General features: G+C 47.9%; 2 protein-coding genes and 1 long non-coding RNA gene across 11 annotated transcripts in view; 2 read left to right on the top strand and 1 right to left on the bottom strand.

Moving 5' to 3' along the window:
- Nucleotides 1–201,804: 201,804 nt before the first annotated feature.
- On the top strand, nt 201,805–279,346 carry LOC134956645 (uncharacterized). 3 transcript variants are annotated; one of them, XR_010186051.1, is made up of 4 exons: nt 201,805–201,883; nt 202,913–202,963; nt 251,001–251,089; nt 279,220–279,346. It is a non-coding gene; the product is annotated as an uncharacterized LOC134956645 (long non-coding RNA). The 3 variants fall into 3 exon arrangements; XR_010186053.1 differs by lacking the exon at nt 279,220–279,346 and adding an exon at nt 253,562–253,886; XR_010186052.1 differs by lacking the exon at nt 279,220–279,346 and adding an exon at nt 252,118–253,521.
- Nucleotides 279,347–390,091: 110,745 nt separating this feature from the next.
- On the top strand, nt 390,092–1,020,615 carry LRRC7 (leucine rich repeat containing 7). Of its 6 annotated transcripts, none has more exons than XM_063939106.1 (27): nt 390,092–390,499; nt 601,419–601,519; nt 736,373–736,575; nt 751,032–751,149; nt 764,990–765,068; nt 773,677–773,766; nt 785,219–785,275; nt 811,395–811,458; nt 811,690–811,764; nt 816,365–816,509; nt 818,921–818,993; nt 830,521–830,650; nt 831,972–832,087; nt 837,929–837,998; nt 840,660–840,759; nt 844,430–844,554; nt 857,514–857,714; nt 858,228–858,350; nt 863,099–863,210; nt 866,259–866,424; nt 868,686–870,342; nt 878,785–878,904; nt 924,320–924,436; nt 933,871–934,086; nt 951,128–951,220; nt 957,711–957,785; nt 1,019,210–1,020,615. In XM_063939106.1, exons 2-27 carry the CDS (start codon nt 601,420–601,422, stop codon nt 1,019,315–1,019,317), a joined length of 4,533 nt encoding a protein of 1,510 aa, XP_063795176.1. In that variant the 5' UTR covers nt 390,092–390,499; nt 601,419; the 3' UTR covers nt 1,019,318–1,020,615. The 6 variants fall into 6 exon arrangements, with proteins under 6 accessions (XP_063795176.1, XP_063795175.1, XP_063795180.1 ...); XM_063939105.1 differs by having other exon boundaries at nt 390,093–390,499; nt 933,832–934,086; XM_063939110.1 differs by having other exon boundaries at nt 390,094–390,499; nt 933,832–934,086; nt 957,728–957,785; nt 1,019,210–1,019,294.
- A 57,399-nt stretch (nt 1,020,616–1,078,014) lies between these two features.
- Nucleotides 1,078,015–1,153,433, bottom strand: part of LRRC40 (leucine rich repeat containing 40) — a 146,126-nt gene continuing 70,707 nt past the window's right edge. For both annotated transcript variants that reach the window (XM_063939104.1, XM_063939103.1), the window contains 4 exons: nt 1,115,916–1,116,026; nt 1,108,049–1,108,126; nt 1,098,688–1,098,873; nt 1,078,015–1,078,600 (listed from right to left, as the gene is read on the bottom strand). In XM_063939104.1, coding sequence (XP_063795174.1) covers nt 1,078,495–1,078,600; nt 1,098,688–1,098,873; nt 1,108,049–1,108,126; nt 1,115,916–1,116,026 — 481 coding nt within the window. In that variant the 3' untranslated portion in view covers nt 1,078,015–1,078,494. The remainder of the gene's footprint in view (nt 1,078,601–1,098,687; nt 1,098,874–1,108,048; nt 1,108,127–1,115,915; nt 1,116,027–1,153,433) is intronic.

Raw genomic sequence — 1,153,433 nt, 5'->3', positions numbered from 1 at the left:
GAAAGTGGTCATGTTGTTGGCATTAGCTTCGGCAAGACGTGTTTCCGAATTGGCGGCTTTATCACATAAAAGCCCATACTTGGTTTTTCACGTGGATAGGGCAGAGTTGAGGACTCGTCCTCATTTTCTGCCAAAAGTGGTCTCATCTTTTCATGTGAACCAACCTATTGTCGTGCCTGTGGCTACACGGGACTTGGAGGATTCCGAGTCCCTGGATGTAGTCAGGGCATTGAAGATTTATGTGACCAGAACGGCTAGAATCAGGAAGACTGAAGCTTTGTTTGTTCTGTATGCGGCCAACAAGGTTGGCGCTCCTGCTTCAAAGCAGACTATTGCTCGCTGGATCTGTAACACGATTCAGCAGGCGCATTCTACGGCAGGATTGCCGTTACCGAAATCGGTTAAGGCCCACTCCACTAGGGAGGTGGGCTCTTCTTGGGCGGCTGCCCGAGGGGTCTCGGCATTACAGTTGTGCCGAGCAGCTACTTGGTCGGGGTCAAACACCTTTGCAAAGTTCTATAAGTTTGATACCCTGGCTGAGGAGGACCTCCTGTTTGCTCAATCAGTGCTGCAGAGTCATCCGCACTCTCCCGCCCGTTTGGGAGCTTTGGTATAATCCCCATGGTCCTTACGGAGTCCCAGCATCCTCAAGGACGTTAGAGAAAATAAGATTTTACTTACCGGTAAATCTATTTCTCGTAGTCCGTAGAGGATGCTGGGCACCCGTCCCAAGTGCGGACTTCTTCTGCAAAACTTGTATATAGTTATTGCTTACATAAGGGTTATGTTATAGTTATCGGTTGAACCGTGGCTTTGTTGTTGTTCATACTGTTAACTGGGTAGTTTATCATAGGTTGTACGGTGTGATTGGTGTGGCTGGTATGGATCTTTCCCTTAGATTTACAAAAATCCTTCCTCGTACTGTCCATCTCCTCTGGGCACAGTTTCCCTAACTGAGGTCTGGAGGAGGGGCATAGAGGGAGGAGCCAGTGCACACCCAGAATCCAAAGCTTTCTTAAAGTGCCCTATCTCCTGCGGAGCCCGTCTATTCCCCATGGTCCTTACGGAGTCCCAGCATCCTCTACGGACTACGAGAAACAGATTTACCGGTAAGTAAAATCTTATTTTTTTTTTTAACAAACAGTCAAAACAATTAATCCGCATCAGAAAATATATCGGTGGTCATTTGTGAAGCCCCCCAGTTGTGTGCCACAAAATACATTGGTCTGGCATCATCGCACCTCGATGGCCCACCCAGTGTACATCAGTGCCCACGCCTTCAATTGGTGCCTCACTGCATATGTGCCGGACTGGAGAACGCTCAGCGGAGGTCCCCACAATGCTCTTTCCAAGACCAGTGGGCATGTGTATCAAAGCTTGGAGACAGATAAAGTGGAGAGAAATAAAGGGGTCTACTTACTAAGCATCCTCCTCCTCTTCCACTGAAGCCGATGGCGTCTTGTCACCTGCAGATTAGAGGAAACATGGTGAACTCTGAGGATGTCAGATAAGCGGAAACATCTTCATTTTTTTATGTTTTGGTTTTTTTTGGCAGGGATGGGTCAAAGGTGGGGGTCCCCAAACCCATAGGCATTTCTTAAATAGGTTCAAGGTGTGCGGTGCACACAGGCCCCTGGATCCAGGGGGGGATCACACCACTTACCTGGAACCCATATATAATACTTACCCCTCCGGAGTCCGATGAGTGGGGACTGTCCCGCGAAAATCGGGACAGTTGGGAGGTATGGGGGTGTGTGAGGGGGTATGTCGTACAGACAGACGGGCACCGGCTCACTATGTGCTTGACCCCCCACATCAGCATACTCAGCAGGGTCTCTCTGGCGTGGAGGAGCGTCACTTTCTGACACACTCCACGCTTCTTAGCTGCAGTTTAGTGGGGCACCTGCCGCTGTGCAGGTTCCATACTGCCTCTGTTATCTCCAGCCCCGGCAACCCCACCGCTAGCTGCAGCGCTGCCACCCGCAGTGGAGTGCGCCCAGCTCATTCACACACTTTAGCTGGCGGGTAGCGCTGCAGAAATCCGAGCTGCTTGCAGGCTCTGACCCACTCCTCCCTCCAGCCGCAGCGTCTCCTGGGAGCTAACCAGTCACTCCCAGTCTCCCCTTACCACAGTGCCCGGAAGCCGTGAGGTCCGCGCCACGTGCATGCTATGACCCCCTCCTCCCTCCAGCCGCAGCATCTCCTGGGGGCTAACCAGTCATTTCCAGTCTCACCTTACCACAGTGCCCGGCAGCTGCGCGAGGTCTGCGGTGTGTGACTGAGGAGGGGGGGAGGGATTCGGACTGGCAGAGAAAGCAGGACTCTAGCCTGAGAGAGTCAGCCATGCCAAGTCTCCAGCAGCAGCAGATCCCAACAGGTTGGAATGGAACAGCAGCAGCCAGCAGCAGTGACTCCGGTAAGACACATCTGTCTGTCACCACTGTTTTGTCCCTAATACCAATCTCTCCCGTGCCCTGTGTTCTGTCATGTCCCTGTCACCCCTGGCCTTGCCCTGCCACCCTTATTCTGGCCCTTTCACCCTTATCCTGGCCCTTTCACCCATATCCTGGCCCTGTCACCCTTATGCTGGCCCTGTTACCCCTATCCTGGCCCTGTCACCCCTGTGCTTGCCCTGTCAACCCTATACTGGCCCCGTCACCCCTGTCCTGGTCCTGCCGCCCCTACCCTGGCCCTGTCACCCCTATCCTGTCCCTATCATTTCTGTCCTGGCCCTGTCACCCCTGTCCTGGCCCCGTCACCCCTGTCCTGGCCCCGTCACCCCTGTCCTGGCACCGTCACCCCTGTCCCGGCCCCGTCAACCCTGTACTGACCCTGTCACCCCTGTCCTGGCCCTGTTACTGCAAACCCTCCAACTACCTTTTATGGCATGTACAGTACCCGCAGCGCCTCCAGACCTCTCCCCAATGCACTACACCTCCGCACCTTCCCCTCCACCACATGCGGCACTCCACCCCTCCCCCACATGCTGTGCCTCCAGACCCCCTACACCACCCGTGGCTCCCACTCCTCCACCCCTTCACCACCCACAGCACCTCCAGGCCCCTTCCACCATTCACCCCTCTTATACGTCTCCCCCCACACCTGCCCCCCTCCACCCGCAGCATCTGCAGACACCCTCCTCCATCAGCGGTCCCCCCCTCACCCACCCCTCCCCCACCAATGGCACCCCCGCACCTGCCCCTCCACCACCTGCAGCACCTCCGGACCTCCTTTCCCATCCGCCGCAACACCCGTACCTGCCCCTACCCTACCCATGGTGCCTGCGGTCCCCTACCCAACCCCCGGCACACCCATCCCACAGCACCTCCGGAACCCTTCACCCATCCACAACATCCCCACACCTGCCCCTCTCCCACCCGTGGCACCCCTGCCCCTCCCCCACCTGCAGTGCCTCCGGACCCCTCCCCCATCTGCATCCCCCACTCCTCTGCCCCTCCCCCACGCGCAGCACCTCCCGAACTTTCCCCATCCGGGCCCCACCCCCACTTCTGCCTCCCCTCCACCCGCAGCATCTACAGACACCATCCGCAGTCCCCCCCGCACCCGCTACATTCTGTACATCGTGCCCTGCAGGTGCTGTTCACGCCGTCGCAAGGGGCTGCGCCTCCTTTACCATCGCACGCCCTTTCATTGTGCAATATTTAACCACTAACAAAGGAATGCAGGTAATACTCCATATAATACAAATATTAAACCCCAGAAAGGCATGCAAGGGTTAAGGGGGCGTAGCCCCTTGCGACGGTGTGATGAGCGCCCGTAGGGCGCGATGAAGCACCTAGTATATATATATATATATATATGTATATACATACAGTACACGTATATACACGCATGTAATATATCATATGTGTGTGTGTTTATATGTATGTACATGTGTATATATGTATGCACATGGATATACCGTATATACTCGAGTATAAGTCGACCCGAATATAGGCCCTCATTCCGAGTTGTTCGCTCATTATTTTTTTCGCAACGGAGCGATTAGTCGCTAATGCGCATGCGCAATGTTCGCACCGCGCCTGCGCCAAGTAAATTTGCTAAGAAGTTTGGTATTTTACTCACGGCTTTATGAAGAAATTTCTTCGTTCTGGTGATCGGAGTGTGATTGACAGGAAGTGGGTGTTTCTGGGCGGAAACTGTCCGTTTTATGGGTGTGTGCGAAAAAACGCTACCGTTTCTGGGAAAAACGCGGGAGTGGCTGGAGAAACGGGGGAGTGTCTGGGTGAACGCTGGGCGTGTGTGTGACGTCAAACCAGGAACGAAACTGACTGAACTGATCGCAGTGTAGGAGTAAGTCCCAAGCTACTCAGAAACTGCTAAGAAATTTCTATTCACAATTCTGCTAATCTTTCGTTCGCAATTCTGCTATGCTAAGATTCACTCCCAGTAGGCGGCGGCTTAGCGTGTGCAATGCTGCTAAAAGCAGCTAGCGAGCGAACAACTCGGAATGAGGGCCATAAGCCGAGGCACCTAATTTTACCACAAAAACCTGGGAAAACTTATTGACTTGAGTATAAGCCTAGGGTGGGAAATGCAGCTCTAGTCGTACACAGCCCTCATACTGCCAGATATGCTCACATAGTGCCATATATGCCCTCATAATGCCAGATATGCCCCCACAGTGCCAGATATGCCCTCATAGTGCCAGATATGCCCCCACGGTGCCAGATATGCCCTCATAGTGCCAGATCTGCCCCCGCAGTGCCAGATATGCCCTCATAGTGCTAGATATGCCCCCACATTGCCAGATATGCCCTCATAGTGCCAGATATCCCCCCACAGTGCCAGATATGCCCCGATAGTGCCAGATATACCCCCACAGTGCCAGATATGCCCTCACACTGCCAGATATGCCCCCACAGTGCCAGATATGCCCTCAAAGTGCCAGATATGCCCCCACAGTGCCAGATATGCCCCCACAGTGCCAGATATTCCCCCCGCAGGGCCAGATATGCCCCCACAGTGCCAGATATGCCCCCACAGTGCCAGATATTCCACCACAGTGCCAGATATGCCCTCATAGTGCTAGATAAACCCCCACAGTGCCAGATATGCCCTCATGGTGCCAGATATGCCCCCACAGTGCCAGATATTCCCCCACAGTGCCAGATATGCCCCTACAGTGCCAGATATGCCCTCATACTGCCAGATATTCCCCCACAGTGCCAGATATGCCCTCATAGTGCCAGATATGCCCCCACAGTGCCAGATATGCCCCCTCAGTGCCACATATGCCCCCCAAGTGCCAAATATGCTCCCCCCAGTGCCAGGTATATGGTAACTTACCCTCCGCCGCTCCCGCGCTGTCTTGTGAAGATGGTACATGGAGGGTACAGCGCGCGCCTCTCCTGTGTCCCTCCTGCGTCTCCGGCGGCCGCGGCAGGTCTGTTAAATGAAGTGCCGGTTTGTGAGCCAATCAGAGCTCACGAACGGGTACTTAATTTAATAGACCCGCCGCTGCCGCCGGAGACGCAGGAGGGACACAGGAGAGGCGCGCGCTGTGCCCTCCGTGTCCCTCCTTCCCACTGCACTGACTGCCCTCCGTGTCCCCACTCATTCCCACTGCACTGACTCGAGTATAAGCCGAGGGGGCTTTTTCAGCACAAAAAAAAAGTGCTGAAAAAGTCGGCTTATACTCGAGTATATACGGTATATGTACTATAATTAAAATAAAGTAAACTTTTATTAAGCACTTACAAGTGCCACCAGGAAGACAGCAGGCTGCAGAGGATGCTAGACAGCCATTAATAATACTCATGGGGTGGAGGGGGGGGGGGGGGTTTCTGGGTGCTCGGAAACCCCCCCTGCATGCGCCACTGGGACCCCATATAGCATTAATCCGGCTCTGGCACCACTGCTTCTCTTAGAGTTACTGGGGCAACTCATTTTTACTTTTAACTCCAATGGTAGCGACAGTCACATTTTAACCTGGCAACTGAAAGTTTAACAAAATGCTATTCTTGAAACTCTATTAAACCTTCATCTTATTTCTGGATGGAAAAAAAAAAGTGCATTTGTTAAAGCGTGTGACCTGCTCGTGTGCCAAGTCTATATAGCTAGCGGCACATTCCTGCTGTCAGGTCCAATGATGTACTCCATATAACGTTATCATTCATATTGCAGAGCTTCTGCTTTATGCAGAAAATCCATAAGCGGTTTAACTCACTCATCCCCATAGGTAAGCACGTTGCTAATACTCTAGAACAGGTATTGTAAATAATTTGCTTTAATTTACATGTGTCTGACGATCGATTATGTGTTTGCATTTAAACAGACTGGAGAAAGCATCCAAGCACATTAAACCCCATAAAGAATAACGCGCCACTACTATTTCTTAGGATAGGAAAGTCAGGTTCATCCTCCTCCTGCATGTGTCAGTACATGGTGGGGGACAGCAAGGGGCCTGCTAAGAATTAAACCTGTCTTACAGACTATGCTTTGCTCAAACACCAAACACGCAGTTTTATGTAAGCATTACATGTAAACTTCATAACACAACATGGAGGATTAACAATAAACTTCAGAAGAGAGTACTCTATAGCAAAAAAGGCAAAGTGCATAGTGACAGCTTAAGATACAGCGCCACCTACTGTTAAGCCAGTTCTCTATTATACTTAGCTTGTAGTTGTTGTTATACTTCCAACATTTAGGGCAACATTTACAAAGCAGTGGGTTCAATCACATTAAAACTGATGGACATCACAGTGGCGGGACTGATTTTACTAAAAGTTGTTTAAACCTTCTAAACTAACCATCAATGTCCATTGGTTTATAAACACCAATCCCGCTGCAAACCTTCTGATCCCTCCCAGGAAAGGTGGATGCTCCTTACTTCCTTCCTCTAGCTAATGTTTCTGTGCTGACCTATTGATTTTGCAATCAGCAAGAGTCAAAAATACTGTCTGTCAGGGTTCCCGGCACGCCGATCCTCTAGATACGCTAATCTGAGAATCGCCACCCGTGACACCTTTCTGGTTACCTCAGCATGTGTAGTAAATCAACACAGTCACAGACACCAGCAGAAGTACCTTTTGGGTCAAGCCCAGGGCTCACCCACACACACACAATTATTAATACTTAAAAAAAAATCTAGGTAACATGGGCCACTCTGGGTCTTGGGTTTAAAACACAGAAGCCAGAACTAAAAATTATGGAATTTAATTTCAAGAAAATATTCAAATCTTATAGTTACAAAAAAGGTTACAAGATTCTAATAGTTTAAATAGTCACACAAGTAATTACAATTTCAAGAAATAAAAATAGGGAAAAAACCCACAATGCTCAAGTCCCCTGAAGTACAGAATGCTGTAGAAGTGTGGCCGCTTCTGATATTCTGGTGTTATTATAGGACCAAAGCTTTATAGCACTCAGCCCCACCCTCTTGGGATTCAGTTTTAATCCTTCCAAAACCAGTGGATTGAGTCTCACCTTACACTTTGGGGTTTCTGATCCATTCTAGCAGGGATGGATTCCCTTATCTTAATTGCTTGTTTGAAGCTGGGGACAGGCCCACCATCTGGGGGGTGCTGTGGGCACAGCTGTCCCGAGCCCTTCCTCTCTAACAGAGAGTAGAGGGCCCAGGTCGCCGTCCATCTGCTGCGATGTTCTGCCCCTTTTTCATGACCGAGTTCTAGCACTGTCACAGGAGGGGGAGAGGACGCTGCAAGCTTATATTGTAAATGTCCCTCCAAAAATGGCCACCGCCTCAGAGGAGACAGTTATCTTTAATAACTCTCCTTTGAGGCGGCGGCCATTTTGGCAGGGACTTTTCAATAGAAGCTTGCAGCGTACTCTCCCTCTCCTGTGACAGTGCCAGATCTCGGTCATGAAAAGGGGGCGGAGCTACACGAAATTGAGGGGGCAGAGCTACACGGGACTAGACTGCTACCACATCTGCTACAACTCTGGCCAGCCTGTGATAAGTAAGTTGAAGGAGAGTGAATGGGGGAGAGAAAGTGTGTGTGTGTGTGTGTGTGTGTGTGTGTGTGTGTGTGTGTGTATACTGTAAATTCTTATTTTATGTTTTTATATATATATATATATATATATATATATACAGTATACATACAGTATATATATATATATATATATATATATAAAATTATTTTTTTTTATTTATTTTTTTATTAATTGTTCTTGGGCTGTTGTTGTTTTGTTTTGTTTTTTTGGGGGGCTGCCTATTTTGTGAGTCCCGGGCATCACAATATCTGATGGCGGCCCTAGCTTGGGAACTGGGACTGCGTAAACAACCTTGGACCCGTTTTTACAATAGGCCAGGGAGAGGGTTTCCCACCTCGGCAGATCTGGTGTCTGTCCATAGATTGTATTACCAACAGACCCTACCCCATCACCTTGATCATGGCTTCATAGAGAATTCCAGTGCCATTAGCATTCTGTCTCTGGACTCCTGGTGTATATGAGGAAACACTAGCAAGGCAATTAGCTTTCCAACCATCTGACATGCAAAGACATTTAACTTGTACAATCGATACATCATCCAATACGAATAATACAATTGTTTAATCATGCCCAGTCCAACTATGCGCAGCTAGTGTTGGCACAATTAATTCCTAATGGAATTTATGGAGTAATTTCCAGCTGTGATTAGCCACAGACTGGCCCGCCAACCAGCATGCCACATCGCAGCAAGTTGAGCATGGCTACATCCGTAGGTAAGTCTGCAGTCAGTCCTATCAGCATACTGTGAGGTGAGAGAAAGCTGACGGGGGACGTTGAATGGCAGTGGAGTTCTTTCCCTTCAGAGTATACTTATACAGGGAGTTACTATTACACTGAGAACCTTGGATCACGACGTTCCTCCTCCATCCCATAAATGAAGCAATTAATTTTCTCCTTTTTACTACGCGCAGAGCTCCTGGATGGAAATGTTATGGAAGTGATGATGAGTTGATGCTTACAGTCAACAGCTGGTTCCATGGATGGAGGCAGCCGAGTACGGGATGTAGTTGATTCCGGCGTCAGGATACCGACACCTGAATCCTGACCGCTGACAATGCCGACAGCTGGAATGCCGGCTATAACACACCCTACCCTTCCCTTCCCCCTACTTCTCCTATTTGTTTGTGGTCCTCAGGTCTCCCTTTAATTTACTAATAACGTGTTTCTCTCATTGGTATAATTTGAACTTTACATTTTTTTTTCAATGTATAACAAAAAAAAACAAAGGAAAGGAAACAAATAAAAGGAAGGGACTAATAGACTGTTACGCTGACGTGTCAGTGCAGAGATGGGTCAGGTAGTTTTGGACTTTGGGCCCAATTCAGACCTGATGCACTGCTGTTTTTGCACAGTGGGCGATCAGATCTGAACTGCGTATGCACTGCGCAGGCGTGACGGACCACAGCGACGGGGATCACCGGTCAGCAGCGGGATTGTTCAAAGGATCCATTCGCACGGGCGTTCGCAAGGAGATTGACAGGAAGAGGGCGTTTGTGGGTGTCAACTGACCGTTTTCAGGGAGTGTCTGGGAAAACGCAGGTGGGAGGTTTGCAGGGCGGGTGTCTGACGTCAATTCCGGTCCCAAACAGGCTGATGTGATCGCAGCGGCTGAGTAAGTCCTGGGCTGCGCAGAGACCGCACAAAATCAGTTTGTACAGCTCTGCTACACATGCGTTCGCACACTTGCACAGCAAAAATACACTCCCCCCGTAGGCGGCGACTATCTGATCGCAGGGCAGCAAAAATCGCTCCATACTGAGGATCAGGTCTGAATTACCCCCTTTGTAAGGAGGTCAGTTACATTTGGCAGCTTTATTTTAGTGTTTGAAGAAAAACCTTCGGGTCTCTCCATAGGTTAGTTACTTGTTATAATTAAGGATAAATGCCTTAAATAATCCATATAATATCAGCTGCAGACTCTGTGGCACTTGATAAACTTGACAGAAAGAAAAAATATATATTGGAAAGCAGAACTAATAATTATTATATGAACATTTTCATTTATTTAGCGATGCTTCTCAATTGATATTGGGGGTCATTCTGAGTTGATCGCATGCTGCAACTTTTTGCAGCCCATGTGATCAACTAGATAAACTAGACGCTGCCTATGGGGGAGTGTATTTTTGCATAGCAGGGCTGCAATCGCTTGTGCAGCCCTGCTATGCAAAAAAAAGTTTTGTGTAGAACTAGACCGGGGTAAGAGTTAAGGTAAGAGACCCTGGGGGTCATTCTGAGTTGATTGCACGTAGCAACTTTTTGCTGCTGCTGCGATCTACTAAGCCCCGCCTATGGGGGAGAGTATTTTAGCATAGCACGGTTGCGATCGCTTGTGCAGCCCTGCTATGCTTAAAAAGTTTCCTGCAAAACAAGACCAGCCCTGGACATACTTACCCTGTGCGACGGATCCAGTGATGAAGGTCCCGGTCCTGACGTCAGCTATCCGCCCTCCGTTCGCCTGGACACGGCCTTCAACGGTGAGTATCTGCCCCAGAACGCCTCTCTGCTGTCAATCTTCTTCCGTCCAGCGATGCGTCTTTTTTTCCCGCTGGGCGCTCCGTTGCCTGGCAACGTCTGTCGCCAGCAAGGACGTGCGTGCGCACTGCGCATGCCGCGCATGTGCAGTTCTGACCCGTTTGCACTGCAGCGAAGTACCGCTGCATGCAAACAGGTCAGAATGACCCCCCTATGCGATGAATCCAGTGTTGAAGGTCCCGGAATTACATCAGACATCCGCCCTCCAAACACCTCGACACGCCTGCATTCACCACATCACTCCCAGAAAATGGTCAGTTGACACCCCAATCTCCTTGCGATCGGCTGTGGATTCTTCGTTAAACCCATCGCCCAGCAACAATCCGCTTTGTAGCCGCACAACGCGCCTGCACATTGTGGTGCATACTGCATACGCATGCGCAGTAGTAACCTGTTCACTGCGCTGCGAAAAATGGCAACGAGCGATCAACTTGGAATGATCCCCATTATGTTTTAGCGTTTGGCTAATTATCTGCGCAGCAGCAGCGAGGTTAAGCCACGTACTGACGATGTCAGATGTGTCTCCTTCCCGGGCTATTAGATGTGTCTCCTTCCCGGGCTATTAGATGTGTCTCCTTCCCGGGCAATTAGATGTGTCTCCTTCCCGGGCTATTAGATGTGTCTCCTTCCCGGGCTATTAGATGTGTCTCCTTCCCGGGCTATTAGATGTGTCTCCTTCCCGGGCTATTAGATGTGTCTCCTTCCCGGGCTATTAGATGTGTCTCCTTCCCGGGCAATTAGATGTGTCTCCTTCCCGGGCTATCGTTATGCAGCCAATAAACATCTATTGATTTCTCATATTTCACAAACATTGTGTTCAAGGTTAAACCAGGATTGAGAATCAACAAAACACAGAAGTGGAGTGGGAGTGGGAGGTGGAGTGGGAGGTGGAGTGGGAGTGAGAGTGGACGTTATCTATGAGATGCAACTCCAGCGAGATCTAAATCTAAAACCTCATAAACCCTCAAAACAATTACTGGATTAAGTATTAATTATTATTGCATTATCATTACAATTTATTTATCAGGCGCCACAAGTGGTCCTCAGCGCCGTACACACGGCAACAGTAGGACAGTACAGGGTACACAGAACATTACATTACAGTAGGACAGTACAGGGTACACAGAACAGTACATTACAGTAGGACAGTACAGGGTACACAGAACATTACATTACAGTAGGACAGTACAGAGTACACAGAACATTACATTACAGTAGGACAGTACAGGGTACACAGAACATTACATTACAGTAGGACAGTACAGAGTACACAGAACAGTACATTACAGTAGGACAGTACAGGGTACACAGAACATTACATTACAGTAGGACAGTACAGGGTACACAGAACATTACATTACAGTAGGACAGTACAGAGTACACAGAACAGTACATTACAGTAGTACAGTACAGGGTACACAGAACATTACATTACAGTAGGACAGTACAGAGTACACAGAACAGTACATTACAGTAGGACAGTACAGGGTACACAGAACATTACATTACAGTAGGACAGTACAGGGTACACAGAACATTACATTACGGTAGGACAGTACAGGGTACACAGAACATTACATTACAGTAGGACAGTACAGGGTACACAGAACATTACATTACAGTAGGACAGTACAGGGTACACAGAACATTACATTACAGTAGGACAGTACAGAGTACACAGAACAGTACATTACAGTAGGACAGTACAGGGTACACAGAACAGTACATTACAGTAGGACAGTACAGGGTACACAGAACAGTACATTACAGTAGGACAGTACAGGGTACACAGAACATTACATTACGGTAGGACAGTACAGGGTACACAGAACATTACATTACAGTAGGACAGTACAGGGTACACAGAACATTACATTACAGTAGGACAGTACAGGGTACACAGAACAGTACATTACAGTAGGACAGTACAGGGTACACAGAACAGTACATTACAGTAGGACAGTACAGGGTACACAGAATATTACATTACAGTAGGACAGTACAGGGTACACAGAACAGTACATTACAGTAGGACAGTACAGGGTACACAGAACATTACATTACAGTAGGACAGTACAGGGTACACAGAACATTACATTACGGTAGGACAGTACAGGGTACGCAGAACATTACATTACAGTAGTACAGTACAGGGTACATAGAACATTACAATACAGTAGGACAGTACAGGGTACACAGAACATTACATTACGGTAGGACAGTACAGGGTACACAGAACATTACATTACGGTAGGACAGTACAGGGTACACAGAACATTACATTACGGTAGGACAGTACAGGGTACACAGAACATTACATTACGGTAGGACAGTACAGGGTACACAGAACATTACATTACAGTAGGACAGTACAGGGTACACAGAACATTACATTACGGTAGGACAGTACAGGGTACACAGAACATTACATTACAGTAGGACAGTACAGGGTACACAGAACATTACATTACAGTAGGACAGTACAGGGTACACAGAACAGTACATTACAGTAGGACAGTACAGGGTACACAGAACAGTACATTACAGTAGGACAGTACAGGGTACACAGAACAGTACATTACAGTAGGACAGTACAGGGTACACAGAACATTACATTACGGTAGGACAGTACAGGGTACACAGAACATTACATTACGGTAGGACAGTACAGGGTACACTGAACATTACATTACAGTAGGACAGTACAGGGTACACAGAACAGTACATTACAGTAGGACAGTACAGGGTACACAGAATATTACATTACAGTAGGACAGTACAGGGTACACTGAACAGTACATTACAGTAGGACAGTACAGGGTACACAGAACATTACATTACAGTAGGACAGTACAGGGTACACAGAACATTACATTACAGTAGGACAGTACAGAGTACACAGAACATTACATTACATTACAGTAGGACAGTACAGGGTACACAGAACAGTACATTACAGTAGGACAGTACAGGGTACACAGAACATTACATTACAGAAGGACAGTACAGAGTACACAGAACATTACATTACAGTAGGACAGTACAGGGTACACAGTACATTACATTACAGTAGGACAGTACAGGGTACACAGAACATTACATTACGGTAGGACAGTACAGGGTACGCAGAACATTACATTACAGTAGGACAGTACAGGGTACACAGAACATTACATTACAGTAGGACAGTACAGGGTACACAGAACATTACATTACGGTAGGACAGTACAGGGTACACAGAACATTACATTACGGTAGGACAGTACAGGGTACATAGAACATTACAATACAGTAGGACAGTACAGGGTACACAGAACATTACATTACAGTAGGACAGTACAGGGTACACAGAACATTACATTACAGTAGGACAGTACAGGGTACACAGAACATTACATTACAGTAGGACAGTACAGAGTACACAGAACATTACATTACAGTAGGACAGTACAGAGTACACAGAACAGTACATTACAGTAGGACAGTACAGGGTACACAGAACAGTACATTACAGTAGGACAGTACAGGGTACACAGAACATTACATTACGGTAGGACAGTACAGGGTACACAGAACATTACATTACAGTAGGACAGTACAGGGTACACAGAACATTACATTACAGTAGGACAGTACAGGGTACACTGAACATTACATTACAGTAGGACAGTACAGGGTACACAGAACAGTACATTACAGTAGGACAGTACAGGGTACACAGAATATTACATTACAGTAGGACAGTACAGGGTACACAGAACAGTACATTACAGTAGGACAGTACAGGGTACACAGAACATTACATTACAGTAGGACAGTACAGGGTACACAGAACATTACATTACAGTAGGACAGTACAGAGTACACAGAACATTACATTACATTACAGTAGGACAGTACAGGGTACACAGAACAGTACATTACAGTAGGACAGTACAGGGTACACAGAACATTACATTACAGTAGGACAGTACAGAGTACACAGAACAGTACATTACAGTAGGACAGTACAGGGTACACAGAACATTACATTACAGTAGGACAGTACAGGGTACACAGAACATTACATTACAGTAGGACAGTGCAGGGCACACAGAACATTACATTACAGTAGGACAGTACAGGGTACACAGAACATTACATTACAGTAGGACAGTACAGGGTACACAGAACATTACATTACGGTAGGACAGTACAGGGTACGCAGAACATTACATTACAGTAGTACAGTACAGGGTACATAGAACATTACAATACAGTAGGACAGTACAGGGTACACAGAACATTACATTACGGTAGGACAGTACAGGGTACACAGAACATTACATTACGGTAGGACAGTACAGGGTACACAGAACATTACATTACAGTAGGACAGTACAGGGTACACAGAACATTACATTACGGTAGGACAGTACAGGGTACACAGAACATTACATTACAGTAGGACAGTACAGGGTACACATAACATTACATTACAGTAGGGCAGTACAGGGTACACAGAACATTACATTACAGTAGGACAGTACAGGGTACACAGAACATTACATTACGGTAGGACAGTACAGGGTACACAGAACATTACATTACGGTAGGACAGTACAGGGTACACAGAACAGTACATTACAGTAGGACAGTATAGAGTACACAGAACAGTACATTACAGTAGGACAGTACAGGGTACACAGAACAGTACATTACAGTAGGACAGTACAGGGTACACAGAATAGTACATTACAGTAGGACAGTACAGGGTACACAGAACATTACATTACAGTAGGACAGTACAGGGTACACAGAACATTACATTACAGTAGGAAAGTACAGGGTACACAGAACATTACATTACAGTAGGACAGTACAGGGTACACAGAACATTACATTACAGTAGGAAAGTACAGGGTACACAGAACATTACATTATATTACAGTAGGACAGTACAGGGTACACATTATATTACAGTAGGACAGTATAGGGTACACAGAACATTACAGTACAGTAGGACAGTACAGGGTACACAGAACATTACATTACATTACAGTAGGACAGTACAGGGTACACAGAACATTACATTACAGTAGGACAGTACAGGGTACACAGAACATTACATTACAGTAGGACAGTACAGGGTATACAGGACATTACATTACAGTAGGACAGTACAGGGTACACAGAACATTACATTACATTACAGTAGGACAGTACAGTGTACACAGAACATTACATTACGGTAGGACAGTACATGGTACACAGAACATTACATTACAGTAGGACAGTACAAGGTACACAGAACATTACATTACAGTAGGACAGTACAGGGTACACAGAACATTACATTACAGTAGGACATCACAGGGTACACAGAACATTACATTACAGTAGGACAGTACATTGTACACAGAACATTACATTACAGTAGGACAGTACAGGGTACACAGAATATTACATTAGAGTAGGACAGTACAGGGTACACAGAACATTACATTACAGTAGGACAGTACAGGGTACACAGAACATTACATTACAGTAGGACAGTACAGGGTACACTGAACATTACATTACAGTAGGACAGTACAGGATACACAGAACATTACATTACAGTAGGACAGTACAGGGTACACAGAACATTACATTACAGTAGGACAGTACAGGGTATACAGAACATTACATTACAGTAGGACAGTACAGGGCACACAGAACATTACATTACGGTAGGACAGTACAGGGTACACAGAACATTACATTACAGTAGGACAGTACAGGGTACACAGAACATTACATTACAGTAGGACAGTACAGGGTACACAGAACATTACATTACAGTTGGACAGTACAGGGTACACAGAACAGTACATTACAGTAGGACAGTACAGGGTACACAGAACATTACATTACAGTAGGACAGTACAGGGTACACAGAACATTACATTACGGTAGGACAGTACAGGGTACACAGAACATTACATTATATTACAGTAGGACAGTACAGGGTACACATTATATTACAGTAGGACAGTATAGGGTACACAGAACATTACAGTACAGTATGATAAAGCTAAATATTTATCTTATTTAAAACCCTTTTAGAGGCCTAAGAACACTGTACGCTATTGACGTATGGAGTACCGTAAGGGTACGCACGTTGCGTAACAATCGCTTAGCCGTGGTCGAGACGCTCAAGCGTCACGTTCGCTCACGGCCAAGTGATCACAGGCAGGCACGCTATTGGCTGCTGACTAACGTAATGGTTCGCTATAGCGTAGCGGACGCTTGGGACCACGAGGAGATCACCAGCGGCGCAGACGCTCACAATGTTAAACCTTTATATCTAAACCATAAACAATGTAATATGCAGTAAAACCTTAGTGTAGAGATAGGGTGTAGATGCAACACAGTGTAACCTTATTAACTTAAAAGCTGTTCGAGCGTCACCGACGCTCTGAGAATACTTAACACTATAATAAATACACAACTACCGGGCTTAGGGTCTAACGCCTTATGAATATGTTATACTTGCAAAAAAAGGATAATACAGTACAAGTCATACACTACAATATAACATAGACTAACTAACCAGATAACTACACATGAAATACAATACAATACAATACTATTACGTTTAAGGGAATATAAGAGAGAAAGAGGAGAAGAGAGAGAGAGAGAGAGAGAGATATGGCTCACAATAACAAGAAAGACAATATGATTGCGGAGAAAACTTACGCACAAAGGGGAACGATCGCATGCGCCTCTGGACATACAGCTCCCGATTATCAGCAATGAGAACCGTTGAAGAGTGAGCTGGATGTGATCGGCTTGTCTATTTATGCCCCACACACAATACAATTCAATGGTCCCTACAATCTCATTGTTCATTGGACACAGGAATTAGTCTTCGCACTATAACAAAAGGTCATAGGTTGATTCATACAGGTGGGCTGTGACAATTTCCAACTGCTCAGGTGGGTGGGAAACTGGGTTTCCCGCCGCATGGATAAGTAAGTGCAAATAATAGTAAATGGACATAAACTTCTTATGTCCATAACTATTCGCACGAGCGATTAATTCGCTTCAAACCAACACCGGAATATTGCTAATTAAATACTCTTCCGATGGATACTAAACACCACTGTATGACCCATGTCTGACCCTTCGTATCAAACAAAGAGGGATCTCTCCGTCCATGAACATGCTACATTAACTAAACTTTCAGAATCTATCAAAGGGACCATGATCTATAAAATACATTATAAAGTGAAAATATGTAACGATTGAGTCGCTCGCTACGAACACATAAACTCTACCGTAAATCCGCATATCGTGCGCCTGCGGGTGCACGCGACTGCGTGTATGCGCACGCACGGGAGAGTGTACGCATGCGCAGAGCGGACATGTATGAGGTGCAAATATGGCAGTGTGCATAGTGATATTTTTCTGACTTTGACAGTCCACCCTTTGGCAGTCAACAATAACTGCCACTTCCTAAAACATTTCAAAACGAGAAAAATATATGTCAGGGGTTAATACATTTCCATGGTTGGGTAAGGGGGGAGAGAGGAGAAGGTGTGAAGAGGGTATGACCTAGTGAGATAGTAGAAGCATGTGTGTATGAATCCATGTTTGGGGGGTCATGTATCATCGTGCCGTACATGTTGTACATCAAGCTTCGAGGTATTGCGAAGTATACATTTGAATTCCTTCTTATCCCGTGGTACGGGTCTGTGGATGGGCTGTCAAACTTTACCGAGCTCTTTTCGGATTTTGGTTGCAACAAAATGGGGGAGCACATTTTAGTTGGTGATACATGAATGGGGGAATATGTGATTGCTGATATCTGTGCCTGTATTCCCTATCGACTATGTGTGTCATTACCTGAAGGTTGTAGAGATGAAGATAAAGAACACTTATGGTACATGCAGTGGTATTCTATGTCAGGTAAATGAACATTTGTCGGTTGAAGTCTTGTTCGGTGTCTGTTGAATGCAGTCTTCTTTGTGCTTTTGCCCAAAAGGTGCGAGCAAAAGTTTTGTCAATGTCCATAGACTTACAAAAGTGTTGGGCTAGCGTAATTTTAAAATTTCTAGGGAAACTGGGGGTCTACGGCATAGTTCATCAAATATCTGTGTATAAGGTTGTCAAAACTTCTTCTTTAATCCATCCGTTGTCTGTATACAGGATCATCAAATTCCTCGTCCTGGTGGGTCTTTTTACCTTGGAGAAAACGGAAAAACAGGTGAAAGAAACGGACCGTATAATCGCATTTTCATCACATCATTGTTTCTACCGTTGGGTCATAAAGCAAATCCATTGGAATTATAATTTCCTCACTCCTTAGACTCATTACCCTGGTGCGACGTTTGCACTTCATTAAAGCCTGACCGCATCTAAATATCAAGCCAATTGATATGACAACACCTAAGATACATAGAAGAAACTTCCCTACATCCATTATGACTCCTTGAGCCCATTCTCCTAAACCAGAGAACCAATTTCGCGGGTTCAACCATGACACCCAACCAGTCAGCTCATTACCTACAGCAGCAAGAGTGAGATTGTGTCTCCTGCGAAATTCCCACTTCAGTTGGAGAATATCGTCCATCTTTTGGTCTATGACCTCGACCGGGTCCTCGGTACTATTCGTTATATATGTGCAGCATTTCACGCCGTACTGCGTTGCCAGTGTGACGCAATATCCACCTGTCACTGCTGTGAGATAATTAAGAACCATTCTATGCTGGACCAGTTCTGTTTTATAAGCTTGAAGTTCTCTTCCAGTATACCTAAACGTGTCATCATACATTTCAGTGATATTATCTAACAAATTTGCAAGCGCAGATATGTATTTATAATTCAACACTCCTCTGGCGGTGCGAGTGAAATCTAACGCGATTAGAAACTGAATCCCGATGGATTCATGGATCATGTCAGAGGCCGGATGCTCTGTTCTTTCTATCAGGTGCCGTTTAACTACGTGCTCGTAATGAGTATGAGTATAAGGAGCTTGGGCAACACGGTGTATATCTTTCATTTTGGCATGTGATACAGTCATTACTTCAGGCAGTACTTTTCCAATATAACACAATCCTTCAGAGTTTGGGGCAAGCCACTTATACGCCTTCCTCCCACATATGAAATATGCATCATCGGGGAGAACATATGGGACGGAGTAGGACATAACCATATTACACATCCTCCATGTGAAATCTCCTACCCCTAATTCTCCCATCTGTCTAGTACACGTATCAGTTTGTACGATATGTGCACAGTATCCTGGTGATACCTCTCCAACTCTCGTAATCCTACTTCCTAGGGTATACCTATATCGGAAAGATTTTTCTCTACTGGCTATGTGGCGTATAAGCTCTGTATCTGTAGGCATTCTATCTGCCCTATATGAAAAGGTCATGGTTTGGTTGCTCCATGACACTTCCCAACTTCCCGGCTTTCGGGGGTTGGTAATGTTAAAACATATTAGGGATCTATCCACATGATATTGGTGGAGCTTCAAACTAGGAGGACTGGAGATATTAAACCTCCTGTCCACCGGTCTCCCACCCTTTAGCTCAAGTACCTCCCCTACCGTTAAAGGGAATGGTACTAGTCCTGATTTGCTATGACCTTGAGGTACTTGAGAGCATACCCAACAATCTGTTTGATTTAACACACTACCCACTAAGGAGTGATAGTCACTCAATGGATGCCGGTCCATGTGGATATTAAAACTGGATTGGCATTTCTTAATGCACCCATCCTCAACCACATTGTCACAGAGCCTACAGATACAGTTTTCTTCAGCTAACAATGTTTACAAATAACATGGCTGCTAGATCGTTTCCGGTACTCGCCTTTTGCTTGGTGGTTGTGTTGCTATTGGAAATTTACACCTCCGTCTCAGTCATCGGAACCTTTCTAGATCCTTTCTCGACCTCCCTGGTACTCTCGCCGGAACAGACTGCTCTGGTCAACATCATGGTCAACAGGAAAATCCATATCACAGTCTCTTTGGGCAAGTCCATCTTACAGGAGGAGAAAAGAAGAAATTTGTAATGGGGGTACAGAAAAACAGTTTGAGGGGGAGAGAAACTTGTTACGATAATTAGTTCTCTCGTCTTGTTGTTCCTCTTGTTCTGCTGTCATCTCAAAGGTGCTGTCTCTCAGTCTTCCAACCGAACATTCCGATGATGCAATATTCCTTCCAAACCAGCGATCTTTCTGTAAGGAGCAAAAATCTTGCATTACCATTTGTCTAACTGAGGTGTGACATACCATCTTTAAAACATAAAAACATGAGTGAGAAGAGGGAGAGGAAAAAAAACAACAAGAGAGAGAGAGAACCGTTCATATATGTATATATCACATAAATCAACAATAAACAACAACAGGGAAAAACATTTTTCAAACATTTTTAAAACATTGTCAGATCATCAGGCTGTCATATCTACATGTCCAATGGTTTCCTTGCGCAGTCCCTCCCACCAGCACCTCCATACTCCACCCTCTGTATCTGGCCAGGATACATTGATGTGGGTAGGTCGTGCTGGGGTTTGGTAGACTTCTGCAAAGACCACGCAGATATGCAATGTTTGAGTCCTAAAAATAATCGTCAGAGATGGGGAGAGAAAAGAAACATTTCACAGATACATTTACAACGTTTCACCCGGTCATTCCTGTGTCTTCAGGGAATGACCTCCCAATTTGTTAACCATAACCTCAGGCTTACCATCGATCCTAATGATCACCTTTCCTGACTATATATTATGGGTGTGGCCCAAAATTCTTCCTATATGATCCCTGGTTATAATTTGGTGTGTTATAATTTTGCTCATTTCTCTGTCTAGGGGGTCTGACTTTATGTGGGCTGTTACAGTTACTGGCATAATGCCCTTCTCTTTTACAAAGGTAACAAACCCTGGGTTTCCTCCAAGTGTCAATGACCTGAGGTCTTGGTTGATTTGATGCCTCCTCAAACGCTCGGATGCTCATCACCATCAACCGTTTTCCCTGTACTTCCCTGTTTCCTTGGGCATCATGGTTATGTTGTTGTCTAGGGGGGCGATATGACTTTTGTCTACTTCCTGATCTACAATCTCTTGCAAAATGACCTTCCTTCTGACAATTGTAACAGATTTCCACATTTGAATTTCTCGCAGGGGTTTGGGGCTTATGCTGGAGTGGTCTTGTGGTTAAGGCCTGTATACTTGCGGCCATTAACTTATCACTTTGTGACTCCCTGTGTCTGGTGATATTTCGATCATGATCAATAGCGGCCTCTCTTAATGCGGCCACTGAGATATTTCTCCAGTTTGGGTTGGTGGTCTGTACCCTTGTTCTCAATACCTCCTTTAAACCATTCATTAATACCTTAACCGTTATTTCTCTATGCTGTGCGCATGTTTTGATGTCTGTGATCCCAGTGTTCCTAGCCATTACCTGCAGTGCTCGATTGAAATAATTGGAAATACTTTCCCTTTCGTTTTGTCTTATGGAGAAGATTTCGTTCCACTTGACATCGGCAGGGAAATATACTTCCAACTGTCGGTTTATCTGCTTAATACATTCCTGATTGTGTTCCTCCGTTTGAGGTACTTCTGTGTCTAATTGACAATCAGTAATAAACTTCGCAGAGTCAACACCGGAGGGCAAGCATGCCCTCAGCACTGTCCGCCACTCTTTGTTGGTGGGTTCTGTTGAGTTTCCTAGTTCTTTAATGAACCTTTGACATGCGACTAGATTTTTCCTAGGATCAGGAAATTCAGACATAATTGATCTCAATTCGGTCCGGGACCAGGGACAGCGCATTGCACTGTCCTGGACGGGAATGGTTCCGTGATCGTCAGTCTTCCCATTGGGGACTGTGATCACCCTGACAGGACTAAACTCAATTACATCACCTTGTTTTGGTCTTACAATATGGGGTACATTTGTTTGTGCGTGATATAAAACATTGTACGTACCTGTGGACACGACCTCACCTGACCCTCCGTTAGGGGGTTTGATTATTGCCTTTACCGATTTGGTCGCGTCCACCTGGATGTCTTGTGTGATGGCTGCTGGAAGAGGTGCCGACATCGTGTTGGGTTCACTTTCTTGTTTGTATTCCTGAGGGAAGTTTGACATGGGGTGCGACTTGCACGGGTTAACATTTGTAATTTTTACCCTTTCATTTTCATAAACATTATTACATTTTACACTTTCATTCTTAATACAGTTACTAAGTGCATTTTTATCGTACACCATTGTGCCTTTCTCCGCAACCATAATCCTCTCCATTGCCATATCTCTCCTCCCAAGATGAGAGTCAGATATGTCAGTTAACTCTCTTTGCATTTCACTTTCCTGTTGCCATAATTTTAAACAATCATAATGTTTGATCCGTCTCTTTGCTGGTTTAATAAGACCTATCCTTCTCCTTAGATTTAGTAACACTTCTGGGCTAAAGCTACCTACTCTTGGGAATTTCTCCCTGTCATGTACAGTCATTCTTTCCCATTCATCACATAAAACCTCTGTGTGTGAACCGTATTTTTCACACATTACATACCTTGCCGACCCGACTGGTCGGTTTACTAAATCAACCCGAACCGAGGTTGATCGCCCCCTACCTGAACAACTGGCCCCCATAACTTGCAGGTGTTGCTTTTCTTCAGCGAACCCTTACAAAAACCAAGATGTCCGGGGCAGGCTGGCGGTGAAGTTTACCGAGTACTCCACTCACTTCTCGCCCACGTTGGCCAGTAACACAATCACTGTATCCAGAGCTGTTGTACCCAACCTAGGGCCCCTGTGAACCTTTATTTACTGGGGCGCGTTCCCCAGCAAGTATCGGTTGTTGGATAGTTCCTGAGTGACCAGCGAACTTCCCTTAAAATAAAAAATTTCACAAATCACGTTAAAATGTACAAATAGCGTTTATGACCTCTCTTACACAAATGGTACCGGTCAGGTTTACTAATGCACACAATTACGTGCGGTACAATCGTTCAGCACATAAGCAACTAATCTTATGTGCGGAGCGACCAGTGGAATCGAAAATTACGGCTGCGAATTCCTTCAGCCAGAGCTTAATGGCCTATATGGGTTCCGCACCAACCCTTCTTGGTGTTGTGCTACTCGTCTCTATAGCGGACTTCTTAGTCTGCTGTAACTGGACCTCCTGGTCTTGTTATAAGACCTCCTGGTCTGCTGCTACAGTGTGACCTCCTGGTCTGCTACACTCTAATGCTCAAATTTTATGTTTAACCAGAGATGCCTCCCTAGCCACCATGCACGTCACTTACATGTATGTACCTCTACGAGAACTCGATACTTTTCTTGTGGTTCAACCTCAAAATTGTATACAACACACTCACTCACCACATGTACACTTTTGTTTCTATTTCTATTTCTACGCAGAAATTTTTCTTTAGACCAGATGTGTTGTAAATTTGGAGAAGGATCTGTTAATTTAAATTTCGGATATTAAAATAGATTTGCGCTATTTATCGCCTGTTGCGCTATTTATCGCCTGTTGCGCTATTTATCGCCTGTTAAAAATCAACACTGTCGTGTGACTTGAGTTACGTGGGCGTACCCAGACGCTCCGTTGCGTAATTTATGCTGCGTGCGTCGGCCTTTGCGTACGCGAGTCTCAGCCCTTTGTTAGAGACACGTGTACACAAAGCCAATGTCCACCGTAACACAACTAACACGTTTATCAATGTAGATGATCCTCGATCGTCTACCGAGCACCACACCAATCTCTCCTTGTACCTTTAGGTAGAGTTGCGTGTGCGCTTTACAATTTATCCCTTAATATATTACTTTTACACTTTAACTATGAAATAGCGACAAATCTCTCTTAGCACGTTTTATCAATTTATAAAATGGCAAACAGGAGAGTGATATATGAAAATACACGAAAAAGAAATGCAGATATGCGTGTGTGCGTACGCAAGATAGAAATAAACAGTTTTAAAAGACACTAGCGTGTTGTTCTTACCTCCGGTTCCGGATTCCCTCAGCACCCTTTACTAAGCGAAGCAGACGCTTATCCCGTCAGCACTGCGAAGAATATGATCTCCCGCCCTTTGCTGATGGATAATGTCTGCTGAAATTACCTAGCAGAGATATGTGAAGGACAGGACGAGCCGCCAATTGATAAAGCTAAATATTTATCTTATTTAAAACCCTTTTAGAGGCCTAAGAACACTGTACGCTATTGACGTATGGAGTACCGTAAGGGTACGCACGTTGCGTAACAATCGCTTAGCCGTGGTCGAGACGCTCAAGCGTCACGTTCGCTCACGGCCAAGTGATCACAGGCAGGCACGCTATTGGCTGCTGACTAACGTAATGGTTCGCTATAGCGTAGCGGACGCTTGGGACCATGAGGAGATCACCAGCGGCGCAGACGCTCACAATGTTAAACCTTTATATCTAAACCATAAACAATGTAATATGCAGTAAAACCTTAGTGTAGAGATAGGGTGTAGATGCAACACAGTGTAACCTTATTAACTTAAAAGCTGTTCGAGCGTCACCGACGCTCTGAGAATACTTAACACTATAATAAATACACAACTACCGGGCTTAGGGTCTAACGCCTTATGAATATGTTATACTTGCAAAAAAAGGATAATACAGTACAAGTCATACACTACAATATAACATAGACTAACTAACCAGATAACTACACATGAAATACAATACAATACTATTACGTTTAAGGGAATATAAGAGAGAAAGAGGAGAAGAGAGAGAGAGAGAGAGATATGGCTCTCAATAACAAGAAAGACAATATGATTGCGGAGAAAACTTACGCACAAAGGGGAACGATCGCATGCGCCTCTGGACATCCAGCTCCCGATTATCAGCAATGAGAACCGTTGAAGAGTGAGCTGGATGTGATCGGCTTGTCTATTTATGCCCCACACACAATACAATTCAATGGTCCCTACAATCTCATTGTTCATTGGACACAGGAATTAGTCTTCACACTATAACAAAAGGTCATAGGTTGATTCATACAGGTGGGCTGTGACAATTTCCAACTGCTCAGGTGGGTGGGAAACTAGGTTTCCCGCCGCATGGATAAGTAAGTGCAAATAATAGTAAATGGACATAAACTTCTTATGTCCATAACTATTCGCACGAGCGATTAATTCGCTTCAAACCAACACCGGAATATTGCTAATTAAATACTCTTCCGATGGATACTAAACACCACTGTATGACCCATGTCTGACCCTTCGTATCAAACAAAGAGGGATCTCTCCGTCCATGAACATGCTACATTAACTAAACTTTCAGAATCTATCAAAGGGACCATGATCTATAAAATACATTATAAAGTGAAAATATGTAACGATTGAGTCGCTCGCTACGAACACATAAACTCTACCGTAAATCCGCATATCGTGCGCCTGCGGGTCCACGCGACTGCGTGTATGCGCACGCACGGGAGAGTGTACGCATGCGCAGAGCGGACATGTATGAGGTGCAAATATGGCAGTGTGCATAGTGATATTTTTCTGACTTTGACAAGTAGGACAGTACAGGGTACACAGAACATTACATTACTTTACAGTAGGACAGTACAGGGTACACAGAACATTACATTACAGTAGGACAGTACAGGGTACACAGAACATTACATTACAGTAGGACAGTACAGTGTACACAGAACATTACATTACGGTAGGACAGTACAAGGTACACAGAACATTACATTACAGTAGGACAGTACAGGGTACACAGAACATTACATTACGGTAGGACAGTACAGGGTACACAGAACATTACATTACAGTAGGACAGTACAGGGTACACAGAACATTACATTACAGTAGGACAGTACAGTGTACACAGAACATTACATTACGGTAGGACAGTACAAGGTACACAGAACATTACATTACAGTAGGACAGTACAGGGTACACAGAACATTACATTACGGTAGGACAGTACAGGGTACACAGAACATTACATTACAGTAGGACAGTACAGGGTACACAGAACATTACATTACAGTAGGACAGTACAGGGTACACAGAACATTACATTACAGTAGGACAGTACTGGGTACACAGAACATTACATTACGGTAGGACAGTACAAGGTACACAGAACATTACATTACAGTAGGACAGTACAGGGTACACAGAACATTACATTACGGTAGGACAGTACAGTGTGCACAGAACAGAACATTACATTACAGTAGTACAGTACAGGGTACACAGAACATTACATTACGGTAGGACAGTACAAGGTACACAGAACATTACATTACAGTAGGACAGTACAGGGTACACAGAACAGAACATTACATTACAGTAGGACAGTACAAGGTACACAGAACATTACATTACAGTAGGACAGTACAGGGTACACAGAACAGAACATTACATTACAGTAGGACAGTACAGGGTACACAGAACATTACATTACAGTAGGACAGTACAGGGCACACAGAACATTACATTACGGTAGGACAGTACAGGGTACACAGAACATTACATTACGGTAGGACAGTACAGGGTACACAGAACATTACATTACAGTAGGACAGTACAGTGTACACAGAACATTACATTACGGTAGGACAGTACAGGGTACACAGAACATTACATTACAGTAGGACAGTACAGGGCACACAGAACATTACATTACAGTAGGACAGTACAGGGTACACAGAACATTACATTACAGTAGGACAGTACAGGGTACACAGAACATTACATTACAGTTGGACAGTACAGGGTACACAGAACATTACATTACAGTAGGACAGTACAGGGTACACAGAACATTACATTACGGTTGGACAGTACAGGGTACACAGAACAGTACATTACAGTAGGACAGTACAGGGTACACAGAACATTACATTACAGTAGGACAGTACAGTGTACACAGAACATTACATTACGGTAGGACAGTACAGGGTACACAGAACATTACATTACAGTAGGACAGTACAGGGTACACAGAACATTACATTACAGTAAGACAGTACAGGGTACACAGAACAGTACATTACAGTAGGACAGTACAGGGTACACAGAACATTACATTACAATAGGACAGCACAGGGTACACAGAACATTACATTACAGTAGTACAGTACAGGGTACACAGAATATTACATTAGAGTAGGACAGTACAGGGTACACAGAACATTACATTACAGTAGGACAGTACAGGGCACACAGAACATTACATTACGGTAGGACAGTACAGGGTACACAGAACATTACATTACAGTAGGACAGTACAGGGTACACAGAACATTACATTACAGTAGGACAGTACAGGGTACACAGAACATTACATTACGGTAGGACAGTACAGCGTACACAGAACATTACATTACAGTAAGACAGTACAGGGCACACAGAACATTACATTACAGTAGGACAGTACAGGGTACACAGAACATTACATTACAGTAGGACAGTACAGGGTACACAGAACAGTACATTACAGTAGGACAGTACAGGATACACAGAACATTACATTACAGTAGGACAGTACAGGGTACACAGAACATTACATTACAGTAAGACAGTACAGGGTACACAGAACATTACATTACAGTAAGACAGTACAGGGCACACAGAACATTACATTACAGTAGGACAGTACAGGGTACACAGAACATTACATTACAGTAGGACAGTACAGGGTACACAGAACATTACATTACAGTTGGACAGTACAGGGTACACAGAACAGTACATTACAGTAGGACAGTACAGGGTACACAGAACATTACATTACAGTTGGACAGTACAGGGTACACAGAACAGTACATTACAGTAGGACAGTACAGGGTACACAGAACATTACATTACAGTAGGACAGTACAGGGTACACAGAACATTACATTACGGTAGGACAGTACAGGGTACACAGAACATTACATTATATTACAGTAGGACAGTACAGGGTACACATTATATTACAGTAGGACAGTATAGGGTACACAGAACATTACAGTACAGTAGGACAGTACAGGGTACACAGAACATTACATTACATTACATTACAGTAGGACAGTACAGGGTATACAGGACATTACATTACAGTAGGACAGTACAGGGTACACAGAACATTACATTACATTACAGTAGGACAGTACAGTGTACACAGAACATTACATTACGGTAGGACAGTACAGGGTACACAGAACATTACATTACAGTAGGACAGTACAAGGTACACAGAACATTACATTACAGTAGGACAGTACAGGGTACACAGAACATTACATTACAATAGGACAGCACAGGGTACACAGAACATTACATTACAGTAGTACAGTACAGGGTACACAGAATATTACATTAGAGTAGGACAGTACAGGGTACACAGAACATTACATTACAGTAGGACAGTACAGGGCACACAGAACATTACATTACGGTAGGACAGTACAGGGTACACAGAACATTACATTACAGTAGGACAGTACATGGTACACAGAACATTACATTACAGTAGGACAGTACAGGGTACACAGAACATTACATTACAGTAGGACAGTACAGGGTACACAGAACATTACATTACAGTAGGACAGTACAGGGCACACAGAACATTACATTACAGTAGGACAGTACAGGGTAAACAGAACATTACATTACAGTTGGACAGTACAGGGTACACAGAACAGTACATTACAGAAGGACAGTACAGGGTACACGGAACATTACATTACAGTAGGACAGTACAGGGTACACAGAACAGTACATTACAGTAGGGCAGTACAGGGTACACAGAACAGAACATTACAGTAGGACAGTACAGGGTACACAGAACATTACATTACAGTAGGACAGTACAGGGTACACAGAACATTACATTACAGTAGGACAGTACAGGGTACACAGAACATTACATTACAGTTGGACAGTACAGGGTACACAGAACAGTACATTACAGTAGGACAGTACAGGGTACACAGAACATTACATTACAGTTGGACAGTACAGGGTACACAGAACAGTACATTACAGTAGGACAGTACAGGGTACACAGAACATTACATTACAGTAGGACAGTACAGGGTACACAGAACATTACATTACGGTAGGACAGTACAGGGTACACAGAACATTACATTATATTACAGTAGGACAGTACAGGGTATACATTATATTACAGTAGGACAGTATAGAGTACACAGAACATTACAGTACAGTAGGACAGTACAGGGTACACAGAACATTACATTACATTACAGTAGGACAGTACAGGGTATACAGGACATTACATTACAGTAGGACAGTACAGGGTACACAGAACATTACATTACATTACAGTAGGACAGTACAGTGTACACAGAACATTACATTACGGTAGGACAGTACAGGGTACACAGAACATTACATTACAGTAGGACAGTACAAGGTACACAGAACATTACATTACAGTAGGACAGTACAGGGTACACAGAACATTACATTACAATAGGACAGCACAGGGTACACAGAACATTACATTACAGTAGTACAGTACAGGGTACACAGAATATTACATTAGAGTAGGACAGTACAGGGTACACAGAACATTACATTACAGTAGGACAGTACAGGGCACACAGAACATTACATTACGGTAGGACAGTACAGGGTACACAGAACATTACATTACAGTAGGACAGTACAGGGTACACAGAACATTACATTACAGTAGGACAGTACAGGGTACACAGAACATTACATTACGGTAGGACAGTACAGGGTACACAGAACATTACATCACAGTAAGACACTAAAGACAGTACAGGGCACACAGAACATTACATTACAGTAGGACAGTACAGGGTACACAGAACATTACATTACAGTAGGACAGTACAGGGTACACAGAACATTACATTACAGTAGGACAGTACAGGGTACACAGAACATTACATTACAGTAGGACAGTACAGGGTACACAGAACATTACATTACAGTAGGACAGTACAGGGTACACAGAACATTACATTACAGTTGGACAGTACAGGGTACACAGAACATTACATTACAGTAGGACAGTACAGGGTACACAGAACAGTACATTACAGTAGGACAGTACAGGGTACACAGAACAGTACATTACAGTAGGACAGTACAGGGTACACAGAACAGTACATTACAGTAGGACAGTACAGGGGCCCTCATTCCGAGTTGTTCGCTAAGTAAAAATCTTCGCATCGCAGCTATTTTCCGCTTAATGCGCATGCGCAATGTCCGCACTGCGACTGCGCCAAGTAAATTTGCTATGCACTTAGGAATTTTACTCACGGCATTTTCATCGTTCTGGCGATCGTAATGTGATTGACAGGAAATGGGTGTTACTGGGCGGAAACAGGCCGTTTTATGGGCGTGTGGGAATAAACGCTACCGTTTCCGGAAAAAACGCAGGAGTGGCCGGAGGAACGGAGGAGTGTCTGGGCGAACGCTGGGTGTGTTTGTGACGTCAAACCAGGAACGACAAGCACTGAACTGATCGCAGATGCCGAGTAAGTCTGGAGCTACTCAGAAACTGCTACGAGGTGTGTAATCGCAATATTGCGAATACATCGTTCGCAATTTTAAGATGCTAAGATTCACTCCCAGTAGGCGGCGGCTTAGCATGAGCAAATCTGCTAAAATCCGCTTGCGAGCGAACAACTCGGAATGACCTCCAGGGTACACAGAACATTACATTACGGTAGGACAGTACAGAGTACACAGAACATTACATTACAGTAGGACAGTACAGGGCACACAGAACATTACATTACAGTAGGACAGTACAGGGTACACAGAACAGTACATTACAGTAGGACAGTACAGGGTACACAGAACATTACATTACAGTAGGACAGTACAGGGTACACAGAATAGTACATTACAGTAGGACAGTACAGGGTACACAGAACATTACATTACAGTAGGACAGTACAGGGTACACAGAACAGTACATTACAGTAGGACAGTACAGGGTACACAGAACATTACATTACAGTAGGACAGTACAGGGTACACAGAACATTACATTACAGTAGGACAGTACAGGGTACACAGAACATTACATTACAGTAGGACAGTACAGGGTACACAGAACATTACATTACAGTAGGACAGTACAGGGTACACAGAACATTACATTACAGTAGGACAGTACAGGGTACACAGAACATTACATTACAGTAGGACAGTACAGGGTACACAGAATATTACATTACAGTAGGACAGTACAGGGTACACAGAATATTACATTACAGTAGGACAGTACAGGGTATACAGAATATTACATTACAGTAGGACAGTACAGGGTACACAGAATATTACATTACAGTAGGACAGTACAGGGTACACAGAACATTACATTACAGTAGGACAGTACAAGGTACACAGAACATTACATTACAGTAGGACAGTACAGGGTATACAGAACATTACATTACAATAGGACAGCACAGGGTACACAGAACATTACATTACAGTAGTACAGTACAGGGTACACAGAATATTACATTAGAGTAGGACAGTACAGGGTACACAGAATATTACATTACAGTAGGACAGTACAGGGCACACAGAACATTACATTACAGTAGGACAGTACAGGGTACACAGAACATTACATTACAGTAGGACAGTACAGGGTACACAGAACATTTCATTTACATTACGGTAGGACAGTACAGGGTACACAGAACATTACATTACAGTAAGACAGTACAGGGCACACAGAACATTACATTACAGTAGGACAGTACAGGGTACACAGAACATTACATTACAGTAGGACAGTACAGGGTACACAGAACAGTACATTACAGTAGGACAGTACAGGATACACAGAACATTACATTACAGTAGGACAGTACAGGGTACACAGAACATTACATTACAGTAAGACAGTACAGGGTACACAGAACATTACATTACAGTAAGACAGTACAGGGCACACAGAACATTACATTACAGTAGGACAGTACAGGGCACACAGAACATTACATTACAGTAGGACAGTACAGGGTACACAGAACATTACATTACAGTAGGACAGTACAGGGTACACAGAACATTACATTACAGTAGGACAGTACAGGGTACACAGAACATTACATTACAGTAGGACAGTACAGGGCACACAGAACATTACATTACAGTAGGACAGTACAGGGTACACAGAACATTACATTACAGTAGGACAGTACAGGGTACACAGAACATTACATTACAGTAAGACAGTACAGGGTACACAGAACATTACATTACAGTAAGACAGTACAGGGCACACAGAACATTACATTACAGTAGGACAGTACAGGGCACACAGAACATTACATTACAGTAGGACAGTACAGGGTACACAGAACATTACATTACAGTAGGACAGTACAGGGCACACAGAACATTACATTACAGTAGGACAGTACAGGGTACACAGAACATTACATTACAGTAGGACAGTACAGGGTACACAGAACATTGCATTACAGTTGGACAGTACAGGCTACACAGAACAGTACATTACAGTAGGACAGTACAGGGTACACAGAACATTACATTACAGTAGGACAGTACAGGGTACACAGAACAGTACATTACAGTAGGACAGTACAGGGTACACAGAACATTACATTACAGTTGGACAGTACAGGCTACACAGAACAGTACATTACAGTAGGACAGTACAGGGTACACAGAACATTACATTACAGTAGGACAGTACAGGGCACACAGAACATTACATTACAGTAGGACAGTACAGGGTACACAGAACATTACATTACAGGAAGACAGTACAGGGCACACAGAACATTACATTACAGTAGGACAGTACAGGGTACACAGAACAGTACATTACAGTAGGACAGTACAGGGTACACAGAACATTACATTACAGTAGGGACAGTACAGGGTACACAGAACATTACATTACAGTAGGACAGTACAGGGTACACAGAACATTACATTACAGTAGGACAGTACAGGGTACACAGAACATTACATTACAGTAGGACAGTACAGGGTACACAGAACATTACATTACAGTTGGACAGTACAGGGTACACAGAACATTACATTACAGTAGGACAGTACAGGGTACACAGAACAGTACATTACAGTAGGACAGTACAGGGTACACAGAACAGTACATTACAGTAGGACAGTACAGGGTACACAGAACAGTACATTACAGTAGGACAGTACAGGGGCCCTCATTCCGAGTTGTTCACTTGGTAAAAATCTTCGCATCGCAGCGATTTTCCGCTTAATGCGCATGCGCAATGTCCGCACTGCGACTGCGCCAAGTAAATTTGCTATGCACTTAGGAATTTTACTCACGGCATTTTCATCGTTCTGGCGATCGTAATGTGATTGACAAGAAATGGGTGTTACTGGGCGGAAACAGGCCGTTTTATGGGCGTGTGGGAAAAAACGCTACCGTTTCCGGAAAAAACGCAGGAGTGGCCGGAGGAACGGAGGAGTGTCTGGGCGAACGCTGGGTGTGTTTGTGACGTCAAACCAGGAACGACAAGCACTGAACTGATCGCAGATGCCGAGTAAGTCTGGAGCTACTCAGAAACTGCTACGAGGTGTGTAATCGCAATGTTGCGAATACATCGTTCGCAATTTTAAGATGCTAAGATTCACTCCCAGTAGGCGGCGGCTTAGCATGAGCAAATCTGCTAAAATCCGCTTGCGAGCGAACAACTCGGAATGACCTCCAGGGTACACAGAACATTACATTACAGTAGGACAGTACAGAGCACACAGAACATTACATTACAGTAGGACAGTACAGGGCACACAGAACATTACATTACAGTAGGACAGTACAGGGTACACAGAACAGTACATTACAGTAGGACAGTACAGGGTACACAGAACATTACATTACAGTAGGACAGTACAGGGTACACAGAACATTACATTACAGTAGGACAGTACAGAGTACACAGAACAGTACATTACAGTAGGACAGTACAGGGTACACAGAACAGTACATTACAGTAGGACAGTACAGGGTACACAGAACATTACATTACAGTAGGACAGTACAGGGTACACAGAACATTACATTACAGTAGGACAGTACAGGGTACACAGAACATTACATTACAGTAGGACAGTACAGGGTACACAGAACATTACATTACAGTAGGACAGTACAGGGTACACAGAACATTACATTACAGTAGGACAGTACAGGGTACACAGAACAGTACATTACAGTAGGACAGTACAGGGTACACAGAACATTACATTACAGTAGGACAGTACAGGGTACACAGAACATTACATTACAGTAGGACAGTACAGGGTACACAGAACATTACATTACAGTAGGACAGTACAGGGTACACAGAACAGTACATTACAGTAGGACAGTACAGGGTACACAGAACATTACATTACGGTAGGACAGTACAGGGTACACAGAACATTACATTACGGTAGGACAGTACAGTGTACACAGAACAGTACATTACGGTAGGACAGTACAGGGTACACTGAACATTACATTACAGTAGGACAGTACAGGGTACACAGAACATTACATTACAGTAGGACAGTACAGGGTACACAGAATATTACATTACAGTAGGACAGTACAGGGTACACAGAATATTACATTACAGTAGGACAGTACAGGGTACACAGAATATTACATTACAGTAGGACAGTACAGGGTACACAGAATATTACTTTACAGTAGGACAGTACAGGGTACACAGAATATTACATTACAGTAGGACAGTACAGGGTACACAGAACATTACATTACAGTAGGACAGTACAGGGTTCACAGAACAGTACATTACGGTAGGACAGTACAGGGTACACAGAACAATACATTACAGTAGGACAGTGCAGGGTACACAGAACATTACATTACGGTAGGACAGTACAGGGTACACAGAATATTACATTACAGTAGGACAGTACAGGGTACACAGAATATTACATTACAGTAGGACAGTACAGGGTACACAGAACAGTACATTACAGTAGGACTGTACAGGGTACACAGAACATTACATTACAGTAGGACAGTACAGGGTACACAGAACATTACATTACAGTAGGACAGTACAGGGTACACAGAATATTACATTACGATAGGACAGTACAGGGTACACAGAACATTACATTACAGTAGGACAGTACAGGATACACAGAACAGTACATTACAGTAGTACAGTACAAAGTACACAGAACATTACATTACAGTAGGACAGTACAGGGTACACAGAATATTACATTACAGTAGGACAGTACAGGGTACACAGAACAGTACATTACAGTAGGACAGTACAGAGTACACAGAACATTACATTACAGTAGGACAGTACAGGGTACACAGAATATTACATTACAGTAGGACAGTACAGGATACACAGAACATTACATTACAGTAGGACAGTACAGGGTACACATAATATTACATTACAGTAGGACAGTACAGGGTACACAGAATATTACATTACAGTAGCACAGTACTGGGTACACAGAACATTACATTACAGTAGGACAGTACAGGGTACACAGAACATTACATTACAGTAGGACAGTACAGAGTACACAGAACAGTACATTACAGTAGGACAGTACAGGGTACACAGAACATTACATTACGGTAGGACAGTACAGGGTACACAGAACATTACATTACAGTAGGACAGTACAGGGTACACAGAACATTACATTACAGTTGGACAGTACAGAGTACACAGAACATTACATTACAGTAGGACAGTACAGGGTACACAGAATATTACATTACAGTAGGACAGTACAGGGTACACAGAACAGTACATTACAGTAGGACAGTACAGAGTACACAGAACATTACATTACAGTAGGACAGTACAGGGTACACAGAATATTACATTACAGTAGGACAGTACAGGATACACAGAACATTACATTACAGTAGGACAGTACAGGGTACACATAATATTACATTACAGTAGGACAGTACAGGGTACACAGAATATTACATTACAGTAGCACAGTACTGGGTACACAGAACATTACATTACAGTAGGACAGTACAGGGTACACAGAACATTACATTACAGTTGGACAGTACAGAGTACACAGAACAGTACATTACAGTAGGACAGTACAGGGTACACAGAACATTACATTACGGTAGGACAGTACAGGGTACACAGAACAGTACATTACAGTAGGACAGTACAGGGTACACAGAACAGTACATTACAGTAGGACAGTACAGGGGCCCTCATTCCGAGTTGTTCACTTGGTAAAAATCTTCGCATCGCAGCGATTTTCCGCTTAATGCGCATGCGCAATGTCCGCACTGCGACTGCGCCAAGTAAATTTGCTATGCACTTAGGAATTTTACTCACGGCATTTTCATCGTTCTGGCGATCGTAATGTGATTGACAAGAAATGGGTGTTACTGGGCGGAAACAGGCCGTTTTATGGGCGTGTGGGAAAAAACGCTACCGTTTCCGGAAAAAACGCAGGAGTGGCCGGAGGAACGGAGGAGTGTCTGGGCGAACGCTGGGTGTGTTTGTGACGTCAAACCAGGAACGACAAGCACTGAACTGATCGCAGATGCCGAGTAAGTCTGGAGCTACTCAGAAACTGCTACGAGGTGTGTAATCGCAATGTTGCGAATACATCGTTCGCAATTTTAAGATGCTAAGATTCACTCCCAGTAGGCGGCGGCTTAGCATGAGCAAATCTGCTAAAATCCGCTTGCGAGCGAACAACTCGGAATGACCTCCAGGGTACACAGAACATTACATTACAGTAGGACAGTACAGAGCACACAGAACATTACATTACAGTAGGACAGTACAGGGCACACAGAACATTACATTACAGTAGGACAGTACAGGGTACACAGAACAGTACATTACAGTAGGACAGTACAGGGTACACAGAACATTACATTACAGTAGGACAGTACAGGGTACACAGAACATTACATTACAGTAGGACAGTACAGAGTACACAGAACAGTACATTACAGTAGGACAGTACAGGGTACACAGAACAGTACATTACAGTAGGACAGTACAGGGTACACAGAACATTACATTACAGTAGGACAGTACAGGGTACACAGAACATTACATTACAGTAGGACAGTACAGGGTACACAGAACATTACATTACAGTAGGACAGTACAGGGTACACAGAACATTACATTACAGTAGGACAGTACAGGGTACACAGAACATTACATTACAGTAGGACAGTACAGGGTACACAGAACAGTACATTACAGTAGGACAGTACAGGGTACACAGAACATTACATTACAGTAGGACAGTACAGGGTACACAGAACATTACATTACAGTAGGACAGTACAGGGTACACAGAACATTACATTACAGTAGGACAGTACAGGGTACACAGAACAGTACATTACAGTAGGACAGTACAGGGTACACAGAACATTACATTACGGTAGGACAGTACAGGGTACACAGAACATTACATTACGGTAGGACAGTACAGTGTACACAGAACAGTACATTACGGTAGGACAGTACAGGGTACACTGAACATTACATTACAGTAGGACAGTACAGGGTACACAGAACATTACATTACAGTAGGACAGTACAGGGTACACAGAATATTACATTACAGTAGGACAGTACAGGGTACACAGAATATTACATTACAGTAGGACAGTACAGGGTACACAGAATATTACATTACAGTAGGACAGTACAGGGTACACAGAATATTACTTTACAGTAGGACAGTACAGGGTACACAGAATATTACATTACAGTAGGACAGTACAGGGTACACAGAACATTACATTACAGTAGGACAGTACAGGGTTCACAGAACAGTACATTACGGTAGGACAGTACAGGGTACACAGAACAATACATTACAGTAGGACAGTACAGGGTACACAGAACATTACATTACGGTAGGACAGTACAGGGTACACAGAATATTACATTACAGTAGGACAGTACAGGGTACACAGAATATTACATTACAGTAGGACAGTACAGGGTACACAGAACAGTACATTACAGTAGGACTGTACAGGGTACACAGAACATTACATTACAGTAGGACAGTACAGGGTACACAGAACATTACATTACAGTAGGACAGTACAGGGTACACAGAATATTACATTACGATAGGACAGTACAGGGTACACAGAACATTACATTACAGTAGGACAGTACAGGATACACAGAACAGTACATTACAGTAGTACAGTACAAAGTACACAGAACATTACATTACAGTAGGACAGTACAGGGTACACAGAATATTACATTACAGTAGGACAGTACAGGGTACACAGAACAGTACATTACAGTAGGACAGTACAGAGTACACAGAACATTACATTACAGTAGGACAGTACAGGGTACACAGAATATTACATTACAGTAGGACAGTACAGGATACACAGAACATTACATTACAGTAGGACAGTACAGGGTACACATAATATTACATTACAGTAGGACAGTACAGGGTACACAGAATATTACATTACAGTAGCACAGTACTGGGTACACAGAACATTACATTACAGTAGGACAGTACAGGGTACACAGAACATTACATTACAGTAGGACAGTACAGAGTACACAGAACAGTACATTACAGTAGGACAGTACAGGGTACACAGAACATTACATTACGGTAGGACAGTACAGGGTACACAGAACATTACATTACAGTAGGACAGTACAGGGTACACAGAACATTACATTACAGTTGGACAGTACAGAGTACACAGAACATTACATTACAGTAGGACAGTACAGGGTACACAGAATATTACATTACAGTAGGACAGTACAGGGTACACAGAACAGTACATTACAGTAGGACAGTACAGAGTACACAGAACATTACATTACAGTAGGACAGTACAGGGTACACAGAATATTACATTACAGTAGGACAGTACAGGATACACAGAACATTACATTACAGTAGGACAGTACAGGGTACACATAATATTACATTACAGTAGGACAGTACAGGGTACACAGAATATTACATTACAGTAGCACAGTACTGGGTACACAGAACATTACATTACAGTAGGACAGTACAGGGTACACAGAACATTACATTACAGTAGGACAGTACAGAGTACACAGAACAGTACATTACAGTAGGACAGTACAGGGTACACAGAACATTACATTACGGTAGGACAGTACAGGGTACACAGAACATTACATTACAGTAGGACAGTACAGGGTACACAGAACATTACATTACAGTTGGACAGTACAGGATACACAGAACATTACATTACAGTAGCACAGTACAGGATACACAGAACATTACATTACAGTAGGACAGTACAGGATACACAGAACATTACATTACAGTAGGAAGAACATAAACAGAGCACAAGTAACAACTAGCACCACAATTCTCAGTACACAATACAGCTGGGAAGGAATCTGAGCGAGGGTGGAACCTGTCTCTAATAGTGACGGCACGACTAGCAGGAGTAGAGCCGCTGTAAGGGTAACGGCTATGAGTGGGAGGAATTCCAGGATAAATGGCCACTGAGTAGGTGAAGGCTGTCATTAAAGTGCTAGAGAAGAGGGCTGTGAGAACACGAGGGAGGAGAACCCTGCTCCTAGAAGCTTACAATCTAGGGGAGAATCTATGTGCCTCAGGCAAGATGATGTTCTATCCACCACTGTGATATCCGATTTGCGATGAACTTTTAAATAAATTTGAAATGACTTCTATGAAGTGTTACTGACTTTTCAATTGTAAAACTTGTTCCAAATAGGATCCCTTCTACTTCAAAGTTACCATGAGAGGCACTGGAACCCTCTCCTTCCTTTAACAGGCAGCCAACACTACCACTCACAATTTCTGTCAGTGAGAGGGTGTGTATCATATCATCAGGGGTGCAAGTGGGCGGGTACGGGTGGGTACGGCGTACCCTTAAGAATTTAGCCTCCCTCCGCCGCTGCATGAGGGGAAGAGAGCGCAGCGTGCGCCTCTCCTGCCCCTCAGTGTCTTCAATTGAGCGCTGGCCCGTGAGCCAATCAGAGCTCACGGACCGGCAGCCAAGGCTCCTGACTGGCTGCCGGACCACAAGCTTTGATTGGCTCACGGATCGGCGCTGAATTGAAGGTAGAGACCCGCACCACCGCTGCATTCTCCTCCCCTCATACACAGGACAGCACAGCAGGTGAGCAGCAGGGGAAGGGGGGGGGTATGTGTACCTGGCACTGGGGGGCATATCTGGCACTGGGGGGACATGTGTATCTGGCACTGGGGGCATATCTGGCACTGCGGGGACATGTGTATCTGGCACTGGTGGCATATCTGGCAGTGGGGGACATGTGTATCTGGCACTGGGGACATTTCTGTATCTGGCACTGCTGGCATATCTGGCACTGGGGGGACATGTATCTGGCACTGGGGGCATTTCTGTATCTGGCACTGGGGGCATATCTGGCACTGGGGGCATTTCTGTATCTGGCACTGGGGGCATATATGGCACTGGGGGGACATGTGTATCTGGCACTGGGGGCATATCTGGCACTGCGGGGACATGTGTATCTGGCACTGGTGGCATATCTGGCACTGCGGGGACATGTGTATCTGGCACTGGGGACATTTCTGTATCTGGCACTGCTGGCATATCTGGCACTGGGGGGACATGTGTATCTGGCACTGGGGGGACATGTGTATCTGGCACTGGGGGCATATCTGGCACTGGGGGGACATGTGTATCTGGCACTGGGGGCATATCTGGCACTGCGGGGACATGTGTATCTGGCACTGGTGGCATATCTGGCACTGCGGGGACATGTGTATCTGGCACTGGGGACATTTCTGTATCTGGCACTGCTGGCATATCTGGCACTGGGGGGACATGTGTATCTGGCACTGGGGGGACATGTGTATCTGGCACTGGGGGCATATCTGGCACTGGGGGGACATGTGTATCTGGCACTGGGGGCATATCTGGCACTGCGGGGACATGTGTATCTGGCACTGGTGGCATATCTGGCACTGCGGGGACATGTGTATCTGGCACTGGTGGCATATCTGGCACTGGGGGGACATGTGTATCTGGCACTGGGGGCATATCTGGCACTGCGGGGACATGTGTATCTGGCACTGGTGGCATATCTGGCACTGCGGGGACATGTGTATCTGGCACTGGGGACATTTCTGTATCTGGCACTGCTGGCATATCTGGCACTGGGGGGACATGTGTATCTGGCACTGGGGGGACATGTGTATCTGGCACTGGGGGCATATCTGGCACTGGGGGCATTTCTGTATCTGGCACTGGGGGCATATATGGCACCGGGGGCATATCTGGCACTGGGGGACATGTGTATCTGGCACTGGGGGCATTTCTGTATCTGTCACTGGGGGCATATCTGTCACTGGGGGACATGTGTATCTGGCACTGTGAGGCAATGTATATCTGGCACTCTGGGGGCATTTGTGTATCTGGCACTGTGGGGCAATGTATATCTGGCACTGTGGGTCAATGTATATCTGGCACTGTGGGGCAATGTATATCTGGCACTGTGGGGCAATTTGTATCTGGCACTGTGGGGCAATGTATATCTGGCACTCTGGGGGCATTTGTGTATCTGGCACTGTGGGGCAATTTGTATCTGGCACTGTGGGGCAATGTATATCTGCCACTCTGGGGCATTTGTGTATCTGGCACAGTGGGGCAATGTATATCTGGCACTGTGGGGCAATGTGCACAATATCTGGCACTGTGGGGCAATGTGTATCTGGCACTGTGGGGCAATGTGTATCTGGCACTGTGGGGCAATGTGTATCTGGCACTCTGGGGGCATTTGTGTATCTGGCACAGTGGGGCAATGTATATCTGGCACTGTGGGGCAATGTGCACAATATCTGGCACTGTGGGGCAATGTGTATCTGGCACTGTGGGGCAATGTGTATCTGGCACTGTGGGGCAATGTGTATCTGGCACTGTGGGGCAATGTGTATCTGGCACTCTGGGGACATTTGTGTATCTGGCACAGTGAGGCAATGTGTATCTGGCACTGTGGGGCAATGTGTATCTGGCACTGTGGGGCAATGTATATCTGGCACTGTGGGGCAATGTATATCTGGCACTGTGGGGCAATGTATATGTGGCCTTCGGCGCGCACACACAGTACCTGTAAGACATTTTTTGTACTTGCACCACTGCATATCATCCCCACCTCCTACCTGCTCAGGTAAGTAACAGGGGTGGGGGCTTCTCTGATAGGAAAGGGGTTGACACTGACATGGGTAAAACCAGGTCTAACTGGGGAAGAAGGTTCTATTTGCAATCTTACAATCTATAGGACAGTATGAGACAGAGATATATAGTTGGGTGTAGTACGGCTGACCGGCGGTCGCCACGGGTTCTATCCCCACTCTATGGGTGTCGTGGACACCCACGAGTGGAAATAGTCCCTGTTGGTCGGCATGCCGACCATCGGGACAGTGACCCGTCGGGCTGGTGGAGGAGGTCATGTGACCGTTGGTCAGCTGACCGGCAGTCACATGAATACCACCCATATAGTTAAGTGCCTCATAGTGAATATTGGCCTAATGGGAAACAATGTATAATGGGGCTAGTGATTATAATATTATACTACGGCGGGTATGATGACTGTGTATGTGGACAAAGCAACGATTCATCCGCCACCTGCGTTCAATTCTTTTTAAAAGTCCATAGTGTAAAATGCAGCCAGCAAAAGCAGCCTGCATATTAAACAAAGGGGCATATGTACTAAGCTTGCCGAGTGATAAAGTGGAGAGAGATAAAGGGTTCAATGTACTAAGACTTGTAGAGAGATAAAGTGGAGAGAGATAAAGGGGTATATGTACTAAACCTTGTAGAGAGATAAAGTGGAGAGAGATAAAGGGGTATATGTACTAAACCTTGTAGAGAGATAAAGTGGAGAGAGATAAAGGGTTCAATGTACTAAGACTTGTAGAGAGATAACGTGGAGAGAGATAAAGGGTTCTATGTACTAAGCCTTGTAGAGAGATAAAGTGGAGAGAGATAAAGGGGTATATGTACTAAACCTTGTAGAGAGATAAAGTGGAGAGAGATAAAGGGGTATATGTACTAAACCTTGTAGAGAGATAAAGTGGAGAGAGATAAAGGGTTCTATGTACTAAGCCTTGCCGAGTGATAAAGTGGAGAGAGATAAAGGGTTCTATTTACTAAGCCTTGCCGAGTGATAAAGTGGAGAGAGATAAAGAGTTATATGTACTAAACCTTGTAGAGAGATAAAGTGGAGAGAGATAAAGGGTTCTATGTACTAAGACTTGTAGAGAGATAACGTGGAGAGAGATAAAGGGTTCTATGTACTAAGCCTTGCCGAGTGATAAAGTGGAGAGAGATAAAGAGTTCTATGTACTAAGCCTTGCCGAGTGATAAAGTGGAGAGAGATAAAGGGGTCTATGTACTAAGACTTGTAGAGAGATAACGTGGAGAGAGATAAAGGGTTCTATGTACTAAGCCTTGCAGAGTGATAAAGTGGAGAGAGATAAAGGGTTCTATGTACTAAGCCTTGCCGAGTGATAAAGTGGAGAGAGATAAAGTGTTCTATGTACTAAGCCTTGTAGAGAGATACAGTGGAGAGAGATAAAGGGTTCTATGTACTAAGCCTTGCCGAGTGATAAAGTGGAGAGAGATAAAGGGTTCTATGTACTAAGACTTGTAGAGAGATAACGTGGAGAGAGATAAAGGGTTCTATGTACTAAGCCTTGCCGAGTGATAAAGTGGAGAGAGATAAAGTGTTCTATGTACTAAGCCTTGTAGAGAGATACAGTGGAGAGAGATAAAGGGTTCTATGTACTAAGCCTTGCCGAGTGATAAAGTGGAGAGAGATAAAGGGTTCTATGTACTAAGCCTTGCCGAGTGATAAAGTGGAGAGAGATAAAGGGGTCTATGTACTAAGCCTTGTAGAGAGATAAAGTGGAGAGAGATAAAGGGTTCTATGTACTAAGCCTTGCCGAGTGATAAAGTGGAGAGAGATAAAGGGTTCTATTTACTAAGCCTTGCCGAGTGATAAAGTGGAGAGAGATAAAGGATTCTATTTACTAAGCCTTGCTGAGTTATAAAGTGGAGAGAGATAAAGGGTTCTATTTACTAAGCCTTGCCGAGTGATAAAGTGGAGAGAGATAAAGGGTTCTATTTTCTAAGCCGTGGAGAGAGATAAAGGGTTCTATGTACTAAGTCTTGCTGAGTGATAAAGTGGAGAGAGATAAAGGGTTCTATGTACTAAGCCTTGCCGAGTGATAAAGTGGAGAGAGATAAAGGGTTCTATGTACTAAGACTTGCAGAGAGATAAAGTGGAGAGAGATAAAGAGTTCTATGTACTAAGCCTTGTAGAGAGATAAAGTGGAGAGAGATAAAGGGTTCTATGTACTAAGCCTTGTCGAGAGATACAGTGGAGAGAGAGATAAAGTGTTCTATGCCCTGTAGAGAGATAAAGTGGAGAGAGATAAAGGGTTCTATGTACTAAGCCTTGTAGAGAGATAAAGTGGAGAGAGATAAAGGGTTCTATGTACTAAGCCTTGTAGAGAGATAAAGTGGAGAGAGATAAAGGGTTCTATGTACTAAGCCTTGTATAGAGATAAAGTGGAGAGAGATAAAGGGTTCTATGTACTAAGCCTTGTAGAGAGATAAAGTGGAGAGAGATAAAGGGTTCTATGTACTAAGCCTTGTAGAGAGATACAGTGGAGAGAGATAAAGGGTTCTATGTACTAAGCCTTATAGAGAGATACAGTGGAGAGAGATAAAGGGTTCTATGTACTAAGCCTTGTAGAGAGATACAGTGGAGAGAGATAAAGGGTTCTATGTACTAAACCTTGTAGAGAGATAAAGTGGAGAGAGATAAAGGGATCTATGTACTAAACCTTGTAGAGAGATAAAGTGGAGAGAGATAAAGGGATCTATGTACTAAACCTTGTAGAGAGATAAAGTGGAGAGAGATAAAGGGATCTATGTACTAAGCCTTGTCGAGAGATACAGTGGAGAGAGATAAAGTGTTCTATGTACTAAGCCTTGTAGAGAGATAAAGTGGAGAGAGATAACGGGTTCTGTGTACTAAGCCTTGTAGAGAGATAAAGTGGAGAGAGATAAAGGGTTCTATGTACTAAGCCTTGTAGAGAGATAAAGTGGAGAGAGATAAAGAGTTCTATGTACTAAGCCTTGCTGAGTGATAAAGTGGAGAGAGATAAAGGGTTCTATGTACTAAGCCTTGCTGAGTGATAAAGTGGAGAGAGATAAAGGGTTCTATGTACTAAGCCTTGCTGAGTGATAAAGTGGAGAGAGATAAAGGGTTCTATGTACTAAGCCTTGCAGAGAGATAAAGTGGAGAGAGATAAAGAGTTCTATGTACTAAGCCTTGTAGAGAGATAAAGTGGAGAGAGATAAAGGGTTCTATGTACTAAGCCTTGTAGAGAGAAAGTGGAGAGAGATAAAGGGTTCTATGTACTAAGCCTTGTCGAGAGATACAGTGGAGAGAGATAAAGTGTTCTATGTACTAAGCCTTGTAGAGAGATAAAGTGGAGAGAGATAACGGGTTCTGTGTACTAAGCCTTGTAGAGAGATAAAGTGGAGAGAGATAAAGGGTTCTATGTACTAAGCCTTGTAGAGAGATAAAGTGGAGAGAGATAAAGGGTTCTATGTAGTTAACCTTGTAGAGAGATAAAGTGGAGAGAGATAAAGGGTTCTATGTACTAAGCCTTGTAGAGAGATAAAGTGGAGAGAGATAAAGTGTTCTATGTACTAAGCCTTGTAGAGAGATAAAGTGGAGAGAGATAACGGGTTCTGTGTACTAAGCCTTGTAGAGAGATAAAGTGGAGAGAGATAAAGGGTTCTATGTACTAAGCCTTGTAGAGAGATAAAGTGGAGAGAGATAAAGGGTTCTATGTACTAAGCCTTGTAGAGAGATAAAGTGGAGAGAGATAAAGGGGTATATGTACTAAACTTTGTAGAGAGATAAAGTGGAGAGAGATAAAGGGATCTATGTAGTTAACCTTGTAGAGAGATAAAGTGGAGAGAGATAACGGGTTCTATGTACTAAGCCTTGCCGAGTGATAAAGTGGAGAGAGATAAAGGGGTCTATGTACTAAGCCTTGCCGAGTGATAAAGTGGAGAGAGATAAAGGGTTCTATTTACTAAGCCTTGCCGAGTGATAAAATGGAGAGAGATAAAGGGTTCTATGTACTAAGCCTTGCTGAGTTATAAAGTGGAGAGAGATAAAGGGTTCTATTTACTAAGCCTTGTCGAGTGATAAAGTGGAGAGAGATAAAGGGTTCTATTTTCTAAGCCGTGGAGAGAGATAAAGGGTTCTATGTACTAAGTCTTGCTGAGTGATAAAGTGGAGAGAGATAAAGGGTTCTATGTACTAAGCCTTGCCGAGTGATAAAGTGGAGAGAGATAAAGGGTTCTATGTACTAAGACTTGCAGAGAGATAAAGTGGAGAGAGATAAAGAGTTCTATGTACTAAGCCTTGAAGAGAGATAAAGTGGAGAGAGATAAAGGGTTCTATGTACTAAGCCTTGTCGAGAGATACAGTGGAGAGAGATAAAGTGTTCTATGCCCTGTAGAGAGATAAAGTGGAGAGAGATAAAGGGTTCTATGTACTAAGCCTTGTAGAGAGATAACGTGGAGAGAGATAAAGGGTTCTATGTACTAAGCCTTGTAGAGAGATAAAGTGGAGAGAGATAAAGGGGTATATGTACTAAACCTTGTAGAGAGATAAAGTGGAGAGAGATAAAGGGGTATATGTACTAAACCTTGTAGAGAGATAAAGTGGAGAGAGATAAAGGGTTCTATGTACTAAGCCTTGCCGAGTGATAAAGTGGAGAGAGATAAAGGGTTCTATTTACTAAGCCTTGCCGAGTGATAAAGTGGAGAGAGATAAAGAGTTATATGTACTAAACCTTGTAGAGAGATAAAGTGGAGAGAGATAAAGGGTTCTATGTACTAAGACTTGTAGAGAGATAACGTGGAGAGAGATAAAGGGTTCTATGTACTAAGCCTTGCCGAGTGATAAAGTGGAGAGAGATAAAGAGTTCTATGTACTAAGCCTTGCCGAGTGATAAAGTGGAGAGAGATAAAGGGGTCTATGTACTAAGACTTGTAGAGAGATAACGTGGAGAGAGATAAAGGGTTCTATGTACTAAGCCTTGCAGAGTGATAAAGTGGAGAGAGATAAAGGGTTCTATGTACTAAGCCTTGCCGAGTGATAAAGTGGAGAGAGATAAAGTGTTCTATGTACTAAGCCTTGTAGAGAGATACAGTGGAGAGAGATAAAGGGTTCTATGTACTAAGCCTTGCCGAGTGATAAAGTGGAGAGAGATAAAGGGTTCTATGTACTAAGACTTGTAGAGAGATAACGTGGAGAGAGATAAAGGGTTCTATGTACTAAGCCTTGCCGAGTGATAAAGTGGAGAGAGATAAAGTGTTCTATGTACTAAGCCTTGTAGAGAGATACAGTGGAGAGAGATAAAGGGTTCTATGTACTAAGCCTTGCCGAGTGATAAAGTGGAGAGAGATAAAGGGTTCTATGTACTAAGCCTTGCCGAGTGATAAAGTGGAGAGAGATAAAGGGGTCTATGTACTAAGCCTTGTAGAGAGATAAAGTGGAGAGAGATAAAGGGTTCTATGTACTAAGCCTTGCCGAGTGATAAAGTGGAGAGAGATAAAGGGTTCTATTTACTAAGCCTTGCCGAGTGATAAAGTGGAGAGAGATAAAGGATTCTATTTACTAAGCCTTGCTGAGTTATAAAGTGGAGAGAGATAAAGGGTTCTATTTACTAAGCCTTGCCGAGTGATAAAGTGGAGAGAGATAAAGGGTTCTATTTTCTAAGCCGTGGAGAGAGATAAAGGGTTCTATGTACTAAGTCTTGCTGAGTGATAAAGTGGAGAGAGATAAAGGGTTCTATGTACTAAGCCTTGCCGAGTGATAAAGTGGAGAGAGATAAAGGGTTCTATGTACTAAGACTTGCAGAGAGATAAAGTGGAGAGAGATAAAGAGTTCTATGTACTAAGCCTTGTAGAGAGATAAAGTGGAGAGAGATAAAGGGTTCTATGTACTAAGCCTTGTCGAGAGATACAGTGGAGAGAGATAAAGTGTTCTATGCCCTGTAGAGAGATAAAGTGGAGAGAGATAAAGGGTTCTATGTACTAAGCCTTGTAGAGAGATAAAGTGGAGAGAGATAAAGGGTTCTATGTACTAAGCCTTGTAGAGAGATAAAGTGGAGAGAGATAAAGGGTTCTATGTACTAAGCCTTGTATAGAGATAAAGTGGAGAGAGATAAAGGGTTCTATGTACTAAGCCTTGTAGAGAGATAAAGTGGAGAGAGATAAAGGGTTCTATGTACTAAGCCTTGTAGAGAGATACAGTGGAGAGAGATAAAGGGTTCTATGTACTAAGCCTTATAGAGAGATACAGTGGAGAGAGATAAAGGGTTCTATGTACTAAGCCTTGTAGAGAGATACAGTGGAGAGAGATAAAGGGTTCTATGTACTAAACCTTGTAGAGAGATAAAGTGGAGAGAGATAAAGGGATCTATGTACTAAACCTTGTAGAGAGATAAAGTGGAGAGAGATAAAGGGATCTATGTACTAAACCTTGTAGAGAGATAAAGTGGAGAGAGATAAAGGGATCTATGTACTAAGCCTTGTCGAGAGATACAGTGGAGAGAGATAAAGTGTTCTATGTACTAAGCCTTGTAGAGAGATAAAGTGGAGAGAGATAACGGGTTCTGTGTACTAAGCCTTGTAGAGAGATAAAGTGGAGAGAGATAAAGGGTTCTATGTACTAAGCCTTGTAGAGAGATAAAGTGGAGAGAGATAAAGAGTTCTATGTACTAAGCCTTGCTGAGTGATAAAGTGGAGAGAGATAAAGGGTTCTATGTACTAAGCCTTGCTGAGTGATAAAGTGGAGAGAGATAAAGGGTTCTATGTACTAAGCCTTGCTGAGTGATAAAGTGGAGAGAGATAAAGGGTTCTATGTACTAAGCCTTGCAGAGAGATAAAGTGGAGAGAGATAAAGAGTTCTATGTACTAAGCCTTGTAGAGAGATAAAGTGGAGAGAGATAAAGGGTTCTATGTACTAAGCCTTGTAGAGAGAAAGTGGAGAGAGATAAAGGGTTCTATGTACTAAGCCTTGTCGAGAGATACAGTGGAGAGAGATAAAGTGTTCTATGTACTAAGCCTTGTAGAGAGATAAAGTGGAGAGAGATAACGGGTTCTGTGTACTAAGCCTTGTAGAGAGATAAAGTGGAGAGAGATAAAGGGTTCTATGTACTAAGCCTTGTAGAGAGATAAAGTGGAGAGAGATAAAGGGTTCTATGTAGTTAACCTTGTAGAGAGATAAAGTGGAGAGAGATAAAGGGTTCTATGTACTAAGCCTTGTAGAGAGATAAAGTGGAGAGAGATAAAGTGTTCTATGTACTAAGCCTTGTAGAGAGATAAAGTGGAGAGAGATAACGGGTTCTGTGTACTAAGCCTTGTAGAGAGATAAAGTGGAGAGAGATAAAGGGTTCTATGTACTAAGCCTTGTAGAGAGATAAAGTGGAGAGAGATAAAGGGTTCTATGTACTAAGCCTTGTAGAGAGATAAAGTGGAGAGAGATAAAGGGGTATATGTACTAAACCTTGTAGAGAGATAAAGTGGAGAGAGATAAAGGGATCTATGTAGTTAACCTTGTAGAGAGATAAAGTGGAGAGAGATAACGGGTTCTATGTACTAAGCCTTGCCGAGTGATAAAGTGGAGAGAGATAAAGGGGTCTATGTACTAAGCCTTGCCGAGTGATAAAGTGGAGAGAGATAAAGGGTTCTATTTACTAAGCCTTGCCGAGTGATAAAATGGAGAGAGATAAAGGGTTCTATGTACTAAGCCTTGCTGAGTTATAAAGTGGAGAGAGATAAAGGGTTCTATTTACTAAGCCTTGTCGAGTGATAAAGTGGAGAGAGATAAAGGGTTCTATTTTCTAAGCCGTGGAGAGAGATAAAGGGTTCTATGTACTAAGTCTTGCTGAGTGATAAAGTGGAGAGAGATAAAGGGTTCTATGTACTAAGCCTTGCCGAGTGATAAAGTGGAGAGAGATAAAGGGTTCTATGTACTAAGACTTGCAGAGAGATAAAGTGGAGAGAGATAAAGAGTTCTATGTACTAAGCCTTGAAGAGAGATAAAGTGGAGAGAGATAAAGGGTTCTATGTACTAAGCCTTGTCGAGAGATACAGTGGAGAGAGATAAAGTGTTCTATGCCCTGTAGAGAGATAAAGTGGAGAGAGATAAAGGGTTCTATGTACTAAGCCTTGTAGAGAGATAAAGTGGAGAGAGATAAAGGGTTCTATGTACTAAGCCTTGTAGAGAGATAAAGTGGAGAGAGATAAAGGGTTCTATGTACTAAGCCTTGTAGAGAGATAAAGTGGAGAGAGATAAAGGGTTCTATGTACTAAGCCTTGTAGAGAGATAAAGTGGAGAGAGATAAAGGGTTCTATGTACTAAGCCTTGTAGAGAGATACAGTGGAGAGAGATAAAGGGTTCTATGTACTAAGCCTTATAGAGAGATACAGTGGAGAGAGATAAAGGGTTCTATGTACTAAGCCTTGTAGAGAGATACAGTGGAGAGAGATAAAGGGTTCTATGTACTAAACCTTGTAGAGAGATAAAGTGGAGAGAGATAAAGGGATCTATGTACTAAACCTTGTAGAGAGATAAAGTGGAGAGAGATAAAGGGATCTATGTACTAAACCTTGTAGAGAGATAATGTGGAGAGAGATAAAGGGATCTATGTACTAAGCCTTGTCGAGAGATACAGTGGAGAGAGATAAAGTGTTCTATGTACTAAGCCTTGTAGAGAGATAAAGTGGAGAGAGATAACGGGTTCTGTGTACTAAGCCTTGTAGAGAGATAAAGTGGAGAGAGATAAAGGGTTCTATGTACTAAGCCTTGTAGAGAGATAAAGTGGAGAGAGATAAAGAGTTCTATGTACTAAGCCTTGCTGAGTGATAATGTGGAGAGAGATAAAGGGTTCTATGTACTAAGCCTTGCTGAGTGATAAAGTGGAGAGAGATAAAGGGTTCTATGTACTAAGCCTTGCTGAGTGATAAAGTGGAGAGAGATAAAGGGTTCTATGTACTAAGCCTTGCAGAGAGATAAAGTGGAGAGAGATAAAGAGTTCTATGTACTAAGCCTTGTGGAGAGAGATAAAGGGTTCTATGTACTAAGCCTTGTAGAGAGAAAGTGGAGAGAGATAAAGGGTTCTATGTACTAAGCCTTGTCGAGAGATACAGTGGAGAGAGATAAAGTGTTCTATGTACTAAGCCTTGTAGAGAGATAAAGTGGAGAGAGATAACGGGTTCTGTGTACTAAGCCTTGTAGAGAGATAAAGTGGAGAGAGATAAAGGGTTCTATGTACTAAGCCTTGTAGAGAGATAAAGTGGAGAGAGATAAAGGGTTCTATGTAGTTAACCTTGTAGAGAGATAAAGTGGAGAGAGATAAAGGGTTCTATGTACTAAGCCTTGTAGAGAGATAAAGTGGAGAGAGATAAAGTGTTCTATGTACTAAGCCTTGTAGAGAGATAAAGTGGAGAGAGATAACGGGTTCTGTGTACTAAGCCTTGTAGAGAGATAAAGTGGAGAGAGATAAAGGGTTCTATGTACTAAGCCTTGTAGAGAGATAAAGTGGAGAGAGATAAAGGGTTCTATGTACTAAGCCTTGTAGAGAGATAAAGTGGAGAGAGATAACGAGTTCTATGTACTAAGCCTTGCTGAGTGATAAAGTGGAGAGAGATAAAGGGTTCTATGTACTAAGCCTTGCTGAGTGATAAAGTGGAGAGAGATAAAGGGTTCTATGTACTAAGCCTTGCTGAGTGATAAAGTGGAGAGAGATAAAGGGTTCTATGTACTAAGCCTTGTAGAGAGAAAGTGGAGAGAGATAAAGGGTTCTATGTACTAAGCCTTGTCGAGAGATACAGTGGAGAGAGATAAAGTGTTCTATGTACTAAGCCTTGTAGAGAGATAAAGTGGAGAGAGATAACGGGTTCTGTGTACTAAGCCTTGTAGAGAGATAAAGTGGAGAGAGATAAAGGGTTCTATGTACTAAGCCTTGTAGAGAGATAAAGTGGAGAGAGATAAAGGGTTCTATGTACTAAGCCTTGTAGAGAGATAAAGTGGAGAGAGATAAAGGGGTATATGTACTAAACCTTGTAGAGAGATAAAGTGGAGAGAGATAAGGGGATCTATGTAGTTAACCTTGTAGAGAGATAAAGTGGAGAGAGATAAAGGGTTCTATGTACTAAGCCTTGCCGAGTGATAAAGTGGAGAAAGATAAAGGGTTCTATGTACTAAGCCTTGCCGAGTGATAAAGTGGAGAGAGATAAAGGGTTCTATGTACTAAGCCTTGTAGAGAGATAAAGTAGACAGTGATAAAACCCAACCAACCAGCTTCTGTCATTTTTTAAACACAGCCTGTAACATGGTAGCCAGGAGCTGATTGGCTGGTACTTTATCCCTCTCAACGTTATCACTCTCCAAGGGTTAGTACATCTGCCCTGGGCAGTCTTAACAGCATAGTAGACCCTGGGCAAAGCAATGCTCTGGAGCCCCTACCCAACCATTCACTGGAATACATAAAGTCCTGCGCCTTCTCTCCACATGCTTCCACGTGTGATAGCGCCAGCCATCCACCTATCGGCACGCTGAAAACCATTCACTGTCTGACTAAAGGCTGGGATGCAGGTACAAAATGCTGCCTGGCTGCTCTGATGGCGTGTAATTCTCAGTCACAGCAGTGGGGCAGCATTCTCTACCTGCCTCCCAAGAAGTTCCCGTGACACCAGTCCACCTCTGCAAAGGCCCTTAAAATCATGGGGCCCTGGGCAGCTTCCCAGTGTGCCTATACGTTAAAATGGCCCTGCATTTGCCCCATAGTTATTTGGGACATACGCCGGATCACTGCAATTACAATAGGTGTCCTGTTGTTGTGGTCATCAGATTATTAGATACTGCACATTAGACATTACTGTATTTAAGTGGTTCTCAACAGGGGTGTATCTTCCTATTGGCCAGGATGGCACTCGCCAGGGGCGCCAGCCGAGGAGGGGCGCCGTCCAGAGGTGCCACCCGCGGGCAGTAGGTAGATTCTCTTTTAGAGGCAGCAGCTATCCCCCCATCCCCGTGTAGTTCCTCACCAGCAGAGATGCCCAGTAATGATCATAGTGCAGCAGCAGCTGCTGGGGGGTGTAGTTTATGTAGAGTTTCTTGTCTGTATTGTGGTGCGGTGCTGGACCCCGGTGCCAATTACAGTGGCTGCTGCTGCTGCATTCTTTGATTATTAATGGGCATCCTTGCTGTTGAGGAACTACACAGGGGTGGGGGGATAGCTGTCGCCTCTAAAAGTGAATCTACCTAAAAGTGCTGCCTTTAATAGTAAAATCAACATGGGGCATATATGTGTCTGGCACTGTGGGGGCATACCTGTCTCTGGCACTGTGGGGGCATACCTGTCTCTGGCACCGTGGGGGCATATGTGTATCTGATGCTGTGTGGGCATACGTGTATCTGGCACTGTGGGGCCATACGAATGTCCGGCACTGTGGGGGCATACGAGTGTCTGGCACTGTAGGGGCATACAAGTGTCTGGCTCGGTGGTGGCATGTGTATCTGGCACTGTGGCAGCATGTTTGTATCTGGCACTGTGGGGGCATATGTGTATCTGGCACTATACTCGGAGGCATTATGTGTATCTGGCACTGCACTACTGGGGTCCTTATGTGTAACTGCCACTATACTGGGGGACATTATGTGCATCTGACACTATACTGGGGACATTATGTGTAATGAGAACTACTGTGGGTATTGTGTGTAAGGGCTGCTAATTGTGTGTGTGCACATGTGTAGGGGGTGTGATTATATATTTATAGTTTGATATCATAATATAAAATTGTGAAGCCACACCCACTTTCCCAGGAGCGTGCACGCCTTCCCATATATATATATATATATATATATATATGTACTACTGTGTGGCATAATGTGTATAAGGGGTACTACTGTGTAGCATAACGTGAATAATATACATTACTGTGCTGTGTCATGTGAGTAAGGCACACTACTGTGGTGTAATTTGAATTGGGGTACTACTGAGTGGCCACGCCCCTTTTTTGGCACACGTGCCTTCCCTATTTCAAATATAGGGGGGCACCAGTCCTTTACTTTGCCAGGGGCGCTCGGACACCTAAATACACCCCTGGTTCTCAAACTCAGTCCTCAGGACCCCACACGGTTCATGTTTTCCATGTCACCCAGCAGCTGCACTGTGTATCACCAACTGTCATATTTTAAAAATCTACAGGTGACCTGCAAAACATGAACAATGTGGGGTCCTGGGGACCGAGTTTGAGAACCTGTGCTGTATTTGATTCATTCCAATGTTTAATGTGCACATAATACTCATCCAGGCATCTTAGGTAAGGTGGGAGTCTTGTTCGACATTTCTTCATTTATTACTGTATGTGGGATGAACTGGCAGGAAAGTGCCGGCACTGCGTTCCGTACAAGCATGCAATTAAATTCTTTGTTGAGTTTGGGAATCGGGACATTCAGACGTCTTCTGAATAAAGACTCATTTTCTCGCCGTTGTTCTTTCCCATTGTGGCCCTCCTCTCAGACCTGTCAGCGTGAGCTTTTCAAATACTCTTTTTTTTTTTCCTTTTTGCACGTCCTTTTTTCCCCCTAAAAATCAATAAAAACATTTTAACAATTATTCAGAGAGAGCGGAGAAGGAAAAAAATAAATAACATCAGCCGGTACTGTACTGTAGGTATTAATATATGAGTGTTGAGCATTTAATTAATAGTTTTAAAAGGCTACACAGCTGTAGGTATAAAAGGCCTCTTTCTTTATGCAAAGTTCTTGTATTTTAAAGACCTGGAACGAACAAAGCGCGGAGGCAAAAGATCAAACGTGATTTATAAACAAGACGGGAATTATACATGTGCCGTCAGGTACTGAAATATTGAAGGAATGGCTTGACAACATAGAGAGTGGAGAGGAATTTTAATCGCAGTCCGCCTTCATTCATTTTAATGAACTGGGAAGGAAACCAAATTGAATAAGGGATAGAGGGGAACGTGTCTGTCTGCAACCAATCACAGCAGAGAGAGCGGAGAGGCTAAAATCTAAAGGAGAATTACATTTAATCATATATAACCCTACGAGGGGAGGCGCAGACTGTCAGCGCTTCTCCGGGGCTCAACGCGGCAGTTAGGGTTGTCGAAACCTCATCACTATTCCATTTATGATACTATTCAAATGACAATGGGGGTCATTCTGAGTTGATCGCTAGCTGCTGTTGTTCGCTGCGTAGCGATCAGTGAAAAAAATGGCTAATCTGCGCATGCGTATGCACCGCAATGCGCACACGTGACGTACGGGTACAAAGTTCTTTGTGGTTTTGCACAGGTTCTAGCGAATCGTTCAGTCGCACGGCACAACGCAGGATGATTGACATGAAGTGGGCGTTTCTGGGTGGTAACTGACCGTTTTCAGGGAGTGTTTGGAAAAATGCAGGCGTGCCAGGGAAAACGCAGGCGTGGCTGGGCGAACGCTGGGCGGGTGTGGGACATCAAAAGCCAACCCTCCAATGTTAGAATCAACGCACACAAAGAGTAAGTCCAGGGCTGGTCTTGTTTTGCACAAAATGTGTTTGCAGGCGCTCTGCTGCACAGGCGTTCGCACTTCTGCAAAGCGAAAATACACTCCCCGGTGGGCGGCGACAATGCGTTTGCACGGCTGGTAAAAACTGCTAGCGAGCGATCAACTCGGAATGACCCCCAATGTGCCTTCCTAGAAAAGACAATTGAATTGACAGCCTATGTGTCAGATTTACTAATCTGATGTCCGTTTTACTCATCGCAGAGATTTCTCAAGGAAGGATGTACGGTATAGTTCAACGCAGAATGAGCATTGTCTGAAAAAAGTGCCAGGGAAACAGGCTGGAGGCAGGGAGATATGCGGCTTCCGCCATAGGGTGACTGGAATAGAACGCTCGCAGAAATATGCGTAGGAGGAGGCTGTTAAGATAAATATAATCCTGACTGGAAACTTCAAGTGCATTTGTTCGATTAAAATGTCCTATGCTGTAATACAAAATAGCAATGGCTGAGGGAAAGCTAGACATATTACATCAATATCAGCCACTGGGCTAAAGCAAATAAAGGTATTCCTTCCCAGTGCAGTAAGTGTCAATGAAGTGCCCTGTCTACTGTATCTGCGTTATGGCTATAATATTTCAATTACTGGCGCGTTTCGCATAGTATTTGCAGAATGACATCACTGTACAAGCTATGGGTTCCATTACACAAACACAATACATGTATCTTCTGCAAATACTGGGCCTGATTCTTAGTCAGATGTAAAGTGCAGATGGTCCTGGCTACCAGATATACAACCTTATGCTAATATGAATATCCATCACTCTTCATGCGTGTGTGTCTGCACCACCCACTGTTTTTATGCCCGCAGCTCTCTGCATCAGCCGACCTGCAGGGGCACAGGACAGGAAAGGCTGGACCTGCAGGGGCACAGGACAGGAAAGGCTGGACCTGCAGGGGCACAGGATAGGGAAGGCTGGACCTGCGGGGACACAGGACAGGAAAGGCTGGACCTGGGCGAGCACAAGACAGGAATGGCTGGACCTGCAGGGGCACAGGACAGGGAAGGTTGGACCTGCAAAGGGACAGGACAGGGAAGGCTGGACCTGCAGGGGCAAAGGACATGGAAGGCTGGACCTGCAGGGGCACAGGACAGGGAAGGCTGGACCTGCAGGGGCACAGCACAGGAAAGGCTGGACCTGCAGGGGCACAGGACAGGGAAGGCTGGACCTGCAGGGGCACAGGACAGGGAAGGCTGGACCTGAGGGGGGCACAGTACAATGAAGGCTGGACCTGCGGGGGTGTTATGAGCCACGGCTGTGGCTCATTCCTGTTTTGCAGTTTTGTTCTGTATTTCATGTTATACTTCTGTTTATGTTCCCCGTGGGTGTCATGGGGTGCTCGGAGCTCACCCTTAAGGAGGGGATACTGTTATGAACCACAGGTAGTGGTTCATTCCTATTTTATGTTTATAAAGTTGTCTTGCATGCCAGGATTTCCTGTTGCTCTGTTTTTGAATACTCTTGTCTGCTGCCGCTGGTGAGTCTGTGTAATTGCAGCTTGTTCCCATGTGTTCAGCCTCACCTGGCTGCTAATTGCATCTGGTCAGTTTGGAATCATGCAACAAGGCAGCTGCATGGGATTATTAATTAGGCCTCTCTGTTATATGCTGGCTGTTTGCAATTCACAGATGCTGGTGATATTTCTGGGTTTTCAGTCTGCTTGAGTTCTGAGCTTGGTTCCTGCTAGTTCCTGAGCTTCCTGTGTCGATTCCTGTGTCAGTCCCTGTGTCGATTCCTATGTCTGATCCCGTGTCCTGCCATGAGGCGTTCCAGTCCTGAGGTCCAGTACCTTTGCCTGTGCAAGTTTCTGGCTTCTTGGTGTCCACCGGTCTGTCGTTTGGGATTCTGCCTGTCCTCCAGTTCTGAGAGTCTGTGTCAGCAGCATTGGGAGTTCCTGTCCGTTTGCCAGTATTCGTACCGGTTCCGTGAGTAGCGGCACGGCCGCGTCCGTTGGCCTAGGCCGCTGTATTCCCTTTCCATTCCCCTTTCCCAGCGTTACGTCCTGGTGCTCTGGACTCACTTCATGAACATCTCCCTTGTTCTGAGCACCAGGAACCTAACATTATCACCAGCCATACCACAAAAAAGAAATAAAACTTTTTTTTCTTTTTTGGCCCAATCCAGTGTCTAGTCTAGAATCCAGTCCTGTCTAGAATTCAGTGTGCAGAATCCAGTCCGGTGTTTAGAATCCAGTCCGGTGTTTAGAATCCAGTCCGGTGTTTAGAATCCAGTCCGGTGTTTAAAAAAAAAAAAAAAAAGTCTTGTTTTGTTTAGCAAAAATTTAGTCTTGCCTTGTCTTGCCTTGTCTTGCCTTGTCTTGTCTTGTCTAGTTTTAAATCCTCCTATGTCTACTATGCAAGCCCTGCAGGCATCTCTCGCAGCCCTGAACTCTGTATTCAGTGCTTTGAGACCAGAGCGACTAGAAGTTTTGCAGCAATCCCTAAAGCAACTGCAAAACCTACTGACTAAAATCTTGCTCATCTTGCCAGAAGTCGTTGAGAGTACATCTATCTCTAAAGAGACTCTTGTTCACAGTATGGTGACAAGAGAATCCTCTGGTTTAATTGAAGAGAAAAGGTTTAAAAGTTTTCTGCGGCCCAGGCTCTCAGAAGAGGAGCGTCTGCGTCGCAGAAACTTAAACTTATGCCTATATTGTGGGGGTTTAGGCCATTATCTGCAGACCTGTGAGTTGCGCAAGCCAAAGTGTGGTGACGAGTCTTGCCCTCTGGCCAAGTTGAGTCATGATACAAGACCTACTCCTGTCTCTACTGTGGCAGAGGTACTTGTCACACAACCCACACAAAAAAGCTCTCTGTCCTATAATTGGGGTCCTTGGGCAAGGGAGCCCCAGCGGGGTTCCCGGAGGCCACTGCCCCGGGTGGGGTTCAGAAAGTCCTGGAGTGGTGCCCGTAGCCCAGGGTCCTGGAGTGGTGCCCGTAGCCCAGGGTCCTGGAGTGGTGCCCGTAGCCCAGGGTCCTGGAGTGGTGCCCGTAGCCCAGGGTCCTGGAGCGGTACCCGATGCCCAGAGTGCTGGAGCGGTACCCGATGCCCAGAGTGCTGGAGCGGTACCCGATGCCCAGAGTGCTGGAGCGGTACCCGATGCCCAGAGTGCTGGAGCGGTACCCGATGCCCTAGCTTATAGAGGGACATCAAATATTATAGTTCAGGTGTCCATACCGGAAGGGGTCTCAGAAGCTGTTACCCCAGGTAGGGACTTGAAAAGCGCAACCCTAGAAACGGTCTCTAAAACCATAGTTCTTGAGGGGAACTCGAGAAGCAAAACCCCAGAAGGGATCTTTGAAGTAATATCCCCAAGTGGGGTCTCGAGAGACGCAGCCCCAAAGAAGGGTCTAGAAGTCGCTTCCCCAGGAAAGAACTTAAGAAGCATAGCATTAGTGGAGGATCTGAACGTTATTGCTTCCGCAAAAGTCCCGGAAGTCATAGTCCCGGGAGAACTTTCGATAATTATCGACTCAGAGAGGGAGGCCGATGGCCCGATCCCAGTCAATCCGAGGTGCTGGCCCCAGCGGGGTTCCCGGAGGCCACTGCCCCAGCACGGTTCCCGGAGGCCACTGCCCCAGCGGGGTTCCCGGAGGCCACTGCCCCAGCGGGGTTCCCGGAGGCCACTGCCCCAGCGGGGTTCCTGGAGGCCACTGCCCCAGCGGGGTTCCCGGAGGCCACTGCCCCGGGTGGGGTTCAGAAAGTCCTGGAGTGGTGCCCGTAGCCCAGGGTCCTGGAGTGGTGCCCGTAGCCCAGGGTCCTGGAGTGGTGCCCGTAGCCCAGGGTCCTGGAGTGGTGCCCGTAGCCCAGGGTCCTGGAGTGGTGCCCGTAGCCCAGGGTCCTGGAGTGGTGCCCGTAGCCCAGGGTCCTGGAGCGGTACCCGATGCCCAGAGTGCTGGAGCGGTACCCGATGCCCAGAGTGCTGGAGCGGTACCCGATGCCCAGAGTGCTGGAGCGGTACCCGATGCCCAGAGTGCTGGAGCGGTACCCGATGCCCAGAGTGCTGGAGCGGTACCCGATGCCCAGAGTGCTGGAGCGGTACCCGATGCCCTAGCTTATAGAGGGACATCAAATATTATAGTTCAGGTGTCCATACCGGAAGGGGTCTCAGAAGCTGTTACCCCAGGTAGGGACTTGAAAAGCGCAACCCTAGAAACGGTCTCTAAAACCATAGTTCTTGAGGGGAACTCGAGAAGCAAAACCCCAGAAGGGATCTTTGAAGTAATATCCCCAAGTGGGGTCTCGAGAGACGCAGCCCCAAAGAAGGGTCTAGAAGTCGCTTCCCCAGGAAAGAACTTAAGAAGCATAGCATTAGTGGAGGATCTGAACGTTATTGCTTCCGCAAAAGTCCCGGAAGTCATAGTCCCGGGAGAACTTTCGATAATTATCGACTCAGAGAGGGAGGCCGATGGCCCGATCCCAGTCAATCCGAGGTGCTGGCCCCAGCGGGGTTCCCGGAGGCCACTGCCCCAGCACGGTTCCCGGAGGCCACTGCCCCAGCGGGGTTCCCGGAGGCCACTGCCCCAGCGGGGTTCCCGGAGGCCACTGCCCCAGCGGGGTTCCCGGAGGCCACTGCCCCAGCGGGGTTCCCGGAGGCCACTGCCCCGGGTGGGGTTCAGAAAGTCACTGCCCCGGGTGGGGTTCAGAAAGTCACTGCCCCGGGTGGGGTTCAGAAAGTCACTGCCCCGGGTGGGGTTCAGAAAGTCTCAGCCCCGGGTGGGGTTCAGAGAGTCTCAGCCTCGAGTAAGGTCAATAGTGACCAGGTCCTAGCAAAGCACTCCAGTCAGTCAGATGAGAAGGAAACAGATCCTGACTCTGATATCTCAACATCCATAACCTTTGATGGGGACTTCGCCCAATTTCTGGCGCTTTTCAAACACTATTACACTATTATGTTGTCTAGACCATTTCTGGGCATCACTTCAGAAAACCTTGGGCTCTATCTGATTTATTCTTTTAGAGGAGAGCCTTCTGAGTGGGCGACCAGTCTAATGAAAGCTGAAGATCCCATTCTTCTGGATCCCCTAGCATTCTGTGATGCAATTGTTAAAAGATACGGTTCCAAAGAAATTGGTTCAGGTTCCTCTAAGTCACCCGTCTTGTCTGCTGAGAGTCCACCAAATACTGTAAACTCTGCACAAGAGTCCCAGCCCGTTGTTTTGACTGCAGGATGTGCTTTTTTGACTTCTTCGTCTAATAATAGTACTTTACCAGAAAGTTCAGCTCCCAAGGGTAAGAGACCTGTCTCTGATTTGAACGCAGCCTTGCTGGGTGGTACCATCAGTTCAGACAATGGCCCTCATTCCGAGTTGATCGGTCGCAAGGCGAATTTAGCAGAGTTACACACGCTAAGCCGCCGCCTACTGGGAGTGAATCTTAGCATCTTAAAATTGCGACCGATGTATTCGCAATATTGCGATTACTAACTACTTAGCAGTTTCAGAGTAGCTTCAGACTTACTCTGCCTGTGCGATCATTTCAGTGCTTGTCGTTCCTGGTTGACGTCACAAACACACCCAGCGTTCGCCCAGGCACTCCCACCGTTTCTCCGGCCACTCCTGCATTTTTTCCGGAAACGGTAGCGTTTTCAGCCACACGCCCCTGAAACGCCGTGTTTCCGCCCAGTAACACCCATTTCCTGTCAATCACATTACGATCGCCGGAGCGAAGAAAAAGCCGTGAGTAAAAATACTTTCTTCATAGTAAAGTTACTTGGCGCAGTCGCAGTGCGAACATTGCGCATGCGTACTAAGCGGATTTTCACTGCGATGCGATGAAAAATACCGAGCGAACAACTCGGAATGAGGGCCAATGTTTGGGGAATTACCTTGGTCAGACCTAAAGAGCTTTGTAAAAAAAAGAAGAAGAAAAAGAAATAATTTTTGACTCTTGCCTTGATAAAAAAAAAAAAAAAATTTTTTTTTTCCTTGTCTTGTGTCCAGTGGCCACCATCAAGGGGAGGGCACTGTTACAAGTTGTTGCTACAACTTGTTTTTTTTGTTTTCTTGTCTGTTAGACCAGTGTGTCAGGTTTTTTTTTTTTTGTATCCCTTGTTCTGGATAGTCTGAATTTTGGGGTCTTTTGACCCCTCCTCAAGGGGGGGGGGGGTAATGTTATGAGCCACGGCTGTGGCTCATTCCTGTTTTGCAGTTTTGTTCTGTATTTCATGTTATACTTCTGTTTATGTTCCCCGTGGGTGTCATGGGGTGCTCGGAGCTCACCCTTAAGGAGGGGATACTGTTATGAACCACAGGTAGTGGTTCATTCCTATTTTATGTTTATAAAGTTGTCTTGCATGCCAGGATTTCCTGTTGCTCTGTTTTAGAATACTCTTGTCTGCTGCCGCTGGTGAGTCTGTGTAATTGCAGCTTGTTCCCATGTGTTCAGCCTCACCTGGCTGCTAATTGCATCTGGTCAGTTTGGAATCATGCAACAAGGCAGCTGCATGGGATTATTAATTAGGCCTCTCTGTTATATGCTGGCTGTTTGCAATTCACAGATGCTGGTGATATTTCTGGGTTTTCAGTCTGCTTGAGTTCTGAGCTTGGTTCCTGCTAGTTCCTGAGCTTCCTGTGTCGATTCCTGTGTCAGTCCCTGTGTCGATTCCTATGTCTGATCCCGTGTCCTGCCGTGAGGCGTTCCTGTCCTGAGGTCCAGTACCTTTGCCTGTGCAAGTTTCTGGCTTCTTGGTGTCCACCGGTCTGTCGTTTGGGATTCTGCCTGTCCTCCAGTTCTGAGAGTCTGTGTCAGCAGCATTGGGAGTTCCTGTCCGTTTGCCAGTATTCGTACCGGTTCCGTGAGTAGCGGCACGGCCGCGTCCGTCGGCCTAGGCCGCTGTATTCCCTTTCCATTCCCCTTTCCCAGCGTTACGTCCTGGTGCTCTGGACTCACTTCATGAACATCTCCCTTGTTCTGAGCACCAGGAACCTAACAGGGGGCACAAGACAGGAAAGGTTGGACCTGCAGGGGCACAGGACAGGGAAGGCTGGACCTGCGGGGGCACAGGACAGGGAAGGTTGGACCTGCAGGGGATACAGGACAGGAAAGGCTGGACCTGCAGGGGGACAGGGAAGGCTGGACCTGTGGGGACACAGGACAGGAAAGGCTGGACCTGCAGGGGCACAGGACAGGAAAGGCTGGACCTGCAGGGGCACAGGACAGGGAAGGCTGGACCTGCGGGGACACAGGACAGGGAAGGCTGGACCTGGGCGAGCACAAAACAGGGAAGGCTGGACCTGCAGGGGCACAGTACAGGGAAGGCAGGACTAGTGGGGGCACAAGACAGGGAAGGCTGGACCTGCAGGGGCACAGGACAGGAAAGGCTGGACCTGGGCGAGCACAAGACAGGGAAGGCTGGACCTGCAGGGGCACAGGACAGGGAAGGCGGGACTAGTGGGGGCACAAGACAGGGAAGGCTGGACCTTGGCAGGGGGACGCAGGTCCTTCACTTAGGCGTGCACCTTGTACAGGAACACCGGCTGACAGTAGGGGGGGCCACCACTGCCTCCTAGGACCCCATCAATCGCCGGGAACACCGAGTTGGTTGCAGATCATCAAGCTGTGATTGGCTGGTGCCAAATGCAAAATGCCACCGGTCTCTCTGTAAGACTGGTTGCCGGGACACTATCTTCTGTCAGGGCCACTCTCTGTCTGGATTTGGGACTGGAGTCCTGGCAGCCCCTACCTGATGGCGGCCTTGCATATGTGTAGGCCTGGTGCAGCGAGTGTGCAGTGTACAAATATCCACTAGGTGCATCTGCCTTTGGATGAGCGGTGTGCGAGCGACGCCCACCCCCACAAAGCACCCTAACCTGGGTGCGGTACCGGTACCACCCTACAGCAGAGGTGCATCACATTGTCTGCACAGCTGCCTTCAATTTCCAAATTTTACCATTTTCCTTATTTAAGTTTTATGTGTTATTTATTTTGTTACTTTGCATCTATATGAGCGGATGTTATGGGCCTCATTCAGAATTGTTTGTAAGTGTAAAACGCGGTTTTGTTTTATGGCGCATGTGCAGTAAGACTACGCCAAATTGTGAAATAATGTCCCAATGTCCCTTTAACTGCAGCAGAATCGTGGCTTTAAATCTTGCACATGATACTGTGGGGATGATAGAACTAATGACGTTTCATTGTAACATGTTTTGTTTTTAAAGCCTTTGTGAAAGATGCATCATCAGCAACTGTCCTAATTACAGAGGAAATGTGCTATTGTCAGACACATTGAGAATCTGTCTTGTGTCTCGGAAAGGAAGATGCGTTGTACCGGAAGGAAGACGTTACAAGCGGATTAAATAAATACTTTGGTTATTACCCATTTAGCAGAAATAGTAACTCACAACATGTGCACTCGATTACATGTTTCAGCTGAAAGTCTTATTATGCACAACGTTCCAAGTTCTGGAATTTGCTACATTATGATATCAGGGCATGGGCGTGTGCAGGACATTTCTCTATAGAGAGGGGGTTGAGGGGGTGGGAGCAGAGCCGGTTCAAGACCTTGTGGTGCCCAGGGCAAAAGTTTCCACCACCCCCCCTCCCCCGACAGTGAAAACAGGGTTAGTGCGCGACGCTGGCAGGGGCGTGGCTTCATAGGGAAAGGGCATGGCCACAGTTATGCCCCCTTTAGTTGAGCCCCCAGTATAGTTTTGCCCCCTGTAGCTGTGCCCCCAGTAGAGTTGTGCAGCCTGTAGAGTTTTGCCCCCTGTAGAGTTTTGCCCCCCGTAGCTGTACCCCCAGTAGATTTGTGCCCCCTGTAGTTTTGCTCCCTGTAGCTGTGCCCCCAGTAGAGTTGTGCCCCCTGTAGTTTTGCCCCCTGTAGCTGTACCCCCCGTAGAGTTTTGCCCCTTGTAGCTGTGCCCCCTGTAGAGTTTTGCCTAGAGATGAGCGGGTTCGGTTCCTCGGAATCCGAACCCGCCCGAACTTCAGTTTTTTTTACACGGGGCCGAGCGACTCGGATCTTCCCGCCTTGCTCGGTTAACCCGAGCGCGCCCGAACGTCATCATCCCGCTGTCGGATTCTCGCGAGGCTCGGATTCTATCGCGAGACTCGGATTCTATATAAGGAGCCGCGCGTCGCCGCCATTTTCACACGTGCATTGAGATTGATAGGGAGAGGACGTGGCTGGCGTCCTCTCCGTTTAGAGTGACTAGAGTACTAGAGAGAGACACAAATTTTGGGGAGCATATAGGAGGAGTACTACTTGCTGCTGATAGTGTGACCAGTGACCAGTGCCACCAGTTTAATTAATCCGTTCTCTGCCTGAAAAAAAACGATACACAGTGTGACACAGTCTCACACACATACCATATCTGTGCTCAGCCCAGTGTGCTGCATCATATACTGTATATCATTATCTGACTGCACTTAAGTACAGTGCACACTTTTGCTGCCAGAGTGCCACTGCCAGTGTGACTGACCAGTGACCACTGACCACCAGTATTGTGATTGTCTGCTGACCACCAGTATATTGTGATTGTCTGCCTGAAAAAGTTAAACACTCGTCGTGTGGTGTTTTTATAAACGCATTCTGCAGACAGTGTCCAGCAGGTCCGTCATTACATAATATATACCTGTCCGGCTGCAGTACTAGTGTGATATATATATATTTTAATTTTATCTCATTATCATCCAGTCTATATTAGCAGCAGACACAGTACGGTAGTCCACGGCTGTAGCTACCTCTGTGCCGGCAGTCGCTCGTCCATCCATAATTGTATACCACCTACCCGTGGTTTTTTTTTTCTATCTTCTTGATACTAGTAGCTTACTTTAGGAGTCTGCAGTGCTGAGTCTGACAGACAGTGTCCAGCAGGTCCGTCATTACATAATATATATACCTGTCCGGCTGCAGTACTAGTGTGATATATATATATATTTTAATTTTATCTCATTATCATCCAGTCTATATTAGCAGCAGACACAGTACGGTAGTCCATGGCTGTAGCTACCTCTGTGTCGGCAGTCGCTCGTCCATCCGTAATTGTATACCACCTACCCGTGGTTTTTTTTTTTTCTATCTTCTTGATACTAGTAGCTTACTTTAGGAGTCTGCAGTGCTGAGTCTGACAGACAGTGTCCAGCAGGTCCGTCATTACATAATATATATACCTGTCCGGCTGCAGTACTAGTGTGATATATATATATATTTTAATTTTATTTCATTATCATCCAGTCTATATTAGCAGCAGACACAGTACGGTAGTCCACGGCTGTAGCTACCTCTGTGTCGGCAGTCGCTCGTCCATCCATAATTGTATACCACCTACCCGTGTTTTTTTTTTTTCTATCTTCTTGATACTAGTAGCTTACTTTAGGAGTCTGCAGTGCTGAGTCTGACAGACAGTGTCCAGCAGGTCCGTCATTACATAATATATATACCTGTCCGGCTGCAGTACTAGTGTGATATATATATATATTTTAATTTTATCTCATTATCATCCAGTCTATATTAGCAGCAGACACAGTACGGTAGTCCACGGCTGTAGCTACCTCTGTGTCGGCAGTCGCTCGTCCATCCGTAATTGTATACCACCTACCCGTGGTTTTTTTTTTTTTCTATCTTCTTGATACTAGTAGCTTACTTTAGGAGTCTGCAGTGCTGAGTCTGACAGACAGTGTCCAGCAGGTCCGTCATTACATAATATATATACCTGTCCGGCTGCAGTACTAGTGTGATATATATATATATTTTAATTTTATCTCATTATCATCCAGTCTATATTAGCAGCAGACACAGTACGGTAGTCCACGGCTGTAGCTACCTCTGTGTCGGCAGTCGCTCGTCCATCCATAATTGTATACCACCTACCCGTGGTTTTTTTTTTTTCTATCTTCTTGATACTAGTAGCTTACTTTAGGAGTCTGCAGTGCTGAGTCTGACAGACAGTGTCCAGCAGGTCCGTCATTACATAATATATATACCTGTCCGGCTGCAGTACTAGTGTGATATATATATATATTTTAATTTTATCTCATTATCATCCAGTCTATATTAGCAGCAGACACAGTACGGTAGTCCACGGCAGTAGCTACCTCTGTGTCGGCAGTCGCTCGTCCATCCATAATTGTATACCACCTACCCGTGGTTTTTTTTTTTTCTATCTTCTTGATATAAGTAGCTTACTTTAGGAGTCTGCAGTGCTGAGTCTGACAGACAGTGTCCAGCAGGTCCGTCATTACATAATATATATACCTGTCCGGCTGCAGTACTAGTGTGATATATATATATATTTAAATTTTATCTCATTATCATCCAGTCTATATTAGCAGCAGACACAGTACGGTAGTCCACGGCTGTAGCTACCTCTGTGTCTTTTAGTTGTGCCTATTAAAATATGGAGAACAAAAATGTTGAGGTTCCAAAATTAGGGAAAGATCAAGATCGACTTCCACCTCGTGCTGAAGCTGCTGCCACTAGTCATGGCCGAGACGATGAAATGCCAGCAACGTCGTCTGCCAAGGCCGATGCCCAATGTCATAGTACAGAGCATGTAAAATCCAAAACACCAAATATCAGTAAAAAAGGACTCAAAAATCTAAAATAAAATTGTCGGAGGAGAAGCGTAAACTTGCCAATATGCCATTTACCACACGGAGTGGCAAGGAACGGCTGAGGCCCTGGCCTATGTTCATGGCTAGTGGTTCAGCTTCACATGAGGATGGAAGCACTCAGCCTCTCGCTAGAAAAATGAAAAGACTCAAGCTGGCAAAAGCACCGCAAAGAACTGTGCGTTCTTCGAAATCCCAAATCCACAAGGAGAGTCCAATTGTGTCGGTTGCGATGCCTGACCTTCCCAACACTGGACGTGAAGAGCATGCGCCTTCCACCATTTGCACGCCCCCTGCAAGTGCTGGAAGGAGCACCCGCAGTCCAGTTCCTGATAGTCAGATTGAAGATGTCAGTGTTGAAGTACACCAGGATGAGGAGGATATGGGTGTTGCTGGCGCTGGGGAGGAAATTGACAAGGAGGATTCTGATGGTGAGGTGGTTTGTTTAAGTCAGGCACCCGGGGAGACACCTGTTGTCCGTGGGAGGAATATGGCCATTGACATGCCTGGTCAAAATACCCAAAAAATCAGCTCTTCGGTGTGGAAGTATTTCAACAGAAATGCGGACAACATTTGTCAAGCCGTGTGTTGCCTTTGTCAAGGTGTAATAAGTAGGGGTAAGGACGTTAACCACCTCGGAACATCCCTGCCTTATACGTCACCTGCAGCGCATTCATAATAAGTCAGTGACAAGTTCAAAAACTTTGGGCGACAGCGGAAGCAGTCCACTGACCAGTAAATCCCTTCCTCTTGTAACCAAGCTCACGCAAACCACCCCACCAACTCCCTCAGTGTCAATTTCCTCCTTCCCCAGGAATGCCAATAGTCCTGCAGGCCATGTCACTGGCAATTCTGACGAGTCCTCTCCTGCCTGGGATTCCTCCGATGCATCCTTGCGTGTAACGCCTACTGCTGCTGGTGCTGCTGTTGTTGCTGCTGGGAGTCGATGGTCATCCCAGAGGGGAAGTCGTAAGCCCACTTTTACTACTTCCACCAAGCAATTGACTGTCCAACAGTCCTTTGCGAGGAAGATGAAATATCACAGCAGTCATCCTGTTGCAAAGCGGATAACTGAGGCCTTGACAACTATGTTGGTGTTAGACGTGCGTCCGGTATCCGCCGTTAGTTCACAGGGAACTAGACAATTTCTTGAGGTAGTGTGCCCCCGTTACCAAATACCATCTAGGTTCCACTTCTCTAGGCAGGCGATACCGAGAATGTACACGGACGTCAGAAAAAGACTCACCAGTGTCCTAAAAAATGCAGTTGTACCCAATGTCCACTTAACCACGGACATGTGGACAAGTGGAGCAGGGCAGGGTCAGGACTATATGACTGTGACAGCCCACTGGGTAGATGTATGGACTCCCGCCGCAAGAACAGCAGCGGCGGCACCAGTAGCAGCATCTCGCAAACGCCAACTCTTTCCTAGGCAGGCTACGCTTTGTATCACCGGTTTCCAGAATACGCACACAGCTGAAAACCTCTTACGGCAACTGAGGAAGATCATCGCGGAATGGCTTACCCCAATTGGACTCTCCTGTGGATTTGTGGCATCGGACAACGCCAGCAATATTGTGTGTGCATTAAATCTGGGCAAATTCCAGCACGTCCCATGTTTTGCACATACCTTGAATTTGGTGGTGCAGAATTTTTTAAAAAACGACAGGGGCGTGCAAGAGATGCTGTCGGTGGCCAGAAGAATTGCGGGACACTTTCGGCGTACAGGCACCACGTACAGAAGACTGGAGCAACACCAAAAACGCCTGAACCTGCCCTGCCATCATCTGAAGCAAGAAGTGGTAACGAGGTGGAATTCAACCCTATATATGCTTCAGAGGTTGGAGGAGCAGCAAAAGGCCATTCAAGCCTATACAATTGAGCACGATATAGGAGGTGGAATGCACCTGTCTCAAGCGCAGTGGAGAATGATTTCAACGTTGTGCAAGGTTCTGCTGCCCTTTGAACTTGCCACACGTGAAGTCAGTTCAGACACTGCCAGCCTGAGTCAGGTCATTCCCCTCATCAGGCTTTTGCAGAAGAAGCTGGAGACATTGAAGGAGGAGCTAACACGGAGCGATTCCGCTAGGCATGTGGGACTTGTGGATGGAGCCCTTAATTCGCTTAACAAGGATTCACGGGTGGTCAATCTGTTGAAATCAGAGCACTACATTTTGGCCACCGTGCTCGATCCTAGATTTAAAACCTACCTTGGATCTCTCTTTCCGGCAGACACAAGTCTGCTGGGGTTCAAAGACCTGCTGGTGAGAAAATTGTCAAGTCAAGCGGAACGCGACCTGTCAACATCTCCTCCTTCACATTCTCCCGCAACTGGGGGTGCGAGGAAAAGGCTCAGAATTCCGAGCCCACCCGCTGGCGGTGATGCAGGGCAGTCTGGAGCGACTGCTGATGCTGACATCTGGTCCGGACTGAAGGACCTGACAACGATTACGGACATGTCGTCTACTGTCACTGCATATGATTCTCTCCCCATTGAAAGAATGGTGGAGGATTATATGAGTGACCGCATCCAAGTAGGCACGTCAGACAGTCCGTACTTATACTGGCAGGAAAAAGAGGCAATTTGGAGGCCCTTGCACAAACTGGCTTTATTCTACCTAAGTTGCCCTCCCACAAGTGTGTACTCCGAAAGAGTGTTTAGTGCCGCCGCTCACCTTGTCAGCAATCGGCGTACGAGGTTACTTCCAGAAAATGTGGAGAAGATGATGTTCATTAAAATGAATTATAATCAATTCCTCCGTGGAGACATTGACCAGCAGCAATTGCCTCCACAAAGTACACAGGGAGCTGAGATGGTGGATTCCAGTGGGGACGAATTGATAATCTGTGAGGAGGGGGATGTACACGGTGATATATCGGAGGATGATGATGAGGTGGACATCTTGCCTCTGTAGAGCCAGTTTGTGCAAGGAGAGATTAATTGCTTCTTTTTTGGTGGGGGTCCAAACCAACCCGTCATTTCAGTCACAGTCGTGTGGCAGACCCTGTCACTGAAATGATGGGTTGGTTAAAGTGTGCATGTCCTGTTTATACAACATAAGGGTGGGTGGGAGGGCCCAAGGACAATTCCATCTTGCACCTCTTTTTTCTTTAATTTTTCTTTGCGTCATGTGCTGTTTGGGGAGTATTTTTTTGAAGGGCAATCCTGTGTGACACTGCAGTGCCACTCCTAGATGGGCCAGGTGTTTGTCGGCCACTAGGGTCGCTTAGCTTACTCACACAGCTACCTCATTGCGCCTCTTTTTTCTTTGCATCATATGCTGTTTGGGGAGTGTTTTTTGGAAGGGCCATCCTGCGTGACACTGCAGTGCCACTCCTAGATGGGCCAGGTGTTTGTGTCGGCCACTAGGGTCGCTTAGCTTAGTCACACAGCTACCTCATTGCGCCTCTTTTTTTCTTTGCGTCATGTGCTGTTTGGGGAGTGTTTTTTGGAAGGGCCATCCTGCGTGACACTGCAGTGCCACTCCTAGATGGGCCCGGTGTTTGTGTCGGCCACTAGGGTCGCTTAGCTTACTCACACAGCTACCTCATTGCGCCTCTTTTTTTCTTTGCGTCATGTGCTGTTTGGGGAGTGTTTTTTGGAAGGGCCATCCTGCGTGACACTGCAGTGCCACTCCTAGATGGGCCAGGTGTTTGTGTCGGCCACTAGGGCCGCTTAGCTTACTCACACAGCTACCTCATTGCGCCTCTTTTTTTCTTTGCGTCATGTGCTGTTTGGGGAGTGTTTTTTGGAAGGGCCATCCTGCGTGACACTGCAGTGCCACTCCTAGATGGGCCAGGTGTTTGTGTCGGCCACTAGGGTCGCTTAGCTTAGTTACACAGCTACCTCATTGCGCCTCTTTTTTTCTTTGCGTCATGTGCTGTTTGGGGAGTGTTTTTTGGAAGGGCCATCCTGCGTGACACTGCAGTGCCACTCCTAGAAGGGCCAGGTGTTTGTGTCGGCCACTAGGGTCGCTTAGCTTAGTCACACAGCTACCTCATTGCGCCTCTTTTTTTCTTTGCGTCATGTGCTGTTTGTGGAGTGTTTTTTGGAAGGGCCATCCTGAGTGACACTGCAGTGCCACTCCTAGATGGGCCAGGTGTTTGTGTCGGCCACTAGGGTCGCTTAGCTTACTCACACAGCTACCTCATTGCGCCTCTTTTTTTCTTTGCGTCATGTGCTGTTTGGGGAGTGTTTTTTGGAAGGGCCATCCTGCGTGACACTGCAGTGCCACTCCTAGATGGGCCAGGTGTTTGTGTCGGCCACTAGGGTCGCTTAGCTTACTCACACAGCTACCTCATTGCGCCTCTTTTTTTCTTTGCGTCATGTGCTGTTTGGGGAGTGTTTTTTGGAAGGGCCATCCTGCGTGACACTGCAGTGCCACTCCTAGATGGGCCAGGTGTTTGTGTCGGCCACTAGGGTCGCTTAGCTTAGTCACACAGCTACCTCATTGCGCCTCTTTTTTTCTTTGCGTCATGTGCTGTTTGGGGAGTGTTTTTTGGAAGGGCCATCCTGCGTGACACTGCAGTGCCACTCCTAGATGGGCCAGGTGTTTGTGTCGGCCACTAGGGTCGCTTAGCTTAGTCACACAGCTACCTCATTGCGCCTCTTTTTTTCTTTGCGTCATGTGCTGTTTGGGGAGTGTTTTTTGGAAGGGCCATCCTGCGTGACACTGCAGTGCCACTCCTAGATGGGACAGGTGTTTGTGTCGGCCACTAGGGTCGCTTAGCTTACTCACACAGCTACCTCATTGCGCCTCTTTTTTTCTTTGCGTCATGTGCTGTTTGGGGAGTGTTTTTTGGAAGGGCCATCCTGCGTGACACTGCAGTGCCACTCCTAGATGGGCCAGGTGTTTGTGTCGGCCACTAGGGTCGCTTAGCTTAGTCACACAGCTACCTCATTGCGCCTCTTTTTTTCTTTGCGTCATGTGCTGTTTGGGGAGTGTTTTTTGGAAGGGCCATCCTGCGTGACACTGCAGTGCCACTCCTAGATGGGCCAGGTGTTTGTGTCGGCCACTAGGGTCGCTTAGCTTAGTCATCCAGCGACCTCTGTGCAAATTTTAGGACTAAAAATAATATTGTGAGGTGTGAGGTGTTCAGAATAGACTGAAAATGAGTGGAAATTATGGTTTTTGAGGTTAATAATACTTTGGGATCAAAATGACCCCCAAATTCTATGATTTAAGCTGTTTTTAGTGTTTTTTGAAAAAAACACCCGAATCCAAAACACACCCGAATCCGACAAAAAAAATTCGTTGAGGTTTTGCCAAAACGCGGTCGAACCCAAAACACGGCCGCGGAACCGAACCCAAAACCAAAACACAAAACCCGAAAAATTTCAAGTGCACATCTCTAGTTTTGCCCCCTCGAAAGTTTTGTCCCCTGTAGTTGTGCCTCCTGTAGCTGTGCCCCCAGTTGAGCTATGCCCCTTATAGCTGTGCCCCTGTAGTTATGCCCCTAGTAGCACCGTTTACAAAAATAATAATAATAATAATAATAAAATACTCACCAGCCCCGCTCCTGCTTCCCGACCGCTGCTGCTGTCTCTGCCGCCGCTCCTCGGATCTATGGGAGAGATGTCATGACGCCTCTCCCATAGCGCCGCACAGACACTAGATGTCAATTAGGACCTCTAGCATCTACGGCCACTCCCACAATGCTGTGCGGTGCGCAGTGATGTCAAGCGCACTGCATGACAGCATGTGGGAGCTGGGAGGGTCATGGGGCGCAGCGGCGGCAGCGCCATTCAGGATGCGGCGCCCCGGTCAAAAATCCTGCTTGCCAGCGGCAAGAGCCGCTCCTGGGTTGAAGCAGCCAATAACTGACGGAGAGCAGCAAAATTGATGCAGGAAAGCAGAAACGTAACAATAGTTACCTGGGAAGTTCTTTTCTGTTCAATAGGGAAGGGACAGGTGCGATTCTTATTTGGAGAGGAACAGGAAGAAAAAAAGAGGAAGAAAAAGAAAATGAAAAAGAAGAAGAGAAAAAATAGAAGAAGAAAAAAAGAAGTATTATAGGAGAGAAGTACTAAACCTTGGGGAGGGGATCCAGACAGAATCCCGACGTTTGGGATCCCGGCAGTCGGAATACTGGCACCGAAATACCGACACTGCTCTGAATGCTTACTCCAGGATCCCGACATGGACGAAGAGCTGCCGGAAGTTCACACTTGTGAAGTCCTGTGTGGGGGGGGAGATTAGGTTTAGGCTGCGGGGGGAGGGTTCGGGTTAGGATGGGGGTTAGGGGGGGGGGGGGGGGGGTTGGCTATGGGTAGGGGGGTTAGGCATCACCGGAGAGGGTTAGGGTCAGGCTGCGTGTAAGGAGTATTAGGGGGGGTTGGGGATTAGAAGTAATATACTTACCAACATGGGCAGGTTAAAGGCGGTGCGGTTTGGGCGGTCGTCCTGGGGCCCCCACACTTAGAGGGCCCCCACACAGTCACCACAATTATGGAGTGCAGAACAGCATTTTGCTGCCCGCACTCCCGTTCTCCTCGGCGTCTCAGCCGTTTAGTAAACAGCGGCCACCGCCGGGCTCACTGCTCTCTTTCTCTGGAGATGTCATTGGCATCTCGCGAGACTATGTGTGCCTCAGAGGCGGAGCTGCTGGGGTCACACCACCGTCCCAGCTTAATTCCTGTCCGGCTCCCCGCATCTCCTTCCCCGAGCCCAGCTCCTTACCCCAGCCACAGGCACAGAACAGGTGAACTTACTGCCTTGTGAGATGTCCTCAACCGACCTGGGTAAGTTGTGAGGGGAAAGGGTTGGCTGCATGTCCAGGGATGAAGGGGTCTCCTCAATGACTCATGTATGGGGAAATAGGGGTCCTCAGGGACTGTGTCACACAGAGGAGGGGGAGGGGGGCTCCATGTCCTTCAGTAAGGGGAGTTTGAGGAAGATGCCCAGTCTCTTGGGATTACTGGGCACAGAGTACTATTGAGTAGTATTGTGAGAGCAAAAAAGATGGCTTTTAGGAAATATAAGCAGACACAAAACAATGAAGACAAAGAGATATATCTTGTTAGACAGAAGGAGACTAAGAAGGTAATCAGATGTGCAAAGGCACAAGCTGAGGAGAAAATGGCCCAGTCAGTTGGTAAAGGAGGTAAAACTTTTTTTAGGTATATAAGCGAAAGGAGAAAAACAAAAGGCGGAATTATAAAACTAAAGACGGACACTGGGAGTCTTGTTGAAGGAGACAATTTAATAGCAGATCATCTTAATGATTATTTTTGCTCAGTATTTACTACTGAAAGAGAGGGGAAGGGGCCACAGTTAAGTTGCAGGGATATTCAGGAAAATGAAACAAGTACATTTACAGAGGAGAAGGTCCTAACAGAACTCTCAAAGCTGAAAGTGGACAAATCTATGGGGCCAGATGGGATACATCCAAGGATACTAAAAGAACTTAAAGAGGTGCTGGTAGCACCATTGACAGAATTATTCAACCAGTCATTAGCTACAGGAGTAATTCCAGGGGACTGGAAAAGAGCAAACGTAGTCCCACTGCACAAAAGTGGAAGCAAGGAAGAGGCAAACAACTACAGACCAGTGAGTCTTACATCAGTAGTAGAGAAATTGATGGAAACACTCTTAAAAGAAAGAGTTGTAGATTATCTCAAATCCGGCAATTTACAGGATCCCAAACAGCATGGATTCACTGGGGGGAGATCATGTCAAACAAATCTTATTGACTTTTTTGATTGTGTGACTAAAGTGATGGATAAAGGTGGAGCCATGGATATAGTTTATCTAGACTTTAGTAAGGCTTTAGACACTGTTCCACATCGCAGACTGCTAAATAAACTTGAAAGTTTGGGATTGGATATTAGGATTATTGAATGGATAAGATCTTGGTTGAAGGATAGAAAACAGAGAGTTGTGGTAAATGGAGTGCATTCACAGGAGGGAAATGTTACCAGTGGAGTACCCCAGGGATCTGTACTTGGACCATTGCTTTTTAATATCTTTATTGGTGACATTGCAAATGGCATTAAAGGGAAAGTATGCATTTTTACAGATGACACAAAGGTATGCAACAGGGTAGACACACCAGGTGGGGTAAAACTAATGACTGAGGATCTAGGTAGACTAGAGGAATGGTCAAGAGTGTGACAATTACAGTTTAATGCCAAAAATGCAAAATCATGCACTTGGGTCTCAAAAATCCAAAAGCTAAATATAGTATTAATGGCACTATACTGGAAACTACTGAGGAGGAAAGGGATCTAGGAGTCACTATTTCAGATGACTTAAAGGCAGGTAAGCAATGTAACAAGGCAATGAGGAAGGATAGTCAGATGCTTGGCTGCATTGGTAGAGGAATCAGCAGCAGAAAGAAAGAAGTAATAATGCCACTGTATAGGTCATTGGTACGGCCTCATCTAGAATACTGTATTCAGTTCTGGAGGCCATATCTTCAAAAGGATATTAATACATTAGAAACTGTACAAAGGAGGGCAACTAAAATGGTGCATGGCCTACATCACAAAACATACCCAGAAAGACTAAGAAATCTAAATATGTATAGTTTGGAGCAGAGAAGGGAAAGGGGGGACATGATAGAAACTTTCAAATATATCAAGGGTTTTAACAAAGTCCAGGAGGGGAACATTCTCCAAATGAAGAAAAGCAATAGGACACGAGGACATGCACTGAGACTGGAGGGGGGGAGGTTCAGGGGAAATTTGCGGAAAAATTATTTCGCAGAAAGGGTAGTGGACAAGTGGAATAGCCTCCCATCAGAGGTGGTAGAGGCTAAGACAGTAGAGCAATTTAAACATGCATGGGATAGACATAAGGATATCCTTACAAAGAAATAAGGATCAAATAAGGTTAGAGATAAAAATAATGTAAAAAAAAAAAGGGGCAGACTAGATGGGCCAAGTGGTTCTTATCTGCCGACAAATTCTATGTTTCTATGTTACTGGAAAGGGCAGAGCCGGCCCTAGCCAATTTGATGCCCTAGGCAAAATTTTGTCTGGTGCCCCCTAGCTCCGCCGCTAGTTCTGCATCTGTACCTGCAACGCTCAGGTAGTGGGGCCCACCAGGGGGTTACCCTGTGGGCCAGTTCAACTCTGCACAATGCCACACAGTAATGACCATAATACATATAATTCCACACAGTAAAGGAACCTTACACATATGCCCCACATTAGTAATGCCCATAATACACATAATGCCACACAGTAATGCACCTTACACATATGCCCCACATTAGTAATGCCCATAATACACATAATGCCACACAGTAATGCACCTTACACATATGCCCCACATTAGTAATGCCCATAATACACATAATGCCACACAGGAATGCACCTTACACATATGCCCCACATTAGTAATGCCCATAATACACATATACTGCCACAGATACTGCCACACTTGCTGGTTATACAAAAAGATCAGTATCAAACATGTAGAAACTGTCCATTCTCTTCACTATTCAGTGTGTTTGCTGGTGTCTGTTACTGCATGCCCTTTACTTTATACTGTGGGAGTGATATGCTCTGCCCTTCAGTCTGATGTGTCCGAAAGTTATGCTGCACTGATGTTTCATATAGAAATAGCGCAACGCAATTTACTGACCACGTTACAGTGCTGGGTGGCAGGGGAATTTTACGGTATGGACTGACTAGGAAATAAAGTGTGGGGAGAACACTGCCCATGTTATGTCCCTGCAGACACCTGGGAATTGCACAGGGATAAGGGACACAGGATAACAGGGTCCCCCTCCCCTATGTGCACAAGCAGTATAGGTGATGTCAGGTTTCTGTGAAGCAGTCTTCCAAAATACACATGTGTTATAGAAGCCATCCAGTAATAACCTTATATAGTCAGTGAAAATGTCACAGGTCCAGGAATTGCATTTACTTGTCTTCTGCTGTCTGTCTGAGGTCTCACAAGTCAGGGGCATTCAAGCATGTCAGAGGAAGTTTAAGGCACAGTGTGCATTTTTTTTACAAATGTAAACAGCAGTGTATACAAGTACTGATTGAATACATTTGGAAAGTAACAGTTAGTTTGCGGACTGTCCCTCCCAGCATGAGATACTGCAGGGATATGCTTGGATGCCCCTAGACATGCTTGGATGCCCTAGGCAAATGCCTAGCCTGCCTATAGCTAAGGCCGGCTCTGGGAAAGGGGCCTGAGGTTTCTGGCCATGGGAATTCACAGGAGCTAACTGCAGATTGGGGGTGGTGTTTAATGGAGGGGGTACACTGGCAGCACTGCCGGTGGAAGTAGTTGGGAAGTGATCTGGAGAGCAGTCTCCTGCCGTACTCAGCTCCTCTGATGTGTAGGGGGGGATATCTCACCCTCCAGATGGAGTCCAGTCTAATCTCCTCAGGGAGGCAGCTGCAGTAGTGATTATAACTTCTTATCACCGCCATTCGCAGCAATAGAAAATTATGTTCCGCTGGGATGTACTATTGTATACATGCAGGGACAGGGGCCCCCAAAAGTTTTTTGCCCGGGCCCCCACAAACATTAATCCTGAACGTCGGGATGTCGCTGTTGATATTCTAACTGCCGGCATCCCAAATGTCGGGATCTTGATACCATTCCTGGACAGTGATAAAGTGGAGATTGATAAAGTACCAGCCAATTAGCTCCTAACTGTCATGTCACAGGTTATATTTGAAAAATGACAGGAGCTGGTTGGCTGGCAGTATACAGTATCTCTCTACACTTTATATCTCTCCAAGGCTAGTACATCTGCCCCCTCTGTATGTATAGTACAATACAGAAAACTGCTTCTCTAAGCTCTGATATTTTAGCCCAGTAAAGCTAGTACCCCCACTGACGTCAGTGGTCCATTGTTGTACTCCTCACTTTCCTCTCTACTAATACTGTGGCCTATTTGTCAAGACTGTGGCCTATTTGGCAAGACTGTGATGTCGGGGCCCCCATGGTGTACTGTCTGTATTTACTCACATGGGGCATCAACAACACAAGTGCCTGAAACAGATGAGAAGTAATGAGCTGAATAGCTGGCACTTTATCTCTCTCCACTTTATCTCCATCCACTTTATCTCTCTCCAAGGCTTAGTACATAGACCCTCCCCCCACCCCTCCCCCCCTGTCTCTAAAGAGTGGAGAAGTGGGCAAAATTAAAAGTTGCCCATTGTAACCAATCAGCTTCTTAGCTAGCATTTTATAGAAGGCACTTGATAAATGTTAGCTAGAAGCTGTTTAGTTGACATGGTCTGCTTGTCTTCTTCCCCAATCTTTAGAAGGTTTGATACATTTCCCCCCTTATTTTCAAAAATGTATTATGTATTCATGCTTACCTAACATACAGTTGTGTCCTCACACACTGAGCGTCCTTACGCCATACGGCACGAGACATCGGCGCGACTGAGACACTCAGAGGGGGGCAGCGTACCATATACAGTATTTTGTAAAATTTTGCGTCTAAGTCGCATCACAGACGCAGCAAAACGCCGCTCACAGTGGATGAGACTGCAACTGCACAGGAATTAGTTTTACATGCGTACAAAGAAGCACAACAGAACTTGGCGTGAGAGAGAGCTGCGGCAGCTGTATCGAAACTCTTCATACACAGATTCAGAGTGTCACACGCAGGTGTACAAATCTCACATGTCGCAACCACATCGTCGGGGGAGGTTCCAGGCAACTGGAACCCCCCCCCCCCCTTCTACGTTTGCCTATGGCTGCAGGATCCCAGGATTGTATATCGTCAGGTCTAAATGCAAGTGCATCTCTGTATATCATGCTCCAGATATTAGAGAGGAAGATCTAAAGGAACATCAATGCGCCGCGACACAAGACTTAGTACTGATATTTAAACAATTGTGTCCTATAAGCTATGATGTGAATGCCCCAGCTTTTGCGGAGTCTGTACTTCTGAAGATGCTGCGTTTGGGAGATAGAAGGGGGCATACCATTCTCCTTTTATAATATAACTTTTGGATTTTAGATGAAGGGAAGCAACTGTACACTCGCAGTACATGAGTCACCGCCGTCAGCAAAGAGACAGCCAGCACTTTGCTTCTGTCTATAATTACTCCTGTCGTCTCCGCGGCATCCCAAGCTAACGGAGAGACTATAGGTTAACATCTGTTTCCTCCGGTTTTGTTTCAGGGAGCGTAGAACAGATTCATCTTTTGCAGTCTGGATTTTCACTACAATATGTGCAGCGCAAAATACTTCCGTTGTATTGAACAGGTCACAATGAATAAGATCTACCATGACTGTGAGACGGGCACCCACAGGAGGGGAGCGGGCAGGGTCGGACTGGCCCACAGGGGTACCAGGGAAACCACCGGTAGGCCCCACTGCCTGAGGGCTCACTCCTTCCTCTAGGGATCAGGTTCCAGACTGTGCACTTGTATTATACCTGGTAGATATGTTGTATTACACTGCACTAGACTATTGTGTATTTCAAGCCTCTGTGGAGGCTGGCCACACCCCCTTTGGAGGCTGGCCACACCCTTAAGTATGGGCCCCTATCACTGCATTCCCCCGGTGGGCCCTTCATGTCCCAGTCCGACACTGGGAGCGGGTACTAATTACCCAGATCCGGGCCTGGTGGGCGATCGCACTGCACATGTGTCCCGTGATGGTCTTGCAATGTCGGTCGCAGTGCGGACTTAAACTCAGTTTGAATGACAACCAGGAGGAGGTGGGGGTGACGTGGAGTGATGACTAAAACACAGACGGGTCATGACTGTTTTGGGGGGCTGTTGCAGCTAACGACTGCATATTTGTGCGCAGTGGTTCTGGCCCTTGTGTCTCAGTTTCGATGGTCATTTCGATGGTGCAAGCGATGTTCCCGATATGCAACCGATGCTGCATCTTCAGACACAAGAGGACGGGTCTGAGTAGCCACCGTTAGGCCCGTTGTAACTGGACTTCCTGAACTTAATGAGGAAGCGGGACGGGAGAGTCGCTTTAGAAGGATGAAATATTTGAAAGTTGATTGTTAAATGTTAAGGGGGACATGTACTAAGCAGTGATAAAAGTGGAGAAGTGAGCCAGTGGAGAAGTTGCCCGTGGCAACCAATCAGCATTGACGTAACATTTATCAGTTGCATACTATAAAAGTATACAGGGCAGCTGATTGGTTGCCATGGGCAACTCTCCAGTGGCTCACTTCTCCGCTTTTATCACTGCCAGTGCTTAGTAAATGTCCACCTAAGTCTTGTTATTGGGCTTCTTTGTACAGGACATTCTTTGGCCTGATTTATAGTTGTATACTCTGCCAATATTTACAGAAGTGGGCGTTTATCGACCGACTGTGCATGCCCGACTTCCGCACACTGTGCACGTCCTACGGTACCTTAGTGATACTGAATGCAGTGACAATTTCTGTGCAACGTGATTGACAGCCAGGGACCGTTTGGGGGCAGTTACAGGAGTGGCGGCAAAATCCCACTTGTGTCGTGACCTTTTTCAGGGTGTGTGTCTCAGCCTTAAACTGCCATCCTGTCACAGAAAACATGGCGCCAGCGTCTCAGTTCCCGCTGCCATTCTGCATGACCATAGGGTTATTCAGACGGTCGGTTATTGAAGGAGCTGCGACCACCGCTGCATGTTTATGCGCAATTGCTTGTATCTGTGAAGCCGCCGGTGAGTGTCACAATACTTCCCAGGCAGCTACAGCATTAGCATTTTTTTGCACATCTGCTGCGTTCATGATCGCAACTGTTAATGCATTAGCATACCTCTACAAATTATATACCAAATTAAAGGTCTTAGTTCGTAGATTTGCAAAATTATATTGGCGATCTAATTGGTTGCTTCATTTCAGAGTTATGTGGCAAAACGTCCACCTGCCATTTACAATGCATCACCATTGTGGTCTGGAAAATGTGACAGTTGGTGAACTCTCCCTGTGCACCTGCTGGCTGACCTGGAGCATGTGACCTGCTGGGTGGTCTTGAAACTGTGACAGATATTTGCAGCCACCTACTAAGCAGGGATTTTGCCAAATTCAACTTCTAAGGGGTTGAACTGGGGTAAAATATTTTCACCCAGCAAACCTTTGTTTGGTTGATACCGGGCACATTGGCTAATATAAATTATTGCTAATACTGCTTCTCTTTAATATCCAATATTCACATTGCCCAGGATTTCCGTCTTAATCAAGGTCTCTGATATTTTATTTTTTCAATACCAAATTCACACTGTATGGTCTGCACTGAAAAATCCAATGTCAGACAATACCTGTCCAGACACACCAGATGGAAGCTTGCCCCCTAGGCTGGTGAAAGTTTAATGGCTTGGGGAGTTCTTAATTAATCACAGTTGGATCTGTGAACACGGCCGATCTGCTCTTTACATTACATGCACATGATATCCCTGAAATGTGCACGTTGGGTACGAGTATGAGTACAGAGGTCAACAACAATTGACGATCGGAATTTTCAGACTGTTCGACATCATCAAGGGTGGAGTAATAAACGCGACTGATACTTCTCTCATTTCATCATTCAGAATGTTCTGCTGTCTGGTAGATGATGGAAAAGTCTTCTCACTTTCACTGGCGCCGGGATGAGGGAGGAAGGGGGGGCGGGACTAATTCTCCACTGCCCCTCTCTCTCCTCCCCATTCAGGCCAGTGATATCTTCGGGAAGAAGGCACCTGCACATTAAAAGCATACACTGTGTCAGAGTCTTTGCTCTCTAGTGTACATGCTCCATCTTCCCAAATATCACTGGGAAGATGGAGCCGGCAGAGGAGGAGGGACCTGCTTCCCGCAACCACGCCTCTCCTGCCCCCCCTCCCCCCCTGCATTTGAATGGCGCCCCCTGTGGAAGATGTAAAGCCGCTTCATGGCCCTGCAATTATTTTTTACAATTCTATTAATATTTAGGCCATACCCACACATTCATTACCGGGGACCCACGTGGCTCTCTACGCCCCTGCTTACCTATAGTGCTGGGTGTGTACCCTCATGCAATTTCCACTTCTGACATCTAGTTTCAGTAATTCTGTTTATCAATAAGCATAGTCATCCTGGTGAATATGTACGAGGGTGGTTCAAAGAGGTAACAAGACCTCTCACTGGGTAAATTTATTAAACTCGTGCATAGTCCAATCTTACTGACCGACATCTACACACTGCACCACAGGCTCAGGAACTCATTCAGGTCGCAAAACGCGTTCCAACCAGAATTTCTGCGTTTGCTCCTGGCGGGCGCATGCGTAGGGCCCATCCTGCGCATGTGCCTACATTTACTGCCCACATTTACTGCAGAAGTGGGACGACAACGCTCCGTTTCCAAGGTGGAGACGGAGCATTGCAGGGGCGGCGGCAGGGAAATGGAGGAGTGGCGGTGCGAACGGAGAACATGGCGTGGGCGTTATAGGGGCAGCTGCGTGATGTCACATGCAGCTGCTCCACTTAAAAAAATGACTACGGCAGAAGGCTTCCCTAATTTCTGCAACGGCGCACTAATTGCAGCGCAATCTCAATTAGTACGTGATTATGGGGGGGTGGGGGGGGGTGACGGTCAGCATGCAGGTCGGCCCCCAGCATGCGAGGCAAAGGATTGCAAATTCTGCTAAAAAGATGACTTTGCAATCCTTACTGAATTGGGCCCTCAGATTACGTATCTCTGCAGCTATTAAACCTGTTATTGTGGTACATACTTGGACCTGGCAGTCTCCTAACACATAATCTGCTGCCAATGATCTGTAAACACCTGATGCTTGTTATCTTATTACTGTACTATATAAAGCACATTTCCTGTGAGCATACACTGCTGTCATCAAGTCTCTGAACCAGCTGCTTGGAACCAGAGCTCCGGAAAAATCGTCAGACTGCTTACCTGCGTTTGACCCTACCCCTCTTGTTCCGCACAACCTCTGGCTTTGGACCTCACCACAGATATTCTTTGTACATGGATTTCTAAGTCTGATGGAACAGTACTTATAGGTACAGAGACTTTAATTTACATTTTACATTTGCTACAGAAACTGCAATGACCTGTTCCTGGGGGCCATCCCCCCTGCATCCACCACCCAACCTGCTGATCTCTTCCTGGCTGCAGTCCATGACCTCCTTGTGATTGTTGGCTGATGTCACCAGGAGACAAGGCTTAAGTACACCGCCTCCTGGGGCAGGGCTCAACTCTGGCGCTGCTAAACCGGCTTGCATCAGCTGCAGCCCAAGGAAACCAGATTGGGCTGACAGGACAGCAGGGGAGTGGCTTCCCAAGGGAAGAACTTCCTCTGCTATTGCAGTCCGGACTGGCAGTCCCAGGGGAAGAAAACACCTCCCCCTGGGTCTGACTGTCTAGCTGTGATTAGCAGGGAGCTCTTCCAATGGGAAGTCACTGCCACTACTAGACAGTCCCTGACAGTGGCAAACGCAGGATTTGCATGGGGGGGTTTCCAGAACTGGGTGGAGCCAAGCACGGGGGTGGGAACTGAGGTGACCCAGTATATGCTGGATCCGTAAAACTAGTGTGCCTGTGTGTATGTATATATATATATATATATATATATATATACACATCTACACATATATATACCGTATATACATCTATGTATATATTCATATACATATACACATAGCATATTAAACATGCATATATATATATACACATACACACACACATACAGTACACGTATATATACGCATGTATATATATCATATATGTGTGTGTTTATGTATGTATGTATATACATGTGTATATATGTATGCACAAATTGCACATGGATATACATGTACTATATTTAAAATAAAGTAAACTTTTATTAGGCACTTACAAGTGCAACCAGGAAGAAAGCAGGCTGCAGAGGACGCTAGACAGCCATTAATAATACGCATGCAGGTTTTTTTTTTATGGAGGGGGGTTTCTGGGTGCTCGGAAACCCCCCTGGGTGCGCCACTGCCTGAGGGTGTCGGGGGGGGGGGGGGGGGAGGGTGCAGCTATTTCTGCTGGATTTATAGGGATTTTTTAATATATTTTTTTATTTTAAATCTAATAGCGACTGCATATTTTGCAAGTAAAGAAAATGGTGAACATCATGGGTGTCGGAGTATGTGACATGCGCTGGCGTAAACCTTTTGCACATGCTTCCGGCGCAGATCTGAGTGCATCTTGTGGTAGTTTCAATTTAGCGTAGTAATGGCTTCGATCCATCATCAGCCCCGATATCTGCGTAGTTATCAATACCCGAAATGCTGATCCATATTATCTACCAATGAGTCATCTAATTTCCTTATACTCTTTTTTTCTTACTTTGATCAGCCGCAATAGTCTAAATAGAGGTTTAAGAAGCCTACTGAGCTCATACGCCCAGGTAGGTGAAATTAATAAGCAATGAGGATTTTCTAAAGAGTCTGCGTGGCTTATTAGTAATGAGCAGAGCACTTAAAGCGTCGCAAAGCTTAACAGATTCACTCTTTACCTTCCATGGCGATTTGAGATCCCAGTTTCTATGGTAACCAAGTGAGAGTTTAGTGACTACTGCTAAAGTGTATTGCAATTTTTTGCTTAATCTAAAAAAAAAAAAAAAACAACCCCAACCAGCCGGGAAAGCTGCGGTAAGCACACACATTCCTCACTGTCATCCTTTCCATCCTAACAGCGACATGTAACTCTGTGGCCCTCTTTAATGAAATGCGCAGTGTGTGTGCGCCACATGCCTCTCCACTGTGCCGGTTTGAGGTTGTGGGAAAGCTGGAAACACGACTCTTTCCATGCCGCTCTGTATAGCAGAACAGTTGGAAGCAGCTGCAGCACGCAGCTTTAAGTGCGCATGGCCAGTGTCGGACTGGGGAATGAAGGGCCCACCGGGGGAATGCTGTTGTAGGGGCCCATGCATAAGGGTGTGGCCAGCCACCACAGAGGTTTGGCTAACCAGTTCTGTACCCATTGGTAAATATATAATAAACCATGTTCTTATGAAGTATAATGTAACATATGTATAATGCATAATTCAAATGCACTAGGATAGAGTCTGGAACCTGATGCCTAGAAGAGAAGGAGGGCCCACAGGCAGTGGGGCCTACCGCTGTTTTCCCCTGTTCCCCTGTGGGCCAGTCCGACTCTGCGCATGGCAATGAAAGGGAGTTTCGTAGGGAGGTGGCTAAGGGGCAAGTCTAGTGATTAATGGGGTCTATTCATGAAGCAGTGAAAAGTGTGGAGAAGTCAGCCAGTGGAGAAGTTGCCCATGGCAACCAATCAGCATTGAAGTAACATTTATCATTTGCATACTATACAATCGTACGGAGCAGCTGATTGGTTGCCATGGGCAACTTCTCCACAGGCTCACTTCTCCACTCTTTTTACTGCTTCATGAATAGACCCCTTATGAGTGTCTCCATATAGTGATGAGGCCACGTTCCCTGTACAAATACATGGGGCAGGATGTCATGCAGTCCGAATTTGGTGGCCGTGCGGTTTAGCCTTGTAAATGATTGCCCCTTTAAAGAAATATCCAAGTTCAGCCGGCATCCCGGACGGGCGCCGAACTTGTACTTTATCACATCCGGCCCATGGATTTCAAATTTTGGTATGTATGGCACCGCATATTGGTTGAGTTTTGCACCGGCGTTCCAAGATGGTCCACCAAGTGAAGTTTACGGTGGACGCCAACTAAAAGGGTCATTTAAGACTGAAAGAAAAAAATTCCAGATCCACAGTTCAAATGCTTTTCCTTCTTTTTTTCTCCATTTTTATTGAATTTCATGGGAAAGTGCCTGGCTTAGTTGTGTCTATGGTGTAGAGTTCCAAAATGCTTAAAGCAATGCCAACCTGACATAAGTATCCTGAAAGCCCTCATTTCCATACTGTGGGAGCCATACTCCCACACGCCATAACCATTTCTACGATACGACATGGTCTTCGGTAAAATGGCTGTGGCCTCACACAAAATGGCTGTGATTTGGGCAGTATGGGTGTATATGTTCTGACAAAAGACTGTGAGAAATAATGACATAAAACAGCAATTACTTACTTAAAGGACAATAAAATCCAGTCTTATTGTATTATCAATATAAAAGAAGTGCCTTATCCACACAGGGACGATAAAGCCGCAAAGCATGAGATTATAGTATCTGTGAGGAAACATATTCATTTGTCACTGTGAACCTCACCTCAAGGGCCTTCAAATGAGGCTCAGCGCTACGTCTGTTCAGCAAATGGCCGAATGTCTCATCCTGATACTTGCGGCTTATATACCCAGAGCCTTCTGCAGCCCCTTAAGAACTCCAGTTTCCGGATAAATATTGTATAATTTTGCATAATAAATGTGTTATAATTATCATCAAGTAACAGTGCGGCCTTCTGTTATGTGTGAAGCTAATCCAGACATATAGATCTTTTTTTTTTACACTTCACTGAAATGTTTCATTCAGCGGAATTATCTTAAGCGAGCATGCTGCACATTTTTTCCCAGTGGAAAGAGTTCTTCTAGGTTATACAGACAGTTATTGCAGGAGGGATGTTCCTGGATCAATACAAAATACAGACTTGTCTCAATATGGCTCTTGTTTGTCTTCCTCTCTGTCTGGGAGATGAACTGGTTGTCCTGCCACGCGGCTGTATTCCTGATCTATGCGTGGTCGGGAACGTGGAACATTATCTGCCCATTCCATTGACTGGGTCCCTTCTATTATGTCCTGAGAAGTGTTCTGTTTAGCCTGACACTCGGGAATGCTTCAGGCGGGAGGGTAAATAGAATTCAGATTATATAGTAGGGGGAAAAAATTATATTTTTACATTTTTGCTGCTGTCACCCTCCCATTGGGTCTCAGTTTTTCGGACGCAGTGGGTCAATGTTTTGCCACTGCGCATGCACCACAGCCGGAGAGGCCCCAGCGTCTTAGGGGAGCCGCTCAATCTGAGACAGCATAAGGTTGCTTAAAGGTCCGATGGTGCAACCGTGCAACGTTCCCACTTATGTACGAGAGCAGCGTCTGTGAGACGCCGGCAGTGGGCGTATCTGTGCACAGCGGCTGAGTCACTAGCATTTTATATCGAAGTACACTGAGGGGCTAATTCAGGTTGGATCACAGTGTGCGATCCAACCGCAAAAATTACAAAAAAGATGCGGGTGCAAGCACAGCGCCCATCCTGCGCATGCGCCCGCATTTTCTGTGGGGGGGAGCAGAAAATGCGATCGCCTTTGCCTGTCAATCAGGCAGAGACGGTCACAGGGTGGGGGGCGGCAACTCTCCGTTTCCTAGGCGGAGGTGGAGCGTTGCGGAGGCGGATGCTGGCAAACGAGGTGGTGCGGTGTGAACGGGGGCGTGGTGGGGGCGTGATTGCAATTTCTGCTTGTTGAAGGGGGGGAGGCGGCGGTCAGCTTGCTAGGCGGCCTTGCCCTGCGATGGGCGGACCCCAGCATGCAATCCTTACTGAATTAGGCCCTGAGAATGCAATCACAGCTGCGCAGGCATCTGCGTTCACCTGTTAATGAGGCCCATTGTATCAATCTGCACACCAAACCTCTGTCATCTACCATAGCCAAGCACAACGCAAATGCGCACATGTTGGTCCTGATTCTGGCTCCGTATACATTACAGGTCCACTTTCAATGTCCTCATCTTCTCGTTACAGTAATTTAAAAGTCCTACCTGGCAAAGATGGACACAACTACACTAGCTCCTGACATCATGATTGCAGAACTGTTGCTGTCGTCCTCTATCTATCACTAAGTACCCAGCGGTGGCATTATCCAGTTTGTAAGAATGCCCCCTGTTACTCTGAGCTGTGCGAGTACCATGTGACGCTGGGATTCATAGTGCTACATATATTGATGCTTCAGTTATTAATCCGCCAAGGACTCATCTTTCAGTTGGACCTGAGAAGATCTATTTGTTTCCATATCAGTTCCACCGAGTAAATTATGTTTCCTCCCCAACACAGCACCTTGGAGATGTCGCAATCTGCAACGTATTCTGTGAATTCCATTTGGTTGCCATAATGTCAGCTTCTTTGCTAAGCAACAAGCATCTTACTCTCCTGTAACTTGTACGGCTTCCATGCAGCTTATCATTACCTGTTGTGTTATCTGTCATTTATCATGGCATGTGTACAGTAACAAGAATGTACCCCTCCCCCCGTCCTGTGCATTCTGTGGATATTCACATCCATAATGAACCATCGCATGATGAACACATATCAGGTGCTTAGATGTATACTAAAAGTAACATGGAGTAGATATAGGATGGATGGGAATATATAATATTTAGCTCTGCATTGCTGAATGGAGAAAATAGAGGAGATTTTGTTTCAGAAGTGTTTTACAAAATAAATTAGAGTTGAAACCTAAAATACAGTTTTTCGTACTGAGAAGATGTATCCCTATAAAGGTCCATGCGCATCTCAAACTGAAGGATCCCTGCGTCTGGAAAGGTGGAATGAATGCAGGGACAAATGCAGGATTTTTAGAGGTCACACACACACACACACACTTACCAGGCCGAGGTCAATAAATTGATAGACTCCACAAATGTAAAAGCACTTACTCAATCGTTCCCCCGTGTCTCTCTCCTTTCCAAAAATTCACGTGGACCAAACTGAACTGGCAGACCGATTATCTCAGCAATGTGTCATGGAACCAAGTACATTCCTTAAAGATACAGCAAGTTAAATGGTTCCCAAACTAAGAGCTGTGGCACCCTGGGGTGCCTCGGGGCACTTCAGGGGTACCCTGGATTGGTGATCCAAGAACAAATCAAATTCTTTATGATCCATGTAATACGCAAAATGACAGCTTGTGGCTTCCAGTCATAAAACATGTGGACATACAATAGCGATCCCTGTCCCCCACCATATAACTGAAGCTAAGGATGACAACTTGCTTAATTTCATTTTTTTTCCTGAATTTCTCAATACTTTTGGCCTAGGGGTGCCATGAAAAAAATTCTGATACTCTCCGGCGCTGTGATTCCAAAAAGTTTGGGAACCCCTGTACTAGTTTATTATTGATATTGTTAAAGGATCTCCCAAAACTACCAGAACACACCATGCTATGGGCCGGATTCCAATTTCTAAATAAAGCAAAAAAAAAAAAAAGCAACTTTGCGTCTGGAACACACCATGCTGCCATGCAAGGGGAGCAAATACATCTATATTGTTTCTGTGCAGGGTAAATACTGGCTGCTTTATTTTTTACACTGCAATTTAGATTTCAGTTTGAACACACCCCACCCATATCTAACTCTCTCTGCACTTGTTACATCTGCCCCACCTGCAGTGCAGCATGGTTTTGCCCAGTTACTTGCTTTTTTGCTTTCCTTGCAAATCAGAATCAGGACCTTTGGGGGTAATTCCAAGTTGATCGCAGCAGCAAGTTTGTTAGCAGTTGGGCAAAACCATGGGGGTCATTCCGAGTTGTTCGTTCGTTATTTTTTTGTCGCAACGGAGCGAATAGTCGCTAATGCGCACGTGCAATGTCCACAGTGCGACTGCGCCAAGTAAATTTGCTATGCAGTTAGGAATTTTACTCACGGCATTACGAGGTTTTTTCTTCGTTCTGGTGATCGTAATGTGATTGACAGGAAGTGGGTGTTTCTGGGCGGAAACTGGCCGTTTTATGGGTGTGTGCGAAAAAACACTACCGTTTCTGGGAAAAACGCGGGAGTGGCTGAAGAAACGGAGGAGTGTCTGGGCGAACGCTGGGAGTGATTGTGACGTCAAACCAGGAACGACAAGCACTGAACTGATCGCAGATGCCGAGTAAGTCTGGAGCTACTCAGAAACTGCTAAGAAGTGTCTATTCGCAATTCTGCTAATCTTTCGTTCGCAATTTTAATATGCTAAGATTCACTCCCAGTAGGCGGCGGCTTAGTGTGTGCAAAGCTGCTAAAAGCAGCTTGCGAGCGAACAACTCGGAATGACCCCCCATGTGCACTGCAGGGGAGGCAGATATAACATGTGCAGAGAGAGTTAGATTTGGGTGTGGTGAGTTCAATCTGCAATCTAATTTGCAGTGTAAAAATAAAGCAGCCAGTATTTACCCTGCACAGAAACAATATAACCCACCCAAATCTAACTCTCTCTGCACATGTTATATCTGCCTCCCCTGCAGTGCACATGGTTTTGCCCAACTGCTAAAAAAATTCCTGCTGCGATCAACTTGGAATTACCCCCAATGTACGCTTGACGTTAAACACCTCTACACCAAGAGGGCCTGGCTAAAGTCAGCACATTCTTGAACAACATTAATTTTGATCAAGTACAGTAGATCCCAGAATCTCATGGAACTAACTTTGAAGAGAAATTATTTGGCACTTACTTCTTACAGGCCTATGGTAACATTCTGGGGCTAGGGGTCACCAGTAGCCACCAGCAGCTGGCCATAGGGGTCTGGGCATGGCCCTGTGCGGGTTTTGGAGGGGTGAGAACAGGACCGCACCCCTTCACTGGCGAGCAATATATATAAAGCAGCTGAGTCAGTTATCTGCTTTCTCCTCAGCCGCATCATCTGCATCCCCTCCACCTCCCGGTCACCACTCTGCTCACCCCGCACAGGGTCTCACTCCTTCCTGCTGGACTGATTCACCTTCTGCCCCCGCAGTACGTGGCCACACGTGTCCCCGGTGTCTCCGCTCTGTGCGCTGCGGGACTGTATTGTTTTTATTTATTGAGTTGGTGCATTTTTCTTCTGAAAATTCTCCCATAATGTATTTTTAATGATACAACATGGATTTGTAGTGGGATGCGATCAGGATCCTGACAGTCTTACCGACTGCAGAATGCCGACTGTCAGAACCCTGCCAAATCCTGACGATAAGTATGGGGGGGGGGGGGTTAGGGATAGGCATTAGTGAGGGGGTTAGTAAGCCTTAGGCTGTGGGGGGGAAGTTAGAGTTAAGCTGCGGAGGGGGGGGGGTTAGTGTTAGGCTTTAGGGTGGGGGAGGTTAGGGTTAGGCTGCGGGAAGGTGGTTAGAGTTAAGCTGTGGATGGTTAGGGTTAGGCTGCAGGGTGGTGGTTGATAGGGTTAGGCTGTGGGGGCGTTAGGGTTAAGCTACGGGGGGGGTTAAGGTTAGGCTGTAAGGTGAGGGAGGTTATCGTTAGGCTGCGGGGGGGGGGGGTTAGGTTGCATACCTCCCAACATGACCCTCCCCAGGAGGGATACAATGCTCTGCTTCTGGACTTCCCTCTTAATTTATGATTGCCATCACCTGTGTTGAACAGGTTAATGGATAAGAACGGTGTTTCAGCACAGGTGATGGCAATCATAGATAAGAAGGAAGTCCAGGAGCAGAGCATTGTGTCCCTCCTGGAGAGGGTCATGTTGGGAGGTATGAGGATGCAGAGTGTGGGAGGGTTAAGTTTAGGCTGCAGGGTGGGGGAGTTTAGGGTTAGACCAGTGGCGTAACTAGAAATTTTTCTCCCCCAAGCCCAAAAATTCTTCAGCGCTAGTAAAGTGACAAACATGCGCGCGTCGAAGGCGCGCACGCTGCAGAAAGGGGGCATGGCTTCATTGAAATGGGTGTGGCTTCACATAAAGGGGCGTGGCATTGCAGGAAATGACTACCTTATACTAGAGATGTGCACCGGAAATTTTTCGGGTTTTGTGTTTTGGTTTTGGGTTCGGTTCCGCGGCCATGTTTTGGGTTCGAACGCGTTTTGGCAAAACCTCACCGAATTTTTTTTGGCGGATTCGGGTGTGTTTTGGATTCGGGTGTTTTTTTCAAAAAACCCTAAAAAACAGCTTAAATCATAGAATTTAGGGGTCATTTTGATCCCAAAGTATTATTAACCTCAATAACCATAATTTCCACTCATTTTCAGTCTATTCTGAACACCTCACACCTCACAATATTATTTTTAGTCCTAAAATTTGCACCGAGGTCGCTGGATGACTAAGCTCAGCGACCCAAGTGGCCGACACAAACACCTGGCCCATCTAGGAGTGGCACTGCAGTGTCAGGCAGGATAGCCCTTCCAAAAAATACTCCCCAAACAGCACATGACGCAAAGAAGAAAAAAAAGAGGCGCAATGAGGTAGCTGTGTGACTAAGCTCAGCGACCCTAGTGGCCGACACAAACACCTGGCCCATCTAGGAGTGGCACTGCAGTGTCAGGCAGGATGGCCCTTCCAAAAAACACTCCCCAAACAGCACATGACGCAAAGAAAAAAAGAGGCGCAATGAGGTAGCTGTGTGAGTAAGCTCAGCGACCCTAGTGGCCGACACAAACACCTGGCCCATCTAGGAGTGGCACTGCAGTGTCACGCAGGCTGGCCCTTCCAAAAAACACTCCCCAAACAGCACATGACGCAAAGAAAAAAAGAGGCGCAATGAGGTAGCTGTGTGAGTAAGCTAAGCGACCCTAGTGGCCGACACAAACACCTGGCCCATCTAGGAGTGGCACTGCAGTGTCAGGCAGGATGGCCCTTCCAAAAAACACTCCCCAAACAGCACATGACGCAAAGAAAAAAAGAGGCGCAATGAGGTAGCTGTGTGAGTAAGCTCAGCGACCCTAGTGGCCGACACAAACACCTGGCCCATCTAGGAGTGGCACTGCAGTGTCAGGCAGGATGGCCCTTCCAAAAAACACTCCCCAAACAGCACATGACGCAAAGAAAAAAAGAGGCGCAATGAGGTAGCTGTGTGAGTAAGCTCAGCGACCCTAGTGGCCGACACAAACACCTGGCCCATCTAGGAGTGGCACTGCAGTGTCACGCAGGCTGGCCCTTCCAAAAAACACTCCCCAAACAGCACATGACGCAAAGAAAAAAAGAGGCGCAATGAGGTAGCTGTGTGAGTAAGCTAAGCGACCCTAGTGGCCGACACAAACACCTGGCCCATCTAGGAGTGGCACTGCAGTGTCAGGCAGGATGGCCCTTCCAAAAAACACTCCCCAAACAGCACATGACGCAAAGAAAAAAAGAGGCGCAATGAGGTAGCTGTGTGAGTAAGCTCAGCGACCCTAGTGGCCGACACAAACACCTGGCCCATCTAGGAGTGGCACTGCAGTGTCAGGCAGGATGGCCCTTCCAAAAAATACTCCCCAAACAGCACATGACGCAAAGAAAAAAAGAGGCGCAATGAGGTAGCTGTGTGAGTAAGCTAAGCGACCCTAGTGGCCGACACAAACACCTGGCCCATCTAGGAGTGGCACTGCAGTGTCACGCAGGCTGGCCCTTCCAAAAAACACTCCCCAAACAGCACATGACGCAAAGAAAAATGAAAGAAAAAAGAGGTGCAAGATGGAATTGTCCTTGGGCCCTCCCACCCACCCTTATGTTGTATAAACAGGACATGCACACTTTAACCAACCCATCATTTCAGTGACAGGGTCTGCCACACGACTGTGACTGAAATGACGGGTTGGTTTGGTCCCCCATCAAAAAAGAAGCAATTAATCTCTCCTTGCACAAACTGGCTCTACAGAGGCAAGATGTCCACCTCATCATCATCCTCCGATTCATCACCGTGTACATCCCCCTCCTCACAGATTATCAATTCGTCCCCACTGGAATCCACCATCACAGCTCCCTGTGTACTTTGTGGAGGCAATTGCTGCTGGTGAATGTCTCCATGGAGGAATTGATTATAATTCATTTTAATGAACATCATCTTCTCCACATTTTCTGGAAGTAACCTCGTACGCCGATTGCTGACAAGGTGAGCGGCGGCACTAAACACTCTTTTGGAGTACACACTTGTGGGAGGGCAACTTAGGTAGAATAAAGCCAGTTTGTGCAAGGGCCTCCAAATTGCCTCTTTTTCCTGCCAGTATACGTACGGACTGTCTGACGTGCCTACTTGGATGCGGTCACTCATATAATCCTCCACCATTCTTTCAATGGGGAGAGAATCATATGCAGTGACAGTAGACGACATGTCTGTAATCGTTGGCAGGTCCTTCAGTCCGGACCAGATGTCAGCATCAGCAGTCGCTCCAGACTGCCCTGCATCACCGCCAGCGGGTGGGCTCGGAATTCTGAGCCTTTTCCTCGCACCCCCAGTTGCGGGAGAATGTGAAGGAGGAGATGTTGACAGGTCGCGTTCCGCTTGACTTGACAATTTTCTCACCAGCAGGTCTTTGAACCCCAGCAGACTTGTGTCTGCCGGAAAGAGAGATCCAAGGTAGGTTTTAAATCTAGGATCGAGCACGGTGGCCAAAATGTAGTGCTCTGATTTCAACAGATTGACCACCCGTGAATCCTTGTTAAGCGAATTAAGGGCTCCATCCACAAGTCCCACATGCCTAGCGGAATCGCTCTGTGTTAGCTCCTCCTTCAATGTCTCCAGCTTCTTCTGCAAAAGCCTGATGAGGGGAATGACCTGACTCAGGCTGGCAGTGTCTGAACTGACTTCACGTGTGGCAAGTTCAAAAGGTTGCAGAACCTTGCACAACGTTGAAATCATTTTCCACTGCGCTTGAGACAGGTGCATTCCACCTCCTATATCGTGCTCAGTTGTATAGGCTTGAATGGCCTTTTGCTGCTCCTCCAACCTCTGAAGCATATAGAGGGTTGAATTCCACCTCGTTACCACTTCTTGCTTCAGATGATGGCAGGGCAGGTTCAGGCGTTTTTGGTGTTGCTCCAGTCTTCTGTACGTGGTGCCTGTACGCCGAAAGTGTCCCGCAATTCTTCTGGCCACCGACAGCATCTCTTGCACGCCCCTCTCGTTTTTTAAATTATTCTGCACCACCAAATTCAAGGTATGTGCAAAACATGGGACGTGCTGGAATTTGCCCATATTTATTGCACACACAATATTGCTGGCGTTGTCCGATGCCACAAATCCACAGGAGAGTCCAATTGGGGTAAGCCATTCTGCGATGATCTTCCTCAGTTGCCGTAAGAGGTTTTTATCTGTGTGCGTATTCTGGAAAGCGGTGATACAAAGCGTAGCCTGCCTAGGAAAGAGTTGGCGTTTGCGAGATGCTGCTACTGGTGCCGCCGCTGCTGTTCTTGCGGCGGGAGTCCATACATCTACCCAGTGGGCTGTCACAGTCATATAGTCCTGAGTCTGCCCTGCTCCACTTGTGCACATGTCCGTGGTTAAGTGGACATTGGGTACAACTGCATTTTTTAGGACACTGGTGAGTCTTTTTCTGAGGTCTGTGTACATTTTCGGTATCGCCTGCCTAGAGAAATGGAACCTAGATGGTATTTGGTACCGGGGACACAGTACCTCAAAGAAGTCTATAGTTGGCTCTGCAGTAATGATGGATACCGGAACCACGTTTCTCACCGCCCAGGATGCCAAGGCCTCAGTTATCCGCTTTGCAGCAGGATGACTGCTGTGATATTTCATCTTCCTCGCAAAGGACTGTTGGACAGTCAATTGCTTGGTGGAAGTAGTAAAAGTGGTCTTACGACTTCCCCTCTGGGATGACCATCGACTCCCAGCAGCAACAACAGCAGCGCCAGCAGCAGTAGGCGTTACACGCAAGGATGCATCGGAGGAATCCCAGGCAGGAGAGGACTCGTCAGAATTGCCAGTGACATGGCCTGCAGGACTATTGGCATTCCTGGGGAAGGAGGAAATTGACACTGAGGGAGTTGGTGGGGTGGTTTGCGTGAGCTTGGTTACAAGAGGAAGGGATTTACTGGTCAGTGGACTGCTTCCGCTGTCGCCCAAAGTTTTTGAACTTGTCACTGACTTATGATGAATGCGCTGCAGGTGACGTATAAGGGAGGATGTTCCGAGGTGGTTAACGTCCTTACCCCTACTTATTACAGCTTGACAAAGGCAACACACGGCTTGACAAATGTTGTCCGCATTTCTGTTGAAATACTTCCACACCGAAGAGCTGATTTTTTTGGTATTTTCACCAGGCATGTCAATGGCCATATTCCTCCCACGGACAACAGGTGTCTCCCCGGGTGCCTGACTTAAACAAACCACCTCACCATCAGAATCCTCCTGGTCAATTTCCTCCCCAGCGCCAGCAACACCCATATCCTCCTCATCCTGGTGTACTTCAACACTGACATCTTCAATCTGACTATCAGGAACTGGACTGCGGGTGCTCCTTCCAGCACTTGCAGGGGGCGTGCAAATGGTGGAAGGCGCATGCTCTTCACGTCCAGTGTTGGGAAGGTCAGGCATCGCAACCGACACAATTGGACTCTCCTTGTGGATTTGTGATTTCGAAGAACGCACAGTTCTTTGCTGTGCTTTTGCCAGCTTAAGTCTTTTCATTTTTCTAGCGAGAGGCTGAGTGCTTCCATCCTCATGTGAAGCTGAACCACTAGCCATGAACATAGGCCAGGGCCTCAGCCATTCCTTGCCACTCCGTGTGGTAAATGGCATATTGGCAAGTTTACGCTTCTCCTCCGACGATTTTATTTTAGATTTTTGAGTCTTTTTTTTACTGATATTTGGTGTTTTGGATTTTACATGCTCTGTACTATGACATTGGGCATCGGCCTTGGCAGACGACGTTGATGGCATTTCATCGTCTCGGCCATTACTAGTGGCAGCAGCTTCAGCACGAGGTGGAAGTCGATCTTGATCTTTCCCTATTTTTGGAACCTCAACATTTTTGTTCTCCATATTTTAATAGGCACAACTAAAAGGCACCTCAGGTAAACAATGGAGATGGATGGATACTAGTATACTTATGGATGACGAGTGACTGCCGACACAGAGGTAGCTACAGCCGTGGACTACCGTACTGCGTCTGCTAGTATAGCCTGGATGATAATGATATAAAAAATATATATATATCACTACTGCAGGACAGGTATATATTATATAATGACGGACCTGCTGGACACTGTCAGCAGCAGACTCCTAAACTACTAGTATGAAGATAGAAAAAAAAAAACCCACCACAGGTAGGTATACAATTATGGACGAGCACTGCCGACACAGAGGTAGCTACAGCCGTGGACTACCGTACTGCGTCTGCTAGTATAGACTGGATGATAATGATATAAAAAATATATATATATCACTACTGCAGGACAGGTATATATTATATAATGACGGACCTGCTGGACACTGTCAGCAGCAGACTCCTAAACTACTAGTATGAAGAAGATCGAAAAAAAAAAAACCACCACAGGTAGGTATACAATTATGGATGAGCACTGCCGACACAGAGGTAGCTACAGCCGTGGACTACCGTACTGCATCTGCTAGTATAGACTGGATGATAATGATATAAAAAAAATATATATATCACTACTGCAGGACAGGAATATATTATATAATGACGGACCTGCTGGACACTGTCAGCAGCAGACTCCTAAACTACTAGTATGAAGAAGATCGGAAAAAAAAACCCACCACAGGTAGGTATACAATTATGGACGAGCACTGCCGACACAGAGGTAGCTACAGCCGTGTACTACCGTACTGCGTCTGCTAGTATAGACTGGATGATAATGATATAAAAAATATATATATATCACTACTGCAGGACAGGTATATATTATATAATGACGGACCTGCTGGACACTGTCAGCAGCAGACTCCTAAACTACTAGTATGAAGATCGAAAAAAAAAAACCCACCACAGGTAGGTATACAATTATGGACGAGCACTGCCGACACAGAGGTAGCTACAGCCGTGGACTACCGTACTGCGTCTGCTAGTATAGACTGGATGATAATGATATAAAAAATATATATATATCACTACTGCAGGACAGGTATATATTATATAATGACGGACCTGCTGGACACTGTCAGCAGCAGACTCCTAAACTACTAGTATGAAGATCGAAAAAAAAAAAACCACCACAGGTAGGTATACAATTATGGATGAGCACTGCCGACACAGAGGTAGCTACAGCCGTGGACTACCGTACTGCATCTGCTAGTATAGACTGGATGATAATGATATAAAAAAAATATATATATCACTACTGCAGGACAGGAATATATTATATAATGACGGACCTGCTGGACACTGTCAGCAGCAGACTCCTAAACTACTAGTATGAAGAAGATCGGAAAAAAAAACCCACCACAGGTAGGTATACAATTATGGACGAGCACTGCCGACACAGAGGTAGCTACAGCCGTGTACTACCGTACTGCGTCTGCTAGTATAGACTGGATGATAATGATATAAAAAATATATATATATCACTACTGCAGGACAGGTATATATTATATAATGACGGACCTGCTGGACACTGTCAGCAGCAGACTCCTAAACTACTAGTATGAAGAAGATCGAAAAAAAAAAACCCCACCACAGGTAGGTATACAATTATGGACGAGCACTGCCGACACAGAGGTAGCTACAGCCGTGGACTACCGTACTGCGTCTGCTAGTATAGACTGGATGATAATGATATAAAAAAATAAGAATTTACTTACCGATAATTCTATTTCTCGTAGTCCGTAGTGGATGCTGGGGACTCCGTCAGGACCATGGGGTTTAGCGGCTCCGCAGGAGACAGGGCACAATAATAAAAGCTTTAGGATCAGGTGGTGTGCACTGGCTCCTCCCCCTATGACCCTCCTCCAAGCCTCAGTTAGGATACTGTGCCCGGACGAGCGTGCATAATAAGGAAGGATATTGAATCCTGGGTAAGACTCATACCAGCCACACCAATCACACCGTACAACCTGTGATCTGAACCCAGTTAACAGTATGATAACAACGAAGGAGCCTCTAGAAAAGATGGCTCACTACAGCAATAACCCGATTTTTTGGTAACAATAACTATGTACCAGGATGGAAGACAATCCGCACTTGGGATGGGCGCCCAGCATCCACTCCGGACTACGAGAAATAGAATTATCTGTAAGTAAATTCTTATTTTCTCTAACGTCCTAAGTGGATGCTGGGGACTCCGTAAGGACCATGGGGATTATACCAAAGCTCCCAAACGGGCGGGAGAGTGCGGATGACTCTGCAGCACCGAATGAGAGAACTCCAGGTCCTCCTCAGTCAGGGTGTGCCCCTGACCAAGTAGCAGCTCGGCAAAGTTGTAAAGCCGAGACCCCTCGGGCAGCCGCCCAAGATGAGCCCACTTCCTTGTGGAATGGGCTTTTACTGATTTTGGCTGTGGCAAGCCTGCCACAGAATGTGCAAGCTGAATTGTACTACAAATCCAGCGAGCAATCGTCTGCTTAGAAGCAGGAACACCCATCTTGTTGGGTGCATACAGGCTAAACAGCGAGTCAGATTTTCTGACTCCAGTCGTCCTGGAAACATATATTTTCAGGGCCCTGACAACGTCAAGTAACTTGGAGTCCTCCAAGTCCCTAGTAGCCGCAGGTACCACAATAGGTTGGTTCATGTGAAAAACAGAAAACACCTTAAGGAGAAATTGAGGACGAGTCCTCAATTCTGCCCTGTCAGAATAAAAAATTAAGTAAGGGCTTTTATATGATAAAGCCGCCCATTCTGACACACGCCTGGCTGAAGCCAGGGCTAATAGAATCTTCACCTTCCATGTGAAATATTTTAATTCCACAGTGGTGAGTGGATCAAACCAATGTGACTTTAGGAAACTCAAAACAACATTGAGATCCCAAGGTGCCACTGGGGGCACAAAAGGAGGCTGTATATGCAGTACCCCTTTTACAAACGTCTGAACTTCAGGCACTGAAGCCAGTACTTTCTGGAAGAAATTCGACAGGGTCGAAATTTGAACCTTAATGGACCCTAATTTTAGGCCCATAGACAGTCCTGTTTTCAGGAAATGTAGGAAACGACCCAGTTGGAATTCCTCTGTAGGGACCTTCTTGGCCTCACACCACGCAACATATTTTCGCCCAATGCGGTGAAAATGTTTTGCGATTACATCCTTCCTGGCTTCGACCAGGGTAGGGATGACTTCATCTGGAATGCCCTTTCAGGATCCGGCGTTCAACTGCCATGCCGTCAAACGCAGCCGCTGTAAGTCTTGGAACAGACAAGGCCCCTGCTGGAGCAGGTCCTCTCTTAAAGGTAGAGGCCACGGTTCTTCCGTGAGCATCTCTTGAAGTTCCGGGTACCAAGTCCTTCTTGACCCATCCGGAACCACGAGTATCGTTCTTACTCATCTCCTTCTTATGATTCTCAGTACTTTTGGTATGAGATGCATAGGAGGGAACACATACCCTGACTGGTACACCCACAGTGTTACCAGAGCGTCCACCGCTATTGCCTGAGGGTCCCTTGACCTGGCGCAATATCTGTCTAGTTTTTTGTTCAGGCGGGACGCCATCATGTCCACCTTTGGTTTTTCCCAACGGTTTACAATCATGTGGAAGACTTCTCGCTGAAGTCCCCACTCTCCCGGGTGGAGGTTATGCCTGCTGAGGAAGTCTGCTTCCCAGTTTTCCACTCCCGGAATTAACACTGCTGAGAGTGTTATCACATGATTTTTCGCCCAGCGAAGAATCCTTGCAGTTTCTGCCATTTCCCTCCTGCTTCATGTGCCGCCCTGTCTGTTTACGTGGGCGACTGCCGTGATGTTGTCCCACTGGATCAATACCGGCTGACCTTGAAGCAGAGGTCTTGCTAAGCTTAGAGCCTTGTAAATTGCCCTTAGCTCCAGTATATTTATGTGGAGAGAAGTCTCCAGACTTGATCACACTCCCTGGAAATTTTTTCCTTGTGTGACTGCTCCCCAGCCACTCAGGCTGGCATCCGTGGTCACCAGGACCCAGTCCTGAATGTCGAATCTGCGGCCCTTTCATAGATGAGCACTCTGCAGCCACCGCAGAAGAAAACACCCTTGTCCTTGAAGACAGGGTTATCCGCTGATGCATCTGAAGATGCGATCCGGACCATTTTCCCAGCAGATTCCACTGAAAGGTTCTTGCGTGAAATCTACCGAATGGGATCGCTTTGTAAGAAACCACCATTTTTCACAGGACCCTTGTGCAATGATGCACTGATACTTTTCCTGGTTTTAGGAGGTTCCTGACTAGCTCGGATAACTCCCTGGCCTTCTTCTCCGGGAGAAAACATCCTTTTCTGGACTGTGTCCAGAATCATTCCTAGGAACATTAGACGTGTCGTCGGAAAAAGCTGCGATTTTGGAATATTTAGAATCCACTCGTGCTGTCGTAGAACTACTTGAGGTAGTGCTACTCCGACCGCCAACTGTTCTCTGGACCTTGCCCTTATCAGGAAAGCGTCCATATTTCTTTTAGGAAGAATCATCATTTCGGCCATTACCATGGTAAAGACCTGGGGTGCCGTGGACAATCCAAACGGCAGCGTCTGAACTGATAGTGACAGTTCTGTACCACGAACCTGAGATACCCTTGGTGAGAAGGGCAAAATTTGGACATGTAGGTAAGCGTCCCTGATATCCAGTGACACCATATCGTCCTGGTTCGCTATCACTGCTCTGAGTGACTCCATCTTGATTTGAACCCTTGTATGTAATTGTTCAAATCTTTTAGATCTCACCGAGCCGTTTGGCTTCAGTACCACAATATAGTGTGGAATAATACCCCTTCCCTTGTTGTAGGAGGGGTACTTTGATTATCACCTGCTGGGAATACAGCCTGTGAATTTTTTTCCCAATACTGCCTCCCTGTCGGAGGGAGACGTTGGTAAAGCAGACTTCAGGAACTTGTGAGGGGAAGACGTCTCGAATTTCCAATGTACACCTGGGATACTACGTGTAGGATCCAGGAGTCCACTTGCGAGTGAGCCCACTGCGTGCTGAAACTCTTGAGATGACCCCCCACCGCACCTGAGTCCGCTTGTATGGCCCCAGCGTCATGCTGCGGACTTGGCAGAAGCTGTGGAGGACTTCTGTTCCTGGGAATGGGCTGCCTGCTGCAGTCTTCTTCCCTTTCCTCTAACCCTGGGCAGATATGACTGGCCTTTTGCCCGCCTGCCTTTATGGGTACGAAAGGACTGAGACTGAAAGGACTGAGACTGAAAAGACTGTGTCCTTTTCTGCTGAGATGTGACTTGGGGTAACAAAAGTGGATTTTCCAGCTGTTGCCATGGCCACCAGGTCCGATGGACCGCCCCTTTATACGGCAATACTTCCATGTGCCGTCTGGAATCTGCATCACCTGACCACTGTCGTGTCTATAAACATCGTCTGGCAGATATGGACATCACATCTACTCTTGATGCCAGAATGCAAATATCCCTCTGCGCATCTCGCATATATAGAAATGCATCCTTAAAATGCTCTATAGTCAATAAAATATTGTTCCTGTCAAGGGTATCAATATTTTCAGTCAGGAAATCCGACCAAGCCCCCCAGCGCTGCACATCCAGGCTGAGGCGATTGCTGGTCGTAGTATAACACCAGTATGTGTGTATATACTTTTTAGGATATTTTTCAGCTTCCTATCAGCTGGCTCCTTGAGGGCGGCCGTATCTGGAGACGGTAACGCCACTTGTTTTTATAAGCGTGTGAGCGCCTTATCCACCCTAAGGTGTGTTTCCCAACTCGCCCTCACTTCTGGCGGAAAAGGGTATACCTCCAATAATTTTCTATCGGAGGAAACCCACGTATCATCACACACTTTAATTTATCTGATTCAGGAAAAACTACAAGTAGATTATTCCCACCCTACATAATACCCTTATTTGTGGTACTTGTAGTATCAGAAATATGTAACACCTCCTTCATTGCCCTTAACATGTAACGTGTGGCCCTAAAGGAAAATACGTTTGTTTCTTCACCGTCGACACTGAAGTCAGTGTCCGTGTCTGTGTCGACCAACTGAGGTAAATGGGCGTTTTTACAAGCCCCTGACGGTGTCTGAGACGCCTGGACAGGTACTAATTTGTTTGCCGGCCGTCTCATGTCGTCAACCGACCTTGCATCGTGTTGACATTATCACGTAATTCCTAAATAAGCCATCCATTCCGGTGTCGACTCCCTAGAGAGTGACATCACCAATACAGGCAATTTGCTCCGCCTCCTCACCAACATCGTCCTCCTACATGTCGACACACACGTACCGACACACAGCACACACACAGGGAATGCTCTGATAGAGGACAGGACCCCACTAGCCCTTTGGGGAGACAGAGGGAGAGTTTGCCAGCACACACCAAAAACGCTATAATTATACAGGGACAACCCCTTATACAAGTGTTTTCCCTTATAGCATTTTCACATATGTAATCATATCGCCAAATAAGTGCCCCCCCTCTCTGTTTTAACCCTGTTTCTGTAGTGCAGTGCAGGGGAGAGCCTGGGAGCCTTACTCACAGCAGAGCTGAGCAGGAAAATGGCGCCGTGTGCTGAGGAGAATAGGCCCCGCCCCCTAAAACGGCGGGCTCTTCTCCCGGAGTTTGTGAGATCTGGCAGGGGTTAAATACATCCATATAGCCTCAAGGGCTATATGTGATGTATTTTAGCCATAAAAAATAAGATTTTACTTACCGATAAATCTATTTCTCGTAGTCCGTAGTGGATGCTGGGACTCCGTAAGGACCATGGGGAATAGCGGCTCCGCAGGAGACAGGGCACAAAATAAAAGCTTAAGGATCAGGTGGTGTGCACTGGCTCCTCCCCCTATGACCCTCCTCCAAGCCTCAGTTAGGATACTGTGCCCGGACGAGCGTACATAATAAGGAAGGATATTGAATCCCGGGTAAGACTCATACCAGCCACACCAATCACACCGTACAACTTGTGATCTGAACCCAGTTAACAGTATGATAAACGCAAGGGAGCCTCTGAAAAGATGGCTCACAACAATAATAACCCGAATTTTTGTAACAATAACTATATACAAGTATTGCAGACAATCCGCACTAGGGATGGGCGCCCAGCATCCACTACGGACTACGAGAAATAGATTTATCGGTAAGTAAAATCTTATTTTCTCTGACGTCCTAGTGGATGCTGGGACTCCGTAAGGACCATGGGGATTATACCAAAGCTCCCAAACGGGCGGGAGAGTGCGGATGACTCTGCAGCACCGAATGAGAGAACTCCAGGTCCTCCTCAGCCAGGGTATCAAATTTGTAGAATTTAGCAAACGTGTTTGCCCCTGACCAAGTAGCTGCTCGGCAAAGTTGTAAAGCCGAGACCCCTCGGGCAGCCGCCCAAGATGAGCCCACTTTCCTTGTGGAATGGGCTTTTATTGATTTTGGCTGTGGCAGGCCTGCCACAGAATGTGCAAGCTGAATTGTACTACAAATCCAACGAGCAATCGTCTGCTTAGAAGCAGGGGCACCCAGCTTGTTGGGTGCATACAGGATAAACAGCGAGTCAGATTTTCTGACTCCAGCCGTCCTGGAAACATATATTTTTAAGGCCCTGACAACGTCAAGCAACTTAGAGTCCTCTAAGTCCCTGGTAGCCGCAGGTACCACAATAGGTTGGTTCATGTGAAATGCAGAAACCACCTTAGGTAGAAATTGAGGACGAGTCCTCAATTCCGCCCTGTCAGAATGAAAAATTAAGTAAGGGCTTTTATATGATAAAGCCGCCAATTCTGACACACGCCTGGCTGAAGCCAAGGCTAACAGCATCGACACCTTCCATGTGAGATATTTCAAGTCCACAGTGGAAAGTGGTTCAAACCAATGTGACTTTAGAAAACTCAACACCACGTTGAGATCCCAAGGTGCCACTGGAGGCACAAAAGGAGGCTGTATGTGCAGCACCCCTTTTACAAATGTCTGAACTTCAGGTACTGAAGCCAGTTCTTTCTGGAAGAAAATCGACAGGGCCGAAATTTGAACCTTAATGGACCCTAATTTTAGGCCCATAGACAGTCCTGTTTGCAGGAAATGAAGGAAACGACCCAGTTGAAATTCCTCTGTAGGGGCCCTCTTGGCCTCACACCACGCAACATATTTACGCCAAATGCGGTGATAATGTTTTGCGGTTACGTCCTTCCTGGCTTTGACCAGAGTAGGAATGACTTCTTCTGGAATGCCTTTTTCCCTCAGGATCCGGCGTTCAACCGCCATGCCGTCAAACGCAGCCGCGGTAAGTCTTGGAACAGACAAGGCCCCTGCAGTAGCAGGTCCTTTCTTAGAGGTAGAGGCCACGGTTCGTCCGTGAGCATCTCTTGAAGTTCCGGGTACCAAGTCCTTCTTGGCCAATCCGGGACCACGAGTATAGTTCTTACTCCTCTCCTTCTTATGATTCTCAGTACTTTTGGTATGAGAGGCAGAGGAGGGAACACATACACTGACTGGTACACCCACGGCGTTACCAGAGCGTCCACTGCTATTGCCTGAGGGTCCCTTGACCTGGCGCAATATCTGTCCAGTTTTTTGTTTAGACGTGACGCCATCATGTCCACCTTTGGTTTTTCCCAACGGTTTACAATCAGGTGGAAGACTTCTGGGTGAAGTCCCCACTCTCCCGGGTGAAGGTCGTGTCTGCTGAGGAAGTCTGCTTCCCAGTTGTCCACTCCCGGAATGAAAACTGCTGACAGTGCTATCACATGATTTTCCGCCCAGCGAAGAATCCTTGCAGCTTCTGCCATTGCCCTCCTGCTTCTCGTGCCGCCCTGTCTGTTTACGTGGGCGACTGACGTGATGTTGTCCGATTGGATCAACACCGCCTGACCCTGAAGCAGAGGTTTTGCTTGACTTAGGGCATTGTAAATAGCCCTTAGTTCCAGAATGTTTATATGAAGAGATGTTTCCATGCTTGACCACATGCCCTGGAAATTCCTTCCCTGTGTGACTGCTCCCCAGCCTCTCAGGCTGGCATCCGTGGTTACCAGGATCCAATCCTGAATGCCAAATCTGCGGCCCTCTAGTAGATGAGCACTCTGCAGCCACCACAGGAGAGACACCCTTGTTCTTGGCGACAGGGTTATCCGCTGATGCATCTGCAGATGCGATCCGGACCATTTGTCCAGTAGATCCCACTGAAATGTTCTTGCATGGAATCTTCCGAATGGAATCGCTTCGTAAGAAGCCACCATTTTTCCCAGGACCCTCGTGCACTGATGCACTGAGACCTGGCCCGGTTTTAGGAGGTTCCTGACTAGCTCGGATAACTCCCTGGCCTTCTCCTCCGGGACAAACACCTTCTTCTGGACTGTGTCCAGAATCATTCCTAGGAACAGTAGACGTGTCGTTGGAATCAGCTGCGATTTTGGAATATTTAGAATCCACCCGTGCTGACGTAACACTACCTGAGATAGTGCTACTCCGACTTCTAACTGTTCCCTGGATCTTGCCCTTATCAGGAGATCGTCCAAGTAAGGGATAATTAAAATGCCTTTTCTTCGTAGAAGAATCATCATTTCGGCCATTACCTTGGTAAAGACCCGAGGTGCCGTGGACAATCCAAACGGCAGCGTCTGAAACTGATAATGACAGTTTTGTACTACAAACCTGAGGTACCCTTGGTGAGAAGGGTATATTGGGACGTGGAGATAAGCATCTTTGATGTCCAGAGACACCATATAGTCCCCTTCTTCCAGGTTCGCTATCACTGCTCTGAGTGACTCCATCTTGAATTTGAACCTTTTTATGTAAGTGTTCAAGGATTTCAGATTTAAAATTGGTCTCACCGAGCCGTCCGGCTTCGGTACCACAAACAGCGTGGAATAATACCCCTTTCCTTGTTGCAGGAGGGGTACCTTGATTATCACCTGCTGGGAATACAGCTTGTGAATGGCTTCCAAAACTGCCTCCCTGTCGGAGGGAGACTTTGGTAAAGCAGACTTCAGGAACCGACGAGGGGGAAACGCCTCGAATTCCAGTTTGTACCCCTGCGATACTACCTGTAGAATCCAGGGATCCACTTGCGAGTGAGCCCACTGCGCGTTGAAATTCTTGAGACGGGCCCCCACCATATCTGAGTCTGCTTGTAAAGCCCCAGCGTCATGCTGAAGACTTGGCAGAAGCAGGGGAGGGCTTCTGCTCCTGGGAAGCGGCTGCATGGTGCAGTTTTTTTCCTCTTCCTCTGCCCCGGGGCAGAAAAGAGTGGCCTTTTGCTCGCTTGTACTTATGGGAACGAAAGGACTGAGTTTGAAAAGACGGTGTCTTTTTCTGCTGATGTGGAGTGACCTGGGGTAAAAAGGTGGATTTTCCAGCTGTTGCCGTGGCCACCAGGTCCGATAGACCAGCCCCAAATAACTCCTCCCCTTTATACGGCAATACTTCCATGTGCCGTTTGGAATCCGCATCCCCTGACCACTGTCGCGTCCATAACGCTCTTCTGGCAGAGATGGACATAGCACTTACTCTTGATGCCAGGGTGCAAATATCCCTCTGTGCATCACGCATATATAGTAATGCATCCTTTAAATGTTCTATAGTTAACAAAATATTGTCCCTATCCAGGGTATCAATATTCTCAGTCAGGGAATCCGACCATGCGACCAGGCTGAGGCGATTGCTGGTCGCAGTATAACACCAGTATGTGTGTATATACTTTTTAGGATATATTCCAGCCTTCTATCAGCTGGTTCTTTGAGGGTGGCCGTATCAGGAGACGGTAACGCTACTTGTTTAGATAAACGTGTGAGCGCCTTATCTACCCTAGGGGGTGTTTCCCAACGCGCCCTAACCTCTGGCGGGAAAGGATATAATGCTAATAATTTTTTAGAAATTAGCTGTTTTTTATCGGGGGAAACCCACGCTTTTTCACACACCTCATTTATTTCCTCTGACTCAGGAAAAACTATTGGTAGTTTTTTCTCACCCCACATAATACCCTTCTTTGTGGTACTTGTAGTGTCAGAAAGGTTCAATGCCTCTTTCATTGCCGTGATCATGTAACGTGTGGCCCTACTGGACATTACGTTTGTCTCGTCACTGTCGACACTAGACTCAGTATCTGTGTCAGGGTCTGTGTCGACCCACTGAGGTAACGGGCGTTTTAGCGCCCCTGACGGTGTCTGAGACGCCTGGACAGGCACTAATTGATTTGCCGGCTGTCTCATGTCGTCAACAGTTTTTTGCAAATTGCTGACATTATCATTTAATTGTTTAAATACAATCATCCAGTCAGGTGTCGACTCCCTAGGGGGTGACATCACCAACACAGGCAACTGCTCCGCCTCTACATCATTTTCCTCCTCATACATGTCGACACACGCGTACCGACACACAGCACACACACCGGGAATGCTCTGATAGAGGACAGGACCCCACTTAGCCCTTTGGAGAGACAGAGGGAGAGTCTGCCAGCACACACCCAGCGCTATATATATATACAGGGATAACCTTATATAAGTGTTACTCCCTTATAGCTGCTGTTAATATATTTATTTGCTGCCAAACGTGCCCCCCCTTCTCTTTTTTACCCTGATTCTGAAGCAGGACTGCAGGGGAGAGTCAGGGAGCCGTCCTTCCAGCGGAGCTGTGAGGGAAAATGGCGCTTGTGTGCTGAGGAGATAGGCTCCGCCCCTTCACGACGTCCTTATCTCCCGCTTTTTCTGTGTAAAATGGCAGGGGTAAAATACATCCATATAGCCCAGGAGCTATATGTGATGTATTCTTTTTAGCCACCTAAGGTATATACTGTAATATTGCGTCTCAGGGCGCTCCCCCCCAGCGCCCTGCACCCTCAGTGACCGGAGTGTGAAGTGTGCTGAGAGCAATGGCGCACAGCTGCGGTGCTGTGCGCTACCTTAGTCTGAAGACAGGATCGTCTTCTGCCGCCGATTTCACCGGACCTCTTCGTCTCTTCTGGCTCTGTAAGGGGGACGGCGGCGCGGCTCCGGTGACCCATCCAGGCTGAACCTGTGATCGTCCCTCTGGAGCTAATGTCTAGTAGCCTAAGAAACCCGATCCACTCTGCACTCAGGTGAGTCCGTTTCTTCTCCCCTTAGTCCCACGATGCAGTGAGCCTGTTGCCAGCAGGACTCACTGAAAATAAAAAATCCTAAACTAAACTTTTATTCTAAGCAGCTCAGGAGAGCCACCTAGATTGCACCCTTCTCGGCCGGGCACAAAAATCTAACTGAGGCTTGGAGGAGGGTCATAGAGGGAGGAGCCAGTGCACACCACCTGATCCTTAAGCTTTTATTTTGTGCCCTGTCTCCTGCGGAGCCGCTATTCCCCATGGTCCTTACGGAGTCCCAGCATCCACTAGGACGTCAGAGAAAAGGTATAATACATTGCTGCCCAGGGCGCCCCCCCCAGCGCCCTGCACCCTCAGTGACCGCTGGTATGAAGTGTGCTGACAACAATGGCGCACAGCTGCAGTGCTGTGCGCTACCTTATGAAGACTGAAAGTCTTCTGCCGCCTGTTTCTGGACCTCTGGACCTCTTCAACTTCGGCATCTGCAAGGGGGGTCGGCGGCACGGCTCCGGGACGAACCCCAGGGTGAGACCTGTGTTCCGACTCCCTCTGGAGCTAATGGTGTCCAGTAGCCTAAGAAGCAAATCCATCCTGCACGCAGGTGAGTTTACTTCTCTCCCCTAAGTCCCTCGTAGCAGTGAGCCTGTTGCCAGCAGGACTCACTGAAAATAAAAAACCTAACTTAAACTTTTATTCTAAGCAGCTCAGGAGAGCCACCTAGATTGCACCCTTCTCGGCCGGGCACAAGAATCTAACTGAGGCTTGGAGGAGGGTCATAGGGGGAGGAGCCAGTGCACACCACCTGATCCTAAAGCTTTTATTATTGTGCCCTGTCTCCTGCGGAGCCGCTAAACCCCATGGTCCTGACGGAGTCCCCAGCATCCACTTAGGACGTTAGAGAAATATATATATATCACTACTGCAGGACAGGTATATATTATATAATGACGGACCTGCTGGACACTGTCAGCAGCAGACTCCTAAACTACTAGTATGAAGAAGATAGAAAAAAAAAACCCACCACAGGTAGGTATACAATTATGGACGAGCACTGCCGACACAGAGGTAGCTACAGCCGTGGACTACCGTACTGCGTCTGCTAGTATAGACTGGATGATAATGATATAAAAAATATATATATATCACTACTGCAGGTATATATTATAATATAATGAATGACGAACCTGCTGGACACTGTCAGCAGAATGCGTTTATAGAATAGAAAAAAAAAAACACCACACGAGTGTTTAACTTTTTCAGGCAGACAATAATAGCAAAGCACCAGGATAAACCATGCTGCACTGCAGGTGGGGCAGATGTAAAATGTGCAGAGAGATGTAGATATGAGAGGGGCATTCCCAAACTGAAATCTAAATTGCAGTGTAAAACAAAGCTGTCCAGCATTTGTGGGCTACATGCAAAAGCAGCCAGTATTTATATACTGGTGGTCACTGGTCAGTCACACTGGCAGCAAAAGTGTGCACTGTTATGTTCTCCTGCTATAAATCACCCATGACTTTATTCCGACGAACTTAACATTTATAACTAGCTAGCTTATCACTAAGAAATAAACACACGGACACCAACTGCTAGATTTAAAAGGTCAAACAGATATTTATTGTTTGGTGACCTGTCGTTTAAACTAAGAATATTGGAGGATGGCAAGAAAAAGGCGCTACCAACTCACCAGCACCAGTCAACTATAATAAACCATAAAATAGGAGGGGCCTCACAACCGCCTCCTTAACATAACCTGCACTGCGCAGGCTCACCCCCCTTACTTTAGCAGAGCCGTGGACGAACCCGCACGGGAACATCCGTAGTCCACCCGCAAGGGGAGGGCATACTCGCTGTTCATTCAAAAGGGGGTGCCCCACAGTGACCACTTATGTAACTATTTGACCGCTGGCTGGTAGCGACTTTCCGCCCATCTGGCTATCAAAGCGTGCTGAGAAATGGAATTAGAGGCCCGAAAAGCGAGCCTCAAGCAACCTTATAGGGAGGGTGGGAGGGCATCCAAGAAAAACTGGCAAGAGGAAGATGGCTGCCAAAACCCTGAACTATATACCCCTGTGCAAACTCCTCCTACCTATCCCTAATAGGCACCCATCTGTCACCTGACCACCACTGTCAATCACTAAGGCTAGCCCTGCCTATCCTCAACACATGTCAGAAAAATTCAGGGCGTTTATGTGGCTTCGAGCCTATGCGGATCTCTGCCTGCCTAAATCTGAAATCACCCATGACTTTATTCCGACGAACTTAACATTTATAACTAGCTAGCTTATCACTAAGAAATAAACACACGGACACCAACTGCTAGATTTAAAAGGTCAAACAGATATTTATTGTTTGGTGACCTGTCGTTTAAACTAAGAATATTGGAGGATGGCAAGAAAAAGGCGCTACCAACTCACCAGCACCAGTCAACTATAATAAACCATAAAATAGGAGGGGCCTCACAACCGCCTCCTTAACATAACCTGCACTGCGCAGGCTCACCCCCCTTACTTTAGCAGAGCCGTGGACGAACCCGCACGGGAACATCCGTAGTCCACCCGCAAGGGGAGGGCATACTCGCTGTTCATTCAAAAGGGGGTGCCCCACAGTGACCACTTATGTAACTATTTGACCGCTGGCTGGTAGCGACTTTCCGCCACAACAAGGATTTTAACAAAAAACCGCAGACCGCCATCCACCAACAACAGGAGAAGAGATTCAACCGGACAGTACTCTAAAAATACTGTCCAAGAACACACCAATACCCGCAGGGGAAAGGTGAATACCATCTTCCCTATAAAACTGCACATTGTGCAGCACCAAAAGCGGATGCCTAACCACTAAACCTCCTATTGCCTGCACGTATACTGACACTGCGGAATTAACTTTCTTCCTAGCTTTTTCTATAGCGGAGAAACGAATGGCACCCCGCCAATGTAAACGGGGCACTATGTCGGACCACACCACTATCACCCGTGGCCAAGATGCCCGTAACGCCACTAAGTCCGCTTTGAAACTCAAGATGAGATCAATGCCTTTGACCCTCCCCATATCATTCCCCCCGAGGTGAATGACAACCCAGCCGGGCCGCCCCCACCTCCGCTCATGGCGAAACAGCAAGCGAAGTAAACCCATCCAACGTAAACCTCTAACTCCTAACCATCTAACTACCTTGTCCCCAAATAGTTCGCCCGTTCGTCCTGCCATTGGATGCCTCTCCGCCCAAAAAATAAAAGAATGGCCAATGAGCCAAATCTGATCCGAGATGTCCAAAGTAGCTGCAAAAAGAAAATTCCTTACCGTCAGACATTATAAAGATCAAAACAAATTAACTTAAACATGCAAGTAAGAACCCGAGTGAAGGAGAAAACTCAAAAAACCTCCCGTGAACCTTGTGTGAATGCCAATTGTAATTCGGTCCCCTCGGAGGAAAATTTAAAAATTCACTTCACACCCTCCATTTCTGAACGCTAGCCGTTCAAAAACCGACGAGTAAAACACGTTTCCGGGTTCGCGCAACAGGCGCAATAACAACAATACTTAACGGATCCTTATACTAGGCGCAAGCCTAGCCAACTGAATGCCGGTTGCCCAAACCCAAACGGTATCCCGCCCGCAGGGGCAAGACCCACTCACCGGGGAGGGCCTTAGTCAACGATTCTCCACAGGAAGGGCGGCACCAATAGACCCCCAACCTCCGCATCAGGTACCAGCTCCCTAAACTTGTCGAACTCAAAACGCGACAGTGCGTCAGCAATTCTGTTGTCAACCCCTGGGACATGCGCAGCCGTGAAATGAATGTTATGCCTCAAGCACTTGAGCACAAGATAACGCAACAAGCGCAGAGCCTCAGGAGAGGACGAGCGCTGGTTATTAACGGCGTGCACGACGCCCAGATTGTCGCAGCGAAATACAATACTCCGATCCGACAAGCTGGGTGCCCACAACTCAACCGCCACTATCAAGGGGAATAACTCCAGCAGGAGCAAGTTCTTTGTAAACCCTCGGGTCACCCATGCTGTGGGCCAAGGCGCGGCGCACCACTGTGTTCTGAAAAAAGCCCCAAAGCCCGAACCACCAGCAGCGTCGGTGAAAAGTTGTAACGCAGCGTTGGAACAGCGTTTTGCTGGCCACAACACCTCCCGGTTAAAAGAAACCAAGAAAGTGGACCAGGTTCTCAAGTCCTCCCTAACCTCGCGCGAAATATAAACCGTATGGTGAGGTTTCCGTACCCCCGCTATGGATCTCTCAAGTTTACGGCAGAAAACCCGGCCCATGGGTATGATCCTGCACGCAAAATTAAATGACCCGAGCAACGACTGAACCCGTTGTAGTCTGAACCTGCGCGAGAGGAGGCACTGCTCTATGAGACCCAACAATTTGAGCACCTTATCGGCCGGAAGCCGGCAACAGCCGGCTTCCGAATCGATTTCAATGCCCAAGTAACTGAGGCATGCCGTGGGCCCCTCGGTCTTATCCGAGGCCACGGGAACGCCCAGGCGACCGAATAAAGTCTGAGCTAAACCCAGTACATCCCCGCACGCCGACCCCACCCTTGGACCCACAAAGAGAAAATCGTCTAGGTAGTGGGCGACCCCCGGGTGGCCGGAGGCCGACACTATGCACCAATGCAAAAATGAGCTGAATTTCTCAAAATAGGCACAAGAAATGGAACACCCCATGGGCAAGCACCTGTCTACATAATACCCACCCCTTAACCTGAAACCAAGGAAACGCAGGGAGTCGGGGTGGATGGGCAGGAGGCGGAAAGCGGACTCAATGTCCAGCTTGGCCATGAGGGCGCCGGGACCCGCCCTTTGGACTAACCGCAGGGCCTCATCAAACGATTGATATCGCACCCTGCAAGCTTCCTCCGGGATAGAGTCGTTGACCGAGCCGCCACGGGGGTGTGACAAATGCTGGATGAGGCGGAATTTACCCTGAGCTTTCTTGGGGACCACCCCTAACGGTGAAATGCACAGCCGGGGCAGGGGAGGGGACGGGAAAGGGCCGCACATGCGCCCCAAATCGATTTCCGCCCGAACCTTACGGGCGACCACGGAGGGGAAATCCCGTGCAGATTTTAAATTGCGCCTGGAGACCACGAGGACGGAATCCGGGATGGGAAGCCTGAAACCGCTACGAAAACCTTCCAACAAAAACAACCCCGAAGTGACGTCGGGGTAACTGCCCAACCATTTAGCCAATTCAGGGACGTTGATGGGGGAAAACGCCTTACTTTCCACTTCCGGGCACCTCGGCAGCATCAGAGGGCCTGGACCCGGAAGGGGACTGGCAATCTTTGGCCGGGTGCCCCCCGCCGCACGCCTTGCAGGAGTGGCGAAAACGGCAGTTAGCCCCCCGGGAACACTTGCCCTCGTTGAAGGCAAAGCATTTCCCTTTATTCCCCGTGGGCGGGCTCGGCCGGACATTTAAACCCGGCTTACCGCCCTGGGCTTCATAAAGGGGCCTATTCTGATGAGTGACCTCTAACCAAACTTCCACGTCCTTGAAACCCAAGGGTAGTGTCGGGTTACCGTCTTGGTTACGACGGAATTTCTCATCGTAATCCCTCCACGCGTAACCCTTGGATGTCAAGTACATTTCATGCACCAGGTACAAATACTTGACCGTGTTGTGATATTCCTTAGGCCTCGTCTCGGCGTAGCACGCCGTGAACACTAAAACCCCCCGGAGCCACTGGTGAAAATTGCGAAATGCATTCTCGCCAATGCCACCAACCTTCTTGGCCTTATCGAAAGCCTTCCGCATGTCATCCGTAAGGGTGAACATGTCGACGTATTTGCCTTTCTTAATCTTCTCCCTCATCCGTTTACGTAAACCCCTGGTGACCGCAGTGTTAGCGCAGTGCACCATTTCCGTAAAACGCGGAGGGTCAGGCGTGGCTGCCGCAGCTGCGCCCTTAGCCTTCCTCTCTTTCTTGTGCAAGCGATGCGCAATGAGCCTAGCTAACTTACGCGGGCGCCTGGGGGACCCGGAAGACCTAGTATCAGAAGAGGAGCTGGAAGAAGAGCTATCAGAAGAAGGATTAACTGTCTCACCCGTTCCCGGAGGACCCCCCGCGTCCACTGCTGCGATGGCGGGGCCGGATGGAACCTCTTCAGGGACCCGAGATCCCCCCGTCTCCACATGTTCAGCCTGCTTCGCCGCTCCTGTCTGTGCCTCGCTGGATGTTGCTGTCGTCGTGGCCCACGACAATCCGGCCGGGGGGGGGGGGGGGGGGGGGAGGCACAAAAGCAGCCACCTCCGGGGGGGGAACCGGAGGTAGCGGGGGAGGGGGAGCCGCAAGCGGGGGCCGCGAACCGAGTGCGGGCAAGCCCGGTGTCGCGACGCCCGTCATTTCAAACGCAGCGCCAGACGCTGGAGGCACTGTGCCCGGGGAAGTAAAACCAGCGTGCCAAGTGGACGGAGCCTGTGAAAACGGCGACGCCCAGTAAGGCGTCTGGCCGACGGCCCCTGGGGTAAAACCACTGGAGTAAGAACCCCCCCGTTGCGCAAAACCCGGACCACTCGGCGTGGGCCATGAGGTCACCGATCCCTGCGCGTGCGTAAACGCCGCCGGCAAATAAGTGGACGAAAAGGGGGCAGGAACCCCGCGGAATGCGGGTGCCGCCCCGGAAGTCATGACCGGGAGCTGCAATGACCCCGACCAGGCCACTGACACCGAAGCCGCCGGAAGGAAACCCGCGGGCGAAGCCGTATACGTGCCGCCCCGGTACCCGAATGGAGTGGCCAAGGAACTTGGTCCTGACCCCATCTGGTGCACCAGGAGCTGGCTAGCAGACGGCGTCGGCTTGCTGGGCCACAGGCCACTCACAGGCGGCAGCAGTATCTGGGACACCGGGAGCGCCCCGGGGTAAATCCCAGATGTCTGCCCGCTGACGCGTGACACCCCGCTGCCCCCCACGATATTGGCACCTATGGAAACGGTGGGGGGAAACAGAGCCTGCGCATGCTCAAACGCAGGCCCCGCACCCCCCGTTGTCCCTGGACCAGAAGGCAGGGACACTACATCCTGCACCAGCCAGGCACCCGCAGGGGAGCTGGCCGGTGAAAGCCCCGTCATTCCCCTCCTCACCGCTGATTCGCGGCACCCACCCGCCGGGTCACGTGACCCGCCAATCGCGGCCGTGTGGAGAGGCGTACTAACGCCTGTGGAGGCCGACGCTGGGGAAGCACCGCCGCCCGTGGAGAGCAGGACCCTGTCTCCGGCGGGCGGCGAAGCGGAGGGGGGGACCGCGCGCTCCCGCGGCCGGCGATAGCCCGCTACCGCGAGCGGTCGGGAGGCCTCAGCCAGGCGGCGGGGGGGGGGGGGGGGCGCTGATCTTCTGGGACGGGGCATGCTGCAGCAAAACAGTGTGGATAACACCTAAAGCGTACACTGACTGTAATATAAAGGGAGGGAGCAGTAGTATATGCAGTATTTAAAAGAGGGGAAATAACTGACAAAATGCTGACAGTATGCCTTACCCTCATCCAAGAAAAACTGGCAAGAGGAAGATGGCTGCCAAAACCCTGAACTATATACCCCTGTGCAAACTCCTCCTACCTATCCCTAATAGGCACCCATCTGTCACCTGACCACCACTGTCAATCACTAAGGCTAGCCCTGCCTATCCTCAACACATGTCAGAAAAATTCAGGGAGTTTATGTGGCTTCGAGCCTATGCGGATCTCTGCCTGCCTAACTGCTCCCCGTCCCCAGTCTCCCCCACAATTAAGCTGTGTGAGCAGTGAGCACTCAGCACAGTCAGATATACATAGATGATATTATCAATTTATCATGCAGCACACTGAGGCTGAGCACAGATATGGTATGTGACTGTGTATCGTTTTTTTTCAGGCAGAGAACGGATTTTAAATAATAAATAAAACTGGTGGTCACTAGTATAACTATCAGCAAAACTCTGCACTCTCTGAGTACTCCTAATGCTCCCCAAAATTACTAAAATTAAATTACTAATTCAAGTGTCTCACTCTCTATCTAAACGGAGAGGACGCCAGCCACGTCCTCTCCCTATCAATCTCAATGCACGTGTGAAAATGGCGGCGACGCGCGGCTCCTTATATAGAATCCGAGTCTCGCGATAGAATCCGAGCCTCGCAAGAATCCGACAGCGGGATGATGATAACGTTCGGGCGCGCTCGGGTTAGCCGAGCAAGGCGGGAAGATCCGAGTCTGCCTCGGACCCGTGTAAAAAGGCTGAAGTTCGGGGGGGTTCGGATTCCGAGGAACCGAACCCGCTCATCTCTACCTTATACCCCAGTTTTGCAACCTGCACGCCCAGACGTTGGCCACCACAGGAAAGAAAAATAATCCTGATTCATGCCCCTTACATTATTTGTCATTTTTCCTCCTTATAGTAATGCCCAGTATACATTATGCCACATACTGCAATGGCCCTTAGACATTATGCCACACATAATAATGCACGTCACAATATGCACACACCGTAATGCCCCCGACACATTATGCCATACACCGTAATGCCTGTGACACATTATGACAGGAATCGCAATGCCTGTTATACATTATGCTACACACTGCAATGCCCCTGATACATTATAGCACATACAATGTCTGTGACACATTTTGACACACACCGCAATGACCCTGAGACATTATACCACATACCACAATGCCACAATGCCCGTGATGTAGTATACAACACACCGTAATGCCTGACCCATTATAACACACACCGCAATGTTCGTGATACATTATGCCACACACTGTAATGACCCTGAGACATTATACCACATATCACAATGCCCGTGATATAGTATACCATACACCGTAATGCCTGTGACACATACCGCAATGCCCGTTATACCCTATGCCACACACCGCAATGCCCGTTATACATTATGCCACACTGCAATGCCCCTGAGACATTATACGACATACCACAATGCCCATGATATAGTATGCCACACACCGTAATGCCTGTGACACATTATGACACACACCGCAATGTCCGTGATACATTATGCCACTCACCGTAATGCCCATTACACATTAAGTCCTACAGTAAGGCTTCTAATTACCTGCTCGTTGCCAGGGGTTTCATGCTCTTGGTTCCATGCACGGTGCCAGGGGTTTTCATGCTCAGGGTGTCATGCTTGTTGCCAGGGGTTTCATGCACTGGATGTCATGCTTGTTGCCAGGGGTTTCATGCACTGGGTGTCATGCTTGTTGCTAGGGGGTAGTGCTTGTTGCTAGGGCTGTGCTCCCAGTGCCACATATGCCCCCAGTGCCAGATATTCCCCCACAGTGCCAGGTACTCACATGCCCCCAGTGCCAAATATAGTCCCCCCATGTGTCAGGTACACATATACCATTACCCCCCAGTGCCACATATGCCCCCCGAAGTGCTCCCCCTCCCCCTGTGCGCCGAAAATGCTCCCCCAGTGCCAGTTAAATTCCCCCCCCCCCCCCCCCACGCTCCCCCGCTGTTTTGTGATGGAGGGACATGGAGGGCACAGCGCGCACCTCTCCTGTGTCCCTCCTGTGTCTCCGGCGGGTTTGTTAAAGGAAGTGCCGGTTCATGAGCCAATCAGATCTCACGTACGGCACTTCATTTATTAGACCCACCGGAGATCCAGGAGGGACACAGGAGAGGCGCGTGCTGTGCCCTCCTTGTCCCTCCATCACAGCAGCGGATGGAAGGAGGGAGAGGAGACAGCAGATTGACATGCGGACGCTCATCCGCATGTCAATCTGCGCTAAATCAGTTGCGGCGCCTCCGCAGCCTGCGCCCCTAAGCCACCGCGAGGGCTTTGGGGGCAGTAGTTACGCCACTGGGTTAGGCTGCAGAGGGAGGTAAGGGTTAAGCTATGGTAGGGGAGGTTAGGTTAGGCTGCAAGATGGAGGAGGTTAGTGTTAGGCTGCCGGGGGGTTAGGGTTAGGCTACAGTGGGGGAGGTTAGGGTTAAGATGCAGGGTGGAGGAGTTTAGGCTTAGGCTTCAGGGTAGGGGAGGTTAGAGTTAGGCTGTGGGGTCAGGTAATTTAGGGTTAGACTGCGGTGGGGGTGTAGGGTTAGGCAGCAGGAGGGGACGGTCAGGGTCACTGGCATTGGAAGTCCTACCCGTCAGTCACAGACACACAAGGCAGTCCCATTGGGAGGTGTTTCCTCCCTCTGGAACTGCCAGACCAAGCTGCGATTGACAGAGAGTGTGGTTCCTGTAGGCGTGCGTTCCTGCCTTTGGAGCAGCCCAATCCGGCTTCTATGGGCTGCAGCCAAAGCAGTCCATAGAAGCTGGGGTTTTGCGCATGTGCAGTCGAACTGCGGTGTCTGCGCATGCACTGGTCCTGGCATTTAGGGCCACCATCAATGGGAGACTATAGGGACAGTTGTCCAGGGCCCTGCCACTCTGACAGAGAGGGGAAGGCCCAAGCCGATCTGCCTCATACCGCCCACTGCCCTGGAATATTGCCCCTGCAGTAAACTGAGAGCGGGGCCCCCGTTCTCCCGTCAGCATCGGGCGCCCGCCTGTCACCACCCACCACCCGTGTGTCTTAGTGCCCGTCTTTCTCCGCCCAAGCAGTAACCAACAAGCTGCTGGAGAAAAAGCCCTGATATCGCTGCTGTACAATAACACTGTTCCATATGGAATACTATGTCCCTCCCAAAATGGCCTCAGAGGAGACAGATATTAAAGATGCTAGAGGAGACAGCGGCCATTTTGGGAGGGACATTTTCAGTAGTTTGAAGGGGGCAGGCGCAGACCAGTGGCATGGGCCGCCTTTGGGAAGGTTCGGATCCCTGACAACTAGAGATGAGCGGGTTCGGTTCCTCGGAATCCGAACCCGCCCGAACTTCATGTTTTTTTACACGGGTCCGAGCGACTCGGATCTTCCCGCCTTGCTCGGTTAACCCGAGCGCGCCCGAACGTCATCATCCCGCTGTTGGATTCTCGCGAGGTTCGGATTCTATCGCGAGACTCGGATTCTATATAAGGAGCCGCGCGTCGCCGCCATTTTCACACGTGCATTGAGATTGATAGGGAGAGGACGTGGCTGGCGTCCTCTCCGTTTATAGAGAAGAGAGTGAGACTAGAGTAGAGAGAGACACAGTATTTACTTTAGTAATTTTGGGGAGCATTAGGAGGAGTACTACTACTTGCTGAAGTGATAGTGTGACTGTATATCTGACTTGTGGGGGAGACAGTGGGGAGCAGTTAGAGTCTGAGAGCAGGAGTACATATTTTAACGTACAGTGCACACTTTTGCTGCCAGAGTGCCACACTGCCATTGTGACCACACTGTCCACCAGTATATATATTGTGATTGTCTGCTTAGGAGTACTACTTGCAAGTTGCTGATAGTGTGACCAGTGACCTGACCACCAGTTTAATTAATCACCACCAGTTTAATATATATATATATATATATATAATTGTATATAATATATATATAATTGTATACCACCTACCCGTGTTTTTTTTTCTTTTCTTTCTTCTTGATACATACTACTATAGTAGCTTACTGTAGCAGTCTGCGGTGCTGCTGAGCTGACAGTGTCCAGCAGGTCCGTCATCAGTCATTACATAATAAATATATATACCTGTCCGGCTGCAGTACTAGTGATATTATATATATATATATATATATATATATATTAATTTCATCTCATTATCATCCAGTCTATATTAGCAGCAGACACAGTACGGTAGTCCACGGCTGTAGCTACCTCTGTGTCGGCAGTCGCTGGTCCATCCATAATTGTATACCACCTACCCGTGGTTTTTTTTTTTTCTTTCTTCTTGATACATACTACTATAGTAGCTTACTGTAGCAGTCTGCGGTGCTGCTGAGCTGACAGTGTCCAGCAGGTCCGTCATCAGTCATTACATAATAAATATATATACCTGTCCGGCTGCAGTACTAGTGATATTATATATATATATATTAATTTCATCTCATTATCATCCAGTCTATATTAGCAGCAGACACAGTACGGTAGTCCACGGCTGTAGCTACCTCTGTGTCGGCAGTCGCTGGTCCATCCATAATTGTATACCACCTACCCGTGTTTTTTTTTTTTTTTTTTCTTCTTGATACATACTACTATAGTAGCTTACTGTAGCAGTCTGCGGTGCTGCTGAGCTGACAGTGTCCAGCAGGTCCGTCATCAGTCATTACATAATAAATATATATACCTGTCCGGCTGCAGTACTAGTGATATTATATATATATATATATATATATATATATTAATTTCATCTCATTATCATCCAGTCTATATTAGCAGCAGACACAGTACGGTAGTCCACGGCTGTAGCTACCTCTGTGTCGGCAGTCGCTGGTCCATCCATAAGTATACTAGTATCCATCCATCTCCATTGTTTACCTGAGGTGCCTTTTAGTTGTGCCTATTAAAATATGGAGAACAAAAATGTTGAGGTTCCAAAATTAGGGAAAGATCAAGATCCACTTCCACCTCGTGCTGAAGCTGCTGCCACTAGTCATGGCCGAGACGATGAAATGCCAGCAACGTCGTCTGCCAAGGCCGATGCCCAATGTCATAGTACAGAGCATGTAAAATCCAAAACACCAAATATCAGTAAAAAAAGGACTCCAAAATCTAAAATAAAATTGTCGGAGAAGCGTAAACTTGCCAATATGCCATTTACCACACGGAGTGGCAAGGAACGGCTGAGGCCCTGGCCTATGTTCATGGCTAGTGGTTCAGCTTCACATGAGGATGGAAGCACTCAGCCTCTCGCTAGAAAAATGAAAAGACTCAAGCTGGCAAAAGCACCGCAAAGAACTGTGCGTTCTTCGAAATCCCAAATCCACAAGGAGAGTCCAATTGTGTCGGTTGCGATGCCTGACCTTCCCAACACTGGACGTGAAGAGCATGCGCCTTCCACCATTTGCACGCCCCCTGCAAGTGCTGGAAGGAGCACCCGCAGTCCAGTTCCTGATAGTCAGATTGAAGATGTCAGTGTTGAAGTACACCAGGATGAGGAGGATATGGGTGTTGCTGGCGCTGGGGAGGAAATTGACAAGGAGGATTCTGATGGTGAGGTGGTTTGTTTAAGTCAGGCACCCAGGGAGACACCTGTTGTCCGTGGGAGGAATAGGGCCGTTGACATGCCTGGTGAAAATACCAAAAAAATCAGCTCTTCGGTGTGGAAGTATTTCACCAGAAATGCGGACAACATTTGTCAAGCCGTGTGTTGCCTTTGTCAAGCTGTAATAAGTAGGGGTAAGGACGTTAACCACCTCGGAACATCCTCCCTTATACGTCACCTGCAGCGCATTCATAATAAGTCAGTGACAAGTTCAAAAACTTTGGGCGACAGCGGAAGCAGTCCACTGACCAGTAAATCCCTTCCTCTTGTAACCAAGCTCACGCAAACCACCCCACCAACTCCCTCAGTGTCAATTTCCTCCTTCCCCAGGAATGCCAATAGTCCTGCAGGCCATGTCACTGGCAATTCTGACGAGTCCTCTCCTGCCTGGGATTCCTCCGATGCATCCTTGCGTGTAACGCCTACTGCTGCTGGCGCTGCTGTTGTTGCTGCTGGGAGTCGATGGTCATCCCAGAGGGGAAGTCGTAAGACCACTTTTACTACTTCCACCAAGCAATTGACTGTCCAACAGTCCTTTGCGAGGAAGATGAAATATCACAGCAGTCATCCTGTTGCAAAGCGGATAACTGAGGCCTTGACAACTATGTTGGTGTTAGACGTGCGTCCGGTATCCGCCGTTAGTTCACAGGGAACTAGACAGTTTCTTGAGGTAGTGTGCCCCCGTTACCAAATACCATCTAGGTTCCACTTCTCTAGGCAGGCGATACCGAGAATGTACACGGACGTCAGAAAAAGACTCACCAGTGTCCTAAAAAATGCAGTTGTACCCAATGTCCACTTAACCACGGACATGTGGACAAGTGGAGCAGGGCAGGGTCAGGACTATATGACTGTGACAGCCCACTGGGTAGATGTATGGACTCCCGCCGCAAGAACAGCAGCGGCGGCACCAGTAGCAGCATCTCGCAAACGCCAACTCTTTCCTAGGCAGGCTACGCTTTGTATCACCGGTTTCCAGAATACGCACACAGCTGAAAACCTCTTACGGCAACTGAGGAAGATCATCGCGGAATGGCTTACCCCAATTGGACTCTCCTGTGGATTTGTGGCATCGGACAACGCCAGCAATATTGTGTGTGCATTAAATATGGGCAAATTCCAGCACGTCCCATGTTTTGCACATACCTTGAATTTGGTGGTGCAGAATTTTTTAAAAAACGACAGGGGCGTGCAAGAGATGCTGTCGGTGGCCAGAAGAATTGCGGGACACTTTCGGCGTACAGGCACCACGTACAGAAGACTGGAGCACCACCAAAAACGCCTGAACCTGCCCTGCCATCATCTGAAGCAAGAAGTGGTAACGAGGTGGAATTCAACCCTATATATGCCTCAGAGGTTGGAGGAGCAGCAAAAGGCCATTCAAGCCTATACAATTGAGCACAATATAGTAGGTGGAATGTACCTGTCTCAAGCGCAGTGGAGAATGATTTCAACGTTGTGCAAGGTTCTGCAACCTTTTGAACTTGCCACACGTGAAGTCAGTTCAGACACTGCCAGCCTGAGTCAGGTCATTCCCCTCATCAGGCTTTTGCAGAAGAAGCTGGAGGCATTGAAGGAGGAGCTAAAAGGGAGCGATTCCGCTAGGCATGTGGGACTTGTGGATGGAGCCCTTAATTCGCTTAACAAGGATTCACGGGTGGTCAATCTGTTGAAATCAGAGCACTACATTTTGGCCACCGTGCTCGATCCTAGATTTAAAACCTACCTTGGATCTCTCTTTCCGGCAGACACAAGTCTGCTGGGGTTCAAAGACCTGCTGGTGACAAAATTGTCAAGTCAAGCGGAACGCGCCTGTCAACATCTCCTCCTTCACATTCTCCCGCAACTGGGGGTGCGAGGAAAAGGCTCAGAATTCCGAGCCCACCCGCTGGCGGTGATGCAGGGCAGTCTGGAGCGACTGCTGATGCTGACATCTGGTCCGGACTGAAGGACCTGACAACGATTACGGACATGTCGTCTACTGTCACTGCATATGATTCTCTCCCCATTGAAAGAATAGTGGAGGATTATATGAGTGACCGCATCCAAGTAGGCACGTCAGACAGTCCGTACTTATACTGGCAGGAAAAAGAGGCAATTTGGAGGCCCTTGCACAAACTGGCTTTATTCTACCTAAGTTGCCCTCCCACAAGTGTGTACTCCGAAAGAGTGTTTAGTGCCGCCGCTCACCTTGTCAGCAATCGGCGTACGAGGTTACTTCCAGAAAATGTGGAGAAGATGATGTTCATTAAAATGAATTATAATCAATTCCTCCGTGGAGACATTGACCAGCAGCAATTGCCTCCACAAAGTACACAGGGAGCTGAGATGGTGGATTCCAGTGGGGACGAATTGATAATCTGTGAGGAGCGGGATGTACACGGTGATATATCGGAGGATGATGATGAGGTGGACATCTTGCCTCTGTAGAGCCAGTTTGTGCAAGGAGAGATTAATTGCTTCTTTTTCGGTGGGGGTCCAAACCAACCCGTCATTTCAGTCACAGTCGTGTGGCAGACCCTGTCACTGAAATGATGGGTTGGTTAAAGTGTGCATGTCCTGTTTATACAACATAAGGGTGGGTGGGAGGGCCCAAGGACAATTCCATCTTGCACCTCTTTTTTCTTTCATTTTTATTTGCGTCATGTGCTGTTTGGGGAGTGTTTTTTGGAAGGGCCATCCTGCGTGACACTGCAGTGCCACTCCTAGATGGGCCAGGCGTTTGTGTCGGCCACTAGGGTCGCTGAGCTTACTCACACAGCTACCTCATTGCGCCTCTTTTTTTCTTCTTTGCGTCATGTGCTGTTTGGGGAGTGTTTTTTGGAAGGGCCATCCTGCGTGACACTGCAGTGCCACTCCTAGATGGGCCAGGTGTTTGTGTCGGCCACTAGGGTCGCTTATCTTACTCACACAGCTACCTCATTGCGCCTCTTTTTTTCTTTGCGTCATGTGCTGTTTGGGGAGTGTTTTTTGGAAGGGCCATCCTGCGTGACACTGCAGTGCCACTCCTAGATGGGCCAGGTTTTTGTGTTGGCCACTAGGGTCGCTTATCTTACTCACACAGCTACCTCATTGCGCCTTTCATTTTTATTTGCGTCATGTGCTGTTTGGGGAGTGTTTTTTGGAAGGGCCATCCTGCGTGACACTGCAGTGCCACTCCTAGATGGGCCAGGTGTTTGTGTCGGCCACTAGGGTCGCTTAGCTTACTCACACAGCTACCTCATTGCGCCTCTTTTTTTCTTCTTTGCGTCATGTGCTGTTTGGGGAGTGTTTTTTGGAAGGGCCATCCTGCGTGACACTGCAGTGCCACTCCTAGATGGGCCAGGTGTTTGTGTCGGCCACTAGGGTCGCTTATCTTACTCACACAGCTACCTCATTGCGCCTCTTTTTTTCTTTGCGTCATGTGCTGTTTGGGGAGTGTTTTTTGGAAGGGCCATCCTGCGTGACACTGCAGTGCCACTCCTAGATGGGCCAGGTGTTTGTGTCGGCCACTAGGGTCGCTTATCTTACTCACACAGCTACCTCATTGCGCCTCTTTTTTTCTTTGCGTCATGTGCTGTTTGGGGAGTGTTTTTTGGAAGGGCCATCCTGCGTGACACTGCAGTGACACTCCTAGGTGGGCCAGGTGTTTGTGTCGGCCACTAGGGTCGCTTATCTTACTCACACAGCTACCTCATTGCGCCTCTTTTTTTCTTTGCGTCATGTGCTGTTTGGGGAGTGTTTTTTGGAAGGGCCATCCTGCGTGACACTGCAGTGCCACTCCTAGATGGGCCAGGTGTTTGTGTCGGCCACTAGGGTCGCTTATCTTACTCACACAGCTACCTCATTGCGCCTCTTTTTTTCTTTGCGTCATGTGCTGTTTGGGGAGTGTTTTTTGGAAGGGCCATCCTGCGTGACACTGCAGTGCCACTCCTAGATGGGCCAGGTGTTTGTGTCGGCCACTAGGGTCGCTTAGCTTAGTCATCCAGCGACCTCGGTGCAAATTTTAGGACTAAAAATAATATTGTGAGGTGTGAGGTATTCAGAATAGACTGAAAATGAGTGGAAATTATGGTTTTTGAGGTTAATAATACTTTGGGATCAAAATGACCCCCAAATTCTATGATTTAAGCTTTTTTTTAGTGTTTTTTGAAAAAAACACCCGAATCCAAAACACACCCGAATCCGACAAAAAAAATTCGGTGAGGTTTTGCCAAAACGCGGTCGAACCCAAAACACGGCCGCGGAACCGAACCCAAAACCAAAACACAAAACCCGAAAAATTTCAAGTGCACATCTCTACTGACAACGAGCAGAACCCTTGACAATGAGCAGAACCCCTAACCACGAGCAGAAGTTCTGACAATGAGCAAGTACTGTGGCATAGGGCATTATTACAGTGTGGGCATAATATGGTGAGAGGGGCATAACTGTGGAGTCTTAACAGGAGCGGTTCTTGGTGCCGGCAAGCAGTGCATGCGCCCAGGGCGTTGCGGCCCGGGGGTGCAGCTGCAGGTGCCCGCCGCCTACCCACACCCTGCCCCCAGGCTGCAGCAGACGCCGTGAGCCATGTGGGCGTCCGCTGTAGCCGGCACACTTGTCACATGCTAGAGGTTATTATTGACCTCTAGTATCTGCGCGGCACTGCTATGGGAGAGACGTCATGACGTCTCTCCCATAGAGAGGAGCCGTGGGCGACCAGACGGATCAGCAGCAGTCGGGAAGCAGGAACGGGGCAGTGGTAAGTATTGTTTTTTTTGTGTGTGTGTGTGTGTGTGTTTGTAAGTGGTTACTAAGGGGCACAGCAACAGGGGGCACAACCACTGGGGGCACAGCGACAGGGGGCACAACTACAGGGGGGCGGGGCATAACTACTGGGGCAAATTACTGGGGGCATAGCTTTAGGGGACACAACTACTGGGGCATATCTATAGGGGGCAAATCTACTAGGGGCAAATATACTGGAGGCACAGCTACTGGGGGCAAATCAACTGGAGGCACAACTACTTGGGGCAAATCTACTGGGGGCACAGCTACTGGGAGCATAACTGTGGCCACGTCCCACCCCTATGAAGCCACGCTCTTATTTTTGTTGCGCGCCTTCGGCGCGCACTAACTGTTTTCCCGCTGGGGGGGTCGCCAGTGGAAACTTTGGTGCCACAGGGTATAGAACTGGCCCTTAGTCTTAACATGGTGTCAGGGGCATTACTGTGAGGCTTAATTAGATATCAGGGGCATTACTTTGTGGGGCATAATGTGGTGTTGCTCAGAGTATGTGCACATGAATTTATATATATCATTTATTTATTTATTTTTTTGGGGGGGGGCTGCCTATTTTGTCAGTCCCGGGTGAGCTGGTGCCGGGAACTGGTTGACAGGGCTCTCCCCTCCTCCTCTCCATGCAGCAGCAGCCCCTTACTAAACTTAAGTATGAGCCACCCACTGGTTAGGGGTGGGGGAGGTTAGCGTTAGGCTGTGGGGTCAGGGAAGTTAGAGTTAGGTTGCATGGTGGGGGAGATTAGGGTTAGATTGTGGGGTAGAGGGGGTTAGGCTGTGGGGTCAGGGAAGTTAGAGTTAGGCTGTATGGTGGGAGAGATTAGGGTTAGATTGTGGGGTAGAGGGGGTTAGGCTGTGGGGTCAGGGAAGTTAGAGTTAGGCTGCATGGTGGGGGTGATTAGGGTTAGATTGTGGGGTAGAGGGGGTTAGGCTGTGGGGTCAGGGAAGTTAGAGTTAGGTTGCATGGTGGGGGAGATTAGGGTTAGATTGTGGGGTAGAGGGGGTTAGGCTGTGGGGTCAGGGAAGTTAGAGTTAGGCTGCATGGTGGGGGAGATTAGGGTTAGATTGTGGGGTAGAGGGGGTTAGGCTGTGGGGTCAGGGAAGTTAGAGTTAGGCTGCATGGTGGGGGAGATTAGGGTTAGATTGTGGGGTAGAGGGGGTTAGGCTGTGGGGTCAGGGAAGTTAGAGTTAGGTTGCATGGTGGGGGATATTTGGGTTAGATTGTGGGGTAGAGGGGGTTAGGCTGTGGGGTCAGGGAAGTTAGAGTTAGGCTGCATGGTGGGGGAGATTAGGGTTAGATTGTGGGGTAGAGGGGGTTAGGCTGTGGGGTCAGGGAAGTTAGAGTTAGGTTGCATGGTGGGGGATATTTGGGTTAGATTGTGGGGTAGAGGGGGTTAGGCTGTGGGGTCAGGGAAGTTAGAGTTAGGCTGCATGGTGGGGGAGATTAGGGTTAGATTGTGGGGTAGAGGGGGTTAGGCTGTGGGGTCAGGGAAGTTAGAGTTAGGTTGCATGGTGGGGGATATTTGGGTTAGATTGTGGGGTAGAGGGGGTTAGGCTGTGGGGTCAGGGAAGTTAGAGTTAGGTTGCATGGTGGGGGATATTTGGGTTAGATTGTGGGGTAGAGGTGGTTAGGCTGTGGGGTCAGGGAAGTTAGAGTTAGGTTGCATGGTGGGGGATATTTGGGTTAGATTGTGGGGTAGAGGGGGTTAGGCTGTGGGGTCAGGGAAGTTAGAGTTAGGTTGCATGGTGGGGGAGATTAGGGTTAGATTGTGGGGTAGAGGGGGTTAGGCTGTGGGGTCAGGGACGTTAGAGTTAGGTTGCATGGTGGGGGATATTTGGGTTAGATTGTGGGGTAGAGGGGGTTAGGCTGTGGGGTCAGGGAAGTTAGAGTTAGGCTGCATGGTGGGGGAGATTAGGGTTAGACTGTGGGGTAGAGGCGGCTAGGCTACAGGAGGGAACGGTTAGAGTTAAGCTTCAGGAAGGGACGGATAGGGTTAGGCTGCGCGAGGGATGGGTTAGGGGTACAGTTTGAATATTTACCAGGAAAAGTCGGGCATAGTAAAAGGGTGTAGTAATAGTAATGGGAAGCTAGACCCTATAGGATCAATATTGTTGCAGTGAAAACCAATATACCGATACCATTTAGGCAGCCCTCAGCCATATTCAGCCAACGCTGCAGTCCTCATACAGTCCTGATGCCATCTGCAGCATGCATACCAAGGGTCCAGTACGCTGGCACTGTATTACAAAATCATGAAAATAATTATAATAAGCTCCAAAATTGGTATTTACTATGAATTTTCGAAGATTTACAAATGATTATTTCTGTCTAATAATAAAATGTAGCTAAAAACAAAGCCAAAGAGCAATGTAAAAGCGGCATGAAGGTGTGCGCAAGTCATCTGAAGGTGGAAACAGGGCCGATTCTAGCCCTTGTGGCACCCCGGGGAAAAATAGAGGTGTGGCTTCATACAGGGGCATGGCCAGATACGCCCCTGTAGGGGCATGGTCAGTTACGCCCCCTGTAGAGTTGTGCCCCCATTTGTGCCCCCTGTAGAGTTTTGCCCCCATTTGTGCCCCCTGTAGAGTAGGGCCGATTAAAAGAAAAAGACAAAAAAAATAAAAGAAGTAATACTTACTAATTATTAACCCCGCTCCTGATTCCCGACTGCTGCTGACCTCTGCCGCGTTCTCTTCGGATTTATGGGCGAGACTTCATGACGTCTCTCCCATAGCACAGCATAGACACTAGAGGTCAATTATGACCCCTAACGTCTATGTGCCAGTACCACAATGCTGTGCGCGATGACGTAATCGCGCACGGCACAGCAAAGGTCCTCTACACGAAGGGAAACTAGACGGGTAGCGTCTACCCATCTAGTTTCTTTCACAGCGCCGCACAGCACCGGGGGGCTCTGACAAAAACTAGCGGCTCTTGCAATGGCGCGGCGCCCTCTGGGTGGCGCTGGTGCCCTCCGGAAGGCGGCGCCCAGGGCAAAAGTCCTGTGTGCCCATGGCAAGATCCGCTACTGGGTGGAAACCCCATAAAAGACAGTCTGCAACATCTGTGCTATGGGCTGATTTCATGGATGTATGCTGCACATGTGAGGAGAGAAGATGTGAAATCTCCGCTGCTGGAATGCGATAGGGTAAACCATATTTGGAAGATGACACGGTCACAGAACGTTCCGCGCTGCCGCGGCAATTGCTGGAATTGAAAGTAAACAGACAAAGTGGAAACGCTTATTATATAACGCTGCGTTCCAGTAATCTATTTAAAGGTTTGAACATTATAAGTGGATAATGTATCCACAATGTGACTCTTCGCTGACTTACATAAGATCTCTCTCACCTGTAATATACGGAGGTTGTATGGGAACAAACGCTCTGATAAATAAAAGTAATACATAAAACTCCCAGGTAGATTACATTACATACATTTTGTTTTCTTATGCAAATCATCAACTTCTACGTCTCTGAAATACGTCAGTGCGCTCTAAGCTAGTTCCGCCACTGAATGTAACATCATAGAGTTGTACTTTATTACAAGATACCATTTTAACAGTTTTTTTCTGATTCAGAGGTCACCATGGCCAGTGTAGGCCCCTGGGCACAGCAATGCACTGGGCCCCCTACCTATCCTCCAGCAGTAGGGGTGGGGGGCGCTATCAACGGCGTTAGGGGGTGTTCTATCTTCCGCTCAGCATGTAGGACCTGGAACAGTAATTTCTGCTAATTACTCCTGTACTGCACAGATGGAGGGAGAACACTAAAATGTAGAAGAGGGCATTGGGCTGAATTAAGGGGCCCCGGTTCATGACTTCCAGGGCAGTAGGGGGTGTTTAATATGTAGGGGAGGGGTGGATAGTGGAGTGGGCTTAATATTCATAATTTTCCGGTGGAAGGGCAGCTTGCTTGACTGCAGATATCTCCAGTTCCTGGAAATAGATTCCTTAACTTTCATTGGGATAAAAAATTAGAGAGTCCCACCTTTCAGAAGATACTGGGGATACCTGACAGGAGGTACTGAGGACACCTTTCAGGAGGTTCTGGGGACCTGGGGATCAGAGTTCAGGAATCAGAGCAATCCACGAACGAAAATATAAAACTGCATTCCAGGCGTGTGGAGCTGGAGCAGGGACCAGATGCTGGAAGGCTGATATCTCTGGTTCTGGGCATAGTGGAGACAAGCTGCCAGTGTCCACCAAAAAGGGGAGAGTCACAGCTTTTGGATAATACCCTCAAAAAAACTCTAAGTCCAACAGAACCCGAGATATCTTGCTGGGAAGAGCAATTACCAGGCTTGTATGGGGTCCACTGCTTTGAAGTTGGATATCTCCGGTTCCACAGGGTAGATTTTAAAAAATCTGGTACCCTTGGATATAGGGGACCCTCAGCTATCAGTCTAGTGCACTTAAACTCCTGGGGCCTCTGGGCAAGTGCCCACTGACCCCATACACAAAGGCGGCCCTGTCTGCATCTGTTGGCAGTCAGCAATCTGCAATTTTATGCAAATGCCGGTACAAAGGCCTTCCCTGGTGTGCGAGCGTGCGCCGGGATGTGCAACGGCTGAGACACCCACTGTCAGAATCTGTAGACGCTGCAATACCGCCTAGTGCGTCACTCTTATCAAAATGTACATCGGCTCCATGCTAGATGCAGATTCTCCATATGAGTACGGCCACCAAGGTGAGTGACAAAGCATCTGCATGCGCAAACACTTCGCTGACACGCCCCCGACACTCCCATTGCACGCCCATAACACCGACCATCTCCGAGTGTCTGTTTAGTCACCTTCCAGTCACCAGACATCACTTTTCCAAGGGACATCTGATACTGTGTGTCTACATACAGTAGCTACAGTGCATTTGTGCATACTCAGAGACGGCCCTAACCAATATGATGCCCTAGGCAAGATTTTGGCTGGTGCCCCCTAGCACCGCTGCTAGTTCCGCTTCTGACCCTGCACCCCTTTCCCAGCACCTTCACCCCTCACCCATAGCAGTCCTCATTTTGGCGCTCCTACCACCTATATTTTAAATAGGAACAGTGCGCACATTCGGCGCACAGCCCAAAAAGAGATGTGTTCTTGCTGGGAAGGGGCCACACAATTGTACCCCCAATTCAAATTATACCGCACAGTAGTGCAACTTTATTCACATTTTATCATACGATAGTGTCCCTTATTCACGTTACATCACACAGTAGTACCACTTTACCTTATATACCTTACTACTCACAGTAGTGCCCCTTATTCACATTACATCACACTGAATTGCTCCTTATTCACATTACACCACACCATATTGCTCTTTATTTACATTAGACCACACAGATGCCTGGTGTGAGTCAGCTGTCAGCTCTGTTAACGTTGGGCGCCTTTTTTTTATGAAAATGCATCTTATTTGCATTACTATGTGGCTAGGATGCACAAGTAGCTTCTGCTGATAAAAATGATATGTTGCATGCCTATAGTCTGTGTGTGACTGTGACTGTATCTGCATACAAACTGCTACGTTACAGTGATTTCCAGGAATACACTGTAATGTAGATTTCTTTTTCATCCACTAGGGGTCACTGGAGTACTCTTGGGATATGGACGGCTTCCGTAGGAAACAGGGCACTGAATATTTAAATTTAGAACACTTCACCCCTCCATATCCCAGAGTACCTCAGTGTTTTTTCTGTGCTCGAAGTAGCAACAGGTCTGTGGCTTGGTCCACAATTCTTTTTAATATTTTTGTTTTTTTTAGTTAATATTTTTTCTTTTTTCATGCACATCCCTTTCCCCCTTCCAAAAGGCAGGGTCAGGGATAGTGCAAGCTGCTACTAGCAGCTTTGGCGTGTCGGTCCTCAATAAATGAGCACCCTCACAGCCATACAGACCTCCTGCAGACAGGCTGGCCGGCGCTTGCAGAGAAGCCCCGTCGGAGCCTCACCACAGCAGCAGGAGTCAAGGTATGTTGCTTGGGGCGGTCAGCTCACGCTGCCGCCCCGCTGTGTGGGGACAAAAGTTTCGTTAACACTGATGAGGGATCCCTCTAAGTCCGCCCGCTGCTCCGGCTGCCGCCGCTGCTCCGACCCCCACCGCTGCTCCGGCCGCTGCTCAGAGCGATTCAGGACGCGCTCCCCGCTGTACTGTTCCAGCACGTCCCGCTACCCGGCTCCTGCTGGCGGCCCCACACGCTGCCCGACCCGCACTGCATCCGCAACGGAGCATACAGGGGGGGGGGGGCATTACAGACTGCATACAATCAGCGGCATGAGGGGGGATAAACTGCAGCAACAGCAGTATGCTAGGCTGCAGGGATGAGTACTAGAGATGAGCGCCGGAAATTTTTCGGGTTTTGTGTTTTGGTTTTGGGTTCGGTTCCGCGGCCGTGTTTTGGGTTCGACCGCATTTTGGCAAAACCTCACCGAATTTTTTTTGTCGGATTCGGGTGTGTTTTGGATTCGGGTGTTTTTTTCAAAAAACCCTAAAAAACAGCTTAAATCATAGAATTTGGGGGTAATTTTGATCCCAAAGTATTATTAACCTCAAAAAACATAATTTACACTCATTTTCAGCCTATTCTGAACACATCACACCTCACAATATTATTTTTAGTCCTAAAATTTGCACCGAGGTCGCTGTGTGAGTAAGATAAGCGACCCTAGTGGCCGACACAAACACCGGGCCCATCTAGGAGTGGCACTGCAGTGTCACGCAGGATGTCCCTTCCAAAAAACCCTCCCCAAACAGCACATGACGCAAAGAAAAAAAGAGGCGCAATGAGGTAGCTGTGTGAGTAAGATTAGCGACCCTAGTGGCCGACACAAACACCGGGCCCATCTAGGAGTGGCACTGCAGTGTCACGCAGGATGTCCCTTCCAAAAAACCCTCCCCAAACAGCACATGACGCAAAGAAAAAAAGAGGCGCAATGAGGTAGCTGACTGTGTGAGAAAGATAAGCGACCCTAGTGGCCGACACAAACACCGGGCCCATCTAGGAGTGGCACTGCAGTGTCACGCAGGATGTCCCTTCCAAAAAACCCTCCCCAAACAGCACATGACGCAAAGAAAAAAAGAGGCGCAATGAGGTAGCTGTGTGAGAAAGATAAGCGACCCTAGTGGCCGACACAAACACCGGGCCCATCTAGGAGTGGCACTGCAGTGTCACGCAGGATGTCCCTTCCAAAAAACCCTCCCCAAACAGCACATGACGCAAAGAAAAATAAAAGAAAAAAGAGGTGCAAGATGGAATTGTCCTTGGGCCCTTCCCACCCACCCTTATGTTGTATAAACAAAACAGGACATGCACACTTTAACCAACCCATCATTTCAGTGACAGGGTCTGCCACACGACTGTGACTGAAATGACGGGTTGGTTTGGACCCCCACCAAAAAAGAAGCAATTAATCTCTCCTTGCACAAACTGGCTCTACAGAGGCAAGATGTCCACCTCATCATCATCCTCCGATATATCACCGTGTACATCCCCCTCCTCACAGATTATCAATTCGTCCCCACTGGAATCCACCATGTCAGCTCCCTGTGTACTTTGTGGAGGCAATTGCTGCTGGTCAATGTCTCCGCGGAGGAATTGATTATAATTCATTTTAATGAACATCATCTTCTCCACATTTTCTGGATGTAACCTCGTACGCCGATTGCTGACAAGGTGAGCGGCGGCACTAAACACTCTTTCGGAGTACACACTTGTGGGAGGGCAACTTAGGTAGAATAAAGCCAGTTTGTGCAAGGGCCTCCAAATTGCCTCTTTTTCCTGCCAGTATGGACTGTGTGACGTGCCTACTTGGATGCGGTCACTCATATAATCCTCCACCATTCTATCAATGGTGATAGAATCATATGCAGTGACAGTAGACGACATGTCCGTAATGGTTGTCAGGTCCTTCAGTCCGGACCAGATGTCAGCATCAGCAGTCGCTCCAGACTGCCCTGCATCACCGCCAGCGGGTGGGCTCGGAATTCTGAGCCTTTTCCTCGCACCCCCAGTTGCGGGAGAATGTGAAGGAGGAGATGTTGACAGGTCGCGTTCCGCTTGACTTGACAATTTTCTCACCAGCAGGTCTTTGAAACCCAGCAGACTTGTGTGCGCCGGAAAGAGAGATCCAAGGTAGGTTTTAAATCTAGGATCGAGCACGGTGGCCAAAATGTAGTGCTCTGATTTCAACAGATTGACCACCCGTGAATCCTTGTTAAGCGAATTAAGGGCTCCATCCACAAGTCCCACATGCCTAGCGGAATCGCTCTGTCTTAGCTCCTCCTTCAATGTCTCCAGCTTCTTCTGCAAAAGCCTGATGAGGGGAATGACCTGACTCAGGCTGGCAGTGTCTGAACTGACTTCACGTGTGGCAAGTTCAAAAGGTTGCAGAACCTTGCACAACGTTGAAATCATTCTCCACTGCGCTTGAGACAGGTGCATTCCACCTCCTATATCGTGGTCAGTTGTATAGGCTTGAATGGCCTTTTGCTGCTCCTCCAACCTCTGAAGCATATAGAGGGTTGAATTCCACCTCGTTACCACCTCCTGCTTCAGATGATGGCAGGGCAGGTTCAGGCGTTTTTGGTGGTGCTCCAGTCTTCTGTACGTGCTGCCTGTACGCCGAAAGTGTCCCGCAATTTTTCTGGCCACCGACAGCATCTCTTGCACGCCCCTGTCGTTTTTTAAAAAATTCTGCACCACCAAATTCAAGGTATGTGCAAAACATGGGACGTGCTGGAATTTGCCCAGATGTAATGCACGCACAATATTGCTGGCGTTGTCCGATGCCACAAATCCACAGGAGAGTCCAATTGGGGTAAGCCATTCCGCGATGATCTTCCTCAGTTGCCGTAAGAGGTTTTCAGCTGTGTGCGTATTCTGGAAACCGGTGATACAAAGCGTAGCCTGCCTAGGAACGAGTTGGCGTTTGCGAGATGCTGCTACTGGTGCCGCCGCTGCTGTTCTTGCGGCGGGAGTCCATACATCTACCCAGTGGGCTGTCACAGTCATATAGTCCTGACCCTGCCCTGCTCCACTTGTCCACATGTCCGTGGTTAAGTGGACATTGGGTACAGCTGCATTTTTTAGGACACTGGTGACTCTTTTTCTGAGGTCTGTGTACATTTTCGGTATCGCAACCCTAGAGAAATGGAACCTAGATGGTATTTGGTACCGGGGACACAGTACCTCCAACAAGTCTCTAGTTGGCTCTGCAGTAATGATGGATACCGGAACCACGTTTCTCACCACCCAGGATGTCAAGGCCTCAGTTATCCGCTTTGCAGTAGGATGACTGCTGTGATATTTAATCTTCCTCGCAAATGACTGTTGGACAGTCAATTGCTTGGTGGAAGTAGTAAAAGTGGTCTTACGACTTCCTCTCTGGGATGACCATCGACTCCCAGCAGCAACAACAGCAGCGCCAGCAGCAGTAGGCGTTACACGCAAGGATGCATCGGAGGAATCCCAGGCAGGAGAGGACTCGTCAGACTTGCCAGTGACATGGCCTGCAGGACTATTGGCATTCCTGGGGAAGGAGGAAATTGACACTGAGGGAGTTGGTGGGGTGGTTTGCGTGAGCTTGGTTACAAGAGGAAGGGATTTACTGGTCAGTGGAGTGCTTCCGCTGTCACCCAAAGTTTTTGAACTTGTCACTGACTTATTATGAATGCGCTGCAGGTGACGTATAAGGGAGGATGTTCCGAGGTGGTTAACGTCCTTACCCCTACTTATTACAGCTTGACAAAGGGAACACACGGCTTGACACCTGTTGTCCGCATTTCTGGTGAAATACCTCCACACCGAAGAGCTGATTTTTTTGGTATTTTCACCTGGCATGTCAACGGCCATATTCGTCCCACGGACAACAGGTGTCTCCCCGGGTGCCTGACTTAAACAAACCACCTCACCATCAGAATCCTCCTTGTCAATTTCCTCCCCAGCGCCAGCAACACCCATATCCTCCTCATCCTGGTGGACTTCAACACTGACATCTTCAATCTCACTATCAGGAACTGGACTGCGGGTGCTCCTTCCAGCACTTGCAGGGGGCGTGCAAATGGTGGAAGGCGCATGCTCTTCACATCCAGTGTTGGGAAGGTCAGGCATCGCAACCGACACAATTGGACTCTCCTTGTGGATTTGGGATTTCGAAGAACGCACAGTTCTTTGCTGTGCTTTTGCCAGCTTGAGTCGTTTCATTTTTCTAGCGAGAGGCTGAGTGCTTCCATCCTCATGTGAAGCTGAACCACTAGCCATGAACATAGGCCAGGGCCTCAGCCGTTCCTTGCCACTCCGTGTGGTAAATGGCATATTGGCAAGTTTACGCTTCTCCTCCGACAATTTTAGTTTAGGTTTTGGAGTCCTTTTTTTTCTGATATTTGGTGTTTTGGATTTGACATGCTCTGTACTATGACATTGGGCATCGGCCTTGGCAGACGACGTTGCTGGCATTTCATCGTCTCGGCCATGACTAGTGGCAGCAGCTTCAGCACGAGGTGGAAGTGGATCTTGATCTTTCCCTAATTTTGGAACCTCAACTTTTTTGTTCTCCATATTTTATAGGCAGAACTAAAAGGCACCTCAGGTAAACAATGGAGATGGATGGATTGGATACTAGTATACAATTATGGACGGACTGCCACGGTTAGGTGGTATAAAAAAACCACGGTTAGGTGGTATATATTATAATAATAATACAATTATGGATGGACGGACTGCCTGCCGACTGCCGACACAGAGGTAGCCACAGCCGTGAACTACCGCACTGTACACTGGTTGATAAAGAGATAGTAGTATACTCGTAACAACTAGTATGACACTATGACGACGGTATAAAGAAAGAAAAAAAAATACCACGGTTAGGTGGTATATATTATAATAATAATACAATTATGGATGGACGGACTGCCTGCCGACTGCCGACACAGAGGTAGCCACAGCCGTGAACTACCGCACTGTACACTGGTTGATAAAGAGATAGTAGTATACTCGTAACAACTAGTATGACACTATGACGACGGTATAAAGAATGAAAAAAAAACCACGGTTAGGTGGTATATATTATAATAATAATACAATTATGGATGGACGGACTGCCTGCCGACTGCCGACACAGAGGTAGCCACAGCCGTGAACTACCGCACTGTACACTGGTTGATAAAGAGATAGTAGTATACTCGTAACAACTAGTATGACACTATGACGACGGTATAAAGAAAGAAAAAAAAATACCACAGTTAGGTGGTATATATTATAATAATAATACAATTATGGATGGACGGACTGCCTGCCGACTGCCGACACAGAGGTAGCCACAGCCGTGAACTACCGCACTGTACACTGGTTGATAAAGAGATAGTAGTATACTCGTAACAACTAGTATGACACTATGACGACGGTATAAAGAATGAAAAAAAAACCACGGTTAGGTGGTATATATTATAATAATAATACAATTATGGATGGACGGACTGCCTGCCGACTGCCGACACAGAGGTAGCCACAGCCGTGAACTACCGCACTGTACACTGGTTGATAAAGAGATAGTAGTATACTCGTAACAACTAGTATGACACTATGACGACGGTATAAAGAAAGAAAAAAAAATACCACAGTTAGGTGGTATATATTATAATAATAATACAATTATGGATGGACGGACTGCCTGCCGACTGCCGACACAGAGGTAGCCACAGCCGTGAACTACCGCACTGTACACTGGTTGATAAAGAGATAGTAGTATACTCGTAACAACTAGTATGACACTATGACGACGGTATAAAGAATGAAAAAAAAACCACGGTTAGGTGGTATATATTATAATAATAATACAATTATGGATGGACGGACTGCCTGCCGACTGCCGACACAGAGGTAGCCACAGCCGTGAACTACCGCACTGTACACTGGTTGATAAAGAGATAGTAGTATACTCGTAACAACTAGTATGACACTATGACGACGGTATAAAGAATGAAAAAAATACCACGGTTAGGTGGTATATATTATAATAATAATACAATTATGGATGGACGGACTGCCTGCCGACTGCCGACACAGAGGTAGCCACAGCCGTGAACTACCGCACTGTACACTGGTTGATAAAGAGATAGTAGTATACTCGTAACAACTAGTATGACACTATGACGACGGTATAAAGAAAGAAAAAAAAATACCACAGTTAGGTGGTATATATTATAATAATAATACAATTATGGATGGACGGACTGCCTGCCGACTGCCGACACAGAGGTAGCCACAGCCGTGAACTACCGCACTGTACACTGGTTGATAAAGAGATAGTAGTATACTCGTAACAACTAGTATGACACTATGACGACGGTATAAAGAATGAAAAAAAAACCACGGTTAGGTGGTATATATTATAATAATAATACAATTATGGATGGACGGACTGCCTGCCGACTGCCGACACAGAGGTAGCCACAGCCGTGAACTACCGCACTGTACACTGGTTGATAAAGAGATAGTAGTATACTCGTAACAACTAGTATGACACTATGACGACGGTATAAAGAATGAAAAAAAAACCACGGTTAGGTGGTATATATTATAATAATAATACAATTATGGATGGACGGACTGCCTGCCGACTGCCGACACAGAGGTAGCCACAGCCGTGAACTACCGCACTGTACACTGGTTGATAAAGAGATAGTAGTATACTCGTAACAACTAGTATGACACTATGACGACGGTATAAAGAATGAAAAAAAAACCACGGTTAGGTGGTATATATTATAATAATAATACAATTATGGATGGACGGACTGCCTGCCGACTGCCGACACAGAGGTAGCCACAGCCGTGAACTACCGCACTGTACACTGGTTGATAAAGAGATAGTAGTATACTCGTAACAACTAGTATGACACTATGACGGTATAAAGAATGAAAAAAAAACCACGGTTAGGTGGTATATATTATAATAATAATACAATTATGGATGGACGGACTGCCTGCCGACTGCCGACACAGAGGTAGCCACAGCCGTGAACTACCGCACTGTACACTGGTTGATAAAGAGATAGTAGTATACTCGTAACAACTAGTATGACACTATGACGACGGTATAAAGAAAGAAAAAAAAAATACCACGGTTAGGTGGTATATATTGTAATACAATTATGGATGGACGGACTGCCTGCCGAGTTCCGACTGCCGACACAGAGGTAGCCACAGCCGTGAACTACCGCACTGTACTGTGTCTGCTGCTAATATAGACTGGTTGATAAAGAGATAGTATACAATACATACAACAATATACTACTATACTGGTGGTCAGGCACTGGTCACCACTAGTCACACTGGCAGTGGCACTCCTGCAGCAAAAGTGTGCACTGTTTAATTTTAAATTAATATAATATTATGTACTCCTGGGGGCTCCTGCTATAACAACCTGCAGTGCTCCCCAGTCTCCCCCACAATTATTATAAGCTTTGCCTTTTATACATTGATGTGCAGCACACTGGGCTGAGCTGAGTGCACACAGACTGAGTCACACTGTGTGACTGGCTGCTGCTGTGTATCGTTTTTTTTCAGGCAGAGAACGGATATAGCAGAGAACGGACGGATATATTATATTAAAATAAATAAAAGTTAACTAACAACAACTGCACTGGTCACTGTGGTAAACTCTGTCTGACTCTGCACAATCTCTCTCTCTCTTCTAATCTAATTTCTAATGGAGAGGACGCCAGCCACGTCCTCTCCCTATCAATCTCAATGCACGTGTGAAAATGGCGGCGACGCGCGGCTCCTTATATAGAATCCGAGTCTCGCGAGAATCCGACAGCGTCATGATGACGTTCGGGCGCGCTCGGGTTAACCGAGCAAGGCGGGAGGATCCGAGTCTGCTCGGACCCGTGAAAAAAAACATGAAGTTCGTGCGGGTTCGGTTTCAGAGAAACCGAACCCGCTCATCTCTAATGAGTACACAGGGTTTTTCATACAGGGTTATATGTCAGTTTAAAGGCTGGTAACCTGCACTATGATTATATGTGTAAGCATGGCAGCCATTTTAACCATGCTCCCTGTGTCTTCCTGCTGTGATTCCAGAACGTTCCAGTACTACATCTCTACTCCACCGGAGGCGCAGGGGTGTTAGAGGGAATTTGGGATCACATTTCATAGTACTGGCCACGTGTACTGCACTTGGCCAGATATATATATAGAGACACCTTCGTACTATTTTACTGAGTCGTGCAAGTGTCTGTTTTTTGTGTATTGTATTGTATTGTCTGTCTCCATAATGAGTAAGGCACCAGCAAAAATTAAAAAGCATCACTGCAAAGTCTGTAGCAGTGTGTTACCGGATGGATCTACCACATGTCCAGTATGTTTTGTGGATTCGGTTCCGAATACAATTTCTGCTCCGGTTTTAAAGCCAATTTCCTCCCCGGACCCTCCATGGGAAATGCTAGCCAATGTACTGGCTGGGTTGCAATCAGAATTGACCGCCGCTCGACAAGAGCGGGAAGCGGCAAGATCTGAGTCTAGGGTGAGACCGCCAGAACTACCGGAGGCGTCTCCGCCTTGCGAAAGGTCCAAATCCATTTTGGGTAGACGGGATAAATTTCATATGTCTAATGATTTACCAGTTTCTGCTATGTTGCATTCTGACGATTCCATGCCAGACCTCACGGCACAAGATGAGGGTGAGGAGGGCGAAGTGGAGTCAGATAGTGAGGATTTTAACAGCTCAGGCATTGATAATCTCATCAGAGCGGTGCGTCAGTCTCTGAAGTTTACAGAAACTGAGGAGCCTCTGACAAATGATCAGGTCGTATTTACTAAACGACAGAGAACTCCAATGTGTTTTCCTGTTTCGGAGTCTCTTAATAAGATGTTAGTAGAAACACGACAGACTCCAGATAAACGGTTTTCTATACCTCGCAGATTTAAGTCTAGTTACCCGTTTCGAGACTCTGTGACATGTACATGGGAGAATCCACCAATAGTTGATTCGTCAGTGTCGAAGCTTACAAAGAAATTAACCATACCAGTGCCAGCTGCTACTACGCTTAAAGACCCTTAAGATCGCAAAATAGAAACTATGCTAAAGTCCATGTATGTAGCAGCAGGAGTGCTGCTGAGACCTGGCTTGGTTGGCATCTGGGTCACTAAGGCGCTCATAGTATGGATAACAGAACTCAAGTCTGCCCTACATGACGAACACCTTATACTTCTCGCTGATCAAATGTGTGAGGCTGCGGAGTATCTCTGTACAGCTTCTACTGACGTCTGTCAGCTCACTTCTCGCCTTTCATCGTCGCTAGTTATGGCACGACGAGCACTCTGGCTGCGTTCTTGGCAAGCGGAGGCAGAGGTCAAGAGGTATAGAGGCGTTACCTTACGGTGGCAAGAAGTTGTTTGGTCCTGAATTGGACACATGGATTTCTGAGGCCACGGGAGGAAAGTCGGTTTTCTTACCTTTGCCTCCACCGGTACCAAGACGGAGGTACTCTGGACCTACGTTCAAATCCTTCAGACTTCAGTCCTTTCGCGGACGTGGCAGAGGAACAGCCACGCCTGGTAGACGGGGTCGTGGACGTGGTTTCCAACAAACCAACACAAGTCGTCAGGACGCTAAGGTCACCGACAAGCCCGTGGCATGACGGGCTACCTGCCCATCTCGGTTCTCCGATTGTGGGAGCACGCCTTCAGACGTTCCATTTGACGTGGTTCCAGACATCCGCGGATGGGTGGATCCGCAATTTAGTGTTAAGAGGTTACAAAATAGAGTTCGACTGTCTTCCGCCACTGCGGTTTTTCAAGACAGGACTGCCTCTGTCGGACGACAAGAGGGCGGTTCTGCAAATTGCCATTCAGTCCCTACTGGATTCAGCAGTTTTGATTCCGGTTCCTGTACACCAACAGGGTCAGGCTTATTATTCCAGTCTATTTGTGGTACCGAAGCTGGATGGCTCAGTCAGGCCAATATTGAACTTAAAGGGTCTCAATCGGTACGTAACTTACTACAGATTCAAGATGGAATCTCTGCGCTCAGTGATTGCAAGTTTAGAGCCAAAGGAATTCATGATTGCGCTAGATCTCAAGGATGCGTACTTACACATTCCGATTTGGCAGCCTCATCAGAGGTTCTTGCGGTTTGCAATACGCCAAAACCATTACCAGTTTCAGGCTCTACCGTTTGGCCTATCGTCAGCGCCTCGGGTATTCACCAAAGTGATGTCTGTGATGATAGCTCATCTCAGATCCCTGGGAGTGACAATAGTTCCATATTTAGACGATCTGCTCATCAAAGCCCCGTCTCAACAGATGCTTCTCCAACATGCGCTACTAACATACAATGTACTAGTTCACCACGATTGGATTGTCAACTTCAAAAAATCACATCTCATTCCGTCTCAACGCCTTCAATTCCTAGGTATGATTCTCGATACGGTAAATCAAAGAATTTACCTACCACAACAGTAAGTACAGATTATTCGCCATCTAGTACAATTAGTGCTCAAGCCACGCACAGTCTCGGTACATTTGTGCATTCACCTCTTAGGAACAATGGTGGCGGCTTTCGAACGCTTCAGTTCGGAAGATTTCACTCACATCCTTTTCAACTGGATGTGCTCGCACAGTGGTCGGGCTTGCATCTGCAGATTCACCACAGGGTGAGGTTGTTGCCAAGGGCAAGGGTGTCTCTACTCTGGTGGCTCAAGGAACACAATTTAACCGCAGGGAAACTATTCGGCGGCTGGAATTGGATAATTCTAACGACGGACGCGAGTCTCAGAGGTTGGGAGCTGTAGTTCAAAATTGTCAACTCCAGGGTCTCTGGGCGGATCACGAAAGATTGCTGTCTATAAATGTCCTGGAACTCCGCGCAATTTACAATGCACTACGACAAGCAGTACACATGCTTTGCTCTCAGACTGTCCAAGTGCAGTCAGACAACACAACGGCAGTCGCATACATCAACAAACAAGGAGGAACGAGAAGCCGCATGGCAATGCGGGAAGTAGCTCGAATCCTCAATTGGGCAGAATACCACCAGGTGATATTGTCCGCAGTGTTCATTCCGGGAGTGGACAACTGGGAGGCGGATTATCTCAGCCGTCGGGATTTTCATCCAGGAGAATGGGCATTAAATCCAGAGGTGTTTCACATGTTGGTTCAGCGGTGGGGTTACCCTCAGGTGGACCTGATGGCGTCTCACCACAATCACCAAACACTCCAGTATGTGTCCAGAACGAGAGATCCAAAGGCAGTGGCGGTGGATGCTCTCACAATCGCGTGGCCATACAGCCTAGTGTATCTGTTTCCACCGTTTCCGCTGCTCCCTCTGGTGCTAAAACGGATCAAAAGAGAGTCTGTCACAGTCATATTAGTGGCTCCTCATTGGCCTCGAAGAGCTTGGTTCTCGGATCTCCACGGACTACTCGCAGACGATCCTTGGCCGCTCCCTCTACGTCCGGACTTGTTACAACAGGGTCCGTTCCTTTACCCCGATTTAGCGAGGCTGCGTTTGACGGGGTGGCTGTTGAGACTGCCCTCTTGAGAAGAGAGGGCATTCCGGAATCTGTTATACCAACCATGTTACGTGCTAGGAAGCCAGTTACGGCAGCTCATTATTACAGAATTTGGCGTGCCTATATAGGTTGGTGTGAAGCTCGGAAGTTTCCGACATCAGCTTTCAAGTTATCCCGTCTTTTGTTATTTCTACAGACGGGGTTAGATGGAGGACTGCGTTTATCTACACTAAAAGTGCAGGTATCTGCGTTGTCAATTTACTTTCAAAGACGTTTGGCTCTATTGCCGTCGGTACACACGTTTCTGCAAGGTGTCCTCAGAGTACAGCCTCCATTCATTCCACCTACAGCGCCATGGGACTTGAATCTGGTTTTAGATTTCTTACAGTCTTCATATTTTGAACCCTTACAGCAAGTGGATATAAAGTTTCTCACTTGGAAAACAATTTTTCTTCTAGCCTTAGCGTCAGCAAGGCGTGTTTCAGATTTGGGTGCCTTGTCATGCAAGCCACCGTATTTGGTGTTTCATGATGACAGAGCGGAACTTCGGACGAATCCCGCTTTCTTACCAAAGGTAGTGTCATCTTTTCACATCAATCAACCAATAGTAGTTCCTGTGTTAACAGCACATTCTGGAACTCTGGATGTGGTACGCGCTTTACGCGTTTATGTATCCCGAACGTCTACAGTTCGTAAGACGGATACCTTGTTTGTTCTCTATGATGCTGCCAAGATGGGTTGGCCAGCGTCTAAGCAGACCTTATCCAGATGGATAAAACTGACCATACGTCAGGCTTGCCTTAATGCTAGGTTACAGCCGCCTACATCAGTAACAGCTCATTCCACAGGTTCTGTGGGAACTTCATGGGCAGCTGGTCGTGGAGCTTCTACGACGCAGCTTTGCCGTGCGGCTACATGGTCTTAAGTGCACACGTTTGTGCGCTTTTACAAGTTTGATACGTTTGCGGCATCAGCATCTAGCTTTGGCCGCATAGTGTTACAGGTGCCAAACAGCTCTCCCGCCCACGGGGGAAGCTTTGGTACGTCCCAAGAGTACTCCAGTGACCCCTAGTGGATGAAAAAGAAAATAGGATTTTGGTACTTACCAGGTAAATCCTTTTCTTTGAATCCATAGGGGGCACTGGACGCCCACCCAGAGCAGTTTTACCTGGTTTGTGGTAAGTTCAGGGGATCTTATGGTAACACACTCTTACCGACGGGTTCATATTATCAAGTGCTGGTTATGGTGTCAACTGTTTAGTTGTCAGTAACGTTATGTGTCAACTTTATTGTTGTCCGTTATGTTATATGTAATACTCCATTGTCAACCTCTCTATAGCTCCTGTTCGGCTCAGTAAAAAACACTGAGGTACTCTGGGATATGGAGGGGTGGAGTGTTCTAAATTTAAATATTCAGTGCCCTGTTTCCTACGGAAGCCGTCCATATCCCAAGAGTACTCCAGTGATTCAAAGAAAAGGATTTACCTGGTAAGTACCAAAATCCTATTTTCGTATGCAGATACAGCCGCAGTCACACACAGAATATAGGCATGCCGCATATTATTTTAATCAGCAGAACCTGCTTGTGCCCCTAGGCATACCAAATGCCCTAGGCATTTACCTAGTTTGCCTATGCCTAGGACCGGCTCTGTGTATACTGTCTGTATTACGCATGCACGGTGGGAGTATTCAGGGATCTTCGCGCACGCACACTAGCAGATATTCGTCCAGCTACGTGAACATCTGCATTGTGTGTGACTAGGCCATTAAATATATATCGTATAGTATAAGGCTTATATGCTTAGGAAAGTTATTCAACAAAACATCTATCTTGGATGTAAAAAAAAATAATTTTATATATATATATATATATATATATATATATATATATAAAATTATATATATACACATATATATCTCCTATATATTAGTCCAATGTGACTCTGTGCCTGGGCCTCTAACGCTGGGTGGAGTCACAGGGCTGGGCGGAGACAGCTGCTCCTGCAGCAGGACAGTCAGGATCTCTATCACCGGGACGGGACGTGCTTCCTGTGCTGCAGCACTGAAGCACCGCGGCTCTGATACACAGGCGGGAGAAACAAGCTCCCGCATAGGTACACCACCTGCGCCGGGGTCTGCACCCATCTCCCCATTCACTAGCCACCACCTCCATTACCATCGGTGCTGCCTGTGCTGCGGCCGGATTAAGCCTTCAGAGAGCTTCAGAGGGGCCCTCTCCCCCATGTCAGCACCGCCACTTATACTGTACAATATATTTAATGGGCTTACTCCTCATCTCCTATATAAAGCCACCCCTGCAACCCTCCCTCCACCACCCACTGCACCCCTGCCCCTCCCCCATCCGCGGTGGCACCAGACCCCCACCCACGGCACACCCGCACCCGGCCCTCCCCCACCCACCGCTCCCTTGCAACCGCCCCTCCTCCACCTGCATCACCCCCGCAACCGCCCCACCCCCACCGGTCCCACCCCATCCCCCTCCCCCATCCGCCTCTACCCCGCACCTGCCCCTATCAGCGGCAGCTCTGGACCCCCTACCCCCCTCCGACACCCCCGCACCCATGCCTCCTCCACCCGTGCCACCCCTGCAACCGTCTCTCCTCCACCCACAGCTCACTCACCCGCACCCGGCCCTTCCCCACCCACTGCTCCACCGCAACCGCACCTCCCCCAGCCGCATCACCCCTGCAATCGCCCCTCCCCACACGAAGCACCCCCCACCCCCTCCACCATCCGCATCTCCCCCCCACCCGCCGCTCCTCCAGCCACGGCACCTACTAAGTGATTCATCATCCCCCGCGTGCGCTGTTCATGCCGCCACAAGGGGCTATGGCCCCTTAACCATCGCACGCCCTTTGTCCGTGCAATATTTAACCACTCACAGATTTATGATTGGAGGTAATACTCCATATAATCTAAATATTGCACGGCCCAAGCCCGTGCAAGGGTTAAGGGGGCGTAGCCCCTTGCCCCTTGTGAAGAACGCCCGCGATGAGCCACCTAGTATATAGGCCATCTTTGAGTAGTCATGCAGACAGTGCCTGTGTCCTGGGACTGTCTGCATGACTACTCAAAGATGGCTGCCGCAGCCTCATTGAAAAATATGACAAGAAACCCACATAAAATGGACTCTCCCCGAGTGAGCTGGAGGAGGAAAAACATCCCCCTCTATGTAAAAGCAACACAGAATACCCGTGGGCGCATGCGCATTGAGATCCAGGAAGCCGGGAGCCGCCGTGCGCGCATGCGCGATCGCCGCCGGAAGTGGGGCGGAAGTGACGAACGGAGCCCTCCGTCACCGGAAGTGTGGCGTAAATGACTCCTGTTCACATTCTGGATGTTTTTAAACGCTATTTCATACTGTTTTTCACTCGTTTTCATTAATATTGGACATGCCTGGTGAGGACCTCACCCCTGATATATTTTAAAATGAGCTTTGTACGCTCTGTTAATGTTTGTTGTCAGATCACATCACATGATCTATTATGATGTCACCACCTCATACCTAAGTGAATTGGGTATAAATAGACATACAGCTTCATTCTGTCCCTACCCCTTGAAGAAGTCTGGTGAGACGAAACGCGTTGGGCCTGTACTGACCACCCAGTGTTTTCAAGTTAAGTTTATTTCCTATCCTTTATCCTTTTATATTTTTGTACTTTATTTTATATGCAACCTTTGCTTGTACTCCAAACATTTTTAAAAAAACTGATTTTACTCTCATGTATTAAAAACTTTTTGCTTTTATATTTTTTGTCTTTCAGTCTTTAAAAAAAACATTTTTTAAACACGATCTTTTAGCCACATTAGTCGCCGGCATCCCTATCCCCCCTGTTATATATATATATATATATATATATATATACACATATATATATATATATATATATATATATATATATATAACATCTGAATGTAAAGTACAGTGCTTGTTCTGATATTTGTCACGGGGGAGAACTTGCTTTCTTTGTCATACAGTATGTTCTCACAGCCCAAGTATTCTGGAGGCTTCAGCTGTCACTGCAAATCCACGTCGTGACTTTCAGAATGGAAAAGCAAAGCCTCTAAAAATCCTGGTGCCACCAGGGTACGGCCTTTGTGGTTAAAAAAAAAAAAAAGGGAGCTCTCTGCTGAAAGGATATGCTGCACGTCTGTATCCTAAAAAACAATATGTGCCTATGGATATGTAATGAACATGGATGCCTAATAAGAAACAGTTAAAGGAGCAGTGAATGGAAATTGTACCCCCTTTTGACCTCCCATCCCCCAAACTGCAGGAGACCCATGTCTGGGACCATGATGTTGTAGAAGATACGACCATTAGTGCCACAGCCAGTGCCGGATTAAGCCTTGTGGGGGCAAGGCCCGGGGCACTTAACACAGGGGGCCTGGGGGAAGGCGGGGGAGGGTGTATATTAGATTGTGCATGCCTACCAACATATATGATTTGTGTCACCTGTGTTGAACTATTTAATAAATAAGAAAGGTATTTCAACACAGGTGATTCCAATCATAAATTAAGAGGAATGACCAGGTAGAGAGCATTTTGTCCCTCCTGCAATGGGTCATGTTGGGAGGTATATATTGTGTATATTAAAATAGGATTTTAATTACCTACCGGTAAATCCTTTTCTCGTAGTCCGTAAGGGATATTGGGGAATCTAGTACAATGGGGTATAGACAGGGTCCAAAGGAGCCAGTGCACTTTAAATTTCTTCCACTGGGTGTGCTGGCTCCTCCCCTCTATGCCCCCTCCCACAGACAGTTATAGGTAAAAACGTGCCCGAAGGAGAAAGGACATATATGAGAGAAGGAAATATGATAACAAAGAGTGGTGAGATTTAACACCAGCACACCACTAACGCATAACAGCCAGCAAGGCTGGCAACAGCAACAGCGGAAAAGGTAACCACATCACAAGAACCTGCAGAAAAGTCACCGCACAGAGGCGGGCGCCCAATATCCCTTATGGACTATGAGAAAAGGATTTACAGGTAGGTAATTAAAATCCTATTTTTGCTAGCATCCATAAGGGATATTGGGGAATCTAGTACGATGGGGATATCGCAAAGCTTCCAGAATGGGCGGGAACGGGCGGAGACTGCTGCACCACTGCCTGCCCAAACTGGGTATCCTCTTTGGCCAGGGTATCAAACTTGTAGAACTTCACAAAAGTGTTCTTCCCCGACCAGGTAGCAGCTCGGCAAAGTTGGAAAGCAGAGACTCCACAGGCAGCCGCCCAGGAAGAACCCACTTGTAGAGTGGGCCTTCAGAGACTTAGGAACAGGTAAGGCTGCCGACACATAGGCTTGTTGAATCATAAGCCTAATCCAACGAGCAATGGACTGCTTTGAAGCAGGACAACCCTTTTTCTGTGCATCATAGAGCACGAACAAGGAATCCGTCTTTCTGATCCGAGCTGTACGCTTGACATAGATCTTCAAGGCTCGCACAGCATCCAACACCTCCGGAGGATCAGAAGCTCCAGAACTGGATGGAATCACAATAGGCTGACTTAAGTGAAACACAGACACAACTTTTGGCAGGAACTGCTGTCTAGTCCAGAGCTGTGATGTTAGTGTATTAGAATGCTTAATATTTGTAGACACTCCCTTACTAACATGTGTAAGCCTGAATCTTCAGTGATGGTCCCTAGGACCAGGGGGATACTGGGAAGTGGGTGGTCCAGCGTGCAGTGTGTCTGGAGTTGGTGATGGAATAAACAGCACAGCAGTGAACTCACATGTCTCTGTGTCCTGATGACTGGATTTACAAACATATGAACAAAACATGGTGTCAGAAGAAGTTTAACTTGGACTGCTAGTGCTCTCAGAGTGTGAAAGAATCCTGCAGCAGTCTGTAAGGCTGTGATAGTGTCTACAAAGCCTGGCGTGTGCTCCTCTCTTCAAACAGTGAGTAACCATGGATAAACTGGCTCCTCCAACCGGCATGCTGATGTTTGGTAACTTGTCTGAAAACTGGAAAAGATTTAAGCAAAGGTTTAATATATATCTTGCTGCATGTGGAGCTGATACAGAGGCTGACAAAACAAAGGCATCCATTTTCCTCCATGTGATTGGAGAGGATGTGCTGGACATTTATAATAGTTTTCAGTTTGATGAGGGGCATAATATGGTGCTATAATGCAAAAGTTTGAAGATTACTTTGTGCCAAGGAAAAATGTGACATATGAAAGATATGTTTTTTACATGTGATCAGAAGTCTGCAGATGGATTTGATAAGTATGTTACAGAGCTGCAATCACTCAGTAAAACCTGTGAGTTTGGTGATTTAAAGGATTCACTGATTAGAGATCATATTGTCTGTGGAATACCTGATAAAGGACTCAGAGAGAGATTGCTGAGAGAGCAAGACCTAACACTAGAAAAGGCAGTGACTATGTGCAGATCTGCAGAAATAACTGGATTTCAAGCCAAAACGTTACACAAGGAAGTTGATGCTGCTGTCCATGTAGTGCAGAACACAGAGCCAAGCAAACCTCCATTCTCAAGAATGAAGCAGTCTAAGCCACAGTCTAATAAGGAAATGTGTAGTAGATGCGGAAATGCTCACAATCCTAAAATGTGCCCTGCTTATGGTAAAACCTGCATGAAATGTGGTAGACTTAATCACTTTACCAAATGCTGTAAAATGAAAAGGGAAATAACCACAGTGCATGCTGTTAAACAGAGGAATTCTTTGTGGATTGCATTGAACTTTGCAGTGCAGATAAGAAAGAATGGATTGTCCCTTTTACTGTGAACGAGATTGTCATTCCCTTTAAGCTTGATACTGGCGTGCAGGTGAATTTAATATCGTTTCAAGACTATAAGACTTTTAGAGTAAAACCTAAAATTCATCCAGCCAAAGTGAAAGTTACAGGGTACACTGGGGAGGAAATTCCTGTGAAAGGTACATGCTTAGTGACACTAAAATATAAGGGACAACTGTTTAAAACATCTCTACTGATTGTGGATAAAAATGTGCAACCGATTGTAGGATTAAGTTCCTGTGAGAAACTAAGCTTGCAAAAAAAATTTTTTATGGTGACATCACAAGTAGAAGATGACTTCAAATCAATGTTTACAGAATACAGAGACTTGTTTGAAGGTCTAGGTTGTTTGCCTGGAGAGCATAAAATAAATATAGACACGCAAGTTTCTTCAGTGATACACCCCTGTAGAAAAGTGCCATTTGCGCTGAGAGAAAAACTGAAACAAGAGTTAAATCGCATGGAAGCCTTGGGTCTGATACAGAAAGTTGATGAGCCTACTGAATGGGTAAGCTCCTTAGTAATTGTTGAAAAGAAAAATGGACAACTCAGAATATGTCTAGACCCCAGAGATTTAAACAAAGCTATTAAATGAGAACATTTCAAACTACCAACCAGAGATGAAATCATGTTGCAATTTGCAGGAGCAAAATGGTTCAGTAAATTGGACGCATCTTCAGGATTCTGGCAAATGAAGCTAGATGAGGCCAGCTCAAAGCTTTGTACATTTAATACACCAGAAGGTCGATACAGATTTCTTCGACTACCATATGGAATATTGTCTGCTCCAGAAGTATATCACAAAAAGATACACATGATTTTTGAACATATTCTAGGTGTTGAAACAATGATGGATGACATTATTGTCTGGGGATCTACAAAGGAAGAACATGATTCTAGATTGAGACAAGTAAATGGAACTTGTCAAGAAAGTGAATCTAAAGCTAAACAAGGACAAATGTGAATTTGGTGTGAATACACTTACCTTTATGGGCGACGTGGTCTCGGATCAAGGTGTAAAACCAGACCCAAGGAAAATATCAGCCATAGTGAACATGGAATGTCCTAACAACAAAGATGACGTCAGAAGATTCCTAGGAATGATTACTTAGGAAAGTTTATTTCTCAACTCTCTGAACAAACAGCCTCTCTTAGATGGTTGTTGGACAAAGATAACGAGTGGATGTGGTCACATGAACATGAAGAAAGTTAGCAAAACTTGAAACAGACCATTACAGAGCAACCAGTGTTAAAATTCTTTGATCCTGTGAAAAGAATAAGAATTTCAGTTGATGCTTCGCAATTTAGCCTAGGCTCAGTGCTGTTACAAGAACATGAGGATACATGGCAACCAGTAATCTATGCATCAAGAGCACTGACAAGTGCTGAAACAAGGTATGCTCAGATAGAAAAAGAACTTCTAGCGATCACATATGCATGTGAGCGATTTCATCAGTTTGTGTATGGTCAAACATTTACAGTGGAAACTGACCACAAGCCATTGGTAGCTATCATCACTAAATCATTACTTGACTGTCCCACGAGAATTCAATGAATGCTTATCAGACTACAGAAATATGATGTACACTTGCTGTACTGTCCCAGCAAATACATGTACATTGCTGATACACTTTCTCGTGCTGTGGACAAAAGTGAAGGTTGCAAAAGTCTGATGGATGAAGAGAAAGAAGCCTATGTTAATTTGATCGTAGCTTCTCTACCAGTGTCTCTTGCAAGACAAGAACAGATTAGGAAAGAAACTGAGACAGATGACACAATGAAAGTGTTGAAAGATATCATTCTGAAAGGTTGGCCAGCAGAAAAACATGCGTGCCCGCTGTCTATCCATGATTATTGGATGTACCGCAGTGACCTTACAGTTGTCGATGGTATTATTTACAAAGGCAATAGGTTTGTCATACCTGCACGACTAAGAAAAACTATGCTGTGCAAGATGCATGAAGGCCACTTAGGAGAAGAAAAATGTAAGCGGAGAGCGCGTGAAGTTATGTATTGGCCAATAATGAACCAAGACATAGCACAGACTACAGCTACATGTGAATTATGTCTTACGTATAGACCGAAACAACAAGTCGAGCCACTGAGTCCTCACGCAGTGCCAGAGAGACCGTACCAGAAAGTTGGCGTAGATTTGTTTGATTGTAATGGGAAAACGTACATTGTCGTAACTGATTATTACTCTAACTACCCTGAGGTGAAGACACTACATACAACTACTAGTAAAGCCGTAATCAATTGCATGAAGTCAATCTTTGCAAGGCATGGTGTTCTTATGGAAGTGTTCACTGACAATGGTCCTCAGTTTTCCAGTGCTGAATTTAGACAATTTGCTGATGAATGGGAATTTGTCCATACTACGTCAAGTCCCCACTATCCACGCTCAAATGGCTTGGTAGAAAGTTCAGTAAAAACTGTAAAGAGTCTCATGAAAAAAGCTCAAGAAGGTAAAGAAGATTTCTACAAAAGTCTTTTAATCTACCGCAGTACACCTTTACAGAATGGACTTTCTCCTGCACAAATGCTGATGGGAAGGAGGATTAGAGCAAATCTCCCGATACATGATGAACTGCTTAATACACATAACTCAGCGCTGGTCAGACTGAGTAAGGAACGTCAACAGGCGAAACAGAAACTATTCCATGACAGGCAAATAAGACGCTTATCTGATCTAAAATCGGGTGACCAAGTCCGTCTCAGAGATCACGAGAAAGGTATTTGGGTGCAGAAAGGTATTGTGCAAGCACAAGTAGCACCAAGATCTTATACTATACGTACAGAGCGTGGAACGGAAGTAAGAAGAAATCGGGTGGATTTAAGATCTCAACCTAACCATAATGAAGACAACATGACTGAAGAATACCCTTCATCTGACATGTATGATGATCCTGATAATGGTGAACAAACCACGATTCTAGAAAGGTCCAACATGGTCGATGAAACACAGACTGTGTATGAAAGACCCAAAAGACCTGAGAGATGTTAGATGATGTTCTTAACATGACATTGTTAATTGTTGCATTGAAGCGTATAGGGCTTATCTTTAAAGAAAAGAGGATGTGATGTTAGTGTATTAGAATGCTTAATATTTGTAGACACTCCCTTACTAACATGTGTAAGCCTGAATCTTCAGTGATGGTCCCTAGGACCAGGGGGATGCTGGGAAGTGGGTGGTCCAGTGTGCAGTGTCTGGAGTTGGTGATGGAATAAACAGCACAGTAGTGAACTCACATGTCTCTGTGTCCTGATGACTGGATTTAAAAACATATGAACAAAACAAGAGCTCTGCTCTGTCCTTGTAAAAGACCAAGTACGAACTTTTCCATGACAAGGCCCCTAATTCTGAGACACGTCGAGCAGAAGCCAGGGCCAGTAACATTACCATCTTCCACGTGAGATACTTGTCTTCCACTGTCATCAGAGGTTCAAACCAGGAGGACAATAGAAAATCCAACACTACATTCAGATCCCAGGGTGCCGTAGGCGGCACAAAAGGAGGTTGGATATGAAGTACCCCTTGCAAGAACGTCTGAACGTCTGGCAATACAGCCAATTTCTTCTGAAAGAAAATGGAGAGGGCTGAAATCTGGACCTTAATGGAGCCCAGACGTAAGCCTTTATCCACACCCACCTGAGAGAACCATTAGTAAACGGCCCAAGTGAAACTCAGCAGGCGGATATGTGCATTTTTCGCACCAAGAGACATATCTCCTACAGATATAATGATAGTGTTTTGACGTCACCGTTTTTTTTGCCTGAGCCATGGTAGCAATAACCTTCTTGGAAAGGCCCTTGTGAGCTAGGATGTTCCGCTCAACCTCCATGCCATCAAACAAAGTCACCGTAAGTCCGGGTAGATGAACTGTCCTTGTTGAAGAAGATTGCTTCTTAGTGGTAGAGACCAAGGGTCTTCGACGGACATGTCCAGAAGATCCGTGTACCATTCCCTCTGTGGCCATTCCGGGGCAATCAGAATTGCCTGGACTCTTTGATTCCTGATTCGCTTTAACACCCTTGGGAGCAACGGAATTGGAGGAAACAGGTAAACCAGCCGGTAAGGCCAAGGCGATGCCAGTGCATCCACTGCCCTTGCCCAAGTGTCCCTGGATCACTAACAATACTAGGGAAGTTTCTTGTTGAGACCAGAATCCATCATGTCTATCTGCGGGCAGTCCCACCGGTTGATGACCTGCTGGAACACCTGCTGATGGAGACCCCATTCCCCCGGGTGGAGATCGTGACGACTCAGAAAGTCTGCTTCCCAGTTGTCCACCCCCGGAATGAAGATTTCTGACATGGTCTTGCATTTCTTTCCACCCAGAGGAGAATCCTTGACACCGCTCGCATGCAGGCTCTGCTTTTTGTCCCTCATTGTTGATTGATGTACACCACCGCCATGGCATTGTCCAACTGTACCTGGATTGCGTGAATCCTGGGCAGAGGAGAGGCCTGAAGCAGAGCATTGTAGATTGCCCGAAGTTCCAGAATGTTGATCGGAAGGAGGCTTTCATGGGTCGACCACCTGCCCTGGAACTGCGCCCCATGGGTGACAGCTCCCCATCCCCATAGACTCTTATCTTTCAGGAGCTTGGAGGACTGTAGCCACCACAGGAGGGAAATCCTGGCCTGAGGTGACAGCTGAATCATCCGGTACATCTGCAGATGTGATCCGGACCACTTGTTCAGGAGATCCAACTGAAATGTTCTGACATGGAACCTCCCATACTGGATCGCTTCATATGAGGCGACTATCTTTCCCAATAAACTTGTGCAAAGATGGATGAACACTAGAGCAGGTCGGAGCACCATGCGGACCATCTCCTGAAGTGTTCTCGCCTTGTCTTCCGGTAGGAACACCTTCTGGGCCACAGTATCCAGCAACATCTCCAGGAACAGGAGCCTCTGACTTGGCTCCAGGTGGGGCTTCTGTAAGTTAATCCACCCATGGTCCACAGAAGATGGACAGTGCGATTGATATGTAGCAATAAAAGCTCACTGGATCTTGCTTTTATCAGAAGATCGTCCAGGTAAGGGACAACATTGACCCCCTGGACCCGGAGTTAGAACATCATCTCCACGAACACCTTCGTGAATACCCTCGGGGCTGTGGACAGGCCAAAGGGCAGTGCCTGGAATTGGAAGTGATCATCCAGCAGGTCAAACCACAGGTACGCCTGATGAGACGGCCAATCGTAATATGGAGGTAGGCGTCCTTGATATCCAAGGAGACCATGAATTCCCGTTCTTCCAGGCCTACAATCAGTGCTCACAGGGATTCCATCTTGAACACCTTCAAATAAGGATTCAAGGATTTTAGATTCAAAATGGGTCTTACCGAACCTTCCGGTTTTGGCACCACAAACAGATTGGAGTAAAACCCTGTGCCGCATTTTGGTATTGGTACTGGAACAATGACGCGGGACTGAACCAACTTTTGGATGGCCTGTTGCAATGTAACTTGCATATCCCCCAAAGCTGGTAAGCCTGATTTGAAAAATCGTTGGGGAGGAGAGCTGTCGAACTCCAGCTCGTAGCCTTGAGAAATGAGATTTCTGACCCAGGCATCCTGGCAGGAAGTCTCCCGATGCGGGTGAAGTAACACAGTCGAGCTCCCACCTTGAGATCCCCTCGGGGTGGGTGTGCACCGTCATGCTGAGCCCTTAGCGGAAGCAGAAGCGGTGGACTGGTCCTGAGAGCTGGTGCTTACAGGCTTTCTGGACTTACCTCTGGTGCCTCTAGTCACATTGGAGGCACCTCTGGCCTTAGATTGAAATCTGTGAGACCGAAAGGACTGGACAGACGGCCCCAGAGGGGAGAAATGTGAATTTCCCAGCCGTAACTTTGGAAATCCAGGTATCCAACTCAACCCCAAAGAGCCATTTCCCCGAAAAGGGGAGGGATTCTACACTACATTTGGATTCTGCGTCCGCAATCCACTGACACAACCACAGGGCCCTGCGCGCCGATACCGCCATGGCAGAAGTCCTAGCATTAATGTTTCCCATCTCCTTGAGTGAATCACAGAGAACACGTGTAGTGTCCTAAATGTGTTTTAGGAGGGTTACCACAGTGACCAAGGGCATATCCCCCAAGAGGCCCACCTGAATCTGGGTGGCCCAGGAATGAATAGTATGGGTCATCCAGCAACCCGCAATAACCGGCCTTTGTGAGACACCTGCTGCCATGTAAATAGATTTGAGTGTAGTCTCTATCTTCCTAACCCCAGGATCCTTCATGGTAAAGGAGCCCGGAGCAGGCAGCGCCGCCTTTTTGGACAGGCGAGAGACTGATACATCTACCCCAGGGGATTCCTCCCAAAACTTCATACCTTCAGGATCAAATTGGAAAGTGCGCAAAAAATTTTTGGACACTTGGAATTTTCTGTCTGGATTTTTCCAGGCCAGCTTAAATAGATTATCTAACTCTGCAGAATCAGGGAAAGTGACATTAGGCTTGTTTTGAATAAAGAAAACGACTGCTGTGACGCAGTGTCCTCTAGAGGGAGCTTTAACACGTCCCTTATAGCCAGAATTAGGGGTTCAATACCCTGAGGAGAATCAGGATCCCCATAAACGGGATCCAAATCATCCCCATCCTCCTGAATATCATCATCTGTATCAGAGAGAAGAGCAGGTAACTCACACTTCTGTGGACCTGCATGAGAGGGGGGCAGCTAAATCTGCAACAGCTTGTTATAGTAGCTGAGTTTTCTGCACATTAGCAGTGATCTGGGATGACATATCAGACATCATACTTTTAAGAGACCCTAGCCATGTTGGCACTGAACACTCTCCCCCAGCCCCTTCACTGAGCTGTGAAGAATGAGATTGGCTGCATTTGTCACAGGAGACAGAGTCAGATGATAATGGAGAGAATCTTGTGTGGCATACACTGCGCAGTTTTTGTTTACCCATGCTTCACAGTAAACACAGTAACCACACAGAGTTATATTGCAAGCCTGCCCTACTGTATGTGAGAGGCGGGGACGTGCGGTGAGCTAAATGGCTCAGGAGGCACTGGCTAACCCCAGAGCCAGATTTACATGCAATATATGAGCCAAAGGGTGCATCTGGGCATTGTACACAGGTGCAGCATTATAAACTCCTGGAAATCTGGTGAGTTTTGATTAGAGATGTGTGGAAAGGATACACAGGTGAGGCACTGCCTCCCCTGCCATAGACTTTTTACTCCACAGTTTGGGCTATAAAAATTATTAGAATAATGCAAAGAAGATATTTCAAACAAATTATCAGTATTTTTCATATATTTTATTCAGTCAAAACTCTGGTTTAAACGTAAGTATGACAGGAAAGGCTCTGCCTCACCTGCCTCACCCCACCGCATGTCACTGGTGAGAGGAGACACAGAGGGCAGGATTCAATTCTTTTCACCCCTTTCCACACCCGTTCTGTTTCTGCCTTCAGGGGCGTGGTAACATTATTTCAGCTTGCTACCCCCGAAGTAGGGAGGCACCCAACCCTTTACACAGCTAAACCTGATCACTATGGGCGCAATATGCGCAATAATGGAGATCATTTTAGAAAGGAAATTGGGCGTGATATGTCATTTGAATCCCACCCAAAGAGAGAAGGACACCAGCACACCCCTAGCTGTACAGTCCCAGTGAGGCTGTCAGCTCACTATATTACAGTAAATACTAACAATTCCTGTCCTAAAGAGGATTGTGTACACTTGCGTCTCTCCCCCTTTGCTACACCCTGTACCAGATATCCAGCGTGGCTGAGGAATCAGGAAGCGCTGTGTGTACTGAGAATGGCTGCAGTAAGCAGAGGAAGGCACCAAAACGCTTCTGGTCCTGCTCTGATGTAGCTCCGCCCCCTCCAATGGTGTCGGAGATACACTGATATATATATACTGGCAAAGTCTCCATACAGCTAAAAAACATCACACAAGTGCTAGTTCTAGCGGTTTTGTGCCAGTCTACACGAGGGATCTTAGTGGGACTCCCGCGGGAGGGTCACGTATGCCGCGCCTGTGGTCAGCCGCACTTTGGACCGGGGGACCCCCCCTAGCGGGGCCCCCCAGTTTGTACTCACCACTGATGTCACCTTCAGGCAGCATTAGGGGTGTGCGGCGTGCTGCGATTGTGACAGCCAAGGCGCAGTGCCCCGCTGAACAAACAACCTCTCAGGACGGTGGTCCTGCAGCGGGGAAGCGGCTCTGCACCTCGTAAGGCCAATGACCGCCCCTCCTTACCTAACTCCCACGGTGCAGGTATGCTGTTGCCCAAACAGTATACCAAAAATAACAAACAGTAAAAATAAACTGAAGAAAACTCTCTGAAGCTCAGAGTGTGCATCCTCTCCTGAGGGCACTTTTTTCAACTGCCTGTGGGAGGGGGCATAGAGGGGAGGAGCCAGCACACCCAGTGAAGAAATTTAAAGTGCACTGGCTCCTTTGGACCCCATCTATACCCCATCGTACTAGATTCCCCAATATACCTTATGGATGCTAGAGAAATTAAATTAAACTAATGGTGTATATTAGATTTAAACTTATAGTTTAATAATGGCTAGGTACTTTTTATGGCTCCACCTAATTGAGAGACAACTATTTTAAAAGTCTTCTTGTAGTGGATCTAAGACAACTTAACCTTAAAATACACACTGAAAAATAAAATCTATAATTTATCTTGCAAAAATGCAACAACAGCAGCCTCTGTACTACTTACACACTGGGACAGAACTCAGGAGAAATCTGTATGTGTGTGTGTGTGTGTGTGTGTGTGTGTGTGTCTATCTAGACATGCATGCTCTCATTAGATAGCAGGTTACACGGTACCCAGACACCTAGGTGGAAGGCAGGAGAAACTGGGATCCCTGAGTCACTTACAGCTCTCTCCCCCCTCTTACCTCTCCTCTAGTAAAGAAGTACCGTAGCTCATGATACCTGCTACTCCTGTGTCTCTGTGGCACTGCATACTGTCCTGCTCACATTCTGGCTGCTTGGTTCTGCAGTTGCACAAGAGGGAGAGCTAGTGGTGTCAGAGTGATTCGGCCAGGGGGACCCCTGACAGATGGTGGGCAAGGCCTGTTTATCCAAATCTTGCCATCACGGCCCCACCCACGATATCACAAATATCACAAATTGGTTTGATATCACGATATCACAAATTGTGCTACTGCAGGGGGCAGAGTCATAACAGCACAAGTCACACCCCCCCATTCCTCTATGGAGATGTATCAAACCACTAAAGAAAACAAGCACCCAAGCAACCAATCGGATTCTGGCTATCATTTCATAGACTGCACTAGGTAAATTATAGCCGGATTCTCCTCTTGCACTCTCTAGAAGATTAGATAATCTTGCCCTGAGTGCAACCTAAGTAACGATAGCCATTTTTCTGAGGTCAATGCTGATTAATAAACAGGCAATCATGCATTAAAATGTTTCCTAGACAGCAGAGAATGCATTATAGTTTATTTAATGCATTTACTAACTGGTGGATCCTAGAAGCTAGTGGATCACATGATTAGAAAAGAGGTGGGAGGTTCTGCCCAGTTAGAAGCCCCTCCCCCCAAGTAGCCCCTCCCACCCACAAGTGCACACTTTAAAAGGGTATGGGGCTCCAGGTCGACACACCTTAGGTCAACACACCTTAGGTCGACCCCTGCAATATGCCGACATGGACAAAAGGTCGACATGAGTTTTTTATGTTTTTTTGGTGTCGTTTTCTTCGTAGAGTGACCGGGAACCCCAATTAGTGTACCGCGTCCCCTCGCATGGCTCGCTTCGCTTGCCATGCTTCGGGCAAGGTGCCTCAGTCCTCTACCGCTACGCTCGGCACAGGTTACCGTTCCCAATTGTAGTCCACGTGGATCGTAAAGTATGAAAAAGTTACAAAAATGAAAATATTGTGAAAAACTCATGTCGACTTTTTTCCACGTCAACCTATTGCAGGTGTTGACCTAAGGTGTGTCGACCAATTGGTGTCGACCTGGAGTCCGGATACCCTTTAAGCACCCAGAAAACACATACTTGCCCCTGTCAAAAACTGATGTGTTCTGGGAGCACATAAAAGGATTCTGGGAATAAGAGGAAAGAAAACACGTTTACTAACAAGCTGCATAAAACCTTACACCAAGAACTATATAATATAATTTCATTGTTTCCATTAGACAAATGCTAAAATAAAATGTAAAGACTATGGCCAATATACCCTGACCTACTATTAAAACTAAACTGTATTCGGCATTAAATGTGTCTAACAAAAATCCTCTGGATATAAAATTTTATATGATTTCTATTGATTTACTTAAAGATGATATACCGTATTATCTTTTTTATTTATTTTTTTATTTATTTTCGTAATCAAAGCCGTATATTTGTTAAGGCGAAGGGAGGCACCGATTTCTGGCAATTATATCTGCTCTATTTATTTGTTTTGTGTTTTCCAAGGAGAACACCTTCAATTTATTGCCGAGAAGCGTAGTAAATCTGTGACATCATTCACAGGAAAGCTGCTTTATTGTCTGTACTTAATAGGATGTTGGATACCCCGGAGGCTTATCTTCCGACATAGCTCGCTGTCAGGATCCGATAACATCATCATTTATTGCGGGATGAAAAGAAAATTGATTATGTAGCAATGTAAATGTAAGCGATACGTTATCAGCGGCGGGTACCCAGACAGCCATTACTACGGCAGATGCACAGAACTGACAGTGGGACTTTGCGGAATGCTACTTTTTGTCTCTGCAAAGTTTGCGATTGTATTTTTCCTCTGTTGCTTTGCAAAAAAAAAATTATTTGTATAAAAGACGTGTTCTAGAGATCATTCTTCAGAACAAAACTGCATTTGAAGTTCCAGGGAGATGTTTGGGATCAAAAACGGGGTTAGCGGAAGACTGACAAGTGTCTCTAGGGGACTCGCTAGTTCTGGCATGTGACTTTATACGAAAATCTCACTGACTTGATGGTCCCTCTGTGAAATGGCAAAATAGCATATATACTCTGCGCTCACTTAATTACACTTCAAACTGTAATTCATTTACATTCAGGGATTATTGGTTACAAAACATTGCAATATTGCAAGCTGACCAACCACGTCACGGTCTCTCCTTTCTGGCCAGTCCCTGCACTGATTCTGTATCATTTGCCACAGATTTTAAACTCAGTATGCATTTTTTTAATAAGTAACTGGTGATATAACGGAGCAGAATGGATTGATATGGAAAAAGAGGAGCAAAAGAAAAAGTGTGGCCACAAAAGTTTACATCAACAATAGGCTGCTCCATGCGGGAGGGTGCTGCCAGATTGGAATAATAGGGGGCATGGCCTCAACGTGGGTGGGAGGTGCGGGGGCGTGGACGCATGATCGCGTCATTGTTGCTCTGCCCGCGCTATTCAGTGCTCGGATTACCAGCATTCTGACTGCTGGTTCTGCTGCTGCTTAAGAGGGAAAACTAGTGATGTCAATGTGCTCTGGCCGGGGGGCCCCTGACAAAGGGGGGCCCAGGGTACAGTATGCCCTGCATCCAATCCTTAATCATCTGGCTATGGTACCAGCAGTGAGAACAGTCTGACCATCCTTAGTAATGTGTCTAGAGAGGTCATTCAATTTCAATCACAGGTTTCTATAGGCACTGCTATTTGTGAGATTTACTTAGCTCCAGAATGCAAAGCATTCCGGAACCTGGCCCTGGTAGCCTATGGGCTATTGATGGAACCGTAAGATACCTCGCTGGCAATGACCACTCACACGTGCGCAGTTTGCTGACAGTAGCGTGGCTGGCTCCCAAAGTATTAGCAGTCACGTTACTTTTACACATTGCATCCTATGGCAGTACAGGCAGTACGGATGGTGTGGGCAGTACGGATGGTGTAATGGTTAGCATTACTGCCTCACAGCACTGAGGTCATGGGTTCGATTCCCACCATGGCTCTAGCTATGTGGAGTTTGTATATTCTCCCCGTACTTGCGTGGGTTTCCTCCGGGTACTCCGGTTTCCTCCCACAATCCAAAAATATACTGGTAGGTTAATTGGCTCCCTACAAAATTAACCCTAGCGTGAATGTGTGTGTGTGTACATGTGGTAGGGAAAATAGATTGTAAGCTCCACTGGGGCAGGGACTGATGTGAATGGCCAATATATTCTCTGTAAAGCGCTGCGGAATATGTGTGCGCTATATAAATAACTGGTAATAAATAATAAATAAATATGGCAGCGCCTGTCCCTACATGTGTATCCTAGTACATTCTGTCTATACGTAATGTCTTATTGCTGCCGTAAGCAAAATACAATAATCAGTAACTATGCCCTAAGTCACATAAATACTGTAGCCCTGGCTTCGGGCTGTACATATCACACACAAATACAGATCATCGCCTTTTAATTCTACAAGGTTTTTTTGGTCAAATAAATTAGGTTTATTGAATTTTAATTACATAAGACAAACAATAAAACAGAACATACAATGCATGAGAAATACATATTGCAAGTCAAAAAAACAAATTAGTGGAACCATGACAGGAGTTCTATATGAAACAGCGTAGAAAGCTGGAACATCCAGCGGCCTACTTAAAGAATAACAATATTATTAATGTAAAAGAGCCTTATTAGGGGTCCGGGGGTGGACGGAGATTTGTAGGGGAAGCGCCAGAAAGCACAACAGAGTTATATGGGAATCCAACCAAGGAGTACAAGTGCCCTCAAAATATATTGGAGTATTGCAGGTGATTATATATATATTGTGACAAGAACACTGGGATAGTGTTTGAGGGCAGGTATGTTTGTCCCAGGTTCTTGTCTTACATGTATTAGAAAAATGAAAACTTCTAGGAATATGTTTTGTTTTGTTAGAACCTTTTCAGTTTGTTGGAAAAGCTGGGTAAGGGCCCTGAAAGAGAGATGGGGCAAGTTCCAGACATTGGGCCCAGTTCGGGTCTTTGGCCTCACAGAAGGCTAATCAGGCTTTCAGCTGTGTAAGAGTGTTATAGAGCTGCTGGCCTGATTAGGGTGTGCAGACTGCCTGGGAAGACTGCAGGATCTCTGTGAGAGAAACACGCTCCTGATACAAGTGAGCTATACAGTGCTTACTGGAGAACTCTGTGTTTTTTTGTTTTAGTGATAGTTAGGAACATCTTGTGTTTAGTTAGTGCCGGACAGGCAAGGTATTTTCTTTTGGTGTTTGTTTTATTTTCTGTATAATAAAACTGGCTGGGGCCAGTTGTACCGGAAACTGGACTTGTGTGGTTCCTCAGCTGCTGCAGGCTGCCATTTATCCCAGGAAACGGCAACTTGTACCCTTACAGTGTTACAATATATATATATATATATATATATATATATATATATATACTGTATATATATATATATATATATACACTGCTAAAAAAAAAAAGGGAACACTAAAATAACACATCCTAGATCTGAATGATTGAAATATTCTTATTAAATACTTTGTTCTTTGCATAGTTGAATGTGCTGACAACAAAATCACACAAAAATTATCAATGGAAATCAAATTTATTAACCCATGGAGGTCTGGATTTGCAGTCACTTCAAAATTAAAGTGGAAAAACACACTACAGGCTGATCCAACTTTGATGTAATGTCCTTAAAACAAGTCAAAATGAGGCTCAGTTGTGTGTGTGGCCTCCACGTGCCTGTATGACCTCCCTACAACCCACACAAGTGGCTCAGGTAGTGCAGCTCATCCAGGATGGCACATCAATGCGAGCTGTGGCAAGAAGGTTTGCTGTGTCTGTCAGCGTAGTGTCCAGAGCATGGAGGCGCTACCAAGAGACAGGCCAGTACATCAGGAGACGTGAAGGAGGCCGTAGGAGGACAACAACCCAGCAGCAGGACCGCTACCTCCGCCTTTGTGCAAGGAGGAACAAGAGGAGCACTGCCAGAGCCCTGCAAAATGACCTCCAGCAAGCCACAAATGTGCATGTGTCTACTAAAATGATCAGAAACAGAATCCATGAGGGTGGTATGAGGGCCCAACGTCCACACGTGGGGGTTGTGCTTACAGCCCAACACCGTGCAGGACGTTTGGCATTTGCCAGAGAACGCCAAGATTGGCAAATTCGCCACTGGCGCCCTGTGCTCTTCACAGGTGAAAGCAGGTTCTCACTGAGCAGATGTGACAGAGTCTGGAGACGCCAAGGAGAATGTTCTGCTGCCTGCAACATCCTCCAGCATGACCGGTTTGGCAGTGGGTCAGTAATGGTGTGGGGTGGCATTTCTTTGGGGGGCCACACAGCCCTCCATGTGCTTGCCAGAGGTAGCCTGACTGCCATTAGGTACCGAGATGAGATCCTCAGACCCCTAGTGAGACCATATGCTGGTGTGGTTGGCCCTGGGTTCCTTCTAATGCAAGACAATGCTAGACCTCATGTGGCTGGAGTGTGTCAGCAGTTCCTGCAAGACAAAGGCATTGATGCTATGGACTGGCCCGCCCGTTCCCCAGACCTGAATCCAATTGAGCACATCTGGGACATGTCTCGCTCCATCCACCAATGCCACGTTGCATCACAGACTGACCAGGAGTTGGCAGATGCTTTAGTCCAGGTCTGGGAGGAGATCCCTCAGGAGACCATCCGCCACCTCATCAGGAGCATGCCCAGGCGTTGTGGGGAGGTCATAAAGGCACGTGGAGGCCACAAACACTACTGAGCCTCATTTTGACTTGTTTTAAGGACATTACATCAAAGTTGGATCAGCCTGTAGTGAGTTTTTCCACTTTAGTTTTGAGGGTGACTCCAAATCCAGACCTCCATGGGTTAATACATTTGATTTTCATTGATAAATTTTTGTGTGATTTTTAGTGATGTGCACCGGAAATTTTTCGTGTTTTGGTTTTGGGTTCGGTTCCGCGGCCGTGTTTTGGGTTCGAACGCGTTTTGGCAAAACCTCACCGATTTTTTTTTTGTCGGATTCGGGTGTGTTTTGGATTTGGGTGTTTTTTTCAAAAAACCCTAAAAAACAGCTTAAATCATTGAATTTGGGGGTCATTTTGATCCCATAGTATTATTAACCTCAATAACCATAATTTACACTCATTTCCAGTCTATTCTGAACACCTCACACCTGACAATATTATTTTTAGTCCTAAAATTTGCACCGAGGTCGCTGGATGGATAAGCTAAGCGACACAAGTGGCCGACACAAACACCTGGCCCATCTAGGAGTGGCACTGCAGTGTCAGGCAGGATGGCCCTTCCAAAAAATACTCCCCAAACAGCACATGACGCAAAGAAAAAAAGAGGCGCAATGAGGTAGCTGTGTGAGTAAGCTAAGCGACCCTAGTGGCCGACACAAACACCTGGCCCATCTAGGAGTGGCACTGCAGTGTCAGGCAGGATGGCCCTTCCAAAAAATACTCCCCAAACAGCACATGACGCAAAGAAAAAAAGAGGCGCAATGAGGTAGCTGTGTGAGTAAGCTAAGCGACCCTAGTGGCCGACACAAACACCTGGCCCATCTAGGAGTGGCACTGCAGTGTCAGGCAGGATGGCCCTTCCAAAAAACACTCCCCAAACAGCACATGACGCAAAGAAAAAAAGAGGCGCAATGAGGTAGCTGTGTGAGTAAGCTAAGCGACCCTAGTGGCCGACACAAACACCGTGCCCATCTAGGAGTGGCACTGCAGTGTCAGGCAGGATGGCCCTTCCAAAAAATACTCCCCAAACAGCACATGACGCAAAGAAAAAAAGAGGCGCAATGAGGTAGCTGTGTGAGTAAGCTAAGCGACCCTAGTGGCCGACACAAACACCGGGCCCATCTAGGAGTGGCACTGCAGTGTCACGCAGGATGGCCCTTCCAAAAAATACTCCAAAAACAGCACATGACGCAAAGAAAAATGAAAGAAAAAAGAGGTGCAAGATGGAATTGTCCTTGGGCCCTCCCACCCACCCTTATGTTGTATAAACAGGACATGCACACTTTAACCAACCCATAATTTCAGCGACAAGGTCTGCCACACGACTGTGACTGAAATGACTGGTTGGTTTGGGCCCCCACCAAAAAAGAAGCAATCTCTGCTTGCACAAACTGGCTCTACAGAGGCAAGATGTCCACCTCATCATCATCGTCCGATTCATCACCCCTTTCACTGTGTACATCGCCCTCCTCACAGATTATTAATTCGTCCCCACTGGAATCCACCATCTCAGGTCCCCGTGTACTTTCTGGAGGCAATTGCTGCTGGTGAATGTCTCCATGGAGGAATTGATTATAATTCATTTTAATGAACATCATCTTCTCCACATTTTCTGGAAGTAACCTCGTACGCCGATTGCTGACAAGGTGAGCGGCGGCACTAAACACTCTTTCGGAGTACACACTGGAGGGAGGGCAACTTAGGTAGAATAAAGCCAGTTTGTGCAAGGGCCTCCAAATTGCCTCTTTTTCCTGCCAGTATACGTACGGACTGTCTGACGTGCCTACTTGGATGCGGTCACTCATATAATCCTCCACCATTCTTTCAATGGTGAGAGAATCATATGTAGTGACAGTAGACGACTTGTCAGTAATCGTTGGCAGGTCCTTCAGTCCGGACCAGATGTCAGCATCAGCAGTCGCTCCAGACTGCCCTGCATCACCGCCAGCGGGTGGGCTCGGAATTCGTAGCCTTTTCCTCGCACCCCCAGTTGCGGGAGAATGTGAAGGAGGAGATGTTGACGGGTCGCGTTCCGCTTGACTTGACAATTTTGTCACCAGCAGGTCTTTGAACCTCTGCAGACTTGTGTCTGCCGTAAAGAGAGATCCAAGGTAGGTTTTAAATCTAGGATCGAGCACGGTGGCCAAAATGTAGTGCTCTGATTTCAACAGATTGACCACACGTGAATCCTGGTTAAGCGAATGAAGGGCTCCATCCACAAGTCCCACATGCCTAGCGGAATCGCTCTGTTTTAGCTCCTCCTTCAATGCCTCCAGCTTCTTCTGCAAAAGCCTGATGAGGGGAATGACCTGACTCAGGCTGGCAGTGTCTGAACTGACTTCACGTGTGGCAAGTTCAAAAGGTTGCAGAACCTTGCACAACGTTGAAATCATTCTCCACTGCGCTTGAGACAGGTGCATTCCACCTCCTTTGCCTATATCGTGGCCAGATGTATAGGCTTGAATGGCCTTTTGCTGCTCCTCCATCCTCTGAAGCATATAGAGGGTTGAATTCCACCTCGTTACCACCTCTTGCTTCAGATGATGGCAGGGCAGGTTCAGGTGTTTTTGGTGGTGCTCCAGTCTTCTGTACGCGGTGCCTGTACGCCGAAAGTGGCCCGCAATTCTTCTGGCCACCAACAGCATCTCTTGCACGCCCCTGTCGTTTTTTAAATAATTCTGCACCACCAAATTCAAGGTATGTGCAAAACATGGGACGTGCTGGAATTTGCCCAGATGTAATGCACTCACAATATTGCTGGCGTTGTCCGATGTCACAAATCCCCAGGAGAGTCCAATTGGGGTAAGCCATTCTGCGATGATCTTCCTCAGTTGCCGTAAGAGGTTTTCAGCTGTGTGCCTATTCTGGAAAGCGGTGATACAAAGCGTAGCCTGCCTAGGAACGAGTTGGCGTTTGCGAGATGCTGCTACTGGTGCTGCCACTGCTGTTCTTGCAGCGGGAGGCAATACATCTACCCAGTGGGCTGTCACAGTCATGTAGTCCTGAGTCTGCCCTGCTCCACTTGTCCACATGTCCGTGGTTAAGTGGACATTGGGTACAACTGCATTTTTTTAGGACACTGGTGAGTCTTTTTCTGACGTCCGTGTACATTCTCGGTATCGCCTGCCTAGAGAAGTGGAACCTAGATGGTATTTGGTAACGGGGGCACACTACCTCAAGAAATTGTCTAGTTCCCTGTGAACTAACGGCGGATACCGGACGCACGTCTAACACCAACATAGTTGTCAAGGCCTCAGTTATCCGCTTTGCAACAGGATGACTGCTGTGATATTTCATCTTCCTCGCAAAGGACTGTTGGACAGTCAATTGCTTACTGGAAGTAGTACAAGTGGTCTTCCGACTTCCCCTCTGGGATGACGATCGACTCCCAGCAGCAACAACAGCAGCGCCAGCAGCAGGAGGCATTACACTCAAGGATGCATCGGAGGAATCCCAGGCAGGAGAGGACTCGTCAGACTTGCCAGTGACATGGCCTGCAGGACTATTGGCTTTCCTGGGTAAGGAGGAAATTGACACTGAGGGAGTTGGTGGTGTGGTTTGCGCGAGCTTGGTTACAAGAGGAAGGGATTTACTGGTCAGTGGACTGCTTCCGCTGTCGCCCAAAGTTTTTGAACTTGTCTCTGACTTATTATGAATGCGCTGCAGGTGACGTATAAGGGAGGATGTTCCGAGGCGGTTAACGTCCTTACCCCTACTTATTACAGCTTGACAAAGGCAACACACGGCTTGATACCTGTTGTCCGCATTTCTGTTGAAATACTTCCACACTGAAAAGCTGATTTTTTTGGTATTGTCACCAGGCATGTCAATGGCCATATTCCTCCCACGGACAACAGGTGTCTCCCCGGGTGCCTGACTTAAACAAACCACCTCACCATCAGAATCCTCCTTGTCAATTTCCTCCCCAACGCCAGCAACACCCATATCCAGGGCCGGTGCAAGGTTTCTCAGCACCCTAGGCAAATCGTCAGCACCCTCCGCCCCCCCCCCCCCCCCTTCCCCTTCCCCCAAACAGCGAGCCCCTCAGGTGAAAAGGGCAGGAACGGCATCATGTAAATTGCACAGCTACTGCGTGATGTTTTAGTGGTTAGAGTATTAGGGTTACTTTGGGGGATAGGGTAAGGGTATTAGGGATAGGATATTGGGGCTGATTAACCAGTTTTGGGTTAAGGTTAGGGGTTATGATTAGGGAAAGGTGTGAGTGTGTGTGTATACATTGAGTGTGTGTTTATATATATATATATATATATATTAGCCATTTGGTCCCATCCTACACTGCTTTCCCCAAGCCCCACTGTGCATAATGAAGATGCATAGACTATACAGTGTTTTACATGCACACACTAGGGTTATTTTATTTATTTTTTATTGTAGGGAGCCAATTACCCTACCAGTATATTTTTGTATTGAGGAAGGAAACCAGAGTACCCGGAGGAAACACATTCAAGCATGGGGAGAATATACAAACTCCACACAGTTAGGGCCATGGTGATAACAGAACCCATGACATCAGTGGTGTATGGCAGTAATGTTAACCATTACACCATCCGTACTGCCCCATAGTGCAAAGAAATACAGTACAACAAAGCCAAAGTGTGCAGCACATATTGGAGATGTATACGATGTTTGCATGGGTGATAAATTAACATGTATGTCTTTCTCTCACCCCCATATTGCCTATGCCCCTTGCACAGGACATGCTGTATGTGCAGCAATAAGGGGGCTTTCAATGCACCTGACAGAAGTGTGCTATTACTTTCTGAATCCAGTCATGATGATTCGTTTCTGCAAGGATTGGAGCTTGGCCAAGGGGCTGAGAGAGACAACAGTAATGTGTGTAATGATAAAAAAAATTTAACCCGCTGATGACATTGGTGCTGTGCCTCACACTTCACACTGCTCCCAACCTCACCTCCCCAACCACATAGAAGCTCCCTGTGTGACCACAGCACCGGTGCCTGGGGCAGACTGTCGGGATAACAGTCCCACACAGCGGTCAGTGTGGGAGGATGCGGCTCACTCTCGGCTGCACAGAGAGCACAGGGGCAGGGAGAGCAGACTGTGGCCGCTGATCGAAAACCATGTATGGCACTCACCTCTTCTCCGTGCTGAGCAGGATGAGGGCGGTGAGTTAAATGGTGGGGATATGCACAGGGGTGAGGGGTACGGATGGGGTAGCAGTGAAGGCTCCCAGCGAAGGTGAATTTGGGGCAGCATCAATTTCACATCCCCGTGCCTGTTTAAATAAAAAAGTCAGAAATGGCAGGGGCGGATGGGCCACCAGTGGGGGGGAAATGAATCAGTCAAGGGTTGGGGAAGCTCTTTCCGCCCTGGTTGAAAGTGCTGCTCCCGGCCTCCTCCTTGGGCTGCAGCAGTTCTGTGGCCTCCTCACGCAGTTTGTGGTCCCGGCGGAGGGAGCAGATCTTCTATACAGCTGGCGGGCGGGCGGAGCGACACAGGACGGAGAAGTGGGAACAGCTTTGGACATGAAACTTCGATCCGACACCAGGTGAGCAGGAAACGGGTGCTTCACATCCCTCATGGCGTGCGCACGCCACACAGCACAGTTACTTCCTTCATTTTTTATTTTTTTTTAGCTGCACTCAGCGCCGCCCTTCAGGTGCTGCCGCCCATAGGCAGCTGCCTAAAGCTGCCTAATGGTGGCGCCGGCCCTGCCCATATCCTCATCCTGGTGTACTTCAACACTGACATCTTCAATTTCACTATCAGGAACTGGACTGCGGGTGCTCCTTTCAACACTTGCAGGGGGCGTGCAAATGGTGGAAGGCGCAAGCTCTTCCCGTCCAGTGTTGGGAAGGTCAGGCATCGCAACCGACACAATTGGACTCTCCTTTGGGATTTGGGATTTCGAAGAACGCACAGTTCTTTGCTGTGCTTTTGCCGCAAGTCTTTTCTTTTTTCTAGCGAGAGGATGAGTGCTTCTATCCTCATGTGAAGCTGAACCACTAGCCATGAACATAGGCCAGGGCCTCAGCCGTTCCTTGCCACTCCGTGTCGTAAATGGCATATTGGCAAGTTTACGCTTCTCCTCAGACGCTTTTAATTTTGATTTTGGGTCATTTTTTTACTGATCTTTTGTGTTTTGGATTTTACATGCTCTGTACTATGACATTGGGCATCGGCCTTGGCAGACGACGTTGATGGCATTTCATCGTCTCGGCCATGACTAGTGGCAGCAGCTTCAGCACGAGGTGGAAGTGGATCTTGATCTTTCCCTATTTTTTTAACCTCCACATTTTTGTTCTCCATATTTTGCGCACAACTAAAAGCCACCACAGGTATACAATGTAGATGGGTGGATAGTATAGTATTATATTACTTATGGACGACGAGTGACGACACAGAGGTAGGTACAGCCGTGGCCTACCGTACTGCTGCTTATATATATAATATACTGTATAACGGACCTGGTGGACACTGTCAGCAGACTGCTAAACTAGTATGAAGGAAAAAACAACAACACAGGTATACAATGTAGATGGATGGATAGTATAGTATTATATTACTTATGGACGACGAGTGCACTGACGACACAGAGGTAGGTACAGCAGTGGCCTACCGTACTGCTGCTTATATATATAATATACTGTATAACGGACCTGGTGGACACTGTCAGCAAACTGCTAAACTAGTATGAAGAAGAAAAAAAAACACCACAGGTATACAATGTAGATGGATGGATAGTATAGTATTATATTACTTATGGACGACGAGTGACGACACAGAGGTAGGTACAGCCGTGGCCTACCATACTGCTGCTTATATATATAATATACTGTATAACGGACCTGGTGGACACTGTCAGCAGACTGCTAAACTAGTATGAAGAAGAAAAAAAAACACCACAGGTATACAATGTAGATGGATGGATAGTATAGTATTATATTACTTATGGACGACGAGTGACGACACAGAGGTAGGTACAGCCGTGGCCTACCGTACTGCTGCTTATATATATAATATAGAGATGTGCACTTGAAATTTTTCGGGTTTTGTGTTTTGGTTTTGGGTTCGGTTCCGCGGCCGTGTTTTGGGTTCGACCGCGTTTTGGCAAAACCTCACCGAATTTTTTTTGTCGGATTCGGGTGTGTTTTGGATTCGGGTGTTTTTTTCAAAAAACACTAAAAAACAGCTTAAATCATAGAATTTGGGGGTCATTTTGATCCCAAAGTATTATTAACCTCAAAAACCATAATTTCCACTCATTTTCAGTCTATTCTGAATACCTCACACCTCACAATATTATTTTTAGTCCTAAAATTTGCACCGAGGTCACTGGATGACTAAGCTAAGCGACCCTAGTGGCCGACACAAACACCGGGCCCATCTAGGAGTGGCACTGCAGTGTCACGCAGGATGGCCCTTCCAAAAAACACTCCCCAAACAGCACATGACGCAAAGAAAAAAAGAGGCGCAATGAGGTAGCTGTGTGAGTAAGCTAAGCGACCCTAGTGGCCGACACAAACACCTGGCCCATCTAGGAGTGGCACTGCAGTGTCACGCAGGATGGCCCTTCCAAAAAACACTCCCCAAACAGCACATGATGCAAAGAAAAAAAGAGGCGCAATGAGGTAGCTGTGTGAGTAAGATAAGCGACCCTAGTGGCCGACACAAACACCGGGCCCATCTAGGAGTGGCACTGCAGTGTCACGCAGGATGGCCCTTCCAAAAAACACTCCCCAAACAGCACATGACGCAAAGAAAAAAAGAGGCGCAATGAGGTAGCTGTGTGAGTAAGATAAGCGACCCTGGTGGCCGACACAAACACCGGGCCCATCTAGGAGTGGCACTGCAGTGTCACGCAGGATGGCCCTTCCAAAAAACACTCCCCAAACAGCACATGACGCGAAGAAAAAAAGAGGCGCAATGAGGTAGCTGTGTGAGTAAGATAAGCGACCCTAGTGGCCGACACAAACACCGGGCCCATCTAGGAGTGGCACTGCAGTGTCACGCAGGATGGCCCTTCCAAAAAACACTCCCCAAACAGCACATGACGCAAAGAAAAAAAGAGGCGCAATGAGGTAGCTGTGTGAGTAAGATAAGCGACCCTAGTGGCCGACACTAACACCTGGCCCATCTAGGAGTGGCACTGCAGTGTCACGCAGGATGGCCCTTCCAAAAAACACTCCCCAAACAGCACATGACGCAAAGAAAAATTAAAGAAAAAAGAGGTGCAAGATGGAATTGTCCTTGGGCCCTCCCACCCACCCTTATGTTGTATAAACAGGACATGCACACTTTAACCAACCCATCATTTCAGTGACAGGGTCTGCCACACGACTGTGACTGAAATGACGGGTTGGTTTGGACCCCCACCAAAAAAGAAGCAATTAATCTCTCCTTGCACAAACTGGCTCTACAGAGGCAAGATGTCCACCTCATCATCATCCTCCGATATATCACCGTGTACATCCCCCTCCTCACAGATTATCAATTCGTCCCCACTGGAATCCACCATCTCAGCTCCCTGTGTACTTTGTGGAGGCAATTGCTGCTGGTCAATGTCTCCACGGAGGAATTGATTATAATTCATTTTAATGAACATCATCTTCTCCACATTTTCTGGAAGTAACCTCGTACGCCGATTGCTGACAAGGTGAGCGGCGGCACTAAACACTCTTTCGGAGTACACACTTGTGGGAGGGCAACTTAGGTAGAATAAAGCCAGTTTGTGCAAGGGCCTCCAAATTGCCTCTTTTTCCTGCCAGTATAAGTACGGACTGTCTGACGTGCCTACTTGGATGCGGTCACTCATATAATCCTCCACCATTCTTTCAATGGGGAGAGAATCATATGCAGTGACAGTAGACGACATGTCCGTAATCGTTGATAGGTCCTTCAGTCCGGACCAGATGTCAGCATCAGCAGTCGCTCCAGACTGCCCTGCATCACCGCCAGCGGGTGGGCTCGGAATTCTGAGCCTTTTCCTCGCACCCCCAGTTGCGGGAGAATGTGAAGGAGGAGATGTTGACAGGTCGCGTTCCGCTTGACTTGACAATTTTCTCACCAGCAGGTCTTTGAACCCCAGCAGACTTGTGTCTGCCGGAAAGAGAGATCCAAGGTAGGTTTTAAATCTAGGATCGAGCACGGTGGCCAAAATGTAGTGCTCTGATTTCAACAGATTGACCACCCGTGAATCCTTGTTAAGCGAATTAAGGGCTCCATCCACAAGTCCCACATGCCTAGCGGAATCGCTCCATGTTAGCTCCTCCTTCAATGTCTCCAGCTTCTTCTGCAAAAGCCTGATGAGGGGAATGACCTGACTCAGGCTGGCAGTGTCTGAACTGACTTCACGTGTGGCAAGTTCAAAGGGCAGCAGAACCTTGCACAACGTTGAAATCATTCTCCACTGCGCTTGAGACAGGTGCATTCCACCTCCTATATCGTGCTGAATTGTATAGGCTTGAATGGCCTTTTGCTGCTCCTCCAACCTCTGAAGCATATATAGGGTTGAATTCCACCTCGTTACCACTTCTTGCTTCAGATGATGGCAGGGCAGGTTCAGGCGTTTTTGGTGTTGCTCCTGTCTTCTGTACGTGGTGCCTGTACGCCGAAAGTGTCCCGCAATTCTTCTGGCCACCGACAGCATCTCTTGCACGCCCCTGTCGTTTTTTAAAAAATTCTGCACCACCAAATTCAAGGTATGTGCAAAACATGGGACGTGCTGGAATTTGCCCATATTTAATGCACACACAATATTGCTGGCGTTGTCCGATGCCACAAATCCACAGGAGAGTCCAATTGGGGTAAGCCATTCCGCGATGATCTTCCTCAGTTGCCGTAAGAGGTTTTCAGCTGTGTGCGTATTCTGGAAGCCGGTGATACAAAGCGTAGCCTGCCTAGGAAAGAGTTGGCGTTTGCGAGATGCTGCTACTGGTGCCGCCGCTGCTGTTCTTGCGGCGGGAGTCCATACATCTACCCAGTGGGCTGTCACAGTCATATAGTCCTGACCCTGCCCTGCTCCACTTGTCCACATGTCCGTGGTTAAGTGGACATTGGGTACAGCTGCATTTTTTAGGACACTGGTGACTCTTTTTCTGAGGTCTGTGTACATTTTCGGTATCGCCTGCCTAGAGAAATGGAACCTAGATGGTATTTGGTACCGGGGACACAGTACCTCCAACAAGTCTCTAGTTGGCTCTGCAGTAATGATGGATACCGGAACCACGTTTCTCACCACCCAGGATGCCAAGGCCTCAGTTATCCGCTTTGCAGCAGGATGACTGCTGTGATATTTCATCTTCCTCGCAAAGGACTGTTGGACAGTCAATTGCTTGGTGGAAGTAGTAAAAGTGGGCTTACGAGTACGACTTCCCCTCTGGGATGACCATCGACTCCCAGCAGCAACAACAGCAGCGCCAGCAGCAGTAGGCGTTACACGCAAGGATGCATCGGAGGAATCCCAGGCAGGAGAGGACTCGTCAGAATTGCCAGTGACATGGCCTGCAGGACTATTGGCATTCCTGGGGAAGGAGGAAATTGACACTGAGGGAGTTGGTGGGGTGGTTTGCGTGAGCTTGGTTACAAGAGGAAGGGATTTACTGGTCAGTGGACTGCTTCCGCTGTCGCCCAAAGTTTTTGAACTTGTCACTGACTTATTATGAATGCGCTGCAGGTGACGTATAAGGGAGGATGTTCCGAGGTGGTTAACGTCCTTACCCCTACTTATTACAGCTTGACAAAGGCAACACACGGCTTGACAAATGTTGTCCGCATTTCTGTTGAAATACTTCCACACCGAAGAGCTGATTTTTTTGGTATTTTCACCAGGCATGTCAACGGCCATATTCCTCCCACGGACAACAGGTGTCTCCCCGGGTGCCTGACTTAAACAAACCACCTCACCATCAGAATCCTCCTTGTCAATCTCCTCCCCAGCGCCAGCAACACCCATATCCTCCTCATCCTGGTGTACTTCAACACTGACATCTTCAATCTGACTATCAGGAACTGGACTGCGGGTGCTCCTTCCAGCACTTGCAGGGGGCGTGCAAATGGTGGAAGGCGCATGCTCTTCACGTCCAGTGTTGGGAAGGTCAGGCATCGCAACCGACACAATTGGACTCTCCTTGTGGATTTGGGATTTGGAAGAACGCACAGTTCTTTGCGGTGCTTTTGCAAGCTTGAGTCTTTTCATTTTTCTAGCGAGAGGCTGAGTGCTTCCATCCTCATGTGAAGCTGAACCACTAGCCATGAACATAGGCCAGGGCCTCAGCCGTTCCTTGCCACTCCATGTGGTAAATGGCATATTGGCAAGTTTACGCTTCTCCTCCGACAATTTTATTTTAGATTTTGGAGTCCTTTTTTTACTGATATTTGGTGTTTTGGATTTTACATGCTCTGTACTATGACATTGGGCATCGGCCTTGGCAGACGACGTTGCTGGCATTTCATCGACTCGGCCATGACTAGTGGCAGCAGCTTCAGCACGAGGTGGAAGTGGATCTTGATCTTTCCCTAATTTTGGAACCTCAACATTTTTGTTCTCCATATTTTAATAGGCACAACTAAAAGGCACCTCAGGTAAACAATGGAGATGGATGGATACTAGTATACTTATGGATGGACGAGCGACTGCCGACACAGAGGTAGCTACAGCCGTGGACTACCGTACTGTGTCTGCTGCTAATATAGACTGTATGATAATGAGATGAAATCAATATATATATATATATATAATATCACTAGTACTGCAGCCGGACAGGTATATATATTTATTATGTAATGACTGATGACGGACCTGCTGGACACTGTCAGCTCAGCAGCACCGCAGACTGCTACAGTAAGCTACTATAGTAGTATGTATAAAGAAGAAAGGAAAAAAAAACACGGGTAGGTGGTATACAATTATGGATGGACGATCGACTGCTGACACAGAGGTAGCTACAGCCGTGGACTACCGTACTGTGTCTGCTGCTAATATAGACTGGATGATAATGAGATGAAATCAATATATATATATATAATATCACTAGTACTGCAGCCGGACAGGTATATATATTTATTATGTAATGACTGATGACGGACCTGCTGGACACTGTCAGCTCAGCAGCACCGCAGACTGCTACAGTAAGCTACTATAGTAGTATGTATAAAGAAGAAAGAAAAAAAAAACCACGGGTAGGTGGTATACAATTATGGATGGACGAGCGACTGCCGACACAGAGGTAGCTACAGCCGTGGACTACCGTACTGTGTCTGCTGCTAATATAGACTGGATGATAATGAGATGAAATCAATATATATATATATATATAATATCACTAGTACTGCAGCCGGACAGGAAGATATGTTTATTATGTAATGACTGATGACGGACCTGCTGGACACTGTCAGCTCAGCAGCACCGCAGACTGCTACAGTAAGCTACTATAGTAGTATGTATAAAGAAGAAAGAAAAAAAAACAAACCACGGGTAGGTGGTATACAATTATGGATGGACGAGCGACTGCCGACACAGAGGTAGCTACAGCCGTGGACTACCGTACTGTGTCTGCTGCTAATATAGACTGGATGATAATGAGATGAAATCAATATATATATATATATAATATCACACTAGTACTACAGCCGGACAGGTATATATATTTATTATGTAATGACTGATGACGGACCTGCTGGACACTGTCAGCTCAGCAGCACCGCAGACTGCTACAGTAAGCTACTATAGTAGTATGTATAAAGAAGAAAGAAAAAAAAAAACCACGGGTAGGTGGTATACAATTATGGATGGACGAGCGACTGCCGACACAGAGGTAGCTACAGCCGTGGACTACTGTACTGTGTCTGCTGCTAATATAGACTGGATGATAATGAGATGAAATCAATATATATATATATATATAATATCACACTAGTACTGCAGCCGGACAGGTAGATATATTTATTATGTAATGACTGATGACGGACCTGCTGGACACTGTCAGCTCAGCAGCACCGCAGACTGCTACAGTAAGCTACTATAGTAGTATGTATAAAGAAGAAAGAAAAAAAAACCACGGGTAGGTGGTATACAATTATGGATGGACGAGCGACTGCCGACACAGAGGTAGCTACAGCCGTGGACTACCGTACTGTGTCTGCTGCTAATATAGACTGGATGATAATGAGATGAAATCAATATATATATATATAATATCACACTAGTACTGCAGCCGGACAGGTATATATATTTATTATGTAATGACTGATGACGGACCTGCTGGACACTGTCAGCTCAGCAGCACCGCAGACTGCTACAGTAAGCTACTATAGTAGTATGTATAAAGAAGAAAGAAAAAAAAAACCACGGGTAGGTGGTATACAATTATGGATGGACGAGCGACTGCCGACACAGAGGTAGCTACAGCCGTGGACTACCGTACTGTGTCTGCTGCTAATATAGACTGGATGATAATGAGATGAAATCAATATATATATATATATATAATATCACTAGTACTGCAGCCGGACAGGTATATATATTTATTATGTAATGACTGATGACGGACCTGCTGGACACTGTCAGCTCAGCAGCACCGCAGACTGCTACAGTAAGCTACTATAGTAGTATGTATAAAGAAGAAAGAAAAAAAAAAACCACGGGTAGGTGGTATACAATATTATATATATATTATATACAATTATATATATATATTATATATATTAAACTGGTGGTGATTATTAAACTGGTGGTCAGGTCACTGGTCACACTATCAGCAACTTGCAAGTAGTACTCCTAAGCAGACAATCACAATATATATTATACTGGTGGTCAGTGTGGTCACAATGGCAGTGTGGCACTCTGGCAGCAAAAGTGTGCACTGTACGTTATATGTACTCCTGAGTCCTGCTCTCAGACTCTAACTGCTCCCCACTGTCAGTGTCTCCCCCACAAGTCAGATATACATTATACAGTCACACTATCTATCACTTCAGCAAGTAGTAGTACTCCTCCTAAAGTACTCCTCCTAATGCTCCCCAAAATTACTACTGTGTCTCTCTCTACTCTAGTCTCACTCTCTTCTCTATAAACGGAGAGGACGCCAGCCACGTCCTCTCCCTATGAATCTCAATGCACGTGTGAAAATGGCGGCGACGCGCGGCTCCTTATATAGAATCCGAGTCTCGCGATAGAATCTGAACCTCGCGAGAATCCGACAGCGGGATGATGACGTTCGGGCGCGCTCGGGTTAACCGAGCAAGGCGGGAAGATCCGAGTCGCTCGGCCCCGTGTAAAAAAAAATGAAGTTCGGGCGGGTTCGGATTCCGAGGAACCGAACCCGCTCATCTCTAATATAATATACTGTATAACGGACCTGGTGGACACTGTCAGCAGACTGCTAAACTAGTATGAAGAAAAAAAAAACACCACAGGTATACAATGTAGATGGATGGATAGTATAGTATTATATTACATATGGACGACGAGTGACTGACGACACAGAGGTAGGTACAGCCGTGGCCTACCGTACTGCTGCTTATATATATAATATACTGTATAACGGACCTGGTGGACACTGTCAGCAGACTGCTAAACTAGGATGAAGAAAAAAAAAACACCACAGGTATACAATGTAGATGGATGGATAGTATAGTATTATATTACTTATGGACGACGAGTGACGACACAGAGGTAGGTACAGCCGTGGCCTACCGTACTGCTGCTTATATATATAATATACTGTATAACGGACCTGGTGGACACTGTCAGCAGACTGCTAAACTAGTATGAAGAAAAAAAACAACAACACAGGAACAATGTAGATGGATGGATAGTATAGTATTATATTACTTATGGACGACGAGTGCACTGACGACACAGAGGTAGGTACAGCTGTGGCCTACCGTACTGCTGCTTATATATATAATATACTGTATAACGGACCTGGTGGACACTGTCAGCAGACTGCTAAACTAGTATGAAGAGAAAAAAAACACCACAGGTATACAATGTAGATGGATGGATAGTATAGTATTATATTACTTATGGACGACGAGTGCACTGACGACACAGAGGTAGGTACAGCCGTGGCCTACCGTACTGCTGCTTATATATATAATATACTGTATAACGGACCTGGTGGACACTGTAAGCAGACTGCTAAACTAGTATGAAGAAAAAAAAAAAACACAGGAGTGTTTTTCAGGCAGACAAACGTATACTGGACTGGTGGTCACTGTCAGCAAAACTGTGCACTGTACTCCTGCTATAACTGCTCCCCAGTCCCCATAATTAGGCAGTGTGAGCAGAGCAGTGCACTCAGCACAGATATATCATGCAGCAGTGCAGCACACTGAGTGAGCACAGATATGGTGGTCGGAGCATTTTTTTCAGGCAGAGAAACAAAGGATTAAACTCACTGGTGGTATAATCAAAACCCTGCACTGTACTCCCTAACAGCTGCTCCCCATCCCCAATCCTCCCCACAATTATAACTAACTAAGTCACTCTGTGTTCTATTATAACGGAGAGGACGCCAGCCACGTCCTCTCCCTATCAATCTCAATGCACGTGTGAAAATGGCGGCAACGCGCGGCTCCTTATATAGAATCCGAGTCTCGCGAGAATCCGATAGCGGGATGATGACATTCGGGCGCGCTCGGATTAACCGAGCAAGGCGGGAGGATCCGAGTCGCTCGGACCCGTGTAAAAAAAAGGTGAAGTTCAGGCGGGTCGGATTCCGAGGATCCGAACCCGCTCATCTCTAGTGATTTTGTTGTCAGCACATTCAACTATGCAAAGTACAAAGTATTTAATAAGAATATTTCATTCATTCAGATCTAGGATGTGTTAGTTTAGTGTTCCCTTTATGTTTTTTAGCAGTATATATATATATATATATATATATATATATACACACACACAGGAATCCACCGCACTCACCATTCCCAGGAATGGGGTGCACACTGGGTTGGGGTGCAGTGGGCTGTGACCACCTGCTCACTTATACAGAGTATATATATATATATATATATATATATATATACACACAGTATATGTATACATTTCTCGTGGGCGACGGTATTGTTTACACTAGTTTTTTCATGCAAACTGTAGACATAAAATTAGGACCTTGGTAAAACAGACTAACGGGTCTATTTACTAAGCCTTGGATGGAGATAAACTACCAGCCAATCAGCTCCTATCTACCTTGTCACAGGCTGAGTTTGAAAAATGACAATTAGGAGCTGGTTGGCTGGTACTTTATCTCCATCTAAGGCTTAGTAAATGCAGACCCCTAAAGGAGGGTACACACGGAGAGGTCCGTGCTTAAATTGTAAGCAATCTGACTAGATAGAAGTTAAGCATGGATCTCTCCGTGTGTATGCCCCACAGCGATAGCAATGTGCGGCCCCCAGCGTCGCTATCGCTGGTACTAGATTGGCCTGCATGCCGGCACAATCTAGCAGGTTGCTCATTTCACCGCTGGGTGAAATGAGCGCCCCCCCCCCCCCCTTGCTCAGCACATCGCGCTGTGTGCTGAGTAGGGGGGAGCTGTGTGCTGAGTGGTCTGTGACAGATCGCCCAGATTTATCAAGCCTTGGAGAGTGATAAATTGCACAGTGATGAAGTACCAACCAATCATCTCCTGACTGCGATGTTACAGGGTGTGTTTGAAAAATGACAGTTAGCAGCTGGTTGGTTGGTACTTTATCACCGTGCAATTTATCACTCTCCAAGGCTTGATAAATCTGGGCCTTCATGACAGTGGAAATGAGTTAGGCAGGAATTACATATGTCCAGTGTCAGCCTGGGGTATGAAGGGCCTACCGGTGGAAAGTACTGGTAGGGGCCCATGCTTAGAGGCATGACTATTCATTAGCAAGTTCATGGTCTGGGCCCCTTAATAATACATATAGTAAATACTACTAGTGCGTGCAGGATAATGTACCAGATTAATAACAACAATGCATTGTTGAAATTCAAGTGCACAATCAGGAACCTGATCCCTAGAGGAAGGGGTGGGGCCCGAGGCAGTAGGGCCCACAGGGGGGGTTCCCCTGTACCCCTGTGTGCCAGTCCAACCCTGCATATGTCACTTTGCGCAGCGCCCCTGAGTAATGCACTGGTAGGCCCCAATCCACTCTCACAACTGTTGCAGGAGATTACTGTATGTAAGTGCCAAAACTATGCCCAAAATTGGATGCACATTTTGCCCTGCATCTGGTCACAAGCCCTCAACCAGTGGCACAGAGCTACTCATTACAGTACACATAGGGCATGAATGCGCAGAAGGCGTCAGAGGACATGACGTTGGGCCAGTGGATGGGTCATAGCCACCCCGGCTGTACACGGTCAGATGGAGATCATTCACAGACACAGACTGATTACGGTCTTCGGCAGTCATTTTTTCATCTCAGTTACTAGTGTACGGTTGGCACTCAGACACAGGTCCACTGGCTGCAGGACTGCTGTAGAGTGACTGGCCAATGACTGGCCGGCATTAGACAGCAGCAATTTCCAGCTTACATTTTTGGGATTGCATTAAAAGTGAGACAATTACTCTGTGGAGCTGATTCGAACACAGAAGCAGGGACGTCTTTTTGTATGGGCACAATGGCCACTTTCCCAAGGGCCCCAGGAGTATAAGGGCCCCAGGCTGATAGCTGAGGGTCCTCTGTTTCCAAGGGAACCAGAATTTTGAATATCGGTCCTGGGGAACAGGAGATATCGGACTTCAAAGCAGTGGTCCCCATCCAAGCCTGTTAATTGCTCTTCCCAGCCACATATCTCAGGTTCTGTCTGACATAAAGTTTTTCTGAGGTTATACTCCAAAAGCTGTGACTTTCCCCTTTTGGTGGACACTTTCAGCTTGTCTCCACTCTGCCCAGAACCAGAGATATCAGCCTTCCAGCAGCTGGTCCCTGCTCCAGCTCCACACGCCTAATATGCAATTTAATATTTTTATTGGTGGATTGCTCTGGCTCCTGAAATCTGATCCCCAAGTCCCCAGTGTCTCCTGAAAGGTGTCCCCAGTGTCTCCTGAAAGGTGTCCCCAGTATCTCCTGAAAGGTGTCCCCAGTATCTCCTGAAAGGTGTCCCCAGTACCTCCTGACAGGTGTCCCCAGTACCTCCTGAAAGGTGTCCCCAGTACCTCCTGAAAGGTGTCCCCAGTACCTCCTGACAGGTGTCCCCAGTACCTCCTGAAAGGTGTCCCCAGTACCTCCTGAAAGGTGTCCCCAGTACCTCCTGAAAGGTGTCCCAAGTACTTCCTGACAGGTGTCCCCAGTATCTCCTGACAGGTGTCCCCAGTATCTCCTGACAGGTGTCCCCAGTATCTCCTGACAGGTGTCCCCAGTACTTCCTGACAGGTGTCCCCAGTATCTCCTGACAGGTGTCCCCAGTATCTCCTGAAAGGTGTCCCCAGTATCTCCTGAAAGGTGTCCCCAGTATCTCCTGAAAAGTGTCCCCAGTACCTCCTGACAGGTGTCCCCAGTATCTCCTGAAAAGTGTCCCCAGTATCTCCTGAAAAGTGTCCCCAGTACCTCCTGACAGGTGTCCCCAGTACCTCCTGACAGGTGTCCCCAGTACCTCCTGACAGGTGTCCCCAGTATCTCCTGACAGGTGTCCCCAGTATCTCCTGAAAGGTGTCCCCAGTACCTCCTGACAGGTGTCCCCAGTACCTCCTGACAGGTGTCCCCAGTACCTCCTGACAGGTGTCCCCAGTATCTCCTGACAGGTGTCCCCAGTACCTCCTGAAAGGTGTCCCCAGTACCTCCTGAAAGGTGTCCCCAGTACCTCCTGACAGGTGTCCCCAGTATCTCCTGAAAGGTGTCCCCAGTACCTCCTGACAGGTGTCCCCAGTATCTCCTGACAGGTGTCCCCAGTACCTCCTGAAAGGTGTCCCCAGTATCTCCTGACAGGTGTCCCCAGTATCTCCTGACAGGTGTCCCCAGTATCTCCTGAAAGGTGTCCCCAGTACCTCCTGACAGGTGTCCCCAGTATCTCCTGACAGGTGTCCCCAGTATCTCCTGAAAGGTGTCCCCAGTATCTCCTGACAGGTGTCCCCAGTATCTCCTGACAGGTGTCCCCAGTACCTCCTGAAAGGTGTCCCCAGTACCTCCTGAAAGGTGTCCCCAGTACCTCCTGAAAGGTGTCCCCAGTATCTCCTGAAAGGTGTCCCCAGTATCTCCTGACAGGTGTCCCCAGTATCTCCTGACAGGTGTCCCCAGTATCTCCTGACAGGTGTCCCCAGTATCTCCTGAAAGGTGTCCCCAGTACCTCCTGACAGGTGTCCCCAGTATCTCCTGAAAAGTGTCCCCAGTATCTCCTGAAAAGTGTCCCCAGTATCTCCTGACAGGTGTCCCCAGTATCTCCTGACAGGTGTCCCCAGTATCTCCTGACAGGTGTCCCCAGTATCTCCTGACAGGTGTCCCCAGTATCTCCTGAAAGGTGTCCCCAGTATCTCCTGACAGGTGTCCCCAGTATCTCCTGACAGGTGTCCCCAGTATCTCCTGACAGGTGTCCCGAGTATCTCCTGAAAGGTGTCCCCAGTATCTCCTGACAGGTGTCCCCAGTATCTCCTGACAGGTGTCCCCAGTATCTCCTGAAAAGTGTCCCCAGTATCTCCTGACAGGTGTCCCCAGTATCTCCTGACAGGTGTCCCCAGTATCTCCTGACAGGTGTCCCCAGTATCTCCTGACAGGTGTCCCCAGTATCTCCTGACAGGTGTCCCGAGTATCTCCTGAAAGGTGTCCCCAGTATCTCCTGACAGGTGTCCCCAGTATCTCCTGACAGGTGTCCCCAGTATCTCCTGACAGGTGTCCCCAGTATCTCCTGACAGGTGTCCCGAGTATCTCCTGAAAGGTGTCCCCAGTATCTCCTGACAGGTGTCCCCAGTATCTCCTGACAGGTGTCCCCAGTATCTCCTGACAGGTGTCCCGAGTATCTCCTGAAAGGTGTCCCCAGTATCTCCTGACAGGTGTCCCCAGTATCTCCTGACAGGTGTCCCCAGTATCTCCTGACAGGTGTCCCGAGTATCTCCTGAAAGGTGTCCCCAGTATCTCCTGACAGGTGTCCCCAGTATCTCCTGACAGGTGTCCCCAGTATCTCCTGACAGGTGTCCCCAGTATCTCCTGACAGGTGTCCCCAGTACCTCCTGAAAGGTGTCCCCAGTACCTCCTGAAAGGTGTCCCCAGTACCTCCTGACAGGTGTGCCCAGTACCTCCTGAAAGGTGTCCCCAGTATCTCCTGAAAGGTGTCCCCAGTATCTCCTGACAGGTGGGACTCTCTAGTTTGTTATCCCATTGAAAGCTAATGAATCTATTTCCAGAAACTGGAGATATCTGCAGTAAAGCAAGCTGCCCTCCCACCAGAAAATGATGAATATTAAGCCCACTCCACTATCCACCACTCGCCTACATATCAAACACCCCCTACCACCCTGGAAGTCATGTACCGGGGCCCCTTCATTCAGCCCAATGCCCTCTTCTATCCCCCTCCTGCCCCATCTCCCACCATCTGTGCAGTACAGGAGTAATTAGGAGAAATTACTGCACCAGGTCCTACATGCTGAGTGGAAGATAGAACACCCCCTACTGCCCGCGGGACATCAAAGCTGCCGCTGATAGCACCCCCCCACCCCTACCGCTGGAGGATGGGTAGGGGCCCCAGTGCATTGCTGTGCCCAGGGGCCTACACTGCTGTTAAGATGGCCCTGCACAGATGCGACGGTGGTTTTTTATGCTGATGTCACTACATAGTGCTACCCTGGTGTATATGTGTGCGTCTGGATGTGCAAGGAGGGAGACTCCCACTATCAGCCTCTGAATACTCTGAAATACCACTTGACTCGCACCATTGAATCTAGAACTGCCCTATGACAGCTGCAATTTCTCTATCTGAGTATGGCCTCCTATGTGAGCTGTTCAGCGCAGACCTGCAACACTCCCATAAGACGCAGCTTTTCCGTGAGTCTTTTTAGCCAACCCCCCGTCACCCCATGATACCTCGCAGCCACTGTCCGGGAACGCTCTATCATTTCTGTACAGCGACTATGTACATATAAGATCAGGACGCCTACGGGTTGCGACTCACACACATGCACGATTGATAAACATTGCTCCATGCGTCTGGCATATGACTCAGAATAAGGTGCTATGCATGCAGTTGTGGATCCCCCGTACTTGGAGTCTGCTATTTTTTCCTTTACGCTTTATTACATTGTCCTATTGGAACACCTGTTAGATTTGTTTGGTGCCCGCCTGCTGGATGTTTGCTAATAATGGTCATGTTTGTATTACTGCTTTGTTGTGCTGTGAGGTCCTTCATGTGGAATCCTCTTTTGTTTTTCAACATTTTAAATTCAAAATTAATAGAGATTTGTGCCAGACGTATTATTGTAAGACAAATTATCTAGTCATTAGTAATAATTGACATTGACTTTATGACATCCGGCGACGGCGCCAGAGGCGGGGTTGCAGCACAGTCCAAAATTTAAATAGTGGATCCACAACAACTACCAGTGAGTCCCGGCCGGCGATGTTTGGCAGCATTTTGGGAGGGCAGTTGGTGTGATTCCCCTATTTGATTTTTGGACTGTGCTGACGCCCCACCTCTGGCACCGCCACTTGCAATGACAGTAATGTCTCATTGCCGTCTCCGATCCAGCAAACATAGCACACATATATACTGTAAATGGGGGACATTTACTAAGCAGTGATAAGAGCGGAGAAGTGAGCCAGTGGAGAAGTTGCCCATGTCAACCAATCAGCAGCTCTGTATCATTTTATAGTATGCAAATTAAAGATGTTACTTCAGTGCTGATTGGTTGCCATGGGCAACTTCTCCACTTGCTCACTTCTCCGCTCTTATCACTGCTTAGTAAATGTCCCCCATAGGGCTAGATGCATCATCGCTTGGAGAATGATAAAATGGAGAGTGAAAAAGTGCCAGCCAATCAGGTCCTAACTGCCTTTCACAGGCTGTGTTTGAAAAATGACAGTTAGGAGCTGATTGGCTGGTACTTTTCAACTCTCCATTTTATCACTTTACAATCGATGATGCATCTGGCCCATAAAATGGATATAACCCATTAATCACAATTTTACAAACATTGCTCTTAGAAAAAAAACAATACCAGCATTGTCCAGCTTACAATCCGGCATTTCAAGTGTGTCCCAACCCAGCACCAGCAGAATTCATAGTTCGGCTGGAAACAGTTTATTGGGACAATTCAGTTTGCCGCAATGCTCCATAGTTTGTTTCTGTGCACCAGTTACTGTAATGAAAGCAATAATCATTTTTGCTCGCCCCCTACCCCTATGAGGTCACTTCCTAGCCATCATGCGGGAACTAGTGATGTGCACCGGACATTTTTCGGGTTTTGTGTTTTGGTTTTGGATTCGGTTCCGCGGCCGTGTTTTGGATTCGGACGCGTTTTGGCAAAACCTCCCTGAAAAATTTTTGTCGGATTCGGGTGTGTTTTGGATTCGGGTGTTTTTTACAAAAACCCCTCAAAAACAGCTTAAATCATAGAATTTGGGGGTCATTTTGATCCCATAGTATCCCATAGTATTACTAACCTCAATAACCATAATTTCCACTCATTTTCAGTCTATTCTACACCTCACACCTCACAATATTATTTTTAGTCCTAAAATTTGCACGAGGTCGCTGGATGACTAAGCTAAGCGACCCAAGTGGCCGACACAAACACCTGGCCCATCTAGGAGTGGCACTGCAGTGTCAGACAGGATGGCACTTCAAAAAATAAAAAAATAGTCCCCAAACAGCACATGAACCAAAGAAAAATGAAAGATAAAAGAGGTGCAAGATGGAATTGTCCTTGGGCCCTGCCACCCACCCTTATGTTGTATAAACAGGACATGCACACTTTAACAAACCCATCATTTCAGCGACAGGGTCTTCCACACAAGTCTGTGACTCAAATGACTGGTTGGTTTGGGCCCCCACCAAAAAATAAGCAATCAATCTCTCCTTGCACAAACTGGCTCTACAGAGGCAAGATGTCCACCTCCTCCTCATCCTCCGATTCCTCACCCCTTTCACTGTGTACATCCCCCTCCTCACAGATTATTAATTCGTCCCCACTGGAATCCACCATCTCAGGTCCCTGTGTACTTTCTGGAGGCAATTGCTGGTGAATGTCTCCACGGAGGAATTGATTATTATTCATTTTGATGAACATCATCTTCTCCACATTTTCTGGAAGTAACCTCGTACGCCGATTGCTGACAAGGTGAGCGGCTGCACTAAACACTCTTTCGGAGTACACACTGGAGGGTGGGCAACTTAGGTAAAATAAAGCCAGTTTCTGCAAGGGCCTCCAAATTGCCTCTTTTTCCTGCCAGTATACGTACGGACTGTCTGACGTGCCTACTTGGATGCGGTCACTCATATAATCCTCCACCATTCTTTCAATGGTGAGAGAATCATATGCAGTGACAGTAGACGACATGTCAGTAATCGTTGGCAGGTCCTTCAGTCCGGACCAGATGTCAGCACTCGCTCCAGACTGCCCTGCATCACCGCCAGCGGGTGGGCTCGGAATTCTTAGCCTTTTCCTCGCTCCCCCAGTTGCGGGAGAATGTGAAGGAGGAGCTGTTGACGGGTCACGTTCCGCTTGACTTGACAATTTTCTCACCAGCAGGTCTTTGAACCTCTGCAGACTTGTGTCTGCCAGAAAGAGAGATCCAACGTAGGTTTTAAATCTAGGATTGAGCACGGTGGCCAAAATGTAGTGCTCTGATTTCAACAGATTGACCACCCGTGAATCCTGGTTAAGCGAATTAAGGGCTCCATCCACAAGTCCCACATGCCTAGCGGAATCGCTCTGTTTTAGCTCCTCCTTCAATGTCTCCAGCTTCTTCTGCAAAAGCCTGATGAGGGGAATGACCTGACTCAGGCTGGCAGTCTCTGAACTGACTTCACGTGTGGCAAGTTCAAAGGGTTGCAGAACCTGCACAACATTGAAATCATTCTCCACTGCGCTTGAGTCAGGTGCATTCCCCCTCCTTTGCCTATATCGTGGGCACATGTATAGGCTTGAATGGCCTTTTGCTGCTCCTCCATCCTCTGAAGCATATAGAGGGTTGAATTCCACCTCGTTACCACCTCTTGCTTCAGATGATGGCAGGGCAGGTTCAGGACTGTTTGCTGGTGCTCCAGTCTTCGGCATGCGGTGGCTGAATGCCGAAAGTGGCCCGCAATTCTTCGGGCCACCGACAGCATCTCTTGCACGCCCCTGTCGTTTTTTAAATAATTCTGCACCACCAAATTCAATGTATGTGCAAAACATGGGACGTGCTGGAATTTGCCCAGATATAATGCACGCACAATATTGCTGGCGTTGTCCGATGTCACAAATCCCCAGGAGAGTCCATTTGGGGTAAGCCATTCTGCGATGATGTTCCTCAGTTTCCGTAAGAGGTTGTCAGCTGTGTGCCTCTTCTGGAAAGCGGTGATACAAAGCGTAGCCTGCCTAGGAACGAGTTGGCGTTTGCGAGATGCTGCTACTGGTGCCGCCGCTGCTGTTCTTGCTGCGGGAGGCAATACATCTACCCAGTGGGCTGTCACAGTCATATAGTCCTGAGTCTGCCCTGCTCCACTTGTCCACATGTCCGTGGTTAAGTGGACATTGGGTACAACTGCATTTTTTAGGACACTGGTGACTCTTTTTCTGAGGTCTGTGTACATTTTCGGTATCACCTGCCTAGAGAAATGGAACCTAGATGGTATTTGGTACCGGGGACACAGTACCTCAATCAAGTCTGTAGTTGCCTGTGAATTAACGGTGGATAACGGAAACACGTTTCTCACCGCCCAGGCTGCCAAGGCCTGAGTTATCCGCTTTGCAGCAGGATGACTGCTGTGATATTTCATCTTCCTCGCAAAGGATTGTTGGACAGTCAATTGCTTACTGGAAGTAGTACAAGTGGTCTTCCGACTTCCCCTCTGGGATGACGATCGACTCCCAGCAGCAACAACAGCAGCGCCAGCAGCAGGAGGCGTTACACTCAAGGATGCATCGGAGGAATCCCAGGCAGGAGAGGACTCGTCAGACTTGACAGTGACATGGCCTGCAGGACTATTGGCTTTCCTGTGTAAGGAGGAAATTGACACTGAGGGAGTTGGTGGTGTGGTTTGCAGGAGCTTGGTCACAAGAGGAAAGGATTTAGTGGTCAGTGGACTGCTTCCGCTGTCATCCAAAGTTTTTGAACTCGTCACTGACTTATGATGAATGCGCTGCAGGTGACGTATAAGGGAGGATGTTCCGAGGTGGTTAACGTCCTTACCCCTACTTATTACAGCTTGACAAAGGCAACACACGGCTTGACACCTGTTGTCCGCATTTGTGTTAAAATAATTCCACACCGAAGAGGTGATTTTTTTTGTAATTTGACCAGGCATGTCAATGGCCATATTCATCCCACGGACAACAGGTGTCTCCCCGGGTGCCTGACTTAAACAAACCACCTCACCATCAGAATCCTCCTTGTCAATTTCCTCCTCAGCGCCAGCAACACCCATATCCTCATCCTGGTGTACTTCAACAGTGACATCTTCAATTTGACTATCAGGAACTGGACTGCGGGTGCTCCTTCCAGCACTTGCAGGGGGCGTGCAAATGGTGGAAGGCGCCACCTCTTCCCGTCCAGTGTTGGGAAGGTCAGGCATCGTACCCGACACAATTGGACTCTCCTTGGGGATTTGTGATTTAGAAGAACGCACAGTTCTTTGCTGTGCTTTTGCCAGTTTAAGTCTTTTCATTTTTCTAGCGAGAGGATGAGTGCTTCCATCCTCATGTGAAGCTGACCCACTAGCCATGAACATAGGCCAGGGCCTCAGCCGTTCTTTGCCACTCCGTGTTGTAAATGGCATATTGGCAAGTTTACGCTTCTCCTCAGACGCTTTTAATTTTGATTTTTGGGTAATTTTACTGAACTTTTGTGTTTTGGATTTTACATGCTCTCTACCATGACATTGGGCATCGGCCTTGGCAGACGATGTTGATGGCATTTCATCATCTCGGCCATGACTAGTGGCAGCAGCTTCAGCACGAGGTGGAAGTGGATCTTGATCTTTCCCTATTTTACCTTCCACATTTTTGTTCTCCATTTTTTAATGTGTGGAATTATATGCCAGTATCAATAGCAATGGCCTACTACTATATATACTGCGCACAACTGAAATGCACCTCAGGTATGGATGGATAGTATACTTGACGACACAGAGGTAGGTAGAGTAGTGGCCTACTGTACTGTACTGCTATATATTATATACTGGTGGTCAGCAAACTGTGCAAAACTGAAATGCACCACAGGTATGGATGGATAGTATACTTGACGACACAGAGGTAGGTAGAGCAGTGGCCTTCTGTACCGTACTGCTATATATTATATACTGGTGGTCAGCAAACTGTGCAAAACTGAAATGCACCACAGGTATGGATGGATAGTATACTTGACGACACAGAGGTAGGGTAGAGCAGTGGCCTTCTGTACCGTACTCCTATATATTATATATTGGTGGTCAGCAAAATTATGCACTGTACTCCTACTATATACTACAATGCAGCACAGATATGGAGCGTTTTTCAGGCAGAGAACGTATAATACTGGTGGTCACTGGTCAGCAAAACTCTGCACTGTACTCCTCCTATATAATACTGCTGGTCCCCAGTCCCCACAATAAAGCAGTGTGAGCACAGATATATGCAGCACACTGAGCACAGATATGGAGCGTTTTTCAGGCAGAGAACGTATAATACTGGTGGTCACTGGTAAGCAAAACTCTGCACTGTACTCCTCCTATATAATACTGCTGGTCCCCAGTCCCCACAATAAAGCAGTGTGAGCACAGATATATGCAGCACACTGAGCACAGATATGGAACGTTTTGCAGGCAGAGAACGTATAATACTGGTGGTCACTGGTCAGCAAAACTCTGCACTGTACTCCTCCTATATAATACTGCTGGTCCCCAGTCCCCACAATAAAGCAGTGTGAGCACAGATATATGCAGCACACTGAGCACAGATATGGAGCGTTTTTCAGGCAGACAACGTATAATACTGGTGGTCACTGGTCAGCAAAACTCTGCACTGTACTCCTCCTATATAATACAGCTGCTCCCCAGTCCCCACAATAAAGCAGTGTGAGCACAGATATTTGCAGCACACTGAGCACAGATATGGAGCGTTTTTCAGGCAGAGAACGTATAATACTGGTGGTCACTGGTCAGCAAAACTCTGCACTGTACTCCTCCTATATAATACAGCTGCTCCCCAGTCCCCACAATAAAGCAGTGTGAGCACAGATATATGCAGCACACTGAGCACAGATATGGAGCGTTTTTCAGGCAGACAACGTATAATACTGGTGGTCACTGGTCAGCAAACTCTGCACTGTACTCCTCCTATATAATACTGCTGGTCCCCAGAATAAAGATATTTGCACTGCAGCATACCTGAAACAAAGTGAGAGGACGCCAGCCACGTCCTCTCACTACCATTTCCAATGCACGAGTGAAAAATGGCGGCGACGCGCGGCTTTATATAGAATCCGAATCTCGCGAGAATCCGACAGCGGGATGATGACGTTTGGGCGCTCTCGGGTTAACCGAGCAAGGCGGGAGGATCCGAGTCTGCCTCGGACCCGTGTAAAAAGGGTGAAGTTCGAGGGGGTTCGGATTCCGAGGAACCGAACCCGCTCATCACTAGCGGGAACCTAACACGTGTAGAGCTGCGGTTGCAAGATTGATTACAGTCTAGGGTGCTTTCTGTATTTGGGTGTGAATGTTCATCTTATGTTCATGGGAGTATTCAATGGCAGCTTTGATTTCTTTCTCCTGTCACAGACAGGATATATCCAAAAACCCCTGATATAGGTGGTCATTCCGAGTTGTTCGCTCGCTAGCAGTTTTTAGCAGCCATGCAAACGCTATGCCGCCGCTCACTGGGAGTGTATTTTAGCATAGCAGAAGTGCGAACGAAAGGATCGCAGAGCGGCTACAAAAAACTTTTGTGCAGTTTCAGAGTAGCTCAAAACCTACTCAGCGCTTGCGATCACTTCAGACCATTCAGTTCCTATTTTGACGTCACAAACACGCCCTGCGTTCGCCCAGCCACGCCTGCATTTTTGCTGGCATGCCTGCGTTTTTTCGAACACTCCCTGAAAACGGTCAGTTGACACCCAGAAACGCCCACTTCATGTCAATTACTCTGCGGCCAGCAGTGCGACTGAAAAGCTTCGCTAGACCCTGTGTGAAACTACATCATTCGTTGTAATAGTACGCCGCGCGTGTGCATTGCGTCGCATACGCATGTGCAGAAATGCCATTTTTTAGCCTCATCGCTGCACAGCGAACGAATGCAGCTAGCGATCAACTCGGAATGACCACCATAGTTGGGTCATGGTGTTTGTGTCTATAGTTAAATTAGATTGTAAATTTCCCTGAAACATGTACTGGAGTATAATTCTTGGTGGGTTGGGTACGAAATTGCCTAACCTTATCCCCAACCACTTACTTACCTCTGGGATGTGTCGGGTCCTTGACTGCCGGTATTTTGACTGGATCCCCTCTTAGTTCGTACAGCACTATAGAATATGTGGCCATCATAACTAACTAAAAGGTAATAATAGTAGTTTTAATACCAAACAGCGAGAAACAGCCAGTAGTGTTGGACAATAATATTGAGTAGGGGATGAATTACCGTAAGACCCTGCAGAAAGAAGCCCAGGAGATGTCAGACCACACGATCAAATTACACCTGACCACATTCAGTGATTACTGTGAACACGCTTTCCACCATCCCTATACTATGCCACATCCATTTGCCGACCTTTACCACTGATGCAATTTCAATCCTTCTAATTTAATTGTTCATATTGCCTTTCATAGGTAAAATAATTAATGCAAGTGGCTGCGTCACTAAGGCGCCATGCCCACCGCATGACATTGGGGAGAGTTTTACAGCATTGATTGCACACGATGGCGGTCAGATAACACAACGGTCTGGAGAGCTGGATCAGGCATTTAAGGCTCCCAGAGGACACTGAGCAGCTGAGAGTTATGCCTCTGTCAGCTTGTTTGTAAGACCCATTAGCAGTTAGTAAATAATATGGCCAAGAGTCAGAGATTACAATGTATGAAGCACGTTAAACACGCGCATCAGGTATCACAAGCCGTAATTCAATTATCCAACACAATAGAGATATATAGACTCTATGTGCATGAAATAGTAAGATTGTGTGTAGTGTATTATGTGTTAAACAAATAAACTTTTACAGTGTAATTTGCGCTCCTGTCCGCATGCATACATTGGCAGAGGCTAGCGATTCTTTTTACCGGCGGGAATATAAAACACCCGCAGAAACGTAGAAGTGACTGGCGTCTGATCTTACATTTAAAAACTAAATTGCACACGACTTGTCTGCCTAGTACAGACCCCCTTCCTCTGCGGGGGGTAGTTCATTAGGTCGACATGAGTTAGGTCGACATACATTGGATCGACCACGTTTGGTTGACATGCATTAGGTCGACACGATCACTAGGTCGACATGGCCATTAGGTCGACATGAGTTTTTTTCACTTTTTTTGGTGTCATTTTCTTCAAAAAGCGACGGGGAACCCCAATTAGTGCACCGTGTCCCCTCGCTCGGCTACCACTGCGCTTGGCACAGGTTACCGTTCCCAATTGTAGTCCACGTGGATCGTTATGTACGAGAAAGGTCAAAAAATGAAACAAATTGTGAAAAACTCATGTCGACTTTCCCCCATGTCGACCTAATGACCATGTCGACCTAGTGATCATGTTAACCTAATGCATGTCGACCCAATATATGTCGACCTAACTCATGTCGACCTAACGACCGCCATCCTCTCTGCGGATGACCCTTGAATACTCATAGCCGGTTACATCTGGTACATGATGCTGACGGGATCTGGTCTTTAGGTCGACAGCACTTATGTCGACAGTCATTAGGTCGACCATTATTGGTTGACATGCATTATGTCGACATCTTCAACAGGTGGACCTGGTCACTAGGTCGACTTGCCAAAGGTCGACACATGAAAATGTCGACATGAATTTAAAAAAATGTAAAAAAAAATTCATACTTTACGATCCACGTGGACTGCGATTGGGAATAGTAACCTGTGCCGAACGCAGCGGTAGCTACTTGGGGTTCCCAGTCACTTTATGAAGAAAATGACCCCCAAAAAATATAAAAAAACTCATGTCGACCTTTTTCCATGTCGACATATTCCATGTCAACCTAATGACCGTGTCGACCTATTTCAAGTGTCAACCTAGTCACTGTCGACCAATAGTGGTTGACCTAATGACTGTCGACCTAGTTACTGTCAACCCTGCGATCCACACCCATGCTGACAGTCTATAAAGGAGTCATAGGGTGGAATTCAATTGGTGCCAAACTGATTTACCAGGCCGAATCCGTGCATCACCCACTGCACTCTACTGCGGCGGGCTCTCACTCAAAAGCGTTCGCTGCCTCATTATGCTAATAGGGGTGCGGATTGGCTGGGGCGAAGGGTGCGAGTCCTGTTGCTGGTGTTGAAACACCACGGTATCGGCAACTCACCTCCTTCGCCGGCCCTGAATCCTCCTTTCTCATGAAAGAAAAGAGAATTTTTACCTACAAGAGTAGGGTCTTCTGGTATATCCAAATTTCTACGGTAGGGCAGATACCGGTTATTGGCGCAAGCAGAACAAATGCCAGAGTAATCTATTTAATTGTTCTCTTTATTCAGCGGGGAAAGAAGATGGATGAGATGCAATGGCGTCAGTAAGAGAACGCCGTGCCATTTTTATGAAGGAAACAGACTGTGCTGCTCGCTGTTACCACGGCAACCGAGTGGTATAACACACAAAACAAGCAGATTGGGAAGTACTGTAATCTCTAGTATATCTGGAATGTTCTGGTATTTCGCAGCTCCTTTTTATTATTATTATTATTAACTAACTCTTTCTGATGAATATTGGGCGTTTAAAGGCTTTCAAAGAAATTTTCTGTGCTAAAAGAAAATAAAGCAAAATGATTTGGTGCTGTTTGCCAAGCACAGAACAGAGGGCCTAATTCAGACCTGATCGCTAGGCTGCGTTTTCGCACAGTGGGCAATCAGGTCCAAACTGCGCGTGCGTATGCACCGCAATGCGCAGGCGCATCACACGAGTACAAAGCGGATGGGTTTGTGCGACGGGTTTGTTCGCACGGGCGTTCGCAAGGAGATTGACAGGAAGAAGGTGTTCGTGGGTGTCAAATGACCGTTTTCTGGGAGTGTCTGGAAAAACGCAGATGCGTCCAAGCATTTGCAGGGAGGGTTCCTGACGTCAATTCCGGTCCCGGACAGGCTGAAGTGATCGCAGCGGCTGAGTAAGTTCTGGGCTGTGCAGAGACTGCACAAAATCTGTGTGTACAGCTCTGCTACACATGCGTTCACATACTTGCACAGCGAAAATACACTCCCCCTGTAGGCGGCGACTATCTGATCGCAGCAGTGCAATAATCGCCTGCTAGCGATCAGGTCTGAATTAGGCCCAGAGATTTACAAGTAGGAACCAAGCATCTTCTGTATTTTAACTTTTTTTTCTTTCTTTCACCCATATTACACCCAATCAGCATTCTATTGCCCATATTTATCAGCCTTGGAGAGGGATGAATAGCACGGTGATAAAGTACCAACCAATCAGCTCCTAACTGTCATTTTTTTTCAAACGGAGGGCTAGATGCATTATTACATAAGATGGAGAGAGAGAAAATACCAGCCAATCAGCTCCAGACTGCCATGTCACAGGCTGTGCTTGAAAAATGACAGTTAGGAGCTGGTTGGCTGGTAGTTTATCACTACCAGTTTATCACTCTCCATGCGATGATGCATCTAGCCCGGAGTCTTGTGATTTACAGGCAGATCGGGGGAATGGCCTTAAATATTGACTCAGATTTATCAAGCCTACGAGAGTGATAAATAGCATGGTGATAAAGAACCAACCAACCAGCTCCTAACTGCCATGCTACTGATTACATAGGATTTACCGGCGAACGGAATGCCGGAGGTCAATATACCGACAGCGGCATTCCCGCCCGCCAGAATGTCGGCAGCGGGGCGAGCGCTAAGAGTCCTCTTGCAGTCTCGCTGCGCTCGCAACACAATCTATTCCCACTCTATGGGTTTCGTGGACACCCACGAGTGGGAATAGCCCTGGTGCTCCTGGATTCCGGCTGTCGGCATTGTCGGCTGTTGGGATTTCGGCGCCGGTATCCTGAACACCAGGATCCCGACAGCCGGGATTTTAACTGCAACCCTTACAGGTTGTGTTTGAAAAATGACAGTTAGGAGCAGAGCCGGCCCTAACCAATATGATGCCCTAGGCAAGATTTTGGCTGGTGCCTGTGATGTTAGTGTATTAGAATGCTTAATATTTGTAGACACTCCCTTACTAACATGTGTAAGCCTGAATCTTCAGTGATGGTCCCTGGGACCAGGGGGATGCTGGGAAGTGGGTGGTCCAGTGTGCCTGGAGTTGGTGATGGAATAAACAGCACAGCAGTGAACTCACATGTCTCTGTGTCCTGATGACTGGATTTACAAACATATGAACAAAACATGGTGTCAGAAGATGTGTAACTTGGACTGCTAGTGCTCTCAGAGTGTGAAAGAATCCTGCAGAAGTCTGTAAGGCTGTGATACTCAGTGTCGGCCAGCCTGCTGTGTGCTCCTATCTTCAAACAGTGAGTAACCATGGATAAAATAGCTCCTCCAACCGGCATGCTGATGTCTGGTAACTTGTCTGAAAACTGGAAAAGATTTAAGCAAAGGTTTAATATATATCTTGCTGCATGTGGAGCTGATTCAGAGGCTGACAAAACGAAGGCATCCATTTTCCTCCATGTGATAGGAGAGGATGTGCTGGACATTTATAATAGTTTTCAGTTTGCTGAGGGGCAGAATATGGTGCTATCTTCTATAATGCAAAAGTTTGAAGATTACTTTGTGCCAAGGAAAAATGTGACATATGAAAGATATAAGTTTTTCACATGTGATCAGAAGTCTGGAGATGGATTTGATCAGTATGTTACAGAGCTGCAATCACTCAGTAAAACCTGTGAGTTTGGTGATTTAAAGGATTCACTGATTAGAGATCGTATTGTCTGTGGAATACCTGATAATGGACTCAGAGAGAGACTGCTGAGAGAGCAAGACCTAACACTAGACAAGGCAGTGACTATGTGTAGATCTGCAGAAATAACTATATTTCAAGCCAAAACGTTACACAAGGAAGTTGATGCTAATGTCCATGTAGTGCAGAAAACAGAGCCATGCAAACCTCCATTCTCAAGAATTAAGCAGTCTAAGCCACAGTCTAATAAGGAAATGTGTAGTAGATGTGGAAATGCTCACAATCCTAAAATGTGCCCTGCTTATGGTAAAACCTGCATGAAATGTGGTAGACTTAATCACTTTGCCAAATGCTGTAAAATTAAAAGTAAAACAACCAAAGTGCATGCTGTTAAACAAACAGATGAATTCTTTGTGTATTGCATTGAACTTTGCAGTGCAGATAAGAAAGAATGGATTGTCCCTTTAACTGTGAACGAGATTGTCATTCCCTTTAAGCTTGATACTGGCGTGCAGGTGAATTTAATATCATTTCAAGACTATAAGACTTTTAGAGTAAAACCTAAAATTCATCCAGCCAAAGTGAAAGTTACAGGGTACACTGGGGAGGAAATTCCTGTGAAAGGTACATGCTTAGTGACACTGAAATATAAGGGACAACAGTTTAAAACATCTCTACTGATTGTGGATAAAAATGTGCAACCGATTCTAGGATTAAGTTCCTGTGAGAAACTAAGCTTGCTAAAGAAAGTTTTTATGGTGACATCACAAGTAGAAGATGACTGCAAATTGATGTTTACAGAATACAGAGACTTGTTTGAAGGTCTCAGTTGTTTGAATGGAGAGCATAAAATAAATATAGACACACGCAAGTTTCTTCAGTGATACACCCCTGTAGAAAAGTGCCGTTTGCGCTGAGAGAAAAACTGAAACGAGTTAAATCGCATGGAAGCCTTGGGTGTGATACAGAAAGTTGATGAGCCTACTGAATGGGTAAGCTCCTTAGTAATTGTTGAAAAGAAAAATGGACAACTCAGAATATGTCTAGACCCCAGAGATTTAAACAAAGCTATTAAACGAGAACATTTCAAACTTCCAACCAGAGATGAAATCATGTCGCAATTTGTGGGAGCAAAATGGTTCAGTAAATTGGACGCATCTTCAGGATTCTGGCAAATGAAGCTAGATGAGACCAGCTCAAAGCTTTGTACATTTAATACACCAGAAGGTCGATACAGATTTCTTTGACTACCATATGGAATTTTGTCTGCTCCAGAAGTATATCACAAAAAGATACACATGATTTTTAAACATATTCCAGGTGTTGAAACAATGATGGATGACATTATTGTCTGGGGATCTACAAAGGAAGAACATGATTCTAGATTGAGACAAGTAATGGAACTTGTCAAGAAAGTGAATCTAAAGCTAAACAAGGACAAATGTGAATTTGGTGTGAATACACTTACCTTTATGGGCGACGTGGTCTTGGATCAAGGTGTAAAACCAGACCCAAGGAAAATATGAGCCATAGTGAACATGGAACGTCCTAACAACAAAGACGACGTCAGAAGATTCATAGGAATGATTACTTACTTAGGAAAGTTTATTTCTCAACTCTCTGAAGAAACAGCCTCTCTTAGATGGTTGTTGGACAAAGATAACGAGTGAATGTGTTCACATGAACAAGAAGAAAGTTGCCAAAACTTGAAACAGATCATTACAGAGCAACCAGTGCTAAAATTCTTTGATCCTGCGAAAAGAATAAGAATTTCAGCGGATTCTTCGCAATTTGGCCTAGGCTCAGTGCTGTTACAAGAACATGAGGATACATGGCAACCAGTAATCTATGCATCAAGAGCACTGACAAGTGCTGAAACAAGGTATGCTCAGATAGAAAAAGAACTTCTAGCGATCACATATGCATGTGAGCGATTTCATCAGTTTGTGTATGGTCAAACATTTACAGTGGAAACTGACCACAAGCCATTGGTAGCTATCATGACTAAATCATTGCATGACTGTCCCATGAGAATTCAACGAATGCTTATCAGACTACAGAAATATGATGTACACTTGCTGTACTGTCCCGGTAAATACATGTACATTGCTGACACACTTTCTCGTGCTGTGGACAAAAGTGAAGGTTCCAAAAGTCTGATGGATGAAGAGATAGAAGCCTATGTTAATTTGATCGTAGCTTCTCTACCAGTGTCTCTTGCAAGACAAGAACAGATTAGGAAAGAAACTGAGGTGACACAATAAAAGTGTTGAAAGATATCATTCTGAAAGGTTGGCCAGCAGAAAAACATGTGTGCCCGCTGTCTATTATTTAAATTTAATTTAATTTAATTTAATTTAAATATTATTTAAATTTATGATAGATAGTGTTATATCGAAAAAGGGGTAAATTTTAATTTAATTTAATTAATTAATTAATTAATTTAATTTAATTTAATTTAAATATTATTTAAATTTATGATAGATAGTGTTATATCGAAAAAGGGGTAAATTTTGGAAAAACCCTAACTACCTTTTATTTTATATTATATTTTACAGTTACCAACTCACCTTCTATTTTTTCCAATTCTCCACTATCACCCATACATCAGGTAAGTAATCATCAATCCTTAGATGCCGTTTAGTATAAGTAATATTAGATATGGTTTAATTGTTGATACATAACGGTGGCAACATTCGTATTACATTAAAACATACTATTAATAGCTGTACCTTACATAGATATTATCAGTGTGTACAATTCAAAAAAAAAAAACTGAAACACTTACTATACTGAATATTTCTTTCTTACTCAACCTTATAATAGTACTACATTAAATCATATTACATCTACGTTACACATAACCGTTGCTATAGCAGTCCTGATCAAACCTTCAGATGAATTACAGTCAATATCCTAATCCTGAAAATTTATATATATGCATATATATATTTTTAGCTGTCCTTTCTCCACCAAGTTAGAATATTGGCTCCTATGGATTTAGAATATATATATATATCTTCCACGGTAATAGTCGTTTTCCTTCCAGCAGAGGTTGAAATCCTTTGTAGAAATAGCAAATGAAATGAATGTATCCAATACCACTAGAAGTATCCTAGCTATGTGTTATATTTAGGAGAAGGCTACTTGTATCACTGGCTTTCTGTAATGCGCAACAATGTTACTAGTGTATCCAAATAAAGAACTCTGTCAAAGGATGGGTCTTATACAACAGAGAGGTTATTTCCTTTTCTTCCCATTATATGTTACAGACTCCATTATTCCTCTTTCTCTATCCAATGAATAGTTAGGCTATGTATATATTTTTCTAAGTCTATCTGTAGATATATATATATATATGGATAGTCCGTTTGAATTATAAAGTACTTATTAATATAAGCTTAAAATTATTATGCTGGCTCCTTTCCAATTAATTCAGTATTAATAGGTGCTGCACTTTAGTAAAGATAGTCTGATACTTCTTATGTTAACCAGCAGTATTCTCCTTTGTTAGGTAAGTAAGTATAGGAGCCAGTGTTTTAGATATATATATATATATATGTCTGTTGATAATTTTATATAAGATATCCTCCAATCCTGTGACTTGTAGACTAAGCTCACTACACTCTTCCTTATATAGACATCTAAAGTTGCTGCAGCACAACAAACAAAAGAACAGGCTGAGTGTCAGGTAAGTTTATCCATCTAGGTATGGCTATAGGGATATACAAAACTAATATAGCACAGACCTTAGTTGTCTTCACAATGGGCTCCTGCCCATTGCCTTTGCAATGCAATACTGGCCACACCCCCTTTCCCTTTCATTGGTACCCACTGGATACCTGTCAGTAGCTATGACTACCAGTGGATGTTAGGATGCTGTCAGCAAAAGGGAACAGGTGAAATCCGCAATTGGGATATGCGCTGCAAACAACGCTGTGAGAGGGGTGTTTAGATAGGCAGCACGGTGAGGTATTAGGTAGCGCTAACAGTTTGATTTTGGGCAGCGTCTAATCTATATTTAATAGTATAATTGGCTCCGGCAGTCATGGGTATCGACAGCAGCGGCTCCACCAGGCGGAGCTTGGGCGGCTGCTCCTAACAAGTAGCGTATACTGTATGGGATTCCAGCGGGCGGGGATAGCGGCAGATGTGGCATCTACGAGGCGGAGCTCGGGCGGCGGCTTCTCTGAATACGGGCTCCAGCAGGCGGGGATAGCTGCGGAGGCGGCTCTATGAGGCGGAGCTCGGGCGGCGGCTTCTCTGAGTCCGGGCTCCGGCAGGCGGGGATAGCTGCGGAAGCGGCTCTATGCGGCGGGCGGCGCCGGCAGAGGGGACCAGCAGCAACTGTACCGGCGGGATAGCTGTACTGACAGCGGAAGCTATAGCGGGGAGCGGCGCTAGGCACTGGAGCTCAGAAGGTGGGTTGTCTTACCAAGATGTACTGCATATGTAGTTTGACTCCCGCTGCTCTCGCCTTCTCAGTCTCCGCTCTTGCTGATCCCTCCGCTCAGGTATGCCGCTATCTTCAAGTCCTCTTCATATGGATACCGCTACCTCGCCTCAACTCTCTTCTGTCCCCTCTTCTTGCCTGATCTTCAGGTGCTCTTTCCCCCGGACTGAGGCTCCTTCCTCTCCGCTGCTCCTGCTTAATGTCTACAGCTCTTGAATGCAGGGCAGGAGGAGAGAGAAGTTATGCTCACCGAAGGGGCACCACAAGTCCCTTAATGCGCTGTGACCCCCCCTTTTATACTCGTGTCAGGGGGTCTCGAGAGCAGTCATTTTCCCGCTCAGGTCGCGGGACACCCCTCAATGATCCTGTCTCGTGCTCCCCCAGCTGTGCATTTAGGCTTAGGTACACACTCAGTCTCTGACTGAGGGTCGCGAGACAATTGATTTTCCCGCTCCACAGTAAAACATGGCAGAGCCCTAATTAAATTACCACACATTTATATTAATTTCATCAACAGTAGCATTATAAACAAATATACATATACATATGTAGTCAGAGAATGGTCATGTTCACAATATTTATTAGTATATTATGCCTATTACCCATATAGTAGCCATTGAGGGTCACAATTACATAACAGAAGCACAACTTAGACATAGAGGAGCATGTATGTGTTAACTTACCTGATTTTAAAATTTAGAAAAGGTAGCCTGTGAGATAGCAATTACATCGCCAGTCACAGCCTGAAAGCTGCCAGTAGCCATAAAGTGCAACACAGGCAGGTGTTTGTCCAGGCCTGAGACGGGATCAGTACTAAATGCTGCCGGTCGGAATCCCGGCGGTCGAAATACCGACGCCGGAATCCCGACCACACAATCCCGACAGGGGTGGCGAGCGGAACGCTCCCTCCACGGAGGGAGAATATGTCGGGATTGTGGCGGTCGGGATTCCGGCGTCGGTATTTCGACCGCCGGGATTCCGTCCGGCGGCATCCTGACCGCATCCCCCTGAGACAGAGCGAGAGTGTGCTGTTTCAGGGTCTAAGTCCAGTTTGACAAGGTCATACAGACGGGAAATGAGGTTTGTATGTAGCCAGAACATCTGTATGAGGTGGTCAACGGCCAATGTGTTAAAGTTTAAATGCCCCCTAAAAAAACAAGCCCTGCGCAGCCTCCGCGGAACATGGACAACCTGCTGACCATGGTCAGTTTCGTGGCCCTGGTTTATTGTAGCCTGCTGGAGCACTCTCAGGTATCCCACAGGCGAAAAAAAATAAAAACTACACACGGCAGCAGCCATTTCAGAGTGAGAGATGTTAAAAATATGCTTGTTTCCCTTTTAAAGGGCCCAAAATGAAGGTGTAATTAATGTAGAATTGTAAACACATGTAAACACGATTCTCAAAAGCAGGTCTATTTTTTTCCAGCTTTTTTTTACGATTGCTTTTTTTCACGGCCGCCAATGCACTTTCACGGTAGAGAATTAAAATACGAATGCATAGAAAATTACCGAGTTGTATACCTAAACAGCCGTGTTTGACCGATGGTGTATTAATTCGTATTTTTTAACTTTGACTTCCAAAAAAATACGAATGCCCTCAACACTGCCGTGATTTGAGTTTAGTAAATTCTCGAGATGACACTTTGAAGAAAAAACACAAAATCGGACAAAATCGGGAGCTTAGCAAATATACCCCAAAGTGTCTGTATAGGCCTAGGGTTATTGTGTCAGACATTCAGAAACCCTCCTGTAGAAATCCCACATTTGTTCTAGGATAAGGATTTTCGTGAAAGGTCAATAATCTCTGCCCTGATATGGGTGGTAGTAATCTCCAGGTTACGAATCTCCCATCCAGGGGCGTAGGGACAGAGCCGGCCCTAGCCAATTTGATGCCCTAGGCAAAATCTTGTCTGGTGCCCCCTAGCACCGCTGCTAGTTCTGCATCTGACCCAGTAACACTCAGGCAGTAGGGCCACTGGGGGGCTACCCTGTGGGCCAGTTCAACCCTGCATAATGCCACACTGTAATGCCCATAATACACATAGGGGCAGATGTATTAACCTGGAGAAGGCATAAGGAAGTGATAAACCAGTGATAAATGCAAGGTGATAAACGCACCAGCCAATCAGCTCCTAACTGTTAATTTACATATTGGAACTGATTGGCTGGTGCATTTATCACCTTGCATTTATCACTTCCTTCTCCAGGTCAATGCCCCATAATTCCACACAGTAATGCCCCTTACACATATGCCCCACATTAGTAATGCCCATAATACACATAATTCCACACATGAATGCACCTTACACATATGCCCCACATTAGTAATGCCCATAATACACATAATGCCACACAGCAATGCACCTTACACATATAACCCACATTAGTAATGCCCATAATACACATAATGCCACACAGTAATGCACCTTACACATATAACCCACATTAGTAATGCCCATAATACACATAATGCCACACAGTAATGCACCTTACACATATAACCCACATTAGTAATGCCCATAATACACATAATGCCACACAGCAATGCACCTTACACATATAACCCACATTAGTAATGCCCATAATACACATAATGCCACACAGTAATGCACCTTACACATATAACCCACATTAGTAATGCCCATAATACACATAATGCCACACAGTAATGCACCTTACACATATGCCCCACATTAGTAATGCCCATAATACACATAATGTCACACAGCAATTCACCTTACACATATGCCCCACATTAGTAATGCCCATAATACACATAATGCCACACAGTAATGCACCTTACACATATGCCCCACATTAGTAATGCCCATAATACACATAATGCCACACAGTAATGCACCTTATACATATGCCCCACATTAGTAATGCCCATAATACACATAATGCCACGCAGTAATGCACCTTACACATATGCCCCACATTAGTAATGCCCATAATACACACAATGTCACACAGCAATGCACCTTACACATATACCCCACATTAGTAATGCCCATAATACACATAATGTCACACAGGAATGCACCTTACACATATGCCCCACATTAGTAATGCCCATAATACACATAATTCCACACAGTAATGCACCTTACACATATACCCCACATTAGTAATGCCCATAATACACATAATGCCACGCAGTAATGCACCTTACACATATGCCCCACATTAGTAATGCCCATAATACACATAGGGGCAGATGTATTAACCTGGAGAAGGCATAAGGAAGTGATAAACCAGTGATAAATGCAAGGTGATAAACGCACCAGCCAATCAGCTCCTAACTGTTAATTTACATATTGGAACTGTTTGGCTGGTGCATTTATCACCTTGCATTTATCACTTCCTTCTCCAGGTTAATGCCCCATAATTCCACACAGTAATGCACCTTACACATATGCCCCACATTAGTAATGCCCATAATACACATAATGCCACACAGTAATGCACCTTACACATATACCCCACATTAGTAATGCCCATAATACACATAATGCAACACAGTAATGCACCTTACACATATGCCCCACATTAGTAATGCCCATAATACACATAATGCCACACAGCAATGCACCTTACACATATGCCCCACATTAGTAATGCCCATAGTACACATAATTCCACACAGTAATGCACCTTACACATATACCCCACATTAGTAATGCCCATAATACACATAATGCCACACAGGAATGCACCTTACACATATACCCCACATTACTAATGCCCATAATACACATAATGCCACACAGTAATGCACCTTACACATATACCCCACATTAGTAATGCCCATAATACACATGCCACACAGTAATGCACCTTATACATATGCCGCACATTAGTAATGCCCATAATACACATAATATCACACAGTAATGCACCTTACACATATACCCCACATTAGTAATGCTAGTAGCTTTTTTAATAAAACTTACTTGTGCTTGCAGTCAGTGTGTGCGCCCATGCAGCTTCCTGGATCCGTGACTGCGTTTTGTGAGATGGGGGTGGCAGGATGGGTGAGTCCATGCTTGCGCTCGCACCTGTTAAAGGGGCACCCGTACAAGGGATGTGACCTCACAGGGTATGCCGTCCTTTGCAAGCCTCATCCTTTATTTTCACTTGCTGGTTGGACACAGATAGCAGCAATGTCCAGATACTGCCATACTTGCTGCTTATACAAAAAGACCAGTATCAAACCTGTAGCAACTGTCCATTCTCTTCACTGTTCAGTGTGTTTGCTGGTGTCTGTTACTCCCGGCAACTGCATGCCCTTTATTTTATACTGTGGGAGCGATATGCTCTGCCCTCCAGTTTGACGTGTCCGAAAGTCACGCTGCACTGATGTTTCATAAAGAAATAATGAAACACAACTTATTGACCACGTTACAGTGCTGGATGGCAGGGGAATTTTACAGCATGGACTGACTACAAAATAAAGTGTGGGGAGAACACTTACCATGTTATGTCTCTGCAGACACCTGGGAATTGCACAGGGATAAGGGACACACACAGGATGGCAGGGTCCCCCTCCCCCATGTGCACAAGCAGTATAGGTGATGTCAGATTTATGTGAAGCAGTCTTCCAAAATACACATGTGGTATCATAAGGAGCCATCCAGTAATAACCTTATATAGTCAGTGAAAATGTCACAGGTCCAGGAAAACAGTTACCAGGTTTCTGCTGTCTGTCTGAGATCTCACAAGTCAGGGGCATTCAAGCATGTCGGAGGAAGAGTAAGGGACTATGTGTATTCTATTTGACAAATGTAAACAGCAGTGTATACAAGTACTGTTTGAATACATTTGGAAAGTAACAGTTAGTTTGCAGACTGTCCCTCCCAGCATGAGATACTACAGGGACATGCTTGGATGCCCCTAGACATGCTTGGATGCCCTAGGCAAATGCCTAGCTTGCCTATAGCTAAGGCCGGCTCTGCGTAGGGAGGGTGGAACAAGTGGAGCTCGAGCTCCAGGCGCCGCTGGGGAAAGAAGGCACCGGCTCCCTGTGACACAGCTGAGAGCCGCTGGATCTCGGGGTAGGAGGAGATGACTAGAAGAGAGGGAAGGGGTGGCCACCACACTGCCTGCTTGTTCCATGTCACTGATTGCAGTGCAGAGAATCCAGTGCAGTGCAGTGTGGTGTGTTAGGGAAGTGGGGAGGTTTGGAGGCTTGTCAGGAGAAGCTTCCTGGCTGTCAGGTATCTGCATTCAGTGATCTGGAACATGCAGGCAGGGTGGTGGCCACCCCTTCCCTTTCCTCAGTCCTTTCCTTCTACCCACGAGGTCTAGCCTGTCAATCACATAGAAGCTCCGCCTCTCCAGGCTGGAACGAGGAGCTGCTGCCCACTTGGTGAGAATTACAGTGTGTACTCTGTGTGTATATGTGTATGTATGTGTTTATGTCTGTGTATACTGTGTGTTCATGTGTATATGTCTGTGTTTGTGTGTAAATGTGTGTATATGTCTGTGTGCTAATGTGTATACATGTGTGTGTTTATGTGTATATATATATTTGTTTACAGTGTGTGTGAGTATATGTATGTCTGTGTGTATATGTGTATATCTGTGTGTGTTTATATGTGTGTGTATATATCTGTGTATATTTGTGTGTTTATGTATGTCTGTGCCTAAATATGTGTGTGTGTGTGTGTGTGTGTGTGTGTGTGTGTGTGTGTGTGTGTGTGTGTGTGTGTGAATGTATGTATGTATGTATGTGTGGTGGTGGTGGTGGTGGGTGGGGGCACCATGACATGACCCTGCTCCGGGTGTCATGTGTCCACGCTACAACTCTGCTCCCATCTATGACTTCAGATTAAGGGGCCCATTTATCAAGCCTTGGAGAGTTATTAATAGCACGGTGATAAAGTACCAGGCAATCAGCTCTTATCTGCCATGTCACAGCTGTGTTTGAAAAATGACAGCTAGGAGCTGATTGGTTGATACTTTATCACCGTGCTACTTATCACTCTGCAAGGCTTGATAAATCTGGAGAAAGCATGTTATACAGTATTCTGCTTCACCCCATCTCTGGCCCTTCATTTACCTCACTAATAAGTGGTCTATTTACTAAGCCTTGGATGCAGATAAAGTGGACGGAGATAAAGTGCCAGCCAATCAGCTTCTAACTGCCATGTCACAGGCTGGGTTTAAAAAATGACAGTTAGGAGCCGATTGGCTGGGACGTTATCTCCAGCGACTTTATCTCCATGTACTACTAAATAGACGCCTAAAATAGAGATAAACAATATTCCCTGACATCCCATCTCTCCTCCGTTACCGGAATGCAGAGGAGACGGAATCCCCTCCTAATGCCACTCTGCGCACGCCCTAATTTATATCTCCAAATGTCGCATTGAATCCTGGGTTATTTATTTTCCCCTTCTAGTTAGTTACAGGATTCATCTTAGTTAAAAACAAACTTTGCTTTATTTTCACTTTTGCTGTATATTATGTGATTTATATCTGTGACAATTTCTATTTCACCAGTCACATTATTTCAGAAAAAGAAAGACGGAAGAAAGATGAGAATAGAATATTTCTACGCTGTTTATTTTCCATACCGCCAAATGTTTATGAATATACAGAATCAGAAAGAAATTGCCAATGACCCGATTTATCCTGAATATATTCCTCCCTCATTCTCATTCCACCGAGCACCGATTCACCATATTCACGTCATCATCTGATAAATCTATTAAACACAAAACTGTATGTAGGATTCAGTGTGATATCCCAATGGACGGAATGCCGACGTTCAGAATATCGACAGCGGCATCCTGACATCAGAATCCCGACAGCCCCACAGAAAGTACCCTAACCCTCCCCTGCCCCTACCCTAACCCTCCCTTGTGGGTGCCTATCCCTAACCCTCCCCAGTAGTGTCTAACCCTAACCCTCCCCTTCTAAGTGCCTAAACCTGACCCTCCCTTCCTGGTCCCTAACCCTCCCCACTTGGTGCCTAACCCTAACCTCCCCTTGTAAGTGCCTAACCCTAACCCACCCTCCCCAGTACCTAACCATACCTTTCCGTCCCTGCACCCTAACCCCCCTTGTAATGCCTAAACCTAACCTCCCACCCCCCAGCGACAGGACACGAGCGCGTCCTGCTGAAAGAACATTCGGAATTCCAGGCGTCTGTATTTTGATGCCGGGATCCCGACCTCCGTCAGGATTTTGACAGCGGTCTTATGCCATCGTTCGTGATTTTGGCGTTTGTATTTTGACCGCCACGATCCCATCTGGCACCATTTTAACGGCATCCCCTGTATGTGTCTCACAATGTTGTATAATGTATACTGACCTGTGGGGATATCGGGGGGCTAATACTGTATTTGTGGTGTTTCAATCTTTATAGCGTTTAATGTACTTTTTATTCCTTCTGTTTCCATGTCTCTCTGGCTTGTGTCACTATTACCCCATGTGTGTGTTCATCCATTAGCCTATATATTCTGTACTATAATCTTACTCAGGTAAATACAGGTGTGCTGTGACCTGGCACCTAGTGCTGTCATGTTATGTTATTGTAGGAGGATGCCAGTCCGGTATGAGGTTATTACAGGTTATCATTGCTATGCCTATTGAGTCCATCCTGTGATCCTTATATGGTCACACAGGAAATACATTTGAGGACCAGGTAATGTCTCTTTGAAGCTTCTCCTCCACAGGGGACAATCAGGACTTAAACCAATTTCCCTGTCATTGTTCCTTCTGTTTACTGTCCTCTGTTCCATCCTGGTCCCTCACAGATAATGCGGAGCCTGACCCAGCATGTGGTCAGCAGGAGAAGGCCAGCTGTGGGAGGGAGTAGGGAAATACCTGAGGTGGGATACCACCAATCAGGAACCTGCGTCTCCTCCCCAGGTGAGCGCGGCATGATGGGCATTTGGAAGGTTTTAAAAGAGGTTGCGCAGGTCAGCTCTGCATGTTAGTCACAGGACTCTGGCTAAGGGGTGATTCTCTGCCAGGGAACATTGTGGAACGCATCACCATATGTACTTACTACCGCATGGACTAATCTGCTATCACTGCTGTGTGGACTCAGTGATAGTTCTGCTGTGTGGACCTGTTTATCTGGAACTTCTGCACGGAATTGCTGTGGACCTAAATCCTCTACTAGGACTTACTATCTGGACTGCTACCTGTATACTGTTTCTGGGCTATATTTACTTCTGTTTCCTGTGTATTATCTATTCCTGTGTGCCGTGAGAAATAAACCATCACTTTGGTTTCATCGGCTCTGTGTCTGAGTGATTAGAAGAACCCCGTATCTTCACATTTGGCGGCAGCGGTGGGATCATTCAGACAACAAACAACGACCGCAGGAAGCGTGAAGGCCCAGCAGAGAACAGAGGAACAGGCCACATGTAATGCAAGAGGATCTGCAGTGAGGTGGTAACAAGTGAGCAGGTGTCAGTCCTGTGCAAAATAAAATGTTTCCAAGGAAAGAAAATGAACGCCTCAAGTCGCCCAGGGCAGTGGAGCTCGTGGATGGAGGTGTGTCGGTGTATCGGCAGGCTGGTAAGCCGGATCTGTTATTGAGTGCTATAAAGATGCAGTACATTTGGGAGTACTGGAATGAAGCTAGGCAGATGATCAGTGGCTGGAGAGTATCCAGCATACAGGACAAGTTGTGTTACCTGGGGGATGCATTCCTGCACTGTAAAAGTGAGGCAGCCTCATGGAATCTGCTGAGGGAGCCAGAGTTTGTAGAATTCACAGAGGAAGTGAGTGCTACAGTGACCCAAATGATGCAGAGAAGTCAATATTCTGAGGCTGAAGGGCAAGTCCAGAATCAATTATCTTCTGGGTTAGAGACAGAGGAAATATCCAAAATGGGGCCGCTGCAACCCGGGCAGATGACTGAGGGGTGCGCCTTGCAAGTGCCTGTTACCAAGGGAGCAAAGTCATTGTCAACGGGGGCCCATAATCACATTGGAAGAAATGAGCATGGAGGAGCTGATAGAATGCCAGCTGCGAGGCATCCCTTTCCAATTCTGCACTCGCAGGGAAATCCTCCAGCTTATTCTCCAGGATCAGGGGGATCCAGCAAAAGCGTTTACCGATTACCGGACGTGGATCCTTCATCTCGGCCCAGGGATGCGTGTGTGGAAACAGCTGGAGTGTCTGGAGGAGTGCTTCATTGTGGCAGAGGAAGAGGCAATGGATCAGGGGCTCCTGGATACCCCAGCATGGCTAGACCAGTGTTGCAGGGTGGATGCAGGAAGGCACCGTCTGCAACAGCTTCTCCCACACCCAAGGGAAGCAGATACCCGGTGTACTATGCTGGGAGAGGCTAGCGCTGAAGTGAAGGCTATGCCCACAATACAGACATCCCAGGAGGAGCTGCGCTACACCTTCCCTTTTGCTGAGGTGGAAGATGTAGACCTAGTAACCAGCTGCCAGGGAATCTATGAAGACTGTGCCCAAGAGATCACCATGGATGGGGGAGTATTGTTCCACTCCCCGACTACAAACATACCAGTCACGGATGGCCTCTTGCTCCAGGATGCCCAGCTTATTCAGCTGGGGGAGGCTCATCGCGATGGATTGGCAATGGCAGCCCCATTCATTTCACTGAGGAAGGCTGATGAGAACATGCCCTGTGTATCTCCTGCTACCCTAACTCCACAAGAAGATTATGAAGGATCATTCCATTTTAACGATTTGGAGAATGAGGAGCTGCGATGTGAATACTGGTACGTACCCTGTGATTCAACAGTGACATTGGTAGCAGAGACTGTTAACATAATATCAGAGCAGGAACCAGAAAAGGATGTGTTGCACCACCGTAATACCTGTGAAAGTGTGGACTGTAACTATGTGCCGAGGGATGTGCCTGCCATAAGCCAGATCCAAGCAACTACAGATCAAGTGGAGGTTGGGAGATGCCGCTTGTTACCTTGTCTCCTTTACCTGGGTGAAGGCACAGTGCAACCCGCTCCCCTTCCATCTGCAGAGCAAGAGAAAGTTGTGGAGATAATTGTGGAAGCTTCAGTTGTTAAAAACCTGACTGGTACCCCACCAGCTACCAAGCGCACAGGACTGGCGGGGGTGGAGGTTATCCAGGTGGAGGAGTGCGCAGAAGGCGCTGCAGGTGAGATACTGGCTTTTGAGGGGGGAGCGCGGGCACAGGACCAGCCTGTGCTGGTGACTCCCCTGCAGCCACCAGCTGAATTGTTTCTGATGAAGGGTCCATCCTCAGCACTGGGTATTGAGACCACGTGCTGTACGGAGATTTGCCCGCCCCCTAGTTGGGGTTTGAGGAAGGAAGGACTGGACAGAGTTGCGGAAGTGCTGGGGGCAGAACCCCAACATTGGTCTGCCTTTAGGCAGCTGTTCCTTGTGCAAGGGGGGGAGGTGGAAGGTACTCCCTGCCCCGTTGTGCCAGAGGCACAGGTATTAGTACACCCACTAGGTGTGCCGGGTGTAAAAGTTTGCAATGTTGCGGAGTGGGGATACCCAACACCTGAATTGCTAAATCCCCTGCTGGTGAAAATGAATGTGTCATATTGTGATATTGTCCTTGCTGGTTGTTTAACACTACTGCCTCTTACCACATGGGTCTGGTGTGACATCACCCTGTGGGACTCAGGTGGTACACACGTGCATGATATTCTCTCCCCTGCACCCACCGCTCCTGGGTGGAAATTAGAGATGTGCACTTGAAATTTTTCGGGTTTTGTGTTTTGGTTTTGGGTTCGGTTCCGCGGCCGTGTTTTGGGTTCGACCGCGTTTTGGCAAAACCTCACCGAATTTTTTTTGTCGGATTCGGGTGTGTTTTGGATTCGGGTGTTTTTTTTTTAAAACACTAAAAAACAGCTTAAATCATAGAATTTGGGGGTCATTTTGATCCCAAAGTATTATTAACCTCAAAAACCATAATTTCCACTCATTTTCAGTCTATTCTGAATACCTCACACCTCACAATATTATTTTTAGTCCTAAAATTTGCACCTAGGTCGCTGGATGACTAAGCTAAGCGACCCTAGTGGCCGACACAAACACCGTGCCCATCTAGGAGTGGCACTGCAGTGTCACGCAGGATGGCCCTTCCAAAAAACACTCCCCAAACAGCACATGATGCAAAGAAAAAAAGAGGCGCAATGAGGTAGCTGTGTGAGTAAGATAAGCGACCCTAGTGGCCGACACAAACACCGGGCCCATCTAGGAGTGGCACTGCAGTGTCACGCAGGATGGCCCTTCCAAAAAACCCTCCCCAAACAGCACATGACGCAAAGAAAAAAAGAGGCGCAATGAGGTAGCTGTGTGAGTAAGATAAGCGACCCTAGTAGCCGACACAAACACCGGGCCCATCTAGGAGTGGCACTGCAGTGTCACGCAGGATGGCCCTTCCAAAAAACCCTCCCCAAACAGCACATGACGCAAAGAAAAAAAGAGGCGCAATGAGGTAGCTGTGTGAGTAAGATAAGCGACCCTAGTGGCTGACACAAACACCGGGCCCATCTAGGAGTGGCACTGCAGTGTCACGCAGGATGGCCCTTCCAAAAAACCCTCCCCAAACAGCACATGACGCAAAGAAAAAAAGAGGCGCAATTAGGTAGCTGTGTGAGTAAGATAAGCGACCCTAGTGGCCGACACAAACACCGGGCCCATCTAGGAGTGGCACTGCAGTGTCACGCAGGATGGCCCTTCCAAAAAACACTCCCCAAACAGCACATGACGCAAAGAAAAAAAGAGGCGCAATGAGGTAGCTGTGTGAGTAAGATAAGCGACCCTAGTGGCCGACACAAACACCGGGCCCATCTAGGAGTGGCACTGCAGTGTCACGCAGGATGGCCCTTCCAAAAAACCCTCCCCAAACAGCACATGACGCAAAGAGAAAAAGAGGCGCAATGAGGTAGCTGTGTGAGTAAGATAAGCGACCCTAGTGGCCGACACAAACACTGGGCCCATCTAGGAGTGGCACTGCAGTGTCACGCAGGATGGCCCTTCCAAAAAACATTCCACAAACAGCACATGACGCAAAGAAAAATTAAAGAAAAAAGAGGTGCAAGATGGAATTGTCCTTGGGCCCTCCCACCCACCCTTATGTTGTATAAACAGGACATGCACACTTTAACCAACCCATCATTTCAGTGACAGGGTCTGCCACACGACTGTGACTGAAATGACGGGTTGGTTTGGACCCCCACCAAAAAAGAAGCAATTAATCTCTCCTTGCACAAACTGGCTCTACAGAGGCAAGATGTCCACCTCATCATCATCCTCCGATATATCACCGTGTACATCCCCCTCCTCACAGATTATCAATTCGTCCCCACTGGAATCCACCATCTCAGCTCCCTGTGTACTTTGTGGAGGCAATTGCTGCTGGTCAATGTCTCCACGGAGGAATTGATTATAATTCATTTTAATGAACATCATCTTCTCCACATTTTCTGGATGTAACCTCGTACGCCGATTGCTGACAAGGTGAGCGGCGGCACTAAACACTCTTTCGGAGTACACACTTGTGGGAGGGCAACTTAGGTAGAATAAAGCCAGTTTGTGCAAGGGCCTCCAAATTGCCTCTTTTTCCTGCCAGTATAAGTACGGACTGTGTGACGTGCCTACTTGGATGCGGTCACTCATATAATCCTCCACCATTCTTTCAATGGTGAGAGAATCATATGCAGTGACAGTAGACGACATGTCCGTAATCGTTGTCAGGTCCTTCAGTCCGGACCAGATGTCAGCATCAGCAGTCGCTCCAGACTGCCCTGCATCACGCCAGCGGGTGGGCTCGGAATTCTGAGCCTTTTCCTCGCACCCCCAGTTGCGGGAGAATGTGAAGGAGGAGATGTTGACAGGTCGCGTTCCGCTTGACTTGACAATTTTCTCACCAGCAGGTCTTTCAACCCCAGCAGACTTGTGTCTGCCGGAAAGAGAGATCCAAGGTAGGCTTTAAATCTAGGATCGAGCACGGTGGCCAAAATGTAGTGCTCTGATTTCAACAGATTGACCACCCGTGAATCCTTGTTATGCGAATTAAGGGCTCCATCCACAAGTCCCACATGCCTAGCGGAATCGCTCCGTGTTAGCTCCTCCTTCAATGTCTCCAGCTTCTTCTGCAAAAGCCTGATGAGGGGAATGACCTGACTCAGGCTGGCAGTGTCTGAACTGACTTCACGTGTGGCAAGTTCAAAGGGCATCAGAACCTTGCACAACGTTGAAATAATTCTCCACTGCGCTTGAGACAGGTGCATTCCACCTCCTATATCGTGCTCAATTGTATAGGCTTGAATGGCCTTTTGCTGCTCCTCCAACCTCTGAAGCATATAGAGGGTTGAATTCCACCTCGTTACCACTTCTTGCTTCAGATGATGGCAGGGCAGGTTCAGTAGTTTTTGGTGGTGCTCCAGTCTTCTGTACGTGGTGCCTGTACGCCGAAAGTGTCCCGCAATTCTTCTGGCCACCGACAGCATCTCTTGCACGCCCCTGTCGTTTTTTTAAAAATTCTGCACCACCAAATTCAAGGTATGTGCAAAACATGGGACGTGCTGGAATTTGCCCATATTTAATGCACACACAATATTGCTGGCGTTGTCCGATGCCACAAATCCACAGGAGAGTCCAATTGGGGTAAGCCATTCCGCGATGATCTTCCTCAGTTGCCGTAAGAGGTTTTCAGCTGTGTGCGTATTCTGGAAAGCGGTGATACAAAGCGTAGCCTGCCTAGGAAAGAGTTGGCGTTTGCGAGATGCTGCTACTGGTGCCGCCGCTGCTGTTCTTGCGGCGGGAGTCCATACATCTACCCAGTGGGCTGTCACAGTCATATAGTCCTGACCCTGCCCTGCTTCACTTGTCCACATGTCCGTGGTTAAGTGGACATTGGGTACAACTGCATTTTTTAGGACACTGGTGAGTCTTTTTCTGACGTCCGTGTACATTCTCTGTATCGCCTGCCTAGAGAAGTGGAACCTAGATGGTATTTGGTAACGGGGGCACACTGCCTCAATAAATTGTCTAGTTCCCTGTGAACTAACGGCGGATACCGGACGCACGTCTAACACCAACATAGTTGTCAAGGCCTCAGTTATCCGCTTTGCAGCAGGATGACTGCTGTGATATTTCATCTTCCTCGCAAAGGACTGTTGGACAGTCAATTGCTTACTGGAAGTAGTACAAGTGGGCTTACGACTTCCCCTCTGGGATGACGATCGACTCCCAGCAGCAACAACAGCAGCGCCAGCAGCAGTAGGCATTACACTCAAGGATGCATCGGAGGAATCCCAGGCAGGAGAGGACTCGTCAGAATTGCCAGTGACATGGCCTGCAGGACTATTGGCATTCCTGGGTAAGGAGGAAATTGACACTGAGGGAGTTGGTGGGGTGGTTTGCGTGAGCTTAGTTACAAGAGGAAGGGATTTACTGGTCAGTGGACTGCTTCCGCTGTCACCCAAAGTTTTTGAACTTGTCACTGACTTATTATGAATGCGCTGCAGGTGACGTATAAGGGAGGATGTTCCGAGGTGGTTAACGTCCTTACCCCTACTTATTACAGCTTGACAAAGGCAACACACGGCTTGACAAATGTTGTCCGCATTTCTGGTGAAATACTTCCACACCGAAGAGCTGATTTTTTTTGTATTTTGACCAGGCATGTCAATGGCCCTATTCCTCCCACGGACAACAGGTGTCTCCCCGGGTGCCTGACTTAAACAAACCACCTCACCATCAGAATCCTCCTGGTCAATTTCCTCCCCAGCGCCAGCAACACCCATATCCTCCTCATCCTGGTGTACTTCAACACTGACATCTTCAATCTGACTATCAGGAACTGGACTGCGGGTGCTCCTTCCAGCACTTGCAGGGGGCGTGCAAATGGTGGAAGGCGCATGCTCTTCACGTCCAGTGTTGGGAAGGTCAGGCATCGCAACCGACACAATTGGACTCTCCTTGTGGATTTGGGATTTCGAAGAACGCACAGTTCTTTGCGGTGCTTTTGCCAGCTTGAGTCTTTTCAGTTTTCTAGCGAGAGGCTGAGTGCTTCCATCCTCATGTGAAGCTGAACCACTAGCCATGAACATAGGCCAGGGCCTCAGCCGTTCCTTGCCACTCCGTGTGGTAAATGGCATATTGGCAAGTTTACGCTTCTCCTCCGACAATTTTATTTTAGGTTTTGGAGTCCTTTTTTTACTGATATTTGGTGTTTTGGATTTGACATGCTCTGTACTATGACATTGGGCATCGGCCTTGGCAGACGACGTTGCTGGCATTTCATCGTCTCGGCCATGACTAGTGGCAGCAGCTTCAGCACGAGGTGGAAGTGGATCTTGATCTTTCCCTAATTTTGGAACCTCAACATTTTTGTTCTCCATATTTTAATAGGCACAACTAAAAGGCACCTCAGGTAAACAATGGAGATGGATGGATACTAGTATACTTATGGATGGACTGCCGAGTGCCGACACAGAGGTAGCTACAGCCGTGGACTACCGTACTGTGTCTGCTGCTAATATAGACTGGATGATAATGAGATGAAATCAATATATATATATGTATGTATATATAATATCACTAGTACTGCAGCCGGACAGGTAGATAATATATTTATTAGGTAATGATGACTGATGACGGACCTGCTGGACACTGTCAGCTCAGCAGCACCGCAGACTGCTACAGTAAGCTACTATACTATAGTAGTATGTACAAAGAAGAAAGAAAAAAAAAACCACGGGTAGGTGGTATACAATTATGGATGGACTGCCGAGTGCCGACACAGAGGTAGCTACAGCCGTGGACTAACGTACTGTGTCTGCTGCTAATATAGACTGGATGATTGATAATGAGATGAAATCAATATATATATGTACGTATATATAATATCACTAGTACTGCAGCCGGACAGGTAGATAATATATTTATTAGGTAATGATGACTGATGACGGACCTGCTGGACACTGTCAGCTCAGCAGCACCGCAGACTGCTACAGTAAGCTACTATACTATAGTAGTATGTACAAAGAAGAAAGAAGAAAAAAAAACCACGGGTAGGTGGTATACAATTATGGATGGACTGCCGAGTGCCGACACAGAGGTAGCTACAGCCGTGGACTACCGTACTGTGTCTGCTGCTAATATAGACTGGATGATAATGAGATGAAATCAATATATATATATATGTATGTATATATAATATCACTAGTACTGCAGCCGGACAGGTAGATAATATATTTATTAGGTAATGATGACTGATGACGGACCTGCTGGACACTGTCAGGTCAGCACAGCACCGCAGACTGCTACAGTAAGCTACTATACTATAGTAGTATGTACAAAGAAGAAAGAAAAAAAAAAACCACGGGTAGGTGGTATACAATTATGGATGGACTGCCGAGTGCCAACACAGAGGTAGCTACAGCCGTGGACTAACGTACTGTGTCTGCTGCTAATATAGACTGGATGATTGATAATGAGATGAAATCAATATATATATATGTATGTATATATAATATCACTAGTACTGCAGCCGGACAGGTAGATAATATATTTATTATGACTGATGACGGACCTGCTGGACACTGTCAGCTCAGCAGCACCGCAGACTGCTACAGTAAGCTACTATACTATAGTAGTATGTACAAAGAAGAAAGAAAAAAAAAAACCACGGGTAGGTGGTATACAATTATGGATGGACTGCCGAGTGCCGACACAGAGGTAGCTACAGCCGTGGACTAACGTACTGTGTCTGCTGCTAATATAGACTGGATGATTGATAATGAGATGAAATCAATATATATATGTATGTATATATAATATCACTAGTACTGCAGCCGGACAGGTAGATAATATATTTATTAGGTAATGATGACTGATGACGGACCTGCTGGACACTGTCAGCTCAGCAGCACCGCAGACTGCTACAGTAAGCTACTATACTCTATAGTAGTATGTACAAAGAAGAAAGAAAAAAAAAAAACACGGGTAGGTGGTATACAATTATGGATGGACTGCCGAGTGCCGACACAGAGGTAGCTACAGCCGTGGACTAACGTACTGTGTCTGCTGCTAATATAGAGTCTAGACTGGATGATAAATTATTGATAATGAGATGAAATCAATATAATATCACTAGTACTGCAGCCGGACAGGTACTATATATATTTATTATGTAATGACTGATGGCGGACCTGCTGGACACTGTCAGGTCAGCACAGCACCGCAGACTGCTACAGTAAGCTACTATAGTAGTATGTATAAAGAAGAATGAAAAAAAAAAAAACCACGGGTAGGTGGTATACAATATTATATATATATATATATATTATATACAATTATATATATATATATATATATATATATATATATTAAACTGGTGGTGATTGATTATTAAACTGGTGGTCACTTCAGGTCACGTTGCAACTTGCAACTAGTACTCCGAGGCCTAAGCAGACAATCACAAAATATATTATTATACTGGTGGTCAGTGTGGTCACAACAATGGCAGTGTGGCACTGACTCTGGCAGCAAAAGTGTGCACTGTACGTTATATGTACTCCTGAGTCCTGCTCTCAGACTCTAACTGCTCCCCACTGTCAGTGTCTCCCCCACAAGTCAGATAATACACTTACAGTCACACTATCTATTGTCTAATCTATAAATATCACTTCAGCAAGTAGTATAGTAGTATACAGTATAGTAGTACTCCTCCTAATAATGCTCCCCAAAATACTGTGTCTCTCTCTTCTCTAAACGGAGAGGACGCCAGCCACGTCCTCTCCCTATGACTCTCAATGCACGTGTGAAAATGGCGGCGACGCGCGGCTCCTTATATAGAATCCGAGTCTCGCGATAGAATCCGAGCCTCGCGAGAATCCGACAGCGTGATGATGACGTTCGGGCGCGCTCGGGTTAGCCGAGCAAGGCGGGAAGATCCGAGCCTGTTCGGACCCGTGTAAAAAACCTGAAGTTCGGGCGGGCTCGGATTCAGAGGAACCGAACCCGCTCATCTCTAGTGGAAATGTTTCCTCAACACTTCAGAACAGGAATAAAAAAGTAGAGGAAGGAATTTGGGGATATCGGGGGGCTAATACTGTATTTGTGGTGTTTCAATCTTTATAGCGTTTAATGTACTTTTTATTCCTTCTGTTCCCATGTCTCTCTGGCTCGTGTCACTATTACCCCAAGTGTGTGTTCATCCATTAGCCTATATATTCTGTACTATAATCTTACCCAGGTAAATACAGGTGTGCTGTGACCTGGCACCTAGTGCTGTCATGTTATGTTATTGTAGGAGGATGCCAGTCCGGTATGAGGTTATTACAGGTTATCATTGCTATGCCTATTGAGTCCATCCTGTGATCCTTATATGGTCACACAGGAAATACATTTGAGGACCAGGTAATGTCTCTTTGAAGCTTCTCCTCCACAGGGGACAATCAGGACTTAAACCAATTTCCCTGTCATTGTTCCTTCTGTTTACTTTCATCTGTTCCATCCTGGTCCCTCACAGATAATGCGGAGCCTGACACAGCATGTGGTCAGCAGGAGAAGGCCAGCTGTGGGAGGGAATAGGGAAATACCTGAGGTGGGATACCACCAATCAGGAACCTGCGTCTCCTCCCCAGGTGAGCGCGGCATGATGGGCATTTGGAAGGTTTTAAAAGAGGTTGCGCAGGTCAGCTCTGCATGTTAGTCGCAGGACTCTGGCTAAGGGGTGATTCTCTGCCAGGGAACCTTGTGGAACGCATCACCATATGTACTTACTACCGCATGGACTAATCTGCTATCACTGCTGTGTGGACTCAGTGATAGTTCTGCTGTGTGGACCTGTTTATCTGGAACTTCTGCACGGAATTGCTGTGGACCTAAATCCTCTACTAGGACTTACTATCTGGACTGCTACCTGTATACTGTTTCTGGGCTATATTTACTTCTGCTTCCTGTGAATTATCTATTCCTGTGTGCTGTGAGAAATAAACCATCACTTTGGTTTCATCGGCTCTATGTCTGAGTGATTAGAAGAACCCCGTATCTTCACATGACCTATCACCATTTTATACATAGATTCTTGAATTATTCATTTAAGAAAAACAAAAAGAAATGTCACAGTTTATATTGGTTTTTATTTCGCTAGCACTATGTTAGGAAGTCTGTGGATGTTGAAGGACAATTAGTAAAGAAAGGTGACTTTTCTTATGTCATCAGCCCCATACACGACAGTTGGGGATTGTTTATTGTATGAGCCAGAAGGCTTAGGGGTAGATTTACTAAAGATTCACTAAAGCTTCTAAAACAAACAAGTGGAGTTGATGGCCTTAACAACCAATCGGATTCTAGATATAATTTCTTTCTTGCAGTTCTACAAAATTATAGACTCTGATTGGTTGTTTTTAGATGCTTTGGTAACTCTTCCCCTAAAGACAACTACAGTTATGGAGAGCAGATTAAGGTGGTCATTCCGAGTTGATCGCTCGCTAGCAGTTTTTAGCAGCTGTGCAAACGCTATGCTTAGCAGAAGTGCGAACGAAAGGATCGCAGAGCGGCTGCAAAGTTTTTTTGTTCAGTTTCAGAGTAGCTCAAACCCTACTCAGCGCTTGCGATCACTTCAGACCATTCAGTTCCTGTTTTGACGTCACAAACACGCCCTGCGTTCGCCCAGCCACGCCTGCATTTTTTCTGGCACGCCTGCATTTTTCTGAACACTCCCTGAAAACGGTCAGTTGACATCCAGAAACGCCCACTTCTGGTCAATCACTCTGCGGCCAGCAGTGCAACTGAAAAGCTTCGCTAGACCCTGTGTGAAACTACAACATTCGTTGTAATATTGCTTTGCGCGTGCGCATTGCGCCGCATATGCATGCGCAGAAGTGCAGTTTTTTTGCCTCAAAACGAATGCAGCTAGCGATCAACTCGGAATTAGTGATGTGCACCGGACATTTTTCGGGTTTAACTTTTGTGTTTTGGTTTTGGATTCGGTTCCGCGGCTGTTTTTTGGATTCGGACGCGTTTTGGCAAAACCTCCCTGAAATTTTTTTGTTGGATTCGGGTGTGTTTTGGATTCGGGTGTTTTTATACAAAAACCCCTCAAAAACAGCTTAAATCATAGAATTTGGGGGTCATTTTGATCCCATAGTATTATTAACCTCAATAACCATAATTTCCACTCATTTTCAGTCTATTCTGAGCACCTCACACCTCACAATATTATTTTTAGTCCTAAAATTTGCACCGAGGTCGCTGGATGACTAAGCTAAGCGACCCAAGTGGCCGACACAAACACCTGGCCCATCTAGGAGTGGCACTGCAGTTTCAGACAGGATGGCACTTAAAAAAAATAGTCCCCAAACAGCACATGATGCAAAGAAAAAAAGAGGTGCACCAAGGTCGCTGGATGGCTAAGCTAAGTGACACAAGTGGCCGACACAAACACCTGGCCCATCTAGGAGTGGCACTGCAGTGTCAGGCAGGATGGCACTTCAAAAAAATAGTCCCCAAACAGCACATGATGCAAAGAAAAATGAAAGAAAAAAGAGGTGCAAGATGGAATTGTCCTTGGGCCCTCCCACCCACCCTTATGTTGTATAAACAGGACATGCACACTTTAACGAACCCATCATTTCAGCGACAGGGTCTGCCACACGACTGTGACTGAAATGACTGGTTGGTTTGTGCCCCCACCAAAAAAGAAGCAATCAATCTCTCCTTGCACAAACTGGCTCTACAGAGGCAAGATGTCCACCTCATCATCATCCTCCGATTCCTCACCCCTTTCACTGTGTACATCCCCCTCCTCACAGATTATTAATTCGTCCCCACTGGAATCCACCATCTCAGGTCCCTGTGTACTTTCTGGAGGCAATTGCTGGTGAATGTCTCCACGGAGGAATTGATTATAATTAATTTTGATGAACATCATCTTCTCCACATTTTCTGGAAGTAACCTCGTACGCCGATTGCTGACAAGGTGAGCGGCTGCACTAAACACTCTTTCGGAGTACACACTGTAGGGTGGGCAACTTAGGTAAAATAAAGCCAGTTTCTGCAAGGGCCTCCAAATTGCCTCTTTTTCCTGCCAGTATACGTACGGACTGTCTGACGTGCCTACTTGGATGCGGTCACTCATATAATCCTCCACCATTCTTTCAATGGTGAGAGAATCATATGCAGTGACAGTAGACGACATGTCAGTAATCGTTGGCATGTCCTTCAGTCCGGACCAGATGTCAGCACTTGCTCCAGACTGCCCTGCATCACCGCCAGCGGGTGGGCTCGGAATTCTTAGCCTTTTCCTCACTCCCCCAGTTGCGGGAGAATGTGAAGGAGGAGCTGTTGACGGGTCACGTTCCGCTTGACTTGAAAATTTTCTCACCAGCAGGTCTTTGAACCTCTGCAGACTTGTGTCTGCCGGAAAGAGAGATCCAATGCAGGTTTTAAATCTAGGATCGAGCACGGTGGCCAAAATGTAGTGCTCTGATTTCAACAGATTGGCCAACCGTGAATCCTGGTTAAACGAATTAAGGGCTCCATCCACAAGTCCCACATGCCTAGCGGAATCGCTCTGTTTTAGCTCCTCCTTCAATGTCTCCAGCTTCTTCTGCAAAAGCCTGATGAGGGGAATGACCTGACTCAGGCTGGCAGTGTCTGAACTGACTTCACGTGTGGCAAGTTCAAAGGGTTGCAGAACCTTGCACAACGTTGAAATCATTCTCCACTGCGCTTGAGTCAGGTGCATTCCCCCTCCTTTGCCTATATCGTCGGCAGATGTATAGGCTTAAATGGCCTTTTGCTGCTCCTCCATCCTCTGAAGCATATAGAGGGTTGAATTCCACCTCGTTACCACCTCTTGCTTCAGATGATGGCAGGGCAGGTTCAGGACTGTTTGCTGGTGCTCCAGTCTTCGGCACGCGGTGGCTGAATGCCGAAAGTGGCCCCCAATTCTTCGGGCCACCGACAGCATCTCTTGCACGCCCCTGTCATTTTTCAAATAATTCTGCACCACCAAATTCAATGTATGTGCAAAACATGGGACGTGCTGGAATTTGCCCAGATGTATTGCTGGCGTTGTCCGATGTCACAAATCCCCAGGAGAGTCCATTTGGGGTAAGCCATTCTGCGATGATGTTCCTCAGTTTCCGTAAGAGGTTGTCAGCTGTGTGCCTCTTCTGGAAAGCGGTGATACAAAGCGTAGCCTGCCTAGGAACGAGTTGGCGTTTGTGAGATGCTGCTACTGGTGCCGCCGCTGCTGTTCTTGCTGCGGGAGGCAATACATCTACCCAGTGGGCTGTCACAGTCATATAGTTCTGAGTCTGCCCTGCTCCACTTGTCCACATGTCCGTGGTTAAGTGGACATTGGGTACAACTGCATTTTTTAGGACACTGGTGACTCTTTTTCTGAGGTCTGTGTACATTTTCGGTATCGCCTGCCTAGAGAAATGGAACCTAGATGGTATTTGGTACCGGGGACACAGTACCTCAATCAAGTCTGTAGTTGCCTGTGAATTAACGGTGGATAACGGAAACACGTTTCTCACCGCCCAGGCTTCCAAGGCCTGAGTTATCCGCTTTGCAGCAGGATGACTGCTGTGATATTTCATCTTCCTCGCAAAGGACTGTTGGACAGTCAATTGCTTACTGGAAGTAGTACAAGTGGTCTTCCGACTTCCCCTCTGGGATGACGATCGACTCCCAGCAGCAACAACGGCAGCGCCAGCAGCAGGAGGTGTTACACTCAAGGATGCATCGGAGGAATCCCAGGCAGGAGAGGACTCGTCAGACTTGACAGTGACATGGCCTGCAGGACTATTGGCTTTCCTGTGTAAGGAGGAAATTGACACTGAGGGAGTTGATGGTGTGGTTTGCAGGAGCTTGGTTACAAGAGGAAGGGATTTAGTGGTCAGTGGACTGCTTCCGCTGTCATCCAAAGTTTTTGAACTTGTCACTGACATATGATGAATGCGCTGCAGGTGGCGTATAAGGGAGGATGTTCAGAGGTGGTTAACGTCCTTACCCCTACTTATTACAGCTTGACAAAGGCAACACACGGCTTGACACCTGTTGTCCGCATTTGTGTTAAAATAATTCCACACCGAAGAGGTGATTTTTTTTGTAATTTGACCAGGCATGTCAATGGCTATATTCCTCCCACGGACAACAGGTGTCTCCCCGGATGCCTGACTTAAACAAACCACCTCACCATCAGAATCCTCCTTGTCAATTTCCTCCTCAGCGCCAGCAACACCCATATCCTCATCCTGGTGTACTTCAACAGTGACATCTTCAATTTGACTATCAGGAACTGGACTGCGGGTGCTCCTTCCAGCACTTGCAGGGGGCGTGCAAATGGTGGAAGGCGCCACCTCGTCCCATCCAGTGTTGGGAAGGTCAGGCATCGCACCCGACACAATAGGACTCTCCTTGGGGATTTGTGATTTAGAAGAACGCACAGTTCTTTGCTGTGCTTTTGCCAGCTTAAGTCTTTTCATTTTTCTAGCGAGAGGATGAGTGCTTCCATCCTCATGTGAAGCTGAACCACTAGCCATGAACATAGGCCAGGGCCTCAGCCGTTCCTTGCCACTCCGTGTCGTAAATGGCATATTGGCAAGTTTACGCTTCTCCTCAGACGCTTTTAATTTTGATTTTTGGGTCATTTTACTGAACTTTTGTGTTTTGGATTTTACATGCTCTCTACTATGACATTGGGCATCGGCCTTGGCAGACGACGTTGATGGCATTTCATCGTCTTGGCCATGACTAGTGACAGCAGCTTCAGCACGAGGTGGAAGTGGATCTTGATCTTTCCCTATTTTACCTTCCACATTTTTGTTCTCCATTTTTTAATGTGTGGAATTATATGCCAGTATCAATAGCAATGGCCTACTACTATATATACTGCGCACAACTGAAATGCACCACAGGTATGGATGGATAGTATACTTGACGACACAGAGGTAGGTAGAGCAGTGGCCTACTGTACCGTACTGCTATATATTATATACTGGTGGTCAGCAAACTGTGCAAAACTGAAATGCACCACAGGTATGGATGGATAGTATACTTGACGACACAGAGGTAGGTAGAGCAGTGGCCTACTGTACCGTACTGCTATATATTATATACTGGTGGTCAGCAAACTGTGCAAAACTGAAATGCACCACAGGTATGGATGGATAGTATACTTAACGACACAGAGGTAGGTAGAGTAGTGGCTTACTGTACCGTACTGCTATATATTATATACTGGTGGTCAGCAAACTGTGCAAAACTGAAATGCATCACAGGTATGGATGGATAATATACTTGACGACACAGAGGTAGGTAGAGCAGTGGCCTACTGTACCGTACTGCTATATATTATATACTGGTGGTCAGCAAACTGTGCAAAACTGAAATGCACCACAGGTATGGATGGATAGTATACTTGACGACACAGAGGTAGGTAGAGCAGTGGCCTACTGTACCGTACTGCTATATATTATATACTGGTGGTCAGCAAACTGTGCAAAACTGAAATGCACCACAGGTATGGATGGATAGTATACTTGACGACACAGAGGTAGGTAGAGCAGTGGCCTTCTGTACCGTACTCCTATATATTATATACTGGTGGTCAGCAAAATGATGCACTGTACTCCTACTATATACTACAATGCAGCACAGATATGGAGCGTTTTTCAGGCAGAGAACGTATAATACTGGTGGTCACTGGTCAGCAAAACTCTGCACTGTACTCCTCCTATATAATACTGCTGGTCCACAGTCCCCACAATAAAGCAGTGTGAGCACAGATATATGCAGCACACTGAGCACAGATATGGAGCGTTTTTCAGGCAGAGAACGTATAATACTGGTGGTCACTGGTCAGCAAAACTCTGCACTGTTCTCCTCCTATATAATACTGCTGGTCCCCAGTCCCCACAATAAAGCAGTGTGAGCACAGATATATGCAGCACACTGAGCACAGATATGGAGCGTATTGCAGGCAGAGAACGTATAATACTGGTGGTCACTGGTCAGCAAAACTCTGCACTGTACTCCTCCTATATAATACTGCTGGTCCCCAGTCCCCACAATAAAGCAGTTTGAGCACAGATATATGCAGCACACTGAGCACAGATATGGAGCGTTTTTCAGGCAGAGAACGTATACTGGTGGTCACTGGTCAGCAAAACTCTGCACTGTACTTCTCCTATATAATACTGCTGGTCCCCAGTCCCCACAATAAAGCAGTGTGAGCACAGATATATGCAGCACACTGAGCACAGATATGGAACGTTTTTCAGGCAGACAACGTATACTGGTGGTCACTGTCAGCAAAACTCTGCACTGTACTCCTCCTATAATACTGCTGGTCCCCAGAATAAAGATAATTGCAGTGCAGCCCCCTGAAACAAAGTGAGAGGACGCCAGCCACGTCCTCTCACTATCATTTCCAATGCACGAGTGAAAAATGACGGCGACGCGCGGCTCCTTATATAGAATCCGAATCTCGCGAGAATCCGACAGCAGGATGATGACGTTCGGGCGCGCTCGGGTAACCGAGCAAGGCGGGAGGATCCGAGTCTGCCTCGGACCCGTGTAAAAAGGGTGAAGTTCGGGGGGGTTCGGATTCCGAGGAACCGAACCCGCTCATCACTACTCGGAATGACCACCTAAAGCCTTAGGGGAGCATTTATTACTTATCAATGGGCCACTTATATATATGTAAGCTGAACATGTGATAGGAACAATGAAAAACTAAATCCCCAAGACCTCGGGTGATTATCTCATTAATCCTTTGTAGAGCAATTGTCAATCTGCTGGCAGAGAGGAGGCAGCCTGAACGGAGGAGGCTGAACACGGGCCTCCTCCTCTCTTAAAGCGCCCCTGAGCCGATTGGTTAGTACTTTATCTCTTTCAACTTTATCTCTCTCCAAGGCTTACTAAATAGAACCCCCTTATTCCTTCTTTATGACAGAGGCAGCTATTTTTGACAATCCATTACACAAATTGTTCTCGGGACAAACCCAATCTTCCCAATCCATCAATTACAGCACTTTATCCAAAGAAAACAAAGGATAATAGGCAAAGTAACATATATGGGTAAATTTACTAAGGTGGGATTTTTTTTTAGAACTGGTTGCCCATAGCAACCAATCAAATTCTTCTTAACATTTATCTAGCTGCTCCTAGAAGATAATAGATAGAATCTGATTGGTTGCTATGAGCAACATCACCGATTCTAAAAAAAAACTCCCACCTTAGTAAATGTACCCCTAAGAATTGACTGAGATGCAATATGCATGCAGAACACATAACAGACATCTGCAAAGTGTAACTACCTCTTTAACCTATGGGCTTTCTACAATAGGTAACCGGAACTGCCTCTGCCAAAGCGAGGGGGCTTGTGTGGAATTCTTTTCAGGCCCCTCCTTTCCAACCTGAGAACACCAATAGGAAGCAACAATCTCTCTGCTCGTGGCTTACTATTGGTTCACACACTCCCATAGGCTAGTGGCAGTTTTTGCTCATAGATAGTGCAATGCATGCACTAAAACAAATAAGGAACCAATGGCCCTCTTCACACACTGTCCATCAGGGCTGCCATCAGAAATTGTGGGGCCCGGAACTGACAGAATAGACAGGGCTCCTCCTTCCCCCCAAAAAAAACTCTGCCGCACTGCTCCACCTCCATTGTGATGTCATACATTGTAAAGGTACAGTACATATAGGTGGAGTCTTGTGGATCTACAGGAACGGTTCACAGAGAACTGATGCATCAGATAAGGCGTGTTTTAAGAAGTACTCCCTACGCATCGGCCTGCTGTTGATTCACAGACTGGTGCAGCTCTACAGGTATTGGTGATAGGAGGGTGGGACCCCCTTTCTGTAAGAGCCCAGGACACCAGTCCCCACAGTTCCCCCCTAGTGGCTGCCCTGCTGTCCATATAGTAGGAACATTTTTATATTCTTTCTTGAGGCAGAGAGATGGGGGCCACAACACTTCAGCCTTTCATAAATAATAATAATTAAAAAAACCTAAGTCTCTTTCCTGTCTTTCCATCATCTGTACACAAAAATCTCACTTTAACACAACACACTTCAATTCAAGGCTGATGGTACATAAAGTAACAAGCACAAATAATGACTGTAGTACAGCATAAGAGATGCTTTGTGTGTTTGTGCTCAAATGTTTTTTTATTCATATGGAACAATCAGAGTGTCAGCTCGATTATACCTCGGTGACACTGAGCGGCCGTGACAGGGATATGCTGATGAGCTGATGGGCTGTGTTACACTTGCTGGCTGGTGTTTAAATGTATTAAGATTTTCCAGCAGATGCTCAAGGGTCTCCTGTCCATCAAACTCGGATACGTGGGAGCAGAGCACACTGTAGAATGAAATCTTCCCTGTATGGTGACTATAATATGATTTCCTTACTTGACCTGTGGGCTGAACAATTTATCACAAATAAAATCACCCAGGATGACTTTCAGAGATATGACTTTTCATCAAGGGATGTGATGTTAGGGATTTACGTATATATATATATATATATATATATATATATATATACATAGAACAAATGAAGAATAGCGCCTGGACCAGTCCTAATTATGACACACTAATAAATTGTTATGGAATTAATTAGAGATATTTATAACACACCCCATAAATCAATGGGTGGCAGCTCATGCCCAGTACAGGGGAAATAGATAAAAAATAGAGTGCAATAGAGCGCCTGATAGTGTTTATATATTAAAATATTATTGTATAGCCAGTTCACCCTGTGAGGTGTGTAAAGTGCAATTTTTAAAAAAAAGAACAACTTAGCTCCTTGGAGGCAGCTTCGATCAGATGACGCTTTAGAACATGTAAATTAAAAAACAAAAGAAGAACATAGTGTGTACTGTTTTTACAGAGTTAAAATGCACATAAAACTCTGAAAATGGTCCCAATAGCCATACAGAAGTTTGTCAGAATACAAATAAAAACACAATTTATTATAACAATCCTGACGCAAAGGCAGGTAGCAAACGTACAAGATAAAAACAATTAGGTAGCTTATCTATACATGATTGGAAATGTCGTGTAAACAGCAATTTAGTAACCAGAGATTCAATTTAAAATCCTGTAGCAAATGCAGGTATCATACGTACGAGATAAAAACATAAAAACGGCTTATCTGTCCAATGTTAGAAGTATCGGGTGAGCAGCAAATCCCAATCCCAACGCGTTTCGTCCTTTAGCAGAGGACTTCTTCAAGGGGATACATGATGGGAGCAAAGCAGGATATTTATGGAGTTGAAAATTAGTCACATGGCAAACAGGAAATGACACATCACTTCCTGTGACAGGTGCAATAGGTGAACATGCCTTAGTAAAACAATAATATACCTGTGTAATAACATAGGCACATTTATAGTAACCTTTAAGTATTAGATATAAGGTGAAACATTATTTTGGAACCGCTTATGGACTCCAAAATAATTTTCAACTCCATAAATATCCTGCTTTGCTCCCATCATGTATCCCCTTGAAGAAGTCCTCTGCTAAAGGACGAAACGCGTTGGGATTGGGATTTGCTGCTCACCCGATACTTCTAACATTGGACAGATAAGCCGTTTTTATGTTTTTATCTCGTACGTATGATACCTGCATTTGCTACAGGATTTTAAATTGAATCTCTGGTTACTAAATTGCTGTTTACACAACATTTCCAATCATGGATAGATAAGCTACCTAATTGTTTTTATCTTGTACGTTTGCTACCTGCCTTTGCGTCAGGATTGTTATAATAAATTGTGTTTTTATTTGTATTCTGACAAACTTCTGTATGGCTATTGGGACCAGCAAGGTTCCTATTTTCAGAGTTTTATGTGCATTTTAACTCTGTAAAAACAGTACACACTATGTTCTTCTTTTGTTTTTTAATTTACATGTTCTAAAGCGTCATCTGATCGAAGCTGCCTCCAAGGAGCTAAGTTGTTCTTTTTTTAAATATTGCACTTTACACACCTCACAGGGTGAACTGGCTATACAATAATAGTTTAATATATAAACACTATCAGGCGCTCTATTGCACTCTATTTTTTATATATATATATACATATATATATATATATATATACGTACTGTAATTCATTGGTTCAATAATGGCAGCATGTTAGTGATAGGTTTATGGTTACGGTTAAGGTTAGGCTGTAGCAGAGCCGGATTAAACCCTGTGCAGGCCCCTAAGTAGGCAAAATCTCCGCCCCCCCCCCCCCCCCAAGCAAATTACCTCCTAATACGTTTTTCATTTTACCAAGCAACAGTCTACGATCTGGAAACTGTAATGTGAGTCTGATGTCCATGGTGTATAGTTGTTAATGGGAACATTACATTCATACAGTATTTTCTGTATAGAGTCTTTACTGTAAAGTTTTTGCTTCTTTGAGTTGATTCATTCTTTTCTATCTTTTGGAAACAATCAAGGTACACTTTCATCAGAAAAATCTATTTGTGGACACACGTCGTGTAATGTACTGAACCTCTACACGCGCTCTTACAAATGAGCAAAAAAAATATATACTTGAAAAACAGACAGGGGCCCCCACCCCAAACCTTAGCCAGACCCAGCCTTAGACAGGGACCCCCACCCCAAACCTCAGCCAGACTCAGCCTTAGACAGGGGCCCCCACTCCAAACCTCAGCCTGACCCAGCCTTAGATAGGGGCCCCCACCCCAAACCTCAGCCAGACCCAGCCTTAGACAGGGGCCCCCACCCCAAACCTCAGCCAGACCCAGCCTTAGACAGGGGCCCCCATCCCAAACCTCAGCCAGACCCAGCCTTAGGCAGGGGCCCCCACCCCAAAACCTCAGCCAGACCCAGCCTTAGACAGGGGCCCCCACCCCAAACCTCAGCCTGACCCAGCCTTAGACAGGGGCCCCCACCCCAAACCTCAGCCAGACCCAGCCTTAGACAGGGCCCACCACCCCAAACCTCAGCCTGACCCAGCCTTAGACAGGGGCCCCCACTCCACACCTCAGCCAGACCCAGCCTTAGACAGGGGCCCCCACCCCAAACCTCAGCCAGACCCAGCTTTAGATAGTTTAGGGTGGTTTCCGTGTGCGGTAACAATACAGACGCGGGCATCCCAATGGTCACGATCCCGACAGGGGTGAGGTAAGAATTCTACCCCCACTACCCCCTAACCCTCCATTACTGCAGCCTAACCTTAACCTCCCCCCTTAGTGCCTAACCATAACCTCCCCCTTAGTGCCTAAACCTAACACCCCCTTTCCGCAGCCTAACCCTAACCGTCCCCCTTAGTGCCTAAACCTAACACCCCTCTCCATCCCCCCTCCCCGCAGCCTATTGGTCAAAATAAGTTTTTTAATGTTTTTTTTTTAACATATTTTTCCAACTTTTGCTCCATTTACTAGGGATGAGCGGGTTCGGTTCCTCGGAATCCGAACCCGCCCGAACTTCATGTTTTTTTACACGGGGCCGAGCGACTCGGATCTTCCCGCCTTGCTCGGTTAACCCGAGCGCGCCCGAACGTCATCATCCCGCTGTCGGATTCTCGCGAGGCTCGGATTCTATCGCGAGACTCGGATTCTATATAAGGAGCCGCGCGTCGCCGCCATTTTCACACGTGCATTGAGATTCATAGGGAGAGGACGTGGCTGGCGTCCTCTCCCTTTATAGAGAAGAGAGTGAGACAGTAGAGAGAGACACAGTAGTAATTTTGGGGAGCATTAGGAGGAGTACTAGTTGTTACTTGCTGAAGTGATAGATAGTGTGACTGTATATTATCTGACTTGTGGGGGAGACACTGACAGTGGGGAGCAGTTAGAGTCTGAGAGCAGGACTCAGGAGTACATATAACGTACAGTGCACACTTTTGCTGCCAGAGTGCCACACTGCCATTGTGACCACACTGACCACCAGTATAATATATATTGTGATTGTCTGCTTAGGATTACTACTTGCAAGTTGCTGATAGTGTGACCAGTGACCTGACCACCAGTCACCACCAGTTTAATATATATATATATATATATATATATATATATATAATTGTATATAATATATATATAATATTGTATACCACCTACCCGTGGTTTTTTTTTCTTTCTTTCTTCTTTATACATACTACTATAGTAGCTTACTGTAGCAGTCTGCGGTGCTGCTGAGCTGACTGTGTCCAGCAGGTCCGTCATCAGTCATTACATAATAAATATATATACCTGTCCGGCTGCAGTACTAGTGATATTATATATATATATATTGATTTCATCTCATTATCATCCAGTCTATATTAGCAGCAGACACAGTACGGTAGTCCACGGCTGTAGCTACCTCTGTGTCGGCAGTCGCTGGTCCATCCATAATTGTATACCACCTACCCGTGGTTTTTTTTTTTTTTTCTTTCTTCTTCTTTATACATACTACTATAGTAGCTTACTGTAGCAGTCTGCGGTGCTGCTGAGCTGACAGTGTCCAGCAGGTCCGTCATCAGTCATTACATAATAAATATATATACCTGTCCGGCTGCAGTACTAGTGATATTATATATATATATATTGATTTCATCTCATTATCATCCAGTCTATATTAGCAGCAGACACAGTACGGTAGTCCACGGCTGTAGCTACCTCTGTGTCGGCAGTCGCTGGTCCATCCATAATTGTATACCACCTACCCGTGGTTTTTTTTTTTTCTTTCTTCTTCTTTATACATACTACTATAGTAGCTTACTGTAGCAGTCTGCGGTGCTGCTGAGCTGACAGTGTCCAGCAGGTCCGTCATCAGTCATTACATAATAAATATATATACCTGTCCGGCTGCAGTACTAGTGATATTATATATATATATATATATTGATTTCATCTCATTATCATCCAGTCTATATTAGCAGCAGACACAGTACGGTAGTCCACGGCTGTAGCTACCTCTGTGTCGGCAGTCGCTGGTCCATCCATAATTGTATACCACCTACCCGTGTTTTTTTTTTTTTCTTTCTTCTTTATACATACTACTATAGTAGCTTACTGTAGCAGTCTGCGGTGCTGCTGAGCTGACTGTGTCCAGCAGGTCCGTCATCAGTCATTACATAATAAATATATATACCTGTCCGGCTGCAGTACTAGTGATATTATATATATATATATTGATTTCATCTCATTATCATCCAGTCTATATTAGCAGCAGACACAGTACGGTAGTCCACGGCTGTAGCTACCTCTGTGTCGGCAGTCGCTGGTCCATCCATAATTGTATACCACCTACCCGTGGTTTTTTTTTTTTCTTTCTTCTTTATACATACTACTATAGTAGCTTACTGTAGCAGTCTGCGGTGCTGCTGAGCTGACAGTGTCCAGCAGGTCCGTCATCAGTCATTACATAATAAATATATATACCTGTCCGGCTGCAGTACTAGTGATATTATATATATATATATATTGATTTCATCTCATTATCATCCAGTCTATATTAGCAGCAGACACAGTACGGTAGTCCACGGCTGTAGCTACCTCTGTGTCGGCAGTCGCTGGTCCATCCATAATTGTATACCACCTACCCGTGGTTTTTTTTTTTCTTTCTTCTTTATACATACTACTATAGTAGCTTACTGTAGCAGTCTGCGGTGCTGCTGAGCTGACTGTGTCCAGCAGGTCCGTCATCAGTCATTACATAATAAATATATATACCTGTCCGGCTGCAGTACTAGTGATATTATATATATATATATTGATTTCATCTCATTATCATCCAGTCTATATTAGCAGCAGACACAGTACGGCTGTAGCTACCTCTGTGTCGGCAGTCGCTCGTCCATCCATAAGTATACTAGTATCCATCCATCTCCATTGTTTACCTGAGGTGCCTTTTAGTTGTGCCTATTAAAATATGGAGAACAAAAATGTTGAGGTTCCAAAATTAGGGAAAGATCAAGATCCACTTCCACCTCGTGCTGAAGCTGCTGCCACTAGTCATGGCCGAGACGATGAAATGCCAGCAACGTCGTCTGCCAAGGCCGATGCCCAATGTCATAGTACAGAGCATGTAAAATCCAAAACACCAAATATCAGTAAAAAAAGGACTCCAAAATCTAAAATAAAATTGTCGGAGGAGAAGCGTAAACTTGCCAATATGCCATTTACCACACGGAGTGGCAAGGAACGGCTGAGGCCCTGGCCTATGTTCATGGCTAGTGGTTCAGCTTCACATGAGGATGGAAGCACTCAGCCTCTCGCTAGAAAACTGAAAAGACTCAAGCTGGCAAAAACACCGCAAAGAACTGTGCGTTCTTCGAAATCCCAAATCCACAAGGAGAGTCCAATTGTGTCGGTTGCGATGCCTGACCTTCCCAACACTGGACGTGAAGAGCATGCGCCTTCCACCATTTGCACGCCCCCTGCAAGTGCTGGAAGGAGCACCCGCAGTCCAGTGCCTGATAGTCAGATTGAAGATGTCAGTGTTGAAGTACACCAGGATGAGGAGGATATGGGTGTTGCTGGCGCTGGGGAGGAAGTTGACAAGGAGGATTCTGATGGTGAGGTGGTTTGTTTAAGTCAGGCACCCGGGGAGACACCTGTTGTCCGTGGGAGGAATAGGGCCGTTGACATGCCTGGTGAAAATACCAAAAAAATCAGCTCTTCGGTGTGGAAGTATTTCACCAGAAATGCGGACAACATTTGTCAAGCCGTGTGTTGCCTTTGTCAAGCTGTAATAAGTAGGGGTAAGGACGTTAACCACCTCGGAACATCCTCCCTTATACGTCACCTGCAGCGCATTCATAATAAGTCAGTGACAAGTTCAAAAACTTTGGGCGACAGCGGAAGCAGTCCACTGACCAGTAAATCCCTTCCTCTTGTAACCAAGCTCACGCAAACCACCCCACCAACTCCCTCAGTGTCAATTTCCTCCTTCCCCAGGAATGCCAATAGTCCTGCATGCCATGTCACTGGCAATTCTGACGAGTCCTCTCCTGCCTGGGATTCCTCCGATGCATCCTTGCGTGTAACGCCTACTGCTGCTGGCGCTGCTGTTGTTGCTGCTGGGAGTCGATGGTCATCCCAGAGGGGAAGTCGTAAGCCCACTTTTACTACTTCCACCAAGCAATTGACTGTCCAACAGTCCTTTGCGAGGAAGATGAAATATCACAGCAGTCATCCTGTTGCAAAGCGGATAACTGAGGCCTTGACAACTATGTTGGTGTTAGACATGCGTCCGGTATCCGTCGTTAGTTCACAGGGAACTAGACAATTTCTTGAGGCAGTGTGCCCCCGTTACCAAATACCATCTAGGTTCCACTTCTCTAGGCAGGCGATACCGAGAATGTACACGGACGTCAGAAAAAGACTCACCAGTGTCCTAAAAAATGCAGTTGTACCCAATGTCCACTTAACCACGGACATGTGGACAAGTGGAGCAGGGCAGGGTCAGGACTATATGACTGTGACAGCCCACTGGGTAGATGTATGGACTCCCGCCGCAAGAACAGCAGCGGCGGCACCAGTAGCAGCATCTCGCAAACGCCAACTCTTTCCTAGGCAGGCTACGCTTTGTATCACCGGTTTCCAGAATACGCACACAGCTGAAAACCTCTTACGGCAACTGAGGAAGATCATCGCGGAATGGCTTACCCCAATTGGACTCTCCTGTGGATTTGTGGCATCGGACAACGCCAGCAATATTGTGTGTGCATTAAATATGGGCAAATTCCAGCACGTCCCATGTTTTGCACATACCTTGAATTTGGTGGTGCAGAATTTTTAAAAAAACGACAGGGGCGTGCAAGAGATGCTGTCGGTGGCCAGAAGAATTGCGGGACACTTTCGGCGTACAGGCACCACGTACAGAAGACTGGAGCACCACCAAAAACGCCTGAACCTGCCCTGCCATCATCTGAAGCAAGAAGTGGTAACGAGGTGGAATTCAACCCTCTATATGCTTCAGAGGTTGGAGGAGCAGCAAAAGGCCATTCAAGCCTATACAATTGAGCACGATATAGGAGGTGGAATGTACCTGTCTCAAGCGCAGTGGAGAATGATTTCAACGTTGTGCAAGGTTCTGCAACCTTTTGAACTTGCCACACGTGAAGTCAGTTCAGACACTGCCAGCCTGAGTCAGGTCATTCCCCTCATCAGGCTTTTGCAGAAGAAGCTGGAGGCATTGAAGGAGGAGCTAAAAGGGAGCGATTCCGCTAGGCATGTGGGACTTGTGGATGGAGCCCTTAATTCGCTTAACAAGGATTCACGGGTGGTCAATCTGTTGAAATCAGAGCACTACATTTTGGCCACCGTGCTCGATCCTAGATTTAAAAACTTCCTTGGATCTCTCTTTCCGGCAGACACAAGTCTGCTGGGGTTCAAAGACCTGCTGGTGACAAAATTGTCAAGTCAAGCGGAACGCGACCTGTCAACATCTCCTCCTTCACATTCTCCCGCAACTGGGGGTGCGAGGAAAAGGCTCAGAATTCCGAGCCCACCCGCTGGCGGTGATGCAGGGCAGTCTGGAACGAGTGCTGATGCTGACATCTGGTCCGGACTGAAGGACCTGACAACGATTACGGACATGTCGTCTACTGTCACTGCATATGATTCTCTCACCATTGAAAGAATGGTGGAGGATTATATGAGTGACCGCATCCAAGTAGGCACGTCAGACAGTCCGTACTTATACTGGCAGGAAAAAGAGGCAATTTGGAGGCCCTTGCACAAACTGGCTTTGTTCTACCTAAGTTGCCCTCCCACAAGTGTGTACTCCGAAAGAGTGTTTAGTGCCGCCGCTCACCTTGTCAGCAATCTGCGTACGAGGTTACTTCCAGAAAATGTGGAGAAGATGATGTTCATTAAAATGAATTATAATCAATTCCTCCGTGGAGACATTGACCAGCAGCAATTGCCTCCACAAAGTACACAGGGAGCTGAGATGGTGGATTCCAGTGGGGACGAATTGATAATCTGTGAGGAGCGGGATGTACACGGTGATATATCGGAGGATGATGATGAGGTGGACATCTTGCCTCTGTAGAGCCAGTTTGTGCAAGGAGAGATTAATTGCTTCTTTTTCGGTGGGGGTCCAAACCAACCCGTCATTTCAGTCACAGTCGTGTGGCAGACCCTGTCACTGAAATGATGGGTTGGTTAAAGTGTGCATGTCCTGTTTATACAACATAAGGGTGGGTGGGAGGGCCCAAGGACAATTCCATCTTGCACCTCTTTTTTCTTTCATTTTTATTTGCGTCATGTGCTGTTTGGGGAGTGTTTTTTGGAAGGGCCATCCTGCGTGACACTGCAGTGCCACTTCTAGATGGGCCAGGTGTTTGTGTCGGCCACTAGGGTCGCTTATTTTACTCACACAGCTACCTCATTGCGCCTCTTTTTTTCTTCTTTGCGCCATGTGCTGTTTGGGGAGTGTTTTTTGGAAGGGCCATCCTGCGTGACACTGCAGTGCCACTCCTAGATGGGCCAGGTGTTTGTGTCGGCCACTAGGGTCGCTTATCTTACTCACACAGCTACCTCATTGCGCCTCTTTTTTTCTTCTTTGCGCCATGTGCTGTTTGGGGAGTGTTTTTTGGAAGGGCCATCCTGCGTGACACTGCAGTGCCACTCCTAGATGGGCCAGGTGTTTGTGTCGGCCACTAGGGTCGCTTATCTTACTCACACAGCTACCTCATTGCGCCTCTTTTTTTCTTCTTTGCGTCATGTGCTGTTTGGGGAGTGTTTTTTGGAAGGGCCATCCTGCGTGACACTGCAGTGCCACTCCTAGATGGGCCAGGTGTTTGTGTCGGCCACTAGGGTCGCTTAGCTTACTCACACAGCTACCTCATTGCGCCTCTTTTTTTCTTCTTTGCGTCATGTGCTGTTTGGGGAGTGTTTTTTGGAAGGGCCATCCTGCGTGACACTGCAGTGCCACTCCTAGATGGGCCAGGTGTTTGTGTCGGCCACTAGGGTCGCTTATCTTACTCACACAGCTACCTCATTGCGCCTCTTTTTTTCTTCTTTGCGTCATGTGCTGTTTGGGGAGTGTTTTTTGGAAGGGCCATCCTGCGTGACACTGCAGTGCCACTCCTAGATGGGCCAGGTGTTTGTGTCGGCCACTAGGGTCGCTTAGCTTACTCACACAGCTACCTCATTGCGCCTCTTTTTTTCTTCTTTGCGTCATGTGCTGTTTGGGGAGTGTTTTTTGGAAGGGCCATCCTGCGTGACACTGCAGTGCCACTCCTAGATGGGCCAGGTGTTTGTGTCGGCCACTAGGGTCGCTTATCTTACTCACACAGCTACCTCATTGCGCCTCTTTTTTTCTTCTTTGCGTCATGTGCTGTTTGGGGAGTGTTTTTTGGAAGGGCCATCCTGCGTGACACTGCAGTGCCACTCCTAGATGGGCCAGGTGTTTGTGTCGGCCACTAGGGTCGCTTAGCTTACTCACACAGCTACCTCATTGCGCCTCTTTTTTTCTTCTTTGCGTCATGTGCTGTTTGGGGAGTGTTTTTTGGAAGGGCCATCCTGCGTGACACTGCAGTGCCACTCCTAGATGGGCCAGGTGTTTGTGTCGGCCACTAGGGTCGCTTAGCTTACTCACACAGCTACCTCATTGCGCCTCTTTTTTTCTTCTTTGCGTCATGTGCTGTTTGGGGAGTGTTTTTTGGAAGGGCCATCCTGCGTGACACTGCAGTGACACTCCTAGATGGGCCAGGTGTTTGCGTCGGCCACTAGGGTCGCTTAGCTTAGTCATCCAGCGACCTCGGTGCAAATAGGACTAAAAATAATATTGTGAGGTGTGAGGTATTCAGAATAGACTGAAAATGAGTGGAAATTATGGTTTTTGAGGTTAATAATACTTTGGGATCAAAATGACCCCCAAATTCTATGATTTAAGCTGTTTTTTAGGGTTTTTTGAAAAAAACACCCGAATCCAAAACACACCTGAATCCGACAAAAAAAATTCGGTGAGGTTTTGCCAAAACGCGGTCGAACCCAAAACACGGCCGCGGAACCGAACCCAAAACCAAAACACAAAACCCGAAAAATTGCAAGTGCACATCCCTACCATTTACTACCAACGTGGAGTACGACTGGGAATAATAACCTGTGGCGAGCATAGTGGTAGCGGAGCGAGTCACCTTGTCTGAAGCGTGGTGGGCGATGCGAGCCCGTGGGGGTACACGTTTCCATTGATTGTGGTCACATATGATGAAACATACAAAATGACACCCCAAAAAAATAAAACATTTTGACCCTGTTGACCTACTGTAATAACTGTCTACCACTGTAGATCCTCTATATCCTCTATCTCCAACCCGTAGCTCGTGAGCTACCGGTAGCTCGCCGTAGTATTTTCGGTAGCTCACAGAGCGCACGGGCTTGGGCAGTCACTGTCACTCCTCCTTCCTTCATTTCTAATATGGTGCCGGCCGTCAGCCAATCAGAGGTCGTGGACCAGCAGTGGCGGCACCTGATTGGCTGCCGGACCGCGAGTTTTGATTGGCTCCCTTACCGGCACCATATTTTAAATGCCCGCCGCCGCCGGAGACTCTGTCACCCTCACCGCAGCCGCTCTCCGAACTTCACAGGAGAGGCGCGCGCTGCGCTCTCCTCCCCTTCCGTCCCTCATACAGGAGGAGCAGCACCGGCGGCAGTAGAAGAAGCCAGCAAGGGTTAGCACTGTGTGGGGCACTGTATCAGACACTGCGGGGGGGGGGCATTTTATCTGGGGCTGTGGGGGGGGGGGGCATTTTAACTGGCACTGCGGGGGGAATTGTATCTGGCACTGGTGGGGGCATTGTATCTGGCACTGCTGGGGCATTATTTGTGTATCTGGCACTGCTGGGAGGCATTATTTGTGTATCTGGCACTGCTGGGGACATTATTTGTGTATCTGGCACTGCTGGGAGGCATTATTTGTGTATCTGGCACTGCTGGGAGGCATTATTTGTGTATCTGGCACTGCTGGGGACATTATTTGTGTATCTGGCACTGCTGGGAGGCATTACTTGTGTATCTGGCACTGCTGGGGGCATTATTTGTGTATCTGGCACTGCTGGGAGGCATTATTTGTGTATCTGGCACTGCTGGGGACATTATTTGTGTATCTGGCACTGCTGGGGACATTATTTGTGTATCTGGCACTGCTAGGAGGCATTATTTGTGTATCTGGCACTGCTGGGGACATTATTTGTGTATCTGGCACTACTGGGGACATTATTTGTGTATCTGGCACTGCTGGGGACATTATTTGTGTATCTGGCACTGCTGGGAGGCATTATTTGTGTATCTGGCACTGCTGGGGGCATTATTTGTGTATCTGGCACTGCTGGGGACATTATTTGTGTATCTGGCACTGCTGGGGACATTATTTGTGTATCTGGCACTGCTGGGGACATTATTTGTATATCTGGCACTGCTGGGGACATTATTTGTGTATCTGGCACTGCTGGGGGCATTATTTGTGTATCTGGCACTGCTGGGGACATTATTTGTGTATCTGGCACTGCTGGGAGGCATTACTTGTGTATCTGGCACTGCTGGGGGCATTATTTGTGTATCTGGCACTGCTGGGGGCATTATTTGTGTATCTGGCACTGCTGGGGACATTATTTGTGTATCTGGCACTGCTAGGAGGCATTATTTGTGTATCTGGCACTGCTGGGGACATTATTTGTGTATCTGGCACTGCTGGGAGGCATTATTTGTGTATCTGGCACTGCTGGGGGCATTATTTGTGTATCTGGCACTGCTGGGGACATTATTTGTGTATCTGGCACTGCTGGGGACATTATTTGTGTATCTGGCACTGCTGGGAGGCATTATTTGTGTATCTGGCACTGCTGGGGGCATTATTTGTGTATCTGGCACTGCTGGGGACATTATTTGTGTATCTGGCACTGCTGGGGACATTATTTGTGTATCTGGCACTGCTGGGGACATTATTTGTGTATCTGGCACTGCTGGGGACATTATTTGTGTATCTGGCACTGCTGGGGACATTATTTGTGTATCTGGCACTGCTGGGAGGCATTATTTGTGTATCTGGCACTGCTGGGGGCATTATTTGTGTATCTGGCACTGCTGGGGACATTATTTGTGTATCTGGCACTGCTGGGAGCCATTATTTGTGTATCTGGCACTGCTGGGGGCATTATTTGTGTATCTGGCACTGCTGGGGACATTATTTGTGTATCTGGCACTGCTGGGGACATTATTTGTGTATCTGGCACTGCTGGGGACATTATTTGTGTATCTGGCACTGCTGGGGACATTATTTGTGTATCTGGCACTGCTGGGGGGCATTATTTGTGTATCTGGCACTGCTGGGGACATTATTTGTGTATCTGGCACTGCTGGGGACATTATTTGTGTATCTGGCACTGCTGGGAGGCATTATTTGTGTATCTGGCACTGCTGGGGCATTATTTGTGTATCTGGCACTGCTGGGGGCATAAGCCGTCCATTGATTTTATTAACGGCCTCGCCGTCCACCCCCTACCCCCCTTTTTCTCCCCAATAACCACTCGGACAACTGAATTGCGATTTAAAAGGTCACAGCCAAATTTATTGATTGGATTAGAATTGGTACTCTATAAGTGGGTGGCGAGAAAGCAGTGCATACCCCCGGCTACAGCCTCCATATTAATTTCTCCTAAATTAAACAACGGGGCGGAACCTAAGTCCCGCCCTTGCGCAAGTTAGCTGAGCGGTACCACTTCCCACCATTGGCATAGCACCGGTCCACCCTTAAGATGACGACCGTGTCGGCCCTTGAGGCCACGACAAATTCGCAGAGTATCTGGGGAAGTGCCGGCCAACCGACGTTGCGCTACTACAGACCGCCGAGGAGCACTGCTTGCCGCGCCTGCTGTACCTCTTTTGCCAGACCATGCTTAAAGCCAGAATTGGCCTGACGGTGCCTCCACCGGGCGTACTTAATTTCAATTCCAGTTACCTCACCCTCGCCCTGGTGATGCTGAAAACTCTGGACTGGCCTATCGGTGCCACCACCGAAATGACTAATTAAACAATTCACTTCCCAATTACGAAGGCCTATTGCCCTATCATTTGGGCGGGCGGGTGGGTGCCTTCTTGGATCCTTGATCAGCAATGAAAGAGGGAGCCTGCCTGGTCTTCCTGGTCTTTTGTACCTCCCAGGTAACTCTCCTCCCCTTTCTCCTATAGGACCCTACTGTGCTACCTGCTCTATCCCCCCCCCCCTCCCCCTCCCCCTTTCCCTTAATCCCTGCCCCAGGCTCCTTCTTTTAAAAAACCCAGGACGCTTATTTATTCTCGGGCCTAATTTGTCCCTCGAATTCTTTAAGCCGTCCATTGATTTTATTAACGGCCTCGCCGTCCACCCCCTACCCCCCTTTTTCTCCCCAATAACCACTCGGACAACTGAATTGCGATTTAAAAGGTCACAGCCAAATTTATTGATTGGATTAGAATTGGTACTCTATAAGTGGGTGGCGAGAAAGCAGTGCATACCCCCGGCTACAGCCTCCATATTAATTTCTCCTAAATTAAACAACGGGGCGGAACCTAAGTCCCGCCCTTGCGCAAGTTAGCTGAGCGGTACCACTTCCCACCATTGGCATAGCACCGGTCCACCCTTAAGATGACGACCGTGTCGGCCCTTGAGGCCACGACAAATTCGCAGAGTATCTGGGGAAGTGCCGGCCAACCGACGTTGCGCTACTACAGACCGCCGAGGAGCACTGCTTGCCGCCATAGCCTGGTTCCTAGAACCCAGGCCCGCCACCCGCTGCTACCTCCTGCCTCCCACTGACGCTTTCTGCTATGTCGCCCAAGAATATAGCTAAACCTTCCTCTGTCAGGTGTACTCCGTCTTGCCTGAACAGCCCTTCCTCTCCGAACCTCAACAACGGGTGCCTGGCGATTGTATCGCCTTCTTCCGTTAATAGGCGGGCTACCGCTTTGTTCACCTTCCTTCTGACCCTTTCTAACCCCGGGCCCCCCTGCGCCCTTGGGACTATATCGGACCATGTGATCCCTGTATTGGGCCACCTTCCCTTCAGCCATTGAATGTCAGCTTGTATTGCCGTAATCAGCTCGCTCCCCTTGCTTTTTCCCAGATCGTTGCCCCCTAGGTGTATTACGACCCTCCCTGGCATCCCCTGTGCCCTCTCGTTCCTTAGCAACGTGTCCCGTAGCCCTTTCCACCTCAAACCCCTGATGCCTATCCATTCCACTTTTGCCCCCCCCTTTTGTGCTAAGCTCCCTGCTGATTTGTGTCTGCTGGCCCAGTAAATATACGAGTGGCCGACCATCCAGACTCTCCCGTCCTTCTTTTTCCCTCCTGAAAAGCAGAATTACACATGTACGTTACCCCCTGTTGTATGCGGCCTTTGCTTGCGAACTTTCACGCGACCCATATGAAGGTGAAAACCACAAAACCTCATTTTGTTTGAGGGCAAAATTGGAAAAAGTCCTTCATTCCCCCATTTTAATGGCGGGCAGCTTAAGGCCTTGGGTTTCGCGAAAGACGCCGCGCTGCTTTCTAGTCGTGCTTTTCCGTGCGTAAGTATACCTTGTACGCTCCCGACTTCCACCTGCCTAGCTTTTTGATCTCGCTTGCCGGCAGCCCCTCAGCCTCCGCACAGGTTGCCGCCCCTATCCTAAAGGAATGGGTACCGTATTGCCCCACGGGCAGCTGTAATGCCCTCAGGCCCTTCTTGAATACGCTTTGGAACTGGAATCTAGTCAGGGGAGAACCGCTATCGTGCACTAGCCACTGCGGCCAGGGCCCTTGCGGGCGTTTCCGCTCGAAATCGCTTGCTAGTGTTACTGCGCATGTGCTTTCCTCTTCCTGCCTTCCTATCGTTACCCAGCGCCCCCGGCCTAACTGATCTGTTTTGGACTTGTGTATCTTGCAGAGCACCCTGTCTTTTTCCACCGCTACGTTGCCTGCCATTAGGCCCGAATCTTTTGAGCTCTTGGAGCTCGCTACCAGCTCCCCTACCCTGAAAGCTCCTAAGAATGCGAGGGAAAAAGCCAGGCGGAAAAGCCCTGTTTCGTACTCATCCGCTGCAATGCGACTGACTACTTCTATTAAGTTCTTAAGCATGGGGCGCCCTATGGGCCTGCGCGCGTCGCCTGGCGTTGCCTGCTCTCTTGCCCACCCTTTCAGTGCTTTTGACAACAAAAATGACTTTGTGGGGTCCTCCTCCCCTCTCAGCTTTGAGACGTATGCTATCCCTGCGAGTGTTGCGGACATTGCTGCCTTAGATCTCCCCTGGCTATATCCCTGCCACACGTACTCCAACAGTTCCTCGCGAGCGTTCTTACCCGCCTCTCTTTTTCCTATCCTGAACGCCTGCCATTCGCTGAAAGCCGCCTCGTACGTCCTCAGCGTCCGCGGTGCCACTGCCTTTCTTGCTAGCCTTGCTAGCCCGGCTTGATAATCTGCCAGATATAATCAGGACAGTGTAAACCCTCTGACCTGGCTTGTGGTGCGAGCGCCCTGAATCTACCCCACTGGAACCTGGAAAGCGCATCCGCAATCTCATTTTCCACCCCCGGGACGTGACGCGCTATGAAGTCTATGTTCTTTTGCAAGCAGCGCAGCACTAGGTGCCTCAGTAGCCTGAGCGCTTGTGGCGATTCTGCTTTTTGGTTGCTTATCGCCTGTACCACCCCTAAGTTATCGCACCAGAATACTATGCTTTTGTTCGCTAACCTGTCTGCCCATAACTCCACCGCCACTATTATCGGGAAGAGCTCCAGCAGCAACATATTTTTTGTCCACCCGGCTTCCCGCCATGCCTCTGGCCAGGGCTGCGCACACCATTCCCCCCCCAAGTAAGCCCCGAAGCCGACTGCCCCAGAGGCGTCGGTGTACAATTGTAGCCCTGTGCTGTGCACTGGTTCGGGCAGCCATATTCGTACCCCATTGAACTCTTTTAGGAATTCCAACCATACCCGTATGTCCTGCCTCAGTTCGCTTGATATGCGTATCTTGTATCGCGCTTTCTTGACCCCGCATGTCGCCTTCTCTAACCTGCGGCAAAACACTTTGCCCATGGGAATGACCCTGCATGCAAAGTTCAACAATCCTAACAGCGACTGCATCTGTTTAAGCGTGACTTTTTCCGCCCCTGCGCATTCCTGCAGCCTGCCCTTTAGTTTCTCTATCTTCTCTACCGGTAGCCGGCACAGGCCAAGCTCTGTGTCGATCTCTATGCCTAGAAATGTTAGCCTTGTTGTGGGCCCTTCCGTCTTCTCTGCTGCTATCGGGACCCCTAGCTGACTGAACAGCGCCTGCGTCGAGAATAACAGCTCCTCGCACTCCTTGCTGCCCTTAGGGCCCATTAGCAGGAAGTCGTCTAAGTAATGTGTTACCCCGCTCGCGCCTGTCCCTGCCTTTACGCACCATTCTAGGAATGAGCTGAACCGTTCGAAGAAAGTGCATGAGATAGAGCAACCCATTGGTAAGCACTTGTCTATGTAGTATTGCTCCCCTAGCTTAAACCCCATGTACTTGAAGGAATTTGGGTGTAGTGGTAGCAGGCGAAACGCGGACTCGATATCCACTTTCGCCAGCAAGGCCCCTTCGCCGCATCCCTGCACCATAGCTAGCGCCTGCTCGAACGATTGGTATGATACGCTACAGGCCTGGGGGTCTAGGGCATCGTTTATTGATTCGTCCTCTGGAAAAGACAGGTGCTGTATCAACCGGAACTTCCCCGCCTCCTTCTTAGGGACGACCCCTAGCGGTGAAACGCACAGCCCTTCTAGGGGCGGCGAGGGGAATGGTCCAGCCATGCGCCCCAACTGAATTTCCCCTTCTATTTTGGCCCTGACCACCTCCGGGAAATCTCTCGCTGACTTCAAATTCCTTTTTGCTACTGCTGACACTGGCCTCTCTATTGGCAACTTGAACCCCTCCATGAACCCCTTTTCCAAAAAGGCCGCCTCCACTCTTAGCGGGTAGCGGCCTAGCCAACGCTGTAGCGGTTCAGTATTTATTGGGGAGGGCGCCTTGCTTATCACCCCCTTTACCTTGTGCGCGACTGCAGTCTTTGGCTGAATGATTTGCGTTGCAGCGTATGCATGTGTGCTTGTAACGGCAACCCGCTCCCCTGCTGCATGTGGTGGAATTAAACGCATAGCATTTTCCTTTTGTTGTGGCGTTACCGCCTGCCTTTGGCAGAAAGGGCTGCCTGCGCTCTGCCGATTGCGCCGCCTGATTTGTGACTTCCAGCCAAACTTCTACGTCTTTCACCCCAAAGCTAATGACCTTCAACCCTTCTTGCTTTTTTCTAAATTTCTCGTCATATTGCCTCCAAACCCATGCTCTGGCCGTCATGTACATGCTATGTATCATGTGCATGTAACGGAGGATGTTCAAGGCCTCGGCTGGCCTTGACTCAATGTAGCACGCTGCGAAAACGTACATACCCACCGTCCAATGAGCGTAATCTCTCCGCGCCTCCTCCTCCCTTGTGCCCGCTGCCTTGGCCGCCTCTAGACTGCGTTTCGCTTCTTCCGTCATTGCGAATACGTCCACGAACTTCCCCTTGCGTATACCCTCCTTTACTTTTGGCCTAACCCCCCTCAATATTGCTGTATTAGCGCAGTGCACCATGCTCTCTTGCGATTCTGGCCCTGCGTCCCCCTTCTTCCCCGCCTCCCTGCTGCGCTTCTTGCTACTCCTTTTGCGTTTAAAATATTTTCTGAACTGTCGCCGCCTTTCGGCGGAGCTAGATGAGTCGCTAGAGTCAGTGTATGATTCGCTACTGCTGGAAAAAGACTTTTGCTCACCTGTTCCTGTAGCCTCGGGTGTCCGCTTGACCATCTCTGCCGCTTCGTTCTGTCCCTCGTCGCGCAGCGCGCCCGCCGCGACTTGATCCGATGACCCTGCTGCCGGCTGCCTACCTTCTATGGAGGCTGGAACCTGTAATCTCACAGAAGACATGTGTAACGTATCCGCTGGTTGCGGCTGAGGCTGTTCCGCTGGGTGCCGCTGCTGCTGCCCCTCTAGCGGCTGGAGGGCCTGCGCCCCACTGCTCTGTCTGCGGTCTCCTGACCCCAAGCCTTCGCTGATCCCTGTCCCCATTGCCTGACCCGTATGCTGCTGCGGGCCGCAGTCTAAGGTGAGGGGCAGCCCGCATGGCTGGAGGGGGAGTGCCCTGTGTATGGCTCCTCCCGGGTGTGTGTAATGGCTTGCTGCTGCTGGCTGCGACGGGGGTGGGTACCATGGAGTTTGGGCGGTGGTGGGCCAGCAGCTCGCCCATTGTGAGTAATGGGCCGGGGGAAGGTGCAGCCCTGCCTGCCACCAGGGGGTGAGCGCTGCGTGCTGCTGCCCCCACCCTAGCTGCTGTACCGCTGCGTATTGCGGCTGGCTGCATGCCGCTTGCTCTGCGCGTGCGTGCGGTGCGAGGGTGTCCCGCACCAACATTGGTGGGTACGGGTGGCTCATGTGCAGCGTCGCTGGTGGTGTCTGCACGGGCTCCGGCGGTGGGGCCTGTGCCGCCGGAGGCGTGATATGCTGCTGCTGCTGCTGGGCACGCCCCATCATGTGTGGGTACGTGCCGCGCGTGCACTGGGATGCGGGGGGTGTACGTGTGGGCTCCGGCGGTGGGGCCTGTCCCGCCGGAGCCGTGAACTGCTGCTGCTGGTTTGCACGCCCCATCATGTATGGGTACGTGCTATTTGCGTACTGGGATGCGGGGGGTGTACCTATGTGCTCCGGTGGTGGGCCCTGCACCTCTGGAGCTGTGGTCTGCTGCTGCCGCTGGTGCGCACGCCCCATCATGTGTGGGTACGTGCTGCACCTGTCCGGTGATGCGGGGGGGTCCTTGCGGGCTCCGGCGGTGGGGCCTGCCCCGCCGAAGCCACGGAATCAGGCTGCCGCTGCCGTAGAGCGGCGCCGAGCGTGATGCGTTCGCTCGGCGCCGGGAGGGGAGGGGTGTGCGCGCCGCGCGACGGGATGCGAGGTGCTACATCCCGCGACGGGCTGAGCGCTGACGCGCCGGAGCCCGCCTCGAGGCCGCCGCTTGCCAGCCAAGAATGGAGGGGGGAAGCGGGCGGAGGTCTCGCCGACCCCGTCCGGGGCCCGTGGCTGCGCGCTGCACCGCGCGCTGACGTGGCCTTGAAAGCGTCTGCTTGAATGAGACGCCGGGGGGGGGGGGGGGGGGTTCCTCTTCGGCCTGGGCATGCTGCTAGCGTGTGCTGGCTGCACAGCGGTGGGGTTTAACTTGGCAAGGGAAGTATGATCCTACGTGCATGTGGGCTACTGTGTGTGTATACCTGCAGTTTGTGAGAGGGGGAGCGCTGAGAGGGGTAAAAATTTTTAAATTGTACTTATCTCTTTCCTTGATTCCAGGAGCTGTGATGGTGGGTGCCTTCTTGGATCCTTGATCAGCAATGAAAGAGGGAGCCTGCCTGGTCTTCCTGGTCTTTTGTACCTCCCAGGTAACTCTCCTCCCCTTTCTCCTATAGGACCCTACTGTGCTACCTGCTCTATCCCCCCCCCCTCCCCCTTTCCCTTAATCCCTGCCCCAGGCTCCTTCTTTTAAAAAACCCAGGACGCTTATTTATTCTCGGGCCTAATTTGTCCCTCGAATTCTTTTATTTGTGTATCTGGTACTGCTGGGGACATTATTTGTGTATCTGGCACTGCTGGGAGGCATTATTTGTGTATCTGGCACTGCTGGGGGCATTATTTGTATATCTGGCACTGCTGAGGGGCATTATTTGTGTACCTGGCACTACGCAGCGGGGGGCATTACTTGTAGTTGTGAGACCACACACACTTTCGCAGGAACGCATACGCATTGGGGGGAGGGGGGAGCTCCTTCAGAGGTTTTATTTTCCGAAAGTAGCTCACACCCCAATTAAGGTTGGAGACCACTGCTCTGTACTACACACACGCACTTGTTAGGCTCTAAGATCAGCTGTTACGAAAGTTAAAGGTAAATTGAATGTAACAATGGTAAAGCACGCCGGCTCCAGGGCGGGTTATTCCTAGCGTTCACCAATTAGGGGATCTGTGACATCGGGAGAAGAAAATTGCATTTATTATTTCCTTTCATTTTTTAACAAACTAAAAATGATTTTCCAACCGAATATACAAGAACAGCGTTCAGTCTAAACAGACAGGAGCTTTAAATAATTAAGTGGTAAAATTTATTTATACATCAATGGTAATAGATGGCTAAATACAAACATAAATATGAATACAATCCTCTAAGAATAACAGATAAAATGGTTAAAATCTATGAGCCTTTTGGCCAGTCTCTGATGCAGTGAGATTGATGGACCCTTTGGGCACAGTGCCTGCCAGTTACGAAATAGCAAGGCCTGTTTGGGTCTAACAATCCAGTCTTTAGGCGAATAATTACCAGTTCTGTGGATGTGGCTGGGAATTCCAATTAGCGATGGTCCAAATCCCAATGGTGGAGCCCAAAGCAGAAGTGATAGATGTCTCTTTTTGTCCACAGATGTTGTTGCCGGATGGCATTAAATGTCTAAGCAGTTGTCCAAGGTGAAGATTCTGGCTTTGCCCAAGGCCAGGGAATGGCCCACTAACGCGTTTCACTGACTTTTGGCAGCTTTGCCCACTGGCCCATTATTTGGGAGTATGCGATCCATACTGAATGAGGCCCTTAGCCCTATCACTAGGAACTAGTCTTTCTTTTTCCTCTAATGGCGCTAGTTCTCCTGAATTATGGGCAGAATATTGACTTATACCATAAAATTGCTGCTTCGACCTTCTGTAGCTGACAAAGGCACTTTAACATTACTGTACTGTATCTCCAATTTTGCATCTTGTTAAAACAGCGCCCTGCACCATATATCTACGTAACGCTTCCTTTTCTGGACACTGAGTATAATGAACTCCCAAAAAGCAATGGACCCGATCATTCATCATCTAAACTAGGCACAGGCGTATAAAGCTGCATATGTACTGACAGTAAAATGTCACAGTTTAGGATTCTCCTGCTCAGTAGTTCTAGTCTCTGCAGATTGCAAAAGTATTTTATCTTGAGTTGGAATTTTAACTGAAAATGATCATTATGATAGTTAGTTTATGAGGCTGTTTCGCAAATGAAGCCTCAGTATGTTTCTCATTTAAAATGTGTTTTATTCTCTGTAACAATAATAGAGATCCCATCAGCATTTGCGCTACAGGAAAACTGTTAATGGGATCCGTTTCAATGAAAAAGTCAAATTCGTAATAACTGCTGTCAAACACCGTGTTCTAACAACTAGAACTGATTCCTGAGACATCGAAGGCTTTATAAACCTGTATAATAACATGGTGTGTGTTTGTCATAAAAATAAATCTGGGACTTCCGCTACTACTTGGGTGGACATAGATTTGTGGGGGTTTTTGGAAAGAAAATATATCCGTCGTGACTTGCACATTTGGTTCTTTGTTTGATGACTCCCTAGTAATTTGCAGCTTGCTGGCTCACTTATGCTGCTTTCACATCGCAAACCCTGCTTTTGAAACGTTTTTTTAAACGGTTCTTAAAACGGATCGGAGCAGTTAAACCCCCTTCACATCGCATGTTGTAACTGGTATATTACCATTTCATTACCGTTTTGGTACCTTTCACACTGAACCCGTTTCTCCCATAGAAAACAGTGGTTGTCATTTTAAATGGACTTTTCTGGCCCACACATTATTAATAATTAATTATGAATTAATTATTAATAATTTGGCTAGTTGTACGATGGAACCCAGCAGCTTCAAGCATCTTTGCCATGTTTTTGTAGATTACTGCATCCTTCACTGTCCCAGTGATTTGTCTACATATTTCTTCATCCCTTCTCATCCTAAGCAGCTCCCTAACCTCCTCATCACTCCAATTTGCCATTTTAAACTGTATTCTGTATAATAAAACGCTTCTTCACTCTCATGTGTTTCCTTTCCTCCAGTTTATTTCCTGCTTCTGCCTGGTGACATCACGCATGGAGACCAGTGGCGTGCGGTGAGGTCAGTGGCTGGTGAGGCACTACAGCCATAATGTCCGCCAGATCCTGCCGATGACCCCTACCGCCGCCGAGCCAATGCCCACTACTGCCTCTGAGCCAATGTCTGCTGCCACCGCCAATGGCTTACAAACATGCCTACCATCAACTGACCCAGCCCTCCGCCACTAATTTGCATCTCAGTCCGATGCCGCCAATGCCCGCTGCCTGCCTGCTCATCATACTTGTGATATATTGTAAATTTTTATAGAAAAATAAATAAAAATTAGTGTTTGGGAAGGGAGTGGGAGGAGGACATGAATGCAATTTTGTTGTCCAGGGCTTCCATTAACTTAATGGAGAAGGGTCTGAATGGGTTAAAAAATGTAAAAAAAAAAATGTGTGAGGTCCCCCCTCCTAAGCATAACCAGCCTCTGGCTCTTTGAGCCGGTCCTGGTTGTTTAAATACTGGGAAAAAATTGGACAGGGGTTCCCCGTATTTAGACAACCAGCACCGGGCTCTTAGACCGGTCCTGGTTCCAAAAATACGGGGGACAAAAGATGTAGGGGTCCCCCGTATTTTTAAAACCAGCACCGGGCTCCACTAGCCAGGGACATAATGCCACAGCCGGGGGACACATTTATGTAGGTCCCTGCGGCCGTGGCATTACCCCCCCAACTAGTCACCCCTGGCCGGGGTTCCCTGGAGGAGTGGGGACCCCTTAAATCAAGGGGTCTCCCCCCCTCCAGGCACCCAAGGGCTAGGGGTGAAGCCCGAGGCTGTCCCCAGCACCCCTGGGCGGTGGGTGCTGGGCTGATAGCCATAAGTGTGTAAAAAAAAGAATATTGTTTTTTGTTGTGGAGCTACAAGGCCCAGCAAGCCTCCCCCGCTTGCTGGTACTTGGAGAACCTCAAGTACCAGCATGTGGGGAAATAACGGGCCCGCTGGTACCTGTAGTTCTACAACAACAAAAATACCCAAATAAAAACACAACACACACACCGTGAAAGTAAAAATTTATTAAAACACACTTACACACTCACACATACTTACCTACATCCCACGCCGGTCACGTCCACTTGTCCAGTAGAATCCAATAGGTGGTTCCTGTAAAAATTAGAGATTACTTACCTACATCCCACGCCGGTCACGTACACTTGTCCTGTAGAATCCAATAGGGGTACCTATAAAAATGAAAATTATACTTACAAACGAAGTAATCCACAGGAGGAGAGAGAAAGAGAGAGAGAGAGAGAGAGAGAGAGAGAGAGGGGAGGGGGAGAGAGAGAAATTAATGAATATTATGCACTCGCTGACGCGGGAAGACGTTAGCACAGACAGGGGAGAGTGCTGCTGCCGGCTGGCCTGTAGCTTTGCCCCCAGTTGCTATGCCCCTTGTAGCTGTGCCCCTTGTAGTTGTGCCCCCGTAGCTGCGCCCCTTGTAGTTGTGCCCCTGTAGCTGCGCCCCTTGTAGTTGTGCCCCTTGTAGTTGTGCCCCCCGTAGTTGCGCCCCCATAGCTGCGCCCCTTCTAGTTGCGCCCCCGTAGCTGTGCCCCTTGTAGTTGTGCCCCCATAGCTGCGCCCCTTGTAGTTGTGCCCCCGTAGCTGGGCCCCTTGTAGTTGTGCCCCCGTAGCTGCGCCCCTTGTAGTTGTGCCCCCATAGCTGCGCCCCTTGTAGTTGTGCCCCCGTAGCTGCGCCCCTTGTAGTTGTGCCCCCGTAGCTGCGCCCCTTGTAGCTGTGCCCCCGTAGCTGCGCCCCTTGTAGTTGTGCCCCCATAGCAGCGCCCCCATTAGTAGTGCCCCCGTAGCTGCGCCCCTTGTAGTTGTGCCCCCGTAGCTGCGCCCCTTGTAGTTGTGCCCCCGTAGCTGCGCCCCTGGTAGTTGTGCCCCCGTAGCTGCGCCCCTGGTAGTTGTGCCCCCGTAGCTGTGTCCCTTGTAGTTGTGCCCCCGTAGATGCGCCCCTTGTAGTTGTGCCCCCGTAGCTGCGCCCCTTGTAGTTGTGCCCCCGTAGCTGCGTCCCTGGTATTTGTGCCCCCGTAGCTGCGCCCCTGGTAGTAGTGCCCCGTAGCTGCGCCCCTGGTAGTTGTGCCCCCGTAGCTGCGTCGCTTGTAGTTGTGCCCCCGTAGCTGCGCCCCTTGTAGTTGTGCCCCCGTAGCTGCGCCCCTTGTAGTTGTGCCCCCCGTAGATGCGCCCCTTGTAGTTGTGCTCCCGTAGCTGCGCCCCTTGTAGTTGTGCCCCCGTAGCTGCGCCCCTTGTAGTTGTGCCCCCGTAGCTGCGCCCCTGGTAGTTGTGCCCCCATAGCTGCGCCCCTTGTAGTTGTGCCCCCGTAGCTGCGCCCCTGGTAGTTGTGCCCCCGTAGCTGCGCCCCTTGTAGTTGTGCCCCCGTAGCTGCGCCCCTGGTAGTTGTGCCCCCGTAGCTGCGCCCCTGGTAGTTGTGCCCCCGTAGCTGCGCCTCAAACACACACATATATTTAAAAAAAAACATACTTACCGCTCCTGCATTGCCGTCCTCCGTCTCCGGCCGCCGGCTCGTCTCTGCTGTACTATGGGAGAGACGTCATGACTCATGACGTCTCTCCCACTGTAGCGCCGCTCAGACACTAGGGGTCAATTATGACCCCTGTTGTCAGTCAGCGGCGCCGGCTGCAGCAGGCGCCCACACAGCCCACGGCGCCTGCTGCAGCCGGGAAGGGGGCTCGCTAGTGATTGGACAGCGGATCCAGCTCTGGATCCGCTGGGCCAATCACATCTGGGGCAGTGACAGGGGCGTGCATTCGTCTGGGCTGAATGCACGCCCCTGTCATTGCGGCACCAGTATAGGTGCCGCTTCCCTGTACTTTCTCAATGGGCTTTCACAGCCCATTGCTGCGCCCCGCCCCCTGCCCGCCCCCCCGCTGCCCGGACTTTAATGTTAGGTGCGGGAGGCTCCTCTCCCGCTGCCTCCCAGACCAACATTTTCACGGGGGGGAGAGATTATTAAAATAATAAAAGAAGATATTTATCACAGACTCTGTTATAAATATCTTCTTTTTATCATTTTAATTATTATGACAGGGGAGGCACTGCCTCCCCTGCCTCCACTGACTGCACGTCCCTGATGGAGACAGCCTATCACCTTCTGTGGTTTGGAAATACCGTTTCTGAGCCTTTCACATTGCACAATGAAACGGGTCTGAACCGTGTAGGACCCTGCTTTTTAATAGAGATGTGCACTTGAAATTTTTCGGGTTTTGGTTTTGGGTTCGGTTCCGCGGCCGTGTTTTGGGTTCGACCGCGTTTTGGCAAAACCTCACCGAATTTTTTTTGTCGGATTCGGGTGTGTTTTGGATTCGGGTGTTTTTTTCAAAAAACCCTAAAAAACAGCTTAAATCATAGAATTTGGGGGTCATTTTGATCCCAAAGTATTATTAACCTCAAAAACCATAATTTCCACTCATTTTCACACTTTCAGCCTATTCTGAACACCTCACACCTCACAATATTATTTTTAGTCCTAAAATTTGCACCGAGGTCGCTGGATGACTAAGCTAAGCGACCCAAGTGGCCGACACAAACACCTGGCCCATCTAGGAGTGGCACTGCAGTGTCACGCAGGATGGCCCTTCCAAAAAACACTCCCCAAACAGCACATGACGCAAAGAAAAAAAGAGGCGCAATGAGGTAGCTGTGTGAGTAAGCTAAGCGACCCTAGTGGCCGACACAAACACCTGGCCCATCTAGGAGTGGCACTGCAGTGTCACGCAGGATGGCCCTTCCAAAAAACACTCCCCAAACAGCACATGACGCAAAGAAAAAAAGAGGCGCAATGAGGTAGCTGTGTGAGTAAGCTAAGCGACCCTAGTGGCCGACACAAACACCTGGCCCATCTAGGAGTGGCACTGCAGTGTCACGCAGGATGGCCCTTCCAAAAAACACTCCCCAAACAGCACATGACGCAAAGAAAAAAAGAGGCGCAATGAGGTAGCTGTGTGAGTAAGATAAGCGACCCTAGTGGCCGACACAAACACCTGGCCCATCTAGGAGTGGCACTGCAGTGTCACGCAGGATGGCCCTTCCAAAAAACACTCCCCAAACAGCACATGACGCAAAGAAAAAAAGAGGCGCAATGAGGTAGCTGTGTGAGTAAGCTAAGCGACCCTAGTGGCCGACACAAACACCTGGCCCATCTAGGAGTGGCACTGCAGTGTCACGCAGGATGGCCCTTCCAAAAAACACTCCCCAAACAGCACATGATGCAAAGAAAAATGAAAGAAAAAAGAGGTGCAAGATGGAATTGTCCTTGGGCCCTCCCACCCACCCTTATGTTGTATAAACAGGACATGCACACTTTAACCAACCCATCATTTCAGTGACAGGGTCTGCCACACGACTGTGACTGAAATGACGGGTTGGTTTGGACCCCCACCAAAAAAGAAGCAATTAATCTCTCCTTGCACAAACTGGCTCTACAGAGGCAAGATGTCCACCTCATCATCATCCTCCGATATATCACCGTGTACATCCCCCTCCTCACAGATTATCAATTCGTCCCCACTGGAATCCACCATTTTTAGCTCCCTGTGTACTTTGTGGAGGCAATTGCTGCTGGTCAATGTCTCCACGGAGGAATTGATTATAATTCATTTTAATGAACATCATCTTCTCCACATTTTCTGGAAGTAACCTCGTACGCCGATTGCTGACAAGGTGAGCGGCGGCACTAAACACTCTTTCGGAGTACACACTTGTGGGAGGGCAACTTAGGTAGAATAAAGCCAGTTTGTGCAAGGGCCTCCAAATTGCCTCTTTTTCCTGCCAGTATAAGTACGGACTGTTTGACGTGCCTACTTGGATGCGGTCACTCATATAATCCTCCACCATTCTTTCAATGGGGAAAGAATCATATGCAGTGCCAGTAGACGACATGTCCGTAATCGTTGGCAGGTCCTTCAGTCCGGACCAGATGTCAGCATCAGCAGTCGCTCCAGACTGCCCTGCATCACCGCCAGCGGGTGGGCTCGGAATTCTGAGCCTTTTCCTCGCACCCCCAGTTGCGGGAGAATGTGAAGGAGGAGATGTTGACAGGTCGCGTTCCGCTTGACTTGACAATTTTCTCACCAGCAGGTCTTTGAACCCCAGCAGACTTGTGTCTGCCGGAAAGAGAGATCCAAGGTAGGTTTTAAATCTAGGATCGAGCACGGTGGCCAAAATGTAGTGCTCTGATTTCAACAGATTGACCACCCGTGAATCCTTGTTAAGCGAATTAAGGGCTCCATCCACAAGTCCCACATGCCTAGCGGAATCGCTCTGTGTTAGCTCCTCCTTCAATGTCTCCAGCTTCTTCTGCAAAAGCCTGATGAGGGGAATGACCTGACTCAGGCTGGCAGTGTCTGAACTGACTTCACGTGTGGCAAGTTCAAAGGGCAGCAGAACCTTGCACAACGTTGAAATCATTCTCCACTGCGCTTGAGACAGGTACATTCCACCTCCTATATCGTGCTCAATTGTATAGGCTTGAATGGCCTTTTGCTGCTCCTCCAACCTCTGAAGCATATATAGGGTTGAATTCCACCTCGTTACCACTTCTTGCTTCAGATGATGGCAGGGCAGGTTCAGGCGTTTTTGGTGGTGCTCCAGTCTTCTGTACGTGGTGCCTGTACGCCGAAAGTGTCCCGCAATTCTTCTGGCCACCGACAGCATCTCTTGCACGCCCCTGTCGTTTTTTAAATAATTCTGCACCACCAAATTCAAGGTATGTGCAAAACATGGGACGTGCTGGAATTTGCCCATATTTAATGCACACACAATATTGCTGGCGTTGTCCGATGCCACAAATCCACAGGAGAGTCCAATTGGGGTAAGCCATTCCGCGATGATCTTCCTCAGTTGCTGTAAGAGGTTTTCAGCTGTGTGCGTATTCTGGAAACCGGTGATACAAAGCGTAGCCTGCCTAGGAAAGAGTTGGCGTTTGCGAGATGCTGCTACTGGTGCCGCCGCTGCTGTTCTTGCGGCGGGAGTCCATACATCTACCCAGTGGGCTGTCACAGTCATATAGTCCTGACCCTGCCCTGCTCCACTTGTCCACATGTCCGTGGTTAAGTGGACATTGGGTACAGCTGCATTTTTTAGGACACTGGTGACTCTTTTTCTGAGGTCTGTGTACATTTTCGGTATCGCCTGCCTAGAGAAATGGAACATAGATGGTATTTGGTACCAGGGACACAGTACCTCCAACAAGTCTCTAGTTGGCTCTGCAGTAATGATGGATACCGGAACCACGTTTCTCACCACCCAGGATGCCAAGGCCTCAGTTATCCGCTTTGCAGCAGGATGACTACTGTGATATTTCATCTTCCTCGCAAAGGACTGTTGGACAGTCAATTGCTTGGTGGAAGTAGTAAAAGTGGTCTTACGACTTCCCCTCTGGGATGACCATCGACTCCCAGCAGCAACAACAGCAGCGCCAGCAGCAGTAGGCGTTACACGCAAGGATGCATCGGAGGAATCCCAGGCAGGAGAGGACTCGTCAGAATTGCCAGTGACATGGCCTGCAGGACTATTGGCATTCCTGGGGAAGGAGGAAATTGACACTGAGGGAGTTGGTGGGGTGGTTTGCGTGAGCTTGGTTACAAGAGGAAGGGATTTACTGGTCAGTGGACTGCTTCCGCTGTCGCCCAAAGTTTTTGAACTTGTCACTGACTTATTATGAATGCGCTGCAGGTGACGTATAAGGGAGGATGTTCCGAGGTGGTTAACGTCCTTACCCCTACTTATTACAGCTTGACAAAGGCAACACACGGCTTGACAAATGTTGTCCGCATTTCTGTTGAAATACTTCCACACCGAAGAGCTGATTTTTTTGGTATTTTCACCAGGCATGTCAATGGCCCTATTCCTCCCACGGACAACAGGTGTCTCCCCGGGTGCCTGACTTAAACAAACCACCTCACCATCAGAATCCTCCTTGTCAATTTCCTCCCCAGCGCCAGCAACACCCATATCCTCCTCATCCTGGTGTACTTCAACACTGACATCTTCAATCTGACTATCAGGAACTGGACTGCGGGTGCTCCTTCCAGCACTTGCAGGGGGCGTGCAAATGGTGGAAGGCGCATGCTCTTCACGTCCAGTGTTGGGAAGGTCAGGCATCGCAACCGACACAATTGGACTCTCCTTGTGGATTTGGGATTTCGAAGAACGCACAGTTCTTTGCTGTGCTTTTGCCAGCTTGAGTCTTTTCATTTTTCTAGCGAGAGGCTGAGTGCTTCCATCCTCATGTGAAGCTGAACCACTAGCCATAAACATAGGCCAGGGCCTCAGCCGTTCCTTGCCACTCCGTGTGGTAAATGGCATATTGGCAAGTTTACGCTTCTCCGACGACAATTTTATTTTAGATTTTTGAGTCCTTTTTTTACTGATATTTGGTGTTTTGGATTTTACATGCTCTGTACTATGACATTGGGCATCGGCCTTGGCAGACGACGTTGATGGAATTTCATCGTCTCGGCCATGACTAGTGGCAGCAGCTTCAGCACGAGGTTGAAGTCGATCTTGATCTTTCCCTATTTTTGGAACCTCAACATTTTTGTTCTCCGTATTTTAATAGGCACAACTAAAAGGCACCTCAGGTAAACAATGGAGATGGATGGATACTAGTATACTTATGGATGGACGAGCGACTGCCGACACAGAGGTAGCTACAGCCGTGGACTACCGTACTGTGTCTGCTGCTAATATAGACTGGATGATAATGAGATAAAATTAAAATATATATATATATCACACTAGTACTGCAGCCAGACAGGTATATATATTATGTAATGACGGACCTGCTGGACACTGTCTGTCAGCACTGCAGACTCCTAAAGTAAGCTACTAGTATCAAGAAGATAGAAAAAAAAACCACGGGTAGGTGGTATACAATTATGGATGGACGAGCGACTGCCGACACAGAGGTAGCTACAGCTGTGGACTACCGTACTGTGTCTGCTGCTAATATAGACTGGATGATAATGAGATAAAATTAAAATATATATATATATCACACTAGTACTGCAGCCGGACAGGTATATATATTATGTAATGACGGACCTGCTGGACACTGTCTGTCAGCACTGCAGACTCCTAAAGTAAGCTACTAGTATCAAGAAGATAGAAAAAAAAACCACGGGTAGGTGGTATACAATTATGGATGGACGAGCGACTGCCGACACAGAGGTAGCTACAGCCGTGGACTACCGTACTGTGTCTGCTGCTAATATAGACTGGATGATAATGAGATAAAATTAAAATATATATATATATCACACTAGTACTGCAGCCGGACAGGTATATATTATGTAATGACGGACCTGCTGGACACTGTCTGCAGAATGCGTTTATAAAAACACCACACGACGAGTGTTTAACTTTTTCAGGCAGACAATCACAATATACTGGTGGTCAGCAGACAATCACAATATACTGGTGGTCAGTGGTCACTGGTCAGTCACACTGGCAGTGGCACTCTGGCAGCAAAAGTGTGCACTGTACTTAAAATATGTACTCCTGCTATAACTGCTCCCCAGTCTCCCCCACAATTAAGCTGTGTGAGCAGTGAGCACTCAGCACAGTCAGATAATGATATACAGTATTACATATGATGCAGCACACTGGGCTGAGCACAGATATGGTATGTGACTGTGTCACACTGTGTATCGTTTTTTTTTCAGGCAGAGAACGGATTAATTAAACTGGTGGTGGTCACTGGTCACTGGTCACACTATCAGCAAGTAGTACTCCGTCCTAAGCAGACAATCACAATATACTGGTGGTCAGTGTGGTCACTGGTCAGTCACACTGGCAGTGTGGCACTCTGGCAGCAAAAGTGTGCACTGTACTTAAAATATATTATTTATGTACTCCTGCTCTAACTGCTCCCCAGTCTCCCCCACAATTAAGCTGTGTGAGCAGTGAGCACTCAGCACAGTCAGATATACAGTATTACATATGATGATGCAGCACACTGAGGGCACACTGAGGCTGAGCACAGATATGGTATGTGACTGTGTCACACTGTGTATCGTTTTTTTTCAGGCAGAGAACGGATTAATTAAACTGGTGGTCAATGGTCACACTATCAGCAAGTAGTAGTACTCCAGTCCTAATATGCTCCCCAAAATTAGTAAATACTAAATAGTGTCTCTAACTCTCTACTCTCTTCTCTATAAACGGAGAGGACGCCAGCCACGTCCTCTCCCTATCAATCTCAATGCACGTGTGAAAATGGCGGCAACGCGCGGCTCCTTATATAGAATCCGAGTCTCGCGATAGAATTCGAGCCTCGCGAGAATCCGACAGCGGGATGATGACGTTCGGGCGCGCTCGGGTTAGCCGAGCAAGGCGGGAAGGTTCGAACCTGCCTCGGACCCGTGTAAAAAGGCTGAAGTTCGGGGGGGTTCGGATTCCGAGGAACCGAACCCGCTCATCACTACTTTTTAACCGTTTTAAAATACCAGTAATCTGTAACCAGTAAATTTAAAGTGGCCCTTTCACACCGCAGCTAGAACCGTTTTGCAAGGCTTAAAAAATGGCAATTTACCGGGTTATAGCTGCGGTGTGAAAGGGGTATAACTTTAGAAGCAGATAGATATGTTTTAAGTTAATTAGCTCTTGTGAAAGGAATGGCCGCCGTTGTTTGACAAGTATGGGGGAGGGTCTTGTCAGTGTCCTATATAGAGGCTTTGCCCTAGTTTATGGATGGGGGTTTGGACTTGTAAGCCAATACATGTGTCCTCTTACTAACAATCATATCTGCTGCTGATTGTTTGGAGAAAAAGTTTCTGTGCCAATTAGCCAAACCAAAGCTCACCTACTGTAGGTAAGGAAGACGGCATCAGTTGTAGGAAAGAAGGTGATTTCTGCAGTGTTCTTCCAACACTGCAGAAATCACCAGGAATATGCCACGAGAGACACGTCGCTTAGGGCCCGGCGTGTCCCGGCGTGTCCGCCAAGAGATCTGAATCTGCGAAGGGGCCTCCGCCGCTGCACCACACTACAATGTTCAAACTCAAAATAAACTGCAGCTCCAGCCGCAAGGACTGTCGGGAGCTGTCATTTATTTCAAGTTTGAACACTGTAATGCGGTGCGGTGCCGGACACCGGCGGCAGTAACAGTGCATGACATGTTCTGCAGAACAGGGAGAGAGGTAAAGGAGGATCCGCGCTGCAGCTGCTGGATCAGCTCTGCTGCTGCATGTCACTGCGACCTGCAACCTCTGACACCTGGGCGCATGCCACTCCATCCTGCGGCCACTCCCCGGGCACATACCGCGCCATCCTTGTAACTCAAGGGCAGCCAGCTTGAAGTTCTGACCGCAAGAAGCAGGGACAGGAATCAGGTAAAAACCATCCCGGCATCTGCTGCTGAGGAGCTATCCAAGAGTGGGATGGGGGGTGGGGGGCTGTCACCAGGTCCGGGAGAGAAGCGGGCTGGTGTCTGCGCAAGCTCTCAGCGCAGGGGGTGGGGGGGATGGGTGAAGTTGGCATACATTAACTGACAGGGGGGAGAGTGTTTGAAGAAGGGGGGCCAAAATTGATGCCTTGCTTAGGGCCCAATGAGGTCAAAATCCACCTCTGCAAAGTGAGAGTCTAATCAGCGCACGTGCTGGATAAGTGGGGAGAAGGCCACGGAGACTGCACATCGGCCCCCTCCTCTAATGCCTGTGGTTCTCGCGTGAATGCATTGCCATGCAAAAGCGAGGTTTCCATGCCTCTTTAAGAGATGCCTCCTATTTTGGATCATATGTGTCTTTAGATATGCCTTTTAAGAAAGGTATCTTTGCAGGCTCATCAGGAGGATGCATGTTTATGAGTTGATGATGATGATGATGAACATCTATGTACGCTCTTTAAGAAAAACACACACAAGTGTGTAAGCGCATCTGTGGTCATGTGCAAAAGACACTTCCTTACGTGTGACACTAAACGAAGCCTTATGTTACGCCAACAGGCCTTTTACCTGCAGGCATATAGAGGGCAAAGTTGACATTATTAGGAAAGGAAGACTTAAGAAAATAATCTACCGGGCATTTAACAGAACACAGTTCCACAAGTGTTCAGGGGTTGAGATTTATTTGCCGGCGGTGGGGATGTTAGCGGTCAGAATACCGACTGGTGAGAATCCCAACAGGGGCAAGGTAAGTATACTTACCTTTCCCCAATGCCCCCCTAACCCTCCGTTCCTGCAGCCTAAACATAACCCTCCCCAGTGGTGCCTAAACCTAACCCCACCCTTCCCGCAGCCTAAACCCAACCTTCCCCCGCAGCCTAACCCTAACGCTCCCTGAGGGTTCCTAAACCTAACCCTCCCTCTCCACAGCCTAAACCTAACCCCCCCCCCGCCCCTCCCTGCAGCCTAACCCTATACCTCCACCCGTAGCCAAACCCTAACTCCTCCCGTCCCCCCTACGCGCCCCTTCCCACCGAGGCTTACATCGTCAGATGCCTGGCAAACAGGCAGGATCCTGCCTGTCGGGATTCCAGTGTGGCCTTATTTGGGATGCCGGCGCATTCCGAGCAGTGTCGTGTTCCGGCATAGGTATTTCGACTGCCGGGATCCTGACCGGATCCCGTATATACAGACATGAACTCTTGGGCCTATTTATTAAAACTGAAATAATTGCAGTATTTCTTTTAACACCACTGAGAGCAAGACGATATAATAATAATAATAATAATAATAATAATAATATTTTAGCATTTCACCCAGCCAGTTTATGACGTTGTGCACTTGAGCCATTGACCATCACTTCCATTAGTAAAAGCAAAGTTATTTAAAAAAAAAATGATGCTAATAAACTAACAATTAAAACAGTGCTAAATAAAAACAAGAATAGAGCATATACTTTAAATGCATTTGTTTTCTTAACGCCATGCTGGCCGTTCAATACTTGAACAATAGTCCACTCTATTATTAATGACAGAGGGATAATTGCTGACTATAAGCACATTGCTTAATAGGGTGAGGCCATAACAAGGCAATAGGCCCCCGCTGTTTGCTGTTTCTTCACATCACTGTCTTTACAGTACCATAGTATTAAACTGCCTTTATTTTGTTATCATGTTTTTGTGGGATCTGTTTCTTTTTAGGCCTAGGATGTCAATCACAATGACTGTAGAGGTGTGATATCAGACAATCTAGGTCAGACTCTGAAAACTGGAAGGCGATGCACAGGGAGAATTATATATAGACATGGTGTGAAAGAAATTATAAATCTAATATTCAATGACTATGATATTTTATGTCATTTGGAAAATTAAACAGGTTACAGACAGGATAGTGGTCTATGGTGCCAGTGGTCAGCAGTGGACAGAGGCTATAAACCAAATTATAATGGTATTTAACATAAATGGATGAATACATTAAAGGTGCTCAAACTGTGTACGATATGTTAGGAAACTATAGCACTATTGTGTGAGACTCCTACAGCCAGAGAGGGTCTTCTGCCAATAACAGCCCTCTGTTGTTACCTTAGTGTATAATGTACACACCGGTACTTAGGTGGCCGCCATGACTTAAACCTCAGCAGTAGGGGCTTACACATTAGGCTGGAGACTGCAGGATTATTGGCTGGAGCAGTTCAGAACATAATTGGCGAGAATGGAACACAGAGTGTTAGGGCAAGATCTCAGTGTAGACAGAAGAGGCACTGTGAGGTGGAATATAAGCACCATGCACGTGGTAATAACCTTGCAGGCTGAGTCCTAAGTAAATGCACTGAGGAGGATGATGAAGAGTTAACGGAGCTGGAACAAGACCGGGGTGCAGGCTAAATAAAAGGGAATCCAGTTAGGATCCGGCAATCGGGATACCAGCAGTCGAAAGACATACGCCGGAATGCTCAGAATGCGCCAACATTGTGACAAAGATCACAATACCGGCACCGGAATCCTGACCGCTGGAATCACGAACAAGGGTTTGCCAGGCTGCAGACAGGTAAGCTGGGGGGAGTGGGGGGGGAGGTTAGGTTTAGGCTACTGGAGGAGGGTTAGGGTTAGGCTCCGGGAAAGGGAGGGTTAGGGTTAGGCTGCCGGTGGGGAAGGGTTAGGTTTAGGTAAGTGTACTTACCTAGCTCCTGTCGGGATTCTCACCATCGGATGCAATGGTTGGTCTTTTGGGTATAATCTGCCTTTTAAAAGAGACCAGGACCAATCAGCAGCACTGGAGAACAAAGCTTTTAATTGCAAAGCATCTCATGTTTTACTATTAGAAGCATTGTCCTTTTATTTTACAAGCTGCCCGTTAGTTAATAAACCCCTGTAACGCCAACTATCACACACGGAGGAGGACGTGTGATGGTCTGGGGTCTATTGCTGAATTTTGAGTTGGCGGTGATGCTTTTTTCACCCAGCGAATAACTCCCTGCCGGCGCAGCTCCTGCGCTCTGGCTGGGAACTACCCACCGCATCCCGGGACGCAGCGGCTGCGTGTGACATCACGTCCGCCCCCACAATGGTCCGGACATGCCTGCATTGCCCGGACCATGCCCCGCCAACGGCATTCTAACGCCGTTGGCACGCCCCCTCCCGCCCTACGACCGCCTCTGCCTGTCAATCAGGCAGAGGCGATCGCAGCCCTGAGATGCGTTTAGCATCTCACTGGGCTCCAGGGGTGCCCCCGCTCAGTGCGCCCGCTGTGCGAGCGCACTCCACAAAGGAATTCAGACTGCGATCGCTGCCGCTGCAGGGATCCAGTCTGAATTACCCCCTATGTTTGATTTCCATTGTAGAAAGAATACCACTGTGTGAGTTCGGTGGTTGTCACAGGCTAGATGAACATTGGGAAAGATGGAACTAGAGCTCCAGGCCCCACATAAAAATAGGCCCATCATCGTGGAAGCATGATGACAACCAGCTGCCCAGCGGGCTCCATGACTGCCCATAAATCATAAGTATTAAAGCTGTATTTCTGTTTTCACCACAAAATAATGCAAATATTCTACTCTTACATATTTAGGGGGTGACCGGCGCTTGGGCTCCCGCTGGTCACCATACCGACGCCGGGATCCCGGGGATTAGAATGCTGGCGGGGGAGGGGGAGCGAGCGCAACGAAGCCCCTTTCGGGCTGTAAGGTGATGCAGCAGGAGGCGTCTATTACAAGCAGACGCCTCCTGCTGCAGTAGTGATCCAACCTGCACAAGCATCAGATCACTCATTCACCATCAGGTGGCTTGCGACACCCATGGGGATTTGCAAGCCGCCCATCGTAGAGGCCAGGAAATCCCAGTCCAACAACAGAGATTCCTGGCCTCCTCCCTCCCCCAAAATGGCATCTGCTGCCGTTCTGCGTTGCAGGATCCATTTGCGTATGTATAGAACGGGTCCGGCGCAGGATGCCACTCCAACCACATCTGAATACCAGATGCAGGGGCAGATGTATTAAGCTTGGAGAAGTGATAAAGCAGTGATAAGTGCAAGGTGATAACGCACCAGCCAATCAGCTCCAATATGTAAATTTACAGTTAGAAGCTGATTGACTGGTGCATTATCACCATAGGCGTGCGCACGGGGGGTGCCTGGTGCGCACAGGCACCCCCTAATGTCCGGCACCCCCCGCTCGCCACGCCTGCGATCCGATCATCACGGTCTGTGTGCTGCTGTTGTAGCAGTGCTACTACAGCAGCACACAGATAGCAACGATCGGATCACCTGTGTGCAGCGCTGCCCGGCAGTTACATCCCCTCCCGTCCCGCTGCGCTTCCGCCGGTCATCAGTAGCCGCATCGTCACTCACAGAGTGACTGAGTGACTGCCTCACGATAAATATATAAAATGCTCTGAGTGGGCCGTATACACTTTGAGCACTGACTGAAGATTCCCGCCGCCGCATCCACTGGTCACAGAGCTTTCTCAAACCGACAGCCAATCAGGAGCGGCCGCGCGGCCTCCTTATCCACTGCACCGCAGTCCACAGCCTCCGCCACAGCTCAATAGGTAATTTTACCCTGCTGCCTTTTTCTCTCCCTAGTCCCTACTGTATGCTCTTGCTGTCCCTCTGTCACTCTCCCTGTCACTATGTCCCTGCTGTCACTCTCCCTGAATTTTGTCTCATACCGTGTGCTATAATGGGAATTGCGGCTCATTCCGTCTGCTATAATGTGAATTTTGGCTCATACCGTCTGCTATAATGTGAATTGCGGCTCATTCCGTCTGCTATAATGTGAATCTTGGCTCATACCATGTGCTATAATGTGAATTTCGGCTCATACCGTGTGCTATAATGTGAATTGCGGCTCATACTGTGTGCTATAATGTGAATTGCGGCTCATACCGTGTGCTATAATGTGAATTTCGGCTCATTCCGTCTGCTATAATGTGAATTGCGGCTCATACCGTGTGTTATAATGTGAATTGCGGCTCATACCGTGTGCTATAATGTGAATTGCAGCTCATACCGTGTGCTATAATGTGAATTGCGGCTCATACCTTATGCTATAATGTGAATTGCGGCTCCTGCCGTGTGCTATAATGTGAATTGCGGCTCATACCGTGTGCTATAATGTGAATTTCGGCTCATACCGTGTGCTATAATGTGAATTTCGGCTCATACTGTGTGCTATAATGTGAATTTTCGGCTCATACCGTGTGCTATAATGTAAATTGCGGCTCATACCGTGTGCTATAATGTGAATTTCGGCTCATACCGTGTGCTATAATGTTAATTTCGGCTCATACCATGGGGTATAGTATGAATTTCGGCTCATAAAATGGGGTATAATGTGAATTTCAGCTCATACCGTGTGCTATAATGTGAATTTTGGCTCATACCGTGTGCTATAATGTGAAAGGTGCAACAGTACTCTATAGTATAAGGAGTCCTACTATTGTGATGCATAATGTGTATAAGGGTTATATGGGGTAGTAAACTGCACTGAAGGACACACACCCTTTTGAGTGGCCACACCCCCTTTTCTGGAGAATTTCCACCTTCACTTTTCCATACCCCCACTTCAAAATTTCCACTTTGACCACAGTGTGTGTGTGTGTGTGTGTGTGTGTGTGTGTGTGTGTGTGTGTGTGTGTATGGGGGGGCAGAGTGGTGACTGGAGGGGACAATATGTGTGTGGGGTGACTGGGGGCACTGTATGATCCAGGAAGGGGGAGGAAACAGACTGGCCCTTTCCCACCCCATGTGGTTTGTGCCACTTTTTATATATATATTTTTAAGCAGGTACCTGCGGCAATGTGGTGCATTGAAGGGGCATATACAGCAGCACTGTCAACGCAGTACTAGCGGGAGGAGGTGATCCAGTCCCTCCTCTCACCGTTTCTTCTCCTCTCTGATGCTGTTGCCCGACGTCACAATCCAACAGTAACCAGAAGAGGTTACCGCTGCTGCCGGTACTCAAAGGGTGAACCGCCGCTGCCTCAGGTACCCAGTGCGTCTTGTACTGAAGGAACACACACAGTGATGCTTGTACTAGGGGTACGTGGACAGAATGAGCTACACAGTGCCACCTGTACCCCCTCTCTCTCTCTACCCTGGCCCTCTCTCTCTACCCTCTGTCTCGCCTCTCTCTTTTTCTTCCGCCTTCTCTCTGACTGCTAATATATGGTGCTAGGCATGTCCGGTAGGCAGTGCAAGGCACGCCACTCCAGTTGTGCACCCCCTTATAAAATGTTCTGCGCACGCCTATGATTATCACCTTGCACTTAGCACTGCTTTATCACTTCTCCAGGCTTAATACATCTGCCCCACAGTATCTAATTCCAGATTCTGAAGAATTTGAAACATAGTGAATAATATATAATGTACTATGGCCCTCATTCCGAGTTGATCGCTCGCTAGCTGCTTTTAGCAGCCGTGCAAAGTGCAAACGCTAAGCCGCCGCCCTCTGGGAGTGTATCTTAGCTTAGCAGAAGTGCAAACGAAAGGATCGCAGCGCTGCTACAAAAAAAGATTGTGCAGTTTCAGAGTAGCTCCAGACCTACTCCTAGCTAGCGATCACTTCAGACTGTTTAGTTCCTGTTTTGACGTCACGAACACGCCCTGCGTTCGGCCAGCCATGCCTGCGTCTCCCCAGGCACGCCTGCGTTTGTATCTGACACGCCTGCGTTTTTACACACACTTCCCGAAAACGGTCAGTTACCTCCCAGAAACACCCACTTCCTGTCAATCACTCTGCGGCCAGCAGTGCGAATGAAAAGCGTCGCTAGACCTTGTGTTAAACTACATTGTTCGTTGTAATAGTACGACGCGCGTGCGCATTGTGCCGCATACGCATGCGCAAAACTGCCGTTTTTGTGCCTAATCGCTGCGCTGCGAACGAAAGCAGCTAGCGATCAACTCAGAATGAGGGCCTATATCATTTTATATTTACGTATTTTACATCTTATTTCTTCTTTAAACTGCATGATATATCCTACTCGGAGGTCCCTTTGTGCATCCTGTTGCATAAATACATGTCACTTTAAATACTCGGTACGCTTGGCTGCCTATACCTTATAATTAAAAGTGATTAAAATGAAGTAATGTTTTCTGACTTTCCCTACTGAAATGTTTGAAAATAAAAAGGATCCATTGTGGTCTCTGAAAAGTAAAAATAACACAGAATAAAGCTTCTACACTGAACCCATCATGGATTAAAACATCACTTATTCATCCATATACAGGCTCGGGAATGCGGGTTGTGTAGAATATTTCTCACTCTACAATACTTCTATTTTCTAGCAGTAGAAGAGCTTGAAATAAATTGAGAAGACAGAGTAAAGAAAAGACGTTCTACAGCATTGCCCCACTGAGAGCAAGACGCAAGCCTCAATATTCCCAAAGCGACAATTAGTTGGCAGATGCGTTGTCTCCTGGGCAGACCATTGTAGGGAGCAGGTTTCAGGCCATGGTTCTCCAGGTAAACTTTGCACAGTTTAACTCACCTGTGTCCTGGATGTGCCTTTACCCTTATATTGGAATAACGGAGAAGGGAAAGCATTTTTTTTTTGGCTCCAGGGTTAGCAAAGAGAACTAAACCTTGCACTTTTCTGTCTTGAAAATGGTAATTTTTGCAATTGGAGTTTCTAGATAGAATTGTGGGAGGTAAACACCACCCTCCAGTATATTACAGTGCTATTCTTGTATTTGCATCACACAGTATTTCTATTAGAGATGAGCGCCTGAAATTTTTCGGGTTTTGTGTTTTGGTTTTGGGTTCGGTTCCGCGGCCGTGTTTTGGGTTCGAACGCGTTTTGGCAAAACCTCACCGAATTTTTTTTGTCGGATTCGGGTGTGTTTTGGATTCGGGTGTTTTTTTCAAAAAACACTAAAAAACAGCTTAAATCATAGAATTTGGGGGTCATTTTGATCCCAAAGTATTATTAACCTCAAAAACCATAATTTACACTCATTTTCAGTCTATTCTGAATACCTCACACCTCACAATATTATTTTTAGTCCTAAAATTTGCACCGAGGTCGCTGTGTGAGTAAGATAAGCGACCCTAGTGGCCGACACAAACACCGGGCCCATCTAGGAGTGGCACTGCAGTGTCACGCAGGATGTCCCTTCCAAAAAACCCTCCCCAAACAGCACATGACGCAAAGAAGAAAAGAGGCGCAATGAGGTAGCTGTGTGAGTAAGATTAGCGACCCTAGTGGCCGACACAAACACCGGGCCCATCTAGGAGTGGCACTGCAGTGTCACGCAGGATGGCCCTTCCAAAAAACCCTCCCCAAACAGCACATGACGCAAAGAAAAAAAGAGGCGCAATGAGGTAGCTGACTGTGTGAGTAAGATTAGCGACCCTAGTGGCCGACACAAACACCGGGCCCATCTAGGAGTGGCACTGCAGTGTCACGCAGGATGTCCCTTCCAAAAAACCCTCCCCAAACAGCACATGACGCAAAGAAAAAAAGAGGCGCAATGAGGTAGCTGTGTGAGTAAGATTAGCGACCCTAGTGGCCGACACAAACACCGGGCCCATCTAGGAGTGGCACTGCAGTGTCACGCAGGATGTCCCTTCCAAAAAACCCTCCCCAAACAGCACATGACGCAAAGAAAAAAAGAGGCGCAATGAGGTAGCTGACTGTGTGAGTAAGATTAGCGACCCTAGTGGCCGACACAAACACCGGGCCCATCTAGGAGTGGCACTGCAGTGTCACGCAGGATGTCCCTTCCAAAAAACCCTCCCCAATCAGCACATGATGCAAAGAAAAAGAAAAGAAAAAAGAGGTGCAAGATGGAATTGTCCTTGGGCCCTCCCACCCACCCTTATGTTGTATAAACAAAACAGGACATGCACACTTTAACCAACCCATCATTTCAGTGACAGGGTCTGCCACACGACTGTGACTGATATGACGGGTTGGTTTGGACCCCCCCCAAAAAAGAAGCAATTAATCTCTCCTTGCACAAACTGGCTCTACAGAGGCAAGATGTCCACCTCATCTTCACCCTCCGATATATCACCGTGTACATCCCCCTCCTCACAGATTATCAATTCGTCCCCACTGGAATCCACCATCTCAGCTCCCTGTGTACTTTGTGGAGGCAATTGCTGCTGGTCAATGTCTCCGCGGAGGAATTGATTATAATTCATTTTAATGAACATCATCTTCTCCACATTTTCTGGATGTAACCTCGTACGCCGATTGCTGACAAGGTGAGCGGCGGCACTAAACACTCTTTCGGAGTACACACTTGTGGGAGGGCAACTTAGGTAGAATAAAGCCAGTTTGTGCAAGGGCCTCCAAATTGCCTCTTTTTCCTGCCAGTATAAGTACGGACTGTGTGACGTGCCTACTTGGATGCGGTCACTCATATAATCCTCCACCATTCTATCAATGTTGAGAGAATCATATGCAGTGACAGTAGACGACATGTCCGTAATCGTTGTCAGGTCCTTCAGTCCGGACCAGATGTCAGCATCAGCAGTCGCTCCAGACTGCCCTGCATCACCGCCAGCGGGTGGGCTCGGAATTCTGAGCCTTTTCCTCGCACCCCCAGTTGCGGGAGAATGTGAAGGAGGAGATGTTGACAGGTCGCGTTCCGCTTGACTTGACAATTTTGTCACCAGCAGGTCTTTCAACCCCAGCAGACTTGTGTCTGCCGGAAAGAGAGATCCAAGGTAGGCTTTAAATCTAGGATCGAGCACGGTGGCCAAAATGTAGTGCTCTGATTTCAACAGATTGACCACCCGTGAATCCTTGTTAAGCGAATTAAGGGCTCCATCCACAAGTCCCACATGCCTAGCGGAATCGCTCCGTGTTAGCTCCTCCTTCAATGTCTCCAGCTTCTTCTGCAAAAGCCTGATGAGGGGAATGACCTGACTCAGGCTGGCAGTGTCTGAACTGACTTCACGTGTGGCAAGTTCAAAGGGCATCAGAACCTTGCACAACGTTGAAATCATTCTCCACTGCGCTTGAGACAGGTGCATTCCACCTACTATATCGTGCTCAATTGTATAGGCTTGAATGGCCTTTTGCTGCTCCTCCAACCTCTGAAGCATATAGAGGGTTGAATTCCACCTCGTTACCACTTCTTGCTTCAGATGATGGCAGGGCAGGTTCAGTAGTTTTTGGTGGTGCTCCAGTCTTCTGTACGTGGTGCCTGTACGCCGAAAGTGTCCCGCAATTCTTCTGGCCACCGACAGCATCTCTTGCACGCCCCTGTCGTTTTTTAAAAAATTCTGCACCACCAAATTCAAGGTATGTGCAAAACATGGGACGTGCTGGAATTTGCCCATATTTAATGCACACACAATATTGCTGGCGTTGTCCGATGCCACAAATCCACAGGAGAGTCCAATTGGGGTAAGCCATTCCGCGATGATCTTCCTCAGTTGCCGTAAGAGGTTTTCAGCTGTGTGCGTATTCTGGAAAGCGGTGATACAAAGCGTAGCCTGCCTAGGAAAGAGTTGGCGTTTGCGAGATGCTGCTACTGGTGCCGCCGCTGCTGTTCTTGCGGCGGGAGTCCATACATCTACCCAGTGGGCTGTCACAGTCATATAGTCCTGACCCTGCCCTGCTCCACTTGTCCACATGTCCGTGGTTAAGTGGACATTGGGTACAACTGCATTTTTTAGGACACTGGTGAGTCTTTTTCTGACGTCCGTGTACATTCTCGGTATCGCCTGCCTAGAGAAGTGGAACCTAGATGGTATTTGGTAACGGGGGCACACTGCCTCAATAAATTGTCTAGTTCCCTGTGAACTAACGGCGGATACCGGACGCACGTCTAACACCAACATAGTTGTCAAGGCCTCAGTTATCCGCTTTGCAGTAGGATGACTGCTGTGATATTTCATCTTCCTCGCAAAGGACTGTTGAACAGTCAATTGCTTACTGGAAGTAGTACAAGTGGGCTTACGAATTCCCCTCTGGGATGACCATCGACTCCCAGCGGCAACAACAGCAGCGCCAGCAGCAGTAGGCGTTACACGCAAGGATGCATCGGAGGAATCCCAGGCAGGAGAGGACTCGTCAGAATTGCCAGTGACATGGCCTGCAGGACTATTGGCATTCCTGGGGAAGGAGGAAATTGACACTGAGGGAGTTGGTGGGGTGGTTTGCGTGAGCTTGGTTACAAGAGGAAGGGATTTACTGGTCAGTGGACTGCTTCCGCTGTCACCCAAAGTTTTTGAACTTGTCACTGACTTATTATGAATGCGCTGCAGGTGACGTATAAGGGAGGATGTTCCGAGGTGGTTAACGTCCTTACCCCTACTTATTACAGCTTGACAAAGGGAACACACGGCTTGACACCTGTTGTCCGCATTTCTGGTGAAATACCTCCACACCGAAGAGCTGATTTTTTTGGTATTTTCACCTGGCATGTCAACGGCCATATTCCTCCCACGGACAACAGGTGTCTCCCCGGGTGCCTGACTTAAACAAACCACCTCACCATCAGAATCCTCCTGGTCAATTTCCTCCCCAGCGCCAGCAACACCCATATCCTCCTCATCCTGGTGTACTTCAACACTGACATCTTCAATCTGACTATCAGGAACTGGACTGCGGGTGCTCCTTCCAGCACTTGCAGGGGGCGTGCAAATGGTGGAAGGCGCATGCTCTTCACGTCCAGTGTTGGGAAGGTCAGGCATCGCAACCGACACAATTGGACTCTCCTTGTGGATTTGGGATTTCGAAGAATGCACAGTTCTTTGCTGTGCTGCTTTTGCCAGCTTGAGTCTTTTCATTTTTCTAGCGAGAGGCTGAGTGCTTCCATCCTCATGTGAAGCTGAACCACTAGCCATGAACATAGGCCAGGGCCTCAGCCGTTCCTTGCCACTCCGTGTGGTAAATGGCATATTGGCAAGTTTACGCTTCTCCTCCGACAATTTTATTTTAGGTTTTGGAGTCCTTTTTTTTCTGATATTTGGTGTTTTGGATTTGACATGCTCTGTACTATGACATTGGGCATCGGCCTTGGCAGACGACGTTGCTGGCATTTCATCGTCTCGGCCATGACTAGTGGCAGCAGCTTCAGCACGAGGTGGAAGTGGATCTTGATCTTTCCCTAATTTTGGAACCTCAACATTTTTGTTCTCCATATTTTAATAGGCACAACTAAAAGGCACCTCAGGTAAACAATGGAGATGGATACTAGTATACAATTATGGACTGCCTGCCGACTGCAGACACAGAGGTAGCCACAGCCGTGAACTACCGTACTGTACTGTGTCTGCAGCTAATATAGACTGGTTGATAAAGAGAAGATGTCTATGTAACTATGTATGTATAAAGAAGACTGAAAAAAATCCACGGTTAGGTGGTATACAATTATGGACGGACTGCCTGCCGAGTGCAGACACAGAGGTAGCCACAGCCGTGAACTACCGTACTGTACTGTGTCTGCAGCTAATATAGACTGGTTGATAAAGAGAAGATGTCTATGTAACTATGTATGTATAAAGAAGAATGAAAAAAAACCACGGTTAGGTGGTATACAATTATGGACGGACTGCCTGCCGAGTGCAGACACAGAGGTAGCCACAGCCGTGAACTACCGTACTGTACTGTGTCTGCAGCTAATATAGACTGGTTGATAAAGAGAAGATGTCTATGTAACTATGTATGTATAAAGAAGAATGAAAAAAATCCACGGTTAGGTGGTATTACAATTATGGACGGACTGCCTGCCGAGTGCAGAGACACAGAGGTAGCCACAGCCGTGAACTACCGTACTGTGTCTGCTGCGACTGGATGATAAATGATATAAAAAATATATATATATCACTACTGCAGCCGGACAGGTATATATTATATATTATATAATGACGGACCTGCTGGACACTGTCTGTCAGCAGAATGAGTTTTATTTTTATAGAATAAAAAAAAAACAACACACAAGTGAAGTCACACGACGAGTGTTTAACTTTTTCAGGCAATCACAATATAAGTATACTACTAACTATACTGGTGGTCAGTGTGGTCAGGTCACTGGTCAGTCACACTGGCAGTGGCACTCCTGCAGCAAAAGTGTGCACTGTTTAATTTTAATATAATATTATGTACTCCTGGCTCCTGCTATAACCTATAACTGGCACTGCAGTAGTGCTCCCCAGTCTCCCCCACAATTATAAGCTGTGTGAGCTGAGCAGTCAGACAGATATATAATATATATAGATGATGCAGCACACTGGCCTGAGCCTGAGCAGTGCACACAGATATGGTATATGTGACTGAGTCACTGTGTGCTGTGTATCGCTTTTTTCAGGCAGAGAACGGATTATAAAGTAAACTGCACTGTCCTCACTAGTAAACTCTCTCCACTCAGTCTCTACACTTCTACAGTAACAGTACTCCTCCTAGTCAGCTCCAGTAAATCTCTCTCAGTCTCTTATAATCTAAATGGAGAGGACGCCAGCCACGTCCTCTCCCTATCAATCTCAATGCACGTGTGAAAATGGCGGCGACGCGCGGCTCCTTATATAGAATCCGAGTCTCGCGATAGAATCCGAGCCTCGCGAGAATCCGACAGCGTCATGATGACGTTCGGGCGCGCTCGGGTTAACCGAGCAAGGCGGGAAGATCCGAGTCTGCTCGGACCCGTGAAAAAAACCATGAAGTTCTGGCGGGTTCGGATTCAGAGAAACCGAACCCGCTCATCTCTAATTTCTATATGCATAAAGCTATTGGCAGTTTCTGATTTATTAGTAGAAGGTTCAACTAATCTTGACTAATGTTCTGCGCTCGTGATTGCTGTACCTCATTTTGGGTATAAAATCCTTCTCGCAACACAAACACAACACTTTCTAGCTAGAATATATGTATTGTTAGTCTTCTGTGACTTATATGCTCCACCCGGGGGTGCCAATGTAGTACCCCGGAATTTGTGGAACTACAAGTCACAGCGTGTCTGCTAGAGAATTGCTGGGGCGGTCTGTATATAACCCAGCACAGCCTTTTCCCTAGGAGAAACTACAAGGACAGCATGGGTTAATGCAGGTGAGAGTGTTATACTGCTGAGCATGCACAGGTCTCTTTGCTTGCACCTGATTGGCTCCTCCAAGAGCGGGAACCCTGGGTGTGGAATGTTGGCCCGACAGAGGGAGGTGCTTGCAGGCTCAGAGAGAACCCGCGTGGAATGCTGAAAGGATCACAGCAGCCAGTACTGGTGATGCACATGGAGTCAGAACGGAGGCAGCCTCAGACAGGCTGTGATTACAGCGCCTCAGACAGAGTGTCATTACAGTGCCTCAGACAGAGTGTCATTACAGTGCCTCAGACAGAGTGTCATTACAGTGCCTCAGACAGAGTGTCATTACAGTGCCTCAGATAGTGTCATTACAGCGCCTCAGACAGAGTGTCATTACAGCGCCTCAGACAGAGTGTCATTACAGTGCCTCAGACAGAGTGTCATTACAGTGCCTCAGATAGTGTCATTACAGTGCCTCAGACAGAGTGTCATTACAGTGCCTCAGATAGTGTCATTACAGCGCCTCAGACAGAGTGTCATTACAGCGCCTCAGACAGAGTGTCATTACAGCGCCTCAGACAGAGTATCATTACAGCGCCTCAGACAGATTGGGATTACAGAGCAAGGTCCTGCGTCCTAAGTGTACAGCTGCGTGACTCAGGGAGAGGTGATAGAGTGCGGAGTGTCATTGGTAACCGGTGGTGGAACGTAGGGGACAGCGCGCCAGAAGAAGGGTGACGACGGCCGGAGTGCTCAATGCCCTGCGATCTGTCGAAGTCGGAAAATATTACAGTACACACATCACGTACAAACTCCATACAGATGGCCTCCGTGCGCGTACTTGTTCTGCCGTGCATGCGCATATTCGCAAGATGCGTATGACCGCTCACGCGGTCCTGCGCATTAGCGCGTGGTATGAGTAATTACGGTAGCATTGGTCCTCGCATGGAAAAGCCACAAAGACATATCACATATTTAATCCACATAGTGCACAATGTACACATAGCCCACATGCACCACACCAGCAATTTATACTTGTTTAAAAGGTACAACAACAGAGGGATTCACCTTTACAGGATATGAGGGGACAGCATTAGGTTATGAGGTGGTGTTTGGTATCCAACTGTAGGGTATTTTAAGGGCAACATTCCGGTAGCAGTTTACAGAAGATAGCACGCTCCTACGCATAATTATGTGCAGGAACAGAATATTACTATTATACTGTGTTTACTGTACTCTGATATTCGGCAGGAACCCAGTGGAGACCAACTGCAAGCACACCTGGAACAGACATCGCCCACCTATTCAAACCAACCTATGACCCCTCCTGTACTGTAAATGACCAGCCCTTTGACCTATGGATGAAGAGGTTACAGTTTCTATTTATCACTGACCTGGTTTGGGAGTGTTGTGGACTCGGGGCTTCTTCCGATGACCGGGAAGAGGAACCGCCACTGGGTCGTAGTAGAGATGGCCGGATGTAGGTCTTCCTCATGCAGAACTAAGACGGCAGGCGGGAGGCCCAGAGGAATTCTTGTAGGTCTCCTGTAAGACAAGACTTGTAGAAATAATGAAGGCTGGGGTACTGAGATATTGGAGACACTGTGGTATTGAAGGCACTGAGGTACTGGGAGTACAGGGAGTGCTGGGAGACCCTTGGAGGCACGGAGGTGTTTGGAGGCACGGAGGTGCTTGGAGGCACGGAGATAACTGGAGGCACGGAGGTAACTGGAGGCACGGAGGTGCTTGAGGCGCGGAGGTGCTTGGAGGCACGAGGTGCTTGGAGGCACGAGGTGCTTGGAGGCACGGAGGTGCTTGGAGGCACGGAGGTGCTTGGAGGCACGAGGTGCTTGGAGACACGGAGGTAACTGGAGGCACGGAGGTGCTTGTAGGCACAGGATGCTTGGAAGCACAGGTTGCTTGTAGGCACAGGATGCTTGGAAGCACAGGTTGCTTGTAGGCACAGGATGCTTGGAAGCACAGGATGCTTGCAGGGACAGGATGCTTGGAAGCACAGGATGCTTGCAGGGACAGGATGCTTGGAAGCACAGGATGCTTGCAGGGACAGGATGCTTGGAAGCACAGGATGCTTGCAGGGACAGGATGCTTGGAAGCACAGGATGCTTGCAGGGACGAGGGAGCTCTGGATCATAGCTTCCACAGGAGAAACGAAGATACTCAGGCATCGGATCTCTGCCTGGTATCTGATTTTAAATTCCCCGCCCTAGCCTGATTGGCGGAGCAGGCAGGTGACGTCAGACCTGCTCCGCCTCCTTGCCCTTGCTTGTGATGGCGGCGCCCTTGCTTCCGGGAAGCCGCCGGAGAGCAGCGCCGACCCGCCGCTGAAGCCGGAGACTGACAGGGGAAGAGAGGCGCCGGGCAGACCAGGCCACCCGCAGGGACAAGCGCGGTCGCCGCTGCCCGAGGTTCGTGACAGTACCCCCTCCTCCAGGAGTGGCCCCTGGACACTTCCCGGGCTTAGTCGGATGTCTGGAGTGGAAGATCCGAATCAGACGAGGAGCCGTTACTTCAGTAGCCCCAATCCAACTTCTCTCCTCAGGTCCATAACCCTTCCAGTCCACCAAGTACTGTAATTTTTTATGAAGATAACGAGAGTCCAGAATAGCTTTGATTTCAAACTCCGCTCCAGCTTCTGCCACTACGGACGTTGGCCTTGGGAGTGCTGAGTGGAATCGATTCAGTATGAGGGGACGGAGTAGAGAAACATGGAAGGCGTTAGGTATGCGAAGATGGGCAGGCAAACCCAGTTTACAGACCACAGGATTTAAGACTTGTAGCACAGGGTAAGGACCGATGAACCTTGGAGCGAATTTCATGGTGGGCACCTTCAACCGGAGATTCCGTGTGGACAGCCATACCCTGTCCCCAACTTTATATTGAGGTGCGGCTTGCCGTTTCTTATCTGCAAAGAACTTGTACCGAACAGAAACCTGCTTAAGATTAGCATGAACCTTTCTCCAAATTTGTCCAAAGTGTCGTAGAGTGGACGCTACAGCAGGAACCTCTATTATCGGAAGGCTTGGAAATTCCGGAACACGGGGATGGAACCCGTAGTTGACGAAAAATGGTGATTCCCCAGTGGAAGAATGAAACAAATGGTTATGGGCAAACTCCGCCCAAGGCAACAACTCCACCCAGTTGTCCTGTGAAGGAGAGAGATACAACCGAAGAAAAGTCTCTAGATCTTGATTGACTCGTTCCGTTTGTCCATTTGTTTGGGGATGATAAGCCGACGAAAACTTAAGTTTAATGTGTAGAGTTGAACAAAGGGCTTTCCAAAACCTGGCGGTGAACTGTACTCCACGGTCAGAAACAATCTCTTGTGGCAACCCATGCAAACGAAAATGTTCTCGGATAAACAATAGAGCCAGTTTCGGTGCTGTCGGAAGACCAGTCAAGGGCACAAAGTGTGCCATCTTCGAAAAACGGTCAACGATAACCCAAACGGTGTTGCAACCCTTGGAACAGGGCAAGTCAGTGATGAAGTCCATGGAAATGTGAGTCCAGGGTCTCACAGGGATAGGCAGAGGACGAAGTAACCCTGCAGGAGGCAGACGAGGAGATTTATGTTGTGTACATTGGGGACATGAATTAACGCAATCTTGTACATCCTTCCTCATGGTGTTCCACCAGTAAGACCTTTGCAGAAACTTGTACATCTTCTGAGCGCCGGGATGACCGGAAAACTTGGAGTTATGGACCCACCGTAGTATTCCTGGGCGGAATCTAGCTGGTACGGACATTCTTCCAGGAGGAGGAGCTGGAGTAGTTAAAGCAGCAGAGACAGAAACTGGATTCAGAATTAAACCCCGCTCCGGAGGTTCATCCTCGTCTGTGGGAACCTGTGAACGGGAAAGCGCATCTGCTTTAATATTGAGAGTCCCGGCACGGTACTTGATAATGAACGAGAATCGGGAAAAGAAAAGTGCCCATCTCGCCTGGCGAGGATTCAAACATTGTGCGGATTTGATGTACAGTAAATTCTTGTGATCCGTGTAGATGGTAAACACATGTTTAGCCCCTTCTAGAAGATATCTCCATTCTTCCAAGGCAGATTTGATTGCCAAGAGTTCCTGGTCTCCAATAGAGTAATTTCGTTCGGCTGGAGAGAATTTACGAGAGTGGAAGCCACACGGATGTAATTTCTTATCAGAGGAATGCTGGGAGAGGACAGCCCCCACCCCGACTGAAGATGCATCAACTTCTAAGAAGAAGGGTTCCTCGAAATTTGGTTGTTGGAGAACTGGAGCCGTCGTGAAAGCTAACTTTAAGCGAGAAAAAGCTACAATGGCTTCCGGAGGCCACAAACTAGGATTAGAACCCTTTCTCGTCAGGGCAGTAATGGGTGCAACAATGGTGGAGAAACCTTTAATGAATTTCCTGTAGTAGTTCGCAAAGCCCAGGAACCTTTGTATTGCTTTCAGGGAAAGAGGCTGAGTCCAATCACGAATGGCCGACAACTTTTCCGGATCCATGCGAAGCTCCGTCCCCGAGATGACATAACCGAGGAACGGAATAGATGTTACTTCAAAGGTACATTTGGAAAGCTTGGCGTAGAGATGATTCTCTTGTAAACGGTGTAGCACCTCTTTGACTTGAGTCCTGTGTTCGACAAGATTCTTGGAAAAAATCAGTATGTCGTCCAGATATACCACAACGCTCTGATACAGCATATCACGAAAGATTTCGTTGACGAATCCCTGGAAAACCGCGGGAGCATTACTAAGACCAAACGGCATCACCAAGTATTCGTAATGCCCATCTCGGGTATTAAAGGCAGTCTTCCATTCATCCCCCTCTCGGATGCGTATAAGATTATAAGCTCCTCTCAAGTCGAGTTTTGAAAAAATGCGGGCACCACGAACCCTATCAAATAACTCTGTGATTAGTGGCAAGGGGTATTTATTCTTAATAGTAATGTCGTTTAGGCCGCGGTAGTCGATGCATGGTCTCAACCCCCCGTCCTTTTTCTTCACGAAAAAGAAGCCTGCACCAGCAGGGGAGGAAGAGGGGCGAATGAATCCCTTGAGCATATTGGACTTAATATACTCCGACATGGCTTGAGTCTCGGGAAGAGACAGAGGATATGTGCGACCACGAGGTGGCGTCTTCCCTGGGACAAGGTCAATAGGGCAGTCCCAAGGCCTGTGAGGTGGTAACAGGTCAGCAGCTTGTTCCGAAAATACGTCCTTGTACCCTTGATATGCCTCCGGAATGTGCTCTTCATCCGTTTTGGAGGTAACACGGAGCGGACAAACAGGAGTAAGACAATTAGTGTGACAAAAGGAACTCCAGGACAGAATTTGTGACGACTTCCAATCGATGTGGGGGTTATGACTTTTCAGCCAAGGCATTCCAAGAACCAGATCATGGGGCATTTCTGGGATTACCAAGAGTTCCAAATCTTCCTGATGTAGAGCCCCGACCCGCAGCTTAACTGGCCCCGTGCGCCACATTATGAGACCTTTGGAAATTCTAGTCCCGTTGATAGCCGTCAGTGAAATTGGCCGCTCGATAGGCCGTAACTTTAAACCCAAACTTTGGGCACAGAAGGAAGAAACGAAGTTCCCTGCAGCTCCGGAATCCAATAGGGCTTCACAAGACCTGGAGACTGAATTGGAGACTAGAGTTACTGGAAGCAAGCAGTCCGAAGTTGGAGAAGCTTTTGTCGTAACTCCCAGCTTGACTCCTCCGGAACAAGCTAGGTCTGCCCGTTTCCCGGACGGACTTTACAAGATTTAAGAAAATGATCTGCGGCTCCACAGTAAAGGCAGAGTTTACCCTCACGACGACGCTGTCGTTCTTCCGGAGACAGTCGGGAGCGGTTAATTTGCATGGGCTCATCTGAGCTAGGTGAGGCCACCGGCCTAGGAGTAGGATTCCGGAACCTGGAACGATCCGAACGGTTACGTTCTCTTCCACGCTCCTGCATCCGAAGATCCACCTTGACGCAAAGGGAAATCAAATCTTCTAATGGATCCGGCAGATCTCTAGTAACCAGCTCGTCTTTCAGCCGGTCGGAAAGACCGTTCCAGAAGGCAGCTCTCAGGGCATCATTATTCCAGCGTAGTTCGGAAGCAATGGTCTGGAAATGAACCACGTACTGGCCCACGGAACGGGCGCCCTGCCGAACACGGAGCAAATCGGAAGAAGCAGTGGTCATTCTGCCGGGCTCGTCGAAAATCCTTCGAAAGGACGAGATGAAGTTGGTGTAGTTGGAAACCATGGGATCAGATCGTTCCCATAATGGAGACACCCAATCCAAAGCAGAACCTTCCAACAGAGAAATAATATATGCTACCTTGGACCGGTCTGTAGGAAAGTTGTGTGCAAGTAGCTCGAAATGTACCTCGCACTGGTTCAAGAAACCACGACAATTTTTGGGATTCCCATTATAGCGGGACGGAGTAGGCAACTGAAGGCGTGGAGTGACACCGGCCGATGGTTGAACATTGCTGGCAACGGCAACTGGTGCGACTGCTGGAACAGGAGCCGGAATTACTGAGGCCAGAGACGCCTGAATCTGATCCAGACGCCCGGACAACTGCTGGAGGTACTGCATCACCTGACCTTGTGCTGCTTCCTGACTTTGCACTCGAGAAGCCAGGTTCTGGATGGCACTAGAGTCCGTGTTCCGATCCCCCGAGTCCATGAGGCCTGAGTATACTATCACTGACCTGGTTTGGGAGTGTTGTGGACTCGGGGCTTCTTCCGATGACCGGGAAGAGGAACCGCCACTGGGTCGTAGTAGAGATGGCCGGATGTAGGTCTTCCTCATGCAGAACTAAGACGGCAGGCGGGAGGCCCAGAGGAATTCTTGTAGGTCTCCTGTAAGACAAGACTTGTAGAAATAATGAAGGCTGGGGTACTGAGATATTGGAGACACTGTGGTATTGAAGGCACTGAGGTACTGGGAGTACAGGGAGTGCTGGGAGACCCTTGGAGGCACGGAGGTGTTTGGAGGCACGGAGGTGCTTGGAGGCACGGAGATAACTGGAGGCACGGAGGTAACTGGAGGCACGGAGGTGCTTGAGGCGCGGAGGTGCTTGGAGGCACGAGGTGCTTGGAGGCACGAGGTGCTTGGAGGCACGGAGGTGCTTGGAGGCACGGAGGTGCTTGGAGGCACGAGGTGCTTGGAGACACGGAGGTAACTGGAGGCACGGAGGTGCTTGTAGGCACAGGATGCTTGGAAGCACAGGTTGCTTGTAGGCACAGGATGCTTGGAAGCACAGGTTGCTTGTAGGCACAGGATGCTTGGAAGCACAGGATGCTTGCAGGGACAGGATGCTTGGAAGCACAGGATGCTTGCAGGGACAGGATGCTTGGAAGCACAGGATGCTTGCAGGGACAGGATGCTTGGAAGCACAGGATGCTTGCAGGGACAGGATGCTTGGAAGCACAGGATGCTTGCAGGGACGAGGGAGCTCTGGATCATAGCTTCCACAGGAGAAACGAAGATACTCAGGCATCGGATCTCTGCCTGGTATCTGATTTTAAATTCCCCGCCCTAGCCTGATTGGCGGAGCAGGCAGGTGACGTCAGACCTGCTCCGCCTCCTTGCCCTTGCTTGTGATGGCGGCGCCCTTGCTTCCGGGAAGCCGCCGGAGAGCAGCGCCGACCCGCCGCTGAAGCCGGAGACTGACAGGGGAAGAGAGGCGCCGGGCAGACCAGGCCACCCGCAGGGACAAGCGCGGTCGCCGCTGCCCGAGGTTCGTGACACTATTGTATTGTGTTTTTACCAACTGTATAAAAGCTAAGCTGCCTAGCCGGTCACTCAATCTCTCTCTGAAGGTCATCTTGCTGATTGACTGTGCACCGGACCGTGTGGCTCTGGCGAAACCAAACGTATGTACCATTGTATTGTAGCCTCTTTTCTCTTATTGTAATTGTATATCTGTTGTAACCCCCTTTTATCAATTATATGTTGGTGGGTCGGATCCCAACATCTTAATTACAATTGGTGTCGTGTCTCTTTCCCTGCTAAGGTTTAAAGGTATTTCAGCCACACGTGAAGCTGCATTGTCTCTCAGCGTGTTGGTGTGTGTGTATGCACTGCGTGTACTTTGTACGTCCGTCGCAGCGTGTGTACGCAAAGTCCGTACACAGTGCAGGCCTTTGTACGCTAACTGAGTAAAAAGTATGTAGGTTAAGGATTGAATACATAACTGAGTAAAAAGTACGTAGGTTAAGGATTGAATACACGGCCGCAGCGGCTCGATTTTAAAGTGTATTGAGTGTATTAAAGTATTGCTTTTAGTCCTGTAAGTAAATCAGCATTTACAGGTCAATGTGACCAGAGGAGAGCAGTCTCAGAGGTACGGAGCAGAAAACAGGGGAAACCCCTGTATCAGTGTGCAGCTGGTGCAGAGTGGGAGGCCCTGTACACGGAGAGAGATCCCGCAGCTAGATGCAGCAGTATGTGAGAGACTTGAGCAACCACTACATACGCTGAGACTGAATGAGTACCTGCCTACACCATATTGTATAAGCCTGGGGCCCTGGTCAGACCATTCACGGGGAGTGTTTGGGACAGTTATGGGACAATCAGTCTGTTATAAAATTAAAGGAGACTCACACTAATTTATGGAGACGCACTTACCAGTTTGGGAGGAAAAGTGTAATATTATTGTCTAGGACCACGCCTGTACACTGTGTTCATCCTCATAATTAACTTTATACTTTGGGGCTTTATATATGGGATCCGGTCTCTAGGTCGACAGTAACTAGGTCGACACTATCTAGGTCGACCACTATTGGTCGACAGGGGTTCTAGGTCGGCAGGGTCTCTAGGTCGACATGTTCTAGGTCGACAGGTCAAAAGGTCGACATGAGTTTTTCAAAAAATTTTTCTTTTTTTGAACCTTTGCATACTTAACGATCCACGTGGACTACGATTGGAACGGTAACCTTGCCCGAAGCATGGCGAATGAAGCGAGTCATGCGAGGGGACGCGGTGCACTAATTGGGGTTCCCGGTCACTCTACGAAGAAAACGACAGAAAAAAAACCCATAAAAAACTCATGTCGACCTTTTGACCTGTCGACCTAGGCCATGTCGACCTAAAGACCGTGTCGACCTAGAAACCCTGTCGCCCAATAGTGGTTGACCTAGACACTGTCGACCTAGTTACTATCTACCTTCCATGCCACACCCTTTATATATATGCACATTTATCCCTATTTCAGCCACTTTGCCATATATTGGGAGACTGTTATTCTACCCTGAGCTCAGGTATACTGGAACTCTGCCCCAAGAACATTGACACAGAGAATGACTTCAGTGTTATGCTAAGGGACACTTATAAACTGTATGGTTAAAGTACTATTAGGTTGGGACCATAGGGGGTAATTCCAAGTTGATTGCAGCAGGAAATTTTTTAGCAGTTGGGCAAAACCAGTGCCAGATTAAGGTCCTCATGGGCCTGGAGCTGAAGGGCCTATTTACCACTGAAGAGGGAGTGACCAGCATGATGGGTGTGTGCTGCTGATATGGGAGAGGGAGGGGGGGGGGGGTAATCAGTGCTGTATATGTACTTTATGAGTGTGTGTGTGTGTGTGTGTGTGTGTGTGTGTACATGCATACCTCCCAACTGTCCCGATTTTCGCGGGACAGTCCCTTTTTTGGGGGACTGTCCCGCTGTCCCACCCATGGGCCGCAGTGTCCCGCGGTGGGGGGGGGGGGGGGGGGCAGTTGGGAGGCTCTGTCTCTTGCTGCTCTGCTTAGCAGAGCAGCTGAGAATAGATGCGTCTATTCACGAGTGACAGAGGGAGAAGGGGGCATGCCAGCAGCTCACAGAGCTGCTGGGCATGCCCCCTTCAGTGACGGGCAAGGGAGGTGTGGCCTAAATTGTGCATCACAGTGAAGCCACACCCCTTTTCAGAGTCCACACCCATTTTGGTTCCTCTTGCACATTAAAGAAAGTTGGGAGGTATGTACATGTATGTACGCATGTGTTTGAAAAAAAGAAAACTCCCAGCATTTAAATACCCAATTATCTCCAACGGCGCCTTTGTGCATACACAGTGTAACACATGCGCTGTACCAGCTTTTAGTGATTTCCACATTATTCCATTAGGAGTAGAGGGCACTCACTCACAAATATCATACGTTTATTTACCAAAACGCATACCAATATGTCAAGAGTCTGCATTTTGATTCCTCAGAACTATGCAAATAGGGCAGCATAAAAGCACAAGTACAGCAGATCAGGTAGAGAATACAGCATGGTCTCACAAGCCTTTCTAGTTATTCCACCTTTATCTCATGCCAGCATAGCTCCAATGGAGAACATACCTAGGCATGTAATGCTAGGAAACTCAATGTAATAATATGAGCATATTACAAAAAAAAAAAAAATACATACATACATATATATATATATATATATATATATATATATATATAGACTGTATGTGTGTATGTATATTGACTTTCGATTGAATAATATATCACTTGAAAATATGTCAGGAGTGCCGCCTATTCTTTCTACAGTTGAGCCATGGCGTTGCCCAGGAGATTCATGGAAAATGTTACTGCATTGGAAATTCACCTTGCAGCTGCCCATGTTGTCCTGAGATCAGAGGCGTCACCAGGTGTGGTGACACCCGGTGCGCACCCCTGATGTACTGCCGCGATCGCTGCAAAAAGGGGGCGTGGTCTTGCAGATAGGGGGCGTGGCTTCGCGGGGATACTGGTATCGTCACTCTGGGGGAAGCCCAGCATCTCCGGAGATGCTGGGCTTCCCCCAGAGACGGTCTCAGTGTGCTGTTGGCTCCTCTGCTATGACAGGAGCCGGGTGCTGTAGCGGAATTTCACACTGCAGCACCTGGCTCCTGTCACTACGGAGGAGCTGACATTTGGTGTCACCCCCTCCAGGTGTCACACCCGGGTGCGGGCCGCACCCCCCGCACCCTCCTTGTGACGCCACTGCCTGAGATATATATATGTACAGTGCCATAACTAGACATTTTAGCGTTGTGTGCAAGAAACGGCATTGGTCCGCTCCCCCCCCTTCATTTTTAAAATAGAGCCAGTGCGCGCCGACAAAAGTATATGGGCGTGGACACAAAATAATACCAATTCATATTACGCCACCAGATATAGTCCCCTTTTACATGTTACGGCAGGCAGAGCTCACTTTTACACATTACGGCAGGCAGAGCTCTGTTTTAGACAGTACGGCAAGCAGAGCCCCCTTTTACACAGTACAGCAGGCATAGCTCCATTTTACACAGTACTGCAGGCAGAGCCCCCTTTTACACAGTACAGCAGGCAGAGCTCCATTTTACACAGTACTGCAGGCAGAGCCCCCTTTTACACAGTACGGCAGGCAGAGCTCCATTTTACACAGTACTGCAGGCAGAGCCCCCTTTTACACAGTACAGCAGGCAGAGCTCCATTTTACACAGTACTGCAGGCAGAGCCCCCTTTTACACAGTACAGCAGGCAGAGCTCCCTTCTACACAGTATGGCAGGCAGAGCCCCCTTTTACACAGTACAGCAGGCAGAGCTCCATTTTACACAGTACTGCAGGCAGAGCCCCCTTTTACACAGTACGGCAGGCAGAGCTCCATTTTACACAGTACTGCAGGCAGAGCCCCCTTTTACACAGTACAGCAGGCAGAGCTCCATTTTACACAGTACTGCAGGCAGAGCCCCCTTTTACACAGTACAGCAGGCAGAGCTCCATTTTACACAGTACTGCAGGCAGAGCCCCCTTTTACACAGTACAGCAGGCAGAGCTCCATTTTACACAGTACTGCAGGCAGAGCCCCCTTTTACACAGTACAGCAGGCAGAGCTCCATTTTACACAGTACTGCAGGCAGAGCTCCCTTCTACACAGTACGGCAGGCAGAGCTCCCTTTTACACAGTACGGCAGACAGAGCTCCCTTTTACACAGTACGGCAGGCAGAGCTCCCTTCTACATAGTACGGCAGGCAGAGCTCCCTTTTACACAGTACAGCAGGCAGAGCTCCCTTTTACACAGTACGGCAGGCAGAGCTCCCTTTTACACAGTACGGCAGGCAGAGCTCCCTTCTACATAGTACGGCAGGCAGAGCTCCCTTTTACACAGTACGGCAGGCAGAGCTCCCTTTTACACAGTATGGTAGGCAGAGCTCCCTTTTACACAGTACGGTAGGCAGAGCTCCCTTTTACACAGTACGGCAGGCAGAGCTCCCTTTTACACAGTACGGTAGGCAGAGCTCCCTTTTACACAGTACGGCAGGCAGAGCTCCCTTCTACACAGTACGGCAGGCAGAGCTCCCTTTTACACAGTACTGCAGGCAGAGCTCCCTTTTACACAGTACTGCAGGCAGAGCTCCCTTCTACATAGTACGGCAGGCAGAGCTCCCTTTTACACAGTACGGCAGGCAGAGCTCCCTTTTACACAGTACGGCAGGCAGAGCTCCCTTTTACACAGTACGGCAGGCAGAGCTCCCTTCTACATAGTACGGCAGGCAGAGCTCCCTTTTACACAGTACGGCAGGCAGAGCTCCCTTTTACACAGTACGGCAGGCAGAGTCCCCTTTTACACAGTACGGCAGGCAGAGTCCCCTTTTACACAGTATGGCAGGTAGCGTCACGAGAGGGAGAGAGGGAGGGAGGGAGGGAGAGAGGGAGATAAAAAAAGGTGGCAAGTAGAGAGACAGAGTGTGGTGGGAAGGAGACAGAGAGAGGGGTGGGAGAGGGAGAGAGCGGTGGTAGAGGGATAGAGATGAGCCGCAGCAGCAGCTAGGCTCAAGTACCCATAGACTAGCCTGAGTAAATGGGGGAGAGACACAGGTACCTATGTACTGGTGGCAGGCAGTGCACTTACCTGGCAGCAGTGGAGCTTTCTCTTCCTGGGAGTTGCGGGCTGCCATGGCGGCGTCAGCTCCGGGGAGCTGTCCCTGTTCAAAGTCATCTTCCCGGCATCCCCTGTGCGTCTCTCTGCTGGGAGGAGGCGCTTTCCCGGGCCAGCCTGTATGCTGGAAGGACACCGGGCTGCTGTATGAGTGGAGGAGGAGGGGGAGGAGCAGGGCGGAGCACAAAGGGAGACTGACACTGCTGCCCAGCGCTGACGACTATTTTATATCAGCATCGATGAAACCGGCAGAAAGGGAGCTAGGCGCAGCGCTATGGTTATACAATGTAGCAAGCAGTGCTGGTGCTGGCGGTGGCCAGTCGGGGTGTATGTGGATATGTGGTGTATAGATATATATATATATATATATATATCTATTAGACACACATAGATATATATATAACTAAAAACATACAGTATGTACATTATGTGTGCGTGTGTGTGTGTATATATATATATATATATATATATATACATACACACAGTGCTTATGTATATACACCACACACACACAGCTATATACAGTGTAGACATATACACGTGTATATATATATATATATATATATATATATAGCTAGCAATGGACGGACTGGCACACCAAGAGAATTCCAAAACAAGGAAGGTGCCCAGGTGCCGAATATGGGGAATTGGGCTTTGAATCAGCTTGCTGCTTATGAATAAATCCTATGAGTGCCGTGTTCTTCCACTTGGGAGATATATATATATATATAGTATATATATATATATATATATATATATAGTATATATATATATATATAGTATATGTATGTGTGTTTGTATGTGTTTAAATAATACATATATATATATATTATATACATAAACATAACCATAGAGTAGAGTCACTGTCTAAGTTATACTAAAAGCCAGCCCCTCACCTCATGAGACTCAGCCAGGCTCAGGACGCCTACACGGAACAGCCTGCTCAGTGGCTGTTGCTGTGCTGCTGCTGATTCCTTCAGAGCGCGTGCGGTGGTGATGGGCCGGTGATTGTGCAACATCACATGCGCTGACATCGCTGTGAGGCCAGGGCTGGTGACGCAGCCTTTCACTGCGCCGCCATTAGCACATACCACACGCCAGTGCCGCAGGAGCAGGAGAAGGGAGGCTCGCGGTGGGGGTCGGGGGGGGGGAGAGGTCGCGGCTGGGGGGCGGGACATCGGACATCCGTGTAGAAGGCTGCTGTAGCAGGAAAACAAAATTCCTATCTACAGCAGTCACAGCAGAGTCTTCGGGCCTATTTTGATGGGGGGCCTGGAGCTGCAGCTCCATCCGCCCCATTGTTAATCCGGCCCTGGGCAAAACCATGTGCACTGCAGGGGAGGCAGATATAACATGTGCAGAGAGAGATAGATTTGGGTGGGTTATATTGTTTCTGTGCATGGTAAATACTGGCTGCTTTATTTTTACACTGCAATTTAGATTTCAGTTTGAACACACCCCACCCAAATCTAACTCTCTCTGCACATGTTACATCTGCCCCACCTGCAGTGCACATGGTTTTGCCCAACTGCTAACAAATTTGCTGCTGCGATCAACTCTGAATTACCCCCTTAGTCCGTGTCTTAATTCCCCCATTATTATCTAGTGAACCTGAAGGAGGATCCATCTTCCAGGTGACTCAGCGGAAGCGCCAGGAAAATCAAGAAAGGTCAGTGAGTAACCCATATACCGAGAACCGTACTTACCAGTGTACCACACCAAGAGGGGGTGGAGGGTGGGTACTGATTACCCAGGCCCAGGTCTGATGTAGGGGCCCAGTGGGGGCCCAGGTTTTCCCCCTTACCTGGCAGCAGCAGGTGTTCTCCTCAGCCCCCTGAAAAAGTACCTAGGCTCTCTACTGCCCTGGCTCCACCACAAGCAGAGGTGCCCAGAGGTGGGAGGTACTATTTACAGTTGCCCCTGTATTCAGCCGCCAGTACTCCCATGTGCAGCTTCCAATGCCCCGTGTGCAGCATGCTGCTCTGCTTCTAGGTGCCAAGTACCCATGCCCCCCCAGGCCCATGGCTGCTCTTTGCACCCTGACCGATAGTAATGACTCTCACCACTAGTAGCAACTCTGGAGTCGGTATCTCACTGCAGCTGTATCCAGTGTCGCTTGTAGTGTACTGGGTACTTAGAAATTGTATTTTGTCACAATCGAGTTGGTATACTATAAAGTCACACATTGAGCGCAATGCTGCATGCATAGCCAGATTAACGAGGGGATGCAGGGCATACAGTACCCCAGGCCCCCCTCTGTGAAGGGGCCCCACAGCCCGAGCACACTGAGATCACTAGCTCTCCCTCTTGTGCAGCAGCAGAACCAGGCTGCCAGAATGTGAGCAGGACATTGCAGGCAGAGACGCAGGAGTATCAGGTTTCATGAGATACCGACAGAGCTTCCTGATCAGAGGAGAAATAGCAGAGGGGAGAGAGCTGTAAGTGACCCAGGGATCCCAGCTTATCCTTCTCCCGCCTGGGTGTCAGGCTCCTGTGTAACCTGTTATCTAATGAGAGCGTTCACGTTTAGAAAGAAACACACACAGAGCATCCTCCTGAGTCCTGTCCCAGTGTGTTAGTAGTACAGAGGCTGCTGCTATTGCATTTTTACAAGATAAATTATAGATTTCATTTTTCTATGTGTATTGTAAACTTAAATTGTCTTTGTTCCAAAACAGGAAAACCTTATAAAATAGTTTTCTGTCTGTTAGGTGGAGATATAAACAGTACCCAGGCCTTTTTAAACTATTAGTTTAAATCTACTATACACCATTGGTTTATATTTAATATATACAATTCATACCTCCCAACATAACCCATACCAGGAGGGACAAAATACTCTCTACCTGGACTTCCCTCTTAATTTATGATTGTAAACATTTTTTATCAATGAAATAGTTCAACACATCTGATGCCAGTCATATATTAAGAGGGAAGTCCAGGTAGAGAGCATTTTATCCCTCCCAGAATGGGTCACGTGGTAGGTATGTACAATCTAATATACACCTTCCCCCTTCACCAGGGCCCCCCTGTGTTAAGTGCCCCAGGCTCCCCTAAAGGCTTAATCCGGCCCTGGCTGCGTGGCGCTGCTTACACATACCGGCCCTCAGTCTTTTGCCCTTTTGTCAGGTTAGCTTCCAAATTTCACACTGCAGCTGCATGCATATCCCGATAGCAGTGTTCAGGGTACTCGTGCGACGTGCATTGTACTATTGTCACAAAAGTAGTGCAAATAAAGTGCACATTCAGTTCGAGACTGTGGTGCAACACATGGCGCGGGTTGGTTGCATTTTCTGTGGTGCAACAGACTGGGCTATTTGGTGCAATCTGAGGATCGGTGAGGATACTTCTGTACCGTAATATATACAGTATGGCCAGTTTATGCACTGCTACAGAGGTAGAGTGATATTTATTAGTGATGAGCACCGGAAATTTTTCGGGTTTTGTGTTTTGGTTTTGGGTTCGGTTCCGCGGCCGTGTTTTGGGTTCGAACGCGTTTTGGCAAAACCTCACCGAATTTTTTTTGTCGGATTCGGGTGTGTTTTGGATTCGGGTGTTTTTTTCAAAAAACCCTAAAAAACAGCTTAAATCATAGAATTTGGGGGTCATTTTGATCCCAAAGTATTATTAACCTCAATAACCATAATTTCCACTCATTTTCAGTCTATTCTGAACACCTCACAATATTATTTTTAGTCCTAAAATTTGCACCGAGGTCGCTGGATGACTAAGCTCAGCGACCCAAGTGGCCGACACAAACACCTGGCCCATCTAGGAGTGGCACTGCAGTGTCACGCAGGATGGTCCTTCAAAAAACTACTCCCCAAACAGCACATGACGCAAAGAAAAAAAGAGGCGCAATGAGGTAGCTGTGTGAGTAAGCTAAGCGACCCTAGTGGCCGACACAAACACCTGGCCCATCTAGGAGTGGCACTGCAGTGGTAGACAGGATGGCACTTCAAAAAAATTGTCCCCAAACAGCACATGATGCAAAGAAAAATTAAAGAAAAAAGAGGTGCAAGATGGAATTGTCCTTGGGCCCTCCCACCCACCCTTATGTTGTATAAACAGGACATGCACACTTTAACCAACCCATCATTTCAGTGACAGGGTCTGCCACACGACTGTGACTGAAATGACGGGTTGGTTTGGATCCCCACCAAAAAAGAAGCAATTAATCTCTCCTTGCACAAACTGGCTCTACAGAGGCAAGATGTCCACCTCATCATCATCCTCCGATATATCACCATGTACATCCCCCTCCTCACAGATTATCAATTCGTCCCCACTGGAATCCACCATCTCAGCTCCCTGTGTACTTTGTGGAGGCAATTGCTGCTGGTCAATGTCTCCACGGAGGAATTGATTATAATTCATTTTAATGAACATCATCTTCTCCACATTTTCTGGATGTAACCTCGTACGCCGATTGCTGACAAGGTGAGCGGCGGCACTAAACACTCTTTCGGAGTACACACTTGTGGGAGGGCAACTTAGGTAGAATAAAGCCAGTTTGTGCAAGGGCCTCCAAATTGCCTCTTTTTCCTGCCAGTATAAGTACGGACTGTCTGACGTGCCTACTTGGATGCGGTCACTCATATAATCCTCCACCATTCTTTCAATGGGGAGAGAATCATATGCAGTGACAGTAGACGACATGTCCGTAATCGTTGTCAGGTCCTTCAGTCCGGACTGTCAGGTCCGGGTGTTTTTGTGAATCCGTTAACCTGGAACCAACCACAGGGGTAGGTGCTGGGGTATGAAGAAAACAGGGAGGACGAAGGAAGTTCCGTTTCATATATTTATTAAAGTGACAATTCAGTAAGGAGTTAAATGACTAGTTGTTAATCATCATTATACTGAAGTATTGCAGGAATGACAGAAATAATATGCAAGAGAAAACTCAGAAATAAATAAAAGAAATGTTCATGGAAACATATGCAAAAACAAGCTGAAGAATAAATGTTGAATTGTCCAAATATAAACAGGCTTTGATGCTGAACTGCAGATTGTGTTTAACTGGTTAATGCAGACATGGAGAATTAACTGTAAGAATTTGCAATGGAGTTTTAAGAGTTAACTGAGAGACTGTGAAGAATTATCCTTGTAATGACAACATAGAAAAAGTACTGAATTGGGTTACTTGCGGGTTCCGGAGATCACTGTGAAACTGTAGTAGATGGCGAGGTGATGAATGGGTTAAATGCAGAGTTGAACAAACGAACAGCTGAGGGAATTGGAATCCTCCAGACTTTGTATGATAGGCAGACAGACAAGGTAACCTCATGCAGGACACTGGGAATCCAAGTGTTTCCAATAGGTGTGCAATTGACTGATAGCACAATGGAGAGCCGGTAGATCTTTGGCAGTGAAGGCTGCAAAACGGACCTCTGGGAACGGAGGCGATATCTGGACCACGGGAATCACACAGGAATGCACGGAGAGAGTTCAGAGCTAGAGCACAGCTTTGATACAACAAAGCACTGGCCCAGAGTGACATAATCCCAGCCTACTTAAAGGCAGCACAAGCACGGGATTGGCTTACACCTGCCCACAGGTGTTTTCACAAGTGCTCAGTATTAGCTATTTGGTCTCCAACATGGCCACCTCCTATAAAGCAGACACACCGCAGTGCCTTAGGCCATTTGGTCCCCGCACTCACAGTTCCCAGACTCTGCATTACCTGTGCCATTGATCACGCCGTGTCCCCACACGGGCGCACAGCACCGCGAGCAACCGCACTGGCAACGGATGAACCCCAGAACCCGCAAAGGTGAGAGACCGGTTCGTGACAGTACCCCCTCTTCGACGGGTGGTCTCCGAACACCTTTGAACCTTGTCAGGATTTTTGAAGAAGTATTTCTGTACCAGTCTTGGAGCATGAACATCTTCAGAGAAAACCCAGGATCTCTCCTCCGGGCCGTAACCCTTCCAGTCGACCAGAAACTGTAAACGTCCATATCGGGAACGTGAGTCCACAATCTCTTTAACTTCAAATTCCTCATTCTGCAAAGAGTGAACTTTAGGAGATTTGGACTGGGTAGTACGGAACTTATTGAGAATCAAAGGCTTCAGTAAAGATGTATGAAAGGCGTTAGGAATTCTCAAAGACGGTGGCAGCTTGACTTTGTATGACACAGGGTTGAGTACCTTTACAATGGGAAATGGACCAATAAACCTGGGAGCAAATTTCTTAGAAGGAACTTTGAACTTGAGATTGCGCGTAGAAATCCAAACTTGGTCTCCCACTTTGTAATTCGGTACAGCTTTACGTTTTTTATCTGCAAAAGATTTATAACGAGCGGAAGTTTTGACCAAGGACTTACGTACACAACTCCAGATGCTAGATAGACGTTGAAGCTCTTGATCTGCCGCTGGGACCTCTAGGGCTGGCAATGGATGAAACTCTGGCACACGAGGATGAAAGCCGAAGTTAATATAAAAGGGCGTAGATTCTGAAGATGAATGGAAGAGATTATTATGAGCAAATTCTGCCAATGGAAGGTAGTCAACCCAGTCATCCTGTGAGGACGATATATATAGCCGGAGAAATGTTTCAAGGTCTTGGTTGACTCTCTCAGTTTGTCCATCTGTCTGAGGATGATATGCAGAAGAAAAGTTCAACTTGACATTTAAAGATGAACAAAGCGACCTCCAAAACTTGGCCACAAACTGTGTTCCCCGATCAGAAACAATTTCTCGAGGAAGGCCATGCAACTTGAAGATTTCAGAGATGAACAATCTGGCTAGTAAAGGGGCTGATGGTAACCCAGTTAATGGAATGAAATGTGCCATTTTCGAAAATCGATCCACTATCACCCAAATGGTATTTCGCCCTTTTGATGGAGGTAGATCGGTCACGAAATCCATTGAGATATGAGTCCATGGTTGTTTGGGTATGGATAGTGGATGTAACAAACCTGGTGGAGAACTTCTTGGACTCTTATGTTGGGCACATTTAGGACATGCTGCTATAAACTCTTGGACATCGGCTTTGAGACGTGGCCACCAATAAGACTGTTGAATAAACTTGAGAGTCTTTAGAACCCCAGGATGACCCATGAAGGAAGAGGAGTGAGCCCAGGTAAGCAGCCGTTTTCGAAGACTTGTGGCGACAAAGGTCTTGCCAGGCGAAGGAACTGGAGAGGTTCGAGTCATTAAAAAGGACCTAGGATTCACAATGGCTTGATTCGTGGTAGCATCATTTAATTCAGAAGAAGCAAAGGACCGGGAAAGAGCATCTGCCTTTTTGTTCTGAGACCCTGGACGATAGGTGAGTTTGAAATCAAATCGTGAGAAGAAAAGCGCCCATCGGGCTTGTCGTGGATTCAAACACTGAGCTGACTGCAGATACAGAAGATTCTTATGATCAGTATAAACTGTAATGCGATGTTGAGCTCCTTCTAGAAGGTATCTCCACTCCTCAAATGCCAACTTGATGGCAAGTAACTCTTGCTCACCGATTGCATAATTACGTTCTGCCGGGAGGAACTTACGGGAGAAATATCCGCAGGGATGGACCTTTTTATCTTCAAAGACTTGTGACAACACAGCTCCTACTGCTTCTGTAGATGCATCCACCTCTAGTAGAAAGGGACGATTCAGATCAGGCTGTCGAAGAATGGGGGCTGACACAAAGGCTTGCTTTAAATCAGAGAAGGCTTTGATTGCTTCTGAAGACCAGTTCGTAGGATTTGCTCCCTTACGAGTTAGGGCTGTGATGGGAGCAGCTAACGTAGAATAATTCTTAATGAATCTCCTATAGAAATTAGCAAAGCCGAGAAATCGCTGAATCCCCTTGAGAGTTGTAGGAGTGGACCAATCTCGGATAGCTTGTACCTTACCGGGATCCATACATAGCTCTGATCCAGAAATGATGTAACCAAGGAACGGTATGGAAGATACTTCAAAAGTGCACTTCTCTAACTTACAATAAAGTTGATTTTTCCTCAGACGTGTCAGTACCTCTTTAACTTGGTGACGGTGAGACTTTATATCCCTAGAGAATATTAGGATATCATCCAGGTACACTACTAGACACTTGTAGAGAAGATCACGAAAAAGTTCATTCACATAGCTTTGAAAAACTGCAGGTGCATTACAAAGACCGAAAGGCATTACAAGGTATTCGTAATGCCCATCCCGGGTATTAAAAGCAGTCTTCCACTCGTCCCCTTCTCGGATGCGGATTAAATTGTAGGCCCCTCGGAGATCCAGTTTTGTAAACACAGTAGCTCCTTTTACCCGGTCAAATAATTCTGGAATTAAGGGTAATGGATACTTGTTTTTCACAGTGATCTCATTGAGTCCACGGTAATCTATGCATGGTCGTAACCCACCGTCCTTCTTCTTAACGAAAAAGAATCCGGCTCCTGCAGGTGAAGAAGATGGTCTGATAAATCCTTTGGTTAGATTTTCTTGTATATAATCAGACATAGCTTGCGTCTCTGGGATGGATAGCGGATAAATTCGTCCCCTAGGAGGTGTTTTACCCGGAACCAGGACAATTGGGCAGTCCCATTCGCGATGAGGAGGTAGAGAGTCTGCTGCTTGTTTACTGAAAACATCCGCAAAGGATTGATACACCGGAGGTAGGTCGGGAAGGCTGATTGACCGGAGAGGTACAATTGAGGCTAAACAGTTCTTGGTACAAGATTTACCCCATGAAAGGACTTCCATGGTGTGCCAATTAAGTTGAGGGTTATGTTTCTGCAGCCAAGGTAAACCAAGTATCACATCTTGAGAGGCTTTGGGAATCACGTAGAAGGAGAGGTATTCGGAATGGAGCACACCAACTTTCATCTTGAGACATACGGTTCGATGAGTAATTATACCATCTGGAATTCGACTTCCATCCACTGCTGTAACGGCAACTGCTGCTTCCAGAGGCATGGTTTGAACTTTAGACCGCATGACAAAGGCTGAGGAGATGAAGTTCTCGGCTGCCCCAGAATCTAGGAGAGCTGAAACTTTCACTGTAGAACTTGGCACTTCTAATTGAATAGACAAGGTCGGCTCTTTCCCAGAACGTGATTCTAGAGTAACTCCTAGCTTAACCTCTCTTGAATAAGCTAGGAGCGAGAGTTTCCCGGTCGGAGTTTGCAGAATTTAACTAAGTGTTCAGAGGACCCACAGTACATGCAGAGGTTACCCTGTCGACGACGAAGTCGTTCCTCTTCTGTGAGGCGAGAGCGCCCAATCTGCATAGGTTCGTCTGTCGTTACCGGAGACTGTGATGAAGAATCTTGTCGAGGCCTAGGATGATAACGTGGACTGGATCGCTCTGCCCTGGATTTCTCTAAACATCGCTCCCTGTAGCGTAGGTCAAGTTTGTTACAGAGAGAAATCAATTCATCCAGTTTAGTTGGCACATCCCGGATAGTTAAATCGTCCTTGATTCTCTCAGAAAGTCCATTCCAAAACGCGGCGATCAGGGCCTCCTCATTCCAGTTTAACTCTGAAGACAACGTGCGAAACTGAACAATATATTGATTGACAGGACGTAAACCTTGACGTAGACGGAGAATCTCCAAAGATGCTGAGGTGGTCCTGCCGGGTTCGTCAAAGATTCTCCGGAAAGAAGATACAAACTCTTTGTAATTAGAGAGGATAGGATCACCTCTCTCCCATAATGGTGATGCCCACTCCAGAGCCTGACCGGAGAGGAGGGCAATAATATATGCGACCTTAGAACGAGCTGATGGGAAACTGGCGGACATCAGTTCGAACTGGATCTCGCATTGATTCAGGAATCCCCTGCAAAGTTTTGGAGTTCCGTCAAACTTACTCGGAGAGGGTAACTGCAAGCGGGACGTAGGCAGCATCACAGGAGAAGCTGTAGTGGTAACTGGGACAACCGGAGTTGGAATCTGGACTTGAGACGTTTTAATTGCTGTATGAAGAGTCTCTAAACGGTCTGCCATAGTTTGCATAAACTGCACTATTTGTGTCTGTATAGACTCCTGGTTTTCCAGACGGGAAAGGATATTTGACGTAGCACCGCCTCCTGCGAATTGGTCACTTGACGGATCCATGTGGCCAGTGCTTACTGTCAGGTCCGGGTGTTTTTGTGAATCCGTTAACCTGGAACCAACCACAGGGGTAGGTGCTGGGGTATGAAGAAAACAGGGAGGACGAAGGAAGTTCCGTTTCATATATTTATTAAAGTGACAATTCAGTAAGGAGTTAAATTACTAGTTGTTAATCATCATTATACTGAAGTATTGCAGGAATGACAGAAATAATATGCAAGAGAAAACTCAGAAATAAATAAAAGAAATATTCATGGAAACATATGCAAAAACAAGCTGAAGAATAAATGTTGAATTGTCCAAATATAAACAGGCTTTGATGCTGAACTGCAGATTGTGTTTAACTGGTTAATGCAGACATGGAGAATTAACTGTAAGAATTTGCAATGGAGTTTTAAGAGTTAACTGAGAGACTGTGAAGAATTATCCTTGTAATGACAACATAGAAAAAGTACTGAATTGGGTTACTTGCGGGTTCCGGAGATCACTGTGAAACTGTAGTAGATGGCGAGGTGATGAATGGGTTAAATGCAGAGTTGAACAAACGAACAGCTGAGGGAATTGGAATCCTCCAGACTTTGTATGATAGGCAGACAGACAAGGTAACCTCATGCAGGACACTGGGAATCCAAGTGTTTCCAATAGGTGTGCAATTGACTGATAGCACAATGGAGAGCCGGTAGATCTTTGGCAGTGAAGGCTGCAAAACGGACCTCTGGGAACGGAGGCGATATCTGGACCACGGGAATCACACAGGAATGCACGGAGAGAGTTCAGAGCTAGAGCACAGCTTTGATACAACAAAGCACTGGCCCAGAGTGACATAATCCCAGCCTACTTAAAGGCAGCACAAGCACGGGATTGGCTTACACCTGCCCACAGGTGTTTTCACAAGTGCTCAGTATTAGCTATTTGGTCTCCAACATGGCCACCTCCTATAAAGCAGACACACCGCAGTGCCTTAGGCCATTTGGTCCCCGCACTCACAGTTCCCAGACTCTGCATTACCTGTGCCATTGATCACGCCGTGTCCCCACACGGGCGCACAGCACCGCGAGCAACCGCACTGGCAACGGATGAACCCCAGAACCCGCAAAGGTGAGAGACCGGTTCGTGACACGGACCAGATGTCAGCATCAGCAGTCGCTCCAGACTGCCCTGCATCAGCAGTCGCTCCAGACTGCCCTGCATCACCGCCAGCGGGTGGGCTCGGAATTCTGAGCCTTTTCCTCGCACCCCCAGTTGCGGGAGAATGTGAAGGAGGAGATGTTGACAGGTCGCGTTCCGCTTGACTTGACAATTTTCTCACCAGCAGTTCTTTGAACCCCAGCAGACTTGTGTCTGCCGGAAAGAGAGATCCAAGGTAGGTTTTAAATCTAGGATCGAGCACGGTGGCCAAAATGTAGTGCTCTGATTTCAACAGATTGACCACCCGTGAATCCTTGTTAAGCGAATTAAGGGCTCCATCCACAAGTCCCACATGCCTAGCGGAATCGCTCTGTGTTAGCTCCTCCTTCAATCTCTCCAGCTTCTTCTGCAAAAGCCTGATGAGGGGAATGACCTGACTCAGGCTGGCAGTGTCTGAACTAACTTCACGTGTGGCAAGTTCAAAGGGCAGCAGAACCTTGCACAACGTTGAAATCATTCTCCACTGCGCTTGAGACAGGTGCATTCCACCTCCTATATCGTGCTCAATTGTATAGGCTTGAATGGCCTTTTGCTGCTCCTCCAACCTCTGAAGCATATAGAGGGTTGAATTCCACCTCGTTACCACTTCTTGCTTCAGATGATGGCAGGGCAGGTTCAGGCGTTTTTGGTAGAGATGAGCGGGTTCGGTTCCTCGGAAACCGAACCCGCCCGAACTTCAGTTTTTTTTACACGGGTCCGAGCGACTCAGATCTTCCCGCCTTGCTCGGTTAACCCGAGCGCGCCCGAACGTCATCATCCCGCTGTCGTATTCTCGCGAGGCTCGGATTCTATCGCGAGACTCGGATTCTATATAAGGAGCCGCGCGTCGCCGCCATTTTCACACGTGCATTGAGATTGATAGGGAGAGGACGTGGCTGGCGTCCTCTCCGTTTATAGAGAGTGAGACTACTAGAGTAGAGAGAGACAGTATTATTTACTTTAGTAATTTTGGGGAGCATTAGGAGGAGTACTACTACTTGCTGAAGTGATAGTGTGACTGTATATCTGACTTGTGGGGGAGACAGTGGGGAGCAGTTAGAGTCTGAGAGCAGGAGTACATATTTTAACGTACAGTGCACACTTTTGCTGGCACTCTGCTGCCAGAGTGCCACACTGCCATTGTGACCACACTGACCACCAGTATATATTGTGATTGTCTGCTTAGGGGTACTACTTGCAAGTTGCTGATAGTGTGACCAGTGACCTGACCACCAGTTTAATTGATCACCACCAGTTTAATATATATATATATATATATATATATATATATATATATATAATTGTATATAATATATATATAATTGTATATGTATACCACCTACCCGTGTTTTATTTTTTTTCTTCTTGATACATACTACTATAGTAGCTTACTGTAGCAGTCTGCGGTGCTGCTGAGCTGACAGTGTCCAGCAGGTCCGTCATCAGTCATTACATAATAAATATATATACCTGTCCGGCTGCAGTACTAGTGATATTATATATATATATATATTAATTTCATCTCATTATCATCCAGTCTATATTAGCAGCAGACACAGTACGGTAGTCCACGGCTGTAGCTACCTCTGTGTCGGCAGTCGCTGGTCCATCCATAATTGTATACCACCTACCCGTGGTTTTTTTTTTTCTCTTTCTTCTTGATACATACTACTATAGTAGCTTACTGTAGCAGTCTGCGGTGCTGCTGAGCTGACAGTGTCCAGCAGGTCCGTCATCAGTCATTACATAATAAATGCAGTACTAGTGATATTATATATATATATATATATATATTAATTTCATCTCATTATCATCCAGTCTATATTAGCAGCAGACACAGTACGGTAGTCCACGGCTGTAGCTACCTCTGTGTCGGCAGTCGCTGGTCCATCCATAATTGTATACCACCTACCCGTGGTTTTTTTTTTTCCTCTTTCTTCTTGATACATACTACTATAGTAGCTTACTGTAGCAGTCTGCGGTGCTGCTGAGCTGACAGTGTCCAGCAGGTCCGTCATCAGTCATTACATAATAAATATATATACCTGTCCGGCTGCAGTACTAGTGATATTATATATATATATATATATTAATTTAATCTCATTATCATCCAGTCTATATTAGCAGCAGACACAGTACGGTAGTCCACGGCTGTAGCTACCTCTGTGTCGGCAGTCGCTGGTCCATCCATAATTGTATACCACCTACCCGTGGTTTTTTTTTTCCTCTTTCTTCTTGATACATACTACTATAGTAGCTTACTGTAGCAGTCTGCGGTGCTGCTGAGCTGACAGTGTCCAGCAGGTCCGTCATCAGTCATTACATAATAAATATATATACCTGTCCGGCTGCAGTACTAGTGATATTATATATATATATATATATATATATATATATATATATATTAATTTCATCTCATTATCATCCAGTCTATATTAGCAGCAGACACAGTACGGTAGTCCACGGCTGTAGCTACCTCTGTGTCGGCAGTCGCTGGTCCATCCATAATTGTATACCACCTACCCGTGGTTTTTTTTTTTCTCTTTCTTCTTGATACATACTACTATAGTAGCTTACTGTAGCAGTCTGCGGTGCTGCTGAGCTGACAGTGTCCAGCAGGTCCGTCATCAGTCATTACATAATAAATATATATACCTGTCCGGCTGCAGTACTAGTGATATTATATATATATTGTCAAAGTCAGAAAAATGTCTCTATGCACACTGCCATATTTGCACCGCACACTGGTACATGCTGGGCATGCGTGCGCTTTCCCGTGACTGCGCATACCCGCTATTGCGTGCACCCGCTCGCACGGTATGCGTATTTACGGTAAAGAGTATGTAGTCGTAGCGTGCGACTCATTCGTTACAAATGTTCACAATTAATGTAGTTTATAGATCATGGTCCCTTTGATAGATTCTGAAAGTTTGGTTAAAATAGAATGTCCCTGAGCTGAGGAATCCCTCTTTGCATCGTACGAAGGGTCTAACAGGAATCATACAGCAGTGTTTGGTACCCATCGGAAGAGTATTTAATTAGCAATATTCCGGTGTTGGTTTGGAGCGTATTAATCGCTCGTGCGAATAGTTATGGACATAAGAAGTTTATGTCCATTTCTATTATTTACTCATACTCAGGTATGCGGCGGGAAACCTAGTTTCCCACCCACCTGAGCTGTTGGAAATCGTCACAGCCCACCTGTATGAATCACCCTATGACCTTTTGTTATGATGCAGGGCCGAATTCCTTCGGCCAATGGACAATGGGATTGTAGGGACTATGAGATTGCATTGTGTGTGGGGCATAAATAGGCAGGCCGACCATATCCAACTTCACTCTCTCATCAACGGTTATCTGCTGATAGCCGGGAGCTGGATATCGAGGCGCATGCGATCGTTTCCCCTTGTGCGTAAGTTTTCTCTCCGTAATCATTGTCTTACTGTGAGCCAATTTCTCTCATCTCTCTCCGTCTCTCTCTCTCTCTCCTCTTTTCTCTTATATCTCTCATAGTATTATAGCATTGTATTGTATTGCATTTAGGTCAGTGTAGTATTGTCTTTTTGTATTTATTGTTTAGTTCTGTGGTTAGGAAGTCTTTGTTATATTGTAGTGTATCATTTGTACTGTTATCCCCTTTTTACAAGTATATTAGATATAATACAGTTAATAGGCTTCGGACCCTAAACCAGTATCTGTGTATTTTCTATAGTGTTAAGTGTTCACTTGAGCGTCGGTGACGCTCAAGCAGCTTTGTAGTTAGTCAGGTTACACAAGGTTGCACGTACACCCTGTATTCACATTAAGGTATTCTGTGTATTTCATTGGTATAAGGTTTAGACATAAAGGTATAGCATTGTGAGCGTCTGCGCCGCTGGTGACCTCCTCGTGGTCTTGAGCGTAAGCCACGCCATAGCGAATCATTACTCTAGTCATAGCCAATAACGTGTCCTGTGATCACTGGGCCGTGAGCGAACGTGACGCTTGAGCGTCTCGCCTACGGCTGAGCGATCGTTACGCAACTAGCGTACCATTACGGTACTTCTTAAGCAAACAGCGTACAGTGTTCTTAGACTTCATAAAGGGTTGTTTATACGACAAAGGAATTTAGCATTGTCAATTGGGGACTCGTCCGATCCTTCTCATATCTGCACTAGGTAGATCAGCAGACATTATCCCTCCAGCAAAGGGTGGGAGGTTGTCTCGCAGTGCTGACGGGATAAGCGTCTGCTTCGCTTAGATAAAGAGTGCTGAAGGAATCCGGGAACCGGAAGTAAGAACAAAACGCTTGTGTCTTTTAAAACTGTTTTATTTCTCTTCTGTCTTGCGTATACACGCACGCATACATTTATCTGCATTTCTTTTTCAAATTTCGTATATCACTATTCCTGTTTGCCAATTTTTATAGTTGATAGAAAGTGCTAAAAAGAGATTTGCTGTTATTTCATAGTAAAGGTAATAGTTAAAGTATAGAACAACACACGATTTGTCTAGGAGACAAGGCAGTCAGTGTGGATTGCGGTAGATGATCAGGGATCATTTACATTGATAAAAGTATATATTGTGTTACGGTGGATCTTTGCATTGCGTACACGTGTAGCTAACAAAGACTAGCGTACGCAATCCAAAAGGCAGACGCACGCAGCGTACATTACGCAACGTAGCGTCCGGTTACGCCCACGTAGCTCAAAGTCACGAAAAAGGTGAATTAGCGCAAAGCGATAATTAGCGCAAAGGCGATAAGTAACGCACAGCGGTAGATAACGCGAAGCGGTAAATAACGCAAATCTATTTTTGGAAAAATCTGAAATTTAGTTTAACAGATCCTGCTCCTAATTGGTAACACTGTTGGACTGAAGACAATTTCTGCGCAGAAATAGATATAGAAACAAAAGTGTACATGTGTTGAGTGAGTGTGTTTTTATACATAAGTTTATACAACTTTAAGGTGGAACCAAAAGGAAAGTCGGGTACTCGTCAAGGGACATACGTGTAAGTGACATATACGGTGGCTAGGGAGGCATCCCTGGTTAAATAATATTTGAGCATTAGAGTATAGCGGACCATAAGGTAACAAGACCAGGAGGTCATAAGGTAACAAGACCAGGAGGTCACAAGGTACTAAAAGGTCCGCTATAAAAGTTCAGTGGCACAACCCCTGGGGGCGTTGGTGCAGAACCCATATAGGCCATAAGCTCTTGCTGAAGGAATCGCGGCCGGAAACATCGATTCCATTAAATCTCTCAGTACATAACAGGTAGTGCTTATGTACTGAACGATTGGACCGCACGTAATTGTGTGCAGTAGTTAGTAATCTGACCTAATACCATTAGAGTAAAGTGGTCACAAACGCTATTTGTACATTCTGACGTGATTTGTGTAATTTTTTATTTTTAAAGGGAAGTTCGCTGGTCACTCAGGAACTATCTAACAACCCCACCTTTACTGGAAAGAGTAAGTGTCCTGCGGGTAACCCTCATATGTTCCAGTAAACAGAAGGTTTTTGGTAGGGCCCTGTATCGAGTACGCCAGCACCACGTCGGTGTGATCAGGTCGTATTGGTCGAGGTGGGCGAGTGAGTGGGGTACTCGGTAAACCGCCACCGCCGGCCTACTGTGGAGTAATTTGGTTGTCTGTAAAGGCTTGCTGAAAACCTTGATACAGAAATCCAAGGAGGACTAAGCAACACCTGCAGACTATGGGGGCCAGTTGCTCAGGTAGGGGGCGATCAACCTTGGTTCAGGTTGATTCTGTGAACCGACCAGTTGGGTCGGCACGATATGTAATGTGTGAAAAATATGGAAGTCACACCGAATCTTTATGTGATGAATGGGAAAGAATGACTGCACAAGACAGGGACAAATTCCCAAGAATAGGTAGCTTTAGTCCAGAAGTGTTACAAAATTTAAGGAGGAGGATATGTCTCGTAAAATCAACAAAGAGACGAATTCAACATCATGATTATTTACAGTTATGGCACCAGGAAGGTGAGATACAGAGAGGTTTGGCTCTGGCGGCAGGATCTGGGGCAGTCAGGAAGCTGATAGCCACAGCTCCTCCTCCACCATACATTGCAGGAGAGAAGTTGATTGCGGAGAGAAACGCACTGGGTTGTAAAACACAAACTCTTAGTAACCCTGTAAATGTTAATGATGTTAACCAAATAACTCATGCAAGTATTAACCCGTGCAAGATGTACCCTGTTTTGAACCTTCCTCAGGAGTGTGATCAAGAAGAAGATTCGGCAACAATTTCAGCTCTCTCTCTTGCAGCCACCATAGCAGAGACCACAGTAGGCACAGCGACACCCACGAGATTAGTGAAAGCCCCTAGCGGAGGGATAGGTGAGGTCGTGTCAACGGGTAAGTACGGCACCATGCACTACACTGAAACAATTGTACCACAACAAGCTGTAGAATCTACACAGGAAGAGGCTGTTAGAATTGCTCCTGTAAGGGTAATAGCAGTTCCCAATGGAAAAACAGATGTGTCTGGAGCCACTCCCATAAGAAACATCGCCATGTACACTCCATTTTCCAGAATGGAATTAAGAACAATAGTGTCCGAATTTCCTGACCCCAGGAAGGACTTAGTTGCTAGCCAAAAATACATCAGGGATCTAGGTAACACTGTAGAACCCAACAACAAGGATTGGCAGATACTGCTAAGAGCTTGTTTACCTTCCAATGTCGACGCAACTCAATTTTTAGCTGACTGTGCATTGGATAAAGATGTACCGCTTACAGACGTGTACAACAAGGATAATGTAAAAAGGATAAATTTACAGCTAAAGGAGTATTTCCCAGCCGTTGTTAAATGGAATAAAATATTTTCCATTAAGCAAAAGGTGTCCGAAACGGCAACAGAATATTTTCACCGGGCACTATTAGAAATGGCAAAGTACACTGGTATAGAAGACATTAAGACCAACCCAAACCATCGAGAAGTAGCAGTATCTGTACTGATGGATGGTTTGAAAGAAACATTAAAAGCTAGGGTACAGACCACACAACCATGTTGGCGAGGTCTGTCAGTGTCCACATTGAGAGAGGCTGCTATTGATCACGACAGAAACATCACTAGGCACAGGGAATCGCAAAGTGATAAGTTGATGTCCGTAAGTATACAGGCGCTGACCACAAGGCAGCCTGCGTATGTACCACCGAATCCTGTGGGTAAGGCAAGTGTAATAACATGTTTTTCTTGTAACAGACCGGGACACTATGCACGAGAATGTAGAACAAAGAGTGTACAAAGATCTTTTCAACCCCCTAGACAACGACACGACACACGACATTGGGAGCAGGGTCCACAGAGGCGGAGTTTTGAGCCACATACAGGGGAAACAAAAAGATATCCCCCGAACAGAGATTGGCATGCCTCTGGTAGTTCCCAGCTAACCCCCGCACAAGTAGTCGCTGCCAGCGGGATTCAGGGAGGTCAGCATACCCAATAGGGGTGTGGCCATACCTGTAATCTGCACCCAGTTAAGTTGATTGCTAGTCTTGGAAGCGAACCAGAGATTGCAATCAATGTAGCTGGTAAAACTTTAAACTTTCTTGTAGACACAGGGGCGGCCAAGTCAGTGATAAATTCGACAGTGGGCATGAGAACCACTGGTAGGACAATTCCAGCCATGGGAGTAACAGGAGTAGTCCAGCACTACCCTGTTAGCAAACCAGCCGAGATTACAATAGGGCCTTTGCATACCAAGCATTCTTTTTTGCTGGCTGCATCGGCACCAACTAATCTCCTGGGAAGAGACTTACTATGTAAAATGGGTTGCGTCATTTATTGTACTCCTGAAGGTGTATTCTTGGACATCCCTGAGAATCACGCTCAGGAAGTACGAGACATGTTAGACTCCCCATCAAAATTAATGTCACATTCCATTATGACAAATAGGAACCCATCCCAAGTAGAAGAGATGACATCTCAGATACCAGAGTCACTTTGGACAAAAGATGGACAGGACACTGAATTAATGGCAAACGTAGCTCCAGTAGTTGTACAAGTAAAAGATGGTAGGATAGCTCCAAAAATCCCACAGTATCCTCTGAAGCCAGAGGTGGAGTTAGGAGTTTTCCCAGTAATAGAGCGCTTGCTACAACAGGGCATTCTAGTAAGAACGTCCAGCACAGCAAATAGTCCCATCTTCCCTGTTAAAAAGAGTGGGGGGAGGGGTTACAGGCTAGTGCAGGATCTAAGGGGGATTAACAAAATAGTTGAGAGTCAGTTCCCCGTAGTGCCTAATCCAGCTGTCATCCTAATGCAAATTCCTCCCACTGCCAAATTTTTCACTGTTATTGACCTCTGCTCCGCTTTCTTTTCGGTACCTCTGCACCCTGACAGCCAATATTTGTTTGCATTCACATACAGAGGAGTCCAATACACGTGGACTCGGTTACCCCAAGGTTTCATAGATAGTCCAAGTATATTTTCTCAGGCTTTGCATGATTGTTTACAGTCTTTCCAACCGGAGAGTGGATCAGTGTTGATACAGTACGTGGATGATCTACTACTGTGTTCTGATTCATTGGGGGCATCCCTGAAGGATACGAAACAGCTCCTGTTTCATCTTTCAGACACAGGTCACAAGGTTTCCAAAGACAAGTTACAATTATGCCAAACTAAGGTAAAATATTTGGGACACTGTCTAACACAAGGACTGAGACACCTGACCGCTGATAGAATCCAAGCCATTAGAGACATGACACTGCCACAAACCCAGCAACAGATCAGGACGTTTTGAGGAATGTGTGGGTATTGCCGTAATTGGATCCCAGGGTTTTCCATATTGGCGCTACCTTTGCAGGAAATGGTCTCCTCAAACAAACCTGATCGGATTTCGCATACAGACGAATCCGAAACAGCATTTGAGAGACTCAAACAGTGTCTAACGCAGGCACCAGCACTAGGTATGCCAGACTATGGGAAACCCTTTGAACTATACGGAACAGAAAGTGCTGGGTGCGCAGCAGGTGTACTAACACAAAAACACGGTGACGCCAGCAGGCCAATTGCATACTACAGCGCCCAGCTAGACACGGTAGCGCGATCCCTCCCCACATGCTTGCGTAGCGTTGCGGCGATAGTATTGCTAGTGACGAAAAGCGAAGATGTCGTGCTAGGCCACAACCTCACAATCCATACACCGCATGCGGTATCTGCCTTATTGAATTCTGCCCAAACCAGACACGTCTCATCAGCAAGGTTTACAAGATGGGAATTGGCATTAATGGCCCCAGTAAACATCACCATAAGGAGATGCAGTGCATTAAATCCTGCAACATTTCTCCCAGGTGTGCCTGGTCAGGCACAAAGGGTGGAAGGTGAGAGTGATGGGGAAGGAGGATTTAATGCAAAGGAAGATACACATGATTGTATGGAATATTTGACCCAAAATTTTACCGCAAGGCCTGACATCAGTGACAACCCACTGGAAGATGCAGAACTCACGTTCTACACGGACGGTAGTTGTCATAGACAGTCAGACTCGGGAGACTTGTGTACTGGATACGCAGTCGTAGATGACCAAGACACCATAGAAGCGGAACCGCTAGGCCCACCTCACTCAGCCCAGGTTGCTGAACTGGTCGCCCTAACCAGAGCATGTGAATTGGCTAAGGGTAAGTCAGCCAATATCTACACCGATTCTAGATACGCCTTCGGGGTAGTACATGATTTCGGAGCCTTATGGCGGCTCAGAAATTTCATGACGGCGGCTGGTACACCGATAGCGCATGCAGCTTATATAAAAAGGCTTCTAACAGCGATACAGGAACCCGACAGAGTGGCTGTTATCAAATGTAAAGCACATACATATAGCCAAGACCCAGTATCCCTTGGTAACAGCCGAGCAGACGAGGCCGCAAAGCTTGCAGCTGCTACCCCCATATGGACAGACACCACACAACTGATGGTATTTAATACCATCAACACACAGAAGTTGTGTGAGATGCAGAATTTGTGTTCCACACAGGAAAGAGCAGTCTGGAGGGCAAAGGGATATGGCCAGGAGTCCTCAGGGCTCTGGACGGATGGACATGGTAAACCAGTGGCCCCCAGGGCATACCTTCCATGTCTGGCTGAAGCAGCTCATGGGCTGACTCATCTAGGCAGGGAAGGGATGTGCAAATTGGTAAGAGCATACTGGTGCGCCCCAGGATTCTCCTCTCATGCGAGTAAAAGAGCAATGTCATGCCTTACCTGTCTGAGAAAGAATATTGGAAAAGCAATACCTACAGAACCATCCCATATCCCACCTGCCGGCGGCCCTTTCCAGGTAATACAAATTGACTTCATTCAATTACCCCCATGTCGAAATTTGAAATATGTACTTGTTTGTATAGATGTTTTCTCGAATTGGGTCGAAGCTTTTCCAGCAGCTACAAATACCGCTATGTTTACAGCTAAGAAAATTGTGCAGGAATTTGTATGTAGATATGGTATCCCTAGAATCATTGAAAGTGATAGGGGTACCCATTTTACAGGTGATGTCTTTCAAGGAATGTGTAAGTTGATGGGAATTGATAGTAAGCTGCACACTCCGTACCGTCCACAGGCGAGTGCGAAGGTCGAAAGAGTGAACAGCACTATTAAAAATAAATTGAGTAAAGTAATGACAGAGACAGGATTGACGTGGCCAGAAGCTTTACCCATTGTTTTGTATAGCATCAGAACCACTCCCAGGTCCCCTCTTAATCTGTCTCCTTTTGAAATCTTGTTTGGTCGACAACCGCATGTCATGATTAACCCTCAGGATGATTTGAAATGTAACAATGAAGTAACTGTAAAGTACTTGATTAACATGAGTAAGCAGTTGAGGAGTCAAAATGATAATCTGAAGTTGGTGATTCCTGATTTACCAGGTAGTAATTGTCATGACATTGAACCTGGGGATTATGTAATGATACGAAATTTTCTACGCTCAGGTTGTCTTATTGATAGATGGGAAGGACCATACCAGGTCTTATTGACTAGCACCACAGCATTGAAGGTTGCTGAGAGAGAGACTTGGGTCCATTCATCCCACTGCAAAAAGGTTGCTGATCCAGAGAAGTCCCGTGATAAGGAACAGACGGTAGAGGTTGTATCACTGGAGTGTCTGTTCCAGGAGGACTGAGGCGGCACCTGAGCCTTGAAGACCGAAAGCAGTTGTCGACTCCCTTCTCCCTTTTATTGTTTTTCTCCACTTCCCAGCCCCTCTCCCTTAAAATTTCTTTTTCCCCCTTCTCATTCTTCTCTATTTCCTCCTCAAAGATGGACTTGCCCCAAGAGACTGTGATCCGGATTTTGATGTTAACCATGATGTTGACCAGAGCAGTCTGTTCCGGCGAGAGTACCATAGAGGTCGAAAGAGGTTCTGGAATGGGTTCCGATTATGATGATGGAGGCGTAGTTTTCCAAGATCAACCAAACCAACAAGCAAAGGCGAGTATCAGAAAACGATCCGATAGAAGAAATTGTGATGGATTGTTAGCTGAAGAAAATTGTATCTGTAGGCTCTGTGATAATCTGGTTGAAGATGGGTGCATAAAGAAATGCCAATCCAGTTTTAATATCCATATGGACCGGCATCCATTGAGTGACTATCACTCCTTAGTGGGTAACGTGTTAAACCAAACAGATTGTTGGGTATGCTCTCAAGTACCTCAGGGTCACAGCAAATCAGGGCTAGTACCATTTCCTTTAACGTTAGGGGAGGTACTTGAGCTAAGTGGTGGGAGACCGGTGGACCGGAGGTTTAACATCTCCAGCCCTCCTAGTTTGAAGCTCCACCAATACCATGTGGATAGGTCCCTCATATGTTTTAACATCTCCAATCCCAGAAAACCGGGAAATTGGGAAGTGTCATGGAGCAACCTTACCATGACCTTTTCACACAGAGCAGATAGAATGCCTACAGATACAGAGCTCGTACGCCATATAGCCAGTAGAGGAAAATCTTTTCGGTATCGATATACCTTAGGAAATAGGATTACTAGAGTTGGAGAGGTATCACCAGGATACTGTGCACATATCGTACAAACCGATACGTGTGTTAAGCAGATGGAAGAATTAGGGTCAGGAGATTTCACCTGGAAGGTTTGTAACATGATCATGTCCTTCTCCGTCCCTTATGTTCTCCCCGATGATGCATATTTCATATGCGGGAGAAAGGCGTACAAGTGGCTTGCCCCAAACTCTGAAGGATTGTGTTATATTGGAAAAGTATTGCCTGAAGTGATGACTGTTACACATGACAAAATGAAGGACATACACCGTGGTGCCCAAGCTCCTTATACTCACACTCATTACGAGCACCGAGTTAAAAGACAGCTGTCAGAAAGGTTAGAGCATCCGGCCTCTGATCTTATCCATGAATCCACCGGGATTCAGGTTCTGGTAGCGTTAGATTTCACTCGTACCGCTCGAGGAGTGATGAATTATAGATACATTTCCGCACTCGCCAATTTGTTAGATAATATCACTGAAATGTATGATGACACGTTTAGATACACTGGAAGAGAACTTCAAGCCTACAAAACAGAACTAGTTCAGCATAGGATGGTTCTTAATTATCTTACAGCAGTAACAGGCGGATATTGTGTTACATTGGCAACACAGTACGGCATAAAGTGTTGCACGTATATCACAAATAGCACCGAGGATCCGGTAGAGGTCATAGACCAAAAGATGGACGATATTCTGCAATTAAAGTGGGAATTTCGTCGAAAACACAATCTCACCCTTGCTGCTGTAGGTAATGAGCTGACTGGTTGGGTGTCATGGTTGAACCCGCGAAATTGGTTCTCCGGTTTGGGAGACTGGGCTCAAGGAGTCATAATGGATGTTGGAAAGTTTCTACTATGTATCTTGGGTGTCATTATATCGATTGGATTGATATTTAGATGCGGGCAGGCTTTAATGAGGTGCAAACAAAGTACAAAAGTGATGAGCTTGAGGAGTGAGGAAACCGTAATTAACCTGGATTTGATTTATGACCCAATGATAGAAACCAGAATGTGATGAAAATGCGATTATACGGTCCGTTTCTTTCACCTGTTTTTCTGTTTTTCTCCAAGATACAAAGACCCCCTTGGACGAGGAAGCTGACGAGACGAGATGTATACAGACAACAGACAAGCACCAAAGATGAAGTTTTGACAACCTATGATATGGACACTTGATGAACTTTGCCATGGATCCCCAGTTTCCCTAGTACTTTTAAACTCACGCTAGCCCAACATTTTTTGTAAATCTGATGGCACTGACAAAGCTTGTTGCTCATGCCTAAGGAGCAAAACAGCGCAAAGAAGACGACTCTCAACAGATACCGAACACAACTTCAACAACAGATGTACATTTCCCTGACATAGAATATCATTGCATTTTTCGTAAGTGTTCTTTATCTTCATCCCTACAACCCTCAGGTAACGACACACATAGACGATAGGGAATACAGGCACAGATATCAGCAACCACATACCTCCCCCATTCATGTATCATCAACTAAAATGTGCATCCCCATTTTGTTACAACTGAAAGCCGAAATGAGCTCGGTAGAGTTTGACAGCCCATCCACAGACCTGTACCACAGGATAAGAAGGAATTCAAATGTATACTTCGCAATACCTCGAAGCTTGATTTACCACACGTACGGCACGATGATACATGACCCTCCAAACATGGACTCATACACACATGCTTCTACTTTCTCACTAGGTCATACCCTTTTCACACCTACTCCTCTCTTCTTCCTTACCCCACCATGGAAATCAATTAACCCCTGACTTACATTTTTCTCCTTAAATATTTTAGAAGGTGGCAGTTATTATTGACTGCCAAAGGGTGGACTGTCAAAGTCAGAAAAATGTCTCTATGCACACTGCCATATTTGCACCGCACACTGGTACATGCTGCGCATGCGTGCGCTTTCCCGTGACTGCGCATACCCGCTATTGCGTGCACCCGCTCGCACGGTATGCGTATTTACGGTAAAGAGTATGTAGTCGTAGCGTGCGACTCATTCGTTACAAATGTTCACAATTAATGTAGTTTATAGATCATGGTCCCTTTGATAGATTCTGAAAGTTTGGTTAAAATAGAATGTCCCTGAGCTGAGGAATCCCTCTTTGCATCGTACGAAGGGTCTAACAGGAATCATACAGCAGTGTTTGGTACCCATCGGAAGAGTATTTAATTAGCAATATTCCGGTGTTGGTTTGGAGCGTATTAATCGCTTGTGCGAATAGTTATGGACATAAGAAGTTTATGTCCATTTCTATTATTTACTCATACTCAGGTATGCGGCGGGAAACCTAGTTTCCCACCCACCTGAGCTGTTGGAAATCGTCACAGCCCACCTGTATGAATCACCCTATGACCTTTTGTTATGATGCAGGGCCGAATTCCTTCGGCCAATGGACAATGGGATTGTAGGGACTATGAGATTGCATTGTGTGTGGGGCATAAATAGGCAGGCCGACCATATCCAACTTCACTCTCTCATCAACGGTTATCTGCTGATAGCCGGGAGCTGGATATCGAGGCGCATGCGATCGTTTCCCCTTGTGCGTAAGTTTTCTCTCCGTAATCATTGTCTTACTGTGAGCCAATTTCTCTCATCTCTCTCCGTCTCTCTCTCTCTCTCCTCTTTTCTCTTATATCTCTCATAGTATTATAGCATTGTATTGTATTGCATTTAGGTCAGTGTAGTATTGTCTTTTTGTATTTATTGTTTAGTTCTGTGGTTAGGAAGTCTTTGTTATATTGTAGTGTATCATTTGTACTGTTATCCCCTTTTTACAAGTATATTAGATATAATACAGTTAATAGGCTTCGGACCCTAAACCAGTATCTGTGTATTTTCTATAGTGTTAAGTGTTCACTTGAGCGTCGGTGACGCTCAAGCAGCTTTGTAGTTAGTCAGGTTACACAAGGTTGCACGTACACCCTGTATTCACATTAAGGTATTCTGTGTATTTCATTGGTATAAGGTTTAGACATAAAGGTATAGCATTGTGAGCGTCTGCGCCGCTGGTGACCTCCTCGTGGTCTTGAGCGTAAGCCACGCCATAGCGAATCATTACTCTAGTCATAGCCAATAACGTGTCCTGTGATCACTGGGCCGTGAGCGAACGTGACGCTTGAGCGTCTCGCCTACGGCTGAGCGATCGTTACGCAACTAGCGTACCATTACGGTACTTCTTAAGCAAACAGCGTACAGTGTTCTTAGACTTCATAAAGGGTTGTTTATACGACAAAGGAATTTAGCATTGTCAATATATATATATATATATATATTAATTTCATCTCATTATCATCCAGTCTATATTAGCAGCAGACACAGTACGGTAGTCCACGGCTGTAGCTACCTCTGTGTCGGCAGTCGCTGGTCCATCCATAATTGTATACCACCTACCCATGGTTTTTTTTTTCTCTTTCTTCTTGATACATACTACTATAGTAGCTTACTGTAGCAGTCTGCGGTGCTGCTGAGCTGACAGTGTCCAGCAGGTCCGTCATCAGTCATTACATAATAAATATATATACCTGTCCGGCTGCAGTACTAGTGATATTATATATATATATATATATATTAATTTCATCTCATTATCATCCAGTCTATATTAGCAGCAGACACAGTACGGTAGTCCACGGCTGTAGCTACCTCTGTGTCGACAGTCGCTGGTCCATCCATAATTGTATACCACCTACCCGTGGGTTTTTTTTTCTCTTTCTTCTTGATACATACTACTATAGTAGCTTACTGTAGCAGTCTGCGGTGCTGCTGAGCTGACAGTGTCCAGCAGGTCCGTCATCAGTCATTACATAATAAATATATATACCTGTCCGGCTGCAGTACTAGTGATATTATATATATATATATATATATTAATTTCATCTCATTATCATCCAGTCTATATTAGCAGCAGACACAGTACGGTAGTCCACGGCTGTAGCTACCTCTGTGTCGGCAGTCGCTGGTCCATCCCTAATTGTATACCACCTACCCGTGGTTTTTTTTTTCTCTTTCTTCTTGATACATACTACTATAGTAGCTTACTGTAGCAGTCTGCGGTGCTGCTGAGCTGACAGTGTCCAGCAGGTCCGTCATCAGTCATTACATAATAAATATATATACCTGTCCGGCTGCAGTACTAGTGATATTATATATATATATATATATATATATATATTAACATCTCATTATCATCCAGTCTATATTAGCAGCAGACACAGTACGGTAGTCCACGGCTGTAGCTACCTCTGTGTCGGCAGTCGCTGGTCCATCCATAATTGTATACCACCTACCCGTGGTTTTTTTTTTTTCTCTTTCTTCTTGATACATACTACTATAGTAGCTTACTGTAGCAGTCTGCGGTGCTGCTGAGCTGACAGTGTCCAGCAGGTCCGTCATCAGTCATTACATAATAAATATATATACCTGTCCGGCTGCAGTACTAGTGATATTTTATATATATATATATATATATATATATATATTAATTTCATCTTATTATCATCCAGTCTATATTAGCAGCAGACACAGTACGGTAGTCCACGGCTGTAGCTACCTCTGTGTCGGCAGTCGCTGGTCCATCCATAATTGTATACCACCTACCCATGTTTTTTTTTTCTCTTTCTTCTTGATACATACTACTATAGTAGCTTACTGTAGCAGTCTGCGGTGCTGCTGAGCTGACAGTGTCCAGCAGGTCCGTCATCAGTCATTACATAATAAATATATATACCTGTCCGGCTGCAGTACTAGTGATATTATATATATATATATATATATATATTAATTTCATCTCATTATCATCCAGTCTATAATAGCAGCAGACACAGTACGGTAGTCCACGGCTGTAGCTACCTCTGTGTCGACAGTCGCTGGTCCATCCATAATTGTATACCACCTACCCGTGGTTTTTTTTTTTCTCTTTCTTCTTGATACATACTACTATAGTAGCTTACTGTAGCAGTCTGCGGTGCTGCTGAGCTGACAGTGTCCAGCAGGTCCGTCATCAGTCATTACATAATAAATATATATACCTGTCCGGCTGCAGTACTAGTGATATTATATATATATATATATATTAATTTCATCTCATTATCATCCAGTCTATATTAGCAGCAGACACAGTACGGTAGTCCACGGCTGTAGCTACCTCTGTGTCGACAGTCGCTGGTCCATCCATAATTGTATACCACCTACCCGTGGTTTTTTTTTTCTCTTTCTTCTTGATACATACTACTATAGTAGCTTACTGTAGCAGTCTGCGGTGCTGCTGAGCTGACAGTGTCCAGCAGGTCCGTCATCAGTCATTACATAATAAATATATATACCTGTCCGGCTGCAGTACTAGTGATATTATATATATATATATATTAATTTCATCTCATTATCATCCAGTCTATATTAGCAGCAGACACAGTACGGTAGTCCACGGCTGTAGCTACCTCTGTGTCGGCAGTCGCTGGTCCATCCATAATTGTATACCACCTACCCGTGTTTTTTTTTTCTCTTTCTTCTTGATACATACTACTATAGTAGCTTACTGTAGCAGTCTGCGGTGCTGCTGAGCTGACAGTGTCCAGCAGGTCCGTCATCAGTCATTACATAATAAATATATATACCTGTCCGGCTGCAGTACTAGTGATATTATATATATATATATATATATATTAATTTCATCTCATTATCATCCAGTCTATATTAGCAGCAGACACAGTACGGTAGTCCACGGCTGTAGCTACCTCTGTGTCGGCAGTCGCTGGTCTATCCATAAGTATACTAGTATCCATCCATCTCCATTGTTTACCTGAGGTGCCTTTTAGTTGTGCCTATTAAAATATGGAGAACAAAAATGTTGAGGTTCCAAAATTAGGGAAAGATCAAGATCCACTTCCACCTCGTGCTGAAGCTGCTGCCACTAGTCATGGCCGAGACGATGAAATGCCAGCAACGTCGTCTGCCAAGGCCGATGCCCAATGTCATAGTACAGAGCATGTAAAATCCAAAACACCAAATATCAGTAAAAAAAGGACTCCAAAATCTAAAATAAAATTGTCGTCGGAGAAGCGTAAACTTGCCAATATGCCATTTACCACACGGAGTGGCAAGGAATGGCTGAGGCCCTGGCCTATGTTCAAGGCTAGTGGTTCAGCTTCACATGAGGATGGAAGCACTCAGCCTCTCGCTAGAAAAATGAAAAGACTCAAGCTGGCAAAAGCACCGCAAAGAACTGTGCGTTCTTCCAAATCCCAAATCCACAAGGAGAGTCCAATTGTGTCGGTTGCGATGCCTGACCTTCCCAACACTGGACGTGAAGAGCATGCGCCTTCCACCATTTGCACGCCCCCTGCAAGTGCTGGAAGGAGCACCCGCAGTCCAGTTCCTGATAGTCAGATTGAAGATGTCAGTGTTGAAGTACACCAGGATGAGGAGGATATGGGTGTTGCTGGCGCTGGGGAGGAAATTGACAAGGAGGATTCTGATGGTGAGGTGGTTTGTTTAAGTCAGGCACCCGGGGAGACACCTGTTGTCCGTGGGAGGAATAGGGCCGTTGACATGCCTGGTGAAAATACCAAAAAAATCAGCTCTTCGGTGTGGAAGTATTTCAACAGAAATGCGGACAACATTTGTCAAGCCGTGTGTTGCCTTTGTCAAGCTGTAATAAGTAGGGGTAAGGACGTTAACCACCTCGGAACATCCTCCCTTATACGTCACCTGCAGCGCATTCAAAATAAGTCAGTGACAAGTTCAAAAACTTTGGGCGACAGCGGAAGCAGTCCACTGACCAGTAAATCCCTTCCTCTTGTAACCAAGCTCACGCAAACCACCCCACCAACTCCCTCAGTGTCAATTTCCTCCTTCCCCAGGAATGCCAATATTCCTGCAGGCCATGTCACTGGCAATTCTGACGAGTCCTCTCCTGCCTGGGATTCCTCCGATGCATCCTTGCGTGTAACGCCTACTGCTGCTGGCGCTGCTGTTGTTGCTGCTGGGAGTCGATGGTCATTCCAGAGGGGAAGTCGTAAGCCCACTTTTACTACTTCCACCAAGCAATTGACTGTCCAACAGTCCTTTGCGAGGAAGATGAAATATCACAGCAGTCATCCCGTTGCAAAGCGGATAACTGAGGCCTTGACAACTATGTTGGTGTTAGACGTGCGTCCGGTATCCGCCGTTAGTTCACAGGGAACTAGACAATTTCTTGAGGTAGTGTGCCCCCGTTACCAAATACCATCTAGGTTCCACTTCTCTAGGCAGGCGATACCGAGAATGTACACGGACGTCAGAAAAAGACTCACCAGTGTCCTAAAAAATGCAGTTGTACCCAATGTCCACTTAACCACGGACATGTGGACAAGTGGAGCAGGGCAGGGTATAGGAATTCAACCCTATATATGCTTCAGAGGTTGGAGGAGCAGCAAAAGGCCATTCAAGCCTATACAATTGAGCACGATATAGGAGGTGGAATGTACCTGTCTCAAGCGCAGTGGAGAATGATTTCAACGTTGTGCAAGGTTCTGCAACCTTTTGAACTTGCCACACGTGAAGTCAGTTCAGACACTGCCAGCCTGAGTCAGGTCATTCCCCTCATCAGGCTTTTGCAGAAGAAGCTGGAGGCATTGAAGGAGGAGCTAAAAGGGAGCGATTCCGCTAGGCATGTGGGACTTGTGGATGGAGCCCTTAATTCGCTTAACAAGGATTCACGGGTGGTCAATCTGTTGAAATCAGAGCACTACATTTTGGCCACCGTGCTCGATCCTAGATTTAAAACCTACCTTGGATCTCTCTTTCCGGCAGACACAAGTCTGCTGGGGTTCAAAGACCTGCTGGTGACAAAATTGTCAAGTCAAGCGTAACGCGACCTGTCAACATCTCCTCCTTCACATTCTCCCGCAACTGGGGGTGCGAGGAAAAGGCTCAGAATTCCGAGCCCACCCGCTGGCGGTGATGCAGGGCAGTCTGGAGCGACTGCTGATGCAGTCATCTGGTCCGGACTGAAGGACCTGACAACGATTACGGACATGTCGTCTACTGTCACTGCATATGATTCTCTCCCCATTGAAAGAATGGTGGAGGATTATATGAGTGACCGCATCCAAGTAGGCACGTCAGACAGTCCGTACTTATACTGGCAGGAAAAAGAGGCAATTTGGAGGCCCTTGCACAAACTGTCTTTATTCTACCTAAGTTGCCCTCCCACAAGTGTGTACTCCGAAAGAGTGTTTAGTGCCGCCGCTCACCTTGTCAGCAATCGGCGTACGAGGTTACTTCCAGAAAATGTGGAGAAGATGATGTTCATTAAAATGAATTATAATCAATTCCTCCGTGGAGACATTGACCAGCAGCAATTGCCTCCACAAAGTACACAGGGAGCTGAGATGGTGGATTCCAGTGGGGACGAATTGATAATCTGTGAGGAACAGGATGTACACGGTGATATATCGGAGGATGATGATGAGGTGGACATCTTGCCTCTGTAGAGCCAGTTTGTGCAAGGAGAAATTAATTGCTTCTTTTTCGGTGGGGGTCCAAACCAACCCGTCATTTCAGTCACAGTCGTGTGGCAGACCCTGTCACTGAAATGATGGGTTGGTTAAAGTGTGCATGTCCTGTTTATACAACATAAGGGTGGGTGGGAGGGCCCAAGGACAATTCCATCTTGCACCTCTTTTTTCTTTCATTTTTATTTGCGTCATGTGCTGTTTGGGGAGTGTTTTTTGGAAGGGCCATCCTGCGTGACACTGCAGTGCCACTCCTAGATGGGCCAGGTGTTTGTGTCGGCCACTAGGGTCGCTTATCTTACTCACACAGCTACCTCATTGCGCCTCTTTTTTTCTTCTTTGCGTCATGTGCTGTTTGGGGAGTGTTTTTTGGAAGGGCCATCCTGCGTGACACTGCAGTGCCACTCCTAGATGGGCCAGGTGTTTGTGTCGGCCACTAGGGTCGCTTATCTTACTCACACAGCTACCTCATTGCGCCTCTTTTTTTCTTCTTTGCGTCATGTGCTGTTTGGGGAGTGTTTTTTGGAAGGGCCATCCTGCTTGACACTGCAGTGCCACTCCTAGATGGGCCAGGTGTTTGTGTCGGCCACTAGGGTCGCTTAGCTTACTCACACAGCTACCTCATTGCGCCTCTTTTTTTCTTCTTTGCGTCATGTGCTGTTTGGGGAGTGTTTTTTGGAAGGGCCATCCTGCGTGACACTGCAGTGCCACTCCTAGATGGGCCAGGTGTTTGTGTCGGCCACTAGGGTCGCTTATCTTACTCACACAGCTACCTCATTGCGCCTCTTTTTTTCTTCTTTGCGTCATGTGCTGTTTGGGGAGTGTTTTTTGGAAGGGCCATCCTGCGTGACACTGCAGTGCCACTCCTAGATGGGCCAGGTGTTTGTGTCGGCCACTAGGGTCGCTTAGCTTACTCACACAGCTACCTCATTGCGCCTCTTTTTTTCTTCTTTGCGTCATGTGCTGTTTGGGGAGTGTTTTTTGGAAGGGCCATCCTGCGTGACACTGCAGTGCCACTCCTAGATGGGCCAGGTGTTTGTGTCGGCCACTAGGGTCGCTTATCTTACTCACACAGCTACCTCATTGCGCCTCTTTATTCTTGTTTGCGTCATGTGCTGTTTAGGGAGTGTTTTTTGGAAGGGCCATCCTGCGTGACACTGCAGTGCCACTCCTAGATGGGCCAGGTGTTTGTGTCGGCCACTAGGGTCGCTTAGCTTACTCACACAGCTACCTCATTGCGCCTCTTTTTTTCTTCTTTGCGTCATGTGCTGTTTGGGGAGTGTTTTTTGGAAGGGCCATCCTGCGTGACACTGCAGTGCCACTCCTAGATGGGCCAGGTGTTTGTGTCGGCCACTAGGGTCGCTTATCTTACTCACACAGCTACCTCTTTGCGCCTTTTTTTCTTCTTTGCGTCATGTGCTGTTTGGGGAGTGTTTTTTGGAAGGGCCATCCTGCGTGACACTGCAGTGCCACTCCTAGATGGGCCAGGTGTTTGTGTCGGCCACTAGGGTCGCTTAGCTTAGTCATCCAGCGACCTCGGTGCAAATTTTAGGACTAAAAATAATATTGTGAGGTGTGAGGTATTCAGAATAGACTGAAAATTAGTGGAAATTATGGTTTTTGAGGTTAATAATACTTTGGGATCAAAATGACCCCCAAATTCTATGATTTAAGCTGTTTTTTAGTGTGTTTTGAAAAAAACACCCGAATCCAAAACACACCCGAATCCGACAAAAAAAATTCGGTGAGGTTTTGCCAAAACGCGGTCGAACCCAAAACACGGCCGCGGAACCGAACCCAAAACCAAAACACAAAACCCGAAAAATTTCAAGTGCACATCTCTAGTTTTTGGTGGTGCTCCAGTCTTCTGCACGTGGTGCCTGTAAGCCGAAAGTGTCCCGCAATTCTTCTGGCCACCGACAGCATCTCTTGCACGCCCCTGTCGTTTTTTAAATAATTCTGCACCACCAAATTCAAGCAATGTGCAAAACATGGGACGTGCTGGAATTTGCCCAGATTTAATGCACACACAATATTGCTGGCGTTGTCCGATGCCACAAATCCACAGGAGAGTCCAATTGGGGTAAGCCATTCCGCGATGATCTTCCTCAGTTGCCGTAAGAGGTTTTCAGCTGTGTGCGTATTCTGGAAAGCGGTGATACAAAGCGTAGCCTGCCTAGGAAAGAGTTGGCGTTTGCGAGATGCTGCTACTGGTGCCGCCGCTGCTGTTCTTGCGGCGGGAGTCCATACATCTACCCAGTGGGCTGTCACAGTCATATAGTCCTGAGCCTGCCCTGCTCCACTTGTCCACATGTCCGTGGTTAAGTGGACATTGGGTACAACTGCATTTTTTAGGACACTGGTGAGTCTTTTTCTGAGGTCTGTGTACATTTTCGGTATCGCCTGCCTAGAGAAATGGAACCTAGATGGTATTTGGTACCGGGGACACAGTACCTCCAACAAGTCTCTAGTTGGCTCTGCAGTAATGATGGATACCGGAACCACGTTTCTCACCGCCCAGGATGCCAAGGCCTCAGTTATCCGCTTTGCAGCAGGATGACTGCTGTGATATTTCATCTTCCTCGCAAAGGACTGTTGGACAGTCAATTGCTTGGTGGAAGTAGTAAAAGTGGTCTTACGAGTACGACTTCCCCTCTGGGATGACCATCGACTCCCAGCAGCAACAACAGCAGCGCCAGCAGCAGTAGGCGTTACACGCAAGGATGCATCGGAGGAATCCCAGGCAGGAGAGGACTCGTCAGAATTGCCAGTGACATGGCCTGCAGGACTATTGGCATTCCTGGGGAAGGAGGAAATTGACACTGAGGGAGTTGGTGGGGTGGTTTGCGTGAGCTTGGTTACAAGAGGAAGGGATTTACTGGTCAGTGGACTGCTTCCGCTGTCGCCCAAAGTTTTTGAACTTGTCACTGACTTATGATGAATGCGCTGCAGGTGACGTATAAGGGAGGATGTTCCGAGGTGGTTAACGTCCTTACCCCTACTTATTACAGCTTGACAAAGGCAACACACGGCTTGACAAATGTTGTCCGCATTTCTGGTGAAATACTTCCACACCGAAGAGCTGATTTTTTTGGTATTTTCACCAGGCATGTCAATGGCCATATTCCTCCCACGGACAACAGGTGTCTCCCCGGGTGCCTGACTTAAACAAACCACCTCACCATCAGAATCCTCCTTGTCAATTTCCTCCCCAGCGCCAGCAACACCCATATCCTCCTCATCCTGGTGTACTTCAACACTGACATCTTCAATCTATCAGGAACTGGACTGCGGGTGCTCCTTCCAGCACTTGCAGGGGGCGTGCAAATGGTGGAAGGCGCATGCTCTTCACGTCCAGTGTTGGGAAGGTCAGGCATCGCAACCGACACAATTGGACCCTCCTTGTGGATTTGGGATTTCGAAGAACGCACAGTTCTTTGCTGTGCTTTTGCCAGCTTGAGTCTTTTCCTTTTTCTAGCGAGAGGCTGAGTGCTTCCATCCTCATGTGAAGCTGAACCACTAGCCATGAACATAGGCCAGGGCCTCAGCCGTTCCTTGCCACTCCGTGTGGTAAATGGCATATTGGCAAGTTTACGCTTCTCCTCCGACAATTTTATTTTAGATTTTTGAGTCCTTTTTTTACTGATATTTGGTGTTTTGGATTTTACATGCTCTGTACTATGACATTGGGCATCGGCCTTGGCAGACGAAGTTGATGGCATTTCATCGTCTCGGCCATGACTAGTGGCAGCAGCTTCAGCACGAGGTGGAAGTGGATCTTGATCTTTCCCTATTTTTGGAACCTCAACATTTTTGTTCTCCATATTTTAATAGGCACAACTAAAAGGCACCTCAGGTAAACAATGGAGATGGATGGATACTAGTATACTTATGGATGACGAGCGACTGCCGACACAGAGGTAGCTACAGCCGTGGACTACCGTACTGCGTCTGCTGCTAATATAGACTGGATGATAATGAGATTTAAAATATATATATATCACTACTGCAGCCGGACAGGTATATATTATATAATGACGGACCTGCTGGACACTGTCAGCTCAGCACTGCAGACTCCTAAAGTAAGCTACTAGTATCAAGAAGATAGAAAAAAAAAAAACACCACGGGTAGGTGGTATACAATTATGGATGGACGAGCGACTGCCGACACAGAGGTAGCTACAGCCGTGGACTACCGTACTGCGTCTGCTGCTAATATAGACTGGATGATAATGAGATATAAAATATATATATATCACTACTGCAGCCGGACAGGTATATATTATATAATGACGGACCTGCTGGACACTGTCAGCTCAGCACTGCAGACTCCTAAAGTAAGCTACTAGTATCAAGAAGATAGAAAGAAAAAAAAACACCACGGGTAGGTGGTATACAATTATGGATGGACGAGCGACTGCCGACACAGAGGTAGCTACAGCCGTGGACTACCGTACTGCGTCTGCTGCTAATATAGACTGGATGATAATGAGATATAAAATATATATATATCACTACTGCAGCCGGACAGGTATATATTATATAATGACGGACCTGCTGGACACTGTCAGCTCAGCACTGCAGACTCCTAAAGTAAGTTACTAGTATCAAGAAGATAGAAAAAAAAAACACCACGGGTAGGTGGTATACAATTATGGATGGACGAGCGACTGCCGACACAGAGGTAGCTACAGCCGTGGACTACCGTACTGCGTCTGCTGCTAATATAGACTGGATGATAATGAGATATAAAATATATATATATCACTACTGCAGCCGGACAGGTATATATTATATAATGACGGACCTGCTGGACACTGTCAGCTCAGCACTGCAGACTCCTAAAGTAAGCTACTAGTATCAAGAAGATAGAAAAAAAACAAACACCACGGGTAGGTGGTATACAATTATGGATGGACGAGCGACTGCCGACAAAGAGGTAGCTACAGCCGTGGACTACCGTACTGCGTCTGCTGCTAATATAGACTGGATGATAATGAGATATAAAATATATATATATCACTACTGCAGCCGGACAGGTATATATTATATAATGACGGACCTGCTGGACACTGTCAGCTCAGCACTGCAGACTCCTAAAGTAAGCTACTAGTATCAAGAAGATAGAAGAAAGAAAAAACACCACGGGTAGGTGGTATACAATTATGGATGGACGACCGACTGCCGACACAGAGGTAGCTACAGCCGTGGACTACCGTACTGCGTCTGCTGCAGTGCTAATATAGACTGGATGATAATGATATAAAAAATATATATATATCACTACTGCAGCCGGACAGGTATATATTATATAATGACGGACCTGCTGGACACTGTCAGCAGAATGCGTTTATAGAATAAAAACACCACACGACGAGTGTTTAACTTTTTCAGGCAGACAATCACAATATACTGGTGGTCAGTGGTCACTGGTCAGTCACACTGGCAGTGGCACTCTGGCAGCAAAAGTGTGCACTGTTAAAATATGTACTCCTGCTATAACTGCTCCCCAGTCTCCCCCACAATTAAGCTGTGTGAGCACTGAGCACTCAGCACAGTCAGATATACAGTATTACATAGATGATGCAGCACACTGAGGCTGAGCACAGATATGGTATGTGACTGTGTCACACTGTGGATCGTTTTTTTTTCAGGCAGAGAACGGATTAATTAAACTGGTGGTCACTGGTCACACTATCAGCAAGTAGTACTCCTAATATGCTCCCCAAAATTAGTAAATCCAGTGTCTCTACTACTCTCTAGTCTACTCTAAACGGAGAGGACGCCAGCCACGTCCTCTCCCTATCAATCTCAATGCACGTGTGAAAATGGCGGCGACGCGCGGCTCCTTATATAGAATCCGAGTCTCGCGATAGAATCCGAGCCTCGCGAGAATCCGACAGCGGGATGATGACGTTCGGGCGCGCTCGGGTTAGCCGAGCAAGGCGGGAAGATCCGAGTCTGCCTCGGATCCGTGTAAAAAGGCTGAAGTTCGGGGGGGTTCCGTTTCCGAGAAACCGAACCCGCTCATCACTAATATTTATATAGTATGTACATCCTATATCCACCTAACTTACACTGATTCTCGGAAAACATGAAGAAAGTCACCATTCACATTATTTTTGTTTTCTGGTAATTTTGTCAGGAATTACTCATGCCCGGAGCGTCATGTTTCCATGTACCAAAAAGACAACTTGCCATATTATATGGACTTGCCGATAGTGACAGAGGCGTATCTACAATGGGTCCAGGGTGTGTGGTGCACACGGGTTCCCCGCACATTTGCACCATCTCTCTCCTTGGTGCAAGAGATCCATTAGATAGGCCACGCCCCCTTTAGCGCACATTGGGTGACCCTAACCCCAATGGCACCAGTGCATGTAACCCAGATGTTATTGTGTTTGCCAAGCTCCCCTGTCAATCTTATGGATGCATTATAATTATCTCTCAATAGCAAGCGGAGGACATATTTGTAGTCGCAGACCTTTTAGATATTTGTAAATTTAGGTTTTAGTATTGAAAATTCATCAGCCCATAATAGATACAATGCAACTACAAGACAGCGAGTATTTTATACTTCTGTAGCTCAGACAACTTGTGCAAAAGATTTTTATTTTATCGTTATCCATAAATAATGTTCTGTTTGTTTTTTTGTTTGTTTTTATATAAGCGTCATGGTAACCGTCATATTATTGCGCACACTGGCACCACAGGAAACATCAGAAACATACTTCACAGCGAAGAATCCGTGGGAACAAGTCAAGTGAAGAGAGATTTCATTACTGAGTTAGGCTGATCTTGGAATTGTGTACCTGTAAGTGTAAGAGGTAGGTGACACTGTGCTGAAGAGATCAGTGCCCAGAGAGATGAGGGTTACATCATCGTTAAAGAGGACGTGCTTTTACGACACTTAACGTAAACGCACTATGCGGCATTTCCTACCCAGCATAATAGTACTTTGGTTGGGTTCTCCTTTGAGGGCTCTTCTGGTCCATGTGTGCAAAGATCTATAAGGGTGGTCCAGCAAAGTCTTGGCATCTAGCTTCCGACAGGGTACCATTGCCCTTGCCCAGTCATTAGCTTGCAGGCATTTTAGGCTGACCAGTAGAGGTCCCAGATGACCACAGGCCCACTGCTAAAAAGAGCCCATGTTGGGAATTCAAATTCTGAAGGATCAACGGGGCTTTATAAAACTATATATGAATTTGGGAAAGACATTGAATATATACAGTACCAAGGTCTTTGTTTTACAGAGTCAAATAGTGTACTTGAAACAGACGGCGTTTATAGCTACATACATCTGTCAGTAATGCCGGTCAATCCCTACGCTATAACCTGAGACATTTAAACATGAGTACAGTATATTGCCCTCCATTGCATCCTTCTAGAGAAGTGGACAGTGGTACAGCAACAGGTGCATGGATGCGGGAGAGACAGACAGCTCCAGAAGTTTCTGTTCCCAAAACTACTTTACAGTAATCTTTCGAGAATTGCTATTTACCTTTGTAGTATAAATCCAAATGAAACTGTACAGGTTTATCAGGTTTCAACTAAGCAACGAGAAGTACTGTAATTGTACGCCTGATTAATTTAATATATCTACTTATTTTTAAAGTGGTGTTGCCCAATTTTAAAGCTGACTGTGGTCCACATACCAGGGTGTAACTGCAATATCCTACAACACACAAACACAAGATCTCTTCTATAGGTCACATAACTCCAAAATGACCTCTAATATACTGTATGTGTAATTGTATGGGGCAAACAGTTTGAGACAGAAGCAGCTTTGCCAGCTGAGCCCGATATCCAGGTGTGTCATTTAGGAACCGCAAAAATGTGGACGCCCCCGGCTTCCTTATTTACCTTCTTGTCTGTGGATTTGAAGGTAAACATGCCCCATCTTCCTCCTCTGGGAACTGGGTCCTGAAACTCTGCCCAGTTTTGTGGGTTTTCAGCTACCCCTGTATATAGCGGAAAGATGGAACTTTACATCTCAGTCCAGATAATGCCTTCACCCATTTATGGCATTTAGTAATCTCAACTTGCAAAACAAAGAAGCATATGTATCAAAACTTGCAGAGAGATAACGTGGAGACAGATAAAGTACCAACCAAGTAGCTCCTAATTTCTCACAGTCAGCCTGTAACATGGCAGTTAGGAGCTGATTGGCTGGTAATTTATCTCTCCCTACTTTTATCACTCTCCAAGCTGTGATGCATATGCCTTAAAATCTTTTATGATGTATTTGCACCCATGCCACTTAATTTACTGTACAGTACATCAGCAGGGCCGTCTGAACAGCAGTGTGGGCCCCTGGGCACAGCAATGCAATGGGGCCCCTACCCATCCTGCAGGGGGGGTGCTATCAGTGGCAGCTTTGATGTCCCGCGGGCGGTAGGGGGTGTACTATCTTCTGCTCAGCATATAGGACCTGGAGCAGTAATTTCTGCTAATTACTCCTTTACTGCACAGATGGTGGGAGGGAGAACACTAAACTGTAGAAGGTGGCATTGGGCTGAATGAAGGGGCCCTGGTACATGACTTCCATGGTGGCATGGAGTGTTTAATATGTAAGGGAGGGGTGGATAGTGGAGTGGGCTTAACATTCATCATTTTCTGGTGAGAGAGCAGCTTGCATGACTGCAGATATCTCAAGTTCCTGGAAAAAGATTTCTTAGCTTTGAATGGGATAAAAAATTAGAGTGTCTCACCTGTCAGGAGGTACTGGGGACTTGGGGATCAGAGTTCAGGAGCCAGAGCAATCCACCAACGAATATATAAAACTGCATATTAGGTGTGTGGAGCTTGAGCAGGGACCAGCTGCTTGAAGGCTCATATCTCTGGTTCTGGGCATAGTAGAGACAAGCTGCCAGTGTCCACCGAAAGTGGAGAGTCCCAGCTTTTGAAATGTATCCTCAGCAAAACTCTAAGTCATACAGAGCCCGAGATATCTGGCTTGCAAGAGCAATTAACAGGCTTGGATGGGGACCACTGCTTTGAAGTCGGATATCTCTGGTTCCCTATGGCCGATTGTCAAAAATGACCGGCAGTCATCCAGGAGCGCCGATCGATGATCCCTGGTTTGAGAAGTGTGATCAGCAGTAGGAGGGCGTCTGTGGCATGGGTGTGGATCATAGAGTCGACCCCACTTAGGTCAACAGTGTCTAGGTCGACAGTAAGTAGGTCGACATGGTTTCTAGGTCGACAGGGTCTCTAGGTCGACATGTACATGGTCAACATGACAGAAGGGAGTTTTAAAAAAAAATTGGTGTCGTTTTCTCCGTAGAGTGACCGGGAACCCCAATTAGTGCAGCGTGTCCCCTCACATGTCTCACTTAGCTCACCATGCTTCAGGCAAGGTACCTCGCTGCGTTCGGCACAGGTTACCATTCCCAATTGTAGTCCACGTGGATCATAAAGCATGAAAAAGTTCAAAAAATTTAAATAAAATTGAAAAGCTCATGTTGACCTAGAAAACATGTCGACCTACTTACTGTCGACCAATAGTGGTCGACCTAGACATTGTCGACCTAAGTGTGGTCGACGTAGAGACCGGATACCCTGTGGCATGGGGGTAGGGGGCATTTAGTCGCAATAGAAGGGTCGGCTCGGTAGTGGCAGTAGCGGCGGTTAGCTGCAGATGGTGATAAATCGGCTCCTCGGGGAGCTTTGCTGAGAGTTGTACATGGAACCATGTAACACCCTGGCCAGGGATCATGTGCTGCAAGTAATATCAATACTCTCCAATAAAATGATAAACTGTGTGAAATAAAATTCTATCATTACTCTAGAAATATAAACAATGATATTTATAATAATTTCACAGCTCCTCATATCTGAGTAACTTTATAGCATCAGGGGGGTAATTCCAAGTTGATCGCATCAGGAATTTTGTTAGCAGTTGGGCAAAACCATGTGCACTGCAGGGGAGGCAGATGTAACATGTGCAGAGAGAGTTAGATTTCGGTGGGTTATATTGTTTCTGTGCAGGGTAAATACTGTCTGCTTTATTTTTACACTGCAAATTAGATTGCAGATTGAACACACCACACCCAAATCTAACTCTCTCTGCACATGTTAAATCTGCCTCCCCTGCAGTGCACACGGTTTTGCCCAACTGCTAACAAAGGGGGTCATTCCGAGTTGTTCGCTCGTTATTTTTTTCTCGCAACGGAGCGATTAGTCGCTAATGCGCATGCGCAATGTCCGCAGTGCGACTGCGCCAAGTAAATTTGCTATGCAGTTAGGTATTTACTCACGGCATTACGAGGTTTTTTCTTCGTTCTGGTGATCGTAATGTGATTGACAGGAAGTGGGTGATTCTGGGCGGAAACTGTCCGTTTTATGGGTGTGTGTGAAAAAACGCTACCGTTTCTGGGAAAAACGCGGGAGTGGCTGGAGAAACGGAGGAGTGTCTGGGCGAACGCTGGGTGTGTTTGTGACGTCAAACCAGGAACGAAACTGACTGAACTGATCGCAGATGCCGAGTAAGTCTGGAGCTACTCAGAAACTGCTAAGAAGTGTCTATTCGCAATTCTGCTAATCTTTCGTTCGCAATTTTGCTAAGCTAAGATTCACTCCCAGTAGGCGGCGGCTTAGCGTGTGCAAAGCTGCTAAAAGCAGCTTGCGAGCGAACAACTCGGAATGACCCCCAAAATTCCTGCTGCGATCAACTTGGAATTACCCCCATGGTCCACAAAACTCCTGCAAACGTCTCAATGCCTGTGAATCATGTATTTATGGGTTACGGTGCTCATGAAGGTTTTAAAACATGTCAATATGATGAATAAAATGTAAATAGAAAGTGTAAACCAATGGTATTGTTGCTTTAAGTTAAATAACAATCTCTGTAAGATCTACAAAATGTGCATCGTATTTGCCACGCAGAACTTTGCTGTTATTCAATCATTCTCATTACATATATTACTTAGTGAGCGCTAGACACAGGCACAATCTTCCCGGCTATGCACCAAGTCAGGGTACAATAAATAGATGTAAACATCATCCTATAGATTGTAAGCTTGCGAGCAGGGCCCTCCTACCTCTATGTCTGTCTGCCTAGTTTTGTTCTATGAGGGTCATTCTGACCTGTTCGCTCACTACGTTTTCACGCAGCAGAGCGAACGGGTCCCTGCTGCGCATGCGCCGTAGTGTGCGCCGGAGCATGACAGACTGCCGAAGGCCGTAGCAGCGATGCGATCGCCTCTGCCTGTTTGACAGGCAGAGGCGATCGCTGGGCGGTAGGGGGCGGAGCGGCGGCATTTTGCCACCGTTTCGTGGGTTTGGTCCGGCCAACGCAGGCGTGGCCAGACCGAACGGGGGGCGGGCCGCATCGGCTGCGTGACGTCACACGCAGCCACTGCGGGCCGGGGAGCGAGGAGTAGCTCTCAGCCAGCACGCTAAAGCTGCGCTGGTCGGGAGCTACTCTTGATGTGCAAAGGCATCGCCGCTGTGCGATGCCTTTGCACTTCTGCGGGGGGGGGGGGGGGGGGGCACTGACATGCGGGGCGGGTGTCCCCCCGTATGTCAGTGTGAATGATCGTATCTGTGCTAAATTTAGCACAGCTACAATCAACTTGGAATGACCCCCTATAACTGTTGTTCTAATTGTAAAGCGCAATGGAATATGCTGAGCTATATAAGAAACTGCTAATAAAATAATCAATAATAAATTATACATTTAATTTACAGACATTCGACAGACATAAGTGCCCTGTAACTAGCACTTCACAGAAATGAGAACGAGAGCACAGAAAATAAATGAGAAGACGACGAAATCAACAAACAACTGCACAATACTGCAGCTAATGGGGATTTGTTGGATAATCATTATAAACGGTAGTGAACCCTAAAAAATAACGGGATCTGGTCTGGATCCCGGCAGTCGAAAAACCGACGCCAAAATCCCGACACGGCTCGGAATACCGGCACTGACATCTCAACAAGGAACTCAATCCCGAATGCCAGGATCCCGATTGAGTGTTTGCCTGCCAGGGAAGCCACAAGGGGGAGAGGTAAGGTTTAGGCTGCCGGGGTAAGTTTAGGATTAGGCTGCAGGGATGGGGGATTAGGTTTAGGTTGCGGGGAGGGGGGTTAGGGTTAGACACCCCCGGGGAGGACTAGGCTGCTGTGGGGGAGGGGGGTTAGGTTTAGGCACCACCGGGAAGGGTTAGGATGCTGTGGGGGAGGGGGGTTAGGTTTAGGCTGCGAGAAGTTAGGGTTAGGGGGGCATTGGGGAAAGGTAAGTATACTTACCTTCCCTCTGTCAGGATTCTCAACATTGGGATGCCGCGATCTGTATTTTGACCGACTGCATCCCAAGCACCGGCATAACGAACCCAACCCAAAATAACCTACAGTATATACTGTACACCCATTCACTGACAACTAATGCTATTGTTTCATTATATTACACAATACTGTGCATGTAATATACCAGTCAGAGCAAGAAAGATTTTTTCGTTTTCATCAATTGATGAGATAAATAACATTGTAATTTGTTAAAAAAAAATGTGCAAAACTATATTAGACAAACGTGGCAAAAAGTTTTTATTGTCAAAAAAACAAAAACAAATAAAAAACAAACAAAGCAGCAGCTCCCTGGATTTCCAGTTTAAAAAAAAAAATCACATTAGATAATAAGTGGCGCCTAGATGTGTCAGTATTCACACGCAGCGATGTGCTAGTAGCAAGTGATCCCACCATCGGTCACTTCAAGCGTGACCCCAGTGCACTAATGTGTAACCACGTATGTGCTGCTGTCATGGCGGGAGAGGGTTCCGGAGTCCTGAAACAAAGCTACGCTGCCGACACGCCGCTGGCTTGCCTTGTGACGGAGGGAGTGGTTGCCTAGAGAGGAATCATAGGTGTTTAGCTGACAAGCCCCAGGGACGACCAGCACACAGGGTTGCACACAGGTGCAGCATTGCACCAAGCTTGAAGATATACAAATCGAACACATTTACTTAGTGTAGAAAGAATGTGTGACCAAAGCTGGGCAAACACAGATAAAATGCCTGACTAAGCAACAGGTATCAACTTTCAATTTAGAAAATATTCCATTGGATGAACATGCTGGACAACAAAATTAATATTTGCAGATCGGTCACCCGCATACACTGTCCAATTATCTGGGCGATCCGACAGATAGTTGTATACCCAGTTTTACCTGCTTTGTTTGAATCAAAAGCATCTTCTTCCACAGCTTGCAGTAGCTGACAGGTGTGGTGACAAAACAGAGCACTTGAGGAGATCTCCCTGAACCACTTGCCTGGCGTGGTCGCATCAGATGCATCAAAGGCTGGGCTTTCCCTACATGGGGGGTCATTCCGAGTTGATCGCTAGCTGCTTTCATTCGCTGCGCAGCGATCAGGCTAAATATCGGCACTTTTGCACATGCGTATGCGGCGCAATGCGCACGCACATTTATTATCACAATGAACGATATAGTTTCACACAGGGTCTAGCGAAGCTTTTCAGTCGCACTGCTGGCCGCAGAGTGATTGACAGGAAGGGGGCGTTTCTGGGTGTCAACTGACCGTTTTCAGGGAGTGTTTGAAAAAATACAGGCGTGGCAGAAAAAACGCAGTCGTGGCTGGGCGAACGCAGGGCGTGTTCGTGACGTCAAAACAGGAACTGAACAGTCTGAAGTGATCGCAAGCGCTGAGTAGGTTTTGAGCTACTCTGAAACTGCACAAAAAAAGTTTGCCGCCGCTCTGCGATCCTTTCGTTCACACTTCTGCTAAATAAATAAATACACTCCCAGTGGGAGGCGGCATAGCGTTTGCACGGCTGCTAAAAACTGCTAGCGAGCGATCAACTCGGAATGACCACCATGGTCATATCTTAAACGGCCACTGTGCGATTTCTGCATGAGAATCTTTCAGCAGCTGCTGATCACAGAGGGACCTCCTAGTCCCTCTGCCTCCTGATTCCTCCTGCGGTGCTTGTCGTTCAGCTTATCACAGCTGATCAGGCAGTCCGGTGCACCCCTCCCCACACACTCTGTGGTTGTAGAGAGGAGCAACCGCTGAGGAAACGTAAAAAGCAACATTAACATTCCCTATGGACACCCGACAGCTGCACAGAGGAGCAACCACCCAGAAAATGTAGAGTCGCGATGGTCCAATCATCAACGGCCCTAACCATCAATGGCCGTAACCATCAATCAATCATGCGTCGACCATCAATATTTGTACCGATGTTTATATTGAAAAATAAGTTATTTTCTAATTAAATCATGTTGGATATGTTTTAAATAAATGTACTTAAACTGTTTCACTCATTAAAAAAAAAAAACATTTTTGAACAATTTTTGGAAAAAATATTAAGTGGTTTAGCAGATTTGAAGGTCGCCCGCCTGCCAATCTGGAAGAGAGATCTAATATAGGGTGTTTCACTCGCTACAGACCCCAGATGCTAATGGTGAACACTTTCAACACTTGCTATGACTTCCTCATGTTTCTCACAGACCAGAGGTTCTCAAGCGTGGTCTTCAAGGCACCTCAGCGGGCTAGGTTTTAGGCTTAGCCGTGGCTCTGCACAGATGGTCAAATCAAATGTGATAATTAAGTCACCTGTGGCCAAGCATGGATAAACTTAAAACCTGGACCATTGGTGGTGCCTTGAGGACCGCGTTTGAGAACCTCTGGCATAGACTAAGGAATGTCAGTGTAAAATTTCAGTAAATTACATCAATCACTTTAAAAGTTATAAGAAAAGCTTTGCGGTCTATAGTGAGTGAAATACCCTGTAGTTGGCCATTGGCTAGAGTGAACCCTGTTAGCTAGTGGTAGGGCCACGGGAAGTTCTGTGACTCTCCATTGTAGGTCTGTGTTATGATTCCCGTACTCCAGACCAGACGAGATCTTATGGCAGAGGTCTGAGTACTGGAAAGATATACTGGTTGTGGGAGCAGGAGAGCCTAGTAACCCCTGGCGCCCTAACTCCGTTGTCTCGCCCGTGTTATCAGAAATCCCCTGTGAGACTATGGTTGCTTGAGCCCATGGCAGCCGCGTTCGAAGGGCGGATTATGTCTGCCCAACCCCGATGCCCCCTCAGGTCTTAATGGGAGACAAAGGGAAATCCGAGACAGGGTGATAACAAGGGGCCCTCTGACTAAGCAACCAGGCCAGGGGTTACAAGCTAACTAACTAAACCAAAAAGTATGTGCGGACTAGCCGCCAGGGAAAAGGACAACCAAAGATCCACTGATCCGTAACTCCTATCCAGCACCGCTGGATACCAGAGTGGATCAGGGGGAGCGGAATCCTCCGCAAAAGCTCCAGAACACAAAGATACAAAATAATAAACAGTAAGCGGTCAAGCCGCAACACACGGCTACGCCGCGACTCACGAACACCACAGGATGTTAAAGGTGCTCGGTCAGACTCCAGGAACAGATGACAATTTCCGAGTACAGGATCACTGAGGACAGGAACAACCGGATTGAGCAGGACTGGAAACTCTCTGTAACCAACACAGGCAAACAGGAAGCTATCACCGGCGTCTGTGAGAAGTCCAAAGGGTGCTTATAACTGTGAGCTCCCCAATCAGGAGCCAGACTGGGTAATCACAAGTAATGCCGTGCAGCTTGCATGCTGCACGGCCAGCACACCATTATACAATTAGAAAAGACCCAGCAACGGGGAACGCGGCCCGAACGTGGCGTCCCCGTTGCTAGGGTCTGAGCGGCTCCGTGCGCCCGGCGTCTAGCGTTGCCAGGGAGCCGGCGGCTGTATGCGCACGGCGTCCCTGGTTGCTAGGCGCCGGGCCGCACCGACGAGCGGACCCCGGCGCCTAACAGTACCCCCCCCCTTGAGGAGGGGTCAAGGAACCCCTAAAGCCCGGTTTCCGAGGAAATTCTCGAAAAAATGCCCTCTTGAGCCTCGGGGCATGGAGATCCTTATCCAGGACCCAAGACCTTTCTTCTGGACCATAACCTCTCCAATGCACCAAAAAATAAAGCCGACCCCGGGACAACTTGGAATCGAGAACCTTCTCCACCAAGAACTCCTGCTGACCCTGTACAACAATTGGTGATCTCCCCTGAGATATCTTACGAGGAAATCTACTGGACGAAACATATGGTTTCAGCAATGAGCAATGGAAAGTATTTCCGATCCGTAAAGTTTTTGGTAAACGTAACCGGAAGGCAACTGGATTGACTTTTTTGATAATGTGAAATGGTCCAATAAATTTAGGACCCAATCTGGCTGAGGTTTGTCGAAGTTTAATGTTGCGAGTCGACAACCACACCCTATCTCCTACTTTAAAAGTGCACGGCCGCCGGAGCCTGTCAGAAAATCTCTTTTCCTGAAATGCCGCTTTTCTGAGAGCCAGGTGCACTTTTCTCCAAATGAGCCTAAGATGAGAGGTCAAGGTCAGTGAGGAGACAGAGGAATGTTGAAAAAAGGAATTAGCTCTGGGGTGAAAACCAAAAACTGCAAAAAATGGAGACACATTGGTGGAGGAATGACAGGCATTATTGTAAGCGAACTTCGCCAATGGAAGAAACTCAGACCAGTCATTTTGGAGTTTGGCCGAGTACAACCGCAAATATTGTTTTAGTGATTGATTAACTCGCTCAGTCTGCCCGTTGGATTGGGGATGGTAGCCTGACGTTAAAGATAATTTCATCTTCAATGAGACACAAAAAGATTTCCAAAACTGTGCAATGAATTGTGGACCCCGATCGGAAACAATATCAGTGGGTAACCCATGGAGTCTGAAAACATGGCGGAGGAACAAGACTGCCAATCCCTGGGCAGATGGCAATCGGGGAAGAGCAATGAAATGGGCCATTTTACTAAAACGGTCCACTACCACCCATATGACTCGGCATCCGGCTGACAGAGGGAGGTCCACCACAAAATCCATGGAGATATGAGACCATGGCCTAAGAGGAACATTCAAGGGCATAAGCTGACCGATAGGCAAAGAACGGGGAACTTTATGCTGTGCACAGACCTGACACGAAAAAACAAACTCCTTAATGTCTTTGGAAAGACCAGGCCACCATACTGAGCGGGAGACTAATTCCAAAGTCTTAGCGATTCCCGGATGCCCGGCAACTTTGCTATCATGAAACTCCGTCAAAACAGTTGCTCTCAAAAACTCAGGGACAAAAAGACGACCAGCAGGAGTATTTCCAGGAGCCTGATGTTGAAGCAGCTTTAACTGGGTAAATAAATCCTGTGTGAGGCCTGCCCGAATGACTGAAGACGGAAGTATGGGAGTAACAGGACTGTTGTCTTGAACTGGAAGAAAACTGCGTGACAGGGCATCTGCCTTGGTATTCTTGGAACCTGGCCTGAAGGTGATAATGAATTTGAAACGAGTAAAAAATAAAGCCCAACGAGCCTGCCGGGCATTCAGTCGTTTAGCTGATTCAATGTATTGAAGATTTTTGTGATCAGTCAAAACTGAAATGATATGAGTCGCTCCCTCAAGCCAATGCCTCCACTCCTCGAAAGCCCATTTAATAGCCAGCAATTCCCGGTTACCAACATCGTAGTTGGACTCAGCAGAAAAGAATTTTCTGGACATAAAGGCACAAGGGTGTAATTCAAGGGAATCCGGATCCTTCTGAGATAGGATAGCCCCTACTCCAACCTCTGAGGCATCAACCTCAACAATGAAAGGCAATTCTGGGTTGGGGTGTCTGAGGACAGGGGCTGAGACAAAGGCCTGTTTCAAGGCCTGAAAAGATAGCTCGGCTTCACGTGACCAATTGGTAGGATCCGCTCCCTTCTTAGTCAGTGCCACAATGGGAGCAACTAGGTCAGAGAAAGAGTGAATAAATCTTCTATAGTAGTTCGCAAACCCTAAAAAGCGCTGAATTGCTTTTAAGTTGGTGGGTTGCGCCCAACTAAGGATGGCTTGGAGCTTCTTTGGTTCCATACGGAATCCCCGAGGGGAAATAATGTATCCTAAAAAGGATACCTCCGTGACATGAAATTCACACTTCTCCAGCTTGGCATATAGGTGATTTTCACGTAATTTTTTTAGAACCTGACGCACCTGGGTAACATGTTGTTCTACAGAGTCAGAATAAATCAAAATATCGTCCAAGTAGACTACAACGAATTTTCCAAGAAATTCACGGAGCACATCGTTAATGAGATCCTGGAAAACTGCCGGAGCGTTAGACAGGCCGAATGGCATAACCAGATACTCATAGTGGCCTGACTGAGTACTGAATGCCGTTTTCCACTCATCCCCTGACTTGATTCTGATGAGGTTATATGCTCCTCTCAGGTCAATCTTAGAAAAAATCACAGCCGAACGTAGCTGATCAAAGAGGACAGAGATCAGTGGCAGAGGGTAAGTATTTTTTACTGAGATTTTATTCAAGGCTCTAAAGTCAATGCAGGGTCTGAGTGAACCATCCTTCTTCTCTACGAAGAAGAAGCCTGCACTTAAAGGGGACTTAGATGGCCTGATAAATCCTTTCCCTAGGCTTTCTTTAACATATTCATTCATGGCCACAGTTTCAGGTCCGGACAATGCATATAACCTTCCCTTAGGCAAAGTGGCACCAGGAATTAGCTCAATAGCACAATCATAAGGCCTATGGGGAGGCAGAATATCCGCATTGCCCTTGGAAAAAACATCAACAAAATCCTGGTATTCCACAGGAATGGGTGCGGGAATGGCAGCAGCTATTCTGATGGGAAGCGTAATACATTCCTTATTACAGATGGTACCCCATTGTGAGATCTCCCCCGACTGCCAATCAATGATGGGATTATGAAAGGCCAGCCAAGGGTGACCCAGAACCACTGGAACTGCTGGGCAATGGGTGAGGAAAAACTCAATTTTTTCAGAATGCAGAGCTCCTACCGAGAGTAGAACAGGAGGTGTACAGAGAGAAATAACCCCATTGGACAAGGGACTCCCATCTAAACCATGCATGGTGATACACCTACCCAAGGCTAACTGAGGAATACCTAAGGTCTTGGCCCATGTCAAATCCATAAAGTTCCCTGCAGCTCCACTGTCCACAAAAACAGAGACCGAGGAACAGAGGCTGCCAAAGGAAACTTTAGCTGGGACTAACAGTGAATTATTTGAGGAGATAAGCTGCAGACCAAAGTGAACCCCCTCACAATTCACTTGGTCGAGACGTTTCCCAACTTGTTCGGACAACTACGGGCAAAATGTCCCTTACCTCCACAGTATAAACAAAGACCAGAATTTTGCCTTCTGGTTCTTTCTTCAGAAGACAGTTTGGAGAGACCTATCTGCATAGGCTCCTCTATGTCCACAGGGATGGAAAAAACACAAGGAGTTGACCCGACAGATGCTCCTTTTTCAGCCCTCCGCTCTCTGAGCCGACGATCAATCTTAATAGAGAGCTCAATGAGTTTATCGAGAGTCTCAGGAGCGGGATACTGAAGGAGACTGTCTTTTATAGACTCAGATAAGCCGAGGCGAAACTGACTGCGCAGGGCTGGGTCATTCCATCCACAGTCGTTCGACCAACGGCGAAACTCCGTACAATAAATCTCTGCGGGATTCCTACCCTGTCTGAGAGCACGCAACTGACTCTCGGCGGATGCCTCTCTATCAGGGTCGTCATACAATAGCCCTAAAGACTTTAGAAAGGCGTCTACAGAAAATAAAGCCGGATCGTCTGTCTTTAAACCAAAAGCCCAGGTCTGAGGATCCCCCTGAAGCAGAGAAATAATAATTCCAACCCGCTGAGCCTCCGTACCTGAGGAGACTGGTCTCAAACGAAAATAAAGTTTACAAGACTCTTTAAAATTAAAAAACTGTTTTCTATCCCCAGAAAAACGGTCAGGCAGATGCATTTTTGGTTCAGGAATGACCCTCGGGGAAGTCCGTAACAGATCTTCCTGTGACCTCACCCGAAGAGACAGATCCTGAACCATCTGAGTAAGCTCTTGAATCTGGCTAACTAGAAGCTGGCCAGGATTTGGCCCGACACCGGTGGGATTCATGAGGCCGACAAATCTCCCAACTGAACAAGGGAAAAAATTAACTCCTGTTTAATTTTAAATTTAGTCTGGCCGGTGATAATGTTATGATTCCCGTACTCCAGACCAGAGGAGATCTTATGGCAGAGGTCTGAGTACTGGAAAGATATACTGGTTGTGGGAGCAGGAGAGCCTAGTAACCCCTGGCGCCCTAACTCCGTTGTCTCGCCCGTGTTATCAGAAATCCCCTGCGAGACTATGGTTGCTTGAGCCCATGGCAGCCGCGTTCGAAGGGCGGATTATGTCTGCCCAACCCCGATGCCCCCTCAGGTCTTAATGGGAGACAAAGGGAAATCCGAGACAGGGTGATAACAAGGGGCCCTCTGACTAAGCAACCAGGCCAGGGGTTACAAGCTAACTAACTAAACCAAAAAGTATGTGCGGACAAACCGCCAGGGAAAAGGACAACCAAAGATCCACTGATCCGTTACTCCTATCCAGCACCGCTGGATACCAGAGTGGATCAGGGGGAGCGGAATCCTCCGCAAAAGCTCCAGAACACAAAGATACAAAATAATAAACAGTAAGCGGTCAAGCCGCAACACACGGCTACGCCGCGACTCACGAACACCACAGGATGTTAAAGGTGCTTGGTCAGACTCCAGGAACAGATGACAATTTCCGAGTACAGGATCACTGAGGACAGGAACAACCGGATTGAGCAGGACTGCAAACTCTCTGTAACCAACACAGGCAAACAGGAAGCTATCACCGGCGTCTGTGAGAAGTCCAAAGGGTGCTTATAACTGTGAGCTCCCCAATCAGGAGCCAGACTGGGTAATCACAAGTAATGCCGTGCAGCTTGCATGCTGCACGGCCAGCACACCATTGTACAATTAGAAAAGACCCAGCAACGGGGAACGCGGCCCGAACGTGGCGTCCCCGTTGCTAGGGTCTGAGCGGCTCCGTGCGCCCGGCGTCTAGCGTTGCCAGGGAGCCGGCGGCTGTACGCGCACGGCGTCCCTGGTTGCTAGGCGCCGGGCCGCACCGACGAGCGGACCCCGGCGCCTAACAGTCTGTGTGTCATCCTGATAAATAAACTATATGTATTTAACCTGACAACCTCAGCATGTGCGCAACCTATATGGTGTTGTCAGGGCAGCCATCAGAGGGGGACTGTGGGGACAGGTATCCCAGGCCCTTACAGAGAGGGAGGTCCACCCCTGGCTCCTCCCACCAGTACCAGGAGAGCTGGACCACGCTGTGGAACAACTGTGGGCTGATGCGCAAGGAAAACTTTACTTCCCTGCGTATCAGCTGTCTGTGAAAGTTCCTGTAGGATCGCAACAAACCTATAAGTAACGTTTTTGGGGGGCCTCTGTATATCTTGTCAGTCCCAGGCCCCACAATTTCTGAAGTCAGCCCTGGGTGTTGTTATTCATCATATAAGTGGTGTGTTAATAAATGTACACACATCTGTATTTGGTATCTGCATACAAACCGATAGTGACACTAATTGTCACCAGTTTAGTGTTCATTAGGAAAACGTGTATTATAATAATTGTGCCATACTATTGTGGAACACCTCTGACCTGTATAATAGTACTTGACCTACAGTCAGTAGCGGATCTTGCTACGGGCACATGGGATTTTTGCCCGGGGCACCGCCTTCCGGTACTGGTGGTGCCCCCCGATGCTGTGCTTTCACTGCAGTGCGGTGCGCGATGACGTCATTGCGCACCACACGGCATTGTGGGACTGGCACATAGACGCTAGGAGTCATAATTGACCTCTAGTGTCTATGCTGTGCTATGGGAGAGACATCATGATGTCTCTCCCATAGATCAGCGGAGCAGCTGGAGACGGAGGTCAGCAGCGGTCGGGAATCAGGAGCGGGGATGGTGAATATTAATTAATAATTTTTTAATTTTTTATTTTGTAAGCAGCACGAACTAGGGGGCACAAACGGGAGCACAGTACTGGGGGCACAAACGGAGGCACAACTGTACAGGGGGCATACCTGACCACGCCCTTTTATGAAGCCACACCTCTATTTTCACCCGGGGCGCCACAAGAGCTAAAACCAGCCCTGCCTACAGTCTCATGTTTGATATTGTCAGGGAAATCCTCGGTGACTTCTAATATCCAAATATTTTACAGCAGGGAGAACACGATCGCTTATACTGTATTATGTAGTCACAAACAAATATCATTTGAGAGCCGTTCTGTAAAATCATTAAAGCAAATGATGTTCTGTACATGACCCCGGCGTCCTGCAAAAAAAAAAAAAAGGAGAGAAAATAAACGCATTGCACATGAATTTTCTATGAGCTCTGGACTCATTCCTCCAGCTTATAAATCTTGTATGTGGTTATGAATCTTGCTCTGGATGTGTTCATTTTTACAAGGATTCTGCTCTGTTTTCCATTCTGTTCCTCATTTTTATTACCTGCTGGAGAGGAGAATGGCAGCGGTAAACTGATTGTAGTATTTTAGGAAAACCTAAATTTGTCCCTCGCCGGGGATCTCATCTCTGTCCACAGTTTAATGGAGACATAAGAATAATGTATTTCTGTAAGTTCACATGTGCACGGTCCATGGCGCGCAGGAGAGGCGGATGATCTGCTTTCCTATGCATCAGACCCTGGGAAGTCCCAAAAATTCACTTTACATATTTAACCATCCACATTTTCTGGTGTTTTACAAAACTGCTGACCTGAATCGTCAATTGAAAATATTTCTTAAAGGGATAGCAATAGAAAACAGGTAATCACAGTATATCAGCAGGGGTGTGATAGAGTATCCCGGTGGTTGGAATACCGGCGGTCACAACCGGCATCCTGACAATTGGAATTCCTACAGAGGATGGGGTCATTATTTTAAACCCCCCTTGTCCCCTACCCTAACCCTATCCTGCCTGCACCAGCAGCTAGGGCTAAGATAGTGGGGGTGGCGGCTAGAGCTAAGACTCAGGGGTGGCAGTTATGACTAACCTACCCTCTAGTGCCTAACCGTACCCCCCTTCCCCACCCCGGGCCCTAGCTGTCACCCTAATACTTACCTTCGGGTTGCCAGCGGTAGGTGTTCCGGCGCCGGGATTCCGAGTGGTTCGGGATTCCGCCATTGGTCACATGTCCGCTGCAATCCCGGCCACATCGCATCAGCATAACTGTATCCTCTAAGTAATACTAGTATCATAAAATGTTTTGGTGCTGAGGGGTTCACTTTTGACTATACTTGTGGGTGACATGATTGGAAAGATCTGGCTTTTAGTGAGCAGGTGGAGTGGTCAGCTTCCAGCTTGTTAGTGTATGAGGACCGAACCCCATTCAGTGCACTTATCATCTGATCGGCATGCGAGAAACAATCCATTCAGTTCCTTCCTGGTCAGTGTCAAAGTCAGAAAAATGTCTCAATGCACGTTGCCATATTTGCACCGCACACTGGTCCGCGCTGCGCGTGCGTACGCTCTCCCGTGGATGCGCATACCCGCAATAACGTGCACTCGCAGGCGCGGTATGCGTATTTACGGTAGAGTTTATGTAGTCGTAGCGTGCGACTCATTCGTTACAAATGTTCACAAATAATGTAGTTTATAGATCACGGTCCCTTTGATAGATTCTAAAAGTTTGGTTAAAATACAATGTCCCAGAGCTGAGGAATCCCTCTTTATATCGTACGAAGGGTCTAACAGGAATCATACAGCAGTGTTTGGTACCCATCGGAAGAGTATTTAATTAGCAATATTCCGGTGTTGGTTTGGAGCGTATTAATCGCTCGTGCGAATAGTTATGGACATAAGAAGTTTATGTCCATTTCTATTAATTACACATACTCAGGTATGCGGCGGGAAACCCAGTTTCCCACCCACCTGAGCTGTTGGAAATCGTCACAGCCCACCTGTATGAATCACCCTATGACCTTTTGTTATGATGCAGGGCCGAATTCCTTCGGCCAATGGACAATGGGATTGTAGGACCAGGAGATTGCATTGTGTGTGGGGCATAAATAGGCAGGCCGACCACATCCAGCTCTCACTATCTCATCAACGGTTATCTGCTGATAGCCGGGAGCTGGATATCGAGGCGCAGGCGATCATACCCTTTGTGCGTAAGTTTCTCTCCGTTATCATTGTCTTTCTGTGAGCCAATTTCTCTCATCTCATCTCTCTCTCTCTCTCTCTCTCTCTCTCTCTCTGTTCTGTTCTCTCATATCTCCCCTAGACTAGGCTAGTATTGTATTGTATTAGATAGTATTGTATTGTATTGCATTTAGGTCAGAGTAGTATTGTCTTTTTGTATTTATGGTTTAGTTCTGCGGTTAGGAAGTCTCTGTTATATTGTAGTGTATCAATTGTACTGTTATCCCCTTTTACAAGTATATTAGATATAATACAGTTAATAGGCCTTGGAACCTAAACCTGTATCTGTGTATTTTCTATAGTGTTAAGTGTTCACTTGAGCGTCGGTGACGCTCAAGCAGCTTTGTAGTTAGTCAGGTTACACAAGGTTGCACTTACACCCTGTACTCACATTAAGGTATTCAGTGTATTTCATTGGTATAAGGTTTTATCATAAAGGTATAGTGTTGTGAGCGTCTGCATCGCTGGTGACCTCCTCGTGGTCTCAAGCGTAAGCTACGCCATAGCGAATCATTACCCTAGACATAACCAATAACGTGTCCTGTGATCCCTGGGCCGTGAGCGAACGTGACGCTTGAGCGTCTCGCCTACGGCTGAGCGATCGTTACGCAACTAGCGTACCATTACGGTACTTCTTAAGTAAACAGCGTACAGTGTTCTTAGCTTCATAAAGGGTTGTTTATACGACAAAGGAATTTAGCATTGTCAATTGCGGGCTCGTCCTATACTTCTCACATCTGCACTAGGTAGATCAGCAGACATTATCCCCCAGCAAAGGGTGGGAGATTGTCTCATAGTGCTGGCGGGATAAGCGTCTGCTTCGCTTAGATAAAGAGTGCTGAAGGAACCCGGTAACCGGAAGTAAGAACAAAACGCTTGTGTCCTTTTAAAACTGTTTATTTTTTTTCTTTTGTCTTGCGTACGCACGCATATATCTGCATTTCTGTTTCATTTTCGTATATCACTATTCCTGTTTGCCAATTTTATAGTTGATAGAAAGTGCTAAAAAGAGATTTGCTGTTATTTCATAGTAGAGGTAATAGTTAAAGTATAGAACAAACACACGGTTTGTCTGAGATACAAGGCAGTCAGTGTGGATTGCGGTAGATGATCAGGGATCATTTACATTGATAAAAATATATTGTGTTACGGTGGATCCTTTGCATTGCGTACACGTGTCGCTAACAAAGACTAGCGTACGCAATCCAAAAGGCAGACGCACGCAGCGTACATTACGCAACGTAGCGTCCGGTTACGCTCACGTAGCTCAAGTCACGAAAAAGTTGAATTAGCGCAAAGCGATAATTAGCGCAAGGCGATAAGTAACGCACAGCGGTAGATAACGCGACGCGGTAAATAACGCAAATCTATTTTTGGAAAATCGGAAATTTAGTTTAACAGATCCTGCTCCTAATTGGTAACACTGTTGGGCTAAAGACAAATTTCTGCGCAGAAATAGATATAGAAACAAAAGTGTACATGTGTTGAGTGAGTGTGTTTTGTATACAAAAGTTTATATAACTTTAAGGTGGAACCAAAAGGAAAGCCGGGTACTCGTCAAGGGACATACGTGTAAGTGACATATACGGTGGCTAGGGAGGCATCCCTGGTTAAATAATATTTGAGCATTAGAGTATAGCGGACCATAAGGTAACAAGACCAGGAGGTCATAAGGTAACAAGACCAGGAGGTCATAAGGAACAGACCAGGAGGTCATAAGGTAACAAAGAGGTCCGCTATAAAAGTCCAGTGGCACAACGCCTGGGGTGTTGGTGCAGAACCCATATAGGCCATACAAGCTCTGGCTGAAGGAATCGCAGCCGGAAACATAGATTCCATTGATCTTTCAGTACATGACAAGTAGTGCTCGTGTACTGAACGATTGGACCGCACGTAATTGTGTGCAGTAGTTAGTAATCTGACCTAATACCATTAGAGTAAAGTGGTCACAAACGCTATTTGTACATTCTGACGTGATTTGTGTAATTTTTTATTTTTGGAAGGGAAGTTCGCTGGTCACTCGGGAACTATCCAACAACCGATACTTACTGGGGACTGGTAGGTCCAGCACGCCCCAGTAAATAAAGGTTCACAGGGGCCCTAGGTTGGGTACAGCAGCTCTGGCTACAGTGATTGCAGCACAGGCCAACGTGGGCGAGAAGTAAGTGGGGTACTTGATAAACCACCACCGCCGGCCTGCCCAAGGACATCTTGGTTTGTTTGTAAGGGTTCGCTGAAAGCCTTGATATTCAAGGAGGAATAGGCAATGCCTGCAGATTATGGGGGCCATTTGTTCAGGTAGGGGGCGATCAACCTCGGTTCGGGTTGATTCAGAGAACCGATCCATCGGGTCGGCACGATATGTGATGTGTAAGAAATATGGAAATCACGCTGAAGTTTTATGTGATGAATGGGAGAGAATGACTGTACAAGACAGGGACAAATTCCCAAGAATAGGTAGCTTCAGTCCAGTAGGGTTACAAAATTTAAGGAGGAGGATAAGTCTCGTTGAACCAACGAAGAGACAAAATAAACATTATGAATATTTACAGTTATGGCAACAGGAAAGTGAATTACAAAAAGAGTCTATTGACTTTTCTGACTCTTATCTTGAGAGGAGAGATATGGCAGCAGGAGAGGAGTTGATTGCGGAGAGAAAAGCACAAAGGTGGAACAATAAAAACGCTCTTAGCAACTGTAATATAGATTATAAGAATAAGTGTAATAAATGTAACAATGATTATTGTAATACTGTTGAATGTACAACTATTAACCTGTGCAAGCTGCACCCCATGTCAAACCTCCCTCAGGAATACAAACAAGAAAGTGAGCCCAGAACGATGTCGGCACCTCTTCCAGAAGCCATCCTACAAGACATCCAGGTGGACACGACCAAATTGGTAAAGGCAATAATCAAACCCCCTAACGGAGGGTCAGGTGAGGTCGTGTCCACAGGTACGTACAATGTTTTATATCACGCACAAACAAATGTACCCCATATTATAAGACCAAAACAAGATGATGTAACTGAGCTCGATCTGGCCAGGGTGATCTCAGTCCCCAATGGGAAGACTGACGATCAGGGAATCATTCCCGTCAAGGACAGTGCAATGCGCTGTCTCTGGTCCCGGACCGAATTGAGATCAATTATGTCTGAATTTCCTGATCCTAGGAGAAATCTAGCCAAATGTCAAAGGTTTATTAAAGAACTAGGAAACGCCACAGAACCCACCAACAAAGAGTGGCGGACAGTGCTGAGGGCATGTTTGCCCTCCAGGGTTGACCCTGAAAAATTCATTGCTGATTGTAAATTAAACACGGAGGTACCTTGTATGGAGGAACACAATCAGGAATGTATTAGGCAGATTAACCGACAGTTAGGAATATATTTCCCAGCTGCTGTCAAGTGGAATGACATTCTCTCTATAAGGCAAAACGAAAAGGAAAATGTTTCTAATTATTTCAATCGAGCACTGCAAATAATGGCTAGAAACACTGGGATCGCAGACATCAAGACAAATGCACAACATAAAGGAATAGCGGTTAAGGTATTAATGAATGGTTTAAAGGATGAATTAAAAACAAGGGTACAGACCACCAACCCAAACTGGAGAGATGTCTCGGTGGCCGCACTAAGAGAGGCCGTCATTAATCATGACCAGAATATCACCAGGTACAGAGAGTCACTAAGAGATAAGTTAATGGCAGCAAATATACAGGCCCAAACCACAAGACCACCCCAACAAAAGCCCCACACCCCTGCGAGAAACCCAGATATGGTAGTCTGTTACCATTGTCATAAAAAGGGACACATTGCAAGAGATTGTAGATCAAGAGAAAGACAACGACATAATCATGGTATCCAAGGAACCAGGGAAGTACAGGGGAAACGATTGATGATGATGAGCATCCGAGCGTTTGAGGAGGCATCAAATCAACCAAAACCTCAGGTCATTGACACGTGGAGGGAGCCCAGGATTTGTTACCATTGTAGGAGAGAAGGGCATTATGCTAGCAACTGTAATAACCCACATAAAGTTAGACCCCCTAGACCAAGAAATGAGCAAAATTACAATACACACCATTATAATCAAGGATCACATAGGCAGGAAAGGTGATTATTAGGAATGGAGGCAAGCCTGAAGTAACGGTTAATGAAGTGGGAGGTCATTCACTAAAGACACAGGAATGACCAGGTGAAAAGTTGTAAATGTATTTGTGAAAAAATGTTTTTCTCTCCCTCTCTCTATCCCCATCTCTGACGATTATTGGTAAGAATTCAAACATTGCATATTCGCTTGGTCCTTGCAGAAGTCTACCAAACCCCAGCATGACCTATCCACCACAATGTATTCTGGCCAGATACAGACAGTGGAATAATGCAAGTGCTGATGGGGAGGGACTGCTCAAGGAAACCATTAGACACGTAGATACGACAGCCAAATAGTCTGACAATGTTTTCCCAATGTTGACAATGTTTAAAAATGCTTTGTTTCTCTTCTCTTATTGATGGTTATTGTCGAGTTATGTAATGTATATATGCACATGAATTGTTCTCTATCTCTTTTGTTTTTATTTTCTCTCTCTTCTCACTCATGTTTCCATGATTTAAAGATGGTATGTCACCCCTCAGTTGGACCAATGGTAATGCCAGATTTTTGCTCCTTACAGAAAGATCGTCGGTTAGGAAGGAATATTGCATCACCAGAATGATCGTTTTTGAAGACTGAGAGACAACACCTTTGAGAGGACAGCAGAACAAGAAGAACAACAAGACGAGAGAACTTATTATCGTAACGAGTTCTCTCCCCCTCAAACTGATTTTCTTATACCCCATTTACAAATTTCTTCTTTTCTCCTCCTGTAAGATGGACTTGCCCCAAGAGACTGTGACATGGATTTTCCCGTTAACCATGATGTTGACCAGAGCAGTCTGTTTCGGTGAGAGTACCAGTGAGGTCGAGAAAGGATCCAGAAAGGTCCTGATGACTGAGACGGAGGTGTAAATTTCCAATAGCAACCCAATCACCAAGCAAAGGCGAGTACCGGGCACGATCTAACAACCATGTTATTTGTAAACAACTGTGAAGGAATGTTAGTTCAAAAAGAAAGTTGTATCTGTAGGCTCTGTAACAAAGAAATGCCAATCTAGTTTTAATATCCATATGGACCGGCATCCATTGAGTGACTATCACTCTCTAGTGGGTAACGTGTTAAACCAAACAGATTGTTGGGTATGCTCTCAAGTACCTCAGGGTCACAGCAAATCAGGGCTAGTACCATTTCCTTTAACGTTAGGGGAGGTACTTGAGCTAAGTGGTGGGAGACCGGTGGACCGGAGGTTTAACATCTCCAGCCCTCCTAGTTTGAAGCTCCACCAATACCATGTGGATAGGTCCCTCTTATGTTTTAACATCTCCAATCCCAGAAAACCGGGAAATTGGGAAGTGTCATGGAGCAACCTTACCATGACCTTTTCACACAGAGCAGATAGAATGCCTACAGATACAGAGCTGGTACGCCACATAGCCAGTAGAGGAAAATCTCTCCGGTATCGATATACCTTAGGAAATAGGATTACTAGAGTTGGAGAGGTATCACCAGGATACTGTGCACATATCGTACAAACCGATACGTGCATTAAGCAGATGGAAGAATTAGGGTCAGGAGATTTCACCTGGAAGGTTTGTAACATGGTCATGTCCTTCTCCGTCCCATATGTTCTCCCCGATGATGCATATTTCATATGCGGGAGAAAGGCGTACAAGTGGCTTGCCCCAAACTCTGAAGGATTGTGTTATATTGGAAAAGTATTGCCTGAAGTGATGACTGTTACACATGACAAAATGAAGGACATACACCGTGGTGCCCAAGCTCCTTATACTCACACTCATTACGAGCACCGAGTTAAAAGACAACTGTCAGAAAGGTTAGAGCATCCGGCCTCTGATCTTATCCATGAATCCACCGGGATTCAGGTTCTGGTAGCGTTAGATTTCACTCGCACCGCTCGAGGTGTGATGAATTATAGATACATTTCCGCACTCGCCAATTTGTTAGATAATATCACTGAAATGTATGATGACACGTTTAGATACACTGGAAGAGAACTTCAAGCTTATAAAACAGAACTAGTTCAGCATAGGATGGTTCTTAATTATCTTACAGCAGTAACAGGCGGATATTGTGTTACATTGGCAACACAGTACGGTATAAAGTGTTGCACGTATATCACAAATAGCACCGAGGATCCGGTAGAGGTCATAGACCAAAAGATGGACGATATTCTCCAATTGAAGTGGGAATTTCGTCGAAAACACAATCTCACCCTTGCTGCTGTAGGTAATGAGCTGACTGGTTGGGTGTCATGGTTGAACCCGCGAAATTGGTTCTCCGGTTTGGGAGAGTGGGCTCAAGGAGTCATAATGGATGTTGGAAAGTTTCTACTATGTATCTTGGGTGTCGTTATATCGATTGGATTGATATTTAGATGCGGGCAGGCTTTAATGAGGTGCAAACAAAGTACAAAAGTGATGAGCTTGAGGAGTGAGGAAACTGTAATTAACCTGGATTTGATTTATGACCCAATGATAGAAACCAGAATGTGATGAAAATGCGATTATACGGTCCGTTTCTTTCACCTGTTTTTCTGCTTTTCTCCAAGATACAAAGACCCCCTTGGACGAGGAAGCTGACGAGACGAGATGTATACAGACAACAGACAAGCACCAAAGAAGAAGATTTGACAACTTTAAATATGGACACTTGATGAACTTTGCCATGGATCCCCAGTTTCCCTAGTATTTTTAAACTCACGCTAGCCCAACATTTTTGTAAATCTGATGGCACTGACAAAGCTTGTTGCTCATGCCTAAGGAGCAATACAGCGCAAAGAAGACGACTCTCAACAGATACCGAACACAACTTCAACAACAGATGTACATTTCCCTGACATAGAATATCATTGCATTTTTCGTAAGTGTTCTTTATCTTCATCTCTACAACCCTCAGGTAACGACACACATAGACGATAGGGAATACAGGCACAGATATCAGCAACCACATACCTCCCCCATTCATGTATCATCAACTAAAATGTGCTCCCCATTTTGTTCAAAATCCGAAAAGAGCTCGGTAAAGTTTGACAGCCCATCCACAGACCTGTACCACAGGATAAGAAGGAATTCAAATGTATACTTCGCAATACCTCGAAGCTTGATTTACAACACGTACGGCACGATGATACATGACCCCCCAAACATGGATTCATACACACATGCTTCTGCTATCTCACTAGGTCATACCCTCTTCACACCTTCTCCTCTCTCCTCCCCTACCCAACCATGGAAATCAATTAACCCCTGACTTACATTTTTTTCCTTAAATGTTTTGTGGCAGTTATTATTGACTGCCAAAGGGTGGACTGTCAAAGTCAGAAAAATGTCTCAATGCACGTTGCCATATTTGCACCGCACACTGGTCCGCGCTGCGCGTGCGTACGCTCTCCCGTGGATGCGCATACCCGCAATAACGTGCACTCGCAGGCGCGGTATGCGTATTTACGGTAGAGTTTATGTAGTCGTAGCGTGCGACTCATTCGTTACAAATGTTCACAAATAATGTAGTTTATAGATCACGGTTCCTTTGATAGATTCTGAAAGTTTGGTTAAAATACAATGTCCCAGAGCTGAGGAATCCCTCTTTATATCGTACGAAGGGTCTAACAGGAATCATACAGCAGTGTTTGGTACCCATCGGAAGAGTATTTAATTAGCAATATTCCGGTGTTGGTTTGGAGCGTATTAATCGCTCGTGCGAATAGTTATGGACATAAGAAGTTTATGTCCATTTCTATTAATTACACATACTCAGGTATGCGGCGGGAAACCCAGTTTCCCACCCACCTGAGCTGTTGGAAATCGTCACAGCCCACCTGTATGAATCACCCTATGACCTTTTGTTATGATGCAGGGCCGAATTCCTTCGGCCAATGGACAATGGGATTGTAGGACCAGGAGATTGCATTGTGTGTGGGGCATAAATAGGCAGGCCGACCACATCCAGCTCTCACTCTCTCATCAACGGTTATCTGCTGATAGCCGGGAGCTGGATATCGAGGCGCAGGCGATCATACCCTTTGTGCGTAAGTTTCTCTCCGTTATCATTGTCTTTCTGTGAGCCAATTTCTCTCATCTCATCTCTCTCTCTCTCTCTCTCTCTCTCTCTCTCTGTTCTGTTCTCTCATATCTCCCCTAGACTAGGCTAGTATTGTATTGTATTAGATAGTATTGTATTGTATTGCATTTAGGTCAGAGTAGTATTGTCTTTTTGTATTTATGGTTTAGTTCTGCGGTTAGGAAGTCTCTGTTATATTGTAGTGTATCAATTGTACTGTTATCCCCTTTTACAAGTATATTAGATATAATACAGTTAATAGGCCTTGGAACCTAAACCTGTATCTGTGTATTTTCTATAGTGTTAAGTGTTCACTTGAGCGTCGGTGACGCTCAAGCAGCTTTGTAGTTAGTCAGGTTACACAAGGTTGCACTTACACCCTGTACTCACATTAAGGTATTCAGTGTATTTCATTGGTATAAGGTTTTATCATAAAGGTATAGTGTTGTGAGCGTCTGCATCGCTGGTGACCTCCTCGTGGTCTCAAGCGTAAGCTACGCCATAGCGAATCATTACCCTAGACATAACCAATAACGTGTCCTGTGATCCCTGGGCCGTGAGCGAACGTGACGCTTGAGCGTCTCGCCTACGGCTGAGCGATCGTTACGCAACTAGCGTACCATTACGGTACTTCTTAAGTAAACAGCGTACAGTGTTCTTAGCTTCATAAAGGGTTGTTTATACGACAAAGGAATTTAGCATTGTCATCAGTCTCCTCCATATAGTTTTGGAGCCACAGGTGGCAGTTTGCTCCCAGACCTCAATAAATGGACAAAATTGTCATTCATACAGGTTATTTAAATCAAACTGATTCAACCAACTCATCGGAATGACAGTTTTTGTCCGTTTTCTGGGGTTTGGGAGCGAACTGTTTAGCTGGGGTCATTCAGACGTGATCATACGATAGCTTTTTTTGCAGCGGTGCGATCGGGTCTGTATTGCGCATGCGTATGCTCCACAATGCACAGGCGCGTCGGCCGCCATCGATGGGGATATCTGGACAGTGACGGCTTTAACGAAGAAAGCAATCGCACTGGCGATCGCAAGAGTAGTGACAGGAAGAGACCATTTGTAGGTGTCAACTGACCATTTCTAGGGAGTATCTGGAAAAAAACAGGCGTGCCCAGCTGTTTGGAGGGAGGGCTCCTGACGTTCGCTCCTGGCTGGATCATCGCAGCGGCTGAATAAGTCCTGAGCTGTGCAGAGACTGCACAAACTTTTATTTGTGCAGCTCTCTACACAAGCAATCGCACACCTGCACAGCGTTTACCCCTCCCCCTGCAGGCGGCAACCAAGGGCATAGCTACCATAGGTGCAGGAAGTGCAGCTGCTATGGGGCCAGAGCTGAGAGGGGCCCCCTTCCCTGTCACAGTTACATGTGTTATATACAGGGTGTAGCTACCATAGGTGCAGGGAGTGCAGCTGCTATGGGGCCCAGAGCTGAGAGGGGCCACCTTCCCTGTCACAGTTACATGTGTTATATACAGGGTGTAGCTACCATAGGTGCAGGAAGTGCAGCTGCTATGGGGCCAGAGCTGAGAGGGGCCCCCTTCCCTGTCACAGTTACATGTGTTATATACAGGGTGTAGCTACCATAGGTGCAGGGAGTGCAGCTGCTATGAGGCCAGAGCTGAGAGGTGCCACCTTCCCTGTCACAGTTACATGTGTTATATACAGGGTGTAGCTACCATAGGTGCAGGGAGTGCAGCTGCTATGGGGTACAGAGCTGAGAGGGGCCACCTTCCCTGTCACAGTTACATGTGTTATATACAGGGTGTAGCTACCATAGGTGCAGGGAGTGCAGCTGCTATGGGGCCCAGAGCTGAGAGGAGCCACCTTCCCTGTCACAGTTACATGTGTTATATACAGGGTGTAGCTACCATAGGTGCAGGGAGAACAGCTGCTATGGGGCCCAGAGCTGAGAGGGGCCATCTTCCCTGTCACAGTTACATGTGTTATATACAGGGTGTAGCTACCATAGGTGCAGGGAGTGCAGCTGCTATGGGCCCAGAGCTGAGAGGGGCCACCTTCCCTGTCACAGTTACATGTGTTATATACAGGGTGTAGCTACCATAGGTGCAGGGAGTGCAGCTGCTATGGGGTCAGAGCTGAGAGGGGCCACCTTCCCTGTCACAGTTACATGTGTTATATACAGGATGTAGCTACCATAGGTGCAGGGAGTGCAGCTGCTATGGGGCCCAGAGCTGAGAGGAGCCACCTTCCCTGTCACAGTTACATGTGTTATATACAGGGTGTAGCTACCATAGGTGCAGGGAGTGCAGCTGCTATGGGGCCAGAGCTGAGAGGGGCCACCTTCCATGTCACAGTTACATGTGTTATATACATTTTTCACCATTAGGGGTAAGTAGGGGTCCTTTCAAACTTCTTCCTTGGGGCCTGCAATACTGTATATCTAGGTATGCCCCTGGACCTGCTCATTGTAGTGTGGCATAAAATGAACTGGAGGTCATTTTAATGTTATATAATATGAACCGGGGCACTGTAATGAGGCACAATATGAACAGGGAGCACTATACTGTATATCATAATGTGAATTGGGGGTACTGTGCGGCATAATGTGTACTGGCACTAGTGTCCTAGGAGGTAATTCCAAGTTGATCGCAGCAGGAAATTATTTAGCAGTTGGGCAAAACCATGTGCACCGCAGGGGAGGCAGATATAACATTTGCAGAGAGAGTTAGATTGGGTGGGTTATTTTGTTTCTGTGCAGGGTAAATACTGTCTGCTTTATTTTTACACTGCAATTTAGATTGCAGATTGAACTCACCACACCCAAATCTCTCTCTCTGCACATGTTACATCTGCCCCACCTGCAGTGCAAATGGTTTTGCCCAACTGCTAACAAAGTTCCTGCTGCGATCAACTCAGAATTACCCCCCTAGTGCATTTTCTGAACCATAGTAGAGCCTTATTTAATGTAATGCCCCATAGTAGTGCCATAGTTTATTTTATGAATCGCACTACTATGGGGCATAACATTAATTAAGCCTCTACTATGGTTCAGGAAATGAACTAGGTGGGTAATTCTGAGTTGATAGGGCATAAAATTATCTACTGCAGAGAAGTGTCTCTCTAGAAGCATTGGGATGGGGGCCCCTTCAAAATGTTGCTATGGGGCCCACAGAGTTCTGGCTACGCCCCTGATTACTGGGCATGCAGCTCTGGCTGTGACACCAATCTGCTAGAACAAAAGAAGAGTAAGGTTACCTAGTGAGACATTTTAGTAAACAGTGAACACTTTATATAAATAAGGTGAACACGTTCTACATACAGAGATGCAGAGATACATGCACATTGTATATGATATGTGTCCCCTTTAACATCCATGCAAACAGGAGTCAGGAAACGGGTAAATCCTGAGCAGCGCATAACAAAAGCTGCATTTTTGCTTCTCTGGCAAACTCATCTGTCTCCCTACTTGTGAGCTGTCTGATTCCTTCTGTGCGTGCTGCTCTATTTGCCTACAAAGTTCTGTTTGCCTACAAAGGGTCATTTTTGTAAATTTAGCTGGGCAGTGGGGGGAAGACACTGCAAAAATGATCATTGTGACCTTACAGCTCCTTAAGCAAAAGGACAACAGATTGGCCAGACTTTGTAGATGACCATTTATTTTCAGTGGGCCACAGGTTTTTTTGTAGCACAAACAGACTGAATTGGAATACATGAACTACCAGGCCCGCCATCAAGGGGGGACGGTGGGGACTCCAGTCCCGGGCCCTGACTGAGAGGGGGCCTGGGTGGCAGTAATGAGGATCGCAGGGACAAGTCAGCTGCTTGCGCAGCGGCAGGGCACGCTTCCACAGAGGCACACAGAGCAGCAGTGTGTATTCTTTCTATTGAGCCGGCCATGAGCCAATCGGAGCTCACGGAGCGGCAGCCAATCAGGAGCTGGCTCATGGCTGGCTCGATAGAAAGAATATTACAACCGCAGCTCTGCTCGCCTCCATGGCTGTGTGCCCTGCCGCTGCGCAGGCAGCTGACCTGTCTCCGCGATCCTCATTACTGCCACCCGTGACCCCTCTGGTAAGCTTTGGGGGAGCTATGGGAAAGGGGGGGCATCATTTCTGATGGCAGCACTGTGAACTACAACGATATCAATTTAGAGTTCACGTCTAATTACAGCAGAGATAGGATTGTCTTCCTTGATTTGGAAATCTATGTGGATGCCATGGGCCTACAAACAAGAACCTATAGAAAACCAACAGATGGAAATAGTTATTTTCCAATAAACAGTAACCACCACTATAAGTGGATCAAAAATATACAGAGGCCAATTCCGGCGTGTAAGAAGAAATTGTACACAGAACAGCACCTTTGAAGAACAAAGTACCAACTTAAAATTGCAGTTCCAACAGAAAGGGTATGAACAGGAATTTCTACAAACAGAATTAGATGAAGTGGCGAAAATGAATTGAGCAGAAATGTTGAAATATAAAGACAAAGGACCAGAAGAGAATCAGAGGCTCTCTTTTATCACTCAGTACAATGGAGATTATAAACAAATAGAAAATACTCTCCACAAGCACTGGCACATTCTAAAATTGGATACAACCTTGGGATATATTTACTAAGGTTCCGATTTTGTCCGAGTTTTTTTTTTTTTCTAAGTGTTATCTCGGCAGTGTTGGGGCTATTCAATTTTTTTCCCCAGGCTGAGTTCACATATATGAATGAATAGACCATCGGTCAAACACGCCTGTTATTTGATACAACTCGGTAATTTACTAAGAATTCATATTCACAATCACTGCCGACAATAGCCAAACACTACCGGGAAAGCATACAATTCGTTAAAAAAAAGCAGGTTTAAAACAGACCTGCTTTTTGGTGGCGTGTTCAGATAGGCATGCACGGATCAGTGAGATCCGTACATGCTTATCTGTGGAAAGGGGTCTGAAAGAGTTAAGAATAAAAAAAAAATTGCATGGGGTTCCACCTCCTAAGCATAACCACACATGAAACCCTTTTTCCCGAATGCCGGGACCCCCCGTGACTGGAGATCCCACCAGCCAATCAGGGAGTGCTACGTCATGGCGCTCTCCTGATTGGCTGTGCGGTCCTGGCCTGTCAATCAGGCAGAGTGCAGCGGCATGAATGGAGCTTAGCGCATCTCCATTCTGGCCTATGATGGGAACTTTGCGGTCTGCGGGTTAACCGAGAAGTTAATTGGGGTCACTCTTGATGGTGACTAGTTGGGGGGGGTAATGCCACGGCCGCAGGGACCTTTAGAAAAGTGTCCCCCGGCTGTGGCATTATCTTCTTGGCTAGTGGAGCCCGGTGCTGGTTTTAAAAATCCGGGGGACCCCTACGTCTTTTGTCCCCCATATTTTTGGAACCAGGGCCGGCCCAAGAGCACGGTGCTGGTTGTCTAAATACTATATTTTATATAATCATGTGTTTTACGATTACAACATAAATTAGGATAATGTGGATGTAATAAGGCCAAGTTTAGTGGATGTGATGTAGAGAATAACCTACTGTATTTATTGTTTATTTCCCCGGAATGTGAATCTGTATGCTGAAGATGGCCGTGCGTCTCAACATCCTCCGGGACCTGCGTTCCACCAACCGGAAGTTCGGCTTAGTCACTTCCGGTCGCGGGCAGACGGACCAGCGACGCGGCTCCTTCACATAGGAACTAAAGAATGGGGGAAATGTGCCGTAAGGGACATGTTGGCCAGTCACACCAGAGGATGTCACTTCCGGGGGAAATGGAAAGGATGGACTCTAATGCCACATTGAAACTCCCTAAAAAGCGGCAAAATGATCCGGATTGGGGACATTATCACATAATACTATTCTATGGACATTATGAGATTCCAGGAATCCAGTGCTGGAATTTGTGTTTATCAATTATGTCTTATTTATGCTATTTGTAAAGTTTAAAAATGTTTTTATGGGTGAATAATGGCTATTTCAGTGATATATGAATATAAAGAATAATGTGATTGGAGAGGAAAAGTAAAAAATAGAATATAGAGGTGGATTAGACACTTAAAGAACCTGATTGGCTGCTACTATCCCAGGAAATGGATAGTGGGTATAAAAGGCTGGATAGGTTCTGTTCTGGGATATACCCTGAGGAAGGCTGATAGATCCGAAACGCGTTGGTACCTGCTTTTGTGATTTAGACCCAGGTCTGTAAGCTGTTCCATTTGCTGTATTTATCCCCATTTGGAGATTTATGAAGTGATATTTTTCCATTTTTTGGGGGGTATACGCTGGAACAAACTCCAGACCAGAGGATCGATTCACCCTTTTTTTATTTTATTTTTTATTTTACTGTTTTAATCTGTTTTATATTGCTGTTTGGAATAAATTCCTTTTTTTGGATATACGTATAATTCCTTTTTACGCCATATATTCGGTGTTGGACCATCTGCGCCCATCCTGGCCAGTGTCGATGGTGGATAACATAAGAAATCACGACAGAGCTTGAAGTGGTGACACAGAGTAAAAGAAACCTTTCAAGGAACATAGGGCCCTGATTGGAGGTGAGTGTCTCCTATATGGGATAGGACGATGACCAGTTGAAATTATAAGAAGTGAGGCGAATCTTGTGTATATGTATGGTTATCAAGGAGTAGTGCTCTTGTGAGTTTAGTCCAGGGCTGCAACTAAGGCGCAAGTTACTCTTCTCTCAATTTTTTGTAATAAATACGGGGGGACCCCAGTCATTCCCCCCCCCCCCGGTATTTAAACAACCAGGGCCGACTCAAAGAGCCCGAGGCTGGTTATGCTTAGGAGGGGGGACCCCCATGCATTTTTTTTCACACTTTTAATTGTATTAACTCTTTTCATACTGTACACAAGGAAGCCCTGCACGGATCTCACTGATCCGGCCAGGCTTAATTGTGATATGTCCGGCAGTGTTTTACTAATCACTCCTGTACACTGCCTGACAATACGAATAACATCGACATCGGAAAATACGAAAAACTAAAACTCGGCAGCTTAGTAAATTACCGAAAATAATTTCAAAAAGTTGCAGAAACAGACAGCCGATAAAATTTGAGTTTAAACTCGCACCAATTCATCAGGAACACGAATCTTAGTAAATAAACCCCCTTGTGTTCACATATACCAGATAAACCAAAAATAATTTACAGGAAAGCCAAGAGCCTAAAAGAAGAACTAACAATTAGTTAGCTCAAGGAGAAGAAAAGTGAAATATCGGCTACGAAAGGGTTCCATTACTGCCAGAACTGTAAAGGTTGTTCAGTACAGAGCAATAATATAAGATATGTGGATAAGTTTGAATCGCATGTAACAAAAAAAGAATATAACATTAAAAATACATTTACGTGTGAAAGAAAGAAAGTAATTTTATTTGGTGGAGTGCCCATGTGGCCAACAATACATTGGCCAAACCAAAAGAACGCTGAAAATAAGGATAGCAGAGCATTCGAACAATATAAAGAAGGGACTGGAATCACACAGTGGGGTATATTTACTAAGGTCCCGATTTTGACCGAGATGCCGTTTTTTCTTCAAAGTGTCATCTCGGTAATTTACTAAGCAAAAATCACGGCAGTGATGAGGGCATTCGTAATATTTTGGAAGTCCTAGGAAAAAATCACGAATCAATACACCATCGGTCAAATATGCCTGCAATTTGGTAGAAATCGGGAATTTACTAAAAAGTGCAAAACACAAACACTGCGGACAATAGCCAAACACTGCCGTGATGAAATACAAATCGTGAAAAAGTGCAAAAAAAAAACAGACCTGCTTTTTTATCCCGTGTTTGTATAGGCATGCACGGATCCATGAGATCCGTGCATGTATTTCAGTGGGAAGCGGTGGGAAATGTTATAATTTTTCCAAAAAAAAATGCGTGGGGTCCCCCCTCCTAAACCAAACCAGCCTCGGGCTCTTTGAGCCGGCCCTGGTTGCAAAAATATGGGGAAAAAATTGACAGGGGTTCCCCCATATTTAAGCAACCAGCACCGGGCTCTGCGCCTGGTCCTGGTTCCAAAAATACGGGGGACAAAAAGCGTAGGGGTCCCCCGTATTTTTGAAACCAGCACCGGGCTCCACTAGCTGGACAGATAATGCCACAGCCGGGGGTCACTTTTATACAGTGCCTTGCGGCCGTGGCATCAAATATCCAACTAGTCACCCCTGGCCAGGGTACCCTGGGGGAGTGGGGACCCCTTCAATCAAGGGGTCCCCCCCCCAGCCACCCAAGGGCCAGGGGTGAAGCCCGAGGCTGTCCCCCCATCCAATGGGCTGCGGATGGGAGGCTGATAGCCTTTGTTGAAAGTAATGAATATTGTTTTTAGTAGCAGTACTACAAGTCCCAGCAAGCCTCCCACGCAGGCTGGTACTTGGAGAACCACAAGTACCAGCATGCGGCGGAAAACCAGGCCCGCTGGTACCTGTAGTACTACTACTAAAAAAATACCCCAATAAAGACAATACACACACACCTTGAAAGTATAACTTTAATACATACATACACACCACCATATACACATACTTACCTTATGTTCACACGAGGGTCGGTCCTCTTCTCCAGTAGAATCCATGGTGTACCTGTTGAAAAAAATTATACTCACATAATCCAGTGTTTTAGGCTCCTCGGTAAATCCTTTTGTAATCCACGTACTTGTAAAAATACAAATTCACTCCCAGTAGGCGGCGGCTTAGCGTCTGCAAAGCTGCTAAAAGCAGCTTGCGAGCGAACAACTCGGAATGACCACCATAATTTCATTCTAATGCGAGTTACCACAAAAAGATCTATAATGGAGGATCAGGCACATGGTTGCCGCTACTTTAGAGGACTTCCGTCATGTCACTTCCTCAGGAAGTACTGAAGATTTTATGTATAAATAAAGTTGAAATGGACTGTTTTATCACTCTTGAAGAAGCACTGCCATGTGTGAAACGCGTTGAGAGATACAGCCGCCTGGTCAACCAGTCACCACCCGCTAATCACTGCATTCCCACTCACCGCCGCTCACCGTCGCTATCAGCTGAACCTTGCTAGCGCACGGAGCGCATCACCAAGCTAACACTGACTATACTGCACGCTGCAGAACGGACATCTGCGGGAGAGAAAGGTAGTGGCTGAGGAGGACGCCAGTCACTATTAGGGTAAAATAGGGATAGTTGGAAAGTGACAACATCGGGACCAGCTGCTTGCCGCGAAATACAAATGGTTCAAAAGAGAGCTTAAACATTGTTGGTAACTCGTTTTATTTACATCACACAACACTTTTACAAATCACAGCGCTCGTTTCCCCCCTTTATAAGACTGAATTTTATATTTAGTAAATTAGAAAAACAACCATGTACAGTAGCTGTAAATAATCCAAGTGCTCAGCCACTATCTTATGACCCTAATAATGCACCCAAATTATAACCTTTGTTAACCAGAGAGTTACTGGAAGTTGATGGTGATAGACGCAAGAAAGGAAAATGCTTTCCTGATTGCAACAATTTCATAGTAGTGTCATCACGGCCTGAAGTTGAGAATCCGTAGGCTGGGCATTTGTTGGAGAGGTGGCTGTGGGAGCAGAGAGGAATTGAGGAGGCTAGATGTAGTTCCTTCTCATATAACTCGAGGTTCAAGGATAAGTAACTGAAGAACGGAACGTTAAGAACTAGATTACAATACTCTGGATGGAGCTGTGAGAATGTGCACTAAAGCGACGTGGCTAAAGACTGAATACTGACAATGCGTGGATGAAGAACACTGGATGAAGCTGCGGAAGAATGGATGCTGAGGAGACGTGACTGAAGAGCACTTTGACTGGCTGCCGGAGAATGAATGCTGTAGTGACTAGACAATACTGTTGAAGAAGAAATGCTGTGGCCACGTGAATGAAGAACGCTGGATATTACTGTTGAAGAATGAATCCTGCAGTGACGTGACTGAAGAACACCGGATATTACTGTTGAAGAATGAATGCTGTGGTGACGTGACTGAAGAACACCGGATATTACTGTTGAAGAATGAATGCTGTGGTGACGTGACTGAAGAACACTGGATATTACTGTTGAAGAATGAATGCTGCAGTGACATGACTGAAAAACACTTGATATCACGGTTGAATGATGGATGCTGGATAGTCGTGGCTGGAGGGCACTGCGGATGACCAGGGAGCCCCCTCTACAGTCGCTGGGCACCCAGGATGCCGCCCGGAGGGCAGACAGCTGCAGACTGCAGAACAGAGGAACCTCCGGCAGAGGTGCAGTGGAGAATGACAGGCATACTTGAATTTTAGAGTTAGAGACCCTTTGGATCATGGAAAAACCACAGGGGGTTCCTGAGGGAGCTCAGAGTTGGAGCTTTTGCTCTAGGCAGTAACAATAGGATTTTAATACCTACCGGTACATCCTTTTCTCCTAGTCCGTAGAGGATGCTGGGGTCCACTTCAGTACCATGGGGTATAGACGGTTCCGCAGGAGCCATGGGCACTTTAAGACTTTTCAAGGGTGTGAACTGGCTCCTCCCTCTATGCCCCTCCTCCAGACCTCAGTTATAGGAACTGTGCCCAGGGAGATGGACATTTCGAGGAAAGGATTTACTTTTATACTAATGGTGAGATTCATACCAGCTCACACCTCAACCATGCCGCACAACATGGCATTCAACATGACACACGCCAACAGGCATAAACCATTTACAGCAACATGCTGAAAACAAATGAAACACAACTTGTGTAACTATAAAGAACAAACTGCAAGTAAAGTACGCACTGGGTTGGGTGCCCAGCATCCTCTACGGACTAGGAGAAAAGGATTTACCGGTAGGTATTAAAATCCTATTTTCTCATACGTCCTAGAGGATGCTGGGGTCCACTTCAGTACCATGGGGTTATACCAAAGCTCTAGTATGGGCAGGAGAGTGCGGAAGACCCTGCAGTACCAATTGACCGAACTTGAGGTCCTCATTGGCCAAGGTGTCAAACTTATAAAATTTAGCAAATGTGTTTGACCCTGACCAAGTAGCTGCTCAGCAAAGTTGTAAAGCCGAGACGCCCCGGGCAGCCGCCCAGGATGAGCCCACTTTCCTAGTAGAATGGGCCTTCACCGACTTCGGTACCGGCAAGCCTGCCATAGAATGAGCGTGCTGAATTGTCCCGCTGATCCAGTGCGCAATAGTCTGCTTAGAAGCAGGACACCCAATCTTATTGGGAGCATACAGGACAAACGAGCTGTTCTTGCGACATAAATCTTCAGAGCTCTAACCACATCTAGAGACTGTGACTCAGTGAAACTGTCAGTAGCTACTGGCACCACAATAGGCTGGTTTATGTGGAAGGACGAAACCACCTTTGGAAGAAATTGTTGACGAGTACTTAACTCTGCTCTATCTTCATGGAAGATCAGGTAAGGGCTCTTGTGAGACAAGGCCCCCAACTCAGACATCCGCCTTGCGGATGCCAAGGCCAAAAGCATCACCACTTTCCAAGTGAGAAACTTCAATTCTATCTCCTGCAAAAGTTCAAACCAATCTGATTGAAGGAACTGCAACACCACATTAAGGTCCCATGGTGCCACTGGAGGCACAAATGGAGGCTGGATGTGCAGAACCACTTTCACAAACGTCTGATCTTCTGGAAAGGAGGCCAATTGTTTTTGAAAGAAAACTGATAAGGCCGAAATCTGGACCTTGATTGACCCCAATCTAAGGCCCGCATCCACACCAGCCTGCAGAAAATGGAGAAATGTCCCAACTCAAACTCTTCCGCAGGAGCCTTCTTGGATTCACACCAAGACACACATTTTCTCCAAATACGGTGGTAATGTTGAGACGTTACTCCTTTCCTGGCCTGAATAAGAGTGGGGATGACTTCCTTGGGAATACCCTTCCGGGCTAGGATCCGACGCTCAACTGCCATGCCATCAAACGTAGCCGCAGTAAGTCTTGATACACACACGGCCCCTGCTGTAGTAGGTCCTCTCGAGGAGGAAGAGGCCGAGGATCTTCTATGAGCAACTCCTGAAGATCTGGATACCAAGCCCTCCTTGGCCAGTCTGGGGCAATGAAGATAGCTCAAACTCTTGTTCTTCTTATTATTTTGAGGACTTTTGGAATCAGTGGAAGTGGAGGGAAAACATATACCGACCGAAACACCCACTGGGTCACCAGTGCATCCACTGCTATTGCTTGAGGGTCTCTCGACCTGGAACAATATCTCTGAAGCTTCTTGTTTAGACGAGATGCCATCATGTCTACTTGAGGAACTCCCCAAAGACTTGTCACCTCTGCGAAGACTTCTTGGTGGAGGCCCCACTCTCCTGGATGGAGATCGTGTATGCTGAGGAAGTCTGCTTCCCAGTTGTCCACTCCCGGAATGAAAATTGCTGACAGAGCTCTAACATGTCTTTCTGCCCAGAGGAGAATCCTTGTCACCTCTGCCATTGCCGCTCTGCTTTTCGTTTCGCCTTGCCTGTTTATGTATGCGACTGCTGTTACATTGTCCGACTGGATCTGCACGGGATCTTGAAGAAGATGTATCGCTTGTAGAAGGCCGTTGTAAATGGCTCTCAATTCCAGAACGTTTATGTGAAGGTAGGCTTCCTGACTTGACCAAATTCCCCTGTGTGACAGCTCCCCAGCCTCAGAGACTTGCATTCGTGGTTATTAGGACCCAGTCGTGAATCCCAAACCTGCGTTCCTCTAGTAGGTGAGAACTGTGTAGCCACCACAGGAGCAAAATCCTGGCTTTGGGGGACAGGATTATTTTCCGGTGCATGTGTAGGTGGGATCCGGACCACTTGTCCAACAGGTCCCACTTGAATACTCTGGCATGAAATCGGCCAAACTGTATGGCCTCGTAGGCCGCTACCATTTTCCCCAACAACCGAATGCACTGATGGATCGACACGCTTGTTGGTTTCAATATTTGTTTGACCATTTTCTGGATTTCCAGAGCCTTTTCCACTGGAAGAAATACTCGCCGTACTTCTGTGTCCAGAATCATCTCTAAAATGGACAATCTTGTCGTCGGTTCCAACTGCGACTTTGGAAAATTCATGATCCAACGTGTTGTTGGAGTATTGACAGGGAGAGTGCGATGTTCTGCACCAACTGTTCCCTGGATCTTGCTTTTATCAGGAGATCATCCAGATAAGGAATTATATTGACTCCTGTTTAACGAAGGAGGACCATCATCTCCGCCATCACCTTGGTAAATACCCTCAGTGCCGTGTAGAGTCCGAACGGCAATGTCTGAAACTGGTAATGGCAATCCTGTACTGCGAATCTCAGATAAGCTTGGTGAACGGGATAAATGGGAACATGCAAGTAAGCATCTTTTATGTCTACTGACACCATGAAGTCCCCCTCTTCCAGACTGGAAATCACTACCCTCAGGGATTCCATCTTGAACTTAAACCTTTTCAGGTAGAGATTCAGATATTTCAGGTTTAAAACCGGTCTGACCGAGCCGTCCGGCTTCGGAACTACGAAGAGGCTTGAAAAAAAAACCTTTTCCCTACTGTGCCAAGGGTACCAGGACAATGACCTGATCCTGACATAATTTTTTAATTGCCGATGTTACTGCCTCTCTTCCCGGAAGAGAAGCTGGCAAGGTCGATTGGGGGGGGGGGGGACGTCTTGAAACTCTAGTTTGTACCCATGGGACACTATTTGTAAGACCCATTGGTCCAGGCCAGATTGAATCCAGATTTGGCTGAAAAGTTTCAGACGTGCTCCCACCCGAGCGGACTCCCGCAAAGGAGCCCCAGCGTTATGCTGTAGATTTGGCAGAAGCAGGGGTGGACTTCTGCTCCTGCGATCCAGGAGACGCTGCAGATTATTTTCCTTTTCCCCTTCCCCTACCTGCAAAAAAGGGGGAACCTTTGGCCTTTTTGTATTTGTTGGGCCGAAAGGACTGTATGTGAGAGTGATGTGTCTTTTTCGCCAGTGCAGGAGCATAAGGCAAGAATGTCGACTTACCTGCGGTAGCTGCCAAGACTAACGCATCCAGCCCATCACCAAACAATGCCTCACCTTTATGCGGGAGAGCCTCCATATTTCTTTTGGAATCGGCATCAGCATTCCACTGGCGAATCCACAACACCCTCCGAGCCGATACTGCCATGATAGCGGTTCTTGATCCCAAGAAACCAATATATTTCAGGGTTTCTAGTACGTACGCAGCAGCTTCTTTGATATGACCTAACGTTAGGAGTATCTCGTCTCCATCTATTGTGTCAATGTCTAATGACAAGTTTTCTGACCACTTTTCAATAGCCCTACTCACCCACGCACAAACAATGGTAGGCCTGAGTAGTGTCCCATTGGCCACATCAATAGATCATCTCACTCACTTGCGGTCTGTCGGCTCCTTAAGTGAAGCCATTCCAGGTGCAGGGAGTACCACCTTTTCTCTTTTATGACAGGGCCCTGTCTAATATGCGAGGTGACTCCCACCTTTTGCTGCCTGAATTCGTTTTGGGAATCTGAAATTTCTTTTCAGGTTAAATCAGACTCCCTCCAAGAGACTGTTCAACTCCTGAGATGGAGGGAAAATTACATTACTTCTTTATTAAAGTAAACCCTCTCATTGTGGTAAAAGAGGGGGCTTCGTAACTTCTAACACCTCCTTTATAGCTAAAACATGTTTTGAATGCTTTTTGCTAACTTAGGACCTATTCCCCTGGAATCACTAGTGTCGACACAGGAATCAGAATCCGTGTCGGTATCAGTTTGTACTACTTGTTTGTATGTGACCCAGAGGGGTCCCTGTGGATGAAAGGCAGAACTATTAAAAATCACATCTTCAACATATTATATTCAGTTTTCTGTATGAGATTCAGTCCAACCTCTTACTGATATAATTCACACTATCATGTAACCTTTCACCCAGTCAGGCTCTTGGTGTCATATTACACCTCTGTGTCTCTAACATGTCTCCCACAGAGGAAGAATTCCCTGCCACAGACATGTCACACACGTGCACAACTACACCACATACACTCTGGGACTTATAGGGGACAGACCCACAGTAAAATCTGTCAGAGGGACACAGATAGGATTTGCCAGTTAACAACCCAGCGCCAGTAACACAATGTCTGTGAACACAAAATGCCCACTGACATGCAGCACTTTTATAATGCTAATCACACAATTATATAGCACCAAATTCACTGTGGCCCCCCCTGTTTTGCACCCTGATACTTGTTCAGTAGTGGAGGAGGACCAGCGTTGTCTCTGCAGCCTGAGATGAGAGAGAGAAAATGCAGCTGAGCAGTGTGCTGGCTGACTGAGGAGGAAGCTCCACTCTTCAATGGTGTGTTTCTCCTGAGCTTTTATGAGGTCATTTTTTATACTGGCGGGGGTAGGACTGTGCCTCAGCAACTTATGCCCCTTATTTATGCCAGTTTCCATAGGTTTCATGCTGCCCAGGGTCCCCCCCCAGCACCCTGCACCCTGCAGTGCCTGTGTATGTGTGGGCAACATGGCGCGCTGTGCTCCCGCCAGCCGCGCGGTACCTTTAGCTGTTACTTTCTTGATTGAAGATCTGACTCACCTGACTTCTGCCTCTGTGAGGGGGGTGACGGCGTGCTGTGGGAGTGAGCATCTAGGCACGGCTAGCATTCAGTTCCCTTCAGGAGATAATGGTGTCCTGTCAGCCAGAAGCAGAGCCATGAAACTCTTCAGGAAGTTGGTTCCTACTTCTGCCCCCTCAGTCCCATGAAGCAGGGAGACTGTTGCCAGCAGTTCTCCCTGAAAATAAAAAACCTAACATAAGTCTTTTCAGAGAAACTCAGTAGAGCTCCTCTGGAGTGCATCCAGTCTGCCTTGGCACATTTGTAAAAGTGAGGTCTGGAGGAGGGGCATAGAGGGAGGAGCCAGTTCACACCCTTGAAAAATCTTAAAGTGCCCATGGCTCCTGCGGAACAGTCTATACCCCATGGTACTGAAGTGGACCCCAGCATCCTCTAAGACGTATGAGAAATAAAGGAATTACATCATGCAAGAGTGGGCTGACCCCTTCTGCAAGAGGAAGCTGCCTCCCATTGGACTGAGCATACCACTGAACTCAGCGATTGGACACAGAGACTCTTGGTCTCCAACATGGCGTATCCCAGTGCTGCAGACACACAGGAGCATGCCCTTTTACCCACCAGGTCCCCCATCTCCTCGTCTCCTGCAGTCGCACCAGACCCGTCATGCCTCACTATGGCCGCGCAGTACCGCTAGCAGCCGGACGGGCAAACCCTGGACCCCAGTCCTGGAAGTATGCCCCCAGCGCCTGACAATAGTAGCTTTCATTTCTGGTGCAGATTTAATGGTGTAACATTAACTGACAAAGGCCATGATTCAGACATGGACACAGTATACACAGCAGCTATGTCTTCGGTCGCAGCTGCTGTGTGTAATGGAGGCATCCTGGTTTAATAGTCTCCTCCTGCAAGATCCTGTGATCCACTGCGGCGTCTGAGGATCACTCAGCAAAATCATTGGCCATCTGAGTGACCCTCAGGTTTTGTAATGGCATACATTTTTTCAAATAAAACAACATGATGGAGAATGAGCCATTGATTATTTTACATGGGTTCTAGTCAAAATGTAGAAATATAGTGGTGTAGAGGTTATACAGTAAGAACTAATGTTAATCATAGGGAACTAGCTGTAACTGTATTGAAGGATGGATGGATTAGGGTAACCATCAAAGTCCACAGTCCAAATAAAAGTATCTAAATGGACATAAATAGCTGATGCATTGAAGCAACAGTGCACAATAAAAATATATCTGCTAGCACTAAGCTTATGACTGTTCTGCTACAACAGCATGAAGCTCAGTTTGGTGCCTATGCCCCAAAAACAGGTTTCAAAGGTGGTAAAATAGAACACTGCCCTGATTTTAATAACAGGTGGGACATGAAGAGGTGGTTCCTTCCTTTAGAGCAGGGGTGGGGAACCTTTTTTCTACCAAGGGCAAATTGGATATTTATAAAATCCTTCGGGGGACATACAAAAATTATCAACTTAAAATATTAGCCTGCCCCCAGTAGTTATGCCCCAGTAGATATACCCCCAGTCAGTTGTTATGCCCCAGTATATATGCCCCCAGTCACTTGTTATGCCCCATTAGATATGTTCCCAGTCAGTTGCTATGCCCCATTAGATATGCCCCCAGTCACTTGTTATGCCCCATTAGATATGCCCCCAGTCAGTTGTTATGCCCCATTAAATAAGCCCCCTGTAGTTATGCCCATTAGATATGCCCCCTAGTAGTGTCGCTTACACACACACATTAAAAGAAAAAGAAAACCCAATACTCACCAGCCCAGCTCCTGCTTCTGGACCGCTGCCCTCCGCCTGTCCGCCCGCTCCTCGGAACCATGGGAGAGATGTCATGATGTCTCTTCCATAGCGCCGCACATGTACACTGCCTGTGCCGGAAGCCGGAGCTCAGGAGTGAGCTTCTGCCTCAGGCTGCTGCTGAGGGGAAGGAGCCGGGTGCCTGCAGGTTGTTACCAGCGGGTGCCCGGCATCTCCCTCAGTTAGGTGGGCCTGGCCGGATCAAGTGGCTTTGCGTGCCTTATATGGCCCGCGGGCCTGAGGTTCCCCACCTCTGCTTTAGAGGAGGGGTTGGTACAAGATATTCTTGTCTGTCATAACAAGGATATGGGAAGAGACAAAACAGATGCTATAATCATATGAGGTCCAGTCCCAAACAGGAGATCCATAATGCCCATATCCCAAAACAGTCTGGGACATAGGAACAGCTCCAATAAGATCGAGGCCATACCCATAATCTATTGCCAATGGATGTACCAGAGGGCAGGAATAAAAAACCTAGGGGGGGATGTATGAAACCATGCATAAGTGTGCCAGTGGAGAAGTTGCCCATGGCAACCAACCAGCATTGAAGTAACATTTATCAAGTGCATTCTATAAAATTATACATAGCAGCTGATTGGTTGCCCTCGGCTACTTTTCCGTTGGCACACTTCTACACTCTTTTTACTGCTTCATTCATCTATCCCCTAATGTTGAATTTAAAATTGCAGGCCTTTACCAATCTTTTCTAGTAGAAACCAGGGCAGACAAATCTCTTTCAACATCCTTAAATAACTTCCCTCTTAAGTCAAACTATCTTTGCAGTAGTCGTAACAGAAATGGTGCATCAGTTGCTCTGATGATACTGGTAGAAGTTACTATAGGTCTGTTGGAAACCAAACATTATTTTCTGTTGGCAGCATTGGCCCATAATAATTTACTTGGTCAAGATTTACACCGTAAACCGGGTTATATTACCTATATCAATTTCCTAGGTTCCCTTTGGACTAAAGATGGGCAAGACATTTGTCTAATAGTCATTGTAGCCCCAGTATAGGTTTATTTCAGGGGTAAGTAACATGTGGCACTCTGTGTTTTGTGGAACTACATGTCCCAGCATGCCCTAACAGAAAAGCTGTGGCAGCACATGCTGGGATGTGTAGTTTAACAGTAGCTGGATTGCCATTTATTGTCTACCCCTATATTATTTAAAATAAGGTAGACAGGCAACAAAGATTCCACACAAGCCATGAAAACTGTTATTCAGAGGTTATTAGAACAAGTGATTTTAATTAGGAAAATCCAACAGCCCGATCTTTCACATTAAGTAAAGCCTATTGGTGGGGTAATAGACTCATGAAAAAACTAACAGCTGTAAACACAGCTGTAGAAAGTCAATTCCCTGTTTTTATCAAACCTGGCCTTTATTTTTGAGCAAATATTAATTCAGCTAATTTTAAAGTTAGTGATTTATGTTTTGCATATTCCCTTGTATACTAAGCATATTTCTTTGCTGTTGATTTTAAAGGAGGTCAGTACATGACTACTCCAGGGCCTCATAGCCACAGTAGTACAAGTTTATTCTCATGAGAATTAGATAACTGTCTGCAGTCTTTTTAACCAATCAGTGGGTCTGTCCTTATACAGTATAGATGATTTGGTTTTATGTTGTAATTCTTTGTCTTTATCAATATTTGATGCTGAACATTTGCTATATCATCTCTCACAAACAAGGCACAAGGGGGTAAATTTACTAAGGTGGGAGATTTTTAGAACTGGTGATGTTGCCCATAGCAACCAATCAGATTGTATCTATTATCTTCTAGAAGCAGCTAGACAAATGTTAAGTAGAATCTGATTGGTTGCTATGGGCAACATCACCAGTTCTAAAAACCTCCCACCTTAGTAAATGTACCCCAAGGTCTGCAAAATCAGGTTACAGCCTTGACTAACAAGAGGCAAATACCTGTGCAATTGCCTTACACGAGTGTCTCAGACACCCAACCTCTGACATAATGCAGGCTTTACAAAATATCATACTACCAGAGCACCAATAATACATTTGTATGTTTGCTGGCTAAAAAAAAAAGGGTTAGCATATATTACATTTTACGTAGCACATGCTTTTGGAGCTCTGTGGCAGTTTAGAAATATACTGACAGCAGCAGGAAAGCAGTGGCTCATTCACACACAATCAGAGCAAAACAATTTAAGAGCAATACAGCTTCCAGAAGCAATACCAGTAGCAATAAGAAAATGTCAAATTCAAACAAACACAGATCCAGTCACATTTGGTAATATCAGAGCAGCTTAAGCTGCTAAGGAAACTGCAAAGCAATCCACAGGTCGACTTCAATTTACATCACAAGTAAAAACTATTCAAGATGCAACAGTGTTTTTTTCCCACAGGAGGAAATGGATGGGATGATGTGACCAAGAAGCCATTGGATAATAGATAGATACACAAGGAAATTCAGTAGTTCCCAGAATATATTACTCAGAACTTGTCAGAGCCTGACTGTCTTCAGAAAGTATGACGTGTGTAACTTGGTAGGAGCATATTGGTACACACCTGGCTTCTATTATACAGCTAGTATAAAGGCTGCTTCATACCATTCCTGTGTCATAAGTACCCTATAAATGCCACTACCTATAGAACCATTCTACATTCCTCCTACAGAGATTACATTCCATGCAATACAAAAAAGCTTCATTTAGTTACCAAAATGTAGCAACATGCTGTTTGTATTGATGTTTATAGGTGTATTTTCAAATTAGGTAGAAACATATCAATCAACTGCAAATACAGCGGTATTTACCGCCAATAACTACTACAAGCGTTTGTCTGCAAATAAGAAGGTGACAAATAAAGCAACAATTCCAACTTCTCCATAAATGTCTTCCAAGCAAAATGCATGCTCTATATAGACCTCATGCATGTGGTAAAATAAAATGGTTTAATGGAGCTATCAAAAACATACAGCAAAGCAAAATAATGACAGAAACAGTTTGAATTTGAATAGAAACATTTCCGTTGGTATTACATAGCAACAGAACCACTCCCAGGCATCCTTTTAATCTATTAGCTTTCAGTATTTTATTTGGAAAGCAGCCAAACATAATGATAAGACCACAGGATGATTTGAATTGTAACAATGAAGTAATCATAAAATATCTCATTAGCATGAGTAAGCACCTAAAAAGTTAACAAGATGGTTCAAGACTATTACCACCAGATATTACTCATAAGAATGGTTATTATCATAAAGTAGAGGACTATGTAATGGGAAAATCTTACATTCTGTTTAGTTGGTAAGAAGACCTTATCAGGTGTTGCTGACTACTACCACATCACCAAGAGATGCTGAAAGTTGGATCCATTACAAACACTGCAAGAAGTTCATAAAACCTGAGAAGACTTAAAGAAAGACAAAAGTGGAAGAAATGCTTCCACAAATTGAAAGTCTGTTCCAGAAAGTTGAAGATGATCCTGTGGAGAAGAAAAATAACAAACTATCCAAGTCACTAATGTTTTGACTGTTTTCTGTTTAACTCCACACAGAACAAGAGTACTACTGCACCATCCTGCATGTGGTGGCAAGTTACTATTTTAATTTTAACAGGTTTCTTTCAACCCTCTTCCCCACATTGGCTCCCACTGTAATAACTTGAACCTTATGGTTTTGTATTGCTGGATTTATTTTTTATACTGCCTGCACCACTGCTTCAATACTGCCTATAAAGCCACAGTGTTTTGCTTTTCGCTTATATTTTCTCCCTTTTACCCTCCACAGTATGCTATACCTCTATTAGTGGTACATCCTGCTAGCAGCAACCTACACATTGTACCTCAGATGGCTGCCTTGAATAGTTTCTCCATGAACAGGATGTACTAAATGTTGATCGATTCATACTTGGTATATCATATTACACACATATCAGTTTTCCCATATATGCCTTTGATCCTTGTAAGGCTTATCTCACACAGTATATGTAGTAGAAAAGACAGTGAGTCACAATGGCGCCAACTCCCAATACCAAATGTAATTAAATACACAATTGCATACACTTAAAAAATTCTTTAAAACATAACCACCAGTATTGATGCTTAACTTCAGAAATTTTTACTAAAACTTAAAAACATATACTGTATATTAGGTGCAATATTGTTTTTACAGAATGTAAAAAAAATAATTACCAGAATTGCACTCACAAAATTAGATTAAAATTGGTGTTACATGCTGTTTTTTTATCTAATTTTGTGAGTGCAATTCTTGTAAATAAATATTCGTGCAAAATACAGTCAGTATTGCACTTTGGTGGTCATTCCGAGTTGATCGCTAGCTGCATTTGTTCGCAGTGCAGCGATCAGGCTAAAAAATGGCAGTTCTGCGCATGCCTATGTGGCGCAATGCGCACGCGCCTCATACGGGCACAACGAACGATGTCGTTTGGCACAGGGTCTAGCGATGCATTTCAGTCGCACTGGTTGCCACAGAGTGATTGACATGAAGTGGGCGTTTCTGGGTGTCAACTGACCGTTTTCAGGGAGTGTTCGAAAAAACACAGGCGTGCCAGGAAAAACGCAGGGGTGGCTGGGCGAACGCTGGTGGGTTTGTGACATCAAAACAGGAACTGAACGGTCTGAAGTGATCGCAAGCGTTGAGTAGGTTTTGAGCTACTCTGAAACTGCACAAAAAAACTTTGTAGCTGCTCTGCGATCCATTAGTTCGCACTTCTGCTAAGCTAAGATACACTCCCAGTGGGCGGCGAAATCGCGTTTGCACAGCTGCTAAAAACAGCTGGCGAGCGAACAACTCGGAATGACCACCTATGTGTTCCTTCCTGCTTTTGAACTATAGAGTGGAAAATTACATCTAAATTACCGTGTAAAGAGTGAAGAGCTCATCAGTGAAAACAAACGAAGTGTTGCTATATGCAAATCTTAATTCTTCCATTGTGAGTGCAATATTTACATTTGATTACATTTTTACATAAAAACAGTATTGCACCATATATATATATGTTTTTAAGTTTTAGAAAAAACTACTGAAGTGGAGCATCAATACCGGTGGTTATGTTTTAACAAAATTTTTAAGTGCAAGCAATTGTGTATTTAATTACATTTGATATTGGGAGTTGGCGCCATTGTGACTCACTATCTTTTCTACTACATTTTGTTGTGGGGGTTTGGTGAAGGCTCCTTGAGTGGTTACAGGCTGTCTGCTACCTTGCCCAAATTTAGGTCAAATATTTGTCACTTCCTTATCTCACACAGGGTAACCTTTGCAGTGTGCCCAACAGGTCTGCCTCACCTGGTATGCTTGTGTGATGTTGGCAGGAGAGGGCGCAGATGGGCTGTCCAATCACTGCTAGCCGCAGTGATCAGGACAGATACGGAGGCAGAGCGGCAGCTACCTTATTCTACTTCAGTGATGCCAGCAGGAGAGGGCACGCTGGTTGCAGTGACTGGGACAGACAGGGGGAGGGCAGAGTCATGGCTGTTATGCTTCACTGATGTCAGCAGGAGGGGGGATCATATGGTCTGATTGGCCAGCAGTGATCGAGGCACGCTGGGGGTGGAGTCGCAGGTCCAACGGGGCCAGGAGTTCCCACTGATTTTGGCGGCTGCTGGAATATTAGCATCAGCAGTGACCATGCCAAGCAAGTGGTTAATTACATTGCAACAATAGAAGTGTATTTTTAATTGTTTTGTTATTCTTCTAGAATTGTCATAAGTTGTTTTTGTTTACTCTCCTTATAAATACATCAACTTTCATTTTCTAATTAATATTCTCCCTTTACACTCCCACCCGTCCTCTCCGCACGCCAACTCTCCTGCCAACGGATTACTTCCTCCCACTCCTACCTCCAAGATTTTTCACGTGCTGCACCACTTCTCTGGAGTTCCCTACCTCTCCCCCTCAGACTCTCCACCGCTCTACAAAACTTCAAACAGGCTCTCAAAACCCACTTCTTCACCAAACCCAGCCAAATCTCTTCCTAACCCTCTGTTCCATGCTCTCTATGTACCCTATCTGTGTCACCACTGTCTGTCTACCCCTCCCCTTTAGAATGTAAGCTCTCACGAGCAGGGCCCTCTTCCCTCATGTGCTTATCCTTTTTCTTACTTTAATAATCTTCAACTGCACCAAATCCAGCAGTCTTCTGCCACCTGATACTTATTTCACGGTCATCTGCTGATGTAGCTATATTTATTTACCCTGTATTTGTCCTATATTGTCATCAACTGTAAGTTGCTGTTTTCCTGTTTTATTTGTTTATGTACTCTGTAATTGGGCGCTGCGGAACCCTTGAGGTGCCATATAAATAAAGGATAATAATAATAATATATTTTGCTAACGAAAGTCTCTTTAAAAACAAAAAAAACAAACAAAAAAGACACTTTAAATAGTGAACTAACACTGAGCCCTCCCTACAATGATAAGGTACTGAGCCCTCCCTACACAAAAGTAAGGTACTTCTAATAAGATTTTTTGTTAAATATTATTTAAATGTATGAAAGAATGACAATTTAATTTTAAACTTTGTTTTCTTAACTGGACTGAAAGCTCAGATTGTTTTTGTTTAATTGCAGTGATCACAGAGGTAATGATGAAGAATCATCATCGTTGCCCAGATTAGGGCTCTCTTCATAAATTGGCCCATGACTGCAATTTTAGAGAATGTTGTAATAGTTACCACTCACCAGTAGTTACATTCTAATACACATCACACCATGGAGCTTAGGACCTTGTGGGTAATTCCAAGTTGATCGCAGCAGGATTTTTGTTAGCAGTTGGGCAAAACCATGGGGGTAATTCCAAGTTGATCGCAGCAGGAATTTAGTTAGCAATTGGGCAAAACTATGTGCACTGCAGGGGAGGCAGATATAACATGTGCAGAGAGAGTTAGATTTGGGTGGGGTGAGTTCAATCTGCAATCTAAATTGCAGTGTAAAAATAAAGCAGCCAGTATTTACCCTGCACAGAAACAAAATAACCCGCCCAAATCTAACTCTCTCTGCACACGTTATATCTGCCCCACCTGCAGTGCACATGGTTTTGCCCAACTGCTAAAAAAAATCCTGCTGCGATCAACTTGGAATTACCCCCCTTATCCAGTAAGGATTGCAAAATTTGCAAATCTCAACCTGGCTAATTATCGAACGACTGCGCATGCATGTAATAACTGTAATAATAGTGACAGAAAATGCACACACATCGTGATTGCAATGCAGCCGCTGTTTGACTACAGGAAGCTGGCATTTCTGGGCAGAAACCTGGCGTTTACTGGGTGTGTCTGAAAAAACGCAGGCGTGCCCAGGCGTTTTTAAGGAGGGCCTTTGACGTCAGCGATGACCATTTCCAGCCTCTTGTGTCGCAAGAATTGTGGATGATCTTGCCTGGTGCAGATAAAAAAAATCTTTGATGTTCCGGTAATTGTGTATGGTTCTGCGATCAGCCCACATATTGCTATGCATTCGCAATTTCTGCAATGGGTTTTTTTCTCTATTTCTGGGCGGCAGAATGAGGTCCTTAGGACCGTATTCAGTAAGGATTGCAGATTCTGCTTTTTAGAAGAATTTGCAATCCTTTGACTTGCATGCTGGGGGCCGCCCCCCATCTGTGACCATGCACTAATTGTGATCGCGCCGCAATTAGTGCGCGGTCGCAGAAATTAGGGAAGCCTCCTTCCGGCGTAGCCTGGCTGCGGGCCACCGCCATCTTTTTGATTGGAACGGCTGCGTGTGATGTCATACAGCCACCCCGATAACAGCCACACCACACCCCTCCATTTGCGCCACCACGCCTCCATTTCTCTGTTGCTGCCCCCGCAATGCTCTGTCTCCGCCTTAGAAATGGAATGTTGCTGCCCCAAGAACGCCTCTGCCTGTCAATCAGGCAGAGGCATTCGCATTTACTGAGGGTCACCCGCAGTAAATGCGGGCACCTGCTCAGGAATGGCCCTGCACATGCACTCATGGGGCGAACGCAGAAATTCCGTTGGATCACGATTTGTGATCCAACCTGAATGAGGTCCTTAGTCTGTATTAGGAGCAAAGCAAAAAAAAAAAAGCGAGAATCTTTGTATCTATCACAAACCATACTGCAATGCAAGGGGGGGCAAATACATATATTATTTTTGCATACAGGTTAAATACTGGCCCACAGATGCTGGACAGCTTTATTTATACCCTGCAATTTATATTACAGTTAGGACATGCCCCTCCCAAACCTAAATCTCTCTGCACATTATACATCTGCCCCACCTGCAGTGGAGCATTGTTTTACAGTAAAGGGGTGCAGTTAATATGCCGACTTATGGGATCCCAGCGGTTGAATTATAGACGCTGGAATCCTAAACGATGGCATAAGATCAGTGTATAAATCCCGATGGAGATCGGAATCCTGGCATCAAAATACCGACAGCTGGATTCCCGACCATAGTTACAGCGGAGTGGACGCCCTTGCATCCTGCCATGGAGGTTAGGTTTAGGCAGTACAAGGGGGGTTAGGGTAAGGGTGCTGCAGGGGGAAGGTTATGGTTAGGTACCGGGAATGGGGGGTTAGGGTTAGGCACTAAAAAGGGGAGGTTAGGGTTAGGCACCAAGCGGGGAGGGTTAGGGTTAGGCAGCGGGAAAGGAGGGTTAGGGTTAAGCACCACTAAGGAGGTTTAGGCTTAGACACCTACAAGGGAGGGCTAGGGTAGGGAACAGGGAAGGGTTAGGATCTTTCCCGTGGGGCTGTCGGGAATCTGACTGCCGGCATACCGAGTCCATGGTAAAATATAACATGGGCCATAGATACATAGTGATGCACAGTATAACAACACAGGTGCAGTAGATACACAGTGATGCACAGTATAATATTACAGATGCAGTAGATATATAGTGATACACAGCATAAAATCACAGGTGCAGTAGCTACAGTACATAGTGATACACAGTATAATATCAGACAAGGTTACATTGTGTCACGCATAGTATAAGTGCACAGATTCAGTAGATACATAGTGATACACAGTATAATATCACGGGTGCAGTAGGGGGGTAATTCCAAGTTGATCGCAGCAGGATTTTTGTTAGCACTGGGCAAAACCATGTGCACTGCAGGTGCGGCAGATATAACATGTGCAGAGAGAGTTAGATTTGGGCGGGTTATATTGTTTCTGTGCAGGGTAAATACTGGCTGCTTTATTTTTACACTGCAAATTAGATTGCAGATTGAACACACCATGGCCCTCATTCCGAGTTGATCGGTCGCAAGGCGAATTTAGCAGAGTTACACACGCTAAGCCGCCGCCTACTGGGAGTGAATCTTAGCTTCTTAAAATTGCGACCGATGTATTCGCAATATTGCGATTACTAACTACTTAGCAGTTTCAGAGTAGCTCCAGACTTACTCTGCCTGTGCGATCAGTTCAGTGCTTGTCGTTCCTGGTTGACGTCACAAACACACCCAGCGTTCGCCCAGGCACTCCCACCGTTTCTCCAGCCACTCCTGCGTTTTTTCCGGAAACGGTAGCGTTTTCAGCCACACGCCCCTGAAACGCCGTGTTTCCGCCCAGTAACACCCATTTCCTGTCAATCACATTACGTTCGCCGGAGCGATGAAAAAGCCGTGAGTAAAAATACTTTCTACATAGCAAAGTTACTTGGCGCAGTCGCAGTGCGAACATTGCGCATGCGTACTAAGCGGATTTTCATTGCGATGCGATGAAAAATACCGAGCGAACAACTCGGAATGAGGGCCCATACCCAAATCTAACTCTCTCTGCACATGTTAAATCTGCCCCACCTGCAGTGCACATGGTTTTGCCCAACTGCTAACAAAATTCCTGCTGCGATCAACTTGGAATTACCCCTAGATACATAGTGATACACAGTATAATATCAGAGGTAGTTACATTGTATCACGCACAGTATAAGAGCACAGATACAGTAGATACATAGTGATACACAGTATAAGTGCACAGATACAGTAGATACAGAGTGATACACAGTATAAGAGCACAGATACAGTAGATACAGAGTGATGCACAGTATAAGTGCACAGATACAGTAGATACAGAGTGATACACAATATTAGTGCACAGATACAGTAGATACAGAGTGATACACAGTATTAGTGCACAGATACAGTAGATACATAGCGATACACAGTATAAGTGCACAGATACAGTAGATACAGAGTGATACACAGTATAAGAGCACAGATACAGTAGATACAGAGTGATACACAGTATAAGTGCACAGATACAGTAGATACAGAGTGATACACAGTATTAGTGCACAGATACAGTAGATACAGAGTGATACACAGTATAAGTGCACAGATACAGTAGATACAGAGTGATACACAGTATAAGTGCACAGATACAGTAGATACAGAGTGATACACAGTATAAGTGCACAGATACAGTAGATACAGAGTGATACACAGTATTAGTGCACAGATACAGTAGATACAGAGTGATACACAGTATAAGTGCACAGATACAGTAGATACAGAGTGATACACAGTATTAGTGCACAGATACAGTAGATACAGAGTGATACACAGTATTAGTGCACAGATACAGTAGATACATAGCGATACACAGTATAAGTGCACAGATACAGTAGATACAGAGTGATACACAGTATAAGTGCACAGATACAGTAGATACAGAGTGATACACAGTATTAGTGCACAGATACAGTAGATACATAGTGATACACAGTATAAGTGCACAGATACAGTAGATACAGAGTGATACACAGTATAAGTGCACAGATACAGTAGATACAGAGTGATACACAGTATAAGTGCACAGATACAGTAGATACAGAGTGATACACAGTATAAGTGCACAGATACAGTAGATACAGAGTGATACACAGTATAAGTGCACAGATACAGTAGATACAGAGTGATACACAGTATAAGTGCACAGATACAGTAGATACATAGTGATACACAGTATAAGTGCACAGATACAGTAGATACATAGCGATACACAGTATAAGTGCACAGATACAGTAGATACATAGTGACACACAGTATAAGTGCACAGATACAGTAGATACATAGTGACACACAGTATAAGAGCACAGATACAATAGATACATAGTGATACACAGTATAAGTGCACTGATACAGTAGATACATAGTGACACACAGTATAAGTTAAGTGCACAGATACAACAGATACATAGTGACACACAGTATAAGAGCACAGATACAGTAGATACATAGTGATACACAGTATAAGTGCACAGATACAGTAGATACATAGTGACACACAGTATAAGAGCACAGATACAATAGATACATAGTGATACACAGTATAAGTGCACTGATACAGTAGATAGTGACACACAGTATAAGTGCACAGATACAGTAGATACATAGTGACACACAGTATAATGGCACAGATACAGTAGATACATAGTGATACACAGTATAAGAACACAGCTGCAGCTCCAGAATGTTGTCAATACAGTGCACACTATTATATGTAATATCTGAAACAACATGGATGAATCTCTGCAGACTCCGACCCTAGCCCACATAAGTGTCTCTCCAGCCACCACACTTACCATTTTTTGGCTGCCCGCCGCTGTCTTCTAGCTGCCCACTGCCACAGCTCCACTTCTATTCCTACATCATGATGTCCTGCACACAATGCCTTAATGAACAAAAACAGCTTTATTGCACTGCCCAGTGCAGTTGCAATAAAGCCTGAAATTGGTAGTTAAAATTTAGATGCCCCTAGGCTTTACAGATGCCCTTAGGCAAATGCCTATACTTCCCCATGTCTAAGGCCAGCTCTGTATAATATTTCAGGTGAAGTAGATGCATAGTAATACACAGTATCATATTACAGGTGCAGTAGATACATTGTGTTACACAGTATAATATCACACTAAAGGTGCAGTACATACAGTGCATCTGGAAAGTATTCACAGCGCTTCACTTTTTCCACATTTTGTTATGTTACAGCCTTATTCCAAAATGAAATAATGTAATTTTTGCCCTCGAAATTCTACACACATTACCCCATAATGACAACGTGGAAAACATATTTATTTTTTTCCAGATTTTTGCAAAGTTATTAAAAATAAAAAACTAAGAAATCACATGTACATAAGTATTCACAGCCTTTGCGCAATACTTTGTTGATGCACCTTTGGCAGCAATTACAGCCTCAAGTCATTTTGAATATGATGCCACAAGCTTGGCACACCTATCTTTGGGCAGTTTCGCCCATTCCTCTTTGCAGCACCTCTCAAGCTCCATCAGGTTGGATGGGAAGCATTGGTGCACAGCCATTTTCCGATCTCTCCAGAGATGTTCAATTGGATTCAAGTCTGGGCTCTGGCTGGGCCACTCAAGGACATTCACAGAGTTGTCCTGAAACCACTTCTTTGATATCTTGGCTGTGCGCTTAGGCTCGTTGTCCTACTAAGGTTTTCATCCAAGATGTCTCTGTACATTGCTGCATTCATCTTTCCCTCTATCCTGACTAGTCTCCCAGTTCCTGACGCTGAAAAACATCACCATAGCATGATGCTGACACCACCATGCTTCACCGTAGGTATGGTATTGGCCTGGTGATGATTGTTGCCTGATTTCCTCCAAACGTCACATTCAATCTTTGTCTCATCAGACCAGAGAATTTTATCTCTGATGGTCTGAGAGTCCTTCAGGTGCATTTTGGCAAACTCCAGGTGGGCTGCCATGTGCTTTTTACTAAGGAGTAGCTTCCGTCTGGCCACTCTACCATACAGACCTGATTGGTGGATTGCTGCAGAGATGGTTGTCCTTCTGGAAGGTTCTCCTCCCTCCATAGAGGAATGCTGTAACTCTGACAGAGTGACCATCGGGTTCTTGGTCACCTCCCTGACTAGGGCCCTTCTCCCCTGATTGCTCAGTTTAGAAGGCCGGCCAGCTCTAGGAAGAGTCCTGGTGGTTCCGAACTTCTTCCATTTACGCATGATGGAGGCCACTGTGCTCATTGGGACCTTCAAAGCAGCAGATATTTTTCTGTACCCTTCCCCAAATTTGTGCCTCGAGACAATCCTGTTTTTGAGGTCTACAGACAATTCCTTTGACTTCATGCTTGGTTTGTGCTCAGACATGCACTGTCAAGTGTAGGACCTTATATAGACAAGTGTGTGCCTTTCCAAATCATGTCCAATCAACTGGATTTAACACAGGTGGACTCCAATTAAACTGTAGGAACATCTCAAGGATGATCAGTGGAAACAGGATGCACCTGAGCTCAATTTTGAGCTTCATGGCAAAGGCTGTGAATACTTATGTACATGTGATTTCTTAATTTTTATTTTTAATAAATTTGCAAAAATCTCAAAAAAAACTTTTTTCACGTTGTCATTATGGGGTATTGTGTGTGGAATTTGAAGGGAAAAAATGAATTTATTCCAATTTGGAACAAGGTTGTAAAATAACAGAATGTGGAAAAAGTGAAGCGCTGTGAATACTTTCTGGATGCACTGTACATAGTAATACACAGTACAGTACAGAACAGTAAAATAATACAGGCGCAGTAGCTATATAGTGATACACAGTTCAGTATAACATTACAGGCGGAGTAGATATGTTGTGTCACACAGTATAATATCACAGGTGCAGTAGATACATAGACGGAATTCAATTAGGTGTGAAAAGGCAGATTAGTCATTCCACGGTATCTTGACACTGACAACAGCAGCCTGATTCACCCCCCAAAATGTGGAACTCGCTTAAAAGTGTTCACATCCTATGGTGCAGCAAGGACTTTTTAGCAAGATCCCTGCCACCATAAAGAATGTCAGTGTCGTGCGGATTCGCTGGATGTATTAGCTGGCACTTAATTGAATTCCCCCCATAGTGGTATACAGTACAGCATATTACAGGTGCAGTAGATGCGTTTGGGTATATTTACTACAGTGTGAGTTTTTTTAGAAGTGGAGATGTTGCAACCAATAAGATCTTGCTATTATCTTCTAGAAGCAGCTAGATAAATGTTAAGTGGAATCTGGTTGATATGGGCAACATCTCCACTTCTAAAAAAAAAAACCCACACCTTAGTAAATATACCCCATTGTGTCACACAGTATAATATCACAGTTGCTACATTGTGATACATAGTACAGTAATATTACAGGTGCAGTACATACATAGTGACACACAGTACAGTATAATATTACAGGTGCAGTAGATACACAGTGATACACAGTACAGTGTCTGCATAGTGACACACAGTACAGTATAAAATTACAGGTGCAGCAGATACATAGTGATACACAGTACAGCATAATATTACAGGTGCAGTAGATACATAGTGATACACAGTATAATATTACAGGTGCAGTAGATATATAGTGATACACAGTACAGTATAATATTACAGGTGCAGTAGATACATAGTGATACGCAGTATAATATTACAGGTGCAATATATACATAGTGTTACACAGTATAGCACAGGTGCAGTGGATACATAGTGATACACAGTATAATATGAAAGGTGCAGTAGATACATAGTGTTACACAGTATAGCACAGGTGCAGTGGATACATAGTGATACACAGTGTAATATTACAGGTGCAATAGGTACATAGTGATACACAGTATAGCACAGGTGCAGTGGATACATAGTGATACACAGTATAATATTACAAGTGCAGTAGATACCTCGCTACACACATTATAGCATAGGTGCAGTGGATACATAGTGATGAACAGTATAATATTACAGGTGTGGTAGATACATAGTGATACACAGTATAGCACAGGTGCAGTAGATACATAGTGATACACAGTATAATGTTACAGGTTCAGTAGATACATAGTGATACACAGTATAGCACAGGTGCAGTAGATACATACAGTAGTGATACACAGTATAGCACAGGTGCAGTGGATACATAATGATACACAGTGTAATATTACAGGTGCAGTGGATACATAGTGATACACAGTACAGTATAATATTACAGGTGCAGTAGATACATAGTGATACACAGTGTAATATTACAGGTACAGTAGATACATAGTGATACACAGTATAATATTACAGGTGCAGTGGATACATAGTGATACACCGTACAGTATAATATTACAGGTACAGAAGATACATAGTGATACACAGTATAATATTACAGGTGCAGTGGATCCATAGTGATATAAAGTATATTATTACAGGTGCAACGGATACATAGTGATACACAGTACAGTATATTACAGGTGCAGCGTCTGCATAGTGATACACAGTATAATATTACAGGTGCAGTGGATACATAGTGATACACAGTACAGTATAATATTACAGGTACAGTATATACATAGTGATACACAGTATAATATTACAGGTGCAGTGGATACATAGTGATAAACAGTACAGTATATTACAGGTGCAGCGTCTGCATAGTGATACACAGTATAATATTAAAGGTGCAGTGGATACATAGTGATACACAGTACAGTATAATATTACAGGTACAGTAGATACATAGTGATACACAGTATAATATTACAGGTACAGTAGACACATAGTGATACACAGTATAATTTTACAGGTACAGTAGATACATAGTGATACACAGTATAATATTACAGGTGCAGTAGATTACAGGTGCAGTGGATACATAGTGATACACAGTATAATATTACAGGTGTAGTGGATACATAGTGATACACAGTATAATATTACAGGTGCAGTGGATACATAGTGATACACAGTATAATATTACAGGTGCAGTGGATACATAGTGATACACAGTATAATATTACAGGTGCAGTGGAAACATAGTGATACACAGTATAATATTACAGGTGCAGTGGATACATAGTGATACACGGTATAATATTACAGGTACAGTGGATACATAGTGATACACGGTATAATATTACAGGTACAGTGGATACATAGTGATACACATAGTGATACACAGTATAATATTACAGGTGCAGTGGATACATAGTGATACATAGTATAATATTACAGGTGCAGTGGATACATAGTGATACACAGTATAATATTACAGGTGCAGTGGATACATAGTGAAACAGTATAATATTACAGGTGCAGTGGATACATAGTGATACACAGTGTAATATTACGGGTGCAGTGGATACATAGTGATACACTGTAATATTACAGGTGCAGCGTCTGCATAGTGATACACAGTATAATACAGGTGCAGTGGATACATAGTGATACACAGTACAGTATATTTCAGGTGCAGCGTCTGCATAGTGATACACAGTATAATATTACAGGTGCAGCGGATACATAGTGATACACAGTATAATATTACAGGTGCAGTGGATACATAGTGATACATAGTATAATATTACAGGTGCAGTGGAGATATAGTGATACACAGTATAATATTACAGGTGCAGTGGGTACATAGTGATACATAGTATAATATTACATGTGCAGTGGATACATAGTGATACACAGTATAATATTACAGGTGCAGTGGATACATAGTGATACATAGTATAATATTACAGGTGCAGTGGATACATAGTGATACACAGTATAATATTACAGGTGCAGTGGATACATAGTGATACATAGTATAATATGACAGGTGCAGTGGATACATAGTGATACACAGTATAATATTACAGGTGCAGTGGACACATAGTGATACACAGTATAATATTACAGGTGCAGCGTCTGCATAGTGATACACAGTATAATATTACAGGTGCAGTAGATACACAGTGATACACAGTATAATATTACAGGTGCAGTGGATACATAGTGATACACAGTATAATATTATAGGTGCAGCGTCTGCATAGTGATACACAGTATAATATTACGGGTGCAGTAGATACACAGTGATACACAGTATAATATTACAGGTGCAGTGGATACATAGTGATACATAGTATAATATTACAGGTGCAGTGGATACATAGTAATACACAGTATAATATTACAGGTGCAGTGGATACATAGTGATACATAGTATAATATGACAGGTGCAGTGGATACATAGTGATACACAGTATAATATTACAGGTGCAGCGTCTGCATAGTGATACACAGTATAATATTACAGGCACAGTGGATACATAGTTATACATAGTATAATATTACAGGTGCAGTAGATACATAGTGATACACAGTATAATATTACAGGTACAGTGGATACATAGTGATACACAGTATAATATTACAGGTGCAGTAGATACATAGTGATACACAGTATAATATTACAGGTACAGTGGATACATAGTTATACATAGTATAATATTACAGGTGCAGTAGATACATAGTGATATACAGTATAATATTACAGGTGCAGTGGATGCATAGTGATATTACACAGTATAATATTACAGGTGCAGTAGATACATAGTGATACACAGTATAATATTACAGGTGCAGTGGATGCATAGTGATACACAGTGTAATATTACAGGTGCAGCGTCTGCATAGTGATACACAGTATAATATTACAGGTACAGTGGATACATAGTATAATATTACAGGTGCAGTAGATACATAGTGATACACAGTATAATATTACAGGTGCAGTAGATACATAGTGATACACAGTATAATATTACAGGTACAGTGGGTACATAGTGATACACAGTATAATATTACAGGTGCAGTAGATACATAGTGATACACAGTATAATATTACAGGTACAGTGGATACATAGTGATACACAGTATAATATTACAGGTACAGTGGATACATAGTGATACACAGTATAATATTACAGGTGCAGTAGATACATAGTGATACACAGTATATGACAGGTGCAGTGGATACATAGTGATACACAGTATAATATTACAGGTGCAGCGTCTGCATAGTGATACACAGCCCAGTATACACATCTCCCCGGCAGAGTCTGGCTGCTGAGATCCCTGCTGCCGGCGAGTGAGACGGGCAGCGGCTGCAGGGAGAGCCGGGCATGCGGCAGGAGAGCCCCCACGCAGGAGGAGCCCCCTAGGTGTGTGCGGGCGGTGGGCGGCGTGACGTAGCGGTGCGGGGGCGGCTCGGTGCGGGGGCGGCGGAGGGGCTGCACAGGATCTGAGCATTGCATGAGCCCGGCGGGAGGAGGACGCTGCTGCTGCTGCTGCTGCTGCTGCCCGGGCACTGTCTGACCCCTGCCAGCCGGGCACACATGCTCTGCAGCCCGGGCACCTGGATGGAGGTGGCAGAGGATGAGTGCCCACTCCCTGCTGTGTAGGGGCTGCCCGGAGCGGGTGTCATGTCTCACTGTGGAGCTCGCCTGATCCCCAGCCTGATCCTCTGCCCGATGGGGGCCAGCCCGTGGTTACACCTGAAGGACACCGTGTAGAGACCCCTGGAGCCGGTGACCCTTACCCACCCTGCGGACCACCAGACCACTAGGACTAGCAGAGCAGCTCCGGGCACTCATGGGCAATCTTTCATCCCTGCAATGTGAGTATGCAGAGGGTTTAAGTGCTTGTGGTGGGAGGGGGGGAGGAGAGTGATGTCCAGGGGCCACACATTGCAGTGCACGCTCCCCTGTGGCCCCTGAGAGGTGATGTGCTGCATGCACTCTGTGACTGTTGCATTATTACATATGAATCTGTGATGTCCAGGGGCCACGCGTTGCAGTCCATGTACCCCCTGTGGCCCCTGAGAATGTGCTGCAGACCCTACATGTCCTCTGTGATGACTGTACTATGGCATATGAGCAGCCAGGCTCTGCTGGGTATCATGGCATATCAGGGCTTTGTGTCTGATGCTGTGTGAGCATGCACTGTATCTGGGTCTGGCTGCTGTCAGGGGTCCTAGCCAGGAGCTGTCCACCCAGAGGTGCTGAACAGGAGGATGCATGGCTCCCACTGATAGTACTGTTTCTGGCTCTGGCTGGAGATGTGCAGGGTGTTACAGCTGTCAGGGGTCGTAGGTGATAATGTACAGCCAGGAGCTGTCCACCCAGAGGTGCTGAACAGAGAGTTTAGAGGATGCCTGGCTCCCACTGATAGAACTGTGTATGGGGGTACTGTGCCAGAGAACCCTTATTATGCCCCATCCACAGCGGCTGCCGTGCTAGTCCTACTGGTGCTCCACAATGCTTAGGACAGGGATTGCACCTCTGAGATGAGCTCATACCTCTCATACATCTGGGCTGAGGATCCCCCCACACCATACGGAGGACACACTGAGATTCTGCCTCCGCCAGGAGAGTTCAGGCAGTCTGCTGACAGCTGATTGATGGCTATTGGTTTGGGGCTATGATGAAAATGATTTTTTTTCTCTATTTAAAGAAATTGTGTAGTAATTCCTGCAACCATCAGCTCAGCTCCTTCCACTGTACTCTCTCTCTCTATCTTACCACAATACAGCTTCATTTAAGCACAAAGTCCCATCGGGCCTTTGTGTCTAAATTTGGAATACAGATTTGGGCAATCAATGTGAGCGCAGAGCCGGTGATCAATCTTAGGGTTTCTGTAAGGCAGAACTCATCCACAGTCTATCTATTGGAATCTGGAGTATATAGGGGGGAGTTGTGCAATAACGTGATGGTTAGATCACTGCTGTTCAGTATACAGAGCTGAGAAAAGGGTTTATATGGTGATTTATCTGCTAAATTATAGAGCTGAGCTTTACGTATATGGTATATGCTGTCTAATGTACAATCTATAGACTGCTGTGCAATATGAGTAGATTGATAATGTTTACCAAGTGTTTGCTTTGTAGCTATTGTTGCATTGTATTGTATAAACCTTTTGATATGTTGAGAAGAACTTAGGTATGCGCAATAAACCTATAAGGAGGCAGCCGCCTTACCCACAGAACGGAAGAGAACACCAAGTTCCAAGCAGGTACAGTACTTTGATGAGGGTAGGATTTAGGAAAATGTTCCGAATACACCTAATACTGTACTTATATATTCCAATAGCTAAGATACCCCTTACCCAAATGAATGGGATATCACAAAGGGATGATCAAGGTTTACAAAAGGATGATTTCACTTTTAAACCTTACTCAATCCCTTTGTGATACCCTGTTCATTCGGGTAAGGGGTATTTTAGCAATTGGAATATTTAAGTACAGTATATGGTGTATTCAGAACTTTTTCCTAAGAGGTTAGCGCCGATCCTACCCTCATCAAAATACTGTGTGTGTATTGTATGGTATCCTTATGTCGTTGCATTGATTGTAAGGGTGAAAATCATTAAAAGGGGATCAGAAGTATTGGTCAGCAGCAATGTTTCCTGTAATCCTTGAATCAGACTAATTGGAAGAATGTAGATGTCTTCATTGACCGTGGCACATCTCCGATAACTGTTGTATCAAAGTGTTTTCAATATGGGTCAATAATTGCATGATCTACTGTAATGGTATCCTTATTGACAACTTCAATGTAATGTTTGTTGTTGACTTTTATATAGGATTATATGACATATGCACTGTAAATGGAACCTTATGTAGCCAGCTGTTGCCTCTAGACACCTCTCGCAATATTCTATGAGCTAGGTAATCTTCATCCGGTAGGTTGCCAACGTGTTAAAGCACCCCAGGCCTCTCATCAAAAAACCATACTCCATCGGAAAGCAAAATATTCATACAAGTGGACAAGTGATGGAAATTTCACTGTTGCAGAGCGATGCGGCGGCCCTGGGGCCTGGAGGTGCGGAAGGCCGATGATGCCAGATCTTCGGCCTCAACTCTGTTTTCCAGATCACTGTATTTGTGTGGGCTGGCACACACACAGTGACTGTCCATTGGAGTTAGCAGTTAATCCATAAACAGGTCTTCACTGTGCATGTCCGAGCCCCCAAGCATGCGCAGAAGAACAGAGGCCCACCTCAGATTTGCTGTGGAACCCAGAGAAGCAGCGTACATATCCCAACTGCAAATAACAATGCACTGTGAGGCCTGTGCCCTCATTTTTCCAGGATAGTTCCAGGTTTTTGTCACTGGGATGATTTGTTTCTTCGTAGTCTGGTAAAATAGATGTAGTGGAGTTGGGTTACCGCAGTATAAATGTTTAGCAGCATTTAGAGTTTATAGAGACGTTTCCCGGCTTTTATGAAAATGGCGGGCTGTGAATGGGGTGTCATGGGTCTCTGTTGTTAAACGTGGGAGCTGTATATGCTCTGCCGTCTTTTCTCTTTACACTATAAGTTTTGCAGTACATTCATGGAGGACTTAATACCACTCTGCTCATAGCACAAGACATATAGACCTAAAAGTTACACTGACAAACATGGCAAATGTGGAAGGTTTGGTCATAACAAGAACTGTGGGGCAACTGCCCATGGTGCAAATATGAAGGTGGCTGGTGCGTAACCGAAGTAAGACCTCATGAGGCACTACGCAACATAAAAGGTTGGGCCTCATTCCCATCTCTATCTGTCAAACAACAACATAAAATGGGTTAGGATAATCCATTCCTCCCAGTACCCACTGTGCTACAGGTGGCAGCCTAAATTGTCTAGAGGATTATGCAGATATTGGCTGGGGACACAAGGAAATAGATACTTTGGGGGAGATTCAAATGTTTGAATAGTCAGTTGGGAGTCTGTTTTTTCCTATCTAATAGACAGACATCCAACCGACTTTTCAAACACTTAAATCTCCCCCTTTAAGTTAATTTGGTTAAAGTTGAGATCTACGGATGTCCATTCTCTTTCTCGCTCTATAATTTCTAGTTATGGCTCTGTTGGAAGGTTATAAATGCCTGACGAAAGGTTATGATATGATATTATTAATTTTTTTTACCCCAATACTCAGTCCTTGTTTAAATGCTATATGGTGAGCTCCAATGTGTTATTCCTTAATAAAATACTGTACTGGAGAATAACTATATTGGTCAAAGTCAATGGTTCTCAAGCTGTTTGCCGTGGCGCACTGGGCACCCTCAAGACACTTGTAGGGTTGTCTTGGATTAGTGGTCCAGGACCAATTAAAATTATTTATGGTCAATGTAATAGGCAAAACCAGTGCTGGTGGCTGTCAGTCATAAAATATGTGGTCAAACAGAAGCAAATCTTGTCCCTCACCACACAACTGACCCTAAGGATGACATATAAACGCAATTTACTTAATTCAGTTATTTCTTTCTTAAATTTCCTAAATAAGAAACTTTTGGCCCAAGAGTGCCGTGAAAAAGAACAGGCCTCACTTATGAACCAAGTTAATGGGTGTCCTAATATGCCTTCATAGGCACCAGTGCATCTAGATGGTCCCCTCTAGGGGTAATGGGCCACAGGCGTTAGTAAGCTGCAAGTTATACATGGATGCATTATAATGCTGCTCCCACACAGATTGCAGATGGTTGTTAGGAAGTGAGGACAGCGAGTTGGTGCCAAGATCACCCAAATTGGAGAAACCAAAGTAAATTGTATTTTGCAAAGCAAAATTTTTAAAACAAATCATTTTACAGCAATTTTCATCTGGATTTTGCTGTGAGCAAAATGTTTTCGGGGTTTATACAACTATTCACTGGTACCAGGGTTACTATATATGGGACCTAGACATTTACCATCTAGAATAAGGTTACACATGAAAATGGGGTTCCTTTTCTCTTACTGTCCAGCCAATTCAACTGTGTCAGTAAAATGTGCATTGTGACAAGAGGTACCTATAAATTCATGCATGGGGTATTTTGTGGATTACATTCTAAGAGTTTGTGGTGCTAGCTCATGGCTGTAAAGATAATCTGTGCTATAATCTTGACCATGTAATACATTAGATGGGGGAGAGGGGCATCCTATATTGACAAATGTTAATCTAGTCCATTGTTTAAATATTTTTATAATTGTGTTTGCTTCTGAGAAAGCAGAAGGAACAGTTGAGGCCGATTCTGTGAACTGATACAAAGTGGACATGGGTTGGCTGCACAGGGATGGCTGCTTGTCTGTCAAGCACATAAGAGGTACACGCTGAATTCCCCGTCACTGTTGGAAACATTGGAAAAGGCAGCGCACAGACACTTGGAGAAATACGCATAGAGGACCAGTAAATATTGTCAACTACTACTTCTGATTTTGTTCCTTTAATGCTATAGGGGCATATTTATCAAAAAGGATTTTGTAGGAATTCACTCCAAACATTTTTTGGGGGGATGCAGCCATTAAGTATCTCCAGGCAGACCACTCGAGACATCTTTGGGGCTTTGGTGAGACAGAAGAAGGGCGGCCGTACTGAGAGGGGTGGCCATGTAAAATATTAGTCACGTTGCAAAGCAGAACATGTTAGTCTTCAGCAGCTGGCCTGGACCCGGACCCCTTCAACAGGCTTGGGGCAGGGTAGTTAATACCCACCCCTCAGTAATGTCCACTTGTCTAATGACTAGGGTCCAGACCTGGAAGTATAGTGACATAGTAACCACTGGGACAGGCTCTTATTGGACCCTGTGTCTCGACTACAGTCCTTTGATAAATTATTCCTAGCTACAGCAAGTAACACTCCCCTATGTTCTAAAAGCAAGAAAATCCAGTATTGCAATTAATATAATTGTATTGTTGCGTATTAATGATTTGAATAATATATACAAAGTAACTGGAGCATTTATACCTAGTATATATAAATATTCCCATCATGCTTTTATTCACTCCTCTGCAACATATTAGCTATTCTGTGCCAAAGCAGAATTGAGGAACCGATTGCACCGCAAACATACACAATGTGGTGTATTTCATACACAGGGGTGGGGCCAGTGATGTCACAGCATCTTAGTTGACTGCAGTCTCATCGTTTTGACCTGTCTGGGATCCTATAGGGCAGGGGCTGGGAACCTTTGGCCCTCCAGCTGTTGTTGAACTACACATACCAGCATGCCTTTCTACAGTTTTGCTATTTAGCCATGCTAAAACTGTTGCAGGGCATGCTGGGATGTGTAGTTTAACAACAGCTGGAGGGCTGCAGGTTCCTCACCCCAGCTATAGGGACACTGGGGGTCATTCCGAGTTGTTCGCTCGTTAGATTGTTTCGCAACGGAGCGATTAGTCGCAAACTGCGCATGCGCAATGTTCGCAGTGCGCCTGCGCCAAGTAAATTAGCACAAAAGTTTGGTATTTTACTCACGGCTTAACGAAGATTTTTCATCGTTCTGGTGATCGTAGTGTGATTGACAGGAAGTGGGTGTTTCTGGGCGGAAACTGACCGTTTTATGGGAGTGTGCGGAAAAACGAGGGCGTTTCAGGGAAAAACGCGGGAGTGGCTGAAGAAATGGGGGAGTGTCTGGGCGAACGCTGGGTGTGTTTGTGACGTCAAACCAGGAACGAAAAGGAGTGAACTGATCGCAGTGTAGGAGTAAGTCTGGAGCTACTCAGAAACTGCAAAGAAATTTCTATTCGCAATTCTGCTAATCTTTCGTTCGCAATTCTGCAAAGCTAAGATTCACTCCCAGTAGGCGGCGGCTTAGCGTGTGCAATGCTGCTAAAAGCAGCTAACGAGCGAACAACTCGGAATGAGGGCCCCTGTGCGGAAAAGGTTGAAGTAATATTTAACAAAACTGTACACTGGATTAAGGTTCCATTTAGTGCTCCTTTACTGTGACCATAACCATTTTATTTAGGGGCTTTAAAAGCATTTCCTGGTACCTGCAAATTATTCCATTAGAAAATATGAAAAACAGGCTTCCATGCGGTTTCCCCTGCAGTGACCTTAGGTGGCACATTTCAAATTTATGAAAGGTGGGATTATAGTAAGCCCTGCTGCTTTGTTTTATATAACAATTACCCTGGTTATAAATGTCATAAAATGAAACAAGCCATGTCAATCTGGTCACATATAATTTAGGCAGGCCGCATAGCTGCCTGACATTGAGTTCATGTGCTGATATTACCATGTAACAATGCGTGTGAGCTAACGTCAGTGAAGCCATACATCATGTATAAATCATATGTGTCAGGTCTTACATTGTAGCCCTGCTGTCCAGGCTGCATTGACACGAGTAGAAGAGTTGGTGAAGTATAGTCGATGGAAAGGTCAGAAGTAAGTGTTGCAGCCTGGAGTTTGAAATAGAAGACCTACCATGATTTAAGGGCAAATAATCTGGTGGCTTTTACATCAGGAGTATGTGCAAGTGTCACTCACTGGGGATAAGGGAACTATTATCCTTATTGCAATTCTAAAACTTATCCTTAATACAATTCTAGAACAATTATACGGTTACAGAATATTATATTTCCTTACACCAGGGATGGGGAACCTTCGGCCGTACAGCTGTTGTGAAACTACACATCCCAGCATGCCCTGCAACAGTTTTAGCATGGCAAAATAGCATAACTGTAGCAAGGCATGCTGGTATATGTAGTTCAACAACAGCTGGTGGGGCCAAAGGTTCCCCACCCTTGCCTTACACCTTCTAGAAAGTGCTCCGTTTCTGAAAGCCCAACTTTGCTTATTGTTTTACTATAGCAGTTTATCTGCGATTAGTTCATTGATGTGATTTTGTGTCTTTCTTTACCCACTAATTATATCAACCCAAGTGACTACAATCTATCATTAAGTGGGAAGTGTTTTGTATCAGGTGGAGCGGAACATGTTCTAGCTAACTCTACCTGGCCTGGAGTATTGGATGTCCATGGTGCGATGGGTCATCTGGAGTGACAGTGATGTGTATGATGTGGAGGTTTGCGCCTTGGGGACTTCTTGGGGCTTATGGTGATCTTAATCCGCCACTGACATGGGATCAGCATTTACCCAGAACTATATGATGAATGTATGTCTTATGGGACATCAGAAGATAGCTCAGTCTGTCTTTGTGAAAATAGGAGTCGCTTTCCCAAGCGAGCCAATAAGTCAGGAAGCTATGATATAAAACTGACATCACCATTGGTCTAGAACACAGGTTCTCAAACTCGGTCCTCAGGACCCCACACGGTTCATGTTTTGCAGGTCTCCTGTAGTTTTTTAAAATGTGACAGTTGGTGATACACAGTGCAGCTGCTGGGTGACATGGAAAACGTGAACCGTGTGGGGTCCTGAGGACCGAGTTTGAGAACCACTGGTCCAGAACCAAGGAAGCTTATAATATTCTGTTCATCTCTCTCTCTCTCTCTCTCTCTCTCTCTGTCTGTCTCGTCAATCACCTATCTCCATATAACACCTGTTCTCTACATTATAGATTGGATTGGTGTTGGAACACATATGCACAATGCAACGACACCAGCCATGTATGATGATGGCATAAAACAAAAACTATAATAAACAATATGATCTATAATATATCTGACATTGTTCATATTTTCCAGTGCACGCTCTCTGCGGGCAAAGAAATCCTTTCTAGTGGAAGCAAAGCTTAATTGACAATGCAGCCAGTGTGTTTACGCTTTATAAATAAACTGTATGTGTTACCGTGTGGACGAGCTTACAACATTTGTCACTTCATAGGCGCAAGAATAGGATTGCTACTAACAGTAACTGAACGTATTGATCTGGGACCTCATCATAGCTCCTCTTTGTATGGTGTCTGCCTTTGCATGCCAATAACTAGCATATTTATTACTATTACTATACTTTTCTTATGACGCACCAGCATATTAACCAGTATTTTACAGAGATTGTCGAATAGTTTATATCAGTTTGCAGTTTTAATCATATATAAAGTATATATTACTGTACGTACCCTGTGTGTGTGTGTGTGTGTGTGTGTGTGTGTGTGTGTGTGTGTGTGTGTGTGTGTGTGCGGCTTTGCAATTCAAAGCAGTTGCATACAAAGATGCAGCACCAGTCGCGCAGGAACTGAGACACCAGAGACATTGCAGCTGCGTAAGGCATATTTGCCTACTCTCCCGGAATGGCCAGGAGGCTCCCGAAAATCAGGTGACCCTCCTCTCCCCCGCCCCCTCCCCCCCGGAAGGAAGAGCAGGCAAGTACGGGCAGTCGATGACGCGATTCTTCTTCAATCGCGTCATCATAGCCACGCCCCCTGCAGTATAATGCCGGTAATTGTGGCATTACACAGCGGGGGGCGTGGCTTACATGACGTGATACATCAGCCACGCCCCTGTTCCACCTCTGCCACCTCTTGCCCACCCCCCTCTGCTCGTCACGCCACTGCCACTTGCTGAGCCGACCTGGCTGCTCTCTCCCGGAGAGAGCAGCCATAAAGTCGGTAAGTATGGCGTAAGGGATCGCAGCTGCAGCCTGAAATCCCCAAATGGTTGCAACAGGTGACACTCCTGCATTTTTGCCACCACTCTGTTACCTCTTAGAAACAGTCCCTGCCTGTCAATCACTTTGCAAATAAATCCAGGTGGTTTGGTCTTGTAAATGATTGCCCTTTAAAAAATGCGGCCATTCTCGCACAAATTCCCACACCTCTGGCTTCTTGCACCCTATTACATTTGTTTTTGTGGGAAAATGGAAAAAAAGTTGCACTAAAAAAGCGGTGTATAATTGATCAGCCTGAAGCAAAACCACTCCGCAGCAAAATCAGGGTATTTTTTTTTTTAAATACCCTGATGTCCTGCTGCGCATTCACCGCCTCCCCCATCGCAACTACCCCCTCCGCCCCACGGAACGCCGCCACCGGTGAATATACTTACCAGTTCAGATAGCCGGTGATCCTGCAGGGCTGCAGGTATTGGATCCTGTGCGCTGCTGTGACACCCAGCAGCATGACTTTACTGCACTGTGGGTCACAGCAGAGCACAGGCGGTCCGGTTGACTGGCAGCCCGCACCAGAGCAAACATAGCTGATCACCGGAGCCCGATCCCCGCACAAGGGAGCCCAGTTCCTGCCCACAGAGAAAGCTGTGCAGAAGTAGAGAGATTTTTTCTCTTTGTATATTTTCCCAGATTGTATTTCCCATTATAAGTACGGGAAATGCAGTACTTAAAAAAAAAAAAGTTAATTAAAGGGTAAAAAAAACCTTTAATACATTTGAGTGATACTAATATAATGTGAAGCAGGTATGGGACTCAGGGTTGACACCCATTAGGTCGACACCGATTGGTTGACAGTGGCTAGGTTGACACGGCAATTAGGTCGATATGAACAAGGTCGACATGATAAAAGGTCGACATGAGTTTTTCATGTTTTTTGGTGGCGTTTTCTTCGTAAAGTGACCGTGAACCCCAATTAGTGCACCGCGTCCCCTCGCATGGCAAGCGACACAGGTTACCGTTCCCAATCGTAGTCGACGTGGATCGTACAGTATGAAAAAGTTAAAAAAAAGAAAAAATTTGAAAAACTCTCGTTGACCTTTTTGCATGTCGACCTTGTTTATATCGACCTAATGGCTGTGTCGACCTATTTCTAGTGGCGACCTAGCCACTGTCGACCAATGGGTGTCGACCTAAGTAGTGTCGACCCAGAGTCCGGATACCATGTGAAACAGGTGTGAAAACACCCTTTTTAACATTATTTTAGTATAGGTCCCTTAGTGAAAAAATTGCTGACTTCCGAATAATATATAAAAAATTGTTACAAAAATATTTAGATACCATTGTATTGTATTTGTATTAAGTATAAAAGTGACAAAAAACTACCTTCTAATAAAAAAAGTCTTCTAATTGTGCAAATTGAAAGCATCACAAGCTTGTATGTAAGGGGGTTCTGCAGCCGATATTGGCGAAATCTGCTGCGGCCCCCTTTTTCCGATAGCAAAGGCAGGTCGTATAGGTTTCTATGGGGGATGCTAAATTGCGGGATTTACCGAGGTCCAGAGTTGGCTTGCTTGCAATCTCTAGCCCGGCACTCAAAGGATGATAATTGCATTACCACATAGCAATTAATGGATTTTGGTGGTCATTCCGAGTTGTTCGCTCGCTAGCAGTTTTTAGCAGCCGTGCAAACGCTATGCCGCCGCCCACTGGGAGTGTATTTTAGCTTAGCAGAAGTGCGAAAGAAAGGATCGCAGAGCGGCTACAAAATAATTTTGTGCAGTTTCAGAGTAGCTTCAGACCTACTCAGCGCTTGCGATGCCTTCAGACTGTTCAGTTCCTGGTTTGACATCACGAACACGCCCTGAGTTCGCCCAGCCACACCTGCGTTTTTCCTGGTACGCCTGCGTTTTTCCAAACACTCCCAGAAAACGGTCAGTTGCCACCCAGAAACGCCCTCTTCCTGTCAATCACTCTGCGGCCAGCAGTGCCACTGAAAAGCTTCGCTAGACCTTGTGTGAAACTACATCGTTCCTTATAATAGTACGTCGAGCGTGCGCATTGCGCCGCATACGCATGCGCAGAAGTGACTTTTTTTGCCTGATCGCTGTGCAGCGAGCGAAAGCAGCTAGCGAACAACTCGGAATAACCCCCTTGGTCAGCACAGGATGCCGGCAGTCAGAACACAGATGCTGGTATTCTGATACTGGTTGGAATGCTGATGCTGGGATTCCGACATGGATGAAAATGCCGGCACAGCAATTCTGAGTGCCGGCATCCCGAGAGTAAGTATGCCAGGGATCCTTAGGGTGAGGCTGCGTGGGGAGGGCTAGGCTGTGGGGGGATGGAATTTAGGTTTAGGCTGCGAGGAATGAGGGTTAGGCGCCACTGGAGAGGGTTAGAGTTAGGCTGCGGGGTGGTAGGATTAGGTTTAGACTGCGGGGAAGGGGGGGTTAGGTTTTGGCACCACTAGAGGGGGTTAGGGTTAGGCTGCAGGCGGGGCGGGCGGTTAGGGTCAGGCCACAGGAAGGGAGGGTTAGGGGGGTAGAAAAGGAGGGTTAACATACTTACCTTCCAGGTGTCGGGATTCTGTGCGCCAAGGTGCCGCTGTTGGTATCCTGATCACTGGCGTTCCAAGCGTCGGGATCCCAATACCATCCTGCGATTAAGGGTGATATTTTCACATCTCATCCGAGATGTGATAAACATGTCCCATATCAGAGAAACAGTTGGAAATCGGTGGACAGTATGTTATTGGATCATAGTTGGAGACATCGGTAAGATTTGCCATCCCGCGGAGTGAAAGGAGGAGACTGGACGAGCGTCCAATCCTCAAATCCATTACTGTGTTTCTGGCCACCAAGTCAGGTAACGGGCGTAGTAACAGCATACTGTGGTGCAGATATATAAACCATGGGGCAACCTTCCAGCTGAGCCGGAGACGGCGGGAGATCTATGACTTCTGGTGACTATGGTTCTGTGCGGGCCGGGAAAGTTTAGGGTTTATTTCTGCTGTTGTAAATTTCTTATTCTCTACAATAAACCTAGCTGCCGGCCAGTTACCCCAAAATTGCTGGATTTTGTCTTCTGTATCGAAATTCGCCACCGTCCACCCTAGGAGACTGGCGACTCTACCTAATCATACAGTATCACATTCATTAATTTAATAAATAAATATTCAGATTTGCTCAGACATACTGTAGGCCCTTATGGGGATTCCTGATGATCACAGTAACACTGCCTGCATTTGGCAAGCCGTACGCAAGGTCACCACTGATTGTTTCCAGGTACAGACATTTACCAGGAGGTGGAGAGCAACCTACTCTAGAACATTGGAAGTGCAAGATTCAGGAAAATAGTGTGATACATTTTGGGTGTTTGTACAGTGTCTTATGTAAAATGAAATAAAAATACTCTTCAGTTTTTGCATTTCGTTCTGCCTTTACATTTAAACATTGCTTGCGCACATTGGACATAGTTATTGTATGAGTAAATGTACTTATGACGGCACGATGATGACTGGTAACCTAGCAGACCACAGGGTCAGCCATAAATCTGGATTATTTAAATTGTATTTATATGTTTGGATTATGCAATTTGTTCTATTGTAGTTAGAGAGACAGTGGGGCTGACAAGTGCACATTAGTGGTTCTCAAACTCGGTCCCCAGAGCCCCACACAGTTCATGTTTTCCAGGTCACTTGTTAATCTTTAAAATGTGACAGTTGGTCGTACACCTGTGCACCTGCCGGGTGACTTGTAAAATGTGAACTGTTAGAGGGGTCCCGAGGACCGGGGTTGAGAAACACTGGAGCTGGCCACCCCCCCAAAGCACTGGTCACACCTCCCCAGCTTCACCCTATAGGCCCTTAATCATTATCGACAGCTTAATCCGGCCTTGTCATTGTAGTAATCCCATCACCAGCCACAAGAATGACTAGTGGGTTTGACATGGCACCTGAGGGTGGGGAAGGGTGTGGCACACACGAGGGGGTGGGACTTGGCCCTGCACCTAAGGAGGCGGGGTATAGTGAACTTGTCCGTGTGCTCCTGCTGCCTCAGGTGTAGCGTCCTTTGGAGGCTCCGGATATGCACCCTACAGCCTGTATAGCTGTACCCCCGCCCCCCCTTCCTTGCATGGCTTTACGTGTTCTGTAGCCCGAGCTGGCATGGGTTGCAAAATCACCCTCTCTGGTAATCCAGGCCTAATTTGCAGGGTAGTGGTTTCCTATACAAGATAATTTATATAGGGTTTAGTAAGTGGGGTTATTATTACTGCAAGTTCCAGAGGGGGAAGGGGGAGACTATCATATAGGAGATACAGCCGTGCAGAAGAACTGAAGAGTTTCTGCATCTTGTGGTTTGGGTGCATGCAAGGGCGTAGCTATCATAGGTGCAGGGAGTGCAGCTGCTATGGGGCCCTGAGCTGAGAGGAGCCACCTTCCCTGTCACAGTTACATGTGTTATATACTAGTGATGAGCGGGTTCGGTTCCTCGGAAACCGAACCCCCCCGAACTTCACCCATTTTACACGGGTCCGAGGCAGACTCGGATTCTCATGTATGGCTCGGTTAACCCGAGCGCGCCCGAACGTCATCATCCCGCTGTCGGATTCTCGCGAGATTCGGATTCTATATAAGGAGCCGCGCGTCGCCGCCATTTTCACTCGTGCATTGGAAATGTTAGGGAGAGGACGTGGCTGGCGTCCTCTCCGTTTATTAATGTGGCTGCAAATATTTGTGCTTATTGCTTAATTGTGGGGACTGGGGAGCAGCTGTATTATATAGGAGGAGTACAGTGCAGAGTTTTGCTGACCAGTGACCACCAGTATTATACGTTCTCTGCCTGAAAAACACTCCATATCTGTGCTCAGTGTGCTGCATATATCTGTGCTCACACTGCTTTATTGTGGGTACTGGGGACCAGCCATAGGCGTGCGCAGCTAATTTTATTAGGGGGTGCACCGCAGGAGGGGCGTATCTATCACCGCCTTTTCGGCGTGTCTACCACCGCCCAGGGACCTCTAGCACTATTTTACATTCTCTCAGTAAAATCACATAGCTTAATCTAATTTCTCCCTAGTTCCTAATAATAATGTAGATATAATACACCCCAGAGAAATAAAATGAAACATAATGGTGTGACCACCAGCCGGTACTGACTGTCCGCTACGGCATAACCCCGAGTCCTAGCTGCCGCTGTACCATATCGCTGCTAACACTTCCCCAACCTATTCCTGACCCAGCGGCGGAACTAGAGAGTGGTGGGCCTAGGTACATATGTACCCCCCACACCCTCTCCCTTGCACCCCTAAGCACCTACACCCTAATCTTGAGTCGGACATTCTGAAAAGTATGGGAGATTTAGGGGGCCGAACATTTGAGTTTAAATATAACAAAAATAAAGTTTAAAATACACATGCCATCACAGCCACATCTGCCTCTTTCTATGCCATCACACTCCTCCTCTGCAGGACGCCAGCATTTGTCATAAATCTCCCCATGCTTACCAGCTACTGACAGTAGTGCCCATATTTCATATTGTGCCACACAGTGTGAGCCGAAATTCACATTACGCCACACGGTATGAGACAAAATCCACATTACGCCACACAGTATGATCCAAATTCACCTTACGCCACACGGTATGAGCTGAAATTCATATTATGCCACACAGTATGAGCCGAAATTCACATTATGTCACACAGTATGTGCCAAATTTACATTATGCCACACGGTATGAGCCAAATTTACATTATGCCACACAGTATGAGCCGAAATTTATATTATGTCACACGTTATGAGCTGAAATTAACATTATGCAACAAGGTATGAGCCGAAATTTACATTATGCACACGGTATGAGACGAAATTCATATTATGTCACACGGTATGAGCCGAAATTAACATTATGCCACAAGGTATGAGCCAAAATTCATATTATGCCACACAGTATGTGCCAAATTTACATTATGCCACACGGTATGAGCCAAATTTACATTATGCCACACAGTATGAGCCGAAATTTATATTATGTCACACGTTATGAGCTGAAATTAACATTATGCGACAAGGTATGAGCCGAAATTCACATTATGCACACGGTATGAGCCGAAATTCATAATATGTCACACGGTATGAGCCGAAATTAACATTATGCCACAAGGTATGAGCCAAAATTCATATTATGCCACACAGTATGAGCCAAATTCACATTATGCCACACGGTATGAGCCGAAATTTATATTATGTCACACGTTATGAGCTGAAATTAACATTATGCAACAAGGTATGTGCCGAAATTCTCATTATGCCACATGGTATGAGCCGAAAATAAGATTTTAAACCTACCAGTAAATCTTTTTCTCCTAGTCCGTAGAGGATGCTGGGGACTCCGTAAGGACCATGGGGTATAGACGGGCTCCACAGGAGACATGGGCACTATAAAGAACTTTTAGTATGGGTGTGCACTGGCTCCTCCCTCTATGCCCCTCCTCCAGACCTCAGTTAGAGAACTGTGCCCAGAGGAGATGGACAACATGAGGAAAGGATTTTGTTAATCTAAGGGCAAGATTCATGCCAGCCCACACCAATGATACCATATAACCTGGAATATACGCAACCAGTTAACATTATGAACAAAAAACAGTATCAGTCAAAGACCAATTCCAACTGTAACATAACCCTTATGTAAGCAACAACTATATACAAGTCTTGCAGATTTAGACCGCACTGGGACGGGCGCCCAGCATCCTCTACGGACTAGGAGAAAAATATTTACCGGTAGGTTTAAAATCTTATTTTCTCTTACGTCCTCCCAGTCCCCTGTTGCCACAGGCACCATAATAGGTTGGTTCATATGAAATGAAGAAACCACCTTAGGTAACAATTGAGGACAAGTCCTCAACTCAGCTCTATCCACATGGAAAATCAAATAGGGGCTCTTGTGGGACAAGGCCGCCAATTCGGACACCCGCCTTGCAGATGCCAAGGCCAATAACATGACCACCTTCCACGTGAGAAATTTTAATTCAACCGTTTGAAGAGGCTCAAACCAGTGAGATTTCAGGAAACTTAACACCACATTAAGGTCCCACGGTGCCACTGGGGGCACAAAGGGTGGCTGGATGTGCAGCACTCCCTTCACAAAAGTCTGGACTTCTGGGAGAGAAGCCAATTCCCTCTGAAAGGATATAGATAGGGCCGAAATCTGTACCTTAATGAAGCCTAACTTCAGGCCCATATCCACTCCTGTCTGTAGAAAGTGGAGGAACCGGCCCAGATGGAAATCTTCCGTAGGAGCATTCTTGGCTTCACACCAAGATACATGCTTCCTCCAGATACGGTGATAATGCTTTGCCGTCACCTCCTTCCTAGCCTTTATCAGAGTAGGGATGACTTCCTCCGGAATACCTTTCCCAGCTAGGATTCGGTGTTCAACCACCATGCCGTCAAGCGTAACCGCGGTAAGTGTTGGAACACGCAGGGCCCCTGCTGCAACAGGTCCTCCCTGAGAGGAAGAGGCCACGGATCTTCTGTGAGCATCTCCTGAAGATCTGAGTACCAGGCCCTTCGAGGCCAATCTGGAACAATGAGTATTGTACTCTTTTTCGTCTTATGATTCTCAATATTTTTGTGATGAGAGGAAGAGGAGGAAACACATAGACCGACTGAAACACCCATGGTGTCACCAGGGCGTCCGAAGCTTCTTGTTGAGGCGTGACGCCATCATGTCTATTTGAGGAATTCCCCAGAGACTTGTTATCTCTGCAAAAACTTCTTGATGAAGTCCCCACTCTCCTGGATGGAGATCGTGTCTGCTGAGGAAGTCTGCTTCCCAGTTGTCCACTCCTGGAATGAAGACAGCTGACAGAGCGCTTACGTGATTTTCCGCCCAGCAAAGAATCCTGGTGGCTTCCGCCATCGTGACTCTGCTCCTTGTCCCGCCTTGGCGGTTTACATGAGCCACGGCTGTGACGTTGTCTGATTGAATCAGAACCGGTAGGTCGCGAAGAAGATTCTCCGCTTGTCGTAGGCCGTTGTTTTGAGCCCTCAATTCCAGTATGTTGATGTGTAGACAAGCCTCCTGGCTTGACCATAGTCCCTGAAAATTTCTTCCTTGTGTGACTGCTCCCCATTCTCGGAGGCTCGTGTCCGTGGTCACCAGGACCCAGTCCTGAATGCCGAACCTGCGACCCTCTAGAAGGTGAGCACTCTGCAGCCACCACAGGAGAGACACCCTGGCCCTGGGGGACAGTGTCATTTTCTGATGAATTTGTAGATGGGACCCAGACCACTTGTCCAGAAGGTCCCACTGAAAAGTCCTCGCATGAAACCTGCCGAAGGGAATGGCCTCGTAGGCTGCCACCATTTTTCCCAGAACTCGAGTGCATTGATGAACTGACACTCTTTTTGGTTTTAGCAGGTCTCTGACCATGTTCTGGAGGTCCTGGGCTTTTTCCAATGGGAGAAAAACCTTATTTTGTTCCTAGGAATGATAGTCGAGTCGTTGGAACCAATTGTCAAAAACACAAGTTGTTGTCCTCCGTATGGAGCGCTTTAAAAAAACTGCAGCTGTTTCCCTTTATCTGTGGCAGATCAGCTCACACTGCCTAAATATCAAACATAAAGAAAGAGGGATCAGATCAAGGAAAGTCACAGCGCTGTTTCTAATATGCCAAATCTCACAGGAAAATATACTGTCCAGATTTCTTCACGTATATGAAGGACACTGTACCACATCCGTATAGATAAAAAAATGATCCTTACTTTATTTCAAACATCCATCTAAAAAGTCTCTTTATGCAGACACAGGGCAATCTCAGCAAGAGAAGCGGTACAAGCGTTGGATTTCAAATGTACTCAGTGGAGCTCACCAGACCCTCAGGACGCAGTTGATAATCGCGGTGCTCTCTATTACGGGATTTGCTCGCCCGCAGTTGCTTTCCATACACCGCTAGCCGTCCTTAGGTCACGGACCCTCCAGGCGCTGCAGTCGCCACCACACTCCTCCACTCTCCCCCGTTAGTTGCTCCCTGCTACATGCGGATAATGACCAGGTTCACCTACGGCTGCCGACGCGTTTCTACCCTTAGCGGGTCTTTGTCGAGGCACCTCCAACGCTTGTACCGCTTCTCTTGCTGAGATTGCCCTGTGTCTGCATAAAGAGACTTTTTAGATGGATGTTTGAAATAAAGTAAGGATCATTTTTTTTATCTATACGGATGTGGTACAGTGTCCTTCATATACGTGAAGAAATCTGGACAGTATATTTTCCTGTGAGATTTGGCATATTAGAAACAGCGCTGTGACTTTCCTTGATCTGATCCCTCTTTCTTTATGTTGGAACCAATTGTGACTTTGGCAGATTGATAATCCAACCGTGCTGTTGTAGCACTCACAGGGAGAGCGACACGCTCTTCAGCAATTGATCTCTCGATCTCGCCTTTATCAGGAGATCGTCCAAGTATGGGATAATTGTGAATCCCTGCTTGCGCAGGAGCACCATCATTTCCGCCATCACCTTGGTGAAAATCCTCGGTGCCGTGGAAAGCCCAAACGGCAACGTCTGAAACTGGTAATGACAGTCCTGTACAGCGAATCTCAGGTACTCCTGATGAGGGGGATATATGGGGACATGAAGGTAAGCATCCTTTATGTCTAGTGACACCATAAAATCCCCCCCTTCCAGGCTGGATATTACAGCTCGGAGCGATTCCATCTTGAATTTGAACTTTTTCAAGTACAGGTTTAGGGATTTTAGATTTAAAATGGGTCTGACCGAACCATCCGGCTTCGGGACCACAAACAGGGTTGAATAATACCCTTTTCCCTGTTGGACCAGGGGAACCTTGACAACCACTTGCTGTTGACACAGCTTTTGAATTGCAGCTAACACTACTTCCCTCTCTGGGGATGAAGCTGGCAAGGCCAACTTGAAAAATCGGCGAGGGGGCACCTCTTTGAATTCCAGCTTGTAGCCTTGGGAAACCATTTCCATCGCCCAAGGATCCACGTCTGAAAGAACCCAGATCTGACTGAAAAGTCGAAGGTGTGCCCCCACTGGTGTGGACTCCCTTAGGGGAGCCCCAGCGTCATGCGGTGCATTTTGTAGAAGCTGGGGAGGACTTCTGCTCCTGGGAACTAGCCGAAGCAGGTGTTCTCTTTCCTCTCTACACTTACCTCTGGCAAGGAAGGAGGAACCCCGACCTATTCTGGATTTATGCGACCGAAAGGACTGCATCTGATACTGTGGAGTGTAATGTGTGGGAGCAATGGCGCGCAGCGTTACCGCTGCACGCTTACCTCAGTGAAGATCTGAAGTCTTCTGCCGCCTTGAAGTCTTCTTTTCTTCTTATACTCACCCGGCTTCTATCTTCCGGCTCTGCGAGGAGGACGGCGGCGCGGCTCCGGGACGAACGTCGGGGTGAGACCTGTGTTCTGACTCCCTCTGGAGCTAATGGTGTCCAGTAGCCTAAGAAACAGAGCCTGACATTTAAGTAGGTCTGCTTCTCTCTCCTCAGTCCCACGATGCAGGGAGCCTGTTGCCAGCAGTGCCCCCTGAAAATTAAAAACCTAACATAAGTCTTTTATCAGAGAAACTCAGTAGAGCTCCCTGTAATGCACCCTATCTCCTCTGGGCACAGGAACTAACTGAGGTCTGGAGGAGAGGCATAGAGGGAGGAGCCAGTGCACACCCATACTAAAAGTTCTCTATAGTGCCCATGTCTCCTGTGGAGCCCGTCTATACCCCATGGTCCTTACGGAGTCCCCAGCATCCTCTAGGACGTAAGAGAAATTCACATTATGCCACGCGGTATGACCTAAATTCACATTATGCCCAGAGCTGGCCCTAATCAATTTGATGCCCTAGGCAGATTTTGGCTGGTGCTCCTAGCACTGCCACTACAGATGTAGCCAGCCTCTTCGTTGCCGTGGTGCGTACCCACGGTCATACGCATTGCAGCAAGCTGCACTGAATGCCGTGTTGAAAATAGTTGCAGCCAGCGTTGCTCTGTAGAAGTCTATAGAATGTGCGTGAATATGCACACGCGCATCACAGACTAAGGCACACTAGTCACGCCATCCATTCCACAATGATGGATGAGTGTGGCAACATCTGTAGTTCCGCCTCTGACCCAGCACAGCAGGCATCACCCAGCATGACCATGAAGCCTTACCCCGCTGGAGTAGACAGTGGCAGAAGTAACTGACTGCAGGTCAGGTGGCACCTCGACCACCGAGAGAGATGGGGGAGAGAGAGAGATCTCCCCCCCCCCCGGAGAGGGGGGAGGGAAAAGGAGAGAGGGACAGAAAAGGAGAGAGACAGAGGGGCCCATTTATAAAAAATATATCCGGCTATGTCCCCGAAAAACACCCGTTTTGGAAGTTAGCCGCAAATATTAAGTTTCCCTGGTATGTATAAAGGAGGGATCGCTGCAGGTATTGGTACCTGCTGGGATCCCTCCATTTCCGCCCACAGCCACATCCCCCAAAGGTTTCTATGGGGGATTAAATGCTGCCCAATGTATCAATATCGGGAATGTGAAGCATTCCCGATATTGTTCCCCGCAGCTACTGCAATATTTGACTGCTGTAAACCATTGTAGCCTATGGGCTACAGATCGGGGAGAGTAGATCTAGCAGGGTTCCCCAAGAACCTTCCGCCAGAAATGCCTCAGTGCATCGCAGTCACCCGAAGGGATCGGATATTGCAATGCGATCCTGGGCGGTAAGATCTCGCCTAGATCGCATTCAATATGTAATCCATGATAAATGGGAGAAAGTGGGAGAAAGTGGGAGAGAGAAATAAAGAGAAGGGGGGGGGGGGTGGAGGGAGAGTGGGGGAGAGAGAGAGAGGGGGAGGAAGAGAGAGGGAAAGATAGGGAGAGAGAGGGGAAGAAGGCGGAAAAGATAGGGGGCGGGATGTACTATGGTGTGGCAGAATATTCCGCCACACTTTCGACTACATACTGATTGCATATGTACTAACATATGCCATCAGTATAGCAAAGGACAGCTCTCACCGATAAGAGCTGTCCTTTGCGATGCCGGCTGCTGCTGCTGAGGCGGGTGCAGACTCCGGGGGAAGTAGGGACAGAGATGTCGGCTCCTCCCCTGCTGCTGACATCACAGGCTGCACCAATCAGCGCAGCCTGGGGCCGGGAAAGGAGGTGCTTGTACGGAATGGTAGATTGACTGCCAGGCGGGACCGGAGGAGGAGGGCGTCTGGAGCAGGAGGATATTCCGCCAGCAGTTCCTGGAGCTGGGCGCTGGACGGAGCTACAGACGGCAGAGGCGGTCGCGGGGCAGGAGGGGGCATGCCAACGGCATTAGAACGCCGTTGGCAGGGCGCGATCTGGCACATCTACAATCAACTCTCTGGATTACCCCCGGTGTTCCTCCTGCATAGATCATGTATGCTGCAGCAGAGATAGCACAGGGGGGTGGGGTCAGAGCCTCGGGGCCCCTCAGAACATGGGTGTACTCCATACTTGCCTACCTGACCCTCTCCATGAGGGAGAAAATGCTCTGTTCCTGGACTTTCCTGGTAATGTATGATTGCCATCACCTGTGGTGAGCTAGTTAATTGATAAGAAAGGTGTTTCACCACAGGTGTTGGCAATCATATATTACCAGGAAAGTCCAGGAACAGAGCATTTTCTCCCTCATGGAGAGGGTCAGGTAGGCAAGTATGGTGTACTCTTCGCACCCCCATGTTGCCGGCTCTGCTGACACACACACTGTCAGATACACAAACCTTACCTTCTCCTTCCTGGCCGGGCTCCATGGGATGGCTGCTATTAGAGATCCACCTGGCCCAGCAAGAGAAGGCTGGGCTGCACAGTGCACACAGATTGCCGGGCTCAGGGAAAGTTGGGGGCGTGGCCTAATCGCGGACCCCCCGTGGCCACGCCCACTTATAGAAAACCCCTTCAAATCAGCTGGACTGGCCGTCTGGGGCTGGGAGGAGGCGCACAGGACGTTAAACAATGCAGAGCAGCAAGCTGGGCTTACGGGGGGCAGCGATCAACACTCGACTGTGCTGCAGCAGGCAGGGGGTGCCGCACATTAGGGGGTGCCTGTGCGCACCAGGCACCCCCCGTGCGCACGCCTATGGGACCAGCAGTATTATATAGGAGGAGTACAGTGCAGAGTTTTGCTGATCAGTGACCACCAGTATACACTCAGTGATCCTGGCTCACACTACCTAGGCTATATACATCACTATCAGGTAATTACTATAATACAGCCGCCTATTGTCTCTCTATAAGAGTCCTGTACAGCAGTCACTCTCACCTGCTGATATCTCTCCTCCAGGGACGTGCAGTCAGGGGAGGCAGGGGAGGCAGTGCCTCCCCTGTCATTTATGATTAAAATAATATAAAAGAATATACTTATGACACAGATTCTGTGTCATAAGTATCTGCTTTTGCCTTTATATTATTTAAATCATTTGTAGTAGGAAAAAAATAAAATTCACTGTCTGGAGGCACTGCTCTCGGTGCCTCCGGCTGCCAATAAGGGAGGGCCGGAAATGGGGGGCGGGGCCAAACATCGGGCAGTAAAAGCCCATTGAAAAAAGACACATATGCGGCACCTAATAGCAGTGCCTCTGTGACAGGGGCGTGCTTTAAGCCCATACAAAAGCACGCCCCTGTCACTATGGCTGGTGTGATTGGGCACCTAACTCCCGGGGCTGGCTGATGCGAGCATTAGCTGGCCTCCCCTCCCGCAGCCTGACCCTACCCTCTCCCTCCCGCAGCCTGACCCTACCCTCGCCCTCCCACAGCCTAACCCTAACCTCCCCCTCCCGCAGCCTAACCCTAACCTCCCCCTCCCGCAGCCTAACCCTAACCTCCCCTCCCGCAGCCTAACCCTACTCCTCTCCCCTTCCCCCTAGCAGCCTAACCCTCCTCATCATACTTATGTTCAGGATTCTGGCACTGGTCTCTTGATGACCGGCATTCGTACTTTGGGATGCCAACAAGATCCCGCTGAAATGATGTTTGTCCTTACTACTACTCCCAACCAGTACCTACCGCTACCATGATCACATAGATTATAGATTATTTCTGTTGAAGTGTTGGTAGGGGCAGCGGCAGTAACGGGGATTAAGTTGGCGGTGGTAGGAGTCACCGTCTGTACTCACAATGACATTTTGACTGCAGTGCCTCACCAGCCACTAACCTCACCGCATGCCACTGCTCTCCTCTATACACTCAGTGATCCTGGCTCACACTACCTAGGCAATATACATCACTATCAGGTAATTACTATAATACAGTCACCTATTGTATCTCTATAAGAGTCCTGTACAGCAGTCACTCTCACCTGGTGATATCTCTATACACTCAGTGACCCTGGCTCACACTACCTAGGCTATATATACATCACTATCAGGTACTAATTACTATAATACAGCCGCCTATTGTGTCTCTATAAGAGTCCTGTACAGCAGTCACTCTCACCTGGTGATATCTCTCTATACACTCAGTGATCCTGGCTCACACTACCTAGGCTATATACATCACTATCAGGTAATTACTATAATACAGCCACCTATTGTGTCTCTATAAGAGCCCTGTACAGCAGTCACTCTCACCTGGTGATATCTCTGTATACACTCAGTGATCCTGGCTCACACTACCTAGGCTATATACATCACTATCAGGTAATTACTATAATACAGCCGCCTATTGTGTCTCTATAAGAGCCCTGTACAGCAGTCACTCTCACCTGGTGATATCTCTCTATACACTCAGTGATCCTGGCTCACACTACCTAGGCTATATACATCACTATCAGGTAATTACTATAATACAGCCGCCTATTGTATCTCTATAAGAGTCCTGTACAGCAGTCACTCTCACCTGGTGATATCTCTATACACTCAGTGATCCTGGCTCACACTACCTAGGCTATATACATCACTATCAGGTAATTACTATAATACAGCCACCTATTGTGTCTCTATAAGAGCCCTGTACAGCAGTCACTCTCACCTGGTGATATCTCTCTATACACTCAGTGATCCTGGCTCACACTACCTAGGCTATATACATCACTATCAGGTAATTACTATAATACAGCCGCCTATTGTGTCTCTATAAGAGCCCTGTACAGCAGTCACTCTCACCTGGTGATATCTCTCTATACACTCAGTGATCCTGGCTCACACTACCTAGGCTATATACATCACTATCAGGTAATTACTATAATACAGCCGCCTATTGTGTCTCTATAAGAGTCCTGGACAGCAGTCACTCTCACCTGGTGATATCTCTATACACTCAGTGATCCTGGCTCACACTACCTAGGCTATATACATCACTATCAGGTAATTACTATAATACAGCCACCTATTGTGTCTCAATAAGAGTCCTGTACAGCAGTCACTCTCACCTGGTGATATCTCTATACACTCAGTGACCCTGGCTCACACTACCTAGGCTATATACATCACTATCAGGTACTAATTACTATAATACAGCCGCCTATTGTGTCTCTATAAGAGTCCTGTACAGCAGTCACTCTCACCTGCTGATATCTCTCTATACACTCAGTGATCCTGGCTCACACTACCTAGGCTATATACATCACTATCAGGTAATTACTATAATACAGCCACCTATTGTGTCTCTATAAGAGCCCTGTACAGCAGTCACTCTCACCTGGTGATATCTCTCTATACACTCAGTGATCCTGGCTCACACTACCTAGGCTATATACATCACTATCAGGTAATTACTATAATACAGCCGCCTATTGTGTCTCTATAAGAGCCCTGTACAGCAGTCACTCTCACCTGGTGATATCTCTCTATACACTCAGTGATCCTGGCTCACACTACCTAGGCTATATACATCACTATCAGGTAATTACTATAATACAGCCACCTATTGTGTCTCTATAAGAGCCCTGTACAGCAGTCACTCTCACCTGGTGATATCTCTATACACTCAGTGATCCTGTCTCACACTACCTAGGCTATATACATCACTATCAGGTAATTACTATAATACAGCCGCCTATTGTGTCTCTATAAGAGTCCTGTACAGCAGTCACTCTCACCTGCTGATATCTCTCTATACACTCAGTGATCCTGGCTCACACTAACTAGGCAATATACATCACTATCAGGTAATTACTATAATACAGCCGCCTATTGTGTCTCTATAAGAGCCCTGTACAGCAGTCACTCTCACCTGGTGATATCTCTCTATACACTCAGTGATCCTGGCTCACACTACCTAGGCTATATACATCACTATCAGGTAATTACTATAATACAGCCGCCTATTGTGTCTCTATAAGAGTCCTGGACAGCAGTCACTCTCACCTGGTGATATCTCTATACACTCAGTGATCCTGGCTCACACTACCTAGGCAATATACATCACTATCAGGTAATTACTATAATACAGTCACCTATTGTGTCTCTATAAGAGTCCTGTACAGCAGTCACTCTCACCTGGTGATATCTTATACGTTCTCTGCCTCAAAAACGCTCCATATCTGTGATCAGTGTGCTGCATATATCTGTGCTCACACTGCTTTATTGTGGGGACTGGGCAGCAGCAGTATTATATAGGAGGAGTACAGTGCAGAGTTTTGCTGATCAGTGACCACCAGTATTATACGTTCTCTGCCTGAAAAACGCTCCTTATCTGTGCTGCATTGTAGTATATAGTAGGACAGTGCAGAATTTTGCTGACCACCAGTATAACTATATATATATATATAGCAGTACGGTACAGTAGTCCACTGCTCTACCTCTGTGTCGTCAAGTATACTATCCCATCCATACCTGTGGTGCATTTCAGTTTTGCACAGTTTGCTGACCACCAGTATATAATATATATAGCAGTACGGTACAGAAGGCCACTGATCTACCTACCTCTGTGTCGTCAAGTATACTATCCATCCATACCTGTGGTGCATTTCAGTTGTGCGCAGTATATATAGTAGTAGGCCATTCCTATTGATATATTACTGGCATATAATTCCACACATTAAAAAATGGAGAACAAAAATGTGGAGGTTAAAATAGGGAAAGATCAAGATCCACTTCCACCTCGTGCTGAAGCTGCTGCCACTAGTCATGGCCGAGACGATGAAATGCCATCAACGTCGTCTGCCAAGGCCGATGCCCAATTTCATAGTAGAGAGCATGTAAAATCCAAAAAAATAAAGCTCAGTTAAATGACCCAAAAATCTAAATCAAAATCGTCTGAGGAGAAGCGTAAACTTGCCAATGTGCCATTTACGACACGGAGTGGCAAGGAACGGCTGAGGGCCTGGCCTATGTTCATGGCTAGTGGTTCAGCTTCACCTGAGGATGGAAGCACTCATCCTCCTGCTAGAAAACTTAAAAGAGTTAAGATGTCAAAAGCACAGCAAAGAACTGTGCCACTTCTAGATGGGCCAGGTGTTTGTGTCGGCCACTTGTGTCGCTTAGCTTAGTCACACAGCGACCTTGGTGCGCCTCTTTTTTTCTTTGCATCATGTGCTGTTTGGGGACTATTTTTTTAAGTGCCATCCTGTCTGACACTGCAGTGCCACTCCTAGATGGGCCAGGTGTTTGTGTCGGCCACTTGTGTCGCTTAGCTTAGTCACACAGCGACCTTGGTGCGCCTCTTTTTTTCTTTGCATCATGTGCTGTTTAGGGAATATTTTTTTGAAGTGCCATCCTGTCTGACACTGCAGTACCACTCCTAGATGGGCCAGGTGTTTGTGTCGGCCACTTGTGTCGCTTAGCTTAGTCACACAGCGACCTTGGTGCGCCTCTTTTTTTCTTTGCATCATGTGCTGTTTGGGGACAATTTTTTTGAAGTGCCATCCTGCCTGACACTGCAGTGTCACTCCTAGATGGGCCAGGTGTTTGTGTCGGCCACTTGTGTCGCTTAGCTTAGCCATCCAGCGACCTCGGTGCAAATTTTAGGACTAAAAATAATATTGTGAGGTGTGAGGTGTTCAGAATAGACTGAAAATGAGTGTAAATTATGGTTATTGAGGTTAATAATACTTTGGGATCAAAATGACCCCCAAATTCTATGATTTAAGCTGTTTTGGAGGGTTTTTTGTAAAAAAACACCTGAATCCAAAACACACCCGAATCCGACAAAAAAATTTCAGGGAGGTTTTGCCAAAACGTGTCCGAATCCAAAACACGGCCGCGGAACCGAATCCAAAACCAAAACACAAAACCCAAAAAATTTCCGGTGCACATCACTATTATATACAGGGTGTAGCTACCATAGGTGCAGGGAGTGCAGCTGCTATGGGGCCCTGAGTTGAGAGGGGCCACCTTCCCTGTCACAGTTACATGTGTTATATACAGGGTGTAGCTACCATAGGTGCAGGGAGTGCAGCTGCTATGGTGCCAGAGCTGAGAGGGGCCACCTTCCCTGTCACAGTTACATGTGTTATATACAGGGTGTAGCTACCATAGGTGCAGGGAGTGCAGCTGCTATGGTGCCAGAGCTGAGAGGGGCCACCTTCCCTGTCCCAGTTACATGTGTTATATACAGGGTGTCGCTACCATAGGTGCAGGGAGTACAGCTGCTATGGGGCCCAGAGCTGAGAGGGACCATCTTCCCTGTCACAGTTACATGTGTTATATACAGGGTGTAGCTACCATAGGTGCAGGGAGTGCAGCTGCTATGGGGCCAGAGCTGAGAGGGGCCCACCTTCCCTGTCACAGGTACATGTGTTATATACAGGGTGTAGCTACCATAGGTGCAGGGAGTGCAGCTGCTATAGGGCCCAGAGCTGAGAGGGGACACCTTCCCTGTCACAGTTACATGTGTTATATACAAGGGTGAAGCTACCATAGGTGCAGGGAGTGTAGCTGCTATGGGGCCCAGGGCTGAGAGGGGCCACCTTCCCTGTCACAGTTACATGTGTTATATACCGGGTGTAGCTACCATAGGTGCAGGGAGTGCAACTGCTATGGGGCCCAGAGCTGAGAGGGGCCACCTTCTCTGTCACAGTTATATGTGTTATATACAGGGTGTAGCTACCATAGGTGCAGGGAGAGCAGCTGCTGTGGGCCCATAGCTGAGAGGGGCCACCTTCCCTGTCACAGTTACATGTGTTATATACAGGGTGTAGCTACCGTAGGTGCAGGGAGTGCAGCTGCTATGGGGCCCAGGGCTGAGAGGGGCCACCTTCCCTGTCACAGTTACATGTGTTATATACATTTTTCGCCATTGGGTGGTACGTAGGGGTCCTTTCAAACTTTTTCCTTGGTGCCTGCAATATATATAGGTATGCCCCTGGACCTGCTCATTGTAGTGTGGTATAAAATGAACTGGAGGGCACTTTAATGTTATATAATATGAACCTGGGCACTGTACTGAGGCACAATATGAACGAGGAGCACTATATATCATGATGTGAATTGGGGGTACTGTGCGGCATAATGTGAATTGGGGTACTGTGCTGCATAATGTGTACTGGCAGCTCTGAAATGTGACATAGGGTGAACTTAAGCATAAAATAAACTAGAGCACTACTATGGGGCATAACATTAAATAAGGCTCCACTATCGGTCAGAAAATGAACTAGGGCACTATTATAGGGCATAGAATGAACAACTGCTGCAGAGAAGTGTATCTCTAGAAGCATTGGGAGAGGGGCCTCTTCAAAATGTTGCTATGGGGCCCACAAAGTTCTGGCTACGCCCCTGCATGGCTGTGACTCAGTGAATGTGTGTGTCACACAGCAAGGAAATGATTCCTTTGCAAAGCTGTCAGGCTTGATAACGTGTGGGGAAATTTGCTCCTTATGTTAATGTAAAAAAAAAATATTACTCCCTACATGGGTCTCATGGGTCTGTCACCTGAATGGCTCTGTACGACACTGACTCTTTTGCAATATCTTATACAGACACCAGTTTTCTAATGCTTCAGTTTACTGTAAATCCTTCTCTGTAGAGTGGGAAAGTAGGGGTCTCTTGGGGAAAGCCAGGGTGCTCTGGAAGCTGTTTGGAAAGTCCTACACACTGCCTGAGTGGATGCTGGATGTATATAGGCCGTAATCTCATGAATATTGGTTAAGCTCATACAATTATTATCATTAATTATTAGCATGTAAGTGTATAGCGTCCCTTGAAGCTTACAGTCTAATCTCCCTGCCCCACCCGCACACCAGTGTCATTTTATTGTCAGAAGCCAATTAACCTACCATATGTTCTGAACTGTGAGATGTAACCTGACAACCCCATGCAAATAGGTGGAGAACATACAAAACCTACACAGATGAGAATTCAACCCATGACCCCAGTGATTCAGGTAGCAACGCAAACCACTATGCAACCGCACAAAACAGCCACCTGCATTATGTGTAGGTGACAAGGGCACTTTCTGCAAAAAAAGGGGAACCTTCTGCAGATAATGACTGATAGGGGCTCCGTTCCTGTATGTTCTGCCTTGTCCACTCCTCTGCTTATCACGGACCCACACAAGACAGAGAGCACTGACCCAGCGAGAGGATTGCGAGTTGTGAAAATCCAGTCTGCTATATAGAATATGTCAGTGCAAATCTGATGTAAAGAGAGTGCATACGAATCTGCTTGCCTAAGGCCGCAACCCCCCCCCCCCCCCCCCCCCCCCATCTTATGTTCCGAGCTTTCCTTATTGCGTTATAGACAGAGGGGGCTAGCACTTGTTTATGCAACAAACAGAGGCTACCAGCAGTCCTCCTCATTGCAGATGATACATTTGCATTTTATCGTCGATAAAATAAATGTTTCATGCAGTCGTCTTTACAGGCAGAATTCACCTCCTACGCTTGCTATAGAAAAAAAAAAAAAGCAGCACAGAAATTGCTGGTACTGTCAGGGCTGTGTAAGAAAGAATAGAGACAAACCAATAACAGTACAATCTAAAGCTATAAATTACTGCAGGTCACAGAACGTGAGGCCTCGTTGCTTCTGTTCTCCGCGCTTTCTCTTCCCATTCGGACTTGATTGCCCCATTGAAGCTGTTCATCGCCGTTGAGGAGGCGCGCAGAGAGAACGCAGCCTGCAATGAAGACAATGTGACAGAGTAAGTGGAAAGAGGTCAATATTTTAAAGGAAAAATATAGTACGAGTTGTCGTTTCAATGTAGGTTTTTTTTTCTGCATGTTTAGCGGGAGACGCCATCTTTTTGGCTCTGCTGTCGACAAATTAAATATAATTTCCAGCCAGAAGGACTTTAACGGCTTCCAAAGTAAGCTTGTTTTTTTTTTTTGTTGTGTCCAGATATGACACGGCATTATGGGGAGGCCGGATAAAAGTCGCCCCTGACCAGGAAGGTGGGATTCTGGGTATATGCAGTAGGGTTACAGTTGATGGGCCCACCGCGTGGCTGCCCCCATGATGCTTCTGGGACCTTGTTCCCCTGTGTAGAGCCCACAGCCTGCAGACACCGGAAAGGGATGCGATGCCCCAGAATGTTATGGGCTCACTCCGTGTCCGCTGCTTAGGTAGTGCGTCGCATGGTGCAGGAGAAGCCGGAGGGGAGGAGGACGAAGGTTGTACCTACTTAGAATATTTCTGTGGGGCACCCAAAGTCCTAGCTCGCCCACTGGCTGGATCACTGCTTGGTAAAGGAAAGTTCCATTTCTAATGCGGAAGAAAAGCAGGTTATTTGCCCCCTGTATCTAAAATATTTTGTATAAACTAACTACTCTGGTATAACTAAATACTCCCCCCCCCCCCCCCCCTTTACTTATCACTCTGGTCTACACTCTGCATGGCACCCTATGGATGCTGGATCACTGCTTGGAAAAGGAAAGTTCCATTTCTAATGCAGAAGAAAAAGCAGGTTATTTGCCCCTGTATCTAAAATTTGTATAAACTAACTACTCTGGTATAAACTAAACACCCCCCCCCCCCCCCTTTACTTATCACTCTGGTCTACACCATGCATGGCACCTATGGATGGATGGACAGTACGTGAGAAGCAGGAGTGTCCCAACAAAATTAGGATGAATGTGAGGTATGCAACACCTGCTATTTCTGATTTCCTTTGTTGAGCAGTGCGAATGGGTCTTACCTCCCGACACCAGACAGATCGAGACACTGCAGTCCCTCAAATATGGACTAGCCCACTGAAATTGGGACGATAAAGAGGTATGCTGACACATTTACTATATACTGTAGATCCAGATCCAATGGAGAGGAACTAAGGATACTGTACATAGACCCAATGGAGAGGAACTAAGGATACTGTACATAGATCCAATGGAAAGGAACTAAGGATACTGTATGTAGATCCAATGGAAAGGAACTAAGGATACTGTATGTAGATCCAATGGAAAGGAACTAAGGATACTGTACATAGACCCAATGGAGAGGAACTAGGGATACTGTACATAGATCCAGTGGAGAGGAACTAAGGATACTGTACATAGACCCAATGGAGAGGAACTAAGGATACTGTACATAGATCCAATGGAGAGGAACTAAGGATACTGTACATAGACCCAATGGAGAGGAACTAGGGATACTGTACATAGATCCAGTGGAGAGGAACTAAGGATACTGTACATAGACCAATGGAGAGGAACTAGGGATACTGTACATAGATCCAGTGGAGAGGAACTAAGGATACTGTACATAGATCCAATGGAGAGGAACTAAGGATACTGTACATAAATCCAATGGAGAGGAACTAGGGATACTGTACATAGACCCAATGGAGAGGAACTAAGGATACTGTACATAGACCCATTGGAGAGTGAACTAGGGATACTGTACATAGACCCATTGGAGAGGAACTAGGGATACTGTACATAGACCCAATGGAGAGGAACTAAGGATACTGTACATAGATCCAATGGAGAGGAACTAAGGATACCTGTACATAGACCCAATGGAGAGGAACTAGGGATACTGTACATAGATCCAATGGAGAGGAACTAGGGATACTGTACATAGACCCAATGGAGAGGAACTAGGGATACTGTACATAGACCCAATGGAGAGGAACTAAGGGATACTGTACATAGACCCAATGGAGAGGAACTAAGGATACTGTACATAGACCCAATGGAGAGGAACTAGGTTACTGTACATAGATCCAGTGGAGAGGAACTAAGGATACTGTACATAGACCCAATGGAGAGGAACTAGGGATACTGTACATAGATCCAATGGAGAGGAACTAGGGATACTGTACATAGACCCAATGGAGAGGAACTAGGGATACTGTACATAGACCCAATGGAGAGGAACTAAGGATTTGTTTTTGTACCCGTACAACGCGCCTGCGCATTGCGGTGCATACGCATGTGCAGTAGTAACCTGTTCTAGCTGCGCTGCGAAAAAACGGTAGCAAGCGATCAACTCAGAATGACCCCCACTGTACATAGAGCCAATGGAGGGTAACTAAGGATACTGCACATAGATCCAAAAGGAGAGGAACTAAGGATACTGCACATAGATCCAAAGGAGACGGAACTAAGGATACTGTACATAGACCCAATGGAGAGGAACTAAGGATACTGTACATAGATCCAAAGGAGAGGAACTAGGGATACTGTACATAGACCCAATGGAGAGGAACTAAGGATACTGTACATTGATCCAATGTGGAGGAACTAAGGATACTGTACATAGACCCAATGGAGAGGAACTAAGGATACTGTACATAGATCCAATGGAAAGGAACTAAGGATACTGTACATAGATCCAATGGAGAGGAACTAGGGATACTGTACATAGATCCAATGGAAAGGAACTAAGGATACTGTACATAGATCCAATGGAAAGGAACTAAGGATACTGTACATAGACCCAATGGAGAGGAACTAGGGATACTGTACATAGACCCAATGGAAAGGAACTAAGGATACTGTACATAGATCCAATGGAGAGGAACTAAGGATACTGTACATATATCCAATGGAGAGGAACTAAGGAGACTGTACATAGATCCAATGGAGAGGAACTAGGGATACTGTACATAGATCCAATGGAGGGTAACTAAGGATACTGTACATAGATCCAATGGAGGGTAAGTAGGGATACTGTACATAGATCCAATGGAAAGGAACTAAGGATACTGCACATAGACCCAATGGAAAGGAACTAAGGATACTGTACATAGACCCATTGGAGAGGAACTAGGGATACTATACATAGATCCAGTGGAGAGGAACTAGGGATACTGTACATAGACCCAATGGAGAGGAACTAAGGATACTGTACATAGATCCATTGGAGGAAAACTAGACATAATGTACATAGATAATGCACATGTTCCAACTGTGGAAACAAGAAACAAGCTAATGTAAAGGCAGATAAAGGGAAAATGTCAAAAACATGTTGTAGCCTGTGCGGGTATTCATATTTACATTGTTATGTAACTTTCATATATAAATACAGGGTTATAGTACAGTACTTGTCCTTGACCTCTATGTAACCATCCTTCTTTTGGTCTAAGCCAGATGAATACACAAGGGGGCAGATATGACCTAAGCCTCACAACAGCTGGCTGGGTGGAAACGTGACACATGAGGAGGGTGGTGGCGATATGGGGGGGGTGATTCCGACTTGATCGTAGCTGTGCTAAATTTAGCACTACTACGATCATGAACACAGACATGTTGGGGGGACGCCCCGCACAGGGCTAGCCCACCCCGCATGTCAGTCCCTGCCCCGTCACAGAAGTGCAAAAGCATCGCACAGCAGCAATGCTTTTGCACTTCAGGAGTAGCTCCCGACCAGCGCAGCATTTGCGTGCTGGTCGGGAGCTACTCGTCGCTGCCCGGGTCTGCGGCCTGCCCCCCCCCGCACGGTCCAGCCACGCCTGCGTTGGCCAGGCCGCGCCCAACAAAATGGCGGCCAAACACCGCCGTGCCACCCCCTCCCCACCCAGCGACCGCATCTGCCTGTTAACCAGGCAGAGGTGATCGCTAGGTAACGACAGCCGTCGGCTGTCAGCCATGCGCCGGCACACTGCGGCGTTGGCACATGCACAGTTCTGACTTTATCGCTGCGCTACGAAGAACTGCAGCAAGCGATCAGGTCAGAATGACCCCCATGGTGTCTTGCCTCATTTACCAAACGCCTAGTCCCTCTACTTGGTGTCAGTCTGTGCAGTTAAAAGATGTCTGTGGGAAGAATTTCACTTGCACAGACTAACGCTAATCTCACATCTGCGAAAATAAATCAGGGTTGCGTAAAACTGTGACTCAGGCCCTTTGTTATAAAGCGGTTCAGAGAAGGACATCAGAATTAAAAAGGCCGCTTCTAGTCATAGAGCCTATCCAAGCCTAGTTTGTGGTTCCATCTTTACACTACAGATACTTTCCCCTGTGACAGGAATCAGGATACGTTTCATCTGTACACTTCTGTATATTCATACGTTCTACAAAAACCTATTCATCTGCAGGGCTCTACAAAATGCATCAGATCGTTACCAGGGAAGCTATAGATAATTAAATTGTTGGCACAAGGGGGGAAAAACACTTTATGGACAGAAAGACCATTTTCCTCATTTTGGCAAAAAAAACAAACAAAAATCTTCAAAGGACTCAAACGAGTTTGTTCAACTACTTCTGGGCCTTCGCGGGCATCTAATTTATAAATGCACATTAAAGGACCAGGGCTCTATTTATCATTAGCAGCCACCACTTATTGTTCAAAAAAAAAACCCCAACAGTTACCATCGCAACCAAAATCTAGCCGGAACAGCTGAGTATATTGGCTGATATACTGGCATGGAGCATTAAGAGTTAATTTTCTGCATCCACAAGTCAGTCTATGCAGCTATGCGCAAATTGGAACTTCAATAATAAAAATTAAGAAAACAAGGGGGGGTGTCATTCAGACTCGGCCGCTAATCGCAGCGCAGTTTGTCGACGGAGGCAAACCGCACAGGCGCTGCAGCCGCACCGTGGCTGCGCGACCCCACACATTGCGGTCCTATTCCCGGTGGATGCGACCACAATGGGATTGACAGTGGCAGGCGGTTGCGGGGTGGGACGGTCCGAACGGAAGGCGGACAGGGATCGTTTTCGGACGGCTGTGTGACGTTACACGCAGCCGCTCCGATTAAAAAAATAGCGTCTGGCCGCCTGACAGCGCAGACTGGCTGTGCTGCCAGGGGTCAACCTTAGTTCCGATGTGTACGCATCTGTGCTGGGCGGAGATGGACACAGATCGATCTGCGTCCATCTCGAAATAAGGTCCAATGTATTTAAAAAAATGAATTCATCATTCTATACAATGATGCATTAAAACAAATTATTTATTCTGTTATTACTGTCCTGAAATAATGATTATAATAGGTCTCGCAGTGTTAAAAGTACTTTTTAAATAAGTACCCAGTGCAAAAGCAATGTAATCGCCGGCATTATCCCTTTTCATCTTTCATAAGTATGATCTTATATCTCATTAAATTAAATCCAAGGAACCCTTAGGGCAGGTGCAAGTTTTCATGGCGTTCTAGCCTTCAGTCTATCTCACCACCATCTCCCCCTAAATATTAATTTGACAATCCCAGGCACCCTGGCTTTTGTAAAGTAAAAAATAATAACTCCCCTCTTCCTGGCTTGGCAAGGCGGCAGAATATAAATACAGATGACTACCATAGGCAAACACAGGGGAGGGGGGGGGGGGGGGGGGGGGGGGGGGGGGGGGGGCGGCGGCGGCTTCTTCGACCAAGTTTGCTGTGTGTGTGGTTCTGAGTCATCAATCAGTGCAGTGGACTAGAGAGTATCTACCAGGAAGAAGAGACAGGAGACTTACCATGAGGTGGGAGAATGGGTGCTTAGAAACTGCATTACTGGTTCTATTATGTTTGTATATTCATTATAGTATGTTTAACATTTTCCTGACCACTTATTTTATTTACATTATTTAAATATGTTTGATACAGTCTATATCATATACAATCTACAGAGTTAAATATTAATACTGTATTCCATGTTCCGCATAGTGGGAGACTGTGGATTGCATTTGGAAACCCCCATCTAGAAATCCTGAGTTTGCCACTGACTACGCAGAATGTTGTCCAGGCTCCACTGCTGACCAGGGGCAAAAGCGGGATGTTCCTAAAGTAAGATTTCAAAACAAAGCAAAAGAACACTAGCACACCTTTCCAAAATCACCTGTTTACTGCATAAAACCACTAGGGTGGAATTCGATTAGCCTCAGAAATGTACTAATTGATGCCTGGGGGGTAATTCAATTATCGCCAATAGCTGGCAATATCGAGGATCATGTTTTACTTGTGCAGAGGCAGGAGAAACAAAATCCCCAATAAGTGCCGTGTGTTTGCGGCCGTGATTGCGAAAACACTTGAATCTGGGAACTTATTAGAGATGAGCGGGTTCGGTTTCTCTGAATCCGAACCCGCCAGAACTTCATGTTTTTTTTCACGGGTCCGAGCGACTCGGATCTTCCCGCCTTGCTCGGTTAACCCGAGCGCGCCCGAACGTCATCATGACGCTGTCGGATTCTCGCGAGGCTCGGATTCTATCGCGAGACTCGGATTCTATATAAGGAGCCGCGCGTCGCCGCCATTTTCACACGTGCATTGAGATTGATAGGGAGAGGACGTGGCTGGCGTCCTCTCCGTTTAGAATAGATTAGAGAGACACTTGATTTACTAATTTTGGGGAGCATTAGGAGTACTCAGTACAGTGCAGAGTTTTGCTGATAGTGACCAGTGACCACCAGTTTTATTTATAATCCGTTCTCTGCCTGAAAAAAGCGATACACAGCACACAGTGACTCAGTCACATACCATATCTGTGTGCACTGCTCAGGCTCAGGCCAGTGTGCTGCATCATCTATTATCTATATATAATATTATATATATCTGTCTGACTGCTCAGCTCACACAGCTTATAATTGTGGGGGAGACTGGGGAGCACTACTGCAGTGCCAGTTATAGGTTATAGCAGGAGCCAGGAGTACATAATATATTATATAGTGAGTGACCACCAGACACACAGTGCAGTTTATTTAATATATCCGTTCTCTGCCTGAAAAAAGCGATACACACAGTGACTCAGTCAGTCACATACCATATCTGTGTGCACTGCTCAGGCTCAGGCCAGTGTGCTGCATCATCTATATATATTATATATCTGTCTGACTGCTCAGCTCACACAGCTTATAATTGTGGGGGAGACTGGGGAGCACTACTGCAGTGCCAGTTATAGGTTATAGCAGGAGCCAGGAGTACATAATATTATATTAAAAATTAAACAGTGCACACTTTTGCTGCAGGAGTGCCACTGCCAGTGTGACTAGTGACCAGTGACCTGACCACCAGTATATATAATATTAGTAGTATACTATCTCTTTATCAACCAGTCTATATTAGCAGCAGACACAGTACAGTGCGGTAGTTCACGGCTGTGGCTACCTCTGTGTCGGCACTCGGCAGCCCGTCCATAATTGTATATACCACCTAACCGTGGTTTTTTTTTCTTTCTTTATACATACATACTAGTTACGAGTATACTATCTCTTTATCAACCAGTCTATATATTAGCAGCAGACACAGTACAGTGCGGTAGTTCACGGCTGTGGCTACCTCTGTGTCGGCACTCGGCAGCCCGTCCATAATTGTATATACCACCTAACCGTGGTTTTTTTTTTCTTTCTTTATACATACATACTAGTTACGAGTATACTATCTCTTTATCAACCAGTCTATATATTAGCAGCAGACACAGTACAGTGCGGTAGTTCACGGCTGTGGCTACCTCTGTGTCGGCACTCGGCAGCCCGTCCATAATTGTATATACCACCTAACCGTGGTTTTTTTTTCTTTCTTTATACATACATACTAGTTACGAGTATACTATCTCTTTATCAACCAGTCTATATATTAGCAGCAGACACAGTACAGTGCGGTAGTTCACGGCTGTGGCTACCTCTGTGTCGGCACTCGGCAGCCCGTCCATAATTGTATATACCACCTAACCGTGGTTTTTTTTTCTTTCTTTATACATACATACTAGTTACGAGTATACTATCTCTTTATCAACCAGTCTATATATTAGCAGCAGACACAGTACAGTGCGGTAGTTCACGGCTGTGGCTACCTCTGTGTCGGCACTCGGCAGCCCGTCCATAATTGTATATACCACCTAACCGTGGTTTTTTTTTCTTTCTTTATACATACATACTAGTTACGAGTATACTATCTCTTTATCAACCAGTCTATATTAGCAGCAGACACAGTACAGTGCGGTAGTTCACGGCTGTGGCTACCTCTGTGTCGGCACTCGGCAGCCCGTCCATAATTGTATATACCACCTAACCGTGGTTTTTTTTTTCTTTCTTTATACATACATACTAGTTACGAGTATACTATCTCTTTATCAACCAGTCTATATTAGCAGCAGACACAGTACAGTGCGGTAGTTCACGGCTGTGGCTACCTCTGTGTCGGCACTCGGCAGCCCGTCCATAATTGTATATACCACCTAACCGTGGTTTTTTTTTCTTTCTTTATACATACATACTAGTTACGAGTATACTATCTCTTTATCAACCAGTCTATATATTAGCAGCAGACACAGTACAGTGCGGTAGTTCACGGCTGTGGCTACCTCTGTGTCGGCACTCGGCAGCCCGTCCATAATTGTATACTAGTATCCAATCCATCCATCTCCATTGTTTACCTGAGGTGCCTTTTAGTTGTGCCTATTAAAATATGGAGAACAAAAATGTTGAGGTTCCAAAATTAGGGAAAGATCAAGATCCACTTCCACCTCGTGCTGAAGCTGCTGCCACTAGTCATGGCCGAGACGATGAAATGCCAGCAACGTCGTCTGCCAAGGCCGATGCCCAATGGCATAGTACAGAGCATGTCAAAACCAAAACACCAAATATCAGTAAAAAAAGGACTCCAAAACATAAAATAAAATTGTCGGAGGAGAAGCGTAAACTTGCCAATATGCCATTTACCACACGGAGTGGCAAGGAACGGCTGAGGCCCTGGCCTATGTTCATGGCTAGTGGTTCAGCTTCACATGAGGATGGAAGCACTCAGCCTCTCGCTAGAAAACTGAAAAGACTCAAGCTGGCAAAAGCACCGCAAAGAACTGTGCGTTCTTTGAAATCCCAAATCCACAAGGAGAGTCCAATTGTGTCGGTTGCGATGCCTGACCTTCCCAACACTGGACGTGAAGAGCATGCGCCTTCCACCATTTGCACGCCCCCTGCAAGTGCTGGAAGGAGCATCCGCAGTCCAGTTCCTGATAGTCAGATTGAAGATGTCAGTGTTGAAGTACACCAGGATGAGGAGGATATGGGTGTTGCTGGCGCTGGGGAGGAAATTGACCAGGAGGATTCTGATGGTGAGGTGGTTTGTTTAAGTCAGGCACCCGGGGAGACACCTGTTGTCCGTGGGAGGAATATGGCCGTTGACATGCCAGGTGAAAATACCAAAAAAATCAGCTCTTCGGTGTGGAGGTATTTCACCAGAAATGCGGACAACAGGTGTCAAGCCGTGTGTTCCCTTTGTCAAGCTGTAATAAGTAGGGGTAAGGACGTTAACCACCTCGGAACATCCTCCCTTATACGTCACCTGCAGCGCATTCATAATAAGTCAGTGACAAGTTCAAAAACTTTGGGTGACAGCGGAAGCAGTCCACTGACCAGTAAATCCCTTCCTCTTGTAACCAAGCTCACGCAAACCACCCCACCAACTCCCTCAGTGTCAATTTCCTCCTTCCCCAGGAATGCCAATAGTCCTGCAGGCCATGTCACTGGCAATTCTGACGAGTCCTCTCCTGCCTGGGATTCCTCCGATGCATCCTTGCGTGTAACGCCTACTGCTGCTGGCGCTGCTGTTGTTGCCGCTGGGAGTCGATGGTCATCCCAGAGGGGAAGTCGTAAGCCCACTTGTACTACTTCCAGTAAGCAATTGACTGTTCAACAGTCCTTTGCGAGGAAGATGAAATATCACAGCAGTCATCCTACTGCAAAGCGGATAACTGAGTCCTTGACAACTATGTTGGTGTTAGACGTGCGTCCGGTATCCGCCGTTAGTTCACAGGGAACTAGACAATTTATTGAGGCAGTGTGCCCCCGTTACCAAATACCATCTAGGTTCCACTTCTCTAGGCAGGCGATACCGAGAATGTACACGGACGTCAGAAAAAGACTCACCAGTGTCCTAAAAAATGCAGTTGTACCCAATGTCCACTTAACCACGGACATGTGGACAAGTGGAGCAGGGCAGGGTCAGGACTATATGACTGTGACAGCCCACTGGGTAGATGTATGGACTCCCGCCGCAAGAACAGCAGCGGCGGCACCAGTAGCAGCATCTCGCAAACGCCAACTCTTTCCTAGGCAGGCTACGCTTTGTATCACCGCTTTCCAGAATACGCACACAGCTGAAAACCTCTTACGGCAACTGAGGAAGATCATCGCGGAATGGCTTACCCCAATTGGACTCTCCTGTGGATTTGTGGCATCGGACAACGCCAGCAATATTGTGTGTGCATTAAATATGGGCAAATTCCAGCACGTCCCATGTTTTGCACATACCTTGAATTTGGTGGTGCAGAATTTTTTAAAAAACGACAGGGGCGTGCAAGAGATGCTGTCGGTGGCCAGAAAAATTGCGGGACACTTTCGGCGTACAGGCACCACGTACAGAAGACTGGAGCACCACCAAAAACTACTGAACCTGCCCTGCCATCATCTGAAGCAAGAAGTGGTAACGAGGTGGAATTCAACCCTCTATATGCTTCAGAGGTTGCAGGAGCAGCAAAAGGCCATTCAAGCCTATACAATTGAGCACGATATAGTAGGTGGAATGCACCTGTCTCAAGTGCAGTGGAGAATGATTTCAACGTTGTGCAAGGTTCTGATGCCCTTTGAACTTGCCACACGTGAAGTCAGTTCAGACACTGCCAGCCTGAGTCAGGTCATTCCCCTCATCAGGCTTTTGCAGAAGAAGCTGGAGGCATTGAAGAAGGAGCTAAAAGGGAGCGATTCCGCTAGGCATGTGGGACTTGTGGATGCAGCCCTTAATTCGCTTAACAAGGATTCACGGGTGGTCAATCTGTTGAAATCAGAGCACTACATTTTGGCCACCATGCTCGATCCTAGATTTAAAGCCTACCTTGGATCTCTCTTTCCGGCAGACACAGGTCTGCTGGGGTTGAAAGACCTGCTGGTGACAAAATTGTCAAGTCAAGCGGAACGCGACCTGTCAACATCTCCTCCTTCACATTCTCCCGCAACTGGGGGTGCGAGGAAAAGGCTCAGAATTCCGAGCCCACCCGCTGGCGGTGATGCAGGGCAGTCTGGAGCGACTGCTGATGCTGACATCTGGTCCGGACTGAAGGACCTGACAACGATTACGGACATGTCGTCTACTGTCACTGCATATGATTCTCTCAACATTGATAGAATGGTGGAGGATTATATGAGTGACCGCATCCAAGTAGGCACGTCACACAGTCCGTACTTATACTGGCAGGAAAAAGAGGCAATTTGGAGGCCCTTGCACAAACTGGCTTTATTCTACCTAAGTTGCCCTCCCACAAGTGTGTACTCCGAAAGAGTGTTTAGTGCCGCCGCTCACCTTGTCAGCAATCGGCGTACGAGGTTACATCCAGAAAATGTGGAGAAGATGATGTTCATTAAAATTAATTATAATCAATTCCTCCGCGGAGACATTGACCAGCAGCAATTGCCTCCACAAAGTACACAGGGAGCTGAGATGGTGGATTCCAGTGGGGACGAATTGATAATCTGTGAGGAGGGGGATGTACACGGTGATATATCGGAGGGTGAAGATGAGGTGGACATCTTGCCTCTGTAGAGCCAGTTTGTGCAAGGAGAGATTAATTGCTTCTTTTTTGGGGGGGGTCCAAACCAACCCGTCATATCAGTCACAGTCGTGTGGCAGACCCTGTCACTGAAATGATGGGTTGGTTAAAGTGTGCATGTCCTGTTTTGTTTATACAACATAAGGGTGGGTGGGAGGGCCCAAGGACAATTCCATCTTGCACCTCTTTTTTCTTTTCTTTTTCTTTGCATCATGTGCTGATTGGGGAGGGTTTTTTGGAAGGGACATCCTGCGTGACACTGCAGTGCCACTCCTAGATGGGCCCGGTGTTTGTGTCGGCCACTAGGGTCGCTAATCTTACTCACACAGTCAGCTACCTCATTGCGCCTCTTTTTTTCTTTGCGTCATGTGCTGTTTGGGGAGGGTTTTTTGGAAGGGACATCCTGCGTGACACTGCAGTGCCACTCCTAGATGGGCCCGGTGTTTGTGTCGGCCACTAGGGTCGCTAATCTTACTCACACAGTCAGCTACCTCATTGCGCCTCTTTTTTTCTTTGCGTCATGTGCTGTTTGGGGAGGGTTTTTTGGAAGGGACATCCTGCGTGACACTGCAGTGCCACTCCTAGATGGGCCCGGTGTTTGTGTCGGCCACTAGGGTCGCTAATCTTACTCACACAGCTACCTCATTGCGCCTCTTTTTTTCTTTGCGTCATGTGCTGTTTGGGGAGGGTTTTTTGGAAGGGACATCCTGCGTGACACTGCAGTGCCACTCCTAGATGGGCCCGGTGTTTGTGTCGGCCACTAGGGTCGCTAATCTTACTCACACAGCTACCTCATTGCGCCTCTTTTTTTCTTTGCGTCATGTGCTGTTTGGGGAGGGTTTTTTGGAAGGGCCATCCTGCGTGACACTGCAGTGCCACTCCTAGATGGGCCCGGTGTTTGTGTCGGCCACTAGGGTCGCTAATCTTACTCACACAGCTACCTCATTGCGCCTCTTTTTTTCTTTGCGTCATGTGCTGTTTGGGGAGGGTTTTTTGGAAGGGACATCCTGCGTGACACTGCAGTGCCACTCCTAGATGGGCCCGGTGTTTGTGTCGGCCACTAGGGTCGCTTATCTTACTCACACAGCGACCTCGGTGCAAATTTTAGGACTAAAAATAATATTGTGAGGTGTGAGGTATTCAGAATAGACTGAAAATGAGTGTAAATTATGGGCCCTCATTCCGAGTTGTTCGCTCGCAAGGCGAATGTAGCAGAGTTACACACGCTAAGCCGCCGCCTACTGGGAGTGAATCTTAGCTTCTTAAAATTGCGACCGACGTACGCGCAATATTGCGATTACAAACGAGTTAGCAGTTTCAGAGTAGCTCCAGACTTACTCTGCCTGTGCGATCATTTCAGTGCTTGTCGTTCCTGGTTGACGTCACAAACACACCCAGCGTTCGCCCAGGCACTCCCACCGTTTCTCCGGCCACTCCTGCGTTTTTTCCGGAAACGGTAGCGTTTTCAGCCACACGCCCCTGAAACGCCGTGTTTCCGCCCAGTAACACCCATTTCCTGTCAATCACATTACGATCGCCGGAGCGAAGAAAAAGCCGTGAGTAAAAATACTTTCTTCATAGTAAAGTTACTTGGCGCAGTCGCAGTGCGAACTTTGCGCATGCGTACTAAGCGGATTTTCACTGCGATGCGATGAAAAATACCGAGCGAACAACTCGGAATGAGGGCCATGGTTTTTGAGGTTAATAATACTTTGGGATCAAAATGACCCCCAAATTCTATGATTTAAGCTGTTTTTTAGTGTTTTTTGAAAAAAACACCCGAATCCAAAACACACCCGAATCCGACAAAAAAAATTCGGTGAGGTTTTGCCAAAACGCGTTCGAACCCAAAACACGGCCGCGGAACCGAACCCAAAACCAAAACACAAAACCCGAAAAATTTCAGGCGCTCATCTTTAGAACTTATCCCGATCTCTGTTTGTTTTCACACGAAACAGGGCGTGAAAAATGGGGGTAATTAAAACCAGAATTTTATCAGCGAAACAGATTGTAGTTAATTGAATTCCTCTCTAGTGGGAATTCAATTGATCGCTGTCAATTTTACCGCAAATAAAAACTCTCTATTGCGATTTTTGGCCCAATGTGTTTATCTACAATGCAAGAGATAGTATTTTCTAAGAGCGCAGTAATGTGTACATTGCTGCCTGGATCCTATATATAAAGGGATAAACAGCAATCCCCAATTTATATGGAACAAATAGTAATATAGGATCCCTGGCGCACAATCCTCATAGATGTAATTGTACACTTATTAGTGCTATATCAATAAACCACTGTGCATATTTCTAGAACACAGTACTGACATTTATTGCAGCAAAAACATTAAAAACATACATTTAAAACTAGAGATGAGCGGGTTCGGTTTCTCTGAATCCGAACCCGCCAGAACTTCATGTTTTTTTTCACGGGTCCGAGCGACTCGGATCTTCCCGCCTTGCTCGGTTAACCCGAGCGCGCCCGAACGTCATCATGACGCTGTCGGATTCTCGCGAGGCTCGGATTCTATCGCGAGACTCGGATTCTATATAAGGAGCCGCGCGTCGCCGCCATTTTCACACGTGCATTGAGATTGATAGGGAGAGGACATGGCTGGCGTCCTCTCCGTTTAGAATAGATTAGAGAGACACTTGATTTACTAATTTTGGGGAGCATTAGGAGTACTCAGTAGTGTACAGTGCAGAGTTTTGCTGATAGTGACCAGTGACCACCAGTTTTATTTATAATCCGTTCTCTGCCTGAAAAAAGCGATACACAGCACACAGTGACTCAGTCACATACCATATCTGTGTGCACTGCTCAGGCTCAGGCCAGTGTGCTGCATCATCTATTATCTATATATAATATTATATATATCTGTCTGACTGCTCAGCTCACACAGCTTATAATTGTGGGGGAGACTGGGGAGCACTACTGCAGTGCCAGTTATAGGTTATAGCAGGAGCCAGGAGTACATAATATATTATATAGTGAGTGACCACCAGACACACAGTGCAGTTTATTTAATATATCCGTTCTCTGCCTGAAAAAAGCGATACACACAGTGACTCAGTCAGTCACATACCATATCTGTGTGCACTGCTCAGGCTCAGGCCAGTGTGCTGCATCATCTATATATATTATATATCTGTCTGACTGCTCAGCTCACACAGCTTATAATTGTGGGGGAGACTGGGGAGCACTACTGCAGTGCCAGTTATAGGTTATAGCAGGAGCCAGGAGTACATAATATTATATTAAAATTAAACAGTGCACACTTTTGCTGCAGGAGTGCCACTGCCAGTGTGACTAGTGACCAGTGACCTGACCACCAGTATATATAATATTAGTAGTATACTATCTCTTTATCAACCAGTCTATATTAGCAGCAGACACAGTACAGTGCGGTAGTTCACGGCTGTGGCTACCTCTGTGTCGGCACTCGTCAGCCCGTCCATAATTGTATATACCACCTAACCGTGGTTTTTTTTTCTTTCTTTATACATACATACTAGTTACGAGTATACTATCTCTTTATCAACCAGTCTATATATTAGCAGCAGACACAGTACAGTGCGGTAGTTCACGGCTGTGGCTACCTCTGTGTCGGCACTCGGCAGCCCGTCCATAATTGTATATACCACCTAACCGTGGTTTTTTTTTCTTTCTTTATACATACATACTAGTTACGAGTATACTATCTCTTTATCAACCAGTCTATATATTAGCAGCAGACACAGTACAGTGCGGTAGTTCACGGCTGTGGCTACCTCTGTGTCGGCACTCGGCAGCCCGTCCATAATTGTATATACCACCTAACCGTGGTTTTTTTTTCTTTCTTTATACATACATACTAGTTACGAGTATACTATCTCTTTATCAACCAGTCTATATATTAGCAGCAGACACAGTACAGTGCGGTAGTTCACGGCTGTGGCTACCTCTGTGTCGGCACTCGGCAGCCCGTCCATAATTGTATATACCACCTAACCGTGGTTTTTTTTTCTTTCTTTATATATACATACATACTAGTTACGAGTATACTATCTCTTTATCAACCAGTCTATATTAGCAGCAGACACAGTACAGTGCGGTAGTTCACGGCTGTGGCTACCTCTGTGTCGGCACTCGGCAGCCCGTCCATAATTGTATATACCACCTAACCGTGGTTTTTTTTTCTTTCTTTATACATACATACTAGTTACGAGTATACTATCTCTTTATCAACCAGTCTATATATTAGCAGCAGACACAGTACAGTGCGGTAGTTCACGGCTGTGGCTACCTCTGTGTCGGCACTCGGCAGCCCGTCCATAATTGTATATACCACCTAACCGTGGTTTTTTTTTCTTTCTTTATACATACATACTAGTTACGAGTATACTATCTCTTTATCAACCAGTCTATATATTAGCAGCAGACACAGTACAGTGCGGTAGTTCACGGCTGTGGCTACCTCTGTGTCGGCACTCGGCAGCCCGTCCATAATTGTATATACCACCTAACCGTGGTTTTTTTTTCTTTCTTTATACATACATACTAGTTACGAGTATACTATCTCTTTATCAACCAGTCTATATACTAGCAGCCGACACAGTACAGTGCGGTAGTTCACGGCTGTGGCTACCTCTGTGTCGGCACTCGGCAGCCCGTCCATAATTGTATATACCACCTAACCGTGGTTTTTTTTTCTTTCTTTATACATACATACTAGTTACGAGTATACTATCTCTTTATCAACCAGTCTATATATTAGCAGCAGACACAGTACAGTGCGGTAGTTCACGGCTGTGGCTACCTCTGTGTCGGCACTCGGCAGCCCGTCCATAATTGTATATACCACCTAACCGTGGTTTTTTTTTCTTTCTTTATACATACATACTAGTTACGAGTATACTATCTCTTTATCAACCAGTCTATATATTAGCAGCAGACACAGTACAGTGCGGTAGTTCACGGCTGTGGCTACCTCTGTGTCGGCACTCGGCAGCCCGTCCATAATTGTATATACCACCTAACCGTGGTTTTTTTTTCTTTCTTTATACATACATACTAGTTACGAGTATACTATCTCTTTATCAACCAGTCTATATATTAGCAGCAGACACAGTACAGTGCGGTAGTTCACGGCTGTGGCTACCTCTGTGTCGGCACTCGGCAGCCCGTCCATAATTGTATACTAGTATCCAATCCATCCATCTCCATTGTTTACCTGAGGTGCCTTTTAGTTGTGCCTATTAAAATATGGAGAACAAAAATGTTGAGGTTCCAAAATTAGGGAAAGATCAAGATCCACTTCCACCTCGTGCTGAAGCTGCTGCCACTAGTCATGGCCGAGACGATGAAATGCCAGCAACGTCGTCTGCCAAGGCCGATGCCCAATGGCATAGTACAGAGCATGTCAAAACCAAAACACCAAATATCAGTAAAAAAAGGACTCCAAAACCTAAAATAAAATTGTCGGAGGAGAAGCGTAAACTTGCCAATATGCCATTTACCACACGGAGTGGCAAGGAACGGCTGAGGCCCTGGCCTATGTTCATGGCTAGTGGTTCAGCTTCACATGAGGATGGAAGCACTCAGCCTCTCGCTAGAAAACTGAAAAGACTCAAGCTGGCAAAAGCACCGCAAAGAACTGTGCGTTCTTTGAAATCCCAAATCCACAAGGAGAGTCCAATTGTGTCGGTTGCGATGCCTGACCTTCCCAACACTGGACGTGAAGAGCATGCGCCTTCCACCATTTGCACGCCCCCTGCAAGTGCTGGAAGGAGCACCCGCAGTCCAGTTCCTGATAGTCAGATTGAAGATGTCAGTGTTGAAGTACACCAGGATGAGGAGGATATGGGTGTTGCTGGCGCTGGGGAGGAAATTGACCAGGAGGATTCTGATGGTGAGGTGGTTTGTTTAAGTCAGGCACCCGGGGAGACACCTGTTGTCCGTGGGAGGAATATGGCCGTTGACATGCCAGGTGAAAATACCAAAAAAATCAGCTCTTCGGTGTGGAGGTATTTCACCAGAAATGCGGACAACAGGTGTCAAGCCGTGTGTTCCCTTTGTCAAGCTGTAATAAGTAGGGGTAAGGACGTTAACCACCTCGGAACATCCTCCCTTATACGTCACCTGCAGCGCATTCATAATAAGTCAGTGACAAGTTCAAAAACTTTGGGTGACAGCGGAAGCAGTCCACTGACCAGTAAATCCCTTCCTCTTGTAACCAAGCTCACGCAAACCACCCCACCAACTCCCTCAGTGTCAATTTCCTCCTTCCCCAGGAATGCCAATAGTCCTGCAGGCCATGTCACTGGCAATTCTGACGAGTCCTCTCCTGCCTGGGATTCCTCCGATGCATCCTTGCGTGTAACGCCTACTGCTGCTGGCGCTGCTGTTGTTGCCGCTGGGAGTCGATGGTCATCCCAGAGGGGAAGTCGTAAGCCCACTTGTACTACTTCCAGTAAGCAATTGACTGTTCAACAGTCCTTTGCGAGGAAGATGAAATATCACAGCAGTCATCCTACTGCAAAGCGGATAACTGAGTCCTTGACAACTATGTTGGTGTTAGACGTGCGTCCGGTATCCGCCGTTAGTTCACAGGGAACTAGACAATTTATTGAGGCAGTGTGCCCCCGTTACCAAATACCATCTAGGTTCCACTTCTCTAGGCAGGCGATACCGAGAATGTACACGGACGTCAGAAAAAGACTCACCAGTGTCCTAAAAAATGCAGTTGTACCCAATGTCCACTTAACCACGGACATGTGGACAAGTGGAGCAGGGCAGGGTCAGGACTATATGACTGTGACAGCCCACTGGGTAGATGTATGGACTCCCGCCGCAAGAACAGCAGCGGCGGCACCAGTAGCAGCATCTCGCAAACGCCAACTCTTTCCTAGGCAGGCTACGCTTTGTATCACCGCTTTCCAGAATACGCACACAGCTGAAAACCTCTTACGGCAACTGAGGAAGATCATCGCGGAATGGCTTACCCCAATTGGACTCTCCTGTGGATTTGTGGCATCGGACAACGCCAGCAATATTGTGTGTGCATTAAATATGGGCAAATTCCAGCACGTCCCATGTTTTGCACATACCTTGAATTTGGTGGTGCAGAATTTTTTAAAAAACGACAGGGGCGTGCAAGAGATGCTGTCGGTGGCCAGAAAAATTGCGGGACACTTTCGGCGTACAGGCACCACGTACAGAAGACTGGAGCACCACCAAAAACTACTGAACCTGCCCTGCCATCATCTGAAGCAAGAAGTGGTAACGAGGTGGAATTCAACCCTCTATATGCTTCAGAGGTTGGAGGAGCAGCAAAAGGCCATTCAAGCCTATACAATTGAGCACGATATAGTAGGTGGAATGCACCTGTCTCAAGTGCAGTGGAGAATGATTTCAACGTTGTGCAAGGTTCTGATGCCCTTTGAACTTGCCACACGTGAAGTCAGTTCAGACACTGCCAGCCTGAGTCAGGTCATTCCCCTCATCAGGCTTTTGCAGAAGAAGCTGGAGGCATTGAAGAAGGAGCTAAAAGGGAGCGATTCCGCTAGGCATGTGGGACTTGTGGATGCAGCCCTTAATTCGCTTAACAAGGATTCACGGGTGGTCAATCTGTTGAAATCAGAGCACTACATTTTGGCCACCGTGCTCGATCCTAGATTTAAAGCCTACCTTGGATCTCTCTTTCCGGCAGACACAGGTCTGCTGGGGTTGAAAGACCTGCTGGTGACAAAATTGTCAAGTCAAGCGGAACGCGACCTGTCAACATCTCCTCCTTCACATTCTCCCGCAACTGGGGGTGCGAGGAAAAGGCTCAGAATTCCGAGCCCACCCGCTGGCGGTGATGCAGGGCAGTCTGGAGCGACTGCTGATGCTGACATCTGGTCCGGACTGAAGGACCTGACAACGATTACGGACATGTCGTCTACTGTCACTGCATATGATTCTCTCAACATTGATAGAATGGTGGAGGATTATATGAGTGACCGCATCCAAGTAGGCACGTCACACAGTCCGTACTTATACTGGCAGGAAAAAGAGGCAATTTGGAGGCCCTTGCACAAACTGGCTTTATTCTACCTAAGTTGCCCTCCCACAAGTGTGTACTCCGAAAGAGTGTTTAGTGCCGCCGCTCACCTTGTCAGCAATCGGCGTACGAGGTTACATCCAGAAAATGTGGAGAAGATGATGTTCATTAAAATTAATTATAATCAATTCCTCCGCGGAGACATTGACCAGCAGCAATTGCCTCCACAAAGTACACAGGGAGCTGAGATGGTGGATTCCAGTGGGGACGAATTGATAATCTGTGAGGAGGGGGATGTACACGGTGATATATCGGAGGGTGATGATGAGGTGGACATCTTGCCTCTGTAGAGCCAGTTTGTGCAAGGAGAGATTAATTGCTTCTTTTTTGGGGGGGGTCCAAACCAACCCGTCATATCAGTCACAGTCGTGTGGCAGACCCTGTCACTGAAATGATGGGTTGGTTAAAGTGTGCATGTCCTGTTTTGTTTATACAACATAAGGGTGGGTGGGAGGGCCCAAGGACAATTCCATCTTGCACCTCTTTTTTCTTTTCTTTTTCTTTGCATCATGCGCTGATTGGGGAGGGTTTTTTGGAAGGGACATCCTGCGTGACACTGCAGTGCCACTCCTAGATGGGCCCGGTGTTTGTGTCGGCCACTAGGGTCGCTAATCTTACTCACACAGTCAGCTACCTCATTGCGCCTCTTTTTTTCTTTGCGTCATGTGCTGTTTGGGGAGGGTTTTTTGGAAGGGACATCCTGCGTGACACTGCAGTGCCACTCCTAGATGGGCCCGGTGTTTGTGTCGGCCACTAGGGTCGCTAATCTTACTCACACAGTCAGCTACCTCATTGCGCCTCTTTTTTTCTTTGCGTCATGTGCTGTTTGGGGAGGGTTTTTTGGAAGGGACATCCTGCGTGACACTGCAGTGCCACTCCTAGATGGGCCCGGTGTTTGTGTCGGCCACTAGGGTCGCTAATCTTACTCACACAGCTACCTCATTGCGCCTCTTTTTTTCTTTGCGTCATGTGCTGTTTGGGGAGGGTTTTTTGGAAGGGACATCCTGCGTGACACTGCAGTGCCACTCCTAGATGGGCCCGGTGTTTGTGTCGGCCACTAGGGTCGCTAATCTTACTCACACAGCTACCTCATTGCGCCTCTTTTTTTCTTTGCGTCATGTGCTGTTTGGGGAGGGTTTTTTGGAAGGGCCATCCTGCGTGACACTGCAGTGCCACTCCTAGATGGGCCCGGTGTTTGTGTCGGCCACTAGGGTCGCTAATCTTACTCACACAGCTACCTCATTGCGCCTCTTTTTTTCTTTGCGTCATGTGCTGTTTGGGGAGGGTTTTTTGGAAGGGCCATCCTGCGTGACACTGCAGTGCCACTCCTAGATGGGCCCGGTGTTTGTGTCGGCCACTAGGGTCGCTAATCTTACTCACACAGCTACCTCATTGCGCCTCTTTTTTTCTTTGCGTCATGTGCTGTTTGGGGAGGGTTTTTTGGAAGGGACATCCTGCGTGACACTGCAGTGCCACTCCTAGATGGGCCCGGTGTTTGTGTCGGCCACTAGGGTCGCTTATCTTACTCACACAGCGACCTCGGTGCAAATTTTAGGACTAAAAATAATATTGTGAGGTGTGAGGTATTCAGAATAGACTGAAAATGAGTGTAAATTATGGTTTTTGAGGTTAATAATACTTTGGGATCAAAATGACCCCCAAATTCTATGATTTAAGCTGTTTTTTAGTGTTTTTTGAAAAAAACACCCGAATCCAAAACACACCCGAATCCGACAAAAAAAATTCGGTGAGGTTTTGCCAAAACGCGTTCGAACCCAAAACACGGCCGCGGAACCGAACCCAAAACCAAAACACAAAACCCGAAAAATTTCAGGCGCTCATCTCTATTTAAAACAAACAATGGGGGTCATTCCAAGTTGTTCGCTCATTTTTTTTTTCTTGCAACGGAGCGATTAGTCGCTAATGCGCATGCGCAATGTCCGCAGTGCGACTGCGCCAAGTAAATATGCTATGCAGGTAGGTATTTTACTCACGGCATTACGAGGTTTTTTCTTCGTTCTGGTGATCGTAATGTGATTGACAGGAAGTGGGTGTTTCTGGGCGGAAACTGGCCGTTTTATGGGAGTGTGTGAAAAAACGCTACCGTTTCTGGGAAAAACGCGGGAGTGGCTGGAGAAACGGAGGAGTGTCTGGGCGAACGCTGGGTGTGTTTGTGACGTCAAACCAGGAACGACAAGCACTGAACTGATCGCACTGGCAAAGTAAGTCTCGAGCTACTCAGAAACTGCACAGAGAAGTCTTTTCGCAATATTGCAAATCTTTCGTTCGCAATTTTGATAAGCTAAGATTCACTCCCAGTAGGCGGCGGCTTAGCGTGTGCAAAGCTGCTAAAAGCAGCTTGCGAGCGAACAACTCGGAATGACCCCCAATGGGGGTAATTCTGAGTTGATCGCAGCAGCAAGTTTGTTAGCAATTGGGCAAAACCATGGCCCTCATTCCGAGTTGTTCGCTCGTTCTTTTTCATCGCATCGCAGTGAAAATCCGCTTAGTACGCATGCGCAAAGTTCGCACTGCGACTGCGCCAAGTAACTTTACTATGAAGAAAGTATTTTTACTCACGGCTTTTTCTTCGCTCCGGCGATCGTAATGTGATTGACAGGAAATGGGTGTTACTGGGCGGAAACACGGCGTTTCAGGGGCGTGTGGCTGAAAACGCTACCGTTTCCGGAAAAAACGCAGGAGTGGCCGGAGAAACGGTGGGAGTGCCTGGGCGAACGCTGGGTGTGTTTGTGACGTCAACCAGGAACGACAAGCACTGAACTGATCGCACAGGCAGAGTAAGTCTGGAGCTACTCTGAAACTGCTAAGTAGTTAGTAATCGCAATATTGCGAATACATCGGTCGCAATTTTAAGAAGCTATGATTCACTCCCAGTAGGCGGCGGCTTAGCGTGTGTAACTCTGCTAAATTCGCCTTGCGACCGATCAACTCGGAATGAGGGCCCATGTGCACTGCAGGGGAGGCAGATATAACATTTGCAGAGAGAGTTAGATTTGGGTGAGTTAACTTGTTTCTGTGCAGGGTAAATACTAGCTGCTTTATTTTTACACTGCAATTTAGATTGCAGATTGAACACACCCCACCCAAATCTAACTCTCTCTGCACATGTTATATCTGCCCCTCCTGCAGTGCACATGGGCCCTCATTCCGAGTTGTTCGCTTGGTAATTTTCTTCGCATCGCAGCGATTTTCCGCTAATTGCGCATGCGCAATGTTCGCACTGCGCCAAGTAAATTTGCTAAGAAGTTTGGTATTTTACTCACGGCATTACGAGGTTTTTTCTTCGTTCTGGAGATCGGAGTGTGATTGACAGGAAGTGGGTGTTTCTGGGCGGAAACTGGCCGTTTTCTGGTAGTGTGTGAAAAAACGCTGCCGTTTCTGGGAAAAACGTGGGAGTGGCTGGAGAAACGGGGGAGTGTCTGGGCGAACGCTGGGTGTGTTTGTGACGTCAAACCAGGAACGAAACTGACTGAACTGATCGCTGTGGCAGAGTAAGTCTCGAGCTACTCAGAAACTGCAAAGAAATTTCTATTCGCAATTTTGAGAATCTTTCGTTCGCAATTTTGCTAAGCTAAGATTCACTCCCAGTAGGCGGCGGCTTAGCGTGTGCAATGCTGCAAAAAGCAGCTTGCGAGCGAACAACTCGGAATGAGGGCCATGGTTTTGCCCAACTGCTAACAAACTTGCTGCTGCGATCAACTCAGAATTAGGCCCAATATGCAAATGAAAAAAATATGGTGAGGTAAATGGAGACTAGGTGCCTCATTGAAAGTGACTGGTGCTTATTTCCACACACGGGAGCAATCTCTCACCGTAGTTTAAGTTCCCGGATCCATGTATTTTCATGATCGCAGCCGCGTAAAAATGGCACTCATCGAGGATTTTGTTTCTCTTGCCTTTGGCCAGGTGTAACAAAATTCCCAAACCTTTGCGCAGCTAAACCTGATTACTATGGGCGCGATATGCGCGATAACGGGGATCACTTTAGAAAGGAGATTGTGCGTGATATATCATTTGAATACCGCCCAAAGAGTGTATATGAAATAAGAGAAAAGGAATTGACAGCATGAATATTGGGGGTCATTCCGAGTTGTTCGCTCGGTAAAAATCTTCGCATCGCAGCGATTTTCCGCTTAATGCGCATGCGCAATGTCCGCACTGCGACTGCGCCAAGTAAATTTGCTATGCACTTAGGAATTTTACTCACGGCATTTTCATCGTTCTGGCGATCGTAATGTGATTGACAGGAAATGGGTGTTACTGGGCGGAAACAGGCCGTTTTATGGGCGTGTGGGAAAAAACGCTACAGTTTCCCGAAAAAAACGCAGGAGTGGCTGGAGAAACGGGGGAGTGTCTGGGCGAACGCTGGGTGTGTTTGTGACGTCAAACCAGGAACGACAAGCAGTGAAATGATCGCAGATGCCGAGTAAGTCTGAAGCAACTCAGAAACTGCTACGAGGTGTGTAATCGCAATATTGCGAATACATCGTTCGCAATTTTAAGATGCTAAGATTCACTCCCAGTAGGCGGCGGCTTAGCATGAGCAAATCTGCTAAAATTCACTTGCGAGCGAACAACTCGGAATGACCCCCATTATCACTACCTTTCCCCTTACATGCCTCTCTGCCCTCTAGCTTTTAGCCTTAATCTCACATGCCCCTCTGTCCATAAGTGTGCTCCCAAGTTGCCCCTTCTACTACCTGATTCTTCATTACCATGGGGTGCACTGGAAGCCCCTGCAGTGTTACACTGCCTCCTCCTGTGACTGCCAAAGTCACATGACATTGAGTCTGAGAAATTGCAGCCCTGTAGCCGCAGCTTCAGTTACTTCTTTGGGCACCAACAACCTGATGAAATAATTCTTTGGGTGCCAGGCTGATTTATTAACTCTATAGGTGTGGCGTGCACGCGCACTCAATGGTGCATCCCAGATCCCAAGACAACTGTCTTTAATCTGCCTATAGGTAGCGCCAGTATGAAAAAACATAGCAGCAGCAGCAGTGGTGTCAGTACTGTATACCCCGGCCGCAGGGACCTCTCTTTCTAATGGTGGCGCCGGGCCTGGGTACCCTTATCTGCAGCACAGGCAAAGTGTTTTATATTACGCTGAGTTACTTCCACTTTAGTGAAACACACACTCAGATTGGCTCACGTCTCCTCTATGTTATCTATGTTGTTTTATAACCACTGTAGACTGATCTTATCTATGGCGCAACTCCAAACACTATTCCACTACTGATGCACAGATACTTGTTGTGATCTATCAAATACTTCAGTTGAATTACAGTATTTGATTCAGTATTTGATTCTTAATAGGGGAATTATGTATGGACCTATATTATTATCAACACCAGATATACGGGGGTTATTCAGTACGGATTGCAAAATTCTGCTAAAAAGCAGACTCTGCAATCCGTTCTTTTGCACGCCGGGGGCTGCCTATCATGCTGCCTAGCGGCTGCGACCGCAATTTAATTGTGGGTACAGCAACTGCGGACGACCCTCTGCAGCCGCAGCTACTGGCATCGCAGCGTTTTGTGGATGTTGACGCAGCGTTTGAGGGGGGGGGGGGGTCGGTCCAGACATCTGAGGGGTGTCTGGACCGTTTGCGGGGGGGGGGCGGGCCATGGTGGCTGTGTGACGTCACATGCAACCGCTGCGACCCAGAATATGGCAGCCCAGCTAGGCTGCGAAGGAAGGGTGCTACCCTAAATATGCAAGCGCTTCGCTGTTTAGCAAACCGCTCACATTTTAGCGGGGGCTAGGACCTGGCTTGCGGGACGGCTTTGCCCTGTGCTGGCCGGCCCCCCGCATGCTAGTGGAAGGAGACTCAGGCTGAATTAGGCGCAGAGGACCCTAAGATCACAATCCTGGCGCGGGCATCACGCAATGGTACCCAGCAGTAGTTCCCCCGTGCCCCTATAGGCCAGTCCAACTCTCTCTGCACATGTTATATCTGCCCCACCTGCACTGCACATGGGGGGTAATTCAGAGCTGATCACAGCAGCAAATTTGTTAGCAGTTGGGCAAAACCATGGAGGTCATTCCGAGTTGTTCGCTCGCAAGGCGATTTTAGCAGAGTTACACACGCTAAGCCGCCGCCTACTGGGAGTGAATCTTAGCTTCTTAAAATTGCGAACGATGTATTCGCAATATTGCGATTACAAACTTCTTAGCAGTTTCAGAGTAGCTTCAGACTTACTCGGCATCTGCGATCAGTTCAGTGCTTGTCGTTCCTGGGTTGACGTCACAAACACACCCAGCGTTCGCCCAGACACTCCTCCGTTTCTCCAGCCACTCCCGCGTTTTTTCCGGAAACGGTAGCGTTTTTTCCCACACGCCCATAAAACGGCCTGTTTCCGCCCAGTAACACCCATTTCCTGTCAATCACATTACGATCGCCGGAGCGAAGAAAAAGCCGTGAGTAAAAATACTATCTTCATTGCAAAATTACTTGGCGCAGTCGCAGTGCGGACATTACGCATGCGCACTAAGCGGAAAATCACTGCGATGCGATGAAATTTACCGAGCGAACGACTCGGAATGAGGGCCCATGTGCACTGCATGGGGGGGGGTGTAACATTTGCAGAGAGAGTTAGATTTGGGTGAAATGTGTTCAAACTGAAATCGAAATTGCAGTTTAAAAATAAAGCAGCCAGTATTTACCCAGCACAGAAACAAAATAACCCACCCAAATCTAACTCTCTCTGCACATGTTACATCTGCCCCACCTGCAGTGCACATGATTTTGCACATTAGCTAACAAATTTGCTGCTGCGATCAGATCTGAATTAGGCCCATTAGTAACGAGGAGGTTTCAGGTGTGGAAGATACCGGTTACTTTTCAGAATCTGTACAATGTTGATGTGCTGAGTCTTTTTAGCATTTTCCCACACTTTCATTCTGACCCCCCCCTTGTTAAAAGACCATCTGTCACCTACTGTACTGTATGTCAAGTGCACAGTTAATGAAATTTGTTTGGAATGATGTGTCTCATGACTATCCCAGTGAAGCGTGCCTCCCAACATTTAGGATTTTGGAGTTGGGATGAGAAGGGGGAGTAGTTATGCCCTATGGGGTGTATTAAGTCACTCTCATAGGGGGCATATCACAACCACGAATGGTGACTGTAACGCTTATATCTGGACAGTTCGGAAGTGCGTTAATGTTACTGACTGCCAGTGAATATTGCTTTGCTACAGAGTAATAATAAGACTAATTGTTTTTTTTTCCCCAAATAAGCAGGCTCATCCCCTTTAATTGAAATATCAAAGTATGATTTGCATATAACAGACTGGAAGTGTTATGCTCGTGTGACTTCTGTAACCTTGGGACACATGAAAGTAACCTGTGCAGAACAGATACTGTCTCACTGGAGAGAATTCATCCATGGCGTTTAGAAGATAGACTTTTATTTACCATGGCAACAGCTGCCTCGCCGCTCTGCTCGTATAATGCCCTAGAAATAGCATCAGAGGAATTTCTCACTGGTGCACACAGTTGTGCAAAACATCTGAAGTGGAGACAGCGGAGATTTGCACACCTGTTCAGGGACCATCTTTATATGGGAACTTGGGGTCAATTTTCTTTGTTACAGAAACTGAACTCATTGACCTATAAACACCTAGAGCAACCGATACCTCGTGGTTTCTCTTGTATGAAGCATTTCTTGTAGTTTTTGAACTAATATTTTGAATCAGATTATTCTATTTATTAAACAGCCGGGACAGCTATACTGACTGGCTGCAGTACAGAGTGACTTACAGTGGAAAACGCAGGATTTGCATGGGGGGGTTTCCAGAACCGGGTGGAGCCAATCACAGGGGTGGGGACTGAGGTGACCCAGTATATGCTGGGTCCGTAAAACGAGTGTGTCTGTGTGTGTGTGTGTGTGTGTGTGTGTGTGTGTGTGTGTGTGTGTGTGTGTGTGTGTGTGTGTGTGTGTATATATATATATATCTATATATATCTACACATATATATACCGTATATACACCTATATATATATATATATATATATATATATATATATACACATATGCATAGCATATTAAACATGCATACATATATATATATATATACATACAGTACACGTGTATATATATATATATATACACATGTATATATATATCATGTGTGTTTATATGTATGTATATACATGTGTATATATGTATGCACATGGATATATATGTACTATAATTAAAATAAAGTAAAGTTTTATTAAGCACTTACAAGTGCCACCAGGAAGACAGCAGGCTGCAGAGGACGCTAGACAGCCATTAATAATACTCATGCAGCTAAAAAAAAAAAAAAAAAAAAAAAAGGAGGGGGGGTTTCTGGGTGCTCGGAACCCCCCCCTTCCCTGCGTGCGCCACTGACTTACTGTATCGCCAGCCAGTTGGTGATCCTACGGCACACGCATGATCCAACGATACTTTGCATGGGTACGCCGTTGTAGGAGAGCCCCAAGCGATGTCTGGAAGAATTCTTAAATCTTGCAAAGACAACAATTTTCCCTGGATTTAAGGATTATCTTCCTTCCATAACAAGATAGCCTAATACCCTCTACAGTGTTTTGCAGAACATTTTGCAGAGCGTGTGAGTCTCCAAACACTGGAAAACCCAAAAGCAACATAGATCAGCATTCACACTGAAAGATAGTGCACCATCGATTATAAAAGGTGGGGGTCCATCCACTGAGATCCCGCTGCACCCGGCCGTATACTGTATATGTGATATTTAAAAATGTATCTCATCTCTTAATAAGTAAGTATGCATAGAACTTATACTTGAACTTGTCGGCCCAGCATACCTTTGCAAAAATCTGTTGTCTCCTCCTTACGGACACTTGACAAGCCCTTCAGGAGCATATGAGCAAAGCACCTGCTAAATGTATCACAGGTTCATTTTCACGTCCGGAACAGGCCAAGGCTAATAGTTCTAGGCATAATTGTCGGTGCTCTGCTTTTACACTACTATTCTTTAGAATGTTATACCATACTATGGGGCCTATTTATCAATGAGTGATAAAACTCGTTGTTAATGATAAAACTCCTTGCGCAGGGTAAGTGGTGCTCCAGTCAGTCAACTGCCAACTGTCATGTGTTCAGCTCCCAACTGTCCCAATGGATAAAGAGTGATAAATGGGAATGCATAGTATTTACTGGTGGGCGGGATGCGGCTGTCAAGATCCCGACAGCAACATCCCGCCCACCAGAATGCCAGCAGCGGGGCGAGCGGTACACCATAGAGCAGAATTGTGGTACAGATGTGTACTCAAACACTGCTGCTACAGTCACAACAAACTGCCCCTCTCGGCGCCCTTAGTTCTCGTGAGACACTTTTAGCGACGGGCATCTTTTTTGCATCTCTTCCACCTGAAAATGAGCCTTAAGGTGGGAACACACCGGCCGATATATCGGCTGTTCTGTTGAACGGACGATATATTGCGGGTTCGCCGGCCAGTGTGTACGGGCGATGTGTCTGTGAACTCCGTCATTCACAGACATATTGCGTCGGCCCCGCAGCACAGCCGACAGCCAATATATCTACCGATATATATATTGGCGCATCGCTGTGTGTGTACGGCCGACCAGCCGGCCGCCCGTACACATGCTGCGGCGGCCGGCGGTGATTGACAGCTGAACTGGGCGGTCATGTGTACACGTCCGCCCAGTTCATGACGTCAGTCCCCGACGGATCGGGCAGTGTGTATACACAGCACACTGCCCGATCCATACATAGATATATCTGCAGATCAATTGATCTGCAGATATATCTATCAGTGTGTACCCACCTTAAGTCACAATGCGATGAGGCTAGGACACAACGGGAGACTGTGCCGATTCATTTGATATGGGGTTCTTATATATCTGTGCACATCTGAGTCTCTGAATTTGCATACAAAGTGCTACTATACATATAGAGGCTAGATGTATGGCATATAGAGGCTAGATGTATGGCATATAGAGCCTAGATGTATGGCATATAGAGGTTAGATGTATGGTGTATAGAGCCTAGATGTATGGCATATAGAGGCTAGATGTATGGCGTATAGAGGCTAGATGTATGGCATATAGAGGCTAGATGTATGGTGTATAGAGCCTAGATGTATGGCATATAGAGGCTAGATGTATGGCGTATAGAGGCTAGATGTATGGCATATAGAGGCTAGATGTATGGTGTATAGAGGCTAGATGTATGGCGTATAGAGGCTAGATGTATGGCATATAGAGGCTAGATGTATGGTGTATAGAGGCTATATGTATGGCATATAGAGGCTAGATGTATGGCGTATAGAGGCTAGATGTATGGTGTATAGAGGCTAGATGTATGGCGTATAGAGGCTAGATGTATGGCATATAGAGGCTAGATGTATGGCATATAGAGGCTAGATGTATGGCATATAGAGCCTAGATGTATGGCATATAGAGGTTAGATGTATGGTGTATAGAGCCTAGATGTATGGCATATAGAGGCTAGATGTATGGCGTATAGAGGCTAGATGTATGGCATATAGAGGCTAGATGTATGGTGTATAGAGCCTAGATGTATGGCATATAGAGGCTAGATGTATGGCGTATAGAGGCTAGATGTATGGCATATAGAGGCTAGATGTATGGTGTATAGAGGCTAGATGTATGGCGTATAGAGGCTAGATGTATGGCATATAGAGGCTAGATGTATGGTGTATAGAGGCTATATGTATGGCGTATAGAGGCTAGATGTATGGTGTATAGAGGCTAGATGTATGGTGTATAGAGGCTAGATGTATGGCGTATAGAGGCTAGATGTATGGCGTATAGAGGCTAGATGTATGGCATGTAGAGGCTAGATGTATGGCGTATAGAGGCTAGATGTATGGTGTATAGAGCCTAGATGTATGGCATATAGAGGCTAGATATATAGCGTATAGAGGGTAGATGTATGGCATATAGAGCCTAGCTGTATGGTGTATAGAGGCTAGATGTATGGCGTATAGATACTAGATGTATGGCATATAAAGGCTAGATGTATGGCGTATAGAGGCTAGATGTATGGCATATAGAGTCTACATGTATGGCATATAGAGGCTAGATATATGGTGTATAGAGGTTAGATGTATGGCGTATAGAGGATAGATGTATGTCATATAGAGCCTAGATGTATGTTGTATAGAGCTAGATGTATGGCGTATAGAGGCTAGATGTATGGACTATAGAGGCTGGCTGTATGGCTTATAGAGGCTACATGTATGGCGTATAGAGGCTAGATGTATGGCGTATAGAGGTTAGATGTATGGCGTATAGAGGCTAGATGTACGGCGTATAGAGACTAGATGTATGGCGTATAGAGGCTAGATGTATGGCGTATAGAGGCTAGATGTATGGCGTAGAGAGGCTAGATGTATGGCGTATAGAGGCTAGATGTATGGCGTATAGAGCCTAGATGTATGTTGTATAGAGAGTAGATGTATGGCGTATAGAGGCTAGATGTATGGAGTATAGAGGCTAGATGTATGGCGTATAGAGGCTAGATGTATGGAGTATAGAGGCTGGCTGTATGGCTTATAGAGGCTAAATGTATGGAGTAGAGTGGCTAGATGTATGGCGTATAGACGCTAGATGTATGGCGTATAGAGGTTAGATGTATGGCGTATAGAGGCTAGATGTATGGCGTATAGAGGCTAGATGTATGGCGTATAGAGGCTAGATGTATGGCGTATAGAGGCTAGATGTATGGCGTAGAGAGGCTAGATGTATGGCGCAGAGAGGCTAGATGTATGGCGTATAGAGGCTAGATGTATGACGTATAGAGGCTAGATGTATGGCGTATAGAGGCTAGATGTATGGCGTATAGAGGCTAGATGTATGGCGTATAGAGGCTAGATGTATGGCGTATAGAGGCTAGATGTATGGCGTATAGAGGCTAGATGTATGGCGTATAGAGGCTAGATGTATGGCGTATAGAGGCCAGATGTATGGCGTATAGAGGCCAGATGTATGGCGTATAGAGGCTAGATGTATGGCGTATAGAGGCTAGATGTATGGCGTATAGAGGCTAGATGTATGGCGTATAGAGGCTAGATGTATGGCGTATAGAGGCTAGATGTATGGCGTATAGAGGCTAGATGTATGGCGTATAGAGGCTAGATGTATGGCGTATAGAGGCTAGATGTATGGCGTATAGAGGCTAGATGTATGGTGTAAGGATTTGCCCTTATATTCTTTAACCCTCGATGTGATGGCCTCTTAGACGTCTGGAGTATGAACTTTTAGCCACAAGGTACATGCACAACACAAGCAGTAAAAATTCACACTGTTTATTTAATAAATTACAGCGTACTATATAGAAAAGAAACATGGGTGTATACAATATGTGCAAGCATATGATTGGATAAAAAGAAGTAGCATACGACATTACATGCAGGATATTTTAGTAACACACAGAAGTAACAGTTTTGATCTGGTATGTAATTGTCCTTGAAGATAAGACACACACAAGCCTTATATTATATGAACAGACAAAGGCATCTTGTAGAGAGTGCGTACGTGTCTATTCAAACACATAACAATTCATATAGCATGTTTAACCCTTCAATCCCCTCTTAGAATCATGATTGTTATATGACATGATTCTTAAGTGAGGCTCCTTTCTTGTTCCTCCAGTTCTTGAGATATTGGACATAATCGTCGGGTCCCTTACTATCAGAGGAGGTGACAGGACTGGTGGTTATATCATAGTACATCAGGGCCTTATCAATGCCTTTGGAGGTAAGTTTCTTTCCACAGGGAATTACACAATAAACTATAATGCCTACAAGAATTAAAGTTACAAGTATGAATATGCTTATTTGCACAATACCCTGGTGGGAAGGTTTTTAAATTTCTCCCTGTGGTGGTGTTAGATGTATAACAGGTATAGTTTCCAGGATATATGGTTATGGTGCTTCCTGGGTTGGGATTTTTTTGACAATATGGGATATTCCCTTTTCCACATTTCGCACTGACTGTCATTTGTTTTGGTGTCATTAAAAAGGCTGAAAAAACAATTTTCCTGTTCTAGGGGTATATTAAGGGGCACTGTACCTAGGTGGGGCCTAGATTTGCCACAGACATAACAGTTGCTTTTATTGTGTTTGTTGTCAGCAAGTTTAGGGAACATGAAATAATCAAGGATGTATGTGGCTACGTGTGTATTGGAGGAATTGTACCACAAGGTGGGGACCCCATCTGTTTGTGTGATGTCGACTTCACATATTGTGAGGTGAATGAGGGCCAGTAGGGCTATCGAGATAGTCCCCAGGATAGAGATAGGGGGCAGGTTCTTCATCGTTTTCTGTTCTTCTGTCTTCGCTAGGTGGGAGGTCAGGGCTGTCTGCCCCGGTTCGTACCTCACTGGAATCACTTGCTTCCCTCTCTAGGTCTGGTCTAGGAACCTTTTTTTACTCGGGATGCATGGATCCAGGTAGGACTTTCCTCTGTCAGGACTGCTGTTCGGGTAACTGCTACGACCTCTGTCTCTGGACCATAGGTGAAGTCTCCTGGGCTCTTGTTCCTGGGGAGCACCTTCACCACGACTCTGTCTCTGACTTTAAAGGGGTGTGTAGGTTCCTGTGGATTCAAAGGGTTTTTACAAACAACCTCATGTTCAATTTCATTCAGTTTTGTTATCAGGGACCTGACATACTCTTCTCTGATGAGTTCTAGATCTCCTTCCTGTATTACTAGTGGTTTCTTAGCCCAGGGTGTAGGAAAAGGGTCTACCCATTAGTATTTCAAAGGGTGAGTATCCTAGAGTTTTCTGTGGGGTATTCAAGATGCTGGTGTTTAGCTTTATTAGGGTTGTTCCTGAGGCAAGTGATGCATCTGCTAACATACTGGTCCACAAGTGATTTGGCATTAGTAACATAAAAATCATTGGTTAGTAGGAGGAGTGTTGTGGCTTCACCACGGTGACCAACACCACGGCACTGGGCAACGAGCAAAGGGGCACTGGACTGGGGTATACAGGGTTTCCCCTCTTTGCAGATTAATCCTGATTTAGGATTTTTTCTGCAGAATTGGGTAAGTTCAGTCGGAGAGATCAGCATTAGTCGCAGCAGCTTGAAGTTGAGTGAGCAGATGGACGTTGTCAAGGGAGGGACATGCTCTAGTGAGTGCAATGAGTTCTGCAGCTTGCGCGGACTGATAAGGTATTGGCAGGGTTTCCAACACAGTGTCAGGGAGGGTGACAATGGCATAGCCAGCCTGGTATGTATTGTCATTGGGCCTACTACAGGAGCCGTCAACAAAAACTATGTCTGCGCCTGGTATGGGAACGGGAGACATGTCAAGTCTGGGAGAAGTTTCAGCTTCAATGGAAGCAGCACAGTCATGTAGGTCGGGTGGTTCATCCTCAGGACCTTTCAAGCCTAAAAGGGCATTGAGAATGGGTGCAGGGCCAGAAGAACTAGCAGTGTACTTAATGGTAAGGGTAGGGTTACTCAAAAGGAGTACTTCATATCCACTAAGGCGTTGTGCTGACATGTGCTGTGTGTGCAAGCTTTTAAGTATTGCCAGGACATCATGTGTGGTGTGGAGTACTGTGATGTGGCCTAAAGTGAGGGTAGTGGCCATTTCTGCAACCATTGCACAGGCTGCCAAAGCCCTGAGGCAGGCAGGCATACCTTGCACAGACACTGGCATGACTTTGGAAAAAAAATGCCACGGGGCGCAACTTCCCTCCATGAAACTGTGTGAGCACCCCCGCCATGGTTTTACAATTGTCCCTTGCATATAGATGGAAAGGTAGTACATAATTGGGGAGGCCAAGTGCCGGACTTTTTATCAACATACATTTTAAACTTTCATATGCAGTTAACATTTCTTGTGACCATTGTACAGTTTTAGGTTTGTCCTTCAGTGTGGCTTGTCTCAAAATGTTATCATAATAAGAGCAATCAGATATCCACTGTCTGCAGTAATTTACCATACCCAGGAAGGACAATAGTTCCTTCTGGGTAGTTGGGGTGACCAGGCCCAATACAGACTGTATGCGTTGTGGACTGATTTTCCTCTCTCCCTGAGTGAGCACAAAACCTAAGTAATCAACATGCTTTTTACACCATTGCATTTTTATTTTGGACACCTTGTGTCCACATTCACAAAGCCAGTTTAGTAATGAAACACCATCCTCTCGGCAGGCCTCCTCAGTTTTACTACAGAGCAGCAGATCATCTGCATACTGTAGCAGGACTGAACCATGGTGAGGTTGCCAGGGCCCCAATGTGGCCTGGAGACAACAGGTGCGTCAATAATCTGCACCAGGTAAGTTGTTTACCCTCAAAAGAAAAGGCAAAAAGTAATTGTGTCTGTGAATCTACAGGTATGCTGAAAAAAAGGCATTCTTCAAATCAATTACAGAGAAGAACGCAGCATCTGCAGGGATTGCAGAAATGAGTGAGTTTACATCTGGGACAATTAACTGATTGATCGCTCTGAGATCCTGTACAAATCTTATACTGCCATCAGCTTTGGCAACAGGGTTCACAGGAGTACAGTATGGTGATACAATATGTCTGAGAATACCCTGTTGTAAGAATTGCTGTATCACGGGGCGGAGACCTTCTATCTTTTCTGGTGAGAGGGGATACTGCATAGGTCAGAACACAAAACACTGGTTGTTGCACCGCTGTCCACTAAAAAGGGAATTTTACTTCCATTTATAATAAGTGGCAGCAGAGGTGAATCTTTACTATGACGGGAGAGTTGAATAAAGGCTGGGATACCCTCCTCCGGGCCCCGTCAGTGCGCGGGGTCTTTGGAATCTTCCCTGACTGCGGGGTTGGTTCTGTCTGTCAAAGCGTCTGGAGTTCCGATAGTTATGAGTGGGTGGGGAAATGAGTAAGCTTTCTGAGTTAAGCAAAGGTAAGCCAGCGTCATCTGTCCAGCAGTCCTTAAACCTTTTCCAAAACGCAGTAACAGACTATGAAGGTTTCTGTTTACAAGCCACAGCGACAGGCAAAAAAAAAAAAAAAAGCACAGGCAAAAAAGCACAGGCTTTAAAGACTTCCTTCATATGTGTATAGCTGCGTCCTTTGCAAGCTTTGCGCAAATAAGATATACAGCCATCGAGGGTAATAGTGGGCTTGGGACAGTGTTTTACTATTATCTAAACTCTGGGTTATTAGTGCTAGGGATAGAGCTAGTGGACGCACCCTCCAGCAGTGGAGCTGGAGGCAATCCCATTTGGTGTGAAAGGGTTACTGCTGCCAAGAGATTTGTGTCTCTGAGCGCAGGATACATTGGAATGCAAGGGGGGAGGCGAGAGGGATACAGTTTCTCACTGCCTCGCTTCTGTGCTGTTGGAAACTGACATTTTTTTTTTAAATCTCCATATAGAAAGGGTAATTACTGCCTTCCCGTAGGAATGGGTCCTGTCCTGCTTTCTCTATCCATCCCGCTAAATTATCCACCCATGGGTTAACTAAGTAATACTCTGAGGTAGAGTTGCGGGCAACATACATCTTGCATGTTTCCTCTGGTAAAGGTGGGGGGTAAATGACTGTCTTACTCTGACCCCCTCCCATAGTAAAAAATGCAATTTACACCAACGTTCTATGCAATTTTACAATAACAATGCAATTTACAATAACAATGCAATTTACAATAACTTTCTATGCATGCATCAGCTTAACCAGTTAATTAGGCATTGACAATATCACAATATTATCTGTATAGTGAGAACATGAAATCTTTTGACGAGTACGATACTTACCATTCGTACAAGATGTCAGAAAAATACAGCGTTTTAAACAGGAAGCAAGAAAAGTGTTTGAGTAAAGATATCTGGCAGACGAAAACTTACCAGCCGTCTGGACCAAATATAAGAACTTATCTCACTACAAACATACAAGAATATAGACGATCAAATCGAGGTATTCTCTACGTTACGTATAGACCCCAGGTCTATTTTTAAGTATCCCAGATACTGACGTCTTTGGAGAATTGCGCTTGGACCCCGGGTCCTTTCTCAGACGTATCTTTAAGTCCCAGACATTAAAGATTCTATGGTATCCCTGATACCTGTTTTATGCTTTTACATAAAACTTCGTAATATTAAGTCCCGGACTTAAATATTACCTTGTCACGTGTTCCCGGAACACTGACACGGATTCAGCTTCAGTGTATGACCGCAATCCCGCATAGCAAAGACAGACAATAAATTCTCTATCTTTACCATTCAGGGACGATCACTGAATTCCGGACATAGCCCCCAGCTGTAAGGATTTGCCCTTATATTCTTTAACCCTCGATGTGATGGCCTCTTAGACGTCTGGAGTATGAACTTTTAGCCACAAGGTACATGCACAACACAAGCAGTAAAAATTCACACTGTTTATTTAATAAATTACAGCGTACTATATAGAAAAGAAACATGGGTGTATACAATATGTGCAAGCATATGATTGGATAAAAAGAAGTAGCATACGACATTACATGCAGGATATTCTAGTAACACACAGAAGTAACAGTTTTGATCTGGTATGTAATTGTCCTTGAAGATAAGACACACACAAGCCTTATATTATATGAACAGACAAAGGCATCTTGTAGAGAGTGCGTACGTGTCTATTCAAACACATAACAATTCATATAGCATGTTTAACCCTTCATATGGCGTATAGAGGCTAGATGTATGGCGTATAGAGGCTAGATGTATGGCGTATAGAGGCTAGATGTATGGCGTATAGAGGCTAGATGTATGGCGTATAGAGGCTAGATGTATGGCGTATAGAGGCTAGATGTATGGCGTATAGAGGCTAGATGTATGGCGTATAGAGGCTAGATGTATGGCGTATAGAGGCTAGATGTATGGCGTATAGAGGCTAGATGTATGGCGTATAGAGGATAGATGTATGGCGTATAGAGGATAGATGTATGGCGTATAGAGGCTAGATGTATGGCGTATAGAGACTAGATGTGGCGGCTTCATAGGTGAGGCTGCAGCACAGTGCAAAATTCAAATAGTGGAACCACACCAACTGCCACCCTAAGCGCTGCCAAACAGCACTGGTCGGCACTCCCTGGCAGTGGGTGCAGGGCCGTCTTTTCGTATGGGCTCAATGGGCACTTGCCCAAGGGCCCCAGGAGGATAAGGGACCTAGGCTGATAGCTGAGGGTCCCCTCTTTCCAGTGGTACCAGATTTTTGAAAATCGGCCCTGGGGAACAAGAGATATCAGACTTTAAAGCAGTGGTCCCCATCCAAGCCTGTCAATTGCTCTTCCCAGCCAGATATCTTGGGTTCTGTCTGACTTAGAGTTGTTCTGAGGACATACTCCAAAAACTGTGAGTCTTCCCTTTTGGTTGACACTGGCAGCTTGTCTCTACTATTGCCAGAACCAGAGATATCAGCTTTCAAGCAGCTGGTCCCTGCTCCAGCTCCACACGCCTAATATGCAGTTTTATATTTCCATTGGTGTATTGCTTTGGCTCCTGAACTCTGATCCCAAAGTCCCCAGTATCTTTTGAAAGGTGGGACTCTCTGGTTTTTTTTATTCAATTCAAAGCTAAGCAATCTATATCCAAGAACTTGAGATATCTGTGGTCAAGCAAGCTGCCCTACCACCAGAAAATGATGAATAGTAAGTCCACTCCACTATCCACCGCTCACCTATGTATTAAACACCCCCTACCACCATGGAAGTCATGTACCAGGGCCCCTTCATTCAGCCCAATGCTCCCTTATACAGTTTAGTGTTCTCCCTCCCGCCCCATCTGTGCAGTGAAGGAGTAATTAGCAGAAATTACTGCTCCAGGTCCTACATGCTGAGCAGAAGATAGAACACTGCCCTACTGCCCGCGGGACATCAAAGCTGCCGCTAATAGCACCCCCCACCCTTACCGCTGGAGCATGGGTAGGGGCCCTAGCGCATTGCTGTGCCCAGGGGCCTACACTGTTGTTAAGACGGCCCTGAGTGGGTGTGCCCCCCCCCCCCCTATTTGAATTTTGTACTGCGCTGCAGCCCCACCTCTGGGGCTGCCACTGGTTGAAACCCATACACAGGGGTCTTGCCAGGAACTCGACAATGCCGATTACATTTACCCAAGATTGAGCTTAATGTAACCCTCTGGGAGTAAGGGGACGACCCTCTGGTCCTTACATCACTCACAGAGGTCAAACCCTGCGTGTCCCTTGTTAGCTAATGCCACCTTAGTGACGGATTATTCCCGATGGGGTCAAGGGGTAGCTAAGGCTGTACTTAAGTCATTCTCCGGAAGTGAGAAGATGGTCATCTGGTCAATCAGATGAGACAAAATCAATGCATAATCCTATTTCTATTAGCAAAGGAGTACAACATGGATATTATAAGATTATTTAAAGAAACGTGGATTCATAATTGGAATGAATATAAAGAATAAAACACAAAAAGGAAACCTCAGACAAAATAAAGACACAGCAAAGTGCAGACTGGCTCTATAATGGTCCACATCTGTATAACTAATCCCATGAATCTACAGCCCGGTACTCCTCACTGCTGCAGAGTCAGTCATGTTACATATCGCAAGGCCACTGTAATGCTCCATTGCAGCTTCAGGCCATCTGGTGGAGGCTTGCAGCATAAAAACATCTCTCAACATGCGACCCCAGACCAGCACTGTAATACAGACACTAGGCTCAGATTTATCAAGCCTTGGAGAGTGATATATTGCACGGTGATAAAGTACCAAGTAATAGAAGGGTGGCAGGATGGGAGTAGTGGTGGGAAGTGGGCAGGATGGGAGTAGTGGTGAGAAGTGGGCAGGATGGGAGTAGTGGTGGGAAGTGGGCAGGATGGGAGTAGTGGTGTGAAGTGGGCAGGATGGGAGTAGTGCTGTGAAGTGGGCAGGATGGGAGTAGTAGTGGTGGGAAGTGGGCAGGATGGGAGTGGTGGTGGGAAGTGGGCAGGATGGGAGTAGTGGTGTGAAGTGGGCAGGATGGGAGTAGTGGTGTGAAGTGGGCAGGATGGGAGTAGTGGTGGGAAGTGGGCAGGATGAGAGTAGTGGTAGGAAGTGGGCAGGATGGGAGTGGTGGTGTGAAGAGGGCAGGATGGGAGTGGTGGTGCGAAGTGGGAAGGATGGGAGTGGTGGTGGGAAGTGGGCAGGATGGGAGTAGTGGTGTGAAGTGGTCAGGATGGGAGTAGTGGTGTGAAGTGGGCAGGATGGGAGTGGTGGTGGGAAGTGGGCAGGATGGGAGTAGTGGTGTGAAGTGGGCAGGATGGGAGTAGTGGTGTGAAGTGGGCAGGATTGGAGTAGTAGTGCTGCGAAGTGGGCAGGATGGGAGTAGTGGTGTGAAGTGGGCAGGATGGGAGTGGTGGTGGTGGGAAGTGGGCAGGATGGGAGTGGTGGGGGGAAGTGGGCAGGATGGGAGTAGTGGTGTGAAGTGGGCATGATGGGAGTAGTAGTGGGAAGAAGTGGGCAGGATGAGTGTAGTGGTGAGAAGTGGGCAGGATGGGAGTGGTGGTTTGGAGTGGGCAGGATGGGAGTAGTGGTGTGAAGTGGGCAGGATGAGAGTAGTTGTGGGAAGAAGTGGGCCGGATGGGAGTGGTGGTGTGAAGTGGGCAGGATGGCAGTAGTTGTGGGAAGAAGTGGGCAGGATGGGAGTGGTGGTGTGAAGTGGGCAGGATAGGAGTAGTGGTGGGAAGAAGTGGGCAGGATGGGAGTAGTGGTGGGAAGAAGTGGGCAGGATGGGTGTAGTGGTGAGAAGTGGGCAGGATGGGAGTGGTGGTTTGGAGTGGGCAGGATGGGAGTGGTGGTGGGAAGAAGTGGGCAGGATGGGAGTGGTGGTGTGAAGTGGGCAGGATGGGTGTAGTTGTGGGAAGAAGTAGGCAGGATGGGAGTAGTGGTGTGAAGTGGGCAGGATAGGAGTAGTGGTGGGAAGAAGTGGGCAGGATGGGAGTAGTGGTGGGAAGAAGTGGGCAGGATGGGTGTAGTGGTGAGAAGTGGGCAGGATGGGAGTGGTGGTTTGGAGTGGGCAGGATGGGAGTGGTGGTGGGAAGAAGTGGGCAGGATGGGAGTGGTGGTGTGAAGTGGGCAGGATGGGTGTAGTTGTGGGAAGAAGTAGGCAGGATGGGAGTAGTGGTGTGAAGTGGGCAGGATGAGAGTAGTTGTGGGAAGAAGTGGGCAGGATGGGAGTGGTGGTGTGAAGTGGGCAGGATGGGAGTAGTTGTGGGAAGAAGTGGGCAGGATGGGAGTGGTGGTGTGAAGTGGGCAGGATGGGAGTAGTGGTGGGAAGTGGGCAGGATGGGAGTAGAAGTGGGGAGGATGGGAGTGGTGGTGTGAAGTGGGCAAGATGGGAGTGGTGGTGGGAAGAAGTGGGCAGGATGGGAGTAGTGGTGTGAAGTGGGCAGGATGTGAGTGGTGGTGGGTAGAAGTGGGCAGGATGGGAGTAGTGGTAAAAAGTGGGCAGGATGGGAGTGGTGGTGTGAAGTGGGCAGGATGGGAGTGGTGGTGTGAAGTGGGCAGGATGGGAGTAGTGGTGTGAAGTGGGCATGATGGGAGTAGTAGTGGGAAGAAGTGGGCAGGATGGAAATAGTGGTGAGAAGTGGGCAGGATGGGAGTAGTGGTGTGAAGTGGGCAGGATGGGAGTAGTAGTGGGAAGAAGTGGGCAGGATGGAAGTAGTGGTGAGAAGTGGGCAGGATGGGAGTGGTGGTGGGAAGTGGGCAGGATGGGAGTAGTGGTCTGAAGTGGGCAGGATGGGAGTGGTGGTGTGAAGTGGGCAAGATGGGAGTGGTGTTGGGAAGTGGGCAGGATGGGAGTAGTGGTGTGAAGTGGGCATGATGGGAGTAGTAGTGGGAAGAAGTGGGCAGGATGGAAGTAGTGGTGAGAAGTGGGCAGGATGGGAGTGGTGGTGGGAAGTGGGCAGGATGGGAGTAGTGGTGGGAAGTGGGCAGGATGGGAGTGGTGGTGGGAAGTGGGCAGGATGAGAGTAGTGGTGGGAAGTGGGCATGATGGGAGTAGTGGTGGGAAGTGGGCAGGATGGGAGTAGTGGTGGGAAGTGGGCAGGATGGGAGTAGTGGTGGGAAGTGGGCAGGATGGGAGTGGTGGTGGGAAGAAGTGGGCAGGATAGGAGTGGTGTTGGGAAGAGGGCAGGATGGGAGTGGTGGTGGTAAAAGTGGGCAGGATGGGAGTAGTGGTGGGAAGTGGGCAGGATGGGAATGGTGGTGGGAAGAAGTGGGCAGGATGGGAGTGGTGTTGGGAAGTGGGCAGGATGGTAGTAGTGGTGTGAAGTGGGCATGATGGGAGTAGTGGTGTGAAGTGGGCATGATGGTTGTAGTGGTGTGAAGTGGGCAGGATGGGAGTAGTTGTGGGAAGAAGTAGGCAGGATGGGAGTGGTGGTGTGAAGTAGGCATGATGGGAGTGGTGGTGTGAAGTGGGCAGGATGGGAGTGGAGGTGGGAAGAAGTGGGCAGGATGGGAGTGGTGGTGTGAAGTGGGCAGGATAGGAGTGGCGGTGGGAAGAAGTGGCCATGATGGGAGTAGTAGTGGGAAGTGGGCAGGATGGGAGTAGTGGTGTGAAGTGGGCAGGATGGGTGTAGTTGTGGGAAGAAGTAGGCAGGATGGGAGTAGTGGTGTGAAGTGGGCAGGATGGGAGTAGTTGTGGGAAGAAGTAGGCAGGATGGGAGTGGTGGTGTGAAGTGGGCAGGATGGGAGTGGTGGTGGGAAGAAGTGGGCAGGATGGGAGTGGTGGTGTGAAGTGGGCAGGATGGGAGTAGTTGTGGGAAGTGGGCATGATGGGAGTAGTAGTGGGAAGAAGTGGGCATGATGGGAGTAGTGGTGTGAAGTGGGCAGGATGGGAGTAGTGATGGGAAGTGGGCAGGATGGGAGTAGTGGTGGAAAGTGGTCAGGATGGGAGTAGTTGTGGGAAGTGGGCATGATGGGAGTAGTAGTGGGAAGAAGTGGGCATGATGGGAGTAGTGGTGTGAAGTGGGCAGGATGGGAGTAGTGGTGGGAAGTGGGCAGGATGGGAGTAGTGGTGGGAAGTGGGCAGGATGGGAGTGGTGGTGTGAAGTGGGCAAGATGGGAGTGGTGTTGGGAAGAAGTGGGCAGGATGGGAGTAGTGGTGTGAAGTGGGCAGGATGGGAGTGGTGGTGGGAAGAAGTGGGCAGGATGGGAGTAGTGGTGAGAAGTGGGCAGGATGGGAGTAGTGGTGTGAAGTGGGCAGGATTGGAGTAGTAGTGCTGTGAAGTGGGCAGGATGGGAGTAGTAGTGGGAAGAAGTGGGCAGGATGGAAGTAGTGGTGAGAAGTGGGCAGGATGGGAGTAGTGGTGTGAAGTGGCCATGATGGGAGTAGTAGTGGGAAGAAGTGGGCAGGATGGAAGTAGTGGTGAGAAGTGGGCAGGATGGGAGTGGTGGTGGGAAGTGGGCAGGATGGGAGTAGTGGTGGGAAGTGGGCAGGATGGGAGTGGTGGTGGGAAGTGGGCAGGATGAGAGTAGTGGTGGGAAGTGGGCATGATGGGAGTAGTGGTGGGAAGTGGGCAGGATGGGAGTAGTGGTGGGAAGTGGGCAGGATGGGAGTAGTGGTGGGAAGTGGGCAGGATGGGAGTGGTGGTGGGAAGAAGTGGGCAGGATAGGAGTGGTGTTGGGAAGTGGGCAGGATGGGAGTGGTGGTGGTAAAAGTGGGCAGGATGGGAGTAGTGGTGGGAAGTGGGCAGGATGGGAATGGTGGTGGGAAGAAGTGGGCAGGATGGGAGTGGTGTTGGGAAGTGGGCAGGATGGTAGTAGTGGTGGGAAGTGGGCAGGATGGGAGTGGTGGTGGGAAGTGGGCAGGATGAGAGTAGTGGTGGGAAGTGGGCATGATGGGAGTAGTGGTGGGAAGTGGGCAGGATGGGAGTAGTGGTGGGAAGTGGGCAGGATGGGAGTAGTGGTGGGAAGTGGGCAGGATGGGAGTGGTGGTGGGAAGAAGTGGGCAGGATAGGAGTGGTGTTGGGAAGTGGGCAGGATGGGAGTGGTGGTGGTAAAAGTGGGCAGGATGGGAGTAGTGGTGGGAAGTGGGCAGGATGGGAATGGTGGTGGGAAGAAGTGGGCAGGATGGGAGTGGTGTTGGGAAGTGGGCAGGATGGTAGTAGTGGTGTGAAGTGGGCATGATGGGAGTAGTGGTGTGAAGTGGGCATGATGGGAGTAGTGGTGTGAAGTGGGCAGGATGGGAGTAGTTGTGGGAAGAAGTAGGCAGGATGGGAGTGGTGGTGTGAAGTAGGCATGATGGGAGTGGTGGTGTGAAGTGGGCAGGATGGGAGTGGAGGTGGGAAGAAGTGGGCAGGATGGGAGTGGTGGTGTGAAGTGGGCAGGATGGGAGTGGTGGTGGGAAGAAGTGGGCATGATGGGAGTAGTAGTGGGAAGTGGGCAGGATGGGTGTAGTGGTGTGAAGTGGGCAGGATGGGAGTAGTGGTGTCAAGTGGGCATGATGGGAGTAGTGGTGTGAAGTGGGCAGGATGGGAGTAGTTGTGGGAAGAAGTAGGCAGGATGGGAGTGGTGGTGTGAAGTGGGCAGGATGGGAGTGGTGGTGGGAAGAAGTGGGCAGGATGGGAGTGGTGGTGTGAAGTGGGCATGATGGGAGTGGTAGTGGGAAGAAGTGGGCATGTCGGGAGTAGTGGTGTGAAGTGGGCAGGATGGGAGTAGTGATGGGAAGTGGTCAGGATGGGAGTAGTTGTGGGAAGTGGGCAGGATGGGAGTATTGGTGTGAAGTGGGCAGGATGGGAGTAGTTGTGGGAAGAAGTAGGCAGGATGGGAGTGGTGGTGTGAAGTAGGCATGATGGGAGTGGTGGTGTGAAGTGGGCAGGATGGGAGTGGAGGTGGGAAGAAGTGGGCAGGATGGGAGTAGTGGTGAGAAGTGGGCAGGATGGGAGTAGTGCTGGTGAGAAGTGGGCAGGATGGGAGTAGTGGTGTGAAGTGGGCAGGATGGGAGAAGTGGTGTGAAGTGGGCATGATAGGAGTAGTAGTGGGAAGAAGTGGGCATGATGGGAGTAGTGGTGTGAAGTGGGCATGATGGGAGTGGTGGTGGGAAGAAGTGGGCAGGATGGGAGTAGTGGTGTGAAGTGGGCATGATGGGAGTGGTAGTGGGAAGAAGTGGGCAGAATGGAAGTAGTGGTGAGAAGTGGGCAGGATGGGAGTGGTGGTGTGAAGTGGGCAGGATGGGAGTAGTTGTAAGAAGAAGTAGGCAGGATGGGAGTAGTGGTGTGAAGTGGGCAGGATGGGAGTAGTTGTGGGAAGTGGGCATGATGGGAGTAGTAGTGGTGTGAAGTGGGCATGATGGGAGTAGTGGTGTGAAGTGGGCAGGATGGGAGTAGTGGTGGGAAGTGGGCAGGATGGGAGTGGTGGTGTGAAGTGGGCAAGATGGGAGTGGTGGTGGGAAGAAGTGGGCAGGATGGGAGTAGTGGTGTGAAGTGGGCAGGATTGGAGTGGTGGTGGGAAGAAGTGGGCAGGATGGGAGTAGTGGTGAGAAGTGGGCAGGATGGGAGTAGTGGTGGTGAGAAGTGGGCCGGATGGGAGTAGTGGTGTGAAGTGGGCAGGATGGGAGTAGTGGTGTGAAGTGGGCATGATGGGAGTAGTAGTGGTAAGAAGTGGGCATGATGGGACTAGTGGTGTGAAGTGGGCAGGATGGGAGTGGTGGGAAGAAGTGGTGTGAAGTGGGCATGATGGGAGTAGTAGTGGGAAGAAGTGGGCAGGATGGGAGTGGTGGTGAGAAGTGGGCAGGATGGGAGTAGTGGTGTGAAGTGGGCAGGATGGGAGTAGTGGTATGAAGTGGGCAGGATAAGAGTGGTGGTGTGAAGTGGGCAGGATGGGAGTGGTGGTGTGAAGTGGTCAGGATGGGAGTAGTGGTGGGAAGAAGTGGGCAGGATGGGTGTAGTGGTGAGAAGTGGGCAGGATGGGAGAAGTGGTGTGAAGCGGGCATGATGGGAGTGGTAGTGGGAAGAAGTGGGCAGGATGGGAGTAGTGGTGAGAAGTGGGCAGGATGGGAGTAGTGGTGTGAAGTGGGCAGGATGGGAGTAGTGGTGTGAAGTGGTCATGATAGGAGTAGTAGTGGGAAGAAGTGGGCATGATGGGAGTGGTGGTGTGAAGTGGGCATGATGGGAGTGGTGGTGGGAAGAAGTGGGCAGGATGGGAGTGGTGGTGGGAAGAAGTGGGCAGGATGGGAGTAGTGGTGTGAAGTGGGCATGATGGGAGTAGTAGTGGGAAGAAGTGGGCAGAATGGAAGTAGTGGTGAGAAGTGGGCAGGATGGGAGTGGTGGTGGGAAGTGGGTATGATGGGAGTAGTGTTGGGAAGTGGGCAGGATGGGAGTAGTGGTGGGAAGAAGTGGGCAGGATGGGAGTAGTGGTGTGAAGTGGGCATGATGGGAGTAGTGGTGAGAAGTGGGCAGGATGGGAGTGGTGGTGGGAAGTGGGCAGGATGGGAGTGGTGGTGGGAAGTGGGCAGGATGAGAGTAGTGGTGGGAAGTGGGCATGATGGGAGTAGTGGTGGGAAGTGGGCAGGATGGGAGTAGTGGTGGGAAGTGGGCAGGATGGGAGTAGTGGTGGGAAGTGGGCAGGATGGGAGTGGTGGTGGGAAGAAGTGGACAGGATGGGAGTGGTGTTGGGAAGTGGGCAGGATGGGAGTAGTGGTGTGAAGTGGGCATGATGGGAGTAGTGGTGTCAAGTGGGCATGATGGGAGTAGTGGTGTGAAGTGGGCAGGATGGGAGTAGTTGTGGGAATAAGTAGGCAGGATGGGAGTGGTGGTGAGAAGTGGGCAGGATGGGAGTGGTGTTGGGTAGAAGTGGGCAGGATGGGAGTAGTGGTGAGAAGTGGGCAGGATGGAAGTAGTGGTGAGAAGTGGGCAGGATGGGAGTGGTGGTGGGAAGTGGGCATGATGGGAGTAGTGGTGTGAAGTGGGCAGGATGGGAGTAGTGGTGGGAAGAAGTGGGCAGGATGGAAGTTGTGGTGAGAAGTGGGCAGGATGGGAGTAGTGGTGTGATGTGGGCATGATGGGAGTAGTAGTGGGAAGAAGTGGGCAGGATGGAAGTAGTGGTGAGAAGTGGGCAGGATGGGAGTAGTGGTGTGAAGTGGGCATGATGGGAGTAGTAGTGGGAAGAAGTGGGCAAGATGGAAGTAGTGGTGAGAAGTGGGCAGGATGGGAGTGGTGGTGGGAAGTGGGCAGGATGGGAGTGGTGGTGGGAAGTGGGCAGGATGAGAGTAGTGGTGGGAAGTTGGCATGATGGGAGTAGTGGTGGAAAGTGGTCAGGATGGGAGTAGTGGTGGGAAGTGGGCAGGATGGGAGTAGTGGTGGGAAGTGGGCAGGATGGGAGTGGTGGTGGGAAGAAGTGGGCAGGATGGGAGTGGTGTTGGGAAGTGGGCAGGATGGGAGTAGTGGTGTGAAGTGGGCATGATGGGAGTAGTGGTGTGAAGTGGGCATGATGGGAGTAGTGGTGTGAAGTGGGCATGATGGGAGTAGTGGTGTGAAGTGGGCATGATGGGAGTAGTGGTGTGAAGTGGGCAGGATGGGAGTAGTTGTGGGAAGAAGTGGGCAGGATGGGTGTGGTGGTGTGAAGTAGGCAGGATGGGAGTGGTGGTGGGAAGAAGTGGGCAGGATGGGAGTGGTGGTGGGAAGAAGTGGGCAGGATGGGAGTGGTGGTGTGAAGTGGGCAGGATGGGAGTGGTGGTGGGAAGAAGTGGGCATGATGGGAGTAGTAGTGGGAAGTGGGCAGGATGGGAGTAGTGGTGTGAAGTGGGCAGGATGGGAGTAGTGGTGTGAAGTGGGCATGATGGGAGTAGTGGTGTGAAGTGGGCAGGATGGGAGTAGTGGGAAGAAGTAGGCAGGATGGGAGTGGTGGTGTGAAGTGGGCAGGATGGGAGTGGTGGTGGGAAGAAGTGGGCAGGATGGGAGTGGTGGTGTGAAGTGGGCAGGATGGGAGTAGTTGTGGGAAGAATTAGGCAGGATAGGTTTAGTGGTGTGAAGTGGGCAGGATGGGAGTAGTGATGGGAAGTGGTCATGATGGGAGTAGTAGTGGGAAGAAGTGGGCATGATGGGAGTAGTGGTGTGAAGGGGGCAGGATGGGAGTAGTGGTGGGAAGTGGGCAGGATGGGAGTGGTGGTGTGAAGTGGGCAAGATGGGAGTGGTGTTGGGAAGAAGTGGGCAGGATGGGAGTAGTGGTGTGAAGTGGGCAGGATGGGAGTGGTGGTGGGTAGAAGTGGGCAGGATGGGAGTAGTGGTGAGAAGTGGGCAGGATGGGAGTAGTGGTGGTGAGAAGTGGGCAGGATGGGAGTAGTGGTGTGAAGTGGGCAGGATGGGAGTAGTGGTGTGAAGTGGGCATGATGGGAGTAGTAGTGGGAAGAAGTGGGCATGATGGGAGTAGTGGTGTGAAGTGGGCAGGATGGGAGTGGTGGCGGGAAGAAGTGGGCAGGATGGGAGTAGTGGTGTGAAGTGGGCATGATGGGAGTAGTAGTGGGAAGAAGTGGGCTGGATGGAAGTAATGGTGAGAAGTGGGCAGGATGGGAGTAGTAGTGGTGGGAAGTGGGCAGGATGGGAGTGGTGGTGGGAAGTGGGCAGGATGGGAGTAGTGGTGTGAAGTGGGCAGGATGGGAGTAGTGGTGTGAAGTGGGCAGGATGGGAGTAGTGGTGGGAAGTGGGCAGGATGAGAGTAGTGGTAGGAAGTGGGCAGGATGGGAGTGGTGGTGTGAAGAGGGCAGGATGGGAGTGGTGGTGCGAAGTGGGAAGGATGGGAGTGGTGGTGGGAAGTGGGCAGGATGGGAGTAGTGGTGTGAAGTGGTCAGGATGGGAGTAGTGGTGTGAAGTGGGCAGGATGGGAGTGGTGGTGGGAAGTGGGCAGGATGGGAGTAGTGGTGTGAAGTGGGCAGGATGGGAGTAGTGGTGTGAAGTGGGCAGGATTGGAGTAGTAGTGCTGCGAAGTGGGCAGGATGGGAGTAGTGGTGTGAAGTGGGCAGGATGGGAGTGGTGGTGGGAAGTGGGCAGGATGGGAGTGGTGGGGGGAAGTGGGCAGGATGGGAGTAGTGGTGTGAAGTGGGCATGATGGGAGTAGTAGTGGGAAGAAGTGGGCAGGATGAGTGTAGTGGTGAGAAGTGGGCAGGATGGGAGTGGTGGTTTGGAGTGGGCAGGATGGGAGTAGTGGTGTGAAGTGGGCAGGATGAGAGTAGTTGTGGGAAGAAGTGGGCCGGATGGGAGTGGTGGTGTGAAGTGGGCAGGATGGCAGTAGTTGTGGGAAGAAGTGGGCAGGATGGGAGTGGTGGTGTGAAGTGGGCAGGATAGGAGTAGTGGTGGGAAGAAGTGGGCAGGATGGGAGTAGTGGTGGGAAGAAGTGGGCAGGATGGGTGTAGTGGTGAGAAGTGGGCAGGATGGGAGTGGTGGTTTGGAGTGGGCAGGATGGGAGTGGTGGTGGGAAGAAGTGGGCAGGATGGGAGTGGTGGTGTGAAGTGGGCAGGATGGGTGTAGTTGTGGGAAGAAGTAGGCAGGATGGGAGTAGTGGTGTGAAGTGGGCAGGATGAGAGTAGTTGTGGGAAGAAGTGGGCAGGATGGGAGTGGTGGTGTGAAGTGGGCAGGATGGGAGTAGTTGTGGGAAGAAGTGGGCAGGATGGGAGTGGTGGTGTGAAGTGGGCAGGATGGGAGTAGTGGTGGGAAGTGGGCAGGATGGGAGTAGAAGTGGGGAGGATGGGAGTGGTGGTGTGAAGTGGGCAAGATGGGAGTGGTGGTGGGAAGAAGTGGGCAGGATGGGAGTAGTGGTGTGAAGTGGGCAGGATGTGAGTGGTGGTGGGTAGAAGTGGGCAGGATGGGAGTAGTGGTAAAAAGTGGGCAGGATGGGAGTGGTGGTGTGAAGTGGGCAGGATGGGAGTGGTGGTGTGAAGTGGGCAGGATGGGAGTAGTGGTGTGAAGTGGGCATGATGGGAGTAGTAGTGGGAAGAAGTGGGCAGGATGGAAATAGTGGTGAGAAGTGGGCAGGATGGGAGTAGTGGTGTGAAGTGGGCAGGATGGGAGTAGTAGTGGGAAGAAGTGGGCAGGATAGAAGTAGTGGTGAGAAGTGGGCAGGATGGGAGTGGTGGTGGGAAGTGGGCAGGATGGGAGTAGTAGTGGGAAGAAGTGGGCAGGATGGAAGTAGTGGTGAGAAGTGGGCAGGATGGGAGTGGTGGTGGGAAGTGGGCAGGATGGGAGTAGTGGTGTGAAGTGGGCAGGATGGGAGTAGTAGTGGGAAGAAGTGGGCAGGATGGAAGTAGTGGTGAGAAGTGGGCAGGATGGGAGTGGTGGTGGGAAGTGGGCAGGATGGGAGTGGTGGTGGGAAGTGGGCAGGATGGGAGTAGTGGTGGGAAGTGGGCAGGATGGGAGTGGTGGTGTGAAGTGGGCAGGATGGGAGTAGTTGTGGGAAGAAGTGGGCAGGATGGGAGTGGTGGTGTGAAGTGGGCAGGATGGGAGTAGTGGTGGGAAGTGGGCAGGATGGGAGTAGAAGTGGGGAGGATGGGAGTGGTGGTGTGAAGTGGGCAAGATGGGAGTGGTGGTGGGAAGAAGTGGGCAGGATGGGAGTAGTGGTGTGAAGTGGGCAGGATGTGAGTGGTGCTGGGTAGAAGTGGGCAGGATGGGAGTAGTGGTAAAAAGTGGGCAGGATGGGAGTGGTGGTGTGAAGTGGGCAGGATGGGAGTGGTGGTGTGAAGTGGGCAGGATGGGAGTAGTGATGTGAAGTGGGCATGATGGGAGTAGTAGTGGGAAGAAGTGGGCAGGATGGAAATAGTGGTGAGAAGTGGGCAGGATGGGAGTAGTGGTGTGAAGTGGGCAGGATGGGAGTAGTAGTGGGAAGAAGTGGGCAGGATAGAAGTAGTGGTGAGAAGTGGGCAGGATGGGAGTGGTGGTGGGAAGTGGGCAGGATGGGAGTAGTAGTGGGAAGAAGTGGGCAGGATGGAAGTAGTGGTGAGAAGTGGGCAGGATGGGAGTGGTGGTGGGAAGTGGGCAGGATGGGAGTGGTGGTGTGAAGTGGGCAGGATGGGAGTAGTGGTGTGAAGTGGGCATGATGGGAGTAGTAGTGGGAAGAAGTGGGCAGGATGGAAATAGTGGTGAGAAGTGGGCAGGATGGGAGTAGTGGTGTGAAGTGGGCAGGATGGGAGTAGTAGTGGGAAGAAGTGGGCAGGATAGAAGTAGTGGTGAGAAGTGGGCAGGATGGGAGTGGTGGTGGGAAGTGGGCAGGATGGGAGTAGTAGTGGGAAGAAGTGGGCAGGATGGAAGTAGTGGTGAGAAGTGGGCAAGATGGGAGTGGTGTTGGGAAGTGGGCAGGATGGGAGTAGTGGTGTGAAGTGGGTATGATGGGAGTAGTAGTGGGAAGAAGTGGGCAGGATGGAAGTAGTGGTGAGAAGTGGGCAGGATGGGAGTGGTGGTGGGAAGTGGGCAGGATGGGAGTAGTGGTGGGAAGTGGGCAGGATGGGAGTGGTGGTGGGAAGTGGGCAGGATGAGAGTAGTGGTGGGAAGTGGGCATGATGGGAGTAGTGGTGGGAAGTGGGCAGGATGGGAGTAGTGGTGGGAAGTGGGCAGGATGGGAGTAGTGGTGGGAAGTGGGCAGGATGGGAGTGGTGGTGGGAAGAAGTGGGCAGGATAGGAGTGGTGTTGGGAAGAGGGCAGGATGGGAGTGGTGGTGGTAAAAGTGGGCAGGATGGGAGTAGTGGTGGGAAGTGGGCAGGATGGGAATGGTGGTGGGAAGAAGTGGGCAGGATGGGAGTGGTGTTGGGAAGTGGGCAGGATGGTAGTAGTGGTGTGAAGTGGGCATGATGGGAGTAGTGGTGTGAAGTGGGCATGATGGTAGTAGTGGTGTGAAGTGGGCAGGATGGGAGTAGTTGTGGGAAGAAGTAGGCAGGATGGGAGTGGTGGTGTGAAGTAGGCATGATGGGAGTGGTGGTGTGAAGTGGGCAGGATGGGAGTGGAGGTGGGAAGAAGTGGGCAGGATGGGAGTGGTGGTGTGAAGTGGGCAGGATAGGAGTGGTGGTGGGAAGAAGTGGCCATGATGGGAGTAGTAGTGGGAAGTGGGCAGGATGGGAGTAGTGGTGTGAAGTGGGCAGGATTGGTGTAGTTGTGGGAAGAAGTAGGCAGGATGGGAGTAGTGGTGTGAAGTGGGCAGGATGGGAGTAGTTGTGGGAAGAAGTAGGCAGGATGGGGGTGGTGGTGTGAAGTGGGCAGGATGGGAGTGGTGGTGGGAAGAAGTGGGCAGGATGGGAGTGGTGGTGTGAAGTGGGCAGGATGGGAGTAGTTGTGGGAAGTGGGCATGATGGGAGTAGTAGTGGGAAGAAGTGGGCATGATGGGAGTAGTGGTGTGAAGTGGGCAGGATGGGAGTAGTGATGGAAAGTGGGCAGGATGGGAGTAGTGGTGGAAAGTGGTCAGGATGGGAGTAGTTGTGGGAAGTGGGCATGATGGGAGTAGTAGTGGGAAGAAGTGGGCATGATGGGAGTAGTGGTGTGAAGTGGGCAGGATGGGAGTAGTGGTGGGAAGTGGGCAGGATGGGAGTAGTAGTGGGAAGAAGTGGGCAGGATGGAAGTAGTGGTGAGAAGTGGGCAGGATGGGAGTGGTGGTGGGAAGTGGGCAGGATGGGAGTAGTGGTGTGAAGTGGGCAGGATGGGAGTGGTGGTGTGAAGTGGGCAAGATGGGAGTGGTGTTGGGAAGTGGGCAGGATGGGAGTAGTGGTGTGAAGTGGGCATGATGGGAGTAGTAGTGGGAAGAAGTGGGCAGGATGGAAGTAGTGGTGAGAAGTGGGCAGGATGGGAGTGGTGGTGGGAAGTGGGCAGGATGGGAGTAGTGGTGGGAAGTGGGCAGGATGGGAGTGGTGGTGGGAAGTGGGCAGGATGAGAGTAGTGGTGGGAAGTGGGCATGATGGGAGTAGTGGTGGGAAGTGGGCAGGATGGGAGTAGTGGTGGGAAGTGGGCAGGATGGGAGTAGTGGTGGGAAGTGGGCAGGATGGGAGTGGTGGTGGGAAGAAGTGGGCAGGATAGGAGTGGTGTTGGGAAGAGGGCAGGATGGGAGTGGTGGTGGTAAAAGTGGGCAGGATGGGAGTAGTGGTGGGAAGTGGGCAGGATGGGAATGGTGGTGGGAAGAAGTGGGCAGCATGGGAGTGGTGTTGGGAAGTGGGCAGGATGGTAGTAGTGGTGTGAAGTGGGCATGATGGGAGTAGTGGTGTGAAGTGGGCATGATGGTAGTAGTGGTGTGAAGTGGGCAGGATGGGAGTAGTTGTGGGAAGAAGTAGGCAGGATGGGAGTGGTGGTGTGAAGTAGGCATGATGGGAGTGGTGGTGTGAAGTGGGCAGGATGGGAGTGGAGGTGGGAAGAAGTGGGCAGGATGGGAGTGGTGGTGTGAAGTGGGAAGGATAGGAGTGGTGGTGGGAAGAAGTGGCCATGATGGGAGTAGTAGTGGGAAGTGGGCAGGATGGGAGTAGTGGTGTGAAGTGGGCAGGATGGGTGTAGTTGTGGGAAGAAGTAGGCAGGATGGGAGTAGTGGTGTGAAGTGGGCAGGATGGGAGTAGTTGTGGGAAGAAGTAGGCAGGATGGGAGTGGTGGTGTGAAGTGGGCAGGATGGGAGTGGTGGTGGGAAGAAGTGGGCAGGATGGGAGTGGTGGTGTGAAGTGGGCAGGATGGGAGTAGTTGTGGGAAGTGGGCATGATGGGAGTAGTAGTGGGAAGAAGTGGGCATGATGGGAGTAGTGGTGTGAAGTGGGCAGGATGGGAGTAGTGATGGGAGGTGGGCAGGATGGGTGTAGTGGTGGAAAGTGGTCAGGATGGGAGTAGTTGTGGGAAGTGGGCATGATGGGAGTAGTAGTGGGAAGAAGTGGGCATGATGGGAGTAGTGGTGTGAAGTGGGCAGGATGGGAGTAGTGGTGGGAAGTGGGCAGGATGGGAGTAGTGGTGGGAAGTGGGCAGGATGGGAGTGGTGGTGTGAAGTGGGCAAGATGGGAGTGGTGTTGGGAAGAAGTGGGCAGGATGGGAGTAGTGGTGTGAAGTGGGCAGGATGGGAGTGGTGGTGGGAAGAAGTGGGCAGGATGGGAGTAGTGGTGAGAAGTGGGCAGGATGGGAGTAGTGGTGTGAAGTGGGCAGGATTGGAGTAGTAGTGCTGTGAAGTGGGCAGGATGGGAGTAGTAGTGGGAAGAAGTGGGCAGGATGGAAGTAGTGGTGAGAAGTGGGCAGGATGGGAGTAGTGGTGTGAAGTGGCCATGATGGGAGTAGTAGTGGGAAGAAGTGGGCAGGATGGAAGTAGTGGTGAGAAGTGGGCAAGATGGGAGTGGTGTTGGGAAGTGGGCAGGATGGGAGTAGTGGTGTGAAGTGGGTATGATGGGAGTAGTAGTGGGAAGAAGTGGGCAGGATGGAAGTAGTGGTGAGAAGTGGGCAGGATGGGAGTGGTGGTGGGAAGTGGGCAGGATGGGAGTAGTGGTGGGAAGTGGGCAGGATGGGAGTGGTGGTGGGAAGTGGGCAGGATGAGAGTAGTGGTGGGAAGTGGGCATGATGGGAGTAGTGGTGGGAAGTGGGCAGGATGGGAGTAGTGGTGGGAAGTGGGCAGGATGGGAGTAGTGGTGGGAAGTGGGCAGGATGGGAGTGGTGGTGGGAAGAAGTGGGCAGGATAGGAGTGGTGTTGGGAAGAGGGCAGGATGGGAGTGGTGGTGGTAAAAGTGGGCAGGATGGGAGTAGTGGTGGGAAGTGGGCAGGATGGGAATGGTGGTGGGAAGAAGTGGGCAGGATGGGAGTGGTGTTGGGAAGTGGGCAGGATGGTAGTAGTGGTGTGAAGTGGGCATGATGGGAGTAGTGGTGTGAAGTGGGCATGATGGTAGTAGTGGTGTGAAGTGGGCAGGATGGGAGTAGTTGTGGGAAGAAGTAGGCAGGATGGGAGTGGTGGTGTGAAGTAGGCATGATGGGAGTGGTGGTGTGAAGTGGGCAGGATGGGAGTGGAGGTGGGAAGAAGTGGGCAGGATGGGAGTGGTGGTGTGAAGTGGGCAGGATAGGAGTGGTGGTGGGAAGAAGTGGCCATGATGGGAGTAGTAGTGGGAAGTGGGCAGGATGGGAGTAGTGGTGTGAAGTGGGCAGGATTGGTGTAGTTGTGGGAAGAAGTAGGCAGGATGGGAGTAGTGGTGTGAAGTGGGCAGGATGGGAGTAGTTGTGGGAAGAAGTAGGCAGGATGGGGGTGGTGGTGTGAAGTGGGCAGGATGGGAGTGGTGGTGGGAAGAAGTGGGCAGGATGGGAGTGGTGGTGTGAAGTGGGCAGGATGGGAGTAGTTGTGGGAAGTGGGCATGATGGGAGTAGTAGTGGGAAGAAGTGGGCATGATGGGAGTAGTGGTGTGAAGTGGGCAGGATGGGAGTAGTGATGGAAAGTGGGCAGGATGGGAGTAGTGGTGGAAAGTGGTCAGGATGGGAGTAGTTGTGGGAAGTGGGCATGATGGGAGTAGTAGTGGGAAGAAGTGGGCATGATGGGAGTAGTGGTGTGAAGTGGGCAGGATGGGAGTAGTGGTGGGAAGTGGGCAGGATGGGAGTAGTAGTGGGAAGAAGTGGGCAGGATGGAAGTAGTGGTGAGAAGTGGGCAGGATGGGAGTGGTGGTGGGAAGTGGGCAGGATGGGAGTAGTGGTGTGAAGTGGGCAGGATGGGAGTGGTGGTGTGAAGTGGGCAAGATGGGAGTGGTGTTGGGAAGTGGGCAGGATGGGAGTAGTGGTGTGAAGTGGGCATGATGGGAGTAGTAGTGGGAAGAAGTGGGCAGGATGGAAGTAGTGGTGAGAAGTGGGCAGGATGGGAGTGGTGGTGGGAAGTGGGCAGGATGGGAGTAGTGGTGGGAAGTGGGCAGGATGGGAGTGGTGGTGGGAAGTGGGCAGGATGAGAGTAGTGGTGGGAAGTGGGCATGATGGGAGTAGTGGTGGGAAGTGGGCAGGATGGGAGTAGTGGTGGGAAGTGGGCAGGATGGGAGTAGTGGTGGGAAGTGGGCAGGATGGGAGTGGTGGTGGGAAGAAGTGGGCAGGATAGGAGTGGTGTTGGGAAGAGGGCAGGATGGGAGTGGTGGTGGTAAAAGTGGGCAGGATGGGAGTAGTGGTGGGAAGTGGGCAGGATGGGAATGGTGGTGGGAAGAAGTGGGCAGGATGGGAGTGGTGTTGGGAAGTGGGCAGGATGGTAGTAGTGGTGTGAAGTGGGCATGATGGGAGTAGTGGTGTGAAGTGGGCATGATGGTAGTAGTGGTGTGAAGTGGGCAGGATGGGAGTAGTTGTGGGAAGAAGTAGGCAGGATGGGAGTGGTGGTGTGAAGTAGGCATGATGGGAGTGGTGGTGTGAAGTGGGCAGGATGGGAGTGGAGGTGGGAAGAAGTGGGCAGGATGGGAGTGGTGGTGTGAAGTGGGAAGGATAGGAGTGGTGGTGGGAAGAAGTGGCCATGATGGGAGTAGTAGTGGGAAGTGGGCAGGATGGGAGTAGTGGTGTGAAGTGGGCAGGATGGGTGTAGTTGTGGGAAGAAGTAGGCAGGATGGGAGTAGTGGTGTGAAGTGGGCAGGATGGGAGTAGTTGTGGGAAGAAGTAGGCAGGATGGGAGTGGTGGTGTGAAGTGGGCAGGATGGGAGTGGTGGTGGGAAGAAGTGGGCAGGATGGGAGTGGTGGTGTGAAGTGGGCAGGATGGGAGTAGTTGTGGGAAGTGGGCATGATGGGAGTAGTAGTGGGAAGAAGTGGGCATGATGGGAGTAGTGGTGTGAAGTGGGCAGGATGGGAGTAGTGATGGGAGGTGGGCAGGATGGGTGTAGTGGTGGAAAGTGGTCAGGATGGGAGTAGTTGTGGGAAGTGGGCATGATGGGAGTAGTAGTGGGAAGAAGTGGGCATGATGGGAGTAGTGGTGTGAAGTGGGCAGGATGGGAGTAGTGGTGGGAAGTGAGCAGGATGGGAGTAGTGGTGGGAAGTGGGCAGGATGGGAGTGGTGGTGTGAAGTGGGCAAGATGGGAGTGGTGTTGGGAAGAAGTGGGCAGGATGGGAGTAGTGGTGTGAAGTGGGCAGGATGGGAGTGGTGGTGGGAAGAAGTGGGCAGGATGGGAGTAGTGGTGAGAAGTGGGCAGGATGGGAGTAGTGGTGTGAAGTGGGCAGGATTGGAGTAGTAGTGCTGTGAAGTGGGCAGGATGGGAGTAGTAGTGGGAAGAAGTGGGCAGGATGGAAGTAGTGGTGAGAAGTGGGCAGGATGGGAGTAGTGGTGTGAAGTGGCCATGATGGGAGTAGTAGTGGGAAGAAGTGGGCAGGATGGAAGTAGTGGTGAGAAGTGGGCAGGATGGGAGTGGTGGTGGGAAGTGGGCAGGATGGGAGTAGTGGTGGGAAGTGGGCAGGATGGGAGTGGTGGTGGGAAGTGGGCAGGATGAGAGTAGTGGTGGGAAGTGGGCATGATGGGAGTAGTGGTGGGAAGTGGGCAGGATGGGAGTAGTGGTGGGAAGTGGGCAGGATGGGAGTAGTGGTGGGAAGTGGGCAGGATGGGAGTGGTGGTGGGAAGAAGTGGGCAGGATAGGAGTGGTGTTGGGAAGTGGGCAGGATGGGAGTGGTGGTGGTAAAAGTGGGCAGGATGGGAGTAGTGGTGGGAAGTGGGCAGGATGGGAATGGTGGTGGGAAGAAGTGGGCAGGATGGGAGTGGTGTTGGGAAGTGGGCAGGATGGTAGTAGTGGTGTGAAGTGGGCATGATGGGAGTAGTGGTGTAAAGTGGGCATGATGGGAGTAGTGGTGTGAAGTGGGCAGGATGGGAGTAGTTGTGGGAAGAAGTAGGCAGGATGGGAGTGGTGGTGTGAAGTAGGCATGATGGGAGTGGTGGTGTGAAGTGGGCAGGATGGGAGTGGAGGTGGGAAGAAGTGGGCAGGATGGGAGTGGTGGTGTGAAGTGGGCAGGATGGGAGTGGTGGTGGGAAGAAGTGGGCATGATGGGAGTAGTAGTGGGAAGTGGGCAGGATGGGTGTAGTGGTGTGAAGTGGGCAGGATGGGAGTAGTGGTGTCAAGTGGGCATGATGGGAGTAGTGGTGTGAAGTGGGCAGGATGGGAGTAGTTGTGGGAAGAAGTAGGCAGGATGGGAGTGGTGGTGTGAAGTGGGCAGGATGGGAGTGGTGGTGGGAAGAAGTGGGCAGGATGGGAGTGGTGGTGTGAAGTGAGCAGGATGGGAGTAGTTGTGGGAAGTGGGCATGATGGGAGTAGTAGTGGGAAGAAGTGGGCATGTCGGGAGTAGTGGTGTGAAGTGGGCAGGATGGGAGTAGTGATGGGAAGTGGTCAGGATGGGAGTAGTTGTGGGAAGTGGGCAGGATGGGAGTAGTGGTGTGAAGTGGGCAGGATGGGAGTAGTTGTGGGAAGAAGTAGGCAGGATGGGAGTGGTGGTGTGAAGTAGGCATGATGGGAGTGGTGGTGTGAAGTGGGCAGGATGGGAGTGGAGGTGGGAAGAAGTGGGCAGGATGGGAGTAGTGGTGAGAAGTGGGCAGGATGGGAGTAGTGCTGGTGAGAAGTGGGCAGGATGGGAGTAGTGGTGTGAAGTGGGCAGGATGGGAGAAGTGGTGTGAAGTGGGCATGATAGGAGTAGTAGTGGGAAGAAGTGGGCATGATGGGAGTAGTGGTGTGAAGTGGGCATGATGGGAGTGGTGGTGGGAAGAAGTGGGCAGGATGGGAGTAGTGGTGTGAAGTGGGCATGATGGGAGTGGTAGTGGGAAGAAGTGGGCAGAATGGAAGTAGTGGTGAGAAGTGGGCAGGATGGGAGTGGTGGTGTGAAGTGGGCAGGATGGGAGTAGTTGTAAGAAGAAGTAGGCAGGATGGGAGTAGTGGTGTGAAGTGGGCAGGATGGGAGTAGTTGTGGGAAGTGGGCATGATGGGAGTAGTAGTGGTGTGAAGTGGGCATGATGGGAGTAGTGGTGTGAAGTGGGCAGGATGGGAGTAGTGGTGGGAAGTGGGCAGGATGGGAGTGGTGGTGTGAAGTGGGCAAGATGGGAGTGGTGGTGGGAAGAAGTGGGCAGGATGGGAGTAGTGGTGCGAAGTGGGCAGGATTGGAGTGGTGGTGGGAAGAAGTGGGCAGGATGGGAGTAGTGGTGAGAAGTGGGCAGGATGGGAGTAGTGGTGGTGAGAAGTGGGCCGGATGGGAGTAGTGGTGTGAAGTGGGCAGGATGGGAGTAGTGGTGTGAAGTGGGCATGATGGGAGTAGTAGTGGTAAGAAGTGGGCATGATGGGACTAGTGGTGTGAAGTGGGCAGGATGGGAGTGGTGGGAAGAAGTGGTGTGAAGTGGGCCTGATGGGAGTAGTAGTGGGAAGAAGTGGGCAGGATGGGAGTGGTGGTGAGAAGTGGGCAGGATGGGAGTAGTGGTGTGAAGTGGGCAGGATGGGAGTAGTGGTATGAAGTGGGCAGGATAAGAGTGGTGGTGTGAAGTGGGCAGGATGGGAGTGGTGGTGTGAAGTGGTCAGGATGGGAGTAGTGGTGGGAAGAAGTGGGCAGGATGGGTGTAGTGGTGAGAAGTGGGCAGGATGGGAGTAGTGGTGTGAAGTGGGCATGATGGGAGTGGTAGTGGGAAGAAGTGGGCAGGATGGGAGTAGTGGTGAGAAGTGGGCAGGATGGGAGTAGTGGTGTGAAGTGGGCAGGATGGGAGTAGTGGTGTGAAGTGGTCATGATAGGAGTAGTAGTGGGAAGAAGTGGGCATGATGGGAGTGGTGGTGTGAAGTGGGCATGATGGGAGTGGTGGTGGGAAGAAGTGGGCAGGATGGGAGTGGTGGTGGGAAGAAGTGGGCAGGATGGGAGTAGTGGTGTGAAGTGGGCATGATGGGAGTAGTAGTGGGAAGAAGTGGGCAGAATGGACGTAGTGGTAAGTGGGCAGGATGGGAGTGGTGGTGGGAAGTGGGTATGATGGGAGTAGTGTTGGGAAGTGGGCAGGATGGGAGTAGTGGTGGGAAGAAGTGGGCAGGATGGGAGTAGTGGTGGGAAGAAGTGGGCAGGATGGGAGTAGTGGTGTGAAGTGGGCATGATGGGAGTAGTGGTGAGAAGTGGGCAGGATGGGAGTGGTGGTGGGAAGTGGGCAGGATGGGAGTGGTGGTGGGAAGTGGGCAGGATGAGAGTAGTGGTGGGAAGTGGGCATGATGGGAGTAGTGGTGGGAAGTGGGCAGGATGGGAGTAGTGGTGGGAAGTGGGCAGGATGGGAGTAGTGGTGGGAAGTGGGCAGGATGGGAGTGGTGGTGGGAAGAAGTGGACAGGATGGGAGTGGTGTTGGGAAGTGGGCAGGATGGGAGTAGTGGTGTGAAGTGGGCATGATGGGAGTAGTGGTGTGAAGTGGGCATGATGGGAGTAGTGGTGTGAAGTGGGCAGGATGGGAGTAGTTGTGGGAAGAAGTAGGCAGGATGGGAGTGGTGGTGAGAAGTGGGCAGGATGGGAGTGGTGGTGGGAAGTGGGCAGGATGGGAGTGGTGGTGTGAAGTGGGCAAGATGGGAGTGGTGTTGGGAAGTGGGCAGGATGGGAGTAGTGGTGTGAAGTGGGCATGATGGGAGTAGTAGTGGGAAGAAGTGGGCAGGATGGAAGTAGTGGTGAGAAGTGGGCAGGATGGGAGTGGTGGTGGGAAGTGGGCAGGATGGGAGTAGTGGTGGGAAGTGGGCAGGATGGGAGTGGTGGTGGGAAGTGGGCAGGATGGGAGTGGTGGTGGGAAGTGGGCAGGATGGGAGTAGTGGTCTGAAGTGGGCAGGATGGGAGTGGTGGTGTGAAGTGGGCAAGATGGGAGTGGTGTTGGGAAGTGGGCAGGATGGGAGTAGTGGTGTGAAGTGGGCATGATGGGAGTAGTAGTGGGAAGAAGTGGGCAGGATGGAAGTAGTGGTGAGAAGTGGGCAGGATGGGAGTGGTGGTGGGAAGTGGGCAGGATGGGAGTAGTGGTGGGAAGTGGGCAGGATGGGAGTGGTGGTGGGAAGTGGGCAGGATGAGAGTAGTGGTGGGAAGTGGGCATGATGGGAGTAGTGGTGGGAAGTGGGCAGGATGGGAGTAGTGGTGGGAAGTGGGCAGGATGGGAGTAGTGGTGGGAAGTGGGCAGGATGGGAGTGGTGGTGGGAAGAAGTGGGCAGGATAGGAGTGGTGTTGAGAAGAGGGCAGGATGCGAGTGGTGGTGGTAAAAGTGGGCAGGATGGGAGTAGTGGTGGGAAGTGGGCAGGATGGGAATGGTGGTGGGAAGAAGTGGGCAGGATGGGAGTGGTGTTGGGAAGTGGGCAGGATGGTAGTAGTGGTGTGAAGTGGGCATGATGGGAGTAGTGGTGTGAAGTGGGCATGATGGTTGTAGTGGTGTGAAGTGGGCAGGATGGGAGTAGTTGTGGGAAGAAGTAGGCAGGATGGGAGTGGTGGTGTGAAGTAGGCATGATGGGAGTGGTGGTGTGAAGTGGGCAGGATGGGAGTGGAGGTGGGAAGAAGTGGGCAGGATGGGAGTGGTGGTGTGAAGTGGGCAGGATAGGAGTGGTGGTGGGAAGAAGTGGCCATGATGGGAGTAGTAGTGGGAAGTGGGCAGGATGGGAGTAGTGGTGTGAAGTGGGCAGGATGGGTGTAGTTGTGGGAAGAAGTAGGCAGGATGGGAGTAGTGGTGTGAAGTGGGCAGGATGGGAGTAGTTGTGGGAAGAAGTAGGCAGGATGGGAGTGGTGGTGTGAAGTGGGCAGGATGGGAGTGGTGGTGGGAAGAAGTGGGCAGGATGGGAGTGGTGGTGTGAAGTGGGCAGGATGGGAGTAGTTGTGGGAAGTGGGCATGATGGGAGTAGTAGTGGGAAGAAGTGGGCATGATGGGAGTAGTGGTGTGAAGTGGGCAGGATGGGAGTAGTGATGGGAAGTGGGCAGGATGGGAGTAGTGGTGGAAAGTGGTCAGGATGGGAGTAGTTGTGGGAAGTGGGCATGATGGGAGTAGTAGTGGGAAGAAGTGGGCATGATGGGAGTAGTGGTGTGAAGTGGGCAGGATGGGAGTAGTGGTGGGAAGTGGGCAGGATGGGAGTAGTGGTGGGAAGTGGGCAGGATGGGAGTGGTGGTGTGAAGTGGGCAAGATGGGAGTGGTGTTGGGAAGAAGTGGGCAGGATGGGAGTAGTGGTGTGAAGTGGGCAGGATGGGAGTGGTGGTGGGAAGAAGTGGGCAGGATGGGAGTAGTGGTGAGAAGTGGGCAGGATGGGAGTAGTGGTGTGAAGTGGGCAGGATTGGAGTAGTAGTGCTGTGAAGTGGGCAGGATGGGAGTAGTAGTGGGAAGAAGTGGGCAGGATGGAAGTAGTGGTGAGAAGTGGGCAGGATGGGAGTAGTGGTGTGAAGTGGCCATGATGGGAGTAGTAGTGGGAAGAAGTGGGCAGGATGGAAGTAGTGGTGAGAAGTGGGCAGGATGGGAGTGGTGGTGGGAAGTGGGCAGGATGGGAGTAGTGGTGGGAAGTGGGCAGGATGGGAGTGGTGGTGGGAAGTGGGCAGGATGAGAGTAGTGGTGGGAAGTGGGCATGATGGGAGTAGTGGTGGGAAGTGGGCAGGATGGGAGTAGTGGTGGGAAGTGGGCAGGATGGGAGTAGTGGTGGGAAGTGGGCAGGATGGGAGTGGTGGTGGGAAGAAGTGGGCAGGATAGGAGTGGTGTTGGGAAGTGGGCAGGATGGGAGTGGTGGTGGTAAAAGTGGGCAGGATGGGAGTAGTGGTGGGAAGTGGGCAGGATGGGAATGGTGGTGGGAAGAAGTGGGCAGGATGGGAGTGGTGTTGGGAAGTGGGCAGGATGGTAGTAGTGGTGTGAAGTGGGCATGATGGGAGTAGTGGTGTAAAGTGGGCATGATGGGAGTAGTGGTGTGAAGTGGGCAGGATGGGAGTAGTTGTGGGAAGAAGTAGGCAGGATGGGAGTGGTGGTGTGAAGTAGGCATGATGGGAGTGGTGGTGTGAAGTGGGCAGGATGGGAGTGGAGGTGGGAAGAAGTGGGCAGGATGGGAGTGGTGGTGTGAAGTGGGCAGGATGGGAGTGGTGGTGGGAAGAAGTGGGCATGATGGGAGTAGTAGTGGGAAGTGGGCAGGATGGGTGTAGTGGTGTGAAGTGGGCAGGATGGGAGTAGTGGTGTCAAGTGGGCATGATGGGAGTAGTGGTGTGAAGTGGGCAGGATGGGAGTAGTTGTGGGAAGAAGTAGGCAGGATGGGAGTGGTGGTGTGAAGTGGGCAGGATGGGAGTGGTGGTGGGAAGAAGTGGGCAGGATGGGAGTGGTGGTGTGAAGTGAGCAGGATGGGAGTAGTTGTGGGAAGTGGGCATGATGGGAGTAGTAGTGGGAAGAAGTGGGCATGTCGGGAGTAGTGGTGTGAAGTGGGCAGGATGGGAGTAGTGATGGGAAGTGGTCAGGATGGGAGTAGTTGTGGGAAGTGGGCAGGATGGGAGTATTGGTGTGAAGTGGGCAGGATGGGAGTAGTTGTGGGAAGAAGTAGGCAGGATGGGAGTGGTGGTGTGAAGTAGGCATGATGGGAGTGGTGGTGTGAAGTGGGCAGGATGGGAGTGGAGGTGGGAAGAAGTGGGCAGGATGGGAGTAGTGGTGAGAAGTGGGCAGGATGGGAGTAGTGCTGGTGAGAAGTGGGCAGGATGGGAGTAGTGGTGTGAAGTGGGCAGGATGGGAGAAGTGGTGTGAAGTGGGCATGATAGGAGTAGTAGTGGGAAGAAGTGGGCATGATGGGAGTAGTGGTGTGAAGTGGGCATGATGGGAGTGGTGGTGGGAAGAAGTGGGCAGGATGGGAGTAGTGGTGTGAAGTGGGCATGATGGGAGTGGTAGTGGGAAGAAGTGGGCAGAATGGAAGTAGTGGTGAGAAGTGGGCAGGATGGGAGTGGTGGTGTGAAGTGGGCAGGGTGGGAGTAGTTGTAAGAAGAAGTAGGCAGGATGGGAGTAGTGGTGTGAAGTGGGCAGGATGGGAGTAGTTGTGGGAAGTGGGCATGATGGGAGTAGTAGTGGTGTGAAGTGGGCATGATGGGAGTAGTGGTGTGAAGTGGGCAGGATGGGAGTAGTGGTGGGAAGTGGGCAGGATGGGAGTGGTGGTGTGAAGTGGGCAAGATGGGAGTGGTGGTGGGAAGAAGTGGGCAGGATGGGAGTAGTGGTGTGAAGTGGGCAGGATTGGAGTGGTGGTGGGAAGAAGTGGGCAGGATGGGAGTAGTGGTGAGAAGTGGGCAGGATGGGAGTAGTGGTGGTGAGAAGTGGGCCGGATGGGAGTAGTGGTGTGAAGTGGGCAGGATGGGAGTAGTGGTGTGAAGTGGGCATGATGGGAGTAGTAGTGGTAAGAAGTGGGCATGATGGGACTAGTGGTGTGAAGTGGGCAGGATGGGAGTGGTGGGAAGAAGTGGTGTGAAGTGGGCATGATGGGAGTAGTAGTGGGAAGAAGTGGGCAGGATGGGAGTGGTGGTGAGAAGTGGGCAGGATGGGAGTAGTGGTGTGAAGTGGGCAGGATGGGAGTAGTGGTATGAAGTGGGCAGGATAAGAGTGGTGGTGTGAAGTGGGCAGGATGGGAGTGGTGGTGTGAAGTGGTCAGGATGGGAGTAGTGGTGGGAAGAAGTGGGCAGGATGGGTGTAGTGGTGAGAAGTGGGCAGGATGGGAGTAGTGGTGTGAAGTGGGCATGATGGGAGTGGTAGTGTGAAGTGGTCATGATAGGAGTAGTAGTGGGAAGAAGTGGGCATGATGGGAGTGGTGGTGTGAAGTGGGCATGATGGGAGTGGTGGTGGGAAGAAGTGGGCAGGATGGGAGTGGTGGTGGGAAGAAGTGGGCAGGATGGGAGTAGTGGTGTGAAGTGGGCATGATGGGAGTAGTAGTGGGAAGAAGTGGGCAGAATGGAAGTAGTGGTGAGAAGTGGGCAGGATGGGAGTGGTGGTGGGAAGTGGGTATGATGGGAGTAGTGTTGGGAAGTGGGCAGGATGGGAGTAGTGGTGGGAAGAAGTGGGCAGGATGGGAGTAGTGGTGTGAAGTGGGCATGATGGGAGTAGTGGTGAGAAGTGGGCAGGATGGGAGTGGTGGTGGGAAGTGGGCAGGATGGGAGTGGTGGTGGGAAGTGGGCAGGATGAGAGTAGTGGTGGGAAGTGGGCATGATGGGAGTAGTGGTGGGAAGTGGGCAGGATGGGAGTAGTGGTGGGAAGAAGTGGGCAGGATGGAAGTTGTGGTGAGAAGTGGGCAGGATGGGAGTAGTGGTGTGATGTGGGCATGATGGGAGTAGTAGTGGGAAGAAGTGGGCAGGATGGAAGTAGTGGTGAGAAGTGGGCAGGATGGGAGTAGTGGTGTGAAGTGGGCATGATGGGAGTAGTAGTGGGAAGAAGTGGGCAAGATGGAAGTAGTGGTGAGAAGTAGGCAGGATGGGAGTGGTGGTGAGAAGTGGGCAGGATGGGAGTGGTGTTGGGTAGAAGTGGGCAGGATGGGAGTAGTGGTGAGAAGTGGGCAGGATGGAAGTAGTGGTGAGAAGTGGGCAGGATGGGAGTGGTGGGAAGTGGGCATGATGGGAGTAGTGGTGTGAAGTGGGCAGGATGGGAGTAGTGGTGGGAAGAAGTGGGCAGGATGGAAGTTGTGGTGAGAAGTGGGCAGGATGGGAGTAGTGGTGTGATGTGGGCATGATGGGAGTAGTAGTGGGAAGAAGTGGGCAGGATGGAAGTAGTGGTGAGAAGTGGGCAGGATGGGAGTAGTGGTGTGAAGTGGGCATGATGGGAGTAGTAGTGGGAAGAAGTGGGCAAGATGGAAGTAGTGGTGAGAAGTGGGCAGGATGGGAGTGGTGGTGGGAAGTGGGCAGGATGGGAGTGGTGGTGGGAAGTGGGCAGGATGAGAGTAGTGGTGGGAAGTTGGCATGATGGGAGTAGTGGTGGAAAGTGGGCAGGATGGGATTAGTGGTGGGAAGTGGGCAGGATGGGAGTAGTGGTGGGAAGTGGGCAGGATGGGAGTGGTGGTGGGAAGAAGTGGGCAGGATGGGAGTGGTGTTGGGAAGTGGGCAGGATGGGAGTAGTGGTGTGAAGTGGGCATGATGGGAGTAGTGGTGTGAAGTGGGCATGATGGGAGTAGTGGTGTGAAGTGGGCATGATGGGAGTAGTGGTGTGAAGTGGGCATGATGGGAGTAGTGGTGTGAAGTGGGCAGGATGGGAGTAGTTGTGGGAAGAAGTGGGCAGGATGGGTGTGGTGGTGTGAAGTAGGCAGGATGGGAGTGGTGGTGGGAAGAAGTGGGCAGGATGGGAGTGGTGGTGGGAAGAAGTGGGCAGGATGGGAGTGGTGGTGTGAAGTGGGCAGGATGGGAGTGGTGGTGGGAAGAAGTGGGCATGATGGGAGTAGTAGTGGGAAGTGGGCAGGATGGGAGTAGTGGTGTGAAGTGGGCAGGATGGGAGTAGTGGTGTGAAGTGGGCATGATGGGAGTAGTGGTGTGAAGTGGGCAGGATGGGAGTAGTGGGAAGAAGTAGGCAGGATGGGAGTGGTGGTGTGAAGTGGGCAGGATGGGAGTGGTGGTGGGAAGAAGTGGGCAGGATGGGAGTGGTGGTGTGAAGTGGGCAGGATGGGAGTAGTTGTGGGAAGAATTAGGCAGGATAGGTTTAGTGGTGTGAAGTGGGCAGGATGGGAGTAGTGATGGGAAGTGGTCATGATGGGAGTAGTAGTGGGAAGAAGTGGGCATGATGGGAGTAGTGGTGTGAAGGGGGCAGGATGGGAGTAGTGGTGGGAAGTGGGCAGGATGGGAGTGGTGGTGTGAAGTGGGCAAGATGGGAGTGGTGTTGGGAAGAAGTGGGCAGGATGGGAGTAGTGGTGTGAAGTGGGCAGGATGGGAGTGGTGGTGGGTAGAAGTGGGCAGGATGGGAGTAGTGGTGAGAAGTGGGCAGGATGGGAGTAGTGGTGGTGAGAAGTGGGCAGGATGGGAGTAGTGGTGTGAAGTGGGCAGGATGGGAGTAGTGGTGTGAAGTGGGCATGATGGGAGTAGTAGTGGGAAGAAGTGGGCATGATGGGAGTAGTGGTGTGAAGTGGGCAGGATGGGAGTGGTGGCGGGAAGAAGTGGGCAGGATGGGAGTAGTGGTGTGAAGTGGGCATGATGGGAGTAGTAGTGGGAAGAAGTGGGCTGGATGGAAGTAATGGTGAGAAGTGGGCAGGATGGGAGTAGTAGTGGTGGGAAGTGGGCAGGATGGGAGTGGTGGTGGGAAGTGGGCAGGATGGGAGTAGTGGTGTGAAGTGGGCAGGATGGGAGTAGTGGTGTGAAGTGGGCAGGATGGGAGTAGTGGTGGGAAGTGGGCAGGATGAGAGTAGTGGTAGGAAGTGGGCAGGATGGGAGTGGTGGTGTGAAGAGGGCAGGATGGGAGTGGTGGTGCGAAGTGGGAAGGATGGGAGTGGTGGGGGGAAGTGGGCAGGATGGGAGTAGTGGTGTGAAGTGGGCATGATGGGAGTAGTAGTGGGAAGAAGTGGGCAGGATGAGTGTAGTGGTGAGAAGTGGGCAGGATGGGAGTGGTGGTTTGGAGTGGGCAGGATGGGAGTAGTGGTGTGAAGTGGGCAGGATGAGAGTAGTTGTGGGAAGAAGTGGGCCGGATGGGAGTGGTGGTGTGAAGTGGGCAGGATGGCAGTAGTTGTGGGAAGAAGTGGGCAGGATGGGAGTGGTGGTGTGAAGTGGGCAGGATAGGAGTAGTGGTGGGAAGAAGTGGGCAGGATGGGAGTAGTGGTGGGAAGAAGTGGGCAGGATGGGTGTAGTGGTGAGAAGTGGGCAGGATGGGAGTGGTGGTTTGGAGTGGGCAGGATGGGAGTGGTGGTGGGAAGAAGTGGGCAGGATGGGAGTGGTGGTGTGAAGTGGGCAGGATGGGTGTAGTTGTGGGAAGAAGTAGGCAGGATGGGAGTAGTGGTGTGAAGTGGGCAGGATGAGAGTAGTTGTGGGAAGAAGTGGGCAGGATGGGAGTGGTGGTGTGAAGTGGGCAGGATGGGAGTAGTTGTGGGAAGAAGTGGGCAGGATGGGAGTGGTGGTGTGAAGTGGGCAGGATGGGAGTAGTGGTGGGAAGTGGGCAGGATGGGAGTAGAAGTGGGGAGGATGGGAGTGGTGGTGTGAAGTGGGCAAGATGGGAGTGGTGGTGGGAAGAAGTGGGCAGGATGGGAGTAGTGGTGTGAAGTGGGCAGGATGTGAGTGGTGGTGGGTAGAAGTGGGCAGGATGGGAGTAGTGGTAAAAAGTGGGCAGGATGGGAGTGGTGGTGTGAAGTGGGCAGGATGGGAGTGGTGGTGTGAAGTGGGCAGGATGGGAGTAGTGGTGTGAAGTGGGCATGATGGGAGTAGTAGTGGGAAGAAGTGGGCAGGATGGAAATAGTGGTGAGAAGTGGGCAGGATGGGAGTGGTGGTGGGAAGTGGGCAGGATGGGAGTAGTAGTGGGAAGAAGTGGGCAGGATGGAAGTAGTGGTGAGAAGTGGGCAGGATGGGAGTGGTGGTGGGAAGTGGGCAGGATGGGAGTAGTGGTGTGAAGTGGGCAGGATGGGAGTAGTAGTGGGAAGAAGTGGGCAGGATGGAAGTAGTGGTGAGAAGTGGGCAGGATGGGAGTGGTGGTGGGAAGTGGGCAGGATGGGAGTGGTGGTGGGAAGTGGGCAGGATGGGAGTAGTGGTGGGAAGTGGGCAGGATGGGAGTGGTGGTGTGAAGTGGGCAGGATGGGAGTAGTTGTGGGAAGAAGTGGGCAGGATGGGAGTGGTGGTGTGAAGTGGGCAGGATGGGAGTAGTGGTGGGAAGTGGGCAGGATGGGAGTAGTGGTGTGAAGTGGGCAGGATGGGAGTAGTAGTGGGAAGAAGTGGGCAGGATGGAAGTAGTGGTGAGAAGTGGGCAGGATGGGAGTGGTGGTGGGAAGTGGGCAGGATGGGAGTGGTGGTGGGAAGTGGGCAGGATGGGAGTAGTGGTGGGAAGTGGGCAGGATGGGAGTGGTGGTGTGAAGTGGGCAGGATGGGAGTAGTTGTGGGAAGAAGTGGGCAGGATGGGAGTGGTGGTGTGAAGTGGGCAGGATGGGAGTAGTGGTGGGAAGTGGGCAGGATGGGAGTAGAAGTGGGGAGGATGGGAGTGGTGGTGTGAAGTGGGCAAGATGGGAGTGGTGGTGGGAAGAAGTGGGCAGGATGGGAGTAGTGGTGTGAAGTGGGCAGGATGTGAGTGGTGGTGGGTAGAAGTGGGCAGGATGGGAGTAGTGGTAAAAAGTGGGCAGGATGGGAGTGGTGGTGTGAAGTGGGCAGGATGGGAGTGGTGGTGTGAAGTGGGCAGGATGGGAGTAGTGGTGTGAAGTGGGCATGATGGGAGTAGTAGTGGGAAGAAGTGGGCAGGATGGAAATAGTGGTGAGAAGTGGGCAGGATGGGAGTAGTGGTGTGAAGTGGGCAGGATGGGAGTAGTAGTGGGAAGAAGTGGGCAGGATAGAAGTAGTGGTGAGAAGTGGGCAGGATGGGAGTGGTGGTGGGAAGTGGGCAGGATGGGAGTAGTAGTGGGAAGAAGTGGGCAGGATGGAAGTAGTGGTGAGAAGTGGGCAGGATGGGAGTGGTGGTGGGAAGTGGGCAGGATGGGAGTGGTGGTGTGAAGTGGGCAGGATGGGAGTAGTGGTGTGAAGTGGGCATGATGGGAGTAGTAGTGGGAAGAAGTGGGCAGGATGGAAATAGTGGTGAGAAGTGGGCAGGATGGGAGTAGTGGTGTGAAGTGGGCAGGATGGGAGTAGTAGTGGGAAGAAGTGGGCAGGATAGAAGTAGTGGTGAGAAGTGGGCAGGATGGGAGTGGTGGTGGGAAGTGGGCAGGATGGGAGTAGTAGTGGGAAGAAGTGGGCAGGATGGAAGTAGTGGTGAGAAGTGGGCAAGATGGGAGTGGTGTTGGGAAGTGGGCAGGATGGGAGTAGTGGTGTGAAGTGGGCATGATGGGAGTAGTAGTGGGAAGAAGTGGGCAGGATGGAAGTAGTGGTGAGAAGTGGGCAGGATGGGAGTGGTGGTGGGAAGTGGGCAGGATGGGAGTAGTGGTGGGAAGTGGGCAGGATGGGAGTGGTGGTGGGAAGTGGGCATGATGGGAGTAGTGGTGGGAAGTGGGCAGGATGGGAGTAGTGGTGGGAAGTGGGCAGGATGGGAGTAGTGGTGGGAAGTGGGCAGGATGGGAGTGGTGGTGGGAAGAAGTGGGCAGGATAGGAGTGGTGTTGGGAAGAGGGCAGGATGGGAGTGGTGGTGGTAAAAGTGGGCAGGATGGGAGTAGTGGTGGGAAGTGGGCAGGATGGGAATGGTGGTGGGAAGAAGTGGGCAGGATGGGAGTGGTGTTGGGAAGTGGGCAGGATGGTAGTAGTGGTGTGAAGTGGGCATGATGGGAGTAGTGGTGTGAAGTGGGCATGATGGTAGTAGTGGTGTGAAGTGGGCAGGATGGGAGTAGTTGTGGGAAGAAGTAGGCAGGATGGGAGTGGTGGTGTGAAGTAGGCATGATGGGAGTGGTGGTGTGAAGTGGGCAGGATGGGAGTGGAGGTGGGAAGAAGTGGGCAGGATGGGAGTGATTGACAATGCTGAATTCCTTTGTCGTATAAAACACCTTAAGAAGTCTAAGAACACTGTACGCTGTTTACTTAAGAAGTACCGTAATGGTACGCTATTTGCGTAACGATCGCTCAGCCGTAGGCGAGACGCTCAAGCGTCACGTTCGCTCGCGGCCCAGTGATCACAGGACACGTTATTGGTTATGTCTAGGGAAATGATTCGCTATGGCGTAGCTTACGCTCGAGACCACGAGGAGGTCACCAGCGATGCAGACGCTCACAACACTATACCTTTATGTAAAACCTTATATCAATGAAATACACTGCATACCTTAATGTGAGTACAGGGTGTAAGTGCAACCTTGTGTAACCTGACTAACTACAAAGCTGCTTGTGCGTCACCGACGCTCAAGTGAACACTTAACACTATAGAAAATACACAGATACTGGTTTAGGGTTCCAAAGCCTATTAACTGTATTATATCTAATATACTTGTAAAAAAAAAGGATAACAGTACATATGATACACTACAATATAACAGAGACTTCCTAACCAAAATACAATACTATCTAATACAAAACAATACTATATTAGTCTAGGGGAGATATGAGAGAAAGGAGAAGGAGAGAGAGAGAGAGAGAGAGAGAGAGAGAGAGAGAGAGAGAGAGAGATGAGATGAGAGAAATTGGCTCACAGAAAAACAATGATTACGTTAAATAAGAGACAACATGGTTGCAGATAAAACTACATATGTGAGAGACAATCGCTGCGCAGTTAGTCAATGCTGAATACAGCATGGGATGGAAGCTAGACTCCATTTTGAGAAACCTCCACTTGATTCCAAAGACCACACCACATGCCTGAAAGGGGGAGGGGAAGACATCCAGCAGCAGCCATTTTAGATTTGCAGGTCCAAACACATGGCACCACAATCACATAGCAGAAAACACAAGACTCCATTTTACTCCAAAATGTCCAAGCCTCAAAACAATGCATATGTTCTGATTTTTCAATTCCAAACCATCTAAAACACCTTTCACAATGTAATCCAACTTCCTAGAACCATCTCATAATTTCACATTCCAAATCACCTTTCACAATGTAATCCAACTTCCTAGAACCATCTTATAATTTCACATCCCAAACAACTTCAGTATCTCACTAACCAGAGCATATTCATCACAAGACCAGATCACAATGTACTCACAAGTATCAGCCTGCCATTGCTACCAGCACATATTCAAAACTACTGCATGGTGGTATTTATGATTAACAAGATCCCAGCTACCATCACAGATTCCACAGGGCACCAACACTAACACCCAACAATCACACAACCAAGCTACAACATCCTATTTAAACCAGAAAGCAATCTGTCTATATTCCCTTATCTAGCCATGTGGATTCAATACTTAGCCTTTGGTGCCTGGTCAGTCCTGGGGATGTAGCCTCCATGCTGCTGGGTGCCAGGTAGCTGTGTGTGTCTGTGTGTGAGTGTAGCTACATTACATCTGTTCTCTGAGGCCACACCTGACCACTACCTTCCTGTTTGACCAGTATCTGGGGGAGGGGTCTCTCTAGCTTTTGTATTGAATCACTGTTCTCTTTGTATATGCTAATCAGGTTCAGACCTGAAAACTTAGTTGATCATCCATTGTTCCCAACAAAGCTGATCTTAACTTTTATACATATAATCATATCTATCCGCTGCAATGTCCCACGACAACACAATAGGTCTCAAACTAAACCACACCTTATTCTGCTTGCTTCAATACCAAACATGATGTGTTTATCTGGTTCGGTTCAAATGATACACATCCATGACATTAATTCATCAGCCAATTCTAAATCTCCATGACGTCTGGTGTTTGCTGTGCTCGCTGCGCATATTTGCAAGTATAGCGGCTTATATGTGTGCAGTTTATATGGTCTCTCTATGTAATATTTTTCTGACTTTGACAGTCCACCCTTTGGCAGTCACCAATAACTGCCACTTCCTAAAACATTTCAAAAAGAGAAAAATATATGTCAGGGGTTAATACATTTCCATGGTTGGGTAGGGGAGGAGAGAGGAGTAGGTGTGAAAAGGGTATGACCTGGTGAGATAGCAGAAGCATGTGTGTATGCGTCCATGTTTGGGGGGGTCATGTATCATCGTGCCGAACGTGTTGTAAATCAAGCTTCGAGGTATTGCGAAGTATACATTTGAATTCCTTCTTATCCCATATTAAGGGTCTGTGGATGGGCTGTCAAACTCTACCGAGCTCATTTCGGCTTTCAGTTGCAACAAAATGGGGATGCACATTTTAGTTGATGATACATGAATGAGGGAAGTATGTGGTTGCTGATATCTGTGCCTGTATTCCCTATCGACTATGTGTGTCATTACCTGAGGGTTGTAGAGATGAAGATAAAGAACACTTATGGAAAATGCAATGATATTCTATGTCAGGGAAATGTACGTTCGTCGATTGAGGTCTTGATTGGTGTCGGTTGATTGGAGTCTTCTTCTTTGTGCTTTTGCTCATAAATCGTGAGTAAAGCAAACAACGTCCATGGATTTACAAAAAATGTTGGGCTAGCGTGATTTTAAAGTTCCTAGGGAAACTGGGGTACCCATGGCATGGTCCATCAAAATCTTGTATATCAGGTCGTCTGCTCTTCTTCTTTCCATCTTTCCGTTGTCGGCCCCTTGGCTCATCAAATCCTTCGTCTACGTGGGTCTTTGTACCTCGGAGGAAAACATAGAAATGGGTGAAAGACGGACCGTATACTCATTACATCATTACGTCATGGTTTCTAGCATTGGGTCATAAATCAAATCCAGGTTAATTACAGTTTCCTCACTCCTCAAGCTCATCACTCTTGTACTTTGTTTGCACCTCATTAAAGCCTGCCCGCATCTAAATATCAATCCAATCGATATAACGACACCCAAGATACATAGCAGAAACTTTCCAACATCCATTATGACTCCTTGAGCCCAGTCTCCCAAACCGGAGAACCAATTTCGCGGGTTCAACCATGACACCCAACCAGTCAGCTCATTACCTACAGCAACAAGGGTGAGATTGTGTTTTCGACGAAATTCCCATTTTAATTGCAGAATGTCGTCCATCTTTTGGTCTATGACCTCTACCGGATCCTCGGTGCTATTTGTGATATACGTGCAACACTTTATACCGTACTGTGTTGCCAATGTAACACAATATCCGCCTGTTACTGCTGTAAGGTAATTAAGAACCATCCTATGCTGAACTAGTTCCGTTTTGTAAGCTTGGAGTTCTCTTCCGGTGTATCTAAACGTGTCATCATACATTTCAGTGATATTATCTAACAAATTGGCGAGTGCGGAAATGTATTTATAATTCATCACTCCTCGAGCGGTACGAGTGAAATCTAACGCTACCAGAACCTGAATCCCGGTGGATTCATGGATAAGATCAGAGGCCGGATGCTCTAACCTTTCTGACAGTTGTCTTTTAACTCGGTGTTCGTAGTGAGTGTGAGTATAAGGAGCTTGGGCACCACGGTGTATATCCTTCATTTTGTCATGTGTAACAGTCATTACTTCAGGCAATACTTTTCCAATATAACACAATCCTTCAGAGTTTGGGGCAAGCCACTTGTACGCCTTTCTCCCGCATATGAAATATGCATCATCGGGGAGAACATAAGGGACGGAGAAGGACATGACCATATTACAAACCTTCCAGGTGAAATCTCCTGACCCTAATTCTTCCATCTGCTTAATGCACGTATCGGTTTGTACGATATGTGCACAGTATCCTGGTGATACCTCTCCAACCTTTAGTAATCCTATTTCCTAAGGTATATCGATACCGGAAAGATTTTCCTCTACTGGCTATGTGGCGTACGAGCTCTGTATCTGTAGGCATTCTATCTGCTCTATGTGAAAAGGTCATGGTTTGGTTGCTCCATGACACTTCCCAATTTCCCGGTTTTCTAGGATTGGAGATGTTAAAACATAAGAGGGACCTATCCACATGGTATTGGTGGAGCTTCAAACTAGGAGGGCTGGAGATATTAAACCTCCTGTCCACCGGTCTCCCACCCTTTAGCTCAAGTACCTCCCCTACCGTTAAAGGAAATGGTACTAGCCCTGATTTGCTGTGACCCTGAGGTACTTGAGAGCATACCCAACAATCTGTTTGGTTCAACACGTTACCCACTAGAGAGTGATAGTCACTCAATGGATGCCGGTCCATATGGATATTAAGACTGGATTGGCATTTCTTTATGCATCCATCTTCAACCGTTGTCACAGAGCCTACAGATACAGTTTTTCTTTTTGAACTAACAATCCTTCAAAGAAAATGTTTACAGATAACATGGTTGTTAGATCGTGCCCGGTACTCGCCTTTGCTTGGTGATTGGGTTGCTATTGGAAATTTACACCTCCGTCTCAGTCATCAGGACCTTTCTGGATCCTTTCTCGACCTCACTGGTACTCTCACCGAAACAGACTGCTCTGGTCAACATCATGGTTAACGGAAAAATCCATATCACAGTCTCTTGGGGCAAGTCCATCTTACAGGAGGAGAAAAGAAGAAGTTTGTAAAGGGGGTATAAGAAAACCGTCTGAGGGGGAGAGAACTTGTTACGATAATAAGTTCTCTCGTCTTGTTGTTCTTCTTGTTCTGCTGTCCTCTCAAAAGGTGCTGTCTCTCAGTCTTCCAAACGAACATTCTGGTGATGCAATATTCCTTCCCATCCAGCGATCTTTCTGTTAAGGAGCAAAAATCTGGCATTACCATAGGTCCAACTGAGGGGTGACATACCATCTTTAAACCATGGAAACATGAGTGGGAAGAGAGAGACAACAAAAAAAAACAAAAGAGATAGAGAACAATTCATGTGCATATATACATTACATAACTCGACAATAACCACCAATAAGAAAAGAGAAACAAAGCATTTTTAAACATTGTCAACATTAAGAAAACATTGTTAGCATTAGAAAAACATTGTCAGACTTATTAGGCTGTCATATCTATGTGTCTAATGGTCTCCTTGAGCAGTCCCTCCCCACCAGCTCCTGCATTACTCCATTGTCTGTATCTGGCCAGAAATACATTGTGGCGGAGGTTATGCTGGGGTTTGGTAGACTTCTGCAAGGACCAAGTTGATATGCAATGTGTGAATTCTTACCAATACTCGTCATAGATGGGGATAGAGAGAGAGAGAGAGAGAGAAAAAAACATTTTTCACAAATACATTTACAACGTTTCACCTGGTCATCCCTGTGTCTTTAGTGAATGACCTCCCACTTTATTAATCGTTACCTCAGGCTTACCATCAGTCCTAATGATCACCTTTCTTGACTATATTTTATGGGTGTGGCCCAAAATTCTTCCTATATGATCCCTGATTATAATGGTGTGTCATATTCATGCTCATTTTCATGTCTAGGGGGTCTAACTTTATGTGGGTTATTACAGTTGTTGGCATAATGCCCTTCTCTTCTACAATGGTAACAAATCCTTGGCCTTCTCCATGTGCTAGGGGCCTGGGGTTCCGGTCGACTTGATGCATCCTCTAGTGCTTGGATGTTCAGTGTCATCAACCGCTCTCCCTGCGCTTCCCTGGTTCTTTGGATATTTCGGTCATGCTCGATAGCGGACTCTCTTAATGCCGCCACCGAGATACCTCTCCAATGAGGTATTGAAGTTTGTACCCTAATTTTTAGTGTGTCTTTCAAGTTGCTCGCTAATACGGACACAGCTACCTCTCTGTGGTGTACATTTGTTTGTGTGTGATGTATATTACCATACATACCTGTGAACACGACCTCACCTGACCCTCCATTAGGGGGTTTGATTACAGTTTTTACCGACTGGGTCGTGTCCACCTGGACGTCTTGTGTGATGACTTCTGAAAGAGGTGCCGACATCGTTCTTGGTTCACTTTCTGGTTGGTGTTCCTGAGGAAAGTTTAACATGGGGTGCGACTTGCATGGGTTAATAGTTGTACATTCAACAGTATTACAATTATCTTTGTTACATTTATTACACTTATTCTTATTATCTGTACTACTGTTGCTAAGAGCATTTTTATTGTTCACCCTTGTGCTTCTCTCCGCAACCACAATCCCCTCCATTGCCACTTCTCCTCTCTCAAGATGAAAGTTAGGTAAGTAAGTTATATTTCTTTGCATTTCACTCTCCTGTTGCCATATTTGTAAACAATCATAATGCTTGATTCGTCTCTTTGCTGATTTGATGAGACATATCCTTCGCCTTAAATTATGCAACACCTCTGAGTCAAAACTACCTATCCCGGGAAATGGTGCCTTATCCCCCGCAGTCATTCGTGTCCATTCATCACAAAAGGTCTCAGAGTGGGGACCATATTTCCCCCACATTACTAACCGAGCAGACCCTCGGGGTCTGCAAGCCTCTGGAGTCTGAATCCTGACCTCCGACCGTCTCTGTATTGTGCACTTGGCTGCCATTGTGGACCTTTTTAACACAGAAAAAAACTTCCTAAAATGCACCAAACACAGAACTTCGTTGGAAATCCTTAAAGCTCTTCCACTGAACTTCTTCTGCTCCGGGTATCTCCGTTCCGCCTTCTAGCAGATACGTGTAGCCGTTGCAGGCCCTATCTCTAGAGATTTTCCTGAGAAAATTCCCTTCCTTTTTCTTTACACAAATCACGCTTGCATGTGCTCCCTACAACACGTATGAGGGCAAGATTTACGCATGGATATACGACCTCATATCCCGTTGCGTTATTGGTCACACATACAACCGTGCGGTCCAATCGTACCACTTATAGACACTTGTTGCCCATAAATGGTAGGATCATTGGAGTCTCCCTACTGTGCTCCAAAACAGCCAGAGCGTAATACAACGAAAACTTTATCACACTCTGTTGCACGTTTTCACTCAGATCGTGCTTATCACATTCCACATAGATCACAAATTATCACATAGATCACAAAGTCCACAAAGCGGGATTATCACATAGATCACAAAGTCCACAAAGCGGGATTCAATACACTCATACCGTTTTCAACCCACTATCATTCTTATAGTTTTCTGATCAGAAAAATCATTTCCCGTAGTCTGATAGCTCTCCCCAGAGGTACTACAGTAAAACAAGGTATTTAAACTAAGTTTTGGAAAGCTGAAATCAATTTGTGTTATTTATCGCCTTGCGTTACTTCACTTTTGCGCTACTTATCGCTTTTGCGCTAATTCAACTTTATCACAACTTGAGCTACGTGGGCGTAACCAGACGCTACGTTGCGTAATGTACGCTGCGTGCGTCTGCCTTTCGGATTGCGTACGCTAGTCTTTGTTAGTGACACGTGTACGCAATGCAAAGGATCCACCGTAACACAATATATATTTTATCAATGTAGATGATCCCTGATCATCTACCGCAATCCACACTGCACACTGGCTGCCTCGTCTCTCGGACAAGCCGTGTGTTGTTCTATACTTTAACTATTACCTCTACTTATTAAATAACAGCAAATCTCCTTTTAGCCCTTTCTATCAACTATAAAATTTGGCAGACAGGAATAGTGATATACGAAAATGAAACAGAAATGCAGATATATGCGTGCGTACGCAAGACAAAAGAAAAATAAACAGTTTTAAAAAAGACACAAGCGTTTTGTTCTTACTTCCGGTCCCGGATTCCTTCAGCACTCTTAATCTAAGCGAAAGCAGACGCTTATCCCGTCAGCAACTGCGAGACAACCTCCCACCCTTTGCTGGAGGGATAATGTCTGCTGATCTACCCAGTGCAGATATGAGAAGGATAGGACACGCCCCCAATTGACAATGCTGAATTCCTTTGTCGTATAAAACACCTTAAGAAGTCTAAGAACACTGTACGCTGTTTACTTAAGAAGTACCGTAATGGTACGCTATTTGCGTAACGATCGCTCAGCCGTAGGCGAGACGCTCAAGCGTCACGTTCGCTCGCGGCCCAGTGATCACAGGACACGTTATTGGTTATGTCTAGGGAAATGATTCGCTATGGCGTAGCTTACGCTCGAGACCACGAGGAGGTCACCAGCGATGCAGACGCTCACAACACTATACCTTTATGTAAAACCTTATATCAATGAAATACACTGCATACCTTAATGTGAGTACAGGGTGTAAGTGCAACCTTGTGTAACCTGACTAACTACAAAGCTGCTTGTGCGTCACCGACGCTCAAGTGAACACTTAACACTATAGAAAATACACAGATACTGGTTTAGGGTTCCAAAGCCTATTAACTGTATTATATCTAATATACTTGTAAAAAAAAAGGATAACAGTACATATGATACACTACAATATAACAGAGACTTCCTAACCAAAATACAATACTATCTAATACAAAACAATACTATATTAGTCTAGGGGAGATATGAGAGAAAGGAGAAGGGAGAGAGAGAGAGAGAGAGAGAGAGAGAGAGAGAGAGAGAGAGAGAGAGAGAGAGAGAGAGAGAGATGAGATGAGAGAAATTGGCTCACAGAAAAACAATGATTACGTTAAATAAGAGACAACATGGTTGCAGATAAAACTACATATGTGAGAGACAATCGCTGCGCAGTTAGTCAATGCTGAATACAGCATGGGATGGAAGCTAGACTCCATTTTGAGAAACCTCCACTTGATTCCAAAGACCACACCACATGCCTGAAAGGGGGAGGGGAAGACATCCAGCAGCAGCCATTTTAGATTTGCAGGTCCAAACACATGGCACCACAATCACATAGCAGAAAACACAAGACTCCATTTTACTCCAAAATGTCCAAGCCTCAAAACAATGCATATGTTCTGATTTTTCAATTCCAAACCATCTAAAACACCTTTCACAATGTAATCCAACTTCCTAGAACCATCTCATAATTTCACATTCCAAATCACCTTTCACAATGTAATCCAACTTCCTAGAACCATCTTATAATTTCACATCCCAAACAACTTCAGTATCTCACTAACCAGAGCATATTCATCACAAGACCAGATCACAATGTACTCACAAGTATCAGCCTGCCATTGCTACCAGCACATATTCAAAACTACTGCATGGTGGTATTTATGATTAACAAGATCCCAGCTACCATCACAGATTCCACAGGGCACCAACACTAACACCCAACAATCACACAACCAAGCTACAACATCCTATTTAAACCAGAAAGCAATCTGTCTATATTCCCTTATCTAGCCATGTGGATTCAATACTTAGCCTTTGGTGCCTGGTCAGTCCTGGGGATGTAGCCTCCATGCTGCTGGGTGCCAGGTAGCTGTGTGTGTCTGTGTGTGAGTGTAGCTACATTACATCTGTTCTCTGAGGCCACACCTGACCACTACCTTCCTGTTTGACCAGTATCTGGGGGAGGGGTCTCTCTAGCTTTTGTATTGAATCACTGTTCTCTTTGTATATGCTAATCAGGTTCAGACCTGAAAACTTAGTTGATCATCCATTGTTCCCAACAAAGCTGATCTTAACTTTTATACATATAATCATATCTATCCGCTGCAATGTCCCACGACAACACAATAGGTCTCAAACTAAACCACACCTTATTCTGCTTGCTTCAATACCAAACATGATGTGTTTATCTGGTTCGGTTCAAATGATACACATCCATGACATTAATTCATCAGCCAATTCTAAATCTCCATGACGTCTGGTGTTTGCTGTGCTCGCTGCGCATATTTGCAAGTATAGCGGCTTATATGTGTGCAGTTTATATGGTCTCTCTATGTAATATTTTTCTGACTTTGACATGGTGGTGTGAAGTGGGCAGGATAGGAGTGGTGGTGGGAAGAAGTGGCCATGATGGGAGTAGTAGTGGGAAGTGGGCAGGATGGGAGTAGTGGTGTGAAGTGGGCAGGATTGGTGTAGTTGTGGGAAGAAGTAGGCAGGATGGGAGTAGTGGTGTGAAGTGGGCAGGATGGGAGTAGTTGTGGGAAGAAGTAGGCAGGATGGGAGTGGTGGTGTGAAGTGGGCAGGATGGGAGTGGTGGTGGGAAGAAGTGGGCAGGATGGGAGTGGTGGTGTGAAGTGGGCAGGATGGGAGTAGTTGTGGGAAGTGGGCATGATGGGAGTAGTAGTGGGAAGAAGTGGGCATGATGGGAGTAGTGGTGTGAAGTGGGCAGGATGGGAGTAGTGATGGAAAGTGGGCAGGATGGGAGTAGTGGTGGAAAGTGGTCAGGATGGGAGTAGTTGTGGGAAGTGGGCATGATGGGAGTAGTAGTGGGAAGAAGTGGGCATGATGGGAGTAGTGGTGTGAAGTGGGCAGGATGGGAGTAGTGGTGGGAAGTGGGCAGGATGGGAGTAGTAGTGGGAAGAAGTGGGCAGGATGGAAGTAGTGGTGAGAAGTGGGCAGGATGGGAGTGGTGGTGGGAAGTGGGCAGGATGGGAGTAGTGGTGTGAAGTGGGCAGGATGGGAGTGGTGGTGTGAAGTGGGCAAGATGGGAGTGGTGTTGGGAAGTGGGCAGGATGGGAGTAGTGGTGTGAAGTGGGCATGATGGGAGTAGTAGTGGGAAGAAGTGGGCAGGATGGAAGTAGTGGTGAGAAGTGGGCAGGATGGGAGTGGTGGTGGGAAGTGGGCAGGATGGGAGTAGTGGTGGGAAGTGGGCAGGATGGGAGTGGTGGTGGGAAGTGGGCAGGATGAGAGTAGTGGTGGGAAGTGGGCATGATGGGAGTAGTGGTGGGAAGTGGGCAGGATGGGAGTAGTGGTGGGAAGTGGGCAGGATGGGAGTAGTGGTGGGAAGTGGGCAGGATGGGAGTGGTGGTGGGAAGAAGTGGGCAGGATGGGAGTAGTGGTGTGAAGTGGGCAGGATGGGAGAAGTGGTGTGAAGTGGGCATGATAGGAGTAGTAGTGGGAAGAAGTGGGCATGATGGGAGTAGTGGTGTGAAGTGGGCATGATGGGAGTGGTGGTGGGAAGAAGTGGGCAGGATGGGAGTAGTGGTGTGAAGTGGGCATGATGGGAGTGGTAGTGGGAAGAAGTGGGCAGAATGGAAGTAGTGGTGAGAAGTGGGCAGGATGGGAGTGGTGGTGTGAAGTGGGCAGGATGGGAGTAGTTGTAAGAAGAAGTAGGCAGGATGGGAGTAGTGGTGTGAAGTGGGCAGGATGGGAGTAGTTGTGGGAAGTGGGCATGATGGGAGTAGTAGTGGTGTGAAGTGGGCATGATGGGAGTAGTGGTGTGAAGTGGGCAGGATGGGAGTAGTGGTGGGAAGTGGGCAGGATGGGAGTGGTGGTGTGAAGTGGGCAAGATGGGAGTGGTGGTGGGAAGAAGTGGGCAGGATGGGAGTAGTGGTGTGAAGTGGGCAGGATTGGAGTGGTGGTGGGAAGAAGTGGGCAGGATGGGAGTAGTGGTGAGAAGTGGGCAGGATGGGAGTAGTGGTGGTGAGAAGTGGGCCGGATGGGAGTAGTGGTGTGAAGTGGGCAGGATGGGAGTAGTGGTGTGAAGTGGGCATGATGGGAGTAGTAGTGGTAAGAAGTGGGCATGATGGGACTAGTGGTGTGAAGTGGGCAGGATGGGAGTGGTGGGAAGAAGTGGTGTGAAGTGGGCATGATGGGAGTAGTAGTGGGAAGAAGTGGGCAGGATGGGAGTGGTGGTGAGAAGTGGGCAGGATGGGAGTAGTGGTGTGAAGTGGGCAGGATGGGAGTAGTGGTATGAAGTGGGCAGGATAAGAGTGGTGGTGTGAAGTGGGCAGGATGGGAGTGGTGGTGTGAAGTGGTCAGGATGGGAGTAGTGGTGGGAAGAAGTGGGCAGGATGGGTGTAGTGGTGAGAAGTGGGCAGGATGGGAGTAGTGGTGTGAAGTGGGCATGATGGGAGTGGTAGTGGGAAGAAGTGGGCAGGATGGGAGTAGCGGTGAGAAGTGGGCAGGATGGGAGTAGTGGTGTGAAGTGGGCAGGATGGGAGTAGTGGTGTGAAGTGGTCATGATAGGAGTAGTAGTGGGAAGAAGTGGGCATGATGGGAGTGGTGGTGTGAAGTGGGCATGATGGGAGTGGTGGTGGGAAGAAGTGGGCAGGATGGGAGTGGTGGTGGGAAGAAGTGGGCAGGATGGGAGTAGTGGTGTGAAGTGGGCATGATGGGAGTAGTAGTGGGAAGAAGTGGGCAGAATGGAAGTAGTGGTGAGAAGTGGGCAGGATGGGAGTGGTGGTGGGAAGTGGGTATGATGGGAGTAGTGTTGGGAAGTGGGCAGGATGGGAGTAGTGGTGGGAAGAAGTGGGCAGGATGGGAGTAGTGGTGTGAAGTGGGCATGATGGGAGTAGTGGTGAGAAGTGGGCAGGATGGGAGTGGTGGTGGGAAGTGGGCAGGATGGGAGTGGTGGTGGGAAGTGGGCAGGATGAGAGTAGTGGTGGGAAGTGGGCATGATGGGAGTAGTGGTGGGAAGTGGGCAGGATGGGAGTAGTGGTGGGAAGTGGGCAGGATGGGAGTAGTGGTGGGAAGTGGGCAGGATGGGAGTGGTGGTGGGAAGAAGTGGACAGGATGGGAGTGGTGTTGGGAAGTGGGCAGGATGGGAGTAGTGGTGTGAAGTGGGCATGATGGGAGTAGTGGTGTCAAGTGGGCATGATGGGAGTAGTGGTGTGAAGTGGGCAGGATGGGAGTAGTTGTGGGAAGAAGTAGGCAGGATGGGAGTGGTGGTGAGAAGTGGGCAGGATGGGAGTGGTGTTGGGTAGAAGTGGGCAGGATGGGAGTAGTGGTGAGAAGTGGGCAGGATGGAAGTAGTGGTGAGAAGTGGGCAGGATGGGAGTGGTGGTGGGAAGTGGGCATGATGGGAGTAGTGGTGTGAAGTGGGCAGGATGGGAGTAGTGGTGGGAAGAAGTGGGCAGGATGGAAGTTGTGGTGAGAAGTGGGCAGGATGGGAGTAGTGGTGTGATGTGGGCATGATGGGAGTAGTAGTGGGAAGAAGTGGGCAGGATGGAAGTAGTGGTGAGAAGTGGGCAGGATGGGAGTAGTGGTGTGAAGTGGGCATGATGGGAGTAGTAGTGGGAAGAAGTGGGCAAGATGGAAGTAGTGGTGAGAAGTGGGCAGGATGGGAGTGGTGGTGGGAAGTGGGCAGGATGGGAGTGGTGGTGGGAAGTGGGCAGGATGAGAGTAGTGGTGGGAAGTTGGCATGATGGGAGTAGTGGTGGAAAGTGGGCAGGATGGGAGTAGTGGTGGGAAGTGGGCAGGATGGGAGTAGTGGTGGGAAGTGGGCAGGATGGGAGTGGTGGTGGGAAGAAGTGGGCAGGATGGGAGTGGTGTTGGGAAGTGGGCAGGATGGGAGTAGTGGTGTGAAGTGGGCATGATGGGAGTAGTGGTGTGAAGTGGGCATGATGGGAGTAGTGGTGTGAAGTGGGCATGATGGGAGTAGTGGTGTGAAGTGGGCATGATGGGAGTAGTGGTGTGAAGTGGGCAGGATGGGAGTAGTTGTGGGAAGAAGTGGGCAGGATGGGTGTGGTGGTGTGAAGTAGGCAGGATGGGAGTGGTGGTGGGAAGAAGTGGGCAGGATGGGAGTGGTGGTGGGAAGAAGTGGGCAGGATGGGAGTGGTGGTGTGAAGTGGGCAGGATGGGAGTGGTGGTGGGAAGAAGTGGGCATGATGGGAGTAGTAGTGGGAAGTGGGCAGGATGGGAGTAGTGGTGTGAAGTGGGCAGGATGGGAGTAGTGGTGTGAAGTGGGCATGATGGGAGTAGTGGTGTGAAGTGGGCAGGATGGGAGTAGTGGGAAGAAGTAGGCAGGGTGGGAGTGGTGGTGTGAAGTGGGCAGGATGGGAGTGGTGGTGGGAAGAAGTGGGCAGGATGGGAGTGGTGGTGTGAAGTGGGCAGGATGGGAGTAGTTGTGGGAAGAATTAGGCAGGATAGGTTTAGTGGTGTGAAGTGGGCAGGATGGGAGTAGTGATGGGAAGTGGTCATGATGGGAGTAGTAGTGGGAAGAAGTGGGCATGATGGGAGTAGTGGTGTGAAGGGGGCAGGATGGGAGTAGTGGTGGGAAGTGGGCAGGATGGGAGTGGTGGTGTGAAGTGGGCAAGATGGGAGTGGTGTTGGGAAGAAGTGGGCAGGATGGGAGTAGTGGTGTGAAGTGGGCAGGATGGGAGTGGTGGTGGGTAGAAGTGGGCAGGATGGGAGTAGTGGTGAGAAGTGGGCAGGATGGGAGTAGTGGTGGTGAGAAGTGGGCAGGATGGGAGTAGTGGTGTGAAGTGGGCAGGATGGGAGTAGTGGTGTGAAGTGGGCATGATGGGAGTAGTAGTGGGAAGAAGTGGGCATGATGGGAGTAGTGGTGTGAAGTGGGCAGGATGGGAGTGGTGGCGGGAAGAAGTGGGCAGGATGGGAGTAGTGGTGTGAAGTGGGCATGATGGGAGTAGTAGTGGGAAGAAGTGGGCTGGATGGAAGTAATGGTGAGAAGTGGGCAGGATGGGAGTAGTAGTGGTGGGAAGTGGGCAGGATGGGAGTGGTGGTGGGAAGTGGGCAGGATGGGAGTAGTGGTGTGAACTGGGCAGGATGGGAGTAGTGGTGTGAAGTGGGCAGGATGGGAGTAGTGGTGGGAAGTGGGCAGGATGAGAGTAGTGGTAGGAAGTGGGCAGGATGGGAGTGGTGGTGTGAAGAGGGCAGGATGGGAGTGGTGGTGCGAAGTGGGAAGGATGGGTGTGGTGGTGGGAAGTGGGCAGGATGGGAGTAGTGGTGTGAAGTGGTCAGGATGGGAGTAGTGGTGTGAAGTGGGCAGGATGGGAGTGGTGGTGGGAAGTGGGCAGGATGGGAGTAGTGGTGTGAAGTGGGCAGGATGGGAGTAGTGGTGTGAAGTGGGCAGGATTGGAGTAGTAGTGCTGCGAAGTGGGCAGGATGGGAGTAGTGGTGTGAAGTGGGCAGGATGGGAGTGGTGGTGGGAAGTGGGCAGGATGGGAGTGGTGGGGGGAAGTGGGCAGGATGGGAGTAGTGGTGTGAAGTGGGCATGATGGGAGTAGTAGTGGGAAGAAGTGGGCAGGATGAGTGTAGTGGTGAGAAGTGGGCAGGATGGGAGTGGTGGTTTGGAGTGGGCAGGATGGGAGTAGTGGTGTGAAGTGGGCAGGATGAGAGTAGTTGTGGGAAGAAGTGGGCCGGATGGGAGTGGTGGTGTGAAGTGGGCAGGATGGCAGTAGTTGTGGGAAGAAGTGGGCAGGATGGGAGTGGTGGTGTGAAGTGGGCAGGATAGGAGTAGTGGTGGGAAGAAGTGAGCAGGATGGGAGTAGTGGTGGGAAGAAGTGGGCAGGATGGGTGTAGTGGTGAGAAGTGGGCAGGATGGGAGTGGTGGTTTGGAGTGGGCAGGATGGGAGTGGTGGTGGGAAGAAGTGGGCAGGATGGGAGTGGTGGTGTGAAGTGGGCAGGATGGGTGTAGTTGTGGGAAGAAGTAGGCAGGATGGGAGTAGTGGTGTGAAGTGGGCAGGATGAGAGTAGTTGTGGGAAGAAGTGGGCAGGATGGGAGTGGTGGTGTGAAGTGGGCAGGATGGGAGTAGTTGTGGGAAGAAGTGGGCAGGATGGGAGTGGTGGTGTGAAGTGGGCAGGATGGGAGTAGTGGTGGGAAGTGGGCAGGATGGGAGTAGAAGTGGGGAGGATGGGAGTGGTGGTGTGAAGTGGGCAAGATGGGAGTGGTGGTGGGAAGAAGTGGGCAGGATGGGAGTAGTGGTGTGAAGTGGGCAGGATGTGAGTGGTGGTGGGTAGAAGTGGGCAGGATGGGAGTAGTGGTAAAAAGTGGGCAGGATGGGAGTGGTGGTGTGAAGTGGGCAGGATGGGAGTGGTGGTGTGAAGTGGGCAGGATGGGAGTAGTGGTGTGAAGTGGGCATGATGGGAGTAGTAGTGGGAAGAAGTGGGCAGGATGGAAATAGTGGTGAGAAGTGGGCAGGATGGGAGTAGTGGTGTGAAGTGGGCAGGATGGGAGTAGTAGTGGGAAGAAGTGGGCAGGATAGAAGTAGTGGTGAGAAGTGGGCAGGATGGGAGTGGTGGTGGGAAGTGGGCAGGATGGGAGTAGTAGTGGGAAGAAGTGGGCAGGATGGAAGTAGTGGTGAGAAGTGGGCAGGATGGGAGTGGTGGTGGGAAGTGGGCAGGATGGGAGTAGTGGTGTGAAGTGGGCAGGATGGGAGTAGTAGTGGGAAGAAGTGGGCAGGATGGAAGTAGTGGTGAGAAGTGGGCAGGATGGGAGTGGTGGTGGGAAGTGGGCAGGATGGGAGTGGTGGTGGGAAGTGGGCAGGATGGGAGTAGTGGTGGGAAGTGGGCAGGATGGGAGTGGTGGTGTGAAGTGGGCAGGATGGGAGTAGTTGTGGGAAGAAGTGGGCAGGATGGGAGTGGTGGTGTGAAGTGGGCAGGATGGGAGTAGTGGTGGGAAGTGGGCAGGATGGGAGTAGAAGTGGGGAGGATGGGAGTGGTGGTGTGAAGTCTGCAAGATGGGAGTGGTGGTGGGAAGAAGTGGGCAGGATGGGAGTAGTGGTGTGAAGTGGGCAGGATGTGAGTGGTGGTGGGTAGAAGTGGGCAGGATGGGAGTAGTGGTAAAAAGTGGGCAGGATGGGAGTGGTGGTGTGAAGTGGGCAGGATGGGAGTGGTGGTGTGAAGTGGGCAGGATGGGAGTAGTGGTGTGAAGTGGGCATGATGGGAGTAGTAGTGGGAAGAAGTGGGCAGGATGGAAATAGTGGTGAGAAGTGGGCAGGATGGGAGTAGTGGTGTGAAGTGGGCAGGATGGGAGTAGTAGTGGGAAGAAGTGGGCAGGATAGAAGTAGTGGTGAGAAGTGGGCAGGATGGGAGTGGTGGTGGGAAGTGGGCAGGATGGGAGTAGTAGTGGGAAGAAGTGGGCAGGATGGAAGTAGTGGTGAGAAGTGGGCAGGATGGGAGTGGTGGTGGGAAGTGGGCAGGATGGGAGTGGTGGTGTGAAGTGGGCAGGATGGGAGTAGTGGTGTGAAGTGGGCATGATGGGAGTAGTAGTGGGAAGAAGTGGGCAGGATGGAAATAGTGGTGAGAAGTGGGCAGGATGGGAGTAGTGGTGTGAAGTGGGCAGGATGGGAGTAGTAGTGGGAAGAAGTGGGCAGGATAGAAGTAGTGGTGAGAAGTGGGCAGGATGGGAGTGGTGGTGGGAAGTGGGCAGGATGGGAGTAGTAGTGGGAAGAAGTGGGCAGGATGGAAGTAGTGGTGAGAAGTGGGCAAGATGGGAGTGGTGTTGGGAAGTGGGCAGGATGGGAGTAGTGGTGTGAAGTGGGCATGATGGGAGTAGTAGTGGGAAGAAGTGGGCAGGATGGAAGTAGTGGTGAGAAGTGGGCAGGATGGGAGTGGTGGTGGGAAGTGGGCAGGATGGGAGTAGTGGTGGGAAGTGGGCAGGATGGGAGTGGTGGTGGGAAGTGGGCAGGATGAGAGTAGTGGTGGGAAGTGGGCATGATGGGAGTAGTGGTGGGAAGTGGGCAGGATGGGAGTAGTGGTGGGAAGTGGGCAGGATGGGAGTAGTGGTGGGAAGTGGGCAGGATGGGAGTGGTGGTGGGAAGAAGTGGGCAGGATAGGAGTGGTGTTGGGAAGAGGGCAGGATGGGAGTGGTGGTGGTAAAAGTGGGCAGGATGGGAGTAGTGGTGGGAAGTGGGCAGGATGGGAATGGTGGTGGGAAGAAGTGGGCAGGATGGGAGTGGTGTTGGGAAGTGGGCAGGATGGTAGTAGTGGTGTGAAGTGGGCATGATGGGAGTAGTGGTGTGAAGTGGGCATGATGGTAGTAGTGGTGTGAAGTGGGCAGGATGGGAGTAGTTGTGGGAAGAAGTAGGCAGGATGGGAGTGGTGGTGTGAAGTAGGCATGATGGGAGTGGTGGTGTGAAGTGGGCAGGATGGGAGTGGAGGTGGGAAGAAGTGGGCAGGATGGGAGTGGTGGTGTGAAGTGGGCAGGATAGGAGTGGTGGTGGGAAGAAGTGGCCATGATGGGAGTAGTAGTGGGAAGTGGGCAGGATGGGAGTAGTGGTGTGAAGTGGGCAGGATTGGTGTAGTTGTGGGAAGAAGTAGGCAGGATGGGAGTAGTGGTGTGAAGTGGGCAGGATGGGAGTAGTTGTGGGAAGAAGTAGGCAGGATGGGAGTGGTGGTGTGAAGTGGGCAGGATGGGAGTGGTGGTGGGAAGAAGTGGGCAGGATGGGAGTGGTGGTGTGAAGTGGGCAGGATGGGAGTAGTTGTGGGAAGTGGGCATGATGGGAGTAGTAGTGGGAAGAAGTGGGCATGATGGGAGTAGTGGTGTGAAGTGGGCAGGATGGGAGTAGTGATGGAAAGTGGGCAGGATGGGAGCAGTGGTGGAAAGTGGTCAGGATGGGAGTAGTTGTGGGAAGTGGGCATGATGGGAGTAGTAGTGGGAAGAAGTGGGCATGATGGGAGTAGTGGTGTGAAGTGGGCAGGATGGGAGTAGTGGTGGGAAGTGGGCAGGATGGGAGTAGTAGTGGGAAGAAGTGGGCAGGATGGAAGTAGTGGTGAGAAGTGGGCAGGATGGGAGTGGTGGTGGGAAGTGGGCAGGATGGGAGTAGTGGTGGGAAGTGGGCAGGATGGGAGTGGTGGTGGGAAGTGGGCAGGATGAGAGTAGTGGTGGGAAGTGGGCATGATGGGAGTAGTGGTGGGAAGTGGGCAGGATGGGAGTAGTGGTGGGAAGTGGGCAGGATGGGAGTAGTGGTGGGAAGTGGGCAGGATGGGAGTGGTGGTGGGAAGAAGTGGGCAGGATAGGAGTGGTGTTGGGAAGAGGGCAGGATGGGAGTGGTGGTGGTAAAAGTGGGCAGGATGGGAGTAGTGGTGGGAAGTGGGCAGGATGGGAATGGTGGTGGGAAGAAGTGGGCAGGATGGGAGTGGTGTTGGGAAGTGGGCAGGATGGTAGTAGTGGTGTGAAGTGGGCATGATGGGAGTAGTGGTGTGAAGTGGGCATGATGGTAGTAGTGGTGTGAAGTGGGCAGGATGGGAGTAGTTGTGGGAAGAAGTAGGCAGGATGGGAGTGGTGGTGTGAAGTAGGCATGATGGGAGTGGTGGTGTGAAGTGGGCAGGATGGGAGTGGAGGTGGGAAGAAGTGGGCAGGATGGGAGTGGTGGTGTGAAGTGGGAAGGATAGGAGTGGTGGTGGGAAGAAGTGGCCATGATGGGAGTAGTAGTGGGAAGTGGGCAGGATGGGAGTAGTGGTGTGAAGTGGGCAGGATGGGTGTAGTTGTGGGAAGAAGTAGGCAGGATGGGAGTAGTGGTGTGAAGTGGGCAGGATGGGAGTAGTTGTGGGAAGAAGTAGGCAGGATGGGAGTGGTGGTGTGAAGTGGGCAGGATGGGAGTGGTGGTGGGAAGAAGTGGGCAGGATGGGAGTGGTGGTGTGAAGTGGGCAGGATGGGAGTAGTTGTGGGAAGTGGGCATGATGGGAGTAGTAGTGGGAAGAAGTGGGCATGATGGGAGTAGTGGTGTGAAGTGGGCAGGATGGGAGTAGTGATGGGAGGTGGGCAGGATGGGTGTAGTGGTGGAAAGTGGTCAGGATGGGAGTAGTTGTGGGAAGTGGGCATGATGGGAGTAGTAGTGGGAAGAAGTGGGCATGATGGGAGTAGTGGTGTGAAGTGGGCAGGATGGGAGTAGTGGTGGGAAGTGGGCAGGATGGGAGTAGTGGTGGGAAGTGGGCAGGATGGGAGTGGTGGTGTGAAGTGGGCAAGATGGGAGTGGTGTTGGGAAGAAGTGGGCAGGATGGGAGTAGTGGTGTGAAGTGGGCAGGATGGGAGTGGTGGTGGGAAGAAGTGGGCAGGATGGGAGTAGTGGTGAGAAGTGGGCAGGATGGGAGTAGTGGTGTGAAGTGGGCAGGATTGGAGTAGTAGTGCTGTGAAGTGGGCAGGATGGGAGTAGTAGTGGGAAGAAGTGGGCAGGATGGAAGTAGTGGTGAGAAGTGGGCAGGATGGGAGTAGTGGTGTGAAGTGGCCATGATGGGAGTAGTAGTGGGAAGAAGTGGGCAGGATGGAAGTAGTGGTGAGAAGTGGGCAGGATGGGAGTGGTGGTGGGAAGTGGGCAGGATGGGAGTAGTGGTGGGAAGTGGGCAGGATGGGAGTGGTGGTGGGAAGTGGGCAGGATGAGAGTAGTGGTGGGAAGTGGGCATGATGGGAGTAGTGGTGGGAAGTGGGCAGGATGGGAGTAGTGGTGGGAAGTGGGCAGGATGGGAGTAGTGGTGGGAAGTGGGCAGGATGGGAGTGGTGGTGGGAAGAAGTGGGCAGGATAGGAGTGGTGTTGGGAAGTGGGCAGGATGGGAGTGGTGGTGGTAAAAGTGGGCAGGATGGGAGTAGTGGTGGGAAGTGGGCAGGATGGGAATGGTGGTGGGAAGAAGTGGGCAGGATGGGAGTGGTGTTGGGAAGTGGGCAGGATGGTAGTAGTGGTGTGAAGTGGGCATGATGGGAGTAGTGGTGTAAAGTGGGCATGATGGGAGTAGTGGTGTGAAGTGGGCAGGATGGGAGTAGTTGTGGGAAGAAGTAGGCAGGATGGGAGTGGTGGTGTGAAGTAGGCATGATGGGAGTGGTGGTGTGAAGTGGGCAGGATGGGAGTGGAGGTGGGAAGAAGTGGGCAGGATGGGAGTGGTGGTGTGAAGTGGGCAGGATGGGAGTGGTGGTGGGAAGAAGTGGGCATGATGGGAGTAGTAGTGGGAAGTGGGCAGGATGGGTGTAGTGGTGTGAAGTGGGCAGGATGGGAGTAGTGGTGTCAAGTGGGCATGATGGGAGTAGTGGTTTGAAGTGGGCAGGATGGGAGTAGTTGTGGGAAGAAGTAGGCAGGATGGGAGTGGTGGTGTGAAGTGGGCAGGATGGGAGTGGTGGTGGGAAGAAGTGGGCAGGATGGGAGTGGTGGTGTGAAGTGAGCAGGATGGGAGTAGTTGTGGGAAGTGGGCATGATGGGAGTAGTAGTGGGAAGAAGTGGGCATGTCGGGAGTAGTGGTGTGAAGTGGGCAGGATGGGAGTAGTGATGGGAAGTGGTCAGGATGGGAGTAGTTGTGGGAAGTGGGCAGGATGGGAGTAGTGGTGTGAAGTGGGCAGGATGGGAGTAGTTGTGGGAAGAAGTAGGCAGGATGGGAGTGGTGGTGTGAAGTAGGCATGATGGGAGTGGTGGTGTGAAGTGGGCAGGATGGGAGTGGAGGTGGGAAGAAGTGGGCAGGATGGGAGTAGTGGTGAGAAGTGGGCAGGATGGGAGTAGTGCTGGTGAGAAGTGGGCAGGATGGGAGAAGTGGTGTGAAGTGGGCAGGATGGGAGAAGTGGTGTGAAGTGGGCATGATAGGAGTAGTAGTGGGAAGAAGTGGGCATGATGGGAGTAGTGGTGTGAAGTGGGCATGATGGGAGTGGTGGTGGGAAGAAGTGGGCAGGATGGGAGTAGTGGTGTGAAGTGGGCATGATGGGAGTGGTAGTGGGAAGAAGTGGGCAGAATGGAAGTAGTGGTGAGAAGTGGGCAGGATGGGAGTGGTGGTGTGAAGTGGGCAGGATGGGAGTAGTTGTAAGAAGAAGTAGGCAGGATGGGAGTAGTAGTGTGAAGTGGGCAGGATGGGAGTAGTTGTGGGAAGTGGGCATGATGGGAGTAGTAGTGGTGTGAAGTGGGCATGATGGGAGTAGTGGTGTGAAGTGGGCAGGATGGGAGTAGTGGTGGGAAGTGGGCAGGATGGGAGTGGTGGTGTGAAGTGGGCAAGATGGGAGTGGTGGTGGGAAGAAGTGGGCAGGATGGGAGTAGTGGTGTGAAGTGGGCAGGATTGGAGTGGTGGTGGGAAGAAGTGGGCAGGATGGGAGTAGTGGTGAGAAGTGGGCAGGATGGGAGTAGTGGTGGTGAGAAGTGGGCCGGATGGGAGTAGTGGTGTGAAGTGGGCAGGATGGGAGTAGTGGTGTGAAGTGGGCATGATGGGAGTAGTGGTGGTAAGAAGTGGGCATGATGGGACTAGTGGTGTGAAGTGGGCAGGATGGGAGTGGTGGGAAGAAGTGGTGTGAAGTGGGCCTGATGGGAGTAGTAGTGGGAAGAAGTGGGCAGGATGGGAGTGGTGGTGAGAAGTGGGCATGATGGGAGTAGTGGTGTGAAGTGGGCAGGATGGGAGTAGTTGTGGGAAGAAGTAGGCAGGATGGGAGTGGTGGTGAGAAGTGGGCAGGATGGGAGTGGTGGTGGGAAGTGGGCATGATGGGAGTAGTGGTGTGAAGTGGGCAGGATGGGAGTAGTGGTGGGAAGAAGTGGGCAGGATGGAAGTTGTGGTGAGAAGTGGGCAGGATGGGAGTAGTGGTGTGATGTGGGCATGATGGGAGTAGTAGTGGGAAGAAGTGGGCAGGATGGAAGTAGTGGTGTGAAGTGGGCAGGATGGGAGTGGTGGTGGGAAGTGGGCATGATGGGAGTAGTGGTGTGAAGTGGGCAGGATGGGAGTAGTTGTGGGAAGAAGTAGGCAGGATGGGAGTGGTGGTGAGAAGTGGGCAGGATGGGAGTGGTGGTGGGAAGTGGGCATGATGGGAGTAGTGGTGTGAAGTGGGCAGGATGGGAGTAGTGGTGGGAAGAAGTGGGCAGGATGGAAGTTGTGGTGAGAAGTGGGCAGGATGGGAGTAGTGGTGTGATGTGGGCATGATGGGAGTAGTAGTGGGAAGTGGGCAGGATGGAAGTAGTGGTGAGAAGTGGGCAGGATGGGAGTAGTGGTGTGAAGTGGGCATGATGGGAGTAGTAGTGGGAAGAAGTGGGCAAGATGGAAGTAGTGGTGAGAAGTGGGCAGGATGGGAGTGGTGGTGGGAAGTGGGCAGGATGGGAGTGGTGGTGGGAAGTGGGCAGGATGAGAGTAGTGGTGGGAAGTTGGCATGATGGGAGTAGTGGTGGAAAGTGGGCAGGATGGGAGTAGTGGTGGGAAGTGGGCAGGATGGGAGTAGTGGTGGGAAGTGGGCAGGATGGGAGTGGTGGTGGGAAGAAGTGGGCAGGATGGGAGTGGTGTTGGGAAGTGGGCAGGATGGGAGTAGTGGTGTGAAGTGGGCATGATGGGAGTAGTGGTGTGAAGTGGGCATGATGGGAGTGGTGGTGTGAAGTGGGCAAGATGGGAGTGGTGGTGGGAAGAAGTGGGCAGGATGGGAGTAGTGGTGTGAAGTGGGCAGGATTGGAGTTGTGGTGGGAAGAAGTGGGCAGGATGGGAGTAGTGGTGAGAAGTGGGCAGGATGGGAGTAGTGGTGGTGAGAAGTGGGCAGGATGGGAGTAGTGGTGTGAAGTGGGCATGATGGGAGTAGTAGTGGTAAGAAGTGGGCATGATGGGACTAGTGGTGTGAAGTGGGCAGGATGGGAGTGGTGGGAAGAAGTGGTGTGAAGTGGGCCTGATGGGAGTAGTAGTGGGAAGAAGTGGGCAGGATGGGAGTGGTGGTGAGAAGTGGGCAGGATGGGAGTAGTGGTGTGAAGTGGGCAGGATGGGAGTAGTGGTATGAAGTGGGCAGGATAATAGTGGTGGTGTGAAGTGGGCAGGATGGGAGTGGTGGTGTGAAGTGGTCAGGATGGGAGTAGTGGTGGGAAGAAGTGGGCAGGATGGGTGTAGTGGTGAGAAGTGGGCAGGATGGGAGTAGTGGTGTGAAGTGGGCATGATGGGAGTGGTAGTGGGAAGAAGTGGGCAGGATGGGAGTAGTGGTGAGAAGTGGGCAGGATGGGAGTAGTGGTGTGAAGTGGGCAGGATGGGAGTAGTGGTGTGAAGTGGTCATGATAGGAGTAGTAGTGGGAAGAAGTGGGCAAGATGGGAGTGGTGGTGTGAAGTGGGCATGATGGGAGTGGTGGTGGGAAGAAGTGGGCAGGATGGGAGTGGTGGTGGGAAGAAGTGGGCAGGATGGGAGTAGTGGTGTGAAGTGGGCATGATGGGAGTAGTAGTGGGAAGAAGTGGGCAGAATGGACGTAGTGGTGAGAAGTGGGCAGGATGGGAGTGGTGGTGGGAAGTGGGTATGATGGGAGTAGTGTTGGGAAGTGGGCAGGATGGGAGTAGTGGTGGGAAGAAGTGGGCAGGATGGGAGTAGTGGTGGGAAGAAGTGGGCAGGATGGGAGTAGTGGTGTGAAGTGGGCATGATGGGAGTAGTGGTGAGAAGTGGGCAGGATGGGAGTGGTGGTGGGAAGTGGGCAGGATGGGAGTGGTGGTGGGAAGTGGGCAGGATGAGAGTAGTGGTGGGAAGTGGGCATGATGGGAGTAGTGGTGGGAAGTGGGCAGGATGGGAGTAGTGGTGGGAAGTGGGCAGGATGGGAGTAGTGGTGGGAAGTGGGCAGGATGGGAGTGGTGGTGGGAAGAAGTGGACAGGATGGGAGTGGTGTTGGGAAGTGGGCAGGATGGGAGTAGTGGTGTGAAGTGGGCATGATGGGAGTAGTGGTGTCAAGTGGGCATGATGGGAGTAGTGGTGTGAAGTGGGCAGGATGGGAGTAGTTGTGGGAAGAAGTAGGCAGGATGGGAGTGGTGGTGAGAAGTGGGCAGGATGGGAGTGGTGGTGGGAAGTGGGCATGATGGGAGTAGTGGTGTGAAGTGGGCAGGATGGGAGTAGTGGTGGGAAGAAGTGGGCAGGATGGAAGTTGTGGTGAGAAGTGGGCAGGATGGGAGTAGTGGTGTGATGTGGGCATGATGGGAGTAGTAGTGGGAAGAAGTGGGCAGGATGGAAGTAGTGGTGAGAAGTGGGCAGGATGGGAGTAGTGGTGTGAAGTGGGCATGATGGGAGTAGTAGTGGGAAGAAGTGGGCAAGATGGAAGTAGTGGTGAGAAGTGGGCAGGATGGGAGTGGTGGTGGGAAGTTGGCAGGATGGGAGTGGTGGTGGGAAGTGGGCAGGATGAGAGTAGTGGTGGGAAGTTGGCATGATGGGAGTAGTGGTGGAAAGTGGGCAGGATGGGAGTAGTGGTGGGAAGTGGGCAGGATGGGAGTAGTGGTGGGAAGTGGGCAGGATGGGAGTGGTGGTGGGAAGAAGTGGGCAGGATGGGAGTGGTGTTGGGAAGTGGGCAGGATGGGAGTAGTGGTGTGAAGTGGGCATGATGGGAGTAGTGGTGTGAAGTGGGCATGATGGGAGTAGTGGTGTGAAGTGGGCATGATGGGAGTAGTGGTTTGAAGTGGGCATGATGGGAGTAGTGGTGTGAAGTGGGCAGGATGGGAGTAGTTGTGGGAAGAAGTGGGCAGGATGGGTGTGGTGGTGTGAAGTAGGCAGGATGGGAGTGGTGGTGGGAAGAAGTGGGCAGGATGGGAGTGGTGGTGGGAAGAAGTGGGCAGGATGGGAGTGGTGGTGTGAAGTGGGCAGGATGGGAGTGGTGGTGGGAAGAAGTGGGCATGATGGGAGTAGTAGTGGGAAGTGGGCAGGATGGGAGTAGTGGTGTGAAGTGGGCAGGATGGGAGTAGTGGTGTGAAGTGGGCATGATGGGAGTAGTGGTGTGAAGTGGGCAGGATGGGAGTAGTGGGAAGAAGTAGGCAGGATGGGAGTGGTGGTGTGAAGTGGGCAGGATGGGAGTGGTGGTGGAAAGAAGTGGGCAGGATGGGAGTGGTGGTGTGAAGTGGGCAGGATGGGAGTAGTTGTGGGAAGAATTAGGCAGGATAGGAGTAGTGGTGTGAAGTGGGCAGGATGGGAGTAGTGATGGGAAGTGGTCATGATGGGAGTAGTAGTGGGAAGAAGTGGGCATGATGGGAGTAGTGGTGTGAAGTGGGCAGGATGGGAGTAGTGGTGGGAAGTGGGCAGGATGGGAGTGGTGGTGTGAAGTGGGCAAGATGGGAGTGGTGTTGGGAAGAAGTGGGCAGGATGGGAGTAGTGGTGTGAAGTGGGCAGGATGGGAGTGGTGGTGGGTAGAAGTGGGCAGGATGGGAGTAGTGGTGAGAAGTGGGCAGGATGGGAGTAGTGGTGGTGAGAAGTGGGCAGGATGGGAGTAGTGGTGTGAAGTGGGCAGGATGGGAGTAGTGGTGTGAAGTGGGCATGATGGGAGTAGTAGTGGGAAGAAGTGGGCATGATGGGAGTAGTGGTGTGAAGTGGGCAGGATGGGAGTGGTGGCGGGAAGAAGTGGGCAGGATGGGAGTAGTGGTGTGAAGTGGGCATGATGGGAGTAGTAGTGGGAAGAAGTGGGCTGGATGGAAGTAATGGTGAGAAGTGGGCAGGATGGGAGTGGTGGTGGGAAGTGGGCATGATGGGAGTAGTGGTGGGAAGAAGTGGGCAGGATGGGAGTAGTGGTGGGAAGAAGTGGGCAGGATGGGAATAGTGGTGTGAAGTTGGCATGATGGGAGTAGTGGTGTGAAATGGGCAGGGTGGTAGTAGTTGTGGGAAGAAGTAGGCAGGATGGGAGTGGTGATGAGAATTGGGCAGGATGGGAGTGGTGGTTGGAAGAAGTGGGCAGGATGGGAGTAGTGGTGTGAAGTGGGCAGGATGGGAGTGGTGGTGTGAAGTGGGCAGGATGGGAGTGGTGGGACGAAGTGGGCAGGATGGGAGTGGTGGTGTGAAGTGGGCAGGATGGGAGTGGTGGTGGGAAGAAGTGGGCATGATGGGAGTAGTAGTGTGAAGTGTGCAGGATGGGAGTAGTGGTGTGAAGTGGGCAGGATGGGAGTAGTGGTGTGAAGTGGGCATGATGGGAGTAGTGGTGTGAAGTGGGCAGGATGGGAGTAGTTGTGGGAAGAAGTAGGCAGGATGGGAGTGGTGGTGTGAAGTGGGTAGGATGGGAGTGGTGGTCGGAAGAAGTGGGCAGGATGGGAGTGGTGGTGTGAAGTGGGCAGGATGGGAGTAGTTGTGGGAAGAAGTAGGCAGGATGGGAGTAGTGGTGTGAAGTGGGCAGGATGGGAGTAGTTGTGGGAAGTGGGCATGATGGGAGTAGTAGTGGGAAGAAGTGGGCATGATGGGAGTAGTGGTGTGAAGTGGGCAGGATGGGAGTAGTGGTGGGAAGTGGGCAGGATGGGAGTGGTGGTGTGAAGTGGGCAAGATGGGAGTGGTGGTGGGAAGAAGTGGGCAGGATGGGAGTAGTGGTGTGAAGTGGGCAGGATGGGAGTGGTGGTGGGAAGAAGTGGGCAGGATGGGAGTAGTGGTGAGAAGTGGGCAGGATGGGAGTAGTGGTGGTGAGAAGTGGGCAGGATGGGAGTAGTGGTGTGAAGTGGGCAGGATGGGAGTAGTGGTGTGAAGTGGGCATGATGGGAGTAGTAGTGGGAAGAAGTGGGCATGATGGGACTAGTGGTGTGAAGTGGGCAGGATGGGAGTGGTGGGAAGAAGTGGTGTGAAGTGGGCATGATGGGAGTAGTAGTGGGAAGAAGTGGGCAGGATGGGAGTGGTGGTGTGAAGTGGGCAGGATGGGAGTAGTGGTGTGAAGTGGGCAGGATGGGAGTAGTGGTATGAAGTGGGCAGGATGGGAGTGGTGGTGTGAAGTGGGCAGGATGGGAGTGGTGTTGTGAAGTGGTCAGGATGGGAGTAGTGGTGGGAAGAAGTGGGCAGGATGGGTGTAGTGGTGAGAAGTGGGCAGGATGGGAGTAGTGGTGTGAAGTGGGCATGATGGGAGTGGTAGTGGGAAGAAGTGGGCAGGATGGGAGTAGTGGTGAGAAGTGGGCAGGATGGGAGTAGTGGTGTGAAGTGGGCAGGATGGGAGTAGTGGTGGGAAGTGGGCAGGATGGGACTAGTGGTGAGAAGTGGGCAGGATGGGAGTGGTGGTGTGAAGTGGGCAGGATGGGAGTAGTGGTGGGAAGAAGTGGGCAGGATGGGAGTGGTGGTGTGAAGTGGGCAGGATGGGAGTAGTGGTGTGAAGTGGGCATGATGGGATTAGTAGTGGGAAGAAGTGGGCAGAATGGAAGTAGTGGTGAGAAGTGGGCAGGATGGGAGTGGTGGTGGGAAGTGGGCAGGATGGTAGTAGTGGTGGGAAGAGGGCATGATGGGAGTAGTAGTGGGAAGAAGTGGGCAGGATGGGAGTAGTGGTGGGAAGAAGTAGACAGGATGGGAGTAGTGGTGTGAAGTGGGCAGGATGGGAGTGGTGGTGGGAAGTGGGCAGGATGGGAGTAGTAGTGGTGTGAAGTGGGCAGGATGGGAGTAGTGGTGTGAAGTGGGCAGGATGGGAGTAGTGGTGTGAAGTGGTCAGGATGGGAGTGGTGGTGGGAAGTGGGCAGGATGGGAGTAGTAGTGGTGTGAAGTGGGCAGGATGGGAGTAGTGGTGTGAAGTGGGCATGATGGGAGTGGAAGGGACCCGTTCAGCATAAGTTAAAATAAGATGAATAAGAATCTCACCTCTTTACTGCAGGCTCACACAGGATGTACACTGGGACAGACTGAGTGGAAGTGATGGGTCCTGCTTCTCCGGCAGCTCACACCCATCTTTTTCCTGCACGGTCCAGCGGGTTGCGGAAGTTGGGGGTGGGGCGCACCTCAGCTCTTCAGTGCCTCCAACAGTATCCGCCTCACTACTGGTGCCGGCCAATGCAGACATTCCCCTGAGCGTGGTTGGTGACCAGGACTTCCGCTGCAGGCCTGCATATGAAGCGGCAATAGGAGAGGTAATGCCGCGGCTGTATACTTCAATGTGGAGGAGCGCACACTATCGGCGCCATTGGTGTAAGCACGGTGGGGTGTGGGGGTGGCTAATGCTTGCGGCAGAAGAGGAAATGCCACAGGTATAAACTCCAGCTGGGGAAAAGGGAGGGGGAGGCGGCGCACGCTCGTGGTAGCCGGCCCCACTGTCCAATCACCTCAACCTAGGTGACAGGGGCGTGCTTTCATATGGGCTGAAAACACGCCCCTGTAATAGAGGCACTTCCAGTAGGTGCCGCTTACTAGGCTTTTTTTAATGGGCTTTTACTGCCCGATGTTTGGCCCCGCCCCCCACTTCCAACCCTTTCACACTCACAACAGGAGGCACCGACAGCGGCCCTCATTCCGAGTAGTTCGCTCGCAAGCTGCTTTTAGCAGCTTTGCACACGCTAAGCCGCCGCCTACTGGGAGTGAATCTTAGCTTATCAAAATTGCGAACGAAAGATTCGCAATATTGCGAAAATACTTCTCTGTGCAGTTTCTGAGTAGCTCGAGACTTACTCTTCCAGTGCGATCAGTTCAGTGCTTGTCGTTCCTGGTTTGACGTCACAAACACACCCAGCGTTCGCCCAGACACTCCTCTGTTTCTCCAGCCACTCCCGCGTTTTTCCCAGAAACGGTAGCATTTTTTCACACACACCCATAAAACGGACAGTTTCCGCCCAGAAACACCCACTTCCTGTCAATCACACTCCGATCTCCAGTACGAAGAAAAAACCTTGTAATGCCGTGAGTAAAATACCAATCTTCATAGCAAAATTACTTGGCGCAGTCGCAGTGCGAACATTGCGCATGCGCAGTTAGCGGAAAATCGCTGCGATGCGAAGAAAATTACAGCGCGAACAACTCGGAATGACCACCAGCAGTGCCTCCTAAACATATTTAAAACTTTGTAGACTCGATAAAAATGATTAAAGTAATATAAAGACTAAAGAAGATAGTTATGGCACAGAATATGTTTCATAAGTATCTTCTTTGTATTATTTTAATCATTAATGACAGGGGAGGCACTGCCTCCTACCTCCCCTGCCTCCACTGACTGCAAGTCCCTGGTTTTCACCCTTTTTTAAGGCATTTTCACCAATGCCTTTTCACTATTTATTTTTTTTGCGGAAAAAGCAATGGTGAAAAATGCCTCAAAATCAGCAGTGCAGGTGCGAGAACACATGGATTCGCCGATCCACATGTTTTCCGCTCCTGCCGAATCTTTCGCCTAGGCAAAAATACAGCCCTGCTATTGAATAGGGTTAATCCCCATTCGGCCTAAAAAAAATGCGAAAAGTGCAAAAAAGGCCTTAGGAGTACATTTACTAAGCAGTGATAAGAGCAGAGAAGTGAGCCAGTGGAGATGTTGCCTCATCAACCAATCAGCACTGAAGTAACATCTATAATTTGCATACTATAAAATGATACAGAGCTGCTGATTGGTTGATGGGGAAATATCTCCACTGATTCACTTCTCCACTCTTATCACTGCTTAGTAAATGTACCCTTTAATTGAATACCCCCCTATAGCAGAAGGGTTTCAGAAGATATTGAAATAATGTGTTTTTAAGGGGGGGGGGTTTGTTTTGTTTTTTACTTTTCATTGAATTTAACAAAAACAGAAGTCTGGGCTTTCAGTTCCAATGTGGTTTACTGTGCATTGCCGAAGTGCTGGGTTTTATTAATAAATTTAAGGTTTTCTGCCACTGCAATAGTAAAAAAAAAACAGCATTCACCTGAATCATTGCATACACCTAATGTCAGCGCTAGTGGTAGTATAATCTGCAGGCCAGACTAAAATGGCGGAAAATCAGCCCAACATAACACCATCTCTGAAAGACGTTATGAGCCTAATTCAAGGTTGATTGCAAAAACAAAAGCTTCCTCTAATGGGCAAAACCATGTGCACTGCAGGTGGGGCAGATGTAACATGTGAAAGAGAGAGTTAGATTTGGGTGCATGGTTTTGCCCATTAGAGGAAGATTTTGCTTTTGCGATCAACCTTGAATTAGGCCCTATGTGGCTTTTGCCTGCTACAGTGGAGAAGGGAAGAGGCGATCTTCATCTTTGTTTTCCGCTGCTTTGCTGGTGTCACAACTGAGGGCCTGAGCTGACGGAAGGCAGCCTCAGTTGTAGGGGCTGAGATGTACCGGAACCTGGGAGGTTGTATCAGACCCCTGGACATGTAAGTAACATGAAGAGAAACCGCCCGAAGGCGTGACCACGACAACTTGAGTAAAAGTCAATGATATTTATTTATGACAAACTCCATGCATCACAGTAGCAGTAAAAGGTAACATAAAAATCAGCAGAGAAATAATAATACAGTTCCTGGGTACTACAGGGTGGCAGGGGCCACAGAGCTCTGGTGGTATGAGACAGTTCTTATTATCTGCAAGTTGGAAAGTCCTTACCAGGCTCAACTGTAGCAATGAGGAAAGCCCAGGGTCGTACCAGCTGGTGTTCCAGGGAAAGCTGGACTGCTGTAGATAAAATGCCGCTGTGGGTACTGGTTAGAACCAGACAGGTGTTGGCACGGAGTGGATACTGGCTGGAACCTGTTAAATAATAAATAAAGCTTGAGAGCGATGCAATGTAGATGAAATGTAGAATTTGAGAGCGGAGAAATAATAATACCGGTGGAGAGTGGTAAACTGCAGAAAGGACACCGGCCCTTTAAGAGAAGCTGTACACTGCTGGAAGCTGAGCTGGAAGCAGGTGATGTTGTAGCTGGAAACAGGTGAGTCCAGTATGGATCGGAGAGTCAGGCTACACCGCAGATGGAATGCTGGTGCGGGTCTCTATAGCAGAAGTCTGGAGACAGGAGCTGGAACCTGGAAGACATTCACAGAAGAGAGACAAACTGGAACTAGGTTTGACAACCAAAGCACTGACGCCTTCCTTGCTCAGGCACAACCTATTTATACCTGCAGCAAGGAAGGCGTTGGCTAGGCAATTATGCAAATTAATAATACTGACAACGGATTGGTAGGAATGATCAGCTGACAGAATCCAAGATGGCTGCGCCCATGCAGACACTTGGAGGGAAGTTTGGATTGTAATCCATGTGGTCTGGAAAACAGTAATGGCGGCGCCGGCCACCGGAGACAGGAGACGCCAGGCTGACAGATGCACATCCGACCACGCGGACACAGCGGAGGCCGCGGCTGACGTAATCGCCACTCTGAATGCAGAAGCTCAGGGACGGCGGCGGAGGCCGCGGGAGACGCCATGCCAGATGTATAAGGCGTTACTGTGACTGCGTCCAGAGAGACAGGAGAGGATGCGGGAATGTGCACATCAGGATAACAGATGGGATCCGGTCCTGGAGCGCTGAGCCAGCCTTAGGAGGCATCTGATAGGTAAGAAATGGCGTCCAGATACCCGGATCGTGACAGCACCCCCCCCTTTAGGAGTGGCCCCAGGACACTTCTTTGGCTTTTGAGGAAACTTGGAATGGAATCTCCGGACCAAGGCAGGAGCATGGACATCAGAAGCATTGGTCCATGAACGTTCCTCAGGGCCATAACCCTTCCAGTCAATAAGATACTGAAGTTGACCGTATCGGTGACGTGAGTCCAGGATCTTGGCTACTTCATACTCAACGCCTCGTTGAGTTTGGACTTTCGGAGTTGGAGGAAGTGAGGAATGAAACCGATTCAAGATTAACGGTTTCAACAGGGAAACATGGAATGTCCTGGGTATCTTTAAGAAGGGAGGCAACTGGAGTCTGTAAGCAACAGGATTGATGACTTGATCAATTTTAAAAGGACCGATGTAGCGAGGTGCAAACTTCATACTGGGAACTCTTAACCTCAAATTCTTCGTGGATAACCATACCCGATCACCCACCTTGAGAGCAGGAACTGCTCGACGCTTCTTATCCGCAAACTTCTTGTACCTGAACGATGCCTTGAGCAGAGCTGATCGTACGCTCTTCCAGATATTGGCAAACTGATGCAAGGTGATATCCACTGCGGGAACAGAAGTTGCTGGAAGCGGTTGGAACTCAGGGACTTTAGGGTGGAATCCAAAGTTGGTGAAGAATGGTGTTGAAGAAGATGAAGAATGATACTGGTTGTTATGACAGAACTCGGCCCAGGGAAGTAATTGAACCCAGTCATCTTGAGAGGAGGACACATAGATGCGGAGGAAGGACTCCAAGTCCTGATTCACCCTCTCAGTTTGACCATTGGTCTGAGGATGGTAAGCCGTGGAAAACTTTAGCTTGACTTGGAGGACTTGACATAAACTTCGCCAGAATTTGGCTGTGAATTGAACTCCTCGATCTGAGATAATTTCTTCTGGAAGACCGTGGAGTCGAAAGATCTCTTGTATGAATACTTGAGCCAACTTGGAAGCTGACGGAAGACCGGTGAGAGGAATGAAGTGTGCCATCTTGGTGAACCGGTCAACTACCACCCAGATGGTATTAAACTTGTTGCACATGGGCAAATCTGTAATAAAATCCATCGACAAATGGGTCCATGGTCGACGGGGGAACAGATAGTGGAACCAGTTGCCCCGCAGGCGACTGGCGGGATACTTTATGTTGAGCACACTTTGGGCAAGATGCAATAAACTCCAAAACGTCCTTTTTCAGAGTTGGCCACCAATAGGACCTAGAGATAAACTCCAGGGTTTTTTGGATACCTGTATGTCCGGCAAAGCGGGAAGCATGGGCCCAATGCATGAGCTTCTTCCTTAGTGTCGGCTTCACAAAACTTTTCCCTGATGGGGGCGTAGAGTCCATCCCTACCGTGGAGAATGCCAACGGATTTATAATAGGATGCTTGTCTGAAGACTCTGACTCATTTTCTTGCTCCCATGAGCGGGAAAGGGCATCGGCCTTGCGATTCTGAGAGCCCGGACAGAACTGGAGTTTAAAGTCGAACTTGGAAAAGAAAAGTGCCCATCTGGCCTGACGAGGGTTGAGACATTGTGCGCCTTTCAGATATAGAAGGTTCTTGTGGTCTGTAAGGATGGTGATTGAATGAGAAGCTCCCTCCAACAGATATCTCCACTCCTTTAGAGCGAGCTTGATGGCTAGCAACTCCTGGTCGCCAATGGCATAGTTGCGCTCCGCTGGGGAGAACTTCCGTGAGAAGAAACTGCAAGGATGTAAATGGCCATCTTTAGCCCTCTGAGATAACACCGCTCCTACTCCAGCGGAGGAGGCATCCACCTCTAAGATGAAAGGAGAGTCGATGTCAGGCTGTTTCAGGACAGGCGCAGAGATGAACCTCTGTTTTAAAAGATGAAAAGCTTGCATGGCTTCTTCAGACCACTTGGACGGGTTAGCACCCTTCTTGGTGAAAGCAGTAATAGGCGCCACAATGGTGGAAAAGTCTTGTATAAACTTTCGGTAATAATTGGCGAACCCTAAGAACCTCTGGACCCCTTTGAGGGTTAAGGGTACCGGCCAATTCTGGATTGCTTGTAGTTTCTCAGGATCCATCTCTAGTCCGGAACCGGACACAATGTACCCTAGAAACGGAATGGACTTGACTTCAAAGACGCATTTCTCTAATTTGCAATAGAGATGATTGACATGGAGACGGGACAGAACCTCCTTTACCCAAAAACGATGTTCCTCTAAATTGTTGGCAAAAATGAGGATATCATCTAGATAAACCACGACATGACGGTATAGAATGTCTCTGAAGATCTCATTGACGAAATGCTGGAAGACAGCTGGAGCATTGCTCAATCCGAAGGGCATGACGAGGTACTCATAATGTCCGTCACGGGTGTTAAATGCGGTCTTCCACTCGTCACCCTCACGGATCCGGATGAGATTGTATGCACCTCTCAAGTCCAGCTTTGTAAAGATGGTAGCACCGCTAACTCTGTCAAAGAGCTCAGTAATCAGGGGTAAAGGATAGCGGTTCTTGATGGTAATGTCGTTCAAACCTCTGTAGTCGATGCACGGCCGCAGACCACCATCCTTCTTTTTTACAAAAAAGAAGCCTGCGCCGGCTGGAGAAGAAGAAGGTCGAATGAACCCCTTTGCTAGGTTCTCTTTAATGTATTCCTCCATAGAATGCGTCTCGGGCAGAGACAACGGATAAGTTCGGCCTCGAGGTGGAACCTTCCCTGGAACGAGATCATTCGGGCAGTCCCATTCTCTATGAGGAGGAAGGATATCAGCAGAAGCTTTACTGAACACATCCGTAAAATCTTCATATGGAGGAGGTGGAACATCAGACGACCTGGGGGAGGAAGAACAGACAGGCAACACTTTAAACAAACATGTCTCAGCACAGGAGGAACCCCATGCCAGGATTTGCGTAGTCGTCCAATCAATTGTAGGATTGTGAAGACGGAGCCATGGAAGGCCCAGGACCACAGGATGTGTGGCTCTTGGAATCACTAAAAGTGAAATAAGTTCGGAATGAAGAACTCCCACTCTCAGACGAACTGGTAGAGTCCTTAGAGCAATAACTGTATCAAAAATTTTACTGCCATCCACGGCAGTTAAGGAAAAGGAGGAAGGAAGTCTCTCGGTGGGTAGGGACCACTGTTTAACATAGGCTTCGGTAATAAAGTTCCCAGCTGCTCCGGAATCCAGGAGGGCAATGACGTTCTGATAACGTTGAGCAACTTGAAGCGAGACTGGGAGATTACAATCTTGAGGAGATGGAGAGGAGATCATTACTCCTAGCCGGCCCTCTCCTTGGCGAGCTAGGATTTGGAGTTTTCCCAGACGTTTGGGACAGGCATTAATAGTGTGAGACGGAGCTGCACAATACAGACAGAGAGACTCAGAGAGACGTCTTCGGCGCTCAGCAGGAGTTAAACGGGAACGGCCAATTTGCATGGGTTCATCTTTAGTTGGTGACAGTTGGCGAGGAGGAGGAGCAGAAGATTTTGGAGCAGATGATCTTCCACGCTCAATTGCTCTCTCTCTGAAACGTAAGTCAACTTTTGTACAAAGTGAGATTAGCTCATCTAACTTGGAGGGTAAGTCTCTGGTAGCTAACTCATCTTTAATACGCTCGGATAAACCATGCCAGAATGCAGCATACAGGGCCTCGTCGTTCCATGCCAGTTCAGATGCCAGGATCTGGAACTGTATAAGATATTGTCCTACAGTATGTGATCCCTGGCGTAAACGGAGAATCTCAGACGAAGCTGAAGTTACCCGGCCTGGCTCGTCGAAGATGCGCCTGAATGTTGACACGAATGCAGTGTAAGAAGATAGCAGGGTGTCGGACCTCTCCCATAACGGTGATGCCCAGTCAAGGGCTGAGCCACTGAGAAGAGAGATGATGTAGGCAATTTTTGTTCGGTCACTGGGAAAATTGCCAGGTTGTAGCTCAAACTGAATCTCACACTGGTTGAGAAATCCCCTGCAGAATCTTGGAGATCCGTCAAATTTTGCTGGCGTTGGAAGATGAAGACGTGGAGCAGAAACGGGTAAGGTGGGTGGGGTTATAGTTGGAGTCACTGTGGTTGACGCCCCAGATGCGCCTGATCCACGGAGAGTTGTCTGAATCCCATCCAGCCGAGTAGAGAGATCCTGGAGACAGCGGATGATGTGGCCCTGTGCAGCTTCCTGATGTTCAAGTCGGGCTGCCAGTTCTTGCATCGGCCTGGCCGCTTGATCCTGGTCTCCGGCTGGATTCATTTGGTCAGTGCTTACTGTCACAACTGAGGGCCTGAGCTGACGGAAGGCAGCCTCAGTTGTAGGGGCTGAGATGTACCGGAACCTGGGAGGTTGTATCAGACCCCTGGACATGTAAGTAACATGAAGAGAAACCGCCCGAAGGCGTGACCACGACAACTTGAGAAAAAGTCAATGATATTTATTTATGACAAACTCCATGCATCACAGTAGCAGTAAAAGGTAACATAAAAATCAGCAGAGAAATAATAATACAGTTCCTGGGTACTACAGGGTGGCAGGGGCCACAGAGCTCTGGTGGTATGAGACAGTTCTTATTATCTGCAAGTTGGAAAGTCCTTACCAGGCTCAACTGTAGCAATGAGGAAAGCCCAGGGTCGTACCAGCTGGTGTTCCAGGGAAAGCTGGACTGCTGTAGATAAAATGCCGCTGTGGGTACTGGTTAGAACCAGACAGGTGTTGGCACGGAGTGGATACTGGCTGGAACCAGTTAAATAATAAATAAAGCTTGAGAGCGATGCAATGTAGATGAAATGTAGAATTTGAGAGCGGAGAAATAATAATACCGGTGGAGAGTGGTAAACTGCAGAAAGGACACCGGGCCTTTAAGAGAAGCTGTACACTGCTGGAAGCTGAGCTGGAAGCAGGTGATGTTGTAGCTGGAAACAGGTGAGTCCAGTATGGATCGGAGAGTCAGGCTACACCGCAGATGGAATGCTGGTGCGGGTCTCTATAGCAGAAGTCTGGAGACAGGAGCTGGAACCTGGAAGACATTCACAGAAGAGAGACAAACTGGAACTAGGTTTGACAACCAAAGCACTGACGCCTTCCTTGCTCAGGCACAACCTATTTATACCTGCAGCAAGGAAGGCGTTGGCTAGGCAATTATGCAAATTAATAATACTGACAACGGATTGGTAGGAATGATCAGCTGACAGAATCCAAGATGGCTGCGCCCATGCAGACACTTGGAGGGAAGTTTGGATTGTAATCCATGTGGTCTGGAAAACAGTAATGGCGGCGCCGGCCACCGGAGACAGGAGACGCCAGGCTGACAGATGCACATCCGACCACGCGGACACAGCGGAGGCCGCGGCTGACGTAATCGCCACTCTGAATGCAGAAGCTCAGGGACGGCGGCGGAGGCCGCGGGAGACGCCATGCCAGATGTATAAGGCGTTACTGTGACTGCGTCCAGAGAGACAGGAGAGGATGCGGGAATGTGCACATCAGGATAACAGATGGGATCCGGTCCTGGAGCGCTGAGCCAGCCTTAGGAGGCATCTGATAGGTAAGAAATGGCGTCCAGATACCCGGATCGTGACAGCTGGCTGGCAATCTGCTTCCCCGGTTGACTCTCTATTTACTTCTCTCCTGGCCGGCTCTGCAATCAGTGACTAACGTCACCAACACTAACCGGCGCATGCGCATTGCTTGCTGACATTTTACACAGAGGTGAAAGATGTAATGAATTTCCTGGCAGTTGCATGAATATAAATATAGCGATAAGCCATTTGCTTTCACTTTACTAAATAGACCCTTAATTCTTAGAGCTAGTTCTGGATTCCCATCAGTATCCCGCCCCATCCAGTGCCATCTCCATCTGCCTGCCTACACTCTCCTCCTTCTCACCCGCCACTGGGGACCAGTCACGTTGCCTTCCCTCATCCCTCTCCACTTGACCCAATTCCCTGTCATCTCCTTCACTATCTCCCAATGCCTACTACCACCTCGCCAAACGCCCCAATCTGTCCCTCTCATCCGTTACAGTCCTTTCCTACCCCAAGCATGCTCTCGTCCTGCTCATCATTGAAGAACCCTCCTTTGACCCAAGTTCTCTCTCCAACTACCTATCTCTCCCCCTTCCCGTTGGCTCCAATGTCCTTTAAGTGGCTTGTCTATAGCCACCTCACCACTCTCCTATCCTCCCACCCTGACCCACTTCATTCTGGTTTCTTCCCCCCCCCCCCCCACACTCCAAAAATCAGTCGTACTAAAGTCACTAATGAAATTCATGTTGCACAATCCAAGGGAAACTTCTCGCTTCTCATCCTTCTGAAATCCACCAGACTTGTTATAGCTCTTCCTCTTAGACTGTAAGCTAGGATGACCACCGTTTCATAGTTGGCCAATCCTGGACACATCCTTACCATACCAGAAAAGTAAAAGTTCCACTGTCATTTTATTTGGCTCCAGAAAACTTGATTTACAAGAACATCAAGGATAATTAAACCATCCTGAGATGGCATTTAACGGACATATTCTGAAAGTTCTGTATTTTCAGAGATTGTTGAATTAGAACATTAGTAGGTCCTCATACTAGTATGTGAGCACTGCGTTCCACACTGGTGAGAAGACTACAGGCAATTATTAGGACTAGGAGTGTTGTTAATTTGTGTGAAAGACACTGAAAGTGAGATTCCTGTGTCAATGAAGGATGAATAAAGCCCCAAAACTGGCTGCTGATGGCATGGGAGCGATTCCACGATGACAATGCTCTTAATTTCTAAGAGGACGTAATACAGCAATGTATGGTCTATTAACCTGTGAGTTACTTGCTGCAAATTGTGTTGCCAGATGGTAGGATTTTTCCCATTTTTGGGATTTATATGGCGTAACCATGTGACCCCCAAAACAGTGTTGTTTTCAACCTCTTCTTTTTTTTTTTTTTTTTTTAAAGCCACTGTATAGATGTTACATTTCCTTTCTTTGAAGAAAACCAGGACTCTAGGTGTCTTATGGAAGGTTTGCCTGGGACATGGGCCTGTTGTGTCAAAACCGAGACAGTCCTGGGCAAACCAGGATGGTTGGCGAACCTACGGTAAGCCTTAATAGACAGGTCCTTCTGCCATCTTTCTCTCCTCCTACCACTATCCCTGTCACCAGATAGTCTAAGTTCCTGTCTCCTTTTTCCCGTCCAGTGACTCTGATCCTGTCTGTCCGCCCACATAGTGGGGGGTACAAACTCACCAAGGAGCCCATTTATCAACGAGTGATAAAACTCGTTGTGAATGATAAAGCTTGTTATGAATGATAAAACTGCGTATGATAAATATGTTCAGCTCCTAACTGCCATGTGTTTGAAAAATGACAGTTAGGGGCTGATAGGCTGATTGGTATCAAACACATCGAGTTTTATCAATCATTGATAAAAGGGCCCCTAAGTGCTGTTCGACCCCTAATCTCTGACAAAAAGCACTATGGCATACAGGAAAAAGCAAAATGCAGGTGCACACTCTAAGCACTGATAGTGACTGATAGTCAAAATTATTTTGAGAAACTCTTAGAATTAACATGGAGTATAACTGAAGTTCTTAGCACAAATTTGGTCAAAAATGTGGTCGTTCACAGACTCGTGTACTGTAAAGCTGGGTACACAATGGCTGATATATAATGAGCCTGTTGGCGCTCCGATATGGAGGTACACACATGCCGTCAGGCTCATGATATAGCCATTGTGTACCCAGCATTACAGTACACTACTCATTTGCACTAATTAAAATAAAATGTAAAAATGTAAAAAGTGTGTATGTGTGTGTGTATATATAGAAATATATATATATATATATATGTAACATTTTTATTTTATTTGCTCTGTATTATGAACTTTGTAAAAAAAAATTGTATTTCCACATGAGATCAATAGATTCTTATTAGCAGAGCCACTTACCACACAATCCCCTTCCTCTGTACAGTATTTAAAGCTAAGTTCCAGATTTCTGTTTCAAGCAAATACCAAATCGTTTAATTGTCTAATTAGGATCCGTAACTCAATAAATAAAATGTTTTTACAAGGCGAGACTCCTGCTAATGATTTTATAGATCGCCGTGCAGTAAAACCATATTTAAACTTTTATTCCGCCTATTAGCAGATAATAGCATTTGAAGTGGAATAAAACGGTAATCCGTGCCCTGGAAGACGTTCGCCGCCGCTTTAGCAAAAAGCCTCAAGTGCGTTTGGCCCAAAGCTGCCTTTCATTTGAATCTGCGTTTTATGGCCAGTGACAGGGCAAATGGTCCCCTTGGACCTCGCAAACGTCCCCTAAAAAAGCTCAGTCCTTCTGTTCTCATATTTTTGGTCTGATCTTTCTATTTCACTCAACATTTCAACCTAATGGGGAAAAAAAAAAGATTCCCCTGCGTGAAAAGGATCGGAGCCTGTTCACTAATTTATACCGTTACACTCACAGATGTAGAAAATAATTGCAAGCAACAGGCACAGCGAGGAGGTGTGAGAAGTGTGAGGGCTGACAGTGCGAATCGCAGCCGTGCTGAGCCGTCTTAACAGCATCGTATGCCCTGGGCAAGCACTGGGGCCCCTGCACACACATTTAAGGGAACCAATAAAAAATAAATTCTGATATGACCCTCCTGCAGTCCCGCACCATCTGCCACATGCTTCCACACAGTGAATGTCTGTCTGCACTCTGATTGGTGGATAGCTCCAGCCATCCACCAATCAGCATACTGACAGCTATTCACTGTCTGGCTGCAGACTGGGAGGCAGGTAGGGAATTCTGCCTGGCTGCTCTGAATGTGTGACCACCACCTGATCGGAGGCCCCTAGAATTGTGGGGCCCTGGGCAGCAGCCCGGTATCCCATTCTCTCTATCTATCTATCTATCTATCTATCTATCTATCTATCTATCTATCTATCTATCTATCTATCTATCTGTCTGTCTGTCTGTCTGTCTGTCTGTCTGTCTGTCTGTCTGTCTGTCTGTCTATCTATCTGCGGTTTAAGAGAGGGGGGAGCCATGTGCAGGCTCTGATCATGCCACCGCCTCTCCGGCACTGCAGAAGACTCTGGAATTGTGCCACAGTCTGCTGCGCATGCGCAGGTCTCTGGGAACATGGCACCCGCATGCAAATGCATCTGAGATGCACTGTGGAGGCGTTCCGGTGGTCACCGTGCATATCAGAACTGCTCGTAGAGGCATGCAGTTCTGATATAATAGGCATTCCTGGGTGGTGACAGAGGGTGGTGGCTCGTGTCGGGTGCGAGGTGGGGCCGGTTCCACTGATACCTGCAGCCCAAAACTGTCAGACTTTCTGAGCAACCATAGGGATGGAACTAACCCAGCGGGAGTTGGACTGTTTATTGTGATTAACAATCGTGGAATTCCACTCTATGCAATACTATATATGTGTTTGTACGTGTGTGTATACCTATATATATATATATATATATATATATAGAAAGTCGTAAAAGCCCGGCACTCCCTCAGCGAACTCCGTTCCCCAGTGCCCTCAGAATGGATACTTGATAGACGATACAGAAACTGCGGCACTCAGGGTCTTATATTCAATGGTTTGTATTGACACACAATTACATCGCGCACCCGCGCCCCACCAACGTTTCGGGGAGTTCAACCCCTTTGTCACCTACACCTTGACAAAGGGGTTGAACTCCCCGAAACGTTGGTGGGGCGCGGGTGCGCGATGTAATTGTGTGTCAATACAAACCATTGAATATAAGACCCTGAGTGCCGCAGTTTCTGTATCGTATATATATATATATATATATATTGACACACACTTTTCCCAGCTAATGAAAAAAAGAATATACCAGCACTCACTAGAGATGAAAAAACAGTTATTTATGCTTCATACAGATTCCATTGCATATATATACTCTGTAATTGGGCGCTGCGGAACCTTTGTGGCACCATATACATAAAGGATAATAATAATAATAATAATATAGACCGACAGCTGCAGCCCCGGACGGAATCTTTATGAAGAATAAATAATCGTTTTTCATCTCAAAAAGTGAGTGCTGCTATCTTTTCTCAAGACCTGGTAAAAGTGAATGTCAATAGTAACCCTTTTTTGACCTTGCACCACCATTTGTTTTGTAGGTTATATCTTTCACTAAGTGCTGTCTTTTCCACATATATATATATATATATATATAAATCAGCCATACCATTACATATACACTGGATACTTCTCATCTTTGTGAAATTGGGTTACAGAGTGACGGTGGCTGGAGATCACATTTGGCCCCTGAACCTGTCATTTTCCTGTCTGGCCTTGTTCGATGTCTGTTTCTTTTTTTGTGTCTTGGAATTCTTTTGCTGTCTGATCTCTTGTGGAAGTTTTGTTTTGCGTATTCATTACCTGTTCTACAGAGTTTAACTTCCCACTTTCTCAGCAGACAGACACTCACCCAGACACGGGTTATGAGCTTGTGTTCTACTCTGTATCTGAGAAGAGATGTTTTCACTTGTATCTTACAGCACAAGAGTCTTGTAAGAGGGGTTTACCTGTTCAGCAGTATTCCCAGCAGACATTTATCATTGGAATGGCTACAACAGAGGGAGATAGGGGAGCTGATCCTGTCCTGTCCACTCGTGTCATTGTGTTGGTGAGGACAGGGGCAGTGACATGATGTGAGGAGGGGAATGGAGGTAGCAGGAAGTCACAGACTGAGCGTTATATAGTGGGAGGAGCAGGGTCCCCAGCAGCACAGAGTATATCAGGAGATAAGTGATGTGTCAGTGAGGACTGGGCTGCATGTGACAGGGGCAGTGACATGATGTGAGGAGGGGAATGGAGGCAGCAGGAAGCCACAGAGTGAGAGTTATATAGTGGGAGGAGCAGGGTCCCCAGCAGCACAGAGTATATCAGGAGATGAGTGATGTGTCAGTGAGGACAGGGCTGCATTTGACAGGGGCAGTGACATGATGTGAGGAGGGGAATGGAGGCAGCAGGAAGCCACAGAGTGAGAGTTATATAGTGGGAGGAGCAGGGTCCCCAGCAGCACAGAGTATATCAGGAGATGAGTGATGTGTCAGTGAGGACAGGGCTGCATTTGACAGGGGCAGTGACATGATGTGAGGAGGGGAATGGAGGCAGCAGGAAGCCACAGAGTGAGAGTTATATAGTGGGAGGAGCAGGGTCCCCAGCAGCACAGAGTATATCAGGAGATGAGTGATGTGTCAGTGAGGACTGGGCTGCATGTGACAGGGGCAGTGATGTGATGTGAGGAGAGGAATGGAGGCAGCAGGAAGCCACAGACTGAGAGTTATATAGAGGAAGGAGCAGGGTCCCCAGCAGCACAGAGTATATCAGGAGATGAGTGATGTGTCAGTGAGGACAGGGCTGCATGCGACAGGGGCAGTGACATGATGTGAGGAGGGGAATGGAAGCAGCAGGAAGTCACAGCCTGAGAGTTATATAGTGGAAGGAGCAGGGTCCCCAGCAGCACAGAGTATATCAGGAGATGAGTGATGTGTCAGTGAGGACAGGGCTGCATGTGACAGGGGCAGTGACATGATGTGAGGAGGGGAATGGAGGCAGCAGGAAGCCACAGACTGAGAGTTATAGTGGAAGGAGCAGGGTCCCCAGCAGCACAGAGTATATCAGGAGATGAGTGATGTGTCAGTGAGGACAGGGCTGCATGTGACAGGGGCAGTGACATGATGTGAGGAGGGGAATGGAGGCAACAGGAAGCCACAGACTGAGAGTTATATAGTGGGAAGAGCAGGGTCCCCAGCAGCACAGAGTATATCAGGAGATGAGTGATGTGTCAGTGAGGACAGGGCTGCATATGACAGGGGCAGTGACATGATGTGAGGAGGGGAATGGAGACAGTAGGAAGGCACAAACTGAGCGTTATATAGTGGGAGGAGCAGGGTCTACAGTAGCACAGAGTATATCAGGAGATGAGTGATGTGTCAGTGAGGACAGGGCTGTGTGTGACAGGGGCATTGACATGATGTGAACAGGGGAATGGAGGCTGTAGGAAGCCACAGACTGAGAGTTATATAGTGGGAGGAGCAGGATCCCCAGCAGCACAGAGTATATCAGGAGATGAGTGATGTGTCAGTGAGGACAGGGCTGCATGTGACAGGGGCAGTGACATGATGTGAGGAGGGGAATGGAGACAGTAGGAAGCCACAAACTGAGCGTTATATAGTGGGAGGAGCAGGGTCTACAGCAGCACAGAGTATATCAGGAGATGAGTGATGTGTCAGTGAGGACAGGGCTGTGTGTGACAGGGGCATTGACATGATGTGAACAGGGGAATGGAGGCTGTAGGAAGCCACAGACTGAGAGTTATATAGTGGGAGGAGCAGGATCCCCAGCAGCACAGAGTATATCAGGAGATGGGTGATGTGTTAGTGAGGACAGGACTGCATGTGACAGGGGCAGTGACATGGTGTGAGGAGAGGAATGGAGGCAGCAGGAAGCCACAGACTGAGAGTTATATAGTGGGAGGAGCAGGGTCGCCAGCAGCACAGAGTATATCAGGAGATGAGTGATGTGTCAGTGAGGACAGGGCTGCATGTGACAGGGGCAGTGACATGATGTGAGGAGGGGAATGGGGGCAGCAGGAAGCCACAGACTGAGAGTTATATAGTGGGAGGAGCAGGATCCCCAGCAGCACAGAGTATATCAGGAGATGAGTGATGTGTCAGTGAGGACAGGGCTGCATGTGACAGGGGCAGTGACGTGATGTGGGGAGGGGAATGGAGGCAGCAGGAAGCCACAGACTGAGAGTTATATAGTGGGAGTAGCAGGGTCCCCAGCAGCACAGAGTATATCAGGAGATGAGTGATGTGTTAGTGAGGACAGGGCTGCATGTGACGGTGGCAGTGACATGATGTGAGGAGGGGAATGGAGGCAGCAGGAAGCCACAGACTGAGAATTATATAGTGGGAGGAGCAGGGTCCCCAGCAGCACAGAGTATATCAGGAGATGAGTGATGTGTCAGTGAGGACAGGGCAGCATGTGACGGTGGCAGTGACATGATGTGAGGAGGGGAATGGAGGCAGCAGGAAGCAGTCCAGGTTTAAGAATAAAGAATACTTAGCATAATCATATGGCGCCTACCCTACAGTATACCTGCCACTGTCTGCACCATCAGTATATTAATGGCACAGTGTCTCTGCTACCTCCTGTGCTGGCCCCATCTCCGGATTACATCACCAGAAGGCAGTGACCTGTGGTGATGTGAGGCACAGCCATTCCTGTCAAAGTAATGTATTTGTGTATTTGAGTTAGGCCTATACAGTATATATATAAAAAATATCTTCTTTGTATTATTCTACTCATTTTTATAAACAAAACTCTGGAGTGAACAGTCTATGGCAGACAGTGGCATGACTAGAAATTTTTCTCCCCCAAGCCAAAACATTCTCTGGCGCTTCCTTCCCCATAATTGCCACTAGTAAAGTGATGAATATGCGCGCTGCAAAAAAAGGAGTGTGGCCTTGCTGAAATGGGCGTGGCTTCACATAAAGGGGCGTGGCATTGCAGGAAAAGACTACCTTATATCCCAGTTTTGCAACCTGCACGCCCAGACGTTGGCCACCACAGGAAAATAAATAATCCTGATTCATGCCCCTTACATTATTTGTCATTTTTCCTCCTTATAGTAATGCCCAGTATACATTATGCCACATACTGCAATAGCCCTAAGACATTATGCCACACACAATAATGCCCCTCACACATTATGCCACACACCGTAATGCCTGTGACACATTATGACAGGAATTACATTGCCCGTTATACATTATGCTACACACTGCAATGCCCCTGATACATTATAGCACATACAATGTCTGTGACACAGTATGACACACACCACAATGATCCTGAGACATTATACCACATACCACAATGCCCGTGATATAGTATGCCACACACCGTAATGCCTGTGACACATTATGCCACACACCGCAATGTCCGTGATACATTATGCCACACACCGCAATGACCATTACACATACAGTAAGGCTTCTAATTACTTTTAAATTACCTGCTCGTTGCCAGGGGTTTCATGCTGTTGGCTCTATGCACGGTGCCTGGGGTTTTCATGCGCAGGGTGTCATGCTCGTTGCCAGGGGTCTTCATGGGGTAGGTGTTATGGTTGTTGCCAGAGATATCATGTGCTGGGTGTCAAGCTCAATGTCAGGGGATAATATTTGTTGCCAGGGGTTTCATGCACTGGGTGTCATGCTCGTTGCTAGGGGGTAATGCTTGTTGCTAGGGATTTCATGAGCTGGGTGTCGTGCTTGTTACCAGGGGGTAATGCTTGTTGCTAGGGCTGTGCTCCCAGTGCTACATATTCCCCCGGTGCCAGATATTCCCCTACAGTGCCAGATAAAAATATGCCCCCATAGTGCCAGAAACACATATGCCACCAGTGCCAAATATGCCCCCCCCCCCCCCCCCCCCCCCCAGTGCCAGCTACATACCCTCCCCCAAGCTGCTATGCTGTTCTGGAAGGAGGGTAGTGGTACAGTCCTGGATGGTGCCGGAGGGCACAGCGCGCACCTCTCCTGTGTCTCCGGCGGCGTGTCTATCAAATGAAGTGCCGGTTCATGAGCCAATCAGAGCTCATGGACCGGCAGCTGCGGCTCCTGATTGGCTGCCGGTCCGCGAGCACTGATTGGGACAGGAGGGACACAGGAGAGGCACACGTTGTGCACTCTGGCTCCTTACCGGACTCAGTCTCACACACAGCAGCTGCAGCAATCAGTGGCGGTGCCGCCGCAGCCCTGTGGGGGCCTAGGGTTATGCACCCCGGGCCCCCCTTTCTAAAAGGGCCCCCGCCGTCTCACCTGCCACACATCAGATCTTTGTTACCGATCCGATCGGCAGCACTGTGCTCCGGGACCCCGCGTCGTCTCATAGGTTGCCCTGGCAAACTAACAGCGGTGGCACCAGCCTTGCATGAAGGACAGGAGAGCTGAGCGACGGTCCCATTGGTGCAGCACTCCTGGCATCTAAGTAATACACTGTTTTAGGCATAAGTTTGGCAACGTTTCAGTGCCCTTTATTCGTGTGGCACTTTATTCAAGTCCTGATGAAAGTGCCACACTAATAAAGGGCAATGAAATGTATTGTGGATTTATTTGTGCGGCCACCCAGCGCAACACCCGGCGCAGCATTGTTCATGCAGGGGGAAAGCCAGACACATCATGCCTTTGATAGATAATATACTATATATATATATATATATATATATATATATATATATATATGGGTTGGTATTGTGTGACCGGTGATTTGGAGACTGCCGGTCATCATACCGACACCGGCGGGCTCAGTGGTGAGCTGTGCTGAGCTTGCCACAGGTTCTGTTCCCACTCTATGAGTGTCATGGACACCCACGAGTGAGAATAGTCCCTGCTAGTCGGCATGCCTACTGTAGGGATTGTGAGGGGGCAGAATGGAGTCGTCGGTATTGTGAGCGCTGATCACATAACTACATCCCATATATATATATATATATATATTTATAATTGATCTCCCTGCCTCTATGTTGAAGTGCCCGGGGCCCCCCATAGCCTTAATCTAGCTCTGGCTGCACCAGTGAATAATGCCCACATGTATATACCGCTGCGCCTGCGTATACTGCCCACATGTATATACTGCTGCACCTGTGTATAATGCCCAGATGTATATACTGCTGCACCTGTGTGTAATATCCACATGTATATACTGCTGCACCTGTGCGTAATGCCCACATGTATATACTGCTGCACCTGTGTATAATGCCCACATGTATATACTGCTGCACCTGTGTATAATGCCCACATGTATATACTTCTGCACTTGTGTATAATGCCCACATGTATATACTGCTGCACCTGTGTATAATGCCCACATGTATATACTGCTGCACCTGTGTATAATGCCCAAATGTATATACTGCTGCACCTGTGTATAATGCCCACATGTATATACTGCTGCGCCTGTGTATAATGCCCACATGTATATACTGCTGCACCTGTGTATAATGCCCACATGTATATACTGCTGCACCTGTGTATAATGCCCACATGTATATACTGCTGCACCTGTGCGTAATATCCACATGTATATACTGCTGCACCTGTGTATAATGCCCACATGTATATACTGCTGCACCTGTGTATAATGCCCACATGTATATACTGCTGCACCTGTGTATAATGCCCACATGTATATACTGCTGCACCTGTGTATAATGCCCACATGTATATACTGCTGCACCTGTGTATAATGCCCACATGTATATACTGCTGCACCTGTGTATAATGCCCACATGTATATACTGCTGCACCTGTGTATAATGCCCACATGTATATACTGCTGCACCTGTGTATAATGCCCACATGTATATACTGCTGCACCTGTGTATAATGCCCACATGTATATACTGCTGCACCTGTGTATAATGCCCACATGTATATACTGCTGCACCTGTGTATAATGCCCACATGTATATACTGCTGCACCTGTGTATAATGCCCACATGTATATACTGCTGCACCTGTGTATAATGCCCACATGTATATACCGCTGCACCTGTGTATAATGCCCACATGCATATACTTCTGCACTTGTGTATAATGCCCACATGTATATACTGCTGCACCTGTGTATAATGCCCACATGTATATACTGCTGCACCTGTGTAAATGCCCAAATGTATATACTGCTGCACCTGTGTATAATGCCCACATGCATATACTTCTGCACTTGTGTATAATGCCCACATGTATATACTGCTGCACCTGTGTATAATGCCCACATGTATATACTGCTGCACCTGTGTATAATGCCCAAATGTATATACTGCTGCACCTGTGTATAATGCCCACATGTATATACTGCTGCGCCTGTGTATAATGCCCACATGTATATACTGCTGCACCTGTGTATAATGCCCACATGTATATACTGCTGCACCTGTGTATAATGCCCACATGTATATACTGCTGCACCTGTGCGTAATATCCACATGTATATACTGCTGCACCTGTGTATAATGCCCACATGTATATACTGCTGCACCTGTGTATAATGCCCACATGTATATACTGCTGCACCTGTGTATAATGCCCACATGTATATACTGCTGCACCTGTGTATAATGCCCACATGTATATACCGCTGCACCTGTGTATAATGCCCACATGCATATACTTCTGCACTTGTGTATAATGCCCACATGTATATACTGCTGCACCTGTGTATAATGCCCACATGTATATACTGCTGCACCTGTGTAAATGCCCAAATGTATATACTGCTGCACCTGTGTATAATGCCCACATGTATATACTGCTGCGCCTGTGTATAATGCCCACATGTATATACTGCTGCACCTGTGTATAATGCCCACATGTATATACTGCTGCACCTGTGTATAATGCCCACATGTATATACTGCTGCACCTGTGTATAATGCCCACATGTATATACTGCTGCGCCTGTGTATAATGCCCACATGTATATACTGCTGCGCCTGCGTATAATGCCCACATGCATATACCGCTGCGCCTGCGTATAATGCCCACATGCATATACCGCTGCGCCTGCGTATAATGCCCACATGTATATACTGCTGCACCTGTGTATAATGCCCACATGTATATACTAGAGATGAGCGGGTTCGGTTCCTCGGAATCCGAACCCGCCCGAACTTCAGTTTTTTTTACACGGGTCCGAGCGACTCGGATCTTCCCGCCTTGCTCGGTTAACCCGAGCGCGCCCGAACGTCATCATCCCGCTGTCGGATTCTCGCGAGGCTCGGATTCTATTGCGAGACTCGGATTCTATATAAGGAGCCGCGCGTCGCCGCCATTTTCACACGTGCATTGAGATTCATAGGGAGAGGACGTGGCTGGCGTCCTCTCCGTTTATAGAGAAGAGAAGAAGAGAGTGAGACTAGAGTAGAGAGAGACACAGTAGTAATTTTGGGGAGCATTAGGAGGAGTACTACTACTTGCTGAAGTGATAGATAGATAGTGTGACTGTATAATGTACATCTGACTTGTGGGGGAGACACTGACAGTGGGGAGCAGTTAGAGTCTGAGAGCAGGACTCAGGAGTACATATAACGTACAGTGCACACTTTTGCTGCCAGAGTGCCACACTGCCATTGTGACCACACTGACCACCAGTATAATATATATTGTGATTGTCTGCTTAGGAGTACTACTAGCAAGTTGCTGATAGTGTGACCAGTGACCTGACCACCAGTTTAATAATCACCACCAGTTTAATATATATATATATATATATATATATATAATTGTATATAATATATATATAATATTGTATACCACCTACCCGGTTTTTTTTTCTTTCTTCTTCTTTATACATACTACTATAGTAGCTTACTGTAGCAGTCTGCGGTGCTGCTGAGCTGACAGTGTCCAGCAGGTCCGTCATCAGTCATTACATAATAAATATATATACCTGTCCGGCTGCAGTACTAGTGATATTATATATATATATATATATATTAATTTCCTCTCATTATCATCCAGTCTATATTAGCAGCAGACACAGTACGGTAGTCCACGGCTGTAGCTACCTCTGTGTCGGCAGTCGCTGGTCCATCCATAATTGTATACCACCTACCCGTGTTTTTTTTTTTTTCTTTCTTCTTGATACATACTACTATAGTAGCTTACTGTAGCAGTCTGCGGTGCTGCTGAGCTGACAGTGTCCAGCAGGTCCGTCATCAGTCATTACATAATAAATATATATACCTGTCCGGCTGCAGTACTAGTGATATTATATATATATATATATATATTAATTTCATCTCATTATCATCCAGTCTATATTAGCAGCAAACACAGTACGGTAGTCCACGGCTGTAGCTACCTCTGTGTCGGCAGTCGCTGGTCCATCCATAATTGTATACCACCTACCCGTGTTTTTTTTTTTTTTCTTTCTTCTTGATACATACTACTATAGTAGCTTACTGTAGCAGTCTGCGGTGCTGCTGAGCTGACAGTGTCCAGCAGGTCCGTCATCAGTCATTACATAATAAATATATATACCTGTCCGGCTGCAGTACTAGTGATATTATATATATATATATTAATTTCATCTCATTATCATCCAGTCTATATTAGCAGCATACACAGTACGGTAGTCCACGGCTGTAGCTACCTCTGTGTCGGCAGTCGCTGGTCCATCCATAATTGTATACCACCTACCCGTGTTTTTTTTTTTTTTTTCTTCTTGATACATACTACTATAGTAGCTTACTGTAGCAGTCTGCGGTGCTGCTGAGCTGACAGTGTCCAGCAGGTCCGTCATCAGTCATTACATAATAAATATATATACCTGTCCGGCTGCAGTACTAGTGATATTATATATATATATATATATATTAATTTCATCTCATTATCATCCAGTCTATATTAGCAGCAGACACAGTACTGTAGTCCACGGCTGTAGCTACCTCTGTGTCGGCAGTCGCTGGTCCATCCATAATTGTATACCACCTACCCGTGTTTTTTTTTTCTTCTTTTCTATCTTCTTGATACATACTACTATAGTAGCTTACTGTAGCAGTCTGCGGTGCTGCTGAGCTGACAGTGTCCAGCAGGTCCGTCATCAGTCATTACATAATAAGTATATATACCTGTCCGGCTGCAGTACTAGTGATATTATATATATATATATATATATATATATATATATATATTAATTTCATCTCATTATCATCCAGTCTATATTAGCAGCAGACACAGTACGGTAGTCCACGGCTGTAGCTACCTCTGTGTCGGCAGTCGCTGGTCCATCCATAATTGTATACCACCTACCCGTGTTTTTTTTTTTTTTTTTCTTCTTGATACATACTACTATAGTAGCTTACTGTAGCAGTCTGCGGTGCTGCTGAGCTGACAGTGTCCAGCAGGTCCGTCATCAGTCATTACATAATAAATATATATACCTGTCCGGCTGCAGTACTAGTGATATTATATATATATATATATATATATATTAATTTCATCTCATTATCATCCAGTCTATATTAGCAGCAGACACAGTACGGTAGTCCACGGCTGTAGCTACCTCTGTGTCGGCAGTCGCTGGTCCATCCATAAGTATACTAGTATCCATCCATCTCCATTGTTTACCTGAGGTGCCTTTTAGTTGTGCCTATTAAAATATGGAGAACAAAAATGTTGAGGTTCCAAAATTAGGGAAAGATCAAGATCCACTTCCACCTCGTGCTGAAGCTGCTGCCACTAGTCATGGCCGAGACGATGAAATGCCAGCAACGTCGTCTGCCAAGGCCGATGCCCAATGTCATAGTACAGAGCATGTAAAATCCAAAACACCAAATATCAGTAAAAAAAGGACTCCAAAATCTAAAATAAAATTGTCAGAGGAGAAGCGTAAACTTGCCAATATGCCATTTACCACACGGAGTGGCAAGGAACGGCTGAGGCCCTGGCCTATGTTCATGGCTAGTGGTTCAGCTTCACATGAGGATGGAAGCACTCAGCCTCTCGCTAGAAAAATGAAAAGACTCAAGCTGGCAAAAGCACCGCAAAGAACTGTGCGTTCTTCGAAATCCCAAATCCACAAGGAGAGTCCAATTGTGTCGTTTGCGATGCCTGACCTTCCCAACACTGGACGTAAAGATCATGCGCCTTCCACCATTTGCACGCCCCCTGCAAGTGCTGGAAGGAGCACCCGCAGTCCAGTTCCTGATAGTCAGATTGAAGATGTCAGTGTTGAAGTACACCAGGATGAGGAGGATATGGGTGTTGCTGGCGCTGGGGAGGAAATTGACCAGGAGGATTCTGATGGTGAGCTGGTTTGTTTAAGTCAGGCACCCGGGGAGACACCTGTTGTCCGTGGGAGGAATAGGGCCGTTGACATGCCTGGTGAAAATACCAAAAAAATCAGCTCTTCGGTGTGGAAGTATTTCACCAGAAATGCGGACAACATTTGTCAAGCCGTGTGTTGCCTTTGTCAAGCTGTAATAAGTAGGGGTAAGGACGTTAACCACCTCGGAACATCCTCCCTTATACGTCACCTGCAGCGCATTCATAATAAGTCAGTGACAAGTTCAAAAACTTTGGGCGACAGCGGAAGCAGTCCACTGACCAGTAAATCCCTTCCTCTTGTAACCAAGCTCACGCAAACCACCCCACCAACTCCCTCAGTGTCAATTTCCTCCTTCCCCAGGAATGCCAATAGTCCTGCAGGCCATGTCACTGGCAATTCTGACGAGTCCTCTCCTGCCTGGGATTCCTCCGATGCATCCTTGCGTGTAACGCCTACTGCTGCTGGCGCTGCTGTTGTTGCTGCTAGGAGTCGATGGTCATCCCAGAGGGGAAGTCGTAAGCCCACTTTTACTACTTCCACCAAGCAATTGACTGTCCAACAGTCCTTTGCGAGGAAGATGAAATATCACAGCAGTCATCCTGCTGCAAAGCGGATAACTGAGGCCTTGACAACTATGTTGGTGTTAGACGTGCGTCCGGTATCCGCCGTTAGTTCACAGGGAACTAGACAATTTGTTGAGGTAGTGTGCCCCCGTTACCAAATACCATCTAGGTTCCACTTCTCTAGGCAGGCGATACCGAGAATGTACACGGACGTCAGAAAAAGACTCACCAGTGTCCTAAAAAATGCAGTTGTACCCAATGTCCACTTAACCACGGACATGTGGACAAGTGGAGCAGGGCAGGGTCAGGACTATATGACTGTGACAGCCCACTGGGTAGATGTATGGACGCCCGCCGCAAGAACAGCAGCGGCGGCACCAGTAGCAGCATCTCGCAAACGCCAACTCTTTCCTAGGCAGGCTACGCTTTGTATCACTGGTTTCCAGAATACGCACACAGCTGAAAACCTCTTACGGCAACTGAGGAAGATCATCGCGGAATGGCTTACCCCAATTGGACTCTCCTGTGGATTTGTGGCATCGGACAACGCCAGCAATATTGTGTGTGCATTAAATATGGGCAAATTCCAGCACGTCCCATGTTTTGCACATACCTTGAATTTGGTGGTGCAGAATTTTTTAAAAAACGACAGGGGCGTGCAAGAGATGCTGTCGGTGGCCAGAAGAATTGCGGGACACTTTCGGAGGACAGGCACCACGTACAGAAGACTGGAGCACCACCAAAAACGCCTGAACCTGCCCTGCCATCATCTGAAGCAAGAAGTGGTAACGAGGTGGAATTCAACCCTATATATGCTTCAGAGGTTGGAGGAGCAGCAAAAGGCCATTCAAGCCTATAGAATTGAGCACGATATAGGAGGTGGAATGTACCTGTCTCAAGCGCAGTGGAGAATGATTTCAACGTTGTGCAAGGTTCTGCAACCTTTTGAACTTGCCACACGTGAAGTCAGTTCAGACACTGCCAGCCTGAGTCAGGTCATTCCCCTCATCAGGCTTTTGCAGAAGAAGCTGGAGACATTGAAGGAGGAGCTAACACAGAGCGATTCCGCTAGGCATGTGGGACTTGTGGATGGAGCCCTTAATTCGCTTAACAAGGATTCACGGGTGGTCAATCTGTTGAAATCAGAGCACTACATTTTGGCCACCGTGCTCGATCCTAGATTTAAAACCTACCTTGGATCTCTCTTTCCGGCAGACACAAGTCTGCTGGGGTTCAAAGACCTGCTGGTGACAAAATTGTCAAGTCAAGCGGAACGCGACCTGTCAACATCTCCTCCTTCACATTCTCCCGCAACTGGGGGTGCGAGGAAAAGGCTCAGAATTCCGAGCCCACCCGCTGGCGGTGATGCAGGGCAGTCTGGAGCGACTGCTGATGCTGACATCTGGTCCGGACTGAAGGACCTGACAACGATTACGGACATGTCGTCTACTGTCACTGCATATGATTCTCTCACCATTGAAAGAATGGTGGAGGATTATATGAGTGACCGCATCCAAGTAGGCACGTCAGACAGTCCGTACTTATACTGGCAGGAAAAAGAGGCAATTTGGAGGCCCTTGCACAAACTGGCTTTATTCTACCTAAGTTGCCCTCCCACAAGTGTGTACTCCGAAAGAGTGTTTAGTGCCGCCGCTCACCTTGTCAGCAATCGGCGTACGAGGTTACTTCCAGAAAATGTGGAGAAGATGATGTTCATTAAAATGAATTATAATCAATTCCTCCGTGGAGACATTGACCAGCAGCAATTGCCTCCACAAAGTAGTACACAGGGAGCTGAGATGGTGGATTCCAGTGGGGACGAATTGATAATCTGTGAGGAGCGGGATGTACACGGTGATATATCGGAGGATGATGATGAGGTGGACATCTTGCCTCTGTAGAGCCAGTTTGTGCAAGGAGAGATTAATTGCTTCTTTTTCGGTGGGGGTCCAAACCAACCCGTCATTTCAGTCACAGTCGTGTGGCAGACCCTGTCACTGAAATGATGGGTTGGTTAAAGTGTGCATGTCCTGTTTATACAACATAAGGGTGGGTGGGAGGGCCCAAGGACAATTCCATCTTGCACCTCTTTTTTCTTTTATTTTTATTTGCGTCATGTGCTGTTTGGGGAGTGTTTTTTGGAAGGGCCATCCTGCGTGCCACTGCAGTGCCACTCCTAGATGGGCCAGGTGTTTGTGTCGGCCACTAGGGTCGCTTATCTTACTCACACAGCTACCTCATTGCGCCTCTTTTTTTCTTCTTTGCGTCATGTGCTGTTTGGGGAGTGTTTTTTGGAAGGGCCATCCTGCGTGCCACTGCAGTGCCACTCCTAGATGGGCCAGGTGTTTGTGTCGGCCACTAGGGTCGCTTATCTTACTCACACAGCTACCTCATTGCGCCTCTTTTTTTCTTCTTTGCGTCATGTGCTGTTTGGGGAGTGTTTTTTGGTAGGGCCATCCTGCGTGACACTGCAGTGCCACTCCTAGATGGGCCAGGTGTTTGTGTCGGCCACTAGGGTCGCTTATCTTACTCACACAGCTACCTCATTGCGCCTCTTTTTTTCTTCTTTGCGTCATGTGCTGTTTGGGGAGTGTTTTTTGGAAGGGCCATCCTGCGTGACACTGCAGTGCCACTCCTAGATGGGCCAGGTGTTTGTGTCGGCCACTAGGGTCGCTTAGCTTAGTCATCCAGCGACCTCTGTGCAAATTTTAGGACTAAAAATAATATTGTGAGGTGTGAGGTGTTCAGAATAGACTGAAAATGAGTGGAAATTATGGTTTTTGAGGTTAATAATACTTTGGGATCAAAATGACCCCCAAATTCTATGATTTAAGCTGTTTTTTAGTGTTTTTTGAAAAAAACACCCGAATCCAAAACACACCCGAATCCGACAAAAAAAATTCGGTGAGGTTTTGCCAAAACGCGGTCGAACCCAAAACACGGCCGCGGAACCGAACCCAAAACCAAAACACAAAACCCGAAAAATTTCAAGTGCACATCTCTAGTATATACTGCTGCGCCTGTGTATAATGCCCACATGTATATACTGCTGCACCTGTGTATAATGCCCACATGTATATACTGCTGCACCTGTGTATAATGCCCACATGTATATACTGCTGCACCTGTGTATAATGCCCACATGGACCCTTTGGCTCATGTATTGTGTGTAAATCTGACTCTGGTACTAGCCAGTGCCTCCAGAGACATTTAGCTCACCGCACGTCCCTGTCAGAAGGATGGCACTACCAGCAGCAGGTATGAGGGGAGGCACTGCAGGCACAGTGAAGCTCTGGTCTGGGTGTAGGATGTGTGGCACGTGGTCTCCGGGACCCATGCACCCGCTGTAGATATGTCACTGGAACAGGCTCCCCCAGAACCATAGAAGATGGAGACGGTATCCTGGCTGACGGGATGCCGAATGACAGGATCCCGGCAGCGGCATCCCTCCAGCTATAATACCGTCAGCGAGCGTAGCGAGTCCCCTCGTAGGCTCGCTGCACTCACCACGCTTCGGGCCCGGTGACGAGATTTGCGCGCCACGGGTTCCATTCTCCGTCAAGTGCTGGTGTGGACCCACCACCTGAGTGGGAATACCGGGGGCATTTTACCGGCTGTCGGGATTTGGGCATCGGGTTCCTGAACGCCAGGATCCTGACAGCCAGTATATTAACTGCATCCCACGCAGAGATATATCGCTCTTGTGTGATGCACAAACACTCTGGTGTGTAACTCGCCTCTATACAACACAAAGCTCCTACATCCAACTTGTCTTATGTATCACTGCTACTGTGTGATTGTCTAATGTGTCTTCTAAGAGGAAAGAGGGCTCCTCCAGTCACATGCGCCTCTCAATCAATTAGCTAGTCTCTGATTACTCTATGAGCCTAATTCAGACCTGATCGCAGCAGCAAATTTGTTAGCTAATGGGCAAAACCATGTGCAGTGCAGGGGGGGCAGAGCCGGCCCTAAGCAATATGATGCCCTAGGCAAGATTTTGGCTGGTGCCCCCTAGTTCCGCCTCTGACCCTGCGCCCCTTTCCCAGCACCATCACCCCTCAGTTATAGCAGTCCTCATTTGGTGCTCCTACCCCCTATATTTTAAATAGGAACAGTGCGCACATTCAGCGTGCAGCCCAAAAATGGGCGTCTTCTTTTGGGAAGGGGCATGGCCACACAATAGTACCCCCAATTCAAATTACACAACACAATAGTACCTCCAATTCACATTACACAACACATTAGTGCCTCCAATTCACATTACACAACACAATAGTACCTCCAATTCAAATTACACAACACAATAGTACCTCCAATTCAAATTACACAACACAATAGTACCTCCAATTCAAATTACGCAACACATTACTGCAACTTTATTCACATTATATCATGCGATAGTGTTCCTTCTTCATGTTACATCCTACAGTAGTACCACTTTTCCTTATATACGTTACTCCTCACAGTAGTGCCCCTTATTCACATTACAGCACACTGAATTGCTCCTTATTCACATTACATCACACCATATTGCTCTTTATTCACATTAGACCACACATTAGTGCCCTTTCTATACATAATGCCACACAGTAGAGCACCTTATACACATAATGCCACACATTAGTAATGCCTTTATACATATAATACATATAATACATACCACGCAGTAATGACCCGTTACACATTACACACATTATTAATGTCCTTATAAACATAATGCACCTTACACATTATGCCAATCTTTATTAATGCCCTTATACACATAATGACACACATAATGCCCCTTACACATATGTCGCACATTATGAATGCATTCATGCACATGACACACGTCAAATAATGCCCCTTACACATATGCCGAACACTATTGTACAACAAACCTACCCACACACAGCACTCACACGGCTGCTAACACTGTGCCTCTGCTTGGATACAGATGTGTCCTCATACAGCTTGCCTCAATTTGCCATGCAGCTCCCGTCCGGCTTTGCTAAAGTTTGGTGCCTTTGTTTGCAGAAAATGCGTATTATTTTCATTGCGATGTACAAGTAGCTTCTGCTGATTAAAATGATATGTAGCATGCCTATATTCTATGTGCAACTGTAGAGCTGTATCTGCATATGAAATGCTATGTTACAATGATTTCCAGGAATACACTGTAACATAGGATTTTGTATGCATATACAGCCGCAGTCACACACAGAATACAGGCATATCATTTTAATCATCAGAATCTGCTTGTGTCCCTAGGCATTCCAAATGCCATAGGCATTTGCCTTGTTTGCCTATGCCTATGGCCGGCTCTGCAGGTGGGGCAGATATAACATGTGCAGAGAGAGTTAGATTTGGGTGGGTTGTTTTGTTTCTGTGCAGGGTAAATAATGGCTGCTTTATTTTTACACTAGAATTTAGATTTCAGTTTGAACATAACCCACCCAAATCTAACTTTCTCTGCACATGTTACATCTGCCCCACCTGCATTGCACATGGTTTTGCCCATTAGCTAGCAAATTTGCTGCTGCAATCAACTCTGAATTAGGCCCCATGTAAATCACTGCTAATAGTAATGTGCCTATTACATGTATTCCACATTTTTGCAAAACTGTTAAACCTGTTACTGGTTAGAACAGCTGAGACGCCAGTATACCTTATTCTGAAGTGCAGCAAGGCGTTGCTCTATGGGTGGATGATATACAATATATCTATATACATTCAGCTTTTACTGTGCACAGTCATGCGCTGTGTACTTAGGTATTTATGTAACATTTAGTGGTATATTTACTGTCATATCTCTATTGCTTTCTAGAAAATGATTGGCAGGATCTGATTGGTTGCTAATGCTATAAGCAACTCAACCCCCAGTCTGTTTTAGAACTTTTAGTAAATCAACCCCAAATTGTAAAACCCTGGTAATCAAAGGTAAAGCCGGTGATAGTTTTGTGTTCACGTTTGCTGTCTATCTCGTTTCTCTGTCACTGATTAGAATAATTGTGTGGTTAATAGTTAATTACATGAGGCGAAACGGACGTCTTCACCTGACACGTATTTAAGGATGTGTCAGCTTGAATTAGGCTCTCTCACAGCTATGTATTAACAATCACAGCAGACGCTGGTCCGTCAGTCCGTCATGCCCTGGGTCAGGTGACCAGCAGCCATACTTTTGTTCAGGTGACATCCAGAATGAACTGCTTATAGTAAACCCTGTTACAGTACTTTTAGTTTCACGGCAGTGTCGGCAGTTTCCCGGGTTTGCCGGCTCCGACTCCTTTAGCCTTCCTTCAGGTTGCTCCCGGAAACCTCTGCTCCAGTTCCAGAGCAGTTCCGCAGCGCTTACCCAGCTACTGTACTGTTCACACGTTACATCTTCTGAGTTATTAATAAGTCACTTATATTGATTAGGTTTAATGACTATTTTTCATGAGTATATTTACAATCAGTGATCGAACTGGCAATTTAGAAGTGGCTCTATGGAAAATAAATTATAACAATAAATGGCATTTGATAGTATTACTATTACAGTAGACGGTAAAAGTGGCAGTATAGAGTGGCATATTTATAATGGGTGCAGTGTGTGTGGTGCAAACGGGCCCCTGGGTCCAGGGGGCCCACACTGCACACCCGGCACCCATTTTTTTCAGTACTTACCCTCCAGAGTCCCACGTCGGCAGCAGCAGTGCTGCAGAAATAATTCGGAAGGTGCGGCGGCCATTTTCCTTGCGTTTCACAAATGTGCAGTAAATCTCTGGGAAATTGCTCCATGCCATTTTCCCGGAGACCTGTGCATGTGCACTAGACCATGGTACAGCACTAGGGTCCTCTAGTAACCCTAGTACCCAGAGTCTACATTGCTGCCAGCAAGAGAGGAGTGGGCCTAGACAGATCCTGCACACGGCCTCCTCTCTTGGGGGCCTATTCATGAAGCAGTGAAAAGAGTGGAGAAGTGAGCCAGTGGAGAAGTTGCCCATGGCAAGCTTTCAGCAGCTCTGTATAATTTTATAGTACGCAAATTACAAATGTTACTTAATTGCTGATTGGTTGCCATGGGCAACTTCTCCACTCATTTCACTGCCTCATGAATACACTCCTCGATACGCCCCTGGCGGTATACCATACCACCATATACAGGCCCACTGCTATGACTGTGTTATACTTATATTTGACATTTACTGTATTCAGCTAGCTTGACAGTTAACCAATGACCCCGAAAGGCCACAATGAGGTACAACACTGAGGATTATGGGGTCTATTCGTGAAGCAGTGAAAAGAGTGGAGAAATGAGCCAGTGGAGATGTTGCCCACGGCAACCAATCAGCTGCTACGTATAGTTTTTTAGAATGCACTTTGTAAACGTTACGTCAACACTGATTGGTTGCCATGGGCAACTTCTCCAATGATTTCACTGCTTTATGAATAGAACCCTGTGATCCTTAATTCGAGTGTCGCTAGAAGTACATACTTAAATACTGGCAGCACACTCTTCATACTAATCTACTGGGGATCCGGTCTGAAGATCGACAGTGTCTAGGTCGACAATGTTTAGGTCGACCACTGTAGGTCGACAGTCACTAGGTCGACATGGATGGAAGGTCGACAGGGTTTCTAGGTCGACATGTGCTAGGTCAACAGGTCTAAAGGTCGACATGAGTTTTTCAATTTTTTTTTCTTTTTTTACATTTTTTCATACTTAACGATCCACGTGGACTACGATTGGAACGGTAAAGTGTGCCGAGTGAAGCGGTAGCGGAGCGAAGGCACCATGCGAGGGGATGCGGTGCACTAATTTGGGATCCCTGTCACTCTACGAAGAAAACGACAAAAAAAAAAAATCCTCATGTCGACCTTTAGACATGTCGACCTAGAAACCCTGTCGACCTTCCATCCATGTCGACCTAGTGACTGTCGACCTATAGTGGTCGACCTAAACATTGTCGACCTAGACACTGTCGATTTGATGAACCACACCCAATCTACTGACCAGTATTCTAAGGTCCATTCATTGCATATGAGCCTTGCTCTGAGATGTGCACAAACCCTATTTTTACGCGGTTAAGCAATTATCGTCCGACTATGCATGCGTCTAAATCTCACTGCGCATGTACCATAATCCTTTTGATAGCAGAGTGATAGTACAAGGGAAATGTATTTATACCAGGAGCAGTGCACGGTTTGGTAATTGTGGAGTGTTACTGTAGACAAACCCTATTTTATGTTGGCAGTCCAGCTGAATTTATTTGATGACAGCGACAGGATTTAGAGCTAGCATTGTGCGCAGTACATATGTATCCGGGACATAAGATAAGAGAAACGCTCGGCTTTCCATCTCTTTTCCACCGAGCTTCTGTCCTGATAAGGATCTCCCAAATTGTGGCCTTACGTAACAGTAAAGCAATCTTGGTAAATTTGGATAAAGTGACATTTACCGTGCGCAAATCATCTTGAGCCTGTCAGTCTGTCATCCTATCTAACAAGACCTCAGCGAGTCCAATTAAACGACTTGAGAAATCTGAGAAACCTCATCAGGGCTTATTATTAAAGTCTCCTTGGGACGGCATATTTTCACTCGTGTCCCTGGATTTGATATAACACGATTGGTTTGCAGTAATGAATAATTAATCCAGCGCTCAAACAATGGGAAGGCCAGACAAAGGAAATTAAAGGCTCCGTCTCACTGCAGATTGTACCAGGAGTCCTGCTGGATAGTATCAGTCGTGCAGGTTTTGTCGCAGCGTGATAGAGAAGGTTCTGGAGAGGTTGCGATCACATTTTAATGTCAATGTAATTTTCATCAGTCAACCGGCCTTCTCTAAACGGTAGCAGTTTCTATCGATGTAATATGCGATGAGTCATTTGCAAACCAAATGGACAGCAAGGGCGAGACAGCTTTCTTGGGGGTCAAATATTCTGGTGGCTCATCACAACGTTTCTGAGATGGTCCCCCACCCAAGCAGATTACCCATTAAGCAGCTTCGGATCCTGCCTGCAAGCAAAAGTAGGCACTTTTAGGGCCCTGGATTACTGAACCCTTTTTTTTGCGAGGCATTTGATATGCCCGCTGTCTGGATCCCGGCACTCAGTATACTGGCGCCGGGATCCCAACCGCCGGCATACCGACAACTATTCTCCCTCTTGGGGTGTCCATGACACCGCTGGAGGGAGAATAAATAGCGTGGCGCTCGTAGCGCACCACTGTGCCCGCAAGGGGCTCTTTTGCGCTCGCCCCACTGCTGGCATGCCGGCGGTCGAGATCCCGGCAGCCGCCATAATGTAGTAGACCCCTTTTTTAATGTTGCTACTTCTGCTGTGTAAGGCACATATCTGATAGCTGGCGCCGTGTGGGACGCAATTATTTATTACAGGTTGAGTATCCCATATCCAAATATTCCGAAATACGGAATATTCCGAAATACGGACTTTTTTGAGTGAGAGTGAGATAGTGAAACCTTTGTTTTTTGATGGCTCAATGTACACAAACTTTGTTTAATACACAAAGTTATTACAAATATTGTATTAAATGACCTTCAGGCTGTGTGTATAAGGTGTATATGAAACATAAATGAATTGTGTGAATGTAGACACACTTTGTTTAATGCACAAAGTTATAAAAAATATTTGCTAAAATTACCTTCAGGCTGTGTGTATAAGGTGTATATGTAACATAAATGTATTCTGTGCTTAGATTTAGGTCCCATCACCATGATATCTCATTATGGTATGCAATTATTCCAAAATACGGAAAAATCCCATATCCAAAATACCTCTGGTCCCAAGCATTTTGGATAAGGGATACTCAACCTGTATCAGTTTCTTATACAGCGTTGCACAGGGCCGGACTGGGACTAAAAATAGGCCCTGGCATTTTTGAAGCACACAGGCCCACCTCTGTGACTCCTCCCCTTACTATTCCTGACTCCTCCCACTTATTAGTCTATGCTCTTACAAATATAATTAATATTCTAACAACATACAAGCGTACATCATTTTCTATTAAAATACACACAACCTGTGGTTGAAGTGGAAATTTTTAAGTGGGGGTATGTAAATGTGAAGTTTGTAAATCGGCGCGCGCGCTCCGGGAAAGGGGGCGTGGCCACTCAAAAGGGGGCGTGTCCTTCAGTGTAGTTTATCACACCACACACCCCTTATACGCATTATGCACCACAATAGTAGGACCCCTTATACTATCTAGTACTGGTGCCTCTTTCACATTATACCACACAGTATGAGCCGAAATTCACATTACAGCACCCGGTATGAGCTGAAATTTACATTATATCACCCAGTATGAGCCAAAATTTACATTATATCACCCAGTATGAGCCGAAATTTACATTATATCACCCAGTATGAGCCAAAATTTACATTATATCACCCAGTATGAGCCGAAATTTACATTATATCACCCAGTATGAGCCGAAATTCACATTATATCACCCAGTATGAGCCGAAATTTACATTATATGCCCCCAATAGTGCAGTGCCAGATCCACAATTGCCCCCACAGTGCCAGGTATACAAATGCCCCCACAGTGCCAGGTATACAAATGCCCCCACAGTGCCAGGTATACAAATGCCCCCACAGTGCCAGGTATACAAATGCCCCCACAGTGCCAGGTAAACAATTGCCCCCACAGTGCCAGGTATACAAATGCCCCCACAGTGCCAGGTATACAAATGCCCCCACAGTGCCAGGTAAACAATTGCCCCCACAGTGCCAGGTATACAAATGCCCCACAGTGCCAGCCAATTGCCCCCACAGTGCCAGATATACAATTGTCCCCACAGCAGCCAGTGCTGCAGCTACTTACCGCTGCTGCACTGCTGCTGCTGCTGCTCCTCCGGGCTGTGAGGGACGGGGGTGAATCAGGAGAGCAGAGCGCCCGCCAGCGCTGCTGTGTCTGGTGCTGCGGCGGCTTCGTTCAAACCAGCCGCCGGTTCGTGAGCCAATCAGAGCTCGCGGACCGGCGGCTTCTGATTGGCTGCCGGTCCGCGAGCTCTGATTGGCTCATGAACCGGCGGCTGGTTTGAACGAAGCCGCCGCAGCACCAGACACAGCCGCGCTGGCGGGCGCTCTGCTCTCCTCTCCTGACAGCTGAGACATGCTGCCGCCGGACTGAGCGGCAGCGTGTCTCAGTGACCGCTGGACCGGCCCAAGTGGCCATCGGCCCTTCTGGCATTTGCCAGAAGTGCCAGATGGCCATCCGGCCCTGGCGTTGCATAATACGTTGCGTTTTACAATTGGAACAACAGTAATAGAACTAAACTGTGTAATAACAGAGAGACAGAGAGGTAGGAAGGCCCTGCTCACATGCTTATGTAAGACCCCAGGGTTGGCAGTTATGCCTAAATGGTTGAGAGAGGTATCACAGATGTTGGGTGTCTATGTGACAGCAGACCTTTCCCCTGAAATGTTTCTCCCCGAACCCTGTTTTGTAGTACCGTGTTCAGAGAGGTAGGATAGATTGATATGAAACAGGAATGAGTCAGCAATTCCAGTAGGATGGTTTTTATTGAGCAGCAATGAACTCTGGATTGAAAATTATGATTGATTGATTAATTGACATTAAATTTGAATAATCACAAAAAGAACAATTTGGGCATGAAAGATGAACAAAGAGAAGACAATTGGCTACAGTTCACACCACAAAGGAGCATTCATTATACAAAAGACAATTACATGGAATCACAAAGGAATGGCAGAATAATCACTGGAATTACAGTTGAATATATTAATTAGAATCACGAGTACTGGCATGAGATCATTGGAATCACAGTCTATAATGTGGTCATGAGAAGAGTGATGAAAAACAGAATTAGTAATAGCAAACACTAACTTTCAAGCTTTTCCTAGCAAAGGTATGGCAGTCTTCACGGGCAATAAACGTTGGAGCTCTGGTAGAATTCTGCACTGCCACAATATGTCAATGGGGGATTTGCACACAAATGAAAGGGGAAATCCTGGGTGGTAACGGAGACAAATGTTCACAGTTCTATGGAAAAAGGATGTAGCTAATGAAGGGATGGTAGTTTCTCTCCACAGATTCAACTCACTTGAGTATGAGGGTCTTTTCAGTGAAACAAACTCTGTCTCTTTCCTGTTCTACAGGGCTGTACTTAAGCTTGCCACAAACTCAGTCTTTCAGAATGAAGGACTGCATTGTAACACAACTCAGTCTTTAATATTCTCACAGTCTCAATGTGGAACGGGAAGAGGGTTGCCTTAATAACCTCTTTGCCGGGTTCATCTTGTTGAATGTGGAGTTGCTGTGTTTAACTTAGGGAATGTAGCGTTATGCCGTCCACCCCCTTTTAACTGCACAGCTGGTGACAATGATTGCTTAAACTGGGTATCAAGCTTTCCGGGGATTTGGTTACTTAGGGATCTATTTACTAAGCCTTGGATGGAGATAAAGTGCATGGAGATAAAGTGCCAACCAATCAGCTCATAGCGGTCATTTTTCAAACACAGCCTGTGATATGGCAGTTAGGAGCTGATTGGCTGGTATTTTATCTCCACCCACGGCTTAGTAAATAGACCCCTTAGTCACTCATGTACTCACGCAGACCCTTTTAAGTGGAAATTTTACTTGCTGGTCCAGTCCTTAATGGTTCTTCTCAGTCACAAGATTGCCGCAGAGTCCATGCCTCTCCTCAACCCTGGCGGTGTCCGGTCTCCACCTGCGGCTTCTCAACACTCACTCACCCGGCACTTGTCTCTCTGGCAGCACCCCGCTGCTTGCACTTCTGCAGCGCTGTTCTCACCGCCCAGCGTCCCGCGGCTGTCACTTGTCTTCAGCTCGTGCTCTGCTCCACGTGCAGCAAGCGTTCAGCACCTCCTGTCTCCGCACAACTCCTCCCTTCCTCTTCCCACAAGGTACTGTTCCCCAGGCTGTCCAATCAGCGGTCCGCTTCCAGACCATGGGATCGGACCAAGGTCCCCACTTTAACTGCTGCTGCCCCGCGCTCTACCCTTGTGCTGCTGCTGACCGGAAAGTCAATTCTTAAAGGGACGTGCACACCATTTTTCGGTGATAAAGTACCAACCAACCAGCTCCTAACTGTCATTTTTCAAACCAAGCCTGTAACATGGCAGTTAGGAGCTGATTGGCTGGTATTTTATCACTGTGAAATGTATCACTTTTCAAGGTTTGTTACATCTCCTATACTGTATGTGATGACAGTGGCGTCACAAGGGGGGTGCGGGGGGTGCGGCCCACTCCCGGGTGTCACCCGCCGAGGGGTGACACCAAAATGCCAGCTCCTGCTTAGAGACAGGAGCTGGGTGCTGCACTGTTACATTATGTGCAGCACTCGGCTCCTGTCACTCTGTAGGAGCCACCACTGCAAGCACAGCACTCCCCGGGAGTGAGCCTACACCTCCTAAACCCCCCAAGTGACAAAAAAAACGGGTGTCGGGACGCGAAGCTCCGCCCCTTCTCAGAAAGCACCGCCCCTTTCCAGTCATTCAAGCAGTGAAAACGGATGCCAGCCCGTGAAGCCCCGCCCCCTCTTTTGCCGCCGCAACGGGTGTCCAAGAGGTGAGTGACGCCTCTGTGTGAGGATGTGTGGACTGTACAGAGGGATGTAATTAGATATAAATATTAATGAATGTTATGTGGGCGAGGTGAGTTTTCAGGGAACACTTGAAGGTTTGGAGACTAGAGGAGAGTCTTATTGTGCGTGGTAGGGCATTCCACAGAGTGGGTTCAGCCCAAAGAAAGTCCTGCAATCGTGAATGGGAGCGAGTAATGAGTGTGGATGAGAGACGCAGATCTTGTGCAGAGCGGAGAGGTCGGGTAGGGAGATATCTTGAGATGAGTGAAGAGATGTACGTTGGTGTAGTTTGGTTAATAAAAGTATTTTGTATTGAATACGGTAGAATACAGATAACCAGTGGAGGGACTGACAGAGCGGATCTGCAGACGATGAACGTCTAGCGAGGAGAATTAGCCTCACAGCAGCAATGTTTCTTCTATACCTGTGATATTATACTGTGTGTATCACTATATCTTCTGTATCTGTAATATATATTAGCAACTGCATTGGGACAGGGGCCTCTTCAAAATATGCCTATGGGGCCCACAAACTTCTGGCCTGAGGCATACAGAGGCGCCAAGCAGGGGGATGAGGGGGAGCGGATACCAATATACGAGACCAGGTCTTTTGGAGGAGCTGGCAGCGGCCTGCGTCACCTGCTGAGAGGGGACAAATATCCCCCTTTGCAATGTTTTATTTTGACTCTTTTCTTTTCCCGGTGGGGGAAGAGCGATTGCCTGGCCACGCCTCTTGGATTTTGCTCGCATTCACTCAGTACCCAGGTCCCGTGGATGTCTCAGCAACCTGGTGGCATCGACAACTTTTGATAGGAGGGGGAGCGATGGTGGTCCCTTGTATTATGGAGTTGAGGTATGATATTTAGAATATATATATATATATATCATAGAAATGCCTCTCTGTCTGCAATTATTTGGAGTTTCTGAACTACCACTCCACCCCTACTCATTGCCAGTTTGGCCACCCTAGGAGCTAAACACTGAGAGTAATCTCACCAGACCTGCTCCGCTAGCTGCCTGCTCCCTAATCTCCAGCTGCTGAGAGGTCACTGCAGAGACAGCTGTGGGGATAGCTGTGCGACCCTGCAATTAGTACTGGAACCATTAGATTGATAGTAATAGCCTAATGAACAAATTATTGTATTCTTATGGATTGCAAAATAATCCTGCGTTACCTAGATGTGCAGCCATCATAACAGCCATCCAATGCCACTGGTTCTGGCCAATGGCGCCGAGTGGGGGGTACAAATTATCGGGGCCCAGGTCTGATAGAGGGGTCCAGTGGAGCCCAGCACCCGTTCCCCCCACCCCCACCGCCACCCCCCAGCCCCAGCAACTCTTTTCATGTCCTTGGCTGTAGTGTGGCCATAGAGGTGTTTTTTCCTAAGGGTGTATGGCCACGCCTCCTGTGATTATACCACGCCCCCTTAAAAGTACCTGGGTCCAGCCTGGCTCTGTATTGCCCTGGTTCTGACAGACTATCTAGTCTTGAGTAGTTCTGCTGTACAATGGGGGTAATTATTCCAAGCATAGGTGTGCGCAGAGACTGGCGGGTGCCGCTCCGGACGTCCCCCCCTCCACGACATTATAGTGTTCTCTCACCTCCCCTGTCCTGGATATAGACTGCTCACCTGGTCCGCTCACCTGGGCCGCCCAGGTGAGCAGTCTATATCCAGGACAGGGGATGTGAGAGGGGTGGTCTTCAGTATGCCGGCTATCGGGATCCCGGCGCACAGTATACCGGCGCCGGAATCCCAACAACCGGCATACCGACACTTATTCTCCCTTGTGGAGGTCCACGACCCCCCTGGAGGGAGAATAAAATAGCGTGGCGCTCGTAGTGAGCCCGCAAGGGGCTCATTTGCGCTCGCCACACTGTCGGTATGCCGCCGGTCGGGCTCCTGGCGCCGGTATGCTGGTCGCCGGGAGCCCGACCGCCGGCATACCATACTACACCCTGTGAGAGAACACTATAATGCCGTAGAGGGGGGGAAGTCCGGAGCGGCACCCGCCAGTCAGTCTCTGCGCATGCCTGTGATTCCAAGTTGATCGCAGCAGGAATTTTGTTAGCAGATGGGCAAAACCATGTGCACTGCAGGGGGGAGGCAGATATAACATGTGCAGAGAGTGTTAGATTTGGGTGGGTTATTTTGTTTCTGTGCAGGGTAATACTGGCTGCTTTATTTTTACACTGCAATTTAGATTGCAGATTGAACACACCCCACCCAAATCTAACTCTCTCTGCACATGTTACATCTGCCCCACCTGCAGTGCACATGGTTTTGCCCAACTGCTAACAAAATTCCTGCTGCGATCAACTTGGAATTACCCCCCATATTAGCTAGTACCCTATGTCTCAGCTTCTCCCTTTGAAACCAAACACAACTTGTCCATCACATGCTGACATCAGGAAAGCCTATGTGCGCAGTGTACCCAAATTGTTTGTTACAGAATTGTACATAAATGTGCATTGAGATGGTGGCCCAGTGGCCCAGTGGTTACCATTGCTGCCTCGCAGCTCTGGGACCTTGGATTACATTCCAACAGAGTTGTAGGAGTTTGTATGTTCCCTCTTGTATTCTGTGGTTTATTTGACATGTTGTAAAGTTAATTAAAATATCTCTGGACATAAATTGGTGTATTTATTTTAAGAGAGTCACTGTGAGCTCGCTCTGTGTGTCCCTTTGCTGTCTTATGAGTTATACTAAGCATGAATAAAAGTACAAGTATTATATAAACAGATGATTGTACAGATCTCTCAAAACTGCTTGTCGGATATTAAGGCGTTATTGTACAACTAATGTCCAGAAATGTTGTCAGTCTCCGTCTCAGAAGGTGATGACCAGAGAACCCTCATTCGCTGTGGATGAATAGTACTCCACTGAAAATCACCCATGTGCCTTACAGCAGCTCCCTTCACCATAAGCTGTTGCTATGTGCTTCACAGCAGCTCCCTTCACCATAAGCTGTTGCTATGTGCTTCACAGCAGCTCCCTTCACCATGAGCTGTTGCTATGTGCTTCACAGCAGCTTCCTTCACACTAAGCTGTTGCTATGTGCTTCACAGCAGCTTCCTTCACCATGAGCTGTTGCTATGTGTTTCACAGCAGCACCCTTTGTCATAGGAATTGTCGCTATGTGCCTCACAGCTGCTCCCTTCACCATATGAATTGCTGCAATGTGCCTCACAGCAGCTCCTTAGTCAATAGCTGTTACTACAAGCCTCTCAGCAGCTTCCTTCACCATGAGCTGTTGCTACAATATAAGCCTCACACCAGCTACCTTCACCATATGTACTGTTGCTGTGTGCCTCACACCAGCTCCCTTCACCATATGTACTGTTGCCGTGTGCCTCACAGCAGCTCCCTTCACCATATGATTTGCTGCGATGTGTCTCACAGCTGCTCCTTAGTCAATAGCTGTCACTACGTGCCTCTCAGCAGCTTCCTTCACCATGAGCTGTTGCTACAATATAAGCCTCACACCAGCTCCCTTCACCATATGTACTGTTGCTGTGTGCCTCACAGCAGCTCCCTTCAACATATGAATTGTTGCTATGTGCCTTACAGCAGCTCCCTTCACCATATGAATTGTTGCTGTGTGCCTCACACCAGCTCCCTTCACCATATGTACTGTTGCCGTGTGCCTCACAGCAGCTCCCTTCACTATATGTACTGTTGCCGTGTGCCTCACACCAGCTCCCTTCACCATATGTACTGTTGCTGTGTGCCTCACACCAGCTCCCTTCACCATATGAATTGTTGCTATGTGCTTCACACCAGCTCCCTTCACCATATGAATTGTTGCTATGTGCTTCACACCAGCTACCTTCACCATATGAATTGTTGCTATGTGCTTCACACCAGCTCCCTTCACCATATGAATTGTTGCTGTGTGCCTCACACCAGCTCCCTTCACCATATGAATTGTTGATGTGTGCCTCACACCAGCTCCCTTCACCATATGTACTGTTGCTGTGTGCCTCACAGCAGCTCCCTTCACCATATGTACTGTTGCCATGTGCCTCACAGCAGCTCCCTTCACCATATGTACTGTTGCTGTGTGCCTCACACCAGCTCCCTTCACCATATGAATTGTTGCTATGTGCTTCACAGCAGCTCCCTCCACCATATGAATGGTTGCTATGTGCTTTACACCAGCTCCCTTCACCATATGAATTGTTGCTATGTGCTTCACACCAGCTCCCTTCACCATATGAATTGTTGCTATGTGCTTCACAGCAGCTCCCTCCACCATATGAATGGTTGCTATGTGCTTCACAGCAGCTCCCTCCACCATATGAATTGTTGCTATGTGCTTCACACCAGCTCCCTTCACCATATGAATTGTTGCTATGTGCTTCACAGCAGCTCCCTTCACCATATGAATTGTTGCTATGTGCTTCACAGCAGCTCCCTCCACCAGGGGCGTGTTTGTGACGTCAAAACAGGAACTGAACAGTCTGAAGTGATCACAAGCGCTGAGTAGGTTTTGAGCTACTCTAAAACTGCACAAAAAAACTTTGTAGCCGCTCTGCGATCCTTTCGTTCGCACTTCTGCTAAGCTAACATACGCTCACAGTGGGAGGCGGCTTAGCATTTGCACGGCTGCTAAAAACTGCTAGTGAGCGATCAACTCGGAATGACCACCCATATACGTGATATGTGTCATTCCTGGGATGTTGTAAGAAAAAAAAACCTGTGCAAGGCTTTAACTTGCTGTTCTAGGTGTCATATAAGGTGTGCAGCGTATACTGTCAGATCACATACAGAGCAATCTGTTCCAGGCGTGACATTTATATTTACCCCCTGCCTCATTGTCACAGCCCGGTACAGCAGCGTCTGCAGTATCACCTCTGTAACTGATGTCTTGGAGGATCCAGGCATTGTCGCAAAATGTTACATTGTCATTGCGGCCAGCGTCATTGATAGGACTGCTGCATCCACATGACACCAGGTTACTTGTCACCGCCATGTAAAAAAAAAACCCAAAGAACAGATACAAAGTAACAGCAGCAAACTTTCCTGCTTTCCCAATGACCGCACATGACACGAGAAGAATACGCCGCTGTCGTGGGCTTTGCAGATAAAAAATTTTTTTGCATTTTATTTATATATTTGTTATAGTGTTGGTGTTATAATGTGTGCAGAATTTAAAGTCGGCTGTCAATGTTGTTCAGATGCTACTGTACCTGGTGTTGGTCGCCATGGAAACAAAAGTTCATGCTATAAAGACGGTTGTCAAGGTTTTCGTTGCGTTTGACATATGCCTGTAAATGTGTCTTAAAGGGGTCAAGACACATATATATATATATATATATATATATATATACACACAATGTCCGGCACTCCAATACAAACTTGAAACACGCCCGGTGCCCTCACAGCCATAAAGAGATAAATAGAAGACGATAACAGGCGGCACTCACAGCTTGGTGGAAACTGGTAAATAAACGGACCAGATACCGTATAGATAGATCATCTATCTATACGGTATCTGGTCCGTTTATTTACCAGTTTCCACCAAGCTGTGAGTGCCGCCTGTTATCGTCTTCTATATATATATATATATTTTATTTATTTATTTTGCCCTCTTCTGTCTACAGAAGCCCAAAATGTTTTCTAGCCTCCGACGGGTAGCTCTCCGCTGCATTAACGGGGAATCTGGGGCGGTATATTGTACTTTGTATTATTATTAATTAGCAGAGGTTTAACTGCATCAAAGGCAGATTTTTGTTGGTAAATAAAACTAAACAAAAATCTCAAATGTCGTAACTGTATTGTCCGCTTAGATGCAATAAAAATAAATGAATTAATTAAAAATACACACTGTACCTGCAGTCTATTTGTCAGGTAAGCATCTTACAAATCATATTGACGTTGGGACAGAAAGGAAATAGAGTGCACTGTTTGTGTAGTGGTTAGCATTACTGCCTCAGTGATTCGAGGTCATAGGCTCAATTCCCTGACCATGGCACTATTTGTGTGGAGTTTGTATGTTCTCCCTATGTTTGCATGGTGTTCTTCTGGGTGCTCCAGTTTCTCCCCACACTCCAAAACATACTGGTAGGATAACTGGCTTCTGAAAAAAATGGGGTGTGGTATAAGGTTAGGCTGCGGGGAAGGAAGGGTTAGGTTTAGGCACCCCATGGGGAGGGTTAGGCTGCATGGGTGAGGCATGCTTGCCGATATTGCTACCCCCTCTTTCGGGAGGGGGCAGCCTGGATGGCGTACGGGGGCGTGTCCGGTGGCGTGGCAGCATAAAAACATCATTGTGCTCCGCCCCCCTGCTATTCAGTGCCGAGAAAACAGGCACTGGAGAGCAGGGGGAGGAGCTTCGATGATGCGATTCAGCGGGAATCGCGCCGTCGGATCCCCCTCAGACCGCCCGTTAGTGCTCCGATGTTGATGGCCAAGTGGGGGGTGCGGGAGCTGGCAGCTGACCTTTCTGGGGGGCCAGGAGCCCCACCCGATTTTCGGGAGCCTCCCAGCCATTCCGGGAGGGTAGGCAAGTATGGGGTGGGGGGGTTAGGTTTAGGCTGCGGGGAAGGGAAGGGGCTTTAGGGTTAGGCATCGTCGGGGAGAGTTAGGGTTAGGTGGCGGGTAGCGAGTGTTAGGAGGGTTGAGGATTCGGGTTAGGGTACAACCCCAAAAAGGTTGACATGACAAAGGTCGACACATAAAAATGGTCGAAACATATTTTTTGGGGGGGGTTCTAAAAAAATGTTGTGTATATTTCATATTCTTTTACCAGCCTCAGTACAAATGCAGACCTTCGTGGGTTCACCTCATTCACCAAGTTACTATTCCCAATTCATGCCCACGTGTATAGTAAAGTAACTGTTGGGAATACCGGGAAAAAACAAAAAAATGTGTTCACCATTGTCATTGACCTTTTGAACCTCTCTATCTTTTGTACCTGTTGACCTTAAGCACTGTCGACACTCTGTACCTGTCGACTTAATACATGTCGACCATAAGGTATTGAAGTATTGACTGTCTACCTAGACACTGTAGATCTATCATCCAGATACCAACAAAATAAACTGTAGTATGTATAATGTGTGCTCAGGTGACAGGGGCGGGGTGATGAGAGGGCGGGGCGGGTACTTATTACCTGAGCCCAGCTTGTTGTATGTGTGCTCATGTGACAGGAACGGGGTGATGAGAGGGCGGGGCGGGTACTTATTACCTGAGCCCAGCTTGTTGTATGTGTGCTCAGGTGACAGGGCGGGGTGATGAGAGGGCGGGGCGGGTACTTATTACCTGAGCCCAGCTTGTTGTATGTGTGCTCATGTGATAGGGACGGGGGGATGAGAGGGCGGGGCGGGTACTTATTACCTGAGCCCAGCTTGTTGTATGTGTGCTCATGTGACAGGAACGGGGTGATGAGAGGGTGGGCGAGTACTTATTACCTGAGCCCAGCTTGTTGTATGTGTGCTCATGTGACAGGGACGGGGTGATGAGAGGGCGGGCGAGTACTTATTACCCGAGCCCAGCTTGTTGTATGTGTGCTCAAGTGACAGGGGCGGGGTGATGAGAGGGCGGGCGAGTACTTATTACCCGAGCCCAGCTTGTTGTATGTGTGCTCAAGTGACAGGGACGGGGTGATGAGAGGGAGGGCGAGTACTTATTACCTGAGCCCAGCTTGTTGTATGTGTGCTCAAGTGACAGGGACGGGGTGATGAGAGGGCGGGCGAGTACTTATTACCTGAGCCCAGCTTGTTGTATGTGTGCTCATGTGACAGGGACGGGGTGATGAGAGGGAGGGCGAGTACTTATTACCTGAGCCCAGCTTGTTGTATGTGTGCTCATGTGACAGGGACGGGGTGATGAGAGGGAGGGCGAGTACTTATTACCTGAGCCCAGCTTGTTGTATGTGTGCTCATGTGACAGGAGCGGGGTGATGAGAGGGAGGGCGAGTACTTATTACCTGAGCCCAGCTTGTTGTATGTGTGCTCATGTGACAGGGACGGGGTGCTGAGAGGGTGGACGAGTACTTATTACCCGAGCCCAGCTTGTTGTATGTGTGCTCAAGTGACAGGGACGGGGTGATGAGAGGGCGGGCGAGTACTTATTACCTGAGCCCAGCTTGTTGTATGTGTGCTCAAGTGACAGGGACGGGGTGATGAGAGGGAGGGCGGGTACTTATTACCCGAGACCAGCTTGTTGTATGTGTGTTCTTGTGACAGGGACGGGGTGATGAGAGGGAGGGCGGGTACTTATTACCTGAGCCCAGCTTGTTGTATGTGTGTTCAGGTGACAGGGACGGGGTGATGAGAGGGAGGGCGGGTACTTATTACCTGAGCCCAGCTTGTTGTATGTGTGCTCAGGTGACAGGGTCGGGGTGATGAGAGGGAGGGCGGGTACTTATTACCCGAGACCAGCTTGTTGTATGTGTGTTCAGGTGACAGGGACGGGGTGATGAGAGGGAGGGCGGGTACTTATTACCTGAGCCCAGCTTGTTGTATGTGTGCTCAGGTGACAGGGTCGGGGTGATGAGAGGGAGGGCGGGTACTTATTACCCGAGACCAGCTTGTTGTATGTGTGTTCAGGTGACAGGGACGGGGTGATGAGAGGGAGGGCGGGTACTTATTACCTGAGCCCAGCTTGTTGTATGTGTGCTCATGTGATAGGGACGGGGGGATGAGAGGGCGGGTACTTATTACCTGAGCCCAGCTTGTTGTATGCGTGTTCTTGTGACAGGGACGGGGTGATGAGAGGGAGGGCGGGTACTTATTACCTGAGCCCAGCTTGTTGTATGTGTGCTCAAGTGACAGGGACGGGGTGATGAGAGGGCGGGCGAGTACTTATTACCTGAGCCCAGCTTGTTGTATGTGTGTTCAGGTGACAGGGACGGGGTGATGAGAGGGAGGGCGGGTACTTATTACCCGAGACCAGCTTGTTGTATGTGTGTTCTTGTGACAGGGACGGGGTGATGAGAGGGCGGGCGAGTACTTATTACCCGAGCCCAGCTTGTTGTATGTGTGTTCATGTGACAGGGACGGGGTGATGAGAGGGCGGGCGAGTACTTATTACCTGAGCCCAGCTTGTTGTATGTGTGTTCAGGTGACAGGGGGGGGTGATGAGAGGGCGGGCGGGTACTTATTACCTGAGCCCAGCTTGTTGTATGTGTGCTCATGTGACAGGGACGGGGTGATGAGAGGGCGGGGCGGGTACTTATTACCTGAGCCCAGCTTGTTGTATGTGTGTTCAGGTGACAGGGACGGGGTGATGAGAGGGCGGGGCGAGTACTTATTACCTGAGCCCAGCTTGTTGTATGTGTGTTCAGGTGACAGGGGGGGGTGATGAGAGGGCGGGCGGGTACTTATTACCTGAGACCAGCTTGTTGTATGTGTGTGTTCATGTGACAGGGACGGGGTGATAAGAGGGCGGGGCGGGTACTTATTACCTGAGCCCAGCTTGTTGTATGTGTGCTCAAGTGACAGGGACCGGGTGATGAGAGGGCGGGGCGGGTACTTATTACCTGAGCCCAGCTTGTTGTGTGTGTGCTCATGTGACAGGGACGGGGTGATGAGAGGGAGGGCGGGTACTTATTACCTGAGCCCAGCTTGTTGTATGTGTGTTCATGTGACAGGGACGGGGTGATGAGAGGGAGGGCGGGTACTTATTACCTGAGCCCAGCTTGTTGTGTGTGTGCTCATGTGACAGGGACGGGGTGCTGAGAGGGCGGGGCGGGTACTTATTACCCGAGACCAGCTTGTTGTATGTGTGCTCATGTGACAGGGACGGGGTGATGAGAGGGCGGGCGGGTACTTATTACCCGAGCCCAGCTTGTTGTATGTGTGTTCAGGTGACAGGGGGGGGGTGATGAGAGGGCGGGGCGGGTACTTATTACCTGAGCCCAGCTTGTTGTATGTGTGCTCATGTGATAGGGACGGGGGGATGAGAGGGCGGGGCGGGTACTTATTACCTGAGCCCAGCTTGTTGTATGTGTGCTCAAGTGACAGGGGTGGGGTGATGAGAGGGCGGGGCGGGTACTTATTACCCGAGACCAGCTTGTTGTATGTGTGTTCAGGTGACAGGGACGGGGTGATGAGAGGGCGGGTACTTATTACCTGAGCCCAGCTGGTTGTATGTGTGCTCATGTGACAGGGACGGGGTGATGAGAGGGAGGGCGGGTACTTATTACCTGAGCCCAGCTTGTTGTATGTGTGTTCATGTGACAGGGTCGGGGTGCTGATAGGGCGGGCGAGTACTTATTACCTGAGCCCAGCTTGTTGTATGTGTGCTCATGTGATAGGGACGGGGGGATGAGAGGGCGGGGCGGGTACTTATTACCTGAGCCCAGCTTGTTGTATGTGTGCTCATGTGACAGGGGCGGGGTGATGAGAGGGCGGGGCGGGTACTTATTACCCGAGACCAGCTTGTTGTATGTGTGCTCATGTGACAGGGACGGGGTGATGAGAGGGCGGGCGGGTACTTATTACCTGAGCCCAGCTTGTTGTATGTGTGTTCAGGTGACAGGGGGGGGTGATGAGAGGGCGGGGCGGGTACTTATTACCTGAGCCCAGCTTGTTGTATGTGTGCTCATGTGATAGGGACGGGGGGATGAGAGGGCGGGGCGGGTACTTATTACCTGAGCCCAGCCTGTTGTATGTGTGCTCAAGTGACAGGGGCGGGGTGATGAGAGGGCGGGGCGGGTACTTATTACCCGAGACCAGCTTGTTGTATGTGTGTTCAGGTGACAGGGACGGGGTGATGAGAGGGCGGGCGGGTACTTATTACCTGAGCCCAGCTTGTTGTATGTGTGCTCATGTGACAGGGACGGGGTGATGAGAGGGCGGGTACTTATTACCTGAGCCCAGCTTGTTGTATGTGTGCTCATGTGACAGGGTCGGGGTGCTGATAGGGCGGGCGAGTACTTATTACCTGAGCCCAGCTTGTTGTATGTGTGCTCATGTGACAGGGACGGGGTGCTGAGAGGGCGGGGCGGGTACTTATTACCTGAGCCCAGCTTGTTGTATGTGTGCTCATGTGACAGGGACGGGGTGCTGAGAGGGCGGGGCGGGTACTTATTACCTGAGCCCAGCTTGTTGTATGTGTGTTCATGTGACAGGGACGGGGTGATGAGAGGGCGGGCGGGTACTTATTACCTGAGCCCAGCTTGTTGCAGGAACCCTAGTCATCTTCTGAGGGCGACATTGTTCCCCTCCATTGTGTTGTCATAGTATTCATTTTGAGGGTGCTTGGCCAAGCCCCTAGATTTTGGCGTCACCCGGGAGGTTTACGGTTAGGCTGCGGGGATGGGGGGGGGTTAGGGTTAGGCTGCGGGGTTAGGGGGGTTTAGGTACCGCTGGGGGGAGGTTATAGTCAGGCAGTAAAGATGGAGGTTACGGTTAGGCTGCGGAAAGGTAGAGTTAGGGTTAGGGGGTAGTGGAGAGGGTGGAACGATCTTACCTCCCCCCTGTTGGCATTTACACCATCGGAATGTTGGCATCGGTATTCTAACCGCCGGCATCCTGTAACCCGGAATATCATACTGAATTCTTTAAAACAAAATGAAAGATGTAAGTAAAGAAAACATTGGAAGATTTTCCTCCATAGGGGCCTCTGCTCTGTCTTCTGTCTCTATAACGGAGGTTACCTTCTCCCATTAGAGAAGTATCATTATAACTTTCTAATAATCAGGACCAGTGACAGTTTCTTCCTCCACTGTGACATCTTATTTTCCACCGTTGTCCCTGTTTTATGGCTCATGCAGGCAGGGGCTGTCCATATCTAATGTCTAGGTTCATGTGTAAGAAAAGACAGGGATTTGAAGGCACCAATTTGGGATCACCTCTTCCCGAGACGTCTTCAGCTGCAGGATTATTATACATCCAATTATATTCCCTTCTGGAAGGAGGTAGGAGCCTGAAGACAGAGGACATACTGTATGACGGCAGTGCTGCACACACTGTACTGAAGGCAGGCGGTGCATTCGGTTTTCATGTGATGAGATGGAAGTGTAATTGTGATTCAATGCTGAATATCCTCCGGCGAGGGGGCAGCCGGCTACTCCTATTGCAGGGATGATATTCCCCATTTGTGGTGGTCTGACTTATCATTGCGCACTAATGGGTTGGGGGTCAACTCATAATACCCCCCCCCCCCCCTGTCATAAGATGATAAAAGGCTGATTCAGCAAAGTGTCTGGAAGTATCTGTTTGATTAATATCAGCCGTTAGTAACATTGTATCATGTATTTTATTTTAAGGTACAACTGTGCTGTGGGACTAATTAAAGGTTGATTGTAAACGCAAAATCTTCCTCTAATGGGCAAAACCATATGCACTGCAGCTGGGGCAGATGTAACATGTGCAGAGAGAGTTAGATTTGGGTGGGTTATAGTGTTTCTGTGCAGGGTAAATACTGGCTGCTTTATTTTTACACTGCAATTAGATTTCAGTTTGAACACACCCCACCCAAATGTTACTCTCTCTGCACATGTTACATCTGCCCCACCTGCAGTGCACATGGTTAGGGTGCCTTGGGGACAGAAGTGGTCATTCTGAGTTGTTCGCTAGCTGCATTCGTTAGCTGTGCAGCGATGAGGCAAAACAAACGCAATGCGCACGCGCAACGTACTATTACAACGACCGATGTAGTTTCACACAGGGTCTAGCGAAGCTTTTCAGTTGCACTGCTGGCTGCAGAGTGATTGACATGAAGTGGGCGTTTCTGGGTTTTCAGGGAGTGTTCAGAAAAACGCAGGCGTGCCAGGAAAAATGCAGGCGTGGCTGGGCGAACGCAGGGCGTGTTTGTGACGTCAAAACAGTAAATGAACAGTCTGAAGTGATCGCAAGCGCTGAGTAGGTCTGAAGCTACTCAGAAACTGCACAAAATTCGCACTTCTGCTAAGCTAAAATACACTCCCAGTGGGAGGCGGCATAGCGTTTGCACGGTTGCTAAAAACTGCTAGCGAGTGAACAACTCGGAATGACCCCCAGAGTTTGTCTTTTCGATGCTGAATACACAATTATATATATATTTTAAGTCTGTTTAAAAAAAAGTTACCACATTCATACTATTTGTTTTATTAGACAACAGGAGTATTACACAGTTGTGTCTTGTGCCAATCATTTGTGTCTCTTAGTAAAGGATGCTGTGTCAAGATGTCAGGACCACTGTGTGAACATGGTGCTGTCACATCACCGCGCCCCAGCCTGCGCTCAGATCCGCCAACCTGACGCAGGTGAGCTCTCGTGACGTGGGTTTTGCTATAACGATTAGCTTCAAAGGCACAAAAGTGTCAAAAACAATCTCACTGTCCAAAATCTCTCAATGGGGGAGATTCAAATGTTTGAAAAGTCAGTTGGGAGTCTGTTTTTTCCTATCTAACAGACAGACTCCCAACCGACTTTTCACACATTTGAATCTCCCCCAATGAATTTATACCATGGTGTTACATATGAGGCCTTTTGCGACGCACGTTGCTCTTTAGATGTTCATGAGAAATCAGGGACATTATCCACATGTGAGACAAATGACTGTGGGGCCTATTTATCACCATCCGCACCCAGGATGCGGATGTGAGGTGATAAAATCGCCCAAACTCGCACTGCGATAATTGATTACATTGCAGGGATGTATCAAATATCGCGTGCAGAGACAGAGCTTGCGGTCAAGCTCTGTCCCTGCGATGACACTCCGCAGCATCATCGGGGTATTTTTCATAAAAAATACCCCGATGTCCTGCTGCGCTTGTGCCGCCCCCGCCGACATCGCCACTACCGCCACCGCCTGGTTGACCCACCCCCTGGCGTGACTACCCCTGTGCGCCGCGGACACCCTCCCCCCCAAGCAGGATAATACTACTCACCTGTCCAGGGAGCCGGTCCGCGCTGCTGCAGGAGGCTGTGACCCCCGGTGCTGTAAAGTGCGCTGCCGTTTTGCAGAGTCACTTTACTGCACCGGGGTCACATTGCAGCATATGGGGGACTCGGCGCCCAGGAGCACTCACTGGAGCAGCAGACACCGGCTCCCTGGACAGGTGAGTATGTTTTGTTTTTTTGTTTTTTACTTTTTTAACTTTTATTTTTACACTGTGATCAGTATTTTTTTCACTTTTTTTTTTTTAGTAAATTTGTCCACATCACATTTCCCATTATAAGTATGGGGAATGCGATGTGGGTTACTAAAAAAAGTGAATTAAAGGGTTTGGAGCAGTTTTTCATGAAAACTGCTCCAAATGCCCTTTAATACATTCAGGTGATACTAAAATAATGTGAAAAGGGTGTAAAAACAGAAAATCCCCTTTTTCACATTATTTTAGTAAAAATAATGTTAATAAATAGACCCCTGTGTCACTTTACCTTCTACATGTACACCGTATCATGCACTATTGGGCATTTGGCCTAACATTAATGCATCTGTAGCCCCTTGCTGACCCAACATGTCGATGTCCATATACTTTCCTTAAAGGTCCTTAAAGCATAGGTATGTCTTGATAAAGGTCACCTGACCGAAACGCGTTGATACAAGGTGTGCGATTAGCTTCATGCCAACTTTTTTCTTTTAATAATCATTTTCGGATTGTTTTTATACGTTTTTGTACTCTTATACTGGAAAAGATAATTTTTTCTGTTCGGACGTCTGATTTTATCTGTACATATTGGTGGATTTGCTCGTTTTTGTGGAATATATTCACCTACAGTAGGTGGATTTGTGTATGACAAATACATTTGTTAAATTTTTTATGACTAATGCTGGATGAGAGCCCATCTGTCAGATACACAAAGAAAAATTGTGGAAACGTAGTTTCTGGAACCCAAATAAAGATACCTTAATAGGAGTTCCACCTTACGTTCAATTGTTAGTTGGGGTATGCCACACCTGGTTGAAAATTTGTTTGTAAAGAAACCTTGATATGTTTTCTACCTATCTCTATTCTGTGAGTTTCTGGGTACGCCACACCATATTATAAGCGTATTACCTCACTTTCACTTCTCTGCACTTGGGATGAAAGGAATTAGACACCGCACTAAATCCAGGAGCGTGAGAAGTTATCAGGGAAAGATTCCTTGATGTGCATATATCCAATTACACTAGTGTGAGTGGGGAACGCCTGACCTCTTTTGGAACAGCTTTTGAACTTCCTGCTTACTCCATTACTTCTATTGGAACATACAACACATTGGGGTTTTTTGTATCTTTTTTATGTTGGAGACATTGTAGCGAATTTAGTATCGCATTTGACAATCAAAGGAAGAAGTGGACCAAGGTCACCCCACTCGGATCTTAAGAGACGTATTGTCATTGTTTAATGGTCATCTCTAGCGCTTGGGATGTTATAGCAGGCCTAGATTTGTTGTGTTGTATTTGTTTATAAATGTGCTGACATTTATTTGGAGACCTGTAATATTCGAGTAGCTTTGCGCCACCTAAGTGAGACCCTCACATTCAACCTTGTGCCCCTTAAAGCATAGTTGCCTAATCTCCAGAGTTCTCCCATGAACCTAGGAGAGTAGTCAACATATGACAAGGGCAGTGACATGATGTGAGGAGGGGAATGGAGGCAGCAGGAAGCCACAGACTGAGAGTTATATAGTGGAAGGAGCAGGGTCCTCAAACAGCACAGAGTATAACATTAGATGAGTGATTTGTTAGGGAAGACAGGGATGATTGTGACAGAGGCAGTGACATGATGTGAGGAGTGGAATGGGGGCAGCAGGAAGCCACAGACTGAGAGGTATAGTGGGAGGAGCAGGGTCCCCAGCAGCACAGAGTATATCAGGAGATGTGTCAGTGAGGACAGGGCTGTGACATGATGTGAGGAGAGGAATAGAGGCAACAGGAAGCCACAGACTGAGAGTTATATAGTGGGAAGAGCAGGGTCCCCAGCGGCACAGAGATTATCAGGAGATGAGTGATGTGTCAGTGAGAGGTATAGTGGGAGGAGCAGGGTCCCCAGCAGCACAGAGTATATAAGGAGATGAGTGATGTGTCAGTGAGAACAGGGCGGCATGTGACAGGGGCAGTGACATGATGTGAGGAGGGGAATGGAGGCAGCAGGAAGCCACAGACTGAGAGTTATATAGTGGGAGGAGCAGGGTCCCCAGCAGCACAGAGTATATCAGGAGATGAGTGATGTGTTAGTGAGGACAGGGCTGCATGTGACAGGGGCAGTGACATGATGTGAGGAGAGGAATAGAGGTAGCAGGAAGCCACAGACTGAGAGTTATATAGTGGGAGAAGCAGGGTCCCCAGCAGCACAGAGTATATCAGGAGGTGAGTGATGTGTCAGTGAGGACAGGGCTGCATGTGACAGGGGCAGTGACATGATGTGAGGAGGAGAATGGAGGCAGCAGGAAGCCACAGACTGAGAGTTATATAGTCGGAGGAGCAGAGTCCCCCAGCAGCACAGAGTATATCAGGAGATGAGTGATGTGTTAGTGAGGACAGGGCTGTGTGTGATAGGGGCAGTGACATGATGTGAGGAGGGGAATGGAGGCAGCAGGAAGACACAGACTGACAGTTATATACTGGGAGGAGCAGGGTCCCCCAGCAGCACAGAGTATATCAGGAGATGAGTGATGTGTCAGTGAGGACAGTGCTGCATGTGACAGGGGCAGTGACATTATGTGAGGAGGGGAATGGAGGCAGCAGGAAGCCACAAACTGAGAGTTATATAGTGGAAGGAGCAGGGTCCCCAGCAGCACAGAGTATATCATGAGATGAGTGATGTGTCAATGAGGACAGGGCTGCATGTGACAGGGGCAGTGACATGATGTGAGGAGGGGAATGGAGGCAGCAGGAAGCCACAGACTGAGAGTTATATAGTGGGAGGAGCAGGGTCTCCAGCAGCACAGAGTATATCAGGAGATGAGTGATGTGTCAGTGAGGACAGAGCTGCATGTGACAGGAGCAGTGACATGATGTGAGGAGAGGAATAGAGGCAGCAGGAAGCCACAGACTGAGAGTTATATAGTGGGAGGAGCAGGGTCCCCAGCGGCACAGAGTTTATCAGGAGATGAGTGATGTGTCAGTGAGAGGTATAGTGGGAGGAGCAGGGTCCCCAGCAGCACAGAGGATATCAGGAGATGAGTGATGTGTCAGTAAGGACAGGGCTGCATGTGACAGGGGCAGTGACATGATGTGAGGAAGAGAATGGAGGCAGCAAGAAGACACAGACTGAGAGTTATATAGTGGGAGGAGCAGGGTCCCCAGCAGCACAGAGTATATCAGGAGATGAGTGATGTGTTAGTGAGGACAGGGCTGCATGTGACAGGGGCAGTGACATGATGTGAGGAGAGAAATAGAGGCAGCAGGAAGCCACAGACTGAGAGTTATATAGTGGGAGGAGCAGGGTCCCCAGCGGCATAGAGGTTATCAGGAGATGAGTGATGTGTCAGTGAAGACAGGACTGCTTGTGACAGGGGCAGTGACATGATGTGGGGAGGGGAATGGAGGCAGCAGGAAGCCACAGACTGAGAGTTATATAGTGGGAGGAGCAGGATCCCCAGCAGCACAGAGTATATCAGGAGATGAGTGATGTGTCAGTGAGGACAGGGCTGCATGTGACAGGGGCAGTGACATGATGTGAGGAGGGGAATGGAGGCAGCAGGAAGCCACAGACTGAGAGGTATATAGTGGAAGGAGCAGGATCCCCAGCAGCACAGAGTATATCAGGAGATGAGTCGTGTGTCAGTGAGGACAGGGCTGCATGTGACAGGGGCAGTGACATGATGTGAGCAGGGGAATGGAGGCAGCAGGAAGCCACAGACTGAGAGGTATATAGTGGAAGGAGCAGGATCCCCAGCAGCACAGAGTATATCAGGAGATAAGTGATGTGTCAGTGAGGACAGGGTTGCATGTGACAGGGGCAGTGACATGATGTGAGGAGGGGAATGGGGGCAGCAGGAAGTCACAGACTGAGAGTTATATAGTGGGAGGAGCAGGGTCCCCAGCAGCACAGAGTATATTAGGAGAGGAGTGATGTGTCAGTGAGGACAGGGCTGCATGTGACAGGGGCAGTGACATGATGTGAGGAGGGGAATGGAGGCAGCAGGAAGCCACAGACTGAGAGGTATATAGTGGAAGGAGCAGGATCCCCAGCAGCACAGAGTATATCAGGAGATGAGTCGTGTGTCAGTGAGGACAGGGCTGCATGTGACAGGGTCAGTGACATGATGTGAGCAGGGGAATGGAGGCAGCAGGAAGCCACAGACTGAGAGGTATATAGTGGAAGGAGCAGGATCCCCAGCAGCACAGAGTATATCAGGAGATAAGTGATGTGTCAGTGAGGACAGGGTTGCATGTGACAGGGGCAGTGACATGATGTGAGGAGGGGAATGGGGGCAGCAGGAAGTCACAGACTGAGAGTTATATAGTGGGAGGAGCAGGGTCCCCAGCAGCACAGAGTATATTAGGAGAGGAGTGATGTGTCAGTGAGGACAGGGCTGCATGTGACAGGGACAGTGACATGATGTGAGGAGGGGAATGGAGGCAGCAGGAAGTCACAGACTGAGAGCTATATAGTGGGAGGAGCAGGGTCACCAGCAGCACAGAGTATATCAGGAGATGAGTGATGTGTCAGTGAGGACAGGGCTGCATGTGACAGGGGCAGTGGCATGATGTGAGGAGGGGAATGGAGGCAGCAGGAAGCCACAGACTGAGAGGTATATAGTGGAAGGAGCAGGATCCCCAGCAGCACAGAGTATATCAGGAGATGAGTCGTGTGTCAGTGAGGACAGGGCTGCATGTGACAGGGGCAGTGACATGATGTGAGCAGGGGAATGGAGGCAGCAGGAAGCCACAGACTGAGAGGTATATAGTGGAAGGAGCAGGATCCCCAGCAGCACAGAGTATATCAGGAGATAAGTGATGTGTCAGTGAGGACAGGGTTGCATGTGACAGGGGCAGTGACATGATGTGAGGAGGGGAATGGGGGCAGCAGGAAGTCACAGACTGAGAGTTATATAGTGGGAGGAGCAGGGTCCCCAGCAGCACAGAGTATATTAGGAGAGGAGTGATGTGTCAGTGAGGACAGGGCTGCATGTGACAGGGGCAGTGACATGATGTGAGGAGGGGAATGGAGGCAGCAGGAAGCCACAGACTGAGAGGTATATAGTGGAAGGAGCAGGATCCCCAGCAGCACAGAGTATATCAGGAGATAAGTGATGTGTCAGTGAGGACAGGGTTGCATGTGACAGGGGCAGTGACATGATGTGAGGAGGGGAATGGGGGCAGCAGGAAGTCACAGACTGAGAGTTATATAGTGGGAGGAGCAGGGTCCCCAGCAGCACAGAGTATATTAGGAGAGGAGTGATGTGTCAGTGAGGACAGGGCTGCATGTGACAGGGACAGTGACATGATGTGAGGAGGGGAATGGAGGCAGCAGGAAGTCACAGACTGAGAGCTATATAGTGGGAGGAGCAGGGTCACCAGCAGCACAGAGTATATCAGGAGATGAGTGATGTGTCAGTGAGGACAGGGCTGCATGTGACAGGGGCAGTGGCATGATGTGAGGAGGGGAATGGAGGCAGCAGGAAGCCACAGACTGAGAGGTATATAGTGGAAGGAGCAGGATCCCCAGCAGCACAGAGTATATCAGGAGATGAGTCGTGTGTCAGTGAGGACAGGGCTGCATGTGACAGGGGCAGTGACATGATGTGAGCAGGGGAATGGAGGCAGCAGGAAGCCACAGACTGAGAGGTATATAGAGGAAGGAGCAGGATCCCCAGCAGCACAGAGTATATCAGGAGATAAGTGATGTGTCAGTGAGGACAGGGTTGCATGTGACAGGGGCAGTGACATGATGTGAGGAGGGGAATGGGGGCAGCAGGAAGTCACAGACTGAGAGTTATATAGTGGGAGGAGCAGGGTCCCCAGCAGCACAGAGTATATTAGGAGAGGAGTGATGTGTCAGTGAGGACAGGGCTGCATGTGACAGGGGCAGTGACATGATGTGAGGAGGGGAATGGAGGCAGCAGGAAGCCACAGACTGAGAGGTATATAGTGGAAGGAGCAGGATCCCCAGCAGCACAGAGTATATCAGGAGATGAGTCGTGTGTCAGTGAGGACAGGGCTGCATGTGACAGGGGCAGTGACATGATGTGAGCAGGGGAATGGAGGCAGCAGGAAGCCACAGACTGAGAGGTATATAGTGGAAGGAGCAGGATCCCCAGCAGCACAGAGTATATCAGGAGATAAGTGATGTGTCAGTGAGGACAGGGTTGCATGTGACAGGGGCAGTGACATGATGTGAGGAGGGGAATGGGGGCAGCAGGAAGTCACAGACTGAGAGTTATATAGTGGGAGGAGCAGGGTCCCCAGCAGCACAGAGTATATCAGGAGATGAGTGATGTGTCAGTGAGGTCAGGGCTGCATGTGACAGGGGCAGTGACATGATGTGAGGAGGGGAATGGAGGCAGCAGGAAGTCACACACTGAGAGTTATATAGTGGAAGGCGCAGGGTCCCCAGCAGCACAGAGTATATCAGGAGATGAGTGATGTGTCAGTGAGGACAGGGCTGCATGTGACAGGGACAGTGACATGATGTGAGGAGGGGAATGGAGGCAGCAGGAAGTCACAGACTGAGAGCTATATAGTGGGAGGAGCAGGGTCACCAGCAGCACAGAGTATATCAGGAGATGAGTGATGTGTCAGTGAGGACAGGGCTGCATGTGACAGGGGCAGTGACATGATGTGAGGAGGGGAATGGAGGTAGCAGGAAGCCACAGACTGAGAGTTATATAGTGGAAAGAACAGGCTCCCCCAGCAGCAAAGATTTATAATGTACTCAAGGAGTGTTGTATTAAATGTACCTCTTACATAGAATTTAAAACATTTTTATTTATGTTTTTTTTTTTACCAATAACAGTACTGTTTTAGGTTGTGTATATTATCATCACTGTAGGATATTATTTCCTCTATATCAACTCAAATTTGAGATGTTAATACTGATGTAAGTCAAAATAAAATGTTACTTCATCATTTTTCACATGTTGGAATAAATTTAAAACATTTTAGTCATTTGTTTTATTTTATTCAGTGTAGTGCCACTTTGTGTGCACACTTACCCATGTTCAGACTAGTTATATTATCCGCTGTTTCCTTCTCCGACCACAAATGGTCTAAACTGCTGCTCTGAGTATCAGTGCCATGTCCCAGCTGACCACAGCCACAGTATAAACCCCAATATAATAGAATATCATTTATATGCTGCACAGAACAAAACCAGGTATGTGAGCTGCTTCCAGGTTTTTGTTTTTTCTATGGCAGTTTATAATGTAACGTGGCGGCCATAGGTCCACATACAGTAATTGTTAGTTTTGAGTATTTTCTCGTTAGCAATATAGACAAATACACTTTTCTGCTGAGCTTTTAGACAATCCAAACATCGGAGGATAGTCTGTACCACGGGTATCAGAATGTCAACAGTCAGAGTCAAAATGTCGACAGCAGAATGTAGGTATGTTCTGAATGTCGTAAAGGAGTGGGGCTGGACCATACTTGACTACTCTCCCGGAATGGCCGGTAGGCTCCCGAAAATCGTGTGACCCTCCCGGCCCCCCGGAAGAGCAGGCAAGTCTCCAATTTAACATGGAGCTAAATTGAGGTTCTTAGCACAATTTTTGGCCAAAAATATGGGTTCACCTACTACCACATCACAGTGACCTCATCAGATGGTTCCCTAACATCCCTAATACTGACATATTATATAAATGTATCTAGGACTTTCCTATCATAGTGCCCCTTCTAATATGTACACAGCAAATGCTAATTAAAAACACCTAAGGGCAGGTGGGTGGGGTGCCAGCTCAGGTAGAAGGCGGCTCTACCTTCAAGTACTGGACTGGACTGCACACCCTAATTATAAACATAAGAGGTGCTACCTTGCTGAGATTTGTAGTGCCACACAGAAAAAGAAAATGCAGTTTCTAAATGTCGACAGAATGATGACATTGATGTTATGTTGACATGCAACATATGGACAATCAGAAATGCAGACATGGTCACAATGTTAACATGCTGCGCGTCGACTGTCAAAACATCGACACATCATTTTAATGCTAAATTTAGGTTTAGGGATATGCTCCAATAATGAATATTGTGTGTCGACATTTTACATATCAGTATAATGCCCGTGTCGACATTCAGAACATGCCGACATTATGGTGTCAATGTTCTGAATGCCGGAATTCTGACCGCATACCTACGAAACAGTCTATCCTCCAGGAAGACTTAGCAGCAGACACTGATAATGGCTTCTAAAGTGTGGCGAAGAGGGCAACAAGTAACGTTGCCGTTAGCAACCAATCAGCTTGTATTAAGCATTTATCGAGTACATTCTATAATAGGTAGAAGCAGATTGGTGCTATGTGAAATTCACCACTCGTTCACACCTCCACTCATTAGAGAGCTTGATACATCTCTCCCAGAGTTACTGATTTGTGAATTGCAAATTGAAATGAATCTGCCGTGATACAATCGTTACAGCCCAGATTCTACGTTACAAGATGCAGCATGGAACACAGAAGCATATGGAGGAAAGAGCAGAGAATTCTGACGACACAGCTTTCATTAATCTTGGAAACATCAAAAAGGGCCCAAGGCTTTCAAAATAGGATTTTTATGTTGATGCATTGTGAGAAAAATAATGTCTTTCAAAAAATGTAACTTGAAATCGGAGATATTTGGCGGGTATGGCCGCGAGACATACATGGCGGTGGCACAGACAACTGAACTGAATTTAATTGAAAGAATAAAGGACTCTTCATATAAATTTCACATCCTATTTCTCACTTTCCCAAAACTTTTTTCCTTGTTCCATAAACTTTCTAAAATGGTCGTAGCGAGCGGGAAAACAGCGGCAGCCTCCCGACGTTTGGTTTGGAATCACCTCACCTCTTTTTATTTCCAGACAGACATATAGCATAGCGCCCCTGTCACCTTGCTCACACCGTGGCTGTAGTACATGGGGGAGAAGAGGTATCAGTGCACAGTGTGCGCTGATATAACTTCTCCCCCATAATGGAGGATAATACATTTACTCCACAGTCTGTCAGCTGCAGCCTCACTCCGTCTCTCCGCTCCTCTCACTTCACTTACTGCCAGCACGCAGCCGCTGTGCTGGGGCCCGGGGGGGCGGGACAGGGCTGGCCGGCAGTGCAGACAGTGGGGCTCTGGGAGTGTGGGGTTAGGTCCTGTCACCCGGTGGTCGTGCAGTGCTCCCCTGCAGAAGCACAGTAACAGAGCCCAGTGCCATTATTAATGATAATACCATACCTCCCAACTGTCCCGATTTTCGCGGGACAGTCCCGTTTTTCAGGCACTGTCCTGCTGTCCCACAAGCGGGCCGCAGTGTCCCACGGTGTGGGGGGGCACGATCAGCGCTCTGCAATGATGAAAATGGGAGGCTTGGCTAGCGATCGTGGCATTCCCACCAAGCCATGCCCCTGTAGCAGAGGCCACGCCCATTTCCCAGGATGCACGCAAGTTTAGATTATGGGTACTGGTCTGAGCCCCATTACTGAGCCTCTGTAAAACATTTGCACCTATAAGCAGAAACCAGCCTTTGTAATGGACGGGCCAGATTTTGTGGGGCCGGACCACAGGCCCCTTGGGACCGGCCAGGCCCTATGCAGCCGTCTAGGTTGCCTTGTGGTAAATCTGGCCCTGTTAAAGCATGTACAGACGCTTATAGCGGGTGTCTCAGTCACAACACGTCAGTATACAGGAATGTTTATCAGGGAAGGCCTTTGTATCTGCATTTGTATAAAGTCAGACTGAATCAGGACCTGAAATCAGAGAGATGCCCTATAGCCGGTATTTGAGCCCTTCTATGCACCACAGGTTTTAGAACATGGATTTCTGGTCTGTGATCACTGGTGCAGCGTCTTTCTCGGTGTCACAGTTAAACTAATGGTCCTCGCCTTGTCAGGTCACTGGTTCTAATCTCAAGTTAAAATTAAGTTCTAGCGTGTCAGGCACATTCACTTTAGCCGTAAATTGTATTTATACTTTGTGTATTAAAGGGAAATTTGCAGCGTTAAAACCTGACATTGTACCTTTTAGTGCTGAAGCACAGGTGCTGGTGATACCCTGCGGTGACGGATTTAATGGAAGACTAATTGAAATGGCAATTGCATCTCGTACAATGTTTCTGCCATTATATCACGCTCCGGGAGACGGTGGAACTGCTCCAAAACCCGCATTAAATGTGTCACATAGAGTAAATATCACTTCAAGGCAGCGTATGGAGGTGTTTTGCTTAAATAGCGATATGACACGCACGTCATAATGCCATCCATCCCTTTCTCTCTTTTCTTTCCTGCAATGTTCTGCCTTTTGTTCTGGGTCACAGGAAACACCAGGTTCGTGCCAACGGCAATTTCGTTCACAGGGAAAGTGTCCGTCCCTAATTAGAAGCTCCGTGCATTTTCCAGGTTGTCCTAGTAATAAACCATTTAAAGGTCTTTCAAATTTCTCTGGTGTGCTCGTCTGGTCTATCAGTCCCCGAATTCTAAGCACCACTCGCAGCTCACCCTGAATACCAAGCACCCACTCGCAGGTCACCCTGAATACCAAGCACCCACTCGCAGGTCACCCTGAATACCAAGCGCCCACTCGCAGCTCACTGGAGCCCATATTTATCAAGCCTTGGAGAGTGATAAATTGCACGGTGATTAAAGTACCAACCTATCAGCTCCCAACTGTCATTTTTCAAACCCAACTTGTAACATGGCAGTTAGGAGCTGATTGGCTGGTACTTTATCACCGTGATATTTATCACTCTCCAAGGCTTGATAAATCTGGGTCTGTGTTTCTGGAGTTTAAAATAAGCAGTTAAGTAAAAAATACTCCTATTACCAAGATGTTTGGGGAGTAATTCTAAAGCCAGCTACTGTGGCTTCTCTTTCTTTTAAGTGGGCAGACGGGCATCTGGGCCAGGTAACAAAGGGGGTAATTCAGACTGCATCGCTGATGTGCGTTTTCGCACAGCGGGCGTTCAGGTCTGAACTGCGCAGGCACCGCAGTGCGCATGTGCATGCCAGACATACGATCGGCATCTCAGCCCAGCGATCGCCTCTGCCTGATTGACAGGCAGAGGCGTTCCCTGGGTGGTAGGGGCTAGGCCGGCGGCGTTCGGCCGCCGTTTTGAGGGCGCGGTCCTGGCAAGGCAGGCGGGCCGCGGTGGCTGCGTGACATCACGCGCAGCTGCTGCGACCCGGGACGTGGCGAAAAGTTGCCTACCAGCGCAGAAATGCTGCGCAGGCAGGGACTTACTCACTGGGTGCAATAGCATCGCACCCGTGCGGCGGGGGGAGGGCCAGACATGCGGGGTGGACTAGCCCGCATGTCAGAGTAAATGACCATAGATGTGCTAAATTTAGCACATCTACGATCAACTCTGAATTACCTCCAAAGTCTTCATGTGAAGGTTGCACAGCTCTAATTGCACTTAGTGTAACTCCAAGAATACAGAGCAGTAATCCTGGAAGTGATGTATAAACACCATAAGGCACACCTGGCACAGCATGAAAGGAAGTTCCTAAGCGTTTCTGAATTTTCTGCACTGTGCAGTGGACTCCTGAACTGGGCAATAGGTAAATCAGGCTAATGGGGGAGATACTGTGGCTGTGCTGGTAACATGGGCTCTCTCCTCCGGGAAACTTGAAGTCCAGTTGTGCTTATCTGGAGTGCTGCTTGTAGGAAGTCGTCTCCTGTACAGGATCCAGGGGCCATGGATGTTGGATGCAGTCTGAGTCCATAGATTGTGAAAATATCGGAGCATGGTTGTAGTACGTGGATCCGGGACAGAAGTTATTGGTTGCGGAGTAAACAAGTAACTGGTTATGGGTTAGTGATGAGAGGAGGGTGCGTTCTGCAAACATGGTATAAATATGCAGTGGTGAGTATTGCTATTAGTAGATGAGACAGTGGGATGTGCAGTGGTGAGTATTGCTATTAGTAGATGAGACAGTGGGATGTGCAGTGGTGAGTATTGCTGTTAGTAGATGGGACAGCGGGATGTGCAGTGGTGAGTATTGGTAGATGGGACAGCGGGATGTGCATTGGTGAGTATTGCTATTGTGTCTTCACCATTGGGAGGAGTGACGAGGCCAGGATTTCTATCGGATGATGAAGATTTTCTGGCCTTTAGTTGTATCTGCGGCGGCTGGCTTGCACGACCCCATGGGTCACTCAGCTGGCCAATGATGTCGCAGATGGTCAGATGCTGTGTCCTGGGACATAGGGGGTAATTCAGATCTGATTGCAGCAGCAAATTTGTTAGCAGTTGGGCAAAACCATGGAGGTCATTCAGACCCGATCACTGCTGTGCGTTTTTTCGCACAGCAGCGATCGGGTCTGAACTGTGCATGCGTATCCACCGCAAAGCGCAGGCGTGAGGTTGCCCCAGCAACGGGGAACGCCGGAGAGCGACGGACTTACCAAAGAAAGCGATCGCACCGGCGATTGCAAGAAGATTGACAGGAAGAGGCTGTTTGTGGGTGTCAACTGACCATTTCCAGGGAGTGTCCAAAGATACGCAGGCGTGTCCAGCCGTTTGGAGGGAGGGTTCCTGACGTCAGCTCCAGGCCAGATCATCGCAGCGGCTGAGTGAGTCCTGAGCTGTGCATTCGCACCCCTGCACAGCGATTACCCCCTCCCCCTGTAGGCGGCGACTACCTAGTCGCAGCAGTGCAAAAAATGCCTGCTTGCGACCATGTCTGAATTAGGCCCCATGTGCACTGCAGGTGGGGCAGATGTAACATGTGCAGAGAGTTAGATTTGGGTGGGCTATTTTGTTTCTGTGCAGGGTAAATACTGGCTGCTTTATTTTTACACTGCAATTTAGATTTCAGTTTGAACACACCCCACCCAAATCTAACTCTCTCTGCACATGTTACATCTGCCCCACCTGCAGTGCACATGGTTTTGCCCAACTGCTAACAAATTTGCTGCTGCGATCAACTCTGAATAATGGGGGTCATTCCGAGTTGTTCGCTCGCAAGCCGTTTTTAGCAGCTTTGCACACGCTAAGCCTACGCCTACTGGGAGTGAATCTTAGCTTCTTAAAATTGCGAACGAAAGATTAGCAATATTGCGAAAAGACATCTCTGTGCAGTTTCTGAGTAGCTCCAGACTTACTCGGCATCTGCGATCAGTTCAGAGCTTGTCGTTCCTGGTTTGACGTCACAAACACACCCAGCGTTCGCCCAGCCACTCCTCCGTTTCTCCAGCCACTCCCGCGTTTTTCCAAGAAACGGTAGCGTTTTTTCCCACACACCCATAAAACGGCCTGTTTCCGCCCAGAAACACCCACTTCCTGTCAATCACATTACGATCACCAGAACGAAGAAAAAGCCGTGAGTAAAATACCTAACTTCATAGCAAATTTACTTGGCGCAGTCGCAGTGCGAACATTGCGCATGCGCACTAAGCGGAAAATCGCTGCGATGCGAAGAAATTTACAGAGCGAACAACTCGGAATGACCCCCCATGCTGTTTGTTCCAGGGAGAATCAATTGTTACTTCAAAGACTGTGCTAAATTAATGACAGAAGTGCATTGGCATCTTTGGGTAGCGGCAGCTTCTTCACCTGATCTCTCTCCAAGGCTTGATACATTTCCCCCACAATCTTTCATTATTATTATCTCCTATATAATAGCCCAGATCTGTGACTTTGTGATTCATTTGCTAACGCTGGGCGGAGTCACAACACTGGGCGGAGTTAGTCAAATGAGTCACAGATCTGGCCAAATCTACAGGAGACTAGGAGCAGAAGCAGATGGTATGGGCATGGCACAGGCAGGGGTGCATACCTCCCAGCTTTCTGCAGGAGCTTTCTTCAGACAGAAGGAGGGACACACACTCGGCGAAAAGGGGGCGTGGCTTCACGGGAGGGCCCCGTTTTCGTCAGTGAGGGGGCATGCCCAGTGCTCTGTGAGCTGCTGGCATGCCCCCAGGGGCTGATTATGAGTCCGGGGGGCCCAGGGCACTTGTGACAGGGGAGCCCTATCTCATTGCTGTGCCTGCTGTGGGTTGGGGGCGTGGCCTAATCGCGGGACGCGAGGCCACGCCCCCTTACGCAAATTCCGGTTGTTGTTTTTTTAAATGGAATTTTGGCCCCTCAGCTAGGGGTAAATCCAGAGGAGGTGGTCGCTCCCACCTACACACCCGCACAGGCAGAAGAAAGCAGGGAGACTGCTGCCTCCCTGCAACACCACAGACCTGCCAACACGCAGCAGCGTGTGCTGACAGTAGCACAATGCTGCCGTTGTTGCTGGCAGGACGGGGGGGGGGGCTTCTGAGCTGGGACAGAGCTACTCGAGCCTAAATCTGTGGGGCCAGCGGTACGTACCCCCTGCCCCCCCCCCCCTTAATCCGGCTCTGCTGCTGGAACCCCCCCTTAATCCATACCCCCTGATGCCCCCTCTCCCTCTGTCTCCACTATTCACCGCTGCTCTGCTAAGCAGAACAGCGAGTACAGGAGCTTTCCAACTGACCCCCCCCCCCGTTACTGCGGGACACTGCGACCCGCGGGTGGGACAGCGGGACAGACCCCAAAAAATGGGACTGTTCTGCGAAAATCGGGACATTTGGGAGGTATGGGGGTGTGTGAGGGGGTATGCCGTACAGACAGACGGGCACCGGCTCACTGTGTGCTTGACCCCCCCCCCCCTCTCTGGCGCGGAGGAGCGTCACTTTCTTGCACACTCCACGCTTCTTAGCTGCAGTTTTGTGGGGCACCTGCCTCTGTGCGGGTTCCGTACTGCCTCTGTTATCTCCAGCCCCGGCAACCCCACCGCTAGCTGCAGCGCTGCCACCCACAGTGAGGTGCGCCCAGCTCCTTCACACACTTTAGCCGGCGGGTAACGCTGCAGAAGTCCGAGCTGCTTGCAGGCTCCGACCCCCTCCTCCCTCCAGCCGCAGCATCTCCTGGGGGCTAACCAGTCACTCCCAGTCTCCCCTTACCACAGTGCCCGGCAGCTGCGCGAGGTCTGCGGTGTGTGACTGAGGAGGGGGGGAGGGATGCGGACGGGCAGAGGAAGCAGGACTCCAGCCTAAGAGAGTCAGCCATGCCAAGTCTCCACCAGCAGCAGATCCCAACAGGTTGGAGTGGAACAGCAGCAGCCAGCAGCAGTGACTCCGGTAAGACACATCTGTCTGTCACCACTGTTTTGTCCCTAATACCAATCTCTCCCGTGCCCTGTGTTCTGTCATGTCCCTGTCACCCCTGGCCTTGCCCTGCCACCCTTATCCTGGCCCTTTCACCCTTATCCTGCACCCTTATGCTGGCCCTGTCACCCTTATGCTGGCCCTGTTACCCCTGTGCTTGCCCTGTCAACCCTATACTGGCCCTGTCACCCCTGTCCTGTTCCTGCCACCCCTACCCTGGCCTGTCACCACTATCCTGTCCCTGTCATTTCTGTCCTGGCCCCGTCGCCCCTGTCCTGGCCCCGTCGCCCCTGTCCTGGCCCCGTCGCCCCTGTCCTGGCCCCGTCAACCCTGTTCTGACCCTGCTACTGCATACCCTCCAACTACCTTTTTGGCAGGTACAGTACCCGCAGCGCCTCCAGACCTCTCCCCAATGCACCACACCTCCGCACCTTCCCCTCCACCCCTCCCCCACACCCTGTGCCTCCAGACCCCCTACACCACCCGCGGCTCCCACTCCTCCGCCCCTTCACCACCCACAGCACCTCCAGGCCCCCTCCACCATCCACCCCCTTTATATGTCTCCCCCCCACACCTGCCCCCCTCCACCCGCAGCATCTGCAGACACCCTCCTCCATCCGTGGTCCCCCCCTCACCAACCCCTCCCCCACCAATGGCACCACCGCACCTGCCCCTCCACCACCAGCAGCCCCTCCGGACCTCCTTCCCTATGCACCGTACCTGCCCCTCCCCTACCCATGGCGCCTGCGGACCCCTACCCCACCCCCGGCACTCCCGCCCCTTCCCATCCCACAGCACCTCCGGAACCCTTCACCCATCCACAACATCCCCACACCTGCCCCTCTCCCACCCATGGCACCCCTGCCCCTCCCCCACCTGCAGTGCCTCCGGACCCCTCCCCAATCTGCATCCCCCACTCCTCTGCCCCTCCCCCACCCGCAGCACCTCCCGACTCTTCCCCATCCGGGCCCCACCCCCACTTCTGCCCCCCCTCCACCTGCAGCATCTACAGACACCATCCGCAGTCCCCCCCGCACCCGCTACATTCTGTACATCGTGCCCTGCAGGTGCTGTTCACGCCGTCGCAAGGGGCTGCGCCTCCTTCACCATCGCATGCCCTTTCATTGTGCAATATTTAACCACTAACAAAGGAATGCAGGTAATACTTTATATAATACAAATATTGAACCCCAGAAAGGCATGCAAGGGTTAAGGGGGCGTAGCCCCTTGCGACGGTGTGAAGAGCGCCCGTAGGGCGCGATGAAGCACCTAGTTATTATTATTATTATGAATGATAATAATTAATAACATTTAGCTTTATTGACCATGTGATGTCCCTTTAAATCTCTACGCTGTGACTACTAAAACATCCAGGCAGTCTGACATTTTCCAACAACTTGGTAGCCCGCTTTGTGTTACGAGAAAGGATAAGTAATGGTTCCCGGCTACACAAGCGCACAGGACGCGCATCAGAGGCTCCTCTCCTCTCCCCGCTGAAGCATGTTTGCAGTTTCGTGATCTGTAGTGCAGCTGCTTTGTGATGTTGGCAAGCATTTTCAAAGCAGCTTTGCCAGCCCCAAGTCTCTGAGCTCAAAGAGGTATGTAAATGATTTTATTGGCACTGCTGACATGCTCATTCATCTTGTCCTTTTGGGACACTTCATTACCCCAAACACGTCTTAATAAAAAACATTTAAAAAAAAAATGCTTGTATCTTGTTGTACTGATGTTCAACAAATACTGATAAGACTCTGGCTGGGCAGCTTGTTAGGAAACCACAAGTCCCAGCATGTTTTATCAACCCCCTTAGAACTGCGGCGAAACAGCTGGTTAGGGGGTATCTTATTAATGGTTTATGTAATTAATAACAACCCCATTAATTGGGGAATTGTATTGATGCTGTCATTAATAGTCCTGTAAAGTGTTATTGTATAGCAAAGGTGTTGGAATGCGTTCTGGTGTAAAAATAAAGCTTTGAATGCAATGTATGTGCAGTGATGACATTTTGACTTCTTTTAGGGCTAATACCCACTGGCCTTTTAGTGGTGCACATGAATTGAGGTTAATGCACTTTCAAAAGCATGTAAAAATAAACCCCAGTTTGTTCTTTGTGTCAATAGCTATTTCCGCTTCTACATGTCTGCAAACCTTGGGATGATGACGCTGCATCCTAATTCCTAAACACGTCATTGCACTATACTACAAACCCCAGCACATTGTGTACATGCTCACGAGTGGTTACATCAATGTTGTGCTGTATTTGTCCCCTTCATGTCAATGTCAATGGCTCACAAATGCAAATGGCCCATTCATTTCAAACCCCATTAAAATGAATAAGCCGTAGAAGGGAATGGCCCATTTTTCATAACTGGAGCTGCCCAGCACAAGTAAACATGTGTCATCCCCACATAGTGCCTAACCCCTACCTATAACCCTAATCTTACTCCCTCTAGTGCCTAACCCCTACTTCTATCCCTAATGCTCCGTCTAGTGCCTAACCCCTACCTCTAACCCTAATGCTCCGTCTAGTGCCTAACCCCTACCTCTAACCCTAATGCTCCGTCTAGTGCCTAACCTCTACCTCTAACCCTAATGCTCCATCTAGTGCCTAACCCCTACCTCTAACCTTAATGCCGCTCCCTCTAGTGCCTAACTCCTACCTCTAACCCTAATGTTGCTCCCTCTAGTGCCCAACTCTTACCTCTAACCCTAATGCTCCGTCTAGTGCCTAACCCCTACCTCTAACCCTAATGCCGCTCCCTCTAGTGCCTAACTCCTACCTCTAACCCTAATGTTGCTCCCTCTAGTGCCCAACTCTTACCTCTAACCCTAATGCTCCGTCTAGTGCCTAACCCCTACCTCTAACCCTAATGCCGCTCCCTCTAGTGCCTTACCCCTTCCTCTATCCCTAATGCTCTGTCTAGTGCCTAACCCCTACCTATAACCCTAATGTTACTCCCTCTAGTGCCCTTCCCCTACCTCTAACCCTAATGCTCCGTCTAGTGCCTAACCCAGAGGTTCCCAAACTATGTGCCGTGGCTCCCTGGGGTGCCTCAGAACACTTGCAGGGGTGCCCTGGGTTGGTGGTCCAGGACCAATTCAAATTATTCATGGTCAATATAATAGGTAAAACTAGTGCTTGTGGCTGCCAATCATAACATATGTGGACAAACAGAAGCAAATCTTGTCCCTCACCACACAACTGACCCTAAGGATGACATATAAACGCGATCTACTTAATGTAATATTTCTTTCTAAATTTCTCAATAAGAAATTCTTGGTCTAGGGGTGCCGTGAAAAAAATTCTGAAATTCTAGGGCGCCGTGAATCAAAAAAGTTTGGAAACCACTGGCCTAACCCCTACCTCTAACCCTAATGCTCTGTCTAGTGCCTAACCCCTACCTCTAAGCCTAAGGCCGCTCCCTCTAGTGCCTAACTCCTACCTCTAACCCTAATGTTACTCGCTCTAGTGCCCAACCCTTACCTCTAACCCTAATGCTCCATTTAGTGCCTAACCCCTACCACTAACCCTAATGCCGCTCTCTCTAGTGCCTCACCCCTTCCTCTAACCCTAATGATCCGTCTAGTGCCCAACCCTTACCTCTAACCCTAATGCTCCGTCTAGTGCCTAACCCCTTCCTCTAACCCTAATGATCCCTCTAGTGGCTAAACCCTACCTCTAACCCTAATGCCGCTCCATCTAGTGCCTAACCCCTACCTCTAACCCTAATGATCCCTCTTGTGCCTAACCCCTACCTCTAACCCTAATGCCACTCCATCTAGTGCCTAACCCCTAACTTCTTCCCTAATGCTCCCTCTAGTGTCTAACCCCTACCTCTACACCTGATGCTACTCCCTCTAGGGCCCAACCCCTACCTCTAACCTTAATTATCCCTCTAGTGCCTAACCCAATTATAAAGCGCAACGGAATTTGCTGCGCTATATAAGAAACTGTTAATTAATAAATAAATAAATAAAATAAATAACCCCTACCTCTAACCCTAATGTCACTCCATCTAGTGCCTAACCCCTACCTCTACCCCTAATGCTCCGTCTAGTGCCTAACCCCTACCTCTAACCCCAATGCCACTCCCTCTAGTGCCTAACCCCTACCTCTAACCTTAATTATCCCTCTAGTGTCTAACACCTACCTCTAACCCTAATGCTCCCTCTAGTGTCTAACCCCTACCTCTAACCCTAATGCCAGTCCATCTAGTGCCTAACCCCTACCTCTAACCCTAATGATCCCTATAGTGCCTAATCCCTACCTCTACCCCTAATGCTACTCCCTCTAGGGCCCAACCCCTACCTCTAACCTTAATTATCCCTCTAATCCCTACCTCTAACCCTAATGCCACTCTCTCTTTCTAGTGCCTAACCCGTACCTCTAACCCTACTGCTCCCTCTAGTGCCTAACTCCTACCTCTAACCCTAATGCTCCCTCTAGTTCCTAACCCCTACCTCTAACCCTAATGCTCCCTCTAGTTCCTAACTCCTACCTCTATCCCTAATGCTCCCTCTAGTTCCTATCCCTTACCTCTAACCCTAATGCTCCCTCTTGTTCCTAACCCCTACCTCTAACCCTAATGCTTACTCTAGTGCCTAACCACTACCTCTAACCCTAATTTCGCTCCCTCTAGTGCCTAACCCCTACCTCTAACCAAATGTTCCCTCTAGTGCCTAACCCCTACTGCTAACCTTAATTTCACTCCCTCTAGTGCCTAACCCCTACCTCTAACCCAAATGCAGCTTCTTTTAATGCCCAACCCCTACCTCTAACCCTAATGCCGCTCCCTCTAGTACCTTGGAATTTATAAGACAAACATAAGAGACCCTAGGTTAGGTCATGGTCTGGAATAGTTCTACAAACCAAACCGCAGAGCACTTGAAGATCTGCTCACTAGGGGTATCTTTCTACAGTTTGTATTCACATAGTAACTTACATGACATCTCTTTTCTAAGCTTTTGACGCTTTACGTTATGATAATATTTACATAGCCGAAGAAAATAACTTAGGAAATGATGTAGTGATGTGGTATAGACCAGACTATTTATAAAGATTGTGGGCCAGATGCATCATTGCTTGGAAAGTGATAGAATGGACAGTGAAAAAGTATCAGCCAATCAGCTCCTAACTGTCATTTTTCAAACACAGCCTTTGACATGGCAGTTAGGCCCTGATTGTCTGGCACTTTTTCTTTCTCCATTTTATCACTCTCCAAGCGATGATGCATCTAGCCCAGAATCAGACTCAACAATTTAAATATGTATCTGTGGTATGTTCCCTAAGTATTGGGGTTATTTTTATTCATTTATTTTTTCAGGACCGTCTCTTAGTTTTTGCATCCTAACTCTGTAACTTGACAACTCTGATTTTTTTTTTTTAAGAGTATAATATTTTGTTTTAACATAATTGAGGCCCAGATATTGGGAGCTTCTTTCATGCAGATTCTCCACATACAGGTGTCTATAGTGACACCTGTTTGAGCAGCACTGTATATTAAAGCAGCAATCCCACAAAATAGTAGCAAGTTACATATCTACGAAGCATCACGTCATATCTCATAGCTGTCTATTAACAAATAAAGATTTCCTTTTCCAAAGCTTTCTAGAGGGTGCACAGATACACAAGTTGGCAGCTCTCAGCCTGTCATGCAAAGACAGAAGGAAGGCATGGGGGAGAAGTAGTGGGAGGATGTTACAGTGCACAGAGGAAACAAAGTTCAGAAGGGTGTTCCAAAGTCTCGCTGCTCACTACATCATTTGCCATGTGCTGTTGTTGACACGGTTGCCAGGGCACTGAGCAGAATAGTGAAACATTAACAGCAGCCTGAAGAAACAAACCAATGGCCAGTATTTTCCTTATAGCCTGCACCAATGATCTATGTTGTAGTTTACATAGTTTCTGAGGTTGAAAAAAGACAATTTGTCCATCAAGTTCAACGTGTTAGTGATCTCCTACACTTAAGACTCTTAAGACTTATTTTAAATGTGGTGAATGTTTAGCTGTAAACTAAAATACTAATTTTTTTTATTACTATAGTACATGATTTACCCACCATAACCCTGTATATCCTTATCCATTAGGAATTTATCAAGCCCATTCTTAAAAGCAATGACAAGACCGCCATTACTACTCTCTCTGGCAGGGAATTCCAAATACGTATTGTCCTTACTGTGAAGAAACCATTCCCTTTCTGTGTGTGTGAAATCTCCTCTCCTCCAACCTAAGCGGGAGTTCACGTGTCCTTTTTGATGATCTTACCAAAAACAAATCCCCCGCTAGCTCTGTGTATTGACCCCTTATAAATTTGTAAATGTTAATCATGTCCCCTCTTAATCTCCTTTTTTCCCAGTGTAAACATGCCTAGCCTAGCAAACCTTTCCTCGTATTATAGCGTCTCCATCCCCTCTATCAATTTGGTCGCCCATCTCTGAACCTTTTCTAGTTCCAGTTGTAGTATTGTGCCCATAATTGTGCACAGTATTCAAGGACTGCTGTTCTTAATGGAATCATGTTACAAACAAACAACAATTACGTATATAGGATAAAGGAGGCTCGGTCATATCTAGCTCTTGACTATAACAGTGGTGTGGGCCAGTCACTATGACATAAAGAAGGAAGATAATCCTTCAGATAGTCACAGCTATGTCATGAAGCCCGGGCTCTTGGTTTGGATGGCTCAGGAACCCGCCTCCTGTTTTTGCTATTTAATTATTAGGAAATTTGCAGATGAAACAAATAATCAAGTTATGAAAAAAACACCTTTGGATAACTGTGAAATGAAGAGCCTCAAGTAATTTATTTTCTTGTTTGTAGGTAATTGATATGTGGCCCAGTAACATGAGGTCACACAGTCTGTTCCTGGTATATTAGGTACCCAATTAATAAGCTCTGTTTCACTTTTATCTCATACATTTATCAATGTTTTTTTCTGTGCAAGAGAGAAAATTATATAAAACATTGAATTGGACATAGACTACAGGAGCTGTCCCAACTCCAGTACAAAGGGGGTCATTCCGAGTTGATCGCTCGCTAGTTGTTTTTAGCAGCCGTGCAAACGCTATGCCGCCTCCCACTGGGAGTGTATTTTAGCTTAGCAGAAGTGCGAACGAAAGGATCGCAGAGCGGCTACAAAATAATTTTGTGCAGTTTCAGAGTAGCTTCAGACCTACTCAGCGCTTGCGATCACTTCAGACTGTTCAGTTCCGGATTTGACGTCACAAACACGCCCTGCATTCTCCCAGCCACGTCTGCATTTTTCCTGGCACACCTGTGTTTTTCCGAATACTCCCTGAAAACGGTCAGTTGCCACCCAGAAACGCCCACTTCCTGTCAATCACTCTGCGGTCACCAGTGCGACTGAAAAGCTTCGCTAGACCCTGTGTGAAACTACATCGGCCGTTCTTATATTACTTCGCGCGTGCGCATTGCGCTGCATTCGCATGCACAGAAGTGCCGTTTTTATTGCATCATCGCTGCGCAGCGAACATTTTCAGCTAGTGATCAACTCGGAATGACCCCCAAAGTTCCCAATGTTAAGTGAACTCAGTGCTCTGGGAGACACGGCGATTCTATGGGGAGGTGATTCATGCATGACTCCGCCCACTAACTCTGCATAACTCCACCCACTAACTGCTTTATTATATTAAGCTGGTTACCCTGTATCAGACCCCACCCCCCACCCTAATATAACTCATCCAGGGGAGGAGTCTCGTGGATTTGCATGGAGCTTTTGTGATTCTACAGCTGCTAACGCAGCATGGAATATTACACTGACTGTGAATTTAGAAATTGCACTTGATGTCCATACTCCCTACTAAAGCTGCTATTAATTTGAGCTATTGGAGGGTACAAATGTAGGGCCTGATTCTGAGTGGGAGACAATCGTGGCTGTCCTTGAGTATTTTGCTGTAGTTGTGTCAGTGACTGTTAAGCCCTTCCTTGGTGTACAGCTGTGCGTCTGCATGTCCAGAAGCTTAGATGCCCACTCTCAGCGTCTATAGATGCTGTATTACCATCTGGTGCAATTTAGAAGCCGCCATTGGTCGCACCATAAAACTTACTCAACCGCATCATGTCTGTGACACTCCAATTAGACGCAACATCTACACCCGCTGTTACCTCCCAGTCACCATCCTGGAGAGCCCCTCACAGTTCTGCTGGTGTGCACATGAATTTGTTCTGCGACTCAGCACGAACAAAATCGGGACGCAGGTGCGGTGGACTCATACAACTTAATGATTGATCCATTACACAGTTGAGGTGGATCCAACTAGTGCTATTATATGTGATATGGGGTTGGCTTTGAAATGCCGGTAGTCAGAAGACCGACCGTGGCATTCCGATGGTGAGAATCCCGACAGGGCTAGGTAAGTATACTTACCTTTCCTCAATGCCCCCCCTAACCCTCCCCCGCAGCCTAAACCTAATCCTCCACCCCCGCAGCCTAACCCTAACCTTCCCCGGAGGTGCCTAAACCTAACCCCACCTCCCTGCAGCCCAACCCTCCCAGGGAGGGCCTAACCCTACCTCTCTGCAGCCTAAACCTAACCCTCCCCGGAGGTGCCTAAACCTAACCCTCCCTCCCCCGCAGCCTAACCCTAACCCTCCCCGGAGGTGCCTAAATCTAACCGTCCCTCCCCTGCATCTTAACCCTTCCCGGGAGTGCCTAACCCCACCTCCCCGCAGCCTAACCCTAACCCTTTCCGGGAGTGCCTAACCCCACCTCCCCGCAGCCTAACCCTAACCCTTCCCGGGAGTGCCTAACCCCACCTCCCCGCAGCCTAACCCTAACCCTTCCCGGGAGTGCCTAACCCCACCTCCCCGCAGCCTAACCCTAACCCTTCCCGGGAGTGCCTAACCCCACCTCCCCGCAGCCTAACCCTAACCCTCCCTTTGTCAGAGCCTAACCAAAACTCTTCCCCCGCAGCGTAATCCTAACTACCCTCCCTTCCACTCCTTAACTGGCCGCAGTCCTGGCAATCACTCATTTGGGATCTCAGCTGTCGGGATTCCGGCGCCGGGATTGTGATCCTTGTTGCATGCCGACGCCGGCATTTCGAGTAGTGTCGCGATTGCAGCGTTGGTATTTCAACTGACGGGATCCTTACCTCCAAGATCTTGACCGGATCCCATAATATCTGTTTTGTGCTGTGTTATCCTATTCTTTTTATGTCTTTTTTTTATATATGTGGTTTATTTAATAATCTAGAATATAAAATATATGGGAGTCCGAATCGTTATAGCATTTAGTCACGTGTAAAATTGCTCCTTTATTGGTTACAATATACAGTAAATGGGTTTTCCTTACAACTTTAAATGTTTGTCAGCGTACCAGTCTACAGGTAGCGGTAGTATAAATAATATTGTGTGACATCTGGGCTCTATGGGGGTCATTCTGATGTGATCGCACACTGCCGTTCATCGCAGCGCAGTGATCAGGTCAGAAGTGCACATGCACAGGCGCCGCAGTGCGCCGGCGCATGCCAGACAGCCGACGGCTGTCGTAGCCCAGTGATCGCCTCTGCCTGATTGACATGCAGAGGCGGATGCTGGGCGGCAGAGGGTTTTGTGTGCGCGGTCTGGCCAATGCAGGTGTGGCCGGACCGTGTGGGGGCGGGCCGCAGCGGCTGCGTGACGTCACATGCAGCCGCTGCAACCATCACAACGACAGGATCTGCGCTGGCCGGGAGTTACTCTTCAAATGCAAAAGCTTCGCCGCTGTGTGATGCTTTTGTACTTGTGCGGTGAAGCCTGACATGTCAGTTGGATGATCGCAGCTGTGCTAAATTTAGCACAGCTACGATCAACTCTGAATCACCCCCCTATGGAGGTCATTCCGAGTTGTTCGCTCGTTGCCGATTTTCGCAACGGAGCGATTAAGGCAAAAATGCGCATGCGCATGGTACGCAGTGCGCATGCGCTAAGTAATTTAGCACAAAACTTAGTAGATTTACTCACGTCTGAACGAAGAATTTTCATTGTTGAAGTGATCGGAGTGTGATTGATAGGAAGTGGGTGTTTCTGGGCAGAAACTGACCGTTTTCTGGGAGTGTGCAGAAAAACGCAGGCGTGCCAGGATAAAACGCAGGAGTGTCTGGAGAAACAGGGGAGTGGCTGGCCGAACGCAGGGCGTGTTTGTGACGTCAAACCAGGAACGAAACGGGCTGAGCTGATCGCAGTGTATGAGTAAGTCTGGAGCTACTCAGAAACTGCTAAGAATTTTCTATTCGCAATTCTGCTAATCTTTCATTCGCAATTCTGCTAAGCTAAGATACACTCCCAGAGGGCGGCGGCCTAGCGTGTGCAATGCTGCTAAAAGCAGCTAGCGAGCGAACAACTCGGAATGACCCCCAATGTACATTATCACACAGGACCCAGAGAAACTATTTCTCCATAAGAAAACATGGTGTCTGACTAATAGAGAAAACTGACGCCGCGCTTTATTACTATACGGTATATAGTACAGAGTGTCTTGGTAGATGTGTGGCATTAACCATTGACTTTGACAGCTGTTTACACGAGGCCGACGTTACCACATCACAACGGTATGACAGCTGCTTGATGGCCAAGGCACAGCAGTGAGGGATAGTTGTTACCTAGCACCATAAAACCTAGTTACTCCATCCTATTATTGTATAATAACAATCATTGGACAATATCGATGCTGGTTCGGTGTACTGGTCGCGTAACATGTCAGAGCGCAATAAAGACACATATAATCTGCACAGCTGTCCTGGAACATCTGCCGCCGCTCGATAGTCTACGCGATAATGTGGGCACTCTGCAGCCGATGATTGATGATTGCAGTTATACTTTGGCAGAAGATAATGGCAGAATCCCAGCTCTCCAAGACTTTGACCAACATCACTACACATTCGTTTACGACACGTCGGCTCTGCGGCTTGTGCGGTCTATTGATGTACGTTGGCTGAAAGTAACTAAAGCCATATTGTGCCAGAGCGTTACCCGGTTCAGCCTGAGCTTATGCTGGAATCCTTCAGTGGCTTGAAAATGTGAATTTACTGATTAAACTAAATACCAGAGATCGCGTGTAGGGGAATGTTCAACTTTCTGTGTTTTCAACTATTGCTGTAGCTGTGACAATGTATTCAGAGGATAAAGAAGATCAAGGAACCATCATCGATATCCCATCTTATTGGTGTCGCCAGATGGAACTGGTAAAACACGTGACTATGACTGCACTTAGCTGCTCCTTACCTCTGGAACTCTCTCCCTCTCCCTATCAGACTCTCCATCTCTCTACAAAACTTCAAGCGGGTTCTCAAGACCTAATTCTTTTTCAAAACCTTCCTTTATGTGCTTTTCCTTCCCTTACATATAATACTATCATCAACTCCATACTCCCAACAACAGTACCTAACCCTTGTTTAATGCCATCCTGAGTGGAATGACCATAACGCTTACAAATCATGTTATACAATGTTTTGAACTGTAAGTTCTTGTCTCATTTGTTTATTACTCTGTTAGGCGCTGCAGAACCCTTTTGCACCATTTACATAAGAATAATAGAAGGCTCTGAACAATCCCTGGAATATGGAGTACCCCAAACAGACTTCCACCCTTTACGTCACCCTGTATTTTGAGGGCACTCAATAAAGATCATGCAGTGACTAGGTTATTTAATGTACTAAGGTACAGAATCACATTTATCCCTTGTCGTCCTTATTAAAACCCCCGTCATCCAACCATAACGACACTGCTATCTGCACTGAAATGCCAGCTGCCAAGAGTTGCTTTAATACAGGCAGCTGATGCTGCTGGGGGAGGGTGCAAAGTACCAGGTCCTGGGCTTCTGTAGGTGCTCCGGGAGTCCAGGGAAGGTGTAACCACGCCTGGCGATGCCTCAACCCTTCCCATCACTGCGCACCATAGGAAACTACACATAACGGGAGCAGTGGTCACAATACCCAGAACCTGGGCACACCCGATGTTTCAGCAACCTTATGCCAAGTGTTTTATTGGCATCTTATGTATCATGTGTTCTCCGCACCTCTCAGATTGTATGCTCATTTTGGCAGGGCCATCAGGACCTTCTGTTTAATGTCATTGTCTCCTGATCTCCTCAATGTCTTCTGATCTCTCAATGTTTCCTTATTTCTTATTAATGTGTACTGATTCCCTCAATGTATCCTGATCACATCAGTGTCTCCTGATCCCCTCAATGTATCCTGATCCCCTCAATGTCTTCTGATCTCTTCAGTGTGTTGTGTTCCCCTCATTGTATCCTTATCCCCTTATTGTGTTCTGCCCCCTCAATGTACCCTGATCCCCTCAGTGTCTCCTGATCCCCTCAATGTATCCTGATCCCCTCAATGTATCCTGATCCCCTCAGTGTCTCCTGATCCCCTCAATGTATCCTGATCCCCTCAATGTACCCTCATCCCCTCAGTGTCTCCTGATCCCCTCAATGTATCCTGATCCCCTCAATGTACCCTGATCCCCTCAGTGTCTCCTGATCCCCTCAATGTATCCTGATCCCCTCAATGTATCCTGATCCCCTCAGTGTCTCCTGATCCCCTCAATGTATCCTGATCCCCTAAATGTATCCTGATCCCCTCAGTGTCTCCTGATCCCCTCAATGTATCCTGATCTCCTCAATGTCTTCTGATCTCTTCAGTGTGTCGTGTTCCCCTCATTGTATCCTTATCCCCTTATTGTGTTCTGCCCCCTCAATGTACCCTGATCCCCTCAGTGTCTCCTGATCCCCTCAATGTATCCTGATCCCCTCAATGTACCCTGATCCCCTCAGTGTCTCCTGATCCCCTCAATGTATCCTGATCCCCTCAGTGTCTCCTGATCCCCTCAATGTATCCTGATCCCCTAAATGTATCCTGATCCCCTCAATGTATCCTGATCCCCTCAGTGTCTCCTGATCCCCTCAATGTATCCTGATCCCCTCAATGTCTTCTGATCCCTTCAGTGTCGTGTTCCCCTCATTGTATCCTTATCCCCTTATTGTGTTCTGCCCCCTCAATGTATCCCGAGCCCCTCAATGTCTCCCTTTTCTCTTAATGTGTTCTGATGCCCTCAATGTATCCTGATGTCCTCAATGTACCCTGATCCCCTCAGTGTCTCCTGATCCCCTCAATGTATCCTGATCCCCTCAGTGTCTCCTAATCCCCTCAATGTCTCCTTATCCTGTCAGTGTCTCCTAATCCCCTCAATGTCTCCTTATCCTGTCAGTGTCTCCTGATCCCCTCAATGTCTCCTTATCCTGTCAGTGTCTCCTGATCCCCTCAATGTCTCCTGATCCCCTCAATGTCTCCTTATCCTGTCAGTGTCTCCTGATCCCCTCAATGTCTCCTGAATCCCTCAATGTCTCCTGAATCCCTCAATGTCTCCTGATTCCATCAATGTCTCCTGAATCCCTCAATGTCTCCTGATTCCACCAATGTGTCCTGATTCCCTCAATGTCTCCTTATTCCCTAAATGTATCCTGATCCCCTCAATGTATCCCAATCCACTCAATGTATCCCGATCTCCTTTATGTCTCCTGATTCCCTCAATGAATCCTGATCCCCTCAATGTCTCCTGATTCCCTCAATGTATCCTCATCCCATCAATGTGTCCTGATCCCCCCAATGTGTTCTGATCCCCTCAATGTGTCCTGATCCCCAATGTGTTCTTTTCCCCTCAATGTATCCTCATCCCCTCAATGTGTCCTAATCCTCTCAATGTGTTCTGATCCCCTCAATGTGTTCTGATTCCCTCAATGTGTTCTGATTCCCTCAATGTCTCCTGATCCCCTCAATGTGTCCTAATCCTCTCAATGTGTTCTGATCCCCTCAATGTGTTCTGATCCCCTCAATGTGTTCTGATCCCCTCAATGTATCCTCATCCCCTCAATGTCTCCTGATCTCCTCAATGTACAGCACTATGTAAGATGTCAGCGCTAAGTTAAAAAAGCATAATAATAATATTGTGGTCATCCTAATGCATAATCAGTCCAGGCAGCATTCAGAGTTTAGGAGCCCATTTGTGTTTTTTCTTGTTCCTAATAATAATAATAATAATAATAATAAAACAGGCAATTTGACTACAGGATTGTTGATGCAGAAATATTTTGTGTTATTTTCCAGAATACCTACATGGAATATGCATCAGGACACATTGTTTCTGATACTCACCAAATGTAACAAACCTGCACTAGAGATTGGACACCTGCAATTTTAGTACAGTATTACCCCCAAACAAAGACTGTGAAGCATACAGTACCATGATGTGATCGTGAACTCTTTAATACACCATTTTGGAGTCCTATAATAATAATTGTCTTTGTTTTCCATTACCTTACACCACAAAGAATGTGGCATTGTCTCTGTGTTGGCCGTGTCTGTGTTGGCCAAGAATGTCACAGTAGTGAAGTTATTTTTTATGTATTACTGTTTACTGCTGGTCTAGAAAATCATCAGCCAAGAGTCTCTGCATTGAGGGGAGCAGGTAGATACAGTATCTCAGAACATTCCTCTTTTCTCACAGATTCTAATTGTCTCCTACTTAGGATAGTTCTTGGGGGAAAAAAACATCTTTACCTTTAGAGTTACTTAGCTCATTGAGGTCACAACATGTGAATGGTAGCTCTGCATTTTAAGTGCTATATGTTGATGTCCACCTGAATCTCCAGTTTGGAGACATCTCCAAGATCATTGTTAGTATATATACTTTGGTGTAATTTCTCTTGTTGATATTACATTGAACATCTGGCGCTCAATATCTGCTGGTTATTGAGTCCATTTGCTGAACCACTGGATCTGAGCCACTTAGCACCATTTGGTCAGACGTTTGCGATGCTGATCAGGTCATTTGACATCTAGGATGAATGACCAGATTATAAACTACAGCCATCCCTGTCTGCTTCCTCCTGGTCGTACAATGGCCTGGGATATGCACCTATGGAGGTCATTGGATACCCAGATTTTTTGTTATATCTGGACGGATTTTGAGCAAGACATCCCTGTGTGGAACAATGCATTATGAAGTGTTGGGTCCAGTAAGTCAAAAAGTCCAAGCTGTCCAACCAGATTTGGCTGTGAACGGCCATCTTTAGAAGAGGAGGATGAGGATATGGGCTTTTGATGCAAATGTTTGTTTGCAGGGATCTCATTGTTTCTGGACATTCACTGACGTTAGGTGATCTGCATCTCTTGTAGAATGGAGAACCTCAGGATGTGTAAAGATCCTGCACCGTACCAGGGAAACTCCACCGTGCAGGAGATGCTTGCCCCGGTGAAGAAGAGACCGGAAGAAGAGTGTAAGTTTGCCTGATCACTATTATATAATGTACTGGCAATGGGTGCTCTTTGTTAAAAGGATATTTTATCCAATAATAAATGTAAGAAAAAAAAATGGTTTCTGTTTTTTCATTTATTTATTTATTGCTTCATTGTGATTTGATTGATAACAATAGTTTTAAAATGGCTTCTAATTACATTTTTAGTATTTTTTTTAATAAAATTAAGGTTTAGCGTTCCATAGACATTTTTCCCTAAATTACTGGATCTGTGCTTGTTTCAGCCACCCAAGTAAATTAATTAAATAAAAATAAATGTAAATAATTAAATAAATAAATGTATTTCCTATTGTTTCCTAAACTAATTGTACAGTACACTGAAAGTGAACACAGATCCACTAAGGTGGTGTTCAGTACAGGTTGAGTATCCCATATCCAAATATTCCGAAATACGGAATATTCCGAAATATGGAATTTTTTGAGTGAGACAGATATTGTGAAACCTTTGTTTTCTGATGGTTCAATGTACACAAACTTTGCTTAATACACAAAGTTATAAAAAATATTGTATTAAATGACCTTCAGGCTGTGTGTATATGAAACATAAATGTATTTTGTGTATGTACACAAACTTTGTTTAATGCACAAACTTATTAAAAATGTTGGCTAAAATTACCTTCAGGCTGTGTATATAAGGTGTATTTAAAATAAAACATAATTGCATTCTCTGCTTAGACCTGGGTCCCATCGCCATGATATCTCATTACGGTATGCAATTATTTCAAAATATGGAAAAATCCAAGATCCAAAATACCTCTGGTCCAAAGTATTTTGGATATGTGATACTCAACCTGCATTTGCTTTTAGTCCCTTATTGTCTGTCTTGTTCTAAGTCATTTAAACTTCTGTAATTTTGGGCAAACATGCTTTTGTGATGCTAATGTGTTAGAAATGTATTAAATCTAAATTATTAGTAGAAAAAAAAACATAGTTCACAACAAATAGCTAAAACAACAGTGATCGTGTATTTCACACTTGAGATACATTATCCTACGCGTTTCATGTGCATTTTTAATGTGGGATCTTTCAAAATAATGCATGGTAATGTTGCGCGGCAACCAATTTTTATTTGAACTACACTTTTCTTGACAAGTACTGTAAATAATTATTTCAGAGGTGGTATAGTCGATTGAAGTCAGTCTAGATGCATATATAAACCTGCTTTATAATCTGAATCCTATAGTAATTGACTCTTTCCTAAGGGTTCTTTGGTCAGTGTTATTATATTACTAATGAAGGTAAATTAATATAGACTTCATTGGATACGAGTGATAATCATTTATCTGTTTTCATAATTGGCATTGTATATTTTTTTAAATTCAAGTCGCGTTCAAATGAATTTCTTGGATGGAATTCCTACATCAATTCTGATGTGACCAGATGGCCCAATTCGAAGCTCTCCTTTGTCAAAAGGGCGGATATAACACAGATACAGAATATGCCAAGAGTTATAGTTAAACTTTCTTTTGGTTTTGTTCTTGTAACTATTAATCATTATGCGTACTTGCATTTATATTGGGTTGTTTAGTAGTCAATTATTCATAATAAATATATATATATATATATATATATATATATTTATTTTTACAAACATTATCATGGAAAATAAATTAAAAAGAATATCCCCCTTAATTTCATTCCATATTAAGGTTTTCAGTGGTCAATAACTGGGACGAGTCATGATAAAATTGTAATGGTCTGGGATATATGCGCATTTGCAAGGAGAATGTATTGTGTTATTCACATCGCAGCTGTATCCAAAGTCACTTATAGTGCCCTGGGCAGTGGGCACTTGGGATTAGTATTTTGTTGCAAAGGAATTGGTAATAAAGTTGCAGGTTAAGCACAACGATGCATGGCGCTATGCGTGGTGGGCATCACCTATAATGCTCTTCAGCAAGGGTGTAGGTGCAGGGGGTGCGGCTGCTATGGGGCCCGGACGCCTCCAGGCCCCGGCCCTCCCGCAGCACTCAGTTCTACTGCCTGTAGCTTCTTCTCTCAGTCTCACCTCCTCCCACGCACTTGCGTTGTTGAGAGACAGAGTGGGAACGGATTAAGGTGGGGCTGTAACACATAGTCACATAGACACTATATGCAGGGCTGCCATCAGGGGGGTGCTGGGGGCACTGCTGTCCCGGGTCCAGCCTCTCTGACAGAGAAGAGAGGGCCTGGGCTGCTCATGCCGCCGTCCGTCTCCGTACATCCACCGCCATCCGCATCGCTCTATTGAAAATGTACCTTTCAAGATGGCCGCCACATTAGAGGAGAAAGTATTAAAAGATACTAGAGGAGGCTCCTCCAGTATCTTTAATATCTGTAGCCGAGTCTCCCAGAACCAGCCACACCCCCGTAACCCCCCACAGCCGTTCTTCACAGTGGGCGGTCTGGGGAGGCCAATGACGCGATTCGCACTGAAGCGCATCATCGTAGTCCCGCCCTCGCTACTCGATAATAAGGGCATCGAAGAGTGGGGGCGGGGCCGCGATGAAGCAAACGCACATCCATGCCCCGTACCGCACCCTGTAATGCCGACCAGGCTGCCCCATGCGGGGGCAAGCCTGCATCCTTGCTTTGTAGTGTTTTGGGAATATAAACGTTAATTTAGAATGTGTGCTTGTTGCAAAGTATTTTAATCTTGTTTTAATGTCTGTCAGTGTTTCCTCGTAGCTGATATTACACTGTCCGTTTCCCCCCGTGGCTGATATTACATTGTCAGTGATTTCCCGTGGCTGATATTACACTGCCCGTGTTTCCCCGTGGCTGATATTACACTGCCCGTGTTTCCCCGTGGCTGATATTACACTGCCCGTGTTTCCCCGTGGCTGATATTACACTGCCCATGTTTCCCTGTGGCTGATATTACACTGCCCGTGTTTCCCCGTGGCTGATATTACACTGCCCGTGTTTCCCCGTGGCTGATATTACACTGCCCGTGTTTCCCCGTGGCTGATTTTACACTGCCCGTGTTTCCCCGTGGCTGATATTACACTGCCCATGTTTCCCCGTGGCTGATATTACACTGTCCGTTTTTCCCTGTAGCTGACATTACATTGTCAGTGTTTCCCCGTGGCTGATATTACACTGCCCGTGTTTCCCCATGCTGATATTACATTGTCAGTGTTTCCCCGTAGCTAATACTACATTGTCCGTGTTTCCCCGTGGCTGATATTACACTGTCAGTGTTTCCCCGTGGCTGATATTACACTGTCCGTGTTTCCCCGTGGATGATATTACACTGCCCGTGTTTCCCCGTGGCTGATATTACATTGTCTGTGTTTCCCCGTGGCTGATATTAACTTGTCCGTGTTTCCACGTGGCTGATATTACATTGTCCGTGTTTCCCTGTGGCTGATATTACATTGTCATTGTTTCCCCGTGGCTGATATTACATTGTCTGTGTTTCCCTGGCTGATTTTACACTGTCTGTGTTTCCCCGTGGCTGATATTACACTGTCTGTGTTTCACCGTGGCTGATATTACACTGTCTATGTTTCCCCGTGGCTAATATTACATTGTCTGTGTTTCACCGTGGCTGATATTACACTGTCTATGTTTCCCCGTGGCTGATATTACATTGTCTAATATTACATTGTCCGTGTTTCCCTGTGGCTGATATTACACTGTCTGTGTTTCCCCATGGCTGATATTACACTGTCTGTGTTTCACCGTGGCTGATACTACACTGTCTATGTTTCCCCGTGGCTGATATTACATTGTCCGTGTTTCCCCGTGGCTGATATTATACTGTCTGTGTTTCCCCGTGGCTGATATTACATTGTCCCTCATTAACCTTAAAATCTCCTGCAATCTAATCTGAGTTATCAGCTGCGGACAGCACAAATTGCGCACTGCTGACCGTTTACTCCCCATGTGTAGCATTTAGAAGCAGGTCAGAATTTTCCTGCGGTATCTGGCGCTGCATACTGTACCATGCTGTACCCCAGAGCCAGTTGATACCTTTCCAAAATACATAATTGATGCTCTGTATCTCCAGGCAAACAGAGACCTTGTAAGTTTTCCAACTGGCAGAAAGTCAAAGGAACAGGTGAAAAAGTTCATTTAAGTCCTGCAGAGTTGCTGTCTGTCTGGAAGGGTCTATTCTGTGACTGGCTGGAATAACAGACCACGAGGACACCGTAAGGCTCATTTTCTATCAGCAGATTTAAATGAATAGCTTGTACTAAGCCACAGCAACCGGACGCTAGCTTTCACTGAGGCTCTATTGCAGCTTGGCACCAAAGTGACAGCCGCAGTGACTATGTTCTCAGGGTTACAGGGAACGTACGTGGACTGTGAGACAAGACAGCAGTTTCTACTCTGGTACAAACTTCTTACCATCTGGTGGGGAAAGTTGGGCCATTTGGGACATAAAATGTTGAATACAAATTAAGCGCATGATTGCACACATATGCAAAAACGGCGTTTAATTTTGCAGGACAAAATGCACTTTAATCTGATACAGCGGCGTATCTGTAATGGGCGCAGGTTACATAGAATTTGACGGCGGGTAAGATCCGCTTTGCCCATCTAGTCTGCCCCTTTTATAACCTTTTCATAACCTCAACTCTAAATTGTATTCTTAGTTCTTTGGGGGCTATTCAGACCTGGTCGCAGGTGGCTGAAAATTGCAAACGGACGATTTTTGTCTGTTTGCGCATGCGCATCAGGTGCAATGTGCATGCGCAACCTATCATAACGCGATCGCATCCCAGAAGGATACGATCGCATTATGATTGACAGACAGTGGGTGTGGTGATGCAGCGTTGGTGGGGAGTGGCGCAGCAAACGTAGGCGTGTCATGACCATTTTGGGGTGGTTGGAAACATGGTGGCGGTTCACCTGCATGTGCAGCCTGGCTGCGGGTACAGGGGTTGTCCTCTATTTCAATTCCTGCAATGCGATCGCTATACATGCGGGGTGGCCTTGCCCTGTGCTGGGGGGCCCCAGCATGCGATTTGACCCTATGAATAACCCCCTTTGTAATGGATATTAATATGCCTAGCCCGAGCGTGTTTACGTGTTTCATTTGCTCCACAGTCTTACCCTCTACCACCTCTGCTGGGAGGCTATTCAACTTGTCCACTACCCTTTCTGTGGGTGTTATATTGAAGGTCGACAATGTCTAGATGTCTAGGTCGACCACTATTGGTTGACAGTAACTAGGTCAACAGGGATTCTAGGTCGACATGTCAAAAGGTCGACATGAGTTTTTAAATATTTTTTTGGTGTCGTTTTCGCCGTACAGTGACCGGGAACCCCAATTAGTGCACCGCGTCCCCTCTCATGGCTCGCCATTCTTCGGGCAAGGTACCTCACTGCGCTCAGCACAGGTTACCGTCCCCAATCGTAGTCCACGTGGATCGTAAAGTTGAAAAAAAAGGGTGAAAAACTCACCTGTCGACCTAGAACATGTCGACCTAGAGACCCTGCCGATCTAGTTACTGTCGACCAATAGTGGTCGACCAAGACACTGTCGACTTACATCTTTTCGACGTAGAGACTGGATACCCCTTTCTGTGAAGTCATTTTGCCTCAAGTTTCCCCTGAACCTCCCCCCTCCAGTCTCAGTGCATGCCCGCGTGTTCTATTACTTCTCTTCCTTTGAAGAATGTTTCCCTCCTGTTCCCTGGTAAAACCCTTGATATATGTGACAGTCTCTATCATGTCCCCCCTTTCCAGTGGTGGAACAAGCAAGCGGTGGGCCCAGGTGCGACAAAATGCTTTGCCCCCCCCCCCCCCCCCCCCCATCCCATCCAAGTCCACCCCATGGGCAGTGCGCGCCGTAGGTGCGCGCAAAAATACATAGTGGCGTGGCTTCGTGGGGAAGGGGTGTGTCCACAAAATAATACCAATTCATAAAACGGTGCACAGTAGTCTCCATTCTTCAAATTACGCCGTACAGTAGCACCACTACACCAGGTAGAGACCCTTTTACACCTTACAGCGAACAGATTCCCCTTTTTACACATAACGGCAGACAGCGTGCCCTTTTTACACATAACGGCAGACAGCGTGCACTTTTTACACACAACGGCAGACAGCGTGCCCTCGTTACACATAGCGGCAGACAGCGTGCACTTTTTACACATTACGGCAGACAGCGTCCCCATTTTACACATTACAGCAGACAGCATACACTTTTTACACATAACGGCAGACAGCGTGCACTTTTTACACACAACGGCAGACAGCGTGCCCTCGTTACACATAGCGGCAGACAGCGTGCACTTTTTACACATTACGGCAGACAGCGTCCCCATTTTACACATTACAGCAGACAGCATACACTTTTTACACATAATGGCAGACAGCGTGCCCTCGTTACACATAGCGGCAGACAGCAACCCCTTTTTACACATTACGGCAGACAGCATACACTTTTTACACATAATGGCAGACAGCGTGCCCTCGTCACACATAGCGGCAGACAGCGTGCCCTCGTTACACATAGCGGCAGACAGCGTGCACTTTTTACACATAACGGCAGACAGCATCCCCATTTTACACATTACGGCAGACAGCATACACTTTTTACACATAACGGCAGACAGCGTGCCCTTTTTACACATTACGGCAGGCAGATTCTACCTTTTTACACATAGCGGCAGGCAGATTCCCCATTTTTACATTGCGGCAGGCAGATTCCCCCTTTTTACACATTGCGGCAGGCAGTCCCAAGAAAGAAAGAAAGAAAGAAAGAAAGAAAGAAAGAAAGAAAGAAAGAAAGAAAGAAAGAAAGAAAGAAAGAAAGAAAGAAAGAAAGAAAAATTATACTTACCCTCTCTGTTGGCTCAGGCTCCTTGTGCAGCTTCCCGGGCAGTAGAGAAGAAGGAGGAGGGAGGAGGAGAAGGGAGCCGCAGCAGCGCTGTGTTATTGGTGGAGGCGCTGCTGCTGCTGCCCCTCTGCTTCACTGTAGGCTGTTCTCAGAGACAGCCTATAGTGAAGCAGAGGAGCAGCAGCAGCAGCTCCTCCACCAGTAACAAAGCGCTGCTGCGGCTCCCTCCTTCACCTCCGTCCTCCACCTTACCCCGTACCGCTGCAGTGCGCGCCGCTCCTCTCCTCTCTCTCCAGGCGGCTGTGCGCTGCGGGCAGCGGTTGCCCGCAGCACACAGCGGCATGTAATGAGTCAGTTTGACTCATTACATGCTTGGGCCCCTGAACAGAGACGGGCCCCAGTGCAACGCACTGCTTGCACTGCCGGTAGTTCCGCCTCTGCCCCTTTCCCTTCTCTGCTCCAAGCTATACATGTTAAGATCTTTTAGTCTTTCCGGGTATGCTTTGTGATGTAGGCCATGCACCATTTAAGACTCTTGCGACCCCATAGAAACACAGAAACAGAGAATTTGATGGAACATAAGAACCACATGGCCCATCTGTGGTAGGGATCAGGTCTTGTCCTGTACATTTAATGTGTCACAATTTGAATTTTACTTCTGCACTAGATTTCTTGACTGATATAATGATGATGTAAATTATTAAATTAGTAAATCAACAATATTATGGGGTGGTGTGGGTGCCATGGCCCAGCCAATATCACTGTGGCCCGCCACTAAAGAAAGTCATGATTACCCGGATTTGTCAAGCAGGTGGTGTGCCGATATGACACAAATTAGCCTGTGACGTTGGTGGGAGCGACAAGCTGGGCAATAATTCCGGGACACTTATCTACCCCTCCACGGGTCTGGGAAAGCCATGCAAGATTTAGGAGTCTCCCCAGGCATTCCAGGAGAGTAGCCAAGTATGCTCTGCGGCAAGCTATAGAAAGAGTATTTACCATTTGTTCTTTATTTGCTTCTTCAGGCTGTTATTAATGAATTATAATTCTGCATCTGATCATGTGACTACTATGGAAACAACAGTCACATCGCACATGATTTGGTGAGCAGAGAGTCTTTGGAATGTACGCATGATCTCTGTTTGCTCTGTGTACTATAAATTCTTCTCAAATGGAAATAATGCCTTATTAGAAGGAAAAAGGAAAAATAACATGTATGTGGGGTTGCCACTTTCACAAAGCATTTTCTACCTCAATAATTTACAATAATTCATTGTATTATTATTATTATTATTATTATTATTATTATTTACAATTTCTTTTTTTGTTTCACTCTCTGTAAGTGAAGCAGTGCAGAACTGGATTCCGAACAACTATTCACTGTTCAAAATAGACCAGGTCATACACATTTTACCATCAATGATTACAAAGGTGGAAAAGCGTTATTCTCTGTGTCCTTGTGCTATGTTGTGTATAGTTAATGAAGACTCATTTTATTTTCTGACTCTAGATGGAGTGGTAAGTTATGTGAAGAAGAACTAGTAGGCAGTAGAGAAGGAAGAGGGAGTTTTGGGTAGAGGAAGAGAGTTAATAAAAATAAGGAGGCACGGGTAAGTTGAACAAAAACAGAAAGAGGCTCTATCCTAGATGTATCACCAATTCACCATATACATCCGAGAAAGGGATATACATTAAAAAAAAATGTGAATAGAACCCTATTAGCGCTCACCGATACAATATACAATAATACAGTATTAAATACAATCAACAGTCTTTCAGATCCAATATACCGTTAGGTTCATCCACAGCTGTGATACGTCCGTAGTTGTATAAATAAAATATAGCCTAATTTACAAAACTTTATAGTCTATGGAGATAATTTAATTTCCTGTAAAGAATAATTGATCTCAATTTTCTGCCCATACCTGTATTATAGGATTTCCGAGAAGGGACTTCTATCATCTCCCTTTACTTACCTGTTTTCTGCTCCAGTGATTGCTAATGCACCAGAAAACCGTTCTCGTACTTCAGTAGTTTGTCAAATGTATCCAACAGTTGGCAAATCACAGGAATCATGGAAGATTCAGCCATAAGACAAACCTAGTTGAGAAAGTTCATGGTTGTCAAAATACTGAGCATTCACTATGACTCTGTTGTGTAGTCCATCAAGCACGGTTGACTTATGTGTTGCAATTATGAATGCGGTTCTAAAAAACAGGTTGAATTGTTAATGGACTGACCCCAAAAAAAATCACAAAAATGATGCAACTGAGTTGAAGGCATCAAATCAGCTTGGTCGATCGGAAGTTGCTCAACTGAGGAACTTATCTATGGGGGGTAATTCAGTGTTGATCGCAGCAGCAAATTTGTTAGCAGTTGGGCAAAACCATGTGCACTGCAGGGGGGGCAGATATAACATGTGCAGAGAGAGTTAGATTTGGGTGGGGTGTGTTCAAACTGAAATCTAAATTGCAGTGTAAAAATAAAGCAGACAGGATTTACCCTGTACAGAAATAAAATAACCCACCCAAATCTAACTCTCTCTGCACATGTTACATCTGCCTCCCCTGCAGTGCACATGGTTTTGCCCAATTGCTAACTAAATTCCTGCTGCAATCAACTTGGAATTACCCCCAATGTTCCTTGTTTTTCACTGCATTTGACCATTATGGCCCTGTCTTGGCTTAATCTGTTATGTTTCGGGTTGTGCCCTGTTTCTGTCTCCCCTTTGGAGCACCGATGTAACTTCTTTAACAGTCAAGAATATAGTGATTAGCTCTTAGGGGGTAATTCGGAGTTGATTGCAACAGCAAATTTGTTAGCAGTTGGGCAAAACCATGTGCACTACAGGTGGGGAAGATGTAACATGTGCAGAGAGAGTTAGATTTGGGTGGGTTATTTTGTTTCTGTGCAGGTAAATACAGGCTGCTTTATTTTAACACTGCAATTTAGATTTCAGTTTGAACACACCCCACCCAAATCACATGGTTTTGCAACTGCTAACAAATTTGCTGCTGCGATCAACCCTGAATTACCCCCTTAGTTAAGTGTTTTTCTAGGGGGATGTATCAAGCCATGGAGAGAGATAAACAAAGTGGAGAGAGATAAAGTACCAACCGATCAGCTCCTAACTGCCATGTTACAGGCTGTGTTTAAAAAATGTACAGTTAGGAGATGATTGCTTGGTACTTTATTTCCCTGTACTTGTATCTCTCTCCAAGCGTTGATAAATTTCCCCTATGTATCCCAATACCTAAAGAGTAAGCTCTACAGGGAAGGTGCATCCTCTAATATGTTTTTTTTTTTTTTTTAAGTTAACAACATTATTATTTAAGTTGTCTTCTGCAATGCGCAGGTATTTGGGGCACTAAAGAGATGCATTAGGCATAGATTAGATTACCGTCAGCCAATGGCTGTATATTCAGATAAAGAGATCTCTATAATATTATATTATAACTTATTGTCTCACTCTCTACAGTTCAGGGCTCATCAGCTCCTTCACATTCACATCCACTCCAGTGTAAGGGTCTGGAAGTCCTGTACAGCCTACGCCAGAGGTTCCCAAACTGTGTGCCGTGGCTCCCTGGGGTGCCTCGGGACACTTGCAGGGGTGCCCTGGATTGGTGGTCCAGGACCAATTCAAATTATTCATGGTCAATATAATAGGCAAAACCAGTGCTGGTGGCTGCCAGTCATAAAATATGTGGCCAAACAGAAGCAAATCTTGTCCCTCACCACACAACTGACCCTAAGGATGACATATAAACGCGATCTACTTAATGTAATATTTCTTTCTAAATTTCTGAATAAGAAATTTTTGGCCTAGGGGTGCTGTGAAAAAAATTCTGATATTCTAGGGCGCCGTGATTCAAAAAAGTTTGGAAACCACTGGCCTACGCTGTAACTGGAACCCTTTGTTCTTCAAGTGGTATTTTGTTTTTAAATCCCCTGGCCAAATTTACTTCCTCGTTGAGCAGGTTCTTAAGCACTTATGTTTTGTTTTGTTTTGTTTTGTTTTGTTGTTTGCCCTTATTGTTTAACGTGGGACAAAAATATTTGCCTGAAACAGTTGGCATCTTGTTTTTCATTTTCCATGTAGCACGGTGATTGGTTGCATCATCCATATATCAGTTTATTTCATATTCTAAAAATTGTCGATATGTAAATATTTGTTTTAAGCAGTTGTCATTTTGTTGTGTCCTTTTATATAGCATGGTGATAAGTTGCACCATCGTTATACCTGTTTGTTTTTTAAATGAATGTTTTCTAAAGAGTTCTTTTATTTTAGAAGGTTTTGCCTTATTTCAAGCAAATAATTGAATGCAACAGCTTATCAATCAATATTTGTTAAAGTTGTGATGAGGTGTATTATAGAATCTAGGGGGAAGGAACTGGACTGATGCTGGATGTTTGTAGGCATAGGGGCAAATTCAGTTGTGGGCAGGAAATGGAAAAAAAACTGCGGCGTTGGGGTTTTCCCGCAACCGCAGGGTTTTGCTATTCAGTTAGGGGACAGAAAATGGGACGCCGTGATTTCTTTTCTCGCACCCCTAGAGACCCCTAGAGCTAGTTTAATTTTTCATAAAATTGTAAATTTTAGGAAAAATCACCGGGATATGGCCCAAATACTTAAACTCCACAGAAGTAGGTGACAATGTCTATTTTCACCTACTTTTTGGGAAATTATGGGGCCCTTTAATAGACCCCTTATAGTTTGAGTTTGATGTTTATTAGGTGCCATTTAACCCATTCGATGGTATGCACGGTAATCTTTTGGGGTAGCCAGCAGTGACAGCACTGGCTACCCCAGAAGATTTCCGTGCATACTACCTGCTGATTCCCTGGAGACAGCCGTGTAGCATGCACGGCACCCAGGAATCAGCATACTCCATTATGGAGCTTAGCCCACCCTCCCGGACTCCTATTGGCTGGAGGGAGGGCTTAGTTTTATAATGGCTTATTCTGATTCTCGGGCATCGCAAGGCAGCCGGGAATCAGCGCTGGGGCTGGCAATCCCAGCGTTCGATGACCTCGCCCTGCCCCGTCACTTGTCCCCCCTGCACCTTCCCCCCCTCTCGCACGCCAATTTAAAAACACCCCCGCAGCCATGTGCGCTGCAGGTGGGGCCGATGTAATATGTGCAGAGAGAGTTAAATTTGGGTGGGATGTGTTCAAACTAAAATCTAAATTGCAGTGTAACAATAAAGCAGCCAGTATTTACCCTGCACAGAAACAAAATAACCCACCCACATCTAACTCTCTCTGCACATGTTACATATGCCCCCGCTGCAGTGCACATGGTTTTGCCCATTATTTAACAAATTTGCTGCTGCGATCAGGTCTGAATTAAGCCCACAGACTTAGGGGGTGATTCAGAGCTGATTGCTGCTGTGCATTTTCGCACAGTGGGCGATTAACAATAGACTGCGCATGTGTATGCACCGCCATGCGCACGCTCAGCGGCAACAACAGGCATCGCCAGACAGCGACAGGATGGTGAGAAAATTTTGATTGCACGGGTGTTCTCAAGGTAATTGACATGAAGCGGCCATTTGTGGGTGGTAACTGACCATTTTCTGGGAGTGTCATGGAAAACGCAGGTGTGCCCAAGCTTTTTCTGGGAGGATGTGTGACGTCAGCTCCGGGCCCGATCCGCCTGTCCTCATCACACTGTAGCAGTAAGTCCTGGGCTGCGCACACACTGCACACAGTGGAAAAATCTTTCAATGGTGAGTGAGGTGCGAACGGATTTGTAGCCGTTCGCTGTCTGAAGGTTTTTTTGCAGCTCGGCGTACACATGCAATTGCACACTTGCACGGCGAATATACACTCCCCTTGGGCGGCGATTATCTGAATGCAGCACAACAAATTTAGCAGCCCAACGATCAGGACTGAATCCTCCCCTTAATGGTCTCAGCGTACCATGCGATGGTAGAGCGGGGAGTAGGAGGGGGAGGACTTTACAGTGCACAAAGCAGATTAAAATCAGGCAGGGGGTGTTCTACAGTTCACTACACCATGTGTCATGTCACTGTGGTTGTCATAGAATTGCAGATCTTCTACAGCAACCTGAAGAAACAAATCAAAGCAAAAACAAAGACACAAATAACAAAGCTTGTACTTCTATTCTCCCCACTGTGATTTTTGCTTTACAAAAAAAAGCAATACATTTTCCATGGGATTGCTGCATTAAACTATGATAATGAATAAGCATACTGACACTAGGAACTGACAGCAAAAGACGGTAACAGTGTAGACAGCCATGACCATAATATGCTCAGTGACTTAGCGTGGTAATAAAACAATTTGGCATGCGTAAACATCTTATCCTAAAACAATCCCTTGCTTTCTGCTTCTGCACAGTATATTTTATTGTCTAATAAGATCACATGTGATAAATATGAAGCCACCAAATATCCCTGGATGGTGATACAATGTCGTCGCTTTGAATGTTGCAAACATAATCATTCACACAACTAAATGGCCTGGATATGTGTCTTTTACTATATAGCGGCAAAATACGTGCTGCGCTTCCAGTGGGTTTTATGCATCAACCAGCAGCTCCCCGGCTCCTCGGAGTCTTGCGCTAAGTCAGACAGACCCATTTGCAGAGTGCTGTGCTATACATCAAAGCGTGGCAAAATTACATAGCAAATGATTTTGTCACTAGGGGATACATTAATGACGGAATTCTTAAAAGCCAACAATCTGTAACCTACATTGGGCTATGCAAATGTCAGATCACAGATGGCTGTACTTCGTTCTCTCTGCCATCAACAATCCATTAGAATTAACACTTTGATTACAGGCAGCAGAGGGATTTAGGAAGCACTTTGGAGGTCTCTGAGCAAACTATTTATTTTACATCTTCATCATCATAATTATCATCATCATCATCGTCGTTTTTTGGTAAGGTGCCACACTTTCCAGAACACTGGACAGAACATATGAATACGAATCAAACATAGAAGCAGCTACAGGTAACATGTAAGGTGGAATGTTTGTCCGCAGGCAGCATTCAATTGATAGCTCCGTTCGGGCGCGAATGGCCGCCGGTGTCTGCATTTCACTTCGCACTCCCTGGGGGTGGCGAGCTGAAATGTGCGAAAAAGTGACCCGTATGGACGCCCAAATGGCACTTTTTGTGATCGTGCCCAGCACTTTAGCCGGATTTAGCTGCTTTATGCGGATAAACCCCACCTTTATGGGCGCAATAAGCACAAAAAACAAACAAACAAATTAATTGCACCCTACGATCTCCCGTCAGTTTAGATGGGATATCGAGGGCGCAAAACAATTGAATATCGCCCATAGAAAAGTAAAAAACTCACATGTAAAAGTACAACATAGGAAAATAGCGATAACACAGATCAAAGTTAGACACAAAAACATTGCCAAGTACTGTCAAGGTAGACAAGGGTCATCGTGTGGAGAGGACCTTAGGGGCTCAGGAGTTCTTACAGTCTAGAGGGAGGGGCAAAGAAAAGAAGGTGGGAGCAAATAGACATGAGTGGTTGTGGTAGGAGCAGCAGGATGACAGTAGATCTGGGGAGAGGTAGAGAGAGGGAGAGGTAGGGTGTTAGAGAGGTAGGTTTTCAAAGAGTACATGAAAGATTGGAGGTTGATTGAGAATTTGGCTGGGTGAGGTAGGGAGTTCCGTAGGTGGGGAGCAGCACTAGAGAAGTCAGGCAAGAGTGCGAGGTGTTAGGAGAGGAGTAAGTTAGAGGAAGAATGGAGCGATTAATCTTGGATGACATGTGAAGAGGAGAAGTTCATGAAAAGGCTTGGATTGAATCCAGGGGGTTATGGGGAGACAAGGAAGGCAAATTGGCGTAGCGGATCAGGACACAGGCGAGGAAGATCAGCCTTCAGGACTGACTGTAGGTGGGAAAGTCAGGACAGCGGAAGGTCAGCTGGGAGGAGCAGGTTAGACCAGTCAAGACGAGATATAATGAGCATGTGTGAAACAGGGTTATGGTTATGGCCTGGGTGAGAAAGGGGCACATTTTGTCAATGTTTAGAAGGAGGTGTTTAGGAGACTGTGAGAAGGAGTGGATATGTGGAGTGAAGCCGAGGGTTGAGTTGATTATGAGGGTGATGTATGAAGCCTTCTAAAGACAAACTCCACACAGAATTTGGTGGTCATCGAAGCCAAGAGCTCAGTGCTGTGGGTGATCATTACTAACCACTATGCCAACCGCGCTGTACACTTGCTCTACAGCGTCATCCCTCTTAGATATTGCAGAGCATCTAATCACAGGGTGAGCAAGTCAACCAGTTTCATAATGGCAAATATTTTTGTGATTGACACAATGGGGGTCATTCCGAGTTGATCGTAGCTGTGCTAAATTTAGCACAGCTACAATCAGGCACTCAGACATGCGGGGGGACGCCCAGCACGGGGCTAGTCCGCCCCGCATGTCAGTGCCGCCCCAACCCGATCGCTGCGATAAACTGCAGCGACCGATCGGGTCGGAATGACCCCCAATACCCATAAATGTTTCGTTTGCATGAAAGATAAACTTTAGATGTCGGAGTTAGAAGCATATTTCCAGAATGCCATTTCCACCCCGCATCCCCCTTACTGTAAGCACTTGCATGTTAATGCATTTGTTAAAATGAATAAGCAATTTACCACTGGAGTCGAATCCACAATCATACCTTTAATTGGAATCTGCAGTGTATGGAAGCCACAGGCAGTCTGACAGAGTGTGGAGTTAATTCTGTTGAAAGAACAATGGAATAGAGTTTTCTGTCAGGTGTGGAGAAATGTTTTTTTGTTATATATGAATACGTTTATTTATAGCGTGCCGCCGGGTATACAGCACTTTACAAGTGTTTCAGAATACTTCGGAGGGGGTATTATATAATACACGGAGACAAAGTACTATTTTCAAGTGTGCATAGATTTTATGCACTGTATTTGGTGATAAATGACTGTGGGACCTATTTATGAAGCCATATTCATGCAGGAACAGCTATTTCTACATGATTGAGGCACCTTTTAAGTATCGGGCTAATTAACCAAAGGCTAAGCACTAGAGGTGGTAACACTGTGGGAAAAGTGGTGGGTGCACAGAAGACATCTCTTAGGCAAAAGCAAGGGGGGTTCCGGTTGCCTGGAAACCCCCCTCTTCTTGGCCAGCGGCTCAGATAATGACAATAGCAATAGTATATTATAAGTTTACTACAGCTGCCGCCACAACATGCAGTTTAGGGTACAGAGCAGAGCTGCTGCACGTGCCCACTGGTAACAGCTTCCTCTACCAAGTTAGCTGTGTGTGTGGATCTGATCTTAATCAGTGCACAGGACCAGAGTCAGGAAGAAGAGACAGGTGCCTTACCATGAGGTGGGAGAATGTGTGCTTATAATGTGCAGTTCTGTCGCTACTGGTTCTATTATGTTTGTTTGTTTATTATGGGATGTTTAACCTTTTCCTGACCAATTATTTTATTTATATTAGTTAAATATGTTTGATACAGCCTATACTATAGACCATCTCTAGTGTTAAATATAAATACTGTATTCCATACAGTGCCCAGTGTACAATGTGTACATTAATGGGGTCGGTATTAGATATATACATACATACATATATATATATATATATATATATATATACACACTCTGCTCAAAAAAATAAAGGGAACACTAAAATAACACATCCTAGATCTGAATGAATGAAATATTCTTATTAAATACTTTGTTCTTTACATAGTTGAATGTGCTGACAACAAAATCACCCAAAAATTATCAATGGAAATCACATTTATTAACCCATGGAGGTCTGGATTTGGAGTCACCCTCAAAATTAAAGTGGAAAAACACACTACAGGCTGATCCAACTTTGATGTAATGTCCTTAAAACAAGTCAAAATGAGGCTCAGTAGTGTGTGTGGCCTCCACGTGCCTGTATGACCTCCCCACAACGCCTCAGCATGCTCCTGATGAGGTGGCGGATGGTCTCCTGAGGGATCTCCTCCCAGACCTGGACTAAAGCATCCGCCAACTCCTGGACAGTCTGTGGTGCAACGTGGCATTGGTGGATGCAGCGAGACATGATGTCCCAGATGTGCTCAATTGGATTCAGGTCTTGGAACGGGCAGGCCAGTTCACATCAATCAATGCCTTCGTCTTGCAGGAAATGCTGACACACTCCAGCCACATGAGGTCTAGCATTGTCTTGCATTAGTAGAAACCCAGGGCCAACCGCACCAGCATATGGTCTCACAAGGGGTCTGAGGATCTCATCTCGGTACCTAATGGCAGTCAGGCTACCTCTGGCGAGCACATGGAGGGCTGTGCGGCCCCCCAAAGAAATGCCACCCCACACCATTACTCACCCACTGCCAAACCGGTCATGCTGGAGGATGTTGCAGGCAGCAGAACGTTCTCCTTGGTGTCTCCAGACTCTGTCACGTCTGTCACATGTGCTCAGTGAGAACCTGCTTTCATCTGTGAAGCGCACAGGGCGCCAGTGGCGAATTTGCCAATCTTGGTGTTCTCTGGCAAATGCCAAACGTCCTGTGCGGTGTTGGGCTGTAAGCACAACCCCCACCTGTGGACGTCGGGCCCTCATACCACCCTCATGGAGTCTGTTTCTGATCGTTTGAGTAGACACATGCACATTTGTGGCTTGCTGGAGGTCATTTTGCAGGGCTCTGGCAGTGCTCCTCCTGTTCCTCCTTGCACAATGGCGGAGGTAGCGGTCCTGCTGCTGGGTTGTTGGCCTCCTCCACATCTCCTGATGTACTGGCCTGTCTCCTGGTAGCGCCTCCATGCTCTGGACACTACGCTGACAGACACAGCAAACCTTCTTGCCACAGCTCGCATTGATGTGCCATCCTGGATGAGCTGCACTACCTGAGCCACTTGTGTGGGTTGTAGACTCCGTCTCATGCTACCACTAGAGTGAAAGCACCGCCAGCTTTCAAAAGTGACCAAAACATCAGCCAGAAAGCATAGGAGCTGAGAAGTGGTCTGTGGTCACCACCTGCAGAACAACTCCTTTATTGGGGGTGTCTTGCTAATTGCCTATAATTTCCACCTGTTGTCTATTCCATTTGCACAACAGCATGTGAAATTGATTGTCAATCAGTGCTGCTTCCTAAGTGGACAGTTTGATTTCACAGAAGTGTGATTGACTTGGAGTTATATTGTGTTATTTAAGTGTTCCCTTTATTTTTTTGAGCAGTGTATATATATATATATATATATATATATATATATATACACACACACACACACACACACACACACACAATACTGTGCAAAATTTTAGACAGGTATGGAAAAAATGCAGCAAAGTAAGAATACTTTCAAAAGTAGAAGAGTTAATAGTTATTTTTATCAACTAGCTGTTCTATCCGTTGTTCGCACGGGAGTTTCTGATTTTCACGGTTGTAAATATAAATGAGAGGTAAAAATTTGGTAAACCAATGTAAATTTGAGGCTTCTTAATGTAAGTAAATACTAATCCATGGTTCTTGGCGTTACCCGAGGAGCACCCGTAGCAGATAAAGTAAAAAGTGACAGGACTATTTTTGTAGTTTATTAAATTCTACACACTGGAGGTGCAATCCAAATTTTAATTGTCCGTTTGGGCGTTACCGTTCACGCAATGCAAGCCACACATCGGTAATTACGTAATTATGTCAACCCCTTTTTCATCCCCTTAGGGGAGGTTTATTAAAATTCTGATTACGTCGTTTTCCTATTTTCCACATGAAGAATAACTATGTTACATTTCAGCTTCCTAACGTATCGGGAAGTGAGAGAATTAGTAATGAGTGAGTGAGTGAGTGAGTGAGTGAGTGAGTGAGTCAATGAGTGAGTCAGTGAGTGAATAAAGGAGTGAGTGAGTGAGTGAGTGAGTCAATGAGTCAGTGAGTGAGCGAGTGAGTAAATAAAGGAGTAAGTGAGTGAGTGAGTGAGTGAGGGAGGGCTTTCGCATTTATATATATATATATAGACTGACGAAATACAAAGTGAATGAACAGAAGAGAAATCTAAATTAAATCAATATTTGATGTGACCGCCCTTTGCCTTCAAAACAGCATCAATTCTTCTAGGTACACTTGCACACAGTATTTGAAGGAACTCGGCAGGAAGGTTGTTCCAAACATCTTGGAGAACTAACCACAGATCATCTGTGGATCTAGGCTTGCTCACATCCTTCTGTCTCTTCATGTAATCCCAGACAGACTAAATGATGTTGAGATCAGGGCTCTGTGGCGGCCATATCATCACTTCCAGGACTCCTTGTTCTTCTTTACGCTGTAGATAGTTCTTAATGACATTGGCTGTATGTTTGAGGTCGTTAAGTAATAAAACATGGGTGCAGTGTGGGCCGCTCTGGACCCAGGGGCCTGTGTGCACCTTACACACTGCACCCGTTATACAAACGCCAATGTCCCATTCAATGTCCAGGAACACCCAGTACATTTATTAAATAATTCTGCATATGTAAAATACAAATATCCATGACCTACCTAACGTGATGAGTTATTGTGTGTACATTTGGTATTAACACTGGTATTGGCAATAATCAGCATATAGCAGATGATAAGACCTAACTTCCATTCTGTTCTACCACATATTCCCATCCTGTGATTTTTCATCCATGTTTTTTTACCCACTAATAACGTCGTCTTGTAGCTGGAAACGCTGCAGCACCAGACATAAATTATAGCTAATTCTAATTAAATCAAAACATATATCGCATCCACAGAATTCCCCTGGGTTGTTGTGTTGCATTAATTGGCATCTGGCTGTGATATATACGCTGGTCTTTCATGGAATATTATCAGAACAAGACTAGGATGTAAAAAAGATGCAATAATTCTGCTCTTGGTCTGCACATCTTAAATTGCAAGCACCTAAAGCTATTTATGAATAGTAACTAGCAGTGAGCCCTGTGCAGCGACACATACTGTAGCATCTCTTATCCCCGTTTTATGTTTAGAGCTTTTCCCTAGATGAGAAAATGACGATTAATTACTGATGCATCAATTAGATTAAAGGTTTTGCAGACTGTTTAAGAAGTGTTTGATCAGGGTCTGAGCACTTTGTTGTTCTCAGATGTACTATGCGCTAGTTGTGTAGAGGGCACAGAATGGAGATGTGTGCTAGGCTTGTGGGTGGCAGTGACCTGTCTACTCAAGTCATTGGCAGGGCTACATGTGACAGGGGCGGTGACATGATGTGAGGAGGGGAATGGAGGCAGCAGGAAGCCACAGACTGAGAGTTATATAGTGGGAGGAGCAGGGTCCCCAGCAGCACAGAGTATATCAGGAGATGAGTGATGTGTCAGTGAGGACAGGGCTGCATGTGACAGGGGCAGTGACATGATGTGAGGAGGGGAATGGAGGCAGCAGGAAGCCACAGACTGAGAGTTATATAGTGGGAGGAGCAGGGTCCCCAGCAGCACAGAGTATATCAGGAGATGAGTGATGTGTCAGTGAGGACAGGGCTGCATGTGACAGGGGCAGTGACATGATGTGAGGAGGGGAATGGAGGCAGCAGGAAGCCACAGACTGAGAGTTAGATAGTGGGAGGAGCAGAGTCCCCAGCAGCACAGAGTATATCAGGAGATGAGTGATGTGTCAGTGAGGACAGGGCTGCATGTGACAGGGGCAGTGACATGATGTGAGGAGGGGAATGGAGGCAGCAGGAAGCCACAGACTGAGAGTTATATAGTGGAAGGAGCAGGGTTCCCAGCAGCACAGACTATATCAGGAGATGAGTGATGTGTCAGTGAGGAGAAGGCTGCATGTGACAGGGACAGTGATATGATGTGAGGAAGGGAATGGAGGCAGCAGGAAGCCACAGACTGAGAGTTATATAGTGGAAGGAGCAGGGTTCCCAGCAGCACAGAGTATATCAGGAGATGAGTGATGTGTCAGTGAGGACAGGGCTGCATGTGACAGGGGCAGTGACATGATGTGAGGAGGGGAATGGAGGCAGCAGGAAGCCACAGACTGAGAGTTATATAGTGGAAGGAGCAGGGTTCCCAGCAGCACAGAGTATATCAGGAGATGAGTGATGTGTCAGTGAGGACAGGGCTGCATGTGACAGGGGCAGTGACATGATGTGAGGAGGGGAATGGAGGCAGCAGGAAGCCACAGACTGAGAGTTATATAGTGGGAGGAGCAGGGTCCCCCAGCAGCACAGAGTATATCAGGAGATGAGTGATGTGTCAGTGAGGAGAAGGCTGCATGTGACAGGGACAGTGATATGATGTGAGGAGAGGAATGGAGGCAGCAGGAAGCCACAGACTGAGAGTTATATAGTGGGAGGAGCAGGGTCCCCCAGCAGCACAGAGTATATCAGGAGATGAGTGATGTGTCAGTGAGGACAGGGCTACATGTGACAGGAGCAGTGACATGATGTGAGGAGGGGAATGGAGGCAGCAGGAAGCCACAGACTGAGAGTTATATAGTGGGAGGAACAGGGTCCCCAGCAGCACAGAGAATATCAGGAGATAAGTGATGTGTCAGTGAGGACAGGGCTGCATGTGACAGGGGCAGTGACATGATGTGAGGAGGGGAATGGAGGCAGCAGGAAGCCACAGACTGTACTTTATATAGTGGAAGGTGCAGGATCCCCAGCAGCACAGAGTATATCAGGAGATGGGTGATGTGTCAGTGAGGGCAGGGCTGCATGTGACAGGAGCAGTGACATGATGTGAGGAGGGGAATGGAGGCAGCCGGAAGCCACAGACTGTACTTTATATAGTGGAAGGTGCAGGATCCCCAGCAGCACAGAGTATATCAGGAGATGGGTGATGTGTCAGTGAGGGCAGGGCTGCATGTGACAGGAGCAGTGACATGATGTGAGGGGAATGGAGGCAGCCAGAAGCCACAGACTGAGAGTTATATAGTGTGAGGACAGGGTCCCCAGCAGCACAGAGTATATCAGGAGATGAGTGACGTGTCAGTGAGGACAGGGCTGCATGTGACAGGGGCAGTGACATGATGTGAGGAGGGGAATGGAGGCAGCAGGAAGCCACAGACTGAGAGTTATATAGTGAGAGGAGCAGGGTCCCCCAGCAGCACAGAGTATATCAGGAGATGAGTGATGTGTCAGTGAGGACAGGGCTACATGTGACAGGTGCAGTGACATGATGTGAGGAGGGCAATGGAGGCAGCAGGAAGCCACAGACAGAGTTATATAGTGGGAGGAGCAGGGTCACCAGCAGCACAGAGTATATCAGGAGATGAGTGATGTGTCAGTGAGGACAGGGCTACATGTGGCAGGGGCAGTGACATGATGTGAGGAGGGGAATGGAGGCAGCAGGAAGCCACAGACTGAGAGTTATATAGTGGGAGGAGCAGGGTCACCAGCAGCACAGAGTATGTCAGGAGATGAGTGATGTGTCAGTGAGGACAGGGCTGCATGTGACAGGGGCAGTGACATGATGTGAGGAGGGGACTAGAGGAAGCAGGAAGCCACAGACTGAGAGTTATATAGTGGGAGGAGCAGGGTCCCCAGCAGCACAGAGTATATCAGGAGTCCCGCCCCACATCCCGAAAACGCTGCGATTTGCGGAAAGGGGGCCGGGCGAAAATTACACGATTCGCATCATTTTAACCCCTTCCTCACTCCACAGACCCACGAACTCAGGAGAGTATCTCTCCATCCTGCCCGCATCACTAAGATGCGAGCAGGATGTGGGAGTCTTGCCTACTTTCCAGGGGTGCTAGGGGCTACCCAAAAAAACGGGAGCCTCCAGCAGCTTCCGGGAGAGTAGGCAAGTAAGCCACAGCGTCATGCCATAACCCACCCCACACTCCCACTGCGGTCCGACAGTGCTCTGGTAAGCAGTGGACAGACCTTAGGGCTGCCTGCCGGTTAAGGGCATCTTCTTGAAGCTGTGCTCACAGCGGAAGGCAGACGAGTGGTGACAGAGTGCAGTGGTGATGGGAAGGTCTGTCTGCCGCAGTGCTTCACTGACCCTGGGGCTATAGTGACTCCCTCCCAGCAGCATTGTCAGCCTCGGCTATATTTATCCACCTGCAATAGCGCTGAGGAAAGTTTCTGTGCAGAGAGGTGGCTCCGAGCCTTGTGTGACCCTGTGACATACCTCAGGTAGGCTGTAATATTGCTGCCCACCTTGGGGGTAATAAATACAAGGGTATTTTTATGTTTCAGGTACCGGCTGATGCAGATACAGGTAGTAGTGTAACAATAGCCCCCACAGACCCCCGCCTTGGCTTGGAGGTGCTGGGTGGCTATTAGGCATTGGGGGGTCTGCGGGGCTATTGCTAGGCCACTGCCTGTAACTGGAGATACTTGTCTGCAGTCCTGTCGTGCCTGTCCCCAATGAAAATGTCCCTCCCAAAATGGCCACCACCTCAGAGGAGACAGTTATTAAGGATGCCAGAGGAGGTGACGTCCATTTTGGGAGGGACATTTTTTAAGGGGGCAGGCGCAGCAGACCCACAGCAGCGGCGGCCGGAGTTTGGGGAATCCCTTGATAATGAGCAGAAACCCTGACAACAAGGAAGTACCATGGGAGGAGTCTGAAACTTTTTGGATGGGGGGGGGGCACCTTTTTTATAGTTACGCCACCGTTCTGGTCCTGATAAAGCGAGAGCTGAACTCAACCCTAGTTTTGTAACGAATAAATACAATGGTATTTTAATGTTTCAGGTACTGGCTGACGGAGGGAAAGCTGGGAGGTGAGAGCTTTCGGAAATGTGGCAATTTTTTTTACGTCAATTAGTACTATCCCTCCATATGAAGCCACAAATCCTGGGTATAATCTCCTCATCCTGTCCGCTTCTCTTGGAAGCATGTGGGATGCAGGAGATTTGGCCACTCTTCCATGGGTGTGCGGGACTACCTGAAACATCGGGAGTCTCCTGCAACTTGCAGAAATGTAGGCAAGTGTGCAACAAGTACTGGCCCTGGTGCCCATCAATAAATATAATGCATACACCTTTCTCTGTAGCACTCCCGGGTCTTGCACAGGAAAAACTCAAACTCCTTATCAACCTACAGGGGATCCTTAGGGCCACGTCCATTAGAATTTGCCCCTGAAAATGGAGATTCCTTATTTCTGCATATCTTGGCAGTAAGGAATTTTCTGTTTGGATGGAGGGTATAAGAGCCTGCTGATCAGTAAGAAGTAAAATGATGGCGTGTGCAGACTCACTGTACTACCGTGTTCAGAGCCCAGTCGAGCTACTGTGCGCCTCACCAGCTGCTCATGTGCAATGTGAAGAAGACTCAATGCATGTTGCCGTTTTCTCCAGCCCGCTGGAGAGATATCATAAGATCCCTCTCTGGCAGGGCTGCCCCAATGAAGGTTGCGTTCGCCCACGTATGCAGGATCGGGAAAGCTACACGCTGTGTATTTTGTTACATACAGTCCCCATAGAACAGTTTGCGGACAGCTGCTGCAAAGGCTGCCGAATGGAACGCAGGAGGTATCTCTTCAATATCTCCAAATTGTGCCCTTAAAACCTCTTGCATTGCACAAGGCAACCTTTTTAATGTTTTTGCAGCCTGTTGGTGTAGTGGTCTTCATAACAGAAAATGCTCCGTGGACGGAGGTCTGAGAGAAATCTCAGCAGTAAGAGCGCACACGCAGAGGATTACGTGATGCAAGATTCAGTTGTATCCACAGTCAGATGGAGAAATGAAAAATAAAAACAATTGTGAACTCTCGCTGAGTGGGAACTCTCGCTGAGTGGGAACTCTTGGCTCGCCTGCTGTAACAATATGTTCCTTGGATGCTTGCTGATAACAGGGCAGTGACATCTTGCGTAGACTCCTTTCTCTGTAATCTGCACACAAGTCGATGGAACATTTATGAGTAGATCACAGAGATGAGCTTCAGCCAAATGGGAAATATATTTGTATACGACCAGTTGGCCATAAACACTCGGAGCGTACAGCGTCGGTGGAATTGCAGATACCAGCATGGTAGTGTGGTCTTCAATTATCACCCAACCGGCTGTAAAATATTACCTTGGGATACATTTTTGGTTTCTAAAGGCTGAGATAGCAACACCTCATGATACCTAAAAATGTTTTTAGCAAAAAAGTTCAGTTTTAGCAGGCCTTGCGGGGTTATTCTTGCTGTTCCCACATAACCATCAGTACCTACACTTCTCCATTCAACATCACCAAGTCACCCACAACTACTGCCCATCCCTGCCAGCCGCTGTATAGCCCAATGCGTCCTTCACCTGTCCAAATGGAGGGAAGAAAGGTAATATGGGTTTATGAGGAGTATGGCAAGATTCATGATGGGGAGATGCTGGCAGGGGCACAGAGACAGGAGTGGGCACATACTGATTACCCATGCCCAGCCAGGCCAGCTGTGGAGAAGAAGAAATGCCTCTCTCCTCCTTTTTTTAAATCCTACATTGTATGAGTAGGGAAGGCAATTGGTAAGGGATGATTGGCATCCATAGTGTTACACATACGGGTCTTAGCTTTACTTACCATGTTCATCTGTGCTGTCTCCCTGTGATCCGTGCATCCTGTGGCTGTCTGCAACATGCCTGAGCACTGCATTATCTGAAGTAAACAGTCTGGCTGCATGGATGCAGCCATATTGGACTCTGTCATGTGATATGTCTGTCCTACCACTTCTCAGCAGTCGTGCTCACATGACCAGCTCAGCCTATGGTCTCTGATAACATCCTATTTAAATCTGCCTCTGTCACTCCCTCATTACCAGAACAGCTGACTTTCTAGTAGAGGTTCACCCTGGCTCTGGGTCTTGCTGCATCAGTAAGTGGCAATTCTCCTGCTAATTTCTTTGATGGGGAGATGTACTAAGCCTTGGAGGGAGATAAAGTGGACGGAGATGAAGTATCAACCAATCAGCCCCTAAATGCCATGTTACAGGGTGTTTTTGAAAAGTGACAGGAGGTGATTGGTTGGTACTTTAACTCTGTCCACTTTATCACTTTCCAAGGTTTAGTACATATGCTCCTAAGTGCACCTTTTTACCCCACAATTGCCAACAGTCATGGTGGATCTGGGGTGTAAGTTCATGCCTGGCACCCAGAGGCAAAATAGAAGGTGGCGCCTACCCCCCCCCCCCCCCCCTAGTGGCTCCAGCTTGCACATGTGTTGACATCCCAGCGACATGCCAATGGTACTTCTGGGAGAATAAATACTGTGTATCGCAGCTAACTGGGGCGATAAGGAATCTTTATTTTTATGATAATAAATAGAGCCTGGGGGGGGGGGTTAATCAAAGCTCGGAGAGAGATAGAGTTGTGAGAGATAAAGCATACCTCCCAACATCTGAAGGGTTGAAAGCGGGACCCTATGTGCGGAGGAGCATGTGCGTTGCCTGATTAAAGGGGCGTGGCCTGATGAAAAGGGGGCATGGCTTCATGTGAAAGACGCGATCGCGAGCACTCTGGGCTGCTGGCCATGCCCCCAGTCCCTCTGACTCACTGGAAAAGACGCTGTGCGCATGCGCACAGAGTCAATTCACCTCTGCTCTGAACTGAGCAAAGCAGCGAGTGTTAGGGAGCCTCCAAACTGCCCCCCTTCCCCCACCGTGGTACACTGCCACCTGCGGGACAGACCTGAAAAAACGGGACCGTCCTGCGAAAATCGGGACACTTGGGAGGTATGGATAAAGTACCAGCCAATCTACTTCTGCCTTACGTTTTACAGACTGTGTTTGAAAAATGACAGCTAGGATTGGTTGATAGCCAGAGTGACTGACAGGAAGTGGGTGTTTCTGGGAGGTAACTGACCGTTTTCGGGGAGTGTGTGTAAAAAAAACGCAGGCGTGTCAAATACAAACGCGGGCGTGCCTGGGGAAATGTAGGCATGGCTGGCCTAACGCAGGGCGTGTTCGTGACGTCAAAACAGGAACTAAACAGTCTGAAGTGATCGCTAGCTAGGAGTAAGTCTCGAGCTGCTCAGAAACTGCACAGTCTTTTTATGTAGCCGCGCTGCGATCCTTTCGTTCGCACTTCTGCTAAGCTAAGATACACTCCCAGAGGGAGACGGCTTAGCGTTTGCACTGCTGCTAAAAGCAGCTAGCGAGCGAACAACTCGAAATGAGGGCCTTAATACATTTGAGCCCTAGTATAATAATTGAGATAAAATGATCTCCAAGCGCCGTCTCTTCTATATGCAGTGAACAGGTCCACCTGGGTCTATGCGCACTTACACTGCACTGCGACCCAGGTCCTTCCCGGTACCAACCCTGCAAGCTAGCTGGGCTGGATTCCCGGGTAACTGGACCCTTTTACACTGTACCACTCCCGGCTTATCACGGCAATAACCAGGGTTTTTAGTGGCGGTGTAAAAGGGGTATAAGGTGACTCTTCTCCTGTGTGCATCTTGGCCCTGCTTCCAGATCACTCGTCTGGGATTCTCACAAGTCTCCTGTTACACCTGCTCTCAGTCTAAAGACCAGCGTGCTCCCATTACCAGAGAGTCACCACCAAAGTCCCATCCCCTGTTAGCACATCATCAGTAGCAGGTGTCTGGTCACCTTTCTCAGGGTTTGTGGTAGCGGGAGCCAGGTTCCAGTTTCAGTTCTGTCTCGGTGCAGGATCCAGGCCTGTGTGTCTGCACTCCAGTCCACAGAACCGAGTTCCTCATACCTGTCCCCAGCGCTGAGTTCCAGTTCCAGTGGTAGCTTTAAAAACCCGAAGTGTGACATATAATTGTTCCCAATTCGATGGAAAGAGTTTTATCCATTAGAAGCCAGAACTCTGGAGCCGCCACTGATGGCAACCATCATAGTAGAACAGTCCAAAATTCAAATAGAGGAGCCGCACCAACTGCCACCCCAACCGCTATGAAACGTCATCGTGCGGGACTCATTAGCAGTTGTGGCTTCCCTATTTAAATTTTGGACTGCGTTCCAGTCCCACCTCTGGTTGCCATCACTGCATTCTTGTTTCCAATGGTGCCTCTGTTGTTTAAATAGGTCCCCTCAGCTGCGGACAGCCAGGAATGGCGCCTGTAGCACGGCTCCATAGCAAGTTCATGAATTTCCAGTACATGCACGCTACATTACCATTGATGGCTTAACCATCAGATGTTTACCTTGCTCTGGATACATGCAAGCAGGTTCGGCAGCTCCAGATGATAATGACGTCCGACGGTGGTATTTCACTAGTCCTAACCCCTAACCCTCCCCCTTGTGCCTAACCCTAACCCTCCATGCCGACACGTGAACACAACTGTTGGCATAGTACTTGTCAACATTATCACCACTCTGGAGATACTTATAGACAAGGTTGTGATGACCCCCCCCCCCCCCCCTTCCTCATCAGACATTGTAATTAATGCTGACGGTTCCAATTTCTAACTGGCCCGTGCAGTATAATCCACTGACGGGTCCCCAGCTGCGGGAATAGACCAATTCTCCATGGGTTTATTGTATTAATTCAGGTTCTTTCTTAGCGCTATGCACATAATACCAGAGCCGGCCCTAACCAATATGATGCCCTAGGCAAGATTTTGGCTGGTGCCCGCTAGCACCGCTGCTAGTTCTGCAGGAGATGCCTGGCATGAGTCAGCTGGCGGCTCTACTAACGTCGGGCGCCTTTTGTTTATGAAAATGCATCTTATTTGCATTACTATGTGGCTAGGATGCACAAGCAGCTTCTGCTGATTAAAATTATATGCAGCATGCCTATATTCTGTGTGCGACTGCAGCTGTATCTGCATACAAAATGCTACATTGCATTGATTTCCAGGAATACACTGCAACATAGCATTCCGTACACAGATACAGCCGCAGTCACACACAGAATATAGGCATGCTGCATATCATTTTAATCAGCAGAAGCTGCTGGTGCCCCTAAGCATACCAGATGCCCTAGGCATTTGCCTAGTTTGCCTATGCCTAAGGCCGACTCTGCATAATACGCAGCGTGCATCTGAGCTGACGACCACGGAATCCTGCCGTGTGTGTTATTAATGATGTGTGTGGGCTGTCCCAAAATGGGCCCATCACCGGCTCCCCCTCCATTTCCGCCCTTCACTAATATCTTTCTATGTTGCAGAAGAAACGCTGTTTTTATGCTGCTACTTAATCATAATCATGATGATATTTCATCATTTTGGGCATTTTCCTTTCCCGTCCCCACGTTCCGCCTCATTCCTTTCATGTAGGCGGAATCCTGACACAGATGATTGTTAGCCTCCTCTGTTTATAGAAATTGTTGGCTCGTAATGTGCTGTTTGTACCGCAGATCAAAGGTCGGGGAATGTAATTATCCCCTCCTCCGAGACCACGACGCTTTCCCTCTCTCAGCTGCTTCCATCTGACACAAATGTTGACAGCTGAATCTTAAAATGTGAGTTATGACAGGAGGCGATCTGGAAAAAATGCCGCAAACACATAAACTTCCCCCAAAAAGTAGTAAACAGTTGTTGTTTTTTTTTAATGTTAGCTATTTAAACAAAGGTCGCAGGTCACATGATCAGCGTAGAGAATCCACGTTTGCTTAAATTATGTTTAACAAATCTTTCCGAATTACGTTTATCTTTTATAAATTCTTTAATCCCCTGTGAGAATAGAGTAACCTCCTCAGGGTCACACTATGACATCACTGGATGAGGTATGTCATGTCGACACCAGACTGTTGACATGGCCTGACATTCACAATATTGACACAATGACCATGTCAACATGATGACTACATACTGACATCTCTAGCTTTATAATGCAATAATATCCTTCTCTCAATGGCATAACAACAGTCCCCGCAGAGGCTTGGAGGCGCTTGATGGCCTGTGGGCGCTGTGGGGACAACTGTCCTGGCCCACCACGCCACTGTCAGTGCGGCAGACAGGAGCCGCCAGCCTGTGGAGCATCACTGTGGGAGAGATGTTCCTCCCAAAATGGCCGCCGCCTCAGTGGAGACAGTTATTAAGGATGCTAGAGGAGACAGCAACCATTTTGGGAGGGACATTTTCAATAGAATTAAAGGGGGCAGGTGCGAACAGCCTGGGTCACACCTAGCAAGAACAACACTAGTAAAATGATGCCTCTCTGGTATATGTGTAAACTTGTTAAGATCTTGTCAGCATGAGGGTATCTATGAAATGTTCTCTAATATAATCTACTAACAGGGCAACACTAGGGGGTGCTGATGATTCGGACTGTGAACAGCTTCTCATTCACAAACAGCCCTGGCGTCATTGGCACCATCATGGTTAATTTAAGGGGGTGGCATATCATGGCATTCTGGGTTCCTGTGCTCCACACAACACCCTTGGGCTGTAAGTAGGGTCACCAGAGCATCTCTTTAATAAGGGACACACAGGATGTCCCCTGTCCCAATGCTTCACTGCAGCAGGTGTTAGTTTTATGCCCCATAGTAGTTCATTTTCTGAGCCATAGTAGTGCCCTCGTTCATTATCTGAGCCATAGTAGTGCCCTAGTTAACGTTATGCCCCATAGTAGTGCCGTAGTTCATTTTCTGAGCCATAGTAGTGTCCTAGTTAATGTTATGCCCTCTAGTAGTGCGCTCATTTTTTTATACATTGTATGGCTGCCAATACATGCTATGCCACACAGTACCCCCAATTCATATTATGACACGCAATGTCCCCAGTTCATATTATGCCACATTACAGTGCTGCCCCCTTTCATATTATGCCACACTATAGTGCCTCCACTTCATACTGTGCCACATTACAGTGCCCCGGTTCCTGTCATGTGACACTATAGTGCCCTCCAGTTTACAGTATGTTATACCACATTACAATGGGCAGGTCAGATTATGCCACATCACAGTGCCCCCTTACCATTATAGCATCCATGTCTCCCCATTCAGGCTGGGAAACTGTTCGGAGCCAATTGCATAGCAGGCAAATCTGGGAAATTGGTATGCAACTGCAGTATAGAAGCCGTATCCGGGGTCCCCTAACCCTCTGAGCTCCATGGCAATACCACCTCCTGCACCCACTATAGCTATGCCCATGGGGACAGAGATGAGTTACAGGGAATATACTGTATGGCTGGTTGACTTCTAGCCTCAATTTCTCCTTGTTAACCAACCACAGAACCCACGTAATTTATACAGATGGAGCCACGATCATCTAGGCTTCTCTGCTGCACCTAGGCGCACCAAGGCTTATTAGCATAAGCCTTTCATCTATTGTTCTCAGCTGCAATACAATACAGAGAACAATACAGCAGGGGATTAAGTCCAACTGCCCTGGCTCAATTAATCCTATTAAAGGGATATATGAGCATGGCTCGCCTCCATCTGTATCTATAATCTATATAAATATATCATACAGTATCTTATGCGGCAGCATTTACTGAATACAGATGGTAACATTTGACTTGAGTATTAATAAATGCTTCATACGGCCGGTACTAAGTCTGTGAACTTTAGAAGGGCAAAGATTAATGAGCTCGGAGAAACGTAGGTACAAAGGGAGAATATTTCAAATAGCGTTCTTCCAAGTACAGCTGTGTGTGGTTACATAAGAAAGTACTGGAGGAAATAAAGGCCAAAAAATAGCATTGAACCTGAAAGAAGAAGGTACTGAAAATGCATGAGACACAGAGAATGTGAATATGTGAAAATGGGAATCAGGTTATCCAACAGTGACACAGAGAAATGGTCACTACAATAGATGGGAATAGTACTGTTAAAGGAATATAACTTGTTCAGTACTTGGCAACTAAATTGAAATATCTTTTGCACATCAATAATAGGGATATTCAAACCATACTTGCCTACCCTCCAGGAAGGGCCGGGAGGCTCCCGAAATTCGGATGGCCCTCCCGGCCCCCCGTAAAGGTGGGCAAGCCTCCCGTTTTCCCTGTCAGGCCCACCACTCCCCCTCTCGGCCACCCACAGCAGAAAACAAGTGGGCGACCGAGGTGATCCGATGACGCGATTCGCGCTGAATCGCATCATCGTAGCTCGGCACACACCCCCCCCCCCCCCGCTATACTGTGCCTATTTTCTCGGCACTGTATAGCAGGGGGCGGAGCCACAATGACGCGACCGTGATGTCACACACCCCTGGACTGCCCACTTCCCCATCGTCATGCCCCCGGACAGCCCACATTGGCTCTGACCACACCCTCAGACGGCCCGTCATGTCGCCGGCCACGCCCCCGTGCGCCTACAACGCTGCCTCCTCCTGGAGGAGGGGGCAGCAAGATAGGCAAGTAAGATTCAAACCCCACAGCTAATTGCAGCTTCGGACCAATTCAATTAGCAGGGATTACCCCACGGGTGAATTCCTGACAGGGGACTGAACCTCGCAGCGCTGTGATCTGCAAGGTAAAGTCTGGGAGTAAAACAGTAAAACCGGATCGTGTGTGGGGAAAACCCACTGATGACGCAACATAGGGGTTTTAGATGTGGGAAAAAGGCTTTTCAATGAAATAGCCTTTCCAGGCGTTGCAGGTATTCTGGCCGATTGTCTACTACAGCAACAGGTGCTGTTCGAACTAGACCAGACAGCGATAAAGTACTTGACCCACATGCATTCACCCATGGGTGCTAAATCAGAACTAAGGGGCAAGAAAAGCTGAAAAGCAAGCAATTGGGCAAATCCGTGCTGCACTGCAGGTGGGGTAGATGTAATATGTGCAGAGAGAATCAGATTTGGGTGGGGTGTGTTCAAACTGAAATCTAAATTCCAGTGCAAAAATAAAGCTGTCTGACATTTGTGGGCTACATGCAGAAGCAGCCAGTATTTACCCTGCACAGAAACAATATAAATTGATTAGCTCCCCTGCATGGCTGCATGGTTTGCATGCTTTTTTTTTTTTTTTTGCTTTACTTACAAATTTGAATCATGCCCAAAGTGTAGTGATTGATTATATATTAACAGTTATTTATACTGCATAGTGCACACACATTGGGGGTCATTCCGAGTTGTTCGCACGCAAGCTGCTTTTAGCAGCTTTGCACACGCTAAGCCGCCGCCTACTGGGAGTGAATCTTAGCTTATCAAAATTGCGAACGAAAGATTAGCAGAATTGCGAATAGACACTTCTTAGCAGTTTCTGAGTAGCTTCAGACTTACTCTGCATCTGCGATCAGTTCAGTGCTTGTCGTTCCTGGTTTGACGTCACAAACACACCCAGCGTTCGCCCAGACACTCCTCCGTTTCTCCAGCCACTCCCGCGTTTTTCCCAGAAACGGCAGCGTTTTTTCACACACACCCATAAAACGGCCAGTTTCCGCCCAGAAACACCCACTTCCTGTCAATCACACTCCGATCAGCAGAACGAAAAAAAAAACCTCGTAATGCCGTGAGTAAAATACCTAACTGCATAGCAAATTTACTTGGCGCAGTCGCACTGCGGACATTGCGCATGCGCATTAGCGACTAATCGCTCCGTTGCGAGAAAAAAATAACGAGCGAACAACTCGGAATGACCCCCATTGTGCAGTGCTTATTAATGGACCTTTGTTTCTTATACTTATGTGTATCAGTGCCCAGTTACTGCCACAAGATTGGCTCAACGCCAATGTGGTAACAGGTGACTACAGACCTGTGCGTCTGACTAGCGTCATCTGCAAATGGTTTCATATTGTCATGTCTAGCTGTTATAATTCTGAGGACGTATGTTTTCAATTGGTCGATGTGATAGATCTGGGTTTTGGGGTCCGATCTTGGATCTAAAAACCGAAACTTGTGTGTTTTTGATGGTATATAAGTCCCTCCCCCTTGTGATTTAAGGTGCCATTTGGCTGGAAAAGAACTGGAAATAACTAATAATGAATGTTATTGATGTTACTAGTGCTGCCGGAACACAATCAGGTCCACAAATTACATGGTGTTAGCTGTTTTTATCAATTTTAATGAAATCCAAACCAAAACCAAAACTTGGGGGTCTGTGCACATCTGTAGAAGCTGCAAAGGCAAAATCTTGGGATGCATAAGGAGGGGTATAAATGAATGTGCTGCAGTATTATCTTTGTGTAAGTCACCAGTAAATGTATACAGATGTGTCCTCATACTGTACAAGTCAATATACTGCACAGCGTGAATACTGAGATGCCTCATGTGAGTGAGCTGACAGGTCCCTTGTAACTCCGCTAGCGTCGGGCGTCTTTCTGCCGCACCAGGAGACTGTGCTGATTATTTGATATGCGACATTCAACTGCGTAAATATCAGCATTGTGTACAACTATGAATCAGGCCCACTCTCTGAAAGAAGCTTTGATGGTAAGTCTAGTAATATATGTAATGTATTACTAGAGATATACACTGCGCACGTGCCAAGATACCTTTGTGATACTGCTCGCGGCAAGGATTTATTTGCAAAGTGATTGACGGTTGGGGACCATTTGGGGGCGGTAACAGGGAGTGGTTGCAAAACCGTGGTGCATCTTAACCATTTTCGGAATTTATGTGTCCTCATACATCTTAGGTGCGGTCATGTCAAATATCTCCTCTTGGCACGTCAGAATCTTCTAGCGTCGGTCTTCTTTTTTGCTTATTTGTTGCAGAAAATGCATCTTATTCACAAAGCAACTAGGACGCACCATATGACTGCACTGAGTAATGTGTTATATGACACTTGTATATCAGTGTGCGACTCTGAATCTGCACACAAAGTGCTACAATGTAGCAGCGGCAGCTTTTTTTTCCAATACAAGTTTTGTTCTGCTCCGTGTACAGCCTCAGTCACACACAATGGGGTCATTCCGAGTTCATCGCTAGCTGCCGATGTTTGCTGCGTAGCAATCATTTATAAAAACTGCAAAACTATGCATGCGTATGGGGTGCAATACGCACGTGCGGCGTACGGGTACAAAGAGCATCGTTGTTTTGCACTGCTTCTAGCGACGATTCCATTCGCACAGCCGATCGCAAGGAGATTGACAGGAAGTGGGAGCTTATGGGTGTCAACTGACCGTTTTCTGGGAGTGTTTGGAAAAACGCAGGAGTGTCCAGGTGTGTCCAGGCGTTTGCAGGGCGCGTATCTGACGCCAATTCCGGGACCTTCGTCGCAGCAATCATCGCACAGAATAAGTAACTACAGGGCTGGTCTTGTTCTGCAGAAAATGTGTTTGTCCCGCTCGGCTGCACAGGCGTTCGCACACTTCGCACACTTGCAAAGCAAAAATACACTCCCCGTGGGCGGCGACTATGCGTTTGCTAGCGAGCGAATAACTCGGAATGAGGGCCAATATACAAGTGTCATATATCACATTACTCAGCGCAGTCTCTTTGTGCGTCCTAGCCACATTGCATTATAGACAAAACGCATTTTCGACAAAAAAAGACGCATAACGTTAGCAGAGTTGCACTGGACCTGATGGCTCACTCACCCGTCATCTCCCGCTGCATGGCGTACTGAGGCCGGATGTACGAGGAAACATACAGTACCAGTCAAAAGTTTGGATACACCCTCTCATTCAATGGTTTTTATTTATTTGAATTATTTTCTACATTGTAGATTAATACTGAAGACATCAAAACTATGAAAGAACACACATGGAATTATATTGTAAACAAAAATGTGTTAAACAAATCAAAATATGTTTTATATTTTAGATTCCTCAAAGTAGCCCCCTTTTGCTTTGATGACAGCTTTGCACATTCTTGGCATTATCTCAATCAGCTTCATGAGGTGGTCTCCTGGAATGATTTTGAATTAACAGGTGTTCCTTGTCAAGAGTCAATCTGTGGAATTACTTGCCTTCTTAATGTGTTTGAGACCATCAGTTGTGTTGTGCAGAGGTAAGGTTAATTAGTACACAGTGGACACCCCTATTTGACTACTGTTGTAATCCATATTATGGCACAAACCACTCAACTCAGCAAAGAGAAACAACAGTCCATCATTACTTTAAGACAGGGGTGGGGAACCTCCGGCACGCGGGCCGTATAAGGCCCGCGAAGCCGTTTGGTCCGGCCCACCAGCTTGTGTCAGTGAGACACGCTGCCGCTCAGTCCGGCGGCAGCGTGTCTCAGCTGTCAGAACAGGGAGGAGAGCGCGGCTGTCAGGTGGGAGCGGCGGCGTGTATGACTTGAAACCAGCCGCCGGTTTGTGAGCCAATCAGAGCTCGCGGACCGGCAGCCAATCAGAAGCCGCGGCTGCCGGTCCGCGAGCTCTGATTGGCTCTCGAACCGGCGGCTGGTTTCAAGTCCTACATGCCGCCGCCGCCCAACATAGCCGCGCTCTCCTCCGTGTCCCGCCGAAAGCAGCACGGTAAGCAGCACGGAGGGGAGGGGGGGGGCAGGGCATCTGTATACCTGGCACTGTGGGGGGCATCTGTATACCTGGCACTGTGGGGGGCATCTGAATACCTGGCACTGTGGGGGGCATCTGTATACCTGGCACTGTGGGGGGCATCTGTATACCTGGCACTGTGGGGACATCTGTAGACCTGGCACTATGAGGGGCATCTGTATACCTGGCACTGTGGGGGCATCTGTATACCTGGCACTGTGGGGGCAATTGTGGATTTGGCACCGCACTATTGGGGGCATATGTGTATCACGTCCCATTTTTACTGGCCACACCCATTTTTTGGCGTGCGGGCAGACCTACTGGGGGGCAGGGTAATTTTTTAAGTTGAGAATTTTTGTATGGCCCCCGAAGGATTTTATAAATATCCAAATGGCCCTCGGTAGAAAAAAGGTTCCCCACCCCTGCTTTAAGACATGAAGGTCAGTCGATACGGAAAATTTCAAGAACTTTGAATGTATCCTCAAGTGCAGTTGCAAAAACCATCAAATGCTATGATGAAACTGGCTCTCATGAGGACCGCCCAGGAAAGGAAGACCAAGAGTAACCTCTGCTGCAGAGGATAAGTTCAATAGAGTTACCAGCCTCAGAAACCGCTACTTAACAGCACCTCAGATTAGAGCCCACATACATTCTTCACAGAGTTCAAGTAGCAGACATATCTCAACATCAACTGTTCAGAGGAGACTGCGTGAATCAGGCCTTCATGGTCGAATTGCTGCGAAGAAGCCACTACTGAGGATGAACAAGAAGAAGAAGAGAATTGTCTGGGCCAGGAAACTCAAGGAATGGACATTAGACCAGTGGAAATCTGTACTTTGGTCTGATGAGTCCAAATTTGAGATTTTTGGTTCCAAACGCCGTGTCTTTGTGAGACGCAGAGAAGGTGAGCGGATGGTTTCTGCATGTGTGGTTCCCACTGTGAAGCATGGAGGAGGAGGTGTGATGGTGTGGGGGTGCTTTGCTGGTGACACTGTTGGTGATTTATTCAAAATTCAAGGCACACTGACTTAACCAGCATGGCTACCACAGTATTCAGCAGCGCCATGCCATCCCATCTGGTTTGCGCTTACTGGGACCATCATTTGTTTTTCAAAAAGACAATGACCCCAAACACACCTCCAGGCTATGTAAGGGCTACTTGACCAAGAAGGAAAGTGATGGAGTTCTGCGTCAGATGACCTGGCCTCCACAATCACCCGACCTAAACCCAACTGACAGAGCCGGCCCTAACCAATATGATGCCCTAGGCAAGATTTTGGCTGGTGCCCCCTTGCACAAACGCTAGTTCCGCCTCTGACCCTGTACCCCTTTCCCAGCATCATTGCCCCTCACCCATAGCAGTCCTTATTTTGGTGCTCCTACCCCATATATTTTAACTAGGTACAGTGCGCATATTTGGTGCACAGTGTTATGATACCAGTACGTCTGACCAGAGGTGATCTTATGACGGAGGTCAGAGTACTGGAATGGAATGCTGGTTACGGGAGCAGGAAAGCCTAGTAACCCCTGGCGCCCTAACTCCGTTGTCTCGCCCGTGTTATCAGAAATCCCCTGCGAGACTATGGTTGCTTGAGCCCATGGCAGCCGCGTTTGAAGGGCGGATTATGTCTGCCCAACTCCGATGCCCCCTCAGGTCTTAATGGGAGACAAAGGGAAATCCGAGACAGGGTGATAACAAGGGGCCCTCTGACTAAGCAACCAGGCCAGGGGCTACAAGCTAACTAACTTAAACCAGAAGTATGTGCGGACAAACCGCCAGGGAAAAGGACAACCAAAAATCCACGAATCCGTTACTCCTATCCAGCACCGCTGGATACCAGAGTGGATTTGTGGGAGCGGAATCCTCCGCAAAAGCTCCGAAACACAATGTAACCAAATAATAAATAGTAAGCGGTCAAGCCGCAACACACGGCTACGCCGCGACTCACGAACACCACAGGATGTTAAAGGTGCTCGGTCAGGACTCCAGGAAAATATGACAACTTCCGAGTATTGGACCACTGAGGACAGGAACGACCGGATAGACAGGACTGGAAAACTCTCTGCAACAGACACAGCAAACAGGAAGCTATTACCGGCGTCTGTGAGAAGTCCAGAGAGTGCTTTTAACTGGGAGCTCTCCAATCAGGAGCCAGACAGGGTAATTAACAATCATGCCGTGCAGCTGCATGCTGCACGGCCAGGATACCAATGAGGTGATTAATCTAGACCCAGCAACGGGGAACGCGGTCCGACAGTGGCGTCCCCGTTGCTAGGGTCTGAGCGGCTCCGTGCGCCCGGCGTCTAGCGTTGCTAGGGAGCCGGCGGCTGTCCGCATGCGGCGTCCCTAGTTGCTAGGCGCCGGGCCGCACTGACGGGCGGACCCTCGGCGCCTAACAGTACCCCCCCCTTGAGGAGGGGTCAAGGAACCCCTAAGGCCAGGTTTCTGAGGAAATTCTCGAAAAAATGCCTTTTTGAGCCTCGGGGCATGGAGATCCTCATCCAGGACCCAAGACCTTTCTTCTGGACCATAACCTCTCCAATGTACCAAAAAATAAAGCCGACCCCGGGACAACTTGGAATCGAGAACCTTCTCCACCAAGAACTCCTGCTGACCCTGTACATCTATTGGTGATTTCCCCTGAGAGATCTTCCGAGGAAATCTACTGGAAGAAACGTATGGTTTCAACAGGGAGCAATGGAAAGTATTTCCGATCCGGAGAGTTCTTGGTAAACGTAACCGGAAAGCAACTGGATTGATTTTTTTTATAATATGAAATGGTCCAATAAATTTAGGGCCCAATCTGGCTGAGGTTTGTCGAAGTCTAATGTTGCGAGTCGACAACCACACCCTATCTCCAACTTTAAAAGTGCACGGCCGCCGGAGCCTGTCAGAAATTTTTTTTCTCCCGAAATGCCGCTTTTCTGAGAGCAAGGTGCACTTTTCTCCAAATAAGTCTGAGATGAGCGGTCAAGGTCAGTGAGGAGACAGAGGAATGTTGAAAAAAGGAATTAGCTCTGGGGTGAAAACCAAAAACTGTAAAAAATGGAGACACATTGGTGGAGGAATGACAGGCATTGTTGTAAGCAAACTCCGCCAACGGAAGAAACTCGGACCAGTCATTTTGGAGTTTGGCCGAGTACAAACGCAAATATTGTTTTAATGATTGATTAACTCGCTCAGTCTGCCCGTTGGATTGGGGATGGTAGCCAGACGTTAAAGACAATTTCATCTTTAAAGAGGCACAAAAAGACTTCCAAAATTGTGCAATGAATTGTGGACCCCGATCAGAAACAATATCAGTGGGTAACCCATGGAGTCTGAAAACATGGCGGAGGAACAAAACTGCCAATCCCTGGGCAGATGGCAATCGGGGAAGAGCAATGAAATGGGCCATCTTGCTAAAACGGTCAACTACCACCCATATGACTCGGCATCCGGCTGACAGAGGGAGGTCCACCACAAAATCCATGGAAATATGAGACCATGGCCTGAGAGGAACATTCAAGGGCATAAGTTGACCGATAGGCAAGGAACGGGGAACTTTATGCTGTGCACAGACCTGACACGAAAAAACAAACTCCTTAATGTCTTTGGAAAGACCAGGCCACCATACTGAGCGGGAGACTAATTCCAAAGTCTTAGCGATCCCCGGATGCCCGGCAACTTTGCTATCATGAAACTCCGTCAAAACGGTTGCTCTCAAAAACTCAGGGACATAAAGACGACCAGCAGGAGTATTTCCAGGAGCTTGATGTTGAAGCTGCTTTAACTGGGTAAATAAATCTTGTGTGAGGCCTGCCCGAATGACTGAAGACGGAAGTATGGGAGTAACAGGACTGTTATCATGAACTGGAAGAAAACTGCGTGACAGGGCATCCGCCTTGGCATTCTTGGAACCTGGCCTGAAGGTGATAATAAACTTGAAACAAGTAAAAAATAAAGCCCAACGAGCTTGCCGGGCATTCAGCCGTTTAGCTGATTCAATGTACTGAAGATTTTTGTGATCAGTCAAAACTGAAATGGTATGTGTTGCTCCCTCAAGCCAATGCCTCCACTCCTCGAAAGCCCATTTAATAGCCAGTAATTCCCGGTTACCAACATCGTAGTTGGATTCAGCAGATGAGAATTTCCTGGACATAAAGGCACAAGGATGTAATTCTAGAGAATCCGGATCCTTCTGAGATAGGATAGCCCCTACTCCAACCTCCGAGGCATCAACCTCAACAATGAAAGGCAATTCTGGGTTGGGATGTCTGAGGACCGGGGCTGAGACAAAGGCTTGTTTCAAGGCCTGAAAAGATAACTCAGCTTCACGTGACCAGTTGGTTGGATCCGCTCCCTTCTTAGTCAGTGGCACAATGGGAGCAACTAGGTCGGAGAAAGAGTGAATAAATCTTCTATAATAATTCGCAAACCCTAAAAAGCGCTGAATTGCTTTTAAGTTGGTGGGTTGCGCCCAACTAAGGATGGCTTGGAGCTTCTTCGGTTCCATACAGAATCCCCGAGGGGAAATAATGTACCCTAAAAAGGATACCTCCGTGACATGAAATTCACACTTCTCCAGCTTGGCATATAGGTGATTTTCACGTAATTTTTTTAGAACCTGACGCACCTGGGTAACGTGTTGTTCAATAGAGTCAGAATATATCAAGATATCGTCTAAATAGACTACTACGAATCTTCCAAGAAAATCACGGAGCACATCGTTAATGAGATCCTGGAAAACTGCCGGAGCGTTAGACAGGCCGAATGGCATAACCAGATACTCATAGTGACCCGACTGAGTACTGAATGCCGTTTTCCACTCATCCCCTGACTTGATTCGGATGAGGTTATATGCTCCTCTCAGGTCAATCTTAGAAAAAATCACAGCCGAACGTAGCTGATCAAAGAGGACAGAAATCAGCGGCAAAGGGTAAGTATTTTTTACTGAGATTTTATTCAAGGCTCTAAAGTCAATGCAAGGTCTGAGTGATCCATCCTTCTTCTCCACAAAGAAGAAGCCTGCACTTAAAGGGGATTTAGACGGCCTGATAAATCCTTTCTGTCACGATCCGGGTATCTGGACGCCATTTCTTACCCATCAGATGCCTCCTAAGGCTGGCTCAGCGCTCCGGGACCGGATCCCATCTGTTATCCTGATGTGTACATTCCTGTATCCTCTCCTGTCACTCTGGAACGCTGTCACAGTAAACGCCATATTACACCTGGCATGGCGTCTCCCGCGGCCTCCGCCGCCGTCCCTGAACTTCTGCATGCAGAGTGTCTGAGTGGCGATTACGTCAGCCGCGGCCTCCGCTGTGTCCGCGTGGTTGGATGTGCATCTGTCAGCCTGGCGCCTCCTGTCTCCGGTGGCCGGCGCCGCCATTACTGTTTTCATTACCACATGGATTACAAACCAAACTTCCCTCCAAGTGTCTGCATGGGCGCAGCCATCTTGGATTCTGTCAGCTGATCATTTCCACCAATCTGTTCTCAGTATTGATAATCTGCATAATTGCCTAGCCAATCCCTTCCTTGCTGCAGGTATAAATACACTGTGCCTGAGCAAGGAAGGCGTCAGTGCTTTGGTTGTCAAACCTAGTTCCTGTTTGTCTCTCTCCTGTGATTGTCTTCCAGGTTCCAGCTCCTGTCTCAAGACTTCCACCATAGAGACCCGCACCAGCATTCCACCTGCGGTGTAGCCTGACTCTCCAATCCATTGTGGATTCATCTGTTTCCAGCTACAACATTACCTGCTTCCAGCTCAGCTTCCAGCAGAGTACAGCTTCCCTTAAAGGGCCGGTGTCCTTTCTACACTTTACCACTCTCCACCGGTATTATTATTTCTCCGCTCTCAAGTTCTACATTTCAGTTCATATTTCATCGCTCCCAAGTTCATTTATTATTTAACTGGTTCCAGCCAGTATCCACTCCGTGCTAACAACAGTCTGGTTCCAGCCAGTATCCACAGGAGCTGTTTTATCTTCAGCAACCCAGCTTTTCCTGGAACACCAGCTGGCACAATCCTGGGTTATCTCCATTGCTACAGTCGGGCCTGGTAAGGACTTTCCATCTAGAAGATCGTAAGAACTATCTCACACTGCCAGTGCCCTGTGGCTCCTGCCATCCTGTAGTACCCAGGAGCTGTGTTTGTTCTTTGCTGACTTTTGCGTTTTCTTTTACTGCTGCTGTGTTGCGGAGTTGTCATAATAAACATCATTGACTTTTATCCAAGTTGTCGTGGTCACGCCTTCGGGCAGTTATTATTCATGTTACTTACATGTCCAGGGGTCTGATACAACCTCCCAGGTTCCGGTACATCTCAGCCCCTACAACTGAGGCTGCCTCCCGTCAGCTCAGGCCCTCAGTTGTGACAGTAAGCACTGACCTAATGAATCCAGCCGGAGACCAGGATCAAGCGGCCAGGCCGATGCAAGAACTGGCAGCCCGACTAGAACATCAGGAGGCTGCACAGGGCCACATCATCCGCTGTCTCCAGGATCTCTCTACTCGGCTGGATGGGATTCAGACAACTCTCCGTGGATCAGGCGCGTCTGGTGCGTCAACCACAGTGACTCCAGCTATAACCCCACCCACCTTACCCATTTCTGCTCCACGTCTTCATCTTCCAACGCCAGCAAAATTTGACGGATCTCCAAGATTCTGCAGGGGATTTCTCAACCAGTGTGAGATTCAGTTTGAGCTACAACCTGGCAATTTTCCCAGTGACCGTACAAAAATTGCCTACATTATTTCTCTTCTCAGTGGCTCAGCCCTTGATTGGGCATCACCGTTATGGGAGAGGTCCGACACCCTGCTATCTTCCTACACTGCCTTCGTGTCAACATTCAGGCGCATCTTCGACGAGCCAGGCCGGGTAACCTCAGCTTCATCCGAGATTCTCCGTTTACGCCAGGGGTCACGTACTGTAGGACAATATCTGATACAGTTCCAGATCCTGGCATCCGAACTGGCATGGAACGACGAGGCCCTGTATGCTGCATTCTGGCATGGCTTATCTGAGCGTATTAAAGATGAGTTAGCTACCAGAGACTTACCTTCTAAGTTAGATGAGCTAATCTCACTCTGCACGAAAGTTGATTTACGTTTCAGAGAGAGAGCAACTGAGCGTGGAAGATCATCTGCTCCAAAATCTTCTGCTCCTCCTCCTCATCAACTGTCACCATCTAAAGATGAGCCCATGCAACTTGGCCGTTCCCGTTTAACTCCTGCTGAGCGCCGAAGACGTCTCTCTGAGTCTCTTTGCCTTTACTGTGCAGCTCCGTCTCACACCATCAATGCCTGTCCCGAACGTCCGGGAAAACTCCAAACCCTAGCTCGCCCAGGAGAGGGCCGGCTAGGAATAATGATCTCCTCTCCATCTCCTCATGATTGTAATCTCCCAGTGTCGCTCCAAATTGCTCAACGTTATCGGAACGTCATTGCCCTCCTTGATTCCGGAGCAGCTGGGAACTTTATTACCGAAGCCTATGTTAAACGGTGGTCCCTACCCACCGAGAGACTTCCTTCGTCCATCTCCTTAACTGCCGTGGATGGCAGTAAAATTTTTGATACAGTTATTGCTCTAAGGACTCTACCAGTTCGTCTGAGAGTGGGAGTTCTTCATTCCGAACTTATTTCACTTTTAGTGATTCCAAGAGCCACACATCCTGTGGTCCTGGGCCTTCCATGGCTCCGTCTTCACAATCCTACAATTGATTGGACGACTACGCAAATCCTGGCATGGGGTTCCTCCTGTGCTGAGACATGTTTGTTTAAAGTATTGCCTGTCTGTTCTTCCTCCCCCAGGTCGTCTGATGTTCCACCTCCTCCATATCAAGATTTCACGGATGTGTTCAGTAAAGCTTCTGCTGATATCCTTCCTCCTCATAGAGAATGGGACTGTCCGATTGATCTCGTTCCAGGGAAGGTTCCACCTCGAGGCCGAACTTATCCGTTGTCTCTGCCTGAGACGCATTCTATGGAGGAATATATTAAAGAGAACCTAGCAAAGGGGTTCATTCGACCTTCTTCTTCTCCAGCCGGCGCAGGCTTCTTTTTTGTAAAAAAGAAAGATGGTGGTCTGTGGCCGTGCATCGACTACAGAGGTTTGAACGACATTACCATCAAGAACCGTTATCCTTTACCCCTGATTACTGAGCTCTTTGACAGAGTTAGCGGAGCTACCATCTTTACAAAGCTGGACTTGCGAGGTGCATACAATCTCATCCGGATCCGTGAGGGTGACGAGTGGAAGACCGCCTTTAACACCCGTGACGGACATTATGAGTACCTCGTCATGCCCTTCGGATTGAGCAATGCTCCAGCTGTCTTCCAGCATTTTGTCAATGAGATCTTCAGAGACATTCTATACCGTCATGTCGTGGTCTATCTAGACGATATCCTCATTTTTGCCAACGATTTAGAGGAACATCGTTTTTGGGTTAAAGAGGTTCTGTCCCGTCTCCGTGTCAATCATCTCTATTGCAAATTAGAAAAATGCGTCTTTGAAGTCAAGTCCATTCCGTTTCTAGGGTACATTGTGTCCGGTTCCGGACTAGAGATGGATCCTGAGAAACTACAAGCAATCCAAAATTGGCCGGTACCCTTAACCCTCAAAGGGGTCCAGAGGTTCTTAGGGTTCGCCAACTATTTCCGAAAGTTTATACGAGACTTTTCCACCATTGTGGCGCCTATTACTGCTTTCACTAAGAAGGGTGCTAACCCGTCCAAGTGGTCTGAAGAAGCCATGCAAGCATTTCATCTTTTAAAACAAAGGTTCATCTCTGCGCCTGTTCTGAAACAGCCTGACATCGACTCTCCTTTCATCTTAGAGGTGGATGCCTCCTCCGTTGGAGTAGGAGCGGTGTTATCTCAGAGGGCTAAAGATGGCCATTTACACCCTTGCAGTTTCTTCTCCCGGAAGTTCTCCCCAGCTGAGCGCAACTATGCCATTGGCGACCAGGAGTTGCTAGCCATCAAGCTCGCTCTAGAAGAGTGGAGGTATCTGTTGGAGGGAGCTTCTCATTCAATCACCATACTTACAGACCACAAGAACCTTTTATACCTGAAGGGCGCACAATGTCTCAACCCTCGTCAGGCCAGATGGGCACTTTTCTTTTCCAGGTTCGACTTTAAACTCCAGTTCTGTCCGGGCTCTCAGAATCGCAAGGCCGATGCCCTTTCCCGCTCATGGGAGCAAGAAAATGAGTCAGAGTCTTCAGACAAGCATCCTATTATAAATCCGTTGGCATTCTCCACGGTAGGGATGGACTCTACGCCCCCATCAGGGAAAAGTTTTGTGAAGCCGATGCTAAGGAAGAAGCTCATGCATTGGGCCCATGCTTCCCGTTTTGCCGGACATACAGGTATCCAAAAAACCCTGGAGTTTATCTCTAGGTCCTATTGGTGGCCAACTCTGAAAAAGGACGTCTTGGAGTTTATTGCATCTTGCCCAAAGTGTGCCCAACATAAAGTATCCCGCCAGTCGCCTGCGGGGCAACTGGTTCCACTATCCGTTCCCCGTCGACCATGGACCCACTTGTCGATGGATTTCATTACAGACTTACCCATGTGCAACAAGTTCAATACCATCTGGGTGGTAGTTGACCGGTTCACCAAGATGGCACACTTCATTCCTCTCACCGGTCTTCCGTCAGCTTCCAAGTTGGCTCAAGTATTCATACAAGAGATCTTCCGACTCCACGGTCTTCCTGAAGAAATTATCTCAGATCGAGGAGTTCAATTCACAGCCAAATTCTGGCGAAGTTTATGTCAAGTCCTCCAAGTCAAGCTAAAGTTTTCCACGGCTTACCATCCTCAGACCAATGGTCAAACCGAGAGGGTGAATCAGGACTTGGAGGCCTTCCTCCGCATCTATGTGTCCTCCTCTCAAGATGACTGGGTTCAATTACTTCCCTGGGCCGAGTTCTGTCATAACAACCAGTATCATTCTTCATCTGCTTCAACACCATTCTTCACTAACTTTGGATTCCACCCTAAAGTCCCTGAGTTCCAACCGCTTCCAGCAACTTCTGTTCCCGCAGTGGATATCACCTTGCATCAGTTTGCCAATATCTGGAAGAGCGTACGATCAGCTCTGCTCAAGGCATCGTTCAGGTACAAGAAGTTTGCGGATAAGAAGCGTCGAGCAGTTCCTGCTCTCAAGGTGGGTGATCGGGTATGGTTATCCACAAAGAATTTGAGGTTAAGAGTTCCCAGTATGAAGTTTGCACCTCGCTATATCGGTCCTTTCAAGATTGAACAAGTCATCAATCCTGTTGCTTACAGACTCCAGTTGCCTCCCTTCTTAAAAATACCCAGGACATTCCATGTTTCCCTGTTGAAACCGCTGATCTTGAATCGGTTTCATTCCTCACTTCCTCCAACTCCGAAAGTCCAAACTCAACGAGGCGTTGAGTATGAAGTGGCCAAGATCCTGGACTCACGTCACCGTTACGGTCAACTACAATATCTTATTGACTGGAAGGGTTATGGTCCTGAGGAACGTTCATGGACCAATGCTTCTGATGTCCATGCTCCTGCCTTGGTCCGGAGATTCCATTCCAAGTTTCCTCAAAAGCCAAAGAAGTGTCCTGGGGCCACTCCTAAAGGGGGGGGTGCTGTCACGATCCGGGTATCTGGACGCCATTTCTTACCCATCAGATGCCTCCTAAGGCTGGCTCAGCGCTCCGGGACCGGATCCCATCTGTTATCCTGATGTGTACATTCCTGTATCCTCTCCTGTCACTCTGGGACGCTGTCACAGTAAACGCCATATTACACCTGGCATGGCGTCTCCCGCGGCCTCCGCCGCCGTCCCTGAACTTCTGCATGCAGAGTGTCTGAGTGGCGATTACGTCAGCCGCGGCCTCCGCTGTGTCCGCGTGGTTGGATGTGCATCTGTCAGCCTGGCGCCTCCTGTCTCCGGTGGCCGGCGCCGCCATTACTGTTTTCATTACCACATGGATTACAAACCAAACTTCCCTCCAAGTGTCTGCATGGGCGCAGCCATCTTGGATTCTGTCAGCTGATCATTTCCACCAATCTGTTCTCAGTATTGATAATCTGCATAATTGCCTAGCCAATCCCTTCCTTGCTGCAGGTATAAATACACTGTGCCTGAGCAAGGAAGGCGTCAGTGCTTTGGTTGTCAAACCTAGTTCCTGTTTGTCTCTCTCCTGTGATTGTCTTCCAGGTTCCAGCTCCTGTCTCAAGACTTCCACCATAGAGACCCGCACCAGCATTCCACCTGCGGTGTAGCCTGACTCTCCAATCCATTGTGGATTCATCTGTTTCCAGCTACAACATTACCTGCTTCCAGCTCAGCTTCCAGCAGAGTACAGCTTCCCTTAAAGGGCCGGTGTCCTTTCTACACTTTACCACTCTCCACCGGTATTATTATTTCTCCGCTCTCAAGTTCTACATTTCAGTTCATATTTCATCGCTCCCAAGTTCATTTATTATTTAACTGGTTCCAGCCAGTATCCACTCCGTGCTAACAACAGTCTGGTTCCAGCCAGTATCCACAGCAGCTGTTTTATCTTCAGCAACCCAGCTTTTCCTGGAACACCAGCTGGCACAATCCTGGGTTATCTCCATTGCTACAGTCGGGCCTGGTAAGGACTTTCCATCTAGAAGATCGTAAGAACTATCTCACAGTGCCCTGTGGCTCCTGCCATCCTGTAGTACCCAGGAGCTGTGTTTGTTCTTTGCTGACTTTTGCGTTTTCTTTTACTGCTGCTGTGTTGCGGAGTTGTCATAATAAACATCATTGACTTTTATCCAAGTTGTCGTGGTCACGCCTTCGGGCAGTTATTATTCATGTTACTTACATGTCCAGGGGTCTGATACAACCTCCCAGGTTCCGGTACATCTCAGCCCCTACAACTGAGGCTGCCTCCCGTCAGCTCAGGCCCTCAGTTGTGACACTTTCCCTAGGCTTTCTTTAACATATTCATTCATTCATGGCCACAGTTTCTGGTCCGGACAATGCATATAACCTTCCCTTAGGCAAAGTGGCACCAGGAATTAGCTCAATAGCACAATCATAAGGCCGATGGGGAGGCAGAATGTCCGCATTGCCCTTGGAAAATACATCAACAAAATCCTGGTATTCCACAGGAATGGGTGCGGGAATGACAGCAGCTATTCTGATGGGAAGCGTAATACATTCCTTATTACAGATGGTACCCCACTGTGAGATCTCCCCCGACTGCCAATCAATGATGGGATTATGAAAGGCCAGCCAAGGGTGACCCAGAACCACTGGAACTGCTGGGCAATGGGTAAGGAAAAATTCAATTTTTTCGGAATGAAGAGCTCCTACCGAAAATAGTACAGGAGGTGTACAGAGAGAAATAACCCCATTGGACAAGGGACTCCCATCTAAACCATGCATGGTGATACACCTACCCAAGGCTAACTGAGGAATACCTAAGGCCTTGGCCCACGTTAAGTCCATAAAGTTCCCTGCAGCTCCACTGTCAACAAAAGCCGACACCGAGGAACAGAGGCTGCCAAAGGAAACTTTAGCTGGGACTAACAGTGAATTATTTGAGGAGATAAGCTGCAGACCAAAGTGAACCCCCTCACAATTCACTTGGTCGAGGCGTTTCCCGACTTGTTCGGACAATTACGGGCAAAATGTCCCTTACTCCCACAGTACAAACAAAGACCAGAATTTTGCCTTCTGGTTCTTTCTTCAGGAGACAGCTTGGAGAGACCTATCTGCATGGGCTCCTCTATGTCCACAGGAATGGAAAAAACACCAGGAGTAGACCCGACAGATGCTCCTTTTTCAGCCCTCCGCTCTCTGAGACGACGATCAATCTTAATAGAAAGCTCCATGAGTTTATCAAGAGTCTCAGGAGCGGGATACTGAAGGAGACTGTCTTTTATAGACTCAGATAAGCCGAGGCGAAACTGACTGCGCAGGGCTGGGTCATTCCATCCACAGTCGTTCGACCAACGGCGAAACTCCGTACAATAAATCTCTGCGGGATTCTTACCCTGTCTGAGAGCACGCAAATGACTCTCGGCGGATGCCTCTCTATATGGGTCATCATACAATAGCCCTAAAGACCCCAGAAAGGCGTCTACAGACAACAATGCCGGATCGTCAGTTCTTAAACCAAAAGCCCAGGTCTGGGGATCCCCCTGAAGTAAAGAAATAATAATTCCGACCCGCTGAGATTCCGTACCTGAGGAGACTGGTCTTAAACGAAAATAAAGTTTACAAGACTCTTTAAAATTAAAAAACTGCTTTCTATCCCCAGAAAAACGGTCAGGCAAATGCATTTTTGGTTCAGGAACGACCCTCGGGGAAGTCCGTAACAGATCTTCCTGTGACCTCACCCGAAGGGACAGATCCTGAACCATCTGAGTAAGTTCTTGAATCTGACTAACTAGAAGCTGGCCAGGATTTGGCCCTACACCAGTGGGATTCATGAGGCCGACAAATCTTCCAAACTGAAATAAGGGAAAAAATCAAACCCTGTTTAATTTTAAATTTTAGTCAGGCCGGTAATAATGTTATGATACCAGTACGTCTGACCAGAGGTGATCTTATGACGGAGGTCAGAGTACTGGAATGGAATGCTGGTTACGGGAGCAGGAAAGCCTAGTAACCCCTGGCGCCCTAACTCCGTTGTCTCGCCCGTGTTATCAGAAATCCCCTGCGAGACTATGGTTGCTTGAGCCCATGGCAGCCGCGTTTGAAGGGCGGATTATGTCTGCCCAACTCCGATGCCCCCTCAGGTCTTAATGGGAGACAAAGGGAAATCCGAGACAGGGTGATAACAAGGGGCCCTCTGACTAAGCAACCAGGCCAGGGGCTACAAGCTAACTAACTTAAACCAGAAGTATGTGCGGACAAACCGCCAGGGAAAAGGACAACCAAAAATCCACGAATCCGTTACTCCTATCCAGCACCGCTGGATACCAGAGTGGATTTGTGGGAGCGGAATCCTCCGCAAAAGCTCCGAAACACAATGTAACCAAATAATAAATAGTAAGCGGTCAAGCCGCAACACACGGCTACGCCGCGACTCACGAACACCACAGGATGTTAAAGGTGCTCGGTCAGGACTCCAGGAAAAGATGACAACTTCCGAGTATTGGACCACTGAGGACAGGAACGACCGGATAGACAGGACTGGAAAACTCTCTGCAACAGACACAGCAAACAGGAAGCTATTACCGGCGTCTGTGAGAAGTCCAGAGAGTGCTTTTAACTGGGAGCTCTCCAATCAGGAGCCAGACAGGGTAATTAACAATCATGCCGTGCAGCTGCATGCTGCACGGCCAGGATACCAATGAGGTGATTAATCTAGACCCAGCAACGGGGAACGCGGTCCGACAGTGGCGTCCCCGTTGCTAGGGTCTGAGCGGCTCCGTGCGCCCGGCGTCTAGCGTTGCTAGGGAGCCGGCGGCTGTCCGCATGCGGCGTCCCTAGTTGCTAGGCGCCGGGCCGCACTGACGGGCGGACCCTCGGCGCCTAACACACAGCCTAAAATGGGGCATCTTCTTGCTGGGAAGGGGCATAGTCACACAATAATACCCCTAGTTGAAATTACGCCACCCAGTACTGCAACTTTATTCACATTATATCATGCAATAGTGTCTCTTATTCACGTTACATTACACAATAGTATCACGTTACTCCTCATGGTAGTGCCCCTTATTCACATTACACCACATCATATTACTCTTTATTCACATTAGACCACACAGTAGTGCCTTTTCTATACGTTACACCACAAAGTACTGTAGTACCCCTTACACATAATGCCGCACATTAGTAATGTATTTCGTATGCAGATAGAGCCGCAGGCACACACAGAATATAGGCATGCTGCATATCATTTTAATCAGCAGAAGCTGCTTGTGCCCCTAAGCATTTGCAGAGGTTGCCTATGCCTAGGGCCGGCTCTGCCAATTGAGATGGTTTGGGATGAGTTGGACCGCAGAGTGAAGCCTACAAGTGCTCAGCATCTCTGGGATCTCCTTCAAGACTGTTGGAAAACCATTCCAGGAGACTACCTCATGAAGCTGATTGAGAGAATGCCAAAAGTGTGCAAAGCTGTCCTCAAAGCAAAAAGGGGGCTACTTAGAGGAATCTAAAATCTAAAGTATATTTTGATTTGTTTAACACTTTTTTGCTTACATCATCATTCCACATGTGTTCTTTCATAGTTTTGATGTCTTCAGTATTAATCTACAATGTGGAAAATAATAAGAATTTACTTACCGATAATTCTATTTCTCGTAGTCCGTAGTGGATGCTGGGGACTCCGTAAGGACCATGGGGAATAGCGGCTCCGCAGGAGACTGGGCACATCTAAAGAAAGCTTTAGGACTATCTGGTGTGCACTGGCTCCTCCCCCCATGACCCTCCTCCAAGCCTCAGTTAGGATACTGTGCCCGGACGAGCGTACACAATAAGGAAGGATTTTGAATCCCGGGTAAGACTCATACCAGCCACACCAATCACACTGTACAACTTGTGATCTGAACCCAGTTAACAGCATGATAACAGAGGAGCCTCTAGAAAAGATGGCTCACTACAGCAATAACCCGATTTTTTGGTAACAATAACTATGTACCAGTATTGCAGACAATCCGCACTTGGGATGGGCGCCCAGCATCCACTACGGACTACGAGAAATAGAATTATCGGTAAGTAAATTCTTATTTTCTCTAACGTCCTAAGTGGATGCTGGGGACTCCGTAAGGACCATGGGGATTATACCAAAGCTCCCAAACGGGCGGGAGAGTGCGGATGACTCTGCAGCACCAATTGAGAGAACTCCAGGTCCTCCTCAGCCAGGGTATCAATTTTGTAGAATTTTACAAACGTATTTGCTCCTGACCAAGTAGCTGCTCGGCAAAGTTGTAAAGCCGAGACCCCTCGGGCAGCCGCCCAAGATGAGCCCACCTTCCTTGTGGAGTGGGCATTTACAGATTTTTGGCTGTGGCAGGCCTGCCACAGAATGTGCAAGCTGAATTGTACTACAAATCCAACGAGCAATAGTCTGCTTAGAAGCAGGAGCACCCAGCTTGTTGGGTGCATACAGGATAAACAGCGAGTCAGATTTTCTGACTCCAGCCGTCCTGGAAACATATATTTTCAGGGCCCTGACAACGTCTAGCAACTTGGAGTCCTCCAAGTCCCTAGTAGCCGCAGGCACCACAATAGGTTGGTTCAGGTGAAACGCTGAAACCACCTTAGGGAGAAACTGAGGACGAGTCCTCAATTCCGCCCTGTCCGAATGGAAAATCAGATAAGGGCTTTTACAGGATAAAGCCGCCAATTCTGACACGCGCCTGGCCCAGGCCAGGGCCAACAGCATGACCACTTTCCATGTGAGATATTTTAACTCCACAGATTTAAGTGGTTCAAACCAATGTGACTTTTGGAACCCAAAAAACTACATTGAGATCCCAAAGTGCCACTGGAGGCACAAAAGGAGGCTGTATATGCAGTACCCCTTTTACAAACGTCTGAACTTCAGGGACTGAAGCTAGTTCTTTTTGGAAGAAAATTGACAGGGCCGAAATTTGAACCTTAATGGACCCCAATTTCAGGCCCATAGACACTCCTGTTTGCAGGAAATGTAGGAATCGACCCAGTTGAATTTCCTCCGTCGGGCCTTACTGGCCTCGCACCACGCAACATATTTTCGCCAAATGCGGTGATAATGTTTTGCGGTTACATCCTTCCTGGCTTTGATCAGGATAGGGATGACTTCATCCGGAATGCCTTTTTTCCTTCAGGATCCGGCGTTCAACCGCCATGCCGTCAAACGCAGCCGCGGTAAGTCTTGGAACAGACAGGGTCCTTGTTGGAGCAGGTCCCTTCTTAGAGGTAGAGGCCAAGGATCCTCCGTGAGCATCTCTTGAAGTTCCGGTTACCAAGTCCTTCTTGGCCAATCCGGAGCCACGAATATAGTGCTTACTCCTCTCCATCTTATCAATCTCAGTACCTTGGGTATGAGAGGCAGAGGAGGGAACACATACACTGACTGGTACACCCACGGTGTTACCAGAGCGTCTACAGCTATTGCCTGAGGGTCCCTTGACCTGGCGCAATACCTGTCGAGTTTTTCCCAACGGTTTATAATCATGTGGAAGACTTCTGGGTGAAGTCCCCACTCTCCCGGGTGGAGGTCGTGCTGAGGAAGTCTGCTTCCCAGTTGTCCACTCCCGGAATGAATACTGCTGACAGTGCTATCACATGATTTTCCGCCCAGCGAAGAATCCTTGCAGCTTCTGCCATTGCCCTCCTGCTTCTTGTGCCACCCTGTCTGTTTACGTGGGTGACTGCCGTGATGTTGTCCGACTGGATCAACACCGGCTGACCTTGAAGCAGAGGTCTTGCTAAGCTTAGAGCATTGTAAATGGCCCTTAGCTTCAGGATATTTATGTGAAGTGATGTCTCCAGGCTTGACCATAAGCCCTGGATATTCCTACCCTGTGTGACTGCTCCCCTGCCTCGCAGGCTGGCATCCGTGGTCACCAGGACCCAGTCCTGAATGCCGAATCTGCGGCCCTCTAGAAGATGAGCACTCTGCAACCACCACAGGAGGGACACCCTTGTCCTTGGTGACAGGGTTATCCGCTGATGCATCTGAAGATGCGACCCAGACCATTTGTCCAGCAGGTCCCACTGGAAAGTTCTTGCGTGGAATCTGCCGAATGGGATTGCTTCGTAGGAAGCCACCATTTTACCCAGAACCCTTGTGCATTGATGCACTGAGACTTGGCTCGGTTTTAGGAGGTTCCTGACTAGCTCGGATAACTCCCTGTCTTTCCCCTCCGGGAGAAACACCTTTTTCTGGACTGTGTCCAGGATCATCCCTAGGAACAGAAGACAAGTCGTCGGAACCAGCTGCGATTTTGGAATATTGAGAATCCAATCGTGCTGCCGCAACACTACCTGAGATAGTGCTACACCGACCTCCAACTGTTCCCTGGATCTTACCCTTATCAGGGAATCGTCCAAGTAAGGGATAACTAAAATTCCCTTCCTTCGAAGGAATATCATCATTTCGGCCATTACCTTGGTAAAGACCCGGGGTGCCGTGGACCATCCATACGGCAGCGTCTGAACTGATAGTGACAGTTCTGTACCATAAACCTGAGGTACCCTTGGTGAGAAGGGTAAATTTTGACATGAAGGTAGGCATCCTTGATGTCCCGAGACATCATGTAGTCCCCTTCTTCCAGGTTCGCAATCACTGCTCAATCTTGAATTTGAACCTCTGTATGTAAGTGTTCAAAGATTTTAGATTTAGAATCGGTCTCACCGAGCCGTCCGGCTTCGGTACCACAACAGTGTGGAATAATACCCCGTTCCCTGTTGCAGGAGGGGTACCTTGTGAATGGCTTCCAAAACTGTCTCCCTGTCAGAAGGAGACATCGGTAAAGCCGACTTTAGGAAAAAGGCGAGGGGGAGACGTCTCGAATTCTAATTTGTACCCCTGAGATATCACCTGAAGGATCCAGGGGTCTACTTGCGAGTGAGCCCACTGCGCGCTGAAATTCATTGAGACGGGCCCCCCACTGTGCCTGATTCTGCTTGTAAAGCCCCAGCGTCGTACTGAGGGCTTGGCAGAGGCGGGAGAGGGTTTCTGTTCCTGGGAACTGGCTGATTTCTGCAGCCTTTTTCCTCTCCCTCTGTCACGGGGCAGAAATGAGGAACATTTTGCCCGCTTGTCCATGAAAAGACTGCGCCTGATAATACGGCGTCTTCTCATGTTGAGAGGCGACCTGGGGTACAAACGTGGATTTCCCAGCTGTTGCCGTGGCCACCAGGTCTGAAAGACCGACCCCAAATAACTCCTCCCCTTATTAAGGCAATACTTCCAAATGCCGTTTGGAATACGCATCACCTGACCACTGACGTGTCCATAACCCTCTACTGGTAGAAATGGACAACGCACTTAGACTTGATGCCAGTCGGCAAATATTCCGCTGTGCATCACGCATATATAGAAATGCATCTTTTAAATGCTCTATAGGCAAAAATATACTGTCCCTATCTAGGGTATCAATATTTTCAGTCAGGGAATCCGACCACGCCAACCCAGCACTGCACATCCAGGCTGAGGCGATTGCTGGTCGCAGTATAACACCAGTTTGTGTGTAAATACATTTTAGGATACCCTCCTGCTTTCTATCAGCAGGATCCTTAAGGGCGGCCATCTCAGGAGAGGGTAGAGCCCTTACAAGCGTGTGAGCGCTTTATCCACCCTAGGGGGTGTTTCCCAACGCACCCTAACCTCTGGCGGGAAAGGATATAATGCCAATAAAATTTTAGAAATTATCAGTTGTTATCGGGGGAAAACCACGCATCATCACACACCTCATTTAATTTCTCAGATTCAGGAAAACTACAGGTAGTTTTTCCTCACCGAACATAATACCCCTTTTTGGTGGTACTCGTATTATCAGAAATGTGTAAAACATTTTTCATTGCCTCAATCATGTAACGTGTGGCCCTACTGGAAGTCACATTTGTCTCTTCACCGTCGACACTGGAGTCAATATCCGTGTCGGCGTCTATATCTGCCATCTGAGGTAACTGGCGCTTTAGAGCCCCTGACGGCCTATGAGACGTCTGGACAGGCACAAGCTGAGTAGCCGGCTGTCTCATGTCAACCACTGTCTTTTATACAGAGCTGACACTGTCACGTAATTCCTTCCAACAGTTCATCCACTCAGGTGTCGACCCCCTAGGGGGTGACATCACTATTACAGGCAATCTGCTCCGTCTCCACATCATTTTTATCCTCATACATGTCGACACAAACGTACCGACATACAGCACACACACAGGGAATGCTCTGATAGAGGACAGGACCCCACTAGCCCTTTGGGGAGACAGAGGGAGAGTTTGTCAGCACACACCAAAGCGCTATATATATACAGGGATAACCTTATATAAGTGTTTTTCCCCTTATAGCTGCTGTATTGTTAATACTGCGCCTAATTAGTGCCCCCATCTCTTTTTTAACCCTTTCTGTAGTGTAGTGACTGCAGGGGAGAGCCAGGGGAGCTTCCCTCCAACTGAGCTGTGAGGGAAAATGGCGCCAGTGTGCTGAGGAGATAGGCTCCGCCCCTTTTTCGCGGACTTTTCTCCTGCTTTTTTATGGATTCTGGCAGGGGTTAAAATTCATCCATATAGCCCTGGGGGCTATATGTGATGTATTTTCGCCAGCCAAGGTGTTTTTATTGCTGCTCAGGGCGCCCCCCCCTAGCGCCCTGCACCCTCAGTGACCGAAGTGTGAAGTGTGCTGAGGAGCAATGGCGCACAGCTGCAGTGCTGTGCGCTACCTTGGTGAAGACAGGATGTCTTCTGCCGCCGATTTTCCGGACCTCTTCTGTCTTCTGGCTCTGTAAGGGGGCCGGCGGCGCGGCTCTGGGACCCATCCAGGCTGGACCTGTGATCGTCCCTCTGGAGCTAATGTCCAGTAGCCTAAAAAGCCCAATCCACTCTGCACGCAGGTGAGTTCGCTTCTTCTCCCCTTAGTCCCTCGATGCAGTGAGCCTGTTGCCAGCAGGTCTCACTGAAAATAAAAAACCTAAACTAAAACTTTCACTAAGAAGCTCAGGAGAGCCCCTAGTGTGCACCCTTCTCGTTCGGGCACAGAGATCTAACTGAGGCTTGGAGGAGGGTCATAGGGGGAGGAGCCAGTGCACACCAGATAGTCCTAAAGCTTTCTTTAGATGTGCCCAGTCTCCTGCGGAGCCGCTATTCCCCATGGTCCTTACGGAGTCCCCAGCATCCACTTAGGACGTTAGAGAAAATTAAAATAAATAAAAACCATTGAATGAGAAGGTGTGTCCAAACTTTTGACTGGAACTGTATGTATTTTCGCGGTATAGCTGTGTACGGGATCGCAGCTGCAAATGCATTAGCGCACACAGCTGAATCAGGCCCAGTATATGCTATCATTTATAGAAGCTGCTTATATCATGAACGGTGCAGCTAGCTAAGTGTCGGTGTCATTTCTCAGTATCTTCTCCAGTTATGGTCCTCTGCCCTGATACATCAGGATGGATTGTTTGCTGTCAGTCCTAACAGTGTCTTCCCACTCATACAATGAAGTCAAAATCAATATCTGCCAGGCAGCCATTTCCCCCTGTTAGTGTATAGGAACGTTATAAATTATCCTTATGTGTTACACGCACAGTCACAGAATCAGGACGTCTGTCTGCAGGAGCTGCTCCAATATTACACCTATATTACACCTAATGCTGCGTCTTTAAGGAAAAGAATGATAATCCCCCCCCCCTCCCCCAAATTGAAATATGAGGCCTGTTGGCCTAATTCAAGGTTGATTGCAAAACAAAATTTCCTCTAATGGTCAAAACCAGGTGGGGCAGATGTAACATGTGCAGAGAGAGTTAGATTTGGGTGGGGTGTGTTCAAACTGACATCTAAATTGCAGTGTAACAATAAAGCAGCCAGTATTTACCCTGCACAGAAACAAAATAACCCACCCAAATCTAACTCTCTCTGCACATGTTACATCTGGCCCACCTGCAGTGCACATGGTTTTGCCCATTAGAGGAAAATGTTTTTTTTTGCAACCAACCTTGAATTAGGCCCTGTGTGTCATTTCCCCCATTAGGAATAATTTCTTATTTCCTCATATTGCAAAATAATTTGAGTTTGGATGTACTGTATTCAAACTCTCTTCCGCTTAGATCCCGTCTCTTTACAGTAAGTAGTGTAAGTTCGGACCTGGGTTAGGGGGATCAGCCTGACGTGGCCTGAGCAGAAGTCTGTATGTAAAGTGTCTGTTACCTTTTAAGTTGTGAGCTGTCATCGTTAATGAGTGTTTGTTTGGTATTAAGAATGCATGCTGAATGGCTGAGTGCTGAGGCCGTGGTACGTTTATCTATGAAGCCTTCATTAGTGGCTGTATGAGCCTGCAGACGACTGGATATGTTATACACATAGACCAATGGGAATGTCACATAGGCAATTAAAAAGGCAGTTTTTAAATATGATGCTTAATCACAAAGGACGAGATGTGCCACACACTGCATTCTGGATGTGATACCCCTCGCCACTTGTCAGGTGCATAATGGCTTTAATAATGCAGTTATGTACCTAGACTTGCAATTAAAATCACAAAGGAACGCTCTTCCGAATAGAGCTGTCCTTTGCAATGATAGGACTGCCGGGTTTATGACCCACGAGTCATTTTACGCTGGTGCCGTATGACGCGCTTGCGGTGGGGAACACTGGAAAGTTTTGCATTCCATGGGAAATGCAGCCAAAGCTCAGAAAACGACTGTTTTTGCTGCATTTTTTTGCTTTAGTACATGAATGGGGACTAACATTTTTAGGGAGATTTATCAAGCCTTCTGAAAAGCACAGGTGGAGAAATTGCACATAGCAAAAAAGATTGTAGCTATCCCTTCGTAGAATGTTCTAGATATATAGAAAAATAAATTGATTTGGTCGCCTTTCAATTATAAAAAAACATATTTAAACAAAGTGTCCAGTTCATCTTTCATCATATCTTTAAACATCCTGAGAAAGGAAGAATATTGCGGTTATCCTTTTAAAATAGGGTTTTCAATGTTTATGTACGGGAAAGCCCATTTTGTCTCTGTCGCACAGGAAAGCCATCCGCACTATTGTGGCAGGGGCGGGGCTAATGATGCAAATTACATTTTTGTGGCCCCACCCCACTAAATTTTGTAACCGTGCAGCGGTGTTGGGACTGTGGTGACAGAAAATGAATAATATTTTTGTATATGACATCAGACTTTTGTAAATAAAGCTGGTTGAATGCAGTCACTCTATTATATGAGAATATGTCAGGTTTGCTTGATCGGTAAACCCTGAAGTAAAGCTCATTTGCATTTGCAATCTGTGTAGTAGATAGTGTTTTCACAGTAAATTACTCCTAGGCAGTAAGAAATAATTGATGTAGATGACTTTGAGTCAGATTATGCAGTATTGTGCATTACCGCGTGTACGTGGGCCGGAATGATCACAGAAAAGTCTCCTCTGTTAGATATCTCAACGCACTAACCCAGACAGGGGAAGATTTAAATCAGAATTAATGAGCATTGTCTGCAAACGAGCTTCATGAAATATATAGGTTTAAAGTAATTTTTGCAGAATCTTTATGGGCAAAGGTATTGACCGAACGCCAGCGAACTAATATGGCTCCTGTCTCTGTAACGTTGGGAAAAGGGATGAATTGTACTTAGAAAAATTTATTTTGAGTGGGGTAAATTGCCTGTTTGGTCAGTCCTTGGCCAGTGGTGGGTTATCAATCGATGTTACCATTGATGGATAATATTGATGATATAAAGCCATCTGTTAGGGAACCATCGATGGTTTCACCTACCGATAGTCATCCCTGCTCTACTATGGAATGGGCGGTGGAGCAATCAGCGACTAGGCGATGGGGCTTTGCAGGTTTTTGGGGTGGGGGGTGGAGCTATGCTACGTGTCCCGACACATTATAGGAAAAAGCACCCAATCTGGTTGTTCTTTACCATGGATGGTGGAGAACCATCTGGTTCTCCCCCCTCAATGGCAAAAGTATTCAACATAGACCATCGATGATTCAAAATGGCTATCCCTAGTCAGTCCTGGACCCCCATAATATCTGATGGCAGCCCTGTCAGCTGCTGTGGGACTACACATCCCAGAGTCCTCTGCCGCAGTTTAGCTGTTAGGGCATGCCAAAACTGTGACAGGACATGCTGGGATGTTTAGTTCCACAGTAGCTGGAGTGCACCAGGTGACCTCTCTAGAAGAAGATATGTTGCTGGCAAGCGACACCTACTAAATTTCCTTTTTAGAATTCTCTTACTAAATACCCATACACACTACGTGATTTTTTCAATGATATCGCTCATTTCCACCCCTCTGAGTGATATCGTTTGCAACATCGTCCAATGTGGACACACTATATAGTTAATGATGCGTGCTCCCACGGGACGTTAAAGAGGTGTTCTGATGCCCACGCATGCAGGTCAACCTGACAATATCGTCAGAAATTGCATGTTTTGGGTTGTGGCAGGATGACGTCACTAAACAATATCGTTAGCGATATCGTTCAGTGTGTATGCACTATGGGGTCATTCCGAGTTGATCGCTCGCTAACAGTTTTTAGCGGCCGTGCAAACGCTATGCCGCCTCCCACTGGGAGTGTATTTTAGCTTAGCAGAAGTGCAAACGAAAGGATCGCAGAGCGGCAGCAAAAAAATTTTGTGCAGTTTCAGAGTAGCTCAAAATCTACTCAGCGCTTACGATCACTTCAGACCATACAGTTCTGGATTTCACGTCACAAACCCGCCCTGCGTTCGCCCAGCCATGCCTGCGTTTTCCCTGGCACGCCTGCGTTTTTTCGAACACTCCCTGAAAACGGTCAGTTGACACCCAGAAACGCCCTCTTCCTGTCAATCACTCTGCGGCAGCCAGTGCGACTGAAATGCTTTGCTAGACCCTGTGTAAAAATACAACGTTTGTTGTACCTGTACGTCGAGCATGCGCATTGCGCCGCATACGCATGCGCAGAGCTGCCGTTTTTTAGCCTGATCGCTGCGCTGCGAACAAATGCAGCTAGCAATCAACTCGGAATGACCCCTATGTCGTTTGCCCGGGAGTACAAGGGGAAACACTGACGATATCGCTTATGGGGGGTCATTCCGAGTTGTTCGCTCGCAAGCTGCTTTTAGCAGCTTTGCACACGCTAAGCCGCCGCCTACTGGGAGTGAATCTTAGCTTATCAAAATTGCGAATGAAAGATTAGCAAAATAGCGAATAGACACTTCTTAGCAGTTTCTGAGTAGCTCCAGACTTACTCGGCATCTGCGATCAGTTCAGTGCTTGTCGTTCCTGGTTTGACGTCACAAACACACCCAGCGTTCGCCCAGACACTCCTCCGTTTCTCCAGCCACTCCCGCGTTTTTCCCAGAAACTGTAGCGTTTTTTCGCACACACCCATAAAACGGCCAGTTTCCGCCCAGAAACACCCACTTCCTGTCAATCACATTACGATCACCAGAACGAAGAAAAAACCTCGTAATGCCGTGAGTAAAATACCTAACTGCATAGCAAATTTACTTGGCGCAGTCGCACAGCGGGCAATGCGCATGCGCATTAGCGACTAATCGCTCCGTTGCGAGAAAAAAATAACAAGCTATCAACTCGGAATGACCCCCATGGAGCGTATCATCTAGTGTGTACCCAACTTTAGGGGTCTATTTATGAATCAGTGATAATCCCTCTTTTTTGCTGAAGATAGGAGTTATCATTTCTTCCTCCTTTTAACAAGAAAGCTACCACATAATTTCACCTGGTACTGCAGTCACCTTAGCAAAATGTGGCCTAAATTGGATTAGATTGTAATATCCGCTTATCAGGGAAACTGTTCCCCAAATTTTCTGGTATTAGTAATGAGAGGGATTATTATTATATAATCTCACCCCATTTAGAGGTCATTGCATCATCCCTTCATTTCTTCAAAGCAGATGAAAGTAACAGTTTCACCTACTTTTGTAGAAATTAAGTATCAGGGCTATTCATTATAATGGTAACGCAGGGCGTATCACAGATATCTCCTGCTTACCTTTCAGCCTCAATCTGGCCCTTTAATCACTTTCCACTGGGGGCCCGCATCTCTGTACCCTGCTGGACCTCCCAGTAACATCACCTCGCTTGGCTTCCCACTCCCAGTAACACAACCTGGCTGGGCCTCCTAGTAACATTACCTCACCGGGCCTCCTAGTAACACAACCTTGCTGGGCCTCCTAGTAACATTACCTCACCGGGCCTCCTAGTAACACAACCTTGCTGGGCCTCCTAGTAAAATTACCCCACCGGGCCTCCTAGTAACATAGAAACATAGAATTTGACGGCAGATAAGAACCACTTGGCCCATCTAGTCTGCCCATTTAACACTACCTCATCGGGCCTCCTAGTAACATTACCTCTCCGGGCCTTCTAGTAGTAACATCACCTCACCAGGCCTCCTAGTAACACTACCTCATCGGGCCTCCTAGTAACGTCATCTCACCGGGCCTCCTAGTAACACTACCTCATTGGGCCTTCTAGTAACATCACCTCACCGGGCCTCCTAGTAACACTACCTCACCGGGCCTCCTAGTAACATTACCTCACCGGGCCTCCTAGTAACGTTACCTCTCCGGGCCTTCTAGTAACATCACCTCACCGGGCCTCCTAGTAACACTACCTCATCGGGCCTCCTAGTAACGTCACCTCACGGGCCTCCTAGTAACACTACCTCATCGGGCCTCCTAGTAACATCACCTCGCAGGGCCTCCTAGTAACACTACCTCACTACCTCACCGGGCCTCCTAGTAACACTACCTCACTACCTCACCGGGCCTCCTAGTAACATTCCCTCACCGGGCCTCCTAGTAACACTACCTTGCTGGGCCTCCTAGTAACATGTGGAAACGGGGCCTGGACTGCACACCCTAGCTTATTATAATGGGATGTGCTACCTTGCTGGGACTAAGTACTGTAATACTACAACATAGGAACAAAGGGTGCAGGTGCACCATACACCATTAAAATTATTATAACCATAATATAATATTTGAGGTTCTTGGCAGTATATGAGCCTGCCCACCTGCTTCACGGTGACCTCATCGGACAGGTCCCTAACACTATAGGGGTTCACCTTCGGGACGCAGAGCACCCCCAGACCACCCCAGCCAAACCACCCCAGGGCATCACACAGAAAAAAGGATAGGAGTGAAAGATTACATCGCTGGGCCTCCCAGTAACACTACCTCACTGGGCCTCCTAGTAACATGACCACACCGGGCCTCCTAGTAACATCATCTTGCAGGGCCTCCTAGCAACATCACCTCACCAGGCCTCCTAGTAACAGTACCTCATTGGGCCTTCTAGTAACATCACCTCACCGGGCCTCCTAGTAACACTACCTCACTGGGCCTCCTAGTAACATGACCTCACCGGGCCTCCTAGTAACATTACCTCTCCGGGCCTTCTAGTAACATCACCTCACCGGGCCTCCTAGTAACACTACCTCATCGGGCCTCCTAGTAACGTCACCTCACGGGCCTCCTTGTAACACTACCTCATCGGGCCTCCTAGTAACATCACCTCACCGGGCCTCCTAGTAACACTACCTCATTGGGCCTTCTAGTAACATCACCTCACCGGGCCTCCTAGTAACACTACCTCACCGGGCCTCCTAGTAACATTACCTCACCGGGCCTCCTAGTAACGTTACCTCTCCGGGCCTTCTAGTTACATCACCTCACCGGGCCTCCTAGTAACACTACCTCATCGGGCCTCCTAGTAACGTCACCTCACGGGCCTCCTAGTAACACTACCTCATCGGGCCTCCTAGTAACATCACCTCGCAGGGCCTCCTAGTAACACTACCTCACTACCTCACCGGGCCTCCTAGTAACACTACCTCACTACCTCACCGGGCCTCCTAGTAACATTCCCTCACCGGGCCTCCTAGTAACACTACCTTGCTGGGCCTCCTAGTAACATGTGGAAACGGGGCCTGGACTGCACACCCTAGCTTATTATAATGGGATGTGCTACCTTGCTGGGACTAAGTACTGTAATACTACAACATAGGAACAAAGGGTGCAGGTGCACCATACACCATTAAAATTATTATAACCATAATATAATATTTGAGGTTCTTGGCATATATTGGCCAGTATATGAGCCTGCCCACCTGCTTCACGGTGACCTCATCGGACAGGTCCCTAACACTATAGGGGTTCACCTTCGGGACGCAGAGCACCCCCAGACCACCCCAGCCAAACCACCCCAGGGCATCACACAGAAAAAAGGATAGGAGTGAAAGATTACATCGCTGGGCCTACCAGTAACACTACCTCACTGGGCCTCCTAGTAACATGACCACACCGGGCCTCCTAGTAACATCATCTTGCCGGGCCTCCTAGTAACATCACCTCACCAGGCCTCCTAGTAACAGTACCTCATTGGGCCTTCTAGTAACATCACCTCACCGGGCCTCCTAGTAACACTACATCACTGGGCCTCCTAGTAACATTACCTCACCGGGCCTCCTAGTAACGTTACCTCTCCGTCCTTCTAGTAACATCACCTCACCGGGCCTCCTAGTAACACTACCTCATCGGGCCTCCTAGTAACGTCACCTCACGGGCCTCCTAGTAACACTACCTCATCGGGCCTCCTAGTAACATCACCTCACCGGGCCTCCTAGTAACACTACCTCATTGGGCCTTCTAGTAACATCACCTCACCGGGCCTCCTAGTAACACTACCTCACCGGGCCTCCTAGTAACATTACCTCACCGGGCCTCCTAGTAACGTTACCTCTCCGGGCCTTCTAGTAACATCACCTCACCGGGCCTCCTAGTAACACTACCTCATCGGGCCTCCTAGTAACGTCACCTCACGGGCCTCCTAGTAACACTACCTCATCGGGCCTCCTAGTAACATCACCTCGCAGGGCCTCCTAGTAACACTACCTCACTACCTCACCGGGCCTCCTAGTAACACTACCTCACTACCTCACCGGGCCTCCTAGTAACATTCCCTCACCGGGCCTCCTAGTAACACTACCTTGCTGGGCCTCCTAGTAACATGTGGAAACGGGGCCTGGACTGCACACCCTAGCTTATTATAATGGGATGTGCTACCTTGCTGGGACTAAGTACTGTAATACTACAACATAGGAACAAAGGGTGCAGGTGCACCATACACCATTAAAATTATTATAACCATAATATAATATTTGAGGTTCTTGGCATATATTGGCCAGTATATGAGCCTGCCCACCTGCTTCACGGTGACCTCATCGGACAGGTCCCTAACACTATAGGGGTTCACCTCCGGGACGCAGAGCACCCCCAGACCACCCCAGCCAAACCACCCCAGGGCATCACACAGAAAAAAGGATAGGAGTGAAAGATTACATCGCTGGGCCTACCAGTAACACTACCTCACTGGGCCTCCTAGTAACATGACCACACCGGGCCTCCTAGTAAGATTACCTCACCAGGCCTCCTAGTAACAGTACCTCACCGGGCCTCCTAATAACTAATAAACACTGCATTTCGTCCTCCATTGCATGGGTGCAGCGAGGCCCTATTTCGGCCTTAACCCTGAGAAGCGCCTCATCCTTCTGAGACTCATAGTTTGACCTTGACAGTTCTCACTGTGTGGTTGACAACATAAATTATACAAAGGTAAAGTTTTATATGGAAAACCAAAAAGCGTCATGATGGGTTGTTATCAAAGACAATTGTGGCGTGCTGTGATTATACTGGCAGACATGCAAATTAACATTTTCACAGCTCTCTAACTTTTCTCTATAATGATACATTTACACAGTATGTACTGGGAGTGTATTATCAACATTCCACAGCTGTCGCATCCTCTCCGGGGCTCCTGGTGGGTGCGCAGTGCTATCTGCATAAATTATTGCCTTCTCTTAAACTAAAGTATGTTCAGTATCCAGGGATGGGCTAACCAGGGCCCCTATCTGGGGTAGGAATAGGGATGGACATCAATGTTTTTCTTCTGATGGTGGGGTTTTCACTATTCAGTGGCGGCTTTCCATTTTGCACCCATTCAAAAATACTTACCTGCAACTTGCAAGGAGTCTACTGCGGCAAAATGCCAGTGAGAGAGGGGTGGGCAAGCACAGGCCGTAGATCTCTGCTCTCGATGTGCTACTGGCTGTTTAACATCAAGAATGGCCACAGCTTGCTATTGTGCATGCTCAAACCATCAACAAAAATGTTTCCATCAAATTCTCTTGATGCAATGGTTAGTTACCATCACATCGAAACAAAGTTTCGATGGCAGAAGCGCAGCCACCATTTGATGGTGGGCTTTCCAACGTCCATCCTAGGAAGGATGTTTTGGGTGGTTGGTGGGGCAACAAATTGAAGGGGATTAATTTAAGAAATGCAGTATTTTGTCATAGGGCCAGAAACAAAGGTATATACTGTACATTTCCGTTATCCAAGCTTTCTCATTGAAGGTGTATTGCATTGTCACTGAACAGGGTGTAAAGGATCATGGTGCTCCGGTTATTAGGGTGGGAGTATGTGGGAACAGGACCTGGGTGGTCATTACGAGTTGCTCGCTCGCTCGCTAGCAGTTTTTAGCAGCCGTGCAAACGCTATGCCGCCTCCCACTGGGAGTGTATATTAGCTTAGCAGAAGTGCGAACGAAAATAATTTTGTGCAGTTTCAGAGTAGCTTCAGACCTACTCAGCGTTTGCGATCACTTCAGACTGTTCAGTTCCTGATTTGACGTCACAAACACGCCCTACGTTCGCCCAGCCACGCCTGCGTTTTTCCTGGCATGCCTGCGTTTTTCAGAACACTCCCTGAAAACAGTCAGTTGACACCCAGAAACGCCCACTTCCTGTCAATCACTCTGCGGTCAGCAGTGCGACTGAAAAGCTTCGCTGGACCCTGTGTGAAACTACATTGCTCGTTGTAATAGTACGTCGCGCGTGCGCATTGCGCCGCATACGCATGCGCAGAAGTGCCGATTTTTTTGCCTCATCGCTGCACAGCGAACGAATGCAGCTAGCGATCAACTCGGAATGACCACCCTGGTTTCCAAAAATTTAAATGTGTAATTTTGCAGCTCACCTTCTTAGTTTACATTAATTTTCCCATTTGCATTTGAGAATCCCATTTGTACATTTACAATAAAGAAATCACCAAAGTATTTAAAATTGAACTCAAACGCCCACAAACCAGCTCCGGTTGAAATGTGGTGGAACCTGTTCTACTGTCTCAAATGTTTTATTTGTCTAAAATAAGACAAATTAATAAAAAAAATTTTTTATTGTTTTTGAGCATTTAAACACAGACGGATTGAGCATTTCTGGCGTATAATATGTGTACTGGTCCTTCCGCCGAGAGTTCTCTGCTGTCCTCTGTCTCTTCCGGTACCTGAGTCACTGTACTGTTATTAGGTGAGACAGGCTGATGCCTCTCCTATTGCAGCCAGTCCCCGTTGCACGGTCTCACGTAGGGAGTAAATGGACATTAGCTCCAGGGCAGCACTGGCTGCACCTAAACGCCTGTTTTTCACTGTTTCCTAATCTTAAAAATATAGAATAAAAAATAAAATACTTTAGGGGACACTGTTTTTGAAGTTTATGCTCTGGATTCAGATTTAAAGTAAAATATATAAAACTGAGTTTAGGTCCGTGCTGCATTTATAGTGGGTGCAGGCAGTGTGGTGCACACACGTCTCTGCTTCCAGAGTAGACCCCCGTGTGTGCAGAGCAGTAGGACCCCACCCCAGTAGACCCGTGCTGGCGGCCATCTTTCTGGTGATATATTCAGATTCCCCCCTCAGGCGTTAATACGCCACTGGATTTATTGTTATATGAAGTTTATAGTTTGTGAACTTTTTTTGCTCTAAAAATGTTAATTAGAATTAAAAATAATAGGTATTGCCACATCTAAGGGTGTATTCATCACCCTCCGCATCTTTCATTTGGTTTGTACATGATACCACAACTCGCGGTAATGAAAATCACTGATTGCATTTATTGCGTACTGCACATGTGTGTTTGTCAGCCTGCACATGCATCAGTGGGGTGAGAGGGCCGCCGGAAGCACAGATGGGAACTGGTACTGGGGGGCACTGCCAAATCTGGAGCTGCCCCCTCCCCCTCCCAACTGACTCAGGCCCGGGTAAGTACTCCCCACTTCCTCCCTCCTCTTAGCACCCTGGTGGGAGTCAATGGGGAAGAGTCCTGAGTTTCTCTCTCTGGACATAAACAGATAAGAGTATTCCGTAGAATACTATGGACTGAGGACATCCACATTCCAGAATAAATCGTTTAGCGTTTATCTTCAAGCATTTAACGGTCCCCGTAGAAACCTATAGGGGCTGCTTTTGCGGTCATCAATGGAAGGGCCGCGTCAGATATTGGAGACATCTGCTGTCCTTCCTTGTTTACATCCTGTGGATGCTTTCATATTACAGGATTCCACCGAAAAATGTTTTTAGGGGCTTTCACGTTATAGAAGTTTAATAAATATACCCCCTAGTGTCTAAAATCTAAACAGGGTATTATAGCGGAAAGCACTGAAAACGATATTATTATTAGAGATGAGCGCCTGAAATTTTTCGGGTTTTGTGTTTTGGTTTTGGGTTCGGTTCCGCGGCCGTGTTTTGGGTTCGAACGCGTTTTGGCAAAACCTCACCGAATTTTTTTTGTCGGATTCGGGTGTGTTTTGGATTCGGGTGTTTTTTTCAAAAAACACTAAAAAACAGCTTAAATCATAGAATTTGGGGGTCATTTTGATCCCAAAGTATTATTAACCTCAAAAACCATAATTTACACTCATTTTCAGTCTATTCTGAATACCTCACACCTCACAATATTATTTTTAGTCCTAAAATTTGCACCGAGGTCGCTGTGTGAGTAAGATAAGCGACCCTAGTGGCCGACACAAACACCGGGCCCATCTAGGAGTGGCACTGCAGTGTCACGCAGGATGTCCCTTCCAAAAAACCCTCCCCAAACAGCACATGACGCAAAGAAAAAAAGAGGCGCAATGAGGTAGCTGTGTGAGTAAGATTAGCGACCCTAGTGGCCGACACAAACACCGGGCCCATCTAGGAGTGGCACTGCAGTGTCACGCAGGATGGCCCTTCCAAAAAACCCTCCCCAAACAGCACATGACGCAAAGAAAAAAAGAGGCGCAATGAGGTAGCTGTGTGAGTAAGATTAGCGACCCTAGTGGCCGACACAAACACCGGGCCCATCTAGGAGTGGCACTGCAGTGTCACGCAGGATGTCCCTTCCAAAAAACCCTCCCCAAACAGCACATGACGCAAAGAAAAAAAGAGGCGCAATGAGGTAGCTGTGTGAGTAAGATTAGCGACCCTAGTGGCCGACACAAACACCGGGCCCATCTAGGAGTGGCACTGCAGTGTCACGCAGGATGTCCCTTCCAAAAAACCCTCCCCAATCAGCACATGATGCAAAGAAAAAGAAAAGAAAAAAGAGGTGCAAGATGGAATTGTCCTTGGGCCCTCCCACCCACCCTTATGTTGTATAAACAAAACAGGACATGCACACTTTAACCAACCCATCATTTCAGTGACAGGGTCTGCCACACGACTGTGACTGATATGACGGGTTGGTTTGGACCCCCCCCAAAAAAGAAGCAATTAATCTCTCCTTGCACAAACTGGCTCTACAGAGGCAAGATGTCCACCTCATCTTCACCCTCCGATATATCACCGTGTACATCCCCCTCCTCACAGATTATCAATTCGTCCCCACTGGAATCCACCATCTCAGCTCCCTGTGTACTTTGTGGAGGCAATTGCTGCTGGTCAATGTCTCCGCGGAGGAATTGATTATAATTCATTTTAATGAACATCATCTTCTCCACATTTTCTGGATGTAACCTCGTACGCCGATTGCTGACAAGGTGAGTGGCGGCACTAAACACTCTTTCGGAGTACACACTTGTGGGAGGGCAACTTAGGTAGAATAAAGCCAGTTTGTGCAAGGGCCTCCAAATTGCCTCTTTTTCCTGCCAGTATAAGTACGGACTGTGTGACGTGCCTACTTGGATGCGGTCACTCATATAATCCTCCACCATTCTATCAATGTTGAGAGAATCATATGCAGTGACAGTAGACGACATGTCCGTAATCGTTGTCAGGTCCTTCAGTCCGGACCAGATGTCAGCATCAGCAGTCGCTCCAGACTGCCCTGCATCACCGCCAGCGGGTGGGCTCGGAATTCTGAGCCTTTTCCTCGCACCCCCAGTTGCGGGAGAATGTGAAGGAGGAGATGTTGACAGGTCGCGTTCCGCTTGACTTGACAATTTTGTCACCAGCAGGTCTTTCAACCCCAGCAGACCTGTGTCTGCCGGAAAGAGAGATCCAAGGTAGGCTTTAAATCTAGGATCGAGCACGGTGGCCAAAATGTAGTGCTCTGATTTCAACAGATTGACCACCCGTGAATCCTTGTTAAGCGAATTAAGGGCTGCATCCACAAGTCCCACATGCCTAGCGGAATCGCTCCCTTTTAGCTCCTTCTTCAATGCCTCCAGCTTCTTCTGCAAAAGCCTGATGAGGGGAATGACCTGACTCAGGCTGGCAGTGTCTGAACTGACTTCACGTGTGGCAAGTTCAAAGGGCATCAGAACCTTGCACAACGTTGAAATCATTCTCCACTGCACTTGAGACAGGTGCATTCCACCTCCTATATCGTGCTCAATTGTATAGGCTTGAATGGCCTTTTGCTGCTCCTCCAACCTCTGAAGCATATAGAGGGTTGAATTCCACCTCGTTAACTTACCACTTCTTGCTTCAGATGATGGCAGGGCAGGTTCAGTAGTTTTTGGTGGTGCTCCAGTCTTCTGTACGTGGTGCCTGTACGCCGAAAGTGTCCCGCAATTTTTCTGGCCACCGACAGCATCTCTTGCACGCCCCTGTCGTTTTTTTAAAAATTCTGCACCACCAAATTCAAGATATGTGCAAAACATGGGACGTGCTGGAATTTGCCCATATTTAATGCACACACAATATTGCTGGCGTTGTCCGATGCCACAAATCCACAGGAGAGTCCAATTGGGGTAAGCCATTCCGCGATGATCTTCCTCAGTTGCCGTAAGAGGTTTTCAGCTGTGTGCGTATTCTGGAAAGCGGTGATACAAAGCGTAGCCTGCCTAGGAAAGAGTTGGCGTTTGCGAGATGCTGCTACTGGTGCCGCCGCTGCTGTTCTTGCGGCGGGAGTCCATACATCTACCCAGTGGGCTGTCACAGTCATATAGTCCTGACCCTGCCCTGCTCCACTTGTCCACATGTCCGTGGTTAAGTGGACATTGGGTACAACTGCATTTTTTAGGACACTGGTGAGTCTTTTTCTGACGTCCGTGTACATTCTCGGTATCGCCTGCCTAGAGAAGTGGAACCTAGATGGTATTTGGTAACGGGGGCACACTGCCTCAATAAATTGTCTAGTTCCCTGTGAACTAACGGCGGATACCGGACGCACGTCTAACACCAACATAGTTGTCAAGGACTCAGTTATCCGCTTTGCAGTAGGATGACTGCTGTGATATTTCATCTTCCTCGCAAAGGACTGTTGAACAGTCAATTGCTTACTGGAAGTAGTACAAGTGGGCTTACGACTTCCCCTCTGGGATGACCATCGACTCCCAGCGGCAACAACAGCAGCGCCAGCAGCAGTAGGCGTTACACGCAAGGATGCATCGGAGGAATCCCAGGCAGGAGAGGACTCGTCAGAATTGCCAGTGACATGGCCTGCAGGACTATTGGCATTCCTGGGGAAGGAGGAAATTGACACTGAGGGAGTTGGTGGGGTGGTTTGCGTGAGCTTGGTTACAAGAGGAAGGGATTTACTGGTCAGTGGACTGCTTCCGCTGTCACCCAAAGTTTTTGAACTTATAACTGACTTATTATGAATGCGCTGCAGGTGACGTATAAGGGAGGATGTTCCGAGGTGGTTAACGTCCTTACCCCTACTTATTACAGCTTGACAAAGGGAACACACGGCTTGACACCTGTTGTCCGCATTTCTGGTGAAATACCTCCACACCGAAGAGCTGATTTTTTTGGTATTTTCACCTGGCATGTCAACGGCCATATTCCTCCCACGGACAACAGGTGTCTCCCCGGGTGCCTGACTTAAACAAACCACCTCACCATCAGAATCCTCCTGGTCAATTTCCTCCCCAGCGCCAGCAACACCCATATCCTCCTCATCCTGGTGTACTTCAACACTGACATCTTCAATCTGACTATCAGGAACTGGACTGCGGGTGCTCCTTCCAGCACTTGCAGGGGGCGTGCAAATGGTGGAAGGCGCATGCTCTTCACGTCCAGTGTTGGGAAGGTCAGGCATCGCAACCGACACAATTGGACTCTCCTTGTGGATTTGGGATTTCGAAGAATGCACAGTTCTTTGCTGTGCTGCTTTTGCCAGCTTGAGTCTTTTCATTTTTCTAGCGAGAGGCTGAGTGCTTCCATCCTCATGTGAAGCTGAACCACTAGCCATGAACATAGGCCAGGGCCTCAGCCGTTCCTTGCCACTCCGTGTGGTAAATGGCATATTGGTAAGTTTACGCTTCTCCTCCGACAATTTTATTTTAGGTTTTGGAGTCCTTTTTTTACTGATATTTGGTGTTTTGGATTTGACATGCTCTGTACTATGACATTGGGCATCGGCCTTGGCAGACGACGTTGCTGGCATTTCATCGTCTCGGCCATGACTAGTGGCAGCAGCTTCAGCACGAGGTGGAAGTGGATCTTGATCTTTCCCTAATTTTGGAACCTCAACATTTTTGTTCTCCATATTTTAATAGGCACAACTAAAAGGCACCTCAGGTAAACAATGGAGATGGATGGATTGGATACTAGTATACAATTATGGACGGGCTGCCGAGTGCCGACACAGAGGTAGCCACAGCCGTGAACTACCGCACTGTACTGTGTCTGCTGCTAATATATAGACTGGTTGATAAAGAGATAGTATACTCGTAACTAGTATGTATGTATAAAGAAAGAAAAAAAAACCACGGTTAGGTGGTATATACAATTATGGACGGGCTGCCGAGTGCCGACACAGAGGTAGCCACAGCCGTGAACTACCGCACTGTACTGTGTCTGCTGCTAATATATAGACTGGTTGATAAAGAGATAGTATACTCGTAACTAGTATGTATGTATAAAGAAAGAAAAAAAAACCACGGTTAGGTGGTATATACAATTATGGACGGGCTGCCGAGTGCCGACACAGAGGTAGCCACAGCCGTGAACTACCGCACTGTACTGTGTCTGCTGCTAATATATAGACTGGTTGATAAAGAGATAGTATACTCGTAACTAGTATGTATGTATAAAGAAAGAAAAAAAAACCACGGTTAGGTGGTATATACAATTATGGACGGGCTGCCGAGTGCCGACACAGAGGTAGCCACAGCCGTGAACTACCGCACTGTACTGTGTCTGCTGCTAATATAGACTGGTTGATAAAGAGATAGTATACTCGTAACTAGTATGTATGTATAAAGAAAGAAAAAAAACCCACGGTTAGGTGGTATATACAATTATGGACGGGCTGCCGAGTGCCGACACAGAGGTAGCCACAGCCGTGAACTACCGCACTGTACTGTGTCTGCTGCTAATATATAGACTGGTTGATAAAGAGATAGTATACTCGTAACTAGTATGTATGTATAAAGAAAGAAAAAAAAACCACGGTTAGGTGGTATATACAATTATGGACGGGCTGCCGAGTGCCGACACAGAGGTAGCCACAGCCGTGAACTACCGCACTGTACTGTGTCTGCTGCTAATATATAGACTGGTTGATAAAGAGATAGTATACTCGTAACTAGTATGTATGTATAAAGAAAGAAAAAAAACCCACGGTTAGGTGGTATATACAATTATGGACGGGCTGCCGAGTGCCGACACAGAGGTAGCCACAGCCGTGAACTACCGCACTGTACTGTGTCTGCTGCTAATATATAGACTGGTTGATAAAGAGATAGTATACTCGTAACTAGTATGTATGTATAAAGAAAGAAAAAAAAACCACGGTTAGGTGGTATATACAATTATGGACGGGCTGCCGAGTGCCGACACAGAGGTAGCCACAGCCGTGAACTACCGCACTGTACTGTGTCTGCTGCTAATATAGACTGGTTGATAAAGAGATAGTATACTCGTAACTAGTATGTATGTATAAAGAAAGAAAAAAAAACCACGGTTAGGTGGTATATACAATTATGGACGGGCTGCCGAGTGCCGACACAGAGGTAGCCACAGCCGTGAACTACCGCACTGTACTGTGTCTGCTGCTAATATATAGACTGGTTGATAAAGAGATAGTATACTCGTAACTAGTATGTATGTATAAAGAAAGAAAAAAAAACCACGGTTAGGTGGTATATACAATTATGGACGGGCTGCCGAGTGCCGACACAGAGGTAGCCACAGCCGTGAACTACCGCACTGTACTGTGTCTGCTGCTAATATAGACTGGTTGATAAAGAGATAGTATACTCGTAACTAGTATGTATGTATAAAGAAAGAAAAAAAAACCACGGTTAGGTGGTATATACAATTATGGACGGGCTGCCGAGTGCCGACACAGAGGTAGCCACAGCCGTGAACTACCGCACTGTACTGTGTCTGCTGCTAATATAGACTGGTTGATAAAGAGATAGTATACTCGTAACTAGTATGTATGTATAAAGAAAGAAAAAAAAACCACGGTTAGGTGGTATATACAATTATGGACGGGCTGCCGAGTGCCGACACAGAGGTAGCCACAGCCGTGAACTACCGCACTGTACTGTGTCTGCTGCTAATATATAGACTGGTTGATAAAGAGATAGTATACTCGTAACTAGTATGTATGTATAAAGAAAGAAAAAAAAACCACGGTTAGGTGGTATATACAATTATGGACGGGCTGCCGAGTGCCGACACAGAGGTAGCCACAGCCGTGAACTACCGCACTGTACTGTGTCTGCTGCTAATATAGACTGGTTGATAAAGAGATAGTATACTCGTAACTAGTATGTATGTATAAAGAAAGAAAAAAAAACCACGGTTAGGTGGTATATACAATTATGGACGGGCTGCCGAGTGCCGACACAGAGGTAGCCACAGCCGTGAACTACCGCACTGTACTGTGTCTGCTGCTAATATATAGACTGGTTGATAAAGAGATAGTATACTACTAATATTATATATACTGGTGGTCAGGTCACTGGTCACTAGTCACACTGGCAGTGGCACTCCTGCAGCAAAAGTGTGCACTGTTTAATTTTAATATAATATTATGTACTCCTGGCTCCTGCTATAACCTATAACTGGCACTGCAGTAGTGCTCCCCAGTCTCCCCCACAATTATAAGCTGTGTGAGCTGAGCAGTCAGACAGATATATAATATATATAGATGATGCAGCACACTGGCCTGAGCCTGAGCAGTGCACACAGATATGGTATGTGACTGACTGAGTCACTGTGTGTATCGCTTTTTTCAGGCAGAGAACGGATATATTAAATAAACTGCACTGTGTGTCTGGTGGTCACTCACTATATAATATATTATGTACTCCTGGCTCCTGCTATAACCTATAACTGGCACTGCAGTAGTGCTCCCCAGTCTCCCCCACAATTATAAGCTGTGTGAGCTGAGCAGTCAGACAGATATATATAATATTATATATAGATAATAGATGATGCAGCACACTGGCCTGAGCCTGAGCAGTGCACACAGATATGGTATGTGACTGAGTCACTGTGTGCTGTGTATCGCTTTTTTCAGGCAGAGAACGGATTATAAATAAAACTGGTGGTCACTGGTCACTATCAGCAAAACTCTGCACTGTACTGAGTACTCCTAATGCTCCCCAAAATTAGTAAATCAAGTGTCTCTCTAATCTATTCTAAACGGAGAGGACGCCAGCCACGTCCTCTCCCTATCAATCTCAATGCACGTGTGAAAATGGCGGCGACGCGCGGCTCCTTATATAGAATCCGAGTCTCGCGATAGAATCCGAGCCTCGCGAGAATCCGACAGCGTCATGATGACGTTCGGGCGCGCTCGGGTTAACCGAGCAAGGCGGGAAGATCCGAGTCGCTCGGACCCGTGAAAAAAAACATGAAGTTCTGGCGGGTTCGGATTCAGAGAAACCGAACCCGCTCATCTCTAATTATTATAGACCATTATGTTCTAATTCTATGAAGGGTAAAAACGAAATCTTTACAGAGAAGGGTGGTGCATGGCAGTGATTTAGTTATGCCCAATCCCACCAGAACGGCATCCGGAGCCTTCATGCGTTCCCTCCATCGCAACCAGAATAGCAGTCAGTTACCATTATGCGTTCTTAAATGCGCAGTCCTAGTTGCCGCCATATTGAATCTTTGTCCACTTGTAATTTTATGCGCAGGGCCGGATCCAGACCTTGTGGCGCCCGGGGGCGAAAAATAGGGGCGTGGCTTCATGGAGAAGGGGCGTGGTCAGTTATGCCCCCTGTAGCTGTGCTCTCAGTAGTTGTGCCCCCAGTACTGTGCCCCCTGTAGCTTTGCCCACAGTAGTATTGCCTCCAGTACTGTGCCCCCTGTAGAGTTGTGCCCCCAGTAGTGTGCCCCCTGTACAGTTGTGCCCCCTGTAGAGTTGTGCCCCCAGTAGTATTGCCCCCAGTACTGTGCCCCTGTAGAGTTGTGCCCCCTAGTTGCACCGCTTACAAAAAAAAAAATTAATACTCACTCAGAATCTCCGCTCCTGCTTCCCAACCGCTGCTGCCCTCCGTCTCCGGCTGCCGGTGCCGCTCCTCGGATCTATGGGAGAGACGTCACGACGTCTCTCTCATAGCATCGCATAGACTGTAGAGGTCAATTATGACCTCTAGCATCAATGTGCCGCTTCCACAATGCAGTGCGGGTGTGCAATGACTTCATCGCGCACCACACAGCACCGGCACCAGTAGCGGATCTTGCCACGGCAGCGGCGCCCTGGGCAAAAATCCTGCTTGCCCATAGCAAGATCCGCTACTGTCTATGCGGTAACTAAGAAGATGCCATTTTCATACATCTTTAAAAAATATAGTTTATATTAATAATAACCGATGACTCCGTCCATATAAGTGTTTTTTGATAATGCAAATTCACAATTGATGAGGTACAATATTTCCCCCTTGCTGTGCTGAAATGAAGAACGTCCTACCAAAATTAGGAATTCATGAGTGAAACATTGGGGTAAATCTACTAAGGTGGGCATTTTTTTAGAACTGGTTATGTTGCTCATATCAACCAATCAGACTCTACTTAACATCTATCTAGCAGCTTCTAGAAGATAATAGATAGAATCTGATTGGTTGCTATGGGCAACATCACCAGTTCTAAAAAGGGCCTTCCACCTTAGTAAATTTACCTCATGGTGTGGGATTTCACGCAATTTTAAGACGCAAACAATATATCAGCCATTGTCAGATGTAACCTTCCCAATCTTTAGTTATCTGGAAGACAATCAAAGCTCAATCTTGTACTTGGTGTAAGCGACGACTTAAACGCCAGGTTGGCATGGCGATGCGCCATGAACCGTGGACGTGGTTAGAATGATAACAATATGCTTGTGCGATAATAAGTCTATCCCAAGCTTGCTGCTTATGTTGATCTTGCACGTCGACATTTCATACGTCAACATTCTGCCAATTTATTATATCAACATTTTAACCATGTCTACATCATAGCTATTGACATTGTGAAGGGGGACTTGATGACTGTATGCCTGGTCACCTGAGTCCACCGATCGCTTTCTGTTGGGCACAGCTCCCGAATATTTGCCACCCATTACAATACTTTGTTTACTGTAAAGAGCTGAAGGGTGGTGGGGCGGCCTAAAACTGCAGAAGCGGCACGCATGACACCAGGGTTGTGGCTATGACCACTGTGAGGCGGCCATTCTCCCAGAATGCTGCGGCTATTACCCCATGATCCCAGTAAAGGACTTTCACTATTTTTTTAAAGTCAGAGTCGCTTCTAGAGAGGAGGGGGCCCCGTGCAGGATCCATCTGGGCCCCCTCCTCTGTTGCTGACAGCAATGTAGGCTCTGGGCACTAGGGGACTCTTGCACTGTACCAGTGTACTGTGCACGCGCAGGTCTCCGGGAAAATGGCGTGCCGACCGGTGCTGCTTTGTGGCCCCGCAATTATTTTACTATATAAATATTTTTATAGTAACGGGCTTTATCACGCTCCCTTTTTTAAGCCATGTCTTCTTTACCGGGACCCGGAGTGGTTCTCTACACCCCTGATGGTGGGTTTTACTGGGGGGAGCTGTAGGCCCTAGGCAAAATCTGCCATTGCAGAACGCCATTTAGTAATGAGAGAAGTATTATTCGTGACCAAAGTATTTGTTATTTTAACAAAACTACCATGCAAGAAAATACTTTAGTAATATTAATACAGTCTCCTTGTGGTTGTAGCCAGGCTCGGACTGGCCCTCTAGGGATCAGGTTCTAGACTGTGCACTTGAATTATATATTATACATATGTTACCTTATACTGCACAGGATTATGATGTAATCTCTACAGTACATTGCTGTCATTAATCTGGCACATTATCATGCATGCACTAGCATTAATTACTATATAAATTATCATGGAGTCCAGACCAGGTACTCTATATAATGGTTAGCCACACCTCTAATCACTGCATACCCCCGGTGGGCCCTTCATGCTCCAGTCCGACACTGGTTGTAGCTGTGCTGGGGGATGTGTGGCCGGAGAACCAGGGGGAGTATTTTATGGGATCCGGTCTGAAGATCGACAGTGTCTAGGTCGACAATGTTTAGGTCGACCACTATAGGTCGACAGTCACTAGGTCGACATGGATGGAAGATCGACAGGGTTTCTAGGTCGACATGTGCTAGGTCGACAGGTCTAAAGGTCGACATGAGTTTTTCACATTTTTATTTTTTTGGGGGATATTTTCATACTTAACGATCCATGTGGACTACGATTGGAACGGTAAAGTGTGCCGAGCGAAGCGGTAGCGGAGCAAAGGCACCATGCCCGAAGCATGGCGAGCGAAGCGAGCCATGCGAGGGGACGCGGTGCACTAATTTGGAATCCCGGTCACTCTACGAAGAAAACGACACAAAATAAAACAAAAAACAACTCATGTCGACCTTTAGACCTGTATACCTAGCACATGTCGACCTAGAAACCCTGTTGACCTTCCATCCATGTCGACCTAGTGACTGTCGACCTATAGTGGTCGACCCAGATACTGTCGATAAAACGAACCACACCCGTATTTTATATAGTCAAGCCTTTTCCTAAAGAGCTGTTATCTGTGGATGCAGGACACACACACACACACACACACACACACACACACACACACACACACACACACACACACACACACACACGTTGTGATCAACAGAAAATAATGCAGCTTGGAGAATCGCTCTGTCTCTATGCCTGATCGCTTCACAGAGACAAAGTATTTGCTTTTGTGTTTTTTACTCCCATGTTTCCTGCAATCAGCCCTCCCAGTGGAGACTGTGCCTCTCTCGCTGTCACGTCGTATCAGTTTGTGGCTTTTTTTTGCATGTTTGGAGTTAGCGTGGATAGTTTTTCACCTGGGACCACCATTTGTAAAAACGCGTTCCCTCGCAGGCTCGCTTCACTCCCCGCACTTCTGGCACGGTTTCTCGCTCTGCTTTGCGCCCCGCAAGGTTACTAAAGGTTATGATTTGTGACACGGATAGTCAAGGATGGAAAAAGTCCAAAAATATGTAAACCCCCCAAAAAAAATATGCGTTGACCATATGTGCGTCGACCATTATGTCAACCTTTTGCAGTGTCAACTTTTCATATGTTGAGTGTCTATGTTGACCTTGTGTCTGTCAACCTTACGGGATTGACCTAATATATGTCGCTGCATACTCCGGATCCCCATCAAATAAGAGTACAGACAGGAAAAAGGGAAGGGGATGTAGACGTCCGCAGCTGGCGTTTGGCTCTTGTGCTGGGTATAGTTACACAATAATTCTGCAATTGTATACAGTGCTCTCTAATTTACATTCAACCATTGCGCCTGGTTCAGAGATGGATGCAGCGCACAACGCTGCAGTGTCTCTGGATGCAGCCGTGATGTGAAACTATCCTAATGACGCAGGTAGCGTCTAAGGGAAAAAGACGCAGCATCAGATCATCTGTGAGACCCTCTGAGTAAGCCTGAGGCAGCTCCATAGCGGGAACACTGGCATTGCGTGCGGTTAGCGTGCCACGCAGAATCAGGCCTTGTGTTTCTGTGATGGATTAGAGAGGAAATCCACAACAGACTGCTGTATGTTCACTGTATTGTAACAATATTGTTGTAGCGCCTGTTCTACCGACAGCATTTATTCATGTGACAAACAAGAATGGCCTGAATTAATTGTATCTGCTTAGCTCCTCCCCTTTATTGTATCATTGTACCTGCTTAGCTCCTTCCCTTAATTGTATCTTTGTACCTGCTTAGCTCCTCCCCTTTATTGTATCATTGTACCTCCTTAGCTCCTTCCCTTAATTGTATCATTGTACCTGCTTAGCTCCTTCCCTTTATTGTATCATTGTAACTGCTTAGCTCCTCCCCTTTATCATTGTATCTGCTTAGCTCCTCCCCTTTATTGTATCATTGTACCTGCTTAGCTCCTTCCCTTTATTGTATCATTGTAACTGCTTAGCTCCTTCCCTTAATTGTATCATTGTACCTGCTTAGCTCCTCCCCTTTATTGTATCATTGTACCTGCTTAGCTCCTCCCCTTTATTGTATCATTGTACCTGCTTAGCTCCTTCCCTTTGTGGTATCAATATACCTACTTAGCTCCTCCCCTTTATTGTATCATTGTACCTGCTTAGCTCCTTCCCTTTATTGTATCATTGTACCTGCTTAGCTCCTTCCCTTTATTGTATCATTGTAACTGCTTAGCTCCTTCCCTTTATTGTATCATTGTACCTGCTTAGCTCCTCCCCTTTATTGTATCATTGTACCTGCTTAGCTCCTCCCCTTTATTGTATCATTGTACCTGCTTAGCTCCTTCCCTTTATTGTATCATTGTACCTGCTTAGCTCCTCCCCTTTATTGTATCATTGTACCTGCTTAGCTCCTTCCCTTTGTGGTATCAATGTACCTACTTAGCTCCTTCTCTTTAGTGTATCTGCTTATCTCCTCCTCTTTATTGTATCATTGTATTTGCTTAGCTCCTCTCCTTTGTTAATAATAATAATAATAATAATAATAATAATAATTGTATTTATATAGCGCTCTTTCTCCAACAAGACTCAAGGCGCCTTACAGACATCAAAAACAATGCACATAGGGGGTAATTCCAAGTTGATCGCAGCAGGAAATTTTTTAGCAGTTGGGCAAAACCATGTGCACTGTAGGGGGGGCAGATATAACATGTGCAGAGAGAGTTAGATTTGGGTGTGGTGTTTTCAAACTGAAATCTAAATTGCAGTGTAAAAATAAAGCAGCCAGTATTTACCCTGCACAGAAACAAAATAACCCACCCAAATCTAACTCTCTCTGCAAATGTTATATCTGCCCCCCCTGTAGTGCACATGGTTTTGCCCAACTGCTAAAAAATTTCCTGCTGCGATCAACTTGGAATTACCCCCATAATACAGAGGATCTAAGTAATACAGCAACTGATCAGCCACACAGACATAAAAGAAAACCTTAAGCACACAGAAAGCATAATGCAGGATTGGTGTAGGCATTTTGGGTAATAACTTCCAAGGGTTGTGTATTCCACCCTCACAAGGTACCAGGTGCGGCAGCCATCTTGGGCGCGCTCAGTAGGATTACCCAGGGTGGAATAGTCTACCCCTAGAAGACACAAAATGCGGGTGATTTCAGAGTCCTAAAGTTCACAGTAGGGTTCCACCAAAACCACCAGGTCCGTGTGTTTTTCATCCCATCCACAAGTGTACCAGAGGGGGCAGCCATGCTGGGCACCCTACGAAGGTTACACTGTGGGAGGTGAGCCATACAAGGGCCCAGTGCATATATGGGAAAACTGACACTCGCGTGGTAGTATGATGTACCCTGTATGTAGGGCGCAATGGCAGGGTGTGCAATCAGTAGAGGTAAACATTACAGAAAAAGCACACGGCGGGGTGGAAGAGAAAAAAAAAAACAACAAGGAGGAAAAAAAACAATTGGAGGTAACCAGTGGCGGAAGGAAAATTAGGATAACATTATTTTGATATGATCATAGTACAGGTGGGTATGAGAATGTGGGGGGCACACTCAGGGGCAATGGGGACATCCCTGCTGAGCCTGGTCCTGGTGCTCTCCCCCCACAGTTCCCTGCTCATCTTGAGGGTTAGGCCCAGGGGCAGACTTGATGTTCTCAGTCAGAGAGGTGGTAAGCCTGGTCCTGGAGATCTCATGGTAGAGGTGAGGCCACATAATGATCCTGAGCTTTGTGGTTGTAACGCAGTCCTTCTGTTTTATTGTTGGTGTGTTTGCCTTCTGTTTTCCTTCGGTTTAACACAGGTATAACAAGGTATAACTGCTATTGATTTTAGCTGCCACTTTATAACTAGCCACTTCATGTACTAGGCTCTACAGCGTCCTGACCTATACTGAATAAATAAGTCTATAACACATGTTCATCCTGATTACAGCCCCCTCCCCCACACAGCAACCCTCCACCTTCAGCAAAAGGTGTTAATCAAATCTAACTAATGTAAGGTCAGTAAACCCCACTCTATGGGCTGAAACACACTACCCGGCTTTTGCCGGCCGGGAAAAAGCCGGACGGCTTTTTCCCGTGCCGGCATTGTAGTTAACAGTGTGAGGGCTAGGGTCCCTTCACACTGCACGGCCCCGGCCCGGCTGCCGGGTTGCAGCCGGGTCTCACCACTGGAAGGTCCGGCGGCCGCCGGGCTGTCTTTGGAGCCAGTAAACCATGTGTGTGAAGGGGAGCTTTCACACACAACGTTTTTTTCTGAAGCCGTGTCTGATGCTGTGCATGCGCACAGCATTACACACGGCTCAAAGCCGTCCTGTGAGACAGACACTGCCGGTTTCTCCCGGATGACAAAAAGCCGGACAAAGTTTATCCGGCTTTTTGCCATCCGGGAAAAACCGGAGTGTGTGTTACAGCCCTAACACTATAAGTTCTTTGCATAGTACAGATATAAATCCACTATTAACAGCTTTCTAAAGTTTTAACCATGCAATGTCAGTTGTAATAGTCTGCAATATTGTTTACCTGTTGACAGGGGCGGATTGGGAACAAAAAGCGGCCCTGGAAAAATTTGTACTAGTGGCCCCACATGGGCAGCACCAGAGGTGTAAGGTCTAGCCATGGGCCATGGCAGCAGCACCCTCCCCCCAAGACTTTCCAGATAGTGGGCATGTCCAGCACATACTTGCCGATATTTTAAATCTCCTCTCCGGGAGATGACCGGAGAGGAGAAGCAGGTGGGCGGTGATGAGGGAGGAGCCAAACTGATTACATCAGCAGGCCCCGCCCACCCACCAGGAAAACCGGTAATTGGATGAAATCTGGCTAGGGGCGGGGCTAAAATGACGCGATTAGCATCTGATTGCGTCATTAGGCTCCGCCCCCCCCCCCCCCCCCCCCCCCCCCCCCCGCCGGGTCCGTGATTTTACAGTGTTATTCTCCCTATTCTCCCCACTTCACTAGGAAGTGGGCAGAATGCGGGAGGGGTGCCCGAAAACTGGGTGTCTCGGGCAGAATCCGGGAGAGTAGGTAAGTATGGTCCAGCATCAAGGGGGAAGTTAAAAAGAAATAAAATGTAATATTATCAGCACATTATATGATACACCTTCACAATTTAGGAAACTATATCATTCTTTAGAAAGATATATTTTCTTGCTTATTACACCAACCGTATCCCAATCACTATTCACTCAATCTTATATGTCAGCCAAGCAGGCAGACAGAGCATACACTAGATCATCTGCAATCACAGGCTAAGTGGCAAAGCCATTTTCATATATGCAAATTATTTTGCATCTTATTCATTATGTCTATGTCTATAAAAAGGACCACATGCCCTCAAACAAAACAGGCCCCACGGGGGCGTCGGCCCACCGGGAATCTTCCCTGTAGACCCTATGCCCAATCCGCCTCTGCCTGTTGACTAGAAGGGGAGAGGAGAAGTACATTTGCAATCCATATCAGTTGAAGATGTAACTAATGACATTCAGGTATAACACTGCTATTGATTTTAGCTGCCACTTTATAACTAGCCACTTCATATACTAGGCACTGCAGCGTCCTGCCCTATACTATAATGATACTTGTTGTATCATTGTACCTTTTTAGTTCTCCCCATTATTGTTTCATTGTTTCTGCTTAGCTCCTCCCCTTTGTGGTATCATTATCTCTGCTTAGCTCCTCCCCTTTGTTGTATCATTGTATCTGCTTAGCTCCTCCTCTTTATTGTGTAATTGTATCTGCTTAGCTCCTCCTCTTTATCGTATTATTGTATCTGCTTAGCTCCTCCCTTTTTTTGTATCATTGTACCTGTTTAGCTCCTGTCCTTTATTGTATCATTGTATCTGCTTAGCTCCTCCCATGTATTGTATCTGTTTAGCTCCTGTCCTTTATTGTATCATTGTATCTGCTTAGCTCCTCCCATGTATTGTATCTGTTTAGCTCCTCTCCTTTATTGTATCGTTGTATCTGTTTAGCTCCTCCACTTTATTGTTTCTGGTTAGCTCCTCCCCTTTGTGGTATCATTGTATCTGACTAGCTCCTCCCCTTTGTTGTATCATTGTATCTGCTTAGCGCCTCCTCTTTATTGTTAATTGTATCTGCTTAGCTCCTGCCCTTTATTGTATCATTGAATCTGCTTAGCTCCTCCCCTTTTATTTTATCATTGTATCTGCTTAGCTCTCCTTTTTATTATATCATTATATCTGCTTAGCTCCTCCCCTTTATACCAAATTGCTTACAACCATGGATACAGTGTCAATTTGGTACGTATTAATTATATCAACATTCAGAGTGACAAAACCAAAATGTTGACCTGCTCCAAATGCCTGAATGTTGACATTGTGTATGTCATCAGGTATGATGTTGACATTCTCTCTCTGACACTCCAGTGACCCTAATGCTGAGTCTGTAATGCGCTACCAGCTATTGGGGAGCACAATTTGGTGAAGGTGGCGGAGCTGGTGGAAGCAGTATACAGTACATACAAACCTTTCCAGCTGCAGTACGGGGACTTGGAGGAGTCTCACCTTCTGATACAGATCAATACTATGCCTCTGGAACATGGTGATGTTCTAGATTGTGTCCAGTAGCTCTCACAGTCAGTGTCTCAGTTTTCAGCCTGGGTTCCGGTGCAGTAGAGCGATGTACTGGGGGTGTAGAAAATGTGTGTCCGATTTCACAAACACGCTACAGGAAGAAGTACATGTTGGACAGTGTCCCATCTGGGGTCCCACATATGTAAGTTTTTGGTTTGGGGATAGGGTTAGGGCTCAGATACCCTAACAATGTTTTGTCGTCATCCACAATTGTGCTTCCATTGTTTTCCGAAGCCATGGAAACGCTCATTACTGCAGCACATGGTGACTCCAACATTGCACCTCATATGGAAGATGTGGCTCTTGCGCATCTTGACTAAAAAAAAATAAGAAGTTAAAAAAAAATAAAACAAAACAACTGATGTGAGTGTAATTGTGGCTGCTAAATAATACATTAGCTGGCACTAGTGGGGTTCACCATAGTAGAATGATTCATCTGAGAAGCATTGTAAGCAAATGCGTTGAGTCGCGTCTTCTCATAGCACGATCAGTATTACAGAACGTTCTTTGTAAAAGCCGTGTGGCTGGGACCAGAGGTTGTGCGTCATTAGGTTCCAACGACATGAAAAACCCTTGTGGTATCTAATGACTATAGTGTTGTGGCATGCAGTTCCTGTAGCTATTAATGGCGCCCCTTAAAAAATTATGAATTAAATTAGTACCTTGCATTTCGAGGTACCCTCTTATTTAATAGCCCTGATACCGTAAATGGCAGTATTCTCTGAAAACAGCCTTTTTGAGAGGATTGGCTACATTTTTTTAGAATGACAAAAAGGCTCTTAAGCAGAAGATATGCAACTGAAATAATAGTGTTTACTAAGCCAGTAACCTTTCAGTGCCCTGGGTGAGAGAAGAGAATGGTAGGACTCTTACTTTGGTGAGAAGAATAGCAGACCCTGATGGCGGTGTGACCAACCAAAGAGGCATACCTAAACCATGGAGGGTGCGACCAACCAAGGAGGCGTGTCTAGTGCATAAAGGGTGTGACCAACCATCTAAGGAGGCATATCTACTCCATAGAGGGTTTGGCCAACCAACTAAGGAGGTGTATCAAGTCCATGGAGAGTGTGACCAACCAACTGAGGAGGTGTGTCTAGTCCATGGAAGGTGAGCCAAACCAACTTTGGAAGCATGTCTAGTCCATGGAAGGCGTGGCAGGCATGACTAACTAACTAAGGAGGTGTATCTAGTCCATGGAGTGTGACCAACTAACTGAGGAAGCATGTCTAGTCCATGGAGAGTGAGATCAACTAACTGAGGTGGGGTGTCTGCGTCGTGGAGGGTGTGATCAACCAACTGAGGACGCTTGGCTAGTCCATGAAGGATGTGCCCAACCATCTGAGGAGGCATGTCTAGTCCATGGAGGGTGTGACAAACCATCCGAGGAGGCATGTCTAGTCCATGGAGTGTGTGATCAACTAACTGAGGTGGGGTGTCTACGTCGTGGAGGGTGTGATCAACCAACTGAGGACGCTTGTCTAGTCCATGGAAGGTGTGCCCAACCAACTGAGGAGTGTCTAGTGCATAAAGGGTGTCACCAGCCATCTAAGGAGGCGTGTCTACTCCATGGAGGGTATGATCAACCAACTGAGGAGGCATGTCGTCCATGGAAGGTGTGATCAACCAATTGAGGAGGCATGTCTAGTCTATGGAGTGTGTGACCAATCAACTGAGGAGGCATGTCTAGTCCATGGAGGTGTGATCAACCAACTGAGGTGGCAGGTCTAGTCCACGGAAGGTGTGATCAACCAATTGAGGAGGCATGTCTAGTCCATGGAAGGTGTAACCAACCAACTGATGAGGCGTATCTAGTCCATGGAGGGTGTGACCAAACAACTGAGGAGGCATGTCTGATCCATAGAATCTGTCTTTATAAGTGGTAGCCCACCTTGCAACCTCCTCCACATACACTGCACATTCCCAGTAGTATGAACATGATCTAAATCATAATCAAGCTACTTGGAAAAAATAAAATAAAAATTATTTAGGGTTAGCCCCCCCACCCACCTCCTTATCTTTACGCCCTGTGCGGGGGCTCCTTATTTCTGCCCTAGTTATAGCACTAACAGTATACCTTCACATAAGCTATGTTCTTATACTTCTCCCTTGATATACTATGTCTGCTAACTAATTCATAAGCCTGTAAATAGAAAGTACATCAATTATTTATGATTAGAATAGTTTATATGGCACGTAATTAAAATTACAAGGCAATAGAAAGTATGAATTCACTGAGCACAAGATGCATGTCAATAAAATATACAATTACTATACACTGCTCAGAAATGATTAATTCAGGTCTTTCAATGAAGACAGAGCGTCCGGGTGGCAGAAGCCACAGTCGTAGCTTGATAATTAAAACACTGAAAATAATACAGAGCTTTGTCACAATATAATATAAGGTGTTTACAGCATAATTGATCATAAATAGAGCAATCATTTTTTACAACTTCTGATTCTCATTTTAATGCCTGACATTCGAAAATCCTTTGTTTCAATTGAAAAATTTAATTTTGGTTTAATAAGAGCATTTAGTTAATTGCCTAAAAAAAACTAGGGCACATTTATCATTGGGGACTGTGTGCTTGAGACAGAACACAGTGGCGCCATCTAGTGATTGTGTTACAAACAGGAAAACGTTATAGGCCGAACTGAAAAGGTGATTTGACATTTAAAGATGTACTGTGCGTAGAAAAATCCCATATCCGGCAAAGAGGATCTGTCACCTACAGACAGCAGAGGAAGCCATTTCATAGGTTCAGCCAATAGTCAGCCAAGCAACCAGTGACATTACTGAGGCGTGAGGCACTACCTCTGCTGTGTATAGGTATGGGCTCCACGCTGTATCAATTGCCTCAGTGATGGTACTAATTCCTAGTAAATTGCTACAGTAGACTTTATTTTAGTTCAGGGCACAAAATGGCTGCCTACGCTAGGTGTGGAGGATGACTTTACATTTGCATTCAAGCAAAGACCTTTTAAAATAGCAAAGATATATCCTCAATTTAATCAAATTTATCTAAAAGCTCTTAAAATAGTACCTCTGTTGGAGTTCTTTACCAACAAAGGGCACAGATTTGAAATAAACCAAAGCAACCAATCAACAATCAGCTTTAATTGCTCTGGTGTAAGTCAGACTCTGAAAGTAAATGTCTGATTGGTTGGTATCCTTACAGCACATCTGTGCTGATTTAAGTGTGACAGATGTGTGCGGAGTATATATTGAAGGGGAAGAGGCGCTTTGCAAAACACTGGCCATGTACTATAGGCAACATGGTGAAATTTGTGACATAGCAACTTCACCTTGTATCATAGCTATTTCCCCATTGCGTGCATTGTCCGAATTTTCCAACTGAGGATGGACATCGAAGCCCCGAATCAATGGTTGTCAGGCTACGGAGGTCAAATCCAGTGATGTGTTTGCTTCAAACCCATCCAATGGTATAACCAGTGGTTCAAGTGGGAATTTTGAATTGGAGGAAAATTGAAGACGCACATGCCCTTGAAAAAGGGACATGGCCGCTCTATAAAGGACATGTGCTTAAATGTAGTGTATCACACCGTAGTACCCCTTATACACATTATGCCCTATAATAGTAGTACTCCTTATAATACATTATGCCATGCAGTAGTAGTGCCCCTTATACATTATGCCACACAATAATGCCCCTTATACATTATGCCACACAATAATGCCCCTTATACATTATGCCACACAGTAATGTCCCTTATACGTTATGCCACACAGTAATGTCCATTATACATTATGCCACACAGTAATGCCCCTCATACATTATGCCACACAGTAATACCCCTTACACAGTATGCTACACAGTAATGCCGCTTTTACATTATGCCACACAGTATTGCACCTTATACATTATTCCACACAGTAGTGCCCCTTATACATTATTCTACACAGTAAAGCCCCTTATACATTATGCCACACAGTATTGCCCCTTATACATTATTCCACACAGTAATTCTCCTTATACATTATGCTACACAGTAATGCCTCTTACACATTATGCTACACAGTAGTGCCCCTAATACATTATGCCGCACAGTAATGCCTCTTATACATTATGCTACACAGTAGTGCCCCTAATACATTATGCCGCACAGTAATGCCTCTTATACATTATGCTACACAGTAGTGCCCCTAATACATTATGCCACACAGTAATACCTCTTATACATTATGCTACACAGTAGTGCCCCTAATACATTATGCCGCACAGTAATGCCTCTTATACATTATGCTACACAGTAGTGCCCCTAATACATTATGCCGCACAGTAATGCCTCTTATACATTATGCTACACAGTAGTGCCCCTAATACATTATGCCACACAGTAATGCCTCTTATACATTATGCCACACAGTAATGCCCCTTATACATTATTCCACACAGTAATTCCCCTTATACATTATGCTACACAGTAATGTTCCTTATACATTATTCTACACAGTAATACCCCTAATACATTATACCACATAGTAATGCCCCTTATACATTATGCCACATAGTAATGCCCCTTATACTTTATGCCACACAGTAATGCCCCTTATACATTATGCTACACAGTAGTGCCCCTTATACTTTATGCCACACAGTAATGCCCCTTATACATTATTCCACACAGTAATTCCCCTTATACATTATGCTACACAGTAATGTCCCTTATACATTATTCTACACAGTAATACCCCTAATACATTATACCACATAGTAATGCCCCTTATACATTATGCCACATAGTAATGCCTCTTATACTTTATGCCACACAGTAATGCCCCTTATACATTATGCTACACAGTAGTGCCCCTTATACTTTATGCCACACAGTAATGCCTCTTATACATTGTGCCACACAGTAATGCCCCTTATACTTTATGCCACACAGTAGTGCCCCTAATACATTATGCCACACAGTAATGCCTCGTATACATTATTCTACACAGTAATACCCCTAATACATTATACCACACAGTAATGCCCCTTATACATTGTGCCACACAGTAATGCCTCTTATACATTATGCCACATAGTAATGCCCCTTATACTTTATGCCACACAGTAATGTCCCTTATACATTATCCACACAGTAATGCCCCTTATACATTATGCCACACAGTAATGCCCCGTATACATTATTCTACACAGTAATACCCCTTATACATTATGCCACATAGTAATGCCCCTTATACTTTATGCCACACAGTAATGCCTCTTATACATTATGCCCCACAGTAATGCCTCTTATACATTATGCCCCACAGTAATGCCCCTTATACATTATTCCACACAGTAATGCCTCTTATACATTATGCCCCACAGTAATGCCCCTTATACATTATGCCACACAGTAATGCCTCTTATACATTATGCCACACAGTAATGTCCCTTATACATTGTGCCACACAGTAATGCCTCTTATACATTATGCCACACAGTAAATCCCTTGCAGCCTCTTACCTTCTCCTGTGTCCCACAAGCAGCCTCTCATCTCCCCTCATGCCAGCAGCCTCTCCCCTCCCCCTCATGCCAGCAGCAGGTCTGGATTTCTTGCCAGGTCCGGAAGGCATCCTTGCAGAGTCTGACAGCTGAATTGGGGCTTGCTGTGCCACTGTCAAACTCTGCAAGGCCGCTTGCTGGTGTGCCAGCTGTAATCAGCTGACACCAAATCCTCTGGCAGGTGGCGGTTGGTACGAATTGCCGGTAGATTTTCCAGTGGGCAGCACAGCAGGGTTCAGTGCTTGAATTTCGAGCACTGGGTATAACCTTAAATGGTTTTACTACTATGTGCAAGTGCAGAAGCATTCAGAGCTTTTCACATATGCAAATTAGCTGAGCTGTGAACACCTGCATATAATCTGTCAGCCACCGGATGGGCATCGGAAAGCTGCATACGATGGCTACAACCATTGAATACTTGCAATTCCATGTGAAAAGTACCTCCATTGGATCGGGAGTGAATTTTCTCCACTTTTTTCACTGTGAAACTGAAGCCAAAATATGACAAACTAGGTGCTTCATCGCGCCCTATGGGTGGGGGGAGGGGTTCCGAAGGCACTGCGGGTAGGGATGGGCCTGGTTGTGGGGGTTGGGTGGATGGGTGAGGGGACCCAGAGGTGGTGTGTGTGGTGGAGGGGGGGGGGGGGTTGCGTGGATGCCACGGATGGGGGAGAGGGGGTGCTGCGGGTCGGGTCGATAGGTACTTTGTGTAGGGGAGGAGAATGGGTGCCGCGGGTGGGAGAGGGGCAGGTGTGATCGTGTGGCGGATTGGGTATGGAGGCGCCTTATTTGATGGAGGGGTGGTTGCGGGTGTTACAGCGGGTGGGGAAAGGCTCAAAGGGCGGTAAGGGAGGGGGGGTTGTGGGGGTGGCGGAGGGGTGGGTGGTGCGGGTGGGGAAGGGACATTTGCGGGGTTGCTGCGGTGTGGGGGAGGGTGTCTGTAGATGGTACGGATGAAGGGGGGTTGATGCTGGGAGGGGGTGTGCGGATGGGTGAGGGGGATGCTACAGGTGGGGTTGGGAGGTACGATGGGGGGAGAAGCATGGGTGGTGCGGGTGGGAGGGGGTGAGGAGTTGCCGCGGGTGGTGGAGGGACAGTTATGGGGGTTGGTGTGGGTGGGGGACGGGGTCTGTGGGCGGTAGGGGAGGGGGTCTGGAGGTGGTGTTGGGGGGTTCCGAAGGCACTGTGGGTGGAGAAGGTGCTGGTTGCGGGGATGCGGTGGATGGTGGCAGTGTCGACTGGAGCATAAAGGGCCCACCGGGAGTATGCAGTGGTAGGGGCCCATGATTAGAGGTGTGGCCAGCCTCCAAAGGGGTGTGGACAGCCACCAAAGAGGTTTGGCTAACCACTATAGACTAGAGTACCTGGTCTGGACTCCTTGATAATACTTTTATATAGTAATTAATGCTAGTGCATGCATGATAATGTGGCAGATTAATGACAGCAATGTACTGTAGAGAATACATCATAGTCTTGTGCAGTATAAGGTAACATATGTATAATCTATAATTCAAGTGCTCAGTCTAGAACCTGATCCCTAGAGGCGGAGGGCCCCCCAGGAAGTGGGGCCTACCGGTGGTTTCCCCTGTACCCCTGTGGGCCAGTCCGAGCCTGGATGGTGGAGGGGGTCCGTAGGTGCTGCTGGTGGTAGAGGGGCAGGTGTGGGGGTGCGTGGATGCCACGGGTGGGGGAGGGGAGTGCTGCAGGTGGGGTAGGGGGTTGGGAGGTGCCGTGTGTGGGGAGAGAATCATGTGTGGGGCGGGTGGGATAGGGGCAGGTGCGGTGGTGTGGGGGATGGGGTCTGAAAGTGCCGCGGGTGTGGGACGGGGTCCTATACACACAGCAGTATAGTGGTCTGTACAGCATGGCTCTATAAAGACACAGCAACTGCACTCATGTCCGCACTCACCACTTGTGTCTGTGGACCGGCACTTCCCCACACATCTGCAGTATGCTCGACACCGGCTCCATCTCCTCCTTCCGCTCCTCGGTGTCTCTATTCAGAGAAGGTCCTGAGAGAGTCACTTTCTCCCACAACAGCAGCACGTTCAGCTCACCCGCTGCTGCCTCCTCCGCTCCACCGCCGGCCCTGCACCCCGGAGCACACAGCTGAGCAGTCCCCAGGCAGCATGGTGGCGAGAGGGGCTGTGCCTGAAGAGCTGCTGGGAGGGGAGAGACTTTGTTTCTGTGGAGCTGGGGGCAGGACTGGCGCCGGCACACAGACAGGTGCGGGTGACGGGGCTGTGGTAGTGCAGGTGTTCCTGGCGTTGTGGTGATGGGGGCTGGTGGAACACTATGGGCCGGGGTCGGGAGAGAGTTTGTGCTTGGGTTGTGGGGAGGGCGGGTGCGGTGTGTACGCCCGTGGTGTGAACTGCGTGCTGCGGAATTGTGTAGCCGCGGCGCGCCTGCAAAGTGACAGATGGGGCAGGGGTTGTGCGGAGGGTGGGTTATCGGCGGTGTGCGCTGCGGGTGTCGGGCTGGCCGTGGTGGGGAAGGTGGATGCGTAGATGATGGGAGGGGTGGTGTGCGGTGTGCATGGCCGGGCGGCCGTGGTGGTGCGTGTCCCTGGGCAAGATGGGTGTGGAAGATGGTGCTGTGCTTGTGCAGCGGGTCGGTTCGGTGGTGTGCGGTTAGGCAGGGCAGTGTGTGCTGGTGAGGTCTGCAGGCATCGGGGGGGGGGGGCATCAGTGGCTGGATGTGGGAGCAGGTGGAGGGGGGGTTCGGGGTTGTGTGGGTGACAGTGGTTTGTAGGTGCCAAGGGAGGGGTGCATGGTTACCTGGCACTGTGGGGCGTCTGTGCACTGGTGGCTACAGGCTGGGAATGGTGGGCGGATTCTGTGGCTGCTGCTCCCGTTCTGCTAGTGGTGTGCTGGGACAGGGCAGGAGCTGCTAACTAGGGATGTGCACTTGAAATTTTTCGGGTTTTGTGTTTTGGTTTTGGGTTCGGTTCCGCGGCCGTGTTTTGGGTTCGACCGCGTTTTGGCAAAACCTCACCGAATTTTTTTTGTCGGATTCGGGTGTGTTTTGGATTCGGGTGTTTTTTTTTCAAAAAACCCTAAAAAACAGCTTAAATCATAGAATTTGGGGGTCATTTTGATCCCAAAGTATTATTAACCTCAATAACCATAATTTCCACTCATTTTCAGTCTATTCTGAATACCTCACACCTCACAATATTATTTTTAGTCCTAAAATTTGCACCGAGGTCGCTGGATGACTAAGCTAAGCGACCCTAGTGGCCGACACAAACACCTGGCCCATCTAGGAGTGGCACTGCAGTGTCACGCAGGATGGCCCTTCCAAAAAACACTCCCCAAACAGCACATGACGCAAATAAAAATGAAAGAAAAAAGAGGTGCAAGATGGAATTGTCCTTGGGCCCTCCCACCCACCCTTATGTTGTATAAACAGGACATGCACACTTTAACCAACCCATCATTTCAGTGACAGGGTCTGCCACACGACTGTGACTGAAATGACGGGTTGGTTTGGACCCCCACCGAAAAAGAAGCAATTAATCTCTCCTTGCACAAACTGGCTCTACAAAGGCAAGATGTCCACCTCATCATCATCCTCCGATATATCACCGTGTACATCCCGCTCCTCACAGATTATCAATTCGTCCCCACTGGAATCCACCATCTCAGCTCCCTGTGTACTTTGTGGAGGCAATTGCTGCTGGTCAATGTCTCCACGGAGGAATTGATTATAATTCATTTTAATGAACATCATCTTCTCCACATTTTCTGGAAGTAACCTCGTACGCAGATTGCTGACAAGGTGAGCGGCGGCACTAAACACTCTTTCGGAGTACACACTTGTGGGAGGGCAACTTAGGTAGAATAAAGCCAGTTTGTGCAAGGGCCTCCAAATTGCCTCTTTTTCCTGCCAGTATAAGTACGGACTGTCTGACGTGCCTACTTGGATGCGGTCACTCATATAATCCTCCACCATTCTTTCAATGGTGAGAGAATCATATGCAGTGACAGTAGACGACATGTCACCAGATGTCAGCATCAGCAGTCGCTCCAGACTGCCCTGCATCACCGCCAGCGGGTGGGCTCGGAATTCTGAGCCTTTTCCTCGCACCCCCAGTTGCGGGAGAATGTGAAGGAGGAGATGTTGACAGGTCGCGTTCCGCTTGACTTGACAATTTTGTCACCAGCAGGTCTTTGAACCCCAGCAGACTTGTGTCTGCCGGAAAGAGAGATCCAAGGTAGGTTTTAAATCTAGGATCGAGCACGGTGGCCAAAATGTAGTGCTCTGATTTCAACAGATTGACCACCCGTGAATCCTTGTTAAGCGAATTAAGGGCTCCATCCACAAGTCCCACATGCCTAGCGGAATCGCTCCCTTTTAGCTCCTCCTTCAATGCCTCCAGCTTCTTCTGCAAAAGCCTGATGAGGGGAATGACCTGACTCAGGCTGGCAGTGTCTGAACTGACTTCACGTGTGGCAAGTTCAAAAGGTTGCAGAACCTTGCACAACGTTGAAATCATTCTCCACTGCGCTTGAGACAGGTACATTCCACCTCCTATATCGTGCTCAATTGTATAGGCTTGAATGGCCTTTTGCTGCTCCTCCAACCTCTGAAGCATATAGAGGGTTGAATTCCACCTCGTTACCACTTCTTGCTTCAGATGATGGCAGGGCAGGTTCAGGCGTTTTTGGTGGTGCTCCAGTCTTCTGTACGTGGTGCCTGTACGCCGAAAGTGTCCCGCAATTCTTCTGGCCACCGACAGCATCTCTTGCACGCCCCTGTCGTTTTTTAAAAAATTCTGCACCACCAAATTCAAGGTATGTGCAAAACATGGGACGTGCTGGAATTTGCCCATATTTAATGCACACACAATATTGCTGGCGTTGTCCGATGCCACAAATCCACAGGAGAGTCCAATTGGGGTAAGCCATTCCGCGATGATCTTCCTCAGTTGCCGTAAGAGGTTTTCAGCTGTGTGCGTATTCTGGAAACCGGTGATACAAAGCGTAGCCTGCCTAGGAAAGAGTTGGCGTTTGCGAGATGCTGCTACTGGTGCCGCCGCTGCTGTTCTTGCGGCGGGAGTCCATACATCTACCCAGTGGGCTGTCACAGTCATATAGTCCTGACCCTGCCCTGCTCCACTTGTCCACATGTCCGTGGTTAAGTGGACATTGGGTACAACTGCATTTTTTAGGACACTGGTGAGTCTTTTTCTGACGTCCGTGTACATTCTCGGTATCGCCTGCCTAGAGAAGTGGAACCTAGATGGTATTTGGTAACGGGGGCACACTGCCTCAAGAAATTGTCTAGTTCCCTGTGAACTAACGGCGGATACCGGACGCACGTCTAACACCAACATAGTTGTCAAGGCCTCAGTTATCCGCTTTGCAACAGGATGACTGCTGTGATATTTCATCTTCCTCGCAAAGGACTGTTGGACAGTCAATTGCTTGGTGGAAGTAGTAAAAGTGGGCTTACGACTTCCCCTCTGGGATGACCATCGACTCCCAGCAGCAACAACAGCAGCGCCAGCAGCAGTAGGCGTTACACGCAAGGATGCATCGGAGGAATCCCAGGCAGGAGAGGACTCGTCAGAATTGCCAGTGACATGGCATGCAGGACTATTGGCATTCCTGGGGAAGGAGGAAATTGACACTGAGGGAGTTGGTGGGGTAGTTTGCGTGAGCTTGGTTACAAGAGGAAGGGATTTACTGGTCAGTGGACTGCTTCCGCTGTCGCCCAAAGTTTTTGAACTTGTCACTGACTTATTATGAATGCGCTGCAGGTGACCTATAAGGGAGGATGTTCCGAGGTGGTTAACGTCCTTACCCCTACTTATTACAGCTTGACAAAGGCAACACACGGCTTGACAAATGTTGTCCGCATTTCTGGTGAAATACTTCCACACCGAAGAGCTGATTTTTTTGGTATTTTCACCAGGCATGTCAACGGCCCTATTCCTCCCACGGACAACAGGTGTCTCCCCGGGTGCCTGACTTAAACAAACCACCTCACCATCAGAATCCTCCTTGTCAATTTCCTCCCCAGTGCCAGCAACACCCATATCCTCCTCATCCTGGTGTACTTCAACACTGACATCTTCAATCTGACTATCAGGAACTGGACTGCGGGTGCTCCTTCCAGCACTTGCAGGGGGCGTGCAAATGGTGGAAGGCGCATGCTCTTCACGTCCAGTGTTGGGAAGGTCAGGCATCGCAACCGACACAATTGGACTCTCCTTGTGGATTTGGGATTTCGAAGAACGCACAGTTCTTTGCGGTGCTTTTGCCAGCTTGAGTCTTTTCAGTTTTCTAGCGAGAGGCTGAGTGCTTCCATCCTCATGTGAAGCTGAACCACTAGCCATGAACATAGGCCAGGGCCTCAGCCGTTCCTTGCCACTCCGTGTGGTAAATGGCATATTGGCAAGTTTACGCTTCTCCTCCGACAATTTTATTTTAGATTTTGGAGTCCTTTTATTACTGATATTTGGTGTTTTGGATTTTACATGCTCTGTACTATGACATTGGGCATCGGCCTTGGCAGACGACGTTGCTGGCATTTCATCGTCTCGGCCATGACTAGTGGCAGCAGCTTCAGCACGAGGTGGAAGTGGATCTTGATCTTTCCCTAATTTTGGAACCTCAACATTTTTGTTCTCCATATTTTAATAGGCACAACTAAAAGGCACCTCAGGTAAACAATGGAGATGGATGGATACTAGTATACTTATGGATGGACGAGCGACTGCCGACACAGAGGTAGCTACAGCCGTGGACTACCGTACTGTGTCTGCTGCTAATATAGACTGGATGATAATGAGATGAAATCAATATATATATATATATATATATATAATATCACTAGTACTGCAGCCGGACAGGTATATATATTTATTATGTAATGACTGATGACGGACCTGCTGGACACTGTCAGCTCAGCAGCACCGCAGACTGCTACAGTAAGCTACTATAGTAGTATGTATAAAGAAGAAAGAAGAAAAAAAAACCACGGGTAGGTGGTATACAATTATGGATGGACGAGCGACTGCCGACACAGAGGTAGCTACAGCCGTGGACTACCGTACTGTGTCTGCTGCTAATATAGACTGGATGATAATGAGATGAAATCAATATATATTATATCACACTAGTACTGCAGCCGGACAGGTAGATATATTTATTATGTAATGACTGATGACGGACCTGCTGGACACTGTCAGCTCAGCAGCACCGCAGACTGCTACAGTAAGCTACTATAGTAGTATGTATAAAGAAGAAAGAAAAAAAAAAACCACGGGTAGGTGGTATACAATTATGGATGGACGAGCGACTGCCGACACAGAGGTAGCTACAGCCGTGGACTACCGTACTGTGTCTGCTGCTAATATATACTCTATGATAATGAGATGAAATCAATATATATATATAATATCACTAGTACTGCAGCCGGACAGGTATATATATTTATTATGTAATGACTGATGACGGACCTGCTGGACACTGTCAGCTCAGCAGCACTGCAGACTGCTACAGTAAGCTACTATAGTAGTATGTATAAAGAAGAAAGAAAAAGAAAAAAACCACGGGTAGGTGGTATACAATTATGGATGGACGAGCGACTGCCGACACAGAGGTAGCTACAGCCGTGGACTACCGTACTGTGTCTGCTGCTAATATAGACTGGATGATAATGAGATGAAATCAATATATATTATATCACACTAGTACTGCAGCCGGACAGGTAGATATATTTATTATGTAATGACTGATGACGGACCTGCTGGACACTGTCAGCTCAGCAGCACCGCAGACTGCTACAGTAAGCTACTATAGTAGTATGTATAAAGAAGAAAGAAAAAAAAAACCACGGATAGGTGGTATACAATTATGGATGGACGAGCGACTGCCGACACAGAGGTAGCTACAGCCGTGGACTACCGTACTGTGTCTGCTGCTAATATAGACTGGATGATAAGGAGATGAAATCAATATATATATATATATAATATCACTAGTACTGCAGCCGGACAGGTATATATATTTATTATGTAATGACTGATGACGGACCTGCTGGACACTGTCAGCTCAGCAGCACCGCAGACTGCTACAGTAAGCTACTATAGTAGTATGTATAAAGAAAAAAAAAAACCACGGGTAGGTGGTATACAATTATGGATGGACGAGCGACTGCCGACACAGAGGTAGCTACAGCCGTGGACTACCATACTGTGTCTGCTGCTAATATAGACTGGATGATAATGAGATGAAATCAATATATATATATATATAATATCACTAGTACTGCAGCCGGAGAGGTATATATATTTATTATGTAATGACTGATGACGGACCTGCTGGACACAGTCAGCTCAGCAGCACCGCAGACTGCTACAGTAAGCTACTATAGTAGTATGTATAAAGAAGAAAGAAAAGAAAAAAACACGGGTAGGTGGTATACAATATTATATATATATTATATACAATTATATATATATATATATATATATTAAACTGGTGGTGACTGGTGGTCAGGTCACTGGTCACACTATCAGCAACTTGCAAGTAGTACTCCTAAGCAGACAATCACAATATATATTATACTGGTGGTCAGTGTGGTCACAATGGCAGTGTGGCACTCTGGCAGCAAAAGTGTGCACTGTACGTTATATGTACTCCTGAGTCCTGCTCTCAGACTCTAACTGCTCCCCACTGTCAGTGTCTCCCCCACAAGTCAGATAATATACAGTCACACTATCTATCACTTCAGCAAGTAACTAGTACTCCTCCTAATGCTCCCCAAAATTACTACTGTGTCTCTCTCTACTGTCTCACTCTCTTCTCTATAAACGGAGAGTACGCCAGCCACGTCCTCTCCCTATGAATCTCAATGCACGTGTGAAAATGGCGGCGACGCGCGGCTCCTTATATAGAATCCGAGTCTCGCGATAGAATCCGAGCCTCGCGAGAATCCGACAGCGGGATGATGACGTTCGGGCGCGCTCGGGTTAACCGAGCAAGGCGGGAAGATCCGAGTCGCTCGGCCCCGTGTAAAAAAACATGAAGTTCGGGCGGGTTCGGATTCCGAGGAACCGAACCCGCTCATCCCTACTGCTAACTCCACCCAGCCCTGTAACTCCACCCAGCGTTAGAGCGCCAGGCACAGACTCACAGGGCTAATATATAGGAGATGATCACATTTGCCTGACACACCGCAGCAGCAGCAGTGGAGGAATCTGAAAATATTTGAGCAAAATGTCCTCAAGGATGACTTTGACATAATGACAATGGGATGGATTTAGAGGCAAACATGTTTGGTGCACAGATGTGGCTATCATCATCATCATCATTATTATTATTATCATCGTCATCATCATCATCATTATCCCCTCAGCTGCTTCCAAATGTGTGAATGAAATGAGAACAGCCATTGCTAATAATATTATCAGTAATACAATTTCACCCTAGTAGTACCTGCGCCAGGTGGTGTTAATTGTACTTAGACTGTCACATAAACTGTAGCATCACCACACTGTTGGCCTGTTGGTATACAATGGATCGGATACACTCAGGGGCAGACCCTTAGGACTTGTAGGGAGGAGGCCCGGTGGGCCGATGTGCACGTGGGGCCTGTTTTGTTTGCTGACATGTGATGGGTGGTGCTGTTGCTATGGTTACACAGTATCTCTGGTTCTGCCCATGTGATGCCATGTCTACTTTTTTTGCAGGGCCACTTTTAGTTTCCTATCCGTCCCTGCCTGACTTTAAAAGAAAGTGCAATGGAATATGCTAGCGCTACAGAAATGTTAGTAAATAAATTAATATATAGATGTTGCAGCCAAAAATTATAAAACCTCTTGGTGTCCCTAGGCCTTCCAAAGAGCAGTGCAAATTTGAAACAAATTGTAATACTAAAATCTATAGTATACTGTACATTTAATTTTTTTTTTCCTGTGGGGGCCAATTTATTAAATTGTTTTCTGTGGTGGCCAATGCATGTGTTTTTTTTCTGTGGGGGCCCATGTGTTTTATTTTTTTCTTGTGCAATTTTTTTCATCTGCGCTTGCATTTGAGTTGCACCAGGCATGAATGCACCACCATAGTGTTCGTACAGAGTTGCAGTACAGTCAGACACATGCACCAAGAAGTGTATTAGAAATGTGTTGGGCATTCCTGTGGGGTTACAGGGGGTTGGCTAATCAGACCAGGTATAACGTAGTATGAGCGTGTTGCTGAAAGTGGTTGCGTATTGAGACACTGAATTGCTCACTTTGGAGGCCATTCTCAGATGGTTCAGTGGCGCACCCAGGGGGGGCTTCCGAGCACCCAGAAACCCCCCTCCACTAAAAAAAAAAAAATATATATATATTTTTTTTTTTTTTTTTTAGCTGCATGAGTATTATTAATGACTGTCTAGCGTCCTCTGCAGCCTGCTGTCTTCCTGGTGGCACTTGTAAGTGCAATAAAAGTTTACTTTATTTTAATTATAGTACATATATATCCATGTGCATACATATATACACATGTATATACATACATACATACATACATACACACACACACACACACACACACACACACACACACACACACACACATGATATATATATATACATGTGTATATATATATATATGTGTACTGTATGTGTGTGTACACACACATATATATATATATATATATATATATATATGTATGCATGTTTAATATGCTATGTATATGTGTATATGTGTGTGTGTGTGTATGTATATATATATATAAATATATATGTGTAGATATATATATATATATATATACACACACACACACACACACACACTAGTTTTACGGACCCGGCATATACTGGGTCACCTCAGTCCCCACCCCAGTGATTGGCTCCGCCCAGTTCTGGAAACCCCCCCATGCAAATCCTGCGTTTGCCACTGGATCTACACCTAGCATAGGGCTGGTGAAACTTACAATGGTGCAACAGATGGTGGCATCTACAGACGCACAAAGCATGATTGCAGCATCTGTAGACACTGAAAGTGTGCATCTTAGTCCTTGCATAGGTGGATGCACGGATGTATAACAGGGATGTGCATTGCAGCGTCACTAGCATAAAGTCACAGATGCAACTGCAGCAAAAGATGTAAGGAAGGCCGCAAATGCACACAACTCAGACCCTATGAGGAAGAATCCCACCCCCTCAACAGACTCCACCCCCTCAACAGACCCAGCCCCCATTAGGGCTACTTCCATAAATTTCCCGGGCTGGTTTTCCATCCCACTCTGCCCCTGGATACACTTGAGTTAAACTAATGCTCAACTGTGTTTCCTGACTTCACCACAAAGAACTAGTACATCCGTGTGGCTTGGAATGTGCTTATTTTCCCCAAAACCGTCCATTTCTCTCACTTTGATGTTAAATTTGTACATGATAACCTAGATTTGTCAGGATTCTGATAATAAGGATTTCATCTTAAGGTTTAAAGGGACGGCATACTGTATATATACCTTGAGATAAAGGCTTCCTGTTGTTTCTCACATTGATTGGCGAAGAGTTTGAAAAAGGGAAGTGCGGAATAGGATAGTATCAGAGCAGATAACCAATCAGACGCTAAGTTGCCCTCCCCCTCCCAACACTCTTCTGCCCAATTTATGTGAAAGCCAGCAATCAGTGTCTACCACAAGGCATATGCTCAGTCCATTTAGAGTATCAAAAGCTGACAGTGTTCTAATACACAGATTCTCAAACTCGGTCCTCAGGACCCCACACGGGTCATGTTTTCCAGGTCACCTGTAGATTTTTAAAATGTGACAGTTGGTGATGCACAGTGCAGCTGCCGGGTGACCTGGAAAGAGTGACCTGTGTGGGGTCCTGAGGACCACGTTTGAGAACCTCTGTTTTAAAAGAACCCTTGTGTTGGGACACTCTTAAGAGTGCCGCACAGTAGAGTCCATCGGGCATAATCAGCCTAGTGTATGGGGCCCTAAACTCTTCCTTTTGCAAATGTTCTAAGGGAGTCAGGACATATGAGGTGCAGCATTTAATTAGCTGACCCTATAGTGCAATTGATGATCAGTATGATTGAGTATTGGGAAGGTCCATCTCATTAGTCATTGGCGGTATCATAATAATTTGACTAATGAATAATTATTATTTTTTTAACACAAAGTACATACACCTTGTTTGTGTGCTGCTTGAACAAGTTTGAGGAACCTATGTAGACATCTTTGTTGAGTAAAACCTGAATTAACAGTATTGTAGGATCATCATTTAATTTCAACAGCCTGCAAATTGAGAAAGGTGGAAATTCCTAGAAAGTATTCACAGTAATTCTGGTCTCGTGGCCTAGTATCTAGCAAATAGCAATGTACAGTAATCTAATATTCTGCTTGTAATACTGTGCACAGTTCTTCTTAACGATCCTTGTTCATATTATGGATTTTTTCCCAATATTATCAGTGCTGGCAATCCACGTACCAATTTGTGACATTAACTTTTCTTCCAACACAATTAATTTTATTTTCTTAGACCTTAACAGCTTTGTTAGAAGAACCAGGCTAGGATATGACACACTCTCCTCTCATTATATGTGCCTTGATTCACTGGAAATTGGCTTGATAAAGCATCCAGCCAGCAGGAACGAGGCCGGAATACAGAAGCCCCAAACTAAACAAGAGAAATATCGATTTTAATGTTACAATAACAAAACCTCGTCTTCCCGGGCAGATGCAATCACACATTAACTTGATGAGATCAAAAGTGGCAACAAAGAGCTATCTGCTTTATTACGCACAAATCACAATTTTCTTTCAGAGAAACATTAAGAATAAAAGGCTGTTTATGTGTTTATGTGCAGGTTTATTGCATTTATCCAGGTGTTTTTCTGTAGCCTGCCGCGCATTTTATCATGTGTTCCAGTGACATCTATATATAAAAATAATCGTATGTTTGTGTGTATGTATGTGTGTATGTATGTGTGTGTGTGTGTGTGTGTGTGTGTGTGTGTGTGTGTATGTGTGTGTATATGTGTGTATATATGTTCCAGCATAACTCTGGAATGCCTGGAGCAATTTACACCAAACTTGATACACATATGACTTACAATAAAAAAATAAAAAAAATACTGTGGGGGTAAGACAGCCCTAGCACCCCTAGGGATGGGGGTGGGAAGAGAGAGACATGTAAAAATCCGTAGTTTTCGGCATAACTCTGAAGTTTCTGGAGCAGTTTACACAGAGGCACCCACATGTAAGGGCAGAGGCACCAATGGGTAGAGGCAGAGGCACACATGGGTAGGGGCAGAGGAACCTAGATGTAAGGGCAGAGGCACCCACGGGTAGGGGCAGAGGCACACACGGTTAGGGGCATAGGCATACGGGTAGGGGCAGAGGCACACATGGGTAGGGGCAGTCCCACCCACGTGTAAGGGCAGAGGCACACACGGGTAGGGGTAGAGGCACATATGGGTAAGGGCAGAGGCACCCACAGGTAAGGATAGAGGCACACACGAGTAGGGGCAGAGACACATATAGGTAGGGGCAGAGGCACCCACGAGTAAGGATAGAGGCACACACTGGTAGGGGCAGAGGCACACACGGGTAGGGGCATAAGCATACGGGTAGGAACAGGGGCACCTACGTGAAAGGGCAGATGCACACACGGGTAGGGGCAGAGGCACCCACAGGTAAGAATAGAGGCAAACACGGGTTGGGGCAGAGACACACACAGGTAAGGGCAGATTCACACACGGGTAGGATCAGAGGCACCCACAGGTGGGGTAGAGGCATACTTTAGTTTCAAAGCTAAGCAAGGAGACCTAGGGCCCTTTCACATAGAGTCAGCCTGCAAACCTAACATATTTAACATACAGTGAGCGGAGCTTGGGCTGTCGTCCCAGCAGTTACAGCACTGAGCAGGGCAGCATCAGAGGCAGGACGGGGCAGAGAAGGAGGCGGATTATTCTCCTCAGCACCAGCAGTTACAGCACTGAGCAGGACAGCATCAGAGGCGGGACGGTGCAGAGAAGGAGGCGGATTATTCTCCTCAGCACCAGCAGTTACAGCACTGAGCAGAGCAGCATCAGAGGCGGGACAGGGCAGAGAAGGAGGCGGATTATTCTCCTCAGCACCAGCAGTTACAGCACTGAGCAGGGCAGCATCAGAGGCGGGCGGGGCAGAGAATGAGGCGGATTATTCTCCTCAGCACCAGCAGTTACAGCACTGAGCAGGGCAGCTGTTAGGGTCTCCTGCTCTGTGCTGCCACGTCGTCATGGCAACCGGGAGACAAGTGCTAGCGGAGTAACCTGAGCGTAGCTGATACTCCGGTTCGGGTCTTTTGCTATGCAGTGGTTACAGGCTCTGTGCACGGCAGGGGATCCGGTGCTGGTTTTTGTGCTCACAGTCTGTGAGGTCTGAGTGGGGCGTGGAAAGCACCTGCTATATAAACCCTCTTCTCAGGTTAGGCAGATGCTGCTGAATCTTTGTTGGTTAGTCAGTTCCTGAAAGCTAGCTAGTACTGTGTAAACTTTGTATTTGTTTGTTGCTTACTGCAAATAGGCCTTGGGATTTGGTATTACACTCTGCCAATCCAGACCTAGCAGTAAGACTGGAGTCAGTCGTTTAACCTGCTGGGGTTCTTTTGCTACTCTGTGAACCTAGCAAGTTTGCGGCTGTATTCTCAGACTTGCCTGCCAAAATCCTTTCTCACTGTGCAAGGTGTTCAGGTGTCAGTTTAGTGGCAGTAAGCTGAACCAGTGCACTGCAAGTGAGGACTAGGATTGTGGAGACTCTCCTTGTGTCTATTATTCCATCTCTGACCAAGGAGTTTACTGCCACACCCGTTGGTAACCCTTTAGGGGTTTTGCTGTTGCCCTTAGCAACAGCATTTCGGGTTCTCTACGTATTAAATCACTACATCCCGCTTCTTTCCATCTGAGCATTCCTAATACTAGGGAGACACCCAGTTTCTTAGCCTTTGGGCTTCTCTGTTCATTTTGTGTTTATTTTGTTACCCTATCAACTTCTGTGTATGTAATGTCATATTCCCCAGTCTGTCTGTGAGTTCATTTGTTTTGCATCCCTCACCGTTCAGACACCAGTACATTCCTGCTGGCACTGGTGTGCATAACATATTCAGCAGCCTAATACTCCTGTTGAAATTTTGTGGGAATATGGAGCATACCCCTCAAAATACTTTGCAACAGGTGGTCGATCAGGTGCAGGTCCTGACTCGACAATTTAATGATTTGTCCATTAAAATGCACACCTCGCAGGCCGCTGGCAGAGCTCCCGCAGCAGCAGTACCTTCAGGGGTTAAGGAGCCGAAAGTAAATCTCCCGGATCGTTTTTCTGGAGATCGCTCGCAGTTCTTTTGTTTCAAGGAGAGCTGCAAGCTATATTTCCAGCTTAGGCCTCAGTCTTCTGGGTCGGAGATTCAGCGGGTGGGCATAGTGATTTCCTTGCTACAAGGAGACCCACAGGTCTGGGCATATGGGTTGCAGCCTGACTGTCCGTCGCTTAAAAGTGTTGATGCTTTTTTTACGGCACTGGGCATGTTGTATGATGACCCTGACAAGACGGCCTCAGCCGAGGCTCAGATTTCGATCCTTAAGCAAGGGCGAAGGCCAGTTGAGGTTTATTGTACGGAGTTTCGGAGGTTGGCCCATGATACCCAGTGGAATGACCCAGCCCTGAGACACGAGTACCGAAGAGGTCTTTCTAACCAGTTAAAAGACCAACTGGTACAATATCCCTTGCCTGATAGCTTGGATCAGCTCATGCAGTTATCCATTCGGGTGGATAGACGGCTGAGAGAGCGCAGGCTTGAAAGGGAGACCGAGGTTTCCTTCTTTCCCAAGGGAACCTCAGACTCTGAGGAATTTTCCGAGGAGCCTATGCAGATTGGGGCTACCCGCCTCTCCTCGCGTGAGAAGACGCGGAGGAGACAGCAGGGGTTATGTTTGTACTGTGGGAATAAAGGTCATGTGGTAGTATCATGCCCAGAAAAGCCGGAAAACTTCAGTGCCTGAGGGTGAAGGGAAATATCCTGTCTGGTCAGAAGTCGGAATTTCCCAAGAAGACTTTTATCATTCCGGTGACCTTGAAGATCCTCGGTCAAACTGTCAAGACTGAGGCCTTTGTGGACAGTGGGGCCGACGGGGTTTTTATGGACCGCCAATTCGCCCTGAAACACTCTGTTCCCTTAGTACCCTTGGCATCGGAAATTGAGATTTGTGGGTTAAACGGGGAAAAATTACCTCTTGCACTAGCCAGATTTCTTTGTTTATTGGAGCCACACACTCTGAAAAATTGTCCTTTTATGTGACTGTCTGTACTTTTGCCCCATTGGTGTTGGGGTTACCCTGGTTAAGGGCCCACAATCCTCAATTTGACTGGGTCTCTGGGGAGATTCTTAGTTGGGGTACTGATTGTTTCAGGAGTTGCTTGAGCCTTCCAGTCAGGCTTTCGCAGCTAAGTTTGCCAGGATTGCCAGGATGTTATGCAGATTTTGCGGACGTGTTCTCCAAAAGAGTTGCAGAGGTACTACCTCCCCATCGCCCATATGACTGTGGCATTGATTTGTTGCCGAATGCTAAGCTTCCCAAGAGCAGGTTGTACTCCCTGTCACGTCCTGAGACTCAGGCTATGGCAGAGTACATTCAGGAGAACTTGGCTAAGGGATTTATCAGACCTTCACAGTCTCCAGTTGGGTCGGGGTTCTTCTTCGTGGGTAAAAAGGACGGTTCGTTGCGACCCTGCATCGACTTCAGGGAATTGAACCGTATCACGATTAAAAACTCATACCCACTGCCTCTCATTTCGGTCTTGTTTGACCAGCTTCGTACTGCCACCATTTTTTCTAAGATTGACCTACGCGGTGCGTACAATCTAATCCGAATAAGAGAAGGGGATGAATGGAAGACTGCCTTTAATACCCACTCAGGGCATTATGAATATTTGGTGATGCCTTTTGGGCTCTGTAATGCCCCGGCAGTCTTCCAGGACTTCATGAACGATGTGCTCAGGGAATATTTGGATAGATTCTTAGTTGTATACTTAGATGACATCCTAATCTTCTCCCATTCCCTGGAGGAACATCGGAAGCATGTACGCTTAGTCCTCCAGAAACTCAGAGACCACCGGCTAGGGGCGAAGCTTGAGAAGTGCGAATTTGAAGTTCAGCAAATCGCATTTCTAGGATATATTATCTCCCCAGAAGGTTTCCAAATGGAGGGTTCCAAGGTACAGGCAGTCCTGGATTGGGTGCAGCCCACTAGTTTGAAGGCGCTTCAGCGTTTTCTGGGCTTTGCGAATTTTTATAGACGATTTATCGCTGGATTTTCGTCTATAGTGGCGCCCTTGGTGGCACTCACTAAGAAAGGGGCGGATGTTGCTCACTGGTCTTGTGAGGCCAAAGCGGCTTTTGCCCGTCTCAAAAGGGCATTTGTCTCGGCCAAGGTGCTGCGACACCCAGATCCAGAGCGTCCTTTTGTGGTGGAGGTGGATGCCTCTGAGATGGGTATTGGGGCAGTGCTCTCTAAGATGGGGGTGTCTGATAATCGCCTTCATCCCTGTGCTTACTTTTCCCGTAAATTTTCGCCTGCCGAGATGAATTATGACGTGGGTAACCGGGAATTGTTGGCTATTAAGGATGCACTCAAGGAGTGGAGACACTGGCTTGAGGGGGCTAAGTTTGTGGTCTCAATTCTCACCGACCATAAGAATTTGGCATATTTAGAGTCAGCGAAGCGCCTCAATGCCAGGCAGGCACGATGGGCTTTGTTTTTTGCTCGCTTTAATTTTTTGATAACATATCGCCCTGGGTCAAAAAACATCAAGGCTGATGCGCTCTCGCGGAGTTTTGCTCCAATCCAGGAGACCACCGAGGAGCCATTGCCCATTGTGTTCCCATCATGTATTAAAGTGGGCATTACCCAGGACCTCTTGTCATTAGTCCTTAGAGCACAGGAGCAGGCTCCTCCAGACCTTCCGGTAGGTCTTTTGTTTGTGCCTCCTAGGTTAAGACAGCGAGTGTTCCTGGAATTCCATGCCAAGAAGTCGGCAGGTCACCCGGGTATTGCCAGAACTCGGGAGTTGCTATCTAGGGCAGTGTGGTGGCCCACGGTGTCTAGGGATGTGGATCAGTGGGTTCGGGCATGTGACATCTGTGCCCGAAATAAGACTCCTAGAGGGGTTCCTGTTGGCCCATTGCATCCACTCTCTATTCCATCTAAGCCATGGACCCACATTTCAATGGATTTTGTGGTGGACTTGCCCAAATCCTCGGGGATGACAGCCATCTGGGTTGTCGTTGACAGGTTTTCGAAGATGGCGCACTTCGTTCCATTGCTTGGGCTGCCATCGGCCAGACGCCTGTCTGAATTATTTATGCTGCATGTTGTGCGCCTCCACGGGTTGCCACTTGATGTGGTCTCTGACCGCGGATCCCAGTTTGTGGCCAAATTCTGGAGGGCATTTTGTTCCGATCTCCAGATTTCTGTCAGCTTGTCGTCAGGCTACCATCCGCAGTCTAATGGGCAGACTGAAAGGGTGAACCAGTCCTTGGAGCAGTTCCTCAGGTGTTATGTCTCCAAGTGTCAGACTGATTGGGTGGCTCATCTGTCCATGGCGGAGTTTGCCTATAACAACGCGGCTCACTCTGCTACAGGGATCTCTCCCTTCCTTTGTGTGTATGGGCATCATCCTAAGGCCAATTCTTTTGACCCCCTGGACTCCACGCCTGGTGGTTCCTCTGTGGTTTCGGTCCTTAGAGGTATTTGGAGGAAAGTGAAGAAAGCCCTTGTGTCTGTGTCATTAGTGACCAAAAGGGTTTTTGATAAGCGGAAAAGACCCTGCAGCTTCAAATTAGGAGACTTCGTCTGGTTGTCTACCAAGAATTTGAAGTTGAGACAGCCATCTCATAAGTTAGGCCCCCGGTTCATCGGTCCTCATAAGATCACTAGGGTTATCAATCCGGTGGCATTTCAGTTAGATCTACCCCGTTCTTTGGGTATCAATAAAACATTTCATTGTTCCCTTTTAAAACGGGCAATTAGTAATCCTTCTTCCAGTGGAAGACCTTCCCCTCTTCTGATACGTGGCCAGAGGGAGTTTGTTGTTGAAAGGATTCTTGACTCCAAGATGGTTCGGGGTCGGCTGTCATTTTTGGTGCACTGGAAGGGGTATGGCCCGGAGGAGCGGTCGTGGGTGCGCAGTTGTGATCTTCATGCCCCCAGACTGTTACGCTCTTTCTTCTCGCAGTTCCCCGATAAACCCGGTGGTAGGGGTTCTTTGACCCCTCGTCAGAGGGGGGGTACTGTTAGGGTCTCCTGCTCTGTGCTGCCACGTCGTCATGGCAACCGGGAGACAAGTGCTAGCGGAGTAACCTGAGCGTAGCTGATACTCCGGTTCGGGTCTTTTGCTGTGCAGTGGTTACAGGCTCTGTGCACGGCAGGGGATCCGGTGCTGGTTTTTGTGCTCACAGTCTGTGAGGTCTGAGTGGGGCGTGGACAGCACCTGCTATATAAACCCTCTTCTCAGGTTAGGCAGATGCTGCTGAATCTTTGTTGGTTAGTCAGTTCCTGAAAGCTAGCTAGTACTGTGTAAACTTTGTATTTGTTTGTTGCTTACTGCAAATAGGCCTTGGGATTTGGTATTACACTCTGCCAATCCAGACCTAGCAGTAAGACTGGAGTCAGTCGTTTAACCTGCTGGGGTTCTTTTGCTACTCTGTGAACCTAGCAAGTTTGCGGCTGTATTCTCAGACTTGCCTGCCAAAATCCTTTCTCACTGTGCAAGGTGTTCAGGTGTCAGTTTAGTGGCAGTAAGATGAACCAGTGCACTGCAAGTGAGGACTAGGATTGTGGAGACTCTCCTTGTGTCTATTATTCCATCTCTGACCAAGGAGTTTACTGCCACACCCGTTGGTAACCCTTTAGGGGTTTTGCTGTTGCCCTTAGCAACAGCATTTCGGGTTCTCTACGTATTAAATCACTACATCCCGCTTCTTTCCATCTGAGCATTCCTAATACTAGGGAGACACCCAGTTTCTTAGCCTTTGGGCTTCTCTGTTCATTTTGTGTTTATTTTGTTACCCTATCAACGTCTGTGTATGTAATGTCATATTCCCCAGTCTGTCTGTGAGTTCATTTGTTTTGCATCCCTCACCGTTCAGACACCAGTACATTCCTGCTGGCACTGGTGTGCATAACATATTCAGCAGCCTAATACTCCTGTTGAAATTTTGTGGGAATATGGAGCATACCCCTCAAAATACTTTGCAACAGGTGGTCGATCAGGTGCAGGTCCTGACTCGACAATTTAATGATTTGTCCATTAAAATGCACACCTCGCAGGCCGCTGGCGGAGCTCCCGCAGCAGCAGTACCTTCAGGGGTTAAGGAGCCGAAAGTAAATCTCCCGGATCGTTTTTCTGGAGATCGCTCGCAGTTCTTTTGTTTCAAGGAGAGCTGCAAGCTATATTTCCAGCTTAGGCCTCAGTCTTCTGGGTCGGAGATTCAGCGGGTGGGCATAGTGATTTCCTTGCTACAAGGAGACCCACAGGTCTGGGCATATGGGTTGCAGCCTGACTGTCCGTCGCTTAAAAGTGTTGATGCTTTTTTTACGGCACTGGGCATGTTGTATGATGACCCTGACAAGACGGCCTCAGCCGAGGCTCAGATTTCGATCCTTAAGCAAGGGCGAAGGCCAGTTGAGGTTTATTGTACGGAGTTTCGGAGGTTGGCCCATGATACCCAGTGGAATGACCCAGCCCTGAGACAAGAGTACCGAAGAGGTCTTTCTAACCAGTTAAAAGACCAACTGGTACAATATCCCTTGCCTGATAGCTTGGATCAGCTCATGCAGTTATCCATTCGGGTGGATAGACGACTGAGAGAGCGCAGGCTTGAAAGGGAGACCGAGGTTTCCTTCTTTCCCAAGGGAACCTCAGACTCTGAGGAATTTTCCGAGGAGCCTATGCAGATTGGGGCTACCCGCCTCTCCTCGCGTGAGAAGACGCGGAGGAGACAGCAGGGGTTATGTTTGTACTGTGGGAATAAAGGTCATGTGGTAGTATCATGCCCAGAAAAGCCGGAAAACTTCAGTGCCTGAGGGTGATGGGAAATATCCTGTCAGGTCAGAAGTCGGAATTTCCCAAGAAGACTTTTATCATTCCGGTGACCTTGAAGATCCTCGGTCAAACTGTCAAGACTGAGGCCTTTGTGGACAGTGGGGCCGACGGGGTTTTTATGGACCGCCAATTCGCCCTGAAACACTCTGTTCCCTTAGTACCCTTGGCATCGGAAATTGAGATTTGTGGGTTAAACGGGGAAAAATTACCTCTTGCACTAGCCAGATTTCTTTGTTTATTGGAGCCACACACTCTGAAAAATTGTCCTTTTATGTGACTGTCTGTACTTTTGCCCCATTGGTGTTGGGGTTACCCTGGTTAAGGGCCCACAATCCTCAATTTGACTGGGTCTCTGGGGAGATTCTTAGTTGGGGTACTGATTGTTTCAGGAGTTGCTTGAGCCTTCCAGTCAGGCTTTCGCAGCTAAGTTTGCCAGGATTGCCAGGATGTTATGCAGATTTTGCGGACGTGTTCTCCAAAAGAGTTGCAGAAGTACTACCTCCCCATCGCCCATATGACTGTGCCATTGATTTGTTGCCGAATGCTAAGCTTCCCAAGAGCAGGTTGTACTCCCTGTCACGTCCTGAGACTCAGGCTATGGCAGAGTACATTCAGGAGAACTTGGCTAAGGGATTTATCAGACCTTCACAGTCTCCAGTTGGGTCGGGGTTCTTCTTCGTGGGTAAAAAGGACGGTTCGTTGCGACCCTGCATCGACTTCAGGGAATTGAACCGTATCACGATTAAAAACTCATACCCACTGCCTCTCATTTCGGTCTTGTTTGACCAGCTTCGTACTGCCACCATTTTTTCTAAGATTGACCTACGCGGTGCGTACAATCTAATCCGAATAAGAGAAGGGGATGAATAGAAGACTGCCTTTAATACCCACTCAGGGCATTATGAATATTTGGTGATGCCTTTTGGGCTCTGTAATGCCCCGGCAGTCTTCCAGGACTTCATGAACGATGTGCTCAGGGAATATTTGGATAGATTCTTAGTTGTATACTTAGATGACATCCTAATCTTCTCCCATTCCCTGGAGGAACATCGGAAGCATGTACGCTTAGTCCTCCAGAAACTCAGAGACCACCGGCTGGGGGCGAAGCTTGAGAAGTGCGAATTTGAAGTTCAGCAAATCGCATTTCTAGGATATATTATCTCCCCAGAAGGTTTCCAAATGGAGGGTTCCAAGGTACAGGCAGTCCTGGATTGGGTGCAGCCCACTAGTTTGAAGGCGCTTCAGCGTTTTCTGGGCTTTGCGAATTTTTATAGACGATTTATCGCTGGATTTTCGTCTATAGTGGCGCCCTTGGTGGCACTCACTAAGAAAGGGGCGGATGTTGCTCACTGGTCTTGTGAGGCCAAAGCGGCTTTTGCCCGTCTCAAAAGGGCATTTGTCTCGGCCAAGGTGCTGCGACACCCAGATCCAGAGCGTCCTTTTGTGGTGGAGGTGGATGCCTCTGAGATGGGTATTGGGGCAGTGCTCTCTAAGATGGGGGTGTCTGATAATCGCCTTCATCCCTGTGCTTACTTTTCCCGTAAATTTTCGCCTGCCGAGATGAATTATGACGTGGGTAACCGGGAATTGTTGGCTATTAAGGATGCACTCAAGGAGTGGAGACACTGGCTTGAGGGGGCTAAGTTTGTGGTCTCAATTCTCACCGACCATAAGAATTTGGCATATTTAGAGTCAGCGAAGCGCCTCAATGCCAGGCAGGCATGATGGGCTTTGTTTTTTGCTCGCTTTAATTTTTTGATAACATATCGCCCTGGGTCAAAAAACATCAAGGCTGATGCGCTCTCGCGGAGTTTTGCTCCAATCCAGGAGACCACCGAGGAGCCATTGCCCATTGTGTTCCCATCATGTATTAAAGTGGGCATTACCCAGGACCTCTTGTCATTAGTCCTTAGAGCACAGGAGCAGGCTCCTCCAGACCTTCCGGTAGGTCTTTTGTTTGTGCCTCCTAGGTTAAGACAGCGAGTGTTCCTGGAATTCCATGCCAAGAAGTCGGCAGGTCACCCGGGTATTGCCAGAACTCGGGAGTTGCTATCTAGGGCAGTGTGGTGGCCCTCGGTGTCTAGGGATGTGGATCAGTGGGTTCGGGCATGTGACATCTGTGCCCGAAATAAGACTCCTAGAGGGGTTCCTGTTGGCCCATTACATCCACTCTCTATTCCATCTAAGCCATGGACCCACATTTCAATGGATTTTGTGGTGGACTTGCCCAAATCCTCGGGGATGACAGCCATCTGGGTTGTCGTTGACAAGTTTTCGAAGATGGCGCACTTCGTTCCATTGCTTGGGCTGCCATCGGCCAGACGCCTGTCTGAATTATTTATGCTGCATGTTGTGCGCCTCCACGGGTTGCCACTTGATGTGGTCTCTGACCGCGGATCCCAGTTTGTGGCCAAATTCTGGAGGGCATTTTGTTCCGATCTCCAGATTTCTGTCAGCTTGTCGTCAGGCTACCATCCGCAGTCTAATGGGCAGACTGAAAGGGTGAACCAGTCCTTGGAGCAGTTCCTCAGGTGTTATGTCTCCAAGTGTCAGACTGACTGGGTGGCTCATCTGTCCATGGCGGAGTTTGCCTATAACAACGCGGCTCACTCTGCTACAGGGATCTCTCCCTTCCTTTGTGTGTATGGGCATCATCCTAAGGCCAATTCTTTTGACCCCCTGGACTCCACGCCTGGTGGTTCCTCTGTGGTTTCGGTCCTTAGAGGTATTTGGAGGAAAGTGAAGAAAGCCCTTGTGTCTGTGTCATTAGTGACCAAGAGGGTTTTTGATAAGCGGAAAAGACCCTGCAGCTTCAAATTAGGAGACTTCGTCTGGTTGTCTACCAAGAATTTGAAGTTGAGACAGCCATCTCATAAGTTAGGCCCCCGGTTCATCGGTCCTCATAAGATCACTAGGGTTATCAATCCGGTGGCATTTCAGTTAGATCTACCCCGTTCTTTGGGTATCAATAAAACATTTCATTGTTCCCTTTTAAAACGGGCGATTAGTAATCCTTCTTCCAGTGGAAGACCTTCCCCTCTTCTGATACGTGGCCAGAGGGAGTTTGTTGTTGAAAGGATTCTTGACTCCAAGATGGTTCGGGGTCGGCTGTCATTTTTGGTGCACTGGAAGGGGTATGGCACGGAGGAGCGGTCGTGGGTGCGCAGTTGTGATCTTCATGCCCCCAGACTGTTACGCTCTTTCTTCTCGCAGTTCCCCGATAAACCCGGTGGTAGGGGTTCTTTGACCCCTCGTCAGAGGGGGCGTACTGTTAGGGTCTCCTGCTCTGTGCTGCCACATCGTCATGGCAACCGGTAGACAAGTGCTAGCGGAGTAACCTGAGCGTAGCTGATACTCCGGTTCGGGTCTTTTGCTGTGCAGTGGTTACAGGCTCTGTGCACGGCAGGGGATCCGGTGCTGGTTTTTGTGCTCACAGTCTGTGAGGTCTGAGTGGGGCGTGGACAGCACCTGCTATATAAACCCTCTTCTCAGGTTAGGCAGATGCTGCTGAATCTTTGTTGGTTAGTCAGTTCCTGAAAGCTAGCTAGTACTGTGTAAACGTTGTATTTGTTTGTTGCTTACTGCAAATAGGCCTTGGGATTTGGTATTACACTCTGCCAATCCAGACCTAGCAGTAAGACTGGAGTCAATCGTTTAACCTGCTGGGGTTCTTTTGCTACTCTGTGAACCTAGCAAGTTTGCGGCTGTATTCTCAGACTTGCCTGCCAAAATCCTTTCTCACTGTGCAAGGTGTTCAGGTGTCAGTTTAGTGGCAGTAAGCTGAACCAGTGCACTGCAAGTGAGGACTAGGATTGTGGAGAATCTCCTTGTGTCTATTATTCCATCTCTGACCAAGGAGTTTACTGCCACACCCGTTGGTAACCCTTTAGGGTTTTTGCTGTTGCCCTTAGCAACAGCATTTCGGGTTCTCTACGTATTAAATCACTACATCCCGCTTCTTTCCATCTGAGCATTCCTAATACTAGGGAGACACCCAGTTTCTTAGCCTTTGGGCTTCTCTGTTCATTTTGTGTTTATTTTGTTACCCTATCACCTTCTGTGTATGTAATGTTATATTCCCCAGTCTGTCTGTGAGTTCATTTGTTTTGCATCCCTCACCGTTCAGACACCAGTACATTCCTGCTGGCACTGGTGTGCATAACATCAGCATCAGAGGTGGGACGGGGCAGAGAAGGAGGCGGATTATTCTCCTTAGCACCAGCAGTTACAGCACTGAGCAGGGCAGCATCAGAGGCAGGACGGGGCAGAGAAGGAGGCGGATTATTCTACTCAGCACCAGCAGTTACAGCACTGAGTAGGGCAGCATCAGAGGCGGGACGGTGCAGAGCAGGAGGCGGATTATTCTCCTCAGCACCAGCAGTTACAGCACTGAGCAGGGCAGCATCAGAGGCGGGACGGGGCAGAGAAGGAGGCGGATTATTCTCCTCAGCACCAGCAGTTACAGCACTCAGCAGGACAGCATCAGAGGCGGGACGGGGCAGAGAAGGAGGCGGATTATTCTCCTCAGCACCAGCAGTTACAGCACTGAGCAGGGCAGCATCAGAGGCGGGACAGTGCAGAGAAGGAGGCGTATTATTCTCCTCAGCACCAGCATGTACAGCACTGAGCGGGGCAGCATCAGAGGCGGGACGGTGCAGAGAAGGAGGCGTATTATTCTCCTCAGCACCAGCAGTTACAGCACTGAGCAGGGCAGCATCAGAGGCAGGACGGGGCAGAGAAGGAGGCGGATTATTCTCCTCAGCACCAGCATGTACAGCACTGAGCGGGGCAGCATCAGAGGCGGGACGGGGCAGAGAAGGAGGCGTATTATTCTCCTCAGCACCAGCAGTTACAGCACTGAGCAGGGCAGCATCAGAGGCGGGACGGTGCAGAGAAGGAGGCGGGTTATTCTCCTCAGCACCAGCAGTTACAGCACTGAGCAGGGCAGCATCAGAGGCAGGACGGGGTAGAGAAGGGGGCGGATTATTCTCCTCAGCACCAGCAGTTACAGCACTGAGCATGGCAGCATCAGAGGTGGGGCGGGGCAGAGAAGGAGGCGGATTATTCGCCTCAGCACCAGCAGTTACAGCACTGAGCAGGGCAGCATCAGAGGCGGGGCGGGGCAGAGAAGGAGGCGGATTATTCTCCTCAACTCCAGCATTTACAGCACTGAGCAGGGCAGCATCAGAGACGGGGCAGAGCAGGAGGCGGATTATTCTCCTCAGCACCAGCAGTTACAGTACTGAGCAGGGCAGCATCAGAGGCAGGACGGGGCAGAGAAGGAGGCAGATTATTCTCCTCAGCACCAGCAGTTACAGCACTGAGCAGGGCAGCATCAGAGGTGGGACGGGGCAGATAAGGAGGTGGATTATTTTCCTCAGCACCAGCAGTTACAGCACTGAGCAGGGCAGCATCAGAGGAGAGACGGGGCAGAGAAGGAGGCGGATTATTCTCCTCAGCACCAGCAGTTACAGCACTGAGCAGGGCAGCATCAGAGGTGGGACGGGGCAGAGAAGGAGGCGGATTATTCTTCTCAGTGCCAGCCTTTTGACAGCATCAATCCGGGGAAGCCGAGAGGTGCGACCTAACAAATACTGGCATTATTCTTTCAATTCCGTAGCGAAGCACGGGTATTCAGCTAGTTGTATTATTAATTATGGGCGCAACAATGAGGATTTGGCCGAATACCTTTCCCTGCCGCACGTAATGCATCTACTCATTCACCAGCATTGTTTAACTTGAAGATACCAAGACTGATTTTAAGCATCAGTATTTTGGTAAACTACATTTAATCAAGTGCATAGTAATAGATGGAATAAGTGAATTAGTTATACAATACTAATTTCTGAGGTCTTGTAAGCTTTTGGTGTCTTTGGATGAGAGGTATCAAGCCTTGGAGAGAGATAAAAAGGAGTAGTTGCCCAAAGAACCAATCAGCATGTATCATTTCATAGTCTGTGCTAGATAAATGACAGAAGGTGATCGGTTGGTTTGAGGAAATTTCCCCTTTTTATCTTTCTCCAAGGTTTGATACATCTACCCCATCACAGAAAATCATAAAACACCTTTCACAACTCATTTACATGTCTCTACCCACTGTAACATGGTTGGGGAAATAAGAACACACATTCCCGGTGTAACAGTGTCTTTTACTGGAGGCAGACACTGCAGTTCAGCAAATACAGACAGTAGCCTGGAAAAACAGGCATAGTAATTAAATAAACAGGTGTACGCAAACAACCTATCACCTCTAGAGTTCATTCTGCTGCCCTGGAGTGCAGCCATCTCCTGCCATGCTACCTAGCATGGCTATACAGTCGGTCCCTGCCACTAATCACACTCTGGCCTACTTACTGGCCGCTATCCAGCATCACTGCCCAGGGGAAATGAGAGTTTTAAACTCTTCCTGTTCTCTGGTGATGATTCCCAGCTGACTCTGGGAAACCTGGAAAACCCGGAGTTCCAAACAATCTTTGTTTGCAGAGTGCACAGGTTTTGCTTTCCTTTCACTTGGAGGGAGCTGATCCCACAGGAATGTGGGCAATTCTCACCACATCACAAAACCAAAAGGGGAAACATACTCATATTTAGGGGCAAATTTAGAGAGGTTGGGACCCATGTACAGTCTCCATCTTGGCCCCTTCCTCTCTAGCCGGCAGCATAGTATATGAGCGCTAGAAGACTATAACATTGAGCTAGATTCTGCTTCTCCTGCACAGGTCACGATTTACCTACTATGTATGCACCGGTGGCAGCGCTGCAAAATCACTGGGAAAATTGCATGTCTGGCATTTACCCAATGATTTTGCAGCGCTGCCACTGACGACGCACGGAGTCTGCACACGGGCTACCTGTTGGATTTATAGTTTTTCGGTGACATGAAGGTCAGAAAGCTGTGAAATCAGTTGTAGGAAATACTTTTTAATATTAATGGTACTGGAACTGTTAGCTGCAGGAAGCGGGGGGTTATATTGCCCCTATATAGGTCACTAGGAAGACCTCAGCTAAAGAACGGTGTACAGATTTTAAAAGGGCAATGATTTTACTAGCAATGAACATCTACAACAAAACATTGCCCTTTTAAATTTCAGGCATGAGCACGATCAGAAGCGTCGGTATTTAGAACCTGGCGCTTAGTAAATAAACACCCTGGAAGACATATCTCCTGAATAAAAAATCAGAGAAGGGCAACTGAAACGGTGCAAGGGCTACAGAATAACACTTATCAGTATGGACACCAAGGGGTAAATGTATCAAACATTCCAAATAGTTAAAATGGAGAAGTTGCCCTTAGATACAAATCAGCTTCCAGCTGTCACTTATCTAGCTGTATGAGATGGGTTAGTAGCTGTGGGCAACCTTTCCACTTTATCTCGCGAAGATTTGACAGTTATCTCCCTCCAAGAGATGAACGTGTCCAGATTACATGACGGAAGGGACAGAGAAGATATGATGGATAGAAACAATCAAACAAACACATTAAATACATTTATTCGTAGTGTTCAGGATATCAGTATTTATACTCTTAGAAAAAAATACATTTCAGGGACGATGGGTCACATTCTGAAACTGAGGAGAGAAATTCTGCAAGGCAACATTAGCAGGAACTCAAGGAAGAACGTTTGTGCTACGGTAATGGTCATCGATCCACAAAATAAATCTATCAGCAGTTGTGGGGAGGACTCACAAAGCAAAATAATTAGAGAATGCGGTGACATAATGCAATTGTTGCGATTTACAAATACTGTCTTTACAATAAAATCCAACCCTGTATAAGAAGACTAGATGATCTTAAAGTTCAGTAGTCCGGATGTCCCCTTACCTTCAAGCTGAATTTAAGCCATAATTAAGGCTAATACTGTATTAAGAAAAATATTCACTGGAATGGGGTGTCCTAAAGTGGAAGCGGTTTGTACTTTGTATATGATATAGGGCTGTCTTACCAGCATTGTAGGTCCTGGGCAAAGCAATGCACTGGGACCCCTACACCATACTTACCTACATTGTAAGTCTCCTCTCCGGGAGAAGCCCGGAGAGGAGATGCAGCAGGTGTCTTCGGGGGGCTGGACGGTGACATCACTAAGCCCCGCCCCCGCATCGGGAAATGCCGCGATTCGCGGGTCCGTGGGAAGGGGGCGGTGCTAAAATGACGCAATTTGCGTAATTTTAACCCCTTCTCCACCCGACGGACCCGCGAATGCGGGAGGTTATCTCCATCCTGCTCGCATCACTAAGATGCGAGCAGGATGCGGGAGACCTGCCCACTCTTCCAGGGGTGCGGGGGGCTACCCCAAAAAACGGGAGCCTCCCACAGCTTCCGGGAGAGTAGGTAAGTATGCCCTACACATCTATTCACTGGAACTAATTAAAAAAATCATAACATTCTCCTCCTGCAGTTCTGCGCTGTCTCTCCACATGCATACAGTGAATGGCTGCCAGCATTCTGATTGGTGGATTGGCTGCATGCTGGGAAACAGGTAGTGAATGATGTCTCGCCGCACTGATTGTGTGTTCACCACCCACCCCCCTGCTTATAGGCTCCTAGAATTGTGGGGCCCTGGACAGCTGCCCAGTGGGCCTATATGCCAAGATGGCTCTGATGTAAAGACTTCTACACAATGCGTCTACTCAGAGTTTCCTGAGATGAGGTCTAGTTCCTGTAGGCAGAGAGTAAAGCTTGGTACACACTATGATGACCTGGCGATATTGTAGTGCGCTGTGATATATCGATATATCGTGTTGACACATACACTGCATAATCCGCCACACAGTAACACAATATATCATTACATGGTTAATGATACTGCACCAGCATATCAGATGGGAAGATGTGACCACACAATTCATCAAACAATGAATTTGTTAATACAAGCTACGCGATGGTCACGCAGAATGGTCACAGATACCTTGACTGCACTACATATTGGGGGTCATTCCGAGTTGTTCGCTCGCAAGCTGCTTTTAGCAGCTTTGCACACGCTAAGCCGCCGCCCTCTGGGAGTGAATCTTAGCTTATCAAAATTGCGAACGAAAGATTAGCAAAATTGCGAATAGACACTTCTTAGCAGTTTCTGAGTAGCTCCAGACTTACTCGGCATCTGCGATCAGTTCAGTGCTTGTCGTTCCTGGTTTGACGTCACAAACACACCCAGCGTTCGCCCAGACACTCCTCCGTTTCTCCAGCCACTCCCGCGTTTTTCCCAGAAACGGTAGCGTTTTTTCACACACTCCCATAAAACGGCCAGTTTCTGCCCAGAAACACCCACTTCCTGTCAATCACATTACGATCACCAGAACGAAGAAAAAACCTCGTAATGCCGTGAGTAAAATACCTAACCGCATAGCAAATTTACTTGGCGCAGTCGCACTGCGGACATTACGCATGCGCATTAGCGACTAATCGCTCCGTTGCGAGAAAAAAATAACGAGCGAACAACTCGGAATGACCCCCATTGTGTAGTGTGTACCCAGACTGAGATTGCACCTTGATATGCACTGGACAGAGCTCAGAGGTGCACCACTGAAAGACCAAGGCAGCTTGCACTGCGTCTCCAATGCACTTTGTAAATGAGGTACCTTTAATGTTATGTACAATATCAGAATTGGCTAATGCTAACATCTGCCCCTAGGATCCTGCTTCCTGACTGATGAAGTACAGATGTGTCCTCATACATCTTTGCTGCAGTTGCGCCAAAGAGCCCCTCTTGGTACGCCAAGTACCATGAGACTCTGCTAGCGCTGGGCGTCTTTTTTTTGCCGAAAATGCATATTATATGCAACGTCGTGCGACTAGGATGCACCAGGAGACTGTGATATACGGTTGAGTCTCTGAATCTGCATACGAAATGCTGCGATGCAGCGGACGCTACTTTTTTCCATACCAATTTCTGTTGTGCCTTATTTACAGACTCAGTCACACACAGATAGTGTCTCCTATCAAACTAATCAGCACAGTCTCCTAATACGGCCTAGTCACATTGCTTTGTGACTTAGACGCATTTTTGTAAAAAAAAAAGTTGCTTGATGCGAGTGGAGTTGCACGGGATCTGTCACCTGACTCCCACCAGACATCTCCCGCTATGTGGTGTATTGAGGCTAGAAAAGAAATAAATCAGCAATATACCGTAGCTCCTGCATCCATCTGCCATAGTACGCCTCTAATCCACCCAGCACCGCCCAAGATCCACTCAGCCAGGCCTTTGTTTTGTCATGCTCATATTCTCAAACCATTAACCCAGTGGTTCCCAAACTGTGTGCCGTGGCACCCTGGGGTGACTCAGGACACTTGCAGGGGTGCCCTGGGTTAGTGGGCCAGAACCAATTCAAATTATTTATGGTTACTGTAATAGACAAAACATAAACTATGTGGACAAACAGAAGCAAATCTTGTCCCTCACCACATAGTTGAACCTAAGGATGACATATAAACACAATTTACTTCATTTAATGTTTTTTTCTCAATAAGAAACTTTTGGCCTAGGGGTGGCGTGAAAATAATTCTGATACTCTAGGGCACTGGGATTCAAAAAAGTTTGGGAACCAATGCATTAACCATATCTCTTTTCACACTGGGGCTGTGGGGATGTAACATGACCCTTGATGGGATATAGGGCCTAATTCAGAATTGATCGCGGTGCCGCAAATTACACTGTCTTGCGATCAGATAGTCGCCGCCCAGGGGGAGTGAAAATTCGCCCCGTGAAAATGTGCGATTGCATGTGTACGCTGTGCGAAAATTCCCCTCAGTCAGCGGACAGCTGCAGATCCATTCCAATCACACTCACCATCAAATGTTTTTCCCAGTCTGTGCAGTGTGTGCGTAGCTCAATACTTACTCCTCCAGTGCGATACAAACAGGCTGATCGGGGACGGGGCTGACGTCACACACCCGCCCTGAAAACGCTTGGACACGCCTGTGTTTTTCCGGACACTTCAACGTTCAGTTACCATCCACAAACGTCCACTTCCTGTCAACCACCTTGTGAACGCCAATGTGATCGACATTTTTGCACCATCCTGTCGCTTCTGTCTGTTGTGCATGCGCATTGCGGTGCATATGCAGGCCTAGTAGTACGTTAATCGGCTGCTGTGCGAAAACGCACTGCAGCGATCAGGTCTGAATCACACCCACAGTTATAGTTGTAACACTCTTCTCGTCGGAGCTGAATTTGACCCATGGTAGTAAGTTGACTTGCTGATGACACCTAGGAGGTAGGGTCTCCTGTTATCACTGGTTGTTTGGTCAGTGGCGGATCTTGCCACGGGCAAGCAGGACTTTTGCCCGGGGCGCCGCCTTCCGGAGGGCGCCGGCGCCATCCGGAGGGCACCGCACCATAGCAAGATCCGCCACTGTGCAGTGTGCCCCCCAGCAGTGCCCCCCGCTGTGAGAAGGGAACCAGACGCTACGCGTCTAGTTTCCCTTCGTGGCGCTGGTCCCCCCCCCCCCCCCCCACTGTGAAGGGAATCAGATGCTCAGCGTCATAGTTTCCCCTCATGGAGAGGACCTTTGCTGTGCGGTGCGCGATGACGTCATCGTGCACCGCACAGCATTGTGGCACAGACGCTAGGGGTCATAATTGACCTCTAGTGTCTATGCTGTGCTATGGGAGAGATTTCATGACTGACGTCTCTCCCATAGATCCGAGGAGAAGAGCGGCGGCGGAGGTCTGCAGGTCTGGAATCAGGAGCGGGGTATAGTAAGTATACTTGTTGTTTTTTTTTTTTCTTCCTTTCAGCGGCGCTACAAATGGGGGCGTGACTGACCACGCCCCCGTATTAAGACACACCCCTATATTTTGCCCAGGGCGCCACAAGGGCAAGAACCAGCCCTGTGTTTGGTAAAGGTTTAGATAGGGAAAAAAATGTTCTTCAGTATAATTTATTCATGTTTTTGTAGGGTTTCTTCAAGGACAGAGATTCCGATAAATAGATGTAGAATAGCCACAGCATAACACAGAGGAAAATAATACTATTGCTCCTTGTAAATGTTCTGTCATATTAAACAGTGTTACTGCGTGGTGACGGTTTTATTTGCAAATTAGGGGGTCATTCCGAGATGATCGTAGCTGTACTAAATTTAGCACAGCTACGATCATTCACACAGACATGCGGGGGGACGCCCCGCATGTCAGTCCGCCCCCCCCCCCCCCCCCGCAGAAGTGCAAAGGCATCGCACAGCGGCGATGCCTTTGCACTTAAAGAGTAGCTCCCGACCAGCGCAGCTTTAGCGTGCTGGCCAGGAGCTACTCATCGCTCCCCGGCCCGCAGCGGCTGCGTGTGACATCACGCAGCTGCCGCGGCCAGCCCCCCCCAACGGTCCGGCCACGCCTGCGTTAGCCGGACCGCGCCCACGAAACAGCGGTTATATGCCGTCGTTTCGCCCCCTCCCGCCCATCGACTGCCTCTGCCTGTCAATCAGGCAGAGGCGATCGTAGCACAGCGACGGGCAGCCATGCGCCTGCGCATGCGCGGTTCTGACCCGATCGCTACGCTGCGAAAAACTGCAGCGTGCGATCGGGTCAGAATAACCCCTTAGTGAAGTTTGTCTCTGTGTCACCTTGGATGCTGTCCGTGGTCCTGAAACAGGTTTCACTGATAGGGGGTTAGTCAGAGCTGTTTGCAGACCAAAAAAGTTAGCAATTGGGCAAAACCATGGCGGTAATTCAGACCTGATCATAGATGTGCTAAATTTAGCACATCTATGATCAGCTTCCCTGACATGCGGGGCGACGCCAGGCACAAGGCTAGTTTACCCCACATGTCAGGCCCTACCCCCCCCCCCCCCCCGCACAAGTACAAAAGCACTGCACAGCAGCGATGCCTTTGTCCTTGAAGAGTAGCTCCCTACCAGCGCAGCTCCTGCACGCTGGCAGGGAGCTACGCGTCGGTGCCCGGGTCACAGCGGCTGCGTGTGACATAACGCAGCCACCGCGGCCCGCCGCCCCCAACGGTCCGGACACGCCTGCATTGCCCAGACTGCGCCCCCTAAATGGCGGCCTAACGCCGCCAGCCCGCCCCCTCCCGCCAGGCGACCGCCTCTGCTTGTCAATCAGGCAGAGGCTATCGCAGGCCCGTCTTGCATGCGCCGGCGCACTGCGGCACCGACACATGTGCAGTTCAGACCTGATTGCTGCTGTGGGGAAACGCACAGCACCGACCAGGTCTGAATTACCCTCCATGTGCACTGCAGGTGGGGCAGATGTATCATGTGCAGAGAGAGTTAGATTTGGGTGGGTTATTTTGTTTCTGTGCAGGGTAAATAGTGGCTGCTTTATTTTTTACACTACAATTTAGATTTCAGTTTGAACACACCCCACCCAAATTTAAATCTCAAATTGCAAACTTACATCGAATCCTAAAACGTCAAATATGAAACCACTAAATGTACTATGTAGGGTAACAAGCAGGGCTCTCCGTCTTTTATTACCCAGTCTTGTTTAAAACAGTTTCATGCACAATGTAATAAGCTAGTTTTCCATAAATAATAATATTATATTATTATATTAACATTATTATCTGTTAATAAACAAATTAATAAATATACAAACTCTTGTAACTGTAATTCAGTTTTGCAAATTGTGTGTTCTTCATTTGTGCTTACGATGGTGATGCGGTAATTGTTGCAGTTGTCATCTGCATTTCCTATAAACTTGCAAATATATTCTGCGGGCCTCACTTACATCAGGAGTACACTCATACAGAAGGTGCACTTACCATGCTATGCTACAAAAGGGGGTAAGTTTGCATATGTTCAGGCAGATTTAGAGTTGGGCAGGAGGGTGGGGATCCTACAGTAGCTCGGCTCTAAAGTGTTAGTATAAAGCTGCCTCGTATTTGTGCGCTACCTGTAAAAACAGACCGTTATTTCCCATCAGGCATTTGTGTTTATGCAGATTATTTTGTTGCCGCTACAAATGACCCATTCAAGTTTAAAAGATAATGTACATTGGGGGTCATTCCGAGTTGATCTCCAGCTGCCGATGTTCGCTGCGTAGCGATCAGTGAAAAAAACGTCTATTCTGCACATGCGTATGCACCGCAATGCGCATGTGTGTCCTACGGGTCCTTTGTGGTTTTGCACTGGTTCTAGCGACGATTCCAATCGCACAGCCAAACGCAAGGAGATTGCCAGGAAGAGGGCGTTTTGTGGGTGTCAACTGACCGTTTTCTGGGAGTGTTTGGAAAAACGCAGGCGTGGCCGGGCGTTTGCTGGGCGGGTGTCTGACGTCATTACCGTGTCACTCGTCGCAGCAATCATCGCACAGGATAAGTAACTACAGGGCTGGTCTTGTTTTGCACAAAATGTGTTTGCAGGCGCTCTGCTGCACAGGCGTTCGCACTCCTGCAAAGCGAAAATACACTCCCCCGTGGGCGGCGACTATGCATTTGCACGGCTGCTAAAAACTGCTAGCGAGCGATCAACTCGGAGTGACCACCATTAATGGGAAGGTGTTTTTTGGCAACCCGCATTGTGCCTTCTAGCTCTGAGGGGAGTAACAGGGCCTTACTCCTTTTGGAGAGGGTCCACGGTCCCATGCCCTCAGCATGGTTTTTGCACTGCAAAACTGCAAAAAAAAAAAAAAAAATGATTGTAAGCTCTCCAGGGACAGGTGTGCCTGAATACAGTTCTCTGACTTATAGCACTATGGGGGTAATTCTGAGTTCATCGTAGCAGCAATTTTGTTATCAGTTGGGCAAAACCGTGTGCACTGCAGGTGGGGGCGGATGTAACATGTGCAGAGAGAGTTAGATTTGGGTGGGTTATATTGTTTCTGTGCAGGGTAAATACTGGCTGCTTTATTTTTACACTGCAATTTAGATTTCAGTTTGAAAACACCCCACCCAAATCTAATTCTCTCTGCACATGTTATATCTGCCTCCCCTGCAGTGCACATGGTTTTGCCCAACTGCTAACAAATTTGCTGCTGCGATCAACTCTGAATTACCCCCTATGTTGGATACTTTGACATAGGGTTGTCCAGCGACAGCTCTGACATTGATGATCAATGTTTTTAAACCATCTGTTAGAAACCATTGATGGTTGACACATGAGTGGAATATCGTCACGTTTGTTCAGACCATGGCTGGCATTAGCCAATCAGGAGTCCATTACCGATGTAACCCATTGGTGTCATCCCATCATTGGTAAAACTATTTATCATCAGTCTATCGATGGATGCTAATCATCGATGGTCAGTGGCCAATTTATAGATGGACTCTGGCCCAATGTGGTTGCAGCTGTCCAATGGTTTTTTAACTGCACTGGAGAGCGTATGTGCCACGATACTGTTGTGGCTTCGGATGCGGAGACAGGGACTGCGCATGTGCCCCGATTTTGATAGAGTAACAGTACAGATTTGGATGCACGGTAGCAAACATGTATGAGGCGTTCCCGAATGATGGCTGGGGGGTAAAAAGGGGCAGCGAAAGAAATTGCACGGAAATGCAAGACCATCAGAAGATGCAGACGCAGGCGCTGCAGGTCCATAGTCTTAGTTAACGTAGCAGGTAATGCACAGCTATTCTCTGTCTGGATGGCAATGCTGATTTTTGCACCTGTGTATTTTTTTGGGAGAGACAGAATTCACCGCAGCACCCTGGGAAGACTGAAAAAAGACTAATGGAAAGTATAGTTTAAAAATGAATTTATTTAGCATGTCTGTATGTGAGTGGTAGCGGCAGCAGCGCGCTTGTCGTCCCTGAGCAATAACGCTGATATATTGATGCACAATAAAGCTTTGCTGTAACGGGATCCTCTCTCCTCCGCAGGATAAATAGCTGCATCCCCAGACCAGTAACTGTCAGTGGTCAATCATTTAAAAAGACTTTATGTAGTGTTTTTTTATTGTATTATTTGTGAAGGTTGCGATGCAAACATAGGAAATAATAACACACATAAAAAGATGCATTATATTTGTGTTTGAAGCAATGCATAAAAGTGATTTACTTTTTTATAAATAATCTAATATCGCGCAGAGTTTCCAGGGTAGTGTCACAGGAGGAGAAAAGTGATGCGCATGTTTGTATAAACAATAAATGTACTGTACAGATGGAGGCACGCTCATCTACCCTTCTCTGCTGCACCTAGGTGCACCAAGGTTTATTAGCATAAGCCTTTCATCTATTGTTCTCAGCTTCAATACAATACAGAGAGAACAATACAGCAGGGGATTAAGTCATTACAGCAGGGGATTCAGGGGGACATGTACTGAGCAGCGATAAAAGTGGAGAAGTGAGCCAGTGGAGAAGTTGCCCATGGCAACCAATCAGCATTGACGTAACATTTCTAATTTACATAATATAGAATTGTATGCAGCAGCTGATTGGTTGCCGTGGGAAATTTCTCCACTGTCTCACTTCTCCACTTTTATCACTGCTTAGTACATGCCCCCCTAAATCCGACTGCCCTGTCTCAGTTAATCCTATGATAAGCAGGGCTCCATCTGTATATAGGCATTACCTGCTAAAGTCTTGGCTGGAAATCAGTATGCTAGACTAGAATACCAATTATCACTTACCGACGGCGGTGGTGCTGCATCCTTCCAGTCCGGTGCGTCCCCTGATGCCTGGGACAGCCCCGCACAGTTAAATACCACATTTGCCCTGGTCACCTCTTCTCACTAGTCCATCCAACATATGTCCTGTGTTGCCCCTCTGCCCTGACTCCTTCCCTCACCCTATCACCCTATCAACCGCTCTTCCAAATTCTCTTCATATCATATCTGACAGTCATCCTCATCAGTCACTACCCAAGCCCTCTGGCCACACACCCACCCTCTCTTCCGGTTCCTTCTCCTGGTCACACCCCTCTCTTAGACAGTGGTCAGTAGTCCCCCCCCCCCCACTCCCACCAATGAGTCTGATCTTGTCTGTCTGCTAACTGGTTGAGACACCAGTCAGTGGACAGACATTGAATGCTGAATTGGGGCCTAATTCACAAGGTGACTGATTATCGGTTGACTGCGCATGCGTACGGATCATAGTACGCATGTGCACGAGGCCAAACTGCAAAAGAATCCAACAATTTTTTTGATCACTAGGCGTACGCAAGTTGATTGACAGGAAGCCGGCGTTTAGGGGTGGCAAGTGTCCGTTTTCTGGGTGTGTCAGGAAAAACGCAGGCGTTCCCAAGCGTTTTCAGGGTGGGTGTGTGACATCAGCTCTGGCCCCGATCCGCCTGTTTGTATCGCGCTGTAGGAGTAAGTCCTAGGCTGCGCACAGACTGGAAAAAACATTCGATGTTTAGTGAGTTGTGAACAATCAGGTCTGACTTAGGCCCTTACTTCCTCCCCACTGATTTTATGAGCCATAGTGCGCCACGATACCCTACCCTCCTCTTCCTCCATGCCCTTCACCCTGCCTTTGGTTCAATCATTGCGGTAATTGTTATATTATCTTATCCTATGTATTTATGTATTATGTTGTCTATTCCCGCTATGGCACCAGGACATCTTGTGGCATATATCAATAAAATATCTACTAATAATCTGCTGAGGGCTATTCCGTCTCCAACATGCATGCACGGTTGGAGCACATGCCACCCCACCCCCCTTACCCAACTGCTCCCTCTGCTAGAGTGATGGGACAGACCCTATGCAGAGAGTAGGAGGACCTGCCAGGAACGGGTAAGTACAGTATATGCAGCAGCAGGAGGGAGGTGGGTAGATGGAGTGGCGGCAGAGTGGGACAGAGAGGGTGATGGGGCAGGACAGAGGGGGAGGGTGGAACAGAGCGGTCAGTGGAGCAGTGGGCAGACTGAGGTGACCTGGCATATTCTGTGTCCCTTTACTAATAATAAGAATTAGTAACATTGTTTCTTAAGTTCTTTTTCACACCAAAATTTGGTCACCTGTTTGTGTCTCATGACACTTGTTCATGGGCCTAATTCAGATCTGATTGCAGATGTAACATGTGCAGAGAGAGTTAGATTTGGGTGGGTTTTGTTTCTGTGCGGGGTAAATACTGGCTGCTTTCTTTTTACACTGCAATTTAGATTTCAGTTGGAACACACCCCACCCAAATCTAACTCTCTCTGCACATGTTACATCTGCCCCCCCTGAAGTGCACATGGGGGGTCATTCCGAGTTGTTCGCTCGTTCGTTTTTTTCGCTACGGAGCGATTAGTCGTAAACTGCGCATGCGCAATGTTCGCAGTGCGCCTGCGCCAAGTAAATTAGCACAAAAGTTTGGTATTTTACTCACGGCCTAACGAAGATTTTTCATCGTTCTGGTGATCGTAGTGTGATTGACAGGAAGTGGGTGTTTCTGGGCGGAAACTGACCGTTTTATGGGAGTGTGTGGATAAACGCTGACGTTTCTGGGAAAAACGCGGGAGTGTCTAGAGAAACGGGGGAGTGTCTGGCCGAACGCTGGGCGTGTGTGTGACGTCAAACCAGGAACGAAACTGACTGAACTGATCGCAGTGTAGGAGTAAGTCTGGAGCTACTCAGAAACTGCTAAGAAATTTCTATTCGCAATTCTGCTAATCTTTCGTTCACAATTCTGCTAAGCTAAGATACACTCCCAGAGGGCGGCGGCTTAGCGTGTGCAATGCTGCTAAAATCTGCTAGCGAGCGAACAACTCGGAATCACCCCCATGGTTTTGTCCATTAGCTAACAAATTTGCTGCTGCAATCAGGTCTGAATTAGGCCCTATATCTCCTTTACTTTCTCTTCCCACAATGGACGGATCACGCTGTGATATTTGACAGTTCTATTTGCTTTCCTCTATATGTTCCACGGCATTACTGGTTTGCTTTCTGCTTTTCTGCTCAAAATAAAAAATGATATATATATTTAAAAAAAAATAATCATTCTTAACAGTTTTGCCCCACATCATATTCATCTTATGTATTAGGAAGTTGTTTCCTACAGGGTTGGGGGTGACTTATGGTCATGCAGTTGTCTGTGGACGGAGGTTAGCGGTAAAGAAAACAAACCAAATGTTAATAAATAACTTTAATCTTTAGCAATATGTGAAACTAGCCGGGTAAATGCTGGATGCGCCAGGTTTGATCAGTACAGAGGTGATATTAGATTACAGTCTGCGATTTAACATCCTTTGTAAAAGAAACATCTCAGAGGTGAATGTCACCCACAGATCATGCACCTTCTCCCATTGATATGATCCCAGTGATTCTTCTTTACAAGATACAGTATCTGAGTCCTGCAATTATTCCGCTCAGCGCTGATGTCGGCTGTGACATATCACCGGAGACTGCTGTGTGCTCTTTGCAGGGACGACGATTCCAGATTGGATGCTCCAGAGTGATTTCAATTAGTCAAAGTATCAATGATTAGTCCCCATCTCAATTCTGAGGGAGTTTAAACAGTCCTGTCATGTTAATTTGTTACATCTACAACATGTGTATTACAATGGCTAAAGAATAGCCATAATTACTCGAGGTGAAATGAGCAGAATAAATGTATCTTTCTCACAATAAGCATCTGGCCCTTTACAAAGGCAACAAATGTTACTTTTCACTCTTACAAACAGATACATAGAAGAAGAATGCTTTGAAATTCGCCCCCAGGCAGCGAAACGCACAGTACAGGTGTAGAATTCACCCCCAGGCAGTAAAACATGTAGTACAGGTGCAGAATTAACAACCAGGCAGTGAAACGTGCAGTACAGGTGCAGAATTCGTCCCCATGCAGTGAAACGTGCAGTACAAGTGCAGAATTCACCCCAAGGCAGTGAAATGCACAGTACAGGTGCAGAATTCACTCCCAGGCAGTGAAACGTGCAGTACAGGTGCAGAATTCACCCCCAGGCAGTGAAACGTGCATTACAGGTGCAGAATTCACCCCCAGCAAGTGAAACGTACAGTACAGGTGCAGAATTCACCCCAAGGCAGTGAAATGCACAGTACAGGTGCAGAATTCACCCCCAGGCAGTGAAACGTGCAGTGCAGGTGCAGAATTCACCCCCCTGGCAGTGAAATGCACAGTACAGGTGCAGAATTCACCCCCTGGCAGTGAAACATGCAGTACAGGTGCAGAATTTGCCACCCAGGCAGTGAAACGCACAGTACCGATGCAGAATTCACCCCCAGGCAGTAAAACATGCAGTACAGGTGCAGAATTTGCCACTCAGGCAGTGAAACGCACAGTACCGGTGCAGAATTCACCCCCAGACAGTAAAACGCACATGACAGGTGCAAAATTCACCCCAGGCAGTGAAATGTACAGTACAGGTGCAGAATTCTCCCCCAAGCAGTGAAATGCGCAGTACAGGTGCAGAATTCACCCTCAGGCAGTGAAACGCGCAGTACAGGTGCAGAATTCACACAGGAAGTGATATGCGCAGTGCAGGTGCAGAATTCACCCTCAGGCAGTAAAATGCACAGTGCAGGTGCAGAATTCTCCCACAGGCAGTGAAATGTGCAGTACAGGTGTAGAATGTACTCACAGGCAGTGAAATGCGCAGTACAGGTGCAGAATTCACCCTCAGGCAGTAAAACATACAGTACAGGTGCAGAATTCACCCCCAGGCAGTAAAATATGCATACAGGTGCAGAATTCACCCCAGGCAATGAAACATGCAGTACAGGTGCAGAATTTGCCCCCAGGCAGTGAAACGTACAGTACAGGTGCAGAAGTCACAACCAGGCAGTAAAATGCACAGTGCAGGTGCAGAATTCACCCCCAGGCAGTGAAACGTGCAGTACAGGTGCAGAATTCACCCTCAGGCAGTAAAACGTACAGTACAGGTGCAGAATTCACACCCAGGCAGTAAAATGTGCAGTATAGGTGCAGAATTTGCCTCCAGGCGGTGAAACGTACAGTACAGGTGCAGTTTAGCAGCATTCATTATTTACACTCCCCATCTCCATACTGAGAGCATTTACATGAAGCATCAGTGCAGTGGCAGCACTGGAATATATCCATGCAGTATTTTGCGCTGAGATATATGGGCCCAAATCTGAGTCCCAGACAGCAGCGCCTATTGGCAAGGTCTGAGATTCCCACTTTTGGGGCCATGTACACTGTAATACCGATTGGAGTGTCCTTATATACCACCATCAGTAGCATGAAGTAATCATTAATGTTACAAATATAATGATTGTGTCACTGGCTGATGAGAGTCAGCACCGCCTCAGTTAATGTTCATTATTATCATCAGATCAGTGCAGCCTATCAACCCGTGTCGCATACTGAGGGCTTTAACCTGAATCAGATGCCCCTGCACCTACCTTCTCCATATGGCGGCAGCAGTTTGCTTACTAGCTTGTGTCAAGCTATGCTCAGCTTTGCCACTTGAGCTTTTTGCCCCGTACCGAGCAGACTGGAACTCAGTGGCTGTAATCTGCTCTATGCGACTGTGATGGGGAGAAGGAAATACACTGACACATTTATTCCAGTAGTGGTGCAGTGATAAAATGCATCTGGGGGGCTCGTTGGAGGAGGGGTTAGTTGATTTTAGTAGACCAGTTACCAATTAGATGTACACCTATGCAATATAATTATGGGAATTAAAAAATATCTCTGGAAAACAGACAAATGTGTCATGTAGATCAACACGTAGTGTATATGTGTAATCAGGTAGCAATTACAAAATGCTTCTTTAGATATAAAATTGAATTTTAATAGCAGGCTTAATTTAAGGAAAGTAAATTGCTAAGTGGAATGATATTTTATAGCTGATTCAGTAATGCAACACATAATGAATCTCTTATGCCACAGCATACAGTATGAGATAAATAATCACATACACTCGCTCTATCCTGAGTTTGAAATGGTGCTAAACTCATTTTCAGTCGTAAATGGAGAATATTCTACATAGTACAGCTTAATAGATATACTGATTGCATTATTGCCTAATTAGCAGACAATGGGCCGGATTCAGAGGTGGTTTCTGAGATGTCCACATTCTGCAGTACTAATCCCCAGCTGTGCGTATTAAGATGCGCCATCACTTGCATCTACACTATGGGGGCTAGTCAGTACGAACTGCAGTGTACCGCAGATCACAATCGAGTGATTTTCGGTACACTGCCCATGTGCTCCGGCCGCACAGCGCATGCATATGCAGTCACAGTGTGATTGACAGTGGGTGGGTGTGGCGAACGGCGTTACGGGGGAGTGGTCCTGCCAACGTAGGCGTGGCTGGACTGTTTTCGGGGCGGCTGTGTGACGTCACACGCAGCAGCTCCGATGAAAAAAATAGCGGCGGACCGTCTGCATGGGGTCACCCTTAGTTTCTGTCTCAGCAATGCGATCGCAATTGTTTTTCCTAATCACCAGCATCAGCCTTTACATCAGACCCTGCTCCCTGCTGGGCTGCAGCAGGTCCAGGGAGGCTTAGCACAGCATTCTCCTCTGCAGGGATGGAGCAATAGCACTGATTGCGCCCCCTCCCTGGATCTGAGCCTGGCTTAGGAGCATACGGTCCCCCTCCTGTGCAGGTCGGCGACACTTTGCGGCGCACAAAAAGTAATTTCTATACTTCTTTTTTTTAACCACTTTACTGGCATGGTCAGATCACATGCGACCGCGCTGCGCCACTGTGTCCCCCAGTTTTTGACGAGGAGATCCATTCCGCAGATGTGCATAAAAATACTTTTTAAACTATATTAAATAAATAAAAAAAAGTCACAAACCCATCAGAAACTAATTCTATTTTTTCATGCGCGTTTCAGCTGTTAGCAGATGAAGATGCTGATTCTGAGTTGGCAGTAAAGCAAGTAACTTAGCACCTTTGTAGAACCATGCTGCACTGCAGGTGGGGCAGTTGTAACATGTGCAGAGAGCGTTAGATGTGGAAGGGGCGTGTCCTAGCTCCAGTCTAAATTGCAGTGTAAAAATAAGCCGCTGTTTGTGGGCTACATGCAAAAGCAGCCCGTATTTACCCTGCATTCAAAGTATTAAATGTATATTCACCCCTTACATGTAACATAGTTTTGTCCAGGTTCGAAGTTACTTGTTGTTGTTTTCTTTGTTGCTGTCTAAGAATGAGCCCCGAAATGCGCTCTAATAGCGGGATATGTAAATTAGGAGTCTATCTACTAAGACTTGGATGAAGATAAAGTGTCAGCCAATCAGGTCCTGTTATTTTTCAAACACAGCCTGTAACATGACAGCTAGGAGCTGATTGGCGTGTACTTTAGCTCTCTCTCCACTTTATCTCTCTCCGATGCTTAAGGGTCTATTTACTAAACCTTGGATAGAGATAAAGTGGACGGAGATAAAGTGCCAACCAACTGTCATTTTTCAAACCCAGCCTGTAACATGACAGCTAGGAGCTGATTGGCTGGTAATTTATCTCCGTCTGCTCTACCTCCATCCAAGGCTTTAGTAAATAGACCCCTCAGTATCCCTTTGTCTTGAATAGATGCGAAACGCTGTCGTTTCTACGCAGAGTAAATAATCTGCTGTATTGTGTTTTTCAGTGCAGTGCCTGGAGATGACGACTAAGCGGAAGATCATTGGCCGGCTTGTCCCATGCAGATGTTTTCGAGGCGAAGAGGAGATAATATCGGTGTTGGATTATTCCCATTGCAGCCTACAGCAGGTGCCAAAGGAGGTGTTCAGTTTTGAAAGAACGTTGGAGGAACTTTATCTCGATGCCAACCAAATTGAAGAATTACCCAAGGTATGCACTGTATTCCCCTTTCATGAACGCTATATGATGTGCGGCCAACAGACAGCTAGACTGTTTTTTTTTTTGTTCGTTAGGATAACTGGAGCATTTTGGGAGGCATTCAGTATTGGTGCCGTCAGGGAACTACCCGTGGCACATTTTGAGCACAAGCCGCAAATAGCGGCAAATATCCCTCACATCTCATAGAAGAAAATCAGTATTGCTGCAAATATTGTTATTCATGTTTTTCCCTCTCTTACCTTATGGCTAAAGATACACTGATCAGATTCTCAGCGACACTACGGGTTAAGGGCCTGTAAAGTTCCAATTATTTCTAATAATTATTTAAAATGCCAGCGTTAATATATGCTGCAGATGCATGGCGCATCTTATTACCATATATGATAAAAGTGCGCTGTACTATATCCCTTAAAACAGGGCTGGCCAAACCGGTCCTCGAGATCTACCAACGGTTCACATTTTCCAGACCACCTAGCTGGTGCACAGGTGTAGTCATTACTAATTAAGATGTGATGCATTCATTCCTAACTGACAATTCTACAGATCTACAGGAGGCCTGGAAAACATGAACTGTTGGTAGATCTCGAGGACCGGTTTGGCCAGCCCTGCCTTAAGAGAAAGCAAGCAGTCGCACACATAGGCTGAGGTCCAACGCTCAGAGATGTATATATTTGATATTAAAGGGTATGCATACAATATAACATATGTACAGTATATCATTCAGTTATAATATATATATATATATATATATATATATATATATGGTTACAGAATTACAATTACACAAGAAGCAGATATTTACATAAGGATCAATTACAGCCAAATATGCATACGCTTAGTTTCACTGGTTCCAGGCAGCCAGTCATAAGGTAGGAGATTTCTGATAATGGTGTGTGTGTGTGTGTGTGTGTGTGTGTGTGTGTGTGTGTGTGTGTGTGTGTGTGTGTGTGTGTGTGTGAATGTATCAGAGAGAGAGCTGCCTGGCATCTGAGTCCCTTTATACAGTAAATTAATGGGTGTACACAACAGTGGGTTTCATCTTCTTCCATTGGTCCAGGGGCCAGACCTCTCAAGAACTCGACGGTTCATAGGTCGGTGTGAGGGCTTTTGTTCAATGATGCAAACACATGTGTCTGCCCCCAGGTTTCAAGTCTCAGAAAGTTCTTTGTATTAATACATTTGGTCATAACTAATCATTGCAATGTGCTACAGTCTACTCATAACTATCAAATTAACACACACATTCTCCTGATCATTTTGACACTAAGCATGATATGTTTAACTTGTTCCATTCCAATAATACATACAGTGTCGGACTGGGGTATGTAGGGCCCACCGGGGGAATACAGTGCTAGAGGCCCATGTTTAGGGGTGTGGCCAGTCTCTAGAGGGGGTGTGCCCAGCCGGCACATTGATTTGCCTAACCATTTTGCAAGTGTTGGTCCCCTAGATAAATATATACAGTATACTGTACTGTAGTGCATGCATGATAATGTACTAGATTAGTAACAGTACAGTCTGGAACCTGATGCCTAGAGGAGAGGGTGGGGCCCCAGGCAGTAGGGCCCACCAGTGGTTTCCCCTGTGGGCCAGTCCAAGCCTGAATGAATACATATATATATATATATATATATATATATATATATATAATGTTATAACTCTCTTATATAAATACATTATAATGTCTGGTGCTTGACATGTTTAATTTATGTGTTGTATGAAATATGTGTTGAATACATCTTTGTGGCTTGTCTGTGTGAATGCGTAGGCTACCATATATCGCTGTGCATGCTGTGTGTATGCGCACACACAGAGACCCATCTGTTTGGAGTTTGTATGTGGTGTGTATGTAATATTTTTGACTTCGACAGCCTGATTCAGAGATGTGAGCAAATGCTTTCCCAGCTGTGATACGGTTATTCAAAACTATCCAAATGCCGCAGCCACTGGGATTTGTACTGAGATTCCCGCTGGCAGCGTCTCAGATCTGCAGCATGCATACAGAGATGCCACCACTGCCGTGGCGCACGCAGGGGGGTTTCACATACAAACCCAGGGGTCACACACAGACAGACTATGGGTCATACATTAAAGGGACAGACACAAGGTCACACACGTGCAGACACATGGTCACAGACAGACGCAAGGGTCACAGACAACATGGAGCTCACACATTTTGGTTTGGTGGTTGGGGGTAGTAGGCTGAAGTTTTGCCTAGGGTGCCGAGAAACCTTGCACCAGCCCTGGGTATAGCCCCCCACCGCTACCCCCTCTGCCCAGGCTCAGTAGACAGCCCATCTCCTAAGCTGTGGATACATTGGGGGTCATTTCGAGTTGATCGCTCACTAGCAGGTTTTAGCAGCTGTGCAAACGCATAGTCGCCGCCCACGGGGGAGTGTATTTTCGCTTTGCAGGAGTGTGAACGCCTGTGCAGCAGAGCGCCTGCAAACACATTTTGTGCAAAACAAGACCAGCCCTGTAATTACTTATCCTGTGCGATGATTGACGAGTGACACGATTATGACGTCGGATTCCCGCCCAGCAAATGTCCGGCCACGCCTGTGTTTTTCCAAACACTCCCAGAAAACGGTCAGTTGACACCCAGAAACGCCCTCTTTCTGTCAATCTCCTTGCGTTCGGCTGTGCGATTGGAATCGTCGCTAGTCCATTGTGCAAAACCACAATGGACTTCGTACCCATACGACGCACGTGTGCATTGCGGTGCATACGCATGCGCAGATTAGCCTTTTTTTTCACTGATCGCTATGCAGCGAACAATGGCAGCTAGCGATCAACTCGGAATGACCCCCATAGTGGCTTGGTCAGTCAGCCTAAACAGCCTCTACAAGGATCAGCCAGGAGGAATTGTTCTATGGACCCCGAGCCCATCCCGTCCCGGCTTAAGGCCAATATAGCAATTTCCTTCCCCAAAAAATAATATTACTTGCAGCAGACTATTGTTCATTCAAATCACACTTCTAGGATAATATAAAATAATTGCAGGAAGCGTCAGACAAGCTACCAAGGTGACTTCATCTCATCTGAATAAAACCCATCTCACATGGCGCAGTCATTACGCGGAATAGAAGAACGCCATCGCCAATCCAAATTACTGGGACACAAACAGGTCGTCAAAGTACCAGACGCCTTATGGGTTTAAAAAAGCTTTCCAAGTCTTCACATAAATCTGTGTGGGGAGTGGTGGGATTGTTTGCAGCCTCTATATGAACATTACATGACCGTGCATTCCGATGAGTCTTTCCAACTATTTATATTTTCTGCGGCATTTCTTGTCCGCTTATCTTCCATCCTGATTGTTTCCTTCCCGATGTTTCATGCATTTTTATTAGGCGCCGCATTCTCCAGAGTGGGGCTCTGTGCTTTGAAGTTGGCTATTTTGGTTTTCTGTCTGACCGTGAAATATAATTGAATTGCTGCTGGGTTCAAACAAATAATGATGTACCGGACGTCCATTTACTTAGCCAGCTGAAGAATCTCAGCACAACATGCATCATTCTGGATTTAATCTTACGTATTCCCTCAATCCTAAGAAAGGTTCTCAAACGCTCCCTACTCTGTAGTGCAATAAATCAGCCTTTGCAGTCCGATATTTTATGCCCCAGTCCGGGGTAGAAGCTCACATTAATGCCCTGCAGAAAGAGGGATCTGCTTGAAACTTCAAAATGTCCTAAATAGAATATTAACTGATTATAAGATTATAAGATATAACATGTTGATATAAATAAGGAAAGGAAACTTAACGTGGGAGCTATGGGTTTCTGCGGAAAGTAATTAAATAGCTCCGGCTACTAACCAACATCCCATCAGACTCTCCGCCTCTCTGCTTCATTCCTGTCTGTCTGCCCCTCCCCTGTATACTGTAGGCTGTTACGAGCAGGGCCCTCTTCCCTTATGTGCTCCTCCTTTCTTTACCCATAACGTCATCTCCCTCTTGTCAACAGTGGTAGTGAACCTTGTACTTAAGTCAGTGCTGTCTGGTGCTTAGGATGACTTATATGCTGTATTGTTTACATGGCTTATGGTGGTCATTCCGAGTTGTTCGCTAGCTGCAAAAAAATGGCACTTCTGCGCATGCGTATGCAGCGCAATGCGCACGCGCGTCATACTATTATAATGAACAATGTAGTTTTACACAGGGTCTAGCGATGCTTTTCAGTCGCACAGGCAGCCGCAGAGTGATTGACAGGAAGAGGGCGTTTCTTGGTGTCAAATGACCGTTTTCAGGGAGTGATCGGAAAAACACAGGCGTGCCAGGAAAAACGCAGGTGTGGCTGGGCGAACGCAGGGCGTGTTTGTGACGTCAAAACAGGAACTGAACAGTCTGAAGTTATCCAAGTAGGTATTGTAGGTATTGAGCTACTCTAAAACTGCACAAAAAAAGTTTGCAGCCGCTCTGCGATCCTTTCGTTCGCACTTCTGATAAGCTAAGATACACTCCCAGTGGGCGGCGGCATAGCGTTTGCACGGCTGCTAAAAACTGCTAGCGAGTGATCAACTCGGAATGACCACCCATGTCTGTTTGGGAAAGGTAAGTAGTTTTGCATTTTTATCTGCTTAAATCTCTGTTAAAGGAATTCTTTGCAAAGAACATCGGCAGTTGTTTGATTAATCTCACTACCTGAATGAAGTATGAACTAAAGCATGGGTCTTCAACCTGCGGCCCTTCAGCTGCTATGGAACTATACATCCCAGCATGCCCTGCCTCCATTTTAGCATACCTTAATAGCAAAACTGTGGCAGGGCATGCTGGGATGTGTAGATTCACAGCAACTGGAGGGTCACAGGTTGAAGACCCATGAAGTAAAGGATAGATCACTTTTTGGGGGAACAAATGGGGAAATTGAGCACCTGTCACCCATTTACATGTCACCGTGTAACGATTCGTAAGGCATAGATAGCAATAAGATGGAGCAAGGACACTACGTGGCAAGTGACCACGTAGTCTGAGGTATGAGATCCCCAATTTGTGGGGTGTAGTGCGGTTTGCCGGCGGTCGGGCTCCCGGCGACCAGCATACCGGCGCCGGGAGCCCGACCGCCGGCTTACCGACAGTGTGGCGAGCGCAAATGAGCCCATTGCGGGCTCGCTGCGCTCGCCACGCTGCGGGCACGGTGGCGCGCTACGCGCGCCACACTATTTTATTCTCCCTCCAGGGGGGTCGTGGACCCCCACAAGGGAGAATAAGTGTCGGTATGCCGGCTGTCGGGATCCCGGCACTGGTATACTGAAGACCACCCCAATTTGTGTCCTAAAGAAATGTGCTCTGTCTGTTGGTAATACAGTCCCTGATAACAGTGCCATGTAGGGTTAAAAAGCAATCGTTAATAAGCACACCTATCGCCCTAACGATGGTTAATGAGTTGCTGTAGACTTTGTGGATTTGGGGCCAGATTCATAGATAGATGCTGATCACATGCACGTCTTTGGACGCAGTTATTGGTGGTCATTCCGAGTTGTTCGCACGTTGCCTCACGTGTCCTGAGAAGAGAAGTCATTCCTCATTGGGCAGCAGCTAAAGATGGTATAAACTGTGAGCCAAGGGCCTATTTTGGGGCATGCCAAGGCCAGTTTTTTCATCTTCCGACGCAGCTTCACTGGCCCCGGCAACGTGAAAACACCGGGTCACTCAGATAACAGATGTTCGCGCAGATGATCTGATGCTGCCTCTTCAGACGCAGCAGCTGATCACAGAAGCCGCCAGGAGACGCCTATTTACACAAAACGCTTCCTGTCACATCAGCATATTATTGCAAAAAGGCCCTCATTCCGAGTTGATCGCTCGCTAGCTGCTTTTAGCAGCAATGCACACGCTAGGCCGCCGCCCTCTGGGAGTGTATCTTAGCTTAGCAGAATAGCGAACGAAAGGTTAGCAGAATTGCTACTAAATATTTCCTTACAGTTTCTGAGTAGCTCCAGACCTACTCCTAGATTGTGATCACCTCAGTCCGTTTAGTTCCTGGTTTGACGTCACAAACACGCCCTGCGTTCGGACAGCCACTCCCCCGTCTCTCCAGACACTCCCGCGTTTTCCCTGACACGCCTGCGATTTTTAGCACACTCCCAGAAAACGCTCAGTTACCACCCAGAAACGCCTCTTTCCTGTCAATCATTCACCGATCAGCAGTGCGACTGAAAAGCGCCGCAGAATACACAGCAAAACTGCTAAGTTTTGTGTCATATAACTTAGCGCATGCGCTCTGCGTACCATGCGCATGCGCAGTTAGCAACAAATCGCAGCATAGCGAAAATCGGCAACGAGCGAACAACACGGAATGACCACCTTAGTAAGGCATCTGTGGGAAATAACTGTAAAGGCCCATACACACTTGACGATGCACACGTCGTTAACGACCGTCATTAACGACTTCCCTTGAACTTCCCTTGAACAGCTGAGCAAACGACATGAGCATACACACTACCAACGACCAAAGACGAAAGACCAAAGACCAAAGACCAAAGACCATAGACCATTCATCGTTGAAGCATCCAAGCTGAACAGTTTATTAAAATAATGAGCTGGGAACAGGGCTGGTGAACAGTGGCTTGGTCGTTGGTCTTTCACACCATACACATTCAACGAGGTCTCTGGTCGGTAACGACCATAGAGGAAATTGAGCATACATGCTCCACAGATAAGCGAGGGTCGTTAACGTCCCGCGGGGCCGCGCATCGGTGGTCGTCGGATGCATACACACTTGACGATATAATGAGCAACGTCGTTGATGAGGGCTGAAATGAACGACGTCGTTCATTTTATCGTCAAGTGTGTATGGGCCTTTAGCGACACCTTTTTGGAATCTACTGCAGGTAAAGGCCCATACACACTTGACGATAAAATGAACGACGTCGTTCATTTCAGCCCTCATCAACGACGTTGCTCATTATATCGTCAAGTGTGTATGCATCCGACGACCACCGATGCGCGGCCCCGCGGGACGTTAACGACCCTCGCTTATCTGTGGAGCATGTATGCTCAATTTCCACTATCGTCGTTACCGACCAGAGACCTCGTTGAATGTGTATGGTGTGAAAGACCAACGACCAAGCCACTGTTCACCAGCCCTGTTCCCAGCTCATTATTTTAATAAACTGTTCAGCTTGGATGCTTCAACGATGAATGGTCTTTGGTCTTTAGTCTTTCGTCTTTGGTCTTTCGTCTTTGGTCGTTGGTAGTGTGTATGCTCATGTCGTTTGCTCAGCTGTTCAAGGGAAGTTCAAGGGAAGTCGTTAATGACGGTCGTTAACGACGTGTGCATCGTCAAGTGTGTATGGGCCTTAAGTCTGCCGGCCATTCACTTGCATGCAGCATGGTGGCAAAATGATTATCTTGCTGTCTCCCAGCACTGAGGTCCTGAGTTCGATTCCCACAAGGACCCTATCTGTGAGGAGTTTGTATGTTTTCCATATGTTTGTATGTGCTTCCTCTCACAATCTAAAAATGGTATGTTAATTGGCTTCTGGCAAAAATATAGTGTCTGCATCTCTGCAGTATACAAATGTCCTGCATTATTTCTTAAAGGGTCCTTTATACTTTAAGGACCTAGGGCCGTATTCAGGTTTGTTAGCAAACCAAAAAAGTTAGCAATTCTAAATCTAAATCACTCAGCACATGTCACATCTGCCCAGGGGCGGATTGGGACGCCTGGACGCTGGATCAGTTTCCGTTTAGCCGGTCCCGACGTCCCCTCAGTGGCCTTCACTCACCCGTGCTGGGCCAGCTGCCGTGATCGGGAGACCGCGCATGCGCAGAAGCTTAAGTCACTGATGTGCCGCGCTACCTCCCGGCTCCCGTCCCTCTGTACTCACAGGCGAGGAGGTCCCCACTGCCATCGCTCGCCCTGTGTCATGGGGCTGGGCTGCGGCCTCTCACTGCAGCGCAGGCTTCGTGTCTGCCTGCGCTGCATGTAGGAAAAAACAGCGTGTAGGAAAATAGAGGAGGGCCCCAGGGAGAGAAGCGCGGCCGGTGTCTGCCTCAGCCCATCCACCACGCTGAACAAGGGCCACCAAATTGCCATCGCTGTCTCCTGCAGCCACTTTCAAAAGGAACCGGCCACCATGGAGGAACCGCCCCCAGCCACAGCCATTCAACTTAAGCTAAATACACAGCTCCTCACTCAGATCCCCACACACAGCCCTACCCTCCTCACACAAAGGGGGACGATGTCTGCCGTAATGTGTAAAAAGGGGGACGCTGTCTGCCGTAATGTGTAAAAAGGGGGATGCTGTCTGCCGTAATGTGTAAAAAGGGGGATGCTGTCTGCCGTAATGTGTAATAAGAGGACGCTGTCTGCCGTAATGTGTAAAGAGGGGACGCTGTCTGCCGTAATGTGTAAAAAGAGGACGCTGTCTGCCGTAATGTGTAAAAAGGGGGACTGTCTGCCGTAATGTGTAAAAAGGGGGACGCTGTCTGCCGTAATGTGTAAAAAGGGGGACGCTGTCTGCCGTAATGTGTAAAAAGGGGGATGCTGTCTGCCGTAATGTGTAATAAGAGGACGCTGTCTGCCGTAAAGTGTAAAAAGAGGACGCTGTCTGCCGTAATGTGTAAAAAGGGGGACTGTCTGCCGTAATGTGTAAAAAGGGGGACGCTGTCTGCCGTAATGTGTAATAAGGGGGATGATGTCTGCCGTAATGTGTAATAAGATGACGCTGTCTGCCGTAATGTGTAAAAAGGGGGAAGCTGGCTGCCGTAATGTGTAAAAAGGGGGACGCTGTCTGCCGTAATGTGTAAAAGGGGACGCTGTCTGCCGTAATGTGTAATAAGGGGATGCTGGCTGCCGTAATGTGTAAAAAGGGGGATGCTGACTGCCGTAATGTGTAAAAAGGGGGATGCTGTCTGCCGTAATGTGTAATAAGAGGACGCTGTCTGCCGTAATGTGTAAAGAGGGGACGCTGTCTGCCGTAATGTGTAAAAAGAGGACGCTGTCTGCCGTAATGTGTAAAAAGGGGGACTGTCTGCCGTAATGTGTAAAAAGGGGGACGCTGTCTGCCGTAATGTGTAAAAAGGGGGACGCTGTCTGCCGTAATGTGTAAAAAGGGGGATGCTGTCTGCCGTAATGTGTAATAAGAGGACGCTGTCTGCCGTAATGTGGAAAGAGGGGACGCTGTCTGCCGTAAAGTGTAAAAAGAGGACGCTGTCTGCCGTAATGTGTAAAAAGGGGGACTGTCTGCCGTAATGTGTAAAAAGGGGGACGCTGTCTGCCGTAATGTGTAATAAGGGGGATGCTGTCTGCCGTAATGTGTAATAAGATGACGCTGTCTGCCGTAATGTGTAAAAAGGGGGAAGCTGGCTGCCGTAATGTGTAAAAAGGGGGACGCTGTCTGCCGTAATGTGTAATAAGATGACGCTGTCTGCCGTAATGTGTAATAAGGGGATGCTGGCTGCCGTAATGTGTAAAAAGGGGGATGCTGACTGCCGTAATGTGTAAAAAGGGGGACTGTCTGCCGTAATGTGTAAAAAGGGGGACGCTGTCTGCCGTAATGTGTAAAAAGGGGGACGCTGTCTGCCGTAATGTGTAAAAAGGGGGATGCTGTCTGCCGTAATGTGTAATAAGAGGACGCTGTCTGCCGTAAAGTGTAAAAAGAGGACGCTGTCTGCCGTAATGTGTAAAAAGGGGGACTGTCTGCCGTAATGTGTAAAAAGGGGGACGCTGTCTGCCGTAATGTGTAATAAGGGGGATGATGTCTGCCGTAATGTGTAATAAGATGACGCTGTCTGCCGTAATGTGTAAAAAGGGGGAAGCTGGCTGCCGTAATGTGTAAAAAGGGGGACGCTGTCTGCCGTAATGTGTAAAAGGGGACGCTGTCTGCCGTAATGTGTAATAAGGGGATGCTGGCTGCCGTAATGTGTAAAAAGGGGGATGCTGACTGCCGTAATGTGTAAAAAGGGGGATGCTGTCTGCCGTAATGTGTAATAAGAGGACGCTGTCTGCCGTAATGTGTAAAGAGGGGACGCTGTCTGCCGTAATGTGTAAAAAGAGGACGCTGTCTGCCGTAATGTGTAAAAAGGGGGACTGTCTGCCGTAATGTGTAAAAAGGGGGACGCTGTCTGCCGTAATGTGTAAAAAGGGGGATGCTGTCTGCCGTAATGTGTAAAAAGGGGGATGCTGTCTGCCGTAATGTGTAATAAGAGGACGCTGTCTGCCGTAATGTGTAAAGAGGGGACGCTGTCTGCCGTAAAGTGTAAAAAGAGGACGCTGTCTGCCGTAATGTGTAAAAAGGGGGACTGTCTGCCGTAATGTGTAAAAAGGGGGACGCTGTCTGCCGTAATGTGTAATAAGGGGGATGCTGTCTGCCGTAATGTGTAATAAGATGACGCTGTCTGCCGTAATGTGTAAAAAGGGGGAAGCTGGCTGCCGTAATGTGTAAAAAGGGGGACGCTGTCTGCCGTAATGTGTAATAAGATGACGCTGTCTGCCGTAATGTGTAATAAGGGGATGCTGGCTGCCGTAATGTGTAAAAAGGGGGATGCTGACTGCCGTAATGTGTAAAAAGGGGGACGCTGCCTGCCGTAATGTATAAAAAGGGGACGCTGTCTGCTGTAATGTGTAAAAAAGGGGACAGGCTGCCGCAATGTGTAAAAAGGGGGATGCTGTCTGCCGTAATGTGTAAAAAGGGGGACGCTGTTTGCCGTAATGTGTTAAAAGGGGACGCTGTCTGCCATAATGTGTAAAAAAGGGGGACTGTCTACCGTGATGTGTAAAAAGGGGGATGCTGTCTGCCATAATGTGTAATAAGAGGACGCTGTCTGCCGTAATGTGTAAAAAGGGGACGCTGTCTGCCGTAATGTGTAAAAAGAGGACACTGTCTGCCGTAATGTGTAAAAAGGGGGACTGTCTGCCGTAATGTGTAAAAAGGGGGACGCTGTCTGCCGTAATGTGTAATAAGGGGGAAGCTGGCTGCCGTAATGTGTAAAAAGGGGGACGCTGTCTGCCGTAATGTGTAAAAGGGGACGCTGTCTGCCGTAATGTGTAATAAGGGGACGCTGGCTGCCATAATGTGTAAAAAGGGGGACGCTGACTGTCGTAATGTGTAAAAAGGGGGACGCTGTCTGCCGTAATGTGTAAAAAGGGGGACGCTGCCTGCCGTAATGTATAAAAAGGGGATGCTGTCTGCTGTAATGTGTAAAAAAGGGGACTGGCTGCCGTAATGTGTAAAAAGGGGGATACTGTCTGCCGTAATGTGGAAAAAGGGGGACGCTGTCTGCTGTAATGTGTAATAAGGGGACGCTGGCTGCCGTAATGTGTAAAAAGGGGGACGCTGACTGCCGTAATGTGTAAAAAGAGGGACGCTGTCTGCCGTAATGTGTAAAAAGGGGACACTGTCTGCCATAATGTGTAATAAGGGGATGTTGTCTGCCGTAATGTGTAAAAAGGGGGACGCTGTCTGCCGTAATGTGTAATAAGGGGACGCTGGCTGCCGTAATGTGTAAAAAGGGGGTGCTGTCTGCCGTAATGTGTAAAAAGGGGGAAGCTGTCTGCCGTAACGTATAAAAAGGGGGACGCTGATTGCCGTATTGTGTAAAAAGGGGTACGCTGTGTGCCGTAATGTGTAAAAAAGGGGACGCTGTCTGCCGTAATGTGTAAAAAGGGGACGCTGTCTGCCGTAATGTGTAAAAAGGGAGACTGGCTGCCGTAATGTGTAAAAAGGGGGATGCTGTCTGCTGTAATGTGTAAAAAGGGGGATGCTGTCTGCCGTAATGTGTAATTAGGGGACGCTGTCTGCTGTAATGTGTAAAAAGGGGTACGCTGTCTGCTGTAATGTGTAATAAGGGGATGCTGTCTGCCGTAATGTGTAAAAAGGGGGCGCTGTCTGCCGTAATGTGTAAAAAGGGGGACGCTGGCTGCCATAATGTGTAAAAAGGGGACGCTGTCTGCCATAATATGTAAAAAGGGGGATGCTGTCTGCCGTAATGTGTAAAAAGGGGGACGCTGTCTGCCATAATGTGTAAAAAGGGGGACTGTCTGCCGTAATGTGTAAAAAGGGCTCTACCTGGTGTAGTGGCGCTACTGTGCGCCGTAATTTGAATAATGGAGACTACTGTGCACCGTGGTATGAATTGGTACTATTTTGTGGCCACACCCCTTCCCATGAAGCCACGCCCCTATATGTTTTGAGTGCCTAAGGCGCGCACTGCACGTATTTTACGTAAGGGGGGGCGGCAATGCTGTTTCTTTCACACAGCGCTAAAATGCCTAGTTACGGCACTGCCCCCTTGCACATACAGTAGTGGCCCGTGTTAGTTGCAGAGGGGGTCAGATGAATACTAATTTTTTTTTTGAGGGGGTGGCCATGCCTCTCCATATTTTGCCACACCCCACCACTACGTCGATCCATATCCACTCTCCGCTGCCCTGACCCCGCCCCCTATTTAGGGCTGCTTCCAGAAATTTCCTGGGCTGGTTTTGTATCCCAATCCGCCCCTGCATATGCCCCACCTGCAGTGCTCATGGTTTTGACCATTTGCTAACTTTTTTGGTTTGCTAACAAACCTGAATAACCCGTCTAATCCTGTCTCATGCAATGTGGCCACATCTGTGGATAGGGCTGGTGCAAATGCTCACAGATAAGTGAATATATAGGTACGGCACAGCCACATACTGTACCGTCCCACTCCGAATACAGGTGAAAATACGAATCCAATATGGATAACGCTCTACTCCGGGGAGCTTTAAGAGAGGAGGACGCCTCCTCCGTTCTGGCCCCCTCGTCCCTGCTGGCAGCGCTGGAGAGTCTGAGCACCAGAGGGATCAGACTCTATTGTGCGTGTGCAGATCACCGGGAAAATGGCAGGCACGGCGGCCATTTCTCTTTTGCGCATGTGCAGAACACTGTGGAAATGCCCGCTGCACCATTTTCATGGTGATTCCACAGCACTGCTGAAGTCGGCATGGATCTCCAGAGGGGTAAGTATTAAAAAAATGGGTCCAGCGTGTGCGGTGGGGGCCCCCTCTAGACTCAGGGGCCCGTGTGCACCACACACTGCACCCATTATAGAATACGCCAGTGGCTCTACTTACCATAGGCATTTCTATAATGGGTGCAGTGTGTGCGATGCATATGGGCCCCTGGGTTCGGGGGGGCCCACACGCACACCCTGCACCCGTATAGTATACTTTCCCCTCCAGAGTTCCGCAGCGGCAGCCCTGCACTGTGGAAAAAAAATCACTTGGAAAATGGCTGCCGCTGCCTTTTCCGAGTGACTTGCGCATGCACACTGGAGATGTCCATGGGAACAAGGCGCGGTAGACTCTGGCATTATATACTTGCTGCCGGAGAGGAGGAGGCCCGCCACAGAAGATGCACGCGGGTCCTCTCCTCTCTTAAAACGCCCCTGCTACTTACCTACTCTCTTGGAAAGTTCAGGCTGACTCTTCTGGATAACTGGAAGAGTAGGGGAATTTTGGCAGCGCCCACTCCCCCGCAGACCTGCAAGTTGCCGCATTTTGCAGAGACAGGGGTGTGGCCTAATTACATAAAGAGCCTGGCCCTGCCTCCCAGAGTTGTAAACTGCATAGGGATGGCCATCGGTGCGCTCACCATTGATGGTGTGAACCTGCAAGTGACCATCGATGGTAGCAAACTATGTTATGGAGGACCACCAATTCACCCACAATTGGGAGGCACTGTACCATCGATGGTGGATAAATTGGAGGATTACAAACAATAATATCCGATAAAGTAAAATTGCACTGTATTGTCCACGGAGTGATAACTTATTTAACAGTGCCACCTACTGGCCCTCCAGAACAGTTTCTCAAGCAATGCTGAGCTTGTAGCTGTTGCCATACCCCAGTACTAAAGTCCCCTCTCCCGTCCTGCCCTCCGTCCAAACTGGAGACTCTTCATCAGGCAGCGGGGTTGGTGCTAGAAAAGTAACATTTTGTATTTATTTATTTATTTTAAATCTTTTTGTTTGTAAATCTATTACTTGTTTATGCGTGTGATGTTCTCTGCTCGTCATACTATAAAATCAAATTAGTTATTGTTGTAAACTGCTGCCAGGCTTTTCAGTTGTTCTGCAATATACACAATATGTATCAAAATAAATTATGCATTTTATAACAGAAGTATTAACAACGCCAAATCCATAAGTAAAAAAATAAAATAAAAACCCATTCAAACTGCGTACAGGAACAATATATTCATTTTCTCTAAATGTGATAAATGACTATTACTTAATAACTTAATATCGGTTCTAAATCTCAGCATGTAATGCCTGGAAGCTTTGAAAAAGAGATGGTATTTTTTGGGTATTATACAGCCAAGGTTTAATTGTAATTCTGCTGTAGCCGACACAAAATATTGGTTCTCATTCATTCTCAATCACGACTCCCTTCCCCCCCCCCCCCCATATCTACCGCATTAAAAAATATGACATTATTAATCCTCAGATACAAGAACTAACTTTATATCTATTTCTTTGACAGCAATTGTTCAGTTGTCAGGCTCTCCGGAAGCTAAGTATGCCTGACAACGATCTCTCCGCCCTGCCGGCAACCATTGCCAGTTTAGTCAACCTCAAAGAGTTGGATATGAGCAAGAACGGTAAGTGGTCATCGGCGTGTGCGTGCTAATCCGTCAGTGTGTGTTGTATCAATGTAAGCCCTCTGTTATGCAAAATGCACCATCATAACGTTCCCCAGTCACTCTCGCGTTTGGTAGGATTCAGAATGTCGAGAGAATATCAACACCGAACTGTCGACTTGTTCTGACTGTCAATATTCTGACCAAATACCATAATTTTCTGTATCCAAAGTCCCTTTGTTCTTCTAATGTATATTGGGGGTCATTCCGACGCCCCGCATGTCAGTCAGTCCGCCCCGCATGTCAGTCAGTCCGCCCCTCCCGCACAAATACAAAAACATTGCACAGCGGCGATGCCTTTGTATTTGAGGAGTAACTCCCGGCCAGCGCAGCTCTTGCGGCTGGCCGGGAGTTAATTGTCGCTGCCACCCCCCCAACGGTCTGCCCACGCCTGCATTGGCCGAGCCACTCCCCCTAAACAGCGGCTTAACGCCGCCGTCCAGCCCCCTCCCGCCTAGCGACTGCCTCTGTCTCAGAGGCAATTGCTAGGCAACGAAGGCTGCCATGCGCCGACGCACTGCAACACCGGCGCATATGCAGTTCCGACCCGATCGCTGCGCTGCAACAAACTGCAGCGAGCGATCGGGTCGGAATGACCCCCATAGAGGGGATCGGTATACGATCCCGGCAGATGGGATGCCAGAATCCCGATGGTCAGGGGCGAGGTAAGTATTTAAACTCCCCCCCCCCACCTCCCTAACCCTCCCTTACCGCAGCCAAATCTTAACCTCCCCCTTAGTGCCTAAACTTGAACCCCCACCTTTCCACAACCTAACCCTTCCCCCCTAGTGCCTAAACCTAACCAGATTTTGGTGTCGGGATCCTAATCTGTTCTGGATTGCGGTGTTGGTGTTCTGACGGGTGTCGGGATCCCAGCAGCTGGTATCTTGAACGTATACCATATAGAGTAAGGTCTTTTTTTCCTTTTTTTGAAGTTACTGACCTGGCCATATATTTTGTCTATACTTTATTTTTAATGATTTCATTATTTTCACGCAGTTATCTATGGATTTGCTGCATCCCATCAATTTATCTCTGTGTGCATTGAATTATTTTTGGAATATAGAATCATTTTTCTGGCACAATATTCATTTGTGTAGCACAGATTTTGTTTGCTACAGTAAAAACTAAAACCAGGAAAAGTAAACAAAGAATGAAGTTAATAGTGTATTAGAAAATAATTATTTTTGGCACACAGTTTTTTATTTAAAAGCTAATTCGTTGACAGCATCATGATTCTGTAACACAATAGTCCTGAGGACGCAGTTGCTTGATTCACCGGGTGTACGACATAATATTTTCCAGATAGTCCAGGTTACTCCCGAATGCCAAAGATATCTTATGAACTCCCAAGAGAGTAGACCAGCCTGAACCCACTCACTTACCCAATGAAGTGGGCACCTGGGGCTTGATGACATTATTTATGGTGAAACGCGTCACTGTGATCTTTGCCCCCGCTGTGCAGTTCCACAAAACGTGGCTAGAGTGACTTTCCTGGAGGCTGAATTCTAATGAATATTAAATCCGTAACCAGCCCTGAACCTCTGAGTCTGGACTGGTATTGTAAAATAATGGGGACATTTTTCCAATAACCAGCATTAAGCTGTACCAGCTGGGGGGCTGACCCTATAGCAGCGAGACACATAGCATGGGGTCCCCCTGCCATAACGGCAACCTGACCCAAACTGGTCAACCCAGGGCTGGAGTTCCTGGAAAGTGGGGACCCCAAAAAATAAAATGGGGTCCCCCTTCCCAAGGAACTACCAACCTCTGGTAGCGGTGGGTGCAGGGTTAATGCTATTGAAAGAGACAATATTGTTCTTTACAAGTGGACTACAAGTGCCAGCAAGCCTGCCCTGGCATGCCATCACTTTTGGAACAACAAGTTCCAGCATGCCTGGACATTAACTGATCTGTGTAGTGGTTTCAGCCCTGCCCATGTAGGCGGAGCTGTTTCAGAGAGGGCTAGCAAGTATAGGAAGTAGGATTGGTGGGGGACTTATATCAAGACACGCAAGATCCGAAAGTTCTGGCTTTATGAGGTCTTGCCTCCATTGGAGACCTAAACTTGCTGGGAGGAATGGAAGCATGCCTCGGCTCAACTCGGAATTCCCAAGTTTAGGTGGTGTCAGATTTCCGGGAACCAAACCCGCACATCTCTGATTATAGTGTATGCGGTACTGAAACAATTACACCCATCCTCATTGAGGATGGTATTGACATCCCGACGGTCAAAATCGCAACAGTGGATCACGGTGAGTATATTAACCCTAACCCACCCCTACTGCAGTGTAACCCTAACCCACCCCTCCTGCAGTGTAACCCTAACCCTCCCCCAGTGCCTAACCCCAGTATTAACCTGACCACATCCCATGCACACTTTTGCCCTTATCATATGTATCCTTCATTTGAATAACACAATGACACAACCAGCAGTCGGCATTCCGCATATTCATGTTCAGTGTTGGTGGTGGGGATGGAGGTGGGGGGGGGGGGGGGGGGGGGACACCAGCCGATGCTGCTGCTGCTCTGCTCTTTGTCTGATTCATCAAATGAAACAATTCTGTATTTTAGAAGTTTAACCCAGATAGAAAATAAACCTTTGTTTTATCCAGGGAGATAGTGTTTCACTAGTGCGACACGTGTAATGCACATTCCAAGGCAACAATTCATGCAAGGAAATATAATTGTTTAGTACTAATAGCGGAGATAATTAATAGTCCCACTTTTAATTAGCTTCTAATCTAATCTAATCATAGCTTTGATTGAAAAGCCAGAGCCACATCTACAAAGCCAAGATATTTATTTTGTGCGGATAGGAGGATAGGGTCTCCAGCATCCCAGCTGTAGCGATGAAAGGCGTCGGTCATTGCCGTCTGCGCCTCTTTCTCGGCTGTGTCGAAAAAATGGATTATTCTGTTCTTTTGTTCTGTCTGTGCAGCCTCGTTTCCCCTCAACTATGAATCGGCACAGACTAAATTTTAATGTAGATATTTTTAGACCGCGATCAATCCTATGAAAATACTCGTTAAGTCAAGAGGGATGAATGAGGCCGTCGCAGCTCTTCGTCAACGCAGCCTATTAGGGAATTTTTTCTAACATGATTGGAGAACAAGTCAGGCAATGATCCAGCCTATCAATGCTAAAGCTGCCTCTCCATGGCCTAGGTTATGCCCCTATAAGGGTCAGAGTGTGTTGGATCTAGACAGGGATGGACTGGGGCCCACAATTGACCCCGTCATCCATCTCGCGTGCCTTCATCTGGAAAATGGGTTATGGACCATTACGGGATATTCGCAAATCAAGGGGTCATGGCCTCACAGCACCCCGTCTCTGCATGCCGGATGAGCGCAGAGTGCAGCACCGGTGCAATATCTACTCTGTCCAGAAGAGTCTTGCATTGCTGTGACTTTTCCCCCACACCCGCGAGTGCAAAGCAGGTTTCTGGATCCCACCAGTAATGTCCGAAAAGTCTACTTATCTTTTATCTAGCTCCTTCTAGAAGGTAGTAGCTAGAATTTGATTGGTTGCGACTATGGGCAACATCTCCACTTCTAAAAACCCACAGTTTAATAAATATGCCCCTTGATGTCAGTCTTTGCTGAATGGGAATTACCATGAAAATGTCTGTAAAATGGCTGGTACTGTGCTACATGGCAGGTCCTGTGCTACATGGCTGGTCCTGTGCTACATGGCTGGTCCTGTGCTACATGGCTGGTCCTGTGCTAAATGGCTGGTCCTGTGCTACATGACTGGTCCTGTGCTACATGGCTGGTCCTGTGCTAAATGGCTGGTCCTGTGCTACATTGATGGTCCTGTGCTACATGGCAGGACCTGTGCTAAATGGCTGGTCCTGTGCTACATGACTGGTCGTGTGGTAAATGGCTGGTTCTGTGCTACTTGGCTGGTCCTGTGCTACATGACTGGTCCTGTGCTACATGGCAGGTCGTCCTGTGCTACGTGGCAGGTCCTGTGCTACATGACTGGTCCTGTGCTACATGGCAGGTCGTCCTGTGCTACATGACTGGTCCTGTGCTACATGGCAGGTCCTGTGCTACGTGGCAGGTCCTGTGCTACATGACTGGTCCTGTGCTACATGGCTGGTCCTGTGTTACATTTCTGGTCCTGTGCTACATGACTGGTCCTGTGCTACATGGCAGGTCCTGTGCTACATGGCAGGTCCTGTGCTACCTGGCAGGTCCTGTGCTACATGACTGGTCCTGTGCTACATGGCTGGTCCTGTGCTACATGACTGGTACTGTGCTACATGACTGGTCCTGTGCTACATAGCAGGTCCTGTGCTACATTTCTGGTCCTGTGCTACATTTCTGGTCCTGTGCTACATGGCGGGTCCTGTGCTACATGACTGGTCCTGTGCTACATGACTGGTACTGTGCTACATGGCAGGTCCTATGCTACATGGCTGGCCCTGTGCTACATGACTGGTCCTGTGCTACATTGATGGTCCTGTGCTACATGGCTGGTCCTGTGCTAAATGGCTGGTCTTGTGCTACATGACTAGTCCTGTGCTACACGACTGGTCCTGTGCTAAATGGCTGGTTCTGTGCTACTTGGCTGGTCCTGTGCTACATGACTGGTACTGTGCTACATGATTGGTCCTGTGCTACATGGCAAGTCCTGTGCTACATGGCTGGTCCTGTGCTACATGGCTGGTCCTGTGCTACATTTCTGGTCCTGTGCTACGTGGCTGGTCCTGTGATACATGACTGGTCCTGTGCTACATGGCAGGTCCTGTGCTACGTGGCTGGTCCTGTGCTATATGGCAGCTTTTGTGCTACGTGGCAGGTCCTGTGCTACATGGCAGGTCCTGTGCTACGTGGCTGGTCCTGTGCTACATGGCAGGTCCTGTGCTACGTGTCAGGTCCTGTGCTACATGGCAGGTCCTGTGCTACGTGTCAGGTCCTGTGCTACATGGCAGGTCCTGTGCTACGTGGCTGGTCCTGTGCTACGTGGCTGATCCTGTGCTACATGACTGGTCCTGTGCTACATGACTGGTCCTGTGCTACATGTCTGGTCCTGTGCTACGTCACTGGTCCTGTGCTAAATGGCAGGTCCTGTGCTACATGGCTGAACCTGTGCTACATGTCTGGTCCTGTGCTACGTAACTGGTCTTGTGCTAAATGGCTGGTCCTGTGCTACATGACTGGTCCTGTGCTACATGACTGGTCCTGTGCTACTTGGCTGGTCCTGTGCTACATGGCAGGCCCTGTGCTACATGGCTGGTCCTGTGCTACATGGTAAGTCCTGTGCTACGTGGCTGGTCCTGTGCTACGTGGCTGGTCCTGTGCTACATGGCTGGTCCTGTACTACTTGGCTGGTCCTGTGCTAAATGGCTGGTCCTATAATACGTGGCTGGTCCTGTACTACGTGGCTGGTCCTGTGCTACATGGCTGGTCATGTGCTACATGGCAGGTCCCGTACTACGTGGCTGGTCCTGTACTAATTGGCTGGTCCTGTGCTACATGTCTGGTCCTGTGCTACATGGCTGGTTCTGTACTACGTGGCAGGTCCTGTACTATGTGGTTGGTCCTGTACTAATTGGCTGATCCTGTGCTACGTGGCTGGTCCTGTGCTACATGTCTGGTCCTGTGCTACATGTGCTAAGAGGGACAAATACTTTGATTTCATGATTTCATTTTTTAAAACTCGTGGGAAGCTAAAGAGACAGATGGGGTAAATAAAAGTCAGTTGTGTCATGTGATGCTGTCCGCAGAATGCACCATATACTGTATTTATTCAAGTAAGTCTTAAAATGCGAGGTAGAATTTGACAGAATATGGCACTGAACAGTAAGCAACTATTAAATGAAATAACCAAAGGAATCCTGTGTTAAGCCTGCTAACATATACTCTGTTCATCCATTAGTGATTTTCCTTTGAGCATTTATTAATATAAAGTGATATATTACAAAGTATGAGCAAGAAAAGTCAGCTATTAATTAATGCTTAACAGAAATAGAAGTTACTGTGTGACTCACATTTATGCTGTATAAAGGAAAGAGAGCAGGAGCGCTGCATAGAGATCAGGCTACATTATTAATCTTCACACTTATTAAGAATTTTTTAAATATTATTGAAGATATATTTATACAAAGGATAGATAGATAGATAGATAGATAGATAGATAGATAGATAGATAGATAGATAGATAGATAGATAGATAGATAGAAATAAATAAATGATTTAAAAATCCACGTATTCAAGTAACAATATAGACACTAGCTCAATACAGCACGTCTTATTCATATATAAATAAGTTTGTGACTAATAATATGTGGGACTCTGTATCAGTTCCCGTCTTTGTTATATATTCCAACTATAAATGGAATTTCTAAATGTTCCTCAAAGTGATTCTTACTGTCCTTAACTTTTTGCACTTCGCACCATGGAATAATTGAACTAACTCACTGATTCACACACGTATACACAGTTGCTGTTATTTTACAGCAGCAACGTACTTGCTCATTCCGAGTTGATCGCTCGCTAGCAGTTTTTAGCAGCCGTGCAAACGCTATGCTGCCTCCCACTGGGAGTGTATTTTAGCTTAGCAGAAGTGCGAACGAAAGGGTCGCTGTCAGGGCCGGTGCAAGGTTTCTAGGCGCCCTAGGCAAAATTTTTGCCTATCGCCCCATCCCGTCAACTGTGCCCTGGCTCCTCTGTGCCGCCTCCCCCCTCATTCCATCACCTGTATCCCAGCTCCTCTGTACTGCTTCCCCCATTCCGTCACCTGTACCCCAGCTCCTCTGTGCCGCTTTCCCCATCCCGTCATCTGTATCCCAGCTCCTCTGTGCTGCTTCCCCGCATCCCGTCACCTGTATCCCAGCTCCTCTGTGCTGCTTTCCCCTCCCGTCACCTGTATCCCAGCTCCTCTGTGCTGCTTCCCTGCATCCCGTCACCTGTATCCCAGCTCCTCGGTGCTGATTCCCCCATCCTGTCACCTGTATCCCAGCTCCTCTGTACTGATTCCCTGCATCCCGTCACCTGTATCCCAGCTCCTCTGTGCTGCTTCCCCCATTCCGTCACCTGTATCCCAGCTCCTCGGTGCTGCTTCCCTGCATCCCGTCACCTGTATCCCAGCTCCTCTGTGCTGATTCCCTGCATCCTGTCACCTGTATCCCAGCTCCTCTGTGCTGCTTCCCCTATTCCGTCACCTGTATCCCAGCTCCTCGGTGCTGCTTCCCCGCATTCCGTCACCTGTATCCCAGCTCCTCGGTGCTGCTTCCCCTATTCCGTCACCTGTATCCCAGCTCCTCGGTGCTGATTCCCCGCATCCCGTTACCTGTATCCCAGCTCCTCGGTGCTGCTTCCCCTATTCCGTCACCTGTATCCCAGCTCCTCTGTGCTGCTTCCCCGCATTCCGTCACCTGTATCCCAGCTCCTCTGTGCTGCTTCCCCTATTCCGTCACCTGTACCCCAGCTCCTCGGTGCTGATTCCCCGCATCCCGTTACCTGTATCCCAGCTCCTCGGTGCTGCTTCCCCTATTCCGTCACCTGTATCCCAGCTCCTCAGTGCTGATTCCCCGCATCCCGTTACCTGTATCCCAGCTCCGCAGTGCTGATTCCCCGCATCCCGTTACCTGTATCCCAGCTCCTCAGTGCTGCTTCCCCTATTCCGTCACCTGTACCCCAGCTCCTCGGTGCTGATTCCCCGCATCCCGTTACCTGTATCCCAGCTCCTCAGTGCTGATTCCCCTATTCCGTCACCTGTATCCCAGCTCCTCAGTGCTGATTCCCCGCATCCCGTTACCTGTATCCCAGCTCCTCGGTGCTGATTCCACGCATCCTGTTACCTGTATCCCAGCTCCTCTGTGCTGCTTCCCCTATTCCGTCACCTGTATCCCAGCTCCTCTGTGCTGCTTCCCCTATTCCGTCACCTGTATCCCAGCTCCTCAGTGCTGATTCCCCGCATCCCGTTACCTGTATCCCAGCTCCTCGGTGCTGATTCCCTGCATCCTGTCACCTGTATCCCAACTCCTCGGTGCTGCTTCCCCTATTCCGTCACCTGTATCCCAGCTCCTCAGTGCTGATTCCCCGCATCCCGTTACCTGTATCCCAGCTCCTCAGTGCTGATTCCCCGCATCCTGTTACCTGTATCCCAGCTCCTCAGTGCTGATTCCCCGCATCCCGTTACCTGTATCCCAGCTCCTCTGTGCTGATTCCCTGCATCCCGTCACCTGTATCCCAGCTCCTCGGTGCTGATTCCCTGCATCCCGTTACCTGTATCCCAGCTCCTCGGTGCTGCTTCCCCGCATTCCGTCACCTGTATCCCAGCTCCTCGGTGCTGATTCCCTGCATCCCGTCACCTGTATCCCAGCTCCTCTGTGCTGATTCCCCGCATCCCGTTACCTGTATCCCAGCTCCTCGGTGCTGCTTCCCCGCATCCCGTTACCTGTATCCCAGCTCCTCAGTGCTGATTCCCTGCATCCCGTTACCTGTATCCCAGCTCCTCAGTGCTGATTCCCTGCATCCTGTCACCTGTATCCCAGCTCCTCAGTGCTGATTCCCTGCATCCCGTTACCTGTATCCCAGCTCCTCGGTGCTGCTTCCCCGCATCCCGTTACCTGTATCCCAGCTCCTCAGTGCTGATTCCTTGCATCCCGTCATCTGTATCCCAGCTCCTCGGTGCTGATTCCCTGCATCCCGTTACCTGTATCCCAGCTCCTCGGTGCTGATTCCCCCATCCTGTCACCTGTATCCCAGCTCCTCGGTGCTGATTCCCCTATCCTGTCACCTGTATCCCAGCTCCTCTGTGCTGCTTCCCCCATTCCGTCACCTGTATCCCAGCTCCTCGGTGCTGCTTCCCCTATTCCGTCACCTGTATCCCAGCTCCTCGGTGCTGATTCCCCGCATCCCGTTACCTGTATCCCAGCTCCTCGGTGCTGCTTCCCCTATTCCGTCACCTGTATCCCAGCTCCTCTGTGCTGCTTCCCCGCATTCCGTCACCTGTATCCCAGCTCCTCGGTGCTGATTCCCTGCATCCCGTTACCTGTATCCCAGCTCCTCGGTGCTGCTTCCCCTATTCCGTCACCTGTATCCCAGCTCCTCTGTGCTGCTTCCCCTATTCCGTCACCTGTATCCCAGCTCCTCTGTGCTGCTTCCCCTATTCCGTCACCTGTACCCCAGCTCCTCGGTGCTGATTCCCCCATCCTGTCACCTGTATCCCAGCTCCTCAGTGCTGATTCCCCGCATCCCGTTACCTGTATCCCAGCTCCTCAGTGCTGATTCCCCGCATCCCGTTACCTGTATCCCAGCTCCTCAGTGCTGATTCCCCGCATCCCGTTACCTGTATCCCAGCTCCTCAGTGCTGCTTCCCCTATTCCGTCACCTGTATCCCAGCTCCTCAGTGCTGATTCCCCGCATCCCGTTACCTGTATCCCAGCTCCTCGGTGCTGATTCCCCGCATCCTGTTACCTGTATCCCAGCTCCTCAGTGCTGCTTCCCCTATTCCGTCACCTGTATCCCAGCTCCTCAGTGCTGATTCCCCGCATCCCGTTACCTGTATCCCAGCTCCTCGGTGCTGATTCCCTGCATCCTGTCACCTGTATCCCAACTCCTCGGTGCTGCTTCCCCTATTCCGTCACCTGTATCCCAGCTCCTCAGGGCTGATTCCCCGCATCCCGTTACCTGTATCCCAGCTCCTCAGTGCTGATTCCCCGCATCCTGTTACCTGTATCCCAGCTCCTCTGTGCTGATTCCCCGCATCCTGTTACCTGTATCCCAGCTCCTCAGTGCTGATTCCCCGCATCCCGTTACCTGTATCCCAGCTCCTCTGTGCTGATTCCCTGCATCCCGTCACCTGTATCCCAGCTCCTCGGTGCTGATTCCCTGCATCCCGTTACCTGTATCCCAGCTCCTCGGTGCTGCTTCCCCGCATTCCGTCACCTGTATCCCAGCTCCTCGGTGCTGATTCCCTGCATCCCGTCACCTGTATCCCAGCTCCTCTGTGCTGATTCCCCGCATCCCGTTACCTGTATCCCAGCTCCTCGGTGCTGCTTCCCCGCATCCCGTTACCTGTATCCCAGCTCCTCGGTGCTGATTCCCTGCATCCCGTTACCTGTATCCCAGCTCCTCAGTGCTGATTCCCTGCATCCTGTCACCTGTATCCCAGCTCCTCAGTGCTGATTCCCTGCATCCCGTTACCTGTATCCCAGCTCCTCGGTGCTGCTTCCCCGCATCCCGTTACCTGTATCCCAGCTCCTCAGTGCTGATTCCTTGCATCCCGTCATCTGTATCCCAGCTCCTCGGTGCTGATTCCCTGCATCCCGTTACCTGTATCCCAGCTCCTCTGTGCTGATTCCCCGCATCCCGTCACCTGTATCCCAGCTCCACTCTCCCTTTTTGCCTCCCCCACCCCTGTATCCCAACACCTGTATCCCAGCTCCTTTGTGCCATTTAACCTATCCTGTCACCTCCTCTGTGCTGCTTCCTCCCAATATATATATATATATATAATTTATGAAGTCCCAAGTGCTCTGTATCTACATATTAAACAATACATCCCTTTACTGAGACCCCACAAAACATTACTACAGACACCTGCCCCTGCTCCAAGCACACATAACTTTCACACCATGCGCAAGTAACTTAAAAACAGTATATCTAAATATGACATTATCCCACCCCACATATACAGTAACTACTATACCCACTTCCCCAGATAATATTAATATACACCCCAACCCCCAGATAACACTAAAAAACACCCACCTACTGCTTGAAGGGTTCTGCATTTTCTCTCACTCATACTGCACTGCACACTGAGAAGCAGGGCAGGAATCAGGATAGCCCCACACAGACAGAGCATGACTCCAGGAGTAGGAAGAGGCGGGGCCTCGAGAAGAGGTGGCGGAGCCTCGGGAGGGGCAGGAGAAGGGCATACTATAGTAGGTAGGTGGTTGGGTCCCAGGGAACGGAGCAACCACAGTGCAGAGAGGAAGGGGGGCTGGCGTTGGGCACTGCTGCTGGCTGCACCAGACATGTCAGACTGTGACATGTCTGCAGTCTCAGCCAGTAAGCCTGTGCAAACCGTGACTGTAGTAAAATAAGGATGTCCTTTTCAGACATCCTTATTATACTGTGCTGGGAGACTCAGGGCCGCCCCCTCAGGAGCCGGCGCCCATAGGCAGCTGCCTAAAGCTGCCTAATGGTAGCGCCGGCCCTGGTCGCTGTGCGGCTACAAAATATTTTTGTGCAGTTTCAGAGTAGCTTCAAACCTACTCAGCGCTTGCGATCACTTCAGCCCATTCAGTTCCGGATTTGACATCACAAACACAGGGCGTTCGCCCAGCCATGCCTGCGTTTTTCCTGGCACGCCTGCGTTTTTTCGAACACTCCCTGAGAAACGCCCACTTCATGTCAATCACTCTGCGGCAGCCAGTGCGACTGAAAAGCATTGCTAGACCCTGTGTGAAACTACATCGTTCAATGTAATAGTACGTCACGCATGTGCATTGCGCCACATACGCATGCGCAGAAGTGCCATTTTTTAGCCTGATCGCTGCACAGCGAACGAATGCAGCTAGCGATCAACTCGGAATGACCATCTTGGCTCTGTGAGTTACTAACACCTCATTTATATGTCAGTACAGGGGTGTAAGTTCATACCAGTCATTAATGCCCCCCAATTCCTTCCTGCTCATATTCTCTACCAACACCCAAATCCTAGCAGCAGTCAGACACATACTCCCCTTAACCCACATTCACTATCGACACCCAGCACACAAACACTACCTGCTACTGATCAGTGTCTTACAGATCTGACGCGTTTCGTCTACTAGACAAACGTGTCGGATGTATAAAACTGTACCTGAGAATTCCCCCATGGACAGATAAGCACTCATTATCTTCCTTGTTCATGTGCTACTTACTATTTTAAATATTGATCACTGTGTAAAAAATTCTATAATTTTAAGAAACCTTGGTAGTTTTTACCTATTGGGAATATGATATCCCTAAATGTGGTTATTAAAACAGTGTAACTTTTATCAAGCAGTGCACAGTATGGGGGTCTATTTCTTTTTATTCTCTATATGCTAGTTTCTATTGTGGGTCATGTGAAGAAGTATAAGTAGAGGGATTGTGCCTGGTAACGTTTTCAGTCGTATTAGAAATGTAATCCTGCGTTAGACTCTGGAGATCTCGGGAACCACAATAACCTTGAGGTTTTTAATGTTTTTAGTCTATTTCAGTCTGAGTTAAGGTGCAGACATTTTAGTAAAATTTTTTTAACATTTCAAGGCTTGAAAGTAAAGCGACTTCTGATCACTGACGCGTTTCTTCACACAAGTGATCTCATCAGGGGCTTTAAATGCTATTCACACAAGAAACATGTGTCAATAATACTCTATTGCATATAGACTGAGAGCAATACATGTATCAATGAAAACATCAATACTCTAGAGCACAAGCATCTCTAGTTATCTGATAACATGCAACGAATAGATGTCCTGTAAAACACCCCACATCATATTTTATCCTGTGATATATCATTAGGATAGAAAAGTTAAGATCAAAAGCCCAAGTGAATCTACCTGTATGTGTATCATATTTGCAAATACAATTAATGAGCTAAAGGTGTTTACTGAATGTAGCGGTCCCGCTCCCTTGTTGTCTTCCACCCATCAATTACTCTGACTCTGTCTGCTCGCCCATACACTCACCACTGTGCGCTCACCACTGTGCGCTCCTGCCTTACTCTTGTCTGTTACTTGTCTTCCCAGCCTGTGGTGTGATATTAATGAGTGCTACTTATGCTATGTACTTATGCTCCCAGTGTGTATTGTATTTATGCTCTGGTATCCTGTTACTGTTTTCTGTGGTGACCTTGTACGCCGCTGGCTACACTCTGTGGCGCCTTATAAACAAGATAATAATTATTATGGCAAAAGCTCTATGAACTCCCACTAAATTATTATTATTATTATTATTATTATTGTTGTTATTTTTAGGCTCTATTTGCAGGACTGTAATTATATTTTTATCTGAAGCTTATTATGCATTGAGTAGACCTTCCAATTTCTTTCTTGAGTGAGAAGGTCCGATCTTAGGGGGTCATTCCGAGTTGATCGCTCGCTAGCTGTTTTTAGCAGCCGTACAAACGCTATGCCGCCTCCCACTGGGAGTGTATTTTAGCTTAGCAGAAGTGCGAACGAAAGGATCGCAGAGCGGCTACAAAAAACTTTTGTGCAGTTGTAGAGTAGCTTCAGACCTACTCAGCGCTTGCGATGACTTCAGACTGTTCAGTTCCTGTTTTGACGTCACGAATACGCCCTGCATTCGCCTAGCCACGCCTGCGGTCGCCCAGCCACGCCTGTGTTTTTCCTAAACGGTCAGTTGACACCCAGAAACGCCCACTTCCTGTCAATCACTCTGCGGTCAGCAGTGCGACTGAAAAGCATCGCTAGACCTTGCGTTAAACTACATCAGCCGTTGTGAAAGTACGTTGCGCATGCGCATTGCGCCGCATACGCATGCCTAGAAGTGCCTTTTTTTTTGCATAATCGCTGTGCAGCGAACATTTTCAGCTAGCGATCAACTCGGAATGACCCCCTTAGAGTCTACAGTAATTCAGAGTTGAATGGTACTTTATCTCTCGCCCATTAATCTCTCCTGCTATCACTTTATCTGTTTACGCTTATATCTTAGAAAAAGAGTTTTCAGATTCATTACAGAAGTGAAATAAATGTGATTTTGGTTTGTTACAGTATAACAGATATTGGGAACAGTAGGAGCTTATTTCACAAAGTCATTCTCCTCCGTAACAATCTGTTTTCTCATTCCAGGTATACAAGAATTTCCAGATAATATAAAATGTTGTAAATGTTTAACGATAGTTGAGGCCAGTGTGAATCCCATATCAAAGTAAGTTCTTCTCTCACTATCTTCTAATCTACACATTAAATCATATATTCTGCAATAATGAAAGCTAATAGATATAAAATCTTATTGCCGATAGCACAGGGGTGCTGCCTCCAATTCTATCAAATAGAAATGTTTATTAATCAATAATTCAGCTTAGTTTTCATTATGAAAGATGTATTTATGTTTTATATTCATTCTTATGTTCCAAACGTATCTGACATTAATTATACAGAATGTCTGCGTTTACTTGTGGTTCTCACTGTAGGTGGCCTAGTTCTGTAAAGCAGGGGCACGTAATCTGTTTGTTGGAACACCAATTTGGAAACTAGATTTTTCTTTTTCTTTGGGAGTCTCTTGATTGATTCATAGTTTTTAAATAAAGACTATCGGAAACCATCACTTGGGGATCCCAGGACAATGACACACTGACACCTGGGGCCAAGGACAATGACACACTGACACCTGGGGTCCCAGTATAATGACACACTGACACCTGGGGCCAAGGACAATGACACACTGACACCTGGGGTCCCAGTATAATGACACACTGACACCTGGGGCCAAGGACAATGACACACTGACACTTGGGGTCCCAGGACAATGACACACTGACACCTGGGACCAAGGACAATGACTCACTGACACTTGGGGTCCCAGAACAATGACACACTGACACTTGGGGTCCCAGTATAATGACACACTGACACTTGGGGTCCCAGGACAATGACACACTGACACACAGGGTCCCAGGACATTGACACACTGACACTTGGGGTCCAAGGACAATGACACACTGACACCTGGGGTCCCAGGACATTGACACACTGACACTTGGGGTCCAAGGACAATGACACACTGACACCTGGGGTCCCAGGACAATGACACACTGACACCTGGGGTCCCAGGACAATGACACACTGACACTTGGGGTCCCAGGACGATGACACACTGACACTTGGGGTCCCAAAAAAAATGACACACTGACACTTGGGATCTCCAAAGTAATGAATCAGGCCGCACTGAGTGGTCATAGTGTGGGAACTGCAGACCCTCCAACATGACCCCTTCCATCAGGTACACAAAGCTCTGCTCCTGGACTTACCTCTTAATCACTGACAGACTGGGCCTGTCTGTGGCGCGTTGTTCCTCCGAGGCAGCATACGGCCCGCAGCAGTTGAGATGTTTTTAGGTATAGATTTTTTATTTAGGTGGTGGTGGTTGGAAGGTCTGGAACTGCCATAGCAGCAGTGACACCAACCAGCTCTAAAAGGGCCTTCCAATAAGATGACGTTTTTAAGGGAAATGTCTAAAAGCTTCTAAATAGTGGAACAGTTGCCCCATCAACCAATCAGCGCCTGTTATTTTATAGACTGTGCTAGATAAATAAGTATTAGAACATTACATTCTGTATAAACAAGTTTTTCTAATAAATGAAAATAAAACCCACAAATTATATTTCATAACATATTCTTCTGATACCCTTTAAAGGCCACTTAAATGACCAAGGACGGACGGACGTGTAACTACTTCTTCTTTGTTCCATGACAGTACCTCCTCATAACAGGGCAGTAGTTACATGTATGTGTAATATTATAACATGGGGACCAGGCGAGAACGAGTCGTGCTAGAGGAAGAATCACCGCGCGGTCAGGGCGACATAAATAATAACCTGCGCTGGAATAAAATAAATACTTTTTTATTAAACAATAAATTGTGGCTACAGGCTTTGTTTTGAACCTTTTCCTCAACGTCTGCAGCAAATGTCCTGCGCGTAGACTGATGCTCAGATTATGGATCGTGTCACAAGCCGCAGAACGCCCGGCGCGGTGATTAATGAGCCCCTGTGCATTGTTGCAGAACAGCGCAGGAGATTTGTTCCACACAAATTAGGATATGGTGAAGCCTACCTGCACACAGTCACCGCCTAGGCAGATTGATGTAAGCTCCTGTGATACAGCATCAGCCTGCCAAGCTATATGTGTGAATATTGCTGGTTCTAATGAGTCCTGCAGCCATTAGAACAATTCATTACCTTTGAAATAGGCTGTTTCTGAAACGCGCTTCTATATTACCGCCACAAAGAAATATGACAGTATTTAATACGTGCTATTTTCATCTACTGACAGATTAATGACGTCTCGAATGAGGCTGCCACCAGAGATTACAGGGGGTCAGGTTGAATTGGCCCTCAGGGTTACACAGTATCGGACTGGGGCATGTAGGGCCCACCGGGGGAATGCAGTGGTAGGGGGCCATGTTTAGGGGTGTGGCCAGTCTGCAGAGGGGGGGTGGCCTTCAACCTCATTGGTTTGAATAACCATTAGAGAGGGGCCCCTTCATAAATATATACAGTAAATTCATCTGCTGCATGCATGATAATGTACCAGATTAATAACAGCAATGCACTGTAGAAAATACACCATAAGGTAACATATATATGATCGATGTATAAGTCAAGTGCACAGTCTGGAACCTGATCCTTAGATTAGGAGGTGGGCCGCCAGGCAGTGGGGCCCACCAGTGGTTTCCCCTGTACCCCTGTGGGCCAGTCCAAGCCTGGGGTTACAGAGGAAATCCCTGGTGGGGCCCACTGCACTCAAATTATACATTATTACTCTAAAAGTGTCAGTAACTTGGCCGGGCCTGTCCATGGATGAATTTGGGGGCTTGGTTTGTTTCTAGGGAATTTACACCTATACTAGCCCGCAAACCAGTCAAAGTGGGTGGTCCTGAGTCGACACACCCCTGTAACCTCCTTTATAAAGGGGCCCTGTTCTTTTCAGGTCCCCTCTACTGGTTGGCCAAGTCTCTCTTTGGTGGCTAGCCACACCTCCCTCTGGTGAATGGCCACGGATGGCGGTCATTAGGTCGACGTGAGTTAGGCCGACATACATTGGGTTGACCACATTTTGGTCGACATGCATTAGGTCGACGTGATCACTAGGTTGACGTGGTCATTAGGTCGACGTACTAGGTTGACATGGAAAAAGGTCGACATGAGTTTTTCCCAATCTTTAAAATTTTTGACCTTTTTCATACTTAACGATCCACGTGGACTACAGTTGGGAACGGTAACCCGTGACGAGCGCAGCGGTAGCGGAGGGAGGCACCTTGCCGAAGCATGGCGAGCGAAGCGGGCCATGCGAGGGGACACGGTGCACTAATTGGGGTTCCCCGTCACTTTTAGAAGAAAATTACACCAAAAAAAGTTGAAAAAAACTCATGTCGACCTTTTTCCACGTTGACCTAGTACATGTTGACTTAATGACCATGTAGACCTAGTGATCATGTCGACCCAATGTATGTCAACCTAACTCATGTCGACCTAATGAATCACACCCCTTAAACTTTGTCCCTACCACTGCATTCCCAAGTGGGCCCTCCTTACCCCAGTCCAACACTGAAGACTATCCTTGTTAAGATGCATTGCAACTTTATTTGGAGGTTCCTGCTCTATATTTACTGCAGTTGCCAACTGTCCCTGATTTACAGGAATAGTCCCACCTTTTATCCTTGCCATTTCCCCAGTCTTCTGGTATTGACCAACTGCCCAATGCAATTCCTCTAGTTCTTACTGTATATTCATTGTACCTGAGTGTTAATCATTTACATGTATTTAATCAGAGGGCTTATAATGCAGAAAAATTACAATATAATGGATATTCAGGGAACAGAACTTGTTAGGAATTGTGTTGCACTGAGGTTGTTTAAGACTTAACAACACGTGATGAGCTGATATACTGTGCACCCACTCAGCAGTAACGTGTCCCTGGAAATTGTTCATGTGTATTTATAGACCGATGGTACATGTTGTATCTGAAATGTGCTGCCTTTTTCCCTTAATTGCATGTGCCATTTGGTTTAATGTAGTGGCAGAAAAACAGTGTAATTGTTAAAGTGTGTATACAGAAAAAGAACTGCTGGAATCATAAATAGTGCCTTTAATAATGTTATTCTTAAAGCATGTAAACTGGTATGTGGATAGAATATATTGCTTCCAGTCAGAGGTATCCAGAGTGTGGAGATTTTAGTACATTATAGTGGAGCTAGTATATCGGCAAACCCAGCTAAACACACATAAAAGGTTATAGAAAGTGACCCGCTGACCCCAGGTATTAGAGGGACATTAGACACTGTAAGTGTTGGCTTAGCCCTGTAGGGGTGTACACAGGGTTGGACTGGCCCTCAGGGGTACAGGGGAAACCACCGGTGGGCCCTACTACCTGGGGGCCCACCTCCTCCTCTAGGGATCAGGTTCCAGACTGTGCTGTTACTAATCTAGTACATTATCATGCATGCACTACAGTATTTACTGTTCTAGGGAGGGGACCAACACTTGCAAAATTATTAGGCAAACCAATGTGGCGGCTGAGCACACACCCTCTAGAGACTGGCCACACCCCTAAACATGGGCCCCTACCACTGTATTCCCCCTGTGGCCCCTACATGCCCCAGTCCAACACTGGATGTACATTGTTTGAGCTCTGAACCTAGGCAAAGCTTCAGCCTACATCTCCTCCTACCCCCATTTTCCACTACTCAGCTAGCACACTTGTAAAATAAAAATGATAATTTTTACATTCCCCTTGCTGGTGGGCCGGCAAGGCTTTTGTCCAGATGTGCTGATGTCTGATGTACTGGTGTCTGAGGCAGAGTGTTGTTCAGGCTCCACTGCTGCCCAGGGGGAACTGGCAGAATTTTTTTGGATGATTTGTTTGGGCCTAAAGTGTCAAGTAGCAATTTTACAAAATCAATGATTTTCCTCTATTTTTTCAGCAAGTTATAGACTGGAACATTAGAAGAAAAACCATTGAAAAATAACATGTATGTTCGATCCCAACATGCCTGATTTTGCTTTTAATAAAATCATACGTCAAAATAAACTGCAATTATGAAAAATGTGTACTTTCTACATTTGTTCCCTTTCTATATATTATGTACTTATTTAAAGAGACTGTGGAATGTATTATGTATACAATACATAAAGGGGGAAGATTCAATTAAGGGCAAGGTTCTGATCTTCAGCTGTGCACACATCGAAAAAATTTTGGGGAAACCTTTGTTAGTTTTTTTGGTCGTACCACTATGTAAAAAATGAAGTGAGGTTTTCTTACCCAGATAATCCGTGTGTTATTAGCGTGCAAAGCTTCATAGTACCTCAATGCTATTTGCATCTCCCCTAAAACAAAAAACAAATGAAGCATGATGATCTCCAATTTTCCTCTCGCATGCTAATCAGCCCACCATCTTCTCCCATGTGTAATTCATATTTCCAGCTTTTCTCATGTGCCCCTCAACCACCAGCTATTCTCTCATACCCCTCAGCCCACCAGCTTTTCTCCCTCCAGCTATTCTCACATACCCCTCAGCCCACCAGCTTTTCTCCCACCAGCTATTCTCACGTACCCCTCAGCCCACCAGCTTTTCTCCCACCAGCTATTCTCACATACCCCTCAGCCCACCAGCTTTTCTCCCACCAGCTATTATCACATACCCCTCAAACACCAGCTTTTCCCATGTGCCTCTCAACCACCAGCTTTTCTCACATGCAATTCATTCCACCAGTTTTTCCTTATATGCTTCTCAGCCCACCAGCTTTTCCCATACAGTATGCCCCTCAGCCCACCAGCTTTTCTCCCACCAGCTATTCTCACGTACCCCTCAGCCCACCAGCTTTTCTCCCTCCAGCTATTCTCACATACCCCTCAGCCAACCAGCTTTTCTCCCACCAGCTATTCTCACGTACCCCTCAGACCACCAGCTTTTCTCCCACCAGCTATTATCACATACCCCTCAACCACCAGCTTTTCCCATATGCCTCTCAACCACCAGCTTTTTTCACATGCAATTCATTCCACCAGCTTTTCCTTATATGCTTCTCAGCCCACCAGCTTTTCCCATACAGTATGCCCCTCAACCACCAGCTTTTCTCAAGCTTTTTTCACATATCCCTCAACCACCAGCTTTTCTCACATATCCCTCAACCACCAGCTTTTCTCAAATGCCCCTCAACCACCAGCTTTTCCCACATGCTCCTCAACCACCAGCTTTTTCCACATACCTCTCAACCACCAGTTTTCTCACATATCCCTCAACCACCAGCGTTTCTCACATATCCCTCAACCACCAGCTTTTCTCAAATGCTCCTCAACTGGCAGCTTTTTTCACATACCCCACAGCCCACCAGCATTTCCCACATGGCCCTCAACCACCATCTTTTACCACATGCCCCTCAACCACCAGCTTTTCTCACATGCCCCCCAGGCACCAGCTTTTTTCACATGCCCCCCAGCCACCAGCTTTTCCCACATGCCCCCCACCCACCAGCTTTTCCCACATGCCCCTCAACTACCAGCTTTTCCCACATGCCCCTCAACCACCAGCTTTCCCCACATGCGTCTCACCCAACAGCTTTTCCCACATGCCCCCCACCCACCAGCTTTTCCCACATGCCCCCCACCCACCAGCTTTTCCCACATGCCCCTCACCCACCAGCTTTTACCACATGCCCCTCAACCACCAGCTTTTCTCATATGCTCCCCAGCCACCAGCTTTTCCCACATGCCCCTTAACCACCAGCTTTTCTCATATGCTCCCCAGCCACCAGCTTTAACAACATGTTATTCATGCTTCCAGATTTTCCTCATATGCTCCTCAGGCCCATAGGTGTGCGCAGGGGGGGGGTTCCTGGTGCGCACAGGCACCCCCTAATGTCTGGCACCCCGATCTCACATGCCTGATGCAGCGATCACCGAGCAGACAGATTACTGTCCCCTATGCGCTGCACCCTGTCAGTGTCCTGCATTACTGACCGGACGCCTGGGTTAATAAAGGATGCCACCGCCCACCCGTCACACCCGCCACATGCCCACATCTCTCCTTCTATGCTATGCCAACACCAGCCACTGATGAGGATCAGCATGCAGCCAGCGTTCCTCTTAGGAAGACAAATTCAATACTGGCAGGCGGTCGGCAGCAGCATTGACACGTCACTCGTTTTTCCAGCAGCAGCAGTACTAGTCTGCGACTGTCAGTGTCAGTGAGTGACTGACTTGTAAGTAAGCTGCTGCAGCTTGCAGAGGAAAGAGAGTGGGAGCCAGACCAGGCTGAGGAGGAGCAGTGTAATTGCAGTGAGTGCCATCAGGGGTGTTTGTTTGGTGCACACCACAACATCTGACAATGTATCTGCTTTATTAGGATTGGTACAAAGGTGGATATTTATATTGTGTTGACGTCAATAGATGGTGCTAGACACGCCCAAAAGGTGGTGCTAGACACACCCCTCCGACGGTGCACCCCCTAATAAAATGTGCTGCGCACGCCAGTGCTCAGGCCACCAGCTTTTCTCACATGCCCCTCTACCTACAAGCTTCCCTCATATGCCCCTCTGTCCACCAGCTTTTCTCAGATACCCCACTGCCCCATAGATTTTCCCACATGGACCACTGCCCACCAGTTCTTCCCTCACTCACACATGTCAACCAGCGTTTCTGTAATATGCCCCTAGCTACCCTCCAGCATTTCTCGCATATGCCACCTGCTAAATTCCAGCTCTCCCCTCACATGCCCGTCTGCCAGCCAGCTTTTCTCTCACATGCCCGTCTGCCCACCAATATTTTCCTCACAAGTCCATCTGCCCAGGGTCTTCAAGGGGCACCCAGTGGCCCCTACATAGGCTATAGCACTGCTGGTGGTTACTTTTCTTAAAGTAGTGGGGAAGGGGCTCCGTCCCCCAATTTCGTAACATCTATTTATTTATTTACTGTGTTCTTTATTGAATACAACTATAATCTTCTTCATGTTGATAATAATTATCGCTGTGTCTGTTCTCCATCAAGAAATTCTCGGAGAGAGTACAGGTGTGGCCGTGTATTTGCACAATATTTGAAGTAACTCAAAATGCACATATAAGGCCCCAGTTGTGCATCCCCAGATTTATTACAGACCTAGGGGACTAGGTACGAAAACTTGGAGACCAGCCAATCAGCTCCTAACTGCCATGTTACAGGCTGTGTTTGAAAAATGACAGTTAGGAGCTGGTTGGTTGGTGCTTTGGGGCAGATGTATTAAGCCTGGAAAAGTGATAAAGCAGTGATAAGTGCAAGGTGATAACGCACCAACCAATCAGCTCCCATATGTAAATCAACAGTTAGAAGCTGATTGGCTGGTGCGTTATCACCTTCCACTTACCACTGGTTTATCACTTCTCCAAGTCAATGCATCTGCCCCTTAATCTCCGTCCACTTTATCTCCCTCCAAGGCATAGTACATACAGTAGACCTCTTAGGGGGACATTTACTAAGCAGTGATAAGAGCAGAGAAGTGAGCCAGTGGAGAAGTTGCCCATGGCAACGAATCAGCACTGAAGTAACATCTATAATTTGCATACTCTAGAATGATACAAAGCTGCTGATTGGCTGATGGGGCAACTTCTCCAATGGCTCACTTCTCCGCTCTTATCACTGCTTAGTAAATGTCCCCCTTATTACTTATGTGAGATGTTATAGGGCATTTAAAGAGAGGGTCGTGCAGGAATATGGTGCAATTAATTATATCTAATTTTTTTTTTTTTTGATTGATACACTCATTTGTTATATCTTCATTTCAGGCTACCGGATGGCTTTACGCAGCTTCTTAATTTAACTCAGCTGTACCTTAATGATGCCTTTCTTGAGTATCTTCCAGCCAATTTTGGAAGGTGAGCATAAACGTAGTATTGAATTATTACTGGGACGCTATTTCACATTTTTCTATCTGCTAATTGTTTCTATATTTAACTTGCTCATGTACCTATCTGTCCCTTTTCCTGTCTTTATTACCCCAAGTGACTGGCATTTTATAGCCAGCATATATCTATCAATCCTGGGCATAATTATATAGCTTAGCCGGGTCATTGACTACGTATAGGTCAAGTGAATGAAATGAAGTCATGGCTGCCTCGTGGTCCTGCTGTATGTACCTAGAATATACAGTACACTCACACTAATTAATGCAGGAATGAGTCATACGCACAGACATTATATAATCTGTATTACGCTTTAGCGTTATGCTCCGTAGACGACTCTGGAGGTTTTAGGACTGGGTATGGGAGATCTAGTCAGCTGGCTGTGCAACTACAAGTCCCAACATGTCCTGCCAGACCTAGGAGTGGTGGGAACTGTAGTTCAACAACACCTGGAGAGCACACAGCTTGTATAGCATGTGCATTTGCCTTTACTATTGTCCCAATTTCCATGGGACAGAACCGCATTGTGGCGCCTGAAAAGTAAATTAGTTGAGTGGGCTAGGGATTTTCCAATGATGGTAGCCACATTGCAGCGCCTGTACCAAGTATATAAGGGGGACATTTACTAAGCAGTAATAAGAGCGGAGAAGTGAGCCAGTGAAGAAGTTGCCCATGGCAACCAATCAGCACTGAAGTAACATCTATAATTTGCATGCTATAAAATGATACAGAGCTGCTGATTGGTTGATGGGGAAATTTCTCCACTGGTTCACTTCTCTGCTCTTATCACTGCTTAGTAAATGTCCCCCCTAAGTTATATCTACACATATTATAGGTGTGATAAAATAGTAGATAATGACTTTTATCCTTTGAGAGGGTAATTTAAAGAGATATGATCCCCAGTTTCCTCCTACAGTCACTAATGAGGAGAGTCTCGTTAATTGTAGGGGGAAAGGGTGTGTGTGGATTTTTTACTGTTATTTAGTAACTTTAGATGTGATGGTCACAATTGATAATGATAATTAGAAACAGTAGCTTGGGCGATTGAGCCTATAACTCACGTTGCGGCCTCATGGGGTCATTCCGAGTTGATCGCTCGCTAGCAACTCTTTGCAGTGCTGCGATCAGGTTAAAATGCAGCAAAACTGCGCATGCGTATGCACCGCAATGTGCAGGCATGTCGTACGAATACAAAGAGGATCGGTGCTGGGCGATGGATTTAACGAAGAATCCATTCGCACAGCCGATCACAAGGACATTGACAGGAAGAGGGTGTTTGTGGGTGTCAACTGACTGTTTTCTGGGAGTGTTTGGAAAAACGCAGGCGTGTCCAAGCGTTTGCAGGGCGGGTGTCTGACGTCAATTCTGGGACCAAAAAGACTGGAGTGATCGCAGCGGCTGAGTAAGTTCAGAGCTACTCAGAAACTGCACAAACTGTTTTTTGTACCGCTCGGCTGCACATGCGTTCGCACACTTGCAAAGCGAAAATACACTCCCCCATAGGCGGCAACTATCTGATCGCAGCCCTGCAAAAAGTTGCTAGCGAGCGATCAACTCGGAATGATCCCCTCAGTTCATACTATCTGATCAGATGGAGGTAACTCTTGTGCTCTTTAAAAACTAGGAGCATTGGGTGTCATTCCGAGTTGATCGCTCGCTAGCAACTTTTTGCTGTGCTGCGATCAGATAGTCGCCGCCTATGGGGGAGTGTATTTTCGCTTTGCAAGTGTGCAAACGCCTGTGCAGCCGAGTGGTGCAAAAACAGTTTGTGCAGTTTCTGAGTAGCTCTGGACTTACTCAGCCGCTGCGATCACTCCAGTGTTTTTGGTCCCAGAATTGACGTCACAGACACCCGCCCTGCAAACGCTTGGACACGCCTGCGTTTCCCCAACCACGCCCAGAAAATGGTCAGTTGCCACCCACAAATGCCCTCTTTCTGTCAATCACCTTGCGATCGACTGTGCGGATGGATTCTTTTGTTAAATCTATCGCCCAGCACCGATCAGCTTTGTACCCGTACGACGCGCCTGCGCATTGCGGTGCATATGCATGCGCAGTTTTGCCGAGTTTTAACCTGATCACAGCGCTGCAAAGAGTTGCTAGTGAGCGATCAACTCGGAATGACCCCCCCATGTAAGTTTTAATACAAAGCTGTTGCGTTCCGCTACATGTGCATCAGTTGTATAAGACGTAGGTGAGGATTAATGGCTCAGGGTAATGGCACGGTACACTGAAACCATTTGCAGGGGATATTTTTATCTTCCGGTTTATGGCCCTCATTCCGAGTTGTTCGCTCGCAAGGCGAATGTAGCAGAGTTACACACGCTAAGCCGCCGCCTACTGGGAGTGAATCTTAGCTTCTTAAAATTGCGACCGACGTACGCGCAATATTGCGATTACAAACGAGTTAGCAGTTTCAGAGTAGCTCCAGACTTACTCTGCCTGTGCGATCATTTCAGTGCTTGTCGTTCCTGGTTGACGTCACAAACACACCCAGCGTTCGCCCAGGCACTCCCACCGTTTCCCCGGCCACTCCTGCGTTTTTTCCGGAAACGGTAGCGTTTTCAGCCACACGCCCCTGAAACGCCGTGTATCCGCCCAGTAACACCCATTTCCTGTCAATCACATTACGATCGCCGGAGCGAAGAAAAAGCCGTGAGTAAAAATACTTTCTTCATAGTAAAGTTACTTGGCGCAGTCGCAGTGCGAACATTGCGCATGCGTACTAAGCGGATTTTCACTGCGATGCGATGAAAAATACCGAGCGAACAACTCGGAATGAGGGCCTATGGCCCTCATTCCGAGTTGATCGGTCGCAAGGCGAATTTAGCAGAGTTACACACGCTAAGCCGCCGCCTACTGGGAGTGAATCTTAGCTTCTTAAAATTGCGACCGATGTATTCGCAATATTGCGATTACTAACTACTTAGCAGTTTCAGAGTAGCTTCAGACTTACTCTGCCTGTGCGATCAGTTCAGTGCTTGTCGTTCCTGGTTGACGTCACAAACACACCCAGCGTTCGCCCAGGCACTCCCACCGTTTCTCCGGCCACTCCTGCGTTTTTTCCGGAAACGGTAGCGTTTTCAGCCACACGCCCCTGAAACGCCGTGTTTCCGCCCAGTAACACCCATTTCCTGTCAATCACATTACGATCGCCGGAGCGATGAAAAAGCCGTGAGTAAAAATACTTTCTTCATAGTAAAGTTACTTGGCGCAGTCGCAGTGCGAACATTGCGCATGCGTACTAAGCGGATTTTCACTGCGATGCGATGAAAAATACCGAGCGAACAACTCGGAATGAGGGCCTATGTCCGTATCATTTCCCTGTTACCATCAAAAATGTCCATTTACAGCAAAAAGTTCTGCGGACATTTACATCAGCGGGCATCCCACCGGCTGCCACTCAGCCCTTGCCAGCTCCCCTCCTTACCTGGAGTAATGTCTTCCTGGCCCCACAGAGGACTTCCGTCACACAGGGGCACATGTGCTAAGGTTTGGAGAGAGATAAAGTGCACGGAGATAAAGGCCAGTCAATCAGCTCCTAACTGTCATTTTACAAACAGAGCCTGTGACATGGCAGCTAGGAGCTGATTGGCTGGTACTTTATCTTCGTCTACTTTATCTCTCTCCAGGGCTTAATAAATAGACCCCGCAGTCTATAACATGGCAGTTAGGCGCTGATAGACTGGCACGTTATCTCCGTCTACTTTATCTCTCTCCATGGCTTAATAAATAGACCCCACAGTCTGTAACATGGCAGTTAGGTGCTGATTGACTGGTACTTTATCTCTGTCCACTTTATCTCTCTCCACGGCTTAATAAATAGACCCCACAGTCTGCAACATGGCAGTTAGGCGCTGATTGGCTTGTAGTTTATCGCTCTCCACTTTATCACACGCCAAGGCTTAGGTCATCTTCCCGACATTCTGAGTAAGATTAGACTTACTCAGATACTGTAGGTGCTGACTGCGACCATCGCGACTGATGCTTGTAATGGTGAACGACGCTGTATCATTGGACGTAGCGCTCGGATCTGTGATGCCGGCAGGTTCTGTATATTTTTCTCTCTGCGCAATTAGCATATTTTCACATCGCCGCTGCCTCAGCCAAATAATGTGCTACGATGATTTAGGATTACGTCCTTCTCCCCATTAAAGGGGGGTACACACGGAGCGATGTTTAGCTCATTTCTAAGCAATCTGAATAGATTGCTTAGAACAGGCATGGCCAAACTGCGGCCCTCCAGCTGTTGTGAAACTACATATCCCAGCATGCCCTGACACAGCTTTAGCATTCTTTGACAACAAAACTGTGTCAGGGCATGCTGGGATATGTAGTTTCACAACAGCTGGAGGGCCGCAGTTTGGACATGCCTGGCTTAGAACATCACTCTGTGTGTAGGGGTGCCGGCGACAGCGATGCGCGATCCCGCGCGTTGCTATCGCCGGTGCTAGATTGGCCTGCAATCTAGCAGGTCGCTCTTTTCACCGCTGGGTGAAATGAGCGGCCCCCCGTGTCCGGCCCCCCCTTGCTTAGCACATTGTGCTGTGCTGAGTGGGGGGGGGGGGGGAGATGTGTACAGAGCGGTCTTTGCTAGATCGCTCAGCACACATCTCTGGGGAAATCTCCCCGTCAGTGCGGCCCTTTAGTCTCATCTCCCCATCAGTACGGCCCTTTAGTCTCATCTCCCCGTCAGTACGGCCCTTTAGTCTCATCTCCCCGTCAGTACGGCCCTTTAGTCTCATCTCCCCGTCAGTACGGCCCTTTAGTCTCATCTCCCCGTCAGTACGGCCCTTTAGTCTCATCTCCTCATCTCCCCGTCAGTACGGCCCTTTAGTCTCATCTCCCAGTCAGTACGGCCCTTTAGTCTCATCTCCCCGTCAGTACGGCCCTTTAGTCTCATCTCCTCATCTCCCCGTCAGTACGGCCCTTTAGTCTCATCTCCCCATCAGTACGGCCCTTTAGTCTCATCTCCTCATCTCCCCGTCAGTACGGCCCTTTAGTCTCATCTCCCCGTCAGTACGGCCCTTTAGTCTCATCTCCTCATCTCCCCGTCAGTACGGCCCTTTAGTCTCATCTCCCCGTCAGTACGGCCCTTTAGTCTCATCTCCCCGTCAGTACGGCCCTTTAGTCTCATCTCCCCATCAGTACGGCCCTTTAGTCTCATCTCCCCGTCAGTACGGCCCTTTAGTCTCATCTCCCCGTCAGTACGGCCCTTTAGTCTCATCTCCCCGTCAGTACGGCCCTTTAGTCTCATCTCCTCATCTCCCCGTCAGTACGGCCCTTTAGTCTCATCTCCCCGTCAGTACGGCCCTTTAGTCTCATCTCCCCGTCAGTACGGCCCTTTAGTCTCATCTCCTCATCTCCCCGTCAGTACGGCCCTTTAGTCTCATCTCCCCGTCAGTACGGCCCTTTAGTCTCATCTCCCCGTCAGTACGGCCCTTTAGTCTCATCTCCCCGTCAGTACGCCCCTTTAGTCTCATCTCCCCGTCAGTACGGCCCTTTAGTCTCATCTCCCCGTCAGTACGGCCCTTTAGTCTCATCTCCCCGTCAGTACGGCCCTTTAGTCTCATCTCCCCGTCAGTACGGCCCTTTAGTCTCATCTCCCTGTCAGTACGGCCCTTTAGTCTCATCTCCCCGTCAGTACGGCCCTTTAGTCCCATCTCCTCATCTCCCCGTCAGTACGGCCCTTTAGTCTCATCTCCCCGTCAGTACGGCCCTTTAGTCTCATCTCCCCTTCAGTATGGCCCTTTAGTCTCATCTCCCGATCAGTACGGCCCTTTAGTCTCATCTCCCCGTCAGTACGGCCCTTTAGTCTCATCTCCCCGTAGCCGTACTGATGGGGAGATGAGACTAAAGGGCCGTACTGACGGGGAGATGAGACTAAAGGGCCGTACTGACGGGGAGATGAGACTAAAGGGCCGTACTGACGGGGAGATGAGGAGATGAGACTAAAGGGCCGTACTGACGGGGAGATGAGACTAAAGGGCCGTACTGACGGGGAGATGAGGAGATGAGACTAAAGGGCCGTACTGACGGGGAGATGAGACTAAAGGGCCGTACTGACGGGGAGATGAGACTAAAGGGCCGTACTGACGGGGAGATGAGACTTAGTCTCATCTCCCTGTCAGTACGGCCCTTTAGTCTCATCTCCCCGTCAGTACGGCCCTTTAGTCTCATCTCCCCGTCAGTACGGCCCTTTAGTCCCATCTCCTCATCTCCCCGTCAGTACGACCCTTTAGTCTCATCTCCCCGTCAGTACGGCCCTTTAGTCTCATCTCCCCGTCAGTACGGCCCTTTAGTCTCATCTCCCCGTCAGTGTGGCCCTTTAGTCTCATCTCCCCGTCAGTACGGCCCTTTAGTCTCATCTCCCCGTCAGTACGGCCCTTTAGTCTCATCTCCCCGTCAGTACGGCCCTTTAGTCCCATCTCCCCGTCAGTACGGCCCTTTAGTCTCATCTCCCCGTCAGTACGGCCCTTTAGTCTCATCTCCCCGTCAGTACGGCCCTTTAGTCCCATCTCCTCATCTCCCCGTCAGTACGGCCCTTTAGTCTCATCTCCCCGTCATTACGGCCCTTTAGTCTCATCTCCCCTTCAGTATGGCCCTTTAATCTCATCTCCCCATCAGTACGGCCCTTTAGTCTCATCTCCCCGTCAGTACGGCCCTTTAGTCTCATCTCCCCGTCAGTACGGCCCTTTAGTCTCATCTCCCCGTCAGTACGGCCCTTTAGTCTCATCTCCCTGTCAGTACGGCCCTTTAGTCCCATCTCCTCATCTCCCCGTCAGTACGGCCCTTTAGTCTCATCTCCCCGTCAGTACGGCCCTTTAGTCTCATCTCCCCGTCAGTACGGCCCTTTAGTCTCATCTCCCCGTCAGTGTGGCCCTTTAGTCTCATCTCCCCATCAGTACGGCCCTTTAGTCTCATCTCCCCGTCAGTACGGCCCTTTAGTCTCATCTCCCCGTCAGTACGGCCCTTTAGTCCCATCTCCCCGTCAGTACGGCCCTTTAGTCTCATCTCCCCGTCAGTACGGCCCTTTAGTCTCATCTCCCCGTCAGTACGGCCCTTTAGTCTCATCTCCCCGTCAGTACGGCCCTTTAGTCTCATCTCCCCGTCAGTACGGCCCTTTAGTCTCATCTCCCCATCAGTACGGCCCTTTAGTCTCATCTCCCCGTCAGTACGGCCCTTTAGTCTCATCTCGCCGTCAGTACGGCCCTTTAGTCTCATCTCCCCATCAGTACGGCCCTTTAGTCTCATCTCCCCTTCAGTACGGCCCTTTAGTCTCATCTCCCCGTCAGTACGGCCCTTTAGTCTCATCTCCCTGTCAGTACGGCCCTTTAGTCTCATCTCCCCGTCAGTACGGCCCTTTAGTCCCATCTCCTCATCTCCCCGTCAGTACGGCCCTTTAGTCTCATCTCCCCGTCAGTACGGCCCTTTAGTCTCATCTCCCCTTCAGTATGGCCCTTTAGTCTCATCTCCCCATCAGTACGGCCCTTTATTCTCATCTCCCCGTCAGTACGGCCCTTTAGTCTCATCTCCCCGTCAGTACGGCCCTTTAGTCTCATCTCCCTGTCAGTACGGCCCTTTAGTCTCATCTCCCTGTCAGTACGGCCCTTTAGTCTCATCTCCCCGTCAGTACGGCCCTTTAGTCCCATCTCCTCATCTCCCCGTCAGTACGACCCTTTAGTCTCATCTCCCCGTCAGTACGGCCCTTTAGTCTCATCTCCCCGTCAGTACGGCCCTTTAGTCTCATCTCCCCGTCAGTGTGGCCCTTTAGTCCCATCTCCTCATCTCCCCGTCAGTACGACCCTTTAGTCTCATCTCCCCGTCAGTACGGCCCTTTAGTCTCATCTCCCCGTCAGTACGGCCCTTTAGTCTCATCTCCCCGTCAGTACGGCCCTTTAGTCTCATCTCCCCGTCAGTACGGCCCTTTAGTCTCATCTCCCCGTCAGTACGGCCCTTTAGTCTCATCTCCCCGTCAGTACGGCCCTTTAGTCCCATCTCCCCGTCAGTACGGCCCTTTAGTCTCATCTCCCCGTCAGTACGGCCCTTTAGTCTCATCTCCCCGTCAGTACGGCCCTTTAGTCCCATCTCCTCATCTCCCCGTCAGTACGGCCCTTTAGTCTCATCTCCCCGTCAGTACGGCCCTTTAGTCTCATCTCCCCTTCAGTATGGCCCTTTAATCTCATCTCCCCATCAGTACGGCCCTTTAGTCTCATCTCCCCGTCAGTACGGCCCTTTAGTCTCATCTCCCCGTCAGTACGGCCCTTTAGTCTCATCTCCCCGTCAGTACGGCCCTTTAGTCTCATCTCCCTGTCAGTACGGCCCTTTAGTCCCATCTCCTCATCTCCCCGTCAGTACGGCCCTTTAGTCTCATCTCCCCGTCAGTACGGCCCTTTAGTCTCATCTCCCCGTCAGTACGGCCCTTTAGTCTCATCTCCCCGTCAGTGTGGCCCTTTAGTCTCATCTCCCCGTCAGTACGGCCCTTTAGTCTCATCTCCCCGTCAGTACGGCCCTTTAGTCTCATCTCCCCGTCAGTACGGCCCTTTAGTCCCATCTCCCCGTCAGTACGGCCCTTTAGTCTCATCTCCCCGTCAGTACGGCCCTTTAGTCTCATCTCCCCGTCAGTACGGCCCTTTAGTCTCATCTCCCCGTCAGTACGGCCCTTTAGTCTCATCTCGCCGTCAGTACGGCCCTTTAGTCTCATCTCACCGTCAGTACGGCCCTTTAGTCTCATCTCCCCTTCAGTACGGCCCTTTAGTCTCATCTCCCCGTCAGTACGGCCCTTTAGTCTCATCTCCCCGTCAGTACGGCCCTTTAGTCTCATCTCCCCGTCAGTACGGCCCTTTAGTCTCATCTCCCCGTCAGTACGGCCCTTTAGTCTCATCTCCCCGTCAGTACGGCCCTTTAGTCTCATCTCCCCGTCAGTACGGCCCTTTAGTCTCATCTCCCCGTCAGTACGGCCCTTTAGTCTCATCTCCCCGTCAGTACGGCCCTTTAGTCTCATCTCCCCGTCAGTACGGCCCTTCAGTCTCATCTCCCCGTCAGTACGGCCCTTTAGTCTCATCTCCCCGTCAGTACGGCCCTTTAGTCCCATCTCCCCGTCAGTACGGCCCTTTAGTCTCATCTCCCCGTCAGTACGGCCCTTTAGTCTCATCTCCCCGTCAGTACGGCCCTTAAGTCTAATCTCCCCGTCAGTACGGTCCTTTAGTCTCATCTCCCCGTCAGTACGGCCCTTTAGTCTCATCTCCCCGTCAGTACGGCCCTTTAGTCTCATCTCCCCGTCAGTACGGCCTTTAGTCTCATCTCCCCGTCAGTACGGCCCTTTAGTCTCATCTCCCCGTCAGTACGGCCCTTTAGTCTCATCCCCCCGTCAGTACGGCCCTTTAGTCTCATCTCCCCGTCAGTACGGCCCTTTAGTCTCATCTCCCCGTCAGTACGGCCCTTTAGTCTCATCTCCCCGTCAGTACGCCCTTTAGTCTCATCTCCCCGTCAGTACGGCCCTTTAGTCTCATCTCCCCTTCAGTACGGCCCTTTAGTCTCATCTCCCCGTCAGTACGGCCCTTTAGTCTCATCTCCCCTTCAGTACGGCCCTTTAGTCTCATCTCCCCATCAGTACGGCTCTTTAGTCTCATCTCCCCATCAGTATGGCCCTTTAGTCTCATCTCCCCGTCAGTACGGCCCTTTAGTCTCATCTCTCCGTCAGTACGGCCCTTTAGTCTCATCTCCCCGTCAGTACGGCCCTTTAGTCTCATCTCCCCATCAGTACGGCCCTTTAGTCTCATCTCCCTGTCAGTATGGCCCTTTAGTCTCATCTCCCCTTCAGTATGGCCCTTTAGTCTCATCTCCCCATCAGTACGGCCCTTTAGTCTCATCTCCCCGTCAGTACGGCCCTTTAGTCTCATCTCCCCGTCAGTACGGCCCTTTAGTCTCATCTCCCCGTCAGTACGGCCCTTTAGACTCATCTCCCTGTCAGTACGGCCCTTTAGTCTCATCTCCCCGTCAGTACGGCCCTTTAGTCCCATCTCCTCATCTCCCCGTCAGTACGGCCCTTTAGTCTCATCTCCCCGTCAGTACGGCCCTTTAGTCTCATCTCCCCGTCAGTACGGCCCTTTAGTCTCATCTCCCCGTCAGTGTGGCCCTTTAGTCTCATCTCCCCGTCAGTACGGCCCTTTAGTCTCATCTCCCCGTCAGTACGGCCCTTTAGTCTCATCTCCCCGTCAGTACGGCCCTTTAGTCTCATCTCCCCTTCAGTACGGCCCTTTAGTCTCATCTCCCCATCAGTACGGCCCTTTAGTCTCATCTCCCCGTCAGTACGGCCCTTTAGTCTCATCTCCCCGTCAGTACGGCCCTTTAGTCTCATCTCCCCGTCAGTACGGCCCTTTAGTCTCATCTCCCCGTCAGTACGGCCCTTTAGTCTCATCTCCCCGTCAGTACGGCCCTTTAGTCTCATCTCCCCGTCAGTACGGCCCTTTAGTCTCATCTCCCCGTCAGTACGGCCCTTTAGTCTCATCTCCCCGTCAGTACGGCCCTTTAGTCTCATTTCCCCGTCAGTACGGCCCTTTAGTCTCATCTCCCCGTCAGTGTGGCCCTTTAGTCTCATCTCCCCATCAGTACGGCCCTTTAGTCTCATCTCCCCGTCAGTACGGCCCTTTAGTCTCATCTCCCCGTCAGTACGGCCCTTTAGTCTCATCTCCCCGTCAGTACGGCCCTTTAGTCTCATCTCCCCGTCAGTGCAGCCCTTTAGTCTCATCTCCCCGTCAGTGCGGCCCTTTAGTCTCATCTCCTCATCTCCCCGTCAGTACGGCCCTTTAGTCTCATCTCCCCGTCAGTACGGCCCTTTAGTCTCATCTCCCCGTCAGTACGGCCCTTTAGTCTCATCTCCCCGTCAGTACGGCCCTTTAGTCTCATTTCCCCATCAGTACGGCCCTTTAGTCTCATCTCCCCGTCAGTGTGGCCCTTTAGTCTCATCTCCCCATCAGTACGGCCCTTTAGTCTCATCTCCCCGTCAGTACGGCCCTTTAGTCTCATCTCCCCGTCAGTACGGCCCTTTAGTCTCATCTCCCCGTCAGTATGGCCCTTTAGTCTCATCTCCCCGTCAGTGCAGCCCTTTAGTCTCATCTCCCCGTCAGTGCGGCCCTTTAGTCTCATCTCCTCATCTCCCCGTCAGTACGGCCCTTTAGTCTCATCTCCCCGTCAGTACGGCCCTTTAGTCTCATCTCCCCGTCAGTACGGCCCTTTAGTCTCATCTCCCCGTCAGTACGGCCCTTTAGTCTCCTAGTTTATCTGTTTGTGAGTGTGAATATTTGCTCTTATTTTTGTGTAAATAAAATCCTCACAGTTTGATTTTTCTTCTTGTCCTTCTAACGAGCACCTTCCTGTATATTTACAACGCACCGTACATTTCACGTTATTGTGTCATCCGCAGGCTCAGCAAATTGCGGATATTAGAATTAAGAGAAAACCATTTGAAAACTTTACCAAAGTAAGTGACTGTTTTGTGTTCCGAGTTCCCTTCGTCTGTCAGTTTGCTGCAGTTTGTTTTACTGATAGCCATTATAATGTTTCCAGGTATTATTCTGAGCTCGTTATCCTTGCATAAGACCTGCTTTAATGATGATGAAGTTGCTGCTTTATGTGCATAATGAACCCAATTAACAATGTGTCTGGGAAGTATCAAAATGGTACAGAAATAGCTGTTTCTATATAAATGAACCACTTCTCAATGTTTAAAGTTATTTAGCAACATTGTAACTGATACTTAACACTAGATAACTGGTTGTTAAATATCCTGATGTTCCTATTAGCTGTGTCTATTATACATCGGACGTAACACAACATCTAACACCTACTAACGGCTGAAACCGCAGCATTTGTGTTGTCAGTGGACTTGGGTAAGAGTGTTTCTAATGACCCCGGAAAGTAATTAGCTGCTTAGTAATACTGATATTAAGGGGGACATGTACTAAGCAGTGATAAAAGTGGGGAAGTGAGCCAGTGGAGAAGTTGCCCTTGGCAACCAATCAGCTGCTCTGTATACTTTCATAGTATGCAAATTACAAGTGTTACGTCAATGCTGATTGGTTGCCATGGGGAACTTCTCCACTGGCTCACTTCTCCACTGTTTAGTACATCTCCCCCATAGCTACACCAAGTTACTAGCTGGATACAGCCAGGCAAGATGAAAACGTTGCCAAATACAGTAAAGATTAATTATGGAACAGTGAGTTACTGGACACAGGAGAGTGAGACTTGTTACATACAGGAGAGGATGGAAACGTGCTAAGGGGCCCTTCTCTCAACCCACTGTGAATGATAAAACACGTTGTGTATGATGAATGGTGCGCCAGCCAATCAGCTTCCAACTGTAATTTTCCAAACACATGACAGGAGCTGAACACATGAGAGGAAATGATTGGCTGGAGCACTATTTATCATATGCAACGAGTTGATTAAGCAAATTGTAGTGGAAGTGACAAAGTCGTGTACACAAGAGAAATGGGGGGAAATGTATCAAACATTTAAAAGAATGCAAAGTTGCCCGAAGCTACCAATCCACTCCTACCTATCATTTTCTAGAATGTACTTGACAAATGCTAGCTAGAAGCACTGACTGATTGCTATGGGCAACAGCTTCACTTGCCCACTCTTTAGAAGATGTGATACTTGATGGGTATGAGAAAGTTAGAAGATTATACAAGAGATGGGGGTCTTACAATCGACATATGAGAGGTAGGCGTGGATGGTCATTTAGCAATATGCGATCCTATTAAAAAACAAAGTCTATTGGTCAGCATTTTCGGGAGAGGTTATGAAGTCATTGGAAAGTTACTTTATGAACCCTGAAGAAGTGGTAAAGCTGAGAAGCGGAGAATTCTGGGTGAGACTGATGAACGCAGATAATATAAAGGGGAAGGGGGCACATCAGTAGTAGGGTGTGGTGGTTACAGGAAGTTGAAGGACATGACAAAGGTGACGTTTATGGGTGAAACAAATTGGGGGGCAATGGATATATTGGTGGTGGTGAGGGATCGGTCATGGAAGATGAGTGAGATTTTAGAGGTGACATTTATGGATGTGGGAGAGGTGGAGATGTTTATGGATACAGAAGAATATTAGGGGGCAGTAGATAGATTCATGAGCACAGCAGGGAAGGTGGTACTGGAAACCCGTGAGATCGTCGAGCAGAGGAGCATAGATTTTAAAGAGACAATTTTGAAAGCCAACTCTGGTCACATCTCCACCACTTAGAATGTAAGCTCTTGTGAGCAGTTCGCTCCTTGTCCCTCTGTATTTCTACATAATTATGTAATCTGAGGATTCTAATTATGTCAAGTTGTAAACTTGTTTCTCAAAGTCTTGACTATCTGTGTACTATGTGTTCGGAACCCTTTTAGCACCTTTAAATAAAAGATAATATGTAATGGCTTCTGATGTCGTGGACAGAGCAGTAGAATATGATGTTATTGCATTTGTTACAGAGGCATAATAATAAAAGAACTATTATAAGAGATTTCTAGACCTGGTGACTCTAGAACCCCATATAGACAGCTTTCTGGTACATGCGTTTTTTGGAGAGACACTTTGTATTGTTGTACTGTAGATAATCCCTGTTACTCTCACCTGACCTAATTCTCCATTTCTGTCTCAGTTTAGCTCCATTAGTTAAGGCCACTGGGATCTCTGTCCAGCAGAGCAGTCTCAGAGTAATGTCAAAATATTTCTTCCTTACAATAGTACAACAGGAAATGAACCTGAGTGAAGATTTGGGTTCAAAACTAAACGTAGAAGTGTATAAAATCCCTCCACAAATCTAGACCTCACTCATCAAATTTTGCAAATGCAAAATCAAAAATATTCATAAATTCTCTATTGCCAATTGTACCTCTGATAAACCATAGGGCTTCTTAAAATTGTTGGAAATGTGTGTACAGGTTTGTGGCCGAGTTTCTGTACACACCAGCCTTCAGTCAGTGAACAGCCCAGTTACTTATCCAGTGGAGTGGCTTTATTGAAGATAAACCAGGTACAGCCGTACTCACTGTTACACACACTGGTAGATGAAGTGGAGCTCAAGCAGAACAGGGTGTCAATCAGCTCTCCAGCCAGTGAGTGTTTGTAGGTGCCAGGTAGCGGTGCAGGATCACTGGAAATGCGATGAAAGGTGATTATCAACGTGGCGCTCTAACACAGTAACATGCACAGTACTTAGGTCGGTGGCCATCTTGTTACCAGGAATTAGGGATGGTCATCGGTGGGTTACCCATTGTTGGTCACCATCTATGGTACCATTGATGTGTAACCTAGATGGTGTGAAACCATCTGGAAGGGAACCATTGATGGTTTCACCCACTGATGGCAACCCATTCTTTACAATTCAGTAAGCTGCAGGCCAATAAGAGCCCAGGGGTGGAGTTTCACGGAAGTGTCAGGGGCGGAGCTCAGCTCCGTTTCCCAGGACTTTATCAAATAGATTTAAAAAAATTAATTGCTTGTGCATTATCGATGGTGGGAAACCATCTGGTTCTCCCCATCGATGGCAAAAGTATTCAACATTGGTCATAGACGATCGATGATCTTGCATCATTGATGGTCGATGGCCATCCCTACCAGCATGGGTGAATTTGGGTATCAGGCCACCCCTAGACACATTATTGGTTGCCTCCCCCCCCCCCTATCACTTCACTGCCCCCTTCATTTCGAGGCCAGTCCAGATGCCTCCAGACCTCCCTAACCTCACCCCACAACCACCTCCCAGACCACAATTTGCTGCCCATTGCCCCAACCCCGTCAGTTGCATAATAAAAAAATTAAAAATAAGTCATAACGACCACACAAAAAAAAGAATCACCTGACCTCATTTGCCTGCTGTACTGCCCCCCAGCAAGTGCTTCCCCTAGGCACAGGCCTCATGTGCCTAGTGGGGACAATCCACCTACCTACCAGGAATGAAGCCTATCTGGAGGAGCTGCTCATATTATGTTGTGCAGGAGTCCTTACAGCAAGAGCCGTTGGCATTGTTGAATGAAGGATTTAAAAGAAGACTTTTGTCAGGCCTCCGTGGTGCGGTGACCTTGCAGGCGGCCCCCTTATTAGTCATTCCCTTGATAGACACGCTGCAGCCCAGGCATCTAATCAATTTCCCATTCCTGTTCGAGGATATTCTATTTACAGTTTGACCCGCAAGAAGATTAATTAGATTAAAATGCTTCTCCGGCTTGTGGTGCTCCCCTTGTTTTATTAGACTCATTCATCAGTGTGCAATTGAGAAGATTAGAAAGTTGGACTGGGCTCTTTGTTTCAGGATCTCAGAACACGATGTCGCCTCACTCTGCAGGGAGAGGAACGCTATCGATCCGTGATTGCTGTGTTCTCCTACAGACGTTATGTAGCTTCAGTGCTGCAAAATGTTATTGTCATCACTATCCTGTCCCCTCTAGTTTAGAAGCTAAAATATTAATACATTCAACGTATTCTTGCAGAATGAAAGCAAATTGTTTGTGGAACTGCTCCAGTAAAAGGGGAAGCACTCTGCAGTTATACCATTCCTGAGGTGTGACAGGTCCCTAAAGGGGGAGTGGCCATGCCATGCAGTGGGTGTGGTCACACCAGACAGGTAGGGAGCCATCTCTCTCCCCTGTTACACACCTGGGGAAAGATTTACCAGTGACTCTAAAACAGGCAAGTAGTGTCATTGTCCATTACAACCAATTAGATTCTAGCTATCATTTCTCTATCGCATGCTAGGACATGATAGACATAATGTGATTGGTTGATCTTAGTTACACCTCCACCTTTCTAATTTAGAAGCTTGGCAGGTGTCGGGCATCCAGAGCCGGCCATAGGCATAGGCAAACTAGGCAATTGCCTAGGGCATTTGATATGCCTAGGGGCATCAGCAGCTTCTGCTGATTAAAATGATATGCGGCATGCCTATATTCTGTGTGTAGCATTTCTTACGCAGATACAGCCACAGTCTCACACAGTATATAGGCATGCTGCATGTCATTTTAATCAGCAGAATCTGCTTGTGCATCCTAGCCACATAGCAATGCAAATAAGATGCATTTTCATAAAAAAAGGTGCCCGACGTTAGCATTGAGGCAAGATTTATGAGGACACATATGTATCCAAGCAGAGGCAGAGGTCACAGTGTTAGTGGCAGTGTGAGTGCTGTGTGCATGTGAGTGGGTTGGTTGTGCAGTAGTGTTCGGAATATGTGTAAGGAGTATTATGTGTGTCATGTAAAAATGCATTAATAATGTGCAACATATGGGCACTATGTGTAAGGGGCACTATGTGTGTCATTATGTGTATAAGGGCATTAATAATGTGTGGCATATGTGTAACAGGGTACTACTGTATGTGTGTCATTATGTGTATAGGGGCACTAATAATGTGCAGCAAATGTGTAGGGGGCACTATGTGTGTCATTATGTGTATAAGGGCATTACTAATGTGTGGCATATGTGTAAAGGACATTATGTGTAAAAGGGCATTAATAAAGGTTGTCATAATGTGTAAGGCGCATTATGTTAATAAGGACATTAATAATGTGTAAGGGGCATTACTGTGTATTGTGTATAAATGTATTACTAATGTGTGGCATTATGTGTATAAGGTGCTGTACTTTGTGGCGTTGCGTATAGAAAGGGCACTACTGTGTCGTCTAATATGAATAAAGAGCAATAGGGTGTGGTGTAATGTGAATAAGGAGCAATTCAGTGTGATGTAATGTGAATAAGGGGCTCTACTGTGAGGAGTAATGTTTATAAGGTAAACTAATACTACTGTGGGATGTAATATGTATTATGGACACTATCGCATGATCAAATGTGAATAAAGTTGCAGTACTGTGTGGCGTAATTGGAATTGGGGTTACTATTGTGTGGCCATGTCCCTTGCCAGCAAAAACACACCCCTTTTTGGGCTGTGCGCCAAATGTGCGAACTGTTCCTATTTAAAATATAGGGGGTACAAACACCAAAATAAGGACTGCTATGGGTGAGGGGTGATCGTGCTGGGAAAGAGGTGCAAGGTCAGAGGCGGAACCAGTGGTGATGCTAGGGGGCACCAGCCAAAATCTTGCCTAGGGCATCATATTGGTTAGGGCCGGCTCTGCAAGCATCCATTTGGTGGCGGAACAGATTGTGGGCAGATGCCGGTGTGCTGGACTCGCACCAGCACAAGCCATAAACCTATCCCTCCCTCCCCGCAGCCTAACCCTCTCTCCCTGCAGCCTAACCCTCCCTTTCCACAGCTTTACCCTAACCCTCCCTCCCCGCAGCCTAAAACTAACCTCCCTCCCCGCAGCCTAGCCCTAACCTTCCCTCCCAGCAGCCTAGCCCTAACCTTCCCTCCCCACAGCCTAACCCTAACCTTCCCTCCCCACAGCTTAACCTAACCCTCCCTCCCCGCAGCCTAAAACTAACCTTCCCTCCCCGCAGCCTAGCCCTAACCTTCCCTCCCCGCAGCCTAACCCTAACCTTCCCTCCCCGCAGCCTAAAACTTACCTCTCTTCCTGCTGCCTAGCCCTAACCTTCCCTCCCCGCAGCCTAACCCTAACCTTCCCTCCCCGCAGCCTAAAACTAACCTCCCTCCCCGCAGCCTAACCCTAACCTTCCCTCCCCACAGCCTAAAACTGACCTCTCTTCCCGCTGCCTAACCCTAACCTTCCCTCCCCACAGCCTAACCCTAACCTTCCCTCTCCGCAGCCTAAAACTGACCTCTCTTCCCGCTGCCAGGCCTATCCTTCCCTCCCCGCAGCCTAGCCCTAACCCTCCCTCCCCGCAGCCTAACCCTAACCCTCCCTCCCAGCAGCCTAACCCTAACCCTCCCTTCCCGCAGCCTAACCCTAACCTTCCCTCCCCGCAGCCTAGCCCTAACCTTCACTCCCCGCAGACTAACCCTCCCTCACCACAGTCTAACCCTAACCCCCTTCACCACAGTCTAACCCTAACCCTCCCTCACCACAGTCTAACCCTAAGCCTCCCTCCCCGCAGCCTAACCCTAACCTCCCCCCCTGCAGCCTAACCCTAACCCTCCCTTCCCGCAGCCTAACCTTCCCTCCCTGCAGCCTAACCCTAACCCTCCCTCCCCGCAGCCTAAAACTAACCTCCCTCCCCGCAGCCTAACCCTAACCTTCCCTCCCCACAGCCTAACCCTAACCTTCCCTCTCCGCAGCCTAAAACTGACCTCTCTTCCCGCTGCCTAACCCTAACCTTCCCTCCCCACAGCCTAAAACTGACCTCTCTTCCCGCTGCCAGGCCTATCCTTCCCTCCCCGCAGCCTAGCCCTAACCCTCCCTCCCCGCAGCCTAACCCTAACCCTCCCTTCCCGCAGCCTAACCCTAACCTTCCCTCCCCGCAGCCTAGCCCTAACCTTCACTCCCCGCAGCCTAACTGTAACCCTCCCTCCCTGCAGCGTAACCCAAACCCTCTCCTCCCGCAGACTAACCCTCCCTCACCACAGTCTAACCCTAACCCTCCCTCACCACAGTCTAACCCTAAGCCTCCCTCCCCGCAGCCTAACCCTAACCTTCACCCCCGCAGTCTAGCCCTAACCCTCCTGGGCATACTTATGATTTGGATGCCAGGTATCGTGATCTATGTAGTTATCCCGGCATCGGTTCTCTGACCAGTGTCGGGATTCTGGTGTTGGTATTCCGTCTGCCGTCATCCTGAACGCCGGTATACTAGCCGGATCCCGTATATCCGAATGCAGATCTGACACTTGCGCCTGCTTACACGTGGATTACCAATTCATCACCGCTAGCTAGCCGCGTCTCATTGTGAATTCGTCTCTTACCAGTGATAGCGGCTTCTTCATTGCCCTAGATTATATGATTTTTGGGCGGACTTTAGAATTCCATAGTTGCCTCTGTCACGGTTATATAAAAAAAAAAAATATATATATATATATATATATATATATATACTAGGTGCTTCATCGCGCCCTACGGGCGCTCTCCACACCGTCGCAAGGGGCTACGCCCCCTTAACCCTTGCATGCCTTTCTGGGGTTTAATATGTGTATTATATGGAGTATTACCTGCATTCCTTTGTTAGTGGTTAAATATTGCACAATGAAAGGGCGTGCGATGGTGAAGGAGGCGCAGCCCCTTGCGACGGCGTGAACAGCACCTGCAGGGCACGATGTACAGAATGTAGCGGGTGCGGGGGGGACTGCGGATGGTGTCTGTAGATGCTGCGGGTGGAGGGGAGGCAGAAGTGGGGGTGGGGCCCGGGTGGGGAAGGTTCGGGAGGTGCTGCGCGTGGGGGAGGGGCAGAGGAGTGGGGGATGCAGATGGGGGAGGGGTCCGGAGGCACCGCAGGTGGGGGAGGGGCAGGGGTGCCACGGGTGGGAGAGGGGCAGGTGTGGGGATGTTGTGGATGGGTGAAGGGTTCCGGAGGTGCTGTGGGATGGGAAGGGACGGGTGTGCCGGGGGTTGGGTAGGGGACCGCAGGCACCATGGGTAGGGTAGGGGCAGGTACGGGTGTTGCGGCGGATGGGAAAGGAGGTCCGGAGGTGCTGCAGGTGGTGGAGGGGCAGGTGCAGGGGTGCCATTGGTGGGGGAGGGGTGGGGGAGGGGGGGACCGCTGATGGAGGAGGGTGTCTGCAGATGCTGCGGGTGGAGGGGGGCAGGTGTGGGGGGGAGACGTATAAGGGGGGTGAATGGTGGAAGGGGCCTGGAGGTGCTGTGGGTGGTGAAGGGGTGGAGGAGTGGGAGCCACGGGTGGTGTAGGGGGTCTGGAGGCACAGCATGTGGGGGAGGGGTGAAGTGCTGCATGTGGTGGAGGGGAAGGTACGGAGGTGTGGTGCATTGGGGAGAGGTCTGGAGGCGCTGCGGGTACTGTACATGCCATAAAAGGTAGTTGGAGGGTATGCAGTAACAGGGCCAGGACAGGGGTGACAGGGTCAGTACAGGGTTGACGGGGCCAGGACAGGGGTGACGGTGCCAGGATAGGGGTGACGGGGCCAGCACAGGGGTGACGGGGCCAGGACAGGGGTGACGGGGCCAGGACAGAAATGATAGGGACAGGATAGGGGTGACAGGGCCAGGGTAGGGGCGGCAGGACCAGGACAGGGGTGACGGGGCCAGTATAGGGTTCACAGGGCAAGCACAGGGGTGACAGGGCCAGGATAGGGGTAACAGGGCCAGCATAAGGGTGACAGGGCCAGGATAAGGGTGAAAGGGCCAGAATAAGGGTGGCAGGGCAAGGCCAGGGACATGACAGAACACAGGGCATGGGAGAGATTGGTATTAGGGACAAAACAGTGGTGACAGACAGATGTGTCTTACCGGAGTCACTGCTGCTGGCTGCTGCTGTTCCATTCCAACCTGTTGGGATCTGCTGCTGCTGGAGACTTGGCATGGCTGACTCTCTCAGGCTGGAGTCCTGCTTTCTCTGCCAGTCCGCATCCCTCCCCCCCCCTCCTCAGTCACACACCGCAGACCTCGCACAGCTGCCGGGCACTGTGGTAAGGTGAGACTGGAAATGACTGGTTAGCCCCCAGGAGATGCTGCGGCTGGAGGGAGGAGGGGGTCATAGCATGCACGTGGCGCGGACCTCACGGCTTCCGGGCACTGTGGCAAGGGGAGACTGGGAGTGACTGGTTAGCTCCCAGGAGACGCTGCGGCTGGAGGGAGGAGTGGGTCAGAGCCTGCAAGCAGCTCGGATTTCTGCAGCGCTACCCGCCAGCTAAAGTGTGTGAATGAGCTGGGCGCACTCCACTGCGGGTGGCAGCGCTGCAGCTAGCGGTGGGGTTGCCGGGGCTGGAGATAACAGAGGCAGTATGGAACCTGCACAGCGGCAGGTGCCTCACTAAACTGCAGCTAAGAAGCGTGGAGTGTGTCAGAAAGTGACGCTCCTCCGCACCAGAGAGACCCTGCTGAGTATGCCGATGTGGGGGGTCAAGCACACAGTGAGCCGGTGCCCGTCTGTCTGTATGACATACCCCTCACACACCCCCATACCTCCCAAATGTCCCGATTTTCGCGGGACAGTCCCATTTTTTGGGGTCTGTCCCGCTGTCCCACCCGAGGGTCGCAGTGTCCTGCGGTGGGGGGGGGGGGGGGGGGCAGTTGGAAAGCTCCTGTACTCGCTGTTCTGCTTAGCAGAGCAGCGGTGAATAGTGGAGACAGAGGGAGAGGGGGCATCAGGGGGTACGGATTAATGGGGGGTTCCAGCAGCAGAGCCGGATTAAGGCGGGGGGGGGGCGGGGGATACGTACCGTTAGCCCCACAGTTTTAGAGGCCCCCCCGGCTGGAGTAGCTCTGTCCCAGCTCAGAAGCTCCCCCCCCCCCCCCCCGTCCTGCCAGCAACAGTGGCAGCATTGTGCTACAGTCAGCACACGCTGCTGCATATTGGCAGGTCTGTGGTGTTGCAGGGAGGCAGCAGTCTCCCTGCTTTCTTCTCCCTGTGCGGGTGTGTAGGGGGGAGCGACCACCTCCTCTGGATTTAGCCCTAGCTGAGGGGCCAAAATCCCATTAAAAAAATAAAAACAAAAATCGGAATTTGCATAAGGGGGCGTGGCCGCGCGGGTCGCGATTAGGCCACGCCCCCAACCCCCAGCAGGCACAGCAATGAGATAGGGCTCCCCTGTCTCAAGTGCCCTGGGCCCCTCGGACTCATAATCAGCCCCTGGGGGCATGCCAGCAGCTCACAGAGCGCTGGGCATGCCCCCTCACTGACGAAAACGGGGACCCTCCCGTGAAGCCACGCCCCCTTTTCGCCGAGTGTTTCCCTCCTTCTGCCTGGAGAAAGCTCCTGCAGAAAGCTGGGAGGTATGCACCCCTGTCTGTGACATGCCCAATGTCCATGCTATCTGCTTCTGCTCCTAGTCTCCTGTAGATTTGGTCAGATCTCTGTGACTCATTTGAATAACTCCGCCCACTGTTGTGACTCCGCCCAGCGTTAGCAAATGAATCACAAGGTCACAGAATAGGGCTATTATAATATATAGGAGATATATATATGTTAATCCAACCTAATAATAAATGCATTTTTGCTATCAAAACAAATATTAAAATCTCTTCTTGCGCTAACGTCAGGGTCAGGTGTAAGTGTATCTGATGAATGTCAGACGTACAGCTGATGCACACGCTAGTGGCGCAGAGCCGGATGAATGTTGCACTGCGGCCAACTTGGCCAATTGGCCTCATTTACAGCCACATGCAATGCCGGTGTTCATGGGTTCAGTAATTTTTAGCTACTGCAGACTCCTACAGCCCAATGGGGGTCATTCTGAGTTGATCGTAGCTGTGCTAAATTTAGCACAGGGCTAGTCCGCCCCGCACAGGGCTAGTCCGCCCCGCATGTCAGTCCGGCCCCCCCTTGCAGAAGTGCAAAGGCATCGCACAGCAGCGATGCCTTTGCACTTCAAGAGTAGCTCCCGACCAGCGCAGCTTTAGCGTGCTGGCCGGGAGCTACTCATCGCTCCCCGGCCCGCAGCGGCTGCGTGTGACGTCACGCAGCCGCCGCGGCCCGCCCCCCGTTTGGTCTGGTCACGCCTGCGTTGGCCGGACCAAACCCACGAAATGGCGGCCAAACGCCGCCGTTCTGCCCCCTCCCACCCAGCGATCGCCTCTGCCAATCAGGCAGAGACGATCGCATCCCTGCTACGGCCTTCGGCGCAGCAGGGACTCGTTCGCTCTGCGTTAAAATGCAGCGAGCGAACGGGTCAGAATGACCCCCAAAGCGTGTATACACTGAGGCACTGTTACCATAGGAACGCACGGTATCAGAAATGTCATGGAAAAGTTCTGGGTGTACCTAACATCAGCCCTTTTCAGACGACCGTCCTGCTAAGAGCGCGGACGGAGAACAAGTATGCTCTTCAGCTAGTCTTGTTTTTCAGTCATTGTATGAAGACTAATGGAAACACGAACAGAATGGATTCTTTTTATTTATTCCAGTGTATGGTATTGGCCTGTATGACATGGCATTGCAGCTGAGGTATTTGTATTGCTTTGTGTTGTCAATGTGACAGATCTCGAGATTCAGGTCCGCAAGCTCCTATCAGCTGGAAAGTCTCCATAGCAACAGGTTTTACAGCAAAAGTCAAGTTATTTGCAGAACGCTCAGAATAACATATCGCTACACGTGATTCTGCTCCTGTGCCTTTATTATACATTTGTTCTAAGCATCTTTGTAAATTACCCCAGAGGGCTGTGGCTAATTGCATCCTGCTATGGTTACAAGCCTGTCCGTTGTCTTCTGTACGCTGCAATCTGTGTACGGAGCATAGCTTTAATGGAACATACAATGGTGGGGTACTACAACCCTCCGTATATCACAGGCCTTGTCCGCAACGCTTCATAATAATTACTTTATATTTATAAATTATACATCTATTGAAAAAACTGTAACTGACCGAATGATGATAACAAATAGATTTGCAGTTTTATGTTCCTAAACTTTATTCCAGAAAATGTTCTTTATAATGCAAAAACAAATGCACAGCGTGTGCTGCTTAAGTTGGTTACACACCTATACAATTGTCGGCCCATTCTCCAGATATTGGGTGAACGTCCGTTGAGTGTATAGGTGTGTGTGCAGCTGCAGGGGCATTAGTCGATAAACAGCTTATAACCAGGGCCGTATTTTCGTATGGGCTCAATGGGCACTTGCCCAAGGGCCCCAGGAGTATAAGGGCCCTAGGCTGATAGGTGAGGGTCCCCTCTTTCCAGGGGTACCAGACTTTTGAAAATCGGTCCTGGGGAACCGGAGATATCCTACTTCAAAGTAGTGGTCCCCATCCAAGCCTTTTAATTGCTCTTCCCAGCCAGATATCTCGGGTTCTGTTTGATTTATAGTTTTTCTGAGGGTATTCTCCAAAACCTGGGACTCTCCCCTATCGGTGGTCACTGGCAGCTTGTCTCTACTATGCCCAGAACCAGAGATATCAGCCTTCCAGCAGCTGGTCCCTGCTCCAGCTACACACGCCTGGTATGCAGTTTTATATTTTCTTTGATGAATTGCTCTGGTTCCTGAACTCTGATCCCCAAGTCCCCAGTACCTCCTGACAGGTGTCCCCAGTACCTCCTGACAGGTGTCCCAAGTACCTCCTGACCGGTGTCCCAAGTACCTCCTGACCGGTGTCCCCAGTACCTCCTAACCGGTGTCCCCAGTACCTCCTGACAGGTGTCCCCAGTACCTCCTGACCGGTGTCCCCAGTACCTCCTGACCGGTGTCCCCAGTATCTCCTGACAGGTGTCCCCAGTACCTCCTGACAGGTGTCCCCAGTACCTCCTGACAGGTGTCCCCAGTACCTCCTGACCGGTGTCCCCAGTACCTCCTGACAGGTGTCCCCAGTACCTTCTGACTGGTGTCCCCAGTATCTCCTGAAAGGTGTCCCCAGTACCTCCTGACAGGTGTCCCCAGTATCTCCTGAAAGGTGTCCCCAGTACCTTCTGACTGGTGTCCCCATTATCTCCTGAAAGGTGTCCCCAGTACCTTCTGACTGGTGTCCCCAGTATCTCCTGAAAGGTGTCCCCAGTACCTTCTGACTGGTGTCCCCAGTATCTCCTGAAAGGTGTCCCCAGTACCTCCTGAAAGGTGTCCCCAGTATCTCCTGAAAGGTGTCCCCAGTATCTCCTGAAAGGTGTCCCCAGTACCTCCTGAAAGATGTCCCCAGTACCTCCTGAAAGGTGTCCCCAGTATCTCCTGAAAGGTGTCCCCAGTACCTCCTGAAAGGTGTCCCCATTATCTTCTGAAAGGTGTCCCCAATATCTCCTGAAAGGTGTCCCCAGTATCTCCTGAAAGGTGTCCCCAGTATCTCCTGAAAGGTGTCCCCATTATCTCCTGAAAGGTGTCCCCAGTATCTCCTGAAAGGTGTCCCCAGTATCTCCTGAAAGGTGTCCCCAGTACCTCCTGAAAGGTGTCCCCATTATCTCCTGAAAGGTGTCCCCAGTATCTCCTGAAAGGTGTCCCCAGTATCTCCTGAAAGGTGTCCCCAGTACCTCCTGAAAGGTGTCCCCATTATCTCCTGAAAGGTGTCCCCATTATCTTCTGAAAGGTGTCCCCAGTATCTCCTGAAAGGTGTCCCCAGTATCTCCTGAAAGGTGTCCCCAGTATCTCCTGAAAGGTGTCCCCAGTATCTCCTGAAAGGTGTCCCCAGTACCTCCTGAAAGGTGTCCCCATTATCTTCTGAAAGGTGTCCCCAGTATCTCCTGAAAGGTGTCCCCATTATCTCCTGAAAGGTGTCCCCATTATCTTCTGAAAGGTGTCCCCAGTATCTCCTGAAAGGTGTCCCCAGTATCTCCTGAAAGGTGTCCCCATTATCTTCTGAAAGGTGTCCACAGTATCTCCTGAAAGGTGTCCCCATTATCTTCTGAAAGGTGTCCCCATTATCTCCTGAAAGGTGGGACTCTCTAGTGTTTTATCCCATTCAAATCTAAGAAATGTATTTCCAGGAACTGGAGATATCTGCAGTCCAGCAGCTGCCCTCCCACCAGAAAATGATGAATATTAAGCCCACTCCACTACCCACCCCTCTCCTGCATATTAAACACCCCCTACCACCCTGGAAGTCATGTACCAGGGATTCTTCATTCAGCCCAATGTCCCCTTCTACAGTTTAGTGTTCTCCCTCCTGCCCCATCTCCCACCATCTGTGCAGTACAGGCAGAGGCGGATTGGCCATAGGGTTAACAGGGAAGATTCCCGGTGGGCCGACACGCCAGTGGGGCCTGTTTTGTTTGAGGACATGTGGTCCTTTTTATAGACATAATGAATAAGATGCTAAATAATTGGCATATATGAAAATTACTGCCACTTATCCTGTGATTGCAGATGATCTAGTGTATGCTCTGTCTGCCTGCTTGGCTGACATATAAGATTGAGTGAATAGTGATTGGGATACGCGGTTGGTGTAATAAGCAAGAAAATATATATTTCTAAAGAATGATATAGTTTCCTAAATTCTGAAGGTGTGTCATATAATGTGCTCATAATATTTAATTTTATTTCTTTTTAACTTCCCCGTTGATGCTGGACATGCTCACTATCTGGAAAGTCTTGGGGGGAGAGTGCTGCTGCCATGGCCCATGGCTAGACCTTACACCTCTGGTGCTGCCCAAGTGGGGCCACTAGTACAAATTTTTCCAGGGCCGCTTTTTGTTCCCAATCCATCCCTGAGTACAGGAGTAATTAGCAGAAATGACATGTCCTACATGCTGAGCGGAAGATAGAACACCCTCTACCGCCCGCGGGTCATCAAAGCTGCTGCTGATTGCGCCCCTACCGCTGGAGGATGGGTAGGGGCCCCAGTGCATTGTTGTGCCCAGGGGCCTACACTGCTGTTAAGACGGCCCTGCTTAAGTTACAATCCTCCTGCAATTGTCGGGACTGGGAGGTCTCATCTTATGTGCTGCACAGCTGACCTCCCTATCCCCAAAGAGAAGCCGCTCCCCCCCATACACACACACACACACACACACACACACACACACACACATTGCTACTACCGCCTCACATGTGGTCCAGGTTGGAAACACATCACTCGACTGATCGGGAGCTTTTCACCCCATCAGTCGGGGATCAAATAGGTGAGTACCCAGCGTTAGTCCTGAGGACGGGAACACTGTAGCTGGTTCTTAGGGGGAAGAATAAAGTCTGGAGTGCACAACTAACAGAAGTACACGGAAACAACAATACTGACACATAGTATACAGAAATCGTAAAACCACAAACACATAGGGGGTCATTCAGCTCTGATTGCTGCTGTGCGTTTTCGCACAGCGGATGATCAGGTACTAACTGCGAATGTGTATGCACCGCAATGCGCACGTGTGTTGGACAGCAACAAAGGGCATCAGCGGTTAGCAACGGGATGGTGCGAAAAATCCGACCTCACGGGTGTTCGCACGGTGAATGACAGGAAGAGGTCGTTTCTGGGTGGTAACTGACCGTCACTGGACACAATGATAAAACAAAACTGGGTAACAACAAACAGCCATAAAGGTAGGAGGGCCCTACTCGAAATCTTACAATCTATAGGGAAATAGGCATTGCTACACAAGGCTAGGCACTATCTATTGCATAGTCGTCCAGCAGATTGCAAAGGTTCTTGGCGGGCTGTATGATATGCTCACAGCCTCACACAGCAATGATGAACCATTCTTTTACATTCTAAAAGGGAAAGTGATGGAGTAGATTGAGGGGTTAGTGAAGTGGGAGGGAAGTTTCAATACCCCCAATCGAAAAATAGCTATGCAGATAAATACAATACAACTTATGCTGGGTGCACCCTTCTAGATTTATCTGTAGATCAATTGATCTGCAGATATATCATAGTTGCCTACCCTCCCTCATTCTGCAGGAGACTCCCTGAAATAGAAGCAATCTCCCTGTCTCCCTGAATAGTCCAGCAATCTACCTCATTGTACCTTACCCCCATTATGTAGCTGTTACATTCTTAGGGGGAACAATAAATCAGAGATATATCCATTCAAATGGGATCATCAGTACCATTTCCCTGTATTGGTTTTATAAGGCACAATGAGCCCTATGGCTACATGCATTTTAAATAAGGTTTTTCATGGTCACTTGCAGTATATGTGTATACAGTATACTAACTTTGGGGCTCATTTACATTTGGATGGGGCAGTGTGTTGTGCTGTAAATCACCGGCGACGTCGGCTGCAAGTATAAGGGCGGTCGGTAGATATATTAGCCGTCGGCTGTGCTGCAGCAAGTGTACTACACACCGCACGATGCACCAATATATTGTTAGATATATTGGCCGTCGGCTGTGATGCAGAGCCAACGCGACATGTCTGTGAACGACGGCGTTCACAGATATATCACTTGTACACACTGGCCGACGGTCCAGCGATATATCGGTCGTTCAATAGAATGACCGATATATCGGCCAGTGTGTACTCAGCATTAGACCCATTTACTCCCAGATGAAATATATATTTTCAGGAGTCCAGTTACAACGTGACTGGGCCCTGGTATTGCAGGGGGTGTGACCTAATTACAGAGGTGTGGCCATGCCTCCTTTTTTTTAAAAACTAGAAAGCAGTATTGTGTATGCCTCACAGATCGGAGCCGTACTGCACAGTGGGACACTGTGCATCCCTCAGCCATGTACAGATTCAGGGGGGGTCACGATTAGTGCAATCAATCGTTATCTCCCCCTGCAGGCTGGGAAGGGAGGCTGCAGTGCTGCAGTCTGACAGGTAAGAAGGGGGGAGGGGAGAATGGGCTCGGGCCTCCAACAGGCATGGGCCCATGTAATTAGTACTCACTGTCTCATTCCCCCTCTCGGCCTCTGCCCATATATTAACTATACCAGGAGTCTCAATCTCAAATAGCCGTAGTATTTTTACACAACTCCACTTACTAATTTGACTAGATCACATTTCCCAATAATCGTAAGGGAAATGTGACCAAGAACGTAAATGTATGGGATTGGAGGAGATTTTTCCCAATTGCCCTGTAGTACAGTCTGGTGATACGAAAATAACATGAAAGGGTGTAAAAACAGCCCATTGCACATTATATTAATAAAAATAATTTTGATAAATATGCCCGTTTATCTCTCTCCAAGGGCGGGATGTACTAAAGGAAAAATGCCTGAAAACTTCCGAAATGGGGATTTTACCGCATTTTCAAATTTACTAAGACCCTACCGCCGCGTTTTCGCCATCCAGGGTATCGCCATCTTTGGATGGCGATACCCTATAGAAGCCTATAGGCTTAATATCGCCGACCGCTGCAACCCGCCGCCCCCGCCTCCCCCCCGGCATACCTTCCTCCAGGCTGCCCTGGACCCGGAAGGTAATCTCCTCCTCCCCCTAGCAACGCAGCTGGAGGTCCTTCTGGCTGCAGGGAGAAGGAGGAGGCGCCGGGGGCAGCTTGCTGCTGCTTCCCGGCGTCTAGGCAGTGTGAAGATCCCGGGGAGGTGACGGAGACACCCAGCAGACCACCTCACAGGTATCGCGGGGGACCTCCGTCACCGCATTGCGATATTGATCGCATATGTTAGTACATATGCGATCAACATCGCTGCAGTAAGCGGCAAGGTGTGGCGATGTATCTTAATACATCCCGCCCCAAGACATGATAAATCTAGTGACTTGGGGACAAATTCATTATCCTTAAAATGTCACAATTTCTACATTCCCCAGGGGATGTAGAAATTGTGACATTCATCAAATGCCGGAAAATATTTTTTTCCGGAGTTTGATCGTGAAACTGTTCGCCAGCCTGAGATGGTGAAACAGGCAGCCCCAGAATCTCAGCACAAGCCGCAGTTTGCACGGCAGGTTGTGCAAAGGGGAGAACGGGGAGCACCGCTGCTGCAGTCACTTGTTGCAGCTCCGGCAATACGATGTGCGTAAGGGGGTGTCCGCGGCTGCGGAGACACAGGCTGCCTGGCACTTGGGAGTTGTGCAGCAGCTGTAGCGTTCCATTCTGCAGCCGCTGCTGCAGCCTTACAGACACAGGTGCCGACGGTGTTGTGGCCACGGCCGGTACATTCAATAATAGTGTCGGCGGCGGTGGGGGGAGGTGCGTCCGTGGCCCGGGACATACAATGAAGGTGCTGGCAGGGGGGTGCAGCTGTGGTCAGTACATACTATTAAGGTGCCGTCGGGCGGTCGCAGCCAAATAAAGAGACATAGGTGCCACCAGAGAAGGGGTGGATGCGGGGGGGCCAGGACAGAAGAGACACAGGTGATGGTGGGGGGTTGTTCACGTAGAACAAGGGGGTGGAGGGGAGGGTTTGGTGTTGGGTGCTGCTTCCGGACGGCGGGGGGGTGCTGTGACTTCAATAGGGAAAGTTATCACTTTCCGAAAAAACTGCCTTCTCAATAAGCACAGTTTTTCGGAAGTGATAATTTTCTCATGCTGCCATGATGAATCTTAAAAAAAAAATTGTGAGAATATACAATGAGAATTGAAAACTAAAAATTCTCATTGCACAATTTTTTCAGGATGAATTTACCCCAGTGAGAGAGTAAATAAAGAAAGAAGAGGGAGAGAGTGACTGATAGATAAAGAGAAATAATAAGATGCATTGAGAATAGAAATAGATGTTTCTACTAGCACATGTGCGGTATCATTTGATAACAAGTCACAGCTTGGGAGGCGCTATGTAGTAATAATTTTTTTAAAATGCAATATTTAACTACTCAAAATCCCGCAGTTTAGAATATGATAGGGAAAAAAAAAATTCAAAAGGTTCCATCAGTATAGGAAGCACAAAGTTCCTTTACAAGAGGCGCATGTTTTGATGTTCTGAAACTTTAGGAAGTTTTCTGTAGAGCCTCTCCCTAATGCGACTCCACGCCAAACCTCCGCGCACTGGCTGCAATGTATCATTTCTCTTTGTTACAGAATATTCTGACCTCCAGTACTCCCACCATTCTCCCTCGCTACTGCGTAAAGTTCCCGCCGCAGCTGGGGAGAGAGATTTTTATGAACGTTTCAACCCTTTTCTCTTTTGATCACATTTGAGACATTTTGATCTGTTTCATGGTAGATTTTTCTATATCATTCCCACGCAGCGGCCGAAAAACAAGACTGGCTCGCTATGAATTATTGATCATTGTGTCTGGGCTTCCTCTTGTCACGCCTGCATATGTTTCTGTGGAATTGATAAGGCAAATTACCGTTAGATTGCTGTGCTCATCTAACAACTGGGAACAAATAAAATACTGACATCGATTTGTGCGCATTTCAAAAGCTGCAAAAAAATCTGGTATAGTGGAACTGTCCCTGCAAGAAATTGGTTGATGGAACAGAGTTTCCTTCCAAACTGAAGAGGGTGAGCTGCCATATTTCCTGTAGTATTCTTGTTCTGAATTCAAAAATGTTTGTAAAATTTCTCCGTAATTATCAATTTTGCAAATTCTGCTTATTATGAAAAAGTAATAATAATATAGTCATTTTTTCCCCCGTGATTTTTCTAAATGAGGAAGATAAACAAGAAAATTAGTCCTGATAGTAAAAGTTTAATCGCTTATTTGGATTCAGTATAAAAATGTGTATTTACGTACTGTAGAATAACCATCAAAACCCTAGAAATAAATTCTTGTTGACCTGTGTAAAAGATCCACTGAGTAAGAGTAGAAATAGAAACTAGAATCTTCAAACCCTTCAAATTCTTTAAAGAAAACTAAAATTACTTTCTACCTTACTGCCTGAGGAGGCTGATTGCTAGTGCTGCGAAACGCGTTGCAGTTCCAGACACATGAGGTTCACTTTCTGCACTTTTTTACTACTTTCAAATAAGGGTGTGTGGCCACACCTTCCATGTGGGCCACACCCACTTCAATTAGCGGGGCATGACGGAGACCTCCGCGCCCCAGTGTATATACTGTATATATACAGATTATCCTCATTCATCATTGCTGCAGTCGTGTCAAAAAGGAGTAAGACAGAGTCCTAAGACAGAGGAAACCACTGTCTAATAGACCAGTGGTTCTCATCTCCAGTCCTCCCGTACCACCAGCTTGCCATGTTTTGTGGATGTCATTCATCAGGCACAGGTGAGTTAGTCTATGGTCAGTAGTATCTATAGGTTAGTAATATCCCACCTGCTTCCACAGGTATTCTGCATATTACTGTGGCAATAGGACCAGTGTGCTGCAGAGTTTAAAAAAAAAGTGTTTCGTACCTGTTTGTTGATTGTAGTGTATTTCTCTCTGGAGCCTAGCACAGCTGAAGGCATGTGACTGATCAAAACAGAGCAGGGTTGAAGAGCTCCCTTTTAAAGGCAATGTGGGAGTATCATTTGCCTGTCAGTCTGGGAGGGGGGTGGGGAGGAGGAGTCTAGGGTATATAAGGGCTGTCTGGGCAATTTGTCTATATGACCAATGCCGAGAGAGCTGGCCTACACAGTTTTTAATCACATTACACTCATGTGATTTACCCAGTGGCGCCGAGAGGGGGTACTAACTACCCGAGCCCAGGCTTTCTGGAGGGACATGATGGGGACCTGGCCCGGTCCCAAGTCAGCTGCTAAGGGGACATTGAGAAAGCTGTTCTTACAGTACAGATATTTTGGAGGGGGACGTGGTCACGCCTCCCCAGATTTGGTCACGCCCCCTTCAGTAGCTGGGCCCATGTCCGTTCTCACCGTTCCTGGATTCTCCTGCTGCATGGACAGTCAGAGCTACAACGTAACAAAGATCATTTAGGAGTTACTGCAGTGGTTCTCATACTCAGTCCTCAGCGGCCTCAGCAGTTCAGGTTGTATGTATATCCATGCTTAAGCGCAGGTGACTGAATTACTACCTCAGTTTGATTTTACCACCTGTGCAAAAGTATTGACAGTCCTAAAACCTGGACTGTTAAGGAAGCCTTGAAGACTTTGGGGGGTCATTCAGACCCGTTCGCTGCTGTGCGTTTTTGCTTAGCAGCGATCGGGTATGAACTGCACATGCGTATGCACTGCAATGCACAGGCGCGTCCCCCCCCCCGGCAATGGGGATCGCTGGACAGCGACGGGATAAGCGAAGAAAGCGATCGCACCGGCGATCAAAAGAAGATTGACAGGAAGAGGCCGTTTGTGGGTGGCAACTGACCGTTTTCAGGCAGTGTCCGGAAAAATGCAGGCGTGTCCAGCCGTTTGAAGGGAGGGTTCCTGACGTCAGCTCCGGCCCGATCATCGCACTGGAAGACTAAGTCCTGAGCTGTGCAGAGACTGCACAGACATTTATTTGTGCTGCTCTCTGCACATCCGATCGCACCCCTGCACAGCGATTTCCCCCTCCCCCTGTAGGCGGCGCCTGCTTGCGACCAGGTCTGAATTAGGCCCTGAGTTTGGGAAATCCTGTGTTACTGGCAGACTTACTGCTGGATGAGAGACACCGCTCATAGCTGCACTGTGGGGCACCAGGCTCTCCAGTCGCTTCCCAAATATAAATGTACTATATAATATTAAAATAATAAAAGTTGTTCCTGGTTTTACCTAGCACCACAGGTCTTCTAGACCTGCTCAGAATATCTGTAATACTTCATTTAAGGACACGCTGCACCACATAAAGAGGGTAATTCAGATCTGATTGGAGATGTGCTAAATTTTGCTCTGACATGCGGGGGGGGGGGGGGGGATGCCCAGCGCAGGGGTAGTCCGCCCTGCACGTCTGGCCCTACCCCCCGCAAGCGTGCAAAAGCATTGCACGGTAGTGATGCTTTTGCACCCGTTGAGTAGCTTCCTGCCAGTGCAGCTCCTGCGCACTGGCAGGCCGCTACTCGACACGTCCCGGTCTCAGAGGCTGCATGTGCCTGCCCCCGCAACGGTCCAGACACGCTTCCATTGTCTGGACCGCGCCCCGCCAGCGGCGTTTTTACACCATTGGCACGCCCCTTCCCATCCCGCCACCGCCTCTGCCTGTCAATCATGCAGAGGCGATCGCAACCCTGACATGCTGATAGCATCTCACTGGGGCTCCAGGGGGTGCGCACACGCAGTGCGGCCGCTGCGCGTGCGCACTCCAGCAAGGGCTTCAGGCTGCGGTCGGAACAATGGATGAAAGGCTTATGCTAATAAGCCATGGTGCACCTAGGTGCAGCAGAGAAGCCAAGATAAGCGTGGCTCCATCTGTAGCTGAGGCAGCAATTGTGTGCTCAGAGGCAATATTCATAAAACGGCAGCCTATGGCCACACTGGGAACCAGTGACCGGCAACTGGTTACCACGTGGACCAACCACACTGCGCTCGTGTCCCCTTGGTGTTCGCACAGGGATGTAGATGCCGGTGGTCTTACAGGTGTGATGCAGGTGAGGCTCTGTAGCGGCATTAACCCACAGTCTCAGACACGAGACGCCAGGACAACTGCGGATGCCAGAACCAGGCACGCTGCCCATATGCTGGACAGATTTCCTGCTCTCCCAATGTACACTGATCAATCTGGTCATTTTCTGCCAACTAAAAAAAAAAATAATCCTAAAACAACCAAATTCTCCTCCAGAATCATGTATTAACAGCAGTGCTACTGTAATGGGTAAGAAAGGTGTTTCAATCATAAATTAAGAGGGAAGTCCAGGAGCAGAGCGTTCTGTCCCTCCTGGAGAGGGTCATGTTGGGAGGTATGGTACCGTATCTTTTCCTTTCACTCCATCCAGTCTCATAGAGGGCGATATGTACTAAAGGAAAAATGCGGTAAAACCCCCGAAAACGTGGGTTTTACCGCATTTTCAAATGTACTAAGACCCTACCGCCACGTTTTCGCCCTTGAGGGTATCGCCATCTCTGGATGGCGATACCCTATAGAAGCCTCTGGGCTTCTTATCGCCGACCACCGCAACCCGCCGCCCTGCCTCAAACGCCTCCCCCCCGGCATACCTTCCTCCAGGCTGCCCTGGTACCGGAAGGTAATCTCCTCCTCCCCCTAGCAACGCAGCCGGAGGTCCTTCCGGCTGCAGGGGGGAGGAGGAGGGGCCGGGGGCAGCCTGCTGCTGCTTCCTGGCATGTAGGCAGTGTGGAGAGCCCAGGGAGGTGGCAGAGACCCCCCGCAGACCACCTTACAGGTATCGCGGAGGGCCTCCGTCACCGCATTGCGATATTGATCGCATATGTTAGTACATATGCGATCAACATCGCTGCGATAAACGGCGAGGGCGGCGATGTATCCTAATACATCCCACCCAGAGTATTATGGGGCCATTTTTGTCAACAAGTTTTAGCTATTTAAAACTCATTGCATATGATAGATGGCCAATCATCTCCTGTCAGGTGTTTGAAAAGTGACAGTTGGAAGCTGTTTGGCTGGAGCACCATTTATCATACACAACAAGTTTTAAATGGCAATATTTTAAAACTGTATTTGCAGATAAGGTGAAACAGTTCAGACTGAACCCTTGCACAGTAGTATACCGGCGCGGTGCCTGCTGCTGTAGGAGTTGTACGCTCCTGCCTGTGAGCAGTGATTGTGGCAGAGTTCATTCAGCTGTCATCGATCAATTACTATCACAAGTGTTTTTCAGAAGCTGTGCGGCAGTCTTTACCCTACGGGTGATGTCATACAGGTGCTCTTCACTGTAGTGCTTTTCCAGCTTACAAGTGCTCAGACCTCATCTCTGTAGCATTTTTATTGCTGCTGTAAAAAAAAAAGAAAAAGAAAAATAACACAGCGCTTCTAGAATCCCACCGACGCTGTGTGACGGAGTCTGCTCACATATAATACATCTGAATTCGAGAGCTTTGTTGCTGAACTCTCTAGACACTTGTCCAAATTATACTATCACCCCACGGCATTTGGGAGAGACTTAAGCTGGGGTATTCAAGGGACACGGTCAATTTACCTACAATCAAAATCCCGACATGGTAAAAATACCGACATTTAAAATAACGAGGTCAAAATAACAAAATTTAAAATGTCGACCGGTCAAAAAGTTGACATGAGTTTTTCATGATTTTTTAATTGAAACCCGACTTGTTCATACTTTATCATCCCAGTGGACCCGCGGTTCACTTATACGGTATCCATGACGACCTATGTCAACATACTAAAAAAACAATGAAAAAATAAAATGTCTGTATTTTGACCTTGTAGGAATTTTGACCGTCGGTCAATTGTTGTTGGGATTTTGACCGTTGGGATTTTGATTGTAGGTATTTCATACTAAACCCGTATTCAATTAGTGACGGGGGTTTTTTTGGCTAGCCGAAAAAAACGTCACCACTTCAACCTTGACGTTTTCGCCCTTTTTTAATCTTTTTGCCCATGCCTTTTCCCTTTTTTTTTATTATCGAATCGTAAGGGGCGAAAATGGACCCAAAAATGGGTGAAAACACGCGCAAATTAGAAAAATCCAGCACGGGTGAAAACCACGTGGATCTGCGAATTTGCCGCTGAGCCACGTGGTTTTCACCCGTGCTGAATTTTTCAACCAGTCAAACAAAAAAACGGCACTTTAATTGAATAGGTCGAATGAAAATGCGACTAAAAATGACCGAAAAGTGCAGTTTTTTTGACTGGTCAAAAAAACGGCACTAATTGCATACCACCCTATAGCTGGGGTAGATAGCCAGTGGTGTCATTGGGGTTGGTGTCACCCGGTATGGACCGCACACCCTTGTGATGCCAACGTAAATAGCTGGGAGATTTCCATAACACAGGATCATGCAGTAGTCAAGAGAAAGATGGGAGTTAAGATTCAGAGATGGCCATCAAGCATTAATGATTTGCCACTGGCGGTTGTTGGTTTTACCATTGATGGTTGTGTTGTGATGTCTCCACCATCATTGGCAAGGCACTTAGCTCTGTCCCCAATGAGCCTCGCTAACCCCTGATCGATCCTCCTCATTCCCATGTCACACAGTAGTAATGCCCATCGATGGTTCAAACCATCACTTGCTTTTCGTCTATTGGTTTTTAAGTACAGCAAAAGCCTATTCAAGTAATATTTAGAAGGTGGGAGTGACCGTATGTGAGATATAAAGAAGAGGACAGGACAGGTTCAAGTGTGACACCAAGGAGGAGGCCTTGGGGGGATATGAAGTGGAAGAATTTGGCAGAAGATGATCTCGATTTTGCAAACGTTGAGCATTAGGTAGAATTGGGACATGAATGTTGGATAGCATGCAGACCATTGTATACAGAAGGGAAGAGTTCAATGGAAGAAAAGTCAATTTTGGTGCTGTCAGCATAGAGGTGATACTGGCGACCAAATTATTTCTCCAAGAGATGATCTGGGCAGTGAGGACAGCAGACGGCTGTGGACAGAGCTTGGTAGGACCTCAGGAGATAGTGGCAGAGCAGCGGTGGAGATGTGTCAGAGGATTGGACAGGAAGAGTGGCTGGATACATAGGAGGGGAACCAGGATAGAGCTGCGTCGTGGAGGCCTCTAGAGTGGAGGGAAGGATGTGCGCTAACACAAGCTTCATTGGCTGTTCCCCACCAGATAATGATTGCAGCGCTGGCGTCTTCTCCTGATGATGTAGCTTATTGTGTATCTTAGTCTAATGCTTAGTGGTCTCACCACCTTTATTGTAATGACACATGCTCCCTGCATTGTTTGGCTCGTCAGCGTACTGTGGGCCAGGTACAGAGGGGTGCGCAAATGCCTGTGCAGCTGTCATTCAGTTCACATCAGTTCTGCAAAAATATGCAAATGTTATTGATGCTGGGATATGCATTAAGACACCCACTGGAGATGTCTCAGACCCGCCGCTTGTGTACAAAGAAGCAACCATCGGATGCACATCGGTCGGTAAACAACCTTCTTTATAACCCTGGGGCCATCGAGACGTAAGATGTCAGAGTCATGCTTACCATGTACAGGTTTGTGGCACTCCCCCAAAGCAGTTGCGGCACACCTACATTTGAGGCCCCATTCCCCCGTTACCTCCAACAACCGCTCCCGGACAGTCAATCACTTTGTGAATAAATCCTCGCTGTTGCGGCACATGCTCAGTGCGACTTATACACGGTGTCAATAAAATCGCTCAATATCGCATGGCGTCCGTTTCTGAATCAGGACTGTATACGTTTGTAGAATAAAAGATTTGTGTTTTGTCTTTTAACCTTTGACCTGCAGTTTAACGCCTGACTATAGTTTTATCCCTCTGCCAAATCAATGGTCAGAGATGGCTTCTCGCCTGTTACGATGTCGCTTACCCTATATCTCTGCTGTTACAGGTCGATGAGCAAACTGACGCAACTCGAGAGACTGGATCTGGGCAATAATGAGTTTGGTGAGCTGGTAAGGAGCCAAACGCTGCTTATCGTAGAGAACATAAGTGACATCATCACGGTATAATTATAATGTAGTATAATATGACATGGATTGTGCTGTCTCCATCTCACAGTACTGCATTTACTGAATATACATATCTGGCTTCCACCGTAGGGCAGTCACTAATATTATTGATGTGTTCCTTGGCTGGTGTTATTATTATGAGATGAAATAACCTAGATCTGTAATCTCTTTCAGCCCGAGGGCCTGGAGCAAATACAGAATTTAAGGGAGTTGTGGATAGACAACAATTCACTTCAAACGATGCCTGGGGTAATCATTTTACATTGTCCGCTGCATTTTACTGAGTGCTTGATATATTGTTTAAAATCAGTGTACAGAGTAGGACGGGAGTTGGCGCAGGATAGGGACTAGCGCAGGATAGGGACAGGGCTATAAGCAGCCGCTACAGTGTAATCTTCAGATGCATCTTGAATGGAGAAGCAGATTAACAATAACTTCCTGACCTAATTTCCACATTGTGAAAGCTGGATCGCACTGGCTAACAGGACAGGTTCATTCTTCTTAGAGATCGTCTGCTCCGTCGTCCCACCTTCACGTGATGGTTGCAGCGTCATCCTCTTTCCTGAAACAAACAGCTGCGCACATAAAGAGACGTTTCACTGCGGAAAGCTGCTGAATGGGCAGGAGACCAAAATCTGCATTATAAAGTAAAGGCAGACTAGGTTCTACATAGCAAAGGCCTGTATCTGTATATTCCTGCATATCCCCGTCACTATGCTATAATACATCACTATTTATTATTCACATTATTGTATATTGGGGGTTATTCAGAGTTGTTAGCAAACCAAAAAAGTTAGCAGTTGGGCAAAACTATGCTGCACTGCAAGGGGGGGTGGGGGTGGGGGCATATGTAACATGTGCAGAGAGAGTTAGATTTCGGTGGGTTATATTGTTTCTGTGCAGGGTAAATACCAGCAGCTATATTTCTATGCTGCAATTTAGATTTTAGTTTGGACACACCCCACCCAAATCTAACTCTCTCTGCACATGTTACATCTGCCACACCTGCAGTGCAACGTGGTTTTGCCCAATTCTTAACTACGGGGGTAATTCAGAGTTGATCGTAGATGTGCTAAATTGAGCACATCTACGATCATTTACTCTGACATGCGGGGGGACGCCCAGCACAGGGCTAATCCGCCCCGCATGTCAGGCACCCCCCCCCCCACCTACACATGTACAAAAGCATCGCACAGCGGCGATGCTTTGTACCTGACAAGTAGCTCCCTGTCGGCACAGCTCCTGCACACTGGCAGGCCGCTACTCGCCGCATCCCGGGTCGCAGCAGCTGCATGTGACGTGACGCAGCCGCCATGGCCCGCCTGCCCAACGGTCCGGACCGCGCTCCGCCAATGGCGTTCTAATGCCGTTGGCACGCCCCTTCCCCCGCCCCGCGACCGCCTCTGCCTGTCAATCAGTGAAATGCTAATTACACAGTTTCGCTGTGTAAATACTGCAGTTGAAGAGTGTCGTTCAGATTCAGGGAGTAACTATAGTGTCTGAATACTGCTGTAGTATATTACAAGTAATACACTATGGGGGTCATTCAGACCAAGCCGCTATTGCATCCCGCAGCGCTGTTTGCCGAAATCGTCAAACTGCGAATGCGCAACGACCGCAATGTGATTTACAGCGGCATGCATTTTCAGGGCGGCCACGTAGCATTGGGGAGGGAGCAGGGCGAATAGGGATGGGCCGGGGCCGCTTTCGGGGTGGCTGCGTGACATCACACGCAGCCGCTCCGATAAAAAAGATGGCCGCTGACCATCTGCCCGCGCTGCCAGGGGTTAACCCTAGATCCAATGCATCTGCAATTACAGTAGATTGCGGACACATCAGGAGGCGGCCTTACACATGCTGGGCATAATAAACGATCATTTGAAGGGTGAGATGTATCAGAGCTTGGAGATAAAGTACCAACCAATCAGCTCTTGTCATTTTTCAAAAGCAGCCTGTGACATAACAGTTAAAAGCTGATTGGTTAGTACTTTATCTCTCTCCAAGCTTTGATACATCTCTCCCCTAATCTTAAATAATTTTATTGCTAATTTATCAAAATCCTCATGCGGGGGGAATGGCTCTAATAAGAGCCCATACTGGTGAAGAGTGAAAAGTAAGGCACTAGATTACGGTATCACTCTCCTGCCCGATTGGAACCCGGCTTATCCGCTGTCGGATAACTGCCGCCGTCCCTCCTTCGTATACAGTAGCGGATCTTGCCACGGGCAAGCAGGACTTTTTCCCGGGGCGCCGCCTTCCGGAGGGCGCATGGCGCCATCCGGAGGGCGCCGCACTAGGGCAAGATCCACTGCTGCTGTGTGCCCCCCGCTGCCCGCTGCCCCCCTGCTGCCGCTGGCCGCTGCCCCCCCGCTGCCGCTGGGAAGGGAAACTAGACGCGTACGCGTCTAGTTTCCCTTCGTGGAGAGGACCTTTGCTGTGCGGTGCGCGATGACGTCATCGCGCACCGCACATCATTTCAGTCTGTACAGGGGGCGTAAATGACCACGCCCCCTGTACGAAACCACGCCCCCTAATGCGTGGTTTCGTACAGGGGGCGTGGTCATTTACGCCAGAAGCCCCGGAACCGGCCCTGTTCGTATATCCAGTGCATTCACAGGGCCTTTTCTAGACAATTTGACTCCCAATGCGAACAGTAAAACATACGCCCCCCCACCCCCACCCCCATATAGACATAAAAAAAACTAGGTGAGGGGGCGTGGTTTCATTAAAATGGGCATGGCATCACTAAAATTGGTCGTGGTCTTGCAGGAAAAGAATACTCCCCAGTTTTTGACCCTGCAACAACACACCTCGAACACCACAGGAATAAAAAATAAATAAATCCCACAATATTAATCCCCACACATTAATGTCCCTGCACCATATTATGCCATACACCGCAATGCTCGTGATATATTATGCCCTACAGTAAATTTCTAATTACTTTTAAATTACCTGTTTGTTGCCAGGGGATTAATGCGCTGGGTGTCATGCTCGTTGCCAAGGGTATCATGCGCTGGGTGTCATGCTCGTTGCCAGGGGTCTTGCGAGCTGGGTGTCATGCTCGTTGCCAATGGTTTTAAGCTCTGGGATCCATGCTAGTTATCAAGGGGAGTGTTCATTGTCAAGGGGAGTGTTCGTTGTCAAGGGGACTGCTGGCAGGCGCTAGCAACTGCGTCATTACGCGAAACTCCGTCTCCCCAAGAGGAGTACTCAGGAAGAGGAGAGGAGCAGTAAAGGGACAAAGTGCCATGGTGTGCGCCCTGTGCGGTTTCCTGGCTCATCCGCCGCAAGAAGCGGCACTGTGCATCCTTAACATTTGTGGGTCTCCCCCCACCCCCACCCGAGCAAAAAACAAAATTTTTCGGGGGATATCCTGCAGATATTATTTGATAAATAGACCACTTTAGGCGGTATTCAAATGATATATCACATCCAATTTACTTTCTAAAGTGGTCCTCGTTATCGCGCATATAGCGCCCATAGTAATCAGGTTCAGCTGAGTAAAGGGTTACGGCGCCAAAAATGATGATACCACGCCCGTCAGCAGAAACAGAAAGGGTGTGGAAGGGGGAGGAAAGAATTGAATACCGCCCTTTGTGTATGACAATTCTGAAAGTTTTCAGCACCACGTGCATTGCAGTGTTAAATACGCCCCAAACAGCATGTGACTTGCGAGCCTCAGGACAGGTATACTTTAATGTTTAAAGTCTAGTGAGAACTCTGAAGTGTCAGCCTTGAGAATTCGCTGGATGCTCCTTAGGACTAGCTTACGCGGCGCCAATATTTACGGAATTCAGTGATTTTCATCCAGCTTTGCTTCTGCGACCATTGCTGCATCTTTGCGCGCAGTTGCTTGGATCTGCGAAGTCGCAGGAGGGCGTCTTAATGCAAATCCTGGCATCATTTGCCTTTTTTCATATCTGCACATGTGTTTGCAACTGTGATTGCATTCAGGGCCGGATCTAGACCTTGCGGCGCCCCAGGCAAAAAAATAGGGGCGTGGCTTCATGGAGAAGGGGCGTGGTCAGCTATGCCCCCAGTACTGTGCCCCCTGTAGAATTGCCCCCAGTACTGTACCCCCTCTAGAATTGCCCCCAGCACTGTGCCTCCTGTAGAATTGCCCCCAGTATTGTGCCTCCTGTAGAATTGCCCCCAGTACTGTGCCCCTGTAGAATTGCCCCCAGTACTGTGCCCCTGTAGAATTGCCCCCAGTACTGTGCCTCCTGTAGAATTGCCCCCAGTACTGTGCCTCCTGTAGAATTGCCCCCAGTACTGTGCCTCCTGTAGAATTGCCCCCAGTACTGTCTCCCCTGTAGAATTGCCTCCAGTACTGTGCCCCCTGTAGAGTAGAAAATTAAAAAATAAATAAAAATAAATGAATACTTACAATCCCCACTCCTGCTTCCCAACCGCTGCTGCCCTCCGTCTCCGGCCGCTGGCGCCGCTCCTCGGATCTATGGGTGAGACGTCATGACGTCTCTCCTATAGCACCGCATAGACACTAGAGGTCAATTATGACCTCTAGCATCTATGTGCCGCTCCCACAATGCACAGCACTGGCACCAGTAGCGGATCTTGCCACGGCGGCGGCGCCCTCCAGACAGCGGCGGTGCCCTCCGGAAGGCGGCGCCCCGGGCAAAAATCCTGCTTGCCCATAGCAAGATCCGCTGCTGATTGTATTAGCACACTGAATCAGGCCCACTGTCCATTCCGGATGGCTCAGATTAGAGTGGTCAGTGACTGTATGTATATCATATATATATATATATATATAGAGAGAGAGAGAGATATGACTGTGTCTGCGTGTACATGTAGCCAGCTAAAGAAGTTCTCTGTATGTAACAAGTCTATAGGAAAACTGAAACTGCTCATCTACCTGGACATGTCCAAGAACCGGATCGAAAGCATAGACATGGAAGTATCCGGATGCGAGTCCCTGGAAGATCTTTTACTCTCCTCCAATTTATTGCAACACTTGCCTGACTCAATAGGTAAGGACAAGATAATGAAGTGACATCTTTTCATCTCCATGACTAATACATCCTGTCAATCTGACATCCATGCTCCGGAGATTAAACACTTAGCATGATGGAGCTGTGACATGACTATGCCCCGGGCAGTGAGAGCGGACAAGGACTCTCCCATGACTGATCGCGGCACATATTCCGATGGGGAATACTATGAGCACAGAAGTTAATGGGGGTAGGGGGGTGATCAAGGAGCAGTTAATGAAGTGGAACCGCCGAGTGCTGACAATATCTTTTCATGTTTTCTTTTATAGATTATTAGTCATCATTCACCGGTTCTATCACCAGGGCGGCAGCCGGTAGTTTGTTACAACTTTCAGACGATATTGACTTTTTTATTTTTTTTATTTTTAAACAAACGATTATTGGAATAAAGAGAAATATAAAATGCCAATAACAGCGCTGTACAAGAGGTGAAACGGACACGTAACATGTATAATAAATAATGTCAAAGTAAATATTGCAGATAGGTATTAGAGCACTTGGAAAACAAATTGCAGTTATAGAAATTTAAAAAGGGGGATTATCCCCCAGTTGTCCCCCTGCACACTAAATTGTACCAGCAACAATACTTGAAAAACTATATGGTAATAGAAATTCAGAGATATTTGTTGCATACATTTGCAAATACATGGTAAGTCACCCAGCCACGTCACAGCTTCTCTGATACCAACGGTCCCTACACTGCATGATAACAGTACCCACTCTGGGCCATGTAATTGTAAGGCCTCATGATAAAGGCACATACAGAAATACATCCAAATTGAGGGCTAGCTTACCTAGGATCCAACCCTGGGATATCCAAGTAGCACTACAGGAACCAGCATGCCCTCCAAATGCTGATCCCATCTATGCCTCTCAAAACAGCAAACAAACACAGTGGGAGCTGCTAAAATCAATTTGGCAGTACTTTGCAGGTGTATGAAAGGGAGGGGGCATACCAAACAGAAAATAGAAAGGGGGTTGGTCCCCCAGATGTCCTCCAGCACACTAAATTGTACCGGCAACAATACTTGAAAAACTATATAATAATAGAAATTCAGAGATATTTGTTGCATGCATTTGCAAATACATGGTAAGCCACCCGGCCACTTCACTGCTTCTCTGATACCCGGCCGTCCCTACACTGCATGATAACATAATGTGCTGGGGGACACCCTCTCTGGTTTTTGTTTGGTATGACCCCCTCCCTTTCATGCACCTAAAAAGTATTGCTAAACTGGGATGGAGTCCTTCGCTTTTGGCGGAAAAGAACGGCAGTTTGTAGTTGTATGGTTTTTTATAGGTAGTAAGTTTCAGTGTTATATGGTTTAGGTGCACTCACCTCCATCGACTTAATGGCCGCTCGACCACCCATCCGGGAGGCAGCGGCAGGGCACCCAGGAGCGGTGGGAAGTCACTGTGGGGGTTGTGTTGACACCTATTACCGGTTTTGATAGGGTGCTGGACGGTTTCGGTCAGTTTACCAATTTAAGTTTACCAATAGTTTAATAGAGCCGTTCTTTTTTCTGCCACCATTATGCCGGCTGATTCGGCATCTTAACAAACTTTTCCCAATTACAGGTTTTGCTATGGTTAGGGTCAAATAAATAGCTAGCAATTTTTCTGCCAAAATCATGTCTCCGTGTCTTTATTTACTGGTATAAAAGGTAACTAAGGTTTACTTCAATAAAGGGGGTCCACCCAATATCACTAGGATGTTTATGTGCTGGGGGACACCCTCTCTGGTTTTTGTTTGGTATGACCCCCTCCCTTTCATGCACCTAAAAAGTATTGCTAAACTGATTTGAGCAGCTCCCACTGTGTTGGGGGGATAGAAATTTACAAATAGTTTGAAAAACAATTTTAAATTATTTTAAAGCTTGAAGAAAAAAATAAAAAAGCAAAACAATTGTGCAATCTTGTACATGGTTCCCAAAAGACATTTTCAGTTACAGTACCACCACAGGCAGCCTTTCTAGACCTCACCCTTATACAATGTGTGTGAACAGCTGTGATGTACCATCTTCTACTACACTGCATACCCATACGGTGGATGCCCAGTTCTGGTGCACCCAGTTGGCCAGTGTCATTAGCTTATCACATAACCTTATGCCCAGCGCTACTCTCTGTGCTGCTATTTCTCTGACTCATACAGATGGGTCCATATTTATCTTGACCTTTAATAGGATTAACTGAGACTGGGCAGTCGGATTTCTTAATCCCCTGCTGTAATGAGTTAATCCCCTGCTGTATTGTTCTCTGTATTGTATTGCAGCTGAGAACAATAGATTAAGGGTTTATGTTAATAAACTATGTTGTGCCTAGGCGCAGAAAACTAGCCAAGATAACCGTGGACCCATCTGTACTTCACTATATATTCTTTCTCCTATCAGGTTTGCTGAAAAAACTCACAACTCTGAAAATAGATGACAATCAACTTGTAGCACTACCAAATACGCTTGGAAAGTGAGTATAAAAGTTGTACATATTTGCGGTGGTTGTGTTACGTTTGTGTACTGTTGTACTCTAGCCTGAGGTGTTTACAAAGAGTCCGAATTGAGTCACAAACTTTAAGGTTGACCTGTTGCATTGAATTTCGGTTTTCTGATTCAGTAGTTACATTACCAAGAGCTGAATATATTAGTCACATGTGATCCTGATGTGAGAGAAGGAGAAGTTCTGTAGGAGTTATAGAAATTGCAAAAAGAAAGACGCCATGGTTGTTTCATTGGAGGTGGCCGGTTGGATATGTTCACCGTAGAAAACAAACCTGTATTACAGAGAAAGTACTGTAATATGGTCCTGGCGGAATAGCTACACTTTATCATATACAGACATTGGGCCTAATTCAATTTGGATTGCAAAATTAGCGATTCGCAATCTGGCCGATTATCTAACGACGCGCATGCGCATCGTTCGCATTGCGCATGCGTTAGCAAAACCAGAAAATGCGTGCACATTGTGATCGCAATGCAGCCGCTGTTTGAGTGACAGGAAGCCGCCGTTTTTGGGTGTGTCTAAAAAAACACAGGCGTGCCCAGGCGTTTTTAAGGAAGGCCTCTGACATCAGCGATGACCACTTCCAGCCTCATGTTTAGCAAAAATTGAGGATGAGCTTGCCTGGCGCAGATAGGGAAAATCTTTGATGTTCCGGTAATTGCGTATGATTTTACGATAAGTCTGCAAATTGCGATGCATTCGCAATTTTTATGATGGGCGTTTTTTTTCTAATTCTGGGCTGCGACTATTTGATCAAAACAAGACTAGCCCTGGACATACTTACCCTGTGCGACGGGTCCAGCGATGAGGGTCACGGCTTTCACGTCAGAAATCCGTCCTCAGTTCGCTTGGACATGCCAGTGTTTTTCTTACCACTCCCCGAAAATGGCTGGAAAAGGTGAGTATATGTCCCGGAACGCCTACCCCCTGTCAATCTTCTTGCGATCGCCGCTGCGATTACATTTGCCACTGACGGCAGCATTGCCCAGCGATGACCGTCGCCAGTCAACGACGCGCGTGCTCAGTGCGTCCGCCGTGCATGCCCATTTCCGACCTGTTCGCACCGCAGCGAATATCCTGTGCATATACATGTAACTGGGATCCATTCTCTCCCATTTTCTGTATTGCGCCCTTAGAAAGAGCACAGGATCTCAAACTTGGTCCTCAGGACCCCACACAGGTCATGTTTTTCAGGTCACCTGTGGATTTTTAAAATGTGACAGTTGGTCCTACACCTGTGCACCTGCCGTGTGACCTGGAAAACATGACCTGTGTGGGGTCCTGAGGACTGAGTTTGAGAACCACTGCCTAAGAGGAAACTGCCTGCAATATAATATATGACATAAGGGGAGATTTATCAAAGGTTGGAGAGAGATAAACTACCAACCAGTCAGCTGCTAAACGTATGTTCTAACATGGCAGTTAGGAGCTGATCAGCTGGCACTTTATCTCTGTCCACCCTTTGATAACAACCTCCCCCCCCCCCCCCCCCCCCCTTCTCAGTCTGTTATTTGTGTGCACCTGAATTAAAGAACTTTGGATTCTATGTACTAAGCCTTGAGGAGAGATAAAGTGGATGGAGATAAAGTACCAGCCAACCAGCTCCTAACTGTCATTTTTCAACCACAGCCTGTGACTGGCAGTTAGGAGCTGATTGGCTGGTACTTTATATCTGTCCACTTTATCTCTCTCCAAGGCTTAGTAACTAGACCCCTGTGACTATTATTTAATCCCATTTGTATTCTCAAATCTGTCCAGCTGACTTTCTCATTTGGGGTGAGATGTATCAAACCCCGGAGAGAGATAAATTACCACCCAATCAGCTTCTAAATAATTTTTCAAGCACAGCCTGTATCATGGCAGTTAGGAGCTGATTGGTTGGTAACTTATCTCTCTCCAAGATTTAATACAACAGCTGCCTTCAGACGCCCACATACAGGGGGTCATTCCGAGTTGATCGCTCGCTAGCAGTTTTTAGCAGACGTGCAAACGCATAGTCACCGCCCACGGGGGAGTGTATTTTCGCTTTGCAGAAGTGCGAACGCCTGTGCAGCAGAGCACCTGCAAACACATTTTGTGCAAAACAAGACCGGCCCTGGACTTACTCTTCGTGTGCGTAGATTCTAACGTTGGAGGGTTGGCTTTTGACGTCACACACCCACCCAGCGAACGCCCAGCCACGCCTGCGTTTTCCCTGGCACGCCTGCGTTTTTCTAATCACTCCCTGAAAACGGTCAGTTACCACCCAGAAACGCCCACTTCATGTCAATCATCCTGCGCTGTGCCGCGCGACTGAAAGCTTCGCTAGAACCTGTGCAAAAACCACAAAGAACTTTGTACCCGAACGTCGCCCGTGCGCATTGCGGTGCATGCGCAAATTAGCCGTTTTTTTTCACTGATCGCTGCGCTGCGAACAACGGCAGCTAGCGATCAACTTGGAATGACCCCCTATGTAGGATATTTTCCCTCTATCGTTGGATGCTGAATCAGGCATTTTACACCCAATGGCCAAATTCAATAAGAGCCAGACACAAAGAGGCTCAGATATAGGGACACGAGAGCCCTCTTTCCAGACACCTAAAGCATTTGCATCTAGAACAGTTAAGTAATAGGCACAGATAATTCAGTATCTGTCACCCAGACATCCCTATCTATTCCATCCTGATTCCCTGACACCGAGGCACAACGATCAGGGGATTATCCCACAGAAAGTACAGCGAGCGAGTCCTCAGTAATCTTCCCTCCGACCTCCGCTTTCTTCTTATTGTGTTTTTATGTTAAACTGCGGAATTTAGTCCTGTTAAATTCATAACGGAAACCCCAATGCACACACAGTATATATACTCAGGAGATAGACATATATTGTATACTTCTTCCTTTCTCTTTTGTTATTAGTTTATGAGCTTATTGCGCCTTTCTGCCGGTTGTTATCTGAATTCTGTTTTCTTCTCCTTAGTGGTGTCTTTGAGATTATTTAGGACTATGTAAATGGTAAAATGGCCGCCGTTTATCACCATGACAATATTGTTGGTTGCTAAATACTTCTTTACTATTATTAAAATAATAGCGTGCAAGGGCCTTATTCAGGTCACATTGCATAAGTGATCCGATCACTTTCTCCCGTCCCCTAGGCCAGTACGCACACGCAGGTCCCGTTCTGTGTGTGCGTGGCCTGGGCAATGCAATCGTATTTCATTGATGCGAACACCTCTGCCTGACTGACAGGCAGAGGCGTTCGCGGGGCAGCAATGCAGCATTGGGGGCGGCCGTGAGACGTCACACGCAGCCACGGCAACAGGGAAAATGGCGGTGGCCCAACTGGTGCGGTGGTGCCACGGGTGGGGGTAGAGCAGTTACGGGGGTGCGGCGGGTGGGGGAGGGGCGGGTGCTGTGGTGCAGGGGGTGGGGGAGGGGCGGGTAATGCTTCTCCTCCTGGAAGCAGCTAAGCTGCTGTCCTCCCTTTGGCAGTGGCTCTCCCGGAGACTCGCACAGCAGCCAGTCACTATTGTTAGCGCCGGTGTCCCAACGCGCCGCATTACAGGGAAGAAGATGCACTCAATAAACTACAGCTCCCAGCACGTCCGGAATGCTCCTGCACTAAGGGCTGCTGGAAGCTGTAGTTTATTTAGTGCGTCTACTTCCCTGTAATGCGGTGCGTTGGGACACTGGCGCTAACAATAGTGACTGGCTGGCAGAACTCAGTGACTCGCTGAATCAATGTAAAAGGTGAGAGTGCTGTGCAGTGTCAGTGACACTGCACACCCACTGCACTGCACAGCACTGTCACCTTTTACATTGATTCAGCATCCAGACATTACCCTCCACGATATCACCCTCTCTATCTGTTACATTAGCCATCTCGGGGCTTCCAGGCCGGCAGCCCAGGTGCTGTGTTGCGGAGTCAGGGCCTCTGGGGATCTGGGCACGGCTGTGGCTGGGAGATACTTCTGTGACATCACATGCAGAGGAGGCTCCGGGACTCAGAGAGTATGCGGCGCAGGGGGGGCTATGAAAGCCTTCCGCTGCGTCGCTTTCATATACACCTATGCCGGTGGCCACAGCAGCTTTTGTTCCACCTGCGCTGCAGCTAGGGAGTGGGGATTGTTGATGGCGGAGGGGGCAGGTGGACTGGCAGCAGGACATATGACGCTGCAGTAAAAGGATTTTTTTTTCCCTATCTACAGCGCAGAGACTTGCTGCAGATGCAGTGGCATACCCTCCAGCTGCACCTTTTTGGCAGGTACAGGACCTTTTTTTATGGTCTGTACTGATTTCTGGCTCTCCAAACTTCCATTGAAAGTATAGGAAAGGGGGCGGGGCCACACCACTGTACCCATGACCACGCCCCCTTTTGGAATTTGTTCTGATTTGTATGTGTAAATTGTTGGAGGGTATGTTGCTGCAGATGCAGTGGAGACTATTTTGGGGTGTGGGCCTGGAGCTACAGCTCCATAAACCCCATAATCCTGCTCTGGGAACACACAGCAGCCAAAGGGCAGAGCCTCCCATTGGATGTAACCTGTGTGAGAGAGCATTTCTTGACCAATCAGCTGTGGACTGGGTGTGATAGACCTGCTGCTAACCCAATGAGAGCACCTAGCCACGCCCAGCGTTATCCACACAGGCACAGAGTCACAGATCCGGGCTATTATATAGGAGATATATACTTATGCAGTATATATTTCTTGCCAATAATCAGGTGGCGCATGTTATTAAAAAATACAGGGCCTGATTTAAAGGTGGAGGCTGCTGCGTCCACTCTTGTGCCTGTTGCCAGAGTTGCGACTGTGATAATCTGCCAATGCCAATATCAGCCCTCCGCTGGAATGTGCGCCAGTGCATGCTGTAACACCGCCGGTGGTTCTGGACAGGACACCATCTGCGCACAATCAACAATTGCTCTATTGCAGGTGCAGTGTATATGTCTGGACATGGCCTCTGTGGCGGCAGCTGTGTGTCTGAGAACGCAGCCCGCTTCCACTGACACGCCGTGTCACACAAAATCCCCAGGTCACATATGCCACAGTGCGCCCCTATGCTGGTGATGGTACCTGTGTATTGGGGCCTAGGCTTTGTTGATGGCCATCTACCATCGATGATTCAAAATCACCAATGGTCTATGGGGGTCATTCCGAGTTGATCGCTCGCTACAGATTTTCGCAGCGCAGCGATCATGGCAAAACGGGGCTAATCTGCGCATGTGTATGCACTGCAATGCGCAGGCGAGTTGTACGAGTACAAAGAGCAGTGTGGTTTTGCAGAGGTTCTAGCGACGCTTCCATTCGCACTGGTGAACGCAAGGAGATTGACAGGAAGAGGGCGTTTATGGGTGTCAACTGACCGTTTTCAGAGAGTGTTTGGGAAAACACAGGCGTTGTCAGGCGTTTGCAGGGCGGGTATCTGACGTCAATTCTGGGACCTTCGTCGCAGCAATCATCGCACAGAATAAGTAACTACAGGGCTAGTCTTGTTCTGCACAAAATGTGTTTGCTGCCGCACTCCTGCAAAGCGAAAATACACTCCCCCGTGGGCGGCGGCTATGCATTTGCACGGCTGCTAAAAGTAGCTAGCGAGCGATCAACTTGGAATGAGGGCCTATGACCGATGTTAACTACTTTTACCATCGATGGGGGAAAACCAACACCAACATCCATGAAACCACGCCCCTGGGCCCTGATTGGCCCGTGACTAACTCAATTTTAAAGTAAAGGTGACCATCGATGATCAAAACCATCAATGGTTACATTACAGGTGGTTTCCCACCATCAAGGTTATCAATTGATGGTACTATCGATGGTAACCATTGATGATAGCCCACCGATGGCCATCCCTAGTTGTGATGTGAGGGCAGCTTTGAACTAGAAGTAACCTGTAGCCAGTCACAGTGTTATAACAACCATATGATGAGTGCTAAGCTGCAGCCGATCATGTTTTAGAACATTTCAAGGACTAGACCTATCTCTAGCCAATCAGAGCATTAGAACATCCCCAGGGTTAGACCTGTAGCCAATCAGAGCATTAGAACATCCCCAGGATTAGACCTGTAGCCAATTAGAGCATTAGAACATCCCCAGGGTTAGACCTGTAGCCAATAAGATCTGTAGCCAATCAGAGCATTAGAACATCCCCATGGTTAGACCTGTAGCCAATCAGAGCATTAGAACATTCCCGAGAACAGGTGAGCATGCGGTCGATCAGAGAGCGGTAATATTCATTAATATATTAATTTACTGCGCTTCGTGTACCTGTTATGTTTCTGCTGCATTAATAACATTGGCGCGGAATCGCACTTTTGTATTGGCCAGTTGGCAGCGCCATGCTGAAGTAAGCCTATCCTGAGTCTACACGATCCAACTATTGTATTAGTCATTAATGGTAACGATACAGTAAAAGTGCAGCCTCTGCATCAGTAATGTTTCTTTTATGTTTGCATGAATATTCATTTTATTTTAGACAACATGTTTGACAATGTATCGCTGTGCCCGTGGGAGACAGGAGACACCAGTCACAACTGGCTGCATAAATAGAGTCATAAACATCAGTTGTATGACACATTCAGATTTACTAATAGTACCATCAGCTAAGATGTACATGAGTGTGCATGAGCGCCTAAGAGGAGATATTATTAATATCTTCAAATATGTAAAGAAACATCACAAAGAGTTATCAGAGGAATTATTTATTAAAAGAACACAGTTTAGGACACGTGGGCACTCGCTGCGACTGGAGGAGAGAAAGTTCCGAACGCAACGGAGGAAAGGGTTCTTCACCGTTAGGGCAATCAGGATGTGGAATTCCCTGCCAGGGAAGGTGGTAATGGTGGACTCTGTAATTGGATTTAAAAAAGGAATGGATGAATTTCTGGATGAAAAAGCTATCCAAGGCTATAATACTTAAACTATCAATGTGGTTAATCCGGGGGTAACATGAGTTATAGTAGCTAACTAGTCATAAAACATTATTTAGCAAGTATGTAGAATCATCACAACTTAAAACAGGTTGAACACGATGGGCAATTTGCCTCTATTCAACCTCAAATACTATGTTACTATGTTACTATAATTGCGCTTGGCTCCTCTGCCCACCACTCAGGGACATGAACGCGGGCGTACGGTGACATTATAATAGCTCAGCAGGTTATTTCGTGGCACGGGGTTAGATTTACCTCATGAGATCCGCTATTTATCTGAAGCTCCTTCAGACGCGGTGAAAAGTGACAGACCACCGTAAGTGATCTCCGCCGATCCTCTCTTTATGAAGAGAAATTCAGACAGCTCAGAGCAGAGGCGAGCAGGTGACAGTATCGAGATGCCACTCTGAAGTACAATGACTGAGATCCCACCTGCTGTAGGTGAAGGCAAAGCATGGCTTTCCAGCTCTCCCTGTACTACAGATCCCAGCATGCAGGCTTACACTAACAATGTAGAGTCAGAAGTTTCCTTACCTGGAGCCACAGAGGAGAAGCAAGGAAGCCTTGGGGATGGGAGAGAAAAGAACTGGGAGAAGAGGCTAGGGAGAACAGGGAAGGGGGAGAAAGAGGGTGAGAGAGAGGGGGGACGGAGGGGGAGAGAGAGAGAGATGGAGGGGGTAGAAAGAGAGGGATGAAGGGGGAGAGAGAGAAATGGAGGGGGGAATAGAGAGAGTGAGATGGAGGGGGAGATAGAGATAGAGAGAAAGAGAGAGATGGAGGGAGGGTAGAGAGTGAGAAATGGAGGGGATATATATATATATATATACATATATATATATATATAGAGAGAGAGAGAGAGAGAGAGAGAGGTGGAGGGGAGAGAGTGAGAGATGGAGAGGAAGATAGAGATAGAGTGATGGAGGGGGAGATAGAGAGAGAAAGAGAGAGATGGAGGGAGGGTAACGAGAGAGAGGTGGAGGGGGTAGAGAGAAAGAGAAATGGAGGGGATATATATATATATATAGAGAGAGAGAGAGAGAGAGAGGTGGAGGGAGAGAGTGAGAGATGGAGAGGAAGATAGAGATAGAGTGATGGAGGGGGAGATAGAGAGAGAAAGAGAGAGATGGAGGGAGGGTAACGAGAGAGAGGTGGAGGGGGTAGAGAGAAAGAGAAATGGAGGGGATAGATATATATATATATATATATATATAGAGAGAGAGAGAGAGAGAGAGAGGTGGAGGGGAAAGAGAGAGAGAGAGAGAGATATGGAGGAGGTAGAGAGATAGAAATGGAGGGTAGATAGAGAGATGGAGGGGGAAATAGAGAGAGAGATGGAGGGGGGTAGAGAGAGAGAGAGAGAGAGAGAGAGAGCGAGATGGAGGGGGAAATAGTGAGAGAGATGGAGGGGGTAGAGAGAGAGATGGAGGGGGGTAGAGAGAGATGGCGGGGGAGATAGAGAGAAAGAGAGAGAGAGGTGGAGGGGGTAGAGAAAGAGAAATGGAGGGAGAGAGAGACGGAGGGGGGATAGAGAGAGGGATAGAAGTGGAGAGAGAGAGAGAGAGGAGGGGGAGATAACGAGAGAGAGATGGAGGGGAGGAGGAGAAGCAGAGAGGGGGAGAGAGGGTTAAGCGTGGGGGGGGAGAGAGAAGCACAGGGAAGGTAGAGGGGGAGGGAGAAGCAGAGATGGGGGGATGGAGAGGATGATAGAGAGAAGCAGAGGGGGAAGAGAGAGAGAATATGGAGGGGTGGGGGAGAAGCAAAGGGGAGAGGAGGGAAATGGAACATCAGAGAGGGGGGAGAGGGAGAGAGAAGCAGAGAGGAGGGGAGAGAGAGGAGTAGAGATGGGGGGACAAGCAGAGGGGGAGGGGCAGAGGGAGAGAGAGAAGTAGCCTGGCACACCTGGTACTCCTGCTGAGTAATACATCGCTTATACTATTGATAAAAGCACAGACAGGCTTTATTGCACAAACTATATACTGTATTCTGGTCGCACCTCTCTAAAGAACAAGCAATTACTAAATCGCTCTATCACAAAGGAGCTTATTGTCCCCATTCCCTGTGGCCAGGAGCCAGATGCTGAGCTGCATGATTCATTCCTCTACCCCAAGGTGGGACAAGCGTGATGTCTTACTGCTGTTGGTAGTCATATGATGTGACAAATGGATCAATGTATCAAGTAGTGGAGAAGTTGCTGATAGCCATCAATCAAAACCTTTCGTTTTATAGAATGTACTTCGTAACAGAGTGGTTGCTATGGGCAACTTCTCCAATTGTCCACTTCTCCAGTCTATAGAAGGTTCGATACATTTCCCCCATAGTCTCTGGCCTGGCACCTGTTGAGTAGAGGAGCCGTAACTGGCCTCCTGTCTACAGTGCTGTCCACTATTGATCCAGGCAATTATTGAACTGGTACCTTGGCTTCTAAGGACACCTCCTGGTTTTAACCCTGTGTGAGACCATGCTTGCACCTGACTAGCACAATCCTGTGACATGGCACTACCAGCCTCTGTGATGCTGGTGGTCTGGGAACCCTATAAGGCAAAAGTAATAACAGCTCATCTAGATGGTAAAGAACCCAGCAAAGAGCCGGCCTGGTGACATTTAGGAATAGTGTGGTTGTAACCATTGGTCAATGTGGGTGTAATACGTCATTTTGCTGCACCATCACCTTTACAGCACTGGTTGTACAACTATCCAGATCTATTCTCCATTTACCGTACTACGGTACCATGTGTACATGTCCACTTCCACCACTGATCATGACTAGTACATACAAATAGCAGTATACACAACACAGAAGGAATGACAGAGAGGATGATGATCCAATATGAGATGGGGAAGAAGACAAGCAGACAAGAGAGAGAAAGAGAGGGAGAGGATGAGAAGGAGGAAGAGAAGCAGATGGGGAGAGAGCAAGGAAGAGAAGCAGAGAGGGGGAAGAAAAAGAGTGAGAGAGAAGGAGAAAAAGAAGCAGAGGGGGAGAGAGAGTGAGATGAAGTGAAAGAGGAAGAGAAGCAGAGGGAAGAGAGAAAGGAAGAGAAGGAAGAAGAGAAATGGGGTGGGAGAGGGAGAGAAGCAGAGTTTGGGGGGGAAAGAACGGGGAGATAGAGGGAGAGGAAGAGAAACAGAGATGAGCAGAAAGATAGAGAGGGAGAGGAAGAGAAGCAGAGGTGGGGGGGGAGCGGGGAGATAGAGAGAAAGAGAAGCAGAGATGAGCAGAAAGAGGGAGAGGAAGAGAAGCAGAGGTTGGGGGGGAAAGAGCGGGGAGATAGAGGGAGAGGAAGAGAAACAGAGATGAGCAGAAAGATAGAGAGGGAGAGGAAGAGAAGCAGAGGTTGCGGGGGGAGAGCGGGGAGATAAAGAGGAAGAGAAACAGAGATGAGCAGAAAGATAGAGAGGGAGAGGAAGAGAAGCAGAGGTTGCGGGGGGAGAGCGGGGAGATAAAGAGGAAGAGAAACAGAGATGAGCAGAAAGAGAGAGAGGGAGAGGAATAGAAGCAGACGTTGGGGAGGGAGAGTGTGGAGATAGAGAGGAAGAGAAGCAGAGATGAGCAGAAAGAGAGAGGAAGAGAAGCAGAGGTTGGGGGGAGCGTGGAGATAGAAAGGAAGAGAAGCAGAGAAGCAGAGGTGAGCAGAAAGAGAGAGAGGGAGAGGAAGATGAGAGAGCACGAGCGACAAGAGCAGAGAGAATCCAGGAACAGAGAGTGAGAAAGAGACATCTGTAAGCTGTGAGAAAATAGCAGTGATTGAGTCTTCAGAGATTTTGTGAATAGAAGCGCACGGAGTCCTCTTCTGATCACAGGGACTGTAGCTGAGGAACGTGCGCAACTTAAATGTAATTTTGTGGCAACAAGCATGTTGCAGGACATTACAATTCCCCTCCTGCTGGGCTGGGATGTACCTCACGTGGAGCGTGATAGGCTGCTGCTGAGGAACCATTGCTACAAAGACCGACTTGTATTTGTGGGAATTGGACATGGACCTTGTGTTTCATTTGGTAAAACCATGCAAAATGTTTTATACATTGATAAAGTTCACTCAACTAGTAGCCAGTTTGAGTATTAGAACATTCACAGGACTAGACCAACCCGTAAACATTACAGACAATTGAAACATTCACAAGGATAGAGCAAACTGTAACAGAGACAACTGCCATAAAAACTGCTATAACGTATGGTACAGGGGAAACCTTACTAAATAATAAGCTACGTTTATTTACTGGACCATTCCTAACTCTTCTCATGGTACACAAAGCTCTCACTTCACCTCCTAGCCACCAGGGGGCCTCGTCTTTCCTCAGCCAGTGCTCTGTTATGCTCTGGCTGCAGGAGACTCTAGTCTTGTCTCACGCCCCCTTCTGCAGTCAGTCTTGTGCTAAGTCAGTAAAATCACATTATCCCTCTAATTAGGATTTGCATACATGCATTGTGCAATACGGGCCTCATTGTCTTGCTGAGCCATCACCTCCCATGTACTGATTATTATTGGTAGAAGTCTTGTTTGTATTGTGTGTCATTGGTTATACATCTTGATGTGTTTGTATTGCTTTGGGTTTTGCTGAATACATTTTCTTCTAATTTTTTAGTTTATCTGTATTAGAAGAGTTCGATTGCAGTTGTAATGAATTGGAGAATCTGCCTCCAACCATTGGTTACTTGCACGGTCTCCGCACATTGGCCGTGGACGAGAACTTCCTGACAGAGCTGCCTCGGGAAGTGAGTAGTATTATTCAATTTTAATAATAACCCTATAGATTGCAATGGGCAGTGCGATATCTGTAATGGGAACAGGGCCATTTTCCCGGTGATTTGTGCAATTCACAAGAGAAAAATCCCTGGGAACATGACACAGGGAGCCATGTTCCTGGAGACCCGCACATGTGCAGTAGACTCTAGCACTTTCCCAGTAATTGCCCTTGGAGAACCATCAGCTCCTAGGTTTGAAGGTTTGTAGATCAACATGAAAATGGAAAGTGTCCAATCTACTAACAATTTAGGGGCATTGTTTTCTAGTAAATTACTTAAATGCTTCCCAAATCCCTTTATCTCATTTAAATAATCTTATTTCACAAAACAAAATATTATTATTAAATGAGAGTGCAAAAGTCGGACCACCCATGATGCTAATCTGTATCCATTAGGGGACATCTCCAATCTACCCAACTCTAGGGTTGGGTATCGACCATTGATAATTACCAGCCTTTGATTGTCTGATGGTGATGGTAACTAGTTCTGCCATTGATGGAAGGCCACCGGTGGTATACATCGGTGGCAGAGCCCGATGGCTAATGATGGCCCTGATCTGAGCATGCACAAATTAACTCAATCTGGCTCAATGATCAATGGGCAATGGCTTCTAACCAGTGGTTTAAAACTATCGACCATCAATGGCAGAGTCGTGTACGGTCAACCCAACCGAAATCTTTCTTGGGTATACAGTATGCAGTATATAAATATAAAACTGGGATAAAGAAGGATCATATCAACCTTATATAATAAAAGGATATGTTTTGATGAGAAACTTGTTCTTGTCTGGTTGACGTCTTTACATTTTATCAAATTACTCTTTTCAATTGAAATAACATCATTGTCATAGATGTTGTCTACAATATGAACAATATTAATAACTTTAGATAAAAGGAGATTGCAATCCAATAAAGTTAAATAAAGTCCGCACATTTATCAATTTCTTTTTCTTTAAGGAAGAATAAAACATGCACAAATAATCTTAGATTCTGCAGGGTTCAGTGCTGAAGGGTGGCACGGTGTGGTTATTAGGCACATTAACTATCGCAATGGGGGAGGTGTATCAAGCCTCCTAAAGAGATTCAATGGTGGTGTTGTCTGCTACTTCCATTGGAAGGCCATTCCACCTATCTACTGTACTACCCTTTCTGTAAAGTAATCCTTCCTCAAATATTCCCCCATGATAAATATACTGCAACACAACATTAGATAGAAAAAATGTTTTCTCCATGTGCTTCCCCGGAAAGGCAGATGGGCTGATGCCAGTCATTTTGTTTTATTCTTGTATTAGATTGGAAATTGTAAGAATGTTACCGTGATGTCTCTTCGGTCGAACAAATTGGAGTTCCTCCCTGAAGAAATTGGGCAGATGCAGAAGTTGAGAGTGTTGAATTTAAGCGACAACAGGTACAGTGGAAATAATGGTTGCAGTGCTGTCATTGGACAAGACTCGAGGGATGTTAAAGCTTGACCAATAGGACGTGAGCTCACTTGGGAAACATTTATTTAACATCCAAACCCCAGACCCACAACTGGAACTTCAGTTTTTAGATCCGATACAAAATTCTGCTCCTCTGCCTTCATTCCTAAAACCAATCCCTGACTTCTGAAGGCTAGTCTCTAATCCCAAAATTCTAGTCCAAAACCTCTAACCATTAATCCCTATCCTTTCAGCCTAGTTCTTTATCCTAGAACCAATATCTTCAAACTTTTCAATGAGTAGCCAATGGTATTAGCCAGGGGCGGATTGGGAACTGAAAGTGGCCTTGGAGAAATTTGTGGAAGTTGCCTCACATGGGCAGTACTAGAGGTATACCGTGTAACCATGGCAGCAGCACCACCCCTCACATGTCAACAAGAAAAACATGCCCCACGTGCACATCGGCCCACCAGGAATTTTCCCTTTGGACCCTATGGCCAGTCCGCCCCTGCTATTAGCAGCCTTTAATATCTTCTCCTGGCCCCAATTGCAATAGACCAGTCTTCAGTCAAAGGGTGGTATTCAAATGATATATCACGCCCAATCTCCTGTCTAAAGTGATCCCCCGTTATCACGCATATTGTGCCCTTCGTAATCAGGTTTAGCTGCGTAAAGGGTTGGGCGCCCACGCTACCCCAGGGGTAGTGAGCTAAAATTATTATACCACTCCCGTCAGCAGAAACAGAACGGGTGTGGAAGGGCGTGAAAAGAATTGAATACCGCCCAAACAGTCAACTTCTGAATAACTCTCCTAGTCCGTATGACTGCCTCACACCATGCAAGATACATTTACTGTGCGTACTTCTCATGGTCCCTTTCACACCATGTATTCTAATGTCATTCTGATTTTCCCATCGTTGCTGAATTCCCCCGTGACTCATGTGATGTAAGACTGATATTGTTTCCACCTTGAAGAGTGAATGTGAAGCATCATCTGTTCAGCAGGTTTCCAGCAGAAGAGGCAATCAGTTATGGCATAATTCACACATGTGGTCTAATTACACTCGCCCAATTAGTATGTAACAGAGCATCACACGGAATCGCTCGGTGCAATTAGGGGCAGTAGGCATTAACTCAAAGCACCTGCGTGTGCGGCGCGCGGAGATCACATGCAGCATTGGGCGATGTGACTGCCACGCTCACGCCAAACAGGTGCCTGATATAGATTCACATGGGTGCAAAATCACTTGAAAGAAACAGGAACACAGTATAATATGAAGTTGTAATATCTATAGTTACATATTCAGCATATTAGTCTGACTACACAGAGAGGTTTATTCTAAAACTACAGTGGGGTCTTACAGTATATTCCTTGTAAACTGAGCAATCAGGGGGGGGGAAAAAGAGTCCGTCCTGAGAAACTCCATTCACGGTGTGCAGGATTTTTCCCAGTGCAGTGTAAAATAAAGTGCAGTATTTGTGGGCTACATGCAAAAGCCGTCGGTATTTACCCTGCATGCAAACAAATGTATTTACAAATGTATTTACCCCCCTTGTATTGCAAAGCGGCACGTTTTGCTTTGTACCCAATTCAGCACAGCACGGCGAACCACAAATCTGAGGACAGCCAAGACTCCTTTGCCCGTGCTCCAATAAGCCAAACGTTCGCCCAACTGGTCACATGCTCTGTACATTTACAGTATATCAGTGGTGATATGTGCTGACAAGGGGAAAAAATCCTTAATGTTAAAGAGTCTGCTTGTACATTTGGGCCTCATCCCATACCGCGAGAAGGCTTGTACCTTGCTTGGACATTATTCCCTGAAAGATGTTTTAAGTGGAGTGGGGCATGCAGAAAGTATAGGGGGCAACACCTGATTGGTTGTAATCGCCCATCCCCTCCGTCACTCTTCTCCCAGCTGGTCAGTGATTGGAATATAAAGCGGCGAGGTGTACATCCCCCTTCATCAATAATATTAGCAGATTTCTTTAAGGTTACAGCTTCTATGACCCCCATTAATGTATTACTAGTGGTAACAAAGAGAGATCAGAGCCACCTTTACTTTGAGTCACACTCGTTTATTTTTCCAATCACTCTGCTTTCACAGCACATAATCGCGCTTTAGCGTTTTCTGTACGTCTTGAAAATAAGCGAATGGTGCCCCATTAATAGTATTGATTTCCACCTCCCCTGTGGCGGCGGTGAAACCGTGTGTCTTTTGCATGGAGCGTAACCTCTGCGCGCCTTTGCAAATCAGAGAGCGCCTGCCACTTGGACCTCTCGCAGCTCATTGTAATTTCTCTTTCACAGAACATAATCTTGATTTAGGCATTTGGTCTCACAGAGAGCTGCAAAACGATGAATAGATTGGAATCCGTAGGAATGCCCTAATTCTCCCGATGCAGAGCCAATAAATTGCTATCTTGCTGAACATGCCATATTGTCATGCAAATCACTTACTTGCAGAGCCGTCCCCTGACATCACATCAGCAGCACATAGAAATAGCTGTGATTCTGCTCTATGACCCCGGAGAAGCTCTGACTCCTGAATAGCTGTTTATCCATCTCCGCTTTCAGCAGTGCCTAGAGCTATCCAATTAGAAACACACAATCAGCCGACCAGGCAGTATTTTGGGCCCTATTCAGGTTTGCAAGCAATCAAAAAGAGCATCCTAATGGGCAAAACCATGTTGCACTGCAGGTGGGGCCGATGTAACATGTGCAGAGAGAGTTAGATTTGGGTGGGGTGTGTTCAAACTGTAATCTAAATTGCAGTGTAAAAATAAATCTGTCTACCATTTGTGGGCTACATGCAAAAGCAGCCAGTATTTACCCTGCACAGAAACAATATAACCCACCCAAATCTCTCTGCACATGTTACATTTGCCCCACCTGCAGTGCGCCATGGTTTTGCCCAAATAGTGTGCTTTTTTGGTTTGCTAACAATCAGAATAGCCCCCTCAGAGCTGTTTTCTGCTTGCTCCCTCCATAGATGGGTTACTTGATTGAGGGTCTCTAATTGAATAGCTCTGGACACTTAACCAGGGAGATCTGACCGAGCTACACAACCCAGGGGTAATTAAATCTGCCCATAACAATTCTACTCTTAGGAGTTAAATGTGCGAAATGTTCTGCAAATGGAATCCTTATCCTGTCCATAGGTATTTTCTTTATACTGTCTTGTAAAGTATATGTAGCACTTACCTGCGAATGAAGCTTGGAGCACCTCTGGTGGGCTTGCGGTGGTGTGCGGCGACAATGGGCCCTATTTACCACCTCAGCATAGTGACTGGACAGCATATATGTTTTATATAACAGTAGCAAGACCCAGTGCTGTATTGTGGTGGAACTTGAAGGAACCGAGTACCGCTGCCTATATTCTTTCTGGAAACTAGAAGTTCTTCTCCGGTCATTGCTGGGATACTGCCTGGAACTATTATAACTAGTCTATTCCAGCAAAACAACAGATCCAAGGCCAATATTACAGCATTAAGTCTATTTGGGCTACTCCATTCACACACAGTGTTAGTACGGCTGGCAATAGGGCCACAAAATGATTGGACGGGCCCCTGATATGTGGTCAAGCATAGCTCGTGGCCACACCCAGTGGCAAACGCAGGATTTCTAGAGGGGGGTTTCCAAATGTAATCCACAGTCTACCACTCTGCGGAACATGGAATACAGTATTATTACTATGTAACACTATAGATGGTCTATAGTATAGACCAGAGGTTTCCAAACTTTCTTGAATCACGGCGTCCTAGAATATCAGAATTTTTTTCACGGCACCCCTAGGCCAAAAATTTCTTATTGAGAAATTTAGAAAGAAATATTACATTAAGTACATTGCATTTATATGTCACCCTTAGGGTCAGTTGTGTAGTGAGGGACAAGATTTGCTTCTGTTTGGCCACATATTTTATGACTGGCAGCCACCAGCACTGGTTTTGCCTCCTATTATATTGACCATGAATAATTTGAATTGGAAAAAAAGCAATTGGTTTCCCCAGAACCCTGAATGATAACAGTAACCAGATATAAATCCCACATGATAATAGAATTCAGAGATCTTCGTTACACATATTTGCGCAAATGTGTGGTTAAGCCCCAAAGCCGCATCAAGGCCTCTCTGTATATTTGGGGTCCCTAGCGCTATATCTAGGTGCAGGGTGTGGCACCCCAAAACACCAGAATGAGCCAGAAAGCCCAGCGTGACATACCAGTGTAAAAAACTATAGTGTTAATAAATTAGTATTTAGGAAGCCGAAGCTATAGAGAGGGTGATACAAACATGAAATGTAATTAAAATAGAGAAATAGTGTTAGAAAATTAATAAGTGAAAAGTGTTAATAGAATGTAAAGGTATGCCACACTAAAGCCATCCAGCTCAGCCAGTCCAGAGGCACCACACCTCACAGGAGGTGCAGGCCCTGACATGCCACATGGAGCATTATGGGGTTGCTCCAAGGTAGGTAGCTCTTAGCTTAGACATATTTTAGTAAGGAGCCATTATCATGTGGCTCCTTGCTGGTTAATATTAGACCCAGATTGGGGTAATGGAGGTGTGAGGTGTGGTGCCTCTGGACTGGCTGAGCTGGATGGCCTTAGTGTGGCATACCTTTACATTCTATTAACACTTTTCACTTATTAATTTTCTAACACTATTTCTCTATTTTAATTACATTTCATGTTTGTATCACCCTCTCTATAGCTTCGGCTTCCTAAATACTAATTTATTAACACTATAGTTTTTTACACTGGTATGCCACGCTGGGCTTTCTGGCTCATTCTGGTGTTTTGGGGTGCCACACCCTGCACCTAGATATAGCGCTAGGGGCCCCAAATATACAGAGAGGCCTTGATGCGGCTTTGGGGCTTAACCACACATTTGCGCAAATATGTGTAACGAAGATCTCTGAATTCTATTATCATGTGGGATTTATATCTGGTTACTGTTATCATTCAGGGTGCTGGGGAAACCAATTGCTTTTTTTCTTGCTCAGAAATACCCCTCCCTTTCGAGCACCTGAATGATATCACTAAGCTAATTGAGCATTTACCAATCTATATATAATTTGAATTGGTCCTGGACCACCAACCCGAGGCACCCCTGCAAGTGTCCCGAGGCACCCCAGGGAGCCACGGCACACAGTTTGGGAACCTCTGGTATAGACTGAATCAAACAATTAAATAATATAAATAAGATAAGTGGTCATGAAAAGGTAAAACATACTATAATAAATATGCAATCACAATGGAACCAGTACTGCACTTTCTAAGCACACATTCTCCCACCTCATGATAAGACTCCTGTCTCTTCTTCCTGGTAGCTGTTAAAGCCAGAGCAACCTGAAGTAGCTGCATCTCACGCCAAGTGGGCAGGGCTACACCGTACAGGGGGTGGGGTTATAATTTCCCTTTCAGCACCCATAGCTCAGCAAATATGTTCAGGAGCTTCCGGTAAGATAGAAGCTATATACTGTACACTATACGTGAGAATGGTTGGGAGTAGTTGACCTTCCACAAAAAAAACTATGCTAAATGATCAGCAAATGCATTTCTGAGCTGTTCTAGAATTCTGCACCGTTGTATTGCTCCATTGTTACCGCTCGCACAATTCTCTCCACGCTCAGCGACAGCAACAGCGACACTACGGAAGCATTCTCCGGCAAGGAACTACCCAACACACAATATAGTAATGGAAGTTCTCTCAAAACTAGGCATTTTATAATTAGATCATTAACATATTTATTTGGTGCCATTTTATACCTGGTAATTTTTTTTATGGCTGAAATAGATAAACTGAGTGTTTCTTGTTTGTTTTCAGGTTAAAGAATTTACCGTTCAGCTTTACTAAACTGAAAGAACTTGCTGCTCTGTGGCTTTCAGACAATCAGGTAAAACATCTCCTCCGTCTCCTGCCCCCCAGCGGTGTCATTATTTCCTTACTATGTCCAGGTCTTCCATCAAGGGGATGAGATCCATGGTCGTGTCGCAATAGCTATCGCCAGCTTCCGTTGGGGTGCGTTTGGCGTGAGCATCATTCTCCCCTGACCCCTGATACAGATCTGGGTCATTATCAGAGGGATTGTTGCCAGCAAGTAGGGAACAGAACCCTGATTGATCCCAGTTGAACTATTTCTATTTGTCCTGAACTTGAGCAGCTCTCGTTTCCCGCATCAAGTCCAAACCTCCATTGCAGGGGCTCCTGGTGGAAATCAAGCCATCAAAACCGGACAAGTGAGATTCTAGCAGTAACTTTCTAGATTATACTAGATACATGATAAAATCTAATTGGTTGCTATGGGCAACTCCTCCTTCTCTGTAGAACTGTGCTAAATCCCCCCATGCTTCATATCTGTCCAGCGCCAATTGCAGGCAGGATGGTGGATCAGATTTTGGACATCGGGCATAATTCAGACCTAATCGCTCGCTAGGGTTTATTTGCAGCGCTGCGATCAGATAGTCGCCGCTCATAGGAGAGTGTATTTTAGCTGTGCAAGTGTGTGATCGCATGTGTAGCAGAGCTGTACAAACAGATGTTGTGCAGTCTCTGAGTAGCCCAGGACTTACTCAGCCGCTGCGATCACATCAGCCTGTCCGGGACCGGAATTGACGTCAGACACCCGCCCTGCAAACGCCTGCGTTTTTCCAAACACTCGCAGAAAACGGTCAGTTGCCACCCACAAACGCCTTCTTCCTGTCAATCTCCTTGCGATCACCCGTGCGAATGGATTCTTCGCACAAAGCCATCGCTGAGCGGCGGTCCGCTTTGTGTCTGTGCGACGCGCCTGCGCATTGTGGTGCATACGCATGCGCAGTAATGACCTGATCGCAGCACTGAAAAAACGCTAGCGAGCCATCAGGTCTGAATTACCCCCAGTAAGTGAAGAGCTATAGCACCGTATTGTTTTTTGCAATTAACTTAGATACCCCAGCCCTCTGAGCACCTTCCTAAATGATCAGAAATCTGTCACGAGATTAGCACATATTCTTCTATTGCACCATTTGCTGCAATAAACCACACTCCACCTGTGATTCTGGTTTTCAGAGTCCTGACGGTGTCTTCTCACTGTACACCACTCCCAGGTTACGTTACTACATAATGCGACGTAATGCTGATCAGATTAGAATCGCCTCCTAGTAATCATTTCTGCATGTTCCCTGGTGGCAGCCTGCTGGTAACATTAATGTAATTATATGGTGGAAATACCAATTACAGATAATAATGTCATGTTATCGTGTAATGTATAATAATATGCGTTTGAAGTCATGTAGCTGTCCAGCCTGGTGGCGAGATTGTACAGTACATCCTGCTGATGCACATATGTAGTTACAGTATATCAGCTCAGGTTATTACGTCCTGATTACTTGTAAGTGCTCCCACGGTAACATTTTACTGTCTCTAATCATTCCCGGCTTATCCTTTCTGCTGGATAATGTCCGCAGTCTCTAGCAGTGGATTGCACAGTAGCATGGCTGGCGGGAAGCAGGGATAATTACACCGTTTGGGGTCTGAGGCAATTATTGCCTTTCCTGGTGGTCGCCAGGTCCAGCACCTCTCTGGAAGTTTCCCTACAAACCCCGTCATCATCAGAATTCCAAATATTGCTGCTGCCTCAGGGGGAGATGTGTCAAGCCTTGGGGGGAGATGTATTAAGCTTTGGAGAGAGATTGGTACAGCCTCATCTTGAATACTGTGTCCAGTTCTGGAGACCATATCTCCAGAAGGATATATTATAAATACATTAGAGAGTGTACAAAGAAGGGCAACTAAAATGGTGCATGGCCTACATCACAAAACGTACCCGGAAAGGCTAAAAGATCTTAACATGTATAGTATGGAGGAGAGAAGGGAAAGGGGGGACATGATAGAAACTTTCACATATACCAAGGGTTTTAACAAAGTTTAGGAGGGAAACATTCTTCAAAGGAAGAGAAGTATTAGAACTCGAGGACATGCACTGAGACTGGAGGGGGGGAGGTTCAGGGGAAATTTAAGGAAAAAATACTTCACATAAAGGGTAGTGGATAAGCGGAATAGCCTCCCATCAGAGGTGGTAGAGGCTAAGACTGTAGAGCAATTTAAACATGCTTGGGATAGGCATATGAATATCCTTACAAAGAATTAAGGTTCAAAAAGGGTTGAGATTACCTAAAGGATAAAAAAAGGGGCAGACTAGATGGGCCAAGTGGTTCTTATCTGCCGTCACATTCTATGTTTCTACGACGTACCAACCAATCAGCTGCTAACTGACATTTTCCAAATACAGCCCGTAAAATGTCATTTAGAAGCTGATTGGTCGGTACTTTATCTCTCTTCACTTTATTACTCTCCAAGGTTTGACACATGTCCCCATTGGAGAGAGATAAAGTGTAGAAGTTGCGCAAACCATCAACCAGCTTCTAACTGTCATTTATCTAGCACAGGCTTTGAAATGACAGTTATTCAATGATTGGTTGCTCTGGGCAACTGCTCCACGGTATCTCTCTCCAGCGCTTGATACATCAGTATGAAACGGGGGCTTCCTAACTTGCTATCGCTCTTTTTCTTTCAGTCCAAAGCACTAATTCCTCTGCAGACCGAGGCGCACCCTGACACCAAGCAAAGGGTACTAACCAACTACATGTTCCCCCAGCAGCCGCGGGGCGATGAAGGTAAATATTAGATTACCTGACCAGGTTTATTCACACCATTTCATTTCTTTACACCATCGGTGGGAAACCTGTTATTTATCATTGCCCTTACTACGGCCACACAAGCGGGGGCTGCTCGCACCTTTTGCGGAGAGGCATCAGACCAGATTATGAGATTAAAGAATTAAGGAGGCGATGTATCAAATCTTTAAAGGAAGACACACAGAGAAGTTGCCGTAGAAACAAATCAGCTTCTAGCTATCATTCATCCATTACATTCTGTAAACTGACAGCCAGAAGTTGATTGACTGCTACAGACTAGATGCATCATCGCTTGGAAAGTGATAAATTGGAGAGTGAAAAAGTATCAGCCAATCAGCTCCCAACTGCCGTGTCACAGGCTGGGTTTGAAAAATGGCAGTCCGGAGCTGATTGGTTGGTACTTTTTCACTCTTCAATTTATCACTTTCCAAGCAATGATGCATCTGGCTCCATTTGTCCTCCCTAGAAGGTTTGACACGTCCCCCCCTAAGTGCTTAGGTCTAGGTTCTGAAGTTACATTACCCATGGGTAAGACTAGATAACGTCATCTTCAGATGGTGTTAATTAACCAGGGCGAGCTCCGAACAGCTAATCTTTTCTGAAATTGCAAAATGGGGTCATTTCAATTAGGTGCGAGTTGCCTTGTGCGAGCTGTGAGCCGCCGTTTTCTCTGCAAATTCGCATTCAAGTAATCAGAGGATGTTCACCTTTTTTTGCGCGCAAACCCGAGGGTGTGAAAAGGTTGGAACAATGTTTATTCAAAGGTAAAAATGTCAGGACTTGCCATCCCCTCCCACCCCGCCTATTGACTAGATAGGCATTTGGAAGTTTTAAATTAGATTGATTTCATTTTTGGGGTTAAAAGAATCCACCCTCAAATTACCCCGAAATCAGCTTTTTCATTTTATTATGCACCCCATATGTAATGAACGTATTCAGAGTCGGCCCTAACCAATATGATGCCCTAGGCAAGATTTTGGCTGGTGCCCCCTAGCACCACCGCTAGTTCTGCAGTAGATGCCTGGCATGAGTCAGCTGGCAGCTCTGCTAACGTTGGGCGCCTTGTGTTTATGAAAATGCATCTTATTTGCATTACTATGTGACTAGGAAGCACAATGAATCTGCTGATTAAAATGATATACAGCATGCCTATATTCTGCGTGCGACTGTGGCTGTATCTGCATACGAAATGCTACATTACAGTGATTTCCAGGAATACACTGCAACGTAGCATTTCATATGCAGATACAGCCGCAGTCACACACAGAATATAGGCATGCTGCATATCATTTTAATCAGCAGAAGCTGCTGGTGCCCCTAAGCATACCAAATGCCATAGGCATTTGCCTAGTTTGCCTATGCCTAAGGCAGGCTCTGAACGTATTTATTTCAACAAAAAATAATTTTACATTTTCTATTTTGTTTTTAATTTTAAATCAACGTAATTTAATTTTACATTTTTGGAATCATTTTTGACAGAATGTAAAGTCATCTGAAATGACTCCAAAATGTTTTACCATCTCTTTTTTTATTTTATTTTTTATTTGCATTTTCCATTTAATTCCTTTGGAATTAAATTAAATTTGTTTGCTTAATGTAATTGTTTTACTTTAAAAAAAAATTGCGCAATCATCAATTTGACACCTTTTAAAAGCGTCCAGTACATTAATGCCCACTAATAGCCTTCTATATGGTTCTGCTAACGAAGTTGTCACTTTTTGGGGTCCCAGAAGGTCTCCCCACTTTTTTCATTGACTTCACTCAGCTGGCGTTTGATCGACAATTCACAAACCACGCCACAAGTACCGTGAATAATCATTTCTAATTGGGTGCGCGCATTCGTGCAAAGTCTGAGAGTTCCATGCAACAAGCTCGCATTTACTAAGGGGGACATTTACTAAGCAGTGGTAAGAGCGGAGAAGTGAGCCAGTGGAGAGGTTGTCCCATCAACCAATCAGCAGCTCTGTATAATTTTATAGTATGCAAATTATAGATGTTACTTCAGTGCTGATTGGTTGCCATGGGCACTTCTCCACTGGCTCACTTCTCCTCTCTTATCACTGCTTAGTAAATGTCCCTCTTAGAGTGGTATGTGATGTCTGCCTTGTGCGCTTTGTGCCTTGTCCCTCTGTGTGTGTGTGCCCTGGGGCAACGCGTATTTCTTGTGCTGCGCCCTTCAGCAATTTTGGTTTTGACTTTAAAAGCTTCAAAGAGTTCAGATCACTTTTCTCTCATGCCGGGAGACGTTCCGTGCTAGTAGCTCTCCCTGCGTCCCATTACTAAGTGACCTCTAATCCTGTTGTCTGTGTTGTGCCGCTTTGTGCGGTCCCCTGTAGCTGACTCAGCGGCTGCTTTATTGACTCATCCGACTTTTGAGGTCTTTTCTAAAAACAACTTTGGTCGTATCAGAGAGTTTCTGCTCCAGCTGCAATACGTTCCGCATTACCTATTAATACGTCTGTTTCCTCTTTGTCTGCTCTGTGAAATCATTGACCCCTGGGAGAAATGCCTGGTGTGTGCCTTCTGCATTGTACTGGACCTGGAGTGCTGCTGGAATTAGCCGGCTCTGGCCAGGGCTGTTTCTAGACAATTTGTCTCCCAGCGAGACCAGTAAAAAAAATTGCACCCTTCCCCCCCTGAACATTAAACCCCCCCCCCCCTTCCCCCCAAATAGACATAAAAAAAAAGCGTGCTCTCCCGACGAAGCCTCGCTGAAAAGGGCGTGTTCGCAGCGATAGACCTCGGCCATTACAGGAAAGAAAAAACATTCCACCATATTAAGCCCCACACAGTAATGCCTCTTGCACCATATTATGCCCCCTGCACCATGTTATGCCCCCTGCACCATATTACGCCATACACTGCAATGCCCGGGATACATTATGCCCTACAGTAAGGCTTCTAATTACTTTTAAATTACCTGCTCATTGCCAAGGGTTTTTCACGTGCTGGGTGTCATGCTCGTTGCCAGGGGTTTCACGCGCTGGGTGTCATGCTCGTTGCCAGGAGTTTCATGCGTTGGGTTTCATGCTTGTTGCTAGAGGTTTCATACTCTTGGTTGCCAGGGGTTTAATGTTCTGGCTCTGTGTGACTTGCTCGTTCCCAGCAGTGGGTAATGCTTGTTGCTAGGGGTAATGCTTGTTGCCAGGGATAATGCTCATTGCTAGGGGAGTAGCAGTGCTGGCGCTAGGACTTTAAGTTGACAACCAGTATGTCAACATTCAATGTCAACATTTAACCCGTCAACACCAGAATGTTGACATCATTTTTTGCTTATTTTATTTTCAACCTAACCCTACACCTAACTATAAACATCATTTTCTTTTTAAATGTATGCCGAACTTCTGACTGGCTAGCCAAGAGCTGGATTCTGCCTCAGACCAGCTGGTGTGTTACCATCGTGATCAGCAAGTGCTTTATTTCCGCCATAGAGCAGCAGAGAACACTGTACCTTCAGTGCATGCATTGTAATAACTGCATATAACGATCTGTTCATGTAATAATGATTAATAATTATCACTCTGGTTTTAAGCTGATGAAATGAACATGTGGATGTATTTCTATGACAATCTGTTCTTGGCAACCTTGACGATGGAAATTATTGTCTGTCAGCCGCACGTGTGAGCCTCAGTGTGTGTTTGTGATATAGATTTCCAGTCGGACAGCGACAGTTTCAACCCCACGCTGTGGGAGGAGCAGCGGCAGCAGAGGATGACGGTGGCTTTTGAGTTTGAAGAGAAGAAAGAAGAAGAAGAAGGTCCTGGGAAAGTCAAGGTCAGTGCAATGCTTTCCCGATAGCAACATGAGCCTCAGATATTACTATGTAGCTGCAATGGCGACCTTTGCTCATGGGGCCTAATTCAGACCTGATTGGAGATGTGCTAAATTTAGCACATCTACGATCAGCTTCCCTGACATGCGGGGGGACGCCCAGCACAGGGCTAGTCCATCCCGCATGTCAAGCCCGACTCCGCCGCACAAGTACAAAAGCATCGCACAGTGGCGATGCTTTTGTACTTGAAAAGTAGCTCCCTGCCAGCGCAGCTCCTGCGTGCTGTCCGGGAGCTACTCGACGCTATCCGGGTCGCAGAGGCTGCGTGTGATGTCACACAGCCGCCACGGCCCGCCCCCCGCATGGTCCGGGCATGCCTGCGTTGCCCGGACCGCGCCCCTGACATGGCGCCAAACGCCGCCGGCCCGCCCCCTCACACCCAGCGACCGCCTCTGCCTGTCAATCAGGCAGAGGCGTTCGCAGGGCTGTCTGGAATGCGCCGGTGCACTGCGGCGCCGGTGCATGTGCAGTCCAGACCTGATGGGCTGCTGTGCGTAAACGCACAGCAGTGATCAGGTCTGAATTAGGCCCATGGTGCAACTTACCCCTTTGTATAACTGAAATCAGGGCCTTGTGCACTTTTTTATGTTGTTCTGTAGTAATGTACAATTTGATGTGTTTTTAGAGCCTCTTTGGAGGGTGGGGTTCGGGTGATAGGAGGCGTGGCTTACTTTTTTCCTGCATTCGCATGTCTAAATGTGTAATGTAATGCACTGATCTATTTTTTAGATTTCCAACGGGACTCACCAGGATCCCGGCATTCATAGGTGTCGGGATCCTGAGCGTCAGAATGTCACAGCCAGTATTCTGACTGCCGACATCCCAAGCGCCGGAATCCCGATACCATCCTGTTTCCAACTAACTAGTGTAGTGAGAGGGCTTGTGTCTCACCACAATTGCCCACATTCTGGTGGGAACAGCTCCCTCCAAGGGAGAAGAAAACAAGTCCTGCACATTATGCACAGCTGCAGCTGGAGAAACAGATGTCTGGGTTTTCCAGCTCACCCAGAGACAGCAGAAAGTCAGGTGCAGGAGAGGGGTTTAAAAATCCCATTTAGCCACAATGCATGGCACTGATGCCTGTTAGAGGCCAGTGAGCAGGGCTCAGTTTATAGCGCCAGGGACTATGGACATTGGCTGTGCCAGGAGAGCATGGCATGTGTAGCTGCAAACCACTGCAGCAGAGCACGGGAAGTGCTAGGACCTTTTATGTTGCTGTTTCATTTTCTGTATGTACCCGTGTGACCAGGCCCAAGCCTATGTATGCTGTTTTACACTGTCTGATGCCAGTAAAGACACTGTGGTTGTAACCGGAAATCTTGCCTGCGAGTCCTTATTTACAATACCCGTGTTACATTAGTAAGTTGATTAACTCTACAGGACCAGAGTCTCTTTACTGTCATTTTTTTCTGTTTCATGTTGCAGTTCGTCAAAATGTATTGGTCATTTTTGCAGATCTGTGTACTATACAATGCCACGCTAACTAATCTATAGGGTAAATCGCCATATATACTGTAATAGACATGGACATACCATCAAATCCAGTGTGGTGGAAATATCATCGGTCTGCGACTCTGCGTAGTAAAAACATAACATTTCCGTGAAAGTGCATCAGCCCTACAGCTGTTTCTGGGTATGAAGAGGCGCAGGTGTGAATAAGCCCTCAGGGTTGTTGGTTCTGTGCCGTAGACTCAGGGAACAATACAGAGAGGGGCAGATGTTCTCAGCTGTTTCTGTAAGAAGATGGAGATGGATAAAACAAATGTTGCAGCATAATTTTCCCATAGAAGCTGAATTTACTAACATATACATTTGGATGAGTTATTCCCAGGAACGGAACAGGATACAGTGAGAGATACATGCTTACTGGGGAAAGCAAGAGTAGGGCAATTGTATTATTACAATATATAATACACATTTTACTATTGCCCTCGAGTTCTAATAGTGTTGTTGTGTTTTTATTACACAGAGAAACACACATTGATCTATAGCTGTAATTCCCTGGAAAATATCTACGTGCTTAGAAAGAGAATATAGGAATTTACTAATGTCCTCATTATATGGAGCCATGATATCAGGTCCTAGTAATAACTAACATGCTTAGACATTGTACAAAACATTCTGTGTCCAGCAATAAAATCGCAAGTACCAGAATTCTTACTGCACCTTATAATTTAACAACATTGGTTAAAAGGGGCTTTGTAAAGAAGTTACTGCTTGGTAAATCAGAATTATTATAGGGGTTTTATTTCTTTGCATACAAAATCCGGGTTCGACAGCGGCTGCAGGCAGGAAAGCTGGCCATGCACTGCATGGTATTGCAGCTGACCGGACGATAGTGAAGAAGGTAGGGGGCAGGACCAACTGCCCTATTATCGAAGTGCCTCCGTACAGTGCACAATGTATGGAGGCAACCACATCCTGAAGTTGACTGAACGAGGGTCGGGAGGATCGGGATAGCTTTGAAAACTAAACCGAAGGTTCAGTAATCTGCAGGATGACGCATTGGGGTCTATGGTGGTCATTCTGAGTTGCTCGCTCGCTAGCTGCTTTTAGCAGCAGTGCACACGCTAGGCCGCCGCCCTCTGGGAGTGTATCTTAGCTTAGCAGAATAGCGAACGAAAGATTAGCAGAATTGCTACTAAATATTTCCCTGCAGTTTCTGAGTAGCTCCAGACCTACTCCTAGATTGCGATCAGCTCGGTCCGTTTAGTTCCTGGTTTGACGTCACAAACACGCCCTGCGTTCGGCCAGCCACTCCCCCGTTTCTCCAGCCACTCCCGCGTTTTTCCCTGACACGCCTGCGTTTTTTAGCACACTCCCGGAAAACGTCCAGTTTCCTCCCAGAAACACCCACTTCCTGTCAATCACACTACGATCACTCGAGCGAGGAAAAAACGTCGCTCGAGCTTGTGTAAAGCTACTAAGTTTTGTGTTAAATTACTAAGGGCATGCGCGCTGCGTACCATGCACATGCGCATTTTCCACCTAATCGCTCCTTTGCGAAAATCGGCAATGAGCGAACAACTCGGAATGACCACCCATGTACTAAGCTTTAGAGAGAGATAATGTAAAGTGGATGAAGATAAATTGAAGAGAGATAAAGTACCAGCCAATCAGCTCTCAAGTGCCGTGTTACAGGCTGTGTTTGAAAAGTGACAGTTGGGAGCTCATTGGCTGGTACTTTATCTCTCTCCAAGGCTTATTACATAGACCCCCCTGTACTGTGCTCACCTGCACATGGCACATAAGGTGTGTCCACCTCCTGTTCCTGTACTGTGCTCACCTGCTCAGGTGCACACTAGGGGGTAAATTTACTAAGATGAGAGTTCTAGTTAAGATGGGTTGTTGCCCATAGCAACCAATCAGATTATACTTCTCATTTGTATAGCACATTCTAGAAAATAATACCTGGAATCTGATTGGTTGCTATAGGCAACATCCCATCCTAAATAGTACTCCCATCTTAGTAAATTTACCCCAGGAGGTGGACGCACCTTACGTGCTGTGTGTACCCGAGTAGGTGAGCACAATACAGGAGGTGGACGCACCTTATGGGCTGTGTGCTGTGTGCACCTGAACAGGTGAGCATGGTACAAGAGTTGATCGCACCTTATGGGCTGTGCACACCTGAACAGGCGAGCACCGTACTAATGTGGCTTTAGGGAGGGCAGCTGGATGTGGCCTAGTACTTTGGAAGGGCTGGACACTTGCTCCCCCACCACACACACACACACACACACACACACACACACACACACACACACACACACACACACTTCTTATGTTCACACTGTTCCGACCCCCCCCCCCCCCCCTCCCTCTCCCCATAAATGTTGGGAGGTAAATTAAAGGATCACTAAACATACAAATAAAATACAAAATCATTAAAGAAGAAAAGTGTAGTCGCGATCTTTGTGGCTCCGCAGAGATTGCACATCTCAATTCCTCTCCCTCTCTGTAGTCTGAACCTCTTTGCTGTGGTGACGGATGACAACGGGGCAGAAATAGTCATTCACGCAGGTGCGAGTGCATGTGCCACCGTGTGCATGATGCGCCTGTATTTGCCCAAATACAGTATGCCCATAATGTGCCCATTTTTACAGGAAGGTCATGGATCTGCTAGTCACAATTGCAGCAACTGTTTATGGCAGTAGGTGGGCATTCTTATTTACATGCAAGGTGGGCGCATGAATGTGCTGTAGTTTGCAGCCACCTGCTAATATTAGGTTTCATTGGGCAGATGAGGACTCACCAGTCGGCGTATAGCGTGTACTTACAGCCGTATTCCTCGGGTACAGATGTATGTGGCGTCTGCTTTTTTCTAAGACATTTAATTGTATTTTTTTCAATTGTCATGAATGAGGATGGAACAAGAAGTGTTTTAGGGGTAAAAAAACAGACACTTTTAAAGTTTAACGAGCTAGTACAGCTGTGCCCACATACACCTACCCTCCAATCACACCAGACATGTTTGGCACGCAATACAGACTTTATAACTAGGGGCCTCATTTAGATCTGATTGCAGCAGCAAATTTGTTAGCTATACACTAAAAAAGGAAAGGCGCCTGTGATAGAACCTGTGTTGAGATGCTATTTGCTGCTCTCAGAATAGGGTATTAGCGTCCCTATATAGAGTAAACAAGCAAAAAAGGAAAGAGAGCGCAAATAGACTTGAATTATTCCATATTTATTATATCTAAAATTGCACATACACCAAAATTAGTTTAAACTATACCAATTGGCAACTGGATTTAAAACAACTTAGTACTTTAAAAATATATTTCATAGCATAGGATCCCTAACACTCGAATATCCTTATGGTTCCACTCAAGTAATACCCTACTGATTACCAGATAATTTTCACAGGTGTCCTTTAGTGAAATCAATGTAGAAAGAGTCCAAGAATGGTGAAAGACCCTTATTTATATTAGAGATGAGCGGGTTCGGTTCCTCGGAATCCGAACCCGCCCGAACTTCATTTTTTTTTACACGGGTCCGAGCGACTCGGATCTTCCCGCCTTGCTCGGTTAACCCGAGCGCGCCCGAACGTCATCATCCCGCTGTCGGATTCTCGCGAGGCTCGGATTCTATCGCGAGACTCGGATTCTATATAAGGAGCCGCGCGTCGCCGCCATTTTCACACATGCATTGAGATTCATAGGGAGAGGACGTGGCTGGCGTCCTCTCCGTTTATAGAGAAGAGAAGAAGAGAGTGAGACTAGAGTAGAGAGAGACACAGTAGTAATTTTGGGGAGCATTAGGAGGAGTACTACTACTTGCTGAAGTGATAGATAGATAGATAGTGTGACTGTATAATGTATATCTGACTTGTGGGGGAGACACTGACAGTGGGGAGCAGTTAGAGTCTGAGAGCAGGACTCAGGAGTACATATAACGTACAGTGCACACTTTTGCTGCCAGAGTGCCACACTGCCATTGTGACCACACTGACCACCAGTATAATATATATTGTGATTGTCTGCTTAGGAGTACTAAGTAGTTGCTGATAGTGTGACCAGTGACCTGACCACCAGTTTAATAATCACCACCAGTTTAATATATATATATATATATATATATAATTGTATATAATATATATATAATATTGTATACCACCTACCCGTTTTTTTTTTTTCTGTCTTCTTCTTTATACATACTACTATAGTAGCTTACTGTAGCAGTCTGCGGTGCTGCTGAGCTGACAGTGTCCAGCAGGTCCGTCATCAGTCATTACATAATAAATATATATACCTGTCCGGCTGCAGTACTAGTGATATTATATATATATATATATATATATTAATTTCATCTCATTATCATCCAGTCTATATTAGCAGCAGACACAGTACGGTAGTCCACGGCTGTAGCTACCTCTGTGTCGGCAGTTGCTGGTCCATCCATAATTGTATACCACCTTCCCGTGTTCTTTTTTTTCTTTCTTCTTGATACATACTACTATAGTAGCTTACTGTAGCAGTCTGCGGTGCTGCTGAGCTGACAGTGTCCAGCAGGTCCGTCATCAGTCATTACATAATAAATATATATACCTGTCCGGCTGCAGTACTAGTGATATTATATATATATATATATATATATATATATATTAATTTCATCTCATTATCATCCAGTCTATATTAGCAGCAGACACAGTACGGTAGTCCACGGCTGTAGCTACCTCTGTGTCGGCAGTCGCTGGTCCATCCATAAGTATACTAGTATCCATCCATCTCCATTGTTTACCTGAGGTGCCTTTTAGTTGTGCCTATTAAAATATGGAGAACAAAAATGTTGAGGTTCCAAAATTAGGGAAAGATCAAGATCCACTTCCACCTCGTGCTGAAGCTGCTGCCACTAGTCATGGCCGAGACGATGAAATGCCAGCAACGTCGTCTGCCAAGGCCGATGCCCAATGTCATAGTACAGAGCATGTAAAATCCAAAACACCAAATATCAGTAAAAAAAGGACTCCAAAATCTAAAATAAAATTGTCGGAGGAGAAGCGTAAACTTGCCAATATGCCATTTACCACACGGAGTGGCAAGGAACGGCTGAGGCCCTGGCCTATGTTCATGGCTAGTGGTTCAGCTTCACATGAGGATGGAAGCACTCAGCCTCTCGCTAGAAAAATTAAAAGACTCAAGCTGGCAAAAGCACCGCAAAGAACTGTGCGTTCTTCGAAATCCCAAATCCACAAGGAGAGTCCAATTGTGTCGTTTGCGATGCCTGACCTTCCCAACACTGGACGTGAAGAGCATGCGCCTTCCACCATTTGCACGCCCCCTGCAAGTGCTGGAAGGAGCACCCGCAGTCCAGTTCCTGATAGTCAGATTGAAGATGTCAGTGTTGAAGTACACCAGGATGAGGAGGATATGGGTGTTGCTGGCGCTGGGGAGGAAATTGACCAGGAGGATTCTGATGGTGAGGTGGTTTGTTTAAGTCAGGCACCCGGGGAGACACCTGTTGTCCGTGGGAGGAATAGGGCCGTTGACATGCCTGGTGAAAATACCAAAAAAATCATCTCTTCGGTGTGGAAGTATTTCACCAGAAATGCGGACAACATTTGTCAAGCCGTGTGTTGCCTTTGTCAAGCTGTAATAAGTAGGGGTAAGGACGTTAACCACCTCGGAACATCCTCCCTTATACGTCACCTGCAGCGCATTCATAATAAGTCAGTGACAAGTTCAAAAACTTTGGGCGACAGCGGAAGCAGTCCACTGACCAGTAAATCCCTTCCTCTTGTAACCAAGCTCACGCAAACCACCCCACCAACTCCCTCAGTGTCAATTTCCTCCTTCCCCAGGAATGCCAATAGTCCTGCAGGCCATGTCACTGGCAATTCTGACGAGTCCTCTCCTGCCTGGGATTCCTCCGATGCATCCTTGCGTGTAACGCCTACTGCTGCTGGCGCTGCTGTTGTTGCTGCTGGGAGTCGATGGTCATCCCAGAGGGGAAGTCGTAAGCCCACTTTTACTACTTCCACCAAGCAATTGACTGTCCAACAGTCCTTTGCGAGGAAGATGAAATATCACAGCAGTCATCCTGTTGCAAAGCGGATAACTGAGGCCTTGACAACTATGTTGGTGTTAGACGTGCGTCCGGTATCCGCCGTTAGTTCACAGGGAACTAGACAATTTGTTGAGGTAGTGTGCCCCCGTTACCAAATACCATCTAGGTTCCACTTCTCTAGGCAGGCGATACCGAGAATGTACACGGACGTCAGAAAAAGACTCACCAGTGTCCTAAAAAATGCAGTTGTACCCAATGTCCACTTAACCACGGACATGTGGACAAGTGGAGCAGGGCAGGGTCAGGACTATATGACTGTGACAGCCCACTGGGTAGATGTATGGACGCCCGCCGCAAGAACAGCAGCTGCGGCACCAGTAGCAGCATCTCGCAAACGCCAACTCTTTCCTAGGCAGGCTACGCTTTGTATCACCGGTTTCCAGAATACGCACACAGCTGAAAACCTCTTACGGCAACTGAGGAAGATCATCGCGGAATGGCTTACCCCAATTGGACTCTCCTGTGGATTTGTGGCATCGGACAACGCCAGCAATATTGTGTGTGCATTAAATATGGGCAAATTCCAGCACGTCCCATGTTTTGCACATACCTTGAATTTGGTGGTGCAGAATTTTTTAAAAAACGACAGGGGCATGCAAGAGATGCTGTCGGTGGCCAGAAGAATTGCGGGACACTTTCGGAGGACAGGCACCACGTACAGAAGACTGGAGCACCACCAAAAACGCCTGAACCTGCCCTGCCATCATCTGAAGCAAGAAGTGGTAACGAGGTGGAATTCAACCCTATATATGCTTCAGAGGTTGGAGGAGCAGCAAAAGGCCATTCAAGCCTATACAATTGAGCACGATATAGGAGGTGGAATGTACCTGTCTCAAGCGCAGTGGAGAATGATTTCAACGTTGTGCAAGGTTCTGCAACCTTTTGAACTTGCCACACGTGAAGTCAGTTCAGACACTGCCAGCCTGAGTCAGGTCATTCCCCTCATCAGGCTTTTGCAGAAGAAGCTGGAGACATTGAAGGAGGAGCTAACACAGAGCGATTCCGCTAGGCATGTGGGACTTGTGGATGGAGCCCTTAATTCGCTTAACAAGGATTCACGGGTGGTCAATCTGTTGAAATCAGAGCACTACATTTTGGCCACCGTGCTCGATCCTAGATTTAAAACCTACCTTGGATCTCTCTTTCCGGCAGACACAAGTCTGCTGGGGTTCAAAGACCTGCTGGTGACAAAATTGTCAAGTCAAGCGGAACGCGACCTGTCAACATCTCCTCCTTCACATTCTCCCGCAACTGGGGGTGCGAGGAAAAGGCTCAGAATTCCGAGCCCACCCGCTGGCGGTGATGCAGGGCAGTCTGGAGCGACTGCTGATGCTGACATCTGGTCCGGACTGAAGGACCTGACAACGATTACGGACATGTCGTCTACTGTCACTGCATATGATTCTCTCCCCATTGAAAGAATGGTGGAGGATTATATGAGTGACCGCATCCAAGTAGGCACGTCAGACAGTCCGTACTTATACTGGCAGGAAAAAGAGGCAATTTGGAGGCCCTTGCACAAACTGGCTTTATTCTACCTAAGTTGCCCTCCCACAAGTGTGTACTCCGAAAGAGTGTTTAGTGCCGCCGCTCACCTTGTCAGCAATCGGCGTACGAGGTTACTTCCAGAAAATGTGGAGAAGATGATGTTCATTAAAATGAATTATAATCAATTCCTCCGTGGAGACATTGACCAGCAGCAATTGCCTCCACAAAGTAGTACACAGGGAGCTGAGATGGTGGATTCCAGTGGGGACGAATTGATAATCTGTGAGGAGCGGGATGTACACGGTGATATATCGGAGGATGATGATGAGGTGGACATCTTGCTTCTGTAGAGCCAGTTTGTGCAAGGAGAGATTAATTGCTTCTTTTTCGGTGGGGGTCCAAACCAACCCGTCATTTCAGTCACAGTCGTGTGGCAGACCCTGTCACTGAAATGATGGGTTGGTTAAAGTGTGCATGTCCTGTTTATACAACATAAGGGTGGGTGGGAGGGCCCAAGGACAATTCCATCTTGCACCTCTTTTTTCTTTCATTTTTATTTGCGTCATGTGCTGTTTGGGGAGTGTTTTTTGGAAGGGCCATCCTGCGTGCCACTGCAGTGCCACTCCTAGAGGGGCCAGGTGTTTGTGTCGGCCACTAGGGTCGCTTATCTTACTCACACAGCTACCTCATTGCGCCTCTTTTTTTCTTCTTTGCGTCATGTGCTGTTTGGGGAGTGTTTTTTGGAAGGGCCATCCTGCGTGACACTGCAGTGCCACTCCTAGATGGGCCAGGTGTTTGTGTCGGCCACTAGGGTTGCTTAGCTTACTCACACAGCTACCTCACTGCGCCTCTTTTTTTCTTCTTTGCGTCATGTGCTGTTTGGGGAGTGTTTTTTGGAAGGGCCATCCTGCGTGACACTGCAGTGCCACTCCTAGATGGGCCAGGTGTTTGTGTCGGCCACTAGGGTCGCTTATCTTACTCACACAGCTACCTCATTGCGCCTCTTTTTTTCTTCTTTGCGTCATGTGCTGTTTGGGGAGTGTTTTTTGGAAGGGCCATCCTGCGTGACACTGCAGTGCCACTCCTAGATGGGCCAGGTGTTTGTGTCGGCCACTAGGGTCGCTTATCTTACTCACACAGCTACCTCATTGCGCCTCTTTTTTTCTTCTTTGCGTCATGTGCTGTTTGGGGAGTGTTTTTTGGAAGGGCCATCCTGCGTGACACTGCAGTGCCACTCCTAGATGGGCCAGGTGTTTGTGTCGGCCACTAGGGTCGCTTATCTTACTCACACAGCTACCTCATTGCGCCTCTTTTTTTCTTCTTTGCGTCATGTGCTGTTTGGGGAGTGTTTTTTGGAAGGGCCATCCTGCGTGACACTGCAGTGCCACTCCTAGATGGGCCAGGTGTTTGTGTCGGCCACTAGGGTCGCTTATCTTACTCACACAGCTATCTCATTGCGCCTCTTTTTTTCTTCTTTGCGTCATGTGCTGTTTGGGGAGTGTTTTTTGGAAGGGCCATCCTGCGTGACACTGCAGTGCCACTCCTAGATGGGCCAAGTGTTTGTGTCGGCCACTAGGGTCGCTTATCTTACTCACACAGCTACCTCATTGCGCCTCTTTTATTCTTCTTTGCGTCATGTGCTGTTTGGGGAGTGTTTTTTGGAAGGGCCATCCTGCGTGACACTGCAGTGCCACTCCTAGATGGGCCAGGTGTTTGTGTCGGCCACTAGGGTCGCTTAGCTTAGTCATCCAGCGACCTCGGTGCAAATTTTAGGACTAAAAATAATATTGTGAGGTGTGAGGTGTTCAGAATAGACTGAAAATGAGTGGAAATTATGGTTTTTGAGGTTAATAATACTTTGGGATCAAAATGACCCCCAAATTCTATGATTTAAGCTGTTTTTTAGTGTTTTTTGAAAAAAACACCCGAATCCAAAACACACCCGAATCCGACAAAAAAAATTCGGTGAGGTTTTGCCAAAACGCGGTCGAACCCAAAACACGGCCGCGGAACCGAACCCAAAACCAAAACACAAAACCCGAAAAATTTCAAGTGCACATCTCTAATTTATATCCACCAGTCACGTCCTGTGTGATAATACATGTATTTATACCGTAATCATGGTTATTGTTTCTTTTAAGAAAGAATTGAAACAGTTAATGTAGCAAATATACTGATGCTTCAGGTAGCTAAAAGTCAGTTTGTAAAGCAGGCTTTATCTCATATTGCAGCCTCTCTAGAGCGTCTCCGTCTGCCGCTCTCTACCTTAATCACTTATTGTGTTCAGAACGGTAGTGATGTCCGACATATCAACTGAAACACAGAATAACAATATAATAAGATAAAATTGGGTCATGCTGATTTATATTCAAATGAGTATACATTTAGAATCCTGTATGCACACGCTTCCCTGAGACCTAATAGAACAGGTGGACTCTCAGGTGTTTGCACTAATTTCATTCTCAGGTCTCTTTAAATAAGGAGACCTGATGGGATAGAATATTCCTTCCCTCTGAAGAAACGACCAGCTTATAACGGTCGAGAAATGCGTCAGAGTGTTTTAGGATCCAAACATTCTTCACGGATTTGGTTGCCACCGATTTCAGCATCAATCACTTTATTGGACAGTCCGGTCCTGGGTCTGGAGCCACCTGCATTGGTCCCTTTGCAAAGCAGGGACCGTGGCTGCCGATCACGTGCCTGGAGCCAGCGGTCCAGTCGGGCACTGAGAGGTGAACACAGGCGCCGCAGCTACAATCATCTTGGACACGCCAGGCGGTGCGCGCAATCCCGGCGCCGTGGACCAAAACTCTCGGGAAGCGGTAAGCCTAACCGCTCTGAACACAATAAGTGATTAAGGTAGAGAGCGGCAGACGGAGACGCTCTAGAGAGGCTGCAATATGAGATAAAGCCTGCTTTACAAACTGACTTTTAGCTACCTGAAGCATCAGTATATTTGCTACATTAACTGTTTCAATTCTTTCTTAAAAGAAACAATAACCATGATTACGGTATAAATACATGTATTATCACACAGGACGTGACTGGTGGATATAAATAAGGGTCTTTCACCATTCTTGGACTCTTTCTACATTGATTTCACTAAAGGACACCTGTGAAAATTATCTGGTAATCAGTAGGGTATTACTTGAGTGGAACCATAAGGATATTCGAGTGTTAGGGATCCTATGCTATGAAATATATTTTTAAAGTACTAAGTTGTTTTAAATCCAGTTGCAAATTTGTTAGCTAATGGGCAAAACCATGTGCACTGAGGGGGGGCAGATGTAAGATGTGCAGAGAGAGTTAGATTTGGGTGGGCTATTTTGTTTCTGTGCAGGGTAAATACTGGCTGCTTTATTTTTACACTGCAATTTAGATTTCAGTTTGAACACACCCCACCCAAATCTAACTCTCTCTGCACATGTTACATCTGCCCCACCTGCACTGCACATGGGTTTGCCCATCTGCTAACAAATGTGCTGCTACGATCAGGTCTGAATTAGGCCCTAAGTCACCCCATGCGTCTCGCTACACAGTTTTGTACTGAATATGCGTAATATTCATATCACGTATTGCATTCAACAACTGCATAACGAAGTAGCCCGGGGAGTGTGGGGTGGGGGGAGGAGGCGGGGGGGGGGGGGGGAGGGTGCAGGGAGGGTAACCGCTACACCTGCTGAAAAACTGTATGAATTTGCGCCTATCTTGGGCCGCCGCTGGGGTGGGATGACTGCATCGGCTTTTGTGTGTTGAATGCTGCGCAGTGACGGAAATCACCATCTGATCGCACTGTGTATAATAAACGCGTTTATTTTACTATCTATCCCTTCTCCCTATCCAGGTGGAAATCAATCTGAAGAGATACCCAACACCGTATCCGGAGGATCTAAAGAACATGGTGAAGTCTGTGCAGAACATGGTTGGGAAGGGGGTTCACAGCTCCTCCCTGGATAATTCCATCCCAACGCCGAGCGCGGAGCAGAATCTCAAGGAAAAATATGAACATAAGTGGCCGATGTCAGCGAAAGACATGAAGTCTGAGGTGATTCCACCTACAGTATGTTTGGTCTTGTACACATGAACCTCACGCTGGGCACAGATTATCTGATCCTGCTTCCCAGCCTGAGTGACAGGATCACTGTCCAATCAGGCAACACCCAGGCATCACAGGGAGTCCTGTCCCAGAGGAAATAATGGGGCCTACAGTATGTTGTAAGCCTTGGAGCGCGATAAAGTGTAGAGAGATAAAGTACCAGCCAATCAGCTCCTAACTGTCATGTTACAGGCTGTGTTTGAGAAGAGACAGGAGCTGGTTGGTTGGTAGTTCATCTCTCTCCACTTTATCTCTCCATGATGCTGCGGCCCAGAAGTGTAGCGCCGGTGATGTCATGTCCCTCCAAATTATAGCAGTATAAAAGAGGATATTCGGGAAAGCCAAAGCCTCAGGCGTTCAGGATAAATGATCCCATATACAGTATACAACAATGCGTCACGCGGTGATTAGACCATTAATCAGTGTCACTGGTTCTCTTGTAACCTGCTGGTTTCTTTTCAGGTATCGAATCGGGAACATAAAGAATTCCAAAAGAGCCAAATGTCAGACTCTGGAAACATCCGAAGCTATTCCCTGGATGTCCCTAAGAGGAAGGAGAAGGATGAGCATTCGGAAAGATCAGAGGTATCATCTGCATATAAGCAGTGTCGAACTGAGGCATGAAGGGCCCACCGGGGGAATGCAGTGGTAGGGGGCCATGTTTAGAGGTGTGTCCAGCCTCCTGAAGGGGTGTGGCCAGCCGCCACATTGGTTTGCCTGTCCATTAGAGAGTGCATGGTCTGGGCCCCTTGATAAATATATATATAGTAAATACTGCTAATGCATGCATGATAATGTACCAGAGTAATACACCATAGTCCTGCGCAGTATAAGGTAACATGTATAATGTACAATTCAAGTGCACAGTCTGGGACCTGATCCATAGTGGAGGGGAAGGGCCTCCCCAGACAGTGGGGCCCACCGGTGGTTTCCCCTGTACCCATGTGGGCCAGTCCAAGCCTGTATATAAACATATTTTATGTAGCACAGATATACAGTAGTGACATTAGGGGCCTGAATCTGAGGTGGGAGTAGAGCAAGTAACTGTGCACCTGGGTAACAGGATCCAGTCTTTAGGTCGACAATGTCTATGTCGACATGAGCTTTTCACATTTTATTTTTTTCATTTTTTGAACTTTTTCATACTTTATGATTATGATCCACGTGGACTACAATTGGGAACGGTAACCTGCGCGAGCGAAGCGAGCCATGCGAGGGGACACGGTGCACTAATTGGGGTTCCCCGTCATTGGGGGTCATTCCGAGTTGTTAGCTCGTTGATGATTTTCGCAACGGAGCGATTAAGGTAAAAATGCGCATGGTACGCAGTGCACATGCGCTAAGTATTTTAGCACAAAACTTAGTAGATTTACTCACGTCCGAATGAAGAATTTTCATCGTTCTGCTGATCGTAGTGTGATTGACAGGAAGTGGGTGTTTCTGGGCGGATACTGACCGTTTTCTGGGAGTGTGCGGAAAAACGCAGGCGTGCCAGGATAAAACGCGGGAGTGTCTGGAGAAACGGGGGAGTGGCTGGCCGAACGCAGGGCGTGTTTGTGACGTCAAACCAGGAAGGAAACGGACCGAGCTGATCGCAGTGTAGGAGTAGGTCTGGAGCTACTCAGAAACTGCTAAGAAATTTCTATTCGCAAATCTGCTAATCTAAGATACACTCCCAGAGGGCGGCGGCCTAGCGTGTGCAATGCTGCTAAAATCTGCTAGCGAGCGAACAACTCGGAATCACCCCCATTGTACGGAGAAAACAACATCAAAAAAAGTGAAAAAAACTCATGTCGAGCTTTTGTCATGTCGACCTAGTACATGTCGACCTAGAGATCCTGTCGACCTAGAAACCATGTCGACCTACTTACTGTCGACCAATAGTGGTCGGTCTGGACACTGTCGACCTAAGTCTAGTTTATCTAACATACCACACCGCTGGGTAACACCATGCTGTGCTGCAGGTGGGGCAGATGTAACATGTGCAGAGTGCAGAGTGATTCGATTTGGGAGGGGGCGTGTCCTAACTCAGATCTAAATTGCAGTGTGAGAATAAAGCTGCCCAGCATCTGTGGGCTACATGCAATAGCAGCCGGTATTTACCCTGCATGCAAAACAATCAGTGTTTTTGCCCCCGTACATTGCAGCTTCATTTGTTCCTGCTATAAAGTTACTTGCTCTGTTTGCTTTGCTCCCAAGTTACAATCAGGCATTAGATGTCATTAGACTGCCTTCTCTAGACCAGTGGTGGCCAACGCGTAGCTCTTGAGCCACATGTGGCTCTTTCTTCTCACTGATGTGGCTTCTGACAGTCTGCACTCTACACACTTTGACACGCGGCCGGCTCCCACCTTGCAGGGCTGCTGGGAGTGGAGGCAGGAGTACCACGCCGGCACTACATCATGACCGTGTTCCCTGTCTTGGACTCCTGCCATTGCCGTGAAGAAGCGGCACCTGTTGTGGTCTCACTGTACGCCGGCTCGCTGTCATGCTACCAGTGACCGGAGAGGGGAGAGATAGAGGGAGAGGATGCTGAAAGACACAGAGTGAAGGGGGGAAGGCTGAGAGGCAGATGGAAGGGGGAAACAGGCAGAGAGGCACAGAGTGAAGGGGGAGCCGGCTGAGAGGCACAGACTGAAGGGGAAGCCAGCTGAGAGGCACAGTGTGAAGGGGGGCAGGCTGAGAGACACACAGTGAAAAGGGAGCATGCTGAGAGTCACAGAATAAATCGGGGGCAAGCTGAGAGGCACAGAGTGAAGGTAAAGCAGACTGAGAGACACACAGTGAAAAGGGAGCATGCTGAGAGACACAGAATAAATCAGGGGCAGGCTGAGAGGCACAGAGTGAAGGTAAAGCAGACTGAGAGACACACAGTGAAAAGGGAGCAGGCTGAGAGTCACAGAATAAATCGGGGGCAGGCTGAGAGGCACAGAGTGAAGGTAAAGCAGGCTGAGAGACACACAGTGAAAAGGGAGCAGGCTGAGAGACACAGAATAAATCAGGGGCAGGCTGAGAGGCACAGAGTGAAGGTAAAGCAGACTGAGAGACACACAGTGAAAAGGGAGCAGGCTGAGAGACACAGAATAAATCAGGGGCAGGCTGAGAGGCACAGAGTGAAGGTAAAGCAGACTGAGAGACACACAGTGAAAAGGGAGCAGGCTGAGAGACACAGAATAAATCAGGGGCAGGCTGAGAGGCACAGAGTGAAGGTAAAGCAGGCTGAGAGACACACAGTGAAAAGGGAGCATGCTGAGAGACACAGAATAAATCAGGGGCAGGCTGAGAGGCACAGAGTGAAGGTAAAGCAGACTGAGAGACACACAGTGAAAAGGGAGCAGGCTGAGAGTCACAGAATAAATCGGGGGCAGGCTGAGAGGCACAGAGTGAAGGTAAAGCAGGCTGAGAGACACACAGTGAAAAGGGAGCAGGCTGAGAGACACAGAATAAATCAGGGGCAGGCTGAGAGGCACAGAGTGAAGGTAAAGCAGACTGAGAGACACACAGTGAAAAGGGAGCAGGCTGAGAGACACAGAATAAATCAGGGGCAGGCTGAGAGGCACAGAGTGAAGGTAAAGCAGGCTGAGAGACACACAGTGAAAAGGGAGCAGGCTGAGAGTCACAGAATAAATCGGGGGCAGGCTGAGAGGAACAGAGTGAAGGTAAAGCAGACTGAGAGACACAGAGTGAAAAGGGAGCAGGCTGAGAGACACAGAATAAATCGGGGGCAGGCTGAGAGGCACTGTGTGAAGGGGGGCAGGCTGAGAGACACACAGTGATAAGGGAGCATGCTGAGAGTCACAGAATAAATCGGGGGCAGGCTGAGGCACAGAGTGAAGGTAAAGCAGACTGAGAGACACAGAGTGAAAAGGGAGCAGGCTGAGAGACACAGAATAAATCGGGGGCAGGCTGAGAGGCACAGAGTGAAGTGGGAGACTGTCAGGCTGTGTTGTTTCAGTGTATTACTGTATATGTGGATCTTTATTGTTTCATTGTTTCTCGCCCCCCAGTGTGACCTTAACTGGGGGTGTGACACTAGGTCATGCTCCTACAAACGTCATACCAAAGGTGGGCGCACAACAATGGGGTGTAGCCTTGTGCCATTTGGGCCACGCCCCACTTTTTGCACGCGCACCTTTGGTGTGTGCATAATACCGGCTCTTTGAGTTGACTACAGATATTTTTGCACTCTTTACCTCTGACTGGTTGGCCACCCCTGCCCTAGACTAAACTAGAATGTGATTGGCTTGAACTGGACCAGTAATACAGATTTGGCAAATATCTGTATGGTTTTGGTAAATATGATTGCTGATTCAGGGTCGCAATTAATCATGGTCAGTTTTGCTCTTTAATAAATAAGTTCGTTTTTGGTTAATTGCAATTATGAAAATCTCGTCCAAACAGTTCAGGGTGATTTAGTAGGTGCAGTGATAGTGTATCTGCTCCAAATCCTTGTAATATCTCTGCAGCCATTAGTACATGCACTGTAAAGGTGGGTACACACTAGTAGATATATCTGCAGATCAATTGATCTGCAGATATATCTATGGTCGGATCGGGCAGTGTGCTGTGCATACACACTGCCCGATCCGTCGGGGACTGACGTCATGAACTGGACACACGCCCGCCCAGTTCATCTGTCAATCACCGCCGGCCGCCGCAGCATGTGTACGGGCGGTCGGCCGACCGCCCCGTACACACACACAGCGACGCGCCAATATATCGGTAGATATATTGCCTGTCGGCTGTGCTGCGCGGCCGACGCAATACGTCTGTGAACGACGGAGTTCACAGACGTATCGGCCGTACACACTGGCCGACGGTCCCACGATATATCGGCCGTTCAAGAGAACGGCCGATATATCGGCCAGTGTGTACGGGCCCTACGGAACGTTACGGCGGAGCCACAAGAATCTGCAAACGTCCACATTTATAGTGACTGCAGGAAAACCTGCAGGATTTGTGGTCTTTCATTACTTTCAAATTAATAAAGACAATTAATTTCCTTTGAAACTGTTCATTGTGATCATGTTTGTTTGTTGCCATAAATAATGCATTACGGAGCTTATTCATCATCACTTACCTGTGAGGCTGAGTTGTTTTATCCGTGAAGTACATAGTGCGTGTATAAAAAAAGGATAATCGTAATTACCGCACTTTCACTCATTTCTTCCTTTGGGAACAAGAAGAAACACATTTAGCAAATATATTAATTGCAGCAGCAGCTTCACATGACACCTTGTATCATTGCCAAATTATTGCTTATGTCTGGAGCTGTGCAGAAACGCAGCAGCCTGTGCACGCCAGTGCCACTAATGCCTTTCTCTAAACTCCAGGAGCCATTTGGACATCGTCCGGCTGACATGCGCATCGCCGAGCTTCGTCCGTCGTTGATCGAAACGCCGCTGTACCCACCGAAATTGGTGCTGCTGGGGAAAGATAAAAAAGGTATATATAATATGCAACTTGTTATTATATATGGGATAATGCATCCCCTGCTGTAAGAGGTATCCGGATGGAAGATAGACAGTAGATAGATAGACAGTAGGTCGACACCAGATGGTCGACAGTCAAAATGTAAACAGGGTCAAAAGGTCGACCTTATTCTTCGTGATGGTTAGGCACTTGGTAGAGGGTTAGGACTAGGCTGCCAGAGGAGATGGTTTGGATTAGGCTGCGGATGGAGATTGGTTAGGGTTAGGCATTCGGTGGAGGGTTAGGGTAAGGCTGCTGGAGGGGGCGGGGGGGGGGGGCGGTTAGGGTTTGTCACATGCCGCAGGGTTAGACTGTCGGGGGGACGGTTAGGCACATGGTGAAGGGTTAGGGTTAGGTTGCTGAAGGGGGTGGTTAGGGTTAGGCACTTGGCGTAGGGTTAGGTTGCTGAAGGGGACGGTTAGGGTTAGGCATATGGCGAAGGGTTATGGGTAGGTTGCTGAAGGGGACGGTTAGGGTTAGGCACATGGTGAAGGGTTAGGGTTAGGCACATGGTGAAGGGTTAGGTTGCTGAAGGGGACGGTTAGGGTTAGGCACATGGTGAAGGGTTAGGCACATGGTGAAGGGTTAGGTTGCTGAAGGGGACGGTTAGGGTTAGGCACATGGTGAAGGGTTAGGGTTAGGCACATGGTGAAGGGTTAGGTTGCTGAAGGGGTTGGTTAGGGTTAGGCACTTGGTGAAGGGTTAGGTTGCTGAAGGGGATGGTTAGGGTTAGGCACTTGGTGTAGGGTTAGGTTGCTGAAGGGGTTGGTTAGGGTTAGGCACTTGGCGTAGGGTTAGGTTGCTGAAGGGGTTGGTTAGGGTTAGGCACTTGGTGTAGGGTTAGGTTGCTGAAGGGGTGGTTAGGGTTAGGCACTTGGTGTAGGGTTAGGTTGCTGAAGGGGTTGGTTAGGGTTAGGCACTTGGTGTAGGGTTAGGTTGCTGAAGGGGTGGTTAGGGTTAGGCACTTGGCGTAGGGTTAGGTTGCTGAAGGGGTTGGTTAGGGTTAGGCACTTGGTGTAGGGTTAGGTTGCTGAAGGGGTTGGTTAGGGTTAGGCACTTGGCGTAGGGTTAGGTTGAAGGGGACGGTTAGGGTTAGGCTCTTGGCGTAGGGTTAGGGTTAGGTTGCTGAAGGGGACGGTTAGGGTTAGGCTCTTGGCGTAGGGTTAGGGTTAGGTTGCTGAAGGGGATGGTTAGGGTTAGGCACTTTGGCGGAGGGTTAGGGATAGACACCAGGGGGTGGGTTAGGTTTAGGCACTAATGGGAGGGTTATGTTTAGGGTTAGGGTTAAAATAACACAAAAAACTTGTCAACCATTTGCATTTCGACCTTTTGATCATGTCAACCTAAGTCCAAGTTGAGCATTTAGCTGTCGCCATTTTTACCCTGCCGACCTTTTGACCCGGTCAACCGATTGACTGTCGACCATCTGGTGTTGACCCATTGACTGTCTATCTAGACACTATTGATATTTTAATCCACACCAGCTGTAAATGCTAATGCTATTACTATAGATATCCCTGAAGGCTCGAGGAGCACATATATTATTATAAGTGTAATGACTATGGGCCTAATTCAGACCTGATCGTAGCAGCACATTTGTTAGCAGATGGGCAAACCCATGTGCAGTGCAGGTGGGGCAGATGTAACATGTGCAGAGAGAGTTAGATTTGGGGGGTGGTGTTCCAACTGAAATCTAAATTGCAGTGTAAAAATAAAGCAGCCAGTATTTACCCTGCACAGAACAATATAACCCACCCAGATCTAACTCTCTCTGCACATGTTACATCTACCCCACCTGCAGTGCACATGGGTTTGCCCGTCTGCAAACAAATTTGCTGCTACGATCAGGTCTGAATTAGGCCCAATACACCGTGCAGAGAGATAATTATATGGGGACTTTGTTCTACGATGTTCTGTGTTCTGGCTGGGGTATGCAGATACACTTTCCATGCAGCGAGACAAACAACGGGACTATTGGTGATGCCAGATAGGCACATTCGCAGCCAACGTGGCGCCATACCGCCCAATTTCTCCTGTGAATGGTGTGCGCTCATCCCCTTGTCACATTGGAGGGATTAATTGCCATTGAGAGACTACCTGCAGTGTTTTCTAGCACAGTTGCTCCTGTGTGATGCAATGAGCGTTCCCCATTGACTCCAGTGAATCAACATGGGAGCCGCTATTCCTTGTGTCCATCAACATCCATTTTCAACGTAAATATTAATGGAATAATGAATGAATAAAGTGTAATAAGCATGTGATGTGGTGGATTGTCAACTGTAAGTTCCCCATGTACATACCCCATGCAAAGGTATAATAGTCAGACTGAAGCACATAATCCTTTATTACCTCATTAATTACCTCATTAGACCCTTGTCCCTCATTTGGACTAATTCTGTCCATCGCTGACCAGACCCTTATTAGCTCTTAGGGGAATTTCACAAAGGGCCTGATATATGTTTGTAAGTAAAGCAAATTATCAAGCAACTGGGCAAAACCATGTTTCACTGCAGGTGGGGGTAGATGTAACATGTGCAGAGATGGTTAGATTTGGGTGGGGCGTGTTCAAACTGAAACCTAAATTGCAGTGTAAAAATAAAGCTAACATTTGTGTGCTACATGCCAAAGCAGCCGGTATTTACCCTTCACAGAAACAATATAAATGTATTTGCTCCCCCTGCATGGTAACATGGTTTGTTCCAGGCACAAAGTTACTTGCTTATTTTTTTGCTTTACTTACAATCATGAATCAGGACCAAAAGTCTTCACCTTATACCTCAGCAACACTTTTTTTTATAAATCCTTTCAGTACAAACGATGAGTTCATTTGTTATTCTAGAGATTTATTTATTTACTCGGAGGGGCAGATGCAATTCTGCGCGGTGCCGTGATGCTCAGCTACACATCCCGCAGTACTCGGCCCCAGCGAGCGCTGAGCAGCTGGGACTGTCCATGAAAAATGACGTTGGTAAATTTGGGGATGTGACATGGGGTTCTGACTGTGTCTGTTGGTTTCGGCAGAGTCTACAGATGATTCTGAGATGGATAAACATCATCACAACAGTGTGTCATCGGGGACCTATTCTGACTATTCGCCTTCCCAAGCCTCTTCAGGGTCCTCGAATGCTCGCGTAAAAGTGCAGATTACCGCTAAGGAGGCCGTAAACAGCTCATTGTGGGGTAACAGGTCTGTTGAATCCTTAAATACAATTACTGATTTGTTTTCAATGTTTGTCAAATGCTATAGGATCTGTACTTCATAGAAGAATCATTAAATAAGGTCAACGAGTCCTCTGTAGCTGTAATTAAATCCACATTTTAAGAAATGGAGAAGTTGCCCATGGCAACCAATCAGCATTGAAGTTACATTTAAAATTTGCATACTTTCAAATCATACAGAGCGGCTGATTGGTTGCCATGGGCAACTTCTCCACTGGCACATTTCTCTACTCTTATCACTGCTTAGTACATCTCCCCTTAAGTCTCCCATATCCAATATCCAGAATGTTCAGAATTCCAACATTTACATACCAGATCTCATTTTAATGTTATGCAAACATCTGGATACATCTTAATAATAATAATAATAATAATAATTTTATTTATATAGCACTCTTTCTCCAACAGGACTCAAGGCGCCTTACAGACATCAAAAACAATGCACATAATACAGAGGATCTAAGTAATATAACAATAGATAAGCCACACAGACATAAAAGAAAACCTTAAGCACACAGAAAGCATAATGCAGGATTGGTGTAGGCACATTGGCTAATAACTTCCAAGGGTTGTGTATTCCACCCTCACAAGGTATCAGGTGCGGCAGCCATCTTGGGGGCACAGCTTAGGATTACCAAGAGTGGAATAGTCTACCCCTAGAAGAGATGACACAAAATGGGGGTGATTTCAGAGTCCTAAAGTTCAGAGTAGGGTTTCAACAAAACCACCAGGTCCGTGTATTTTTCATCCCATCCAAAAGCGTACCCTATGAGGCAGCCATGTTGGGCGCATTACGAAGGTTACACTGTGGGAGGTGAGCCATACAAGGGCCCAGTGCATATATGGGAAAACTGACATGTGTGTAGTAGTATGATGTACCCTGTATGTAGGACGCAATGGCAGGGTGCGCAATCAGTAGAGGTAAACATTACAGAAAAAGCACACGGTGGGGTGGAAGAGGAAAAAAAAACAACAAGGAGGAAAAAAACAATTGCAGGTAACCAGTGGCGGAAAGAAAATTGGGATAACATTATTTTAATAAGATCATAGTACAGGTGGGTAGGTATGAGAATGTGGGGGGCACACTCAGGAGTAATGGAGTTGTCCCTGCTGAGCCTGGTCCTGGTGCTCTCCCCCCACAGTTCCCTGCTCATCTTGAGGGTTAGGCCCTGGGGCAGACTTGATGTTTGTGGTTGTAACGTAGTCCTTCTGTTATCTTGTTGGTTTGTTTGCATTCTGTTTAACTCAGGTATAACTCAGGTATAACTGCTATTGATTGTAGCTGCCACTTTATAACTAGCCACTTCATATACTAGGCACTGTAGCGTCCTGATGTACCCTGTTGTATACATGTCCCCACAGAGGTTACACTTCCGGAGATATTAGTAGGTGACAGAATACTTGGTGCAATATTAAAGTATTAAGGACTTTACTATATGTGACATTTAGGGGAAAATGTTGAAAGACACTTGAACACAATTTGTGTTGCGTTGGGTTTCTTTAATTTGTAAAGAACTCTTCTAGGTTCTCACTATGTATTGGCATACAGTACATACTGTATGCCATCCAGCAACTTTACCAAAATATACCTTGCATTTTCTTTCTGACTTTATTCTGTGCTTTCCAGCAACATATTTATATTGTCAGGAAAGTTCTGTTTACATTGATATGAAACACGCCTTACTCTGAATATAAATTAGTGATGAGCGGATTCAGTTTTACTCGGTTGCACTCGGTTCTCAAAACGCCATCTTATTGGCTATCCAAAACACGTGACATCCGTGAGCCAATAAGATGCCGTTTTGAGAACCGAATAAAACCGAATCCGCTCATCACTAATATAAATGTTTACCATGAAGAGAGTAGGGGGCAGCAAAACGAAACAACTCTGCTTGATTATACATACGTTGCTGAAAAGCACAGGGCATAAACATGAATCATTTAGTAAATGTTGCAGGGGGACATTTACAAATCAATAAGTTCAAGTTTGCTGAAGATGGAAACCCCTTTAAAATTTTCTTTCTTTTCAGCAAAACAATATTAATATTGAAAATGACATAAACGTAGATGTACTTTTATTCCATTTTATTTCCATTTTCACTTGAAAAATGTTTTTTAAAAAATAAAAGCTGTGCGCTCGAGAATAAGATGGTCTATCATGAAGAATATATGGCCATAGATTTATGCTCGGAAAGTAATAATTTACTTGCTTGTTTCGTTTTTTTGTAGACTTACCCAGTCCTTCCCGCAGCCACTTGAAACAAAGCCATTATTGAGCCAGCGAGAGGCAGCGCCCATTGGGAATCTACAACAACGCAACGACCGCCAGAACCTTAACGACTCATTCACTGAGAACTGGAACAATAGCTCGCATTACGACAACACTGGGTTTGTGGCAGAAGAGAATACGGCGGAGAATGCGGGGGGCAACCCGATGCTCAATTCAAAATCAAGAAGCACATCCGCTCACGGGCGGCGGCCGCTCATCAGACAAGATCGGATTATCGGCATTCCTTTGGAGTTGGAGCAGCCCACACAGAGGAACTCTCAAGAAGCAGACATGTCGCCCAGTAATCCTTGGCAAAATTGGACCCGGACTCCCAGTCCATTCGAAGACAGGACAGCTTTTCCGTCCAAACTTGAAAGCACCCCAGTTAACAGCCCGTTACCGGAGAGGAAGGAGCATAAGCCCCAGTCACTAGAAAACCCAAGCACATTCTCCTCAGGCCCGGCATGGGAATTTCATGACTCCAGCTCCAGTCGGAGCATGGCAAATGTGTTTCCACATACTCACTGTCGCCCCGAGTCCGCCAAAAACTCCATGTCAATGAGCAAAAGTACCGAAAGGCTCTCTCCGTTAATGAAGGACTTGAAGACGGGCAGGTTCAAAAAGTCTCAAAGTATAGATGAGATCGATATCGGTGCATTCAAGGTCTACAATATCCCATTGCAAAACTATGACCCGAGAAACATCATGCAAGGAAGCTACGACAGACCGGACTTGGGCATGCTGCAAGAGCACAGCATGTCCCGGAGCCAGTCGGTGCCCATGCTCGATGATGAGATGTTGAGCTACGGAACCAGCAGAGGGCAGCAACAGAAACCTGTCACGAAGAAGGTATATCAGTTTGACCAAAGTTTTAACCCGCAGGGTGCCGTTGAAGTTAAACCAGAGAAGAGAGTACCTCCTCCGTTCTCGTACAACCCGGAGTACCCGCCGCAGCAAGCAAAAACAATGGCAAAAGATTTGATCAGCCCCAGGGCTTATAGAGGGTATCCTCCCATGGAACAGATGTTCTCCTTTTCTCAGCCCTCAGTCAACGAAGACTCTCTCCCCCCTCAATTTACAAGTCAAGGGTCAAGGCCAGGGTTTTTGAAAAGAGCGGATTCTCTGGCAAGCGCTACTGAGATGGCCATGTACCGGCGGGTGAGTGAACCCCATGAACTTCCACAAACGGATCGGTACGGCAGGGCGCCATTCCTGGGGGCCATGGAACGCCAAAGCAGCATGTCAGTGGCCGAATCTCAGTTCCTAAAGAGGAACGGCCGGTATGACGACGACCACGGCTCCTTCCCGGAGGTGAAATCTCAAGGAGGTTATCAGGTCAAAACCCTCACGCAGCGAAGGCCGCTGTCTGCGAGAAGTTACAGCACAGAGACCTATGGGACCTCTCAGACTCGTCCCGTTTCCGCCAGGCCAACGATGGCAGCCCTGCTCGAAAAGATACCGTCTGACTACAACTTGGTGAACTACGGCGATAAGCCCACAGACGGTGACATGAAGGCGAGGCAGAATCAGGGAAAGATAGAGGACACCTGTAACAAAATGCCACCAGACTGGAGGCAGCAACTGCTCAGGCACATAGAGGCTAGAAGACTGGACAGGGTATGTCGTCATCTTTTGGTGTGATTACTATTGCGCACTTCCATGTTGCTGTTAAATAAGATGATTAAATAGACAAGATGTTTAATAGGTGACATCATTAAGGAGGGTATTTATCAAAGCTTGGAGAAGGCTATAGTGGAGAGAGGTAACTGCCGAGCAATCTGCTCCCAACTGTCACTTTTCAAAGCCAGCCTATAACATGACAGGAGTTGGTTGGCTCGTACTTTATCTCTGTCTACTTTATCTCTCTCCAGGGCTTCGTACTCTCTCTCTCTCTCTCTTCGTACTATCTCTCTTCATGCTTTGATAAATACATAAGTGTGAGAAGGAAATGTGATGCCTTGAAATCTGTTTGCCCTTTTTGATCTACAGTAGTCCATCCTGTTGTGTGAGCCAGGGACAGGCCTGATGGGTAACTATATATCCACCACCTGGGCACAGCTACACCCTACTGGCCTGACCAAAGTATAGACCAAGTTCATAAAACAAGAGCAACGCTGGATTAGAAAGGAATAAGAGTGATTTTACTTGGTCTCCTGGCCATAGTGTCTTGAATTATACAACGCAGTGAAGGATCATACACCCTCAGACCACTTTCATATAGTTTTTACACGTCCTCCAGCACTTTTACTGTGTACGTCGTTTTAAAATCATGGCTTCCTTGTGAGTTTTCCACCAAAGGCTTTTATATCATCTAGTCAAATACTGTATATGCATGTATGCATTTCAGAGCAAAACAGCTTAAACAGAAGCCACCAACAGTGGTTCAAGTAGAATTTTTTTCTCAGTGGTACTGATAGTAAAAATGGGTGTGGTCACGTGTCATGGGGCGTGGTCACGTGTCATGGGCCGTGGTCACACAAAACTAGGGGAGTGGCTACATGACAATAGGGGTATGGCCACATTATGCCACACACCGTAATGCTTATTACACATTATGCCACACACCGTAATACTTATTACACATTATGCTACATACCGTAATTCTTATTACACATCATGCCACACACCGTAATTCTTATTACACATCATGCCACACACCGTAATTCTTATTACACATTATGCCACACATCGTAATGCCCATTACACATCATACCAGACACCGTAACACCCATTACACATTATGCCACACACCGTAATGCCCATTACACATTATACCACATTAAATATTATGCCACACACAGTTATGCCACTGACACCATTTTATGTCCCACACACAAAATGCCCCTTTTAAATTATGCCCCAGCGGTGGGCTGGTGGTACGATTTCTTTATAGTGCTCCGTACAACCCTACTTTTAGCACTGGCCACCTGACTTCATAAGAATATACCTTTAATCCATCATCAGTGAATACATGTTATACATCGGGCATAGTAATCTCCTCTCAATGTTTTGATCCCCTCTGGGATCTTAATCATGAGAATAAACGAGCAGTTAGTTGTGGCCTAGACTGCTCTTTGCTTGTCGGGATTTGATTATGGAAACGCTGAGGGGAGATTACTATAAGCCTGGTCAGGACCTCTGTAAGCTCTTTTGCTCTGTCTTGGATAAAGATAGGTGTTATTGAATGCTGACCAATAAATACACATTTGAAGAATGGACCCCTGCAAATGAACCTACAATAAATAACGTATTAGCGCAGCCAAATTTGTGCGATACCCAACTCACTTTACGGTAGCGGGATCTCGCCCAAAAGTGTTTGCTACCCAATAGGGTAGCAAGCACCTTTGAGCGAACAGGAGTGTAAATCGGCCAGGCGAAGGGTGTGAATATAAAAAAACTCATTTCAACCTTTTTCCATGTCAAGTTAATGACCGTCCCCTACTAAGACAATGACATATGTGTTATATATATATATATATATATATATATATATATATATTTAAAATCTTTAAATATATACATATAAATATTTATAGATTATATATATATATATATATATATATATATATATATATAATATTTATGTCATTATCTCAGTAGGGGACCCAAAAATGTGAGATTTTGAATTTTGCATTAGGGATACTCAACCTGTATGTATATATATATATATATATATATATATATATATATAGGTGTGGATCATAGGGTTGACGGTAAACAGGTCGACTCGGTCATTAACTCAACATGGAAAAAGGTTGACATGAGTTTTTTAATATTTTGTGGGTGTCGTTTTCTTCGTAAAGTGACCGGGAACCCCAATTAGTGCACCGTGTCCCCTCGCATTGCGCGCTTCATTCGACATGCTTCGGGCAATTTCCCAATCATAGTCCACATGGATCGCAAATTATGAAAAAGTTCCAAAAATTTAAAAAATGGGGACAATCATGGTGTATGATTGTCCCTGACGACGGGCGCAAGCCCGAAACGTAACGTAGGATTAAAGGACACTATTGAAACCTTAAAGCCTGGAGAGTGCCGCCCATCCTTTCTGCATGCTATCACAGGGTTACCGACCCAGGGAGGGCACCAGAGCAAATACTTAAGGAGACCATAATTTACCGAGTGCCGGATTTAACCGAATTTGTATATATATATATATATATATATATCCCAAGTTCGGCACTCGAACTAACAAAGAATGTACTTCACCGGGTGCCCTCCAAAGACGCCTCCCAAGCCGGCAGGAATCCAAATATATAGACCACGGGCGGCACTCCCAGTATATCGTGAAAGAAAACAGGGAGACTGTGGCTTACAGCAGAGACGTTTCAGCTCTTTAATGAGCTTTTAAGGTGCTTTAAAAAAGCTCATTAAAGAGCTGAAACGTCACTGCTGTAAGCCACAGTCTCCCTGTTTTCTTTCACGATATACTGGGAGTGCCGACCATGGTCTATATATATATATATATATATATATATACTTACATAGGTACACTCTACACACACACTCACACATATAATCAATCCTGTTGTTGGAAGTTTGTGCTTGTCACTGCTGAGGGATCCATCCCGGAGATTTGTTTATTGCGCGCACGTAGCCACCCCCCGTGGTGCACCGCTGCGTACTGTACGTACTTTTCAAAACATGTTCAGTGTTATCCCTCAAGGGACTTACTGATGTTGTGATTCCAATGCGTTGAGACTGAACCGATGCGTAGAATGTGCTTGCCTAAACAGCTCTGGAGTTTATAATCAATTACAATTAGGTCCTAAGGCTCATTACGATCTCTCAGCGGTTTAATGTGTCATCTTTTCCCTGTCGCGCTGAGCGACTCAGACATGAGATTTCCGACAGCCGCCACAAAGTTTCCCACTAGCCGCTACTTACAGCCACATTTGTATTCTCAACAAGAGACATTTTTTAAACATTAAAACATTCTCCCGTATCAAAAACTGATATGACACAGCCCAGTCTCAGTCTTGCTGATAGGATTCATGAAGAATGTCTTGTGAAAGCTTAAAGGCGTCAGCTCCCATCTAGATATTTATTTTTTAATTCATCTCACCCACTTTTTAATAAGGCAAATGAATGCTAGTCATTTCCATAGTGTCTTGTGGCTGAAATACAGTACTTACAAGTTCTGTTGCTGTTATATATTTGTTTATACAACAGACGTTGTAGCGGGTATGGGACTCGGGGTCGACACCCATTGGTCGACAGTGGGTAGGTCGACACTATAAATAGGTCGACATGGCCATTAGGTCGACATGAAAAAAGGTCGACCACAAATGTTTTATGTTTTTTTGGTGTCGTTTTCTCCGTGACCGGGAACCCCAATAAGTGCACCGCGTCCCCTTGCATGGCAGCCGACTGCGGGCAAGGTGCCTCTCTGCGCTCGGCACAGGTTACCGTTCCCAATCGTAGTCCACGTGGATCGTAAAGTATGAAAAAGTCCCCCCAAATTTGTTTTTTAAAAACTCATGTCGAACTTTTTGCATGTCAGCCTTGTTCATTTCGACCTAATGGCCGTGTCGACCTGTTTCTAGTGTCGACCTATCCACTGCCGACCAATGGGTGTCGACCTAATTGGTGTCGACCCAGAGTCCGGATACCGTTGCAGCTGACAGGTGATTTAAATAAAATAAACATTTCAAGAGGAAAAACATTTTTGGGCCAGGTCACAACCTTGAAACCAGCAGCTCCCCTGCCCACTTTCCAGTCATTTGTATTGAGATGCAAATTGGAAAAATTGCGTTTCACCCCTTGATAAATCTGCCTCTCTGTTGCCGTACGTTGCAAATCAATCAATATCAGCTGGGGACACAAAGTGAAACGTGGATGGAAATCCCATAGAATAATCAGCAAATTCATTAATTACGGTACTTATATGCTTTGGAAATGTAAACTAAAATTAGCTTTAATTCTGTAATTTGATTAAGAGAAACTTATTACACTTCATTTCAGTGATGTAAGTACATTTATTTTACCATAAGAAAAACATGTGTAACTTAAATTACATTCAGTGTTGTGTTCTGAAACTTCTGTTGGCTAATTACGCAGTGTGTTGTCACAGACTAAACTCGCAGTACCAGCGACATTCTTTACCGCCGCTTAAAGCGCAGATGAGACCTTTCCTCATACATTTGCAGGCAAGGTTATGACTTGGCTATGACTCGGAGTAGCTCTCTCTGTATAAAAAGACATAAAACTAAAGAACTTTGGGGGTCATTCTGAGTTGATCGCTCGCTAGATAGTTTTAGCAGCCGTGCAAATGCTATGCCGCCGCCACTGGGGAGTGTATTTTAGCTTAGCAGAAGTGCTAACGCTTGTGTAGCCGAACTCTACAAAAACAATTTGTGCAGTTTCAGAGTAGCTCAAAACTTACTCAGCGCTTGCGATCATTTCAGCGTATTCGAGTCCGGATTTGACGTCACACACCCGCCGAGCGTTCGCCTAGCCATGCCTGCGTTTTCCCTGGCACACCTGCATTTTTCCAAACACTCCCTGAAAACGATCAGTTTACACCCAGAAACGCCCTCTTCATGTCAATCACTCTGCGGCCGTCAGTGCGACTTAAATCTTCGCTAGAGACTGTGCAAAACCACATCCTTCGTTGTACCCGTACGTCGCGCGTGCGCATTGCGGGCCATACACATGCGCATAAATGCCGTTTTTTGCACTCATCGCTGCGCTGCGAAAATCGGCAGCGAGCGATGAACTCGGAATGACCCCCTCTATCTGAACCATATACGGTGGTTGCTGAAAAGTTTGAAACTGATAAAATGACGTGTTCAGGAAAACGTGCAAAGGGCAACATTAACTTAATGTGTAGACGTGGTAAACCTCTTAAAGTAGCAATAACATATAGAGAATTTTTTTCCCTCTTAAAAATGGTAAATTGTATCCATTTTGAGCTTAATTTAATTTTCTGTTCAACAAATCGTTATCTCCATTTCAAAATTTCTCTGGAGGGAATTCTAAAGTGTCCGACAGACACAGTCAGTCTGCCACACAACCCAGGCTCAGCTCTCAGCTTGTCACACTTTGACATGACAGTGCAGAGAGAGCTCAGAGGGACTTTTCAAAACCTACACACATTGGTCCTAATAATCCCAATGATAAGGAGCGCTCAAGAATTTAGAAATATATATTATTTAATAAAATATATAAACATTCATAGATAAACATATATAGTATGCATTAATCTCTGATATCAATTTTATGATTAACTAGTGTTTAAATAGTCACATATATGCCAATGTACTCTTTCCAAGATGCAACGTTCCGTTCATTTACATATCAGTTAATGTATGTGGCTTTAACACAGAGCCGGCTGATTTATAATTGCCCCGAATAGCCGTGGGGAATCTCACCCTTAATTACTGCTTGTAAAGATTGTCAAAGTCGGAAAAATATCATGCTACACCCTGCCATATATTCACCCCAAGCGCTTGCCCGCTGCACGTGCACATTCTCTCCCGTGCGTGCGGATACTCGCAGCTGCGTGATGGCACTTCCTCGGCCATGCGCTCGAGCGCATGGTATGTGCATTTACGGTAGAGTTTGTGTGCGTCTAGCGGGCGCCTCAATTGTTACATAATAAATTCAAATAGTAGGTTTTATAGGTAATGTTCCCCTTAATAATAACAGTAAGTTTGTTTAATGTAACTGGTCGCTGGACAGAGGAATTCCTCTTTGCATGGTACGAAGGGTCAGACAGGGTTTGAGCAGTTGTGTTTGGTACCTAACTAAAGAACATTTTATTAGAAACAATCCGGTGCTGGTTAGATAAAGATTAATCGCTCCTGCGTATAGTTATGTCTATTAGTAGTTTCTGGACATTTACTATATTTGCGGTTCATTATCCATGCGGCGGGAATTCTGAGATTCCCTCCCACCTGAGCAGTTTGATATAGTCACAGCCCACGTGTTCAAACTAACCTATGACCTTTTGTTATGATGCGAGGAGACATTCCTGTGTCCAATGAACAATGAGATTATAGGTCCCTTTGTAGTATACTGTATGCAGTGTATATAAGGACAGCCAGCCTGGCCAGCTCAGTCTTCTCTCCACAAACGGTTTTCATCATTGACTAACTCGGAGCTGGTACCAGGACTGCGCTGCGATCATTCCCCAGTGTGTGTAAGTTATTCTCTGTGACCAACTTATTCCCTGTTTGTATTTGCCATATTCTCTCTCTCTGTTATTGTATAAGATTGTGACGCTATTGTATATTTATGTGTAGTTATTCTGCTTAGATATTGATGTTAGTTTGTAGTGTATGAATTGTTAACTGTTTTCCCCTTTTTACATAGCTAGATATTGTTAGTAAAGGTTTTGGAACCTTAGCAAGGTATTGTGTGTTTATTACATTGCTGAGAGTATTCAGAGCATCTCAATCGCTCAAGAGGCTTTCATATAATAGAGGTTAATTAGCATTGCATTGTGCTCACATTACAAAACCAAGGTTTACAGTATAGGCTCAGCCTTTCATTGTGTTGCATACAAGGTTTACTGAGTGTCATCCCGTGACCGTCTGCGCCGCTCGTGTTCCCCTAGTGGTCACGAACGTCCGCTACGCTGGTAGCGTAGCATTACCGTAGTCGGCCGCCTATAGCGTGCTCGACACCAAGCGTTAAGCTGTGAGCGAGCGTGCCGCATGTGCGTCTCGACCACGGCTAAGCGTCTGTTACGCTAAGTGCGTACCCTTACGGTACCCCATACGCCAATTGCGTACTGAGTCTCTTACCCATACATAGTGAATGTTATAAGATAAATATTTAGCTTTATCAAGATGTTTTAGCCCGGAGCTCCTGATAGGGCTAGAGGAGTCTCAGCTTACCGCTGCGGAGATGGATACATGTCCCAGAGCCTTTAGCAGGGCTCGGATAATCGGCTCACCGCTGTAGATCACAAGCAGGTATCGTGCTGCTGCGGAGAGGGACAATGTCCCGGAAGCCTTTAACAAGGCTCAGACGCTCAGCTCACCGCTACGGACCACAGGCAGGTCTGAGTGTGAGATTCCCCACGGCTATTCGGGGCAATTATAAATCAGCCGGCTCTGTGTTAAAGCCACATACATTAACTGATATGTAAATGAACGGAACTTTGCATCTTGGAAAGAGTACATTGGCATATATGTGACTATTTAAACACTAGTTAATCATAAAATTGATATCAGAGATTAATGCATACTATATATGTTTCTCTATGAATGTTTATATATTTTATATATTATTAAATAATATATGTTTCTAAATTCTTCAGCGCTCCTTATCATTGGGATTATTAGGACCAATGTGCGTATTTTCTTGCTAACTAGACCTCCACATTGTCTGTTAGGAGCTGCTTATTATATCATCACATTTTAAATGGTATATTCTTATCTAGGTTGTGCCAATTGGCTATGAAAATAATGCGCCCGATTGCTTTTCACATGTGTTCAAAGAACACTGAGCATATCTGAGAAATCATTATTAAAAACTTTTCAAAACCTCTTTGCTCACTACATCATGTGCCATGTGACTGTGGTTGCCATAGCAATACAGTTTCTTAAATCATTTATAGCATCCTGAAGAAATAAAAGCAAAGGGAAACGCCTACGTTCTTTTTGTAGCCTGTCATAGGAGATTTATGTTGAAAAAATACATATCTTTTTTTCTTGGGATCGCTGTTTACCACAGTGTTTACTTGTTTGTGATTTGTACAAATGAGGAATGTTGAACGTTATGAACTTGTGTCTACTTTAAAGCTAAATGTAATGACATGATCCAGTCTGTTCACTGATAAATACAAGTGTGCATGTGAAACAGCTAACACTAAACCCTGCGTCATGGTTTTCCAGGCCGTTAAGCAGAACGGATCGCTCTATGTCAGTTCTGTAAGTGTATCCTGTACGGTGTAATTGTGCACTATGAGCTTCTGTTTGTTAATGTCAAATCCAGAATGTGCTTCACCTCTGCTATATACCGTATATGTAAATGTGTAGCTTTGTTTGTGCATTGTTTATCTCCGCATGTGTGTTCACACCCTATCACCCCATTATTTCCTCCATTCAGAATGACGCTTTTAATGTTGGCTTGCTACACTCAGGAACTCTCTCTGCAATGCATGGTGGGAAAAGCATGAGTTACACCATGCACCATTCCGCTAACTACCAAGACATGCTTCTCTACAATGTAAGTATATGGGCCGACCCCCGACACACCTACGTGACCGCGCACCACGCTGTCTAGAGTGCGTTCCCTCCCTCAGTACCTGTATCTCTGCTCGCTACATGCTCCAGGGTTTACACATTCCTCCTCAAAGCAGCAGCATTTGGAAAAGTGGAGACAAAAAAAAAACGTGGCCGGGTCATAGAAATCCTCCTGTCCAACAAAGGGGTAATTCCAAGTTGATCGCAGCAGGATTTTTTTTAGCAGTTGGGCAAAACCATGTGCACTGCAGGGGGGACAGATATAACATGTGCAGAGAGAGATAGATTTGGGTGTGGTGAGTTCAATCTGCAATCTAATTTGCAGTGTAAAAATAAAGCAGCCAGTATTTACCCTGCACAGAAACAAAATAACCCACCCAAATCTAACTCTCTCTGCACATGTTATATCTGCCCCCCCCCCCCCCCCCCTGCAGTGCACATGGTTTTGCCCAACTGCTAAAAAATGTCCTGCTGCGATCAACTTGGAATTACCCCCAATGTTCTTACTGCGCCGAGAACCACTCTCCGGCCACGAGGAACATTCCCTGCAGGCGTTACAGGAGAAATCGGGGCTCTCTCTGTGCCTTCCATTAGCTGGACTAAAAACATATTTTATAATTATATCATTATGTTCAGTTCAGTGATGATCATGTATGTATAACAATCTGACCTACATGCACCACAGTGCTCTGCTATAAAACTAGATAGATAGATAGATAGATAGATAGATAGATAGATAGATAGATAGATAGATAGATAGCAGAGAGATAGATAGATAGATAGATTAGATCTATAGATAGATAGATAGATAGATAGATAGATAGATAGATAGATAGATAGATAGATAGATAGATAGATAGCAGAGAGATAGATAGATAGATAGATAGATAGATAGATAGATAGATAGATAGATAGATTAGATCTATAGATAGATTAGATATATAGACAGATAGATTAGATCTATAGATAGATTAATTAGATAGATAGATAGATAGATAGATAATATATATAAAATAGATATTAGATAGATACTGTAGATATGACATAGATGGATATGAGATAGATAGACAGCAGATGCATAGATAGATGGATAGATAGATAGATAGATAGATAGAAATATGAGATAGATAGATAGATAGATAGATAGATAGATAGATAGATAGATAGATAGATAGATAGATAGATAATAAGAATTTACTTACCGATAATTCTATTTCTCGTAGTCCGTAGTGGATGCTGGGAACTCCGTAAGGACCATGGGGAATAACGGCTCCGCAGGAGACTGGGCACAAAAGTAAAAGCTTTAGGACTTCCTGGTGTGCACTGGCTCCTCCCCCTATGACCCTCCTCCAAGCCTCAGTTAGGATACTGTGCCCGGACGAGCGTACACAATAAGGAAGGATTTTGAATCCCGGGTAAGACTCATACCAGCCACACCAATCACACCGTACAACCTATGATCTGAACCCAGTTAACAGCATGATAACAGAGGAGCCTCTGAAAAGATGGCTCACAACAATAATAACCCGATTTTTGTAACAATAACTATGTACAAGTATTGCAGACAATCCGCACTTGGGATGGGCGCCCAGCATCCACTACGGACTACGAGAAATAGAATTATCGGTAAGTAAATTCTTATTTTCTCTGACGTCCTAGTGGATGCTGGGAACTCCGTAAGGACCATGGGGATTATACCAAAGCTCCCAAACGGGCGGGAGAGTGCGGATGACTCTGCAGCACCGAATGAGAGAACTCAAGGTCCTCCTCAGCCAGGGTATCAAATTTGTAGAATTTGGCAAACGTGTTTGCCCCTGACCAAGTAGCTGCTCGGCAAAGTTGTAAAGCCGAGACCCCTCGGGCAGCCGCCCAAGATGAGCCCACCTTCCTTGTGGAATGGGCTTTTACAGATTTTGGCTGTGGCAGGCCTGCCACAGAATGTGCAAGCTGAATTGTACTACAAATCCAACGAGCAATAGTTTGCTTAGAAGTAGGAGCACCCAGCTTGTTGGGTGCATAAAGGATAAACAGCGAGTCAGATTTCCTGACTCCAGCCGTCCTGGAAACATATATTTTCAGGGCCCTGACTACGTCCAGCAACTTGGAGTCCTCCAAGTCCCTAGTAGCCGCAGGTACCACAATAGGCTGGTTCAAGTGAAACGCTGAAACCACCTTAGGGAGAAATTGAGGACGAGTCCTCAATTCTGCCCTGTCCGTATGAAAAATTAGGTAAGGGCTTTTATAGGATAAAGCCGCCAATTCTGAGACACGCCTGGCTGAAGCCAGGGCTAACAGCATTACCACTTTCCAAGTGAGATATTTTAAGTCTACAGTGGAGAGTGGTTCAAACCAATGTGATTTTAGGAACCCCAAAACTACATTGAGATCCCAAGGTGCCACTGGAGGCACAAAAGGAGGCTGTATATGCAGTACCCCCTTGACAAACGTCTGAACTTCAGGAACTGAAGCCAGTTCTTTCTGGAAGAAAATCGACAGGGCCGAAATTTGAACCTTAATGGACCCTAATTTTAGGCCCATAGACAGTCCTGTTTGCAGGAAATGCAGGAAACGACCCAGTTGAAATTCCTCTGTAGGGGCCTTCCTGGCCTCGCACCACGCAACATATTTACGCCAAATACGGTGATAATGCTGAACGGTTACATCCTTCCTGGCTTTGATCAGGGTAGGGATGACTTCATCCGGAATGCCTTTTTCCTTCAGGATCCGGCGTTCAACCGCCATGCCGTCAAACGCAGCCGCGGTAAGTCTTGGAACAGACAGGGTCCCTGCTGGAGCAGGTCCTTTCTTAGAGGTAGAGGCCACGGGTCCTCTGTGAGCATCTCTTGAAGTTCCGGGTACCAAGTCCTTCTTGGCCAATCCGGAGCCACGAGTATAGTCCTTACTCCTCTCCTTCTTATGATTCTCAGTACCTTGGGTATGAGAGGCAGAGGAGGGAACACATACACTGACTCGTACACCCACGGTGTTACCAGAGCGTCCACAGCTATTGCCTGAGGGTCCCTTGACCTGGCGCAATACCTGTCTAGTTTTTTGTTGAGGCGGGACGCCATCATGTCCACCTTTTGGTTTTTCCCAACGGTTCACAATCATGTGGAAGACTTCTGGGTTAAGTCCCCACTCCCCCGGGTGGAGGTCGTGTCTGCTGAGGAAGTCTGCTTCCCAGTTGTCCACTCCCGGAATGAACACTGCTGACAGTGCTATCACATGATTTTCCGCCCAGCGGAAAATCCTTGCAACTTCTGTCATTGCCCTCCTGCTTCTCGTGCCGCCCTGTCTGTTTACGTGGGCGACTGCCGTGATGTTGTCTGACTGGATCAGCACCGGCTGACCTTGAAGCAGAGGTCTTGCTAGGCTTAGAGCATTGTAGATGGCCCTTAGCTCCAGGATATTTATGTGAAGTAATGTCTCCAGGCTTGACCACAAGCCCTGGAAATTTCTTCCCTGTGTGACTGCTCCCCAGCCTCTCAGGCTGGCATCCGTGGTCACCAGGACCCAGTCCTGAATGCCGAATCTGCGGCCCTCTAGAAGATGAGCACTCTGCAACCACCACAGGAGAGACACCCTTGTCCTTGGTGACAAGATTATCTGCTGATGCATCTGAAGATGCGACCCGGACCATTTGTCTAGCAGATCCCACTGGAAGGTTCTTGCGTGGAATCTGCCGAATGGGATTGCTTCGTAAGAAGCCACCATCTTTCCCAGGACCCTTGTGCATTGATGCACTGAGACTTGGTCTGGTTTTAGGAGATTTCTGACTAGTTCGGATAACTCCCTGGCTTTCTCCTCCGGGAGAAACACCTTTTTCTGGACTGTGTCCAGGATCATCCCTAGGAATAGAAGTCGTGTCGTCGGGATCAGCTGCGATTTTGGAATATTGAGAATCCAACCGTGCTGGCGCAGCACTATCTGAGATAGTGCTACCCCGACTTCCAACTGTTCCCTGGATCTTGCCCTTATCAGGAGATCGTCCAAGTAAGGGATAACTAAAACTCCCTTCCTTCGAAGGAGTATCATCATTTCGGCCATTACCTTGGTAAAGACCCTGGGTGCCGTGGACAATCCAAACGGCAGCGTCTGAAACTGATAGTGACAGTTCTGTACCACAAACCTGAGGTACCCTTGGTGAGAAGGGTAAATTGGGACATGTAGGTAAGCATCTTTGATGTCCAGAGACACCATATAGTCCCCTTCTTCCAGGTTTGCAATCACTGCTCTGAGTGACTCCATCTTGAATTTGAACCTTTGTATGTAAGTGTTCAAGGATTTTAGGTTTAAAATTGGTCTCACCGAGCCGTCCGGCTTCGGTACCACAAATAGTGTGGAATAGTACCCCTTTCCCTGTTGTAGGAGGGGTACCTTGATTATCACCTGCTGGGAATACAGCTTGTGAATGGCTTCCAATACTGCCTCCCTGTCTGAGGGAGACGTCGGTAAAGCAGACTTTAGAAAACGGCGAGGGGGAGACGTCTCGAATTCCAATTTGTACCCCTTAGATACCACTTGAAGGATCCAGGGGTCCACTTGCGAGTGGGCCCACTGCGCACTGAACTTCTTGAGACGGGCCCCCACCGTGTCTGAGTCCGCTTGTAAAGCGCCAGCGTCATGCTGAGGACTTTGCGGAGGCGAGAGAGGGCTTTTGTTCCTGGGAACTGGCTGTTTGTTGCAGCCTTTTCCCTCTCCCTCTGCCACGGGGCAGAAATGAGGCGCCTTTTGCCCGCTTGCCCTTATGGGGCCGAAAGGACTGCGCCTGATAATACGGCGTCTTCTTAGGTTGAGAAGCTACCTGGGGTAAAAATGTGGATTTTCCAGCAGTTGCCGTGGCTACCAGGTCTGATAGACCTACCCCAAATAACTCCTCCCCCTTATAAGGCAATACTTCCATGTGCCTTTTAGAATCCGCATCGCCTGACCACTGCCGCGTCCATAAACCTCTTCTTGCAGAAATGGACAGCGCGCTAACTCTTGATGCCAGTCGGCAAATATCCCTCTGTGCATCACGCATATATAGAAATGCATCCTTCAAATGCTCTATAGTCAGTAATATTAGAGATGAGCGCCTGAAATTTTTCGGGTTTTGTGTTTTGGTTTTGGGTTCGGTTCCGCGGCCGTGTTTTGGGTTCGAACGCGTTTTGGCAAAACCTCACCGAATTTTTTTTGTCGGATTCGGGTGTGTTTTGGATTCGGGTGTTTTTTTCAAAAAACACTAAAAAACAGCTTAAATCATAGAATTTGGGGGTCATTTTGATCCCAAAGTATTATTAACCTCAAAAACCATAATTTACACTCATTTTCAGTCTATTCTGAATACCTCACACCTCACAATATTATTTTTAGTCCTAAAATTTGCACCGAGGTCGCTGTGTGAGTAAGATAAGCGACCCTAGTGGCCGACACAAACACCGGGCCCATCTAGGAGTGGCACTGCAGTGTCACGCAGGATGTCCCTTCCAAAAAACCCTCCCCAAACAGCACATGACGCAAAGAAAAAAAGAGGCGCAATGAGGTAGCTGTGTGAGTAAGATTAGCGACCCTAGTGGCCGACACAAACACCGGGCCCATCTAGGAGTGGCACTGCAGTGTCACGCAGGATGTCCCTTCCAAAAAACCCTCCCCAAACAGCACATGACGCAAAGAAAAAAAGAGGCGCAATGAGGTAGCTGTGTGAGTAAGATAAGCGACCCTAGTGGCCGACACAAACACCGGGCCCATCTAGGAGTGGCACTGCAGTGTCACGCAGGATGTCCCTTCCAAAAAACCCTCCCCAAACAGCCGTGAACTACCGCACTGTACTGTGTCTGCTGCTAATATATAGACTGGTTGATAAAGAGATAGTATACTCGTAACTAGTATGTATGTATAAAGAAAGAATAAAAAACCACGGTTAGGTGGTATATACAATTATGGACGGGCTGCCGAGTGCCGACACAGAGGTAGCCACAGCCGTGAACTACCGCACTGTACTGTGTCTGCTGCTAATATAGACTGGTTGATAAAGAGATAGTATACTCGTAACTAGTATGTATGTATAAAGAAAGAAAAAAAAACCACGGTTAGGTGGTATATACAATTATGGACGGGCTGCCGAGTGCCGACACAGAGGTAGCCACAGCCGTGAACTACCGCACTGTACTGTGTCTGCTGCTAATATATAGACTGGTTGATAAAGAGATAGTATACTCGTAACTAGTATGTATGTATAAAGAAAGAAAAAAAAACCACGGTTAGGTGGTATATACAATTATGGACGGGCTGCCGAGTGCCGACACAGAGGTAGCCACAGCCGTGAACTACCGCACTGTACTGTGTCTGCTGCTAATATATAGACTGGTTGATAAAGAGATAGTATACTCGTAACTAGTATGTATGTATAAAGAAAGAAAAAAAAACCACGGTTAGGTGGTATATACAATTATGGACGGGCTGCCGAGTGCCGACACAGAGGTAGCCACAGCCGTGAACTACCGCACTGTACTGTGTCTGCTGCTAATATATAGACTGGTTGATAAAGAGATAGTATACTCGTAACTAGTATGTATGTATAAAGAAAGAAAAAAAAACCACGGTTAGGTGGTATATACAATTATGGACGGGCTGCCGAGTGCCGACACAGAGGTAGCCACAGCCGTGAACTACCGCACTGTACTGTGTCTGCTGCTAATATATAGACTGGTTGATAAAGAGATAGTATACTCGTAACTAGTATGTATGTATAAAGAAAGAAAAAAAAACCACGGTTAGGTGGTATATACAATTATGGACGGGCTGCCGAGTGCCGACACAGAGGTAGCCACAGCCGTGAACTACCGCACTGTACTGTGTCTGCTGCTAATATAGACTGGTTGATAAAGAGATAGTATACTACTAATATTATATATACTGGTGGTCAGGTCACTGGTCACTAGTCACACTGGCAGTGGCACTCCTGCAGCAAAAGTGTGCACTGTTTAATTTTAATATAATATTATGTACTCCTGGCTCCTGCTATAACCTATAACTGGCACTGCAGTAGTGCTCCCCAGTCTCCCCCACAATTATAAGCTGTGTGAGCTGAGCAGTCAGACAGATATATAATATATATAGATGATGCAGCACACTGGCCTGAGCCTGAGCAGTGCACACAGATATGGTATGTGACTGACTGAGTCACTGTGTGTATCGCTTTTTTCAGGCAGAGAACGGATATATTAAATAAACTGCACTGTGTGTCTGGTGGTCACTCACTATATAATATATTATGTACTCCTGGCTCCTGCTATAACCTATAACTGGCACTGCAGTAGTGCTCCCCAGTCTCCCCCACAATTATAAGCTGTGTGAGCTGAGCAGTCAGACAGATATATATAATATTATATATAGATAATAGATGATGCAGCACACTGGCCTGAGCCTGAGCAGTGCACACAGATATGGTATGTGACTGAGTCACTGTGTGCTGTGTATCGCTTTTTTCAGGCAGAGAACGGATTATAAATAAAACTGGTGGTCACTGGTCACTATCAGCAAAACTCTGCACTGTACTGAGTACTCCTAATGCTCCCCAAAATTAGTAAATCAAGTGTCTCTCTAATCTATTCTAAACGGAGAGGACGCCAGCCACGTCCTCTCCCTATCAATCTCAATGCACGTGTGAAAATGGCGGCGACGCGCGGCTCCTTATATAGAATCCGAGTCTCGCGATAGAATCCGAGCCTCGCGAGAATCCGACAGCGTCATGATGACGTTCGGGCGCGCTCGGGTTAACCGAGCAAGGCGGGAAGATCCGAGTCGCTCGGACCCGTGAAAAAAAACATGAAGTTCTGGCGGGTTCGGATTCAGAGAAACCGAACCCGCTCATCTCTAAGTAATATACTGTCCCTATCTAGGGTATCAATATTTTCAGTCAGGGAATCCGACCACGCCAGGCCCGCACTGCACATCCAGGCTGAGGCGATTGCTGGTCGCAGTATAACACCCGTGTGAGAGTATATACATTTTAGGATATTCTCCAGCTTTCTATCGGCAGGTTCCTTTAGGGCGGCCGTATCAGGAGAGGGTAGTGCTACCTGTTTAGACAAGCGTGTGAGCGCTTTATCCACCCTAGGGGGTGTTTCCCAACGTGCCCTATCCTCTGGCGGAAAAGGGTACGATGCCAATAACCTTTTAGGAATTATCAGTTTTTTATCGGGGGAAACCCACGCCTCATCACACACTTCATTTAATTCCTCGGATACAGGAAAAACTACAGGCAGTTTTTTCTCACCAAACATAATACCCTTTTTAGTGGTACTTGTATTATCAGAGATATGCAATACATTTTTCATTGCTTCAATCATGTAACGTGTGGCCCTAGTGGAAGTCACGTATGTCTCCTCATCATCGACACTGGAGTCAGTATCCGTGTCTGTGTCTGCCATTTGAGGTAACGGGCGTTTTAAAGCCCCTGATGGCGTTTGAGACCCCTGGACAGGCACAAGCTGAGTAGCCGGCTGTCTCATGTCGTCAACTGTCTGTCGTAAAGAGCTGACACTGTCACGCAATTCCTTCCATAAGCTCATCCACTCAGGTGTCGACTCCCTAGGGGGTGACAACTGTATAATAGGCAATTGCTCCGCCTCCATCTCATTTTCCTCCTCAAACATGTCGACACAATCGTACCGACACACCGCACACACACAGGGAATGCTCTGATAGAGGACAGGACCCCACTAGCCCTTTGGGGAGACAGAGGGAGAGTATGCCAGCACACACCAGAGCGCTATATATAGACAGGAATACCACTATAAAATGTGCTTTTCCCTTTATAGCTGCTGTTAGTATCAAAACTGCGCCAAATTAGTGTCCCCCTCTCTTTTTTACCCTTTTCTGTAGTGCAGGACTGCAGGGGAGAGTCAGGGAGACGTCCTTCCAGCGGAGCTGTGATGGAAAATGGCGCCCGTGTGCTGAGGAGATAGGCTCCGCCCCCTTCTCGGCGGCCTTTTCTCCCGCTTTTTTGGTGAGTTCTGGCAGGGGTTAAAATACATCCATATAGCCCTGGGGGTTATATGTGGTGTATTTATGCCAGCCAAGGTGTTTTACATTGCTGCTCAGGGCGCCCCCCCCTAGCGCCCTGCACCCTCAGTGACCGGAGTGTGAAGTGTGCCTGAGTAACAATGGCGCACAGCTGCAGTGCTGTGCGCTACCTTGTTGAAGACTAATGTCTTCAGCCGCCGATTTTTCCGGACCTCTTCTTGCTTCTGGCTCTGTAAGGGGGCCGGCGGCGCGGCTCTGGGACCGAGCTCCGAGGCTGGGCCTGTGTTCGGTCCCTCTGGAGCTAATGGTGTCCAGTAGCCTAAGAAGCCCAATCCACTCTGCACTCAGGTGAGTTCGCTTCTTCTCCCCTTAGTCCCTCGATGCAGTGAGCCTGTTGCCAGCAGGTCTCACTGAAAATAAAAAACCTAAACTTAAACTTTTACTAAGAAGCTCAGGAGAGCCCCTAGTGTGCACCCTTCTCGGCCGGGCACAAAAATCTAACTGAGGCTTGGAGGAGGGTCATAGGGGGAGGAGCCAGTGCACACCAGGTAGTCCTAAAGCTTTTACTTTTGTGCCCAGTCTCCTGCGGAGCCGCTATTCTCCATGGTCCTTACGGAGTTCCCAGCATCCACTAGGACGTCAGAGAAAGATAGATAAAAAGTATACAATGCATAGAGAGTGCTGCCTTTACATTGTACCCTTTTTATTGTTCTTTGAATAACTGCAGATTATTCATTGGGAGCAGCTTATTTTATCTTTAATTGATAAAAAATTCTTTATCCAGATTAATATAATTGTTTTATAATAGTTGCGCCTGATTGTTTCTCTTAAAATAGCTACATAGAGTTACCAAGTAATTTCAAGATAGATAGATAGATAGATAGATAGATAGATAGATAGATAGATAGAATATAAATATTAGATAGATATGAGATAAAACTAGATAGATAGATAGATAGATAGATAGATAGATAGATAGATAGATAGCAGAGAGATAGATAGATAGATAGATAGATAGATAGATAGATAGATAGATAGATAGATAGCAGAGAGATAGATAGATAGATAGATAGATAGATAGATAGATAGATAGCAGAGAGATAGATAGATAGATAGATAGATAGATAGATAGATAGATAGCAGAGAGATAGAGAGATAGATAGATAGCAGAGAGATAGATAGATAGATAGATAGATAGATAGATAGATAGATAGATAGATAGATAGATAGATAGATAGATAGATAGATAGATAGATAGTTGTGGGTGATTTCTCACATGATACAATGAAACATTAGTGATGCATGTTGCCGGCCGGGTCTCCGCCCACTGCGCAGCACAGACATTCATTTCTGTTAGAGACAGTTGTACATTACAGAGTGGACCATCTTGTGCTGAGATCAGCTGCAGGTTGTACATTATTAGATAATGACAAGGACATCATGAGGTCATGATTGACCTAATACAATCAGAATATCGCCCTCCAATAGCGCTCTGTGACTGCAAAGATGGAGCCAGGTTCCTGACTGTCATACACACTTCCAGATGTTGCTGCTTTAATGTCTGTATATCAGGATTGTGTGTAGTATTGTCTGTACTGTGTAATATGCCAGATCTCTATCACCTGATGTCCCTGTAGGATGGCTGCACACATACAGTATAAGGACTGAGGTTCTCCAGCTGCCCCCGGTCACATCCCCTCTGTCTCTCTGTGCTCTCCCCCAGCTCTGTGGCCGGTCTCTGTGTCTGTATATCAGCAGTCTATACACTGAATACGCAGACAGTTATACAGCAGTCTATACACTGAATACGCAGACAGTAATACAGCAGTCTATACACTGAATACGCAGACAGTAATACAGCAGTCTATACACTGAATACGCAGACAGTAATACAGCAGCCTATACACTGAATACACAGACAGTAATACAGCAGTCTATACACTGAATACGCAGACAGTAATACAGCAGTCTATACACTGAATACGCAGACAGTAATACAGCAGTCTATACACTGAATACACAGACAGTAACACAGCAGTCTATACACTGAATACGCAGACAGTAATACAGCAGTCTATACACTGAATACGCAGACAGTAACACAGCAGTCTATACACTGAATATACGCAGATAGTAATACAGCAGTCTATACACTGAATACACAGACAGTAATACAGCAGTCTATACACTGAATACGAATACAGTAATACAGCAGCCTATACACTGAATACGCAGACAGTAATACAGCAGCCTATACACTGAATACGCAGACAGTAATACAGCAACCTATACACTGAATATGCAGACAGTAGCACAGCAGTCTATACACTGAATATGCAGACAGTAATACAGCAGTCTATACACTGAATACGCAGACAGTAATACAGCAGTCTATACACTGAATACACAGACAGTAATACAGCAGTCTATACACTGAATACGAATACAGTAATACAGCAGCCTATACACTGAATATGCAGACAGTTACACACAACACAGCAGTCTATACACTGAATACGCAGACAGTAATACAGCAGCCTATACACTGAATACACAGACAGTAATACAGCAGTCTATACACTGAATACACAGACAGTAATACAGCAGTCTATACACTGAATATGCAGACAGTAATACAGCAGCCTATACACTGAATACGCAGACAGTAATACAGCAGCCTATACACTGAATATGCAGACAGTAATACAGCAGCCTATACACTGAATACGCAGACAGTAATACAGCAGCCTATACACTGAATACGCAGACAGTAATACAGCAACCTATACACTGAATATGCAGACAGTAATACAGCAGTCTATACACTGAATACACAGACAGTAATACAGCAGTCTATACACTGAATACGCAGACAGTAATACAGCAGTCTATACACTGAATACACAGTAATACAGCAGTCTATACACTGAATACACAGACAGTAATACAGCAGCCTATACACTGAATACTCAGACAGTAATACAGCAGTCTTTACACTGAATACGCAGACAGTAATACAGCAGTCTATACAATGAATACGCAGACAGTAATACAGCAGTCTATACACTGAATACGCAGACAGTAACACAGCAGCCTATACACTAAATACGCAGACAGTAATACAGCAGCCTATACACTGAATACGCAGACAGTAATACAGCAGCCTATACACTGAATACGCAGACAGTAATACAGCAGTCTATACACTGAATGCACAGACAGTAATACAGCAGCCTATACACTGAATACACAGACAGTAATACAGCAGTCTATACACTGAATACCCAGACAGTAATACAGTGGCCTGTACACTGAATACGCAGACAGTAATACAGCAGTCTATACACTGAATACGCAGACAGTAATACAGCAGCCTATACACTGAATACACAGACAGTAATACAGCAGCCTATACACTGAATACGCAGACAGTAATACAGCAGTCTATACACTGAATACGCAGACAGTAATACAGCAGTCTATACACTGAATACACAGACAGTAACACAGCAGTCTATACACTGAATACGCAGACAGTAATACAGCAGTCTATACACTGAATACACAGTAATACAGCAGTCTATACACTGAATACACAGACAGTAATACAGCAGCCTATACACTGAATACTCAGACAGTAATACAGCAGTCTTTACACTGAATACGCAGACAGTAATACAGCAGTCTATACAATGAATACGCAGACAGTAATACAGCAGTCTATACACTGAATACGCAGACAGTAACACAGCAGCCTATACACTAAATACGCAGACAGTAATACAGCAGCCTATACACTGAATACGCAGACAGTAATACAGCAGCCTATACACTGAATACGCAGACAGTAATACAGCAGTCTATACACTGAATATACGCAGACAGTAACATAGCAGTCTATACACTGAATACGCAGACAGTAATACAGCAGTCTATACACTGAATATGCAGACAGTAATACAGCAGCCTATACACTGAATACACAGACAGTAATACAGCAGCCTATACACTGAATACGCAGACAGTAATACAGCAGCCTATACACTGAATACGCAGACAGTAATACAGCAGTCTATACACTAAATACGCAGACAGTAATACAGCAGTCTATACACTGAATACGCAGACAGTAATACAGCAGTCTATACACTGAATACGCAGACAGTAATACAGCAGTCTATACACTGAATACTCAGAGAGTAATACAGCAGTCTATACACTGAATACGCAGACAGTAATACAGCAGCCTATACACTGAATACACAGACAGTAATACAGCAGCCTATACACTGAATACGCAGACAGTAATACAGCAGCCTATACACTGAATACGCAGACAGTAATACAGTAGTCTATACACTGAATACACAGACAGTAATACAGCAGTCTATACACTGAATACGCAGACAGTAATACAGCAGTCTATACACTGAATACGCAGACAGTAATACAGCAGTCTATACATTAAATATGCAGACAATTAAAACTTTATAAACGGGTTCAAAACTATTCAGAAAATGTGAGCACTTTGCAGTATATGAAGATGTTGTTCAGTGTATTGTTTACACCAGGGGTGGGCAATAAGTGGCCCTCCAGCTGCTGATACACTACACATCTCAGCATGCTCTGTTATAGTTTTAGCATACCGTGTAGGGAAGATTGTGGCAGGGCATGCTGGGATGTGTAGTCCAGGATATGATATATGGGTCAGTTCACCGTCTGGGTATGAGATGCTTGATGTGTGTTTGGCTGGGTAAGATATGCCTGTTATTAGTTGGGCATGAGATGCCAGTTTCTTGCCAGATATGATACACAGATAAATAAGAATTTACTTACCGATAATTCTATTTCTCGTAGTCCGTAGTGGATGCTGGGGACTCCGTCAGGACCATGGGGAATAGCGGCTCCGCAGGAGACAGGGCACAAAAGTAAAAGCTTTAGGATCAGGTGGTGTGCACTGGCTCCTACCCCTATGACCCTCCTCCAAGCCTCAGTTAGGATACTGTGCCCGGACGAGCGTACACAATAAGGAAGGATTTTGAATCCCGGGTAAGACTCATACCAGCCACACCAATCACACTGTACAACCTGTGATCTGAACCCAGTTAACAGCATGATAACAGCGGAGCCTCTGAAAAGATGGCTCACAACAATAATAACCCGATTTTTGTAACAATAACTATGTACAAGTATTGCAGACAATCCGCACTTGGGATGGGCGCCCAGCATCCACTACGGACTACGAGAAATAGAATTATCGGTAAGTAAATTCTTATTTTCTCTGACGTCCTAAGTGGATGCTGGGGACTCCGTCAGGACCATGGGGATTATACCAAAGCTCCCAAACGGGCGGGAGAGTGCGGATGACTCTGCAGCACCGAGTGAGAGAACTCCAGGTCCTCCTCAGCCAGGGTGTGCCCCTGACCAAGTAGCAGCTCGGCAAAGTTGTAAAGCCGAGACCCCTCGGGCAGCCGCCCAAGATGAGCCCACCTTCCTTGTGGAATGGGCATTTACATATTTTGGCTGTGGCAGGTCTGCCACAGAATGTGCAAGCTGAATTGTACTACACATCCAACTAGCAATCGTCTGCTTAGAAGCAAGAGCACCCAGTTTGTTGGGTGCATACAGGATAACAGCAAGTCAGTTTTCCTGACTCCAGCCGTCCTGGAACCTATATTTTCAGGGCCCTGACAACATCTAGCAACTTGGAGTCCTCCAAGTCCCTAGTAGCCGCAGGTACCACAATAAGCTGGTTCAGGTGAAACGCTGACACCACCTTAGGGAGAAACTGGGGACGAGTCCGCAGCTCTGCCCTGTCCGAATGGACAATCAGATATGGGCTTTTGTGAGACAAAGCCGCCAATTCTGACACTCGCCTGGCCGAGGCCAGGGCCAACATCATGGTCACTTTCCATGTGAGATATTTCAAATCCACAGATTTGAGCGGTTTAAACCAATGTGATTTGAGGAATCCCAGAACTACGTTGAGATCCCACAGTGCCACTGGAGGCACAAAAGGGGGTTGTATATGCAGTACTCCCTTGACAAACTTCTGGACTTCAGGAACTGAAGCCAATTCTTTCTGGAAGAAAATCGTCAGGGCCGAAATTTGAACCTTAATGGACCCCAATTTGAGGCCCATAGACACTCCTGTTTGCAGGAAATGTAGGAATCGACCGAGTTGAAATTTCTTCGTGGGGCCTTCCTGGCCTCACACCACGCAACATATTTTCGCCACATGTGGTGATAATGTTGTACGGTCACCTCCTTCCTGGCTTTGACCAGGGTAGGAATGACCTCTTCCGGAATGCCTTTTTCCCTTAGGATCCGGCGTTCAACCGCCATGCCGTCAAACGTAGCCGCGGTAAGTCTTGGAACAGACATGGTACTTGCTGAAGCAAGTCCCTTCTTAGCGGCAGAGGCCATGAGTCCTCTGTGAGCATCTCTTGAAGTTCCGGGTACCAAGTCCTTCTTGGCCAATCCGGAGCCACGAGTATAGTTCTTACTCCTCTACGTCTTATAATTCTCAGTACCTTAGGTATGAGAAGCAGAGGAGGGAACACATACACCGACTGGTACACCCACGGTGTTACCAGAACGTCCACAGCTATTGCCTGAGGGTCTCTTGACCTGGCGCAATACCTGTCCAGTTTTTTGTTCAGGCGGGACGCCATCATGTCCACCTTTGGTCTTTCCCAACGGTTCACAATCATGTGGAAGACTTCCCGATGAAGTCCCCACTCTCCCGGGTGGAGGTCGTGCTGAGGAAGTCTGCTTCCCAGTTGTCCACTCCCGGAATGAACACTGCTAACAGTGCTATCACATGATTTTCCGCCCAGCGAAGAATCCTTGCAGTTTCTGCCATTGCCCTCCTGCTTCTTGTGCCGCCCTGTCTGTTTACGTGGGCGACTGCCGTGATGTTGTCCCACTGGATCAATACCGGCTGACCTTGAAGCAGAGGTCTTGCTAAGCTTAGAGCATTGTAAATTGCTCTTAGCTCCAGTATATTTATGTGGAGAGAAGTCTCCAGACTTGATCACACTCCCTGGAAATTTTTTCCTTGTGTGACTGCTCCCCAGCCTTTCAGGCTGGCATCCGTGGTCACCAGGACCCAGTCCTGAATGCCGAATCTGTGGCCCTTTAGTAGATGAGCACTCTGCAGCCACCACAGAAGAGACACCCTTGTCCTTGGAGACAGGGTTATCCGCTGATGCATCTGAAGATGCGATCCGGACCATTTTTCCAGCAGATCCCACTGAAAAGTTCTTGCGTGAAATCTGCCGAATGGAATCGCTTCGTAAGAAGCCACCATTTTTCCCAGGACCCTTGTACAATGATGCACTGACACTTTTCCTGGTTTTAGGAGGTTCCTGACTAGCTCGGATAACTCCCTGGCTTTCTCCTCCGGGAGAAACACCTTTTTCTGGACTGTGTCCAGAATTATTCCTAGGAACAGCAGACGTGTCGTCGGAGACAGCTGCGATTTTGGAATATTTAGAATCCACCCGTGCTGTCATAGAACTACTTGAGATAGTGCTACTCCGACCTCCAACTGTTCTCTGGACCTTGCCCTTATCAGGAGATCGTCCAAGTAAGGGATAATTAAGACGCCTTTTCTTTGAAGAAGAATCATCATTTCGGCCATTACCTTGGTAAAGACCCGGGGTGCCGTGGACAATCCAAACGGCAGCGTCTGAAACTGATAGTGACAGTTTTGTACCACGAACCTGAGGTACCCTTGGTGAGAAGGGCAAATTGGGACATGGAGGTAAGCATCCTTGATGTCCAGGGACACCATATAGTCCCCTTCTTCCTGGTTCGCTATCACTGCTCTGAGTGACTCCATCTTGATTTGAACCTTTGTATGTAAGTGTTCAAATATTTCAGATTTAGAATAGGTCTCACCGAGCCGTCTGGCTTCAGTACCACAATATAGTGTGGAATAATACCCCTTTCCTTGTTGTAGGAGGGGTACTTTGATTATCACCTGCTGGGAATACAGCTTGTGAATTGTTTCCAATACTGCCTCCCTGTCGGAGGGAGACGTTGGTAAAGCAGACTTCAGGAACCTGCGAGGGGGAGACGTCTCGAATTTCCAATCTGTACCCCTGGGATACTACTTGTAGGATCCAGGGGTCCACTTGCGAGTGAGCCCACTGCGCGCTGAAACTCTTGAGACGACCCCCCCACCGCCTTTGAGTCCGCTTGTACGGCCCCAGCGTCATGCTGAGGACTTGGCAGAAGCGGTGGAGGGCTTCTGTTCCTGGGAAGGGGTTGCCTGCTGCAGTCTTCTTCCCTTTCCTCTACCCCTGGGCAGATATGACTGGCCTTTTGCCCGCTTGCCCTTATGGGGACGAAAAGACTGAGGCTGAAAGACAGTGTCTTTTTCTTTATACGGCAATACTTCCATGTGCCGTTTGGAATCTGCATCACCTGACCACTGTCGTGTCCATAAACATCTTCTGGCAGACATGGACATCGCATTTACTCTTGATGCCAGAGTGCAAATATCCCTCTGTGCATCTCTCATATATAGTAATGCATCCTTTAAATGCTCTATAGTCAATAAAATACTGTCCCTGTCAAGGGTATCAATATTTTCAGTCAGGGAATCCGACCAAGCCACCCCAGCGCTGCACATCCAGGCTGAGGCGATCGCTGGTCGCAGTATAACACCAGTATGTGTGTATATACTTTTTTAGGATATTTTCCAGCCTCCTATTAGCTGGCTCCTTGAGGGCGGCCGTATCTGGAGACGGTAACGCCACTTGTTTTGATAAGCGTGTGAGCGCCTTATCCACCCTAGGGGGTGTTTCCCAACGCGCCCTAACTTCTGGCGGAAAAGGGTATAACGCCAATAATTTTCTATCGGGGGAAACCCACGCATCATCACACACTTCATTTAATTTATCTGATTCAGGAAAAACTACAAGTAGTTTTTTCACACCCCACATAATACCCTTTTTTGTGGTACTTGTAGTATCAGAAATATGTAACACCTCCTTCATTGCCCTTAACATGTAACGTGTGGCCCTAATGGAAAATACGTTTGTTTCTTCACCGTCGACACTGGAGTCAGTGTCCGTGTCTGTGTCTGTGTCGACCGACTGAGGTAATGGGCGTTTTAAAGCCCCTGACGGTGTTTGAGACGCCTGGACAGGTACTAATTGGTTTGCCGGCCGTCTCATGTCGTCAACCGACCTTGCAGCGTGTTGACATTATCACGTAATTCCCTAAATAAGCCATCCATTCCGGTGTCGACTCCCTAGAGAGTGACATCACCATTACAGGCAATTGCTCCGCCTCCTCACCAACATCGTCCTCATACATGTCGACACACACGTACCGACACACAGCACACACACAGGGAATGCTCTGATAGAGGACAGGACCCCACTAGCCCTTTGGGGAGACAGAGGGAGAGTTTGCCAGCACACACCAAAACGCTATAATTTTACAGGGACAACCTTATATAAGTGTTTTCCCTTATAGCATCTTAATATGTAATAATATCGCCACAAAAAATGCCCCCCCTCTCTGTTTTAACCCTGTTTCTGTAGTGCAGTGCAGGGGAGAGCCTGGGAGCCTTCCCACCAGCAGTTCTGTGAGGGAAAATGGCGCTGTGTACTGAGGAGAATAGGCCCCGCCCCCTTTTCGGCGGGCTTCTTCTCCCGTTTTTCTGACAACCTGGCAGGGGTTAAATACATCCATATAGCCCCAGAGGCTATATGTGATGTATATTTAGCCAGCATAGGTACTTTCATTGCTGCCCAGGGCGCCCCCCCCAGCGCCCTGCACCCTCAGTGACCGTTGGTGTGAAGTGTGCTGAGAGCAATGGCGCACAGCTGCAGTGCTGTGCGCTACCTTAAGAAGACTGGGAAGTCTTCAGCCGCCGATTTCTGGACCTCTTCTCTCTTCAGCATCTGCAAGGGGGTCGGCGGCGCGGCTCCGGTGACCCATCCAGGCTGTACCTGTGATCGTCCCTCTGGAGCTAGTGTCCAGTAGCCTAAGAAGCCAATCCATCCTGCACGCAGGTGAGTTCACTTCTTCTCCCCTAAGTCCCTCGTTGCAGTGAGCCTGTTGCCAGCAGGACTCACTGAAAATAAAAAACCTAATAAAACTTTTACTCTAAGCAGCTCTTTAGGAGAGCCACCTAGATTGCACCCTTCTCGGCCGGGCACAAAAACCTAACTGAGGCTTGGAGGAGGGTCATAGGGGGAGGAGCCAGTGCACACCACCTGATCCTAAAGCTTTTACTTTTGTGCCCTGTCTCCTGCGGAGCCGCTATTCCCCATGGTCCTGACGGAGTCCCCAGCATCCACTTAGGACGTCAGAGAAATAATGTGTTGGTAATATCATATGTAACACATAATATGTTATGTCACCTGTATCTTTTGAATGGTGCCAGTGGCGTAAGTTTGTCCCAGTTGCCCGGAGGCAAGAAAAAGATTGGTGTCCCCCCTTATAAATATATAAATATTTATTTGCTCCTACATAGCAAGCCTGCAGATTCTAACTACATGAAGCTACTACAAAACCCATTGCAACTAGGCAGATCTTTGTAAGGGTCCAGCCAAACACTACATAGATCTGCTCAGTCACTCACAATGCTGATCATTTCTCTGACAATTCATTTGCAAGTGTCATACCCAGGATTAGAACCCACAACCTATAAGGCGCTCATAACTTTATTGTGATTACATAAACCTTTTCTTTAAGCTAGCTTATCACTAAAATAAACAACACCACACACTGAAATAAAGACATGGACACGGTAGCTGGAGTTAAAGGTCAGACGATGTTTATTGATCGCTGACCAACTCTTTAAACTATAATTGTGATCGAATTAGAATTGATTTAGAATATAGATTTAAATTTAGCTTGGAGGATGGCAAACAGAAAGTCGCTACCAAACACCAGCACCAGTCACCTAGATGAAAAACCACCAAACCAAGGAGGGGAGTATCCCGACCCCGCCTCCTTCCCGCATAACCCGCATTGTGCTGGCCTCACCCCTCTTTTCTCTGGCAAACGTTCGGTTCCCGCAGGGGAACGTCTAAATGTCCAACCGCAAGAGAAGGACACACCTGCCGTCCTTCTAAAGAGGGAGCCCCACAATGACCACAAATGCCTGTGTGACAGCTGGTTGGTAGCGACTTCCCGCCACCAAGGTTTACAAAAAACCGCCACCGCCATCCGCAACCAGCAACAATAACCACCTAAGAACAACTAAATAGCCCTACCGAAAAGGACCAAAAATATCCTCCAGGAACATCTGCACTCCTTCCGGAGAAAGATGAACCCCATCCTCCTTGTAGAACTGCCTATTCCTTAGCATAAGTAGAGGATGCCTGATCGCTACTCCACCTATGACCCTGACAAAAAGAGACACCGCCGAGTTCACCTTCTTGCGTGCCTTCTCCAGCGCCGAGAAACGCACCACACCACGCCAATGAAAACGGGGCACTATTTCCGACCAAACAATGCAGACTCCCGGCCAGTGACAACGGATCGCCACCAAATCCGCCTTAACGGACAAGATCAAATCTATGCCCTTCACTCGACCTAGATCATTACCACCTAAATGAAGGACGATACAACTAGGGCGACCCCAGCGGCGCTCCCGAGAAAAAAGGAGCCGCAACAAATCACCCCACAACATACCTCGAACACCTAACCATCGCAATTGCCTGGACCCAAAAACCTCAGCTGCCCTAAGCGCCATGGGATGCTTTGCCGCCCAAAAAATATAGGAATGGCCAACCAGCCATACATGTTCCCCAAAATTGTCGATAGCTGTAAAAGAAAACATCCTAACATCAGCATTGTGAACATAATACATATATAAAGCACAACTTAACAATAACCCAAGTGAAGGAGAAAAATCAAAAAACCTCCCGTGGACCTTGATAGAACAGCCAATTGAAATTAGGCCCCCTCGGAGGAAAATTTTTAAAAATTCACTTCACACCCTCGATTCTGGAACGGTAAGCGTTCAAGAACCGACGAGTAAACACGTTTTTGGGTTAGCGCAACAGGCGCCTCTATAACTTATCTAAACGGACATAAGACCTATAGGAGGCCGACTTCCAACGGCCCAGCTCCCGAATAGCCGCAGGGGATGAACCCGTAGCCGCTGCATGGGTAGCCGCCCCAAACCGAAAGGAATGGGTACCGAAGTCCGCCCCCTGCAAGCCCAATGCCGCCAAACATTTTTTAAATACAGCAGCAAATTGAAACTTTGTCAGCGGGCCAACCTGCGCGTGCACCAGCAGCTGGTCACCCCCCCGGAGGCCTCAACCGCATATACTCCTGCGTCAACCGCAGAGGGCAAACCCCCGTTTCCCCTTGAGCCTCCAAGGACACCCAGCGACCCCGACCTGTTTGATCTGTCTTGGATCGCACAATCCTACAGAGCAACAGGCCCTCCTGCAAGCGCACATTTTCGTAAAGCAAACCCGACTCCCGTGACGCCTTGCTGCATGCCACCAACTCGCTCACCCGGAAAGCCCCAAAAAAGGCCAGGGCATACGCACAACTAAACAACGCCACTTCGAAATCCGAGGTCGCAATTTGGGGCAGCACACGCAGTAACTCTGCTAGTAGCTGCAACGTCATGGGTCTACGTGAGTCCGCGGGCGCCGGGCGCAACCTAGCCCAACCTTTCAGCGCTCTGGAAAGGACAAAAGACCCCGTGGGGTCCGTCATCCCGTGGAGCCGCGAGTGAAAAGCAATGCCCGCAAGGGCAGATGCCATGGCCGCTTTTGACCTACCGTTTTGGTAATGTTCCCAAACAAAGGTCATCAGGGCGTCGGCTGAGGACTCACCTGCTACCCCGTACCTATGCTGAAAGGCCGACCAATCCCGCCAGGCTGCATCATACGCTCTGAGAGTGGAGGGAGCCAGAGCACACCTGGATAAAGCAGCTAACCCGACTCGACAATCTGCCAGACAGAAGGCGGGCACTGTAACCCCTCCGCCGCCGCTCCCGGAACCAACGCCCTGAATTTGTCAAATTGGAACCGCGACAATGCATCCGCAATTCCATTGTCAATTCCGGGAACGTGGCGGGCACTGAAATTAATATTGTGCCGCAAGCAAACTAACACTAGATGCCGGAGCTGCCTCAGAGCCTGCGGCAAGGAGGAACGCTGATTATTAATCGCATGTACCACCCCCAAGTTGTCGCAACGAAACGAGATGTCCCTATTTGAGAACTGGCAGGCCCATAATTCAAGTGCCACTATGATCGGGAACAATTCCAGCAACAGGAGATTCTTGGTAAACCCACGCTTCACCCACGAGGCTGGCCAAGCAGCAGCACACCATGCGCCAGCAAAAAACGCGCCAAAACCTTGACTGCCCGAGGCATCCGTGAACAATTGCAGCTGCTTACTGGAACAACAAGGCGCCGGCCACAAAACCTCCCTGTTGAAGGACACCAGGAAAGAGACCCAAATCCGCAAATCATCTCTGATCTCGCGGGAAAGGTACACGGTGTGATGCTGCCGGACCGTCCCCGCCGTGGCCCGTTCAAGTTTGCGACAGAAAATCCTACCCATGGGGATAATCCGGCACGCAAAATTGAAAGAACCCAGCAAAGACTGCACCTGCTTAAATCGCACCCTGCGTTTGCCTAAACAGTCCGTAATTAAACCCAAAAGCTTACGCACTTTATCCTCGGGTAGGCGACAGCAACCCCCCACCGTGTCTATTTCGATACCTAGATAGCTAAGACAAGTGCAAGGGCCCTCACACTTGTCCTGCGCGACCGGCACCCCTAAATCGTCAAATAATGATCTAGCTACCGACAGAATATCCCCACAGATCGAACTGTCCCCCGGCCCCACAAAGAGAAAGTCGTCCAGGTAGTGAGCCACCCCCCGCTGGCCGGAGGCGGTCTGGACGCACCAGTGCAAAAATGTGCTAAAACTCTCAAAGTAGGCACAGGAGACCGAACAATCCATGGGGAGACACCGATCTACGTAAAATTCGCCCCCTAGTTTGAAGCCCAGAAACCGTAGGGAATCCGGGTGAAGCGGGAGTAGCCGAAAGGCCGAAAGACTGATAACGTACCCTGCACTCTGCCTCCGGAATAGCATCGTTGACCGACAAACCCGGAGGGTGCGACAAGTGCTGTATCAAGCGAAACTTGCCCGCGGCCTTCTTGGGCACCACCCCTACTGGGGAAATGCACAAGGAGGGCAGCGGGGGAAAGGCGTAGGGCCCCGCCATGCGCCCCAGGCTGATCTCCCCGTCCACTTTCCGACGGACCTCCTGCGGGAATTCGCGAACCGATCTCAAATTCTGGCGCGCCACCACGTGCACCGAATCCGAAATGGGCAAACGAAACCCGTGCCGAAAACCCTCCAAAAGGAATGACGCGGCCGACTCGTCGGGGTATAAGCTAAGCCAGCGCCGCAACTCGGGAACTAGAATCGGGGAGAAGGCCTTACTTGCCAACTCCCCCGGCCTCGGCCGGAGCGGAGGGCTTACCGCTTGTTGCGGCGGTGCAATCCTTGGCCGGGTGACTTGCCCCGCACAACTTACACGAGTGGCGAAAACGACAATTCGCCCCTTTGACGCATTTGCCTTCGTTGTAGGCAAAACGCTTCCCTTTCCCTATCAAGCGGGAACCCGGAGCCCCGGCCGCCCCGGGCTTCTTGACCGAGACGTCCTGGGTGGGCTTAAACTGCTGCGTGACCTCCAACCACACCTCGACATCCTTAAAACCCGCGGGCAGGATGGGGTTGCCATCCTGATTGCGACGGAATTTCTCATCGTAATCCCGCCAAGCGGAACCCTTGGACTTTAAGTACATGTCATGTACTAAAAACAAATACTTAACTAAGTTGGGATACTCCGCGGGACGCGATTCCGTGTAGCAAGCAGTAAAAACCAAAAAACCTTGCAACCACTGGTGAAAATTGCGGAAAGCATTTTCACCCATGCCACCCGGTTTCTTGGCTGCCTCAAAACCCTGACGCATCTCATCCGTAAGGGTGAAAATGTCAACGTACTTCCCCTTGCCGATTTTTTCCCGCATACGCTTACGAACCCCCAGCGACACCGCTGTGTTGGCGCAATGCACCATCTCCGCATAACGGGGGGGGGGGGGTCCAGGGGAACTGCTGGCGCTGTCACTTTCTGCGCTTCCTTCGCCATGCGCCGCGCAATAAGTCTAGCTAATTTACGCGGGCGCCGTGGCGAACCTGAGGAAACACTGCTAGATGAGGAAGAACTACAGGATGAACTGTGTAAAGGAAGGGCATGCTCACCAGCGTTAGAAGGCCCAGGAACCGCGCCGTCCGGTGCACCCGACTCCGTTGGCGGCCTAACTTCTCCCGTCGATGCCGCAGCCGCGGCCCCCTGCGGCCTTCCTCCCCGACGTGACGTAGTCCCGGAAGCAGCCAGCACCTGTGAGGGAGAAACAGAGGGAACAACAGGTGCGGGGGAAACCAGCGCATCATTCGCAATGGGGTGAACTTGCGGGGGAGGAGGCCAAGCCCATACGCCCTGTGGCGGAGGGCCGGCGGGAAGCTGCAGGGGAGGACCCCCGCCTGAGGGGTACGTAACGGCGTGGGGAAAAACAGCCCCGACCCCCGAATCGACCCCCATGGAGTAAGCAGGCCGCCATGACGTATGCGGCGTGTAATCGCCCGCCCCCGCAAGTCCGGACGATACCGGGAGGGACCCCATAGGGGCAGGGAGGGGCGGCAAAATGTGCGCCAACTGATTCGCTCCAGACAGGGACGGCCAGTGCTGCGAGCCCGCAAAAGCAGGGAGGGGAACCGTAACCCGGGGGCCGCCGACCGACCATGTGGTCTGGACGCCTGCGCCCGAGCCGGAAAAGTATGGGGAAAATTGCGGAGCGGGCGCTACGGTTAGGCCCATGGAGGACGCCCCGGCAGCAGCCGGGAACGCCGCCGCCAGGGGCCAAGGAAGGCCACCGGAGACAAAATGGCCCCCGGCGAAGCCTTGCGGTGTGGCAAACGAGGGAGCAGGGCCGGGTAGGTGGTAAGTCGCCGCAATGGACGACTGAGTTGCCACCATCTGCAATGCCCCCGCCGGGCCGGGGGGGGGGGGGGCGCCTGAAACCCGACGCACGGGGACGCCGCCACGGGCAGCCGCACAACGGGCGACCGAGGGCCCAGCCAAAATGCCCCCGCTGCGGGATTCCCTTCCGGGCAAGCCTGCCATGGAACTGCAGGAGGAGCGGACGCTGCAACAGCCCCAGCCCCGCCCCCCCGCCGCGGGAACCCCCGACATCGCCCCTGACACCCCGTGCACTATTCTATACCTGGGCACCACCGGCCCCTCCGCAGGGAGGGGTACATGCCCAATCAAAGCCGGACTGGGGACAGCGGGCACCTCACCCTGCTGCCCCAGAACCATATCACCCCCTGTTGAGCCAGTCCCCCCATCCCCCTCCGCACTCCCGCCGCGGCCGCCCGGCACCACGTGGGAGCTCGAGCCGCCGACGAGAGCCGCTGGCGGGGAAGGTGGGGAAGAGCCGCCGCTGCCTAAAGCGCCGGGCAAGGGAGCCGCAGGAGCAACCGAGGGTGCAGGGGGCGCCGGCGACCGAGGCCCGGCCGAGCCGCGCGTCCCGACGCCACGTGGCGGGAGGCCGCCGGCCGCTGGTCTCCCGCTGGCAGGGTAGCGGGCCGTCGCGGCCCGACCCCGCCGCATGCCAGCCGCCGTTGTAGGCAACCTCCGGGGGGGAGCACTGCGGGAGCAGGCGCGGGGGGTGCCCACAGCCTCCATGAGGCGGCGGGGTGGAGGGGCAGAGCGGCGTGGACGCGGCATCATAGGGGGGGGGGGGTGAACCGCGGATAAATATAAAATTTATGCAGCAGTGGGAAACAAATTATGCAGCAGTGGGAAACAATGGAGGGGGGAGAGGGTGCAGAAACAGCAAGGAGAGTATAACAGGAATTAAATCAAGTGCTGTGACAGGTACTTATCCTTCCTGGGCCATGCAATGAATGGCAAGAGGAAGTCTAGGAAAATGGCCCTGCCCTATATACTATCCCAAGTCCCACCTCTTAAGCCTGATGTACAACCTTCTAATCCAATAGGAAAAAACCACAGGGAAAAACTGATCTGCCTAGCAACTGCTTAGACATTAAACAACCAATCACAAAAAGTTGATCTCTTATATGGCCTCAGGCTTATGCAGCCTTCAGCTTATCTTACACTGGAAGCATGCACCTTACTGATGGAGATATCTGCTCTTGCATAGGAAGTACAAGAATTCTAACTATATGAAGTTACTTGTAATTATCAGAGAAATAACTTTATATAGTTAGAATTCTCATACTTCCTTTATAGGAGCAAATAGCTTCATCAGTAAGGTGTCTGCTTCCAGTGTATCTATAATAAAGAGGGTGTGATTTGTAAGGTGTAGTGACTAGTGGGGAAGTCGGCTACGGAAGAGATACCGGCTGCTGTCAATGAACTTAATTGATTAATGTCGCTGAACACATGGAACAGGAGGTGAGGTGCCCCCCTTCAAAGCAGGAGCCCGGCGGCAGCTGACTCCATTGCCTCCCAGAGTTCTGCCTCTGAATGGTGCAACTTTATTCCTCAGTTGCACAGAAGTCATCCATCTGTGGATATTTTGCTCATTTCATTGTCATACAATTCAGTTAGTGTAAATAGTGGACACAGGCCTGTCTGTTATATACAGTAAGCGGGATGTCCCACATACACTAAATGACCCATTTGCTCTAAGGGGGTCGTTTCGTTGGACTCGGTCCGGCCAACTGGCCGGACTGTGCAGGGGGGTGGGTCGCAGCGGCTGCGTGACGTCACACGCAGCCGCTGCGGGCCGGGGAGCGACGAGTAGCTCCCCGGCCGGCACGCTAAAGCTGCACTGGCCGGGAGCTACTCCTAAAGTGCAAAAGCATCGCCGCTGTGCGATGCTTTTGTACTTCTGCGGGGGAAGGTGGGGGCGGCACTGACATGCGGGGCGGGATAGCTCTGTGCTGGGCTCCCCCGCATGTCTGTGCAGGGCTACGATCAACTCGGAATGACTCCCTAAATCCATACTTGCCCACTATCTCGTGAAAGGTATACAAATCTCCCGGAGATCACCTGGCTCCACCCCCACATTACAATGCCGGTATAGCGGCAATTTATAGTGGTGCCATGATCGTTGCATTGCCCCCAGGGCAATGGCCAAGCCCTTCAGTGACACCGCCACGCCACCTGGGCAATATTGATGTTGGCAGTTATGAAGCCCACCCCCTGGGATGCGGTTATTTTACCGGCAGTCAGGATACCGACGCTGGAATCCCGACTGCTGACACTACCACCAGCTGGAATCCCGGCTCACAGGGGCTATTCCCACTCCTGGGTGTCCACAACACTCATAAGGGGACATGTACTAAGCAGTGATAAAACTGGAGAGGTAAGCCAGTGGAGAAGTTGCCCATGGCAACCAATCATCTGTATATTCTACTGGTATGCAAATTATACATGTTACGTCAATGCTGATTGGATGCCATGGGCAACTTCTCCACTGGCTCACTTCTCCACTTTTATCACTGCTTAGTACATCTCCCCCATAGAGTTGGAATAGAACCCGCAAGGGGACTCTTTGCGCTCACATCGCTGCCGGCTTACTGACGGATGATGACATCCCAACCGTTGGAAAATCATATTGATCCCCGCTCCCTTACCCCAGTCACATCATGACACATCCTCTGTCAAACGCAGCCGCGACAGAGAACTGAGATGTGATTGGCCGCACTTTGTTCTCTCCCCATCCACTTATAAACGCACGGATGATGAGGAAATGATTCAGTTCTGACCCTAGTCAGAAAACTCCGGTTGTTGCCTCCTCCACCCTGAGCAGTTTTCCCCTGGGAGCAGGGTCGGACTGGCCCACAGGGGTACCAGGGAAACCACCGGTAGGCCCCACTGCCTGAGGGCCCACTCCTTCCTCCAGGGATCAGGTTCCAGACTGTGCACTTGTATTATACATGGTAGATATGTTGCATTACACTGCACAAGAATATTGTGCATTTCAAGCCACTGTGGAGGCTGGCCACACCCCCTTTGTAGGCTGGACACACCCCTAAGTATGGGCCCCTATCACTGCATTCCCCCAGTGGGCCCTTCATACCCCAGTCCGACACTGCCTGGGAGTCTTGTGCAGCTGCAGTGATTTCAGTTCTGGATTTCTTTCACTTTACAAACACTTTAACTATGTGACTAAGCAGCTAAAATTAGATTGTTGGTGATGAGATCTCGGATGTTTGTTTTTGATCTCAGGAAAGGTCACATCCTCCGAAGGAATGAATCACACGGCGTGTTGTCAGTCAGACCCCACTTTATTTGCTGTCTGATTACAGAAAATGTGGATGGTAAATAATACTACGCAGTACGGGAATGTGGGGGTTTTCCCAGCGGAATGCTGCAACCGCTGCGGCTGAGATACACATCTGTAGCTGCCAACAGCTGATTTCAGGACGCAACAGTTGTGACTGGTGCACGGTTGCATTGCAGCTCCATTGCAAGCCAAATGGATCGCTCGCCTCACAGCTGCATGACCACTAATGCATGCGCAGCCTGGCGCAAGTCGGACCCCAATACGTCCTTTAGCCCCATCCCTATATCTCTATATCTGACTGTCAATCACTCTGCATCCAAATTCTCACTGCGACTGCCGACGGTAATCAATAGCGACACGTGTCTACTCAGATACTTGCGCTGACATCAACATAGCATCTACCTCCGTATCATGCCCTTAGTACAGTACAAACAGGCAGAGCCTTTCCTGTCATACTAACGTCTACTCAAGAGGTTTGATAATATGAAGTATATGAAATATGCAAAGAATATATCTGAAATTTCTTCTTTGTATTATTCTAATAATTTTTATAGTCAAAGCTCTGAGGTAAATGTCTATGACAGGTGAGGCAGTTCCTCATCTGTCTATCTTTTCTGCACGTCTCTGATCAAATCTCAACAAATTTCCAGCAGTATATAGTGCTACACCTGTGTATAATGCCCACATGTATATACTGTTGCACCTGTGTATAATGCCCACATGTATATACCGCTGCACCTGTGTATAATGCCCACATGTATATACTGTTGCACCTGTGTATAATGCCCACATGTATAGGCTGCTGCACCTGTGTAGAATGCCCACATGTATATACTGCTGCACCTGTGTATAATGCCCACATTATGCTGCACCTGTGTATAATGCCCACATGTATATACTGCTGCACCTGTGTATAATGCTCACATTATGCTGCACCTGTGTATAATGCCCACATGTATATACTGCTGCACCTGTGTATAATGCTCACATTATGCTGCACCTGTGTATAATGCCCACATGTATATACTGCTGCACCTGTGTATAATGCCCACATGTATATACTACTGCACCTGTATGTAATGCCCACATGTATATACTGCTGCATCTGTGTATAATGCCCACATGTATATACTACTGCACCTGTGTATAATACCCACATGTATATACTGCTGCACCTGTGTATAATGCCCACATGAACCCTTTGGCTCATATATGGTATGTAAATCTGGCTCTGGTACTAGCCAGTGCCTGCTGAGCTATTTTCCTCACTGCACGTCACTGTTGGTGGTATATTTGGGAATCACATAATTTACTTCTGTAGAATGAAATCCTTGGACTGTCACCTGCAACAATTGTTCTCTAGCTTATAATATAGCGTATAATGTGGGTAATTCCAAGTTGATCGCAGCAGGAATTTTTTTTAGCAGTTGGGCAAAACCATGTGCACTGCAGGGGGGCAGATATAACATTTGCAGAGAGAGTTAGATTTGGGTGGGTTATTTTGTTTCTGTGCAGGGTAAATACTGGCTGCTTTATTTTTACACTGCAATTTAGATTGCAGATTGAACTCACCACACCCAAATCTATCTCTCTCTGCACAAGTAATATATGCCTCCCCTGCAGTGCACATGGGGGGTCATTCCGAGTTGTTCGCTCGTTATTTTTTTCTCGCAACGGAGCGATTAGTCGCTAATGCGCATGCGCAATGTCCGCAGTGCGACTGCGCCAAGTAAATTTGCTATGCAGTTAGGTATTTTACTCAGGGCATTACGAGGTTTTTTCTTCGTTATGGTGATCGTAATGTGATTGACAGGAAGTGGGTGTTTCTGGGCGGAAACTGGCCGTTTTATGGGTGTGTGCGAAAAAACGCTAGCGTTTCTGGGAAAAACGCGGGAGTGGCTGGAGAAACGGGGGAGTGTCTGGCCGAACGCTGGGTGTGTTTGTGACGTCAAACCAGGAACGACAAGCACTGAACTGATCGCAGATGCCGAGTAAGTGTGGAGCTACTCAGAAACTGCTAAGAAGTGTCTATTCACAATTCTGCTAATCTTTCGTTCGCAATTTTGATAAGCTAAGATTCACTCCCAGTAGGCGGCGGCTTAGCGTGTGCAAAGCTGCTAAAAGCAGCTTGCGAGCGAACAACTCGGAATGACCCCCATGGTTTTGCCCAACTGCTAAAAAATTTCCTGCTGCGATCAACTTGGAATTACCCCCAATATACCACATGGGGACGTTAGTCAGACTGAGGCTTTTTAATGTTCATCTTCATACAGGATTTTAAGCCATGGCCTGGAAATGATCCAATCAGTTGCTATCATACTATTTTTGTGCACATTCTGGATTGACCTGTGCAGTGATATTCGTCAAATTCCCGACAGGTCTGGCATATTCACAGCTCCCGTGCCCAGCTCAGGAAAGAGCAACTCCAATGCAGCTGATAGGACAGGAGTAAAATAGCATACACACGGTGCCGTAACTAGACATTTTAGCGCTGTGTGCAAGAAACGGCATCACCCCCCCTTATGTAAAATAGGGGCAGTGCGCGGTGTTGGCGCGCATCAAAAATATAGGGGTGTGGCTTCATGGAGAAGGGGTGTGGCCGCAAAATAATACCAATTCATATTATGGTGCACAGTAGTCTCCATTATTCAAATGACGCCGCACAGTAGCGCCACTACACCAGGTAGAGCCCCTTTTACACATTACGGCAGACAGTGTCCCCTTTTTACACATTACAGCAGACAGAGTCCACCTTTTACACATTACGGCAGAGTCCCCTTTTTTACACATTATGGCAGACAGTCCCCCTTTTTATACATTACCCCAGATAGAATCCCCCTTTTTACATATTATGACAGGCAGAGTCCCCTTTTTACACATTACGGCAGGCAGAGTCCCCCTTTTTACACATTACGGCAGACAGAGTACTCTTTTTACACATTAAAACAGGTATATGCGTTGTCTTGTCTGCCACCTAGTTATGGCCTTGGATAAATAGACAGACAGATTACTCTCTCCCCGCTGGCTCAGGCAGTCAGGCTCCTCGGTGCAGCTTCTCAGCTGCTGCCAGATCCCGGGCAGAGGAGGAGGGAGGGGAAGGAGGGAGCCGCAGCAGCGCACTGTAATTGGTGGCGGCGCCGCTGCAGCTGACCCTCTCCTTCAACATAGGCTGGCTGCCGCCGCTGTGAATGCTGGGATGAGGGAAGTGCTTCCCAACATTCACAGCGGCGGCGGCCAGCCTATGTGGAAGGAGAGGGACAGCTGCAGCGGCGCTGCCACCAATTACAGTGCACTGCTGCGGCTCCCGAGTCCCCCTCCCTCCTCCTCCTCCCCTGTCTCCGCCTCTTCTCGCTCAGGCGGCTCATAATGAGTCAGTTTGACTCATTACAATGCCGCTGACTAATGTCCCCTTGGAACGGGGATGCAGCCAGTTGCGCCCTCAGGGCGACTGCGCTGTGTGCCAGGCACACGCGTAGTTACGGCCCTGCATACACGTGTGTTGTTATTTATACGAGCGGAAAGGAATGTTTAATATTAATATTATTACCAATCTGCTAATTCTTCCGTCCCCTCTCCCTCGTTACTGTGCAGCAGGCTCTGAGCTGCAGATAAACTGAGCAATTTATCAGGGAAATTATATCAATGGCAATAGTTTCATTCTCTCCCAGTAATAAATGCATCCCTGTGTTCACCTTACTGTGACAAATGGCTCCCAAAAATGTAATAAGATTTTAATAATTAAGGCTGCGGAGAGGGCCGGCGCGGTTCTGAATCCTGTATTTATAGGCGGTTTTGCATTTGCTCATATTTCCAGTGATGGCAACCTCATGACTTTAGCCAAACCCTGTATTGTGCATTAGGTGAATTCATTTCACGGACTGCAAACAGAGTGGGCCTTACGGCTCAAAGTTCATTGAGTGATGTTGTGCGGCTATTGTGTCACCTTGTTACACAGCAAGCAAGTGGATTAGCGTCTAAAATAGCGCAGAAAGCATCTTCTGGTTGGCCAAACTGGACTGGCCAGCATGGCATTTGCTGAACGTGAACCAGGAGATGTGAATTGGGACAAGTGCACATGCATGAGACTGAGGCGTGGCCATGAGTAATGGGGCGTGGCCACAGTGACATGTCCGGTGGTTTAAATCCCCTGGACTGTGGCCTGTCCCGGTTTCTTTAAGAGACCATTTGAATGCTGCACAAATAACAGGGGGTGTGTGGGGCTCATTCACCGCTGCTCTGAACATGCCTCCTAAACTGCCAGCCAAATCAGGACAAAGCGGTCTCAGGATGGAGGGGCAGAGCCCATATCACAAACCTGCCGTCCATCGCAAACCAGTCATCTGATGTGAAAAGCAATTTCCGTCCGGTTGGTAACATCTAAGATTGCCATCAGTTCCTAATGGCCATGACTCGTTGGGAGTTGTGTACAGGAGTGAAAACATTGTCACTGGAAACAACCAAACCAAAAGACTTAGGTGGTCATTCCGAGTTGTTCGCTCGCTGCCGTTTTTAGCAGAATTGCGATCAGGCTAAAAACCGGCATTTCTGTGCATGCGTATGGGCCACAGGGCGCACGCGCTAAGTACTTTCACACAAAACTATGCAATTTTACACAGGGCCGAGCGACGCTTTTCAGTCGCTCTGCTGATCGGTGAGTGATTGACAGGAAGTGGGTGTTCCTGGGAGGTAACTGAGTGTTTTCAGGGAGTGTGCTAATAAACGCAGGCGTGCCAGACAAAAACGCAGGAGTGGCTGGAGAAACGGGGGAGTGGCTGGCCGAACGCAGGGCGTGTTTGTGACGTCAAACCAGGAACCAAACAGTCTGCAGTGATCGCAATCTAGGAGTAGGTCTGGAGCTACTCAGAAACTGCAGGGAATATTTTAATAGCAGAACTGCTAACTTTCGTTCGCACTTCTGCTAAGCTAAGATACACTCCCAGAGGGCGGCGGCCTATCGTTTGCAATGCTGCTAAAAGCAGCTAGCGAGCGAACAACTCGGAATGAGGGCCTTAGTGAAGTTCCAGACGCATCATTATTCCCGGAGGCCGCTGGGAAAGGGGGAGAGACTAGCGACTGGTGCCCACCTCCCCACCCACACACACACCTCCATGTGCAGCACGTGAATAGTACATTTTTAATGTGCTAGTAAGAAGAGTGAGTGCCACACCTCCCCGAGTTGGCCGCGCCCCCCTCCCAGTACCGGGGCCCAGCAGAGCTATCGGCAGCCCTGCCATTCACGTAGGAGGTGGAAAATCTACCCCTGCAAGTTTTGATGGTGTGACCAGAATTACAGCTCCAGTCCTATTACTGAGTCTACAGATGCTCAAAGTGGGGCGACTCATTCATACGCACGGATGTCCGCGAAGGGCTTTGTGTCGGCATTTGTGTACAGGCTGGGTTTGAAAAATGACAGCTAGGAGCCGATTGGCTAGTATTTTGGGGGTCATTCCGAGTTGATCGCTTGCTGACGTTTTTCGCAGCGCAGCGATTAGGTAACTATTGCGCATGCATATGCTCCACAGTGCGCAGGCACGTGGTAGGGGAACAAAGCGGATCGTTGCTGAGCGATGGATTTAACGAACAATCCATTCGCACAGCCGATCGCAAGGAGATTGACAGGAAGAAGGCGTTTGTGGGTGGCAACTGACCGTTTTCTGGGAGTGTTTGGAAAAACGCAGGCGTGTCCAGGCGTTTACAGGGCGGGTGTCTGGCGTCAATTCCGAGACCAAAAAGACTGGAGTGATCGCAGCGGCTGAGTAAGTCCAGAGCTACTCAGAAACTGCACAAACTGTTTTTGCAGAGCTCGGCTGCAAAGCTGTTCGCACACTTGCAAAGCGAAAATACTCCCCCCCCCGTGGGCGGCGACTATGCGTTTGCACGGCTGCTAAAAGTAGCTAGCGAGCGATCAACTCGGAATGACCCCCTTTACCTCTGTCCACTTTATCTCCATCCAGGATTTAGTAAATAGACCCCTTAGGCCCTTAATCTACACTAAGCCTTGTAGTGTATGATGAGACCGTATGAGGATAAATGAAGACCCTCAGTGCAGGAGTCAGGCAAGGAAAGGACAGTGCAGGATGATTCAGCGCCTGGGAAGGTAGAGGGAAGCCGGGCCTGTCATCCATAATTGAGTAACAGATGAATCCGCAGACAGTAATTCCCGAGCTGTTCCCAGTGTAAAGGCCTCTTACTGAGTTCTTGTCTTAACTTTTTCACGGGTCATAGTTTAAGCTCATTACGCCCGCTCCACAGGCTGCATAATTATTCCTACTGCGTTTTGTCGCCGGTACGTAAATGAAATGAGCGTTTTGTCCTAATTAAAAAATATATTATTTAAGGTCTTGTACTCTTGATCCTGCAAATATAGGTCTCCTACCTCAGCAGCAGCCGCAGATAGGTCTGAGCAGAGACATCATTTGGCGGCTCTGTAGGCAGCGCATTAAGAATGCAGCACAGCTAGAGAGAAGGCTAATCCGTGGCACAGAATATTTCAGCGGGCGTGTGGGCGGAGAAGTTATTAGCAAATAAACCGAGGAAATTAGGAAGAAAAAAAAAAAGAAGTGACCTTAGGAGAGTAACGGAGACTGCAGAAGTGTGTGGGGTGTAAATAACACGACGTTCCATCACCGGCGTATGAATCATCCGCAGTGACACTGCGGATCAGGATTCGTTTTCATAATTTATTCTAGGAAATGAATGATAATAAAACCCCGCAGTGCTGAATCCAGACTTACTCCGTTGTGATAGTTTCCTAACCAGTCACATTATTATGAGAAACCCTCGTCATTTAGTTTGATACACAAGGTTTAATTTAATTATGAGGACTGTCCTCTATACATTAACATTAAAATCACATTTATCTTCTAAAGAATTTGGCAACAAAATTGGATTAGTATATACTGTATTCATTGAGCGGTATGGCATTCAAGGCATAATTGCTGACATTCTGAAGTCCTTCTCCAGGAGGGGAGAGCCTGGGCCCTCATTCCGAGTTGTTCGCTCGTTATTTTTTTACTCGCAACGGAGCGATTAGTCGCTAATGCGCATGCGTAATGTTCGCAGTGCGTCTGCGCCAAGTAAATTTGCTAATAAGTTTGGTATTTTACTCACGGCTTAACGAAGAAATTTCTTCGTTCTGGTGATCGGAGTGTGATTGACAGGAAGTGGGTGTTTCTGGGCGGAAACTGGCCGTTTTATGGGTGTGTGTGAAAAAACGCTGCCGTTTCTGGGAAAAACGCGAGAGTGGCTGGAGAAACGGGGGAGTGTCTGGGCGAACGCTGGGTGTGTTTGTGACGTCAAACCAGGAACGAAACTGACTGAACTGATCGCAGTGGCAGAGTAAGTCTGGAGCTACTCAGAAACTGCTAAGAAGCGTCTATTCGCAATTGTGCGAATCTTTCGTTCGCAATTCTGCTAAGCTAAGATTGACTCCCAGTAGGCGGCGGCTTAGCGTGTGCAAAGCTGCTAAAAGCGAACAACTCGGAATGAGGGCCCTGGTCTGTACAGATGGGGAGCAGTTGAGGAAGGGGGGATGGGGGCAGTGGTGCAGCACAGGGGGCATGGTGTGGCACAGGAGGGACGTGTTTGCATCATCGTGGCCACGCCCAGGGTTGGATTGACCCACAGGGGTACAGAGGAAACTCACCTCCTCCTCTAGGTATCAGGTTCCAGACTATGTTCTTGAATTACAGTATACATTATACATATATTACCTAATACTGTACTGGACAGAGCCGGATTAACGGCGGGGCGGAAGGGGCGGTCGTCCCGGGGGCCCCCACACACTGTCCTCACAACTGCAAAAAAATCATTGGAGTAGGAGTACAGCATTTACCAGTCTCCTCTCCGTCTTCCTCGGCAGCTGAGACGCTCCATTACAGCTGCAGCCGCCGAGGAGCTTCACTCACTGCAGTGTGAAGTCTCGCAAGATTTGACATTATCTCGCGAGACTTCACACTGCTGTGAGTGAAGCTCCTCGGCGGCCGCAGCTGTAAAGGAACAGCTCAGCTGCCGAGGAGGACGGAGAGGAGACAGGTAAATGCTGTTTTTTTTGCAGTTGTGAGGACAGTGTGTGGGGACCCACAAATTTGTTGCCCAGGGGCCCCCCACAGACCATAATCCGGCCCTGGTACTGGACTATGGTTTACTGTCGACAATGCATTACTGTTATTGATCTGCTGTATTATCATGCATGCACTAGCAGTATTTACTAAATAAATGTATCAATGGACCCACACCATGTACTCTCTAATGGTTAGGAAAACCAATGTAGTGGCTGGCCACACCCTAAACATGGGCCCCTACCACGGTGTTCCCCGGTGGGCCCTTCATACCCCAGTCCGACACTGGTCATGCCCCCTGCAGCACAAAGCCAAGATTACCGTCTGGATCGACCCACTTCACTTGGTAAGTGGGCGGCTTGGGGTACGTGGTGGCCGGTGGTGGGAGGCTTACCCACTCTTCCAGGTGGCCAGGAGTGCAACCCAATTTTTGGCAGCCTCCTGGCAGTTCCAGGAGAGTAGGTAAGTAGGATTCAAGGCCAACATCCATCATGTGGACACTTACCTTCTCCTTCTTACCTGTAACTTACCTTCTCTCAAAATAGCGGAATATTCCAAGTCCCAGCGGTCATGTATGTAGCAGTGTTGGTGCAGCCATCTGATGCATTAGGGTTCCGGAGGATATGTTTTCCATTTGAGTATAGCCTGCTGTCAGTGCTCAGAAGTGTCATTATTTCTATTTGTGATGTTGCCATACGTAGTGATATCTTACATTTACCGCTATGTGTACGACACATTAATGGTCTAAATGGCGCAACGTCCAAGAGATCTTTTTCGGAAATATGATCATCCAGACTTGATGAACGAGATTGGTAAAACTCATTACACCTCTGTTGATAGTCTCTAGTCTTTGAAACAATTGTGGGAAAGGCAATGAATGATAATTATGCAACCTTAATGATTACCTTTAGATTGCTTTCTGTGTATAAAAACTAGTGATGAGCACCGGAAATTTTTCGGGTTTTGTGTTTTGGTTTTGGGTTCGGTTCCGCGGCCGTGTTTTGGGTTCGAACGCGTTTTGGCAAAACCTCACCAAATTTTTTTTGTCGGATTCGGGTGTGTTTTGGATTCGGGTGTTTTTTTTTTAAAAAAACACTAAAAAACAGCTTAAATCATAGAATTTGGGGGTCATTTTGATCCCAAAGTATTATTAACCTCAATAACCATAATTTCCACTCATTTTCAGTCTATTCTGAACACTGAACACCTCACAATATTATTTTTAGTCCTAAAATTTGCACCGAGGTCGCTGGATGGCTAAGCTAAGCGACCCAAGTGGCCGACACAAACACCTGGCCCATCTAGGAGTGGCACTGCAGTGTCACGCAGGATGGCCCTTCCAAAAAACACTCCCCAAACAGCACATGACGCAAAGAAAAAAAGAGGCGCAATGAGGTAGCTGTGTGAGTAAGCTAAGCGACCCTAGTGGCCGACACAAACACCTGGCCCATCTAGGAGTGGCACTGCAATGTCACGCAGGATGGCCCTTCCAAAAAACACTCCCCAAACAGCACATGACGCAAAGAAAAAAAGAGGCGCAATGAGGTAGCTGTGTGAGTAAGCTAAGCGACCCTAGTGGCCGACACAAACACCTGGCCCATCTAGGAGTGGCACTGCAGTGTCACGCAGGATGGCCCTTCCAAAAAACACTCCCCAAACAGCAGCACATGACGCAAAGAAGAAAAAAAAGAGGCGCAATGAGGTAGCTGTGTGACTAAGATAAGCGACCCTAATGGCCGACACAAACACCTGGCCCATCTAGGAGTGGCACTGCAGTGTCACGCAGGATGGCCCTTCCAAAAAACACCCCCCAAACAGCACATGACGCAAAGAAAAAAAGAGGCGCAATGAGGTAGCTGTGTGAGTAAGCTAAGCGACCCTAGTGGCCGACACAAACACCTTGCCCATCTAGGAGTGGCACTGCAGTGTCACGCAGGATGGCCCTTCCAAAAAACACTCCCCAAACAGCACATGACGCAAAGAAAAAAAGAGGCGCAATGAGGTAGCTGTGTGAGTAAGCTAAGCGACCCTAGTGGCCGACACAAACACCTGGCCCATCTAGGAGTGGCACTGCAGTGTCACGCAGGATGGCCCTTCCAAAAAACACCCCCCAAACAGCACATGACGCAAAGAAAAATGAAAGAAAAAAGAGGTGCAAGATGGAATTGTCCTTGGGCCCTCCCACCCACCCTTATGTTGTATAAACAGGACAGGCACACTTTAACCAACCCATCATTTCAGTGACAGGGTCTGCCACACGACTGTGACTGAAATGACGGGTTGGTTTGGACCCCCACCAAAAAAGAAGCAATTAATCTCTCCTTGCACAAACTGGCTCTACAGAGGCAAGATGTCCACCTCATCATCATCCTCCGATATATCACCGTGTACATCCCCCTCCTCACAGATTATCAATTCGTCCCCACTGGAATCCACCATCTCAGCTCCCTGTGTACTTTGTGGAGGCAATTGCTGCTGGTCAATGTCTCCACGGAGGAATTGATTATAATTCATTTTAATGAACATCATCTTCTCCACATTTTCTGGAAGTAACCTCGTACGCCGATTGCTGACAAGGTGAGCGGCGGCACTAAACACTCTTTCGGAGTACACACTTGTGGGAGGGCAACTTAGGTAGAATAAAGCCAGTTTGTGCAAGGGCCTCCAAATTGCCTCTTTTTCCTGCCAGTATAAGTACGGACTGTCTGACGTGCCTACTTGGATGCGGTCACTCATATAATCCTCCACCATTCTTTCAATGGGGAGAGAATCATATGCAGTGACAGTAGACGACATGTCCGTAATCGTTGTCAGGTCCTTCAGTCCGGACCAGATGTCAGCATCAGCAGTCGCTCCAGACTGCCCTGCATCACCGCCAGCGGGTGGGCTCGGAATTCTGAGCCTTTTCCTCGCACCCCCAGTTGCGGGAGAATGTGAAGGAGGAGATGTTGACAGGTCGCGTTCCGCTTGACTTGACAATTTTCTCACCAGCAGTTCTTTGAACCCCAGCAGACTTGTGTCTGCCGGAAAGAGAGATCCAAGGTAGGTTTTAAATCTAGGATCGAGCACGGTGGCCAAAATGTAGTGCTCTGATTTCAACAGATTGACCACCCGTGAATCCTTGTTAAGCGAATTAAGGGCTCCATCCACAAGTCCCACATGCCTAGCGGAATCGCTCTGTGTTAGCTCCTCCTTCAATGTCTCCAGCTTCTTCTGCAAAAGCCTGATGAGGGGAATGAGCTGACTCAGGCTGGCAGTGTCTGAACTGACTTCACGTGTGGCAAGTTCAAAAGGTTGCAGAACCTTGCACAACGTTGAAATCATTCTCCACTGCGCTTGAGACAGGTGCATTCCACCTCCTATATCGTGCTGAATTGTATAGGCTTGAATGGCCTTTTGCTGCTCCTCCAACCTCTGAAGCATATAGAGGGTTGAATTCCACCTCGTTACCACTTCTTGCTTCAGATGATGGCAGGGCAGGTTCAGGCGTTTTTGGTGGTGCTCCAGTCTTCTGTACGTGGTGCCTGTACGCCGAAAGTGTCCCGCAATTCTTCTGGCCACCGACAGCATCTCTTGCACGCCCCTCTCGTTTTTTAAATAATTCTGCACCACCAAATTCAAGGTATGTGCAAAACATGGGACGTGCTGGAATTTGCCCAGATTTAATGCACACACAATATTGCTGGCGTTGTCCGATGCCACAAATCCACAGGAGAGTCCAATTGGGGTAGGCCATTCTGCGATGATCTTCCTCAGTTGCCGTAAGAGGTTTTTAGCTGTGTGCGTATTCTGGAAAGCGGTGATACAAAGCGTAGCCTGCCTAGGAAAGAGTTGGCGTTTGCGAGATGCTGCTACTGGTGCCGCCACTGCTGTTCTTGCGGCGGGAGTCCATACATCTACCCAGTGGGCTGTCACAATCATATAGTCCTGAGCCTGCCCTGCTCCACTTGTCCACATGTCCGTGGTTAAGTGGACATTGGGTACAACTGCATTTTTTAGGACACTGGTGAGTCTTTTTCTGAGGTCTGTGTACATTTTCGGTATCGCTTGCCTAGAGAAATGGAACATAGATGGTGTTTGGTACCGGGGACACAGTACCTCCAACAAGTCTCTAGTTGGCTCTGCAGTAATGATGGATACCGGAACCACGTTTCTCACCGCCCAGGATGCCAAGGCCTCAGTTATCCGCTTTGCAGCAGGATGACTGCTGTGATATTTCATCTTCCTCGCAAAGGACTGTTGGACAGTCAATTGCTTGGTGGAAGTAGTAAAAGTGGTCTTACGAGTACGACTTCCCCTCTGGGATGACTATCGACTCCCAGCAGCAACAACAGCAGCGCCAGCAGCAGTAGGCGTTACACGCAAGGATGCATCGGAGGAATCCCAGGCAGGAGAGGACTCGTCAGAATTGCCAGTGACATGGCCTGCAGGACTATTGGCATTCCTGGGGAAGGAGGAAATTGACACTGAGGGAGTTGGTGGGGTGGTTTGCGTGAGCTTGGTTACAAGAGGAAGGGATTTACTGGTCAGTGGACTGCTTCCGCTGTCGCCCAAAGTTTTTGAACTTGTCACTGACTTATGAATGCGCTGCAGGTGACGTATAAGAGAGGATGTTCCGAGGTGGTTAACGTCCTTACCCCTACTTATTACAGCTTGACAAAGGCAACACACGGCTTGACAAATGTTGTCCGCATTTCTGTTGAAATACTTCCACACCGAAGAGCTGATTTTTTTGGTATTTTCACCAGGCATGTCAATGGCCCTATTCCTCCCACGGACAACAGGTGTCTCCCCGGGTGCCTGACTTAAACAAACCACCTCACCATCAGAATCCTCCTGGTCAATTTCCTCCCCAGCGCCAGCAACACCCATATCCTCCTCATCCTGGTGTACTTCAACACTGACATCTTCAATATGACTATCAGGAACTGGACTGCGGGTGCTCCTTCCAGCACTTGCAGGGGGCGTGCAAATGGTGGAAGGCGCATGCTCTTCACGTCCAGTGTTGGGAAGGTCAGGCATCGCAAACGACACAATTGGACTCTCCTTGTGGATTTGTGATTTCGAAGAACGCACAGTTCTTTGCTGTGCTTTTGCCAGCTTGAGTCTTTTCATTTTTCTAGCGAGAGGCTGAGTGCTTCCATCCTCATGTGAAGCTGAACCACTAGCCATGAACATAGGCCAGGGCCTCAGCCGTTCCTTGCCACTCCGTGTGGTAAATGGCATATTGGCAAGTTTACGCTTCTCCTCTGACAATTTTATTTTAGATTTTTGAGTCCTTTTTTTACTGATATTTGGTGTTTTGGATTTTACATGCTCTGTACTATGACATTGGGCATCGGCCTTGGCAGACGACGTTGCTGGCATTTCATCGTCTCGGCCATGACTAGTGGCAGCAGCTTCAGCACGAGGTGGAAGTGGATCTTGATCTTTCCCTATTTTTGGAACCTCAACATTTTTGTTCTCCATATTTTAATAGGCACAACTAAAAGGCACCTCAGGTAAACAATGGAGATGGATGGATACTAGTATACTTATGGATGGATGAGCGACTGCCGACACAGAGGTAGCTACAGCCGTGGACTACCGTACTGCGTCTGCTGCTAATATAGACTGGATGATAATGATATAAAAAATATATATATATCACTACTGCAGCCGGACAGGTATATATTATATAATGACGGACCTGCTGGACACTGTCAGCACTGCAGACTCCTAAAGTAAGCTACTAGTATCAAGAAGATAGAAAAAAAAAAAAAAACACCACAGGTAGGTGGTATACAATTATGGATGGACGAGCGACTGCCGACACAGAGGTAGCTACAGCCGTGGACTACCGTACTGCGTCTGCTGCTAATATAGACTGGATGATAATGATATAAAAAATATATATATATCACTACTGCAGCCGGACAGGTATATATTATATAATGACGGACCTGCTGGACACTGTCAGCTCAGCACTGCAGACTCCTAAAGTAAGCTACTAGTATCAAGAAGATAGAAAAAAAAAAACACCACGGGTAGGTGGTATACAATTATGGATGGACAAGCGACTGCCGACACAGAGGTAGCTACAGCCGTGGACTACCGTACTGCGTCTGCTGCTAATATAGACTGGATGATAATGATATAAAAAATATATATATATCACTACTGCAGCCGGACAGGTATATATTATATAATGACGGACCTGCTGGACACTGTCAGCTCAGCACTGCAGACTCCTAAAGTAAGCTACTAGTATCAAGAAGATAGAAGAAAAAAAAAACACCACGGGTAGGTGGTATACAATTATGGATGGACGAGCGACTGCCAACACAGAGGTAGCTACAGCCGTGGACTACCGTACTGCGTCTGCTGCTAATATAGACTGGATGATAATGAGATAAAAAATATATATATATCACTACTGCAGCCGGACAGGTATATATTATATAATGACGGACCTGCTGGACACTGTCAGCTCAGCACTGCAGACTCCTAAAGTAAGCTACTAGTATCAAGAAGATAGAAAAAAAAAACACCACGGGTAGGTGGTATACAATTATGGATGGACGAGCGACTGCCGACACAGAGGTAGCTACAGCCGTGGACTACCGTACTGCGTCTGCTGCTAATATAGACTGGATGATAATGATATAAAAAATATATATATATCACTACTGCAGCCGGACAGGTATATATTATATAATGACGGACCTGCTGGACACTGTCAGCTCAGCACTGCAGACTCCTAAAGTAAGCTACTAGTATCAAGAAGATAGAAAGAAAAAAAAAACACCACGGGTAGGTGGTATACAATTATGGATGGACGAGCGACTGCCGACACAGAGGTAGCTACAGCCGTGGACTACCGTACTGCGTCTGCTGCAGTGCTAATATAGACTGGATGATAATGATATAAAAAATATATATATATCACTACTGCAGCCGGACAGGTATATATTATATAATGACGGACCTGCTGGACACTGTCAGCAGAATGCGTTTATAGAATAAAAACACCACACGACGAGTGTTTAACTTTTTCAGGCAGACAATCACAATATACTGGTGGTCAGTGGTCACTGGTCAGTCACACTGGCAGTGGCACTCTGGCAGCAAAAGTGTGCACTGTTAAAATATGTACTCCTGCTATAACTGCTCCCCAGTCTCCCCCACAATTAAGCTGTGTGAGCACTGAGCACTCAGCACAGTCAGATATACAGTATTACATAGATGATGCAGCACACTGAGGCTGAGCACAGATATGGTATGTGACTGTGTCACACTGTGGATCGTTTTTTTTCAGGCAGAGAACGGATTAATTAAACTGGTGGTCACTGGTCACACTATCAGCAAGTAGTACTCCTAATATGCTCCCCAAAATTAGTAAATCAAGTGTCTCTACTACTCTCTAGTCTACTCTAAACGGAGAGGACGCCAGCCACGTCCTCTCCCTATCAATCTCAATGCACGTGTGAAAATGGCGGCGACGCGCGGCTCCTTATATAGAATCCGAGTCTCGCGAGAATCCGACAGCGGGATGATGACGTTCGGGCGCGCTCGGGTTAACCGAGCAAGGCGGGAAGATCCGAGTCTGCCTCGGACCCGTGTAAAAAGCGTGAAGTTCGGGGGGGTTCGGTTTCCGAGAAACCGAACCCGCTCATCACTAATAAAAACACAGTCAATTATAAAATAGATTTCAGAAAACTGGGGTGTGTGGTTGCGGTTGGACATTTATAATCATCCTAAATATGGCAGCTGCAATCACCTTAACAGTGAATCTTGGGGTCCCAGAACAATGACACACTGACACCAGGGGTCCCAGGACAATGACACACTGACACCTGGGGTCCCAGAACAATGATACACTGACACTTGGGTTCCCAGGACAATGACACACTGACACCTGGGCTCCCAGAACAATGACACACTGACACTTGGGTTCCCAGGACAATGACACACTGACACCTGGGGTCCCAGAACAATGACACCCTGACACCTGGGGTCCCAGAACAATGATACACTGACACCTGGGGTTCCAGAACAATGACACACTGACACCTGGGGTCACAGAACAATGACACACTGACACTTGGGGTCCCAGGACAATGGTACACTGACACCTGGGGTCCCAGAGCAATGACACACTGACACCTGGGGTCCCAGTATAATGACACACTGACACCTGGGGTCCCAGAACAATGACACACTGACACCTGGGGCCACAGAACAATGACACACTGACACCTGGGGTCCCAGAACAATGACACACTGACACCTGGGGTCCCAGGACAATGACACACTGACACCTGGAGTCCCAGAACAATGACACACTGACACCTGGGGTCCCAGAACAATGACACACTGACACCTGGGGTCCCAGGACAATGACACACTGACACCTGGAGTCCCAGAACAATGACACACTGACACCTGGGGTCCCAGGACAATGACACACTGGCACCTGGAGTCCCAGTATAATGACACACTGACACCTGGGGTCCCAGAACAATGACACACTGACACCTGGGGTCCCAGAACAATGACACACTGACACCTGGGGTCCCAGAACAATGGCACACTGACACATGGGGTCCCAGGACAATGACACACTGACACCTGGGGTCCCAGGACAATGGTACACTGACACCTGGGGTTACTGATTTAAAGATGACCATCAACTAATAATAATAATAATAATATTGATAAGATATTCAGGCTGGGAGTCAAAAGTTGCAGAAATGACAGTTCCACCAATGTCGGGGTATTTATTCCAACAATAAACCCAAAATAAATGATGCAAAAACTACGATCACCAAATGCCACCTGCAGAGTGTAGATAAGATCCCCCCAAGTGAATGAATTTCCATCCAAAGTATAACTGACGCAGAATTCTGAGCAGAGTACCCCTAGCTCCGGTGACTGGCTTCTGACTTGCTGATACGGTTACATCCTCGTGACATAGGGGGGCTGATCATTCTATGTTTCTGTCAATACCACAGACTCCGTCGCAGCAGAGCAACATCATGGATAATGGACAGGAAGATATATCTATCAGTCAGTGGAACCCGTACCCACTGGGCCGAAGAGACGTCCCACCGGAAACTGTCGCTAAGAAGGTATTTGATGAGCTCTGATTGAAACTAGAATCCTCATACCCAGTCCGTGCCTTAGTGTGTCACATAAACATGTATGTATGTAGTTATTTCATTCTATGCTTATGACACTGACATACCATAATATGTTATCCAAACGTAGAGGTCATTTTTCCATGCATAGCTTTTGAATGTTGCATCTCCCAGACCTTCTGCACGTATGATGTCCAGCCCAATATGGCTGCCGCAGAGGAGTATGAAGGTAATTCCAAGTTGATCGCAGCAGGAAATTTTTTAGCAGTTGGGCAAAACCATGTGCACTGCAGGGGGGGGCAGATATAACATGTGCAGAGAGAGTTAGATTTGGGTGGGTTATTTTGTTTCTGTGCAGGGTAAATACTGGCTGCTTTATTTTTACACTGCAATTTAGATTGCAGATTGAACACACCCCACCCAAATCTAACTCTCTCTGCACATGTTATATCTGCCTCCCCTGCAGTGCACATGGTTTTGCCCAACTGCTAAAAAAAAATCCTGCTGCGATCAACTTGGAATTACCCCTTATGTTCCCATGGACCAATAAGAACCAGATTACTGGCTTCCTATTGGATCACAACTCCCCAACCCTGCTGCGTTGCGCGGGATCCCGTTTGTTTCAAACCCGCTTGTGCTCGTGAGAAAATGCCTACCTTCATTCTTTGGCTCAGTGATGTCACCAGGGGGGAGTTGTATCAAGCCTTGGAGAGAGATAAAGTGGAGTAGTTGCCCGCAGCAACCCATCAGGTTCTGTCATTACATAGACTCTGCTCAGTAAATGACAGTTGGAAGCTGATTGGGCAACTTCTTCTCTTTATCTCTCTCAAAGGCTTGATACATTTACCCCTAGGTCTTTGAATTGAATGGTTGAATTTTCAGGCCACATATTGCCTCAGTGATGTCACTAGTACCTATGGTAGTAAATGTAATCGTTGCATTCTCATGGCTGTTGGTTCAGCCTGCAAAGCGTCTATCCCCTCTGTTATGTAGGTGACACTATAAGAATGATACTAACAATCCAATGCCAATATATGCAACAGTAAGTACATAATACTATATAGCATATGACATTAATCAGCAATCGCTGTGAGAAAAGCACTATATGTACTATTACCATGAGAAAAAGACTGCTGAAAAAAATAAAACAGCGCTGGAAATTTGCATTGCTTCAGTCGCATTGATTTAAGTAGCAGATTATGGGGTGTATAGGTCGGGTGACGTGCTATCAGATGAAGGCAGAAATGTGGGTGTATCTCTTCTTCTATTTTGACATTTAAAAAACCATCTCTCAATAATCGTATTATATTGTACAATAATGGGATTACACTGCACAATAATGGGATTACACTGCACAGTAATGGGATTACACTGCACAATAATGGGATTACGCTGCACAATAATGGGATTACGATGCACAATAATGGGATTACGCTGCACAATAATGGGATTACACTGCACAATAATGGGATTACGCTGCACAATAATGGGATTACGCTGCACAATAATGGGATTACGCTGCAACGTTGCACAATAATGGAATTACGCTGCACAATAATGGGATTACGCTGCACAATAATGGGATTACACTGCACAATAATGGGATTACGCTGCACAGTAACAGGATTACACTGCACAGTAACGGGATAACATTGTACAATGGTGGTCATTCCGAGTTGTTCGCTCGCTAGCTACTTTTAGCAGCAATGCAAACGCTAGGCCGCCTCCCACTGGGAGTGTATTTTACTTTAGCAGAATTGCTAACGAAAGATTAGCAATTCTGCTATTAAGTATTTCCTTGCAGTTTCTGAGTAGCTCCAGGCCTACTCCTAGATTGCGATCACCTCAGTCCGTTTAGTTCCTGGTTTGACGTTACAAACACGCCCTGCGTCCGGCCAGCCACTCCCCCGTTTCTCCAGCCACTCCTGCGTTTTCTGCTGGCACGCCTGCATTTTTTAGCACACTCCCGTAAAACGCTCAGTTACCACCCAGAAACACTCACTTCCTGTCAATCATTCTCCGATCAACAGAGCGACTCAAAAGCTTTGTTCGTAAGTAAAGTAGCATCGTTTTGTGTAAAATTGCTTAGCGCATGCGCCCTGCGGTGCATACGCATGCGCAGAACTGCCGGATTTTAGCCTATTAGCAGATCGCCGCTCAGCGATGGGTTTGTGCAAAGGGTGCATTCGCACGGGCGTTCGCAAGGAGATTGTTGACAGGTAGAGGGCATTTGTGGGTGGCAATTGACCATTTTCTGTGAGTGTCTGAAAAAAACGCAGGCGTGTCCAAGCGTTTGCAGGGAGGGTTCCTGACGTCAATTCCGGTCCTGGACAGGCTGATGTGATCGCAGCGGCTGAGTAAATCCTGGGCTACTCAGAAACTGCACAACATCTGTTTGTGCAGCTCTGCTACAAATGCGATCGCACACTTGCAAAGTGAAAATACACTATCTGATCGCAGCAGTGCAAAAGTCGCCTGCTAGCAATCAGGTCTGAATTACCCCCTTTGTACAATAATGGGATAACATTGTACAATAATTGGGATTACACTGCACAATAATTGGGAATACACTGAACAATAATTGGGATTACACTGCACAATAATTGGGATTACACTGTACAATAATTGGGATTACACTGCACAATAATTGCAGACATGTTGCATAAAACGTGTTTCTATTTTTTATTCTAATCAATCTTAAAATTCACCCCCTGCATGAGATCAGGTCCAGTGGTGGGTGAGACCACAGGCCTGGTAATGTACCCCCTATTGAGATCAGGTCCAGTGGCGGGTGAGAACACAGGCCTGGTAATGTACCCCCTGCGTGAGATCAGGTCCAGTGGCGGGTGAGAACACAGGCCTGGTAATGCACCCCCTGCGTGATATCAGGTCCAGTGGCGGGTGAGAACGCAGGCCTGGTAATGCACCCCCTGCGTGAGATCAGGTCCAGTGGCGGGTGAGAACACAGGCCTGGTAATGCACCCCCTGCGTGATATCAGGTCCAGTGGCGGGTGAGAACACAGGACTGGTAATGTACCCCCTGCGTGATATCAGGTCCAGTGGCGGGTAAGAACACAGGCCTGGTAATTCACCCCCTGCGTGAGATCAGGTCCAGTGGCGGGTGAGAACACAGGCCTGGTAATGCACCTCCTGCGTGAGATCAGGTCCAGTGGCGGGTGAGAACACAGGCCTGGTAATGTACCCCCTGCGTGAGATCAGGTCCAGTGGCGGGTGAGAACACAGGCCTGGTAATGCACCCCCTGCGTGAGATCAGGTCCAGTGGCGGGTGAGAACACAGGCCTGGTAATGTACCCCCTGCGTGAGATCAGGTCCAGTGGTGGGTGAGAACACAGGCCTGGTAATGCACCCTCTGCGTGAGATCAGGTCCAGTGGCGGGTGAGAACACAGTCCTGGTAATGCACCCTCTGCGTGAGATCAGGTCCAGTGGCGGGTGAGAACACAGGCCTGGTAATGCACCCCCTGCGTGATATCAGGTCCAGTGGCGGGTGAGAACACAGGCCTGGTAATGCACCCCCTGCGTGATATCAGGTCCAGTGGCGGGAGAGAACACAGGCCTGGTAATGCACCCCCTGCGTGAGATCAGGTCCAGTGGCGGGTGAGAACACAGGCCTGGTAATGCACCCTCTGCGTGATATCAGGTCCAGTGGCGGGTGAGAACACAGGCCTGGTAATGCACCCCCTGCGTGATATCAGGTCCAGTGGCGGGAGAGAACACAGGCCTGGTAATGCACCCCCTGCGTGATATCAGGTCCAGTGGCGGGTGAGAACACAGGCCTGGTAATGCACCCCCTGCGTGATATCAGGTCCAGTGGCGGGTGAGAACACAGGCCTGGTAATGCACCCCCTGCGTGATATCAGGTCCAGTGGCGGGTGAGAACACAGGCCTGGTAATGCACCCCCTGCGTGATATCAGGTCCAGTGGCGGGTGAGAACACAGGCCTGGTAATGTACCCCCTGCGTGATATCAGGTCCAGTGGCGGGTGAGAACACAGGCCTGGTACAGGCCTGGTGGTGCACCCCCTGCGTGATATCAAGTCCAGTGGCGGGTGAGAACATAGGCCTAGTAATGCACCCTCTGCTTGAGATCAGGTCCAGTAGCGGGTGAGAACATAGGCCTAGTAATGCACCCTCTGCTTGAGATCAGGTCCAGTGGCGGGTGAGAACACAGGCCTGGTAATGTACCCCCTGCGTGAGATCAGGTCCAGTAGTGGGTGAGAACACAGGCCTGGTAATGCACCCCCTGCGTGAGATCAGGTCCAGTGGCGGGTGAGAACACAGGCCTGGTAATGCACCCTCTGCGTGAGATCAGGTCCGGTGGCGGGTGAGACCACAGGGCCTGGTGATGCACCCCCTGCATGAGATCAGGCCCAGTAGTGGGTGAGAACACAGGCCTGGTAATGCACCCCCTGCGTGAGATCAGGTCCAGTGGCGGGTGAGAACACAGGCCTGGTAATGCACCCCCTGCGTGATATCAGGTCCAGTGGCGGGTGAGAACACAGGCCTGGTAATGCATCCCCTGCGTGAGATCAGGTCCAGTGGCGGGTGAGAACACAGGCCTGGTAATGCACCCCCTGCGTGATATCAGGTCCAGTGGCGGGTGAGAACACAGGCCTGGTAATGCACCCTCTGCGTGAGATCAGGTCCAGTGGTGGGTGAGAACACAGGCCTGGTAATTCACCCCCTGCGTGAGATCAGGTCCAGTGGCGGGTGAGAACACAGGCCTGGTAATGTACCCCCTGCGTGATATCAGGTCCAGTGGCGGGGGAGAACACAGGCCTGGTAATGCACCCCCTGCGTGATATCAGGTCCAGTGGCGGGTGAGAACAAAGGCCTGGTAATGCACCCTCTGCGTGAGATCAGGTCCAGTGGTGGGTGAGAACACAGGCCTGGTAATTCACCCCCTGCGTGAGATCAGGTCCAGTGGCGGGTGAGAACACAGGCCTGGTAATGTACCCCCTGCGTGATATCAGGTCCAGTGGCGGGAGAGAACACAGGCCTGGTAATGCACCCCCTGCGTGAGATCAGCTCCAATGGCGGGTGAGAACACAGGCCTGGTAATGCACCCCCTGCGTGAGATCAGGTCCAGTGGCGGGTGAGAACACAGGCCTGGTAATGCACCCTCTGCGTGAGATCAGGTCCAGTGGCGGGTGAGAACACAGGCCTGGTAATGCACCCCCTGCGTGAGATCAGGTCCAGTGGCGGGAGAGAACACAGGCCTGGTAATGCACCCCCTGCGTGAGATTAGGTCCAGTGGCGGGTGAGAACACAGGCCTGGTAATATACCCCATGCGTGAGATTAGGTCCAGTGGCGGGTGAGAACACAGGCCTTGTAATGCACCCCCTGCGTGAGATCAGGTCCAGTGGCGGGTGAGACCACAGGGCCTGGTGATGCACCCCCTGCGTGAGATCAGGTCCAGTGGCGGGTGAGAACACAGGGTCTGGTAATGCACCCCCTGCATGAGATCAGGCCCAGTAGTGGGTGAGACCACAGGACCTGGTGATGCACCCCCTGCGTGAGATCAGGTCCAGTGGCGGGTGAGAACACAGGCCTGGTAATGCACCCTCTGCTTGAGATCAGGTCCAGTGGCGGGTGAGAACACAGGCCTGGTAATGCACCCTCTGCTTGAGATCAGGTCCAGTGGCGGGTGAGAACACAGGCCTGGTAATGCACCCCCTGCGTGAGATCAGGTCCAGTGGCGGGTGAGAACACAGGCCTGGTAATGCATCCCCTGCGTGATATCAGGTCCAGTGGCAGGTGAGAACACAGGCCTGGTAATGCACCCCCTGCGTGATATCAGGTCCAGTGGCGGGTGAGAACACAGGCCTGGTAATGCACCCCCTGCGTGATATCAGGTCCAGTGGCGGGTGAGAACACAGGCCTGGTAATGCACCCCCTGCGTGAGATCAGGTCCAGTGGCAGGTGAGAACACAGGCCTGGTAATTCACCCCCTTCGTGATATCAGGTCCAGTGGTGGGTGAGAACACAGGCCTGGTAATGCACCCCCTGCGTGATATCAGGTCCAGTGGCGGGTGAGAACACAGACCTGGTAATGTACCCCCTGTGTGAGATCTGGTACAATGGCGGGTGAGAACACAGGCCTGGTAATGCACCCCCTGCGTGAGATCAGGTCCAGTGGCGGGTGAGAACACATGCCTGGTAATGCACCCCCTGCGTGATATCAGGTCCAGTGGCGGGTGAGAACACAGACCTGGTAATGTACCCCCTGTGTGAGATCAGGTACAATGGCGGGTGAGAACACAGGCCTGGTAATGCACCCCCTGCGTGATATCAGGTCCAGTGGCGGGTGAGTACACAGACCTGGTAATGTACCCCCTGTGTGAGATCACGTACAATGGCGGGTGATAACACATGCCTGGTAATGCACCACCTGCGTGAGATCAGGTCCAGTGGCGGGTGAGAACACAGGCCTGGTAATGCACCCCCTGCGTGAGATCAGGTCCAGTGGCGGGTGAGAACACAGGCCTGGTGATGCACCCCCTGCGTGAGATCAGGTCCAGTGGCGGGTGAGAACACAGGCCTGGTAATGTACCCCCTATTGAGATCAGGTCCAGTGGCGGGTGAGAACACAGGCCTGGTAATGCACCCCCTGCGTGATATCAGGTCCAGTGGCGGGTGAGAACACAGGCCTGGTAATGCACCCCCTGCGTGAGATTAGGTCCAGTGGCGGGTGAGAACACAGGCCTGGTAATGCACCCCCTGCGTGAGATTAGGTCCAGTGGCGGGTGAGAACACAGGCCTGGTAATGCATCCCCTGCGTGAGATCAGGTCCAGTGGCGGGTGAGAACACAGGCCTGGTAATGCACCCCCTGCGTGATATCAGGTCCAGTGGCGGGTGAGAACACAGGCCTGGTAATGCACCCCCTGCGTGAGATCAGGTCCAATGGCGGGTGAGAACACAGGGTCTGGTAATGCACCCCCTGCATGAGATCAGGTCCAGTGGCGGGTGAGAACACAGGCCTGGTAATGCACCCCCTGCGTGAGATCAGGTCCAATTCAGGTGAGAACACAGGCCTGGTAATGCACCCCCTGCGTGATATCAGGTCCAGTGGCGGGTGAGAACACAGGCCTGGTAATGTACCCCCTGCGTAATATCAGGTCCAGTGGCGGGTGAGAACACAGGCCTGGTAATGCACCCCCTGCGTGAGATAGGTCCAGTGGCGGGAGAGAACACAGGCCTGGTAATGCACCCTCTGCTTGAGATCAGGCCCAATTCAGGTGAGAACACAGGCCTGGTAATGCACCCCCTGCGTGATATCAGGTCCAGTGGCGGGTGAGAACATAGGCCTGGTAATGCACCCCCTGCGTGATATCAGGTCCAGTGGCGGGTGAGAACACAGGCCTGGTAATGCACCGCCTGCGTGAGATCAGGTCCAGTGGCGGGTGAGAACACAGGCCTGGTAATTCACCCCCTGCGTGATATCAGGTCCAGTGGTGGGTGAGAACACAGGCCTGGTAATGCACCCCCTGCGTGATATCAGGTCCAGTGGCGGGTGAGAACACAGACCTGGTAAGGCACCCCCTGTGTGAGATCAGGTACAATGGCGGGTGAGAACACAGGCCTGGTAATGCACCCCCTGCGTGAGATCAGGTCCAGTGGCGGGTGAGAACACAGGCCTGATAATGCACCCCCTGCTTGAGATCAGGCCCAATTCAGGTGAGAACACAGGCCTGGTAATGTACCCCCTGCGTGAGATCAGGTCCAGTGGCGGGTGAGCACACAGTCCTGGTAATGCACCCCCTGCGTGAGATCAGGTCCAGTGGCGGGTGAGAACACAGGCCTGGTAATGCACCCCCTACGTGATATCAGGTCCAGTGGCGGGTGAGAACACAGGCCTGGTAATGCACCCTCTGCGTGAGATCAGGTCCAGTGGCGGGTGAGAACACAGGCCTAGTAATGCACCCCCTGCGTGAGATCAGGTCCAGTGGCGGGTGAGAACACAGGCCTGGTAATGCACCCCCTGCGTGATATCAGGTCCAGTGGCGGGTGAGAACACAGGCCTGGTAATGCACCCCCTGCGTGAGATCAGGTCCAGTGGCGGGTGAGAACACAGGCCTGGTAATGCACCCCCTGCGTGAGATCAGGTCCAGTGGCGGGTGAGAGCACAGGCCTGGTAATGCACCCCCTGCGTGAGATCAGGTCCAGTGGCGGGTGAGAACACAGGCCTGGTAATGCACCCCCTGCGTGAGATCAGGTCCAGTGGCGGGTGAGAACACAGGCCTGGTAATGTACCCCCTGCTTGAGATCAGGTCCAGTGGCGGGTGAGAACACAGGCCTGGTAATGCACCCTCTGTGTGGGGTCTGTGCTTTAGCATCACTGCTGAGAACCATCCACACGCATCTGATTTAATATCTTCACTCAGCCCCTCAGGGTGCAGCCCCTATACAATACTAATCCTCTTTGCTTGCTGGAGTAATCCGCCGGCTGGTACAGGATGCATCAGCTGCTTGGTTTTCTTTAATGGGTCCTTTCATCAAACCATAGGATTTGCTTAAATGAAAGCGTATAATCCCCGTAGCAGGGGAACATACACTTAGCCACGAGTAAATACATCACCTTATACATACACAGTTACTCCCTCTCACCGTCACCATATAAGACGCTATGTTTCCCATTGCTCTCTTTCTGTGGGTTAGTTTTGCCAAGTGTAGTTTGCCAAATGGGTGTGAACAATTGTTATGCGCTATAGAAGCCTGACAATCGCTGACAGACCTGATGTCTACGTCACAATAATGAACATTTGTAGAGAGGGTACATTATACAGCTGCTTTATGGCAGGGTGCGTAACGGGGAAGGGGGGGGGGATTTCGCTTTACCACAATCCGTGACATTTAAAATTTGTACTATTGCCATCGGTGGGGGGGCCTAAAAGTAACAAAACTATTTTCGGCTTTGAACATTTACTCTAAATAAACTTTCTTTACTTAGTTTCCAGCAACTGTGTTAGCTAGTATTAGAAAACTGCCGCCTTATTCAGTTTCAAAGGTACCTATGTTAGTAATCCGGAGGTTTGGAGTTATGTTTTAATTCAACACCATGGAAGTCTGATTTGTAGTATCCTTGGTGCACACGGTGCGCCCGGTGTTGTAATAACTTGACTCTAAACTTAACGATTAATCGCTTTTAATTTTGGGGAGCAGAATCCTCATTCTCAGAATGCGTACTATGATTTCATGTGCCATGAGACAGAATAGCAGTCAGTGTACAGTAATTCTGGAGGCCAGTGAAAATTTGGCAGAGTTTGCGCATATTGGCAGAGGGAAGATGGCGGTCAGGCATCAGACACGAAAGGTCCTCTTCTAGCGGAACATATGAGATGTACTGTAATAATTGCTTCTTTTCAGCTTCCTGAAGCTTTGCCTAACGGGTTACATTACCCACAGGCAGGTAGCCATATCCAGACGTTAATGGGATCGCAGAGCCTGCAACACAGATCCAGGGAGCAGCCGCACTATGACGGCGGGATGAACAAGGTGACAATACAACAGTACCAGTCTCCACTGCCGATCCAGATCCCGTCGGCACAGAGAGGTCCTCAGTCTGGCCGCTGCTTAATACAAACAAAAGGGCAGCGGAGTATGGATGGATACCCAGAGCAGGTAGGAAAACTTCTCACAACTGACGTTGCAGACCACCTTCAGCAGACTGGTGGGGAGATGTATCAATCCTTAGAGAGAGGTAAAGTTGCCACAGCTTCTATCATTTATCTAGCACAGTTTAAAAAAAGTGACAGTTGGAAGCAGCTGGTTGGACCATTTCTCAAATGATCTCTCTTGAAAGTTTGATACATCTCCCCTGGTTAACACAAACAATGGGGGTAACCGCTCCACTGTCAAACTGCCACATATGTAAAGTGTATAGCAAATATACAGTATGTGATAATGTATGGCACAGTCTTCAAGGCATAAGTGTTGATAGGAAAATTTGTCACATTGAAGCCAAAATTTTGTACAAATTTCATAAATTATGAATCACCGAATACAGATCCTAATCAGCCCTGTTTGGGATAACATTTGGCATATGAAGTAAAAATCAACCCACGGTTCAATCAGTCCAATCACTGGCAAGCAAATGAAAAGGAGCCAATCACAATAAAGTATCCAGGCATAGATGTGAGTAGAATGTGCAGTGCCCAGCTTAGAACATGGGTCAATGTATTAAGCCTTGGAGAGTGAGAAAGTGGGGAGAGGTAAAGTACCACCCAATCAGCTCCTATCATTTTTTAAACACAATCTGTAACATGGCAGTTAGGAGCTGATTGGTTGGTACTTTATCTCTCTCCACTTTATCATTCTCCAACGCTTAGTACATCTGCCCAAATCGCTTATTCTAATCAATCCTCAGAATCAGAGTGAATATCATGATTCGTTACTCAGCAGTACCGCCTGTAAACTGTGCGACTTGTGTGATGAGTGAGGAGTGATGGCTGTTGAGAGATGGGGGACAACTGATGAAGATTAAGTGATGAGCCAGAAGGGAACAGTTGGTTGGTTGATAAACATTGCTTTTAGCCCAGGAATTTCTGATCATACAAAGTACAGATTCATTCATCATAGAGTAATCGGGCATAACACTGCCTTAAGATAGCTCTCATCGCCAGTATACAATGCAGGAACCATAGATCTTTGCAAAGAAATATTAATGCACGTTGTAGAAATACAGACATGTGCAGTACATCATTAAAGTTGGCACAGCACATGCTAATACGGATCATTACAACAAACAATGGGGCAGATGTATTAACCTGGAGAAGGCACAAGGAAGTGATAAACCAGTGATATGTGCAAGGTGATAAAGGTACCAGCCAATCAGCTCCAATATGTAAATCAACAGTTAGGATCTGATTGGCTGGAGTATTTATCACCTTGCACATATCACTGGTTTATCAATTCCTTATGCCTTCTCCAGGTTAATACATCTGCCCCAATATTGTACACGGGTGTAGTACGGCTGACCAGCGGTCTCCTGACCGCCGGTCAGCTTAACGACGCCGGGATCCCGGCAGCATACCGACGCTGGGATCCCGGCAGGGAGGGGCGAGTGCAGCAAGCCCCTTGCGGGCTCGGTGGCGACCTGCGGTCGCCACGGGTTCTATTCCCACTCTATGGGTGTCGTGGACACCCACGAGTGGAAATAGTCCCTGTTGGTCGGCATGCCGACCATCGGGACAGTGACCCGTCGGGCTGGTGGAGGAGGTCATGTGACTGTCGGTCACATGAATACCACCCATTGTACACACCTATTACAGAACCTTCTTTCCGATATTGTGTGCTCGTATTACAGAACACCCCCTCCCCCACCCCCCTTCATAAATCCTTTTCACATTGGCCTCTCCAGAGGGAAGAATTAAGGCTCTGAGGCTGGAGTAAGAGAGAGCAGGACCTGCCCTTCCATTAGTAAATGCTGTTATATCCAGAAGCTTGATGAAAGGATTCGTTGATCTACGACTATAACAATTGAATTGGAGAATTGGTTACAAAATCGACTTTTGAAAGATTCTCATTTGTGAAGCAGAATATAATGTGGACTTTTGAGTGAACAACCTCCCTAAGGCACTTTTTGACATTTGTTTGTACAAGATTTGTTGCTTTGTGAATTTGCCCATAGAAACAGCCAATGGCCAGGGCTAAGTCCTTCCAATATCCATGAGGAAACAGCCCTAATATTCCTGTAGTTATTGGGTGTTCTACAGGAGACAATTATTTCTTCTTTATATTATCATTCTTCTTTACATTTATATTTTTCTCTGCTTTTATACATTTTCCCACTTGCCTTTTTATTCTCTTTCAGATCCCCTCTTTAACGAGGCAATCCGTGTTACGTTGTATCTTTATTTAATAAAAGCAGCATGTGCTGCAAGCTATCCCGTATAATCACACATTTTATAAGAGCTATAAATCAGCCGGGCACCGCGAGGAAACCGGCCACGCTTAAGTTTCGAGCGATTGAGCAAAGCCGCCGTTTGTGCTTTATTCCTCACTGATAAAATTATAGAAAATGCTGTAAAATTGACAGTTTTATGTTGATATATATCTTCATATCTTTTTTATTTCAGTGCAAAGATCCATCAGGGTTCTGACCCTGTGAAAAAACAACATATTTTGCTGCCAAATACAGACATTTTTATTTCGAACAGATATTGTCTGGAAATCTCAGCTCCTTGGTTCAAATAATATTTAGGTGGAAATGTAACTTTGTTTAGCGGTGTAAAGGACATTTAGAACTACTCCACCTTGGAGCACTACAGCTATTGTAATGTCACATTATTGGTCCTACAGTATCTACCAAATTTAGAAAATCTCCCTAACAACGGGTCACCACGGTGTCCACCACTGCTGGCGAAGCCTCCTTTGCAAGTACTGTGAAATTTCCATCTCAGGATGGACACAGCATAGAATAAAAATGGGTATATTCTGTCATTCTTACCGCAATGAATGGCACCGAAAGCCTTGTGATACAATATTAATCATCTACAAAGAAAAAAAACAAATTATTACATTAGTAGTCACCTCTTTGGTCTTACCGCTTGGTAGAAGCACCGTCAGCTGCAAGACCAGCTGTCGGGTATGTATCTAACGCCTTGCTGGATACGGCAATTTTCACTCATTTTGTTTTTACTGAAGCTCCATCCGTTTGGGTGGGAACTGTTGTAGAACAACAAATTCCCTCTGTCAGTGTTTTAAAGTGGCGATCAGTTAAAAGGCCAAACCAACCTGTTTTTGCCATTTAAATGATTGCTCCTTTAAAACATCTTTCAGACTTGTCGTAAACGCTTGCGCAGGCTATTACATATATCCCTCAGTCTCTTGTAGATATAAATTGTTTTCCTCCAAGATGTCTCCACCATTTTGTCATTTTATCCCATCCCAGAAGCAGAGACACATGCCTTTAGCCACGTTTTCACCGTATGGCTGTAAATGCATGCTGTGCATCATGGGAGATGATGTCATGCCGAGGTGACTCACTTCCTGTTTGTCACCTGTTACTTCCACTTGGTGTCTGACTCATGCGGAGTAAAGACCTGTATTACACTGATGCTGCAAGTGTCGTCCTGATTTTGTTGTTACACATCTACATGGTGTTAGAAGTGGGATGCCATGGCACAAGGTCTCAGGAGAATTGATCCGCTGATATTTGATGAAAACGTGGCTGACAACTGGCTGAGGTTTTAAAGGGAATGGCACATACACTCCATAGCAGGCCTTTCAGACAAGTAAAAAAAAAGTCCAGGCATACACGCTGCTGAACCTCACAGGCATTAGATGCTTTTGTATACGCTGACGGAGAAGACAGAGAGGACCCTGACATCCTAATTGCAAAGTTTGAAGAGATCTGCATGCCAGTAAAGAATGTAATTATGGACAGGCATGTTTTCAACAGCACAAACCAAGAGGGTGATGACACTATACAGTCCTACGTCTCCACGCTAAAGCTGCTGGCAAAGAAGCGCAGTTTTGGTATCCTCACAGAGGAGCTCATCCGTGACAGAATCGTATGTGGCATACGCAGCTACAAGGTACGTGCACAGCTGCTGCGGGAGAAGGGCCTCACATTAGAAACTGCCATAAATATCTGTATGTTAAATGAGCAGTCTGAAAAGGGCACAAGGGAACTAAGAAAGGACGCTGAGGTGTGTGTCATGGCGGCCGTTCCGCGCCGATCCTCCACGTGTGGGAACTGCACGGCACAGCACCCTCCTGACAAACAAAGCTGCCCCGTATATGATAAACGATGTAATGCATGGGGCAAATGGAATCATTTTGCAAGGTGCTGCCGTGTTACGCACACCAGTGCTAACAGGAGTATACCGGTGTATGAACAGAGAGGGAAGCGAAGCAAACGAACTCACAGACAGTATAACATAACATACACAGGAGGTGATGGAATAACTAATAAACACAAAGTGAACAGGATGGTAGCCTGACGACAAGCTCACAGAAATCTGGAGATCAGAACAAAATGCCCTCCAGAATTTGGCGACAAACTGGGATCCACGGTCAGAGACCACATCAAGTGGCAACCCGTGGAGGCGCACAACATGCTGCATAAATAACTCAGACAGGCGTCTGGCCGATGGCAACCCAACCAGTGGAACGAAATGCGCCATCTTCGAAAACCTGTCAACGACAACCCAAATGGCTGTCATCCCCGAGGATTTGGGCAAGTCCACCACAAAATCCATGGAAATGTGGGTCCATGGCTTAGACGGAATAGAGAGTGGATGTAATGGGCCGACAGGAACCCCTCTAGGAGTTTTATTTCGGGCACAAACGTCACATGCCCGAACCCACTGATCCACATCCCTAGCCACCGAGGGCCACCACACCGCCCTAGACAGCAACTCCCGAGTTCTGGCAATACCCGGATGCCCTGCCGACCTCTTGGCATGGAATTCCAGGAACACTCGCTGTCTTAACCTAGGAGGCACAAACAAGAGCCCTACCGGAAGGTCTGGAGGAGCCTGCTCCTGTGCTCTAAGGACTAATGACAAGAGGTCCTGGGTAATGCCCACTTTAATACATGATGGGGACACAATGGGCAATGGCTCCTCGGTGGTCTCTTGAACTGGAGCAAAACTCCACGAGAGCGCATCAGCCTTGATGTTTTTTGACCCAGGGCGATATGTTATCAAAAAATTAAAGCGAGCAAAAAACAAAGCCCATCGTGCCTGCCTGGCATTGAGCCGCTTCGCTGACTCTAAATATGCCAGATTCTTATGGTCGGTGAGAATTGAGACCACAAACTTAGCCCCCTCAAGCCAGTGTCTCCACTCCCCGAGTGCATCCTTTATAGCCAACAATTCCCGGTTACCCACATCATAATTCATCTCGGCAGACGAAAATTTACGGGAAAAGTAAGCACAGGGATGAAGGCGATTATCAGACACCCCCATCTGAGAGAGCACTGCCCCAATACCTATCTCAGAGGCATCCACTTCTACCACAAAAGGACGCTCTGGATCTGGGTGTCGCAGCACCTTGGCCGAGACAAATGCCCTTTTGAGACGGGCAAAGGCCGCTTTGCCCTCACAAGACCAGTGAGTAACATCCGCCCCTTTCTTAGTGAGTGCCACCAAGGGGGCCGCTATAGACGAAAATCCAGCGATAAACCGTCTATAAAAATTTGCAAAGCCCAGAAAACGCTGAAGCGCCTTCAAACTAGTGGGCTGCACCCAATCCAGGACTGCCTGTACCTTAGAACCCTCCATTTGGAAACCTTCTGAGGAGATAATATACCCTAGAAATGCGATTTGCTGGACTTCAAACTCGCACTTCTCCAGCTTCGCCCCAAGCTGGTGGTCTCTGAGTTTCTGGAGGACTAAGCGTACATGCTTCCGATGTTCCTCCAGGGAATGAGAGAAGATTAGGATGTCATCTAGATAAACAACTAAGAATCTATCCAAATATTCCCTGAGCACATCGTTCATGAATTCCTGGAAGACTGCCGGGGCATTAGAGAGCCCAAAAGGCATCACCAAATATTCATAATGCCCTGAGTGGGTATTAAAGGCAGTCTTCCATTCATCCCCCTCTCTTATTCGGATTAGATTGTAAGCACCGCGTAGGTCAATCTTAGAAAAAATGGTGGCAGTACGAAGCTGGTCAAACAAAACCGAAATAAGAGGCAGTGGGTACGAGTTTTTAATCGTGATACGGTTCAATTCCCTGAAGTCGATGCAGGGTCGCAATGAACCGTCCTTTTTACCCACGAAAAAGAACCCCGACCCAACTGGGGACTGATAAATCCCTTAGCCAAGTTCTCCTGAATGTACTCTGCCATAGCCTGAGTCTCAGGACGTGACAGGGAGTACAACCTGCTCTTGGGAAGCTTAGCATCCGGCAACAAATCAATGGCACAGTCATAGGGGCGATGGGGAGGTAGTACCTCCGCAACTTTTTTGGAGAACACATCCGCAAAATCTGCATAACATCCTGGCAATCCTGGCAAACTTAGCTGCGAGAGCCTGACTGGAAGGCTCAAGCAACTCCTGAAACAATCACTACCCCAACTAAGAATCTCCCCGGAGACCCAGTCAAATTGAGGGTTATGGACCCTTAACCAGGGTAACCCCAAAACCAATGGGGCAAAAGAACAGACAGTCACATAAAAAGACCATTTTTCAGAGTGTGTGGCTCCAATAAACAAAGGAATTTGGCTGGTGCAGGAGGTAATTTTACCCTGGGACAATGGTTCCCCGTTTAACCCACAGATCTCAATCTCTGATGCCAAAGGTACTGAGGGAACAGAGTGTTCCAGGGCGAATTGACGGTCCATGAAAACCCCATCGGCCCCACTGTCAACAAAGGCCTCAGTCTTGACAGTTTGACCGAGGATCTCCAAAGTCACCGGAATGAGAAAAGTCTTTTTGGGAAATTCTGACTTCTGGCCTGACAGGATATTTCCCATCACCCTCAGGCCCTGAAGTTTTCCGTTTTTTCTGGGCATGATACTACAACATGACCTTTATTCCCACAGTACAAACACAAACCCTGCTGTCTCCTCCGCGTCTTCTCACGCGAGGAGAGGCGGGTAGCCCCAATCTGCATAGGCTCCTCGGAATATTCCTCAGAGTCTGAGGTTCCCTTGGGAAAAAAGGAAACTGCGGTCTCCCTTTCAAGCCTACGCTCTCTCAGCCGTCTATCCACCCGGATGGATAACTGCATGAGCTGATCTAAGCTATCAGGCGAGGGATATTGTACCAGTTGGTCCTTTATCTGGTCAGAAAGGCCCCTTCGGTACTGGTTTCTCAGGGCTGGGTCATTCCACTGGGTATCATGAGCCAACCTCCGAAACTCCGTACTATAAACCTCAGCTGGCCGTCGCCCTTGCTTAAGAACCGTAATCTGAGCCTCGGCTGAAGCCATCTTGTCAGGGTCATCATACAAAATGCCCAGTGCAGTAAAAAAAGCATCAACACTTTTAAGCGACGGACAGTCAGGCTGTAACCCATATGCCCAGACATGTGGGTCTCCTTGTAGCAAGGAAATCACCATGCCCACCCGCTGAATCTCCGACCCAGAAGACTGGGGCCTAAGCCTGAAATATAGCTTACAGCTCTCCTTGAAACAAAAGAACTGCGAGCGATCTCCAGAAAAATGATCCAGGAGATTTACTTTCGGCTCCTTAACCCCTGAACTTGCCGCTGCTGCTGCGGGAGCTCCGCTAGCGGCCTGCGGGGTGTTCATTTTAATGGACATCTCATTAAATTGTCGAGTCAGGACCTGCACCTGATCGACCACCTGTTGCAAAGTATTTTGAGGGGTATGCTCCATATTCCCACAAAATTTCAACAGGAGTAGGGCTGCTGAATATGTTACGCACACCAGTGCTAACAGGAGTATACTGGTGTATGAACAGAGAGGGAAGCGAAGCAAACGAACTCACAGACAGTATAACATAACATACACAGGAGGTGATGGAATAACTAATAAACACAAAGTGAACGGAGAAGCCCAAAGGCTCAGGAATTGGGTGTCTCCCTAGTGTCAGGAATGCTCAGATGGAATAGAGCGGACAATGAAGCGATGTGTAGTGATTTCACATGTGGAGCACCTGAAATGATGTTGCTAAGAGCAACAGAAAAAACCCCAAAGGGTTACCAACGGGTGTGGGAATAAACTCCTTGGTCAGAGATAGAAATATAGACACAAGGAGAGTATCCACAATCCTAACCCCCACTTGCAGGGCACAGGTTCAGCTTACTGCCACTAAACTGACTCCTGGACGCCCTGCACAGTGAGGGAGGATTAAGCAAGCAGGTCTGAGAGTACAGCCGCAAACCTGCTGGGTTCACAGAATAGCAAAAGAACCCCAGCAGGTCAAACAACTGACTCCAGTCTTACTGCTAGGTCCGGATTGGCAGAATGAAGTACCAAATCCCAAGGCCTATTCGCAGTAAGCAACAAGTAAATACAAAGTCACACAGTACTAGCTAACTCTCTGGAACTGACTAACAAACAAAGATTCAGCAGCATTTGCCTAGCCTGAGAGGATGGTTTATATAGCAGGTGCTGTCCACGCCCCACTCAGACCTCACAGACTGTGAGCACAAAACCAGCGCCGGATTCCCTGCCGTGCACAGAGCCTGTAACCACTACACAGTAAAAACCCGGACCGGAGTATCAGCTGCGCTCAGGTTACTTCGCTAACACTTGCCTCCCGGTTGCCATGGCGACGTGGCAGCACAGAGCAGGAGATCCTAACATGCTGCTCCAAAGATCAAAGATCAGTCTGAGTTGCGCTATAGCCACTCACCCCGGCGGATTAACCAGGTTGAAACGGAGCCAGGGTGTGAATCGGTTCACAGGACAGTTTGTGATAGTGTAGACCACTTGGATGAAAAGGGCAAAATATTTATCAAACTAAGAACAAAAGCATACGAACAAGGTGGCCATAGTTAAAATAGACTCAGGAGCGAAGTGCAATGTCATATCCTACAAGCAGCTACGTGAAATAAATCCATCTGCACAGATAAACCCACGAGACAAGATCAACTTGATAGCTTATGGTGACCAGATCACCACCACACTGGGTACCACAAAGCTAAAGTTTACCCGTGCTGATTTGCTATTCCACATTGTGGATCAAAAGGTTAAACCACTGCTAGTCCTCCCTGACAGTATGAAGCTAGGCCTTCTCAAATTGGGGCCTGAGGTACACGCAATACTGATGACCGTCCCAGAGATAAAAGACTTTCAGGATTTATTTGATTGCAGTACACTTGGCAAGCTTCCCGTTGTGTACCATATGAGGCTAAATGACTCCATTGTACCTACTGTCTGTGCCCTCCGGAGGGTTCCTATCACAATGAAAGACAAAATCATTAAAGAGATCCACAGAATGACTCAGTTGGGTGTCATTGCCCCCATAGAGGAAGCAACACAGCGGGTGTCCGCCCATGGTGGCCACATCAAAAAAAGGATAGGACTGTACGTCTTTGTATTGATCTAGCACACTTGAACAAAGCACTGCTGCGTCCATATCACTCTCTCCGCACCATCGAGCAAGTGATTGCTGACATACCAGGTGCCACAGTTTTCAGTACCCTGGATGCAAAGTGCGAATTCTGGCAAATCCCTTTGGACAGAGCTTTGTCCCTGCTCACCGCTTTCATGACCCCGATAGGGTGGTATGTCTTCCTTTGCATGCCTATGGAATCACTATGGGCAGTGAGGTCTTCCAGCGTTGCATGGAGCAACTGTTTTCAGGCTATCCCTGTGAAATCATCGTCAATGACATCCTGGTATGGGGCCGCACCAAGGAAGAACACGACCAGCGACTACACCAGGTACTTGAACGGGCCCATGCTTTGAACCTCAAGCTCAACCCAGACAAATGCAAGTTTAGAGTTACAGAAGTGGCGTACATGGACCACGTGCTCAGCAGTCAAGGCGTCAAACCGGATCCAAATAAAATCACTGCCATCCAGCAAATGCCGCTTCCGGCTGACCAACATGCACTGCAGCGCTTCCTGGGGATGACCAACTACCTGTCTAAATTTGTTCCATAGTACAGTGAAACCACGGCACATTTGCGGCAGCTACTCCACCAGGACTCAGAACACACAGCTGCTGTTGATCGATTGAAGACCATGCTAACACCGGTCCTGCAATACTTCAACGTGCATGAGCCAGTAGTCCTCTCTGCCGACGCTTCACAGAGTGGTCTAGGTCCTGTGTGCCTCCAACACCGCAGACTAGTGGCTTTTGCTTCCAGGGCTCTCACTGACACTGAAACCAGGTATGCACAAATTGAGAAAGAACTGTTGGCACTGGTGTTCGCCTGCAACTATTTCCATGACTTCATCTATGGCCGTCCTGTCATGGTGGAAACCGACCATCAGCCTCTCATCACCATACTGAAGAAGCCCATCCACTCTGCTTCTTCCCGTATTCAGGGCATGATGTTCAAGCTGCAGTGGTACAACCTGGATGTCATATATAAGCGAGGCAAAGAAATGTACGTTGCTGATGCTCTGTCTCGAGTCTTCCTTTCGACTACTGACATGACTGCTGCTGAGGATGACTATGAGGTCATGGCTGTGGAGGTGCTCCCTACCAAGCGGCTGGAAGAGCTGCACGATGCTACACTTGCGGATGATCTTTGCCAGCGTCTCTCTGCTGTAATTCTCAATGGCTGGCCATTCTCTTCCAAGGAACTGCCGCACTGCCTTCGCTCCTTCTACTGTATGAGAGATTAGCTCACCGTGTCTGAGGGTGTCATCCTGCGGGGTCATCACTTCGTGATTCCGGCTGCCCTTCAGACATTCTACACCCAGCAGATGCACCAGGGCCATCCCGGCCTGGAGGCTACCAAGCGTAGGGCCCGTGAAACCACGTTCTGGCCCTCCACGTACGGTGGCATTGACCATGCTGTCTCGTTTTGTGCACCCTGCAATGCCTCGCGTCCACACCTGCCACGGGAACCCATGCTGCACCATGACATTCCTGATCTTCCATGGTCCATTCTTGCGGCTGATCAATTCGAATGGAGGGGGAATGAGTACCTGGTGCTAGTTGACTCCTATTCAGGATAGTTCGAGATAAACTACTTGCCCAGCACCACAAGTCAAATGGTCATTGCAAAGCTGAAGAGACACTTTGCAGCACATGGCACCCCACAGCAGCTGATCACTGATAATGCCATGTAATTCAAGAGTAGAGAGTTCAAGGACTTTGCGAATACATGGGACTTCCATTACATCACTAGTAGTCCACACTACCCACAGTCAAAAGGATTGGCAGAGCGTGCAGTCCGCTCTGCAAAGCACCTAATGGAGAAGTGTGCGCGAGATGGATTGGACATATACTTGGCACTGTTAAACTTGAGAAACACGCCCTGAGATGGACTTCTATCCCCTGCACAGTGCCTATTAGCACGGCGCACCCGCACAGGCATCCCAATGGCACAGCAGCTCCTGCAACCCAGAGTAGAGCCACAGGTACGGGAGAACATCAGCAAGCGCAGAATAGCTGCCAAATCTTCTTATGACAGATCAGCATACTGCTGCCACCACTGTCTCCGGGCCAGCCTGTCCGCATGCAAAGCAAGCACGGATTTGACAGAATGGTAGTGGTTCAGCATCCTGCAGGTCAGCCAAATAGCTACATGGTACAGTCTGATAATGCCCTCTATGAACGCAACCGCCGCCATCTGTTAAGTGTACCTGAAGAAAGCTCTACACAGCCTGACTCATCAGTTTCTACTACAGCTGCAACCAATGTCAGTGATGATTCGCATTGCATGGACAGTCCTTCCTCAGAGACCACTTCTGAAGTAATAGAGCTCTCTGGTGTCACAGCGGACATGCCTATAGGTTCCCAGTGTACCATTACCAGATCGGGCCGTGTGTCTAAACTAAACCCAAAGTTCCAAGACTTTATTGTATAATGTCTTTTCTTTTGTTCGCGCCTAACATTGTCACATTGTTGCATTTGTTTCATCTATGTTTTGCATCCTTCCAGTTTGAAAGGGGGGATATAAATGCATGCTGTGCATCATGGGAGATGATGTCATGCCGAGGTGACTCACTTCCTGTTTGTCTCCTGTTACTTCCACTTGGTGTCTGGCTCATGCTGAGTAAATACCTGTATTAACCTTTGTTGTTACACATCTACAATGGCTATTTCTCTTGGGGTGATGCACAATGCTAGTTATCAAACATTGTAATAAGTCCCAAAGAATCTTTCTCCACTTGATGGGATGGTCTCCCAGTGCTCTCTAGCAAACTGTTTCACAAGGTGCTTGGTCGATACTTGCCTACTTTAGAAGGTCCGGGTGCCCACTGAAATATTTTTTCATGATGGTCATTGATCATCAATGGCTTGCCACCGATGAGCTATGATTTTGCCATTGATGATGAAGGTCTGAGTTTTTAGCTGGCACAGTGGGCATGGGATTTATCCCCACCACTTGATGCCCTTTTAAGCCTCACCTCCTTCTTTGTGCAACACAAACAGGGATGTCCATTGATGGGTGAAACTATCAATGGATTCATGCCATTGATTCTGAGCACCATCTTCTAATGCTAGACGATGGACAGTTCTTCCCATGTCTGCCACAGAACGCTGTAACTTTATTTCCATGAGCCTCTTGATGAGACCTCCTTTACTGTTCAATTATTAAGGATGGCCTGCTCTAAGGAAATGCCCAGCTGTGCCATATTATATCCACTTAAACATCAGGTATCAGTCACAATCATTCTTTCATCTGAGGAACATAGCCAGAATCAAACACTTAATTCCCTCTGAAGATCTATCTAATGTCATACATGCATTTGTATCATCACGCCTAGACCACTGCAATGACCTCTACCTTGGTCTCCCAGCAAAAGAATTCCACCGTTTGCAGATAGCACAAAATGCAGCTGCCAGGCCAGTAATCAACCAGCCCCGTTCCAGCCACATAACACCCATTCTCTACTCCCTCCACTGGCTGCCTGTAAGATGGTGAATCGTCTTCAAGATTGGCTTACTCACTTTCACAGCCCTACATGACCAGGGCCCAAGGTACCTGAAGCAGCTTCTGATTCCTTAATGCCCCACTCGATTACTAACTTCTGTAGACAAAGGACTATTAACAGTACCTAGAATCTCCCTGAATTCATCTGGAGGTCAAGCTTTAAGCTTTGTTGCTCCGACGCTATGGAACTCACTGCCCCACACAGTTCAGGAGGCCTCAACTCTAGAATCCTTCAGAAATAGACTCAAGACTTTCCTCTCCACCCAAGCATTTCACTAATGTTGCTTGTTTTGTATTTTGTGCTGTACAGGTACTTTGAGTCCTATTAGAAGAAAAGTGCTATATAAATAGCATCATTATTATTCCTTTATGACTGATTAAGTCTTTCAAATCTTCATCTATCTATCTATCTATCTATCTATCTATCTATCTATCTATCTATCTATTTCTATCCTTTACCTTTTCTCTGATTTGCGGTGAATCTTTGATCTTCCCCTGGCTTGGCTATGCACTGTGGGAACTCTCATAAACAGGTGTGTTTATTTTTAAATCAATTACAGTACTTCCACTTTCAGACGAGTTTATTTAGGTCTATCCTAGTAGAAAAGTGATGGGGTATATGCTGCGCCATATATAAATAAATGTTAATAACTGTATGAAAAAGGATGATTAACTCATATCATCAATCCTTGTTTGTTTTTTATTTGTAATTACGGAGAATCAGTGTGAGAGTTTTTGCCTTATTTGTCGTTAACGGATCATTTCATGTCGCACAGCGCTAAGAATTACTTAACAAATACATTCTGGTTCTAAGATGTAATATCAAAATGCAAAAAATGCCAAAGGGCGTAAGTACTTTTCATAACAACTTCACGGTCTATTTTGTAAATATAATTCCTTGCCATTACACAGATAGACTCTCTAGCACAGTATATAGGGCCTAATTCAGACCTGGTCACTGCTGAAAACGCACAGCAGCGATCAGGTCTGAACTGCGTATGCGCCGATGCCGCAGTGCGCCGGCGCTTGCCAGACAGCCTACAGCTGTCTCAGCCCTGCGATCGCCTCTGCCGGATTGACAGGCAGAGGCGGTCGCTGGGCGGGAGGGGGCAGTCCGGTGGTGTTTCGCTGCCATTTAGGGGGCGCAGTCCAGGCAATGCAGGCGTGGCCGGACCGTTGGGAGGGGCAGGCCGCGGCGGCTGCGTGACGTCACAGCGACAAGTAGCTCCATACCAGCGCTCAGGAGCTGCGCTGGCAAGGAACTACTCTTCCAGTACAGAAGCGATGCTTTTGTACTTGTGCAACGGGGCAGTGACTGACATGCGGGGCGGACTAGCCCTGTGCTGGGCGTCCCCCCGCATGTCAGAGTACATGATCGTAGATGTGCTAAATTTAGCACATCTACAATCAGGTCTGAATTAGCCCCATAGTACATAGGGAGTTATTCAGGTTTGTTAGCAAACCAAAAAAGTTAGCAATTGGGCAAAACCATGGGGGTCATTCCGAGTTGTTCGCTCGCTGCCGATTTTCGCAGTGCAGCGTTTAAGTGAAAAAACTGCAAAAATGCGCATGATACGCAGCGCGCATGCGCTAAGTACTTTCACACAAAACACTGTAGATTTACACAAGCTCGAGCGACGTTTTTTCATCGCTCGAGTGATCGTAGTGTGATTGACAGGAAGTGGGTGTTTCTGGGCGGAAACTGGACATTTTCAGGGAGTGTGCTAAAAAACGCAGGCGTGTCAGGGAAAAACGCAGGAGTGTCTGGAGAAACGGGGGAGTGGCTGGCCAAACGCAGGGCGTGTTTGTGACGTCAAACCAGGAACTAAACGGACTGAGGTGATCGCAATCTAGGAGTAGGTCTGGAGCTACTCAGAAACTGCAGGGAATTATTTAGTAGCAGTTCTGCTAACCTTTCGTTCGCTATTCTGCTAAACTAAGATACACTCCCAGAGGGCGGCAGCCTAGCGTGTGCAATGCTGCTAAAAGCAGCTAGCGAGCGAACAACTCGGAATGAGGGCCCATGTGCACTGCAGGTGGGGCAGATGTAACGTGCAGAGAGAGATAGATTTGGGTGGGTTATATTGTTTCTGTGCAGGGTAAATACTGGCTGCTTTATTTTTACACTGTAATTTAGATTTCAGTTTGAACACACCGCACCTAAATCTCTCTCTCTCTGCGCACATGTTACATCTGCCCCCCCCCCCCCCCCCTTCCTGCAGTGAAACATGGTTTTACCCAATTGCTAACTTCTTTTGTGTGCTAACGAACCTGAATAACCCCCATAGGATATAATTGACAGGTGTACGTAAACCCGATGATTTACGTGTCCCTCTGATGTTTGTTGAAGTGTGCATGTGCAGATTAGGTCCCATGATGTCGGACGCAGAGCGGCTGCAGAAGACGTCAGGTGAGTGACAGTCTGCAGCTGTTTGGAGCATTTCCAAAAAGAGGGGGGTCTCCCCACCCCAAAGCTCAATGACCAGTCACTGGCTATTCCCCAACTGTACACTTCATATGACCGAACCTCATCCGGTTCAGTCTGCTGGAACATTTGTGAAATTGAGCCAATTGTTCAGCAAAATGTATTCTTTTCTCTTTTAGACGAACATTAAATTTGTCCATTAAAATGTTGAATGAAAGGTTATGATGTAAATGCAAGAATTTGTGTAAATGGACAATTGCAAGCTAACATTTCGGGCAGTATGGATGGTGTAATGGTTAGCATTACTGCCTCACAGCAAGGTCATGGGTTCAATTCCCATCATGGCCCTAACTGTGTGGAGTTTGTATATTCTCCTCGTACTTGCGTGCGTTTCCTCCGGGTACTCCGGTTTTCTCCCACAATTCAAAAATATACTGGTAGGTTAATTGGATCCCAACAAAAATTAACCCTAGTGTGAATGTACATCAGGGCCGGTTCCGGGCTTCTTGTACCCCGGGCGGCATTAGGGGCGTGGCTTCATACAGGGGGCGTGGTCAGTTACGCCCCCTGTACTGTAGTAGGATGTGCGGTGCGCGATGACGTCAGCAAAGCGTCTAGTTCCCTTCGTGGAGAGGACCTTTGCTGTGCGGTGCGCGATGACGTCAACGCGCACAGCACATCATTACAGTTAAGGTAGCATCTAGTTTCCCTTCACAGGACAGCGGGCAGCGGCAGTGGGGGGCAACACAGCAGCAGCGGATCTTGCCACGGTGCGGCGCCCTCCGGAAGGCGGCGCCCCGGGCAAAGGTCCTGCTTGCCCGTGGCAAGATCCGCTGCTGGTGTACATGTAATAGGGAATATAGAGTGTAAGCTCCACTGGGGCAGGGACTGATATGAATGGGCAAATATTCTCTGTAAAGTGCTGCGGAATATGTGTGCGCTATATAAATAACTGGTAATAATAATAGTAACATTTTGTGGCCCGTCCAGGTACAAGTAATATCCTATGAACACACTTATTTCACTTGTTCGATATTTTGCTATCACTCTTATGGTAAATCATTATAGTGCCCGTACCGTAGAGTCTTTACCATAGGGCACCTTAGGGAACGATATTGTGACAATGCCGGTCACACAAGACAAGGCTATATTCTGCAGTTTCTGTATGACGCTATACAGACATAACTGTAACTGATAATAAGATTATTAGAAGTCACCGAGAACTTCTCAGACAAAAAGGATGAAAAGGTTACATTTAATATCCATATAATTTACTGTAGGATGTGGTGCACTAGTTCTTGTAATAACCACGTTTTCCTATTACACACTGAGATGGTGACATTAGAAATCATTATAAAATATATCAGCAGAACTCGCTGTTTGGACAGATTATTATTTAACATGAGTTTACACATTCTGTACGTTGCCGTCATATGTGCATTATACCAGTATACAGGCTACTTGTGTATTATACGTATATTTCTCGCCAGAAAGCAGCAGAAAGCTAATGGATATAAAGTCATACTATTATTCATTGGGGAATATATATATATATATATATATATATATATTCAGTTTATGTAAATTGTGTGTTATTTCCTATAAATAACAGTAACAACATTAGTACATGTGTAATAATCAGATGGTTGTTCTGCAGTCAGGGAATGTGCATCATTACAGGTGACCGCTGCAGACGCAGTTGCATAAGGTGCTGTTACTATCTATGACCCTATCTCCCTGTCTCTCTAATGCAGTACTGTGTAAGGATAGAGAAGAACCCTGGCCTTGGATTTAGTATAAGTGGTGGACTTAGCGGACAAGGGAATCCCTTCAAGCCGTCAGATAAGGTGAGTGCTGCATGTCAGAGTATGCCTGATATAATATAGAGACGGTAGAGCCTGGTCAGAGCTGGACTAAACCTTGTCGGGACCCGGGGCACTTAAGACAGGGGGGGAAGTGGTGGTGGTGGGGGGGATGGGGTATATTAGATTGTGCATGCCTCCCAACATGGCCCATTCCAAGAGGACAAAATTCTCTGCTGCTGGACTTCCCTCTTGATTATGAATTTTAGTACAGAATAGGAGGAGGAGCTGGTATCCCTAGGTCACTTACAGCTCTCTCCCCCCTACTATCTCTTCTCTGGTCGAGAAGCTTCATCGGTAGATCATGAAACCTGATACTCCTGTGTCTCTGCTACATACATACTGTCCTTCTCGCATTCTGGCTGTCTGGTTCTGCTGCTGCACAAGAGGGAGAGCTAGTGATGTCAGTGTGCTCTGGCGGGGGACACCTGATGTAGGGGGGCCTAGGGTAAAATATCCTCTGCGTGCCCCCTCCTTAATCTGCCTACGTACTCAGTAGCCCCCCACACACTGGCAGAAAAAACATGGGTGGGGGGACTCTCATCACTAAATGGATGATATTGTATAGTACTTGGAAAATAATGTGCTATAGATTTCCATCATTCTTTTGTTGCACATTGAAGTATCACTATTAGTTAATTAATGTAGTTGTTTATATCATTGCATATACTACGATTTAGCTAAATGTCCTCGGAGGACTCTGCTGAAAGCAAACATTGTCAGAAGTGATCATTACCTGGAAAAGCACAGAACGTTTTACATCTTATAGTTGCCTGGTGAGTCATGGGACTCAGCGTCTAATGACGTTACCATGGTTTCAGGGAATAGTCATAAATCTACCTGACCCCTCGTCTCCATGTAACTCACTGCGTGACTGAGCGTCCACAGACTTAATCCGCAACATTATACCAGAGACACAGAATGATCAGCGGTTCCCTTTCCATCACCAGGTCACCTGGGCTTATGCTAGTGTCAGGGACGGTCACCATAGACAGGTGTCCAACCGTATACCAGTATACCGTGACATGTAACGGGCTTTTCTGGGGAAGCTAGCAGGTCTTGGCTATACCATTGGCGTACTTCCATAGAACCATTCTGGTCCTCTAGCGTTACTGGCATATATTACAGCATGAAGCATCGTACCATTGCCCACCGCATGCTTCATTCAAGGTCTAGTGATGGTTTCTCTGGGTATTTGTAACTATCAACCAAATATTCATGTCATTAGAACTGCAAACCTGTAACGAAACCTTTTGCCAAAATGACGGCCCAGGAGAGCCAGGGGGCACATAACAGATACCCCAGATATGAGTAACTTTTTCCATGAAAACGTACATTTTGCACTACTTGCAAACACCATCATATTTGCACGCAGAATTCACGCACTTCCCACGCAAAACCAGTACATTCATGGATAAAGACATATATGTAGTACAGATCCCCATCGGCCCTGAATACGCCCAGATTTACACCCTCATAAATGTTATCTGTCTGAGGACAGGACATGGGGCATCCCGGACAGTAGGCGCCAGCACGGCCAGTTTCTCCTAGTCTGCTTCTACAGAAGTAATGCTTATGGCGGTATTCTCATTGCTAGGTGTGTAGCCACGTCACGGTTCACATCTCGTGCAAATCCCAAAGTGTTATTTGTGCTTTCATTGCCTTTGATAGTGTTCATTTCAATGAAACATTTTTGCCATAATTGTGAGAATTATAAGACGGGCCTGATGAAGAGCTGGACGGTAGTGGTAAGCAGCGCAGGATATAGCGCTGCTACGGTTTACTTATTACATGGAGGAACCTCGCCAGTGAAATCTATTCCTTCTTTTTTCCTTGGTATAGAATACATACAGCAGTCAAGTGAAGTTGATGATGATGATGATGACGCCATAACTTTACTCCAACACAGTAAATACTCTCCAGTATCAGATTATCCATAGCGGTATTTCTGGGAGACCCCTTCTCTCCTCATGTGGTATATTAGGGTACACACCCCTCAAAGGAGGTGTAGTGTATCGTTAGCTAACATGCACAGGACCCAAGGCTGATTCCGAGACATAATGGGCTGTATTTATCACAGAAGTAGAAATTAAGTGTGAGCTAAAATAAGGTTTCCCTATAACTACACTGTCAGACGCTTTGCCCCTCTCGCGCGGTGACATCACACCCTGACTGCCCAAATCATTCAGCTGTGATGAGGTTCCAGGGGTGTAGAATGGGGAAGTTCTGTCTTTTTTATACCCTGGGGGGAAAAAATAAAAAGCTTTATGAAAATAATAAAAAACAGAACATTCAGTAGCCTCATGTGATATTGGGGGTCATTCCGAGTTGATCGCTCGCTGACGATTTTCACAGCGCAGCGATCAGGTGAAAAAACTGCATTTATGCGCATGCATATGGGCCGCAATGCGCACACGCGACGTACGGGTACAAAGCTCTTTGTGGTTGTGCACAGGTTCTAGCGAAGTCTTTCATCGCACTGACGGGCGCAAGAAGATTGACAGGAAGGGGGCGTTTCTGGGTGTCAACTGACCGTTTTCAGGGAGGGATTGCAAAAACGCAGGCGTGTCTGAAAAAATGCAAGCGTGGCTGGGCGTTCGCTGAGCGGGTGTATGACGTCAAATCCGGACACGAATAGGCTGAAGTGATCGCAAGCGCTGAGTAGTTTCAGAGCTACTCAGAAACAGCACAAACTGTTTTTGCAGAGCTCGGCTGCACAGGCATTCGCACTTCTGCTAAGCTAAAATACACTCCCCAGTGGGCGGCGGCATAGCGTTTGCACGGCTGCTAAAACTAGCCAGCGAGCGATCAACTCGAAATGACCCCCCATGGTTATGTGTTTAGTTATTGTTACACACAATAGTATTACAATGTTGTTATGTGACATTTTTGCGTGATTACTTACTTGGTTGTGTTGTGTAAATGTTATTGTATGTTCAGGTCATGCATATACTGTGTGTGCTGAATTGTTTTGTGTTTTACCTAGGCCTAAGTAGAACTTCTCTTTTATAAAGAAGCCACTAAATAAGTTTCCGCACCTTGACAGAACTTCCAATAGGACACTGTATTTAAGATTGCTGCCTGCAAGCTATTGCTCCCCGTTATCAGCAATGTGATTTCAGGGTGAGGAGAGGCTGACTGTGGGACGCGCCCTGCTGCGACCGATTTAGCGTCTTTTGCTGTAGTCAAGTCTGTGACTATGGCCCTCATTCCGAGTTGTTCGCTAGCTGCAATCATTCGCTGTGCAATGATGAGGCAAAAAAACGGCACTTCTGCGCATGCATATGCGCCGCAATGCGCACGTGCGGCGCAATGCGCACGTGCGACGTACTATTACAACGACCGATGTAGTTTCACACAGGGTCTAGCGAAGCTTTTCAGTCGCACTGGTGGCTGCAGAGTGATTGACATGAAGTGGGCGTTTCTGGGTGTCAACTGACCGTTTTCGGGGAGTGTTTGGAAAAACGCAGGCATGCCAGGAAAAACACAGGCGTGGCTGGGCGAACGCAGGGCGTGTTTGTGACGTCAAAACAGGAACTACACAGTCCGAAGTGATCGCAAGCGCTGAGTAGGTTTAGAGCTACTCAGAATCTGCACAAAAAAACTTTGTAACCGCTCTGCGATCCATTCGTTCGCACTTCTGCTAAGCTAAGATACACTCCCAGTGGGAGGCGGCTTAGCGTTTGCACTGCTGCTAAAAACTGCTAGCGAGCGATCAACTTGGAATGATCCTCTATATACTAATATCAGCCCTTACCTTTGTATCATACTTATCTACTCTCCCTGAACTTGCGGGCGATTCACGATTTTTCTGCTAGTCCCCGACACTCTTGGGGAGAGGGGCCGGCTCTTCCGCATTCTGCCCTCTTCCCAGTGAAGTGAGAAGGATGGTGAGATAAAACGAGGAACAGGTGGCTTGTATGGAGGGGGCGGGGCTAAAGTGCTGTGAATTGCTCCACCCCCTCAGCGTGGTTCCACAAATCGTAGGATTTTGACGAATTGGGGGCAGGGCCTAATTACGTGCAGTTTCTGTCCTGCCCCTGAAGTGCTGAGCTGCAGCTAAACTCCGGGCTTCTCCCAGAGAGGAGAATGAAAGGTTAGGCACATATGCCTGGTGTACATCTGTGCGTCTGTATGTGTAAGGACTAAGACGCCAACTCTGAGAATCTATAGACGCTGCAATACCGCTTGGTGCGCTTTCAGACTTAACCATCGGTGACACCATCGAAAGTTGCACTAGCCGCATGCTAGGTGCAGGTTTCTTCATCAGACTGTGGCCTCCAGTGTGCGTAACTGTGCGTCTTAGTTTTTAACCATTACAGCGACACACCTGCAACAGCGCTATAGCTCGCCCGCAAGATGGACTATATGCGTGCGTTCACTTTGCCGCCTCCCTGTCCCCGGCCAGGAACGTCCAGTACATTTTTAAATCCATTTCTGAGACCGTGCGACTTAATCACAACCGCGACTCTGCGTGTGTACGGCCTCTGCATGCAGGCGCTGTGCGACTTAGACGCAGGTGCAGAAGAAAAACAATCACTGACCTGCCTTCAGCAGCAGCAGTACGTACCACTCAGAATCAGGCTCTAAATGTTCTGTTGCTTTCACAGACATCATTATTTTACCATCCTTTACACTTTCACCTTCACCCAAATTGTCCTCCTGAAACCATTCCCTTACTTTTCTTGGCAACCTGGATAAAATATTTCACATCAGGAAAATGCATTAGCTAATTGTGTGAGGGGGAGGCCTACTCAGGTTATACTTTAGTAATTTGGCCGCTCACTCATAGAGAAAACCCATCTAATTATACTGTACAACAGTATCCTGCGATCAGCGCCTGCAAACTCCACATAGTGTACAAACTGTTCTTTTAATCTACTTTGTAAGATGTGGAGGAGACACAGTAATTATGTAGCTCTGTAGGGACATTATTGGCGCAGTGTTCCAAAAAATAAAAGAACATTCAAAAAGTTTTACTTAAGGGCGCTCCGTAGATAGAGGGATTTGGTGGGTGGGCAGGACTGTCAAGTGCCCGTGTGTGAACTTCACAGAAGATCAAGCCACCAGTGGAGGGTCTATGGCAGAGGTTCCCAAACTCGGTCCTCAAGGCACCCCAACGGTCCTGGTTTTAAATGTATCCATGTCTGGCCACAGGTGACTTAATTAGCACCCTAGTCAATTTGATTTAACCATCTGTGCTGAGCCATGCCTATACCTAAAACCTGGACTGTTGGGGTGCCTTGAGGACCGCGTTTGGGAACCTCTGGTCCATGGCAACCTTGAGCGCCTATAAGTAAAATTTTGTAATTTTATTTGAGATCATCTTAATTCAACCAAAACTCAATTTTTGTAAAAAAAAAAATTTCCTGTACATTTTTGTAAATCCGCTTTTATGCTTGGCCAGTCCATTTAACATTTGTCGCCTATTTGTGTCTTAAGCTTTTATAGTATCCTGCAGTGTAATTTTTAACAGTCATTGAAGATTTTTTGTCCTCCAGAAGACTTTCCTTTACTGCAGGCATGTCCAAACTGCGGCCCTCCAGCTGTTGAGAAACTACACATCCCAGCATGCCCTGACACAGCTTTAGCATTCTTTGACAGCAAAACTGTGTCAGGGCATGCTGGGATATGTAGTTTCACAACAGCTGGAGGGCCGCAGTTTGGACATGCCTGCTTTACTGACTTGTTCATGTTCTCCTACAACTGTTGCAAAATGACATTTCTTTATTTTCGGTGCATTATGTTGTGCTTTGCAGCCATGTGTTTCTATCATCAGTCAGAGTTTTTTTATGTTGGTAAAGGTCACAGACCTGCATTGGATACAGTAAAATGAAAAGAAACAGAGGAACAAACAAACTCTGCCTGATGGTATAAATACATGTTAAGAAAGCACAGGAAAAAAAACAGTGTATCTAGTAAGTGTTGCAAAAGTGCATCTACAAAGCAGTACAACAGGGGCAACTGGGAACAATTCAATTCGTTATTTGGCTGAATGACAATGTTCTTATGAAGCGGTTTATAAATGACACTCTGACGTGTATAATCTCTGGGCATGTGGTGCTGTTAAATCACCAAAATCCCCCCCTACCCCCCGTGAGGTTTGAGGCAAACAATGTTTCCCCGTTGTTGCAAATAGTTGCACTGAACTGCAGTAACCAACAAGCGTTGCAAATTACAGATAGAGAGACCGTGTCTTGTGCAAGCCTTACACCTAGATCTAATGTTAGTAACTGAGACTTACAGTACTGTGTGCATGTAATGTATTGTGCGCTGTGTCCTGCAACATGTGTAGCACACTTTTGCGTCGTCTGTTGCTGATGTACATCACAGGTTATGTCTGTTCTGTTCTCCTATCACATCTCTGAGCTTTCCGTCATATCTTTTGCTGGACACCCAGGGGCAACAAATTGAGTAGGACTCAGTATAGAGGACTTGTGAAAGACTCCTAACCTATGTTACTTCTGACTTATAGGGTATCTTTGTTACTAGGGTTCAGCCTGATGGACCAGCGTATGGGGTGCTCCGGCCCGGGGATAAGATCCTACAGGTAAGTTTAACGTTACTGTCATTGATTTATGTCTCACCAATGTATTGTGCAACACTAGACTTGAGCAGAATGTGTTGAACTGTAATAGACGGCAGGGTAACTTTGATCAGAGCCGCAGACTGTACTGGGCGAAACTTGGTCTGTACCTCGTACCTCTCGTCATCCTACACCTGACCTGATATAGGAAATTTCACAAACAGATTTGAATTCAGGACAGAATGTTCTCATAGCCTGTGGGTGTGTTGGGGTTAGACGATAGACGGTCACAATGTTGACATACAGTAGTTGAAATGTCGGCAGCTGACACGTCGACATGTTAACAATATTGACATTATCAATTTTGCCAAGTGAAATGCTGACAGTTTGCTGAAACCTGGCATTAGGTTCAGGGTAAAAATTAGGGACAAACCTACCATCGCAACCGCAGTTTTGTGACATTAGCTACATCCTGGGACATTAACCGCAATTGCAGTAACGTTAGCAGCAGCCTCCGGGACAGGCTTAGGGTATTTACCTCTTCGACCACCGGAACAGCCTCAAGCATGTTGAGATTTCACCAGCGTTGAAATGCTGATTATGTCAATACTTTCATGCTGACATTCTGTGGGCAAATTATACCAAAACCCAGAGGGGAACTTGGAGTGCAGGGGAATCTGTTCTGCATAGACTTAGCTTTGTACAGCTCTTGAGAACTAAGAAATACTGTATGAATAACATTATTAAAGTGTTGGATAAAACACAAACTGGATTCACATACCTGAGAAAGAAGTTTCCCCGGATCAGTGATGCTAAGACTGAAGAAGGCCCTCAGATCAGAGCATTGATGATGGTAGGTGATGGTAGGTATGAAGTAGAGGTGAATGAAGCTGAGAAAGCTGTATGACGGAGCTTGTAAAGTGTCTGCACAAACTTTTTGGAGAGATCACAAGGCCAAAAACTATGCTGAAATAGCGGGTGTGCTTCTTACGTCTTACAAAGCAATGGGTGCAATATGTCATTAAAGATCCGTGTCTTGGACACTCACTTGGACTTGCAAGCGATGGACACGGTGAGCAAAGAATTTGTAGCATGGAAAAGCATTACCGGTGTAAGAATAGCCCCTATAAGATTCAGGTATTTTCATCCTGGGGACACAAACATTTGTTTTCTTGTTTCCCAGTGTCAGAGAAATTGCACAAGTAGCATGTTTATAGGACCCCACGAGGGTGTGCCCTGCTTCACCGATAGTGCGTATCTCCACCCTCCATGTGCGGCACCAGCAGGAGGAACCTGTTGTACTGTGTGCTCCATGCCATACAAAGGGAGTTTGTGTATGGGAGACACAGCACCAGGGGATGTATAGTCTAACACGGCAGAAGGGGAGATTAGTCCTTTTGCTTGATAAATAAAAGGAATTATGGAATTATGGGGCCAAATCACTCGTGGTAATGGGGTGAATAAATAGAACAAAGCAAAAACAAAAAGCATTATATTTGTGATTCAATTTCTCTTTAGCAAATTGATAAATAGGTCCTACATTTTTAGCTGCCAAAAATCAAAACATTTTTGGACCTATTTTTTGGTGATAAAAAGGACAATGAAAAAAACACTTACTTGTAAAACAAGCCTTGTGTGGACTCGAGTCATGGGGATCCTCATTCTTCAGCACATGAATTTGCTTATATGCAAACCAGCAGTTTAGGAGGTGCAGCGGGCATCTGGGAGGGTAACCTGCTTTCCTGGGAATCCAAGAGGCTTCACAATATTCTGGGAATCTACTGGACATTTTCGGAGAGTATGCAACGTTATACTTAACCCACTGCGACCAAGCACTGCTGGACTCCCCACAGAACTCCTCACCCTACTACTTCCACTAGACAGTCTCTCCTACAGAATTCCCTGGCCCCTTCCACCAGTTATTACTCTTCCACTAGACACTGTTCCCCTTCTACAGAAACCTCACCCCACTTCCACCAGTCACTACTCTTCCACCAGTCACTGCTCCCCGCCCCTGCAGATCTCTGTGCCCCACTTCCACCAGTCACTACTCTTCCACCAGTCACTGCTCCCCACCCCTGCAGATCTCTCTGCCCCACTTCCTCTAGTCACTACACTTCCACCAGTCACTGCTCTCCACCCCTGCAGATCTCTGTGCCCCATTTCCTCTAGTCACTACACTTCCACCAGTCACTGCTCCCCACCCCTGCAGATCTCTCTGCCCCACTTCCTCTAGTCACTACTCTTCCACCAGTCACTGCTCCCCACCCCTGCAGATCTCTGTGCCCCATTTCCTCTAGTCACTACTCTTCCACCAGTCACTGCTCCCCACCCCTGCAGATCTCTGTGCCCCATTTCCTTTAGTCACTACTCTTCCACCAGTCACTGCTCCCCACCCTGCAGATCTCTGTGCCCCATTTCCTCTAGTCACTACTCTTCCACCAGTCACTGCTCCCCACCCCTGCAGATCTCTGTGCCCCACTTCCTCTAGTCACTACTCTTCCACCAGTCACTGCTCCCCACCCCTGCAGATCTCTCTGCCCCACTTCCTCTAGTCACTACTCTTCCACCAGTCACTGCTCCCCACCCCTGCAGATCTCTGTGCCCCATTTCCTCTAGTCACTACTCTTCCACCAGTCACTGCTCCCCACCCCTGCAGATCTCTCTGCCCCACTTCCTCTAGTCACTACACTTCCACCAGTCACTGCTCCCCACCCCTGCAGATCTCTGTGCCCCATTTCCTCTAGTCACTACTCTTCCACCAGTCACTGCTCCCCACCCCTGCAGATCTCTGTGCCCCACTTCCTCTAGTCACTACTCTTCCACCAGTCACTGCTCCCCACCCCTGCAGATCTCTGTGCCCCATTTCCTCTAGTCACTACTCTTCCACCAGTCACTGCTCCCCACCCCTGCAGATCTCTGTGCCCCACTTCCTCTAGTCACTACTCTTCCACCAGTCACTGCTCCCCACCCTGCAGATCTCTCTGCCCCACTTCCTCTAGTCACTACACTTCCACCAGTCACTGCTCCCCACCCCTGCAGATCTCTCTGCCCCACTTCCTCTAGTCACTACTCTTCCACCAGTCACTGCTCCCCACCCCTGCAGATCTCTGTGCCCCATTTCCTCTAGTCACTACTCTTCCACCAGTCACTGCTCCCCACCCCCTGCAGATCTCTGTGCCCCATTTCCTCTAGTCACTACTCTTCCACCAGTCACTGCTCCCCACCCCTGCAGATCTCTGTGCCCCACTTCCTCTAGTCACTACACTTCCACCAGTCACTGCTCCACACCCCTGCAGATCTCTGTGCTCCATTTCCTCTAGTCACTACTCTTCCACCAGTCACTGCTCCCCACCCCTGCAGATCTCTGTGCCCCATTTCCTCTAGTCACTACTCTTCCACCAGTCACTGCTCCCCACCCCTGCAGATCTCTGTGCCCCACTTCCTCTAGTCACTACTCTTCCACCAGTCACTGCTCCCCACCCCTGCAGATCTCTGTGCCCCATTTCCTCTAGTCACTACTCTTCCACCAGTCACTGCTCCCCACCCCTGCAGATCTCTCTGCCCCACTTCCTCTAGTCACTACTCTTCCACCAGTCACTGCTCCCCACCCCTGCAGATCTCTGTGCCCCACTTCCTCTAGTCACTACTCTTCCACCAGTCACTGCTCCCCACCCCTGCAGATCTCTCTGCCCCACTTCCTCTAGTCACTACTCTTCCACCAGTCACTGCTCCCCACCCCTGCAGATCTCTGTGCCCCATTTCCTCTAGTCACTACTCTTCCACCAGTCACTGCTCCCCACCCCTGCAGATCTCTGTGCCCCATTTCCTCTAGTCACTACTCTTCCACCAGTCACTGCTCCCCACCCCTGCAGATCTCTCTGCCCCACTTCCACCAGTCACTACTCTTCCACCAGTCACTGCTCCCCACCCCTGCAGATCTCTGTGCCCCACTTCCTCTAGTCACTACACTTCCACCAGTCACTGCTCCCCACCCCTGCAGATCTCTGTGCCCCATTTCCTCTAGTCACTACTCTTCCACCAGTCACTGCTCCCCACCCCTGCAGATATCTCTGCCCCATTTCCTCTAGTCACTACTCTTCCACCAGTCACTGCTCCCCACCCCTGCAGATCTCTCTGCCCCACTTCCTCTAGTCACTACTCTTCCACCAGTCACTGCTCCCCACCCCTGCAGATCTCTGTGCCCCACTTCCTCTAGTCACTACTCTTCCACCAGTCACTGCTCCCCACCCCTGCAGATCTCTCTGCCCCAGCTCCACCAGTCACTACTCTTCCACCAGTCACTGCTCCCCACCCCTGCAGATCTCTGTGCCCCACTTCCTCTAGTCACTACTCTTCCACCAGTCACTGCTCCCCACCCCTGCAGATCTCTGTGCCCCATTTCCTCTAGTCACTACTCTTCCACCAGTCACTGCTCCCCACCCCTGCAGATCTCTGTGCCCCATTTCCTCTAGTCACTACTCTTCCACCAGTCACTGCTCCCCACCCCTGCAGATCTCTGTGCCCCACTTCCTCTAGTCACTACTCTTCCACCAGTCACTGCTCCCCACCCCTGCAGATCTCTGTGCCCCACTTCCTCTAGTCACTACTCTTCCACCAGTCACTGCTCCCCACCCCTGCAGATCTCTCTGCCCCACTTCCTCTAGTCACTACTCTTCCACCAGTCACTGCTCCCCACCCCTGCAGATCTCTCTGCCCCACTTCCTCTAGTCACTACTCTTCCACCAGTCACTGCTCCCACCCCTGCAGATCTCTCTGCCCCACTTCCTCTAGTCACTACTCTTCCACCAGACACTGCTCCCCACCCCTGCAGATCTCTGTGCCCCACTTCCTCTAGTCACTACACTTCCACCAGTCACTGCTCCCACCCCTGCAGATCTCTGTGCCCCACTTCCTCTAGTCACTACTCTTCCACCAGTCACTGCTCCCCACCCCTGCAGATCTCTGTGCCCCACTTCCTCTAGTCACTACACTTCCACCAGTCACTGCTCCCACCCCTGCAGATCTCTGTGCCCCACTTCCTCTAGTCACTACTCTTCCACCAGTCACTGCTCCCCACCCCTGCAGATCTCTGTGCCCCACTTCCTCTAGTCACTACTCTTCCACCAGTCACTGCTCCCCACCCCTGCAGATCTCTGTGCCCCACTTCCTCTAGTCACTACACTTCCACCAGTCACTGCTCCCCACCCCTGCAGATCTCTGTGCCCCATTTCCTCTAGTCACTACTCTTCCACCAGTCACTGCTCCCCACCCCTGCAGATATCTGTGCCCCACTTCCTCTAGTCACTACTCTTCCACCAGTCACTGCTCCCCACCCCTGCAGATCTCTGTGCCCCATTTCCTCTAGTCACTACTCTTCCACCAGTCACTGCTCCCCACCCCTGCAGATCTCTGTGCCCCATTTCCTCTAGTCACTACTCTTCCACCAGTCACTGCTCCCCACCCCTGCAGATCTCTGTGCCCCACTTCCTCTAGTCACTACTCTTCCACCAGTCACTGCTCCCACCCCTGCAGATCTCTGTGCCCCATTTCCTCTAGTCACTACTCTTCCACCAGTCACTGCTCCCCACCCCTGCAGATCTCTGTGCCCCACTTCCGCTAGTCACTACTCTTCCACCAGTCACTGCTCCCCACCCCTGCAGATCTCTGTGCCCCACTTCCGCTAGTCACTACTCTTCCACCAGTCACTGCTCCCCACCCCTGCAGATCTCTGTGCCCCACTTCCTCTAGTCACTACTCTTCCACCAGTCACTGCTCCCCACCCCTGCAGATCTCTGTGCCCCACTTCCTCTAGTCACTACTCTTCCACCAGTCACTGCTCCCCACCCCTGCAGATCTCTCTGCCCCACTTCCTCTAATCACTACTCTTCCACCAGTCACTGCTCCCCACCCCTGCAGATCTCTCTGCCCCACTTCCTCTAATCACTACTCTTCCACCAGTCACTGCTCCCACCCCTGCAGATCTCTGTGCCCCATTTCCTCTAGTCACTACTCTTCCACCAGTCACTGCTCCCACCCCTGCAGATCTCTGTGCCCCATTTCCTCTAGTCACTACTCTTCCACCAGTCACTGCTCCCACCCCTGCAGATCTCTGTGCCCCACTTCCTCTAGTCACTACTCTTCCACTAGTCACTGCTCCCCACCCCTGCAGATCTCTGTGCCCCATTTCCTCTAGTCACTACTCTTCCACCAGTCACTGCTCCCCACCCCTGCAGATCTCTGTGCCCCATTTCCTCTAGTCACTACTCTTCCACCAGTCACTGCTCCCCACCCCTGCAGATCTCTCTGCCCCACTTCCTCTAGTCACTACTCTTCCACCAGTCACTGCTCCCCACCCCTGCAGATCTCTGTGCCCCACTTCCTCTAGTCACTACTCTTCCACAAGTCACTGCTCCCCACCCCTGCAGATCTCTGTGCCCCACTTCCTCTAGTCACTACTCTTCCACAAGTCACTGCTCCCCACCCCTGCAGATCTCTGTGCCCCACTTCCTCTAGTCACTACTCTTCCACCAGTCACTGCTCCCACCCCTGCAGATCTCTGTGCCCCACTTCCTCTAGTCACTACTCTTCCACCAGTCACTGCTCCCCACCCCTGCAGATCTCTGTGCCCCACTTCCTCTAGTCACTACTCTTCCACCAGTCACTGCTCCCCACCCTGCAGATCTCTCTGCCCCAGCTCCACCAGTCACTACTCTTCCACCAGTCACTGCTCCCCACCCCTGCAGATCTCTGTGCCCCATTTCCTCTAGTCACTACACTTCCACAAGTCACTGCTCCCCACCCCTGCAGATCTCTGTGCCCCATTTCCTCTAGTCACTACACTTCCACCAGTCACTGCTCCCCACCCCTGCAGATCTCTGTGCCCCACTTCCTCTAGTCACTACTCTTCCACCAGTCACTGCTCCCCACCCCTGCAGATCTCTCTGCCCCACTTCCTCTAGTCACTACTCTTCCACCAGTCACTGCTCCCCGCCCCTGCAGATCTCTGTGCCCCACTTCCTCTAGTCACTACTCTTCCACCAGTCACTGCTCCCCACCCCTGCAGATCTCTGTGCCCCACTTCCTCTAGTCACTACTCTTCCACCAGTCACTGCTCCCCACCCCTGCAGATCTCTGTGCCCCACTTCCTCTAGTCACTACTCTTCCACCAGTCACTGCTCCCCACCCCTGCAGATCTCTGTGCCCCACTTCCTCTAGTCACTACTCTTCCACCAGTCACTGCTCCCCACCCCTGCAGATCTCTCTGCCCCACTTCCTCTAGTCACTACTCTTCCACCAGTCACTGCTCCCCACCCCTGCAGATCTCTCTGCCCCACTTCCTCTAGTCACTACTCTTCCACCAGTCACTGCTCCCCACCCCTGCAGATCTCTCTGCCCCACTTCCTGTAGTCACTACTCTTCCACCAGTCACTGCTCCCCACCCCTGCAGATCTCTGTGCCCCAGCTCCACCAGTCACTACTCTTCCACCAGTCACTGCTCCCCACCCCTGCAGATCTCTCTGCCCCACTTCCTCTAGTCACTACTCTTCCACCAGTCACTGCTCCCCACCCCTGCAGATCTCTGTGCCCCAGCTCCACCAGTCACTACTCTTCCACCAGTCACTGCTCCCCACCCCTGCAGATCTCTGTGCCCCATTTCCTCTAGTCACTACTCTTCCACCAGTCACTGCTCCCCACCCCTGCAGATCTCTCTGCCCCACTTCCTCTAGTCACTACTCTTCCACCAGTCACTGCTCCCCACCCCTGCAGATCTCTGTGCCCCATTTCCTCTAGTCACTACTCTTCCACCAGTCACTGCTCCCCACCCCTGCAGATCTCTCTGCCCCACTTCCTCTAGTCACTACTCTTCCACCAGTCACTGCTCCCCACCCCTGCAGATCTCTCTGCCCCACTTCCTCTAGTCACTACTCTTCCACCAGTCACTGCTCCCTACCCCTGCAGATCTCTCTGCCCCACTTCCTCTAGTCACTACTCTTCCACCAGTCACTACTCCCACCCCTGCAGATCTCTGTGCCCCATTTCCTCTAGTCACTACTCTTCCACCAGTCACTGCTCCCCACCCCTGCAGATCTCTCTGCCCCACTTCCTCTAGTCACTACTCTTCCACCAGTCACTGCTCCCCACCCCTGCAGATCTCTCTGCCCCACTTCCTCTAGTCACTACTCTTCCACCAGTCACTGCTCCCCACCCCTGCAGATCTCTCTGCCCCACTTCCTCTAGTCACTACTCTTCCACCAGTCACTGCTCCCCACCCCTGCAGATCTCTCTGCCCCACTTCCTCTAGTCACTACTCTTCCACCAGTCACTGCTCCCCACCCCTGCAGATCTCTCTGCCCCACTTCCTCTAGTCACTACTCTTCCACCAGTCACTGCTCCCCACCCCTGCAGATCTCTGTGCCCCACTTCCTCTAGTCACTACTCTTCCACCAGTCACTGCTCCCCACCCCTGCAGATCTCTCTGCCCCACTTCCTCTAGTCACTACTCTTCCACCAGTCACTGCTCCCCACCCCTGCAGATCTCTCTGCCCCACTTCCTCTAGTCACTACACTTCCACCAGTCACTGCTCCCCACCCCTGCAGATCTCTGTGCCCCATTTCCTCTAGTCACTACTCTTCCACCAGTCACTGCTCCCCACCCCTGCAGATCTCTGTGCCCCACTTCCTCTAGTCACTACTCTTCCACCTGTCACTGCTCCCCACCCCTGCAGATCTCTGTGCCCCATTTCCTCTAGTCACTACTCTTCCACCAGTCACTGCTCCCCACCCCTGCAGATCTCTGTGCCCCACTTCCTCTAGTCACTACTCTTCCACCAGTCACTGCTCCCCACCCTGCAGATCTCTGTGCCCCACTTCCTCTAGTCACTACTCTTCCACCAGTCACTGCTCCCCACCCCTGCAGATCTCTGTGCCCCACTTCCTCTAGTCACTACTCTTCCACCAGTCACTGCTCCCCACCCCTGCAGATCTCTGTGCCCCACTTCCTCTAGTCACTACACTTCCACCAGTCACTGCTCCCCACCCCTGCAGATCTCTGTGCCCCACTTCCTCTAGTCACTACTCTTCCACCAGTCACTGCTCCCCACCCCTGCAGATCTCTGTGCCCCATTTCCTCTAGTCACTACTCTTCCACCAGTCACTGCTCCCCACCCCTGCAGATCTCTGTGCCCCACTTCCTCTAGTCACTACTCTTCCACCAGTCACTGCTCCCCACCCCTGCAGATCTCTGTGCCCCATTTCCTCTAGTCACTACTCTTCCACCAGTCACTGCTCCCCACCCCTGCAGATCTCTCTGCCCCACTTCCTCTAGTCACTACTCTTCCACCAGTCACTGCTCCCCACCCCTGCAGATCTCTGTGCCCCACTTCCTCTAGTCACTACTCTTCCACCAGTCACTGCTCCCCACCCCTGCAGATCTCTCTGCCCCACTTCCTCTAGTCACTACTCTTCCACCAGTCACTGCTCCCCACCCCTGCTGATCTCTCTGCCCCACTTCCTCTAGTCACTACTCTTCCACCAGTCACTGCTCCCCACCCCTGCAGATCTCTGTGCCCCATTTCCTCTAGTCACTACTCTTCCACCAGTCACTGCTCCCCACCCCTGCAGATCTCTGTGCCCCATTTCCTCTAGTCACTACTCTTCCACCAGTCACTGCTCCCCACCCCTGCAGATCTCTCTGCCCCACTTCCACCAGTCACTACTCTTCCACCAGTCACTGCTCCCCACCCCTGCAGATCTCTGTGCCCCACTTCCTCTAGTCACTACACTTCCACCAGTCACTGCTCCCCACCCCTGCAGATCTCTGTGCCCCATTTCCTCTAGTCACTACTCTTCCACCAGTCACTGCTCCCCACCCCTGCAGATCTCTGTGCCCCACTTCCTCTAGTCACTACTCTTCCACCAGTCACTGCTCCCCACCCCTGCAGATCTCTCTGCCCCACTTCCTCTAGTCACTACTCTTCCACCAGTCACTGCTCCCCACCCCTGCAGATATCTGTGCCCCACTTCCTCTAGTCACTACTCTTCCACCAGTCACTGCTCCCCACCCCTGCAGATCTCTCTGCCCCAGCTCCACCAGTCACTACTCTTCCACCAGTCACTGCTCCCCACCCCTGCAGATCTCTGTGCCCCACTTCCTCTAGTCACTACTCTTCCACCAGTCACTGCTCCCCACCCCTGCAGATCTCTGTGCCCCATTTCCTCTAGTCACTACTCTTCCACCAGTCACTGCTCCCCACCCCTGCAGATCTCTGTGCCCCATTTCCTCTAGTCACTACTCTTCCACCAGTCACTGCTCCCCACCCCTGCAGATCTCTGTGCCCCATTTCCTCTAGTCACTACTCTTCCACCAGTCACTGCTCCCCACCCCTGCAGATCTCTGTGCCCCACTTCCTCTAGTCACTACTCTTCCACCAGTCACTGCTCCCCACCCCTGCAGATCTCTGTGCCCCACTTCCTCTAGTCACTACTCTTCCACCAGTCACTGCTCCCCACCCCTGCAGATCTCTCTGCCCCACTTCCTCTAGTCACTACTCTTCCACCAGTCACTGCTCCCACCCCTGCAGATCTCTCTGCCCCACTTCCTCTAGTCACTACTCTTCCACCAGACACTGCTCCCCACCCCTGCAGATCTCTGTGCCCCACTTCCTCTAGTCACTACACTTCCACCAGTCACTGCTCCCACCCCTGCAGATCTCTGTGCCCCACTTCCTCTAGTCACTACTCTTCCACCAGTCACTGCTCCCCACCCCTGCAGATCTCTGTGCCCCACTTCCTCTAGTCACTACACTTCCACCAGTCACTGCTCCCACCCCTGCAGATCTCTGTTCCCCACTTCCTCTAGTCACTACTCTTCCACCAGTCACTGCTCCCCACCCCTGCAGATCTCTGTGCCCCACTTCCTCTAGTCACTACTCTTCCACCAGTCACTGCTCCCCACCCCTGCAGATCTCTGTGCCCCACTTCCTCTAGTCACTACACTTCCACCAGTCACTGCTCCCCACCCCTGCAGATCTAGGTGCCCCATTTCCTCTAGTCACTACTCTTCCACCAGTCACTGCTCCCCACCCCTGCAGATATCTGTGCCCCACTTCCTCTAGTCACTACTCTTCCACCAGTCACTGCTCCCCACCCCTGCAGATCTCTGTGCCCCATTTCCTCTAGTCACTACTCTTCCACCAGTCACTGCTCCCCACCCCTGCAGATCTCTGTGCCCCATTTCCTCTAGTCACTACTCTTCCACCAGTCACTGCTCCCCACCCCTGCAGATCTCTGTGCCCCACTTCCTCTAGTCACTACTCTTCCACCAGTCACTGCTCCCACCCCTGCAGATCTCTGTGCCCCATTTCCTCTAGTCACTACTCTTCCACCAGTCACTGCTCCCCACCCCTGCAGATCTCTGTGCCCCACTTCCGCTAGTCACTACTCTTCCACCAGTCACTGCTCCCCACCCCTGCAGATCTCTGTGCCCCACTTCCGCTAGTCACTACTCTTCCACCAGTCACTGCTCCCCACCCCTGCAGATCTCTGTGCCCCACTTCCTCTAGTCACTACTCTTCCACCAGTCACTGCTCCCCACCCCTGCAGATCTCTGTGCCCCACTTCCTCTAGTCACTACTCTTCCACCAGTCACTGCTCCCCACCCCTGCAGATCTCTCTGCCCCACTTCCTCTAATCACTACTCTTCCACCAGTCACTGCTCCCCACCCCTGCAGATCTCTCTGCCCCACTTCCTCTAATCACTACTCTTCCACCAGTCACTGCTCCCACCCCTGCAGATCTCTGTGCCCCATTTCCTCTAGTCACTACTCTTCCACCAGTCACTGCTCCCACCCCTGCAGATCTCTGTGCCCCATTTCCTCTAGTCACTACTCTTCCACCAGTCACTGCTCCCACCCCTGCAGATCTCTGTGCCCCACTTCCTCTAGTCACTACTCTTCCACTAGTCACTGCTCCCCACCCCTGCAGATCTCTGTGCCCCATTTCCTCTAGTCACTACTCTTCCACCAGTCACTGCTCCCCACCCCTGCAGATCTCTGTGCCCCATTTCCTCTAGTCACTACTCTTCCACCAGTCACTGCTCCCCACCCCTGCAGATCTCTCTGCCCCACTTCCTCTAGTCACTACTCTTCCACCAGTCACTGCTCCCCACCCCTGCAGATCTCTGTGCCCCACTTCCTCTAGTCACTACTCTTCCACAAGTCACTGCTCCCCACCCCTGCAGATCTCTGTGCCCCACTTCCTCTAGTCACTACTCTTCCACAAGTCACTGCTCCCCACCCCTGCAGATCTCTGTGCCCCACTTCCTCTAGTCACTACTCTTCCACCAGTCACTGCTCCCACCCCTGCAGATCTCTGTGCCCCACTTCCTCTAGTCACTACTCTTCCACCAGTCACTGCTCCCCACCCCTGCAGATCTCTGTGCCCCACTTCCTCTAGTCACTACTCTTCCACCAGTCACTGCTCCCCACCCTGCAGATCTCTCTGCCCCAGCTCCACCAGTCACTACTCTTCCACCAGTCACTGCTCCCCACCCCTGCAGATCTCTGTGCCCCATTTCCTCTAGTCACTACACTTCCACAAGTCACTGCTCCCCACCCCTGCAGATCTCTGTGCCCCATTTCCTCTAGTCACTACACTTCCACCAGTCACTGCTCCCCACCCCTGCAGATCTCTGTGCCCCACTTCCTCTAGTCACTACTCTTCCACCAGTCACTGCTCCCCACCCCTGCAGATCTCTCTGCCCCACTTCCTCTAGTCACTACTCTTCCACCAGTCACTGCTCCCCGCCCCTGCAGATCTCTGTGCCCCACTTCCTCTAGTCACTACTCTTCCACCAGTCACTGCTCCCCACCCCTGCAGATCTCTGTGCCCCACTTCCTCTAGTCACTACTCTTCCACCAGTCACTGCTCCCCACCCCTGCAGATCTCTGTGCCCCACTTCCTCTAGTCACTACTCTTCCACCAGTCACTGCTCCCCACCCCTGCAGATCTCTGTGCCCCACTTCCTCTAGTCACTACTCTTCCACCAGTCACTGCTCCCCACCCCTGCAGATCTCTCTGCCCCACTTCCTCTAGTCACTACTCTTCCACCAGTCACTGCTCCCCACCCCTGCAGATCTCTCTGCCCCACTTCCTCTAGTCACTACTCTTCCACCAGTCACTGCTCCCCACCCCTGCAGATCTCTCTGCCCCACTTCCTGTAGTCACTACTCTTCCACCAGTCACTGCTCCCCACCCCTGCAGATCTCTGTGCCCCAGCTCCACCAGTCACTACTCTTCCACCAGTCACTGCTCCCCACCCCTGCAGATCTCTCTGCCCCACTTCCTCTAGTCACTACTCTTCCACCAGTCACTGCTCCCCACCCCTGCAGATCTCTGTGCCCCAGCTCCACCAGTCACTACTCTTCCACCAGTCACTGCTCCCCACCCCTGCAGATCTCTGTGCCCCATTTCCTCTAGTCACTACTCTTCCACCAGTCACTGCTCCCCACCCCTGCAGATCTCTCTGCCCCACTTCCTCTAGTCACTACTCTTCCACCAGTCACTGCTCCCCACCCCTGCAGATCTCTGTGCCCCATTTCCTCTAGTCACTACTCTTCCACCAGTCACTGCTCCCCACCCCTGCAGATCTCTCTGCCCCACTTCCTCTAGTCACTACTCTTCCACCAGTCACTGCTCCCCACCCCTGCAGATCTCTCTGCCCCACTTCCTCTAGTCACTACTCTTCCACCAGTCACTGCTCCCCACCCCTGCAGATCTCTCTGCCCCACTTCCTCTAGTCACTACTCTTCCACCAGTCACTACTCCCACCCCTGCAGATCTCTGTGCCCCATTTCCTCTAGTCACTACTCTTCCACCAGTCACTGCTCCCCACCCCTGCAGATCTCTCTGCCCCACTTCCTCTAGTCACTACTCTTCCACCAGTCACTGCTCCCCACCCCTGCAGATCTCTCTGCCCCACTTCCTCTAGTCACTACTCTTCCACCAGTCACTGCTCCCCACCCCTGCAGATCTCTCTGCCCCACTTCCTCTAGTCACTACTCTTCCACCAGTCACTGCTCCCCACCCCTGCAGATCTCTCTGCCCCACTTCCTCTAGTCACTACTCTTCCACCAGTCACTGCTCCCCACCCCTGCAGATCTCTCTGCCCCACTTCCTCTAGTCACTACTCTTCCACCAGTCACTGCTCCCCACCCCTGCAGATCTCTGTGCCCCACTTCCTCTAGTCACTACTCTTCCACCAGTCACTGCTCCCCACCCCTGCAGATCTCTCTGCCCCACTTCCTCTAGTCACTACTCTTCCACCAGTCACTGCTCCCCACCCCTGCAGATCTCTGTGCCCCACTTCCTCTAGTCACTACTCTTCCACCAGTCACTGCTCCCCGCCCCTGCAGATCTCTGTGCCCCACTTCCTCTAGTCACTACTCTTCCACCAGTCACTGCTCCCCACCCCTGCAGATCTCTCTGCCCCACTTCCTCTAGTCACTACTCTTCCACCAGTCACTGCTCCCCACCCCTGCAGATCTCTGTGCCCCACTTCCTCTAGTCACTACTCTTCCACCAGTCACTGCTCCCACCCCTGCAGATCTCTGTGCCCCATTTCCTCTAGTCACTACTCTTCCACCAGTCACTGCTCCCCACCCCTGCAGATCTCTGTGCCCCATTTCCTCTAGTCACTACTCTTCCACCAGTCACTGCTCCCCACCCCTGCAGATCTCTGTGCCCCATTTCCTCTAGTCACTACTCTTCCACCAGTCACTGCTCCCACCCCTGCAGATCTCTGTGCCCCATTTCCTCTAGTCACTACTCTTCCACCAGTCACTGCTCCCCACCCCTGCAGATCTCTGTGCCCCACTTCCTCTAGTCACTACTCTTCCACCAGTCACTGCTCCCCACCCCTGCAGATCTCTCTGCCCCACTTCCTCTAGTCACTACTCTTCCACCAGTCACTGCTCCCCACCCCTGCAGATCTCTGTGCCCCATTTCCTCTAGTCACTACTCTTCCACCAGTCACTGCTCCCCACCCCTGCAGATCTCTGTGCCCCATTTCCTCTAGTCACTACTCTTCCACCAGTCACTGCTCCCCACCCCTGCAGATCTCTCTGCCCCATTTCCTCTAGTCACTACTCTTCCACCAGTCACTGCTCCCCGCCCCTGCAGATCTCTGTGCCCCACTTCCTCTAGTCACTACTCTTCCACCAGTCACTGCTCCCCACCCCTGCAGATCTCTGTGCCCCACTTCCTCTAGTCACTACTCTTCCACCAGTCACTGCTCCCCACCCCTGCAGATCTCTGTGCCCCACTTCCTCTAGTCACTACTCTTCCACCAGTCACTGCTCCCCACCCCTGCAGATCTCTGTGCCCCACTTCCTCTAGTCACTACTCTTCCACCAGTCACTGCTCCCCACCCCTGCAGATCTCTCTGCCCCACTTCCTCTAGTCACTACTCTTCCACCAGTCACTGCTCCCCACCCCTGCAGATCTCTCTGCCCCACTTCCTCTAGTCACTACTCTTCCACCAGTCACTGCTCCCCACCCCTGCAGATCTCTCTGCCCCACTTCCTGTAGTCACTACTCTTCCACCAGTCACTGCTCCCCACCCCTGCAGATCTCTGTGCCCCAGCTCCACCAGTCACTACTCTTCCACCAGTCACTGCTCCCCACCCCTGCAGATCTCTCTGCCCCACTTCCTCTAGTCACTACTCTTCCACCAGTCACTGCTCCCCACCCCTGCAGATCTCTGTGCCCCAGCTCCACCAGTCACTACTCTTCCACCAGTCACTGCTCCCCACCCCTGCAGATCTCTGTGCCCCATTTCCTCTAGTCACTACTCTTCCACCAGTCACTGCTCCCCACCCCTGCAGATCTCTCTGCCCCACTTCCTCTAGTCACTACTCTTCCACCAGTCACTGCTCCCCACCCCTGCAGATCTCTGTGCCCCATTTCCTCTAGTCACTACTCTTCCACCAGTCACTGCTCCCCACCCCTGCAGATCTCTCTGCCCCACTTCCTCTAGTCACTACTCTTCCACCAGTCACTGCTCCCCACCCCTGCAGATCTCTCTGCCCCACTTCCTCTAGTCACTACTCTTCCACCAGTCACTGCTCCCCACCCCTGCAGATCTCTCTGCCCCACTTCCTCTAGTCACTACTCTTCCACCAGTCACTACTCCCACCCCTGCAGATCTCTGTGCCCCATTTCCTCTAGTCACTACTCTTCCACCAGTCACTGCTCCCCACCCCTGCAGATCTCTCTGCCCCACTTCCTCTAGTCACTACTCTTCCACCAGTCACTGCTCCCCACCCCTGCAGATCTCTCTGCCCCACTTCCTCTAGTCACTACTCTTCCACCAGTCACTGCTCCCCACCCCTGCAGATCTCTCTGCCCCACTTCCTCTAGTCACTACTCTTCCACCAGTCACTGCTCCCCACCCCTGCAGATCTCTCTGCCCCACTTCCTCTAGTCACTACTCTTCCACCAGTCACTGCTCCCCACCCCTGCAGATCTCTCTGCCCCACTTCCTCTAGTCACTACTCTTCCACCAGTCACTGCTCCCCACCCCTGCAGATCTCTGTGCCCCACTTCCTCTAGTCACTACTCTTCCACCAGTCACTGCTCCCCACCCCTGCAGATCTCTCTGCCCCACTTCCTCTAGTCACTACTCTTCCACCAGTCACTGCTCCCCACCCCTGCAGATCTCTGTGCCCCACTTCCTCTAGTCACTACTCTTCCACCAGTCACTGCTCCCCGCCCCTGCAGATCTCTGTGCCCCACTTCCTCTAGTCACTACTCTTCCACCAGTCACTGCTCCCCACCCCTGCAGATCTCTCTGCCCCACTTCCTCTAGTCACTACTCTTCCACCAGTCACTGCTCCCCACCCCTGCAGATCTCTGTGCCCCACTTCCTCTAGTCACTACTCTTCCACCAGTCACTGCTCCCACCCCTGCAGATCTCTGTGCCCCATTTCCTCTAGTCACTACTCTTCCACCAGTCACTGCTCCCCACCCCTGCAGATCTCTGTGCCCCATTTCCTCTAGTCACTACTCTTCCACCAGTCACTGCTCCCCACCCCTGCAGATCTCTGTGCCCCATTTCCTCTAGTCACTACTCTTCCACCAGTCACTGCTCCCACCCCTGCAGATCTCTGTGCCCCATTTCCTCTAGTCACTACTCTTCCACCAGTCACTGCTCCCCACCCCTGCAGATCTCTGTGCCCCACTTCCTCTAGTCACTACTCTTCCACCAGTCACTGCTCCCCACCCCTGCAGATCTCTCTGCCCCACTTCCTCTAGTCACTACTCTTCCACCAGTCACTGCTCCCCACCCCTGCAGATCTCTGTGCCCCATTTCCTCTAGTCACTACTCTTCCACCAGTCACTGCTCCCCACCCCTGCAGATCTCTGTGCCCCATTTCCTCTAGTCACTACTCTTCCACCAGTCACTGCTCCCCACCCCTGCAGATCTCTCTGCCCCATTTCCTCTAGTCACTACTCTTCCACCAGTCACTGCTCCCCACCCCTGCAGATCTCTGTGCCCCATTTCCTCTAGTCACTACTCTTCCACCAGTCACTGCTCCCCACCCCTGCAGATCTCTGTGCCCCATTTCCTCTAGTCACTACTCTTCCACCAGTCACTGCTCCCCACCCCTGCAGATCTCTGTGCCCCACTTCCTCTAGTCACTACTCTTCCACCAGTCACTGCTCCCCACCCCTGCAGATCTCTCTGCCCCACTTCCTCTAGTCACTACTCTTCCACCAGTCACTGCTCCCCACCCCTGCAGATCTCTCTGCCCCATTTCCTCTAGTCACTACTCTTCCACCAGTCACTGCTCCCACCCCTGCAGATCTCTGTGCCCCATTTCCTCTAGTCACTACTCTTCCACCAGTCACTGCTCCCCACCCCTGCAGATCTCTGTGCCCCATTTCCTCTAGTCACTACTCTTCCACCAGTCACTGCTCCCCACCCCTGCAGATCTCTGTGCCCCATTTCCTCTAGTCACTACTCTTCCACCAGTCACTGCTCCCCACCCCTGCAGATCTCTCTGCCCCACTTCCTCTAGTCACTACTCTTCCACCAGTCACTGCTCCCCACCCCTGCAGATCTCTGTGCCCCATTTCCTCTAGTCACTACTCTTCCACCAGTCACTGCTCCCACCCCTGCAGATCTCTGTGCCCCATTTCCTCTAGTCACTACTCTTCCACCAGTCACTGCTCCCCACCCCTGCAGATCTCTCTGCCCCACTTCCTCTAGTCACTACTCTTCCACCAGTCACTGCTCCCCACCCCTGCAGATCTCTCTGCCCCACTTCCTCTAGTCACTACTCTTCCACCAGTCACTGCTCCCCACCCCTGCAGATCTCTCTGCCCCACTTCCTCTAGTCACTACTCTTCCACCAGTCACTGCTCCCCACCCCTGCAGATCTCTGTGCCCCACTTCCTCTAGTCACTACTCTTCCACCAGTCACTGCTCCCCACCCCTGCAGATCTCTGTGCCCCACTTCCTCTAGTCACTACTCTTCCACCAGTCACTGCTCCCCACCCCTGCAGATCTCTGTGCCCCACTTCCTCTAGTCACTACTCTTCCACCAGTCACTGCTCCCCACCCCTGCAGATCTCTGTGCCCCATTTCCTCTAGTCACTACTCTTCCACCAGTCACTGCTCCCACCCCTGCAGATCTCTCTGCCCCACTTCCTCTAGTCACTACTCTTCCACTAGTCACTGCTACCACCCCTGCAGATCTCTCTGCCCCACTTCCTCTAGTCACTACTCTTCCACTAGTCACTGCTACCACCCCTGCAGATCTCTGTGCCCCATTTCCTCTAGTCACTACACTTCCACCAGTCACTGCTCCCCACCCCTGCAGATCTCTGTGCCCCACTTCCTCTAGTCACTACTCTTCCACCAGTCACTGCTCCCCACCCCTGCAGATCTCTGTGCCCCACTTCCTCTAGTCACTACTCTTCCACCAGTCACTGCTCCCCACCCCTGCAGATCTCTGTGCCCCATTTCCTCTAGTCACTACTCTTCCACTAGTCACTGCTCCCACCCCTGCAGATCTCTCTGCCCCACTTCCTCTAGTCACTACTCTTCCACCAGTCACTGCTCCCCACCCCTGCAGATCTCTGTGCCCCACTTCCTCTAGTCACTACACTTCCACCAGTCACTGCTCCCACCCCTGCAGATCTCTGTGCCCCACTTCCTCTAGTCACTACAGTTCCACCAGTCACTGCTCCCCACCCCTGCAGATCTCTCTGCCCCACTTCCTCTAGTCACTACTCTTCCACCAGTCACTGCTCCCCACCCCTGCAGATCTCTGTGCCCCACTTCCTCTAGTCACTACTCTTCCACCAGTCACTGCTCCCCACCCCTGCAGATCTCTGTGCCCCACTTCCTCTAGTCACTACTCTTCCACCAGTCACTGCTCCCACCCCTGCAGATCTCTCTGCCCCACTTCCTCTAGTCACTACTCTTCCACCAGTCACTGCTCCCCACCCCTGCAGATCTCTCTGCCTCACTTCCTCTAGTCACTACTCTTCCACCAGTCACTGCTCCCCACCCCTGCAGATCTCTGTGCCCCACTTCCTCTAGTCACTACTCTTCCACCAGTCACTGCTCCCCACCCCTGCAGATCTCTCTGCCCCACTTCCTCTAGTCACTACTCTTCCACCAGTCACTGCTCCCCACCCCTGCAGATCTCTGTGCCCCACTTCCTCTAGTCACTACTCTTCCACCAGTCACTGCTCCCCACCCCTGCAGATCTCTGTGCCCCAGCTCCACCAGTCACTACTCTTCCACCAGTCACTGCTCCCCACCCCTGCAGATCTCTGTGCCCCACTTCCTCTAGTCACTACTCTTCCACCAGTCACTGCTCCCCACCCCTGCAGATCTCTCTGCCCCACTTCCTCTAGTCACTACTCTTCCACCAGTCACTGCTCCCCACCCCTGCAGATCTCTGTGCCCCACTTCCTCTAGTCACTACTCTTCCACCAGTCACTGCTCCCACCCCTGCAGATCTCTGTGCCCCACTTCCTCTAGTCACTACTCTTCCACCAGTCACTGCTCCCCACCCCTGCAGATCTCTCTGCCCCACTTCCTCTAGTCACTACTCTTCCACCAGTCACTGCTCCCACCCCTGCAGATCTCTGTGCCCCCACTTCCTCTAGTCACTACTCTTCCACCAGTCACTGCTCCCACCCCTGCAGATCTCTGTGCCCCACTTCCTCTAGTCACTACTCTTCCACCAGTCACTGCTCCCCACCCCTGCAGATCTCTCTGCCCCACTTCCTCTAGTCACTACTCTTCCACCAGTCACTGCTCCCCACCCCTGCAGATCTCTGTGCCCCATTTCCTTTAGTCACTACTCTTCCACCAGTCACTGCTCCCCACCCTGCAGATCTCTGTGCCACACTTCCTCTAGTCACTACTCTTCCACCAGTCACTGCTCCCCACCCCTGCAGATCTCTGTGCCCCACTTCCTCTAGTCACTACTCTTCCACCAGTCACTGCTCCCCACCCCTGCAGATCTCTGTGCCCCACTTCCTCTAGTCACTACTCTTCCACCAGTCACTGCCCCCCACCCCTGCAGATATCTGTGCCCCACTTCCTCTAGTCACTACTCTTCCACCAGTCACTGCTCCCCACCCCTGCAGATCTCTGTGCCCCATTTCCTCTAGTCACTACTCTTCCACCAGTCACTGCTCCCACCCCTGCAGATCTCTCTGCCCCACTTCCTCTAGTCACTACTCTTCCACCAGTCACTGCTCCCCACCCCTGCAGATCTCTGTGCCCCATTTCCTTTAGTCACTACTTTTCCACCAGTTACTCCTCCCCACCCCTGCAGATCTCTGTGCCCCACTTCCTCTAGTCACTACTCTTCCACCAGTCACTGCTCCCACCCCTGCAGATCTCTGTGCCCCACTTCCTCTAGTCACTACTCTTCCACCAGTCACTGCTCCCCACCCCTGCAGATATCTGTGCCCCACTTCCTCTAGTCACTACTCTTCCACCAGTCACTGCTCCCCACCCCTGCAGATCTCTGTGCCCCATTTCCTCTAGTCACTACTCTTCCACCAGTCACTGCTCCCACCCCTGCAGATCTCTCTGCCCCACTTCCTCTAGTCACTACTCTTCCACCAGTCACTGCTCCCCACCCCTGCAGATCTCTCTGCCCCACTTCCTCTAGTCACTACTCTTCCACCAGTCACTGCTCCCCACCCCTGCAGATCTCTGTGCCCCATTTCCTTTAGTCACTACTTTTCCACCAGTTACTCCTCCCCACCCCTGCAGATCTCTGTGCCCCATTTCCTCTAGTCACTACTCTTCCACCAGTCACTGCTCCCCACCCCTGCAGATCTCTCTGCCCCACTTCCTCTAGTCACTACTCTTCCACCAGTCACTGCTCCCCACCCCTGCAGATCTCTCTGCCCCACTTCCTCTAGTCACTACTCTTCCACCAGTCACTGCTCCCCACCCCTGCAGATCTCTGTGCCCCAGCTCCACCAGTCACTACTCTTCCACCAGTCACTGCTCCCCACCCCTGCAGATCTCTCTGCCCCACTTCCTCTAGTCACTACTCTTCCACCAGTCACTGCTCCCCACCCCTGCAGATCTCTGTGCCCCACTTCCTCTAGTCACTACTCTTCCACCAGTCACTGCTCCCACCCCTGCAGATCTCTGTGCCCCACTTCCTCTAGTCACTACTCTTCCACCAGTCACTGCTCCCCACCCCTGCAGATCTCTGTGCCCCACTTCCTCTAGTCACTACTCTTCCACCAGTCACTGCTCCCCACCCCTGCAGATCTCTGTGCCCCATTTCCTCTAGTCACTACTCTTCCACCAGTCACTGCTCCCCACCCCTGCAGATCTCTGTGCCCCACTTCCTCTAGTCACTACTCTTCCACCAGTCACTGCTCCCCACCCCTGCAGATCTCTGTGCCCCACTTCCTCTAGTCACTACTCTTCCACCAGTCACTGCTCCCCACCCCTGCAGATCTCTGTGCCCCATTTCCTTTAGTCACTACTTTTCCACCAGTTACTCCTCCCCACCCCTGCAGATCTCTGTGCCCCATTTCCTCTAGTCACTACTCTTCCACCAGTCACTGCTCCCCACCCCTGCAGATCTCTCTGCCCCACTTCCTCTAGTCACTACTCTTCCACCAGTCACTGCTCCCCACCCCTGCAGATCTCTCTGCCCCACTTCCTCTAGTCACTACTCTTCCACCAGTCACTGCTCCCCACCCCTGCAGATCTCTGTGCCCCAGCTCCACCAGTCACTACTCTTCCACCAGTCACTGCTCCCCACCCCTGCAGATCTCTCTGCCCCACTTCCTCTAGTCACTACTCTTCCACCAGTCACTGCTCCCCACCCCTGCAGATCTCTGTGCCCCACTTCCTCTAGTCACTACTCTTCCACCAGTCACTGCTCCCACCCCTGCAGATCTCTGTGCCCCACTTCCTCTAGTCACTACTCTTCCACCAGTCACTGCTCCCCACCCCTGCAGATCTCTGTGCCCCACTTCCTCTAGTCACTACTCTTCCACCAGTCACTGCTCCCCACCCCTGCAGATCTCTGTGCCCCATTTCCTCTAGTCACTACTCTTCCACCAGTCACTGCTCCCCACCCCTGCAGATCTCTGTGCCCCACTTCCTCTAGTCACTACTCTTCCACCAGTCACTGCTCCCCACCCCTGCAGATCTCTGTGCCCCATTTCCTTTAGTCACTACTTTTCCACCAGTCACTGCTCCCCACCCCTGCAGATCTCTGTGCCCCACTTCCTCTAGTCACTACTCTTCCACCAGTCACTGCTCCCACCCCTGCAGATCTCTGTGCCCCACTTCCTCTAGTCACTACTCTTCCACCAGTCACTGCCCCCCACCCCTGCAGATATCTGTGCCCCACTTCCTCTAGTCACTACTCTTCCACCAGTCACTGCTCCCCACCCCTGCAGATCTCTGTGCCCCATTTCCTCTAGTCACTACTCTTCCACCAGTCACTGCTCCCCACCCCTGCAGATCTCTGTGCCCCACTTCCTCTAGTCACTACTCTTCCACCAGTCACTGCTCCCCACCCCTGCAGATCTCTCTGCCCCACTTCCTCTAGTCACTACTCTTCCACCAGTCACTGCTCCCCACCCCTGCAGATATCTGTGCCCCACTTCCTCTAGTCACTACTCTTCCACCAGTCACTGCTCCCCACCCCTGCAGATCTCTCTGCCCCAGCTCCACCAGTCACTACTCTTCCACCAGTCACTGCTCCCCACCCCTGCAGATCTCTGTGCCCCATTTCCTCTAGTCACTACTCTTCCACCAGTCACTGCTCCCCACCCCTGCAGATCTCTCTGCCCCACTTCCTCTAGTCACTACTCTTCCACCAGTCACTGCTCCCCACCCCTGCAGATCTCTGTGCCCCACTTCCTCTAGTCACTACTCTTCCACTAGTCACTGCTCCCCACCCCTGCAGATCTCTGTGCCCCACTTCCTCTAGTCACTACTCTTCCACCAGTCACTGCTCCCCACCCCTGCAGATCTCTGTGCCCCACTTCCTCTAGTCACTACTCTTCCACCAGTCACTGCTCCCCACCCCTGCAGATCTCTCTGCCCCACTTCCTCTAGTCACTACTCTTCCACCAGACACTGCTCCCCACCCCTGCAGATCTCTGTGCCCCACTTCCTCTAGTCACTACACTTCCACCAGTCACTGCTCCCACCCCTGCAGATCTCTGTGCCCCACTTCCTCTAGTCACTACTCTTCCACCAGTCACTGCTCCCCACCCCTGCAGATCTCTGTGCCCCACTTCCTCTAGTCACTACACTTCCACCAGTCACTGCTCCCACCCCTGCAGATCTCTGTGCCCCACTTCCTCTAGTCACTACTCTTCCACCAGTCACTGCTCCCCACCCCTGCAGATCTCTGTGCCCCACTTCCTCTAGTCACTACTCTTCCACCAGTCACTGCTCCCCACCCCTGCAGATCTCTGTGCCCCACTTCCTCTAGTCACTACACTTCCACCAGTCACTGCTCCCCACCCCTGCAGATCTCTGTGCCCCATTTCCTCTAGTCACTACTCTTCCACCAGTCACTGCTCCCCACCCCTGCAGATATCTGTGCCCCACTTCCTCTAGTCACTACTCTTCCACCAGTCACTGCTCCCCACCCCTGCAGATCTCTGTGCCCCATTTCCTCTAGTCACTACTCTTCCACCAGTCACTGCTCCCCACCCCTGCAGATCTCTGTGCCCCATTTCCTTTAGTCACTACTCTTCCACCAGTCACTGCTCCCCACCCCTGCAGATCTCTGTGCCCCACTTCCTCTAGTCACTACTCTTCCACCAGTCACTGCTCCCACCCCTGCAGATCTCTGTGCCCCATTTCCTCTAGTCACTACTCTTCCACCAGTCACTGCTCCCCACCCCTGCAGATCTCTGTGCCCCACTTCCGCTAGTCACTACTCTTCCACCAGTCACTGCTCCCCACCCCTGCAGATCTCTGTGCCCCACTTCCTCTAGTCACTACTCTTCCACCAGTCACTGCTCCCACCCCTGCAGATCTCTGTGCCCCACTTCCTCTAGTCACTACTCTTCCACCAGTCACTGCTCCCCACCCTGCAGATCTCTCTGCCCCAGCTCCACCAGTCACTACTCTTCCACCAGTCACTGCTCCCCACCCCTGCAGATCTCTGTGCCCCATTTCCTTTAGTCACTACTCTTCCACCAGTCACTGCTCCCCACCCCTGCAGATCTCTGTGCCCCACTTCCTCTAGTCACTACTCTTCCACCAGTCACTGCTCCCACCCCTGCAGATCTCTGTGCCCCACTTCCTCTAGTCACTACTCTTCCACCAGTCACTGCTCCCCACCCCTGCAGATCTCTCTGCCCCACTTCCTCTAGTCACTACTCTTCCACCAGTCACTGCTCCCCACCCCTGCAGATCTCTCTGCCCCACTTCCTCTAGTCACTACTCTTCCACCAGTCACTGCTCCCACCCCTGCAGATCTCTGTGCCCCATTTCCTCTAGTCACTACTCTGCCACCAGTCACTGCTCCCCACCCCTGCAGATCTCTGTGCCCCATTTCCTCTAGTCACTACTCTTCCACCAGTCACTGCTCCCCACCCCTGCAGATCTCTGTGCCCCATTTCCTCTAGTCACTACTCTTCCACCAGTCACTGCTCCCCACCCCTGCAGATCTCTCTGCCCCACTTCCTCTAGTCACTACTCTTCCACCAGTCACTGCTCCCCACCCCTGCAGATCTCTGTGCCCCACTTCCTCTAGTCACTACTCTTCCACAAGTCACTGCTCCCCACCCCTGCAGATCTCTGTGCCCCACTTCCGCTAGTCACTACTCTTCCACCAGTCACTGCTCCCCACCCCTGCAGATCTCTGTGCCCCACTTCCTCTAGTCACTACTCTTCCACCAGTCACTGCTCCCACCCCTGCAGATCTCTGTGCCCCACTTCCTCTAGTCACTACTCTTCCACCAGTCACTGCTCCCCACCCTGCAGATCTCTCTGCCCCAGCTCCACCAGTCACTACTCTTCCACCAGTCACTGCTCCCACCCCTGCAGATCTCTCTGCCCCAGCTCCACCAGTCACTACTCTTCCACCAGTCACTGCTCCCCACCCCTGCAGATCTCTGTGCCCCATTTCCTCTAGTCACTACACTTCCACAAGTCACTGCTCCCCACCCCTGCAGATCTCTGTGCCCCATTTCCTCTAGTCACTACACTTCCACCAGTCACTGCTCCCCACCCCTGCAGATCTCTGTGCCCCACTTCCTCTAGTCACTACTCTTCCACCAGTCACTGCTCCCCACCCCTGCAGATCTCTCTGCCCCACTTCCTCTAGTCACTACTCTTCCACCAGTCACTGCTCCCCGCCCCTGCAGATCTCTGTGCCCCACTTCCTCTAGTCACTACTCTTCCACCAGTCACTGCTCCCCACCCCTGCAGATCTCTGTGCCCCACTTCCTCTAGTCACTACTCTTCCACCAGTCACTGCTCCCCACCCCTGCAGATCTCTGTGCCCCATTTCCTCTAGTCACTACACTTCCACCAGTCACTGCTCCCCACCCCTGCAGATCTCTGTGCCCCACTTCCTCTAGTCACTACTCTTCCACCAGTCACTGCTCCCCACCCCTGCAGATCTCTGTGCCCCACTTCCTCTAGTCACTACTCTTCCACCAGTCACTGCTCCCCACCCCTGCAGATCTCTCTGCCCCACTTCCTCTAGTCACTACTCTTCCACCAGTCACTGCTCCCCACCCCTGCAGATCTCTGTGCCCACTTCCTCTAGTCACTACTCTTCCACCAGTCACTGCTCCCCACCCCTGCAGATCTCTCTGCCCCACTTCCTCTAGTCACTACTCTTCCACCAGTCACTGCTCCCCACCCCTGCAGATCTCTGTGCCCCAGCTCCACCAGTCACTACTCTTCCACCAGTCACTGCTCCCCACCCCTGCAGATCTCTCTGCCCCACTTCCTCTAGTCACTACTCTTCCACCAGTCACTGCTCCCCACCCCTGCAGATCTCTGTGCCCCAGCTCCACCAGTCACTACTCTTCCACCAGTCACTGCTCCCCACCCCTGCAGATCTCTGTGCCCCATTTCCTCTAGTCACTACTCTTCCACCAGTCACTGCTCCCCACCCCTGCAGATCTCTCTGCCCCACTTCCTCTAGTCACTACTCTTCCACCAGTCACTGCTCCCCACCCCTGCAGATCTCTGTGCCCCATTTCCTCTAGTCACTACTCTTCCACCAGTCACTGCTCCCCACCCCTGCAGATCTCTCTGCCCCACTTCCTCTAGTCACTACTCTTCCACCAGTCACTGCTCCCCACCCCTGCAGATCTCTCTGCCCCACTTCCTCTAGTCACTACTCTTCCACCAGTCACTGCTCCCCACCCCTGCAGATCTCTCTGCCCCACTTCCTCTAGTCACTACTCTTCCACCAGTCACTGCTCCCCACCCCTGCAGATCTCTCTGCCCCACTTCCTCTAGTCACTACTCTTCCACCAGTCACTGCTCCCCACCCCTGCAGATCTCTCTGCCCCACTTCCTCTAGTCACTACTCTTCCACCAGTCACTGCTCCCCACCCCTGCAGATCTCTCTGCCCCACTTCCTCTAGTCACTACTCTTCCACCAGTCACTGCTCCCCACCCCTGCAGATCTCTGTGCCCCACTTCCTCTAGTCACTACTCTTCCACCAGTCACTGCTCCCCACCCCTGCAGATCTCTGTGCCCCATTTCCTCTAGTCACTACTCTTCCACCAGTCACTACTCCCACCCCTGCAGATCTCTGTGCCCCATTTCCTCTAGTCACTACTCTTCCACCAGTCACTGCTCCCCACCCCTGCAGATCTCTCTGCCCCACTTCCTCTAGTCACTACTCTTCCACCAGTCACTGCTCCCCACCCCTGCAGATCTCTCTGCCCCACTTCCTCTAGTCACTACTCTTCCACCAGTCACTGCTCCCCACCCCTGCAGATCTCTCTGCCCCACTTCCTCTAGTCACTACTCTTCCACCAGTCACTGCTCCCCACCCCTGCAGATCTCTGTGCCCCACTTCCTCTAGTCACTACTCTTCCACCAGTCACTGCTCCCCACCCCTGCAGATCTCTGTGCCCCATTTCCTCTAGTCACTACTCTTCCACCAGTCACTGCTCCCCACCCCTGCAGATCTCTGTGCCCCACTTCCTCTAGTCACTACTCTTCCACCAGTCACTGCTCCCCACCCCTGCAGATCTCTGTGCCCCATTTCCTCTAGTCACTACTCTTCCACCAGTCACTGCTCCCCACCCCTGCAGATCTCTCTGCCCCACTTCCTCTAGTCACTACTCTTCCACCAGTCACTGCTCCCCACCCCTGCAGATCTCTCTGCCCCACTTCCTCTAGTCACTACTCTTCCACCAGTCACTGCTCCCCACCCCTGCAGATCTCTCTGCCCCACTTCCTCTAGTCACTACTCTTCCACCAGTCACTGCTCCCCACCCCTGCAGATCTCTCTGCCCCATTTCCTCTAGTCACTACTCTTCCACCAGTCACTGCTCCCCACCCCTGCAGATCTCTCTGCCCCACTTCCTCTAGTCACTACTCTTCCACCAGTCACTGCTCCCCGCCCCTGCAGATCTCTGTGCCCCACTTCCTCTAGTCACTACTCTTCCACCAGTCACTGCTCCCCACCCCTGCAGATCTCTCTGCCCCACTTCCTCTAGTCACTACTCTTCCACCAGTCACTGCTCCCCACCCCTGCAGATCTCTGTGCCCCACTTCCTCTAGTCACTACTCTTCCACCAGTCACTGCTCCCCACCCCTGCAGATCTCTCTGCCCCACTTCCTCTAGTCACTACTCTTCCACCAGTCACTGCTCCCCACCCCTGCAGATCTCTGTGCCCCACTTCCTCTAGTCACTACTCTTCCACCAGTCACTGCTCCCCACCCCTGCTGATCTCTGTGCCCCACTTCCTCTAGTCACTACTCTTCCACCAGTCACTGCTCCCACCCCTGCAGATCTCTCTGCCCCACTTCCGCTAGTCACTACTCTTCCACCAGTCACTGCTCCCCACCCCTGCAGATCTCTCTGCCCCACTTCCTCTAGTCACTACTCTTCCACCAGTCACTGCTCCCACCCCTGCAGATCTCTGTGCCCCATTTCCTCTAGTCACTACTCTTCCACCAGTCACTGCTCCCCACCCCTGCAGATCTCTGTGCCCCACTTCCTCTAGTCACTACTCTTCCACCAGTCACTGCTCCCACCCCTGCAGATCTCTGTGCCCCACTTCCTCTAGTCACTACTCTTCCACCAGTCACTGCTCCCCACCCCTGCAGATCTCTCTGCCCCACTTCCTCTAGTCACTACTCTTCCACCAGTCACTGCTCCCCACCCCTGCAGATCTCTGTGCCCCATTTCCTCTAGTCACTACTCTTCCACCAGTCACTGCTCCCCACCCCTGCAGATCTCTGTGCCCCATTTCCTCTAGTCACTACTCTTCCACCAGTCACTGCTCCCCACCCCTGCAGATCTCTGTGCCCCACTTCCTCTAGTCACTACTCTTCCACCAGTCACTGCTCCCCACCCCTGCAGATCTCTGTGCCCCACTTCCTCTAGTCACTACTCTTCCACCAGTCACTGCTCCCACCCCTGCAGATCTCTCTGCCCCACTTCCTCTAGTCACTACTCTTCCACCAGTCACTGCTCCCCACCCCTGCAGATCTCTGTGCCCCACTTCCTCTAGTCACTACTCTTCCACCAGTCACTGCTCCCCACCCCTGCAGATCTCTCTGCCCCACTTCCTCTAGTCACTACTCTTCCACCAGTCACTGCTCCCCACCCCTGCAGATCTCTCTGCCCCATTTCCTCTAGTCACTACTCTTCCACCAGTCACTGCTCCCACCCCTGCAGATCTCTGTGCACCATTTCCTCTAGTCACTACTCTTCCACCAGTCACTGCTCCCCACCCCTGCAGATCTCTGTGCCCCATTTCCTCTAGTCACTACTCTTCCACCAGTCACTGCTCCCCACCCCTGCAGATCTCTGTGCCCCATTTCCTCTAGTCACTACTCTTCCACCAGTCACTGCTCCCCACCCCTGCAGATCTCTGTGCCCCATTTCCTCTAGTCACTACTCTTCCACCAGTCACTGCTCCCCACCCCTGCAGATCTCTCTGCCCCATTTCCTCTAGTCACTACTCTTCCACCAGTCACTGCTCCCCACCCCTGCAGATCTCTCTGCCCCACTTCCTCTAGTCACTACTCTTCCACCAGTCACTGCTCCCCACCCCTGCAGATCTCTGTGCCCCACTTCCTCTAGTCACTACTCTTCCACCAGTCACTGCTCCCCACCCCTGCAGATCTCTCTGCCCCACTTCCTCTAGTCACTACTCTTCCACCAGTCACTGCTCCCACCCCTGCAGATCTCTCTGCCCCATTTCCTCTAGTCACTACTCTTCCACCAGTCACTGCTCCCACCCCTGCAGATCTCTCTGCCCCACTTCCTCTAGTCACTACTCTTCCACCAGTCACTGCTCCCACCCCTGCAGATCTCTCTGCCCCATTTCCTCTAGTCACTACTCTTCCACCAGTCACTACTCCCACCCCTGCAGATCTCTCTGCCCCACTTCCTCTAGTCACTACTCTTCCACCAGTCACTGCTCCCACCCCTGCAGATCTCTGTGCACCATTTCCTCTAGTCACTACTCTTCCACCAGTCACTGCTCCCCACCCCTGCAGATCTCTGTGCCCCATTTCCTCTAGTCACTACTCTTCCACCAGTCACTGCTCCCCACCCCTGCAGATCTCTGTGCCCCACTTCCTCTAGTCACTACTCTTCCACCAGTCACTGCTCCCACCCCTGCAGATCTCTGTGCCCCATTTCCTCTAGTCACTACACTTCCACCAGTCACTGCTCCCCACCCCTGCAGATCTCTCTGCCCCACTTCCTCTAGTCACTACTCTTCCACCAGTCACTGCTCCCCACCCCTGCAGATCTCTGTGCCCCACTTCCTCTAGTCACTACTCTTCCACCAGTCACTGCTCCCCACCCCTGCAGATCTCTGTGCCCCACTTCCTCTAGTCACTACTCTTCCACCAGTCACTGCTCCCCACCCCTGCAGATCTCTGTGCCCCACTTCCTCTAGTCACTACTCTTCCACCAGTCACTGCTCCCCACCCCTGCAGATCTCTCTGCCCCATTTCCTCTACTCACTACTCTTCCACCAGTCACTGCTCCCCACCCCTGCAGATCTCTGTGCCCCACTTCCTCTAGTCACTACTCTTCCACCAGTCACTGCTCCCCACCCCTGCAGATCTCTGTGCCCCACTTCCTCTAGTCACTACTCTTCCACCAGTCACTGCTCCCCACCCCTGCAGATCTCTGTGCCCCACTTCCTCTAGTCACTACTCTTCCACCAGTCACTGCTCCCCACCCCTGCAGATCTCTGTGCCCCACTTCCTCTAGTCACTACTCTTCCACCAGTCACTGCTCCCCACCCCTGCAGATCTCTGTGCCCCATTTCCTCTAGTCACTACTCTTCCACCAGTCACTGCTCCCACCCCTGCAGATCTCTCTGCCCCACTTCCTCTAGTCACTACTCTTCCACTAGTCACTGCTACCACCCCTGCAGATCTCTCTGCCCCACTTCCTCTAGTCACTACTCTTCCACTAGTCACTGCTACCACCCCTGCAGATCTCTGTGCCCCATTTCCTCTAGTCACTACACTTCCACCAGTCACTGCTCCCCACCCCTGCAGATCTCTGTGCCCCACTTCCTCTAGTCACTACTCTTCCACCAGTCACTGCTCCCCACCCCTGCAGATCTCTGTGCCCCACTTCCTCTAGTCACTACTCTTCCACCAGTCACTGCTCCCCACCCCTGCAGATCTCTGTGCCCCATTTCCTCTAGTCACTACTCTTCCACTAGTCACTGCTCCCCACCCCTGCAGATCTCTCTGCCCCACTTCCTCTAGTCACTACTCTTCCACCAGTCACTGCTCCCCACCCCTGCAGATCTCTCTGCCCCACTTCCTCTAGTCACTACTCTTCCACCAGTCACTGCTCCCCACCCCTGCAGATCTCTGTGCCCCACTTCCTCTAGTCACTACACTTCCACCAGTCACTGCTCCCACCCCTGCAGATCTCTGTGCCCCACTTCCTCTAGTCACTACACTTCCACCAGTCACTGCTCCCCACCCCTGCAGATCTCTCTGCCCCACTTCCTCTAGTCACTACTCTTCCACCAGTCACTGCTCCCCACCCCTGCAGATCTCTGTGCCCCACTTCCTCTAGTCACTACTCTTCCACCAGTCACTGCTCCCCACCCCTGCAGATCTCTGTGCCCCACTTCCTCTAGTCACTACTCTTCCACCAGTCACTGCTCCCACCCCTGCAGATCTCTCTGCCCCACTTCCTCTAGTCACTACTCTTCCACCAGTCACTGCTCCCCACCCCTGCAGATCTCTGTGCCCCACTTCCTCTAGTCACTACTCTTCCACCAGTCACTGCTCCCCACCCCTGCAGATCTCTCTGCCCCACTTCCTCTAGTCACTACTCTTCCACCAGTCACTGCTCCCCACCCCTGCAGATCTCTGTGCCCCACTTCCTCTAGTCACTACTCTTCCACCAGTCACTGCTCCCACCCCTGCAGATCTCTGTGCCCCACTTCCTCTAGTCACTACTCTTCCACCAGTCACTGCTCCCCACCCCTGCAGATCTCTCTGCCCCACTTCCTCTAGTCACTACTCTTCCACCAGTCACTGCTCCCACCCCTGCAGATCTCTGTGCCCCACTTCCTCTAGTCACTACTCTTCCACCAGTCACTGCTCCCCACCCCTGCAGATCTCTCTGCCCCACTTCCTCTAGTCACTACTCTTCCACCAGTCACTGCTCCCCACCCCTGCAGATCTCTCTGCCCCACTTCCTCTAGTCACTACTCTTCCACCAGTCACTGCTCCCACCCCTGCAGATCTCTGTGCCCCACTTCCTCTAGTCACTACTCTTCCACCAGTCACTGCTCCCCACCCCTGCAGATCTCTCTGCCCCACTTCCTCTAGTCACTACTCTTCCACCAGTCACTGCTCCCCACCCCTGCAGATCTCTGTGCCCCATTTCCTTTAGTCACTACTCTTCCACCAGTCACTGCTCCCCACCCTGCAGATCTCTGTGCCACACTTCCTCTAGTCACTACTCTTCCACCAGTCACTGCTCCCCACCCCTGCAGATCTCTGTGCCCCACTTCCTCTAGTCACTACTCTTCCACCAGTCACTGCTCCCCACCCCTGCAGATCTCTGTGCCCCACTTCCTCTAGTCACTACTCTTCCACCAGTCACTGCCCCCCACCCCTGCAGATATCTGTGCCCCACTTCCTCTAGTCACTACTCTTCCACCAGTCACTGCTCCCCACCCCTGCAGATCTCTGTGCCCCATTTCCTCTAGTCACTACTCTTCCACCAGTCACTGCTCCCACCCCTGCAGATCTCTGTGCCCCATTTCCTCTAGTCACTACTCTTCCACTAGTCACTGCTCCCCACCCCTGCAGATCTCTGTGCCCCACTTCCTCTAGTCACTACTCTTCCACCAGTCACTGCCCCCCACCCCTGCAGATATCTGTGCCCCACTTCCTCTAGTCACTACTCTTCCACCAGTCACTGCTCCCCACCCCTGCAGATCTCTGTGCCCCATTTCCTCTAGTCACTACTCTTCCACCAGTCACTGCTCCCACCCCTGCAGATCTCTCTGCCCCACTTCCTCTAGTCACTACTCTTCCACCAGTCACTGCTCCCCACCCCTGCAGATCTCTGTGCCCCATTTCCTCTAGTCACTACTCTTCCACCAGTCACTGCTCCCCACCCCTGCAGATCTCTCTGCCCCACTTCCTCTAGTCACTACTCTTCCACCAGTCACTGCTCCCCACCCCTGCAGATCTCTCTGCCCCACTTCCTCTAGTCACTACTCTTCCACCAGTCACTGCTCCCCACCCCTGCAGATCTCTCTGCCCCACTTCCTCTAGTCACTACTCTTCCACCAGTCACTGCTCCCCACCCCTGCAGATCTCTGTGCCCCACTTCCTCTAGTCACTACTCTTCCACCAGTCACTGCTCCCACCCCTGCAGATCTCTGTGCCCCATTTCCTCTAGTCACTACTCTTCCACCAGTCACTGCTCCCCACCCCTGCAGATCTCTGTGCCCCATTTCCTTTAGTCACTACTTTTCCACCAGTTACTCCTCCCCACCTCTGCAGATCTCTGTGCCCCACCTCCACCAGTCACCTCTCCGCGCCCCATCTCTTTTGGTCACTGCTTCCTCCCCCCCGGCAGATCTCTGTGCTGGACTTTGTCCAGTCACCTCTCCCTGCTCCTATAGATCTCCGTGCACCACCTCTTCAGTCACCGTTCCCCACCCCTGCAGATCTCCTGCCCCTCTCATTTAGTCACTGCTCCCCACCCCTATAGAACTCCTCTAATAACCTCTCCCTACCCATACAGAACTCTGTGCCCCACTTTGTCCAGTCACTGCCCCTTGTTGGTAATGATGTGTGTGCAGGTGTTATTTGCAGAATTATACAGTCACACACCAGCGGATGACTTAGCTATGAACAGCCCAGTTATTTAACCAACAGCGTTGGTTTATTGAAGTATAACAGGTACAGCTGTACTCACTGTTGTATACTCACTGGAATTAATGAATCAAAGCTTCAGCGTAGTGGGGTTCTATAGAGCTCACCCGCCGGTTAGTGTATGCTGCTTGCAGGTAGTGGTGCAGGGTGCTGGAACAGGTTCATGCAGGTAATCACTGGGGTCTCTCATTCGCTAACCAGGAGAGTTCTGTCTCCTGCCATGTCACATGCCAAAGTACTAAGTAAGAATCTACAAGATGACTGCTGTCACATGGTGTAGCAGTACCTCAGATTGGAGGACATACCTGGGTCCTAGTGTCTGGCATGTATGCACAGTAGTGCACTGCTTTCTAACACTCCTCACCCCTAAAGATCTCCATGACCTGTTTACTCCTAGTCACAGCTCCTCGCCCATCTGCGCAGTTGGAGTTGACGGGCAGGGTCCACTGCCTGTCTCGCTTCTGTCCAGTATCTTAGGACATCTTCCTGTGGAGTCCCCCAATCTGGGTCTTTCTGGGAGATTAGGCAGCTATGATTTAAATGATCACAGTTGCCAAATGTGCTGAATGTACAGAAAATTGGTATCTATAGTAAGCGCTATTTTCCTCAAGGAAGCTGCGATCCAATAATATATGGACAAGGTCTAGTTTATGACAAAAAAAGGCCTATAATTTATTTAGATATCCATGATTATAAAGTGACACAGTGCACATAAAACATGGATTTTACAAACAGTACATGTAACTAAAGGACGATGTATTGCACAGACCCTTATAGTAAACATCAGCAGTGTAAACATTTGAGGACAGTCTATGAGCATAATTTTCAAAAGTGGGACTTCTGGCTCATACCGTTTTGGGTATGTGGTATGTGCCTTGATGTTAAAAAGGTGGGTTTCCAGCAGGCAGCCCAGCAACACACCACACACTTTGCCCAATGCAGATGGATGCAGCAAAATCACCGGTGAGAGTCCAAGAAGATCAAAGTCCCAATACTGGCACAACGCGTTTCGGATAGGTCATCCTTTTCCAAGTGCTTATATGAGAATGTGTACTGCAGCTCTATTTAAAGTCCTTGTCGGAAAATTATGTATTTTGTAATTCCCGCCGTTTGCGTGTCACCGCCACTTTGGAGGTGTTACAGTATCTACAATAAAGCTCAACAACTTTTTCTGGATTGAATGTGGAACGCAAACCGAATCACATAGGATTCATTTCCTACTCCTTATCCACGTTTGCGGCTGGTGGAACGCAAACTTCTGGTTCTGGTCAAGCGTTGGAATACAAAAGACCAACAACCCTTCCCACTTCCGCTGACGATCGCGGGCGGTGGAATGCATTCTTCCGGTTCCGGCCGAGTGGTGGAACGCATACTTCCGGTTCCGGTCGGGCGGTGACACACAAATGGCGGGAATTACAAAATACATCATTTCCGGACAAGGACTTTAAATAGAGCTACAGTACACCATACTTGCCTACCTGACCCTCTCCATGTGGGAGAAAATGCTCTGTTCCTGGACTTTCCTGGTAATGTATGATTGCCATCACCTGTGGACACCTTTCTTATCAATTAACTAGCTCACCACAGGTGATGGCAATCATACATTACCAGGAAAGTGTTAGGGTCTCCTGCCCTGTGCTGCCACGTCGTCATGGCAACCGGGAAACAAGTGCTAGTGGAGTAACCTGAGCGCAGCTGATACTCCGGTTCGGGTCTTTTGCTGTGCAGTGGTTATAGGCTCTGTGCACGGCAGGGGATCCGGTGCTGGTTTTTGTGCTCACAGTCTGTGAGGTCTGAGTGGGGCGTGGACAGCACCTGCTTTATAAGGCCTCTTTTCAGGGTAAGCAGATGCTGCTGAATCTTTGTTGGTTAGTCAGTTCATGAAAGTTAGCCAGTACTGTGTAGCTTTGTATTTGTTTGTTGCTTACTGCAAATAGGCCTGGGAATTTGGTATTACACTCTGCCAATCCAGACCTAGCAGTAAGACTGGAGTCAGTCGTTTAGCTTGCTGGGGTTCTGTTACTACTCTGTGAACTTAGCAAGTTTGCGGCTGTATTCTAAGACTTGCCTGTCTAATCCTGTCTCACTGTGCTAGGTGTCAGGGGTCAGTTTAGTGGCAGTAAGCTAAAACCTGTGCACTGCAAGTGAGAATTAGGATTGTGGAGATTCTCCTTGTGTCTATCATTCCATCTCTGACCAAGGAGTTTACTGCCACACCCGTTGGTAACCCTTTAGGGTTTTGCTGTTGCCCTTAGCAACAGCATTTCGGGTTCTCTACGTATTAAAACACAACATCTTGCTTTTTCCATCTTAGCAGTTCTAATACAAGGGAGATACCCAGTTCCTTAGCCTCTGGGCTTCTCTGTTCACTTTGTGTGTATTTTGTTACCCTATCACCTTCTGTGTACGTTATGTCATATCCCCCAGTTTGTCTGTGAGTCCATCTGTTTTGCATAACAGTTCAAACACCAGTACATTCCTGCAGACACTGGAGTGCATAACAGTTCTGACACCAGTACTTTCCTGCTGGCACTGGTGTGCATAACATATTCAGCAGCCAAATACTCCTGTTGAAATTTTGTGGGAATATGGAGCATACCCCTCAAAATACGTTGCAACAGGTGGTGGATCAGGTGCAGGTCCTGACTCGACAATTTAATGATTTGTCCATTAAAATGCACACCTCCCAGGCTGCTGGCGGAGCTCCCGCAGCAGCAGCACCTGCAGGGGTTAAGGAGCCGAAAGTAAATCTCCCGGATCGTTTTTCTGGAGATCGCTCGCAGTTCTTTTGTTTCAAGGAGAGCTGCAAGCTATACTTCCGGCTTAGGCCTCAGTCTTCTGGGTCGGAGATTCAGCGGGTGGGCATAGTGATTTCCTTGCTACAAGGAGACCCACAGGTCTGGGCATATGGGTTGCAGCCTGACTGTCCGTCGCTTAAAAGTGTTGATGCTTTTTTTACGGCACTGGGCATGTTGTATGATGACCCTGACAAGACGGCCTCAGCCGAGGCTCAGATTTCGATCCTTAAGCAAGGGCGAAGGCCAGTTGAGGTTTACTGTACGGAGTTTCGGAGGTTGGCCCATGATACCCAGTGGAATGACCCAGCCCTGAGACACCAGTACCGAAGAGGTCTTTCTAACCAGATAAAGGACCAACTGGTACAATATCCCTTGCCTGATAGCTTGGATCAGCTCATGCAGTTATCCATCCGGGTGGATAGACGGCTGAGAGAGCGTAGGCTTGAAAGGGAGACTGAGATTTCCTTCCTTCCCAAGGGAACCTCAGACTCTGAGGAATTTTCTGAGGAGCCTATGCAGATTGGGGCTACCCGCCTCTCCTCGCGTGAGAAGACGCGGAGGAGACAGCAGGGGTTGTGTTTGTACTGTGGGAATAAAGGTCATGTGGTAGTATCATGCCCAGAAAAGCCGGAAAACTTCAGGGCCTGAGGGTGATGGGAAATATCCTGTCAGGCCAGAAGTCAGAATTTCCCAAGAAGACTTTTATCATTCCGGTGACCTTGAAGATCCTCGGTCAAACTGTCAAGACTGAGGCCTTTGTGGACAGTGGGGCCGACGGGGTTTTTATGGACCGCCAATTCGCCCTGAAACACTCTGTTCCCTTAGTACCCTTGGCATCGGAAATTGAGATTTGTGGGTTAAACGGGGAACCATTATCCCAAGGTAAAATTACCTCTTGCACTAGCCAGATTTCTTTGTTTATTGGAGCCACACACTCTGAAAAATTGTCCTTTTATGTGACTGTCTGTACTTTTGCCCCATTGGTGTTGGGGTTACCCTGGTTAAGGGCCCACAATCCTCAATTTGACTGGGTCTCTGGGGAGATTCTTAGTTGGGGTACTGATTGTTTCAGGAGTTGCTTGAGCCTTCCAGTCAGGCTCTCGCAGCTAAGTTTGCCAGGATTGCCAGGGTGTTATGCAGATTTTGCGGACGTGTTCTCCAAAAAAGTTGCAGAGGTACTACCTCCCCATCGCCCCTATGACTGTGCCATTGATTTGTTGCCAAATGCTAAGCTTCCCAAGAGCAGGTTGTACTCCCTGTCACGTCCTGAGACTCAGGCTATGGCAGAGTACATTCAGGAGAACTTGGCTAAGGGATTTATCAGACCTTCACAGTCTCCAGTTGGGTCGGGGTTCTTCTTCGTGGGTAAAAAGGACGGTTCGTTGCGACCCTGCATCGACTTCAGGGAATTGAACCGTATCACGATTAAAAACTCATACCCACTGCCTCTCATTTCGGTCTTGTTTGACCAGCTTCGTACTGCCACCATTTTTTCTAAGATTGACCTACGCGGTGCGTACAATCTAATCCGAATAAGAGAGGGGGATGAATGGAAGACTGCCTTTAATACCCACTCAGGGCATTATGAATATTTGGTGATGCCTTTTGGGCTCTGTAATGCCCCGGCAGTCTTCCAGGATTTCATGAATGATGTGCTCAGGGAATATTTGGATAGATTCTTAGTTGTATACTTAGATGACATCCTAATCTTCTCCCATTCCCTGGAGGAACATCGGAAGCATGTACGCTTAGTCCTCCAGAAACTCAGAGACCACCGGCTTGGGGCGAAGCTGGAGAAGTGCGAATTTGAAGTTCAGCAAATCGCATTTCTAGGATATATTATCTCCCCAGAAGGTTTCCAAATGGAGGGTTCCAAGGTACAGGCAGTCCTGGATTGGGTGCAGCCCACTAGTTTGAAGGCGCTTCAGCGTTTCCTGGGCTTTGCGAATTTTTATAGACGATTTATCGCTGGATTTTCGTCTATAGTGGCGCCCTTGGTGGCACTCACTAAGAAAGGGGCGGATGTTGCTCACTGGTCTTGTGAGGCTAAAGCGGCTTTTGCCCGTCTCAAAAGGGCATTTGTTTCGGCCAAGGTGCTGCGACACCCAGATCCAGAGCGTCCTTTTGTGGTGGAGGTGGATGCCTCTGAGATGGGTATTGGGGCAGTGCTTTCTCAGATGGGAGTGTCTGATAATCGCCTTCATCCCTGTGCTTACTTTTCCCGTAAATTTTCGCCTGCCGAGATGAATTATGACGTGGGTAACCGGGAATTGTTGGCTATTAAGGATGCACTCGAGGAGTGGAGACACTGGCTTGAGGGGGCTAAGTTTGTGGTCTCAATTCTCACTGACCATAAGAATCTGGCATATTTAGAGTCAGCGAAGCGTCTCAATGCCAGGCAGGCACGATGGGCTTTGTTTTTTGCTCGCTTTAATTTTTTGATAACATATCGCCCTGGGTCAAAAAACATCAAGGCTGATGCGCTCTCGCTGAGTTTTGCTCCAATCCAGGAGACCACCGAGGAGCCGTTGCCCATTGTTTCCCCATCATGTATTAAAGTGGGCATTACCCAGGACCTCTTATCATTAGTCCTTAGAGCACAGGAGCAGGCTCCTCCAGACCTTCCGGTAGGTCTTTTGTTTGTGCCTCCTAGGTTAAGACAGCGAGTGTTCCTGGAATTCCATGCCAAGAAGTCGGCAGGTCACCCGGGTATTGCCAGAACTCGGGAGTTGCTATCTAGGGCGGTGTGGTGGCCCTCGGTGGCCAAGGATGTGGATCAGTGGGTTCGGGCATGTGACATCTGTGCCCGAAATAAGACTCCTAGAGGGGTTCCTGTTGGCCCATTACATCCACTCTCTATCCCATCTAAGCCATGGACCCACATTTCAATGGATTTTGTGGTGGACTTGCCCAAATCCTCGGGGATGACAGCCATCTGGGTTGTCGTTGACAGGTTTTCGAAGATGGCGCACTTCGTTCCACTGGTTGGGCTGCCATCAGCCAGACGCCTGTCTGAATTATTTATGCTGCATGTTGTGCGTCTCCACGGGCTGCCACTTGATGTGGTCTCTGACCGCGGATCCCAGTTTGTGGCCAAATTCTGGAGGGCATTTTGTTCCGATCTCCAGATTTCTGTCAGCTTGTCGTCAGGCTACCATCCGCAGTCTAATGGGCAGACTGAAAGGGTGAACCAGTCCTTGGAGCAGTTCCTCAGGTGTTATGTCTCCAAGTGTCAGACTGACTGGGTTGCTCATCTGTCCATGGCGGAGTTTGCCTATAACAACGCGGCTCACTCTGCTACAGGGATCTCTCCCTTCCTTTGTGTGTATGGGCATCATCCTAAGGCCAATTCTTTTGACCCCCTGGACTCCACGCCTGGTGGTTCCTCTGTGGTTTCGGTCCTTAGAGGTATTTGGCGGAAAGTGAAGAAAGCCCTTGTGTCTGTGTCATTAGTGACCAAAAGGGTTTTTGATAAGCGGAAAAGACCCTGCAGCTTCAAATTAGGAGACTTCGTCTGGTTGTCTACCAAGAATTTGAAGTTGAGACAGCCATCTCATAAGTTAGGGCCCCGGTTCATCGGCCCTTATAAGATCACCAGGGTTATCAATCCGGTGGCATTTCAGTTAGATCTGCCCCGTTCTTTGGGTATCAATAAAACATTTCATTGTTCCCTTTTAAAACGGGCGATTAGTAATCCTTCTTCCAGTGGAAGACCTTCCCCTCTTCTGATACGTGGCCAGAGGGAGTTTGTTGTTGAAAGGATTCTTGACTCCAAGGTGGTTCGGGGTCGGCTGTCATTTTTGGTGCACTGGAAGGGGTATGGCCCGGAGGAGCGGTCGTGGGTGCGCAGTTGTGATCTTCATGCCCCCAGACTGATACGCTCTTTCTTCTCGCAGTTCCCCGATAAACCCGGTGGTAGGGGTTCTTTGACCCCTCGTCAGAGGGGGGGTACTGTTAGGGTCTCCTGCCCTGTGCTGCCACGTCGTCATGGCAACCGGGAAACAAGTGCTAGTGGAGTAACCTGAGCGCAGCTGATACTCCGGTTCGGGTCTTTTGCTGTGCAGTGGTTATAGGCTCTGTGCACGGCAGGGGATCCGGTGCTGGTTTTTGTGCTCACAGTCTGTGAGGTCTGAGTGGGGCGTGGACAGCACCTGCTTTATAAGGCCTCTTTTCAGGGTAAGCAGATGCTGCTGAATCTTTGTTGGTTAGTCAGTTCATGAAAGTTAGCCAGTACTGTGTAGCTTTGTATTTGTTTGTTGCTTACTGCAAATAGGCCTGGGAATTTGGTATTACACTCTGCCAATCCAGACCTAGCAGTAAGACTGGAGTCAGTCGTTTAGCTTGCTGGGGTTCTGTTACTACTCTGTGAACTTAGCAAGTTTGCGGCTGTATTCTAAGACTTGCCTGTCTAATCCTGTCTCACTGTGCTAGGTGTCAGGGGTCAGTTTAGTGGCAGTAAGCTAAAACCTGTGCACTGCAAGTGAGAATTAGGATTGTGGAGATTCTCCTTGTGTCTATCATTCCATCTCTGACCAAGGAGTTTACTGCCACACCCGTTGGTAACCCTTTAGGGTTTTGCTGTTGCCCTTAGCAACAGCATTTCGGGTTCTCTACGTATTAAAACACAACATCTTGCTTTTTCCATCTTAGCAGTTCTAATACAAGGGAGATACCCAGTTCCTTAGCCTCTGGGCTTCTCTGTTCACTTTGTGTGTATTTTGTTACCCTATCACCTTCTGTGTACGTTATGTCATATTCCCCAGTTTGTCTGTGAGTCCATTTGTTTCGCATAACAGTTCAAACACCAGTACATTCCTGCAGACACTGGAGTGCATAACAGTTCTGACACCAGTACTTTCCTGCTGGCACTGGTGTGCATAACAGAAAGTCCAGGAACAGAGCATTTTCTCCCTCATGGAGAGGGTCAGGTAGGCAAGTATGCAGTACACATTCTCATATAAGCACTTGGAAAAGGATGACCTATCCGAAACGCGTTGTGCCAGTATTGGGACTTTGATCATCTTGGTCTCTCACCGGTGATTTTGCTGCATCCATCTGCATTGGGCAAAGTGTGTGGTGTGTTGCTGGGCTGCCTGCTGGAAACCCACCTTTTTAACATCAAGGCACATACCACATACCCAAAACGGTATGAGCCAGAAGTCCCACTTTTGAAAATTATGCTCATAGACTGTCCTCAAATGTTTACACTGCTGATGTTTACTATAAGGGTCTGTGCAATACATCGTCCTTTAGTTACATGTACTGTTTGTAAAATCCATGTTTTATGTGCACTGTGTCACTTTATAATCATGGATATCTAAATAAATTATAGGCCTTTTTTTGTCATAAACTAGACCTTGTCCATATATTATTGGATCGCAACTTCCTTGAGGAAAATAGCGCTTACTATAGATACCAATTTTCTGTACAATTATTGATTCTGGACACCCGTGTTTGTGTCTACTGGTATCATAATAGTCTGCAGCAAACTTTTCCTCAAAGTGCGCATCATTCCACTAAACCAATCCTTTAAATGTGCTGAATGTGACAGTCCCAGGATTGAAAGGTGTATTCCTGGATTTATTTTGACCCTGGAAATGTCCCTATTTTATTCTTTTAATATGGATTAAGCCCCCCCAAAAAAAAAAAATATTCTGCATACTAGCAATTTTAATTTTTTACCAAATATAAGGCTCAGAGAATAGGAAATAAGTTAATAGTTTAAGAAGAAGAATGTGTAATACAAATGGTAGAGCTCCAATGTCCGGGAAACGTTATTGCATGTGATGGGGTCTGGTCTACCAGCCCGACAGCATTATCCCTCAAAGCTACTGTGGAATGTTGACACCTATGAATTATCTTTATGGCATATAACAGCGTCTGTGTGTGTGAGTGGGTTGTGGGTGGTGGGGGATCAGAGCGTTCTTTCTGAACATCTATGGGGCTATTTTTAGAAGAATATTGTCTGCAGAATTCTTGGTTCCCACACCTTAGATATACATATTAATAAGCTATAACTGCGTAACTCTAGAAAGATACAGTACACTGGGCAGGGGCAGTGAATAATTAGCTGCAGGCCTGTGGGACGATTGGCTATTGTAATTCCTAATACATAATTAAATACGAGGTGGGAAGTTGCTAGATTTGTGTTATTATCAATTCCTATGACAACATGTAAAGCTTCAGCCGCTGTGTAACTACAGATCCCAGCATGTATGTGCTGGAACTTGTAGTGCCATGGCTGCAGCAGAGCTAAAAGTTGCCGAAGTGTCACTCCAAAAAGGTACTCCTAATTTATAAAGTGCAAAACTCAAAGGTGATGAACAAAATGCCCCTTGGAGGCGCCATGTTCCTCGACTGGCACAAGTGCACCTGTACTGTATGTATGCGAAAGCAGATAGGGCTTCCACGCAGGACGGCCGCCTTGCAGAGGAGCAGGAGTTTGCAAAGCAATTAGGTGCAATTTTAGTTTGCGTAGGCGTCTTCCACGAGCGAGCAAGAGTCATGCACCTTCACGATGACGATTGATGATCATTTTGCTGCATAAGTGCAAATGAAATGTATTTGCTCATATGGCACCCGATTCACAGTCCGTTATGAGGGTGAATATTGCAATATTTGTTTCAGTTCTGCGCAGGCATCCAAGAAGATCGTACAAAACTGTGGGCAATTCAGAGTCACGTTCATCTCCCCTTGCGGCTGCACTGGTTTAACGGGTGTGGTTCATAGGGTCGACTATTATTGGTCGACAGTAATTAAGTCGACACCCAATATAGGTTGACACAAGCATTAGGTCGGCATGAGCAAGGTCGACGTGACAAAAGGTCGATATGAGTTTTTTTTAACAAAATAGTGTTGGTTTCTTCGCAGAGTGACCGGGAACCCCAATTAGTGCACCGTGTCCCCTTGCGTGGCTTGCCATGCTTCGGGCAAGGTGCCTCGCTCCAATACTACTGCGCTCGGCACAGGTTACCGTTCCCAGTTGTAGTCCACGTGGATCGTAAAGTATGAAAAAGTTTAAAAAAAAATGAACAAAATTGTGAAAAACTCATGTCAACCTTGAACATGTCGACCTAGTGACCATGTTGACCTAGAAACCCTGTCGACCTAATACATGTTGACCAATAGTGGTTGAGCTAATGACTGTCGACCTAAGTGGTCGACCTAGAGACCGGATACCGGTTTAAGGGAGTCAAGGCTTAGGGGAACATTTACTAAGCAGTGATAAGAGCGGAGAAGTGAGCCAGTGGAGAAATTGCCCCATCAACCAATCAGCAGCTCTGAATCATTTTATAGTAGGCAAATTATAGATGTTACTTCAGTGCTGATTGGTTGCCATGGGCAACTTCTCCACTGGCTCACTTCTCCGCTCTTATCTCTTAGGGCCTAGCGGGCATGTGTTGCTATTCAAAGTGATCCGTCTGATTTTAGAGTGACCTTATGCGCCAGAGACAGAGCTGGTGGAAATGCGCACAGATAGTGATCACAGCTACTTCCAAAAGCGAGCGGATGGGGCAGCGCCCAAATCGTCGGCAGCTCTGAATCAGGGCCTTCAGTGTCCTCCACTCTGCGACTGTAACTGACTGCTAGATATACAGTATTCCCACTCTATACCATACTGTCCAGCAGGGGTTAATTATTAGGAAATGCAGAAAATGTTCAGCTCTATAAATCTCCATAAAACATTATCATTCTAGGGTTTTAGTTGCTAGGCAACATTCCTGACTGATAGCGCTGCTATTGAAATTCGTCAAGGTTACATGAAAATAACGTTTAGCGAAATGTGCCTGGCTTTACAGCTCAGCTAATCGTTTCCTTTCAGCGGTCCCATCCGTAGGTACGTGCTGTATTGTTTGTCGCTCAGTCGAAACGTGAAATAAGAGCGACCTCCAAGAGCGCAGAGTGCGTTTCCTCATTATAGTACAGGGTGCTAAGGATGGTGCCTTTATACAGACACCGGGCCTGCTTCAGAGGTGGGTGATGCCATGTCCGCTCATTCGTCTGTTGTCGGAGTCGTGGCTGCGGTAATATCAGCCTTTCCCTGGTGTAGACGTTTGCGTCTGACGGAGCAGGCACTGGGACACCCACTGTCAGTGTCTCGGCACGATGCGACACCACCGGTGATTCTTCAGACGCCATCATTGGCGCTCCATCGACACTTAATTCTGCCACGCGGCAGATTCAGTGTCACCGTCTGATTACGGCCTCTGAATCAGGCCCTCTGTATGCACATCCACACCACGTAGGAGGATACTCCATAGTATGATAGTGCACTATGGGGCCTATTTACTAAGCCTTGGATGGAGATATAGCACCAGCCAGTCGGTTCCTAACTGCTATGCCACAGGCTGTGTTTGAAAAATGACAGGAGCTGATTGGTTGGTACTTTATCTCCGGCGACTTTGGATTAGTAAATAGACCCCTATGCAACCCTGCCAGTTATGCCGCCGAGAATATTACATCACTTTACACTCATTTAACAAGTCGTTTGTTTAGTCTGTACAGTTTAATGTTAATGGTAAATACGAGTTACATGCCATGAGATAATTGCCCTCTCCATTTACAACTTCACAGGAGTGCTTTATAAACCTATCATGTTCATTTCTAAAGTACAATTTCTAGACAAATAACATTGACAACTAACATTGTAGCCTACAAGTTACACACACACACACACACACATACACACACACACACACACAGTGGCGTAACTAGAAATTTTTCTCCCCCAAGCCAAAAAATTCTTCGGCGCCCCTCCCCCGCCCTCCCCCCCCCCCCCCACCCCCCATAATTGGCAGTAGTAATGGGACAAATATGCGCGCGCCGAAGTCGCGCGCCGGTAAAAAGGGGTGTGGCTTCGTTGAAATGGGCGTGGTTTTGCATAAAGGGGCGTGGCATTGCAGGAAAAGACTACCTTATACCCCAGTTTTGCACCCTGCACGCCCAGACATTGGCCACCACAGGAAAGAAAAATAATCCTGATTCATGCCCCTTACATTATTTGTCATTTTTCCTCCTTATAGTAATGCCCAGTATACATTATTCCACATACTGCAATGGCCCTTAGACATTATTCCACACACAATAATGCACATGACACATTATGCCACACACCATAATGCCCCCGACACATTATGCCACACACCGTAATGCCTATGACACATTATGACAGGAATCGCAATGCCCGTTATACATTATGCTACACACTGCAATGCCCCTGATACATTATAGCACATACAATGTCTGTGACACATTATGACACACACCGCAATGACCCTGAGACATTATACCACATACCACAATGCTCGTGATATAGTATATAACACACCGTAATGCCTGACACATTATGACACACACCGCAATGTCCGTGATACATTATGCCACACACCGTAATGCCCATTACACATTAAGTCCTACAGTAAGGCTTCTAATTACTTTTAAATTACCTGCTCGTTGCCAGGGGTTTCATGCTCTTGGTTCCATGCACGGTGCCAGGGATTTTCATGCTCAGGGTGTCATGCTCGTTGCCAAGGGGTTTCATGCACTGGGTGTCATGCTCGTTGCTAGGGGGTAGTGCTTGTTGGTAGGGCCGTGCTCCCAGTGCCACATATGCCCCCAGTGCCAGATATTCCCCCACAGTGCCAGGTACATGCCCCCAGTGCCAAATATACCCCCCCAGTGCCACATATGCCCCCAGTGCCAGATATTCCCCCACAGTGCCAGGTATATGCCCCCAGTGCCAGATATTCCCCCACAGTGCCACATATGCCCCCTCAGTGCCTGCTCCCCCCAGTGCCAGATATTCCCCCACAGTGCCAGGTATTTGCCCCCAGTGCCAGATATTCCCCCACAGTGTCACATAAGCCCCCTCAGTGCCTGCTCCCCCCAGTGCCAGATATTGCCCCACAGTGCCAGGTATATGCCCCCAGTGCCAGATATTCCCCCACAGTGCCACATAAGCCCCCTCAGTGCCTGCTCCCCCCAGTGCCAGATATTCCCCCACAGTGCCAGGTATGTGCCCCCAGTGCCAGATATTCCCCCACAGTGTCACATAAGCCCCCTCAGTGCCTGCTCCCCCCAGTGCCAGATATTGCCCCACAGTGCCAGGTATATGCCCCCAGTGCCAGATAATCCTCCACACAGTGCCAGATATATGCCCCCAGTGCCAGATATTCCCCCACAGTGCCGCCAGGTACATGCCCTCAGTGCCAGATATTCCCCCACAGTGCCTGCTCCCCTATTCTCCCCCCCCCCCCCCCCCCCGCCGCTCCTTTGTGTTGGAGGGACACGGAGGACACAGCGCGCGCCTCTCCCGTGTCCTTCCTGGCTCTACTGCGGGTCTAATAAAGGAAGTGCCGGTTCATGAGCCAATCAGAGCTCACGAACGGCACTTCCTTTATTAGACCAGCCAGAGAGCCAGGAGGGACACTGGAGAGGCGCGCGCGGTGCCCTCCGTGTCCCTCCAACACAGCAGCGGAGGGAAGGAGACCGCAGATTGACATGCGGACGCTCGTCCGCATGTCAATCTGTTCTAAGTCAGTGGCGCCCCCGCAGCCCCTCGCCCCCCAAGCCACCGCGAGGACTGCGGGGGCAGTAGTTACGCCACTGTACACACACACACACACACGTACTCTATGGGATTTTTCATCAGATAAATGATGACTGTGCGCTTCCTCCTGCAGTCGCTGACGAGCACTGCTACTCAGAGTATTAAAGACGGGGAAGATAGACACCCAGAAACGGGCACTCAGGATTAGGGTGGGTACATATTAGTGACAGCCAATCATCCCCATGGTCAAGACGATTCCCTTCGGCCTGGACCAGCAGAGATCGGCCATACGTACTAGCCCATGTAATGAACAATGGTACCACATCTCGTTCCGTCCTTCATTACGTTGCGTGCGATATCTTCTGGCTGGCCGCACAGCACGGTGTTGCATACGACCCAGGGGAGCACACAATCATGCGTACACATTAGGCGATATGCACAATTTGTAGGCTCCAGTATGGCAAATTGTGCCGATATCAGCTAGACTGAAAACTGCACCTATGCTCTGTTGAATATTCAACCTATGGTGCTCTGAGTTCAGGTGCGGACGGCCTCTGAGTGCAGGTGGGTGCGGCCCTGACTGCAGGTGTAGACGGCCTCTGAGTTCAGGTGTGGGCGTCCTCTGAGTGCAGGTGTGGGCGGCCTCTGAGTGCAGGTGTGGGCGGCCTCTGAGTTCAGGTGTGGGCGTCCTCTGAGTGCAGGTGTGGGCGGCCTCTGAGTGCAGGTGTGGGCGGCCTCTGAGTATAGGTGTGGGCGGCCTGAGTGCAGGTGGGCAGCCTTGACTGCAGATGTAGATGGCCTCTGAGTTCAGGTGTGGGCGGCCTCTGAGTGCAGGTGCAGCTTGCCTCTGAGTGCAGGTGTGGGCGGCCTCTAAGTTCAGGTGTGGGCATCCTCTGAGTTCAGGTGTGGGCATCCTCTGAGTGCAGGTGTAGACGGCCTCTGAGTATAGGTGTGGGCGGCCTGAGTGCAGGTGGGCAGCCTTGACTGCAGATGTAGATGGCCTCTGAGTTCAGGTGTGGGCGGCCTCTGAGTGCAGGTGCAGCTTGCCTCTGAGTGCAGGTGTGGGCGGCCTCTGAGTGCAGGTGCAGACAGTATCTGAGTGCAGGTGTGGGCGGCCCTGACTGCAGGTGTAGACGGCCTCAGTGCAGGTGTGGGCGGCCTCAGAGTGCAGGTGGGAGCGGCCCTGACAGCAGGTGTAGACGGCCTCTGAGTGCAGGTGCCTATCCGTTTGATAGATAGACAGTGTCTAGTTAGACAGTCAATAGATAGACACCATATATTAGACAGACATTAGGTCGACAGGGTCAAAATGTCGACAGGGTCAAAAGGTCGACATGGAAAAGGTCGACAGGTCAAAATGTCGACAGGTCAAAAGGTCGACATGGTCAAAAGGTCGACATGAAAATGGTCGACATAAAAAAGATAGACACGTTTTTTTTTTAATGTAACATGTTTTTGGATTATTTCATACTTTCTCTATCCATGTCGGCATAGAGTTGGTTATAAACCTTGTGGCGAGCGCAGCGAGCCACCGTGCCCGAAGCGTGGCGAGCGAAGCGAGCCCCGCGAGGGCATGCCTTTCTACAATTGGGGGTCCCAGATGACAAAACTATCCACACAAACCACAAAAATGCAAAAAACATGGTGTCTACCTTTTTCATGTCGACCATTTTCATGTCGACCTTTTGACCCTGTCGACCTTTTGACCTGTCAACCTTTTCCACGCCGACCTTTTGACTCTGTCGACCTTTTGACCCTGTCGACCTAATGTCCATCTAACATATGGTGTCTATCTATTGACTGTCTAACTAGACACTATCTATCTTTCATACCGGAACCGTGCAGGTGGGGGTGGCCCTGACTGCAGGTGTAGATGGCCTCTGAGTGCAGGTGTGGGCGGCCTCTGAGTGCAGGTGTGGGCGGCCTCTGAGTGCAGGTGTGGGCGGCCTCAGAGTGCAGGTGTGGGCGGCCTCAGAGTGCAGGTGTGGGCGGCCTCAGAGTGCAGGTGGGGGCGGCCCTGACTGCAGGTGTAGATGGCCTCTGAGTGCAGGTGTAGACGGCCTCTGACTGCAGGTGGGGGCGGCCCTGACTGCAGGTGTGGGCGGCCTCAGACTGCAGGTGTGGGCGGCCTCAGACTGCAGGTGTGGGTGGCCTCAGACTGCAGGTGTGGACATCCTCTGAGTTCAGGTGTGGGCGGCCCTGACTGCAGGTGTAGATGGCCTATGAGTGCAAGTGCGGGCAGCCTCTGAGTTCAGGTGTGGACGGCCTCTGAGTGCAGGTGTGGGCGTCCTGAGTCTAGGTGGGGGCGGCCCTGACTGCAAGTGTAAACGACCTCTGAGTTCAGGTGCGGGCGGCCTCTGAGTGCAGGTGTGGACGTCCTCTGAGTGCAGGTGGGGGCGGGCCTGACTGCAGGTGTAGATAGCCTCTGAGTGCAGGTGCGGGCGGCCTCTGAGTTCAGGTGTGGGCAGCCCCTGAGTGCAGGTGTGGGTGTCCTGAGTGCAGGTGGTGGCGGCAGCCCTGACTGCAGGTGTAAATGGCCTCTGAGTGCAGGTGTGGGCGGCCTCTGTGTGCAGGTGTGGGCGGCCTCTGTGTGCAGGTGTGGGCGGCCTCTGTGTGCAGGTGTGGGTGGCCTCTGTGTGCAGGTGTGGGTGGCCTCTGTGTGCAGGTGTGGGCGTCCTCTGAGTGCAGGTGTAGTCAGCCTCTGTGTGCAGGTGTGGGCAGCCTCTGAGTGCAGGTGTAGACGGCCTCTGAGTGCAGGTGTAGTCGGCCTCTGAGTGCAGGTGTAGTCAGCCTCTGTGTGCAGGTGAGGGCAGCCTCTGAGTGCAAGTGTAGTCTGCCTCTGAGTGCAAGTGTAGTCGACCTCTGAGAGCAGGTGTAGGCAGCCTCTGTGTGCAGATGTGGGTGGCCTCTGAGTGCAGGTGTGGGCAGCCTCTGAGTGCAGGTGTGGGCAGTCTCTGTGTGCAGGTGTAGTCGGCCTCTGAGTACAGGTGTAGTCGGCCTCTGAGTGTAGGTGTGGGTGGCCTCTGAGTTCAGGTGTAGGCAGCCTCTGTGTGCAGGTGAGGGCAGCCTCTGAGTGCAAGTGTAGTCTGCCTCTGAGTGCAAGTGTAGTTTGCCTCTGAGTGCAAGTGTAGTCTGCCTCTGAGTGCAAGTGTAGTCGACATCTGAGAGCAGGTGTAGGCAGCCTCTGTGTGCAGATGTGGGCGGCCTCTGAGTGCAGGTGTGGGCAGCCTCTGAGTGCAGGTGTAGACGGCCTCTGTGTGCAGGTGTGGGCAGCCTCTGAGTGCAGGTGTAGACGGCCTCTGAGTGCAGGTGTAGTCGGCCTCTGAGTGCAGGTGTGTGCGGCCTCTGTGTGCAGGTGTGGGCAGCCTCTGAGTGCAGGTGTAGACGGCCTCTGAGTGCAGGTGTAGTCGGCCTCTGAGTGCCGTGTGGGCGGCCTCTGAGTGCAGGTGTAGTCGGCCTCTGAGTGCAGGTGTAGTCGGCCTCTGAGTGCCGGTGTGGGCGGCCTCTGAGTGCAGGTATGGGCGGCCTCTGAGTGCAGGTGTAGTCGGCCTCTGAGTGTCGGTGTGGGCGGCCTCTGAGTGCAGATGTAGTCGGCCTCTGAGTGTCGGTGTGGGCGGCCTCTGAGTGCAGGTGTGAGCGGCTTTTTCATCCTTATAGCACATTTTCCCAGAGATCTGTGCAGTAGAGAAATCACTGGTAAAATAGAGCTGGTGTCATTTTCCTCTACATGCACAGTAACACAGTATAGGCGCATGTGCATCAGACAGGGGGCTTCCTGCATGAAGACTGCACACAGGCCCAACCTTTTCTTAAATCGCCCCTGGATCAATCATCCCTTTTTTGAAGTTCTGTTGAACACAGCTCAGACAGGGCAGGCATCCGTGTATATGGCGATGTTACAGTTCTGCCTTCAGCATATGCTCAGCTGTACCATCGATGGTTTATAAATGATGCTCAAAAACGGCAGTATCCGATAGCAGAAATGCTTCATCAAGTCAACCCTCTTCATCTAGTGGACATCCCTACGCTATAATACACGACCATCATCCTCCGGAATACATTGTTTGGCTCTTCTAATGCCTTGTGTGATGTCTTCTCATGCCTTTTACAGTGGCGCAGCTCCTGGAAGATGAGGGGTGGGGATACCAGCAGGGGCTCCCGAGAGGGGGGGGGGGGGGGGCAGTCCTGGGCCCCTAATCCAGGTAGTCAGCAATTTACAAATCCTGTCTCTGGGAGGTGGATCTGGTCTTCAGGAAAGGGGGGGGCGGCATCTCTGTTGCAGGGGAGTGAGGCGCCATAGCAGGTGGAGTTGAAAAACTGTTTTGCACACATGGGCCATGTTTCATTTGTGGTTAAATCAAAATAATTGAGGTGCTAATTAAGTCACCTGTGCTCAAGCATGAAGATCCCTAAATCGTGGATTGTTAGTGTGCCTTGAGGAGCGTGGTCGGGAAGCCCTGACCTTTACATAGGCAATTGCAGTTGGTGGGGCTAATTTACTAACATCAGAGCTGGGGGCAGATGTACTAAGCCTTGGACAGTGATAAAGTGGAGAGGGAGAGAGAGATAAAGTACCAACCAATCAGCTCCCATCTGTCATTTTTCAAACACAGCCTGTAGCTTGGCAGTTGGGAGCTGATTGGCTGGTACTTTAGCTCTCTCCAATGTATCAGTCTCCAGTGCTCAGTACATCTCATGCTAGTTGGATACTGCGTAGGAAAATTGCAAACGTAAATAGATAGCATGATCAGTTATAGGGTTCAGAAGATGGGTCATGCTATAAACCGGTTATCAGGGACGTTTCTTGGGGCAGGCGAGCAGTGCAACCGCACTGGGCGCCCGCCGCGGCACTAACTGTGGCTCCCTGCTTCCCCCTCCTATTTCTCCCCGAGTAACCCGCTCGGGGGGCGGAGTTTCACGGAATGACGTGGTTGCGTCGTTACGTCACGACGCAACCCTGTCACTCCGTGAAACTCCCCCCCACCCCACCCCGAGTGGAGTACAGAGGGGGATCCAAGCTAGGAAGAGGGAAAGGCCAGCGCGAGGAGCGACTGGTGAGGCGGGCCGAAGAGCGGTAATCGCCTCTGTGAGTATTCTCTCTCTCTCAATGTGTAAAATGGGGACACCTGCCGTAATGTGTGAAATGGGGACTCTTGCCTGCCGTAGTGTGGGGATTTAATGTATCAAGGGCATTGCGGTGTGTGGCATAATATGGTGCAGGGGGCATTACTGTGTGGGGCTTAATATGGGTCAAAAACTGGATTGTGAGGTAGTCTTTTCAGACAAGGCCATGCCCATTTAGATGAGGCCACGCCCCCTTGCCGGGTGTGCGCGCAAGGTTTTTTTTATTCTAGGTGTGTGGGGGGGGGGGGGGGGGGGGGGCACATTTTTTAATGTCATGGGGGCGCATTTTTAAATTTCGCACTGGGAGCCAAATTGACTAGAAACAGCCCTGCCGGTTATATTGCACCAGGAGGCATGTATAAGTATGTTCTATGAAATTATAGGTAGAGCTGATTGGTTGCTATGGGTAACTTCTCCATTGGGCGACTTCACAACCCTTTTTTCTTCAGTAAATCAAGGGATCATTTAAAATTGTGTTTTGTACATACTCAGGTCATACTTGCCGACTTCTGGGCTGCTCTCTCCGGGAGAGAGCAGCCGGTCGGCTCATCAGGGCAGGCAGGAAGTGAGGTGACGTCCAGAGGGGGGCGGGCCAGAGGCGGAACGGGGCGGGCCAGAGGCGGAACGGGGGCATGGCTGATTGATCGCGTCATGTAAGCCACGCCCCCCACTGTGTAATGCCGCTATTCTCGGCATTATACAGCAGGCGGCGTGGCTATGATGACGCGATTCAACAAGAATCGCGTCATCGCCTGCTCGGACCGCCCACTTTACTCGCTAAGTGGGCGGCCGGGCCGGGGGTGACCGCTGAAATCGGGAGACTTGTCTGCCCTTCCGGGGGGCCGGGAGGGTCACCCGATTTTCGGGAGCCTCCCGCCCATTCCGGGAGGGTAGGCAAGTATGACTCAGGTTGTCTTCATCTTATACTCAGTTTGATCTGAAGCAATTAGGTGTGAGAGATGTACAAAAATAGAGGAATCAGGAAGGGGGCAACAACTTTTTCAATGTGTTTAGAACACATAGAGGGACATTTACTAAGCAGTGATGAGAGCAGAGAAGTGAGCCAGTGGAGAAGTTGCCCATGGCAACCTATCAGCACTGAAGTTACATCTATAATTATTTGCATACTATAGAATGATACAGAGCTGCTGTATCAATTCTCCACTGGCTGACTTCTCCTCTCTTATCACTGCTTAGTAAATGTCCCCATTAGGGCCTAATTCAGATCTGATTGCAGTAGCAAATGTGTTAGCTAATGGGCAAAACCATGGGGGTCATTCCGAGTTGATCGCTCGCTAGCTACTTTGTGCAGCGCTGCGATCAGATAGTCGCCGCCTATGGGGGAGTGCATGTGCAGCCGAGCGGTACAATTATTTTTTTTGCAGTTTCGGAGTTGCCCGATCATTTCAGCCTGTTCGTGGCCGGAATTGACGTCAGACACCCGCCCTGCAAATGCTTGGTCACGCCTGCGTTTTTCCAAACACTCCCAGAACACGGTCAGTTGACACCCATAAACGCCCTTTTTCTGTCAATCTCCTTGCAAACGGCTGTGCGAATGGATTCTTCGTTAAATCCATCACTCAGCAACGATCCGCTTTGTACCCGTACGACGCGCATGCGCATTGCGGTGCATATGCATGCGCAGTTTGGACCTGATTGCACTGCAGCAAAAAAACCTAGTGTGCAATCAGGTCAGAATGACCCCCACCCCATGTGCACTGCAGGGGGGGCAGATGTAACATGTGCAGAGAGAGTTAGATTTGGGTGGGTTATATTGTTTCTGTGCAGGGTAAATACTGGCTGCTTTATTTTTACACTGCAATTTAGATTTCAGTTCGAACACACCCCACCCAAATCTAACTCTCTCTGCACATGTTACATCTGCCCCTCCTGCATTGCAGACTGCACATGGTTTTGCCCATTAACTAACAAATTTGCTGCTGCGATCAGATCTGAATTAGGCCCCTAGACAATTGTAATGGTGACATGTGGCAACTCGTGTTTTAAATTAGCGTTTTTTCATCGATTTAACCTCTATCACATGACAATTTGCAACTTGCTGTGAAATCACCACAAACCTCATACCATAGTGTGATGCAGTTGATTCATTGAATCCCAGAATCAGACTTGCCGACTGTCTTGGATCCTGCAGCTGCAGGAGACATCCAATTTTTCAGGCAGTCCCCCTCACCCCTGAAACCTGAAAGAATGGATACCCGGGATGCGGTTAATATACCGGCTGTCGGAATCCCGGCACTAGGAATACCGATAGCGGAATCCCAACACCCAGAATGCTGTAATTCCGAAAAGGGCAGGACACCGACGACGGAATCCTGACCGTAGCAAGTACAGCGCGGGTTAGGTTTAGGGCTGGAGGTTGTTTAGTTTAGGTGCCGCGGCACGGGAGATGTTAGTGTTAGGAACCCCCGGGGAGGGTTGGGCTGCAGGAGAAGGAGGGTTAGATTTAGGCTGCAGTGATGGGGTTTAGGTTTTGGCAAGGCCATGGGAAGGGTGGATTAAGGTTATGGTGTAGGGGAGAATCATCTCCTCTCTGGGCTTCACCCAGAGAGGAAACCTCAGATGTAGGAAGGTATGCCAAGAATACAGCTAAACCAGGCAATGATGGATTATTGATGTACTCCCAAGGGGGCATGGCCATGCCATGATGGAGGCGTGGTATAATTATGTAAGTATGCTCCAGTACGCGTTTGGTAGGAAACGCTGGCGGTTGGGAACGATGCGGTCAAAATCGAAGGCTTAGAATCCCGACATGGGCAAGTTAAGTATACTTAACATAATCCAATACCCCCCTAACCCTACACCTCCCTACCCACAGCCTAACCCGGGTTCCAGTCTATAGAAAGACAGTTAAAAGATAGACAGTCATTAGGTAGACACCATATGGTCGACAATCAATAGATAGACCATATGGTGTTTACCTAATGACTGTCTATCTTTTAACTGTCTATGTGCTATACCACACCCGCCTAACCCTAACCCCCCCTTCCCGCAGCCTAAACCCAACCCTCCTTCCTCTGTAGCCTAGCCCTAACCTTCCCCCAACGGCTTGCCTGGTGGCCCTCTCCATGGTCGTTCGGAATTCCGGTGCTGGGATGGCGATGCTTGTCAGGGTGCCGGCATTTTGCTAAGTGTCGACTGCCGGGATCCTTGTCAAATTCCCTCCAGTACAGTTATATAGCTAAAGAACTAGAATGTTGAACTTGGGAGGAATTTTTTTTATTTGCTCTGTCATGGCCACAGAAACCAATCAACAGTTATCTTATATCTGTAGTGAGGAGTGTAAATAGTCCCATTCCAAGGGAACGTTGTCCAGTGATTGCCCCTCCTTCAACCTTTTGCTCATTACATTGAATTAAGGCCCTGGCTCCGCATGGATCGCTATTTGGCAATTTCTGCCCATGTACGCCGGTGCGCGGACTCGCAAGGTCTTAAACTGAGCTCTCTTCAGAAAGCAGTTTAAGGGGCCTATTTACTAATCGTTGGATGGAGATAAGGTGGATGGAATAAAGTCCCAGCCAATCAGCTCCTAACTGTCATGTCACAGGCTGGGTCATGGCCTCTGAATCAGGCCCTCTGTATGCACATCCACACCACGTAGGAGGATACTCCATAGTATGATAGTGGACTATGGGGCCTATTTACTAAGCCTTGGATAGAGTTAAAGTCGCTGGAGATAAAATGCGATGGGGCACAAACGCCGCATTTTGTGGGTGTCAGTGCACCGTTTGAGGGGCGGGTCCAGACAATGGAGGCGTGTCCGGACGTTTGTGTGCCAGGCCGCGGCGGCTGTATGACATCACACGCAGCCGCTGCGAGCCTAAACATGGCGTGTAGCCGTCTGCCTTTGCAGCTAGGCTGCCTAGGCAGGGGGCTATCCTTATCATGCGAGCGCTTTGCTGCTGTTTAAAGCAGCGCTCGTGTGTCAGCAGGGAAGTGGGGGAGGAGCCAGCGCGTGGGGCGGCCATGCTCTGTGCATGTTAGTGTAATGAGTTGTAGTTGTGCGAATAGTCGCACAACTACAACTCATGCTGTATCAGGGCCTAAGTCAGTAATTCCACATCTTATTATGTCCCAATTTCTCTTCTGCCCCTCCCCGTTATCCTTTTTATGCCACACACGCCTCTCACTTTATTTTGTCATTAACAATTTTCAAGAAATTTAGCTTAAAAAAAGACTAGTGTGTAGAATGTCACTAATCTGCAAAACTAAGTAGAAGAATAATATCATTGAAAACTTAGGAGGACTAAGCAGTGATAAGAGTGGAGAAGGGAGGCAGTGGAGAAATTACCCATGGCAACCAATCAGCTGATCTGTATAATTTTATAGTATGCAAATTGTAAATGTTACTTCAGTGCTGATTGGTTGCCATGGGCAACTTCTCCACTGGCTCACTTCTCCACTCTTATCACTGCTTAGTACATCTTCCCCTTAATTTTTATGCTGCTGTTCCTTGAATTTGAAAATATAATTAGTTACCCTTATATACTCCGGAGGTTTTAAAGCACCTAGACCTGGTTCATTATCAGTGAAGGATGTAACTGCCACCTACTGGCCACTTTGTAAACTACATAAAAATTTTACATTTAATGAAGGCGCTTGTTAAAGATTGGAGTTTCCCAATCACAAAGATTCATCAAGGGAAAAGCAAAAAATAAAAATCTAAATGAAGATTGTAAGGGCCGTTAGAGTAGTGTGGGCCAAAGACTTAAAAATAATAAAAAGTTCCTGTCCTAGATATAATCTAATGCATAATAAGGGAGCACTAGGTAACAATATAATAACAGTGTACATGTCAACTGTGCGTATTTTATACATTAAATTAGCCCCAGGTGGCATCCCACATAGCATAGAACAGAAGACTCAGTGGGGATGAATACAAGACACTATGGGGGTCATTCCGAGTTGATCGCTCGCTGCCATTTTTCGCAGCGTAGCAATCAGGTTACTACTGCGTATGTGTATGCACCGCAATGCGCACGCGCGTCATACGGGTACAAAGCGGATCATAGCTGGGCGATGGATTTAACGAAGAATCCATTCGCACAGCCAATCGCAAGGAGATTGACAGGAAGAAGGCGTTTGTGGGTGTCAACTGACCGTTTTCTGGGAGTGTTTGGAAAAACACAGCCGTGTCCAGGTGTTTGCAGGGCGGGTGTCTGACGTCAATTCTGGGCTCGAATAGGCTGAAGTGATCGCAGCGGCTGAGTAAGTCCAGAGCTACTTAGAAACTGCACAAGACTTTTTTGTTCCGCTCGGCTGCACAGGCGATCGCACACTTGCAAAGCGAAAATACACTCCCCCGTGGGCGGCGACTATGCGTTTGCACGGCTGCAAAAAGTAGCTAGCAAGCAATCAACTCGGAATGAGGGCCTCTGACCTTTAGTAATGGGGAAACCGTTGTATGGTCTGTAGCAATCCCTGCTCATGTAGCCAGACCTGGTCTCCCACTGTCGGATGTAACTGCTGATCCTGATGCCCGTTAGACAATTGCTGCATGTTTCATCCACTGTATGTCATGAGTGGGATGTATGTCAGGCCAGTCTATGTACTGTATACACGGAAGGTATGATTAATCCACACTATTCACGTCTCACGGATATGGAGATCAGGCAGCGCTGTACAGCATGATGCATTATTCATAGCGTCTTGTGAAGAAGGTGCAACTAAGTGCATGTCTATTGCTCATCAGAAACCGGGGCCAAAGTCAGACCGATACAGACGGAGGCCCCTCACTCACTGCTTAACGGATGAATATTTTTCGCACAAATGTTTCAGAAATTGCTTATTTTTTAATTCATTAATTTGGTTAAAAAAATCTATTTAGAAGCTTATTTAATAATATTTCGAAAAAAATAAAATAAGCCTGGGGACGCTAGCAGACGCTGCACCATTATCCCAAGACCACGTAGCATTTCCAATCAGCGTTACAGCATTACCCCCACCCACCCCTATTCCCGTCACCCCTATAGCATTATCCCCCATTGCTCCCCAGTGGCTTACTCACCCTTGCAGTGGTAAAAGATACCCCAGTGACATCAAACTGCCCCCTCCCCACCAGTGGCAATACATAACCCAGTGGCAGTAAATCTCCCAACTACCAGGTGTTAATAATTCCTCCCACCCACTCCCCAGTGGCAAAAGATGTGGATTCCCCATAGTCACCTCTGGTCTCATTTCTCTGGGAATCCCTTGACAGCCCACCAATCAGAAGTGGCTATTGCGGGGAAAAGAGCCAATGTTTTTTTTAAGCACTCTTCCATCCAACCCTGCAATAACCAGACTTCGATTGGTCTCTATTATGACAGGTGGTGGGGTCACATAGACCCCCAGAAGATTAAGTCACCCACCTGCATCCTGACCACTCTCTAGTGATATGGTTGGGACGAGGTGCGTGATAACACTACTCTCAGAATTGCATCGTCCGGCCCAATGATGAAACGCTCTGGACCCCCCAAAATGATCAGCTACGTTTTCAAGTTGGCAAGTATTGAAAAGCCCTTTACCCCATTGACACATGGATGTTGACATGTCAAGAGCGGGATCCGGTCTCTAGGCCGACAGTAACTAGGTCGACCACTATTGGTCGACAGTAACTAGGTCAACAGGGTCTCTAGATCGACATGTTCTAGGTCTTCAGGTCAAAAGGTCGACATGAGTTTTTCACAATATTTTTTTTTTTTTTTTACCTTTTTCATATTTAAGGATCCACGTGGACTATGATTGGGAATAGTAGCCTGTGGCGAGCGCAGAGGTAGCGGAGCGAGGCACCTTGCCCGAAGCTCGCTCGCCATGCGAGAGGACACGGTGCACTAATAGGGGTTCCCGGTCGATGTAAAGAGAAAACGACACCAAAAAAACATAAAAAACTCATGTCGACCTTTTGACCCGTCGACCTAGAGACCCTTTCGACCTAGTTACTGTCAACCTAGTTACTGTCGACCTTGCATACTACACCCGTCAAGAGCCTATCGGATGGCCAGATATAGTCAGCATGTCAAGCACTTATCAGAGCATTTATATGCAGCAGGTTATGCATCAATAGGTAGGGGGCCTTAAGGTATAATGGCCCAAATGTACTAAGCCTTAACAAGAGACAAAGTGGAGACGGATAAAAAGAGACAAATGACCAGCCAATCAGATTCCTAACTCCCATGTCACAGGCTGTGTTTGAAAAATGGCAAGAGATGATTGGCTGATCATTTATCACTCTCTATACGTCTCCACTTTATCTCATCTTAAGGCTTAATACATTTGGGCCATTGTTACAACGCTGTAAATGTATGTGTGAATACTAAAATGGATAACGTGTGATACAAGAAGGGGGGATTGAGGTGGGGGGGTGGAGAGTTGTCTTGGAATACGTGTAATTGCCCCGAAGGTGCCACTTTTACCCTGTATACAAAATAAAACATCAGTATTTAATGTAAATAAAATACTTTACACCACATGCTTGCTATATTATGCGGCGTGTTATATGTTATGCTGGTGTTACACAGCTCACAAGCTCTAATGACGGGATAAAGTGAAACGTGCCTCTCCTGTCACACGAGTCTGATGACGATTGGAAGATGGTGATATTGTGAGACGGGAAGCAGTGTTCACCTACTTTTTTCCCACCGTAGCACTGAGAACATCAGCTGACCCGCCAGTCATGACATCAGCGAGGTGTTGGTGAGGTCGGGAGTTTCTAGTGATGTCATAGGCTGCATCCGTGCGAATAATGTACCAATTATTTTCATGGTTATTTTTTTAAAGAGTCAATGCTTAACCTAGCACTGTACATTAAGGTAGATAATGATACAACTAAATAGCATACAACAGCAGAATGTGAAGATGACACTGCCCAAAGAGCTTACAGTCTAAGAGGTGTGAGGAACACTTCATACATAAAGTATGAGGTGAGCACTGGGGAGGGGGTGGGGGGTAATGGATATATGTCACTTCCCCGCACCTCAAAAATAATGATCAGAAAACTTCTGTTTGCAAATTGTTTCCACAAGTCAAAAAATAAAATGTAAAAACTGGAAATGCACAATCTCTCTCCTCTACACTGTGTGCCATGTGTACTTCAGTAGGGTCTGACCCTCTGTGTACGCTAAGTGCATTGCAGGGCACAATCACGCCCTCTGTATTAAAGAAGGAACATTTGTTATTACCTAGGAACAAGGCGAAATCTTGTGATATAAAGTTATAAAACGGTAAGTATGTACATAAAACAACGCTATTGTATTGGGAAAGACATACTATTGAATATGTAATTGTTTATTTACTGCGATAGGCCCAAGGTATAATATTATAGTTATATTTGAGATGCTATGTTAGGACATGTTATACAGATATTATTTATGAGTTTTTACAAGAGACTTTTTGAAGTCATCACTTATGTGTTGATTAGGAAAACTTGTATATGACAGGAAATACACTCCCCACTGTACATTATTATGGATATTAAAAGTCACCTTGAATATTGGTGACCTGCATCAAAGCATCTCTTCCTACATTCTCATGAAACTATGTAGTGTTAGTGACGTGTTTAATTGTGGAATAACATACAACTTTACCTGATGAAATTGTATGTTATTCCACAGTGAAACGCGTCAGGTAAGCTATTTTGAGACTACCCAGTGTAACTGATTTTTACAACTTCCTCAACATACTTCTGAAACTCAAGTTTCCAATGACTTATACTGGAGCAGATTATACCAAAATTATTCACAAGAAAATACACATCTCCTTACCTAAAGAACATTGACATTATGTTGAAATAAGCGTCAAAACAATCTTTAAGGCAAGATAGAAACTTGAACGGTTTATTTCTTGTTTGTGTTACAGGCAAACGGACACAGTTTTGTATATATGGAGCATGAAAAGGCTGTCTCGCTCCTGAAGAACTTTTCAACAACAGTAGACCTTGTAATTCAACGTGAGCTTACTGTCTAAATATTTTTTATAAGCGGTAATAATATCAGTTAGACAGATCTCTTCTAAGACGTTTTGCCAATTGCTGGATCAATGGCAAAGATCAGTGCCAAATGTAGAATAATGGTTGCTATTGACTGACAGATGTTGACAATATACATATGGAAAATAATGTGGATAACAGATGTAGTCCTTTTAACCAATAGCCTGAGGCTGGGCTGAGCATTGGTGCAGTTTTATAAAATTAAAACGAATAAGTTTATTCCCAAAGTGGATTTATAGTTTTGAGAGCATGGAAGCACACAAGAAGCAGCTCTTCCTGTACCTGAAATCGCCATCAAGCACTGCCTCGACGTTGTATATGTCTTTTATATAGAACATAAAAAAAATAACAAGAGGAATCGCAAGTCATATTTTGACTTCTATACAAAAAATGATTACAAAACAGAAAAATATTTTCTTAACTAATGGATAAATTGATAAGAAAGTATTTATTAAAGATGTAGATGTTACATTGAATTATTAATCCCTTTTTATATAAGAAATAGATACTTATGCCTTATGGAAATCACTTTAAACGTATAGATTTAATTCCATTACTTTCATTTAATGAAGAAGTGGAACTCGATCTCTCCGACCTGCTCTTAACGCGTTTCATAACTTCTATAATTGTATGTTAGCAGATGTGGTTAAACCATCATTTTGCCAGAAATTATTTCTGCATTGGGTGTTTTAGTCATGCATTAGGGAAATCTATTTTAGTGGGTCATGGTTAGCTGAAAACTTTTTTCTTTTTCTTTTTTTTAACCCGAGATTGGGTTTACAGGTACAGATGTTTGGGTCAACTATTTTTTTAATACACACCAAGTAAGCCAATACTTCATAGAATATTTTACAGTTCTGTGCTATAGTCTGAGGCCATAATAAAGTCAATTATTATAAAAAATAAAAAAAAGGGTTTTCAAAGACAGTTTGGGGAAGAAAATAATCGTCTCTCCAACTATCCTTCGGCACTCAACCCAGTAAAGCTCTATTTTAATGGTCACCAATGTGTAAACACTGCTTTATCTCCCGTTTACGTTTGAACACCAATGAATGTTAAAACTCAGTTTTTCGGGTGAAATTCAGTTACTATTTCTAAAATATTTGTATTAAGAATTTTTATGTTGTGGCAAGACGGAGCATCAAGGACTGTTAGCTTTTCGATGGCATGTGTTCTGTTTTACCTTTTTGGCTTTGTTTATTCTTAGAATATTTTTTTTTTCATGCTTTTAATTGCTTCTGTGGAAGATTTTAAATAAAAGTGATTCAGATCTTTAGTAATGTTGCATTAGCCAAACAACTGTAGGCTGCTTGCTTTCTTTCTGGCATTTAAACAACAAACAGTGAAAACAACAAGATGTTGCGACTGCCTAAAACAAAAAATTATTTGGCGGGTTCCGGGAAGGAGAGAGGAAGACTGTGGGTCTGCTTTGCTTGCCTCCAGTGTGGGGTGGGCCAGGGTGGAGGTGCCCCCAGGAGGTCCTCCTTCCAGTGGGGATGACTCTTTTTTTGCTCATGGTGCCATCTGCTAGCTGGTGCTCTATGTGCCAGCCTACTCTTGCATAGGTCAGGACAGCCCTGGGTGCCTGATGCCGCGACTCCCAGCTGTCAATCGCGGACATTGGAACGGATTGGCACCTGGGCGGGTTGAAAAAAATGCCAGGCCGGTACGTGCCTTAGAAAGAACACTGCCCTCCGCAGAAGAGTTTGGGGTTCCTCCTCATTATTTCAGATAAATGTTCTACTGCTCTTCTTGAAATCTATGTCGGTAGCACAAGTTACATGTCCACCTCCCAAGGTATTCTGTATCAGGAGTGCAGACGGAACCTTATTGGACAGACTCATCTGAAGCGGCTCGTTTTCCTTGGTAAGAAAAAGTTAGTTGTCCAATCTGTAACCATTTCATCAAAGCTTTTGTTGGCTGCACTGTACAAACAAACCTTGTAAATGATAATATAGGCATTTACAATGTAATATTAAACATCTGCTAGGTCTGATGTACAAGTCGCAGCACAAAATCCTCTTTGAGGTGCCTTTTGCCTCGATTCCGGGAAGGCACATTAGTATACCAAGCAAGATGGAGTATGGGACAGTGGTGTAGCCAGCATTTGACATGAGGGGGAGCCAGATTGGAGAAATATGCACTCCAGGCCCAGGGGTTTCAAAGTGCGAATGTCAACATCTAATTATATGATTTGCATCCAATTTACATCAATAATCACCCCTAACATTACAGTAATACCTCCCACATATGCACTAGAGAATCAGTATAAAGAAACACAGCCAGAACTCAGTGACCACCATACAGTACACACAGCATCCCAGTGACCACCATACAGTTCACACAGCATCACATTGACTACCATTCAGTACACACAGCATCACAGTGACCACCATACAGTACACACAGCATCACAGTGACTACCATACAGTTCACACAGCTTTGCAGTGATTGTCATACAGTACACACAGCATCCCAGTGACCTCCACACAGTACACACAGCATCACAGTGACTACCATACAGTACACACAGCATTGCAGTGATTGTCATACAGTACAAATAGCATCAGTGGCCTCCATACAGAACACATGGCACCACAGTGACTGACATACGGTACACATAGCATCAATGACCTCCATACAGTACACACAGCATCCCAGTGACCACCATACAGTACACATAGCATCAATTACTGACATACAGCACACACAGCATCCCAGTAACTGCCATACAGTACACACAGCATCCAAGTGATCACCATACAGTACACATAGCATCAGTGACCATACAGTACACATGGCATCCCAGTGACCACCATACAGTACACACAGCATTGCAGTGATTGTCATACAGTACAAATAGCATCAGTGGCCTCCATACAGAACACATGGCACCACAGTAACTGCCATACAGTACACATAGCATCAATGACCTCCATACAGTACACATAGCATCACAGTGACCACAGTACAGTACACATAGCATCAGTTACTGCCATACAGCACACACAGCATCCCAGTAACTGCCATACAGTACACACAGCATCCAAGTGATCACCATACAGTACACATAGCATCAGTTACTGCCATACAGCACACACTGCATCCCAGTAACTGCCATACAGTACACACAGCATCCAAGTGATCACCATACAGTACACATAGCATCAGTTACTGCCATACAGCACACACTGCATCCCAGTAACTGCCATACAGTACACATAGCATCCAAATGATCACCATACAGTACACATAGCATCAGTTACTGCCATACAGCACACTGCATCCCAGTAACTGCCATACAGTACACACAGCATCCAAGTGATCACCATACAGTACACATAGCATCAGTTACTGCCATACAGCATCCCAGTAACTGCCATACAGTACACACAGCATCCAAGTGATCACCATACAGTACACATAGCATCAGTTACTGCCATACAGCACACACTGCATCCCAGTAACTGCCATACAGTACACATAGCATCCAAGTGATCACCATACAGTACACATAGCATCAGTGACCACTATACAGTACACACAGCATCCCAGTGACTGTCCCACAGCACACAAGCATTCCACTGAACTCCATACAGTACACATGGATTCAGTATGATTTACCGGTGGCCGGGATCGGTGGCTCACTGCGTTCGCCACAGAATCTATTCCCACTCTATGGGTGGCGGTATTGTTGGCTGTCGGGATTACGGTGTCGGTATCCAGACTGCCATATCCCGACAGCCGACAAATTGAACATATCCCGTAAACATAGCATTAGTGACCTCCATACAGTACACACAGCATTCCAGTGACTGCCATACAGTACACATAGCATTCCAGTGACCGCACTGCATCCCAGCGGCCGCCATACTATACACACAGCTTCTATTTAATACATTTTTATGTCTTTATTAAAAATGTGTATATTAACTCCATATTAAGTTGTAATATAAAAGCATTATAGTCTTGTGCCATTTGTAGACCATTACTGACAATGGATAATTGAAAAGTTAGTAAATATACCTACAGAGGATAAATGCAGCACCGTTCAGTATTTTTCAACATGCCAGGCCGTTATGTTAATATATATTTTACAAATTAGATTAACAATTTGTATACCTCCCACAACTTTACAAATTAAGATTATTTTGTATCCCCCTTCTAATTTGTAAAGCAATTGCCTAGTATTCCTCATATACTTTACAAATTTGATTATGTTGTGCGCCCCTTTGATTTACCCCTTCCCCCATACATCGCAAAGTATATGCCTTTTATTGTCAGGATGCGGTCAAGATCCCGCCGGACGGAATCCCGGCGGTCGGAATACCGACACCAGAATTCCGACCGGCACAATCCCGACATATTCTCCCTCTGTGGGTGTCCACAACACCCATAGAGGGAGAATAAATTAGTGTGCCGAGCTCAGGGAGGCACCGTGCCCGCAGCGAACCCGCAAGGGGCTGCGTTGCGCTCGCCCCCCTGTCGGGATTGTGTCAGTCGGGGCTCCGGTGTCGGTATTTCATACCGATCCCGTATTGTCCCCCTCTATACTTTTTATCCCAGACTTTCCCACCGCCACCTCTCATAGGCCCTGTCAAAAACTGTGCATCATTTCATTTGTTACTACTTTCTTACAACACTCTTCCCCCCTATGTGATCTGCGTCTACAGCGTCTTTTCCTGATGGCTCCTCCCCTTCCAGACATCTCTACACAAATCGCATTTCGGCGTCAAGATTTATGTCTGCTACCTTGAAACGTGCAGGTAGCCGAGCGCTGGATTGCTCCGGCTGTGCCACAATATGCAAGTGTTGAGGGGCGCCACTAGTTGCCTCCAAGTCCTATCACCGTACACTGCAGCCTGATCAGTCTAATGGTTTATAAGGTCAGGGCGGTAACTAGGGCTGTGCGAGAGTCCCTCTCAGTTACGTAAAATACTGAAATGCACCTGGTTTTGCAAAGAGGGTGCGCGTTAAGAGGCATCCCGTGCATTGGCATTTTGCACACTGCAAGGGTGCTGTACTTGATGTTTGATGTTTGCAACATCTTTGAACTGGAGGAAATCGGGATTCCTGCCATACTTGTACTGGGAAACACCTTACCGCTTCCAGTTAGATGGAGAAGCGCATCTCTAGTTGCACTTTGGCCATTGTAAAATAATTATTTAAACACTTAAAAGTGCCGCAAGTGACAAAGGTAGAACCAATGTTCCCTCACTCTCATGGTTAGTTTAATCCGCAAATTAAGATAGTCTAATTAAAGAAGTGGTCATAAAGTGGCATGACGTTTGCTGTGATCTTTACACGTTTGAACATTAAATACAGAGTAGAGAGTAGGAGCACTGAGTAGTCCCCACTCGCACCCACAAGATCATCGTGGCTAATTGGATTGACCTCTAGGAATACAAAGCAGAGAGTAGAAATACAGAGGAGACAGTAGGGGCAAAGAGCAAAGCATAGAAATACAGAGGAGACAGCATAGACCGTAGGAATACAAAGCGGAGCGTAGGAATATAGAGAAGAACATAGGGATATTGAGGAGACAGTAGGGTACATAAGAGACAGTAAGAGCCAGGGCGTAACCAGGACTTTGTGGGCCTTAGGACAACATATTGAAATGGCGCCTGTCCCAATGCTTATTGAGAGACACCTCTGCTGTTTTATGCACCATTGTAGTGCCTAGTCAATGTTATGCCCCATAGTAGTGCGCTAGTTTATTGTATAAATCATCGTCGTTCCCTAGTTTACATGATGTCACATTGTATGGCTGCCAGTACACCTCATGTAACACAGTACCCCCAATTCACTTTATGCCATAGTTTATATTATCCCACAGTACAGTGCCCCCTGTTCATACTGTGCCACATTAGAGTGCCCTCCAGGTCAAATTATGTCATGTTACAGTGCCCCAATTCATATTATGCCACACTATAGTGCCTCCTTTTCATATTGTGCCACACTACACTATAGTGCCTCCTTTTCATATTGTGCCATAACAGAGTGCCCCAGTTCTTATTATGTCATATTATTGTGCCCTCCACATTACAATCAGCAGATCAGTTTATGACACATTACAGTGCCCTCCAGGTCACATTCTGCCACATTACAGTGCCCCCTTACCATTATAACATCCACTACACACATCTGATAATATAACGTCACACAATAGGCTGGGCTATGCATCAGAAACAAACTGCTTAGCAGGCAAATCTGAGAAAAGGGCATGCAGTTTTATAACCTGGGTCCAGGCCCCACTAAGCCTCTGGGCCCCCTAGCAATGGCACCCCTTGCATCCACTATAGTTACACCCATGAGTACAGAGGAGAGAGAAGTACCTCACAATCGAGTCCTACAGCTAGGTATGTTTGAGGTATTCCTATATAATCAAGAATCGCCATCTACTGGTACCGGGTATCATTCACTTTTAAATGTTTTCAATCCGAGTGTGAATAACTCATGACGGCAATAATTATATGTAGGTATTCTTAGGTGTACCTGCACAATATAGTTTCCCATCGTACAAAACGATGTCTAGGGAGAAATAACGATAATATCTACTATAGAGGAGTGTTGCCTGCTGCTAATTAACAGTGTTAACCCAGACATATATTAGATGTACCCATCCCGCATGGTTGCGTTGTGTAATGCGTGCCTGGACAGTATTTTGTGTGTGAGTCGGGTATTTAACAGCTGACCTGGCAGAGTTTAATTGGAGCACCAATAATATCTATTTACTAGCTCATTTCTTACACTGATTAAATCATGTTGAACAGAAGAGAAACCTCATCTAATGAGGTCTGAGAACTAGAAGAAGCTGCAGATAAATAGGATAGAATGAAGAAAATGATAGATCTAGAGCAAAATACCCAATATTTGGTTAGAAAGGCATACAGACGTGGACAAATTTGTTGGTACCCTTCAATGAAAAAAGAACCCAGGTCTCCAAGAAAATGGCGCCCGTGCCATATCTACTGTACAGCATCCCAGTGACCATCATACAGTTTACAGTTAGGTAGTATTCTTCTTAATCTCACAATAAGGCAAGAGGATACTTTCTTAATCAGCAGGAACACTCAATGTTATAGATCTCCACACTCTATATTTGGCATCAGTGTGGTTCATTTTTAGTAAACATATAAAAGCATATGAAACCATAACAGGTGGAATCCCTCTGGGGTTACTTGCTTCCCGGTACCAGACGTCTACCCAGGCCAGATGGTAATGGTATGAAAGGATCAACCAAGTCCCAGGAGCCAGTTGTCACACTCCTGGATAAGTGCAGGACATCCCCGTCAGTAAACCTCCAAAGGTATAGCGTCACCCGCTTAACGTGTTTTGGACCTACGGGCCCTTCTTCAGTTCTTATCCATTGTTGAGTGCTTCTAGCAGTGTGGCTCATTATTCTGTTGGAGGACCTATGACCTGCGACGGAGACAGAGCTTCCCGACACTGGCCATTCTGTTTCAATCTAAAATGCCTTGATATTTCATTGTGCCGTGGACAGGTACAAGGCATCCCATGCCAGCCGCAGCAAAGCAGCCCCATAACATGGTCTAGCATCTTCTGTATTTCATAGTATGTATGGTGTTCTTTTCTTTCACAGCTTCATTTTGTCATCTATGAACATAGCGTTAATGAGACTTGCTATACAAATCTTCAGTTTTGACTCATCTGTCCAAAGGACATTCTCGCAGAAGCATTGTGTCAAAATACATTTTAGAAAATTCCAGTTTGGATTTTTTTATTTTTTTTCAAAAGTGGAGTCCTCCTGGGTGTTCTTCCATGGAGCCTGACTGTCGCTCAAATAGCGTTGGATGGCGCGATCAGACCCTGACATGCCTTGACCTTGAAGTTCAGCTAGTATCTCTTGGAAGTTTAACCTGGCTTTTTATTTTTTTTTACCATTCTCACTATCCTTCTGTTTAATCTGGGGTCGACGTTCCTCTTGCAGCCACATCCAGAGAGGTTGGCTACAATCCCATGGACTTTAAACTCCTTAATAGTCGCAGGAACATCAGGCTGCTTAGAGATGGCCTTTACCTTTAACTTGCTTAACGAAGAAATACAAAATTTGACGGCAGATAAGAACCATATGGCCCATACAGTCTACCCTTTACGGTTAGGGTACTGTATTAGGGTTAGGGGTTAGAGCAGGAGTGGGCAATTATTTCAGCTGGGGGGCCGCTTAACACTTCTAGTGAATAGTCGAGGGCCACACACAAAATATCTTGTAAATCGGGTCTGAACTGCGCACGCACCGCAGTCCCTACCCCCCTTCTCCTGAATCTATATAGCAGTCCCAACCCTCCTTCTCCTGAATCTATATAGCAGTCCCAACTTTCCTTCTCCTGAACCTATATAGCAGTCCCTACCCCCCTTTCCCTGAACCTATATAGCAGTCCCTACCCCCTTCCCCTGAACCTATATAGCAGTCCCTACCCCCCTTCCCCTGAACCTTTATAGCAGTCCCAACCCTCCTTCTCCTGAATCTATATAGCAGTCCCTACCCCCTTCCCCTGAACCTATATAGCAGTCCCTACCCCCCTTCCCCTGAACCTATATAGCAGTCCCAACCCTCCTTCTCCTGAATCTATATAGCAGTCCCTACCCCCTTCCCCTGAACCTATATAGCAGTCCCTACCCCCCTTCCCCTGAACCTATATAGCAGTCCCAACCCTCCTTCTCCTGAATCTATATAGCAGTCCCTACCCCCCTTCCCCTGAACCTATATAGCAGTCTCTAACCCCCTTTCCCTGAACCTATATAGCAGTCCCTACCCCCCTTCCCCTGAACCTATATAGCAGTCCCTACCCCCCTTCCCCTGAACCTATATAGCAGTCCCTACCCCCCTTCCCCTGAATCTATATAGCAGTCCCTACCCCCCTTCCCTGAACCTATATAGCAGTCCCTACCCCCTTCTCCCCCTCCCCTGAACCTATATAGCAGTCCCTACCCCCTTCCCCCCTCCCCTGAACCTATATAGCAGTCCCTACCCCCCTTCCCCCCTCCCCTGAACCTATATAGCAGTCCCTACCCCCCTTTCCCGCCACCTATATAGCAGTTTTTATCTCCCCCCCCTCTCCTGAACCCATATAGCAGTAAGTACAGATCCATGTCAGGTACTGGCTGGGCAGGGGGTTTACCTTTTTTTCACAGAGGAAGATGATCCGCTGCCTGATCCCCGCTGCCCGTGCTTCACGGAGTCGCTGCTGCTGTCCGCTCCCCAGAGTCATTGCCGTTGCCCGCCGCTCCTGCTGTGGCTCCGCCCTCCGTGCCGCCCAGCGCATGACATCACAGAGGAAATCCCGGTCAGCAGACCCTGTGACGTGACCAGGGTCTGGCAGCAGTGTAGCGCAATGACAAGCGGCTCAGCCAGTCGGGCCGCTTGTCATTGCACACTGACGGGAGACAGCGGGCCAGGCAGGATCAGTTCGCGGCCGCATCCGGCAAGCGGGCCGCATGTTACCCACCCCTGGGTTAGAGTATTAGGGTTAGTTTACTGGATTGGGTTAGGGTATTAGGGATAGGGTATTAGGGTTTTATTAACAGGGTATTAGGGTTAGTTTGGGGGAAGGGGTTTGGGTAATAGGGATAGGATATTAGGACTGGTTATCTTTTTGTATTAGGGGTTACATAGAAATATAGAATTTGACGGCAGATAAGAACCAAATGGCCCATCCAGTCTGCCCTTTAGGGTTAGGGTATTAGGGTGTGACGTGTGTGTGTGTGTGTGTGTGTGTGTGTGTGTGTGTGTGTGTGTGTGTGTGTGTGTGTGTGTGTGTGTGTGTGTGTGTGTGTGTGTGTGTGTGTGTGTGTGATTTGCTTGTGAGGAAAATGGGTGCAAGTCATGTGGAAGCTTTTCATACAAATCCAAACCAAAGAAAACCTTGCCTGCACGAATTCCTCTATAGGACAAAACTGCAGAGCTATCTTCTTCCTGAGCATGTGAGTGCCGCCGGGCCTGTATTATATTACTGCTGCTGAAGCAATGTCTGTGACTTTCTTGTGCAAATTACCACCCATTCCCCAATTCACGTTAAGATTATGGGGGCTCTTTCTATTCCTGTGAAGAGCCCCCTCATGTCCCTCTGAAGCAGGACTTATACCTCAGTCAGGGCTCCCTGGCTCATTTTCACAGTTCAGAGGTCCTGAGTTGTGACAAACACAACACATTTACATGGATCTTTAGATATGCTAATTACGAGGTGAGATGGGGCAGTGTGAGGCATGAGGGTGGCAGTGAGCTGCAGGGGGAGCAGTAAGGTGTGAGGGGGCACAGTGAGCTGCAAGGTGAGGTGTGATGGGCAAGCGTGAGGCATGAGGGTGGCAGTGAGCTGCAGGGGGAGCAGTAAGGTGTGAGGGGGCACAGTGAGCTGCGAGGTGAGGTGTGATGGGCCAGCGTGAGGCATGAGGGTGGCAGTGAGATGCAGGGGAGCAGTAAGGTGTGAGGGGGCACAGTGAGCTGCGAGGTGAGGTGTGATGGGCCAGCGTGAGGCATGAGGGTGGCAGTGAGATGCAGGGGAGCAGTAAGGTGTGAGGGGGCACAGTGAGCTGCGAGGTGATAGTGGATAGTGTGAGGTATGAGGGTGGCAGTAAGCTGCAGGGGGAGCAGTAAAGTGTGAGGGGGGCACAGTTAGCTGCGAGGTGAGATGGGGCAGTGTGAGGCATGAAGGTGGCAGTGAGATGCAGGGGAAGCAGTAAGGTGTGATGGGGCAGAGTGAGTTGTGAAGTGATATTGGGCAGTGTGAGGCATGAGGTTGGCAGTAAGGTGTGAGGGGGCAGAGTGAGCTGCGTGGTGAGATGGGGCAGTGTGAGGTGTGAGGGGAGCAGAGTGAGCTGTGAGGTGTGATGGGGCAGTGTGAGGCATGAGGGTGGCAGTGAGCTGCGGGGGGAGCAGTAAGGTGTGATGGGGCAGAGTGAGCTGCAAGGTTAGATGGGGCAATGTGAGGCATGAGGTTGGCAGTAAGGTGTGAGGGGGCAGAGTAAGCTGCGAGGTTAGATGGGGCAGTGTGAGGCATGAGGTGTGAGGGGAGCAGAGTGAGCTGTGAGGTGAGATGGGGCAGTGTGAGGCATGAGGGTGGCAGTAAGGTGTGAGGGGAGCAGAGTGAGCTGTGAGGTGAGATGGGGCAGTGTGAGGCATGAGGGTGGCAGTAAGGTGTGAGGGGAGCAGAGTGAGCTGTGAGGTGAGATGGGGCAGTGTGAGGCATGAGGGTGGCAGTAAGGTGTGAGGGGAGCAGAGTGAGCTGCGAGGTGAGGTGGGGCAGTGTGAGGCATGAGGTGTGAGGGGAGCAGAGTGAGCTGCGAGGTGAGGTGTGATGGGGCAGGGTAAGCAGTGAGGAGGCAGTGAGTGGAGAAGGGGAGCAGAGTGAGCTGTGATGGAGCAGTGTAAGTTGTGTGGTGGGTAGTGAGGTATGGAGGGATCTAGCAATGAGCGCTTTTGTAGGGGTATGAGAGCGCTATGGAGGGGGCAATCATGGAGATATGCAGGGAGGGGGCAGTGAAACAGCTTTGGAGGGGGTAATAATATGGAGGAAGGCGGCAGTGAAAGAGTTACGTTCCCACATCACTGGTGACACCTCCGAGGGCAGCACAAAGTAGTCCCTTCATAAATATCACCTCTAGGCCCATGTGAACCTTAATCTGGCACTGACCATTAGCATAAAGTCCCAAAAGATGTAAGATGTGTCCAACCCTATGAGGAGGGATCCCCCTCCCCCTCGTCATTACAGATCCCATTAGGGCTGCTTCCCTAAATTTCCCAGGCTGGTTTTCCTAATCCGCTCCTGCCCATATTAACAATTTTGTAACACTAGGAGAAACATTAATACAAGATAGTGTCGTCGTCTCCCCCCTCCCCCCGTCCTACTTACAGAACATTGCAGTGTTTTATTTATGACTAATAGTGGCGCAATATAATAAATACTGACGGAAATCTTAAAATGTAGTTACTATAACAAGGGCCCCCAATTGAGATGCATTTTTCTAATTCATGATGTATATGAAAAAAAATTCTATGAAAATAGTGAAAGTGAATCAGTGAATATATTTCAAGATGTAAAACAAAGCGGTTACGAATATTCTGTTTAAAATAATGTATCAAACCTTGAAGAGAGATAAATTAGAGACCGATAAACTACCAACCAATCAATCAGTTCCTGTCATTTTTCAAACACAGCCTGTAACATGACAGTTGGGAGCTGATTGGCTGGTACTTTCTCTCCCAGCCTTGATAAATCTTCTTGTTAGTTAGATTGTTACAACAATTTATTTTAGTTTTCATACACATTTAACTAGATCCTTAGTTATATTTAATGTGTAACCATCATCTACATAAAGTGGATGCAAGCATTTTGTGACCTTGCAAATACTGATGCAAATGCAGCCAATCTGTTTGCTAGGAACCGGTAACCCTGGCCCAGTACCAAGCAGGCAATCCCAATCAACGCTTTCCTGATCAATTTACTGTATGTCGTAAATAAGGTCAGACTTCAGTTACAATTTTGGACAGTGAGACTCTTCTTATTTTTTTCACATCTCTGCAAATGTCTAGAGGGATATTTATCAAAGCTTGGTGGGAGATTAGTTGAGATAAAGTACCAACCAATCAGCTCCTAACTGCCAACAGGCTGGGTTTGAAAAATGACATATAGGAGCTGATTGGTTGTTACTTTATCTCGCTCCACTTTATCTCCCACCAGGCTTTGATAAGTACCCCCCTTAGGGGGATATCCTAATTGTCCCGCTGGGGGATATCTAATTAACCCTGATAAGTCGGTGCGTGCCGCGGCTTGTCTGGGATTTTGTTTCACCTGCCTCCGGCAGGCGAAGCAGAATCCCCGGAAACAGTGGGCTGTTTCACACGAAAACACACAGGTTTCACTGAACCTGTGTGTTTTCGGGAGAAAGGTATTATTTTCTGGATAGTCTGTAAAAAAATTTAAAAAAAATCGGTGTAACATCTAAAAAAGGTCAGAAAAACATCCGTTTTCCAGACCCGATGTTTTACCGGGGATAATTGGATATCCCCCTTAGTTTGTAGAGGCAAATACAGAGCACAGAGAGTAAGGCATGCACCTACAGTGCCTTGCTAAAGTATTCACCCCCCTTTGCATTTTTCATGTTTTGTTGCCTCACATCCTGGAATTAAAATGGATTGTTGGAAGGTTTGCATCATTTCATTCACAGAACATGGCTACAACAACTAGTTTGAAGATGTTTTTTTTTTATTGAGAAGCAAACAACAAATAGAACAAAATAACAGAAAACTTCAGCGTGCATATCTATTCACCCCCCTAAAGTCAGTACTTTGTAGAGCCACCTTTTGCGGCAATTACAGCTGCAAGTCGCTTTAGAGAAGTCTCTATGAGCTTGGCATATATTGCCACTGGGATTTTTGCCCATTCCTCAAGGCAAAACTGCTCCAGCTCCTTCATGTTGGATGGTTTCCGCTTGTGAACAGCAATCTTCAAGTCTGACCACAGATTCTTAATTGCATTGAGATCTAGCCTTTGACGAGGCCATTTCAACACATTTAAATGTTTCCCCTTAAACCACTGGAGTGTTGCTTTAGCAGAATGCTTTGGGTCATTGTCCTGCTGGAAGGTGAACCTCCGTCCCAGTCTCAAATCACAGGCAGACTGAAACAGGTTTTGCTCAAGAATATCCCTGTATTTAGCACCATCCGTCTTTTCCTCGACTCGAAACAGTTTCCTAGTCCCTGCTGCTGAAAAACATCCCCACAGCATGATGCTGCCACCACCATGTTTCACTGTGGGGATGGTGTTCTTGGGGTGATGGGATGTGTTGAAACCCAGACATAGCGTTTTCCTTGGTGGCCGAAAAGTAAAATTTTAGTCTCATCTGACCAGAGCACCTTCCTCCATACATTTGGGGAGTCGTCCACATGCCTTTTGGCAAACTCAAAACGTGCCTTCTAATTTTTAATATTTTTATTGAAAAGAAGTCGAATATGCTGATACAAGACAAACAGGAGATGATGACTCCAAAGAAATATCCAAAATCACATACAAGCTATCCCGTGGGGAATAACCAAATGTAACAACAACACGGATGCACATCATCAATATATTGTATGTAAATATCTGTCGACAACAATTTTTTACGTTTAAACAAAAAATAAGAGAAGAATAGGGGAGAAGAGACAAAGAAGAAGAGGAGAAGAGAGGGGGAGAGAAAGGGAAAAGGTGGGTGGGAGAAAGGGAGATCATCATAGGAGCATACAAGGTAGAGGCCGGGCGCAGGAGGGGAGACCTCCCAACTGTAAACTTTACATCCTGGTAGACGAGGGTATAGTATAGGTGAACCAAGGGTCCCAGATCTTCCTAAATTTCTCTGACCTATCCCGTAAGGAGGCCGTGATGTTCTCCATCATGGAGATATGCCAAATTTTGGCTATTAACATGCTCCTAGGGGGGGGAGTAGTTTTTTTCCAATTTTTAGCTATCACACATCTGGCAGCGTGTAGGATCTGGAGTACCAGGTTGCTCTCCTGGGAGTCTAGATTGGACAAAGGTAGGCCCAGAAGGGCCGACCAGGGACATAACGTTACTTGCGAGGAGAAAATGGAGCTAATGAGGGTTTCCACCTGAGACCAGAACGTGCAAATTTTGGGGCATGACCACCAGATGTGCAAAAAGTCTCCAATTTGACCACATCCACGCCAACACAATGGTGATGACCCAGGAAAAAACTTATGTAGTGTAGCAGGGACCCGATACCATCTAGTATAGACTTTATAGGAATTTTCCTTCACTAAGGAGGAAATTGAGGACTGAGCTACCTTTTGCCTAATAATTTCCCATGAGTCCTCTGCTGGGGGTGGGCCAAGGTCCTGTTCCCATTTACGCTCATGGGGAAGTATGTTCGCTGCCTTCAGAGAACGTAGTAAGCCATAAAGTATAGAAATAATACCCTGCCGCATGGGAGAATAAATACACAAACGTTCTAAGGGAGTAAGTTGGCGTATGACTTGGGATTTTGAAAGGGAACTTAAGAAAGAACGAATTTGTAAATACTCATAAGATACAGGTTGGGGGATATTATATTTGTCACGTAGGGACTGAAGGGAGCGCCAGGAGGAGCCCTCTATGAAATCAAACACCAGTCCCGGACGTGGGCTCAAATGGAACCACAGGTGGGACCGTAAGGTGGAGCCAGGGGGAAAATCCTGATTGTCCCAAATGGAAGTGATGGGCGAAGGGAAAGTGGATAAACCGTAATGCCGAATGCAGAAACACCATAGGGAGCAGGTAAATTTAGTGGGAGAGGTGCACGCTTTCATTATCTGGGTTGGTCTGGTCGGCGCAAGTAGGGAAACCAAAGTGGAGACCCCGGCCGCCAGACGCTCGATACGGATCCAGGGTAGATGGGGCGCTGGGGAAAACCAGGCGACAGCCTGGCTCAGGTGAGTTGCGTGGTAGTATTTACGAATATCCGGCAGACCTCTGCCTCCAGATAGTGGATCACGTACTAGAGTAGAGATCCTAATTCTAGGAGGCTTACCAGACCATATAAATTTTAGGAAGAGTTTCTGCATTCGGCCCAGGGCCTCAGCGGGGATGCGTACGGGAATTGTTTGAATCAGATATAAGAGCCTGGGTAGGATGTTCATCTTTACTGAGACTATCCGTCCGAACCAGGCTATAATCTGCTTGTCCCAGACCCGAAGGTCCGACTCTATACACTTGAATAAAGCTGGGAAGTTCTCAGAGTATAGGGAGTCGTAGGAGTTCGTGATGAACACGCCTAGGTATTTAATTTTCTTGGGGCGCCAAGCAAAATTAAAGTTAGCAGCTAGGAGAGATCTGGTGTCCTCACTGAGATGTAGAGGGAGGGCCTCCGATTTGGAATAGTTAATACGATATCCCGAATAATGAGAATATGATGATAGGGTTTTAAATAGATTGGGGATAGAAATATTAGGTGAAGACAGAGTTAACAGAACATCATCTGCAAATAATGACAATTTGAACTCCTCGTTGCCAACACTAATGCCCTTAATATCAGGGTTAGCCCTAATCATGCACGCCAATGGTTCGATGGTCATAGCAAAGATTAATGGAGACAGAGGGCACCCCTGACGTGTACCGTTATTGATGTGAAAGAGGGGCGAGTCCTTACCATTAACCCTAACTCTGGCAGAGGGGTTGGAGTAGAGTGCCTGAATACCCTGAAGTAGGCTTCCTCCCAGGCCGAACCTACGTAAAGTGGCGAACATGAATGGCCACAATATTTTATCAAAAGCCTTCTCCGCGTCAAGCGAGAGAAGGACAGAGGGTAATTTATCTTTATTGATAAGATGGACCAAATCAATGGTTCTACGGGTATTGTCTCTAGCTTGTCGGCCTGGGATGAAGCCCACCTGGTCAGCGTGTATCAAACGTGGAAGAACTGGGTTTAGTCTTAGGGCGAGAATTTTGGCAAAGAGTTTGATGTCATTATTTAGTAACGAGATGGGGCGGTAGCTAGCACAGGAATTGGGGTCTTTCCCAGGTTTATGAATTAAAACTATCCTTGCCTCTAGTGCCCGGGGTGACATAGGATTACCTCTAAGGAAACCGTTGAAGAGTCTACAGAGATGGGGTAATAGGATCCCTTTAAATTTCTTGTAGTACATAATTGACATCCCGTCGGGGCCAGGGGCTTTACCAGATTTCTGAGTTTTAAGCGCACTATCTAACTCTTCCAAAGTTATCTCTGAGCTTAACTGAGAGACTGTCGTGCTACTTAGTGACGGTAGGTCACACTTATCTAAAAGGGATTCAATCCCCTCATGGAATCTCGGTGAAGACGACGAAGGGCCCGCCTCCGCGTTATACAATAGTTTATAGAATTCCTCGAATTCACCCAGGATGCGGTCAGGGTCATGTGTTAGTGTTCCCTGTTTGGTGCGAATAGATAGAATATTTTTTGAGGAGATCTGAGCCCTCAGTTTCCTGGCCAGTGCCTTCTAATTTTTAACACTAAGTAATAGCTTTTTTCTGGCCACTATTCCATAAAGCCCAGCTCTATGGAGTGTACGGCTTATTGTGGTCACATACGCAGATACACCAGTCTCTGCTGTGGAACTCTGCAGCTCCTTCAGGGTTACCTTTGGTCTCTGTGCTGCCTCTCTGATTAATGCCCTCCTTGCCTGGTCTGTGAGTTTTGGTGGCTGGCCCTCTCTTGGCAGAGTTGTTGTGGTACCATGTTCTTTCCATTTGAAGACAATGGATTTGATGGTGCTTCGGGGGCTCATCATAGATTTGGATATTTTTTCATAACCCAAACCCTGACTTGTACTTCTCAACAACTTTGTCCCTGACTTGTTTGGAGAGCTCCTTGGTCTTCATGATGTGATGCCCCTTGCTTAGTGGTGTTGCAGCCTCTGGGGCCTTTCAGAAAAGGTGTGTTTATACTGACAGATCATGTGACACTTAGATTGCACACAGGTGGATGTAATTTCACTAATTATGTGACTTCTGAAAGTAATTGGTTGCACCAGAACTTTTGAGGGGCTTCATAGCAAAGGGGGTGAATACTTTAACAAGGCACGGTAGGAGGTTCCTGGGTGGACTGTTGTGCATTTCGATATGCTCTGTATACAGGACCCCCTGCCTGGAGGTGGCTGGTGCACTATGGAAGTAGCGTTACATTGAAATGCAGATACTTGTTACACTTTGCTGAAATGATCAGAAAGAATATATTTTTCTAAAATAAATAAAAAAGTACCAAAAATGTTTTGTTTTTCCTTAATGGAAAAAATATTAATTTCACTACCGTGAGAAATTTTTATTCCCCATATGAATATAAAGTCTCAATTGTATTTCACAAGACCCCCCAGCATTTTATATGCAGCTGCTGGAAACCTGATATTTCTGATAGGTCATCTGCTGTAAGTTAGGATATTGGGATTGCGATCACTGCTGTGCATCCTCCCCCCCCCCCCCCCGCCCCCAATCTCTGCAGTGGTTGCCATGGTAACTATTTCAGAAGACAAGATGACTCTGCATTTACTCTTTTTATCCTATTTTACTGCATAGCGTTTTTGTCTGCTAAAAATGATCAATGAGACCAAGGTTTCACTTATTTGCATATTAAATGCTCCTAATCATACGAACGCCTCATTAACTTGGATTGCCCAAATCCGCCCCCAGTTTTACACGTGCTAAACACAACTGCCCAAGTTGTTGTTCACATTGAAATGCTTCGTTCTACTACATCTCAGCCTAGCTCCCAAAATGACAAACGTGCCTCATCGTGCTGAAATCCTTTGTGCTGCTGTTAAATGTTTGTAGCGGTCTGACTGGCTGTATCGTTTTAACATTTTAATGTGGCTTTACATTCACCAAAATGATACTTAGTAAGGAAGAAAAATAGGTAGAACTGATGTTTTCACTCGATGTTTCACAAAAGGTTGGATGCGATATTGACAATTAATATACAATTAACATTTAATGACCTGAAACTAAATTTTACTCTTCACCTTGTAGAGAGGTCAATTCTCAAAATGTATTTATTCATTTGTGGCTTTCAATATCATTAGTTGCATGCAAAAGCTTTTTTATGTCACCAGTTTTTTTAAGTCCAGCTAAGGCATTTAACATACAGTAGAGATCAATGTTCCCTATTTTTACCTTCTTACAAACTGCGTTCACCATTCCCAGGGCGATGCGCTAGAGGCATCTATACAAACCGCTATGTAAACCTGACTGTATTGTAGCAATATCTAGTTTGAGGACAATTGCAATACTTTTGTGTACTGTGAAAGGAGAATGAATAGAATGAATACTAGATTTTTTGTTTAAAAAAAAAAACCCAAACCCCCAAACATTAACAAGAAATATATACATAAAAGTGCTTGATCAGTAAAGAGGAAGGCAACTTATACCTCTCCAGCTCCTGTGGAACCTCAAAACTAGCTGGGTCATTTCCCACAAGCTCGAGCAACGCGTTTCGCTACCTTTGCCTTTATATATCAAGAAACACAGGTGCAAAAATGCGTCTCCAAAACCCCTTTCCCCTTTTCTCTGACAATCTGCGAGCGCACAACCCCACCTGCTGTCTGCAATAAATTAGAGGAAGGGGCTGTGTTGTTCGGATTTACAGTCAAAATACGTTTCTACGTTGTAGGAGTTTTATTTTATTTTTGTTACTGACAAATGTATAATAACCCATTGCAATCAGACAAAGGTGGACAATTTACAAAGCGGCTGTCAGTGTATTTAACCCCAAAATCTACTATGGCAATTATTAGAAAAGCCAAAACACTGTAGGACAACAAAAAAGCAGCCGCTTAGTAATTTACCACTTTTTTTTTTTTTATTAAAGATCATTTACAAAAGTGCAAAAAGGCGACGCACAGATCTTTTCCGATCACTTAGCACTTTTGGGAGCTGCTGCCAGAAAGATCAGTCTTTTTCTATTATCACTGTAGGACCGCCCCATTCATACATAAAAGCTTCGCTTCACAAAACACACCCTAGAATAGTCTCATTCATATTTTAAATGAATCGTGAGTGAACAGATGCCAGGACTGTCTTTATTTCATGCATTACTTTCCACCCTCATAGAGAATGTCTAAAATTTAGGAGCATCTGCAATGAGCATGACGTCTAGCTACAAGACTCCCCTCCCAAATGTTCCTTCCCCATCCTTTTAACCACTTAACTGACGATTTTTCCTTCAAAACCGTTCATAATTTTTTTAAACTATTTATTTAAAATAGTTTAAAAAGCATTTTTTTTTACATATTTAAATATTATATTATGCCCATCTGCAGAACGGATCGCCTCAAAATTGGAGGATACAATGGGGCGACGCGTTTCGCATGTGATCTGACCATGCCAGTTAAGTGGTTAAGCACCCCCATCTCACTGACTGAAACATCATTTTTTGCACACCTGTGAATAATTAGCTCAGCCTTCCGTTATCCCTATCTGATGGGTCATATTGCATCCCTGTATATACCATGCTGACTCATGTTCACCCAGAAATCCATGCTCTTCAGATAACAACTGGGGCATTTACGCATGTATAATTTTAAGGCGCCACGGGCTATGTGCTGTAGTAGACGCATGTTCTGCACTTTTTTTAAATGACCTTTAATATCTAACTTGCACTATATCAGTCAATGCTAATTTGTAACTGGTAATAATTTTGCTCTTTGTTAGTAAACCATCTTTTGTAATAAAAGTGCTCTGCATAAATTAACATCTGACAGAAAGAAAGAGGCAGCCTAGAAACTGAGCGTGTATTATGTAAATGGCCTAAACTCCGATACTTTGCCTCCGTCATTAAAATGTGAATATTACAAGACCATGCATTTAATGATCCATCATTATGCCGAAATCATTTTTTTTTTTTACATTTCTTTAATGAACATCAATAAAGAGGGTACATTAATCCATGAGTTACGACTGGTGAAATTTTTAAATATTGTGTAAAAAAAGAAAAACGAAATAAAAATAAATTATAAAATAACAGATTTTTTTTTTCTACCTGGGAACCAATCCAGATCACGGTGGACTTTATTAGAAATCAGCCAAATTTTTATACACATATATAACGATATATATAAATAGATTAATACGAAAGAAATGTGTAAAGAATGTTTAAATTGATGCTGGTATAAGTATTTTTTTTTTTAAAGAAAATTGTGGTTTTAAGCTTAAAATACATATGAAAATTTGTCATTTTGTAAGTGTTTAAGATGCTTATATTATAAAGAACAATGTAATTTTAATTTTATTTAAAGGTTGGATGTAAATAATGCTGAAGCAGTGACGATGTACTGCTTAATTCAGAAATATTGTGAATGTATTACACGTTTTTGAAGTATAAAAGATTTACCGAACTTGAAAGCTGCTTTTACTGTACGTGCGGAGGGAGTACGTATTATATTTTACACTTATTGATTCTGTGCAATCAATTTTCTTGTTCAGTTATTTTTGCACTGGCAAAGTGTATACTTCCAGCTGACTTTTACGTGAGGGACTATATTGAATCGGTAAGGTGATGCTGTGTTTAGAATAAATTTTGCAGATGCTTTCTGTATATACAAATACAGGGACTAGATTAATGCTGTGCAGTGTACAGCGAGCCAATTTTTAAGGCTTTGAAGTACCAACTCTTTTTCAGTATTCTAGTGTTTTAAATAACGTATACAAATAATAAAAAAAAAAGTCTATTGTACAAAAATAAAACGTCAGCTTATTGTACACATCGGTTGCGATTTGTATTTTATTGTGTGTCTATACAGAGTCGCAATTGTACCTGGGTTTAAATGAAACAACCGTACAAAAGCACTGTACAGTGAGAATGACAAGTATTACAAAGCAAGCAATACAAATATAAAATGTTAAACCACTCGAGTGTTGCTTTAGCAGTATGCTTCGGGTCATTGTACTGCTGGTAGGTGAACCTCCGTCCCAGTCTCAAATCACAGGCAGACTGAAACAGGTTTTGCTCAAGAATATCCCTGTATTTAGCACCATCCATCTTTCCCTCCACTCGAAACAGTTTCCCAGTCCCTACTGCTGAAAAACATGCCCACACCAACGAAAGGGTGGGCAGAGAGGATTTGCTGACGGAATGGGAGCGCACTAGGGACAAGGAAAGTGCAGGGAGAGAACCAGGAGGGTGGAGGGCCCTGCCCGAGAGAGCCCACAGGCTACGGGGCCCATTTATTATTAATCGCACTTGCAATGCAATACGGGCGCGATATTAGCACCCAGAATCACATTGCAAAGTGTGATTACATTGGCAGGATGTATTATAGACTGCCTGCAGGGACGGGGGCTCTGAAAGGAGCCCGTCCCTGCAATGTTCTCCGAGTACTGCTGCACAATCTCAGCTCTGCTGACCACACATGTAAAGCGGCCATTTCCTGGGGAACCCTCTGCCGGCTGAATCCGCAATGTGTAGCCCATAGGCTACAGCGGCCTACTGCCATCATCAGAGGCGGAGGCCAATCTCCGAAAATGCTTCGCATACCGTAAATTGGTAAATCTGCCAGCATAGGCGGGATTGCAGCAGATATTAAGCCGTAAATATACAATGATAAATGGGCCCCTATTGGAGGTCAGAGGACAAGTTAAGTATGTGAGGAAGGCCATAAGGCTTTAATGCAGAGGTGCGATTCCAAGGCAGATTTGAATTACAGCAGGATGATATACTTACAGTGCAGGGGTGCAGCACAGAAGTAGTCTTGGATGTTGGGGGAGGCAATCAGCACGGATCAGAGACATTGGGGGTGATTCAGACCTGATCGTAGATATGCTACATTTAGCACATCTATGATCAGATTCTCTGACATGCAGCGGGACACCCCAGCACAGGGCTAGTCCGCCCCACATGTCAAGCCCTACCCCCCACCCCGCACCAGTGAGAAAGCATTGCACGGCGGCGATGCTTTCGCACCCAAGTAGCTCCCTGCCTGCGCAGCCTAGCTGCGCTGGCAGGCGGTTACCTGCCACGTTCTGGGTGGCAGCACCTGAATGTGACGTCTGACAGTCGCCGCAGCCTGCCCCAGCAACTGTCCGGACATGACTGCGTTGTCCGGATCGGACCCCTCCGAACGGCGTTCTAACGCCATTGGCACGCCCCCTCCCGCCTCTGCCGGTCAATCAGGCAGAGGCGATCGCACCAGTGAGATGCTTTTGCATTAGGCTACGATTGCTGCCGCTGCTGCAATCGGGTCTGAATTAGGCCCAGAGTGCGGACTGAGAGCATGTCGGAGACGTGAGTGCTTTAAAAGTTAATCTTGAACAAGAGCGACAACATCGGAAGATGAGACAAGCAGTAGTACTGAGGTACGCTGTATGAAGGGAGAGGTGGGAGAGAGGAAGACCAGAGAGTAGAAGGTTACAGTAATCCAGGTGGGAGATAAAAAAGGGCAATAAGAGATTTGGTAGCCTCAGGGTCTGATTCCGGATATATTGCAGAGGTGAACGTGGCAGGATTTAACCTTCAAAAGGGCTGCACGTTATCCTTAATTTCAGGAATAACATAAACAGCCCAAAATATTACCTTCTACCCCCACATCAGTCAATTACTCATACACAGATTACACAATTAGCCTGTGTGTGTGACACTCACTGGGACATAAAACTACAACAAGCTGGTTGACACGTGAATAATCGCCCTTGCGCTATTGCGAGTAACCGATGTAGGGAAGCCATTCGCAAATGTCATTTTAGATGGGCAAGGTGAAGTAGGACCACAATATACACCTGGATTTTAACATTGGGTGACTGGTGAGAGGCATTCATAAAAGTCGAACAAAAAGATTTCATGGATCAAAGGAGCAATCCCTTAAATTACAAGTTTACTTAGTTTGGTTTCTCAGGCTGCTATTAATGAGTTCTAATTCTGCAGTTTCCACAGTGTCATGTAACTACCATGGCAACCACAGTCACATGGTACAAGGTGTAGTGAGCAGAAAAGATTTATAGAGGGGATTCAATTGCTGGTGAAGGGGTAGTGAGCACTTTTGTGTGAGATCCTGCTGCTGTAAAGCATGGTGGATGCCACGCAGATTCAGCCGGGCGAAGGATTTGTAGCCAGTTGAATTCCCTCCTTAGAACAAACACGCACAGGTTCAGAACTCTTAGCAAAGGTTAAAGGGGGGATCTTACAGGGCAGATTGTAAACCTCTGATGAATCCGAACCTTCTGAGAGGCAGAGAAATACGGCCATTGTTTCCAAGTTGTTGACATCACCATAAGCCACACACTGCTACTCACCTTTGTGAATTCCAATGTCCAACTGTCATAGGACCCTCTGAGATGATGTCATACAGGTACTCTCCTGCAGCTGGGAACATTCGGTCCACAACCAAGAGGTCTGACTGTTGTGTGCACTGTAACATTCTCCCCCTCCTTCTCCTCCTCTGCTAAAAGCAGCCGCATCGCATATATATCCCTTTAAAGAGCAGACTAGATGGGCCAAGAGGTTCTTATCTGCTCTCAAATTTTGTTTCTAAGATGGTAAAAATGCTAAATCCTCCAACAGCAAATAAGTGACACCTACTAAGGAGTCGTATAAGGGGTTACCAGCCACGGTCCTCAAGGCACATTAAGGGGTAAATTTACTAAGCATCGTATCTCACCCGTGTTTGTCCAAGATGACGGGTGGGATAGATCAAACACAGTAGCATTTTTTTTAAATGAAATATGGAAATTTACTATGCTCCCGTGTTTATCTGCCAGATAATTGTATAGTGTGTACCTAGATTTAGGGGCACATTAAATTGAGAGTGGAGTTTTGTAAAATCACGCAGTGTGTGGGTTTTCCCGCAGCCGGTGTTTTTCCTATTCAATTAAAGGAGAGAAAATTAGATGCACTGATTCCAACAGAAATCACGGCATCTTTTTTCACGCAGCCTCAGAGCAAGTCTGATTTTTCCCAAAATCTGTATTTTTAGGAAAACTCAGCGGGACTTGCTCCTGCATCTCCTCCTAATGACTAATTATGCAACTGGAAGTTTCAATTAGCTTAATTAGTCCTTAATTGCTCACCTTAAGAAAGCAGTGTCTTATTCCTCCAGCGTCAGGATCTGGTCTTCTGCAGCAGAGGTGTGTTTAAAGCTAGGTACACACTATACAATTATTGAGCCGCTTTGCCAATAATTGGGTTCTCTGCCAAATTTATTGTATAGTGTGTATGAAGTATCGTACACACGTGTGTGTAGTATGTAGCTCAAATATTGGTGCCTACAAATTCCCCAAAAAAATCGGACGATTGTTGGGCCAACCAAATAAAATCTGACAACGTGTACCTAGCTTAAGTATGTGTAAGTGTGTGTAGTATACATTGCCTTGCTAAAGTATTCACCCTCTTTGCATTTTTCATGTTTTGTTGCCTCACAACCTGGAATTAAAATGGATTGTTTGAAGGTTTGCATCATTTCATTCACAGAACATGGCTACAACTTTGAAGATTTTTTTTATTTTTATTGTGAAGCAAACAACAAATAGGACAAAATAACAGAAAACTTCATAACTATTCACCCCCCTAAAGTCAGTACTTTGTAGAGCCACCTTTTGTGCCAATCACAGCTGCAAGTCGCTTTGGATAAGTCTCTAGGAGCTTGCCACATCGTGCCACTGGGATTTTTGCCCATTCCTCAAGGCAAAACTGCTCCAGCTCCTTCATATGTTGGATGGTTTCCGCTTGTGAACAGCAATCTTCAAGTCTGACCACAGATTCTCAATTGGATTGAGATCTGGGTTTTGACTAGGCCAGTCCAACACATTTAAATGTTTCCCCTTAAACCACTCGAGTGTTGCTTTAGCAGTATGCTTCAGGTCATTATCCTGCTGGAAGGTGAACCTCCGTCCCAGTCTCAAATCACAGGCAGACTGAAATAGGTTTTGCTCAAGAATATCCCTGTATTTAGCACCATCCGTCTTTTCCTTGACACAAAACAGTTTCCCAGTCCCTGCTGCAGAAAACCATCCCCACAGCATGATGCTGCCACCACCATGATGAACATCTCCCAGCAGCCACATCTTCCCAGTGGAAAGATAGATAACAGATGATCAAGAGCCGAGGAGACTACTAGAACGGTAAATATAATATTTATTTCTCACAAAGCTGAAAACCCAGTATGCATTTACTTTTAATTGGATACTGCCGGTATTGTAAGCATGCATGCCCTCGGTAATCCAAAACTGGGTGCGAGGTCCGCAAGGTTTTTTGCAACCAAAACTTTCGCCCAATTCAATCCCACCTTAGTGTGCCTTAAGGACCGAGGTTCAGAAACACTAGTCAGATAGTAAGGTTTCTACTAAATGGCTTGGATTTCAGACATTATCCACCCCCAGCCTTTTTGTTAGCTAGGAAAATACCTTACATTAATTGTTTGTGCAGGATGATCTCCTTAAAAGACACAATCAAGGAAGCAAGGTGACAGGAGACATAAGACTTAAAGAACAAAAGAAAATGGAGAAATGTGGAAACAAATTAGACAAATAAAACAGAAAAGATGAAGAAGAGAAAACGGGAAAAAAAAAATTTTTTAAAAATGAAGAGGTTACTGTAAGTATGTATTATGTGTATTATATGCCTTTATATCCAGACTTCTCTTCTGATCTAGTTTATGGGTATAGTGATTATAGTTGTGAGCAGCAACAATATCCTGTAACTCTACAGAGAGGTGTTGGTGACAGAGGGGTTCATGTATCAAGCAGTAAAAAGAATGTAGAAATGGAACAGTTGAGAAGTTGCAATCGCAACCAATCAGCATTGAGGTAGCATGTATCAATTACATTCTATAAAAGTAGAAGCTGACCACTAAGCCACTTTTTACTGCCTGATACATCTACAACAGAATGAGCTGCCCTACTCCTAGTGCAATAGCTGCAGCAATTTGGCGTACAGACCAGGCTGATGTTATTAGGATGGCGTGAGTGAGAAACAGTATTGGGCCCACCGGATCCTGAGGAAACCACTCTGTACTATGAGCAATTATTGTTTGCAGGGAGAAACAGTATGCAATAACAATGACCAATGTAAATCAAAGTACATAGGGCCTAATTCAGACCTGCTCGCAGCAGCAAATTTGTTAGCTAATGGGCAAAACCATGGGGGGGGGGGGGGGGGGGGGGGGATGTAACATGTGCAGAGAGAGTCAGATGTAGGTGGGTTATTTTCTTTCTGCTGCTTTATTTTTACACTGCAATTTACATTTCAGTTTGAACACACCCCACCCAAATCTAACTCTCTCTGCACATGTTACATCTGCCCCTCCTGCAGTGCACATGGTTTTGCCCATTAGCTAACAAATTTGCTGCTGCGATCAGATCTGAATTTGGCCCATAGTGGTTACATGTGACATTTAAATTTGCCAATATAACATGACACCTGTGATTCCTGTGTAACACTTACTCCTGTGATACCTTTGTGAGCCCCAAATGCTACCTCAGTGAGGGGGGGGGGGCAACACTATGGTGTGTTACCACTCTCTCTAACAAGGGCGTCTAAACTTTTTCTTGGAATGCAGTACTACGAAAATGACTTGTGATGGCGGATCACTAAGTTTTTTTCTCATGGCTTTTCTCCCAACAAGAGAAAGGTTCTTTGCTGAGCCCCCACCTATGTGCCAGCCCAGAGCTCCCCTATGTTACTTGCCGAAAATAAGATTTAAACCTACCGGTAAATCTATTTCTCCTAGTCCGTAGAGGATGCTGGGGACTCCGTAAGGACCATGGGGTATAGACGGGCTCCGCAGGAGATAGGGCACCTAAAAATAACTTTGACTATGGGTGTGCACTGGCTCCTCCCTATATGCCCCTCCTCCAGACCTCAGTTAGAGAACTGTGCCCAGAGGAGATGGACAATACAAGGCAGGATTTAGAAATCCAAGGGCAAGATTCATACCAGCCCACACCAATCATACCATATAACCTGGATCATACATAACCAGTTAACAGTATGAACAACAACAGTAATGGTCCAAGACCGATTTCAACTGTAACATAACCCTTATGTAAGCAACAACTATATACAAGTCTTGCAGAGTTTCCGCACTGGGACGGGCGCCCAGCATCCTCTACGGACTAGGAGAAAAAGATTTACCGATAGATTTAAAATCTTATTTTCTCTTACGTCCTAGAGGATGCTGGGGACTCCGTAAGGACCATGGGGTTTATACCAAAGCATCCAATCGGGCGGGAGAGTGCGTATGACTCTGCAGCACCGACTGAGCAAACGCTAGGTCCTCATCAGCCAGGGTATCAAACTTGTAGAATTTAGCAAAAGTGTTTGACCCCTGACCAAGTCGCCGCTCGGCAAAGTTGTAGAGCCGAGACGCCTCGGGCAGCCGCCCAAGAAGAGCCCACCTTCCTAGTGGAATGGGCCTTAACCGAATTTGGTACCGGCAATCCAGCCGTAGAGTGAGCCTGCTGAATCGTATTACAGATCCAGCGAGCAATAGTCTGCTTCGAAGCAGGTGCGCCAATCTTATTGGCGGCGTACAGGACAAACAGAGCCTCTGTTTTCCCAATTCTAGCCGTCCTGGCTACATAAATCTTTAAGGCCCTGACTACGTCCAGGGATCTGGAATCCTCCAGGTCACTTGTAGCCACAGGCACCACAATAGGTTGATTCACATGGAATGAAGAAACCACCTTAGGCAAAAATTGCGGACGTGTCCTCAATTCAGCTCGATCCACATGAAAAATCAAGTAAGGGCTTTTGTGTGACAAAGCCGCCAATTCTGATACTCGCCTTGCCGATGCCAAGGCCAACAATATGACCACCTTCCAAGTAAGAAATTTCAACTCAACCTTGTTAAGCGGTTCAAACCAGTGTGATTTTAGAAACTGCAACACCACGTTGAGGTCCCACGGTGCCACTGGAGGCACAAAAGGAGGCTGGATGTGTAGCACTCCCTTTACAAACATCTGGACTTCTGAAAGAGAAGCCAATTCCTTCTGAAAGAAAATTGAGAGGGCCGAAATCTGTACCTTAACCGAGCCTAATTTCAGGCCCATATCCACTCCTGTCTGTAGGAAGTGGAGAAAACGACCCAGATGAAAATCTTCCATAGGTGCATTCTTGGTCTCACACCAAGACACATACTTTCGCCAGATACGGTGATAATGCTTAACCGTCACCTCCTTCCTAGCCTTTATTAAAGTAGGGATGACCTCTTCCGGAATACCCTTTTTCGTTAGGATTCGGCGTTCAACCGCCATGCCGTCAAACGTAACCGCGGTAAGTCCTGAAATACACAGGGCCCCTGTTGCAACAGGTCTTCCCTCAGAGGAAGAGGCCAGGGATCTCCTGTGAGTATCTCTTGTAGATCTGAGTACCAGGCCCTTCGAGGCCAGTCTGGGACAACGAGTATCGTCTGTACTCTTCTTTGCCTTATGATCCTCAACACTTTTGTGATGAGAGGAAGAGGAGGAAACACGTAGACCGATTTGAACACCCACGGTGTTATCAGAGCGTCTACTGCCACTGCCTGAGGGTCCCGAGACCTGGCACAATACCTCTGAAGCTTTTTGTTGAGGCGTGACGCCATCATGTCTATTTGAGGAGTTCCCCAAAGACGTGTTATGTCTGCAAAGACTTCTTGATGAAGTCCCCACTCTCCTGGATGGAGATCGTGTCTGCTGAGGAAGTCTGCTTCCCAGTTGTCCACTCCCGGAATGAAGACAGCCGACAGAGCGCTTACATGATTTTCCGCCCAGCGAAGAATCCTGGTGGTTTCCGCCATCGCGACTCTGCTTCTTGTCCCGCCTTGGCGGTTCACATGAGCCACTGCTGTGACATTGTCTGATTGAATCAGAACCGATAGGTTTCGAAGAAGACTCTCCGCTTGTCGAAGGCCGTTGTAAATGGCCCTGAGTTCCAACACATTGATGTGTAGACAGAACTCCTGGTCTGACCAAAGTCCCTGAAAGTTTTTTCCCTTTGTGACCGCTCCCCATCCTCGGAGGCTCGCGTCCGTGGTAACCAGGATCCAGTCCTGAATCCCGAACTGGCGACCCTCCAGCAGGTGAGCACTTTGCAACCACCACAGGAGAGACACTCTGGCCCCTGGGGACAGAGTTATTTTCCGATGTAAGTGCAGATGGGACCCGGACCACTTGTCCAGAAGGTCCCATTGAAAAGTCCTTGCATGGAACCTTCCGAAGGGAATGGCCTCGTAGGCCGCCACCATTTTTCCCAGAACTCGAGTGCATTGGTGAACTGACACCCTTTTCGGTTTTAGCAGGTCTCTGACCATGTTCTGGATGTCCTGGGCTTTCTCTATTGGGAGGAAGACCTTCATTTGTTCCGTATCCAGTATCATACCTAGGAACGGTAGTCGAGTTGTCGGAATCAACTGTGACTTCAGTAGATTTAGAATCCAACCGTGTTGCTGGAGCACTCTCAGAGAGAGTGCCACACTGCTCAGCAATTTCTCCCTTGATCTCGCTTTTATCAGGAGATCGTCCAAGTATGGGATAATTGTGACTCCATGCTTGCGCAGGACCACCATCATTTCCGCCATTATCTTGGTGAAAATCCTCGGGGCCGTGGAAAGTCCAAACGGCAACGACTGAAATTGGTAATGACAATCCTGTACAGCGAATCTCAGGTATTCCTGATGGGGGGCATATATGGGGACGTGAAGGTACGCATCCTTTATGTCCAGAGACACCATAAACTCCCCCTCCTCCATGTTGGCTATTATCGCTCTGAGTGATTCCATTTTGAATTTGAATCTTTTTATGTACAGGTTTAGGGATTTCAGATTCAAAATAGGTCTGACCGAACCGTCCGGTTTCGGGACCACAAATAGGGTTGAGTAGTAACCTCTTCCCTGCTGGTGCAGGGGAACCTTGATTATCACTTGTTGTATACACAGCGTTTGAATTGCAGCTAACACTACATCCCTTTCCGATGTGGAAGCTGGTAGGGCCAATTTGAAAAATCAGCGCGGGGGCACCTCCTCGAATTCCAGTTTGTACCCCAGGGAAACTATTTCCAACACCCAGGGATTCAGGTCTGATCTGACCCAGGCCTGACTGAAAAGTCGAAGACGTGCCCCCACCGGTGCGGACTCCCTCAGGGGAGCCCCAGCGTCATGCTGTGGGTTTTGGAGCAGCCGGGGAGGACTTTTGTTCCTGGGCACCTGCCGAAGCAGGTGCTCTTTTGCCTCTGCCCTTACCTCTGACGAGGAAAGAGGATCCCCGACCTCTTTTGGACTTGTGCGACCGAAAGGACTGCATCTGATAGGGTGTTACTTTCTTTTGCTGTTGGGGAATATATGGTAAAAAATTTGATTTACCTGCTGTAGCTGTGGAAACCAGGTCCGTCAGCCCATCCCCAAACAATACATCACCCTTATATGGTAGTACTTCCATATGTTGTTTGGAATCCGCATCACCCATCCATTGACGAGTCCATAAGGATCTTCTCGCTGAGATACACATGGCATTGGCCCTGGAAGCTAGCAATCCAATGTCCCTTTGAGCATCCCTCATAAATAAGACTGCGTCTTTAATATGGGCTAGAGTTAAGAATATAGTATCCTTATCCATATTATCAAATTGATCTGTCAGCTCATCTGTCCAAGCTGCAATTGCGCTACACACCCATGCCGACGCAATTGTCGGTCTTAGCACAGCCCCCATATGAGAATAAATACACTTTAAGGTAGTTTCTTGCCTGCGATCTGCAGGGTCCTTAAGGGCCGCTGTGTCAGGAGATGGTAGCGCCACTTTCTTGGACAAGCGCGGCAGGGCCTTGTCCACAGTGGGGGGTGATTCCCAAATCTCCCTGTCCTGCTTAGGGAAGGGATATGCCATATAAATTCTTTTGGGGATCTGCGGTCTCTTTTCCGGAGTCTCCCAAGCTTTCCCAAAGAAATCATTTAATTCATGAGATGTGGGAAAATTAATAATCTGTTTCTTTTCCTTAAACATGTGTACCCTTGTGTCAGGGACAGAGGGTTCATCCTCAATATGTAACACATCCCTTATTGCCACAATCATACACTGAATGGTTTTAGTCACCCTAGGGTGCAATTTTACTTCGTCGTAGTCGACACTGGAGTCAGAATCCGTGTCGGTAGTAGTGTCTTGTGTTAAGGGACGCTTTTGAGACCCCGACGGGCCCTGTGAGTCGGTCCAATCGGAGGATTGACCCCCTGATGTCCCCCCTAATTCAGCCTTATCAAGCCTTTTATGTAAAGATGCCACACTTGCATTCAACATATGCCACATGTCCATCCAATCCGGAGTCGGCACAACCGACGGGGACACACCACTCATTTGCTCCACCGCCTCCTTGGAGAAGCCTTCCGCCTCAGACATGTCGACACACACGTACCGACACCCCACACACACAGGGATTAACCTATAAGGGGACAAAACCCCAACCAGGCCCTTAGGAGAGACAGAGAGAGAGTATGCCAGCACACACCAGCGCTTAAAAACACTGGAATATATATACCAGATAGCGCTTTTTATATATATATAGCCTTAATTCCCACTCACTGCGTCTCCAAAGTGCCCCCCTCCTCTTTTTTCCAGCCTGTGAAGTTCAGCAGGGGAGAGATCAGAAAATGGCGCTGGTTAGTGCTGAGGATTAAGCCCCGCCCACCTGACGGCGGGCTTCGGTCCCAGTAAACTTATATAAAAAATGGCGGGGGATTTGTGGATTTACTGTGCCACAGCCTAATCCTGCTTATATTGCCACAAAATGAGGAATATTGCTGCCCAGGGCGCCCCCCCCCCTGCGCCCTTCAGTGCCTGCTTGTGTGTGTGTACTGGAAGCAATGGCGCGCAGCTTACCGCTGCGCGCTTACCTCATGAAGATCTGATGTCTTCTGCCGCCTGATGTCTTCTTGCCTTCTCATACTCACCCGGCTTCTATCTTCGGCATCTGTGAGGAGGACGGCGGCGCGGCTCCGGGACGAACCCCAGGTGAGACCTGTGTTCCGACTCCCTCTGAAGCTAATGGTGTCCAGTAGCCTTAGAAGCAGTGCCCAACTTGACAAGCCAGCTCTGCTTCTCTCTTCTCGGTCCCACGATGCAGGGAGCCTGTTGCCAACAGGACTCCCTGAAAATTAAAAAAAACTAACAAAATTCTTCTTCAACAGAAAACTCTGGAGAGCTCTCTGCAGTGCACCCATTCTCCTCTGGGCACAAGATCTAACTGAGGTCTGGAGGAGGGGCATAGAGGGAGGAGCCAGTGCACACCCATAGTCAAAGTTCTTTTTAGGTGCCCTATCTCCTGCGGAGCCCGTCTATACCCCATGGTCCTTACGGAGTCCCCAGCATCCTCTAGGACGTAAGAGAATATGTCCTGTCGAAAGTCTCCTGGTCTGTGGCCAAGTCTCCATGAGTACGTCCATCTGCTGCCGTCGATTCCACTCGTGCCACGGTCATGTGCAGATGGAGTGACGCCACCAGGACGCACTGCAGCCTCAAAGCAATTACTATCTCTGTAATCTGGAGAAAGGTGTCCGAACCAATCTCAGAAGGGACAGGGGACCAGACCACAGCAGGGGCGGGCTACGTGTGGCCCACTAGCTGTACTTTGGCCGCCAATGTTTTACACAGACATAGCTGATACAATCCTTGGTGACAGTATCACAAAGCAGGAACACGAATGTCAATGATGCTATTGGGTGCGATGCTGCAATGAATTATGGGAGATGTACTGTAGTTTATTGACAGAATCACTGCACAGCAGGCTGCTCTTACAAGTGAACTGCACATTGAAAATTATACCCATTTCACACCTAAATCCCGGGACTGATCCCAGTAAGGTGAATACGGTTTCAAGCCGTTTCACAACTGCACACGTTGGACCCAGGTTATTTCAGGGTGGTCACCTTCACACTGCACTCATGTCTGCCCTGCACGTCACTCCCTTGAGGCGGGGCCTCTGCATACACGGCCAATCAGCAGCTTTTAAAGGGTTGCACCTTTCACACTGCAGCTTATCAGTCAGTCCCATGTATAACACTGGTCTCGACCAGGGGACCGAATCCGGGTTGACTTTTTCACACCCAGCCAGGACCCTGGTTGCTTCGGCAATATTCTGGGTCAAAGGCTAAGAGGGGTATCCGATTAGCCCCAATAATTTTTTGGATGAAAAAGAAAAATGGCCCGATATCGCAATTTTAGCCCGATGGTATCAGGCTATCTTAGTACAATTTGTTTGCCATGATTGGCATAGGGGGATCAGGATACCGACAGCGGGGAAAATAGGATAGCCCCGATGAACCTATTAGTGGTAAATTACCGCTGCTAATAGGATATCCCCCTCAGCGTGAAAGGGGTATTAGAAAACTGCCTCTGGGGTTCACAGAACTCTTTACAAAACGTTATTTATGGGGTCACCATAATGCAAGGACATGTCTTGTGTAATTATCATCTTTATCACTGACTGCCTGACCCTATGTTCTAACATCTGCCGTCTTTTACCTGCTACTGCATTGGACTGATTAATGAAACCGAGCTCCAGTGCCTGGAGGCGGGGCTATAGAGGAGGCAGTGCAGTGCATCCTGGGAAGTCAAAGCTTTAGCCTGTTGGTGCCTCGGATCAAGATCCAACTCTGCACCCCCCAATGTATTCCCTGTGGAATCCCAGTGTACGCCGCAGCAGAAATACAGGTACAAGTGCTCAATGTTCTTATAGCCCCTAAATGTATATTGGTGTCTAATGTAAGGACCACCCCCAGTTGGATTTACTTTATTTTACTCAGTTACCAAGATGGCATCAAAATCATTGTCCATATCGGTTCTGCTGCTTTATGGTGGAAATAAAGCACATACTACCAATCAGGGATAGTGCTAAAAACAGCAGCAAAAGGAAATATTTGTTGTTGCCCATAGCAACTGATGAGTTTTTTTTTGCTATTAAGTTTTTTAAATTGCAAAAATACGGCAGCTGGTTTCATAGATGTCCCTAAAAAAAAAAAACGTTTTTCAACCATAAAGCAGTTAAAGAAAAACAAAAATAAGAATTTACTTACCGATAATTCTATTTCTCATAGTCCGTAGTGGATGCTGGGAACTCCGAAAGGACCATGGGGAATAGCGGCTCCGCAGGAGACTGGGCACAAAAGTAAAAGCTTTAGGACTAGCTGGTGTGCACTGGCTCCTCCCCCTATGACCCTCCTCCAAGCCTCAGTTAGGATACTGTGCCCGGACGAGCGTACACAATAAGGAAGGATTTTGAATCCCGGGTAAGACTCATACCAGCCACACCAATCATACCGTACAACCTGTGATCTGAACCCAGTTAACAGCATGATAACAGAGGAGCCTCTGAAAAGATCGCTCACAACAATAATAACCCAATTTTTGTAACTATGTACAAGTATTGCAGACAATCCGCACTTGGGATGGGCGCCCAGCATCCACTACGGACTATGAGAAATAGAATTATCGGTAAGTAAATTCTTATTTTCTCTGACGTCCTAGTGGATGCTGGGAACTCCGAAAGGACCATGGGGATTATACCAAAGCTCCCAAACGGGCGGGAGAGTGCGGATGACTCTGCAGCACCAATTGAGAGAACTCCAGGTCCTCCTCAGCCAGGGTATCAATTTTGTAGAATTTTACAAATGTATTTGCTCCTGACCAAGTAGCTGCTCGGCAAAGTTGTAAAGCCAAGACCCCTCGGGCAGCCGCCCAAGATGAGCCCATCTTCCTTGTGGAGTGGGCATTTACAGATTTTTGGCTGTGGCAGGCCTGCCACAGAATGTGCAAGCTGAATTGTACTACAAATCCAACGAGCAATAGTCTGCTTAGAAGCAGGAGCACCCAGCTTGTTGGGTGCATACAGGATAAACAGCGAGTCAGATTTTCTGACTCCAGCCGTCCTGGAAACATATATTTTCAGGGCCCTGACAACGTCTAGCAACTTGGAGTCCTCCAAGTCCCTAGTAGCCGCAGGCACCACAATAGGTTGGTTCAGGTGAAACGCTGAAACCACCTTAGGGAGAAACTGAGGACGAGTCCTTAATTCCGCCCTGTCCGAATGGAAAATCAGATAAGGGCTTTTACAGGATAAAGCCGCCAATTCTGACACGCGCCTGGCCCAGGCCAGGGCCAACAGCATGACCACTTTCCATGTGAGATATTTTAACTCCACAGATTTAAGTGGTTCAAACCCAGATCCCAAGGTGCCACTGGAGGCACAAAAGGAGGCTGTGTATGCAGTACCCCTTCTACAACGTCTGAACTTCAGGGACTGAAGCTAGTTCTTTTTGGAAGAAAATTGACAGGGCCGAAATTTGAACCTTAATGGACCCCAATTTCAGGCCCATAGACACTCCTGTTTGCAGGAAATGTAGGAATCGACCCAGTTGAATTTCCTCCGTCGGGCCTTACTGGCCTCGCACCACGCAACATATTTTCGCCAAATGCAGTGATAATGTTTTTGCGGTTACATCCTTCCTGGCTTTGATCAGGATAGGGATGACTTCATCCAGAATGCCTTTTTTCCTTCAGGATCCGGCGTTCAACCGCCATGCCGTCAAACGCAGTCGCGGTAAGTCTTGGAACAGACAGGGTCCTTGCTGAAGCAGGTCCCTTCTTAGAGGTAGAGGCCACGGATCCTCCGTGAGCATCTTTTGAAGTTCCGGTTACCAAGTCCTTCTTGGCCAATCCGGAGCCACGAATATAGTGCTTACTCCTCTCCATCTTATCAATCTCAGTACCTTGGGTATGAGAGGCAGATGAGGGAACACATACACTGACTGGTACACCCACGGTGTTACCAGAGTGTCTACAGCTATTGCCTGAGGGTCCCTTGACCTGGCGCAATACCTGTCGAGTTTTTCCCAACGGTTTATAATCATGTGGAAGACTTCTGGGTGAAGTCCCCACTCTCCCGGGTGGAGGTCGTGTCTGCTGAGGAAGTCTGCTTCCCAGTTGTCCACTCCCGGAATTGCTGACAGTGCTATCACATGATTTTCCGCCCAGCGAAGAATCCTTGCAGCTTCTGCCATTGCCCTCCTGCTTCTTGTGCCACCCTGTCTGTTTACGTGGGTGACTGCCGTGATGTTGTCCGACTGGATCAACACCGGCTGACCTTGAAGCAGAGGTCTTGCTAAGCTTAGAGCATTGTAAATGGCCCTTAGCTTCAGGATATTTATGTGAAGTGATGTCTCCAGGCTTGACCATAAGCCCTGGAAATTCCTTCCCTGTGTGACTGCTCCCCAGCCTCGCAGGCTGGCATCCGTGGTCACCAGGACCCAGTCCTGAATGCCGAATCTGCGGCCCTCTAGAAGATGAGCACTCTGCAACCACCACAGGAGGGACACCCTTGTTCTTGGTGACAGGGTTATCCGCTGATGCATCTGAAGATGCGACCCGGACCATTTGTCCAGCAGGTCCCACTGGAAAGTTCTTGCGTGGAATCTGCCGAATGGGATTGCTTCGTAGGAAGCCACCATTTTACCCAGAACCCTTGTGCATTGATGCACTGAGACTTGGCTCGGTTTTAGGAGGTTCCTGACTAGCTCGGATAACTCCCTGGCTTTCTCCTCCGGGAGAAACACCTTTTTCTGGACTGTGTCCAGGATCATCCCTAGGAACAGAAGACGAGTCGTCGGAACCAGCTGCGATTTGGAATATTGAGAATCCAATCGTGCTGCCGCAACACTACCTGAGATAGTGCTACACCGACCTCCAACTGTTCCCTGGATCTTACCCTTATCAGGGAATCGTCCAAGTAAGGGATAACTAAAATTCCCTTCCTTCGAAGGAATATCATCATTTCGGCCATTACCTTGGTAAAGACCCGGGGTGCCGTGGACCATCCATACGGCAGCGTCTGAACTGATAGTGACAGTTCTGTACCATAAACCTGAGGTACCCTTGGTGAGAAGGGTAAATTTGGACATGAAGGTAAGCATCCTTGATGTCCCGAGACATCATGTAGTCCCCTTCTTCCAGGTTCGCAATCACTGCTCTGAGTGACTCAATCTTGAATTTGAACCTCTGTATGTAAGTGTTCAAAGATTTTAGATTTAGAATCGGTCTCACCGAGCTGTCCGGCTTCGGTACCACAACAGTGTGGAATAATACCCCGTTCCCTGTTGCAGGAGGGGTACCTTGATTATCACCTGCTGGGAATACAGCTTGTGAATGGCTTCCAAAACTGTCTCCCTGTCAGAAGGAGACATAGGTAAAGCCGACTTTAGGAAACGGCGAGGGGGAGACGTCTCGAATTCCAATTTGTACCCCTGAGATATCACCTGAAGGATCCAGGGGTCTACTTGCGAGTGAGCCCACTGCGCGCTGAAATTCATTGAGACGGGCCCCCCACCGTGCCTGATTCTGCTTGTAAAGCCCCAGCGTCATACTGAGGGCTTGGCAGAGGCGGGAGAGGGTTTCTGTTCCTGGGAACTGGCTGATTTCTGCAGCCTTTTTCCTCTCCCTCTGTCACGGGGCAGAAATGAGGAACCTTTTGCCCGCTTGTCCACGAAAAGACTGCGCCTGATAATACGGCGTCTTCTCATGTTGAGAGGCGACCTGGGGTACAAACGTGGATTTCCCAGCTGTTGCCGTGGCCACCAGGTCTGAAAGACCGACCCCAAATAACTCCTCCCCTTAATAAGGCAATACTTCCAAATGCCGTTTGAAATCCGCATCACCTGACCACTGTCGTGTCCATAACCCTCTACTGGTAGAAATGGACAACGCACTTAGACTTGATGCCAGTCGGCAAATATTCCGCTGTGCATCACGCATATATAGAAATGCATCTTTCAAATGCTCTATAGGCAAAAATATACTGTCCCTATCTAGGGTATCAATATTTTCAGTCAGGGAATCCGACTACGCCAACCCAGCACTGCACATCCAGGCTGAGGCGATTGCTGGTCGCAGTATAACACCAGTATGTGTGTAAATACATTTTAGGATACCCTCCTGCTTTCTATCAGCAGGATCCTTAAGGGCGGCCATCTCAGGAGAGGGTAGAGCCCTTACAAGCGTGTGAGCGCTTTATCCACCCTAGGGGGTGTTTCCCAACGCACCCTAACCTCTGGCGGGAAAGGATATAATGCCAATAACATTTTAGAAATGATCAGTTGTTATCGGGGGAAACCCACGCATCATCACACACCTCATTTAATTTCTCAGATTCAGGAAAACTACAGGTAGTTTTTCCTCACCGAACATAATACCCCTTTTTGGTGGTACTCGTATTATCAGAAATGTGTAAAACATTTTTCATTGCCTCAATCATGTAACGTGTGGCCCTACTGGAAGTCACATTTGTCTCTTCACCGTCGACACTGGAGTCAGTATCCGTGTCGGCGGCTATATCTGCCATCTGAGGTAACGGGCGCTTTAGAGCCCCTGACGGCCTATGAGACGTCTGGACAGGCACAAGCTGAGTAGCCGGCTGTCTCATGTCAACCACTGTCTTTTATACAGAGCTGACACTGTCACGTAATTCCTTCCAACAGTTCATCCACTCAGGTGTCGACCCCCTAGGGGGTGACATCACTATTACAGGCAATCTGCTCCGTCTCCACATCTTTTTTCTCCTCATACATGTCGACACAAACGTACCGACATACAGCACACACACAGGGAATGCTCTGATAGAGGACAGGACCCCACTAGCCCTTTGGGGAGACAGAGGGAGAGTTTGCCAGCACACACCAGAGCGCTATATATATATATATACAGGGATAACCTTATATAAGTGTTTTTCCCCTTATAGCTGCTGTATCTTTAATACTGCGCGTAATTAGTGCCCCCCCTCTCTCTTTTAACCCTTTCTGTAGTGTAGTGACTGCAGGGGAGAGCCAGGGAGCTTCCCTCCAACGGAGCTGTGAGGGAAAATGGCGCCAGTGTGCTGAGGAGATAGGCTCCGCCCCCTTATCGGCGGCCTTATCTCCGGTTTTTCTATGTATTCTGGCAGGGGTTAAATGCATCCATATAGCCCAGGAGCTATATGTGATGTATTTTTTTGCCATCTAAGGTATTTTTATTGCGTCTCAGGGCGCCCCCCCCCCAGCGCTCTGCACCCTCAGTGACCGGAGTGTGAAGTGTGCGGAGAGCAATGGCGCACAGCTGCGGTGCTGTGCGCTACCTTATTGAAGACAGGACGTCTTCTGCCGCCGATTTTCCGGACCTCTTCTGGCTCTGTAAGGGGGACGGCGGCGCGGCTCTGGGACCCATCCATGGCTGGGCCTGTGATCGTCCCTCTGGACCTAATGTCCAGTAGCCTAAGAAGCCCAATCCACTCTGCACGCAGGTGAGTTCGCTTCTTCTCCCCTTAGTCCCTCGATGCAGTGAGCCTGTTGCCAGCAGGACTCACTGTAAATAAAAAACCTAATTTAAACTTTTACTCTAAGCAGCTCAGGAGAGCCACCTAGATTGCACCCTTCTCGTTCGGGCACAAAAATCTAACTGAGGCTTGGAGGAGGGTCGTGGGGGGAGGAGCCAGTGCACACCAGCTGGTCCTAGAGCTTTTACTTTTGTGCCCAGTCTCCTGCGGAGCCGCTATCCCCATGGTCCTTTCGGAGTTCCCAGCATCCACTAGGACGTCAGAGAAAATAAGAATTTACTTACCGATAATTCTAGTTCTCATAGTCCGTAGTGGATGCTGGGAACTCAGAAAGGACCATGGGGATAGCGGCTCCGCAGGAGACTGGGCACAAAAGTAAAAGCTCTAGGACCAGCTGGTGTGCACTGGCTCCTCCCCCCACAACCCTCCTCCAAGCCTCAGCTAGGATACCGTGCCCGGACGAGCGTACACAATAAGGAAGGATTTTGAATCCCGGGTAAGACTCATACCAGCCACACCAATCACACCGTACAACCTGTGATCTGAACCCAGTTAACAGTATGATAACAGAGGAGCCTCTGAAAAGATGGCTCACAACAATAATAACCCGATTTTTGTAACTATGTACAAGTATTGCAGACAATCCGCACTTGGGATGGGCGCCCAGCATCCACTACGGACTATGAGAAATAGAATTATCGGTAAGTAAATTCTTATTTTCTCTGACGTCCTAGTGGATGCTGGGAACTCCGAAAGGACCATGGGGATTATACCAAAGCTCCCAAACGGGCGAGAGAGTGCGGATGACTCTGCAGCACCAAATGAGAGAACTCCAGGTCCTCCTCAGCCAGGGTATCAATTTTGTAGAATTTTACAACCGTATTTGCTCCTGACCAAGTAGCTGCTCGGCAAAGTTGTAAAGCCGAGACCCCTCGGGCAGCCGCCCAAGATGAGCCCATCTTCCTTGTGGAGTGGGCATTTACAGATTTTTGGCTGTGGCAGGCCTGCCACAGAATGTGCAAGCCGAATTGTACTACAAATCCAACAAGCAATAGTCTGCTTAGAAGCAGGAGCACCCAGCTTGTTGGGTGCATACAGGATAAACAGCGAGTCAGATTTTCTGACTCCAGCCGTCCTGGAAACATATATTTTCAGGGCCCTGACAACGTCTAGCAACTTGGAGTCCTCCAAGTCCCTAGTAGCCGCAGGCACCACAATAGGTTGGTTCAGGTGAAACGCTGAAACCACCTTAGGGAGAAACTGAGGACGAGTCCTCAATTTCGCCCTGTCCGAATGGAAAATCAGATAAGGGCTTTTACAGGATAAAGCCGCCAATTCTGACACGCGCCTGGCCCAGGCCAGGGCCAACAGCATGACCACTTTCCATGTGAGATATTTTAACTCCACAGATTTAAGTGGTTCAAACCAATGTGACTTTTTGGAACCCAAAAACTACATTGAGATCCCAAGGTGCCACTGGAGGCACAAAAGGAGGCTGTATATGCAGTACCCCTTCTACAACGTCTGAACTTCAGGGACTGAAGCTAGTTCTTTTTGGAAGAAAATTGACAGGGCCGAAATTTGAACCTTAATGTACCCCAATTTCAGGCCCATAGACACTCCTGTTTGCAGGAAATGTAGGAATCGACCCAGTTGAATTTCCTCCGTCGGGCCTTACTGGCCTCGCACCACGCAACATATTTTCGCCAAATGCAGTGATAATGTTTTTGCGGTTACATCCTTCCTGGCTTTGATCAGGATAGGGATGACTTCATCCGGAATGCCTTTTTTCCTTCAGGATCCGGCGTTCAACCGCCATGCCGTCAAACGCAGTCGCGGTAAGTCTTGGAGCAGACAGGGTCCTTGCTGAAGCAGGTCCCTTCTTAGAGGTAGAGGCCACGGATCCTCCGTGAGCATCTTTTGAAGTTCCGGTTACCAAGTCCTTCTTGGCCAATCCGGAGCCACGAATATAGTGCTTACTCCTCTCCATCTTTTCAATCTCAGTACCTTGGGTATGAGAGGCAGATGAGGGAACACATACACTGACTGGTACACCCACGGTGTTACCAGAGCGTCTACAGCTATTGCCTGAGGGTCCCTTGACCTGGCGCAATACCTGTCGAGTTTTTCCCAACGGTTTATAATCATGTGGAAGACTTCTGGGTGAAGTCCCCACTCTCCCGGGTGGAGGTCGTGTCTGCTGAGGAAGTCTGCTTCCCAGTTGTCCACTCCCGGAATTGCTGACAGTGCTATCACATGATTTTCCGCCCAGCGAAGAATCCTTGCAGCTTCTGCCATTGCCCTCCTGCTTCTTGTGCCACCCTGTCTGTTTACGTGGGTGACTGCCGTGATGTTGTCCGACTGGATCAACACCGGCTGACCTTGAAGCAGAGGTCTTGCTAAGCTTAGAGCATTGTAAATGGCCCTTAGCTTCAGGATATTTATGTGAAGTGATGTCTCCAGGCTTGACCATAAGCCCTGGAAATTCCTTCCCTGTGTGACTGCTCCCCAGCCTCGCAGGCTGGCATCCGTGGTCACCAGGACCCAGTCCTGAATGCCGAATCTGCGGCCCTCTAGAAGATGAGCACTCTGCAACCACCACAGGAGGGACACCCTTGTTCTTGGTGACAGGGTTATCCGCTGATGCATCTGAAGATGCGACCCGGACCATTTGTCCAGCAGGTCCCACTGGAAAGTTCTTGCGTGGAATCTGCCGAATGGGATTGCTTCGTAGGAAGCCACCATTTTACCCAGAACCCTTGTGCATTGATGCACTGAGACTTGGCTCGGTTTTAGGAGGTTCCTGACTAGCTCGGATAACTCCCTGGCTTTCTCCTCCGGGAGAAACACCTTTTTCTGGACTGTGTCCAGGATCATCCCTAGGAACAGAAGACGAGTCGTCGGAACCAGCTGCGATTTTGGAATATTGAGAATCCAATCGTGCTGCCGCAACACTACCTGAGATAGTGCTACACCGACCTCCAACTGTTCCCTGGATCTTACCCTTATCAGGGAATCGTCCAAGTAAGGGATAACTAAAATTCCCTTCCTTCGAAGGAATATCATCATTTCGGCCATTACCTTGGTAAAGACCCGGGGTGCCGTGGACCATCCATACGGCAGCGTCTGAACTGATAGTGACAGTTCTGTACCATAAACCTGAGGTACCCTTGGTGAGAAGGGTAAATTTGGACATGAAAGTAAGCATCCTTGATGTCCCGAGACATCATGTAGTCCCCTTCTTCCAGGTTCGCAATCACTGCTCTGAGTGACTCAATCTTGAATTTGAACCTCTGTATGTAAGTGTTCAAAGATTTTAGATTTAGAATCGGTCTCACCGAGCCGTCCGGCTTCGGTACCACAACAGTGTGGAATAATACCCCGTTCCCTGTTGCAGGAGGGGTACCTTGATTATCACCTGCTGGGAATACAGCTTGTGAATGGCTTCCAAAACTGTCTCCCTGTCAGAAGGAGACATCGGTAAAGCCGACTTTAGGAAACGGCGAGGGGGAGACGTCTCGAATTCCAATTTGTACCCCTGAGATATCACCTGAAGGATCCAGGGGTCTACTTGCGAGTGAGCCCACTGCGCGCTGAAATTCATTGAGACGGGCCCCCCACCGTGCCTGATTCTGCTTGTAAAGCCCCAGCGTCATACTGAGGGCTTGGCAGAGGCGGGAGAGGGTTTCTGTTCCTGGGAACTGGCTGATTTCTGCAGCCTTTTTCCTCTCCCTCTGTCACGGGGCAGAAATGAGGAACCTTTTGCCCGCTTGTCCACGAAAAGACTGCGCCTGATAATACGGCGTCTTCTCATGTTGAGAGGCGACCTGGGGTACAAACGTGGATTTCCCAGCTGTTGCCGTGGCCACCAGGTCTGAAAGACCGACCCCAAATAACTCCTCCCCTTAATAAGGCAATACTTCCAAATGCCGTTTGAAATCCGCATCACCTGACCACTGTCGTGTCCATAACCCTCTACTGGTAGAAATGGACAACGCACTTAGACTTGATGCCAGTCGGCAAATATTCCGCTGTGCATCACGCATATATAGAAATGCATCTTTTAAATGCTCTATAGGCAAAAATATACTGTCCCTATCTAGGGTATCAATATTTTCAGTCAGGAAATCCGACCACGCCAACCCAGCACTGCACATCCAGGCTGAGGCGATTGCTGGTCGCAGTATAACACCAGTATGTGTGTAAATAAATTTTAGGATACCCTCCTGCTTTCTATCAGCAGGATCCTTAAGGGCGGCCATCTCAGGAGAGGGTAGAGCCCTTACAAGCGTGTGAGCGCTTTATCCACCCTAGGGGGTGTTTCCCAACGCACCCTAACCTCTGGCGGGAAAGGATATAATGCCAATAACATTTTAGAAATTATCAGTTGTTATCGGGGGAAACCCACGCATCATCACACACCTCATTTAATTTCTCAGATTCAGGAAAACTACAGGTAGTTTTTCCTCACCGAACATAATACCCCTTTTTGGTGGTACTCGTATTATCAGAAATGTGTAAAACATCTTTCATTGCCTCCATCATGTAACGTGTGGCCCTACTGGAAGTCACATTTGTCTCTTCACCGTCGACACTGGAGTCAGTATCCGTGTCGGCGTCTATATCTGCCATCTGAGGTAACGGGCGCTTTAGAGCCCCTGACGGCCTATGAGACGTCTGGACAGGCACAAGCTGAGTAGCCGGCTGTCTCATGTCAACCACTGTCTTTTATACAGAGCTGACACTGTCACGTAATTCCTTCCAACAGTTCATCCACTCAGGTGTCGACCCCCTAGGGGGTGACATCACTATTACAGGCAATCTGCTCCGTCTCCACATCATTTTTCTCCTCATACATGTCGACACAAACGTACCGACATACAGCACACACACAGGGAATGCTCTGATAGAGGACAGGACCCCACTAGCCCTTTGGGGAGACAGAGGGAGAGTTTGCCAGCACACACCAGAGCGCTATATATATATATATATATATATATACAGGGATAACCTTATATAAGTGTTTTTCCCCTTATAGCTGCTGTATCTTTAATACTGCGCGTAATTAGTGCCCCCCCTCTCTTTTTTAACCCTTTCTGTAGTGTAGTGACTGCAGGGGAGAGCCAGGGAGCTTCCCTCCAACGGAGCTGTGAGGGAAAATGGCGCCAGTGTGCTGAGATAGGCTCCGCCCCCTTATCGGCGGCCTTATCTCCCGTTTTTCTATGTATTCTGGCAGGGGTTAAATGCATCCATATAGCCCAGGAGCTATATGTGATGTATTTTTTTGCCATCTAAGGTATTTTTATTGCGTCTCAGGGCGCCCCCCCCCCCCCCAGCGCCCTGCACCCTCAGTGACCGGAGTGTGAAGTGTGCTGAGAGCAATGGCGCACAGCTGCGGTGCTGTGCGCTACCTTATTGAAGACAGGACGTCTTCTGCCGCCGATTTTCCGGACCTCTTCTGCTCTTCTGGCTCTGTAAGGGGGACGGCGGCGCGGCTCTGGGACCCATCCATGGCTGGGCCTGTGATCGTCCCTCTGGAGCTAATGTCCAGTAGCCTAAGAAGCCCAATCCACTCTGCACGCAGGTGAGTTCGCTTCTTCTCCCCTTAGTCCCTCGATGCAGTGAGCCTGTTGCCAGCAGGACTCACTGAAAATAAAAAACCTAATTTAAACTTTTACTCTAAGCAGCTCAGGAGAGCCACCTAGATTGCACCCTTCTCGTTCAGGCACAAAAATCTAACTGAGGCTTGGAGGAGGGTCATAGGGGGAGGAGCCAGTGCACACCAGCTAGTCCTAAAGCTTTTACTTTTGTGCCCAGTCTCCTGCGGAGCCGCTATTCCCCATGGTCCTTTCGGAGTTCCCAGCATCCACTAGGACGTCAGAGAAACATTAGTTTAATATTTGGAGACTGATTTAAAACTAAAACATTAGGTGAAATAAACACCCGGAATTCTCAAACACCCATAATAATCCCAAATAATGTTATATCACCTGAACAACAAATGGAGACAGGTTTCCTCTCTTTGTAAGTGTTTATGGAACATTGGGGGTCATTCCGAGTTGATCGCTCGCTAGCAGTTTTTAGCATCGTGCAAACGCATTGTCGCCACCCACGGGGGGAGTGTTTTTTCGCTTTGCAGGAGTGCGAACGCCTGTGCAGCAGAGCGCCTGCAAACACATTTTGTGCAAAACCGGACCAGCCCTGTAGTTACTTATCCTGTGCGATGATTGCTGCGACGAGTGACACGGTAATGACGTCAGATACCCGCCCAGCAAACGCCCGGCCACGCCTGCGTTTTTCCAAACACTCCCAGAAAACGGTCAGTTGACACCCATAAACGCCCTCTTTCTGTCAATCTCCTTGCGTTCGGCTGTGCGATTAGAATCGTCACTAGAACCAGTGCAAAACCACAATGGACTTCGTACCCGTACGACGGGCGTGCGCATTGCGGTGCATGCGCAGATTAGCCGTTTTTTTTCCACTGATCGCTACGCAGCGAACAACGGCAGCTAGCGATCAACTCGGAATGACCCCCATTGTTCCATACAATGATGGTAACAAAGGAAACAAATGCCTTTCCAGTAACACAATAGATACAAAGATATTTTTAATTACCTGCAATTGGTCCAAGGGCACAAGACGGGATGCATTCATAACGCCAATACTGCAATGTCAGCAGTTATGTCGGCATTATTGAAATGTCAACACTGACAATGTCAGCATCTGCAGAGACTGGAGGGTTAGGCACTAGGGCAGAGGGTCTCAAACTCGGTCCTCGGGGGCCCACACAGTGCATGTTTTGCAGGTCTCCTCACAGAATCGCAAGTGAAATAATTAGCTCCACCTGTGGACCTTTTAAAATGTGTCAGTGAGTAATTAATACACCTGTGCACCTGCTGGGTTACCTGCAAAACATGCACTGTGTGGGGTCCTGAGGACCGAGTTTGAGAACCTCTGCACTAGGGGAAGGGTTAGACACAAGGGGAAGGGGAAGACTATGGGTTGGCAGGGTAAGGCACCAGTTAGGCTACAGGTGAGCAGGGTTAGGCACTAGAGGTATGGCTAGGATACGGAAGGGGAGGTTAGGCACTAGAGGGATGGCTAGGATACGGAAAGGTAGGTTAGGGTTAGGCTCTAGAGGGATGGCTAGGATACGGAAGGGGAGGTTAGGGTTAGGCACTAGAGGGATGGCTAGGATACGGAAGGGTAGGTTAGGGTTAGGCACTAGAGGGATGGCTAGGATACGGAAGGGGAGGTTAGGGTTAGGCACTAGAGGGATGGCTAGGATACGGAAGGGGAGGTTAGGGTTAGGCACTAGAGGTATGGCTAGGATACGGAAGGGGAGGTTAGGCACTAGAGGGATGGCTAGGATACGGAAGGGGAGGTTAGGGTTAGGCACTAGAGGGATGGCTAGGATACGGAAGGGGAGGTTAGGGTTAGGCACTAGAGGGATGGCTAGGATACGGAAGGGGAGGTTAGGGTTAGGCACTAGAGGGATGGCTAGGATACGGAAGGGGAGGTTAGGGTTAGGCACTAGAGGGATGGCTAGGATACGGAAGGGGAGGTTAGGGTTAGGCACTAGAGGAATGGCTAGGATACGGAAGGGGAGGTTAGGGTTAGGCACTAGAGAGATGGCTAGGATACGGAAGGGTAGGTTAGGGTTAGGCACTAGAGAGATGGCTAGGATACGGAAGGATAGGTTAGGGTTTAGCACTAGAGGGATGGCTAGGATACGGAAGGGGAGGTTAGGGATAGGTACGAGAGGGATGGCTAGGATACGGAAGGGGAGGTTAGGGTTAGGCACTAGAGGTATGGCTAGGATACGGAAGGGTAGGTTAGGGTTAGGCACTAGAGGGATGGCTAGGATACGGAAGGGGAGGTTAGGGTTAGGCACTAGAGGGATGGCTAGGATACGGAAGGGGAGGTTAGGGTTAGGCACTAGAGGGATGGCTAGGATACGGAAGGGGAGGTTAGGGTTAGGCACTAGAGGGATGGCTAGGATACGGAAGGGGAGGTTAGGGTTAGGCACTAGAGGGATGGCTAGGATACGGAAGGGGAGGTTAGGGTTAGGCACTAGAGGGATGGCTAGGATACGGAAGGGGAGGTTAGGGTTAGGCACTAGAGGGATGGCTAGGATACGGAAGGGGAGGTTAGGGTTAGGCACTAGAGGGATGGCTAGGATACGGAAGGGGGGGTTAGGCACTAGAGGGATGGCTAGGATACGGAAGGGGAGGTTAGGGTTAGGCACTAGAGGGATAGCTAGGATACGGAAGGGTAGGTTAGGCACTAGAGGGATAGCTAGGATACGGAAGGGGAGGTTAGGGTTAGGCACTAGAGGGATGGCTAGGATACGGAAGGGGAGGTTAGGGTTAGGCACTAGAGGGATGGCTAGGATACGGAAGGGGAGGTTAGGGTTAGGCACTAGAGAGATGGCTAGGATACGGAAGGGTAGGTTAGGGTTAGGCACTAGAGAGATGGCTAGGATACGGAAGGGGAGGTTAGGGTTATGCACTAGAGGGATGGCTAGGATACGGAAGGGGAGGTTAGGGTTATGCACTAGAGGGATGGCTAGGATACGGAAGGGGAGGTTAGGGTTAGGCACTAGAGGGATGGCTAGGATACGGAAGGGGAGGTTAGGGTTAGGCACTAGAGGGATGGCTAGGATACGGAAGGGGAGGTTAGGGTTAGGCACTAGAGGGATGGCTAGGATACGGTAGGGGAGGTTAGGGTTAGGCACTAGAGGGATGGCTAGGATACGGAAGGGTAGGGTAGGTTAGGCACTAGAAGTATGGCTAGGATACGGAAGGGGAGGTTAGGGTTAGGCACTAGAGGGATGGCTAGGATACGGAAGGGGATGTTAGGGTTAGGCACTAGAGGTAAGGCTAGGATACGGAAGGGTAGGTTAGGGTTAGGCACTAGAGGTATGGCTAGGATACGGAAGGGTAGGTTAGGGTTAGGCACTAGAGGGATGGCTAGGATACGGAAGGGTAGGTTAGGGTTAGGCACTAGAGGGATGGCTAGGATACGGTAGGGTAGGTTAGGCACTAGAGGGATGGATAGGATACGGAAGGGGAGGTTAGGGTTAGGCACTAGAGGGATGGCTAGGATACGGAAGGGTAGGGTAGGTTAGGCACTAGAGGGATAGCTAGGATACGGAAGGGTAGGTTAGGGTTAGGCACTAGAGGGATGGCTAGGATACGGAAGGGGAGGTTAGGGTTAGGCACTAGAGGGATGGCTAGGATACGGAAGGGGGGGTTAGGGTTAGGCACTAGAGGGATGGCTAGGATACGGAAGGGGAGGTTAGGGTTAGGCACTAGAGGTATGGCTAGGATACGGAAGGGGAGGTTAGGGTTAGGCACTAGAGGGATGGCTAGGATACGGAAGGAGAGGTTAGGGTTAGGCACTAGAGGGATGGCTAGGATACGGAAGGGGAGGTTAGGGTTAGGCACTAGAGGTATGGCTAAGATACGGTAGGGGAGGTTAGGGTTAGGCACTAGAGGGATGGCTAGGATACGGAAGGGGAGGTTAGGGTTAGGCACTAGAGGGATGGCTAGGATACGGAAGGGGAGGTTAGGGTTAGGCACTAGAGGTATGGCTAGGATACGGAAGGGGAGGTTAGGGTTAGGCACTAGAGGGATGGCTAGGATACGGAAGGGGAGGTTAGGGTTAGGCACTAGAGGTATGGCTAGGATACGGAAGGGGAGGTTAGGGTTAGGCACTAGAGGGATGGCTAGGTTACGGAAGGGGAGGTTAGGGTTAGGCACTAGAGGGATGGCTAGGATACGGAAGGGGAGGTTAGGCACTAGAGGTATGGCTAGGATACGGAAGGGGAGGTTAGGGTTAGGCACTAGAGGGATGGCTAGGATACGGAAGGGGAGGTTAGGGTTAGGCACTAGAGGGATGGCTAGGATACGGAAGGGGAGGTTAGGGTTAGGCACTAGAGGGATGGCTAGGATAAGGAAGGGGAGGTTAGGGTTAGGCACTAGAGGGATGGCTAGGATACGGAAGGATATGTTAGGGTTTGGCACTAGAGGGATGGCTAGGATACGGAAGGGGAGGTTAGGGTTATGCACTAGAGGGATGGCTAGGATATGGAAGGGTAGGTTAGGCACTAGAGGGATGGCTAGAATACGGAAGGGGAGGTTAGGGTTAGGCACTAGAGGGATGGCTAGAATACGGAAGGGGAGGTTAGGGTTAGGCACTAGAGATATGGCTAGAATACGGAAGGGTAGGTTAGGGTTAGGCACTAGAGGGATGGATAGGATACGGAAGGGGAGGTTAGGCTTAGGCACTAGAGCAGGCATTCCCAACCACGGTCCTCAAGGCACACTAACAGTCCTGGTTTTAGTGATATCCAGGCTTCAGCACAGGTGACTTAATTACTAGCCCAGTTATTTTGATTTAACCACCTGTGCTGCAGCCTGGATATCACTAAAACCTGCACTGTTGGTGTGCCTTGAGGACCGTGGTTGGGAACGCCTGCACTAGAGGGATAGCTAGGATACGGAAGGGTAGGTTAGGGTTAGGCACTAGAGGGATAGCTAGGATACGGAAGGGGAGGTTAGGGTTAGGCACTAGAGGGATGGATAGGATACGGAAGGGGAGGTTAGGGTTAGGCACTAGAGGGATGGCTAGGATACGGAAGGGTAGGTTAGGGTTAGGCACTAGAGGTATGGCTAGGATACGGAAGGGTAGGTTAGGGTTAGGCACTAGAGGGATGGCTAGGATACGGAAGGGGAGGTTAGGGTTAGGCACTAGAGGTATGGCTAGGATACGGAAGGGTAGGTTAGGGTTAGGCACTAGAGGTATGGCTAGGATACGGAAGGGTAGGTTAGGGTTAGGCACTAGAGGGATGGCTAGGATACGGAAGGGGATGTTAGGGTTAGGCACTAGAGGTATGGCTAGGATACGGAAGGGTAGGTTAGGGTTAGGCACTAGAGGGATGGCTAGGATACGGAAGGGGATGTTAGGGTTAGGCACTAGAGGGATGGCTAGGATACGGAAGGGTAGGTTAGGGTTAGGCACTAGAGGGATGGCTAGGATACGGAAGGGTAGGGTAGGTTAGGCACTAGAGGGATGGCTAGGATACGGAAGGGTAGGGTAGGTTAGGCACTAGAGGTATGGCTAGGATACGGAAGGGGAGGTTAGGCACTAGAGCAGGCCTGGCCAACCTGTGGCTCTCCAGATGTTGCGAAACTACACATCACAGCATGCCCTGCCACAGTTTTAGCATTCCCTAATAGCAAAACTGTAGCAAGGCATGATGGGACTTGTAGTTTTACAACAGCTGGAGAGCCACAGGTTGGCCAGGCCTGCACTAGAGGGATGGATAGGATACGGAAGTGGAGGTTAGGGTTAGGCACTAGAGGGATGGCTAGGATACGGAAGGGGATGTTAGGGTTAGGCACTAGAGGCATGGCTAGGATACGGAAGGGTAGGTTAGGGTTAGGCACTAGAGATATGGCTAGGATACGGAGGGGTAGGTTAGGGTTAGGCACTAGAGGGATGGCTAGGATACGGAAGGGGAGGTTAGGGTTAGGCACTAGAGGGATGGCTAGGATACGGAAGGGGAGGTTAGGGTTAGGCACTAGAGGGATGGCTAGGATACGGAAGGGGAGGTTAGGGTTAGGCACTAGAGGGATGGCTAGGATACGGAAGGGGAGGTTAGGGTTAGGCACTAGAGGGATGGCTAGGATACGGAAGGGGAGGTTAGGGTTAGGCACTAGAGGGATGGCTAGGATACGGAAGGGGAGGTTAGGGTTAGGCACTAGAGGGATGGCTAGGATACGGAAGGGGAGGTTAGGGTTAGGCACTAGAGGGATGGCTAGGATACGGAAGGGTAGGTTAGGGTTAGGCACTAGAGGGATGGCTAGGATACGGAAGGGGAGGTTAGGGTTAGGCACTAGAGGGATGGCTAGGATACGGAAGGGGAGGTTAGGGTTAGGCACTAGAGGGATGGCTAGGATACGGAAGGGTAGGTTAGGGTTAGGCACTAGAGGGATGGCTAGGATACGGAAGGGTAGGTTAGGGTTAGGCACTAGAGGGATTGCTAGGATACGGAAGGGTAGGTTAGGGTTAGGCACTAGAGGGATGGCTAGGATACGGAAGGGTAGGTTAGGGTTAGGCACTAGAGGGATGGCTAGGATACGGAAGGGTGGGTTAGGCACTAGAGGGATGGCTAGGATACGGAAGGGGAGGTTAGGGTTATGCACTAGAGGGATGGCTAGAATACGGAAGGGGATGTTAGGGTTAGGCACTAGAGGGATGGCTAGGATACGGAAGGGGATGTTAGGGTTAGGCACTAGAGGGATGGCTAGGATACGGAAGGGTAGGTTAGGGTTAGGCACTAGAGGGATGGCTAGGATACGGAAGGGTAGGTTAGGGTTAGGCACTAGAGGGATGGCTAGGATACGGAAGGGTAGGTTAGGGTTATGCACTAGAGGGATGGCTAGAATACGGAAGGGGATGTTAGGGTTAGGCACTAGAGGGATGGCTAGGATACGGAAGGGGATGTTAGGGTTAGGCACTAGAGGGATGGCTAGGATACGGAAGGGGATGTTAGGGTTAGGCACTAGAGGTATGGCTAGGATACGGAAGGGGAGGTTAGGGTTAGGCACTAGAGGGATGGCTAGGATACGGAAGGGGAGGTTAGGGTTAGGCACTAGAGGGATGGCTAGGATACGGAAGGGGAGGTTAGGGTTAGGCACTAGAGGGATGGCTAGGATACGGAAGGGTAGGTTAGGGTTAGGCACTAGAGGGATGGCTAGGATACGGAAGGGGAGGTTATGGCACTAGGGGAAGGCTATGGGTGGGCATGGTTAGGCACTAAGGAGAGGGTTAAGCTATGGGAGGGGAGCTTAGGTATTGGGGGTGGGCTACAGGCAGGGAGGGTTAGGCTACGGGAGGGGAGATTAAGGTTAGGCACTAGGGGGATGGTTAGGCTACAGGCAGGGGGGGTTAGGCTACGGGAGGGGAGATTAAGGTTAGGCACTAGGGGAATGGTTATGCTACAGGTGGGGAGGTTAGGCACTAGGGTGAGTGTTAGACTACGGGAGGGGAGGATAGGGTTAGGCGCTACCATGACCGGTAAGCCACCACTAAACCATCGGGATCCTTCTAATCATGTCGACATTTCATCAGTGCCGACATGATAAATGTCAATAAAATATACCACACTGCTCCAGACATACTCACGCAAAAAAATAAGAATTTACTTACCGATAATTCTATTTCTCGTAGTCCGTAGTGGATGCTGGGGACTCCGTCAGGACCATGGGGAATAGCGGCTCCGCAGGAGACAGGGCACAAAAATAAAGCTTTAGGATTAGGTGGTGTGTACTGGCTCCTCCCCCTATGACCCTCCTCCAAGCCTCAGTTAGGATACTGTGCCCGGACGAGCGTACACAATAAGGAAGGATATTGAATCCCGGGTAAGACTCATACCAGCCACACCAATCACACCGTATAACTTGTGATCTGAACCCAGTTAACAGTATGACAAACGTAGGAGCCTCTGAACAGACGGCTCACAACAATAACAACCCGAATTTGTTTGTAACAATAACTATGTACAAGTATTGCAGACAATCCGCACTTGGGATGGGCGCCCAGCATCCACTACGGACTACGAGAAATAGAATTATCGGTAAGTAAATTCTTATTTTCTCTAACGTCCTAAGTGGATGCTGGGGACTCCGTCAGGACCATGGGGATTATACCAAAGCTCCCAAACGGGCGGGAGAGTGCGGATGACTCTGCAGCACCGAATGAGAGAACTCAAGGTCCTCCTCAGCCAGGGTATCAAATTTGTAGAATTTTGCAAACGTGTTTGCCCCTGACCAAGTAGCAGCTCGGCAGAGTTGTAATGCCGAGACCCCCCGGGCAGCCGCCCAGGATGAGCCCACTTTCCTTGTGGAATGGGCCTTGACAGATTTAGGTTGTGGCAAGCCTGCCACAGAATGTGCAAGTTGAATTGTGCTACAAATCCAACGAGCAATCGTCTGCTTAGAAGCAGGAGCACCCAGCTTGTTGGGTGCATACAATATAAACAGTGAGTCAGACTTTCTGACTCCCGCCGTTCTTGAAATATATATTTTCAATGCCCGGACCACGTCCAACAACTTGGAATCCTCCAAATCGTTAGTAGCCGCAGGCACCACAATAGGCTGGTTCAGGTGAAACGCTGACACCACCTTAGGCAGAAAATGAGGACGCGTCCGCAGTTCTGCCCTGTCCGTATGGAAAATCAGATATGGGCTCTTATATGATAAAGCCGCCAATTCTGATACTCTCCTGGCTGAAGCCAGGGCCAGTAGCATGGTTACTTTCCATGTAAGATACTTCAACTCCACCGATTTGAGCGGCTCAAACCAATGGGATTTGAGAAAATCCAAGACTACATTAAGATCCCACGGTGCCACTGGGGGCACAACCGGGGGCTGTATATGTAGTACTCCTTTTACAAAAGTCTGGACTTCAGGAACTGAAGCCAATTCTTTCTGGAAGAAAATCGACAGGGCCGAAATTTGAACCTTAATGGACCCCAATTTGTGCCCATAGACAATCCTGTTTGCAGGAAATGTAGGAATCGACCCAGTTGAAATTCCTCCGTGGGGGCCTTCCTGGCCTCACACCACGCAACATATTTTCTCCAAATGCGGTGATAATGTTGTGCAGTCACCTCCTTCCTGGCTTTTACCAGTGTAGGAATGACCTCTTCCGGAATGCCTTTTTCCCTTAGAATTCGGCGTTCAACCGCCATGCCGTCAAACGCAGCCGCGGTAAGTCTTGGAATAGACACGGTCCCTGCTGAAGCAGGTCCCGTCTTAGAGGTAGAGGCCACGGATCCTCCGTGAGCATCTCTTGAAGTTCCGGGTACCAAGTTCTTCTTGGCCAATCCGGAGCCACTAGTATCGTTCTTACTCCCTTTTGCCGTATAATTCTCAGTACTTTTGGTATGAGAGGCAGAGGAGGGAACACATACACTGACTGGAACACCCACGGTGTTACCAGAGCGTCCACAGCTATTGCCTGAGGGTCTCTTGACCTGGCGCAATACCTGTCCAGTTTTTTGTTGAGGCGGGACGCCATCATATCCACCATTGGTTTTTCCCAACGGTTCACAATCATGTGGAAGACTTCTGGATGAAGTCCCCACTCTCCCGGGTGTAGATCGTGTCTGCTGAGGAAGTCTGCTTCCCAGTTGTCCACTCCCGGAATGAATACTGCTGACAGTGCTATCACATGATCTTCCGCCCAGCGAAGAATCCTTGCAGCTTCTGCCATTGCTGTCCTGCTTCTTGTGCCGCCCTGTCTGTTTACGTGGGCGACTGCCGTGATGTTGTCCGACTGGATCAACACCGGCTGACCCTGAAGCAGGGGTTTTGCCAGACTTAGAGCATTGTAAATCGCTCTTAGCTCCAGTATATTTATGTGAAGAGACATCTCCAGGCTTGACCATACTCCCTGGAAATTTCTTCCCTGTGTGACCGCTCCCCAGCCTCTCAGACTGGCATCCGTGGTCACCAGGACCCAGTCCTGTATGCCGAATCTGCGGCCCTCTAACAGATGAGCACTCTGCAACCACCACAGAAGAGACACCCTTGTCCGTGGCGATAAGGTTATCCGCTGATGCATCTGCAGATGCGATCCGGACCATTTGTCCAGCAGATCCCACTGAAAAGTTCGTGCGTGGAATCTGCCGAATGGAATCGCTTCGTAAGAAGCCACCATCTTTCCCAGGACTCTTGTGCATTGATGCACAGACACTGTCCCTGGTTTTAGGAGGTTCCTGACAAGTTCGGATAACTCCCTGGCTTTCTCCTCCGGAAGAAACACCTTTTTCTGAACCGTGTCCAGAATCATTCCCAGGAACAGCAGACGTGTCGTCGGGGTCAACTGAGATTTTGGAAAATTCAGAATCCACCTGTGTTGTTGCAGCACTAGTTGGGTTAGTGCTACTCCGTCCTCCAGCTGTTCTCTGGACCTTGCCCTTATCAGGAGATCGTCCAAGTAAGGGATAATTAATACGCCTCTTCTTCGCAGAAGAATCATCATTTCGGCCATTACCTTGGTAAAGACCCGAGGTGCCGTGGACAATCCAAACGGCAGCGTCTGAAACTGATAATGACAGTTTTGCACCACGAACCTGAGGTACCCTTGATGTGAAGGGCAAATTGGGACATGCAGGTAAGCATCCTTTATGTCCAGGGACACCATAAAGTCCCCTTCTTCCAGATTCGCTATCACTGCTCTGAGTGACTCCATCTTGAACTTGAATTTTTGTATGTACAGGTTCAAAGATTTCAGATTTTGAATAGGTCTTACCGAGCCGTCCGGCTTCGGTACCACAAATAGCGTGGAGTAATACCCCTTTCCCTGTTGTAGGAGGGGTACCTTGACTATCACCTGCTGAGAAAACAGCTTGTGAATGGCTTCCAATACCGTCGCCCTGTCTGAGGGAGACGTTGGCAAAGCAGACTTTAGGAACCGGCGAGGGGGAGACTTCTCGAATTCCAACCTGTAACCCTGAGATACTACCTGCAGAATCCAGGGGTCCACCTGTGAGCAAGCCCACTGTGCGCTGAAATTCTTGAGTCGACCCCCCACCGCTCCTGAGTCCGCTTGTAAGGCCCCAGCGTCATGCTGAGGGCTTTGCAGAACCCTGGGAGGGCTTCTGTTCCTGGGCAGGGGCTGCTTGCTGCCCTCTCTTACCCTTTCCTCTACCCCGAGGCAGATATGACTGTCCTTTTGTCCGCTTGTTCTTATAGGACCGAAAGGACTGCGGCTGAAAAGACGGTGTCTTTTTCTGTTGGGAGGGGGTCTGAGGTAAAAAGGTGGATTTTCCGGCAGTTGCCGTGGCCACCAGATCCGATAGACCGACGCCAAATAATTCCTCCCCTTTATACGGCAATACTTCCATATGTCGTTTGGAATCCGCATCACCTGACCACTGTCGCGTCCATAAACTCCTTCTGGCAGATATGGACATCGCATTTACTCTCGATGCCAGAGTGCAAATATCTCTCTGCGCATCTCGCATATAAAGGAAAGCATCCTTTAATTGCTCTATAGTCAATAAAATACTGTCCCTATCCAGGGTATCAATATTTTCAGTCAGGGAATCCAACCAGACGACTCCAGCACTGCACATCCAGGCTGAGGCGATGGCTGGTCGCAGTATAACACCAGTATGTGTGTATATACTTTTTAGGGTAGTTTCCAGTCTCCTATCCGCTGGATCCCTGAGGGCGGCCGTATCAGGAGACGGTAACGCCACTTGTTTTGATAAGCGTGTGAGCGCCTTATCCACCCTAGGGGGTGTTTCCCAGCGCGCCCTAACCTCTGGCGGGAAAGGGTATAATGCTAATAACTTTTTTGAAATTAGCATTTTTCTATCTGGGTTAACCCACGCTTCATCACATACATCATTTAATTCCTCTGATTCAGGAAAAACTACAGGTAGTTTTTTCACCCCCCACATAATACCCCTTTTTGTGGTACTTGCAGTATCAGAGATATGCAAAGCCTCCTTCATTGCCGTGATCATATAACGTGTGGCCCTACTTGAAAATACGTTTGTGTCGACACTAGATTCAGTGTCTGTGTCTGTGTCGACCGACTGAGGTAAAGGGCGCTTTACAGCCCCTGACGGTGTCTGAGACGCCTGGGCAGGTACTAACTGGTTTGCCGGCCGTCTCATGTCGTCAACTGATTTTTGTAATGTGCTGACATTATCACGTAATTCCATAAACAAAGCCATCCATTCCAGTGTCGACTCCCTGGGGTGTGACATCACCATTATCGGCAATTGCTCTGCCTCCACACCAACATCGTCCTCATACATGTCGACACACACGTACCGACACACAGCAGACACACAGGGAATGCTCTTATCGAAGACAGGACCCCACTAGCCCTTTGGGGAGACAGAGGGAGAGTTTGCCAGCACACACCCAAGCGCTATAATATATATGGGAACAACCTTATATAAGTGTTGTTCCTTATAGCAGCTTAAATATATCCAATATATCGCCAAAAAATGCCCCCCCTCTCTGTTTTACCCTGTTTCTGTAGTGCAGTGCAGGGGAGAGTCCTGGGAGCCTTCCTCACAGCGGAGCTGAGCAGGAAAATGGCGCTGTGTGCTGAGGAGAATAAGCCCCGCCCCCTATTTCGGCGGGCTTTCCTCCCGTAGTTTTAGATAACTGGCATGGGTTAAATACATACATATAGCCTCAATGGCTATATGTGATGTATTCTTTTGCCATAAGGTATTAAAATATTGCTGCCCAGGGCGCCCCCAGCAGCGCCCTGCACCCTCCGTGACCGCTTGGTGTGAAGTGTGTGACAACAATGGCGCACAGCTGCAGTGCTGTGCGCTACCTTCATGAAGACTGAAGAGCCTTCTGCCGCCTGTTTCCGGACCTTCAATCTTCAGCATCTGTAAGGGGGGTCGGCGGCGCGGCTCCGGGACGAACCCCAGGGTGAGACCTGTGTTCCGACTCCCTCTGGAGCTAATGGTGTCCAGTAGCCTAAGAAGCCAATCCATCCTGCACGCAGGTGAGTTGAAATTCTCTCCCCTAAGTCCCTCGATGCAGTGAGCCTGTTGCCAGCAGGACTCACTGAAAATAAAAAACCTAAAAAACTTTTTCTAAGCAGCCCTTTAGGAGAGCCACCTAGATTGCACCCTTCTCGGACGGGCACAAAAACCTAACTGAGGCTTGGAGGAGGGTCATAGGGGGAGGAGCCAGTACACACCACCTAATCCTAAAGCTTTATTTTTGTGCCCTGTCTCCTGCGGAGCCGCTATTCCCCATGGTCCTGACGGAGTCCCCAGCATCCACTTAGGACGTTAGAGAAATATAAAACTTAGTACATTCTTAGCAACATTTTGACAGAGAAATCTCAGACATTTTGGAATGCAGCTTTATTAATCACCGTTTTTCATTCGGATGTCAGTTTTACAAAAAGTGGAATGATTCCAGCAATGCGGTCAGAGGGTGTCAGGCAATGGCTCCATGTAACATGCATAATGCACCAATGAGATGTAAGTAACCATGGAGGCACCGAGCCGTATAAACATCACAGCTAAGCGATATCAGAGCTGTGTGTGTGTGTGTGTGTGTGTGTGTGTGTGTGTGTGTGTGTGTGTACAAGACACAACAAGAATCCATACAAAGCTCCTCTCGGGAGAGTCATTATGGGGCAATGGAGTAAAAGTGATCCATCTCATTCCATTCGGCCGCCAACAGGTTTGGCGCAATGGAACAGTAATTGTCTGGCTGGAGCAATCCTTGTGTGTCCAGCTTCTCTTCCAGCATTGCAGGCCATATAAACATCTTACTGATGGAGTCTCAGGACTGACAGCTTCCAGTCTCTGCAGGGAGGGGAATCAGGTGGGAATGCGACTCCGGAGATACTCCAGAATGGCTACAGTACCTTTTGCTAAAATAGCCGCTCGTGGGTTTCGAAAAGGGTTTCCTTCCAGGTTCAGAGCTCTGTGGACATGAAACATGACAGTATTAGACCATCTACTATCGTGCTGCCAATACCAGAGACATCTCCTGCACCCCTTCCAAGTGAAAGCATTAAACCTGATTGGACGTTCTGTGTAAGTGCTCGGTGATGCTGTACAGACAGACTCTCTGGAGTAAATTTACTAAGATGGGAGTTCTATTTAAGATGGGATGTTTCCCACAGCAACCAACCAGCTTCCGGGTATTATCTTCTAGAAGGTGCCAGATAAATGAGAAGTAGAGTCTGATATGAAATACAGTAGAACTCCCATCTTAGTAAATGTACCCTTCTGTGCGGGAGTGCGTTAGCCAGTATGATAGAAGTGACCATTTGAGCCGTGTCAAGAAATAAAATGTGTATAGATCACACTCATTTCTCTAGGAAGCTACAGATGGGCTGCAGTGAATTTGCCGGCGGTCCGGATAGAGACACCGAAATCCCGACATCTGGCAATGCAGACAAAATCCTGGTGCTCAGGGTCTTACCCCGCTGCCGGCATACTGGTATACTGACGGAAGGCATCCCAGCCGCTGGGAAATCATACTGAGCTCCTACAGATGTATCCTTATACCACTTATCCTACTTGCACCATATGGCGCCATTCTTCTTAGTTCGCTTATAGGTGGTAATTCCGAGTTGATCGCTAGCTGCTTTCGTTCGCTGTGCAGTGAGGAGGCAAAAAAAATGGCACTTCTGCGCATGTGTATGCGGCGCAATGCGCACGCGCAAAGTAATTTTACAACGAACGATGTAGTTTCACACAAGGTCTAGCAAAGCTTTTCAGTCGCACTGCTGCCCGCAGAGTGATTGAGATGAAGTGGGCGTTTCTGGGTGTCAACTGACCGTTTTCAGGGAGTGTTCGAAAAACGCAGGCGTGCCAGGAAAAACGCAGGCGTGGCTGGGCGAACGCAGGGCGTGTTTGTGACGTCAAAACAGGAACTGAACAGCCTGAAGTGATCGCAAGCGCTGAGTAGGTTTTGAGCTACTCTAAAACTGCACAAAAAAATTATGCCGCCATTCTGCGATCCTTTCGTTCGCACTTCTGCTAAGCTAAAATACACTCCCAGTGGGAGGCGGCATAGCGTTTGCACGGCTGCTAAAAACTGCTAGCGAGCGATCAACTCTGAATGACCCCCATAGTGTACAAAGTGTAGGACTCAGGATTAGTTTTAATTTTGTAGCAAAGAATTTGGTATAAAGCTGCAGTTTAAGCATAAGGTTGCGTGGAGCGAGTTACCGGTCTTTTACCCTTTACCACCTATGGTGTGCATTGTCCTCCATCTTGCACCTTAGGTCACTTATAGAATACTAGATCAGTGTTTCCCAAACTGTGTGCCTAAGCACCCTGGGGTGCCGCGAGGCTCTTCCAGAGGTGCCGACAGTTTGTGGTCCAGGAGCAAATCAAATTATTTATGGTCAAAGTGATTTGCAGCCGCCAGCAGTAGTTTTGCCTATCATAACACGTGGGCAATCAGAAGCACAACTGTACAACGCCCCATAAGTGACCCTAAGGATGACCGACAAATTACCTAATTTAATATTTAATTCTAAATTTATCAATAAAACATTTATCCTAGGGGTACCATGAAAAGCAGTGGCCAAGCGGGAGTTTTGGCGCCGGCGGGGAGCCTGTATGCGGGAGTCTACGAGACGTCCGGCAGTGACAGGCTCAGTGTAAAAACAGAAAAAAGTAAAATAAAAAAAAGAAAAGAAGAGAAGACCCCTGTAAAAAAAGGTGCACCCAGCTTCCTGCTGCACCAAACAGAAAACTGACCTGCCTCTGCAGGGGGCGGGGTTATAGGGAGAGGGACCGGAGCATCCTGGGATATCAAAAGACTTAACTGTATGGTGCCCAGGAGCTGATCCTACCACCTAATAGTTAAGATTAGTGTTTTGCTGCGACAAAGTTGCGAAGTTGTTGGAGCGCTACATAAGGCTATGTGGTGCAATTTTAGGATAGGTGTACTGTATGTGGGCACATCTGCAAAATATTACAGGACACAAGGCCCAATGGGCCTAATTCAGACCTGATCACAAAAGCAAAATCTTTCTCTAATGGGCAAAACCATGTGCACTGCAGGGGGTGGGGGTGGGGAGATGTAACATGTGCAGAGAGAGTTAGATTTGGGTGGGTTATATTGTTTCTGTGCAGGGTAAAATAAGAATTTACTTACCGATAATTCTATTTCTCGTAGTCCGTAGTGGATGCTGGGGACTCCGTAAGGACCATGGGGGGGGAATAGCGGCTCCGCAGGAGACTGGGCACATCTAAAGAAAGCTTTAGGACTATCTGGTGTGCACTGGCTCCTCCCCCCATGACCCTCCTCCAAGCCTCAGTTAGGATACTGTGCCCGGACGAGCGTACACAATAAGGAAGGATTTTGAATCCCGGGTAAGACTCATACCAGCCACACCAATCACACCGTACAACTTGTGATCTGAACCCAGTTAACAGCATGATAACAGAGGAGCCTCTAGAAAAGATGGCTCACTACAGCAATAACCCGATTTTTTGGTAACAATAACTATGTACCAGTATTGCAGACAATCCGCACTTGGGATGGGCGCCCAGCATCCACTACGGACTACGAGAAATAGAATTATCGGTAAGTAAATTCTTATTTTCTCTAACGTCCTAAGTGGATGCTGGGGACTCCGTAAGGACCATGGGGATTATACCAAAGCTCCCAAACGGGCGGGAGAGTGCGGATGACTCTGCAGCACCAATTGAGAGAACTCCAGGTCCTCCTCAGCCAGGGTATCAATTTTGTAGAATTTTACAAACGTATTTGCTCCTGACCAAGTAGCTGCTCGGCAAAGTTGTAAAGCCGAGACCCCTCGGGCAGCCGCCCAAGATGAGCCCACCTTCCTTGTGGAGTGGGCATTTACAGATTTTTGGCTGTGGCAGGCCTGCCACAGAATGTGCAAGCTGAATTGTACTACAAATCCAACGAGCAATAGTCTGCTTAGAAGCAGGAGCACCCAGCTTGTTGGGTGCATACAGGATAAACAGCGAGTCAGATTTTCTGACTCCAGCCGTCCTGGAAACACATATTTTCAGGGCCCTGACAACGTCTAGCAACTTGGAGTCCTCCAAGTCCCTAGTAGCCGCAGGCACCACAATAGGTTGGTTCAGGTGAAACGCTGAAACCACCTTAGGGAGAAACTGAGGACGAGTCCTCAATTCCGCCCTGTCCGAATGGAAAATCAGATAAGGGCTTTTACAGGATAAAGCCGCCAATTCTGACACGCGCCTGGCCCAGGCCAGGGCCAACAGCATGACCACTTTCCATGTGAGATATTTTAACTCCACAGATTTAAGTGGTTCAAACCAATGTGACTTTTGGAACCCAAAAAACTACATTGAGATCCCAAAGTGCCACTGGAGGCACAAAAGGAGGCTGTATATGCAGTACCCCTTTTACAAACGTCTGAACTTCAGGGACTGAAGCTAGTTCTTTTTGGAAGAAAATTGACAGGGCCGAAATTTGAACCTTAATGGACCCCAATTTCAGGCCCATAGACACTCCTGTTTGCAGGAAATGTAGGAATCGACCCAGTTGAATTTCCTCCCTCGGGCCTTACTGGCCTCGCACCACGCAACATATTTTCGCCAAATGCGGTGATAATGTTTTGCGGTTACATCCTTCCTGGCTTTGATCAGGATAGGGATGACTTCATCCGGAATGCCTTTTTTCCTTCAGGATCCGGCGTTCAACCGCCATGCCGTCAAACGCAGCCGCGGTAAGTCTTGGAACAGACAGGGTCCTTGTTGGAGCAGGTCCCTTCTTAGAGGTAGAGGCCAAGGATCCTCCGTGAGCATCTCTTGAAGTTCCGGTTACCAAGTCCTTCTTGGCCAATCCGGAGCCACGAATATAGTGCTTACTCCTCTCCATCTTATCAATCTCAGTACCTTGGGTATGAGAGGCAGAGGAGGGAACACATACACTGACTGGTACACCCACGGTGTTACCAGAGCGTCTACAGCTATTGCCTGAGGGTCCCTTGACCTGGCGCAATACCTGTCGAGTTTTTCCCAACGGTTTATAATCATGTGGAAGACTTCTGGGTGAAGTCCCCACTCTCCCGGGTGGAGGTCGTGCTGAGGAAGTCTGCTTCCCAGTTGTCCACTCCCGGAATGAATACTGCTGACAGTGCTATCACATGATATTCCGCCCAGCGAAGAATCCTTGCAGCTTCTGCCATTGCCCTCCTGCTTCTTGTGCCACCCTGTCTGTTTACGTGGGTGACTGCCGTGATGTTGTCCGACTGGATCAACACCGGCTGACCTTGAAGCAGAGGTCTTGCTAAGCTTAGAGCATTGTAAATGGCCCTTAGCTTCAGGATATTTATGTGAAGTGATGTCTCCAGGCTTGACCATAAGCCCTGGATATTCCTTCCCTGTGTGACTGCTCCCCAGCCTCGCAGGCTGGCATCCGTGGTCACCAGGACCCAGTCCTGAATGCCGAATCTGCGGCCCTCTAGAAGATGAGCACTCTGCAACCACCACAGGAGGGACACCCTTGTCCTTGGTGACAGGGTTATCCGCTGATGCATCTGAAGATGCGACCCGGACCATTTGTCCAGCAGGTCCCACTGGAAAGTTCTTGCGTGGAATCTGCCGAATGGGATTGCTTCGTAGGAAGCCACCATTTTACCCAGAACCCTTGTGCATTGATGCACTGAGACTTGGCTCAGTTTTAGGAGGTTCCTGACTAGCTCGGATAACTCCCTGTCTTTCCCCTCCGGGAGAAACACCTTTTTCTGGACTGTGTCCAGGATCATCCCTAGGAACAGAAGACAAGTCGTCTGAACCAGCTGCGATTTTGGAATATTGAGAATCCAATCGTGCTGCCGCAACACTACCTGAGATAGTGCTACACCGACCTCCAACTGTTCCCTGGATCTTACCCTTATCAGGGAATCGTCCAAGTAAGGGATAACTAAAATTCCCTTCCTTCGAAGGAATATCATCATTTCGGCCATTACCTTGGTAAAGACCCGGGGTGCCGTGGACCATCCATACGGCAGCGTCTGAACTGATAGTGACAGTTCTGTACCATAAACCTGAGGTACCCTTGGTGAGAAGGGTAAATTTTGACATGAAGGTAAGCATCCTTGATGTCCCGAGACATCATGTAGTCCCCTTCTTCCAGGTTCGCAATCACTGCTCTGAGTGACTCAATCTTGAATTTGAACCTCTGTATGTAAGTGTTCAAAGATTTTAGATTTAGAATCGGTCTCACCGAGCCGTCCGGCTTCGGTACCACAACAGTGTGGAATAATACCCCGTTCCCTGTTGCAGGAGGGGTACCTTGATTATCACCTGCTGGGAATACAGCTTGTGAATGGCTTCCAAAACTGTCTCCCTGTCAGAAGGAGACATCGGTAAAGCCGACTTTAGGAAAACGGCGAGGGGGAGACGTCTCGAATTCTAATTTGTACCCCTGAGATATCACCTGAAGGATCCAGGGGTCTACTTGCGAGTGAGCCCACTGCGCGCTGAAATTCATTGAGACGGGCCCCCCACCGTGCCTGATTCTGCTTGTAAAGCCCCAGCGTCATACTGAGGGCTTGGCAGAGGCGGGAGAGGGTTTCTGTTCCTGGGAACTGGCTGATTTCTGCAGCCTTTTTCCTCTCCCTCTGTCACGGGGCAGAAATGAGGAACATTTTGCCCGCTTGTCCACGAAAAGACTGCGCCTGATAATACGGCGTCTTCTCATGTTGAGAGGCGACCTGGGGTACAAACGTGGATTTCCCAGCTGTTGCCGTGGCCACCAGGTCTGAAAGACCGACCCCAAATAACTCCTCCCCTTATTAAGGCAATACTTCCAAATGCCGTTTGGAATACGCATCACCTGACCACTGACGTGTCCATAACCCTCTACTGGTAGAAATGGACAACGCACTTAGACTTGATGCCAGTCGGCAAATATTCCGCTGTGCATCACGCATATATAGAAATGCATCTTTTAAATGCTCTATAGGCAAAAATATACTGTCCCTATCTAGGGTATCAATATTTTCAGTCAGGGAATCCGACCACGCCAACCCAGCACTGCACATCCAGGCTGAGGCGATTGCTGGTCGCAGTATAACACCAGTATGTGTGTAAATACATTTTAGGATACCCTCCTGCTTTCTATCAGCAGGATCCTTAAGGGCGGCCATCTCAGGAGAGGGTAGAGCCCTTACAAGCGTGTGAGCGCTTTATCCACCCTAGGGGGTGTTTCCCAACGCACCCTAACCTCTGGCGGGAAAGGATATAATGCCAATAACATTTTAGAAATTATCAGTTATCGGGGGAAAACCACGCATCATCACACACCTCATTTAATTTCTCAGATTCAGGAAAACTACAGGTAGTTTTTCCTCACCGAACATAATACCCCTTTTTGGTGGTACTCGTATTATCAGAAATGTGTAAAACATTTTTCATTGCCTCAATCATGTAACGTGTGGCCCTACTGGAAGTCACATTTGTCTCTTCACCGTCGACACTGGAGTCAGTATCCGTGTCGGCGTCTATATCTGCCATCTGAGGTAACGGGCGCTTTAGAGCCCCTGACGGCCTATGAGACGTCTGGACAGGCACAAGCTGAGTAGCCGGCTGTCTCATGTCAACCACTGTCTTTTATACAGAGCTGACACTGTCACGTAATTCCTTCCAACAGTTCATCCACTCAGGTGTCGACCCCCTAGGGGGTGACATCACTATTACAGGCAATCTGCTCCGTCTCCACATCATTTTTCTCCTCATACATGTCGACACAAACGTACCGACATACAGCACACACACAGGGAATGCTCTGATAGAGGACAGGACCCCACTAGCCCTTTGGGGAGACAGAGGGAGAGTTTGCCAGCACACACCAAAGCGCCATATATATATATACAGGGATAACCTTATATAAGTGTTTTTCCCCTTATAGCTGCTGTATTGTTAATACTGCGCCTAATTAGTGCCCCCCTCTCTTTTTTAACCCTTTCTGTAGTGTAGTGACTGCAGGGGAGAGCCAGGGGAGCTTCCCTCCAACTGAGCTGTGAGGGAAAATGGCGCCAGTGTGCTGAGGAGATAGGCTCCGCCCCTTTTTCGCAGACTTTTCTCCTGCTTTTTTATGGATTCTGGCAGGGGTTAAAATTCATCCATATAGCCCTGGGGGCTATATGTGATGTATTTTCGCCAGCCAAGGTGTTTTTATTGCTGCTCAGGGCGCCCCCCCCTAGCGCCCTGCACCCTCAGTGACCGAAGTGTGAAGTGTGCTGAGGAGCAATGGCGCACAGCTGCAGTGCTGTGCGCTACCTTGGTGAAGACAGGATGTCTTCTGCCGCCGATTTTCCGGACCTCTTCTGTCTTCTGGCTCTGTAAGGGGGCCGGCGGCGCGGCTCTGGGACCCATCCATGGCTGGGCCTGTGATCGTCCCTCTGGAGCTAATGTCCAGTAGCCTAAGAAGCCCAATCCACTCTGCACGCAGGTGAGTTCGCTTCTTCTCCCCTTAGTCCCTCGATGCAGTGAGCCTGTTGCCAGCAGGTCTCACTGAAAATAAAAAACCTAAACTAAAACTTTCACTAAGAAGCTCAGGAGAGCCCCTAGTGTGCACCCTTCTCGTTCGGGCACAGAGATCTAACTGAGGCTTGGAGGAGGGTCATGGGGGGAGGAGCCAGTGCACACCAGATAGTCCTAAAGCTTTCTTTAGATGTGCCCAGTCTCCTGCGGAGCCGCTATTCCCCCCCATGGTCCTTACGGAGTCCCCAGCATCCACTTAGGACGTTAGAGAAATACTGGCTGCTTTATTTTTACACTGCAATTTAGATTTCAGTTGGAACACACCCCACCCAAATCTAACTCTCTCTGCACATGTTACATCTGCCCCACCTGCACTGCACATGGGTTTGCCCATTACAGAAAAATGTTGCTGTTGCAATCAGGTCTGAATTAGGCCCTATATTCATGGGAGAAACAGAGAGTGTTATGGAACTGTCAAAGCCGAAAAATATTGCAGTACACACATCACGTACAAACTACACACAGATGGCCTCCGTGCGTGTACTTGTTCTGCTGTGCGTGCACATTCGCAATTTGCGTATGGTCGCACCAGCGGTCGTGCGCATCAGCGCGTGGTATAGGTATTTACGGTAGAGTTTGTGGACGCATGGAGAGCTATCAAAACACATTACATATTTAATCCAAATAGTGCACAATGTACACATAGTCTCCCTGCACCACATCAGGAAGTAGTTTAAAGGGTTTCAGAACAAAGGGATTCACCTTTACAGAATAGGAGGGGACAGAACAAGGTTATAAGGTGGTGTTTGGTATCCAGCTGAAGGGTATTTTAAGGGTAACATTCCGGTGTTGGTTTGAGGAAGATCGCATGTTCCTGCGGATAGCTATGTGCAGGAGCAGAATATAGATATAAACTGTATTTACTGTACATTATGTATGCGGCGGGAATCCAGAGGAGACCACCCACATGAGCAGTTGGATCAGACATCGCCCACCTATTCAAACCGACCTATGACCTCTCCTGTACTGTAAAAGTGCATCCCTGTGTCCAATGGACAAAGGGATTACAGTATCTATTGTATTTCTTTTTGGAGGAATTGTATAAAGAGAGCCTGCTGCTGGCCTGGTCAGACAAGACTCACAACGTTATCTATCAGATAACGGAGGACCGGACCGGGAAGCGCAAGCTAATTCACTCACGTATGTACCATTGAATGTAGCCATTTACTCTGTTATATTTGTATTGTATTATTTGTATTGTAACCCCCTTTCAGCAATAATACGCTGTGGTTTCGGAACCCAGCGGTTTAATTACAATCTGGTGTCGTGTCTTCATTGCCCTGCTAAGGTTTAAAGTGTATTATCATTGCATTGCATTGCTGTATAAGGTTTAAAGTGTATCTCTGGGTGTGTATGCGCTGTGAGTACTTTGTACCGTTAGCGCGGCGTTTGTACGCAAAGTCCGTACACAGTACGAGACTTTGTACGCTAATAGCGTACAAAGTACGTAGAGTGTGTATTAAGTATAGCGGCCGCAGCGGCTCCATGGTAAAGTGTATTTAAGGTGTGTATAAGGTATAGCTTTCATTCCTGTAAGATTATCAGCATTATCAATTGGGGGCTCCTCCGGTTTTCCACATACTTACTACCTAACAGGTCACAGCAGACTTAATCTATCAGCAAAGGGTGGAAAGTTATCCTACGTATCCTTTTCTTGGTCGATAGATGCACTGAAAACCCTACTTGATTGCTGATTAGATGGCGTCTGCTCTGTATGGTTTGTAGAGATGCTGGTAGAACTCGTAAGGTAAACAGGAAAAAAGCTATTTAAAATCTGTGAATTATTTTTTTTGGCGCCAAAAGCGTACACGGCACCCATACCCCATACTTTGCATACTCTCTCACATTGTTGCCATAACATTCAAATTGCTAGAATCATTTAAACCTGTATGAAACCGGAGATATTTGTTGCTACATAGTTAAAAATAAAATAAGTATTTAAGGAAGTAAGAGTAAAATCACAAAACGCATTTCTGGCCCAGTAGTAAGAGGGTTTATACAGAAAGAATGTGTGTTGTGTTTAGTGAGCAATTATAGTTGGTATTGCTCACATTTATAGAAGTTGTGGAATTTGTTTAATTGCGGACATACGGTTCGTGTTTACGCAAATTGCTTAAGAAATACGGTCGCCAAGTACAAATTACACAATAGTTCGTTTAGTTTAAAGGCGGGACAGTAGCCACACTACAATAGCACCAAACTACCCGGTTTCTAAAGAAATTTAATATAAAAACAAAATTTAGTATAAATAATTTTTTTTAATTGCCTCTGGGGGTAAAGCTGCCAACTTGAATGAATCCTAATTTTCTGTACAGAAAAACCAAGTATACCTGAGTGAGCGAACATAGGAGTGAGTGAAATTCGAACCCCGTAATGCAGGATCCCGTCGTTTGGTACATCAAGTGAGTGGAGACTTGGCGGCGTGAGGCGGCTGACTCACGTTAGTATAAGGTTTAATACGTAAGTCGTGAGGAGACTTACAGGAGCGTGGTAGGGAATTGTGAATTGTGTTGTGACCCATATAGTTTTTTTTTTTTTTATACGCTCCGGCTGAGGTTTCGCAGCCTGAAAATCGATTCCAGTGGTCGTACGGCAGATAAGTAACAAGTACCTATACGCTGTACGATTGGACCGCGCGTTTGTGGGTGCGATAAATAGCGCAACGTGATATCCTTTTTACGAGCTTTTGCGTAAAATCGCGGTATCATCAGCGCTGTATAGAGCATACGCAAGCGTGATTTGTGTATAATAAAGTGCATAGTGAGTTTTCGCTGGTCTCTCAGGAAAATCTCCAACGGCCGATACTTTACTGGAAAGGGTAAGTTATTCCTAAAAACTTCCAGTAAATATAGGTCACATAGGGCCCTAAGTTGGGTACATTGCCTTCGCTATCGACAGTGTATGGTAGTACTGGCCAACGTGGGCGGTGAGCGGGTGAAGAGCGCTCTGAGAACTTTCACCGTTACCTTATATTGAGTATTTTGGTGTTTGTGGGAAAAGGCCCACAATTATGGGAGCCAGTTGCTCAAGTAAGGGACGTTTTGTAACCAGGGTTCAGGTTGAAGAGCCGCGGCCCATGGGGTCAGCGAAGTTTAAAGGAAAAAGTATTGAAGACTTTTTGTCTGAATGGGAACGTGTGACTGACAAAGATAGGGAACCATTCCCTAGGGTGGGCAGCTTTGAACCAGAGGTACTGCAGAATGTAAGCAGTAAAATATGTCTTCTTAAATCCAGAAAACAAAGGATTAGACATAATGATTGTTTAAAATTATGGCAGCAAGAGGGGGATATGCAAAGAGAACAAATTTGCAAAACAGGTTCAAAACCTAGCGGGAATGAGAACACAAACACACCAGTGTCGACACAGGTCGAAGGGGAAGAGATGGCTACAGTCAATGGTATATCCGTAAATGATAGTAGTATGCAAAAACAATGTATTAACCCTAATTTTTGCAAGATGTATCCTGTTTTGAAGTCTTTTCAAGGTTATAGGTCACAAAAAGATGAAGGATCTAGCCAAATCGCAGCTCTCCTCCAAGCAGTCACTTTGCAGGAAACTCAGGTGGGGCCTGTCCAACCAGGTAGAGCAGTAACAATATTCCCCAATGAAAGAACTAGTGAGGTCACAGCTACCGGTAAGTGTGAGACAGTTCATTGCACAGAGACAACAACATCTCACAGTAAACAGATTAGGAACGGAATGGTAGAATTACACCCTGTCTTGGAAATAGTAACTCCCAATGGGGGAACAGAGAGTCAGGGAGTAATCCTCACTAGGAATAATGCAATGTATTGCCCGTGGCCCAGAGATGAGCTGCGATCAATCATTTCAGAATTCCCCGACCCTCGGAAGCATTTAGCCAGATGTCAGAAATTTATCAGAGATCTGGGTAATGCGTATGAACCGACAAACAAACACTGGCGGATATTTTTGAAAGCGTGCCTACCCCCTAATATTGACACCCAAACATTTATCACTGATTGTAGGTTAGAGTCGGATAGTCTTATGACTGACAAAAACAATCAGGAGAACTTAGAACGAATTAATAGACAACTAGAGTTGTGTTTCCCCATTAATGTTAAGTGGAGAAGAATTTTCTCCATAAAACAGAGGGAAAATTAAATGACATCTGAATATTTCCATCGGGCCCTGCAAATAATGGATAGATACATTGGGGTATCAGATACAGGGAACGATGCGAATTATAGGGAAGTGGCTGTCTCTGTGCTAATGGACGGACTCAGTAAGACAGTAAGGGACAGGGAACAAAAATCTTTGCCTAATTGGAAAGGGGTCACAGTAGCTTGTCTTAGAGAGTGCGCAATTGTACACCACAAGAATATTGTTAGGCGTAGAAAACAACAGGAGAGGCTGAGGATTGAAAGTATACAGGCCCTTACACCAAAGTCTCATCAGCCTAAACCCTGTTTGGAAAAGACCGAGAATATGTTACAGTTGTAAAAAGGAAGGGCATTTTGCCAGAGATTGTAGGTATAGTAGAACACATAGCCAATATAGACCCCTAGACAGAGAAAACAAGCCACGTTATTAAACACATAGACGGGATCAAGGGACATATAAGTAAGGAATCACGAGCCATATAGAAAAACACAGATTCGGTTAATGGGAAGAACAGAATAAATGCAACTTTACCCTTTTGACAGAACTTACTGGGGTTAGGAGGAGGTCTCTAAACTTCTGCTTCTCTCTCTAGCAGAAGTGACCTCTAAGTAACTTAACAGGAGTTTTGTTAGAGAAGGTATACATATTGAGTGCTCCCGCCCAGGAAGCACAAAGTATGTTGGATACCCACGAAGACTAATGTTGCATTTCACTGTTCTAGATGCATGTCCATCACAGGTAGGAGGAAATTATCTCAAAGATACCGGGTTCCCTATGAACTTAGAATGGACAGGACACTGGATAGATGGCTGGGATAGTCCCAGTAGAGATATAACACACATAGAATTTATTTTAGGGGAGCAGACCGCGTAGAGAATCATTCCCCGTAGTGCCCAATCCAGGTGTCAAATTTTGTAAAATATTCTTTGCCTCTACAAAATTATCTGTTACTAAACTCTATGTGATTTGTCTTCAAAGTTTCCTCTTCATCTCTTACGGTCACTAACAGGATTATAGTTCAAACGCCACATGCCTACACTGTCTTTCAGAGCTCTGCCCAAATCCAGTATATCTCACCAACATAGGGACACCAGTATTAACGTAGTGTGCCTGGTCATGCACAAAGGGTGGAGAATGAGAATACCGGTGAAGGGAGACTGTGCATAGACACCGATATGCATGATGGTGTGACAGCCTGATGGTGAACGCAAATCTGACAAATTTTCTTTTTATTATTTCCCCTCTCTTTTCACTTTCCACAGACGGTTTACTTCACACAACTGATAATACACAACAGTTAAACACATTGAAATGCAAGATTTGTGTTCTTTACAGGAAAAGGCAGTCTGGAGGTCAAAGGGATATGGCCAGGAATCCTCAGGACTGTGGACAGGTGGACATGGTAAGCCAGTAGCCCCCAGAGCATATCTTCCAAGCTTAGCTGAGGCGGCACACGGTCTGACTCATCTGGGTAAAGAGGGTATGTGTAAGCTGGTGAGAGCCTACTGGTGTGCGCCAGGATTCTCTTCTCATGCAGGTAAGAGAGCAATGACATGTTTTACTTGCTTGAGGAAGAATATTGGAAAGTCAATACCAACAGAGCCATCCCATATCCCTCCGACAGACGGCCCTTTTCAGGTAATACAAATCGATTTCATACAGTTACCACCCTGTAAGTATTTAAAATATGTATTAGTTTGTATTGACGTATTTCTAATTGGGTAGAAGCGTTCCCTGCGGCCACAAATACTGCTACGGTCACTGCAAAGAAAATTATGCAGGAATTTGTGTGTAGATATGGTATCCCTAGAATAATTGAAAGTGATAGGGGTACCCATTTTACAGGTGAAGTCTTTCAGATCATGTGCAAACTGATGGGAATTAATAGCAAGCTGCATACTCCGTACCGTCCACAGGCGAGTGCAAAGGTGGAGAGAGTGAATAGCACTATTAAGAACAAGCTGAGCAAATTAATGGTTGAGAGTGGATTGTCGTGGCCAGAAGCTTTGCCACTAGTGTTGTACAGCATCAGAACCACTCCCAGGTCTCCCCTTAACCTATCACCCTTTTAAATTCTTTTTGGTCGACTACCTCATGTAATGATAGACCCCCAGGATGATTTGAATTGTAATAATGAAGTGACAGTGAAATATTTGGTTAGGATGAGCCAGCAGCTGAAAAAAAAAATCAACAAAGAAATTTAAAGCTGGTGATTCCTGACCTACCGAACAGTAATTGCAATGACATTGAGCCTGGGGATTATGTGATGTTTCGAAATTTCTTACGCTCAGGTTGCCTCATAGACAGGTGGGAAGGACCATATCAAGTCTTGTTAACCAGCACAACAGCATTGAAGGTCGCCGAAAGAGAGACTTGGATCCACTCGTCCCACTGCAAGAAGGTCGCTGACCCGGAGAGAATTCGTGCAGTTTCATCAAGGTTTTGTGATTTGGTAACTGTGTGTCCAAAGAGCAAAGCAAAGAGACACTAGAGTGTTTGTTCTGGGAAAGTTGAAAGGCAGGACTGTTGAAGGGCATCTGAGCACAGAGAAGTAACAAGAGCTAGAATGGTTGTCGTACCACTTTCTTTTTTTCACCTCCCCCTGCATTTTTCCTTTCTTTTCTCCTTATTTTCCTCCTTTCCCCTAACGAAATGGATCAATCACAGGAGACTGCGTTTCGGGTTCTGTTAGTAATTATGGTTTTGATAGGGACAGTTTGTTTTGGTGAGGGTCCCAGAGAGGTCAAGCAGGGATCTGGAATGGGTTCTGATGGCAAGTATGAATTTGTAGGATCTCAGGATCAGCACATCATTTTGGTAAAGGCTGGCATCAGTAAGCGCTCTGGTAGTCAGGGAGCTCGGAGGCACTGTGAGAGGTTATTGTCTGATGAATATTGCATTTGTAGGAATTGTGAGAATATAGTTGAGGATGGGTGCATCCAGAGATGTCAGTCCAACCTTAATATCGACATGGACCGTCATCCGTTGAGTGATTACCACTAAGGTCTTAAACCAGACAAAATGTTGGGTGTGCTCACAGGTACCTCAAGGTCAGAGCAAGTCAGGATTAGTACCATACCCTTTAGCAATAGATGAGGTACTCGAATTACAGGGTGGGAGACCGGTGGACAAGAAATTCAATATTTCTAGGCCCCCTAGTTTGAAGCTCCACTAGTATCATGTAGACAGATCCTTATGTTTTAATATTTCCAATTACCGAAAACCGGGAAATTGGGAAGTGACGTGGAATAACCAGACAATGGGGCAGATGTATTAACCTGGAGACGGCATAAGGAAGTGATAAACCAGTGATATGTGCAAGGTGATAAAGGCAGCAGCCAATCAGATCCTAACTGTTAATTTACATATTGTATCTGATTGGCTGCTGCCTTTATCACCTTGCACATATCACTGGTTTATCACTTCCTTATGCTCTTTCCAGGTTAATACATCTGCCCCAATGACCTTTTCACACAGAGCTAATGTGATACCCATAGACTCTGAACTTGTACGCCAAATAGCCAACAGTGGGAGGTATTTTTGGTATAGGTATACTCGTGGAAGCAAGACCATGTGGGTTGGAAAAGCATCGCCAGGGTATTGTGCTCATATCATCCAGCCCGATACTTGTACTGAGCAGATGGGAGAACTAGGAATTGGTTTCTTCACTTGGAAAGTTTGTAATATGGTGATGTTATATTTTGTCCCCTATGTTCTCCCAGATGATGCCTATTTCATATGTGGGAGGAAGGCGTACAAGTGGCTTGCCCCGAGCTCAGAGGGATTGTGTTATATTGGGAGAGTACTACCAGAGGTCATGACCATAACCCATGATAAGATGAAAGACGTTCACCGCAGAGCTCAGGCTCCTCATACTCATACTCACTATGAACACATTATCAAGAGACACCTCATAGATAGGACAGAGCACGTAGCCTCTGATTTGATCCACGAATCCACCGGGATTCAATTCCTTCTCGCATTAGACATCACCCGTACCACCAGAGGAACTATAAATTATAGGTATATCCATGCGCTAGCGAACTTGATAAACAATATCACTGAGATGTATGACGACACCTTCAGGTATACGGGAAGGGAGTTACAAGCTTACAAGAAAGAACTGATTCAGCACAGGATGGTCCTAAATTATATCACAGCCGTGACAGGTGGGTACTGTGTTACTCTGGCAACTCAATATGGGGTGAAGTGCTGTACGTATATTACAAACAGCACTGATGACCCAACGGAGATTATCGATCAAAAGATGGACGATATCTTGCAGTTGAAGTGGGAGTTCAGGAGGAAACACAACCTTACCTTGGCGACTGTGAGTAATGAACTGACCGGCTGGGTCTCATGGCTGAACCCACGCAAATGGTTCTCAGGTTTAGGAGAGTGGGCTCAAAATGTCATCATGAGTGTAGGGAAGTTTCTCCTTTGTATCCTGGGAGTCGTCATAATTATTGGTTTGATATTTAGGTGTGTTCGAATTCTGACGTGGCGCAAGCACGGCACAAAGTTGGTGAGTCTAAGGAGCGAGGGCGCGGTTATAGCAGCAGACTTAATTTATGACCCATCCATAGAGACAGTGTTATGATAAGGATTGCAAATGAATTTCATGACCTGTTTCTTTCACCCGTTTTTCTTTTGTTTCCCCCTCTGCCCAGATACATCCAACCGGAAAAAGGCATCTGCCCTACCCAAAATGTTTATGTGAATGTATTTTAGATATGTCTTATCTTCATCTCTGCAGCCTCCAGTTAATAGCACACATAGTCGACAGGTGATATCCACATATACTAGCACTCACTTATGTTTCCCCCTCCATGTATCATCAACTAAATGTGCACCCCATTTGTTTTAACAAGAAGCCGAAAAGAGCTCGGTAGTGTTTGTTGGACCATTTACAGACCCTTAATACGGGATGAGAAGGATTTAATGTATACTTTGCAATAACTCGACGCTTATTTAGAACATATACGGCACGATGATACATGCCCCTCAGACATGGATTCATACATACATGCTTTTTACTATCCCACTAGGTCATACATTTCCTACCTACAACTCTCCCCCGACCATCCAAAACTTCTGTAGATATTGTGTAGATATTTTTCTGTTTAGTGATTAGATAGTGGCAGTTATTGGTGACTGCCAAAGGGTGGACTGTCAAAGTCGAAAAATATTGCAGTGCACACATCACGTACAAACTACACACAGATGGCCTCCGCGCGTGTACTTGTTCTGCTGTGCGTGCACATATTCGCAATTTGCGTATGGTCGCTCCCGCGGTCGTGCGCATCAGCGCGTGGTATGGGTATTTACGGTAGAGTTTGTGGACGCATGGAGAGCTATCAAAACACATTACATATTTAATCCAAATAGTGCACAATGTACACATAGTCCCCCTGCACCACATCAGGAAGTAACAGCAGTTTAAAGGGTTTCAGAACAAAGGGATTCACCTTTTCAGAATAGGAGGGGACAGAACAAGGTTATAAGGTGGTGTTTGGTATCCAGCTGAAGGATATTTTAAGGGTAACATTCCGGTGTTGGTTTGAGGAAGACCGCATGTTCCTGCAGATAGTTATGTGCAGGAGCAGAATATAGATATAAACTGTATTTACTGTACATTATGTATGTGGCGGGAATCCAGAGGAGACCACCCACATGAGCAGTTGGATCAGACATCGCCCACCTATTCAAACCGACCTATGACCTTTCCTGTACTGTAAATGTGCATCCCTGTGTCCAATGGACAAAGAGATTACAGTATCTATTGTATTGCTTTTTGGAAGAAGTGTATAAAGAGAGCCTGCTGCTGGCCTGGTCAGACACAAGACTCACAACGTTATCTATCAGATAACGGAGGACCGGACCGGGAAGCGCAAGCGAATTCACTCACGTATGTACCATTGAATGTAGCCATTTACTCTGTTATATTTGTATTGTATTATTTGTATTGTAACCCCTTTTCAGCAATAATACGCTGTGGTTTCGGAACCCAGCGGTTTAATTACAATCTGGTGTCGTGTCTTCATTGCCCTGCTAAGGTTTAAAGTGTATTATCATTGCATTGCATTGCTGTATAAGGTTTAAAGTGTATCTCTGGGTGTGTACGCGTTGTGAGTACTTTGTACCGTTAGCGCGGCGTTTGTACGCAAAGTCCGTACACAGTACGAGACTTTGTACGCTAATAGCGTACAAAGTACGTACAGGGTGTATTAAGTATAGCGGCCGCAGCGGCACCATGGTAAAGTGTATTTAAGGTGTGTTTAAGGTATAGCTTTCATTCCTGTAAGATAATCAGCATTATCAGAACAGACATCTACATTAATAAGAAAGTAGGAAGAGAAGGCTTAAACCTTATAGAGTTGGGACCCGTACAGAGTTCAGTCCTCACAAAACTTTGTCTATGTGTGGGTGCTGCCTTATCGCCCTTCAACTCTGCAGCTCCTACGTGCAGAGGGGTGTAGGGTGTAGAAAATATGGTTATCAACTCTACCGAACGAGTGTGTTCACAGAGAACAGTATATTCTGAAGGGAACAAGATCATACGATTACGTAATGCGCTATAGTCCTTTGGTGATGGGACTGGGAAACAGTAACAAGGGGTAATTCCAGGTCACGGAACCAACGCGGATTTCCGTATGTCTGTATTCTCTGCACTTTACTACAAAATATCTAAATTCAGAGTTTTTTTAATCACAGTTAATTTTTGATTTATTAGGAGTATGAAATGTCATCAATCTGCAAATTTTGACATTTATCAGCATACAAAACCCAATTTTCTGAAGTCAGAACAGGCTCGATTTGGAAAGGTTTTACAAAATATGCTGAATACTCCTAAAATGAATAACACATCTGCTGTCAGAGTGCCTTTTGGAGTAAACTTCTACAATGACTCAGTTTCAGCATTTGCACATTAACCTGTAAGACTGGAGTATTAATGTGTGTTCCAGCTGCTGTGGAACTACACATCCCAGCATGCCCTTCCAGAGTTTGCTAAGAGGGCATGCTAAAACTGCATGCTGGAATGTGTAGATCTGCAGCAGCTTAAGGGCCACATGTTGCATAACTCTGCTGTAAGACATTATTTCCTGTGTCATGTACAGTAACTGCAATGAACTTTCCCTTTTCTAGGTGGGTCCTAGATAAGTACTGCAGAATTTAGGCGTTCATCAGACATTGGTATAAACCCATTTAAACAATCTTATAAAGCATTTGAACTACTTTTTTAATGGCCTAATACAGCAGAGACAGTATTACCGGTCTGTTACATAGAAACTATAATATTGATACTTTGTTATTCAAAGATTTAGTACTGTATATAACATCTATGCTGGTGTAATTGAAGGTTTTTATATGAATTTTAACATTTTTAATAATAAAACAATGGTTGTGTAATTTGTTGATTGAACAACGCTTCCCCAAGTGCAGCTTTTTCTTATGATGTGTTTTTTGTGAGCGTGCCAATACCTTGTCTACTGCAGCAAGTGTCTCCTTGAGACAGTGGGGCTCATATAAAATCAACCAATATGGCTATTTCCCTAAAAAGACCTGTTTTCGGGGATCAGCCGCAAATATTAAGTATCCCCTGAATATACGTAGGAGGGACCGCAGCAGATATCTCCTGATCCCTCCAATTCTGCCGGCAGACGCATCCCCATAGGTTTCTATAGGGTATGCCATGCGACCAGATTTACCAATATCCGACATGCGAAGCGTTCCCAATATTACCCCAGCAGCTACCGTCATCTTCAGACAGCGGTAGCCCATTGTAGCTTATGGGCTTCAAAATGTGTCTGTAGTTCTGGCAGGGTTCCCCGGGAGTCCTCCGCTGGAAATGGCCGCTGTGCATGGCGGTCAGCGTGACCACATATGCGCAGTAGGCCCAGCACAACACTTGGCACATCGCAGGGATGGACTTCTTTGGGAGCACCTGTCCCTGCCTGTGCCGGGTGATACATTCACCCGATGCGATCGCATTCTGCAATGCGATCGCATGGGCGCTAATATCATGTTAGGTCAGGCGTTCAAGAGGGTTCCGGGGAGTGGCAGGCGGGTTGTGACCATTTTCTGGGCATGTTCCAGCCTGCAACTGGGATCCCACACACTCCGGCGACTTGCTTCCTGCGGCCGTGCTGCACACCCACAGGGCTACCCACAAGTCTGATAATAGGCTCGTCTGCGACCGCCGCTTCATCTTTGTACGCAGCCCGCTGGGACTCGCAAAGCCGCTGGAGGGTGTCTCAATATAAATCCAGGCGACTGCGGCATTTGTCTATTTTACCAGAGTCGCTGCGTACACAATCGCAGCTGCGGCAGCATTAGCGCACATCACTAATCAGACCCATTGGCTAGTTTTCCCGTACCTCAGACTTTCACAGTTCCCCAAGGCAGGAGGGACCTGCAGGAGGTCGTTATTCTGCAGGTCCAGGGTAGAGAGTTTGGTGAGTTTTATCAGCTGGAGAGGATCTATGGAGCTGATCTGATTGCTGCTGATGAGAACAGTCTCCAAAGTGGGGATGCGATAGAGAACGTCTGGGAAGGTCTTCAACCTGGTAATATAAATGCAAACAAATTAATTATATTGCATATATATATATATATATATTTCTCTATATCATTTTACAGAATTCAAAGGCTTTATTTCATATAGCGAAACCAGGTAATCTAGAACAAAATACGCTTTACAAACATGTCACATCAAGGACAAAGACAATCACGAAGGAATCACGTGTATATAACGCAGATGTATTAAGTGTATTAACTTTAGTGGTCACTACAATAAATCCGAAAGTCACCGCAAAGTACTCAGATACGCACTGCGGTGGTGCTTTATATGATCCGGTGATACAGCTAGAGGCCTGGGTTGCGGGTGTTTTGCCCTAGTGATGCCCAATGAATGTGCTCTGTGCCAGCTCTGTAAAGACACCGTAGACATATAGACAGGAGAACCTGTTCCAGAAGGGCAGTATTCTGATGCACCATCGATGTGTAGTTTGGAATTTGTGCACACATACGGCAGACTAACACTGTTCCTTTTCCTGCACAGCCTTATGGGGCTGCTAGGTAAAATGCGTGATGTAAGGTGCTATTTGCTAGTATACACGCAGTCGCATCGGCACTTCACCGACATCGCATATATTTGCCCATATGTTCTGCTAATAAGTACAACTGTATCCACTGCTTGGCTGTGTTCTATCCACAGGCAACACAAATAAACATCTGCTCCTGATCATATGAAGACATGAATAGGAAGCACAGAGGGAAGTCAGACAGAAAAAATAAGATTTTAAACCTACCGGTAAATCTTTTTCTCCTAGTCCGTAGAGGATGCTGGGGACTCCGTAAGGACCATGGGGTATAGACGGGCTCCGCAGGAGACATGGGCACTATAAAGAACTTTAGAATGGGTGTGCACCGGCTCCTCCCTCTATGCCCCTCCACCAGTTAACAGTATGAACAAAACAGTATCAGCCAACGACTGATCTTAACTGTAACATAACCCTTATGTAAGCAACAACTATATACAAGTCATGCAGAAATATGTCCGCACTGGGACGGGCGCCCAGCATCCTCTACGGACAAGGAGAAAAAGATTTACCGGTAGGTTTAAAATCTTATTTTCTCTTACGTCCTAGAGGATGCTGGGGACTCCGTAAGGACCATGGGGATTATACCAAAGCTCCAAACCGGGCGGGAGAGTGCGGATGACTCTGCAGCACCGATTGAGCAAACATGAGGTCCTCATCAGCCAGGGTATCAAACTTGTAGAATTTAGCAAAAGTGTTTGAACCCGACCAAGTAGCCGCTCGGCAAAGCTGTAAAGCCGAGACGCCTCGGGCAGCCGCCCAAGAAGAGCCCACCTTCCTAGTGGAATGGGCCTTTACCGAATTTGGTACCGGCAATCCAGCCGTAGAATGAGCCTGCTGAATCGTGTTACAGATCCAGCGAGCAATAGTCTGCTTAGAAGCAGGAGCGTCAACCTTGTTGGCTGCATACAGGACAAACAGAGCTTCTGTTTTCCTAATTCGAGCCGTCCTGGCTACGTACATTTTTAAGGCCCTGACTACATCAAGGGATTTGGAATCCTCCAAGTCTCCCGTAGCCACAGGCACCACAATAGGTTGGTTCATATGAAACGATGACAACACCTTAGGCAAAAATTGAGGACGAGTCCTCAACTCTGCTCTATCCACATGGAAAATGAGATAGGGGCTCTTATGAGACAAGGCCGCCAATTCGGACACCCGCCTTGCAGATGCCAAGGCCAACAACATGACCACCTTCCAAGTGAGAAATTTTAACTCAACAGTTTGAAGAGGCTCAAACCAGTGAGATTTTAGGAACTGTAACACCATGTTAAAGTCCCATGGTGCCACTGGGGGCACAAAAGGAGGCTGGATGTGCAGCACTCCCTTTACAAAAGTCTGGACTTCTGGTAAAGTAGCCAATTCTCTCTGGAAAAATATAGAAAGGGCCGAAATCTGTACCTTAATGGAGCCTAACTTTAGGCCCATATCCACTCGTCTGTAGAAAGTGGAGAAACCGGCCCAAGTGGAAGTCTTCCGTAGGAGCATTCTTGGCTTCACACCAAGAAACATACTTCCTCCAGATACGGTGATAATGTTTCGCCGTCACCTCCTTCCTAGGATGACTTCTTCCGGAATACCCTTCCCAGCTAGGATTTGGTGTTCAACCGCCATGCCGTCAAACGTAACCGCGGTAAGTCTTGGAACACGCAGGGCCCCTGCTGCAACAGGTCCTCCCTGAGAGGAAGAGGCAATGGATCTGAGCTGCTCCTGAAGATCTGAATACCAAGCCCTTCGAGGCCAATCTGGAACAATGAGTATTGTCTGCACTATTTTTCGTCTTATGATTCTCAGTATCTTTGAGATGAAAGGAAGAGGAGGGAACACATAGACCGACTAAAACACCCATGGTGTCACAAGGGCATCCACCGCTACTGCCTGAGGGTCCCTTGACCTGGCACAATACCTCCGAAGCTTCTTGTTGAGGCGTGACGCCATCATGTCTATTTGAGGAAGTCCCCAAAGACTTGTTATCTCTGCAAAAACTTCTTGATGAAGTCCCCACTCTCCTGGATGGAGATCGTGTCTGCTGAGAAAGTCTGCTTCGCAGTTGTCCACTCCCGGAATGAATACCGCTGACAGAGCGCTTACGTGATTTTCTGCCCAGCGCAGAATCCTGGTGGCTTCTGCCATTGCCACTCTGCTTCTTGTCCCGCCTTGGCGGTTTACATGAGCCACGGCTGTGACATTGTCTGATTGAATCAGAACCGGTAGGTCGCGAAGAATATTCTCCGCTTGTCGTAGGCCATTGTATATGGCCCTCAATTCCAGTATGTTGATGTGTAGACAAGCCTCCTGGCTTGACCACAGTCCCTGAAAATTCCTTCCTTGTGTGACTGCTCCCCATCCTCGGAGGCTCGCGTCCGTGGTCACCAGGACCCAGTCCTGAATGCCGAACCTGCGACCCTATAGAAGGTGAGCACTCTGGAGCCACCACAGGAGAGACACCCTGGCCCTGGGGGACAGAGTTATTTTATGATGTATTTGAAGGTGGGACCCGGACCACTTGTCCAGAAGGTCCCACTGAAACGTCCTCGCATGAAACCTGCCGAAGAGGATAGCCTCGTAGGTCGCCACCATTTTCCACAGTACTCGAGTGCATTGATGGACTGACACTCTTTTCGGTTTTAACAGGTCTCTGACCATGTTCTGGAGTTCCTGGGCTTTTTCCCTCGGGAGAAAAACCCTCTTTTGTTCTATGTCCAGAATCATGCCTAAGAAGGACAGCCGAGTCGTTGGAACCAACTGCGACTTTGGTAGATTTAGAATCCATCCATGTTGCTGTAGCACTCTCAGGGAGAGCGACACGCTTTTCTGCAACTGTTCCTTTGATCTTGCTTTTATCAGGAGATCGTCCAAGTACGGGATAATTGTGACTCCTTGCCTGCGTAGGAGCACCATCATTTACGCCATTACCTTGGTGAACACCCTCGGGCTGTGGAAAGACCAAACGGCAACGTCTGAAACTGGTAATGACAGTCCTGTACAGCGAATCTCAGGTATGCCTAATGAGGAGGATATATGGGGACGTGTAGGTATGCATCCTTTATGTCTAATGACACCATAAAATCCCCTTCCAGGCTGGAGATGACTGCCCTGAGCGATTCCATCTTGAACTTGAACCTTTTTAAGAACAGGTTCAGGGATTTTAGATTTAGAATGGGTCTGACCGAGCCATCCGGTTTCGGGACCACAAATAGGGTTGAATAGTACCCTTTCCCCTGTTGTGTTAGGGGAACCTTGATAATCACTTCCTGTTGACACAGCTTTTGAATTGCAGCTAAAATTATCTCCCTCTTTGGGGGAGAAGCAGGTAAAGCAGATTTGAAGAATCGACGAGGAGGCACGTCTTCGAATTCCAGCTTGTAGCCCTGGGATACAATTTCCATCGCCCAAGGATCCATGTCCGACTGAACTCAGACGTGGCTGAAGAGTCGAAGACGTGCCCCCACCGATGCGGCCTCCCTCAGTGGAGCCCCAGCGTCATGCGGTGGATTTAGTAGAAGCCAGGGAGGACTTCTGTTCCTGGGAACTGGCCGTAGCAGGCATTCTTTTCCCTCTACCCTTACCTCTGGCGAGGAAGGAAGAGCCCCGACCTCTTCTGGACTTATGCGACCAAAAGGACTGCATCAGATACTGTGGAGTTTTCTTTTGCTGTGGGGGAACATAAGGCAAAAAAGTAGATTTACCCGCGGTAGCTGTGGAAACCAGGTCCGCGAGACCTTCCCAAATAAAACCTCACCCTTGTAAGGTAAAACTTAAATATGCCTCTTTGAGTCGGCATCACCCGTCCATTGGCGGGTCCACAGTGCTCGCCTAGCCGAGACCGCCATTGCATTGGCCCTTGCACCTAGTAGTCCGACGTCTCTCTGAGCGTCTCTCATATATAAGACTGCGTCTTTGATGTGACCTAAGGTCAACAAAATGGTATCCCTATCTAGGGTATCAATATCAGCTGACAAGGTATCTGTCCAAACTGCTACCGCGCTACAGACCCAGGCCGATGCTATAGCCGGTCTGAGTAAAGCACCAGTATGTGTATAAATTGATTTTAAAGTCGTTTCCTGTCTGCGATCAGCAGGATCTTTGAGAGCTGCCGTGTCTGGGGACGGTAGCGCCACCTTTTTGGATAAGCGCGTCAAAGCATTGTCCACCCTGGGTGAGGATTCCCACCGTACCCTGTCCTGTGCCGGGAAAGGATACGCCATAAGAACTCTTTTGGGAATCTGCAGTTTTTTGTCTGGAGTTTCCCAAGCCTTTTCACATAACGCGTTCAGCTCATGAGATGTGGGAAATGTTACCTCAGGTTTCTTTTCCTTAAACATGTGCACCTCGTGTCAGGGACAGAGGGGTCATCTGTGATATGCAAAACATCCTTTATTGCAATAATCATATAATGAATACTTTTGGCCACCCTTGGGTGTAGCCTTGCATCATCGTAGTCGACACTGGAGTCAGAATCCGTGTCGGTATCAGTGTCTGCTATGTGGGATAGGGAACGCTTTTGAGACCCTGAAGGACCCTGTGACACCATCAAAGCCATTGATTGGACTCTGCTTTGTCCAATCTCTTATGTAACAAGGTCACATTTGCATTTAAAACATTCCACATGTCCAACCAATCAGGTGTCGGCGTTGCCGACGGAGAAACCACAATCATCTGCTCCACCTCCTCTCTAGAAGAGCCTTCCGTCTCAGACATGCCGACACAGGCGTACCGACACCCACACACACACAGGGATTGTATGTATGTATATACAGGGGGGATAGGGAAACCGGCGACTAATGTGGCTAAAAGATCGTGTTTAAAAAATGTTGTTTTTTTTCAAAAAAACTGAAAGCCAAAAAATATAAAAGCAAAAAGTTTTTAATACATGAGAGTAAAATCAGTTTTTTTTTTAATGTTTGGAGTACAAGCAAAGATTGCATATAAAATAAAGTACAAAAATATAAAAGGATAAAGGATAGGAAATAAACTTAACTTGAAAATACTGGGTGGTCAGTACAGGCCCAACGCGTTTCGTCTCACCAGACTTCTTCAAGGGTTAGGGACAGAATGAAGCTGTATGTCTATTTATACCCATATCACTTAGGTATGAGGTGGTGACATCATAATAGATCATGTGATGTGATCTGACAACAAACATTAACAGAGCGTACAAAGCTCATTTTAAAACATATCAGGGGTGAGGTCCTCACCAGGCATGTCCAATATTGATGAAAACGAGTGAAAAACAGTATGAAATAGCGTTTAAAAACGTCCAGAATGTGAACAGGAGTCATTTCCGCCACACTTCCAGTGACGGAGGACTCCGTACGTCACTTCCGCCCCACTTCCGGCGGCGATCGCGCATGCGCGCACGGCGGCTCCCGGCTTCCTGAATCTCAATGCGCATGCGCCCACGGGTATTTTGTGTTGCTTTTACATAAAGGGGGATGTTTTGTCTCCTCCAGCTCACTCGGGGAGAGTCCATTTTATGTGGGTTTCTTGTCATATTTTTCAATGAGGCTGCGGCGGCCATCTTTGAGTAGTCATGCAGACAGTCCCAGGATACAGGCAGCTCGGTTTCCATGGCAACATGTTGCATATATTCAATAATAGAAAACAAATGATAGAATCAACATATCATAATATAGATAATCAAATACAGGCATAGTTTCCATGGCTACAGTCAAAAGTAGACACAGCCATAATAAAAAATAGACATACGTCATTTATTATACGTATTTTAAAGTGCCAGTGCAGTAAAAGTGAATATATTTAAGTGTCATATCTATATTATTAGAAGTGACATTGGGCTCATCTAGATAATGATGCCCGTGAGGGAATTAAAAAATAAATAAATAAATTATATATATATGACAGGTGCAGGGGAACGGGAGTGTGTAAATGGTAATCCAACGTGTTTTATTAATTAATATCAAATAGGTGACAATAAAATACCGCAGTGCTTGGTCATTATGTATTGGTGCTCGTCTGTCATCATTACAGTACCTGATCTTCCCAGGTAGTCTCCCTCCCTGGTACTGGTCAGGCCCAGACACTGCTTAGCTTCCAAGATCAGGCGAGATTGGGCGTACCAGTGTGGTTTGACTGTACGCGGATTCAAACAGACACCATGATAACAAAGACCTGGTTATTTTGAAACACTTGTTTAATATCTTTTAAAGTGCAAAACGTGACTTATTGGATGACGTGGAATACAGAACAAGGAAGAGAATAAACACGGTATATAGAGAATAAAAAAGAGGGGTAGCGGATACTGCACCTTATAGAAAAGGTGCAATTTCATATCCCTCGTTCAGGCCAACTGGATGTAGAGTCTGCAACTGGAAGATCCAGTACATTTCCCCTTCTGGACAGTTTATTAGTGAGGTCCCCTCCTCTCTCACCCAGGACCACGTGTTCAATAGCCTTGAATGTAACTTCCTCTGGATTGGAATCATGTTGTACCGCAAAATGTCTGGAAACTGCATGGCTCTCTACTTTGTTTTTGATGTTTCTTATGTGCTCCTGGATCCGTATTTTCAGGGGTCTTTTTGTCTTTCCCACATATTTCATTTTACAGGTACATTCCAAGAGGTAAATCACAGATGATGTATTGCAGTTCATAAAGTCCTTTATGGTATATTCCTTCTTGTCATCCGTGTCACTAAATGTTTTCCTGCTTCGATGTAAGTATCTGCAGATGTTGCACTTTCCACATTTATATGATCCTGTACATTTCAGGCTCGGGGTCTTGTACATTGTTTCCTCTCTTCGCATACTTGGTGCAACAATGTCCTTCAAATTTCTTGATTTTTTGAATACAAGTTCAGGTTGTGGCGGTAGAATCTCCTTAAGCACCGGGTCCATTAAAAGAATGTTCCAATGAGTTCTGAGTGATTTCCGTATTACTTTTTCATGCTGACTGAAGGTGGTAATGAAGGCGACCGAGTCTTTTTTCTCCTCTCTGGTTTTATACGTTAATAATTCCTCTCTGTTGAGGCTTCTTGTCTTTTCCAGAGGTGCATCTAGAATGGGTTCAGGGTAACTTTTATCCTCAAACCTTTTTCTGTAGACTTCAAGTTGGTCATCACAGTCTTTGGAGCTTGTGCAATTCCTTTTTATTCTTGAGAATTGGGATGCCAGGATATTGGTGGTCATTCAGAGTTGTTCGCTCGGTAATTTTCTTCGCATCGCAGCGATTTTCCGCTAACTGCGCATGCGCAATGTTCGCACTGCGACTGCGCCAAGTAAATTTGCTATGCAGTTAGGTATTTTACTCACGGCATTACGAGGTTTTTTCTTCGTTCTGGTGATCGTAATGTGATTGACAGGAAGTGGGTGTTTCTGGGCGGAAACTGGACGTTTTATGGGAGTGTGTGAATAAACGCTACCGTTTCTGGGAAAAACGCGGGAGTGGCTGGAGAAACGGAGGAGTGTCTGGGCGAACGCTGGGTGTGTTTGTGACGTCAAACCAGGAACGACAAGCACTGAACTGATCGCAGATGCCGAGTAAGTCTCGAGCTACTCAGAAACTGCACAGAGAAGTCTTTTCGCATTATTGCGAATCTTTCGTTCGCAATTTTGATAAGCTAAGATTCACTCCCAGTAGGCGGCGGCTTAGCGTGTGCAAAGCTGCTAAAAGCAGCTTGCGAGCGAACAACTCGGAATGAGGGCCATTGTTCTTCCACCTTTCTAGGTGGTTACTATGATAGTGCAAGTAACTGTTCATGTCCACTTCCTTGATAAAATTTCTCGACGTGACCCTCCCATTCTCTCCAGATAAAATCAGATCTAGGTACTCCACAGATCTACTATCAACAGTTGAAGTAAAAGCAATCTTTGTATACATGTATCGAGCATTCAAAAGGCATATCCGCATGTAGGGTGTTTCTGGAAAGCGACCCTTCCCTCGCTGGCACCCACAGGGATTTTATATGTGATCTTATGCATTTTATCCTCAGTCATAACTATTTTACATTTTTAAACCAGTTTTACTTACAATGCTGCCTCATAGAAGATCTGAAGTCTTCTGCCGCCTTTGAAGTCTTATTTCTTCGTATACTCACCCGGCTTCTATCTTCCGGCTCTGCGAGGAGGACGGCGGCGCGGCTCCGGGACGAACGGCGAGGGTGAGACCTGCGTTCCGACTCCCTCTGGAGCTAATGGTGTCCAGTAGCCTAAGAAACAGAGCCTATCATTTAAGTAGGTCTGCTTCTCTCTCCTCAGTCCCACGATGCAGGGAGTCTGTTGCCAGCAGTGCTCCCTGAAAATAAAAAACCTAACAAAATTATTTTTCAGAGAAACTCAGGAGAGCTCCCCTGTAATGCACCCAGTCTCCTCTGGGCACAGGATCTAACTGAGGTCTGGAGGAGGGGCATAGAGGGAGGAGCCAGTGCACACCCATTCTAAAGTTCTTTGTAGTGCCCATGTCTCCTGCGGAGCCCGTCTATACCCCATGGTCCTTACAGAGTCCCCAGCATCCTCTAGGACGTAAGAGAAAACACAATATAGTAAATAACGCCAAGAAGGCAGGTACAAGCCATTGAAGTACTCTGACGGAGGGTGACACCCTTCCAGAGCATTTGCATCCACCGCTGCCATTACGGCAATACACAACACTCACTGGTAACATGTGATGACTCTTACAGACCTGTTAAAAGAAAGGATTATGGTCTGCAGCCGTGTCAGCGCTTCCAGCTCATCGGGAACACACACAAGCGCGTTGTTCCTGCAATGTAAAATTCAATTATGCAAATTCCAGGTTGATTTTGCCACGTAAATGACTGCCACTTTAAAAAAACAACAGGAGAACTCTGCCAAAATCCTGACTGGCAACTATTCATCATAAGGTGGCCCTTTACACTGAAGTCTCTGGCTAATTACTAAAGGTAGCATTATCACTTCCCAGTATAGTATATAGGCTACCGATCACCTACAGTAAAGGAAGATGTTTAACACGGAGCCCATTATCATGAAAACATAGGGGGGGGATTCAGACCTGATCGCTGGGCTGCTAAATGTGGTGTGCTGCGTTCAGATAGTCACCGTCCAAGGGGAGTGTATATTCGTCGTGCAAGTGAGCGATCCCATGTATACACCAAGGTGCAAAAAAAACCTCAGTCAGCGGACAGCTGCAAATCTGTTGGCACCTCGTTCACCATCTACAGATTTTTGTACTGTGTGCAGTGTGTGAGTAGCCCAGGACTTACAGCTACAGAGCGATGAGAACAGGCGATGAGAACAGGCTGATCGGGGCCGGAGCTGACGTCAGACACCCTCCCAGAAAACACTTGGACACGCCTGCATTTTCCCACACACCCAGAATACGGTCAGTTACCACCCACAAATGGCCTCTTCCTGTCATTCACCTTGTGAATGGCTGTGCGATTGAACTTTTCGCACCAGCCTGTCGCTGTTCAACGATGTCTGTTGTTTGCCGACGCACCTGCGTATTGGGGTGCATAGGTTGTCTATCGCTGATCACCTGCTGTGCTAAAACGCACCGCAGCAATGATGGAGGCACCGTGGAGGCATCATTTTTGGGCTGATGGACCCAAATTCATAATTTAAGGAATTGCCCATTTCTGAGAACAGTGCGTCAAGTATTAATGGTTGTATGAGATTCTTATGCTGGCCATACACTTGTGCGATGTCCTGCGACGCGACATCGCAGGGCATCGCACCTGAACTGCCAAAGTGATTACCATGCGATCATGCGATAGATCGCATGGTAATCACGTGATGGGCACGTCACCGCAGAGTGGGAGCGGCCTCTGGCCGCTCCCGGCGGGTGCCCATCGCAGTGTGATATATCTCATGTGGGTCTAAAACCACATGCGATTGCACTGCGATGCGAGAAATATTATGTGCAGCACATACTATCTTGAGACGCGATATTCGACCGGCGTGCCCGCGCATCGCGTCTCAAGGTACTAAAACGTGCATACAATCCTTCGATTTCTCTCACAGATGTGGTCGAAATCAAAGGATAGCACCAATTATCTCATAAGTGTATGGGCACCAGAGAGGAAATGCTCTTCTACGTAGTGCTAAGCGTTCATAAACCACTACACAATCACAACGCACTTCATCAGCGAGCAGAATGCATTCCGTGTCTCAAGGGAAATCTGTATTGCTGATCTGGCAGCTCATTATACAGTGCATTAACCAGGCAATCCATGTGGAATACGGTGTCTATAGGTATACAGCACAGATGTTTACCAGTCTCCGTATCATTTGTTGTTTATCGTTTATCATTTGTGTGACTTTCTGTCGTGTCATTTTGTGGTTCAATTTTCCTTTTTTTTGTGAGAACATGTAATAAAAAAAATAAGAATTTACTCACCGGTAATTCTATTTCTCGTAGTCCGTAGTGGATGCTGGGAACTCCGAAAGGACCATGGGAATAGCGGGCTCCGAAGGAGGCTGGGCACTCTAGAAAGATTTAGGACTACCTGGTGTGCACTGGCTCCTCCCACTATGACCCTCCTCCAAGCCTCAGTTAGGACACTGTGCCCGGACGAGCGTACACAATAAGGAAGGATTTTGAATCCCGAGTAAGACTCATACCAGCCACACCAATCACACCGTACAACTCGTGATATGAATCCCAGTTAACAGTATGAAACAACTGAGCCTCTCAATAGATGGCTCAACAATAACCCGATTTAGTTAACAATAACTATGTACAAGTATTGCAGATAAACCGCACTTGGGATGGGCGCCCAGCATCCACTACGGACTACGAGAAATAGAATTACCGGTGAGTAAATTCTTATTTTCTCTAACGTCCTAGTGGATGCTGGGAACTCCGAAAGGACCATGGGGATTATACCAAAGCTCCCAAACGGGCGGGAGAGTGCGGATGACTCTGCAGCACCGAATGAGAGAACTCCAGGTCCTCCTCAGCCAGGGTATCAAATTTGTAGAATTTTGCAAACGTGTTTGCCCCTGACCAAGTAGCTGCTCGGCAAAGTTGTAAAGCCGAGACCCCTCGGGCAGCCGCCCAAGATGAGCCCACCTTCCTAGTGGAATGGGCATTTACAGATTTTGGCTGTGGCAGGCCTGCCACAGAATGAGCAAGCTGAATTGTACTACAAATCCAGCGAGCAATAGTCTGCTTAGAAGCAGGAGCACCCAGCTTTTTGGGTGCATACAGGATAAACAGCGAGTCAGATTTTCTGACTCCAGCCGTCCTGGAAACATATATTTTCAGGGCCCTGACAACGTCTAGCAACTTGGAGTCCTCCAAGTCCCTAGTAGCCGCAGGCACCACGATAGGCTGGTTCAGGTGAAACGCTGACACCACCTTTGGGAGAAATTGGGGACGAGTCCTCAATTCTGCCCTATCCATATGGAAAATCAGATAAGGGCTTTTACATGATAAAGCCGCCAATTCTGACACACGCCTGGCTGAAGCCAAAGCCAATAACATGACCACTTTCCACGTGAGATATTTCAGATCCACGGTTTTTAGTGGCTCAAACCAATGTGATTTTAAGAAACTCAACATCACGTTGAGATCCCAAGGTGCCACAGGAGGCACAAATGGGGGCTGAATATGCAGCACTCCTTTCACAAATGTCTGAACTTCAGGTACTGAAGCTAGTTCTTTTTGAAAGAAAATCGACAGAGCCGAGATCTGTACTTTAATGGAGCCTAGTTTTAGGCCCATATTAACTCCTGCTTGCAGGAAATGCAGAAATCGACCTAGTTGAAATTCCTCTGTTGGGGCCTTTTCGGCCTCACACCATGCAACATACTTCCGCCATATGCGGTGATAAATGATTTGCTGTAACCTCTTTTCTAGCTTTAATAAGCGTAGGAATGACTTCCTCCGGAATGCCCTTTTCCTTCAGGATCCGGCGTTCAACCGCCATGCCGTCAAACGCAGCCACGGTAAGTCTTGGAACAGACAGGGCCCCTGCTGTAGCAGGTCTTGTCTGAGCGGCAGAGACCACGGGTCCTCTGAGATCATCTCTTGAAGTTCCGGGTACCACGCTCTTCTTGGCCAATCCGGAACCACGAGAATTGTGTTTACACCTCGCTTTCTTATTATTCTTAATACCTTTGGTATGAGAGGTAGAGGAGGGAACACAAACTGACTGGTACACCCACGGTGTCACTAGAGCGTCCACAGCTATCGCCTGAGGGTCTCTTGACCTGGCGCAATACCTCTCTAGTTTTTTGTTTAGGCGGGACGCCATCATGTCCACCTGTGGACGACCCCACTGATTTACAATCATTTGGAAGACTTCTGGATGAAGTCCCCACTCTCCCGGGTGGAGGTCGTGCCTGCTGAGAAAGTCTGCTTCCCAGTTGTCCACTCCCGGGATGAACACTGCTGACAGTGCTAGTACATGATTTTCCGCCCATCGGAGAATCCTTGTGGCTTCTGCCATTGCCATCCATGCTTCTTGTGCCGCCCTGTCGATTCACATGGGCGACTGCCGTGATGTTGTCTGACTGGATCAGCACCGGCTGGTGTAGGAGCAGGGATTTTGCTTGACTTAGGGCATTGTAAATGGCCCTTAGTTCCAGAATATTTATGTGAAGGGAAGTCTCCTGACTTGACCATAGTCCTTGGAAGTTTTTTCCCTTTGTGACTGCCCCCCAGCCTCGTAGGCTGGCATCCGTGGTCACTAGGACCCAGTCCTGTATGCCGAATCTGCGGCCCTCCAAAAGATGAGCACTCTGCAGCCACCACAGAAGAGACACCCTGGTTCTTGGGGACAGGGTTATCAAGCGATGCATCTGAAGATGCGATCCGGACCACTTGTCCAACAGGTCCCACTGAAAAATCCTGGCATGGAACCTGCCGAATGGAATTGCTTCGTAAGAAGCTACCATCTTTCCCAGGACCCGCGTGCAGTGATGCACCGATACCTGTTTTGGTTTTAGGAGGTCTCTGACTAGAGAAGGCTTTCTCCTCCGGGAGAAACACTTTTTTCTGGACTGTGTCCAGAATCATTCCCAGGAACATTAGACGTGTCGTCGGGACCAGCTGTGACTTTGGGATATTCAGAATCCAGCCGTGCTGGCGCAGCACTTCCTGAGATAGTGCTATTCCCACTAACAACTGTTCCTTGGATCGTGCCTTTATGAGGAGATCGTCCAAGTATGGGATAATTAAAACTCCCTTTTTTCGAAGGAGTATCATCATTTCCGCCATAACCTTGGTAAATACCCTCGGTGCCGTGGAGAGTCCAAACGGCAGCGTCTGGAATTGGTAATGGCAATCCTGTACCACAAATCTGAGGTACTCCTGGTGAGGATGGTAAATAGGGACATGCAGGTAAGCATCCTTGATGTCCAGGGATACCATGTAATCCCCCTCCTCCAGGCTTGCAATAACCGCCCTGAGCGATTCCATCTTGAACTTGAATTTTTTTATGTATGTGTTCAAGGATTTCAAATTTAAAATGCGTCTCACCGAACCGTCCGGTTTCGGCACCACAAATAGTGTGGAATAGTAACCCCGGCCTTGTTGAAGTAGGGGTACCTTGATTATCACCTGCTGGGAATACAGCTTGTGAATCGCTGCTAGCACCGCCTCCCTGTCTGAGGGAGCAATCGGCAAGGCAGATTTTAGGAACCGGTGGGGTGGAGCCGCCTCGAATTCTAGCTTGTACCCCTGAGATACTATTTGAAGGATCCAGGGATCCACCTGTGAGCGAGCCCACTGATCGCTGAAATTCATGAGGCGGGCGCCCACCGTACCTGGCTCCGCCTGTGGAGCCCCACCGTCATGCGGCGGACTTGGTTAATATTTTCTGACAGTTTATCCGACCACGCAGCGGCAGCACTGCACATCCATGCTGACGCAATAGCTGGTCTAAGTATAATGCCTGAGTGTGTATATACAGACTTCAGGATCGCCTCCTGCTTTCTATCAGCAGGTTCCTTAAGGGCGGCCGTATCCTGAGACGGTAGTGCCACCTTTTTAGACAAACGTGTGAGCGCTTTATCCACTCTACAAGGTGTTTCCCAACGTAACCTATCCACTGGCGGGAAAGGGAACGCCATTAGTACCTTCTTAGGAATTACCAATTTCTTATCAGGGGAAGCCCACGCTTCTTCACACACTTCATTTAATTCATCTGACGGGGGAAAAACTACAGGTAGTTTTTTCTCCCCAAAAATAATACCCTTTTTTGTGGTACCTGGATGTAAATCAGAGATATTTAACACCTCTTTCATTGCCTCAATCATGCAGTGAATGGCCTTAATGGGCATTAAATTTGACTCCTCGTCGTCGACACTGGTGTCAGTATCCGTGTCGACATCTACTTGTGCCATCTGAGATAGCGGGCGTTTCAGAGCCCCTGATGACTTTTGAGACACCTGGACAGGCACGAGCTGAGAACTCGGCTGTCCCGCAGTCGGCATGTCGTCAAATTTCTTATGTAATGAGTCTATACGTGCACTCATTTCTTTCCATAAGCACATCCACTCAGGTGTCTGCCCCCCAGGGGGTGACATCCCTTCTAAAGGCACCTGCTCCGCCTCCACCTCATTATCCTCATCAAACATGTCGACACAGCCGTACAGACACACTCCACACACACAGGGAATGCTCAATATAGAGGACAAGACCCACAAAAGCCCTTTGGGGGGACAGAGTGAGAGTATGCCAGCACACACCAGAGCGCTATATAAGGCAGGGACTAACTGAGTTATGTCCCTTATAGCTGCTTTTTAATATATACTATATACTGCGCCAAATTAAATGCCCCCCCTCTCTCTTTTTTACCCTTTTACTGTAGAGTAGTCTGCAGGGGAGAGCCAGGGAGATTCCTTCCAGCGGAACTGTGAGGGAAAAATGGCGCCCAGTGTGCTGAGGGAGATAGCTCCGCCCCTTTTCCGCGGCCTATTCTCCCGCTTTTTTATGGAATCTGGCAGGGGTATTTACCTCATATATAGCCCCTGGGGCTATATATTGAGGTATTTTTGCCAGCCAAGGTGTTTTTATTGCTGCCTCAGGGCGCCCCCCCCCCAGCGCCCTGCACCCTCAGTGACCGGTGTGTGAAGTGTGAGAGGAGCAATGGCGCACAGCTGCAGTGCTGTGCTCTACCTTGGTGAAGACTGATGTCTTCATGCCGCCGATTTTCCGGACCATCTTCTTGCTTCTGGCTCTGTAAGGGGGACGGCGGCGCGGCTCCGGGACCGAACATCAAGGCTGGGCCTGCGGTCGATCCCTCTGGAGCTAATGGTGTCCAGTAGCCTAAGAAGCCCAAGCTGGCTGCAAGCAGGCGAGTTCGCTTCTTCTCCCCTTAGTCCCTCGTTGCAGTGAGCCTGTTGCCAGCAGGTCTCACTGAAAATAATAAACCTAAGACTATCTTTCTTCTAAGAGCTCAGGAGAGCCCCTAGTGTGCATCCAACCTCGGCCGGGCACAAAATCTAACTGAGGCTTGGAGGAGGGTCATAGTGGGAGGAGCCAGTGCACACCAGGTAGTCCTAAATCTTTCTAGAGTGCCCAGCCTCCTTCGGAGCCCGCTATTCCCATGGTCCTTTCGGAGTTCCCAGCATCCACTAGGACGTTAGAGAAACAACTGTTAGATAAATCTGTTTTGAACATGGATGACCCAGAAATGGAAGCACCTGACACAACCAGGAGATACGTAGACTTGCCTCTTACAAACTACGCAGCTCATCTACAGGGGAGATCTTGTGCTGTATGGTTGAGGCTGGAAATGGGTGTAGTACGGGTGACCGGCGGTCTCCTGACCGCCGGTCACCTTACCGACGCCGGGATTCCGGCAGCATACCGACGCCGGGATCCCGGCGGGGAGGGGCGAGTGCAGCAAGCCCCTTGCGGGCTCGCTGCGCTCGCCACGCTGCGGGCTCGGTGGCGACCTGCGGTCGCCACGGGTTCTATTCCCACTCTATGGGTGTCGTGGACACCCACGAGTGGAAATAGTCCCTGTTGGTCGGCATGCCGACCATCGGGATAGTGAACCGTCGGGCTCACGGAGGAGGTCATGTGAGTGTCGGTCAGCCGACCGGCGGTCACATGACTACCACCCCTGGAGGGTGTAGTACGGGTGACCGGCAGTCTCCTGACCGCCGGTCACCTTACCGACGCCGGGATCCCCGGTGTGTCAGGTGCTTCCATTTCTGGGTCATCCATGTTCAAAACAGATTTATCTAACAGTTGTTTTTTTATTACATGTTGTTTTTTTATTAAATGTTTTATCAGCATCCACAAAAAAAAGGAAAATTGAACCACAAAATGACACGACAGAAAGTCACACAAATGATAAACGATTAACAACTAATGATACGGAGACTGGTAATCATCTGTGCTGTGCTCTTACCTATAGACACCGTATTCCACATGGATTGACCGGCGGTCACATGACTACCACCCCTGGAAATCACCATCATTGTGCTTCTTACACCGTTATCCTGCTGCTAACATAAAATGAACTAGAAGCCGATTGCTGGAGACTCCATATAGAACCAGGATGAGCCATCTGTAAGGACATGGGATGGATGTGTCTGCATCAGTCACTTACCGCATGTCTAGGTGTGTCAGCTGTAGCAGCATGCACAGATTCAGGGAAATTGCTGGGATTTTATTGAAGCCGAGGTTTACATCACACGCAGAGTCTTTCATTTCCACTATCCTGAAATAAATCAAACATATCTGATATTGGAATTAACCTATGATTTACCAAATCTACAGCTGATGACAACATCCCTAATTATTATATCTAAGCTTTCTACCGCCCCACAGGGTCAGGGGGGCCAGCCCGCTCAGCTCCCCACAGGGTCAGGGGGGCCAGCCCGCTCAGCTCCCCACAGGGTCAGGGGGGCCGCCCCGCTCAGCTCCCCACAGGGTCAGGGGGGCCACCCCGCTCAGCTCCCCATAGGGTCAGGGGGAGGGGCACCTTACTCAGCTCCCCATAGGGTCAGGGGGAGGGGCACCTTACTCAGCTCCCCATAGGGTCAGGGGGAGGGGCACCTTACTCAGCTCCCCACAGGGTCAGGGGCACCCCACTCAGCTCCCCACAGGGTCAGGGGGAGGGGCACCCCACAGGGTTAGGGGGAGGGGGGGGGGGGTCCCACTCAGCTCCCTACAGGGTCAGGGGGGGCACCCCACTCAGCTCTCCACAGGGTCAGGGGGGGCACACCGCTCAGCTCCCCACAGGGCCAGGGGGGGCACACCGCTCAGCTCCCCACAGGGCCAGGGGGGCCACCCCGCTCAGCTCCCCACAGGGCCAGGGGGGCCACCCCGCTCAGTTCCCCACAGGGTCAGGGGGGGGGGGGGAGGGGGCACCCCTCTCAGCTCCCCACAGGGCCAGGGGGGGCACACCGCTCAGCCAGGGGGGGGCACACCGCTCAGCTCCCCACAGGGCCAGGGGGGGGGGGGGGGTACACCGCTCAGCTCCCCACAGGGCCAGGGGGGGCACACCGCTCAGCTCCCCACAGGGCCGGGGGGGGCACACCGCTCAGCTCCCCACAGGGCCAGGGGGGGGTACACCGCTCAGCTCCCCACAGGGCCAGGGGGGGGGCACACCGCTCAGCTCCCCACAGGGCCAGGGGGGGGTACACCGCTCAGCTCCCCACAGGGTTGGGGGGGGGGGGGGGGGGGGGTGAGCGGGGGATGGGAAAGCACCCCGCTCAACTCCCCACAGGGCCAGAGGGCCACCCCGCTCAGCTCCTCGCAGGGTCATGGGGGGGGGGGGGGGCACACCACTCAGCCCCCCGCAGGGTCAGGGGGGGCACACCACTCAGCTCCCCACAGGGTCAGGGGGGGCACACCACTCAGCTCCCTACAGGGTTGGGGGGGGGGGTTGGATGGGAAAGCACCCCGCTCAGCTCCCCACAGGGTCAGAGGGCCACCCCGCTCAGCTCCCCACAGGGCCAGGGGGGGCACACCGCTCAGCCAGGGGGGGGCACACCGCTCAGCTCCCCACAGGGCCAGGGGGGGCACACCGCTCAGCCAGGGGGGGGCACACCGCTCAGCTCCCCACAGGGCCAGGGGGGGGGGGGGGGTACACCGCTCAGCTCCCCACAGGGCCAGGGGGGGCACACCGCTCAGCCAGGGGGGGGCACACCGCTCAGCTCCCCACAGGGCCAGGGGGGGGGGGGGGGGTACACCGCTCAGCTCCCCACAGGGCCAGGGGGGGCACACCGCTCAGCTCCCCACAGGGCCGGGGGGGGCACACCGCTCAGCTCCCCACAGGGCCAGGGGGGGGTACACCGCTCAGCTCCCCACAGGGCCAGGGGGGGGGGCACACCGCTCAGCTCCCCACAGGGCCAGGGGGGGGTACACCGCTCAGCTCCCCACAGGGTTGGGGGGGGGGGGGGTGAGCGGGGGATGGGAAAGCACCCCGCTCAACTCCCCACAGGGCCAGAGGGCCACCCCGCTCAGCTCCTCGCAGGGTCATGGGGGGGGGGGGGGGCACACCACTCAGCCCCCCGCAGGGTCAGGGGGGGCACACCACTCAGCTCCCCACAGGGTCAGGGGGGGCACACCACTCAGCTCCCTACAGGGTTGGGGGGGGGGGTTGGATGGGAAAGCACCCCGCTCAGCTCCCCACAGGGTCAGAGGGCCACCCCGCTCAGCTCCCCACAGGGTCGGGGGAGGCACACTGCTCAGCTCCCCACAGGGCCAGGGGGGGGCACACCGCTCAGCTCCCCACAGGGTCATGGGGGGGCACCCCGCTCAGCTCCCCACAGGGTCGGGGGGGGGGGGGGGTGAGGGGGGGATGGGAAAGCACCCCGCTCAGCTCCCCACAGGGCCAGAGGGCCACCCCGCTCAGCTCCTCGCAGGGTCATGGGGGGGGGGGAGCACACCACTCAGCCCCCCACAGGGTCAGGGGGGGCACACCACTCAGCTCCCCACAGGGTCAGGGGGGGCACACCGCTCAGCTCCCTACAGGGTTGGGGGTGGGGGGGTGGATGGGAAAGCACCCCGCTCAGCTCCCCACAGGGTCAGGGGGGCCAGCCCACACAGCTCCCAACAGGGTCAGGGGGGCCAACCCGCTCAGCTCCCCACAGGGTCATGGGGGGGGCACCCCGCTCCGCTCCCCACAGGGTCAGGGGGGAGGGGCACACCACTCAGCTCCTCACAGGGTCAGGGGGGGGGGCACACCACTCAGCTCCTCACAGGGTCAGGGGGGGCACACCACTCAGCTCCTCACAGGGTCAGGGGGGGCACACCACTCAGCTCCCCACAGGGTCATGGGGGGGCACCCCGCTCAGCTCACCACAGGGTCGGGGGGGGGGGGGTGAGGGGGGGATGGGAAAGCACCCCGCTCAGCTCCCCACAGGGCCAGAGGGCCACCCCGCTCAGCTCCTCGCAGGGTCATGGGGGGGGGGGGGGCACACCACTCAGCCCCCCCACAGGGTCAGGGGGGGCACACCACTCAGCTCCCCACAGGGTCAGGGGGGGCACACCGCTCAGCTCCCTACAGGGTTGTGGGGGGGGGGGGGGGGGGGATGGGAAAGCACCCCGCTCAGCTCCCCACAGGGTCAGGGGGGCCACCCCACACAGCTCCCCACAGGGTCATGGGGGGGCAACCCGCTCAGCTCCTCACAGGGTCAGGGGGGGCACACCACTCAGCTCCCCACAGGGTCATGGGGGGGCACCCCGCTCAGCTCACCACAGGGTCGGGGGGGGGGTGAGGGGGGGATGGGAAAGCACCCCGCTCAGCTCCCCACAGGGCCAGAGGGCCACCCCGCTCAGCTCCTCGCAGGGTCATGGGGGGGGGGGGGGGGGGGCACACCACTCAGCCCCCCCACAGGGTCAGGGGGGGCACACCACTCAGCTCCCCACAGGGTCAGGGGGGGCACACCGCTCAGCTCCCTACAGGGTTGTGGGGGGGGGGGGATGGGAAAGCACCCCGCTCAGCTCCCCACAGGGTCAGGGGGGCCACCCCACACAGCTCCCCACAGGGTCATGGGGGGGCAACCCGCTCAGCTCCCCACAGGGTCATGGGGGGGGCACCCCGCTCCGCTCCCCACAGGGTCAGGGGGGGGGGCACACCACTCAGCTCCCTACAGGGTTGGGGGGGGGGTTGGATGGGAAAGCACCCCGCTCAGCTCCCCACAGGGTCAGAGGGCCACCCCGCTCAGCTCCCCACAGGGTCGGGGGAGGCACACTGCTCAGCTCCCCACAGGGCCAGGGGGGGGCACACCGCTCAGCTCCCCACAGGGTCATGGGGGGGCACCCCGCTCAGTTCCCCACAGGGTCGGGGGGGTGAGGGGGGGATGGGAAAGCACCCCGCTCAGCTCCCCACAGGGCCAGAGGGCCACCCCGCTCAGCTCCTCGCAGGGTCATGGGGGGGGAGCACACCACTCAGCCCCCCACAGGGTCAGGGGGGGCACACCACTCAGCTCCCCACAGGGTCAGGGGGGGCACACCGCTCAGCTCCCTACAGGGTTGGGGGGGGGGGGGGGGTGGATGGGAAAGCACCCCGCTCAGCTCCCCACAGGGTCAGGGGGGCCACCCCACACAGCTCCCAACAGGGTCAGGGGGGCCAACCCGCTCAGCTCCCCACAGGGTCATGGGGGGGGCACCCCGCTCCGCTCCCCACAGGGTCAGGGGGGAGGGGCACACCACTCAGCTCCTCACAGGGTCAGGGGGGGGGCACACCACTCAGCTCCTCACAGGGTCAGGGGGGGGGGCACACCACTCAGCTCCTCACAGGGTCAGGGGGGGCACACCACTCAGCTCCCCACAGGGTCATGGGGGGGCACCCCGCTCAGCTCACCACAGGGTCGGGGGGGGGGGGGGGTGAGGGGGGGATGGGAAAGCACCCCGCTCAGCTCCCCACAGGGCCAGAGGGCCACCCCGCTCAGCTCCTCGCAGGGTCATGGGGGGGGGGGGGGGGGGGGGCACACCACTCAGCTCCCCACAGGGTCAGGGGGGGCACACCGCTCAGCTCCCTACAGGGTTGTGGGGGGGGGGGGGGGGGTGGATGGGAAAGCACCCCGCTCAGCTCCCCACAGGGTCAGGGGGGCCACCCCACACAGCTCCCCACAGGGTCATGGGGGGGCAACCCGCTCAGCTCCCCACAGGGTCATGGGGGGGGGCACCCCGCTCCGCTCCCCACAGGGTCAGGGGGGGGGGGGCACACCACTCAGCTCCTCACAGGGTCAGGGGGGGCACACCACTCAGCTCCTCACAGGGTCAGGGGGGGGCACACCACTCAGCTCCCCACAGGGTCATGGGGGGGCACCCCGCTCAGCTCCCCACAGGGTCATGGGGGGGGCACCCCGCTCCGCTCCCCACAGGGTCAGGGGGGGGGGGCACACCACTCAGCTCCTCACAGGGTCAGGGGGGGCACACCACTCAGCTCCTCACAGGGTCAGGGGGGGCACACCACTCAGCTCCTCACAGGGTCAGGGGGGGCACACCACTCAGCTCCCCACAGGGTCGGGGGGGTTCGAGGGGATGGGAAAGCACCCCGCTCAGCTCCCCACAGGGTCAGAGGGCCACCCCGCTCAGCTCCCCGCAGGGTCAGGGGGAGGAGCACCCCACTCAGCTCCCCACAGGGTCTCTCTCATTCCACTCACAGTTCCAAAAATCCTATTACAACACCTAAGATAAATGACTCAATCTAGCAGACCCGTTACTGTATTACGTCTAAGTTGACCAGTTTTGGAGGGAACCAATTTAGGGTCATGAGTTTTGCGGTACATGGTATTATAAAATATTTTTCACATGAAATTAGAAAAAAAAAAAAAAATGACCATTAAATCTCAACATTAAAGTGTCAAAAGTCACAGCTACAAAAGTGCTGGAAATGAGCAGCTATGACACGGACACTCCCAGCTGCGGCGGCAGATCATCAGCTCTTCAGTCATTAGCTCCACCACTAATGGTCAACACGCATTAGGTACACAGCGTCAAAAGGTCAACATGAAAAGGTCAACACAGCATGTTTAAATTTTTTGAGTGTTGTTTCTGCCCCCAAAGCACGTGGAACCCCCATTAGTATACTGCTTTTCTTGCCATGCTTCGGGCCCTGTTACTATTCCCAATCGTATTCCGCATGGATGGTAAAGTATGAAAAAGTTGACCCCCCCAAAGAAGCTGTGCTGACCATGTGCGTCGACTATTTAAACCTGTCGACATTTTGTACCTGCTGATCATAAGCCCTGTAGACCTTTTACATGTCAACCTACTGACCGTGTCGACCATTAGTGATCAACCTAATGACTGTTGACCTTGTCATGGTGGACGTATAGCCCGGATACACCCAGCTGCGCGCACACACCCGGGATAAAGCGGTGGCACTTGATTCCAGTCATTTTCAGTAAGTGGGAAGGTGTAAAATTCACGTCAAGGGCTCTTAGAAAGCAGATACTTGACTAGGAAAGTGCTGTGAAATTAGAACTCCCTTCCCTTGGCGCCTGTACAGCCGCGTGTTACAGATTCATGCAATGCAGCTTAGGTTGCTGATCCAGTCCTTCCATAAGAGGAAGGAGCGGATGTATTTAAAGAAAAGTCCCGACAATAGGGGAAGAAAAGGACATCAGAATACACACGCAAGCAATTAGCAGAGAGGTCGCCATATACATGGGCATATAACAAGAACATGCGGCTGGCTATATGTAACTAGCGTTTCTCATATAAAATGTATCACACAAAGTTTTTAACTCCTGCTCCAGCACCACTGAGGGATTATGTGGCTGTAATGTGCCCCTTACATAGACAGGGACCACTGATCTACTCTGATCTGGTCATTCGGTGACTGAACCAATCGGGATGCAGTTAAGCTCCCGGCGGTCAATATACCGACACCGGGATCCTGAAGGACATGATGGCGTCCTGCCGCGCCGGGGGGGGGGGGGGGGGGGGGTAGGATAGGTTTAGGCATGAGAAGTGGGGTTAGGGTGCAGGGACAGGAAGATTAGGGTTAGGTACCGGGGAGGGAGGTTTAGGGACTTGGAAGGGGAGGTTAGGGTTAGGCACCAAGTGGGGAGGGTTAGGTTTAGGCAGCGGGGAAGGGAGGTTAGGGTTAGGCACCAAGTGGGGAGGGTTAGGTTTAGGCAGCGGAGGAAGGGAGGGTTAGGCACCAAGTGGGGAGGGTTAGGTTTAGGCAGCGGGGAAGGGAGGTTAGGGTTAGGCACCAAGTGGGGAGGGTTAGGTTTAGGCAGCGGGGAAGGGAGGGTTAGGGTTAGGCACCAAGTGGGGAGGGTTAGGTTTAGGCAGCGGGGAAGGGAGGGTTAGGGTTAGGCACCAAGTGGGGAGGGTTAGGTTTAGGCAGCGGGGAAGGGAGGGTTAGGGTTAGGCACCAAGTGGGGAGGGTTAGGTTTAGGCAGCGGGGAAGGGAGGTTAGGGTTAGGCACCAAGTGGGGAGGGTTAGGTTTAGGCAGCGGAGGAAGGGAGGGTTAGGGTTAGGCACCAAGTGGGGAGGGTTAGGTTTAGGCAGCGGGGAAGGGAGGGTTAGGGTTAGGCACCAAGTGGGGAGGGTTAGGTTTAGGCAGCGGGGAAGGGAGGTTAGGGTTAGGCACCAAGTGGGGAGGGTTAGGTTTAGGCAGCAGGGAAGGGAGGGTTAGGGTTAGGCACCAAGTGGGGAGGGTTAGGTTTAGGCAGCGGAGGAAGGGAGGGTTAGGCACCACTGGGGAGGGTTAGGTAACTACAAGGAGGGTTAAGGTTAGGGTAGGGGGCAGGGGAGGATTAGGGTACTTTACAGGGGGCTGTTGAGTTTCTAATGGTCGGGATGCCGTATGGTCTGGAAGTCGACATTTGGCATGCCGACACTTATTCTCAGTAGTTATGTCAACAATGATACCTTTGATGTAAACCTAGCCGCAGACTAACCCTAATATGTGTGGACAGTCATAATGTTAACAGTATGTCAGTGTCAACATTCTGAACAGTCGACATTGTGCCACAGACATGCACAGTGCTAAATCTATATAGAACTATAATGTATGGTGATTTGTTACCGATGGTTATCGCACACATATTCCACAGTGCCATTCACATGAGTCACTGCCCAAGTGGAGCTTACAATCTACAGCAGGGGCGGCCAGACTTTTGGAGTCAACGATCTACTTTGAAAGTTAAAAAGCTTTTGTGATCTACCCAGGAGGAATAATAGCGTGGCATAACAAAAAAGTGGGTGTGGTATAACAAAAAAAGGGACGTAGCCTTGCTGCACAGAGTGTAATGACTGTCTCGCACGAAATAACACATTGGCCCCCACAGGTAAAAACCTCAAACACATATGCCCCCACAGTGCCAGATACACATATGCCCCCACAGTGCCATGTGCGCACAGTGCCAGATATGCCCCCATAGTGCCAGATATGCCCCCACAGTGCCATGTGCCCACAGTGCCAGATTACAGATATGCCCCCACAGTGCCATATTACAGATATGCCCCCACAGTGCCAGATTACAGATATGCCCCCACAGTGCCATGTGCCCACAGTGCCAGATTACAGATATGCCCCCACAGTGCCATATTACAGATATGCCCCCACAGTGCCAGATTACAGATATGCCCCCACAGTGCCATGTGCCCACAGTGCTAGATATGCCCCCACAGTGCCAGATTACAGATATGCCCACAGTGCCATGTGCCCACAGTGCCAGATTACAGATATGCCCCCACAGTGCCAGATACAGATATGCTCCCACAGTGCCATGTGCCCACAGTGCCAGATTACAGATATGCCCCCACAGTGCCAGATACAGATATGCTCCCACAGTGCCATGTGCCCACAGTGCTAGATATGCCCCCACAGTGCCAGATTACAGATATGTCCCCACAGTGCCATGTGCCCACAGTGCCAGATATGACCCCACAGTGCCAGATATGACCCCACAGTGCCAGATTACAGATATGACCCCACAGTGCCATGTGCCCACAGTGCTAGATATGACCCAACAGTGCCAGATATGACCCCACAGTGCCAGATATGCCCCCAGTGCCAGATATGACCCCACAGTGCCAGATATGACCCCACAGTGCCAGATATGACCCCACAGTGCCAGATTACAGATATGCCCCCACAGTGCCATTTACCCACAGTGCTAGATATGCCCCCACAGTGCCATGTGCCCACAGTGCCAGATATGCCCCCACAGTGCCAGATATGCCCCCAGTGCCAGATATGCCCCCACAGTGCCAGATATGACCCCACAGTGCCAGATATGACCCCACAGTGCCAGATATGACCCCACAGTGCCAGATATGACCCCACAGTGCCAGATATGCCCCATAGTAGTGCTCACCGTGCTGTGTGGAGAGCGCAGCGCATGCTTCTCCTGCCTGCCGCCCTCAGTCTGGTCTCCGGAGGTGACGGCAGTGTGTATATCTCAAATCAGGCGCCGGTCCGCGAGCTCTGATTGGCTAACGAACCGGCGCCTGATTTGAGCTATACACTCCGCCATCACTGCAGGAGACCAGAATGAGGGGCAGGGCGGCAGGCAGGAGAGGCGCGGCTTCGGGTGGATGGGCGGCGGATCGTGATCGACTGGTCGCATGTCCGCGATCGACTGTTTTGCCACCCCTGATCTACAGTCCCTATAACGGGTGTCATTTTTTTCTTCAGGAGCCAATTAACCTACCAGTATATATTTGGAGTGTGGGAGCAAACTGGAGTACCGGGAGGAAACCCACGTGAGCACGGGGAAGACATACAAACTCTACACAGTTACAGTCTTGGTGGGAATTAAAACCAAGACCACAGTGCCGTGAGGCAGCAATGCTAATCACTACACCAACCATGCTTGTGTCCAACATATAATTGCTACTTTTATGGGGGGGAATTGAAATAACCCCAAAAATGTTGCGACTATGAAAAACGGGGGAAAACCTTAAGTTTTTTCACTTTTTTTTAGCTTCGGGCTATTCAATTACAGGCATTTTTTGCGCCCATTAAAGCTTGAGTTTTCATGCATTAACAGGGGAATTCAATTACCCACGGTGATAACTGCGGTTAAAACATTAGGTAGCCTCAAACTTTACCACCCAGGGCTATCCAACTGCACTTCTTTTTCTCTCCCGATTAGCTTGCTAACGCCCATTAACTTAACATTTTAACAGGTGTTAACATGGGTTAACGTGCGTTAACATACAGAATCCATGATAACTTCACAGATTTGTGCGTTAACAGGGCCGAAGCACCAGTTAACACCCTGATTATCAGTGATTATTTTCGACCCGATAAGGCGGGTAAAAAAAAAAAAGCCCCCAATAGCTCCTGGCTATAGGGCTAATTGGATAGCCCCGATAGATCAATTAGCCTGCAGTGATCTACAGCGGTTAATTTAATCCCGGCCATAAAATCCGGTATAAAGTCATAAACCTATGTGTTAACACTTCCGGCTTCATGAAAACGGTCTACTGAACAGGGATTTTTATTCGGAGCTTGCTGAGGTCCCAAAACAACAAAAAAGAAATCGCTAAGAGCTGCAGACGGGTTGCATTCGGAGCTAATTAGATAGCACCGCGGAATAAACTAGCCCACAGTAAAATAAGAATTTACTTACAGATAATTCTATTTCTCGTAGTCCGTAGTGGATGCTGGGAACTCCGTAAGGACCATGGGGAATAGCGGCTCCGCAGGAGACTGGGCACAAAAGTAAAAGCTTTAGGACTACCTGGTGTGCACTGGCTCCTCCCCCTATGACCCTCCTCCAAGCCTCAGTTAGGATACTGTGCCCGGACGAGCGTACACAATAAGGAAGGATTTTGAATCCCGGGTAAGACTCATACCAGCCACACCAATCACACCGTACAACCTGTGATCTGAACCCAGTTAACAGCATGATAACAGAGGAGCCTCTGAAAAGATGGCTCACAACAATAATAACCCGATTTTTGTAACAATAACTATGTACAAGTATTGCAGACAATCCGCACTTGGGATGGGCGCCCAGCATCCACTACGGACTACGAGAAATAGAATTATCGGTAAGTAAATTCTTATTTTCTCTGACGTCCTAGTGGATGCTGGGAACTCCGTAAGGACCATGGGGATTATACCAAAGCTCCCAAACGGGCGGGAGAGTGCGGATGACTCTGCAACACCGAATGAGAGAACTCCAGGTCCTCCTCAGCCAGGGTATCAAATTTGTAGAATTTAGCAAACGTGTTTGCCCCTGACCAAGTAGCTGCTCGGCAAAGTTGTAAAGCAGAGACCACTCGGGCAGCCGCCCAAGATGAGCCCACCTTCCTTGTGGAATGGGCTTTTACAGATTTTGGCTGTGGCAGGGCTGCCACAGAATGTGCAAGCTGAATTGTGCTACAAATCCAACGAGCAATCGTCTGCTTAGAAGCAGGAGCACCCAGCTTGTTGGGTGCATACAGGATAAACAGCGAGTCAGATTTTCTGACTGCAGCCGTCCTGGAAACATATATTTTCAGGGCCCTGACTACGTCCAGCAACTTGGAGTCCTCCAAGTCCCTAGTAGCCGCAGGTACCACAATAGGCTGGTTCAAGTAAAACGCTGAAACCACCTTAGGTAGAAATTGAGGACGAGTCCTCAATTCTGCCCTGTCCGTATGAAAAATTAGGTAAAGGCTTTTATAGGATAAAGCCGCCAATTCCGAGACACGCCTGGCTGAAGCCAGGGCTAACAGCATTACCACTTTCCATGTGAGATATTTTAAGTCCACAGTGGAGAGTGGTTCAAACCAATGTGATTTTAGGAACCCCAAAACAACATTGAGATCCCAAGGTGCCACTGGAGGCACAAAAGGAGGCTGTATATGCAGCACCCCCTTGACAAACGTCTGAACTTCAGGAACTGAAGCCAGTTCTTTCTGGAGAAAGCACCCCGCTCAGCTCCCCACAGGGTCAGGGGGGCCACCCCACACAGCTCCCAACAGGGTCAGGGGGGCCACCCCATACAGCTCCCCACAGGGTCAGGGGGGCCAACCCGCTCAGCTCCCCACAGGGTCATGGGGGGGTACCCCGCTCAGCTCCCCACAGGGTCATGGGGGGGGGGCACCCCGCTCCGCTCCCCACAGGGTCAGGGGGGGGGGGGGGGCACACCACTTAGCTCCTCACAGGGTCAGGGGGGGCACACCGCTCAGCTCCCCACAAGGTCGGGGGGGGGGGGGGTTTCGAGGGGATGGGAAAGCACCCCGCTCAGCTCCCCACAGGGTCAGGAGCACCCCACTCAGCTCCCCACAGGGTCTCTCTCATTACACCTAAGATAAATGACTCAATCTAGCAGACCCGTTACTGCATTACGTCTAAGTTGACCAGTTTTGGAGGGAACCAATTTAGGGTCATGAGTTTTGCGGTACATGGAATTATAAAATATTTTTCACATGAAATTAGAAAAAAAAATAAAAATGACCATTAAATCTTAACATTAACAAAGTGTCAAAAGTCACAGCTACAAAAGTGCTGGAAATGAGCAGCTATGACACGGACACTCCCAGCTGCGGGGGCAGATCATCAGCTCTTCAGTCATTAGCTCCACCACTAATGGTCAACACGCATTAAGTACACAGCGTCAAAAGGTCAACACAGCATGTTTAAATTTTTTGAGTGTTGTTTCTGCCCCCAAAGCACGTGGAACCCCCATTAGTATACTGCTTTTCTTGCCATGCTTCGGGCCCTGTTACTATTCCCAATTGTATTCCGCATGGATGGTAAAGGATGAAAAAGTTGACACCCCCAAAGAAGCTGTGCTGACCATGTGCGTCGACTATTTAAACCTGTCGACCTTTTGTACCTGCTGATCATAAGCCCTGTAGACCTTTTACATGTCAACCTACTGACCGTGTCGACCATTAGTGATCAACCTAATGACTGTTGACCTTGTCATGGTGGACCTATAGCCCGGATACACCCAGCTGCGCGCACACACCCGGGATAAAGCGGTGGCACTTGATTCCAGTCATTTTCAGTAAGTGGGAAGGTGTAAAATTCACGTCAAGGGCTCTTAGAAAGCAGATACTTGACTAGGAAAGTGCTGTGAAATTAGAACTCCCTTCCCTTGGCGCCTGTACAGCCGCGTGTTACAGAGTCATGCAATGCAGCTTAGGTTGCTGATCCAGTCCTTCCATAAGAGGAAGGAGCGGATGTATTTAAAGAAAAGTCCCGACAATAGGGGAAGAAGAGGACATCAGAATACACACGCAAGCAATTAGCAGAGAGGTCGCCATATACATGGGCATATAACAAGAACATGCGGCTGGCTATATGTAACTAGCGTTTCTCATATAAAATGTATCACACAAAGTTTTTAACTCCTGCTCCAGCACCACTGAGGGATTATGTGGCTGTAATGTGCCCCTTACATAGACAGGGACCACTGATCTACTCTGATCTGGTCATTCGGTGACTGAACCAATCGGGATGCAGTTAAGCTCCCGGCGGTCAATATACCGACACCGGGATCCTGAAGGACATGATGGCGTCCTGCCGCGCGGGGGGGGGGGGGGGGGATAGGATAGGTTTAGGCATGAGAAGTGGGGTTAGGGTGCAGGGACAGGAAGATTAGGGTTAGGTACCGGGGAGGGAGGTTTAGGGACTTGGAAGGGGAGGTTAGGGTTAGGCACCAAGTGGGGAGGGTTAGGTTTAGGCAGCGGGGAAGGGAGGTTAGGGTTAGGCACCAAGTGGGGAGGGTTAGGTTTAGGCAGCGGAGGAAGGGAGGGTTAGGGTTAGGCACCAAGTGGGGAGGGTTAGGTTTAGGCAGCGGAGGAAGGGAGGTTAGGGTTAGGCACCAAGTGGGGAGGGTTAGGTTTAGGCAGCGGAGGAAGGGAGGGTTAGGGTTAGGCACCAAGTGGGGAGGGTTAGGTTTAGGCAGCGGAGGAAGGGAGGGTTAGGGTTAGGCACCAAGTGGGGAGGGTTAGGTTTAGGCAGCGGGGAAGGGAGGGTTAGGCACCACTGGGGAGGGTTAGGTAACTACAAGGAGGGTTAAGGTTAGGGTAGGGGGCAGGGGAGGATTAGGGTACTTTACAGGGGGATGTTGGGTTTCTAATGGTCGGGATGCCGTATGGTCTGGAAGTCGACATTTGGCATGCCGACACTTATTCTCAGTAGTTATGTCAACAATGATACCTTCGATGTAAACCTAGCCGCAGACTAACCCTAATATGTGTGGACAGTCACAATGTTAACAGTATGTCAGTGTCAACATTCTGAACAGTCGACATTGTGCCATAGACATGCACAGTGCTAAATCTATATAGAACTATAATGTATGGTGATTTGTTACCGATGGTTATCGCACACATATTCCACAGTGCCATTCACATGAGTCACTGCCCAAGTGGAGCTTACAATCTACAGCAGGGGCGGCCAGACTTTTGGAGTCGACGATCTACTTTGAAAGCTAAAAAGCTTTTGTGATCTACCCAGGAGGAATAATAGCGCGCGCCGCAGACGCGTGTGCAAAAAAAAGGGCGTGTTATAACAAAAAGTGGGTGTGGTATAACAAAAAAGTGGGCGTGGTATAACAAAAAAAAGGGACGTAGCCTTGCTGCACAGAGTGTAATGACTGCCTTGCACGAAATAACACATTGGCCCCCACAGGTAAAAACCGCAAACACATATGCCCCCACAGTGCCAGATACACATGCCCCCACAGTGCCATGTGCCCACAGTGCCAGATTACAGATATGCCCCCACAGTGCCAGATACAGATATGCTTCCACAGTGCCATGTGCCCACAGTGCTAGATATGCCCCCACAGTGCCAGATTACAGATATGCCCCCACAGTGCCAGATTACAGATATGCCCCCACAGTGCCATGTGCCCACAGTGCCAGATTACAGATATGCCCCCACAGTGTCAGATACAGATATGCTCCCACAGTGCCATGTGCCCATAGTGCTAGATATGCCCCCACAGTGCCACATTACAGATATGCCCCCACAGTGCCAGATTACAGATATGCCCCCCAGTGATCGCAAAAATAGGGATTTTTGTTTACTTACCGTAAAATCTCTTTCTCCGATTCCATCTGGGGGACGCTGCGCAGTTACTTGTGGGTTAGAGGTGTGTGGTTGTGGAGTTTGGCACAGAACTATTAAAAACTGACCCCTCCCCCCTCTAACCCCTCCCATCTCCTTCCTGCCCAGCCAGCACCTCAGTTAACGTTTAGCCAAGCCAAAGGAGATAGACCGAAAAAATTTTACTGGTTAAACCAGACAACCATATGGGAGGGATCGCAGCGTCCCCCAGATGGAATCAGAGAAAGAGATTTTACGGTAAGTAAACAAAAATCCCTATTTCTCTTTCATCCATCTGGGGGACGCTGCGCAGTTACTTGTGGGATTTCCCAAAGCAAGCTAATGAGAGGAGGGAGAAGTGGACGGCATAGCCGTCCGTAAAATTTGACGCCCAACAGAGGCAGTCTCCAAATTGAAAATATGAAAAACGGTAAACCCTTTTTGAAACGTATGCACAGGCGACCAAGTCGCCGGCCTACATAGCTGCTCAATAGATGCACTCCCGCGAGCAGCCCAAGAAGCTCCAACTCGAATGAGCTGGAATCGATTCAGAAACTGAAATATCAGAAAACTGTTTTTATGGCGAAATCACCCAACGAGCCACTGTGTTCTTGGAAGCCGGCCAATCTCGTTTGGGCGCATCAATTAAAAACTAACAATGCAGCCGTACGACAGACAGGATCCGGACAAGATAAATAAATCCGTAAGGCCCTAAGCATATCTAAGAGAGCCAAATGGGAATCCTCCCCGGAAGGAGAAGGAGTAAACGCTGGAAGGACAATGTCCTAATTTAGATGAAACGCTGACACAACTTTCGTAAGGAAGGAAGGTTTTTGTTCGCAGAACCACCCGGCTATCATGAAACCTCAACAAGGGTGGTCTGCAAGAAAGAGCTGTCAATGCAGATACTCGTCCTGCGGAGGCAATTGTCAATAGGAAGACAACTTTTGAACGTTAGATACCGCAATTTTACAGATTCCAAAGGTTCAAATGGAGAATACTGAAGAGCCGTAAGTTACAGTCCCAGGGAGGGACCAGAGGAACAAAAGGTGGCTGAATCCGAAGAACTCCCTGAAGGAACGTCTGAACTTCTGGAAAGATAGCCAGTCTCTTTTGAAAGAAAGAACCGATAAGTCAGAAACTTGACCCTTCAGTGAAGAAGTCTCAGACCCTTATTGAGACCCTCCTGAAGGAAGTATAACCGACGAGGAATATGAAACAAATCCGGTGTTAAACCACGCTTTTCACACCAATCAATGTAAATACGCCACACTCTGTGGTAACTCTAGAAGTCACCGGTTTTCTAGCCTGAATCATCGTTTACACAACAAGACGAGAAAAAAACCCTTTTCCCTTAAAATGTTGGGTTCAAGAACCAAACCGTCAAAGCCAGCCGACCCAACCTGGGTGGTGACCTGGTCCTTGAATCAGAAGATCCGGACTCAGAGGGAGTCGGAATGGTTCCTCAACGACCATATTGTGACGAAGAATGTACCACTGTCAGCGTGGCCAAGCTGAGGCCACCCAAATGATTGGGAGACCTTCTTTCTGAATGCGTTTAAGCAGACGTGGAATCAGTGGAAATGGTGGAAACACATATCCCAGTTGAAAGTGCCACGGTGCTGTCAGTGCATCGATTAGAATTGCTTGAGGGTCCTGAGTACGCGACCCGTAGAGAGGAAGATTATTATTGAGGCGAAACGCCATCAGATCTACATCGGGCAACCCCCACCGGGCTACTAGAGTCAGAAACACCTCCTGGTGAAACTCCCACTCTCCCGGATGCATCGTGTGACGGATTAAGAAATCCGCTTCCCAGTTCTCGATTCCTGGAATATGAATCGCGAATATGGCCAGGAACCAATGTTCCGTCCATGTGAGAGTCTGAGCGACTTCTTTCATTGCGGATCAGCTTCGAGTACCTCCTTCCTTGTTTATGTAAGCAACTGCCATGGCGCTGTCGGACTGAATCCGCACTGGATGACCGTGAACCATGGTTTGAATCCGAAGTAGTGTATACCGGATTGTCCTTAACTCCAAGATGCTGATCTGCAACTTTAACTCTTGACTGGTCCAGAGTCCCTGAAAGTGATGAGTCTGAAACACCGCCACCCAACCTCTGAGGCCGGTGTTTGTGGTGACCATCACCCAAGACCAAATTGTGAACGGAACTACTTTGGTCAAATTGGATCTGTGAAACCCCCAGCGAAGCGACTGATGAGTCTGTACAGACATGCGGACCAACAGTAATTCGAGATGAGGCCCTGTCCGAGTCAAACAGTTGAGAATCTGAGCCTGAAAGGGTCGAGTATGAAATGTGGCATATGGAACTGCCTTGAAGGTTGCCACCATCTTGTCTCACTTGCATGCATCGGAGAACCGAAACCACCGGTAAATGTAGCCGTGTTCGAATTCTGTACTGTATGTCCTGAATCTTGTCCTGAGGAAGAACCACTTTTCTGGTTGTTGGTGTCGAATAAAAGTCCCAGAAACATAATTTTCCGGGAAGGAAGCAAAGACGACTTCAGACAATATATTATTCATCCGAATGACCGCAGAGACTCCATAGCGAGATGCAAGTTCTGATGACGAATCAACCCTGCCTTGATCAACAGATTTCCCAAATACAGAATAATGCTGATTCCCTGCCTGAAACTGAAAATGTCAAGGCCGACAGCGAATCTCAGAAGAAATTGATGACCCGTCCAAATAGAAACAAGCAGATAGGCGTCTTATGTCCAATTAGGCCAAATATCCCCCTGTTTCCTTGGCGACAATCATCGAGAGGATGGATTCCATTTTGAACTTTTGTGTTGAAATGAACCTTCCAGTTTGTCCACGAGTAAAATCCCCGAGCTCTCTGCCGAGCGGGACCTAGAAGAATTACTTCATTTCGTAAGAAAAATGTCTGTTGCATGATGAAGAGCTCGACGTCTGAAGGGACCATTTGAAAGATGAGTGATGAACACCCGATATGGGACTGGTTCCTCGTGATCTAACAAATATTCTCTGGATATGACCTCTGTCACCCACCGATCTGGTCTCGACCGGAACTACCCTTCTTTGAACTGTAGTAACCGAGTCTCAACCGTCACTGACCCCTCCGGGGATCGTGAACCATCATGCAGTAGGTTTGTTGGCAGGTTGACGTCTACCTCTGAATGCCTCCCTTCGTGGGTATCCCCTGTATATGAAAGGACCGAAACCTTGTACAATTCGGTTTCGGAGGAGCAACTGGAAGAAAGGGGTTCCTTCTGTAGAATGTGAGATAATCTTCTTTGATTCCGACCTAAAGAGAACTCACCTTCAAAGGGTACCGCCGACAAGGTCTGTTTGGAGTCAAAATCGGCATTCCAAACCCGAGACCAAAGAGACCGGCTTGTTGTCACGGTCAAGGCAGAAATACGGGATTGTAGCGCAGCAGGATCAACCAAGGCCTCACCCACATAAGTAAGAGCCTTCTGAAATCTGTTCTGCTAATTGAATGGCTTCCGATGGATCGTCAGACTGCCTTCCAGAGATGACCTGTGCTAGTCAGTCATCCGCGGCCTTGAGGACCCAAGCGCCAGCTAAAAGTGGGTGAAGAGAAACACCTGATAAAGAAAACATATTTAGGCATTGCTTCAATCTTCCTATCTGTAGGATCTTTCAACGTCACAGACTGTACAGAAGGAATAACCGTAGTTCCTGCTAAATTTGAAATGGGAACGTCTACCTTTTGGCCTGTTTCCCAAAATCTCATATCCTCCCTCTGTAAAAGGATATAGAAATTTTTATGTCCTAGGGGCTTGGAAACGAGAATCCGGCTTAAGTCAGGCTCCTTTAAAATATCCCTGTTATTAAGATGACGGATGGAGTCTATCAGCAATCTAACAGCTGCGCTAGTAGAAAAGTCATCTTCCCAGACCGAAATCTCGCCCCACTCTGGGTCTACTTCCCCATTTCATAAAAACTACACCTGAACATTGTTCTAGGTGTATGCAGACAGCACATGTGCTGTGTCAATCAGAACCTCCAATGGGAATTACTCCAACTCCTCTCCCAGAAAGTTATAGCGGGCAACGGCTATGGCCGTTTTGTAGCAGAAGAACTGCCGGCAGAGTTTCCAAACTTGTTTTGGGATTGAAGTAAATCAGCAAGACATCTGCCCATATTTTGAGCCCACACCAGATGTGTCTGGCCCAAGCAGACATAGACTGATCCGCGGAACCTCCCTGTTGGATCACCACAGATGCACCAGAGCATGAAGCACAGAGGGTATCAGCATCCGCTTTACCCATAGCTAGCCTTGACCCACATTGTAAGCAGGAAAATAACCACCGAGGATGTCTTTCCTCTTTGTAGATCCGTCTGATGTATTGACATAATTAAACTTTATTTTATTTATTTTTTATTTTTTATTATTATTATTTATTTATTTTTAAACAAATGCACTACAAACGAACTATAAGCTCAGTAGAGTAATGAACAGTACTGTGTAATTTATATTGAAAAAAGTTTTTACTGTGCAAAAATTAAATCTGTTAACTCTCATTAAAAGTGTAGAATAACACTATGCCCCCAAAGTATACTTGCTGTTAGGTGACCTTCAACTGTGTGTGCTGCACAGCGCCTCTCGTACTGTCTCCGTAGAAGATGGCGCCCGGTGCTTTGCAGACGCTGGCCGGGAGGGCGCGCGAGGCAGTGCAGGGCGGGAATCCGTCCTTTTGAAGTAAGTAAGCGCCGCGTCCCCCTGCTATAGCCGGAAGCCTGCGTCTCCTGCTCACTGCTACATCCAGCGGCTCTGTTCGTCCAGCGGCTCTGATCGGGCAGTGGCTCCCGCACACCGCTATATACAGCGGCTGTGTTCGAGTAGCGGCTCCCGCGCACCGCTACATACAGCGGCTCTGTGCGGGCAGTCTCTAGCGATCCCCCGGGGAGTGACTCACCACTCTCTTCCCCTTTATCTCTTCAGTCAAAAAAAACAAAAAAACAGTGGAATAAATAAATCCCTGTTACTGCGCTCCACTGCTCCCCTCCGGAGAGAGAGCGGAGGGGGAGGGGGGGGGGTGGGAGGCACACAAGTATAAATATAAATATGAAAGACATATATATATATATATATATACATATATAGGAAGGATAGACCAATACTGTCAGAGACAGATTGTGTCTATCCTGTACCTCCTCACTGCCGACTTCTTAGGAACAGGAATCCAGCCCCAGTGACCGAAGTGTGGTGGCCTCCAGCGGCAGAATAGAGTGGGAACTCTAGCTAACCCCACTCTAGTAGCACCTGTCACCTGTATACAGGGACTAGGCACTCCAAGTAATAAAATAATAAAATACCTAACTAAAATCTTCAGAGAGAAAAATCTGTGTCTGTACTCCACAGGCACAAAACTAAAACTGAGGTGCTGGCTGGGCAGGAAGGAGATGGGAGGGGTTAGAGGGGGGAGGGGTCAGTTTTTAATAGTTCTGTGCCAAACTCCACAACCACACACCTCTAACCCACAAGTAACTGCGCAGCGTCCCCCAGATGGATGAAAGAGAAATAAGATTTTACTTACCGATAAATCTATTTCTCGTAGTCCGTAGTGGATGCTGGGACTCCGTAAGGACCATGGGGAATAGCGGCTCCGCAGGAGACAGGGCACAAGAATAAAAGCTTTAGGATCAGGTGGTGTGCACTGGCTCCTCCCCCTATGACCCTCCTCCAAGCCTCAGTTAGGATACTGTGCCCGGACGAGCGTACATAATAAGGAAGGATATTGAATCCCGGGTAAGACTCATACCAGCCACACCAATCACACCGTATAACTTGTGATCTGAACCCAGTTAACAGTATGATAAAACGAAAAGGAGCCTCTGAAAAGATGGCTCACAACAATAATAACCCGAATTTTTGTAACAATAACTATATACAAGTATTGCAGACAATCCGCACTTCGGATGGGCGCCCAGCATCCACTACGGACTACGAGAAAAAGATTTATCGGTAAGTAAAATCTTATTTTCTCTGACGCCCTAGTGGATGCTGGGACTCCGTAAGGACCATGGGGATTATACCAAAGCTCCCAAACGGGCGGGAGAGTGCGGATGACTCTGCAGCACCGAATGAGAGAACTCCAGGTCCTCCTCAGCCAGGGTATCAAATTTGTAGAATTTTGCAAACGTGTTTGCCCCTGACCAAGTAGCTGCTCGGCAAAGTTGTAAAGCCGAGACCCCTCGGGCAGCCGCCCAAGATGAGCCCACTTTCCTTGTGGAATGGGCTTTTACCGATTTTGGCTGTGGCAGGCCTGCCACAGAATGTGCAAGCTGAATTGTACTACAAATCCAACGAGCAATCGTCTGCTTAGAAGCAGGAGCACCCAGCTTGTTGGGTGCATACAGGATAAACAGCGAGTCAGATTTTCTGACTCCAGCCGTCCTGGAAACATATATTTTCAGGGCCCTGACAACGTCAAGCAACTTGGAGTCCTCCAAGTCCCTAGTAGCCGCAGGTACCACAATAGGTTGGTTCATGTGAAATGCAGAAACCACCTTAGGTAGAAATTGAGGACGAGTCCTCAATTCTGCCCTGTCAGAATGAAAAATTAAGTAAGGACTTTTATATGATAAAGCCGCCAATTCTGACACACGCCTGGGTGAAGCCAGGGCTAACAGCATCGTCACCTTCCATGTGAGATATTTGAAGTCCACAGTGGTGAGTGGTTCAAACCAATGTGACTTTAGAAAACTCAACACAACATTGAGATCCCAAGGTGCCACTGGAGGCACAAAAGGAGGCTGTATATGCAGTACCCCTTTTACAAATGTCTGAACTTCAGGCATTGAAGCCAGTTCTTTCTGGAAGAAAATCGACAGGGCCGAAATTTGAACCTTAATGGACCCTAATTTTAGGCCCATAGATAGTCCTGTTTGCAGGAAATGGAGGAAACGACCCAGTTGAAATTCCTCTGTAGGGGCCTTCTTGGCCTCACACCACGCAACATATTTTCGCCAAATGCGGTGATAATATTTTGCGGTTACGTCCTTCCTGGCCTTGACCAGGGTAGGGATGACTTCATCTGGAATGCCTTTTTCCCTCAGGATCCGGCGTTCAACCGCCATGCCGTCAAACGCAGCCGCGGTAAGTCTTGGAACAGACAAGGCCCCTGCTGGAGCAGGTCCTTTCTCAGAGGGAGAGGCCACGGTTCGTCCGTGAGCATCTCTTGAAGTTCCGGGTACCAAGTCCTTCTTGGCCAATCCGGAGCCACGAGTATAGTTCTTACTCCTCTCCTTCTTATGATTCTCAGTACCTTTGGTATGAGAGGCAGAGGAGGGAACACATACACTGACTGGTACACCCACGGCGTTACCAGGGCGTCCACCGCTATTGCCTGAGGGTCCCTTGACCTGGCGCAATATCGGTCTAGTTTTTTGTTTAGACGGGACGCCATCATGTCCACCTTTGGTTCTTCCCAACGGTTTACTATCAGGTGGAAGACTTCTGGGTGAAGTCCCCACTCTCCCGGGTGGAGATCGTGTCTGCTGAGGAAGTCTGCTTCCCAGTTGTCCACTCCCGGAATGAAGACTGCTGACAGTGCTATCACATGATTTTCCGCCCAGCGAAGAATCCTTGCAGCTTCTGCCATTGCCCTCCTGCTTCTCGTGCCGCCCTGTCTGTTTACGTGGGCGACTGACGTGATGTTGTCCGATTGGATCAATACCGCCTGACCCTGGGGTTTCGCTTGACTTAGGGCATTGTAAATGGCCCTTAGTTCCAGAATGTTTATATGAAGAGATGCTTCCATGCTTGACCACAAGCCCTGGAAATTTCTTCCCTGTGTGACTGCTCCCCAGCCTCTCAGGCTTGCATCCGTGGTCACCAGGATCCAATCCTGAATGCCAAATCTGCGGCCCTCTAGTAGATGAGCACTCTGCAGCCACCACAGAAGAGACACCCTTGTCCTTGGCGACAGGGTTATCCGCTGATGCATCTGAAGATGCGATCCGGACCATTTGTCCAGTAGATCCCACTGAAAAGTTCTTGCATGGAATCTTCCGAATGGAATCGCTTCGTAAGAAGCCACCATTTTTCCCAGGACCCTCGTGCACTGATACACTGACACCTGGCCTGGTTTTAGGAGGTTCCTGACTAGCTCGGATAACTCCCTGGCCTTCTCCTCCGGGAGAAACACCTTTTTCTGGACTGTGTCCAGAATCATTCCTAGGAACAGTAGACGTGTCGTAGGAATCAGCTGCGATTTTGGAATATTTAGGATCCACCCGTGCTGACGTAACACTACCTGAGATAGTGCTACTCCGACTTCTAACTGTTCCCTGGACCTTGCCCTTATCAGGAGATCGTCCAAGTAAGGGATAATTAAGATGCCTTTTCTTCGAAGAAGAATCATCATTTCGGCCATTACCTTGGTAAAGACCCGAGGTGCCGTGGACAACCCAAACGGCAGCGTCTGAAACTGATAATGACAGTTTTGTACTACAAACCTGAGGTACCCTTGGTGAGACGGGTAGATTGGGACGTGGAGATAAGCATCCTTGATGTCCAGAGACACCATATAGTCCCCTTCTTCCAGGTTTGCTATCACCGCTCTGAGTGATTCCATCTTGAATTTGAACCTCTTTATGTAAGTGTTCAAGGATTTCAGATTTAAAATTGGTCTCACCGAGCCGTCCGGCTTCGGTACCACAAACAGCGTGGAATAATACCCCTTTCCCTGTTGTAGGAGGGGTACCTTGATTATCACCTGCTGGGAATACAGCTTGTGAATGGCTTCCAAAACTGCCTCCCTGTCGGAGGGAGACTTTGGTAGAGCAGACTTCAGGAACCGGCGAGGGGGAAACGCCTCGAATTCCAGTTTGTACCCCTGCGATACTACCTGTAGAATCCAGGGGTCCACTTGCGAGTGAGCCCACTGCGCGTTGAAATTCTTGAGACGGGCCCCCACCATGTCTGAGTCTGCTTGTAAAGCCCCAGCGTCATGCTGAAGACTTGACAGAAGCAGGGGAGGGCTTCTGCTCCTGGGAAGCGGCTGCATGGTGCAGTCTTTTTCCCCTTCCTCTGCCCCGGGGCAGGAAGGAATGGCCTTTAGCTCGCTTGTACTTATGGGAACGAAAGGACTGAGTTTGAAAAGACGGTGTCTTTTTCTGCTGATGTGAAGTGACCTGGGGTAAAAAGGTGGATTTTCCAGCCGTTGCCGTGGCCACCAGGTCCGATAGACCAGCCCCAAATAACTCCTCCCCTTTATACGGCAATACTTCCATATGTCGTTTGGAATCCGCATCGCCTGACCACTGTCGCGTCCATAACGCTCTTCTGGCAGAAATGGACATAGCACTTACTCTTGATGCCAGGGTGCAAATATCCCTCTGTGCATCACGCATATATAGTAATGCATCCTTCAAATGCTCTATAGTTAACAGTATATTGTCCCTATCCAGGGTATCAATATTTTCAGTCAGGGAATCCGACCACGCGACTCCAGCACTGCACATCCAGGCTGAAGCGATTGCTGGTCGCAGTATAACACCAGTATGTGTGTATATACTTTTAAGAATATTTTCCAGCCTTCTATCTGCTGGTTCCTTGAGGGTGGCCGTATCAGGAGACGGTAACGCTACTTGTTTAGATAAACGTGTGAGCGCCTTATCTACCCTAGGGGGTGTTTCCCAACGCGTCCTAACCTCTGACGGGAAAGGATATAGTGCCAATAATTTTTTAGAAATTAGCAGTTTTTTGTCGGGGGAAACCCACGCTTTATCACACACCTCATTTAACTCATCTGACTCAGGGAAAACTATTGGTAGTTTTTTCACACCCCACATAATACCCTTCTTTGTGGTACTTGTAGTGTCAGAAATGTTCAATGCCTCCTTCATTGCCGTGATCATGTAACGTGTGGCCCTACTGGACATTACGTTTGTCTCCTCACCGTCGACACTAGACTCAGTATCTGTGTCTGGGTCTGTGTCGACCCACTGAGGTAACGGGCGTTTTAGGGCCCCTGACGGTGTCTGAGACGCCTGGACAGGCACTAATTGATTTGCCGGCTGTCTCATGTCATCAACCGTTCTTTGCAAAGTGCTGACATTATCACTTAATTCTTTAAATACGATCATCCAGTCAGGTGTCGACACCCTAGGGGGTGACATCACTAACCCAGGCAATTGCTCCGCCTCCACATCATTTTCCTCCTCATACATGTCGACACACACGTACCGACACACAGCACACACACCGGGAATGCTCTGATAGAGGACAGGACCCCACAAGCCCTTTGGAGAGACAGAGGGAGAGTCTGCCAGCACACACCAAGCGCTATATATATATATATACACAGGGATAACCTTATATAAGTGTTATTCCCTTATAGCTGCTGTTTATATAATTTTTAGCTGCCAATAGTGCCCCCCCTTCTCTTTTTTACCCTGATTCTGTAGCAAGTCTGCAGGGGAGAGTCAGGGAGCCGTCCTTCCAGCGGAGCTGTGAGGGAAAATGGCGCTTGTGTGCTGAGGAGATAGGCTCCGCCCCTTCACGACGTCCTTATCTCCCGCTCTTTTCTGTAAAAATGGCAGGGGTTAAAATACATCCATATAGCCCAAGAGCTATATGTGATGTATTCTTTTGCCAACCTAAGGTATTATCTGTTATATTGCGTCTCAGGGCGCTCCCCCCCAGCGCCCTGCACCCTCAGTGACCGGAGTGTGAAGTGTGCTGAGAGCAATGGCGCACAGCTGCGGTGCTGTGCGCTACCTTAGTCTGAAGACAGGATCGTCTTCTGCCGCCGATTTCACCGGACCTCTTCGCTCTTCTGGCTCTGTAAGGGGGCCGGCGGCGCGGCTCCGGGACCCATCCAGGCTGAACCTGTGATCGTCCCTCTGGAGCTAATGTCCAGTAGCCTAAGAAACCCAATCCACTCTGCACGCAGGTGAGTCCGTTTCTTCTCCCCTTAGTCCCACGATGCAGTGAGCCTGTTGCCAGCAGGACTCACTGAAAATAAAAAAACTAAAATACACTTTTATTCTAAGCAGCTCAGGAGAGCCACCTAGCCTGCACCCTTCTCGTTCGGGCACAAAAATCTAACTGGGGCTTGGAGGAGGGTCATAGGGGGAGGAGCCAGTGCACACCACCTGATCCTAAAGCTTTTATTCTTGTGCCCTGTCTCCTGCGGAGCCGCTATTCCCCATGGTCCTTACGGAGTCCCAGCATCCACTAGGACGTCAGAGAAATACGCGCTATAGCGCGTTTTTACGCGCTACAGGAAGAGACGTACCCGGTTTTAAAAAATGAGCGGGTCCCATAGGACGCGCTGTGTATCACTGCACCAATAGGAGACTCTGTCTACCCATCCAATCACCGCCGCGCCTCCTCATCCAATCGCCGCCGCATCTCTCTATCCGCATGCACCCAGAAGGCCCCGCCTCCTACACCGCGCACACACATCACTCCCCCCCCCCCCCCCCATCACCCGCTGGAGCTTCACGGAGTCGGACAGAGTGAGGACGCCCCCCCCCCCCCCCCCGCCGATCACCCGCTGGAGCTTCACGGAGCCGGACAGAGTGAGGACGCCCCCCCCGCCGATCACCCGCTGGAGCTTCACGGAGCCGGACAGACAGTGAGGACGGCTCTGCGGCGCTCCACACTGTGCTGCGGGGATGTTGAACGCCGGTGACCGGGGACTGTGCTTGCTGTGCGGAGGGGTGAGCTGGACTTGCGGTGGCGGCTGGGGGGCTGCTCATATCGGTGGGATGGCGGAGATGGGGGCTGCATGGCGCCTGCAAACAGGTGTTAAACGCAACATTTTGGTGGTATGGAGTGGGGGTGAGGCGAGAGGGTGACAGTGCTGCTGGTCTCTGCAGCATACAGGACCCTTGATACAACCACTGGATTCGAGTCATGCTGCCTGTAATTTATGTGCTGACTGATCAACTTCAGTGACACTCACTGTTCTGGCTGCCTTTGTTGGTTACTGCTGGTTGCTGTTGGTTACTGCTGGTTGCCGCTGGTTACTGTAAAGGCAGCCAGCACAGTGAGTGTCACTGAAGTTGATCAGTCAGCACATAAATTACAGGCAGCATGACTCAAATCCAGTGGTTGTACCAAGTGTCCGAAGTCGTCGTCAGGATGTTGGCATTTAGTATACCGACACCAGCATCCCGATCGTAGCAAAGCCGACAAGAGTGACGAGTGCAGAGGGTACCCTAACCTCCCACCCCTAACCCTCCGTTTCCCGCAGCCTAAACCTAACCCACCCCCTTAGTGCCTAACACTTATACCCCCCCCCCTCCCTCTGCAGCCTAACCCTCCCCAACACCATATCCTAACCCCCCCCTTCCCACCCGCACGCTAAACCAGTGCATACTTCCCTTCAGGATCCTGACTGTCGCTATATCGTTGCCAGGATCCTGATCACCTCTGGATGCCAGCGTTGGTATTGTGGCTGCTGTCAGGATTCCGGCATCGGTGTTACGGCTGCTGGGATCCCGACAGCCAGGATCCTGAATGCATACTTCCGATATGATAACAGCCCAGCAGCATTGTCACCCTCCCTCCCCCACAACACTTTTGTAGTGTCTAAATCCAGTCTGGGGCTCTATTATAGCGGCACCATAAAGCCATTACATATAGAAAATGTATTATTTAATAATGTTGTCCTGTTATTTAATCATATAATTAAGTGCTCTACCTGGCGCAATGTGAATAACGTGCTCTGCCTGGCGCAATGTGTATAACGTGCTCTACCTGGCGCAATGTGAATAACGTGCTCTGCCTGGCGCAATGTGAATAACGTGCTCTGCCTGGCGCAATGTGAATAACGTGCTCTGCCTGGCGCAATGTGAATAACGTGCTCTACCTGGCGCAATACGTATAACGTGCTCTACCTGGTGCAATGTGTGGCGCAATGTGTATAACGTGCTCTACCTGATGCAATGTGTGGCGCAATGTGTATAACGTGCTCTCCTTGGCTCAGTGTGTATAGGAGGTTCTACCTGGTGCAATGTGTATAAGCGGCACTACTGTGTGGAATAATGTGAATTGGTACTATTATGTGACCACGCCCCTTCCCCATAAAGCTACGCCCCTAAAAAATTCCAGCGCGCCTTCGGCGCGCACTGTCGCAGTTTTCAGTGTCTGTGCAGGAGAACCAATTCTCTTTCTGCCACAAGGTCACCAAAATGTCTAATTACATCTAAAGTGCGGGGTGTCCTGTATGCTACACAGCCCAGCAGCATCGTCACCCCATCCTCCCCCTTGCACCCCTTTTGTAGTGTCCAAATCAAGTTTGTGTTTTTATGTTTGAATAATTAGATTAATTAAAACCTTCATTCCGATGGGACCCAGAAAAGGACAAGTAGGACCCCAATTTTTAAAAGTGAGGGGTCCCTGGGACCCACTTTTTTTTGGTCTCAGCGCGATCACTGCCCCCACAGTGCCATGTGCCCACAGTGCCAGATATGACCCCACAGTGCCAGATATGACCCCACAGTGCCATGTGCCCACAGTGCCAGATATGACCCCACAGTGCCAGATATGACCCCACAGTGCCAGATATGACCCCACAGTGCTAGATATGCCCCCAGTGCCAGATTACAGATATGCCCCCACAGTGCCATGTGCCCACCATGTAGATATGCCCCCACAGTGCCATGTGCCCACAGTGCCAGATATGCCCCCACAGTGCCAGATATGCCCCCACAGTGCCATGTGCCCGCAGTGCCAGATATGCCACAACAGTGGCAGATTAGATATGCCCCCACAGTGCCAGATATGCCCCCACAGTGCCAGATATGCCCCCCACAGTGCCAGATATGCCCCCCACAGTGCCAGATATGACCCCACAGTGCCATGTGACCACAGTGCCATATATGCCCCATAGTACTGCTCACCGTGCTGTGTGGAGAGCGCAGCGCGCGCTTCTCCTGCCTGCCGCCCCTCAGTCTGGTCTCCGGCGGTGACGGCAGCGTGTATATCTCAAATCAGGCGCCGGTCCGCAAGCTCTGATTAGCTAACGAACCGGCGCCTGATTTGAGCTATACACTCCGCCGTCACTGCAGGAGACCAGAATGAGGGGCAGGGCGGCAGGCAGGAGAGGCGCGGCTTCGGGTGGATGGGCGGCGGATCACGATCGACTGGTCGCATGTCCGCGATCGACCAGTCGATCGCGATCGACTGTTTTGCCACCCCTGATCTACAGTCCCTATAACGGGTGTCATTTTTTTCTTCAGGAGCCAATTAACCTACCAGTATATATTTGGAGTGTGGGAGCAAACTGGAGTACCGGGAGGAAACCCACGTGAGCACGGGGAAGACATACAAACTCTACACAGTTACAGTCTTGGTGGGAATTAAAACCAAGACCACAGTGCCGTGAGGCAGCAATGCTAATCACTACACCAACCATGCTTGTGTCCAACATATAATTGCTACTTTTATGGGGGGGGGGGGGGGGGGTTGAAATAACCCCAAAAATGTTGCGACTATGAAAAACGGGGGAAAACCTTAAGCTTTTTCACATTTTTTAGCTTCGGGCTATTCAATTACAGGCATTTTTTGCGCCCATTAAAGCTTGAGTTTTCATGCATTAACAGGGGAATTCAATTACCCACGGTGATAACTGCGGTTAAAACATTAGGTAGCCTCAAACTTTACCACCCAGGGCTATCCAACTGCACTTCTTTTTCTCTCCCGATTAGCTTGCTAACGCCCATTAACTTAACATTTTAACAGGTGTTAACATGGGTTAACGTGCGTTAACATACAGAATCCATGATAACTTCACAGATTTGTGCGTTAACAGGGCCGAAGCACCAGTTAACACCCTGATTATCAGGGATTATTTTCGAACCGATAAGGCGGGTAAAAAAAAAAAAGCCCCCGATAACTCCTCGCTATAGGGCTAATTGGATAGCCCCGATAGATCAATTAGCCTGCAGTGATCTACCGCGGTTAATTTAATCCCGGCCATAAAATCCGGTATAAAGTCATAAACCTATGTGTTAACACTTCCGGCTTCATGAAAACGGTCTACTGAACAGGGATTTTTATTCGGAGCTTGCTGAGGTCCCAAAACAGTAAATTAGGCGGCTAATTGAATTCCCCCCTATGTCTCAATTCGTTACTACGCATCTGTGCTTTTATCATTAAACACCACATGTGTACCTGACTGTCTAGCTGCACAGAGATAATCAGACTATGCATCTTTGAAGGATAATATTATATAGTGCCAACAAATTCAGTTACGCTTTAGAACTGTGAACAAAAAGCAGATTATTTCATCATAATCTATCTGGGGGACACTGCAGTGCTGGCTATGTTAGAGAAGCCCCACTCTAACCCCTCCCGCTTACCCTATACCTCAGGTTATTCTACCAAAAAAGCCACATGGAGGACGCTAAACCTAAACAACAAACAACGAAAGTAAAAGACAAGCAGAACAAGAAAACCACAAGAATACCAAGAAAGGGAGTAATCGCTGTGTCCCCTTTCCAAAAGCACTAGTACGTTGCACATAAATACGCAAAGCCCTGACCACATCCAGTGTGGCCATGGCGGAAGTGTCATCTGAGGAATCTGAAGGAGACTAGGCAGGTACCACTATTTCCTGATTGATATGAAAACTAGAGACAACCTTTGGGAGGTAATCAAGGTGTGTATGCAGAACAGCCCTATCTGGATGGAAAATCAAAAAGGGAGACCGATGAGACAGAGCTCCCCAATCCAAAACTCGGTGTGCCGAGGCGATGGCAAGCAAAAATGCAGTCTTCCAGATGAGCCAGTGAAGATCAACCGTTTCCAGAGGCTCAAATGGAGCCTTCTGTAGAGTCCGAAGGACCAAGGACAAATCCCATGGGTTAACTGGAGGTACATAAGGTGGATGAATATGAAGAACCCCCTGCAGAAATGTGTGAACAGCTCAGCATCGAGCCACACGCCTCTGGAACAAAACGGACAGAGATGAAACCTGTGCCTTAAGAGAAGCTAGGCGAAGTTCAGCGTCTAACCCTGACTGTAGGAAAGCTAAGAGTCGGGAGAAGCGATATCAGAGAGGGTCCAGGCGGCGAGCAGCGCACCACGTAAAATAGATGCGCCACACATGATAGTAAATCCGCGTTGTGGACGGTTTCCTAGCAGAGATCATAGTATTGACAACCTTAGAAGAGAAACCCCTCTCAAGACCGACCGTTCAATAGCCAACCCGTCAAATTCAGACGGTGAAGATCCGGAAGAAGACAAGGGCCCTGAGACAGTAAGTCTGGTCGTTGAGGGAGGTGCCATGGTGAAGCTACGGAGAGGGAGAGAAGATCCGCATACCAAACCCGGTTCGGCCAGTAGGGAGTGATCAGAATCGCTGTTACCGTTTCTGATTTGAGCTTGCGAAGTACCCTATGGAGAAGAGCCACAGGTGGGAAGAGATACACCATTTGAAAGGGCCAAGGCACCGCCAGGGGCTTCTATGAGATATGTGCCTGGGTCCCTTGTCTGTGCTCCGTAAAAGGGGAAGCTTGTGGCTGGTTGTACCGGGAAGCAAACAGATCGATCCGAGGGTGGCCCCAGCGAGCTACCAGCATCTGGAATAGCTGGGGACGGAGAGATCACTCGCCTGAGTGTATATCCTGTCGGCTGAAGAAGTCTGCTTCCCAATTTAACAGTCCCAGAATGTAGACCTTGGAAATGGCTGGTACAATTTTTTCCGGCCATCGCAGAATGCGGCTGACCTCCTTCATGGCTGCCAGACTGCGAGTGCCGCCTTGGTAGTTTATGTATGCCACAGCGGTTGCGTTGTCCGACTGGATTTTCAGGGGACGGTGATGTAATGATGTGCCCGCTTGAAACAGAGCTCTGAAAACCGCTCGCAGTTCCAGAACATTGACATGTCCATCGACCCTGAAAGGAACGATCTTCCACCACAGCGCCCCATCCGCGTAGACTGGCATCTGTCGTGAGGATGACCCAATCGAGAATGCAGGAGGCGCGACCTTTGGTCAAGTGGGACGTGTGAAGCCACCACAGGAGCGATAAACAGGTGTCCCTGGAACGGCTGATCCTCTGAGATTTGAGATGCAGCAGGGAGTGATCCCAGTTCCGCAGGAGTTCCAGTTGCAATGGCCTGGCGTGAAATTGTGCAAACTCCACCATCTCGAAGCAAGAGACCATCTTTCCCAGAAGTCACATGCAAAAGTGAGAAAGTCCTTTGAGCCAGGAAGGTTCGAATCATCTCCTGGATGGTTCTCCGCTTGTCGTCTGGGAGAAAGATTCTCTGTGCTTGAGAATCCAATAGTGCCCCAAATGAATCATGCACTGAGATGAGGTGAGGCTGGATTTCCGCCAATTGATCAGCAAGCCGTGTGACTGCAGAAACGTCAGAGTGGTGCAAATGTGATCCTGAAGACTGGCCTGAGACTGCGCCATCAGAAGGAGATCATCCAGGTAAGGGAGGATGTGGATTCCCTGCAACCGCAACTGGCCCGTTATTACTGCCTTCACCTTGGTGAACACTTGCGGTGCCGTGGAGAGTCCGAACGGCAACGCCTGGAACTGGTAATGATCTTGTTGAATTGTAAAAGAGAAATTTCTTGTGACTTTTACGTATAGGGATGTGCAGATATGCATCCTGGACGTCTAAAGAGGCCATAAAGTCTCCCTGTTCCAAGGCCTGTATGATGGATCTAAGGGATTCCATGTGAAATTTCGGGACTCTGAGAAACTGGTTGAGGGTTTGTAAATTGAGTATAGGATGGAAGGAACTATCCTGCTTTGAAACGAGGAACAGGTTTGAATAAAAACCTGTACCGTGTTGATGCATTGGAACCGGGACAATGATCTCCCGTGATAGTAGGTATTGAAGGGAGTGCTGGATTGCCATAGCCTTGCCGAGGTCTGAAGGCAGGACCGTGGGAAAAATCGTCTGGGGGGTCTGTTCATGAACGTGAAGGCGTAACCGTTGGATACGATGCCCGTAATCCAAGCGTCTGATGCCGTCTGCTCCCAGACCTCAGCAAAGCGAAGGAGACGCCCGCCACTTTGGAGGCCTCCAGGGGGGAGACCATACAGTCATGCTGTAGTCTTTTCATCCGGCTTAGGAGCCTGGCGTTTTCAAGACCAGGCTTGGCATCCCTTTGCCTTTGTGGGTTTAGCAGAGGGAACTTGGAAACGGGAAGACGGCTGACCCCTGGCCTTTCCTTGCGGCCGAAGGTAACGAAAGGTAGATTTAGATTTTGGTGCAGCAGAGGGAAGAAAAGCAGTCTTGGAAGCTGCCACTGTGGCTACAATTTTGTTCCGCTCCTCGCCGAAGAGTACCTCCCATAAAAAGGGTAGGGACTCTAATGCCTTTTTAGAATTTTCATCCGCGCGCCAAGAGCGTAACCAAAGGGCACGTCTAGCCGCTACTGAGGAAGCCGAAATCTTGGAAGAAACTGTGCCTGCATCCAGCACTGCTTCTCCTAAGATAGTGATGGCCTCCCTAATATTGTCAACATATTTGATGAGGTCAAAGCGTTGCATGTTTGACCGTAGACCCTCCGTCAAGACATACAACCAACTGACAATAGCCAAAGAAACCCAGGCTAAAGCTATAACAGGCCTGAGAGACGCTCCAGCATTGGAGTAGATGGACTTCAGGAACTGCTCCAGTTTCCTGTCTGTAGGTTCATTAGGGGCGTTACTTCTGGTATAGGAAGGATGGAAGACTTAACGCGCGTCCATAGGTAGCAGAATTTCCCACTTTTTGGTCCGATTTCGCCATGGGATAAAAGGAGGAATTACGTTTGGTTGCTAAAAACTTTTTATATGGATGAGACCAAGGTTCCTTAAAAAGGTCCTCCAACTGCGTGGAAGGGGGAAAGGCAGAAGGATCCTTATTCTTCTTTTTAAAAGGAGGCGTCTGTGCATCGGGTGGAACATCGGCATGCTTGATTTGTAGGATTTTCCTAACCGCCTTGACTGAGGCTTCCACCCTAGCTAACCTCATGTGATCTTCTGAAGTGGGAGATTCCTCGACTTCCAAATCCTGAGGATCTTCCCCTTCATCAGAAAATTCCTCCGATAGGGAATCCTCTGATGGTACAAGGGGTAGTGCTGACGAGGATTTGCTTCTGCGCTTCGATGAAGACCCCAGGGCTTGTTGCAGATTAAGCCTTTGACCGATTGAGACAAACCCTTGACCGATGCTGGTTCAGTAGTTTGTTGGTGTTGTGGCTGCTGTGTCTGTGGAAGGGGTGGTTTTTGCACCTACCGTGGAAACTGCTACATGCGGAGCTCTGTTAGCTGCTAGCTGGGAAGTCAATTCCTTCATGGCCAAGGCCAAAGAGGTAGCCCAAGCTGGCTCCAACGCAGAAGGACTCTCCACAGCGGCGTAGGACCCTCTTCGGCAGAGCAACGGTCGCAGAGCCCAGTGTGGTCCTGTACCATACAAGAAAAATTTTCCTTGCATGCCGTACAAGTATAGGCGTGCAGCCCGGTAGTTCCCGTCTCCTTCTGGGAGACTTTGGAAGATCCCCTGGAGGACATGTTCCAACCTGTCAAAACAGACACACACAAACAAACAAACAAACAAACAAAAAACACAAACCTAGGTAAGAAGAAGATAGGGCTATATAACACTGGTCTAGAGAGCCACAAGTAAAGGAATAAGTGGGTCTGGTACTGCAGCTGTAAGCCCACCACAGTAGTAGCAACTGTTCAAGTAAACAGTGATACTATATCACTAACTTAGTGCACTACAATACCCCTAGCAGTGTGTAACAGAAAAGAGAGAGAAAACTGGTATCATCTGTCCAATACCTACACCATGAGGTGAGGTATGGACTATACAACCTGACACCTGGTGCAGTGCTGGTATAAGGGAGGCAGGTTTGGCTCTATTCCCAAGGGTTTGTAGCAGTGTATGGACCTACACAAACTCTACTTCACAGAAATGCTCAGCGTTGTACTTCTAAAATGGCCGCTGAGTGTGTACAGATGGGAGGGGTGAAGGATGAGAGAGGGAGGAAAGAGCGCCCAAAAGCTGCTGTCTTATTAAAGCAATGAGCAGCAGGGCTGGGGGCGAATCCACGGGATATCGCCACCCCCATCCCCTGGAGCCTCCACAGGGACCATTCCAGCTATGTAATGTCCCTGTGATAGCTGAAGAGAAGACCCAGTGCCACCACCAGGAACCGCTGGAGCTGAGCGGGAGACCGTTACCTGTAACCTCAGTCTGCTGCGGCTGCTCCCAATGCCTGGGAGGTGCTGGGGCAGCTGGCCATGGAGACCCGGCTGCAGAGCAGAGCGGTGAAGCGGTAGCGCTAGCCGCTGCCTAAAATTGAAAGTAAAAAAATAAAAAAACTTTAATAAATACATAAAAGTTACCAGGGCTGAAATCCCTGCTCCTTAAAAAATCATGCCCCTTTCCTGTGCAGCAAAGAAAAAAACTGACTGCCCTGAGGCATGCTGGGTATAGGGGAGGAGGGGCTTCCCAGGCTGCACTCCACAAGTTTAACTCCTTGGTGCCCTGACTGAACGCTTGGCTATAGCCACTGTCCCCAGTGTCAGACCATTGGCTGACAGAAAAATCCAATTTCCTTATAGGTCAGATATTATGGGCAGCATGGATGGTGTAATGGTTAGCATGAATACCTCACAGAACTGAGGTCATGGGGACGATTCCCACCATGACCCTAACTATGTGGAGTTGGTATATTCTTCCCGTACGTGCGTTTCCTCCGGGTACTCCGGTTTCCTCCCACAATCCAAAAATATACTGATGGGTTATTTTTGTTGGGACCCAATTAACCTTAGTGTTTAAGTGTGTGCGTGTACGTATGGTAGGGAATATAGATTGTAAACTCCACTAGGGCAGGGACTGATGCGAATGGCCAAATATTCTCTGTAAAGTGCTGCGGAAATGTGCGTGCTATATAAAACTGGTAATAAATAAATAAAAGAGGTACCATTTATAGAAACCCTCAAAGCACGTACGACCAAAACGATTCCACAGGGGCCACTGGAGTGCAGATACAATGGGGGGAATATAGTAGGCAGTAACTGGGAGCTGGCACTTTAAATTTATAACCATGTGACTAGCTCCTCCCCTACTATGTCCCCCCGCCAAACCAGTCTAGTTAAAACTGTGCCCGAGGACAGCTGGAAAAGACCAACGTCAAAGTAGAGGAGGTTCGCTAAGCCAACTAAAACAAGATAATACCCAGGAAACCTGGAAACATAGTGAGAGGGTAATATGAACAAAACACGCAGTCACACATTGACATGCAACCCAAGTGTAGAAGGAGCAAACAGCGCTGGGTGGGCGTCCAGTGGCCCCTGTGGAATCGGAGAAAGGGATTTATTGGTAAGTACCAAAATCCTGATTTCTCCTTCATTCACTAGGGGCCACTGGAGTGCAGATACAATGGGGATGTCCCAGAGCTCCCAAGACGGGAGGGAGAGCGCTGAGAGTCCTGCAAAACCGCTCGGCCAACCTGTGACAGTGGCCGCAAAAATGTCAAATCCGTAAAACGTGATAAACCTATGATGTCCCGACTAAGCGGCATCGCAACATAAAGCATTCATGGAAACCCCGTGGGCGGCCACCCCCGAAGGTCCCCCAGAGCGCGTGGAGTGCGCCGAGATGGAAAACGGAGGCTCTCGAGCAACCGCCAAATAAAACTGTCTGATGGTCAGACGTATCCAACATCCCAACGTCTGCTGGGACCCTGGCCATTTAGGACGGGAGCATCGTACAGAACAAAGAAGAAATCAAGTTGTAGAAAAGCCGAAGACCCCTGCAGAGAAAGTCGGCGAGCCCTGACAACATCCAAAAAGGGACGAAAATACAAGTTTCAGAGTTATATGAAAAGCTGACATCACCCCTGGAAGAAACGACAGCTGAGTATGAAGCTCAGCAGTAACTTTATTCGAAAAGGGGGGTTGCCGGTAGAGTACTCCCTGTAAGAGAGCCCGAACTTCCGGCAGCCAGGCAAATTTCCTTTGGAAGAAAACCAAAAGAGCAGAGACCTGAAATTCAGGTCAACCTAGTTGAAGCGCAGCCAAGCGCACCACCCGGAGAAACGACAGAAGGCGGCTAAATGAAAAACCGAATGGAAAAACCCTCATCATCCACACCAGACCACATAAAGTTTCCAAAAGTGGCAAAAGCGAGACGAGGTAACTAACTTCCAAAATCGGGGCCCAGTAGTTATAACCGAACTAGGGAACTCCTCACTTCTGAGAAGGTCTCGTGAACAGCCACGCCGTTAAACGAAACCTGTGAAAGACTGAACAAAGAAAAAGGACCCTGTTGAAGTAGACATTCCTGCAGATGGTAGGAGCCAAGGCTCCTCTACTGACAACAGGTGCAGAGTGGATTTTCAAGTCATGCGCAGCCAAACTGGAGTCACCGGGAGGACTAGCACGCATTCTCCCGTCATGTCTTGCAGAAAGTGAGGTAGAAACAGAAAAGGAGGAAAGATAGACTAACCAGAAGCTCCAAGGAGCCGTGAGGGCATCCTCGGCTACTGCCGCCAGAGCGCACGTCTGAGAGTAGTAAAGGGTTGAAGAGTCAGTCGGAACGCCATGAGGTCGATCCGAGTTCTCCGCCAACAGCGGACCAGCTAACAAAACTCCGGGGAATGTCTACTCACTCGGGTGCCTGACCTGGCGGCTTGACCTGGAATGAAGATTGTCATCCTCTGCTCAGAGGAGAATGTAGGTGACCTCTCAGCGCCGCAACTTGGCTGAAGAGAGAGAGAGGAACTGGTCCCGAGGAAGGAAAAATCCTCTGACGGACCGAGTTGAGAACCATCCCTAAACACGGAAACACAGTACGAGGAGCATAAATGGGACCCATGTCGAATCAGAAGATCCTGGATCCTCCGGATATTCAGAAGCAACCTAATCTGCAGAGTGGGTTTCCAGCAGTGGATTGTCCAGTTAGGGAACAAACGTCACTCCCTGCCTTTGAAGTAGGGCCATCCTGTGACCTTCATGAACACGGTGGGAGCGTAAGAGAGACCGAACGGAAAGGTCCGACAGTGGAAATGAGTATCCTGTACTACGAATCGGAGAAAAGCCAGATGAAGAAGCCCAATGGAAACCAGTAAACAGGCATCCCTGATGACTAAGGACGCCTAAAACCCCTTTTTTCTTCAAACTAGCAATCACAGACTGAAAGGATTCTAAGTTCAGA

This window comes from Pseudophryne corroboree, chromosome 9 (genome assembly GCF_028390025.1).
Source record: "Pseudophryne corroboree isolate aPseCor3 chromosome 9, aPseCor3.hap2, whole genome shotgun sequence".
Taxonomy (NCBI): Eukaryota; Metazoa; Chordata; class Amphibia; order Anura; family Myobatrachidae; genus Pseudophryne; species Pseudophryne corroboree.
The sequence above is the reverse complement of the archived record's forward strand: the minus strand, read 5'-3'. Positions and strand labels throughout refer to the sequence as shown.

Bases quoted from the DNA above. Each gene is read 5' to 3' on its own strand.
- LRRC7 (XM_063939105.1), top strand. From the start codon at position 601,420: ATGGAGAACCTCAGGATGTGTAAAGATCCTGCACCGTACCAGGGAAAC. The intron at 811,459-811,689 runs GTAAGGAGCCAA...AATCTCTTTCAG, and splicing joins ATAATGAGTTTGGTGAGCTG to CCCGAGGGCCTGGAGCAAAT. The intron at 840,760-844,429 runs GTAAATATTAGA...TTTGTGATATAG, and splicing joins GCAGCCGCGGGGCGATGAAG to ATTTCCAGTCGGACAGCGAC.